General features: G+C 39.9%; 8 protein-coding genes across 18 annotated transcripts; 4 read left to right on the forward strand and 4 right to left on the reverse strand.

Annotated features, from left to right (window-relative positions):
- Positions 1-144,470: 144,470 nt before the first annotated feature.
- On the reverse strand, positions 144,471-190,802 carry ANKS6 (ankyrin repeat and sterile alpha motif domain containing 6). 3 transcript variants are annotated; one of them, XR_008235277.1, is made up of 18 exons: positions 190,394-190,802; positions 185,590-186,089; positions 180,839-180,883; positions 177,022-177,226; positions 173,846-173,952; positions 172,231-172,379; positions 166,285-166,495; positions 165,633-165,682; positions 164,388-164,591; positions 162,415-162,580; positions 161,559-161,728; positions 157,873-158,062; positions 156,311-156,427; positions 154,337-154,404; positions 152,890-153,006; positions 151,830-151,926; positions 148,654-148,721; positions 144,471-145,255 (listed from the first exon to the last, which is right to left on the reverse strand). XR_008235277.1 is itself a non-coding variant. In XM_052787821.1 (17 exons), exons 1-17 carry the CDS (start codon positions 190,750-190,752, stop codon positions 145,206-145,208), a joined length of 2,805 nt encoding a protein of 934 aa, XP_052643781.1. In that variant the 5' UTR covers positions 190,753-190,802; the 3' UTR covers positions 144,471-145,205. The 3 variants fall into 3 exon arrangements, 1 of the variants encoding a protein (XP_052643781.1); XM_052787821.1 differs by lacking the exon at positions 148,654-148,721; XR_008235278.1 differs by lacking the exons at positions 144,471-145,255; positions 148,654-148,721; positions 151,830-151,926 and having other exon boundaries at positions 152,893-153,006; positions 157,873-157,919.
- An 8,763-nt stretch (positions 190,803-199,565) lies between these two features.
- Positions 199,566-246,975, forward strand: GALNT12 (polypeptide N-acetylgalactosaminyltransferase 12). Its single transcript, XM_052788434.1, has 10 exons — positions 199,566-200,073; positions 213,092-213,261; positions 213,984-214,173; positions 216,404-216,589; positions 218,873-218,990; positions 225,989-226,165; positions 228,762-228,893; positions 235,552-235,665; positions 242,406-242,561; positions 245,193-246,975. Exons 1-10 carry the CDS (start codon positions 199,676-199,678, stop codon positions 245,328-245,330), a joined length of 1,779 nt encoding a protein of 592 aa, XP_052644394.1. The 5' UTR covers positions 199,566-199,675; the 3' UTR covers positions 245,331-246,975.
- Positions 246,976-254,136: 7,161 nt separating this feature from the next.
- Positions 254,137-745,083, forward strand: GABBR2 (gamma-aminobutyric acid type B receptor subunit 2). 4 transcript variants are annotated; one of them, XM_052787483.1, is made up of 20 exons: positions 254,706-254,822; positions 288,976-289,206; positions 358,136-358,273; positions 443,403-443,573; positions 484,137-484,238; positions 494,025-494,090; positions 501,253-501,444; positions 502,584-502,820; positions 539,079-539,139; positions 570,862-570,942; positions 574,115-574,265; positions 574,758-574,890; positions 588,345-588,452; positions 602,706-602,828; positions 703,451-703,561; positions 716,955-717,179; positions 723,550-723,732; positions 726,180-726,309; positions 735,243-735,360; positions 742,605-745,083. In XM_052787483.1, the coding sequence occupies exons 3-20, from the start codon at positions 358,199-358,201 to the stop codon at positions 742,768-742,770; spliced, it is 2,433 nt and encodes an 810-aa protein (XP_052643443.1). In that variant the 5' UTR covers positions 254,706-254,822; positions 288,976-289,206; positions 358,136-358,198; the 3' UTR covers positions 742,771-745,083. The 4 variants fall into 4 exon arrangements, with proteins under 4 accessions (XP_052643440.1, XP_052643443.1, XP_052643441.1 ...); XM_052787482.1 differs by lacking the exon at positions 254,706-254,822 and adding an exon at positions 269,217-269,332; XM_052787480.1 differs by lacking the exon at positions 288,976-289,206 and having other exon boundaries at positions 254,137-254,822.
- Positions 745,084-782,847: 37,764 nt separating this feature from the next.
- ELP2 (elongator acetyltransferase complex subunit 2) lies at positions 782,848-822,107 on the reverse strand. Of its 5 annotated transcripts, none has more exons than XM_052787170.1 (22): positions 821,974-822,107; positions 821,817-821,895; positions 820,429-820,514; positions 818,493-818,643; positions 817,184-817,261; positions 812,949-813,013; positions 806,620-806,686; positions 805,579-805,713; positions 804,527-804,622; positions 802,548-802,648; positions 800,422-800,553; positions 799,781-799,930; positions 796,364-796,552; positions 794,375-794,444; positions 792,027-792,122; positions 791,845-791,902; positions 787,792-787,864; positions 787,174-787,360; positions 785,432-785,553; positions 784,789-784,931; positions 784,144-784,257; positions 782,848-783,155 (listed from the first exon to the last, which is right to left on the reverse strand). In XM_052787170.1, the coding sequence occupies exons 1-22, from the start codon at positions 822,103-822,105 to the stop codon at positions 782,999-783,001; spliced, it is 2,481 nt and encodes an 826-aa protein (XP_052643130.1). In that variant the 5' UTR covers positions 822,106-822,107; the 3' UTR covers positions 782,848-782,998. The 5 variants fall into 5 exon arrangements, with proteins under 5 accessions (XP_052643130.1, XP_052643129.1, XP_052643133.1 ...); XM_052787169.1 differs by having other exon boundaries at positions 796,358-796,552; XM_052787173.1 differs by lacking the exons at positions 820,429-820,514; positions 821,817-821,895; positions 821,974-822,107 and adding an exon at positions 817,716-817,888 and having other exon boundaries at positions 796,358-796,552; positions 818,493-818,598.
- Positions 822,108-822,269: 162 nt separating this feature from the next.
- LOC128142253 (uncharacterized) lies at positions 822,270-827,572 on the forward strand. The gene is made up of 3 exons (XM_052788197.1): positions 822,270-822,344; positions 823,072-824,479; positions 826,196-827,572. Exons 1-2 carry the CDS (start codon positions 822,270-822,272, stop codon positions 823,984-823,986), a joined length of 990 nt encoding a protein of 329 aa, XP_052644157.1. The 3' UTR covers positions 823,987-824,479; positions 826,196-827,572.
- Positions 827,573-877,634: 50,062 nt separating this feature from the next.
- On the forward strand, positions 877,635-939,652 carry CTNNAL1 (catenin alpha like 1). The gene is made up of 19 exons (XM_052787305.1): positions 877,635-877,867; positions 897,259-897,448; positions 903,641-903,828; positions 908,050-908,169; positions 910,424-910,513; positions 910,827-910,997; positions 912,021-912,221; positions 915,142-915,228; positions 918,529-918,687; positions 920,342-920,434; positions 920,744-920,894; positions 930,465-930,502; positions 933,789-933,839; positions 933,943-934,097; positions 934,848-934,896; positions 935,712-935,768; positions 935,910-936,029; positions 938,278-938,361; positions 938,481-939,652. Exons 1-19 carry the CDS (start codon positions 877,742-877,744, stop codon positions 938,640-938,642), a joined length of 2,292 nt encoding a protein of 763 aa, XP_052643265.1. The 5' UTR covers positions 877,635-877,741; the 3' UTR covers positions 938,643-939,652.
- Positions 939,653-939,712: 60 nt separating this feature from the next.
- ABITRAM (actin binding transcription modulator) lies at positions 939,713-943,983 on the reverse strand. 2 transcript variants are annotated; one of them, XM_052787307.1, is made up of 6 exons: positions 943,899-943,983; positions 943,766-943,817; positions 941,042-941,171; positions 940,224-940,290; positions 940,072-940,151; positions 939,713-940,003 (listed from the first exon to the last, which is right to left on the reverse strand). In XM_052787307.1, the coding sequence occupies exons 1-6, from the start codon at positions 943,945-943,947 to the stop codon at positions 939,875-939,877; spliced, it is 507 nt and encodes a 168-aa protein (XP_052643267.1). In that variant the 5' UTR covers positions 943,948-943,983; the 3' UTR covers positions 939,713-939,874. The 2 variants fall into 2 exon arrangements, with proteins under 2 accessions (XP_052643267.1, XP_052643266.1); XM_052787306.1 differs by having other exon boundaries at positions 940,072-940,290.
- Positions 943,984-944,367: 384 nt separating this feature from the next.
- On the reverse strand, positions 944,368-968,318 carry SLC39A6 (solute carrier family 39 member 6). Its single transcript, XM_052787701.1, has 10 exons — positions 968,249-968,318; positions 966,423-967,171; positions 964,967-965,147; positions 964,519-964,688; positions 963,008-963,220; positions 961,398-961,467; positions 959,693-960,070; positions 951,679-951,759; positions 949,474-949,664; positions 944,368-948,682 (listed from the first exon to the last, which is right to left on the reverse strand). Exons 2-10 carry the CDS (start codon positions 967,140-967,142, stop codon positions 948,530-948,532), a joined length of 2,157 nt encoding a protein of 718 aa, XP_052643661.1. The 5' UTR covers positions 967,143-967,171; positions 968,249-968,318; the 3' UTR covers positions 944,368-948,529.
- Positions 968,319-1,009,654: the final 41,336 nt, after the last annotated feature.

Below are 1,009,654 nucleotides of genomic sequence, written 5' to 3' on the forward strand. Positions count from 1 at the left end.
CCTCTGGATATGTTGGTAGCGGAGGCACAGCACTGTGCACTCTGACCACTTCAGGAGAGCACAAATTCCACTCCAGCTGAAAAAAGGGCATTAAAACTGAAACAAGTGAATAATTAAGTATGATAGACAGAGAAAAATGAAATTAAATCAGCAAAATGTCCTACATTAAGACAAAAACTCAGAGGAAGATTGGACATTCCATAAGCCAAAATTAACAGATACAAATAAGATGGTTCATGCTGTAGTTTCACAAGTGACAGCTATATGTTCCAGCAGCAAGGGAGAGGTCAACCTGGAACTCAAAAGAAAAGTCAAAATAAGAAATTAATAACAGAATATAAGAGAAATATCATTAATAACTGATGAACTTTGGAAAGCATCAGGAAAAAAATAACACACAAGTAATGAAATGCAGCTCCCTGCACTTTGGAAATCCTTTTAGGTAAAGGCCATTGACCTCAGCCATTAAGACCATGAAATTAGAAAGGAAATTACCTAAATAAGCTGAAAAGTCTTAGTTAAAGCAGTAACATCCAGGATTATTGTAATCATTTTTCACAGTCCTAGTAAACCAATCATTTATTTATACTATATTTTATAGTTCTATAAGGATACACCACAGTTTGAAATGTGTGTCAATGTATGCATGTGCACTAAAAATATACAGTGACATTCTTATATTTTTCTGAACCAAGGACCTATGTAATAAATATTATATATAAAACACTATACACATAAACAGTATATAAACAAGAAATATGAAGAACAAGAGAAAAGTGACATGACCTAACTCTGAAGTTAGATCTGCTCTGAACAGGAGGTTAGACCACACAATTTCCAAAGTTCCTTTCCAATCTCAACTATTCTCTGATTCTACAGTGATTTTTTTTCTATAAACTACAAGCAAACATCGCACCTCATGAATCTCCTTGTGGTTCACCACTGGAAAGCAGCTTTGGGAACCAGTATCTGAGGGAAGCTGGTGTAACAGGGTCCCACATTATCTTACAGTTGTGGGGCTGACGGCAGTAATGATATTCCCAACCCCTAGCAGCCGAAGCTTGAATACGTACTGCCTTCTGCCCTACCACAGATTTCTTAGATAGAACTTTTTACATAATTGTTAGATCTTGCAATTACTGTAGAACCAAAATGGTCAGAAAGGATAAAAAGAGTGGAACTATAAATTGCAGATATGATGTTAACCTCTTGAGAAATATAATACAAATGAGACAGATAGATACATAAAAGTTTACGTGCACAGTATTGGGGCTACAAAACAGTTTACAGACATTCTGAAGCAAGTCTTTTTGAAGAAAGGTTTTTTCTGGCAAGCGTTGAAAAAAACAGGAGAAATCAGAGTACAGATAGAAACGATAATGGCCATAGTGCTTGGACAGAGTTACAAAAATTAAGGATGATAAACAGAACAAGCTGAAAACAGATCTCAAAAAAATGCCCTTCAGTGTATTTATGTTTGGGTTTCAAATCGTGTTTGTTCAGTTACCCGTTTATTATAGAGTGCTCAAAATTATGAAGACTGTAGACCAGGGTTTTCAAAGAAGCAGTAGAGAGAGCTAAATAGCATGTTGATTCTTGTCTGTGCCATAAACATAGCACACAACGCCGTTCATCCTAAGAGATGCTCCAAGTGAAGTGCTACGTTCACATTATATATTTGGCCCATAGCTATATCTGAACCCTGTATTGATCACTTTCCCCTTTCCCTGCGCTAAGCAACCATTCACACTCCACGTGGACACAGAAGAGCTGTCAGAAATGGCATGTAGAGATTAGTGGAAATTAGGCATGTCTCTTGCTGGAGCCTTGTGTTAGCACCAAAAGCAGCTCAGAAACTCAGAAGAGAGTCGACAGCAGACCCGGAATAATCCTGACCCTCTGTTGAAGTCACATTAACTACTTTTGGGTTTGCAAGACAGAGGATGAGATAGCACCAAGACAGCTAGCCTGGGGACAGGCTTCAGGTTATTAAGACAGCTACGGGGTTAGCCAGGAGGGATACAAACTTCGGTGAATTTTCCTGAGGGAAGGGGAAAAACGGGAGTTAAGACCAACCAAGTAGCCTGCCTGGTAGCAACAGTTATACGATGGCAGCCTTCAGCTAGCCAGAGGCGTCCATGAAAACTGCACAGAATCTGTTCTGAAATCCAACTGTAATGTCCATTTGTTGTAGAAATTAATTCCCCAAAGAAGAGAGCAAAGGAAAAAAATCAAACATAGCAAATTTTTTTGACATTACAAAATGAAGTGCGAGTCTATACCCTTCTCAATATACTATCTCTGTTAAAATAAGTACTTCCTTGGCAGTTCATTTCTGATGACAGCCAAATCCCCAAATATTAGTACCATGAAGCATTATTAGATATTGAACCACTGAAGAAATACAGTAGCAGCATAAATAGGGATGCTGTTCTATTTCTTTGAACTAGATTTTTGAAACAAATTGTGGGTCTTTCTGCTAGCTACACAGGTGTGACAGAGAAACAGTATGACTGAATAATGAAATCAAATGTTTCTCTATTAAATACAGTAAACGAGTTAATGCAGATGAATAGGTACGGCTCACTTGCTTTCCAGTAGCATTGGCTTGCAAATTATTTGCAAGAGGATGCTAAATTCTCTCTTTGGTATGGATCCAGCAAAACTGCTGCCAGATCACACCTCCTGGGAAATGTGGGACTTGGCATGGGATTTGGCACAAGACTTTACAAATGTCAGTTTTCCTGTAAAAACATCAGGTCTGTTGTCATGAAAACATCAGTTATGAGTAATTTCTTTTCTTAATATTACTAGCCAATACAAATAGAGAGGGGATGAGATGTCAGTCATGTGCAGCCATGCACTCAGGGCTGGATTTTTGTAACACAATTGCCCAGAATAGAAATATGGATTTTGGATTTTGAAATGGATGTCCACACTTTGGATCAGTACATGTTGTCTTTAAAAGTATATCTGCCCTGTACTTCAGAATACCTGTCATTATGAAATAGCTGACAATTAGGAGGAAAACAGCAAACAGTATGAGCTAGGCACTCATGTTCAATCCAGAGTCGCTGGGGGATCACCCTATTTCATTTTCTTTACAGATATCTGAAGAGTATGGATTTTTTTTTTCTTTTTTTTTAATGAATATTCCCTAAGAATATAAAGCACTAGAGAAAAGTTAGGATTGAACAAGATAGTCATGGCAATCAATTCAGCCACCTGTGATATTATTTTTACCAGTCTGGCAAGCAATGAGCTGCATGAATGCTTTGCTGAATCAGTACATACAAACTAAGCTCCTGGCAGGTCCAAGCCTTTAAGTGGTTAATTAGTACCTCATTTCTAATACAGTGCCTAATCTGTGGGAAAGCAGAGAATATCTGCTCCAAGCGAATGCAAGGAAGTAATCTTTTGGAAGATGGCTATTAAGTTTGGGAAGCCAGAAGAAACTTGTTGTCTGAATGGACATCTTACTCCACGCAGCCATTCAATAGATCTTAGTCACTTCTCTATGTATCAACCTGCCAACACTTAAACATTCAGCCTTCTGAGTCACACACTGTATTTGCACTGGGTTCTCCTCAGAATCTCCTATTGATAGCAACAGCAGTTACATCTGAACCTTAAGAAAAAAACACTGCTGAAGATCCCAAAATTAAACTTTGCCCATAACACCATCTTTTCTCAAATTCCCCTTTTAATACAAAATTAATTTGAAAGTATATTTTTATGTCCAGCCCTTGTGTAGAACAGTTATCCAGGAAGAAGTACACAGAACAAATCTCAGAGGTAAAAGCTTCAGTATGGGACCAGTGTCAAAGTAGGTCAATTTTTAGGACTAACAGCCTTGACAGTGTCCCTTTAATATGTTGATCTGTTTCTGTAAAGCACATTAAGAAAAGTTTAGCGTGAAAGAGGCTACAAATGTGTTTGATATGATATGGCAATAAGTGTACATTTTGAGCATACTAAAGCTGCCAAAGTACATTTTAAACTGCTTTTCTTTACTAGCTAAGGGCCCAGTTCAATGAAAAAAAATCCAGACTTCTGTACACTAGAAGTTGCAAAAAAATCTGGTTTTCTGTGACATCTGTAACTCACTGTATATATTTTCAAGGTGGAATCTGCATCTTTCTTTAAGACATAATGAATATTATTTGTCTGTTTGGACCCCTGAGAAACCTTAAGTTGTGATCAGAGCTGGATATTGTCCATATAGAGCTGGGCAAAATCACTTGCCTTGAGGATTTAAAAGTCCTGAGTACTTTGTTTTCAAGAATACTGCTGAATCACCTTGCCTGCTGCATTGTATTACAGCTGATTTGCTTCTGTTGTCCATTATACACATGTGAATCTATTTGATGAAAGTTTGATGCTGCAAGAGATATACAGTCTGCATCATATTTACAGGTATTGCTAAGGAAAGCACACTTGCCAAAGGAAGTTTTTTTTCAGTGAGATCTTATATCCAAAGAGAATTTACTGTTTTTTCTTGTTTTCTGCTTTGATTAAAACAGATATTAATTCAATGGTTAATGCATACAGAAAGTGTCTAAATAGTACAGATAGTTCAGGATGTGGTTCTCTGTAAAAAGGGTAAAGTTTAAAAGGCAGACTCCAATTTTATGAAGAACCCTTCCTCTATAAACTTCAGTGAGGAAGTTCCAAGCTGCCTTTATTTTTGTAATGTCTTGCACGATCTCTTTCTAAAGTACTGTCTATTATCAATTACTACTCTTAAGAAGCACTTACTGATGCTTTACGATTACATCATGGTGGCCTCTTCATTGTTCCTACTGTTGCACACTATTAAAATAAGCTGGAAGTACATTCAGTAGTTTTGTTTTATTGCTTTCCTTTTAAACAAGTTATCCTGTAGTATTCACCACTTTTGTATCATCTGCAGTAAAGGATATAGTAATCACAGGCTCTGTTTTAATCTCTTTTATTACACTAACTGATGCAATTGAAAAAGCAGACACATTTTCAAGCACACGAGCCCTTCTTCAGGTCTGGAATGGAAACAGCCAAATTTTAAGCACACGAGTTATATACACATACAAGCCTGTTATGTGAACACAACAAAATAAATTTATTTGGATGGCACTGTGTTCAAACCATTTCCTAGCAACATTTTTGGAGTTGCTTCCAAAATATTTCTAGAAGTGTAAACATTTAAGGAAAAGCATTTAAAAATATGGCAACGTAATCTACTATTGGGAGATGCTTTAAAAACTAAAATCCCCTCACAAAGCAACTACTAAGGCTTAATAAAATGAAGACTGACATTCTACAAAATATCAAAGAATGAAAAGACATAAAATATACATTAACACAAAAATAACTTTTCAAGGAATGTATGCACAACTGTTAATTAATAGCAAATGAGGATCAAATAATTTTCTTGCGCAGAGCCACAACTAACAAAGTGTAAAACATGACTCATTGAGCAACATAAATATAAAAGCAATCTGATCAACAGTAGGTACTTGATATTTCCAAGCGAACAACTCCCAAGACCTCATCTTCAACCAAAACATCCTTATACCAGCTTTGATTTATGGCAATGGAGTGTTTCCTCTGAAATGGTGGAGGGAAGATGTTTCGCAGTTTCTTAGTTTTACAATAGAGCTTCATCTCCTCGTATTCACACTTAGCACAACTGGATAGAAAGCAGATGACAATATTTTAGCTGTCAACATCTAGTGTTTAAGTTAATTTTTTCCTCCTAAAATTATAATGATTAGAAATGTAACCCTGCTCTGTTTCTTTATTCTTCCCAGAAACAGGCCTCCTACATTTGACACAAGTTTTACATTGCTGCCATGATAGAATCTGAAAAAATCATTTTTTGCGAGAAAAAAATGAAAAGGGCTGATTCATATACTAGCTTCCAAATCTAACTACATACTGAGCAATCCACACATTCCTTCTGAAATTCTTGTTATCTGCAGAAACAAAGATGGCAGGGCTAGTTTTCACAAATTCTCATTTTACAATGCCTGACTTCCTTCTCTTTAGGATTCTATTCTCCTGGAAAAGTAAACATTACCTAGCCTTTTTTTCTTTACATACTTTTCTATTTATTTTCCACATTTATTTGTTTTAGCTGGCACTCGCTCTATTTCATTGCTCCTTTCTGCAGATCCAATGTTTATAAAGAAACTTTTGGTTTAGAACGATCAAATTAGGAGTATAATTTATTACAAAGAGCTATTTCTCTAGAATTTCTTCAGCAACATCTTAATTAGCAACAAGGGCAAAGAACTGGTAAGGCAAGATTCATGTGCTGCAGGGCATCTCAAAACAGCTGCCCGATTGCCTGATATTTCTTTTGTATCAGACCACAGTGCTCAAAAACATTACCAGAACACAACTTGGCATTACTCTGATTTAATGCAGGGCAGCAGAAAATCGGGTGCCTCATCCTTGCAACAAAAATCCTTCTGCACTGAACATCTTTGATAAAAAAAATTCATAAGCAACAAGTCTTTAGATTTTATTTTTTTTTAAGTCTTGCCTAGTTGCATCTCACTGGCTTTTCCACAGAACAAAAATCTCTGAATCAAAATTAGAAAGTGACGCTCTCAGCCACTGCTGGCATGTACGAGTCGGTCCTGAAGCTGAGCACACAGTGAAAGAAAGTACAAGGCTATAGCAACAGTCTGCTGTATACATCTCTTCCCTACAGCTTTGTTAATGTGCAGCCAAGCCAAAATCATAAATCAGCCCTAGCTACGCAGAGAGCCTAGCTTTGCATATGGCTGTGTCCAAGGACTGGCAAGGTGCACTCACAACAGATTCAGAGGAGCAGGAGAAACAATTTGAATGGATGCTACGTCCCAACAACACACCTGCCAAAGCAGAAACACAGCTACTGTTCCTACTACACTGACAGGCAGCCTTGGATGGAACAGGCAGGAGGAAGCCATAGCCAAGTGTTGTTTAATTAATAATGCCAATGAGATAGCTGAAGCGTCTCTACTTTCCTTTTCTTTGCTAGCAGTCACATACTGGCAGAGGTAAAGTTTTGTGCGGACATTAATAAAAGAGGTACAGAGAGGCTAACTGCTGAGGAGCTAGGGAGGGCTCTCAGTCCCATACCAGAGCAGCCTTGCTCTAGGAACCACGTACCTCGTCCTCTTACACAGGAGATTCTGCGTTCACAGTTTGAAAATAGAAAGGACAGATTTAGTGCAACACCTGAATGCAACAGGTCTTTTTGGATACACCTGCTTTTACACAGGAATTGGTGTAAAACCGGCCTTGTACATTTGGCAGCCAGGAGCCATAGGTGAGAATCACTAACTGCATCCAACCAAATATAGCCAATTAAGTGACAATCACCAGAACTTTAAAAGAACTTTTGTTCTGTTTCTAGGATCCATCTTTTAAGTATTGTGTTAACTTTACCATTCATTCGGTACAAAGATAACCCATTCATATAGTTTACAGTAAACAGGGAACAAGCTTCTTACAAAGATCGGAGAGACTATGTACGCATTTGCTGTCTCCTACCCCAATGCCATACAAGATATGAGAAACAAATGTGTTTCTTATATAATATTGCACCTTCTCAGCAAAAAGCATATCACTGAGCCTGGGCAGACAAGAAAACAATCCCTCCTTCAGGGCGCCGCATTGCAGAGTTTCAAGCACAGAAGAAAGCAACTTCCTAAGAGGTAGTGCTATCTCAGAGCCCAATACTGAATATTTGTGCACACAAAAGTACAAATAGGAAAAAAGGAAGAACAGGGTGGTCATGAAATAGCCTTCGATGAAATAAAAAAAAAAAAATCACAGTGAATGACAGCAGCAGCAAAGGAGTGGGATATTTAAGACTAAGGCACTGAAAGAAATCCTTTGCATTTATAGCCAAATTTATATGAAGACAAAGTATTTAGGATTAGAGAAGATAAAAGATCAAAAGGTTGAAATTATGTTTGTTTAACTGAGTTTATGAAAGAGTATATTAAGAGGTGAGCTACACAAACAAATTAAGTTTATGTAGTTTTGACATACCCAACAAAGGGTAATGAAAACCACAACTACCACTGGGAAACAACAGCGGGTAACCAGCTTTTGCAAGGGAGTGGTTCAGGAGATGAGAAAATGATAAAGATCGCTTGATAAAAACATATTGGGAAGAGCAAAGCCCTAATGTGTTGTATCTTCTGATACTTCAGATTTCAGCCTTGTCATGGTTTACTATAATCAAAACGCAGGTAACAACACAACACAGAAATGGAAAGCAAGCCTGAGGTTATTTTCACTTGAGACACAGGAGTTGCCATGCAAATTACTGAGAAGTATTTGGCCTCCAGAACTTATCTGGCCTCTTTTCACTCCGGGAGCTAACAAGACAAATATAATAACTGAGGCTCCCTCCAGGTGTCTGGAAGAACCTGCTGGAGTCAAGGCTGCAAATACTTTGTAACTTCTTGTTTTCACATCGCTGTAACTACTTGAACTCCCCTCCCATCCCATCCTGGCATTCCACACACACATGCACACTCCAGGTGATACTTCACTTGTCTGAAAAAATTAAAAATGTTTTCTAAGACAAAACCCCTTCAGCCCATCTCCCCAGTTACTGGCCAAGAGTATTGCTGAAGATATCCCAGTGTGTGCTAAATTCTACACTTAATCCCAGCATTTCATACACTATGGGTTTAAGAATTCCACTGCATTGCCCAGTAATAGTACAAAACATTATTGGTAAAAGCTCACGTGCATTTCTAACTGCAGATTGATTCAGTTGTGTTGGCAGTTCCTAGCATTTTTAGTGATCTCAGACTAGATCAGTCTACCTGTTAAGTGGGTTTTGCATGGCTTTACAGCAAACTCTTCAAATTTATTGTTGCGCACATATTTAGGCACACATTTGCATGTTCATTTAGCTGCTCCGAGATCCAAAATGCTAATTTTGAGTTTCATTCTTTAATTCTGTCATTTCTAAACTTATAACTGCTTAGCTTCCAGAAAAAAACATATTCAAAATTATTTTTAGTGTGCATAAAGTTATATCTAACATTCAGTTCAAATAATACAATTTCATGAACAGAAGCAGGACTGAATTTGTTGAAAAATATGTAACAGATAATGCTGCCACTGATACAGCTGATATGGTACAAAACATTTTTAAATAATTTCATAGCTTTAAATGCATGCTGTGTGATTTTCTTCCATTTTGAATATTCTGTAGCTACAATCAAGGCTTAAAGTTAGCACTGAACAAAAAAATTATGTATGTCCTTACAACATTTTATAGACTGGCAGTAATTTAAGGACTTGTAATTAGCTAAGTTTATGATCTTGCTTTAATTTATGCTTTTTAATGCGATCAGTACAATCTTGGTCTGAGGTGTAAGTACAGAAGAGAAAAGGATTAAACCAAAGATTTTCCTTGTTCTTTTCACCAAAATCTAATTTTGGAAATGGTTTGGGATTTTATCTGGTCCATATCCGTCCTCCAGATGTGAATTCCTTTATTTCAAAAGATATTTTTTCAGTTCGTGTCATAACAAAACAAAAGCAGTTGAGTTTTGTCCTCTCTGGTGTTTTTGGCATTTTCACTTCAAGGAAATGCTGCAGGTGGTTTCACCTGGCACCTCTGCCTAAACCAAGATTCTCCATCCCCAAAAACCCCATATATTCTCAGTGTAAATTTTGCTAATAAATGACACAAAAGGCCCAGCTTGGTCTGAAAAAATTAGAAGCACAAAGCACAAATAAAAACTAAAAAAAAGTATGGCTACAAAGCTATCATATAATATGAATGAGGGATAGCACTTGTAACCTACTAATGTTTATGATATTTTGAGCAGTTTAACAGTGTACCATCTCTTTTGCTTTTTCTGCTGTTGAACACAATGACATATAAATGGCAGGAATTATGACTGGGCCATGTTTATGCTGCCTTTGAATTTTTCATTCATCTTTCTGTTTCTACGTTTGGTATGTAATAAAAACCAATCATTTCAGGAGTTCAACATAACAATGCTTCAGTATTGCTACAGAAGACACTTTTATAAGAGAGATCATGGAGATGTCTGCAACACTACAGTCTGTGTTATCAAACAGCCATTAATTATTAAAAATGCCCTGAACACTGTAGCCCTACTTAGAGTTTCTGGATATTTCATTAGTATTTCCAGTGGAAATAAGAGCAATTATCTTTATTACTTTAATATCAACATTTGCCACTGATATTTTCCAATAAAGGATGCATCCTTTAGGTTTGGAGAAAGGAGGCTAGAGACAGTGGGGTCGAAAGTGAGATACAATGGCATCTATTTACTGCATTCACTCCAGAAGACAAGATGGCAAATTTCTGATAGGAAAAGCAGCACTTGATGAGAAAAGTAGAAGAGAAACAAAAAAGTAAAACCTGAGAATCAGGAAAAGTGTTTCTTTCTGCTTCAAATATAATACAGAACTTAGCTGCCAGCAGTATGAAATATCTTGTGTTTTAAGATCTCTGTTTCATACTTACATTGCACAGTATTATGAGATTTTTAACTTTCCCCTTGGAAATTACTTACTCTTTTAAAATGACATACAACTAAAAATCATTTTGTATCACAGTAGCTTCTGAGGGCTAAAATTAATCCTGGAATTGCAGTAGAAGATGGAAACAGGCACGGAAGATCTATTAATTGTTGGCACTATAGTTTTACCGCTCAGAAGAACTGCAATAAATCACACTAGAATTTCTAAAGGAAAGTTGCAGGGTTTTTTTCCTCTGGTTTTGTTTGACTCTTAAACAATTAGTTTGATTATTTTTTCCTTATCAGATTTCCTATAATTAGAGGCTATGAGGAAGATCATTAAATAGTAAATGATTTTTTCATCAGCCATATGGTCACCTCAGAGATTTAAGAATCTACTTTAGGCCCCATCTGTGCCAGTAAGAGTTTACTGGCAATGTCAAGAACTCCACACTGTACACAAGTGGACACGTAGCAGAGGAAACCTAAATATAAGGTGACATGGTGCCACAGACAGTTTGTGTATAGATCCAATCTCAGATGCTCAAATTCGGCCCTGGGTCATACATGTAAAGTCTGACATATTATGGAAAAAAGGAAATTCATAACTTGGTTGATGTAAGGTAAGGAGGGAACTTTGAATTCATATTAAAATTTACACCAATGTAAAATGGTCAGCAATAAAAAATTGCCTTTTGGATAGCAATGGTTCCATGTCTTGGTATAAACAAGCTAATTATATAGCACTACCTGACTCTTTAATAGTCTTTGAGGTGGCAAAGTTGAAATCAGTACTCACCAATTTGCAGCATCTGGTCTGGAAACTCTAATCATGAAAACTCTCTTCTAAAATCAGGGCCCAGCTATAAAAAACTGTATTGCAGGTAAGTTTCTAAATGAAGCCAAAAGGTTGGGTGATTACCTGAAATCACTAAACTAGAAATTAACTCTGAAAGGTTGGTTTTCTATCTGAACCTGGCATTGAAGGAAGTGGATATGAGTAATCTTTGGAAATAAAGCTCATCAGCACCTCATTCTACCTGATCAGGTTTACAAATAAGGATGTAGATTTTATATAAACCTGTCCCTTTTGGAAAATTCTCCACTTGTCTATGTTCTTCATTACAAGCTAGAAGAGAAACAGTTTTTATGCTGCTCATGATCGCTCTCACTCATTCTGGGCTAGGCTGAAAATGAGAAGTAAAACACAAGAAGTAAGGTTTTGCCCTCTGGGGTCAATAGGAAAATAGGCTTTAGTTTATTCAAAGTAGTTCATAAATATGCAAAAAGATCTCTCTCTCTCTCAAAAATAAAAAGGGAAAAGAAAAAAAAAGGAAAAAACTTAAAATGTCTGTTTCTCCTTTTTTTTTCCACTGAAACACTGGGAAATGTGTATTTGTGTTGGGTTTTTTTTTTTTTTCAAGTTTTAGAAATTCAGGAAAGAATTGGCCAAATTACAAGTAAATAATTTTGTGTACAGATCAGCTTCTCTTTTTAGATAGCATTCTTAAGTTTAAATGAAAGAGCCATTACACTCATTGAGTAACATTCCATAATGAAATGTGTCAGGCAAGATAGTAAGGGCAAGATTTTTTAAAAAGTGGCTGTAATTTCCAAGTGTACATTTTAGAGCACTGAATATGAGAAAAAGACCTTTATTAATTATTTTTTTTAAAGAGCATATGCTCTCAATTTCTATGCAAAGTTTATCAAATGATTGACCAAATTTAGGAAGTCACTATATTCATGTCACTAGTGTAGTCACTAGTAGTATAGCAATAACAATAGCAACAGTATAGTCACTACTAGTAGTACAGAGTTACTAATATTCATGCACCGAAGAACAGACTTCAATGTTTTCCACTTCCCTCTAGGACGTACCTTGGTTGAAACAAATTGTCACCCTACCAAAACCAACTGGGTTGATGTAATATAAATCAGTACAAAACTTAGCTATCTCCATCTCATAGTATAGATTTACTGAGAACTAGCTGTTTACAGAGTCAGAAGATTTTTTTTCTGTCTCCCTTACAAAAACATATTAAGGGCCAAAGGAAATATAAAGAAGTGCCATGCTGTCTTTTCAGTCATAATGGCTCAGTTACAACGTATGGTCCCAGCTGGAGCAAAGAGGGCAGTGCTCTAGGCCAAGCCCCCTTCTCTAATTCCCTTTTAAGACTTCATACAGCAATGGAGTACAACTAGAATCACTGCTGTCCCTAAAGCACAAGGTCTGTATGTGTCTTGCAAAAGGATTAAGAGTGGGTAGTCCCAGTGCTTATGTTTATATACAAAAATTTTCTACTATTCTATGACCACATGCAAATGGAAAATATGTTGCAATGCTATACTCACAGAAGAGAACTCCTGAGAGTTCATAGACAGAGTATGCATTTAGAGATTATTTCAGGAGGATTATCATGGTCTCCTGCAACGTGAAGCCATAAGGTTTTGAGTTTTAGATGTGGCTGACCACAGATTGACTTTTACATGATCTACTTGTCATCACATATCACACAAGAAAAAAAAAATAAAGTCAGAAGTAGGCTTCTATCTCCTTTTCAAAATTTTAAAAACAAAAATATATTCATGCTATGTGCATGCTGACAACTGAAACATCAGCAGTCAAGAAACAGTAAATAAAGAAAAAGCAGAATATCTGCAAATAAGTTTGGACCAGCTCTAGGGTTGCCATAATTTAAATGTACTGTCAAAATGGGTAGGGGACCCCTGCTTCAAAAAGCAAACAAGCAAACAAATGTGAAACTCATCGTGCTTTTCAGGTGAAGGTTCAGAAGTGCTTCACTAACTGGGCTGATCTGGGAGCTGACTTTATTGCTCGTGTATATGAACCATTGCCCTGGTGAAAGGCTCTTATAGTTATATATTGTTAATTCAGCTAGCCAGACACAGTGCTTCAGGATAAACAGTGATAAAGCTACACCTCAAGTTGGGAAGAGCAACCTGCAAAACCTGCATCTTTTTCCATTCACGAAAGAAGGAACACACCCAAAGAGGGAGAAGTCCTTTGTCTCCAACTCATTCAGGAATTACAATAAGGACATCATTGGGCTTTCTGACATTGTAACGGTCCTAGAAGGTGTGTTTTAACAATGCAACTCACAACAGTCTGTTGCTTGCCTTTTCCCAACCATTTTGTGATTGCACCTCCCATGCCCCTCATGTAAGTCTCTAACCTAAGCCATAGGAGCCCAACAAATTATTGTGATTCCATGATTACAAACTATCATCTCACATACTCTGTCCAGGACTTTCTTGTTACTGAGTAGTACCAACTATTTGCACTGAAAACAAATATGTGCAAGAGAACTTGTATGACCTAACATCCATCTGAATGTTTTGCATCTAGTCTGAGACAGTGGTCTACACTCCCTCCCTAGGCGAAGGTAGATTTATCTCAGGTATCTTTGACCCTTTCGTAAAACAAATCAGACTCTATCTCCTGATTACAGAAGGAGCTTAATGAACTTAAATTTGACACAGGACTTTAAAATGTGTTAGATAAGTCCCACCCATGCACAGTACAGTTTTCTTACTCAACTTCTGGATCTTGTTCAGTTTCTCAAAGCTGTTACCCAGTAGATTTGGTATCCTGAGCATGATGCTCCAGTGTTTCTATGTCAAACACTTTGAGAAAAGAAGAAAGAGGAACAGAAGTACTTCCTTCATATATGCCATATATACAAATAAAGACAAGTGGTGATGATCTTATCATTTTAACAAGTGAAAAAAATTCTCAACTATGCTAGAGCAACTAAAAAAATAGTCTTCCCTTTTGATACAGCAATATGCTTTAGGCCAGTTTTTGAAGGCAAGTTGAAACTTTTGAGGCTGTTCTCACTGATGAAAAGTTTTTCAAGATCTTGGGCTCCATTGAGCTAGGTGCTGGACAGACGTTGCCTACTCCAGATCTCAGAAAAGGGAACACAGATTCTAACCTGAAACAAAATGCAGTTGTGTTACAATTGTGTTTTGCCAGCTTTCACCAAACAGAATAAAAACAAAAACTTTTTTTTTTTATCCTTTTTGGATACTATAGTTGTTACCTCTCTTGTTTTAGTCTTCTTTCACGTTGAAGAGTATGTGCACTCTAAATTTATTTAGTATGTAAGTACACTGTAAATTTACTATTTACTAATTTAAAATTACTATTCCATTACAATTAAAAAGGAATCAGAAAAAAAGATGTCACACTTAGGGAAAAAGACATTTTAATCAGCTTTTTGCAATTAATCATGAATTGGTATTCAGCCTTGAATTGAAAGGAGGAAGACAGGTAGATGGAACTATGTCATCCATGGATCCTACAGCAATTGTCGCATTGTTTTCCTTTCCTTTTTATTTACCTAGAGAGGTCAAACTAGAAGGAAAAAAAAATAATATTTGTAGTAAGCAGACCATAAAATTTACCTTCTTTTAATGAGTATCAAAACTGCACAATGAAAAGCAATCACATACAAACATATTCAGGGGCAATGGAATGCTACTAAATGTTGTATTTCAGTGCACTAGGTGGTAACAAATACAACGTTGCAATAACGGTGTCCTTTTGTAACAGAAAGACTACCAAGAACTCTTAAGCCTTATATCGACACTCCTAAGATCTGAGGAGAAAATAAACTAATCTTGATTCCTATTGCTTTAATGTATCACTTTCTACTAATTGAATTAACAACAGTAAGTTTATCTTCTCAGCTTTGTTTCCATTTAAAGTGATAAGGCCTAAGTACCCCATAGTTTTGAAAAATTCATTACCTTACAGCCTCAGACATCTAGAAAGTCTTTCACAACTCTCCAGAGCTCCACTGCTAAAAAGCTTTAAAAACCTGGGCCTTCATGAGTGAGATATTCCCAAGAAAGGCTGAGAAATGGCAAGCCTGGAAATTATATGTAAAGGCAGATCTTCAAGCAATGGTCACCCAAGTAAGGGTTAGGTAGCTGAGTATTGGGCCTGCATCCCTCTTCATTCACAAAAATCAAGGAAGAAATACAATTTCATAAACAAAGCAGCTGGTCATCGCACCACTTTGGAAAGGATTTCTGGAAAAGCAGTTCCTCTCTTCTTTGGGACTTCACTCAGCTTTGACATTTCATTATGAATTCTGACAGAATACAGGTGTGACTTTCTACTGGGAAAGCAGAGTACCCATCCAGAGCACGTCAGGATGCATGCCAAAGCGAATGCATAAGACAACACAGCTGATGGAGCACAGGCTCTTTGCACATCACTGTAGGTTTTATTTCATTACTAATGCTCCACCTAATTCACCTTTGGCTGGGTTACTATGGGGTGGAGGAGGAGGCGGGAGAAAAATAAGCTATCTGTCATGGTTACAGGGCTAGCTGCATCCCTCTTCCCTTCCTTACTTCTCTGAATACACCTTGCCCTCTCCAAGTATGTAATTCTCTAATCTATCCACTTTGGCTGGACCACTGCACAGCATTTTCCTCCCTCCTCTGCCTGTGCTCTGAGCTGGCTGGACACGAACAAGTCAGGTCCAGGAACTGGACAGCCATTTGCAGAGCACTGAGCCTCAGTTGGTAAGCCCCACTGAGAGACTAACGACTGCTGGCTCGTGTCCACGCAGGCAGATACTTCAGCTCTACAGTATCCTGTGCATCAGCTGCTCTTGTGGAGCCTGTTAAGCTGATATTGGCACCTATGAAATTTTTGTTCAGAAATCCATGATCAGCAGTAAACACATCAGATAAACCACCTTATTATTTAATAATGCCTTGACATACAAAGAATAAAATTTATATAAAAGATTTGAAAGCGAGAGCTGACATTCAACTCTACTGTAATTCAATCCTTTTTTATTCTTACAGTGACCAGTAGAGCAAGCTACTCCGGGTGCCTTGGTCCTGGTTCCTCCACAAAACTTCCCCCATCATAAATTACTGCAGCCTCACTGGTCATCTGATCTCAAAGTCTAAGATCTACTCTCGGAAATAAGACTCTGCCTGGGCTAGAGCGGAGCTAGCAGTTCAGCCAGCTCTTCAGTGTTGTTGAAGAGTAGCCCAGCTTGACCAACAGTTTCCCTCAAAGCAAACCAGTTGTTCCCTCAGTCAACGTCTTTGCTAATGCCAGGGGACAGAGACAAGGTAAAGATTAAAATGCCTTCCTGAGCTGTCAGCAGACAACCTGACTGACGAGAGATATGGCCATCTTACCTTCTCTTTCATTTCGCTCTTCCTGACAAACTTTCCCATTAAAAGGAAACCACCAGCGTTTGCACACCCTGACTGAACCACACAGCGCAGCCGCTCTGTTGCAGCTCTGTCCCAGCACCGCTTGGAGCTAAAAGCTGGGACTGCCTCATTTCTCGGCTGCAGTTCCTTCCTTCCCCGTCCCTTACACAGGTAGGGTTTAGGCAAGTCGATGCCTCAAACATGACTCTGAGAGTCCACCTGTCAACAGCATGATTGACACTAGCAATAGGAATGGATTTTGGGAAGAGAATTGTCCTGCTGTATATTATAACTAACTTCATATGTAAACTGCATTTATGAGTCTGAGCTCTTAACTGATCAATTATTTTCAAATATTTCAGTGCTCCTAGGAGCCAGATCTGGTCCACTGGCTTCCGCCACCATTCAAACTGACAGCGAGGTCTTGTAGAACAACAAGAAAGTCAGAACAAGCTCACCAAGGTAACGCTGTAAGCACTTCAGCTAAACGTCAAGGAGACCATCTCATATCTTAAATTAACACTGAAGTTCCATATCCATCAAATTTCACCAGGTGCTCCTTCATGATGGAGATTTTACTTTAGCGGGGGGGGGGAAAATACCTACAATGTGCCAAGTCTTCTAATGGTCTAAAGAGCCTAAAGAAAAAGGTGAGATGTATTAAAAAACAACAGAAAAGATATGCTAGTGCATTATCGCCTATGATCAGCGCACTGTGCATTGCTGAGCCAGCTCAACGTTTGAAGCCAACAGCAACGTGCTTTGCCCATTACTGAGGCTCTGGACAGGAGGACTTGGTAGGGGTGGGGTTATCACAGAATAATCACACCCTTGGGTATTGGGTACGCAACCACATCTCAAATCTTGTAACACCCCAGAGGTGTGATTATCTGCTGTCATGCTTTAATTCTTAATTAAAACAAGAGCTGCAGCTCAGATAAGATCTGTGAGAGGATTATGGTCATTCTTGGTTAGACAAGGGGGAACGTGTATCTTTGGAATTAAAATTCAGGTGCTTGGGTGAACTCTGCAATGCTGAGCTGTGCTTGAATCCAGCTCGTCTTAGTCTTCCCTTTGATATGATTTAACCAGGAGGCAGCACACACAAAAAACTGCAATCCCCAGGAACCAAACACTGAATAACCCAATAAATTGCACAGAGCTGCCATCATTCAAACATTTTTGCACTTTAATCACTTCTCAGCATTTTGACTTAAATAAAACTGTAAACTTTAAGTGTGCTTCTAATGATGCTATAAGACTGATTCTTGTTACTAAACATTAGTACAAGTCACAGCAGCCATAAAAACACTGGAGGAATGTCTTGATGAAATGTGTACTAAACTACTCAACTCACAAATATAAAGATGGATATATGGCCTGAGGAAAAATGAACATAAAGCAGTTTTGTGATTTTTTTTTTTTTAAACTTAATTTTATTTTTAACAAATATTAACCCAACTTAAGGTCTCTTTTAAAGGTTACATTTGCATTTACAAAGAACTTTCAAGCAATTTAACTACAATGAATTTTAACAAGGCAGCTTCCTGTCCTCAGTGCTTACCTATTTTTAAATTTTATGAGACAATTCTGGCAGAGTTTTGTAGCCGTTAAGATGAAAGTCTGGATGCATGCATACTTTAAAAGTGGAGGAGGAGGAAAAGGGAGAATAAAAAGAAGAAAGGAAAATAATCAATTTGGTATCAAATTTATTCCAAAGCCGAAAAGTGCATTTTTTTCGGATTGTGAAAGAAGACATGCAGGGAGGTCAAAGGTCAAGCAAAGAGGAGACAGTATTGTGTAGGAACTGTCACGCATCACCACCTATTTTGACATGCACAGGGCCGTTTGTTGTCTGTCGAACATGCAAATTAAGTGCCTGCTGTCATAGCTAGCCGATATCTGAAAGTGGAAAATGAGACCACCTGTAACCAGTGAATGGAGTGATGGACAAGCATTCAGAGCTCGTCATTTCCAACGCCATTCACACCACCTCCGAATTGCATATGACATGTAAAAATCTTTTCTTAATATTCACAACCGGGAAGTTTGGGGAATTATGGAGGCTTCAACTGCTGCATCTAATGGGTTCTCCAAGCAGACAGCTGTGACTGTGAGCTGGCTTGATAATTAGGTGTCCAGGAAGATTTTATGCTATGAATCAGTTAAAAGGGAGAAAAGAAAAAGAAAATAATGGCAAGCAAAACTCGCTGGAATGGAAATCATATTAACCCTTGCATGTCTTCCTCAGCACTTGGCTTTTACAATTCCTGTGAAGCAAGATTTGCAGAAATCAGACACATAATAATTTGTCTTCTGTCTCTGAGCAGCACTGTCTTCCTACTCAGAAAATTGCACTCCAACCTTGTTTGATGCTTTGTTTTCCTGGAGAGAACTTAGAAGCATTAAATCTAAATATACCAATCCCTCTACGATTTGAAAGCAAAGGCAAGGCTTTATTTGAATTTCTCGTTAATATGGTGCATAGGATTTTAAGGAACAGATTCATTGTACTAAAGTCATGTCCTGTCATGTGCCTGTACATATGAAAATCAAATAGTTTAGATAGCTCTTTTGTAGTCCTTTGCATGTTATCCCTACTTTTGTATGCATATCTGTCTTTGTGCATGGGATACCATAAATACCGCAGGCAGTATAATGCCAAGAACAAATGTGATCTCCCTGATTTTTACTTTTGCTTGATAAATAAAGCTGCTCTAAAACACTTAGGATAGGAGAGTTTAGATGTGCCCAGATGCACAGTAAGCTCACAAAACCTGTTATTTTATTCAGGGCCTAACTAATTAGTGTCAGTGTTAATTCCTAAATAAAAAATTAAGCTCTTCAGTTTGCAACTTCTGTGCTGTGTTCTGAAAGCCATTCTGGGTGGGTTTCCTTTCAAACATAAAGAAGACACACATACGTACGGCAGGCAGGCAGCATTCAGGAAAGTTATTCAACCCACTAAGGATGAATCAGAATTCAGCCGAGGAATATTGTCCACCAATACTTCCAAGCATAACTAGAGAGTTTGGGGAGCCCGTCTGAAGTCCTGCTACACAAAGATTGCAGCCCTGCTCCAGGCTCCTGAGGAGTGAAGGCAGGCACTCAGAACCAGAAGCAGGCAAGTTACTAGTACGATAAACAAGCTTCTCTGAGTCATGCAGTAGAAAACCTGTATTTAAATTAGTTTTATTTTTTTAAAAGCATTACACTTTTTCATTTACATTCTGCAAAGCTGTAAAGCGTGGCAGCTGTTCCACCGTTGTGCACAACCTGCATTCCCTGCTGCTCTGATTTAGGTCTCCAGTGATTCTCTCTTCCCTCCTGTGGCAGGGAGAGTTTACAGAAGCTGAAACAGGACTCGCTGACCCCTCTGACTGGGGCTGGGAGGGAAAATCAGAAAAGGAGGGAATGAAAAGAACTAGTGAATACATACCCAAGAGAACAGGAGCAGAAAAGACACTGGAGAAAGAAAGATCCTACCTGCACGTGTTCAAAAGCCATCCCTATCCCATCTTCTCTTGAATAACATGGCTACCCTGTCTCTTCCTCTGTGTTCTTGTCCCACTTATTTTAGACCTGTAGGTTTTCTTAGAAGCACTACTTCTCTTAAGTTTCCATATGCTCTATGGAGAAAAAGAGAGATAAGCATCTCAGGGAGTCCCATTTCCCAGCCACAAGCCAGCAAATGCCATTTGATGGTTCACATCTCTAAGAGGTAAAGTAGGAGAGCCTGAATCAGCTACCACTCAGTCAGTACTACACTGCCGGGAACAGCTGAAGTGTGCAAAGGCATACCTAAACACAACACTGAAATACTATCACTCTCTTTCTTTCTTTCTCCCAAACACGTTAGTTTGCTGTTGGGCAGACAGAAGTGGAAAAGGCAAAAAAACTGGCAAGCTCTCTGTTTCATCCCTTCACACCAGCTCCAGAGAATAAGGTTGTTTCTCTGTGCCTGAAATCAAGCTCCAAACAGGACTTGAAGACAGGCAGCACGAGGGTGGCATCTTACTAATCATGTTCTAATCTACACACAATAGAAATCTAAAACACCGACAGTTAAAAACCATCCAGTGTGTGCATTTCCACAGAACAAAGTGCTTGGCAGCAAAGTCAGATTAAAGATTTCTTCTTCAAAACACGTTCCAATTACTATCCACGTGCAACACGCTCACATGCCCCAGCAGTGTGTTTGCAACTGCCAGACTGTCAATGTGACCAGAGTTGAAAATATCCCTCATCTTTGAGCATATTCCAGCCTTTTATATTTTTTAACTCCCTACAAAATGGGAGAAAAATAAGCGAAAGCCTCACTGGCTGGCTTCTGATATGTCCCTGAGCCAGCTCACTGCCTGCAACATCTGTGCTGGCACGAGCAGGAAGGCAGCACACTGCCACACAAAAAACAAAAACCTGCAGCTTCAGGTAGGACTTAAACCGGCATTGTTGCTGAAGGACTACGTAACATGGATCTACAACCAGGGCCACACTGTTCATCTGCCTATTAGCAAGGTAGGTTGGGGTCCGAGAAGTTGGGCTCCACTTCTCAGTGTGGCTCTAGGCTGTCAGTTCACCTCCAGCAGCATGGGTACACCAGGGCCCTGATACTGCTCTTAAGGTATACAATAGATTGTCATTAATAACAACAATTGTCTTTATATGTATTTTACTTTGTTTCTATTATACAAATTAAAGCAAGCTTTGTTTTCCACATACGAGCTATTAAAATACGACTCTACAACCTTCAACATCTGGCAATATACTTCTCAATATGGCTTGCTCCAAGTTTCAAATAAGACCTAATAATTTTCAGACATCAAAAATATGTCATCGGGTAACACAAGGTTGCTATCTCCATTACACAAGAAGTTAGAGAGATCAAGGTCTGTCAGAAAGCTCTTATAAGGGTGAGAGGGGAGAAGTGGCCATCACGTGCCTTCAGGTCAAACCAAGGAGGGACTTGCACATCACAGGTAAGCAGCATCACTGTGAGACTACCAAGTCTCACTCAGGCCAGACTTTTTAGCCAACCAACACATTTCCTAAATTTTAATTTCACTGGAAATGTTTCAAACAGGTCACAAGCTGGCACTAAATGCTTTCCCAGCACAGCTCTGAGTAGCAGGGACAGGGGGAAGTTTTTTTAAAGATAATTCTGTTTGCTAACATATTGCAGTACCAGAAACTCAAACCAATGATATTTGAAATGTCTGCCTGCAGTACATCAGGCCACACGTTGCCACTCTTTCCTTGCAGTAAGCAACATGTCAAGCAGAGCACCTGATTTGCCTGTCAACATGGGTAACAATGGCAGAGTATTTGTGGAAGAAAGATCTCATGAACACAATTATGTAAGTAAGTCCTTCTACTCACTGTGGCAAGTCACACTCCTTGGAGCAGATCCAGGAAAATAGTCCATAGGGTAAAGTGTTACATTGCCAGCCTTGTCTGACTTAGACATGTCCAGGTCAATGTAAGCCATCAAATACTCATCACTTCTGAAAATTCACCTACTGCTTGCATTCCTTCAATAGTATTTTGCCACCTAGTCTGAGACTTGTGTTTCTGCAGATACTTCTTGTGGAGGTTTTATGTGGTTTTCTTAATTTATTTCACGTGCCTAACTTGAACACTGATCCTGTTGGCAGGAACGCAATCCAAGGACCCAGAAGTTCTCTTTATTCTGGAGAGACTTACAATATAGATTGGGCAGACAAACAAGGCCCTTCATTTTTTTATGATGTTTTTGTAGAAATCTGCTTATTCTGTCAAAAGAATCTCTCACTGAGAAGCAGCCGGACTGAAAAAAAGACAGTAAATGACACTGAATTTTACTGAACTAGGTTCAGCCTTAAATAAAGCAAGTCAATGGTTCTTTCTATAGGAATGGAATTTACCCAAATACAAGGCCTGTTTACCATTCAAACACAAGTCCATTTAACCCTAACACTAAAAGCTAAGTGTGACTTAAAAGTGGTGTAGACGCACTGAATTTTCCCTCTTCACAAGGCAAATTTTCACCCTAATTGAGCAAGTAAAATAATAAAAATTCTCAAGAGATTTCTAGTAAAATTTCCAGATTACATTACCTATGTATTATATTATCATTAATATGTATTTAACCACTACCTGTAATACGAAAACTTACTTGTACAGGAAAAATACTTTGCTTGCTTTTGTACACACGATAATTAAAATATTCAGTTAGGAGTAATATTTAAAAGCAGCCCCAGAAAATTTTATCCCTATATTAATATGCAAACAGTACTTCTTTTTCTGATTATATTCTTCAGTTTCCAAGTTAATATACTTAAGCTTTCTACCAAAAGAATTTCCAACAATAGAATGTGCCAGTAATAAGGAAAAAGAAAAGTACAAACATGCTTTTCTACTCACTTTCTAGATAAGCTTCATTCCCCTATCATTTTTTAATTGATGGTTTTATAAGTATTTTTTCCATGTGACTTTATCTAGCTATTTTAGAAATACTCTCTTACCACTCTCTACAGATTTCTGAAATATATACAAAAGCAAGTGAGAGGAAAACACAGTGTGACTATAAAACGCGCTGTCGGAGGAAGTAAACAGCAACAAACCAAACAGCATACAACAAAAACAGTGAGCACCGCGCATTGTGATGAAGTCCTCAAACTGGAGTTTTATGATGGCAGCTTAAAGTTTCTTACATGCCCTTGTGTTGCAGCGCTGAATGAGCCAGGGACAGCTGCACCAATTCTACACAATTAGTCAAGGTCAGACAGTGGAAAGGGAGGACACTCACTATTTGTCAAGAGAACAATGGCAGGAGGCTCAGCTTTTCTCCGCCAGGAATGACTGTTCGCTACATGCATTCAATCAGTGGTGAAATTATGCCTGGCCCTTTTTTTTGTATAGGAGAGAGGGGCAACCTTTCCAGACAATCGAAGTGTAAGAACTAACAAGGCAGAGCAACAGCACAAAACCAAGCTTGTTTTAAGTACTGAAAGCATATGTTCTTGACACAAGTTAATGTTTTGACACTTGCGGAGACGAAGGTAATAATTTCTACAAGCTTTGAGTAAAAACACTAAACCCACTTAAAACTGTTCCTTCATTACTGATTATCAGGGTTGCAGATTTAAAATTTAAAAAAATCCTGACAAGGTACTGGCAATTATTTTGCTTGCTCTGAGGGGGTTTGGTGTTTTGTGGTTTGTTTTTTTTTTTAAATGTGTATTTTTCATAAACCTAGACACATATTCAGAAAGAAAAGAGTTAAATTTTGGACAAAGGCACTTTCCTCAACATAGGTAGGCAACCAGAGGTGGAAAACAAGAAAAACAATCCAAAGCATCTGTCATTAGCAGGAGGGGAAAAAAAGAAAAACAAAACATTTTTAACAATGAGATTTTATTTCAGTGTGTAATTATGTGCACTTGGAGCTGTATTTTGAGTTCCTTTATGACACAGCACAAATACAGAAAAGGCAAAAAAGTAGCTAATGGATATGAAGTAGTAGTTTTGATACAGAACTCTCACGGTACTGCGCTGGAATAAACGGGTTTAATTGTGTAAATTCTGTCACTTGTATGAACAAGTGTGGGGATGCAGAATGTGCTTAAACTATTATGTGGAGACTATACTGAGACCACCTTTTTAAAAAGCACACTATAAATTTAGATATATTAAAAATGATTCATATTCACTGCAAACAGTATTTAAGCAAGTTTATGGCAGTTCTGAATGCTAACATACTTTTAAGTATTTTATCATATTTGCATTCATCAAAGGCAAACAATTTTTAGATACTTAAGGCGGGAATTCTTACAATTAAGGAGTTTGAAAGCATTACTCTAAGTACGTGTAATTAAAAACATCAAAGGGCAAATTTTCTTTTTCTGGACACCACCCGAATACTAGATCGCATTAGCTTTGGAAGAAAGGAATTTCTCCTTCAGGTAGTTTTTGCAGCTACTGAGGCTGCAGAAGCCACACCTGTAGTTGCACACTACCATAAAAGAGGAAAGGATAGAAATCCATTAACCATTGTACCAACTCCTTCCTCCCCAGTAAGAGGAGTAAGGCCAGCCCCAACCATACCTACCTCTTCCTCTATTGCTGTCCTGCAGACACATCAGGATGTTTGAAAACTTTTTTTTTTAAATGCTCACCATCTGTTTGGTGTTTTTTTCCTCCAAAAATCTTTCCCCCTGTGACCTGAAGCTGCATCAGCCCTGCAGTTAAGGAGCCATCTGCCCCAGCAGAAAAACTGATTCTGAAAGATTCAATAAGGGGAGGAAATGGGACAGATTTTACCTTGATTTAACTTCACACCCAAAATATCCTACATTCATGATAAATCTCTGCTGAATTGTATCTGAAAAACAGGTTTTTAATATATTAACTTCAGTACATCTCTTTTCACCTGGAGCAATTTAGAGAAATCCTTTAAACCAGCACAAATTTAGTTCTTCATGTATCTAATAAAAACTGATATTTGACTATATGAACTGTGCCTGTTAATTGAGACAAGAAACTAGTGCACTACCTTCTAATTCTAAATCCTTAACGGCACTTTGTTGTTGCATTGTTTACAAAGCAAGGCATCCTTGACTGGTTTCTTTATCATACTTCCAATGTCAGCTGAATAAATTAGAACAGGAAAATGTCAGAGTACAATGTACCTTTTCAAGCCATTTGGCTTAGTGAAGCAGGATAGATTCAGGAAAAATCACCTCTTTTCCAGTCTGGTGGCTTTGCAGGAAGTTAGTGCCTTTTTCTTCAAGTTTAGCAATCCCTTCCCATCCTCTCTTTCCCTAGAAAGAAGCCCCGCGAGGTAAATGAAATTTGCAAACAAAGTAACCACCGAGGTCACTTTCAAGCTGCTTGCCATACACCTTCTATATTGATAGGTACAGCTACTGCTTCCTGTGATGAGAATATAAACTTATATTTTGTTCATTCTAATCTTCCTTTCCCCCAGTTGACAGCGGAAGCTTTGCACCATCCTCCTCTCACTGGCTCTTATCTATTTGCTAGAAGGTGAAGACAGGCCCCATGTTTGAAAACGGTGCTGATCAACAGAAAATAGTCAATATCTCATCTAACACTGAACAAGGAAATTTATTAGAAAAAGGAAGACAGAATTTCTTAAGCTATTCCAGTCTTTTCAGTAAATCTATCATAAATCAAACAGACCAAAAACCCCGCTTGGGAATTACTGGATCTGAGGAAGAACTTATTCAAATGAATTCATCTAGCTAAAGGCAACTGTTATTTAACTGCATATTTTGAATTTTTCACTATGAAAAACTAGATATTTCTATTCCATACTGACTTTTCACATATTTGGAAGGCTGAATTTTGAAACCTCAGAGCACATTAGGAAATAATATTTTGTGGCATTATTGAGAGGGTTTTTTCCCAAATGTGTCTACTGCCATATCTAGCATCAGTACCTCACGGGTTTGCAAATTTTTGCACACAGCCCAAAAATGGAGAAGTATTGCTTGGAACTTTTAACAAGTATAAACTATGCAAGTGATAGCATTTTACATAAAAGTTTTACCCACAGGGAAAAAAAAGAAGAAGAAAACCTCTATTAATGTTGAATATCTAGTAACTTACAAGATATTTTTACAATATTCATTTAAAGTCACTATGTCACCTTTTCTCTGAACACCATCAAAATCCAGATAGAAATGTTTCAAATTGGAGCAAAATCTTTTAATATTATTCTTCCTGAACACTGTGGGCTGCAGAATGTTCCAAATATATCTATTCAAATATACACGTTCCTTATAATGAGTAGATAAATGTTTTTACATGATTGCAAAACATGTCTAAAATGCTTTAATTCATTAGCATGGTTTTATGATAGATATGTATTCTTCTTAAAACTAGGTCTAAATTTGACAGATGTACAGTTTACCCATGTAGTAAGTAAGAATATACAGCAGCTTCAGGTAGTTCATAAAACAAAAGTCACTGATGGGGAATAAAATGCTATAAACAACATTCAGTACAGTATCCAACCTGTCATTTTGATAGTACATTTCTGCATTTGACAGGGATTGTCTTTTCTTAAAGAGGTTAATAGAGTCACTACTTATGTATCACCAAAGTTGAACTGATCTATACAGACTGTCTAGAGAAGGGCAGATGGATAGGTAAATTAGAAAATACTGAAATAACTTTCTCACTGCTATAACAAGGAGAGAAAAGAGGAAGAAGTAGGAATTTGAGAATCATTAATTCTTTTCTGATATCACTCATAGTGCACTAACTTAGGTCCCTATCAACCCTGAGAGCCTGAAACACAGGAAAGTCAACTATAAAGACCTGCAAATTATAAACTGCTGCACAGTTATACTCCAAACACACTGTTAACTCTTAATGCACATTTCTATGAACCATAAATATCACTGATTGCTGAATTCATTCATTCTAGATGCTATGCTGTACTGAAAACCTCTGAAATAAAGTTGTTTGAAAGAGGGCAAATTGATCCAATACCAAGGCATTATGGACAGATCAAATAAATCACCTTCATTTAAACCTAATAAATTATTTCCAGTTTAACAATATTCATTACTAAGAGAAAGCACTTGTGCAGGCAAAATGCAGTTCACACAAAATTTACATCATAATACAAAATATCATTGGCAGAATTAGTGTTCTTTAAAGAGAAAACCACAGCTGAACTAGAATTGAAATAAGAACCTTTTTCTGTTTTTCTAAAATTAAAGGAATCGCAATGAAGGAATCACAGTATGTGCCTGTAGAAACCAGAAATTAAAATCAAAATATTCTCTGAAATTTGATATGAATCAAGATCAGAAATTCTACTGTGAACCATCCCAAATAAAGATAGACAGAATTATACTGTAAAGCTGAAAATAAACTTACTTTCATAATAGAATTTGTGAGCCTGTATTACTGGACATTAGCAGGAATTTCTGCTACTATAAATCCTATGTTTTGCAGAAACACACTTTGAATAATTTCACTCTTATCTGTTAGTTGCCTGGAATACTTGCAGGAAAAGAACATAAAAGTAGGAGCAGCCATCAAAGCACCTAATTTAAAATTCATAGTTAAAAAAAAAAAAGAATTTCAAATCTGCATCTACTGGTTATTACCTCCAACAGACTAAGATAAGACCTTAAGTTCTGGATATTTGATAAAGGGCCTTGACTTTCAGAGGACAAGTGCTCACCACTTTCTGAATCATTAAGTAGAAAATTAAGGACTGTGTTCCTCTATCCTGGCAGAAGCATACCATATGATTTAGGTGATGAGTCACTGAGCTGGAATTTCGATGATCAAATATTCACAATGAGATCCTTGAGCAGGAGCTACAGACCAAGACCAAGAATTATTCACAGAAGTTATCGGGTGAATAGTTTTGAATAATGAGCACATATGACAGTCTTTGCTTATACAATCTGTGAAGAAAAAAATATCAATTGTGGAATAAATTATTAATTTTAAATTATGTATCTGGCTCCAAAACATATTTACTACAATATAGTGAACTGTAAGCCTAACTGTAAACTGACTGCCCTTTGTATTTTCTAAGAAGTGCTAAGTCTTCACAATAGTCATGCACTGCAAGAATAAATGTCTGAATGGAACTGGTGGTGTGAGTTCGTTGTGGAACACAAAATATATTGCTTCTTTGATCAAAGGTCAAACCTACAATAGTAATGTAAACACACACTGGCTGGGCATAAGTGAGAAGTCTTTCATAAATTCAGCAGAAGTGAAAGCTGTCACTAGTTTCTTTTTATGAGCTTGTTTGATGACAGTGGCCTAAGGTACCAATTAAAGGGAGTTACTTTATGACATTATTAGCGCAAAGTGTGTTCAAAGGTGAGCCTATTTGTCATGCCTGATTAACACCAAGTACGGGAAAAAAATTAAAATGGTAACAAACCAAGCAAAATATGTTTTTAAAAAGATCCAGTCATATTGATTTGACTTTCATTGTTCAACTACTAATTCTAGTTCCTTCCAGCTTTGCTTTGGTTTGGTTTGGTTTTTAATTAATGATTCAGAATAGAATTTCTTACCAACCCACTGGTACTATGACAGCTATTAATACTACAGTGCAGATAATTTTACTGACTATTTTGGTGGGAGGTTTTGATTTACTGGACTCTCTAATCAAGCTGTTATTTTACCCTTTGCTTCTCTCATTCTAACCCACTTGATGGATTTTCCTACGAGCTCATCACTGAAAAAAAGAGCATGTAACCCAAAATCTTCAGCCATTATACTGGGCGACAATTAGGCTTGCTAAGCATAGTTTCAACAAAATCTCAAAATTCCCTAGAAAAACTCCAAGACTTTTGCAAACTCTTCTGGAGAGATGGTCTAGAACAACATTTTTCATCCCAAAGTCAGGAAACTGGATGAAACTTTGACACTAGATGTTTTGTAAGGGTAACCTTTTCCTAGAGTGTAATAGTCAGTGGGGCTTTCCCATTTTCCCACTTCCTTAACTAAAGAGGTTTTGTTGACAACTCCCCAAAATTCCTGATTTCAAAATCTGAGGTTGATCCAAAGTCAGTGATTTCAATAGCATTCCTTTTTATTAACAATCTATAAAGCTTTCTTCTCATACTAGTGTGGAATCAAAGCAAAAAGTTACAATCGAATTCCATCATATTTCAGAAAGCTCGAGGAGACAGGATACATCTGTTGATTTAAATACTAACTCTCAATTTTTTTATTTTTAAGTACAACCTAAGAAAAGTTTTGTTAAAATGTCACCATTCACCTAAAAGTCCTCTTACAATATCTAGAATTTGAACTACGAAACTAACTCCTCTTGCCCTCTGTCCTAAAAAGGACCCAAGAGAAGCCAAAAAAAACCAGCAGCAAACCTGCATAGCTATCTCCCTCCCTCCATAATATTAAAACCCAACTTTTCATTTCATTATGAATCCTAAATATGAGTCTACATTAGAGAATTCTGTAAAGTGAATGGCATTTCTTAGACAGTAACTTTTTGCCTGAAGAGCTGTACTTGAACCTAGTCCAACATTAAAACAGTGGCTGCATCTAATTCATCTTAAGTAATCAGGAGGATGTAGATCCTCTACATGCATACCCTGTACCAAGAATCTAGTCCCAATGGGTATGCAATGTATAGTCCCCCAGAGCTGCACAGATCAAGCACACAATACATGTACTGGTACTGGGTCCTCAGCCCACTGGCTGAGCTCCCTTTACAGAGGGAACTCAACACACTGAGATATACTGGACAACATTATGCAACTGTCCATTGCATAGCACTGAAAAGTTTGTTTACAATTTTTACACCCTTCTAAAAATGCAAAAGATGTTACTGCTTTCATTAAAACTACTACGAAAACAGACTTCTGCCACTGAACTGCATACACAGCTCATGTCTTTTCACAGATTCTATGGGAAGAAATTATGACATGATCCAAATCAGATTCTCAGCCTAGGTTTTTTTCCTCAAAACCTTCTGGAAGTTAAATGTGCCTATAAATATGTATTCAGTTTGGCTGCCCAAAAGTCAAAGCATTTTAATAAGTTGGGATTCTAGTGTAAGACAAGAGAATTCTATTCAATTCCATTAAAAAAAAATCAGAAGCTAAATAAACAAAAATCCAGTCATCAAAAAGAAATGTTTCTCCTTTGACAGTGAGGCAATAAGTAATGTTTATTTTAGATTTAATAAGTCTAACCACATTTCTTAACTGTATACCTATGCATCTTCATGGGAACTTTTCCTAGGTTTCTAACAGTCATTAGATGAGTAAACCCGCAACAATTTCTTGCTCTCTTTCCTTACTCTCCCCTTGTCATGAACAAGCCAACCTGACACTTTAAAAAGTAGCCTCACTTACGTTCAATCTCCCCTTTCTGATCTTTGTCCCTTGTTTATCTCTCTCCTTTACCTTATTTATCATTTGTTCAGTACTATCCATGTGTCTTCCAAATTTCCAATATAGAAGTTAACAACAATCTCCTTTTATATTAAAAACATGAAAGTCAAGAGAACTGCTGAGAAAAAAACAGTTTTCAGCTTCACCACATTAATTACAAATTACTTTTGGCGCCAATGTGGGTGTGAGTCTTGGAGTACTTATTAGAATTGGAAAATAAAATACTGAGAAAAACTTGGGGGCCAGGTGGAGACAATGTGCAGACAAGAAAAAATTAGTACGGAATTCTGGGAGGCCTATGAAATAGCAAGCAAGTGTTGTGGAACTTCACCACATAATTAGGTCAGGGCATTAATGCAAGATTATGAAAAACAGCTAATTAAAGCATCTTGTAGAAAGCTATCCCTTCTAATAGAAAGGCCAACCCAAAAGGCAATAAAGTAATAGGAGGGAATCACACCTAAGCACTCTTATTACGAATTAACACTAATGGTAAAAAAAATCACTCTCTACTAAAAAGATTGAGTCAAATTGAGTTACAATAGCCAAAAGGTTTACAGACCCAGAGAAGAAGAGGTGACAGCAGCAGCAGTAATTTCTCATTTTCCCTCAAAGCCTTCCTCTTATTATTTATGGGAGATTGACGAGCTACTTCAGAAAAATTAAACCAAGGAAATGAATTTTGCATTCTGGCCTGAAACTGTGGAGTCTGTTGCCATTCTTGCAGGAAGAAGCCAAGCTAGGATCTGCCTCTGGCTATCAACAGCTCTGCCGTTAATGCTTGACACTTCTGCTATCCCATGACAACATTTTACCCTATCACCAACTCACCAGTGCTTTGACATCAGCATTTTTCTCCACTGATTCAAAATTAGTAGTTTTGGTAAAATATGTGAGTGACTCTGGGCCTTTCTGCCTAAGCTAAATATATGCTTTTGTATTGTTTCTCTGCCCAGAAGATGCTCTGAACGTTAGTTGGTCTATGCTATATTAAAGCACGAAAACAAGTCTTTTGTTCCAGGGTCAATCGCCTGTAGAGCTAGAAAGGATTTTTCTCCTTCATCATTGTCTATGTTGAGGTCAGGACAGGTTGGAAGTATTGAAGACCACCTACGGATTAAGGCGGGGTATTGAGAGTGTGCAAGAGCATTATGCTGTTGCAAATGCTAAGCATCATTCCCCACATCAGTGTGATATTTCTTGATTAAATAACAAGCACCACACAGAGCATTAAAGGTACGCTGAGAAGGAATTATCACCACTATTGTCTGACTTACAGGACTACCCAATACAGAGTAATAGTGGGATCGTTTGGAGGTATCTTGCTTCATCACTTCCCTAATATTGCTGAGGCATTTGGAACTGATGATGTCCCGGTCACTCCTGTTACTTGCTCAACATGGGCAGGAAGGCACCAGAGAAACCGATATTACAGTAATGTTCCCACTTGTTGTGGACTGGATACCCAGGGAAAGATGATTGCAGAACGCTGAGTGCGTCACTTGCACATTTCCCAGCACACAAAGAAATGTGAATTCAAGCTCACTAACGTTTCCTGTGTCTCAAGACCTATGCACGTTGCCACCCACGTGCAAACATAGAGCAAGGACTAATGCAGGCTGCATACTTTAAAAAAAAAAAAAAGTTCTGCTGAATTGTTACATACAAGACATACTGAAGCAATAATAATTATTATTGCCCTTCTTACACATTCTGTTTAACCACATAAAGGGGCAATCAAATATACCAATGTTATTTAACTATATAACATTTCATTGCCCTAGGAAGTCCGTCTACTCAAAAGTAATTCCCAGACAGCTAGCTCTCCATCCATGATCCCTTCCTTTGTGCTTCAGCACTTCAAAAAGCAAAAACTGCTCTGATGATTTATCTCAATATGCTAAATTCAGGCAGCTGGGAAATAGCCTAAGATAAAACTCCATGCTCCTATCTTGAAATTTAAAAAAAAAAAGTTACCACCCAAAACTTACCCCAGCAATGCCTGCTGGCATTGCAACACAGAAAAGACAACAAGAACAGAGAGTTAATTCTGGGCTTTCTGCTGTTATACTCATTTCTTTCAGGTGTTTTCAGTTCTACAAGACCTAACTCTTTCTTATCAGTTGCAAAAATATCCCCAAAATTCTGTTGCTTAATGACTGCTAGCATCCACTTTGAAATCTTCTAGCACTTTTTTTTTCACCAGACTTTCTGTTTTCCAAGTTTAGATTTACCAGTCTCAAAGACTGAGAGCACATCTTCATGGAGAGATCAAGAGATACAAAACATAAAGGAAGCGTAAAATATTCTGTAGTACTTGCACTAGTTTGTTTTGTTTTGTTTTGTTTTAAATCTGATAGGAAGGCTTCTGAATCTATTCTGATCTTACAGGATTATCCAACACATACCAGTTTGAAGAGGAAGCCCTTAATGTCCTGCCTCCGGTGTTGATAGTCAAGGTGACAAAAGTCTTGCTTACTTCATTGTGCAGCAGTTGATACTAGTCAATGTATGGATGACTTCTGTTGAACTGTAATTAAAATTTAAGTGTTCCCATTATATTGCAAACTCTGTTTGGTATACTAAATGGTACAAGACTATAACTCTCACATAAAGTGATGTATTTAGAAAAAGAGGTGGTCCTATTGCTAAGAATATGTGACATGCTCTTAAACCTAGTTAAATAAGTTAGAAACTATCTTCAGATCTTGAAAAATATAATTGGCAATCTCATCTCACATAGTATGGTGAAAGCCCAGAATCATTAGGAGAAACAAAGAACTATTTTACAATAAAACATTAGACTGCCTTCTGTCCTTTACAGCACAGGTTTCTAGAGGAAAACACAGAAGTATCCCAACTTTCCATTGCTGCATATACCACTTTGCTGTTTAAAAGCTGGAACATTAAGCAATATTCTAACAAACAAAATACTTCAGTATTTTCAAGTGTATTCAGAAAATAACTCATTGTTTGATCAAAGACATTTTTTACACTGCCACAAAGTGAAAGTTATCTGTATGTATGTAAATAAAAACAATAGTGAATGCAGCACAATGGAAGAGCCATTTAACCTGTGAATTGCAAGGTTATTTTTGTAGCTGTGTCCTGTCTAACCAGTGCAGCAGGTGATTTATGGTCTCCAGCAGAGCTTCATCATCATTGTTCTCACCTTTATTTCCATCATAGTTAATTAAAGGGAAGGTCATTGTCACCTTATGTTTTAAACCTTCTTAACATAATATATCACCCTGGGTATGCTTTAATAAGGGGACCTGTGAAGGAATGCTGTTATAGGAAAAAAAACTTTACAGCATAATCCATCCTGTTAACAATTACACCTTAGATTTACACATAATGAAAGTTAATAAGCAGACAGAATGAAGGCTACATCTTGATACTCATTCAAATCTTGATTAATTGGCTGTGTGATCTAATGGAATAAACAGTAGTATGCTTTTCTTGACTTCAGGCGTATGTATGAAGAGTGAGTTTCTAAAGGGAAGATCTTCCCTTGAAATAATTTTAGCATACAAAACACTGTGCCAGTGGGAAAGAAAAAAAAAAAAAGGCAAAGCACATATTTTAAATATTACCAAAGAAACCTCTTTTGATGTTACATGTACAAAACAAACCACCTTTAAGTTGAAGATTGGCTCAGACAGATTACAAAATATTCAGACAATGAAGACAATGGTTCTTAATACAGTTTCAGTAGGTGTTAGCATTTTTAAACCCCTGGGGGAAAAATTCAAACTGACTTATAATTATCTACTAAAGAGAACCAACTCTCTAAAACACACACGGATCTAGGGGAAAAAAAATATTTAAATATATATTTAAAGATTTACTCCAGAAGATCTCCAAAAATCTTCTATGCTTAATCTATATTAAACATTTTTTTAAACTATTATGCTGTTTATACAATCAGCCAAAATATGGGCTAAGCATACATGGAAAATAGAGTTCCACAGCACTACTGTACTTGTTAGCCACAGACAGTTAAGGAAAACCTGAATGCTGAGCACTTTATGGCTTCCCAAGCTTATCTCCATGCTAGAAGACAAAGGCGATTTTTATTATAGTATTAGTGGACTGTAGTATAAGCCCTAGAAGAGACAATATACAAAAGTATGGTCCTTGTCATTTGCATGTATAGTGCCTCCTGTCCTCATATTGTAAATACAGCAGCCTTCAACTAGCCGATATGGAGACAACTTGCCTAGCTGGAGGCAAGTTTTTACCTCAGTCAACTGGCCTGTGCAGGCAAATTATGGACCACGGAACCATATCTGTCCACTGATAGCTAAAAAATGGCAGCCAGGGATGAAAGTCCTGTCCATCAGCTCAGCTTGGATCACTGATTTTGCCTTCGTTTCTCTACACACCAAAATTTCTCCATCAGTGGAGAAAACAGCTGCTCTATATGGGACCAAAACCATACCGGTTCAGGACCTTCTCAAACCTGGTTGCAGCGCTTCCAGTGTTGCTTCCAGTGATGGAGTATGCATCTCTGACACGTTAGTACATGTATAGATTGTGGATCTAAGATTTGTCTTGTGCCACAGTGGTGTGAGGAGTCATGAAGCAATTTCATGGTTGCCCTGAAAGAGAAATTTTTATCAACACCTTCCAATGACTTAGCTGGAGACATCAGGAGAAGAACAGCTAATAAACTGCCACTTGGACAACTTGCTCTTGACACCAGCAATACTTTTGAAAGTATAGCTCTCCAGACCGCAGAAATATGATATTAATACTCTCTGGAGACAATATAAGTACATTATCTCCTTATTTGTCTTGACTTGTCTCCTGGCAGCATTAATGAAAGCCCCAGAGGCCTGAGATGGACCTGTGAGAACTTCCATGGAAAAGTCACAGACCAGTTAAAGACAGCATGAAAAAAGATTGTCATACACTCAGCACCATGCTGAAAAAATTGTGGCACCTCAAGACAAACATATTAGCATACTCATGCAACAACAAAACTCATTCATGCACCTGCAGTATGCTGTTGTGTAATTGTGTGGAATGGTAGATTAAATAACTCTGTACACTGTATTCAGTCACCACAGAAGTAGCCTTCATTCTTAATACACTGATGTAAAACTTTTCTTGAACACCTTAATTTTAGTTAATAGCATAAATAATATACTGCAACGATGTTGATTTTTTCAACATAACCTGGGCTTACATCTAGCCAGCACTTCAGGAACTCCAGATGCAGTATCCTGCCATAGAGCAGCCAAAAAGCAAAGCAGGGAAGTGGACAAGGATGAATACAGGTCTTATGCTTCCTAATAACCTAGCTGTTTGGCTTATCCTGTTGTGAAGTTCTCAGTCATATTCATTAGAGCAGTTCATTTTGCTTCAGGACAGAAGTATTTCACAGCGCAAAACCTAAATCCAATGTTATTACTTTAAATACCCAACTAGAGGAATGTAGCAAAGGAGACCTCTCTTCATACACATTCATAAAAGGAAGAACCATGGCCACAAAGCGTAATCTACACCAGTTTGAACACTTGGAAACCTGAAAGAATCACCAGATGGTTTAGTTCATGTCCCAGGCCTTCCAATTATATTCAGTTCTCCTGTGTTATTGTACAAAATGAGATGTTTAGCTAAAGAAAATCCTTTGCATAATCAGTGTATTGCTTTAACTCCTCCTGAGACGTGAGGACACCTCTTACATTTTCAGGCCTTAACATATCTCACTTGATACTATTACCAGTCTCAAACATTCAGATATGATGAGTCAAACAAAAGAAAAAATCACGACCTCGATGCCAAAATCCCATTGGAAAAAAACTTTATTTCTATTATGTATTTGGCAAGACTTTTGACCTCCCATTAAGGAAGGTGTGTGCAAGTTACTGGGCCAACTCTGCCTGACATACAAAGATAAACCTGGCCCCTCCATTAGAAGCTCCTGCTGATTAACAGGTAGTACAGAACTTACAACTTCTTATCAAATCTCAACTACTAGTTAACTGATTACTAGCCACATGAAGCTTCTCTGCTCTTCATATGCCCTTCAGAGATGCATAATTAATACAACTTTCACAGTTCCTACATGGCTTTGCACCCCTCCCTGAGAGCAATGTACTCGCTCCTCCTGCGCTTTCAGGGATTCTCCATTATCCTCTTCTCCTCCCCAGGCTTGGCTTAGCATTAATGGGAAAGAGAGGAAGGATGACTTATACTTGCTTTTTACAATGACCTTCTCTACCTGTCCCTTCCATGAAAACTGGGGAACTAGAGGTGTCAGGCAATCAGATGAAGGGTCTTTATGGGCATGGAGGCTGGCATTTCTCTCCTCTGATGGTGCCTGCAGCAGAGGCCAAAATCAAAGTTATGCAACATGTCGGCTCTGATAGACTTCCTGCGAGGCAAGAGAGATGTTATGTTAGCAAACAGGGAGAGTCTTACTCAGATGGATGGGCAGTTCTACACAGCCATGTAAAACATTGCCTTCAGCTCATTTGAACTTCGCAGAGATGGATTTGATCAGACGTGGTAAAAAAAATGTCTCCTCTACAAGCAGCTTTGAACAAGGTTCACAAGGTTCACAAGGTTCACAAGGTTCACTGTCTACACACTTGACAAAATTTTAATACCTCCACTAATCTGCAATAACTGATCAACCCTGACATTGATTATCCAGTAACAGCTCCAGCCTATCTTCACGATGAGTTGTTTCTCAACATGAGATTATGAAAATGAAAGAGTTGTTTGAAAAGACAGACCTTGGGATCCCACTGATACAGCAATTGTCTTCTACTCAGGTGAGCGATCCCCTTAGTAGCATCGCCTTTCTCTTGGCACCTGGCAATAAGCCTATCTGCGTTAGGAGGCTCTCCTTAGCAATGCAGTGACCTGAGCCTTCAGAAGCAGCTGTGGGACAGACAACAGGAGGTCTTCCTAGGCCCTCTTCCAAATACCAGGGTATCATCTAAGCCTCCTTTTTCTCCACAAATTAGACGACGACTAAATGTTAGGTACCTCAAGGAAGTACTTCTGTTCAGGTGGTCATCAGCAGCAAGAATGGGATAAAAAATAAACTGTAAGAGAAGGTAAGTCCTAATGTGCCCTAATTTATAGTGGAGGAAAGCATGAGCTTTTTGGCCTGAGGGACTTGGAGTCTTTACTTGACACTGGTATTTAAAGTGACAGATGATTACCCAGAGAGGAAATAATGTGACATTAAAATATTCCCCAAGACATACAGCATTTGATACCTAGCCCAAGAAACCTAATAAAAAATAATAATAATAATAATAATAATAAAATAATAATAATAGTAATTCAGACTGGCTTCGGAGGCAGACTGGTTAAAGAGTGGTTAAAATAAAAAGGGGAAAAAAGCTAGTGAAATGACCCTATGTCTATGTCTACTACCAAGACCTGGTCTTAATGCCTAACAAAACCATATAAAGGTTGGGTAGAAATCAGTAACGGGACTCACATGGGAACCATAGTGAATGAACGTTACTTACTGACATGCCTACCTATCCTAGCTATGAAAGATCAATGATCAATATCATATCAGTAGCTGTATATCAGTCTACAGAGACACAATCTAGTATTATATATACCAATACATTCTCCATTAACATCCAAAAGGCACACTCACAACTCACTGATGACATTCATAGGTTGTAAGCAAAGTTTTGCACCCCTAAAAATTATGGCAGTTTTCTTCCCCTCCCTCTCCCCCCCCCAAAACACACCTTTTTCTATTTCCTCCCAAGAGTTAGGAAATTCACACTGTTCAAAAGTACAGCCAGAGAGTTCTTCAACACAGACAAATCATCACCTGTCAAAAAGCCCCTACATTTTCTAGATTTTTATGGTTTAAAATATGACAACAATACTGCCTACTAGTAGTCTGAGGCTGTATTTACATGACTCTTTAAATTTCCCTGATTGTTAGGTTTCAGAAATCTAGCTGGTCTCACAGTTGCTTGCCGGTTCAGCATGCCCCTCTCCAATGTGAATGATTTGCTGGACACAAAAAGTTAAATATTGTGAAACAAGTTCAATTTTCAGTATTACACAATGGGGTTAGAGAATAGCTAGCAATATATATATATATATATATATATATTTCAAGCACTGTTTACTATTTATATCTTTATAAATCATGTATAGCATCCTGCTGTATTCATATTTTTACAGCATAAATTACGTAGGTGACAAGTTGTGACAGTCATACAAAATCTGATTTTATGACATTTTTCCACTTGCTGCCTTTGGTATTAAAAAAAATCAGGTTAACGTCATTCTGCTTCATATTTATAGTTCCTATAGAATGACATGGAGAAATTTCAGAGTAGGTTAGTCACATTGATATGCATTTGTTTTCCTACATAAGTGAGACTGCTTATATATAAAATCAGTAAATTTACTGTAATCCACATCTCAGCAAGCCAGCACTGTTTATACTAATTCATATAAAAATCCTGTACACTAAGAAATGGCTATAAATATTCTCTTTGGGATTTCTAAATTCATCTACCTCTTTCAAAACTATTCCCGTTTCTCTAGTGAATCTGAAGAGAAACCACACCAAAAATATAATGGACTATTTCTACTCCCCTCAAAGTGATCAACATTGTGACTTACTTTAGTGAGAGTAGGACTAAAGACTCCCTTTCTAACTGAACATAATTTACAAATCAAGACTAATCAGTTAACACTTTCCTCTCACTTCACCTACAAATGTTAAAAAAAAAAAAGTTAAAAAAACCTGCCTTGATAACAGAACTCCAAACACAAGTCAGATTTTCCTTCTTAAATCAGAGAAGCACCAAAAAAATGCCATTAGTTGCCTCATATACTAGAAAACATACAATATTGCTTATGCTGCCAATACCTCTTGTAAAACGTGTAATAGCAAATACAGACACACACTAAAGAAACCACTGGTTTTTATTACTTACATTATGGCAAGCAACACACCCTGTAGACTTCTTCAAATTGTGGCAGGAAGTTATAGAGAAAGTGATGATGTAGTTGTCTGGCAAACCTGAACAGCTTTCTTGTTCTCAGCACAAAACTGGAAAGAAAACTATTTCAGGGTCTATCAGAGTTAGCAAAAAAAAGACAGAACTCAAAAAAGAAAAATACCATTAGATTTGTTTTTCACACTACACTTGTTTAGCACAGATGGTAACTGACCAAAATTTCTGTTATGACACAACTTCTCTGGACATCCTAAAAAGGAAACATGCCAAGCACTTTTTGTTGTTATTTTTTTGGTCTTGATTTTATCTTTTTTTATTTGGCTGATTTGAGGCTTGTTTTGGTCTGGCTTAGTTTTAGGAAGATTTATGAATATTAGGGGGTTTTGTTTGGTTTTTTGCTTTTCCAGTTTTTAGTATTACCCTTCCATAATGCATATTACCATGCAAAATGCATGATACTCCCCGTCTGGAATGCAATTCCTGTTCCTTTTGCCCTGTGAGAAGAAATAAGGGTTCAGGATTCTATGCTAACAGGGTTTTAGGACTGATCATCCAAAACAGCATAGAAGAGAGGAATCCAGGACACAGACATGCAAAGGATCTGTAGCATGAGGTAAAAAAGAAACAAATAAAACCCTCTCGATAGCAGGAGGTTATAGAATCATTTACTCCATTTCAGTCAAATGAACATTTCAGATTTAAAATGTTGGCCAGATTTCACGTTAACAACAAATTTTGAATAGCTAAGTATAATACACCTTTTTTTCAGGTATATTTTTGAGGCTCGTGGACAATTATTTTTTTTAAAAAAGCTTAAGTAGTTCCTATAAGATAACTTAGTATTTTGATACACCTGGAATACTGCCAAGCACTGCAGTAGCATTTTTATCTTTATAGCAATACATTGTTTAAACTCATTTACATGCATCTTTTCCACTTCTATTTTGTCATAAAGCCATTGGGATGTTTTTCAGGCCAATGCAATATTTTTTAAATAGCTGTATGAAGAATAAGGTCTGACTGTGAAGCAGAGCTATACTAAACCTTGTTGATATTCAAATTATGAGTAACCTGTCTTGTGCAAGTCCGATTAATGGGCAAATGTTGTCCTAGACTCCAGAAGGCAAAACTCATTGCTTAAAAAACACTACCAACATTTTACTAAACAAAACATTTATTTTGATGCAAAATTTGCAATGTGTTTTTTGCAACTCTCATTTTCTTCTGCCAAAGACCACTCTAATGGTGTGCTCTAATGAAGCTTGCAAAGGCACAGGCAAACATGTAAAATCTACTCCAATGATGGGAGGCCAAAAGATAAGACCTCTTATAAATCCCACTATTCAGCTTTACTGTAGGTTTTTCAATATGCCTTTACAAAGAACTCTACAGCCTTTTTAATCTTTCAATAGGTTATTTCTGCACTTTCATAACAGGCAATGGTATTTCAGCCCTTCCAGCATGTTTTTCAGAGAATATGCTGGAACAGATCTTACATCACATGTCACTTGTTCGCAATGTTTATTAGAAGACAATCCCTATTGAGAAAGAAAGTATCTTGGAAGAAATGCATTAAGTAAATGCAAACGAAACTAGTAATGACTATGCAACATGTTAATCTGAAAGAACTACTATCAATATCTCATGTTAATTCTGTCTCAAAGGAGCACCTTCTTGTATGACTACCATATGCTTTTATCCTTTAAAAATGTCGACCCTCTCTAGTGCCTATTAGAAGGATTTCTCCCAGGCGTTGTGATCATGTTTCAAACCACTTATACCCTTGGACAGCCAAGGGACAGCACTTGCTCTATCAGAAACCTAATGCTGAATACTCAATACTTCAATGTGTCAAATTTATGTACTAGCATGAATTAAAAACCACCAGGCAGTGAACTAGCAAAACTTCAAGGAAAACACACAGTACTATTCTGATCTAATATGTGTATCTCTGTCAAGTTGCCATCTTTCATTGGTTCAACAGAACATTACATGTCACAAAATTCAAAACATACTACATTGGCTTCATAAATATTTTTAACTTCATGATGTTTGAAGAAGACTTAGGTAAAAATTAGAAATTTATATTTCAATTATGTTGGCTTAGAAAATAGAATTTTAAAGACTTTTTCTTCCAGCTTGAAATCTGTTAGGAATTTCCTTTCTAATTCCAGGAGGAAGATAAACCAAAACAAAACAATAAAATCTCCACAAAGATAACTGTCATAGATACTTTGAGACACAAAACCTAGCCTAAGTAGTATGTAAGTATGTGGATACCAGTTACTCCCCCCAAATTCTTGCTGTTTTACACATACATCTCATGATTACAAGTTACACTTTTCAGGCACGGTGTTTCCTATAGATTTCCTTTTTCTTTCATTGAGCACCGCGTAGTTGCCCAGCCCAGCCCTGGTCCAAGCACAAAAGGGAAGACTTATACACAGTTTTTTTTCTCCTCTTTCCTGTGCAATTGCTTAACTCATGTCCCCGTTCATCTTGGTGAGACACTCCGACCTTTCAGGCCTGGGCTGTGACTTCAGGAATACACACGGCAGAAATAGCCTCTCCCCCACTCCACACCGAGGGCATGAAATCCGGGCAGTCAGCAAGAGTTTCTTCTGCAAGGCCAGGATTTCACACAGCATGTCCATAATTGAATGACAGACACAGAAGAACTTGAAAAGTGCTATGCTCTTAAGATAGATGTCAAGTCTGAGAGTTATGGTATGGAGCTGTCAGCTGAGAGCAATGATACATTCACTGCCTAAATATTCTTCTCTCTTTCCACCCCAGGGCTGGTACCGCCCAACTTTTGAATAACTGTGGGCTGGTACCGCCCAACTTTTGAATAACTGCAGGCCAAGATTTGGTGCTTAAGGAACGATTCATGAAAACCCATATCTTCAGATAATTCATTCCTTTCCATAGATCACCCCTGCAAGTTTTGTGAGCTCTAGGCTAAAATTACAAGTTTGGAGCATGCTTTGTCAAGCTTGTGCTGATCAAGGGAACTGACAACATAATTGCTTTATCAAGATGAGTATCTATTTGATGTTCTTTTAAGATTCTGCCCAGCTGGACTGCTAAGAAGAAATTTATGAGGTTTTAGAACAGATGTAACCAGGTTTAGAGCTATGGGGATCCTTTTCTTCCTCCAGATGTACATGTACTCATGCACAAGGGTTTCATATTTAGTTTCAGCTCTCGTTCTCTTCTCCCCCCCCCTGTTTCTTGAGCTGATAATGCCATGGACATTTTAATTAATCCACAAAATGCTTAAAATAATATACTATGTTTGCAGCAGAGGGGGAATTAAAAACATTAATAGTACTTTAAAATACTTTCAGCCCTACTATATATTGTTTCAGACCATAGTTATCCCCTAAACCTGCTAGCAAGTTGTCTAATCTTTATATCTGCCAGTATACAGAATGCATGGAAGGAAAGCAGCAATGTATGTTCCCAAGACTAAATACAGACTATTTAAACAAGTATTAGGTAACCTACTGATTTGAAAGGTAAAGTATATTTCACAGTATGGCAATATTATGAAGTTTAGAAGAGCAATTTATTAAGCAAAAAAAGTGTGCATCTAAATACTATACTTTTAATAAAGATATTTGAATAATTTTCTCTGTGTAATGATTGCAGTCAGCCCAGATTCAGAGGAAGTTAAACTCACATTGTCATTAATTTTTTATGTATGAATTTAAAATACTTTACCAAGAGACTCCCTGGGAGGAACATTTAAAATAATTGCATGCTTACATTAGTTAGTAGCAATTCAGAATGATCGTTCTCTAGTACAGGCTCTGAAAGAACTTTTATGAAGTTGGGATGAAAGCTTTAAACCCATCACATGCACAACATTCACTGAAGTTTAATGCGATTAAAGGAAATTATTTAAAGTTATATAAATAATCCAGTATTATATATATTTATCTTCTGTAAGATTCTCTTGTGCAGAAACAGAAGATGATCACGGTTGAAAGATCTCTTCTAGGAGGATAGGTTTGATGACTGAGCTTTGATTACATCTTGTGTTTGAGATATAAAGGATTACTCCTTTACTAACTAGTTTACCATCCAGCAATCAAGGGGTGATAACTACATAAACAAATCACTCAGTGCAAGATTCAGAGAGACTCTCTATAAAACTCTAGCTTATCAAGGTAGACTTCCAGTTAACTAAATACAAATGTATTCTGTGATAATACTAAAAACTAATAATACTGGTAATACTAAAAAAAAGAATTATTTTAAATCATTATTTCCTCATTTAAAATAATTTACTTAAAGTATTTTCATTCAAATATTGACACTTTAATTCTTTGAATTCTTACATTCCTTCCCCATGATTTTTTTCCAAAATTAAGAGGTAGCTGACTCTGAACACTGAAGGGTATTTGTTGAAGTATTTTATATCTAATGGGCTAAATTTTAGGCTACTTAGGTCTAGAGTTCTTTCTAAAGTTTTAGCACTAGAAATGTATCAGTGAGTTCAAATGTTACTAAGTTCGGAGCAGCAACAAGCTGAGGAAGTGTCATTTGGAAGAAAAGCAGGATTATTCTAGGCCTGAGGCCAAATCCTGGCTAGAGTTTAAATTCTGATTTAACGGTACTCTACATCTGGAAAGATATTCTCAAGAGATTTTGGTGGCATCCAGACTGAAACCAGGAAAGGAGCTCTTCCAATGTAGAAGGCAATAGTAAGCAGAGAAGCAGGGATAGATTCAGACGAAGGAATTCAAATCACAAAGTAATCACCAACCTCTGTCTCCACACAATTCAAAGGAGACTTGTTCACTTTATTTTATCTGATTTTTGGTTGTTGGTTTCTTTTTTTCTTTTTTAAGAGCAATAACAACTAATTTACCTTGTTATCTCTTTCTTTTCTCTGCTGCAGTTTTTCTTTGCATCGAATAAAGAAAACTCCCCTTTCCCTTCTGTCTTACACATTTCTTATCCAAGATTCTGCCACTGCAGGTGCCTCAGTCTTCCAGAGATGCCTCTTCTCATTACTGGCAAATCTTTTAAGGTGACAAAAGAGTATTTTACAGCCCAAAACCCCCACATATGACAACTAGAATCCTATATTCCTTGAACTCCCATGAATAAGAGAAGTAGATCTTCATCCGTGTGATGAAGGTCAAAGACAACTGTAACGCAAAAATTTATAATGTAAATAATTACTCCCCCATCTCTTATCAACAAAAGATTTTGCTCTGATTTTGAAAAGAAGGCAAATAGAAAGGCAAATAAATAATAATTTAATAAAATCCTGGACTTATATGTGGCAGTTTCGCATTCAAACTCCTTTCTTTTTTAATATTCTATTAAATAAATTGTCAAGTCATTATATTATCTGAAATAAAAAAAACACTAGTTCAACTCTGCCTAATTTTCAAACACACTATTGCAGTGAATTTAGTAGAAATACATGATATTTAAGCCTGGGCAGAATATGGTCCATTGTAAATGCCTCCTGTTCTATCATGGTAGTTTAATTCCAATGAAACACAAAACTGTTGTATGCATCTATATTCAAACGCAAGATAAAATGCATATATGGATATTCAGCTTTGTTCTTTGACTGCTGTGCCAAGGTCTTACTTATTTTTTGTGTGTGAACCTTTATGTGTATAAGGAATATATTGATTAATTTGTCTGAGAGTTTAACTCTGATTTCAGAATTAGCCTGAATCAAATACTCTCATCTGACATATCATTTAAATTTCCATCAATATACATTTTAGAAGAAAAGCTAAGTATAGAGATCTTACTCACACACATTGTTTTCTCTCCTGCACAAGTATAAATCAAAACAAAGAAAGATTAGACAGCAATACAAAAAAAGGTAGGATTTCTATAAGACCCCATATTGCAGCTATAAATGGAAAAACATACGAACGTGTTCAATGCAGCTGAAGTTTAATATTACTATCCAAATTCCATTTTATCCCACTGTCACCGCCACCAAAGGAGGGGTTTTATGTTGGAGATAATATGATACCGCAGTATAAGCCCTCCTCAGATTTCAAACAGGTCAACTTGTCAAAGCTTTTTAAGGGAGCCAATTACATTAATTTTCCACAGCAGAGAAATACATATTTCATTTCCATCTCCCACTAGAGATGGGGCCCAGGGATTCTGTTTCGAAAGGCTCTTATCACTAAGTAACATTCGTACCCCCAAAGGAACCTTTGGCAGTCACTGGTCCATTGATATAATTGAGCAAGGTATGAGCTGTCTGACACTGCCATGGCATTGCTCAATAGCGCTGTGCACTAAGCACTCGGAACAATGAAGCTTCAGCAGACGGCCGCATTGTCAATAAATTTCAATTACACTAATTGCCAAGAGTTCAATGAGTGCACTTTCAAAGGGGAGGAGGAAGGACGGATGGAAGATTAAAAAAAAGCCTATGCCTACTAGGGCTAAAGAATAGGATGCAATAAATAAACTGCAGCTTCTAATGGGGGCATTAATGTATTTTTTTTAACATGGCTTAACAAGATTTTACAAGCTGTACCAGTTTCAGGGATCCTGTTTTACATTTCTTTGTTACTGTCTCCAAACAACCTATACAGAGACTCAATTATGTGGCATTATCTTTCAGGGAAGAATCATTTTCTTAGGTTTTTATGTTGTTCGTGTTCTGTTCGGGATGGATAATGCATTTGAAAGCAGAATGCTGTAATGTCAATTCCATGAGCAAATGAGGCTGCTCACTGAACAGGCATATAGCGACCAAATGCATCACCTTACTGGAGTGACACAGTCACATATTCCAAATTAATTAGAGCTATGCAGGAAACTTACATATGCACATGTGTGTTCACTCCAATCACTATTAATATTAGGCACACAGCAATGTGCACAGTATAGATATAAGTAATTGATATACTTACCTCTTTCTTACCCACAGATTATTTATTCCAATGTCTGAACTTGCATAAAAATACTGGTGACTATTCTGAGCTAAATCTGGGAGCATTCAGTTTGCCTTATACGGGCCAAGATCCCAAACAAAGTATTTCCCATCATGTTTAGTTCTGTTTTGGTTTTTAATATAGCCTTCTGTGTAAAAGGGGGCTCAGAGGAAAATGCACTTTGCTTAGTGTATTTTCAAAACTTTATAGAAATCCTAAGTGAGTAGTAAAATGTTTAAATTAATAACTATATGATGAAACAGTATGAGAATTTACAAGACTGTCAACAGTTCCCACTTCTATAGGAACTGTATGTATGAATGAACTGGATAATCGTTTATGTCAGAAAGGACTTAAGGAGGTCTCTAGCTCAACCTTCTGCTCAAAGCAGGGTCAGCTCTGAGGTGAGAACACGTTACTCAGGACATTACCTTGTTGGGTTTTGAAAATGTCAAGGACAGAGTTTGCCCAGCCTCTCTAAGCCACTTGTTCCAATGCTTGACTGTCCTCATGGTGAAAAAGATTTTCCTTACATCTGCTTGGACTCTCTCATGTTTCAACTTGGGTTTGTTGCCTCTTGTCCTCTCACCATGTGTCCCATTCATCTTCCAGTGAAAGTCCTTGTTCTAAAGAGTGTTTAACTGCATAGACAGAGTGCAACAGTTCTACCAAACATATGACCCAAAGAGGTACACATGAAAGTATGGCACTATCAAAAAAAGGATTTGGAAGTGGGCCTCCCCCAGTCCAGTTTACTGGCTCTACTGGTCTTCAAAAAAAAATCTCTCAGCTTTAAAAAGCCATACATAAAACTTCAGAAGGTTTTACTGTAGCCCAAAATAGAAATCTCAAAGAACTCTGCAGAAGAGAATGACAGCTTCAAAATCAGTCTGGGAAACAAAACACACATGTAGTTTGATATTTTTCAGATTTGTTTCTTTAATAAGAAACTAGAGAATATAATAAAGTCACTTCAGTTTGATAAAATTAGGTCTTCAACATCTCAGTGCACCACTGAGAGTGATGACAATAATGACTAAAGCTGTAAAGGGCTCCATAAGGCACCAGAAGAATTTACAGTACACTAGCTCAAGGCACAAAAGTTAGAAACAGTCACTTATCTTCACAGGAGATTTTTAACAATTTAGTTGAGAAACATGAGCAGATGACCTCAGCTTTCTGGGTAAAAAGAAGAAATACTTTCTAGCAAAAGAGAGGAGGAAATGGTGGAACAAGTGGAAGACTCAGTTTCCTGCTCTGTTTGATTATGAGTTGATAGACATCTGAAGTTTAACCCCTTTTTTACACCTCAGAGAGACCAGATCAAGATTTGCCTGTGGTCATACAGGAAAACTAAGGAAGGGCTGAGAGCAGGACTTAAACCTCCTGGAGGCAATATTACCCAATCACAGTATGCAGAGATTTCTGCGACTGGCATGCTAAGTAGCACAAGATGGAGAAACACCACAGCATTACAGCATAGGAAGGAGGCTCATCACTAATATCACAGTTAATAACACTACATATGCAGACTAGAGGTGAATGAGGTATGGCTAAGGAAGAAGGCCAGAGGTGATGTACTTCTCAGAGAGCATGAGGTTGTGGACAATCTCCTGGACAACTCTGGAATGGAAGAAATAATTGGCATTTCCACCTTGAAGGGAAAAGCAAGCCTTACACAGCAGAAGTAATAAATTACATTTAAGAGCTATTTCCAGCAATTTGTGAAGATTCTGAAACACCCAAAGAATGACCCCAGATACACAGTATGTCTAATAAAAAGCTGTGCTTTTTGGGTGGGTTTGTTGGGTTTTTTTTCAGAAATTACTGCAAAAAAAAAAAAGCACATTTTGATGCATCAGGCTTTTCCTTAACCCAAAGGAATCAAATTTACGAGTACTTACTATCAAATTCCTCTTTCCCATCCATCTTCCCCCATTAAATATCCAACAGCTAGTCTGGAAGTGGAATTCAATGTGAAAAACGTGAAAATTCTAAGGAGTCTTCTGAAGACACTGTGCTTGCAAAGAGGAGTAAGGACCAAGTGTTTTTCCACCCAAAAAAGGTGAGTAGTGCTGTCTGTTAGCCACCCTCCACACCTGTGGATCAGTCTTATCGCAGTTTGCATTGCTGCTTATTTAAGGCAGGGTGCTATGGCCAAAGCACACAAAGTTTGTTTCTCATACAGCTCACAAAACAGCTTGTTCAGGGTAAGAATTCTCTGCATGGCATTTTTATTGACTACAGCATTTCCTTAGCAATTTCAGAACTCTAAAACAAAGTAACAGTTTCAAGAGTTTTGAAGTGAAACACGGCAGAATGTTTAGTTTTAGCTGCATTAGATGTTCTGATCACAGCTTATTTTTGCTTACTGATGACACAATATTAATTTTAACAAAAAAACACATTTAGACTTTAACAAAAAAACACATTTAGACTTTAACAAAAATTTACTGCCAGCTGATAAACAGGTTTTCTGTTGGGGTTTTTTTTACACAAGATTTTAGATACCAAAATCAACCAATCAGCCCAAGTATGTCACTATTTATCATGCAGCTCTCCCAAAAAAATAGAAAGGCAAACTATTCATCCATCTTGGCATTTATAGTCTGCTAATCAAAGCAAAGGAATTATTCAGAGATTTAAGATCAGGAGTCATCATGATCCCATATTTCAACTTCCTGCATAAGACGGGCTGTACAATGTCACAGAATCATTTTTGCATTAAGACTAGTAACTTGTGGTTGAACGAAAGGTGTTTTTAATAAGATATCTGACCTTAATTTAAAAACCTAGTGATGAAAATTTCATCACTTTTATTGGTATTTGCTAGTGTTTCATTTTTCTTAAAACTATGTACTTAGTTTCTGTTGTTGCCCCTATCCATATGTACTGTACTTTCTACCTTTTGGAATTTGTTAGGACTGTGTCTACTAGTTTTAAAAGACCAGTAGGTATGTATTTATGCAAATCAAAACAAGAGAGCATCAGAGGTGCTCTGTGCACCTTTGATATGAAAATCTGCCCTGAAACAAAATCTTAACATTAATGTGAAGACTAATTTTAACATGAAGTTGCATATGCATTTCCTGTTTTCCATAGAATATTTTGTTTATGGGATACAGGAACCCAATGGAACATTCTATACGAAATAGCTTAATCACACATAAAGTAAATTAACATATATATATAAAAATTAATTTTATATTTATTATAATAATTCTGGAAAGCTATCCATCCACTGGAAACTGTTTTTCTAAGCTCAAATTTTGTGTACACTGTGAGGTACTGCACTGGTAAAAACAAATTTTCTCTATTCAATACCACATTTATGAATGAGACCTGTGAGACATAACAAGTCAGGAAAAATCTCTCCATTTCACTTCAGAAAATAAGATGTTCCCTAGTGTAAAAGAAAAAAAAAATTATTTGCTTGTGAAGTGTAACAAATATTGTTGATTTCATTTTTATAATTTTGGGATATGCTTTCATATGTGTCAAAAATAAGTAACGGTTAATGGTATTTAGACTGTCATTCAAAGTATTTATTCAAGAAAAATAAATTTATTCTCTTTTGTAGGAAAGCATGAGCATGCTTGATGCTATTTGATCATAAGGGCAGAAATAGTGTGGTTTATATCAGAAAATTGTGGTTGCATGCTTTCTGAGCTTATGGAAAATCAAGTAAACTCATTGAAACAAAATAATTTTAAGCTTAAATCATGATAACTTTGGAATACTAATTTTCCAACTTGAATTTGTTTATTAATGTCAGCTTTAATAACAATTTTTGAATCTACTGTGCTGTATTCTTCAAATTACAAAAAATGAAGAACACATTTTCCTGGTTCAATACCACTTTTGTAAGAGAGACCCATGAGGCTTAACGAGGTTGTCAAATGATTCCTGATGTCTGAGAGTAATTTTTTTGCTTCCTTCTACTTACACAATAGAGTACTACTTCCAGGATACCAGGACACATCTCTGTGCAACTTTCTGCATGATCCTGCAGCATTTTAAGAGGCTTTTGTTTTCCACAGACATAAATTAATTTTATAGTATTTACTGTGCATCCAGATTGGAATGAAAGCTCCCTTTTAAAGTCCTAAATATGTAGTACCTCTCAGAGCTTATGTCTTAAAAAAAACCTCGTAAGTGTTGTTGAAAACTCTGGGAATCTATGAGAACAGTATCCTGTCCAAGTGTACTAGAGAAGTATGATATATTAAACCTGACAGGATGATGTTCATTAATCTTTGAAATGTAGTCGGGACGCTGGTAATTCCAAGAGGCATTACATTAAAATGAAAAGCCCCCTTATGGCAAATGAAGGTGGTTTTTTGTTTCCTGTCATCATCCATTTGTAACTGCCAATAGCCGCTAGTTAAATCAATGCACCTGATAAATATTGCTTGACTGAGGAAATCTAGAGAATCATCATTTCTTAGTACTGGGTATTTATCTTGTTTTCTTATTGCATTTATTTTTCAGCAGTACTGCACTCTGAAAACCTGCTCATACCATTTGGCTTTTCAGCAATTAACATTGGCCTAAGGGCAAATTGAGAGAGAGATGGTTTCAGACCAAAGCGTATACTACATCTGTTGCTTTACCAGTCTTCCTTGCAGAGGAAGAGGTTTCTGGATGGAATTTCATGATTTCTGTTGTTTTTATTCAACATGTACCTCTCTTGGCTGTATGGTAACATTTGGAAGACTTTGGAACAGAAAAGCTCTATTTGCCATTCAGCTGAGGAAAAACGAAATACTGTATCTATAACACAACTCTAGAAATGGACCTATATCCTGGAAGCAGGTGAAGACTGGGTCTAGTCAATGATTTACCCCTCCCTCATATTTAAACCATTACAAAATTCAAGAGAAAAAGAGGAAATGTTTCACTGTTTACTGTTTAACCTTTTAGCTACAAATCATGTAGTTATCATTTGTAAAGGAAATGCAGAAAAGTGAGTGGGGGAAAAGATGTGTATATTTGATACAGTCTTTAAAAATCTCATTTGTTTGCTGTTTTTTCCTATAGTATACAAAATATGAAGTGCAAATTTAAGGCTTATCCACATTTCTTTACACTAAGTATTTCTATTCCTTGCTTATAAAAAAGGCTGTATTTTTCAGAAATGCCCATTTACTCTGATTGCTCCATTATTTTACAAGCCTAGCCTGTCATCCATACATTTGGACAATCCAAGATTAGTGATCACTAGGTTCTAAAAATACTAATATTTATTTGTGTATTTTTCTTTAGTGATAAGATTCCCAAACTATTAAAATGTTTCCTTCCGTGACATGCAAAAACTCTTACAAGATGTTAACTTTTCATCAGGGCCAGTGAGAAGCTATTTGGTTTAACAACAGAAAGAAGCTCTTTCTAGTGATTTATTGATGACATTTATTTGCCAGATAGGCAAAGAAGCAGAGAAGGCAGTACTTTGATTGCTATTCTGAAGTCAATGGTCTTCTCTGCTAGAAATTTCCTATTTGATCTTGAGCAAGCTAATCTGAACACTACCTCTCCATCTTTAAAACGGGCCAACAGGTTCACCCTGCAATGCAGTAGTAGTGTGTAGATACAGTTATTATAGAACACGAGCCACACAGCTAGCAGCTTTGAGACCTATGAGGATTCCAACAATAGAGCACCTAAAACAGATAATATCTCAAGGGGAAGTTATTTTACAAGTATGGTATTTGGCAAATGAACAAGTAAAACACACTTGACAAATTTGCTAACAGTTTTGGTCTATAGTTGGTTAGATCCAATGCCAAATCACTCTTCTTTCCCAAGACAGAAAGTTCATTAAAAATTAATTTTGCCTCACTATCACAAATAGGTTTTGGTCGATGACCTCCACATCAACTTAGCTGGACATGGTTTTGTTTTGAGCTATACACTTACCTGAGTTTTTATAGGCAGATTTCATTCAGAATTTGTACACACACCCATAATAAAGGTTTGATCCAGCAAAACACTTAATTCATGCATAACTTAAAGCATGAAAATAATGTCACTGAACTCAGTCCAGCTGGCTATGTATCTGAGGTTACACCTATGTATATGTCCTTTGACCAAAGTCGCAAGTTTCCAAGGTTGCCTTGTGCTTTAATCTGGTTACATTACACCATGGAGAAGGCTACTATTTTGTCTGAAGAGCCAAGAACAAATCTTTCAGTACACACAGTATGGTTTTCCCGAAGGCAAATGGCAGGGGAAAGGAGGGTACGGAGACTATACTGTTGTCTGGCACCACACAAGTATGAAGAGAAAAGCTGCCAGAGGACTGCTCATGCTCTGTGTCTCACCCTGCATGTCACAAACGTGGTATTAATGCAGACAACACCACACACAATGGCCATGAAAAGAGCTATTGAAAAAAGTTCTACCACGCTTAGAAAGAAGAGAAAGGAAGCACTGATGTATTTTGTCAGAAATAACCAATATCAATAGCACATATATACATAAATGCTCCCATTCCATTTTTCATCATCTTTTAATATCATTTGACGAAGTCTCACATTTTTGTCATCATTGCCATTCAGTACGCTTTATCATAACAACAGTCATCATCAGGAATGCTATTATTGTCTCTGCTATAAATATAAATCTATAATCTCTGCAGTAAGCTTTAAGACCTGGCTTCAATGCAAACAATACAAGCTTACTCCATTCCACTGATCTACCTCGACCTGCAAGAACTGAAGGCGAATTCAGTGCCTCAGCAGCCAGTTTTAGTGGAGGTGCCTTTAGAAACCTAGCCCTGGCTGACTGGCATTCACTGTCTTTCTCACATCCTCATTTTCAGTCAGGAATAGCTTGCTCCTATGTTTGACAATATATATTTCACATTTGGTAATTATTTTTCATCACATTATCATAATGTACCATGTCCTAAGGGCAACAGCCCTTTGAGATTCAGTTCTCTTGGCCTCTCCCATTAATACAGGCCTACTGGCTGTTTTACATGATTGAGGTTTGACTCACAGAAATACAAATAACATAAATTTAGGCCACTGGCTTTTTAATCTCCCCTTGGCTCCCCAGCAAGGCAAATGACAATATTCTAATCTGTTTTCCATTATAATTAAGGCTCTCATTTAGTTTATGGTTTTATAATTGGAGCACCACACCTCAAGAAATATCACAGGTCCTTTCCACTTCACAGGCAAATCAGGGAAATTCTGCACATAACAGAAGAGGCCATAGGCAGTAACAGAAAAGTTATTTATATAGAAGGAGAAGAGACGTGGTTTAGAAAGGTTCACATTTCCAAGGTGATGAAAAGCATGTCCACACAGCACAATTGGGTGCATGTTAGAGAGCACCGAGCAAGCTCCAAGTTCGTTTGTATCTGGTGCAGTAAAAGAAAGCACTGCCCCGTAAGCATAGCAGAAGAATTACCATGCCTCACTGTGCAAGCTGTTTAGTCCTACTGACAGGGTCTGGTCTGCGGCCAAGTCATTTGATACCAGCAGTGGGCAACCCATGCCATGCCCCACAACATGATTTAAATGTGCTCATCACAGTAAAAATAGTTCAGGATTTACAACAAAGCTTCCCTTAAACTGGATCTTCCTAAGAAGGTTAAGTCTTCATGTTGACTTTGGAGAGCTGTTTAAATTTGTTGGCTTTGACTGGGGGGTGTGAAGCCAGCTGAAAAGGTGGTTCTCCTTACAGCAAGGAACTATGAACAAGGGCTTTCAACAGAGAAAGATGAGAAGTAGAGATAGGCCAAAGGCTGCACTACTAATCCCATGCATAACAACCTTGGTTTTGTTCTGAATAAGGTATTTTAGTTGTTAACAACACCAGAAGACTGAAGTGTGTGTTTGTTCTTTCTGCTATAAGTCATTAATGCTATTCCAAAGCAGGAAAACTTCAGTTAGACCATTATCAACCTAACCACACAGTGTTGATTAAAAAGAGCACACACAGAAAACATTTCACTTTTAATCAGTCACAGACGGGACAACACAGGGTCCCAAGGAAGAAGAAAGTGGTAATACAGGAATTTTTTTTTCCCCAAATTCCAGAAGAATCAAGGGAGAGAAACTTACAGCAGAAACAGCAAAGTGACACACAGGTAATCTGGCACTTAATTCAGGAGCAATGAGGACAGGACTGAACTGTACAGTAGTAGTTAGGATTACTGTGTGTGCCAAAAATCATCATCCATCAGCATGGGAAAACCAGGCATGATAACAGCAGTGTGCACAACGAAGTAAGGTTAAAGGACTTCCAGTTCTTTCAGGATGCCCAGAGCTCCCGGACTCCACAAGGGCCACGATCACAGAGCTGTTGGAAGGTTATACTCAAAACAAGTGTCTGCCAAGAGAAGTACTATTGTATTGGCATCTCTGGGGGCATTTCTGACCTGCATTTTCTCAAGCAGCAGTGCTTTTTCCAAGCTGCTGGTGTATACTCAAAGCTGGTGTTCAGTGAAGCAGATGCTATTGTAACCGACAGGTGAGCTGGCCTCTCTGAAGGAACACAGAGACGCACATCTTTATTAAAATAAGCCAGCCCCTGTTATCGCAAGATTACTCCATGAGTCAGAACATGGTCCCAGCAAGGACAATGATGACAGAGTTTGTACTGTAGGCCTCCTCAGACACTAACTTTATAAGCCAGGATATGAGCTGCATGAAGTAGTAGCTAATTGCTGTGTACTGTCAGACACACATTTTAACATCTAACATCTACACACCATATGTCACTTTCTACATCCCCACCCTCCCACATATTTTAAGTTTAAAAGAGCTGTCATTCCTTATCTAACCTTTGGTTTGGGGGAAGTGGTTCCATATTGTTTTCCATTTGGTTCTCAGTGATATCAGTTTAGGTATTACTTACATGATTTATTAAAATAAATAAGAAAAGCTGTTGCAAGAACGTTGTTTCAATTTGCTTCCAGAGAAATGGTTAAAATCAACTACACTTCAACTACAACACTGTTGACTAGCAGTCAAAGAACTACACTACAAGATGATTATGACTTTGCTGCTAAGGGAGCATATTTTTACAAGAATTACATAGGAAATAAACTATCTGCCATACAGATGATATAAGAGAGACTGCACTTAGCACTGAGAGTGTTCAAGGGCAATATGGGATACCTGTACCTACTGCACAATACCTGTCCTCCAAAGAAGCCCATAGTTGAGATGGCTTCAACACTTCTCTACAGAAACGGTCTTTAACTTTTTTTTTCCTCATATTGCCAGAGCAATAAATGTCTTGACTTTTCAAATGGTAAATTAAACCAGCTACTAACAAAGGCTCAAACTGAAATTATGTCACAAACAGGAGAAAAAAAGTTTGGCATTCTTCTACCCCCTTTTTTTTCCCTATTCAAAATAAAATAAAAAATGAGAAATGGATATTTTTACTTATTTTTTTATTGTTATTCTGCAACTTCCTAAAACTCCAAGAGGCTTTGAAACTGCAGAGCAGTAAAAGGAAAAAAAAGGAAGAGACTAAATCACAGATATTATCAATTTCATTGAAAGAAGAAAGATAAGATTGAGAAAAGAACATGTTAGGCCTGCATAATTTTGATGTTCCCGTTTCATCAGTCTACAGTGTCTTCCACAAATGGAAAAAAAAGAATCAGATAAAAGTTGCTCTATTTTATATCATGTTAAAGGTAAAAATTTTGAAGTTGCTTCTATTTTGGTGAAATTGTTCTGCCATTTTTCGACACAATCTACTGACGTTATCTGGCTTCATCATGAAAGACCTAGGAAGAGAAGAGAGGTTTGAACAGGTTTTCTCAAAAGCAGTCGAGTATTTCCAAAGACTATTTGTATCAATAATATAAGTAATAATTACTGTTTCAGCCATAGAAGTGGCTGCAAATCAGTCTGCATAACCCTAAAATCTTACCACCGACTATTGATTGAGTTGAACAGTGTTCAATGCAATTTTAATAAAGCTCAGAGGTCACATACCCCAGTGAAACAGTTGACCGCAATTTTTGCCACGCAGACTGCAATACCTGAATTTACCACTGAGCCAAGATAGATTTAAAAGTGAAACAAATTCTGATTTTACTAATTTTGCCACTATAAAACAGTTTCATAGAAGCTGAACTTCCTTCATTCTTTGTAGAAGTTTTATAAAATGATTTGCCAAACTTCACTACTGCTTCCCAGACAAGGCAGTTAAATGTATAAATTAATTCACAAAAAGAATCTGCAAATGTACTTATGCAAATTGATAAAAATATGATATGCACATTAATCTGTCTGATTTAAACAAAAAGAAGGCAGCATGTTTATGTTTAAACTAGAAAACATTGTGGCTTTGGGAAGAAGAAAATTAAAAATAAAATCTGACTAAGTCAACAATGGTTAATATTGAATATCTGAGCCATATAACCTTAAAGCACACTGAAGACCTGTATAGTTTAGATATGAACACATGCTTCAAAATTCGCAGAATGCTACAGTATCTGTAGATCTTATGTCATGGGGATGAGAAGTTATCTGTCATTCATGAAAATCCTAATTAGCGCAATTATCTTGTGTGTTAGGTGTGATACCTTTAGAATTAATTCACATCACACAGTGGATGTAAACACTCCAAAGCCTTATGAAATCCAGGAAATAGAAAACTAACCTGGTCAATACTAACTTACTTTGCTATATGATTGCATAAAAATGTGATGCAGTAAATGGTTGCACCTTTATTTAGCTCTTACATGGAACTTCAAAAATTTCTTATGATTCTGCAGCCAAAATCATAGAATCATAGAATCATTGAATGGTTTGGGTTGGAAAGGACCTTAAAGATCACCTTGTTCCAACCCCCCTGCCATGGGCAGGGACATCTTCCACTAGACCAGGTTGCTCAAAGCCCCATCCAACCTGGCCTTGAACACTTCCAGGGATGGGGCATCCACAACCTCTCTGGGCAACTTGTTCCAGTGCCTCACCACCGTCACAGTGAAAGATTTCTTCCTTGTATCTAGTCTAAATCTACCCTCTCCCAGTTTAAAGCCATTACCCCTTGTCCTGTCACCACATGCCCTTGTAAAAAGTCCCTCTCTGGCTTTCCTGTAGGCCCCCTATAGGTACTGGAAGGCTGCTATGAGGGCTCCCTGGAGCCTTCTCTTCTCCAGGCTGAACAACCCCAACTCTCTCAGCCTGTCTTCGTAGGAGAGGTGCTCCAGCTCTCTGATCATCTTCATGGCCCTCCTTTGGACTCGCTGCAACAGGTCCGTGTCCTTCTTATGTTGGGGGCCCCAGAGCTGAATGCAGTACTCCAGGGGGGGTCTCACAAGAGCAGCGCAGAGGGACAGAATCACCTCCCTTGACCTGCTGGCCACACTTCTTCTGATGCAGCCCAGAATGCGATAGGCTTTCTGGGCTGCAAGCACACATTGCTGGCTCATATTCAGTTCTTCATCCACTAATACCCTCAAAATCCTTCTCTGCAGGGCTGCTCTCAATCCACTCATCACCCAGCCTGTATTTGTGCTTGGGATTGCCCTGACCCATGTACAGGACTTTGCACTTGACCTTGTTGAACTTCATGCTCAGGTCTTACTGAATCATGGGCCAGATGAAGCCCTTGAAATACAGGACTCCTAACATTTAGGTCAAAGACATTAAACTTAAAGGTCAATAAAAAAAAAATCAGGAATTATAGCAAAATACTCTTAAAAAAGGAAGATACAAAAGAAAAGGATCACTGGCAAATGAAGTAGCAGTATAAATTAAATTAATTTTATGGTAGAAACATGGGCATAGCTACAGAATTCTGACAGATATATTTTGTAGTCAGAAAAAAACAATTAATCAAATATAAAGATAGATTTTCCACGGCAAATTTTTAGAACATTCTTTTGCTATTGGGTTTTGAATTTGTACTTGTCTTCCTTTAAGGCCCTGAGAAGAAATTGCAAAACTGGAAGCTATCAAAAGCTAAACTGTTCTAAAGTGCCGGGGCTGGACACAGCCACCACATGTATAACTAGAAATATTCACCCTTACAATTTGTACTCCTAAACTGAAAGAAGCAGCATACATTCCTCTCCATTTTTTTAAAGTATTTTGCTCAGTACATCCAAAAATGAATACAATCAAAACACAGTCCTAGGAAAGAAGTCAGGACATAATGGTCAGGACATAATGGTACTGACTATACCACTTCACGATACCTTTCAAAGAATAACTGACAATTAATTCCCCTTGATAATTCCCTTCGGGAAGTAAGTATTACTGTTTTCTGTTTTACAGCTGTAGAAATAGGAAAAAAGACTGAGGAACCTCCCTCTGGCTGCATATCATGTTAATGGTTTCTCAGAAGCTGTTTGGTGCCCACTAGCTTGCACAGCTTCTTCATTGCAATGATTTCAAATGTACATTGTACCATCAGAAACATGAGCCTGACATAGTACAAAACCCTGATGCAAATAAACAGAAGACAAAGCCCACTGTAGTGGAAATAAGACACTAACACAGACGATGCACGCTAAGTGTTTTTCAGATATGAACACAGGACTTGCTGTTCTGGCTCAAACTTGTCACCCACCAGGCCCAAGACACTGTTTTCAGCAGTAGCCAGCACCAGGTGCTTTGGTGAAAGGTACAAGAAACCCCCACAGGTGTGGGATAATCTGCCTCCCTTGAAGGTCTCATCCTAATCCCTTTAGTTATAGATTCCCTTAAATCCTGATGCATGAGGGGTTTTATCCCTTTAAATACTCTTTTTTAGCATTGCTATCATAACTGTGGATATTCTTGTTGTCCATATAAATGCCCCTTCCCTCTTTGAAGCTTGCAAAATTCTTGATTTCACCTTCATCCAGAGTCAATGAGCTCCACAGTTCATACAGGCACCTTTTGGTAAGTGCTTCTTTATTCTTAAGAGATAGGGAAAACTGTAGTCTCCTGATCTTTGTTCTCTGCTGCATTACTTTATTTCTTTTTTTTTCTTTTTTAACCCACATACGTTATCACTCCCACTCTCATCTGACTCCACAGTAAACAATCACTTCAGATACTTTTATGTCACTAGCCTTTCTCTCTACTTTTATCTGGGCCTGTCCAATTCTGCAATATTTTTTTCCAAGATGGACTTTTCATTAATGACCAATAAATTTTATAAAACACCACACCGCTGACTGATACAATGGCTGTGTATGCAATTACTTTAAATTTTTTCTATATTTCTTCAAAAGGAATGTACCTCACAGTTACTTCATCTAACTGGGTCCATGTGAAATTCCTTAAGGCTTCTCTGGACTTGATTAACAAGTAACCTACAAAGAGGTTATGTACCAATAACGTGGTGTTGCTGCCTCATTTCTCCTTCCTCTTTCCAGATAACTAATAAATACATTACACAACAACAGACCTAGTACAGAAACTTGTGGCTATTAACCTTTTGCCATGATGAAAATGGACCATTTGCTCCTGCTTTGTCTCCTGCCTCTCAGCTACTTCTTGATCCATGATATTACATTGCCTCACGGCTACTTGGTTTCTTTTAGGAGAGATATTATCAATCCACAACCTTCAAAAAACCATGCATGACTAGCCACAGAATCACACGATAGCTTACAAATCATGACATATTAAGACATAATAACAATTCTGTTTCTCCTGGTGTCTGATTTCTAAGCTAGACTGATTCATGATCATGAGCTTTAATTCCTGAGCTTCTAGGTTGGGGTTTTGGGGGAATCTTTTTCTTTTTTACAAAACCTTCTCATTCCATTTCCTGACTTCCATAACGAAGAATTTAAAAGAAACAAAAACATGTAATATGGGGCCTAAGAGAAAACCCCGAGAGCTAGCAAGGCTGAGTAGTCTCTCACCTATGATCCTGTCAGAAGCCTTTTGAAAGATATACTTAACATCCCCTCTATTCATTTGCTGACACGTTCAAAGAATTTTATGACATTAGCCAGCCAAAGTTTGCTTTGCAGAACTACATGATTAGCTATAGGTTATTATCATCTAACTCCCTTTTCTATTTCAGTGTTATTCCAGCTAAGTACCCAGTAATGTCTATCAGCAAGTAGTCCCACAGAGCTCCTCTAGAACCATTTTAAAATATATGGTCAGCATTTCTACCCTCTTATCATCTGGCCAGTTAGCCCATTTTCAAGCAAGCTGTTGGTTTTGTTAGAAATTCAGCCAAGTCATACTTAAAACTCCACCAAAATTCTCAGATATATACCATTTGGGCATGGTGACTTACTTCTTTTGAAATTATAACTGTTTTAATACACCTTTCAAAAGTATAGGTTGAAAAACCAGCCTGCACTTTTATAGACCAGTGAACCACTGAGAGAAAATAAATGTAAATAATCAAATATTCTATGTTAAAGGATACATGAATTGTATAGAAAACTTTTTTGAATGAGTTCAACAGTGAACTCCAAGCATAAAGGGAAAAAAAAAAATCCAGACAAAACAGAAGCAGAGAAAAAAGACAAGATATTCAGGACAAATATCATACCAAGGATTACCTTAGTAATTGGAGAAGCCATACTTATGGGTACTTATTTTTTTTAAGTGATTCACGCATTTCATTTCATTTCCTCTAGCTATTATATCTACCCTTTTGGAGAAAAAGAGAGGTTTTATACTGGGATAATATCTTGCTATCAGACCTAGATGAAACAGGTAGTTTTATAACATAGCTTACAGAAAGTGTGCACTCTTTGGAAAGACCCATGTGCATTTACATTTTAACATGTAAACTCTGAGGGCTTCACTTCTGCTCAGTTGCCATTGTCCTGCTCCTTTGAGTCCTGTGCAGTTCTGAATCTATGCGAGAAGCTTGGAAAACATGCAAGTCCCTCTAAGAAATTGCCATACTTAAGGTTTGAAAAATCTTACATGATCAGAGGGTACAAAGGACATAATTTGAGACAGTCTGCATAATTTTGTCTACCTATAGCACCTAAAAGCAGACCAGTAAAAAAGTTCTGCACAGACCATTGCTAGTTGCTAGCAACCAGGAAGACAAACAGATGAAGAAAGTAGGCCAGGCTTCAAAAGAGGAAAAAATAAAATAAAGATAAATAAACAAACCCTCTCAGAAACAGAGACATGGTTCCTTCCCAAATCACTAATACAAATACTGGCAAGAAGTTGGGAAACATATCTTGCATGTTTCTCTTGACAGATAAAAACCTTTTGTGTGACTAAGTAGAAAGCTAAAGGTTTATCTTGTGTTACTGTACTTGTTCTACCATCTATTTGACATGTGGGTTCCAGAAGCTCAAAGTTTCAGCTCGCAGTATTTGAAAAGTGATATATTAAAAACAAGAAAAGCAATTCTATCCTCTTGTGAACTTTTACATGGCAGACTGCATAAGTTGTACTTACCAAAGCTCACAAATCAAAAGGAAATTCTGCCGCTTCTGACTTCCACGCTGATCAAGAACTTCCCCAGAACGTGTAATTCCAAACACTAAAACTGTGAAGCATAAGAGAGGACACAGGCCAAGTCCAGCCATCTTTGTAAGTCTCCTGAATTTGTACTGTATTTTTTTATATTGTTATTATGGTCTGACAAGGTCACCATACAATGCCATACATGATGCTGCTTCACCATTTTGGGAACGAATTGCTTAGTTCTCCTGCATCTGGAAAGCACACCGCATGGGAAATATTGGTTTACATATAATTTTAAAGCAAAAGCTGATTTCCAATAAAGCCTGTAATTGCAAGAAGATAGGAATTTACTCACAAATGCCAGACAGCACTTACAATTTTCCGATATTTTTTGGCACAATAGTTATATTACAGTGCCATCCACTGACTCTCTCCTGCAAGTACGTGCACTGACACACACAGCTGCTGTTTTACATTGAGTTGGCTTAATTCCCACTGAAGGGCCAACCATCCCCAGACAGATATATTCCCAATTCATTTCCTCCTGCAATGATAACTGTGAAATTTACCCAGCTCACAAAGGAAGAGAAATAATTTCTCTAATAGCCTTAATGGGTTTTTAGAGACCTTGGCTAGCAGCCAAGAGAGACTTAGACGTGGCTTTGCAGGCAGCATGAATACAGAGCTTACTTTTGCGTGTGTGTGTGTGTGCGCGCGCACGCACGTGCATTGTATGCATGGTTTTATTGTGAGATACGTTTCAGAAAAAGAAAAAGTATTAATTGAACCCCATCAGCACTGATGCGCCCACCAATAGTTTTCCCTCACTGACATCAAGGGATATGAATGAAAACTAATTGTGCTTCAAAGAAAAGGCAAATCACAAGTCTGTTGTAGGATTAGGTTTTTCTTTAATTAAGATTGTTGAAATAAACAGCAAGAGAGCTGTTATGGACTTTTTCATGTATACTTTAGTTCCAGTTTCTCTATTGAAATATGAGACTATCTTGTTATTACAAAAGAAGATCAAAGAAATGGATACACTAGAAAAGCCCGAAAAGCTTTCAGGAAAAAAAAAAAAAAAAAAGAGCCAAAACATTAAGCTTTACTTAAGTAAAATTCCCTGAAATAGTCTACCAAAGAAATGTTTTGAATATTTCAGTTACAAAGAGTTCAATAATAAACTCTTAGAATTAGAATTTTATAGTACGGGCCTTACTCATACTCTCCTTCAAACAGAAGAGGAGCATGTAAAGACAGATTTTTAGAAGAAATACCTTTGACAGTTCAGGGGCTGCTATAATTAACCCAGTAAAATATACTTGCTCACTTTTTGTTTTAATACATGTTCATTGACTGGCACATTACATGCCAGCACAGGAGGATGTGTCCACACACCAGCATAAACACACTGCAGAGACTCTGCAGTGCTTTAAAAATCTTATAGAGGAGGATCCATTTTTGCGACAACTCCCATACTTAGAAAAGGGTGACTGAGCCATGAAGAGCTTCAAATCAAGAGCAGGTTAGGAAGAAATGAGCCTGAGGAGTACAAGGGTAGTCCAGCTGGTTAGACCATTTAGTGGCAGTTCTGCACCACACATGCATACATGTTGTTACAGACAGTAAGGGGGGGTCACAAATTTATGTATTCTACCATGCCCGTAATGCATATGGTGTGAAGAGAGCTTTAAAAATGCTCCTCTATGGCAGATTGTCACTGCCTGGAGATGGGTTTAAAACATGTTTAGCTGCAACAGGGTTTTTAGAAGTTGATGCACACAGGACAGGCAGAGGAAACAGGCCAAACTTAATGCATCTCCCCAAACTATCTGCCATAAATACCTGCCCTGGCCATACAGAAGGTCAGGGAGGAAACTCCTTTGGAGCATTTCAGCAAGTACATGTCCCGCATGACCTGCCAGTCTGTCAGCCCCCTCCATCTTTTAATCTTTAGCCCGTCTCCCATTCTGCTGGTGACAATCACTCTTTTCGCTCTCATGTTTCCTATTCCTACCTACACTGGCAACGGAGCAACAGTTGTGCTGCCTCCATACTGTGAGCTGGCTGCCTTCTCACATGTGAACTTTTAGCAGCCGGGTACACGATGAGCCGGGAGCCATCAGTCAGACAAGAGCTGTAGACCTTCACAAGCACCAGCCACCACCGTGCAACTAGTGCTGTTTAGTAATTGCCAATTGCTTCATTATATGGCAATATCTACTATTGCTTCTCACTGTTAGCAGTTAAAGAATATACCCGAGTAGCTCATCAGCCACAAAGTACTATAGACTTCCACGACCTGTGACCTTTGTCTTTGGGTACAGCTGGGGAAATCTACATATCTATTACCATTATATCAAAGGGTTTTAGCTCACTGATACTGAGGCACATATGTTTTCATAGTGCTTACATGGAGAAGTTTTAATAAAGTCTATACACTGTTATTTTATGAAAGCTGGAAAAAATTGCTCCGGAAAAAAAAAAAAAAAAAGTTGCCACTGGGAAGTTCTCCCTAGGACACTGGGTTAATGCAACAGTAAAACCCCACCTCCTTGGGTTTCAAGTTAGTTCAGTGATACCTTATTGCAGGGTCCAACCATACTGAAAGTCACCTACATAAACACAAGAAAGTGGTAAGACACAAAGCTATAATATTTGGAAGGAGAAGGGAAAAGGAAATCTTTTTTAACAAAGACAAGGGTCATGAAGACTACATTTGTGCTCCTGAATCCCGAGACACTGCCTTTCAAACTGTTCATTTTAGCATTACCAGAATAGACTGGGTTTATTTCAAGTAAACTTTGTATCTGTAACCATCTTGATTTTTTTCAGTGTCAAAATATGTGAGTTATTTTTTACAATGGCATTGGAAGCATGGACTAATTTTGTCTCACAGAAAAGGAACAAAAGTCCAAATTCACCAATTTTGCTTTAAACAAAAATTCTTTCTCAGACCTCTAGTCTCAGCATAGCAGAGATTAAATGATGGTTTAAGCTCAACTCTCTTGAGACAGGTACTTAAAGCTGTTTGAACATGTCTGCTTTATCCCTTTTCTAAGAGCTACAGCGCTAAAAAGAATTCTCTTCCTTAAAGACCACTGAAGTCCGACAGAGATAGTATCAAAAATTTGCTGGATTTTAGCACTCATGAAAGTTGGAGACTGAGCGTATGCCCTAGAAGCACGCTATACATATGCATCTCCAGAGGCAAAATTGACACATATCCACAGTAATAATTTTTTTGTATTTAATATTGTTTCCAGTACCTGGAACCATCTCCTGTTTTCCCTGCTTTTTCCAAAATACATTAATGTCTTTTGCTACAGCTTCTGCAGCACATGAATATCAACTGGCCAACAGATTACTGTCATCTTTTAGGGGCCAGGAAACTCAAAATAACTTTAGAATAGCCACTAAGTCCAGTAGACATCTTACAGTGGCTAACGTGACAAAACTGTAAAATGAATAGCTGTGACTGGAACATAATATGCTGCATTTTAGGTTCATAACCTTTAATATCACGTACCCCAGACTGCTCATTGTTCAGAACTACTGCAGAGATCCCAGGTCCAGCCCTGCCAGATGAAAATCTGGTGCCCACGAGTACATCCAGACTGTCATTTGAAAGGATCTCTCCTTTCAATTCCAGATTCACCATCCATCTAGGTAGTCATGAAGCCCTAGGCAAAGCAGAAGGCCATCCTCTAAAACACGCAGAAACTTATTTCCCTAAGGAGTCCCGAAAGCTTTGTATGGTTAATATGCTGCCAGGCATACCCAGGCAAGGTTTTCCTCAGCTGCTTGCAATGCCCAGGAGGTGGACGGAGTGCAGAACACATCATGTCACAGTCACTTTTGTGGCCACTTATCAGAAAAGCAGTATAGATTTAACCAACAAAACTTAACCTTAACTTTAACCACACAAAATCCCATTCAAACTTTTTTTGAATGTTGCTTTTTTTTCCTTTTTTTTTTTTGTTGATTGTTTGTAAGATCACTACTCTACCAATAAAGCTGTGTTCTGGTTAGGTTTTCTCATCTAAATTCCCCACATTGCATTGCTGTTTCGGTTTGACCTGGATAAAACACAATAGCAACGTGGATTAATACCTCTTTCAAAGAGACAGTGGAGAACCAAAACCACGTATACAGAGGTTCCAACTTATGTGATTACCTCCAGATCATGCAGGCAGGACAATTTCTCATTTGTCATTTCACTTTCTCAGTTAAATTCACCCATCTTGTTTACAGACTGTAGTTATACTCTTCCGCCTACATGGAAATAGACATGTGCTGACCTGCAATATCATGTTCTCCAGCCACTCTTATTCGTTCATATAGTCACAGCATTGTTTTTTCTGGCATTTTCTTACAGGAAAACTAGACCTTGCCTGTTTTGGGCCAGTTTCAGAACTATGAAAGTCCTCTCAGGATCTCTACCCACATTACTTCTCCCTGAACCTAGAATTTCAACATCATTTTTTAGCCTGTTTAATTTAGTAAGTGATATATAAGTGTTGCAAATTTAGAGGAAATCCGACCAAACTAAGCATTTCATGCACGTTGGTTTTGCAGCAATCCCCCGAAAAGATTATGGCTTAGAAGCACATCCTAGATTCACGATGCATACTCAGACTTTCACTATTATGTGCCAATGTGTGGGTCAGCTGTGGCTAACAGCCAAATGCTCACCCAGATGCTCACTCACAGACCCTCCTCAGTGGGGTGGGTAGGGGGGGAATAGGATAAGAAATATCGTTGTCAGGATAAAGATTGCTTACAAATTACTGTTCTGGGCAAAACAGATTCAACTTGGGAAAATTCCTTTACTTCATGGCCAATTAAAACAGATTCAGGTAGTGAGAAACAAAGACAAACATTAAAACAACACCTTTCCTCCTTGGAGTGGCACGGGAGGGGCTGGTGGGGGGCATATGGTCAGTACACAGCAGTTCCTCTCTGCCACTCCTTCCCCCTCATACTCTTCCAGTGCTCCATCATGGGATCTCCCCATGGGCTGCAATCCTTCAGGAAAAAAAATCTGCTCCAGAATGGGATCTCCCCACGGACTGCAGTCCTGTCGGGAAGTATGTACTGCTCAGGCATGGGGTCCTCCACAGGCTGTAGCGGATATCTGCTCCGGTGCCATGCAGCACCTCCTCCTCCTCCTCCTCCTCCAGCCTCAGTGTTCTCCTTGCTGTTTCTCACTCTTTCTTTTCCCCTTCCTCCTCTGCCTATGTGGTGTTTTCCACCCTTTCTTAAATACTTTTTTCCCGAGGCACCCAACACTGTGGTTCGGGGCAGCCCCGGCCTCTCCTCATGGGGGCCGACCCTGCAGCCCCTCACTGCCAGCGCCCGGGCATCTGTACTCGGTACAGTCAAAAAGATGAGAATTTACACATATTAAGGCCAGAAGGAACCAGCAGAAGGCTCAGTCTAACACAAAGTATTACCTTTTACTCAGCTATGCCCTGCACTGGCTAGAAGCTTACGTTCACCTACAAAACACCTTCCTCCAAAAGGTAGTCAGTCTTGATTTGAAGACTAAGACTGAGACTGCATCACTCACCAGCTTAGCTTGTTTCACCATTTAAGATGTATGCCTTGTTTTTCAGCTGAACTTGCCCATTTTCCAGTCCCATGAACAAGAAGACAGTACGTGGCACCCAGCTTCTCAGTCTCACCAGTGCTACAAATACACTGCTTTTGGTGTTCTGAAGTTCTTAAAACATTCAGTCCCCAATTTCTCAGTATTACTTATTACTTATACCTTACCAAATCTCTGACAGCGTTAACATTGGTCACTCTTTTCTCAGCTGTCACCAATTTTACTGTTTTTTCACTAGATTCAAACATCTGAAATAAAGCCTTCTAGGTGAAGGGCTGTCACCAACATGTTTCTAATCTCTCATTTTCCAGGTAGCGTGCGTTTGACTTAGTTCACCAGCCATCTCCTTTTGGGCTTTCGGCTGTAGGAGCCCGTTCTTTTTTCTCCCACAGAGATTACAGGCCCATGCATTGTAAGAAGTATCATTTTCTGTATACTCATTTATTTAGTTTTTAATTCCTCACCAGTGACTTCTCTGATAGGCACTCAGAAGCTGAAAATCAAAAGAAACATCCAAATCCCTCTCTATAAAATTGGCGCCTATGGAGCTGGGGAGAAGAAAGCCAGTAGAGTGTTTGCACAGTAACGTCCACTCGCTATTTTGTTTCTTTCAGCAAATATAAAATAAACAGGAATAGATATGACAAAAGAATCAGTAACAGCTTTATTTAAGAGAAACAAAAAGAACTCCTAAAAGCTTAGCCAGCATTAAAATAAGCAAGTTGTCCCCTACTAAACAAAGTCCCACAATGTCACATAATCTGGCCCCAAAGCACCCCCAATAACCACATCCCGAATTACATCCACGTGCAACAGCACCCAATGCAGCACTCAGAAGAGAAACCTCTTCCCCACAGCAAGGATGCTGGGAAGCTCCCACATGCTAAAGGTGGGCTTAATATAGCACAGGCTCTAACGTAACAGTCAGGACAGCCGAATAAAGCAGCTTGAAGCTAGAGGTTTGGAAACCTTTACCTCCTCCTCCTTGCAGGGGTGCCTTTCCCTTAGCCCCGATTTTCAAGTCAATAACAAACTCCTAACATGCACAAACCTCACAGTACCCTCTGGAGCTCTACAGCAGCCTCCTTCATCCCCATCACCCCAAGGTTCAGCTGCACATCTACCCTCCTTTGACGCAAAGCCCACGTTATTAAAATCCACCTCACCTCCAGCCATCCCGACCTGCACCAGCCCACAGCCCAGATGCCTCTCCCAGCTGCACAAGAAGATTACTCTCAAGGAAAGGCACAATCTCCCCTCCATCTATAGGGTTTCCCTGATCCTGAATGCAATGTGCTGCCCAGCCACAGGCTTGTTAACAAAACAGAGCACACTGTGTTTTCAGTGAGCAAAATAAATTGTTCAACCATTCATCACACCGTTCTTCACAGAATTTTAAAATTATAATAGTGAGCAAGCGTGATGCCAGACTGAGGTATATGTACAAACGGACAAGCTATATGGGCTGAACATTAAGAAACTGTATGTTACACTTTAGAGAGCATTAGGTCACCACAGAGGGCAGGGCAGACAACACCTAATATAAAGCGCACTTGAATAAACTTTACATGGGGCTTTGGGAAGTGTCCACTGATGGAATAGCACCAGTCCAATGTTCAGTGCTTTAGAAGTTACACCTTGCATTTTTTATTTGTGTGTCATCACCTTTGTTTTTCTCTCTCTCTTCTTTTAAATGTGATTGCCCTTGTTCATTCCATAATTTGTTGTTCTTGGGGGGGGGTTCTTTTTTTTTGTACTTTCACTAAAGTATTATTTTGCTGGTTCTCAGGTCTCATGTGCTCCAGCACAGAAGTCGTGTCACCCACTCCTGGTGAGCAGTACCGTGTATGCCCTCTCGAACTCACTCCACAGGTAGAGGAAACAGCTTCATATCAGAGGAGGATGCACTTAGTTAGAAGGATTCCTATTTTATAATACAGAGGGCAATAACTAGGATGATTCACTAGTAAGTTTGAGTTCCTCTACATTGGTGGTCCATAGTGGTATGTCAAAGCACTGTAAAATAAGAATTGAATGTCATCACCAGGAAACAGAGGGACAGAAGGTTTAAATGACTTACTCCAACTTAAACAGCAGAATAATCACAAAACCTGTTAAATAATGGTTTTCTAGGCCATTTAGATCAGACTGAGTCCTGGCTAGCAAGTTCATACATTGCAGTATGGCCATTAGTGTTCCTCACCTCAAATTCTGTCTAAAATGTTAGGCATACACCTTTATGTTTCTGGTGTAGTTCATATTGTTGTTAGCTGTGATGTTGAGCACTTTATTATATTACTGAATCAAAATATCTCAATTATGTTCTGCTATTATACTGAAATATTACAGTATTTTTAAGTCCCAAGTGACTACAAGAGACACAAAAATATGCTCCACTGTACATAGCATGAAAATTAATTGGTCTCCAGATATAGAACTGTATCTGGAGAAAAGTGGAAATGTACTGTAGATAATTAGGTCAGAATTGAGGGCCTCCTAAGCCTGCTTTTGACCCATAGTATTTCTAACTCATGGATGCAGTTACAGTAAAACTGTTATACTCCAGAGGGAGTGCAGCTTTAAAGGTCTCTGCTCATCATACCATTTGGGATTTTCTCATAGATGGTAAAAAACAGAGACCAAAACTTGTAGGAATGAGGATTTAAGTTACATTTTTATTTTGGCATTGCAACTGAGCCTAATAGCACCGGTTTGCAGCTCAGAAGAGATGCTAATATTGATACACTTTAATGGTTAACAGTATATGCAATGCTATGGGACTTTGACAAACACTAACATACTTGTAATTCTAGAGTTAATTAAATTGTGGAATAAATATATTTTTCAAATCCTAAACACCTCACTTCACCCCTCTGCTCAACCCACTCCCCAGTGCAAGCTCATTCAAAGAAATCTGAGGAGCAGAATTCAGCAAGCTGCAGCTGCTTTTCTCTCTGCCTTTTTTAATGAGAAAGTATAATAAAATTCTAATTTGGTTCCATGGTTATCTAAAATCTAACACACAGCCAGCCTACTTCCATGAGCAATAAGGAGTGTGTCTATGTTAGTGTTTTGTTCAACTGAGGAATGCACTTTTGAAGCAAATCTCTCAATCAACCCAAGTTACTGTGTTTTCATTTGTATTGTGTAGCATTCTAAGAGGGTCTACTTGGATGAAATTAAACTGGAAGGTGCTCGCTCCCCGGCAGCACACCTAATGCACATCAGATGAAATCAGGCATTCAGACTATGGGATCAGACTAGAACTATCCAAAATTGAACCCCATGGAAATGTGTATAGATGTTGGATCCTTTAGACCTAGAAGGCTGTTCCTATTACACTGGACTAATTTATTGGTTAATATTGACATAGCCTGTGAAGGTGTGTCTGTAAGCCCAACTTCTGAGGACAGTTCATCTTGACATGCTTAAGCTTTAACTACATAGATTCACAAGGCTACAGCAGTAGTGGTGTGTGTAACAACAGGACAGCCCGGGCAACTGGAGCCCAGCAAGGCATAGATCTGTGTTTAAGTACCCTACTTCCCATGTGGGTTTTATTATATCTATTTTATATTGTATTTTAAATCCAGTTTCCACAGTTATGTCCACAAGCTTTGACCATAGATCAAACGGACTGTGTGGTATCACTCAAACACACCGAGTGCAATCAGACCCTCTCTAAAGACTGGGCAGGACAAATCTTTTGCACAGAGTAGGAAGTGGAACATGAGGAGTCCTGGTCTTCTAAATTAAATAAGAGCACAGTGCTGAATAGCCAGGCAATCACAATCTGAACTGGCTTGGATTAATTAAGCCTGCTGCTGCTCTGAATGTAGCAGTTTACCTAATGTCCCTAAGTATTGTAGTGAATGAAGCTCAAAGCTTTGCACTCCGGGGCTAAATCATGTAAATCCTATTTTACACACACACACCACTCCCGCTTCATTTTCTCAGGCCATACTCATTCACCTGTCAACAAGGCCAGTACTAAACCTGTTAGTTCACACAGTTTCAGTCCCTCTAAATCTCATGGTCAGTGAACTGGAAGGATTGTGTCTCTCTTTGATGCCTGCTTCTCACTGTTTCTGAATTTAGCAGGTCAGTATAGCATGTCCTAACTCTTCCACATCTGTAACACTTTTTTTTAAGAGCCTGAAGTCAGTCCCATGATAAGCGTGGGTCTATACAACTAGAGACACCCTTGTTTTTCAAAAGTCATTAAGAATTCAGTAGCTTCCACTGTCTTCTTGGAGCTGCTAGATAGATGGCAGAAGACCTGAATCTCTTGGAGGATGTAGCCAGGTTACCAAGAAAAAGATCAGAGAACAAAACGTGTACTAAGCATTACACTAAATAGCCAAAACAATCAGATGGTTTATCTGTGGAGTCAGCAGTCCTGCAAACTTAATTTTCAGAAGATATTAATGGTATGTGAACTACTGCAAAACATTCACCATTCCCTAGTTCACTGTATTAGCAAGAACTACTCAGATAACTGGGTTTCACATGGGTCTTGTGTACCTAGAGTTTCTGTGGCTGCTCAGTTGTAAGACTTCAAAATCTCTAACCTGATAAAAATAGAACTGGTCAGGTAGTCTTTGTCAAATGTATTATTCAAAGAGTACTGCTGTTATTCATCAAAACTGTTCTTCAGCAAATAGCTTTTAGCAGCACTTGACCAATTCTGTAGCTGGCTGAATATTATTCAGTGAATAAATTAACTGATGTATAATGGCAATATTTGTTGAATAATTTATTTGAGGAATATTTTTTCAAGTATTTGACAAGCTCCATTAAGTTCCCATAAAATCTAAGACATCACCTAATTAAAAATAATTAAAAGTCTGTTTACAAAAATTGGCCTTATTCTTTGCTAAGTTGTACATGCTTTATGGCATTTGACTAACTCTCCAGTTCCCAGATAAAGTTTGGATAACCCAGACAGGAAAGCAGACAGCCTGCTCAGAGCTTTAGACTCATATTTTCACTGCTATTTGCATACACCAAGACACATAAAATACATGCTGAAAGAAGCTGTGTACATATCTATACTTGTGTAACTTGCAGACCACAAACTTCTATGGAAGTGTGCGATTTACATTTCAGACTATCAATATAATACACAAATTGTTAGGAAAATTAATTTTTATGAATTATCAACAGGAACCACATTTTGATGTAACACATAAGACTATTTTTTTTACTGCGACAATTTGTGATTTTTTTCCTATGGGAAGCATTTTAACATTGTAGCAAATATTATTATTTAAATGTACTTTGTGCAGTATGTACACATACAGATGCAAGTATAAATTCATACTCTCATACACAGTCATTGAAAGATGACATTTAGATTTACATGTACTTAACTTCCAGTGAAATTATTATAATAATTGCTATCTCCATATTCCACAGCTAATAGATAGGTATTAATAAACTGAGTAATAGTATTTTTCAGAAGCCTGTGCCTCCTTTTGTCACCAGTCTTTGAGTATGAATCTAGTTTTCCATGTTGCAGTTCTTTCATATGTGTCAGTGGTGACCAAATCATCAGCTTGGTTCTCTATTGCCTAGTAAAGAAATCAGACTGGTTACAAAGCACGAGGCTAGTACTTCAGTACCAACCGATGAGTCTTAGGCAAAAACTATGTATATATAGGTGAGATCCATTTATTTAACAGATCAAAATGATTCACCCTGAAAGAATGGTGAGAAGGCAGCAGAGGGAAGCTGTTCACAAGATTATCCTGTTGGAAGGATTTTCAGTACATGGGATTATCTGTAATGAGATTAACCACTGAGAGATCAAATTCTGAATGGATGCTTCAGGGAGACAAAATGCCCACTAAAACAAAAGAGAAGTGGGAGGTACAAGCTATAGGATTTAAGATAAAGTCTGGTTCTGAAAGTCCCGTTGTTCAGGCTGCAATAATAGGAAGACGACTGGTTGGCAAACATTCAAGAGACACGTCAAGTGCACATCGGTGAAGGTCTAAAGACAGTGTTAGGAAAAGGGTTTCTAATGAATGAAGCAATGTGGAAATGTGACAAAAGGTGGCCACTGATTCTTCTGCATCAATGGGCGGCTGAGAATTCTGATGTGAGCAGCAAGATGATGCTGCAAACAATCACGATGTGTGTTACGTTTCGTGTACGGTAACAGAGATCAGTTTAGACAGGATTTTAAATAAGAGCCTGAAATGGAGGACAAAGCTACAAGAAGTTGTACAAAGAATGGGTAACATTTATTCTTAAAACCACCCAGGAAATTTCAGAGAGACATTTGGCAAACTGTGTTTCTAGTAACTATTCTGTAAACAAATTTCTGGACTTCTTTTCGCTGGTGCAACATTTAGACAAAACAGAAAGTGGGTTTGGGAAGGGAGGTACTGATATATCATAAAAACGTATGGAAAGGAATTATTAGGAACAACTGGATAGCAAGCCAGGTCTGGCCTGGACCCCTCACCCTGCCCTGTCTCCATTATCTCTCTCTCATTCTAGTAACATATGTCAACACACAGCTGCAGTTTTTGGTGTGGTCCTCTGCTGAAATGTCCTTAGCTACTACGTATGCCACATGTAGGAGGGGATAGAATGTACTGGGTTTGCATGGCAAGGTTTTGGAGGTTGCAGGGGCTACAGAGGTGGCTTCTGTGAGAAGCTGCTAGAAGCTTCCCTATGTCAGACAGAGCCAAAGCCAGCTGGCTCTAAGATGGACCTGCCGCTGGCCAAGGCCAAGCACATCAGCGATGGTGGTAGTGCCTCTGGGAGAACAGATTTAAGAAGGGGGACAAAAACTGCATAGGAACTTGCAGCCAGAGAGATGAGTGAGAACATGTGAGAGAAACAGCCCTGCAGACCCCCAGGTCAGTGAAGAAGGAGGGGGAGGAGGTGCTCCAGATTCCCCTGCAGCCCGTGGGGAAGACCATGGTGAGGAAGGCTGTCCCCCTGCAGCCCAGGGAGGTCCACGGTGGAGCAGATATCCACCTGCAGCCCGGGGAGGACCCCACGCCGGAGCAGGTAGGTGCCCGAAGGAGGCTGTGACCCCATGGGAAGCCTGCACTGGAGCAGGCTCCTGGCAGGACCTGCGGACCTATGGAGAGAGGAGCCCACTCTGGAGCAGGTTTGCTGGCAGGACTTCTGACCCTGCGGAGGACCCACGCTGGAGCAGTGTGCTCCTGAAGGACTGCAGCCCAGGGAAGGGACCCACGCTGGAGCAGTTTGTGAAGAACTGCAGCCCATGGGAAGGACTCACGTTGGAGAGGTTCGTGGAGGACTGTCTCCCGTGGGAGGGACCCCACGCTGGAGCAGGGGAAGAGTGAGGAGTCCTCCCCCTGGGGAGCAAGGAGCAGCAGAGACAATGGTGTGAGGAACTGACCCCAGCCCCCATTCCTTGTCCCCCTGCGCTGCTGAGGGGGGAGGAGGGAGAGAAAACCGGGAGTGGAGTTGAGCCGGGAAGGAGGAAGGCAGGGGGGAAAGGTGTTCTAAGATTTGGGTTTACTTCTCATTATCCTGTTTTGATTTGATTGGTGACAAATTAAATTAATTCTCCCCAAGTCAAGTCTGTTTTGCCTGTGACAGTAATTGGTGAGTGATCTCCCTGTCCTTATATTGACCCACGAGCTTTTAGTCATATTTTCTCTCCCCTGTCCAGCTGAGGAGGGGAGTGATACAGTGGCTTTGGTGGGCACCTGGTGTCCAGCCAGGGTCAACCCATCACGTAGGACAACACTGGCTACCTGAGGAAGCCCCAGACTTGCAGGTAGCCATGAAGTTGCAGTACTTAATTGTAGGAGCATGTTTCAGAAGGAGAGAGAAATGAGCATACGGCAAGCATGGGGTTGTCCTGAGTGGGATGCCAGACCTGGGAAAACAAGGGTTGTATGTTAAGCTCTAAGTCACCAAGGGTATTTGAAAGGCTTCCTCAGGCCTTGTACAAGTCAAAGACTCTTCACCTGGCAATTGCAGCACACACCCAAGAAGCAGTAGAATGGGCTCTGAGACCTCTGCAACTTAAAGGGATTAAAACACCTGCTTCCCACGTCCCAGAACAGTGTCTGATCAAGAGACTCCAAAGAGGAAAACAACTACTTTTCCTTGAAAAGTTTGTTTCAAGGAATATTTTAGGGAACACTATTTAGTTTATCATGTTTTTCATACAGATGTGTGTGTGTGCCTGTGAGCACACATTCATTTTCTTTTACTTCAGACATACAATTCAGTATTGTAGGTTTAAACTTTAAATGATACCTGCTTAATACAGTTCCATGCAAATAGGTGCCGTAAATCAATTCATGAAACTTTTGTCATATATAAGTGAAATAAAATTAAAATTTGAACAGTCTCTACAGAATGCATGTTTATCAGATTTCTGTATTCTTAGCAAGCCTGTTTACTCAAGGAAATATTATTCTTACTGTTGTATTAGAGTGAACATAAATTCCACAGGTTTTAAGTAATTAAGATACTCAGGATTTGAAGATTGAAATGTTGTTTCCTAACATAACCCTTCTGAGGCTGTATGCATGCTCTACTAAGCATCTCACTACAATATTCCTGACAAACACTCTATACCCCGTCTTTTTCATTACTGAGCCTTCAAGAATGCTTGACGTGGTTTTTTTTCAAAAGGTGACTGGATCAGGTAAGGGCAGTTTTGTTTGCCAAATCAAAAAGTGAAGTCAGATATTTGAGAGCAATTGTATATCATTAAGTGGAGACACTTTACATTTTTCCTGACTTATCTTTTAACATACTCTGAAAAATAAATAATTAGTATTCAGGCACTGGATGTGAATCCATCATTCCCATTTCTTCATCCTCAGAGAACTGAAAAATCTCAGTCCCATCTGACATTCGATATCTAACTTTTAATAGCTGGGAAATAATCAAGAATCTGTCAACCTCATAAAGATAATCTTAGGGCAGTATAGCTCAACACTTCCATACATTTAAAGTTAGGAAAATTAAATATTTTCAGCAACTAGAAAACTCATTGCTATACAATGTAATTGAAAACGTCTGTTATGTTTTCTACATGATCAAATGATGACTAATCTATCATATACACTTTGTTGCATTATGCAGCATATGAGCTAAGCAATTAGCTAGAAGCAAATCTTTTTCATTATTTATCATGAACTGTTTTCCTCCCCAAATTAACAGTACCATGGTAGGCACTAAATAATGAAAAACTGCCAAAAATCCCCTCTAATTCACTTAAACTTATTACATTATCAAATATTTCTAATGCAATTTGCTTGCTGTCTAAAAAAAAGGTGGATTATTCTTATGTATTGTTGGAAACATTACATATTTCAATTGTTTTGAAGTATTAGTAGCAATAGAGAAATGTACACTTTTCAACCAATTATTGTTTCCTCATCTGAAAAAGGAACTGGCATTTTGTTGACAATACACTGATTTGTCTCCCTCTTAAACACAGCTTTATAGCACTCACTAAACTGTACTCATACACAGATCCTCTGTAGGAGTGACTCTGGTAGCATACGTCTTACGATTTTCTTAATAGCAATACTGTTTCAATAATAGTGTTCTTAACTATATAAAAATTACTTTTATGATTTATGTTTGCAATTTTTTGCATCTGACAGTCCTTCATGAAGAATTAAACAACTATTTCTCAATCATTGTAAACTTTGTCATGAAAAATACTTTGTTCATCTTTCTAGAAAATATAACATTTCTCCTCAAAAATAATCAAGCAAAAAATAGTTTATATTTTCTGACTATCTCACACAGAATAACTACCAGAAGCATTTGGTATTTCTATATTTTGAAGTATCTGTAGCACTCAAGTTTTCTTTGTTCAAAGAAGTCTTCTTTTGTTTTTGAAGACTGATACAATGTTACTTTTACATGTACTGTCAACGTTATGATGCATTCACATCTTATTTACCAATCAAAACACCTAAGTAATACTTAGGCTCAGCTTCATATCATTATCAGACAATGTGTGGTGTACTGAACTAATCATTCAAAGTATTGTGTCCCATAAAACCCATATGACAAATATAAATAAGATAGCCCATGATAAATAAATGTAATACAATCATCTTTAGATGCTCAGCGCATTGAGTATGCAACAATTGCTCTACAAATACATTTCAAATGTATCTTTCTGAATTTCAATGGTAGTAGTAGTCATAGCTTTACAATTTTTTTTAACTTAAGATCCTTTTTTTAAAAAAAGTCAGTGCAAGTATAAAGTCTGTTAAGCCGCTGAGTGTAAAGTACTCCTATTTGGGAAGCCTTGATCTTAGACCAGGTGGGCTGAGAATATAAAGCAGCTTTCAGAGTAGCAGCTCAGTTTGAGTCATTCTGATATTCCTCTGATGGAGTGAATACTAATAATACTTCTCCCTGTTTGTTGTGCTGATTTTTTTTCCTCACTCAGACAAGTGAGGGAAAGCTTTATGCTTTTCTCCTCATATTGCCTCAATAAATGAGTCCATATCCAGCTTGAAGGAATTTTTCCACCACAGTTCTCTGGAAATTTCAGCTGGGCCTTACTGTAAGCTCAGAAGAAGCCAATTTCTTTTCCCAGTTCCACATCACAGCTCAGAAACTCCTCTCTACAACCCCTTCAGCAGCAGCACAGTAGAGTGAAGCTCCACAAAGGCTGGAGATTTCCTTCAATATACAGGCTCACAAAGTCAAATGAGAATTCAGAAAGCTCTAGTAAGGCCTTTCACCCTTAAAGTTGAAATCAGAGGAGCTGGCTTTTCCCCTACTCATAGCACTCACTCAATCTCTGCAATAAAACACAGAGGGCACACAGACAGTAAACATTCGCATTTCACATGGCCCTTAGTCACAAAGGCTTCTTCCTTGCATAGTTCTACCCTACTGTGATGCAAGAGAGGGGAAAAAAGGTCTAACAAGAACAATCTCGTGAATCCACTCCATGATTTCTATTTCAGGTAGTTCAGTGTGCTTTTAGATCACTACAAAGAAGCTTTTATTTTTCTGTATTTTTGGGTTGGTTCTCTTTTTTTGTGGTTAGCATAAGGATGCTTATGGTTTCTTTATGCTTACTGTTGAAAACATCTTTAATCAATTCCTACATTGCTCTGCAAAGGTTTGATTGATCTTTTCAGCCTTCCTCTTATTCACATAATAGACAAAATAGAAGAAAAGCCTTAAGAGTGAGGCATTTCTTGCTTGACACAGACAAGAAATTAAAGGAATAGGGGGCAGAAAGTAACTGTATGCACTTCCTATTCTTCTTATAAAAGCTGTGCCTTTGTGCAGATAGGAACAAGGGATTCATGCCCTAGTTCAGGCCCAACCCTATAAGTGTGTATAGGTGAGTTTATAGCATGCCTACTGGTAAAGATTGAACTGGGGATTTAAGAGCTGCTCCTAGAGTTACTGCTTCCTGCCCCATCAGAGGAAGATATCTACCTGTGCAGGTGAGAGCAAGTACAAAAGGGCAAGGACAAAAAAAGAAGAGCAGGAACATGGGAACTTTCAGGTCAAACTGGAAAGCATCTCCAGTATCAGACAGCTGCCAAGAGGGAAGTCTTTTTCAGTCCACAGTTTTGCACCAAGGTGTCTAAGCTTTTTTTTCTGATATTTGCCTAAGTACAGGAATTTCAGCTACTTCAGGGCAGGTGTTTTGCAAAAATAGTCCTAGCTTCTGCAGCCTTGCTATTACACTTTAATGGAGAAGAATTGCATCTTTGTGGTTAATGGATCAGTGACTGAATAAGTAGCCACTAACAACGGCTTATTTTACCACTAACTAATATCATTAATTCTCTCTCCTTTCCGAAAGGTGATGTTAGCCTGCTGCCATCCCTCACTGGGAAGTCATTCACGTTTAAGCTCCTGGTGATTCTGTGGGTCATGTCAGCTCTTCAAAACAGTGTAAGGAAGATAGCTTGAATAACTGAAAAGCTACCTGGCTCTAACATTTCATAGCATTGTTCATTAGCTTAGTACTAATAAACATCTCCAATCTACTTCATTATTTCCTTTTCAAAAGGACATGTGACTAGAATCCATCTCTAATCCAAACTGAATATAACGCTGCTTTCAGCAACAAGATGCTAGGCTTTCTTAATTCTGTATGATTCCTGCTTAAGAAAATATGCACTATCACAGCATTTGCCAAAAAGGAAAATATATGTGCAGGGATATGTAATTAATTTAATAACTAAGAGCCACCACAAAAAATCATATTACCAAATTACATAACCTATTAGCTCATAAAGAATAGTTTGATGAACAGAGAATGAATTACAATGAAAGGTTAAGCAGAAGTAAAAGTAGGTACACATCTTCTATTATTTGTGTTTCTTTTTAAATATCTATTTTTCATTTTGGAGTTTCTCATTCCCTTAGGTACAGCATGAACTTAAAAGCAACCTAGATTCTTCACAGGATTTTTAGAGTGTATGATGGATCAATAATTTGTTGGTTTGTTTATGAAATATGCCAACTTACTGGGACAGAGTCATTTTTAAGGGGAAAGAAAGATCAATATATATGTGCATAGATTTATGGGTGGTTTTGTTACAATCAAAATAAGTCTTTCTGTTAAAGAACTCTAAAAGGCAAGCTTGGCTTTTCTTTTTCATTGATGCATTGGCTTGAGCAGGCCACTAATTCTAAATGCTAAGAACTGTTACTTGTGAATCTTTCATCTGTTAAAATCCTTTTGGAGTTTAAGTAGAGTAAGTTCTAAAACCACCAGCAACAAGCCTACTAAGACTTTTAAAACATTATGATGACTACAATTTGTCCACTTCTTTAAATATGTGAAATGTTTGCCTTGAACTATGAATCTTAACCACTGTTGCACTTTTTATTCCATCAGGTCATATGGATAGAAGTGTTTCAGGAGAAAAAAGAGCACTAGATGGGAGGAAGAGAGGGCTTAGACCCCCAGTTCCTAGCTGCATCCCCCACACAGGGCCACAGCTTTTTCCTGGCTCTTGCAGCAGCAACGCAAGTGTGACAGGGAGAAAGATTGAGCCTAATGAGGAGATTATCCTGCAGCACCCGTGGCTGCAGGACACAGTGCACAGTGCATGCAGTACTGTCTGTATGGGAGTAGGGAACTTCCTCGTCCACACCAGTCTTGTGTCAGCTTTCAGTACTCTCAGTACCACGGTACACTCTAAAATTTAAATATCAAATTTACCTGTCCCCTTCCCTTTCTGCTGCCAAATCTGAAGACATACAAGTCTCTCAGGGTTTCAGTGATGCTAATACTGTTCTCTAATTTTTTGCTACCAGCCAGGAACATAGCTACCCATCTCCTGATGGCACACAGTACTCTTACAGCCATTCTTCCCACATCAGCCAGAACTTCAAACTAGGTGCATCTCTGCCTATCTCACCTCCAGCGTTCACTTTGATTATTTTCATATTCTCAGACTCTATACAAACCATGATAGTTAGATGGTGATAGTGCTGTATATACAGTATCTAACTTTTACCTAGCAGATACAGAATTTGCCTGGCATAGAGGTAAGAATAGTCAGTCTTTCCTCTTCCTGGGAAGGCCAGGTCACAAGACAATTCTGTAAAATAATCCTAGGAAAAAGGATAGCATCATCTTAAAAATGCTGAGCAAACCTTTTACATATGCAGCCTAAGGACTAGAACCTGTACCTCCTAGGTAGTCTGCTGTAAGGTGATCCTACAAGTGATGTCAGTTTTGACATTTGTCTGCCATGAAAATATCCAGAATCCTTCAAACCCACACTGGTCACTTAGCAGCTGTTATCTCACAAATAGGCATGATGCATGCCCAAACTGAGTGAGGCATGTTTAACCTTCCTGTATGTTGCTTCTAGAGGAGATGGATTTGAAATATAAAAATACAGCACTTGATGCAAATCTCACTGTAGTCAGTTGTTCACTGAATCTTAGTCACTGGATAATCTCTCACTGAACATAACGGATCTGAGATCCAGACTTTTCATGTGACTGTGAATTCTCTTTTGTCGCTGCTGGTATGGATGCATTCTCAATTTACTGAAAAAAATTTCAGAATGAACTGGCCCCTGCCCCCCTTAGCATATCTGTTCCACTTATGACAGGAAAGGTCTGTCTTTCAAATCAGAGTAAATACTGTAATCAAAGACACATTTTTTTTTTCCCATTTTACACACAAAGGATGAAGATTAATACATATTATTGCATATACTTTATATAATAATAGAAATAAAATATATAGGAAGAAAATGAACTATTTTATCTACTGGATAGATAACTGTACTAAATGATAACTTTTTTGTTAGTTTGAAAATGTCATTAAAGAATGGAATTTAGTACTGATTATTAAAGAAAAAATATAAAATTGCATATTTTTGGTCCTTCATGGAGGTTAATTTTTTGCATATTTTGTCCATAATTACAGTGCAATTCCACAAACTTTGCTTAGAAAACAAGGCACCACAAAATTGATTTTTACTGCTTGAGCAACTAAGCTAGTTTATTGATCTTTCAATCTTTGTGTGATTTCAGATATCTTCCTTAAAATACATTATAACAGTCCAGGTTTTGTGTGGGAAGAGGATAACATGATGCAAGCCACATACTAAACACAGTTAATTCAACTGTTTGTCATATTCTGTTTTCTTCCTCAGTGAATACATTCACTTCCACATCTTCTCTCTTTCTCCCTTTCCCTCTCCTTGCTATAGCATCCAGAGATATCAAAGGCATCATTAAAGAAATAAAAGAGAGAAATCAAGGAAAAAAGTAAGATCACCTTGTTAAACAAGTTCAAATGAGCTACTAAAACAAGAAGAAATGGCAAATAAAACAATAAAAATATTTTTTTAAAGATGCTATTATTAATATTTTGATTGTGATATGTCTCAGAGTCAGAGTTGAGAAGTGGAACTGTCCCAGCTCTTCAGTAATATGCCAAAGGTTTCCAAACCTAGCTATTTAAACAAGGTAATTTATTAGCTTCAATATCTTGTTATTCTCAGAATGAAAACAAATGTGCAAATTATATAGGAAATTTATTTTTCATTGTTCTAAGCTACAATTTCATTACATTATCAACAAAACAGTTGAAAAATCATAGAATAAATAAAGTTTTCAAGGATTTGCAGAGTTGCCTGTAACTTTATGAAAGTAACCAGAGGAAATTTACCTTTCTTGTCTTGTTCTGACTCTTTGGCTGTCATGGGTAAAATTCTTAGTTGTTGTCCTACTGATTAAAAAAAAAAAGGCATCAAACCACAACATTCACTTCTGTCAGGGCTGTCAAAAAGGTAGAGAAAATTACCCAAGAGTTCTGGCTGTTCTTTGAATAAAATGGAGAAAAAAGAACACATGTATTTCCTTCATTTATATTTTTATTTCTTTCAATGTACTTGTCCAAATCCAAACATAATTCCTTCCTGGGCTTTTTTTCTACCACTGTTGATTTTATTGCCTAATTTTTAAAAGAATTCAGTGCAACTTAAGGAGATGATTACATATCACAGATAAGTACCCTGGATGTGAGTGACTACACAAGTGGTGGCCAACTTCAACGGATAATTTACATATATTTATTCTGCTCCACAAAAACATACCACACTAAGTGTTAAATATTAATAATTACTATTTCTATTATGAATTATGTCTCTGTTAACTGTTATAACTACAGTGAGCTAAGCAAAGTGTGAAACTGTATAACAGAATTTTAAGGGACCTGAAATAATATTCTATTAATACATAATAATTAATATTCCTTTCTTTTGTCCTTTACCGTTTAATTCACAAACTCACTCAGAAGTAATAAAAAAATGTCTATATCACTCCAGAAAGTATATATGCAAGATGCTGTGCTAGCAGAAAGTATATATCCAAGATGCTGTGCTAAATTTTGTCTTTATTTATCCCATAAGTCTTTAGATTAATCCTGTTTGTTGAATTTGAGCTGATTAAGAAGATACACAAAGATAAATATGTTAGACCTCAACAATGTCCAGTTACCTGATGAGTCTACTTAAAATTACTAAACTGTTTACATTAGCCTGTATTAGAGATATTATTTTCACATTTATTTTATGCATGACTGTCCAAGAATCAAATGCATCTATTCTGTCAGTCATTGAACTATTCATCTTTTTTCTCAGTCCCTATTTATGTCTATTATTTATAGACAAAAATACTTATTTCAAGAAGCTCATGTGTTCTCTAGTACAGCAATACTCTGCTTTTCCAAGTTTCTACAACATGAACAAATAATTCCTGGTAATAATAATATGAATAATCTAATCTAATCTAAAGTCATAATGCAGGTGCTGGTTTAGGGATTTTGCTATAATTTAAAATGCCCGAAGTAATGATGAGGTGTTAACTGTCTTTGAACTTTCAATATGAAAACTAGAAACTACTTCTTGAAGATACTCATTTACAGATTTCATTAGGTTTTGTTGAACTGAGTAGGAAACTCTTGGGTTCATTATTTTTCAATTTGCTGGAAAAGATGTTCCATGACTGAGTAGCTGTTGACTGTGCTTAATGTTAGAATTCCTGAAACAATTACTAGTTTTGTTAAACCCTTGGAGATCAGATTACACCTCACCTTCAAAGTCCCAAAGGAATGAAATTCATTACAATTGTGATCCCATTCTTTGTGCATGTTGACAATGTCTTGAGAAAAAAACCCACAGTGATTGAAAAGACCACACAAAACAATTTCAAAATGCTTTAGGCACAAACTATGTGAGTGACAACTACAAATTTAAGTGCTGTAATTCTTTGATTAATATAAAGAAAGTGATTTAGATTATTTTGATAACAGCCTTTAGGGAAAAAATGACACTTATAGAAATAAAAAAATTTGAGGTTTGAGTTACTCGCCTAAGATGTGTTTTTATAAATAACCTGTCACCTGTATTTTGGAGGGAGAAGAAAAAAGCGGAGTTATTGGCTTTTTACAAAGTAAACTACCTACTGTATACTCCAGAAGTGACACTTACATTTTTTCTTACCATATCTAAAACCTCAAGAACTTGAAACATATAATAACCTATTACAGAGCCAGAGTATGGACACGATAAGAAAGCAAATTCAGAATTTACTTCTAGTTGACTAAAAAGAGCAAAACCATGCTCTCTTCAAAAAATGCTTCCATACGAAGACTTCTCTTTATTAACAGCAGTTTTGAAGACTGGCTGCACAGATCAATAATGTATAATCACGTAGTGCCTAGTACACTAACATGAAATAAAATTACCTGTTTTAAGAAGTTTATTTGAAGCCCAATTCTGCTCAAAGGTTCTACTCGTTTGCCATAAAAGAAAACAATGTCACTCACTTAGGTGGTCAAATAAAGAATTAGACACCTAACTTTGAAACTTCCTGGTTTACCAGTATTAATTTTTCACAATGAAAAATCTGGTACTTTTCAGTGTTTTTAAACAACACCTTTTGCATGACTCAGTATCTTCTCAGAAGGGAGAAACTGAGGAACTCTGTAGATCTGCAAAGAAATCCAACATGCCATTCCCCTCTATTCATAAACCTCTGAAGCAAATTTGTATCCCACCTGCTGCCCTTCTTCATTGAGGCTTGGCCCCTAGAATTATTCTGCCACTCACCGCTATATCTACGGCCTGCTTTTGTGTAAAAAGCTAAAAGGGAAAGATCCTGAAAAAGAGTATATTCCTCCTGTATCACTTGCTTCCCTCTCTGATAATCCAAAAGGTCCTTGCTTAGACAAAGTTTCGGCTGTTAGACCAATCAGTGCTAACACCAAGTAATGTACACCTTAACAGGAAGCGAGACAGCATTTGCTGAAGTTGTTGTCCTCTCATTTTTGTAGCTACTTTCACATCTATTTGATCCTTCAGCTCATTATTGAAGAAAATAATTTGATCTTACCCAACCAAGATATATCTTTTAGTGCACTGGGAACTGTCAAATACATAATACCCTATGTTGCATGATTTTTAAAGAAACACAAAATTTAAACTACTTTTTTCAGCTTTCTTAGTGCAAATAAGTACCAGTAAATTAGGGAATCTGCAGATGGGCCTAACAATGAGTTCAGTCAAAAGTTGTATCTATTTTGTACCTCATAATTATTTTGCTTTTAGAAACTGCAAAGACAGATAAAAATTTATAGCATGACTCATTGCTGAGGGGCATAAGAAACAAAGCTCACCTGGGCAAGTAAAACTGCAGATGTCACAGGCCCCATTGTGAAAAATCACTGAGTCAAACAGGAAGAGGAAGAAGAGTAAATTTACCTGTGTCAAGGCATTAAAAACCCAATTTTTTTCTCTCTTCATCCTCCTCAGAAGAAAAGACGCACATAGCAAGAGCATTCACATAGAGCACATATAAAAAACACAAGACAGAAATTCAGTCAAGTTCCTACTAAAGGAACCAACCTATTGGTAAGCTCAGATCATCATTAATGTTCATGATGAAATTTTAGGTGTAAGTGTTACATAAATTCCTATTCACAAGGATTTTGTATGTTTCAGATTGTCAACTGTGAAAAGGATTCTTAGGATAGGAGCATAGGTTCTTTGGATAACTCAGGTAAGAAGGGAGTTCAAGAGGTCTCAAGTCCAACCTTCTGTGCCCTCTGTTGAACTTTAGAATAGAATAGAATAGAATAGAATAGAATAGAATAGAATAGAACAGAACAGAACAGAACAGAACAGAATAGAAAGTTTAGTTGGAAGGGACCTACAAAATCACCTAGTCCAACTGCAACTTGCTCCAGTTTATCAATGCCTTTCTCTAGATGGGGTCTACGAGTGCTGAACAGGTGGGAATAATAATTTTCCTCCAGCTACCATCTATGTTCTTGTTAATATAGTCCAGGACCTTCTTTTTCTGCCAGGACACACTGCTGGCTCATGTCCAGCTTCTACAGAGCTGTTCTTCTGCCACTTTGTCCCTGGCCTGTATTCTCACAGAGGGTTTTCCATTCACATACACAGGGCATTGATGAATTTCAAAAGGCTCCTGTTGATCTATTCTTTCAGCCTATCCAGGTGCCTCTGAATGGCAGCCCTGGCCTTGATCACAATTGGTCACCGTCACCCAGTTTGGTGCCAGCTGCAAGCCTGAGAAGCAAGGACTTCATTGCTTTCTCCAGGTCATTGATAAATGTGCTTAAAAGGACAGGTTCCAGAATAAACCACTGCAGCTCTTGTCATTCAACTCCAGGTAGACTATGACCAACTAACCACTGCTCTCTGAACTTGATGATCCAACCAGACACTAAGGAACTTCCCCGATCTCCATATCTTTTCAAAGAAGTCATAGAATCACAGAATGACAGAATGGTTAAGGTTGGAAGGGATGTCCAGAGGTCATCTGGTGCAACCCCCCTGCTCAAGCAGGGCCACATAGACCTGGTTGCCCAGGACCATGTCCAGACAGTTTTTGAGTATCTCCAACGTGGCAGACTCCGCAGCCTCTCTGGGCAACCTGTGCCAGTGCTCAGTCACCCCCAAAGTAAAAAGGTGTTTCTTTCAGATGGAACCTCCTGTATTTCAGTTCATGCCCATTGCCTCTGGTCCTGTCACCGGGCACCACTGAAAAGAGCCTGGCTCTGTCTTCTTTGTAGCCTCCCTTGAGGTATTTATATATATTGATAAGATCTCCCCTGAGCCTTCTCTTCTCCAGACCAAACAGTCCCAGCTCTCTAAGCCTCTCCTTATATGACGGATGCTCCAGTCCTTTAATCATCCTAGTGGCCCTTTGCTGGACTCTCTCCAGCGTGTCCATGTCTCTCTTGTACTGGGGTGCCCAGAATTGGATCCAGCACTCCAGGTGTGGCCTCGCCAGTAGAGGGGAAGGATCATCTCCCTCAGCCTGCTAGCAACACTCCTCATGCAGCCCAGGATACCATTAGCCACCTTTTTGCAAGGGCACATCGCTGGCTCATGTTCAATGTGGTGTCCACCAGGACCTCCAGGTCCTTTTCTGAAAAACTGCTTTCCAGCCAGTCAGCTGCCAGCATACACTGGTACATGGGGTTGTAACTCCCCAGGTGCAGGACTTTGCACTTTCCCTTGTTGAACTTTGTAAGCCTATTTCTTCAACCTGTTGAGGTCCCTCTGGATGGCAGCACAACCCTCTGGCATATCAGCCAATCCTTCCAGTTTTGTGTCCTCAGCGAACTTGCTGAGGGTACATTCTGCCGCATCATCCAGATCATCAAAGATGCTGAACAGGACTGGATCCAATACTGACTCCTGTGGTACACTGCTACTTACTGGCCTCCAACTAGACTTCATGCCACTGATCACCACCCTCTGGGCCTGGCCATTCACCTAATTTTCAGTCCACCTCACTCTCTGCTCATCCAGCCCACATTTCATCGGGTTCTCGATGAGGATCTTGTGGGAGACAGTGTTGAAAGCCTTTTGAAGATAGAAAGCAGCCTCACAAGAGCACTTGCCCCCTCTCTCAACAACCTTGGATACAGACCACGGAGTTTTATGGGTCGAGTTTTCTCCAGTTACCCCTGCCTCAATCTACATCCACTGCTGGTAGTTCTTGAACCCTTTCACTAAGCACAGAGGCCAGGGACATCTTGTTGGTGAAGACTGAAGCAAACAAGGCACTGGGTGCCTCAGCTTTATCTGTGTATGCTGTTACTAAACCACCCATTCCATTCAGCAATGGGCCCACACTTTCCTTGTTCAGCCTTTTATTACTGATGTCACAATAGAAGTTCTTCTTGTTGCCCTTGATGTCTGGCACAGGTGTCAACTCCAGTTGAGGTTTTGGCCTCCTAACACCTTCCATGAATCTCTGGGCAATATTTCTTAAATTCCTTCTTCACAGCCTGTCCCAGCTTGCACAATCTGTGTATACTGCCCGTCAGCAGTGGAGCTCCACCGTGAGTCCTCTGCTTAGCTATGTCGGTCTCTTCACAGTGGTGTTTCTAGGCTGAGGTGCCAAATAAGTACTGCAGTTATACTGATGTGCTTATAATAGAATCGCAACCTAGAAAAATCTGTATGTATCATCAAATATATTGGATGAATGTAGATAATGAAAGGATGATGTACTGCCCGCTTAAAAAATCCCTCAGCAGATCTACACAACCTTAATGAAACTAGAGATGAGGGAAATGTACTTTAACAAAACATGTAATGAGGTACATGTTTAAGATTTAGCCTGCTGAGGAAAATCCTAAGGTCTGCCATTTTTAAAGGCATCTAAGGAACTTGGGCAGCTGGTCCCACAGCAGTGCCAATGGAGCTGGATACCCATGTTCCTTACGTACCTTTCAAGCTCACACCTACACAGGTTTGTGAAAACTTTGTAGATGGATGATAATGGAAAGGTTTCACCCTCCCATGCTTTGAAAGTCAATGATAAAATTTTAAATATGCAACCTGACAGGAAGCCAATCCAGAGAACAGTAGTGGTAACAGCATAATCACTAGGAACAGGAATACGTGGTTGCTGCAGCATTTAAACATGTTGGAGCCAGAAGCAATTTATCTGTCAGTGTCACTGATAAAGAAGGACAGTACTGTTACCTCAAGTTGATCAAGCATACACTGAACTCCAGCATCACTCATATTTCATACAGCTCCATCTAGGAGTGGCTACTCAATAAAAGATGCACTTACTGTGCACCTATTCCATAAACAATTTACATCATTGAATAGGAAACAGGCATTTAAACTATTGTCAACACATCACCAGAACCTAGAATGAAAGACCACCAGTTTCATTGACTTCAGGGGAATTTGGATCTATTGTACTGCTGAAATATTACATATTCAGGGAGAAAACCAAGTACTCTTCTCAAGGAAATTACTGTTTCAAGCAGACTGAACACGGCACACTAAAAAGAAGACAGGATGCACATGGGGATGCATATGTAGTATGTATTATATACCTGCATATATATATACACACACGTATCATTGTATTTGTCTGATCGATGATTCATAGGTTTTGTTCCCTTTTGCTTGAATAAGGATTCTAAAACTGTAATGCTAGTACAGTGTAATGTTCGACTGGATGGCCTCCCATGGTCCCTTCATACCTAAATTACTCTGTGACGACCCAAATTACTCTGTCAGTATGTCAGTAAAATCTCTGGGCAAAAATTTTAATTTTATCATCTTTTAAGTATTTAAGGAGGGATGGAAAAGATGAGGCCTGAATTGCCTCCTCCTGTACAGGAAACTGTAATGTGTCCAGTCTACATTCCCTTATGGTCAATAATAAGACTGAAAAAAACCAGCTAGCAGTTTGCATGCATAAAATATATTCTCGGGTATTTTATTATACTAGAAAGTCAGGTTTGAAAGGCAGAAACAGGTTAATATTGAGGAGAGTTTTGATTAAATGATCAAATATTGCTGCAGTGTGAATGAACCTGAAGCTATTTCAGTGAAAACCATAAAAGTTCTTCTGATTTATTTCAGGAGAGGAAAGAACTAAGACAGGGTTTTTTACAAACATATCTCCATCGCCAGATGATCTGTTGGTTTTGTGCCAAAAGACTACTTGTTGGTAGCTAGAACTTTAGAACTCTAAAAACCAAAAAATCTCTTCCTGAAACTCTGAAGGAGACATATAGAAGTGGCTAGTAAACGTCCCGTGAAATAGATCACGTAAACTTAAGGTCTGTTGAGAGCTCCTTTAATCCACCAAACTCCTTAAATAAAACATCATCTATAATGAAGAATTGTGCACCAGCTGTTTTAAACTCCATAGACAAGAAAAGGTAAATCCACAAAAGAAAACTAAACCGAAAAAGCCTCTGACATTACTGACAAGCTTTTTGGAACAGTCACAGTTGCTTCAAATGCAGCTTTGGAAGATCTACGGTATCACTTGGAGGCAATTCAGGCCTCATCTTTTCCATCCCTCCTTAAATACTTAAAAGATGATAAAATTAAAATTTTTGCCCAGAGATTTTACTGACATACTGACAGAGTAATTTGGGTCGTCACAGAGTAATTTAGGTATGAAGGGGCCATGGGAGGCCATCCAGTTGAACATATGGCTCAAGGCGTGCTTAACATCAAAGCTAGATCAGATTGCCTAGGGCCTTGTCCAATCACATTTTGAAGCTCTCTGCGGATGGGTATTTCACAACCTGTCCAGGCAAACTGTTCCAGTGCATTAATGCAGTAACTGTACTAGAAAAACAGTGCAAGCAATGGGAGGTGTCTGACAGCCACTGGGACATTAAGGATTTCCTCTCCTGCCAGCAAGAAGTGAGGCAGGGCTCCATGTCATGCAGAACTGCTTAGGCAGAGGGTTCCCAAGAAGTGAGCTACATACGGGAGCAGTGGCACTTCCACAAAGACTGAAGAGCACAAGGCCCTGCAATCACACGCAATTCCTGGCCGCACCAGAACCTAAGAAGACTTTGTAGAGGTGGCCTAGCATGTTCTAGTCTGAAGGGGTAGAATAGTGTCAGTGATACAAAAGGACCGACCTGGAAAATTAGAAAGTGGCTTATGTTGATATTGCAGGAAACAAGAACAAGGTGGAGAGGAGCTGAAAAGCTGTGATCGGCCCCAGGTTCCCTTCAACTGTTCTGGATGTTACCACATGATGTTGTAAAAATGAGTGAAATCAAGTTGCTTGCATGCTGGCGACACAAAAAAAGTATGTTGCTCTCAATAAATGTATGTTTGAATGAGGTTCTGAACACAGATTTAATGTCAATCATAAGGCTAGGATTTTTTGTTTTGGAGGAGAGAGATGACTCCATAGTAGCTAATTGTCTCTTAATAATAATGCAGTTCTTGCTTTGTAAGCAGCTCTGTGACTCCAACACATAGTTAGCTTTTTCTACATTCTTCCTTTTACTGCCCTTCAATCACTCCCTAACCAACTTGCTTTTGCTTCTCTTTTTGAATGATTCATCTGCTACTAAAATTAATTGTGGAACTGACAAGATGGGTCCTGCTATGACCAGTTTACTCCAGTTATGCTCTATATTATTTGCAACTTGTCTATTTAGATTGTCAACTCCATGTTTGTACAGGGCTTAGCAAAATGGGGATCAATACGTGGCTGACCCTTAACCACTGCAATAATAAATATGATTAATAACAATGTCAGGATTTTTTTTTTTTTTTGGTCCAAGAACACTAACAGAAACAAATTCATTGAGGAAAAATTAAAACCACAGTGGTTCCCACTGCCCTGTTCTCTCCATTCTACCTGCTGTTTAAATCCAGATTTACAAAGCCAAATAAACAGTCATTCTGCCTCAAACTTTGCTGACTTTTTTCACTGTATGAAAGATAAGCCATTGCTACTATACAGAGAGCAATACTTCATTCAGCCTCCAATATCTGATATCCTTTACTTCCCAAAGTTACCTTTAGATCATTAAAGAATTTTATCAGCTAGACCTTTTGCACTCTGATACCCATCAAGAGGAGAAGGGAGCTTCCAGTGTCTGCATGCTGATAAGAAAGTCCTGCTCAAAAAAATAAATTGCCATCTTCTGTCTTATTTAATACTTATTTGTTTTTTTGAAATGTAGTCTGTCTGAGAGTGTGATCAACTAAGATTATTGCTTTTCATGCAAAACAAGATCATTATGCTGTCCTACCACCTTCCCATCCGGTATTTAGCTGGTTATAATCTACTGTGCTTGTCATAAAATTACCTTATAAGCATCTGTAGGCAAGAGTATTTATATTACATGTTATAGAGAGCCTAGCTCTTCTTCATCAGGGCACTTCTATTATAAGTACTACCAATAATTTCAAAGTGGGGAAAAGAAAATTAATATGTTTATATTTAAACAATTGTAATCTTTCTATTTGAAAAGGTGCAGTGTTCAGGGACTGATAAAGGTGCCTCTGAGGTAAAAAGGATTCAAAATCTGATAATCCCCTCCACTTCTATGAGCAGAGAGGACCCAAATGAGCAGCTTTTGACTGAGGATGGACCTATGGGTATCTCCTGTCTGCAGTTAGGCACAATCACTGCCACAGCAGGCAGTTACTATCACCAGACACAATTTCTTGTGCAAATGTTCATATTAAAATCAGAAGTGTAAGCAATCGCCACTCTACCCAAGACTGAATATACGTGGTAAAAGCAGTTACTTAAGAACAACTGTGTTAGCTCCTTATAATAATTTTGCCAGAAAGGTTTTTGCATAGGGAAGGGAAAAATGTATCATTGACATCTGCTTTTTGCCCTCCATAGCTAAATGCATTTTCACCTCTCTTCTCAATACCCTGATATGCTTATGATGTATTCCTAAAAAGTCCAACAGCTCACAAATTGATGGATAGCAATTTTTCCCATGAAAATTACTGTGACAGAGGAGTGATGCAGGCAGGGACTTAAGAAATACATACATTCTAAATACATAGGCAGAGTGTGCATGGGGTGGGGGATTCAGAGGCAAGAGTCAGATCATCCTTATCATCAACTGGAGGAGATGCTGGGTTTTTTAGTGGCTGGTTTTACAGCAGCTGAGATCTTTTGAAATCATCCTTCACCAATCAATTGATACTGAGCTCTGCTAACTCTTGTCACTATACTGTTTTCCTGTCCTTCTGTCTGGATAGTCTTGCTGACCTTGATTCAGCAGAGGAAGACGATGAGGATGAAAACATAGCCATTCAGACAGAGAGCAAAAGCACTCACACTAAAAGATCTACGCTGGATATTCAGGCCCACAGATGAGGTGGCTGAGTCTGACAGGTAGCGCATCACGTTCAGAAAGGTCTCAGGCACTGAAAAGGCAGCGCCTTCCCCAGCAGGCAATCCTGATGATCTTGCTGTATGTTTAGAATAGGGAAATCAGGGCCTAAGCAGCATGGTGGCTGGGAGAACTAACAATTACAAGACTGCTAAAGCTAAGGAACCAGAAGTTGAGTGTCTGAGAGAGGAAAGAACTGTCAGCCAAACAGTTTAAAGTTTGATTTTGTTTCTGCAAGAATTATCACCTGTAGCAGTATCAGTTTAACTCAGAAAAGACAACGCTGAACTTTCAATTGTCACACAATTTAGTACAAGAGTACTTACACTAAATAAGGGTGATATTTTCTATTTTTGATCACTCTGTATTAAAAAGTAAAAAAATTTCTTTAACTACAGCAATCTTTCAGAATGCTTATGCCAACAAGAAACAGAAAGAGAAAATGAGCCCATTTTTAAGTGTCGTGTAAGACTTCATATCCAAATATATCACTTGTCTATAGTCAGATAGGCAATTTAAAAAAAAAAAACAATACCCCCCAAAAAACCCAAAACTTGAAAATACAGATTACTTAGTCTAATGCCCCTGTGCAACATATTTAAGTAGATTCTTAAAACAAGTTGTCAGGCCAGTTTCACTTGGTTTATTCATGTAATCAATATTGTCACACTAAATATTATTGTATGAAACAAACTGTACTTACAAAGAGGTACCATGGTGCTATTGTGACCGTGAGAAGCAGCAAGACTTGCTCTGGACATTCTGACCAGGACCAGTAGTATGCTGCAGTATATCTTCTCACACAGCTTTGCACAGTTAATCATTTCTACTGGTTGTCGTAAAGGAAGGGATGCAGAATCCTCACCCTGCCTCTGTGTAATTTTCTCTGCTTTACTGGAAAACTGACTAATACAGGGTTAGAGAGAGGAAGACAACCACATTCCAACTGAATGCAAGGACTGTTATTCTACCTTGCCTTTACAATTGTGGCTTAGTGGCAGATAATTGCCTTAGCCTCCAGCCGTGCCTTTCTTACGGTTCTGGGAATACCCTGGCCTCCAGGAACTTTGCAAGCTAGAAAGCAAGACCCAAGTCTGATGCATACAGCAATCAACGCCTTATGCTATCAATATTCTTTTTTTAAGTGTAAGGTAGAAGATTCCTGACAACACAGTTCCAGTAGAGTCAGTCAGTCCAGAGATGGTAAAATATGATCACTGTATCCCTAACATGAATTCCCTGGGTATCCACAGGACTGTGAATTAAACTGTGCTGCACTTTGGTAAGGGCCAACTCTGCCCAGCTCTGCCAAGCAGAAAAGGCAAAGTGTAAAAAGACATTGGCTAGACATTGGCTATCATTGCCTGAGAGGGCTTCTCTTTCTCATGTTGTCAACATAAGCTCTAAATTCAGTGATAAATAAAGTGTGAAGGAGAGCGCTGGATATCAAGCCTGAGGAAAGGCAAGTTATAATGATTTCATATTAGCTGTTAAAAAACCTCATTCAAAACACAAGATCCAGGATTTTGCAGCAGTGCAGAGTGTTTCAGGCTTCATAAAGACACATATTCAAGGTTTTAATTAGCACTGTGACAGTTTCGAAACTGCTGTCAATCAATCTTTGGGAAAAAAAAAACACTTGTCAAGTTTGCATGCCCAGGGAGAGTTAAATTGAAATTAAAGTGAATTTTAAAAGATGGGAAATAATTAGGGCACCAGGAAAAAGAATCCAGAGAAAAAGAAAGCTGTGAGAGGAAAAGTACGTTACTAATTATGCTTTTTTACTTTTTCTAATTAATCCTCATTCCAGTCCCAGCCCACCTTTAATAAAATTAATGAATGATTATACAGGGAGTGTTATACTGTTCAATATTTGGTTATGCAGATTTGCCACATCATGTGCATGCATAAAAGCATGCCCAAATGACCAAGTATGTGCCCATCAGAAATGCAGCAGAATGGTCTACACTATACAAATGAGAATCCCAAACTCATATGTACAATTTATTAGCATATTCACACAGCCCAGTTTCAAGTGCAAAAGCAAAGTTGCATATTCCCTAAAGCCTGCTCGAGAAGATTACAGAGGATGTTCACATAGAACAAAAGGGTATCAGCATCAAACACTTCCATTCTCCAGTCGGTGCAGCTCCCATGCAAAAGCTGAAATCTGGGAGGATTGCAAACATTAGCTTGTGAAAGAGAATTGTGGGAAAGACGTAAAACTACTGTGAGACAGGCACCCAAAACAGTAAGCTAACAGAGACTCCACAAAGCAAAAGCAACAAGGGAGTGAAACATGGAGGAAAACCTGACATTGTGCTCTGAACAGACAGCTGGGTGAAGGGAATACACCAGAAACCCTCACTGGAGAAGACAAGCAAGACTTTACTTTGCTAAAGGAGAAACGATAATCATTGTCATAGCTCCCGAAGCTACCACATTCCTATAAACACATATATGGGAGTGAGGGGATGTACACACATGTGGTTTATAGATTGAAACATATACAAAACATACAAAACGTCTTATATAAGTCTATACAAAACGCCCTTTATCTACAAGGTCAGTAGAGATGCAGTGGCATTTATACTTCTCAAGCAACCAGCTGTTCATGGTGCAAATAGAATGAATTTACATACCCAGTGAATAGGAATGATATCTATAACTGCTGGTGGCTGTCCTGAAACGTGGTTAATACCCTATGTCTGACTCACTGAGCAAAAGTGGCATCCTTCTGCAATGTTTTGTGAACCTGACAATTAAGTGGCAAGTAAGACAGGAGAAGGAAAACTCAGCTCCCACATAGCAAAGGGGTTCAATTCCCACCCACCGTCCTACTTCAGAAGCCCTAGCTTTATCATTAAAGGAACATGCGAGGTCACTCCAAAGTGATAGTTCATAATCCTAATGTCAAAACAAAAAAGCTTTGATAAGGGCAAGCTTTAGCTTACAAGATTTTATACTATAGACTCAGAGGAGCTGCTCTTGCCTAGCTGGCCCGTGCATCCATGGGGTTCTACTTCTGGGAAAAAAAGTGATGTACAGTATTCTGGAGAAGTCTGTGTGCACTCTGTTCTCTCATGGCCAAGCCCTCCACTGGGAAGGTAACATCCTTCCCAGCTCTTTCCATTCTTCTCCAAGAAAGTGACCATGTGCTTAAATGTGAACCTAAATGCTAAATGATGTTGATATAAATAAGTCAGAGACACAGTCTCTTTCAATCCCTTCATATTTAAAATCTGAGTACATGAAAATAAATCCGGGACCTCTCCATAGCTCACTAATGTGTCTTAATGATTCTGCAGCTCACCCATAAGATGAATGAGCAAGCTGAATTGGCTCCCACATATTCACTCTTTTTCTAAGCCAATTTTCTTATCCCTACTTTCTCTTTTATTTCCCAAGGTAGAGATGCTGGACCTCCAAACAAGAGACACAACTGAACAGTTTCCTGCAATGCTCCCACTGAAATGGTAACTCTATTTTAATCTCACCTTTTAAACAAGAAGGGTATCGTTGCTTTTAACAGGCATCTAAGATATAAATAGCCAATATCTGCACTCTTTTTTCTTGAGTACCACATTGAAACAAGGTAACTGCACTAAAATTGTATTTTACAAAAAAGCTGGTTTTTTTACAAAAAAGCTGTTTTATTTCCAAAAAAGGCAAATGTCATTGGAACATTTCTCAGCAGAGAAGTTCCACCTGCTGCAGAATGACTGCTCTTAAACATTTCTGCAAGAGTATGGTTAGATCCATCAAAATACCTACGTTCAGTTTCACAAACTGCTAATACTTTAGACTGCCAACATAAACAGCTTTCCATGGCCCCTACCTGCCTTTATGCATGTACAGTTCTTCTGCTGGCAAATACATAGTCTTTGAAAATGTATTGCAAACTGAAATGATATCAACTGCTTAACTTCACCCTGTGCATTGAGGCTACATATGCTGCTACTTCTAATACATGCCCTGTTTTTAAAATATATCCCTTAGTGTCTACAGTTTTAACAGACATGTCACTGCAAACAAGTACAGACAAATATTGTGACACTTGAGTTCTTCATTAGAACAAATACTGATCTATACAGTTCTTCTTTTGTGTATAGAAAGTAAAGCATCAGATAGCTTCAGAAAGTCAATTAAAAAGAGAGACTGTGCATCTTAATCACAGGGCTTTTCCTATCTATTTTTTCCAGTAGTTACTTAAAACCACTAACTTGAAATCAGTCACGCGCTGTCTTCAGAAGTTCACTCAATCAAAGGGCCAAGCTCTGAGTAATCAAAGATCTTAAATCACTGGAGCTCCCAACATCAGCCACAGGAGGATTAAAAATCCAGTAGCCAGAACTCAATTCTTCGATCTAGCGAGCACCAGCGCATTATGAGAAGTCCCTAAAGCCCTAGATCACAGCCCAGCCTTTGCCTACTGTGGAGCTAAGTGGAAACTGTCTTTAATTCCTTAGGAGATCCTATCTTGCCAGATGAAAATAGATATTGGCCTCTGTGTGTAGGATGATTAGAAGAATGGAAGAGGATTAAACAAGATGCAAGGGGAAAGGCTCAGAGTGGCTCATTTACATGGTATTACCGCTGACAGATAGGTGTTAACAGAACAGAGCAACCTAAAGGCAAAACTGTATCTGAATTAAAGCTGTATTTATTTACTCAAGTTATAAAGGGATTAAGTCCTGTTTATTTTACCACATCCAGCACTGTTTTATCTATTAAGCACTTTGATGCTTACTCAATTGTTCTGTGTCACTCATTGCACAGCTTTTTGGGGATGTGTTTATCTTCATTTAAAACAGAAGCTTTTAAATGTTTCAAACATAAAATATAGATGCTAATGGCAAGTTAAACATTCACGGCTGTCTTCTTGTCTCCCAAAATGGAGACATTTTTAAAACAGACAATGGGAAAAGTAAAAAGCACATTTATAAGTACTTTGTAGATTGCTGACAGGAAGAACCAAATACAGGAGAACATGTGTCACACCCACACCCCCCCGAGCACAGTGTCACTGACACAAAATCATTGTATTTCTATTAATTTCTAATTATTCAAAAAGCTTTAATTAGGCAGAAAAATGACTTAGCAAAAATTCCATCCAATCCAAACCATTAGTCTTTCTGGGAATCAGTGAGTTTTCTCAAAAGCCAGTTTAACATCTCATAAAGTAGCTACCATTTTACTCTGAGTGAAGCCCTGTAACAGCTGCTCCCAGGTGATCCAGTTCTCAGGGGACTACAGAAGCTTGCCCTGCTCTGCCAGCAACACCAGAAAAAGAGTTATTCGTAAGACCCAGTCTCAGTGCTGCTTGACTGCTCTTATACCCTTAGCTGCCTCATTTACCATCCCAAGTTTGCACATGATGCTTATTATCTTCTGCGAACTGAAAAGCTAACTGTACCACTTAGCTTGCCCTTCCCTGCTTGTGTTCCAGCAGACCTACTTTCCTTCTCCTCCCTTCTTCTCTTTCTGCTCCTTGCAATAATGCCACTTTGCAATTGTTTGTGTCATCGCCCAAAAGTAGCCAACCCATTTTGCATGAAGTATGGTGACAGTGGTGAGAAGAGAGGAGGGGATGAAGACAGACAGAAGCATAGAGAATCTTTCAGAGTTTCATTTTTCAGTCCCATACAGAGCTACCGCTGCTCAGTGCTGTTATGGGTTTGCCTATGTTCATACTGTCCGCAAGGAAATATTTACAAAGCCATCAGGACTCACTCGAGTGCAATCACATTCTTATTAATTAGTACATCAAGGGTCCAATGCTACATTTTCTGGTTCCAGCTGGGACAGAACTGATGTGCTAAGAGGCTGTGGGAATAGGCTTCTGCACGTTTCTTTTCAGCAGAGAAAAAAACAGCAGGTAAAAGACAATGGAAGAAAACTTCTGCTCCAAATTGTACAAGAAATAGTGAATTGTTTCTACAATCTGAAGACTCAGCTCCATGCAAAACCACAGCTAATAAGACTTGCCATTGTACCCTAGACCCATTATAAAAGGCCCGTTCCAGATGAAATAGAGGCAAAGCTAAGTACTTGGTAGGAAAAGCTTCCATATATTGCTGGGAAAGGCTGTGCTGCTTTTGTTATTAAGGCATCTCACTCTTCTTTGTGGAAGGCTTACTATTCATAGGAAGCTATCTGTGCCATGATGGCCAGTAAAATCTGTGCAAACACTTCTGAAGCTGAGCTCCATTCCCCAGAAAGGTTATCATCAAACGGGCAAGAAAAACAAACAAGCAAGCAAACAACTCCCCCACCCCCCCAAAAAAACCCCAAACAAACAAAGACAAAAATGGATTGAAGACATAAGTAATAGACTCAGTCCTGCTCTGAGAAAGCACCCAGGAGCCTTCGTGTCATGTAGGGCAAGTAACCCCTTGTAAGTATAAGGGTCTAGCAGCACGTCTGTAGCTGGGTTCATATCTCCATGTTCATCACAAGTAGGTCCTCCTTCCAGTCACCCAAGCTGTCCAGGGCGCTCTCAACACGCTCCTCAACCATCCCAAGCACTTTTTGCAGTAATGTTCGTGACCCTGCCTGCAGTTGAAGCATGACCTACTTACAGTTGATTTTGAAAGATAGTGTGACCCTGACATTGTTGAAGATTTTTTTCTTGGTAGTGCAGTTCCTTGTATTCTCCTACAAGATCAGACTCTGCCATTAATACTTTAGATGTGAATACTGGCCCTGTTACATCAGGTACACTATTATGCACAAAGGAAACAAGATTGAAGTAAACAAGATTTCCAGGCATTAAATAATAATAAAAGAACCCAGAGACTTTAACGAGCCTTTTTATAGAGCTTCGATGCCTCTTAAAATAAATAGGTCAGTGTTGATAGAAAGACTGGGCTCTGATTTTATCCTTCTATATTTTCAGATGCTTTCCACCATCCAAGCACAATATGAAGAAAAAACACAGGCCTATCTGTTCATGCTTCTCTAGCCTTAGTATTGATATTAATGCCAACAAAATTAGTAATTTGACAATTAGTTTTCCACTTACCTGAAAAGACATGAAAGGCAGAAAGAAAGTAGTTTAACTAGATTATAATGTGGCTGTGACAAGTCAGGTTCCTGTCATGTTATAGCCTTCCAACTTTAACATTTTCATGTCTGCTTGGCAGGTTATTAAAATAAATGAGGGTGTGTTGGACTGCTGTTGCACTTTTCTCTAATGGGAGTTCAGGAATTTGCAAGCCGCTACCATAAATTGACCGATCGTGAAGTCTGAAAGAAGTTGGCTAAAGTGGACAATTAGGAGCATTTCTCCACAGCTGAGTGAAATATTCCTTGTTATTTTAATAATTCAGGCACAGGCTAATTTTTGGAGGCTGAGTTTGTCAAGATAATGTGCCTTGTGCTTGTCTGCTTGTCATTTTTAACTCAATCCCACATGTTACAGGTGCAGTCTAGCTTACAAAACAGGCAAATCACTCACAGTGGAATTTGCATACGGAATATAGATATATTGTACTAAGGAAAAACAGTCCAAGAAGTCAACAGATAGCTGTGATAGGAATGCACATGATGGTAAAAACTTTTGATGTTTGATAGCTGTTGTATCCCTCTTTATGCTGATATAATTAAAGGTGCTATTTGGCACTATGCATACACAAATATGTATAATGTAAAGCATCATGTAGATTTCTTCATAAAGAGAGATGGTAAGGCCACAGGAATCCCATGTGGCCTGCAGATGTTCTGGGTAGACTCAGTTGCCTTTTTCAACTTAAAACATCTCAATGTCAAAAAATGTGGAACATGCAGGGAATAGTTACTTCCTTCAACTGAGAGGGTGATGTCTCCTTTAAAAAGATGAAGCAGCTTCTATAGACATTATTATACCCAGCTTCTGAAAGCCAAGGCTACACTACTGACCCAGAATTTTGAAACCTCCAATTCTCTTTTTGCTTCTATGTCACTTACCAGTTGCTTCTTCTCTGAGAGGCAGAGAGAATGGCATTCTCACCATGCATTTTTTCTCTCATTTTCTCAAGCTGGATTTCTGGCCTAACCTGAACACATACAGAAGCATGTGTTCAGGTCAAAACTGGTTGAGAAATTCTTTTAACTTGCTACAACCTTCACCTGCAGATTTAAGACTTAGCGATGAGCCAGGAGAATTCACTCCAAGACAAAACAATTGCAAACTTTCAGTGGATAAAGCATTTCTAGGACAGCTTCTTGAAGGTCAGCTCAGACCTCTATAATAGCAGCCTATAATGAAGACACCAGGAACTATATCATCCTAAGGAACATCTCCACACTGCAGCAACCTTGGGGAAGGCACTGTGTACCTTCTCTGACATGCCTTGCTAGTTTCATAACCCCAGAAGAACCCCATTACAACGACCATCAGGGATGAACACCCAGGGAAGAAACACTGGACTCATGAGAGTGCAGTTAGATGTTTACCCAGAGGGTAAAGAATTCCAAATTACTTGTGAAGGCTGGGCAATAGCTGCCTTTTAGTCTTCTCCACCACGAGATACACACACACACAAATGTATGTATGTGTATGTATCTGTTTATATATTTATGTATATATATGAATATATATTTGTATATATGAATTTATCTATTTTAAGGTGTAGGCAAATTCAATTCATAACTGCCATTTTATCAATCAGATTTCTCCCCTGAGGTCATGCAAAAGAGTTCTTTGCTAGAAGACAACAAAACATACCACTTTGAGCTCACCAGTCAAAAGGGTCATGATGCCACCCGATCTCTGGTGTTGCCATCACCCCTCTATATTCAAGTAGCAATGGAGCAATACTACCATCTCCTACTATGAAACAAAACTGAAGGCAATTTTATTAACTGGGTTGAGAGATGGAGGATATGGATCCCCAATGGCAACAAAGAAGAGCCCATTAAAACATGCAGGACCGTGAAAGTTCTGGTGGAGAGAGAGCGCTCTTACACTTAACAGTGATGTGCTATGAATGCTTAAAATAATGCACCATGAGAGTTCATGTTCTCAGGCCATTCCTAGAGATATTCTGAAACACTGAGAACAATCTGAATTCCAATATTTGCATGCAAACCAGGCTACCCATGTGTGAACATGAGCATTTATCATATATTATTCATTTCTGATTGCATTTTGAAAGTTTCAGTCATTCAATCAGAGAGCAAACTCAGTCCTAGGCAGCTGAAGTGGCCACTCACTCAGCATGAGGAATGAACAGCACAGAGTGAACAGCTGAAGCAAACAGTTCAACAATTCACTCTCAAAGGCTATTGATATAAAATTGTCCATGTAACAAAGCATATCCATAAACAATCAACTTGCAATCAGCAATCTGCAAACAGAATTCATGGAATGAATTACATGTTAGAAATTAGTCTGAACAGCTCTGATCTTCACACATGAGGAGCAAAAGTCTTTATGTCAGACCTAAGACATTGCTAAATAATGAAATAGTGGAGACAAGGGATTTGAAGTCTATGCATGCTACCAGTTTCTAAGAATTTAACTTCAGAAGCTTCAGAAAGGGGACCATGGCTGCTGCGTCTGGACTTGAGAGAGGAAAAGGTGTCACAACCCAGGCTGGACAGACTAGATAGGGGTCGTGGTGAGTTTGGAATTCCCTCAGGCTAAATTAAGATGAAACGATCAGTTGAACGTTTTATTCATGGCAGAAGCAGCCTGAACTTGGGAAGTGTAACAGTAGGTGGTGGGGCTTCTCACAACAGGAATTGGCATGGCACTACCTCAGTAAACAGTGTAACCTGTGGTAACCATATACATCAGTTCAGGGAATAAGGAGATCCCTCCTGTTGAGTCATGAGGTTCAGAGCAGACCCCCTTGCTTTCTAAACTCTGTCTCAGAGAAGAGCCTAGGGGCAGCTGGATCCACTCCTAGTCCCAGACTTGGTCAATGGTTTTATGTCTACAGGGTTGAGGTGTAGGGATTATGAAAAAGGAGACAGAAAGCGAGAGAGACAGAGAGAGGAAGAGGAAAAGAAAAGAAAGATTTCACTAGTCCTGGTGTCCTAGTTTCAGCTGGGATAGAGTTAACTGTCTTCCTAGTAGCTGGTACAGTGCTATGTTTTGAGTTCAGTATGCCAAGAATGTTGGTAACACTGATGTTTTCAGTTGTTGCTCAGTAGTGTTTAGGCTAAAGTCAAGGATTTTTCAGCTTCTCATGCCCAGCCAGCGAGAAAGCTGGAGGGGCACAAGAAGTTGGCACAGGACACAGCCAGGTCACCTGACCCAAACTGGCCAACGGTGTATTCCATACCATGTGACATCCCATCTGGTATAGGAACTGGGAAGTGGGGGCGGGGAATCACCGCTTGGGGACTGGCTGGGTGTTGGTCGGCAGGTGGTGAGCAATTGCACTGCGCATCATTTGTACACTCCAATCCTTTCATTATTGCTGTTGTCATTTTATTAGTGTTATCATTATTATTATTAGTTTCTTCTTTTCTGTTCTATTAAACCGTTCTTATCTCAACCCACGGGTTTTGCTTCTTTTCCCGATTTTCTCCCCCGTCCCACTAGGTGGGGGGGAGTGAGTGAGCGGCTGCATGGTGTTTAGTTGCTGGCTGGGGTTAAACCATGACACCTGGGTCCAGTGTTGGTCCAGCCAGCCTAGGGGTCCAGCTCCAGAGGGGGGTTGTGCATGGGGCTTCAGTTCGTGCCCTTTAATAATCTCCTTGCCCCTCCTTCGGGCAGGCACTCCAACTCATTAGGCTAATTAGGTTTCATGCGCGGTTTGTGCTTTCAGAACCTTCAAGAAATGGGTCAGTGGGCTTGGGGGTCATTTGGGGAGTAACTTCTCCCTCCGTGCAGACATAACCATTGTTTGATCTTTGGCCATACATGGTGAGCTGCCCCGCTCAGCATATCAGAACACGGAACTGTGCATCCTCCTGCACAACCTCTGCTTGCTGTTGCTGATGTCCTGTGCTGATCGGCTTCTAACTTGTGGTTTGTTTTTATGCAGAACTTGTCCCACCACAATGTTTGAGACATTAACTCTTTCAGTATCTCACAAAAGGTTAACATATGAGCCTAAGACCATACTCAAGGAACTTGCCATCTCTGCAAGGAAACAATGAGCAGTAAGGGTAGGCAGCAAAACTCATCTCTGGTAAAGTAGAGCATGAAGTGCCCAAAGATCAACAGTGGATCAGAATCAACACAAATGTCAGACGTCCAGCTTGAGAGGTGCCTTCAACAGGGAATAAACCAAAGCTAACAAATCACAATATTACTGAGATGGCAAAAGAAATGTCTACAGTCTTATCGATGCAACTATCATCCTATGGTACCTCAAGTTAAAAAATTAAAATCTTTCCCAGGAAAGGCAACAAAATGAGCAGAAGAAACATGTAAGCTGGTGACTTCACTCCTCATGCAAAAGAACAATGTCTCAGGATGTTACTGATGCCTATTTACTCATTTATTTCCCCTTCTCTCCAGCAGATTTTAGCAGAAAGCTTCTCTCCATTGTGTTCCCCAGCCCCCTGCTCCTCTCAGAGGAGAAAGGGGAAGAAGGAGACTGCATTCTTGTTTACATGTCAAGCTTATACTGATGTAAATATGAGTTGTGTTACTTTATATCAGGTTGCAGGATCAAGAGGCATGACAGCACTTCTGGTAGTATAGATTCCGTGCCTTTTCGGGACTAGATAACATATAGACAATTACCTCTGAAAATGATTGGAGGATCTTGTCTGCTTGTGGTTCAAAAACCACAGAAAATGTTTTTTTTTTTTAAAAAAAAGTTATTTTTGTTAAAGGCAGTCACTTGAATCCAATGCGTGTCAACAATATGAATTAAGTACACTGAATATGGAACTTAAAATGTCAAGAACATTAAACCTGACATTTTAAAGTCATAACAACAGAAAACATGGTGTATGTTTGGCCCTCAAAATACATTTTAGTGGCCAAGGGGAAGAAAGGAATTGCCATTATCAGCAACAAATTGAGACCAGAAACTAACCATAATTCCACAATATTTAGAGGTTAAGGAACATATTCACAAATGCTAGTGTTTGCCTAATTGTGTATGTGACTACCATTGAGCAAATCTGAGTTCACACACACTTTGTCTCTTTAACGCTAGAGGGAATATCTTAACACTTAGAGATTTGCAGCCGTAACTTTACAGAATGAGAGCACACTAGTGTGTATGAATGCAGATATTCCCCATATGTACATGCAGATGTAATATTTTAATGCAGATGCAGTGAAGGCCCTTTTATAAACTTAATCTTAAAATTAACTTAAAATAATCTTAAAAATACTTCGATTAAAATATTTGCATGTAGAACTGATTTTGAAGCAGCATATGTAAATTCTGATGTGCTGTACTCTCCGTGTAGTTAATATCTGCAGTTCTCTTTTGCAGAACCATACAATCGTTAATGCCTGTATTTTATTACAAAGACGTAGATTCAGAATCCTGAATTTTCCAATAGAACAACAGGGCAACTACATTTCTATCATCATGCTTTCCTTCTTTTTTTTATTCAGCGTAATTACTAAACCATCCTATTGTCTGAATAATTTTTGCAGCTTCACCTGATATTTAATAAAGAGAGACTGAAACTGGTTGAAACTCTCCCTAAACGAAAGAAGATACGGCACTTCTTTTTAACAGGAAAACTGTAGTTCCTTCAAGGATTCATTTATGAGTATATATAGAGACAAACATAAGTCCAAGCCCATTTAATTCTGCATTGTGACACATAATGAAGCCTGAAATATCTCAATGAGAATAAGCATTTGACATTTATAGACAGGTTTTAATATAAACCACATAGTATGACTTACCTGGTATGTCTGTAACTAAAATGTAAAGGATAATTATCAGAAAGGTTAAAGAAGCCTTGATATTTCTAAATCTTCTATGGAATTCCAACCTGCCAAAATACAAACAGTGCTGGAGCATGTCCAGAGAAGGGCAACCAAGTTGGTGAGGGACCTGGAGCACAAGTCTTATGAGGAGCGGCTGAGGGATCTGGGGTTGTTTAGTCTGGAGAAAAGGAGGCTGAGGGGAGACCTTATCGCTCTCTACAACTACCTGAAAGGGGGTTGTAGTGAGGTGGGTGCTGGTCTCTTCTGTCAGGTGGCTGGAGATAGGATGAGAGGAAATGGCCTCAAGTTGTGGCAGGGGAGGTTTAGGTTGGATATTAGGAAAAAATTCTCTACTGAAAGGGTTGACAGGCATTAGAACAGGCTGCCCAGGGAAGTGGTTGAGTCACCATCTCTGAAGGTATTTAAAAAGAGTGTAGACAAGGCACTTCAGGACATGGTTTAGCGGTTTCGTGGGCATGGTTGACGGTTGGACTCAATGATCTTAAAGGTCTTTTCCAACCTAAATGATTCTGTGATTCTAGATGTGGACAAAAAGCATTACAAAAGCTTAATGACTTTTGTAAGTCATTATTTATTATTAAAATTAATAATATCTGACATTATCAGTGTATGTTCATCAAATATATATGGCACTTGAAGCAACTTTGTGATAAAAAGGTTACATTCCTCAATGTTTGAGATTTTATCTACCTCAGTCCATTGTAAAAATGGTTATCTAGCACCTAATAAGTGATCCAGTGGAAAATTTAGAAATATGCTGAAACGTATTTTCACATATTTCCCCCAAAATTCCAAGGTGACTGCAACTTGGTTTGGAATTGTCAATTCACTGTTTGAACAGAGCAAATAAGACTGGTTATGTCATGGTATATTATACCATGATATATGTGGATGATAGTATGCGATCATATTATTATACAATTACATAACTATATAAAATATACATAATATTGCATATTAAGGTTAAAAAGAACCTTTCTAGAAAAAACTCTTCTCTTACTGTCTTTTCCCCTTCAGGAAGCTCTTACAGAGAAACCTGCCCTTTACAGAAAAATTATAGTGATTAGTTCCAATAACTTGCACAGCTAATTAAATATTTACAGTATCAGAACATACAGTAAAAACTCATTTGCATGGACCTAGGTGACCTCGTGTGGATTATCAATTTTTGCAATTAGTGTGTAAATAAACAAACAGGATTAAAAAAGTCAAGGATACTGCATCACAGAGTGTACTTTGTTCATTTATTTTGACAAGCACAGTTTTGTTTTAACTGTGAATAATAATGCTACCAATCATTTTATAGTTAAAGTCTTATGGGATGTTTGATTAAAAGAATGTACTTTGAAAATATATCTGCAAGGATACAACAGGGAGATAAGTTTAAAAGCAAATTTGATCTAATGATATCTGTCTTTTCAAGGGAGTTTTAACTTTTTTTCCTTTCATCACAATATTTCATTATATGTTCTGGTTTCAATAAACCACAAAATCTTTTTCCAGTTATCAGTCGCTGAGGCAAAATATTTTTTTTTTTTTTTAATTTCACACTTCCACATACTTTTTCCTTACTTTACTCTTTTTCCGGTGTTTTCAAGGGTATCAACTTAGTTGTGTAATGTTGGGAAAAGCAGATTCTCCATGCTTTGGCTTACCCACCTACAAAAACTGTGTAACATGCTGATTGTGCAGAATTAGTATGATGTTTAATCAATCTTCATAGAAGCACTCAGCTTCAGAATCCTAGTAGCACATATGTAGGAAGTAGGAACACATTTGATTTCCTATGTTTGCAGCATCAACAGAGTGGTAAAGTTCCACTTTTTAAATGTTAAAATTATTAATGAGTCATGCTTTTCACGTTTTAGAGACAGAACATGCTAGTAATTCTCCAAGTCAGAGCTGCCATTTTGCAAATGCAGCACTGAATATACTGGAAGTGTATTAAGGTATAAATGCAGCTCCATAGTAGTGCTCCTGAGACAGAAAGACTGTCAGAGTTTTTTCAGTATGTTCCATTTTATTTTTCTCCAGTGTGTAAAAATGTTAATGCTTAAGAACAGGACTTGCTATATGTCATCAAACTGTCTTTTTAATGTCTCCCTGTTCTGAGCTATGTTCCCTATGACCAATTTTGTTATTGGATTGCTAACACAGCAGCTGCTTAAATAACTGTTAAAGATTAATTATTACCATTATTTCACAGGAGCTCCCAAAACATATCAAATGCTAGATAAACTTTATAGCAAGATAGGGACTGTCCCCACCTTCAACTCCCCACTCCCCCGTCCATGCGATGGGAAAAATTGTTCAGAAATGTTCCTAGTTCATCGCCTGTGAAAGTCAATAGACAATCGATCAGGCTATACTCTTGCAACTAGAGGTCACAATTAGAAAGTCTGTAACACTGTATTGCTTCATAGATGTGATAGCAATTATAGTGTAGATGTTTAGTAAGTAAAACAGCATGTTTTTCTCACCATTAATGTTGTTTCTACCTGCTAAAACACATCTCTCTAAATAGATTTGTTGGTTAATAATATTTTAAATTAATGTCTTGTGTTGATCATTAAAGAACAGATTGGAAACTGAAGTAGCTGTGCCTAATTGAGTAACTATTACTACCCCAGTAATGGGACATGTGAAGCATTTTATCTGCTTTCTTTGCAGATTGTTAATTTAAATGGATGGCATAGCCATAAACCAGTTAGACTTAATCAGCTGAACAAAACTGCAGAAAGACAATGTAAGGATCATTTTAATGCTAACTCGGAAAACTACAGCTGTTGTAAAATATAATAATTAATAGACTTGATGAGAAACTAATTTCTGGAAAACTGGACATCATTCTAAAGCTACTCATGGGTAAAAGTCCCTGAATTTCTTCAGCACACAGCCTGAAATGGTCTCATTTTCTCATGAGAAAGACTGAATTGTAGCAAAGGAAGATGGTATTTCTCAGCCTCCGTACCTGCAGTGAAAGCAACTGCAAGGGCCACGTACAAGGTAGCAAGGTACAAGGTAGCCCCAAAGGGCTATACTTTGAATCGTAAAGAAATGTGCTTTATGTTCCTTCATAATTAATTAAAAATCTCATTACCACCTACCCAAGGTTTCAGTTGGCCATGGACCCCTAACAAAAAGTTGTGCTTTCAAATTATCAGTGCTAAATAATAATTTTTGTACATGTTTTCTCAAACATTAACAGAAATTTTGGGATTTGAGGTGTTTAGGATTCTTTTTTTTTCAGCAATACGAAATGAACAGTACACAGCTTGAAGGACTAGGACCCTGGTCCTAGTTTATTTATTAATATAAATTTATCTGTAGTGTGACACCAGTTCTATCAAGGTGTAAAAAACTCTGGATGTCCTAGTTCTGTTTGGAACCAGAAGGGCAGTGGAGGGAAGACTGTCTTGTCTCAATATTAATGTCTGATTTTGTGAACTCAGAAGATGTCAATAAACATTCAGGGTGTTGGATGCTCATTGCGGTCCATTCTTTGGGAACCTTTGCCTATGCATCCATCACAAACTATAACTCCAAGGCCCTACAGCTATTAGACATGTCCCCAGACAGCATTTCTACATCAGAATGTATGGGAAACAATGGAAAAATATCTATTTTTAACAGACAACGTCTTCAGGCTGCACAATTCTTCTTGAGGTCTGTTCACCTTGTGACCACCATAGCAATGTCTTATCTATAACAACTGTTCAGCAAGTCAGTGGAAAAATATTAACAAGAAACTTGGTCCCAAATTCTTGCCTCAAATTAGTCTGGGTTTAAACAGCAAGTCTCTTTAAAGTTGGCATATTGTAATCTGATTACTCAGGCCTGTAGAGCACAAAGGATTACAATCTGTAAACATGGTTTCTAGGTTAACATATGGGGATCTCAAAGGGGACAAATCATTACACAAACACACTGAAATCAGTAGGACTGAGCAGCAGTAATGGTCTGCTGAATCTTAATCAAGTTTAATAATGGTCTGGATTTTAGGCTAAAAAAAATCACTATGTCTGAACAGCTTTTGCCCTGAATTCCATAGACATGTGTTGGAGTTCCTATGCAGAGCCACCCACTTCAAATCATGAACAAACCCAGGACTGATAGTTAACACCGCCACAGAATGAAATCTGTAATGCCAGTCATAATTTATACGAAACAGACAATGACTCATGTATTAGCAGTTTTCATGTTCTATAGTTCTATACTAGAGAAAAGGATGAAAATATCTTTAATGAAATTATGAACACGACAAATACTTCATCTCTTCAGAATCTATAGGTAACAAATTAATAGCAGGGGTTTTAGTATTGTATCTTTTTTAAAAATCTTCTGCTTACAGGAATAGAGAAAGGAAGAAAGCTGGCTTATGTTTTTGCATAAATTTGCAAAGTGGAAGAAGCAGCACCTATGTTAAGGTACAGACATGAAAGATATTTATATACAGGTTTTTAAAGGATGACATATCAAAGACATTTGCAAGAATACGCACTGGGTCACTCGACCTGATAGAATGAGGACTGCAACATTTAAAATCCCTTCCCCTGAGTCTTCTCAAGGTCAGAGAAATGTTTAAAATAAACCACAAGGTGAGGAAAAATAGAAGAGCAGGTAGGCCAAATGTTGTGCTTATCTGCCTTGTCAGCCTCCTTTGAACCAGTAAGCAGAACAGCCATGAACCAGCACAACCTCAGAATGCCATGGAGATGCAGATGTCTTTGAAATGTCTTCTTCTTAAACATCTGTCTGGGCGAACACATCAGGAGGGTTTGTCATCTCACCAGCCCTTTGCCAGTCTGACACTGATGTAAAAATTGCCATTTCCATGAAAATGCCAGCCCTTATTCAGAAATGTATGAAACGTATGTGAGCACAGAGAACTCCATATTCATTATATGCATATTTTTTGTATCACGGAACTGGATTATTTTTTGGTTTTAAGTTGATACGCTTCTTTGCTGATGTACAATAAACATACAAATGTATTATTCCTCTTTCCCAGCTGGAAACTGCTTTTTATTGGGAGTATTTTTTATGATTATCAGCAAGAAAGGCAAATACTGGGTGAATCATTATTAAACACCGTTGGCATGACTTTTCCTATGAGTCCTATGGCAGCTTTGTTCTCATTCAGGGATCACTCAAATCTCTTCATTTAAGATTTCTTAAGTTTTTAGAATCATTGTCCTCAACCTCTTTAAAAAAACCCCAACTTTTCCTTTCATTCTTATAATCCTCTTAATTTCACAGCAACACTGATCCATAAAACTCCTACCTTGCAGGGGAAGCCAGCTGCCACAGCACTCCTAATGCCAGACAGAGATCGGTGAATGATGGCGCACTCCCCCAACCTCGAGCTTACTGTGCAGGGGTACAGACAGGCAGAATCACTCTGCAATCTCCACTGTAATGATAGTTCAGAAAGTTGCAAGGGGAACTGGGTCTGTGGTCACATTCCCACTCTTCCACTGTGGTGGTGGACAAGGCTAGCTGATGAACAAACCACTACAATCTGCTAAGACCATCTGGGGAGTTATAAAGAAATGGTGGTTTTGCTCCCATCCTAGAGAAAGAAGGAAAAGAGTCTACTGTCACTTCCCTCTGTGGTGAAGAGAACTTGAGAAAACTTGGCCCTTCCAGCCGTAACACCACTCTAAGATAACGTATCTTTCAGTTTAAAATGTTGACATTCTTGTCGAAAATTCCACAACTGCATCAAAAATCATCCCGTCTTCAGATATGAAATAAAAATTTATTTCCCTGCTTACATTCTGGCATGTGATCAGTCTGGCTACTTGCATTCATGAGGTTATAGACACCTTAGCAATAAACAAAGTCTGTAGAGCAAAAGCTCCTTCTCTTTAAGAAATAATCTATAATAACCAACAGCTGAATAGCCAGAGAAGATTCATAATGAATCATGCCTAACACTACATGGTACAGGTCACTTCGAATAAAAGGAAAGTTCAATTTATAAATTTAAAACTCCTCTGGTCCTGTGTTGATGTCCCTTCTCCACTATTCTACAAGTCGCAGAGTAAAAACAAGAATCCAATATTTTCACCCTTTGGGTCTTATTCAAGCCTGTACAGAAAAGTAGCTATTCTGAAATATTTTCTGGCATCAGTGCCTTCTTGCAGCTAAGCACCAAATGTTGCCATAATCTCTCCCTCTCTCCCCCATGCGGTATTTGACAACACAAAATGATGCTCATCCAGACATGAAAACCATATGTGGCTGCAGCCTTCAAACGAGTGCTGAGCACTCCAAATCTTCTTTCAGATCCAGCTGCTATACACATCTGTCTGTAAGTACCAAGCTAAAGCTTATTTATGCTTTGTCAGCAAGCAAACTTCCTGTTCCAGGCTTCCTCAATACCCATATTATTAGTCAAGTGAATGCTGAATTATCGGAGGATAAGCAGGAAGCAAAGCTGCTCTGGTTGCTTACTGCAGTGGAGAGGTGGAGAAATAGCAGGAAATCAGAACATTCAACAACTGCACATGTAGGTGGCTTCTCCTCTGAAAAACGTCAAAACAAAAGGAGGGAGGAAAGATTAATTCCCTGCCCAGGAATCTTCTCTTCAGTTCCCCTAAAGGGAACATGGTCTACCTCTTCATAACAACATCAGTCATTCCCAAAACTTAAATACAACTAATTCTCATCACAGACAGAATGCCAGACCCACCAAAAAAAAAAAAAAAGTGAGAAGAATAAATTACATGCATTCTTCTGGCAGAAATCATTTGAGAAGAGATTGCAAATCTTTGTGTAAACAAGCCGTATTTGAGAAATTCAGCACCATTCTGGACTTCTGCAGGGATTGCTCCTCACCTCTCCTTCCTAGCTAAGTCTCAGCATGGCTGCTGCGCTTCCTCTACCACCAGATTGTGTCTGGCAATGATTTCTTAGCTCGGAATCAGTACCTTATCCCTGCTGCCTCAGAATGTCCCTGCTACCTTATCTCTCCCTGTCTGGTGAGAAACCGGCTTCCCTGGTGAGGAATCAGTGCCCTGCAACATTTAGGAGTCAGTGTGATCTCTCAACCGCTCATTTTTGAGAACTTGGAGAGATTGGTAGAGTGGCAAAAGTGAAACAGAGTACCTTAAAGGAAGGAAAAGGAAGATGGAGGGAACTACAAAACAGCCTCATTTCAAGACCCTAGAACTACATATTAAGCAATCAGCCTTTAAGCTCTTAGAAGACAAAGAATTTGCCAACACATCAAGAACCTGTAGTGTCAGTTCAAGCTACTTATCTTCGCTGATAGTATAACTGGCATAATGGAAAGAGAGAAGCAGCAGATGTGATATACTCATTTTTATAAAACTTGGTATTTTCCCTCATGATTGTCTTGTAAGTGAACCAGCAAAGGCAGTGGAGATTAAGTTACAATAGGGTGACCACTCACTTGGTAGAAAATATGTACATGAGGAGTATCAGTATCAGATTGGGAATACATTTCAACTGGAGTAGAACATGAATTTGTCTTTGGCCAAACTCTATTCAACACATTAATTTAAAACTCAAAAGGCAGCGAAAAAAAATTACCAGTTTGCAGATGTCACTGATCTGGAAGGCCTCACACCAGAGATAGAAGTGGTATTAAAATGACCCTAATAAGTCAGGAAGACATTCAACAGGCAAATGCAAAGAACTACGGCCTGAAGAAGTGCATAATATGGTATAAAGAATAACTGCACTGCTAGAGCAGTGAGGAGTTATTATGGTCCATAAATTGACAGACAACATTGTGATGTTGCTGCTGGGAAAGGAAAATCTTTTTTAGCATATACTGGTAGGACTGTCATATACATTACCAAAGTGATAAAGATCGTTCTATTCTGTGTTCATTCAGCCTTGGCTGGAACACAGCAGCCAGTTCCTGGCACCATACTTCAAGAAAGCAGAGAAATGAGAGAAGTGCTCAGGAGAAGAACGGTGACAGGTTTAGGCAACATGGCCTGTGAAGACAGGTGGAAGGAATTATGTTTGTCCAGCCTGGGAAAAAGGTACTGAGGAGAATCTCTAAAAATATTGTAAGAATTGTAGTAAAACATAAAATTATCAATACTCTCTCATAATCAGTGGGAAGGAAACAAAAAGTAATCAGCTTCAGTGGTAGCAGAAGACACCCAGGTTAGCTCTCAGGCAAAATTTTAAGAACTATTCCACTCCGGACAAAGTTGCCTGAGAGGCTGCAGAATCTCAGTCATTAAAGCTTTTGAAGAAAATGTTACACAGGTATCTGTAAGGGATGGGTTAAGTATATTTATCTATGAATGGAAAGGCACTAGCTGGCCTTCCTGAAGTCATTCCCAAACTTACATTGCTATGAAAGTTATTATATGCTTTGTTAAGGATTTAGGAATTCTGCCAGGACCCTGAGCACAGACTGCGAGGTGGGGGAAAGGTTTTGCACAGCCCAAAGGCCAGGCTCCTTGGTGCTTGGCTCAGGGCTCAGCAAGGTCCAAGAAAACCAACAGGGAGCAGCAAGGGCTGGCTGCTCCATAAGGGAAGGGAAGCCAGGCAGCAAGGCAGGCAGAGGCTTCATCAGCAAGGGCACAGACTTGCAGTACCTAAAAAAGAAGAGCAAAGCAGGTCTAGTGGCAGCAATCAGTAGCAAGAGTCCAGACTACTGACAAGTCTGTAATGCTGAGGCAAGTCCACAGCCAAACCAGGCAGCTAAGTCCACAAGCGGGTGTCTGGCTCAGTGGGGTGTGTGGCCAAGCACAGGCATAGCTGCAATAAAGGTCAGACAGCAGCAACGAGCAAGGGTCTGAGCTTAAACACAGTGCTCAAGTAAAACAGGAATAAATCCCAACGAGACTTCTCACAGCTCTTTCTCACACAACTTCTTCCACAGTAGTTGGATCCAAGGCCATGCAGCTGTGCCATATCAGCACCGACCTTGAGACCAGGGTGCCAAACCCACAGAGGGGAGTGGGTGCACTCAAGAGACCCGACAAATACTTAGGAAGTGACAAGGAAACCAGCGCTGCATTCATTTACCTTTCTTCAGTAGGTACCTCCTAATATTTTTGTGTTTTTTATAAATATTATCTGCAAATTCCTACTCTGGTATAAATTAACATTTTTAGTTGCCTCTTCAGGGGTGCTAGTACAGTTCCAAGGTGAAACAACTGAACCAGCATAATAATATAAAATCCTGGCACATGCATGGATAATACTAATATACTAAAAATATTGCCTTCTTGGAATGAATACACATAGAAACAGGTAGAAAATTACAGCAAATTAATATAAATGTTCAGATTGCTGATAGTAATTGCAATGTTCTTAAATGTTAATATTGTTTTAGTAAGCGGTCAATTGTGAATGCATTTGCTAATTGCAGTATCATTATTAAAATTAAGAGAGATGAGGTTGCAGGTATTCTTATTGATAGAATAAATGGAAGTACTTGAGAGTATGCCATCTGTTGAGTAAAAATCATAATGTAAATGTGATTAAAATTGTATTACTCATTAGTAGCAAAGCACAAAATATTTCCTTTTAAAAAGCTTCATCTATTTCAAAGCTACACCATTACAGGAGCAGCACACTCGGATTCCATCCGGGGATCAACTACATCCCTTTATAGTAGATATTTCACCTGACCTTCTAATCTAAAGCTTGTGCTTGCTACTTTACAGTCAGCTTTTCTTCAAGCCAACTTGTCAAACACATGGGTCACATTTTCCAAATGCCAGTGATAATCTGAAGTACGATCACCCAGAATGCCTTATCTTCAGCAAAGCAAGAGGTGGGGTCATTCTCTTCTGTTAAGAAAACAGAAATAAGTGTTCAACATGACAAGTCTCAGATCTCTGAGACTCGGCTAGCCATGCAAAGCTTCACTTATCAGAACCCACAATTCCCCATCAGCTTAGATTCCTCTCTCCTTTCAAAGGAAAAACCTACCTGTCAGCTTGAAATGCTGCACAGGGCTTTGGCTTCCCCACAAACCTCCTCTAGAAAAGGGAGCTCTTCCCTAGGCCTGCCATGCTCCTACAGCAAAGTACTTTGCTCAAGTCTCAACAGAAGGGTCAGTGGTGGCCTAATGATAGACTGGTGAGAAAAACAAATAGCAACTGCAGTACCAATTATTGTTTTAAATATAAGGAAGCTCCAACACTGCTGAAATCAACAGCCAAAGATCCAGAACAGGATTTTAGTTTTAAGATGGCCTAATCTTTTCATCTTTATAATAAATGTGAGAAGCTCTCCACTGTGTTTAGTTCAGGTGTTGCAAATTTAATGTGCTATCTGTTGGAGAAGACTGTGATTTTCAGAGCTAATCTAGGTAGGTGATGGAGACAATGCTGCTTCTGCATTTACATTTTATCTGTCCAACATTAGTCTTTACCTAAACTGGCACATACTTGAGGTATTGTGCTGCCTGTGGTAACTGCTATCAAATCATTCAATGTATACAATACATGCAACTGAGTCTTTTTAATATTCTACCATAGAGTGTATAATTTGATGGATTAAGTCAGTTTAGTTGATGCTTAAAATGATGGAATTTGCCAAATTATACCGACTTGGGATGTTGTAAGAATGTGTCAAAAATTAAACTTAGAGTTTGGTGATAAATCAGACAGATTATGAGGTGGTGTGTTAATCAATCCCTTTAAGATTCCTCTGCCTCCTTGTTTGCCAGAGCCCAGAGTAGTTTTGGATACTTTGGCATATTTCTGTAAAAAGGCCTTTGCATTACCAACCACATCCCAAGAATACTGAGCAACTGAAAAAAAGGCTCAGAGTTGTGAGATCACAGTTTGTGGAGTAACAATATCTGGAGACAAAACAGTGAACTGACCAAATGTACTGACAAAAAAAGGACAAATGAGGACCTTTCCCTTTGGATATGAAATACGACAGCATTTGATATATTAAATAATTATCATCCTTTTCTCAATCAAATGCTTTCCAAAAAAAAAAGGCAGGCAAAAAAAACGTATTGTAGTTTTTCATGTTGAAGTTATTCCTCCTAGATCCCTGGACTCCAGTTCTTCCCCTCTTCTTTGCTAGTGACCCTTATTTTCTTAAAAACTTACTGAAATGTTTCCTCTGGTTCTTTTTGTTTAAAAAGACATGCAAGGTACTTTTATTTCATGAAAGTTACAAGCAGGTAAGAATTAAACAATTAATAGTATGTTTTTCATACTAGTAGTGCCAATTACATGCTGTTTAAGCTTACCATCTAATTGCATGCTAGTGCTGGCTTCAGAGATGGCATGACATTAAGTCAGACTTGTGCTGCATTCCCCAGCAGTGGAATATTCAATTATTTGTTCTGACTCATGTAATTCCCTGTATTCCAAGCTTGTTAATGTCATTACAGGGCTGAAATAAAGTGATTACTCTAAATGAGTATTTATCCGATAGGCAATGCAATTCCTGCCCCCTCCAGCTGACAACAGATGATTGCAAGTGTTCTTCTCTACTCCCTCACCTGCACCTCCCCCTCCTTCCCCTGTCAAGGAGGGAACCATAACATTGTGGTGCTCTGTGAAATACTGTCAGATGGCGTAAAATATATATAATAAAATAAAAAGAAGCGCAACCTTCCCCGGCAGAGTTAAAGCTAATGACCACTGCTTCCACTCCCAGTCAGTGATGACAGGTTGAACTAACTGATAATGGCATGCCTGCTGTTGAGCTGGCCACTTATGTTATTTCTCTTGACATGGTTCTGGGGAAGGCCTAATTTTTTTGACATTTGACCATGCAAATTTGAGTCCTGATACATTATTCTGCATTTACATCCTCCCAGTGTTGCTGTTTAAAATGTGCTACAAGCTCCTTGAGCTCAGCTAATAAAGGCCACAGAATGAAAGAAAGTTAAATATGAATGTAAGAGGAGACCTAAATGAAGGGCTAGCTTGTACATCTCAGAGATGACCTTCTGGAAATGAGCAAGTGGAAAATCCTTTTTAAAGCAAATGGTAAGAAGTGTAACATTGATATTTTTTTCTTCAAAAATTTTTTTAAAGATTCTAAAATATTCACAAAAAGGAAAACATTAAGTTTTACATAGACATTTCTTCAGTCAGCAATTCAGCTGAGTGTATTTTAAGCCTAGGTTCCATTAATGACTCTTAGTAATACACCTTTCCCAAAGAGCCAGAAATTCATAGTGCTTCATTAAATATAAAGAAAAAATATGGCTTGCTCTCTCTCTCTCTTTCTTTTCACTTGCTTTTAAATTTTTCACATTGTTGAAGTCCAAAGGTATTACCTGTGAGCAAATTCAACTTTTTTCCATCTCTTAAAATTAATTTGTATAAATTTACTGCTTATGAACAGCAAAAGCTTGACAGCTCTTAGAAAAACACATCTCTCTCTAGCTACAGAATGGGTGCAGGCTGGACCTGGGGCTCCTCAGCTAAGGCTTTTACATCAAACCTGAATGGATCATATGCAGGGAAAGGTCAGCATTGCATGGGCTTTTTATATGCCTGGAGTCAGGGAAGTTGTGGTAAAACTTTCATTCACAGGTTTTCCTCTGTTGTCTTCTCTCTTACTGACTCTGTTTATTACAACTAACCTCTCGGTGCATAAGCCAATATCCACTGAAGTCAATAGAAATTTTTCTGGCTTACGTGCTCTGCTTCACTCTCACATAAAAACTCCAATAATGAAATGGATGCAAGAGGATTACATTGCATCCAGCCTCCAGTGTCTGGCATGCGGTTAGCACCCAGAATGTATCAGACTTCCCCCAGTCAATCACCCTGGAAAATAATACATTTTATAAAGAGCCTAAATCAGCACCTCTGAGCACAAATAAAACAGCAATCTACCATGAACAAGAAACCTTTGACCACTGTGTAATCTGGGCCGCCAAGTAAGCCATCCACTCTAAAGCTACTGTAGCTTGCTCTTTAACAATACTTATTTATACTCTCCTTACTTTCCTTGCAAGTTCCTCTGATTTCACATGTGTTTGCCAACAACTAAACACTCTGCAACACAAAATGAAAGACACAGTCTGTGTGATATTGGTATGATTTAGATGGAAAACTTGAAGATGTTAATATTGCAGTGTATCTTGTTGCAATTACATTATACTATATTACATTGCTACCAGCTTAGGATATTATGTTATAAACAAAGCAAAGTAACACCAGTGGGCTGATTCCATTTTCTTTTTATTTCTAATATCTGCTGGTATCAAGACCCAGTTTTCAAATTCATTTTTGATGCTTATATTAAATGTGTAACTTAAATCCAGCTCAGACTGACCAACGTTGGGAAAAAACATCAATGAGCTTATCACCGGTCACTAGCCATGTAAATATGAAGGTACTTCCCCCAGTTTTCAAGTAAGTGTTTCTTTTGCAAGACCAACACCAGTGACAACTTGATCAGTCATCTTGTAGTGACAGTGAGGTCAAGGAACGTGAATGATTTCCTTACTCACTCTAAATGGATGGTCCCTCTAGAAGACTCAGTCAATTTGCAGACATATCTGATTGTTAATCCTTAGTATCTCTCCTCTCCTCACCTATCAACAAAGAATAGCTCCATGAGAAGGAAGCCATTTGCCCTATATGTTCCCCAAGACTAAGGTAGAGCCACTTACCATCCTCTTCTCCTGTCTCTGTGGCTTACACCAGCAACAGGGAAATGCCTTCCCTTGCCTTACAGAGAAGTAGGTGACTAGCAGGCAAGTACCCAAACCCACATCAAAAAAAGGAATATAGCAGTCCAAATAACTGTCTGCATATGCTCATTTTTACCAGACTATCCCTGCTTCTCCTGTGATACCTGCTGTTTTTAAAATGTTTCTTCAAGCTACCTGGAATAACCCAGTTTTTCCTTTCCTCCATTTTTAAAGAAACCTAATTAAAAATAAGTGGTAGATTCATAGCACTGTACTGACCAGAATTTGCCAAAACAGAAACAAACTGGAGTATGCATTCACTGTGCTAGATAGTGTTGTGAGTGAAAATCAAGGGAGGATGCTAATGACATTTGAACAACCAATAAACTAACTCAGAAATCAATTAGATTATCACCAGAAAGCGGCCACTGGAGCAAATATCAATCTCTCTAGTTGGTCAGAAAGTGGTACTAACAGCACCAACACCTTAAAACATCCTGTAGATTCTTCTTTTTGTACAGCTGTCTAAAATATGTTCTCATCCTGCTGAAGCATGAATCATCTCAAAAATCCCCCCACTTCAAGTGCTGTTTCATCCTGCAGCAGCTGAGGCTGCAGGGGAAGCCATGTGAAACAGCTGGCTATGCAATATCCTCTCACCAGTTACCTCACTTAAACCATAGAGAACACAATCTAAGGCACATACTCCAAATCAAATAGCATTTCCCTCTGCAATACTTTAATTCCACAGGGACTGATATCTGAGATACAATCTGAACATCCATGTTGGATACCTACACTACAATTTTTAAAATGACAGTGTAGGCATAAGAAGTCCCAAATTTGCTTTGTAATTTCCCTTTGAAAAATAAACAGACACCTGCAACATTTGCTTTGCTTAACGGAAATCACATTTTAGCACTGTATTTTCCTGGAGGGAAAAGTCATGAACACCCTAGTATTCATCACCAGTCTGTTTTTGTAATCTGGTAACACAATAACTATGAATCCAGTAATACAGAAAATAAAAGATCTGAGGCAAACAGCCACTGTTTTTTCAAACTGTGGTGCAGACAGTTTTTAAACACTGCAGAGTGTGTTTGTCCAGGGGAAAAAAGATCCAAAAGCACAGTGGCATGAGTGGAAACTGGAAAAGGGAAAAAGTACACTGGCCAAAGCTATAAGCACCTTGAAGATCATGATTCCTCCCCCTTTACTATTGGAAAAAATTCCACTGAGTGCAAATGCTGCTCAGTAGTTATTTAGTTAGAAAGGTTGATGTCCAGAAATGTAAGCTCAAGGGTTTCTAATCCTACCCAAGCTGTCTCCATTTCACTACCAACTTTTCTCACCTAAGCACTTTCCAGGAAATGAAGAACTAAAATAAATGCTAAGAGATGACAACAGAATGGGATCCTGTTAACCTCTTAGTAGAGGGTAAAAACATGAGAGTTGCTATTGTGTTTCAAATATATAAGGCCCCTTCTGAAGGTCAGTTTATTACACCTCTTCTATACCAACAAAAGAAAAGTTAGAACTTGCAAATACCTTACAGTTCCAATCTAATTTGTGTAACATATAACAGCACTGCATAAATTGCACAGGCTGACTGTCTTCTCACAGATTCAATTTAGCCTATTTCTACCACAAATTACTTTAAATATTAGCATTTACCTGTTTATATCTCAGCAAAAACAAATTTTGTAGCCATATTGAATAACAGATACTTACTACACTATTTATCACATTTTTTTCAAGTGAAAAGTGACTTTATAATGAGTAATACTAATATTGCTCATATTTATGCATTAGATACACATATATATACTACTGCCCTCTGCAGAATGGAATTATACCACCTGCAATGCTCTCTTTCAAGCCAGGGTATGTTTTTAAAACATATACAATAGATTTAGAAGCATTCAACTGTTATCTATGTACTCATATAACTCGAAGTATACATTTCATCCTTCCCTGAGTGAGGACCATGTTTTATGAAATCACATTATATCTATTCAGATTTTCACAATAAAATTGAAAAGTATTTAGCCAGCAGCTGCATCTTTAAAAACACATCCTGAATTACTGACCAGTTATTAAAATATCAGTAAAACTCCCAAAGTGGGACCTCTAATGATCAGTAGAATTTAAGGGCTGTTACAAGGATTTCAAATAAACTCATAAAACTCACAGATAAGTGAGCAGTAAAGCTTAGCTCTCTACTTAGCCAGGTTATCAATAACAAAATCAGAATAACAAGTTCAGTTAATGCCTAAAAAGAGAAAACTGGTCTATGCAGAGGAAGCAGGTAGATCCCTTCCAAAGACCTCTATTTCTCAAAATCCCATCTCTTTACGAGATTAATAGAGGATTAATATCAGTGCAGCTGTATTTTTGTCACTTTAGCTAACCACAAATATTCTGCTTCTACATGACATTACCTTAATGCTAGCTAAGTATAACTCGCCACGCTCTGGGGTTATTTGCTGTTGCAATTTTAGCTTGCGTTCATACTTTGTCCCAAGCAATAAATATAAAAAACCCTACCTGACTAAAATAACTTTTGCCGGAGCCATTTTGATCTTGCCTGTCCCTACTTGCAATTTCTGCTACCTTGGCAGTTTCTGTTATTAATATATATAACCTCGATTAAGCAATAGAGTTAGGCCACAGGCTTTCTGCTCTATTGGGCCTTGTGCTCTGTTAGACTACAGTCTTTATGCTCAGGTTACAGAATTGACCTGGATTTTCCATTTTTCAGAGAATCTATAAAGTAGCAATTAGTTAATTTGCAGAGAAGACGGAACAGCAACATACAAAGCCAAAATTGTAACTAGAAGGCATTAAAAATTGTTTAGAGCCCAGCCTGAACCAACAGAGAACAAATTAACAGTGAGAAGCTGGGCAGCGAAGACCAGACAAATGACCTGAAAGAGCAAGAATGCATTCCCGACAGGGAGGCTACAGTGACACAAACTGGAGAGGATGTGGCAATATGGAAAAATGAATAAACTCTCAGAGACTCCCGTTCAGAATACACTTACTGGCTGTTGCTTCTAAAAAGAAAAATCTACATCAAAAGTAAGAGAAAGACCATGGGCTGCGAGTGCCCTGAAACATGGCTCGGCGCTGTGGAGGGAAATACCCTCCTGGACTCTCCATCAAAAATTCTGTCCAGTTCTCCCTGCCCTTGCCCTGGGAAGCCTGGGAAAGGTTGGCCCTGGCAAGTCCCACACTGCTTGCTACTTGAATTGATACTCATTTACTGCTGTTCTTTTACTCTCACTACCAGCAATAAACACAAACAGGAAGCAGTATGGATCAAAAACAGCATGAAAGGAGGAGAGGAGGCAGACTTGAGTGGGAAGTGGGAAGGAGGAGAAAGTTAAACAGTGAAGCATGTGCTCCAAATAACTTCAGGCAACTCAACAGTAGCTGTAAAAAACCATCACCAACACTTCAGACAACCCTGAAGTAGCTCTGCTGTAAAATGACATCCTGATACAGAAGCCATGATTAACTCTTAGCATGCCTAAAAAGCTACTGATGCCATTTCTGTGTAGGACTTGCATAACTGGACCCCCTAGGAGATGAAGCATGGGAGCCGGCAATGTAATGCAGAATGTACCACACCCAGAGAATATTTCAGTGTTATCAAGAAGCAGTTGGGTCAAACACAGTCTGATCTCAGCACAATGTGTTATCAGTGGCTATCTCTATCTTTCTTGAAGAGTGGCTCTCAGTCACTCTTTGTGGTGATCTGCTTACCTCCCATGTAGCTGCCATGTGCCTGATCTTCCCCAGATATGATGCCGTGTTCTACTTGGAGCAGGTTCCACTGTTCCCACAGGAAACGGGATTTGGACATTTGTCCTGGACTACAGGTCAGAGCAGAGGCAGTAGCTTGGACTACTTGCCAGAGGCCCAGAACTCGGTCACAAATTACTACTGTGTGCATGCATGGCACACTTTGGATTTACTACTTAGGTACAAAGGAGTCACTCTGGGCAGACCGTGCAAGCTCAGTGAATCCACAATGTGTCAGATTTGCTACACACACAGTTTGCATGCATGGCAAGCCTGGCATGACCGGTATGTTGGAGTCATTGCATGTGCACAGAATTGTGTGTGTGTGGGCACGTAGCTTGGTGCTCAGCTGCTGGGCAACTGAAGTCCCAGCTGCGCTACAGCCAGGCTGTGGGGCCATTTGCAGGCTCACCGTCTGTACATAGACTTGAGGCTAGCAGTGGGACAGCCCTTTGGAGACAGTGCAAACCTACTTGTGAATCTCACACATCCCTGATCCAATAGCCCTGCAGCCAAAATGGTCATGGAAGTGTAGAGAGTAGCAGCTGCCATTGCAGGAAACAAACCAAAGTGACTTCCCTATAAAGAAAAATAGGGATGGACTACCTGTGAAAGGAAATATCAAATTGTTATCCTCTTTCCATGAGTTTCATGAAACTGCTTGAAAACATGGTGGCTAAATCTCCTTAGTTTTGCCAAGGATATCAAGTCTACAGAAATGTTATCTCGCTCTTGACCTTGCAGTTGGAAATGACAAAGCAGCAAGCACAATGGAGCATAGTTTAGTCATAAATAAGCTGGCCCAAATGAGTTGGTCTATCTATACAAACCAGTGCTATGCAGAAAGAGTGTCCTGAACAAAAGTGTACTTTCATTACTCCAGCATAGCCCTCTGCCTAGGCCAATTGCCTCTTTCTGGAGCTAATTAGAGCAGAGCACATTAATCCAGACACTCTTGCTTATCTTGCCAGCTGCTCCACTGAGATGCAGAACACAATTGTGTCCTCTCAGCCAGCCACAAGACAAACGCATGAATGTCTGCTGTGGAAAATTCATTGTTAATACCCATTCCGTAGCTGGCAAACTCTCATTTGTTACCAGTCTCATGGATTGACTTCAAAAGATGATGAAAAGGTCCTTGCAAAACTAAGAATCTGGCTGCACATTTAAATATGAGAAACACAAAAGTGGATGTATTAACAAGACCTTTTCATGGAGACAAAAGCAGAACAAGCATCAGGGAAATAAAGCTGGCACCCAGTCTACCCAGCTGATAGCAGTGATGCTAGGTGAGTGAGTTCAGATACTCTACCAGGGCATTCACATAAACCAGGAAACCAAATGTTAGTGAACACAAAGTTCTTGTTTATGAGCCTCTTTACTAGTGCTTTTGGAGTGTGAAAGTGCACCATCCTGCTTGGGGGAAAAAATAATTAATTCCTTTTTCATAAAATAGCCAGCAGAATTTGCTTGGAACTGGCCTCCATATTTGGCTACCCTTTTGGAAAATGATTTTATTTTTATATAGTGAAAGAGGTATAACTCACTTTGGTTTCCATTTAACTCCCAACTTCCGTTTGAAAGTTGTCCTTCTGTTAACGTCAGTATTGTTTTGTATTGTTTCAGAAGTCAGACTCTGACCATTTAATGACTTCGCTACAGTGGGCATACTTCAAAACTTCTACTTTAGAAGTTAGGAAAACTAGTTGTTCTAAGTAATAGAACTGTACAGCACAGCAGCATTTTAAGATATTGAATCCTACACTTAAATTTTGATTTTGTACCTTTTAAAATCTTTGGATAGCATATAAAATTTGAAAGCATCTATTTAGTTTCTTTAATTCTCTCCTTGCAATGTTAGTCTTCTGATTGATAGTTTTGTGAGGATTAGGCTGAATCAAGCTTAATGTTGGGGTTTTTTTCCCAAAAAGAGCTGGAATCTGGTCTGTAGCCTCATTTTCAGTAATCTGGAGCTGCTATCAGGCCTTTGATCATACCAAGCCTTACAGACTGAAAAGTTCTACTTTAAAATTCCCCACGCATTTGGAGATGTCAATAAAGTTCTTTTAAAGTGTCAGAAGCGATTGCTCTGTTTGTAGTTTTGCTAATACCAATTACAGTGGTATTGTCTCCAGTCAGAAGAGGGTATAAAGAAACAACTAAATGAACCCTTCTTATCCCCCTACCCACTCCAGACAGTAAACTGCAGACAAACACCAAGGCACATAAATGGATGCACACATGCACACGCATGCCACCCTGGTTCTTTGGAAGGAATACATTAAAGTATTTGCACTTTGGGATAATGAGGGAAACATGTAAATACAGCACTCTATTCTTTCAAGAAAAGCTTTCAAAATGCACATACTCCACTCCCCCTAAATTATGGTAGAAGATGGGTCATAATAGCTGATGTAATAGGCAAGAAGGGAGAATGGAGCACAATTCCCTAAACTCGATAAAATAAGCAATTACTCTTGTTATCTGAATGGCTCTGTCAGTGGAGAAGTTGTCTGTGTCATAACAGAATCTAACAATGCCTGTTGCCTTTAAGCATCAAAGGCTTTGGCCTTATTATCTTTCTAAGATGTGCATGTATAATAAGTTTTCCCAACAAATGGCGAGGAAGCGTCTCTGGCAAACTATAAAATGGTGATAAACTATGTCCAAATGATTAATTCACAGAAATTCTCCATCACACTGCAGCTACATGTGCCCGTCTCTTCTGTTATGCCCTTGGAGATTTTCATACTAAACGTATGTGCATATTTTTCATGGCCATTGATATTTGAATTGCAGCCTGCTCCCATGCAGAACATAAAACACTTCAAACTGCATAATGCTGACTAAATTATAAGTTCTCCAGTGGCCCGAGGTAGCAAGGGCCATAATAATGAGTGTGCTTAAGTGGTTTGTGTAGATTTTTTTCCCCTTTAATTTTAATGCCCTGACTTGCTGCTGCCTTTTCTAAAGCTAGGGATTGTCTCATACAATCATAACAACAGGGAAATAGAAACTGCATTATGCTTTGAAAAAATGTAAGATGCAAAGCAGAAGCTTCAGCCATCAAACACAGTGATAGCCAATTCAGCCCTGTCGGTCACATGGAATAGAAAATGTTTTGGTGACTTTGTCCATACTTGTAATCACATTTGGGCTGTTTTGTATACAAAGACAATTCAGACCACATTTCCTGGATACACCAAAAAGCTGCAATCCTTCCAATCACATTCATATTGCACAGAAAGAAAGAAAGAAAGAAAGAAAGAAAGAAAGAGAAAGAAAGGAAGAAAAATACACAGCTGAAATCTCATTTGACTAAAATGATAACGAAACCAGGTAAATGAAGCCTGCCAAAATACTGAGAACTTTACTCATGGCATTACAATAGGTCAAAGTGGACATCTGTATGAGCTGTAATGAACACTTACTGGTTTTGCAATGTTTTCAATATTCTGGTATTGGTTATTTTTCTTGGTTTTACTCAAGGCAAATGGATGAAAATGCTTACACTGCAGCAATGCTCACTTCCATGGTAATTGGAAAAATATACACAAACTGTGCTAATATGCACGGATGTTTATAGTCAGGCAGATAAAAAGAGCCTGGGCACATGTTAACTGTTTCCATCAACTTCCCCCACCTCTAAATAGAGACCATTTTTGGCCAGCACATTGAGGAGCAAGGAGCTATTGACTTCACAAATCAGCGCAAAGGAAGATGGGCTCCTTGCAAAATCCATTTTGTGTGCCCCTCTTTTGTTCCACAATGTTTCGGGAAGCTCATTTCTACATTCCCTGCTCTACAGGATTGAGGCAGGTGTTTAAACTCACTTCTCACAGGATTCAGACCGACCCCCTAACCACTTCATCTGGCCTACATACAGTCTGAGGCCCTCTTTGCAGAGGACTATGAACTGATGTAGCTCGAATGCTCCTATATGAATATGGCTACACAAATCTTGCTCTGGCACCAGTTTTCAGACCTCTTCCTCATTGTGAAAATGCAGACTAAGATTCTTTTGTAACCAGTATCAAGACTTAAATGGAAGAAGTGAACACACAGACTTCTGCCCTACCTCCAGGTTGCTCCAGAACCCTGGTGTGGAGTTCCTGGGTCAGTAAGCAGTAAGGGCGGCTCTGTTGGCATAGCAGGAAAAAGACCTGCAGTGGCTCTGTCAACTGCCTGCAATAGATAAGAACTGCTGATGCAACACCAAGACCTCCCAGGAAGTATCATCTCTTCCCTCTGGCCTCTCTTACACAGCTTGCTTATTGTCTTTCCATAACTGAGAGTAACGAATACATCTCTCATTTGGGTGTTTAATTCCCCATTGTTTTGGATACTGTTCAGCCATTTTACTTACTCAAAGTGAGTCCAAAGTGAGACAATAAAACCACTGGTTAGTTTTTAGAGATTACAACCCTACTTGTTGCAGTGTTTTGACCCTCTGCAGCTCTTTTCCCCACTTTAATTTTGCACTCTGTGATTCAGGTATTGGGTTGTAAATACAGATTAGAATTATTTATTTAATCTCTCTTCATACTTGAAATAAAAGCATGGCATAATTCACAGAGTCACAGGTTGGAAGGAACCTCTGGTCATCTTGTCCAACCCCCCGACTCAAGCAGGGCCACCTAAAGCTGGCTGCCCACAGCCACATTAAGATGACTATTGAATATCTATAAGGATGGAGACTCCACAATCACCTGGCTCTGTCTTCTTTGTACCCTCCTTTCAGATATTTGTACACACTGACCGGCTAAGATTCCCTTAGTGGTCTTTCGCTGGACTCTCTCCAGTTTTCAGTCCACCTCACTTTCTACTGAGCCAACCCATACTTCATCAGCTTCTCCATGAGAATCTTATGGGAGACAGTGTTGAAAGCCTTACGGAAGTCAAGGTAGACAATATCCACTGCTCTCCCCTCATTTACCAAGCCAGTCATTTCATTGTAGAAGGTTATCATCAAGGTGGCCAGGCATGACTTCCCCTGGGTGAATCCATGCGTACAACTCCTGATGACTTTCTTGTCCTTCATATGCCTGGAAATTGTTTCCAGGATTAGCTGCTCCATCACCTTCAAAGGGATTGAGGTGAGGCTGAACGGCTTGTAGTTCCCTGGGTCCTCCTTCTTGCCCTTCCTGGAGACAGGAGTGACATTTGCTTTCCTCCAGTCCTCAGACACTTCTCCTAGTCACCAAGATCATTCAAAGATTATCAAGAGTGGCCTCGTAATGACATCAGTCAGCTCCCTCAGCACTCGTTGGTGCATCCCATCAGGGCCCATGGACTTATGTATGTCCAGTTTGATTAACTATTTTCTAACCTGATCCTCTTCCAGCAAGGGTAAGTCTTCCTTTCTCCAGACCTTCCCCTTGGTCTCTGGGCCCTCAGATTTCTGAAGGTGGGTCTTACTAGTAAAGACTGAGGTGAAGATGGCATTTAGTACCTCAGCCTCTTCCGTGCCATGTGTCACCACTGCCCTTGCCCCATTCAGCAGCAGGCACACATTTTTGCTAGTCTTCCTTTTGCTATTTATGTACTTTGAGAAGCCTTTCTTATTACCTTTAACACCCCTCACTAGGTTCAATTACAGATGGGTTTTGGCTTTCCTAACAACATTTCTGCATGCTCAGATAGTGTTTCTCCTTTTTATGTTTGAGTTTTGCCAGGAACTCCTTGTTAATCCATGCAACCCTCCTGGCATTTTTGCCTGACTTCCTGCTCATTGCAATGGACTGCTCTTGAGCTTGGAGAAGGTGATCCTCAAATATCAAACAGCTTTCTTGGGCCCCTCTTCCATCCAGGGTCTTATCCCATGGGATTCTACCAACAGATCCCTGAAGAAGCCAAAGTCTGCTCTCCTGATGTTCAGAGTTGTGGTCTTGCTTTTTGCCCTGGTTCCTCTTCTCGGGACTCTGAACTCCACCATCTTATGGTTGCTGCAGCCGAGACTGCCTTCAACCTTCACATCCTCAAACAGCCCTTCCTTGTTTGTAATTATGAGGTCCAGTGGAACACCTATCCTCATTGCTTCCTCTATCATTTGGGTCAGGAAGTTGTCCTCAGTGCTCTCCAGGAACCTTCAGGATTTCACATGCCCATCTGTGCTGTTCCTCCAGCAGATGTCAAGCTGGTTGAAGTTCCCCATGAGGACCACAGCCTGCGAACATGAGGCTACTTCTGTCTACAGGCCTCATCCATTTGTTCTTCCTGCTCATGCCACCTATAGCATACACCTACTACAATGCAACCCATATTGGTCTGCTCAGTAATTGATACCCATAAGATCTCGGCTGGCTCATCATCCATCCCGTAGGCAGAGCCCTATATACTCCAGCTGTTCTCTCACATAAAGGGCAACTCCACCACCTTGTCTTCCCAGCCTGGATCCCTCTATTGCAGCACTGAAGTTCTGCAAGCAATCCCACCTTGCCTCTGTGATCCCAACATCACAGCCCTTCAACTGCGCACAGATCTCTACTTCCTCATGTTTATTCCCCATGCTGCATGCATTAGTGTACATGCACTTCAGAGAGACACCCCAGGATGCTGACTTCCTCATAAAGGCCTGGGATTTTTCTATAATGATGCCTTGTAAGCACTTCCTTGCTTATGTGCAAATGCTTGAGGTGACCCTGCATAAGCCCTGTTTTGTTGACTGTGTTTACTATCATTCTTACCACTGTTAATATTAAACAAGCTCCTGAAAGCCCAGTAAACAGGAAGGTGTTTGGTGTCTGAGCAATTATTTTGGCCATAGTATATACATGGCTACTCATAAGTAATGACATATATATTTATTCATGATTGTTGTACAGGGTATGCCACCGAAAACAGGCAAGACTGACACAGCATACCTGATTTGATTTCAAGGGGCATCAGGCGTATTTCATAACCTCCTGAAACATCTATCTGCATATTTTGGTACCTTAAGCTGCCTGAATGACTGAATTTCCAATCTTTGCAGGCATAGCTGGATCATCTGTTTGGTTTGGGCACTTTTTTCATTGTATAATCTGTTCAATACATTGCCTTTACTGGCAAAATTAAGTTGGGCATGTATTTTAACACATGAAAAGTCACACAGGTGTGTTGGTTCATCAACCTGAATTCATGTGACACAGATCCTTAAAATGCAAAAACCCTAAAATTATTCTATTCAGATATGTGAAGACCCTTGCTTGCCAGAAAAATAAATGGACAGTCATCTGGCTTCAATCTGTTTCTTTGTCTCTTTCACTAGCGTAACTTGTCCCATATTTTAGAGTTGAAACAGCTACTGTTTGGTACAGTGGAAGTCTCTTGCTCTGAAGTGCATGAGAGCACTCCAGGCATGCAAGCACCTGCAGCATGGCAGTCTTCCTGAAGTCAAAGGTGCTTCACTCAGTCCAAGTGGACAGCTAACCTTCAAAGTGGCTTTCTGAGGAAAGTGCCAATTTTGATTTGTATCCTTATTCAGAGAGCAGTGAGCTGAGAACTTATGTGGCTTCAGGCAGATTTTAATTTAAAACTAAAAATACTACTACTACTACTGAAAGAGAATAGTCAACTCCACTGATGGTGTGGCATGTAGCCATCCTATATAACACTCTTCTGAGGCAGGCATTCCAGCTCTTAAAGCTGAATAAAATATTTTCTTTATCATACTGAACTTTGCTTATCCCCAGAGGTTTTTCAGAGAAGGTTTGAAAATAAAGGTGTGTTTTAGGAAATTTCATTTACAAAACTCTATGTAAAATAGTCAGGTTTCATTACGTTTTAATGAGCAGGTAAGCTTTCTTTAGACTTAGCCTCAGAAGTGGAATATTTATACCACCTTCCACAGTAAAACAACGCATCAATTATCTCTTGGGCATTCACGTGTGAATCTTGTCAAGATCTACTGTGGAGTTTTCAAGTGTCATTTTTAGGATGAAAGGTTCTTAGAGAAGTATCTCACAAACAAACTTTCAAGAGTTGATTGATGTTTGAGGCATCTTGCTGTGAGTAAGACACTGTAGTTTGTTCAAATTAGTTTACAAGATTTCTCATTTCAGCTCATTAAAAGCACAAATGCTGGATGCTAATGACTTATGGAAGTAAGGTGATTTTTATGTATCCCTTTGGAACACACCCTGTGTTCCCTAGCCCTCTTAGGATTTAATATGCGATGAAAGGTTCAATTTAGAAAAGAGAAGGCTAAATTAACAATAAAAAGGGCTTCCACCCAGTACTTCAAAAGGACATTTATGACATGCCTCTAAAGTTCTACCTACACTTTATGTTTTAATTAATTTCTGAGTGAAATACGTGCACATTTTTCAATCCCACTGAACTACACAAGTTTTGAACACGTATCTCTACCAGACCCTCTGGTAAACTAGATCTACCCTTTTCTAAATCCAAATCTAGTGCTCATAATTATGCTTTGGATAAACAGTCATAAAAAACAGAAACATATTTTTCAAGCAAAATGCTGCACAAAGCGGTCACTCAAACTGAAAAGCTTATCTAAGGCAGCACTATTTGTGAGGCTCGGCCTCCTTGTTAAAGGATTTCCTTTCCCCATAAGAAACAAATTCAGCTTTCCTACCAAAACCAGCCCTAATGAAACACTTATCAAGAGCAGCAAATGAGCTGATAACTTGGTAATGTGGCCACCTGTCAGTTAGGCACTGGTCCAATGTTACTGACTGATTTCATAGAGGCTGCAGAAAAAGCATTAGCTTGTAGTAACTTTCAGGTGTAACTGACATGGGATGAATAGATCTGATGTCCCAGAGGGAGTAGGTTGCTTATACTGCAAAATTTTAGTGTCCCCATCTTGGAACATCGTCTCTTTGCAAGCTGAAATAAACTGCGGACACACGTTCCCCTTCCTTAAATTACTCTTGCTTTGATGTCGTTCATGGCATGATTTTAAGACTGCATAAATAAAATACATGCCTGTATGTTAACCAAGCACTGGGCAGAAATACAAGTGTAAACTGGTTCCACTCATGGCTCTAAGTAAATGTAAGCATTGTACACCGTCTAGCTTCTGTGTACCACCCAGTAAAACCCTTGGCCAGGGTCTGTGAGGAATTATCCACAGCCAAAAGGAAGACACAAAAGCCAGGTACTTAAATTAACCCCTTGCACATGCCCAAGTAGTTAGGCACCTCATTCTGCTTGGATTTACAGTAATGCCTCCCACACGTTACAATTACTAAATAGCCCTCCAATTTTTATCTAAAAGCCAGTCAGACAACTTCTCAATCCCACATATTGCCACCAGCTGAACAAATGTACTAGCTACAGTTCTTGTGGTTCAAGAGATACCATTGTCACTGTAAAATTTTCCTATTAGCATAATTGAACACTTTCCAAGCAGTTTGGCCCACCCTAAGGAGATATTGCTGAAAGACATAAAAGGAATAATTGCTGATTACACAAATATTCTATTGTCAGAATTATATACAGCATTTGCTCTTTATGTTGTTTAATTCAGTTTGGAGACTGCATCCTTCTGACGATGAAGACAGGTCATAGAGCTTTAGTGATGAAAATGAGCACCTTCAATCCCCTTAATTTATAAAGTATTTAAATCTTTGTACTTCTGCAAGGGCTGTCACTTGCGTTATTTGTCCTTCTCTTTTTAATGGATAGTTGTAGTTCCCCTACGTTGATCTGAAATCTGACACATTCTTTTCTAATTAAGGACATCTAATGGGAAAGTTACACTTTCCCATGGTGCCTGCTACAATAAATCCTTCTGATTATTAATGTATCCAGGCAAGTGACATCTCATTATTTTGGGTGACTTCACAAAACCATTTGTCAGGAAATAATGATGACTCAACCCCAAACCTAAATTTGGAAGAATTTAAGCAGATCAGAGATTTTTCACTACCATAAAAATTTTTTATTCATATGGCTTAAACTAATAGATACTCAGTCTGGGGGTTCAGATGAGTTAAACTTCTTCCCACTGCAATGGGGATGCTGACTGCAATGGAGAACAACACTGGTGTGTTTTGAGGCCTACATGAGAACATGCCATTCCCATCACATTTCCCTTCCTTGAGCTTTCTATACCCTATTTCTACAGTAAATATATATTGTAATGACTGGAGCAGAGAACGCACAAGGGCAATTTTAGATAGTATGTAAAATTTGGTTTGCCACTCACTCACCAGTGTTATTTTGTGGGTTCTCCTTTCCTGTATGTAAACAGGGGGAAGCTTAGATCCCCGCATCTGTTTCAGAGAGCATTTGGCGAGTGCATCGAGCTTCCCACGGAGCTGTCAGCCCATCAGTTCACATGCAGCAATTGCGTTAAATGGAAGAGCAACTGCCAGAAATGCTCAGACGGTGGCGTTAAGTCAGTGCAGGTTGGCTCCTCAGTCACCCTCTCCCAGTAAACTTGGGGATTCTGTTCAGGATACAGCAAATAAGAAGTTGCAAACGCTTTATAAGACTCTCCCACCATCCAAAGCCACTGCTGTTGCTGCCAGGGCAGCCGGCACCGGGCGAGCATGGCTTCCTCCCCACCGTGGAACCCGCAGGCCTTGGCCACAGTGACACTTCCCCAGCCTCCTCCCTGGTCCCCAGGGCACAACCCAGGGCTGAGTGTTGCAAGAGCTTCCCCCCACTCTATTTTGGAGACCCAGTGTGTTTAAACCGCCCATCACACTGGAGGGGAGGGCTTCATCCCCACTGGGAAACACGGGGCCATGGGCACAGCAGCCGGCCTAGGTGAGGTGAGGTGGGGAAGCCCGTTAGCTCCACAGCAGTTTGCTGAAGAAAGGGCCACAACGGTGGACAGCTATCCCCCGCCTCGCACCGGCTATCAGACGCGTCACACCAGCTATCCCCCACCTCACACTGGCTATCCATCTCCCGTCTCACACCGGCTATCTCCCACCTCACACCGGTTATCCCCCACCTCGCAACGGCTCTCCATCCCCCGCCTCGCACCGGCTCTCCATCTCCCACCTCACACCGGCTCTCCATCCCCCGCCTCACACCGGCTCTCCATCCCCCGCCTCACACCGGCTCTCCCCTGCCTCACACCGGCTATCTCCCACCTCACACAGACTATCCTCCGCCTCACACCGGCTCTCCCCTGCCTCACACCGGCTCTCCCCTGCCTCACACCGGCTATCTCCCACCTCACACGAACTATCCTCCGCCTCACACCGGCTGTCTCCCGCCTCACACCGGCTCTCCCCCGCCTCACACCGGCTCTCCCCCGCCTCACTCCGGCTATCTCCCGCCTCACACCGGCTATCTCCCGCCTCACACCGGCTATCTATCCCTCGCCTCATACCGGCTATCTCCCGCCTCACACCGGCTCTCCCTCCACCTCACACCGGCTCTCCCCCACCTCACTCCGGCTCTCCCCCGCCTCACACCGGCTATCTCCCGCCTCACACCGGCTATCTATCCCTCTTCTCATACCGGCTATCTCCCGCCTCACACCGGCTCTCCCCCCGCCTCACACCGGCTCTCCCCCACCTCACTCCGGCTCTCCCCCCACCTCACTCCGGCTCTCCCCCCACCTCACACCGGCTATCTATCCCTCGCCTCATACCGGCTATCTATCCCTCGCCTCATACCGGCTATCTCCCGCCTCACACCGGCTCTCCCCCCACCTCACACCGGCTCTCCCCCGCCTCGGCCGGTTACTGCTGCCGACTGCCGCGACGCCAACGCCGAGTCGGCAGCGCCCCCTGGCGGGCGGCCGCCGTCATCGCGCTCCTCCCGGCCGGGGCCGGGGCCGGGGCCGGGGCCGGGGCCGGGGCCGGGGCCGGGGCCGGGGCCGGGGCCGGGGCCGGGGCCGGGGCCGGGGCCGGGGCCGGGGCCGGGGCCGGGGCCGGGGCCGGGGCCGGGGCCGGGGGCCCCGCCGGTCATCTCACTTAATTTTTGATCATTATTTTCACGGTGCTGCAGTGCGCTTTCTTGGAGCTTTTGCTGAGGGAACTGTGGTTCTGTTTCTGTGGTTGTCGATAGCCATGAATAATTCAAGGTGTTGTCGCAGAGGCTGAGGTGCGCGTGATAAGGAGAGCGAGAGATCAGAGGAGACTCAAACTTTTCGAAAGTAAAGGGGGAAACCGTTAAACTAGGTCTCTGGCGCGTGGCCTGCCTCTATCAGCCGGCCTTCGCGTAGCAGTTTTCATCCAGAAAAGTCCTGAAATGCTTAATGCATCCTCTCCCGTCCCGACACGCAGCGGGAGGACGCGGGGAGCTGGCAGCAGAGCGCGATGGATGGAGCCGTGGGGTCTCTTCCCCGCACGGTGGGGTTTTCCCACGTGTCAAGATTTCCCTTCACGGAGCTGATGCGAGGCGGGAGGGAGCGGGCGGCACACCGTTTGGTGGAAGCCTTTCGTTACAGAGCCATGGTGTGAAGGGACCTCAGGAGGTCTAGAGCTCTAGCCCAGCTCCCTGCTCAAGGTAGGGTCAGCTAAGAGGTGCGAGCACTCCGTCCAGAGCTTCATCCCCTCAGGTCTTGAAGTTCTGCAGGGCTGGAGAACACACGGCCCTGTGGGCAACCTGCCGCACCGCTTGGCCGCCTTCGTGGTGGTATGCAGTCTTGTTCCAGCCTACAACATTCGCCTTCTGTCCTCCCACCACCGAGAAGAGCCTGGCTCCATCCTCGCAATGACCTCCTGGTAGGAATCAGAAGGCTGCTGCCTTCGCTAGGTGCGTACCTATCAGAAGGTCCCATGAAGCCCTCTTTTCCCCACGCTGAACAAGCCCCATTCCCTCAGCCTCGCCTAACAGGGCAAGAGCTCCAGTCCCCAACTACTTTCATGCCCTTTGCTAAACTCATTCCAGTTTAACCACATCTTTCCTACACTGTGGGTCCCAAAACTGGGTGCAGTTGGGGTCTAACAAACACTGAGTAGAGGGGGATTGTCACTCCTGTCAGCCTGCTGCTACTACAGCCTAGGATGTTGTTGGCCTTCTCTGCAGACACTCTATGCTGCTGTTGTACGTCCACCAGGCCCCCCAAGTCCTTTTCCACAGAGCTGCTCCCCCACCACTCTGCCTGTATTGTTGCACAGGGTTCTTCCTTCCAAGGTGCAGGACTTGGCATTTGTGCCTGTTGAATTTTGTAAGGTTTCTGCTGGCCCACTCCTACACCCTGTGCAGATCCCACTGGATGACAGCTCTGCCCTTGAGCGTATCGACTGGTCCCGCAGTTTGGGGTCAGCTGTAAACTTGAGGAGCAAGCAGTGCATCACCTCCTGCAGGTCATTGACAAAGATGTTAAACAGGACAGGTCCCAGGATAGACTGCTGAGGTACTCCACATACTACTGGCTGCCAGGTAAAGCACAAACCATTAACTACTTACCATCTGAGCTTGATCATCCAACCAATTTTTTAACTGTCTAGTTGTCCACTCATTCAAACTGTGCTATCTCACCTTGCATATAAGAATATTGTGAGACACAGTGTTAAAAGCCTTGCTAACGTCAAGCTGCTGTCCTTGCATCCACAAATCTAGACATTTTATCGTAGAAGGCAATCAGGTTTGTCAGGCAGTTGGTAAACTCATGCTGACTCTTCCCAATCACTTTCTTCTCCCAGCTTTCATCATGAATCTTGGGAAGGAGCGTGATCCAAACCCTGGGGGACGGTGGTGTTCCTGTCTGGGCACTAACACACTTGCAAATGTTTTTATAGTGTTCTTACTTTCTCATTTCAACACCCAGAAAATACTGAGCAGGTCAAAGAGCAGTTTACCACTAATGAAGATGATAATTCTTCCTGGAGCTTTCTGTTGTCAGTGTTGGTCACTGCATAACCAGCTAAGGATGAAATATTACTAGCTGTCTATTGCTGAAGGGAAATTCTGGCAGAAAATTGATTTACTCAACATCACACAATGTGTCTGTTGTCAAGGCAAGAGCAGAACTCAGGATGTACTCCCTCCTGATCACATACTCATCAGCAAATTCATCACATGACAACTATTGCCAAGAACATACTCTTCCATTCAAACCTGTGAGACAAATAAATACTTCTTCCATCCAGTGACCTCAGCCTGAGGCTTCATTGTGTTATAAACATACATGTCTAATTTACAAACAAAAAAGCAACATGATGGTGAAGTGAATTATCTGGATTGCAACATGCACTTGGCTCTGATAATAAGCACTTACAAGGAACACGAGCTCATTGGGGAATGTTAAAAAAACTAGGATGGAAGACTGAAAAGGTACATGAACTGAAAACAGCAACGCTGGCAGAATTATTTTTGTTGGAAATGGAAAGTAAAAATCTCTTATTTGGTGTTTTTATGGGAAATTTCTAAATGTGGGTGGTTTTGTTTTGATTTTAAAAAATACTACATTTCAACAGAAATGTAGTTATATAGCTGTCATTCATGTTTTAAAGCTTTCCATGCAATTTTTACTTTGAAAATGCAAAAAGCACAGGAGAGTGTCTTTCTCCTCTTTCTCTCTTCCTGAATCATCCTTGCTCCATCTAAGAAATCACCAGTGTGTCTTTGCCAGAAGTCTTCTTAAAGGCACGAAACAGAGAATCTAGGTTTTTCTCTGTCTGTGTGGAAGTATGCTAGAAGGAATCCAGCATAACATGGGGAACCATACATCGAAGGTAAAAACAGCATAACGTGGATTTCCATCCTATCATCGGCTCTGGCTTCTGTATTTGCTTTTTCTTTGTCTTTTCCTGCCTGTGAGGAAGAAGCAAGTTGCAGCAGAAAGCCAAGAATGTTTTTGTGAAACGGCTGTGTGACCCTTCCTATATTGTACATTGTCTCCAGGAGAGAAAGAAGGTGTTAGTCATGCTGTGCTTATGCACAGTTCTCCCAAATTAATTTAAAATATACACATGTACATAATATACACATGTACATAATGGCTAACATATGACATATTGCTAATTTCCACATAATAAACAGGCTAAATCGGTTGCTTAGTTTTGTTGCTATATCCAGCCAAGTCAGGGTTTTCTGGTGGTGTTTTTTTAAGTTTTCTTTTGTCCTCTTTGTCCCCCCATCTCTTAAATCCAGAGTGGCTTGGATTTGGTGGAGTTACACAGTACAAATCAGGCCAGTATTTGGCTCTTTAGTTCATTACCTGTCTATTGGAAGGTACAAAGGGACATTCCTTTTTTGTTAGAGCTTCTCAGCAAGCATATTTGCCGCAGGTAGAAAACCATTATTACGTTTAAGCAGTGCTATCACAAACCCCAGCACATTTAGGAGCTGTCATGGCACGCTGCCTAATCCAAGAACACCGTTGTCCTCTAAACTGAGCAACACATTGACAATATTAACGTTATAAGTCAATATCTCTGTCTGATTATCAAGGTTAACATTTCAGGATACTTCAGAAAGTGCATCTCTCCTCAGGCGGAGGAAATAAGGAAGAGCTTGGCTGCAAGTAATTATTGCTGCATGGAAAACAGCACCTGGAACGATTGGCTTCCCTGAGAGTTGGACCCAGGTCTGGTGGCTGGCTGACTGAATCATACTACTAGTCAGCAAGATTCACAGTCTGTTATTTCGATAAAACACAGGAAAACACCTGTCACTACACTAAAAAGAGGCATTTTTTTATTGCAGGATTTGCTATCTGTTTCTAAATCTAACAGCTTGTTTCCTAACTGTGCATTTATTTGAATGAATTTGGTTTATTGTACTCATCAGTGTGGTGAGTGCCAAGAGCGATGTTAGGTCGGTCTAGGAAATACAGGGTATTGCAGTCTTCAGTGTGTACTAGGGCTTTTTTTCAGAATATTCAGAGCCCACCAAAGTCTCAGCATTTTAAAACAGGCCCTCACCCACTTCATGATGATGCTGGGCTTGCTTGAATGCTGATAACACAAAAAAGTGTTGGCAAATTTTAGCTGGAACCTGTTCACTCACTTTGTCCAAGGAAGTGGAAGGAGGACCCCAAAGTTGATGGATCACTGTGTAGGCTGAGAAGCAACGCAGCATGCCTGAAGAATGGGAACCATGAATACTGTCGCTGTGCAACTGAAATGATGGGATGCTTGGAATACAGCTGGCAAACTATTATGAAGTTCACTGTAAGAGGATGTCCATAAACTATCAAAGGACTAACAGAGGTGCATGCAGAACACCTGTGGTATTGTCTGAGGGGGACATGTAGATGACAAAATATTCTTATGTGGCATTCCAAGAGATGTTGTATGATATACATGAGTCCATGGGACCTGATGGGATGTACCCACAAGTACTGAGGGAGCTGTCTGGTGTCATTGCAAGGCCACTCTCAATTATCTTTGAAAGGTCATGGTGACTGGGCAAGGTTCCTGCGGACTGAAGGAAAGCATACGTCATCCCCATCTTCAAGATGGGCAAGAAAGAGGATCCAGCGAACTAGAACCAATGAGCCTCACCTTGATTGTGGGGAATGTGATGGAGAAAATAATCCTGGAAATCATTCCCAAACATTTTAAGACGGTGCTTGGGAGGAGTCAGCATGGATTTACAAAGAGGAAATCACGTCTGACCAACCTGATTGATAGCTTTCTACAATGCCTGTCTCAGTGGATGAGGGGAGAGCAATGGACATGGTCCCAGACAACCAGCTGTAGGTGGCCTGCTTGAGCAGGGGAGGGTTGGACAAGATCATTTCCAAAGGTCCCTTCCAGCCTCAGCCATTCTGTGGTTCTGGGAAATGAATCTGTGGCACTGTTAAGGACTACAGTTTGTGTGTGTGCTTGATACAAACACCAAATAAGCAATTAAAATGCATGATAGGAGATAAACGATACAATGTATTAGGAGCATCAATAAATTGGAGCTGTATCTTGTATTCCGAGGCCCAGATGGCTGGAAAGGTGGACGGACCTCTGCATACACCATTTAATTATCAGCACAGAGAATGCTGCTTTCTGTTGGCTCTGTGTCTGAGTAAAGGAATGTAAGCAATGGATTTTGAACTGAGTCTGTGGCAAGAAGTGCATGCTTTGGAGTCCTGAACTACTAAAGAAAGTGAGTCCCAGGGCATTCAACATTAATTCTGACTATTCAAGAAACAGCCTAAAGGAGAGGCAGATCCTGGAAAAAAAACCAGTAATCCCAAGCTAGCAAAAATACTATCTGTGCTTCTATCCCTAACCTTTTTCAATTTGTTTTCTTTTTATTCCCCTTCTTAGGACAAACTGGCAGCAGAGAGTGACTTGGAAAAAACATATATGAAGAAATCTGTTGAGAACAATTGAAATCAGGCCCACAGCGATCAAATCCATTGCACTTTACTGGCTGCTCTCTGTGCGAAGTGATTTTGTTCTGCAACTCAGCAAAATGGAAATCCCTGCTCCAGCTAATTGCAGGTCACCGATTCTGTGGCGTTACAAATCGCTTAGGCTTACTAAAAACAAGAACTCACGGCCACATATCAAGTATACGCATGAACACAGAATATTCTTAGACCATTTATAAGAAGGTGTCTTGAAGGGGCCTGTTTTTTTACATTCACATTTGCCCACTGATCACTTTCAGGAGCCCCGCTCCAGTGCAGCACTAGCCACTCTGCTAGCAGCCATAATACAGCACTCCTCTTAAGACCAGGCAGACTGATTTTGAGAATGTTGTACATACCTACTGATGAGAACTGAGAGGAATAAGAAGCCAATTAAAATGCAATAGATGCAATGTTGGGAATATGACAATCATACTTCAAAAATCTATTTGCTTTTGGTTTTATGACTGCATGTTAACTCTGTTAAGTTTTAATGAAGACTGGAATGCTGTGAACGACAAGAGGCAAAAATTGCTTTGAAACAATTCTTTGCTGTGACGCTTTAAGGAAGACATCGCATTAACAGTTTATTTCAATAATAAAAACTTCTGAGAGACTGGAAGTTAAGTATTCCAAATGAGCTTTAAATATAGCATAAGAAGTTTCGGGTTTAATGGACAAAGCCTGTTCCCACTAAATGTATCCTTGTACTGCCAAGAGGGCTGTGAAATAAAATAAAATCTAGAAGTGGCAAGTTTGAGGCTATTAGTGTCAGGTCAGACCAGCCAAGCAATTCTAAACTAAGGTGATCTTGGTATTAAAGAAATCTGTTTGCGTGAACTTTTATGTTCCCCTTCACTCTGGAAACCAAAGTTGTTCCCTTGAGAAGCTACTTGGCTTCTGAGGTATTTGCTGAAGCACGAGAAATACTACAGATGACTGCTTGAATCATTTCCAGATAATGAAGTATCTTTATTTAAAATCTGATCTTGATTAATGCTCAAAGTGCAGAAAAAAAGAAAATGAAATTCAAAGAACCTTATAAAAGCGTCTTGTAAAGTAACAGTACTCCTCAGCAAAATAAGACATCTTAGGGTTAACAACAACTGATTAGCCAAGTCCATAATTCTAGACTGAATCAGAACAAGAACTGTTTCTTGTAGTGTTTACTTCTTTGGCAAAACCTAGAAGGTATCACTTTTCATTATGAGGTAAGCAAACTCTGCTAACAAAGATTTTCATTTAACCTAAAAAGGAGGACACAGAAAATGAACAGCAAATGGGAAACAGCTTTTTACCTTTGAATGTCTGGGACAAATCAGGACAGGTCAATGAAATAACGGTCTCCATCTCTGAATGCTCTCTTTGTCCAAGTGACTGTTTGCAACAAACAAACCGATCATAACCTTCACTTAACGTCATGTCTGGCACCCCTTATGGGTGCTTTGGATGCTTTAGGGCATGCAAGTGCCAGTGGATGTCTGGACAACTGAATCAAGCTTCTGGTCTAGGCTGGTCAGATACTGCCTTTTGAGGCCCAGTGACTGTACTGACCAGACCTCCGCTGCCTACAGTAGAGTTAATACAGCTACTCGTGTCAGCACTTACACAGAGAAACATAAATGTAGGTGTCAGTCTCAAACTTACCTCCTCTCAGAGCCATAAAGCAACTCATTTTGTTTCTGCACTTACGATGGCAGATAATTCAGGCAGAAGGAACACACCACCTTTAAGGAGTAAGTGCAGCAGAAGATACAAAAGGTTCCCAAACTCTAAAACTGTGTCTTTTTGTTCCTGTGTTAACAAAGCTAACTCTTTAGCTAGTGGGACTTGGTGATAGGACAGTTGGAGGAACCCTTTCTGCCTGTTGTGTAAACACAAAGAGCCTACTCCGGTTGGTCTCCTTTGACAGTGTTGTGTTCTGTTTAAATCTCTGCTGCTCATTCTTCGATGCACTTTGGGTAACATTTCCAAATTTATAACACTATTTATCCTCAGTCACTCTGTAGCTTAGGAATTGGTAAACAAATTTATCAACTAGAGGAACTAAAGCCTAACTCTTCCCCATCCTAGACCAGTGTCTTACGGGCCACACTCCGTGAATCTTATTTTCTGCACAGTGAGACAGATTCAGCCCAAGGAATGAAGCGTGCCCCTACCTCGCCATATAACCTTGAGGTTCCCACAGTCTTCTGGGCAGTGGTACATATGAATTTGAACCCTCCTAGATTGTAGAAAGAGTACATCTCTCAACCTTGCAAAGTGTTTTTCACACTGAGCTATTGCTCAATGTCTTACTGAAAAGGACCTAAAAAAAAAGAACACCCACACCCCTAAATTTATTGTAGGCGAGTACTTCTCCTTCCAAAGAATAAGGCCTGCAAGCTCTTGGCAGGAACGGCTGAAGCCTTGTCACCCTGAGGTTTCCCTATTAGCAGGCTTGAGGTGACTCTGCAGCATGTATTGGATGTTTGGATTGCCACCTGTTGCGTGAAAAGCACAAAACTATGGGGAAATTGTGCTGCCATAGGGTCCAGAGGCACTAGATAGTAGGCGAGGTGTTTCGGCTCATTACCAATCATTTATTCCCAGTTACACTGATAGGGGCTCCAAGGTGCCACTGCATGTTTTTGGCCCAGATGCAGCAACTGTTTCCTAGTCTTAATAAGAAGCTGCAATTATTTCTCTGCTGCATTTTGAAGTGTTTTAACCAAAACTGTCTGCAAGTTTCTTCAGGAAAGGACAAGGCCATTAGCTTAATACTATATGGTTTGCACCCAACATTCCTGTAGATCTGTCCTGCCATGTCATCTTTAGTGACAGCTCTGAAAAACTGTGAAAGCAGAAATTACGTATTTTCACCCTAAAGCTGAAATTAATCCTGAAGCACAATTCTGCATAAGGAGTGATCTTCTTGGGCATAAGACATGTCAGAAACATAAAATCCCATGCTGAATGTCGATAGTGTTACAAGTTTGTTGACATACATGCACTGAAAAAGAAAAATGGAACAAAAATTATTTTGCACATGGCTATACTATTAACATCCAAAACGTTAACAGCATGACCACCAAGGACCTCGGGGTACTAACAGGCTCTGATCGCCCTTATCAGCTCATAACCGTCTTTTTTCTGCAATACACCCCTGTAACCTCTTCTCTTCCTCCTAGAGATTTAGCTATCTGTGTTCAAGGTCAGCTCTGATATAGCACAGCTGCATAACCCGGTGCGGCTCAGCTGCCCTGCTGTTTGCCATCAGCAACTTGGAGCAGTACCTCAGATGGCCAAACCCATGAAGCTGTCACAGAACCAGCTCACACAACCAGAGGCACAGCAGGGGCATCATGGCTTTCACTGGTGCTGTTATCTCTTATCACTACACCCACTTCTATTCCTATTTTTGCTAAACTCCACTAAAACCAGTACAGTGAGGAGGGTGGAAAAATGTAAAGTCTTTAGTTCTGTACAAAAGTAATTACTTGAGATCACTCCTCTGCATTGGAGCTCCAAGAGATTCCTGACTTTACCTACATTAGTACTCCTGCATGCACTGAATTCAGCCAATGATAAAGTTATGTATTTGTGAGTCTTCAGAAAGATAGATACAGTGTCAGAGGCTTCTGCTGACTTGTATTTTAATTGCTCAACAAAAATTTGTATTTACTAAGCAGAAAATTATTTCCACTCATAATTACTATAACTAGTCTTTTCAAAATTATTACACAAATGAAGTTATAAAAATATGGTTTAAGGATCTGCTAGTGTTACTGTTCAAAAAAACCCAGCCAGTATCAGTTAAATGGTTTTATTCTCAAAACAACCAATTGGCAATATAAAATATTTTAACACTATTTCTGCTTAAATATTGGTGACAGATTATGCATTTCCTTAAATAAAGTGCTATTTTTACAAATAAGTATTTCATATTTACTTTTACTGCTGTTCTAACCTCTTAATATTGAATAGATAAAGTGTATTTTGGTTAATGAAGAATGCAGCATTACTTTTCCTTTATATTCCTTCTCATGAAACCATTACATTTTCAATTTGGACTCTTTTTATCTGTATCCAGTCAAGAGAGGCATAGTCAGGTTACGTATTTCTCCATGTAGAAGCTCTCATAATTCATGGTGTTTTTCATGCCTTCTTCCATGCTTTTGTGTTCTTGACTGTGCTTATGTAAGCCTCCTATGGGTTCTTCATCCATGGGCAAGAGTAGAATGAAAATATGATTCTTCTTATATGGTCACTCATTCTTCCAGCTCTTCTGACTTTATTCTTCTCAAATCCAGACCACTGATGCCTTGAACAATTCAACACTTAGGCTGAACTATAAAAGCAATCTCTTTATTATTTTCTTGATTCTTTGTGGGATTCAAATTTTTAGCACATTATTGGAGAAAGTCCTATACAGGTGTAGTTAGGACTAACTTTTCAAATTTTCATTTGTATACTTGGATTCACTCAGCCAGATGCCAAACTTCACCATAAGAAAAAAAAAAAAAATAAATCTTTTTTTCCAGTAGCTACCTTTTAGGAGAAACAGCTTCTTGTGGTTTTATAGAGCAGCCAGGTGCTGTAAAAGGAAAAGAAAAAAAAAAAAAAGTGAAAACTGCAACCAGCAAGACTCACAGCTTTAAAGAAGACAGAGTAATTCCACAACTACTAGAAACAGGCCCACATCTCCCAGTATCATTGTTATACCAGACGCCAACAATTTGACCCTGTAACTAATTTTACTCATCTTAAGCCCTCTCCTGTATGGAGAAGGTATGAAAAGTCGAAGTCACATGTGAAAATGCCATCTACTACCGCAAACCTTTCCAGTATCTCTCTTTTCTCAAAGTGTACCTTTCCAGCAAGTGACTACCTGAATTCTGTATGATTTTTATTTGCAAGTCTATATTGGTTTTGCTCCTATTTTTACTTCTTACTCTACAATCTCCCTAACACCTCCTCTGGATAAGTTCCATTTGATATTTTTTAGTCTGAATCTGAAAGTGGAAAATAATAAATACACAAACAACTCCCCACTCTCTTCCACTTTATTCTGTCACATCTTTTAAAATACCTATATATATATATCTGCAGATACATATGTGTAAGTATGTATCAATATGCAGCATACTATCATATGTAAAGAGAAACTGGAAGATGAGAATTTCTGCAAATAATTATATATTGAATGGCATCATACTCTTTTTTCATCATAGGCATAGTTACTCTTCATTTAACTTGTATCTGGAGAATACTCAGTTTATCCCTTTGTTCAGTGCCCCTGCTAGATGTTGGAGTGTTGTTTTTCTTCTCACCTTTTATAAGAGAAGTGTTATGTTTAGGTGGGGGAGAGCAGTTGGATATCTATACCAAGTGATGAGGCTCATCTTTTTCTTTTGAGCATTTTAAATAAACTTGATATTAGAAGGTAAACTAAGCTAACTGGCAGTTAGCTTTACCTCCAACAAATCTCTGTTAATTTTTTTTTTTCATAATAAGGTTAAGAAATGCCCTAGGAGAAAAAGAAGATTGCATCCTTCAGACTATAAACCTTGGATGCTCTCTTGCTTTTTTCATGTCATTTTTGTAGAAATGGCAAATTCTGTTACAAACCCCAGACCTGGCCAAGGGAACTCCATGAACTGCTTCTATTTTTTATCACAGATCTAAAATGTACACTTCTTTACATATGTATTATCTAGCATATGGGATTTTATTTATTTCTACTCTTCTGAAAGAAAGAATTCCAGTTGGCTTGCTCCTTTTTTTTTTCCACAGAATCCACATCAACTTTTTTCAGCTTTGCGTTTCTGATTTGGCAAGTCTGTGTTGAGATGCAGCTCTCTCCTTTGGTGTCATTTCTTTCAATTAACCTGCACACCAATGTCAGATCTGTTCAACTCCTTAATTATCCACTTGATAACTGCAAGAATCTTGACACTCACCCACCCTCCCTGCAAAGAACCCAACCCTAAACAATTAGTCCTGGCAATTAGGCATTCAAAAAGTCTGAGTTTCTTTTTTACCAGAATCATGTAAGCAAAAAGGTCACCTCAAACTACAAGCATAAACATTTCCTGGGGTGATGCAATTTCTTAAATCCAGTTTCCTCAGAAATTTGGACTTCATGCTGCCACTTGCTGTTTCATTGAGTCCAGACAAAGGAGGAGCATTTTGCTCCTCAGAGCAGTCATCTTGCCTCATGCCTCCATGGGCTGGTCATCTGCTCTAAATTTAAATGGTGAAGCAGCAAGCTAATTCTGTGTTTGTTTGACACAGTTCACTGGGGTATAAAGAAGCGGTATCTTCCTAGTAGTTTCTCTTACCAAGGACAGGGTGATTGGCATGCATTCGCAATTTTCCGAGCCATAATTTTTTCCCTTGAAAACTACCAAGTGTCAAAACCCCCTGTAACATTCACTCCAGGAATGAATTAATTTTGGCAGAATTTTCTGGAGGTCACCAGTTCATTTCCATTAAAAAAAGAGACAGAGGCAACACTCTCCATGCAAGTACTGTTTGCCTCTTCAGAACAGGGACAAGAACTATGGGTGCCCCCAAACCTAACGGCTTATGGTTCCAGTAACCACTGAATTATTTATACTACAGTAAGGGCAGTCGTCTGCCTTATGCAGTTCAGGCAAGGACTGGAATATGGAGCTCCCACAGCCTAACCTAGTATCACTGGTGTGGGGTGGGGAAGAAGTGGTCTCAGTACCCTTCTGACAGAAAACAAATTTATGTCAAAGCCTGTTGTTTTCCGCAAAGTGGAATCATCTCACTTGCAGCCCCAGGGATGACACAGCAACTGACATACAAAGGAATCTCTCTCCCAACAGTGAGCTTTACTATAATTGAAATAGCTCATCTGACAAAACCCAACAAACACTCAACAACTTTTCTATGAGTTCTTGTAGTGAGTATCACAGTGACTTCAGAAGCAATGACCTAAGCAGGAGGTGCTCAGCCAGAAGCTAGCTGAGGATACAGCAAGCCAGCAATTGATTTTGAACTGCCAAAAAAACATCAAGAAGAAACGGTAGTATCTTCCCTAAACAGGCCTGTTGTGTGAAATTAGTTATAACATCAGTCCTCTACTTCTGATGGTCTTGCTTTTACTTTTTCTGCCTCTCATCGTTTTCCTTCTAGTGCATTCCTTGAAAGTGTAAATGTAGCTAATCACTGCAGTTCTCTCTTCCAGTCTAGAAACACTCTTCTAGATGCTCTTCTATTTCTGTTGCCTGCCATCTCATACCAGGTTTGACAAGCAGCAACAGCTCCTGACCCAGTGGCAGCAGGGGAGAGACTGAGCCTGGGCAGTGTGGATTAGGGCATCTTGGGGGGAACTGAAGCTAAGTGAGCACTGGAGCTGTGGATAGAGAGGGTGTAGAAGCTGTAGACATTCGGAGGCTTGGTGATGGTAGCCTACAGATCTCCCACAATTATAAGCTACATTTCCAGAAAGTGAGGATTTAGTTTCTTTTCCCCTGCTTTTTCATTTCTGAGTCTTATGGATATATTCAGATTGTATTTCATTATCATCTTTACACCCCTACAGGCTGGAAACTTCATAAAAGCAGAGCTACACTGGCAGCCACTCCATTTTAAGTACCGAGCTTTTAAAATTACTCCAATTACTCAAAATATTGAGGAAATCACAGTGACAGGTGTGAAAACAGTGATACTGACACATCTGGAAGAGCAGGATGTTTTTATCATCCTGTGAGCTACATCTAGCTTTCTAAAAGGTCAAATCATGAAGTGGCTTTCTTGCTAATGGCATCTGGACAGGCTCCTAGGAAGAGCTGTAGAGAAACCAGTGGTTGTGGACCATGCAAAAAGCATAAAAGTTCCACATATTACTTTTCAAACACATCACAGGAGGCAGCCAGTTACAGATGCCATGATGCCAATCAATTATTAGACTCTAACAAGCTAGAGAAGTAAGTTCACATCAGAAAAACTAAATGTATTCACCATGGAAAAGCTTGGGAAGGTTCCCATTTCAGAAGCCTTCTTTATGTGGGAGTCCAAGGTATCTTAACCTGAAGTATTGGTAAAAAAGGTTATGAAAAAAACACACAAAGCAAATAATAACAAATTGCTAAGCCAGATGTTCTGGAGGACCACAAGGATTAAGCAACTGAACTGCTGAGTACAAAGTACAGGTTCTTAGTTAAATTGACACATAACTGGGAAGTGATAAAAACGATGCTAATTTTTCTATGGTTCAAGAAGAGATCCAGAGAAACACAGACCAGTGAGATGGCCAGTAGCAACAGGCAGATTAGCATAAACTATAACAAAGACTCTGAAATTTTGTGAAAAACAATCAAAAAGGGATTTGCAAAGCCTTGCCTCACCAACCTACTGGAATTCCTTGAAGGTGCCAACAGTCTTGTAGATAAAAGAAGTCCACTTGATGCCTGGATTTTTACAAGGCATTTCACAAGGTCGACGTCTGGCTCTTAAGACAATAAGGAACCCACAGGGTGAGAAGAAAATTTCTTGTGTGGATAAATAATCAGTTAGGAAGGCAGAGGACAGAAGGTGGGAGTAAACAGTGATTTTTTCCATAGTAGAGATTCACCACTAGCATTTCATAGGGATCTGCATGAAGGCTCAGGATATTCAATATATGATTTCAAAAGGGCATATAGAGTGAAGTGACAAACCTTCCTAAGTTATCCATGTAAATAAAAAGAAAGGCAAACAGAAGACTGGCAGAAGGACTTCATGAGACATCAGTGCCCAAACAGTAAGAGGGCAGAAAAAATCTGATGAAGATAAACATGAAGTATTATGAAGTAAGGCATATGGAAAAAGTGATGTATGAGTGGTTATATAAAATGATAGGCTCTGAGCTTGAACTCAGTAGATAAGCTGGGTTATAAGAGGTAGTTCCAATTAATACCAATTCAGTCTTCAGTTATAGTCAAAAAAGCAGTACTAGAAATAACTAGGAAAGGGCAAGAGAACCAAAAATAGAGAACACAACTAAAAACCAAACATCACTCTGTCGTGTAAGTCCATGGTATGCCTACATCTTGAAAATTGTATGCTAGGCTGGTATGTCCAAGTCTGAAAGGATATAATAGAAAAGGAAAAGAGATCAGAAAAACTATGGTATAGGGAATGATTAAGCAGCTTATAAGTCTTCCGTCTGGAAAAAAACATGACTGAGGAAGAAGAGTATCACAGGTATCTGTAAAATCGTCAGTGGCATGGAGGCAGTGAAAAGGGAACAATTGTCCACCGTATCTTCTGATCCAGTAGGATGAAGCAAAAGAAGTCAGGACATGGCAAGTTCACAGCAAATTAAAGCAAGCAGCTCTTCACACCAATGTCAAACGAGACCAGATGAAAAAGCTGAACACAACTGTATGGACCTTGGATCTGACTCGGTACAGCTGCTCTTATGCTCTAAAATATTACACATTCCTGGAAAGTACTTCAAGTTCCAGAGACTGCATGGGGTCCCACTGCTACTTTTTACAATAAAAAGCAGCTTACCTGGTGCAGAAACTTCTTTTTTCTACTATTCTCTTCCTCTTCCTTCTCTGTTAGTGCTTCTGTTCCTGTTTCACAGCCAAATCTATTTCATGGAGCTCTCACACACAAAACCCCAAAAGCTGGATCTGATGGCAGCCTCCTTGCAGCATCTCATCAACTGGTCAGCAGGAGCAACTGTGGCCTCCATCCTTACAAAAGGATGTTCTCCCTAACTCTGTGCCACCATTACCGTCTTTTGCTGTCTTCAAGACACTTTTAAGCTCAGTGGTTAGGCTCAGCAAGTTGCTTGGAGACACATTACATTTGTACGCTTCTTCAGTTCTTGAGTAATTCCAGTTCATTGCACCATGTTATCAAATCCCAAAGAGCAGCTTCTGCTCCCCTAGTAGCACCTACAGAAGACGCTTTTCAAGCCTGGGATGTTATCAAGAGACATCCAGAAGTTCCCACACATGCTGCCTACTCTGAGAATGGGAATTAAGCTGCACAATGCATACAGTGACACCTGATAGTGGTTTTCAGCCAAGCAGACTATATAGAATACAGAAAGTAGCCCACACTAACTACCCCAGCAATGACGAGTCTTCCCCAAGGCAGCAGTAGGACTACAGTTAGCACCTGCTTTCACATATCTAATGATATTCAGCTGACTGAGATTGGAACAACTGGGACTTGCTCATTATTAAGGCCTCCTAAAGCATACAATACCTGAAACATTATTTAACATAACCACTAAACAAATGAAATGATTTTATGAGTGGATGCAAGCAGCAAAACAAGCAACTGAAGGAGAGTAAGAGGTGCTTTAACATGGTGAATTTCTCAAGGCCATTCAATGGCTTTCGTGTTCCTCCTAAAACATGGATTCAGAAATACACATATTAATAGGTTTTGCCCCATTCCCTAACCTTGAGCAACAGATGCATATCTGCCTTTGGCTCAGGTAGCTGGCAGGACAGAGATTTGCAACTTTTGTGTCTAGGGGTGACTGTAGTAAATGTATTCATTTGTTACAGGTCAGCAACACCTTTCTGTACATTTTGATTACAGATAGAACATTTCAAAAGGCAGTTCCTCCAGCAATGGCTAGCAGTTAACACTGGTGGTTGGAAAAGATGTATTCCAAAAACCCCGACTATAGACAATCGTATAAAAATATTACCTACAGAAAATAACTAAATGCATATGTACATAAATACATAATTAACATACCTATCTCAGCCAGTATACTTAATTGTAAACCTTGAATATATTTAATCAACTTCATCACACTAAAGAAAATTATCTCCTATAAAGCGTATGCAAAACTAAATTACATGTCATACAGAAACACACCTCCCACTGCTGTTATATGTATACATACACACTATACACAGTATAACATCCATTTTCTGTGCTTAGTAACACATAACAAAAGTCTTACGCTTATTTCACATAGTATTGAAGTGTGATAAAAATCCTACAGGTATCGCTACCTTTTTACCTTGAAATCTTCTCTACAGTCTCAGCAAAAGACACAGACACGCATCAATCATTAACCCAGAAAGCAGTTAAGTGGCTTGTTTGACACATTCTGTCTTCTAGCCAGTATTAATTAAAAGTATCCATACATTTTTCAATTAATTTCAGGTGCTACTTACACTGGGAATGACCTGGAGGTCGTGTGTTGCTAACACTGCTCTCAAACGAAGAGTGGAAGTTGTGTATAGTTTCTTGTAAAATCTGTCTCTCTCGTCCCTGTAAAAGCACAATAAAATAAAATAAGGTATTCTTAAATTTCCGTTTAAAAAATGAATTTTATAGTAAGAGTTCACCAAAAAATGTGTAAATACGTGTGTCTATGCCCAGAGAGTCACAGTGTACTATTAGGAATAATAACAAATCCTTACCTCCCAGGTACACAGAAAACCTTGTAGTAATCTTTTCCTGAAACTACCAGATAACAACAGAAACATTTTCATGATTTTCTTCATAACTTTACAGCATGAAGCATCATCCATCTCCCCTAATTTTTAGCCTCATCACTTGCTGCTGTTGATCCTAACTTGGGGAAATTATCTTTATGTTTTGTTTATCCAAGTTTCCAGCATCAGAGAGAGAATAGACCTCAAAACTAAGAAAGGAGCTGAGAAGTGTCAGCCGGCCTAATTAAAGAAATGCTCCAGTCCATAATCCCTTTGACAAGAACATTGCTTACTGCATGTCATCCTTAGCAAATTTGTCTATGTCAATATAAAATTAAAAGGCAATAAAAGTGTAAGGAATGAGAGAAGTGCTATTTACCTAATCACAGAGAAATCAAAAACTGTTAGGCAAAACAAAGCAGACCTTTCCTTTTACATTATGTTCTCTAGCTGGACTATAGTGGCCAGATGATTCTTTTTAGCATCACCGAAATCAGTATTCAGTAACTGCAATATCATCAATGTTTATGTTACCAGTAGCTTCTGATATAATTTCCAATACTCTGTAAAAGAACTGTACAGTCACTGAACTAGGAAAGAGTTAATGAAAAAGAATAGGGAGTACCACAAAGGAAGGTATTTTTCAGTAATTAAATACATTAAATACTTTGTTTGGAAAAAACATTCTTTCGGCTTTTCTAAGTAACATCCTCAACTGAGTTTTGAAATATATGTTGAATTAACAATATAAGCAAACCTTGAATTAATTTACTAAGTACAGTACTTCATAATATACCTTTCCTGCATTCAGTTCAGAAATAGCTGCCAAAATTTGCTGCCTTGATCCATCGGTTTTAATACCCAGCTCTTTCAGATCACCATCAGTAAGTGTTAGGAAGGCTTCCATATCCACCTGCATATGGGGGGGGGGGGGGAAGGAAAAAAAAAAGACAAGACAAATTTACCTAGGCAAAGATTCACTATTACAGGTTGAAAGTATTTGGGGTTTGATTTTTTTTTTTTAATTGTATAGACTTACTGTAAATATTGTGCACACAAAAATTTGTAATGAATTACCAGCACTGAATGGCACCCACTTTACCACTCTGTTGTCAGGTTTTAGAACTGCTGTTAATAATTCAATTAATTATGATAGTATATTTAAAATATAATGGATTTTTCTTTTTTTTTTTTCAGACAAGCTCTATCAATACAAAATATATACTCTCTACAAAAATTCCTCTACTTGCAGTAGTAGCTAGTTGAATAAGCCTAAGATTTCTCTCTTTTCTTTTCTTCTCCCTCCCCCCACCGAAGTATTTTTGGAATTTAAGAATATTGTGTGTACTTTTCCAGTGCCTCCTGAAGAAAACCCTAGGGTTTCTTCATATAACAGTTTTTATTACATCATCACAACTATAAGGCTGTGGTAAGAACAAACATCTAGAAGTTTTCATACTGATATAACCTTCACACACAGAGCGTATTCATTTCTACAAAATCCTCCCTTCCCTATCATGTAGGGGAACAATGATAAACCCAGTGTATTGTGATGGAGCTAAATAATCTGTTTGTGGTGCTGAATCCTGAACTCTGCAGCAATGTCGATTTATTTTATGTCCATTCCCTACCCTCTGCCTTTGGCCAAACAAATGCACAATTATTGTTCACATCCGATACTGTCTTAAACATTGTAATGAATTATTTTTACTTATTTTCAGCAATGTTTCCTTTCATTGCATCCTTCAGGCAAGTCATTGTCACAGGCCTCATCTACAATGATGCTTAGGTTCCCCAATTTAATTCTCCTGTTGCTTATTCATAGCAGATAAAGAAAAGAAAGCAGCCATCTCGGTGACTCACACTCTGCTGTTCTCCATCTGCAAATGAGGTTCCAACTGTGATTCCAGGGATGATACAGTATGTCCTATAAGCTGTTCAGTCACATTGGATAAAGACATATATAGAAAAAGCAGAGTGTAAAAACAGAGAGAGGAAAAAAAAAAAGTCTGAAGCACCTATCTGTATGAAAATTGTAGGTTCAGTGTAAAAAGCACTGATATTTGCAGTACCCTGGAGAATGCCACGAATACTGCCTGGTCTGTGTTTCAAGGTCCTCTCTGCAACCAGAAATGGTTCTAAAACTTCAAATTTGAGATTCTGGATCACAATTCTGATGCAATGTGTGTTGCACCCTACTTTTTTAAAAGATTTGGTTTTTACTGTTTTAGAAAAAGACATACCTCTTGTTCCTCAAAAATAGGCTGATATTTCTCAAGTGACAATTTTTTAAGGATGCCAGTCAGCTCATCTGTAACAATAAAAAAGAAAAACAAAAAACCCCCCTTGGATCAGGAAATATTTTAGTGATCTCTGCACTGTTAACAGCTGAAAATGTATATTAAAACATATATTCCACACAGTGATATATGATAACAAAAAACCAACCACATTTACTCTGCATCAGAAATTAAAATATTGGCTTATTGGGTTTTCACCTACTTCTGAATACTGTAATTCTATCTTATCTTGCTTGGATAAGATCTTTCTGTTGTACTGCCCTTTCTTCCTCATTAAAAGGATCTTAAAAAACCAAACCACTAAGTACAACTTAGGCACTTAAATGCCTAAAACACAGGTGCTTGGCCCCAGATGGCTGACCCAGATCATGCAGGTTAGACAGCAAAACTCCTCAAGCTGGCAATGAACTGAATGGCATATTTCCATGTCACGATCCAGGAAAACAAAGTGTAGAGTGAGCAACCACCCAGTGGCTCATTCAAAACACTGCTACAACAAGGGTATATCTGAACCCCTTCTCCTTAAGTGCCTGACATCCAGGCATCTTGAACACAGACAGCTGAAGTTCAGCTAAGATGAAACCTGGGCAGAATTTAAGTTTCACAAGCTTACCTTCCAAGACTAAGGGCACTGGATATTGGGTTTCTTCTCAAAGTCTAAGGAAATTAAAAGTTGGAGGACCCAATAGTGACTCTTCCCACACGTTTAAAATATGATTAGCCAGTTAAAAAGCATAAGTTCAGTTTTAGAATAACCCGCCATTACCTCTCAATTACACACTACCTCTCTCAACTACAGATTCTGTTTATTTTTATTGCTTTGCTGTCACAAGTAACTATTTTTTTTCCCCCCAGAAATACCAAAGTGGTCATTTAAACTAAGGAGTCAAAGTCAAAATGAAGAACATGATTGATTACAGTACACAATCAAACTATATTTAATATTCCCCATATAAACTCACTTTCATTGTAAATACATCACTATTCCATTCCCAAATATACTTTGGTTTTATTTCACTTTTTCTTTTGACGATCACTTTTCCTTCATCATCAGTAGAAACAAGAAAAAGAACCTCACTCTCTAAGCTTCTCAGAAGACATCAAGGATCTTGAGATGGACACACTTTTCTGTGCACCATTCTGGAAGCCTCCTTCTTTACATAAAAGAGCCCACAGAAAGCGGAAGTGAAAAAATCTAGCTGAGTTTTATTTTCTGCTAGGATTTTGGTTTTTTACCTCAAAGCCAACTAATTTGGTATGCTTAACATGATTTGTGAAGGTTGGCATGCTTTCAAGCTAAAAGCTTTAGTACCCTAACTGAGGTTAATCCATGGGAAAAGGTAACTGGCTTTAAAAACATAGCATGAGAACATCTCCATGCAATTTGATGAAAAATATCATCTTACAGAAAGAAAACAGAAGTTTCATTAGAAGCCCTTAGATATATTATTAACCTTTTTTTCTTTTAGGTTGTTAGTTATTTTTCATGACATGGGTGTCCTTAAATGATAGGTTGTGATATGGGAAGAAACTTTCAAGGTCTTGTGAGCTCAGAGCCTTGCTGTCAGAAGTAACTATAACATCTAACACTTCTCACACACAGAGACAATGCTTTCAGCTGTAGGCCTTTCATGTTGTCTTTTCCTCTTTCCCTCTTCCAGTTCCGGTATTATACTTTAAGTTTGAACAAAACCTGAAACCTCTCAGTTTTACAACTCTTGCATGTTGTGATGCAAAACTAATACACGATTTCTCCTTTGCTTTTTCACTAAGCCCTTCTTTTGCTCTACTCGTATCTTGTCTCCTTACCTACATCCCTGGAGAAAGCAAAGGTTCTCCGAGCTCTTGCTCCTCCTGCCACGTTAATCCTATTTAGCACCTCTTTTGTACTACTCTGTAGTAGCAGGGTAAGATTACCTTTCTCCAAGTTTTCAGAGCCTCCTTTTACTCTCACATGGTTTCGTCTTTCATGATTCTCTACATCACTGGTTCTCAGAATAGGGACAAGCTGTTGATGGTCCACCACGTGGTTGCCTAAAAAGAAACCATGCACACCTCTGAACCCTGCCGTGTACTATTCCTTCACAGTAATATTCAATGCAAATCAATTTTCTAATTCATTTAAGTTTACTTGAAAGAAAAAGAAAAGTTAACCTTGCAGGCCTTCTGTACTTACTCTTCTGATTACTGCTGGGCCTGTGAGCATTTGTGCTGTTGCTGCTGAATCAAAGCACAGTAAGAGAAGCCCTTGAATTAAAGGCCCACTTAACTATGAAAGCTTACAAGCACAACGAACCCAGAACTACTTAGGCTTCTGACAACCTATCCCTCTGCTACAGAGGAAACTCACTGTATCATGGTACTAGTGGTGCAGTCACAAAGCCCAGCTTCACCAGGTGAGATTACAACAGCTGATAGCTTGGGCAATTCTCCTTGTTATCCAACACTGAGTTCTCTTCCCTTTATGTATTTCTAAACCGGTAACTCTTATGTTATTCAAGCCATCATTATAAAATGGCATTAACTAAAATGTGAAAGGATTTTCTCCAGCAATCAGTACAACATGTTACAGCTAAGCCACGATAAGAAGACAGAAAGCGGGTCAAATATCACCTCTCTTTAGTGTCAAATGGAAGTACAGTGTCAATAGACAGCATTAGCATAAATGAAAACAAAACAAAATCAATACGGACACTTTCAAAAAAACCAAAAATAGTACAAAGTGCCTCTTGCAGAAACCAGATATAAGGTACATCCATCTCTTATTTAAAAGACTGAGCTATTTTTTCCACTTTTTTTTTTTTTTGAGATGCTTACAGAAGAAAACAAAGTAGTTGATATCCTGTTTCCAATGCAGTAACATAATTTTCTAAAATAAAGTGTTGTAATTTAGACCTAAAAGTTGAACTTAAAAGGTAGTAATCTTGTTGGAAAAGTAGTAACATTATTATCCTTTCTTATGACCTAAAGTTAAAAATAAAGTCAAAATAAGGCTATTTTTTCAAATTAAAAAAATAAATGCAATACAGCTCTTAAAAATTAATTGCCCATAGCTATGACTTGCTATGAATCAAAATTGTATTTCTGTAATGATGTGCTTCACTGTATTCATTAAAAAAAAAAAAAATTTTAACGTGGAGAAAGTGTATTTTCCACCGTCAGCAAAGGGTGAAAAACAGGATTTAAGCCAGAAAGGAGGGAAGGAAGGAGGCCACATAAGAGCGGCCTACCTACACGCTCTATGCTAGCTTTGAGATGGTACCAATATCCCTCTAAATGGAAGGTATCACAGCTTTTGGGAGAAATAGCCTTTTACTGCAGTAATACCAATCTCGCAGTAAGAAACACCAAAATATTTTTTTTAGAAAGAAAACAGTTCTCACTTTCATGCAGATATGCACTAATCCAGTACAGGTATAGCTTAAAACACTTTGTGCTCTTGATGAATCTATCTCCTCTAATTACAGTGACCAACTCACCATCTTCTGTAATAGTACCACTGCTGGAACCATTGCTCTTGGCCTGTCTGTGAGAAGAAGAGAGAGAGGACTCCGCATTGTGAACCTTAGGAGACGGGGAGGGTGATGGGGAAGGTGTGAGAGTTGGTGATGTGCTTTTAGACGTAGATGAAGTCCCAGATGGAGGTCTTTTGTTCATCTCCAGTTTTTGCTGCAGTTAATGATACAATCATTTCAGTTTAAAAAAGTGTTTACCTATATATGATGCTTCAATATTACTTAAATTGCATATCACTTCTGCAGAGCATGTAGTCACAACTAGAAGCTTCTGCTTGATTCACATTGAAATAATTGGAGCAATACTGATTTATCCCAGGTGAGAGTCTGTCCCCTCAATTTCATCAAGAAAAATACATTTATTAAGGCTGTAATTTTGGAATAAGAAAATGATTTCTTATGAAGCAATACTATATACAAGCACTACAATTATTCTTTTTATAAAAGCTGAAAATACTTTGACTCTGAAAACAGGTCTTTTTCATTCAAATTAGACAAATAAAGCCTCAATTAAAGCTTTTCAAAGTATATCAGACACTAATTTAAAGTAGCACTTCCTGCTGGATTAACCAGAAATACGCAGCAAGTATAGACTAAGTTTCTGGTGCATTTAAAGCCCTTGCTGCACTGGAATGAAAGTTTCCAGTCAACCCTTAAACTTGTTATTACCTAACATCAGTCAAATGATTCAAATTTATTAAATATTTTGCAAATATTTAACATATTTGGAGGCATAGAAAACAGGAAGATAGACAAATTAAAATGAGAAATAAGAATATATATGTATGTGTATCAGTCTTTTCCAAAACAAGTTAATGTACCTCATCTTCCAAATTCCTCAATCTATGTATCACTTCACACATATCGATGTTTGCATTATATGACCTAAAAAGAAGTCTTAGGTGATTTTCTCCTGGATTCCTGAATCCAGAGTTTAACTTAAAACACCTTTTTAAAGTCAGGCTGCTACAAGAAAAACATAAGAAAAAAGTTGAGCTGGGTAACAAAGCAAGAAGGGAGAATGACAGCGGTTCCTGCCTCTCTACAATTTTGCTTCTGTGCTATGGCATAAATGAACTTTTCTAGTTAATGAAGAAGATGCAGATTAAAAACATAAAATTGATTTGAATGGTAATGTTCTTCCATTACTCTATCCTATGCCAGAATGTACTACCTCCTTAGCCCTGCATTGAATTGACTAGAAGTAACGTAGCACGACACAAATTTGAGAGTTCTCCAAAAAGCATCGGGAACTCATTTCAATTTTGTCCCAAATTTCCCTGTATTCTGTTATTGGCCATTTGTGTTTCAGAATGGTCCTCCCTCTCTAGTGCATTGTCTGCATTTATTTAAATTACATCACCCTGTCCATTGTTATTCAGTTTTTCTTTTCCTTTCTTTAAGGCTTGTACAATCCCACCCCTCATAGATAACTTTTGCAAAACTGATCAGTGCAACATTGCTGCATTTTTCCATCAGCTATTTCCAAGTTTAGCATGATCCTCATGGGAGGGCACAAGCATTTCCACAATGGATATAGACATTAAATTTTCAGCATTTATGTTGTTGATTACAACAAAAAAGTAGGCTGTTTAAGCTTTTGCAGCCAGTGTGGATCCATATGTGACTGTGTACTCCCAACAGACACTGATGTCCTGAAAACCACCTCAGACGTATGACCACCTCAGACATATGATGCATGAACATCTACAGAGAGATCCACATGGATTACATGTTTTCTTATTGGTGGATAGACTGAAATTCACCTGGACATCTAAGCAAAGAGCAATGAAAGGGCTATTGCCTTTCCAACATACTGGCATAATTTTTTTTTTTTTTTAAATCTTTTCAACAGTATGATGAACTGCCTTCCCAGAAGATGATCTGCAGGGCATTGCACCTCTCTACTTCTTTATCTCCTAATGTCTTTCACTGTGAGTGGGAATAACACTTAAACAACTTCGTGGTAGCATTGTTGTAACAACAGGCCCCAAGATCTGCAGCCCAAAGCTTACAGGCACAGGTATTCTCTCTTAAGAGGCTAACTAATATAACTGGAGAAAAATAAGATTTTGGGGGGGGGCACACAAGTAGCTCATCTGAAATTATTTCCAAGATAAAAACAAGCTGAGAGGAACTGCTGAGACCTTAATTAGAAATATATTGGTCAGACCACCTCTGAAAGAAAAAACATTTGGTAGCTGTTCAGTAGAGAAGACTTTAATGAGGGAACAGTATAATAAAGTGGCTTCGTCTACAGGAAAGAAAGAGACAGATCATTTATAACCCCGGGAGCAGTTATGTGGGATAGAAAGGGAGAAAAGATTATCATGTGCCAAAGAATCAGTATGAGTCCACAGCTTTTGGGAGTCCAGCAGAGTTATAAATTTTAGCTCCCAATCTCATCTTTGAAAAGCAACCAGTACTCCCTTCAGAATCAGGACTGATTGACAAAGTGACTATTCCTGAAAACTGTTTTGGCATTGGTAGTTGACCACTTTTCTTCTGATTTTTGTCCTCCAGGAATTGCAATTAAATCACTGAACAACTTTGTAACTTCATTTATCATTGATATTTACTGATTAAATACACATATTGCTTACTGCTGCCATATAAGATATCACAGAACGAGATAGAAAATGTAATAATTTTATACTCTGGCCATTTTTGTTTCTTTGGGCAAAACTTCAAGAATAATCTCATTAAAAGATGCAAAGAAAATAAAACAAAGCAAAATGAGCTGTTTGGAGATTACACAAGCAAAAAGTTGAGAAATTTTGCTCTTGGTCGTGTATTCTAAAGTTTTCAGAATACCAGACATTAGAACTAAAACCCCAAATTATGTGCTTGCTTTCTCTTGTTCTCTGAAGTGTAATGTTTCCCTGTATGAATAAACCCATACATTTCACAACAGTGTATTCCACGTTCTGTTATGATGCTGCTTTCTAACTTCTGTCTCTGCAGATTTTGAAGATTTAAAATCTTAATCCTTAAAAAGTTTGTACAAAGCAGTTGTTAGCTTCAAAGTACATGCACAAAAATGGGCAGGTCATGAGGGTAAAGCTATTCCAGGAAATTGATAGGTAAGTCAGTGCAGATAATACAGCCTGCACTCAGGAGCAAAACCTGACTTTGGTGATGACAGCTTAATGTTCACACTGTTTAAAACCCTTGTGGAGCAGACTCCATACGGGCATATTGTTGTGGTCAGCAGATCCTGGTACAAATTTTCTCATATTCTGCGCTCAGGTTGTGCCTTTGAAGGGAAACTAGCTATGGCACTTCAGAGTAAAGCCCAGGAATTGCTAACATAAAACACTGGAATCAATCAGGGCCATAGAAAGAAATAATGAGAAACCAAAATAACAGTGCAGATCTACCCTAAGATCAAGTATTACATTTACTGCTTTTAAAATAGAATTAAAGTAGTAATAAAGCAAAATCATGTTTTACTATTAGGTCTGATTTTTTGTAGACTTATAATTAAAAGGAAGTTTTTTGGAGCTGAAAAGTTTCCACTACTATAACAGGTGTTCATTCACTTATGCTGTGGGATGTCAAGCAGTTGTATTTATCAACCCTCCATGACTGAGACATAACCTATTCAAATTAGCCAATTTGGAATGACAAAAATTTATATTTCTCTGTACCTTTACAACGTGTCCATTGCCAACAATTTGAGCACATTGCAAATCAGGCAGAGTGGATGAAGGAGTTGACTGGACTGGACTATGCTGTTGGCTGGGCTTCTGTTCAGGTAAGCCTGCTGCTTTTCTTCTTTGGGCTGCTATCTGAGACAAAACATTATCTGCACTGCCACCTAAGAAAAAAAATAAAATAAAAACAGAGTCAAGGAAACCATCATTTTAAAATATTTGTTAATTCTCAATTCACCTCTCTCCACCACTTTCTTTTAAAAACTGACTGGATGAAGTAAAAGAGAATTGTAAGGTTCAGACCTGTGCAGCAGCTTTCAGGAAGGGAACAAAAATCAACTGCAGGAGAAGAGAGAAGCCAGCCTTCTCTATATACACACAGAGCTGACTTTCATACTCTTGGATATAAGTTTCATAAGCTGCTTCACCATATTGTCTTTACAGTTGCCAGATACAACGCTTGCAGCTTTGTTTTTAATTGAAACCGAATTTTTATTTTAAACAAAAAGCAAGTAACATGGGTAAGAGCCAGCTCTATGAAATATATGTTGCAACGAACAAGCGTCCACCTGATCCACTGTGGGTGGACTCAAATAAAATCAACATGGTTTTTTCTGAGACAGGGGCTAACCTATGAGAGTTCTGTAACAGATGTGACATTTTTATTTCCTTATGTGGGTGTCCAAAGTCCAATTCCTGTTGCAATAAAACTTATGGAAGTTTTGCTTCTACAGCAGCAGAAGCCCTCAGAAAAGGTTTAGTATCTTCTACCATCATCACAAACACTGATTTTTTTTAGCTGAACCAGATACAAATTACTTTCTGATTAAAAATAAAAGCAGCATGGTACCTGATCTATTATGCAGTTCTCCTCCATGCCTGTTAATTCCCGCAATGTTATTGGACCCACCAGAAGAATGGGGGGAATGGTTGAAACTGTTGGAATTTGAAGGAGATGCAGGTCTTCTTGCAAATGTTGGTAATTTGACTGGTCTAGTACCTTTGCTAACAGATGTCTGGAAAACAAAAAGAAAAATAATATTAATTTTTCTTGTTTGAGCAAAACAAAGATAAGCTTCCACTGCTATTTTATTTATCATAAGTTCTGAAACTTCCACTGAACAAAAGGGATATAGAAAAAAAAAAATCTTATTTTACATATAGAAATATATTGAATATATATTTATATAAATAGAATATATATATTCAATGTATATCAACAAAAGAAATAACACAATAAAGGCATTAATTCTCCTTAAACTTTGTCCAACACAAAATGAGCATATACGATGCATCTAAGGTATGATATACATGATATTATGAGCAGGGGCGGGGGGAGCAGAAATTATCACGTGAAACTTCCCTGCAGAATCCTGGTTTTGTCTCTCCCACCTTACAAAACAGCTACCATCTACTTCTCATCCATCACATCCCTGTTTCTTACTAAGATGCAACAAGTGACAAGAACTTTCTCTCCTCCAGTTGCATTTTCATATCCCCTTCAATCTAAACATCTACCTGCACCATTTTGTTGACTTGTTAACTGAGGCATTAATGATCTAGCTATATGCTAGCCACATCCTCAGCCACATCCACATCCTCCTTTAATTCTTTTGCTTTTACACCACTGGCCACTGCCAACAATCTGACATACGGCTCTTGCAGCTCAGCTTTTTCATGTTTCTTATCCTGTTGCTCAAATCACTTCTTCCAAATCTGACTTACTAGGCTTCTCTCCTTCTCCCTATTTACCTTAGCAAAGCCCTTCTTTCCCCACAGAAGGATCAATGGCTAGTCCTCCCCTCCCTCCCCTTCGCCTCACTTTACATACATGTGCCAATTATCCACTTAAGTTATTACAATCAACTTTTTTTAGAATGAGGAACATTTACCTTCCTGTGATCTACCACTTCCCTTTTAATACTCCACTTTATTCCACCTAAATCACGTCTACTGGTATTAAGCTAACTTTCACTTAAAGGCAGGCAGAAAAACATTCGCCCTAAAATGTCTTCATTGCCCCATTTCTAGAACTGACATGAAATACAGTTCTGGACTAGTAAAATAAACTCTTCTCTACACTTGGCTATTAGAGTCTAAAGCCAGGCGAGTAAGGACTTCTCCTTTTTCTCCTACTAACTACAAAAGCAAAGGTTGTCAGGGTTGTTTTGCTTCCTGTCTCAAGATAAAGCTATTTTCCTTTTGGTTTGCATTTTCACAAAAAACATTGTGGAATCAGGCAAGCTCCTTCTATAAAAACCAGAATTTATTCAGGCTTTTTGCCTTTTTACAGTAGTTGTACTTTAAGGCCGTATGCCTTCAAGCCCACTTGATCACTAATTGCTACAATTTTATCTATTACTAACCTTTCAGAATGTTATGTCTGTATATTTATGTCTCACTGATATTTCTTCCCTCCCTACCCAGTTCCTAAAAATTAAGAAACTTTCATTCTTTTCTTCTTCCCCTAGTCTTCTTCCAAAACAGAGCAATTTTGACCACACTCCAATTACTGTACCTACTTTGGCAACTAAAATACATAGGTGGAACCAGCAGCCACTTTAGCAGTTGGCAGCAAATTCCTTAGGGCTTGATTTTATTCTGGTTAACAGCAAACAAATCGTTTCATTTCATACAAAACTTCTGTTGCATTTATGTTCCTTCCACAGGGATGTCTATTCTTTCTAAACAGCAGAGCTTAAAAGGACAAGCCGTTACTGAGACAGTGGGTTTAAAGTAATTTTTAATCAGAAACACAGTGTGGCTCACCAGTCACCATGGCTAGGACATAACAGGATATTCGTACACGTTTTGTTTGCTTACTATATCAGAGTTCCCACTGCTGTTAAAATCATGCTTGATCGCTCTCTGTGGCCAGGCAGTTCTCATCTGTTCAGCTTTGCCATCTTTGCCGAGTCGTGTTCGGTCAGAATTCCAAAGCTCAAAACTTGAGGGTGGTAAGAAAGGCGGTATCACTGCTTTCAGTTTATCACTGGGCAGCCTGGTAAATGGAGCACTACTTCTCAACTGAGAGAGAGAAACAAAGAAAGGGAAAAAGAAAAGAGCCTCTTCTTAAGAAAGATTACTGGAAGCTGATGATGTAGTGTCAAAATTTTAAGTTAAATAAAAAGATGGAGACAAATGCATTTTCAAACAAAATAAAATGGAAACGAGACACAAAAGTAGTATTTGTAAAGATGTACGACACAACAACAGAGAGAATCCAATGGACATTCTGGCACCCAACAGTATGCTCATTCATTTAATACAATGAATATAGTTCATTAAGTGGCAGAAACTACCTCTTCCTTCATTGGGCTGAATCTTGCTTCAAACTGATTTTAACAGCAATGTTAACAATTAATTTCCACAGCAATTAATTTCCAAAAAAGTAACAAGATAGTCCTCTCTGTATTCCCAGACAGGACACCTGGAAACAGTGAATAACTGCCTGTTCCTGCTGTATGAGTTCTCCAGAAAGAGTAAACCAACACAACTGATTTGGCTCCCTGGAGTTCTGTCAGTCAGTCACATCAAAAGCTACTCAATCTCCTTAAAAAAGAACATGAAGGATAACCAGCCAAATTTAATGACATCTCCAGGGAGTAAGCTGTAGGGGAATTTAAAGCTACAGCATAACAAAAGAAGAAATAGAATAATACAAATAAACATCCTAAACTGAGTATTTCATGGTTGCCTCTACTAGTAACTTCTCACTGTCACATTGTGCCATGTTCCATCCATAATTTCCTTACAGCATACCGTTTGTCAGCAACTAATCAGCTGTTCCGTCTATTTTACTAATTCATTGCTGATCATACAAAGGTGTGGGTAACTCTTGAAAAAAGTCAGTACTTGTCAACAGCTTCCATACCATACTAGTTGTAGTACATCCTAGTTTAAGAACTACTGACGTATCACAGCCTGTCAGCTCCTGTCTAGTGACTATCAACACGACAGCCCTCTTTCTAATGGTGACTTGGATAGGAGGTAAAAAAAAAAAATAAAAATAACAGGAGCTGCATGAGCTCCTGAATTGGACTGAACACACCTAGAACAGTAACATACCATGGTTGTCAATAATTCATCATCCTTTCCTCCTTTTGCAGTGTTTACACCTGAAAAATACATAAATGTTTTGTCATTTACATGCTTCTACTTTTGTTCTCAAGGATAGCTTACTGTTTTCAAACATTCAACAGCTTTACGCTCAGTAAGCACATAGAACCAAAATTTCCAGTGACACTGCCATGTACCTGAACTAAAATTAAGCCAATAGTCTTATTTCACTTCCCAAACTGTGGGGGTTTTGCATGGAGAGCTGTACAATTTCAGTAGATGTGCTTTATGATTTGGGCTTTTCCAATCTTCTCATAGTTATATCTTTGTTTAAATAAATTGGTTTTCATTACATAAATTAGTTTACCAAAGATATTAACAACTTTTGAGTGACCTGTCTCTACTGTCCAATTTAATGGTGCTTGCTACAGAACAGTAACATGGTTATATTAACATTTTCCTGCTTAAATGATGCTGCACTCAGCATTCAGCATGATCAACGGTCAGGAGTACAGACATCTCTCTTCCTATATACTACAAATACATTAAGTGTCTTTTCAGTTATATTAAGCTAAATAAAAACTAAATCAATAAATTAGAAATAGTATCATCTTGACTATCCCACAAGAGCTCACTTCCCACAAGGTAACTCTGGCTTTACCACTAGCTTTGTTATTTGTGATCCAAGCTGTAGCAGCATCAAGGTTTCCAGGGGTGTCTGTATCACTCTGTGAAACTGCTTTTATGGTGGAACTTAATGATGGTTCAGGCTCATCGGGAAAAGGCACAAACTGATTGGAAGGAAATCCATGGCGCAATGTCTGAGTCAGCTTCAGCTTGCGGAATCGATTGGACATTCTACTCCACCAGGACTAGATTGATAAGAAGACACAACAATTTAGTTCCAACTAGAAGAAAAAAAGAAGAAAAAAATGTGCAATTAAGTAATCCTTACAGCAGTGATAAATCTGTCAAGGAGTTTTTGATATAAACTACAAAAGCAATGTTAAAGTGGCTTGCAATTATCAACAGAATCCTTCACCATAATTTGTATGTATAAGATTAATCTCCTTCCTTATTTTTCATCTGGCAAATGCCTTACAATATTTTTCCACACTATCTGGAAAGGCAAGGTAGATAAAAGTATTAGGGCAATTTCAATAGGAAATTTTTATAGCTACATCGCAAATATTTAATCTTCCCTTTAACTTCCAATTTCACCATCCATTCTTACACTCTTTGGCATCAACGAACTGGCACGTATATTTGCTGCTTCTTAGAGGTGTGCATAGAAGTTTATCCAATCTGCATGAAAGCTTCTCCTTAAGACTTTCAAAATCAATGGCAAACTGGAAGAGTTCTGATAGTATTCCTGTCAAACTAAAGATGCACAATCCATACAGTGCTGCTATACAGATAACTTAAACCCTGCCAGACTGGAAAGACTATAAACTGAAGAAGAGCAAAGCAAGGAAATATCAGATGTGAAAACACCACAAACCTTAGGACTACTGCACCTACAACCTCTATCCACAGAGGTATGACATATGTGGAAACTGTTACATGAAAGAACCACCTTTGCTCAAAATACAATTTATCCAAATATTTACAGACTTACACATTTTTACAGGCAGACAGTGCAAGATGCTTCAAGTATTTCACAGGACATTTCTCTAGACTATACGAGACCTAGGCTATATTAAGATGACCTATACAATTTGTATTAAAGAGTACGTGGCTTGTAGGTAAATCAGATTACAAATATCTTCTGATTATTTCTTAGCAAAGCTTCTTCTTCCCTTTCTGGAACAGTTTTAAAAAAATAAATAAATAAAGTAAATTAAAAGTGATGATACTTCATCAAGGCAGCGTTACATGATATCCAATCCAGATAACACACTTTCCCAGTTTATTCTTAGCCATTCCTTCTCATCATACATATTCCCCTCTCTCCTTGGCATTTAACATTTTTCAACTACTTACTGATATATGTCTTCCCAACTGTCATACAGTAGAAGTAATATAAACTGTAAACTTATTCCCAGTAAATCAATCCTTCTAGCAGATGATCATTAAAAAGATTTTAAATCTGCACAAAGCATTAGTAATGGAGAGAGTTCTCAGACCTTTGTATCTCTTTGGAGCCATAACTAATAAAGATTTACATTACTTTCAGCAACAAAGACCTGATGGAAAAAGGCAAGAGAGACAAATAGTTACGAGAAAGCAATAAAACCCACACAGTTCAGCATTTATTCACCCTTCAAAAGGAACTGAAAGGGCAAAAAAATCCATCTAATTTTAACACAGAGTATTATGAGCTTACAAAAGAGACTGCTTGCACAATGTGGTTTGGTTTTGATTCCTGAAGCTAGCTTGCTTCTGTAACAAAGATCACTTCTAAGTTCCTATCATCTTTGTCACTCTCTTTCACGGTGCTTCTGCTTTGTTAACATATGCTCACACCACAAACTAACCTGAAATGGAGTAAGTACAGCCACTATGTTACCATATGAAAAACTACTGCTCTCCTGCAAGAAAGGAATGATAGGGGAGAGGTTCATCTTGTCCTCTCGTGTTTAGAGTACAGTGGTCTGCACTCTGGAATTTCCAGTCTGCTGCTGCAGAAGGTTGTGGCCTCTCCATATACCCTACCACGCCACACATGTACAGAAGCTGGAATAAAGGGCTTTAGACTGAAGCAGCCAAGTAACAAAAATGTGTTTGTGGTTAAAAATAGTGTCTGTCAAAAGGCTGAAATCTAGTAGCAGTGGGAGAAGGCAATACTATAAAAGAAAAATGGTGTTGTCACTAGAGAAATAACTTAGACATTCGTAACAATATTAGGAACGAAAGAATAAGGGGAAGAACTGGAAATCTCTGCCCTCAAACAACTTTAATCTAAAAAAGAAACCGAGTGTGATAATTCACGCTGCTCTAACACTGACATTGAGAGTATAACCTGCTGAAGAAGCACAGGCAGGAAGAAAAGAGAGGAAATAAAATTTTTGTATATTGAAAAGGCACAACTTTGTTTTCAAGTCCACAAAATGGTGCAAAACAAAGGACTTAATAGTTCCTGCATGAAAGGGGGTAAAGAATGAGATCATGGTTATCCACTACATAATCAGTAGGTAAAGGAACAAGGGCCTGTATTACACATAAACTACAAATAAAAGAAACACATTACAAAAGTCTACTAGTTAATGACAAAAGAGATCAAACAGGAGACACTGAAAAGGGTTGGGTTTCTTTTGAACTTCAAAAGCAGCCTACTTGTGATCAGATATTTTAGTATGAATACCATTACCAGGAGGAAGGTAGGAATATAAGTGCATTTGCTTAACAGAGTAAGAATATTTAAATAAGCTTACACGACTTAAAACCAGACAAGACTGATTAAAATTACCCTAGAGTAATTACAGACAACACGACCTCTGAACAAATATTGATTATCTTCAAGATAAGTTAAGAGGATGGAAGAAGTTACAGAAATCAGGCAAAATGCAAATACATAAGCACTCTTACCCCAAAGAGCAAAATCTGAAAATTTACTGATCAAAAAGCTTAACTTGAAAGGACACCGCTGAAAAAACTTTGTACGTCATCACAGCTCATAAGAGACAGCTGGCATGGGTTTGTTGGGAATGAATCCCACCACATCAATCTCTCTGACAGAATAACTGGTCAAGTGGGCAGACGGGAGGAAAAGCTGTAACATAGCTTGACTTCAATAAAGCTTTTATTGCTATTCCATGTAACGTTCATCAAATGACTGAGGAAAGTATGGTTCAAGTAAAATTAATACAAGGTAAGCACCATAGCCAAAAAAACTATTAAGAAAAAAATTACCAACAATTTGATCTCAAATTGGGAGGACATATTTTGTGGAGTGAAACAGGAGTTTGGAAATGTTCATTAACAACAGCAGCAATGAAACGTAACATATTTTGCAGAGTCTATGGAAGACATCTAACTGGACAGTTTTGTGAGCACCTTAGATATTCTAAATTTAAACACTGACAAATTGACATTATTCAGTAGGGGTCAAGCTGACATGTAAGAAGAAGAAATCAAGTGTACAAATACAGAAAAGGAAGTAAGTAGCAAAGCAGCTGTCTGTACTAAAAAAAAAGAAAATCAGAGTCATTAATGTATCACAAGCTAGGTATAGATGCACAGTGTCTTACTGCTGCAAAGAAAAGGTACATTTCACTGGCAACAGCATGAAGCACACAACTGTGCAAGAGTTTTTGTACGCCACTATGTGATACTGAGACCCTAGCTAGAATCTCATTACTCGTTTCGGATCCCTCACCTTGACAGATATAGACAAATTAGAAATAGTAAGTTTAGGAAACATAACGTGCAAACAAGTAAATTTGAATTAACTATTTTTATTTAGTCTAGAAAAAAAAAGATTGACAAGAATATGAGAGTTCTTTCGGTATTTATGTAGTTCTTATAAAAATGAAGGTGGCCACTGAATGGGAATCAATCAACTTAATACACAGCAAGAGAGATATAGATTAGATCAGTGGAGAAAAATTCTGACCGCAAGAAGCGTCAAGCAGTGGAACTGGGTGCTGACAGAGACCATGGGACCAAGGGATCTCTCCACCACAGTGAAAGAAGAGAGAACAGAAACTTCAGTCAAGGATGTTCTTGGCATGTTCATTCTGTCTCCTTACATAGAGACAGATGAGCCTCTTGAATTCCCTCTCATTTTTACATTTCCATGATTGTGTAGACCCCACATTCCATCATTTGCACTGATACAGACAGAAAATTTAGGTACTGGCTGAGTCACCATAAATATCTTTTGTTTACAGTCCTGGCTCAGCACAGAGCAGTTGTCCGCATGGAAGCACTGCTGCTACAAAACCCAGGAGAGGTCCCTCACTTCAGCACTCTCTTCCCATGCTGGTGAACATTTGTAAGGAGAGTAAGATATGTAACATACTTGTGGTCAGACAGAATGGTTAATAAAGCATTAAGCAGTGATGGAAGAGGGGGTTATACTGGCTTTCAGGTTATATATATATAAAAAAATCAGAGAACTATACAGAATACAATTTCTGCTGAAAAAGTGCTTAAGACTAAACTTGTAAACACTGTAATATTTTGTAGTTTTGAGACCAAATACTTAAACATTCCACACATCAAAATATTAAATTTGCGTCAGTACTCATGTGTACATCTTTATTATTAACAAATCTTGTAATTTTTTTCATTTCACTTCATAATCTTTTATGACTCTAATCCAAACTTTTGTGTCATAATACTGCAAGAATCGCAATCTGACCTGTTGTTGATCTGTACTCCACAACACCAAAAGCTGTTCTGACAAGCTCCCATTTAAGTAACTGCATTCTTAAATAGGTCCATCTAAATTGATACTGAAGTTGTATCATATCAAATAATAGAATAAACATATGAAAATAACCACTTGTTGCTTCTTAGTTAAAACAGATTTGAGCTGAAGTAGAACTTTAAATGGTTCATGTCAACCATTCATGTCAACAATAGCCTGGAAATTACCATGTGTGTTTCCAAGACCCTGATAGTATTTATCCTAAAAATGTGAGATCATGGACTCAAGGAAATTCTGAGGTACACCACAATCAAAAAATTATTCACCTAAATAAAAACCAACAGCAACAACAACAAAACAAACTAATACTTTTTCCTTCTCTTTTGCAAACAGACAATCTAAGTTGCAATATCTTTGTTTAAGTGGCATTCACTTGTTCTGACTCTATGTTGTTTCCTATTGGACTACTGACAATTTCAAGTTAAAGATACAGCATGCCAGAGGACATGTAAGCCTCAACAGCACACTCTTCATATTAAAATCTCTGCTATGATCTTCTTAATTTTCAATGTCAAAAGCCTGTTTTCATTTATGGTTGAAATGAAGTCTACCATCTGTCCTAGAGGCAGACAAGAGGTGTAGCCTCTCAGTCTCTTGGGCTGTCCCACACAGAATCCCAGGAGTATTTTCCAGTACATTACCAGAGCTTCAGTTTCCTTCCTACATCATCCTTCCTTCTTCTAGGGTCTACTAAATACCATAAAAGTAAAATAAAAGAACTACTGCTGCAATTCCTCCATAGAACAAACATATAAATAGGCAGTTTCTCAGTATGTGAGGAGATACTAGCCAAATCCCCATAACACATCCACTCCAATTTAAAAAAAAAAAAAGTTAGCAATGAGTATAAAGAATCTACTAAAACTGGAGTACATTTGCGTTTTAAAGGCAGATTTATAATTAAGATCATAATGGATTCAGTTCTAAACTTAGGAACATGATACCTTCCACTACTTAATTATGAGATCTATTTCTAGGCACTGAAATGCTCTGATGCAAACTCTTCCTTAAAAGTCTTCCCTTTGCCTTGCCATCTGACAAAAAGAAAGCTAAACACATGCTGCATTTCATAAAACAAGGAAGTGCTACCAACGAGGAATTCAGAACACCCCCACCCCGCAAAAAAAACCAGTTACATATTAGATCCAACGTACTTCTTAGCAATGACTTTCTCTGCTTCATAAATTATAGGAAACAATGCACTGGTTATTTATTAAGAGTGAATATATTTACCTTTAGACCTCCTTTGTCATCTGGCAACATTGGGACATTTAAGGATTGCCTACTTCTGGAACAGGGCAAAGATGATCTGTTGTTCAGTTTATTCTTGTCTTTGTCTACTTGCATGCATGCTGATGCCAGTAACCGTACAAGCTCTGTGTCTAAAAGAAAACAAATTAAGATAATGTTTAGTCTGTTTTGCTTTCCCAAATTATGACTGATAAACTGACACTTCACCTATAAATCCCATGTAAGTAGTAATTGATCTACCTCTCAAAGACAAAGCAGATGAATCCCCGAAACCTTCTTTCTTGACCTAAGTTTCCCACACCTTCTCCCCACACAATGAGCTGTAGTCTTACCATCACCTCTCTAAAGGTATTTATCAATATAAATAAGCATGCTATTCAGTTGGAATCAGTCATGTCTGACCAAGTGAACTGCCTCCTCTTGCACTTTTAGAAGTTAAGAACCATATTGTGATGCTCCCTTTTCTCACCTGACACAGAAGAGAGTAGAGAAAAATGAATATTCTTTCTTCAAGCGTAGGTTGCAGAAAAGAAGCTTGAAATTAAATCCCCAAAAGAAAGGAGATGTTCAGTCTGGATACTGAAGGGACTGAAAAGACATGGTAAGAAAAAAGCTGGACAACAAAAATTAAGAAAAAAAAGAAAGGAAGAAGAAGAAAAAAGAACAAGCATGAAATGAGGACAGGAAAGCAAAAAATACTCTGTAAATCTGTATTTTACACAGAAATCAGGGAAGACTTTCAGAAGGGCACACAGAACCGACCTATACCTATAGAGAGAGAGAGACAGGTAACAAGACAAACTACTCTGTCCTACAAGAAGTTAGTTACAAAATAATTCACTGTATGTATTTTCTAAAATTTCATCCTATTAGAGATCTACTTTTGACAAAGAAAAGGTATCTGCTAGTGACCAAAACCACCATAATGAGTAAATACAGAGAAAATAAAACATTAATCCCATCAGCAGTAGTGTTTTTTGGCTTCAGATAAAGCAATCCAGCTACCAGGCAAGCTTAACAGTGACAAATTATATAGGCTAAACAAACTACAACAAAAAATAAACGTGTTTCATTGAAGTCTCCTCAAAACACACTGCCTATTTCTAAAGCACTCCCATAAAAACAACCTGAAGTGTGATTTATTCTCAGGCTTTACAGACCTAGTGGGAGGTTCAGCCAGGAGTTCACTAGTTTTGTTCCGACTGCACTCTCTTTGTCCTGTCCCTTTACTGCTGTTTACTGAGTGGAAACTTCTAGCTCTAGTTCACAGCTCTGTGCTAGTGACACTACAGAATACCTGGGCCACCACAGTCAAATGCCACTGAAGTGGCTCTGGTGGTGCCACGAACAATACATTTTGGAGCATCTTCAAAAACACAGGAAGAGGAATGCACAGAATCTTTTATCCCATAAATGTATACACTCATCTAACCAATTAACTCAAAACTCACCATTTTCAGGCAACATCCTTTCTTGGTCCAGTCCAGCCCAGACTTCAGAGGATACTTCCTAGCAACTTTAATGTATTTTCTAGATTGGAAGGGATGTTTATCCGTTTATGTTGTACATTCCCTCACTGTTCTTTGGAATAACATACCTGGATCATTCAGCAGCATTATCAGGTCAAAAGCTGTATATCCATTTTTTGCACGAAGATTGACGTCAGCTCCTTGATTTAACAAATACTTTACAACATCTTTGTTTCTTTAAGGGAAGAAAAAAAGGCATTGCTCATGTTAAAAAAAACCAAACCAAAACCCAAAAAACTCCCCCAAAACCTAATACTCTATTTTCATCCTTTTATACCATTGCTCCTCAATTAGAGATCAGACTTTTTCCTTCTGTATAGCTAACCAAGTCTAAAATTTGTTCACAGACTATTCAGAAGCTCCCATGATTCCTTTGTCAGTCACTGTTTACTCGCTATGAATTACACTAATCAACATGCAGAAAGTCAGCCTAAAAAAACTAATTGGAACAGTCAGTTTCTTAAGCTGACCCTTTGGAACTGACTCTAGAATTTGTTGCCAAACACCTTCCCAATGAAAGGCCATTAATGCCTAGGGCAAAAAAGCAGATGGAAAGACAAAGGTCAGTCCAGTAGTCATCACATGCCATCACTAATACTTCAACACAACTTCATATTCAGAACAGGTAAGAAATTGCATACAGAAAAACCAAAGTGACTGAAGATAAATTATGAACTCCAAACAGTACTTCACTTAATTAGAGATATATATTATATAATTGAGAAGGCACATTACCACTTCCTTCAAATGTTTAACATGCAAAACCAATCAGCATTAAATGATAACCAACACAAACACCTTCCAGCAAAAGGTCATAAAAGCTAGTTGCATAAAAGCAACTATCCCATTCACTTTAGTCCCTCTCATATACCTAAATAAATAAGCAGGACTTGCCTCGTGGGTTAAAAACAATACTGTAATTCAGCCTACAAAATAAGTGAACAGACAACAAAGCAAGGGAAATCTCCTTTTGAGCAGGGACTGACCTGGTATAAAACCAAACTCTGATGCATAAGCAACACAGAGCAAAAATGTTCTTAAGCAGCAATAGGTGACTGCAAATTCTAATACTGAAGCTGACAATCAGATCTCAACCTCTCCACTTCAGAGCATTAACTTCTTAACATATAGATGAAGTTTTCACTTCTGAACTCACTCCAGATCAAATCAATCTAAAATGGGAGGAGGAATGTTCCTCCACTCTTCTAACAAAAATTCTGCTTATCTTCACTACAGCTCCTTTGCATGCTTCCCATTACTCTTCTTCTCTTCCTTAAAACTGTGTCATCCCTCATCCCGCTTTCCAGTCCTGCACCTTGAGGGCACACAGAGACACAATCCTGCTCCTGGCTCACACAGACCTTGCCCACTCCCTCCTTCAAACCAGGGACCTTCCACACCACTGTTGCTCCTGAGAGAGGGTAAGCTGAGGCTCTGCGGAAGCTAAAGATTTCCAGTTGTTCTGAAAATTTGCAACTGGCCCATGCCAACTAAGGAGAAAGGCTAGGACGCAAAGTATAGAATTACAAGCGAAATATTTATTCATGCACGAGGTGTCCCAGCCAAACTGGGGCACCCCAAATGTGGTTTTACACAGGGTTCTGGTACACTTTGAGCATTTAGGTACAACATGATTTGACTAATCACCAACACCCACACTACTGATTTACTAAACATAGTAAAACTTTGCAAAGCAACTGTATTTCTGCAGCATTCTTGCTGCTCATCTATTGATCCAGATGTCCCTGGAGTCAGTCTTACTATCGTTACTTATATATGATGCCAGACAACACTGGGAAGGCTTCAAAGACATCTTAAGAGGGGCTACGATGCTGGCATTATCTTGGTTGACTAGGGGTATCTTTCATCCTTCATGGACAGCTCTAAGTCTCCAAGAAGCCAAGTCCTTATTTCCAGGGCTGGGACATCCTTCTGGTCCTTCCACTGAGCCACTGTCCTTTAGTTTGTTTTACTTAAGCATGAACAATACCAAAGTCTCCAGTAAAATTTCACTACCTTAAACATTAAGTGTATTGACAAAGTTAATACAATTTCATGCTATAAAGACTGATTGATATAATAGGGAAGGGAATTTTCCTAACAGTCCTCCAGGAAAGGGAAAGGGCAGTATCTGAACACACGCAATGCTCAGCTGTGCTCTGTGCTTCCACAAACAAGAGGAGCGCCTGAGTACTGGCATGGGGACATACCAGCAGCCCTGCACATCACTTTCTGCTGGCTGGAGTAGAGATTCCAACTGTGCGTTGGGGTGGCTGCTGCTAGCAAAACGGCTGCACCAGAAAAACTAATCTTCAGGCACTTCTGTGAAATGCCCATCGCTACTATCAGTACTGCATTGGTGAGGAAGCAGAGAATCTCATCTTATGTAGGTCCCAGGAACTACTTCAGAATACTTCACAAAGCAATGACAACTTGACCTCCTATTTTTCCCCTTTGTTGCGCTTTCACAGTCCAGTGAGATCTGCTGACTAAAAATAAAAGCTGGAGCAGAATACCTGCATTTGTACAATTAACGCGAGCATTACCAGGCAGCGAGGTGAATCTTCACCTTGCTGAGGGCCTCGTCTACAACAACGGAGAAAAGTTCACCTTCCTAAACTGAATATCCTGTATTCAGACAATGCCAAGTATATGACAGATCACATGTGAAGTATCAGGCCAGTTTCTGGGGTTTGACTCTTAAGTGGCGACCTGCATTTATAAAGTAGCTTTAGAGAAAATGACAATCCGTTCTCCAGTGGGCGTGTTTCAGAAAGCTCCATGAAAACTAAAGGCTGAATAGGGGAACATAAGTATAGTTTTAAGACTGGAAAAGATGGTGCATAGAAGGGTGGTTGCCTTGAAGTTTCACAACTTGACGTAAGCCTACAACCCTGGCAGGCGGTGATACTATCTTACAAAACACTAAAAAACATCAAAGGATGGAAGTTGAAATCTGCACCAAAGCTCCTAATGCCTGCCTGGAGCACTATGTTCACAGCACTTACTGAGCAAGATTCAAGTTCCCAAATGTGCCACTCATTCTGAAATCCAAATGGCATTCAGGTCTGCTCTGAAAAGCAGAGGACAGTGCAAGAGTCATGGAAACTGAGGTCACAAGTCTCTCAGTTTCTTCTAAGACCCCTCTGCTTCCAGAGTCAGTATCAAAAAGATTTTTTTATATTGGCATGTAAGAAGAATGAAACTTCTTTACTGCTAGACCCAAAGACAGCATATGTCTTACCCGTGGTATGTGGCCTGCATTAGCGCTGTCCAGCCATGAACATTATCCTGTTTGTCAATATCGGCATTTTTCTCAACAAGGAGCTGAACAAGGGGCAGCTGTCCAGTTACAGCTGCAATCATTAACGGAGACGCGCCATCAACGTTGGTAATATTGACCTGGCTTGGGTCTTCATCAATGATCTCTTTAACCAGCTGAAAGTTTCCTGCAAAACAGTGATAAAACATAATCTACGTGAGCAAGAGAGAACTGCTTAGCCACTGAATTAATATGTATTTTGATTTGCTGACATTGGTCTACGTTTAGTGGCATTAAACCAGAAATATAAAGTACTAGAGCAACTGCAACACTAAAGCTAAATATTTGTACTCATCGTTGGTCTTTTAGTTAATCAGTACGTTTTCCCAGGCTACATGAATTGTGGCATAAGCACAAGGCACTGTTTTCCCTCATTTTCCCTACCTCTACACTTACAGTACAATCCCATTACAAGAATAATTTTCTGAAATGAACAACTAAGCTATAAAGGCTGTATAAACTGCAGTGCATTCCACATACGAAGACACAAGTAGGGAATATTTCTATTAAATTGTCATAAGATGATGTCATGCAAGGAAAACCGATGATGCTGAGACACGATTTGTCCTTCAGCAGGGTGAAGATCCCTGTTCCATTTCCATAGGCTGAAATCCCAGAAAGCAACAATTTTATAATCAAAGAGAGTGGGTAAAAAGGCACTCTGAAAGGTGGTAGAGGCCATCCCTTGCCTTAAGCAGGTAGAACACCACCATACGTCATACTGACACATAACTCCTCTTACAAAGGTGGTTCACTGATTCCAAACCCCTCTATTGATAAAATTCCTCAACCTCTCAAGGAATTAATCTATTCCAGTGCTCAACTTTCTTATATTCAGAAAGTTTTTTTTTTTAATTCTGCCTCCAATATTTAAACTAAATCTCCAGTGCAAAAATTCCCTACTCCTTGCTCAAGAGTAACGTGTTATTCCTGTCATCTTTCTAGTTCTTTAAAAGTGAACCTAGTGTTCAAGCTTCCACATAAAGAGGCTGGTAGTAACGGAGTTCTTGTCTAGATTACGAAAAGCAGTATAAAATATGCTACTGAGCATATTTTAACCAGGTTGTGCGTTTTTTTCTAAATCTTAATAAAAGTAGGAGCAAGCACTTTTTAAAAACATATGAGGTAGTCAGGATTATCTTAAGCAGAGAGCTTAAGCTCACCCACCTCCCTTACTTTTTTTAATAACATATGGCAGGCAAAAGAAGGGAAGAAGTTAAAAGGAAAAAAAGATCTCTGTGACCGAATATGTACCACCGTAGGAACAGAGGCAAGAAGCAGCAAATCATCAACTGCCATGCAAATGGAAAAATTCTCACCTTTAAAAAAACCTTCAGATGGTAAACTGCTTCGTGACATGGGCTGCCTTCAACTCAATCACAGGCATGAACATTTTACTTGGAAAGCCAGTCAGAATCCTAGACAAACCCTGCAGGCACTTAAATGCATGCACTGAAACTAATACCCACCCATGCCACTCGGCTAATTTCTTGGAATGGGAAAGACACAAAAGCACAGAACTACTTTTTTTATGTCCCAGTTTAGGAGAAGACAGCAGGTGACTTTCTGAACACAGACCCGCATCACAGACTTTGTTAAACAGAAACCCTGGAACCTACAGTGACTCCAGAATTGACTTTGAACTCTAGCCTGGACGCTTCTTAACTTAGTGAGCTTTTTTTTTTTTTAACAGTGCTGCCATCCGTAGCCAAGTATTTCAGAAAAAAAACCAAAAGGAGTATGCTGACCAGTATTGATTTGGCTCCCCGCCCTAAGACTCCTTCCAGCCCAGCACTAACGTTTTTCAATCTCAAACTAAAAGTCACAGGGGTACAATAAAGGCAGCTGAACTCTCTAAAATCTAACAGACCTGAGGCTTTTCCAAGAAGAGGTTTTGGTAGCTTACATGTGAAGAGTTGACATTTAAGAGAAAGATTAAATGGCTACCTGTCACCTCCTTCTTCTCCACTATTACATCTGCCCATTTCCAGTTCTGGTAGCCTGAAAAGCCATAAACTTCCTGAGAGGGTGACTTACAATGGTTAATTGAAAAGCAACTGTTAAACTGTTGTACCAAACCCAGGATGAGATCTGAAAGCTAAGGCCAGGCTTCACCATTTAAAAAACACTTCTAACTTTTCAATAGGAATGCAGCAACAATAAAACTTGGAAGATAACTGTTGATTTAAAGATGCATTGCTGAAATCCATTTGGACAGATATTCAGAAAAAATGGCATTTTCCTTCACAAAAATCACTCACAAATAATAATAATAATAAAAGATCTAAAAATCCATAAGAAACCCTGAAAGTTGCTAACTCAGAGCTCTCTTCAGGTTGCAGCTCCCTGTTGAAAGCAAGAAGGTAAACCATACCAAAGGCTTCATGATTATGTTACAGTCAGGAGCAGGTACATGGACAAAAAAGCTGGAATGAGAGGTAGTTGTGCTCAACTCTAAAGCTTACTTGTTCTGTATGCACATATCACAATCAGGAGGGGTAAAGCCGGCTTTCAGTATGCTATGATCAGATTTTCTATACCACATATGTAGAAAGCACAGCACCAGTAAAGATTATTAGGTCCACTGCACACGCAAGGCTGTATTACCAGTGTTTCCTCATTGTGTGGGGCATCTTGGTCCCATGTAAGGGCAGGCTGACTGGAGAAGAGACCCATCTTAGGTCTCAAGGGACACCTCTCATGACTTCACTGCACATAAGATTTAATCTCACATGGGAATGACATCTTCCAATACTTGAAGAAAAATATTAAACAGATCTATTAGTAACTTTTCTTTACTACTGAGTGACTGGGTTTTTTTCTGACTGTCTATAAACCTAGGACTGCTGGCAATAGGCTAAAAGTGCTATCAAATAGCTGAAAACATTTAAACGGCAAAATACCAACTATAAGAGCAGGAATGAGGTAAGGTTCAAATACTGAATCTCTCTAACCTGTCAAAGAGATTGCAAACAGCACATAGTATTCTGACCTGCGACGTTATCGGGAACCTCAGCAGAAAGTTAACAGTCTTGTTTCCCATGCCAAAGCCATCGGATAGCAAGCCTCAGGCCAAACCCTTCATCTCAGCACTTTTTCCTATGCTGGAAGATCCAGGAAAATAGGTAAACAGAAAGTAGCTTGCCATCCACCAGGCGTGCAACCTATCAGAGCCTGGATCAAATTTAAATCAACAGGATAGCACTGGCTCTTTCCACGGAACGGTTTTACCAGTTGTGTGCTCATGAAAGTCACTCTTGCTCATGAGAGAACAGGCAAGATGTGAGACACTTATTCTTTTCCTGAAGCAACTTTAACAAGCAATGACAATGCTCATACGGAATAGAGGCCAGCATGTTTTTTACATCAATTAGCATGGTTTTTACATCGATTAGCACTTTTGTTTTCATACTTCAAGTTTATGAGAAAGGAAAAAAAAAATTCATATTAAAGGTAGCATGGTCTTGGAATAACTGGAACTATCTCACACCATTTTGGCATGAAAGCCACAACCAGGAGTTCATAAAGATTTTCTCATATTGGAAAGTGAAGAAAAACAAACATAAGCTACAGAAATAAATGTATTTTTAAGATTAAAAGAAAAATAAGGAAAAAACCAAAGTCGCATGTAAAAACAGAACATGTCTCGGTTTCCCAAGTTAGCAAAGATGGTCTGAAGTTACAAGAGCCCTGAAGTTACAAGAGCCAGACATGGTGGAAGAATCCTGTCAGTACTTACCCAATTTCAAAGCATGAAAGACATCAGGTTGCCTCTTTTCTGTATCTGGAAGAAATATAAATATTTCTATTAGCAATCATTAAAAAAGCAAAAATTTCTAGTAAAATTTTTATAGCAAAAACTATTAAAAAATTTACGTAAAGGTACTATAAAACATGTGTTTAGACATACATTTAATAAGAAGAAAGAAAGCACTCATAACCTTTTTACTCCCTTTGGGAAGAATGACTCGCCTGTATGGTTCTCTGTGCAAAGCTAAAGTACAAACTATACTAAAGCACCAGTACAGGCTTTTGCCTTTCAATTTCCATTCTCCATCAGGAAATTGTATTTGGAAACTTCTGTGTTTCCTGCCTGGAAGACTAAAATATCAATTAAAGAACCACAGCATGGTTCTGTGGTCTGGTGTAATCCTCTGTACAACAGCAAACACTCAAATAGTACAGGATTATTTTGAAAGGTGACTCAAAAGGAGTTTTACAAGCTATCCCATTTTTATTTTCTCTTCAATATTGCCAGGTTAATTTGTGAAGGTCACAAAAATAATAGCGATTATTTAACTACACAGCTTGCTATTTGTGCATTAAAAGATACCCTTCAGCTCCTAGATCACCATCGCCATAATAAGAACTGTAATTATTACAAGTTTTAATATTTTGAGTGAAGGGTCATTCCTTCAACATGCCTTCAAAGTGCTTTGACACTGCTGACACTATGTATGATGAGGAAAAAAAATAGTGACATATTTTGCACCTTCCACTGAAGTCAGAAAAATTTATCCTCCTCCATCTTCCAAAGCATTACTGACACTACAGAATCAATGGGGTAAAAAGATTTTAAGGAAAACAATGAGTCATTGAGAGATTTCCTCAGCCCAATTCTACCATTTTTATGGTAATACGGAAAAGGTTAATGCTCATAGTTTGACTCCAAAGGAAGTAATTTGAAAATGCTGAACAAAAGCAATTGCTGGGAAGCCCAAAAATACATGATAAACTCTTATTTTAAGACCGGGAAAGAGAGTAGTGGGTCCTACATTTTCTCCTGGTTCAGAAACTGCTTTTATAGAAAGAACTGTGTATGAGCTCACTATTGGAAAACAGATTTCAAAAGACTAGTTTAGGAAAGGACCAGACTCCGTACTTGGCACGCAAAAAGCCTGGAAGAGAGGCAACCTCAGGGACAGGAGACCACAAAGAGATGCCAGAAGTAAGGACTGCCGTCTGGGTAAGCCGAAGCAAGGACAGGGACAGAACACAGGCAACACGCAGGCCATTTCAGGTAGTTCTGAATTTGCTACTGAAAACAGCCTTGAAAACTGAGTTGCTTTCTTTTGAGAGGGAATTCGCCCTATGTATGGCAATAGATCAGAAGACAAGTTCCTTTTCTGCTGCCTTCTGTATGAAGGAAAGGATGTTGTTTCTTCCCAGGATATACAAGACTCAGTGCTAGGAGGAGACTGAAGCTGTGGTTAAAAACCAATGCAGAAATCTGCGTGGAAGCTTAAGATTTTTACCCCCCTCTCTGCCCCAATTAGTTACTACCCTTCTGCTGATGGGAACTCCCCCTCAGCAGAGGTGACAGAAACACTTGTGCTTTAAAGCAAGTCCACTCTCCTAGCTTAAACAGACTTCTTCAATACTTTAAGTCATATGACTACAGAAGACTTTCAAGACTCATGAGGCCAACTCTGCCTGGACATACATTCTGTATGTGCAAATATACGGGCAAGGTATAAAGCGCTGCACTAGTGAATCCCACAGATGTCTGATTCTCTGTGTACTGTAACCAACTGATGTCTACTCCTAAGAGACGGGTCATGAGCAAATGTCTACAATCAGCCAGTTCTGTCTGGTAGTACGGCTGTATAAAAGCCCTAGCTCCAACTTAACCTATGAGTCAACATCTGACTAAGTTAACACCTCTGAAGCAGAAACAAATGTCAGATTTTTGTCCTTGCTTCTTAAAGTACAATGGAAGCTTGACCTACAGAAATGACACTAAATGTAAATAAAAATTAACAATTTTGGGGACTGCAGACATGTCCACATGGCAGTGTAATACAGACATAATTAGGTAAGATTTAAATAAGCCTATTTGGGTATCACAAGTGGCACAGAGCTTAAAGTGCACTATCCTACCCTACAGGCTTTCTGCCACTATGGCTGGTAGCACCTGGAAAAAGTTATTTCTAGGGCTAGCCACATCCTTAGCTTTCATAGCAAGTACTCCAAAGCTGAAAAATCCAGATGCAGCTCTTCCAAACCCTCTTGCTGAGCACCATCCAGCACTGGTCTGCATCATAAAGCACAAACACCTTGACAAGTGTCCCCAAACAACCACATACAGAGTAAGGTCTCAATCTCTAAAATTGAATTGACATTCAAAAGTCCAACACAATGTCCAAACCAAACTGATTTCAGGAACAGATGTAATGCATTTCTGTTAGCATAAACAAACTTCTGGAGAAGGAAAGAGCAGCAAATCCACAGTACTTTAACAAAACTAACATAAGACATTCATATTATTTTATAGAACCAGCTAGAAAGAAAAGCTAATTTGGAAAGATATCAGGGAGAGATATCCACAGTAAGTAAAAAATTTTTAAAAACTAAATTCATTATCAAACTGACAGATGACAGCAAGTAGGTTTTAACCTTTATCTTCAATAAAAGCAAAAATCCTAGGAAATCACATACAAAAAAACCTGTCAACAGAATACAAATTTGCTTAGTAATTAAAAAAAAAAACTTGGATAATTACTGGTAAAGACACATAATATACTTTTCTGTCCTTTCAGTTGAGTATATGGTACTGGATACACTGGTTAATACTGAAGGAAAAACGTTTTAGTCTAAGTTTGCTCACAGCTTCCCAAGCCTTCAGATCCCCTAGTACAAGACACTAGCGCTCTCTACAAAATCCTGGATTTCTTATATCCTTCCACGCCCATGGCTAAAGCTACATGACCACCGCACATTCTTTAATTACACAGTCACAAAATGTTTCTTTATCAGTTCTTATCTCATTCAGCACACATGACGAATGCAGTAGTGGGTAAAATGAAAAACCATAAAAGCAGCATTTCTTAAATTCATTTTAATTGAGATTTGCATTGAAATAATGTTATTTTGATCTAGTTTTGTACACACACAAGCAGTGTGTGTGTGCACAAGCAGGCATATTCACGTCTGAAGGGAGGAGGTTGCTTATAAATTTCATGAGGTCCTGAAGTTAATTCAGTATTCCCTTCTCCTTCAAGGAACAGAAAAGTAGGGGACATGCCAACTTGTTATTCATCCACATTAATAATTGGTTTTCTTAGAATACACAGCCCACTACCAAAGGACATTGAGGAGGTTTCATATATTCAGACAGTGGTAGAAGAAACTGTTAGGTTAACCTCATCTGGTTTTCTGCATGTCACAGGCCTTGTATGCAACACCCAGTGAAGACAATTCGATGATGAGTTTTAGAAAGGCATTTAACCTTGATTGCAACTGTTATGAGATTGCACACCTCTACTAAGTCTCTCCAAGTCTAAGCTTCACTGCAAAACATAGTGTCTTATTTCCCATTCAAATTCTTCTAACTTTAAACTCACAGGTTTTTTCTTTGGCTGCCATATAAAAAGGCCCTCCAGTATTGGACTTCCTGTCCTTAACATGGACACTTTATTAATCACACCTCTTAACCACCTCCTCATGCAACTAGACAGATTGAACTTCTTCAGTCTCTCCTTACAAGGCAGGTTTTCCAGATTTTAAATCTTTTAGGTTTTCTTTGAGTCTGCAATATCCGTTCTTTGATATCCTATTCTGTTTTTTATGTTCCTTCTTTAGTGCCATTTCAAGTAGGCCTTTGTAATTTTCTATCTAAATGAGTACCTGGATCATGTGTTTTAAAAGCAAAAAATATTTAAAATATTAAAACATTTCAAAATGTTTCACGATTGTTATTGCAGGACAGTGTCCTGGTTTCAGCTGGGATAGAGTTAACTGTCTTCCTAGTAGCTGGTACAGTGCTACATTTTGAGTTCAGTATGCCAAGAATGTGGATAACACTGATGTTTTCAGTTGTTGCTCAGTAGTGTTTAGACTAAAGTCAAGATTTTTCAGCTTCTCATGCCCAGCCAGTGAGAAAGCTGGAGGGGCACAAGAAGTTGGGAGGGGACACAGCCAGGGCACCTGACCCAAAGTGGCCAACAGTGTATTCCATACCATGTGACATCCCATCTGGTATAGGAACTGGGAAGTGGGGGCGGGGAATCGCCGCTTGGGGGACTGGCTGGGTGTCGGTCGGCGGGTGGTGAGCAATTGCACTGTGCATCATTTGTACATTCCAATCCTTTCATTATTACTGTTGTCATTTTATTAGTGTTATCATTATTAGTTTCTTCTCTTCTGTTCTATTAAACCGTTCTTAACCAACCCACGAGTTTTGCTTCTTTTCCTGATTTTCTCCCCCATCCCACTGGGTGGGGGGGAGTGAGTGAGCGGCTGCATGGTGCTTAGTTGCTGGCTGGGGTTAAACCACGACAGACAGGAATCTCATCATGCTAACGCAGAGGTAGTCTGCTCAAGTTGGGCATTCCTGCCTCACCCGAGGTAGGTGTACCTACTCCAACATTTTCAAAAGAGTCTAGGTACAAATTATAAAGAACATCATGCACATACGAAATAACCCCTTCAATTTGTACATATGCATCAAAACTTCAAGAACGCAAAACAAAAAAAACTAACACTCCATACCTGCCTGGGGTCTGATCGTTGTGAGAGATTCCAGGTAGTCCTTCATGTCTTTGTGTTTGAAGCCAACAGAGATTTCAAAAGGTGTTTTATGTAGCACATTCAGGTGATCGGGATTGGCACCTTTCTCCATGAGCTGCTGTGCCAAGCTCACCTTTCCACTAACAGCTGCCAGCATTAAAGGACTCCAGCCCATAGTCTTCACAGTGTAATTGCAATCAGCTCCCCAGTCTAATAACAGATGTACCACTGCCTCATGTCCATGCTGAGCAGCTGCCATTAGTGGAGTGATATCGGGAAGGTCGTCTCTGCTGCTGTTGAGCACACTTGTGCTAAAATGGTCATAATTGTCCACAAAAGCTCCAGATTCCAGCAATAATTTCACCATGCTGACGTGGCCGCCTCTGGAGGCCATTGTGAGGACACTGGCTCCTAATTTATTCTGTGCATTGAGATCAGCACCATTCTCCAGCAAGATGTGAGCCACACTTAGATGTCCGAACCTTGAGAAAAAGAGATAAGGAGGAGAATTAACACCTTGGATGGCAGAAGCTTCTCAAAGAAAACTGACATACTCTGATGTGGCGGGTTGACTCTGGCTGGATGCCAGGTGCCCGCCAAAGCCATTCTATCACTCCCCCCTCCTCAGCTGGACAGGGGAGAGAAAATATAACAAAGGGATCATGGGTCAAGATAAGGACAGGAGAGAGCACTCACCAATTACCATCATGGGCAAAACAGGCTCAGCTTGGGGAAAATTAACTCAATTTATTACCAATCAACCAGAGTAGGGTAATGAGAAATAAAACCAAATCTCAGAACACCTTCCCTCCACCCCTCCCTTCTTCCCAGGCACAACTTCACTCCCAGATTCTCTACCGAGCCCCCTCCCCAAGCCGCGCAGGGGGACGGGGAATGGGGTTTACGGTCAGTTCATCACACGTTATCTCTGCCGCTTCATCCTCCTCAGGGGCAGGGCTCATCACACTCTTCCCCTGCTCCAGCGTGGGGTCCCACCCACGGCAAACAGTCCTCCACAAACCTCTCCAACATGGGTCCTTCCCACAGGCTGCAGTTCTTCACAAACTGCTCCAGCATGGGTCCCTTCCACGGCATGCAGTCCTTCAGGAGCACACTGCTCCAGCGTGGGTCCTCCGCAGGGTCACAAGTCCTGCCAGAAAACCTGCTCCAGTGTGGGCTCCTCTCTCCACAGATCTGCAGGTCCTGCCAGGAGCCTGCTCCAGCGCGGGCTTCCCATGGGATCACCCACCTCCTCCGGCATGGGGTCCTCCCCGGGCTGCAGGTGGAGATCTGTGCCTCTGTGGACCTCCCTGGGCTGCAGGGGGACAGCCTGCCTCACCATGGTCTTCCCCACGGGCTGCAGGGGAATGTGGAGCACCTCCTCCCCCTCCTTCTTCACTGACCTGGGGGGCTGCAGGGCTGTTTCACATGTTCTCACTCCGCTCTCCAGCTGCCATTTCTGTATGTCCCAGCAACTTTTTTTCCTTCTTAAATATGTCATCACAGAGGTGCTACCACTATCGCTGATTGGCTCGGCCTTGGCTGGCAGCGGGTCTGTCTTGGAGCCAGCTGGCATTGGCTCTGTCGGACACAGGGGAAGCTTCTAGCAGCTTCTCACAGAAGCCACCCCTGTAACCCCCCCCCTCGCTACCAAAACCTTGCCACACAAAGCCAAGACATCTGAAGACAGAACACTTTTTTACTAAATTGGCCTATTGACTAATACACTATGTGGGATCATGCACACATCACTGAATGTGACAATGATCACCTTACTGGAGGGCAGCAATCAACAGCTGAGGACTATAAACTAAACCATTCCACATGTACCAGTGACCATGCCCATAAACCAAGCACCTCTTGAAGAGGATGTTCTGGTCAAAGCAGCAATGTTAGAGTCATTTTCAGCTGCATGATATCAACATGTACCTTCCATAAACCAGAGAGTCACTTTCATCCTCTTATTTCCATGCCTGTATCACATTCAAGAATCAAATCCAGTTTATTTGCAGAGATCTTAATTAAGTAACCTCATTACTATTGAGCAAGTAGAGTAAAAACTGCGAAGAGTCAATGCTTAACCCCCCGCCCCCCCCCCCCCCAAAAAAAACCACCCCAAACCTTTTTATGAACTGGATAGCCAATCTTTTGTATTTGCATCATCTCTGGCTTTCCAGTTGTGAATGATCAATCAACCCCAAACCCCCACAATGGAAGAAGGCTCAGGGAAGACAGGCATGTGCCCATGAAGCTCAGAGAAGAACATAGGCAGTGGCCACAGCCGTTGTAAAGTAAGCTAAACTTCTCTCAACACAAAGGGAACCAGAGGGTGGCCTTTGTTTTAGAGAAATGGCTCTATCAGCAGAGCGGGACAACTGGCTGCATGAATGGTCTTCCCTAAAACGATCAATAGTAAGTACTATCCTCCTGAGTCAGCCAGACCAGCATGGGGGAAGCTCAGCCCAACACAGAGCACCAAAACTGAGCAACCAACGAGAAACAAATTTTGAAGAGAGCAAGGGGCTTGAGCTGGCTCCCAGCCACATATTCCTCCCGGGCAACTGGGGACGCCCAGCATCGTGACAGCGAGCATACAGGGACCAGTAATGGGCATGCTGCTTGTCTTGTGGTTCAATTGTGCATTGCAGCTGCTACGTTAGGCTTGTGTTATGATTTCAGGAGACTGCTGTAGCACTAGGCTAAATTAGAATCCTGTGTAACATCAAATATCTTCCAATAAGGAAACTTGGTATTAAAGCATTAAACCCTCCTTGGGTGGAACATCGAAAAGAACTTTGTCAGACTACTGAACTCTGACACCAGTTTCACCAGTAACCCAGCTCTGATATCACTTGACTACCAGAGGCTCTGGTAGTTTATCAGTAAGCAAAGCACAATCATGCAAGCCGTACACCCAACCAGCTAGCTAACCGTGAGAAGGTAGAAACCCTTTACCGTTCCCCAGCCGAGTAATCCCACATTTTAATAAACATAATACATTGACAAGATGTGTACTCTGTGCTCTTGTTGCAGATATCATGCATTACTATATGCTTGTGCAGCATTTAACACAAACTTTGATCCTGAAAGCAGCCTTTGTACACTGCAGCAAAGCAAGTGTTAGTTGAGGAAATCCCGAAGAATGCTACTAACCACCAACAGCAGATACGAGACCAAAACTCCCTATGTTCCCTTCAGAAAGTACATAATTGCAGACGGAAGCCTCCAGGGCCTGTCTAGTCCCTAGGTCTATCCTGGTAGCCTTCACTGCGTCACTTCAGTAGGGACCGCAAACCCTGTACACATGATTAATTTTATGCATATATGCTATCCCCTGTCCAATTTCAACAGGACTAACCACAGCCAGAAAATTAAACATGTACATAGTTCAAACCTACGTTTGTACAAACACTGCTTCCTTTTTGGTTATCCATTAAGAAGAAAAAAAGAAAAATGCTCTTCCACTTTATGCTTTCTCCACAGGTCTCAAAGATATCTACAGTACTTTTCAAATGGCAACAAGTCATTTCTTTAAAACAGTGAGAGGGTTATAGTGATTTGAGTTTACTGTTTTTAGAGAATGAGCGTACGGTTTTCATTAAGGGGAAAAAAAACCTAAAAATGTTTCTGCAACTTTTTTCCCTTTTTTTTTTTTAACCTTCATAAAATAAAAAAAAATTGTTGAACCTTGTCTTCCTTGTTCTTGCTGGGAAACCAGCTGTGTGACTCATTCTTTGGGAACTTTCTATGGGCTTTAATTGAAAAGAGAAATGTTGACTTTGAAACAGACTCTTTTCTTCCAAGCATTTTTAATCTATTATGAAACAAAAAATAAAAAACCAAAACCAAAAACATTTCTCAATTAAGCACTCCATTACTATGGGAAAGCACTAGCCTCCAACCGTGGAAAACGCATCTGTAAACCCACGGGGTACCTGTATACGTCAAGATAAGCACCAGCATTAGCAATACAGGGACCTCCCACAACCCAGCAGCGGGTTACACGAAGCACGGAATCATCGATGCAGAAAACAACCCAGTTTTGTCATTAAAACCCTCAGCAATGATTTTCCACATCCTCCCGCGAGCCACTTAGGAAAAGGCAAGTGAAATTAATTATTTGTTTGCCTCGGTATGTTTTATGTCAGAGGTGAGTTTTCAACAGGTAGGTAGACACAGACACACCAAAAAAAAAGTGACAGAACACAAAATAAGGGTGTGCACGTATCTTATTTCCACAGAAGGAAAGAGGAGAGCAGCGTTTTCGTGCTCAGGTTACCTCTCGACTGCGATTCCGCACCGGCTTTACCCAAGAAACAGCATGCACGGCTTCAATCACCGCATCCTTTACACGGAAAGGGAAAACCTAACTCCCCGGTGCAATACTGATGCAAATTTACACCCGACAGCCCCTCCTCACCCACCGCCGGGGACGCTAACAGGTGACCACCGGCATCCCGCTCCCCGGGGTAACCGGGGACGAGCGGCCGCGGCCTACAACATGGCGCCTGGCCGCTCTCTCGCCCTCACACACACGCTGACCCGCCTGGAACCCCCCCGGCGCTCCCGGGCGCCCTCCCCCGGCCCGGGGAGCGGGATTTTGAGGGCCAAGCGCCGGCGGCAGCCCCGGGGCGGGGAAGGGAGGGCCGCCGAGGCGCAGCCTCGGCGGCCCTCCCTTCCCCGCCCCGGGGCTGCCGCCGGCGCCCGGCCGCTGAGTAGGCCGGTGCCCCGCGGCGAAGCGGGATGGCGGCCGGAGACTCCCCTCTCTCCCCGATCCCTCCCCTACCTGGCCGCCTGCATGAGAGGGCTCCATCCGTAGTGGTTCGTGCTCTGTACCGAAGCTCCCTTCCGCAGCAGGAACCGCACCAGCTGCTCGTGTCCCCCCGCCGCGGCGAACTGCAGCCCCGTGTTGCCGGCCTCGTCGGTGCAATCCACGGCTACGGCGGCGGCGGTAGCCGGCGGGGCGGACGCTTCGCCGCGGGGCTCCGCCGCCGCCCCCTCCTCGGTACCGCAGGAGGAGGGAACCGCCGGGTCGGCCGTGGTGGTGCCGGGCAGCCCCAAAAGGCGGCGGGCGGTTTCGCAGTCGCCCTGCTCGCAGGCGCGGAGGAAGAGCTGGACCTGGGGGGGCACCCCGCACTCCCCCATGGGCAGAGCCGGCGAGTACCCGAGCGGCTCGGCCGCCCGCCACCGCCGGGAAGGCGGCGGGGAGGAGGAGGAGGGGACTCGGCTGGCGGGAGGAGGCCGGCCGAGGACGGCCGCAGCGCTCCGGCCGCTCTCTCGCACGGCGGGGAGGGGCAGCCGGGCTGGGCCGCGCTCCTTCGGAGCCGGCAAGGGGCTTCCCGGCCTGGGAGCCGGTCCCCGCCGGGCCGCTCCGTCCTTGCCCTGCCCCAGCCGTTGCCCGGGTCACCGCGGCTCCTGCCGCTTTCTTTCCCCAGGTGTTTTCTGTCATCCGCTCGCACCTGGGCCGCAGCCGTTTTGCACACCCCGTTCCTACTACCGTTACCGAGTCCCTTCCAAAGAAAGGTCTCCTCCGCCTTACGGGCGTTTCGGCCTGGGGTCATCGCGGCAAGCCTTCGCTGTGGGGCTTATTCGCGCTCACCCGACAGAACAACCCTTTTCTCCTGCTTCTTAACGCGACTTCTACAGCCGGGCGCGGTCCCTCTCTGTCAGCCCCGCTCCGCTTACAGGATGCTTCAGCCTTTACTTGCACCTTCCTACTTCGTTTTCCCTTCAGCTCAAAACCAGTCTCTTCTTTCACTGAAGTACAATATTCACAGTCGAGCCGTTCCCCAAAGAAACAAATTTCCCACCCTCTGATAGCACCAATCCGTCAGGCTTTCGGTTTAAAGAGTTTGAGCATAAAATTGTGATTTCTTGTGGCGTTTCTAAGTATCTTCTCACTAGCTTGAGCCTCCCACGTAACCTGACATTTTTTCCAGGTTATATTGATTTACAAAGTGAGGGGGAAAAAAAAAAGCACTGATGAAATAACTCTTGAACTGCAGTTGACCAGTCAATTGTGTTGTGTCTCTGTAAGTTTGGGCAGGTCGTTCTTTATTAAAATCAGTGATTTCAATGTCAGAACATGGCACTTCTTACAGCAGTAGAGGGCTTGGGAACGAGAGGACTAGGAGAGGTTATGGGGAGTGTAGCGAAACCACCAAATGCCACTAAAATGAAGCCATCCCCCAATTTTAGGCAGTGGCTTCCATATCCTCCAAGTTATATGGCTTTCTGCCTTTGATCCACTCGCAAATCCAGATTGCCAGACCATCATGGCAAAGGGCCAAACAAGTTACACTTGGAGAAAGACTCCAGCAAACAAGCACTGGCTGTGTTTATGGCCACTTGAACCAGGCCTCTGGTAAAATACTGTTCACAGCGAAGAAAAAAAAAAAATTACTTGCACCTTTGCAAATTTATCATTACAGAAAGAATAGGACAAATTCCTAGACAGGGTAAATATTCAGCGATGCTTCCTCCAGTATAGATACCATGTGTTAACTCATGTAAAATATGTAAATATTTAACATATACACTTATGATAAATAATTTCCTTAACCATAAAGGTGCTTATAGTGGCCATCATCAGAGGCAAAATACATGGCTAGGTAGACTTTTGGTCTAGCCAGTACAACCATTCTTAAGTTACAATAGGATGAGGAGCTTGCCACTATCAATAAAGCTGGACTGGACTGTGCAAGATTTCAGAGCTTGGAAGAAGGGAATGGCAAGAGTGATTAATGCAATATATTATTCATGATTAAAGAAAACTGGGTCATACTTACCACATCAAAGTGCATGCACGGATCTAGTCAGATTAGTGACAGCATCACTCCAGTTTATCTTTGAGATAAGCTACTGAACATGTTGATTGTACAAATTTATGTCACGTAGCTGATGATTATGGTATCAAATTCTACTAATGGTTTGAAACTCCAGACAAAGATATCATGAATGTAATTAGGAACGTAACAGCAAAAGATGCAACTCTTATTTTAAGAGACTCCTAAGTAAGCAAGAGGAAATATTTGCTGGGGTTTACAAAATGAGAGAGGAAATTACTTGTGCTAAAATTCTGCTGCTGTCATCTGATGGTCATTACTATCTTCAGTCAGCATCCTAGGCATTTATACAGATACAATCACTCAGTGATTTCTGCCACTGATTGAGAATCAAAATATCATGAGGCAAGGGAAAAATAATCAGATCTCTTCTGAAACGAATAAAGTGCTATAGAATATTCTCATGGTGATGCAGTACCAAGCTCCCTGGAAAATACAGGACTTGATTTCTTGACCAAGGAAAGAACAACCTAAGCCTTTCAAACTGTTCATTAGGGTAAGATGATGGAGAAAGCTTAGGTTGGAAGGTAATACAAGAGAAAACAAAACTAAGATTCTCAAGTGCAGATTGTGCATTAGTTGTTCAGAAGGTTTGTCCAAACTGCATCTGGTTTGTCCAGTCAGTGAAAAATGCCTTGCTTTTGATGAGAAATTCCTTCACGTCACCAATGTGCTAATTTGTATAGGTCAGTGTTGGATTGCTCTGAGGTTAAAATAACTTAAAATGACAGAGAAAAACCTGATGAATGAAAAAAATGACTTTAGACTAAAGGAGACGAGAAAAGTGCAAGGAACACAACAGGCTCACCAAAAAAAAAGATCAGGTATGGCAAGAGTAAGCGTGAGGTCAACATTTGTGAAACTTTTCTAACAGAAGTCTCCACTGCAAATGATATCAAAACACCAGCAGGGAGATAAATGGGCCAATGTAAGCTTTAGAAAAGCTACTCGTAATACAAGGCAACATAAAGGAGATAGACTTAGAGCCATCATTCTGCAAGAGACAGAACTCATCATTTGCAAAACAAAGGCTAGGAAACCATTAGGGTATGTGATGCACCTGTAGAGCAAGTAAAGTAAGTATAATATGGCAAATGTGCAGTGATGTAGACCTACAAATGGGCCAGGCAACACGACAAAAAATTCTGTTGCTTCTACAGTAGTAACAGGATGTAACACATTTGGACATAACCTTATACCATAACACACGAGCAAATTTCTACCTCATAGAATTCAGAATCACATAATATGGAAAACTAAAATTACCATCACAATCAAAGGCATCTCAGGAAGGGAAAAATGCAAGTAGTCAAGCAATCTGTTCCAAAAAAAATCCAGGAAACTAGAGATGGCTGACTCAGTCATAATCTTCATTATGAAGGTCTGGGGATGATGGCATCTCTAATCCCCAAATATGATGGCATTATTTTCATGGCAATTCAAGGAGTAGAAGGCTTATTTTCTACTGTAAAAGCTTAGTGATGTGAATCACAAGGTAGTTGTACTTCTGAGAAAAAGAGAACTGAAAATTTTAGCATGTGTTTTGTGTGAAGACTCGTATCTCTGCCTTAATGAAAAGGCAGACACATACATTAGAAATACCATCATAGAAAAACAGATGCTTTTCCAGTATCATTAGACTCGATGTATGTTAACTTTGGTCCTTTCAGGCACAGAAACAGAAATAACCTTGAAAAAATTACTGAAAAAAAATGGTGGTAAGGGCCTACAGTATAGGATGACTAAGATTAATTCCACCACGTAATATCCCCTTGAGTTCTTGGTTGAGAATTTTAATCATGGTGTATATAGCAGGTCTCCACTTTATCTACTATAACCGGCTGCTATAACTTTGCGAGGAATTTACTTCATTTATATGTTTCAGAATATGCCATAATTTTGACCAAACTTTCAAAAATTATTTGCAACTCAGTATTTTAACTCACTGTGTCCTCACAAGAATGTACGAAAAAATCAGTCAGCTTTCCAATGTAACGACCTTCGGTAACACGTCACGTCATACCATATTCCATGTACCGAACCGCGGTTTTGTTCCGATAGTTTTTGACAGTTAAGCTTGCTAGCCATGGCTTCCTTTACATACAATATCTCTCCTATTGCCTGCAGTTCATGCTTGCTATTTAGCTAAGGACAACATTTATATATCAACAGTACATACCTATAGCAAGCAAATATACCGATTGATGCCTTTGGCGTGCATATACTTCCCCCCTTTAAGCGAACCTGGCTTGCATATGACCTTTTGAACAAGGTATTTTGTACGTGTACGTATATGTATGTAGACATACGTACGTACATATGCATATACATGTACTACAGAGATCTGCAAACTGGTACAGGTTAGGTCTTCCCCAAGTAATCCACTGAATGCCGCCCGTTTTTATTGGCGTGTCAGTATGAGAATTACAGAGCGTTTATCAGTCTGATAGAAGATCCCTGAAATAGCTGACAGTTTCTATCTCACTCATCAAGTCTGTGTTTTTAATCTATTTTATTTTTAGGCCTCTCTATCCACTGTTCTTCCTCTCATCTAAATTCCTGAGACGCTCTTCCTCCGCGCTATGCGCCCAGCTTCGCTCTTGACCCAAAGCCTGCCCTGGAAAACAGGGTCCCCGCTGAAGCACCGAGGTCCTCAACACCCACCCTCCGGCACAGACCTGCAGCTGGGAAAGCGGGGTGCAGCCCGTTTCGTGTTTTGCTTGTGCTACGCAGCTGTCTCAAATAAAGACGCTTTCAACACAAATACATTAATAAAAAAATCCTTGGCACTGGTAGGACAATGGGCTGAAGAATAATACTTAAAAAATACAGGTGCACTTGTGCTGCCAAAGGAGAGAAAGAGCAGCCAAGGTGGGATTTGGGGGGGGGCTGTTTCTTTGCAGGGCAATGCTGGTTTATGCCCAGTTAAAGTGATGGCGAAAAATGACCCGTAGGTCTAAAGCTACCTCCAGCGGGTATGTTTTATAACTTGGCTGAATCTTCTTTTCCTTGAACAAATTCCCTATCTATCTGCAATGTTTTTGTACATCGTGTTCCTCTGATAATCCTTTTCCATTTTTTTTTTAGAATACGTAAGCGTTGGTTGTTACTAAAACGAGGAACATTATTCTGGAACACGTTATTTGGTACTTTCTTTTCCCCTGAAAGTACGAATTTAGGAAGCTATTTGAACTTTGGGTTTATTAAAAATGCAGTTTCTATCAGCTGATACTTCTCCACATCCCATTTCCATTTCAGAATTTTGTTTCATTTTGACTGAAAATACAGATCTAACAAAAAAAAAAAAAGAAAATATTGGATGAGGTAAATTTTAAAGCTTTTGCAAAATTTAATACCTCTATTTTTTTCTGTAATGTGTAGGTTATCACTACAAAATAAGAATAACTTTTAATAATAATACATATTTAAAATAGTTCATCTTAACTTACCACTTTAAGTTTTCTTTGTCTGTAGACCAATTCCTTCAATAAGCTCATGTATTTTAGCAAAACTAAATATTGCCTGCAATTCAAATGCATATTTCAGTGAGCAACAGATACGTTCTTAATTTCAGCTATTACATTCACTATAATGCAAGTTCTTATGGACAACTGCATATTGTTGTGTTTAGTCTTCTCTTATTGTTTTTTTGAAGGTTTAGTTAATATTTTGTTTCTTCTTTTTTTGGTGAAAAAATACAATTTCACTTTTTTAAAATAAACTCTTCAAATGTATGAATTATTCCACTGATCTTCTGTTTTAATTTTGACAAATGAGGGCACAACAGATCTTCCTAGATAAGTAATTATAGGTTTTATATGACTTGTCCAGTTACTCTACTTATTTCTGACTGAAACTCTTGATGCAACTGAGTTTATAGCTCACTAAACATTCTTATTGATCTTTAAAAAAATCCCCAAACCAATTGTTTTAACTTCCATTGTTATTAAACCTGACACCCCCCCCCCCCAACAAACCCATAATTGCTTAGAACTTTTCCATGAAAACACTGCTACAAGCTTTATGCATAGCAGGAAACTAATTTGCCTTATTACCCGTAATTTTTTTTTCTCTGGGGCTTATTTTTACATTCAGAGCGAAAGTCTTTATACTCTAAGTATTTCAGCTCTGAATTTTCAGTCTTCCCATCTTAATTTAACCCCACAAACTTTTAAAAAGGTTTAAGAAAAAGTGCCTTTGACTTCACATTCTTTACATCTTGTCCAAACTTATTTGTGAATGCAACTGATTTTTATTAATGATTTTTGCATTAACACCATTAGTGTACTTTCCCTTGCTGAATTTCCTCAGATTTCTGTGCTTGGACATCATCTCTGGGGAACTACCATTTACTAGTATTACTTTCAATCCTCACTGCGATGATGCCTTCTCAGCTACTTTGCTCTAAGGGCTTTACTATACCGGGAGCCGCCTCCCTTACTTTCCCACCAGCTGTAACCTTTCTTGTTTCTGTGGAAGCAAGCTGATGCTCTCCTACCTTTTCTTCAAGCCCTTCCTTCCTTTTTAAAATCTGACTGAGAGGTAGCTATGCTGGTTATCTTCTTCAACAGTCTTGTCTGATCTTACCCTGTTTGCCACTGATTGCAGCATGCCTCCTGCAGTCCTGTCACATTCTGTTCTCAGTTTCCCGTTTTTTAATCTCAAAACTTGTTTTAGTCATGTGATCATAATTCTTGTGTTTCTTCCATATTACTCTAATACTTAAAATACTGAAATAAAATACTTATTCTTCTAACACTTAAGAACCCCTGCAGCAGAACTCCTCTGTTTTCTTTCTCACTGATCTTAATTAACACTCAGTCCCATATTTTGCTCTTTACATCTTCCCAATCTCCCCCAGTAATTTTTGGGGGGAGTCCAGGAGGATGTCCTTCTCCTTTTATTCATTCCAGGAAGTCCTTGTTGGGCTCCTCATGTTTAATATTTCTGTTGCCGTATTCTAAGTAATTTGCAACCTTACACAAAGGGAAAAACCCAAGATTGTTTGTTTCAGACAACCAGATCTAAACCAGCAGCATGTTCCAGAAATGTTGGCTGTATCTTTAGGGTTTACCCCTCCACCAGCCAGAACCTAGGGAACTGCTGCTACAAACGCAATACCAATGACACCAGTTGGGCTTCCTTTATTCGGGAAGGATGGCGAGCGAGAAGACAACGCAATCACTGGGTGTGCAATTACTAGTGCCACCTAACTCTTCAGACCCAAAGCTTGGGCTGATAGGATAGGAAATTGGCACTATTTCCTTCATATACAATGTATATTCTCATGTCCAGCATATTGGTATTTAGTAGTCGTCTACAATGCATATTTACACACGCATACTTCACTACTATTATGCTTCAGTTATTCCAGCTGGTATGTGTGCTTCGAAACTAGATATTATGCATATATGATTATCAGTGGTAGAAAACTGTACAGCTGAATAAGAAATAATGAAATTATACCTACACACACCCCCACGCTCATCAGCAAATCCACCTAAACTACTTGATTTATGCCAGTTTGCCAGCGTCAGGATGACTCATTATTATTCATCACCCTTCTGTCCAGAGCAAGACCTCCGCAGTAGTTGACAGCCCCCGTGTTTGTTGTCACATACAGTATTTATCGCCGTGTAAGATCCGAATCAGCTCGTAGTTGTATGCTGTGACCCTGTCTGGTAGTGACGAGGTTTCTCCCCTTCCTTAGTGTCAGACGAGTTTTCCTCCACCCCTCAGCAGCGCGGGTAAGCACTGCCCAATACCGCTTACCTGGCTGAAGTCCCTCTCTGGGGATGACTGGGGTCCTCTGCTGGGTTCATCTTGACAGGCCTCGGGATACTGCAACGAACGGTCTCTTTGCAAAATGCGTAGAGCAAACGACACCTCAAAGCCAGAGTTTCAGCTCCCTGCTGAAGGTGAGAGGTAAACTGTATCAATTATGTTACACTTACGTTAAGGTTTTTCAAACGCAAAATCACGAATTCTCATGTAATCTCAGGGCCTCAGGATCGCAAGTTTAGACAGACGGGGCTGCATCCTGTTAGGAGGTGAAGTGAAAAAGCAGTGTGGGTGTGTTTTTGAGTATGAAGCAAATTAGAGAGTTTCGACTAAATGCCACAGTTCCTTTTTTCCCATCATTCAGTCAAGCCATGAAATGGACTGCCCATTATCTGGGAAGTAAATTGGGGTTTTTCACTTGTCTTCTGGATTTCTGAGGCCACATCCGTCGACTTTTTTTATTTCAACCGAGAACTCCGCTTTCTTCAGTGAAAGAGTTTGTCATGGCTTCTTGGCCCATGTTCTCTTTCCTTCTAAAGCACTTGCTGTTCTAGAGGCAGCAGAAGGGACGAAGCCTGGTTTCCTACGGACTTGTTTCCTCCAGCCCCAAAGCTCTTCCTAGTCCCTTCGTGACAAATTACCTCCCTCGCCGTCCTCCTGGAGCCCCGGCTACCTCTGTCAGGAGACAGCAAGCCTTGGGACCGTCCCCGTGGCCTCCAGTGGCCAAAGCAGCTCACCGTGGCCCTCTGCCAGCCCACCTTTCCCTTGCTGGGAGTACCCGTGAAGGTCGGCCACACAGCCACCAGCGCTCATTGAAGCTCCCTCAAGCTTCAGGGGGACCAGATGACCTCTTCCCCGAGGGGTAACAGCAGGTGTCCGCAGGGGACGAGCCTTCCTCCCTCCTCCTGCACGACCCGGCAGCACCGGCCCCGGCCCTGCTCCCCTCCCTCCCGGCAGCTGTCGGGGCGAGCGCCCGGGGCTGGGTCTCACCAACCGTTCCCGGCCCCCCACCGCTGGCGTCCCCACAGCCAGAACCCGGAGCTAAGCCGCAGGCGTGTGTGCCTTCTTCCCCGGCCTGCCGGGGCCCAGCAGCCCGCCGACCACCGCCACGGAACGGAGCACCGCGGCTGCCGGGGAACCGGCCGGGGAGCGGCGCAACCCCCCCCCCCCCCCCCCGCTCCCCGCCCTTCGCTGACAGGCGGGGCGGATCCGGGTCCGCCGGCGGGAACGGTTCTGCCCCCGCCCCGCGGCAGCGCCCCTGCGGGCTGGCCGGCGGCGGGGCGGGGAGGAGAGGAGGGAGGAGCCGGCGGCGGAGGAGCCGGGCGGGTTTCCTGGCGGGTAACGCGGCGTGGGCAGGTCTGTGAGAACTTCTCCGGAGTCCGCCCGGGGCGGAGGCGCGTCCGCCTCCGTGTCCGGGAGAGGGGGGCCTTGCCCGCTCGGCTATGGCCGGCCGCCTCGGCCGCGGGATGTGCTGGGGCAAGCGGGGCAAGCGGGGGTGCCGGGGTGGGGGTACGCTGCTGGCCCTGGGGCTGCTGGCCGCCGTCGGCTTCCTCGCCTGGCGGCACGGCCCGCCGCCCCGCCACGCCGCCCGCCGCGCCCCGCCGCTGCCGCCTCAGCAGCAGCCTCCCGCCGCCGACGCCGAGCTGCTGCGGAAGCCGGTGTACGCGAAGCCGGCCCTGGACCCGGCGGCGTTGGGCGAGCTGGGCCGGGCGGTGCGGTTGGAACTGAGCCCGGCCGAGAAACGCCGGCAGGAGGAGAGCGTCCGCCGGCACCAGATCAACATCTACCTCAGCGACCGCATCTCCCTGCACCGCCGCCTGCCCGAGCGATGGCACCCGCTGTGAGTACCCGCCCCGCTCCGCTCCGCTCCACCTGCCGCCGGGCGGCCCCGAGGGCGGACGGGGCCGGGGCCGCTGAGGGGACGAGGCTCAGCTAGAGCCGCTCTTGCAGGCAGAGGGGTGGGCGGGGGGGGGCTGTGAAAAGTGTCTCCCCCAGCCGCTTTCACGTCGCCAGCCGGTTCTAAAAGCGTCGCTGCCGTGTTCCTCCTGCCGCTGTCCCCCGGGCAGGTCACCGTGGGCAAGCAGTCGAGTTTTCCAGTCGCTCCCAGTTTTACAAGTGTCACGCTTCCCGGGCTTCAGGCTTGCGTCGCGTTCAGATGTCTTGCGCCGCACAGCATAAAGCAGATTGTTTTATCATCGGATTTGCCAGCAGCGCGCCGCTGGTTTACGGTGTAGAAACACTCGCAGAGGCGCGCGGCGCCCTTCTAAACTGGGACTTTGATTGAGCCTGGATGCTTAGTTGCTGGGACAATTTACATTTACAAATTACATTTACAATTGTGACGCTAGTGCCAGATGGTGGCATAAGCAATTGTAAACTAAGGATTAGATACCGTTTGTTGAGACGATTCTAGTTGACAGGCAGCAGTTCAGTGCAGTCGTGAAGCCAGTGCCGCACAGTGGGTCCGACTGTACGATCGGTTCTGGCCTAACGCAAATACTCCGTTTAGCTGAGCATTTGTCCTGTAAGCGAGCAGCCAGCTGGTGAGAGGAATGGGTTGAGCAGTTACAGGTATGTGCCTTCAGCCAAAGAGCTCAGGACGGAGCCGGGGCTGCTACTGACTGAGTCACCTCTGCTGTTTCACCTGAGCTTGGCTTCAGCCGGTTTATTTCCTTGCAACAGGTTTGTATGGGATGGTAGCAAAGAGCTGTGGAAAAAGCGGGGCTCTGGCTCTACCGCGTGTTCACTTCACGTCAGTGTGTCCTGTCCAGTAGCTCACCCAACTCTAGTTGTAAGTGCTGAATCTAAAACACGAATCCTATGATAGCTCTCAAAAAATTGTGATGCAAGTGCGAGGCCTTTTTATCGTAAATTTAAGCCTGGCAGTAGGCTTGTTTTTCTTGGTTATCTTTTATTTTCCCCTTACAAGCAGTCTGTAGACCGGAGGCTAAAAAGGACCTTTTTGGTTGCTTTTCGACAGGAAGCATTTAAATCATTTCAATGAATTATTCTGGACTCTTGCCATTTCTTTCAGACAAGATGTTGGAGGAAATGGAAGATCACAGTTGTTGAGAAGGGGACATCATAGATGGGAGGGAGGTTCCTGAAATGAAAATAATATAAGTGGGCAGATGGATTTTGCTACAATGGCACATCCTTTTTGATTTGAATATTTGGCTGTTGAAATGACAAAATGTATCCTAAACCAAAAGGATTGCAAGGCATCAGTGACATAATCTCAGAGATAGTTGCCTTCTGAGGCTGGGGCTGTATTGTACTGTTGTAGTATCTGCTGGCAGGTGCTTCCTGCCTTTTCAGGCAGTGAAATCTAAATGATGGCAGAAATATCACAGAACATCTATCCAACTCACACAGCAAATGTAAAAAAAAAAAAAAAAAAAAGACCAAAAAAAACCCCTTCCCCAAAGACAATTTTGCAATAAAGTTGTTAACTACCTCTCTTAAGAAGGAGGACCGTGTAAGAGATCTAAGTTAAAAAAAAAAAAAAAGGTCTTGAAAAAGGTATCCACAAGCCTGTAGCGATAGAAAATCCATTGCGCTTCAGTGTTGAAAGGTTAAGTCTACGAAAAATATGATTTAGTTTATTTTAAGGTTGGTAATGCTTGACCATTCATGATCTTTAATGAACATTTGGGTAAGGCTACAATGGTAGGAAATAAGTAGTAATGGTAGACTTCAGGTAGACTTCAGCGGTCCACAAAAGTGGTGCAAAGGCTGAATTTTTAGTTGTGATCAATGAAACAATTTTGGTACCGGAAGACCAGAAGGTGACTAATGCACCATTTTTTTAGTGGGGTCCCAGAGGAGAACCAGAGAACTGTGTGCTGGCAAGCCTTGGATCTCTTCCAGGCATATTATTTACAAGCTGTGGTAAGGAAAAGTAGCAGATAGGTAGGTGTGATCTATTGAGAAAGTCAACTTGGCCTGTGTCAAGGATGACGTGTCTCACAAACCTATTGGAGTTCTTTGAAGGCTGTAATTATATGGATAAGCAGGTGTGGTGTTATTTCCAGAGGCTTTTGATGAGTTCCTCAAACAGCTGTGATGTAAGTTGGAAATTCCTTGCATTTATAAATAACTGGATAAAAACTGGGAAGCACTTGTTTTCTTTTTTTTTTTTTTTTTTTTAAATAGCGTAGGGTCCCTGGTTAAGTTCCACAGAAATCTGGGTGTTGGACCCAATGCTGTTCAACTTACAGCATGGCTTCCATACAGAAGTGACTAATTAATTTAGAGCTCTTCAGCCTGAAAGACAGACAGGCTACTGAGAGAGTGCCTCTTGCTGAGCCACTGCAATACTAGGTCCATGCATGAAGTGGATAACACAAATTCTGCCACCTGCTTGTTCCAAAAATCCATTTCCTGTACAGTATGAGGAATTCCACCTATTAGAAAATTGACATCAAGTATTCCTGGGATACTAACAGATACTATGCTTGGAGACATTATTCTGGGCTATGGGCTTTTGGTCTGTTTCAGCATGTTCTTTTGTGTGTGGAGGCAAGTCTGGAAATTTTAGATCCCAGGAAAACGGGAGGAGGAAAGAAAGGGAAATAAAGATAGGCAACATCCCCACCACCTGGATGCCCCACTGCTCCCTTTAACCTTAACGCCCTCCCACATTCATCAGTGAACCCGTTCTCTCGGTGTGAATTGTGAAAATCACAAATGTGAATCTAGTGAATACTACAGTTTTGCTAGTAAGATTGCAAATATCTGAACCAGTAAGCCTTTACACCTGGTCTGCAAAATTATGTATACAAGGTGTTGTGTTGCTTTATCAGAAACTGATGCCAAAAAACTTCTCCCACTGCTACATGTTGTACATCCTGGACTTGCTATCAGACGAGAAATGTGGCGGTAGTTATTGGCTAGTACCTCTGTCTGGTAATACTGGGCAGGAAGAGAAGAATAGTTTGACTGAGATTATTTGGGGGAGTAATGTACTGTTTGACAATATTTGACAGTGAATCCTATACAGATGTTATTTATTATAAAATTTCTGAAATTTTAGGTGTTTCTCCTACTAATATATTCCTGCCAATGTAAATATTCAGAAGACTTTTATTCCTTCATGTTCTCACAGACCACTGTAACGTGTTTTTCTGAGAATTGATCCTGTTTCTATTGAAACACCGACCTGGAGAGTTTGACAATTTCTATCGTTTCCTTTTGACAGTTCCTGCTTCCTTTAACTGTCTGCGCTTGAGGTCGGCAGCTGATAATAATGTGTTTTCATCACACAGAAACTTTTTGGTTTTATTGGTGGCTAGAATTGTGTGTGTGTGTGTATATATATATGTATGTATATAAGTGTACTGTAAGTATATGTATACATAAATATATATATTTAAACATACAAATAAACATATATAAGAAATAAAGTAAAAAATGTTCTTTTGGTAAAATATTATGCATAAGACCGTAAGGAAATTACTAAATGGTGATACAGTTTGTACAAGGCTAGGAGTGAAATATGCCATAGGGTCAGAGAAGACGGAGGCTGGAAGGAACCTCTGGGGCGTCTAGTCCAACCTCCTGCTTGAAGCAGGGCAACTTGAGTCTTAGAGTGTGTTGCTAAAGGCCGTCTTTGTCCCGTCAAATTTGGAAAGTCTGCAAGGATGGCGATTCAAGAGCCTCTCTGGGCACCTCTTTCAAGGCTACATCACTGCCACAGTGAAATCTTTCCCCCTGCCACTCCCCCCAATCATGATGTCTAGATGGCCCAGGTTGTCTTCCCAATGTCTTTCCTTCATCTCTTGAGTTTATACACACCGGGGAAGCAACCGCTATAGCAGGTTTAAAACAAGCAAGCATCCTCCGTCAGACATTGACCTACGGAGGGCCGCGTTGGGGCTGATGCTGCTGCTCTGCCTTCCCCCCCGTGCAACAGCCGGGCCGCATCCTGTGCTGTGCGGCTTCGCATCGCGTGCTTATTTTACAGGACTGCAGGATTAGGCAGACAACTGATAGGGTCTCTTAGGCAGCCTTTTACAGTGTGTTACAGCGTGTAAGAAATACATTTCCAGTTTTTCTGCTTGGGTTCTTTTAGATTAATGTTCTCAAGCATTGTTCCTGATTTTAGACATTCTACCTTCTTTATTTTCTTTCTATGTTTCTCACAGTAGGGGTGCATTGCACATTTATTTCAGGGACGGTTTCTGTAAAATCACACCAGCCTTCTTTTGGCTGACTCTAGTTACAAAAGGAACAAGGCAGGGATAGGCACTTTTGTGCTGAGTCGGCATTTTGTGATGTCTCTTTCATGGTAGAAGCCGCCTGAATCAGCCCTTGGGCCTCATTTCACTTGTGCTTGCAAGCAAATGGATTTGTAAGTCTTTCCTGCCTTTCCTTACCTGGCAAACGATTTTGCGTAGCCACAAAAGCCCCCAAAATATTGAATGTGGTCTGCATAATAATTAGCAGCTATAAAAAAAAGTTTAAGAGGTTTGTTCTTTAATTCTAGATAATTGTCTGTGTTTTGGAGAGAGCTTGTTTATATGTAATGTTTTATATATGCATGGTTATATATATATTCAATTATCTGTGTATATATATTTCAGTATCTGCATATATATAGATATGCACAAATGCTTAAATTCTCTGTCACCATCATTTATACCTATAATATTACTTATTTTGGGGGATATTGTCTCTGAGCTTAGCGTAACAATCTTGTGCGAAGATTTTTCTGACTTTCAAAACTGCTTTTCCCGTCTGTTGCTAGATTTGAATGTGACTCTCTAACAATCTCACTTGCTACCATGGTTTGTTTTGTTTACTGGGTTGTAAATACCAACTTACGCAGGCTGCTCATCTGATAGCGTCTCACTAGCAAATTCCCAGAAAAATGCTCGAGACGAGGTTTTGGCCCCTCTTCTGCTCCAAAAATCACAGCATCTGATTTTGATGGGCGTGCTGCTCCTGCCAGGAGTTTTAACCTGACCCCGTTTCAGGAAACGGCGCAGCAGCCGGGTGTTTCCTCCTCAGCCCACCGCGACTTCACCCAGGCGCTTCTCTTTCATCTGTTACCTAAAGGTGAAATGACTGCAGTGACTTTTTTTGCAGTGCACGTAGGAAAACCGAACTCTTCGGAGAGCTTATCTACAGCAGCTTGACCTTGCCGGCGCATCCCTTCCCTCTAAGCGCGCAGGTGATTCCACGCTCTGTGCCCAGGGCTTGCTTTGGCGTAGGTATTCCCACACTTTACATTGGGTCCGAGTCCAGCAGACACAACACTCTTCTCCTTACGAGCAAACGCTTTGCATAAAACACTTGCAGGTGTATTTGGTTCAGTAGTTTCAAAACACTGTGGTCACTGATTTGGGGTTGGGGTTGTTTTTGTTTGTTTGTTTTCTGAGCTTTTCTGGGATGGATAATTAGCTACTAATAACTACATTAATCGTAATACCTTTTAGTCATTACTTTATTGTTAGTTGGCAGGATTCCTTGCATTTATAGACAGGCTTTAGACCTGCAAAGCAGTGTGTCTCTGTGACATCTCATTCCTCCCTCATACAGTTAAGTGAGGGAGTAATAAACCTGCAGTATTGCTGTTTTTGTTGGTTTTTTTTAAATAAGCAGGCTTGCATTTTGTAGCAGTACAAAATATAGCACTGCTTCCATAAGCGCTTTGATATTTGGGATGTTTTACTATTTTTGTTTCCTATCTTCTGTAAAAATGCGTCAGCTTTCTTTGTCATTATGCTTTTGTTTAATAGTCACATGCAAACATTTTCCAGAAGAGCTCACATGATTATTTTTTGACAGTTTTTCTTTACAGCTTCTGGTAGAGATCCTCAGCTTCCCCTGACGTCTAGATGAGTGCTTGGTTTTGGTTGATTTAATTTTTAACCTGACAAAGTTCCCAGATCAGTGATAGTAACCACAAGTTACGATTATTTTTTTTCTTTATTCAAACAGTGCTTTTACTATACACCATTGTCTGTAAGGACCGGGTGCATCCACACCCTACTATTAGTGGTGGTTACAATAACTTCTTTCAGTTATTGTATTACTTCGCAAAATATTTTTCTTGTCCTGAATCACATTGGTCACATGAAAGTAAGTTTCTGAATGTAGATGTAGGAAATCGTATGGCTCTGTGCAAGTGTTAACTGTATTTCACTACTTCGGAATAAAATTGCAAACATGAGTAACTATTTGAGCAAAATGAAACTACTATTTCAAATCAGCAAAATAAAATACAAGGTAATTGTTTTTTCCCCATGGACACATGCAGAAACACCTTCTCATCTGTATGTCCAGAATCTGGGCTAGGTAGGAACTTCTATTGCCTTTTTCTAACAATTTGGAATTGGGGTGATCTATGGATTTCTTAAATTTGTGGATTTTAGGATATAGATTTAGTCCACCCTCATGGGTGGGCTTCCTAGACAATTTTTTCTTGGCGTATTTTTAATCTGTCTAAAACAGATTTGCTTTTTTTGTTTTTTTTTCCCCAAACGTTTTTGCAAATACTTTCCTGCATTTCAGACTTCCCAGCTTTCTTCCTTGCTTCTCAATGTTTTTATACTAGCCTGCGCAGCCTTTTATTATCTGAATTCTTAAAACGGTGTTTGGCAGCCTGTCTTGTTGAGACCTCATTGTCGCTGGGAGAATCGTTCTTTAAAACATCAAATAATCTGGAAAACCATTTCACACTCTAGCTAGCCTCTGTTTTCAGGGTCTTGATCATATCACAGTGTCGTAGACTGTACTGAGGGTGCTCTCTCCTGACGTGGTTTGTTTCAGCAGACAATTTCGGGAGCGTTTACCTGGGCTGGGAGCGGGCGGTGGGGAAGCGTGGGCCAGCATGGCTTTAACTGACGCTGCTTACGTGTTCCAGCCTTGCCCCGAATAATTCGGCCGTTCTGGCAGTTATCAGCGCCTTGCTGCTGTCTGCTTTGCTAATCGGACCAAGACACACTTTCCATAAACGTCAACGCCTTGTCGTGCTGCTGAGCCTGGGATGCTCGTGGACAGACCTGCTGAGCCCTAAGCTGCTGCTGGGAGCGGGAGGGAAGGGAGACGTAGAAAAGGGGGGAGAAGAGGACCCCAGCACAGCTCTGTCCTCTGCCGTGGCTTTGGGAGGGTGGGAGAAGGAGGGGTTTTCTCGTGGGGGAAGATACTTGGCAGACCCCTGAGTCCGCGTTGCCACCTCTGCAGTTTATGGGGTGGGAGCGGAGAAGGTGAAACCCACGTTTGAGCCCACCTCTTACTAAAAGAGCATCTGCCGTTTAATTCAGTGTCTTTCTTCAAATTAGGAAGAGAAAAGGAGGTTGTATTGTGAGTCGGCGTGTCCACAGCCCGCCATAGCAAACCCAGCAAGCCCGGTTCCTAGCCCACCGCGTGAAACCCAGCCTGAAGTAGGACCCTAATGGTGTTTGCTAGATGACACGATGATGGTGCGTATATGACAATGTCACGTACTGTAGTCACATAAATCCTGTTAGATCAGGTATATCAGTGACACGTGCTGTTTTGAACTTTTTGAGAGCAGCTACACAATCTTGAACTTGCCTGTATTCTCGGGCATTCACATTGAGACTTCAAAAGCAAAACTTAGATAGTATACCATTAGAAAGCATTAAATAATCTATGAACAGATTGTATTCTTAACAAATCTTGGTAAACTCACAGGACTTTTCATATTTTTTCTTAAAATATGAGTAACTGTGCATATAGAACATCAAATTTGGAGATTAAAAATGTATTCTCCCTTGCCGTATTGCTGTTGCAGTTGTGATGAAAGTCTTACATAAAAGTATGTCAGCAACCGTTCCTCATTAACTCATGGCAGCGTGCCCGGTGTGCACACATTCATGCTCTCTCTCCCTGTGTATAGATACGCATCTCTAAGAGAAACAGCTCCTTACAATGAAATAAATTGAGTGATTACATTAATTGACACAAATGTTCTCCAAAATAGCCCATTTAATTTTGTTTAGGCATTTTCTGACTGATATCTCCTTAGTTTCTAATAAATAACCTATTGTAAAACTTGCTAACAGAAGACTTCGTAGTGTAGTAGATTCCAAGGTTAAATTATTAAACTTGTCAGCCATAGAGTCTCAGTTAGACTGTGACTTGCAAATGCAGTGTAGAAGGGCAAAACCAAAACCCCACAGGAATGTGAATGTATGCCGATACACCTTTACATGCTTTGCTTCGGTTTGCATTTTGTGGAGTTAGATGTTTGAGTAGATGCCGTAGTGAAAGATCCAGGAAAGTTGCTACACAGTGAACGTGGTTTTAAGTTTGTGTTTGGGTACGCACCAGCATTACACTCTCTCTCTCTTCCCATCTTTAAAGATTCATGGATGAAGCCAGTTAGAATTTTAAAATGTAGATGTTTGTTTTAGTTTTAGTTGATAAACAAAAGCTTTGTCCTTTGGCATTTCTCCTTTTATACCTGTCTTTGAAGCCACAGTGACCAAGCAGGAGGATTCCTGGCACAGTCACCCAGTGTGGCAGAGGGTGCCGGAGGGAAACGGAGGACGATGCAGAAGCGGGCTGCTGCAGGCGCAGGGCAGTGTCCCAGCCCAGTCCTGGACGCGATTTCTCCGGGTGCAACTCTGCTGTGCACAAGGACCCCGCTTGTGCGTTTTCTAGTGGGGCTGCGGAGAACAGGAGCCATCGGAGGGCAGAGGCTGAGCGGGTGTCACTCCTTTCCATCCTGTTATCCGTTATCATTGTTATCCATTATAAATCAGTGGTTTTGAGTGCCATCTGAGTCCTGTTTACAACTTTATGCTTTTCTTTTGTTGCCTCTAAAAAAGCTGCTCACCTGTGCTGGCAATAGGTTTTTTCCTCAGTGACTGATCCTGGTATCTGGTAACTTTTTCCAAAATCCTCTTGACTAGAGATACGTGTGCTTTTCTGAAGAAAATGAACCCACTCAACATGCACACTTAGTTTTAACTTGGGTGTTTTGGAGTTTTTTTAAAATATATATAATTATTACCTATGTAAATAGTGAAGTTCCCGTGGTTGAATAAGATAATGAGAGTAGTGAAACAGCATGTTGGACTTCAGATAACAGTGCTTCTGCATTTATTGTCCATGCTTGGAAATGTCAGGTTTACAGGCAACTCATTTCCTTGTGTCTATGTTATGTTTTTATGAACTGTTTGGTAGCTATGATAACGAGGTTCAAGGTGCTGTATCAGGCAGCCAATAGTAGGGACTATAGGTAGTTTCCTGTTGTTTAACTTCACCCGTAGAAAAGTTAAGCATCTGCTCTATCGTTAAAATGCCTATGGACAAGGGAGAGGTGGGGACCCATAAAGGTCTGTTTGTCTGTGCTAGATAAATGGCTTAAGGAGGGTGAGGTGGATCGCCTTCTGGATCTGGCTTTACGGTCAGGCAGAGTCCAGACAATTAGCTCAAAGACAGCATCTACCTTTTAGATGGCTAACATGAGATGCAATTAATCCTGTCTTAACGTGATCCCCTATATTGGGAAAGGGCAGCCTTATGCGTTTGAGGATGGCACTAAAGAGTGCCTTAGTCAGAAGCCAAAAGCAGCCTGCAGTATAGGCAGTATAAATACACGTTCCCAGTATCTGCAAAAACACATTTTGGGACTGCCGTCACCAGTTCGTATCCTCCCTGTCATTTTAATGACATGTTGTAACTGATACGCATTTGTTTTTCTGAATAACCCAAAGTAGGAGTGAAGTGATTCACTTGGAAAGTAGGAGCTTGGATACTTGGCTGACACATGGAGAATAAAAATACATCCTGAAGTTTGCAAAGGTGAATACAGAAGATTCACTGCTGAGGTGGTTCAGTTGTAAATAGGAGTGGGGAAATGGAAAAGCTGAGTTGTGACTGCTAGGCTTTAAGTCAGGTTTCATACTTGTAGTGGGTTTTTTGAAGCTTGTATATCTTGTGAAGTGGTGATGTTTAGTGTCCATGTGCATGCTGCTTAATTGTTATTCAACAACACTTCTAAGCGGTTCCATTTCAGGCATTCATTCTCTTTTTAAGATTTTCTTACGCTATTATTTTTCCAGGGTTTAAGTGCTTTGTGTTTGTAATCTCCCCAATGGGATTATTTTTTAAGACTCAGCAAAACTCTTTGAAATTTCTTTCAGTACAGAAAGATAAGAAGAAACGTGCTTCATTTTAGCAACAATATTTGACACTGCTAACAGCTAAGATCTTGTAGCAATCTAGTAAGGAATATATGTCTTGGAAATAATGTCTGAGATAAACATGCAAATCTGCATAGAAGTTGAATTAAAAAATTAGGAAAAAAAGTTTCAAAATTTTAGTTGGTCTGTATGTGATGATTAGTTTTCCCCAAAATAAACATAATGTACTAAATAAAAAGCAAAGCTTTCAGTCGTTCTCTGTGTATTTCAGTATGCCAGGTGAGGGATGCCAGGTTCTCAGCCCTGTCCAGCTGGCTGGTTGCAGGGAAGCGGGCTGCAGGGGACCCGGGCACAGCTGAGCACCATGGAGCTAGTAATAAAATGCCCTTTCTAGTTTGGACCTCTTGCTTGACTTCAGAAACCTAAGAAACGTGTACTGTGGTACGTCCCGTAGGAGGCTGACCTTTTTCCGCAGTGTGGGTTATGCGCAACGAAGGAGGCAGCAGCGCACAGTGCATCACCGACAGTTAGGGGATTGCCTTGCTCTGGGCCACATTATGTTTCCCATCGCCAGCATGTAATTTTCAGGCAAATTCATTTAAGTCTTTAATCTATAATTAGGGTTATAAGCTTCTTTAGACCTTTTGGAGTTCCTTTTTTAAAGAATGGAATACAGCATTCTTATTCGGTGAATCCTTCTGACGTATTTTCAGAGAAAGCTTTCCTGGAGGTTTTCTCTTTATTTCTTTTTTCCTTCGATTTTCTGAAATGGGTAGGTAAAGATCCCATTTCCATCAAAAAATGAACTGAAATTACCTGGTACAAGTGACTGTGATACGTAGGAAGAATTTTTTCCTGGCAGTACTGAGCATAAATGTGTTTCAGTAGGCTAAAGTAAATATGTGTTTCTAAAATTGGATTCATACAGTAGGTTTTTCTGAGTTTAAAAAAAAAAGGTAATTAAAATGTCACTCCTTTTTCATGTGTTAATACACGAACATTTGGCAAAATAAATTACTTCTGTTGCCAGCCATTGGTGTGAGGCAGTTCTCTGTGTGAATGCCCCTCTTTGCCTCAGGACAAGTTACAGCCTGGAGGGACGGGTATTTTTGTACTTCACCGTATAAGTGTATGTGCATCTACCTATCTATGTATATCTGTATGTGCGTATGCATGCATACGCATCATATACAATGAGTGGTGTTGCATAGCATTCCTTTCGTGTTTGAGAAGCGGCCTTCTGTGTGCCTCCTCTGCCCAAGTGTCATTTCTCCTCATTGTTTCCTCATTTTCAGGTATTTATTACAAAAGTACTCTACAGACTTTTTTTTTTCCCTCATAAGAATTTTAAGTTTAGGAATATTCAGATTCAAACTTTTTTTTTTTTTTCTTTTTTAGTTTCTGTACCACAGATCATAATAGATGTTGCCTAATCTGATCTTAATAGATGTTACCTAATCTTTACAGAAACCTATAAGAAGTCTTCTTTTATTGCAAACACAGCAACATTAAATGGTCAGTAAATATATTCTCGATGTGCTATAGGTAAGCAGGTTTTTTTTTTAATGTCATTTTCTGGGTGTTTTGGGGGATTTTGGTTCCCCTAAATTGACCTAAGGGATTTTGTCATCATGTTTTCTACTGATCTGTTCTGGTTTCCCTTTTCAGCTCCCTGTAGCATAGATTTTGGAGGACTCATTGCTGTTCTGGTTTGGTAGGAGGATGTCCTACCTGCTTTGGTATCTATTGTGACCGAGCAGTCTACAGAAGCTGAAGTATGTCCTTCTGCCCCTTAGAAGCCCTGGTGACTCCAGGCAGTAAACTGGAGGCATAAGAAAATTCAAACATCTCTAAACCATTTCTGTTGGTTTTTAACAAAACTGCTCATACAGAATGCTCTAAGAAAAGGGGAGAAATGGTAATAAATACTGTCATTATTTTAAAATACTTTCAGACCAGGGGAATCTTTAACAATTTACACATTTGGCTCAGCTGTAAGATTCTTGGCATCCTTATGTTCATTTAGGGAAGTTCATGTATATATTTATAGGAAATACATTCTGGAGCTTAATCCAAAGGTTTGCAAACTTCCTGGCTCTCCCTAGAGCCAAAACCATGCATTTCTATGTCTGTCTGTGTTTTTTGTGGATTTCACTATTATATCTTGGCAGTTCCATGGTCTTCCCAAATTCTGCGTCAGTGTACATACGTCTCAGCTCTGTTGCTGTTTTTTTTCTTTTCTCTTTATATGTTGCTGTTCCTTCACAGTTGTATTTTTACTGTCTAGCACTTGTTTTATTTCCAAAGCACAAGTTACCAGTAATTTATGCTACTGCTTTACCCCACTTAAGTTTTATATGTCTTTTTTTTTTTTCCTTTCTGTAACCTGAGGCATGTTTTGGCCATTGCTTGTTCCTCCACTTGAGGCGGTATTATACGAAGACAGCTACTGCACATACACCAGCCCCAAATACCTTCTATTATTTTTCTTCTTGGACATTTTGGGGGGTTGTAGAATTTTAGTCATAATGCTGCTGCAGAAATGGGACTTCTGGAAGACCAGCTTCCTGAAAGTGTTTGCATGAATTTTCCATGTACATACAGTTCTTTTAAGATCCTTTGTATGTTCTTGCTTGCAGTTAGTAAATAGCATACAAAATCTTAATTTGAGAATAGTTTTCTGAAAATTAACAAATGCTTTTGCACTAGTACTAAATGTAATCTCCTCCCTTACAGATGCAGAGAGGAGAAGTATGATTATTACAGCCTGCCAAAAACCTCCGTTGTGATAGCTTTTTATAATGAGGCTTGGTCAACACTTCTGCGAACTGTTCATAGTGTTCTTGAGACATCTCCAGATATACTTTTGGAAGAAATTATCCTTGTAGATGATTACAGTGACAAAGGTAGGAAGAATAATTCTAAATAATGGTGATTGTTGATGGTTTTTTTCAGCCAGTCCACAGGAGAAAAAGATAGCCTGTTTGGGTGACATACCGTAAAATTGTACAACATAGGCATCCAATTGGAAAATAGTTTTTCTTGTAGCATGCCAGTGAAAAATTTGACTTGTGGACCAAATGTTTAGAATGGGGAAGCACGTTTTCTGTGTTGTAACATGAGTGCTTGCATACATAGATAACCTACAGTCTGGTCAAAGCATTTCAGGCTTCCTAATTTGAGCAAGTTTCAATTGCTCCAAGGTTGCCCTGGTGTCTACTATAGTGAGAGCTACCTGGTTATCTGTTTTCATTTGAATTATGGGGCACAAAGACAATGCTGGCATTTTCCACCACACATGAATTGCGTTAAGAATAAACCTTTTACAAGGAAAAAGTTTTACGTAACATTTGAGAAGCACTTAACAATTTGGGAATGAATTGCAGAGGCAAATACGAAGCATTCAATTTCTTGAAAGTAACTGTGATTTGCATCCATCCAAGTTCTGTGCTTTTTCCTTGTCCTTTCCTAACATAGGCGGTATAGCAGAATCAGAGGTCAAAATGCCGGTATCTTTAAGGCACTGCTATAAGTAATACGCTACTGAAAAAAGAGCTTTCTGTAGCGTAACATAAACCAATCGTTCCAGAACCATATTCTTTCTTTGCGTTTTATTTGTTTGTTACAGAACATTTAAAGGAGAGTTTGGAAAACTACGTGGCTGGCTTACGCAAGGTGCGTCTTATCCGTGCAAATAAGCGAGAGGGGCTGGTTCGAGCCCGGCTGCTGGGGGCATCCGTGGCGAAAGGAGATATCCTGACGTTCCTGGACTGCCACTGCGAATGCCATGAGGGCTGGCTGGAGCCGCTGCTGGCAAGGTGAGGTTACGCTCTGGGCTGCTTTTCTGTCCCGCTGCAGAAGGAGAAGGGATGGTTTGGCACACTTCTGCAGTGGAAAAATAGTTCTTGCTAGATGTTTGCCGAAGGGTACCCAAGTCTGGTCCCTGAGGCGCCGCAAGTGTTTGTTTCGTGGTGGTGGGGTAGCGAGTGGAAGTGTGGAAGGATTTTTGTTTTCTCCCCAGGACCAGGCTGCTCTTTTCCTTTAGAGAAAGGAAAGTTTTGTTTTCAGGAAGAGGAATCCTCCCCCAGCTTTGAAACTACCTTGGGAAAGGTGGCTGCTTCGATCAGCCTGGGTGGTGGGTGAGAAGGTCTGGAAAGATGCGTGTGCCGAGACATGCCCTGTTGCAGGGCAGCGTACACATAAGCAGATTGGAAGAGAAGTCAATAAACTCTGTCGTCCCAGTCCTGAGCTAATCCATCTCTCGCTACCTGGAGAGAGGTTTCCAAAAGCACATGCTGTCTTAATGTGTGTGAGTCTTCCTGATTCCTAGTGGCACTTGTGTTCTCAAACTCCTCATGTCCATCTGAAATTGCATCTGGAATAAGAATTTATTATTTTTTTTTTCTTAAAATTGTCATATTTAACTTGTTTCTAAATTTCATACTGACTATATTCCAGATAACTGTAGGTTAAGTTTGAACAGTATAGATAGTGTGAAGAAAGGAAAAGGGGTAAAAATCAAAGTGTAAGCATGGTTTTAACTACTGTCCTCTGAAGAAACAGTACATCACTGTGGAGACGATTCTGTAATTTCTTCACTTCTTCAGCAAACCACTAGATGGCAATCTTGAGGAAGGATTTGGATAATTTTAAGCGTAATAACTTAACCACCTGTAAAAAGTTAGCCCTGGATGTGTCTTGGAGTTTTTGCCCTTCTTGCTGCAGATGCAGACGTACGTCTCTAAGGGGATGTTTGCATGGCATATCTGACTCAAATATATGGGAGCAGTACAACAGTGTTAGCATTTTGCAGTGCAAACATAATTGTATTAGTAAACTGCCTGTGCATTGTACCATCTAGTTAATTCTTAACTTAGATAAAAGGTGATGGCTTTTCGCTTACCTGATTCCTTTCATAACTGAAATCACATGCCAGCTACCTAATTTTTACTCCTTTTCCTTTATGGGAGCAACAAAGCATTTTTACGTTTTATTGGGATTTTTGTTTCCTCTGTGTACACATCATTCTCATTGCATTGTATGTAAGTTTTATGCAAGTGAGACAGGAGATAGCAATATTTGTATAAGCCCTTTTGTGCACTCTACCAAACAGGATTTCAATGGGAGATTATAAAGAAGAAAACAGCAGTGTTGCATCTTCCCTCTGGCAACAAGAGACCATTTCATACTTAAGGCAGTCTTTCTCAGCTCAGACGATACTTCTTTGGAAGTTCTCTGCTGCATTTAACCAACACAAGCTGCTCTAATTTCAGAGTCAGAACCCCTTGGTCAGCCTGCGGGTTTTAAACTTAATAATCCCTTGAGGAACTAGCTCCCCTCAAATGACAGATGCATCACAGCTCGTCCTTGTTTGGCAATATAACGCGTTCAGGTTTCCTTCTCCTCTGGAATATGCAAATCAGAAGATGCAAGGCTAAAACAAGTACCAGCATCTTAAAGTCAAACAAGTCACTTCGTTTCACGGAACTAACAGGAGATGTCTAAGACTAATGTAGAGCAGATTGCTAAAGAGTGATTTAGGAGAATGATCTTAGCTTGAGCTTGCGTTCTTGAAGTTGATCTCTCCTAGTACCGAGAGGCCTTTTGAGAAATTGAGGTGAAGGCAAAGGAACCCACTGCCTTTTGTAAGGGCAAATGCATCTGGAAAGGAATCCAGAAAACCCTGTATGGTATTGAGAAATGGGAAGAAGGGGTTTATCTCCTTGCAGAAGTAGACCTGCAAGAAATGTCGTCAGCTCTGGTGTATTCTTGGTATGATAAAGATCTTAACTATCTTCAGATCAGCCTTGCTGATAGGTATGTCATTCCGCAGTACTATCTTGTTTCTCCTTTTTACCTCCTATGTTGCCAGGGTTTCTGGAGGCCTCCTTCATGTGTGTTTCACTGGTGGAGGTCTAATTGCAGCATGAATTGAAAAGGTGCAAAAGTTTGTGTTTGGTATCTGTAAGCGTTATCTGTTCTTGACAGTTCTAGTTTTTGAGAGAAGTTTCTAATGGAAGTCACCCTTTCCTTTTAAAAACACATTAGGATTGCAGAAGAAGAATCAGCTGTCGTCTGCCCTGTTATTGATGTTATTGACTGGAATACATTCGAGTACTTGGGAAATGCTGGTGAGCCACAGATTGGCGGATTTGACTGGCGGCTGGTCTTCACTTGGCATAGTACCCCTGAAAGAGAACAAAAACGGAGGAAGTCCAAGACCGATGTGATCAGGTTAATTTTTATGCATCTTATGAAACTGTGAATGTTACAAGTGGTTTTGATTTCACTTGGAAATGCCTGGTGCTGAAAAATATTTGAGAAATGAGCATATTACTAAAAATTACATATTTTGTTTAGTTCCCCTTTTTTCCAAAATAGCTCCTGCTTACCATGCTCCTGGAAAAATATTACTCTAAAAGCTGAAATTCCCGTGTAATCTTCCATATGGAATCCTTATTGAGCAAGTAGTCTCTTGACTGCTGCAGGCAAACTCCCACAGATGCTTACCAGCGCATTGAAAGGTTGTAACTGAGTAACTAACATGGGAGGATGTCCTCTGTGCAAAGCAGAGAGATCTGCATTGTAAAAAAATGTATTGTGGTCAACGATGAAAAAGGGAGAAAAATCATCAACCGGTAAGAAGGCAAAAGTAGTTTTGAAGACTTTATCTGTGCTGTAGCGGTGGTTCCTTGCGCTGTTTTCAAAGGTGAACCAGTTCTTTATTGGGATGAAATGATACAGCTCTACCCACTGTAGTTTCTGTGAAGGGCTAACTCACAGGAGCTCACGCAGATATCTTCCTTGTGGGTTTTAGTTTTGTTTTATTTTAAGACAAGTTGCAGTTAGTGAGTATTATTTGTCACTCTATGCTCTATTTTTAGGAGAGGTGAGGTAAGAGTACCAACAATGCATCTGGAAAACAGACACTGTAGGCAAAATCCTGAAGGTTGAGGGTCTGCTACGTTCAACTTGGAAGTTGCTGTATTTCAGCAGTTTATTGTAGGAATTGAAGCAGCTATTTGGCATTTTTAACACCACGATTTTGTTAGTCCTTGCTTTTATTTATAATCTGTTACCTTATGGTCTACAACAAATACAGAATGATTAATTTTTCTCAGTCTTTTCTAGGTTGCTTATCGTGATAATAATACCCAGTACTTCACAAATATTAATGAACTTATCCTCAACTGAGAGAACTTTTTTTTTTTTTAAATGGGAAAAGTGAGGCAGTAATTTAGTCCTTCTCAGCATTTATTAGTCCACATCCTCCATACAAAAAAGTTTCAAAATAGAGTGAATGTTTTTAAAGCCTTTAGTTTAAATATGATGCTTTCCTTCTCCACGACAAGAAGAATTGTCTCTGGCATGCCAAGGGGAAAACGATGAGGGATAAAGCTTCACGGTAGCCCGAGGACTGTGAGCTTGGCAAGTGTCTGGAGAAAGCAGCAGTGCGGAGAGCGGTGCCACCGACAGCTGTGTTTGGAAAGACAAGGTCTGGAGTGAGACAGAAGAGCTTGACTGGTCACGGAGTTTGGGTTTTTTTCCTTCTGTCTCACCTCATCTCATTCCATTCTTTGAAACAGCATATGACAGTGTAAGGGAGTGTTACTTCAAAAAGATGGCTGGTAAAAGTTGTTTTGGCAGATTAAGAGTAACTGATGGCTCTACCTTTGTTAATATTTACCTCAACAGCAATTTAGTAAAATTCATAAAGTGTCAGCTGAATTTAGTTCCAACCAGCATTATCTACTTGGCGCTTTAAAGAGGGCCATTTTCTAAGACTGTAAACAATTGGGAACAATATTGAACAAATACAAGTTTATGTATATGTGCACACACTGCCCTACTGAAAGTACATCCCTTAAGTGTGCTGTCACTCTGGGCCGTCTGGTCTGCAATGATCCGGTCTTGATCCCTGATTTTTTTTCCCAAACTTAGTAAAAAAAATACAGATTGGCAGATCTTCTTAGAAAGAAAAAAATTTCTTTAGGGGCTATATTTACTTAATTCTGCTCAATTGATGCCTGAGAGTTTTTCCACTTGATGTTAATGGGATCAGCAATGTTGTTATTAATTACTAAAGCACAAATATTTGTTTACTTATTACTTAAGGATACTGCACTTAGAATTTCAGAGCTGACTAATATAATTCTGCCACAAAAAAAGCTTATGTTCTACTATGTGAGGTAAGAGACTAGTCATTTGTTGTCACTCACAAAGACACTGTGATTGCAAAAACTTATATTAACACAGTGTTTATCTTTTCTGATTTCATTGTTATTTTTATTTTAATACATTCTGGAGCTTGTTTCAGATACCATTTTTTACTACAAAATTAAATTTAAATGGCCTGATGATAACCGATCAATGGCTGACTGTTACTTTGTATGCAGAAAAGACTGAGAAAATGGAAAATAAAAATATACTGTGTTTTTTTTTATTCATTGCACTGGGTTTTAAATTTAACTTTTTTTTGCTTTTCCTTCAATTCAGAGTTACTATTCTCTTTTATAGGTCTCCAACCATGGCAGGTGGATTGTTTTCTGTGAGCAAGAAGTATTTTGATTATCTTGGTTCATATGACACAGGAATGGAAGTCTGGGGAGGAGAAAACCTTGAATTCTCATTTAGGGTAAGTGGCTCAATTGAAAGGTTTTTTGTCTGAGACTAAAACCAAGTTTCTTTCTTCACACCCTTTTGCTTAAGAAGATAGCTGTAATGTAAGCAAGTAAGCAAGTGTTAAGCAGAGAATATTTTGGCAGATGTCTATCTGAATCTCTTTTCTTTGTTCTCACACTTCATGATAGCTGTATTTTCCTTCCAAATAGCCGTTTTAAAACAATTTTTAAAAACACGTCTTTGTTTTGAATGCCAGTATAAAGTGTAAGTAGTGGTGTGATACTAGTGGATGAAGTTTACATTCTGTGGCTTGAAGAGGATCGTTGGAAAGAAATATTTATAATTCTCTAATGAGACTTGGAGTTCTCGCTGTGGTTGATGGAGTGAGCAGGAGGCAGCTGGTGGCGGTTACCAGTGGGGCAGGACAAGCCAACCACTGCACTGCTTTAAGGCTTTACTCTGTTTCACTTCAGGAAAAGTTTGTGTAAAGGTTATAAAAGGCGATGGGGAAAATCTTCCAGGAACTGTAGAGCTATGCCCCACCGGAGGGTGGACCAGCGCTCAGGTGTGAGGCAGAGAGATAGCTGCAATGAAAAGGATTAATGGCAGGGGAAGAGAGAGGAGATACAAGACAGTCCAGACTGACGAGTAAAACAAGTGTTGTCCTCAACTCTGCTGTTACCTGTGCTGCTGCTGATTCCCACTGAGCACTGGCTGCCTGTGGTTTGCCCCATATCACACTTAGCTTGCTGAAGCAGCCCAGTGGTGGTGTAAGAGGTACACTGCAGAGCCATTTTTGGCTTGCAGGGAGTTCACCACTCAGTATCCTGGATTTCCCTTGTGTTTTCTGCTCATCATCAGTTATGTTTTGTGGTCATATTTGCATTTCTGTGTGTCACTGGATTGTGGGACGGGGGGAGTTGATGGTTTTGTTTTGTTTTTTACCAGGCAACAGCAGACTTCAGGGATAAATAGTACTTTAATGTTGCAAAACCACTTTCTTGAGAAAGGAGGCATCAGCAAACTGTCTCACTTGCTGCCTGTAGTGCAGAAATCCTAGCAAAGAGGGCACAAAAATAAGGAAAGAAAAGGATTAGGGAGGATAATAAGCACAGATCTAGAGGTGACATGGTTTCTCTCTGAAGGGGGATTTCTCAGCTGGAATCGCTGTTTGATCCGAATTCATGACCACCTTCTTTCTCACATAGAGAAAAGTTTCTGGCGTAGAAGTCCAGACACACAGCCTGCTCGTCTCGGTCAGTAAATTCAGCAGGCCTCCGGCTGAAGCTCAAAGCAGCTTACCCACCTCCATCAGCTCTGTGAGCTTCTGAAGCAGGAGTCTCCCAGCTCTCTCCAGTTCTGGTGTAGCCCATGTTGATGTGTATGTTGCAGTGGGTCCCCTCTTTCCGCTGGAAGGGGTTTCTTTTCTGTGGGATAATTGCTCAGTCATGGGGTCAGGAATTATGAAATAGCTCTTCATGGAATTATTTTTATGCCTCCTTTTGAGAGGCTGCTCAGGGAGCCACAAGTAGCAATAGATTGGGTTTGTACTTGGGGGCCCAAAGAAATGATCGTGCTTGTCATCTGTCACAACCCAAAGTAGGTTAAGCTGGAAAGCAGCCTGGTGGCGGACGCCATCCCTAGCTAACTCTGGCAAGGGAAAATTGTTTTTCTTGCTTACTGAGGGATTGGAAGGGGTGATGACAATGAGGGAGTCATGCAGTTTTGAGTACAGATGCTTGCCGTACCTGGGGCTTGCTGTGTCTCTTACTTTCTCAGCTGTGACACTACTGCAGCAGACAAATTAGCAGAGACAGGAGACCGTCAGTTTAGCAGCGAGCTACATCAGAGAGCATGACACTACCTCCCACAAACGTGGCGTAACAGTAGCAAGCATGTTGGGTACATGCATCTCTTGAGCAAGACTGGCTCTTGCAGGTACTTGTTTGTGTCTGCTAGCGCACGTGCAACCAGACCGAGCACCCGTGAGGTGGAGAGGGTGCTGCTTTTGAAAGTACTATATGTTCTGCCTCTTAGCAGAAATTGGCACCAGTCTCAAAGCAGAAGCTTGGAAACTACAGCCACAGTTGACAGAACTGGACATGACAGGGTCTGTTTCACCTTGTCAAAATATCTGCAGTCTTTTGTGGCCCTGGCTGCCACAGATTTGGTGGCACCAAGATGGTTGCCCCCTCACTAGTAGGAGTTGGGGGTAGTACCGCCCCAGATGGCAGCCAGCGGTTTTCTCCTCTGAGATGGGATTGCGGGGAGCTTCCTACAGCTCCTTGTAGAAAGCCTGGAAGACGGCCCTCTCTGCATGCAGTTCTTGGCTTTCTGCTCGTCGTGTCTCGCTTTTTGGGAGACCGAGTCTTGCAGACAGGACAAGCCTGACGGCTGCCCTGTACGACACAAGAGTGCCCTGCACCGGCTGCTGCTTTAGCCCCAAGCTATCATTGCCATTGACCTCTGGCACCAAGTCTCATTTTTGATGTTACTGGTTCTGGCATGGAAGTCTGGGGGCTCAGGGCAGTCCTGCAGCCTGTCGTGCACCGGGCTGAGAGCGGGGACGTGGCTTGGGGTGGGGGGGTAAGAGGGTGCTTCAAGAAGGAGGCAGAGTGGGAGCTCTGGCGTGGAGCTCTCTGCAGGTGGATGGAGAGGCTCCCTCCTGGGGGAGTTTTGCAGGACGGACCGTGCGACGGCCAGTGAATGTGCCTAGGCGTGTTAATTTTGCTAGTGCAGATCGTCAGTAGGATCTGGGCATTTGGATCCGAATTGCGCGTGATGTGCTCTCCTCAATTTGATTTCAAGCCCCTGTACTCGTGCTTCCCGTGGTGAGGGTTTTTGTGGAAGAGGGCAGAGCGCTATGATGTTGCTTAGCTGCGGTGTTCTGGCTGCCCATGGTGCCGAAGAAGGTCAAGAGGGATAAATCAGTGTTAATTCTGTTGTCTCCGTGGTTTCTAGGCCTGCCAGACCTGAAAATTAGGAGCAGGGTAACTGAAAAACACTGTAAATTAATTCATTGTTCTTGTCTCTGAAAACACCACCCTCTCCCGATGACATGAAAGGACCTGTCCTCAAGCCTCCTCTTTCTCATACTTCGATTATTCTAAACTGAAAAAATTCTCTGTAGTTTTGAGAGGTGCAACAAGGACAAAGCTTCAGCTAAAAGCATGATGACTAAGAGAGGTGGAGGCTGCATGCTGAATGCAAGATCGAGTCAATGTGCCTTGATTTCGAATTGCTTAATGCTATTTGGCTGGATAAAATTTCACTTCATGGGCATAATGGGCATTGAAACTCCTCTTTCTGAGGGACGCAAAACATGCTCTTTCATCTTCCCCTTTCCTGTACATGGAGCAAGGAGAACCTGGTTGCAGCTTTTTCCCCCCACTCCTGCTAGTGGCACTGCAATGTAAGTTTGTTTCTGGGGACCAACACTTGATGTGCCTGTGGTCTGTCCTGCAACCCACCATCACGGCGTGAGAGAAACCCACGCATGTGCAAAAAGACAAAATTATTTACTGATAAGTCCTTTCTTCTGTTGGAAATTTCATTGTCCATGAGCCGAGATGATACACCTCCAGTCGCCTGGGGTCTTCTCTTTTCTGATCTTTTTGTAATGTTTCTTTCTGTCTGGAAATCTGTCTTGCGGCGGGAGCAGCCGGGATGGGTTCATGGGGCTGGGGGGACCCCTCTGCCTACCCAGCTCCCAGCAGATCACGCGTGAACACCACGCCGGGGGGCTCAGCCGCAAGCAAAATTGCAGCAGAGCAGGGGCAGGAACAGAGTGTTTTCCACAGTTTGGCCTCATTCAGGAGGTAGCAGCCTTTTTTTTTAATATTATTTTTTGTTTCTTCCAGAGAGTCCTAAAACATTGGAATGGAGGTGGTAGAGCTTATAGAGCTTTTCTTATTTAGCATTCATTGACCCAGCATTAGGTCAGTTGTCCGGAGACCCTGGCAGGGACGGGGATCCCAAGGCGAGATCTGAACATTTACTGTAGCTTTTCATGATGCCACCATCTGTCTCTGAAAAGAAAAGAAAAAATATCGATAGTCTGCATGCATCAAGATGAAAGTGAAAGTAAAAAGGAATGTCACCTTGTTTTCTTTCTGTGGTGAAGGAAAAAAGTACGCTTTTATAATGAGAGCTGCGAGGTAGCCAGACCTAGTAAAGAAACATATTTTCATGCATGTGAGCATGCAAAATATACATGAAGCCTAATGTGCTTCTCTGTTACAGAAGGTTGAAATACTTTTAGGAGCGAATCTTCTCCAGAGTCACTTATTTAGCATTTAGTAATCAACTTTAGTCTCTCTATTGAATTCCTTGATTTATTTTATGGCTGTTCATTTCTACCTGATTTTATGTAGAGGTCGAAATGTTTTCCATTAAAATAAAAATAAATAAACCTTTTGAGGAATTGTTTAGCTGAAATACATTTAATTTTTTTTTTTTTTGTAATAGGAAGACGAGAAGTTTTGAACTGTTTTAATGAAAGAAGCAGAATTTAATGAGCACTGCTTAGCAACCTGCGGTTATTTTTTAGAGAAATTCAGGATTTTAAAATTCAGCTGTTGTGGAATTCACTTTCTGTCAGCAGTTTAACAGAGGTATGGTCAGTCTGGTTTACTCCATTTAAATCAGACTTTATCATGGAAGAGTAGAAGAATGTGCTTCTTTCTTAACTGTACATTTTTACTTCAGTAGTCTTCGTGGTCCGTTCCTCGTATCTTGTTTAAAACCAGACTCATCAAAACAGTAATTATCAATAAAAAAATGCTGATATGGAATATAATGAATACAGAAATTATTAAACTTTAATAAATTTAATGGTGCTTAATATTTACTGACAAATCTTGCGTGATAAATTTCAACTTTAAAAAAGTAATCTTGGATCTAGAAATAATAATTTAAGAAAGCTGTTGTTTTGAAACAAATCTCAAAAAGGGAGATCTTAAAGTGAAAGTGGATAGCTGTTTTCATAGCAGCTTTCAAAATAGCAGCAGTGTAACTTACAAGCAAAAATATGCAAATTGTTTAAAAGATCAGTACAGAATTCTAGATTTCTTGTATAATTTCTTTAATAATCTTTCTGTTCAAATGACAAATATACTGCTTCCCTGAAAAGCAACAAAAAAGAAGAGAGAAACCTCATGTGAAAAGCAAGAAATTAAAATTTTAAATCCAGGAAGTAAAGATTATCCGGTGTTCCCTGTAGTTGCATAATGAATTACCTAGACCTTTAAGGGAACTGTCTGTTTTAAAAGTAAACATATGTATTAGAGTGCTTACCATTTTGTTATTAAGCCACGCGTAAAGGTCTGATGTCATTATCCAAAACCAAATCAATAGAGACAGCATTCACTGATTTCCAAATTAAGAAATTTGAGAGAACTCGTAAGTAACTTAAAAAAAAAAAAAAAAAATTAGCAGTCTGAAGACAACATCCATCTTGTGTATGCTGAAAGCCTTCATCTGTAGTGACTTTCTAGATCCCTAAAAGTCCCAGGGAGAGAGGTGGGAAAAGTCCTGTCACTGTTCTTTTGTCATTGTTAGGTACAGAAGTTTTATTTGCTACCTCATAGCTTTCACTCCTGCTGTGTTCATTTGAATAACTTGTCATTAAATATGTATGTGTTATACAAGAAGGTTGCCAGGGAGCAAACCTCTACCCCTTAAACATATCCCAGCTAATTTCCTTTGTCCTCCATTTACAAAGGAAGGATGAGCTGCCACCTATGCGTGGTTGAATACACGAGGAGGATTAGCTCGCTGGAGTGGCAGTTCTCAAAAATCTTTTACAGAAAGTCTGTCGGAGCCATTGGTGATAGCCTTAAGTTTGTTCAAGTGCAGCAATGTGTCCTACCATTCCTTCCATCTGACTAAATTTCAGAAACCTTGTTTCAGGCACCCTTCAGAAACAGTGTCTGCCACATTGCGGTCACACAATATTAATTAGGAAATACGTAGCCGTGCTTTCATTACATCAAACTTGAGATCAGAATGGATGATGGGAAAGTGGCTGTGTAGATAAACTGCCAGAAGTCCGTGGTTTTCAAAGGAGAAGAGTATCATTACAAAAATTTGCAGAGAGTGCTGAGGCTAATGTATTCACTCGGTCGTCATTTATGGGCTCTATCTCGAGGGCCGTACATCTCCTGACCTGGGGAGCCAGAGGCATGAGGATGAGCACAAGGGCAAAGCGAGTCCTGCCAATTCCACAGTCAGGTTCAAGTACTTTCCTTGGCAGCAGGTAGGAATATTGCTTTAGACAGGGGAGGTTGTTTCACTAATGTTGGTTGCACCACCATGAGTTAGTTACGGAATTACTTTGCTTTTTCTTTTCATGTGTTGGGTCTGGGGTTCCTATCCCAGCTTTCCAATGAAAAAAGTTAGTTTTATTTTATGACCAGGCACCCATGCCTCTCTTCTGACATGGTGAATATAGAAGTGGGAACACAACTTACCACTCTCCAATGATATGACAAGCTGACCTGTTTTGTCAAGTCAGCTTTCCAGTAGTATATGGGCAAAGATTTCTGGTAAGAAATCAGTTATCGGTCATTGGTTTCATTCTGAGGCAGCTATTAGCATGGTTAATTTGGAAAAGAAACATGCCTCTTTTTTTCTTTCTCTTGTTTTTTTTCTTTTTTAATAATGCCTATATAACTTGAATTGTAGACCACAGTTAGACCTGCGGAAATATTGTGGACCATTTCTTATCATGCCTTCAGAGAAAGTAAAGCTAGGAAAGGGATAATTGCACACGAGAGAAAACCGGAGATGGGGTTATCTCCTTGTTACTCCCAGTGATTTGCTCTGAGTTCAAAAGGATGTAATTTTATCCAGCTTATTCATCAAATGAGACACAAAATTATTGTGTATGTTGCTTATAGTATGCTGTGATATTCTTGAGAAGGTGTTATCCTTACAAAGGCTTATTGTTACCGTATCCTTCTGCTTGCAAAGATTCAAATTAATGATGCACAATGTCAATTCTTTGCTCAGATATGGCAGTGTGGAGGAAGTCTCGAGATCCACCCTTGCTCCCATGTAGGTCACGTTTTCCCCAAACAAGCTCCGTACTCACGCTCCAAAGCTTTGGCAAACAGTGTGCGTGCAGCTGAAGTGTGGATGGATGAATATAAAGAACTTTATTACCACCGAAACCCACACGCTCGCCTGGTGAGTTCAAGTCCATTGTTCTTGGAATTTCGCTACAATTTGTCTTCAATGAAATAACTATTAATTTAGCTAATATTTAACATGAAGTGCTTTTATGTTTAATTCTTATTTCTTCTGAAACTTTTTCCAAACATAGAATAAGTGTATATATAGTTAATTTTTAATTCCTTGGAAAAAATCAGAAATTCCATAAGACTAGGAGATGGCCAAATCTCTGTCAATATTAAACGAATGAATGAATAAATGAAAGAATAAAGTTAAGCAAGGTGACCCAAGTAAAGAGGAGCTGTTTAGCCTAAAATGTGCACTTCTGTGAAACAACTGATACAGGATTCTATCAATAAAGAATTACAGAACAGACACACAATTATCGAATGCTAATCAACAAGTTTCAATGGACAGTAGATCTCTAAGTGAACAGCATGGTAATAATCTTTAGAAAAATTACCTGTCTTGTGATAATTGTAAAACTTTGGACTGATGTAAGACAAAATGGATTTTTTCTGTTTGACTGCTGTACAACATTTGATTAAAAAAAAAAAAAACAATATTGCAAAGATTAAATTAATTAAAAGCAGTCCTGGGAACTCAGATGAAAATGTTCCTAATAAAATATTTGAAGTTTCAGTACTGTTTTTCAAAAAAAAAAAGTTAATATTTTTATTTTCCGTGAGGAAGAAAATACAAGCTAATTTGTTTGCAGAATTTTTCACGAGATAAATACTGTGAAAATTGAGTAGGTCAAAACAGTAAAGCAGAGAGCAAATTCATAGCTTGGATATATTTATTGTGAGGGGCCTGCAGGCTGGAAGACAATAACACTGAAATATCCTCACAATGTCTAGAAATGACTCAGATGAACCTCTGGCACAGAGTCCAAAATTCAGGCCTAAAAGAAATAATTCTCTGCTGTTGCTTGTTTCTGGAGGTGCTTAATCTTCCCGGGCACTTCTTTTTGCGTGGAAAGCTTTCCCAAGTGCCGGCTTTCTGGTTTTGTGCACGGGGAGCACTGCCCTGCGGTGGGCTGCTGGGCACCCACCTCTGGCTACGCCGGACCAGAGCTTCGGGACCAGGTAGGGGGACAGGGAGCTCCCCACATGTTTGAGTGGCCTTCCCCAACAGACGTGCCAGGGGAAAAAATGCTTTTGAAACCATTAAGCTTTTAAAAGATATGCTGGAGGAGACTGGGGAAGCTGAATTTGGTTAGCTTCCACCTCGCGTGCCTTTAGATTAAACTGGGTAATTAGGTTGTTATAGTCCATGCATTTGTAACAATTGTTTTACTTTAACATCATAAAAGCCATTTAGGTTTTATTATTAGAGTCTGACTTTGAGAGAAATACGGGTTTTGTGTATCCAAAGACAGGAACTCACAGGCAATGCCAGGCTGATTCTGCTTGTCACACGCCAAGAGACAATAGCAATAAATGCTGGCAATTTTTCTTGTAAAGTTCTGGGCAGCTGATGTCTGCGATGACAGAACTTTAACTTTAAAGGATATTTATGTGTTAGTATTGGAAGCTTTGCATATTGGTGTATTGTAACACGGTGGGTGTAAGCTGAGGCTCGTGTGGTTTTTTTGCATGTATCAAAGCTGCTGCCAATGCACTCTGGTTTCTGTAATGCTCTGTGCACCACTTGTTGCAGCGGTTGACTTCAGGCCCTTTATCTATCTAACCCAAATGTTCAGTTCCATAGCATAATGGGAAAATGATTGATGGTATGGCTGCAGAACTTGGTTCCGTAAAGTTTCGCTTCAAGATTAATGTTCAGACCTCAGAGCTAATATGTGATGCTGTTTGTTATTCAAGCGGGCATGTCTGCCTCTGTTTTACATCTACTTTGTGTTTTCAGTGATAGTTCCACAGCTTTGAGAAATGCAAATATATTTGTGGTTTGATGAAAGAGTGTGTCAAGTTACCTGTAAAAATCTGGGGGCTGCAAACGGTATCTTGTGCCTGACTGTCTGAAGTCCCTAGTCGATATAAAGATGGATTTTTGAAGACAGACATGAAAAGATGTGATCTCTGCTCCAATCTATAGACAGGGAAAAGTCTGCAATGAAAGCTTTTCTCTGGAGGTTTAAGATTTCATACTCCCCACACCCCAAAACTCTGAAGTTCAAAGAAAACATCAGCAGATTTTACAAATTCATCAGCTGAGTGTAAAACTGTCTGTACAGGTAATTTGCAAATGAACATAATGGTAGAATAATTTAAAATTCTCAAGATTCATTAACTGCTTTTGAGATTTTCAATTATCTGGCTAAAGGAAGTTTTATTTTCCAATACGCCTTCTCAGTTCCCAGCAATCCGTATTCAAGGACTGACTTACTTGCGGATTTGGGGAGTTTTCTCAGATGAACTGTCTTCTAAAATATTCTAAAGTTTTACATGCGCCGTTCCAATTCTTTTTTGCCAACTTTTAACAAATGTAAGGATAATGAAATCAAATCCAGCACCCAAACATGGGGATTTTACCTGGCTAAAAGTCCTACTCATCACTTTAGCATATGGTTCCTAATAATGTATACAGATAATTTAAAAGAGAGCATCTGTTCTAGTTGGGTTTTTTTTTAATCTTTTTTTTCTTTCAGGAACCATACGGAGATGTGTCAGAAAGGAGACTCCTTCGAGAGAAGCTGAAATGTAAGGATTTCAAATGGTTCTTGGAGAACGTGTACCCAGAGCTTCATGTACCCGAGGACAGACCAGGCTTCTTTGGAATGGTACGTGGCTGCTGAGAAGGGACCTCTTTGCGGTTCTCTGAGCTCTCCTACTAACTCAGTATGAAGGTATTTTTATGCCAAAATCAGTTTGGGATTTTGGTAGAATTCAGTTAGAATTGGTAGGCTTTAAAATGTCAGAATTTCTGTCAGAATCTTTGTTCTAGAGGATGCTGTTTATGAAGGAGTTCTGTGAGAGGGTAAGGGAACAGGTAATGTTGCCATGAATTACACCTTCCAAGTGACATCTTGGGAGTGTTAAAGGCAGCAAAGGATGACGTTTTTTATTTCTTGAAATGTTGAATAGCAAAAAAAAAGAGAACACTGAAGTGTTTTAGTTCTTAGTTGTCAACTTGAAAATAGAAAGAGTGTGCTTTGAAACATGTATTTGCACATTTTATCTGATGAAAACTATGATGCTCTGATGATGGGAAAGAGAGCTGGTGCTATGTGCTCCCAGATCATACAGGATCCTCTGTGTGTCGAAACCAACACGTTAATTTTTAATCTGGAGGTCACTTTAGACCAGCACAGGTTCACAAGCAATTTTCATTGGTTCAATATCAGAATCCTCTTTTTTTTTTTTAAGTCGACAGCTTTCTATGCTATTTGCAGCTTACAAATAAATACAAACTATAGCTCCATGTATATCACATTACTGTAATCTCATTTGGAAGGGAGGAAGGCAGAGATGATGCAGCAAATACCTGCTTCCTCTGAAAAATCAGCAGATATGTGCTGCGTGTTTTATTAGGGAGACAAGACTGCACCTTTCTGCCTGGCAAAGTTGTATAAAATACCTTCCTGATTACCAATGCCACATTGCCTTAGAAGTACTTCTGCTGAAAACTCGATCACTCTGCACATCCAGCTAAGCTGCATTCCCACGCTGCTGCATCGCCTCCAGCCCGTATCACAACAGTCTTGTCTTGCTGCCATCTGCGCTTCGGTTCCTCAGTCTCTGCTGGATCTCCTTCGGTGCAGGAAAAAACCTGGTCACTGTGGGCGTACAAGACATACAGGAACCAAGTTTCCCCACCATCTTCCCTAATAGCTTTGTTACCTGTTGAACGAAAAAGATCCTAGTGTGGACACGCTGCGGTTTCCCGTAGGGAGCTGTATTTCCCACGGGGAGCTGCGGGAGCTCCCGTAGGGAGGGAGCGCATCCCTTGGCAGCAAAGCCCCTGGGAGTCTCACAGGGAGAAGCCACCCTCCTCCATTCGTCTTGGAGCTCGCACTTGAGTTCGTATCTCTGTGTGATCATTGGCATGAAAGGTAATATCCACCATTATCCGGTACCTTGAACAGACCCCGGTACAGCATTGGTTTGTTTTTTTGTTGTTTTGCGTGTGGTTCGCTAACTGACAAGGTCGGAGACAGTTGAAGCAATAAGATATTACAAGACTTACCTTCCAGGCGCATTTCAGTAACCTTATCCTCCCCTCCGCCTCCCTCCTTCACCCTCCAAAACAAAGCCTAGACTGGTGGCAGTGATAGCACTTCAACCTCCTGAGGAGAAGAAGGGATTTGTGCAGTTTCTTTCATGATTTAACTGCACATGTCATCCTCAAGAAAGGTGTTGACAATACCTAGAAATAATAATTCTTGTTCAGAGCTGCTTGAGGTATCTACAGCATAATTTAGGTGTGCTCTATATATTTCTCTAAAAACAATGCTTAAATGCTGTCATCTAGTTGTGAGCATACTAAGAATACACCATTTTTTTTGGCAGGAAGAATTTAAAATGTGATTGAAGTACAGTTATACTCTAAGGCAGTGACAGTGCAAAAATGACACCTGCTGATTCAGCTGATTTGTGGATATTGAGTCCCATCTGCTAACTTCAATGAATCATTGATCGTGTTCTTTACTCCTGCCTTAGCCGTGTAGTGCTTTTCTGGTTCACAAAAATGCTGTGTCTAAGTGTGTTGGCTTTGTTAAGAGCTTAGTGTAAGGTTATTTAACTGTTTAAAGAGATTTCAGAGGGATATGGAGATTTCTCCCTCCCTTTAAATTTTTTACACTGAAGTTGAAAAATCTTTCTAAGATTACCCATAGGTCAGCCATATGTTGCTGAAATAAATGCAAGAATTACTGAGCAGCATTCAGTGCCATGCACTGACAAACAGACACTTGTGCTGAGGGTAAAGATTATGGTCAGCCAGTGAATTTGGCTTTGAACTTGGCATCCAGATTGCTTTTAAAAGACAGTGTTGACACAAAAATCAGGATTTTATCTCTGCTTTTCTTTAAGTTTGATCACTTGGCAGTGAGACCGTATTATGTTCTGATTCGAGAAGTTTTTCTTTGTTCTTAAACAGTTTCTAGCTGATCTTTCTTCCAACTGAATGTGAACCAACTAAGCTGATAGATGTCTATTGTGACTGTCTAGCTGGTGGCTCTTCTTACCACCTGTCCTTAAAGGCATCTGTGACTGACTGAATCAGTTGGGAGATCAAAAACTTGAACTTTTCTATTGGCAGCTTCCTTCCACATTTTCCCCCAAGACCATTTCTTCTTCAATGAATTTCCAAATGCTTCGTCATAATTTTCTTTTAATTTAGACCAGATTATAACCTTAACAAAAAAAAAAAGATCAGGAAGAAAGATTTTAAGCCTTTAAAACTATGAATAATTTTGTTTTGCTGTGACATGAAAGAGAACATTTTGAAAATTATCTAAATAAGACATTATATATATGGACAGGCTTACAGAAGAAGAGATGTTAGCTGTGTGGCTTAAGTTATGTAATTAAAGAGACTATTGCATGTCTGGTGTTAGAAGTTCTCAGAGGTATCAGGCTCCAAAACAGCCTCCTCTAGGGTATACCTCTGAAAGTGCATTATAATACAGTTTGTAGAGCTGCCACTTGAGATTGAATTGGTACCCAAGATTATGGCTGGCTAGACCTGGAGATCTGATGCCCGTCACAGGAAAATATGCACCACTCCGTTGGTTGTACAGCCTCTGAAAGCTTGAGACAGACTTGTTTAAAGGAAGTGTGAGAAATTCAAGTGTTTGATATTAATCTCAAGTGAACACACCATCACTTGAGACACGTGCTTGTATGTTCTTGAGCCTCCCAGAGCGATCTGGGCTTGCTGGGGTGAGCAGCTGGAGTCCAGCAGCAGTGTCTCATCATCGATTCCTTCAAAGGATCTTAGTCGTCAACGTTGTACACCCATTTCAGCATCACGCTTAAGAAGTTAACAGAAATCTGAGGATATTCACAAGTTTTTTTCCAAAAGGGTGATATGAAAGTGGCATACACTCAGTAAAATCATTCCCTGTGACTTCTTGGATTACCTTTGAGGTAAAAGGTTACGCCTGGTCAGTACCATGAAGCTGTTGGCTTGCTACAAATTCACATCTTAACTGTGTCCCACCGTATCATCTGCCCATACCACTAATACATAAGCACCAATGCCACTGTGGCGGAATAAAGAGGATTCTGATCTGTTTTGTGGATGAAGAGAAAGGTTGGCTGTGCTCCACTGGCTGTATTTATCAACTAATGTAATGAAGTTTTAATGTCAAAAATCTGTTGTTGATGCTTTGCTTAGGATTTTATCTTAAAAAAACCCCCCAAACTAAGAATTATTTACAGAATGCCATCTGTATTGTGTTGTTATATGCAAGTGTCCAGATGTTAGGAAACAACCGATTAAAATTTCTCCAAGCAGTAAGGGATAAAGGTCTGAGGTGAATATCTCAGTAGTTGGTGTTTATTACTTGTCCCAGCCTCCAAACCGAGTGGTAACTAAATGGCATTGTAGAGTACACCTGCAACGTTTCAGTAGGAGGCAAACGTCATAGAAAGACCCAGCCAGTTAATACTGCACGGGCAGAACCTTTTAAAACTGAACTATGTCTTTTAATGGCAAGGTGATCAACATTGTTTCTTGCTTCTGTTTCTCTAATGCAGCATTCTGCAAAAGAATTGAGGTAAGTCATGGAGAAAATTTTGTTCTTATTGCATGACTTATTTATGGTGGATACGGGAACAAAGATTGCTTCAGAAATGAATGGATGATTACTGTTTTGATACAGCTGTTGCATGTAAAAGGAACTTCAACTGTGTATTCTCATTTAACAAGAGAAAAATACTACTTTCACAAATTCTCTCATGCTTTTTTCTGCCTTGGAACAGAGGGCGGATTTTTTTTTTTTTTTTTTTTCCTCCATAAATGGTGCTGTGATCGGATTTTCAAATCTGATTATTTTCAAATCTTTGTCATTTCCGATCAGGTCATTTAACAGCTTAGTATGCACTATTCCCACAAATTAGGTCTTGAATATCTTTTAGGCTTCCTGATGAAGCGTGGGTATAAAAGAACATCTACCAATGTCTGATAAAACAAACTAAAAGAACCAGGTTGGAATATGGACCGTGTATGTTTAGGAATATGTCTGCACATATCACAGGCATTTATGCATGAAAGAGAAAAATGAGAGAACATACGTGGTACCATCCTGGGAGTACAGGCTCAGTTTTAAACCATCTGAAATGAAGCTTAAGTTAGTAATCTTTTACACAGCTTTTGCTTTCTTGCCTGTATTTGGGCATCAAGTAACATAAGTAGGAGAGTTACCGTAGTTCTGGTGGTGCATGACATTTTGAAATAGGTTATTTAAAATTCCAGGCCACAGAGGGGAGCACGCGCCGGGGGCTGACAGCGAAGAACGCGCGCTCGGAGCAGTAGCAAAGGCGTTGGGCTGTCTGGAAGGGCACCACGGATAAGGGCTTCGCTGCGTTTATCATCCCTTGGAGCCAGTAGACAGTCAGGCAAAGTCATATGTTATTAAACATATTAATAAGAGACCCTCTGATCCTGAGGACAGCTGCTGACAACAACCGAAACCAATTTATGTTTTTAGAGATACAATTACCATTTTTAAGTGGTTATGACTTTAAATTGACATTTCTTGATGTAGAAGGGAGAAACATGAGAAGCTTACTGTTTGGTTTATGTAGTTCCATGGTAGTGTTAAAATCATCTGTAAAAGACACTTTTCTTTCCTGTTTTTTTTTAAGTTTAGTTCTTGCCTCGTGTTATAAAGGTAAACAAAATGTCTTCTTTTGACAGCTCGAGGAGGGGTGCAGTGGTCTAGCGCGTTCCCATCAAACCAAGCAGTGCTTTCTGTAGAAAGGGTACCCAGGGGGTTTCTTTCGCTTCTGGTAAACTTGGGCGCTAAAACTAAGGATGAATTTTATCATACACCAAATTGAGATGTTAGTTTATCCCGTACTGACAGATTACACCGAATGCATAGTGGAAACATGTTCAGAGAGGAATTACGAGGCAAAACCTCTAAGGGTAGGGCTTCAGTCCTCCGTTCGTACATTTGGCTCCCACAGGAGAGCCTCACGGCCCCAGCAGACCTGCAAGGGGCCCCGAGCCGTGGCGGCTTGGTGGTCCTCCCCAGCCCCCCAGTGTATTGCTGTTGCCTTGGGCCGGCAGCCCAGGCATGCAGAGCGCCGAGAGCTTGGCTGTCTTTCAGCGGGAGTGGGCACAAAGCAGTGGAAAGAAAACATCGGGTAGCAATAAAAGTAGAAGTTGGGAAAGCAAAATATACGTAGAACACGAGTATTTAATTTTCCAACTTGTGTGGTTTGCTCTGTGGTGGGTTTGGGTCCTGCGGGGTTTGTCTTGTTTGTTTGGTTTTAGCCTTCTGCAATCCCTTCGTGTCCGTTCATTCTCCACATTAAAAACTGAGCATACAATTATCACGACTAGGGAAGAGCGGCGAAATTACACCTTGCTGAAGTAATCTTCTGAGACTTACTCTGCTTATTCTTTCTGTCTGTGATATAATTACACTCAGTAACGGAGGCGTTCAGCTCGAACCTATGTTTACAGAACCTGTTTTGCTCTGTGTAATTTTAAATTTGGTTAAGTGGCTAATACTTGGAGTCAGTAATTGTTATGGCATTGTTTACCTTGTTTTCAGTTACTTTTGCCTCCTGAATACTTAAATGCAAATCCTTGTTAATTAGCCTGATGTTTTTAAAATCGGGTAACTTAATACTTTAAAATTTAATCTAAAAGTTATGCACTATTGTGTCAGAGATCAGCAACACTGGTAAAGAATGTTTAATATCACACTTAGTGTCTCTTTCCAAAGATGTCTCTCATCCACTTTCATGCTTTCTGGTCTTAAAATCTGTCTGCTTGTTCAACCTCAAGAGGGTACTGGAGTCCTTTCAAGAACAAATCCTTCTACTGTCTCCCATTTGACAAACTGAGAAAAGTATGTAGTTATCTTTTCACAAGAAAATTGAACAAGTAGATCCTGGGGGAAAAAAAAAAAATATGGCAGACTCTTTTGTTCTGCATGAGTTGCTGGCTTGTTGGGTTTTAACACACCTTTTCATAGTTCCTACCTACTTCATTTGCAAATACACTGGAACACGGTGTTGTTCCTAGGGGAAGCCATCGTGTCTGGCTGCTTCAATGCCCGAAGTCAAGACTGGTCCCAACAGTTTTATTTCACATTAGTCAGAGAGCTGTTGCCATTGGATCCATTTGATCTATTCCAGTTAATTTGCACCAGCTCTGGGATATAAACCTCACAGCCCAGCAGGTTGGGTGTAAAGTGACTGCAGCATATCTTCCTTACTTTAGATTAATACTTTAAAATATTCTTTTGTTTTGATTAGCTGAAGAATAGAGGAATGGCAAACTTCTGTTTTGATTATAACCCTACAAATGAACATCAAGTAACTGGACACAGGATCATACTGTACCCATGTCACGGCATGGGACAAAATCAGGTAAGATTCATGTTATATTTTCATTTTGACCAACACTATGGTTGTAATGTAAAAAAGTGTGGTAAAGGCATTGCAGTAGGGCTGAGAGAATATGTTGCCACAGTGAGGTGATCTTGGATCCAATTTTGATTCTTTTAATTTTGATGTATCTTCAGGTCAGATTTTCTTCATTCTGAAGACCTGTCTACCCAGACCAGGGAACTCATGCATACCTTAATTATGCCTTTCCACAGAGCTCATTAGCAGGGGTTAATAGCACAGCAGTGCGGCTACAGTGCTTATAGGCCAGTGTCCGCTCATCTCCAGCTGGTCTTGGGCAGACCAGCACATCTCTGAACTTTTGTCTGTCCACATCTCCAAAGCCCTTAATAACGTTGCAAACCTCGCCTAGTTCTGCCTGTGTCCGTCACCGTGCCGCTTCCTCTTGGTGCTTGTCTAACTGTACAGGAGGTTTTGGGCGGCATCTTCTCCTGTACTCCACTCCACAGAAATGTCCTCCTGGGCTCGGGCTCCAGAATCCTGGAGAGCAGGGATCCCCTCTAACACTTTCATTCTTGCTCTCTTGGTTTTAACTTCTGAAGCTGAAAGTTCTTGCTGGTGTCTTTCTCTGTGCTGATTGAAACTGTGTACAGCAGTGGTTAGTTATGATACCTGTAAAGCTCTCTGTATAACGTCGTGGTAAAAGTGTTGTGGGGCACCGTGTGCCCATCTACAGTGGCCATTTCGCATGGTTTTGAGTGGCCACCTTCTAGAATTGCGGTTTGGTGTTTGATGTGTGGCGTGTAACGTGTACTTGCCTATCTAGCTTGATTTTTGGTTTCTAACCCAGATTAGACTATATGGCATGCTCCTAGTGGGGACGGGTGGAGAAATGTGTAGGGTCTTGTTGAGAGTAAGTACATAACCCAATGACAGTTTGGGTGGCTTGACTGTTTGGGTTTTTTTAAGGAAATTAATCCAAACATTCAGTTAGGAAAGGAAAAACAAGTTAGGAAAAGAACCAGAGATGTGGCAGATAAGCAGTGTATCTGTTATCTTTCTGAACTCTGCTTTAAAAAAATATAAAAGCTTGAGGAGTGAAAAACAAGTCTCTACTGAGGAGAAAGCTTCTAATATGAATTGCATTTTAAATGAGAAAAGGAAAACAACAGTCTGAGCACTGTGCTTCGGATCTTAAAAGGAAGTAGATTTGTTTCTGATAGCAAGTTTATTGCCTGAAGTATTAGAACTATTATTTAGTATTATTTATTAGTTTATGTCTAGTTTATGTCTTAACTTTCCTAATGTTTCTGTCCTGGAGGCCAAGATGTAGGGGGGGGTAGGAGGAGAATCTTGCGTCATAAAAGCCAAAGGATCTCGGTACTGACAGATACATGTCAAGCACGCTAAGCCATGCCACACCAACCCATTTTACTCCTTCAGTTCGGCTCCATGCCCAAGTTAAGCATACTTCTATACACCTATATAGAAGATAGCCTAGTTAAGCCACATCCTTATGAGGAAGAGTTGATTGCTTATGTAGATGAAGAAGTATTTAATGTATGGGATTACATGCTCACGTGCAAAAGGTATTTATAGATCTTTTTTTTTTCCCTGGTATTAAAGACTAAAGAGAGGAAAGGGGTTGAATCTTTTTGTGTTTCTCTGAGCAAAAAAGTTTATTTAAAGTTTATCCCTTCCACCAAGAAAAAATAAAGACGTAGGATAAAAGGTGAAAGCAAAAGAGAAGTACAATTCAGAGTTGAATTGTCATGAGATGACATTTTTACAGTTATCCTTTGTTTAGCTAGCACTAAAAGATTAACTGAGTTTGCTGCAAAGATATCACACCACTGGATATTAATAGTTCTTATATCTCTGCTGACGGTACAATGCATCCACGTACCTGCGATAGCAGGCACCGCACTGAGAGCTGTGCCATTACTGCTCCCTCTGCTGGCATCCAGGCAGCAGGAGGAAGGAGAAATGGAAAAACTATCCGACTGCAATATAAACCGAGAAAAGAAAATATGAGGTGAGACAAGAGAATTGCAGAGTTTGAGGAGGGAAGGCTAAACACAGGAAATGGGCAGAACAATATTAGTGAAATGGGCAAAAGGCATGGGAGGGCTGACGGGAGCCAGGGAAAGGGGGCCAAAGTGACAGAGGGCACAAGAATTTTGGGACAGAGGTAGGGCAACAGGCGAGAAGCAGGGCATGTGTGGCAGAGGAAGGAGTAGTTAGGAGCTACTGCGAGGGAGCATGGAACAAGCAGAATCACTGGAGACCCGTTTAGTGGAAAAGGGCAGGGGGACTGAAGGTGGGAGCAGAGGTACCAGCTGGCAAACGGGGGCACAAGTAGGGGTGACAGGTAGTAGTTGCAGGAGAAGTAGTGGACAGCAGGAAGAGCTGCGGGTGAGGGAACAGAGGGAGGCTAAAATAAGATGTAGAAGCACAAGTGAGATGGGAAGTAGAAGTCAGGATTGCTGAACTTGCACCTCCTTTTTCTGGCTCACAAATAGCCATGAAACCTACCAGCAGGACATTTCTCTCTATTTCCTTCCCGTCACCCTGCCCTTTTGACAGTCATTCTTAAAAGGTAACAGGCTGTTCCTGGTGGTGTGAATTCCTTAGCTTAGTTGGCAGGTGACAGTGGCAGGACCAAACGGGTCAAATCTCCCACATGTACATCTACTGCTGTCAGCTGATGGAACTGATGGTGACAAGGTTGGTCATTCTCTAGTTGTATCAACGCTGAGGAGAGCGAGGCACTTCACCCCAGAGTTTCATAGATGTTTGCTGACAACAGGCAGCCCTTAACTTCTGTTTTGTCCTTGGAAGGGTATCTGCTATCCTAATCCCAAGCTCTTCTGCCTGCTCTCCTCCGGTCTGCCCTCATCACTCCACTCATTACCTATACACAGCTTTAGCAGCAAACCCTCATTACAAAGCTTCGCTCCAGTCCCCTGTCCTGCACCACCTCACAGACAGCTCCAGTTTCTCCACTCCGTGCTGTTTAACGCTTTCTTTTCCATGCTGGCTGGCTCCCAGTCCTTCTCTAACACCCTTGCTCTGTCTGTCCCCTCACTTACTCCTCCTACCAGTTACTACCCACACTAGGTGACGTTTTGCTTCTTTTCACGTGCCTTTCTTCTTTCCTGGCTAGCTCTCATTTTTAATTCTCTAGTCTTCTCCTTCTCATCCCTTCTTTCAGTTGCAGAGTTTGTTCCACCATTCATCACTTTCTTCCTCAAATAGTGCTCCCTGCTGCACATTCACACTGTCTCATGGTATAAAGGAATGAAGTTTATTTTCCGGAGTACAGCTCAGTAAAGTTATTCTCCAAAAATATCCTGATAGGATTTAACATTATGAAGGTTAACTTGGTCAGCCATATGTGTCTTACACTCCAGTACACCCATCCTCTGGCATGGTATGGTAGTGGCAGGTGGCTGTTTATGTAGGGGACAACTGCAAAAGCTCTTTGCACTGGAAGCAATTCTCCGCTTAAAGTGACCTCTGAATATCTGCGTGCACTGTGCTGAGAGGAGAGAGCTCTCTGCTCTCGATTATTTATAAAGTCCAGCACCTGCTCCCATTTTATGTCTCAGTAAGTAAAACCACTCTCAGAAACTAAGGTCCCTGGTATTTTGTTGCTATTTTTCCTTGAATCCTTGGCCTAAGTGAGAGAGTTCCCTTTACTCCTTTTGAGTTGCTTTTGTGTAAGCAGTAAGAAAGCTAACTGTGGATTGTTTAAAATTAGCGTGTTCATTATAGCAAGAAGGTGAGGATATGACTGTGGTGATAGGAGCTGAGTGTATGTGGAAGAAAGGCAGAAAATACACAAAACAGTGGCTACTCGGTGCTTGCACCTCAGGCTGCAGATGTGGAAGTGTCTGCCCTGGTAGATGAGAATGAAAGGCTTTGAAATTCAGCACCAGTACAGCCCATTGCCCTTCATGGCGTGGCTGGGAAGCAGTACAGAGGGCACCAACGCATGACGGCAGGAAGCCGACCTGATGTGGTAAGACGATGGGAAACCACTGAGCAGCCTGCTTTGCCTGACATTACCCCTCCAATATTCCCATTTGCGGCCGATAGATTTAAGGCAAATAGGGAGAGGCAAACAAAAAGCTTAGCAAAGCCCTTGGGTTTTCTGTGAAAGGGGTATCAGACCTCGTAACCTCTCTGCTGGTTCTACCCATCGAGTGCAAACTTCTTCGTGCGTGCAGAAGAGCGGTAGCCAGGCACAGAGAGGGATGAGAGTGTGTTTCAGGGTCTGGTGAGGTAGCCAAAATCTGCCTCCATCCCTGGTACCACAGAGCCCTGATGCAGCTGGAGCATATCCCATAGATCACCCAGAAGCTGCAGACACTGGATAAAAGGCCTCATCGAGTTTCCCAGTAGCACTTCAGGGAATCTACTGGTTCTCTGAAGGAAAGAAATGCAGTAAGGCTACTAGTTACTGGGCTATGCATCAGTTTGATAATGCTTCCTTTCTGCCCACAGAACCCACTGGGCAAGGAAAGAGCACTAAAAAACACTTCACCTTTTGAGGAGGAAGAGGTTTATCTCATGTAAAAAAAAAAGCCCGAAGCCTGAAGTATTTATTCCATTTGAAGCCGTAAAGGGTAAAGAACTGTATAGTGTTCATTGGGCAAGGAGGCAGGAGTGCTTGCTTGCTAATACTATAACCTCAATCCTTCATGTTACCCAGAAATTAACCATTTTACTTGCTCTTCTCCTCCAAAATCTGGTGCAAGTCCTTGAGAGGCCATTCAGGAAAGATGTCAGTAGTAAGGAGCGCTTTGACCTAGTAGCCGCTCCATCTACTCTTGATGCACCTGGTACAATCAGCAGCTTGCAGGCTTTCAGTGATACTGTATACAAATTGCTAAAAAGAGTTATACCTAATAAATCCACTAACGAGTAAGGCTCTAAATGTGGCCTTGTAAAAGTGGCAGCTATAAAAAAGTGTCCATCCAGACATAAACTAGCAGGAGTGAAGCTTTTTCTTTATTCAGGAGTCATAGGCTTAAAATGAGTGCCCTTATAGCTCACTGTGCTGCCTGAAGAAGCAGGCTTTCCATGTCCCAATCAGATACCAAACCTGGGAACTAAAGCCTGAAGGCTGGGGAATAGCCCCTGCCTATTAGGGTAAAAAATAGTAATAAAAATTGGGCAAATATTATCACAATTGACTTTTGATGATGAGACATTTCTGGCATAAAGCAAATGTCGTAAAGGCAGTGCAGCCTACATCATAGGAACAGGCCCTAGCAATGGGTTTCAAGGGAAAATCAGAGTCTTCTGGGTGTTACGTCAGCAGGTAGACTTCAAACTTGAAGTTGCTTTCTTGAAACACTCACTTCCCTGTATGGCTTACCACAAATGAATGGTGGCACACAGGTTAATTCTCGGGGGTCAGTCACTTGCATCATTGCTGGGGAAAAAAAAAAAAAGCCATGAAGCTCTACAGGCTGACACAGTAGGCAGCGTTGGTGTGTGTACGGCTGCGACAGCCACCTCAGCAGAGAAATTCCTGATTCTGATAAAAGGAGGGGCAGATTTCAGGAAACAACTACCATCAGTGTAGTCTAGATCAGAGCTCTTACACCTGGAAAGGGATGACTGCAGACTTTGTAATCACACGGTCCTGTTTACATTAAAACCGCATTTCCAGGTTCTCTTTCAAGGTTAATTAGCCTTGGTGGCTGTTAAGGATGGTTTTGTGGTAAGTTCAAGTATATACGACATTTCTGAATTGGTACAGTCCCCTTCACACAGCCTTACAGTCTCTTTCTCCAGGGGTGAAACAAAAGAAGATATTTCTTCTCTCCCTCATCCTTTTATTGGTTTCCACTAATGCAGCTATACTATTGGTAACAAGCAATTTTCTGATGTGTATAAAACTCTCCTCTACTGAGTATAATCTAAATCAGATCTAAACACACATCCGTGCACTATAGTCATCTAAATTATTTACAAGTGTGCTAAATACAAACAACTCTCAAACTCTGGCGCTCTTTAATGAAGTCCAAAATCTGGCAAATCTCCATGATAAGTAGGAAAACTTTAAGGAAGTCTCCAACCATAATTGCTACAGAAGCCAAGATGTTTTAGAGCATGTTCAGAACACCTGTAGAGTATTGTACAACAAGCAAAGCCAGTAAATTGTCTTTAATAAAATTCTGTTCGTGTTTAAAAGCAGCTGTAGCTGATTTGCTTCAAATAATATCTTAAAATGTTATATAATAAAATGCTCATCACCATGCATCCTGAGTACTTTGTAACTGGAAATGAACCTTGACCGAACTGCATTTGAACTACGCAGTGAGCAACTTCTTAATTAAAAGTAACATTGTTTTGTGACAACTGAATTAAGAAGGCATAATGTCAGGCTATAAACTGTTTTCCATCACATTTTTAAGGGTGAACTAGAATGTGAAAGTAGAATATTACAGTCAAATTTTGTAAGTTCTTTAATGCTGGAACATCTGTTTTCCAGGGCATTTATTCAGCATTTCTTACATTTTAAGTGCTAGCAGAGTAAAGCAGTGCTGTGGTGAGATTGATTTTCTGTAAAATAATAGGCAAACGGCAGAAGTTAAGGCTCCTTGAATATTTTTGGCAGACTTTCTCTCCACAGTAGCAACTTTTATATGTGAACTTAATTATAGTATCTTAGTATATCCTTCTTATACTTTCTTGTGTACATATGAAATGACTGTTGTCCTTTGTTTCTTCTCTTGGGTTTGTAGTTTTTCGAGTACACATCCCATAATGAAATACGTTACAACACCCGACAGCCTGAAGTCTGTGCAGCAGTCGATTCAGGGACCGATTACTTGACAATGTACTTGTGTCAAGAAAATGTCCACAATATTCCTGAAAACCAGAGGTTCATTTTCAGAGAGGTAAGTGTGCCTGCTTAGTTTTGGGTTTGTTTTTTGGGGGAGTGGGTAGAAGGAGAACTGTTGAGTTTTTTTCTTTTTATCTTACTGCCTGCACATCATGCAGGCCACAACATCGGCATAGATCTCTGGGAGAAATACGCTATCTTGGCTTTTAATATCTGAACACAGAACCAGGGTAGCAGCAGCGTGCAGGTGAAGAGCATGCCAGTCATAAAGAAAAGGAAGATGAGAGGAAGGAAAGCGCCCTTCTTAACCTCAAAAGAGCTGGGAAGGTTGGCGGAGGTCTCTCTTTGCCTGATCCACATCAAGCGTGCTCTGCGAGCTGCTCAGTTCTGTCTCACATCTCACCCCTACTTTCTTCTGAGAAATGAGGTGCCTCCATATACCCCTTCCCCACCCAGTCTCATTGCTGGCCTACTTCTGCTCTCCTTTCATGGACTTCTTTTATTTCCCAGTATTCAAACCACCATATATCCCTGATACTTCATATACCACCATTACTTTACACTCTTCCCTCCTTTTGAGCAGCTAGCTGCTGCTTCTCCTCTGCAAACCATCTCTCGTGACCCTTTGCGTGAGCACCAGAAGTGCTCCCTGAGCCTTTCTGCAGTGTAATGTGCAGTTGTGTAATTTGATGCACCATCAAAAAATACCTTCCGCAATACTCCTGCCCCTACACAGGACGCATCTTACTGGCTGTGGGGACTCGGCAAATCTGTACCTCTCTTCTTTGACCTTAATGCCTACTCCCAAAGGGAAGAAATACTGAGAAGTATGGAGTAAATTTAATAAACATAACATGTGATCTTAGAAAACCTTGTGTTTAGTAGTTTTTAATCTCTAAAGGAGTTCCTGGATGCCTGAGAGAAAATAAATGGGATGAAAAATGATGGCCTTGGTCAGGTTCTGGAGTGTTATTATTTGGCTAAGGGAAAAGGTCACATAATATATCAAAATGGTATATTTACATAAGGTGTCTGCATAATGCATCTAAACTCTACAGGCTCCACGGTTGACAGATTTCATGCTTAGGTACTACCACCAGTGATAGGTGGCAGAGTAAATTCTAAAGAAAAATACGAAAACTTCTGTCCATTCACTAAATCTAGTCCAGACTGAAGCTCTCAGTGATATTACTGAGCAAAACAAAATATTTAGAAGGCTGACTTTATAAATGATGTTTCATTTTTAATGCTGACTTTTAACAAAATTTTTCAAGGTCATATGCATTAATCCCCAAGATGATGTATGACCCTCAGGAAATAATTGAGAAAACACAGTTTTGGAATATATCTGTTCCCACTGCATTCCTAACCATTAACTTTTAGCATCTGAAACTTTAGGAATTATTTTAAATCTTCTTTCTTCCTCATGATCACTTTGTGCCTGTGTGTGATTTGAATGTACTGCTCTGCTCCAATTCTTCCTCTTCTATTGCATTAAATCAAAATCACCAGTCCCCACCTTTTAAGGCAAGTGATGGGTGAGATGTCAGCACCACATTTCTCTTGCTTTATGCGGAGAAGTGTCAGACGCTGTCCTTATAGATGTAGCATAATCAAAGATTCGAACAGCCTTCCCAGCAGCCTGGCAAGAATTAAGTTCTTACGGGCACCGAGTCAAAAACAAGCGAGGCAGATATTGATTAGTCCGCTCGAAAATTTGAATTATCGCAACGGAAACGGGAAAGTCATTCAGCAGCCAAGTCCGTCAGCAAGCCCGTGAGCAAGCACGCGCTGCTGGGCATTAGGGGCTGTGGCTCAAGGCGCAATTAGTGCGGTACTCCTGACGACGGGAGGAGCAGACTTCCAAAGGAGTCAAGGTTACGCTCAGAAACATGGCGTTGGCGTTTTTCTTTTGAGGCCGCCAGAGGCTTTGGAAGTGGTTACGTGTGGGAATGTCACCAGGGCCAAGGGAATGGTCTCGGAGCAGGGCGATTCTCCACAGCTGGCTACGCTGCCTTTTTGCAGCTCGCTGTCCTCGTTGACAGAGCTGGAGATGAAACGATCTCGGAGACTCACATAATAGGAGGGCCTGAGGCCTCCAAATGTGTTTTTTCGGGAATCTGACTGCGGAGGCCTGTCAGACCTTACACCTCTGAGGCAGCTGTGCTGCCCTCCAGCAAAGCAAGCTGACTCCACACACACCTGCAGACAAGGGGCACACAGATATTTTTGCCTTTTCCACTAAAAATATACCCTGTGAAGAAAAGGGAAATTTTTTTTGCTAAAAATATATCCAGCATCTACACTTAACTAACAACATTTTACTTGCAAGATGTGCAATAAGTTGATGAATTTGGGTGACGCCTGTACTCGGCTTTGGTTTTTTCTGCCCATATTCTGGTGGAGTAATAAAAGGCAATGGAAGTGAATGAAGTTAGCACATCCTTTAGAGGCTCAGATGTCAAGACACGAATCGCTCTAAAGCAATGTTAATGTAGGTTTAAAAGCAAGGTCGTTTGATAAAGTTTCAGAGATCCTCAAGTTAGGCATTTTGGCTTCACTGCATGGCCCCATGGGTATGTGTGATACTTATTTGTTCCTAATGTCTTCTGTTACTTTTAAAACACAGTGATATGCCTGTAATTTTTAAGACCTGAAAAGCAAAAATTATTTCTGTCTTTTGCAGGATGGTACCTTGTTTCATCTACAGACCCAAAAGTGCGTACAAGCCGAGTCAAATGCTTACGATGGTAACCCAGCACCGTTGTTACGACCATGTACGAACTCGGACTACCAAAAGTGGTTCTTCAAAGAAAGAAGTTGATACAGATGTCATCTAGGATATAGCCGAACATGTAAATGTGCTCTTTCTAGTCAGCGGTTAGTCAGCCTTTTGAAAATCATGAGTGATATATTTTTGTATGGAAAGAACTGTAATTAGTTTACAAGCCTTGGATTTCGCTTTCTGGAGCATTAAAAGGCACTAAGCATTGAGAGCAATGTAAGTGCAGTGGTTGTATCATGCCACACGCTCCTCCTCTTTTCTCTTTATTTGGCAGCTACATAACTGCTTCTGAAGTGTCTTAGGTTCTTTTCACAAGTGACAATATATTTTTTTTTAATCTAATGTGTGAAAATAAGGCAGTCAAAATAATTGCACTAATGTTATCTGCCAATAACTTAAAATGTTTATTTTTCTACTAAACCATTCTGCAGTTGGGCCTTTTAACAGGTAGTGGTTAATAATTCTTGTTGTCTTTTAAATACCAAGGTAAATGTAGGCCAGATTCTGCCCTAAGTGACTGTCACAAAACCCTCACTGAAGACAGTGTGGATTTGCACATGAAGGCAGAGTAGGTCTGCAGGGTTTTGCACAAACAACAGTCTACATGCATACAGATTGCACATGCTTGACAATACTATACGTTAAATGTTGCGACAATTTTAGATGCTCATGGCACTTGGCAAGTTTCTAATCATGCTTAAGTCTGGTTTGGGAGTAAAATGGGGATTTTCTCATCTTTCTTAAAGAAATAAGGCAACAATATTTAAAGGTGATGCTCTGGGAAAAGCTGTTTGGATTCACATGAATCTAGCTATGTGGCTATGTGCCAGACTGCACAACTTACTTAACGTTATGTGGATTTTCAACGTGCGTAAAACTTGCAAGATCAGACCTAGCAATAATTCTTGTGACAAATTTCAAAATTACAGTTAGAGAAAATGAATCTAAGAAATTGTATCTTTCATTAAATTTTTAAATGTTTAAATGGTTCATATAAAAATGATTATATAAACAAAAATGGTTTTGCAACTAATTGATATGATATGCAGCTGATATTAATACAAAAAGAATTGTGTTTCAGATATAACTTGCATTTTGTCTGGGAACTCCTTTTCTGGTAAGTTGGCCGTATCAACACACATAGTCCTATTGAAAACATGGGGTTTAATTTGCACCGGTAGAAGATGTTTTCTGCAGTGGTGTGTGGGATCTGCCTTACCCAATCAGACAAGTAGCATGTATAGCAATGTATTTGGTCATTGACCATCATCATTACAATGTTGATGAAAAGGGTTTCAGCTCATAAGGAAAGTTTCTTTCTATATCAGCTAGAGGTATGCTTATGTGTAGAATCGTGAAAATTTCAACCTTTTTCTGTCAGAAGTCTTGGCATCTGTTTCGATTAGTTTTGGATGGATTTTGTTATTTGCCTTTGTTCATGTTTTCTATAAAAAATGTACAGCCTTTTCTTTGAATCCTCATAAGCTCATGCCATTTTGGCATACCTATTTATATGATTAGGGGGGTGGGGATTTCTGCCTGTAGGAGATGCGTACATAGGTTCTTCCAAGGTCTTTCTAAACCCATGTAGATAGAATGTTTTTGTGGGCACCTTTAAAGTTTTGTCTCTGTGGGCTGGTCTGATGAAATTGATGTTAGAATTAATAAAATATTTTGTGATTCAGTAGAGTGGGAACTGTCTTTACAACTTTTTTTTTTTTTTTCTTGTGGTCAGTGGTTTTCTTTTAGTCGTTTCTCTGATCTCTTAGGCTCTGATTCCTGCAGCACTTGGGAGAAGACAGCTTTATTTTATGGTCTCTCAAGTTCCCTTTCCTGAACTCAGTAATGCTTCTGTTCACCTCTTAGCACTTTGTGGAGCCACAAATCAAAACTGGGTGGCTGCATCAGAGAACTGTGAGAGCTCCAGCAGCACAGCAAGGATTTTCTATTCATTTCTGCTCTGCCTTCTTGACTGTTGATTGAATTACATTAGTAAGTTAATGAAGGCCCAGCTATTACAATCGTAGACAAAATTCTCATTGACCTCCATGGTCAGTGAGGTTTTCTTAGTTTTGGGACTTCCAAGATTTCATCATCAGGTGGTGTTACGCAAGTGAAACAGTAATTGGAAATGATTTTCCATATGTCTTCCCACCCTGCACTTGTGTAGAGTGTTTTGGGCTTCTAGTTACATGCAGCTGAGCAGTTTTCTCATATGCCAGCAAAAACCTGCTAGCCTGGGCTGAATATTTGCTAGGCAAACACAGGCATGTTGAGTTCAAAAGCAGGCACTGAACGTAGCAACGTCACCAGCTTGCTCCCCTTATGTTGGCCTTTTAGTCCATCTACTTACCATTTTTTCTCCTTGATACCCTTTTCTTCTTCTCAGCTTGCTGGAATTGTATTAATGTCGGGCTTCAAGTTTGGAGGGTGAAGGGCTCTATGAAGCATCTGAATGACAATACACATCTTCAAACTTCCTTTTGCAGGAGGTCAGGGCTACCTGTTGAGGAACGGACTGTGGACTTCGGGCTTCTCCTGAGTAGAGAAGGGGCTGGGTGCCCCACAGAAATGGAAAAATTGGAGGACTTCAGTCACAAATCGATACTTCATCTGGTTCTGGCCTTCTAGGGCTCTCTTTGAAAAAGCACGAGAGAGGAACAATTTCCACATGGTCCAAATCAAGAACCAGTAGGTCCCCCCCTTTCTTAGTATTAATCTTCCTTTTATACTTAGAGATGCGTGTTTCTTTTCCCCTTTGCCACTAACTGTGTGAAGCACCCATAAAACCAAAACTTGCAACTCAAGCTTATTGATAACCTTAGATTAAAATAATGGGATACCAGCAGCGCACACTGGGAAATCATCCTTCTTCCGTTTTGTACCATCACTCTGTTCAAAACAAGAAAGGACATTTTTTAAACATAGAGAGATCAACCGAAAAAATTGTCCTAAGAAGGTATCGTCCCGGTGTATGGTACACCATATAAAATTGTAGGGTAGATATAAAGAAATCTGTCTTCAGAAGGGATTTTCCTCCTTTCTCATTGCCTAGCTGTGAATACAACCGCTCCCATGTTTACTGCCCTTTTTTAGGTGTTATACTGGATCAGCGTGATTCTGCGTTCTCCCAGGTTCCTTCCCTTCCCTTTGTCTGACGTTCCTTGGATGTCCCTGGGTATGCGGCATATTTGGCATGGTTGAGGCACAAAAGATTAAGCCAGAAGTATTTCACAAAACTAAACTGTGGGTCTTTAACCTTTAATAAATTACCTGATGGTATTATCCCCAAAATGAGAATTTGGGGTTGCACGTACTGATTGAACTTGCTGATTTTTTGGAATAAAAAAAAAAAGAGTCATTAAAAAAAAATGCTTATTTCTTAGTCTTTGTATTCCTTTATTAAAGAAAAATAAATTGCAATCCAGATTGCAGTCTAATGCCTAATTCTTTATCATAGTTCCTTGAACTCATCAGGTAACTATTTTGCCGGGTTTTTTTTTTTTCTTTTATTCTTCCACCGTTCTCCTTTCATTTAAACATTGTGGGTCTTCGACATGGGCTAGAACTTACTGAATTTTCACTTCAACAGAAGACAGTATATGAACCTTCTTTCTAAGAACTAAACCACTAAAACCTCTGTATGTGCAGTCTTGACCGAACCGTTATGATGGAGGATTTTTAGAGCTTGCACAAACACCCAGGAACAACAGTCATCATGGTATACGCATCGATCAACATGAATTGGAAGCAGTATTTCTTGCTAGCTCTGCTGAAACAAAGACTCAAAACTGTGTTCAATTTTTGTTATATTTATAGGAAGTGATAAGATTTACTAGAAGGGGAAATTCATGTTGGTTGGTAACGCTGGGACTGATGGGATTGTGCTCCTGTTCCCTATGTATGAAAATGAAAACACGGGTCGTTACGCAGTGATACTGCTGGGTTGGTAATTCAAAATCTGATGTTCTTTTAATTTCATGTGGCTGTCTTAAAGCCTTTAGATTGGGAGATTAATTTGAAATTGAGCTTTGTTCTTGATACCCTGATACAAAGATGTAGCAATCAAAATGTCTAAAGAGACTACAGGGTTAGGATCATGCAGTTGTGTATACACACTTGCAACTGTGGGGTTTTTTGGCAGTGTTTGAGAATGCCATATATCCTCGTAACAAAGACAGAATTGTGACTGTGCTAGCAGGTTAACTGAGGTAGGTAGGAAAGTCCTCGGGAGGGAGAGAAGGGAGGGATAGCGGAGCTCCCCCCGTTCTGTCGGAGTGCTAGCAGTTGACTGCAACAGCAATAGCTGGGTTTGAATTAGAGCGCTGCAGTATTCTTCCACTTCCCATTTTCAGAGAAAAACAATTACGTGTGTATATGCAGTACTAAAATTACTACGCCTAGATCAACAGTTTTCAGTCTTGTTCTTCAATCCGTTACTCACTGACTTTTATATCAATAGACAAGCCTGTTTACACCAGTCCTAGTCAGCACCGACAGGAATGGCGTTGCTGTAGATGGCATGCTTCTAGAGGCTTCCAGGATTTCCAAAGGGTGTTGGAGACAAAACGGGGGTAGGACATTCTCGGTGAATTCTCCTAACTCCAAAAGCAAGAAGATGGAAGATGCAGGAGGTGAGTCACTGGCCTGATAGGTAGCGTGACATGTTTCATGGAGCATCAGACCATCTCCCAGAGTGAAAGAGGACTTTGCAGCAGATGCAATTTCTTTCTTGCAGCTGAAGAAAAAGCAGTCAAGGGAGCCATACCAGTACAGATACTTAGACCTGAAATTCATGAATTAGGTACTCTGTGATGAGCAAATGCAAAGAATATATAAAGAACAAAAATGTTAACTATGCATATGCTGTGAGAAGACTTTGTAATAACTGAGAGAAATTGGAAATGATCATTAGCAGTAAGATAGTTGACATAACTGTTTTTCCTGAAACGTAGTTGAAGGATTCACATGATTGAAATGCTGAAGTGACTGGGTAACATGCCGGGAAGAAAATGACATTTGATTTTCGAGCAAAGAGAACAGGATTTACAATTCTTGTGAACTGATATTTTAGCCAACAAGGAATAAACAGATACAGAGGGTGTCTGGTGTAGACCACCAAATAAGAATATAAAGCCTTTTTCCATATCAGATAAAGGATGTGTGCTACTTCAGAGGATTTCATCCTAGGGGATGCACTTTACCAATTTCACGGTAGCAAAACATTCTGGGGATTTCTAAGGAAAAAAAGGCAGCTGGGCAGGCAGCTGTGTCTGACACAATCTTTAATAAGCAGTTTGGTGCAATTCTCCTCCAGGGCTCCTTTTGCTTAAAATGAGCTGTTACCTGGGCATTTGTTACACGTAAACAAAGGATAGTACCTATGAAAGAAGAAATTTCTCAGTGCTGAGAATTGGAAAGAAGCAGGATTTACAAAATGTAACTGTATGTGTACATCATGTTGAAAACTTACATGTGTACAACATGAAAGTTTTTGATAGGATTGCAAATGGAATATTTAAGTGTCAGAAATAAAGTTCTTCATGAAATCTAAATTTAGCCTCAGTGCATCTATTACACTGTTGTCTTTAATTACATCATTTTCTTGCATTATGTTCCCTGGTTTTTTACAAAAGATGTGGAAACTGTCTTTTTCATGCCTCACTGAGTATACAGGAAGGATTTTGAGAGGCTTACTTTGCCTAATCCTCATTGTTCAATATATGGCCTTATTTACTTCCCCATAGTAAATCACTAGCCTGAAAAATAACGGTTATTTTCGTAGCTTTTTTTTATGGAACTTGAATGTTACAGTGTCTTAGTGCTTCCCAAATACTTACTCCTCTATCTTCACAGTATGACCATGAAGGAAGAGCACCCGTTTTACTGACAGGGAATGCAGTGACAAAAAGATTGAGGTCAGAGGTACCGCATTATTAAATCCTCTAAATTGAAGTGTAGCTTTGCTTGGTTTAGATGATATCCAGCAAGACTCCAGACGTCTGCAGTTCAGGCACAGGAGCTGGGATTTATTTGACCGAAGGTGGTTCACCTTCAAACCAGAAACGCACACACAGCTGTCGCGGCAGGGTTCCCGTTACGCGCAGAATGACGCAGAGAATGATGTACAGAAAGGATCTTCTGCTGAGTGCCCCAAAAATGAGGAAGGTATCATCAGAGACTACCTCTGAAAAGTCTGCCTTAGCTTTCTGGGCTAATAGGGGTAAATCTTGGTTTCCCGTGCCTGCTTTTGGAACTACTTTTGTACTCCGTTGTAAGTGTTAGTGCCGTGACGTAGCACTTGCTAGGCGTGTTTCTCTGACCTACCTCGCCAGCGTCCTGACTTCGCGGGCACCACCGGCGGCTGGGCTCTGCCCCCCACGAGGGGGCAAACCTCGAGCCGAATGGAACTCTGCAATAACTCTTTCCGAGCCATGTTTGGAAAGAAGCGAGGAGGTGCATTTGGGTCTTCAAGTAACAAAGGGATGTTTGCTGCTGCATCAGTAACGAAGGATGTCAAGCAGTTGCTAGTAATAGTCAAGGTATTAATTCTGTTGTACCACACAACTTGGACTCAAGCTTTCTTTCAGAAAGACTGAGATCTCAAAAACTGGGAAATTGCTTAAAAAAAAAAAAAGCTTAGAAAGCTGATGATGTTCCACAGACAGCATGAGTGCATGTGTTAATATACTGCCAATATTGTAAAATGATAACCAAAGCGATCCAAGTAGTGGTAGTTCTGCTAGCCAAGTACCGGAGAAAATCACAGAATGATACAGGATACAAGCAGCGAAGAATGATTTTCCCTGAAACCGATTTTGACAAACAAGCTTGGTATCTATCGCAAGTCGAGAGTGCTGAAACATCATTTAGCATATGAAATTCTGATTAAAGAGAACATCATACAAAATCAATATGGCACCTATTCCTGTTGGCACCCTAGCAAGATCTGTTCTTGGTGTCACGATAATCAATTTTCTAGAGGCCAGTAAGTTACTGATAAGTTCGCAGGTGACAAAAACTGCTGGACAGGTCACTAGTACAAATAAAGCACATAGTTTGATTTATCCTGATGCAAGATCAGATGCACAGGAGAAAAGAAATAAGTCACGCTTTTAGGCAGAATGCATCCAAAACAGGGTGTAGAGCATTCCGTAAAGCGGCAGCCCCACACCAGGACAACGAGCGGGCCTGTTTGCCGACAGGGATTAGCTTTCCCGACGTGCCCGGCCCTCGGAAGCGGCTGGTGCTGAGGGAGGTGCTGAGGTTGCTGCTGGTGGCCCAGCGCTGGCCAGCTGCGGAGTCAGAAGGGCCAATTCACACACACGAAGCGGAGAACGGAGAGGGAAATGCCTCCAGGAATGATCCTTGAGGTGAGGGAAAAGTCGGTCCGATTATTTTACAGAAGCGAAACGCAGTGATTAATCTTAGCCCGTGTGCATGGGATCACTGATAACTACGTCCCCTTAAGCTGATAAAGGCATGATGAGGACCAACGATAGGAAGCTGGAGTAAGACAAATTGTTCCTGAATATGAGATACACCTCTTAGCAAACTAATTAATAATTGAAATGATTTATCAAGAGATGTGGTGGACTCTTCATTACCGATGCCTTTAAGTCAACGCCGCTGGACGTCATTCCGAGGGGAAGGGCTGTAAAGCGGGGAGCGTTACGAGATTACCGGTTGAGGCCTTTGGCAAACCACGGTCACGGGTGGGCAGCGGAGAATGCGTTCCCTGGGGTGGGGGGGACACGGTGGGAGCAAGGCAGAAAGCCTTGGTGAATGGGGGGGGGGGGGTGTGGGGGGGTATATGCCCCACGTCCGTTGAGATGAGGTAACCAGCTGGGAGAACACGGGTGGAAGGGGCTCGCCTCCCCCAGGCTACCAGCAGAGTTGTGGCAACCCACGGGGAGTGGGGGGGGGGGGGCACACTCAGGAATCCCTGCTGCAACCTTAGTGTTTTTGTAGCCGCGAGCGGAGACGGGCTCCACAAACCTGCCGGTTCTGCGAGGAAACGAAAAATAGTTTAAAAAAAAAAAAATTTAAAAAAAAAATTAAATAAAATCCCGGTTTCAGCTCTTGCAAAACGTCCGTCCCCGTCCCCGTCCCCCCCCCCCCCCCCCCGCCGTGCCGCAGCGCTGCCACGGCCCGGGCCGGGGCCCGTGCGGGGCCGCGCGTGGGAGCGGGGCCGCGCGTGGGAGCGGTGTGTGTGTGAGGAAAAAGGCGGGGGGGGGTGTCGCTCGCCGGCCTGCCCCCCCCCACACACACACACCCACCCACTCCCCCCTGGCTGAGGGTGGGCCGCGGCCACAGCAACACTCCTCCCCCCCCCCACGGCCACCTGCGCTCGCGTTGAAACCGCCACCCGGGGAAGGTGGTGCCCTGGGGGAAGGAAGCTCGGCACGGCACGGCACGGCACGGCACGGCCGCCTCACACCTTGCTCTGCCCCCGGGCCGCGCACCCTGCTCGGCGGCTCTGCCCGACACCCCCCCCCGGCTCCCGGGGAATGCGGCACCGCTCCCCTCCTCCGCCTCCCCGGCTCTAGGTGGGGGGGGCTTTTTCCTCTTCGGCGTTTTCTGCCGGAGCGTCCTTTTTTTTTTTTTTTTTCTTTTCCTTTTGGAGGAGGAGGGAGGTGTTGAACGAGGGCTGCTCGGGCCCCCCCCCCCATCCTCCGCGCCTGAGGGATGCTGTCCCTCCCCGAGCGGAGACGGGGTGGGTGGGGGGGGTAAGAGCAGCCGGGGAGGCAGAGGCAGGTCCCCCCGCTGCCTTGCTCTGCCGCCGGGGAGGAGAGGAGGAGGAGGAGGAGGAGGAGGAGGAGGAGGGGGAGAGCAGCGTGTCTGTACGCGCGTGGTGGTGGTGGTGTGTGTGTGGGGGGTTATTTATTTATTTATTGCTCCTGGTGGTTGCAGCTGGCAGACCTGGGAAGGAGTAGGCGCCATTGCCAGAAGGATTATTGCCAGGGGAGAGGAGAGGAGGGGACGGGGGAGGGGGAAGAGAGAGGAGACCCCGAGGCTCCCGGGGAAGCGGAGAGAGGCGGCTCTTCTCCTCCCGCCGTGGCTTCTGCCGCCGGGGGATGCGCCCGGGCTGAGAGGGGCTCGGCTCCCTTCCGCCGCTCGGTCCGTCCCCGTCCCCCCCCCCCCTCCCCTTAGTCCTCCTCCTCCTCCTCCTCCTCCTCCTCCTCCTTTCCCCCCCCCCGCCCCCCATCCAGCAGCATGCATCCCTCTCCGCGGAGACCGGCCGCTGCCACCTCCAACCCTGCCATGCTACTGCTGCTCCTGTGCCTGGGCTGGGCGCCGCCGGGCTGGGGCTGGCCGCGGGGCAGCTCCCGGGGGGCGGCCGGGCTGCCCCCCAACGCCACCACGCCGATCTCCATCATGGGCTTGATGCCGCTCAGCCAGTCCGAGGAGGACCAGAAAAGCAAGATCGGCCGGGGGGTGCTGCCCGCCGTGCAGCTGGCCATGGATCAGATCCGCAACGAGTCCCTGCTCAACCCCTATTTCCTGGACCTGCGCCTCTACGACACGGAGGTAGGGACCGCCGCCGCCGCCCGCTCCCGGGCCGCTGCGGGTACCGGGGCGCAAGGGCAGCGCGGACGCCCGGGCCGGGGCTTGCGGCTGCCGGCGGGGCCGTCCTCCTTCGCCTCCCCGCCCGCCCGCCAGCTGTGCGGGGACCGACGGGCGGAGGGAGAGGAAGCGGAGCCGGCGGGCCGTATCCTGCGCTTCGCCCCGCCGACCCGGGAGCGGGGAGGGGGGGGAAAGCCCTTGCCCCGGCGCGGCGGGGGGTGGGCCCGGGGGTCGGCTGGGGATCCGCTGCCCTTGGCACGCACGTAGCGCCGGCGGGAGGGAAGGGCTGCCTGCCGCTGGCTCTCCCTCGCCCGGCAAAGCCGCGGCCGCATCCCTCTGCCAGCCGCTGCCCGTGCAGCAACAGATGCACGCCGGCCGCTTTAAACCCCCCCCCGCCGTCCCCCCTCCGCCCGCCAGCGGGCACACGCTGCCATCCCCATGTAGCCCATGCGGCGCCGGGACGCGGAGGACGAGCGGCCGTGGCTTGAGGAGGAGGCGGGGAGGGTCCCCGTCTGTGTGTCTCCCCCCCCCCAAACCTCTGGCGGGAGCGGCTGGGCGCCCACCCGGGGCGGGTGGGGGGGTGTGGGTGCGCGGAGGCGGTCCCCGTCAAGAGTTAAATTTGCAGTCCCTCTCCCCGCGGAGCGGCCCGGCAGCGCGGTGGGATGCCTGCGAGGTGCCCCGCTCCGGAGCGGTGGCCGGGCGTGCGGAGGTCTGGGTTGGGAGAGGAGCCCTGCGCGGAGCAGTGCCGGGAAACATCTTTCCTTGAGCTGGGAGAGAGGGAGAGAGGGAAGGGCTGTGTTAAGTTGGTTCCCACCACCCCCAACTGGATTTGGTTTTGGTCACAACTTCCATGACCGTGCGTGTGTGTGTTTGCGGAGGGTACCCGCTGGTTCAATATCGAGGCTTTCCTGAAGATGGCAGCCGTTTCTCGTGTAATGCTGGCGTCGGGGGCTCATTTCCAAGACAACCCCCGGTGAAGCAAGCGACTACTGAAAAATCTTCCTGGCTGTAATTTAAGGAAGCCCCCCCTGTCTTCTCCCCTTCGGTTCTCAGGATCCCGGGGGGGGGGGGGGGGGGGGCAAGCCGAAGGCAGCAGTGACAGGCTCCGTCCGTGTCTCCGTCCCCCAAATTATTACAAAAGCCTCTCCTTCTGGGGTGGCTGCTTTTTATTGACATTCGTTTGTCATGGGATGTTTTTTTCCAGACATCCCTGAGCAGAAATGCGTGGAGGGCAATATTGCTGAAGGTGTAATTTGGGGGGGGGGGGAGCATGCTGCCGTCGTGTTGCGTTGTGTGAACAAGACTGAGGAGATACTGAAAGGGAATACCGGCAAGATCAGCCTAGAGTAGCTGTTTGTTTCCTTAAAAAAATGAATCTCGGGGAACTCTGCAATCATAATGAAAAGAATTATGGGGGATTTTCCGAATGGCATTACCTGTTTCATAAAGTGAGGTACTTGTTAGAAAAAAATCACAGTTCTCCTAATCCTGTTTTCGTTACATTATTCTATTTCAATCCTTCCCTTGGGTGGGATTGTTACAAAAATAACACATGCATAGGAAGTAGAGAACCTTCGGCAAGATCTCTTCCTTCTTCATACAGTAACATAATAATCAATAAGGTGCTGCACTTCATTGCAGTCAAAATATTTTGAAGGTCTTAATGCAGATTTTGGGTTCTGAACTAGGTAGTTAGCATTAAAATATTCAGGGAAAAATGCCCTATTTGTTCTGGAAAGAGCATCAGTTTCTTAAAAATTGCATTTTTACTGTTTTGTACTCTAGGGACATAAAGAATCAGGGTCATGTTGCCAGCTTGCTGTGTAGCTTTGAATGCTTTTAAGCAATTAATAAATGGATGGTTATGGAATGCTAAGTCAGGCGAATGTATATATTTGGAGTACGGTTGGATCATTATTGCATGCTTAGTAGTGACAAGTAAATAACTTAGTGTTCATGAAGAGCACTAGATTGCACCAAAACGGAATGGACTAATGGCTGGAATAGCCATTAAATACATAATGGCAGTGCAAACTTTTTCGCTCGGTTCAGACATTACCTTATTCCTTCAGTGCACTTTACTGTAAGGAGAAGGGTAGATGGCTCATCATGCCCACTTGGTCCACAGCCTATTTTCTGAGGTCGCCAATAAACAGATATGCCTTGAAGGGCCTGGATCCTTATCATGGCGTAATCACAGACCAGTGAGTAGTTCTCCCTCTCAGGGCTTCGCAGGTGGTGCTCGTGACATTGTTGGCTCTTGAAAAGAGAATGTGGAGCCTTGAACACATGGGATTTTTTAATAGCTTGAGAAATAATTGTAGTATATTTATAATGCTTAGGCAATGTATGGCAGTGATTCAGAAACTCATATATTCTCCCTCATGACTTTCCAAAATCTCCCATTGTTGCAGTCTGATGGTTGTGTTGCAATTTTGCATAAAAGCTCATGAAAAATAATAATGAAAATAAACATATTGTTTTGGGGGTTTTTTTAAATTATGCATTCAGGTAGTTTTCTGTCAGGATTGAACTGAATATTTTAGTCTGCTTGATATTTCTGATTCATATAATGAAGCATTATAATGCCTTTACTTTCTGATCAGCCGTCTGAAGAATTGCAGTGTGCCTTCTAAGTTAGGCTGTTGTTTGTCAGCACTTGACTTTGAGCACGCGAGCAGCAGCTCTAGTGTTTTTCAAAGCACTTAAACTGAATTAAGCACTTAAGTACAATCCTTAGTCTATGTCTCAACCAGTTCTGATTGTGTGAAGTACATCTTTGTTACAAAATATAACCAGAGGTTACAGCTAGTACATAAAAATGCAGAGGTTTCTGTCCTGAGTATTTTTGATGGTTAAATGTGTTTGGAGTGCGATCCTGATCCAGTTCGGTGAACTCTGTTTTGCTACCCCATGGGCATGTCTTTATGTAGGCTGTCAATAAAACAAAGCTCAGGTGCACGCATTTGCAGAACTCTGGTCTAAGTTAGTGACTTTAATTTGTGCTGTTCATTTCAATGAGAGCGGGAGCAAACTCTAGATGAGACTCTCAGGCAAAATTTCGTAATTACATTATTTTAGAAACTAGAGCATTTATAAAGTGATCATCTGTAAAGAGTCTCATCCAAAATCCATTGAAATTAATGGCAGTAATTCACTGATTCCAACAGCCCTTGGACCAGGTCCTAGAAGTTAAGGGTGCTTGATAGCTTATGGCTTTGGATCAATAACCATGATATAATATTTCTTCTTTTTCTTCTCCCTGTGATTGTAACTTTAGCTGGTCGAAAATGCAAGGAAATGTTTTGCAAAATAATGAAATAAAAAGCTCTACATACGCTAGATGTAGTTCACAACTTCAAGTAAATCAGGAAGGATGATTTCTGCTTAAGCCCCCTGACACACATCTGTTACAGGAAAAAAAAAAAACCAGAATAACCCTAAAATAAAGGACTTAAACATTCTGGTAGACAATATTATCAATTTCAACAGTATTTAATTTGCATCAGGCAAAAACTGACCATGCAGAAACTAGAGGAAGAGGCATAGTGGAAGAAGAAAAGGGCTTAAATGGAAGTTGGATATGTGCCCTTCTGCATCTGGACACCTTCCCTCAAATATGGAATATATTGTCTGATTTCTTGTAGGAGCAGTGCTGCAAGCCGTGCATAGACAGGCTGAATTTGTTTTGAATCTAAACACGTATAGTCATGAAAGCTGTGTATGCAAGTTAGAATTCTGTCAGTTGTTTCTGAAGATCAAAGTGAGTCTTGACAAGCTGAAAAAAATATCTTTCAGAAGTAAGTGGGGTATATTATCACAAAGAGGGAAAAATATTCATAGTATGGGGATGAGATTATTTCATTTTCTCTAACTACTACAAATAATTTGTGGTAATCCTGATATAATCTCATCTTCGTGTAATAATACACTCTAATACCTTTAAATAGCAGGTTGGCATAGTAGGGTGAGCTCTGGAAGATGCACAAGACTCCACAAAATCTGAAGGAAAATGTGAACTTATTGACATTGCATACATATTTGCCATCTCCTATTCTGTAATTAAGCAGAAAGTGCCTTGCCTAATTTATCTGACAAGAAGTTAGAGTCTAGGTGTATTATAAGTAGACCTTCTCTTTATTTTCTTCTTTTGCTAAAAAATTATCTGTATTTTCAGTGAAACCTTCCTCCCTCAAAGTTCAAGAAAGTTGTACAGGCCGTGCACCAGTCTGGGGCCCTGCACCAGTTATTCTAGGTTAAAAAAGACCTCGAGCCTCCAAATAAAGATGCCTTTTCCAGAAGGTCCTGCCATGCATGGTGTCAACCAAGTCGACTCGTATCTTGTTCCCGCAAGTGGAAGTAAGAGTCATATTTACTTTTACTAAGGATGGGGCCCATATTCTGGAAACAGGAGAGCAGGTTTGTGTCTCTGGTGCAGAACAAGGCGTCTATCGAGGAGCGTGGAGCTCAGTGTTCAGTAGCACCTGATGGTCCTCAGAGTGGGACAAACAGCTACCGGTTGCCATCTGACAAACTCTGCCCTAACAGAATTGAGCAAGGGCATCCCCCCAGAAAGAAGTGCATACGATGTGATGGTTAGGCCCTTCGTCTTAGGAGGCATAGATTCACGTCACCCCGACAGCAGCTGGATTTGCACGGGGACGTATGGTGAACCAAAGCCTGGTCGGGACTCTGAGGGTGAGCCCTGACATGCTTGTGAGTGCTCTTGAGTACTAAATTGTCTGGAGCCTTATTTTCATTTTTAAAGTAGTGCTCAGAATGGGACAGATAAGGTGTGGTCGTGGTCCTCTCAGAGTAGCAGCAGCTGAGTTCACAGGAGATGTCAGAGTCTAAAAGAGGGTCCGCTTTACAGCAGATTGAGCTGGCAGACATTTGTTCTTGTATCGTCAGATGAGCTTGTGTCTGGCATATGTGGAAGTAGTTGGGTAATTTCTTACCTTTAAATATTACCAAGTACTTGTGCTGTCTGATATATGCAAAGAGTGTAGCATTAAAATGCAATACGCTGCGTGTATGGATGATGATCACTGTCTACTCTGCTGGCGGCGTTCTGCTTGGAAGGGACACATTTCTTTAAATAGTCAGTGTCCCCTTTGACTTTCGCGTAATATGGCTCCATTTGCCACATAACCTCTTTTTGCTTTAGAGTTTTGTAAACTTGGAGGGAATAATCTAAAAGTTAAGTGTTTATGTTAATTCTATGCTGGCTTCTCTGCTGATGCTAAGATGTGGGTGGGGAGAGGAGAGAAATCATGTATTCACTGCACCCACTCCTCTGGGTGCAGATCCCAGACCTGCAGAATGTATATCCTCTAAATATCTCTGCAAAGAGATTAGAGCCAATGTATCATTTTCTGGCATATGTCTTGCAATTCAATGTATAACTTATCCTATGCATGCTGCAAAACACACTGTTATGGAATCTTTTGATTCAAATGCCAAACACGCTCCATCAGCAGGGAAAAATTATTTTGTGAATAAATCCAGGAAGGAGTTTCCATTTACATTTGAAGAAAGAGGGGGGAGGCCCTATCTTCTGATATGGTTATCAACCAGAGTGAATTACTCAAGTTTGTGGAAAAGATGGGGTGTAATATCCTGGTGATAACTGTGAAGAAAATATTTGCAATAGGAGAAAGGAGAGGAAGGATCTAGAAGAGAGAGATTTAATGACGGCATTCACACAAACAATTGTCAATGTAATATTTAGATTGTTTTAATTAAATACACGTAACTATTTGGGATGACAACATAAACAGCATCGCATGTCAAGGCTACAAAACACCGTCTCACGTTAATGACCTGAGCATGATGAGGCATGCGTGTCTCAAGCTTTGTTCTCTGCTTTCAATTTCATTGCTTTATGGACATTTTCATGGCATGTGGTGGAAGAACAATGCATTTGAGCAAACTGCAGAAGCTGGGAGCCAAACAGCTCCTTCATGAAACTCAAGTGGAGGCCATTGCTCTCACAGAAAAGGCGATACTTGTCCTTAGGAAGGGTTGAACCATCGCATACGGAGGTCTGGCTTAGGGAATCAAGGGGTGGAAGTCAAGAGAGGAAAACTCTCCGTGATCCTTTTTGGCTCAAATAATTTTTGGAGCAGCTGGGGCTAGCAGAGAGGTACATTGAGACCAGTCAGCACGGGTGTGACTCAGTCCTGTGGAGGTGTGTGTTGATATGCAGCAGCCCCATATATCCCAGGAGCTCTATTTCAGACCGTGGGATTCCAAACTGAGAGGGTACAGTGTACCTACGTCACATGTTTTTGAGTTTATTTTTCTACTAGGAATCCTGGAACTAAATCAGTGACAGAGCCTGAAGCTTTTTAGGAGCCAGATGCACTGTTCTCTGATTTGTGGGTCTAGCTGAGCTAGAAATGAGATTTGCAGTACTTTTGTGGTCCCCTGGCTCCAGCATTAATGGAACAGTAGCCTAACTCCTGAAGGAAACTGGTTCAAGCACAGCATCACTCCGACTTAAGGAAGGCAGTGCCCCTAAGAATAGCTGGAATGTATTTTCAGTCGTGCTGTGTCACCCCTTGCCATGCCACTGATGCTTATGGGATGTCTTCTTTGCAAGACAAAGATTCCTCTGTTTGCAGAGGATTTTGCCGTGGGTAAGATCTGCTGGATTTGGCGGCTGCTTGATAACTGCCTGCTGAGTGGAAACAGGACATACTGACTGGCAAACACTTTTTTTTTTTCCTTGTGATGGAATAACCATGTAATCTCATTGCCAAGTCAGTGAGTGATGTCCAATTTGCATGCCATTAGTTTTTCATTATCTTTGGCCTTTAGGTCTGACAATTTTATCCATAGTATTTTCCAAATAAGTATTCTTAAATGTGAAAATGAAAGCTAACATTAAAGGCAAATATCTACCTTGTCTCTGAAAATAATAGTCACAAAGAACCAAGAATATAAAGGCTAACTCAGCAGGGCTGTCCAAATTGTTCCTGAAGCTCCTGAGAGATGGAGGCCCAGATAATGGACTAATTACTTTAAAGTGAACATCAGGAGTTTGAGGGATAGGATTAGAAAACTTAGGTTTCCTGCTATGGCCATGGTACTTCTCTTAAATAATTAACAAGTTCTAAGATGAGAGGACCATTAGGATTATCCAGCTCTTACAATATAGGCCATATATTTCACTTGGGGATTTCTGCCTGCTCCACTGTGAACTAGAATATGTACTTTAGAAAGCCCTCCGATCTTGCCTTCTGGATCCCCCCAAATCCTCCTCCCTGGAAAACTTTTCTCTGTGATTTGCTTGAAATCCCTTTAAAAGTCCCTTGCTATTTCCAGCTTAAACTCTGCTGACCCTGTAACCGCTGATGCTGTGAGAGCACCAGCTCTCAGCTTTTGCATATGCCGCTTTCCCTGCAATGCCTTCCCAGTTGCAGAACTGGGAAGTCACCAGCGAGGTGGGCTGTGCAGGGTGACCAAGGCTTTCTGACTTTTTTTATGGCTATCCAGGGGAATCCAGCCTTGTATCAAGGGGTCTGATGGATTAGATCCTGCTGGAATCGAAAGTCTTCTTCCCTTTTAAAGATTGTCCCGGACCAGAAGTGAAAGCCTTACTAGCTTGCTTCTTGGCAAGCTGGGTCTTCTGGATTCATGTGCTCCTTCACCGAGTAGCTGGTTCTGCAGAATATTTGTTGATATTTGTCTGAACCCCAGTTTCTTCTCTACATCCACCTTTTTTGTCAGACCATTTTGCCACAATCCCCATTTGAGGAGCTCATCCTGTCTGCCCGGTTAAGTTATTTCCAGAACCTCAGTTTTTTTGATAAAGAATCACTACCATATATCTTTAAAGGAATATATGTGTTCAATCTTTTGTTTCCTTAAAGTAGTTATGTATTTTAATTTACCGTTTACCTATGGTAGGCCTCAGCTTCTGCTGCAGCCTCACTGAACTACAGAATTATGTGAAGATTCATACACACAATAGGTGTCTAAGTAACCATTTTACATCCAAAACCTCCAGGGAGAAGTAGTAAGAGGCCCCTTTTGGGATGTTAATTAACTTCCTTTCCACTGTTTACTGCTCCTGCTTTCACAGGGAATGTAGTGTTTTTCTAGCAAAGAACACGTATCTTTCTTTACAATTTTTACACTATATGAAGTGACAGTTTTTGACAGATTAACACTTAGCGTAGTACAAAATATAACATATAACATTTTTCAAGCATTGTGATTATCAGAAACGCACTCTCTTGTATCTTAACAGCATCATATAGAGATATTTTAGTATACACATAGAGTATACAAATCTTAAACTCTGCATTTCTGTGGGGTCTTTCATATAATTTTAAAGTTCTGTAAAAGCACCCTGGGTTTTGCTTTCCCCTCTCCCCTGTGAATTCGGAGGGGCCTAAGTATTAGTAATTTACAGGAGGTAGACCGAGACAGAGAGCCAACTTTCTCTTTTTGTCCCTTCCACTTTCTCCCTTTCTAAAATTTGCAAGCAGGACCAAATTCCATGTTGTTGGTGAGAACCTAATCTGGAGGGATGTGCTAGTGGCAGGAAGACTTTATGCAATGTAGTAAAAGAAATTAAATAGCAATAGCTACCACTACGTAGAGAACGTGATACAAAAAGTTTTGCATTCCAGATCTTTAAACTTAGCCAAGCTTCCCTCTGCTCCTCATTTCTTGCTGTGAAGAATGCTAATGGTATCAGCTCCAGATTGCTGCTGCTTTTTTTTTAAAAAAAGAAGAGTTTCAAGTTAGGTCCCTGAACCGAAGATTTGCTTTCCAAAAGCACCGAGTGATTTGCATTTTCTGTCAACATCAGTGGGAATTGCTGAATGCTCAGCACTTTAGAAAGCCAGCCCACCTATGAAAATGCAACGTGCTTCTATGAGGAGGAGACCTAGAATTGCCACTTTTAATTAAGAACAAAGGCATTCATAGTTACTTGCTTTAAAGTTTCAAATTGCCTGGTGGAATAAAATGCTGATTTTGTTCAGCCTTTGGGATACAGATCCTTTCAGGATTGGTGTCAGTATTATCAGAATTAAATACCCTTTAGGATTAGATTATTGCATCTCAGAGATCTTGTAGTTGAGAAATATGCAAGGTACAGGTATTTTAAAAAACCAGTCATTTGAAAAATAGTCATTTTGTAATTAACACATATCTGGAAATGGTATGTTTGACCTTGGCAAAAATAACAGCTTGTACGATGTAAACAAAAGGAGTGACACAGTGGGAGTATTATGTCCCTAGGGCCTTGTTACTCAAGGCAGGTCTATACGGCTGGCACAATTATGTCACTGGTGGGTATCAGGAGGTGTTTTCTTAATGTCAGCAGGAGCCCTTAGTGCAGTTACAGCAGCAAACACCTCTTTCTAACTGATCTAATAAAGGTTATTTCATTTAAAGGGGATAGTTTACTGAAGGGTAGAAAGTGTGTTTTCCTTGACCAATGAGTTCAAAAGTTTGGTATTATTAGAAATCATTTTTTCATCCATTATAGAGCAAGTTACAGATTAAGCCGCCTCTGAACATTAAACTAGATAGACTGAGCTGCTGCTTCCCCCCCCAGCTTTTTATGCATTCCTGTGGCTTTCTTCTGAATCTTTTACAGTTTGTCATCTTCATTCTCAAAGTGCTGCCACTAGAATTTGATCTATTACTTCAGGAATAATCTCACTGATGCTGTATATACTAGTAATTTTATCTCTTTTCTTCAAGCCTTCTGCTCAGAATGGAGGAAATGAATTTGATCTTTGTGCTGCAATGCCAGGGAAGAGAGAAAGGAAGCAGAGATGAGATTTTCAGGCTACATATGAGGAGTGAGACACTAGGATTTGCAGCAAAAATAAATTTTCATTTGCCTTCTCCAGATGAATCTCACTAGCTACAAGCAGGTCTGGTTAGTCTTGATAGGGCAGTTGGAAGTAGATGGCCTGGTCATTTGGGTGATGCAGTGGGAGGTAAATAATTTTAGCTCAACAGCCAGCTACTTAAAAAGCTGGGACACGTTAGAACAGATGATAGTGTCTCAATATTGAAGCTGCTCTTGGCATACGTGGAGGCTTGGTCTTGATGTAAGAACTGGAGTTGCCATCCAAAATAGATCATAATGGTTTCCAATGCATTACCAAGGTTTCTTAGGATGTGCGAGTACTCTGTACTCTAGTTAAACTGAGCGATTAAGCAGCAAGAGCAGAGACACGTGGGACAAGAGAGGTGAATGATAACCTACTTTGAAAAAACTAACATTTGAGGCTGGTATTAGAACATCCTATAAATGTTAATGGGTGTTACTCAAGCGGGAGGAAATTTTGTGTGGGAGGTGTGGGGTGACATATAGCTTAAATATATAGCCAGCCTTTAACACAGTTAGTACAGTCTATAATCAACTTTTTACATGAACTAATAACTCTTTAAGTGATTTATGGTTCAGAAATACTGATCAGGGGATTGAGAACTCAATTTAAAATGCCATAAAGGCAGAGGATAAAGTGGTAAGAAGGGCAACACAAAAGATTTCTCCTTTTGCCTTTGGAAACTACTGCCTATAGGCAATATATTTATGCCAGGTGTTTTGTTTTTTTTTTCCTTTTTTAAAGTTCTCAGGCACTGTGCTCCTACCAGGGAGCACAATTTCCTCCTACAGTTTCCCTCTCTGAAAATTACTCAGTTTGTGCAGATCTCACAAAGGAGATGCCAGCAGTGAGTCATCTGGTCACCATCTCTGTCCTAAGGCTTTCAGCTAGCTCTTGCAAAAGCTATAGTGATCCTTACCGTGCTGAAGAACAATTATTTACCTTTGGTAAAGCCTCCCAAAATAGTAGGGAAGGCAGGGTTTAAAATGAAATGGCCTTCATTTTCTGACACTGAAATCAAGTTTCAAAATTAGTACTATTTCAAGTAATTGTGGAAATTCAGCTTCACATTTGAGAAATGTATATACGATGCAGTGAGTAGAATGATCAGATTAAGATTTCACAATTGTTATGCTTTGGTAGTAAATTCTGAGGGTATTGAGTAAACTCAGTTGAAAGACTTTATCTTCAGATGTGTGACAGGGGCGTAACAATGTACTTCTGTAGGTATTAAGCCTCAGGAGATGTTATGCTAAATGGGAAAATTGTACCTGTATGATTAATCACATGTGTGGCAAACATGGCTAGTTTCTTCATCAAAATGAAAATGTATGGGCATGTTTTGACACAAGTATTACAGGATTAATTAACAATAAAAATACTATGTAAGAAACAATCATCTGTTTAGATAGTTAAATGTTTCTGTCAGGAAGCAGACTTGAAGGAAGCAAGTAACATGAGGCTGCACTAGTACATGATCTTGTTTGTTGCTTTGCCAGGCATGGGTTAAATGCAGTAATGCAGAAGAGACCCAGAGGCAGCACAAGGAGAAAAAAAGACTGGTCTAGGTTGAAGCCAGTCACGTATCTATAGAAGGAAGTGATGCTCCCTGAAATGTATGTCCTTAAAATCTATGTCCATCCATATGGTGCTGAAAATTATTTCATAGCCTCTGATACACCATTTCTTTCTCGTGAATTTAAAGCCATTGGTTGGGCAACGGAGGTTGAATGAGGTGTGGTGGCAGATTTGTTTTTTGAACACAGAAGAGGATATTGCATATTCAAACCACATCTTTTTGTTACCTAAGTATGAGCTAACGCTATGACTTGTGGAGCCCCGTGTTCCCGCTTGGTGAAAAGATTTAGGCATAGGAAGAAGAGCAGTTCAGGGCACCTTAGCTGCTGAGGTTTGGCAGCATGAATACCTCCTGCTTTCCTCCCCTCCTCTCCCTTAGTGTAGTCAATGCTGAAATAATGCTGGTAAAGAAGGCTGGTCCAAGGACTATTCACCAACAAAATCCTGTTTAAGCCTCTAAGAAAGGTATTAAATGGGATTTAAGCAACATCTTGGCCTACACTGGCCCTCTGCTCAGGGAAGAATTTCATCCTGAGTTTAAAAAATGTTTAAAAAATATGTTTTCAATAATCACATTATAGAATCGTAAGACTAAGCAACAGAAAGTACCTATTAATTCATTGTGTTAAATTGTTGCTATGCTGGACTGTGCTACCAGAGTGTGCTTCCTACTTAGCGTTGTGCCCAGCTAATGTGCTAAATTTCTCAGTCTAGGGAATTCGCGTAATAAATTTTGACCCTGCTGCATTTGACTCGAGCATAGCCTTGTACAGGAAGAAAAACAGTATCTCCTTCCCCACACGAAGGGCTCCGTACAGCCTTCTGCTTTTTGCCTAGAGGCAATGGTGACAAAGAAAAGCAAGGGTTATGCAGCAGGTATTTCTATTCCACCTCGTGTTTGTGTCCAAGAATGCATGGAGAGGGATAATAATTGATTGGGCTCTTTTCTTGCCCACCCAGTTGCACAAGTGACTTGGCAGAAGAGTCACTGTGGAGAGTTAGTAATAAATTGAGCGTATCTCCTGCTTGGGGCTATTTGCTCTGCCCAAGGCAGACATTTATTTCTTCTTTATTAAATATTATTTTGCTCTTTTTACTTTTATTTATCTATTTACTTCCATGCCCTCATGTCATGCAATATATAGTTTGTAATTATAAATTAGTATGTTTATAATTAGACTTTGTTTGAGATTTTCTGTAGAAGCCTTCTAGTTGCCTGTCAGTTTCAGAATAATTTATTGACCTGGAACACTGTGTTTTGAAAATTAAAATTGAAAAAAACACCCTTACTTTCTGCAGCAAACTAATACTTAGTTTTGAAATGTCAACTATTCACAAAATAAATTGCCAAGCTCTGAACATATAATTTCAAATTTGATTTATACCAAATTAAACTTCTGCCTGTGAGCCCTTCCATTTGTTTTCCTTTCAGATTATTGAGTCATGAAAACCTTTGAGGTTTTGGGTTTCCATCCCAGCTTGGCACAGGGCATTTCTTTTGAAATCTTGAATTTCCACAAGATGGCAAAACAATTTGCTATTCAGCTGCATGTGTAACGAGACTGCGCTGAAAATCGGAGCTTTTTTCTTCTTGGACAAACAAGTCTCTCCCAGGCCAGATGTTCTTCCTCTCCGTCCATGGGCTTGGCTCTTGCATTTCCCTCCCTTGCCCACGACAGCATCCTGGTAGGTGTGGGGGGGCTTTTTGTGCGTGGGGAGAGCTGGCCGCTTGAATGGAGGGAAGGGATCACCCAGGTGGGTGCTCACAGGGGAGCAGAGTGGGATTGCTGCTGTGAAGGGGGCACGGAGGAATGTGCTTGCCTGAGAGGGGAGGTAGGCTGCGAGGGCTGGGGAACAGAGGTGCAGGTTCTTCTCTGGTGTGGTGGTCCCGTATATATTTCCTTCTCACCCTGGTGAGTTTTGATTATCCTGCAGCAAAGGTGATTTTCTCCAGCTTTACTATTTTCTCTGCATTTCTGCCTGCACAGCATCCATTCCATTCCGTAGCCTGGCACATTACTTGGAAAACTGCAAATAGTGTGATGAAATGACTTGGCTAGCTACGGCAATATGTGAAATGCCTGTCAAAGGCTATGTGACTGTATATGGGAGGAACAGGCCTGACTTCTCTATATGCTCACAATTAGCATTGATTTTAAGGGAAGCATGGGGTTTCTGAGAAAAGCAGAATCAAGCAGAGGATATACAGCTTTGAGCTGATGCAGCTTTTGCCCTAGAAGTATATAAAATATTATCAATACTCAAGACTGCCTATTCTCTGTTTGGTCTGTATGAAGCCAATTGAAAATGTGATCTGTGCAAGATAAACCAAACGGAAGCAATCTTCTGACCCAACCGGGTACAGATTGCTGCAAATACAAGTTCAGCATGCAACCGCTTCGATCAGTCCCTAGAATATCTATTTTCAAAGGAATCATACTAGTTTGTTTATTGATTTGTCACCTATGGATGAATATTTCTGCTACAGAAATGTTTAAAATGACACGTTTAAAATTAGACTTGGCAGAGCAATTTGCCTAGAGATTATTCTTGTGAAGTATTGATTCACAGCACTGCTGTGAGCTGGATTACTGTCCAAATTGGAAAAGCCAGTCGAAGAGAGGTCTTTATCCTTTAATAACAATTAGCTCCTTTCTTAGAGGGACACAGCTGACTGAAGCAAAGGAAAGCTGCAAAATGTCGGGCAACCAGGGAATCTAAGGCCTGCTCTTCAGGGATGTGGGCTGCAGGGGAAGGGAAGGAAAAAAGAGAAAAGCACCAAGAAAGATGGTTTTCTGGAACTGGAAACTAGACACGCTGGTGCTGTTTGTGTTACTAATAATCAGGTGCTCTGAGGAACGGGATCGCACTCGCCTCTCCCTTCTTGGGCTTTCACCTGCCAGCTGCCTAATTGAGCGGAGAAACCTGACGGCAGGCGTGTTGCCCGCTGTCCATTTAGCCTTGAAACATTTATACAAGCATTCGTGGATGTTGAAGAACTATGAACTCCAGGTATCATTCTACGACACGCAGGTAAATGGACGTAGGTGTAGAGCTATGTAATGTTTGAGCCTCCTCTGTGAGCACGTTTTTGAAAGCTTGCAGCTGAATCCCTTCCTGGCGAAACCGGCTCCGCTGAAATACAGCAAATGTGGCTGTCCAGAAAAGTTTGGGCTGTTGGGTGGATGCCTGATTGTGACGGGGATCTTGCAGTGCAATCGTGCCCTGCTGGTGCTAGAAGCAGGAATAAAGAGTGTGCCAGTTAGGAGAGATGGCGAACACCTATGGCTCTTCAGGTGTTTCTGAGGTACCCAGAAAGCATTCCCCAAATCTATGGCTTGCTGAGTTGCTCTGTTCTTCTGCACTCTCTTCTGCATCTTGCTCTTCCTGCTTGCTTGCTCGTTTGGGAAAAATTAAGGGCTGATACAAGAGGTGAGGATTCTGAGGAGATAGATATAAAGAGTATTGAGATGGTATCTGCCATCATTATACTTTCGAATTTGAGAAAAGCTGTGGTTTTTACGTTTTCTTCTAGGACTGAGATACGTCTTTATCTTCTGTGCAGAAATTAAATGGAGACAATTAATTTCTAAGGCCTGTCTTTTAGGCTGGCCAAAACAACTGTGACAAAATTAAGAGGAGAGACTCACATATCAGGGTGGTCTGGGACTGTAAACCTGTTCCTAAGGAGATTTTCGCTGATTTGAACTTCTGTCTCCTGCATCGGAGGCGTGTTGTGGAGCAGATGCCCTCAGACTCATCCACACTTACGTGCATATGTGCATACAGGCTCCATATAAAGTAGTAAACTGCTTACTATTTTGAAGTTGCAAAGTGGTGCATCTAAACGTATTTGCTTATCTATAAACCTTTAAACATGGACTATACTGTTATGATTAAGTTATTAAAATTTGACATTATTATACCAATAACAGTTGCACTGCATTACATAATGGGAAGAAGGTATTATATGTCTTTTTGAAACTCTAGAAAATTATCCAAGGGAGAAATTCTAATGTAATTTTAATTGTGCATTTGGTTCATAAGCACTTATGTGTAATTCTTGAAGTACTTAACATATAACAAACATGATCCCATATGCTATAAAGTTTCTTGAGGATAGCTTCTATGTTTAATAATGTAACACAAATGTATCAACTACATATACTCACTAAGAACATGTCTGTCTTATAAATTACTTTTAATACAATTCACTCATTTATTCGTTTATAAGTTCCTACTGGAAATGTAATTGTAGATAAGCAGTCCTGAGAAATGTGTACATCTTAGTTTCTCACGTAAAAGGATGGAGATGTGCAGTAACATTTCACCTTAAATAACTGGAAAGTATGTAGATGTGAGTTTAAGTGGGCAGCAATTAAAACCTGCTGGATTTGCTCAGATTCAGTGCTTTTAATCTTGTTTCATTTGGTCTGGGGGGGGTGTAGGTGGATGTTTATTTGTTAATTGTGTTTGCATACTTTCCAGTTCTAGGAGCGACTCCAAACTATTTTTGCCCACGTACATGTTCAATGGATTTGAATTGCTAAACTTCAGCTCTGTTGCACTGACCTCTGCAATTTGAATTGAAATATTGAAGTAATCTGTAATTATCTTTTTGAAACATGGAAAAAGACATGTCATGATGACTTGTAAGAGATTAGCAAAATGTGGGGCATTGAGATTTCTGATTTTTCTTCCTGGTTCTGAGAGTAGAGCGCACAGTCGCGAGTTTTAAGTACTGATTACAGACAAGCTACAGAGGTCCTTGGATTTAATCATTTCTCAGGGACAGTGTGGGTGCGAGAGATCTGTTTATTAATGATGTGAGCCCAGATCTGCCATATGTGACCTTATACAACCTTTCGATTAACTTTCTTTTAAGTAGAAAATACAGATGCTTGGCTCTTTGGATGTGACATCTCTCAGGAGTGGGACAGATAATTGACTTTTTGGCATAGTTAACTAGGAAGAGAGAAGAGAGAAGTTACATCCAAAAATATTTGCGCTGCTTTTGCTGAAATAAGAAATGGAAAGAAATCAAGTCACCCAATATATGACGTTGCACAGGGCTTGAACAGAGTTGTAGCTTCTTTCATGAGCACAAGGGAGCAAGGTCACACTCTGTCCTGTGCCCTTGGGGTTTTGAATCCACATGCTCTGCCTCCCGTGAGAGAGCACTGCCCTACTGCATGGTAGGGTGTTCTGGGGAGGGTTCTCAGTCTTTTGCTTTGCTACTGCTCTATTTAAACTAATTAAGCTGTCACTACTCCAGAATGCGAATGGTAACTACGAGGCAAAGGGAGCACTCTTGCAAGAACTGTCTGAGTTCTTTGTGTTAAATGAAGTTGTTTCAGCAGGAGCCTTTGGGAAAACTTTCTTCAGCACAGTACTTTGTAATTTGGTGGCTTTGGCACTGAGCTGAGAACTGAATGCTTTCTTTGACGGATTTCTTTCAGGTCTGCTATGATTTAACATGCGTTTCCTAATTACCCTGTTGTCAATTGCTTGGAAGTGGGAATCCCTTAAACACTCATGATGTAGCACTTCCACGTTAAAAAACGCTTAAATATTCACTGAGAATGAAGAGCAAGCGAGTGAGAATGATCTTCTAGTTTGGTAGATGGCTGCTTATCCCTCAAATGGTACATCTATGTCTGCAATGTTTATTTATTTATACCAGAAGGACAGAGTTAACAGGACGGATACGTCCCTCTTTTCCAGCTACCCCAAGAAAGGGCATCTTGGAGAGGGGTGTGATGTGTTTCCCCCCTCTAACTGAAGCAGGGCTGAACTTGGGTTGTAGGGAGAGCCCTCATCCTTGAAGTGTTGGACAAAGGGTGTGGGAAGGCAGAAAAACTGCTCCTGCAGGTTTGTGAATCCGACCATGGAGCAGCTTTTTAGTATAGTAGGAGAAATTATGCCCTTGAGATTTTTACCCATGGGGGTGGGCAGCCAGGTATAATTGAGCTGTCTGTGTATCACTTTATTTCTGTCTTTCACCATATGGCTGACATCTGGAGGCTCTCCTTCTACGCCATCCTCAGGGTCACCAGGCTGGTGGATTCTTACAGGCTTAGGCAAATCTAAAAATAGTTTTACTGGTGGATAAAGAACAATATTTTGGTCCTTCAAAGTTACTGTTATTCCTCTGTTCTTACGTAGTTTTCTGTGAGTTAGTGGCCAATACAAGGACTGTGAAGCGAGTGCTTTGATTAGCGATGATGTTAACAGGAAACATTCACATGCTGTAACTGGGACATGGCTTGAGTATACAAATAGACTTAACTCTACCACTGGGATTTTCTGAGTAGTGCTGATTTGCACTCAGATTGCTTGTTGACACTTGGCTGAGTCTATCCTAATGTGTATCATCTCTGACGGGGGTGATACAACATGTCCCAGTCTGACTTGAAGGCTGGTTGTCTTTTCTTTGGTAATAAACTGGTTCCTTTGTAATGGAATGACACAGTAACATGATAGCTGTGTGTCAGCTTATTTAAGGCAGACCTTTATGTGCTTATTAAAAAAAAAAACCCAAACAGCAATGGAACAGTCACTGAAAGTGACATTGATAAGCAAATTATTTCTACAGTGCAAATTTCAAGGCATGCTTGTTTTCTTATCCTACCTAAATAAGAAAAAAATTTCTGCTTCAGGCTCAAGATGCAGTAAACTGAAGCATAGCTGAATCAATTGTTTTGATTGTATGTGTACAGGAATTTCTGCTTAAAAGCAAGTAAAAAAATAGACATCTTGCAATGGCATTAACACACAACATCACTTATTGATTAGAGTATTATTTCATAAACAAGAAAAAATACCTATTTGTTTTCATGTGTGCAACTCATTGCATATGATCTGTAACTCCAGCTTGTACGTTCATGTCTTCTGAGATGCTCTATGAAACCATATGCCAGGACAGGCATAGGAAACAAAAGCATCATGTCATTCATGTTTGGTAAAGACTTGACATTTTGGAAACTTGTGAGTTGGTGTCCTAAAAAGTTATTAGAGGACCATGTGTTTCGTAAGTCAGTTCTTGACATCTAACATTCACATGAGCAAGGTATTGTATTTTGCCTCTTAGAGAATACAGTTTCTCAATACAGTATCGTAGGCATGAAAATTGTGAACCATAAAATACTTGTCAAACGCTAATTTTAGCTTTCCTAAACTGCCGTATCGCTATCCCTATTATTAGAACTGTCTAACTGAAAACAAGAAGAAAAGGTGTTCTGTTATCTATGGTTTTTCCCCCCCAAAAAGTCTCTATTGTGATTCCTGGCAATAGCTCTTTGTTTTCTAAATCCTATATTTAAGAAAAAGAGTAAGTAGACGAGCCTGGCTAAATTCCTTATAAGCTATTCTTGTGAACTGCCACGAAAGGTATCCAGTTTCAGTTTTATTCTAATGTTTCACTTTGCAGTGCAGCAGAAGTTCAGAGATGTACGAAGGGTACACAACAGTTGCCTTACGTTAACCCTTTCTAAGGGTTATTTGAGCTAATTCTCATACAGCAAAAAGAAATGTGGTCTTTCCTACCTTTTGGCCCCAAAGGACTTAGTCTTTATTCATTGATGTAATTCTAACTTTTAACTCTGTCTTCTTAGTGTCACCATTTATTTCAGGCCTTTGCAGTTGCTCAGTTTAATGCTCCTTATATATATGGATGGTGTACAAGCAGACATCTGATGTGAGAAAAACGATTTGGGCTTGGCATTTTTTGTTTTCCTGTTACTGCTTCTGAGCCATAAGGAATCTGAGCAGAGGAGTTGGTTGATGGATCCAGTGAGGGCTGACAACCCAGGAGAGGGGTTTGGTGCTGTCAAGCCGGGGGTGTTTCCAGACATGTCCAGGGCAGAAGAGCTCTCTGCTAGGACTGGGCTTCATCTGACCTGGGTTTGGGGGTCTGGGCTGGGGATATCTCCCTTCAGCTAGTGTGGCGATGTTTCCTGTGCAGTCAAGGAGTAGGCACTTCTATGTGGAAAAATTCATCTGACCTATTTTAGGTGACTATTTTAAGATAAAAAGAATTGTATCCTAGAGAAAGCTTATTTCTCTCTGTGAAGTATAAAGGGAGCCTCAGCTGGCTAGTATAGATATAGACGTCTCCTATGTGGAGACCTGTATTGCGTCAGCTAGAGCCTACCCTAGATGTCTCTGGGAATTTTAATGTAAAAAGCTGTAGTAACAATGCGTTTCCATCACCTCCGGCTTTCAGCGGGATTTCAGCAGGCGGTCCAGAGAACTCACTTCCCACCACCCTCACTTCATCTTTATCAGTTACAAAAAATCTTTCTTTGGTCTCTCACATCTAGCCAGAAAACCTGGAAACCAGGTCGGCAAAGCCGTATTGTGTGCTGGGAACCGGGGTGGTAGCAGCACTGCTGTCAGGAGTGAGGACCGGGAAGCTCTGGACTGTGAAATCACATTACTATCACGAAGCCTTAATTTCAAAAGCCAAAGGAAGGATAGTTTAGATAGTCTTGACATAATTTTTGAAATTACATGCGCTTACATTTTCCTTTCAGAATTAATTTCAATTGAGATGGCAGAGACTTTTGAACTATATTAAACAAACTATATTTGAACAAAATAATAAAAAAAAAAGACAAAATTTAAATTACTGTTTTTATGAAGATTAAACATTTCAGTCAACACAAAATGGATTATTTCCAAAATTCTCTTTCATGGAGAAATTCAATGTTTGGGATTTTCTGTTCCTAATAAAATGAAAACCCCTTGCAAAATTATTCACAAAATCACTTGCTCCTGTTCGGCACCTGCCTGCTCATGTCTCCTCATGGATGTTTTTCTTGTGTGAAATTCTACACAGATACTATATTATGTAATCTTTATTGTAAAAGTTTCATAAAATGCCTCTTTTTGGATTCTAAAATGAAAAATGGAGATCCGTCAGAATAATCAGATTCTGGAAATATTAGTCCATTTAAGTACACTTTGTTTAGGGCAACTTCAGTGCAAGTTCTTATACTGGTGTGTTGTGTTTGAATGAATCCAGTCTCTCGTGAATACTATTGCTCTTGGAGCAGTTTACATCATTTTGGTTTGTGACTTGTGCAGTCAGCCTCTAAAGAAATACCACCAGTGTTGTCTTCATTCTGCTGTCATTCCTAAACACATCTTGCAATTTTCTTAGCTTTCACTGTAAAGCAGTGATAAAACAATGCAGGGACCTGTTTTGCTGCTGAAGACAAGGAATTAAAAAAAAAAAATATTGTTAAGTTCTAGATCATTTGCAGCTAGGCTGAAGTGTGGCAGCCTCACAAAGTACTCTGAGAATGGTGAACTGCTGGACAACTAATACAGTGTCCAGAGATGTAAACCAGGGTTTATTTCAAAGTAGGTGAGAGGTGGTCAGACGACTTGACAGATTTGAGTAGTTCCACTGAAAGATTAAAAATTTTGGTTTTGCATCACAATTAAAATTTATTCATTTTTTTGCATAGGCAATCTTTTAAAATAAAAATGTCTTTCACTTTCGGGTGCCATCTATCCATTTCAGATACCAACAGATACCATACCATTAGAAGCATTTTCTTGTTTGACACTGAGGCACAGTAAATATTTGAAACATACAGAAGGAATCTGGAATAAAAAAAGGAATGAAGCGCCGTTTTCTGAGGCTGTTCACAACCAGTTCTTCTGGTTATTCTCCAGATTTTCTGTATGTTCATCATAGTCTGCGTACTCAGTCCTGCTGTCCATGTCCTCCATCCGTGGCTCATATCCTCGATTCCCGCTGCAGGGGTCTTCTTGCTCGCAGTTAGCATATGCATTATCTGCGCTCACATCCTTACTGCTCCAGAGCTCTTTTCTCCTGCCCATGACCACTGACTCTGAGTGCTCCGTGCTTTCTCATCTGCCCACAGCAAGTGGGAGAGGCAGGGATCCAAGAGAGAGGAGTCATCAACAGGAGGCTGATGAAATGTTGTGAAGAGGAAGTAGGCGTTTCACAGGGTTTTAAAAAGAGAAGGAACGGGAAAAAGTGTCACCCCAATATCTTATGAGCAATTTCCAAGCACAGGGATCCTTTAGGAGCGCATGGCTGGGTACCATCTAAACCACAAGAAACTTAAAGACCCAATTGTTGTGAACAGACTGATGTATTTGAAGAAGTGGGGTTTGAAGCTGTAGTGAGGGATGTTAACTCCAGAGGGGTTTAGCAACAGGAGGAAGAGAGAAATGCGGTTTTATTCACATTTTTGTTTGGATTTGACTTCTTGGTGCTGAGTGGTTCCAGTATTGCTATGGTACTTTACTGAGTGTATTTCATAGATTGCAGGCTGGAATGGAAAATTTTCTGAAAATGATGTTAAATGCATCATTTAAGGAAAATCATGAGGTTTTTCTCAGTTTGGTGATTAAATGGTGTCCTCTTAAATGTTTGTTCATTCTTACTATTGTCATGGTTTAAGCCCAGCCGGCAACGAAGCACCACGAGGCTGCTCGCTCGCTCCTCCCCCACGGTGGGATGGGGAGGAGAAAATATAAAGAAACGCTCGTGGGTTGAGACAAGGACAGGGAGGGATCACTCACCACTTATGGTCACGGGCAAAAGACAGGCTCAACTTGGGGGAAAAACAATTTCATTTACTACCAATCAAATCAAAACAAGATAATGAGAAGTAAAACCAAATCTTAAAACACCTTCCCCCCACCCCCCCCCTTCTTCCCAGGCTTAACTTTACTCCCGGTTTTCTCTCCCTCCTCCCCCCCAGCAGCACAGGGGGACGGGGAATGGGGGTTGGGGTCAGTTCCTCACACGTTGTCTCTGCCGCTCCTTCCTCCTCAGGGGGAGGACTCCTCACTCTTCCCCTGCTCCAGCGTGGGGTCCCTCCCACGGGAGACAGTCCTCCACGAACTTCTCCAATGTGAGTCTTTCCCACGGGCTGCAGTCCTTCACGAACTGCTCCAGCGTGGGTCCTTTCCCCGGGCTGCAGTGCTTCAGTCACAGACTGCTCCAGCCACCCCTGTAGCCCCCTCCCCGCTACCAAAACCCCACCACACAAACCCCAAACAACTATGAAGGCAGGGACATTGAGTTGCATTCACCATTTTGTTCCAATGATGTTCCAATTCTGAACCAACACTAACAGAAATAAGAATTCCTCAACACATAAGAAAACTCACATGAAGATCTGACAGGTAGCTGGAATTGGTTTATAATATTTATGTGATACCTATTAAATTATTAAAACTGTACTGATACAAGCAATCCTGTAGGTACTTGTATTACAATGGGAAAAATACTCTTGATCTGATTCTCATTTACACAAAGGACTGTTTTCCTGAATCCTGACAAGGTACAGGTGCCTTAAAAAGGTCTGATCTTTAAGTCTACATAGACAGAAACCACAGCCACAGCCAGAAGAATAAGCTTCAATGTAAACTTCTCTCCACAAGACTTGAAAAACAGTATTAATAAAGTAGGACATTTAACCTGTGGGATGGGTGGAAATGCAATGATAAGATACAAAAGTCAGAGGGTCGTTTGTCTTAAGTCTGGTGTGCTGGTAGCTGCAGTCAAAGCAGTGCTATAGTACAGGCATGCTTTTAAGCCAAGTGAAGTGCCAAGCCTTTATCCTTGGGACTAAGATCTATTTATTAAGAGGTCATATGGAGAACTTTCTATATGGGAAAACACGGGAGGAATTGGCAGGAATATCGGAAAGCCTCTCCTTTGTAGCACAACCTACATACCAAACGGCAGAGAAAAATGGATGACTGAAAAGCAAAACAAAACATGTAGGCCTTGAAAGGGACACTTGCATGTAGATATTGGTATATCAATAATAGTTTTGATAAAGTAATCTTGGCAATGATGGGTGTGGTGGTAGAAGTGTTAGTAGGCTGAGCGTGGTGTGCTTGTAACAAGAACTGCTAGTTCTTCGTTTCTAAATTTTGTTGTTACTGCTGTCTGTCCTAACTTGGTCAAAACCTACTAGTAGATTAATTTGCAAAATATGGTAATCTTCACTTCATTAGCCCAAACTTCCATGGACCACTTACTCTATCCATCAGCTGATTCCTATGTCAGGTTCACCAGTCTCCCTCAGAACTGTAATTTATCTTCTTGAAAGATGTGCAATTTTTATTCAGAGTTTTCCAAGGGTGAAGAATTTACTGCATTTTTTGCAAAGTTGTACCAATAGGCAATTTCACATGTTATTTCTGGTTAAACTTTGCTGATTTCATATTTCAGTTGTAAGATATAATGCCGTCTCTGTTAGATTTAAGATCATACTGTCATCTCTGTATACTGATTGTGGATCATGTTCATTTCACCACTTTGTCGGCTGTGATCATAAACAGACAAAGCGCTTTTATTTTCTTGCTGCAAGGCAGAATTTCCAGGAGTTACTGAATTAGCTTTCTGGAGGGAGAACAGAAGAATATCACCATTCTCCATTCCCCTACTTGACTCCTACTTCAACCTCACGCTGTAGAAGCATGGTTCCCATAGCAATTGGCTCTGCTGTTCCTACTGACGTGCTGAGGTCCAAAGAACAAGAGGGATACATATCTGATACAGGAAAAGACCCCTATTTAAATTGTATACAAAGGTAAAAGTGTCTCTAGAAACTTTGACATGCCCTTGAGTTGTCAGCAGATAGAGAGCACTTACTCTCCCTTCTTGGAATAATGCTGAGATACAGACTGTCTTCATAAAGTACAAGGAGTTTAAACTGTAATTATTTCAGTCTGAATTTTCTTGATAGACAGAACCACAGTATGACCTTTTCTGCTTGAGATAAATTTGAAACCCATGTCCCTGATGACAAAAAACCTCATTAACATGAGAAACAGGATATTTTAAGATTTTACAGTGTTTCACATATCAGTGAAAGATTGTTAATCTTTATTTACAGAACATTGCATATATAAATATGCAGTTCTCTCAATAGAAATGATACGACAGACATGTTGCATACTTTGACTTTAAGCTTACCTAAAAAGCCTGTATGTGTAAATATGTGTACCTATGTAGTACTATAGGAGAAGGTGTGGGATTGTGGATAGTTCTGAATACAAAATCCAAATGACTTGTTTTCTTGCTTTGGGTTTCATCTCTCCTTATGCTTTATAGACATTTCTTTAAATCTCTGGAAGAGAGCTACTAATAAAATGATCTAATTTGAAATGATGGTATTTCTAAAGCTCTCTTTAATTTAAACAACTACTTTCTAATACACTTAACTCGTAGGGCTTTCTGCCTTGATCGTTATCAAGAATACTTTCATTCTTACTTTTATCTAAGTACTGCTAGTTTAGCCTTAAAAGTTCCTAAATACTTCCTCTCCCTTCTTAAGACCTGATCCATAACCAGGATCCATATGTATGGATAGCACTCATCAAAGCTGAACTGAACTAAGTGATGATGGATACACAGATGATGTCTGATTCATCACACCTATTTTTAGATATATGTGTCTGAGCTGGTCAGCCTTTATAGTCAAGACATTTAGATGTCTGCTTTAGGATGAGATGAGTCCTGTCCGAAAAGAGCCTGTTTCTTTCCACTGTCTATAAAACTAACCTAGAATATTTAGCATAACTGTCTAAGTTTGGTCAAATGAATCACACTATGTATCTGGGCATATGGATAGGGCTTTGTTGTTTATACTCTTCAGATACATGAAGATCATCAGCTTGTTGACCAGCTGCTTTGCGAAGTTGTGCATTTATAGTTTTCTTAGTCTTCCCTATTCATAAACTGATCTTCTCTTAATCCAGGAAATACCTTCAAGTCTGTGTGTATGGTAATGGATTGCCTGGATGCCACCTAGGTTTTTACGTGAGAGACCATCCATTTAGTGTCTGAGAATTAAACCCACTAATGGAAATACATCTTTGCACCCAAGGGACTGCCACCTCCCAGCATCTGCCTATGTTACCTAATACGTGTTCTCTTTACTTCCACTGTAGATTTCATGTTTGTCTAATTTTCTGCTTCCAGTGCTGCTTCTAGCACTGTGTTCAAATTTGTTTTTGTTATTGAGTATCTTCATTTTGCAGGATGCTTTTGCTAATTAAAGCTTCAAAAATTTAATCTCTTTTGTTATTTTCTAAACATACTGCTAAACTAAGTTCCTTGCTATTATTTCCTTGTCTTCATTAGTATTCTCAGTAACACCCAGTTTAATAGCATCAGCAAATTTCCAGCAAATTAACCAGTTGTTTATTCCTTCCATATAAAAATCAAAATGTTAAACAGGACTGTTTTGACACTGATCCTTTGACAGTCTAATCATAATCACCTTTCCCAAACTTAGCAATTAGTTGTTTATCATCACTGTGGTACTTCTGCCACAGTTCAGGCTTTCCTGTCACACATATGTAATCGTATGTAATTAATTTGGTGAGATAATATAAAATGATATGCTAAATTTCAAACAGTCTAAGTGAGTTCAAGTTTAGTTTTCAATTAAAATTCCCACTCAGTGGGCAGATGCATCAGGGAAGCAAATACATTAAAATCAAAGTGCAATGCATGACAAATGAAATGGAAAATAGTGGATATAACATTATAAACAGACATTAGATAAGTCAGTGATACATCTATATATGAGCTGTACTCTACTCCAATGTAAATGTGAATACAGGAGTAATAGAAGGGGTTCAGAGGTGGGTGATGAGGCTGGTCAGGGGCCTGCAGATGCTTCAGTCAGAAAAGACACTTGCACAACTGAGATCCGATCGAATCCCCATGCTGCCTGATTTGAAAGAGGAGGTCAGTCCCAAGTATCACATTCCAGGAGACTTACTCAACTGAGTTCCCCTAAAAAAAACCCCATCAAACTTTTTTTTTTTACTGTTACATTTTACTTGGGTTAATTAAATATTCATTGGCCCAGACATCACAAGTAGAACCCCATGACTGTGGTTTCTGGCTTCACTGGAGTATCCACATAGATTCTCGGTGTTGCCTGTCTTATTTGAGTGTTAGTCCACTTTTTGTATCGCCCAATGCATAATGCACAGGTGGGTCACATCCCGACAGTTCTGTCCTGTACCAGTTCCTCTAATTGGTTTGAACTGATATATAAAATTGCTGCTTCCATTATTGTTTCATGTAAAGGTTGCCCCAGATCATCCTTTACTTCTTTTGACTCAGGATTGCCCAAACATGGCTTTTTTAGAGCGTAAGGAATTGCGGGAAAACTCTGGGTCCTTGAAATGGAGCTGCTGTCTTGGAGACTTTCTATAGCATGCAAGAAAAAAACAAGTAGGAGAGAGCCCTGAAGTGAGTGCTGAAGTGGTGAGGAAGGTGGTGTGATGAATGGTCAGGAAGCCACGCTAACGCTTTCATTTAAAAATAGACTTGCAGTCTCTTGTGTGGTTGCAGAGTAAAACTTCAAAAGGTAATAGGAATGCATTCAGAAATCAAAAGGCAAATAAGCAATAAAAATTTATTGTGATTAGGTTCAGTTTCATGACATCTTGGAGTCTGACTCATAACTTCTGAATATCTGTAAAGGATGATACAAGAAAAATATGAGAGAGATTTATAATGTGCAGCAGTCAAGTAAGGAGCATAGTACCTGTCAGCCCTTTTGCGGTGAAACTTGACTTCCTGCCTTTTTTTCCTGTGCAGAGTAGATGTTTTCTTTATGTTGTTCCATTTGACTTTGAAGAAATAGACCTTGTTAACAACTTCAGACTTATCTTAATGAATGTAGTTTATCTATCTGAAACTTTATTTGGGGTTTCTTCTCTATGATGGTAAGAGATTGAGCATATATTTCCTAAGAGGCTTTTAGATTTACCTCTGGTAACAGTGTGCAACTCATGTGGGTCTGATTGTGCTAAAGCAGAAATATGAGTTGAAATTGGGTGTATAACAGAGCAAGTAATTCATAAACAAAGAACGAAGTTGGTCAGGTAAGAGTCCTCAAAATTTCTGAGAACAGAAATGTAGTGTAATAATACTTAAACCTTGCTATAGTGAATGTATTTTATGGGCCAGTAAAAACACAGAGACAGATCCTTAAATAGAAAAACAAATTATTAATACTCTTTTTCAGTTCTAAAACATGTCACTTACTTAGAACTTACCCCTCTAACTAAATATATTCCTCCTAAAGACTGAGAAGATTGGGTAGTTAGCAGTGGTGTCCTTCAGAGGTCAACCAACACTGGAGCTGATTTTGCGTAACGCCTGTACTATTGACCTGGAGGATGGGATGGAGTGCACCCTTAGCAAGTTTGTCGATGACACCAGATTGGAGGAGTGGTTGGTGACTGGAGGCAGGGCTCTATACAGAGGGAACTCAACAAGATTGGGTTGAAAGGAACCAAGCTGGGGCTCTTGGGTATAAGTCATTGACATAATGGCATGAGTCCAGCAGAGGGTTACCAAGATGGTTAAGTGGTTTGGAGTGCACGACGTACAAAATTTAGTTTAAAATTTAGTTTTGAAACACTATATGTAGGGGAAGGCAAAACAGAAGATATTTGGTGAACCACTAGTATGAAGGTAAAGTGCAACTACCACATTGAGCTATCATCCCTCTATCTCATGGGTGACTTGTGCCACTCTCTTGTGGAGAGAGACAACTCCTCTTGCTGGAGGGACAACACAGAAGGGCACAAGCAGCTCAGGATGTTTCTGGAGGGCATTGGTGATAAGTTCCTAACAATACAAGTGATCAAGGAGCTCACAAGCTGATGAAGTATGGGCTAGTGAAGTGCACAGTGAGGTGGACTGAAATCTGTCTGAACTGGCAGGCTCAAAGTGTAGTGATCAGCAGCACAAAGTCTAGCTGGAGATTCAGTCACTAGTTGTGTACCCCAGGCATCAACGCTGGGGACAGTATTCCTTCACCTCTTAATGAATGATCAGGATGATGGGGCAGACTGTACCCTCGGCAAGTTTGCAGGTGATACCAAACTGGGAGAAATGGCTGACGTACCAGGTGGGTGTGCTAGAGGGATCTTGACAGGCTGGAGAAATGGTCAGACAGGAACCTTATGAAGTTCAGCAAAGGGAATTGCAAAGTCCTACCCACAGGGAGCAATAACACCAGGCACCAGTACGTGCTGGGGCTGACCAACTGGAAAGCAGCTTTCCAGAAAAGGCCTTAGGAGTCCTGGTGGACAGCAAGCTGACCATGAGCCAGCAATGTGCCCTTGCAGCAAAGGTGGCCAACAGCCTCCTGGGCTGGCTGCATTAGGAAGAGTGTTGCCAGCAGGTCGAGGGAGGTGATCCTTCTCGTCTGCTCAGCACTGGTGAGGCCACATCTGGAGTGCCAGTTCTGGGCACCCTGGTACAACAGATGCGGACTTACTGGAGCAGGTCCAGCCAAGGGCTATGAGGATGATGAGCATGTCTCACATGTGGAGAGGCTGAGGGAGCTGGGATTATTTAGCCTGGATAAGAGAAGGGTCAAGGGAAAACCTATCAATGTTTATAAATGTCTGATGGGAAGGTGTAAAGAAGAAACAGCTAGACTCCTCTCATTTTTGCCCGTTGAGAAGACAAGAGGCAATGGGCATAAACTGAAACACAGAAAATTCTATCTGAATGTAAGAATTTTTTTTTTTTTTTTTACTGTGAGAGTGGTTGAACACTGGAACAGGCTGCCTAGAGATGTTGTGTAGTCTCCATCCATCCTTGGACATACTCAAAACACAGCTGGACACAGTCCTGCACAACATGGTTTTTCTGACCCTGCTTTGAGCAGGGGGGTTGGACTATATGATCCCTATAGGTCCCTTTCAACCTCATCCATTCTGTGGTTCTGTGATTGTTTAGCAAGATGAGCTAAAAGTTGAGCCTGAGTGGAAAGCATTGAAGGAATTTTAAGAATATCTGGGTATCATCTGAAGTATTGGCAGACTGATACTTTCCTGTTTTGCCCATGGTGAAAACTACTGTATAAGAACTAAGTGTGAGGTTACCTTGATCTACTGTTTAATAGGAAACCTGAAAGATAATTGGAATTGCTAAGGATTGAATATTTCACTTAATGATGTTAAAAGTCAAAGTTATGCATGTTACCCCACTCCCTTTCCAGCTTAAAATTTGCAAAGTCTTAGTAATGTGAAATAGTAGAGCTTAAAAAAAACCAACACATGAACAAATGGCAAGACAAGGGAGAAAAGTGCATAGTGAAATGAATACAAGGAGTGACATTAGATTCTTATAATCCATGTATAACCTGAATTCTGTAAGAACAGTAGAAATGAAAATGGATTGATGTTAATCAGTTATGAGCAAACCTGCATTTTGCCAATATTTATGCAAATCTGCATTTTGCCATAAATATTTTGCAAAAGCACAGTGAAGTAAATGAGTTAATTGTTCACTACTCCTGCACTCTGTGTTGCAACAGTCATCTGGCAGATAAACAAGTTATCTTAATAAAAGGCAGATGAAAAGATCTCTGCAACAAAGCAAACAACCTGAGAAGAGTTCTGTGTTTCAGTATGCTGTTAATTCCTCAGCCTGCCAGAGAAGTAATTTTTTTGCAACTTTTACAAGTCACTGAACATCTTAACATAACTGGAACCAGCCAGCAGTTGGATTCATCTATTACATTAAACCTGACTCAAATGTCAATCTACATGTAAGATTAACAGTGGTAGAATCACAGTAACTCATCATGAGGCTCCAAATGTTTTTAGAGCAGAATGTTTAAGATACATGAGGAAAAAAAAACCGTGGAAAAATCTTTATTACTTGAAAACAAGGTATCTTATAGGAAAAAAAAGAAAATAACTTCTGGTTATTATGAAAGAGTCTCCAGCCTGGAATTCAGGATTGTTTTAAATCTGAAAGAATGACATTTCAATATAAAGAGAGATCATTATTACAGATTTATTGCTTCTGGCAGTAATAGCAGTAGGAGTAGTAGTAGGAGTAGTAGTTGTAGTAGTAGTAGCAGTAGTATATTCTCACACAACATACAGTCCTGGGGAGAAGCAGCTGTCAAATTCCCTATCATCCTGATTCATCAGACAAGTACTGTTCAGTTCCTCTGCAGAGAAGAGCCCACAATACGGGCACGTGTTGGTTTGCAAGCAGTGTCTTGGGTGAATGCTCTTGTGGGCTTTCTCATAGGCCACAGAAGTCTACAGAGTTATACAGTGCTTCGCATATGGCACTGGCGGTGCCATCATCTGGTATAATCCGAGGTGGGATCTGACGCTCTTCTTATGAGTGCAGGCTGAGAACTTAATAATGGGCTTACACAAGTCTGGTAGGAGCCTGCATGGGCAGTGTTTGAAGAGTGAAACGGGGGTGTATCAATGAGACACAAACCAAACACAAAATTGTGTGAAGGAAATTCTGCCAGTGTGACCAGAGCCTGAAAACCTATAGATGTATGCTGTTCGGTGAATGCCCAGCCCAGAGCAAAGAGTCTGTGGGAACAGTGGCTGCTTCGTTTGTTTATTGAAGACTCCATACGTAACAGGTCTGGTAACTGACTTTTGGTGGTATCGCCTAGCTTCGAGTTGCTTTTGCGGTAGCACTTCCATAGCTATTGAAGTGAATTGAGTAGTTTAGAGTAATATATTTTAAATCCTTCTGAAAGTCACAAGCAGACAAACTTGGGGCCGTAACCTGTGAACATTTCTGCTGGAACCTAAAAATAAAAATGCAACATGTTCTTCCTAGATGACATCCGCACAGAAGTTCAGGACACGATCTGTGAATTTGTGTTGATATTTTTTTCCTTGGTGTTAGCTGGGGGATGGAATTAAAATTTAATATGATCTTGATGAATTGGAGACACAGTCTGGAAAAAATTGGTACAATTTAATACAGACAAGTACAGCATTCCAGCTTTAGCAATAGACAAAGTTAATAAATACTTTCCTTACTTGTCTTTAGGTCTTTGATGCGTGTGACTTAATTTGGCAGTTTTTCTCAGCTTTAGATAAAGGGTTAAATATATCTTTGTTCATTACTGACAAGGGGACATATATTTTAACAAAAAGGTGATTAGAGAGGGTTTGGGACCATCAATTCTTTCTACACCAGTTGTCACATATCGACTTTGGTTCTAACACATCAGCTACCCAGAGAATCCCTAAATCTTCATTAATATATATTTTAATTTATTTTATATATATATAGTCAAGATCTGTTACCTTAAATGCATCAAAATCTTACAAGAAATTGTCATCTGATAAGAACAAAGACCTATAGAAATAGTCATATGAAGGACCTACTATTTTTTTGTTTGCTTATTTCTTTTGCAACTCGTTGCTGCTACTTCTCGGTTCTTCAATGTACAGCTCATTCACTGAAGATCTGCATTTCTTCCTGTCTTACCATGCATGAATTCATATATTAACATCTGGCAAATTCTGCCAGATGTCACTAAAATTGTTTCTTAGCTTCAGTGCTGGAGATACTATCTCAGCTTCAGATACACAGGAGGTTTGTGATTGCTGTGATGTTCTGTCCTGCTGCTTCTATGCTCTCCACGCACAGGGCGTTCTGTGGGAGAGCTGCCGAAGGAAGGGAAATGCCAGGTTATAAATGTACTTGCTGCATCATACAGAACAAACAACCCCACGTTGCCTCTCCTTTTTCGTTGTGAAACAGCTAGGAAGAAGATTAAAAACTATGGGACAGACCTTTCAACCTGTGGAACTTAAAGTATTAAATATCATGTGGTTTTGTTGTGGCAGGAGTAGTGAAACATGGAAACTTCTCGAATCAGTTCATTTCTAGATCATTTAAAAAAAATCCACTGTAGGGGGCTACACTTTTACCTGTTTAGAGGGCAATCATCTTTTCTGCACCTCCTCCTCTTCCTTTCGCCTCTGACAGCAACCCCCTGCATTCTCACTCTGCTCATGACTTGACATCCTTACTTTTCACTGTATCTGCTTAATTATTCTGTCTAGTTCTTGCTTTCCTTCACTACACCTTTTCTTTCACGCAGAGTGCCATTTCACCTTGCCCTTGTAATTAGCCAAATGATTATCTATAAAGTTTTATATTCTGTGCAAAAAAATAATATCAGGGAGTTAGCTTGCTACTTAAACAGCCCCACTGCCCTGCAACAGCCTGCTGAATCAGTCACTCGAAATATTACTGGAAACATCGATTGCTGCATTATTCCTAAATGAAATACAAATTTTCATACTTTATCTTCTCATGACAATGGTAGTCTTAAATTATACTTTTGAGCATACTTTATTTTACTGTAGTTTATTTTGGGTAAATGGCTTTCACTCATAAATCACGTCATTGTTCCTCCAGCCAGCCTCGCTGGGAGGCATAAACTAGATATCGCAAGGTAGAGTTGTAAATATTAGAAGATATGGCGTCACTGAAATTAGAGGTGGAAGATAACTGTTTTGGTGCGGTAGTGATGAGGTAGTGATCTCCTAGTTGAGGATATTCTGACAATACATTTTCATGCTTATCACTCAGGAATATGGTTATTCAGATCCTTACGCTTAATCATCTGATAGAAGTTACATGCAGAGGTAGCTTATTCCGTGTGTAACAGACTGCAAAATGTTACTTCTTCGCTGCTGATAGAGGATCCAGAGTTAACATTTGGCATAAAAATGCCAAATGAAGTGGCTGATCTTTCAATCAAAGGACACAGATAATTTTTGGCAGCAGGAGGCTGATTCTAGATGATCATGTGTTAGAGTTATACCAAGGACTTAAAAATTACCAGTCAGCCAAATAAGCAAATAAATAAAACAGATGTTGTTATGAAATCATCTTCAGGCAATTGACTTAGCTTTTGTAAAATATGAGGTGGAGAAAAAAAAGCAAAGTCATTGTGAAAGGCTTACACATGCCTTGGTGAAGAGAGGAAAATTGAGAAGGAGTCTTTGTGTGTAATACCAACAGAAAGTAGAGTTAACATACAGAGTTAATCCTAGGAGCTACCGCACACGTTTTACACAGCAGCAGTTCTGCAGGGATTCAAGCAAACAAAGGTGGCATCACTGCTTTTGTGGTAAGTTTTCACGTCCCACAGATTTTTCTCAGGAAATTGAAGTAGCATCATTGTTGTTTAGAAAGCTGTGTGATCTTTTCCTGGTATGGTAATAAAACATGTAGTCTAGCCTCTTTGCAGATCTGATAAGAAAAAAAAAAAAGAGAATGGATACTTTGATGTATGCAGCATGGTGTCAGAAAAGACAAAATATAAACAACCTTAGACTTTGCAACCTCCATTTCAGTTGTCTTGGCAGATTTGGAAGGTAGACAATATGCTCACTGCTTATATTTTTTCAAGCTCCCTGATTTGTGTATATTTAATAGCACATTGCTATCAGAAGGTTATCAAACCTAATGTTGTACTTGTTTTTTTCTTGCCTTTGGAGTGATAAATTGGGGATAGAGGAATGGGAAAGGAAATGAATTGGTCTTTCTGCCATCTGAAAGAATGTTGCCTACTATCCATTTGTACCCTGCGACGCGAAAATGTTCCCTCACCAGACAGAATCTGATCTCCATGGTCTATTGAGCAGATAGATCCATCAAACAGTTTTTCTTTATTTATTGGGAAAGATGCTAAATATTTCTGATTTAAATCTGTACTCTAAATCTATATGCTGATTCTGATATGCCTAGAATAGGTGTTGTCCATGCAGTACAGTAGCACAAAGGAGACAACATAGCTTGTCAATCACACTGATATGCATGTTAATCACTACTTTCCTAGATTCCTTGTCATCCACAAGAAATGCCTTGATGGCATTGGGACCAGCGGCATCAACACCAGTACAACATCCAACTCAACATGCTGTCAAAAACCCTTCTCATCTTCCTGCAGCCCTTGCTCCAAACACTCCTTCCCCTTCCCCCCCCCCACAGCAAGATCCTGATGTGAGATCACAGGACAAGACCAGGCACCTGCGCATCAGGTCAAGAGGAGATGTAGGAGAGGCATCAGGTATGAACAACCCTCCTGCGATAAATCCCATAAATCTTTTTATGACTGACATTTTTATGTGCCACGTTCGTCATAGACGGATTAGCTGCGTGACTGAACAGACTCAAAGTATATCTGAACTGTGCCTGAGAGCTGGTCGGCTCCACCAGGAAAGCGACTCCAGGCTACAGATCTTGCACTTCATTACTCCGAGCGGAGGCCAAATGCAGCAGTTAATGTGATGGTACGGAGGGGGTGTTCCTGTCCCACTGGCATGGAGATGAACAGAGACTGTATTGCTACCAGAGACTGATGTGTCACAGTGGGGCACAAGGCGCAGTTGCCTTCTGCTCTACCTCGCAGTTGCTTTAAATGCCCTCGTAATCATCCGCTCCGCAGGACTTTTTCACTTCTGTTGACTACTACATTCCCTCGCCTTCTTTCTTTCTCCAAATAAACCTTCAAGTCCATCTGTAGGCTGGTGAAAGAACATCAGTTTCATCCTCTGGAAAAAAAAATCCGGGAGGTGTCACTTGAATATTTTTCCTTATTTAATCAGATACAGTAATGCAACAGCATTAACTCAGTGAAGCATAATTTAATAATAACTTACATTCTGTAGTGGTTTTGATCCAGCTGTCTGAAAACACTTTAAAACATTAATACATTAAATTTAACACTGTCCCTCTTGTGGAGTAGGTAGGCATTATAGCCTTAATTTTACAGATGAGAAAACACAGGCGCAGAGAATTTAAATGCCTTGCCCAAGGTCAAATGAAAGATTCCTGCTAGAACTAAGAAACTGGGAAAAGGAAGGAACAGTGTGCTTCCATTAGCACTGAAGCAATCTATCCAGCTGCCTGCTTTTTATGGAATAAAATGTGTGCATCAGTGAAATCTACATACGTTAAGAAATATATTTGTTTATCTTCATAGGTGTAACAAGACACTAGTATAAATGACTTCATAATCAACAATGTATTTTTAAATTGAGAGAGTGCACCAGAGTGAGAAGTAGACCAAAGATGACATTTTGACCAGCAAGTTTGTTCTTTGTTTTCGGTGTTACACCCTCATCATCTCTAGCATTATTATTTTTTCTTGTTTCTTTCATAGAATTGTTGTTTTTGAGAAATAAATGCACTAAATAAACAAGTAAGTGTGTAACCCTTGCAGTAGCTGACACAGGTTAATACCAGTCTGGACTGCTGCCGCCTCTGGAGATGAACACAAAACCAGTTCTTGGGCATTCCCGCAGTGGTATTAAAAGGAAAACAAACCTTAGGGAGGTACAAAGTTGAGACAAAAGCTTGATTACAGAAGGCTGTCATGACATTGGGGTTTGCCCTAAGAAAGAAGAAGGTCTGGAGTGCTGTTAGGGGCTGCTTTGCAAGAACAGGGACCTCTGAGACATGCCTGGGTAGGTCTGGAAATGTTAGCCAGAATAGAGGATGTGTAAATCAATTTTCTCTTCAGAAATTTTCAGGGTAAGTTTCTGATGAAGCACACCAGTCAAGGAAGAGCCATGCAGTGGGTCTTATGATTTGAAAGAGCCTAAAGAAGGGTTTCACCATGGTATTTAGAAGTAGTGCTGACGGGTCTGTGTAGAGATGTTACTCCTAGGTTTCAGAAGAAGGCTGATAACAGCAACATCAAAGGGCATGGGCTGAGAAGCGACCTGCCCAAGTAGCCAAGTCACAGCAGACGAAAATTGTCACACAGCAAGAAGGCAGGTCCTGGACAAAAAAATGATGATGCCAGTCTCAGGATAGTAGGTAATAAATGATCCTTGTCTCTATGTTGCCTATTTCTAATCTTACAGTATCCCTTAGCTCTGCCTCTTGCAGTGTGTTGGGATGGTACCTTTCTGACTGTGGCCACTTGGGCAGATAAAAGAATGGGTTTCAAGCCACTTTACTCTGTAAGCCTAAGTGCTTTTCTTCAGAAGAGTAGGTCAAATCTCCATGCGAAGCAGGTCTTAAATAAAGCTTATTTAACAGTAATGAGGACTGAAAACAAAAATGCTGATTTTAGTGTGTTTTAGGTTTATGTGTGAGAAAGTTATGGTAAAAAAATGGCTTATATGATCTCCAGAGCTGAAGTCAGTTTTCCATTTCTTTAGTGCTATATTCTCCCTATTGCATAGGACAGAGCGTGTATGTGTAATCTAACTTCTGTTCTCCCTGGGGCCAAACAAATGATGTTCTCCTAAATAGATTTTCTCTGTGGCTCTGGAAAATCACTTTCTTCTCTTCAGCTGTTCCATCTTGTTACATGGACGCATATATCCTAGAAGCACTTGCAAATTTCTGATTTTCCTCCCCTCCTTTTCCTGTAATCTGTTGCCGCCAGCCACTTCCATAAGTGTATATTGGCTTGTTGTCAGTTTGCCCAGCTTAATCTATGTAAATACATATAAATGCTTTTATCTCTACTCTCTTCCCCTTCCCACTTAATTTCTTCTGAGATTCTCTGCATCTGCTCTGATTTGTGTTGCATGCAGCTCTGTTTCCAAGTTTTGAATAGATACATGCACTTACCCTGTACATCTTTGCTGCTACCTAGTATCTGCAAATTCCATATGTCTTTCAAGCAGTGCCTGTTGCTTTCATTTGCCCCTGTAGAGAGGTTTTAGATCTTTTCAGGAATCACGAGCAAACGCTTTTGTCAGGCAAAAAAGTCCTGCTAGACTGATTTTCCCTTGTTCTCTGTGGAGAAGAGGATCAGGACAACATAATACTCAAACAGAAAATATGGTCTGGCTGCATAAGCAGCAATCACAGTTCTTGCTTCCCAGCTGCAAGTAGCTAAGTCCCAGCTCCTCAAGCCAAAAAACAAAGGCTCTGATTTTGTCCAGAAAAGTCCAAGCTGTGGGCCAGCAGAGGTGAGGGAGCTGGAGAGGAGTGATGATCCCAAGTTAGGACCTAGGGTAAGTTTCTAGTTATCATTTACTCTTCTTTTGCATATTTTTTCATACCTGCCCACATTTGTGAGTGTATCATATGATGCTCCACAAATGTCACTTGTCCACAGTCCATCTCACTGTTCTTAGTCATGTAAAAACACCTCAGGGCAGGGCCTCCTTCCCTGAACCTTTCCTCCTTCTCAGCCCCATATCCCTGGCAGACCAGGAGAAACAGGAGACCTTCCTTCTCTGTCCATGTAGCTAATGAATACTCTCTCCCAAACGAACCTTACTCAAGGGGTTGCTCTGTGTTGCTGTTCCTGAACAGTGTCTTGGACTTAGGGTAGCATGTGTCCTTGTGGTGTTTTTGAGGAATGGACAGTGAGAAACACTGGTTAAAACAAAGCAAAAGAAAAACCTGAAACCAGCGAGAAAGAAAAAAGAAATCATTTATGCCTTGCCTCTTGCCTCGTTGAAAGAGGCAACTGTTTGCTTCCTGCTGAAGGTGTATGTTTTATGTAGACTGATGGATGACGTGTCATTCATATGCTGTGCTAGTCGATGATGGAGGAACTGAAGCCCCAAGCCCAAGATGGGGTTTTTTTTGGTGTGAAACAGCAAGTTATTTTTGGTAATCTGATCTGCACAGATTGGCTTAATCTGTATTGATTTTTATATAAAGTTCTATACAACAAAGGACGCTTCTTTTCCTCAGCAAGTAACTTTACGTCACCTTTTAGAGTCCTTCATCTCCATAGAAATGGCTTTTATCATGGAAAGTCATGGAAAGCATTATCTAAACGAAAAATACAGAGGGTTGCCAGATAACTGCTTAGAAGGTCCAAGCGTTTCTTTACCCATAAGACTAAATTAATGGGCAGAGAGTAGATACGGCAGCCAGAGGTTTATACAGAGGCATTTGCTACACTGGTCTCATGAACTTTTTTGGTCATTTATAATGCACTTAATGGTGTATTGTCTTCTCACTAATATATTGATACGTCAGAAGATACAATAATAGTATGATATATACAGCATATATAGTGTACTATATTGTAGTGTTTATTATAAAATAAAATAATAGTGTCAGAGACAGCGTCAGGCCTTCGAGCACCGTTAAGGAACTCGTTTAGAGTATTTTTTCTTTCTGGATATATATGTGAGGTAATACAGAAAGATGGCTCAAAGGTGGTTATGATTCTATTTTTGTCCAGAACTAGGTTTTCTTTTGTATGCAGTTTGAATGCTTTATTTTGAAGCAGGTGTGGTCTCCAAAATGTTGTAATTTTAAAGACAGGTATTAGAGAGCCCAAATAAAAGTTTATTTACCAGTAAGGGGAAACTCCTAATTTCTCAGTCACTCAAGGGTGAGCTGATGATGGAAGGAGAATGGGAAGGACATGGGTAATCCCTTGGTTATCAGAAAGGATGTATTGTCCAGACCAAAAACTCAGGAAAAGAGAAGGCAAGTCTGACAGTACCAGCAGTATCCAAAAGCGTCTGCATCGGTGTGCCCTCTTACAAGTTAAAATCTTTCCAGGAACACTTCATGCCTACGCCTGCCCTTGGGGACAGTAGGGTTCTCCTTTGCAGTTTCCTTGGGCAGCTTCCTTCAGGTCTGTTTTGGAGGCTGAACCTGGGGCTCTTTTGGCATCAGAAGTATAAGCTGACTGAGTTGCTAGAAGAGCAATTACATCAGCAGGTTGCAGTGCTAGGCTCCTGCACCAATCCATCTGGCAGCAATAGAAAACTTGTCCATTATCTTTCTATTTTAGGAATGTCCAGGATGTCTTTTTTGAGAATGTAGGTTTTGATTTTGATCTGAGAATGTTTTCTGAGCGGTTCGCTGTGGTTTTAAAATTGAAGTGTTTTCAGTCAAGCTCTTTGCCAAAGGGAAATCTTTTCCCCAGTTGCTCTGCTGTTTTGGGAGCAATTTCAGTGCAAGCGAGGTGTACCGTGGGCAGAAGTTGGCCTTTCCACAGGCTGCTGTTCAGTAGTTGTTTGCTGGCTGCTGGCTGGATTGCAGAGATCTAAATTCAGACACACAGATGATGTGGAACTAGAGCTGGTTTTCAACATTTTTCTCATGCTGCTATTTTGGTTTAATGCAACCTTAATTTTAATAAATGCATAAGAAAGATAAATTCTTTTATAAAGTGGAAATTATAATAAAACTTAGATCAAAGGTTTGGGTAGAAAATGGAAGAGTAGTTTTGGCATACATTGCAGCGTAATGAGACCTCACAGATTCATTATGTCCTATGCTCTGTTCTCAAGGCATAAGTTATTTAACAACAATAACAATCTTTGTGCTGATTTGTTTTTAAATTGAATCATTAATAATAATTTTATTATATGCTACCAGATTCTTGCATAATTTTGTACTTGCACAGTCTGTTAAAGTCCATGTACGCTTTTGCTTTCAAGATGGATGATTTAAAATACAAAGTTCAGTGTGTTTGCTCAGGCAATAAGAAATGCAAAATTACATGTAATGTTTGACAATTAAGAGAATACTGTCACAAAATTAAACAATAATCATTTCAAATGCAATAGGAAATGTGATCCAAAACATTCTCCCCTTCTTGCAGAAAGACTGATGATCCTGGGTAGGAAACCATGTAAAAAGAATCTTTGTGTAAAAGAATTTGTTCCACATAACCATATTTTACTTTTCCCCTGCCAAGTTCTTTGAAGATGCCTATTTTAATGGCTGTTGAAAATCTACTGAAGATCTGGAAGATAATCAGCATTAACGAACTTGCCTGCTCTGTACTTTTGTAGGATTGTCAAATACAACCTTAATTTGCCACAGGCATTGTATGTTTATTAAAAGTGACATTTTCCCATTTTCCTCCAAGCAGATGGCTTATATGTGCAAAGAAGACTTAAGTTAGAATGCCTTAATGCCCCTCAATTGCAATTTTTCTAAATTTTCTTAAAGTGAAGACCTGAAACAGACTCTTCCGATTGCTACCTGTGTGGCAACAGTTTTTAATTAAAGCAACACGAAGTGCCTGCATAATTCTTGAGTAACTAATTTTCAGATCGAGCACTTCATCTGTGTGTGTATGTGTAGGCATATACACGTACGTATACATACACATATACATGCTTACAAACTTGCCACATGCTTGACACTGGTTTTTTCCCCAAAAGCCACATTTGCTAACCATACAACGGGTTAAGTTTATGTTATAGCCTATTTCTGTCTTTTATTATTAAGACCAGATGTAATGTATATTAAGCTTGATCATTTTATCCTGGACATTTGCTTTAGAAATTTAATTTAATACAGATAGGCTTTTTTGAGCTACACTACGTAAAGTCTTATGCATGCACAAGAGGAATTAGTGAGATTAGTGTCTGTGAGCACTCTGCAGGGGATTCAACGTACAGCAATAATTTGGGTCACAATGCCTTATAAAGTCAATGGTAGCAAGAATTTTTAGCATAAATTTAAGCTGATGCATCATTCCAACCAGCAAAACTTTTTGGGCTTTTGACCCAGTAAGTATCACCAGCAGATCATAGATGTTTGGTTAACACCTCCTTCTGGAAAATCCATTCATCTGTCTGGGAAGAGCTTGCCAAAAGTGCATATAGCCAGATTAGCCTCTTACATGGATGGCTAAGTGTAAACAAGGGGCTTAATGCTAGCCTGTAGGTCATGCATCAGAGCTAAGAGGTTCAAACACAAGACCTTAATTTCTTTGCCTCTTTCCTAACTAATGTCATGTTGTATGCGCATGAGGTGCGTGTGTCTGAGGAATATTAGGAGTATTGATAATTAGTTTTTTCTTCAGATATCTTCAAGTGAATAACAGCAAAATTGATCAGAAACTTTAATTTTTTGGTAAAACTGTGAGTAATGCATAAGCTCTTTGCAGAATCAAGAATTCTCTTTTGGTTTTCATATATTCATTTGAAATGCTTTATTTGCTTCAAAAGGATTAATCTTAATAGCTTTAAAAATGAAAGCGTAAAACTAGCAGGAATTGTTGGCTTAGGACCTACAACAGGGAATTAGTGGCTTCCCACTCACTACTAATGAGTGGATTTTTTTTTAAGCTCTGTTTATTTATGAGCACTGTTGAATACAAATTCCTTTAAACAAGTTATTTTAGGGAACCTGCTCTGCTTGACTTCAAAAAATATTCAACAACCATATTAACAAAACGTTATTTGCCCAAATGGCAGCATAACTTCATCTCACATTACAAAAAAATGCAGCGTGCTTAAAGAAGAAAATATCTAGATTATTACTAACTATAGACTTCTGAAAAGTTACCTCCAAAAATGAATCTTTTCTTAGCATCAGTTACTTTTTGGGCAACCTAAGATACAAGTACATACTATCATGAACTGTCATTCTGTTGTATTCAATGTACTACATTAACATTCCAGTGAATTCATATTTAAGCTGGTCAATAAAGTGATTTGCTGATATTGAAGACTTCATGCCTTAAGAATATTAGGAGAAAAAAAAGATTCAGTTATTTGGGATAGCATAAGAGTTCCTCTGTAAAAGCTTCCTCTAATACACCAGTGTTATTCCTTTTTCATGCTGGCAAAAAGAAAAGAAATTTGAACAGAATAAAACCAGACTAATAGTGGGGTGAATCAGATCCTGTATTTTAATACATGAGGACAGAAGTAAAAAATTTTTTTGTTTCTTGGCTTTTGGGAATTGACCAGTAACACTCTTACTGTAGGATTTTCTTCCAGATATCCTATTTTGAATCCACAATGTGTAAGAGAAAACTGTTTAGCCAAGCTTCAGAGATTGTTTTCGTTCCTCCACAACCTCAGGTTTTGTTTTAAAATTTTATTTTTCGTCACTGTTACAAAATGAAATTTTCCTGTCATGTTTTTGTCTTCTTGACTTCATGTTTTTTTCCCCTCTTCGTATTTTTCTTTTATATTTTCGATCATGATATTGTTTTCCACCGCTTTCGGTCGTGGGCTGTGACACTGGCGCGTGCTGTTTCTGGCATGCAGTGTGCTATGATGAGCATTTTTGGGTAGCTCTCGTCAACGTGGGCACTCCAGGCTAACAATGCAGGAGCCCGAGCAGCCGCGTGAGTCGCAGCTGAATTCGGTTAAGCTGAACCCCAATCAGCCAGCCACTCCCCTTGCCTGCTTTGTGGAGGCATTTTGGTGTTGGGCTGGGATTCTTAAATAAGGGCTCGCCTGCATCTCTTTTCTTTACATACCTAACAATCCTGAAAACCAAATTACTTTTCACCGGGAAGCAGAACCGCACAGCTCTGGCCATCTGCTGCTGCTTAGCAGGGGAGCAATTCTGGTCCTGGAACAGCGTACCAGAAAGGTCAACTAGTTTTAGTTGCTCAAATTACTCCATTGACAGGTTGACCTGTAATTGTCTTCTTCCGCTGTAACAAATTAAAACTCAGTTACAATGGGTAATGATTTGCTCCATTATCTGTAAGATGGAGGTGGGCTAATTTACTGCATTCCCGTTCTGTACTAGAATTGCCCATCAGATTAATTTGGGGAAAAAAATTACACTGCGATAAAATGTAGCGTTAAGTGGATTGTACTCCAGCTCCTGCATCATCCAAATGGATATCTCATTTTGCATTTCTGAAATTATGTATACAATAAAAAAGTGTTCCCGTTGGTGTTTTTGCTAAAATATGTATACATATGTACACATAGAAGAGCTGATTGTTGTTTGGCACTGGAAAAGGTGTATCTTGGGAGACAAGGCTCTAGATCTTTACAGAAGATATATGGAATAATTATATATAAACTAGTTATTTATTATACATTTCCTATATAAACATTTTTTTTAAGGTTTTAATTAGTGCGTGCTACCAGAAGGTATTGAAAGGTGTTGCTGCCTGACAAGGAAGAGAATATCAAGCTTGTCATTGAAATAATTTAGGTTAAAATTGCAATATTTGAAAAATAAGTATACAGAAATGTACGGAAAAGGAACCATTTACACGCAACATGCAATTGTGTGAGTATCTGCAAATGTAGTACTGATTTTTTTCCTTGTTTGTCCCTTGGCAGTTTCCAGCTGAACTGCTATGCATCAGACTCCATCATTATGTCTGGCAGCTGCAGTGCAACATGGTTTTAGAACTTTCTGTGATTTCAGCAGTGAAGCACAGCAAGCACTTTACTGGCCAAATTGAAAAAAAAAAAAAAGGCCAAAAACCTTGAATTTAGGTATTTTCTGTATCCATGGTAATGATGCTCAGTAAGGCCAGAAGCCTCCATAACATCATTACCGACAGCTCGCAACAGCTTACCCAGTTCTGAGTTGCCTGATACACACAGGATCAGCTCCCTCTCCTAGCATCGCTTTTTGCCCACTTTTACCTGTGCTTCTCATACAACAGTCGGCTCCCTCAAGATTTCTTTTCTGAATCTCAAATGCCACGGTACTGGAAAGAAAAGGAAAAAGTACAGAAGTTATAAAAAAGTGTCCATCAGATGTGGATATGGTTTCCTTCAGATCCTTTGAAATGGTGACCTTACTGGATCTCCCAAGACGAGCAGCTTCTTTCCTTCTCCCCCTCAAAAGAGTATTTTCCTGTGTATTATCAACACTCCTTTAGATGTACCATGACATGAAAGCCCCTGGATAGCCTGGAACCTCAAGTAATTCATAGAGAGGCTAAGTGATCTGGAAAAGAAGCAGCAAGTTCAGGAAGAGTGCGGGAGATGACAGATATTAGCCAGAGAGGGTTCTGAAATATACTTTCTTCAACCTTTAGTACTGCTGGCATGAAGGTTTTTGTTGTGTACTTACGCTTTGTTTTGTGTCAGGGGGTAGCAAATGTGAAAATGATGGACCTTTCCCTTGCTTCTCCTAGGACAGTGCACGTGCTTCTTATTTTTTCTAGCCCTTTTTATCAATAACAAATGTATACTGTTTGGATTTATGCTAAGGGGTTGTTCTGTTTTGTTTTATTTTAAAATCTGACTAGTGTATAGATGGCAGAGCCATGATGTGACTGGAATGAAATATAACTCGTGTCTCCCCCCCCCCCCCCCTTTAAAAAGAAGAATGAAAATTAAAGCAGTTGAGGGTAGAAAACACAAATGAGAACTGGCTTTAAGAGTGTGAGTAGACCCGCTATATGTAAATCTCTGAATCAGTCTTCAGAGAAAGTACTACCATTGAAAGCTGTAAATATGTTTTAGTTCTTTCTGAATGAGGATCAATGTGAGGAGGTGTATAACTCCAGTTTCAGTTCAGAACAATTTTATTCCATTTTAATTTTAAACAGAGTTATTAAAGTTGGATAGTGCTCACATTCCAAAGTAGATCTTTAGGGTTGGTCAAAGGTAAGATACATTTATTTTTCAGGTGTAACTACTAGTCAAGCTCTATAGCACCTTTTGTGGATTTAAATATTTTCTTGGGTCCCTTCCTGTCTTGTGCCATTAGATGAAAAATTCAAACAAAAGCTGAACTGACTACAGCAAAATGGTTAAAGCGGCAGATATGTACAGAAAATACTAAAAAATCTTTAGAGCAAAAGTACTTCAGGAGACATTTTCACCAGCTTTCTTAACGTATTTGCAAATAGGTATTTGTAGTATACTTAACTTTTAGGTAGGAGTCTGTTTTAAAATATGATAGTATGGGTTCTGTCCAGTTAGGCATATTGTCATTAGAATCGTAGACATGTCAGTTTGAAGACATCTCTGAAGGTCATCTCGTCTAACTTTCTGCTCCAAGTAGCACTCTTGCCCACTCTACCGTGGGTCGGCCACGGCTCAATTAGCCAAACCTCAAAAGCCTCCACCGTGGAGACTCCACAGCCTCACCGTGCCGCCTGCCCCCGTGCTGCTCTAGTGAAAATGTTGTTCCCGACGCCCAGCCGAATCTCCCAGGCTGCAGTTTGGAGCTATTGCCCGCCGTTACGTCATCTGCCAGGGCTGCCATCTTTGTAGCTCCTTTTCAAAAAGTCCTGTTACGTTGCCACGCAGCCTGCTCTCCTGCAAACTAAACGTGCCCGGCTCCCTCGGCCTCTCCGTGCTGGGCTGCGTGCTCCATGCTGCTGACCAACCTGGTAACTGGACTTCTGCTGGAGACCCAAAGCTAGACAGAGTATTCCAGATACGGTGCCAAATAGAAGAGAATAATATCTTCCCTCTTATAGTCTAGTTACATCTAATTACATTACAGGCTGATTGCATCATGTCATAGTGCTTGAGACACGTTTGAGAAATATGGTAAGATAGTTTCTAAAATAATGCTGTTCTTACAAGTTCCACAAAAAATGGGGTATGCTTTCAAGAAGTCTTGCCAGCATAAACAGTACTACGTAGACCTGAGAAGTCAATGCATGACTTTATCGTAATTGTAAAAAATGACTTTAAGGTGCAAGGCCTATTTTCTTCACACTTAAGTTGAAGTTCACACTTGATTAAGTTGCAGAAGGAAGGATTGCGGGCTAGTCTCATCTTTGCTTTCTGGCTGTGGACTCACAAGATGAGTATCCGCAACATTCACATCTCTTGCATTGCTGTTGGCAGGAAGGACGGCACAGGGGAGGTCTTTGATACCTCTGTGTGTGCAGAATGCCTTCCGTCTCTTCCAAACCAGATGTTGCTCATCTCCGCAAAGGTATTGAAGATGATATGAGGGATTTGCTTCACTACTACATTTGACATCCATTTTTAGTTGTCTAATTAAACGGTAATATTATTTTAAAATTGTATTTTTAAAGTAACTGTGGAACCCATCTTAATTCCATAGAGTACACATTATAATTTTTAAGGATGTTAAGAAAACAGTAGGTGCATCCTATCACAAACTTCATCTGTAAGTCATGTGTAAGCTTCTATATATAAATTGTATTTGAGCAGAATCTCTTCTATAACTGCTTCTAACCTCTTGACTTTCTTTATAGTCCTTTGTCCAGTTTGACATTTACAACAGCTCTCATTTTAATAAAAAAGTGGAAACATAGTTCATGGTTTGCTTGCTTTTTCTTCTAATTCAACTTCAAAGGATATTGGTTTCCTTTAGAAATGTATTCATTGTGAGCAACCAGATCAGAACTGGGGTTTAAATGAAATACAACTTGGCATAAAGAGGCAGGGTCAAATCTGCTTGTAATTACAATACAGTTTAGGACTTGGTGTCCAAAATGCTTAATTTTTTTATGTTATGATAACAAGAAGAGTCCTGAAAAGAGTACTTTTTCATATGATGTAACTTCAGTAACCAAAAAAGATGTTCCTATCCCCAAATCTTGTTCTCTTGGTACAGGATGTATGATAACAGTGGCATGCAGCCAATGTGGTAGCAAGGCACAAGCAATTAGCGTAAGAAAAAGTGTTAAACAGATTGACAGGTGCGTAAGGATTTGTAAGTGTCCTATTGGGACAGATTTAAAGGAAGTCTTTGAAAGAGTGTTATTTTTGTGCATAGATGTTTTTCTGTAACATAATGTATGGAAGTATGAAGATTTTTATCGGTAAGATGACAACTGGGCATAAAAAGCTGCTGTTGTTGACAGGGAGGAGACAAGACTTGGTGCATTAACTGTATATTGAATTATTTGGAGAGTTATAAACGGTAACAGCATGAAAGAGGGAACTCCCCAGCCCTGTATTTTATACAGTGAATAAGGTAACATGAGTAACAGTGAGAACAGGAGCTAGCCATAATAACAAAAAAATAACTAAAAAAAAATCATTCTTGATGAGAGGAGGGTAGAAGGACAAATTGTACTTTGGACTTTTTTCCCCCCAGTGGATTTGGAGCAAAAAGTAAAAATTTCCATTTTTACAGGGAAAAATCTCCCCCCCATACACATAGAAAACATAATTGTCTGGAAGACAAAAATTGGATTTTTTACATTACTGAAATTTTATTTGTCCAACTATGTGACAGAATACTCCAGTCAATCTCACATTCTGCAAAATTCACCGTGACATAAAATCTTACGTATGGGAAGAAGTAACTGAATGGCCAAGCAGAATCAAGAGTTTGTTTAGGAAGAGAAGACTGAGTTTAGAGTCATACTGAGTAGAACAAGCTGTAGGGTAAGGAAAGACTAGAAAGATGAAGAGGTAAGAGATGGAGAAGGGGAGAGGAAGGGATAAGGTAAGGTTGAATTTCTGGATTGGGTGGATGAGGTGGAGGGGTTGATAAAGAAAAACAGCTGTCTCGGGTGCACCGACAGACTGAAAAAGCAGGAGGCAAGAAGGGGATGGAGTAAAACCTGACTGGGAGGCATGACTGATCGCATAGTTTGTTTAGAGCGCTGGGTTGTTTTTTTCGTTGTTTTGCTTACTTTTTATTTCCTTCCTTTAATTGGAAGGACTGGTTTGGGCAGGACCTCGGTGGAGCTGGGAGGCTGCTCCTGGTGGGGTAGGAGAGGGGAGCTCTGCCCGGAGGGAGGATGGCAGCAAGAGGCAGGGAGCCTGCGGAGCAGCAAGAGCATCTGGGAGGCTGTGAGGAGGAGCAGGGACCAGAGCACCGGTGACAGAAATGACCGAAAAAATTTCCCAGAGGCAGAGGAGGCTGGGCACGGGTTGCTGCAACTCAGAAGGTCACTGAGTTGGCCAAGACTGGGCTGCGAAGCAAGGATCTGCCTACATTTGCTGTTGTGAGAACAATAAATTTGAAGCAGACCCAGAAGCTGTCTCTCTCAACTGTCTCGATTTCCAGTAATTGAGGGCATCTGTGAGGCTATTATTTCTTTCCAGAACTTAACTCTACAATCAATATGTTGTATTAACACTTCCAGTGCTAGTTATGAAAATAAAATCATTTAAATATGTAGTCAGAAAATTGTGTCTATCATCCCTTTCTCTGCTGTATGAAGTAAGTCATTTTTTGAATGCTTGATACAGATTCTACCTGGGATGTGTCCCTGTAGCCTTCAGGCTAATCTTCCCCTTCCCCTGCTCCAAAAGACAGACAATGCGGCCCAGTTAGATGAATTTGAACACACCCGCCAAACAAGTAATACAGAAAAAAATATCTTCAGATTCGAAGTACTGATGCTTGCAATGCAATAGCAACTGCTGATATCTAAAAATGTTTTCTTTGTGTCTTTTATTTTGGTTTTTTTTTTTTAATACTGCTTTCTTAATTTATTCCTTGAAATCTCCATTAGACAAAAAGCCTTCTGTTTTTTGATTGACTGTTTTCAGCGGCCACCAAAAGTGCCGATTTCTAAATCTAGTTGCTGGTGAAAACAAGTGACTGACAAAAGGATGACTGAAAACAGTCTTCAGATAATTTTTCCAGATTACATTTTTTTGGAAGAAACAGAATCTTCATAGGAAGCCCGAGATGGGAAGTTCTTTTGAAATAACGGTCACAGTACTGGTTTCATGGCTTTTTTTGAAGGCACGATACCGATGCTTTTTCCACCTCAGATGCCCCGGTAGAGTTTGTAACGCTGTAAGCGAGGGTAACGCAGCTTTTTGATTTAAAAGGCTACCCGCATCTTTTAGCAAAGACTCTCGTTACAGTAATGCACTCACAGGCTGCGTGTTAGCTAACGAGCGTGTTTTTGCTTCATGCTCTGAAGCACTGGCGCTGCAATTGCGCAGGTGGGGTAGCCTGGTAAAGTACATGGAGCTCTTTGCTCAGCTCTTCTTCCACCAGAAACCGGAGCATGAGAGGACTGAGGGGACAGTGCACTCTGGACCCCATCCCACCCTAAAATGACATGGGTTGGATGGCGATGGATGCATCTTACAAAATCATTTAGTGCTCTTTCAGCGCTTCTTCATAGAAAAATGTTTTAATACACATATTCGATCAACCTAACTTTGGCCATCTAAAATTTTTCTGTTAATGAGATTGAAGGGGGAAAGGAGGAAAGATTATGCCTAAAAAGTTTTAATTGCAGTTTAATAAGATTTTACTGGGTTTTGAACTCTTAGTATATTGATGCCTTCCAGTTGGAAATGTACCAAAGCCAACCTCAGGCTACATTTGCCTTGCAAAAGTATCCTCGCCACTGCCTAATAAAGGTTATTGGCCTGAGCAGGTCTTTGGGCTGACCCGATAGCTCAGTTCTTTCAAAGCTGCTGGTGTGAGGGACAGGTCAACCTAGTTTACCAAGGCAGACGCAGTTTGTTTTTTGTTGTTGTTGTTTTGGTCTGGGGTTTTTATGGTGGTGGTTTTTTTTTTCCAAATCAAAGCAAGTGTTTATTTGCAAATGTTTATCTTCTAGGATAATGTGATGCTTATCTTCTAGGAGTGCAAAACACTACTACGCTGCCTGTTGTTTTCCTCCTTATCATTTCAGCATCTTTTTGAAAGTATATGAATATACATATCATGCAAATTAGGGTGTATAAATAAATAAATAATAGTATTTGCATTACTGCAGATGCAAATTTTGAGGTCGAGTTACAACCATTTAAAAATAGTTTTATAAGCATCTCCCTTTACGTTGACAAAAATAACTCATTTCTGGAAGCAATGGCTGTCATGCAAGCCACTCAACTATTTTAGATACCTTGATTTTGCTCTGTGATGCTATTTGCTATATCCAATGTGGGTAATCTGTGCAAATGCAACAGGAAAACAATGTGCTTGTTGGTAATCCTATTGTTCAGGCGGCCAGCCCTTGTATGACATCTTTGTAACTCTGCTTGTACAACGTCTGGATTAAACAGCGATTCCCTTACTAGCAGAAGCAAACATGAAGCGTATGTTACGTGGGAAATGAATTCAACTCGCACAAGCTTCTTGCTCCTTGGGGTGGAGCTGTGAAGCAAAGAAGACAAAGTAATAGTACAAATAACGATCTGGACATCAATTTCAAAGTTAAGAAATTAAAATCTGCCAGAACGCGTGGCGGGAGAAGTATGAGTAGGGTAATAGTCCCATATCAGTACTAGAGGCATATCCAGGCCTATGACTTTAATAATGACAAATGTCTGCTGTATATAGAAACATTTATGATCTCATGCTGTAATGTAGGTTGTCCTTTATAAAAAACCTAGATACATTAGGCAAAGGCTTGAAGTGATTGGCTTGACAATATCATTTGGAGATCACACCTGCAGAAAAATTACAACAGCAGTGTCTTTGGAAGAAGACATCAAACCAAATTGATAGCCTGGGTGAAGCAGAAGCTTTAAAATAAGATTATATGATCTTCAGACGGAATCAACAGTGTAATAACTTTTACAGAAACACAGGTAAATTCATAGCTACTGACTCACTGATTTTTCACTACATATTAAATTATTCGTAATTGAAAATTGTTAAAAAGCTAGCAGTCACACAGACAGGAGACTCAGTGTTAGATGCTTCCCTTTAGAATGCTTTCAAGCAACAGTCTACAAAGCAAACAGTTATTTTTTGACCTGCTGGATGCCTTTTGGCTGATACACCTCGCTTTGAAGGACATTTCGCTTTTTTTCCTAGTGCCATAGTGGTGCCAGTGACATTAGTTTAGTCGTAGGAGGCCTCAGGGGGCTTAGATACAAACACAGATGACACTAAAACGTTTGGCTGAGGAAGTTCTGGATTGTAACCTGACAGCATAATGAACAACAGAAGGTGTCAAGAGTTATTACAGTTAATGGACCTCAGTTTTCTTGTCACGAGCTTGAACATACTTAATCCTCTTTGCAGCACAGCTTCCACCATGACAAGGCAGAAAAAATTGTCAGGACTGCCAAAAACCTGGGCTTTGGTTTGGTTGCTGGTTTTGGGGGGTTGGGGTGTTTTGGTTTTTTTTTCCCTCCTCCAGATGGAGAGGGATAGGTAAGTGGGAGCATATCAGAATAACAAAGCCTGTAGAAAGAATTAGTAGACTAGAGAAAAACACCAGCAGAAGGCAAAGGCACCCTTCCAGTACAGCTCATATCACACCGTATATGGACTATCTTGTTTACAGCAAATGAAGCTTTGAAGCCAGCAGCAGCTGAAAATGTGATTGCAAGCATCAAGCCAGTGGTAGCAAATCAAATGTTGCTATGCAGACATAGCCAGATTCCTGGGACTTCCAATTTTCTTGCTAACCAAGAACACAACTAGAATCTAAAAACAGAGGTAAGGCGTGAAGGGCACAAGAAGACACACATGCAAGACTGGTTTCTAGCAACAAAGAACAAGTGACAGATTCAAACGTACAGGTGACTGGTTCAGCAACTACCTAGCAATATGGGTTGAGACAAGGTGACCAAGATAAGGCAATAAAATGATTCCAGACAACTTACCAAGAGAGATGCAGCCTGAAAACTGTTAAAAAAGTAACAAAATAAAATCCTATAAAGAGCTGAATAAAGCAAACTGTAAACCTTTTATTTATAACTGAAAAAATGTCATTGTATTCCAGTAAAAGCAATGTGAGAAATGATAAATATGTCCTTTATGAAAGCAATTAATGTAAATGACAGAAGCCTACTAGCATAAAATAATGCTTTGCTATTCATTAGTCTGAATGTTTTATGCAACTAGTATTTACAAAATTTTTTATATCTAACTGAATAAAAAGCAAATTAATAAAGAGATTGGAAATAGAAGGGGCAAAGATAATGCAACATCATGTAGTTTTACAAGCTTCAAATAGCTACTACAACTGAAAAGAATTCCTCTGAAAATTCTACTTTCAGCATGTTGCCAGAAGTAAGCCCAATTTTACTACTCTAATTCCTTATTGCGTGTGGCCAGAGGCACTGGCCAGCACTTAACGACAGAGACAAGAGATTTATAGCTGAGACATAAATACAATGAGTAGCAGCTAGGTTACATATAATGGAAGTGCAAGTCATGTACCTCTACAACTGTAATTCTGAAAGAATAAACACTAAACTGTTGTCCTTAGGGAGCTATTTGAATTATTCCTATGGCCTTGTTATGAGGATAGTTTACTTACTAAAAGACTTGAGCCTTGGCAAAAATGATGCAAGAAAAATAAAAATCAAAGCATGGAAGTATCTTGAAGGCAATCATGAAATGAAGAACATCACCTGGAATAAAATCACAGGTGAATTGTAAAGTGGTCTAAAAACCTCTATAGGCTTTACATCCAACTAATATAATTTTTTTTTTTTTTTTCCCTCTTTGTAGAGAGAGAATTAGCACAGAAGCTCCCCAAGGGAGCAGCTAACTGGGAAAGACTAACTTGTCACTGCTCTATCTTGAGCACGAGCTTTTGTGGCTCTTGAATTCTTGAAGATCACAACTTTCAGGTGGCCCAAGTGCAATTTTTGTGTTGAAGCAAAGCCACGCGGGCCACTGCTGCTTTGCAGTGAAACGGGAAGTTGTTCACAGGCGGGAAATACGAATTACTTCCAAGAGCTTGAATTAACTCTTTGCAACCTGCTTCCTCCTTGAAAGGAAGGGCAGATGGCGGGTGATTTCTTCTCACAGACAGGGAGCCAGCCGACGTCTCTGCAACGCTGATGCTCGTGCAGCGGCAGGGCTGGCTGCTCCTGGTTCTTCTCCACCCCTCAGCCAGGGCTGCTTCAGAGGGAACGCATCCGTAGAGCTTTCCCGCTTGTCAAGCTCTATATTAACTGAATCCAACCTGAGTTTGTAAATAGTTTACTATTTTCTTTAAAAATAAAATAAATTAAAAAAAAGCCCTCCACAAAACAAACAGCTATCTTGCCTAGCCTTAGTCACAGCGGAACAGCTGTGAAGAAGCATTTCTGCTAATGCAGTGCCAGTCACGGCAGAGAAACGCAGCTTTTCACAGGTGGCTCTCATTTTCTGGGTTGCTGACTTGAGACCTCAGTATTTGATTTGCAGAAGCACTGAGTACTTGCAGCTGTAGCTGGAGTTAATAGTAGCTGGGCTTTGAACGTGGAAGAGCACCATGAAACGAGTCTTGTGAAAAAGCAGTTTTCAGCACTTTTAGACTGAGCGCCCAAAATTAGTAGTAAGTGTGTGATTTTCTTTTTTTTTTTAACCTTTCTCTTTGGGTCTTGTTTTAATGTTAAAGATGATAAGATTTGTTCTTGCTGTAGGTATGTTGTGAAAACAAATTTATTAAAGTATATAAAGCATGTTGATGTTGTAATAATGAACTTACAGAGGAATCACAGAAGAAATTAGTTGCTTTCAGTCTGAGCTGACGTTGAACTCACAAAAAAAGAATTCATGGAAGTAGAATACAATAGAGCTGTGTGCTGAATCAAGTAGGACAGCACGAAGAGTAGCTATCATTTTCTCTTTCTTCTGCCTTGTTCTCAGAATCACATGAAATGGTTTAAATGTATACTGGAAACTCTAAGGTCAGGTACAGTCTCTCCGTGTTGTGTAACTCGCTTCACTTGAATTACTACTACCTCATCATGATGTAAATGAGAAGGAAAAGATCTTGAAGGAATGAAGTCCTTCACCCCAGTGCAAAGAGAGGCCCTGCACCATCATGGGCCATAATGTGGTTTGTAAGCGCATGCAGAATATTACGAGCAATTAGCTCTCGTGTGAGGGGCCTGGAGTAGTGCTGGGTGAGTATCACAGTCAAAGCCTTAGCTTCAGAAATTGGTGGTAGCTTATAAATAGCAGTACTGTAAGTATATAAAACATGGCATAGTGGTTATCCCGGGCTTTTATGGTTACTGATGTTTTTGCTTTATTATCAGGACAGTGTAGGGACAGAGTTGCATCAAAGAATCATTGATGTGGCAGTCTAATAAGGTCACCTCCTGTGATAGGAGGAGAAACCAACTGTGTGCCTGAACTGCTGGGTTTCTTTTATTTGTTAAAATGTTAGAGGGGAAAGAGCGACCTGACAAAGGATAAGGAATCCTTAAAGTTTTGCACTTTCTTCTCCATAGCTGTGGCTGATGTAAAAAATGCTGTAGCTGATTCTGATTAGTATCCATGTATCTAATTACAGTCAGCCTATTTATGATTGTTTGTACTTAGGATTTTATGGCAGTTTTGCATTGCAGTTAGTTTAGAAGTTGGAAGGTGAGTTTTGATGAATCTGCTTGTACTGATAGAAGATTTCCCCTGGCTGTTGGAAATTTCCATCTTCATTACAGTCAGAAGAATGAGGCAAGTACCTGTGGTTCAGCCTCTCCATTTCTTAACCCATATAAGACTGAAGTGGTGATACGAGTGGGTTTCTGGTAAGAAGCCAGACCATCAACAGGAAGAGCTGAAGTGCAAGCTCATGTCTTGCTCTCAGCTCTTTGCTAGGGGCCGGCTAGGGGCAGAGCAACCACATTTGGTGCTCATACTAATACCCAAGTGTCAGGCTCCAATGCTAACTTTTAAAGTGCTTGCCTACTCCCCTGTTTCTAAAGTTTTATTACTGCTGTGATATCAGCCCGCAGAATGATGCAGTGACTCCATCTCCGTACACTATCAATACAAAAGTCATTGTGGGTTTAGCGCTCTTACTGAACCTGATGCCTGATAAAATATGATATCTAGGGAATGCTTTCTAAAGCTGAACGATTGTTCATGCTACTGACTAAACAATTCAAATATTGAACATCAGCAGGATTTTCTGTCCGGAAGTCGAACTCAATGTTATCTAGTACATAACAACAGATAAAATAAGAAAGTATGAAAGCACGCATAGATACCTTTAAACCAGTCAGGAAAACTATCTCCGACATCAGCACTATGTCCCTGAAAAGATAATCCGTTTTTTTAATTAGCAGCAAACTGAGTATACTTCAGCAGTTTTCTGCAGGGGCCACTGTCAACCCTGGATAACCATTCCGAGTCCTCCTACCACTCAGCGTTTCAAAAACAGGATTTTGTTTCCCTGGATTTCAGTTTTGAAACTATTCCAAGCATCGCCCCATGCAGCAGGATGACAATACCTGAAAACTGGGACAGCATAGTCACAAGAAAGATTGCATGCTTTCAGTAAAGTGCAAGTGAAGGAGGCTTTCTAACTGCTAGTAATAATACTACCTCAGATGGGAGAATAAATTCTGCCAGCTCTTCTTATTACTTTGCTAAGCTATATTCTCTGAAATGAGTCACCATCAATTCATCTGGTTTGACCCAATTCAAATTAAAGTAGAGGTTCATCTGCCCTGATCTGATCAGAAGCTACACAGCTCTCTGGTAGTTATAATGGTTGTGGAAAGGAAACTACATATAATGATTAACAAAAATAGCGTATTACACCTACTGCCTTGCTCAGAAATGTGTATAATGTTATGTCAGCATATGACTTTTTTTACATGCTGGCTTTTTTAATATAAAGAATCCCCATTGCACCTCTTCCTGTAAAACTTCTTCAAATCCTGGCTGCTCCCATTCCTGTTGTTTCTGCTTTTTGTTGATGTTTGTCCCTGAGAGACTTTCACACTGGCCAAATCCGTCAAGGTTTGAAGGTCAGTTCCTGGTACACTGAGCCTCGCGGTTCTCACTCGTTTCCAGTCCTGGCCTGTGCTCAAAGCACTTACTGGGGTCCTGTAGTGTTGCGTCAGTGTTTCTTTACATCTGCCTGTAGTGCTGTTGGCAGGCAGCTGGGATTCAGTGAAGTAGGGAGCTTTTTAATACCCTGTCGCTTCTTTGCAGATCTTAAATGTTTTCCTTCACCTTTTTGTTACTGTTGGGTTCATCAGCTAATTCGCTGTGGGCTATAAACTGTGGATGGTGAAGCAAGGTGCAGTATGATACTGCTGCCTGCTCCTTTGGTTGGTGAATCTTAGTTCTGCTATTCGTTGTCTCTTATCCCAATTTGCCTGGGTAAGAATTTCTTGAAAGCTGCGTGTGCCTTGCCATTAAACTGTCTGTGGCGTGGGAAAAATGTGAGATGTTCAGGTTATGCTGGTGGTATAAGCTCTGCAAATCCTTGACAGGCAAATTGGAGAGAAGAGAGCTGGAAGGGACTTTGAGAGGCTGTGTTTTCCATATATCTGTCCAAATATAAATGGATCGATTGTAACTGTCACTTCTCATAAGTGTTTGTCTAACCTATTCTTAAAAACCTCCTATGATGGAGATTCAAATCCTCTTCTAGTCTAGCTTTCAGTGTTGGGCACAGGAAACTTTTTCTACCTTAAATCTGTGATGCCAGCCCATGCTTTACTGCCAGCAGACACGGAGGAGAAAATGATACCCAAGCTCCTTTAATTTACCACTTACATACTTGAAGGCTGATGGATGATTACCAACTTTCACTTTCCAGGGCAAACAGTCACAACTCCTTTAACCTTTCCTTGCAAGCTATGCTTTTTAGCCTTCCGCTTGGTCCCACTACTTGTCCAACGACCAACTGCAGAGAGTCTGGGTATTTCTTTAGTTTTAGCAGCCACAACTGGACATGCTGGTGAAGACCTTGCTAGTGCCACGCAGAGCAAAAGGACGGCTCCAGTTGTCTTATGGACAATACTCTTCCTCATATATTACAGTGTGGTGCTTTCTTTTTTTATTAAGGATACAATACATCACCGGCTGAAAAGAGATCAGCACCTGCCTCCTGCCCCCTTTTTTTCCCTGACATAGTAATTTATCCTACATCTATAGGTCTGCAAATGTAAAATTTGCATTTGTTCTTGCTGAATTAAAATAGAGGCCCATGATTTTAATGGGAGTCCCTAGAAGGTTAGCCAAACTAAGCTATTCAGTGAGGAGAACTTATTTTTCTTTTTAATCCTGCATTTTAAAAAAAAAAAAAAAGTGCTAATTTTCAATCAGTTTGGTGTTGGTTGTGTTAGGCTTATATGTTATTTCTAACCTATTAAAGATGAAGTGTCAGAAGATCAACTGGAAATATATTTGACTGCAGCCTGTAATTCAGGTGAGGACATAGGAAGGCTCTGCTGTCAGATGGTTTCACAGTGAAACAAATGGCATTCATAGACCTGTATCTGTAAAAGTGCACGTGGATTTTTGATGTGTTTATGGTAATAAGGCAGGGAACAGGCTACTCGGTTCTTCCTGGCTCTTCCTGAAACCCAGTCATGTCCTTCACAGTGGGAAGACATATCTGTTCACCTGCTATTTAAAACAGTGCATGTATGTTGGCTGTATTACTTTAGACCAGAAATTATCTCTGTTATACACTTGCAGACTAAATCTTCTGTGGCATTATTTAATTTTGAAACTGGCTAACAAAGCCCTGCCTCTGAGTCCATGCATGCTGTAGGTTTTCCGGCTGAGTGACGTTTGGGATACAGTACTCAAGAAGTCATCTGCAAATTCTGACTTCAGGCTGTCAGCACTGAGATCTTAGCAACAAGTATCTTTAGTTCAGACTAGCAATTTATGGAATACTTCAGAAAACAGTTTGATAACCTGTCTTTCAACATAATGTATCTTTTACTCTATTTTTTAATAGATCTTTTTCTTTTATAGAATGTGCCTCCATATGTGTGGCGTGGCATTGTCAAAAATAACATTACAAATTTCTCTCCGTTTTGGATTGTTTTCATCTAGAAGTTGAACTAAGATCAGCTGTTTGCCACTTACTGAATGACATCTTTAATCCCATTGAGCTGCTACATAAGCAAAGAAAGACAGAAAATGCAAAAGACCTTGATGATTTTTTGTGTCTATGACTTTTAGTGATTTTACTCGTGATGGTTCTGATGTGCTTCATGAGGTTCTTGGGTTGCTCGCAGTGCACATGTGAAAACCCCTAGTATTCCCAGTAAACTCATTCCTTCTTATGCAGACAAACAATTATTCTCTATGTTTGTGTTTGCCTTTGCTGCACTAACCATTTTTGTTGGCCTCTTAGCATTGATAAAGCAATTTGTTAGCTACTTCTGTAAAGACCTCTGTGCAGTACCTCCTTTCTTCCAGATTTCCCCACCTTCTAGAAAATAATTCCTGCATTTAACTTATCATACTGAAACAGTGAGACAGACTGTTCCTTATCACCTGGGTCCTTGATATACCTAGCATGTAAGAGGTAATCTGAACCCCTGAGCCAAGGTAGATGAGGCTAAACCAAAATATACGAAGCGCTTAACTGGGAATGGGGGGAGCCTGGAAACGGCTCAGAGTTTTCCTCACCTAATCTGCCTTACTAAACTCTGCATTCAAATTTTAAGTAGAAAAATACATGTGAATCTGCAAAGGTTTTAGAAAGACTCATAGTTATCGGCTATGGATCTCATGGCCTTAAGGAGAGAGTCCAACCTTGCTGATAATGGGATTTAAGGTGGGGAAGTAGAAGCACTGGCAATTGAGCAACTTGTGTAAAATAATTCATTAACTCGGGAGCAGAGCTAGGATTTAAAATCGCGGTCTCAAGTATGACAATTTAGCTCTTAAATCATGCTGTGGTGCAATGATGTACTTGGAAAACAAACTAGCACTGATTCCAAAACAATACCAGCTAATAAACGTGATGGAAAAATGTTTGCATAGCTAGTCAGTATATTGCCCAGAATGAACTATATGTGGAAAGCTGCAAAGACAAAAAAAAAAAAAAGGGTTTAGGGGCATCTTGCAGATGGTAATTTATGTAAGGCTAAAATAAGCCTATGCAGTAAGCTATGGGTAAAATGGAGCTGTACACTTCTCCAAAAGATCCAAAGAATATGTGATTTACTCTCATTTCCCGCGGTGACTTCCCGGTTTCTAATGTCCCTGTTTCAGTGACAAGTTACTGCCCCTCCAGTCCCCCAGTCTTGGTGCGACTTGCCGCCTGACGCGTTGGCAAGCAGAAGCTGTGCTCTCTCCCTGCCGTCGCCGTGTGCTCGGCACACCGCTCTTTCGCTCTGCTCCTTTGTACAAGCTGAGGGTGAAATCTTGCTCCTTGGTTGGACAGGCATGGTCCAGCCTATACAGTCTGGGTGAAAGGGTTTGGTACCACTGTATGAAGTCTAGCAGCTGACTTGGGACCCTGCGAACGTAGGAGATGCGTCTTCCTCCTGAGAAAGTGGAGTAGCTTTTGGAATGAAATATGATGAAAATCAGGAATAATGGATACCTGTTTGTTCTAAAAAGCAGCAATCTTCTCTTAGACCTAACATGGCATGTGCAATCAGTGATATTTGTTGATAGAAACGTGATACAAATGGAAATTTAGACAGGAAACATAAAGTGCTGAACAGTCTTTTTTTCTTGCCATCCTAATCCCCTGACTAACCTTTTAATTTAACATTTGTTTAATAATTGGATTAAACAAAGTAAAGAAAATTTTTACTTAATGGAAATAAGTGGAAGCAATGAAGTGAAACATTTAAAAATAGCTCAGACAAAAAGCTTTACATTACATTGTGGAGAACGGTGGAAAAAAGACAAAACAAACTAACATACACTTGTGTCGTGCTTGTTCATGTGTATATGAAATAGGGATCCTTTTATTCCTCTCTAAGATCTCTGTGCAAGAATGTATTTCAAGCTGAGAATATACACTGGCTGGGAATTGAGTAGATAATCTCATTAGGTCCTTTAGTCCTGCAATTCTAAACTAAGTTAGGTATGTTCTAGAGTATTATTTCTCTGTGTTAAAGTTTTAAATTTATCTCTTTAAACATTTCTATTGATTATAAAATCAACTGAATATAAAATTTCTTAAAGTTCAGTATTCTGTCATAAACTAGAATTTAAGAATTATGGGGATTGGATGAGATTGGGGTATATTTTGTTTTCAATCTGTTCAAATAACAATGGTGATTAACTAATTATCTTTGATTTCCTGTGAGAGAGAAAAAGCAAATGTCTTTTCAGCACATGTGGCTTTCGCGTAGCATTAAGATGTGATTTCCTTCTAGTAGCTGGCCTGTAGACCTAGTAATTTTTTTTTTTTTTTATCCAATGAAAGTAAGTAGCAAAAGTTTATAGATATAAGCTTTATGGTATATAGAGATGTAGTCTGGATGCCAACCTGATAAGATCTAACCAGATTCTTAGACTAGTTAGAAATGTGTGGGAGAAAAGACCTGTATATATACTTTTTCTTTTTACTTTTGTATATGAAAGAACAGCTTTCCCCTGAGACACAGAAGGAAAAATGCAATATGTAGGGCAACTGATAAATAACTACTTTCTTCTCAGCCTTGGTTTTTTGTGGATGGTAGTCAAGTAGTAAGATCTAGGTAGTTCCTGTCCTCTGTAGCTGTTCTACAATTGCCTCAAAGCTGCTGGCACCCCAAAATTGCTGATTATCACCACATCTGGTCTCAGTCAAGAGCCAATGATAAACTACATACAATTAGTCTGCTAAAATATTTGTATTGCGTGTTTGGTTTTTTTTATTTACAGTGATATAAACTGTAAGGCTCAGGGAAAGATATATTCCTTGCTGCTGCATAAAGCCAAATAGCCACCAAAAGGGAAGGCAAGAATTTAGACTTTCATTGCAACAAGGAGTTGCTTAGTAACTGGTCCAGCACAGGGGATAACATTTAGTGTAGTAAAGAAATACTTGTATGTCTATTGGAAGGGAATTGTCCAAGAGCCCAGCCAGCCTCCACATCAGGCAGGAATAGGAGTGTTGAGGTGAAGGATGAAACTCCTATATAAACAGGTGAAAAAGGGCTCTCAAATATAACTTCCTTTTTTTTTATTTTTTTCTTTCCCCCAGAGCTGCTTAGCATATATACTTAAGTGCCAAAGTAGTATTAATGTTTATGTATCTCCCACTAGTTCCTAATGTTGTATGTGATATTACTGAAGCATTCTTTCTCATCCTCACCCTCTGCTTTCCCAGAATTAGTTGTGGTGTTGATGGATGTCTCTTGTATCCAAAAGCATCTTTAGTTACAAAAATGAGGCAGAGGCCTGTTACAGAGAAGTAGTCATCCAGCTGTTTCATTGGCAGCAGCTCTTTTCAAGCACCCTGCTGCAAGGCCCTCCGGTGCAGCGTATCTCACTTCGTTACCATCATCTTACCTGGACTTGCTCGCTTACGGTCTCCTTGACTTTTACAGTTTTTTGGTTTACCTCTCCTTTCTTAAAGATAGTTCCTTAGATATTCCTTCCCCTACTACTCTGTTCTCACCTCCTCTCCCTGACCTCTGTGCTCGTCCCATCCTGCTCTGCTCACTGGTGCCCTGCACCTCACCAAACTTCCAAAATGTAGCATCAGTCCTCCCATACACTGCTTGTCCACAGCCAGCCTTCCAGGTACAGCCTGGACTTGCAGTAAAACAAATTTGGAAATAAAGCATTTAGCTGCCTTGATTTAGTCTATATCCCAAATAAGATTTGTAAAGCAAATCGTTCCTCTTCTCTACAATGGTAGAGAAGTTTTATTGAAGAGCGAGAAATCATTATACTCCAAATGACAGGTAGAATTTCAAATCGCAAACTAAATCTCATCATAAATGCTTAAATTTCGAATCTGTATGTCGCTTCTGCTGCACTGAGGGAGTCGTAAGCTTGTGTGCTGTCTGCTACAGCTCCATACAGTACATAAGGGAGCCCGGAAAAGCTCCATATTATATTATTATACAACAAGCAGCCATTAGATTTCATTAAACCCTGGCTGGTAGATTGCTCTCTAAAAAGAAATCCTTTCTTCCCTATGGACACTTACAAATTGTCACAAAATGCCTCTTGATTTCACCTTTGATAAGATAAATGGAAGGAGATCTTCTGACTTATTAGGCATGACCACCTCCCATGGCCTGTATAGGCTACATTCACTTAGTAAGTTTATAGGTTGGATTAGTGAGGATGGTCATAATTATAGCATCCTGTCCACAAAAGGGATGATAAATGTCCCTGCTTCTAGCTACTATGCTGGAGAAAGAAAAAACAATTAAAAATGTTGGATAGATAATATCGCAGGAGGGCTGATCTTCTTAAGGACAGCTTTTGTTTTGGAAGTCTTTCTGGAGGAAAGTCTATAGCATCTTATGGAGACTCTCATTTTCTTCTTTCTGATCTCTGCCTGCTTAAGAAAGACACACTCTTGCAGGACCCTACAGAGACTAAAGTCTCACACTGACCAAAATCTGGTAATGTCTTGCAGCTATTTTCCTACTACTATCTTTTTTTGAATACTGCATTCCTACGAGGCTGGTAAGGAAACGCAAAACATCCAGTGTCCTGCATCTGCCACTGATGGATTCCTTATCTGAATGAAAATGTCACTCCATTGTACTAGAGCTTTAATTTTTCCTTTGTTTGCCTCCATTTATTTAAAGAAAAGGATAGGGGAGTAGCAAATATTGGCAGAAAGGTTGCAAACCATATATTTTAATATTATTATTTTCAATCTCAGTTATCTTTTCTCTATAGCTTATATTTACTTTTCTTGAAGCTAGACAGTTCTGGCTGTCAACTGATTTCAAGCTGTCTCACTGGTTTGAAAGTCTAATAAATTTTAAACTTAAAAAAAATCAGTTGTGTTTTGAAGTTGGGATCCGAAACCAACTAACAGCAATTTACTTATTGTGTACAGTATCAGTGGGATATTGGGTATAAAAATTGGGTTTAATGATGATGGATGTAGCAACTTGAAGAAGGATTTGGAGATCACTTGATGGCTGAACAAACATCTGTGATTCTTGAGTGTATGGGAATATCATGTGGCAATAGGAACATTTTATAGCTATTCTTAATTGAACATCAAGACCTTTACTCCAAGAGTATATTCAGTTGTGGTTTATCTATTCAGCAAAGAAGCTGGAAAGGATTCAGAGAAAAAAAAAAAAAAAAATCTACAGGAATGATGTGGCATTTGGAAAAATAGCCTTAACATGAAAGAAAAATAAAGCCTGTTTATTTTGTTAAAGAGTTGCCTAAGAAGTGACCTGATCACAGCCTGGGGCAGGATTGTGTTGGAGACTGTTGTGCAGGGTAGAATTGGCTGTAAACAAGCAGGGAAGAAACTCCTGCTGTCCAAAACACCAGCTGCCCTCTCGGTGACTGTCTTTAACTTATAGGCAGGTCTTGGTTTGGTAGGAAAGTCCCAACTTTAACAAAACCCAATAAGAAAATTATTTTGTACTGTTGTTTTGATAGGAGTCAGAGGATTTACAGGCTGCAGACAGCATAAGTTGGTAACAGGCATGTAACATTAAACAGTACGTTTCTACCCACTGAAAGATAAAAACAGAATTACAAGTGATTACTGAAATTAAGAAGCATCCTCCGAGATGTCTGTTGTCTTAATTGAAGTGCCATTGTGAAGAAATTGGCTTTTTACAATCATGTAATTTTTTTAATACATAGAAAGGGTACGTTCGTGTAACAATGTCACAAATTTAGCTTAATGATTGGGAAAACGGAAACTTCCTAAAGTTCTGGTAAGGAACAAAAAACCCCAAAACCTGCAAGAACACCAACCCAAAACTCAACCTCTAGCAAATAAATTATGTGTAATAGAACATCCAGTTGTTTGGAAAACACAGCAGAAGCTTAATTTGATGCTTAATTAATAGATCTTTCTGGTTGTAGTCAGTCATCTCAGCCTACTGCAGAGAAAAAAAATGTTTTTGTTAGCCACAGAGAAACAGCACAGCTTCAAGAGTGCTCACTGAATTTCTACCTTGCGTATCGTGAAAAGAACTATTCATAATTTTCTGACCAACTGTACCTGAATAAACACAGAGGTGGCATGCCAAATACCCATGGATGAGACCTTTCATGGTGATTGCCGATTTCCTAAATGCGGAAAAAAAAAAAAGGAATTGAAATTATTTTTCTGCTCTGAATTTTCAAGGCTGGGTCCCAGCCTTGAAATGCTGTATTAGTAAAAACATACATTGTAGCCCAAAGTATATCGGGGTAGAGGTCCAGAGTTCCCTGTTTATGTGGGCAAATTTTTTCTTTGAGATATCTATTATTAAAATTCTTTGATTGAAGATAGGGTGTGCTTGAGTAAGATCTGCCCCCGATGTACCTTTGGGACAGTAAAGCACATTTGTGACAGAAGATCTCAAAGTAAAACATATAAGCTTGTGGAGCCAGTAAGGGGCTACACTTTGGATGAATGTGCGGGAATGGAAATGAATCAATGTGGGAGGAAAAAAAGCTCTTTTTAAATAACCCGGAACCGTAGTTAAAGAATCAAAATCTGAGTTGGAATATATTCTGCATAAATGCTCTCCAACCCTTTTGTGTGCGTTCAGGCAAACGATGTACTTTTCCCCTGTTGGAACGAGGTCAGAAAATTTTCAGAAAAATGTCTTCCAAGTAGACTTTTTTTGAGGCAGGGGAGGAAGGAGGGCGGGCGGTGGCTGTGGTCACATTTTGTTGTGACCTGGAGACGTTTTGCCCTGTTTTTTCCCCCCCCAGCAGGCGCGGGGACACGGCGGGGGTCACCTTTTGGGATCGGTACAGGCTTCCTGGCTGCTGCGCAGCATCACAGCTGCTACGGTTTGGCTTGGGAGCCTGCGCTGGTGGGGTGGGAAACAGAACTGAAAAAATAATGCAGATGGCTTTTATCTACAGCAATGAAAACATCTTAAGTTTGTCCACTGTTTCCATGGTGACCGTGCCATCATATAGTCTCCCTGGGTAACAGGCAGGAGGAGGAGAATGCTCGGAGTCTTGAAAAATATAAACCAGCATATTCTTATGAGGAATTGTTTTGCTCAAAAAGCGAATAGATAAGGGTGGGTTTTTTGGAGAACTGCATCTGTGCTTGCACTTGTACAGTCTTACAATGACAGTGGCTCTATTGATGGGACTGTCAGCTATTCAGAAAGCCATGTATGAGAAGTAAGCCCCTATTGCATCAGGTGGAATTATTCAGAGGCTTGTGACACCTGGATAAAAGGCTAATCCGCACATTACAGCCTCTCTGGTTTTGGGTGTAGTCCATGCATTTTCTGAAACTGGGTGCCTGTGAACCACCTGCTTTGGAGGCTTCGCTGTGCTTTTTGTCATCGGTGTATACTGTATACTCTTTCTCATGCTGATAAATTATTCAATTATTCTGCAATATTGTTTGGTTTTAGTTTTGTGTTTCAAAGGGAAAAAAAAGTAAAAAGAAAAAAAAAAAAAGTGTTTTCTACTTACAGGGCTGGACCTGGGTGCCGGCTGCTGCACTCTGAGCCGGGGAGAAGATCCTTCTGCTGGAAGGGCAGGCTGCACGCTGCGCTGCTCTCGGGGAAAGGGTGCAACTGGGGAAACTCCAGGGGTGCCTGGGAGGGGGCCACAGATGAGAAGTCACGCATGGCGAGCAAGGAGCTTTGCTCACAGGGGCAGACGGCACAGGCCGTCAGGGGTTTCCCACCTTGGGACCCCAAATTGGCTTCAGTCATACCACCATGTGCCCCTGTTGCTTCAATTCCTTGTCAGTCCTGTCTCTTTGTCCCTTTCTTCTTGCAGTTCTATGTAGGAGGGGTGGGGAACTCTAGTCCATCAGATTTTCAATTTGTTCTTTTTCTTTTTGACTTCCATTACCCTCTGCCCTGGCTTGCCCTTGCAGGTGGCAGCTCAAGTGGCCCAGTTTCTGGGCACAAGGCATTCCTATTCAGCTGGGAGCCCAGAAGGACACTCCATGAATATGTGAAAGGCTGGTTATCATTTACATGAAATTATATTATACAGACATGAATATGCAGTGTATATTTATCATCTGCATCTGCAAGACATATGTACCGTATCTAATAGATCCTGTACAGAACCAGTAAATTTTTGCCTTTAAAAGGCAGACTCCCAAGAAACGTTCTACTTGTGCTTCCTACAAAGCTAAGGCATGCAAAGGTGGATGTGGGAATCCACAACTCCAGCAACTCAAATGAGTACTATGGTCCCAGTGGCCACTGTTGTCTGGGGCTGAAACGGTTTAACCTTCTGTTATTCTGAAAATCTTTACGGGCAAAGAGGATGCATATAAGTAAGCAAATAAGCATAAACTTTATATAAGTAAAGCCAAGCATTGATTCTTAGTATAATTGAAATTTTATGAGTCTAATTATTTTTAGTTGTAGAAAAAGCAAGACTAATAATGCTGTTAAAATTGTCACACGCAAACCTCTTAGGTTTTGGCCCATTGCTGATGTTATGCTTACCGAGCCACTCTTCCTCTGGGTCCTGAGGGTGGACAATCAGGTTGGTCCAGCAGGATCTACTCTTGCTAAACCCATGCTGACTTTTCCCAGTCACCTGCTCCTTCATGTGCCCAGAAATGTGTTCCAAGAGGACTGACTCCATTATTTTCCGAGGTCTGGGGTCTGTACTTTTCTTTTTCATTCCCTTCAGGATCTTGAACCCTGTTTCAGGGTCATGACAGCCAATGCTACCACTGATTATCACGTGCCCACCCAGTTCTTCCCTTGCTTGTGAACAGCAGATCCAGCTGTGCATCATATCTGGTTGGCCCATCCTGTACCTATATCAACAAATTATCTCTGACACCCTCCAAAAATCTTCTCAACTACTCGTGTCGTGCCATGTTGCCCTTCCAGCAGATGTCAGGGCAATTATAGTCCCCTATGAGAATGAGGGTCTGACCCAGAGGCTTCCTCAAGTTGTTTAAAGATGGCTTCACAAAATTCCTCACTTTGATCGCGTGATGTGGTACATGCAGCCTGTAAACTGCAAACACCCACAGTGTCCAGCAGCTTGAGTGGCATCCCAGAGCCCCTGCACGTACCCTTCCTCTGGCAGGAGGCTTTGGGGTATGGCTTCCTCCTCTACGCTCCAGAGCAGACTGCTTCTCATGAGACTGAGTGCTCCTGCCTGGTGCTTATTTTGCTTGTGAGGAACTCCTGCGCTGCCCTCGTGGGAAACGGCAGCGAGGTATTGTCTGCTGTGTGGTGATGGGACCCAGTAGGTCCTGTCTTCTGCAGCAATTGGTCCCACTCATCTGGATACTCCCTGCAGTCCCAAAGCTTGATCCTGAGTTAGAACCTCTCAAGTGCAATCCTTCCCCTGGAGTTTGGGGTATGTTCCTGATCGTGTGGCAAGTAAGCTGGTCTAGCAGTACTGAAACTCATGTTTTTCAGCCCATCTCTATGCTCCAGAAAGCTGTGTAGAGCTGTTATCGTTAACACTTCACCTGTTTTTTAATCTTTCTTTCCTGTCAGCTGCAAACTTTATCAACAGAGATTTTTGTATTTGTTTTCAGGAATGGGTCTGCCTTCTTGATGACCTTAATCAAAGTAGAGAAGTTTGAGATTTGGCAGACTGTTTGTGTCAAAGCATGACTTGATTGATGGTGTAGCCAAGGCATGCTCGTTACTCAAAACTGGAGGGTAGGATCTGCTTGTCTGCATCCCAGGTACTTTCTGAGCACAGAAGTTGGTAGCTGGGAGTTTCCAAGAAGATGTTCATGTATATATATGACCTCTCACCTCCCTAGCGCAGCCAACAGAAAATCTGAAAATGCAGAATTAAGGTACCATGTAATATCAAGTCATCAGTGCAGAAAGCAACGTAGACTGTGACATACCTAAGGACTTGGAGCAAAAGTGGGGATAGTAGAAGAGCTGTGAATAATTTTCATAGGTGGAAAGGAAGATAGATGGTTGGTTGGTCCCCAGGTATTTTTTTTTTGTGGTGCTTAAGTTACTACCTGTCCTGTTTTAGAGAATTATGGAAAGGAGAAAAGCTCCTTGCTGTGAGTCCACAGCAGGTGAGTGTCTTAATGCTGAAAGCCTTGCAGTTGTGATGACTGTCTCTAGTTTGTTTTCGATCTCTCTTGGTGCAGGTCCTGTTACTATCACTCCTTTTTGTCTTCTCTTCCTTACTTTAGTCATCAAACACTCCACAAGGTTCATGTCTGCATGAAAGAGAATAATTGGGACATATGAAAGGTGCTGCTTCCAGCCTTCATATGGTCGCCACGACAGAGCTTACGGGAAGAGAACATAGATGTTAGCCTCTGGAGTAAATATACTGCCTGGTATCTGCAATCAGTAAATCTCAGGCAGAGCTCAGTCTGTGTTTTATCTTGCGTATTTTTACTGTGATGTTCAGCAGTTTGTTAATCTGTCGCTGAATGGTCCTGATTCCTTGTTGCTCAATCTCAGTTGATATGCATGTTTTCAAGGAGATCCAGATGTTGGAGGACTTTGGAGCGCTTTGGGAATTAAAACTGTAAGCGTAGCAGGAAGAAGGGGAGGAAATACTTTGTGACCTCCTGTCCAACAGTCTTTACAAATACAGTAAATTGGCATACCACTTCTAAATAACTGTTACTCTCTCAGGGTATGATAGCGTTTAAGATGAAGTTTTCATCATCCTTAAACTTTGCTTCTGAAAGTAGGCATTGACAACAGAGCTAAGCTAAGAAACTGCTGCCTTTCAGTTTTATTTTCCAGGAAATCATGAATTAAGCGTTAGGATGTGGTGAAAAACTCTGAGTTTACTCAGTGTTGTGGTTTGACTGGCGCAGAATGGCCAGGCTACTTTGGGGATAGTGTAAAGGGTTGGTTGTTTGCTATCTGTAAAGTTGCAAGAGGAAGGGCTACTAGTGCAACTGGAAGGAATTTCACACTGGATCACAATGATCACCAGTTTTTTTTAGCTGGGATGTTGGCTTTGTAGATTCTTACCTTGTACTGACAGCAAGGAAACTTCTTGGAAAGTTTCATGGAAACCTCTCAGCCTCCCGTCATGATTATTTTCCTCTCTATATTTCTGTTTGAAGAGGTTCCACAGAATCAATGAAGGGAGGAGTTGATTTCACTTTCCACGCTGGCAGGTGTGTCTGCTTGAAGTGCAAAGCTGTGACTTTACTATTTTATTGTTTCATAAAGCCAGATAGTACAGTCCAGGATTTTGATGCTAGTAAGCTAGTTGTAGTGCAAATAATGGGAGAAACTCAGCAAGTACTCAAAGATACCTTAAATTTCACTGGATTTGTTTGTTTGTTTGTTTTCCCCAGGAAAAAAAAAAAGACCTTGGTATTCAGTAACTGGTAATATAATTGTGGAGAAAAGGAGTAGCCACAGTGTACTTTTCATTAAATGTGTAGAATCCAATTAGAAATGAGTTGCTCTGTGGAAAAAAATAATTTAATAAAGCCTGGTGTCCTGGAGACTTGAGTCCTCTGTCCCTCTGCCTGATCTCCTGCACTCTGCTAAATAGAATTTCAAGCTTTCTTTGTGTCGCTGTGATTTTTTTTTTTTTTTTTTTTTTTTTTTTGGTCCCTGTTCAGCCTTTGTAGCACTGCCAGCTACTTCGTGTGCCCTAATGCCTTGGGAAGTGGCTAATGTGGACTTTGTGGCCAGAGAGTGCCCATGGGCTCACCGCCTGGCAGATGACTGAGTTCGTGGTGCTGGCTCACCCGACAAGTCGGAGCGCTCTAGTTTGCATCTTCCTGTTACTTGGTGATTAGTTTTCATCCAACTTAAAAAGAATCTTTTGGGACTTCAAAAAGGTGAAGGGTTGTGAAAGGAGCATGATGGATAGGAGGAGAGGATGAATTCCTGGAGGTACGGGCTAAAACCAGGCTGAAAACATCTGGTGTGTTTGGGAAGTCGCTTCACAAGTGAAAAAGCAAAGAGCAAGGCGTGATGTTTCTTGCAGCTTTAGAATTCAGTGCCTGGGGCTTAAAAAGATTTTCCTCATAGTAGTTGTTTTCTATAGGTAAGACAAACCCTCCCCACGTGTAATGCATTCGGTCTAGGGGAGAATCTTTGCTAACGCCTCTGTTGGGGATTGACGGATTGATCGTCAGGGCAGGATTTGGACCTTGCCGTTTTGGGGAACGGGATGATCCTTTCTGGGTTTCAGTCGCAATCAGCACAAACCCAGAATTTCTAAATAATAACAGGAGCAATTAACAGTATGGAGGAGGGAAAAATAGCACTAAAAGGAAAACCCATCACATTGAAGTAGTGGTAAATTTTAAATTCGTCTTAAAGTGAAAGGAAGAGTCACAACCAACAGCTTAAAGTAATTCTTAAAAAGAAGGAACGTGTTGGAAACTGTTGATAGGGCAGAATTTAGGAAAAAATGACTATGGAAACAGGTGTATTTGTACTGTACGGATCCCAAAGTGTTAACAGAAGTGGTATAAATGCGTTTCTAAAAATACACATTTATTAAGAATGTCAGTGGAGCCGCATGAGTTTTCACCAGGGCTGACTTCCTTTCATATTTATAAATCTCGCCTGCTTGCATGGTCTCTAAAGCAATTTGAAATTCCTTATTTGCATATTTATTTCTTAACCTTAACGTAGCAATAAAATGTATAACCATCTTCATTTTATTATGTATCTCATGCTTGATTTTAAATTAAAGGAAAAGAACCAATTCATTAAACTCTAAGCTATGACAACTGCAGGGATTTTTTAAAATGAAATTTCCAGTGAGTGAAATTGTTTCTGTGGTTTGAACTGCAGCTATATTTTGATATGATGATGAAACATTTTAAGGGTTTGTGTTGGGTTTGGGGGGGGCGGGGGGGGTTGCTGCATGTGTAAAGAACAAGTATGAGATGTATACCACATAATTCTGCATTTAAAGCAGAATACGAGTTTGCTTCTGCAGAATTGCCATGTCAATGCTTCATTAAAAAAATATTTCTGTGAAGCTGCTTTGGAATAGAGAACTCGCATGTATCCTTCCCCAGGACGAAGGGTTAGGGAAAGACCCCCTGAATTTCCAAGTCCTTCTGAAATCATTGATAAATATTAGCTCACTTTGCAGGAGGAATGTGTGCTATGTAATGACAGCATGTCTATTCAGCCAACCAATCCTGTGATTATAACTGGTATTATAAATGAGATTTTTCTAGAAATAGATTATTACCAGAAGACAAGATAAGGAAAATATTTCTTCCCTCAGTGAGATGTCAGTGTCCATAAGAACACATCTCATGGAAACATTTATATGACAACCATAGTAAGTGTAAAATTAAATCAATACTAATATTGTACCTATGTAATTCATCTATATGATCTCCATATGGAAAACATCCACTAAATATTCTCAATAATACTGACAATTTGTACTGAAGGGAAGGCTGAGCAATTTAGGTGGTTTTCTTGTTTGCAGTATGTTGCGCTCATTCTCTTTGGGAAGAGAGAATTGTGCTTAAATCTTCATGTATTTGAATCATACAAATCACTTAAGTATACAAACTGCTTTTCCAGATAATGGACACAGTGTTCTAATAAGTGATGCTTTAAAATTAAATGAATCAGTTTAAACTTCAGCATTTATATAGTATTTTAGTGCTGTAAATATTTAAAAAACTACATTCCAATGTTGTCTTCTCAGTCTCCAATTCTTCCATTTCATGCCCTCCTCTTGTGTCAGGCATTTCAGTCTCCCTGAATGTCTTTGACTTCAGGTTTCAGCTTGACGTGAATCAGAATTACTATTATTACCATACGTGAAAGTGTGACGCTCTTCACATACTGTGCCAGGTCTGATCTGTTTGATGTATCTATATACTCTGAAAGATATTTCAGAATGATTGTCTAAAAAGGAAAGTAATTTCCCATCTTCAGGGTTGCAATGAAAATCATTAGGTGTGATCTAAACATATTCTGTTCAAAGGTGGAATATTCAAAATTTAAGTTCCTAATCTCATTTAATTCCATCTTGATGCAGTTGGCAAAGAAACAGGACTACTCTCTGCGCTTATTCTTTTTGTGGGATAAGTAAGTCAAGCTCATTTAGCCTCCCCCTAAGATAGGCTTTCCATTCCCATTATTATTTTAGAAGCATTTCTCTGCATCTGTTGCACTATGAATTAATCATTCTCGAACGTTATGATTCAAGATGCACATGGTAGCCCTTCTTGGGTTATCATCTATGTCTGGAAACATTTTGGTAGATAATTTTAAAAATCGCATTTGACGTTTTCACACCTAAATGTGATCAGTTGTTAAATTCAGGTATTTTTCCCTCTGTTTCCAACCCAGCTCCAAACTTAGTGTGTAGTTCCGTTTTACCCATTTATAAGTGTATGTCCAAGCTCTGCTGAATTCTAGTGTTTCATTATGTTGTTCCTTAAAGTCATAAATATTTGAGTGAACACCTAGGCTGTTGAAATAAGGTGAAATAAGGCAGTTCAATTTGTTAAAGAAACTTACGCATACTTTATATTACATGGTGTGGCAGAAAATCAGTAAGAGCTTCTGCTCCACTGTTTTGCCTAGCGCCGGGCTGGTGCTGCTCTGCGTGGTAGAGCCCAGGCAGGAACCTCACCGGTGTTGGCTGAAAGATTAAAGGGTAAAACTCAAAACTGACAAAACAACCCTCTCCTGCCTTCACCCTCTCTCATTGTGCTCCTTCATGCTTACGGAAACCCTAAGCTGAAGGAGCGTGGCTGAATATGTGCTGACGAAGGCAAAGAATTACTGTGATTACTGAAAGAACCTAGTATTTCCTCCTGCAAAGCGGACTTGTTAACAATGTTGGTAACTCAAGGAAGAAAGCGTAACTGATATATAAAACTGCTATCCCACCTTTAGAAACCACTTTTTAAAATAAGAAAGTAATGTCCACCTATCTGTGCGTGACACAGAGCTCCCTGGGTAGCGAGCCTCAAGGCACAAGGGGAAACCCTGAAGTCACCTAGAAAGAAAAGCTGGTTTTGGCGTGCCTAAGTATGGAGAATATCCCACGTCTATGCTATTGGGTTTCTCTGTAGATTCTGCAGACTAAGTAAATTATTGTTCATCTACATATGCAACATGTACAGGTAAGTTTTATAGTCCAGTTGTTAGCTCTGGGCTAAAGCAATGTAGTTATGGTGCCTGCTGTAGGCAGAAGTGTGTTTATATCCTGCTAAGCCCAGTCTAAGCAGGTTTATATAGTTAGCCTGGGTGCAAGCCTGTGATGCTCTGGGGCAAAAAGCATGAGCTACCGAGCCAGTATGCATAGTCCCAGCACAAAGGCAAGGCTGCACAAGACCGACTGTTGTTATGCAAGCTAAATTAATAAAAGCTAGCTTGCCCATATGCAGCGCAGCCCTTTGCTGCGGGGGGTGTTTGTCTTCAGAGTAGGGGAATCCTGACCATCAATCCCAAAGCAGTTACTTGCCTGGACTGCCCCCCATGGCCCGTTTCCTCCTTCAAAACAATGGGAGAATCAAATTGCTCTCTTAGGCTCTTTCTTGTGCAATGTTAACTTTCTTGCATTCATTTTCTTGCATTCATTTAGGAGGTAAAGGGGAGGAGGAGAAGAAAATGCCAGATTTCTTATAGTTGTACAAGAAGCACAGCAGAGTCTTCTGCTTAATTGTGCTTTACCAATAGGAAGAATTAGTTTCAAGAGTCAAAATCCTAAAGTCAGATTTAAACTCTGCACCGTAACTTAATTTATTAACAAGGACAAGTTCACATCTGTCAGTGCAACTATAGCCAGGAGACTGTCTAGTCCTAAATCTTAATATTTATATGTGCCCAGTATCCGATATCTAATAAGTTTAATGCTCTCAGTGTCTACCACAAACGGTACCTCTGCTTTAAGGATATTTGCCCATCTTATCATGTCTTCAAGAAACCAGAATTCCCATTATTCGGAACAGAAATGTGATAGAGCAACAAGCAAACTAGAACAAGAGGCAGATGGGGGCAGAAAGAAGGAGCGATATTGGGTGTGTTATGTGTGGAACCAGAGACTTGCTGATTTCAAATGCTGAGTGTAGGTACTGGGAATGGAGTGTGACTTAGAAATGCAAACCTTACATTTCTAAATATTATTGCTTGTTTTGATTTCTGATCTTTTGGAAGTTTTAAATCATTGTGGGGCTTTTTTTTTTTTTTTTTTTCATAACATATAGAGCCCTAGTGTACTGAAGGTCAAGGTCCTCTTATGTATGTCAATTTGGAGATGCAGAGGTAACAAAGATCTCTAACACTTCTGAAAATTTGGATTTAAGACTTTAAAAATACTTAGCTGCAAATTCCTCATTTCCACTATGTGGAAGCCCTTAGGTTCATTCCTCGTTTCAGTTATCTTTAAGATTGCAACAACTTGTTTGGCGTTACAAATGTGTAGTCTCGCATATTAACTGACAGTGACTGACCTGGGTCTTTTTTACATCTATAGTGTTTCCAGTTGTTATAAATGACACTAGTCGGGAATGCTGCATCAGATCTCTAACTTACTGCAGGAACAAAATGACTCTTAATAGTGTGCCAGCATGAGGAAGAAGCTTGTAATTTAGAGACCAAAAAGAGAACTAAGAGGTGTTAATTATCTCATCCCTTTGTACATTTGTCAGTTTTCAACTGGCCGCTGTAGTTTTAATGTACAAAAGAACTCTGTCGCTTTTCCATTTTGTTGCTTAACGCCAATTCATTGGTGTGGCTGTGGTCTTTTGTCATGGTATAACCTCAGAACTGCTTTCTGTGAATGAACTGAAGACTGTTTTTTCAGTTTTGTAAACCGAGATGGTTTAATCCAAATGAGTGATGAGATGATCTTATTGAGAAGACATGTAAAAAAAAAAAAATCCTCAACTATAATACAGCTGTTTAATTGTGTTATCTTGTATAATAACACAATACAAGGTGAAAATACAAGGTGAAAATTAATTAAATGAGTTTTTTCTTAAAAAAAAAAGTCTGATCATTACTATTTTAAGTGAAAACTATTCTTTTGGTGACAAGCGACGATAATGGGAGTCAATTCCTTTGCCCCTCTCTTTCTGAAGCAACTCTGTGTGATTCAGCTTTAATAAATTTATTTCTTTTAACTAGATATAGCCCTTAATCTGTTGTTTTGGTACCTAGGTTCTCTGGCTATTCATATTTTTCATGGTAGGAGTATTAATCTAGAGTTATGGGACAGATTTATGCTGTTAGATGAATAGTGTCAGAAGTGTATGCTTAAATTTTTTAGAGTGTAAACTTCGTGTAAAAATCGAAAGTAGGCTTCTGCCCCAACACTTTCAAAACAAACCTGAAATGTCCTTTAGTCCATACATAAAATAAAATTGTGCTCTTGTGAGGAGAATGAAGAGAGAAGTTCAGGGCATTTTTAAATGAAATAACTAATGTGGGTATGCATTACTAATAAGCTCATGATTACTTCTGTTAGGGGCATGAAACCAGGAATGAAGGTACGGCAGTGGAGAAGTGGGAACTGGGGATGGCAGTGGGGCAGTAAACACAAGTTGGAAGTAGCAGACGTGACTCAAACACCAACATGTTTTTCAGCTAAATGGTGCTGTGTTTAACTGTAGATTGAGGATACAAGTAGTGGTTTTATATGGAACAAAACTTGATGAATGTTTGACATCCAGTTTCCTGGCCACCTGGGTTCCCTGTCTGACATCTCACTGGTAGTACTAATCTATGCTAACTTCCAACTTCTAGTTTAGTGTTATGTAAAGTACTTACTATGAACTTATATACCTTAATATAATTTGGACTTGAACCAATAAGCTGTAACAGTGAAAAATGGTTTCTGTTACAACACAGTCTTACGAGGGCGTTGAAAGCCGAAGTGTGTCAAAACTTGTTCACCGTCTGTTCTTTGTTGGTTACTGTTCTGCAATGGGATGTGGATGGATCTGAGCATCGCTGCAAACTTAAGGACATGAGACACACAACTACAGCAAACTTCTAAACAGAGCATGGCAAACAAAAAAGATTTGTTGTTCATTTCCTACCCCGTTTTCCTAACCTTTGCAGTGGTCTACCTCCACCTGTCTCATGGGAACTGAGTTTCACTTTGCTATTTATAAATAGAAAGAACTTGTTGGATGGAGTAAATGGAGATAATGGCGATGTAGTTAAGATTCTCACAAAGGCATCAATTTCAGCAGCAAACTATCTTTTCCTTTTATTAGAAAAGGGTTATCACTTGTGTGCAAAGAGACTAGAGCCTTCATTCAGGGATGTATTCGTGTGGTTGCCTTCAGGTCAGCTGAACAGGCACACCGAGGTCAGTGCATCTATTCAGTGCTTAAACAAGATCAGAGCAATGCTGTTAAGAGAAACAGTGGAGTTCATCAATTCCGCTCACTTAAATCTATTTGAGATTATAATTCGACTTCAGCAGTCTCGTAGCATTAACCTACTTTGGCTTTGTTGTGTGTGCCTCCAGCTCCGGAGCCAAGGGCCTGAGCCGTATGTCGGAGAGCCACGTGGCAATGCCGAGGCATCGCCTGGGTGGGAGAGCGGCTGGTTGGGCAGGGAGGACAACACAGCCTTTGGGAAAGGGGCGAGGAGGCATTTGGGAGAAGGAAAACGTCCTCCCGCCCTCTGTTTTACTTAGTAGATCCAAAACACAACTGCGACGAACGTGTTTGAGATGGCTCTTATAATGGGTAATTCCAGGGCTGAGCCTGGGAGTTTTCCGGTGAAAATGTTCTGTATTTCTCAACACAACTCAGACTGCTCTGGGAAGGACTCTGCTGTTGGCAGGGAGGCAGGCACAGTCTTATACACTGCGTTGTTTCTGTCCTTAAAATTAAGGATTAAGGGATAGATGTCCAGGCCTGCTCAAAAGAGTAATGTAGAATTAATGTATGACATATGTATGACATGTTAATCAGTACAACTTTAGGTTTAATTTTGTAAAATACTGACCATCAGCTTCAGCATCTTGTAATAATGCATCCTCATTTGTACAGCATCCATCATAAGCTAACTGGCTTAATGCGTTACATTTATAGGATTAAATGACAAATAGTGTAATTTTTCTTTTTCTCCCCCCCCCCCCCCCCCCCCGATAGTTTTGGGTTTTTTTGTTGTTTTGGGGTTGTTTTTTTCTGATGGCAGTAAAGGGCCAAATTTTCTTTGAAGATGTTTCTCGCCTGGGTAGAGTGGAGTGCAAATAGCCATGTTCGTAAAAACTTGCCACGTGAATATGGCTAAAAAGGCACAGATTTATTGTGGAAGGTTTGGGAGGGGTAGCTCTTTGTTTCCTTGTTTTATTAGCAACAGCCAGTGTGGCATGCAATCCTGTGCCATGAGGCAGTTATATTTCTGCCATTGCACAATTCTCTTGCCCTCTGGAGAGACAAAGTCTCAATCTACTGCAGTAGCGATGCGTGTACAGTACTGCCATGGAAGCGGTCTGTTGCATTTTTGAAACACACAAGCTTAAACGCTTTTTAATGGGTACCACTCTATCTTATATATACTGCAGTTTTGATGCAAAATATCACATAGTCTCATTATTTTAACCTGAAGTTACAAATGTTATTGGGAGGTGGTGGGGAGTTTTAAAGCTTAAATTCTAAAGATAAGTTAATGGTCAAGAAAAAAAAGTTTATCTCCTGAGCTACTCAAGAAGTAGAGATTTTTCTAACTAGATCAAGAAAAGTAAATGATACTCTTTTTTTTTTTTTTTTTATACCAGGCTACAATATTTAAGATGTATTTAATGAGCAGGTGTGATCTTCAAGGAAGATGGCAGAGAGCAAACTATTAGTGCCAGTTAGGAAGCATGATCTTTCACTGAGTAGTTAAAGGTGTTTAGGATGGCTAAAGGATGGACCAAACTATTGGGGTGAGCTTGCTTTGCTGCGACATAAAAGAATTGATAGTGGTTGAAGATCAGTCCCTACAGGCCTAATTGTAGTGAATTCCTTTTATACTGATGCTTTGCTTATGTGCTTTGTGTAAGCGGCAGCACCTGTGTTTTGGAACATATGCCACCCATGGGTTTTGTATGGAACAGTGCTGCGGCTTTGATTTGCAGTTATTCTCCAGCTGAAGGAAACTAAGGAGCAAGGAAAGTTGTAAGAAAAACAAAAAGAATGCCCGAATTGAAATGCCTGCTCAAAACACAGATGAAATAATCTAATATTCTGCTAATGTACAAATAAGCCTTTTCTGTGATTGCCCCATGGGTGCTGTGCAACAGCAGATGAGAAACCAAGTGATTGATTCTCTATGGGAGTAAAATTGACTTACATAGTGACACAAGTGAGAAACAGAGTGCTCTTGAAGAAATATTCGTTGTCATCTGTGTTTACTATTAGGCTAAAGGAGTGTAAAAACAAATGTAATTTGTTGTTGGGAAAGAATCAGGAGATGTGTTTTTGCTACAGTTTGAAATTGTGAATTTGGAGCTACTCTCAGAGATGGTGATATTTTTGCGTTACTGAGATTTGTTAAATGTGATCTGATATACGTGGAAATCATCATAGCGAAATCTCTGGAGATGTTTAAATGTTGTACAGAAGAAAAAGTCATTAGAATGCATAAGAATTTCTAAATGTCAAGATACGTGAGTAAATGTAACCTCATCATTTGTAGAGTTTGCAATTATTTATGTGTATTTATATATTCAGAAAATATTGAATGTGATAGCCATTGAAAATATGTAATTGCTGGGAAATCAAACAAGTTACAATATGGCCACTTTTGTACTGTAAAGAGGAAGAGATCTACCTATTAACAAATATTAATATTATTAAGATACAATGCTGGAATACACAGAAAGGTGTAGATCAAATGCATGCAATACTATATACACTTTATTATAAATGTTTTAAAGTACAACTTAGAGGTACTTCCCCTCAAAATAAAGCATGTCCACAGGCAATAGAAATACTTAGTAAGGGGAAAAACTATGGACACAGCCTCCATCAGCTGTTGTCTTTTCCCTCTTCCAAATAATTACCTACAGTTGGTTCATATTTTATAGGCTAACCTATAAGGTGTATCTCAGTTTGCTGAGAAAATAATTTTGAACTTTGGCCTAATTTATTTCAGTACTGTTCAGATAGCAGTGCTCATGAACACTCTTTAAATGTTCTCATTTTTTCAGATGAGAAACATCTGACAGTTGTTTTTCAGCTTTTCAGATACTCAGCTGCCAGTGCAGCTAAGAGTTGTGAGCATGAGAGAACCGTGATAATGTTTGGGGTTCACAGAATTAGGTTTCTGACCTACACTACAAGCTGAACCTGGAAAGGACTATTACTTTAGAGGTTAAAGCTCTTGGGTTTTACAAACACACTGTCCAAATAAGCACAGTTATTTTACTAAGACTGTTAAAGCCATAAGAATGTTTATTTTCATTATTCAGCACTGCAGTTTCTAATTCAGCTTGATATTCATGCACCAAAGTGAGAATCCAAATGGCTGTTCTAACTTCATTTTATCCTGCTTGCAGGGTGTTTTGTGCCTCCTTTTACTACGGCTTCTTGCTGCTAGCAAAAAACTGTAGATCTGTCTAGGTTTCAGACTCTGTAGCAGTTTCTCAAGGTTATGACTGGGTTTTGTGTTGGTGGTGGGTGTTTTTTCTCCCCCCCCCGCCTCCCCCCCTTTGTGTCACAGCACCCTGACCTCTTTTCTAAGGTAAAATTTTATAGGACTGTCTAGTGGCTGGACCTTGAGTTTAGAAATGCAGTTTTCCCCTAGATAATTTCCCACTGCTTATTTAGGTGTAGCAGGGGTTCCTAGTGATACAGTACCAGGTTCTTTCCATGATTAAAATAGCTCATCTGTAAATCATAGCATCAAGGTATCAAGCAATTTAAGTACCTGTTTCTTGCTCCTCTAATTTTCTATGTAATGAACCCGACACTTTTCAGGATTTCAGTGTTGTACAGTGCTCAGCTTCGCACACACCTTAGAGATAAATCCTAGATTCAGGGAGGAGAAGAATTCATGGTAGATTGGCTTAATTCCTTTTTTGTGACAGATGTGTGGATCAGAATAGAAACTGGACTGTTAGGCTGAGTAGTATGGAGGTGTATTTGTGGATTGAGCGCAAGAGATGTGGTCAGAGAGCCTTGTTAAATGCTTTTATCTTACGGCACGCTAAACAATTTCATGGATATTACTGTTGCACATTTCGAAATCCATTTATTTGTATTTCCTAACTATGTTCTTGGGAGATGGTGAGGTAACACAGCAACTACTTAGTTTGGATCAATAATCTGTAGATATAATATACAAAAAATAATATTTTAATAAGGCCAGGAATTGGGGGTTTGTGTGAAATTTTTATAATTACAGCGACATGGTCTAATAATGCGAAACTTCTTTCTAAGTGGCTGGCTTAGTTTTTTAACTTATAACTTATTTTCATTGCTGCTGAAGAAAGCAAATGTGATAAACTCTGTAAGGAGATTTCAACAGTTCCTGATGCACTCTAGCTGAACAATTTTCATCACAACAACAAAAGAAAAAAAAAAAGGGTGCCCTGGTGTCTAAGGGCTGCTCCTCTGCCAAATGAAAACATCCATTTATAGAGAATGGAGCTATTAGGGCTCTTTCCAAATTGAAAAATACAATAGGAAAGAAAACGTATTATCAGAAAGCTTCAGGTGTTGTTGTTGTTGGTTTTTCCAGTGATGTGCAGGCAAAAAGATTTCAAAAATGGAGTACTATAGCAGGGCACAGTCATTCATGGCAGCCTGGTGTAAGTGAATGGAGCTTCGCGTGTTTTCAAGCCCTGGTAGGAATGGTCAGATCGCCGTGGGTGCCAATGTCTGGTGCCTGCTACTGGGTTTAATTATTTTTCCTGATTTTATGATTAAGTGATGTTAAACATTATCTCCCAGGCACAGAGATACAATTAAGAAGTATCAGCAGTGTTTAACACCTTTGCTTGTTTGAAAGACTCTTAACAGCTTTGTATGACATATGTATCATTTTCAGGAAAAGTTATGATTTTATTGCCATAAAAATCCTAACTATTGTGGGCTGATTTTAACTCTGGCACATAGAGGTGTGCTGGCCAGTGACTACAGTGGGTTTGCATCTGCTTTTTTTTCAGGCCTGAAGTCACCACATTACCCTTGCTCCCCCTAACATTCACCTCGTTTCATTTCTTATGTGTTGTAGTGAAACGGATTGCTTTCCCCGAATCAGTAATTGAGGAAGAAACTTCAACTGAACTCCAAAGTCTTAGGAAATTTAGGCAGATTAATAAATGTATGAAAGCTCCAAAGAGAGAATTGCTTGTCTGCCAAGTCACTTCCTTGAGATTAAAAGATGCTGTCATTTAATTGAAATAAATTATTACTTAAAAATCACCAACGAAAGACTCAGTAAAATGACTTTTAGGATTAGCGATCTTTTGAAGATGACAATACACCCCTGAATAAAATCCATATTTATTTTATATGTCAAATTAAATGAGACTATTGAAGAGTTTTTGCACTTTGCCCATACTTAATTTTGTTTCCATGGCCTACTTTTGAACTTACTTAAATTAATGTAGTTGAAACCAAGTTCTCTGAAGATAGTGAAATTACTGTAGCAAATAACCACTGTAAGGAAGAGGAGGATCAGGCGCGTATGTGTAATATCGAAAGAATTCTTCATGAAACTGCTTTTACGAGGAACTATTGAAAACCATAACTTAAAAATCAAGCCACAAGACAAGACTTTCAGAAATGCTGCCAGAAAAAGAAATCCCTGTTACTGTTGGTAGTGTTAATGGCTACTACCCACTCCCCATTTGATGTGTATGCAATCGTGGGGCTGGTTAAAGTTACAGGTTTAATCATCTTCCAGTCAAGCTAAATGTAAGTGGAATTAAATGTCCTTCTTCACAGTGATACCTAGATGTGGTAGGAAGTTAGATGGATCCTTAGTAAAGCCAGATTATTATTATTATTATAATTTTTGATTGCAATTGTAAGCTGAAGGCATATGTTGAAAGGCTATGCATGTTTGTGAGCACTCACACCAAAAAAACTAGGTCAGGAAGAATGGAAAATGAGGAAATGAACAAGAGAAGAGGCATGAGTACAGCCTTAGTAGATGCAAAGAGATGCCCTTTGTTATCAAACACACTGGGGAGGCAGCTTTGCAATTATCATCAAGTGCGGGCTTGCTGCTGCAGAAGGGGAGACGTCTTGTTCTTTCCCTGCGTGAACCTCCCCTCCGCATGCTCACCCCTGATTTCAGGGTAAGCTGATTTAACTCGCTGATCAGGGGAAAAAAATCACCTGTGTACTCTTCTGCTCTTCTATAGTTTTGGTCTATTCGCTGTGAGATTGGATGAGCGTCAAAACTGGATTTACTGAGAGGGTGGCAGGAGTAGAAGTTCAGGGCCTCTTGCTCTCGTCAGCAGCGAGATGTTAGTTCAGCTTCAGTCGTTGGGATAAGCCGTACCCTCGGCTGTGTTCAGGGCACGGGTGGACAAAGTGCACACGGATTGTTATAGCAACTTAGCTTTTAGGCTTTTTCTACTTGCTGTAACTTCTTTTTTTCAGTAAGTGCCAAGACTTCTAAATATGAACCCAAAAAAGCAGCAAAGGCTCTACTTCCATCTCGGATAACTTTCACCCTAAAAAAGAATATTTCTCCCCACGGATGAGTATGGGCATTTAGACTGTCCTCGGAGGAGATTTCAGTGACCTGAAAAACTGCTTCTAGTTTGCCCTTTTGAGGACAGGCTCACGGTGGTTTTATTAAAGGTCTTGTGCTTGTGAGGAGAATATCGCTGGACACAAGACACTGGAGCAGCAGAAGGTAACAGACCCGGGAGAGCAGGAACAGAGATGCTGCTTCCCAGGCGTTCACGATCCAAGGGAAGGCAGAGAAGGCGGCAGTACCGTGTGTTTCCCGTGATGGTGCTCTCTGGTTCTTGTCCATCCTGCTCAGGCTGCCCCAGCTCCCTCCCTGTGCACCTCCAGTGTGTACAGAGGTGGCAGGGGGGTAGCTCCGACAGTGATATTCAGTCTTTTGAGTCTATCTGGTTCCTTTAGGTGGCTCAATCTGCCCTCGCAGCATCTTTCTTAAAGACGGCACCATCTTTCTTAAATGGAGTGATGAGTGACAGTAGTTCAACCTTCTCGTTCTCTGTTCATCACTTAGACGTCAAGCATCAGGTTTTGTGTAATTTCCCCTTGCGTTCCCCCTTTTGTTTTACCAGAAGAGATTTTAGCATAGGCTTTGAATAGTAGCAGTAGATTTTTTTGGTCTGGATGCATCTAAACTTCCCAGTGTTTGTTGACTGTTTATAAACAATGTTGTGCAATAGGTTGAAATGGATTTTTTGGTACCTTGAACAATTCAGAGTGCAAGCTCCTGACGAGACAGCATCACGTTTAGAAAAGAGAAACTTAAAACGCACAGTACAAATCTTTACCTCCTGAACTATGAGTAACTGGTAGCAGAAGTAAGCTGTTTTCTTGTGTGTGTGAACACGAATTAACTTTGCCGGTGATTAATCACTACTGTTAACTAAAAACATTGGGAACTGTAGAAACTCATCTTCTGCTCTGGCCCCAGAAGACTGTTTGTTCTTATGTTTACTGATGACAATATTGGGTCTAGCAATGAATTAGGATCCTATACATAACTCTGTGGAACTTAAATCCACTGTATTAGCTACCAAGGGCTGGTTTTTAGCCAATTCAGAGTCTATATAGAAATAAAAGGCATGGCCTAATGACAAACTACAGGTCAATATGAGAATCAGGAATGCAACCATATCCCCTCTTCTCCTGCGGAGAATAATTCAGGCAAAGGAATGCATACGCTGCAGTTTAGCAGGTTGAGTTTTAATGCTGGGCTTAAGCACTCTGGTGCCCATCTGCTGACTGGCTGTACACCTTACTTGTCCTTTAATTATAAGTTTTAAAGATCTTACGTTTTTAACTTGTACTACCTACACGAGGTGGGTGATAGGAAGCTGGTTATTCCTGACCTACAAGAAAGAGCTAGTTATTCTCTCCCTCTCTCTGGTCTTAGTGTTTGCTGAACGCTATGGGGGATGGGGAAGAATTGTACAGAAGCTATTACAGCTGCTGCAGGCTGCTGTTCTCTGCTGAGGTAATCGTCTGGTGACAGTCCTAAAGGTCCTTTGTGCTAGTCTGCTGATGCAAGGGCTCGTACCCCCTCTCTTCATGGTCAGTGGGCTAGGGCAAACATGAGGAAGAAGCAAGAGGCGGCATCTAGCGTGAGATACCTCTTATTTTGAAGCTCCTAAATTATCTTGCATGGGTAATCTATCAGTCAAATCAATACAGGTATGTTACACTCGAGAGTATGTTAATGTCATGAATATTTGGGACTGACATCTCATTCATGTTTATTGTAAAACAAAAAAAAGGAAAAGATCATGCTGATAGTACTATACAAAGCATAGGGATAGCATGTCCTGTTTTTCATCTCCTTATACTAAAAAAATTTCAAATGCAAATTTCCTTAAAAATACATTTTTCCATACTGATGCTGCAGTGTGTTGGACTACCTCCTTTCTGTTTGAATGCCAACATTTGAGATTGCTAGATCTGAAAAGGCCTTGTGTAAACTACACTGAATAACAGAGTATGCAATAACGAGGCAACATACATGATGTTCTCCCAAGTGAAAATGATACTTAATGCTCAGTAAAAAAAAAAGTTGGATGTCTGTTAGAAACCCAAATTAGCAGTGTGGCAAGGCTATCTTATAAAAGGATTTCATCAGTTCACAAAAGTCCATCACAAAAGTGGTTTCTCGGAGGATATTTGCTGTATGTACATCTGCTGCAGCAGCATGCCCAGCCTTTTGTACTTAGTTAGAAGTCTCAGGTTGAACCCTTTGAAGAGGGATGCCATAGTCAGTGGGAATGCAGGACAGAAGTATTGATAAGGTACAAAGAGCGTTGGGTTAGACGTGGGTCTGAGCTCAGGATCAAGTATTAGTGGAGCTGGGATACACAGGAGATTGTAGGATACGCAGGGAAGCATACAGAAACTGTATAGACAGACACTTATTTCTGTCACTCTTCAGCAGAAAAGATTATGATTATGATGATTTTTTAATGGGGCTCTGTAAGTAAGCCTAGCCCTGGGGTAAGAGTATGCAGAAGGCATGAATGGGGAAAGATTTTCAACAGAGTGTGAAGGAGTAGGATCGGAGTATTAAAAAACTTGGGATGTCTCGGGGCAGAAGTGGTGCTAGGGTTATGGAGTACTCGGGGGAAGAGATGGCAACTCTACGTGATAGTACGTTCTTGCACACACAGCTGTCATCTGCTATTTCCCTGCCTATTTTAATCAGATGGTAGGAAATCAAAAGAATTTTTTATTTGATTACCTAAAGGAAGTCATTCAAATGACATCTGTCCTTAAAGGACAAGGGCTCACAATCACAATTTAGATGAAGGGTATTTTAGCGCAGATTCAGGCAGTGCCATTTTTGCGTGCCAGGATTGTTTCAGGTCCCCTTACCTCTTCTAATTTTACCATCTCTCTGTTCCCACCCATTTGCTATCCCAAACTAAATCTTCCCAATACTATTTTCCCACCTCCTAGTTATAGAGTATAGTACTTGCCTGAAAGACAAGATCCTGATGCTGAAACACATGAATTACATTTAAGTGGTGTTCTCTTGTAGCTGCAGGCTTCTGTATGTCTCCTGACCAGTAGTAACTCCAGGGTGAAACACTGTGCACCCTACAGCTGGGGAGTGAAGTGATGGGGAGCAAGGATTTGGTTCCACTGGGTGTAGTGTATGTTGGCAGCTTCTGGGGCTGCTCCCAGTTCAAGGAATAGTCTTAAGAAATGAATGGATCTTAAGAATGTTTATTCTAAATCAGATCCCACTTTTCCGCTCTGTTTACTGAGATTAGCAGATGCCTTCTTTCCAGGAATATAGCCTAGACAATCTGGTGTTTTCTAGGGGAAGTTGTAATTATGTTAAGTTATAAATACCTTAAATGATTATAGTATTTCAATATTTCATTTAAATGATTACAAGGAAAATTACTATCATTGCTTTCACTGAGCTTTTGCAAACTCTGACTTGCAAGGAATTATTTTGGGAAATAAGGTGACACGTCCTGTGTTTGTGGACTAAATATTGTCATATTGTATTTTTCCTCACCTGTTTGAACTTGCTGGTTGAACATGAGAGAAGTGCATAAAAAAATGAAAACATAGATATCACTTGCTTGACTAAATGATGTTTAAAAAAAAAAAGTTTTTAACTAGACAAATTGAAATTCATCTAGTTAGAAAAATTGCAGCAAAACAGTCTGATGTTAGTACAAAGAAAACGGCAGATGATATCAATTGTCCAACTATCCATAGCAATTTGTAAATGATGCTCTTTAAGCTAGCACAGAACGAATCATGGTGGAAACGTAATTTAAAAAAGCAAAACAAAACCCAATATTTCAAATAAAATCTCACGAGAGCCAGAGACCATGCTGTTGTTCTGCGAAAATTATCAATGCCGTTCTTTCTCGAGTATTTTACGTATGTTCTTATTGCCGTTTTCAGTAAATGCTAGCCAAAGTCATCTTTAGCTTTCCCAATGCAAAGTGATTCGTATTGGTGGTGGAAAGGTGTGATACAAGCCTTAGCCTAGAAACCTTGTAGTCTTTAACCGCACAGCTTCATCCCAGAAATGGGGTGAAGACCCTATTTTTTTTTCAGAGCTCATGGGTGCTGCTCAAAATTTTGCAGACCTTGTTGCATCGATGCTGGAATTACTGCTGGGTTAGCTAGAATTAGTGCTGCATTGGAGGCTGCTCTGACTGGACATAGTGTTGTGAGGCTGATTTTGCCTTTCTTTGTTTCAGGTCTTGTGGCTACTTGCTATTGAAATATCACAAATTAGTTTTGATTGAAAAGGACCCCTGGGGGTCATCTGGTCCAACATCCTGCTCAAAGTAGAGCTGATCTTGAAGATATATCAGGTTGCTCAGGACCTTGTCCTGTTCAGTGTTGAAAATTTCCAAGGATGGAGATTTCCCAGGCTCTCTAGTTAACCCCTTCCAGTGCTTGATCACTCAGTTTGCCCTTTTTTCTCTTAAATCTAATCAGAATTTGTCTTGCTGCAACGTGACTGTGACCTCTTGTTCTTTCATTGGGCATGTATGAGAATAGTCTGGCTCCATCTGCGTTCCCCGTTAGGCACTAGAAGACTGCAATTGGAGACCTTGGTAGCCTTCTCTTCCTGAGGCTGAAGGAGCTTCGCTTCTTCAGCTGTTCCTCATATACCATGTGCTCCATCACCATCCATTTTGATGCCTTTCCTTGGATTCTCTCCTGTTTATCAGTATTTCTTTGGTATTTGAAGGCTCAAAAACGAGCCCAAGACGTGAAACGCAGCTTTAACAACGATGACTAGAAGGGAATAGTCCCATCAAACCACTGGCTCTGCTTTTGCCAATGCAGACCAGTCTGCAGTTAGCACTCACTACTGCGTAGGCACGCTGCTGACTCATGTTCAACTTCTTGTTCACCAGACTCCCACTTCCCATTCTCAGAGTGCTACTTAGCCTGTCAGTCCCCAGCCTGAACTGTTGCGTAGGGCTATTTTCTCCTACGTGCAAGACTTTTTGGATCTGCCTTGATGAAATTCAGGAGGGTGCTGTCAACCCATAGCTTTGGCTTGTCAAGGCCCCACCGAAGGGCAGCCCAGCCCCCCAGTGTACAAACACCACAGTTTGACTTGACTGAGGTTAGCTAAATGAGTTATGAGCAAAGCACTTCAGTTTGCTGTTCCGACAACTTCCCTGAAGGCGAAAGCTGTGTCTTCCAGAGATCTGGCAAGGTGAAGTCTTGGCCTCTGTCCTTTTCCACTTGGCTCCACAGTTTGTGGGGTTGCCGTGACGTTCCCTTTAGCTCATTCAGCTTTTGCCTTTTTGTACTTTCTGAGGAGTTCCTGAATCATTACTGTGACTTACTGAATTCCAAGCTAATAATCTCTGCTTTGCTAGCCTCTTATGGAATTAATCAATGACATCAAAAGAGGATTTTATGTTTGAACATCACCAAACTCTTTCTTCAGGGATCAATGGCATCAAGGAGTTACTGCATTTAGATTCGAGTCTAAAAAGGGTTAGTCTGACAAGCACTTGCTGGCAGGGGTTGCACTCAGCATAAAAGGAGGGTTAGTTGACTTTGACCTTTGTGTTTAGAGCATTAGCTGGTATTTAGAGCCTTGTGTTTGTGTCTCTTCTCAGCTTGAGGTAGTTCAGTCCTGCCACTCAGAAGCGTTTTTTAACTGTCAGGCTGAAGATGGTCTGGACAAGGTATGCTTCTGGTTTTCTGCTAAACGTGTCCTGAAATTATTTGAGCTAAATTAGAAGCATTACTCTGTCTAGATGTTCAGATGGGAAAAAGATATCTTCTACTCAGGTCCTTGATGCCTGTTTTCGTGGTTTATATTAAAAGGAAACAAAATCATCCCATACAAAATAAACATTTTTCATTAAGCAGAAGAAATATATTTTTTAAGACATTACTCAATCATAATTTTCTTAAAGTTTGAAGTCCCAGAGTGAGTAATGTTAATACAAGTGCTTACAGAAACTCTGTGATGTTTTAAAATGGGGCTTATTTGCAAATGGTAGGCAATTAAATTATTTATAACAGATTAAAGCTGTGCCAATATCACTTCTGTTTTATTATTTCTAAATAGAAAGCAGTGATGTTTGCAGTCTCTTGCACAATCCAGTACAATCTGTGTGTCACTTCTAAAGCAGGTATCTTACAAAACTGATTTCTTGCGGGGAAAAAAAGGGTTGTCACTATGCTGCTCTAATACTTCATATCAGATTAATTTACACAGGTCTTTCATAAGATAGTCATATAAGTTTTACATGCTTTTGATTAAATGGCCTTTGGAATCATAGCATCCTATTTGCTGGACCCTAAGAATTTGTAATTAAGAACTTACCCAATATTTACTGAAGATGAGAAAGTACAGGAACTAATGCTGCTAAATCTCTTTTGAAAAGGCCAGACTAAACTGTTAAATGACATTTCAAGGTGTGTGTGCAAATTCACTGATGGCGATAAACCGAGAATTGCGTTAGAAAGCAAATTATTTCTACTCAGCAAGGAATATGGGGGTAACGAGTATAAAGTTGCTTATAATACATCTGATGGAGTTAATGCACAAACAAGTTGAAAAAACACCAAAACAAGACTCTAAAGAGTCTCTTTTTTAACTTCTCAGGAGCTAGTCAAAAGAAGAACTAGTACTTTGTTAGCTGTGAGCTAATCTCTGTTTTCCATATGTTGTGGTATAGAGCAGAAGTACACAGCACTCAGAAGGTGATTATCAATAGTCTATGTACCAAGTCTTAAGTACTGTAAAGCCTTCTGTATGTTGATTTGAATGTTAAAATGCAAACTTGAGAAATAATTTCTGAGTAACACTGCAAATAACTCTTGTAGTCTAATTTTTCTAAATTTGTTTTCTATTGTGATCCTAATTAATTATGTTCTTATTTGTTTCTAATGTTTATGGTTGAACACACACTGTTCATAGTTTATGAATGAAGTAAATTCACAGAAGTGATTACAACACGATGAAGCAAGCAGTGGACAAATTTTCTGTTTTCTTTGCCTCAATAGAGTTTTATTATAGTGATTTTAAAGCATGAGGAGTTCTGAAATCTGGAGGTGTAGTTGTTTTGTCATATCTGCTTCGAACTGATATCTGTTGAAAAATTCTGGTAAGCTGAGCTTAAAGAAGTGAATAAGCTTTTGTGGTTAGGGGAGACCTACAACATTCCCCCCCCCCCCCCCAACTCAGGCACGTGTTTGCATGCTAACACACCATGTGCCAACCAAATCCATGTTAATATTATGCATTTTGTGATTAATATGTATCTTTGCCTGTCTCTCTTCTTTGGTGTGGGAGTGAGTCTCCTATCTTCCAACTTATATAGTAGCTTAAACTACATTTTGAGCACACTGGAAGCTGGTACTCATTCAGTCCTCTTTGCATCTAGCAGTGTAATTAGAAGGCAGTGGGAGTATCTCTCCCTGTTTGTTCCACTGGTTTTACTGTTCCAAGGGAATACAGTCTCCACTGCACCTGAGGAAGGGACTGTTCCATGGTCTCATGATCTGGCACCTGGTTATTTATCACCACGTGCTTATTAGCTCAACAAGTTGACTTCTACTTCCAGCTCCATTCACTGGAGAGATCCGTGGGGTGGTGGGTTTTTTTTGTTTGCCTATGGGTTTCTTTTTTACAATTAGTATGTAAAAGTCTGCTAGTAAACTGTCATGTTCCTGCAGCCGAGATATGGGGTGTTTGAAAAGAGCATCTCCTTTTGACTACTGAGTTGTTGTTCACCCTCAAAGCACAGCAATTAAGTAAGTGTCGCGCGACGATCTGCGGCAACGGCAACACCGTTGTCCTTCTCCTGCCTCTGCCCCTGCACGCAGGCACCGACACATACGCGTACATACACGTCCTCATTTGCCAAAGTGGAAAAGATGGTGTGAATTCTTCTCGTTCGCTTTAGTGTGAAGTCAGTGGACTTCTATTTGAACAACTATAAATATCAGCTGTAATTTGTCAGCTTGCTTTACCTGAAGCGGGAACCACTCACATAAACTCTTCCCACTGGGCTGTGGAAGGGTAGCAGCCAGGTGATGGTTTCTGACCACAGCCTAAGTAGAAAATGGTTTTTCTTGGCACTACTGTGCCATCTGGGCTACAGCACTGGAGTGTACCTGCTCTTGTATTTTCTCAAAACCCTGAAATCCTAACACAGGCTTGCTAGTATGCATTCTTGCTACTGGTTTTGAAACAGATGTTGGTGCAGGAGGGAGGCACAACGCTTTCCACAGCTGTCACTTTTTATGCAGTTTCAGGTGACCAACAGAAAACCTGTTTAGGTGTCTCTCACCACACTACTACTTTGTACCAGAAGACTTAATGACGGTAACCTCTTTCCTCCCCTTGAGGCACTCTGAGTGTTGCATCTATTTGATAGATATCAATATTTGAAACATGACATTTGAAATCTATTAAGGTATTCAGAGCACTGGTTCATCTTGAGAATGGTTTCCTTGGGCAGGGTTGTTGTCAATTTAATATTTCACCTGGTCAGGACTTGCACATTTTCCTTCAGTTTGTTGCCTAAAAAAACCACCAAGCAAATTGTAACCATTCACATAATTTCTTTTACCTTTATGATGCCATAGTAAGGAATAAAATTGATGCAGAGCTGTACAAAGTACTTTTTTTCACTTGACAATGTAGTGTCAGCCATGCTTGACAAAATGATTAAAATCATCCTATTAGCATTTTATACCATTTCAGCCTGTGAGGATTCTGGGTGACAGTCAGTACTTATTTGGCAAAGGGATGTCAAGAATCTGTTAAGTTCCCTGTGCAATCTTAAAGCAATTTAGCTCTGTTGGAGTACATAGTGTAACAGAAAGCAGGCTGTCTCAAGGAGCTTGCTATCTGCGTGATTTTTTTTTTTTTTTTTTTTTTTTTTAAATCTCTGGACAAGTTAGGACTGAGTGAGTCTGGAAAACTCATGGAGATTTTTGAGGCAGAGAGGTCTTTGTAGACAGATGGAAAAACTGATCTCTTTGTCTATCCAGGTACTATACTAGTCTGAGAATTTTCTACTATGATGATTCAGTAGAGTTTAGTCGAGTCATTTTTAGTAGAGTTTAGACAAGTCAAAAAAGTCAATTTACACAGCCATGAATTCTACTCACGCATATGAGCTTTGCCTACAGGGTAGCAGTGCCTGGCAGAGCATTGTGTGCCAAACTAATAGCAGCAATCGGTGAGGTGCCAAATAGAACCGCAGTGTGAAGGTAACTGGGCAAATGACAGAGGATTTGGTGGTTTGGAACTTTGTCAGTGAGATTTCTGTAGAGTTTGGTTACACGCAACCAGCAGGAATTACTAGTTCAGTGAGACATGTCTGAGGGAGTTCGTGTTGGGATGATATTATGAAGGAAAACTGTGCGCACAGAGACAGAACAGTCTCTTTTGGGGTTTATAACTCTTATAGTTCAGCTTGGGCAGTTCAGCAAGCAGGCAAGGAGTTGAAGAACAAATGAGTTTGTTGTGGGTGTGTCACGAGCATATACCACATTTAACAAACTGAATTAGGGTGACCTAATTAGGCTAAGATGAACAAACTAGCAGGTCTTAGCTTCTAGTATGGATTGTTTGCAGTTTCCAGACTTGCACTGATTGTATTTGCTTTTAAACATCTGGGAGGTTGACTTGGGGCTGACTGCAGGTTTAATCTATGCACTCTGTGGGCATTTCACCTGCACACAGCCCAGCTCTATTTCACTTTTGTTCCACATGTCCTATTTTTTCTGGAGCATAAGGAGGGAACCCCCAAGGGTTGATATATCAAGGTGAGTAATACCCTGCTCTTGGCAAGCTTAATTAAGATTCTCTGTAGGTGCTCCAAGGGGGAAGAGTATTGGTCATTCTGCTTGCAGAAATCCCACACTATTCTGTTGAATGTGCATGCTGAGGATTTATTTGGTAGTCTGCTAGCCTGCCTTGATCTTGCAAAGGAACAGCTCTTTGTTAACCAGGTTGCAGTTTGCAGCATGGAGGCAGTGTCTTGCTTGTATAGCTTTAAAGCCAGAGAAATTTAGTGTCCATGTGTGAATGTGAGAGGACCATGACGACGAGTCAGATCCACCATTCCATGTTTTTGAAGTGGTTCCTAATCTCTACTAATTAGTTTCCTGGAATATAAAACCCAACTACATCAAGGTGAGCCTTTAAATAGGGAAAACCCAGATTAAGTTGGGCAAGTTTTATTAAATAACAGGCTTGAGGAAATACCTGTGATAACCCTGCCCATAGAGTTCATGAAGTTTGAATCCTTTTAAACCGTATTTCCATTCCAATATCTCCCTGTACTTCCAGGGCTGCTCCTTTTCTTTCCTTTGCCTCTGAGGCTCAACTTTGAGCCTGCTCCTTGTTGCAGCTAAGCCCGTGACGCCTCAGGTTTGTGTTAGTCTGCCGGTTCCTTTTCGGAGTCTCTCTGCCGTTGTCTGTTTTTCTGCCCCGTTCTGCACTCAAGAATTGCTTGTGCGTGTGGGAAATGGGTAGCGCACCATTGTGGCACAATGATGTCACACACGGTGACGCCATTTGTCACGGTGGGTTTGAACCAGGAGCACATTCAGTCTCTCCAGTGCTGCAGATCACTTTGCTACTTTTTTTTTGTTGCTGTTATTTAAAAAGTCCCTCTTTTCCAAAACATTCCCAGAAATAAGTTGATTGGAGCCTGTAGTTCTCCCGTTAATAATGGAGTTTATTGTAACAATTTGCGCTGCAGGAAATATGGTGGCCAATGGGCTCAGGAGAAAGTTTGAATGCTGTAGCCATTGCAGGCCTATTCCACCTACTGGAAAAATCCACTGTCAGGCATAACTAAGGCAAGCCCAAGTCACCATTCAAAATTTGGTTTTCAGCCTGAGGGAGGAAAAAGATACTCTGGTCTTTGGGGGGGAAAAGGAGCAAGGGTCCTAACCAATACTTGGATTTTTGAGGGGCTTTGGTACCTGCTGACTGTCAAGTACCGTGCCTGCTCACACACTGAATGTCATGCCATCTGGGGAGTGGTTAAAGTAAAATTGTGTTCTCTGCATAGTGTCTCTTTTGCCAGGTATTAAGGGAGAAAAATGTATGATGTTTACCTGTGCCGATATGCACTCTATCCGTTTCCAGTCTAAGACTTCTATAAAATGGTGAATTATTATAGTCTGGTTAATTTAAGCCAAATTTAAACATACCATGAATTTCATTTGGCTTTTATGGGCTAACTTAAATGGTAGCTTATCCAAATGATCACACATTATTCCTCCTTAAATAAATTAGCTTAGCAGAGTTTTATTAATTATAGACATGTTCAACTGTTTTATATCACAGAAAGATTTTAATTAAAAATCATAGACGTGATGAAGACTATTACATTAGATTTTCTTGATTGGGTCAAGATATTTACTTTTGCTATTCTTAATTCATTAAGCCCTTTCTAAACTCTTACTTTGTCAGTTGTATTGTTTTTCTGGCCTGCGTCTGTATTTCCAAAATTCTTGTTGGGGAATTAAAATTTAAAAAAATAATAATAATAAAAACAATTTCAAACAGTATTGCTGCAGAACAAGCCATGCTGGGAGCTACTTGTACCCCTTAGTGTTATTCATGAAGAACATCATCCTCTCAAGGAAAAGAGTTTAATCTAATTTTCAAAAAATACCAGATGCTTTCTGACCTTTTATTAAAATTCAAATATATTCTCAAGAACGCCACAGACATCCTTGTGATAGCTTAAGAGATCTTCTCACGTTTTCTAGGTAAGCAACCTTCAGAAGCTGTAAGAATAATTCTGAAGGGCCTCGGAGTCATCTGTGCCTCTTGCCATCCCTGGTGAATGTTTATTTAGAAACTTCTGTGGTTGTATCCTGTTGCCCTATGACCGAGGCACATATGGGAGACTTTATTTTAACATGACACTCTTAACCAGAAAGATACTGAAGAGCTGTTTTTCCATATCTTCTCACACTCGGAATAATGTCTTACTTTTCTGATGTGAAATTAAAATAAAATATCAAGAAAGATTTTTTTTTTTTTTTTTTTTTTTTAACCCTTAAAAGTAGAGTCTCTTTCAGGAGCTTGTAGGTCATGGAAAAGAAAGAATTTATATAGCAGATTCCCCCACAACTGATTCTTGTGGATTGCTGAGGGCCAAGTGATTTTTCAAAATATCATTGCACTCCTATCTCGGTTTCAATTGCAGTTTATTACTCGAGAGTGGGATGCCAGGCATACTATGATGTATACTGCTGTTACTTCAAATGTTTTGTGCTAGTACACTTCCATTTTCTTCCATCTACAAGAGCTTCCTGATTGTTATTTATCAATTTGGATTTTCTCCTTCTGTATTCTCTTATTTCAGTCCCTCCTTTTATTTGCCACGAAGAGTACAGTTGCAGTTAAAAGGAGTTTCACATTTTCAGTACACAAAAATTTCCAGTGTACTGAAAAGAAACAAGTCAACAGTTCAGAGATGGTGACCCATTCCTGCATTAGGTGATATTTCCTTCTCCCAAAATGACCTGGGAAAAAAACAATCCTCCTATTAAAACCAAGTACATAGTCAATAGCAGACTTAAGAAAAGGAGAATGTTGCTAAAACTCGACTTTTTAAAGGCAGTTTCAGAAAATTTATTTTACTAAACATAGAATTAAGTACTTCTCTATTAAGTTTTGATTTATTATTTTTGATTGTTCATCTGAAAGTCTTATCTTTTGCAGTGCTTATACTCTAGATCTGGAAAAGAAAACCAAACACCATATTTAAATGACACATCTTTCACTTTTGTGACTTCTTCCCTATATTCTAAAAAGCACAGGGAATAGAATAAAAGGAAATCTAACTGAAGTAGTCCAACAGAGTGTGACTATGAAAACATAGGCTATTTATGATAATGTAATAATAAATGGTAATGAATGAAGGGAAGAAAAAGACAAGGCAAGTACAAAATTGAACAATCGACATTAGCGACTCTGTGTTGAGCCTGCCAAAATTATCTCCCTTAGCTCTTTATTTTGTATTTGAGCTACAACTGGCAAATGCCTTGTAAATCTACTACAGCACATGTCTTTCTCACAAAATGAGAGGCAACAAAATAGTAAGTAGTTTGTAACAATAAATTTAAGTGATAACGATCTTGGGACTCAAGTGTCTGAAACAATTAGCACCTTTTGAGGTTACTTAAATGCAAAAATACAACTGATTTCCTGGGGGAATTTTAAAAAGCCTTTTGATGCAAATAAAGAAGAGGAATATTTTCCTCATTTCTTGAATAATTAAAATTAATTCTTTGTTTTGTTAGAGATCATTGTAATGTTTGAACTTCTTTGGTAAAAATTGGAAAAGCTGGAGAAAACTGAGCCAGCTTATTCTCAACAACAGGACGTTATTTGTTTTCCAAACATCTTTGAAGATATTATTTTTTCCTACCCTATTCCTCTGGACTTTTATGCTTTTCCTTGATTCCACTTATTTCCATAAAACATAAGAGCAATGGAGCAGTATAGATTGTGTAGGGAGGAAGAAGCAGAAGTGAGCAAGGCATTGGTCTCCCTGTTAATACTGAATGTACCAAAATATCTAATAAGTAAGCACTGGGATGTCAGAGAAAACAATACAGTACTAAGACTTAGGTTTGCTTTTTACATATTTATGCTATAAAACTGTGAATGTGAATGTCCACATGGAGCTTTAAGGATACTTGGAAAAATTTCTAATTCAAGATGACATTGTGTGTGTGAACATTCATCCATTTTAATCAATGCTGCTTATTAGAAAACATCTGTAAAACTGTCTTGTGTAATATTATTGGATTGATGCAGAAGCAAATGAGTTAAATGAAATGGACTGTATGTTGTGGGAGAGCAAATACAGTGTGGATGTTGTAAAAATCCCCTCTGGCCCAGGAATATTTGAATCAACACCAATTTGATTCTGGTTAGATGATGGGTCCAGCTGCAGAATAATCCAGCAGAACTCAATAACTTATACTGTGGGATCTGACTAATTGCTCATATTGCACAATAGGATCTCTCTAAGGCCCAAATGTTAGCTTTCCATTAGCAATTCAGAATGAGATGTTAGAGTTGTGAATTCGTGTTCATCATCTTACAGCCGTCCTGGCCAGTGTTACCCAAATTATGAATTTCATCGCTGTGCAGCCCTAGAACCAACTTCTGGATTTGATCAGTGGTACAGCCAGAAAAAAGGATACAGTAGACCCAATCTAAAATTATTCACATGTGGGGTCCTCCCCGGGCTGCAGGTGGAGATCTGCTCCACCGCGGACCTCCCTGGGCTGCAGGGGGACAGCCTTCCTCACCATGGTCTTCCCCACGGGCTGCAGGGGAATCTGGAGCACCTCCTCCCCCTCCTTCTTCACTGACCTGCGGGTCTGCAGGGTTCTCTTGCTCGCGTTTTTTTCTCATTCCTCTTTCACAACTGCTGTGCAGTGGTTTGGTTTTTTGTGTTTTGTTTGTTTTTTTTTTTTCCCTTTCTTAAATGTGTTATCACAGAGGTTCCACCAGCGTCACTGATGGGCTCAGCTTTGGGCAGTAGCAGGTCTGTTTTGGAGCTGGCTCTGTTGGACGTGGGGGCAGCTCCTGGTGTCTTCTCACAGAATTCACCCCTGCAGCTCCCCTGATACCAAAACCTTGCCACATAAACCCAATATAGTTGCATTATTGGAAGGGAGTGATCTTTGTATTGCAAATATACCAAATGTTTCTTGGTGATGTCCAACAGTTACAGATCAAGGAAAGTCTTCAACTTTGAGGAAAGACTTCAGCTTCCAAGCTGAATGCAAGTTGACTGTGAAAAGAGGAAGTCAATTTGATCTCTGCTATTATTGCATATTTAATCGTGGTGGAAACTTAGGCAGAGTCAGTTTTGATTACACAGGATTTATCTATTTGCTACACTCTAACTCAATTTCATATTGGAGTTCTTAAATTGGAATCATCTAGTGTAAATGTTATATACTTGAAGAAATAGTAACAAGACAGAAAATGTAAATCATATAAATGAAAAAAAAAAGGAAAAATGGAAAAAAATGGATAAAATATATCTATTTCTCTTATAAGGAGATGGGAAATTTTTGTTTATCTTGCTGGGTGGACTCAGTTCCCAAATAGTGAACCAAGAAAAAGAAAAATATGTTGAGCAAGAAGCTGAGCCTTTACTAGGTGTTCAGACAGTCTCTTAGGAAATGAGGTGACAGAAGAGTGAATGGTTAACCTGCTGTGAAGTCAGTGACTTAAGAGGCAGGCAGCACCTGGGGCAGAATATAAACTGTTAATGGGATGCCAAGCACCAGTACCTTAGTGGTAGCATTCTATGAACTATTCCCTGTACAGCAGGCAGGATCAGATAAAGAAGTTGCTAGGTAAAGTCTCAAAGTGTGTCAAGAGGTGTCAAGGTGAGAGGGTTAATTTACTGCAAAATATTTCACTGAATAGATTAAGTCCTCCTCTGCTGTGCCCACTCCTTCTAAACCAAAATGAAATCTGATTGCTAGTAGTTAAAATTAAAAGATGATAGAGAAATCATATACAGAAGAGCCCACAGTCTGGGATGAGTTAACTTCAGTTTTAAGAAACAGAAGCTTGGTGTAGTTGTTGGAGTGGGTTGCTTTTGTTTTGTTTTTCAAATGCAGAACACAGGAATGGCTACAGTGGTTCAGACCAGAGTTGGTGCAAGTACTCAGCATTGTCCTGAAAGAGTTGATTGGCAGGACAGGGCGAGCTTTTACTCCTGCTTCCCCAGAACACTGTCCTAGCCACCAATGATCTGTGATTCAGGAGTTTCCTGAGAAAATCACTGTCTCTCTATTAGGAAGTATTGAATTGTTTTTTGATCTATGAACTAGTGCAATTTCTTTTTATGTATTTGTGAACTTTCAACATTCATAACATTCCCTGGCAAGACGTTTCATGCCTACTTTGCAGGGTGTGAAGAAGTTTGGAACAAATGAAAGGAAGCGCTTTTTCTTTCAATGGAGAATTACGTTGTCACCAGATGTTGTGGTTGTCAAAGTGCTGGTTCCAAAAGCAGTTGTACAAACTCATGGAAAGAAAATCCAGTTACAGTGGTTAAATGCAAAAAAACCCAAAACAAAACAAAAAAATTGCTGGCTTTGAAAGTACCTAAGTTGCAGATACTTGAAAACAGAGAGAATACCTCAGGAGAAGCATGCCCTGCCCATAAACCCAGGCAGAGGATGTTAACCTGATTGACGTTTGTTGTAGCTCAGACCAGTTGTCCATATGTTCTTCACTGAATTGTCTGTATTGCTTGATGACTTCAAAGTAGTGAATGAAAATCAAATGAAAATAATTTTTGGTGTTCCTCATCTCTTAGATCCTTTCAGGCTCATAGTCTAATGTAGAGTTAGTTCCTGAGCAAGATTTTGCAGAGGATAGGAATAAGGCTTTGTACCTCTGTTGTCTCTGTTCAAGCAAGTCTCATCATATATTTATGAGCGCTTGCTTCTCTTTCCGGTGATATTCAGTGCAGAGTGCTGCTGAAAGCTCTCGTATCACTTGAAAAAGTTTGTTATTTCATTATGAAGATGACAGCTGTTGGTTTTTCCCTCTCATCATAAAGGATCTCTAACCTCGGTAGTCAGTAGCTCAATAGATACCAAAATGGTTCCTCAGGTTTACTTTTACTCAGACAAGTAGAATTGTGCCAGAATATAGCTGAGAACCAGAATACAGCTAACTGAGAAACAGCTGGGCATAGCTATCCAACAGCTAGAAATCTAGGCATAATCATTCATCTGACCAGCGCATCAGTTCCCAATAGTTCTCGTTGCTATGCGAATCAAACGAGCTCAGTTGAATTACAAGTATCTGCTCTTCTGCTAGTCCTGTAATTACTCAAGCCTGTCAATGTTAGAGGAGTCAGCAAAGCTTTATGTATCAGACCCATACGAATTTCCATTCTCTGCGCTAAGGATTCGCCCTGTGGGTTTGAGTATCTCTCGCTGCCTGCCAGACAGCCTTCCCGGCAGCCAGCAACCCTCACGAGTCAGTTCTGCTGCTTCTCCTGACTTCAGTGATGTGTGTCCTTCACGTGGGACGTCCTTCCTCCGAGCTGCAGAGGGCCTTTTGGGTACAGCGGAGAAGGTCTCGCTCACGTATTCAGCTGCTGCGCTGTGCTCCCCAGAAAGGTTTCTGGTCCTCGCGCACCCCTTAGGCTCCAGCAGTGCCTCCTCCCTGCGCCTTCGCATCCTTTGCTGGGTGGAGGGTGAGAGTTTTTATGTGCCAGCCTCTCCTCTGAAGAGGATTCGGGAAGGTTAACGCTTCAATCCCCAAACTCATTTGACTCCTTCCTATGCAGCAGTTCATCTGGCTATTTTTCTTAATTAAACTAAGTGGTTCTGTTTCCTTGGAAATGGAAACTGTGCCTTTGTCAGGTGCCACCTGGGAGGTTAATCTGTCTTTGTTGCAGTGAGAGGTGGGACCCTTCACAGACCTTAGCTTGGTGATTTGCTGGTATTTCTCCTTGTGAATTGTCCTTATAATCTGTATCAAGTCAGTGTGTTAAGAGACAGGTTTAATGCAATTTTTTCATTGATATGTATGTTTGCTATTTACATGTGGCTTATTACTGGCTTTTGGCTGAGACTAAGCACAGCAGTTAATGTGTTTGGGGTGAGTAGTTCTCAGCCCCTTCCTCTGAAGAAAATTGTAGCATATACCAAATCACATCTATTTGAAATTCCAATTATGGTAAAACCACATTTCTCCGATGAAAGGTATTGCAACTGCCCTCAGTGTTTCAATGTGCAGTTAAGATCAGCAGCAGCACAGCATGGCTGGCTGTTTATATGGGAGTCAAAAGTGAGCTGGCTGCAGTTCAGCTTAGCAAAATAGAGATGTTGATGACAATTTAGGTGAAAGAGCAAAACTAGCTAGCAAAAGCCGTGTTAGCTCCTTGGGGTGATATTTTTCATCCTTTAAGTTTGTGACTTTTTGTGAGGGATTCTTTCCCCTTCGTTGCTGTTAGTCATGCTCCAGTTAATAAGCCAGTCAGCTTCTTGTCATCCACATGTGGCCAGGACTTTCTAGCCTCTGCTTTTTAATGTGGATTTTGGCTCTTACGCAGTCTTTTGTTGCACTGTAATGCGATTGCTGCATAATGTTGCTCCTGGACCTAGTTGTAGTCACCTGGCGACAAGAATTCACGAACTCATACAGGCGGAATTTCAGTGGTATCTGTGCTTGTTGTCTTTCAAGGATGTTGCCCGCTTTTAGGGTTATATATGCAGGGCTGGGCAATAGAAGATCATGAGCAGCAATGGTGGCCGCCTGGGATCTCTGAAAAAGTCAAGTTGTTAAAAGGGCTCCAGGAGCTCGCTAAGGATATGTTCCTCAGACTAGAGGCAGGAGGAAACCTTTTCTAACCGCTTGTCTGTCTGGCTTGGTAGGGCTATTATTTTTATCTGAATGTTTATTTTTTAATGCTTGTGACAGACCGTTCTGTTGCTTGCAGGGAAGAATGTTATACGCAGTGTATGTTGTGAAATGTGACGTTAAACAAATGTGAAAGTCTGCTTTCTCCTATCTTTCTCATTTTTCCTTTCGTTTCTGTCCAATTGTGGCCAGCCACAGTATTAAGTTCTTTATCTCTGAGACACACTTTGGACTGTTTTGGCAGTTTTGCTCAAGGAGCAGACTGAGTCCTGTAATTATATGTGGTGGCCTAAAAGAGAGAGCTGAGACTAGTCAGGAAGAAAGTATGAAGATGAGAACATGGTAGGCTTTTAACTGATTCAAACTGAAGAGAAGTCCACGTGTTATTGTACGTGCTTTGGATTGATCAGTAACATATCTCAGCAGTGTGAACCTTTCACTTTGGGAGAGATGAATAAAGTTTTCAGCATACCTTCCCAAGAGAATCGCTGTGTGATTGAGAAAGGGTTGTTGGCATGCAGGTGTCTTCATAAACATGAAAAGATCAAATAAATAAGAAAGAAAAAACCTTATCATAATAGCAATTCTGGACCTCCCAGCAAATTGACCTCCTGGGATCCGTAACTGCATAAGGTTACTTTACTGCAGAGAGAAACAATTTGTAGGCAAATAATAGTTAAAAATGCATCACTGTTTTGTGATGTAAAGGTGAATTTTAGTATGAATTTTACTTCAGATAACAGACCGTAGGTCTTTATTGTTTAGAATGCAGAATTTTATTTCTCTAACTTTTTATGTACGTAGCCCTTCATGGGCTACAGCTTCTGACTGTTATTTTACTATCAACATCCTCCTTATTTCATATATGACTTGTATTCTTCCTAAACTGTTACGCAGTGATACATTTAAAACATGTGACATAATGCAAAAAAATAATTATATTATCTGGTTTTAAATTGGTATGAAAACCAATTCAACAATCTCTGTTGCTGTACCTTCAAATGGTGAGGTGGATGAGGGCAAAGACTTGGCTAAATGTCAGTTAAGTTCAGATACTTGAAGCTCTAGTGTCCTTGGCTGCTTATAAAAGTAAAGAAGTAGCTGAGCCTTCTAGTTGCGCTTGGAATAAACTGGTCTTTAATGAGGGGGTGGAGGAGTAAGAGTGGAGGACGCTGCTTGTTCCAGTAATCACAATCTTAATTCCTTCAGAATGTGAGCTTGCCACCAATCCATCAAACTGACAAGGGAGCCTCTGCCATACTGAATGGTGTTTTATTTTTTTTTTTTTTCTGTAATAAGAAGGAAAATGTTGTGCTGTGTTATGCAATTTAAAAAAAAAACTACGCAGTAAAAATCTGTATCTGTTTGAATAAGTGGGAGCAATAATTCTATTCTTGCAGATAGAATGCAAAGAGAATAATTTTTCTTTTAGCATATTAATTCAATAAGGAGATTAATATAAGCTTGCAAACTTCTTAGTCAAAATCTTTATTCTATCCACAGAATGCAATACAATTACTACTTGGATTCTGATAGTAAATGAACTGTTTTATTAAATTGTCATAATGAAATATTGGAGGCTGGTGTATGATAGTTCTTATAAAGACTATATTTGAGGAAGACTTTGTAGAGGAGGCAAAAGAGGGCAGAAAATTTTGTTTCAAAAAGAGAGATAAAGAAGTGGCTGCTGGTGAAGCAGTGGCAGCTACCATTATAGCCTGGTGGCACTCCTGACTTCCAGTATGTTTTGGAATCAAATTCTTAACTTCAGATACATAATTTATTAATACTCCTCTGCAAGCTCAGGAATTAAGCCATGACTACAGAAGTTATTATGAATGATTAATACTACTCTATTCAAGGATTGATATAGCTTTTGCAATACTGACTAGCATCACTCTTTGTTTCTTAGGTTTCAGTCCTAGTCTCAGTTTATGGTAAAATTCTTTACACCTGAAATAATGATCAAACTAATTATCAGAGAAGCCCAGAACAAGTCAGGTTAGAAGGGACCTCAGAAGGTCATTTAGTCCAGTCTTCTGCTCAAAGCAGGGTGAGCTATGAGAGCAGAACAATTAATTCTTAGTGCTTTAAAAGAATTTTCTTTTGATATTTTTTGAAGACTTCATGTTGTCCTTTTAAATAACAGGCACTCTACTATATATTTTTTGCACAGAATACTGAGGTTGGACCTTGAGGAGAGGTTACTTAGGAGCCTTAAGCAGAGACAGAACTTTCTTTACAGAGACCACGAGTAGTGTCAAACTTTCCTCCAACTATGGAAGTCCTGCTGACATCTGGGTGTGTTACATTCCAAATTTTGCTTTGGGAAAAGGTAGCTCTGAATGTAGAAAAGGTTTCAGTGAACCATTTTTTCTTGGGGCTTTTTTATTCTTTGTCAAATTGTGGTATCAAAATTCAGATGTTGCAGCTTTGGCTTGGAAGGAAGACGTGAGGGGTTTTGAGCAACGTGGGGAGGGCTTTTCCTGTTCTTTTACTGTAGCACATTTAGGGGTCCAGAACAGAGTGCTCCAGTTTTTCATATTTGGCTCTTAAAATGTTATATATTGTACAATTTTTACATCGGTGCAACCTCTGAATTTTTTTCCTGCCCAGTAGTTTATTTCTTAGTTGACTATGTTGTTTGTGACATTGAATATTGCCTCTTTTTTTTTCTTTTTTTTTTTTTTTTTTCCCCAGTGCGACAATGCAAAAGGACTCAAAGCCTTCTATGATGCAATAAAATATGGACCTAATCATCTGATGGTTTTTGGTGGCGTATGTGCAACAGTTACTTCTATCATTGCTGAATCTCTAAAGGGATGGAATTTGGTTCAGGTAAGGCATGGATTGGAATATATTCAAATGCTGACTATCTTGTATCTCTGCATCTTATTTTTTTAATTTAGAAACTTACTATTTGATGCTTTTCAAGCTTAATATTTTGTGTAATTAGTGTATCTCAGTTTTGAAGGTCAGTGAATTTGTGTGTAAAGAACAACAGTTACTTCTATATCGTACTAGATTTTAAGGCTTGGCATTGTGCTTAAAACACTTCTGAGTATGGGGCAGCAGTCGTGTGTCTCAGTAGGTTAATTAAATAAAATTAATGTGATGTGTCTCAAAAAGAAACCTAAATTAAATGAAGTTCAGTCACGGTAGGTGAGCAAATCTAGGACTTATCCAAAGTTAGAAGAAACAACTTGTCAGGCCTTAAATTATGGTACACTGGGGTCTTTACTTGGTCTCTACCCAGTCATAATGCAATAATTCCTATTGACTTTAAAAGTATTGGAAGTGCATAAATTGTAAGTAGTAAGTGGGTATGTATCTCAGTATTTGGCTCACAAAGCACATTTATTCCCAGCTATTCTTCTTTCTGACTTTCTCAAAGGTCAAGTTTGTGGAAAGGTTCCCTCTGCTGAGGAATCACAGTTTATTAATACTAATCTTTAAAATGCAGATGATAACAGTATGGTTTTCTTCATTTCTTAAATCGTCTGTCCAGTGATGATCTTTGGATTGATGGCTGTTCATGCAAGGTAGCCAGCCAGTTTTGCTTTTCAGATGTGGAAATGCCCTGGCTTCCTACTCAATGGTTATATTGTCCAAAGATAAGTTTGTATAATTTTTATTAAAGTAAACAAAACATTCTATAGCAAAATAATAATATAGAACAATTACCTGAGGTTTCAGTTACAAACTCCTCTTTTCTGCCTGGAATACTCACTGAGATTAGTGCAGAATGAACAAATGAGGCATAATTTAAGTTTGTGAAGGTGATGATGATCAGAGTACAAATGGGGAAATCTTAGGAGGACAATTAAAGTAGCTTGTTAACTGTGTTTGCAATGCTTGTCACATCAGATCTTTTTTTCTTATGCTTCAGGATTTTTTCTGATGTGAAAAACATCAATTCCACTATGGAAACAAAATGATAGTGTATCTGTGGGCAGAATGGAGAAAGCAACAGAAAGCTTGAAACTGCCGTGTAACTCTTAAAAATGACCTAGTCCATAGCCTATAATGAAGTATGTGGCTGGAGCTCTTTTTTTTTTTTTTTTTTTTTTTTAATTTGTCACATGGAACTTTCAGGTGACGTTGGATGTTTTAAGGCGTTGGATTTCATTGTGCTAAATCCTTTTCATTTGCAGTCAAGTTCTGCCTACTAAGGTCTGAAAATCAATTTGTTAATGAAGTTGCTCAGTCAATAAGGAAGGGCAATTAGAAAGCTTCTATTTGCTTTTAAATGCCTGAATTTGTCAATATATGAAGCATTGCTACCAGACAGCATCTATGTCTTTTTATTTAAACACTACAGCTGTAACTGTCTTAAACATTATTAATGATATCAGTACATCAAGGGATTCTTTGCTGCTTGGGCTTAGTATCCTGCAGGCACTAGATAAATCCTCACATGGTGTAACTCCACTTCGTGTCAGGTTTTTGTATGTTGATTGACTGAATGATGAAAGAACGCAAATGACAGCGTGGCTGGGAAGCGTGGCGAGGCTTAGTGAATGGCATAGCAGCAATGGAAACAGTCTAAATACAGTTTGTGAAAGTGTCATGTCATACAGTGACAGCAATATGTGTATCTGCAAATCAGCAGAGGTAGCGTGTATAAGATAGTGGGGAAATGGAGTACAAATCCTTCCACTCCTCAGGATCCACTGTCGTGAGCATCTTTGATTAAAAGCGTAACTTGAATAGAAGGAATAGATAGAAATCTGTAGTTCTCGGAAGTAGAGCAACAATATTCAGCCTGATAAAATACAAGACTGTCCTCCCTCAAAACTTGAAACTTCACCTCAAGGAATCACAGCAAACTCACATAAATAGTTATATGAATTTGTCATCATGATCATAAAATGATGCAGTCAAGAAGAGGGAAAGCAGCATGTAGGCAAAAACTGACCTGACATTGTGTTATCGAATAGAGGTTTTGCATTTGGATGTCTGACTCCATCGCTTTGTCCCTATGCAGGCAGTCAGGAAAAGAGAGCTCTTAACCCTAGCAGGAACATTTGATTTGATTTACACAGGTGTCCTGTGGTGGAGCAAAGCGATGACTGTCTTCTGTGCAAGAGAAATGCAGGATTATACTGATAGTACTGGGAGGAATCAGGAAGAAAAGAAGAATGACAGAATATAACAACTGAAAAATTACTTTCCTTCGCAAATAAAGTATGAGGCTAGCTGCCTGCAAAAGTTTTCTGAAAGCCTTTTAGCCCTGAATTCCAAGTTTCTGGGTGACTGCTTTTCATCAGTTTGGGGGAATTTTTCTTTTCTGCCTCTTCTCCATTCTCTACAATAAAAAGTCTCCAAAACCAAACAATGAAATAAAAGGCAAAGAGTACAAATGTGCTGGAAATTATCATGTTGCATTTGCTACTCGGGCAACATGATAGTGGTGACAAGAGGGGGAAAAAAGGAATTAAATTTTTGCAAGGCAGCTTTAGTTTCTACTCTCCTTGCTGTATGCTGTTGATAATGATACTGTCTTTTTGACTTCATTGGTTAATTCAGGTCACTGATGGCCAATCCAACAATGTCAAATAGGGAAGACTATCAGAAGTTGAAAGTCTCAGTCTGAAGGTGACTTGCCTTATTTTCTGTACCATACCTAAACAGAGGGGACTTTTCCTCCCCCATCTTGACAAATTTTGATTTACTTATGATCAGCAACAGAAAGGGAGATTCTGTTCTCAGTTGGCTGCCTTCTACTGCGGGCTGATTTAATTATCTCTCAGTGTAACAAAATTAATGATTTTTTAATGGAGTGTTTTGTACCTGTGGAAAGAGCAAGTTGTTTTAGTCTGCAAACACTTAAGTCATCCTTAAGGACCTTCACTGAGGTATGCTAGGTGACACAACCTGCAAACTGTTTTCTGAACACATGTTCTTAGTACAACAGATGCAGACACCCATTCCTTAGCTTCTCAAATGAAAAGCTTCCCTGTGAGTAGCCTCTGTGTGCCAGCAGTCCTTACTTCGTTGAGTGACAGTCTGAGCACGGGCTGGAGGCTACATGTGCGGCTTTGATCTCCAGGCTGTGGTGTGGAATCTGTTTGAACCTTTGGTGTTTTGGTTAAAAAGTGCCAATAATATTCTGTGCATCTCACGGTGGGTCATAAAGGCATGAAGGTATAATACTGGGCAGTTGCTGTGCTGTAGGGGGAATATTTCGAGGTCCAATTCTACCGGACTCATCTTATCCCCGTTCCCTTTCAATGTGTATTCAAGGCAATTAAACAGAGTGAAGAAGAATCATTAATAGTATCTACAATATATTGCAAAAGACCAGCTGTGTATTTTTATCTTGTACGCTAAAGCATTCCTGCTAGTATCCAGGTAGTGCAAAACAGAGGAGATGGTTTGCAATTCAGTCTTTCTCTTCTATTTCAGGATATCCATCAACTGTTTACCTCTCCATGTGAATTTCTTTTGGTGGCAAAAACATTGAATTTGTATAGATCGCTGTTTCTCCTATTTTCCATTGTCATCTCTGACTTTTCCTGATTGCCATATTGACGTAAACACTTACCCAGGATGAGGATTTTCACCAGACTGGTCATCTCTCTTAATTTGTGGAACTTTCTCCGTTTTGGAGATTTGTCTTTTTCTCTCATTGTGCTGTTTACAATGTCTTACAGCCTGCTTTGTTTACAGTTTCCTTTAACTCTGGAAAAAAGCCTCTGCCAGAAACAAAGTATAAATGTTAGTGCTTCCTTGGAATATCTTCTGTTTCTACATATTTAATGTAATCTAGTCATAATTACCAGCTTCTAGGCAAGTAACTGCTATGGGTGATCCAGTGATTAGATTGTAATGACATTCAAAACAGAGAAACCTTGTTTTGGATTCAGCATCTTATATTGGAAGGTGTTCTAAGAAAATTATAGCTACTTTAATCATGATGTATTACTCACTTTGTGGGCATATTAATACTGGGCAAGTTCACGTGTTAGAAAGGGATGTTAGAAAGGGAAAACTCCTTTAGTTCTCTAGCTCATGTAGTTGAGTATTAAAGAGTCTACCCTGAGATTTGTTTTATTATCCCAGAGATCCATAGGTATTCAAGATCCCATCTCTGAATTACCAGAAAGACTGCTGGTGTTCAAGAAAATCAGTGATTCTAGCCTTTGGTTTCCTTCTGAAACAAGGCTGATGTAATTGCATTGTCAGTTCCTCCTAATAATTTCTGACCACTAGCCAATTGCAACCAAATTTTAACAAAGGATTTCCCAAAGATTATTAGTTTCTATACATTTCTGTGAAAATGAGCTGCGGAGGGATCCAAATCGATGAAGGAGAGGCTGCAGCGTGAGCAGAGAGAACTTGGAGCCAGCCATGGCATGTGGTGCTCCTTGTCTAGCTGCTGTTTATGGGAAGCGGACTGACGGCATTGGGAAGAGATTTTAAAAAGCAGCAGAAAGAAAGTTAAGAAAATGCAGAGAGGGGGTGAAGCCCAGAAAGATATGAAGTGGGAGCTGGGGTGTGTGTTTGTGTGTGTGTGTGTGTGTAGCAGCCTAGGACACATGTATCTATAGGAAACAAGGCTTTATTAGCTGGCTCTGTTACTCATCAAAATTCTTGTTATTACAGAATTTCACAACTATATGCAAGTAATAACTGGTGGTTTTTAACACTTAAGTAATGCAAGTCATCACAGAGGCTTCTATACTGGCCACTGAATCAAATTTCTTCTTGTTAATATCTGAATTTTCTAAATCCTCATGCTTGTTACCCAGAGGTCTGGCATGGGCACTTAAACATTTTATAAAAAATGCATTTTTGTTTGGTTTTTGTTTGTTTTTTTTTACATTCCTTGCCACATTTGTTCCAGTACAGTGAGTTTGTTCTACTTTCGCCTTCACTGCACAATTTCCACATATTATTAGTTTGAGCAATGAAAAGGGCATTTAAACCAGTCTTTGGCTAAGAAGATTAGCTACTTCTATCTACGAGATGCAGGCAGCCCCACTTGAACAGGTCTTTCTCCCACTGGAATATGACCCAATGCACCACAAAACTAGAGTCTTCAGCTTCTTGGCCCACAATTCACTGTCATAATCTTTTTTTTTTTTTTCTTTTCCCCCCCTCTCTGCTTTCCTATTTTATCTCCTGGGATTGGAGGGATTTTATAAACTTTCTGTACTTGCGTTGTACTTTTAATAGGCAAAGTGTGTGAGGGGAAACACCTCTTGCAATCTTAATATATAAGGGCAAACCTGATGACATTCTGGTCTTGTTTTCGGGAGTTAGCTGAGCACATAAGGAAGTTTTGCTCGCTTCACCGTAGGAATGCCTGGGAGCTCATGAACGGGAAGAAAACCCAGCAGGACTGACCTTCAGGCGGAATTTCATGTGAAGTTTCTCCTCATTTGAGAGAAGCTCTGGTGAATTTGGAGGGAGACAGACCTTTTAGTTCTGCAAATCCTCCCCTTGATACAAGCTGCCAGCAGGAGCTCTGCCGTTATTGATGTGGCCCTCCCGAAGCTCTGTGGTTGCTGCTGGGGAAGAAAATGCAGGGGGACTGGAAAGAGATCAGCGGTACCATATCTCCTAATTAGACTGGGTCTCTCCATGTGTGGATGGATGCATACATGCCCAAGGTAGAACAGACTAGTAGGAAAGTTGTTGTATATTCACCCTTAAACTTAGAGAAATGAAAGTTGTAGTGCAGCAGGGGAGACTAGTCTAGGGCAGAAGAATTAATTTGGTGACAAAAGTTCTTTCACAGTGATAAAAATGCTGAGCCTGATTCCTAGTGCATTATTTCAGTTGTACCCCAGGGGAGACATTAGCATTACATTGCTGTTAATAGGAGAAATTTGGTCCACAAAGTTTAAATTGAAAATTTCAGAAAGTTTCCAGGCTGAGGTATGGTAGGAAACGCATATCCTGTATTCCAAATGCACTACAAGATTTAGCAGGACCTTCCTTTCCTTTCTTTCTGTCTTCTGCCTAAATGTATGAAATTGATTTATATGGCTTAACTTGGCTTTCCTTCAGTTTGAAATTGGCTTCTATCCAGTATTCACTTTATTTAAATATGATTAGCTGTTCTTTTTTCATCTTGTTTGTCTTGTATTTCTACTGTTGGAGAAAATAGCAAAACTACAGTATGCAGTCTACTTTTTGCCTTTGATCTAACGTCAGCAAGTTCAGTTCATTACATAAAGTGTGAATAAACGTATTTTAATACAGTTCTAGAGTTAGGTCAAAGCTGTCGAAGACTGAACCTGTATATTTATTCTAACTATGAACTGCGTGTTCTGACAGAAAAAAAAAAGCTTTTTTTATTATTTTTTTCTTCTTTAGCTGTTTTTCCATAATCATTCATTTGCTTCTGTTTAGTGTTGGATAAATAATATGGAATGAATGAGTGATGTACTAGGGAACAGTCCCAGATTGGAAAGGCAAGGGTGTCACTTTGCTGTGCAGTATATTTTGGGTTTGGGAAAACACATTTATTTCTGAACAAATAGATATTCCCTCTCCTGAATGGTGTCTTGAAGAAAAATAAAACACATAAAACCCCAAAACAAAACCAAAAAACCCAAACCATAGCATAACATACAAGCATTGATGTTTTTTCCAAACACAGAGCCTTGTGTTTTAATGCTAGCTCATTTTTTTGCTAAGGTAAGGTGTTTAAAATATCTAGATTAATTTATTATCAGAATAAATAATGGCTGTGTGTTTGGGATTTGGGGGGATTTTTTTTTTTTCCTGTGTAATTTTTATCAATGTTCTGTCTCACTTCTTGTATTCTTCCCCCTATACCCATTTTGTTTATTTCTATAAAAGGGGGTTGGAGTCTTTTTTTGGTGTGGCTTTTGCAGCCTCTCAGCTAGCATAGACCTGCCAGGTAGAATCTTACTCAGCTACCAAAATATTTCAGTATTGTACCTTACAGCTATTGCTGCAGCTTCCTTCAGGGCTGTAAAAGGTATTCCTTCATGTCCCCTCAGGCTGGCTTATTACTATTTGCTGCTGCTTTTTCTGGAGGTGGTTTTGAGAAGTGGATGGGTAGCTTTGTTTGCAATCTCTTCCTTCTCTCCTTCTCCCTGTCCCAATATGAAAGGGACACTTAAGGTTTACTTCTTTGGGAAATCACTTGTGGTTTGGCATCTTCACTATGCTGAATAAGGAGGACTGTGATATACACTGATTTCTTTTTCAGATTTGAGATTTTTTTTTTTTTTTATGGCACATTTTCTAGTACCTTGTCTGATGTCTGTTTTCTGTATGGTCCAACCCACTGGACAGTAGTGCTGCTGAATTTCCTTCTAGCCCATAGTTGGTCAGCATGTCTCCTCTTGAATTCCTCTGGGAAATGTCATACGATTTGTGGGGATATACCTGTGTGACACTAACGCCCCATTAATGATAATCTGTGATTCTATTCACAGTTCTGCCAGGCCAAAGAATCACCTTTTAATTCATTAATCCCATTGCTTTCATTACTCTGTGACCCACAAACCTGGCTTGAAGTCTCGTGTTGTTAAGTGGGAGCATTGCTATAGTTTCTTGGCAATTGCAGCACTGAATTTTGAGCTCTCATTTGCGTTTTTCCTTATGTCTGACTTTACACAAATCTCATTTTTATGTTTCTCATTTGAAAGCTAGATCAGGGAAATTGGATGCTAATTGGTTGCACATCTGTATATGATTTTTCTGCTTTAAAGGTTATATTGATTGAAAACTATCTTATTTCACTGAAAATATGATAATTTTGTCACTTTTTGCTTCGTTCTTGGCAATCATTATTAATTTACTCCAAAATGTTCAGATTATAGTATTGTATTGCACTGACTATTGCAACATTTGAAATACTTGAGAAAGTTGGTTTCAAGCTTCTTTCACCACTGATTCCCGAAATGTGGTCCTTCTGATTATTTTCACCATACCTCTAATTTCTGTAAAGCCTGGAGCTGGTTATTTTGGTATGCTGTTTGCCAGAGTGACTGCTTTAATTTGTTTCTGAAAGGTAGCGTTGAGTGTTTTCTACCAGACCAGCTTGCTGGCCCGTTTCTCAACAGCCACCTTGGAAAGCCCTGGGATTGCTTTCTCTCTAGTCCCTTTGACCAGCCTGGCTTGAGTGACCCTAGATGAAGTAGCACCCTCTGCCATAGCTGTTGCTGTCCTTGGAACGTACAAACCTGGCCGCAGTAAGAAGGTGAACGCAACTAAGTCAAGGCAAAATTGGTATGATACAATTTGTTGCTTCATACTATTACTCCCACGGTCTTAAATCCACTTCTTCATTTCATTCTCTCTTACTTCGAGGTTTTTCTTCACGTTACTGACCTATTACAGGACAAGGAAAGCTTTCTCATGTGGTAAATTAACCTGCTTTCCCCTGAATGCTGTTTTAGCAGCAGTTAATTACTTATTTTGAGGGATAGCATAATTCATACAAATTCAGCAACAGCAGCTCCTGGGCGTAGATTGAAGAACAAACTCATAAACCAAGCAGTTGCAAAAAGAAGGCACCTTTACATAATTTTGAAATTGAAATAAAATATTTATTGGCCTTTAAAACCAGAAAAAGCTTATTTATGCTCCATTGAAGAAGTAATACATTGCTGATATGTTTATAGAAAAGTAAGTGCTAAAGTACAAATCCTGCTATAATAGAAGCTGTTCTAAGGGCCTGATTCTCAAGTGCACTGTAGTGTTCTCGGTATATGATTCATCTAGTATTATGACCAGTCTGTCTTAATTCTTGGTATTCTCAGTACTCCATACCTCTGGAGAAGTTCCTGGGGACTTGTAGATCTTGCTGCATGCTTTCATTTGCCATCAGTTAAGTTTTAACACAACTGGTGAAAAATGAGGCCTATAAAATAAGGGATAGTTACGGTTTAATTGAACTTAAATTGATTTGGAAAGACATTTCTTTCCTTTAGCCTTAGTTATCACAGGTAGCAAAAGCAGAATCTCAGTGTCACGGAAAATAGATATGATCACTGTAGTTTAAAAGCCTCCAGGCTCTCTTGGAAAAGCACTAATAAATGCATACAGAATTGTTGCTGAAACAATCCATAGTTGGAGTAAGAAGGTTTGGTCCTAGGACTACACTGAGAACAGGAACATATTGCACAGCTCTTAAGCATAGACTTGTAATAAGGCATTTCCTTTTCCTTCTTATCACATTCAAGACTTATAGCTATAGAAAGCTTAAGTAACTGAGTCTAAACTTATTTTTTTTACTGAAAAATAGTTCCACAATTGCACCTTCCCAGTCTTGCAGAATATCTTCTTGGCTCTCTGCGTTGTAATTCCTAACGGTAGTTGCAAGTCCAGATTTACTTCGATTTCTTGTCTTGCCTTGGTTTTATTCATTTTTGGGAGATGAGTAGCTTGAAGTTTCTGAACTCTGTGTTAAGCTATGACACATTCTGCTCCTAATTCTCAGAGTAAAGGGAAGTGTTGCCGCAGTGAAGTGTAGTCCTCGTTTTCCCTTATTTTGTGGAAGTCCATTAGACTTTCTTATCTGATAGACAGCCTATCACAAGCTGCTTAATAAGCCAGAGGAGGATTGACAGTATAACCACTCTGAGCTTTGTTTGTATTATGCTACAACACTAAGCTAGGAAACTTCTGTGATTATTTATAATTAAGCTACTATGAAGGCACAATATGTATCAGGATGTGGATTCATTATGTCGGTTTGCTTCCTGAAAGTAAAAAGATTAGTGACACAGCTTCTGAAAGGTTTGTTCAAGTCCTTCAATGTTCAGATGAAGGATCAAGAATATGTGTGATTGGGGAGTGAAAGATCTCCAGTTCAGCAATCTAAAGTCTTGCACAAAGTGCTTGGGAGCTACAACTTTGTATTCGTTATTAAATATTGCAATCTTGACATAAAGGAAGATTTAATTTGCTCTATAAAACAGAGCAAGAAAGTTCTTCATCATAATCTTTTTGAAAATAAAAGCTTGTAAAAGAGTGATGACAGTCTCAAATTGAAATAGTCTACAGTTACAAATCTAAAGCTGGATGCTGGGTTTTGCATTTGTAAATGAACTCCCAAAGTGGATCCACTATTCTCATCAAGAATATCTGTAGCTGCAAAGAAAAGTTAAGTTCTGGGAAAGTGGGATAGACTTACATCATTGATAATAATGGGGTTTTTTTGTTATAAAGACATATATACGCTTGTTTTGGTTTGACTCCAGCCAAGAACCAAGCACCATGCAGCCGCTCACTCACTCACTCCCCACCCACCCAGTGGGATGGGGGAGAGAATGGGAAGGACAAAGGTAAAACTCATGGGTTGAGATAAGAACAGTTTAATAGAACAGAAAGGAAGAAACTAACAATGATAATAATAACAGTAATAAAATAACAATGGTAATAAAAGGATTGGAAGATACAAATCAAGTGATGCACAGTGCAATTGCTCGCCACTAGCTGACTGATGCCCAGTCAGTTCCCGAGCAGCGATCTGTCCCCCCCCAGGCCAACTCCCCCCAGTTTATATACTGGGCATGACATCACATGGTATGGAATACTCCTCTGGCCAGTTTGGGTCAGCTGTCCTGGCTGTGTCCCCTCCCGACCTCTTGTGCCCCTCCAGCTCTGCTGGCTGGGCATGAGAAGCTGAAGAATCCTTGACTTAGGCTAAACATGACTTAGCAACAACTGAAAACATCAGTGTGTTATCAACATTCTTCTTATACTGAACCCAAAACACAGCACTATACCAGCTCCTAGGAAGAAAATTAACTCTATCCCGGCCAAAACCAGGACAATGTTAAAGAGATTATTTTCTGAATGTCTCTTGTTTAACTTAAACAAATCTTTGGATTGATTGTTTAGGTAGGCAGATTTTTATTGATTCTGTTTTGAAGGCTCTTAATGGTACTGAGAAAAGCAGAGTGACTGAGCAAGCAATAGGGAAAATCAGTATTAGGTTTGGCTTTTTTATTAATAAAATGAAAATCAAATAATAAAGGTATGAAGACTAAAGTGCTGGTTCTCTCTGGTGTATAACTACCTTTATATGTATACAGACACATATATATGACATATATATATATTTAGAATTATCTAAAACTGTCTTCGGTCCTTTTTATGGCTCAGTCTGTTGCTGACGGGGCACTGTTATGTTTCAGATAAAGGTAGTTGCAGTCTCTTACACCGCATCAGGACTAATTCTCATTCAGAAATGTGGTTGACATGCGTAGGTGGGTGCTACGTGAGCAGCCTGCTTTGAAATTTTTTTCCTGTGACTTTTTGCTCTCCAGTTGTTTTTGCCCTTCACCTCTTTTGCATTATTCTGCTTGCTTATGAGAAGCTAAAAAAAAATCTGATTTGCAAATCTGAAAGAGAAGGAAGGATCAGAACCAATAGTTTACTGTTATATAAAGATCCTGTATGTTAATTGTGGATATTGATACAGGAGGTCAGAATTACAGATTACAGACTGTAATCAGACCAGCCTGGAAGAAATTTGGCTATAGAGACAGAAGTTTAAGAAACAATTTTTACCTAGCAAATTTCAGGCAATCTTTTCAAATCTTTGTGTCTTAGCTATTAAAATTCAGTAATGTTACAGTTGCCAAATCTGATAATGCTTAATGACGTTAACATTAATGTTGATAATGAGTTCTTTGAGTTGTCCGTGTGAAAACTCTTGTGACCAATGTGATTTTGTCCTTGCTTTTGGAAGTCTTTCTGACAATGTGATAAACTCCTGTCTTTCTGCTGGTTTTGGCTTGGGAAGAAGAGAGAAAATGCAGAAAAATGTTTATTTTCTTTTTCCTTTTTTAGAGCAAAGGGCAGAAAGGTGCAACTGTGGGGCCCTGAGTTTCACTGCCCGACACCTCCACCTTTATTGATCAAGACCTCAAGCTACTGTTTTTGCAACTATAATTATCATAGAGTCACCTTGTACGTAGACTACTCAAGGCTGCATGAGGCATATCTGCAATTATAACACAAATCTTCCCTCAACAAATGTGCTTGCGCTGGCTTGACTTGTCTCCTATTCACTGTCTAATGGCTAGACCACAATAAGAGATTTACGATTCTGCTTACATTGCCTTAAAAGAAGGTGGTGGGGGTTTTTTTTCCCAATTAAATCATTAAAACAGAAGACAACAAAGCTGCATAATAATCTTTGTACAAATAATTCTGTGGTTTGCTCTTTCTGTTAGCCTTATTCTTAACTTTTCAATTTCCCATTGCCACAAGCAGTGCTAGGAGGACTTAAAGGCAACACGTTGCCAATTAGTCATGGCTTGCAGGCTGCTCATTTGAACAGTAGGCATTTATTTTTATGTCCAGAAGTCTGCATTTATTACTGCAGATGAACCAACAGGGTGTGATTTCATAGTTAGTTCAGTGGTCTAACTGGTTATGTGAACCAGGAAAATGAAACTTTAAATGTTGTTGCCCAATATTCTGCTGTTTTACAGACAGATTATTATAGTATTATAATTGCCTTGGAAAGACAGCTTGTGTCTCCAGTCACAAATGAATTCACACAGAATATGACATTTTTAGTGTAGTTGTAAAGGGGAGAGGGCACTGTGCAATAAATCTAATAACTCATGTTTACAGAGAATAAGTGGATTGAGGGTGCTGCTTTGGAGGTCTTAGCTGCCTGGCCAGAGACTATATAAATCCTACCTGAATGTGTTCTCCAAAAGCTGAATTTGTAAGATGTATGGTCCCAGAAAGCAAACCTCACCCTCAAGCATAATGTTATTTCCTCAGCTCCCTAGATGAATAATGAAATGTGGATCACACGAATTCTACAGAGATTCAGCCTTGTCCATGTATGAAATAAGTTTGAGATGAATGCTGGGACTGGGCCTTGAGGTGTCCTCATATAGTGGGGTTACCAAAACTTGTCATCAGACTTTGCACTTGATCCTGCACTGCTTCAGAGTGTAAATGTCTCTTACTCTGCATGTCTTCTCGGGTGTCAACCACAAGGACCTCCATGGCATGCTTGGTTCTGTCAGGAGGGGTCCAGTCCCAGCTGATACTGCTTGTGAGTTTGCCAGTATTTTAGACTGCAGTTTCTACAGTCATTATTAAAAAAAATCAGAAGAGGCATCAAAACAAATGTCACTTTTCTGAATTGTCATCAAGATTATTGTGGCCAATATCATGATTTCTGGCTTTGTACCTCCTTTGCTTTCAGCCTTTGAGGCAGTTCTGTCTTGCCACAAAACATCAAAGGTGAAGTGAACTGTCTCAAATGGTGCTAGCTCGGTGCTTACCCTAGTGAAATTAATGTTTTGGGATGGGAAGTGGTACTGTCTCAGCTTCTTGTTTGGTGATTACTGATACAACGAAGCTCTGTATGACACAGGTACCCACTGAAGAGAAGGGGTGGGTTTCCACTTCTCTTTGGGTGCTCTGACCAATATTTATATGGAATAATGAGCATACCCACCTTTCAAGTTTACCTGAAAACAGAAGAGTGAAAAAGAATGAAATGTACACATTTTCAGAGCATGCTTTGGTCCCCGAGAGCGTGGAGTTACGAAGTCTGCTGCCTGAGCCCTGCAGAGGGTGGGATTTCAGATGCACTCTTCTGCTTGGAATGGCTCATTGCTCTAGCTCTAACCACTTCCATGCCCAGCAGCATGCCTGGTGCATTTGAGTCCCATCCTGAGGCACTTAACTCTCCCTGTGTGCTGTACAGTGAGCTTAAGAGCCTAACTTTGTGTTTCATTACTCTGAGAAATCATTGATGTTCTTGGAGTATGTGTGTTTGCCAGGTATTTCTGAAACCATGTCTGTCTTTCATCATACTGCAACTGCTCGCTATGTTTAATCACCATATATAAAATTGCAGTTCTAATTTTAACATCACAATTGGCTGCCGTGGAAGTGGCTGTAATGAACAAAATGAAAAGTTAATAGCCAAATCCTTTTTCCTGCTCTGCAATCTAATAGTCATCTGGAGAAATCTCTTCAAAGTTGTTGTAACAACTTTATGGGCTCAGTACGGGGGAAGTTGTATGCCTCTACTGAGGTTTTAAGCCAGTATTATACATTGAAGACCAACTGATCAAAAAAAAATCCCCTTCATGGAGGTTCTGCCTGGTTTCAGGAATGCCTAAATGTACAAGGCAGCTCCCTTTTTTTCTCAGATGGCTCCAGGTGCTGGCTATGTATGAATTTTCTTTTGTGCATCATGCTTAGACCTGCTCTAGTCAGTGCAGGTTGCTGTCACTTAGCAGCAGATATAGGCCTTAACAAAATATACTGTTTTTCTTTAAGATGTTTCCAGCACATAAGATAGTAAAGGAGATGCTGGTGCTTATGACTGTTAAAATAATACAGTCAGAACACTTGCCTAGAAACATGAAGGTTTACAGTTCTCCCCTAAGAGAGTCAAAATCACTTTGGAGTGCCATAACCAGTAGGTTGCGGAGTCACTCATGTGCTCTGTTTTTCTGCTCGCATGAACCTTTTGGATACTTTGCTGTGCAGTGGGGCACCACTGACATGAGGAGGGAGAAGGCTGCACAGGGCAATTGGTACCCTGAGCTTAGGACGATGGTAAAGACAGCCCCAGCGCCTTGAGCTGAGGGTGGCACCCCATCTGCACCTCCTTTCTCCTGGACAAGACTTTACACCGTTGTATTGCCTCTAAAATACGAGTGCTCCTATGCTTTGGCAGTTGATGTGTCTAGATAAAAACAACGACCTGTAGCCAGCTGCTTTGGCAGAAGAGGTGTCGGTGCTCTCCTTCAACCTGTCATCTGCATGGATGGATGTAGGATCTGCTACCTTGACTGGCGTGCCTGGGCTTTGCAGAGAGAGGGGGTTGGCACTTGCCATTGCTCTCGGCATTCCTGTCAGCTAAATATGCCCGGTTTAGGATATGGCTTGTTTTCAGCCGTGGTTTTTGCACCACCATAGTTTCCAGTTCATGTTACAAAGAAGCTAAATGTGCACAGAGTCCAGAGTCCTCTTCTGGACCCAGCTCCCACAAGTTGTGTTCTGCAGTATTTAACTTGTAGGTACGGGGATGCTTTATTTCGTCTGTAACTGAGTTTGTATTCACTATGCTACCTGAAGTTACCTTGCACAATATAAACATGTGGTAAGGATAGAACCAGAAAATAGCTGGTTTATTGATTATAGCTTAGGGCTCATTTTGAAAGATTCTAGATATGTATAGAGGAACAATCTTTCTCCTGTTCTCCCAAAGATATAACTTAAAGAGTATATGACTGATCTTGTCAGCTTTAATTTTTATTAAATTAGGATGTGACACTTAGCATGCCTGAACTTACATCCATGTAGAATATTGTCAATTCTTTGAAGTCAATTCAGGATAGGGCACTCAAATTATCTGTCTTAAAGGAACAAGTGATGAAATTTTTTTCATAAAGTAAGGAAAACCTTCAGTTTATCTATAATCTAGTGGATAACTTTCAAAAAATACTCAAAGGGGAAGAATATTATATAATTTAGGTATTGATTACACTCAATTTTCAGAACTTCAGAGCAAGTGTTTTCCAGAATTGCTGTAGTGATTCTTTGCCACCTTAACACATAGATGACAGCGTTCCTTATTTTACCAAAAGTTGTGGCTAAGGGAGTCATGACATCATATATAAAAGTATTCTACGTGTACCAAAAATTGTAATCTTCTAACTCTTTTGGTTCTGTACACAATCTAGAAATACAAGCTGTAGTATTTTAAAACCTAGACATTAATAAAAATTAATTTAATTGTAATGTTTTCTAAGCTTTCCTCAGGCAAATTCAGAGACTAAGTATCTCTATATTTTGAAGATATTTGTCTCTGTGTGCTGATTCCTAGATCCTATGCACTACTTTAATTATGTATAAATAAATATATATTAACCTCCAGAATTTTTTCCATGGCAGTATCTCTATTTTTTCTTTGATCATAAAAAGTATAAAATTCTGCACTGTAAAAGTATGATAGAACATGCAGATCAGAGCTAAAAATACTGAAGTTTTTATTAAAAGAGGTATAACTTGATGAAGTTGAGCAAAATTAAAACCGATATCTGCTAGTATTTCTAATTCTGTGTTTTTATTAGTCTGGATAGCTTTCTCTTGGATGAAGATGTAAATTCTTAATAATTTTCTGCATAAAACAGTTTGAAAAAGTTCTTCCTTCAGGGAGAAATACCTTAGTATTGTGGTTGGAAATTACAAACATTATACACTCATGTCTTATGTCTATTTGACCCTAAGTTTAATTTTTGTTTAGAAACATACTTGAAATATCTGGAGCCGTAGAACTGGGAGCTATATTTACAGTGCACAAATGAGATCCTGTTTTAAATGTATTCTCTGGTTTTAGCATAAATGTATTTCCTAGCCTGGATACTTTAACGTTGGAACGAAGGAACTTCTGAGTAGATAGGCGAGAAAATTTTCTTTAACATGGGAGCGGTCAAACATTGGAACAGGTTTCCCAGGGGTGGTGTGGAGTCTCCGTCCTTGGAGATATTCGGTACCCTGGGCCTGACTGCATTGGGCAGACTGTAACCAGCAGGTTGAAGGAGGTGATCCTTCTCCTCTTGTCAGCCCTGGTAGGAGCACATCTGGAACGGGGAGGGGGGTGTCCAGACCTGGGCTCCCTGGTACAAGAGAGACATAGTTGGGTTGGTATGAGTCCAATGGAGGCCCACAAAGATGATGAATGGATTGGGGTGTCTGCCACATGAAGAGAGGCTGAGAGAGCTCTGACAGTTTTGCCTGGAGAAGAGAAGGCTTGGGAGGATCACGTCAATGTGTATAAATACCTGATGGGGGCGAGTGAAGAAGGCAGAGCTGAACTCTTCTCAGGGGTGCCCAGTGAAAGGATGGGAGGAAATGGGCACAAACTGTAATGTAGGAAATTCCACGTCATTGTAGGGGCAACCAAACCTAGAGAAATTGTGGAAAGTCCATCCCTGGAGATAGTCACAAACGTGACTGGACCAGGGTCTTGAGCAACCTGCTTGAGTAGGCCTTGCTTGAGCTGCGAGGTTGGACTAGACAGTGTTCCGAGCTGCCTTCCTACCTCAGCTGTTCTCTGATTCCGTGAATGTAGCCCCCAGCGTTCACTTTGATTTTTGTACTGTAGACTAAAAAAATTGAAGTAATAGCAGTGAAATTACACTGATAGGCTGGAATCACTACAGATTCCCTTATCAACTAAAAATGATGAGCAGATTTTATTTTAATCCTGTTTAATTCAGTATGCATTTATTGTTACTGGTTTGTTTTTTTTTTTTTTTCCAAATCCTCCTTCAGGCTTTAAAAGCAATAACAATGAAACAGAGTTATAACCTCCGAGTTGAATTGAATATGACGCTATGCGCAAATAAGTATTTCTGAAAAACAAAGATCTTAATAACACAAATAACATTGGTCTGACCCTCCTTTGAGCAGGAGGTCGGACTATTTGATCTCCTGAGCTCCCTGTTGTTCTGTGATCCTGTGATTCTGAAATTGCTGAGCCATGGCAGTTCCTGTTATGTTTAGAACACTAAAGATGGTTTATCTTTCACGCATTGTAATTCTGAAAGCGTTGGCATTATTGGCAATTGCCAGAGCATTGAAACTTTTTAATTCTGGGTTCATGTGTTTCTAGATGATTGCAGAGTCTTTGCAAGGTGGTCTGTTATCGTGTTTTTCACATACAAATAACTGATTTATTTTATCATAGTGCTACGATTTATGGGGGGTTTGTTTGGTTGGGTTTTTTTTCTATAGAAGGGGTAATGATTTTTGTAGTGATTGTATTGGGGAGAAGGGAATAATCTCTAATCTGGGGATAATGTCAGTCTTTATACAGAGCTTTTCTGCAGTAATTAATTTTATTTTCTATAATAGCTCATGCATCACTTTTTCTTTGGGCTGCCATCAGGTCCATGAAACCTTTGATCTAATGCCATTTTCTAGGTAACTCCTGAAGTAGTTCCAGCAGAGAACTCCTGCAACAACAATGGCTTTCAAGAAAGCAAAGTATCTGTTGTGAACTCACTTTTAATACTTTTCTTGACCTGTGGAAATGATAGTGCTTTATCAGCAGTTAAGTACAACTCCTATCAAGTATCCAAACTAGTGATTTACACTACAAAGAAGTGTGAAATTAAAATAGGCATTTAGAATTGCTTACTTTACCATCTGCTTTGGGGGCATATGGAAAGTATTTGTTTGCCTCAGTTGTGTATGATCATTTCTAGATACAAATGTGGCCTTCTGCGGCCGGATGTGGAGGGTATAACTTCTTGCTGAGTATACCGACAAGAGGATTGAAAAGTTGTCAAAGTAAATGGATTTCAGAAAACTCCCTGTGGCAGATAGACATTAATATTAAAAGGTGTGCAGCGTGTGATGTGGGCTAATGTAAGCTTAAAATTATTCTCAAACAAGGAAAAATTGTTTTCCAGAAACTGCGCAGTACTGAAAACATACTGCTTCCCAGCTGATAATAACCACTTTTCCAAAAACTGCAATAATAGCGTTTATGTGCAGATAAACAGAACTTACAACATGTCTTGCCATAATGACGTTTGGTCGTTACTAAAGTATTAAAGCTATTGTTCTAAAAGCAAAGTTCTTGGGCCTCTTTGTTAAGTTATCAAATGACCCTAACAATCAAAAAATATGACAGGCAGTAACATTTAAAAGAACTTTCAAAAAATCTTGTCAAGCCCAAAAGCCAAAAAGAGCAGGCAGAAATGTACAGAAATAGTGTAATGAAACAGTGGCTGTCTTCTATCCTGAGCAGAGACTGAATAAATTGTATGGCTTCCTCTTCAGTAAAACAAGGATGGAAACTCAGGGGTAGATAGGTTGACTAAGATGGTCAGAAGATCACTGCACTGAAAGTAAAAAAGAAAGAGAGAAAGTGGACCTATTTTAAAGCAAAATTATGATATTTTGCACAGTTGGTCAAAATATCAATGGTCAAGACATTCTTTACTTGGTTGTACTTGAGTTTCAAATGAGAATAACTATAATTGCTCATCTATAAACATAAATTCAATCTTGTGTATTACTGAATCCTGCTGGAAAGACTGACATGATTGGAGTTTTAAATTTAACAGTCACAGCCTCTTTAAGAAAGATCAAGTGGGCAAAAGTCAAGAGGGAGCACTCAAAAATAGCATTTCTTGTTGCTGTGTCAATGACCTCTTGAAAGGAAATGAATATTTAAGGGATTACTGTCAGGTTAGAGAACTATGAAACAAGTAATTAGTGTAAAGTTGTTTCCTGATGTTTGCAGACCATCAGATCACACTAGAAAACAAGATGATGAACTCAGGATGTAGTGATGATATATACAGGGGAAAACGAAGATGTATCATAGAGGACTTCAGTCTGCATGAAATATGTTAGAAATGACAACTTCTTGGGAAAAAATAAAAAAAGGACTATTGAACATAGAGATTTATGTTTAAATTAGCACAGTTTATAACTTTGAAATGTTTAATAATATTATTCCATATCCAGACGTCTTACAGGCTGCTCTGGTTATAAAAAACAAACGAATGAAAAACTAACTGGCTTACTGTCTGACGTTTAATGAAAACAAAATTAAAAAGGAGAAAGTGATAACAACTGATGGAAATCAGAAAGTAGGAACATTTGGAATGTAACAAGGACCTGAGCAATCTGCTGTGATTAGTGCTGCTCTGAGCAGAGATTTGTTCTAGGTGACCTCTGGAGGTCCCTCCCCACCTAAATTATTCTGCGATTCTAGGATGGTAAGAGGAAGGAGAATGACAATAAGACACATTTAGGTATATCAGGAAGCAAAGGAAATCTAACAATGATACTAGTTCATTGTTAGGAGGAAATAGTATTGTCAGTAACAATGTATAAACAGTAGAAGTGTTGCTTTAATGTTCTTGTACTTTCTGTGTCTGTTTTGGGGGAACAGATGACAAAACAAATGCTGTAAGCTTTTCTGCAGTAACCTGTGAGGATGCTGGTTAGGTATTTTAGAACAAGTTCTTCTAAATAATTTTGCATTTCAGTTTTCTGACAAATTGGTCAAAGAACCTTGTGACTGTTTGTCATGAATTTTAATGTCTTGGACTATTGAAGAACTTCAAAGGAACTAGAAGGAAGCTAACGCTGCACTAGTAAGCTAAAAGACTATAAAGGATAGTTTGAGTTGATATAGGCTAAAGTGAGTCCTACAAAATGGAACACAATACAGGTTTTGACTAATAATGAGAAGACAGAGGGAAGAGAAAAATGACCCATATAGATTTACGAAAAATTATGTCCTGCCAAACATGTCTTGCTTTGAAATTATAGTTTCTGTTGAGGGAAAAAAAAAAAAAATTATAACTTGTGTTAGTTTCTAAGTAATCTTTCATAAGGCATTTACCTTGCAAAGGTTAGGGAATTATAAGTAACGAAAACAAGTCACTAGTACAGAGTGATCCTGATTAGTGAGAGAACAGCATGTCTTAATACATTTCATACTCCTCTATTCTGGATCATACTTATCTCTTCTGGAAAGCAGTGTTTCTTAAAAGGACTATAATCTTGGTAGATAATTAGCCTGTCATCACAGTGTGACGCTGCACTCAACAAAACAGGATTCTTGGATGGAAAGGCAGATAAAAAGGGGAATTTTTAGAAGAAATTCTATGTCCAGTTCTGGTGTCCATATCAGAAGATATTTATAAATTCCAAACTTTTCAGAGAACAGCTATACAAATAGCTTAAGTGCAGTAAAGAGGTCTCCAGGATTCCAAGAATTCTATTCAGACTCCCAGACAGATGATGGTGAAATTTTGTCATCTGAACTATATGAAAACTTTTGATAACAACTTCAGACTACAAAGCAAAATATCAAGAATAATTCAAAGTGGAAGGTAGACAAAATAAGGATAGAAATAAGGTATATATTTTTAACGGCACTTATTACTATTACTTAATTCTATTACTTAATAGAACAATTTACAGAAGTTTTCATTCAATTCTACCTCTACTAGCAAGTCAAGAGCAAATGTTTTCCTAAAGCTATGCTGTAGCTTAAAGAAAATACAATTTAGGGCAGTCCTTTGGCATGTCATGCATATGAGGTCACCCCAGATCCTCAGAATTATTTGGTTCAGCCTTATCTATAAGTCAGCTGAACACAGATGTTTTTACAGGAAAATTGAAGTGTTATCATTTATAGTATGAAAGCATGGAAAATGACCTTTTTTTTAAAAAAAAAAAAAAACCAGAAAACCTTCCTTAGATAATGGAGAAAGCTACTTATTGTCTTAAATTGAGGAAAAGTATTAGAAGGAAATTATTCATGTGGAAATTGCATAAAGCGAAATTGTAGTGGATATTAACAGTTTATTGTACACAAGATAAAGTAATTACAAAAAAAAAAAAAGGCATCACTAAGTTCTTTGATCAGATCTTTTAATAATTTGGTAGAATCCACAGTGAAAAAAGTGAATGACTCTGTCCTGATTTTTGAGGACAGTCTAGAGGCAGGCAAATGTCTTTCAGTAAAGAGACAGTATTTGTCCTTTTCAGGAAACAGAATATTTTTCATTTTCAACTCGAGAACATGTTCATGTGAATCTGTTTTCTGGGGCGAGATAGGAAGGAAATAGTGTTCCAAATCACATTAGTTTGTAGGAAGAGGAAGGCATTATATAAATTTATTTTTTACTTTACTCTTAAATTAAAACAGAAATAATCTTATTAAATGTTTGAACACCAGTTCCTTAAATCACATAAAAAAGATAGACTCTGTTTTCATCATTAGTAATTTCTAGCTTTTCTATTGTGAAGAAAAGTTTGTCTCTCTGCCCCAAGATATCAGAGATGTGACAGATTCTTTTGCAGCTAAGAAGACGTGGAAGTACTCTCTCAGGAAAATTGTCCTTGTGCTTTTCAACTGCATCTGGGCCCAGTTGGCTAGGACTCTAAGACAATACCTACATTAGCATTTTAGTTCAAATCTGGAGTGTGGTTTTGAAAGAAATCCTACTATTGTCCCCACTTACCATGCTTTGGTTCTAACCAAGGGGAAGTGTTGGAGTGCATGATAAGGAAGACAAGGTTCTTCCACAAGGAAGAACCAAGAGCCATGTGTGCTCCAGGAACACAACTAACTCTTCTTCCTCTAGAAATTGGTGCTCACACACAGGACCGGTTTAGAGCTAAACTCTGTGATGTGGTGGACACTGGGTCCTCAGCATTAACTGTTTTTCTAGGCAGATCAGCTCTCCTTTCTTTGCAATGCTTGCTGATGTTCACACAACTTGACAGAACTGTAAGCATGCAGCAGATCCTTGTTCCCTTTCTCTGGCAGGAGCAGCATAAACTACTGAGGAGGAAAGGATAATGCCTTCTGCTATCATCTGTGTCTGGTAACTATTATTGCTCCTGGACAGCTGTTGGGCTTCCCTGTGTTTTGCTCCTGCATCTTTAGAAGCCCAAAGAGTCAGCTTGCAACCAGAATCCCGAATATTCACAGGGCTGGGACGTGAGACCACGTGGGTGGAGTTATCAGGCAGAGCTTATCCCATTGTGTATCCAAGGCCTTCCACACTCTTACTCTGGGCCTTACAAACTTTTATGGAAACTGCTGTTTTACAGAAGTTGAAAATCATTTATTTGCAGAGTCCAAAATCTTCAGGTCAGAAGAAGCAGCTATGACATTTAGTTTGACATCCAATTAAAACTCAGGCCAAAATTTTTCATCTACTGTACGTCTTTGTATAGCCTAGTAATTTATGGCTAAGCTAGACCATATCTTTATAAAAGACATCCATTTTTGATTTAAAATGTTCTACAGAGAACCCAGCTTACCCTTAAGTGAGGTGTTCCATTGATTAATTGCACTCACTCTTAAAATATTTCCAGTCAGACTTTGCTTAGCTTCAGTCTCCAGTCATTTGTCTTTTGTGCCTTTGTCTGTCAAGTAGCTGCTTGCTACTGAAAAAATCTTTTAATACATAGGTACTTACAAACTGAGACTTAGCTGCCCTTGGGAAAATAGTTCAGTAAAAGCAATATGCATTTTCAAAATCCTTTAAAAGAAAAGAAACCAGAATTTAAAACATCACTTTGTTTTCAATTCTTTCCCTTTTTGGGGTAATAACAAGGAAAGGAGAAGCACCTTTTTTATTCTTTCTATATAGTATAGTTATACTGAGCTTGCAAGAGATGGAGAGAGCTTTTTTACCAAACCATGGCCATGAGTGGAAATGAAGAAAGCCTGGAATAGCATTCCTTTTTGTTACCTCATAGATGTCATCATTTTCAGAGAGGTACAACATGGCTAACTTTATTTTTTTTAAATCAGTTGGGTCTCAGAAAGTCATTCCTATTGCAGCTGCTACTGAGTAAAGCTCTTTTTTCCCCGAATGATAAAATTAGAAGAACCTAATGGGAAGTGTAGAGAAGGTAGACCCAGGCTCTCCAGCCTGAGGTGTACAATGGTAGGACAAGAGGCGATGGATGTAAGTTGCAACACTGTTAGATATCAAGAACTTTATTTTATTTTTTTACCATGAGAATGATCAGAGACTGGAACAGGTTCCCAGAGAGGTTTTTGAATCTTTGTCCATGGCAATGCTCAAAATTTGACTGTACATGGCCCTGAGCTACCTCACCTAGTACCTCATTGAGCTACCTCATCAAGGGCAGCCTTGGCTGCAGTGACCATGAAATGGTGGAGTTCAAGATCCTTAGGGCAGCAAGGAGGGTGCACAGCAAGCTCGCTACCCTGGACTTCAGGAGAGCAGACTTTGGCCTATTCAGGGATCTGCTTGGTAGAGTACCATGGGATGCAGCCCTGGAGGGAAGAGGGGCCTAAGAAAGCTGGTTAATATTCAAGGATCACCTCCTCCACGCTCAGGAGCGATACATCCCAACAAAGAGGAAGTCAGGCAAAACCACCAGGAGGCCTGTGTGGATGAACAAGGAGCTCCTAGATGAACTCAAACACAGAAAGGAAGCCTACAGAGGGTGGAAGCAAGGACAGGTAGCCTGAGAGGAATATGGAGAAATTGCCTGAGCAGCTAGGGATCAGGTTAGGAGAGCCAAAGCCCTGATAGAATTAAATCTGGCCAGGGATGTCAAAGGCAACAAGAAAAGCTTCTATAAATACGTCAGTGATAAAAAGAAGACCAGGGAAAATGTGGGCCCTCTCTGGAAGGAAACAGGAGCCCTGATTACCCAGGACCTGGAGAAGGCTGAGGTAGGTACTCAATGACTTTTTTGCCTCAGCCTTCACCAGCAAGTGCTCCAGCCACACTGCCCAAGATGCAGAAGGCAAAGGCAGGGACTGGGAGAATGAAGAACCACCCACTGTAAGAGAAGATCAGGTTCGAGACCATCTAAGGAACCTGATATTGCACAAGTCCATGGGACCTGATGAGATGTATCTGTGGGTCCTGAAGGAACTGGCAGATGAAGTGGCTAAGCTGCTATCCATCATACTTAAGAAGTTGTGGCAGTCCAGGGAAGTTCCCACTGACTGGAAAAGGGGAAACAAAGCTCCCATTTTAAAAAGGGAAAAAAGGAAGACGCAGGGAACTACAGGCCAGTCAGTCTCACCTCTGTGCCTGGCAAGATCATGGAGCAGGCCATCTTTGAAACTATGCTAAGGCACATGGAAAATAAGGAGGTGATTGGTGACAGCCAACATGGCTTCACTAAAGGCAAATTGTGCCTGACAAATTCAGTGGCCTTCTACAACAAGGTTACAGCGTTGGTGGATGAGGGAAGAACAACTGATGTCATCTACCTGAACTTGTGCAAAGTGTTTGACACTGTCCCGCACGATATCCTTGTCTCTAAATTGGGGAGACATGGATTTGATGGATGGACCACTCGGTGGGTAAGGAATTGGCTGGATGGTTGTGCTCAGAGTTGCGATCAATGGCTCAATGTCCAAGTGGAGAGCAGTGATGAGTGGCGTTCCTCAGGGGTCAGTACTGGGACTGGAGCCGTTTAACATTTTTGTCGGCAACATGGACAGTGGGATTGAGTGCACCCTCAGTGAGTTTGCCAACAACACCAGGCTGTGTGGCGCAGTTGACACACTGGAGGGAAGGGATGCCATCCAGAGGGACCTTGACAGGCTTGAGAGGTGGGCCCCTGCAAACCCCATGAAGTTCAACAAGGCCAAGTGCACACGGGTCGGGGCAATCCCAAGCACAAATACAGGCTGGGTGATGAGTGGATTGAGAGCAGCCCTGCAGAGAAGGACTTGGGGGTGTTGGTTGACAAGAAGCTCAACGTGACCCGGCAATGTGCGCTTGCAGCTCAGAAAGCCAACCGTGTCCTGGGCTGCATCAAAGGAAGCGTGACCAGCAGGTCAAGGGAGGTGATCTTCCCCCTCCATTCTGCTCTGGTGAGACCCCACCTGGAGTACTGCATTCAGCTCTGGGGCCCCCAACATAAGAAAGACATGGACCTGTTGGATTGAGTCGAGAGGAGGGCCACGAAGATGATCAGAAGGCTGCAGCACGTCTCCTATGAAGACAGGCTGAGAAGAGAGTTGGTGTTGTTCAGCCTGGAGAAGAGAAGGCTCCAGGGAAACCTTATAGCAGCCTCCCAGTACCTAAAGGGGGCCTACAGGAAAGCTGGAAAGGGACTTTTTTACAAGGGCATGTGGTGACAGGACAAGGGGTAATGGCTTTAAACTGAGAGAAGGTAGATTTAGATTAGATGTAAGGAAGAAATCCTTCACTGTGAGGGTGGTGAGGCACTGGAACAGGTTGCCCAGAGAAGCTGTGGATGCCCCATCCCTGGAAGTGTTCAAGGCCAGGTTGGACGGGGCTTTGAGCAATCTGGTCTAGTGGAAGGTGTCCCTGCCCATGGCAGGGGGGTTGGAACTAGATGATCTTCTTCAAAAGTCCCTTCCAACCCAAACCATTCAATGATTCTATGATCTAGAAGACCCTGCTTAAAGCAGGGAGTTGACCTGTATGATCTGCAGGGGTCCCTTCCACCCTGAATTCTTCTTTGATTCTGTGAAGTAACACCACAGGTGGAGTCAGATGAGTGTTTCAGCCTTTGTGTCACTGAGGGAAGCTGACAAGGGCTCCCTCTTCCACCTGGTTGAGGACTTGTGTGAAGCTTGTTGAAACTTGGTGTCTTTGAGGTTTGGAGAATAATGCCAGAAATAATTGGCCAGACCAACTAAGCTTCTGTTACTTAGGCAAGAAGGCCGAAAACAGACAGCAGGTCCCCATTTAACCATATCACCCAAGCACATGCTGCATGTGAAACAGTGCTTTATTGGACTGGTAATCTAAGTTGGCAGCTGTGTGGACCTGCAACAATAAACCACCATGTTCTGTACTGCTGGTTACTAAATCTCAATTTCACAACTTGATCTTTTGACAGACAGTCACAGTTGGGTAGATGGTGATGCCTAAAATTAATTCCACTGTTTTTTTGTAATGAGTAAATTGAGGCATGGTGTTTGCATTTATTGAAAATTACACAGAAAGACACTAACAGTCAGGAAACAGAACTCATTTTTATTCACTTGCAGTTTGTCTCCCAGTTCTCTAGCCATTACAAAATATTGCCTCTATCAGACAAGCCAATGTACAAGCAATGCAAATTAATAGCAAAGAGAAAAATGAATCTCTCATTCTAGCACAGTGCATTGTGTCGCAAAATTTAAACAAGTATTATTCTATTACCTAATTCATTCCTTGTAATCAAACAAAGGATATGCCTGTCTTTGTAATTTTTCTATAAATAAACCACGATGTCTGGAAATTTTTAAGTCAGGGAAGCCAGGCTGTCAGCATTCAAATTCAAAATTTACTCTAAGATTATACTCTGATATGTATCTGATAAAAATAAACTTGTTACATAAGGTCCTGATTCAGCAAAGAAATTAACTACATGCTTAACTTTTAGGCATGTAAGTGAACCCGGTAGTATTCAGTAAGTACACACATGTCTTAATTCAAAATTATTGAATGTCAAGAGTCATTGTCGTTGTTAGGAACATAACTGCGTTTCAGCTCTGCTGATCATTAACAATATGTCTAGTGGATTGGCTGGTTGGTTTGATTGCTTGTTTTAGCAAGGTCAAATATTTCAGTAGTTATGGACCTGTAGTAAACTTAAAATTTTCAACTCCCTAGGAAACAGTGCTGGTCATACAATCAAGGTATTTGACCAAATATGGTTACTGAAAAACCCAACACAATTCAACTCTTTTAATTCCATGACCTCTTCTTTTTCCTTTGTGCTCTCTATGTGCAATTATGAATCATGTTTCCGTTAATTACTGCTAAACTCCTCATTTCTTTTCCCATAATCTTCTCAAGATCACTGTGACTAAAGCTAAGCTAGTATTTTCATCTAAATTCTCATCTTTACCCCTTTTACATTATTACTACCATTATTAACATCCTTCTTGTACACAGTATTTGCTAATTTGTATGTGGGAACAAAGCAGCGGTGATTTTTTTCTGAAAGAGATGTTTCTGTTTTCTTGTGGTAGTCCCAGTTGAAAAAGACCTCAAAAAATCACAATGCATATCAATTTCTAATGTGTTTTCTATATGATGGGGGGGTGTGGTTCTTTTTTCTATTTTTCTGGTTTGATTCTTGTCTGAATCTGCTTGGAACATCATAAAAAGAGAAGCTGAAGACTGTTTGTATGCTGGTTATACACAATTCGGTGTGTGTGGGTAGCTTTGTTTTGTTTTTGCACAGAACGATCTTCCAGTTTTTTGACTAGGAAATATTTTGATTTGAATGATGATGTCTTTTCATAAATAAACTGGTCAGAGTATGGTAATGCACATGTGTAGTTTGAAGGTCTTGCAAGCAAATTATGAATTGAAGGTTTTTCATACAGATAGTAGCTGAAGTAATTTGTATTCTGCTGCACAATGGCACCAAATTCTGTGATAGCAAGTTTTGTATTTTGCAGTTGCAGCCATTAAATTCCACGGCAATACCAATTTATTTTATTGCTAAGTAATTCATTTCTTTTTTCTTGCTTCTGCCCCTTGCAAAGACACAAAATGTGACTCATAGCTGAAAATATTCAACAAATTTTATGTTGGATTAATATTTTCACCAATTTCACGTGCTCTCCAAGCAGTATGGCCACATATCTTAGGCTTTGATCACTGAGATTGCACGCAATCCCTGTCTGAACCTATTTTTTCTCACGTGCTAGAGAAGAGACTAAGGTTGAATCCCCTTAGAGAAGCTTTTCTTCATAATTTCTGCAAGTCTATACTACTGCTGTGTTCATCAGGTTGTTTTGAGTCTGTGGTGCTACATGCAATGTAAGAATCTTTGTGGAATAGATAGCTTCAGTTGTGCGGCTGAAGCTATTGGCCAATGTTTCCAGTTCTTTCTGTTCCCTCTGCAAACCTAACACTAGTGTTTGCTTCCCATCTTTTTGAACCATTCAATGTAATCTAGTTGAAAGTGCTCAATGGGCAAATCTTCGAGTCAGCTGCAAACAGGAGTGGCTGATTTGCTTTCTCTGCATGAATAGGGAAGATAAAACTTTACATTTTAGCTTACGCAATTTTTTGGTATATTTATGTTGAAAATGAGAAGGTTTGTCATCAGCAGAGTAGTGATGCTCTGGACCTACCTCTTAATAAAAGCAGTCAGACCTGTAATAGCAAAAGACTAGATTCTGACTCGAGACGTCCTGTCCAGTCTATGTTCTGGCCAAATAGTGAAATCAGAAATTACCAAGTCAACATAATATAAATGGAAAGAGGCAAGAGAAAAGACACCATTCAGAGCTGTCATTTTGGCAGCTATATGCAGAGCACACATACCAATTCCTGCTACAAATTTAGGCTCTTCACTGCTATTTAGCTTCCTTGTTGCCTGTTGATTTTAGTGTGTGATTACAAGAAGGAGAGGAATTAGGTACTACTAAGCTATACTCCAACGTTCTGGGACTTAATTTTTGATAAAATAAGAAATTCTGGTGTATCGTTCTGTGACAGAAGATGAATTGTGAAAGGAAATGCTTGTGATCTTTAAAACAAGAATACCCCTTTTTCATACTGAAGCCCATGCTAAAAGTACATTCTTGAGCATTTTGTGATTTTGGTCATCTTCATAATGTTCTTTTTTGTCTTTTAAATCTTTTCAAGCCTTTCTATAGCTCTTGATGTCACTGCCTTTTCCATTCTGTATTATGGTAGGTTTTTGAAGGCTGATTTCCTTTGAACTTCACCCACGTATATGGAGTCTAGAATTGTGGTCTGGAATTTCTTCTTTAATGTAAAAGAAAGGGAGTTTTACTGATATGTAATACAATGGTGTAGAAAGCTTACTTCTTTAGAATAAATGTGATAAAAGAGATCCTAACTTTATATACATTTTGCATATCAAGTGTAAAGACTTGTAAAGACTCAATGTCAGTGAATCTGAAGTCATTTGAGTAGTCTTGGTAGATGAACTGAACACATGGTTCCATGGTTTTAATAAAGCAAATGCAAGAAAATACAGAAGAAAGAAGATGGGTTTACTTCTAACTCTATCACAGGTGGAACTACTGGATTATTTGTTGTACCTATGTTGCAGAAACTGTCGGAAGAATAGTTTGAGGACTTGAATATTACATGTATTACAAGACCTTAAAATTTAAATTTATTAAAATGGTGCTGTAACTGTCTGGGAATGTTTTGGCAATTTTTTTTCATGTTCTTTCTTCAATCTAGTTTCTCCGAGATCGAATAGAGATTTAGAGAACTTGATTTGTATGCAGGGAGTTGATTTATAATGTTACTGACTTTCTCTGACTTAGCAGACAAAACATAATGTGATCCCTTGCTCAGCTACAAAAAAATCAAATGTGCGTAGAGACAGACAAGCTCTTTCTGTGTGAGGGCCAGCTGCAGTGTCCTAAGTTGTGGGAGCTTTGCTGTTACTGGAAGTCTTCTGAAGGGTGCATTCCAGGTGAAGCACAGGTGGTTGGAGGTTGGTGTGGGAAGTGTTGAAGGACCTTCTCTTGCCCACCTTCATGAAGAGCCGGGTATGGGAACCCGCGGTGCTCCTCTGGGTCTCACACCCTACGTGTCCTCCGGGTTAACCCTATAGGGACTGTTTGCTACCATGCCACTGACGGATAGAGATGGAAGTTTGAAATTTCTGTTTGCTTGTCCGTTCGCAATGCCTTTCTCTCGCAACTGTTGTGACAGCAGAGAAGGTGCGTCGCTCCTTGTGCTCCCTGTTGACAGCGTTGGGGGCTTTTTAAATCCAAGTTACAGGGGTTATTCTCTGTATTACTTTCTAATGGTTATACATGAAGATGAATACTGTCTAGACTGTTAACTGTCTTACAGACGAGGACTTCACAAACGGTGAATTATGTACTCTGTAAGGGGAAGATTTGAGTGTGTCTCATTTCCTTTGTCAGTTTTCAGCATCTGCCATTAAAACAACCGTGTGGTAACTATTGCAGGAGGGGTAGGCAGGTATTGCTGCCCTTCTTACAGTGAAAACAGAGTACAAAAAGGGCTTTGTTGGCAATCAAAAAGACTAAAAAAAAAAAGCAACTTGCTAGGAAAACACTAGCAAGCAAAATATAATAATTTTACTTTCAAAGACTTTCAAGTGCTGCTTAGTAAGTTGTCTTATGATGTATACCTTTACTGCAAATAAAATCAAGTTGGAAAGGTAATATTAGCTTCCTACTAACTGCTTAGGTACCCAAGCTGTTTTATTGATATCCATCATTTTTACTTTTTATTTGATTTAGTGGTAGTATATTTAGGATAACCAGAACAATAGTTCTAAGGCTGACAGAAAACCTACTGAAAGTGATATAATTTCTTTCCACTAAGTTTCTAACCAATTTTTACTTAACTAAATGAAGTTAAAAGACATGTTTTCCCTAGTGAAAAATCTACTGCCCTTTTAAATAATAAATGCACGCTTAAAAGCACACACAAATTTCTTATCAAATTTGTTTTGGCACTGTAGACTAAATCTATTATATAGACTGAATTTCTGATAAACAAGCTTTGTCAGCTTCTTACTTATTTAGAGCAGGCAACTTTATCCTTTTTGCGTCGGTTTTGCTTTTTCATGTTAGTTTTGATTGCTTAGATTTTTTTTCCTTGGGAACAAGTCAGCACGTGTTTAAATAAGGTATTTTCATTTTTTGCTTTGTGGGTTTTTTTTTGTTTGGGTTTTTTTTTTGTTTGGTTGGTTTTTTTGCAGAGCAGGCTACAGAATGCATGTGGGTTATTACTATGTGTCTGTTGTTCTGACCAGAGAAATACTTTGTCTGTTGTAACATTTGAATCTCCTCTGAGAAAGTGACTGAAAAGATTAGGCGTTAATTCCCCCTCCACCTCCTTCCTGCTTTCAGTATTAGTTTATGGGAATCTAATTTAATTTCAGTTATTTTACCAAAAATATTCTCACTGTTTGTAACTAGGGATTTAGCTGAGATAACTCTTAAAATTAAAGGGCCAAGTTATGGTAAGATCCTAGTAAAGAAGGAAATCTTTACTGATGTGTATGTTTGAGAGTTTTCGAGTATTTAGCTTCCACTCTTCTGGTTCAAGAAAGCAAAATACAATACATATACTATGGTTCTTACTGTAAGGATATTTTAGAAGTTCTCAGAAAAATTAGATCTCTCTGTACACCCAGAAAGTTTAATGTACATTTGCTTTTTTTTTTAAATGATGTTAAAAATATTTGGATTTAAATAATTAGATACGAATCAATGTAAATAATAACATGAAGTTTTATAATTGGCTAATTCTGATGGCCTTTGTCTAACCGAAAGAATTTAGAATTATTTCAATCATACCTGTTTTCTAAAATGTACCATGTAAATACTAAATTTAGGTAAACAAAGTCTATAGACTGAGATGCTTATACATTTATACATTTTCCCTGTATGCAAATGTTAATATTGATCATGATTTTTCTCTTTTCTTTTTCTAACAGTAATCGAATTTTTACCTTGGTAAAGTACACTTGTCTTTTTTTACTCAGCTGTGTTTTCAAGTGATAGGTTATGTCACCCTGATTCAAACACCTTCTTTGTTTTCAGTGCCATAGCTTAACACTCGTGGTGGAAGGTTTCTATTCCTGATATCAAAGGTACCAAAAGATATCCTCTTGACAATCAACACTTTCTTTCTTTCTTTCTTTACAAACAAGATGAGCCCTGCTTTTGTCGTCATTCCTTTTAATAATCAGCAAAACTTTGAAGTCAAGAGTATTTTTAACTGAATGTCAAGTGAGGAATGTTTAATTTATCCTTGTTTCTCTGCAATACTTCGTTAAAGTTTACTTGCTGGAATGCCTTTAATTTCACAGTCATAAAAACTTTCTTTTTATGTCTCTATCATTCAGTACCTCAGTATGTTAGAACCGAAACGTGCTTGTAATCCCACAGCTTTCCACGTGGTAACATAATACATCGGAAAGATGCCTGCTACTCATTTATGTTAAAATACTTAGCTCAGTTTCTTCTTATTGCTTAATGAACAGTTGTCTGTGTTATTAGGCAGTGTTGATTATTCTCCAACTGCTGCTGTCAGCAGTGTCAAAAATAAATTTTCTAGCAAATATTATAAAATCTTCATGTTGTTATACCAATAACATGGCCCAGTGTGCAGGATTTTGCAACAGGTGCTGTGAACCTACACCTCCCCTTTTTTATTTTTCATTTCAAGTAATAAAGTTTTCTCCTGCATGTTATCTCATCACGGATAACTGAGTATTCTTTATTATGCAGTTATCTTAACTTGCCCCTAAAAGCCAAGAGCTTATTATTCCTTCTCTGCTCTTGCAGGTTCCAGACAAGAAGGTATTTTTTGTTCAGAAAAGCACATATTGCTTGATTTGATGCCCAGAGCACTGTAAACATTTGTAATTTTTTTTGACTTAAGAAAAATTAAAATGGCCTTCTGCATTAGAAACTGGGAGTGAACACATCCTCATGGGAAGGCTACCTTCTGCCTTTGCACACAGCCTTACCTGCAACAGATTTCCCAGTAAAGTGAATAGAAAGTTCTTAAGAAGATGGAATAACTAATGATATCTAAATGTACTGCTGGTGTACAGAGTGAATGTCTCAGTGAGCCTGAATGTCACAAAGAGATGGAAAGCCAATTCCAGAGCTGCTGTTTATTGTCTTTCTCTTTCTTTCATGGCATTCTTAGCATTTTCTTTCCAGTTCATCCTCTGTTTCTCATTTACTTTTTCCTTCTGTGTTTTATTGCTTTTGAGAACTCCCAGCTGATCCTCCTGTGCTTCAGTTCCACTTCCTCTCACAACTGCTTTCCAAAACAGGATCATTGAACAGTTAATGCTGGCACTTAAAATGAGTGAACAACCCAATTAGATTAACCAAGGGTAGGGAAATTCACGTCGCGAACTTTTATTTTCTGCCAACTCAGGAAGACAAAAGAACATCAAGCAGCTCCCAAGTTCTGCCAGGCATAGCAGTGCAACGTATAATTGGGACCATAATGTTCGTGCTGGTGTTGATGTCGCTGTTTTCTGCCTTTAGAGGATAAGGACATTTGCTGTGTGCTGGGGTAGAATTAAATAGAAGAAATGAGAGAATTTCACAGGTTCGACCTTTTAGATTTTGGGTGTGAACAAATAAAGATAACTATTTAAGCCTTCCTGGGAGTAAGAGACAGTAACCAGCTCTTCTGATCTGCTTTGTGCGATGTTCACTAATTCATCCATACCTATGGCTAGCTTGCTATGGACCAAGAATTTGTGATTTTGCTCCTGAGTAACACAGGGCATTGGAGAGAGAGCAGAATCATGGTGCTTGGTCTCAAAAGATAACAAAACATCACTAAAATGACTTTTCTATTATTTAGCCAATGTGGCTGATACAGAAGGAAGGTGACTTTCAGCCAAGAAGTGTGTGTGTGGGGGGTTGTTGTTGTTTGGGGTTTTGGGGGGTTTTTTTTGCTAGCGTTCCTGATCAAGTTTCCTGTATTTCTGAAGGGGTTTGTAGGTGTCCTGCTTATGCTTAAAGTTTTTTGTTAAAGCTCTAAGACAAAGTTATTATTGAAGTGTTGGTAAAATACATATATATATCTAAATGTACTTGTATATATTAAAAAAAAAAAAAAAAGCGTGTCTATACACACACACCCCCACACCCCCACCCCTCCCTGCCTTCTCCTCAGAAAAAAATGCTGTCAGGAGCAGGATTTTAAAAGTGTGTGTTTCAGAGAAGAGTCCCACTGCCACAGAACAGAGGTCAACACCATTACCTTTACCGGCTGGCATGCTGATAACTTGGTTTCAGTTCCCCTCCTTCCCCTGCCAAGTGATGATAATTTTCAGTGCTGGCCAGTACACAGGCATAGACTACTCTTCCAGAGGTTTCGCACCCAATGTGATTTGCTCTTGCCATTGCTTCTCATTGGCAGAATAGAGATAAGTTGCCCTGTTGAACTTCCGAGATGAATTCTTACATTTGACTATTTACTGTTCTCTGTATCTTATTCGTGCCTTTCACCACCTTCTTTTAGTCCCTCCCTCAGTGAAGGAGACGGCACAAGTTATTTCTGCCTACAGCAGTCCCTCAAAAATGCAAAGTCAGTTTATTGCTTGTTTTTTATTTAGATGTCCTTTATTTGTACAGTAAGGCAGAAGTTCGGAGATAGTGAGGATACACAACCCTAGCACATGCTGCTATTTCGGCAGGTTGCCAAACACAATGTGATGTCTAACATTGTCTCTCATTTGCTCAGACCAGTTTGTAAGTAATCTCCTCTAGGTTTAACTCTGGTTTTGAGTCAAGAAGCTAGTTAGATTTTAACTTAAAAATTTTCTCTCTCACTGTAATTTGCATAAATTTCAGAATCAGTGGTCCTGAAAAGGTGTTTCCCACTGGAATTTTTCAGAGTTTATACATATTTAATTTTTTTTTTTTTTTTACAAGACAGGATGGTATGTGAGTCATTTAAAATTTCCCTTCCTACACCGTCTTAATTTCATTTTCAAAAGGTACCATTGAAATTCATCTGCAATAATAATTTCTTACTGGCATAGTATTTCATTCTTAGGAGTGCTTCTGCACGTTTGCATCACTTTATAAAGCCTAAACAGACCTTAACAGACCTTTGCACTAGAATTCCTATAAAGTGATTTCTGATGGTTAGTTTGTTTTGCCATCAGTAAATTTCAAATGATAAATATTTGTCAAAGACAGACAAATTTCTAGTATTAGTTTCTCAGTAAGAATATAGTTTCACTTTGCTTTAGTCACTGTTTAACAAAACATGTCACTGGTTAATCATCGTGAAAGAAGCCTTCCAACCTGCTGCTGATGTTGCATTAACAGATATCCTGGGTTCTTTGTTAAACTCAAAACATTTCAGTAGAGCTTTATACCTGGGACAATATTTAATTCCTCAAAGTAATTGCTCTTGCCAATCTTTCCATGCGCCAGTTTAGCGCGGAATGAGGTTATTAACAAAGGGATGCTGCTGATTTCTAATCCTCCTAATTTCTTTCTGTAGTCAGTGCAGAAAGAGAGAGCAAGAGACTGCCCTCTAGAGAACAAGATCAGCTCTCAAGTTAGGCGTTGCCTTCAAGAAGAGTCTCCATCGACCGCAGAAGGCGGCTAGAGAAACTAAAACAGCTTGTGTGACTAGCCTGGATTTCGAACTCATTAGGAAGGCTTAATTATATCAACATGCTGGAGATTTTTCTGTGATATAAATTCACCTTCCATCTGCACAACCTTTTCATCCTTATTTTTTAGGGTTTTAGCTTCTAGTCAAAATATCTTCTCCACGAGTGTCTCAATTAATATGGGAATGTCACTGAAAACTGTTTCCAAATTTGTTTTTGAAAAAAATGTAGAGGTCATTTGCATGGGAGGCAGTAAAAGGCTACATAGCCTCTTTCTGCATGTTGTTCATTTTAAAAGGAATTTGCAAGGAGCTTGGCTCTCTTTCTGGCTTGCACACCCAGTTGATAGTATTTAGTTTAAAACAGCCCCTGATATTACCGCTTAAAATGAAACCTGTTTGACACACGTGCAGAACACCCACCTTGTACACCCATGCTCAGTTTTATTTGGTAAAGATCAGCTATCGCTTGCACATAAAACCTGAATTTTCTACAATAAACTAGGTATCATGTATTCTTCAAACAACTAACTAAATTTCACATACTTGCTTTCACTTGTTCTGTAGAAATATATATCTGTGTAGCTGTTTACATTACAAGTTTTATCTTTCGATCATGGAATTTTTTTGTTCTCCTGATTCTCACTTAAAATGATATGTCTCTTAAATATAAGCTACAGACTTTTATTCTTTGTATCGTGAAGTTTGTTAAAAGTTTTTCCTTACTGAAATGAGCATGCTGCGATATATATTGTGAATTGCTGCTCTGTTTATTTCCCATATCGGAACCTACTCTTTAAATAATTTCATATCTTTTTATTGAAGAACCCAAGGAAATATGTCTCTGTACTTGCAGCATAAGAGTCTTTTTTGTCATCTCTGCGCTGACTCTTTAATATTTGTTTCTAGTTTGTAGTTGAAAAAGGCTGGAATTTCTGGTTGAAAGTGTGATTTCGCAGAACTGCCACTTGTTTTGTTTGTATGCAATTGGTAGTTTTTGTTTGCTTATGAGTGTAGTCTTTTTTTTATGCTCTGACATGGTGCACTTTTACCTATGGATGCTTTCATTCTTCTCCTACATTTAACAGTTTTATTCTTCTGTACCTTTTAAGCCCACGCTTTTCCTGCCAAGTCAAGTTTATTTCCGAAAGTAACCTCGCTATATCCAGATTCAGTTTTGTCATAAATAAATTTCATTACCAGTTAATCCACATTGATGTGATTTAGCTGCATTACTTAGTTGCTTACCATAACTCAGAGGCCTTATGGTGCAGCTGATTTCACATAAATAAAAGTGGGTTGCTTCCTGACTATGAACTTCCAAATATCATTGAGTGAGTCACTCAGAAATTTCAAACAGGCCATCAGTTTTTGGAGAGTGGACCAGAGAAACTTACATTGTTGGTGCAAGCAGGTGTGCGGAAATTAAATGGTTTATGAAACTGGAGGAACATTACAGGAGTTTTTGTGTGAGGTTTTTCTGATATGGGGTATGTTTTTTTAGAAAAACAAGCAATATCATTTCAGGGAGATCAGAATAGATGGACCAAAATCAGTAATCTAAACTTTTTATAAATAAGAAAGTTCACTGTCATTTTGAAACTATTTTTGTTCTCATTCTTTTGTTGTATAGCAATGAAATACAAAAAGTGGAAATTAAAATAAGACTTTTCAGCTAGCCCAAAATAAGATTTTGTACAGAATTACAAATTCTGTTACTTCGCAGTTATCCAGAATAAGCTCATCTTTTATAATTCGTCCTCCAAATTCTGTCACTGCATATAGTTGTTGTTTTATGTCAATTTACTGTTCCCACTGGTATTAAATGGAGACCTGTCATGTTTCGTGGGAGGGGGTGAGAGGATGTCACCTCAGCTACCCTGGAAAAGAACTGGAAGGTAGGAAAATAGTGCCTTTTGGGTTGAAAGATGCAAATGGAAGTATTCTATTTTGAAGTGCTCTATTTCTGTCACCATGTAATTAGCACGCAACACAAATGAATATGGTTAAAAAATGGACTCTCTGTCTTGGTGCTAATCACAGTGCAGTCAGGCTGACAAGTAACATCACTTTGGTCACCTGCTGGGCAGTTATTCACTGGCCTTCATAACTGCAAAGAACAAAACTGATTCTATTTTAAAACCTGGACTGTGGTTTATGAAAGTGAAATAATTTTATCTTCAAACTGTTGGTTCAGTAAAGCATACTGAGTTATAGGATTCTCTTTGGAGGTTTCATTCATTTTAAGAGATAACTCAGAGTTGGGAACATCCATGGTTAGATAGAACTATTAGTCCCTCTGATGTACTTCATGAATCTAGAGAAAGGTCTTGTTAGATTCAAGTAATGCATAAAAGTCACTTAATATGAAGATTATTGCCCATTGCAGGAGTTGAGACAAGATTTGATATTTCACTTAGATGTATCCAAACTGGGCTGCAGGTTTCTCCAGTTTACTGTTACTTTACTAAAGTATCTACAGAATGCTGTGCTGCATGTTTTCAGCTACTTATGTGTGTTACCTCACAAACTCTCTTCAAGTCTTTCCATTTTAATCTCTAAAGTCTTGATGTGGATCATAGTATTAGGAAAATCTACTTCCATTCCCGAGTTTCATAGTGGTGGCGTAATGGAATCCTTTTTTCTGCTTTTAGCTTGTCCCTAAAGAAAGTGGAGAGATGCTTCAGTGTTTTTTATTACCCATTTTTAGGATCTATTCTCTTATGAATTAATGGCTCCAGTTCCTCAGGTTATCCATCGTACACCATACCACTTTCTTTTTGTAGGAATTTGCTGGAATTCCCCTTGCTCCCTCAAGAATTTTCAGACATCTGCCTTTCCCCTTCTCTGGGCATGGAATTTACTTTATCCTAGTATCATTGATACTACACTTTGACCTGCTTTTGCTTGGATGGCTACACTGACCTTTTTCCATTCGCAAATCTTTCTGCAGCAGATTTTGTTGGGGTTTTGTGTATTTTTAGTTCTAAGTTAGTTTGCTATATCCGGATCGGTTCAACTTTTTTTGAGAGTGCACCTCAGTGGAACATAATTAAACCCCATGTGATAAGAATAATTTCAGTCAGTACGTACTGTGTCAGGCATACTACTTGCATCAGCAATTTAGTTTTGATATTTTATAGCTTCTGAGTAATTAATTTTACAATCTCTTTTAGAATATAATATGTAATTCTAATTTCCATTTTTTAATGGAATGAAACCACAACAAAAATTCACCAAAAAACCCCTAAGAGAACTCGTTCAGGTTATCTGGGCCAGGTTAGAGTATCTTGAACCAGATTTTAGAAACCCATCGTTAAAATGATGAAGTTATGAAAGGTGGTACTAAATTGTAACCTTCTGTATGGTCCAGGCACTTCTATTGAAGTACATGGTGGGGAGACATGGTCAGACTTCTATGGAAGAGGAGTCTAATACTTTTTTTTTTTTTTTTTGTGCTTATTTTTTCAGTGATTCAACTTTATAGTGAATAGGGATGGGAAGGTAGAGGATGTTTAGGCTACACCTTTGGTCTGGTGAAGATTATTCCTTTCATGTTAGAGTTATCCTTTTATGTCTCAGATGATAAGATACAGCAAACAGAAGAAAATATAATATGTGATACAAGAACAACATACCAGACATTTCTGTTATCTATAGATAATGAATAAAAAATGTTGACAGCACTTCCATTTTCTATTTCAGCTGTTTTTAAGGGTTCATTTATGAGGAGCTTTCTGTCCCATTTGGCTGACAAATACTGACGTCTGAATCTTGATGCAATCGGCATCTTCTCCTCTTACTAAATCATTCATGAATGTTGCACTACTTTTAGTCTCTTTATTCTGTCAATGACTTTGTGGTAAAAATAGAAATAGAGCTTTTTGATTTCAATGATTTGATGCTTTCGTAGCTGATGCAGATCATTAGCTTTTTTAAATGCATAAGTCACAGACCCTAATTTTACAGTCTTCAGGCTTTTAATCTTTTGGTACTGTTTGCAGTCTTATTTTAAAGGAATAACTTCTTAATTACTTTTTTGTACTGAATGGAACCACTATTTCTACAATAGTAGTTACATACCTACAAAACAGGAGTAGTTACATTGGAGAGGATCTCCAAGAAGAAAGAGAAAAGATTATTAGTCAAAACCCATAAGCAATTAAAAGAACTAGTGTTATTCAACTTACAGGGGGGGCGGGGGGGGGAATATATATATATGATAATGTTAAACACCTTAGGGAGCTAAGGAAAACAAGAACTGTCTCCCAACTCTTTATGTGACCTTCAGTTAAGAGAAAACGAATTTGTGTTTATAACTAGCAATAAGAACTTAATGCTTCAGGATGTGTGCTGTGTAAGAGCTATGGAGCTAGAAGTTGGGAAAAATGTCAACCAGAAAAACATTTGTCATTTGTTGCGGCAAGTAAGCCAGTTGCAGTGCACAAATGTTTCTGCGGAACTAGCGAAGGCAGAAGAACACAGGGGATATGGTAGTGCATGCACCTTTATTTAAAAACAAAAAACCCAAACAGGTGGTTAAAAAGAAAAGAGTTTGTAGTTGGAACAATGAACGTCTGATCTTTCGTAACTTGAATCAGGCTGAACAGTTGAAGAAAAAAAGACCTCATTTATATCAAACGTTTCTGACATTCAAGAAGTCCTTTTGGGCCCTGAAAAGCTCCATGACAAATATGACACATCTTCTGCCTTGTTTTTTTTAGAGAGGTTTGCACTTTTCTGCATTACAGGAGCTTTAGAAATAAAGCAAGCTGCACTACTGGGGCTTTGTATTGAATCTGTGTGAGAATTGCGCTACTCATAAAAATTTGCTCTAGGATGTCTTAGCAGGGATTGCCTTAAAGTTACTTGATAAAAATAAGTAGATAAAGACAGCAACAGCTATCTACCAAATCACATCAGAGTGTGACAATACGTAAAGTTTAGTTTGAGATCAGTTAGCTTTTAGATATCAAAAATATTTTGTCCTTTTCCATTGTTAAACCACTTACCATTGTGTGGATTGTTTGTGTGGAAAATTGAACATGTTTGGTTTCTTTTTTAAATGTATGTTTACTGCTAAATGAGTTTAAAATGCAAGTCAAGAAATGAAAATGCTTACATAGCAAGAAAACCAGAATTTAGATTAGGTTGCAGGTTTTTGCTCTTGAAGAACAGGCAGCTGCTCCTTAGTGATTTTTCTTTTTATAGAATTGAAAGAGAAGAGATGAGCAAACTCCAGTGGAAAAACCTTAATTTGAATGGTATGAGAGTGTCTTTCACAGCAGAGGAAGCAAAGTGTTATGTGAACTGTGTTTATTTTACTCAACATTTCTTTGATGAGAACTTACCCTTCATTTGAAATTCTGTAAAACATTACTGCAACAACTGATTGCCTACAGAAAAGGCTGTAATAAGTGACAGTAGTCACTTATTTCTGGGTAAAAGGATCTGATCTACTTAAGGCAATGGAAAGGCTCCACTTGGCTTTGGATTAGGCCTTTGCACAGGAACTGGGAGTGGGAGGCCCATGTTATAGAGTGCTTCTGGAATGAACTTGAATAACCACAAGTATATGGCTGAAAGATAAGAACACTGTTGGCTTCTGGAAACTTCTCTCTCCAGTTTTCTTTGCTTGATGTTGAGGAGCTGTAGCTCATAGCTATAGTGATACCTTATGCTATGAGGTGATGTACTGGAAAAAAACAACAAAATGCAGTAGAATGCCACAATATCTGCCAAGATTTTACTTCAACTGTTTGATGCTGGGCTGTATGATTTAGCTTTTCTTTTTTTTCCTATGGAAGGGTAAAAGCATGGGAGAGGGGGCATGTAAGCAATGGCCTTTTTCTTTTGCCTGTTTTTTTTTTTTTTTAAACTTGCACACTTGAAAGATCAAGTCTCTGAACGTATACTGGAAGGGTTCATCTGGAGAGTCTAGAGACCTATTGTCCTTTTCTCACTTTACCTGTTGTTAGGGGGTTTTTTGCCACTTTCTTACTATCTTCTCCACTATCATTTATGTTTTCATAACTCCTTTGCAAACTCATTTGTGTGTCTCCCTGGTTTCTTTAGTGTCACATTGTGGGAATCATTCCATGATTTTGATCACTTTTGGCACACTTTTGCTGTACCTACTTTGTTTCTACCATCTCATTTTTTTGAAGTGGAGTATGCAAAGGAGAGCTGGAAACAGTATTCTAGGCAAGGTGACATCATGAATGTAAATACACTGTCAAAGGATGTCCTCTGTTTTGTGCTATGATCTTTTTCTGGAAACTCTTAATATTTTCTTGAAATGTTTGGCTACCAGTGAACGTTAATGTGATGTGTGCAAAGGCTTACCTGCCATGACCACATGATGATTAGTGTTTTAGAGTGCAACTTTGTATACATCTAATTAGAGCTGCAGGTTTTGTTTGGTTTTACTACATGGATATGGCTTCTCATGCACAAGTACTATCGATGTACAGATATAATGCACTTAATGTGTCCACCTTAAGCTTGCTCATCTGCCTGTAGAACATAAAAATATTTATGGCACAATTTGATGTCTTATGTGGACAGAGAAATCTGCAGGCATTATTTATCATTTTCATAAATTCTTGAGAGACCTCAAAACACTGATATGAAAGCATTTTCAATGTAGTTTATGATGTTATATGAAATGCTCCATTTTTAATTTGTTAGCAAATAAGGTAGCAAAACCCCTCAAATCTGTTATAGAAGATCTCTGCAGCTAAAAGGCAGTTACTAGCGCAGATGTTCTCGCCTGTTGCAGTCTTAACACTGAAGTTGACAGCTGAAAACTATGTGTAATTTTGAATACAAATGTTAATAACAACTGAGACAGTAAAATGTAATTATTGCATGTTATTATACTATCACCTGTGCAGCTGCAAGGTGTAAACTGAATATTTTGCCACATTCAATTAGAAGAAGATAAAAGTAGCACTGCAGAACCGAGTCAGTTAAATGAGGATTTAAATCACTGCAACTGAAGTAGCAATTGTAAAGTCATCCCACATCCTAGCCAACAAGACATGTTTCAAGACCAGCAAAGTGTGATTTTTCTGGACTTAGGTCACCAAAGCTGGTAGCTTGGATGATATCTTAAGAGAGTGTTTGGCCTGTCAGGCATGTGTACGATTTCTTAATGCTCCTTGAGAAGTGTTAGTCACGGGAAATGTATTGTCCTGGCAAATGAAGCAAAAGAAACTACCTTCCCGCCATGTTCCTCCCACCATGTTACCAACACTGGATCTTTGCATTCACCTTGGTGCTTGCCATACTATTCACTTTCTTATCCAGTCTTTAACCAGTACTCCAGCCAGCATGGAAAGTGCATCTACCTACTCAGTTTGAGCCATTTTTCATTGTAAATGGTTCCTGCAGGGCCGCAGCACCTTCTGTTTTAAGATATAAGCCATAGAGCAGTGACATTGTCGATTGACTTCAGTTCTAGGAAAGAAATCAGTTACAGTGATGGTTGATCACCCTTTTTTGGTAAGAATTTATTTTATACCAATGTTAAGACTTTTACCTTTACCTTGTAAAGGTACTCGCTAGTTCTTTGTTGTTTCTGTGATCAAGCAACCACTGGAGTCACAGGAGATTAAGAGGCTTAAAAGCTCAAAAGAGAGAATTTAGAAGTTGCTTAGAACTCCAAGTGTCAGATGACATTTTCTGTATTACCTATCTTTAACTAAATTGATTTATGATAAAATAAAGGTTCAGGTGGAGTAAATTAACTTAAAACACTGCCTAGAGGGTCTTTATGGGCAAAGAAATCCATGCATTTCTACTATCATCACTTAGACTTGCCTCCTGCGTAACACAAGCTGTTTAATCCAGTAATCATCATAACACATCTATAGCTTCTGTTTTAAGAGTGTACATACTTCCCACCTACTGATTTATAAATTGAGACCAATCAACTAATTAGCCTTCTCTTTGCTACGAGCTGGTAAGTTTCTGACAAGTTGCTGCAGGGTTAGCATCTGACAACTCCAGTCACTTTTGTGGGATTCTCAGACTAGTTGAGGCTGGAAGGTACCTCTGTAGATTGTCTAGTCCAACCCCCCTGCTCAAGCAGGGCCACCTAGAGCTGGTTGCCCAGGACCATGTCCAGACACCTTTTGAATATCTCCAACGATGGAGACTCCACAACCTCCCTGGGCAACCTGTGCCAGTGCTCGGTCACCCTCACAGTAAAAAAGTGTTTCCTGATGGTCGACGGCACCTCTTGTATTTCCATTTGTGCAGATTGCCCCTTGTCCTGTCACAGGGCACCACTGAGAACAGTCTGGCTCCCTCTTCTTTGTTCCTTTCCATCCGGTATTTATACACATTGATAAGTTCCCCCCCTCCTCAGCCTTCTCTTCTCCAGGTTGAATGGTCCCAGCTCTCTCAGCCTTTCCTCACAGGAGAGATGCTCCAGTCCCCTAATTGTCTTTGTTGCCCTTTGCTGGACTCATTCCCCAAAGTCAATATCTTTCTTGCAGCCCAGTTTCTTCAGAAATGTTAATTTATTTTCATTCTCTTATTTGACACGTAAGTGGCATAGTCTAATGAGTTCTCTTTCAGATTGCCATTTTGTTATTGCAAACACAATTCTAGAATCTGTGTTACTTTGATACTGACTGATGCATAAAGTCGGAGTCTACTTTCTACAATTCTGCAAATGCACATCAAGCAAAATGGAAAAGTACTGGTCTTAAAATTGGGGCTTCGCATCAACCAAGCCACAGCAATCCAGACTTGAAACTCAAAGTATCTTTTGATACTTTTGTAAACAAAGAAATTGGACAGCTCCACCCAATTAATGTGAACTGAAAGAAAACAACACTGTCCTATATAAGACTAGGCACCCGTGCTTTATTTTATCAGAGAATACCAGGTTCCTTTACCTAAAGAAATTCTTTCTGAATCCTTCCTACTCTTTAAACTGTGACCTAGAAAACAGCACCCATTCCCGGCCACCAACACCACCAACCACTCTCCTCACCTTCCCCCTTCTGATTCCCACTGTTGGTGCTTATTTATATTACATAGCTGGGTATTGCCGCGGGGGTCCAATGCACCCTCCTTCAGCTTTAAGTTTTTCTTTTGTGTTGAACACTCAATAAAATTTTTTGATCCAAAATATAAATAAAAGCAATCGCTTAATAGAATTTTAATTTTTTTTCAATATTGTTTATTTGAACCATGAGTACAATTTTACATGCTTCAGAGAAGAATAAAGGTGAACCCTAAATACAAGTGATGTAAACGCCTAAATTTCAGGCCATAATATGTCACTGGGTGGGATGAATAAAAAAATAAAATTAAAATAAGCTTCATGTATCACCAGGTTTTCAGCTTCTGCCATTGTTTTCTGATGATCCAATACTGGCCTTTTTCAGGCAGCACACTAGATTTAATTTCTTAGATTTTTTAAAATGTATTTTGCTTTTTTTAATTCAGTTGTCTTACACACTGTTCTATTTGATAAACATAAGGTGAATGCTGAAAGAAAAATCATATTTAGGAAATTTGTCTTGTTCTCAGGTGGAATATTGAATAAAATCTAACACATTGAATATAGAAATGTTATTAATTGGGGGGTAGTTTTTGAACATAGAATAGTGGTAGAGACTTAAAATGAATCAATATTTATCTTGTGCCATATTGTCACTTTAGAAATGAAATAAAATCTTCATTTTGACCTTCAGGACAGAATAGTGCAGGTGTAGCAGATGGAACTTTGAAGTACAGTTCGCAGTGAATTTCCTCTTATCGGTGTGGAAAAATTTGAAAGATGCTCTCTTTAAACACTAGTTTGTTATTGTCACTTTCTGAAACTTCCTTCTTTCAGTTAATAGTTAGGCTGTCACTTTATTAATATGTCTAGTTGTTGCCTTTTTATTTACAACCTTGGTGACAGTGTCCTACAGAGTGATTTATTCTGATCAGCTGTCAACAGGATGATACTGTAAGTAGTGATGTAAAATAAAATAGAAACAGGTTTCAGACTCTGTGTTACTTAAGAAATAGGTGCACAGTATTCTCTTCTGTTTCTACAAAGTCATGACTGCTCTTGTAACTGCTGCAATCTTACAGTCATCGAGCCCAACCCGTTCAGCCTGATCCTTCCAGAAAAATGGAAACCACTCAGAGGGCTTGGGCTCAGAAATGTACCTGAGTAGAAAGTGAATCTACAACAAAATTATCTTCCCAGAAAATGCCATAACTTTTCTGAGCATCCCTGCAACCTATATGATGTGTCTGAAATAGCTGTCAGGTGGAAAGGTCTTAAACTACTTGAGGGTTTGTATCTCAAGCCTCTATGGATCTGTAATCCATTACTGAAAGCAAAAGGACTAAAAATGTTGTAATACTGATAATAGGTGCTGAATTGTTTAAAAGTCTCCTTAATAAGTAAGCAACTTCATTCTACATCAATAGCCAGTTTTGATGACTCTGTATTTTACAAAAATGTTTTAGCTCAGAGAAAGACAGACAAAGGTAATTGCAGCATGACTACAGTCAGAGGGAGAGATCAGAGTAGTGCTTTCAACAGCAGCTACCCTTAAGCGGAGATGGCTAAAAAAAAAAAAAAAAAAAAATCTGGATTTACCTAAATGAAGTATTAAAGACAGAAGCAAAATCAATGAATAAAAAATGGCATAGTAGTAAATTCACCAGTAGAGTTGAGGAATATTTTATGACCACTGTTTTTGTCCCCTGAGACAGGAGAGAGAATCCATCCAGAAGACTGTAACTCCATGTTGCATAAAGTTCCCTGCGGATGTTCCCCTGGAGACCTGCCTGCCACTTTTTCTTCCAACACTGTTCTCTCTCCACACCAGCTGTGTCCTGGCAGCTCATCTTTCTGGTCAACGAGATTTCCCCCAGTCATGGATTCCAATGAGCCACAGCCTCTGCTCTTTTTCTGTTTTTTTTTTTGTCTTGTAAGCTTGACTGTCCTTCTGTTCCTCCTTGGTGCAGGACAAAGAGAGGATACAAGGCTTAATGACTTCCCTCTGCATCTTCCTTAATTCTTTCACCTTTTTTTAAGACCCTCTTTGACCTTGCCATCTTGGAGGTCCAAAAGTCCTAGGAATACCGTGACTAAGCTAATTCTGGAGCAGGGAATGGCAGAGCTGCTTGGTGTCTGGGAGCATGCAGCTTTCCCCACAAATTATTTCCTATTGAGAGGCCGGCTAAATTAGCTCAGTGTCACACCAGGATGGTTTCAGTGTGCTGGGGACCTGAGCTAGAACTGCTGCCTGGCACTGCAATTTGCCTGTTCAAAATAAGTTCACAGTTCTTAGTTCCATGCTCTTGTGCATGTTGCCCACACTTAGGGTAATGAGGTGTATCAATTAGGTTACACCTCTTGGTTTTGTGCATCTGAGAGTGGCTGTTTTCCCCACAAACGCGCACATGAATCAGATTTAAATCTGTGTTAACAACAGTTTTGTGGCATGCAGTATAAATCTGAGTCCTTGCTAAGGTCTATTTTTTTTTTTTTTTAATCCAATCATGTTATATTCCACTATCGCTTTTCACAGTTAATGTTTCTTCTAGCATCACAGCAATTCTATGTTGGTGTCTGTCTTAAAACTGAAATATACATGTGTTTCAAAGTCACTAAAATAATACTACAGTGCAAAAATTACAGTAAAGCTTTTATATTTTTTTACAGTCTATGTACTAACATCTCTTAATTGCTCTAACAGCAAGGAAGGAATTTCATGGAAACTGGATTTTTCAATATTAGCTTAAAAATAACCTGTTTAGACAGAAAAGAGGTTTGGTAACCTTTGCAATATATTAGTTTTAGAAGACTTTTGAGTATCTGCAATGCAACATGGAATAAGACACTTCTGTCATTTTTTAGCATTTGTATCTTTATATCTGATTATCCTACCATGCTACGATATCTAGCTATCTATATATAACTGCAAAACAAATGCTGGGCAAATATGAGTCCTTTCAGTTGTATAAAGGTAGCTAATGCAGTATTTTGCCTTTCTTCTTCTTTTGGTATAAAGTATCTCTACATGGGCCAGAATAATATAATTGTTCCCCTCCCTCACCTCATCTCCCAGAATCTTCCAATAATGAATCTGTCTAGCTTCTCAGAGCAGTTGCTTCTTATAAATAACATTTTCATTGCGGTGAAGGAAAAGCAAGTAGCAGTTCTGTCTTGGATAGTCTTGCCTTGAAACTCAAAGACTCTCTCTCTCTCAATCACATGCTATTTGATTTCAAGAAAGTACAAAGTATGCTTTAGGGAAAGTATGTTCTTTAAAGTTCACAATTTTCTGAGGTGGTTTTCAGAAAATTTCCTGAGTGGTTTTTCAAAAGCTTTTGTCATTGCACCAGTAGTAACCAGAAATTTCTGAGTCCTTGTGATTTGAAAACACTGTTTCGCCACATCCTGGAGAATCTCCAGAGTTCACCAGAACCGTTCTTTTTGCAGCACATATACGGTATTTTTTCCCCTAAAATAACTGAAAGTCAGAATCAGGATGGCAGATATTTGTTTAAGTGTCTATTCCTAGTATTCTTGTCTAAACTTATTAGCTGACTTTATTCTTGAGAGTATACACTTTACAATGATGTGCCATTCTTCAGAAAAAGAGAATGTGAAGTAAGAAATTTCTTTTCATGCTGAATTTAAGTATTTTTAAAAATTGCAATACTTTAAGCTGGTTCAGAAAACAATTCAACTGAAACTGAAAATAATTTGATTTCTGAAGCTGAAGGGTTCACCTGGTCCTCTACTCAGCGTCATTATGACCCAGAATATCATATCTTCTCTAAATCAGTTTAAAAATCCTCTGAATTTTTCCTGTGATCTTGGGTATGAATACAGTAGTGTAAAGTACAATATAATATTTGCTTAATCAATGTGCCTATTAAGAGATGACTCATCTGTGACCTTATAAGTGCATACAAAGAAAGATGTTAAGTAAGGACCTTTAAACTATCATGAAAAATATAAGTACCTAGTGTCTAGAAAGTAAAATTAGCAAATTAAGAATTAGATAGCAATGCTTAACAGAAACCATAAGTAGGCACTGGAGCAGGGTGATGTTTTAAACTCAGCATCACTTGGATTATTTAAGCCAGACACTTCTCCAGCTCCACTAGAAATTGGGTGAAGTCTGATGTTATACAGATGTTCTGACAAATTAATGTTATTCTTTTGCTTTAAAATTCCAGTCGTCCATCAGCCAGTTTCAAATGTGATGCACATTGTTCTATGTTACAAAAAAACTGCAGTCACGCAATTATGCAGAAATCAAAGACAGTCTTCTACATGTTCCTCTTTTGCTTTCAGCTCTTACTTTGCTTGGAAAGCTTGGTAACAGTGAAAAATTGACAAATATGTTAGGAGGTGGAGGAAAGTTGTTCAAAAAATCTGAAAGTAAAGATACAATTCAGTAAAGTAACAGACTGTTCAAATGCTAATATGAATTAACTATGCTTCTTTTGACACAACAGAGCACAAAGTAAACACACAGTTTGAGATAATTAACAAAAACGTTGTTCTTGAAAGTGTATGAGTCCGAAATGAAAGTTACCTGGAAAGAGAGTCCAATTTTTTAAAATAGATCTCATGATATTATATACTTGAACATTATTAAAATACCCAACTGATAGAAAACATACGTAAGCACAGAGTCACAGAATGGTTGAGGTTGGAAGGGACCTCTGGAGGTCATCTGGTCCAACCCCTCCTGCTCAAGCAGGGACACCTAGAGCTGGTTTCCAAGGACCATGTCCAGATGGCTTTTGAATACCTCCAAGGATGGAGACTCCACAACCTCTCTGGGCAACCTGTGCCCATGCTCGGTCACCCTCAGAGTGAAAAAGCGTTTCCTGATGTTCAGACAGAGGGGAAGAATCACCTCCCTTCACCTGCTGGCAACACTTCTCCTAATGCAGCCCAGGATGCCATCAGCCGCCTTTGCTGCAAGGGTATGTTGCTGGTTCATGTTATGTTTGTCTTTGATAAACAGGGTACCACTGCATAGCTGGTTTGACATCTTTAGTTATTTATCCCTAAAAATCTAATTATTTTCTGCTGAGACTGAAGTACAGATGCCACCAAGATGGAAAGGCTGCAAGTTGCCCCACGAGTAGTTAAGTTTGTAGGAAATATTTACAATTTACAATACTATTTATTATAGTAAAATATCGTTTGAGCATGTAGCCATTTGACAGTGTCTGCTGAAATACAGTATCTGCACAGAAGGAAATTCAGATAAGTGACTATGTTTAATCTTTATTTTGTTTTCTAGCTATACAGTCTTGGTTGCATTGAAATAAAAATTCTGAATTAAGCAGTAAGATCAGCTTAGGAATAGTGATTTTGAAAGTCCTTTATCATGATAGATAAGTTTGGGCATTTAAAAAATGACACTTTATAGCAACAGTGCACAGCAATGCCCTCATCATTTTTCTGTTGACGTATCAAAATCTGTTGTAGTGAGCAAAACCCGGTCATGGATGGCCTTGGAAAACAAGGAGTGGGTATTGTAAAGAAACAGCTTGGGTGGGGGAAGGAAAAGGGGAAAATAAACTCTCTCAAACCAGCTCTTTACCACAAGTGACAAACAGGTTGTCATTAAATGACAAGCATAAGGACCTCTTTCAACTTCTATTTATTAGCTTCCAGACATTTTTCAACCTATCAGCTACTGTTAAAAATTAAAGGCATAATTAATTCTACTGCTCAGATAAAACCTTGTGCCCAGAAAAGAGATTTCAAGAATTTTTTTTGTGGGTATCAAACACCATTCCTGTGATGCAAATTGCAAAAGTGGGCTCCGAGTTAAAGCTATACTGTAAGAATGAGAGATATCCTTTGCCAAGCGTAATGTTTATGATTAAAAAGAGGTTAAAAATCATTGTTGCATAATTAACCAGTATTCAAAAGTCTTCTAGGAAAGAAGAAAATGTACATGTTGAGGTAGGATGATCTTGGGGGAAAAAAAATATTCAGAAAAGGGATAAATAAATCCCCAAAAGCTCTTTTTTGGTTTGGGGTTTTTTTTGTTTGTTTTGTTTTGTTTCAATGAGTCTAAATTTCACAACTCCTAATGACATTTTAAAGTATAGTTTGAATTTACTTACTGCACCTTAGGTGACTAACAACTGGCTGTCCCATAATGTGCATTAAGAGGGATGAGGTGTGCGCCAGCAGCCTGTCTAATGCAACTGTTAGTGACTTATTGATATAGGTCCTTAATTTCCACATAGCCTGGGCACCCAAAACTGCTTAGCATGTCTGCTCCTCTCTTCTGCATAAAAAGAAAAGAGTTGGTCCATAATTTTCCCCTTATCAGACATTAACAATGCAGAGGGCATCCACACTAGTACATCATTTCACGTGTGCAAGTGACTATAATCTGGCTGGTTCAGTATGTTATTAAAATGCATTGCAGCCCTGTGCATTAACCTTTTCAGGGACATATAAATCGTATGTTAAAAGGATATGATGCAAGTGGGATTTAGAAAAAAAAAAAAAAAAAACAACAAACCACCCTTTTAACATAGCACTCCTATTAAATGCTAAAAAATGTTTATTAATGGTTATTAAAATGAATATTAAAGTGTAGATGAAATCATTGTATTTTGAAAAGGTTGACTGGCATGCATTCTCACAGAAAATGGGGAAAACAGTAGCCACAGCCATAGCTTTGGTAAGGTAAAGATGTCGAGACAAGAATTGTTATCACACCAAGAATTTTGCTATTTCATGCTGTTTGAAATACATTAGTTTAAGTTTACATTCAGATGCCTGTAAAATTTCTGCTCTACGCCCTGTTAATAAGACAGTAATTAAACATTGAACAGAATACTACTTGAGGGCCTGAGCTGTTGCAGTAACAGCTCACCTTTTTCCTACACCCTCCCAACCTCTGGGGAGGATCACGTGTAGTTTTTGTCTCTCCTTCTTTCAAGTTCTTATTAAAAGCATTCGCTCTCAGAGGAGACGATGCAGGTCTCCCCAGCGGCGCGTTAGAGGCAGCGCTGTACGCCCCGTGCCTCCGACGCTGCGGGAGGACGTCTGCCTTCTGCTTGTGCTACCTGGGGGAATTGCTGATCTCCAACTCCTTGCTTGGCTGGGGAGGAGGAGGAGGAGTGTTTTGGCTGGCTCCCATGAATTAATTGTTTCTTTCTTTATCAAAGGTGGCAATGTATACAGGTGCAGGGGTGCATTTCTCAGGGAAATCGCATCTTAATGGTTTTCTAATCTGTTTTGCTCTCACCGCGGAAGCAGAAGAAGCTGCTCTGTTAGTTGCAACTTATCATTAATCTTCAGTCAAGGTCTCTCAGTCTTTCTGAAATTGTCTTGAAATCCCTTGCAGTGAAAAGGCAAGACTCCTGGAGACAGATATTCTGCCCAAGTCCCTACATTACATATTTAAATTTTGCAGTCTTATGTGAAGTTGTTTGTCTTCCGTGATTGATTGTTTGTAAATGTAATTTCAATAGAAATCCATTAGTACTTTAATCCTGTAGACATAAGCGAATATTTTGTTATTTTACTATGCAATTGAGTTTACAAGATCACATTTTGTTCACTTTGTTCTCTAAGTCATCAGTAACGCCCTTGCTTACGTCACGAAGGTTGCACAATATGTATAACCAGAGATTTGTGGGAAAACAAGTACACGCTCATTTTTTCTGCAGTCTTTTTAGGGATAGGTGTCACAGGCAGCAGAGACTCCATCAGCGCACAGAGTGTTTAGTCATGATGTAGCACAAGTGCAGGCATATGGTGACCTTCAGTGCTTAATGTTACTGTACTTCAACGATCAGGAATTGGTGTTTACAAAGTGTTTGCAGTGTTGGACTCTGTGTGTGTCTTATGTGTATATATCTATACATAATTTCTGCAGACATTTATTTTGCTTCACCAGTAGCTAATGACAACACACAGAAGGATCTGTCTTTGACAAATATCAAAAGCAATATGTGCCCCATATGCATCAAACTTGCAGGCTAAAGCAAAGCCCTTAGCGTGACTTTGGCAGTCATTTTTGGCAGAAAAATTTCCCAAATCGTAAGATGCCTGAAAGTTAAATATACTGATCCTGTTGGAGTTTTGTGCCAAAGAATATGAGGTCTTGGGAAATGTGGCATGTTGTGAAGCAACGTGTATTTCGCTGTTACTTTTTGAAAATACCAAGTACATTGGAGGTATTAAGGAAATAGGGGGAAGCCTTTTGTGATTCTAAGGGGGCTAAATGGAACTTGGGGTTTATGGATGGAGTACTTCCTCAGCCTTGATTGACAGACAACATTACTGTTGTCCGCTAGTTTTAGTGAGAATTTATTTAAAAAGCAAACACGAACAAAAAGGTGGATAGGGAAAATAAAAAGACCTCCGCTACCCCCTGCAGAAACACCAGAAAAGCCTTGACTGTGCTTCAATGGATTATTTCTTTGTATATGTGTTTACATTTATACAAGTATCATCTTCGATTTCGCTATTTTTAATTAAAAATCTGGTTGCATTTACTATTGGCCTGACGTGACATAACATCCTATGCAGTCCTGATGGCAACTCAGTAGGCTACCACAGACGCTGCGGTAGAGCAAATGCCAACTCACGCCTGCAGGCAGATGGGAAAGTAAAACATGCGTGTTATTTCCAAACCACTTAAAAAAATAACTTCTCTTACACCATCAGATAAAAACATATTAAAGAAAATCTGTCTTTTTACACATTTAGATAAATATGTTCTGTAAGAAAATCTGTCTTTTTACACATTTAGATAAATATGTTCTGTAAGACCAATTACGCTGGGTAATGTATTTGAACAAATAATCAGCAGTTAGGATATTTTGTTGAGAGTATCTGCTGTGACTACCAGTCATATTAAAGCCATCTTGGTAGCAATCTCCTTTATTCTTTTTCTTGCTTTAAAAGAAATTCAGATGTGAAAAAATGGAAGCTGGAGGAAATATTTGCCACAATCTTTCTTTTCTTCACCTATTATATATATTCAGTTAAAGACTAACCAGTTATTGCTCACAAGGTACTTTAAAACTGATGGCAGTTAGCATCTGCGCTTAGTATTGTCCTTCTGCTGTGTTTCAGTTGGGACAGACTGACTTTTTCAATATCATAAAAACAAAACAAACAAGCAAAAAACCCCACCCCAAACCTACTGTTCCGCTTCTGACCAAGGGGAATGTGCCTTTGCTTTGTTAAGATGCCAAAGTGACTTTTGTATAATGAGGTAACTGTCGTCTGCCATTCCCATCACTTTGGGACTTGTACATTAAAACAATTTTTCAGACTTTTGTATTGTTTTTCATCATAAACATGCTTCTTTTGTATATTTTCCTGAGTATGTGTAAACATTCAGTTCTTTTAGAAGTAGTTTGACTTATCCAGTGATACAGAAAGACCACCTAGATAATGGAAAATTTGTTGAATGCTGCCAAAAGCTGAAGAAAGGTTTAGATAATTAAAACCGCCGCCCAAAAATTGTAAACTGTGTATTCAGTGTGGGCTTCCACTGTTGGGGAAAACAAAATATAATTTTTCATAGAAACTAACCAGGCTTATAAATCTTGCTTCATATACTGTCAAAATGATTATGCTTAGAAATAGAAGTGATAAAAATATAAATCTTCATACATCTATCATTTAAATTTTAAGATATAATATTTGATTGGCGCTCTGCATACAATTTATATAACAAGAAAAGTTGCAAAAATGTAGGTTAAACAATATATGAAAGTGGAGAAGTAGGAGATTGAGGGGGTTTTTGGTACTCTTTCTACCTTGCATCAGGTGTAGAGTGGAATCAGTTGAAATGATTTCGTATTCAACTTTCTATTCATATTTAGTATGTTTGTTTATATTCATTTAACAGTTTCTCGTTTTAATTTTTTTAATTTTTAAACACAGCACAAATTTTGCTTCCCAGCTCAAAGAATGGGGTTATGAGAGTCTGTATGGGGCATTAATTAGGGCATAGGAATAAAATAAAATTTTCAGACTGGGTTAGCGATCATCCTGAACTTACAGGCATAAGCCTGAAAGATAGAGTTGGTCACAGGATTCACTTGGTCATAAAAGCCCAAGATTTTTCTGGTGTTTGGGCACTTCAGTTTCTGATTTGTTTTGCAAGCCACTGGGACAATATATACAGTGGAATATTTGATCTTTAATAAAATTTAATTTTATTTCTATATTTAACCTAATAATCACAATAGAAAAAAAAAATCAGAAATCATCTTGTCACTGTGGCAATCCTAGTTGCAAAGGACTTTGAGTTAAAGAAATTATATCTGTATCATTACTGGCAAAGTTCTTTTACTGATCTGGTTTTAAAGTTTTTCAAAATGGTGACTGTGCATCTTCCTTCTCCAGTGCTTGACTAGCAGATTTTTTTTTTTATCAGATCCAACCAGAATCATTCTTGCTGCAATCTAAACTCATACTTTCTTTCTTTTTGAAAAAGAGTGAAGATTATTCTCACTGCCTTTATGAAAGAAGCCTTTTGTATTCTTAAGCGCTCCTATTGGATCCACTGTCTCTTTCCAGCAAGGCTAAACCCCAATTTTTCCCTAAAGGTGTTGTTTTCTGGACCTCTGGTCATTCCTCATGCTGATCTCTGGGCACTCTCTCTTTGGTCCACAGCCTACTTGAAGTGTTATTCCCTAAACTGGACCAATGTTCTCTTCTGAAAAACCACTCATTTCCCATTTTATGTTTGTGCAGGTGATTATTTCTGCCTGCAAATGTGATGGCTTGCCCATATTTCTATTGAATTCCTGATGTATTTTCAAGCTATTTCTTCAGATTGTTGAGATTTTGTTTATTAGTTCTAATTTTGACCTTTAATTTGTTCACAGCCCATCTTTACCTAGTGCTATCTGGTGATTTAATAAGTATGGTCTGTGTTCGAAGGCTATGGAATAGTTAAAGTGATAATCCCATACTCAGACAAAGATAGCAGTGGAGTAGCAGTGACATAAAAAGAAATAGAAATCTCCAGAAGAATCTCCATCTCCTGATACCTCATGGCTGCGCTCAGAAATACAGTGTAGTCTTACTGTCCCCCTCAGTTAGCTTTGCTTACCAGTGAGTGGCCACTGGGAAGTTTTCTCTGGTTTGCCCATTTCTTTGACAGGAAAAGCAAATCTGGAATCTGAAGCATTTAAAAATGGGAAAAAAAATGGCAACAAACAGCAGAAAACACACAGGCTTTTGAAGAAACGTGAAAGAACGTCCTTGAGGAGTCCAGAAACTAACAAGTTCATGAGCTTTTTCAGCACTGTTGTTCTGTGTTCAGCTAGTTAGTACAGCTTGAACCACCAAGGGCTGTCTGAATTTTGACCCTGTCATTACCTTCCTAAAGGAAACAACATAATAAAGCCCAAAGAATTAGTTCAGCTCTCTGACCACCGGGAGAAGTGCGAGGGGAAATGTGATAACGGGATAAGCACTCAACCTCGATAAAGCCTGCATCTACGTCTGAGCATGACACTTAAAGGTTACATGTTCAGAGGTGAGCAATGAGAATGATTATTAGTTCAGGAAACTCGACCTGCAAAGAAAGGCCAGAAGAACTGAAGTTGCTCAAGGAAGGGTGGGAAGGAAGAATGGAGACAAGCTTGAGGCCTGAAGGAGGTGAATACCAGGAGGAGGAGAGCAGAGGCAGGATCTTTCCTCCGCTGCAGTGAGAAAGATTCAGCTCAGACTTCAGGAACAACTTTCCAACTTTATGAAGTGTTTGTCAGATTATCAAAGGAAATGGAGCTGTCTGTCTGCCAGAAGAGCTTATGTCCCTTCCAGCCCGCTGTAGGATTCTCTGACTTGGCTCCTGTTACACTATCCTCCCGTACCTGACTTCATTCTCTGTCTCATTCCTGCTGTTGCATGTTTAAGGGCTCTTCCTCAGATTCTTTTTCTTCTGTAGATGCATATGTGTAATGATTTTATTTTTTTTTCATCATGGAAAAATACTTTTTAAACCTCTAGCCTCATTTAACAGGAAGTCTGCAATTGCTGACTAATGATCTTCAGAAATTAATTTTTCTGATTATCTCCCAAGCAATTTCTGCTTTGTGTGCTGTACCAAGTTCCCATTCACAGCAAGGAAATACAAACAAATCCCTCCTGGCAAAACAACAGGTTCTCTACTCCATCTTTATCCATTTACAGCATTAATAAAAGCAGCAAATATTCTCCTTATACTATCCTGGTTCTTGGTTATCATTTCATTTCTTCCTCCTGTGTCTTATTTAGTGGGTACAGTCCTCTTCCTCCAATGGGTGGAATTTTTCTGCTTCCTCCTAGACATATTTTTCAGGTGATGTTATCTGTAGCTTTTATACTGACAGTCAGCACACATGCATCTCTATATGGACCTGTTTTAAGTCTGTTAAGTCAGAGTCCCTGTAGGTCTTTCTAGTAGTACCTGAGACACAAAATAGACAAAAATAAGCTTAAACTTCATTTTAGTGATATTAGAAATGTCAGCTAACTTTTTTTTCAAGCAAGTGTTGTATTCTGTGTTCCTCCCAAACTTCTTTCAGGCACAGAAGAGCATTGCAGCGGCCAAGACTGAAATCCTCCAGTGGAAGACGTATTAGTGTACGTTCGGCTGAGTATTTCTAAAGTTACCATTTTCCTCAGTCTGCTTAAAGCACCACATGAATTCATGGTTCTAGTTTTAAGATCACAACCAGCTGCTGCGGAAACGCCTGTCACAAGCCAAATGGAAAGTTTAGCGGCCAAACCTCTCTCTCTGCCCTCAGTGTAACTAGTTAACAGATAAACGCTCCCAAGGGAACAGAAACGCACTTATGATATGAAACAACTTGTTACAGCAATTTTATGGGATAAGTCAAATATGGGACAGTGTGTGCAGCTAATATTGGATGTAGGAAGGTTCTGAGCACCTAAAACAAAAGCTGTAGCAGCTGAATTGTCATGGGGTTTCTACGTACAGTTAGTTGGTTGGCATGTCCCTACTTAACTCAAAGTTCTGCCGGCACTAACGCTTCTGCTTGTACACGTGCCTGAACTGCTGTAATCTGAGTGGTGTCACACCTGGCACCTGCTGAAACCAGATTTTTTGCATAAATCTCCTGTCAACAGTGACCAGAAGTCATGCTGTGAAAGTGTCTGTGCCATATCAATGTGGTCAGGCCTATTAGGAAATGCAGCGTCTTCCACAATTTCTTCCAAGGTGTAACAAGAGGAGGAGATTGGGCCAAGAAAGGGAGGTATGAATGCCTTGCACGGCTTGTGATGACCTTTTGCTGTGTGGTGCAAGTAGCGTGCCCTTCCTTGGCGTAGCTGTGGTCTTGTGATTACGGTGATGTCCTGGATGGTGGGAGAGGAAAATGTGAGCACCTGGAATTGAAGAGGGGCATACGACCTGGAAATCCTGGCCAGCAGGCTTTTACGCAGAGGATAGACATAATCTTGGCAGAAAGGCAGAGTTTCATACCTGCTTTCCTGCTTGCTGTTTCCCTCTGGCTACTGAGAGTTACACAAATGAATGCTCTGAGGTGTCTGACTCTTCTCACGTGCTGCCTGCTGAAAGCCAAAGGCCATATATGTGTTCTGCGCCATATACCTGCACAACAGGATTACGAACTACTAGTCTAAAGGCGTCCGTGTCTGTTATTCCTGGGTCTCCCAACTCATGGTAACGCTTCTGAGGACACTGCAAAGGAGGAGCAGCAGTGAATGGTTCCTGACTGAGGGTTTTCCACTTTGCTGTGATTTCCAGCTACCCCAGCAGAGTCTTGAGGACTGTTAGAATTACTTTGAAATTACAATAATTTGTGGTTGAATCTGAAAGAGCCACCGACGGACGCAGGATTTGGGGGAGGTGTGAAGAAAGCAATCTCTTTCATCTGCCAACCCGGCAGGATTCAACCTGCTGGTTTGGTGAGCTCACAAATAGAATAATGATCCATGGAGGGATGTTCTTTTAATTTAATTAAGATACCTCTCTGAAATCTAGGTAAGTGATTTAGGAAGATAAGGGTTAACTTGCGAAGGAATTTCATTATTTAGCCAAGGGAAAACACCACATGATTTTTTAAAGATAGTTTTTTTTATTCAAACATAGACATTAGGTTTGTAATTTGGTGACTGCTGGAAAGCCATGAATCCACATTCACATTAACTTGTTAATTAGGGCCTTATTCTTAGTCATCACCCACAAGCTCGTCAGTGGGTACATATCATCAGATCCTCATTCTTACACAAACTCCCTCATTTTCAGCCCCAGCTTGTCAGCTGCCACTGGCCCTGGAGGCATGGACTGAACAGAGCTGTCAGCCCTCGGGATTCAACTGCAACACTTGTGATATTTGGTGTTTTACTTAACGCCTCAGTTCCTGCATTGTTGTTATGCAAGAATCTCCATCCTCCCTGCAAAAATAAATTCTTTTTTTCTTTTTTTCTCCCTAAATGAGTAAGTCAAGCTTGAACTGTGAACCTTATAGAATAGAGGGGAAACAAAGAGAATGCCACTGTGATTTCTTTTTAATCTAATTTTAATTGAAGAAGGAAACAAGTGGGGTTTTTTGATGCTTGATGTTGGTAGTACTGTAAAAATTACTGAGGGTTTGTTTTCTTGATCTGTTTGTCTCCATCAGCAGTGGTAGACAAATTGTAATACGTTAATTGCTAAAATGGCTTCTTTTAGATAATACTTCTGTTAATGATAAATACCTGTTTTTTAAAATGCCAGTCAAGATTCATCCCAGGTAAACCACTCAGAAGAAGCATTTTGCTGTAGCTATGGGGAGATTGTGATCTATCTTCAGGAGACAGTTTCTCTTTGTTTAAAAACCCTTCTGAACTGTAGTTGGAAATGCCTCAGTGGCATTATGCTGCGTCAGTGCCATGCCCCATCCATCCATTTCGGTGTGGGGGGGGATTAGATCTGTGATAAAGTTCATTGGTCACTTCTGTCGTCGTAGCTTGGTGTTTCAGGACTACCGGTATACAACTGCTTTGCCAGATCATGGTGTACCTTACAGTGATTTTTCTCCTGTTGTGAGTAATGAAAAAAGATACATTGTCTCTTCTGAGGCTACCTGGCTTTTGAAGGAGTACTTTTTAAAAATTTCTGTCACTCTAATAGGACATAAAATAAAAGCCACAATGCACGCTTTTTGTTTAAAAAAGCCACTGTCAGTACGGTTATTTGTTTCTCCAACTAACGGGACCTCAGGAAAGTATTGACAGCCTTTAAGTTATGTGAACTCAAAGGACAGTAGCCCTCTGGTTCTTAAACTGTGATGTAATATAAAATTCTCAAAAGCATATTATACACATGAAATATTATCTGTGGGAGGCTCCTACTAACCTTTAAACCTTATGAGCTATTCAGCCATTGTGTTTTTATGTGTAGATCTAGGGTGGTTGTCATTATCTTGAAATGTAACACAAGCCAGTTCTTTCACTGTACTATTCGTATTTCCATTCTGGTGTGTCTGAATGTCTGCATCATTGCACTACGTGAGTGCATTTTTCATACTTAAAAATAGCCTCAATAACCATCTTCATTCTCTGCCTTTCATTTTACAACTGCAGTAGCAGCTACATTTCCTGTCTCAATAGCACTTACGAAGCAATTAGGCAAATTTGGGACAGATCTTGCCGCTGAATGCTAGACAGATTTCTCTTTATCCTTGCTAGGACTTGTGCATGTGAAAGCTAACAGATTATACCCTAATGGCCTGGTTCTTTTCATGCCCCTGCAAGAAGCGCTCTTCTCGTTTTACACATGGGCCATTTGATTTGGTCCCACAAAATGAAATTAATGGATCCTCTAATTGGTCATTTGTAATTAATTAGTATCAAAAATTATTCATCTTTTCTTTCTGTTGTACCTTCTGTTGTCTTCAGTGACTACTGCTCATGATTATACTGCTGAGGGGAATTATTAGCACACGAATTAGAAAGACTTAAAAAGTAAAATTAAAAGATTTTTAAAAACCCCCAATACCTCCAACAGTAAACATTTTCAGTATTTCTGTAAAATCTCCCTGTTTCAGCTAAATTGAGGGAGAAAATAGCTATGTTTTTATCAGGTAAAATCAACGAATCTTACCTAGCACCGTGATTAAGTGCATATTAACAAAACTAAGTATTGTGTAAACTTCCTTATGAAAGGTAAATATAAGATAAAAGGGCACACCAATCCATTGCTGTTTTGAGCTCTGTAGGTTGTGGTGATTTGGACAGTTATTATATAAATATCATAACAATAACCATATTAAGTTTTCTGCTAGGTGCTCTCAAGGACCAGGAAGGATTTCAACCTCTAAGGCGAATAACTTGGGGTTTTTTCTGCTTGTTCATTTGTTTATTGCCTTACTTTTAAGCACTGGAAACTGGTTACAGAAAGAGACAGAGAGCAGGGCAAGGGGCGATGGTATTCCTGTTAGCAGGCAGTTCTTTCACTTGGTGCGTCCCGCTCATGAGTGCGGGTGGCTGCCTCGGTTGGGATCAGGATCCCGAATCTGCCACCTCGGGCTAGTGGTGACTGACTCCCCTTCTTCTCCTCCTCTGCCACGTGAGACGTAGCCCACTTCTTCAGGTCGTTATGGTATGAGAGAAAAGGTTCGTCTCTGTGAGCACAAAGGAGCAGAGGGAAGATGGCAGGTGGAGGAACCCCAGAAGCTTATCAGGGGAGGAGAGCACCCTGACCCAGCTACTCAGAGCTCTGCTGCAAGAGAGCGATGGGCCCCGTTGTCCGGGTGTGAGACCCATCAAGATCAGGCAATGGGAGAAGCTCTTGGGACCACCTTTGAAAAGGAGGAGGATACTGCCTACAGGGTGTGGGAATCATTACAGGATGCAGGGGAAGAGTGTCTTGGGATTGTGCGAGACTTATTATGAGATGTTTGGAGGAGGAACTACAAGCGGGGAAAAAGAGAGAGGGATCAAGGAGAACTGGGGAGGAATGAGCATGGGAAATAGCCAGAAAAAGGGTTCAAAGAGGCCGGTTGTGTGTAAACAGGTTGCCGGTCAGTACACTTGTCTAGCCATGCCCTGTGCCTGGCCAGCACCATTTGTCCTGCCTTCTCATTAAACTCCATTTCTAACTAGTTTTCTGGCTGAGGGCTCTCTATTCTGTGCACATGTACATGTAAGGAGCTGGAGAGGGGACCGTGACTCACAGGGCCCACGTGTCTGCAGTGCCCGAAACTGGAGCAAGTGCGGGTATGTTTGCAGCGTACGATCACTAGCAAACCTGGAGCCAGACTAGCCGGTGAGCAGGGTAAGAGTCCTGGGAGCCAGGTATTGCAGCAGCCAGAACTTTGGGCCGGATAGCGGAGAGACCAGAGGGTCTGCGAGCTGGCTGCTGGAGGGACCGGGAACCCCAAACCAGCTACGGGAGAGACCGTGGCATCTGGACGTCAACCGAGAGACCCCTTCGCGTGCGTGTGTTTGTGCCCGGGGCAACTGGAGACCAGAGGACCCCAGGGAAAGTCGCCGGGCAGTGACTGGAGAGACCCGCAGCGTGCCTCTGCGTGCCTGAGCGGCAGCAACTGGAGCGGGGCCGTGGGTCGCAGGGGCTCCTTCGTCCAGGGGCCAGCAGCTGGGGAGACCTGGGTGTCCAGGGACAGCTGCTGGACAGACTGAGGGGCTAAGCCCAGCTACTGGAGGGGTCCTTGTTGTGTACATGTCTATATATTTTCCACTAGAGCGCTTTCATCCTGACCAGCCAGAAAGGGAAACAGGATGAGGCCTCTGGTGCTGTCTGTGTTTTCGCGAGCGCTCTGGCTTTTGCCTATGTTCATCTGTGTGGCTGGCCATGTGTATACGTGCGTGTGTATATGTGTACGTGTGCATCCTCTATATAGGGAATACCTGCTCAGCCTCGCTACTGGCCAGACCTGGGGGCACAGAGCTGTGTCAGCCTCGCCTCTGTTGGGCCATCAGATTCAGCAACTCTTAACAAAGGTCGTTAGGAGTTTCACAGAATAAATTCCCTGTTTCTGTGTAGGTCAAGGGCATTGGCAGTGTTTCTCATCTTTCTGTGCTCTCGTTTTGTGGCACTTCATTGCTGTCTCGATGGGAGTTTTACTACAAGTTTTCAGCTTAATAAAGTGTGTAGGGAATATTTTGTGGGTTTGGGTTATTGGAGCACATGTTCTCTAGATTCTTCTTACTACATGGTATCCTGCAGTTGCTGAAATGGGATTTAATGATCAAGGTCTGGTTTTATACTGCAGTAGGCAGATTATACTGACTATATGCCACCAACTGAAAATGGTTGCTTTTTCAGTAGTTGTATCACTTGGAGCTTCTGGGTTGATCTTGCGCATAACCTCTGGAAAGAAGCACAAAAGAAATGGTTGACCTCTCCTCCTTTTGGTACTCATAACAACAATATGTTCTTACACTCAGCTGCTGTATTGATATATATCAGCAGTAGGTGACAAACTCCACTCCCACTAGAGTACAGGTAACGCTCCTGTTCATACACAACAGCATGCCCTTTTCCCTGCAGAATGCCGTTGTCGATTCACATTCAACCTTGTGAATTATTATATGCTCAGATCTTTTTTTTCCCTGTGCAAGACTAACAAGTTGGGGTTTAGCCTTTTTTTTTTTTTTTTTTTAATTTGGTGGGTTTCATTGTTCCTAAATGTATAAAGGTTTTTCATTTCTTCTTACTGAATTTCATCCTATTTTTCCCAGAGTGTTTCTCTCACTTACCATTGTTCTGAATCCTGCTGGAGTAGACCATATGACATTCTATAAAATTTTTATAGCTAATTTTCTTCTGTAGTTTTCTAGCTAGTTATATACCAACTGAAGAGTAGTTCAGCCTGCTTAGGGTAGTTGTTAGCTCGCTAAGAAAATATACAACAGTGTCAAAAGCCTTGTTAAAAACAAGATGTGTGGCTTCCCTTGTTTCTCCTTCAGGTACAAAGTTTGTTCTCTGTCAAAAAACATGATCTGACTGGTTTGGCATGGTTTGTCCTTTATGCAAGAGTCAGCAGTGAAAGAGAAAGAAACTTGAAAACAGCGTCAGTTATGCAGTAAAATTGTGTATTTCAACATCTGTTCAAAATTTTAAAAATCAAAATTACCTTTAGACAAGTTTTTAATAAGATATCTTAACGCATCTCAAAGCATGATGTTAATACCACATATTTAGATGTATAGTATATAAAATGCAAACCAAACCGAACCAAAGAACTGTAGAAGTAAATGTTTAAATGTTTTCAAAATGAAATGAGGAAGTGAAAGGTAATATGCTTTTTCTATTAAGAGTTGAAACAAATCCTTTCACCAATATTCTTTAATTTTGGGAGAAGTTTGTCTTCTGCCAATAAAAAAATTTAAAAATTTTGAAAAACTCTTCTATGGAATTTGCAGATATGGTGAAACTTGAAGTTAAGGATCTGGCTGTTTTTTTCCTGCTCTGTAGTAGAATATAATGTTAAAATACACTTCTATATTACAGGATTCAGGGGTTGAATTACAATATAGCTTTCATAACATGTTAATTTTGAGAATTATTTCACTCTAATATTTCCTTGCATATCTCTTTATTAAGACATGATAGAGCAAATCCACAACTTGTTTATAAGGCATTGAGCATTTTCTTTTTTATTTTTAATTCAGATTTAAAAAAAAAAAATCTACAGACATCTTCATGAATAACAACAATGATGTCTGAATTAAAATTTTCTACTCGGGCTCTTGGCTGTGTTAAACACCTTTTTCGGTATTCAGAAGCAGAGCCTCTTTCTGTGTTCTCAGCATCCCGTGTTCTCGGCGGTGTAGCTTTCAATATTTTCACGTTGCTCAAAATCTGTGTGACTTTATTCACACGGTGCTGAGCCTGAGCTAATACACCCTGCTGAGGGACTTAGCTGCAGCACAGAGCTCTGGCAGAATATCTCCTGACATTGTAAGAATTACCTGCTAAACTCTATATATGTTGTTGACATAACAGCAGCGTTTTGAAGCACCGACTAATGCTGCCACAGCTGTAGGTAGGATCAGGCACTTGGTTATTATTAGGGAAGTTGCCAACATATTAGCAATGTTTGTATGCACGGTTACTAGAGCCAAAGGTACCCTTTGTTGTTAGGCACCACTGTTAGATAAGTTCTTAAAATGTCTTAAATCTCGCATTACTGTAACCCCAGCTGACTGTGGAAGCTAATAGCATTGGCAAAAAGCTCCTTAGAAATTATAAGCAACACCCATATGCCAGTATTTGCTGCTAAGTGAAATAAATAGTTACTAGCACCGCCAAGTTGCTGGAACTGCTTGTGATAGCTGTGAACTCCAAAGCAGGTGATTAATGTCAGCTCGGAGCATTGCCGGCTGCTCGACGGAGCTTCCAACACCCAGGAACTCTGAACTGCAGGACTCCTGACGGCTGCAAGCGTTCCTGACTTCCTAACAATATATGTAACACCTGCAAACCCTGAAATACAGGATTCACAGCATCTTCTCTTTTGTCCATCTTTGCTTGGCTCTGGTGAAATCTAATTACCAAGATAAAACCTGAGGAATTTTAGAATATCCATGTAGTTATTTTTGCTGGTAAATCAGCTGCTAAGCTTCATTACGTGAAAATATTAAATTTGTTTTTTGTAATTTACCGCTGTCTTTGCATTTTCAAGAAAGAAGGGGGCTGGATTCTCAGTGTGGCTGTACTCTCTATTTATTGCCAGGGGGTGGGGATGGGCTTTTACAGAACCACTTATAAAATTCTTATCCTGGGAGCAGTTCCATGCTATTTCCTATCTCGCTATAATTGAAAGCAGCCTGAGGATTAGAGATTTAGCTTCCAACTAAGAATTGCCAGAGTTGCAGCACTCTGCCAGCAGCTTCCACCCTCTGATTGTTGTCTATGTGGGAAGCTGCAGTGAGTATAGGAAGACTTAGTAATAAAACATAAACCTTTGAAGATGTCAATCTGTATGCATATAGAAGGTCAGTGCATAGGCCAGTTGTGCCACAGTATTTAATATGTCATGTTGCTATATAGGAGTTCTAAGGCATGCAAATGATAACAACGCTAACATTACCAATGGAATACACAAAATTACTGATTAATCTAGGATTTTAGTAGGCCAAAACCCAGTATTTACTCATAAGCATCTACTTTTTTGGTAGTAGAAGGAACATTTCCACTCTCTGCCAAAATTGTGTTTACTAGTCCTTGGACTGCTAAGCAACTGCACTCAGATCTTGAAATCCTGACTTTCTCATTAAATACAAATATTGTCTAGTATGATAAGGAGCACACTGTATTGCTCAGGTAGTTGAAACGGTGTTGGTCATGAGTTCTTGTGAACCTTCACCAAGCCGATAGTTTATTCACTCTCTTTTCTAAGCAAGAACTATGCGGTATAAAATGAAATGTGAAAGAAACAGGTTCAGAACAAAGTAGAAAAGATGGTTCCTTAAGTAAAGTATGGTTAAACTGCGGATCTCTTTCCTGTGGATTATAGTGCAGGCCAAAAACTACAACTTCAAAAAATATATAAACTAGATAAATTCATGGAAGGAAAAAAAAAACCCAAACCCAAACCATGAGGAATATTAAATGCAAAGACATCAGAAAGGTCCAAAGAAATCTGAGAGCCACAAATTTCTGGAGGTTGGGAGTTTCCTTTAGGAATGTCTCTAACAGTGGCTGAGAGCAGATGTCTAGGAAAGAGCAGGCGCAGAGGTGAAGGAAACAGGAGTGTGTATATTTGCTTTGACGTGTTGTGGCCATCGCCCTGATATGTTCTTAAGCTTTTCTGAATCAGTTGAGCTCAGGCACAGTGGACCCCAGCACAGGTGTTTGCCTGCATTTGTGGACAACCTGATCAGACAAATTTGAATGAATAGATTTGAATGTTGAGTGGATTTTTCCCATTCATCTCCTCAGACTGTCAGCTCTCAAGCTTTGTGGAGTGAAGCAATAACAAATTTATGATTGATTATCTTAGGTGAAATCTAAAGCTACTCTCTTATCTGCAGTTCTTAGCTGGATGGCAGTTTCTGAGTGCAGAAGCAATGAGATAACTGCATTTGTGGGATTTGTGAATCTGCATTTGTGAAATCATGTATTGGAATTATATGACTCAAATAACACTGTTTTTTTACTGGCAGCCATCTAAATAATGAGACAGTAAGCTGGCTACCTGAGCCTGAAATACTGCACAGCAACTGCATATACAGGAACAATACAAAGGATTGAGGTTGAACACTGTTAATTCAGATTTAGTGACAGTATTTTCAGTATAACTGTGTATGAATACTAGGGCTAAGGGGCATCATTCGTACAGAATAATGTGTTTGCTCTACTATCAATTTGCAGGCAAAGAGGAAAATAGAGGGATATACCATACATAATATTATTCTGCTTTAGAGATTTAACTCACAACTGCACCTTAGTGGTTTTTAAAAGTCATCTTTATGACTGTTTTATTTCACTGGTTTTATTTTTCTGTTTTTATTTTTATCAAGACTATTTTGAGAAGATGACAAGAGTGGAATTCAAGTACACATGTAGGCTTTTAAAAATATATTATTTAGTATTTAGACTACAGGGGTTGATACTGGGGCCAATACTGCTTAACATCTTCAGTAACAACTTGGGTGGCGGGGCAGGGCAAACCCTCAGCACATTTGCAGGTGTAGCAAAAATAGGAGGATTGTTTGGTACACCAGATGATTGTGCTGCCGTTCAGTGGCACGTCGAGAGGCTGGAGATCTTGGCCAGCAAGAATCTCCTGAAGTAGAGCAAAGGAAAATGCCGAGTCCTGCCCTGGGGGAGGAAGAAACCCCAGGTACTCACCCGTGTAGGCTGGGTGGTGGTTGGCTGGAAAGCAGCTTTGCAGTAAAGGCCCTGGGGCTCCTGGTGGACACCAAGTGGAACGTGAGCCAGCAAAGTGCCCTTGTGGCATAGGCGGCCGGCAGCTCCCGGGTTGCACGAGGGAGACCGTTAACACCGGGTCAGAGGAGGTGGGTGAGTCTCCTCCTCTGCTCAGCCCTGACTAGAGCACATCTGGAGTGGTGCGTCCAGGTCTGGGATCCCCAGAACGAGAGACACACGGACATGCTGGAGCAAGTCTAGCAAAGGGCCGCTCTAAGGATGATGGGACTCAGTCATCTGTCATATGAGGAAGGCTGGGATCGTTCAGCCTGGAGAAGAGAAGGCTCAGGGGAGATCTTATACGTGTATCAATATGTGTATATATCTTACACTGTATAAAATCCTTAGGAATTTTTTTTGTTTATACTTCAGTTTTATAAGAATGAAGACGGTGTTTGGCACCATGAACAACTACTTTATTTCCAAGAATCACCAACAGGCATAGCTCACACACTCGCAACTGGCCGTAGTTACGAGTCCCAGTCACGCTCAACAGCAGCAACTTGCGTGTGCCGGCAGCGCTAGGTTTGGATGGAAGCGGCGTGGGGCAGAGGTGCCGTGGGGGCTGCTCCTTCCCTGACCGGTGGTCTTTGGCAGCTGTGGGGCAGGGGCTAGGGAGAGGGATCACCATGGAGGGAAGGGAGGGACAGATCAGCCAGGGCAGGTATTGTTTTCTCCAGCCCTTTGAGTTGTTGGGCTGCTTGTTCTACTCTCATCTTTCTACCTCGCTTTCTGCAGGAACAGCTTCCGATTCTTGCCTCTTCCGAGCAGTTCAAGAGGAGGCAAGTTGAGGTTATGCGAGGGATAGAAGGATGGCTGTTTTGTGCCCGTGTATTGTGGGTCTCAAGAAGGAGGCAACTGTCGTGTGTTGCAGGAGAAAGGGGAGAGTTAGGAAGACATATGGGGGAGAGGGGAGGAACGTGTCTGTTCCCCGCCTCAACCCTCCAAAAAAATTGGAGTGGCCTCTCACTCTTTGAAAGCTGTTGTGAATCAGTGCTCTACCTTCCCAAAACGAGCACCCAGAAATACGCAGAAGCTGTAATATTCCATTTGGAGTCATCGCCCTCCCCTGATGCCTCCTGACCAGCTGCCTTCCAGCCACCACACTGAATTGAGTCCTGCAGGCTCAGAACTTGAATAAATGCATGGTTTTACTGGCACCGAGAGGTAGAGGCTGTCAACATAGGAAAATTATGTGTATTGATCTTTATGTGTAGCTTATGAGTTCTCAATAACATCAATAAGTAATAGTGTCAAAATTTCTAAATTATTATGTACTCGATGTGAATACAGAAAAAATCCTTGCCGTCAGTAATGGGGCCATTCCATTTTCATTTGATCGATAACTTGTAAGTAGACATGACTTTAACACAAAAGGACTTGAAACAACTACGATTTGAATGACATCATGACACCATCAACATATTTTATAGCCAACATAGGGAAGGAGAGTATAATACTTCCATATATTTTTCTTTTTTCTGGATCCACTAATTCAAAACATTTCCAGACCGTATGTTTTTGAGGCTTTACTCTGGTTTTTACTCTGTTTTTTCAGTTGTGGCTCCTACTATCTCCAGGGAAACTTCATATCTACGGTGCACCGTTTTGTGCGAAGAACAGTGAGAAAGCCTCCTACCCATCTGCCTCTCTTCTGTATTTAGCTGGCTGTCATAGGGCGATAATTGTGCCTGACTCCCCAAACCAAAAAATGGATTGGGTTTGACTGCAGTATCTGTCCGGTATCCTCTTTCCCTCAGTTTTACCACACTGCTCTGCAAAGCCACACAGCTTAGTGTAGAAAGGGGTGGGTTAAAGTTGTAGTCCCTTCTCTTTGATTTAGTCATTTAAAGTACATTTCCTGTTATATTTCAGCTGTGTTGCATTTGTCTTTTGGTAAAGCAGAACATGCAGAAAACTGACAACAGAGAGTGAGTGCTTAGCTCCATGACTGTCTGTGAGAGCTCAATTGTCATGCAGCAGTTGGGATATAGCAGGGGCATGTAGCGTTGGCCTAATTTGATATCAATGGAGACTCAGCAGCAGACTTTGGTTGGGCTTGTACGTACCACAGGTCTGCCTGCAGCCTTAGCTGTGTGGATATACGTACAAAAGCTTAAAAGGAGCAGATGCAAGTATACGGGCATTGTTTTGTTTGGCTATCGCTTGAGGTTTAAGGTAAATGAGATTGCTGGTCATACAGGGATGTTATACCGGCATGACATATGATGACACTACATGCTTAACGACACTACAAAAAAATCACTGGTTCAAATGGCAACTCTTACTCAACAAAGCAAGCAGCTGCCCCATAAGTTGCTTTGGGCTGTTCATATAGAAGTGGAAGTATTATGCTATGATGAAAGATATGGTAAGGACAGGGTTAAGACTGTTGTGAGACACCTGACCTGAATCTCCAAGTATTTTTAAGATCGAAAGAAATTACAGTGAAAGTTCAGTTACCTTAAACCTCAGCACTACAGTAAGAATTTTTCCAGACAGTGAAGTATGGATCCACTTGAACATTTTGTGGCATCTGTATTTCCCTTTAAATATGATATTTGAAGAATTAAGGCACCATCAGTTTTATGAACTATTTAGTTTAAACCTTTAGAGAGATCAAATACCTAAAAATCCTCAGGGGTTAAGAGGCTGAAGTGTCTTCTAGGTGCCTCACTGCTTCTTTACATGCTTTAATATCTATATAGATCTGATCATTTTTATGGGATGCATTTGACCAAGTGCAGTGTAGGTGGCTGCATCTGATACAGTCACTGTAGTCTCCCATTTGTGCCTACGGTAGTGAGAAGCAGATGCTTCTAGGGAGTGATTCATCTCACCTTAAGGTTTATCCCAGGCAAGTCAACACAAGTTATGATGTACCAATATAAATCACACCAAACTTGAAGCTTTACACTGCTGTAAATATACTGGGAGGTAAAATTCCTTATGTAGACTTAAGAAGTCTTAGAAAGCATATGCTATTCTCTACTTACTGTTCCCTGAGGTCCAAGTGACCCAGGTTTTTCGGTGGCTGTAGACCTCTGAAGTACCTTCATTGAACATGTGGACATGCCTGTGTTTACATATATCAGCCCAAGTACTCGCAAAGCCAGGCTTTCAGCAGGTTGTAAATAAGGCCAAGATTCCTCCTGTTCACTGCATCTGTCCATGGTGTCTGTATTTTGTTTTGGTCTGTTCATCTTTTTTTTTTTTTTTTTTTTCTTTTCCTACAGTGTGTCTTTCTTTTTCTGTGCTCTGAACAGCACCTCTTCTGTTCTCTCTTGTCATTTGTCCATCAACCTCACGGTCTCTTATCCAGTTTTTGCGCTGTTGCTTATTTCGTGCCAGGGTTTCCTCCCTGCTTTTTATCTTCAGAGCCTTGTTTTGGAACGGGTCAAGAGGTTGTATTCAAGCTGGCCGCCTTCTGATCACTCCTTATCTGTACTCTGTGAGGTGCTTTTCTGCTCAGAGTAATCTGAATCTCTCTACAAGGGGAAAATCAGGAGTCCAGGAAGCTGGAGAATAAATAAACTATTACTATGGTAGAAACGAAAGCTAGCAATTCCAGTAACTTATGGATAGTAAGCTGGATGAATCTGGTAACCAAATTAAGAAAAGAAAAAAGAAGAAAAGAATGCCCTATTAGTTTCTAGGACTTTCTGTGAACTTGCTGCAAAAAGACCATATGCACATTAGGAAAAATACCTTCATTAATATAGCTTGTTAGTTCACCTCTTGATATGTATTCTTGATAAAGCTGACATTATTTTAACTGTGGGACGTAATTCAAAATTCATAGTGAAAGTATGTTAGCATGGGGTAAAGTATAATTCCTCGGGAAAAGCCATCCAGATCACCAATTGAATTTCTGAAATCCTCATGTAAATATTAATGTTTTATATTTTCTGATCTGGAATCGCACTGATCACCTTTGTCAGTGATGCTTTACATTTCCCCTGCTGTTTGTCCCATCAAGCGTTTGTCCCATGTAGAGGCAGTAAAAATAGTAGACATGTTCACATTTGGCAGGAATATGTCAAAAAGCAGTGTTTGAAAAAGACCAAAAGAACCCAGAATAACAGATGCCAAAGCCAGTAAACTGCTAAGACCAAGTAGACAAAGCCATAAGATATGTGGTAAAAAAAAAAAAAAAAAAAAAGACAAATATGACAACAATCTGGTCAGAACTGTTGTATAAAAATAAATGGCAATTCAGAAAACACTGGGTCACAAATGAGAGGGTTGAGAAGAGGCTAATGACTTTAAAAATTACAACTTAATCACTGCACATGAGAAGTGAGTAATAAATAATGAATTACATAAGATTGAATTAGGGAAGATGATATTTAAACCAGCCTTCCAAAACTAACAAGCACTACCAAACTCTAATGCATGTACTGAGTTTTCATATATGAGTTCCTTCTCTCAAATCAATATAACTCTTGAAATATTTAAAATTAAACTATATTCTTAAGCGCTTTCCTGGCTCTGTGACAAAGATCAAGCACAAAGATATTCCTTGCATGTGAAAAAGTAAGTCTACGTTGGGTTTAGTACTACATATGGATGTGGAGTGGTTTAGTTCAGTTTTTTTCTCACCTGGATGGATGTAAGTTATGGAAAATATCGTAAGAAGAACAGATTGACAAGGACTATTTTCAGGAATAGATGGGATTGTAGTGAACAGTTTTATGGAGTAAGTGACAAAAAGATAACAAGGTCTAGAGAAAACATTCAGCTTTCAGCCTGCAGGAAGTAGGATGATGGCAACAACTAAGGAAAAATGGTTGAGAGATCTAATTGAAGTGTGCGTAATCTTAAATGGTGTAGATAATGTTAATGCTTTCTACCCAGCATGCGTTCTAAGACCAGGGGCAAGTACTGTACTTAAAATCAAATGCAGACATAAAGAAACGCTTATTAAATTAATAGTAACTGCTGAAGTGACCTGTAAGGCATAGGTATTGAGAATAACACATTGAGGGTTACTCAGGCAACAATTAGCTGATGTCCTGGAGGCACCAGCACTGCAAGGAAATGCTCATGCTTTCTTCCACTTCCTCAGTGGCATTCAAGAGGGAATTTTTGTTTTGTAACTGTACTCAGACCAAGACTGTTTGCCATTTTTTATTTTAAAAAATAGATTATAATGCCTCGTAAGACTTTTTTTACAACCACTCCTAGTTATAGATTAGAAACCACAGAATACAGCTTTAAGTTGACAAATATTTTTGTGATTTAGGTTGTCTGAATATATCTGCATGAACATTTCCTAGTTGTATACATTACTGAAAAGTTTTGTACATGTAGTTTTCTAGCTAGAGCATCTTGTTGAAATTCTGTATTGACTGCAGATAAAGAAAACCATGAAGTATGTGTGATCTTGGTTATTTCTTAGAGGAGGATCAACGACACATTTGACATTTTAATGCCAAATATATTATAATCATAATTGTGATTGGCATTTCTACTGAAGGTTTTTAGTGGCAATGTAACCCAAGTTGCCCTTGCTGCTGGGCAAGCAGTACTTATTTTGCTGGCAACATCTGTTGGCAAAGAAAGTTCCCTGATTTTTTTATCAGTTTTTATTTCGTCATCTTCCCTCCAGCAAGCCTTTGATTTCTGTAGCATAACCCCTCTTTATCCATTATTAGAGATGGTGCAGTTCTAAGCGACTGATGTCAGACCACTCTCTAAACACTTCTGGTGGGGTGTGACTGCAGCATGTAGCGCTGAGATATCAGAAAAGTTACAGAGCTGAAAGAAAAGGAAAATTAGCTCAGGCAGAGCGCAGAATTAGTGCTGGGGTATTGCTCCCAGGACCTGATAAGGCATCTCTGAGCTGTGCTACTCCAAGTAGAGTAAACAGCTTTATGTATCACTACATTGCATAGCGAGGATGTCACCTGTTTTGGCTTGAAAAATCTGGGATTTCTTGCTTAGGTTTGAAACCAGAGAATGAAGAAATAAACAAACCACTAATTCATGATACAGGGCTGTGCAAAAAGTATTTTTGTAAGGATTTCAGTAAATCATGATTTAACATGGTGTGCTTTATTTCTTCAGATGCTATATTTCTAGTAAAAGAAATAAAAGATGGGAAGGACAGAATTGGGACTCTATTAGGGTGTCCACTCCACAGAAAATCTGGGGAATTCTCATCTTAAATCTCACCAATGGTCCTTCTCCCCATTTCCAATAGAGTGCAAGGTTCATTTGCTCAGAAGAACAAGACACCTCCATATTGCACAATTAAGGTATCTTTGTATTGGGGAAGTTTGTCCCTCCTTTTCATCATTTAGAAGGGGAAAAATAATAAAACAGATATCTTATTTAAAATCCAAATGTAGAACAGCTGTAGTTTTAACATGTGTTAGCTGGATGAAGTCTGACAAACAAACAATACTAATAGAATGATAATAGTTTTGGGCAGCCAGCCAGGAACAGGCTGTTGTGAATAGGTCTGGAAAGAATTTTTTTTTAATGGATTATGGCAATATAGGCTGTTTTATCAGAGGTGAAATATTTTACAAAGTTGTTGGTTTTCACTAAATTTTGAGGATAATCTGTTACAGACAAGAGACAAGCAAGCTGGGTAGTGAGAGTATGAGTGTAGGAGACTGCTTGATTTGGGATAAACAATAATGCTGTCACTGAAGCAGAGCAGGGATTTGAAGCTGAATTCTGGTATAATCCAGGCCAGTAGCCAAATGCTAAGCAAGTGAGTGTGACAGACAAAGATATACAACCCTCTTTCGCAGTGCGGTTCTATTTATGAAAATGCTCAAAAGATTTTGTCTTTTATTGTGTTTGGAAATGAAAACAAATTTTGCAGCAACTTCTGTAGAGCTGCCAATTAATTTCAATGCTTTAGTCAACCTCTAGCAGTAAGCAGAACACCTGTGTTAGGTGTAAATGATTTGTGCCTAGTATAGAGCTGAAAATATTTTCTGGAGAGTAGAAAAAACAGTTAATGATTGCCAGATTTATTCCTGTAGTGGGTTTTTTTGGGTGATCTGCTTCAAACTGTGACAGACCTTTTCAAATGAATGGTCGGAAGAAATATGCAATGAAAAGGAGATAGCAGTTGTTTATTTTCCATTAATAGTGAAAGAATCAAGCCTAATGCTGAATTTTGACTTTTGGATGGGGTAATCTGTTTGAGATGATTCTGCCTCATGTTCAGCTGGCTGAAGCTGTAAATCATAAAGTCTCTATCAACTTGACTGATTGCACTGTTTTAACCATTGATTTGAAGGACAGTCTCCATAACTCCATGATATACTTCCTTGGCATGTCTCAGAAGTAAGGTGAGTGCATTAGGTTTGTTAGGCAGTATTTATTAGAGCTTACAATGGATCCTGTTACTTGGACTTGGATTTGATCTGTAACTTTTTTCTGTTCTGAACACTAATAACTATTCTGTTTTCATTTCACCTGACATGTTGTTCTAGGACTTCCTTTAACTTATTTTTTTCAACAAAGTTCTTAAATGTAGGCTCTGGCTGGTGTGAACAGATGGGTGGAAGTTTTAATCTTTGGGCCCAAGAGGCAGGTGAAGCAGTAATGCTCATGTCTAGATCGTTTTCTTCTTTTTTTTTTTTCTGTAGATCTGCTACAATTTTCAGCTAGTGTTTATCCTCTCCATTCCTTGAAAGGCAAAAAAACCCCCTCAGCTGAGGATCAATTCAGTCACTATTATTCAACATAACCCACAGGCTTTACGGGAGTAGAAAATTTTAACTCCAAAAGACCAAACTTGATCGTCTGGTCTGACTTCTTGCATTCAGACATCTGCAGTTCCTACTGAGTTGTGTTGGGAGTAGGTCAGGCTACCCAAGCGGGAAGCAAGCAGGACTGAATGCTCTTTCCCATTAGCTTACAGGCACGCATCTTTCAGCTAAAGTACTTCTCATATGGATTTTATTTTATCTAAACCAGTTTCTATCCTCAAAAATATTGATTCACTCAGTAGCCAGAATTGCTTCCTGAAATGTCTCCAGAGCAGCATGCAGCTGAATATCAGTCTTATTGTGATTGGATTAATTCACTGGAATGCTATCAGCGTGGAGGCGGGTGCCTTCCAACCTTGAGACCAGCTGGAAGTGCTTTTTCTGGAAACTCCCAGGTGCCAAAAGGCAGTCAGTGGAAGCAATTTCACACACAGAATTAATGAAGGTAATGGCAGATGATATTGGGCAGGAGTATTTGGCAAAACATCTGATTTTAAAAGGAACAGTAGCTCTAATCAGATGGGTAATGTGTTATGGATGATGAAAGGGATGTTCGTCCACGAGATCCATTCTTGTCCAGTGTGTTTAATACAATGTGTATTTTCATGTTCCCATTTGGATTAGGCATCCTGCCCATGTACCAGCTAGTGAGCCATCATAGATATTCTCCCAGACTTTTATTTTGCTCTTGCAACTGTCATAATGAAAGCCCATACAGAGTTAACAGAACTTTTTTAATGATTGTTGGTTTATTTGTTATAGCACTAAAGTTTGTCCAATCCCATAAAATCTAAGTATGATGGAGTCTCCAGAGCTTTCATTCAAATAGATATTTAAAAGTATTTATGACAGGTAAAAATATAGCTGATTTACCACTGCTGGAAAAGCATAATTTCTTGTTAATATTTTCTTCTTTAGTCCCCATTCTTTCTTCTTTCAACTTATGTTAGTGTGTCACCTGAGCTATTTGGGGATCAGGATTAGAGTATAGCTAGTATGGAAGATGGCTACTTTGATTCTTTGATTCCTAGGTCTGGTTCAGAACCAGCTCCTTTACTGTCTGTATATAGTCACTCTTATCACCAGCAGCTGTGCAGGCAAATTGTCAAGGAACATTATCTTTGTTTCTTGATCTTTATTACTGTGTGTTGCTTTCACCTGCTTTCAAGACCTATGCAATGCCTCTGTCAATGAAATTGCTGCACTTAGCTTCTTATGTTGCAATATTTTCTAAATATATAGGTGTTTGCGACCATCTTTGCAATGTTATTTCCACATACCTTTTCTCTAAATCATCCATCAAAGTTGATTGGATGATACATTTTGTGCATTGGGGTGGGAAGGAGCAGTCTAGTATATCACTTTTTTACTTTACATAGTACCATGTATTTCTTAAGGTTCTCTTTAATATTCTTCTTCATTATATATCACTATTTTCTTATTTCAAGTACTGTTATTATATTAACATTTATTCATAACTTGACTAGCGGTAAGATCAAGTTCTGTGGTAGTTTGACTCCACATCTGGGCAAGTTGTCTTGTATAGTAAGGTTACTGTTAATCTTTAAATAGTGAGTTAACATTTAACCTAAATCTTTATATTTTGTGTCTTTTAATATTTATTACAAAACATCAATCACCGTTCAATTAAAAATGCAATTTAATTGTTACACTCCAATCTATTCTCTGTCTCTGGGCTAAGAGTATATTGTTTCACTTGTTATGTGACATCATCTAATGCTGTCTCAAGAGTTGCAGCAGGCAAATCTTTTAACTCTTCATTATTCATTAGTTTCCGTTCTGGTCTTTCTAGCTCCTGGGACCATCAAGCCATCACATGCCCACACTCAAGTATTATTATTGTTGGCACAGGCTTGTCAAAGCATTAGAGCTCCTGGCAAGGCACACAAAGGAATGGTGTGTGGTGTCACAAGTACACATTGCTGTAAATTATCATCTTGCTGGGTTTCATCCTTGTTATTTTCCTATGACAAGATTCCGTATGTGCAATCCTGTACCGTTGTAAAAGTATTTTCTATGGAGCTTTCTGGCATTCTGCCTTCTTTTTGGAAATAATTATTTGCATTTTCCTTTTTCACAGAAAATATTGCTTCCTATCTAAGCATCCATGACATGCAATCTTTAGTTATGATGATAATTAATGATATCACCTATCGACCGGATCAGCAGTTTATATCCTATTTAGCAATGTTGATTTATCAGCATATTTTAGCTGTCTAGAAAAGGCACAGGAAATACAGGTGATATCTGCCATATATAAAATACTCTCCATGAAGACTAGTTTTGCGGCAACAGGGGCAGATTTAAATTGCTAGGGATCATTAATAAAATACTTGTACAAGCCACAGTGCAGAAGCCTAGGAAAATTAAGCTAATCTCTCTGGTGCTCAATAAGCTGATTTTCCCCATTTGCAAACATGAATCAGTTGTCTTAGCAGATGACATTTTATTAAAGGGAGATTACCCTGTTACCTAAGGCACTTTTTTTTTTTTTTTCCTTCCCCCTCCAGTGTATAATACTCCATGCACACAGCTTGTAGCTTTATTTCACAGCCTTCCCCTTTGGAGAGGCAAGTGGTGAGAGTGACACCTCATTCTCAGTTTGGGATTGACAAATCTGGATGCTCTGACACCTCCTGCCAGATGTCAGGGGCCTCCTTCGAGCTGCTGGGGCGTTTGTGGTGGGAGATGCTCCCGATCCTCTGGCTGTTCCTCTCCACGGGCCACTCTGCTTTATGAGGGGAGTGCGGTTTTCTGCCCAACTGGTTTTATGGACCTACAATAATTTTGCTAAGGGTTTCTGTTATTGATTTACTTTAGCTAACACAGTCCTCTTAAATAAATGTGACTCCTAAACAGACCTGTTGCCTTAGATGAGGGTGACTGTTTACACCAGGGCTAGTTCTGCTCTTTTATTTTTCCCAGATTTCTACACATTATTACAGTGACAAAATGTAAACATAAATGCTTCCTAGAGATAATAAAACAACCAAACACCAGAAGACGGCTTGCCATTTCTGGTGGCTTCCCTTCCCTCTGCAGTTCTTGGGAGAGCAGAATGGCCTCAGCCTTCCAGCTTCCAAGCTCTGGACTTCTGTATGGAATATATACACTCTGTACATAGTGTTGTTTCCTTTTCTAATTTTCTTTCAGCTTTCTAATATCCATCCTCCCTTACACAACTCCTAGTCTTTCCCATTGATTTCATTACTGTTGCATCCCATTTGCTTAAACAAATGTCAAAGCTTATCAATTTACCATTCCCGCTTCTGTACTGACTTTCTTTAAGGAAATGCACTGTTACTTCCTCTGAAGTAATGCTTGCTTTTTAAAGAATATGCTTGCTCTTTAACTTGAAAGCACTTTCGGTTGATGTTCTTGGTTTAATCTATCACACCTCACTTCAGCTTAATATACGGTTATAGAGCTAGCTTTTACTCCCCTTCTGCAGAATTGTTCCTTTCTACACTTTAACATTTTTTTTTTTCATCTGCCTCTATCTAGTGTTGATCACAAGCCTTCCATGAAACTGTATGGACTTTCAACAAAACTGATGTTTTCCTGTTTCAAAAAGTATCACCTTTCTGGAGAAAATTTAATTTATCAAAACATATACATGACCCCAAAACCTCCTTAATAAAATCCTTCTGTATATTTTTCAGTTTTTCAGCAAAGTCCAACAGTTCAAATTCCTTAACCTGGCCATCTGTCATATTAGGCTGAAACATTTCTCATAATAGTTGTGTAACATTGTCTCCCCTCCTGTCCTGTCCATTATCAAATTCTACTTTCTTTCTGAGTGTGAAGCCAAAGAAATTTCCTTGACTTCTGTGGAATAATGTTTAATTGTGGTTTTTTTTAATCTGAAAGTAAAATCTGTCTCACTGGCTTTTTCAATTTTGGATCACTTCCAAGCCTTTTTTTTTTTTTTAAGTACAAAAATGTCCTACATTTTATGGCCTCAAAGCTCTTTACCGTAATACACTCTTTTACACACATAGTGCTATCAGGTCCTTTCTGCATCATCTTTAATGTTTTTTTGCTGTTCTATTTCACACCGTTTCCTGAATTATTTTGCTTTGGACCCATTCCAGAACTGTTATTCGTTGCTTCCTTTCTATTCAAAAAGTTAAGATAAAGCCATTAGCTGTGTTTCTGCTCTGCTTCTCCATTGCTAGCAAGGAAGCACAACTGCTGAGCTCACTCTTGAGCCAGCCCTGTATTTATCTTTCAAACAGAAGAATCTGCACGACTACAGATCTGAGTCTAGGCATACTGCAAAATGTCAGGACGACCTACGGAGTTACAATTCTACCGGTGTAGTTACATCTCACTAACTAGATCTGATTTCCAGGTACGCAGATCACAGCCCTGAGATCTGGGCTCTGAAGAAGTTGGTAGAACTTTTGGCACTGACTTCAGTGGGGTTGGGATTTCATCTGAAAGACTGGCTTGCAGCCAACCTACATGGACCTCTCCAGCTAGCTGTGCTTTTGCTGCCACATGGTCTGTGTGGTATATTACATGGAGAACACCACAGTAAGCTAAACATTGCCTGAGTTAATGAACTTCAGGTGACATACCTGAAAGTCCTTTTGCACTGATTCCTTTCATACTGACTGTGTGTATTAACATTATTGTTTTTCGTTAACGTGCAGACAATATGCATTCTGATGAAACTCTGCTAACTATAATCCATTTATATAGTGATCACACAAGCAATAGGAATAATTTAGAAAGTCAGAAACCTTGCATTTTAGCTGTTAGATAAAGTCATTTTAAAATTTGAGCAGACTTCATTGTGGTATTAAGGCAGCAGAACTTTTACTAAATTATGACTTTTATGAAGAAATAAGCATTTGTTTTTTAATACCTTGACCTATTCGGTTCTCATTTTGTACTATAGTTAATATTCTTACCTGAATGGTGAAAGTTACCTTATTTTCCATTTAAAAGTCTTAAACTGTTTCATCTTTGAAATCTCTGAGTCATAGATTATGTATGTTTCCCTACATACACTCATTTTAACTTCAGAAGCAGTTGCTCACAAATTGTACCAAATTGTAAGCAGATATTCTAAAGAAAGATTTCTCAGGGATAGCCTGAGAAATCACTTCAGTTTTTCTTACAGTATTCAAACTGATATATATATTATATATATGAATGATTTTTTTTTTTTTTTTTTTTTTTTTTTTAGATCTACAAACACATATGCACAGAGCCTGTTTGCGAGTGTATACACACAAACACCACACACACAGTTATGATATATCACCCGGTATATGTCCACCGTGTCCTCCATTTTATACCAATTTGAAACAAACTTTTTTCCTGTCTTGCATCCCTTCTTGAAGTTTGGCTTTTGGCCATCACCTTTAGCAGTTATGTAAAATAATTTTCTGTGAAAGAATGACATCATACACCACACAGGCATTTATTGCTGAGTTATAATCCCACTTATAACTTTATCTCTCACTCTTCCTGTACGCAGAGAGGCAGCTATGTAACACCTATAACAAAATTTTTTTAGCAATGCATGAATATGTATGCTCTGAAAATACAGTAATAAAAAAAATAGTACTTTTGTGGTTTGCAGAGTTACATGAGCAGTAGGATTGCCGTTGATCCAGATTTTTTACTAAATAACTAGAAGTTATAAAAAGAAATTCCTGTAACAAAAAGCAGAAGCAGATCTCTATGGCTTTCAGTCCTGTAGAATGAAGTGAAGAAACTATGAAAAGTTTGCCTTTCAATGGTGTTTTGGGTTTGTGCGGTGGGGTTTCTGGTAGCTGGGGAGGGGCTGCAGGGCCGGCTCCTGTGAGAAGCTTCTAGAAGCTTCCCCAGCTCCAAGTCGGACCCGCGGCTGGCCAAGGCCGAGCCCATCAGCGATGGTGGTAGCGCCTGTGGGAGAACAGATTTAAGAAGGAGGAACCTGCAGTGAGTAGGGGGATTGGAACGTGAGAGGAACCCCTCTGCGGGTACCGAGGTCAGTGAGGAAGGAGGGGAGGAGGAGCAGGGGAGGAGGGGACGCCCCTGCAGCCCGTGGGCTGAGACGGCAGGCTGTCCCCCCCCAGCCCATGGAGGTGGATGCCCCCCAAGATGGCCGTGACTCCATGGGAAAGCCCGCGCTGGAGCACTCTGTGACTGAAGATCAGCCCGTGGAAAGGACCCATGCCAGGGAACCTTGGGAAGAACTGAAGCCCATGGAAAGGACCCACACCAGGGAAGTTCGTGAAGGACTGCAGCCCATGGGAAGGACCCAGGCTGGAGAAGTTGGTGGAGGACTGTCTCCCGTGGGAGGGACCCCACGCTGGAGCAGGGGAAGAGTGAGGAGTCCTCCCCCTGAGGAGGAAGGAGCGGCAGAGACAACGTGTGAGGAACTGACCCCAGCCCCCATTCCCCGTCCCCCTGCGCTGCTGGGGGGGAGGAGGGAGAGAATTCGGGAGTGGAGTTGAGGCGGGAAGGAGGGAGCGGTGGGGGGAAGGTGTTCTAAGGTTTGGTTTTACTTCTCATTATCTTGTTTTGATTTGATTGGTAGTAAATAAAGCTGATTTTGTTTCTTCCCCAAGTTGAGCCTGTCTTTTGCCCATGACCATAAGTGGTGAGTGATCCCTCCCTGTCCTTGTCTCAACCCACGAGCGTTTCTTTATATTTTCTCCTCCTCATCCCACCGGGGCCAGGGGGGAGCAGTGAGCAAGCGGCTGCGTGGTGGTTTTTTACCGGCTGGGCCTAAACCACAACAAATAGATTCAAGTTTCAAATCAGCCATGAATAAACAACTTTAGCCCTAAAATACAGAGGATTTATGTTCAGTTAACAAGGCTTGTACCATCCCAATGCATATGTCAGTGGACTGTGTTGTGGTCTAACTTGTTTTATCACAAACATTAAAGTTTTTGTTATGAATATTTTCATGATATTTCTATATAGCCATGCTATATCACATACCTTTCCAGTACATTGTGTCAATTTATTTATTAACATGATCTTTTCATTACTGCTTTTTAAAATATAATGAGTTTTTTCTTCTTCCTCTTCCCTCCTTGTCCCTCTCAAAGCAGAATATTGAGTGCTGGTGATTGCTGGGTTCCGTTCATTGCATGTCCCCAAACTCTCATAGGGATGATTTTGTGAGAAGTTAAATATTTTCAATGACTTAACTTTTGTGAGAAAGAAGGGGAAAGGACTGACATAACTATTTCAGGTTATTCGTCCATCTCTCATGAGTGTCTTATTAAAATGGCAAAGTGATGCAGAATGAGAGCAACCATGGTATATGTGATGCTTAAAGAAAGGCCTCTGAACATATCCTACATTCCAAGAACTGTTTGAGCATGAAATTTTCCCATTTTATATTTTAATAAAACCTTTCTTCAAAAAAAGAAAAAAAGACGAGCAATTGTCTTTTGTAATTCAGGTGTCATTAGTATTAAACATAAACCTGGATTCATCTCATCTCACTTTACATGGCTGAGAAATCTAAGTTATGAGTCTTCTTCATCTTTCTTTAATCAATGAAGAGAGGTAAGGTTTTGCTTCATTGTTTCCCAAGGAAATTTGGGCAATTAGAATACTAATTTAGGTACTTTATTTAAGTCACTAAAATGTCAAAGGATGGATCTGAATTGCCTTGCTTATATCACAGTTCTTCATCCTAAAGCCAGCTCACCACTACAGAGATGCTCCTCACTACTAAGGATTTTTGTACTTCTGGTCAGAAAAATTTACCATTCAATCTGTGAACCTGATTTAGTTGAACGTTGCTGATGTTGCTTGTCACTACTGTTACTTCAGCATTGCTCTTTACTTCTTTTTCTTAAGGATCAATCAAATTACATTCGATCCAAAACCATAATAACTTGAAAAGCAAGTCCTTTGCAGTCACCAGGCTGCAAGCAGCCAGGCTGCTGAGAGGCGTTCCTCTTCATGCTGGATTTCTAAAGTCAAATTTTCTCTCTCTTTCAGTCAGAGGTACAGGTCCTTATTTCCACTTTCATTGTGCAGTGGATGCATGATATTCAGTGTTACAAGGCTAGACAGAAAAGCTGGCTAGGTCTACCTGGCAGACCTTCATTCTTTTTCCCTTGAAATCAGCTCTTCGCAAACTCATTGCTGATTACTAAATGTTATGAAGTTCTAAGTGAGCCAACCAATATGGTTTTGGAAAAGCAAGATGACAATTTCACAGTACTGCATAGTGTACTTTTTTCATAAAATCTAATAAAAGAACAGTTGCTACATTAAAAATGTTTTACCTTAGAATTACATGGCAGTACAAGGTCTTAAAAAATATTCTCTACCAGCTGCCTGGTGAAGAGAAAGAATCTTCTATTTTTGAATGGTATAGTGTAAACTGTCCAGTTATGCACACTTTAAGTTGTTTGGATCTCAGGCGTTTTAATTAGGAAAACAAACTATATTTAGGCGGCTATAGCAATGCAATATGTTCTTTGTGAGTCTAAAATCAGACAGAGAATGAGTCTCTGTCTCTGTCAGGCTAAATCTAGATTTTATAAACACCAAGAGAAGGTTAGAACTGTTATTTCAGATTAAACGTGTCTATTCTGAATTTCAAAAAAGGGTATCTAGCCCAAATATACAGAATGCTTGATTGAAGAAAGTGTGAACTTAATACTGTGGTTGGATGTACTTATATAGGCTTGAATTCACCTACATTTTCTGACTCTCTATTGAGTTTGAAAGACTTAACATAACTGTATTAGGGAGCTTATTTTTCGACAGTCAAACCAGTTTGCATTAAATCAGTACTTTAAAAAAAAAAACCTCAACTGCTATACATGGCTGAAAAAAAAAGCTTGAGAAACACGTTCCTAGCAACCTAAAAAATACTGGAGGGAATGACCTCAAGTATCTTTGGAATAGGAGCATTTTCAAAAACTGAATATGCCAGCATTCCCATCATAACGTTGCCTGAAAATAATTCACAAAAATATGCTGCCATTTTACTTGGGCAGAAGAATTCAGGGAAGTTTTCTGGTTTGGGGTTTTGAGTTTTGTGTGTGTGTGTGTGTGTGTGTTAAAAGGTTTCCCCTCGTCTTTCATTATAAGCATTCTCAAACCATGTACAAATTCTGCTGTTTTCAGATGTGTAGAATTAGCCACTGAGTCCCCTTTGATAACACAGATCACAAGGGGCTGCTTCAGGGGAGGAAACAGGGAGCCAGGTAAACTTCTGAGCTGCAGCCTTGGCTGCCATAATTATTTTCTCTTTTTTTGCTACCTAGAGCTGTTTTATTACTTGAAGATAGGAAGAAGTGTTACTAGAGGTTCACCCTCTAATTTAAAGATATATAAGAGTTTGAGAAAATCCCCTTGGAGGTATTCTCAACTTTTATGAAGAGAACATAGAAGAAAGTTGCTGGGGAATTCATCACAGAGATTTACTCCCTGAGAGCTTCTTGCTCTGCGCAATGTGTAAGACTCATGATCTCAAATAGAGGATTTTACACGGCTGACTTTGAAGATTTCCTAGTTTAATTTTGTAGCAGGTGGTTTATAGAGCTAAGGTATTTCAAAAATCCCTTTAAAAGTAAATGAGTGAATGATGCTGGTAGGACTTCCAGGCTGTATGATGATAGAAATTATCTACATGACCACAATGTGTAAATTGTGTCTTGTTGTACTGAGAAGAGCAAAGTTTTTCTTCTGGCTGCTAGGTGACTTATGGTGACTTTCATTTTTTTGTTGTTTGATTTTTTTTCAGCTTTCATTTGCAGCAACAACCCCAGAGTTGGCTGATAAGAAAAAATATCCTTATTTCTTCCGGACAGTGCCATCTGACAATGCAGTGAATCCAGCAATTTTGAAGTTACTCAAATATTATCAGTGGAAGAGAGTAGGAACTTTAACCCAGGATGTACAAAGGTTTTCTGAGGTAAGATTTTCATAATTTCCAGTACGTAAAGAGAGCTACTAATATCAGACTTCCAAGGAGCTAGTTCCTCCATTAATAGGAATTAATTAAAAAGAAACAGACCCACTGTTTCAGTCTTGTTTGGCTTTGTCTTACTGGGTCACATTTGCTGTACTGAATAAACTTAATTCCCTACTGGAGTTTATTTGACTGTCTGTAGTAAAAACTACCCATGGTTTCCCTTGTCTGTTTTTTACACCCAAGATCATTGCACCCAGGTGCAAAAAAAATCACATTTTTTTTGTAGCAAAGGTTCCTTTATACTCTTTGACTTGCCACAGTGTATGATTTTGAAGGAGGCTTATATCCTGACAGTGGTTCACTTGAAATGAGATTTATTCTTTCTTTTATCGTGTTCCTTTTGTGCTCTGATTTACTATAAGCAATGGTCTGAACAGTGTGAACATTGAGGGACAAAATCTGGTAAGTCTGTGGCTTAAAATATTGGAGATGCTTACTGATATAGAAGTGACTGAAGCCCCCTGAGCTGATAAGATCACATACTATGCACCATACAAATCTTCTGAGTTTCACCCTGAGCAACATTTTGGTCATAGAAATTTCAATAAAGTATGGGCCAAGTGCCTTAAGCATGGTTTGAACAATAGAGTAGTTAAAAGAAAACGTTCTCTAAGTAATTAATCAGAGCAAGACAAGGGAAAGAGTTGGCCCATTAATTGACAGAGAGGCAAAACTAATAGAGGCATGCCAGTTTCATGGTTTTTTTTTTCTCCTTCTTCAGCATTCATTAAAAAAAAGGCTGACTGTGTTCTGAAGACTAGCATAATTAAAACTACTGAAGAGGAGTAAGAACAGGTTCAAGTCTGCTTAGATGAGTCAGATGTTTTCAAATTGTCTGGCACAATTAATTCACTATGGAGTACTCAAGAAATCTTAGAGTCTTCCCTTATGAGCTTTGAGAATTAAAGGATAAAAAATAAGTGAATCGTAGGGGGAGGGAAGAAACCTTTGTGTCTGTCTTTCCAAAAAAACACATAAAGACCCAGGGAATTATAGACCAGTCAGGCTAAATTTAATTCCTGGAAAGGCACTTGAGCAGATAATCTGTTTGGAATCACCCAGAAGATAAAAAGATGCTAAACAGTGGCCAAAATGGATTTGTCCAGAGTAAATCATGTAAAGCAATCTAATTTCCCTTGATGACAAGATAACAGGTCTCGAGGAGATGGGGTAGGTGATTAAGTGTGATGTTTTATGATTTACAAAAATGTTAAAGGTGTTCCTAAAGAAAAGTAGGGAAACTTAATCTTGAGGAAGATACTGTAAGAGCAGTCTCTAAACAATATTCCTGCCACCAAGGTTAACTGACATCAGATCAGTTGAATATTTGTTTTTAAAACAAATACTGAAGCAAAAAGTCACCAAAAAGTATGATATGCTTTATCCTTCTCTGGCTTGGAATTATAATTTCAAAGAATAGTTATCAGTGGTTCACTGTCAAACTAGAAGGATGAGATTCTGTCAAGTGGTTTTCTCTAGAAAGAGATAAGGTTTTCTCTAGACAGTGGGACAGAGAAAATGTTTATTAAATCTGCAGTTGATACCTACTTGAGAAAAGCTGCAAGCACATTGCAGAGGACAGGATTAAGTTTCAGAATGATCTTGACAAGTAGAGAAAGGTTTCAATATAAATAATATGTAAGTAAAAAAGTGCAAAATGGCTATCTAGGCAGCAGGTCTCCAGAGAAAGACACAGGAAGCACTACAATGAACCACAAACTGGGGAGGGGTCAAGAAGGTCAAACTGCTTGTCCTACTGTAAAAAGTACAAAAGAAGCAAACAGCTCTCACTTCACCACCCCCAATGTAATGCAATATTGACACTTAAGCCAGAGTAAACTTCAACACTACTTAGTGCTCGTTAGACATAAGTTGGAACATCAGGTCTAGTATCATCTTCAAGAAGGAAGTAGATCAGAGATGCTTATAAAATAGTTCAGTAATCTAGAAACATGTTTTATGAGAAAGATTAGAGGTGGAAAACAGTGGAATAGACTGGGTAGGTTAATGAACCTTCATAGTGTAGGATTTGTTAAGATAAGACTAAAAAACACAACATAGGGATTCTTGGTCTTCCTTTGGGACAGAGGGATGGACTTCTATGTCTGTCACGGTTGCTTAAGAAATGTTAAAACTGCAGCTTTCAGGGTTTTGCTAGAGTGCTACACTTGAGTTCAAAGTCTTTCCGTTCCTCTTGAAAGGTAAGCAACAACCTTCTGTGTCAGACTGCAAACTCAATTTAGTGTGATTCATTAAAGCCTTCAGGTAATGCAAGATCCAGTTAAAACTTCCGTGAATTCAGGTGATTTTTACAGAGCGTGCTGAGTCCTGAGTCTTTGAAATTTAATTAGAGCTCCATCCTTCCTTTTTCAGCTCCGTGCAGAGTGTCTCCCTTCCCTGTGCAGACAGTGAAAGCACAGGAAAAACTGGAGGAAATAATTAATTGGCTGTCCGGGAGCAGTGAGGGATAGGAGCCACCAGCAGCAGAGGGGGAGAACGTGCGATGGCCGGGCAGAGCCCAGCTCCACTGCAAGGGAGGAGGGCAGGCCCAGAGGTCAAGGCCAGGCTCAGCCAAGGGTGCAGACCATCGGGCAAGTAAGTCCATGGTGATGAGGCAGGTCCAAGGCCAAGCTGGGAAATCAATCCGCCTGTCAGGGTCAGGTCTAGTGATTGCTGGGCAGGTCCATGGTAGAGACTGAGATACAGGACTAAAGGTGTGTGTGGGTGGAGGTCCCAGAGGAGGGACCATTAAGGCCTGGTAGTGACCTCCAGGTGCTAGTATAAGTCTATACATCCACTGAAACCATAATTTTCCCTCTAAAGGAACATCAGGCATAACTATCCCTCTAACATCTTTTGAAAGTGACAAAATTGTTGAATAGCGTCTAAAACTTATCTCTTTGTTGTAAAATGCCACTGAGTTTAGGATGTGATTCTTCTTTTCTATACTGAAAATGCGTTACAAGCCACTAGACCAGAAGTAACTGAATGTCATCTCTGTTTACTCTCATATAAAATAAAATAAGGGGAAATAAATTAATGGGGTCTTTAGAGAAGCCTGTGTAGTAACTCAGGTGGTTTTACTCTAAGCAGCAAGACAGAGCAATTCCCTCTCTCATTTTTCCATCTCCCAGAGAGACTGTGTCAGTTTGACAGGTTTCTTTTTTTTTTTTTAATCTAGAACAATTCGCATATCTATATTAATTTCCTCTAGTTGTCCTTCCACCTAAACGCATGTGGGGATAGATACTGCCTTCTTGTTCATGTTATACAGGGAAGACTTCATACCCGTATAGTTTAGTCAGCAGTAACTCAATTGCACCTCTTCAGCTGCCATCTAACTTCTGGTTTTTGGGCTGATCACTTTTTTCTTTAGCTGGATCACTCTCTCCTGTCTCTTTGCAGTTTGTACTATGATCTTATATCCTGATAATTAAAGCTGACCTAACATGTCCACAAGTTAGTTGCCCCTGAAAGTCATAAAGCTGTTTTTTCGGTTTACCTTGCCTTGTAATTAGACAGTTGTCTCAGTTGCTTAGATTATCAGTCTTACTCCAGTTTATCTTGAGGCCAAAATTACAGAGGATTTCTTGCTTCTATTTCAGCCATTTCCCTTGGGAAACATGGCTTGAGGCTCCCTTTCTTGGTGTTGCTTGGATCCCAAGGATTATGACTTTTCACATGACCTGAATTCTATGGTTGCCAATAGCACAGCTCACTGTTAGCATCCTTTGTGCGTTATTCAGGTCTGTTTGTACAACCAGAAATGTCTCTTCCATTGGATTAATGTTTAAATTGTGTAAGTCATCTTCGTATAAGGGTAATATGCAAACTTCATCAGTTCTGTTACTTAACTAGGACAAGTTCATACTTATTATGCTTCTGTGTCCTAGATTTTGTGGATTGCTCCCTGTTCTCATCCTCTGGGAGAAGATTCTGTTTCAAAAGTTAATAATTCCATGGCAAAGGTTTATAAATGAGGTTACAAAATATTTTCAGGATTTTCAGCTTTAAGTGTTTGCTATGGTATATAATCATAGGATAATTTAGGTTGGAAGAGACCTCAGGAAGTTGTCTGGTCCAACCTGCTGCTCAAAGCAAGGATAACTTTAAAGTTTATCATCCCTGAAGAATTATAGGTGTTGCATACACAGTTCTCAGAAAAGTCCTGGCCATGTCCTGTTTCCAGTTCCCAGGTGAGCTTTCAGCTGATTGGAGATTATGCAGCAATTGGTGCCTCTAATTTTGCTGCTGTCTAGCACTACCTGTTTGGGATTGTGTTTTGAATTAGGCAAACCAAGCAATATTCCTGTGGTCTGTGTTTGCTGTGTTTCATGTTTCGGTGGGAAGAGTCATGAGAATGAAGTCATACTTAACTATCAACAACTCAAAACTGTTGGAAGCCACCAGTATTGTAGAAGACGTAAAGGCTTCAGAATATGACTGTGAAACACAAAAATGTGTAATCATGTACTGGTTTGCAGGTAATGCTGTATTTGCTAATCAGTAATTCTAGTTTACCTTACTTCAGTATTTTACTGTTCTTTCCTGCATATTGCTCATTTTATTTATACACATTTTTTTGGTTCATAGTATGTTTCAAACTGAAAGTTGGCACTTGATTGCACTGGTATACTAAGAGGGATTCTGGCTTCCTTGTTTTGTGATAGGACACTTCCTCTAGTCTGTTTTCAGTTGTTTCTTTTTGTTCCCCTGTCATATTAAAATTCAGTGAAACTGCATTTTAACTTCACATTTGGTGGCATATTCATATTTCTAGATTTTTTAAAACATATATTTCCCTCCCACTGAGTATCTTGTCTGGGATTGTTTTTAAAACAAGATAAATTCTGATCGTCTCAAGTGACTCTTTGTTTTTCTCTACTTCTTAATAGTCATCTTTTTATGTGATTTCTCTGCTTCTTCCTGGAAATATTGAGAACTCCTAATGTAATTTTATCAGTGTAGGTGGCATTTCAAAAAGACAGAAGAAATGAGAAGTGTGCAGTAAGCTAATGAAATAGATTAACAATATGAAAAATAAAAGATAAAATATTCTCTCTTGTGACTCTGTCACAATCTTCATTGAGTTTAATAACCTAAAAATACCTTGATGACAAAAACTAAAGAGAAACAAGCCTTGTAAGTGGACAAAATAGCACTTTTTCTGGTTGATATGATTAACACTCTTAGGCTTTCTTAAGGCAGTGCTGCATTTTGTACACTGACATGTACTTCAAAAATCAGCAGGTCGTTAGGGTCCATTTTACCTAAGTTGAAAGCATTTAACATCTATAAATTCCAGTTCTCATCCCAGAAAATGTAATACTGGGGGGAGGGGGGGGGGAATTTTTCCAGAGAAAAGGGGCTAGTAAACAAGCCATGTCAACATAGTATATGTCTATTCCTGTAGAGAAAGCAGGGTAGAAGTCTTATTAATCCAGAAGTTTATATATCATAGCCTTGCTCTCTCACTGTGGAGTCTGCAAACTAGGATCTAAGTTAGTGGTCAGTTCTGATAAGAATTCATTGGATAAGGAGATGCGATGAGAGAGTTCCTGAGGGGCTGAGAGGGATTAAGCAGGGAAAAGAAATGAGATACCTGGTGACCTTTCAAATTTCAGCCAGAAAGCAAGCTTGAGACACCAGTTTTTGATGGCTCTAGGTATACATTAGGCAGACTTCAAGGTGTGATTACACTCTTTGACTTCTCAGGCTTTGCTTCTGAGGAAAGGCAGAAGAGCAGAGATTTCCACTTTCCATCACAGTTGTGAAGAGATTTTAGGGCAGCAAAAAAAATATTACTTTTTCTCCAAGAATGAGCTTGGAAGCATCAAATTTACCAGATAACAGCAACGTTAAGCTGGAAGCTCTGAATAGTACCCAGTGATTTCATCCTAGAAGGAGCCCTGTACCTTCAACTTTGAGAGAAGAGAAGAGATGTGAGACACAGAGGCAGTAAAAGAAAAACTTGGGAAAAGGCATGGAAAGATGAGAATGAGAGCAGGAAAACTGAGACATTATAAATGTCATTGTTTAACTGTAGAACTTTTTCAAACTATCTCTTCCTGATGTTTCATATATTTTCAAGGTGTCATGTCTTCCTACTGTATTCTGTCCATCTTTTTGTTTTTCAGTGTCATTTCATTCTTTCCACAAAACCTTTCAGATTCCTTTTACTGGTTCATATTTTTGTTTCTAAAGGAAATTAAAAGATCTCTGTCTGCCATGTCTTTCCTTTTCTGTTTCCACCCAGGAATTTCTCCCATGTCCATGTGCTCAGCTGCTTTTGGGGAAGGAGCAATCTTCTCCTAACATAGGTTGCTATAGTCAGGACAAAACCAGCTAACTTCTGCCCCATATTCCATAATATTTATTAAGCTGACTGGAAATAAAATAAGTTGTTAGGCCTTCTTTGAAATACTAATATGAAGTTTTTGAGGCAAAAGTTGTCATTTTTTTCATTGCTACTGGACAGTTATTGACATAGTCTATTCTTCCTGTGTTTGGAAGATGCTTGAGGTGCCTCAATATGGCCTTAAATATTCTTCAAGCATTTGTTGAAATATATACTGTATCAGACAAAGAGGTTTTTTTTATTTTTCTTTCACTGGTTTAAAAGAAAAACAAAAGCAAATTTTCACCAAGATTGGATGTATACCTTGAAAGCTGTGAACTACTGATGTAAAAATGCTAGCAAAACAAAGTCTTTATTTAATGCAGCTTCATATATTACAAAGAAATGAGGGTTTTTTTGCTTGGTTTTTTCCTGATCTTAAGAAGCCCCAATCTTCTTTTACCAAAATAGTTCCAGTGAGTTCAATAAACAGAAATATGGAGATTCTGTCCTCACTGTGGTTTCTAAGTTTTCCTGTCCTGCAAAGCAGAAGTACAGGCATAGATGTGCCCAAGATCTTCCTTCGTATTGCCCTATTCCCAGTTCTTGCCTGATTTCTACAGCAAAATCTTAGGAACAACTTCAAGTTCTCTTGAATTTGCGAAGAAGAATTAATTCCCCTGTTCTGTCTTATAATTATGCTTTCCTATAATTCAAGTTGATACATTAAGATCTTCACAGAAAGGCATTGTCCAAAAGTGACTGCTATTCCTATAAATGGGAAACTGTATCTTTGCTGGTGTTTATATGTGGTTTAAGGGGGAAGAATCACTACGATAATTTAAAATGGAAGAGACCAAGACATTTCTTTCAGTAAGAAATTTCAGAATCTGAAGGGAAGATATTTAGCCATATAAAACAGAGGTGGTCACTTGCTGGAATTTTCTGAAGGGCATGCATTAGTGTCTTTTTGGCCTGTTGTGCAAATGTCATCCATGCTAGGAAACTTTATTTTTTTCCCTTATGGCAGTAGTATTTTATCCAATGTTTTTCAGCTTTTCTTCTGTTTCTTAATACATTTCTTAATTTTTTTTTTAGCTTCCAAAAACAAAATAAGAAAAGATGTTAGAACATCACCTGGCAGAGAATTAGAGCTATGCAGTGGTATTATATGGTTGTGTCATCTTGCACTGAAGATTCACACTCCGCTGTCACCCTAAGAGGCCCCAGGGTTCCCATGAACTGAATAAGTCCTTGTCAAACTTCAGGTCCCTTGAATAAAATCAAATCAAACTTAGGAATTTTTTAGAGAACTGCTCACCATTCCTTCATGTTTAAACCTTATGTTGTTCATGTGTGATAGGTTGGTACTTGCAACACAAGATAAAGGAGTAAAATGATCAGTACCTTCTATAACTCTAATACCTCATGGCTGAGAAACTCCATATAGTTCAGAGTTTCCTAATGGATCTGATATAAAAATCATCACTTTATCTGAAACAAAGACTAATCCAGACTCAAAGAAAAAAGTTCCTATTTATATTATAATGAAAAAATGTTCCAAGACAATGCTTGTTGTAACAGATGTTAGCATTGCACATTGAAATTTTATTGTTTATACCACAGCATTGTCCTAGTTCTGTTTTGGGTTTTGCTATGCTTTGGTGCTTGTTTTTTAGAAAATGATAATACAAGGATGAAATATGATTCTAAACAGTGATTTAACTTGCAAGCATTCCCTACACACAATAGTTTTGATTGGGTATCTAATTATCTTCCATTCATCAGGCAATTGCAGGATATTTTCAAATTAAAATCAATGGTGCAGTGATAAAATTTAAAAGTGGGCACAGTTGTGCACATGATGTAGATGAGTGGTAGGAAAATGTGATATTGTCCAAATCAGAAGAGAATAAGCTCACTTCACTGAAATAACCATTTCTGAAACAATTTATCAAAATTCAATGTCTTGATTGCTAAGAGGTTAAAATAAAATCCTGGAAAAGTCATGGAATGTCTTTTGGAATGATGAACCTCCCCAGAAGGTATGCAAATTTAACAGAATCCATTCCCTGTGAAAGGTAATTTGCAAGCACTGGAGTCAAGAAGGTAAAGCAGCTGTTAAACTGCTTGAAGTTAGCATGTACAGGACTGGGGCCATTACTTAAGTTCAATTTCAAAAATATGTCCGTCTCCTGTCACTGTTGTTATGAATGATTAAAGCTAGAATTAGCTCAGGATATGAGAGTAATTTTTAAGTGCTCCTGTGTGTTTTGTTCAGTGCTATTGTCTGTTCAGGGATACATTTATTTACTGGGATTTTTTTTTTAAACTAATAACTGTGATTATTTCTGTGTTATTCTGGTTGTGTCCAACCCAAATTTATACCATCTTTTCTCTGTCTTCATTCTTGCTTGTGATGGTTCAGGATTGAGTTTCAGCAGATTGCAGAACCTCTTGTGCCCTGTGAGGAGAGCGGAACCTTTGCAGGGCGAGAGATACCTTTTCCCTAAGAAAAGGGTTTAAGACATCACAGTCATCCCTCTTGGACTTCAAATCTAGAAATATAGAACATATATAGTGTCACACAGTCACAATTCTGCCGCCTTCTCATGTTATTAATTTACTCTATAGAAAAGGAAGAAAGGGTCCAAGATGAGGATTAACACTATTCGTCTAAGATTTTTTTCACATATTCTCAGTCATCCCCAAAACATGTATCTGCCCTGTCATTAATACAATGCTATTCGTCCTCTAGTTTTCTGTGCTATAGTGTTGCACTGGGAATCTTGAGTGAACCGGTGATGTGGACCACTCTGTAGCATATGGCTCAGGCAGGCAGTCTCCCAGAGAAATAAGAATGTAAGCTGTTAACATCTGGCCAGTCTTCCTTCGTTTGTCTGGAGTAGACAGATTGATCTGCATATAGTTTGGCTTCCAGTGCAGTTTCATGTTTTATTTACTCCCCTTTAACTGCAGGCCGCTGATGAAAGGGGCAGTCCTCTCCGCCCCCACTCCCCCGCCAAGTTTCTGCCTTCTCTGTCACACCTGATCTTAGCAGTCATTCCGCTGTCGTGAATGACCTCATCTGTCCAAAGCTAATCTTCCATTTGCAGGGTGACTCAGGCTCTGTGGATATAACTTTCCCTGCAGTTCTCGTGTCCTTTGGAAAAGTGGGGACTTAACTTTCATGGAAACTTACTGGACACCACTTAAAGTGCAGAGCGAAGATTTTGTATGGTGGGAGTGTGAAAGCCAGTGTGAGAACTTTTTGTTTGTTTGTTTTGAGAAGTTTGTTCACCTCCAAGAGAGAGTAGGGCATGTAGCAGATCTAGGTATTTCTGCTTGCTAGGAAAGAGTGTTTCCATGGTGAATTTCCTTTGTTCTTCGCAAAAATGATGACAATACGATGGAAATGAAACAGGGAGAAACTGTCAAAGTTACAGTGGGACTTCTAGAGGTTTTGAACACTACTGAAGTACTAGATTTAGCATGATTCTTCTGGGTTCTGGTCAATATTTAGAGGCCATGAGATTATGGAAAGGTCATAGGACTATGATACAGGAAATGGGGAGAAAGCAGAGAGAGAGAACTTTGGCCTAGGTTTGTCACTTTTTATAGGAAATGGTCCGTGCACATTCTGCTACAGTATAGGGGGTCGTTTGTAGGTGAGAAGTGCCCTACATCATTGAACAGAATGTCTTTTATCTGAGTGAGAAAATGTCTTTGAAAGATGTGACTTGGTAAATTTAATGACATTCCTCATTACGCTCCCCTTTTCTTAAGAATTTTTATTTGCCTCTGGCATATTCTGAGCTTGTCTGCTCCCAGTGACTGGCACTAGGCTAATGGTGTACATGAAAATTACTTTCTAAACACTTTCACGGCTTGGAAAATGGTTCCAAATTGTGGCTGACAAAAATCAACCTTGTTGCAGATCAGTAGAATAGTTTCAGCTACTGACCTGTATCAAAACTTTTAGAAATGCAGGACGCATCAACCAGATGTTTTCTCTTTCCAAATCTTATGCCTTAGGTCTTGCACCAAAAAAACTTCAAATTGACATCACAAGTATTCTAAGTCCCAGAAAAACGTTATTTTCCAAGGCAGTTTAGACATACCTATGGATTATAGGAGCATTCTGAAACCTAAACTATTATTCTGAAGCACAAGGTATGAATTTAAATCTGAGTTAGCTGTATCTGAAGATGTCCAGTAGCTGTTCGAGGTAACTATATGCAGGACATCAGTAATGTTTGTAGTGTTTTAGGAGTTCACATAATTCCAGAATGGTTGAGGTTGGAAGGGACCTCTGGAGGTCATCTGGTCCAAACCACCTGCTCAAGCAGGGACACCTAAAGCCAGTTGCCCAGGACCATGTCCAAACAGCCTTTTAGTATATCCACAGATGGAGACTCCAAAGTCTCCCTGGGTATCCTGTACCAGCGCTTCGTGACCCTCACAGTTACATGTTTCCTGATGTTCAGATGGAACTTCCGATGTTTCAGTTTATGCCCATTGCCTCTGGTCCTGTCACTGGGCACCACTGAAAAAAGCCTGGCTCCATCCTCTTTGCCCCTCACTTCAGGCATTTATATACATTGATGAGATTCCCCACCTGAGCCTTCTCTTCTCCTGGTTGAAGAGTCCCAAATGTCTCAGCCTTTCCTCATAGGAGACATGCTCCAGTGCCTTAATCACCTTTATGGCCCTTCACTGGACTCTCTACAGTGTGTCCGTGTCTCTTGTATTGAAGAGCCCAGAACTGGACCTGGCATTCCATGTATGGGCTCACCAGTGCTGAGTAGAGGGGAAGGATCGCCTCCCTCGACCTGCTGTGGCAACACTCCTCATGCAGGCCAGATACCATTAGCCTTCTTTGTCACAAGGGCACATTGCTGGCTTGTGTTCAACTTAGTGTCTACCAGGACCTTTTCTGCCAAGCTGCTTTCCAGCTGGTCAGCCCCCAGCATATATTGGTGCATGGTGTTGTTCCTCCCCAGATGCAGGACTTCGCACTTCCCCTTGTTGAACTGCATGAGGTTCCTTTCAGCCCAACTCTCCAGCCTGTCACGGTCCCTCTGGATGGCAGCATGACCCTCTGGTGTATCAGGCAATCCTTCCGGTTTTGTGTCCTCAGCAAACTTGCTGAGGGTACACTCTGCCCTATCATCCAGATCGTTAAAGCAGATGTTGAACAGAACTGGACCCAGTATTGACCTCTGGGGACCACTGCTAGCTACTGGCCTCCAACTAGACTTCTTGCCACTGATCACCATCCTCTAGGCGCAGCCATTCAGCCAGTTTTCAGTCCATCTCACTGTCCACTTGTCCAGCCCATGCTCTATCAGCTTCTCTATGAGAATCTTATGGGACAATGTCAAAAGCCTTGCTGAAGTCTAGATAGACAATATGCTCCATCACCTTCGCGGGGATTGATGTGAGGCTGACTGGCCTGTAGTTCCCTGACATTTCCTTTCCTCCAGTCTTCAGACGCTTCTCCCAGTCACCATGATTGTTCAAAGATTATTGACCCACTACATCACCCGTATTGGGATGCTCAGTAATTGTTACCCATAAGCTCTCTCTCCCTAGGAAGAGCCCCATATACTCCAGCTGTTCTCCCTCATAAAGGGCAACTCCACCTCCTCATTTTCCGAGCCTCCTTCCTAAAGAGCCTGTGTCCCTCCATTGCAGCATTGCAGTTATGTGATCCATCCCACCTCATCTGTGAGCCCAACAAAATTGTAGCCCCACAACTGCACACATATCTGAGTCACCATGTTTATTCTCCATGCTGCACACATTAGTGTACAGGCACTTCAGAGAGGCACCCCGGCATGCTGATTTCCCAAAAAGGATTTGGGAGATTTCTCCATAATTGTGCCTTGTAGGCACATCCTTGCTTACATGCGGATGTTGGAGGTGACTCTGCTTAAGCCTTGTTTTGTTGATTTTGTGATCCCTTTTGGTCACATCACCCCAGGCCCTTTGCTCATCAACGCTCCCTGTCCATCACTCCCTCTCAGGGCTGCTGGTAACTCACTCTCCTCTGTCATTCCTAGTTTAAAGTGCCTTTTTACCAGGTCAGCCATTCTACTGGCAAAGATATCTTTGCCCCACTTAGTGGGAAGGATCCCATTGCTCCTAAGCAAACATTGATCTGCAAACAGGGTCCTACAGCTGTAGCAACCAAAACCCTGTTGCTAACACGAGTTCCACAGCTAGTTGTGGACATGCATTATCAGCCTCCTCTGCAGCCTTTTCCCTTACTGGCAGAAGGAAGGAGACCACCACCTGGGCCCCCATGCTCCTGACTATTGCCCCCAGAGCTCTGAAGTCACTTTTGGTACTCTCCAGGCACCATCATTGGTGTCCACAGGGAAGCAGGGAGTAATAGTCAGATGGTCAGACAAGCTTTGACAGTCTCTCCACAACATCCTGAATCCAGGTCCGCAGCAAGCAGCAAACCTCTCCAGGTGACAGGTCAGGTCCACAGATGGGTGCCTCTGTTCTCTACAGCAAGGAGCCACCCATTACTATTTCTTGCCACTCCTTCCTGGTGATCTTGCATGGTTTAGGGCCAGTTGACCCAGATGTTTGCTTTAAAGCACATCTGGCTCCTCTTCAACTTTGAGGGCAGTGAATCTCTTTTACAGTTGTAAGACTTTTGGTAGAGCAGGAACCTTTCTCTTGGTGCCAGAGGTCACCAACTTGGGATGGACACTGCTTGCATCTCCACTGCAGTGTGGGGACCGGGGCTATTCAAACTGTAGCATCTCCAAGAAGACCCTGTCTCTCATCTCTGATCTTGTGCAGCCTGATGATTTTCTCCTGTAACTCTTCTACTTGGTGATGCAGCCCTTCAAAGACAGCCCACTTCCTGCAGGACAGAGGTCCATCTCTCCTGGCATCAGAGAGAAGGTCCAGGCACTCCGTGCAGGCTGGAACTTGGAGGGCTGCATCCGCCATCCAAAGCACCATGTGGGTCGAAGCCTCTATCCTTGCAGGGTCAGCTGCTCCAAAACCTGCTGGGAAACTGCTCTGTGGTGTGTCACTACCATACCTGAGACGGTTTGTGCTGGGTTGAACGCAGCTGTGTGTGTATCTCTCTCTTCCCTCCCTCCCCTGCCTCCCCAGCCCTTTCTTCTTCTTTGCACCCTCCTGCAAGGTTGCATGTAGTAGAGGTATGGTCTACTGTATCCTTCATCTATCTAAAGTGATTCTGTATATGAAATACACAAGCTGCTGTGCTGTTGGCTGCCTCTGGGAGCTGTGCTCTGGGCTTGGGTCTTATATAGGCCTCTCCTGAGAATGGTTCTTGACCAGCAGCTGCAACAAAGGCTCCAGGCACCTTGGGTCGAGGGCATCTGATCATGCTCATGAGAAGTTGCTAGGGCATCCGCGGGCCCACACCCTCATGGGTCCCCTTATCTCATCCTTGCCTGACAGCAAGTAGGCACCCTCAAGTTTCTCAGGGGGTTCCCAGGAGTTCCTTGATGATCCTGGATCTTGTTCCCAGATGATCCCAAAGCAAAGCCTGGAAACTGCTGCACAGACCGCTGTGTCCGCATGGGATGCAGGAATAGCAAAGCCTTGAAGGAAAGAATAAACAGGGAAGCAGAGGGCAGGAAAGATAAATCACAACATAGTTTTATCAAAAGATTATGTCAGAGATGGTAAGATAATTGATTTCTTAGAAATACTAGTGTGGATATTGATGTTTAGCTGAAATCTAAGTTGGTTGGTACAGTGCCCTGCGGGAGCTGGGTGGAACAGAGATGGTAGGATGGGTGCAGGGAGTTCTAAGGCAGTTCAGGAGCACAGCCAGAGGGAAGACTGTAGCAAATAGTATTATAAGAATACTTCTCAGGATAGAAAAGTTGACAGTGACTTTTTTTTTTAAAGGAATAGCCCTGGGACCAATTGTTTTCAGTGTATTAATTCATTACTTTGGGGACAACAACATATAAACTTGTGAAAGTTGTAGATGACACAGGGCATAAAGAAATTCACATAACCAGAAGAAACAGATCATCATAAAGGATGATCTGTATGATCTTGTTAACAGGAATCAGAAAATGAACTTTAGAACTTCCTATGTGGTAGGCTTTACATGTAGTAAGCTTCCTAGAATTTCCAGGATTTTAATCTAACAGATCCCAGCTGTTGCAGGACTGTAAGACATTGGTGATGCTTCAAATCCTCTCTCTTTTAAACTTTCTTCCATTGGAACTTTATAGCTGTTGCCTTTAATATTTTATTACATATTTAAGTTTTGGTTCTGGAAAGTGTTTTACAGCCTACAGCATATGAAGAGACTTCCCATGTGTGGATTTTTTTAACTGTTTGGTTGTCCCAGGCAGTCCCTTTCAGTGATAAGTTCTTGTGGATTTTAGACATACTCCATTCTTAACAATAATCTCCTTTCTCTGTTCTTTCCTACATCTAATCAAACAGAATTGTAACCATAAGCTTCTTCTGCAAGTGAAGATTTTCAATTTGTTTAATCAGTGTTCCATCACTTTGTGGAGAACTTATTTAATAAAAATATATTTTCTTTTTGTTAGAAAACACACAATTAATCAAACTGACGATTATTGAAAATGTTACGATAATAATCATACTGTTATGATATTGAAGACACACTTGAGTGTGTTATAAGTTCATTATGAACAATTTTTGCCAAATTCCTCTTTTTTAGTCCAGATCACACAAGCTACTTGGACATTGTATTAGTATTCCCTGGCTGAATGAATGCCTGAGTGCTTCCAGCACACACATTTCTAAACTTTGACTGCAGTCAATACAGTTAAAGAGAACTTGAGACAACCTTTTCTGTAAATGTCAAAAGCTAAATTGCATACATGTTAAATAGGAGTTGCATTCACTAAAAATGTTATTGCAGTGGCTGTCTTGGCTTCATCTCCAGAGCTCTTTGCAATTGCTTTGACACTAGAGGAAGCTTTAAGGAGGCTCATACATCTAGGTCTGTAAAAGTGTTTAGGCTCCTTGTGCCTAGCTCCAAGACCTGTGCCGATCAGTTGTTCTTCCTCCTTACGCAACTGATGGAGTAGTGGATAAATCGGTTTTGGATGCATTCCCAAAATCAGAGTCAGAGATGACAACACACAGACCAAGGAACTAGTAAAGGTACCCAAGAGTCAGCCCTAAGATTTCCATGTATTCTAAATCCTGTCACTTTCAAGGAAGTTAAAGCCTTCCTCTGTGTGGCTGTAGAGATGTGCTTCTGTACATGCAGGATTCACATTCCTGAATGATTTTCTAGACCCCAGAGTGCTACTGTCTGTACTTCCAAGGCTGAATGGAGGTCAGTCCTTCCTTTCAGAAAGCTGCTTCTGCAGATGATGATATTTTTGCCTCAGCTTCTCTTTCAAGAACACATCAAGGAAGTGGAAATTCTCTTTTTTGTTCTCTTCTCTTTGAATCCTTTGAAAGGAATTCAAACTCACATCAGCCCACCGCCAGGACGGAGCCCTAATCAGCAGAGTGGCAGACATCTGCATCCTTTTCTGGCAGTAACTCCAAGTACTTTTGCTACTGTAATAAATGGGAGCACAGCCCATTCCAGAAGGGTACGGTGTAGGTGGAAAACAAGGAATGTGTCCAGATATTCTTAAACAGATGCATAACAAGAAATGCTTATATTTGCTCTGCACTGCTCTGAGGGAGGAAGGTGGGTGGTGAATTCTTGTACTTCATTCTGCAAATTACACATGTACTAAAGGGAGGAGGATTACAGAACAGAATTAGATAGTGTTGTAGAGAACATTTCACTTACAAAACTGTTTTTAAGGTTCAGCCTGTATATGGACATTGAGCTGGCAGTTGTTTGGATGATGAGAAATGAGCAGATGTTGGTTGGTCTTCTGCAGACTGTTCTAGTCATTCCTTAGATACACAGAGTTAGTAATGTGGCATGAGCAGGAGTGTCTTTACTGTGCCTTTGTTTGCAGTGTAGAGACATGGTGGAGATCTGTTCTGACATGTTTTCCATCTCCAATCTCAATAGGGGTTGCGAAGAGAAACTAAAACTGCACCATGAGAGACAAGATGATACATGGCATTAGCAGGTCCTAATGGGCAGGCCAAAGCTTCCTTAATAATACTGTGCGATCAAGTGCAACTTGCCAGACAGAACAAACAGGTATCAAGGACTGGGGAAAGCTGTTAAGCTGTCTCATTTACATACCCTAGGATGCAGTTGCCTTTCCTAATAAGTCAATAAACCAGGGTATTTAGAAAAATGCATTAGTCAAGGCGTATGTGTGGGAAACAGGAGGCTATGGCTTTGCAGTTACCAGGAGTGGTGCTTTGCATGGTGATTGCTGAAACCATGGCTTCCTACAGAAGCAAGAATCCATCCATAAAACAAACCTCCTATTCAGTACAGAACCATACTCCCCCATAGTTACTCTTGCCTTCAAGTACAAGACACAACAAACTGCTAGTTTGCAGTCACTAAGAAGGAAGCTGGAATGTTTTCCCCAGACCTTACTTGGCCCATTTCCCCCCCTTTGCTTTGTCCTGAACTCCTCAGAATCTTGTCCTGCCTCCAGCTTGAAAACTTCCCTTCTGTGATACTTCTGCCTGTTGAGATTGCATGTAGTAGAGGTATGGTCTACTGTATCCTTCATCTATCTAAAGTGATTCTGTATATGAAATACTAATTTTAAACAGAATGGGATTGCAGAATCCAGCTGCAGCAACTTTATCAATTAAAAGTGTAGCCTTTCATTTCCTCCAGGTAACTTTCATCATTGTCTAGCTTCATCAAGAAGATGTCCACATGTCTTTTCAAGACATCTTCTCTCTCTAAGACTGTAAACCAGCAATTTATATCAGCATTAAAATCACTAGTTGGAAAGTATAAGGGAGGAAAATCTGTTTCAACATGCTTAGAACAAATTATATAAATCTGCATTTTTACTATGGGGTTTTGTATCCAGTCCTGACAATCACAGTAAGAATTCATAAGAGTTCAGAGACCCCTAGGCTAGCACTGATCCAAATTGCGATGCTCATGCAGTGTGTTGCTTGCGAAGTTCCCAGCTCTGATATATTTCTTTGGCTATACTGAAAAGTTATACTCCTCACAGTACGGGAGCTTGTAGGGCTCTCTGCATCACATTGAAATAGTATGCCCTGGAGAAGGAGAGGAGGGAAATATATGAATTATCTTTTGATTATGATATGCTGCAGTGTAGCCTTCAGCTCTTATTTTGCTTTCCAGTCGTTTTCCTCACTTGAGCTTTATTTGTTTAATTTCAGCCTGTATGATGTTCTGATGTACTAGCAAACTAATTTGCCTACAGCCTAGTAAAAAACTCATTTTTTGCCTCTGTCAGGTCTAATGATTGCAAAAGTGCTTGCTCTTGCACTGGTGGAACAGACAAGTGCTCTGTGTTACCCTTGTCAGCCTTCTGCAATCGGTCCCAAGGTCTGCCCTCAGACCAGCTGTGCTTTGCTTGTCCAGCTTGCTGAAATGAAAAACCATAGTATTTGCTATGAAGGTTTCTGCGATGGATTCCCTCACCTATGGTTTCATGGATGCCTTTGTTTATGTGAATATTAGACACTTTAGAACAAATGCTTATCAAAGGCAAAAAGCAAGAACTTTTCAACACCCTTTCACCTAGAAACTAGTTGGTTTTAGGTTTTCTCTTCTATCGGAATTACTTTTCCTTTGTGCAGCTCTACAAATATAAAACTAAAGAAATTCCCCCACCTTGACTGCCTTGCTTAGCTTAAACTTTGTGTCCTTAAAATGCTTTGCATAACTTGTTTGTTTAGTTTTTTCCATATAAAATACTTGCCATCAATTTCTTAAATTTATCTCTGATCTAGCCTTTCTTTCTCAGGCAGGATTCCTGTATATTGTTGACCAATACCCTTAGGCAAATTTTTAACTACAAAGCTAGGTAAAGATTGATTCTGAATAGGCTTGGTAAAACAGACCTTTTTCCATCATTCTTATAAAGACGACTAGTTTCAGATTTGGTCCTCTTAAATGTTCACTGTACTAAAGGTGTGTGACTCATGTAAAGCTTCAGCTTTAATGATGAGCTGAGAACATGCCAGCATAAATGACTCCTCAAGGCCAGAATGCACCCTTTGCTCACAGGAATTGCTCTGTGTTTGGGATTCATTTTGTGTAATGTTAGCCACCTAAACAGTGGTGTCTAGCCTAAGCTAATCATTTAAGTTATGTTTATAGCCCATGGGCACCTCTCACCCCAAGTTGAAGTGTCTCAATAGAAAAAAATTGATGATACTGTCCAGATTCCTACGGCTTTCCGTTGGCTAACTTAAACTAGGAACCACAGGGGAGGGAGATTATGACCCATGGTTGAGTGAGGTAATGGTAGGCAGGGGTCAAAAGCACCGGGTGCAGGCTGATGGGAACAAGAGAGACTGCAGGAAGAATTAAGCAGGGTGAAGGGATATGTGTACACAGATGCATGCAGCCTGGAAAACAAGCAGGAGGATCTTGAGCTGCATGTGCAGTCACCAAACTCCCTCACTGGAATAACCAAGAGACAGTGGGAGAACTTACATGGCCGGTCTGCTGTGGTGGATGGATGCAAGCTCAACAGGAAACACAGGCAAAAAATGAGGATTGAGCTGCCCTCTATTGCGAAGGAGCAGCCTGGACACACAGATCTCTCCTACGGGAGGGATGGCAGTCTGGCTGAGAGCTTGGCAGAATCAAGAGGAGAGGATGGTAGGGGTGATGCTGCGGCGCAAGTTTGTTACCCCTCCAGTCAGGTTAAGGAAGTGGACAAAGCCATCTCTAAGCAACTTGAGGATAATATTTTCCACAAATACAGTGTTATTCCCTGCAGGAAGAGCAATATTTGATTCTCCTGATTTCATTCCAACTAAGTGCTGAGGAGTGCGGGGAGAAACCACCATAAAACTGACAGTAAGCATTCTGGCTCTAAGCACTCAGAACCTGTAGGATCCATGTTGTAACATGCTTAGGAGTAAGGGAGAAAGATAAACACCCCATTCTCCTTCAGGAACGGGCAGATCATAGAATCATAGAATTGTTTAGGTTGGAAAAGACCTTTAAGATCATCGAGTCCAACCATCAAGCGTGCCCACTAAACCATGTCCTGAAGTGCCTTGTCTAAGTGCTTTTTGAACAGCTCCAGGGATGGTGACTCAACCGCTTCCCTGGGCAGCCTGTTCCAATGCCTGACAACCCGTTCAGTAAAGAAATTTTTCCTAATATCCAATCTAAACCTCCCCTACCTCATATTGATGATAACTCATCAATTCCATAACTTCTGAGCACAACAGGACATGAGTATCAATGTTTAATCTATCTTTTCCAGATGCTAGCCTCTTAGCACCTCCTCTAACCTCCCTTGCCTATCGTCCCTTACCGAAAAAAACAATAGAGCATTGCTATGTTGTGGCAGCTATTCTCATTGATCGGAGTTTAGTGGCAGTAATCAAAGTCAACAAATCAGGCAGTCCTGACTAAAATCTGGAACGTACCGGGATTTGAATACTGGCTTAACATATTTGCATAAGAAGAAAATAGTTAAATGCAATTAAATGGATTAATTTTTATTTCTCTTGTGGAAATATCACTTCTGCTGAATGAATGTTCAGCAGTCTGTGGTAATTCATGATGAAGTGATTTACATTTACTAAAAATCCAAGTAACCTTAAACAAGGCAGGCTCCTAGATCCTTTGATGCTATGGTAGAAATTCTATGTCAATTTAAAATAAAACTGTAGACTAGTCCTGAGTGCGCATTCATTTTTGATTATCAGTATGAGACTTCTTTCCTGTAACATTTAGTGTAAGAATGAAAGACAGGCAAGGAAAATTAATGCAAGTATTTTCAGATGTACACAGTATGGATATTTGCATTTCAGTCAGCAATGCAAGGAAGGAAAACATTCTCAGCTGTAGTTAGGCCTATCTGCAAACTTTTATCTGTGAAAAAAGAAAGCTAAATACAACTTCTTGATAAGCAAATGCTAAACTCCGTGGGACCTGAGAGTCTGTGTGTGACTCTAAGAATGTATCTGCAGTAAAAAGTAAAAGTTCTCACCCGTCTCCAAGACAGAAAGGACTTTCAAAAAGGATTTTGTTTATTTAAGGCTGAGATTCTGTCAATCTCCATTACGTCATTTTGATGCAGTACTTCCTGACTAAAGAAATGCCCTCTATTTTACAGGAGTTCAGACTGAATGATTGATACATTTCCTCCTGGCATTAAAATCTTGGTATTTTTCTTTAAAAAGCCTGTTACATACTAGTAGATCTTAATACAGTGTTGTGTAGTTTAATGTAAAAATCTTTCCCTGAGCTTTTATTGCCGACCATGACATCATATGGTAGGGAATATCCCTTCAGTCGGTTTGGGTCAGCTGTCCTAGCAGTGTCCCCTCCCAACATCTTACCATTCCCGGTTTACTGACTTTTGGGAGCAGGGGGCAGAGAGAAAACCTTGACACAGTGCAAGCACTGTTTAGCAATAGCTAAAACGCTGGTGGGTTATCATCACTGTTTTAGCCATAAATGCAAAGCACAGCACCACACAGGCTGCTGTGAAGAAAGTTGACTTCATAACTTCATTCCAGCCAGACCCAATGCATCACGTTACTGCTTTGTGCTCAGGTTGCTGCCAGTGAAATGGAATTAATCAGTGTTTTTCATCAGTAGATCTTAAATAGTTAAAAAGAACTTGATATTTTTATTATCTATGGGTATTTATTCTCATTTTGTCAACATAGACACTGGGATGCAAATAAACAAAAGGTGTGGTTTTGAAGTGGGGGTTAGACTGGGTGCCAGTAAGAAGTTCAAAATATAAAAGCTTGGTTATATCTCTAGCAAGAAATCATTGCTTCATAGTCAAAACCCAGATATTTTCTTGATTTGCTAAGCAAAAATGCTACAGAATCTAATTCATATATGTATAATCTTGTTCTTTCCCATGTATTTGTGCTCAAGAACATCAGAAGGTTGGGAAATTTGCTGTATTTTTTGTCACTGTCCTAATGGCTAGCTATATACATTAAAAAATGTGTCTTCTTTCATCTTTAACTTCCAGTCACTATATTTTATGTATTTTTGTCTGCTAGATTAAAGAGATTGGAGTTAGAAAATCTCCTTAAGTAGGTAATTTATCACATACAGACTGTATCATCATGATTCAGTTCTGTCTTAATCCATCTTAGAGCTCATTTAGTCTCTTATTGTACAGTCTATTTCCAAATTGCAAATCAATCTTATGGTTTTCCTCTAAATTTTGAGTTTTTTCTTGGCATTGCTTTTAGTGGAAAAACTGGATAGAATTGGCTATCTTCAGTCTTGGGAGAGGAGTGTATAGGGACTCTAGGTACTTTAAGCATATGTCTTTTTTATAGGCATATGTCTTGAAGTGTATGTCTTTTTGCAGGTGGGCACAGATTGCCTTCAATCTATGTGCAATCCAGATAGATGCTGGCAAACTCTGAACTGTGCCCAGCTAAAGAGTGAGTAGGGCTGAGAATCCCATAGAGCAGTGGTCTCCAAACAGGGGTGTGTGCAGCCCAGAGGATGTGCAAGACGATCCGTTGGGTTGCAGGAAGAAAACAGTTGAACTTCCATTTATACTTATTTTTATCTAAAAAAATAAGGGAGAAATTAAGCTTTAGTGATATTTAATACACAGACTTACACTTGTGCATTTAGTTGGTCCACGTGTCAGATGGTCATGTAGGGTTCCTGAAGTGCCCTGAGGGAAGAGTGTGTACTTCACAACTCAGAGGTGTATTACAGTTTACGTGTGACCACTTAAGTGGATTTATGGGTTATACTATTTAGTTTTTACTAAACTACAAAATGGACAAGTGGCTTAAAAAGATTTCTGCAAAGAAACCACAGATTGAAGATAATACTGATAACGCCAGTACAAGTGAACAAGAAGAAAATGGCAGAGCTGACACTTCTACTGCTAGTATGAGCTCTTCATCAGCCACGTTGAGGATAAAAACAATGATGAGCTAACCAGATCTGACAAGATGTCAGCCAAAAAAAAAGCAAAATTATCAAGACAACTATTTGAAATATGGATATATAGCTACTGCTGCTAACAATGAACCTCGCCCTAAGTGTATATTGTGCCTTGAGACATTACCTATTGATAGTATATGAAGCCATTACGATTAGAAAGACATTTAGAAGTTAAGCATCCAGAACATGAAGACAAACCTCTAGAATTTTTTCAGTGATGTTTAAAGTCATGTGATACTCAGTCCAGTACTTTACATAACTAAACATAATGATAAATGTTTAAAAGCAAATTCTGAGGTTTCTTAATTAATAGCAAAAGACAAAAAGCCCCATACTATTAGGGCAACGCCTCTTCTTCCTGCTGTGGTAAAAATGGTTGAAATAATGCATGGAAAACAATACAGCGACAAACTGAAGTCTATTCCTTTGTCAGCAAATACTGTTGGAAGATGCACAGAAGAGTTGAAGAGATGCTGAAGAGTTGAACAAACAGGTATTAGAACAAATCACGCAGTGCAGGAGGTTTAATGCCACTGGGTGCAAGGACAGATGTTTCTGACATGTCTCAGCTTATGGTATTTGCTGGAATCTGCTTCAATAATGAAAGAGGTAAAGAAGTACTTTTTTGTGAGCCACTAAAGGAAAAATGTACTGCAGAAGATACATTCTTGGCAGTAAACGACTTCTTTAATAAGAGTAAAGTTTTGTGAATAAAATGTGTATGTGTAACCACTAATGGAGCAGCTGGAATAAAAAATGTATTCCAGGGTAAGGTTACAGAGCTAGCATCACACGTGAAATTCCTTCGCTGTGTCAGTCATAGGCAAGCTCTTGCAGCAAAGAAGCTGGAGCCAAAAGTGCATGAAGTGCTGCAGGGTGCTATCAATGTGATTAATTTTATTTAAAAAAAAAACAAACAAACCTTTAAATACTAGAATATTTACAATACTCTGTAACGAGATGGGGAGCGACCACAAAATTCTTTTGTACCCGACCGAGGTTCACTGGTTTTCTTATGGTGAAATGCTTAAAAAGTTGTCAAACTTGAACATGTTACACATTTTTCTTTCACAAAAAGACAAGTGTCCCAAACTTGCTGACCTTTCCCGTGATGACAAGAAGCTGTCCATAGTGGATATTGTCAAAACAATAAACACACTTAATGTGTCCCTTCAACGTGAAGGTGACACTTTAACAATGGGTGAGCAAGTCACGACCTTTCAGAGGAAACTTGGGCTATGGAGAGAGCATTTTGGAAACAGATGTTTGGAAATGTTTTGATCATTACGTGATTTTGTTGCCAAGAATGATGCAAGTCACCTAATAAAAACTCTCATATCTGTACACTTAAAAAACATGGAAACTGAATTTTCTAGCCCGTTTAAAAATCTCCCCAACAAGAGTTTCCGTGGGTTTTGAAGCCAGTTGTTAAATATATAAAAATGCAACACCTTCTGATTAGTTTGCAAGAACAACTGATTGCCATCAGGGAAGATGGAAACTTACTAGCCAAAATTCGACAAAAACCTTTGTGTAAGTGGTGATGGGACTTAAAAATTAATATCATGGTTTAGTAAGTGTAACCAGTGATGTATGGTCTCCATTTGGATCTACATATCTCTGTGAAGTACTATTTTCAGCTAGCAGCCATTAAAACCAAGTATTGAAGTAAACTGGACTTAGAACCAGACCTTCAAACTGCTGTATCACCAAGCGTTAAACCAAGAGTTTGAAAAATAATGAAGGATATTCAATCACATTGCTTTAGTGAGAGCAAGAAGGGTTTTTTTATACCTCAAATAAAATAATTTTAAAAATATTATTTAATCTTTATCTCATCCTTTTAATTTCTATTTTTTGTTTATGTTTTATAAGCATAATATAGTAGTACAGTAGCAAGAACGTGTATATAATTTATAAATAAATAAATATACCTGCATTGGGGATGCATGCTCAACAATTTTTACTGATAGGGGTGCATGATCAAAAAAGTTTGGAGACCACTGCCAGAGAGCCAGAACGTGTTAGCTTAGTTCCCTGCTGCATCTCATTGTGGTTACATAGGTTGAAGTTCCTGCTGGTTGCCTAAAAGAAGGAGCAGAGCACATTCATACCTGTCTGAAAAATACCTTGGAAATGCCCACAGTAGACCAGAAAGTCCAGCAGAATACTTTTTGTCTGTCTTATATAATGAGGTTATTGCCACCTCTTTACACTATTAATAAATCCAAGAAAATCCGTTGACCGTTTTTGTCAGAGCCCTAACATGAGAAACTACGTTTACACGCCATGAATTTTACAGCGGTTCACAGTAAGGGTTCCAACCTTTACGTGATCCAAGTACCCCCTGAATCCAGCATAGCTTCTTCGGAGGAAGTTGCTCTGCTTCTGGATATCATTGTTTTCACTAGGATTAATAGCCTTAGTAAAAAGCCCCACTCAGTTCCTGTAGGTTCTTTTCACACCATGACGCTGTATGAAGACACTTGCATGTCACTTCCCCTTGTAAAGTTGAAAATTAATCTATTAAACTCTGTTATATAGCAGTTTGGAGAAATGCTTGGAAACTAAGAGAGTTTTATAAGGTGTTCTGCATTATAAGGTATTCTCACTTTCTTCACTTCTCCTTTAGGACCATACTTAGGAGTGTCACACCATCTGGTGACCTAGTGAATCAGGGCTGGAGAGGGGGAAGAGGAAGAGGGAGGATTCCCCTCCTGCTTTCCTGCTTTCTCTGTTATACCTTTTTAGACCCAAATGTCAGTAGTAACTTTTGTGTTCCCCTTAATTCGATGTGCTTATATAATGTGGAGGAGAATCTGGTTCCGTGTCAATGGATTGGTATTTAAAACATTTCTTCACACAAATTAGTGATGAATGGTCAGTAGAAATGGTGAAATGTCTCCTGTAGAGATATCGTGGTGGATTCTTAAAAGCTCTCATACCACCTACACTTCTGGTATTTTGGAGTGCCCCTAGTTTTATGGAAACAAGCTTCTCCAGATATTATCCACCAAAGTCTCTGAGCACTAAAACTAATAATTAGATGGAATTTTAAAGAATTATTCAGATTGCAGGATCAACAGTTCTAAACTTAAATATGCCTGCAGAGCTTTAACAGAAGTGTTCTGTAAAAAAAAGAACATCATCTAAACAAAATGAATGTCTTTCTCCTGACTCCCAGTCCAGTACAGCAGCATCTTGACAGAACAGGGTTTGCTTATATGGGCTACTGGGATTGTTCCCTGTGCTTCTAGGTCTCTTTCTTGTTTAAAGGAGGGAGATTAACGTTACAGGATATTAATGTTACAGTTTTTTAAAAAAAATGCTAAATGGGTATTATCCTTCAGACCAATTAAAAACATGTAACAAATGGCATGGAATTTTTTGAAAACTCAGAAACAGATAGAAGTTATTTTTAAGGAGATTGTTCAATTCCGGTGAAGTCAAATGCATAACTCTTAATGACACTACGTGTATTCTCTCCTACGTAAAATAGCTAAAATAAAGCATTACACATGCTTATGAAGGTACAGAACATTTTTTCATACCAGATTGTTGTTAGTTCTTGTGGGGACACAGAAGGGTAAAGTCTGATTCCAGGTGTTCTGTGAATTCCAAGCACAATCCGTAATGTTAAAATGAAAAGGGCACTGACAGTAAAAAGTATTAGCACACATGGTCAAGGACATGATCGCCAGTCCATAACAGACGGATGTAATTTTCACCACCTGAAGTTGCCAACAAGTTGCCCAAAGACACAGAATGAAACTGCTTGCTTAATTTGTAGCGTAGAACACTTCAAGTAATTCTCAGGTAACCTAGAAGATTTTGTCTTCTGGTTTCCATACTGAACTAGGGACTTCATCTCAGACAGTACTGATAAACTACTTATATATTTGTATCTTTTTCCAGTCATGGGTAAAATTATCTTTACTTTCTTAAACCAAATAGCTTGTATTAATGTGACCCTGGAGGATTCCTCTGCAGGAAAAGAGAATGTGAAGCCAATGAAATGAAAAGATGCCACCATGGTATTTTTAACTACGTTGCTGTAAGAATGAGTGCAACCACAGTAAGGCTGCTTATGACAATATGCCAAGATGCAGCATAATGCCTATTCAGAATCCCATTCAAGATGACATAAAATAATGTGCAGAGTTTATTTATGAGGACTTGATTTAAGATATACCAAGAATTACTGTGATTTAAGAAGCTTCAGGAAAAGGTATTAGAAGGAAGAAATTTCAGAACATAGAAGTCTGCCAAAGGAGAAGAGAAAGAGCAAGAGCAATTAACAAAGGCATTAAAGGGTTCAAAAAGATATGTACAAGAGCCGGGGGAAAAGTTCTTTTCTAGAAGGACTTTTCACAGGTAACTGGAGTACAGCTTCAGCTGACAATTGAAATCTCAGTGGAGGAAGTATGTGAATCAAACTGAGACACTCAAGTACAGTAAATTATCACCACCATATGGCATCCTTCTGAGGATTCTGAAGTAAATAAAGTGTGAAATAACAGTCATACGCCATTGCGGGAAATGTTGCTGCAAGGTTGTCTTCAATATTCAAAAAAATGTTAATATAGCTTCTGTATTTTCTTTAAATTTGGAGGACCAAGGAATAATCCCCAAACTCTAAAATAACGTAGTAGTCCTAGGAAATCTAGGACTAGATTTTCTACTACTATTAGGATGTAGTACTGCTAGAAAATAGAATGAAAATGCTCTAATAGAGCCACTACTTTATCTCGGTTTATCTTACTTTAACTTAGATTAAAATGTGAATGTAATTTAAAATTAGCATAGCATATATTAACTAGATTAATTTAACTAGCATGGGTTAACTGAGCTATTAACTAGCTTGCTTATCTAAATTCCTGCTTTCCAAAAAGAATGTGGTTATGGCTTCTACACATTTTTAAATTACTTGGGTTTTTTAACAGAAGTGGTTACTCTCCAAAGCCTTCAGCAGAGGACAGTCACGTCTCTCATGATGAATTTGGGCAGATCAGAAATGTATAGATGGTTGTGCCATTATCAGTTCCAAGGGGGAACGAGGGGGAGAGAGAGATTAGAAGCAAAAATAATACTTTAGCCTGTAACTTGCTTCTCCCCAGGTGACAGCAACCACTGTAGTTCACCTTATGCCAGCGAGTGCCATTTAAACGTCAACTTTTTTTTCTGTTGCAGACTTTTAGCAACTTTCTCACTCCTTTAAGCAGCCTTGAACCTCAACTTGCCACTACATATAAGGGACAGGGGGACAACTTTGTGGGCTTCCCAGAAAATCACAATTTGATTTTGTATCAAGTGCATGGCACCTTTCCAAAATACATTTAAGTAGTTGAAAGCATATGCTTGGATGGCTTCTATTAGTCTTGAGTTTGCCAGCTTTTTTTTTCATTTTATCCTTTTTCCTCAGGCAATGGGTGGCATTATCATACTAACTAAATGTTAGATATCATTAATTTTGCACGTGATCCACTTCCACTTCATGTGCCTTTCTGGCATTTTCTAGAATCACCTCTCCTCTTTTTGGTTTGGAAACAGAACAGTAAAATCAAGACATTTATTCAGGAAGCATTCACTGATAGGTAGACTCAAGTGAGGTTTCCTACAATGATTAATAGTTGGCAGATTAATAGTAGGGCAGAATTTGGCCACTGCTGTCCTTATCTGGTAGCAGCAGTAGACAAAGGTGGGTGCATAGCCACCATACAGCTCCTACATGGCTGCTGCTTCCTTCTACGGGGATAGCTTCCACAGAAATCAGTGCTTCAGTGTCCTTAAACGTAACGTCTCTTCCTCAAAGAGGTGATTAACAACTCTTTGTTAAACAAATCAAGAAATTCTTTTTTGTTTAAATGAAAATCAAATTTTAATTTGCAGGTGAGATGGAGGAAAAACTGGGTTGAAGGTACACCCCTAATTTATTTAAAACCTTAATTGGTATTGTTGGGTGCATTGATGGCCCAAAAAAGAAAAGGGAAGGACACGGATTGTACTGGTTACTTTTACTTTAGCCAGATCATCGTGGTATCTAGATCTTCAGCTCTTGCTTAGGGCAAATCTTCTGTTGCAGTGTGCTTTAAGCCTATATGAGGGGCATAGACCCTAATGCTTTTGTTTTCTGGACATTTTTTTTTCCTGGCCTGCTTGCTCTGGCATAGAAAATCTTGCATATGAATATACTGCTTTAAGAAACAGAAGAGTTTGGAGCTGTTGAAAGTGGTCGAACAGCGGTTGTCCTATTCTGTTTATTTGTTAAAAAAAATTGTGGATTGTTGATTATTTTCCTGCATATTCTTGTGCTGCCCTGAACAGGAACTTCATCTTTAGCCAGTAGAATCTGTTTGGTAACTATCAGAATACTAAGGGTGACCTGGTAAGCAGCTCCAATTTCTTAACAAGTCCATGTTTTTATTTAAGACCCATCTTCAAGGAAGTATAGTAGTTTCAAGTGGGACAGCATACTCCACCATGTGTATGCTTGTTTGGTAGAGTCAAGTCATCAAGGACTCATTCCTAAAGCAGTGTTCTGCCTCAAAATTGTCTGTTCTGCAACTGATGAAAATACTTCTTAGAGGATTTATTTTTCATACAGTTAAAGGCTGGACCAACTGCATCCTCTAAAAGTTTTAATTGTAGCATGGAGTTCTCGTTACAGGATGTCTTCAAAAGACATAGGGAACAGTTTTACTTCAATGAATACCATAGGAGACTCTGTGAACATTCATGACACTATACACTGAAGTGACACTTTGTCAGAGGTTACTGCACTGAATAATAAATTTCCCAAATATAAAAAATATTAGTTGTGTTTGGCCATTTGAACCTTCTTGCAGCATCAAATGACAATAAAATTGAACTTAGCAAGTATTCTTATCAGAAATTTTATAGCTTATTATACAAAGTAATGTGAAATATATAGATCAAAATGTAGTAACAGCTGAGTTAACAGACTTGGGCATCGGTTGGGATTTGCAGATGGAATTTATAGAAGTCCTTTCTGTAGATGAAACCATGGGTGGGCATCTGGGGGAGATTTTTTCCCCACATATCCTAGGTTATGTAACCTTTCAGTTAGCCTGTAAGATAGTATGTATATTATTGGAAATACAGAGTAGTGTGAGGACATCCAAAAGGGAAGGATGTGGTTCCCATTGTGAAGACTGCCACTACTAAAATTGTGGATTTCAACCTTCTTCTGGATTGTAGGCTTGAAAGCGAGAAGGGGAGATTTTCCTGTAACACTCTTAGTATCTCAGTTCTTCATGGTTTCATAACTCCTCTGTTCCTCCAGTACAGATGAGTGAGTGCAAACTCTTAATGCCAACAATTATAGTCAGATTCACGCTCCTGCTTTGGAAGGTCTGAGCTGCTGCTGATTTGCCAGGTCCCACAAACAGAGAGGATGCAGAAGAAAATTGTGCCTCAGAAATATTCATGAGAATATTTTGTGTTTCTGCATTATAAAAATGAATACAGCAAAGATGGTGTCTGTCACAGAGATCTGATGCTGAAGCATTTTGACAGAATTATCAGATCAGCAGTGCTTGTATGTGCAGAAGGTGGGCATTTGTGTTTGTAAATCAGTTGTTTCCTCAGATAATAATCTCAGTGATCACAGGAATAGTATTAGTGAGCATCTGACTATATAAGACAGAATAAAGTTAATCACTATGTTATGCTTTTTACTTTAAAGACTCCAAAAGGTTTTTCAATTATTTTTGAAAATTAAATATTACTATGAAATTTTAATGCATAACACTGTAAGAAATGCATTACTAATTTAGTGTTACATATCTTCGGTTTAGTTTCTTCTAACTTTAGTTTCCAAATGGATTAAAGTTGCAGTCCTCAGTACAATGCGCTACAAAATTCCAGTCTTAAGAAAACAGAAAAGGATGGCACAATTTAACAGACAAGTGCAAGTGAAAACAGTTCTTTGAATGTAAATGATACACAATGGAGAAAAAGAGGAAAAATTATTTTTTAAATCTCCTGATCACTTGTCTCTGCTCAGTAATATCACTCCAGTTAGCATCTAATTTAGTTCTCTGATGTAACAGAACCTGTTTGGGTCAGAAGAGATAGAAGGTAACTTCTATCTTTTTCCAGAAGGAAGGAACATGGGGCTGAAGCATGGTTCTTATGGTAAAATTTTCACGTCTATTTATATTAGCATTATCATTTGGTGCAATATTATCATGTGATGATCTTATATCCCTGAAGTGGTGTCTGGTTTTGCCCTTTTCACCTGGAATAAAAAATACAGACTTAGGAAGTTTAAACCGCAGGGGTTTTTTTACAAGGTTGATCTAAACAAAACTGTTTGGAGCAGCACATTGCCAAGTGGAAAGTAAGTTAATGAAATGCTTTATTAAACTGTCCTCAAATTTTAAGCAAACCTGTCTCTCCACTCCTAAAAAGCCTAAAGAGTAAATACCCCAGTGTATTGCAATGAGGACAACTATTCCTATAGTTCAGGCATAGAATAGAATTAAATTTTAGCTTGATATTGCTGACCTTTCCGCATTTAGGAAGTCTGAGGAATGTGGATTGCTATTTGGGAGGATTATTGAAAGAGTAATAATTTCATATTGTCTGTATTCTCACAGGTATGTTTTCTATAATCTCCCCTTCATCAAAATGTTGTTCAATTTTTATATTAGGTAAACTTTTCTTTCTTTTTAGTTTCCCACTGAGGCTTGTATTCATAGTTTTCAGTTGATAACAAGACTTACTCCTGGATATGTAAACGTTGACGTAGTCCCCTGAGCCTGATGCAATTAAGCCATTAGTGAATAACTATAGCTTCAGTACAGCAACTGAGTGCACAGTAAAACTTCAAACTTGGCCCAGGTTTTCTGAAAGAAGAAGTCCCAGATAGATAAAGACTTCCAAGCTTTTCACAAAACCCATGGTTTGTACAAACCTCCTCTACCAGCCAAGAAGTAGAAGAAGAACCTGTATGTTCTCCCTCGGCGGCTGGGTGGTCAGATTGAGAAAGGATGCAGGGAAGTAGCCCTCTCCTCTGACCTTGTCCTGAGAACATTTTATGAAGGTAGGGGATCTTTGGGGTATCTAAGTTTCAGTGGATGCTACTGGTACTGGAACACCATTTTGAGACAGGGTTAGATTTTGAGACCTTGGATTCAGCTACAGTTCAGCTGTCTGTAACTGTCTATCTGAGAGTCATCTAAGCTTCGTTTATAGTTAATGGAGAAGAGAGAGAGGCACTTCCAGGGTGCAATTCATCTAACCTGTTTTAGACATCTATTTATGGATGAGATGACTCATTCCTTAGAAATGCCCATTTATCTTTGGCAATATCATGTAACACCTTTCCTAGCTAGAGTTAGAATAAAAAATATTTCATCCATCATGGGTGGAGAGAGTGTAAATGCGTAAATGTTAATGTTGCTTTCATTTTGCTTAATCGAGAATTTTACATAAAGACGCTTCCTTTTGTAATTGTAAATCATAGCTCTTTTGGCACCGATAACATTTTCTTAAACAATATTTAATTATCGCTCATGTTGCTTTGTTTGAATTATCCCTCTCAATGAATTCTACTCAGAATTGTTTTAGTAAATGGGCTCTTTCTGAGTAATAAATGTGTTTGAAATGTGTGTGTAGGTAAGAATTACTAATGAGTACTATACGTTGTCCACCTGTAATAATGTGATCAGATGTCGAGTCCTTAATTTTTGGTTCAGTAATCAGTCTATTTGCTACATGAAAACTACTACAGAAGTGTTTTTGAGGGTGGTGTAATAGTGTGTGCTTCAAAAGAAATTCATGATAGTTTTCTAAGCTGTGATTTATTCTTTTTTCTGTGATAGCACGAGACTTTCCATCTTGTTCTGTTATTTCCTAACCAAGACCAAATTCACCAATGTAAAGCAGATTTACTATGTATTCTAAGTAGTTTTTATTTCTCTAAGTGGTTTTTTTTTTTGTCTAAACGCATACTCTAAAACTTGTGAAATTTTATTTGTCAGAAGATCTGGATATATTCTATATTTTGCATGCTATGTTCTAATTACACTCCACACATAATAATGTAAAGCGCCTTTACTTGTCTGCCTCTACATTCCCTCCAAGATAAAGTTTTCAATATTTCAGCACTCTTAGTTACTTGAATGCTTGCACCAACTTTCAGTCATCCTATTACATTCACTTGATTTAATAAACAAGGATTTCTAAATTCTTGCTTAATTACTTGTGCTTCTGGCATTGGTTTAGAAATTATTAAATAATCTATTCTCAATATGGCCCCTATTTACTTTCATAATACCTGGCATGAAAATTACTGTTGTATAATATTACAACCTCCAGACCCTTTGCTTTTGTTCTGCTATCTCTAAGTCAAGTCTGATAAACTTGTAGAAGAGTGGTTGTTCTATTTATCTAAAAGCCATCAGAACCACATTGCCTTCAGTTTTGTAGATGGAATCTCACACTGAAGGAACCAGAAGTATATTTTGTGTATATTTTCTTCTTCAGTTTTGTTCATTGGTGCCCCTGAAACCTTTATGTGAACTGCTGTTATTTCTTATAGCATATATCGTTAACTTTCAGTCCTTGCCTACCATCCTTGGGATCCTTTCTGGCTTTGCAATGCATTATGCATTTTTTCCTATAAGGAATGCACCATGCCTTTTCCCTCCCTGCTGTACTACTGAGTTGTGTGTTTACTTGTCTTAACGTCCAGTCTATAAAGAAAGTTTGTTTCTTCGGACTGCTCAAAGTCCTGCTGAACCTATTCTGCAGGTCTTTAACACGTTTGTAGATTAAGTGGAACAGATTATTCATACATTATCATAGTGCAGATCGCTGTTTCTTTTTCCTACCTAAATTTTTATTTCACTGTAATATGCTGGCATCTTTGAATACTTGATACCAAGTGATCCACATCTTGATAAGATGGATTGATGTTATCTTTTTGTTGCAGAGAAATCACCTTCTAAGTCGAACTGTTTGTAAGTCACCCTCCCTGCCACAAGGACCCTAAATTCCTATTAATTCTTTTTACCCACAACCGTTAGGTTTAACATCACAGTTCATGATTATGTTTAGTTTCTGTGACCAAAAAGCATGAGAAGGAATTTTTTTTACTTTAGAGTGTTTGAGGGGAAATTAGAACATTTTATATGTGACTTTATAAGGTTTATGTTTAAGTAGGTATGATCTGTGTGGTAGTCATGCGTATGTAGGTTTTACGTGAAATCATGTTTGCCACATTGACATTCCAGGCAGAAAGGAGGAAAATTAGCATTTTTTAACTGGAAGAGGTAGTTACAAATATAAAAAATAAAACAATACAATATCCTATTTTTTTCTATTATTAGTAGTATTGTTATTACTCTAGTCCAAAACACTCAGTCTGAAACATGCAGGCACTTCTTGCAGGCAAGAGTTATATTGATTGCATTTGTTTCCAGGTTAGATCCATGTGCTAGAGTCCTACTTCAATGAAAAAAGTCATATTTTTCTTGAAAGCCTGTACTGACAGTCTTCCCAATTAAAAACCCAATATACCAGTGTTCCTTCTTCCCTTCCTCTCACCCAGAAAACCACACACAATATGTGATTTTTTTAAAAATATCTGATTTTGGGGGGACAAAAAAGGAAATCCAATGCATCTCTGATTTTATTTCTCCTTTACACAATAGGATATATTTAGGTTTTTAATTTTCCTGTAAATGGGACTCTTTCCTAATACCTAAAATAATATTTTAACGTTTCTTTTTGGTTTATCTATGCTTTATCTTTTGCTTTGTGTTGTCTCTCTGCTCAAAATAAGGTTCTACTTCCTCTTTCATTTTTGTAATCCCAAATGCTGTGTATCAATGAAAGTACACCTCAATTTTCTTCTATATCTAAGGGCAATGACAAGTATCAGTATTTAGTATTACACAATTCCGCTTCCCTAGATACAGTATTTCTTGAAAGTAAGTTTCACTCAGTGCTTCTAAGCCTCTAAATGTGAGTAATGTGTTTGTTTCATTGGAATGAAAATAGGGATAATTATGTTTGCTTGTAATGCATTGTATATGGTGAGATGTCTCTATCTTTATTAATCCCAGAAATTGTAATCTGTCCTTTGCAATTACTCACAATTTACATTTTGTCCATGTAACGAAGAAATATTTTGTTCTTATAATTCATGCATTTGTTTTGTACACACATATTTATATCTCTGTACTGAAACTCCTACAGTACAACATTTTAAAGTACACAGTATAAATCTCAGCAGCAGGAAATCTTAGTAAAATATCTGACTGTATAATCCATCTGGTCTGACCAGTTCCCGTTCATTAGGAGTCTCTTATGATCAACATCTGGTAGGATTAGACTGCCCTGAACAACAAGGATTTAGCTTGCAGTACTTACATGCAGCTTTACTGAACCAAAAGGTCATCGGAAATATCTGTTAAAATCAAAGTAGTATGATTAATCTAAAAATTATTACATTTATTTTGTAACTGGCAGAGTTAGGATTAAATGAGTGAACTGTGCCTTTAAAAGTATAATCTGAAACCTAGTTTGCACCATCGATCAGTGGAGACCCCTGAATCCAAACTATCGTCGTTAGATTGACAATTCATCAGGAACATCGCCTTTCTTTACTATTTTCCTGGGAAAAGGGGATAAAATTGGCTTGATAAAAATCAAATATTGTGGTCAAATGGATGGTAGCTATTTACTACTGGTCAGCGGGTGCTTGCACTAATAATCCCACTGAAGTAAGCAATACCTGTTCACCTAAAACAAAATCAACATGTGTGCAACTTTTGTATCCTTGTGAGGTAGGGGATCATTTATATATCATACGCAGAGAATCATCATACAGAGATCATATAGGAAGTAAAAAACATGCCAACAACCAAAATTCAGTGTCAGGGCTCTAAGAGCACCAAAAGCCCTTTCTGACCCTGACCGGCCCCCCGAGGTGTCCCCGTCCCCCCCTCCCAGGACACAGGACCCTGTTTCAGCTCAGCCCAGTGCCATCAGTCCCTGCCCCAGCGATGCTGTGGGAGTGCTGGTCTCTCTCTCTCCATCACAGCCATGCCTGGCGTGGACCCTGTTGGTTTGGACCATTTCCCGGCTTGTCTTCAGACCTGTCTTGTCCGTACAGACCTGCCCAGCGATCACGGGTCTGGCTCTGACCCTGGTTATTCTCACCAGACCCGATCCTGTCCCAGACTCGTGGATGAACTTCCCAGCTTTACCCCAGACCTGCCTTACCGCTGTGAATTTGCCTGGAGGTGTAGCCTCGCGGCTGAAACTGGCTGTTTTCTCCAAGCCTGTCCTGCTCCCCTCGCTGGGGTGCTGGCTGGTGAGGTCCCTGGTCCAGGGGCTGTGTTACTGCACTCGCATCCCTCTTCCTTAGGGAGCAGCCAGCCCCATGCCGCTCCCCAACGTTCGCTTTCCTTCCTTAAACCTACACTCATCCTTCCTGATACAGACCACAAGAGTGCTGCAATTTGGTCTCGTCTAGACTCTTTTTTTTTTTTTTACAGCCCATTTAGTCATTTTATCTACTCGCTCAATTTGCTAGAGATTAAAGAAATTAATTTCTTCCTTGGCAATGCAAGTTCTTGGCTCCTCAACCCCCCTGTATTTCTTCCTTCACAGGTGCAGGGTCAGGTACTTTGTTGTTTGCCTCTCAAACAACACTGAATTTGATACAACAGCTATGAGGTAGGCAAGTGTTGCTGCCATCCACTTCACAGAAAAAAAGATACAGCTAGACTTGGTAGCAAACTTTAAAAGCTTATTTCAGTCGTATGAACTGTATCACAGAGCAGCTCTGGCAGAATGAGGGGTAAAAGCCAGTTCTCTTGCATCGCGTCTTCTCTTGTGCCTCAAGCACAAGGGCCATCCTTTTCTTCCTGCAACTGCGTCCCTTACACATGATGCAAACCCTTCGTTTTTTGGAGCTTGCTCCTGGGTAAACATATTTGCACCTCAGTAATTTTTGAAGTTGACCACACATAGATCTATTAAATGTGCAGTATGGTGAAATACTGATTTCATCTAGCTTTGAATGCAGAGCAGTGTAAAAGCGCTCTTTTTTTTTTGCTGTGAGTGAAGGACTAGGGTGTCTAAGCAGTGGTTTGTGAAACCTTCTAGGTTTATTGATGATCAGGTCTGGTAATTCCTGTTTTGGGAAAATGAAATGTTGGTGTCTTTAAAGTGCCTAAAATTTATATAAACAGACATAGAGCAAACCTTCATTAAATTGTAACAAGGGACTAAAACCACATAGCATTATACTACTGTGTTATAAGTCAGTGCGAGATTTACTTAGGAACTGCAGATCCCCACCAGAGCTTAATGCATTTTTGTTACAACTTTCTACAGCAGTTTCCTGCAGTTGAAATTATCCTGTTCTACACAATAAAGAAGCAGAAGTACAGTAATTTACAATTTTCTTTACTCAGAGCTGGTGGAATGAAACAATTACTGCTGTGCTCTAAAACAGCTTGTACCGCTCGTGATATGCTTTCCAGTACTGCAAGCATCTGCTAAAACAAAACATGCAGCATTTTGTATTTTGAGTTTCACAATTTTAATCCAAAATCACAACATTTGCTACAGGAATTGGCAGCTCTAGAACTGGAGGTGAGGCTTTGCAAATTCTGATGTTGGACCCATATCCAAATTACAAGATTCTGTAGTTAAATTTATTTGAAAGAAGTGAAGAACTTCCGCAGGAAGAAAACCACAAATTTCAATTCTGTGCGATATTTAGAAAGAAAGAAAAGAACCTGAGGATGGTGAAAAAAAGGTATGGAAATAGGAAACAGACTGGAAAATGTAGTGAAAATACCCCCAGACCAGGCGCAGGATGAGATGTGTCAGACTAGTGGTCATAGCATTGAAAGGGGAAAAAAAATACTGTCTTCTAAAAAACCAATGTAAACCTTGTAAATTCTTATTAAGCTCCTAATACCTTGTTGTGATAATGGGAAAGAAACACCTTTCTTTTGGCAAAATCTCCACAACAGATGCATCTGAAAAACATCCAATATCTGATTGTGGCAGTGAAGTGAAAAGGTTTCCAGCTTCTCTGGCACCAAATTTAATAAGGTGTGTCTTTTGGGAGGTTAATCAGTAGTTCAATGAAAAGTCTAAGAGCTCTGAAAGCTGCAGAGTATTGGGCTTCTAGCAGATGGGGCAGGGGCGTGTCAAAGAAATTTCTCAGTGACTGAATGTAAGTAAGTGCTGCTTGTAAAAAATTCATATCATTGCTCAAAAAAAAATTCATATGCAATTGAATACCTCAATTGCAGAGTTCATGAACAAGTTCTGAAGGGAAGGAATCACAGCAGGTCAGTAGACAGTCTGATGTGTAATTTTTATAATCAAGTGTCAGCCTTGTGCCCTCCACTGAAGCCTATCTATAGGTGTTAGTCTATTTAGTAATATTTAATGTGTATTTTTTATCATTTTTCTCATATTAATAATGGTCTAATTTGACTAAACAGTATTTGATGAATCAGCTGTTTTCTGCTCAGATCACCTGAGTAATGTTAATCTAGTCTCTGAGATTAAAAGAATGACTAGAAATGGCTCTAGAAAACAATCAAGAAAATATCAGAAAAGCAAACCTGCAACTAAAAGATTTCTTGTTTTACAGAAGAAGGTTGGACAGTACAGGGTAGAAGTATATGGCAAGTTGTATGCCTTTGGAAAGTACAGTTCTGTTAGCTAAGGAAAATTTTACTTTTTCTAAGTCACGTATGACAGTTTTAGTGAACTTTCGTACTAGGTAGAAGGAGTTTGGACATTAATTAAACTATGATCAAGAGAGGTCTATTTTCTTTTGTTATCACTCATGGTTTGTTTCAGAAAAGCAATTTTATTTTGTATCGAGAAAAACCTGTATCATAAGGAGCAGTTAATGGCATTGCTGGAGCTAAAATATCAACCATTCATTTTACTAGTATACTAGCAGAAAACGGAGTCACTACTGATCATTTTTTGTCAGTGAATACATTTTCACAGAATGTGCTTAAAAACTGATTATAACATCACAAAAGTATGAAGGATATAACTCAAATTTTGGCAGACTGACCATTCTGACTGTTGCTTCTGTAAAATAAAATAATTTTTAATTAAAAAATCACCTATATGTCCACTTGTTTTAATCATTGCAAAAGGTTATAAGGTAAAAATATGTCTTAGTAATTTTAAAGCATGGCTAAAAGGCATAAGATGAAGCAGAGGCCATGAAAGAAGTAATTAAGGCAGCCAGTGTAGTAATGATGTTCAGGAAATACTTCATTGGTCAACCAAGAAACTTGGCAAAACCAACTTAAAGGGACCAGCAAAAAGGTGGAATGCTGTTTGAGCATCAATTAATGCAATTACTACATTGCAGAAACCAGATTATGCTTCGTCTTGAAGAAATTTGCAAAAGTACAAAGATAGTTTTAATGTTCCCCTTTTTTTACCAAAAACTGTGTTGCTATCTAAAACAGTTAAGCAGCCTACCAAAAAAATTATATCAGTTGCATGGTAAACATTAAGGCATGAAATACACCCAACAGAAACACTAACATGTATAGATTGGGAGGATGCTCACAAACATATATTAAAGAAAGGCTGAAGGATTACCGAAGGGATGAGTTTGTCTTGAAAGTAAAGCTGCTAGCAGAATGCAGAAGTCTCACCTGTGACTTTTTATTTTTATTTTTATCTCATTGCATCCCCTTGCTCTTACTGTGTAGTTAGGCATGAGTGTGATAGACTTTCAGCAGAGGAAATTTAGCAATAGCTGGGTCTTATTTTTGCATGGATAAAATGCCTTCTCATTATATAAACTTTATAATTATTTCAATTCAAATGAAGAAGTTCCTGCTCCTGAAGGACATATACCGCCACTTCCTCTTCTTTACTTGACCATGTCACTGTATATCAAATACTTTCAGATTGTTTTGAATGGACTGTGCTTCTCTCTCAAAGGAGGTCTTGGAAAAGGAGGGTTAAGAGAGAGATTTAAAATACGTAATTCCAGTGACACATACAGGAGGTCATTGGAAAGTATCTTCATATGACTTATAGACTTCTAAATTTTCCTGTTTAATATCAGATATATTTCTCTTCCATGTATTGTATTATCTGCGTTTGCACTTGAGATATCTGTTTTACACTGTGATTTGCTTCTCCTATTTCTTTTATAACAAAAAAATAAAACAGTCAATCAGTACAATGAATGTGATCATAATTTTATTAAATTAAAGTTGGAGTGCCACTCTCTTCATTTCAGTCTGTAACCACATTATATCCAGCTAAAATTATTTTTGCTCATCTATTAGGAATAGTAATGTGGAACTCTGTTTTTGCAGTCATGTGGCTGGAGCAAAACCAGCAGTGATTAAGACAGAAAACCTTGAAGTAGTTATATGGAAAAAAACTCTAAATCTGTAAACCAGATTTCTTTGTATATTATCTGGCTTCTTTGTGCTATTAGGCAGCTCAAAGAGGACAGAGTCTTGGCACTATTAAAAAAAAAACAGGTGAGAAAATCTGTTGGTACATGGTTGCGTGTGTCACCTTTAAGCAAACCATACTACTTGCTGCCTCATGTGAAGATGCATGCTCTAAGATAAGAGGAGGGCACAAAGGAGTTCATTAAGCTTTACCAATCCCTAAGTGATGTAAGCTAAGCTCTGCTGATTCATGCTAGGACCAGCTGACAGGGGTTTCAAATCAGTACTCAGCACTGAGAATATGTAAGAGTTTCCTTGATGAGTCTTTTCCCTTTATGCAGTCTCAAACATCACTTTGGCTACAAGAAAGCTTTTGGTCTTAACAGCACTAGAAATACACAAGAATTGTCCATACCCATGTAGCAAAGTGGGAGCCCACTGTGAACGTTTCGTCACACGTAGTAAAGCTCTTTACGTAGTACACCCCTTGATAGTAGATTATGGTCGTAAAAGAACAGCGCCTTGATCAGATTTTAGGCGAAATGGAAAAAAAATGTGGGTGCATATATCATCGTCGAGATCATTGCTTGTCATTACAGTGATAAATATAGTCCATCTGCTTCCTCCTCACTGAGTCTCAGTTCACTAGTTTGCCTTTTCTCAACTTCTGACAGGTGAGGAATGATCTGACTGGCGTCCTGTATGGTGAAGACATCGAGATTTCAGATACAGAGAGTTTCTCCAATGATCCTTGCACAAGTGTAAAGAAGCTTAAGGTATGTGCTGCTGTTTGAGGAATAAAGAGAAAGTGGTGTTTATGTCATGGCATTTGATTTATATTTTTTTTTCCTTTGAAGAAGGCTAATAAAACAAAATTTGCATAAGAAAGATACACTACTACATTCCATTGCATAGTAAGGTCAACAAATTGCATCTTGAGGGCCTAGTCCTGCTTAAGTCAATAAATGTCTATGCACATAGTAAATATTTTTATAGTTCCTGATAGGGGCACTAAGTAAAGCAAGTTGTTGCTGGCTCAATGTTTGTACCTAAAGCACCGGTCTTAGTGATATATGTGTGAAACCTCTTGAGGTTTGGAGCCAAAAGCCTTGTAAGGTAAATTATCATGTAGCAAAAGCATTGAGCATCTTTCCATTAGCTTCATTACACATTTTAAATTGAATTCTTTGCTTATATCATCCGCATTATTTCATATGAATCATAGAAAAAAAAGGAAAAATAGATTTGATAGCAGAATAATTTACCATCCTTCTCTTATTATAATGATTTATTAGGCTCCTGGCATCTCATAAAATTAAAACTATATTTTAGCATTACCATGCAGTGCAACCAACAATAAACTAGACATAGCAATATGAATCTTAAACTGCGTATGAACATGAAAATGTTATTGGACAGCAAGAGAAAGCACTTTTAAATGGTGAAGATTGAATCATTGCTAGCATCAAATACGTATGATACACAATCAAAGCCACAATCCTGGAAATACTCAAATATGCGTAAAATAGGCTGAAAAACCCCTAATAAACTGAATGGCTTTAAAACCCTAAAATTAAAGCAAGGATATCAACCTCTATCAGACTAGACCATTACTGAAGCTAACTGGAAAAGGTGTGAAGCATGGTAAACCAAGTGTGCTTTATTATTCCTAGAGTCTAGAGATGCAAGCCTGAATGTTTAAAGTATAAATAGGTAAAGATTATGTTTATAGGAAGCCATTTGTGCCTGTCCAGTCTAAGCCAGTTTGCATTTCCTATCTGGGGTTGGAAAGACTCCAGTATATATTATCAGTAAAGTCCACATTTCTTACAAGGTCTTTAACCCCTGGCATCAGAAAGCTAACAATTCTGAAGGCAGAGCTATTTAAACCAATGAATGATGTAATAACAAGAAAAAAGCATATAAGATGTATATTTAGGCTGAAGGTTAGAAGAAGCAATGAGATTCTAGCCTTCCTGTACGTCAACAACACGCTGTTTGTTTTATAGGGAAGACCAGAAGACTCTAGCAAAAAATACACTAAAGCTATTTCTTCTTCAAAACAAATTACTACAATAAATAAGCAATTATCTAGACAATTGCTTATTCTTGACAGGAATGTAAGGTTACTTGTCCTTAGGTACATGTGTCAGGCACAACTTAGCTATCCAATTCTAAAAATGTTCATTCCTTTCTTCAAGATGTAAACCTAGCATGGGTAAACTGGTATCTGCTTACTGTACTTGTGATTCAGACATAAAATACCTTTTATTTTCATAAACACAGTTTAAATTAATGAAATCAATGATTATGCAATACAAAATAGGAATATCTGGTATGATTTGCAGAAATATGTTTTATATTTGTCCCAGCAACACCTTAATTTTCACTGCATTGACTCCAGCCTCTTTGAATCACAGTTGGAAAGTAAATTCATGTTTAAGGACATCTTTAGAACTCATTTTTGTGTTCAGAGAAAGGGATGTTGGAGGATGTGCATTTGTACATCAACTTAAATGTTTAAAAATTCTAAGCACGCACAGGCAAATTGTATGAGCAATAACACTTCTGCTTCCAACTTTCTTGTATCTTGCACGTAGGACAAAAAAATTGCAATATATGAATTCCAATTCAACAAAACAGTTTCCATCTGATTTCCCGAATACAATAGGTGTTTTGGATACTGACCAAACACTATCTCTCATTCTAACAGTCAAGTTAATTAAATATTAAAATTTTGGGCCATGAACAGGTTTGGATGCGGCCTCAATCTAAGTGAGTGACATGCACGCTAACACTGATACCAGCAAGTTTTGCCAGCATGTTACAATGGTGGGAGCTGATATCTTCCAGTTCACCTTCACCATCAGTGATTCTATAGCTAAGGTCAGAGGCTTGTCTATAGTTCTTCAAGTGGACATCCAGGCATTTAGAAGGCAGAACATGTGGATACCTCTATTGACAAAGTTACCCAGCTTTGAGTAGATGTATTGATAACATCTTCACTGTCAGATACATGGTAGAGGATAAGACAGAGTATCTGAGCTGTTCAATTTAGATATTTCATAAAGAGCCTGCCAAGACATTGACTTTTCCTGGCAGATGAGATATTGTAGCAATCCTTCTCTGGAAAGCTGTGTAATACAACATTGTGGTGTTATTCATTAGAAATGAGACAGATTAAAATCTGATCACAGAAGGGAAGCTCTGCAGGATGAAGAAAAAAAAATAGCTGCCTATTCCAGCATAATGTGCATCACTCAAAAACTCTGAAAAGGCTAAAGAGTGCCTCATATCTGAGGCTGTTAGAAATGGCAGTGGAGGAGACAAGTTGTTCTTCATCCCTCAGTGGAGCATCTTAGATGTCTTGATCCTCACTGTCTTCAGGGTTTATACTACTCAGCTGCCTGTAGTACCAAAGGCACTTTATATTTAGTGGATGAATAATATCCTCACCTATATGAAGGAAAGAAGGGAGCATTCATTTTTGAGGCTCTGCTATAGTCTACATTTATAAAACATGTTTTTATGGAGAATCCGCCACAACTGTGGGTAGTTGAAATGTAACTGTTCTTCATTTTCTTGTTTGAACTTTAGTCCATATGGGAACATATGTATTGCTTACTGAGGGGCAAAGCTTAAACGCTGATATTGCTACTCTAATCTCTGAGAAGAGTAAATATGACAGCTCACCATCTGGCAAATGGTCTAAACATTGGTCTTTTTATATAAGTGCAGTTTTGGGAGTTGCCTTCCCCCTGGGATGTTTTTAATCATCTCCTAGATCACCTGCCTAGTTCCATGAATTAAAAACTCTTCTGTCAAATACACTTTAGCTCCATGCAAGCAATTTACAACTCTGTGAGAAAGAAAGAGTACTTGACACTTTCTGGGATGTAGTGGGTGACTTTTTTGATCCCTGCAAGGGAGCTACACCGTGTTAACTTGCATTGGTCCCATGAGGGTTGATGTAAAGGAATAATAGTATATCCTTGCCAGGAGATCATACTGGTTGATAGTCAGTTAACAGTGTGACTGAAGGGGGAAAAAAATTATGCCCCAGTGAGTATCGGACGTGACTCTTTGCATGTGACTATGATGAGGACATATACCTTGACCTATGAGCGCTGACATGAGCCCAGCTCTGATAAACTTCAGTGCAGACTTTATTATCCATCCAGATAAAATCTCTGCAAGGGAATTTGAAGCTTCAGTGTCTCTTACTCAGGACAGAGCCAGCAGACCCAAGCGTGGCATCAAATGGATCCAGGCTTATTTACCATCTTGGATGCAATTCTTCAGGAACAAATTTGGGGAAAATGTGGAAGAGGATGCAAAAAGCAGAGTTGGAGAGAAAGAGGCTTACTGAGGAGTGCATCATTGCACACAGAATGTTATACGTGGATGAGGAGATTGAAGTAGACAGATGCCTGTAATCTTGAGAGCAGACAACAGACGACCCTTTATTGCTAAAACACACACATACTTATAGTCACATATTCTGCAAAGTCACTGTACACGCGCACAAGCATAAAATATGATTGGTTATATCAACACTGTACATGTGCATAAACATAAGATATAATTGGTTATACTAACTCTGTACACGCGCATAAACATAGGACACAATTGGTTATACTAACTAAAACATGCAAAACTTGTCTCAGTCTAATTGGTCAAGATAAACTGCCGAATTGAGGTTCCTTGTGCCAAGTTCCCTTTATTGTGGAATGTGCACCTATGTTCTTCTAATTGGCATCTTTCGTTTTTTGTCTTCTCGTTTATTCTGTTCAAGGTCTTCTAAAGGCGTCTGGAATGCTCTTGCGACCGTTAGCTAAAAATGTGTCTACAATTCCCCCTTTTTTGTTTTTCGACAATTAACAACATGCTGTACTGCCCTTTGCAAAAACCTATGAACACAGTTAATTAAACACGGCAAAAGCAACATTATACCTAATAAAATACATAAGAATAAAAGACTGTTCAGGTAATGTCAATGACACACAAAAAGAGGTTTGATTAATAGCTTTAGCCAGTGTCACCCAAACATTCTTACTGTCCCACGGTGTTAAAAGATGTGGATCAATCACCGGTGCCACTGTCATGCTGCTTACTACAGTCAGCGTGTTCCATATCAATCTCAGCATAAGGTTTCATCCATTTAGTTGGAATCCAGTTCGGCCCATTTTCTGTAATGACACAAGCATAACCTCGGCCCCACGTTATTATCAATGCTTCTTTGGCATCAGCATTATCTATTTGCTTTTCAATAGCATCTCGCAGACAATCAATAAAGGACATATAAGGTTCCGTATTACCCTGCCTTATACTTGTAAATGATTGTTGTGGCTTTCCAGCTTCAGGCAAGGTTAACACTGCCTTCAGAGCTAAGGAAGCTGATTCTTGTAATGCTTCTACCGGTAGCCTTGCTTGCCTATTAACATCTGCAAAGTCACCAGTCCCCAACATTTGTGCAGAAGTGATCATATACCGCGGATCTCCTTCTGGGCGGTCCAGATTTCTTAGTGCCGCTAAATCACATAATTCTGCCCATTTCACCTTCCATAACAGACGCTGAGTCGGGGTTAAAATCATTGTAGCCAATTGTGTACAGTCAAAGCCCGTTAAAATTGGACCAGAAAATATATTCTCCAATAACGCCTGACTAAACGGAGCAGACAGTCCATTAGCCATTACTGTTTTCCGTACTTCTTTTATTAAATCCCAATTGAAAGGTTGCCGTTTGGGGCATTCTGCCTGACTGTAACTGGAAAAGCCACAGGATTTAGACCTTCGCTTAACATTTTATCATTTATGTCCTTCCATCGCCTTTTTATAGCTTCTCCTGGGGATGTATCTGCCTCATAGGGAGGTGCAGAGGGGATAGGTCTCTGCTCGAGAGGCAGGTTACTTAAAGGTTGATCGTTGCCTCCATTAATGACATCTCCCTCCGTGTTTAATTCCTCATCACTGTCCGAATTGTTTACCACCTCGCCACACACACTTTTCTTTCTTTCCAGGGTATCTTCAATTGAAATTTTTACAGCAGCAGCCATGTCCTTTTCTGCCTTAAGGGCTTTCAACGTTTCCAGCACCAATCTCCACGTAGCGGAGGTTTTCTGAGCCTTCACGTCCCCACGCGATACAAAGTCCCAAATTACTTTTCCCATTTCTTCCCAATTTTTAACTTCAAAGACTTCTACATTCGAAGTGGGGGCACCATGGTCCTTAAGCCACTTCAGCATCATACGTAAAGTATTTGAATCATACTTAATCCCTCTCATGGAGAGGATATGCAAAAGCATTCGTACAATTGCCCCTTCTTCCACAGACATCTGGGCACCCATTTTAATCCTTCTAGCCGCTCACCTTACTTCCAAACGAGCAGGGTGATTCATCTCCCGGGAGAAGGTTGTCCACTCAGTCCAGCTGGCTAGACGATCGTTCGGCTGGAGTCTCCTCCGGACGCACTTCCAGCAATTCCAGCGTTTTCTCGGCCCGCAATCATGTCGGGGTCACCATTTGAGGAGATTGAAGTAGACGGACGCCTGTAATCTTGAGAGCAGACAACAGACGACCCTTTATTGCTAAAACACACACATACTTATAGTCACATATTCTGCAAAGTCACTGTACACGCGCACAAGCATAAAATATGATTGGTTATATCAACACTGTACATGTGCATAAACATAAGATATAATTGGTTATACTAACTCTGTACACGCGCATAAACATAGGACACAATTGGTTATACTAACTAAAACATGCGAAACTTGTCTCAGTCTAATTGGTCAAGATAAACTGCCGAATTGAGATTCCTTGTGCCAAGTTCCCTTTATCGTGGAATGCACACCTGTGTTCTTCTAATTGGCATCTTTCATTTTTTGTCTTCTTGTTTATTCTGTTCAAGGTCTTCTAAAGGCGTCTGGAATGCTCTTGTGACCCTTAGCTAAAAATGTGTCTACACGTGGAAAAGGAAAAGCTGTTGTATAGACTTTCCTAAATTGGTTCCTTCTACATGTGTTCTAACATACAATTCTTTGGTTACATGATTGCTTACTAAATTTTCCACTCTTTTTAACTGCAAGCCATCAAACCCCAGGCACTGCATCTCACAGCATTGTATTGAAATCTGTGGGGTTATAAACAGGAGGAATCTTTTGTGATTTCCCATATGTGACTAATCAACCAGAACTATATATGATGTTCTTCATGATGCAACTTTATGAAGATGGACAAAGAAAAAGATATTCAGCCATATATTCACTGTCAGCTTGACCCTGTGATCCCATACTCTCCACTTAGCCCAGCAATATCCCTGTCTCATTCTGGATCTTCATCCCAGTCTGAAGTTCCTTGCTTACTCAGTTCTGTGTTCTGCTTCTCTGATTTCTCATCTCCCTCTGAGTACCTTTGTCTAGATTGTTGTTCCATTTTCTTCTGGGCGTACTTTCTGAGATTGCATTTGTCCTAACAGTAATTATTTGTCAAGCTTCCTATTTGCCAAACTCTTGAAATTCCTAATTCTCCCTCCCAAGCTCCTTATTCAATAATGATCTCAAGCCTACTGCTGCCTCCCCAGCTGTTTGCTCCATCTTTGCCTAAAAAGTGTAAGTACTCATTACCCAAATTCCTTATTAGGTTTCTCTCTCCTTCCCATGTGCCCTTTTTTTTTCTCACTGGATCCTACCTCCAGTCACTTTATTTACTGACTCTCAGCATTATCTTCTTGGATCCATTTCTGACCAATACTGAGCATATGTAGTTTGTGATTTTCCCCACCCTTCAAAGGATTAATACGTGGACAAATCTGGCGGACAACTGGGGATTCATATTTTTGTCAGAGAAACCCTTTTTTTAGCATATTGCACATAAAATGACATGGAAAACAACATGATTAACTTTATGAGTTTTAAGTCTTTGGAAAAAAAAACAGAATTCAACTTTCTTTTGCTGTAGTGTTCAATGGCATAACACTTGAAATGGAGGACTTATGACTTATTCTTTAATAGGTGGTAATAGAACATTTCTTTTGATCTTCTTAAGTCAGTTTGTGGTTGGATACCATCCAAATCTTTTAGTGAACACAGACATATTGATGTCCTCCTTACTGTACTGAGTGCTTCAACAACAGTAATCTATGTGTTAACATGGAAATTCATTAATTTAGGCAAAAGAACGTTTGGATATTGCATCTTGGCTTGATCATACATCCCAAGGATGACAGAACATCAGGGACTGTCAAGTTCTAGAGCCTTAGCTGATCTTTGAACTTGGGTCGTGAAGCTTTCCAGTTGAGCATCAGGGATTCTCAAGAACTTGGCTCAGATGTGGTTCTCACACTGCAGATTTCCTGCTCTGGCACTGGAAGCTCAGCCCATGCTGGAAGTGGAGATTCCCGCCTGACAGAAAATGTAACTTCCCTGAAATTCCTGAACTGGGATCTGCTGACAGCTGGACAAATCAGCAAATACACCCATTTGCTTGGGTGCCTGAACAAGAGCAGAGCATGTTTGAAAATAGGATTGACTGCCAATATTAGAGTGGGTGCTCTGCTATGTCTTGTGTGAAAAACATTTTCAAGATGAGTTTCTTGTGTGCCTGTTTGCTTGCATGCCTATAGACTAAAGGAATTGTAGAGCCAAATACTCGTGTGGCTGAATGTGCAAGATTTGGGACTGAGTGTTATTGCCAAACTAATTGCACAATGATATTAGTATAAGACAATCCCTGCAGACAGTAAGGCTATTGAAATGGGATGGGATATTTCTGAGAAAAAAAGAATAGGATGGACTACACAGTTCTTGTAGTACTTTACAGTAAAAGAATAGTCACTGTGGGAAATGTACTCCGGTTTATGTGATAATCAGGTGGAAGCAATGTCTTAAGGCATGGAACCACACGTCACAGACACTATGACTTCAGTTTGAAGGTTTTTGCACGGCCAGTGGGCAGCGTTGCTGCAGATGCACTATTGGGTTATTCTCTATACCCTGCCTACAGTCTCTGGCACTCATAAACTATGAGGCCACACATCTGGTTTTTTAAAATTGGTTCTTATCATGTTATAAAATGAAAAGGAATTGATTCAATTTTAAGTTTAATAATTAGGTGCTGTGTCATTTATTTTTTAACCAAACTTTGCCACTCTTGTTTCAAATATTAAGTCTGCATCTTTATGTTCAGAGAGGTCAAGCGATTCAGAGTTGGAGTTCGAAGATTGACCAAAATTATTTTTAAAATGTGAAAAATAGAAATAATTGATGAGAGGGTTTTTTCCTGCATAATTCCTAAATCTATTTACTGTCCTTACAAAAACTGTAATACTATTGCTTTAATTTGTGTAATTTGTTTGTTTAGTTTCATGTGACCTTGTTAGATTTGTTTAAAAAGAATCTAATCCTCTTCAATAAGATTTACATTATTTTATCAATCTGTGGCTAAATGTAAAGAGAAGCAGGCTTACTGAAAATGCACAGGTTCAGAATGAGCAAAACATAATATGTTCTTTAACCATGCTAAGAGTGATACTCATTTCATGCATTTAATTGCAGAAGCATTTTAATATCTTTTTGCACTGTCCATCATACTTTCTGCTGAACAGGAAATAAACATTGAAAATATCTAAACTGAAAATCTTTGGTAAATTGATTTAATTAAAACTGAAATGTTTTTCGCCACTGAAATTCACAATGAATCATCTGTTTCTTTTTTCCTTGGAGAGGGAAAGAGCTATTAGTAATTCTAACCAAGCATTTTATAAAAGAAATTAAAAAATAGATTTGCTCAAGCTTTTGCTAAGAACTCAGCTTTTGTGTGAAATAAAAGGTACTATTAAGTCATAAAAACTATCTGTTCTGTGTCTTATAGATGTTAGCAGCAATTTTTCATGTGAGAAAAAAGCTAGCCCTGTTCCTGAAGAGATATTTTCCTGTATATGCTCCTGAATTTAGGAATAATTTCTTAATATGTTTCTAAGTATGAAAGTAAGATGATCTCTTTTGACTTCAGTCATAGATTCTTAAAGTGTGATGATTTTTTTTTGATGTGTGGAGGTGGAAGGGAGGAGGAGAGGAGGGATTGACAATGTGTTATAGTGACTATAGACATGTATGAGTAAAACCTTTAAAAATTACTAAAGCAGGCATAATATCAAGGCATTTTAGCTCACTTACAAATCTCCAGTCTCTCAACTGTACAGCATTAGTTCATGTAAGCAGTGAAAAGCATATATTTTCAGCTGGTTTTAATCTTGCAAGGGATCAAAAGAATATTTGCTATTTTAGTGTTATTGAATAGTAATATTTGACAAGATAAACATTACAGTTTTATTCTCATTAGTGCTATTGCTTAATCATTTTCTTCAAACACCTCAGCTGTTCTCTCTTGCGGTATTTCAAGTTCTTGAACTTATAGAAAATGGAATAGTTCTGAATTAATTTTGCTGTCTGCAGCTGTAATCTGTGCTAACTCCATACACAATTTGAATGGCCAACTGAAGTGGTTTCTGGAAAGGCTGTGACTGTATTTAACTACCACGTATTCTATTCAATCTGCAGGGTAATGACGTTCGGATAATCCTTGGCCAGTTTGATGAGGAAATGGCTGTGAAAGTTTTTTGCTGTGTAAGTAAATATATTTAATTGCGTATCAGAACAAAGAATGTGTTACATTTGAATAAAAAATAATTTGAGCATGAACATTGAGCAAGAACATTTCTTCATGGGGTTCAGCTCTGTCAAGGTTTATATCCTAAAGAAAGGTTACACATGTTTAGCTCCATTTCTTTTTAAGTAAAACACTTTGTGCTTGACTTCAGTGGAATTTAGGTGTGGACTGCATGGTTAGCTTCTTCTTACTGCTTTCCTGTAGCAGAATTAAATGCCAAATTGAGCTTGAGCATTTCTCTTCATGTCAGATCCAGGGAAACACTTGTATACGTAGCAGCAGATACAGAGAATTTGAATCTTGTCCAAGAGTTGCGTTCTGGTGGTAATGTCTGCATGCATGTGGTTTTGTATATTTTGCTTTGAAACAACAAGTAATTCAAGCGGTGCCTATACATGCTAACTAAGCAACCCTAATAATTGCTGCTGCTCAGAATGTTGCTAATTGTACAGTTGTCATTCACTTCTGACTGCTGTACATTTTACATGTTTTACATGAAAGCAAATATTAGTTTGTAAAAAATAAAGTTTTTTGAATTAAAAGAAATATAGTAAGACCAGCATACATAAAATTCCTTATGCTCACAATTTGTTCATGTGTGTGAATGTGCCGCAAACATGCATAGGGTGATTGCCATTGAAAGTAGCAAGATTAAAATGTAGATCTTTGTTTGTACCTGCTCAAAAAAAAAAAAAAAAAAATCCCAAACAGGCAGATTTTAGTGGCCTAAATTTTGTATTGGTATTGAATTCTTAGTTTAAATAACCAGATTAATCCTGTATGAGCCAAGAGCACAATAAATATAATGGAAAAGCAATAATGCTGGCATCTGAATTTCAGAAGGTGTTTTTAGTGTTCAGTTAGAGAGACAGTTACCTATCCAAGCAAAGAAAGGAAAGGCAGAAGTTCAAAATTTGAGTGTTACGTGTGCCTCAGACACATGTTGGCTCATACTCAGCAGCTGTCCCAGTTGCTGGCAAAATTTGGAAAGGAGATTGTAGAGTATATTTGGAAGGAAAAAAATCTGTTTGCATCCAAAAAGAAATGGAAAGTATTATTTTCTTTTTCATTCTTCTCATGTCTGATAGGTCTTTGTATAGAGATCTTTTTGTTCCGGAAGTTAAATTGGATTGGCAGAGATAATCTTCCATTTTTCCATTCCTGGAAGAAAGAATGGTCTTTCCAGAGCCCAGCTCCTCCCCAGATCTGTAGCGGCTGGGCTGTGTTTCCCCAGCTGAGGAGTCTCTGTCAGAACTGTCTTCCAACCCAACGTTAGACAAGAGGTTGGCCTCGCTTATGCTACTGCCCTTAGTATCTAGTTGTCTCTCTCTACAATTCTTTTCCAAGTCAGTGTGCATGTCAGGCCACTGAAGAAATCCTAGAAGTCCTTGCAGAGGCAGGGCATCCTCTTGTCTGCACTGCTCTAGTCTGAAGTATTTCAGGTGGGGGATGTCTCTTTCACACGAACGCCCACCACAGCTTTCTGCAGCAACGGTTTGGTACTAACATCGGATGTGTGCGTAAATCAGAGCAGTTTAAAGAGTGATGGCTGCTTCTAAAGTACATTAGTGTCAAAAATAATAAGGTGGATTTTTCTGGAGCCTGGAGAAATCTGAGAGATCATGTATTTAGGCTTGTACAAATGTATTTATGAGAGTTTCAGCAGGAGACTGAATGCAGGAGGGGGCAGTTCAAAGTAGGTCATTTATATATTAATGCACTACAATATGTCAGTAAGCTTGTTATTAGTCATAAAATATATTGTTGACTCATACACTCCTACAGCTATGTGTCTAAGAGCACAATAATTTAGATATGTCAAGTTTTTTGGCCTCCTTCCCCAGGTGTATCTTCAGACAAGTTTCACTTGTGATTCCTGTATATTTTGCAGGGTGGCTGATGTCAGCCAGAGAAAGGCTTTGAGTTTGCTAAAGGAATGTGCTATTGTACTAGTGCAAGATTTTTTTTTTTTTTTTTTTCTGATTGTGGTTATAACCGTAATATTATTTGCTAATGATTTATATTGGTGGGATAATCTTTAAAGTCTGCCTCAGTTTTCTGTCTGGAGTCAACAATCATATGCTGTGAGGTTTTCTCAGGACATCCATTAGAGTTTATATAGAATCATAGAATCATTTAAGTTGGAAAAGACCTTTAAGATCATGGAGTCCAACCGTTAACCTAACACTGCCAAGTCCCACTAAACCATGTCCCTAAGTGTCACTTCTAAGCATCTTTTAAGTACCTCCAGGGATGGTGACTCAGCCACTTCCCTGGGCAGCCTGTTCCAGTGTTTGATAACTCTTTTGGTGAAGAAATTTTTCCTAATATCCAATCTAAAACTCCCCTGGCGCAACTGGAGGCCATTTCCTCTTGTCCTACCACTTGTTACTTGGGAGAAGAGACCGACCCCCCACCTCCCTACAACCCCCTTTCAGGTAGTTGTAGAGAGCGATAAGGTCTCCCCTCAGCCTCCTTTTCTCCAGACTAAACAACCCCAGTTCCTCCAGCTGCTCTTCAGAAGACTTGTGCTCTAGACCTTTCACCAGCTTCTTTGCTCTTCTTTGGACACAGTATGCTCATTTTCAGCACACACACACACACACTAAAAGATAGTCTAATTCAGTGGCAAACTAAAAATATGACAGGACTAATTCAAGCCAAAGTGAATGTTAGCCGGTGTTTCCTACAATGCTTTAAATAAGCTTAGCTATTCATTTAACACTAGTGTTGAAAACAGTTAGCAAATTTAATTGTGGGAAATCTCATCTTTCTAATGTTGTTTTCACCTCAGTGGGATGAATGTGGTATTTTTAATGGAATAGAAATTAGGGTATTTTGCTCAAAACTTAACACTTCAACAATCAAAATGGTCAACTGTGTTGGATAGACATATTTTTTTTGTTTGAAATTGGATTAACATGACATTGCATCTTCCCAACGAAAACTTCAGTTCTGCAGAAAATTTTATTTTTAAAAATTGTTAGTGGTAATTTTTCCAACATATTATCTTTAAGCCATAGAGATAATATAGTACAGCCATGCACAGATCAAGACTGACGCCTAGCTGAAACAATTATCTGTCTGAAAACAATTAAAGATGACGACTGTTATGCATAAGTCACTGCATGAGCTTTAGGTGGCTCTTTTAGTAAACATTTAATAATAACTAAAGCCAGGCTTAATCAGCACAGTTGATACAAAAGGACTGGACTCTGTTCTTGAACTGATAGAGTTTTACTGCTGAATCTCTGTTTTGGAACTAAAGGCACTACTGATTTTTAATGAGAAACAGGTGAAGGTTCATTGCAATTCAGAAGTCTACAGGAATTCTTGTAGGGGTGGGATATAGGATGTGTCCACGCTGACATGATGGAAACATGGTGGAAATTCAATGGCGGTAAGGTTTTGTAGGCCCAGTTACACAAACTGCCAGTAATTGTTTTCTACACATAGCAAGATCTCTTACAGAAATTTCTTTGTTGTAAATAAGCATCTCTTTATGGATTCAAACAAGAGTGAAAAGTTTAAAAAAAAAAAAAAATCAGTCTCACAAGGGCAAAAAATGTCCAGGACAGTTTCCTGGCTGCCTAACAGCAACTCAGGGGTTGGCAGCCTAGATAGGGCATGTGGGAAAGATTAGGGAAGACATTTGACTACTTTATGCTGTTCTGATGGTACGAAGCACTTGTAAACCTCCTTCGACTTGCTCTTGTGTGCCAACAAATCTTCCCCTTAGAAACTAAAACCTGTAAGAAGTGTTCTGTATGCATTCAAACAGTTCAAGAAAGATCCTCATATTTCAAGGAAATGTATCTTTTAAGCATCAAAGTCATCTCCATTTAAGAGAATCAACAGGGAAGAAATGGTGGCAAAAAGCATTATTTTGAAATAAGTCTTCTGGAACCCTGTTTTGGGTTTGTGTGGTGGGGTTTTGGTAGTGGGGAAGGGGCTGCAGGGCCGGCTCCTGTGAGAAGCTGCTAGAAGCTTCCCCGGCTCCAAGTCGGACCCACCTCTGGCCCAGGCCGAGCCCGTCAGTGACGGTGGTAACACCTGTGGGAGAACAGATTTAAGAAGGAGGAACCTGCAGCAGGGGAGGAGGTTGGAATGTGAGAGGAACCCCTCTGCAGATACCGAGGTCAGTGAAAGAGGAGGTGCTCCTGAGGAGGTTGATGCCCCCGCAGCCCGTGGTGAGGCGGCAGACTGTCCCCCCCCAGCCCACGGAGGGGAGCGGGGGAGCAGATGCCCACCTGCAGCCCGGGGAGAGAGGAGCCCACGCCGGAGCAGGGGGATGCCCCCCAAGATGGCCGCCGCTCTGTGGGAAAGCCCACGCTGGGGCAGTCTGTGACTGAAGATTGACCCATGCCAGGGGAGTTTGTGAGGAACTGCAGCCTGTGGGAAGGACTCGCGTTGGAGAAGTTGGTGGAGGACTGTCTCCCGTGGGAGGGACCCCACGCTGGAGCAGGGGAAGAGTGAGGAGTCCTCCCCCTGAGGAGGAAGGAGCGGCAGAGACAACGTGTGAGGAACTGACCCCAACCCCCATTCCCCGTCCCCCTGCGCTGCTGGGGGGGAGGAGGGAGAGAATTCGGGAGTGGAGTTGAGGCGGGAAGGAGGGAGCGGTGGGGGGAAGGTGTTCTAAGGTTTGGTTTTACTTCTCATTATCCTATTTTGATTTGATTGGTAGTAAATTAAATTGATTTTGTTTCTTCCCCAAGTTGAGCTTGTCTTTTGCCCATGACCATAAGTGGTGAGCGATCCCTCCCTGTCCTTGTCCCAACCCACAAGCTTTTCTTTATATTTTCTCCTCCCCATCCCACTGGGGTGGAGGAGTGAGCGAATAGCCTCATGGTGCTTTTTTACCGGCTGGGCTTAAACCACGACAAACCCAAACACTGAAATGCCTGAACAGTAACAACTGTGCTGTTACTAGAAAAATGGCTGCGTGGTCATGGTGCTCAGCTTTGGAGGAGCTGATTTAGTTCCTTCTTTTGCCTTCCCCAGACTACCCTTCAAGCCCTATCGTTCCATCAGATCTCAAATGAAGAGCTGCAGGCTCTTAAAGTGTTTGTCATGGGTTTTTGTAAACCAAATTCTTGCAGGAATGTGAAAGTTTCAGTGCAACCTTGTTGGGAATGGTCCCTTGTTACTAGGGTGGAGTTTCTGGCTATTTTGAAACTTTCAGTTTTCAGCCCATATCCCAGGACATATATAGATCATGCAGGAAACAGGCTCAAGTGCTTATGCAAACAGAAAATTTCCAACAGCTTCAGTTTCTGAATAGTTCACAGCCAATACTTTCTTGCAACACACGATTTGGTACTTTAATCTGTATAGAGGTAGTGAAGCTACACAAGATTGTCCTTCTGTAAAAGCACTATTCTGTGTCAATTTGTGTCCCTGGTGATTTGAAAACTGTCAAATAGAAGACACTATATCACTGAAAGGTCTTGAATGACCTAATTGTGTAATGGAAATTCTTTTAGACATCAGGAAGTATTTGCAGGGTGGGATTGCTGTTTTCCTCACAGGTGGACCTGGGAAGCAGTGTTGTCATAGCTGTAGCAGGAGTGGAGATGGGTAGGAGGGCAAAAGCAGATGTGTTTCTGGAAGGGTAGAATTAATTAATGAGCAAGAGAAAGACAAACAGTTTATGTGGACTGCAGAATAAGATACAAGATGCAAGACACTGGGTGTCAGACAAGAGCACTTTCAAGCAGCATCGGGTACAAATGCATGAAATTTGATTTTGGCTGAATTAAAGCTCCTGCAACCAGGGGCCAAACAAATCTGCTTTGTGCACAATACGTTTATGAACTGAGTTGGCACCATTATAATAGCCTTCACAGCTTTAAAGCCCAGTTTTAATTTGGGTATTAACATATTTAGGAGGATGTCCTATTTCATATTTTTTGCTATTCATCTTTACTTATTTGATAGGCTTTTGGTATGATCTTTGGGATACTTTTGAAAACGGTTATGTTCTGAATGACTAGTATGTCCTGTTTGCATTCTCATAAGTTCCTCCTCTAACATTTTCTGTGAAGATGTAGCAATTTTCTAGTTAAGAGCTCTAAGGTTGTACCATGTATTTCTAAAAACTGGAATTTTTATCTTATAAGTATGGCTTGTATCTCCAGTATTGCTTATATTAGGAGCAAAAGAAGCATGAAACCTCCTGTTTTGAAATGGAGTCTGACTGAAATGTCAAAAGAAAAATATCTAGTACTTACAAGACAGTGAGAGAAACATCTAAGATAAAATTTGCTAATTTTATCCTATAACACTCTTCACAATGGAATAGATTTTCTATTGTGAATAGATCAGCTTTTAGGCACAACAGCATATGTGTCTGACTAATAAAGTATTTCTGTTTCCTGTTGTATGTATCTGCTATGTATTGGAGATAACCGTAATCTCAGTATCTTGGAGTATAGTGGGCTGTATTCAGTATTCAAACAATATAGAATTTCACCTCCAGAAATCTATTGCTGAAAAAAACCCCAAAAAACAAAAAAACAAACCAGTGAGATTTGCTTGCTTTATCAATTTACTGTTGATTCATGCTCCTCAAAAGAAACTGCTTACTTAATGTCCCTGTGGTCTCTGTTTTAGCACAGTCACGTAATTCATATTTGCAACATTGTGATTTGATGGTGCCTAGGATCCAAGTTTTCTTGTTTAACCTTATCCTGTTTTATGTGGTCTTTAGGGTGATAGTAGGTTGATAATAACTTAGTTTAAATGTAGTGGTATGGTGGTCCTACCACTTGTGTAATAGTTGTGTTATGGGGAATTTTCTATGCAAATGCTGTCTTCTGCCAGTGTTCCTCTTTATCTCCCCTGGTTTTAGAATCCAGTATTTTATTTTTCTGTTTTTGAATAAAAGGCCTACTGAAAGCAAAATAGGTTTTAGTAAATTCTCATGACCTGAATGTTAGACAGAAATCTTCAAGAAAGGAGTCTTCATTATTAGCAAGTAATTATTCTAAACTATTCAAAATACTTGTGTATCCTTCAATTATGCCATAATTTCATTAATAATGGAAAAAACCATGAACAGAAATGTTTAATATGTCTATTACAATGTCTTTTAGCTTTTCTTTTTTTCTTTCTTTGTAGGCTTATGATGAAGAAATGTATGGCAGCAAATATCAGTGGATTATTCCAGGGTGGTATGAAAACCTTTGGTGGGAATCCTGGATTAATTCCTCACAATGTCTCAGCAAAAATCTTCTTGCAGCCATGGAAGGTTATATTGGAGTGGATTTTGAGCCTCTCAGCTCAAAAATGATAAAGACCATATCAGGAAGGGTTAGTATTTTTCTTCCAACTATTTTATTATACCATCAGTTGTCTCACCAGTGTCTTGACGCAGCAAAGCACTGAGGAGGGAGGTGAAGCTAAAAGGTTCCTCTACAAAGAGAGCTGGCAGTCATCATGGTTAGTCTCATCTTTCCACTGGCTTGCAATTTTAAAATATTTAGAAATCAATTCCAATTCTCTACAGGGTAAGGAAGCAGTAAAGTTCCTTGCTTCAAATCTGTCCTCTTCCCCCTGTGTGAACATTACAGTTAAATGTACAGTAAAGCTTGAATTACAGTCTGCAGTATCATGTGCTGAGTCATGTCAAGTTAAATAATTGAGCACAGAAACAGAAATCTTTTATGTTTATACCTAATCCAGCAAAAAGCTAATTTCATTGGTGATTTGTGCCTCTCAGAACTAGGGGGTGGGGATTGTTTTAAATATGTAAATATGTGGTTACTATAAAGTACATAACATTCATCACAGAACAAATTCGTGCAAACTCTGGCCAATGAATAAACATGGCAGATTTTGCTGCTTTTCGTCTTTTTTTTCATCTCTTTCATGCCTTGCTGAGTGAGCATAGAAGGCAAGTTTACAAAAAGGCAACTCATCATAAGATAGCGCACCATAAAGAGCATAGTAAACTTGTAAAACATAGACAAATTGCCACTCAGATAATTTCATATTAAGCAAATAGTTGCTTAAGTAAAGGTTATTTGATTTGCATTATCCTATAAAGTGTAATCAGACCACTAATTTGCAGGGATACAGACTTATTCTCTGTTCTAGTTTTATGGCTCACCAGTATGCTGGTAGCTTTGGTTGAACTGAAGTCTTTTGTACAAAAGCAAAATAAAGCAAGTTGTCCTTCATACAGAGAAGCAGAACAACTGCTTTTCAGTCTCTCTGTCTCCTAGGTCTCACTCCCAGTCTCACCATCAGTCTTGTAAGTCAGGCAGCACATGTTTTTGGAATTTTAGTTTCTTAATTTTTGTTTGGGTGGCCTTTTCTGTATTAGTCATGCATGTCTCTGTAGTCATGCATGTCTCTAAATTGGAGGGTGCAGTTCGAGGTGTAGGTTTGGGTGCAACTCTGTAAAATGTTAAGTATTGAAATAAAACTGAAGTTTTTCTCCTCTGCAGACTCCACAGCAATATGAAAGGGAATACAATGCTAAGCGTGGTGATGGGCAATCCAGCAAATTTCATGGTTATGCCTATGATGGAATATGGGTGATTGCCAAGACCCTGCAGCGGGCAATGAAGTATCTGAATGCCACCAACAAGCACCAAAAAATTGAAGATTTTAACTACACAAATCACAAACTTGGCAAAATTTTTCTGGATGCTATGAATGAAACCAACTTCTTTGGAGTAACGGTAAGTCCTAAACAGATACTTGTGGGGTGGAGGAGGCTTGTGATTTTATGTCAGTAGCTGAAGCAAGCATTAAATTTTAAATACTCTTGAAAAACACACTCAGTTGTATATTTCTTGTATCTTCAGAGCTTCCACAGTTCTACTTTACCTTAAGAATTAATGTTGTTGCCTTAAGACTCTTGCTGATGATCTGTCTTTTGGTGCCAAGTGATGGCACTGTATAGTTCCTTAGTTATCAGGTTTTTAAGCGTGGATGTCATCTGAATTAAAAACTCAAAGTGGTCTCAAGGGAACCACAAGTGTTGCAAGCTGCAGTGACCTTTTAAGTGACTGTTTTAGCAGTTGAGGAGTAGCTGGAATGTGATCTGTAAATATCTCTTATTTCCCTGCATCATTTATTTTTGGTAATAAGTTATAGTACACTAATGTCTCCAACTCCAGTGCTGTACATCCTAGATATTCTTACAACATACTTCAGTTGCCATTTAAGTTTATTTATAATTTGTATTTTTTCACAGTCCAGTACAAAGCATGCTGACTATGACTTGAGAAGAACTGGTCACATATAGTAATAACCTCATTCTGTTTTCAATTGCACCATTGCAAATTCATAGTAAATTTCTTTTTATTGCTTCTAGTTTTTAGCAGAGTAAAACCTGCAATAGGAGTGTGGCCCTAAAACTTCTTAATTGCTTAATTGTATTTGAGGCAATGTCAGTCAGAAGTTAATGGCACATACGTGTTCAGGAGTCTGCAGAGCCATACTCCTTCAGCAAGAGAGATGAGCAGCCTCCATTTCAGGGAGAACGGTCTTCACAGTTTCCAATAGCAGCAAACAAGGAACTTCCTGGAACACGCTTCATTAAGCAGTTTACTTGGGCTGCAACATGGCTAGATAAGGAAATCAAGAGTTTTGAAGAAACGTGTACTTCAGCAGTGCACGGAGGGAGTGCTTTTAGGCACCTCCCTGCAGCAAGAGCATGCAGAAGGTTGGCATAATTTCTGCCACTGTGCAGTAGCTTGTCAGATTCTGTCCCCGTGTTAATTTAAATTGTCTTGGATATCAGTTAACTTCAAAACGTGTTGAAGTAGCAGAACTAAGGTTGTCATACATGTCATATATTGGTTCAAGGAGGAAATACCTACTTATAGACATCAACAATGGGTGCAGGCTCAACTTTTTGGTGTCCTTGTTAATTGCTGAAGAAGCCTATGTTTTGTATCACACTACAATTGAAACTAATTTAGGGTTTGTAAGTAAAAACAATCATGGCAAGACAACATGAGAATCTAGTTGCCTGTACAATATGAAATTTTCTTTCTTTTTACACTGAATTTGACTGAAGGTTTTAGTAAAAGAATTGGGTATCCTGTTGCATCCATAGCAGGACTGGATCTTTGATAGAACTTTCAGTCAGTAGCAGCTGTGAACCAGACTCTGCAGGGACTCAGACATCTCTGTCCTCAGTTATTCCAGTATAGTATCTCTCAATGTGGTTGAAATTGTATATTGCTATGTAGTTCCTTTTTTCCCCCTTTCCCCATCTTTAGACTTTTTGCCTGCTGTTTAGTCTTGACAGCCGATTATGGTAAAATGGATAGATTTCATTAGCACTGCTTAATTGCCCTTCACTGCTCCCTCCACAAAAAAAAAAATCCAAAACCTCCAAGATGAAGAAGGCTCTTTTTTATTAGTTTCAGAGACACCAGCAAAACCTCACATATGAGCTGCATCCCTTTAGGGAGGGAATGGATCAAAGTTTCACCTATCGTATTCAGCCATATTTACTTACTTTATTCCCTCAGGTGTAATGGTTTTTAAAGAAATTACTGCACAGTTATTCACTGCATTTAGTGCTTGTCTGAGGTGCTTTGTAAAACATTTCTCGTTAAGATTGGTCTACCAAGTCATTGTGACAATGCACAGCCCAAATCTGCTGTTTGCAGGGATCATGCTTCTTGTTCCTATACTACATTCACAAAAACATTTTAATCAGAAAGATATGGAGAGAAGAAAATATATAGCAGCTACATGTTCTTAGGATATAATCACAACAAACAATACTCAAGTTTTTCCAGACAGTGTGAAGAAGAAGAGTTTTATAGCAAATATTAAAAGTTTTGCATTGAAATGTTCAGAAAGTTGAAGGAATAGATTGATTCTTACCAGAAATATCTTTAAACTTTTTATTCTTCAGTCTAATAAATGGCTGTCATTTATGACCTAATTTAAAACTTTCACTGCAATGTAAGTTTTGGGTCTTGGAGTGCCAAATCTCATTTTAATATTTGTTTCCAGAGAAAGTATTTTAGTATAAAATTTTAACAATTTATTTTTGAAAACTTATTCTAAACAGGAAAAGGACATTAATTTATTCTAGAGTATCTATGCCAAATATAAAATGAGTTTCTGAAAAAAGAAGAAATAAAAGGAAGGACTAAATCTTATCAAGATCCAAAACCTCGTCCAATGATATAGTAAAATATGTTAATTAATAGGTAAGAGGAGAATGTAGACAAGAAGCTGTAGACAAGAATCTAAAAATGCCAAATCTACTAAGAGGCATCTTTCTTTATGCTTTCTGTGAATATATCAGAAAGACTGTCATGTCATAAATAATAAATCCCTTTACCAAATTTTCATTTTCTTTGAAATTATTTATAGTAAACCACAAAAAATATAATCACTGTCGAGTGGTGGTTTTTGTGGAATTTTTTAAACAACTTTGGAAAGACTCGCTGGGAGTGAAGTGTGCTAGTTCCTGATTACACAGAATGTCATTCTTTTTCTGTTCTTTTTTCTGATATTTTTTTTTTTTTCCCTAGGAGACATCATTTAGAAAACAGTTTAGGCTATTTTCCAAAGACTTGACAGGACTAATCCTCTTTTTGTGCATCAGAAGCTCAGTACATAGATGTTACTTATTCTAATTCTACTGTCAGAAATCTATTGGAAAGAAAATCATAGCTATTCCTTAAACATTTCTGCAGGTTCTGCTCTTTTTCTGGATTTTTTTTTTTTTTTTCTCTTAGGAAAATGGTTCCTTCTGTTAGTTTTGCTTCGTGCTTATCTGACTTATAGTCATGTTGATTACCATGTAATTTTCTCGTGTATTTTGAATATAGAGCAAGGAAATGTATATTTGGTGTTTTAGCAGAAAACAGTAATATAGTTATCTGCTACACTTTTTCAAAGGTAAAATGGATACTGTTTTACAGATACGAAAGGACTTTGTGATGAGAAATGCAACATGAACAAACAAAAGACCTGCAAGGATGTTCCTACGGTTTTGTTAATCTGAATGTCCTAACTCTGTAGTCAGATCCCCTGATGTTGGCCGTTTTCAAATCGAGTATGTGTTGTGTGGTTAGAATGGTCCATCTGCAGTGACCAGCTTTCAGGACAGGAGTCCTTTTGATTTGGGAGTAGGTTGGATTTCATGGTTTACATTTTTCTAATTCCTTGCTTATCAGAGCACTTACTTATTTTTTGATGGGAAAGTTATTGAAACAAAAAATCTCTTAAAGGATTTTGGATAATTTTTTCCACTTTTCTTAATCCAGATAAAGCCAGTTTTGTAAACGGAATGCAACCCTGCCATGCTAATGGTTTATAAGCTGCCAGATGCCTGTTTCCTTGCTAAATATATCCCTCTTCTCAAATAGTACACATTCTTTCTGATAACCGAGGTGTTGGAAAATGAAAGATAAGAAAAGAAGTACTCACACAATTTATTTTGACACAGTTTAGATGTCTGAGGAGTCCCCTTATATAGTTGGTAGAGCCACTGGAGGTAATTTAGAGTTGGATAATCTACTGAGGTCTCTCTTGAAGTGTTACTGCTTTGAATCAGTACGAAGTGATAAAGTGATGGGAAACAAAATATATATCTGGGTATCTATGTATCTGCATTTCAATTTTACAGCAGTTTATAGCATACTACCTATAACATGCCCATCATGTATGTGTGAAAGCCAAAGAGAATTTTCCACAGAGCTAGAATAATTCTCCGAAAGCAAGATTGTTTGCCTAAAGGATAAAAAAAAAAAGTCTAACTTTATTTTGTGTAATACTACCGTAGTATAACTTGTAGGCTTGATAATTAGTGAAGAATTAGTGCTGTCTTCTCAGGATACTGAGTCATATTTAGTGCATACTGAATCAAAATCCATCTAGAGAATTTGGATTTAGTTTAGTCATTTTTTCCTCTTTTTTCTCTTTGTAAAGACTATGGATGGTTACGTAGGACCTTACAACTACAGCAATGTTTATATTTGTCAGCAAAAAAAGTTGGTTATACTTGGAAAGATATTAAGTACCACATTTGTTCTTGGTATGGTGAAAGTTTGTATTGGTTCCATGTGGGAGCCAGGTAGTGGGAAAAATACAATGCATGTTGGAGATAATTTTTATTTTATTGTTTATGGAAAATATGACATTATTTTTAAAAATGCTTTCCGCTAATTTTCTAATTGTTTCACCTTTGTCACTGATGTGATGTCATGAATGTTACCATTCTCCCTGGTTTATGCCTGAAGTCCTGTAACTGTTGCAATAGGGTATTCTGCTGCTTGAGTTTATTGCTATTATCTGTGATTATAAATCAGGCTTCAGAATTGTTAATTTATTTCTCATCCTTAAGGCCTTCTATTATTTGTGTGTAATGGAAAAAGAATTACAGTGGAGGACAGAGAAAATTAAATACAGTGTTGTCTTTCCTTTTATGTCAGCCAGAGACTCTAGCACAGTAGGATAAAATTCTATCACAGTAGCTGCTGTACAATTGAAACCACAGGCATGAAATAGCTTTCAAGTCTGTCCCTGGCATCTTGCATTTGAATGGATCCAGTCATGTTTCATAACTGGAAAAATGCTTATTGATATGAAGTTCACTTTGTATTTTGATGCTGATTATTTCTGAAAATTGATTTTAGCAGCTTGCCTCCACTTTCCAGGCTTCAGTAGCCACTGTGCTGTACAGGAATCTCAAAAATATAGGAGATGTTAGCATCAGAATAGGAACAAAGAGAAAATATTTCATGTCGTCCTGGAAAAATAACATACCCTAAGACTGTTAAATTAAGGAATATGTCAGTCTTTGGCAGAGAATCAGACAGAATTAGCGTGGACTTCAGCAGAATGAACTTATGCTTAATATGAGGGTCTAACAAACATTTCTGTAGTGGCATTGATCAGTGCAGTTAATTTTGCATGACCAGTTCTGAATTAAGCCTCAAGAGCTATTTATACCTGGAGTCAATTTTTTTGTTGTTGGCATGGCTGAGGTAGGGTGGATAGTAAAAGTATTGGGGGAAGGGCAGAAATTTTAATCAAGTAACTTTTTGTTAATCTAGAATAGTGCTTTAAAAGTACATTTAATTTTATAAAGGATGGGGTGGAGGTTTAGTGTGCAGTGGGATACTAACACCATAAAGATACCTGTTCCTGAGAAATGCTTTTGAATGTTCCAATGAATTTTACTTGGTCTTAACTTTGAGCATTCGAAAATTTGCTTTGGCCATTATCCATAACTGGGTGATTTGAGGGAGTTCAATAAGCTAGCAAAATGCATAATCAGGAAACCATGTATATGTATATATGTATGCATACACATGCATGTGCTCACAAACCCACCCAACTGTTGACAGGTCTTGGGTTTTTTTCCACACCTGACCCCATGGGTTATGAACATGAACTACTCTGAACTTAATGCCTTGTGTTTCCTTTTGATTTTTCAGAACTTGCTTCATGTTACAGGGTTTCTTGTGTAGCACAAGAAAGAAAAATACTTGGGGTCTGGCTATGTGCAAGACCTCCTACATCTCTTTTTTGTTTTCCCAAACCTTGAATCTGAGCTTCCTCCAGTGGAGATAAATATGGTGAACCTCTTACTTCCTTATTCCCTCCTAACTTCCAGTGCATTATCCATCTCAGATGAGCAACTGAGAGCAGTATGGTGGATTGGTGAAATAATTAGCTCTCTATATGGCCAGTTCATTTAAGAGACAGAGCTGCAAGCCATCAGCAAGTTTGCGTAGGGTCATAAACAATGTTTGCTTATTAGAAAAATTCAGTGCAAATGTTTTCATCTGCCAACAATGTAAAACTGCATGCAGAAGGAGATCCTAACTTTTTAAAGTGAGAACTGAGATTAACTGTAACATTTCAAGATTAGCCCTCAAGCTAATCAGCAGTTGATGATTTAATAGATATAGTAGGTGGCAAATAAAAAAGGCTTTAGTCTGAAGTTGTAGAACAGTTATTACTGCATCTGTCATTCTAATAGGGTGATATTTGATGAAAATAAATGAGCAACATACATTTACAGAAAAGCTAGTGAAACATTTTCTAAGATCTGGCTAACATCTCTTAGCTTCCTCTGCTCTATATTTAATTTTGTCTGTAGCTAGACAGTGTTTAACATAACACATAATATGCCCTAGAAGCTGCTTTGTTGCTACTTTGGGTGCAAAGAGTGGAAGTCCCTACAAATAATAAAGAAACAAAGCTCCAGTGAAGGTGATTACATTGTCTGAGTGGTGGTGCAGGTTTGTGCTTCACGGGGTAGTTCTCCTTCAAGCTTCTGAAGAAACAAAGCATATTTCAGTACTTCCACCATGCTGTTTTTTTCTGAAGTGTGATTTGTTTTGTAGCTGCCTGCTTCCAATCCACCTTTGTTTTATCTTTGTTGGTTTTGTTTTCTCTTGTTCTGTTTTTCTTTTCTGTATTCTTTGAATTTGAAAGATCAAAGAAAAAATAAAATTTACAAAATTTGGAAGCTCTGTCCTGCGCCAGATCAGCAGTTAAGCTGGAAGAGGGTATCAGTGGTTTTAAAGAGAGTTTTCAAGACAGTTTCTTCTTCTGCCAGTTGGTTTTGTCTGAGGTTGGTATAGAGGGCCATTTGAAAAAAAAAAAAAGATACTGAAAGATTGGACAGTCTATACAAGCTGGACAAGCAACATAGGAACTACGGGTTCTGGTATCTCTTGCGTAAGTGGGAGAGGTATCTCTTGCGTAAGTGGGAGATTGTTTTTCCTGATGGTTAGATGGCCTTTTGTATTCTATTTAGACAGAAGTACTAGGTAGGGAAGCTGTTCTTTTGCCACCCCTCCAGCATGTAGTAGAAAAAGAAGGAAAAATGTTATGTACCTTCTTTCATGGCAGTAAAGCCCTGTACCTCGCTTCACCAAGTTCTTTTTGACAAGAGATAGGAAATATTGTTCATGTGCCTATTGAAAAAGGGTGATAGGATAAAATCTTACAGACACTTACGGAGAAGTGACCCTCTTGTAGTAAGTGTATCAATGAACCTGGAGTAACTCCATCTGCTTATACCATGGCTTCAAACAATGTTGGTATCTTATGATCAAAGGCAGATGACCCATCAGTGTGGATCTCTGGTGGTGATCCCATATCAGCAGGAGACATGTCTCTCTTCTCCATATACAAGCCTGTGGAAAAGAGTTAAGGATTTGCAATATATGCTCTAAGAACTGTTTTGGCAGAGTCTCTCCTGCAATTATAATCCAAAATGGAAAATGTGGTGCAAGGTGTGTGGTGTTGATAATGTTGCAAATTTCTAATTTTCTGTTTGTGAAGCTTACCTATTTCTGACACTGAAACTGCAGTTGTAACATCCCAAGGAAGGACTAGAACATTGCTGTTAAGGGAGGTGCAGAAGGAAAGTGCAGTGTGATGGAGAAGGGAGCGTCTCAGGTGCTTTAATTGCCCTAGAACCTGATGAAGTTCTTGGTAGCTGTGGTAGCACATAACGTGTCAATTAATACAGTAGCCTAGCAAACAACTGTCTTGAGTGCTACGATTATATAGGGCAGGTTAAAATTCTTTCAAGCCCCTTTCAAGTATTGTTGCCTGTAAAGGAAGACTGCTCCTTCCCCAGGAAAGAAATGTCTTGAGTGCAGAGGAGACAGATGAAGAGTCAGCAGGGTCTGGGTTCTAGATGGGGACACCCTGGGAGAGGAATTAAATCCATAGCTATGTCCCTAACACCCCCACACCTTTTTTTAAGAACAATGTGTCTGGAAAAGGTGACTTCAGGGAAAGGTGTATTTAGGACAATATAATGGGAAAGGAGAAGATTTCCTGGAAGGCTTTCATACGATCTGCATCACTGAGCAGTTCCGAGTTTCCAGTCTCCAGTGCCTCTTGTTGTTATTCTGATTTGTTTAATAGTGCGTAGAGTTTAATGAACATCTTCTCACCTGGCTGTGCTTTTCCTGAAACTGATGTTACTGTCCTTGTTGAAAAGCAGATCACTAACAGATTTTATTCATTTCTTAGAAATATGTCCAGATATAGACATACATGCATGGGCCATGTGTCTACTAGATGGGCCATTAAAGTGTTTACTAGATAGAGCGTGATGGTCCTGAAGAGCCAGCTAGGCTCTTTTAGGGTTACCTGGCAGATGGTTTGTGAATCAAACAAGTACAGACTGGTACAGGCACAACTGAATCATGCTTCCAGGTGAGTTTTGCAGACAATGCAATGACGTATAGGCAAAAATCTATGAATTGTGGACATACCAGAGTAACAGTGGTTTTCAGTGGTATAGTTATTCCTGCATTTGGTGTTGCTAAGAGAAGAAAAAAGATGTATGGCAAACTTAGGGATGCTACCGGTTCTATCTGCTATGTCTCCATTTTAAATGACAAGCAAAGACATCTTCCATGGATACTTCCAAGCCCTCAGCTGCCCAGTGGCTTGGGCATGAAATTCACCAAACATAGTACAGCCTTCAGCTGCAGCATATTCTCTTGGTATGCAGTGGTCAAAGCAGCAAGATTAGTTATCCGGCATCAGCCTCAGTCTGCAAACTCGTTCCTCAGACCTACATCTGATTTATCTCCCTTCCCTCCTAGAAGAGGGCACTGCAGAAGGACCTGAGTTAGCTTAAAGTTTGAGATGTGAAGGCCGTTCAGTCATGACTCTAGAGTTAAAAACCGCTATGATTTTAGAGAGAATGTATTTTAGAAATGGTATAAAACTGAATTCCTGAGTGCTTGAGGGTATTACAGTTCTTGTTTTATTTTCCACGGGAACAGATGTTAGCCCTGCTGCCCTGGGATCATTCCAGCTCTGGTAATTCTGCTCTGTGTACCTAAAACTCTCACTGAGATTTCAGACAGATAAGGAAGTTATTGTTTACTGGCTTTACACCGGGACTCTTCTGGGACAATAAATGCCATAAAGATGCAAAATTTTAGTATTATTGCTCTCACTTCTTTTATTAGACACTGCATTTTATTATTATTTTCCTGTACAGGCAAAGTATAGTAAGATTTTACTGGTTTGATCCTGTTCCTGTTTCAATCAGTGGTAAATCTCTTTTAATTTCATTGTAAGCAGGAGGAGGTCCATACCTAGCAAAGTGCTTCAATAAATAATTTGTGGATATAACTCAAAATGTTATTCTAAAATCCTTTTTGCTCACAGAAAATTTAAAATTAACTTTTTCTGAAATGCTTTCTAGAATTAATGAATATATTTTAAGAGTGCTGATCAGTTGTAGTGCCGTAAGTTAGTAATGAATGATTAGACACAAGAGCTTGTTCAAGCACATTTGGAGAATGCCTCTAGATAGTGTACTATGAGGAATTACATGACTCAGATGTCAAATAACTGTGAGCGATTAAAATAATGTGGTGGAGTATAGCAATTTAGAAAGTAACATCTAGTGATGCTTATAAAAGGCTGCAACTTCTAATGCAGATCATGTAAATCAAAGAAATGCTGAATATTTTAGTGATCAGTTTTGCTCATATATATTCTTTTGGCACAACAGTGTAATTCTTAACGGGGTATTAGATATTTGGGAATATGAAATATGGAAAAAAGATAAAGGAGAAATCTCAAAAAGCGTACAGATAATATTATGAAGATTGAAGCAATAGGAAGATTATTCATAAACCAGTTTGTGAAAATTTTAGGGTATGTTTGCAACCGTTCTCTGAAGAATTGTTATCATACTGCTCTAAAATCTTCTCAACGCATCTTGCTTTGTATTAAGTATTGAGAGTTTAGAGAATGATTAAAGCACATAAATGATAAATATATTTCTAAATATGCCAAAATCTTAAAGCAGGTTCGTTTAGGAAAGAAATTATGAAGTATAAAATTAGTTCTAACCTGCTTATTTTTATCCTTTACATCATTGCTTTGGATACTCTAAGAAAAGAAATAAAACAAATGCATTTTTGTGGTAATTTTTGTACTACATTTACAAAGATCTGTTGATTTAGATTAGTTGGACTACTTCTCTCCATTGCTGAATAGTTGCATGGCAAACTTTTTAATTTTTGTTCTGATTTCATCTAGGTTACCCCATCAGTGGGCAATTTTAAAAAGCTTTTCAAAGGAGTCTTTTTTGTCTTCAGTGAAAGTGACCCACATTGATGTTACAAGAATTAGAATTTAGCCTGATGGGAATTTTTATGTGCACCTAAGAGCAAAATTTTCCCTTGGGGAATATTTTGCAATGTGACATTTCTACTTTGTGGCCAGCAAAAAACCCTAAACTTTTAAAACTGTATTTTAGTTCTCTGTTCACACTGCAGTACTTCTGAGATTTTGGCTTCACTAATTAACATTCTCTCCACTGTTGTTAATCTTTATGACAGCTCAAGGCAAAAATATTCCTTAACTTGAATGCTACTTTTTGCTGAGTATGAATCCACCTGTAATGTTAAAAGTGGTGTTAGTAGCTGACTTAGCCTGGAAATGCTCTGAGGTTGTCAGGTCTGATGTTCAATGGATTATATTTTCATACATCACTGCTCCTCTTTTCTGGCAGTCATGATTTCTACGATGAACTAGTTTTCTTCCTTAGAGAGGTGCTCCAGTTGCAAATAGGATTCTTGGAGCCTGCAAGCATTTTAGTGAAACACAGGAAAATTAAAGTATTATAATGACATTTATTGTAGACAAATGCACAGTACATTTTCAAATAGTTTTCTAGTATTTTTGGAATCAGCTTTTAGGACTTTGTTACCTTCTGCTATCTTCTCATAGCAGGTTGTTGCCTCAGCTGTTGCTGCTGATGAGGATAGTTTTTCAATTATCTTGCCTCTGCTAGAGCAATGTTAAGACAGTGTTCTTTTTTTAGATTTCATAATGCAACAAAGATCTTGCACTTCAGTAGAGTATATGGTATGGTAGGACTTCCCCCTTGGAGTTCTTCACATGAAGAAACTCGTGGAAGGTGAGGAGGCAGAAAGTGCAGCAGGGCCCTTGCTGAGCCCCTTCAGTCTAGGACAGCACACTCTACCTGTGCTGAGCCCCAGCTTCAGAGCTGCCACGGCAAAACAGGCAGCAGCCAAAGGCAGCACTTTGCAAACTAAAGTAGGCTGCCTTTCCCCCCACCCCCGACCACCTCGTTTGAACAATTTGTGAATATTTCTGTTCTGTAAGTTTTAGATAAATAATCCCAGGATTCTGCCTTCTGTGTTATCACCCACTTTATATCTGGTCCGTAATGACAGCTGAGGTTGTCAGCATATGAACCCAAAACAGCGGACAGGAAGCAGGCTGTTCTCTCATTTTGTTATAAACAGTTTTAGTCAAATCTAGGACCCAGCATGCTTCACTTGTTGAATATTTCTGTGTGACAATAATTTTCCCAGTTTTGTGATTTGTTGTGACCTCAAATGCACCAAAATTATAACCATGCCTACTAACCACTGTCAGGAATCAGATTATTCTTTTAGACGGTGGTCTAAAAAGTTCACACATCTCTGCGTTGTTGATAATTTTAACAGTATTTATATTTCTATATATCCACCTTCCAACATCTAGCCAAAGCTTCATGAAACCTTATTGTCTCTCCTAACAAGTCTTTCTGCCTCTCGTCCAAGAACTTGGACTGCTTTGACGACATTAAATCTTATGTATGCAACTAAGATAAGCAAAGCTGTACCCAGCTCTCTCGCTTATGTGTGATCAAGCCTTTTTGGTTGAGTGGCCCTTCACCCTGAGCATAACCTGCACAGTTCCTGTGTCATGCCACTCATGTAGTATCAGTAGGTGTAATAACAGGTAATTTAGATGAAAACAACCCAGCTCTAACCAAAACAACATAACCTAAATCCAAAGGGTGAACTTACAGTTAAACAATGTCATAGATCATGTAAATAAAGCTGTCCAGGGCTGACGTTTCCTCGTCACTGCAGAGGACATTCTATGTGCTGTGTGGTGACATGTAAAATTCTAAGTGTCACCGTAATACTGACAAACTGAAGAATTTTCCAGAGTAAATCAACACAAATCAAGAGATTACAGAGAATGATTTAAGGGAAGAGTTGTCCATATACTGTATTTGAAAATCAGTGAAAAAAAACTATAGTGGTTTTCCATCTGTGATGGATTGACTTTTTTTTTTTTTTTTCCCAAATCTATTATCAGTAGGCATAAATTAGCTACATAGGAGCCAACCCTTTAACTGGAAAACTTTGAAAAATACAGTTACGGATTAGTTTGTACCTTCTACACCTTTTCTACCTTGTAAATTGTACCCCAAAAAACTTCTCGTGAAATTCTTCTGCCTGTGCAATTTCAGTTCTGCCTCTGCCTCATTCATTCTAGCTGCTGAATTAGACAGCGGTTCAGTTGTGTTTGATCACATAATTAGAATGATGTTGTGCATAAGCAGTCATCGTTATGAGTGCTGCAAAGCTAAAAACCACAACTAGAGACTGCGAAGAATACTGTCCCAGGAGTGAGAGACAGTAGCAGAGAGCCTGGCAATTTTCCTTCCCTCCCTCAGCCACCCTGGGTGAAGGACAGGGTCCTGCCCCATGCAGTGGAGGAAATAGCTTCTTGAATCATTTGTGGAGTCTCAGGAACTGAAGGTCTTGCCTCACCTGGCTTTCTAGTCCTGCATGCCACTGCTTGACTTGCTTTCAGGTGCACTGTGGTGGAGGTGCTGCATCTGCCTGGTGACTGTGGGGCTACAGCCTCAGCGTGTTCATGTTGAGCTACTTCTTTGAAACTGGTGTTCGGGAGTTAAAATGTTCTTCAGGAGTTACAAAGGGGAAAAGAAGTTACAGTGATCAGAAGTGCATGTCTCAGCTGAATGTGAATTCTGTGAGACAGAGGTAAACTTCTGTAGCCCAGAGGTTCTTGTTCTGCTGAACTCAGATGTTTGCTGCGTACCAGAGAAGCATGTGAGCATCTATCTCCAAAAGAGGCTGCAATGACATTTTCTAATTGGAAGTGTTAGACTTCCTTAACATTGAGTTTTCTAAGATCGCAGTCACAGCTCATAAATTTTATTATTGGTGCTTTTGTTATGAATGACCCTGAAGCTTGACATTTGAGACCCAAAATATCTATCTTGTCAGTTAATTTCCTTTTTTTTTTTTTTTTTTTTAAATGAAAACCTTTTCTTGATGTCTGGCTACACAGCTGCTTCTCCACTGTGACAGTTTCATTGATACAGAAGCAAGGCAAAAGTTTAAAAAAGCAATTATGACACCACAAAATTTGATAGGGGATTAAAAATATAAATTGCCTCAGGTAAGAATACATAGATCAATTAAATTGCATCTAGAAATAAATCAGTCAAGCTACATGTACAGCTGAGGAATAATTGTTTGCTGGTCCCTTTGGATAAGTGCAAAACAAACCAACACAGCATTAAATACTGGGTACCACACTGATCGTTGCGAGTTGCGTGTAGACCTCAGCAGCATCACAAAGCCATTGTAAGGACCTTTCCATTGTAAACTCTGAAGTTGTTTACTGATTTGTGAATTTTTGTGTGATTTTAAGGCTACTCATTTTAATGGGATTTATCCTATAGCCTGTTCTTTGAATGCAGACTGTGGTGCTGTGGAAGTTTGGATCTTTCTGTATCTAGATGATGTTTTCTGTTAGTTTCCACATTGAAGATGTAGATTATTGTATAGAGGTCACAATTAGTATTCTAGAAAAGATTCAGCGCTCAGTTTTCAGCCTAATGTTTCAGACCTAACATGTTAGTGTCAAGCTTTCCCTCTTGCAGAAAGTAAGGTGAAAGTTTATGTGAAGAAAGACATCCTTTAGTAGGTATTTCCTAACAGTGCAGTACAGCAAATTAAGCTTTTTCTCTGCTTTAGGTCTATTTTCCATAATAGTAATGGAAGCAGTTAAGTCCCAAGGGACACAGCAGGGGCCATTTCCCCAGTTTGAGGCAACCCCTAACCTGGGAAGGAGAGAAGGGAACCCAGTCCAGAGCACTTCTAACATGCATCCCAGCTGCTCCTGGGCTATGGGAAAAGCTGTGGCAGAGGGAACAGAAATCCTCGTAGATGTGGTTCAGAAAGCATTTGGGTAAGTAAGTGTTACGGATCATGAATATTAAGCATACTTTCCCTTAAAACCTAGGTAGTGACATCTGAGTCATTGGGCTCATAAACTTCTGTAGCTGTTACTGCAAATAGCATATACAGGGAAGGAAGAAAGGAAGGAAAATGTTGTAACTACCTCGCCAATTATTTCTTTTCAGATCTGTTTTTTATATTTGGACATTTGGGGTTTTTAAGATCTGGGCATTTTAGATTTCTATATTTGTGTGGTGCACCAGTGAGTAGATATCAGCTGTTAAAAATGTTCAGGCAAGTAAAGATGCAGCTAAGCACCTGGAATATTGATTTTCTTGTGCAACTTATTATTTAGTGTGTATTTAAACATAAGCATACCGTATTGTATTTCTGATTGAAATAAATCTATAGAGTATTTCCACAGGAAAGTGGGTGATGCACTTTATGTATATCCTGATAATCATATTATCTGCGTTATACATTCAGGGTATTTTAGATAAGCATTTTGAGGAATTGGTAAATTGGTCAAAGGTTCACCCAATGATGAGTGATAAAAAAGAGTGGTATTAGAAAGAACTCCATAAAAATTATAAAATAAACATGGAAGATCCTAACTATTGCCCATTTACAAATGTCAAACTGCATATTTCTCCACTGTACGTCAAGGGAACATGTAATGTGTAACTAAATGTATAAAAACTGTAGAATGTTCTTTTTCCACTTCTTAATACAGATACTTAAAAAATCAGGGGCAGAATAGCTGAATTTCATATTTTATTTCTGAAAAATATTTTCCCTGAGGCTTTTAAACTGTTTATACTGGTCTTTCTCTTAGGGTCTGACTAAGTGCAGTGCTTAAGAGCACGCTGAATATTAAGCATGCGTATTCTAAATGGACTGGTGAAGGGCTGTACTGAATCAAGTCTTGTTTTCCAAGGTAGGTTGTATCCAAGTAAAAGAAACATTTCCCATATAGAGTTAACATTTAGTAACCTCTCTTTATGGAACTGTTTTACAATATCCCAAATGCTAACAGTAAGGGACAATAAACTTGTTATACAAAATGTGAGTATTATACAATGTTTAATGTGCATCTCAGTGAAATTAAAGGCATGTCAGACCTGGGTTTTTCAATAAAGGCATGCCACAGCCCGGGGGCTAGTCTTGGCTGAAAATCTAGTTTGTGACATGCTTTTCACTTCTCTGAGCGACATGCAAAGCAGTGCTACAACCCAAAATACAATGTTAGCGGAGATATAATGTATTAGGCTTTTGCAGACTGCATATATTTTATGATCTTAAGTTATAAATAGAAGTATCAAATGGAGATAATAAAATTACAATAATAACTTCAGTGTTAGGCTGGCTTTATTCTTTGAGGTCTACAAATGCTTTTTAAAATACATAAACCACAGACTCCTCTCAATTAGTAAATAAAATGCAGCTGATTATGATGCAATCCCAATACAACACAGCAACCTTATTTTCTCTTGTGTTTTTCATACCAACTACATCTCAGACTGCTTTCCACAATCCTCAGTAATGCCTGGCAGTACATAGGAGAGAGTAGCCAGGAAAAAACCTGCTCCAAATGCCCTGTGAGTCACTAGTATAATCTCATTCAGCAGTGGATCTCATACAGGAAGGAGAATAAGTGAAAAATTCTGAAACACAGCAATTCCCTCATGTTTTAATGAGATTATAGGGAGGGAAAAGAGGGATGGCTATCTTTCTCTGCCAAAGTAAAATTTTCTCCATTTTTGTAAAAAGAATTAACTCAGCATGGTAAAATATTTAAGCTCTGTTACATTCACAAGATTTTGTTGTTGTTTCAATTGTCTTTCAGTTATAACAATGAGAAAAGTTACTTGTAATAACCACAACCTTTTAGGTAAATGCAACTTTAAGTTCATGTCCCTTTAACCTTTGTTAACTGGCAGCCAAAATAAGGTACAGTTTACATTCATAATTCAGACTACACTATCTGTTTGACTTAAATGCTGATTGTAATTAATCAAACGCACATGGTTCGCTTTGCAGAGTGACAATGCAGATGCTGTGGCGCACAGCCTTGAAGCCCTGCACGTGCGATTTGCCCTTTACCACCATCTCTCTTCCACTCCAAGATGGTGCTATCTTTTTGCTCTTATTTCTCTACTTGCAACAGAATCCTGCTGGTCATGACCAAAGCTTGAAGTCTTTATTAAAGACATATTTCTCTCTCCTAGCCTTCTTTGTGCTGGTGATCTAATCTGCTTCTCCTGCTATAGTTCTTCTTTAATTACCTTTGCAGTACCTAAATGAAAAAGCTTTTCTTTGCTGATTGCCTCCTTCAAATATTTGTGGCAATATCTCTTTTCACTTGTTATTCAACCATTCTGTATAGATGGAAAGATCTTAATCCTCCCCAGGAAATTAATCCCTATGTACTTAATTCGATTTAAATTCCTCTACCAATGCATATGTTAAGAAGTTATGTGGCAGCGAGCAGGCCATTGATTTAAATGCTGGGATCTGAGAGGGGAAATAGTATTTGACATGCATGATGTTGGCAAAAGCTGCTTTTGTGTTGCGGCTTTCTGAATTTCCCTTCATTAATTCACATCTTTCTGCAGTGGCAGTGTTTGTAAGTGATAGGAGTTTTCTCAATATAAGGCATTCCAAAGCTTACTCCAGACAGACACAGGCACTTTTGCTTCTCCTCCTCACCATTTTTCCTCATTGCCTCTAGTTTGCACATTATTTTGTTTAGATCTACCTTATTTTATTGTAAACTCTGACTATTTTGCTGTCCAGATTCCTGAAGCCTGCATGTTTTGTTAGCTTAATCTTGTAGTTAACTGGAGGAGGGTAGTACTGGTACCGGTGGGAACAGCGGGCGTCCTCCTGGCCTTCCTCTGTGCAGTCTCTTTGCAGACAAGGTAACAAGGATACCTTTACTGACAGAGTATGTCCAGCTTGTCTGTCTCTAATGTTAATAAAGGCAAGGCCTTTGGGTGATTCTGATATTTGCTATACAGTACTTCTAAAATGCACCATAATTAGCATGCATTTGTACTAACTGATTGGAGACATTTAGCGTGAAAAACACTAAATATTTCTTCAAAACTTGGATGTGTCAAAATTCTCCCCAAAACTACTGACAATGCTGTTGTTGACATTTTTATGTTCTACTTGTGTCAGCAAAAAGAAATTGTAACGTATTTTTATTTGAAGTCTGGCTGAAGCGGAAACCACTTTTAAAAACCCTCCAAACCCAAAACCAGGTTATCAAGAGTTATCATAAAGTAACAGGAGAAACATGGAAGCTTGTTCCTACTAGTTATGTAGGGAAGCTTCTTCTTGGAAGTTGTTGACAAATACTGGTTTTAGTATCTATTTGAAAAACAAGACCTGACCTGACCTGATTTCACTGTAGAGCAAAGGTTAAGTTTAAAGATGACGTAACTTGCAAACCATCAGTTTTTCGAAGGCCGTATATCCCCATACTGCTAAAAAGGTGAAAATAAGAAAAAATAAAACCTGCTTAGAAACCAGATGGTACTGTTTGCTTCAGCAGAAGGGGTCATAATTCTCTTCAGATTAGCCATCCAGGATATGAAAGAAGGAAAGATGATTCATCTTAAAAAAACAAGTGTCTCATGTTGTTTCAGGCCGGCTCTTCAGCTCTCCCCCCATTTTGTCCTACTGTTTTCTTCTTCACTTTTATGATATCAGCAAACGCACTATGCTGGAGAGTAAATGGAGCACTGATGGGCACTGGGAGTCTGAAAATAACTGCTCCCTCACCACTCGCAAGGTTGTTTCTCAGTGTAGAAGTAGAGTAACCCAGCAGCAGTAGTCTTGGGCTGGCAATGTGAATCATGATACCGCACCCTGCGGAGGCAGCATTTGAGTCAAGCCTGCTGTGAATTAGGCACCATTTCCAACTTTGCCTGAAGAGATATTCTTTGATAGGCTCTGACAATTTACTTGTTGCATGGTGAGATGGCGTGGTTTTGAAGGTCAGACACAAGAATCTGCTCTAAGTGTTGTGGAGTGTGAGAAGTGTAGCCAGCAGTCAATTTGAATACATATTCTTACAACTATCTGCAGGATCTTTCTTTTTAATGAATGGTGTTTTGTGCAGTGTGTCTGCATGAAAAACTTGTCTTGCATTTGTTGCACATTGAAATTAACAGCCAGATCTGACAAAACTTGAATGTTTTTGCTGGATCCGATGCTTGATGAAGTCCTGCAGTGGTTGTGAGTGAAGTGGGAAAAGGAGGAAAAGGAGAACTAACCCGAGATTTTAGCTCTCTTGAATGTACCTTGTTTTCAGGAAATCTGCTGTTTATTTCAAACATTGAGCTACACTATTTTTGTTCAGTTGATTTTCTGTTTACATCATTGGGTAAAAGAGATAAGTAATAGGAAAGAAGCAAAATGCCTAGAGTTGTGAAGGGTTTACTATGACAGTACCCTTAGTTCATTACACTGGGCTAAATTTGTGGAACAATAACATGTCTCCTGGATTAGCACCATTCTGAGATACACAAAATTTGGTTGCATATAGTGACCAAAAAATCTTGATTTGACTTAATACACATAGAAACAAAAGTACAATTTTATTATAACTAATATCTCTTGGGAAGAAGAGAATCAGGAGCAAGAGGTTTCTAGCGTTTGATGTACAGAAAATTTTAAAATAAATCTCCAGTAGGAGGTTGTGCATTTGAAGCGTATTTACTTTTCCTACCATGGATTCCTTCGATGAACTTGGAACTAAAGATAGTTCATCTCAAGCTGTAACTGGAGGTATTCTTTTAGGAAACTGTATCTGATAAAAAGAAAATTTTAGAGGAAAACTCTGTAATACTAAAATAGTGTAATAGTTGCTAGATCATTTTTTCTGTGCTGGACCGCTAGACTATCATAACATGGAATTTACAATTATTTCATTAAATATAGACAATCAAAATGGAGAATACTTTGTCTGCCATTTCCCTATTCCTCACCTGTAAGTAATATTAAGTATACTTGTGATGACATACTGATCTTTATATACACTTTATCTTATACATTTTAAAAGTGGGTATATTTTATATTCACCTCACCATCATTTTCATTCAGGAGGAAATAAAGAGTTATCATACTGCTCTACTGCATGTGTAAATTGTATAAATTAAGCACTGTTGAATAAAGACAGCAGCTGGCTTCTGCTTTAACTTCAGTGGGAATATGTGGCCCCACGTAAAATGCATTTTGTTAGAACAAAAAGGTTACAATGGCCTATGGTAGTCCGCATAGAAAAGTCTCATCCTCACTGAAAGCAGTTAATAAAAAAGTTTCTTTTGCTTAGCTGTGATCTAGAATATTTAGTCCATTTTTTTCCATGGTAATACTTCCATGAATAAAATCTCGGTGCAGTGAGTAGTGGCTCAACTTCTAGGAATAAATCTTAAAGAGGTTGAGAGGCTCAGAAAAACCTCCAAATTATGGTCTTTGTTAATAAGTAGTGCATGTTCTGGGTGAAAATAGTTATCATTTGAACACATTTTGACAAAAAAGAAAAGATGAATGCTGTCTTGAGACAGAAATTTGTATTAATTAGACTTCACTGATGTCAGTAGAAGACTTCAGGTATTTTTTATGATACTGCTGATCAAATACAGATTAGAATGACTGGAGACATGAATTTTCTCCCCAGATGACACCTTTAAATAGGATATTGATAGTCTCTTGGGGGTTAGATATAAAAAGGTTTGCAACTAGGAGCAACTTTATCACTGGATCCACTACTCTCTATGTGCACACCACTGTATAGGGAGCAAAATAAAGTTCAGTCTTTAAAATGTAAGAGTATGAGCATTGTGTTTTCATCTGTAGGACAGACTGTGTCCACTGTGGGACATAAATCAGAGAACACTGGAAATTGTTCCTGGCTTCAAGCCACAGAAATTATTGTCAGGGTTTAGTAAATAAAATTCCTTCTCCTGAATACATTGAGTCAAAAAAGTCCCATCCTTGTCAGCATCTCACCTCTTCTATTCCTGTATAGCCCCCTGCCACATTGCAGAGGGAAAATTTCTGATGAGAAAAAAGAAAGAGCCTGATAGATAAAGCCCTCTCTGTCTTCAGGAGTTATCAATGCACATTATCTGATGGCTAGTAATCGAAGAGAGAGAAGTAGGTTTGAAAAACAGTGCTGCATAAATTCCTTCATCTAACTTGAACAGTAACATAGCCCAACAGTACCACCTGGTACCCAGATCTGCATTGAAACTTCCTAATCATTTCCTACGAGTTCCTGACCAGACAATAAAGTTCTTTCTGTTACCATGAGACACAGCAATGTGGCCCTTCGGGGAAGTTGACTTGGTTTAATGGCTTCAGAAAAACAGTCTGATATAAGCAGTATCTTCCTTATACGGGTATTCTAAGCTTTTGAAAACAAGATAATTTATATGCTAATAAGATTTCCATTATTGCAACGATTGCTTTCTTGTCCATTAATTATGTGCACTTTGATCAGTCAGCATTAGTACTGTGCATAAAATAGCTTTACAAATATTTAATAAATGGGTTCATGTTATTAGTGTTTTTAAAGTTAGTTGTTGCTACAAATTAAGATTCCTTTTCCAGCCTAGAATATGAAGATAAAATATGATCTAATTTGAGAAGCAATTGTTTGTGTTAGCTGTTTTGCAATTATTAATTCCTTTTATGAGTGATAGAAAGTAGAATCTCCTTTTAAGTGCTGTATCCTCATTCTAGCTGGAATTCAACATTGTCATATCACTGCAATATAGTGAAAAACATCATAAATATTCATTGAATGCCAGTGGCAGAGAAGGAAATACTTTCTTATTCTAATACTGCTTTCATTTGAGACAGATGAAATAAAAGGCTTCTCATTAGTTATTTTGGGACATTTAATACACTATAGGAATGCCATACACTTGGCCAATTAGCATAGATGATCGATGACAAGTATTAAAAAAATAGAAGTAACGGATTTTTAAGGGCAGCTGTGAATACAAGGTTTGCTGCTATTGTAGGGAGCAGTGCAGTTTGTCAAAGTATTAAGAAGAAATTTAGTCCCATTCAATTCAGTGTGAGTGTGTTGACCGAGATAAGGAAAAGGTTACGATACTGGAGATAGCCAGAGAAAATAATGGAATCTGTCATTTGTCTTCCTTCAGGCTGTTTAGATATTATTGCTGTCTTTCTTCATGTACTCTTCTCCAAGAAGCCAAGCGCCTGATGCCGGAACGCTTTAATTACGGAGGTGTCAGTGTGAGCTTCAACTCATTGTGCTTATTTAGAACTTGTAGTGTTGGATCTTTTGTAGGAAAATGAAGAATACTACATCTTTAAACAATGGTTTCTTTGTTTTCCAGTGAGGTCTCTTCCAAGTATAATGCTTCCTAGACCTAGAAGGTCTGATCTCTCAAACAGGGCCAAAGAAAGTAGCCAAACTGATAATGGTTTCTATACTGACGCTGACCCAGGAGGCTTTTGAGTATGACGCAACCTTCTCTTTCCTTGGGAACTGAAAATGGGCAAAGCAAGGGCTGGGCCGCTGGACTTGCCTTCAAAGATCTTACCTTAAAATCAGTTCAGCATCCTCTGCAGAACAGAGTTTCAGGACTTCCTTCAGCACGAGCTGAAGTGCCACCAGCAGTGGTCCCAGCAGATCTGCACTGGCATCAGCTTGCTCGGTTGCTGGAGCACACTGCTGGGGCTCTAACAGCAATTCAGCCCAGCTCAGCATGATTCAAGGGGGTGGGACTGGGGTACTGCTGCTGAGACACTAATTTTGGGGAAAGGAAACCTCACCTTGTATTCAAATGAGTGCAGTCCTTTCTGAATATAAGTTAGGGAAATTAGTGTATATTTGTATATATTGTTCTCTACAGAGTGCAGTTATGAGTCAGTCAAAAATTCTCTGTTCTATTGAGTGATATTGTGCTACCATCAGCCTTCTAATAGACACAGAAATATTTTTTCAAAATTTAAATATCTGAATATTTTCAATATTTCAAAAAATGTAGAAATTTTTTTTACATTTTCAAAAAAAAATATTTAACATTTTCCTTTCAAATAAAATATTTTTAAATCGATTTTAAGTCCTTTTTCCATGTGAGAAAATTCTGTGGGTTTTCTTCCTGTTTTCCAGCATTTTTTGTACTTTTAAAATTTATTCTTTTTCCTTTTTTTGCACATAAGCAAAAGTAAGGGATATACCGATTTTAAAGTCTCTTAAGTATTGAATAACTGGATTGTGTTATTCTGGCAAACTGTCAGAGGACAGCTTTAGTCAATCCATGAGCAAGTGACAAGATACAAACTTTCACTACACAACTTAATTAGTAATGCCCCCATGTAGGCGTCATTTAAACTACATGTTAGTAAAACATACTAAATCAAACCCAAGTCTAGAAGTTCAGAGTCTCTGTTGTTTGGACTATGCCCAATACATAGTCAGCTCTACCTCATGGGAAGCCTGTCTGAGTGCATGGGAAATGTAGCAGAGTATATCTGTCTGGGTTTCATGTAGTCATTTGATGCAGGGTCACAAGAAAAATAAGTAAATAGGCAGCTAGGATATAACTGTAGGAGAGGTGACCCCAGGCTGGACTGGAAGGGCTAGGAGAGGGGACTCTTCTAGCAGAGTTTCTCTAAGACACCAATATCAGCTCTTGAAATTATATAATTGAATACGTTCATTTATGCCTCATGCTAATAGTAGGAGTGTTACTCATATGACTTCTTGATAACATGGATTTGAAAGGCACTCTTAAGATAGAGGACAACTAAAATGTCATGTAGGAAGAGCTAAAGGATCTTCAGGGTTCCAGTAAGAAACACTGGAGGAAATAAAAGTAAAAAAATGCAAAGATATGCACTGAGGAAACTGTCTGCGCTAGACATACCAGAGGCATTTAAAGAGAATGTAGGTGTCCGAAGTTCAGACAGCAGCAGCCCAGAGTGGTTCCTCCCCGGTCTCACTTTCAGGATGCTGAAATTCAATTCCTGCCTCCATTCTGGAACATGAAGTTCCCTATGCACTTTGTGCACGAGAGAGGCATTTCAGACTGGGCAGGTAAAAGCCTACCTCCTATATAATACCAACTTTTGTGGTGGAAAGATAACTCAATTGTTTTTTTTTTCCTCTCCCTGTGGTGGCTCAGAGAATACCTAGTATTCTGAGAGGAGAACTACTTGTTCTCTGCATAAATATCAGCCAAAAAAACATAGCGGAGAAAGCTGTTTAGTCCAAATCATACTGTGAGACTAGAAGTAAGTATATGGCCAAAAATAAGAAGAACCTGAAACATAGAGGAAAACTTAGAATGACCAGAAGATTCAGATTTAGAAGCAATCTTCTGATGGGAATGATGGAAGTGAAAAACTCCCTATGCTGAGTTTTGTAACTCCAAGAAACGGCTTAGATATGAATACAGCCCCTTGCAAATGCATTCCCTTCCAATTCCAAATTTACTGACTCTGATTTCTGTCTGTGCTCCTCTTCAAGCTAGAACTGAGAGCAGTACCTTAAAGATACATGCAAATCATTTGCATTCTTTTGTCCAGAAGCAGTTTAGTTGTGTCTAAGGCAAGAAAGGGGATTCACTAGAGCAAGCTTGGTAGCCTGGGAATCTGATTGTACTTCCAGACTTAAATCGGTCATGTTTTCCTATGTGGATTTACCAGTTCATTTGCCTGGGTGCATCTGAATTAGTCTGCACGACATGGTGTAGATACCATGTTGGGTATGAGAACGTTGGGGGGGGAAGAGAGAGAGATGTCTAGCCCTTAGCTATTTAATGTCATTAATTGGACTTCGTACACTGCCTTGAGTTAGAAGAAAAGCAAAAAGTGGACTCACTTTACTAATAACTTGCATTTCTTCTCATTTCTGCAAATTAGCTAGTGTGACTTAAGGAGTGACAATGAAATATTATTTGTTGTCTTGTTTTCATCTCCATCATCACGTCCTTAGGAAATCTTGAACAGTTTACAAATAATATCTTTCTTTTAAAGAGATACTGTTTCTCTGTTAAGTGAGTGTACATTCTGGATACGTCTCAAATTTTTAGTATGACATTGATTTTAAATTAATTTTAGGCAGAGAATGCATTTGAAACAACAAAGTATTTCACAAATGTTTTTAAAAGCAACCATCACAGTGGAAAGATGTTTAAATATCAGTAAGCCTTAACTTTAGTGTTCTGAAAACGTGGGAAAAGTGATCCCAAAGTAACACCATTACTCTAAGCATTGCTCTATGGAGTCTGAAGTGAGCTACACCTTTGAGAGCTCTGATATATGCCAGCTGGAAAGCTGTTATGCTGTGTAGGATCTAATGGTATATGACGCTGATCACTCACAGCTCAGAAACCGAACTGAGCCTCTTCCAACAGCTTTGGATCTGACTGTTTTCTGAAGAACATGGAGACTGCTGTCTTTCCTCAGTAAAACTGCTACAAGGATATAAGTAGAGAATCCTTAAAGTTTCAAAACTATGCCAGTTATATCTCACTGATTCTCTGCAGGCTGTTGGCACAGGTTAGAACAGCCTGAAGGATTAAAATGGACAATGGAAAGGGCTCGATTTGATTTTATGAAGAATATGTTGGTTAGACCTCCTTCCTGCCACTGCCAAGCCTGTTCAAATCTCTGTGCTCAGCAATGCTATTGCCCTTCTCTGCAGCTTTCGGTCAGAATTTGATGCTGATGAAAGCATCACCTGGAGGGATGCAGCACTAAAGAAGTGGAAGAGGATGAAACATCTACTTCATTATCATCAAATATAGCTGTCTTCAAGAGTGCTTTCTGATATGGAAAGCAATATAGACAAAATCTGAAATTTTAAAGAAAAGTAATTCTAAGAGTTCTAGGATTAAAAATTATTTAGCCTAGGCTTTTTAGCTTTACAGAAATAGCCATCTTAAATGTCATAGTAATTCTGACATTTGTGAAGTAAATCCAAAACTACAACTGGGCTAAAATAAAAGGCTGTTAGAAGCTGTAAATTTAGATGAATCAAGATTATTGTTGTTCCATTATGAAATGGAAAAGCAGTCCATTTCAGTGACTGTCACTGGGAAATACATATTAGAAAGTTAATGTCCTGGACAGTTCCTGTGTGCCTTGAGCTGCCTTAATTGATTTGCCAAAGAAAGGTTTAAAATCCTCTAGTCACTAGAAACATTTCATGAATGTTGAATAAAAGGGTTTCAGTTCCTGTGTAAGAGCTTGTACAGAGTAAAGAAGGAAAATCAGTGTTTGTGTTCTAGGCATGGATGGCTGTTCACTAAAAAACCCAGCCTTTTAGCTGATTCCAAATACTCTTTCCTGATCAGTGTCAGCTCACACTTCTACCTGCAGGGGAATTTTCAGATGTAGAGTAGCCATATAACACTGGGAATGAGTGTCCTATCATAGCCTTTTCTCTAGCCAGCGCTAAGAATCATCCAAGACTGACAGGTATTCATAATTAAAATCAAGATTTGTAAAGCTGTCTAGTCTTTGTGCCTTTTTTTTTTAATTTTCCTTTCTCATTAAGGTGGTTTTGCATTAAAGTTGCTCACTTAGAAAGACAATAGTCTGAAGATACCGTGCTCAGCGCTTGCATGTGAATAATGCCAGAGTGCTCTATTTTGGATGCAGAGACCTTGCTAATAACATAGGCTGCCTGCTCATTAGAAAGAACACAGTAAACAAAGTAATCACCTGCGTCCAGCCAATGTGACAGAACCTGGGCAGGAAGAAGTGTGCGGAGAGGAGGTAGTGGCTCTTGCAGTGTTGTGGGTCATCATCAGAACAAATGAAATACAGCCTGTGCGGTTGTGCTCTCTGCTGGGATTAATTTAGTTTAAAGAAAATGGAAGAAATTACTTCAGAACAGCATCTGAAATTGCACTGTTGAAGAGATAGCACTGCAGCTTAATGCGGTGTCCCTAAAAGGCTTTATGCCATCTCTTCTGATTCATTCTTACAAAAGCAGTGAAAAAAACCCGTGGTGGTGGAATATAATGTGCTGCTCTGCTGTTTCTACAGACACACAGAGCTAGAAACTGAAATCATCAGGGACTCAACCTCGAAGGAACAATTGTGAACATCACCTCAGCAGTTCATATTTACGTTTTAATACACACTGAAAAGGGCTGGAGTTCCTAGTCCCAGTGCTTCAGACTGTTTCCTCTCCTTTTGCCACCCCGCAAGACAGGTTGTTTACATCAGTGTTTTTACACACATCTGAAAGAGATTGAGTCAAGAGTAAAGGAATTATTTTGCTCGTGCTTCAGAGGCCAACCATAGATCAGGAAACTGGCTAAATATTAGTAGTCAGTACTCAGTTACATATATCAGACTCGAAAGTGTTTGTTGCAAACAATTCCAGTGCCTGTCATTTTGTTGCCAAAGTATTCAGAAAAACTTGCAAAAAAGTTTGTCAAGTATATATGTTTCATTTTAATTTCTTTCCTGTCATGCTTTTAAACCTAAGACCGCTAATGATGACCATATTTTAGGCAGCCAACAAAGAGCTTACAGGGGCACTAGAAGACATGGCTCACATAGCAGAAAAACTCTATCACTGGATAAAAGATGATATAGCAAGAAAGAATGGTAAAAAAGAGCATCTAACTGCTTTGCCTTGTGATAACCATAAGCCTAGCTGAATGTGTAAAAGCATATTAATAAATGACAAAGCATAAAGGTTTCTTGTTTCTTCACCCGCAATGGCCTGCAAGTGCAATACTGTTTGATGCATGATTTCCTGGCTAGTATCCTTTTTTCCCCACCTTCACCTGCTTATGAATTGCTGGTGCCTTGTCAGAAACATTATTCCCTTAGACTGGCTTCTGTGCGTAAAACAGAGTGCTCAGATATTCACAAATCATACTTTTGCTTGCTGTGCTGAAAAAAATGCTATAATTGTGCTGTCTCATTTCAGCATAGCTGTGTAAAATTGTGTATATGCATCTAAATGCTAATCTAATGGAACAGCTTAGTCTGGGCTTATCTCATGTCATTGTGCTGGCAACAGCACACTTCTGTGCAAAGACAACTTGATGACAGAGTACGCTGCTGAGATGGAGGGAAGAAATTTCATCCAAAGAAAGTCTGTCCATTTCCCATCTGATTCCTGCACTTCCCTGAAAAAAAGAGATGAAGTTCTGCCAAAAATATGGTAAAGTTCAGATAGCAAAATATTGTTAGAAATAGAGGCACCCTTCTACACAGCAAGAGCATCTGTGTTTCAGTTATGGATATCTTTCCTCAGGAGGTAAATAAGAAAATTGAAAAAGGGGCTTAGAGACTGGAGATAGGCAAAAAAGACATCCCCTCTCCTGTGAAGAAGAGACCGAATGGACTGGAAGTCTTTATTTAGAAGGTTTAAGTGGCAGCATGATGAAATCATGGTGGTAAGGCTTACAGTGCTTTGTATTTTTACATAATCCTAGATTCAGGACGTATGTGAATGATAGGCACATAAAGATGTTGTTATACTTGATCACTTTTTCCCAAAACTTGAAACTTAAAGTGCTGGTCTTCACTTGCCATTTCTCCAGCCCAGCTATGGAATACAATTCTTTCACTGCTGTCATGATATTAGGAGATGCACAGTGTAGCCATTTTTTTGAGGAAACTTGTTTTTGGGAAATGCTTGTAATTCAAGATGGTTCATACAAAAGGAACCAGGGAATTTTTTTTTTTTTTAATTTGTAGAAACTCTATTACTTATTCTGTAGGCCTTTAAGGGAGATGTGTGCCAAAGCAAAGAGCACAACTGGCCAATGCCACAGACTACTTGTATCAGCTGTTGTTAACAGATATCTTCTCTTGGCAAATATGAGGTACCAAGGCCATACTTTTTATTAAAATTGTTGGATAATTTTACCCAGAACAGTTTTTGCCCTGAAAAAAAAGAAAAAAAAAGTGACTTTTGTATATCTCTCTCCTGTGTTCTTTATTTCCAAGTGGCCTATGATGAGAACCTGTACCTCTGCTTTGCTCATGTAGAAGCAGTTTCTGTAACCTATTTAAAAAATCATTAATGTTTCCTTAACTCTGAGATAAAGCTGATTTTCCATTTACCTTTCTGTCTACCAAGAGTTCACAGAAGAAGCTACATAAGAATATATGAAGTGTCCCATGAGGTCAGCAGACTGGTTCACCTCCCAGTCCTCTGTTTTTAAAGAAAACAAATAAATAAGCAATCCCCACTCAATGCGAATTTCAGAAGTTCACTACCTGCTGTGCAAAGGAACAACATGAAAAACATCACTGATTTTTCTGGTTTAGACCAATGTCCTAATAGTTTTGATGAGTGCCTCCTAGTTCCAATATTATGGGATTTGATGAATGCCGGTTTTTCATTCTTCTTTTCCAGCACTGTCATGATTACCAGGAAATTTTTTTCTGGACACTTCAGTTCCATCAATTTATCTTCCTTCTTCCCCACTTTCTTTCTCCAAAACCCACATTTTTGTGTTTGGGAAACTTACTCCTTTGTGAGTATATTTTTCAAACATTATTCCTGTGGTGCAGAGAGATATTTAATGCTTAGAAGTAAGCATGTTCATTTTTTCCTGCTAGTTTATGCCTTGTCAGAGCTAGAACACAAGTATCTGTTTAGATGAGAATGGTGGTATCACTTCATTTAGAGAATGTTAGCCAAGACCAGATCTTTAGCTGTGCTTCACACTTGGTCTTTGAGCTGCTCTGCTGCTGCTGCTCTCCAGACACCAGTGTTCAGTTACCCAAATCTTTTTGAAAATGTCTTAAGAGGGAAAACAGGCAGGGAAAAGAAATCCCTTTGGGTCATAAAATATTTCAAATTTAAATCTTCAGTCTTGAAAATTTCGACAGAAACACCTTTTCTGAAAATAGTCTCAAGGCTTGAAAAGCAGCAGTCGCTGGGTCTGCTTTGATCAAATGTTCTAGCAACATTTTATCCACAGCAGTCTAAGGATGTAAAATCATGGATTCAGGAGCATTGTTGATTTTATGGAGCATTTTAATTTTTGTCACCCTCTGCCTTCTGCTCTCCTCTCACTGTTCCAAAGGTGACAATTACCTATTTATCCCACAGGCGGTGACAACTTTATTGCTGTCTCCCTAGTATCCTCTCTTGCGCTATGCTTACAACTCCTGTGCTTAGCTCTTTGTCTCCAGCTAATTGAGTGATGTAACTAGGTTGAAACCAAAAGAGTTGTGCACAAGCTGCCCTCAGCTGGAAGTTTGCTGTTTTGTTTCAGAAGCGAGGTTAGACTTGCAGAGCTAAAAGCTTGCTGGGTTGCTGTCAACTACATCATTTGACAGACTAAATGATAGTCCCTTTCTCTATAAATACTGCTGTCTTAGAGGTGATGTTTGGAGGGTGGAAGAGGTCATGAATTACAGCGTGTAGCTCTTCACCACCTAGAAGTTGCAGAGCCAAGACCCACAGAATGCCAGCCTGCTGTTTTGTGCGTGTCAGGGAAGGCATGTCTGTAGCTGAGGAGTCCTGTATGAGTAAATCGAGTGTGTGTAACACGAGTGGCGGGCTGTAGGGATTGCACGATAACACAGAAAGGCTTTGAAAGGAGCTGGGACTAACAGAGGATGTCTCGCTCCCTCCCTCCTAGCTCTTTCTGCTAGCACCTGCGTCCCTCCAGGACTACTTTGTGCTGGCTCTGGAAAGCAATTCAGAAGCAACATCCCCCTCACTTGCCAAAAAAATACAAAATAAAACAAAAGAAAAATCACTGAACACATTTTGCTGGTTTAATAGGCCACTACAGCTCACATAGGGGCCTGATGAATGCCGAGCTACCACCAGGTAGGTGTAGGACTGTGCAGCTAGGAGCAATGTGGGGAGGGCAATACCTGCCCTGTGGGTGTTAGCAAGCTCTTAGGATTGCTGTTCTGCGATGCTTCACCCTCCTTGGCTCCTATTTTTATTGGACTTAGTCCAATAAAGACACTACAGGTTCAGAAGTACACCTTGATTTCAGCAGATGTCACAGAACTTAAAGGGATAATTTTATTTGTATGGTCATTATTTTTTGACAATAATGTGCTGTGTTTTAAATTAAAAATATAATTTCAGTTACCTTAGTTATCCCACTGCTTTTCAGGTATTTCTGCATGCATTTATTTAAATGGTTTACTTTTTATTAAATATCTAACTCAAGAACCCCAAAAGTGACTGAGTTAATTTAGTTTTGGAAAAGATACTGATGGTCACTTTTGGAACTGGTTTGACTGTACAGGCTCAGGCATTTCAGGGAAAGCCACTGGGGATGAACACTGTTATATGGGGAGGTGACTTGCCTATAGGGCAGAGTAGACCAGATTCCTGGACAGTGAAGTTGAACGGCGGCAGAGCCCTGAAATATATTGGCCCATTGGAAAATGCTTGGGGGGACACGAGTCCTGTGGCATTTAACTATCTTGCATCCAGCTGCGATGTGTGTGTCAACATACTCATGATCTCTCCTCTGATGAAGGGGTATTTGTGTTATTAATTTAGCTTGAATATATCATTATGGCATTTTAATCAACAATAAGATACCAAGTATAAGCTGAGTATGTAATACAAATTTGAATAAATAAAAAAACTGTTTGGTGCCATGTGGGGGAAGACTGTTGGAGAAGGAAGTAAGCATGGTCTAAAGCAGAGGTTTTTTTGTAGGTATAGTATTGAAAATCATAGAAATAAATGCTATTTATTTATTTCTCGTTTACTATCTTTGAGACACTTTGCAGAAGAAAATACACAGTAAATGAAATGATGGTCAAAGTGCCGACCTGGCCCTGACTGAGAGCGCAGTTAAGAATCTTCTGAACTCTGGTTTTATTGACTGATGAAGAAGGCTAAGGACATGAATGAAAAAATGCGTTGGCGGTGGATTTCAGTGTATGAGGAATGAAAGAATTCTAACTTTGGCTTGGGCTATGTCCAGAGCTGAATAATACTGTCCGTGATAATGCAAAGAAACTTCTAATAAATACTAGTGCTCCATAGCTCGAAAAGAGCTTAATGACATGTTCATAATACAGCAAAGATAACTACTTTTTATACACCAGGAAAAAAATACAGTATAATAAACAGCTGCTTCCAAGTGTAGACAAATGACTAACTGCTATAAAGGCAGGGGAAGTCCCATGTGTCTAGAATAAAGCTAATGTTGGCTTTATATTTGTGACTGCAAATGGGTGATTGTCGTGGACTTCTTATTCTGACCACAAATAAAGGACTGATGGCTTAAGGAACATCAATTCAAGAAAAAAGGTGAGGATTGTACATCCAGGGAAGGTAGAGACTGTCTTTTTAGTAATGAGATGATAGTAATGAGATGATAGTTATGCTGTGTAACAAAGTACTTGTGAGTAGGACAAAAATCAATGTTAGGCTTGTAAAATGGAGCACATGGAAGAAGACAGTAAGCAGAAGAAACAGGGAGATTATGTCCTTGTATGTGACAATTGTGAGACTGACGTTGGTGAAATGTTTGGTCCAGCTCTGGTTTTCATCATTTGTAAAGGACATTAAAGCACTGTACCTTTCTGGAAAAAAAAAAAAAAAAAAGCCAAACAATTACAGGAAAGACAGCTGGACTCAGACATGTATCTAAAGAAAACCCAACAAAACCAACCAAAACCCTAAAAAACCACAATATAAGCTTCTATATATCTATTGTCCAAGCCACCTAACTTGCAATGCACAACTAGTATTGTTTTCCCTTATGGGGTGGTTGTACATTTAGGAAAACTGAGTAAAGTACACTTGTGTAAGGCTGCATTATAAGTTATGCAGCTGCAGTGAATCCCAAATATAGGTTATTGGGATGCTGTGTGCAGCAGTGGCTGTACGTACCAGCAGCAACATCTGGGGGTAGCACGCTGCGCCAGGCTGAGCTCATTCAGCTTCTCTACCACTCTCTGTTCACATCGCTGTCTATTGGACTCCAAGTCACATACTTTCTATTTCCTTCCCATCAACTTTTTAAGGATAATTGCTGATGTGAAGATGCCTGTCCACAGCTCAAAGTTGGGCAGATCAGTTATAGAATTGGTATTTATTCTAGCATCACTTTTGCAACTGGTAAAGAAAGAAAAAAAAATCTGTAGATGGTAGATTGAAGAAAATACAACAGGCACTGATACCCGTGTGGTTTCTGTTGGTCTCCATTGGGACGATCTGTGTGTAATGAAGAGGAAAGTTTTGTTGATTAACTATTTTAATGTATAGTATAATATGTCGTTTCATCTAAGTGCAAGTAATTCATTTGTGCAGTTGATTTAAATGTTTGTTAAGGACAGAGATCATATTTTACATCTCTTGAAGTAAAATAATTACTTGACTGGGAAATACCATTTGAATCTGACAGTCATGTTCTGAAGAAGTTAGTATTAATATTACTTCTATTATTTTCTTTAAAACAGTACTCATCTATTCAATCACTGATCCTTTTGCTGATAAGTATCTAAATATGTCTATGCAGTGTCACCAAAACACAGTGGAAGGTAAAAGAGGGTTTTGTCTGTTGTTATATTCGCGTGGATTTCATAAGATCTAGATTTTATGATGGGTCACACTGTAAGCTGCAGTCTGTACTGTCACATGTGTTGGAATATGTGGTGAGGTAAAAATAAAAGACAAAATAGTACTAAGATTGGCTTTTGTAATGTCAGAGCTTAATGTATGTATTAGTATTATCTATTATTCAAACATCTGCTACTTTAAACAAAGAAAAAACACTGTTAGTAATTTATGAATCTCAAGTCTAAAGAAGGTAACTCTCTAGCTAAATCTTATGGTATGTTACCTCAGTGGCAAAGAAAAGACTTGGCGTGAGCCATAGAACATCTTCAGATTATAACTCACTTCTCATGCCATAAATCAGCACATCATTTCTACAAAACAAGTTTCTGAAACACTGGTTGTCTTATTTCTTACTAGCATTGCTGTAAGTTTATAAAATTAAATACTGCAGCATTTTATTCTATATTTATATCACTTTTTTTACCCCAAATGTAATTGTCTTATTTTTCATAAAATAGTGGTGAGAGCATAAAGCAATGGGTGACTCTTATTAGTTTCCTTCCTCCTCTTGTTTTAAGAAATGAAGGTATTGCTATGTATACAATTTCTCAGTGTTCATGAGGAGGCCTCCTTTCTGCCACCCTGGCAGAACTAAATACTGCAGCAGCAACCCTATGTCTGTGTCTGCTAGGGCTACCTAAAGCCCCGGTAAAAATCTAGGAATGTTTCCTCACCTAGCACACAGGAATTTTAGAGTCTTGAAGGGTTTAAGGTACTTGAGACGCTGTAGCTACTCGTCACATGTTATTATGAAGCAGCATGTTCCCGAGAAGCAAAGAACCAAATGGTAACTGCAGCTGTGGTTGCAGTTTTCATGCCTGGCTAATAAATATGTACTGTCATCATCATGGATTGCACTAGAGATTCCTGCTTTGAGGCCTCTTGCTGATATGTTTTTTGTTGATTTTACCTTTGAAAACAGATTTATTCATTAGATTACACATGGAATAAATAGCCAGTTTCAATTTCTCAAAATAGGGTGTTTTTTCCTGTTAGTATCTGTATGTGTAACATACAGGCTCTGTAGTTTGTGAACAATAACCCAGACAATGTCAGACCTCATAAAATAGTATTTGGAAATTGTTATTCCTTATAATAACCCATGTGATTTTTTAGCATTTTCCAGTAATCTTTAATGAAAGTAAAACAGTGATTGAATAATTTTGCAGATAACAAGGACATTTTCACATGAGTTGTTCCATAAATCTTTCATCACCATCATCCATATCTTTATCTACTGCTTAGATCAGTATAAGCCACAAATCTTAGCAAAGGGAATTTGATAAAAACAAATACTTCTAAATATGTAACTCTGTTTATATTTTTTTAATCCAAATCTTTACATTTGTTCAGAACATTAGGACCTGATTTATGTTTTGTGGATAATTTCAGAACATGTCAGTGAGGATGAATGTATTTCTCTCTAGTCAGTAGATGCATATGGTATATGTCTGTCCTACTGAATGACGAAAATGTGGGTGATTTTGCAAGAAGGAATGATAATATTGCAAACCGGTTGCACTCGGAATCTAGAAAATATCATGAGCTGCTGTATTATACTATCAATAATAGATGACAATTGTAGATGACTGTCATCATAGATGACAGCAGTGATGCTTGCTGTATGTTTATCTATAAATGGCACTCTAGTAGACTACAACTTACAGTCCTATTAACTTGTAATAAAAGTATAATAGGAGACAGAGTTAAAGGCAGTAAATTCAAATGAAAAAGTAATTTTTCCACACAGTGAAAAATTTAACTACAGAATTCTCTGACACAGGCCACAGAACCAAGAATTTAGCAAGGTTAAGACTAGACTGACCATAGATATATGTCTGCAGGAAGTGACACTTGCATAGCATCTTTACAAGTCTTTCTTTTAGTATTTTCTACTATTTTTTACTTAAACCAAGTAGCCAAATGCATTATGATTAAGTTCAAACAAATGAAGGGATATTAAAAACTACTTCTCCAAACTAGAGGAGATCTGGATGAAGGCTGCTAAGGTGTGCACGTAAATCTGCCTGCTAACATTTTACGTTCTCTCCTGGAGCTGTCTGAGCAGCAACTGGATGAGACTTAGCTCAGCTGGATTTCAGTAGGAGCAGCTCCTGTGTCCTTCTGCAGCTGTTGCCAGAATCTCTCCCATTACCAGTGTTCATTTCTCTTGCTCTCTTTTTGTCACAGACTGGGGCTTTTGGCTTTTAAGGCTTAGCACAAGGTAGCTTACGCTTGTTGAAGGGTGTCGTCTTCTGTTTATCAATGGGAAATGGTGTTTTGTGTCCTGCAGGAAATGTAGAGTGATTGTGCTGTACTATGCATTGGTTGTACAGTTCCTGCAGGGAGCTGATTTCAGTAATTCAGATGGTTGCATTCCGTGCATCCCCTTAGTGACTAGAAAGGGTTATTCAAAAAAGGGGCTGGCTTGCACAGAGAAATGTAATGTAGCCTTACGTGCTTATTGTTTGGTTTCTCTTACCCTGATGTCTGCTAAAACAAAGATTAATGGAGAAGATAATAATAAACCAAACTGGGGATGCAGTAAACCAGCAATCTATATAGACAGCACTCAGCACTCCACTGCAAGTTCAAAATATTAAAAATACTTCTTAGCATAAATGAATGAAAACCTCTTCTTTTGTACTCATCTATGAAATAGCTGAAGTAAGGAAGACATTTAGCAAGATCTTTTCTTAATTTAAGTTAGAAAGATGGGATGAAAGATAGGAGTAATTTTCTAGTGAAATGTGAGGACGTTTCAGCATTATGTGACCATTATTTTGAGGAGTAACAATGTGTAGCACAACAAAGGTTAGTACTGACTTAAAGGCATTACATTTAAAAAGAATACTAGGACGTGTGTTGGTGTAGTACAAAACCAAGCCACAAGAGCTACTGGTATCCATAATCAAGTAGGATAAGTATATAAGATAAAAGTAGGTTATAGAGCCCTTTGGAGAACCATATGATAAATGAAATGGAGAATGATTTTCTTGCATGATCTTTGATAGCTCTTACATGTCCTTGATAAAAACAGTCACACAGTGAAGATCAATTGTTTGCACATCTCTCATCACTTGAGGTTCAGTAAGTTACTGGCTTTATTGTACCTCTACTTCCGCCCCTGAAAAATGGGTGATAACACTGGTCAACTTTCTAAGGCCATTTGAAATCTGTGGAAGAAAGCTTTAAGGAGTTGTTATTATTTTAACCTTGGTTGAATCTGCTATCTTCAAAGTTTAAACTTTGCTTGGGTAATTTTAATAGTGAATGGAAAATAATTGCAGTGTAATGATGCTATATTATGAGAGATTTATAAAACTTTTAAGGTATTTATTTATTTTATTTAGGGTCAAGTTGTTTTCAGAAATGGAGAGAGGATGGGAACCATCAAATTTACGCAATTCCAAGGTAGGTTGCAAACAATTTCATTTTCATTATAATTATGTATGCAGTTTCAAACTTGTGTGTGAGTTGCATTTGTTTCAGGATGTTTTAAATATGTGCAATTATTCTGAAAAGGAGCTGCTTGGAAGATGCAGCAAAGTACTGAGAAAGTTTTGTTACCTGTTTAAAATACTGTCTTTTGAACCTTGAGTGCTATGAAGTATTCCCAGATATTTCCAAGAATATTTCTAGAAGAAAATCCACGTGCTTATAGAAACTACTGATCTATAACAGCCAACAGCTGTTGGAAAAACTCTAGTGGTCAGCTAAGCATCCACTTCTTAATACAGTTGTTTCTGAAAACCAAATCTGAAGAGGAATTTAGAGAGGATTTTTGCTGTTAAGCTCTTTCAAGTTAGTGTTTGTGCTCTCTGAAGACTCACTTTTGACATTCTGCAACTGCTTGCTGAAAATTGCTTCGGGAGTTGGTCCCGCAGCGTGCAGGGGACACAAACTGCTGACCCCCCACCCTTTGGAGGCAACACGCTCCACGGTGCGGCTCGCCCAGCCTGCTCCATCCTCTCAGCCTGAGCTGCTCCTGCAGGGAACGCTCTCAGCAGCAGAAGCCACAAATGTAGCCGTGGGAATTTGTCAGGGGTCATTGGCAGTCAGAACAAGGTGCTTGCTTGGGAGAATTCTCTGCAGAAATGGTGATTCATAGAAGACATGTTGTAGTTCTGTCTACAGCTTATAGAATGCAATTCATGTTTTTGTTCCTACGCTGAGATAAAACCGGGGATGATTGCATTTGGATGGTCTTGTGAGAGTAGTAGTGAGAAAGCTGGCAAATCCTTTTCAGACAATGCATGAGAAAGAAGCTTGCACTCCCTTTGTCTTCAGGAGATCACTTTAAACATAATCCTGCTGACCACATTACAAAGGCTCATCCTTTAAACAGAAGTTGTCTGCTGTATGGGCATTATTATTAATGAACAGCAATGCACTTGAGGGGATCTGTTACTCATTCTAATTTACTGAAGCAATCTTTGGGATTGCTCTTGCCTTCACAACTATAACTGACGCTATTAACTCATGTTCCCTGAAGCATTCTACCCACTAAAACTTTGCAGACGTCATCTCATGATAATATAATTTAGAAATTCTTGCTCAACACCAATCATAAATATTGATTGCTTCCTCTTCTTCCTCCCCCTTCCACCCGCCTTCCCCCCCTCATTTTTTCATAATAGCAGTGTTTACAGCCACATGAAAGAATCATGAGAAAATATTATAAGGGGATTTTACAAGAGGTGTTTATTCCCCAGAAGTCTGAAGGAGCCCTTATGCATTATGCCTGAGGCAGCTGTATGTACCCTTCTAGAGCATCTGAGGGAGGAGGAAGGTTGGCACATTCCCTCTGCGCATTAAGGATGTGATTGGGGATCACGGGGCGGTGCAACATGTATCTTCTGAACTAATTTGGAGGAGAAATAGAAGTCTGGGATAGCTGATTTTATATACATTTTTATTTCCAACCATTCAAATTGAGTTTGTTTATAATGTTTTCAGTTTCACCTTCAGATGCTATTTAACACCAATGGTTTCACCATCACTTGAAGTACTGTTTGGTCAATAAGAACATAGGAGACAGCCGCCCATTTTATAATTCCTTGCAATTACAAAATTACTATTTCAGAACTGATTCAGGCACATACTCGGGATTTAGATCATCAACCAAAGTTTTCCAAGTAACCTAAAAATAACTGAGGCATCCTATGGAGAAATGCAGGAGAAGGGCTGGATTATCTCTCACGCAAGCAATAGTCTGTCAACACATCTGAAGCCTGGTCTTAGTTTTTTTTAGTTTCTTACTAATTTTGGAAATTAAAAGAATGTACAAAAATATATGAGAAATTGAAATAAGGAACAGTATAACAACATAGGTGAAAGTATTCTATCTTTTTTTTTAACTACAAATGCTATTCTAACTATTAATGATTTTTTTTTCTGTCCTTTCATTGATATTGTTTTTACACAAGGCTTTTATATTCAATAGTTGTGGTATAATTGTAGAAATTATTAATTTGTTCAAAAGAATCCTTTATTGGTTAGGAAGCTTTCTCAAACATTCATATTAACTTTTAATAAATCTTGGACTATTGGGGAAGTTCCTAATAATGGAAAGAAGTTAATTAAGTCCAGTACCTAAAATGGTAAATGGGCTTTTCCTTTGTTGTTGTAGCTGTTAGGTGCTGTCAAGCTTGAGACAGATATACAATTCATTCAATCAACTTTTTTTTTGGAATATAATACAAATCATGATGATTTCTAGGGAAAAAAGACCACATCAAGGATGTCTTGTAAATGCTTTTATAAGATCAATTGTAATTATGAGTATAGCATATATTAAATGTCTTAGTAGCTTATTATCCAAACATCATAATTGGGAATCATCAGTTTTAGTGTTCTGTACCTCAAGATTCATTTCTTCATCTACGCTGGTTTATAGTTTTTCTAACAACTTGAATGAAAATGCACAGTTATCACAAATAATTCAATGAAGAAAAATATAACAGGTAAATAGACAATCATGTATCAGAAGTAGGATTCCTTGGCCAAAAATGCTGTTCCTCATTTGCCAAGGTAGAAAATCAGCTGGGTAGACTCAGGAGCTTCATTTTCTGTTCTTTGCTGGAAACTTTTGTGTTAATGAGACTATCTGCAAACATTTTGGCTATGGAAAAAGCAGACAGCCATGTCTGCCAGAGGCAAGGGAAAAGCAGCCTGTGAGGTTTCAGAGGGTAACTACAGTATGCCTGACATGCTGTGATGAAATTTTGAATAGCTGGTTTAATTTTGAATCTAGATATAGTTTTTCCCAAACTCACGCTAGTCATGTCTCTTTTTCAGCTCCTGTGCAGCCTGTTAGTTTTGCAAGTGGTCAAACAGATGGTGCCAGAGATAGCTGTGACCAAACTGCTTACTGCTTTATAGATCATGAATACCACCCAGGAATGATTTAGTATGCAGCAGAGGATACAAAGCACATGTAATAGCATTTTCTTCCCCTACCTTACTGGCAAATAAAGAGCTGTCTAGCTGTCAGTCTAGCTCAAATATCCAAGTGATGTTTGAAGCTGGCATCCTTCTGAATGAATGGCAATTTCTCCACGGGTGCAATTAAAGGACTATTCTCATTGTCAAACATGTAGTTGAAGTAGGTGGCCAAAATCTTTTGGCTAGTGAGAGCTGAAAGAGGGGCCTGGCAACTGTTGTGTGCATATCAAGGAGTGAGGAGAAAAGCAACAAAACTGAGATTGTAGATTGCTGTGATACAGGAGGCTGCAAGAACAGATACATACCTATACTTCACAGTGTTTCACTTTGACAGATCTTTTTTTGATTAATCTGACTAGACCCTAAAAGGCACCTTGCTTTCAGTTATATTCCTATTTCTGTCAGGCATTAGAGAAAACCTAAGAGTCTTCTGTGCTGGAGTAGGTTAAAAGGGAAAATTAAAGCTGAATTGTAAACAAATACCATTGAAATGTGCATAAATCATGCTTATTGTAGATAGGAACAGAAGTCTGTGGTGCTGCATAATGAGAACACTTGAAGAAAGTAGGTGGTCATCTGCTGTGTCTTTCTGGGAGGAATTTAAGAGCTTCAACTCATTTAGCCAGGTAATATGATACCAAATTTGTTAGTGTTGAAGGCTGATCTGGGTACCGAGCAAGAGTGAGAGTGTGGCTTGTCAAGTGTAACAGCGTTGGCCTTCTTAGAAAAGGCCTTACTGAATTTCTGCAGTAAAAGCCCCAGATATTCTTCTCTGAGTTTAATCAACAGAAGTAGACAAAGAAATGTCTACTCTACAGTCAAGAGTAAGGTACATGAGAACCCAGGGTTGCTTTCCTGCAGCCTCAGTTCATCTACTTCTGACTTGTTTGCTGTCCACAACTGCTTCAATGAAGGAGACATTAGCAATTCTCCAGAATCACCTACAGATACAATAGCTTGTTCTCCAGGGGCATCAGTCCAACTCTAGAAAATTTTCCTTCTATTATTTTAAATACGATCTAGCAGACTCTTAACTACTTTTGGTTCTTGCTTCCATAAGGGTTCATATGAATAATGAGACTAATTGCCTTTGAAAATTTTTTTTGTATTTATCATCCGTCCAGTATACACCTCACAGAACCAGTTTGTGGATTTTCGTTCTGTGATGATGTTGAAGGAATATAATCCAATAAACAGGAAATATTTAGTGACAGCTCTGAAAACTCAAATTTAAAGTATCTCATGTCATATATATATGGAATCAGGGGTGTCAAATATCCAGAATCAGTGGATTCAGATTTCTCTGCTTCTGCAGCATATTTACAAAGTGAGAATGAAATCTCCTTATAAATATTTTCAGAGATTAAGAAGTACTTTTGAATAGCCAGATATGAATTTAGGGGAAAAGTAAATGAAGAAGTACAGAATTCTTTTGGCTGAGCAGAATTTGAATAGTGAACAATAAATAATTGCTAATGTCATGCAAAGAACAACAAAGATGTAAAACAAACTGCATGCTGTTTATCCTGGGCAGCTGGATTCTTCTGGAAAAGATTATTCTGTCATTAAAGACTATCATTTTGTACACAAAGAAGGGAATTAATTAAGGAGTCAGAAAGCTTACTTCTGACACATCCTAACTGGAGTGCTTGACTGCAATCACAACAATGTGTGTGTTTGGTAGACTTGGTGTACCATATCCACTCCATTTTATCTGCAAATGAGTAGTGTGGTTAGATTGTAGATGTTCATATCTTAGTGACCACTGTTTTTTTTGTGGCTTAGTGATCAGTTCATCCTGTCGATAGTAGTCTGTTAAACACTACCCACAGTAGTTTGTAGCAATTTTCCAGCACACCACACACATGAACCCCACCCCCCCGGCTCCGAACGTCCTTTTTAACTCCAGGGCAGTTAGTGGTGACTGCATGGAACCTCTAATAGGTCCCTCCCAATTGAAATCCCCCTAAATAATAATTTTCTACATGCTAGCAGATGTTTCAATACCAGTTCATTCTGATAGTCTGAACCATGGTATACAAAATCCCACTGGTGCTATCTTGTCTTTTAACTTGTCATTTACAACGCTGATTCAACAAATATTTTAGGCATTGCATTTCAGTCACACTACCTCTGCAGAGTACCACTTCCCTCTTTTGTTGGCAATGACATTTTCTTAAGCAATTTGGGATAGTATCATCTATATGAAACTGTAAGGTGTCCACAACTAATTTAGAGTCCCATTTCAGGAAAAGAATAGCCTCCTAAGATGGAGAGATATACCAAGTAGAGTTCTGAAAGGGTGTGCCTTAAATCTGGAGTCACTGAATAGTGTCATTGCTGATTAAGATGATGAACAAGAATGTGTAATTATCAAATGTACAATGGTCTCTGAGGGATCCAGCAAGCACAATGGGGACTAGACAAGGATTCAAAAAGATATTAACAAATTGAAGAAGTAAACAGGAAAAAACAGAATGCAGTTTATTTATGTCAAATGTCTGGTCCTACATTGGGAATAAACTGCTGTACAAATACAAAATGGGGAACAATTCAGCAGGCCATAGTTATACATAAAAGGATCTAGGGGTTACAGTGGGTCACAGGCTGAACATGAATAAGCAAAGCCATAAAGAGGTAAAAAAAGAAAAATTCTGTACTGGGATGTATAAATAATGGTATCCTTTTAATCTACCCAGTGCCAAAAGGCTACAGCTAACTACTGTATCCAGTGCTGATTTAAGGAAAATGTGTAAAGATGGCAGAAGATTAAAAACATACCTCATTACAAAAAGCAAAGGATCAAGGCTGCTTAGAGAAGAGAAGATGGTTGAAATATGTGACAATTGCCACTAAAACGTTTGCTTGTCCTGCCCTCATCACCTGGCTGAGAAGTAAGAGGTTTAAATAGTAGCAGTGGAGATTTGAGCCAAATATTAGGAAAAACTTTCTAATGAAAAGGGTATTTAAACTCTGAAGGTGCATAAAATTGCTGCCTCTGGAAGTTTTGAAGAACAAGTTAAACAGCCCCCTGAAGTGGTGTAGATGTATTCATTGTGCCTTGTGACAAACAAATGACTTTTATTACACCTGGAGGTCTCTGCTAGGCCAGCTGTATTTAATCTTGAGCTATTGCTCCTTTGCAGTGTCTCTTATGTGATTCTGACACTCTATTTACAAGTACTTATCCACTGCATGCTACTAATAGCATTTGTTGCATTTCCTTGAATTGTTTCTAGTAAGAGACATAGGATAAGCATGAAACCCTAGACGGGTGGTTAGGTTATTTGTAAGGAGGAAACATAGATTTAGTTGCTCTTCCAACATCGGTTCTATGTTTTGGTTTTTTCCTTTAAATCCAATGTATTATTTGAATGTAAAATGCTTAAGTAATCTTTGGGGCTTGGATCCCTCATCCAAGTGAGGATCATAACTACTAATAGATTACAGTGTCAGGCCCTCTCACCCTTTGTCTTCTGGTCTATCAGTCTTGATTTTTTTCCTATGTTGTACAAGATTTTAGCAGGACAAATAGTGAAAGTCATTATCCAGACATATGTATAGCCTGGTCATAAATAGAAAGAGGTGAAAATTGCAATTCTCCCCAGGCAGAAAGTGAATTAAAGCTGGGATTTCCCAAGTATATGATGACTCTTCTAACCATTTATATCAAAATAGGTATTATATGAAAGGGAAGAGCTGCACCTCTCTTCTGCTGATGCATTTTAAAGGAACTCCCCATCAGTTCTTGACAGAAAGGAGCGATTCCTTTCCCCCAAATACGCACACATAAAAATGCACATTAAAAAAACCCCACTGATAATTGAAAAATCTGTCAAGACATACAATTTACCTCCTGCCAACCCCAAATAGAAAAGTGAAGCTTATCCCTTGTCTGTATACCAAGCAGTGGTATTTGGAGTGCACAGATTTTGGTGTTTCAATGCCTAATGATGTAACACCTGAGAACCTGTTTGAATCTGACCATAATTATTTGTATGTCTAGTGCATGAAGAATTGCAGTATTAGGTCAGATAACAAGCTCTGTCCAGCTCAGTATCCACTTGGTAGAGGACGCTGAGGGAAGGATATGGCATAAGCCGGTTGTGGGTATCTGTATCAGAACAGGCATATATAGAATTGTTTTTTCTCTATTTTACACTCCGAGTTCCCAAAGGCAAGTGGAGGTTGTCTTTGAACCATCAGGTTTAACATTTGTATGTGGACTTATCTTCTATCAATTTGTCATATGTTTCATGAATCCATTTATATTTTTGGCCTTCAACATATCCAGTGGCAATGAGCTTCACAAAATAATTATGCATGTAATGATTAAAGCCCTTTCATCTGTTTGTTTGTTTGTGTGTTTTAAACCAGCTATCTCACTATTTCATTGGGCATACCCTGCTTCTTGTAATGTGAGAAGCGATGAATAATCATGTCTTACTCACTTTCTCCTTATCATTCATGTTTTACGGATCTCTCTTATCAATGACTCTCTTGTAGAAATGCAAGTCCCTGTCATCTGTTTAGTGTTTTCATCATGTAAAAGCTGCTCTACAATTCTAATAATCCCCTACCTCTCCCGATACTCTTATTCCCTTTTTGTGAGAGCTTAATGAGAGCCACACATAGCATTGAAACATCCACCTCCATACCTCACACTGCTGAATTACCTTTCTGTGTTATTTTAATTGCTTTCCCAATATTCTGTTCTACCACACTTATCCTCTCTTTGCCTTTTTGGCCACCAGTGAGCACAGCACTGATGTTTTCAAAGAACCAGCCACAGTAAATCCAAGGTCTCATCCTGGGTGCTATTAATTAATTAGTACCAACTACTGTATATGTATACCTGATGTTATTTGTCTCTTGTATGTTACTCTGAACCTTCCTAGCACTGAATGTCACCTGTGATTTTATTATCAGTATCTCAGGCACCTTTATACCAGTCCTCTGTCAGATGAAAACATAAAGGAGATTATATTTTTATTTATGTTTATAGCTGTGTTCCCCTTTTATTGTCAGATTATTTTGGACACATTTCCTGTTCAATTTCTGTTTTTGTTCCATGCCTACCAGCAGCAGTGTTTTCCCTGAGCCAGTTATTCCTCTTGTAATCTATTCTATTGGTATTAGTTACCTGTAGTTGGGGGTTTTGTTTGGTTGGTTTGTTTTTATAAATAAACATGGAATAATGAATTGAGATTCAGGTACCTAAGTTGTGCGCATGTACTATCAAACTGGAGAAAAGACAGATAAGAGCTACAGAAATTGTTTGGCGTCTCAGGGCATTATTTATAAAAAAAGATTAATGGAATTAAGCGTGTGGAGTTGCTAGACTTGCCTCATTTGGAACAAGCCGTATTGTGTGGCTATAAATTGCAAGGCCAGGAGGACGCACTGAAAGGGTACGCTGATACTGCAGCTGCTGGTTGTCACGGCAGCTTATTTTTTTTTACCTGAGCTAGCTTTAAACTGACCAACTGGGGTGCTGCTAGCAGTGTAGCAACAATAACGTGGAGCGGACTGTAAGCTGGAAATCTGCCCAGAAGCAAACCAAGCATTTTGGTAGGTAACCTTTCCTTTGGGAACAGCAGAGCTATGGAAGACCACAGCTTTGCAGCCACTGGCAGTCAAGCCAGCTAGTTTAAGGCTAGCTGGGTAGCTCTGTATCACCCAAAGTTGCAGTAAGCGTGACAGAGTCCTTAGGAAGAGTTGGATCCCTTATTTCCCCCCAGGCATGAGAGGCAGGCACCTGTGAGGAGCAGGGGAGACCTATTTATCACTGTGTGTCTGTGCCCATGTTTTGTAGAGCAGTTCATCCCTTGAGAGAGGTAGTTTGGACTGTGCAAATAATTATTACTGGGACAAGCACACACATTATAGAAATAGCTGTAGTTTTTATAGGATTCCACTTCAGTTCATCCGGCATACTCTGAGGCACAAAGTGTTTCATAGGAACTGGTAAGTCTCTGTCACAAAAGTCTTAGGAGCTGTCTTAAACACCAGGGAACAGGACTAAGTTTCAAAAATAACAGCAAAGAAAAAAATTGGAAAGCAACAGAAAACAATTTTACTATAATTAATCTCTACAAATTTTGAAGTATCCAGCTCCAGAAAGTTAACAGAAATTAGTACCCCATTAAAGAAATGGTGTCTGAGAAGGACCTGAAAGAATTGTGACCTGATCTCCTTCAGAGCTCTCCTACTTTTATTGCAATTTAAAAAATACATATTTTTTTTGCAATCGGTATTCAGAATCCTACCTCTACTAGAGTTAAGTTGTTCAGATGTTTCATTTCAGGTGATATACAGTGCTGTCCCACATTTTCACCACCCAGTCCTCCCCATCTTTTGAAGCGAGGCAGAGTCTCTCCCAAGGGCTGCAGAGCCACTCCAACCTGCTGCTCTCTGCAGAGCTGTGTGCTGGCAAGTCTCTCTCCTCAGCATCTCGGAGAGATTTTTTTTTTCTGGAAGCAGTTGTAATACAGTTTCTACAGGGGGATAAAAAGAGCCAGAGGACTTATGAGAAATCCATCAGATTCTGGTATATATTATGGGAAAATATTTCATTTGACATAATTAATAGAGAATGCAGCCTATTGCAATGACATTGTCCCTAACCTGTAGTTCAGATATCTCCCCAAGAGATACAAATGCATGAAATAGAACAACTTTAATTCTTGATGAATGGAAAAGAAGAAAATTAAGTCTATCTAGGTCACTAAAAGGACATAGATTTGTTACTTGACATTACAGCATTTGAACAGACAAAATCGGAATATTGTTTAGTAGTACACCATGCCAGCATGTAAAGGTTTACGTAGTTGCAGGCCAGAGATACCGAGATAAGGTTATAACGTCTGACAGATCTCCAAGTTGATGGAATTTTATAAGAAAGAATATTTGACAAAAATTTCCTTTAGACAGCTACTTCTGGGATGGTAGGCAATCTTATCACAGTGTTATGAGAAAACAAAGATGACAGGCAGACCTATCATTGATAAGGGAGATGAACAAGGAACACTTTTTAAAAAGCAGTGAAGATGGGTTTGTTCGCTGTGTAGGTGACCAAAGGCAGTTGTGAATCGTATGCTGCAGAATTCATACAGGTGTTGGTACTACATCTTCGAGAGCACAGGAACAGTATTAATCCAGATATTAGCTCCTTATTAAGGGTACAGAAAGACTAAATTCCTTTTCAAATTTACTAGTCCCCCTTTTTGCATCCTAATCATAGTTTTGTTTTGTTCTGTCATTACAAGTGCTAATTTAATTTCAAGTCATAGCTGATCATGCAGTCACTGTATTGGCACCTTGTTCTCTAAGCTGACATTTTAGTTCTGTAAAAACAATCTGTTTCAATACATCATCACTGGAATCTAGTTCAGAAATTAAAGAATTCTGATTCTGTAAACACGGTGGTAGAAAATGAGTACATGTACTTAATAGATTTAGGAGGAGAAAAAATTTTGAATTTTGTTTCTAAATGTCTGACCTTAAGTAACACTCTACAACAGCACAGGTGTCATTTTGTGGCTTGAATCACGTTATTTAAAATAACTATATTAAATTTGTTATACTTCTGTGATAAGCATCTCTCTGTTTATTTTCAGGGAATCTTGCTGACTTGCTTGAACAGGAATTTATCACCCTCCCTTTCAAAAGAAATGAAGTCGGGATGCCAGTTCAGGAAATAGTAGCTTTCCATTTCTTTATTCCCACTGGCAGTATGGACCCTTTGTAGTCACATAAGCTGACTGAGAGCAAGCTCATTTTTCAGAGTTCCCTCTTGCAGACTCTGGGTGTCAAAATAACCCCAGATATTTAGGACTTAGGCAAAACATCTTTTAAAAGCTTACTATGGACCCTAATGTCCCCTTGCCCCTGGAACAAAAGGACTGAGTCATACTTTTCTTACTCTTGAGTTATTGGTTCAAAAATTGAAACCAAAGGGAGAACATGAGTATGGACTGTTGAGAAAAATGTCTGCTTACAATTCCATCCATCTTGGTATTTGTTATCTTCAACTGGAGTACATGTATAATTTTTTCCTAAAATGATTATGGAGGACAAGGGATGAATTCTTCATAAGTAAATTATTTCATTAGATTGATGTAGTACAGCTACCTGTAAAGAAGTGATTTCACCACAGGTGATTTAGCAGTGATTTAATTCAAACTACTGCCAGGATGAAAAATGCACTGAATTAATACTGTACGTGTAAGAAACAGGGTCAGGCAGAGGAATAGGGAACTGTCATTTGTACATAAAACTAAGTTCTATTTTATATGATCCCTGACTACAGACACAAAGCTGTTTGATACCTCACTGTGTTCTCACTATATTCCTCCCTGCCTTTTTTAACGTCTATGCCATGGACACATTTTTCCTCCTTGAGCTGCTTTCCGCATATCCAGTTCAGAGCTATCCAGGCCGTGCTTGACCTTGACTGACTGGGTACAGTCTTTGCTGGTTAATCCCTTTTGTAGGAGGATATATGTATAATAATCAATTTCCTTTTCTTTTGCCAGATTTGGGACTTGCCTGGTCTTGCTAGGTGGGCTTCTGAGTGTCAGTGGGCCACTGCAAATCATCTCGGGGCTACTGATAAAGGCTAGTTTGAAGGAGGAGAAAAAGAGCAATACCTCACTGAAAGGCTATCCCCTAACGTCCTCCTGCATAGCTGCACACCAGCTTTTGCACTGAGCAGGCTGGATAGCTTTTCCCTGGGAAACATATGTTCCCATCTATCATAAAGCCATGGTGGATCCTTGCCTCGATTAAAAGTATGCTATAGGTCCCACATTAGTCATACAGATTGCCTGTTCTGGCCATTTTAAAAGGTCAGGTTATTTATAAGCCCAGTGAGGCAAATAGCTCCACATTCTACCCTGAAGTGTGTTAAAATGGAAAGCTGAGTATGTCAGAGGAAATAGATTCCTGTGCTCCTCAGCCTTCATATTGGAAAGAACAAGGTGTCTAACATATACAGAGACCCAAATCCTTGAGCAATCCATTTTACTCTTTCACAAGACTGCTTGTACCAGATATGTTATAGGATGGAGCCACAGAGAGTTCAGTGGATTGCAGGGGTGTTGCACATTCATAAAAGCTGGCAACTCCAGCAGGCTCTTGAATACAAAGCATGTGCTGCTTGCATTTAGGAGAGAAAATAAGGAGAGGCTCCCTGCGCAGAGCAAGGGAAACTAAGCCTTCCTCTCATTCTGGCCCTTCAAAAGGTCAGTGTGGAAAGTGTTATAACACAAAGTGATTTTAACCTGACTTTGCTAATGTGACATTTGGAGCATGGTTGTGGCAGTCTAATGTGACAGCAGGCGAACGTTGTGTTGTGTTAGTAAATGGCAGAGGGCCTGATAAAAAGGAGGAAGTTGTTCACATATTTAGTCTGTGCTTCCCCCCTCAAAAGGGAAAGACTACGAAAGCCCCTGAAATGTGAATCACAAAGGTCAGTAAATACATGAAGGGCTTGTTGAATTCAGAGAAGAGAACAAAATTTTTGAGAAATCATTCATGAATTTTCACACCCAGAAAATGTTAAGTTGGATTTATGTTGTAGTTGTGCATGGAAGCTATAGATCATCAAAAGCTTTTTAACTGCTCATATCCAGGTCTGATAAATTCAGCTAACAATCTAGGTGGTAACCTGCAGCCAAATGCTAGATTATTGCCTGTGTGCTACAGGTTCATTTTTCAGCACTGTAGGCCTATTTTAATCACTGAAAGCTTCCGAAGACTCAGGCAGCTTTAGGCCAGCTGATGATGTACTGTGATAGCGAAAATCAGTGGTGCACACAACTCAAACTGTGGGCTGGCTCTGGAATTAGTGGGGTTTACAGAAGCATGAGTTCTGGGAAGGACTCTGGGCTCGCAAGTCATAAATACATACACATGTGCCCTATGGATATACAGTGCCCTACTGATGCCATGGACCAGCAGGTAAGTAGAATATTCCATCCCTCCTCCGGGCTTGAGTCAGACTTATAATTCTGTTTCCCTTATTGACTCATATTTCAATAATTTTTTTTAACCAAAGTTCAATTTATTTATTTTTTTTTAGCCCTCTATGATCTGTCTACATGTGTGGAAAAGGCTGACTAAATGTAAGAAATACAAAAGATAAAATGTTAGGGGGAAAGACAACTGAGTCATAAGACTTTTATTTCTAAATCACTCAGGCATTTTGAAAATGCTACCCAAAATGGATTCTCCCCAAATGGAGCAAATCTGAAACCTAACTGTTTTGTAAGATGAAGTAGTCATATAAATGCGTCTCCCTCGGCTTTGTAACTGAAGACTTGAGCGTGACCATATAAGCAGTTTTCCAAGCTTTTCTCCCCTTAGACATTTGTTGTGATTGACAAAGGAGATCTTGCCAGAATAATGATAATGTTTTCTTGCTCTTTTACTGAATTAAAAAAGCAAAACGGTCTAGGTAGGAGCATTGCAAAGTTCTTCAGCTCTGCCTTGCGGAATTTTGTGTTGAGACTTTCTTAGCATGAGATCCTAAAAGGAATAAAAGTTTATCTTAAATGATCTGTCAGGTTCAATTTATTTGCGGTAATTGGCCTGGGGCTCTCCCATTTAGCAAAACCTTGGCTGCTCTTGCATGGGCAGAGAAGTTGGAAGAAAAGACTCTTTTTGCTGCCTACAGATGTACCCATACAAAGCAATTCAGCTAGCATCCCTGGCAGGACTTCATATCCCATAGGGCCATGGACAGATGTACTGAAAGAATAACTTTGAGCCTTCACAATCTGCATATGTATCTCCTTGTGCGGGGTAGCAGATACTAGCAGAAATGCGCGCTGCCCCTTTCATGACAGATTTGAGGAATTACGTGCATTCTCCTTCCCTCAAACAGCGCTGCCATAGCCTGGAATAGCCAGGGGAAAGGTGCACTCATCCTAGGGGCTGCTGCCAGCTATGGCCTCTTGGCGTGCATTAATATTATGCTTGTTTGAACCCCAGAATCTGCAGTGCTTTTCCTGAGCTCCAGATAACTACAAGCTGCAGATGCAAAGGATGGTGAGAGAAGAGATGATTTCTAGGCCCTAGCAGTATCTGTTGCTTTGTGCTTTCACCAGCTCACTAATATATAGACTAAAAGAACAGGTGTAAAAGTGGCTCGGCAGTATCCTTCATTACAGTATAATTGATTTCATGACTGTCTGTAATTTACACTCATTCAAGCAGTATTCATTCCAGGTGGCATTTATATTCTCATCGTTTTGGATAACTTTAGGGTGAAATATTATGAAATGCTTTATTTAAGAGTAGTTATATTCCATTTGCTTGCTTTCCTTTCATCTTCTTGGCTTTGCAACTATTATTAAAAACAAGCAAAAAAGGGGGAGACGGGAGTAAGGGAGTGAAATGTGACATTTGCATGCCATAAATCAAGCACTCAAAAGTCAGCAGTTACAGGATCAAAGGTAAAAGCTCACAAGTATTTTTTTTTCCTTCTATTCTTAAGTATAAAATGACTAACGTTGAAAATCTCTAGCAATTGAAAAGTTACAAGAGCTGAGGTAAGCTCATTCAAGGTCCAGTTAAACAAACTGGAGTACTCTATGCTGACAGACTCAATTTAACTAGGCAAAAGATTAGGTCATAGAGTGGCTTTTAGTCTACACCATACTCATCGAAGGTTGGACAGATGAATCCCACCAGGTCTTCTTCTAACTAATAAACAGTGTCATGCCTATGAAAGGGAGGAATCAACTACAGTAATAATGATGAGCTAAATCAAGCACTGTTCAGTTGCCTGTTCTGTGGGTTTGAAATCTGCAGTCACTTCTCATCTAATAAAGGTTAAATAACCAAGTTCAGACACTTACTACTTACTGGCTTTCGATCTCACAAAAGTACTTTGGTGCTGCTGAAGAGTAAATCAAACAAAATTAAATCTGTACATTTGAGAACTCAGCATCCTTGCTGAGAAAGCCCAAACTATATTTTTTAGTAATGCTAATTAAAATTAAATTAAGATTAAATTCATTTTAGATTCCCTCCCATCACTGTAATTTGGAGAACGAAGCAAATCTGAAGACTAGTTCCTCAGGGCAGGGCTGGTGGGGATATCACGCTGAATGACTTATTCCAGCAGGACAAAGGGAAAAAGGAGACTTTAACATCCTAACTTATACTGCTTGGGTGCATAATTTTCTTGTACATGCAAATCGTGGTAAACTCCAAACAGTTACACCATCCATAAACCAGGAAGCTTTCAGCGAGATTGTTAATGCAAGACTCTGTTGCACTTCTTACCCTCTCCATGGTGAACTCTGTATGGGAAGATCCATCCACAGGCAAAAAGGACTTTTGTTGAGGTCAGGCTTCAGCCTTTAGACTGACTTTAAAGGTAGTTGGGAACAAGAATTTATTTCGAAAAAATTGAGCAAATTAGTTTTGTAATAGATAATGGTGTGAGAAATTATTTTGAATGTGTATTTATGATGCCAAAGCTCCGTTGTACCTGAACAGTGTAGTTGGGTTAGGGTCTCAACAGCCTGTGAAATGGTGAGCCTTTCTTGTGTGTGGTAGCTTATGTGTCTTCAGCACAAGGCTGTCTTGTCTGAGCAGTCTTGTGGGATATATTATCTCAGGAGGATGAGTTCAGTGCTGGAATGAACTTTAAGAGCACAGAAATCGTTAGTGTTATACCTGGGTTTTGGAGACCTTGTGGGCTCCCTGAAGCATCTCTCTGATTGCTTGTTGTCTTAGACTTGCTGGGCAGCTGTGGCTGACTTTGTCTCCTTGTGGTGCCTGCTGTTCAGTGCAGTAAACCAGTTTGGTGTCTAGTGGCATGAGTACAGACAGAGCCAATGCCTGTGTCTCTCTCTTATCAAATTTGTTATCAGCACAGAATATGTTGACCATCACAACTCTGCAGCAAAAAAAAAATTCTGCCATGTTTGGCTATAAATATATAATTTTAGAACTTTCTTTTCAGCAATATTATTTATCTTTTAAAATTATTTGTTAAAATTTACTAAATTTTGCTAAAGGTAGTAATCCTGTTTAGTACCTGGAAAAGAGATCAAAATATCTTAAAATTTATGTTTTGCACTTTTTGATTTTGCTTGGCAATCAAATAAGTTGCAAGGTTAATTTATTTTTAGTAAGAAAATATAAAAAAATAATCATTTATATAGTAATGAGAACTATAAGTTGATTTCATTAATTCAGAATTTATTTCCATCAAAAATGAAATTCTCAAGAAAAAATTTAATTTGATTTGGAGATAGTCCTTTTAAAACTGGCTTTAAAACTCTTTCTTTTATTTGTGATTGCTACAAAAGCTATAGTAATATAATTTTAGAAAAATATCATCTGAGCTGGCATGCTCTTAGCAAAAATTAGTTGTGATAATTCTGTACAACTTGATCTTCAAGAGGCTTGTTTTCTTTCTGATATAGAACTAAATTAGTCATACACAGATTCCTCTAAGAAAATGTCTCATGCAAGAAGCAGAGAAATTCAAGATTCTTCAAATGGATTTTTCACCAAATTATGTGTATAGTGCTCTCTTGATTATTAAATTACACTCTGTGCTAGGTCAAGGTATAGAATAAATGATTATCATTTGTTTTAAGTGAATGGGAATTAGATAATTAAGCAGCATATTATTGGGTTTCAGATAGCAGGTAATTTTGTGTTTAAGCTCAATGAAAGGTTTGGATGGGGTGTAAAGAAGGAGGCTTTTATTAAGAAAATGGGAGCAGGAAATTGGACCACTTCAGAACAGACTTACTCAATTTCTCTTACTAAAATCAGTGGGCAGGTTTTTACAAAAAGAGTATTAACTGTTGAAGGTAACAGACAATGTACAAGCTAGATCATAAAAGATGGAATTAGTTTTTGCATTCACTTGAATGCAGTTATCCTTCAGCAGTATGTAGGTTTTACAGCATTTCCTGAAAAAACCTTTTAAGATATGGAAAGCCCCACTGAAGGAAATAGAAACAGTACATCTGAGAACATCATGCCCCATGTTAAAAAAATCATAATGATGTTATACATTATCAAAAATGCAGTATCAGTTTATGTTTTCTGTCTGTTTGTTCATTACTTTGTTTTTATAGGCAAAATCAGGAAACTCAGCAGGACAGATTTATAAACAAAAGTCACAAACTGAGTAGGTACACTGCTCTGGTTGGTGAATTGCTGCTTTTGAACTGGACCTGCTTGAATGAGACCTGTAACTCTTTGAACCTTTTCTAGAAAACTTCAAAGTGGTGGTGATATGCACCAAAACAGCTGATCAGTTTTGAGGAACTTAGACTCTCCCCAAATATGAGAAGATTAAGGACTTAATGATAGGTGGAAAGGCCTGTAAATAATATTTCTTTGGGGGGTATACAAGGATTATGGCTCTACATGGCTGTTTCTCAGGGCTCCGGTCTCTCCAAGATTAGCTGCTATAACTTTTGGTAATGAAGCGTGGCGAGGCAGTGTCCTTGTCCTCCCACCACCTCTCCACACCACCCACCACGCGTGCCTTCTGGTCACTGGGCTCAGCGCGGTTGCCCAACCTCGCCACTGAGCTGTGTGTGTCCTGCAGCTGGATGTTTGTTAGCCTGCTCTCTGGTCTCTCTCTGGCCTCTGTCAGTCCTCCTGGTCTTGCAAAATATTTTTCAGCCCTATAACCCTCCTGAAATTTAAAAACAAACCATGATAAATGATGAAATTTTGGCACAGGTTAAGTTTTTTGTTGGCTTTATCGGGGCAGTTGAGATATATAGCCATATAAACATGACATTTTTGGTACTGGGGAGGGGGTGGGGGGGGTGTCAAAGCCATGAAGGCATTCAGTATTTTGAGGGCAGGAGCATGAACTGAAAGGACTGTGTTGTTAATGGCTAGTCCAGAAGGGTCCATAAAATTTTCATGGTAGCTCCACCATCCCTCACACACACACACACAAGAAATACCAGAAAACCCATGGTGTGCTATCTTTGAATAAAACAGCAGCTTCAAAATCTGCCAGAATGACTGGTGACACGCTACACAGGAAAGAAAGGACTCAAGTGATGCAGCAGGTTGACAAGGTCTCAATACCGGTTGCAGAAGTGAGAATCGCTTTCACCCTAGTTGCAGGGATTGCAACACTGTTATCCCCTACAGCTCAGGTACGAAAAGCATCTGCAGAAATAGTCTATCTCCTGGAATAGGCTATGGAAGTTACAGAATATTTTCCATTTAAGTAAGAAACTTCCACTTCTAGAAATATATCCGCTGCTGCGTGCCAGAAATTATTCAGCAGAGCAAGGCAAAGCAAGCTACAGTTCAGCGTTGGTGCCGTACATGGGAAACAGGGGCACTGCCAAACAGCAGTGCTCTCCCGTGAATGCCGTGATTGAAAAGGAGCCAGCCACTCCACTTGCAGCAAGGCCAGAGCAGAGGAGGATGCCACACGAGCACTCTTCTGTTCAGCAGCTGTGTTTTCCCCCATGTTTACACATGCTGCTGATGTAATGAGGAGTAACGTGGTCTGGTTGAGTGAAAAAGTGATTTAAGCAGGGTGGGCTTTTGGCACAGGGAAACCCTGTCTTAGCACGCGTTGTGGCATGCGACACGTGCCATAAATCCTTGCCCCTTTGTTGTCCCTTCTCTTTCCTAGTCCTGGTCTGACCTGGACCAAGACCAGGACATCTCTGTTCCTCAGAGAAAGTCAGGAGGTGCTAGATGCTGAGATGGTAACACTGTGGAGGCGAGGAGGGCGTCAGGAATAAAGAAAGGACTGTAGCTGGAATTTGGGGGCCCCAGGTTTCCAAATATGCAAGTGAGGATCTAGGCACTGGTCTCACACAAGAAGTGTGACTGCTGCTCTAGGTTATGTTTCATATGTTTCTGACCTTTAGTGTCTTACATCCCATTGTTCTTGCTTTAATCAAAGTTGCACAAATCTCTTGGGTTTAGATTTAAGGTAGACTTTTCTGCACCTACCCCAAACACAGGAAAGTGAGACAACGTTTTTACATCTTATACCGAAAAGCAATTAGTAAGAGCATTTGACTTGCATTGCTAGCTCCCACTGATCTGTAAGGGCTGTTGCAGAAGAAGCAATTGTGTACAAGAAGGTGAAGAGACAAAAACTGTACCTAAGCTTAAGTAGTCTTTTTCTAATATAGTTTTGTACTGAGGTTCTCAAATTCGGGGGGGGGGTGTGTGTGTAAAGATTTATGGTCAAATAGGTAAAGTACTTGCTTTTAATAATTCTGCTAACTATATGAAACACATGACATAGGTTACAATTCTGCTCTAATCTCTTTTTTTTTCTTCCTGAAACATTGTATAAATTAAATTTCTATTGAATGCTGTAACAAGCAAGGGATTGGTAGCAATTGCTGAGATACATATGCACTGAGATACATACTCACTTACTTCAAGGAAGATTGAAATCCCCTTCTCACAGTTTGATCACTGTGGTTTTGGCTTTCAAACTTGTCACAGTTAAAGTTTGTGGGACAATTGACTTTTGTAGGTAGCTTAGAGTAATACTTTGCTAACAGTTTCAGGGGAAAGCTTTTTGAAATATTTTTTTCTTGAAACTGTTTTTGGCATTTCCTGTTTCCAGAATTCCTCTTGCTTTCATACTCCAGACAAACCTCAGCTTTCTTCACTCATCATGCATCTACAATTTTAACATTATCTCAGGCAAAAGGCAAAACATTATGCTAGAACAGGGAGACAAATATCCCTCACATTTAAAACACTGGAATGTTTCAAGTTTTGATTCCAGTTGTAATGAAAAACTGGTGACATCAATTTTGTACAGCAGTTTCCCAGAGTGTTGTGCCTCTACAGAGGTTATTTAATCTGGTCTTTTATGCCCAACCAATTGTAAAGTCTCTACCGTTTTTCACTGTCATACTGCAATACAGTGATACATGAGAAAAAATGCATACTTCTGCTTTTCTAGTTTTAATCAGCTTTTCAAGGATTTTTGCCTTATATTGTATTTCATTCCTATAGGCATAAATCCTGTCCTCTTGTAACAAGTTAATGTTCAAATTAAAATCATCATTGCTGTATGCTATCAATTTTCTTGGCAGAATAGTTTCTTTCAAACTATGAGCCTTTCATCAAACTGTTTTGTCTCAGTAGCTAAAATATCAGTTTTGATTCTGGAAACTCTTAGATGAGTGTATTTAATGTTATGCACAAAAACAAAGCTATGCTTATGCATAAATGCTTGTGTGCTCTGGCTGTGCTTTGCCAGGCAACTTTATTCCAGAGCTGTCTGTCAGGTGTATTATATAACTGCTCTATATTAATTATTAAATCCTTTATTATTTAGAGTAATTATAATTTAATGGCTGTAGCTTTCCATGGGAGGTTTTTTCTCTTAATGCAGGCCTGTTTTCTGTAGCTATTCAAACTCCAGATGAAGAAATAAAAGGAAAAATAAATCAGAATTTAATTAGAGATTACTCAAAACAGGTTAAAGCAAGTGGATGTTCACTGAAGTAGCAGGAAAACAGAGCTATTTCTCTGGAAATTTGACTTTTAACAAGGTCCAGTTGAGTGTGTTTCTTTCCTCTTTAATGCAAGATCAGCTTACAGGTTAAAAAAAATCTAACCAAACCAAAAATAGTTTCCTGAATGAACTTTCTTTTGCAAATATTATTGGGTTTTTTCCTCTAAGTTTTAATACCATTAGAATTTAAAAGGAAAAATCAAGAAATAATAGTGGTGATAAATTTTGAAGTTCAAGATTAGAATGCATCCTACTAAAATGTACTGAAGGAAACCAAACAGCTCTACTGACATGAAAAATGTGTATTAGGGTGGGTTAAATTCTGATTTGACTGTTACTATCATCTTACGTTTCAAAACTGTTCTGGCCTCATCCTGACATAGAATTCACATATACTTACATCCAAACAAAAGCGTGTCAAATGGAAATTCGTAAAGTAAGAAATATCATTGTAGGGGCCTAGTGGGCTGGGCTGGTACACAGAACATTTCAAATGCTGGTTTTTGAAAACCCACCACTTCTTTTGTAGATCAGCAGTCTCCCGTGAGTGGATCTGTCACCTGGATCTGTCTCTTAAAGCCTGTGAGAACTGAGTAGGGCACGGTCATTTTTTCTAGCTGCTGATATTTCACACAGGGATTTCATGTCTTCCAGTGCCTTAGGGCATGGGGCTGCACAGCAGCACCCCTCCTTCTGGTCGGTACCCCAAACTTTCCAGACTTCTCAGGTAGCCTCTTGGGGGTCAAAAAGACAGGCAAGAAGCACAGACTTCGAAGAGGAATTTCCCAGCAGCTACTTCTGCTCATAAAAACACTCAAAGTAGCACTCCTGAACACACTTTTCTCACCCTGTGAATCCCGCAGTTCTTGGGTTAGATGGGCATCCCGGAGTTGTGTAACATTTCTTGTTTTCTCACTCCCTGGTGTGCCGTCCCTAAATGTAGCAGTGACAAGCCCGTCCCTGATGGGGAGCGTACCTCCCCGAGGACTGGGAAATACAATCTGTGATCCCATGTGGCTCTACGCCCCGAGCCAGGCTCTGCACGGGGAGCTGATTGTCAGGGGAGGGCTAGAGCTTGAAAGGCTGAATGTCTGTGGCTTTCCATGGCTCTTTGAGTGATGGCTCTCTTGTTCATCTCAGCAGGGAAGCTGGAAGAGTCATCTAGGGGAGTACCACTACTTGGGTGCCTTTATAGTCTCCCCTATATCTCGGCGAGGGGCCGCTTGCAGATGCAGGTTATTATACAAGTGGGCTCTTTGTTGCTCTAAATTTTTTTCTGGAATGCTTCCCCTACTCTTTCTGAATAAAATATCTGGAATAAACCAGCCTAGGTGAGTCAAAACTGGCTTTCTTGTACAGGAAAAAAACCCTGGCAGTTACCGTACAAATTACAAGACAGAAAAGAGCGTAGAGTTTGCAGCTCTGTATAAATGTATTCAATGCTGCCTCAGCTACCTTATTTTGTATCTTAGGATGAGGGCAGTGGGAATTCTGCCGTTGGGTTTGACCCTGAATCTTGAAGAAGATATTCAAAGCTCTTTATGTGCTAGAGTGTTTTCACAGGCCACCTGGTGTAATGGCAAGAGTGGATATTCAAGGACATAGTGAGTAGTTCAGATCCAACACTTGTAATACACACAACAGCTGCTGCTCTCCTCCCATCTCAGGCACGGTAATTGTGAAATTCCAACCTCTAAATAATGCACTCTTAATTCTGAAAAAGTTTAAGGACGCAGTACGTAAGGAAGAAGCCAGAGCATCTTGTTTTCTGACCTCTCAGCTGGAGCAGACCAGGCACAGCCTGCTGTAAGGCTGCTCAGCATGTGCTGAGCCCTCCCCTCCCAGGGGAGGGGAAGAACAACCCTAACAGATGGCGAGGGAAGGCCCTAATCATATAATTGTAGGTATGCATCCAAATGTGCGATATGGAGCCTTTGTTTTGTCCCTGTGTTGTGTGAGATCACCAGAAAGCAGGCATGCCTTGCTAAGTGGAGGGCAAACCACCTTGTTGTGAGGCACTCAGTCACATTGTCACGTCTTTGCAATAGCTGGCATGCTGCTCTGCTCCTGTCCTCCGGCCAAGCACGCGTCTTCCGTGGCGGGGGACATTTTTATTTCTGTCACGTTATGCATTTAGGTTTGGTTATTGTATAAATTGGGAAGGGCCACCCAAGCCTCAAAAGGAGGACTGCATCATGCAGCTCGTTCTATATGTCTGAGCGGCCCCCAAAAACGCGGTGGCAGAGACTTGGCAGCACTGTTCAAGTCACCTGAAGCTGTCCACAGACTGGGGCTACTGTCAGTGGTTGTGCTGTGCATCACCGCACTGACAAGAAAAGCCTCTCCGGGGAAAGAGGTAACCACCCAAGGTTTTCTAAGTAATGGATTTCGGGTTTTTTTTAATTTGTCTTCTCAACTGCAAAAAATAAGTGATGCTCCTCATTGAATTGAATTTAAAATTTCAGTTAGATGAGTTATGTGTTTAGGTAAGTGTAGTGAAACATTTCTTTTGGGCACCCACAAGAAAATCAAATTAAATGCTAGAATATTAAACATACCAGAGAAGGAAAAGGTCACCTGATCTTCTGTCTGATTCAACCAGAGTGTGCAGCTGGGCTGGAGCCAGGGTCATCGAGGTCCCCAGGGCTGTCTTTCTTGTCAGGACATCCCACGGTGGCCGCCAGTCACATCTTCTGTCAGGTCTGTATGGAAAGCTTAAATGCTGAGCCAGCAGATGGAAGTTGGGATTAGGCTAGTCTTGGGTGTCTTGCATTTTTCAGCTACAGCTGAACTTTAACTTGGTGAGTTAGAAAAGACTGACAGCAGTGCTATTCCCAGTTGTTTCTTCCCTAAATGACACTGCTTGGTGAATTTGACTTAAGTTCATGATTAACTTTGGGGTTAACTAAAAAAAAAAATTCTCTGTTAATTTGGTAATGATTCAGATCTTTCCCTTGCCAGACTCTCCTGATAGGGCACACTGTGCCTACTCAGACTCAGTTTCCAGGGCACCAGAGAGAGAACAATTGCATTTATCCCCCTTGGATAAGAGATCTGGAAACGCTGCTTCTCTGTCATCTTTGGTTTCTTTGGAAGTCTCATAGATTGTCAAAATGGATATGCTGCTGTCCTGTGGTTTGCTGTCCCTTATCTTTGAATTAGTGCAGTGTCGTGGTATATCTTGAATTGTGCCTCACGGTCTCTGACGTTTCAGCACTCTGAAATCAAGCTCAAGAAGCAATAAAACGTGGCCACAGCCTCTCTCGCTGGCACCTCCACCTCCTGCGCAGTCCTGGCTTCAGTTGTCCCTCTCCCGGAGAGACTCTGACAGATGGAGCTGCTGCTGGGCCCTGGGCTGCTGCCAGGGGGACTTCTCTGCACATCAGTGGCATCCGCGTCCAAACCTGTCACTGCCTGGATGGCCCTTCAAACCCGGGAAGCTCCTGGGAGGTCTTCCAGGGAAGCCAGCCCAAGGTTGATTTCCTAGCACACCCACTGTAAAAAACGGACTAGCGTATGAGAGTAAAGGTACTTAAAGGCACACGACAATTAATAAAGTTGTGTTATTATTTAATAATTGAGAAAATTCCTTCTCTGGAAGGAATGGTGGCTGCCTGTAGTTTTATACATGCAATGCTATTTCCCACTGTAAATTCACAGTTAATAAAAGCAGAGTGATTTTGGAGTCTGCTAGGAAAAGGTGATTCCGAGTGATAAGTGAAATAAATATCAATTTTTGTTTGTAGACCGTGTTACATTTAGATAAATATTAATATTAAAAAACACATGTATACTTACAATCTGAGGTACTGTATGACTTCAAAGAATAATTTACTTTGGCAGATAAACTCTCCAAATGTTGAGGATTTTCATTCTCTGAAAAGTTAATCAAATCATAAAAGAGGATGAACAATAGAACAGGCAAACCCTTAGCTGGATTGAGATGTTGCAGTTATCGCACATGCATGTATCCTAAAATATAATCATACTGTACCTATTTGGATATTTGTTTCTATCTGTTAACTTCCTTAATGGAGTAAAGGTAATTCAAATTACTGACATATGTTTCAGTGGTTATGCAGTCTGATTATGATTCTCAGTTAAGATTTTATGCTAGAAGTATTAAAACCAAAAGAAGGGTGTTCTCATATACAGCCTCATTTCAAACTATCAAGGAATTTATTAAGCATCCTAAGAAACAGGAACTTCTTTTCAGAAGAATTAATGTAAGCTCTGTACACTCGCTTCATCACACTAGTCATTATACTTCATGGATAAATCTGCCTTCATTATTGTATATTTGCTTATAACTTTCTTAGTTTCCTGAATGAAAGGTATAATGATGGTGTTAACAATTCAGATTTTAAGAAGTAATTGTTTTAAACTCAAAGTAATTATTTTTTATTTCATTGTATAGCTCTTTGATACATAATTTATAAATACCTAAGATATTTAGGTATTAAATCCACATGAACTATATTACTAAATTTCTATGCAGTACCAGAAACCAGTCTAACAAGCAAAATAGGAGACATGTAAAATCGGGAAGGTAAAAACAAAGGTTAAAAAGGATTGGTAAAATTAATTTTTATAAGCTTTTAAAAAGGGAGATGCTTGAAATTTTTATGGAAAAAATCTTCTTGGGCTATAAAACCACTAGATTTTTTATGAGTTCAGGATACTTAATGACATTTTATGTGCTGCTTGCTTACTTGCTTTCTATATCCTGTTGGCTAAATACCATTACTAATGTAGTGAAATAAGCCCAAGGTTAAGACTTCTTAGCTTTTATCCTGACTCTAAGGCTGACATACACTGTTTGGTTTTTGGCTGCTTTAACCTTTCTGTCTGTTTTGCTTTATGGATGAATGAAAGATAGGACTTGAGAACTAGCTATGAAGAGTAATTATCACTTGCTATATATACTGCTTTCATAACTCAGGGTTTTCTGTATGTTGTGTGCACTGGAATCCAGGATTTCAGAAATAAAACACTAAACAGGTACTTCAAATGAAGGAAATAGTTGTGCAGGAGTTAAAGATACAGGTAATATTTCTTTGGGCAAAACAGATTTTTAACTCTAGTTACAAGGGTAAAAACTGTGGTAATTCAAATCCTTGCAAAGGTAACGTATTTTTCTTCCTTGATTCTTTCTTTTCTCGCAGCTTCTGCTGAAGAATAATCTTCTATCTGACCTGACATTTTCTTCCTTATTTGAACTGTGATTCTTAATCTCAGCATTTCTGTCTTTAAACAAAGAAATGGTTGTCTATAAGTGGATAGAAATTCATGAAAAAGGCTTTGCTCATTCATTATTTATAAGCTTCTCTTGTGATATTTTTTTTTTAATTGGAAATTTTCAATGTGTATTGGTTATTGCTGATATGTGATAAGGATAACTGAAAAGCTTCCCGGTCCTGTTTGACAAGGATATCTTATGAAAGTTAAGATTACATTAATTTGCTAAGAGTTTCTACAGGATCCACAAAATGAAATGTTTCTGTATTTATTCTGAAGGAAATTAGCTTTCATGATGCTTGGTTTAATTCAGTAATGTAAAGGCATTCAAAACAGCATTTCCAGCTTTTGTGATAGATCGTTATTTTGTGAAAGAGCTTTCAAAATGAGCGAGACAAAGGTAAGACAGGTTAGAAGAGACTTTGCAGGCAATTTGCACAGGACTTAGTGAAATATGGGAAGTGTTCTCAGACTTGCCATCAGTTTGCAGTCTCCAGCTTAGGTTTTTCTCTGCTTGTGTTCGGCCCATCTTCTTTCCTGGGACTTGTTCTCTGAATACCCCTAGTCGCAGGATTGCTGTCGCTCAGTGCGGCACATTAGCTCTTCAGGAGCCTTCGCAGCAGGCAATAGAGGGAATGAGAAAGAAGAGCCAAGACCTGTCAGTGACAACTGATTGCTAGGTGACTGGCAGTTTAAAGTGCTAAAGAAAAACATTCACTCTTTAAAAGAGAATGTGACCAGAAACCAAATTGGAGAAAGGCAAGCCTCAGAACACCATAATGTAAAGTGTCCGTGCACCCTTCGCCCTGTCTCTGGACTGAACCTGTCAATGAGTTGCCAATAGCTTGTGAATGGTGAACTTCCAGATAGGTTAGATGTGTCTTTGAAAATGTTAGCACTTGTGCAGTGGCATGATTTTTTATTCGTATCTAAGAGATTGATTTGAAATTTGAAATTAAAATCTTTCCAAATTGAAGTGTCATTCTCTTTCTAAAGATCTTTAAGCATTTCAGGTGTGTATGGTGCATGCTCAGTTTCACCCGTTGGTGGCCACTTGGGCATCTTCTTCTGAGATCTGATGAGTAAATATTCCCCATAGCTACCAGCAGTCGTGTTGGACTGTGATGCATGGATGAGGAACAATGTGCAAGAGCTAAATATTTCTGTTGTAGGGCAAGGTTTAATGATATTGGATCCTGAGATAGGCTGCTAAGTGCTGAACGTGCAGCAAGATTTTCTAACGTGCTAAGCATCTAATCACTCCCACTGAGTGACGATGGTTAAGCAAGAGGGGCAGCTGACAAAGAGTGGGAGAAGGGATTGTTAAACTGATGTCAGAGGAAGGTTTTCAGGAAGTACAGTGATAATTTCCTGAGTGGAGAGGCAAGAGGAGCTATATAAAAAAATTTTCAAAAACTTTTTTTAAGGAGAAGGAGACATAGAGGCAGCACCTTACGCAAGGATGTTTTTTCAGGACAAACTAAGACCTAGATATTGTGTATTCTTTCAGCTATAGGTTATGTCTTTTTTCTACTGCTTCTAAGTCGAGAAGTGTCATTGAGATGAGACACCTCAGTGACCCTTAGCTTATCTGGAGACTAGTCCATTGTAAGTTTATTAATTTTACTTTAAAATTTACTTTATATTTGTTGGAAAGTGAATACTCATCCCTTGCACACATTTATCTTTGTAGTTTGCATGGAACTCTAACTTTATAAAGAGCTGCAGTGACACAACAAAGTATTAGTAGTGTCCAGCTATGGTAAGCTATTTAGAGCTTTGAGGTCCTTAATTTTCATTTACAGCCATGCGGTTTGGGCACCATGGTAACGTTAGGGCAGACCTATTAATTTGTCTTTGTTCTGGTGGCCTAGACATAGTTTTTTACGTTAGCATAACCAACTAGACGTGTAGGAGTCCATGAATACATTCACAGATCAATATACATCTTTTTGTAACTTTGTAGGATACTGTGTTATTTCAGAGTGCCCTTACTATTATAAGCATAAATTATACTGGTGATATACTGGTGTAAACATTTTTATAGTGGTTTAACTGCATCACCACTAGGGTTATTTGTACTATTTCAGTCAGACTGACATACTTGAAGGTGCTACAAGCTTTAGCTATAGACAAAGTCTTAATGTCATTAGAAGCTAGCCAGTATTGTCTGCATAGAGGAAAACAAAGGAAATCCATCCCATATCCTATGCATTGCAAGTGCTTTCTCTCATCCTTAAACATTTCTCAGTAGAAACTATCTTCATGAGGTATGAATAAGTACACTTCTAAAAAATGTAGTGAAAATGGAAATTATGACATATAGTGAAAAGAACTAAAACTAAGCATAATCTCATCCGGAAATTCTCAGTGTAAGTGCATAACAGTCATACTGGCAATCATAATACTGTTGTGCATTTTGGTAAGTTTGTTTTACTCAGCTGATGTCAGTTGAAGAATTATTTTTGCTTTTATTCAACAAGAACATGTAACTACCTGATATGCAATTAAAAATCTGTTGTATTAACTTTGTGAAATGTGACCCAATTAATTAAGTGGTAGTGTGTCAATTTGTCTGGAGTTGCTTAAAGTGGGCTATAAAATTCTGTAATAAAACATGGAGAAGAAAACATTTTAATTCACCTTTAAGAATAGTTCAGTTCTTTGTTGGCAGAAGACTTTCATCTTGGCCATATAAGTAATCTATTCTGTGACAATTAATTAACCACAAGGATTAGTTGGTTATAATTCTGTTTGGCAAAATTTTCAGTCACATATTTCTGGGACAGTTTTCTCTGGGTTGGTTAGTTTTTATACTTTTCTGTTCCTATGTGAAAGAACAACTGCAGATTCAGGTTCTAAAATCCCACCGCTCCTGTCATGGTATCGGCAAATGTTATCTCACAAAACAAGTATATTTTCCCTCATATTTTTCTTCTGCGTTTTAACCTGAGCAGGAGGGTTTCGATACAATCTCTCTATCATGAGTGTGGAAAGATCAAGTTAAAAATAATGAAAGCACTACAGAAAGAAGCCAACATCATATTCTGAATATTGTGCAAAGCACTTTGTTGGTGTGTTTATTTGAAGGAGTTCCAGTTTCTCATGTCCTTTTGTTGTTGAACACACAGAGATTTTGACAGATATGAGCTGCATTATACAAACAGTATACTGACTTGAATAATTCAGAATTTTCAAAGGGAATTCAAGGGAATGGCATATAGAAAAGTAGAGCCTGCAGTCCCATCCTTAGCTATGTTGACCTATGCAAGAGAGCAGAGAGCCATAGTGCTGCCTCCTTGCTTCTTTTAATTAATATTTGGAGGTGACTTTGTCACTGATCAGCACTTGTGCGTGGGGAACTGAAAAACCAACAACTGTAGTTGTACTCCTTGCTGGGAGTACAAAAGAGCACAAAGACTGTTTGTGTCTCCCCCTCAGCACCCCTGTAATCATACTAAGAAATGGATAGTATACCCTTCCTCTCAATGAAAATATGGTTTATTTCCCTCATAGACTACTTTCCACAATTGTAACTACTTTAAGATATCAAATACCTTTATGCCTTTTCTTGACTTCAAGAAACCTTGGCATGTGCTCTGTGAATTGTCCTTTCCCATTTGTAAGGGACAAGGCATTGATAATGCATTTCCTAGGTACTAAACACTTTTTTCCCGCACTCTTGGGTTTCTGAGTCCAAAAGAGTCTTGCTCTTCAGCTCAGTCTGCCATGGAATTTTGTTTCTCTGAATAGCTCCACCGAGCTCCATTCCTACAAGGGCTAGCTCGTGGTACCCAGGCTAGCTTGTTGTAGGCTAGCTCATCTCTATTGCACTACATCGCACTTACCATTATAGGCACATTCTCAGTGTTACTTCATCTGTAAAGGAAGCCGTGTAAGAATTTATAAATGTTGAAAAGGAATGGTATTGTAGGTCAAATGAAGCAATCACAGAAAAAGTTTCTCAGTTGCAGTACCTTAATCAGTTAGAGCACAGATTTACGCTCGCTTTTTTGTATGCTTCCCCACCTGTTATGTGCTTCTTACATCTAATCTAGTCCTGGTAAGTGCTCCATACAGAAATGTTTGTGGAGCAATTACTCTTTTCTCTTCGCTGTTTATCAGAGCTATCAGGTTTTAGCCTGTTGATGTAAAGTTGTAGCTAGACCAACACCAAGGTGCATGTCCTCCCCATTTGGTATAAGTAGATGCTGTGGACTATCTGGCATCTAATGTGCAAATTGTATGTTGGTATGCATTCTGGTGTTCATCTCTCTTTTCTCTAGGTTGTGTTCTGATGTTTTAGATCTACAGGTAATAGCTGTATTGCTACAAATACAGATGGAATTGAATTGGTTCAGTTTTTAGCAGTGACCATTTTAACTTTTAGATGACTAATGTAAGGATTTTATTGTTTAAGACTGTCAAGGATTTATGCATATATCTATTTCACAGAGGATTTTCAGCTGATGACAGAAAGTATAAACTTATATTTACTCCTAAGAGTATGTAATGCTGTGTGGATGAGCTTTGTGAAACTGCTGCTGGAGACCAGGGGATTGTGCTTTTATTCCAAAGTAGTCTTAGGGCCCCACAAGTGGATCATGCTCATGCAAAAGGCAAATAAACTTTCAGAAATGCAAACTCCAGCTTTTGATGGAGGTGTGGCAAATGCCCAGGTATCTCTGCCAGATTTCCAGCCCAGTCTACAATTCTGCGTAAACAATTTTAACAGTAAGAAGTGTGGTTTATGTAAGGAAAACTTTTGCCTCCTGTGAGCTCTCAGATTAGTATTAATCAGCCTGTAGAATTTACTAAAGTGGAGCTAACTGCTCCATTCAGCAAAGCTGAACAGGCACAATTACTTTGAGTGAAAAAGGAGAAAAGGTTAATGTGGAGCTGTTGGGTGAAATACAGTCTTTTCAAATTTGCCATCTAGTTCAAGATCATCAGCTCCCAAAATCAGTGTCACAAATAGGGTCTTGAGCTCTGAATTTAAATGTAAATTGGGTTGTTCATGCCCACATATAGAGCCCTGAAAGGACATTTTTGGCTCTTCTGAGCCAGTTCATCAAAGAAAACTTTAGCCAGTGTGCCTGTGGTTTATAAATCTCTGACAAAATGAAAAAGTTTTAGTGTAAAAGTGATAATTTAGTAAGTTCCTGCACTTCTAAGCCATACCAAAATCCCAACAGAACTAGCAGAAATTAATTGATGCCAGATGTTATCAGAAGGGTAGGACAAATGTGTGCCGGAGTTCCAGCTACAGCAGCCAAGGTAGCAGCCAAACAAATTAAGTTCCTATATCTGCGTTACTCTACTCCATTAGGTACCAGAAGGCCATATATGTGATGATAGTCCCAAAATAGCAGATGAGAGTAACAGTAAAATTTTAGCTCAAGTGCACGTTGGCTTTAATTATATAACATAGTATGTTTTGCAGTCAGGGTACTAATGAGTTGCTAATTCCCAGTCAGAATAAGAGATTAGATTCCCAGCATATCTATTAACTAGGCAGTCTACTCTGTACTGACTGGAGCCTGCCAGTACGACTCCCCTGGGAAATACTTCACTGTGCAAGATGTCCTAGTTGTTTAAATGAGAGTGGAATGTGTGATTTAGCCATATCTGTTCTCCCAGCAAAGTGTCCTGCATGGTGTGAACCAGTAAGTGTGTGATCTTTAAGATGGAGATGTCTGTGCCCAATAACAACAATTCTGATTATGTAAATGAGTTCTTAAAAATAATTTGCATTTCTTTAAAGAATCAGAAATATTTCTTTTAATTATGTTAGCTGTCTGGCATTCTGCTTTGATAATTCGTGCAGTGCAGGCATATTTCATTTCCTTTTGACATATTGTCAAAAAAGAAGGCAAAAACGGTTAAATAATTGAGAACATGTGAACTGCCATAAACAATCACTCTTGTTTGTTTCTCTGCAGAAAGAAAGGAAGTGAAGGTGGGAGAGTACAATGCTGTGGCTGACACACTGGAAATAATCAACAACAGCATCAGGTTCCAAGGTAGGAGAGAAAACTGGAAAGAGGTACAAGAATGACATGGATAGCTGTGTGTAGTTTGTAAGACTGCTTGCTGTTAAAGAACTGGGTTTGGATTTTTAATATCAAAAAGCTAGGACACTGCATAAAGAGAATGGGAACTGAGCTGTGCTTAAAAAATAAATTAATTCTGAACAGAAAATCACAATGTTTTGATATTGGATACTTGTTTTTCATTCCAATGACCAGGACAAATTCAAATTTATATGTGTACACAAATGTTCTTTGATATTTCAACAAGCTGCAGATATGTCTTCTATTTCATCTCCACCAATCAATAATGTTCTAATTTCCTCCCCATTTCCCAATCCCCCAGTTTGTCTCACCTGAGGGATGCTCTTGTGTGCTGTTTTTGCACACACAAGGAGGAGGTCGTTGTTTTTCTTTGGGAGGTGTCTCTTAGGCAGTTAGTAAATAGGATTTCAAAATACCAAGGCTAGCTTTAAGATGGCCCCTGTGAAACAGGGCTAGAGAGGGTGTTCATCCCAGTAGCACTCCCAGGGTCCACAGTGGGCATATAGACTGTGTTGCTGTAGCTTCTTACCATTTTTTGTCCCATACTGCTCCAAAGTTAACATGGGGACTTCCTCTGCCCTCACAGCAGTTGGAGTACGGGCATACCCACAGATTTCTAGGCATATGATCACAGCAGCCAGATGTCAGCTGAAATGAGTTTTAGGGGTCTCTCCTGTTGACTATAGGCATATACATTATTTTTAAAGCTAATAATTAGGATTTAATCTTAAACTCTGCTATGGTGCGATTCAGTAACAGAAAATACAGTCAGCTTGGTGAGATCTGTGTGGTTTCCCCAGGAGTGGTGGATCAGTATCAAGCTGCTGTATCCCGTGCTCTACTACTCCTGCCTCCAGTGTCCCAACAAGCAAGCTTTGCTTGAGCATGACTGCAGTTTCACTGCAGTGATCTAATCCATGACTGCTTGTCCATCAGCTGCAGCTTCCCACCTTTCCTGTTGGTATCCTTTGCTGGACTTAAAAGAGCACAGCTACATGCACTTCTCACATCTGTCTGGAGAATGAGGCTTTGGAAATGAAGAGTGCAGAATCTGTCCCAGTTGCCTAAGTCTGGGACCCAGCAGATTATTTTTGCTGCAAGAAAGAACTGATGATGTGGTTGAATACTGATTCAATACCACTAATTTCCAGAGAATATATGCAGTAATAGGAGACAGTTTTTGTTCATAACTCCATGCCTTTAAGGACAGTAGATAATGGGAAAAATTTTCTATTCAGGCTTTTTTCAGGATCAGACTCCTAGTTCTTGTTCTGACCACATCTGGTGTCCCTTCCACCCATAGCCTGTCTTATATTTGTCTTAAGATGCATTATGTGACTCCCAGTGAACCTTCTCTATTCACCCGCCTTAACTTTTCACTGAGGCAGTCATGTATTCAATGTGGAGGACACTGTTATTACCATCTTCCAGGCAGTATAAAAAACTTAGTTACTTTAAGTGTTTGAAATGAAGAGCAGTAAATACAGCCCTGTTTAATCCATTACATAAAATTGCACACATGAGAACAATAATTCATGATATTAGAAGCAATAGAATTGAATGCCCATTGCACAAATAAGAAAATACATTTTATAGAATCACTGGTTGTATTTAATAAATACAAATCATCAATATAATCTGTCTATTTTAGATACAGCAGGGTGGGTTTTTTTCTTTAATATTAGTTCTTTTAATTCATGCACGTGCTTCACTGTATTTTTGGCTTGTTACTTGTTGCCTAATTTTGTGAAGTGTCATTCACTATAAATGCATGCTCTGAGGTGGGAAAGGGAAAAGGGGAAAATCTCAGTTACTTTTCTCCAATATCAAATCAGCAAATGGTCCCTTGACTGCCACTTTATTGCAATTACTTGAAAGGAAACTTTTTTTTCAAAAATGTTGGGCACAAAGACCAAAGGATAGCAAGTTTCCATTGTCTGAGTTGTTTCAGCTTAACTGGTATGGATAAAGCTATTTTATTGTATAGATCCTTGAATATTCTTCTAGGTGCAAAGCAGAAGAGCGGTTGTGAAATTTAGCTATGGCAGCTGCTAGCCAGTTACTTACAGCTCTGTGATCAGCGGGTCCACAGAGCTCTGCCTGTGCAGCCACATTGTGAAATGAAGCTGCTCGGCCCCGTGCGGTCATCCTCGCAGCCCCACGGAGAGCTGATGGGAAAGGACAGGCTTGGGCACTATAGGGCACACAAATCCTTTTCTGAAGGAAGGCAGTGATGCAAAAGGCCTTTTGTCAATCCCCTGCACCAAGGAAAAATTCAGTAAGCAGGTAAAATGGAGTGTGGGAAGTAGGGGATGCAGAGCTTTATTGCAGTTGTAAGAAAGTAATTCTTCTCATTAAACTGAGAAACCTTTAATTAGTGGGAGCTGACTGTCAATCAAGCACATGGCTTTAAACATAGTTTTTAAGTTCAGACATTCAAGTCCACCTCTGCAGGGATTTGCAAAGTGGGTCTGTCCCTGTAAAACCTTTGCTATCCATTCTTCTATATTTTTCCATTCCGTGGAGTTCTGTGAAGGCACCACCAGCCCTGCCTCCCTCCACTCCCGGGGCTTCCCTCACCCTGCCCACAGCCCAGGACCCCATTTCAGACCCCCAGGACTGTCAGTCCCTGCCCCAGCAATGCCACACCAAGGCTGGTCTCCAGCTGTGGTAGGTATCTAGACAGGCTGTTTGAATTTGCCCTGGTAATAATGACAGTATGCAGAGGAACGATACTCCTGTTTTCTACTCATTGCTCTGTCACTTGTTTCAGGAAAGCATAACCTCCTGGTAAAATTTATGGTCACAGTATGCATTTTAGTGTTTATTTACGCTTTAAAATGCGGATAGTTAGCATATATTTTACAGGGTTCTGCATTAGGGTTCTGGTGTGGTTTTTGTTCCAAAGAGGATGTTTACCTACTCTAGAAATACAAACCTTCTTGTCAATCAATGTGACTAACATATGTCTGTCAAAGTCAATGATTTCATCAGCTACTGATGTGGTTCACAGTTGCTAAATCTGCTAAATTAGAGGTGTAGCACTTAGGAGAGGCAAATATTCTTACAGAAATTCTACATCTGGCTGAGCTTTAGCCTTTTTTTCTTCTTGTGATTCTAGGACTTGAGCCTCCAAAGGACAAAACGATTATACAAGAGGAGCTACGCAAGATCTCCCTGCCTCTCTACAGCATCCTCTCTGCCCTCACCATCCTAGGAATGATAATGGCCAGTGCATTTCTGTTCTTTAACATCAAAAACAGAAATCAGAAGTAAGACACTCATGTTACTTCTATCACTGCTTCTTTCATATTTAAATGCTATGTTTGTAGAGTCTGTCATCTATATATATATAGATATAAGGAAGAAGTTAAAGCTGTGGAAAGATGATATTTTAGAACTATTTAATTGAAATCACTGTGTAATAAATTGACATTGAAATAGATTGTCTATCTGTTAAGACACGTTCTTTTATACTGTCTGGAAAGTGTAATTTTTTTATTTATGTTTGACTGTCTGCTATTAACATTAACCTTAGCTAATTAATCCATCAGTAAAATAGGAGGTCTTTTTACTAAACATTCAAAAACCTGAAACAATGCTAGACTTTATAAAACAGCAAATAGTGTGCATGCTTATAGATTTCATGGAGTTCTACAAGAAGGGTTATCTGTTTGCCTGGTTACAAAAAGCTCTTCTTTATTGCTCTAACAGCCTGGCAGTAATCTTTCCGTCTTTAATGCACTATCACCTTTTGTCCATAGACTAATAAAGATGTCCAGTCCCTACATGAACAACCTTATTATCCTTGGAGGGATGCTTTCTTATGCATCTATTTTTCTTTTTGGTCTTGATGGATCCTTTGTCTCCGAAAAGACATTTGAGACACTTTGCACAGTAAGTAATTCCATATATTCTAGTTGAAGATAGTCTTGCAGGAAGCTCTGTGAGAAATACAAACGGAAAAGTTCAGTAGTTGCATGTCTCATTCCATTTAATCACTGATTCTCTTAGTTCTTTCCTGGGATATTTTCTGGAACCAAATTCTGAAACATGCACAAAGCTATATTGTTATTATTAGTGAAAGCTTCAGGTGCATTGGGATTTGGCCTCAGACTAAAACAGTAGATGTACTTTCTTGTTTTGAAATTATATATATGAAGATGTTTTATTAAAGGTTGTGTTCGCAGCATGACAACTAGTAACATCTGTGAAGCTACTACGGTTTCTTTCTAGATTCCGTATTATTTTAGACTTCATGACTGCTGCTTCTCCAGGTCTTTTTACTCAGTCTTTTTGGCTGAATCTCCAAAGACTTCTACTGCTATTTCCAGGCTACACTATAAATTCACACAAGCCTAGATCCATGTAGAATATATTCTAGTTAAATCAAAACAAGCAACTCTGAAACCAAATTAAATATGTCCACCTGGAAGCATGTAATGTCTTAATTGCTCACTGTAATATGCAGCCTGACTTACAGAGGCCATTTCATAGAAAAGGAAAGAACTTCACTGCAGGAATATTCCTTCCAAAACCAATACAACCAGCATTTAAATTTATCAAATATTTTCTCCTCAAAAAATCCTAAGACTATGCTTGGCCCGTTGCCTAAGAATATCAGACTTACTCAGGAGTTGTCCTCATTATGTTTTTGATCCTTCTTCAAGTCTCTAGAAAGTTGCAGTTCACAGCACCTTTTTTTAGGAGTCTGAATCTCTGATGTCATTATTGGAGAGAGAGAAACTTTACTTCCAGAGAATAATTCAAAGCATGAAGGTTGGATGCCTAAAGCTAGTTGGTGCAGATACATCCCAGTGTTTCAACTGAAATCCTCCATACTGACCAGAACTATTATAGAAGTGAAATATCATCTGATTTGTTCAGTTATACCATTTCAAAACACTGGAGACCTCTTTAGTACATGCCAAGATGCACTAGAAGATATAGTATAGGTGAACATACAGGATTTTCTGTGCAAAGTCTTAGCTTCCTTAGTCGGGCCTGGACACAGCTGTATTTTAGACACCTAAACGTTAGCAGCAAAAGAAAGGAGAAGGAGAGAATAGCCAGTCTTCCTACAGCTAGAGTGCAAATTCTCTATACAGCTAGTAGAAAGAGGTGCCTCAAAGGCTTCAAAAGGACCATCCTGTTCACCTCTCCCAAACTATTCTATAACTCTCTGAATACGTAAGGGCCAATAGGAAGTGGAAGATGCCAGCATCCATTTTTTATGCAGCAATTATGCCCTTTTTTTGTGAAACAGCTTCTAACAGAGCAAAAGTGTCATTAGGAAGCCAGTTGTTGATGTCAATCCCCGCTCTTTTCTCACCTTCAGAACAATCTAGTGGCAGGAAGGGCAAATTTTAGGTCCTGATGTCTGCTCAGCCTTGAGGGCATTGTATTCAGAGCTCCTGACCTCACTGCCAGGCTGTAGGCCATTCTATGACTAGGCTACAACCCTCCTTTTGAAGGAGCCAAGCAGTGCTGAACAGTAGGAAAGAAAGTGGGAACCAGAGCTACTTATCAGCATGGAGCTGTTCTAGGGAACAGGTTTGCACCCAGATTTAGCCATGTAAAACTAAATTTAAGTCCTCCTTCAAATGTGAAACAGCTCAGTTTTAACTCTGAAAAATGTATCAACATCCAAAATCCTGTGCCTCTGAGCTAAAACATTTCTGCTATCTGATTTTTCTCTAATTGGCTTCTCAAAATGTAACCACTACTCTCACATTCTAAATGCAGCAAAATTTGAGTGAGGGCTGCTTTGTTCTGTCTTATCTTACGTATCTCTTCTTTTTTTTCAATTTGTATCTGTCACATTATGTTAAGTCTCTCTGTCTGCCATAGAGGGAAGAATCTGGATGGGCACTTGAGTAAGATAATGACTTTATTTAACTGACCAATAAAAGAAAGGGTTGGAGGAGAATACTGTGTTCTTAAAGCCAAACTTTGATTAGGAATTATTGCCACATGCTTTAAACAGAGATTTATTTTTTTTAATGTAGTTAAATGTTATATCAACAGAGCAGAGTGTGTGAAATGTCTTCCCAGTCTTGGTTTTCCAGGTTTTCAGTCCTGTAGAGAAGCATTTCTGAGTGTGCTTTCCTGTACATTGCTACCGATTTATCTTATGAATCCCAGCTGTGTCAGCAATTAGAATTACACTCATAGATGCAAGAAACCCTTCAGAAGCAACCTATCGGGAATATTTTTTCTAACCTCCTGCTCATTAAAACAATTCTTACAAAACTTCCTCCTCCAATTATAATTTTTTCAATGGGTTACCTTATGCTTCTCTTAGAAATCATCTTTACATGGCCACCATTGACTGTAGCAATGCACTTTGCTTGTATCTAGAAAACTCTGAAGTAATGCTGGGGAATGCATAAATATGGGAGACAAACCCACTTTTCCGTTCAGTAACTCTTCTGTCTCTGTTCCTTTCTTCCCAAAACATCCACTAAGTGCTGGGTACAGCATGTACATTTGGCTCCATGTCATGAACATCCCTATTTCTATGTGGGCAATATGCTTAATGGTTTCATAAGGGCTACTTACAGATACCGGTTCTTATAGGATCAGGCCAGTACAAATCTCTCCTGATCGTCCATTTCCTTGGAAATGCATGATTTTGATTACCCATTCTAGCCATATTAGAGATTAGTTTAAAATTCCCATTTTATACAAGACTGTGGCTTACTCTTTAAAAGAACCAGCTACAATGGAGAGTGATCATAAAAAGCCAGTAAGCCAAAAACATGTGGGAATAACAACTACATCTCAGGCACAGAGAAGAGCCATGTCAATGAAGGGAGAGATTTTTTTTGTAGGGAAGGAAAAATTTTGATTCAACTTTTATAAGCACATGCAAAACTAAAAAGCTGTCATTAGTGTTATCCCCTCTCTAAGCCAAGTAATCACCCTTTTTGTCTTCTATATTCCAAAAGCGATTAGGTCTCACCAGAGTAGCAGTATATACACAATAGCAAGTTTATTTAGTGAGATATGTTACATATGGTATCTGTTTAATTTTCTGTCAGTTTTTTGACAACAGTTGTAAGAGGTCCTTAAATAGTCCTGAGTCTACCCACAAAATTCAGGAAAAATGGTTTCCAAATTGTAGGTATTACATTCCAAATCTATTGTGTGCGCTTCCTCTATAGCACAGTGTTTGTAGCATTGTTTGGAGGGTGATGTGCTTTGCAGTCCCTGGTCTTTTTGACTTTCTGCAACCTATATCTACATATGGCATATGTTTTATGCTGTAATATTCCAAGGACACTGAAACATGATCCACAATTACACCAGTAACACCTGAAAATTTCAAAGTATTTCTTTGATAAGTTGTACCACCATTTTCCACTCTGTAAGGCAGCGGTTGTAGGAGCATGTGGTATACAAGTCAATATGCTGAAATACAGAACCAAGTATTAAATGTATTTGAGAGTCAGCAAAGCACTTTAAACGTATGGTCAAATAATTTGCTGAATAGGGGTATTATATAAGTCTTTGAAATTATATAGTGTTGACTCTGTGCTAGAGTAGGTAATCGGTTCCCAAACTAACTCATTTTTATCTTGGCATGCCCATTTCCTATGGAAAAGTAATCAAGTATATTTAAATACACAATAATTTGTGTTCTTATGGTAAGAATTCATAATACCAAATGTAGCATTATTTAGTTCCATGTCAGAATTAGAGATTAGGTGTCATATTGTAAAACTCCAATTACATGGAATTAAAACTATCCAAAGCAGTGAATTATGAGAAAGTGGTCAGTGTATTATAGAACTGTTAGATCATGTCTTACTTAATAGCAATGTTATTGGTTGTACAGAAAAAGGAAAAGCAGTATAATATTTCATTAAATGAATATGTATGCCAAAGTAGAAAGTGCTTCAGATATGAGGGAAAGAATGAGAATGAGAATGATCTATCTTTGTTTTTAATCTCAGAATTACCATGGTATCATAGCAAAAAAGAAGTTAGAAGTAAGGGTGTGAAACGAGATGTGATGCCAACTGGAAAAATGCAAGGAAGTGGAAAAATAATTGAAAGCATTCATTATATGGAAGAGAGAGACTTGAAATTAGCAATGCCAGTGACATATCCTATGAATAGAATTTAAGCTGACATAGAGATACTTAAAATAGAGAGAATATTACATGTGATCATAACGTTTAGACTTCTGTAATACGTTCTACTGAGAATTTCATGCTTTACATTTAAGACGAGTAATGTCTTTGCAAATTGGAACTGCTGTGGGATGAAAGGCTACTATGGTCCTAAGGAGGAGCATAGTCTACTCTGTTATGCATCTCCCTCAAGTAGGTAAATAAAATGATGTTCATATTCACTGGATATAACTGATTAGGTTGGGGCTGAAAAGAAGATTGTTTAATTACTCCAGGTTGCAGTAAAATGCCCATAGTCTCCACACAGAAAGGTCTGGTGTGTTAGGTAGTAGTAGACTGAACAGCTCTGCTTCTCCTCACTTCTGGTAGTCCTGATGTGTCGCAGCACTTTCTCCTAGAGAGTGTGCTGCACTGGGTGATTGGAGTGACAGGGGAAGTGCCAAATGATCCGTTTGGAATAGTTCAGTATAGGATTCACACTGTTCTGGGAAATAGCTATTCTGGAGACAGCAATTGTCTTCCAGTCTCCTTTATGCTCCAAAGTTCTGCAAAGGTGTTACATCAAAGATAAGAGGATCTAAGTCTTGCGATTTATACAGTCACTAAAATTAAGCATACTTTATCTTGTTTATCTCATTAATTAGCATAATTGATATGAATTGCCAAAACCAGGCAGATACTCTGTGATTCCCAGTGATCTCACTAAGCCCTGTCAGTGTTTTGGCTTGGGTAAAGTAAACAGAGCTCATGAAGGTTTCTGCACACCTGTGGTGTTCAATGGTGCCCTCATCCATCCCAGATAGTGCTCAGGCTTTCAGATTCCAGTCAGTTGCTCTCAGCCATGATTCAGGCATTTGGAAACAGGCTTTGTACAGAAAGAAGGAACCAAACAGTGGGGTGGGGTAGAGAGACAGAAAGAGAGAAGGAAAGAGCAGAGATGCCACTGATAAAGTCCAGCTACCTACTGCAGTGTGCGTGACTATCCAGACTTTGTGGTTTTCTCAGACATCCTGAGAACACGTACATTCATGGCAATACTAGATGTTATAGACCTTATCTTCTCAAAGGTGTACTTTAAAATGTGGCCTTTAAATGTATCCAGATTGTCAGAAGCACTTAGGGGGGTTTTGGCTAATATTATTCTTAATTATGGATCATGAACACTTCTGATTCTGTGTCCTGTAGCAATCTGAATGGCAGGTTTTGTTGTTTTTTACTGATTTTTCATAGTCTTATGTCTTCCCCACTGAGAGAACAGCTAGGCAAGCTGGAACTCCACGGTCCACATTGCACCTTTCCTTAGGAAACCCCGAGCCTGCGTGAGGTGAGGTTGCAGGGTGGTAGGAGAGTGGAGAGAGACCCTGAAAACCACATCAAACAGAGACTGAGAGGCTGCGGTGAGGAGCAGGGAGGAAAAGCCAGGTGTGAGGTTATGGAATGGGTTCCTAGGGATGGGGGCAGGCTGCAGGATGACGGGGACACTGGGCAATTTGCTAAAACTCTGAAAGTTGTGGAACTGGCTGAGAGCAGCTCTGGAAGCAGGGACTTGCCTTTAATGGTAAAGCAGGGAGAGGGAGAAGATGTATGAACCTTCTTTCTATTTATTTATTCCTGTTTTGTCTTCCCTTGCCACTTCGAGTTTTCTCTGTTTAACTATTTTTGGGGGAACTAATAGGAAAGCGTCTGGGCAGTGCCATCTCAAAGCTGTGGCTGTCTTTGTGTACCATGGGCAAGAGCCACTTGGACTAGACCCTATGTTACCAAATAACATCTAGCCTTGATATTTGGTTAGTAGGTGATGATGTGCTCCTTATTTGTACCCTTTATGCTCTTCAGGCATTGCCATAGGTTTGGGGGGGTTTTTTCCCCCTTTGGACTTTATATTTGCCTAATTCTTTTCCTCAAATTGTTTAATTTTGGCCAGGAATTAAAAAAGCAACAGATAGACACTCAGATCCTACTGAACTGCAAAAGGATTTGGACCTCTAATCCATTTCTTTGTCTCTGGAAACCATAGCCTTTGTTTGTATTTTTAGTCTGGCCTTTTTCATTTTGAGTGTATTCTTTAGTTTATTTCCTACTTAATTGTTTAGCTGTTAATTTTAATCTCCCTTTTCTGTATAATCACTTCCATAATTGTCCTCACTGTCATTCAGTCTGAGACTGATCTCACTCCTATTTAATTCAAAGGCAATTCTGTTACTGAGTTTAACATAAGCCTGATCAGCTTCTATTTTAGTAAATGACATTTTCTTGGGGGAAAAAAAAAGCAGAGACAAAAGTTACAAGGCTGAAGAGATCCTTGAAACAAAATTATTTCATATGCTGAAGCAAATACACCACAACCTTGCCAGACATTTATTAAGGCAATATTTTTAGAACATTTTGCCTCACCTTCAGTAGGACAACAGCCAGATTTTAAAGCCCCCTTATAGAATCAGGAGCAATTGTAATATCTTTTACACTACCCGTGCATTAATTCTGAAAAATGGTCTGAAATATATTAAGAAATCACTACAGGAGATCTCACAGCATGTGAAGAACCACTGTACTTAATTTATGTGAAAACAGCAGGATTCAATTCTCTAATGTTATTGCCACTTATGTTTTACAAGAACTGTGCTGGTGCCACACAAATTCTAAAGAATGAGTTAAAAGTCATAAACACATGTCAAAAAATGTTCGATATAAATGAGAAAAGTATGATTCAAATGGGTGAACTCATTTAATGGGGCCTGCCTGTGCTTCCACTGGGGATTTTGCCATGGTTAATAGAAGCAGGACTAAGCCCCAGTGAAAACTTGTTGAGATGACACATTTTTGTTCATCATAATTATCCTTTATGTCCCCAGTTTGCCAAGAAAAATAGAAGGTGCTTAATTTTCAACTCATAAGTAGTCCACAGAAATCAACAGAATTGTCTGCTTAAAGATAATTGTGCTCTCCAGGGCTAAACCCACAGCATGGTTTATTCTCGCGTTTGTCACTTTTAAGTGCTTAAGTCTAATACAAAGATGCCACCAAACTGCTCAGCACTAATGTTCAGCTGCAGCCTAACCCTGTGGGCACTGCAGCTTCCAACCCGGTATGTGTGCAAAACTGGCTAATTATTGATATTCCCAAAATGAATCGTCTGAGTCTCATAAACTAAGCTGGAGAGTGTCTGGAGTGTCAAGTCCTATGAAAGAAAGATTTTAAAGTTTTTATTTAAAAGAAACCATTAAAATTAAGGTCTTGAGATGGTAAAAAGAATGTTAAATCTGAGTGATTCCTCTGCACGAACATAATCTAAATGTTTTGCTAACTGAAGAAGAAATTGTTAAAGAACCAAGCTGTCTCACTATCCCATTCAAATAATTGTTATTAAAAAAAAAAGAAGTCGCCTGGAGAGGTGATAAGAAGTTTGTAGCTTTTTAGGCAACACATGGAAGTTCTTTGTGCTGATATTTGGTTTTCTTTATTCATCATTCCGAGTCTTTAACCCCATCTTCTTGTTGTTTGCTTGATATTGGCAAACTGGATTAGTATAGCAAGTTTAAAGCTGCAACACAAAAAAGGAGAATATGTAGTATATTCAGTTCAGAAGGTTGGTATATGTTTTTTTCTTACAACTTAACAGAGGAGTAGAATAAATCACTTTCTTGATCAACTGCATTGGAAATTTTTATTATTGCTTTCATGAGCTCAATACCTTCCCAGGCATTCCTTGTCAGCTCATGACTGTGTGGTCTTCTGAATGCATATGCAGTGGTGGTCAAATACGAGAAAATAATGGAACTTCTTTAAAAGTGAAACTTTTTACTATTCATCAATTCAGTCCCTTTTCCAGGATAACCTTAATTTATAATTTTATGTAGAATTGTAATTGTAATAAAATAAATTCAAATAATATTGTTGTTTATCTGAAAGTTAACAGTACCTAAAATAGTGTTTTTGTTTGTAACTTTCATTCTTAGAGTATATAAACAAGGAGAGACTTTTACTTCTTTGTTCAGGATGTTTCTGATGCTTTCACCACTTACTAATTTCCCCTCACTAACTCATTGTTCACAGTAAGATGGCTTCTTTTATTAATAATGAGTTGTAATATCAAATAACTTTGTAGGTCTGTTACACAGAGATATAAATAGTAACCACTTCACCATTCACATAACAAAATGATGGGAAAGGTGCAGATAGATTTGTGCGAAGATATGAAATAGCAGCATTCAAAACGTAGGCTAGCCAGCTAAAGCTCAAGGTTGAGAGGAAATATGATTCAAATGGAAGTAACTTTATATAAGGCTCTTAAGCTACCAGTGCTTATTATATAATGGAAGAATAGTCTTACTTAAAAAAATGAAAGATCTTTAGCACCTTATGGATAGACTTAAACCAGAGGATTTTTGTTGCAAAGGGAAGTTGAAAAGAAATGCTCCTACAAGATAAAAGGAGGACCTTGTTCATAAATGCAGTGACTCTTTAGCTGAACCTTACAACATTTGTTTAAGCACCTTACAACATTTGTTTAAACATTCATATTTGACAGAGGTGGATTTTTGTTTGTTTTAAATAAGCATCATGTCTGTTCCAAGTCTGGAAAATGACCTGGAATGGTCTGTTTCTTTGTGGAGACACTTCTGGTGTTTGGTGGTCGTCAGCTGTGTTGTCCACTAAATAAATGATATCTAGCTTTTTCAGTTGTCACAAGTAATGCACCTGTAAGGGCTTCTATCAAGTAGTTTATAAAAAGCACAAATTCCAATCATGGGTGCATAGATAGTATTTTCAAAAATAGACCCTATATCAAAATAATGTAGGAAGCATTAAGAAAATAGAATTAGGAAACAACGTTTTAGCATCTGCCAGACATAGTTGATTGTTGTGTACCAAACCGTATTAAGTCCTTTGACACTTGCGAGTTGTCTTTGAATGATAGAAAACAAAAAATTTGTAGGAGATATTCAATTAGTCAAAACATCTTATTCTCAAAAAGAAGTAACCAAGAAATATAAGCAGATAATTGAAGGTATATCCTAAAATTCAGTGAAGGCATGAGGAATTTTGTAATGACCTAACGTTTTAAGAAAAAGATAAACAGTAGCTATTTTTACAAATTATCCTTCTATAGGAGCATAGGAATGTTTTGGGGCTTTGTGTCTAGTTTGGAGTAGGGATTTTAATGCAAGTTTTCCGTCTTCTAAGGACGTGCCTTTCCTGCTCATTTGGTGGGTACTGGCAGGAGGGTGATCTTCCTCGGCTTATTCTGTTGAAATGCATCATTAAAAGCTTCCAACATGAGAGAATTACTGATTGATTGTATAACATCATGGTCATGCTCTCCAATTATTGGTGTTATTTTTATCATGTTCTTTCAAATGAGTGGAATTTGGAGGTATAACACATTTAAGAATATAAATGGGCAGATATATGAATTTCAGAGACTTTTGCTGTTTTCTAAATTTTTAATTTTGCTGGCTGCATTAATGAATTATAGCAGACAAATTTGAGGTAATTTTCTTCAAAATTAAAAATTTATTTTCATCTGAAACTTACCATCTCATTCTTAGCAACAACGGTTTCATTTTGACAAATCTCCTGGTATGTTTAAGCTAGAATGTTTCTAATATAGCCAATAGTTATATTATTCTAATTTGCACAGTCCAGATCAGGAATACATAAAACTTTTTGAACCAAACATGCTAGAAATAAAATTTTTCTGAATATCAGGTTAGAAACATATTACGAGCATAATTGAATTTATTACTATTCCCAAGAGGCAATTGCTGTTTCAGTGAGAACAAAACAGAGTCTTATTAGAGACATGAAAATACCATGTATCTGTTTGCCAAATATATCACTAAACTGTACACAAAAGAGCTGAATGCTTATTAATAGCAGCAAAAAGATTGAATGCTAAGTATGGTTATCACAGCTCAGTTGACGTGAAGTCAAAAAAAGATGTAACTGGCTAATATGAACATGTTGATATGAAATGTATTTTTTAAATCACTCAGAGTTGATCTAACTGTGGTTTTACTGAAGTTATTAGCATAATGTATGATAATGGACAATGAGCAAAAACTTGAAAACATATTTAAGTTAAAAATAATACTTTGCTGACCTAAATATCTATTCCCATTTTCTTTGGTTATGGGTTTCTTTTTCACCACTGCATTCAAGTATGTCACCAAGTGGCAAAACTCACGCCGTTTGAATCTAATCGCCGTTGGTTTACTGGTTTTATTAATAGCAAGATTAACCAGCAATCAGTGAACTACAGGTTCATGGTCCATATCAGCAATGCAACAGATAAACCACAACATTAGATGCTAATAAAATGTTAATATATACATACAAATACCTAAACGGTCTTCTATATGTAATCCCAACATTTTCTAATAAACGCACACGCTGATTTACATGCAGACACCTCCCGCTCACCGGACGCGTGGGTTACCAGCACACCCTTTGTTCTGGGGGTGCAGGTTCCTCTATACACACCCGTCCTGCAGCAGATGTGGGCTCCCTACCTTTGTGTGTATCACTGCAACCTGGCAATGCCCACGCTGGTGAGACAGCACCCCCTGAGTTCACACTTGCACACTTGAGGTGTGTGTCCCTGCGTGGTGCACAGTGTTATCAGTTTGGGGCATATGCCCTCTTAAACAGTTTTGGGTGTCCATTTGTATACGTTCTTCTTTGCCAAGACCCAAGATGCCAGTTCTGTGTGTACTTCTCTCTCACTAATTCACCATTATTGACCATATGTATCTTATTTCTTTATTTATTTTAAGGAACTGTACTCATCTTATATCTCTTATTGCTTTATCAATATTTTTTGAGTGAGTCATATTTTTTTCTTTTCTGCCTTGATGTCCAGTCACTACTAATTAATAAAACTCAGAATTTCTATTCCACAGAAAATTTGGGGGAAAAAAAATCATGTTTTGAATACAAAAATGGAAATTCTGAAGACGTTTAGAAAGGCAAAAACTAGATAATGTGTATTTAGAAGTGAAACATTTAGATCGTTCCTAATATTTATCTTAGATCCCAAGTTTTGCCTCTGACTACACCACCTAGGTTCTCATCAATATGCATGTCCTAAAGTCACAATTTAAAAATCCCAAACTCTCCAGAAGTCAGATATGAAACTAGGCTGGTTGCCAATGAAAAACATTGCCTTTAGGTCATCTAAAGATTTTTTCTCAAAATCTTTTCTCAGAATGTCTGGGTTTCCTGGTTTCCAGCTCTACTGGCCAAGGATGCGTGGTAAACATGACCAAAAGAATGCTGGCTTTCCCTTTTTCTACCTTTGCCTTCCCTGTCTTTAGCCATTGTCTCTCCCCCAGTTTTTCCGTCTGCAATATACATTGCATTTTATTTTTACTTCTTTGTTTGCTTTTGTGCAGTCTCCCTTTTTGACAGCCGGCCCACGTGGAGTCTCTAGAGGGAGGAGGAGATTGTTCCCCCTCCTTGTGATTTCTCAGGCTCTCAGATTCAGCTGTAGGCTTCCAGCTCCCTGCTGTGCCTCTCGCGTGGTCTTCCACCTGCTACGCTCTCTAGTCTTTGGTCCCTCTTTCAGGAAGAAAACAGTCTGTTCAGGGCAGAAAAGCTTTCAAACAGCCAAACCTCCAGGGTAGCAAAAAGAGAAACTTCCGAGGAGTTAGAGGGGGCTGTGCCAAGCTTGCTATAATTCTGAAATTCACTGGCTTAGCTGAAACCAAGTGTGAAAGTGAGGACCTACCTACAAGGATGCTATGGGCAGGAGGGGAGTTGCACAAAAAGCTTTTGTAACTTGTGTTCGGTCCTCCCTGGTCAATTTGACGTTTTTCTATTAAAAAAAAAAAAGTAATTCTAGTTTTTTACTCTAAAGACATCATGTCTTTTTTAGTTTTAAAATCTTCTGGTTTTCTCTGGGAAGCTCAGTATGAGGAAAATGTCTAGACAGGACTATGTCAAAGCTGTGGCCAGCTCAGGGTCCCATTACTCCATCGTTCTGTGTAAGCTCACCATCTCCTTTTTCTTAGGCCCATATTGCAGGTATTATCTTTGATTCAGGTCTTGTCCCTGAGGTCTGCCCACCAAGGCTATGTTCCCGTTTTGCCATTTTTCCCTATGTTATAATTTAAGGTCAGTTTTTCTTATCTTTCCAGAATTCTCAGGAATTCTCATTAAGTGATGCATACCTCACTGTTGTAGTTTAACCACAGCCAGCAACTAAGCACCACGTAGCTGCTCACTCACTTCCCCCCCACCCGGAGGGATGGGGGAGAGAATTGGAAAAAAAAAAAGTAAAACTCATGTGTTGAGATAAGAACAGTTTAATAGGACAGAAAGGAAGAAACTAATAATGATAATAATAACAGTAATAAAATGACAATCATAATAAAAGAATTGGAATACACAAAACAAGTGATGCACAACACAATTGCTCACCACTCGCCAACCGATGCCCAGTCAGTTCCCGAGCAGCAATCTGTCCCCCCCAGGCCAACTCCCCCCAGTTTATATACTGGGCATGACATCACATGGTATGGAATACCCCTTTGGCCAGTTTGGGTCAGCCGTCCTGGCTGTGTCCCCTCCTGACCTCTTGTGCCCCTCCAGCTCTTGTTGGCTGGGCATGAGAAGCTGAAAAGTCCTTGACTTAGTATAAACACTTCTTAGCAACAACTGAAAACATCAGCATGTTATCAACATTCTTCTCATACTGAATCCAAAACACAACATTATACCAGCTACTAGGAAGCAAATTAACTCTATCCCAGCCAAAACCAGGACACTCGCATAGTGCAATTTCCTCTTATTTAGTCTGAATAACATTTCTACTTCTCTGTTCATTTCTGTTCAAAATGTTGCTGTTAGTATTAGCTCCCCGGGTACTTTTTATAGTCTCAGGCTCTTGGTTTCCTCCAGTAATTCTTTCCTCTGTCTGCACAGAACACAATAAAAGTGAAAAAAAATGCAGAATATTGTAAGAGAGTTGTGTTTTTATATATGGCAGAGATTGTTAATTCAGCATCCAGATTTGTTATACTTGGAGAGGGGATGGAGGGAGGAGAAAAAAAGTGATGAATGAGACAATGCTGAAATGTCAATATTTTTGTCAAGTTCTTTGAATATTTTTTTCTCAAGGTCTTGAGAAAAAAGTTGGCTAAAATGATGATATCCACATTGTCTACTGAAAATTAAATGGCTTTGTCTTTTTTTATATATATATATTTTTAGGTCCGAACATGGATTCTTACAGTGGGATACACAACTGCATTTGGAGCAATGTTTGCAAAAACGTGGAGAGTTCATGCAATTTTCAAAAATGTAAAAATGAAGAAAAAGGTGAGGGGAAGTAATCTCTTTTCTCGTTGCTCTGTTAATAGAATTTTCTAACTGTTTTGCTACCTTTCCTGGATGACCATACTTGTGCTGACTCTGTTCCTGTGTCGCGTTCAAAGATCCTGAATGGTTTGATACTGGGGCTTTCTTGGTCTCCTTTCTAGTCTCTGAGAGTTGGAGTTGAGCATCAGCCCTTCAGTCTTTATAATGAGAGGTGGACAGTGGAGATGGCTGTAAAGTGAATTCAGATCCTCACTCTTATTTAGTATGTTGTTTCAGCATCCAGAGGTCTCCTTCTGGTAGATTCACAGCTGTTATGAAATGTTTTCTGTATATGTCTGTTTGGGATACAGGTATTACACACAAGCTTCTCATGGATTGGTAGGAGGAGGCAAGAGAAAGTGCTGTTTATACAGCTTTCTAGTTCTAATTTTGATTGAAATTGCATAAGCTTCCCCTAAGACTGATCGGAATTGAACCACAATAGTTGTCTCTTGTATTTTTGGTACAGCACATTTTCTGTAAACTATTAGGCTCAGCTTAGGAGTGGTACAACACGTCATGTATGTATTGTTCATTTCATATTTTTCCTGTGGAGCTTCTTTTCATGCATAGAGTGCTTTTAATCAGATGGTTTTATTTAAAAATGGGAAGACTGGTTAACAGAAATGATTTTGATGGAAAAAGCATTAAGAGAAATGTGCATGAAACAGAGAAACAAATTTAATATTATTATAAAGTGAGAAGTAGTGCCAAATGCAGTTCCTATATGCAGCTGAATAAGTTTATTCTAATAAGTGTTACAGGGTCATTTACACGCAAAATAAATAGGACAATATTCCAAAACCTCATCAGATTCCTCTGTTTGTTTTCCTCTGTGCGGGGTCATGGAAGAGCTGTATTTTTGTCGTTGTTATTAGTACTGTGTTATTTTTTCCACAGTTGCAACATGTAGGGAGTTGCTGTCACCACAAGATACACCTTTCCATAAAAAGATTTGGACTTTAGATAGACGGAGAGAGAATTAATTCTGTTTCTAAGAGGATTTATGTCTCACGTTATCAAGGAAATATGTGCCGTGGCTGGAACTGGACCTAGCACTCTGGCACCTTAACACCACAACCACCTAGGACTTCCCTCTACTATTCGGCCATGTAGGGTTTGCTTAAATGTTTGTTAATTTCATCCCAAATATCAGTCAGTGTAAAGAATAATGAAGAGTAAATAACAAATATCTTAAAACTAACTAAAATTGTAAGAAATTTCTGTATCAGAAACAGGATACTCTGGACAGAGGGAAGTGGATACCACCCTTTCTGCGTCTGTGCAAAGAGCCCACCATAACGCAGCAGTTTATGCTACCAGAGTCCAGTATACATTTTTCAAGGATCTTACACTTCCTGCATTAAAGATTTTTAACCAAAGCTGAGCCAGTATTTTACCTTCTTGAAAAATGAAATTTTGTCTTGCAAATATGTTTATTAGTACAAATCTTTGTAAATTAGTGAAGTTACACAAGATACTGCCAGTGTAACACATAAAAGCACTTACGTAATAACCTTTATTATCCCAAGAATTTTATCATTTCTACAGTACATACTCTTCCAAATAGGAATGAACAGGTACTTCAGTGGACTGCCACTAAGTATTTGCTTTATTCTTTTTTAGAAAACCTTTCTTTTTAGAGCTTCAAGTTGCTACTCAATATTAAATTTCACTGTCTGTTAATTAAACATAATCCTCAAATTCTATATAGTGCCTGTTCTTCAACAGGCCCATCAACAACTGCAAATTGCAATTGTTTATTCACAGCTGGATGTTAAAAATTATTTAAGATCAGTTAAAAAGACACTGGCCAGTATAAGGGAGATAAACTTTCAGACATCTGGATGCTGACCAATGAGATGCTTCACTCTGAGTGATACTGAAAACATCAAGGCTATTAGGGCACCTTATTCAATATTCTGAAATTAAGTAAATATTGCATTTTGTTCTGTAAACTTTAAAAAATGGCTGTTCCACAGAATTATCTTGGTTTGCTTTATTTGGATATCCCACACCAGAACACAAGCATAAATCATAAAAGACAACAGTTTTCTTAATGCAAAACAAATTAGCTATCCATGATAAATGTTTACTAGTCATATACTTTCTGTCTTTGATTTGCCAGGATAGATAAAACTGTTTTTACAAGTTGATTGAAAATCATGCCATTCTTTACTTATGTCTTACAAGGACATTTCCATTTTCAGCAGATGTAGTTTACAGACAAAGTATTTTGTATCTATGGAGGCACAGACAATAGAAATTTTCACAAACAATGTCTAAACTGACAGATAAACAAAGGTAGTGCTGCATGAAAAAGCACATTAATGTTTTTTTAATTAGCTGTGCCATGACAGAGCAGACTGGTGTTTCAATACAAGGAGTACAAAGTTCCAAAATCATTTAAGTACTGTGGATCCTATTCATTTGTAAGAGCTTCAGTTTCCACCTGTATATGACAGTAAAATCTGACATTTAGGTATACCACTTCTGCCTGTCGACCTGAATATTTTCATCAGGAAAATTTTCCAAACAGTGAAGTTTCTTCATAGAGTGGAAGAATCTCTGTGCAGCTTTTGAAAATATTGGTTCATTCATTTCATGGAAATGGGTATTAGGGAAGGGAGAGAAGAATATGATGAGTGAATCTATTTATCTTCATCAGATAGGGCAAGCTTGCTTCCAAACTTTTACTGGACACTTAAGTATACAACATGGCTTTGTGAAGAGATGAGTGGATTTCTGTCTCATTGTGAGAAAATATATAGAATTTTAAATAATAATACACTATAGCTCCATTTTAGTACAGTTGGAGAGTGGAACTAAATGATTTAGAGTGTCTTGAATTAGCTGAAGATTTTTGTTAACTTCTGTTTATGAAGCTCTCAAAAATCTTTTCTTTTCACCCATTTATACATCCACTCCTTTGTTACTGGAAAAAAATAAACAATAAAATTCAGAATACAGTTCTTCTGCTATCAGGCTGCTAACTGACAAATTTTGCAAGATTCCCAGAGCTCTGTTACCATCTTTGAACTTGCTAGGGCTCAAAGGAAGCAAATTAAAAATGTATTAATTTTAGCTGGGTCTGAAACAGAGGGGTGCAAGGGAATCAATTTTTGTCAAATGGAAATGACAAAATCAGTAAGGGGAAATAAATTATTTTTGAGTTTTAAAGAGGTTAGTAGTGATAATGGAAAGTAAAATAGAATTAGTACTAAAAATAACTGTAACACTTATAATTGAGGTGCAATTCTGGTTTTGATACGTCTCCCTTCTCTTGGTTTGGGCAGCAGAATATCTTCTGCTCAGTGAGGGGTGGCGACTGCTTTTATGTTTCCGTCCCCAGCAGGAGGACTGGCAGTGGATAAGAGGAGAGAGAGGAGAATATCAGTGGCAGGAGAGCATGTGGTGTCCTGGGGAAGCTTAGCTAGCTGAACCGTTTGAAGAAGCCAGCCCTTCTGGTTAAAATTTAGAAGGTTGTGAAGCTGTCCTTTTTGATGGGAACTGAACTGTCTTAGGTTTTAGGGGGCATTAAAGCAGTCCTGCAATGTCCTCCTGCACAACTCCAGTATGCCAAATAAAGACCATTCACTTTTGACAAATACTGGAATAGTAACAAATTCAAAGCAGTGGTATTTAAAGCCTCCATAAGCTTTATATATTGTGCTTCTACAAAGACAAGTATTTGACTGTTTGTAGGTGAATACAATAAAGCATGATGATCTGGGTCACAACGTTGCTTGTTGCAGTTTGTATTTGAAAGTAGAATACTTCTTGGTTGACATTGCTATGACAAGTTTGTCTTACCGTTAACATAGTACATTCTAGCTCTGTCTATTTGTACTTAATCCTTTAACTGTGACATCAGGGGAGGGATGTGTCCTGTTGAATTTTCACTGAAAATATTGCCAGTGTACTCAGTTATTACCACCACTGTGGACTCCTGGTGGCATATGTCCTGATGTTAACAATGTTGTTACAAGGTAAATACAGAATATAATTGCACAAGGGATGTATAACAGCATCTTAAGACTTGTGCTGTTATAGTTTTGCCAACATTATTTTACTCATTGATGATACTTCATGAGGTTTTCTCTGTCCTTAAATTTACTATGTGACTATAGAGTTCTCACAGATGTGAAAGGGTTAAAGAGCTTAACAAGTATTGAGAAAAGTTATTGGTACTATCACAGGGTTAGAAAGCTACAGCCAACCACAACAGAGAAAAATGACTTACCAGTCCAACCTGACTTAGGTATGCCTGTCAGGCTGCAGTCTGGCAAACTGATTTTCTTACATTCAGCCTACTAAGTCCTTAAAAGACTTCTGAAGAGACCTGTGGTCTTCATGCATTGCAGAGACGGATAGGAGATTGTACACCCTGCTTTGTTGACACTAGCATGGGGAAGGGAGGCTGGCACTGCAAGGGAACCGCGGGTCCAAGAGATCAGGAGCAGGGAAGAAACCGAGAATGAGAAATCGGGTTAGCTGCTAAGCGCTTCAGAGGGAACAGGAGCCTGTCCGGGTAAAAAGAATAGGGAGAAGTTTGGGATTATAGACTGGGAGAAGAAGTTGAGGAGGGAGACTGAATTTGGATAAAAATTCCCAGAGGGTTAAAATAGGATTGAGAGCCAGCAAAGAGTCTAATGGGGCAGGGAGGGCTGTAAGAAGTGGTCAAGAAAGCTCAGTATGGTGGAACGTAGAGCCTGGGTTTGGGATTCAAGTGGCAAATTCTAGTTGAGGGACTACGTCTGGTTTAAAATTAGATTAAGATTGACATTTAGAGGCAAGATGGCAGGCCTGAAAATCAGCGACATAAATTGGGAAAGGAACATAGGAGTGGGAAAGGAATAAGAGGCAAGAAAAAGCTGAAATTAGGACTGGCCAGAATGGTTGCACAGAAGTATGGGCAGAGCATAAAAACTGAACACAGGATTTTAGAGTATCACTGTTCTTTTTTTATTACTATGTATCTTTAGAATCTACAGGCAAAATATGTGCCTTGTTTTCCTGTTATGCTGTTGTACAGCTCATGATAGCTACTAGTTACTCTTTTAGCTCAAGCTGATGAGGTGTGCAAAGATCTAAAGGTTCCTTTTGCTGATGCATGCAGCTGTCTCAGTAATTGAATTCTCTTTCTTTTAATTTCCTTTAAAAATAATGGGCTCATGAAAATGTTAAAAGGCTTATGTTGTGGCTAAAAAGTCAATCATTGAAAACCTACAGCTTGCTAAGATCTCTACAATGTACACTTATTTCCCCATGTGCAGTATCAGGACACAAGTGCAGCCTTAGTTTTCTACAGGATGCCAATGTCATGGAGCACACACAGTGAGTCTGCTCTGGGCATGCAATAGGACTGTATAATAAAAAGAGGCAGTTTTCTGTTGGAATCTTTCTCACTTAAACCAGAAAAAAAAACATAATGAAAAAGGCAGTAGGAATTCTGAGAAAGGTGATCTCATTTATAAGATAGTTGAGTGACAACATGGAGAAAAAATAATTAATTGCTAGAATTATTTGTTATGCTTTAGAAATCTCTCTGAGCACGGTTTCAGAGGAGGATAGCACTTGTATGATTCCCTGGTTTTGAGAGGCAAATTTATCACCTGAGTGAAGCCGAGCAGGAATTCTCAAAATTTTTAGCTCGTTGTCTTCCCACTCCTTTTCTTAACTCAAGTTTGGCCAACCCACCTCCCTAATTCGTATACATCATGGTCCATAAACTGAGGCGCATGGAAGGGGTAAGAAACCATCCATGCTCTTTCTGGGGTTGCTCTGAGCAGCCCCCAGTCCTGACCCCTCCAGTCGGGGTGGGCAGCGGTTGGCTGCGTGCTCTCACCCCGTGGTACCAGCTGCAGGGAAGCTGTCAGTACCTGCAATTGCACAGAGTATCCCGGGGGAAAAAAACCAGAGAGAGGAAAGCAGCTGGAGGCCACACGCTTATGAGCTTATGTGCTGCTGCCTTCTCCTCACAACTTGTCTCTGTTCATTGCTATCTCCATCCCTCATTTGAAAACCTCTGTGAAAGAGTTTATAAGATGAGTGTGATCTCTAGTTATGAACTTTCCTACAGGTTTTTCAAGCCACCTGTGCAATTTAGAATTTATTACAATCTATAATCTTTCTCACTAAAAGTCCTAAAGAGGTTTTAAAAAGGATTCTCATTATCTTAATCATTTAAAAATAGATGAAGCAAAGTTTTCCAGATTATATTGACAGAGGGTTTAGGTCAGAACCTCACAAGCCGTGTCATATTTACTCACTTAAATGCCTTTGTAGATGTAGTTCTGTATTAGCATAAATGTGGGTCATATTACCTAATCAGTTCTTTCTGTAACTACTGCTATAAAATATTTTTCCAGGACAGTTTTCAGACTGTAAGTATTTATACTTTTCCAGGACATTTTTTTCAATCTAGCTAGAGCTTTTTGTGTGTATAACAAAAAGCTATATGCTGGATTTCCCCTAGGATACACATGTATTTCACTAAGTATATATCAGAGATTGTAAGTCTGAAAAGGAGATGCGTCAGGATCCAAAAATTTGCTTTGGGTAACCATACCAACAGTACAACAATCTATTAGGGACCATCTGCTGAAAATGAACTAGCATATGGATACCTAAAGAAATGTTCAGCATTGTTGTTCAGTCTTTGAGAGTAAGAGAGAAGGCAGCGGTTTGAAATTTGCTTATGTTTGGGATTTTTTTTTTTTTTCATTATGAATATTAACCACTGGACCAAGTAATCCGTGATACTTACAGTGCAGTGTAAATTATTCAGGTATAGCTTCATGGGTTATTAATATACAGATACAGTACTTCCTAAAGCGATATAAGTGGAAACCAAATTATTTTATCTTTTTTTTTTTCCCCAAATAGCTATAACTATAAATTTTAAGTCTGAAGCTTTGAAAATAGTCAGTGTAATCCTAGAATCCATATTTAGATGTAAAATAAGCATCCTGGTTTTCGTAAGAGCTGATCAGCCAAAATGCCAACCAGGGAACAATAGGAATCACATTTCTAAAATTTCCATTCATATAAATATGGATCGGGAAGCTAAATCTCAAGCGCCTGTCACAGAAAGAAGTTGAGCTAATGAACTGTACATCTAGGAGAAAAATCTGCTTTTGAAGTAATTCATGTATGTAAATTTCTGCATGGTACAGTTTGATAAGGCTAAACCTCAGTAGCAACGAAAACAATGAAAACTGTGTGAAATGTAACTGCTCATAAATGGTGCTACAGCCATAATTTCTATGTATTATGAGACTAATGGATGACAGAGAAATAAAGAACATGTCGCTATACAGTATGAGGCAATTTATTCCTGAATAGCTTGAAATTGGATTGTAAATGTAATCAAGTGCATTGATGTCCCCAGCTATTTGGTAACGATGTAGTATGCTTTCCCACAGAATTGTTCATTAAAGAAAATATTAAGGTCTAGGTATTTTAATGTTATGTCAAACAAAATCAGAACATTTCTTCCAGTCTATTCACATCCTTTGTGCACTTTTTTCCTGAAGATTGGGATCCCTTTTAGCTCTAAAAATGAGAATTCACAGCCCTGGTAGACATTCCTTCACACTTATGGCCCGTGAAATCCTGGGCTCAGCAAATGCATTTCTCTCAAAGGTGAATTTGACCTGCTGTGTTGATGGGATATGCGGTTCTCTCAAGGCAGCATATCTTGCTTTACTTATGGTTAGCGAGCAGAAGTTGAGGTTTGTTTCTAAGACTGTTCTGCAAAACATTGTATAGTAAGAATGGTTGGTTCTAATGCTGTCAAGTCATATTTCTTTAGTGCCATTTTGGTTTTTAAGGCTACAATGTTTTTCATTTTTGTCCTTTCAAGAGAGTTTTGTGAAACTAGCCATGTTAATATCACTCTGTGTGTTCCTTATAGTTGGATTAGCAACGTTAGCAAAACAATAATCTCTCCAATTCTCTAATGCATTGTAGCCATAATTGAGGCTCAGGCTTTCAAAGATGAGGATTTTTATAATTTTTTTAAGCTGTCACTGAATCCCTCTCCTTCTCTAACCTCTGTAAACTTTCTATCTTCTGCTCCCCCTAGGGAGCATCCCATGAGGATGTTCCCCCTTTCTTTTATATGAATTGGAAAAGGGGAGAGATGTCTTCTAATCAGATAGCTTCTCCTGGCAGCAAGGCACAGAGTGAACACATCCACATTTGCAATGCAATTATTGAGAGGGTGAGTCTGCCCAAAGATGCTCTGCAGTTATCCTGAGCATGAGTCAGCAAAGAAGACACGTTCTAGAAATATGTGCTTTAGCAGGCTAGTGACTGTAGCTATTTAATTCTCAAAACCAAGCTTTTTGATCATATCCAATTGTCCATTATTATCAGTAGTACCACGCACTCCACTGTCCTGGAAAGTAGTAAAAATCATCAAGTTCTCAGACCGCAGGGGTCACAGTAGATCCTTACAGAAAACAAATTTCTTTTTTAATTTATAAGTAGGTATACAAATCTTTCATCAAATTAATCAAAATATCTCTAAAAGGGTAAAATGTCCTAAGTTTAGTTTTTTACTACTGGTGACTTACTGGTCAAAGAAGCTTACTACTAGGAAATATGCTTTTTAAAATGTTAGCATTCAGTCATTAAAACTAATGTAATTGCAGTGTGAAAAGTGTTCCCAATACTAATCATAGAACCTATTATAGGAAATACTCATAATAGCTGTTGAAAAAAGCATTGTGGAGTTATTGGGAACAATGCATAATGTGTTTTCAATAGTCCTTTTTTCTCATTCCATTACACAATAGAAATTAAGAATAGCTCTCTAAAATATTAATGGCTTTAATAACTGAAAGATAGATATCTGCTTCGGCCCACGTATGGCAAAGTTCACCTATCTACCACTGACTCTCTATCACCAACCTCCTGACACCATCCCATTTGTCCTGGCCCACTACATGTAGGGGAGCAACCCTAAGGTGTCTATTAATCATACTGAGAGAAATGAAAGGGTAGTTTATGCAATGGAGAGAATACCCTGAAGGCAAGCTTAGGAGTGGTTATATGGTCCCTTTTTCCAGTCTTGCAGACTTTATCATACCATTTTTTTCCCCCCAAACTCTGTTATTTTTTCTCTTTCCCCTCCAGTTCAGAGGGAGGACTCCTATCAGCATGATTTCTGTATGTACCAGGGAGAACATTGGGTTTCAGATTTCTGAGGGCTTCAATAATTGCTGTCAATGCTATTCATTTAATGGAATAAGGTCTAGGAAGCTTCACAGAGGGATTCTTTAAAGAGGGTTTCTCTCTACAGATTCCATCCCAGGAGTCTGGGGAAGAGACAACTGAAAAAACAGTTACTGAATAGCATTAAGTGTTTATCCAGCTAGTGCCAGAAGGCAAGGGACAGATCTGTCAGCTAGACTAGAAAGGGCTGATCTACAGAAGAGAAAACAGAATTGCCTTCTTAAACGGAAAAACCCCTAAATTTTCAAGGAAAAATAAAATATATATTTATCTCAAAACCTATAAATAGATTCAGAAATACTCCTGGCCTTGCTATGTTTCTATGAATTCAATTAAAAAAACCCAAACCAAACCAACCAACCAAACAAACCACCAAGATTTAGCTAATAGATCTTCCTTTAAATTTAAAGATATTTTATTCTGACAAAGGGAGGTGAAATTCCTGGTAGCAAAGAAAGTAACTCTGAAAGAAAGACAGAACTGTTCAATCCATACTAGAAAGCTATTTGTGGAACTCAGAGAGTAGAAAGCTAATGTTGCATCCTGGAGGAGAGGGTAAGTCTTCATATGTAAGACTCTGTTCTTGGTTTAGAATGGAGTTCAGCTTTAAGGTCCATGTCCTATACATTTGCAGAGTTGGTTTCTAATAAGGTAAGAAATAACAAAAAGTTTTCCTTAGCCTTAACTACAAAAAGCAAGCCTAATGTTTAATTACTGTTGTTTGCCAAATTGCCAGGTGATCCCATAAACTGGTTGAGGATAGGGTCCTGCAGGGCACAATGAGTGTGCTTTAGAAAGCAAATGAAAAAATGCCCCACAAAAGGTCTGTGAAATAATAACCAAATGGATGGTTGAAGTTGCCGTGGCAGAAAATCCCCAAGAGTTTCATGAGCAGAAACTTCACCCCAGAGCTTTAGACAGATTTTATATCTCCTGTGATCAGACCGCAAGGTCCCTGGAAGTTAAGGACTTTGATCTTGAACTTGTCTTAATGGTCACAAGTTATCAGAAAAATTTTGATTTGCTCATACAGCGATGTTGCTGAGAAGAAAATGGCCTACCCGTTTCTGTTCTGAGTGAATTTGTTTTGAGGACAGATAGCTTCATATCCAGATATATAGTCCAGACTGGTGGCAATGGCATTTATAACAGTGGGCAGATCTGCCAGGATGAGACAGATTCACCTATCCAATCACAGATGGTAGAAAATATTACTCACAGATGCTGCTGTATGAGAGCTTGGCTTCAGCAAGGAGCCAGGAGCAGTCACAAAAATTGATTTTATTAGCTACCCTGCATTTCTCCCGAGGCTGATTTACTGTATGCTAGAAGGAAGATGAAAAGGGAAAAAATAAAAACCCTCCTCTGAAAGAAGAATGATATATGTGATTGTAGGGAGCCTCAGTTGCTCATGACTTTCTTTTGTCAGACAGAGAAACTGTTGGATTCACAAGATCTGAGTCAAGACTCCTTCAGTGCATCTGGTGTTTCCCAAGGAGTGAATGTACGGAACTTAAGGAGTGCTGGTGGGTGGGAGTGATGACTGGGGAGAAGGAAAGCTGGGCTTCCTGAGGGTGGAGGGGGGAGATCAGCAAGCCTCTTAGAAATGCTGCTAGTGATATACCAATGGCATTTCTCAGAGCAAATTTATGTTAGGACAAACTGCTAATCACTGGCAGAAGTGAAAAAATAATTGAATCTCAACGTCTCGTTCTGAAAAGCGAGCGTTTTGGTGAAGAGTTCTGCTTCAGAGCTGCGTTACTGCAACGGTTTTGCCAAGGACGGAGCAGGGTCGCGATGGGTGTGTGAGGCAGCTTCAGGAGCCCTGCTCTCAGCCCGCTCACCCCACTTGCAGCACTGGTAGCGCTGTGTTTTGCAGTTCTGCTCATTACAGTAGCACAGATCGCTTCCTCAGGTTGTCTTATGGGCTTTCTTTTGCTTGCCTTCCTCCCGGCTGTCTGGCAGAAGTGAGTGATGAATAATACCTGCTGCCAGTGACAGCTGCTGTTATGCACCTCTCCCCTTCTGTCCAGAAAAGGGCCATTCACAACGTAACGCAGGAAAAAATGCTCCAAGAGGTATTCAAGGAAGAGCTCCACTGTTTGCTGTATTTCTGCTTTTATTTGTTCTAATAATTACCTGCCCAAAAAAATAGTTACCAAACTTACATGTGAACTAAAATACAAATATTGATCTGCAGTAGTGCAAGGTCAGGTACAAATAAAAGATGCACAAGAGCAAGGAAGGGCGGTTAGCAATGTGATCCTGAATAGGAAGTGTTAATACGAGATTTCTTCTGACCCTGTTAGTGAGCGGATTATCAGTATTACTGTTTTTAATAGTATCCTTTCACTCTTTTGCTTCTGGCATTGCTGTACCAGTTTGATTAATATTGCCAGGTGTTGGTAAACCTGCATCTAATGCAACCCTACTTTCAATATCAATATAGTCCATATAAGTTTGGAAGACAGTGGGCTAGTTGTCACATGTTTTACCTGTCCTAGGTAAAATGTTCACTATTTTCCTTAGAAAGATAAGATAAGGCATCATTACTGATGTTTGGGGTTTTTTACAAGGAACTTTTATGGTTCAGTAGAGCAGAGGGAAACATTTCTGGCAGATTCTTTTCACATAGCTTTAAGTTTCTCAAATGCATATTTTTAGCTGAAGTTAATTGTCTTCACACCCTCTCGGGGAGTGGGGCAGGAATGAAGAAGGGAGTGACACGTTTCAGAACACTAATTTCTCTGATCCTAAATGGTACCCAAGGTAGGTGGGGTGAATTGTTCTCCAAAGGCTTCTGTGTCTGCCCACTGGCTACTGAGAGAGGCTAGGTACATAATGGTTAAAGAGCCAACTTCAGGAAAATAAACCCCATCAGTTAAAAAGAAAGACCAACTAAAATATGCCAATAAAATAAATTACCTAGGCATTTAAGAGGGAGAGAAAGAAATTTGGGTTGAGGTGTCTACATTTCATCTAAATCCAAATTCTCTTTGGACTTCACTCCCCATGGTTTTCTCTCCTATGTCTCCACTCATACTAGGAGCAGCACTAGGTATGTTTCGCCCAAGTCCTGTCTAAAGGCATTAGAAAAGATAAAAAAATTCACGGGCTTTTTCTACAGAGGGTAACCTCAGTGATTAACAGTCCCTTTTCAGCTTTGATTGCAACTTGGTAAATAACTAAAAGGTTAGGCTTAGCTATGTTTTCCCAAAGAAGACAAGGGACCAAGCTGTGTCTGAGAATCTTTGCTTAATATCTGCTTTCCTTTTAGCTTTATGAGGAAACACATTGCAACAGTCTTCCTCCCCCTGCACCTCCCACCAAGACACCTTTTCCCTGCAAAATTCTCCTTGCCAAACCATCCAGCAGTGAGACCTACCACCATGAAAGCTGCACCTTTCCCCTTCACCCACCCTCTCCAGGCATGCCTGTGCCATCTCTGATAAGATGGACACACTGCTTTATTACTGCTGCAAACATGTGGAAAGCATCATTTTCTGGTCCTTTATGATGACGGATTTACATGGATTTAAATAACTGGTCTCAGGAAGTGAAAATAATGCATCAAGTCCACTAAGTCATTCTGATTGCTAGCCTTGATCTTACACTTAGTTTACTCCAAATGATTTATAAATTAGTAGATTAACAAAAAGTGGTGCACAATATTGCAGAAACATCTTTCAAAATAAAGTATCTCACTAAATAATATGAAAAACAAACTTTCTAAGTTCCTCTTACATTATTTCAAATTGTATTCATTTTTATCATTTCCTTAAGCTGGATAGGAGTTCAATGCAAATACAATTTATTCTGGGCAGAAATACCAGCCTCACCTGTATTAAGATTAGCTGACACTTCTGGCTTTATAATGCGCTTTCAAAATCCTAACAAGTTTATCAAATTGAACTGAAATAATCACAACTTTATTAAGCTGCTCAGGCTTAATATTTTTGAATATTTCATTTGGACTAAACCAACTGTTTCTGAGAAAAAAAACTGGGAAAAATATGTGGGTTTGTCCACGTTAAAACAATTTGGCAATACCTTGTGAATATTGGATGAGTGTTCATTAGTAATAGAATAACATATTAATTTAAAAAAACATGAACATAGGCACAAGAGGACTGACTGACATAAAGTTAATTTAAGTCTGATATTTGAACATGCTTACAACTTTGCAACTGAAATAATGTACTTGCAATGTATTTTTTCTGTGTTGCTATGTGTATAACAGTAGAAATAATATAGGCATTGCATGCAGTTATACAAGACTGTAATACATGGTTTGGCTTGTTATTTTTATTAGCAACTCTTGTTTTCTTTTTTGAACCTAAAATGCATCCAAAATTAAAAACATGTTTTAAGTTGCATGTGCATAAAAGGCTCTAACCTTTGTAATATAGAAAAAATGCATCATTCCTTTCTGGTCCCTGGGTAACAGAGGCAAATGTTAAACACACATACAAAACCTCAGAAATGAACTTATTTTTTCATACCTTGCAAGTGTGTTTTTCACTTCTGAGAAGGTTATGAAGAAGTGAACACTGTAAATCTTAGTGAAAATTGTCTCAACTCCTGCTACTCTGAGAGATGTAATGAACACTTTTCCACATTTGCATACATAAACACGATAGTGGCCCTCTAGAATGTATTTTTTTCATTCACCAGGAGTTAATATTAAACCTGGACTTCAATATTAATATTTAAGAGTCTTCTCAATTTCTTTTTGGAAATCACAATGCACTTGAAATACTTCCAATAATCATGAAATGAATTAAAATTATTTGTGTGTTCTGCTTTCATCTTTTGATATTTCTGAAACTTTTCTTCATTCGTTGTTAAAAACCCTTTTTATTAGCCACCTGTGTTTTTCTCCCTATCTAACAATAAAGCTGTACAGGGATCTATCTATGGCTCATGGGAATCTCCCCCCCTTTTTTTTTTCTTTTTTTTTTGTCTCTCCAGATCATTAAAGACCAGAAGCTACTGGTGATAGTTGGAGGGATGCTACTGATTGATCTTTGCATCCTGATTTGCTGGCAGGTTGTGGATCCTTTGAGAAGGACAGTGGAAAAGTATAACATGGAGGTATGTCCTCAAGCCCAAGTAATACTTATGGTTGCATATCAGTATCTATAGCTTTCTGTGAGACCAAGATAAAGATGCACTAGGTTATATGAAAGCTGCGTATTTGGGGGGAAGAAGGGTTCTGTTTTTCAAAAGCAAACAGAAATGAAATAACTGCAATCAAAAGAAATTGTATCTGTAGTTGAAGGTGCCACATTTCTGTCACTTGTGAGAGATTTTAGATGAAAGTGTTGTAAACACAGGAGAGTCCTCTTCTCTGTTAGAGTCTGTTGCAATAAATAATAGATTATCAGAACACATTAGCAGATTTCAGTAAGAGCTCATTCAAGATAAATGCAGGAGAGGTCACTGCTTAGACTGCATTCTTTGTGGAGATGTCCAGGAATTGTGTTACCTACTGCTATATTTATTTTCAGTAATGGCGTGTGCATACACACATAGCGATTGTTCCTATTTTAATGTCATTCCCAGAAAGGTCACACTAGAGATTTTGATAGGGAGCAGGTAATAGCTTAATGCCACTTGGACAAATTTTCCAGCATTGTGGTAGGTTTCTAGAAGTAGAGCTTTCTGGACAAACTGACAGCAAGAAACATGACAGCAACAATGCAGAACTAGGAAAAAAAAATTCTATCTGTATGCAGATTAGCAGTGTTTGAGAGTTTATTACCTCCAATATGGAAACTGGTGATATCTGAAAACTAGACTATATAAGGACAATCTAGAAGTGTTATTCTATTCTCCAATACTTGGAAATCAGTAAGAAAAAGAATGGTAGTTTTTTCTTCTGATGTTAACATTTGCAAAAAAAGATATGATGTCTTACTCCATTGTTTTTACTTTGTTGTTACTTTGCAGCATAGCTCTGGAATTTTATTAGGAGAAGATTTTAGTTTTTATTTGATTATAATTTGTAGAAGATATCTTAGAACGATGCCTTCTAAACTGCAAGGGATGCCTTTCAAGAAATCATTTTAGAGTCTGAAAAGATACCTCCCAGTCATTCCCTAGAGTTTGAACTTTTTTTGAAGAAATTCCCCAGTTATTACAGTTGTCAATAAAAAATGGAAAATGTAAGTGAAATTTGTCTTGTGGAGACATCTCTGCTCTATGTTTGTAGAGCTTGAAACAATAGCAGCTTGTCAATAGCCTTGTTTACTTCATTTTGTTCCAACTGCATTGCAACTGATATTTCAATTGTCAGTGTTGTTAACGGTTTCACTGCCCATATAAACCCAAACATATTACGATGAGTAGTCACAAAATCAAATTGAAATAATGCTCATTCCAGTGCTGTGGGTGAATGAGTTAGAAGGACTTTTATTTTTTTTCCCTGATCAGAGGGAAGCCATAACTAAAGATCCTGATACCTGGTCGTATCAGAATCACTTCAGTGAAATTTCTGTAGACAGCAGCAGTAACTGTGAATTTATCAAACCATAAATACCATATATTTGAAAAATAATGTTTGCTGTGGTTTTAAATGATTGCAATTTCCATCTGAACTTATCAATGTATATTCTTTGGTCATGTAACGTATACCACTAAAAACTTGGTGTGTTTGTTCCATGTTCGGTGCTATTTAGACCACAGGGCTGCACACCGGTTGCCTGAACTTTGTATCAGAACTGAAATTCCCTGGGAACTATGTAAGCCCATGCAAAGTCACGTTCACTGAATGCACACACAAGAGTGTGTAATATTCACTCAGAATTGACTTAAACTTACTCTTATAGCTCTTAGCTATTACTATGAGTTGTACAGAATGTTTTTTTAAGCTAATGGATTTGGGGAGGGAAGGAAATAAAAGTATTATGCAAGCAAATTTGGTCATTAAAATACTGTACATATGTTTTTATCTTACACAAGCAGTGAGGTGAACTGCAATTTGCTTTCCTGAAGCCCATCTCTTCAGGTCTCAGAAACTCCTTGGTAAAAGCAAATGACAATTGTGTTTGCTTTAATAGTAATAATAATAATAATAACAACAATAACAACCATTGCAATTGTTACAATGGTTGTTATTATTGTTGTTGTTGTTGTTGTTGTTGTTATTATTATTATCTTTTTTTAATTTTAGGGGGTTTAAGTGCATTCTGCAGTGGTGAATTCTTTAGCTGAGTTTGCCTTAGCAGGTATTATCTTTTGTGTGTTTGAAAAGTACTTACCACACAGTAAACACTACTGGAGGCAAGCTTCTGTTTTATTTCAGGGATATTGTGTCATGTATATTCCTTGTCCCATTTGCTTCTATGAAATAATTTTAAAAGGCCATTTTCTCTCAGTTAAAGTTGATCCAAGTGATAGAGACTAAACTAAATATAAGCTCCAAAGTTATGAACACAATCAGTCATTCTAGCTAATGAACCATTTGAGTGCTGTTTTAACTATAAATACTCGTCGGCTTCCTACGTGAAAGTTCTGCATTTGGCTACTATCGGGTGGCCCTCTGTTAACTGTGTCTTCATAAACATGTTAATCAAAGTAACCAAGATGAGGAGTATAAAAATGGACAGCGTCCTTTGCTGTTTGGCATTATTCACAAAATAGTTCATTTGAATACCAACACCAACAAATTATCAAGCACTTTTTAAAAATCCAGACTCCTTTTCCAGAGTTGCTTGCAAAGTCAAGCTATCCGTGCCTTAAAAGCTGAAGATGGGCAGTCTACATCTAAAAATACAAAGGGAAGTGAAGGCGCTTGTGGTGACTCTCTGCCCCTGACAGAAGGAAGAAATCAGGTGGGATGTTTGGTCTGCCAATTTTCAGACTGGTCTCTGGCATCCTAGCCCTAGATGTCAGGTATCTTTATGAAAAGCACATCTATGGCTGCCACAACAGACCATGTTAAAAGTTTTAATGACTGAGCTGTAAAGCATTCAGATGTTCCAACGATCAGTAGGGCAGTTATTTGGTATATGATATATAGACAACAAAATCGTTGGATAAAAGCAAACAGGTCACAGATAAAGGCAGGGACCACTTTAAAATTTCCATAGCTGTATGCTGATCTCCTGCCAAAGAACCGTAAGGTTCCCCCTATGTACACTTCATATAGAGTACTGTAGGCTTGATTCTCACATAATGCAAAAGAATTTTCTGACACAAAATGCTTCTCAACTTCAAGCAGCAGTGTAAAAAATGGAAATTAATCCATAATGTTACCTCTGTTCATCGGTTTTGTTTGTTGCACCAGCTGTAACATTTCTCCTTCTGCTAATGTTTCAGACCAGTGAAGAGACCAATTGCTTTTTTTCTCACTAGCTTCTTCCTAGGCTGAACTTGAAATTTTCTTTCTTCATCATAATTCACCTTTTTTTGTCATAACCAAAATGCTCTGTGGATATGATCAAATCTCGACTAGGTTCCTGCCAGATTGCGTTTCTCCTGGTCATGTGAACTGGAGTGCATCCTCCTTCGCTGTCCTGCTGGACAGGTTCTTGGGCTCGACAGGCCATGAGGAATTACGGTGCTTCTGTGTATGTAGCTGTGGAAGAGCTTTTCCCCGGTGGCGAGGCTCCACCACCTTTTTCCAACCATCTGGATTTTGTCCTGGTTTCTTAAGAAGGCAATGTTTATGTGCAAGGATGCTCCATGTGTTTTTTCCTACTGCAAAACAAACTTTGTTTGCCAGTTTCAGTCAAACCTGACAGAGCAGATACAGCTCTTAAGGAGACAGCACTGCTACAGATTTGATGGAAACGGCCAGCTGTGGGGAGGAGAGGTTCTGGTAGTGTCTCCGCTAAGATGAGGGTTGCAGAGTGTGTTTATCCCTCCGTCTAAAGACAAGCATTATAAATTACCTGCTACAGGGGAGCTTCACACTTAATTAGACAAAAAGAATCGAGCCACAAGACAAAAAATACATAGGAAACCAGCTTGCTCTATTTTCAGTTGCTCACTGATACACCTGCATTGGAATGAATCCACAGTCTGAAATAGCAAAATCCTTTACAAAGTGGAATCTGCTCTCCCTGTGCAGTAGCCATATCATAAATCAATTAGGTACTTACTACAGTTCAGTAAGTCTGTGTTTAGACATGGTCACACTCACCTCTTGCTCGTAGTACAATGGTATAGTAATTCTTTTACTCATCAAAGAGTCTGACTGGCTTGTCTTCTCCCAACACAAATATCTATGACACAGATTGAATCACTCTGGCCTTGAAAGGTAACCAATGATGATGTTTAATATACAAGAACTTGTATACTAGGGGAGATAGGCTAGATTTTATAATTCCCAAGGTAAACAGATCTTGCATTAGTGTTAGACTCAATAAAAGTATAAAAGTAATACTTTGCATACTGCATGCCAATATTTCTTGTAGAATTTTAAAACCTCTTTATCCAAGGGCAGCAACCTTTGTATTCCGTGATGTCTTAGTACCAGTTATGTAGTTATCTCTGTGATGTTTCCTCTTATGCAACCTTATGATAACTTTATCAGCATTTAAAAATAAATTTAATTCTGGTATCTGGAATACCAGTATTTAAGGTTTCACACAGAATTGTCCTGGGATGGTAATAAACATGAAATGGAGAAAAAAACAGAACAAAGTGCCACTTTAGAAGGTAGAGAAAAACAGATCAATGAGACACATCCTATTTGGGCTTCTAGCATTGATATAGAAACAAAACGTGGAAACTAAGAATACCCAACTTTATATAAGGGCATTGCTGTAACAAAAATACCAATATGCAGGAAAGATTGAGTAGTGCAGTCTGTTAAAGGAAACTTGGAGTCAATTCAGATTAACAAATTAATCATTTCAGCAAGTGAGGCAGAATTCCTATGCATTCCAAGTGTATAACTATGCTATCGGACACATATTACTAACTAACAAGCCAGAGGGTCAGCTTTGACTGGTAGGTTGAGAGAGTCATAAAAATCGCAAAAGCAAAAATCACTATGTAAACTGGACAAATGTGCTGCTCAGACTAACTCATTTAGGAGAGGTGACTGCTTTGTAATTCAACAGACTAGAGAACCCACAAAGAGAGAATTAACCCTTGATTTCATTCTGAATAGCATACAGAATCTGTTCCAAAGTGTTGATATCTGAAGGACTTTTCTGTAGCTGCAAATACATTGTTCTCAGCTTTGATAGCTTTGAAGAAGCAACAACCAAAAAAGATCCGTAGAGTGGAACTCAACTTCAAAAAGTGGAACGACTCTCTTAAAGAGACATTAAAGACAACACTGTAGAGAGTTAAATCTTTGCAGGTGGCCTAGAGAGTATTAAGAATATCATATTGGAGACAGAGTAAATGCATGCCACGCATCAAGTGAGACTTGAAAAAGAAGAGACTCAGCATGACGAAACAGCAGGAAGACATCCTTCAAAAAACCAAAGTTGTATCCAAATGAGGAAGATAGAAAGGATCATAAAGTCTGGTAAGTTAAATGTAGAATACAATAAAGCAGTCTAAAAAAAATCTTGCAAAAGGCAAAAAAAAAGAATGATAAATCTTTCTCTAAATATCAGTAGCAGGAAGTTTGCCAGGGAATCTTTGGGCACAATATTTGATCAGAGTATAAGAGCATTACTTGCAGAAAACAAGGCCATGTAGAACGATTAAATGATTGCTTTACTGCTTCGTTCAGCAAAATTCTTTGTGGAAGAGCTTGTGGAGATTGCTATGCTAGAACCCTCCTGATGAACTCACTGAGGAGTGACTGGAGTTGCTGGTAGGAATAGAGAAACCGATCAGAAATCAATCACTGGAAACAGGTTATATTCTCCCAGGCTTTCTAAAGCAATTCAAAGGAGTAATAGTCAAACTACTGACAGCAGTATGTAGTCACTAGCTCAGAACTGCTTTGATATCTGAGTGAAAAGTTGCAAATGTCTTGCCATGACTTCAAGACAGAGTGGAAGCCTCAAACTTGTAAGTTAATGTCTGTAGCAGGCCAACTTATAAAAATTATAATCAGGAGTGGAATTAGAAATAAATATGTTATATTGAGGAACAGTTGACATGCCATTTGTGAAGGAACAAATAATTCAAAAACTCAGTGAAGCCCTTTGAAGAAGCCAGCAGGCATGTGAACAGAAGCTGCCACAGCCTGCTAGGTCTCCCAAAAAGGACTTCTTTCATCAAAGGCTCTCATGGAAATTAAATGGCCATGGAATAAGAAAGAAGCCCTCAAATGGATATAAAATCCTTTAGAACAAGGAAACAGAATTGAATTAAGGAATAAATAAAAATTCATTTTTCAGGAAGGAGGGATCTGGCCTGTGGAGTCCTTCAGGACAAGTCTCAGTCCCTGTGCAGAGACCTATGTTGCTCAGTGGAAAAGGAAGTGAATGATGAGATGACAAAATTTTAGTGGTTATAATAAATTATTCCAGAAAATAAAAATGAGGCCTGATTGTGAAAAATTCTGGAGGGATATTGCAAAGCTCAACATAAAGTGAAATGGTCTTTCCTGATTGCAGCTGCAGCAGCAAACCTAAAGATTATTACCTCGTTTGCGATGCAAAGTCTTAGTGATATAGAGGAAGATGGGATTTTAGATTTTGATTTTAAGTTCAGCTGGAAGAAACCCATAAATAGACTAGGTAAATTCAGTACGTCTTACATCTCTTTGAATAAGATAGAATAAGTCTGACTTAAAACAATTACAATTGCCTAAGTTTTTCATTCAAATAACTAACCCAAAACAAAATCACAATGTTAGCTGACTTGACACAATTCTCTGAGCACCCAAAGGTGTTGAGTATATTCTTGGTAGATGGATGCAAGTGCAAGAAGACTGGAAGAATAAATGTTGTTCCTGGGTATCTGATTGTCTTTTCTGTGAGACTGCTCCTAGTGCAGTACCTGAAGAAATGAATATTCCTGAGATATTATGTGGCCTGTATGTGGATTCAACTAAATACAGGATTCTAGAAGTTACTCATGGTGGTAATGCCAGGCCACTGATAAGTGAGAGTTGTGTGAACATAACTGAGATGTGATGTAAAGAAAACTGAGGAAGGAGTTCATATATTAGGTGTGAAAGAAAAGGAAGGTTAAAAGCCTGCCCAAGGTGAGCATGGTGTTGTACCCTAAAGGTTAGACTAGTTGACTAAGACCAGAGGCCACCAAATATAAAACTTTTCTTTAGGACAGCCTTTTGTCTTGTGAAATTGATTTGTCTCTACATTTTAAACAAAAGAGACGTGAAAATTGGGATGCAACTGCACAGATGTAGATCAAGTATCATTTTCATAGAAAATTTTACTTAAGTCAGAGATTAGTTGCCTGCATGCTTTTCTAGGGTTCTTTCATATACTTTAATATTCTTTTTAAATATTTTTTTTGCATTTTTTTTTTTTGCTTTAATATTCATCTTCAGTCATGACACTGCTGCTGTAAGAACTGGAAAATGCCCTGGCCCAAAATTATATGCAAAGGAGGGTGTGTGTGTTTGTATACACGTGATAAAAATGTGGGAGTAACATAGGTCTGGAATTGGTAAAGCTGTCTGGTTCAAATTCATGTGCTCAAGTAGATTTATGTAGATTCTTTGTCATTTTGAAACAATCAGATCATGTTCTTTTCTCTTTCTGCATATGTATATATGCAGAAACAGATGTGTTTAGGGGGTGTTGTTTACATTGTGCTGTTGGGCTATTCAGTCAGCTAACAGCTGGATTAGAGAGAACTTTGTCAAACGTACATTATGAAGTGAAGAATGTAATTGGCTGAAGTAGTTTCTGGGGGTGTTCAGTCTAATGCAGGTCAGAGCTTGTTAGTCAATTTGTTCTCTAAATATCATTACACCCATCTGTTTCCCCTACTATTTTTTAAATAAATTTAATTTCTTTCCTTCCAATTTGAAATATTACGGACTATGGGAGCCAAATGTCTCCTGAAATCTGGAGCCTGCTTTCAAACCCTGCCATTGTAGCTCACAGCAGGCGGCCCGCCAGCAGTAGCTGAAACTGAGAACTCTTACTTGCATCTGCTGGGGCCCACCGGTGGCTGGCAGCTGTTCCAGAGAGGAGGAAAATGAATGGTCATTAGAGTCAGCTGTAAACCTTCCACTGGCCCAGAGGATCTAGAGCAGGTCCAAAGAAAGAGTAAATATTAAAGAGCAAAAGCTGGTTTACTTCTCTTTCTCGTTTGACATCAGTTTCCAAGGAAACGGAACAAAACATGAGAACTGGGAGCCAGCAGCTGAGATTGACTCAGCTGGTGGCTAGTCCTGCTTCTGTTCCCATGGAAACATGTATCAAATTGGCAAAAATAAAGAAATAGGGCAGGGTCAGTTCCAAAATGGCAGGATGAATGGCTGCTGCTTCAGCTACTTAATAAGATGAGGCTTGCTGGTATTTATTCCTCTTCAGTAAGCAATTCCAATTTTGGTTCTGGCTCCATTATTCACTTCCCAATAAACGCTACTTCCCAACCTCAGGAACGTAGGAGCCACTATCGTCGACAAGACTTGTAATTCGTCTTGTTCAGCGGCTTGTTTGCAACAATGACTGGCACAAATACTTTCAGAGGTGGGTGCTAGAAACAGGTAGTGCGCATCTGAGAGTTCATCGTTCACGCTTAAATTTTCAGTCATGGTTCATATTGAGTAGTGACTTCAAATGTATGGTTGTTGTGTGTATCTCATAACTGTTTTATATGCTCACTATTTGAATACTTCTGTTATTCCCATAAAGGTCAGTTGTTCTTGACTCTTGCTAACTTTTCACAGTTCAGTGTAATTGCTAATTAGGCACTGTGTGAAGAACTTCCTTTTTCAGTTTTGGAAATGTTGCTTTTCAGTCCTATTGAACATACATTATTTTTCTTTTAGGGGAAAACAAAATTGAATCTTTGACATCTACTTTTGCAGTACCATACATTACTATACATCTGTGTATTTACTATATAACCTTATTTTCCTTTTCTTGCTTTGGTAGACAGTCCCGATCTTATTAAGCTCTTTTTCCTATGACACAGAAATTCTAAAGCATCCTTTTTAGTTAGGATGACTAATATTGCATATTTTAGAAGACCTGTGTACTGGTTTTATCTATTATTCATCCTGTTCCTTATATTTAGTGCATTCTTTTTCACTGTTGTACACTATTAAACAAAGTTTTGGACTTTACTGTCAAAGTGATTCCCAGATCACTTCCATGCAGTAATTAAGACCCTGAGAAAATGTGTAAGTAGTTCCACTGGTTTTAGGTAAAAATGGCTTTACAGTTATTGAAATCAAATTCCATTTGTCATCATACGACCCACTCAGTTACTCTCCTCACAAATCTTTAGACTCAATTAACCTCAACATTTTTGTCTGCATATTTTCCTGCTTGTGCTGTTGAGCCACACTGATTTTAGTATGGAATTATGGTTCTTAGAGTGGAAGTATTGCTCTGGAATATGGAAGCATGATACTGGTTTTTTCTTAATGTGTAATTATTGTTACTTGTGCTGCTGTTATGTGGTCACACTTCTGGCATGTCGCTGCTGCTTTGCAAACACTTTGCTGTAGCTCCTCCGGTTCTGAGGGCTCAGCTACCAGAGGTACCCAACAGGACCCATCCTTTCCACTGCATTTGGCAATCCAGACTATTGTTCTCCCTTTGGGATTTCAAGGTATAATCCCCAGTCCTAAGAGAAATAGACTATTGGAGGAAAGGAAATCAGAGGGCAGATATCTAACACCAGTAAAATCATTACATATGCATGGATTAAGAGCAGCTATTTACCGCTTTTGGTAACAACACTACTGAGATTGCTGTGTATAGTGTGAGACTACCAGTAAATGATTCACAGCCTAATCACCATTAAAAGCAACAGACATATCATCTATCAGTGTTACCTGGCTGGTTCACGCAGAAGGCACTGTGACAGTTTTATTCATTCACTGAGGAGACTCAGTGCATGATAGAGCCAGTGGCACTTCTTCACTTTAAACTTCAAATACATAGGATACATTCAGATTTATTCCTCTGAAGGCTGAAGCCAGAGCCAAAGTTAACATTGGTTTTGTGCTCCATTATAAGGCTGCAAACAGCTACAGAGTTGGTAGAGATCAACACTGATGCTTTTTTGACAGTCAGGAAGTGACTATGAAATAGCAATGTACCTGGCTTTAGCATATTTCAGCATTTGTTCAGCAGTGCCACACTTGCAAGGGCTTAGAAGCTCATCTCCTCACATGCTTTCCTCGTTCTTTGGGAGATAAATCTCTGAGGGCTCTCTGGACACATTTTTACTTGAACTGCATATTAAGTGTCGAGATTTAGAGGCATTATAATCCAGACAGGAACATTTTTTGCTCTTTTGTCAGTGATTTGAGTTGTTCTTAGTATCAGAAGCAAGAAAGACAAGAAGACTCTCCCTCCATCAAATGCCAAAGCCTGATTAAGAAAAACTTCCAAAAACAGACTCCAGGAACTGATTAATCTTCTTTGTTGCATTCTATCCTGGGCATTCAATGTTCAGCCCTCTGTAGCCCTGTAACATCTCTCTGTTGTTTTCTGGAAGCAAACACCACTGTATAGAGAAAGACAGATTTTAATGCTTATGTCAGGAAACAGATGCTGATGCAGATGAAATGAAGCATAATGAATTACTCCAAGAATATGCTGAGGCTGCAATAGAGACCAATAAAATCCTTCTACCAGACTTCTCTGAAGATAGTGAATTCTGCGTTAAAATAGATATTTAGGATAACAAATTATCTAATGTAATTAATGCTGCTTTGGTGGGAAGAATATTCCCTTGTTCCTTCAAATGTTTAATAGGCTGATACCGAAAAGACACACCCTGGGTTTCCTGGTACTCCTTTAAAACCATACCTTTAGTCATGAGCAATCTGATGGAGAAGCCAAGCCTCAGCTTATAATATAAGTGATTATAGTCAGTATCATTCACCCGGAATGTCCTGAGTTCTGGCCAAGACATTGTACTGAAACGCATTAATGGCAGTGATGGATTAGTCCTGCTGTCAGCGGGGAGAAGCAAGCCATCTAGTCACCTGCCAGAAAATCTTTATGCAGTGCTTGACCATGAAGTAATGCTCTCTCATCTAAAAGACACACCTTGGCTTTGCACTAAACCGACTTCAGTGCTACTCAAACTTGATAGGTACTGATGTACTTTTACTTAGAGGCGAAGCGCCACGTGGAGCACTTCTGTTTCTAGCATACACAGGGAGGCACTCGGTGAACTAGCTAGACAGCATGGGCACACACCCAGGCAATAAGCAGATGGCAGAGTGCTGGAAACTTAACCCATGTAAAAGAGACTTTTTGCTGGTGGGGAGAAGGCCTGAAGAAGAGCTTCAACGCACAAGGCCATCCTCTTTATGTCTGTGCACTACAGATCATTTCACTTGGGCATTTAGTTCTCCCGGATTCCTCGCTGTTGCTAAGTACTCTTAGAAAGCAGCATCCATAAGTAATACTATACCATATTTGTACCCAAACCTTGAAGACGCTGTCCCACCCTGGCAAAGCAATGCAGTCTTAAGTTGTTTATACTTCGTCATCTGCAAAACACCAATACAATATGTTTGGACATGAAAATACAGACATTTTGAAAGCTATTTAAAAAACCTGCTAGTACCAGCACAGGGTATTTACTGCAAGTGCCTTAGGACATTCTCTGCTAGGGTTTCCCATACAGTAGTAAATCAAGACCTTTGGATGCCTATATTTTATGTATGTAAAGATTGGTTCACTTTAGAGGGCAAAGTTGTTTCTTCTTTGATAAGCATACTCTAAAAATTCAAATGTATATTTCATATGTAAGTGAGAAAAAGCTTTTTTTGGATCTGCCAAACACTAGAATGAACTTCTCTACAAAAATTGCGGATTATCACAAATCTCCTCACTCCTACAAAAGCCAGGATTGTTTCTGAATTAGCTCTCTCCAGCACCAATATCCAGCAGAATTTGTTTATGCATATGTATTTTTATTTTAAAACATCCTGCTGTATATTATTCTCTCCCTGGAGAAAAGAGAAGAAACACGTAATAGCTGTTAACCACATTGTTAATGGGACCGATATGCATTAGTGATGCTTCAGTGACATATATATTCTTAAAAGCTATAAAACTGGGGGCTTTTTGCTTTATAATGGCCTGAATCACCCTAAAGTCTACTTTCCAAACTGTCTCTGTTCTTATACCTCCAGCAGCTGCATTTGTACTCTGGGAAGCGCATGCCTGCCTTCCGTGCTTCTCCACACTCCTGTAATACTTTCTTCTGCCCGTGTCCATGAACTCTCATGCTTACCAAATCTTGCCTCGTGCTCACTTTCACTACCATAATCTGCAGGTCATTGATAAAACTGACCCTGTGAAAGGACAGCAAACTTGTGGCTTAGGTCAGCACAGTTTTAGATCAGTACCTACATGTGAGCAGCTATAGAAGACTGGCAATGACCTGACTGCAGGTGGCCATGGTTTAGGTACCACCAGGCTGGTGTTGACATGCTTGTGGACAGTCAGCTCAAGGCTTCCCAGTAAGACCTGATTTAATGGTTTGTGGTAAGAATCAAATATAAATGTTGACTAACTTAATTATGTGGAAGTGGTGGAGCAAGTTCCTAGTGGATGTGGGTGGGATGGGGCCTAAGAAGAAGCTCTTGCAGAATTTGGGAAGGTGATAATGGCCAAAGGTAACTGAGTCAGAGATTTGGAGGGGACAGGGGGGAGCTGGGCTTGCTGCTGTCACTGATTGTGTGCCAGAGAGATGTGGAAACAGTGCCTCGCAAAGGGAGAGACCCACTCCCCACAGCTGTGGCTGCCTGGCAGCCCTCCTTGACCTTTTTTTTTGGTGGTAGTCTATGCAGCACGCATTGTCTCCTCTTTGTATAGGCTAAGTAGACAGCAAGAGTACTGCACCTCACAGGCGTTGTTCTGTGACCTGTAGCAGCTGCCTGCCTGTCCTACACCACTGCTCATGAAGTGTCTCAGTCCATCCCTGTGGGAGGGCAGTCATCTCTCAGCTTGCGTAAGTGCCTCTGTGTATTCCTAGACATCGTTCTCATCCCAGGTGCCTTACAGCCTTTAAAATGTAGGAACAGCACTGACTGCCCTTCAGCCCTCTGGATTAAAAGCAATTTGCATGAAAAGACTACAGATTTTTGTCAGTTTTTTGTCAAACTACATTTTTTCTTAGCATATTTTTGACAATTATACAGCAGTATTATCTCTGGGCATACATTATATAATGAATACTTGATGTATCATTTTATTTAAAATCTTCTGAATGCTGGTAGAGTAATTGATTTCTGTTACCTGAAAAGAAAGATGTTGTGTAGAAATTTAGTCAACAGTCTCTTCACTAGAAAATGCTGAGACTTCATTCTTTTGTCATCTTTACTTCTCGCCTCATCTCCAGCAATGTCATGGATCCAATTTTTTTTAGTTTTCAGGTACATTTAAAGAAACTCAGTGTTGTCTCTTAGCTGCTTGCTTTTGGAAACCTGTATTAGCTATCCTAATTTTTTCTCATATAATTTCTTCTCTAAAATATATCTTTTTTGTATCAACTTCCTTATTATGATTATATTTTAAGGGACTCCTGGTTGTCTCAAATAACATTTTGGATTTAAGTGCCTTGGTGTACTGATTTCTTTAGTATTGCTGTTTTATTCAACAGTTTCCATTCATTCTGAGATATTTTTATTGCTTTCTCATGCAGCATCTGGGACCCAAGTAAGAATTTTAGAGATTTGAGAATCTTTCTTAGCAATTGATAGTTCCATTATTACTATTACTATATCAGGTTAGAGTTTATGAGGCTAGAATCCTCATTTTATGGAAATATCCTGCTTACATTTTAAAATCATTATACCTGTTTTTTTCATTAACAAATAAAATATTGTGTAATTATTAGCAGTGTAGAAGAATCTCTTCTGATGTGTGCTACTGAATTAGATACTCCAAAAGGCACATCTTTTTGAAAAAACTGTTTCTCTAAATATTTAATTTGTTGCATATTGATGTACATATATATGAGTAAGTGCGTGTGTTAATATGTACATATATACAAATATATTTAATATCTTGAACTTTGATGTTTCAGTTCTGGTATCTGGTCAGGGGACAGGTGTCCAACTAAAGAAGTGCTTTTTTTTTTTTACTTTTTACGTTTTCTAAAACTTAATGTACAGGTGTTTTTCCAAGAGGCACAGAGCAGGGAGTCTCTCTTGCTTTCTCACAGTCTTGAATATGTGAGCTCCTAGCTCATGTGAATTTCAAGAATCTCCTATGGAATGGTATAGGACCCAAACATAATTAAAACAACCCATGGTTCTGATTGTGGTGGGTGAAAAGCTGGATGTCCTCCCTGTTATATATTTCTGTGTGCTGGTTACTTCTCTGCAGAAAAGGGATTTTGATCTAACAGCTTTGATTAGTCCCCTCTCATTTTGTGGGACTGTTGCATAAAAGTAGAACAGACCACCTACATCACACATTTATAGACCTAACGATAGAAAGTAATTTACTATGGAATTTTCTATTTGCAATAATATCATTGAGCTAGCACGTAACTTTGTGCAGCAGATGAAAGCAAAATGAAAATTTCTTGCTGCCAATGTGGAGGTGTTCTTCAGCTTTGTTATATAGGTTGATGGCTCATATCTATAATGTTTTCATTGGGGTCTAATCTTACAATAATGCTGTGAGCAAGGTTTTAAAGCAAAGGTTTTTTCATATTCTTCATTTGCATATACTAATACAGAAGAAAGAACTGCCAGTTAAAGCACTGTGGAGACACATTCAGGGTGGAAATGTATGTGTGATGGCAGATCATCAAACAACATTATAAGAAATGGCATTACAAAGGAATTAGGCTGGAGCAAGATGGAAAAAATCACTGCAGGAGCAGGAGTGTGATAATTTGGATATTTTTCCTATTTTGCCAGTGTTTGGGGGTTTTTTTATTAAATTCATAAAATTTTAATTAATCTGAAATGAGAGTCATATCAGAAATTATCAAAGTAGTTATTTAAGATGTTAAAATGGTGAACTTTGACAAGTCATTTCCACAAGTCACTATGACACTGATTTCATAAGTTGAAATCGCAAGCAAGATTTCTGGTTTTAGTGAAAATTAAATGGTAAGTGGAACTGAATGTAAATAAATGCCAGGTGGTGGTGAGATCTTGATACAGTAGTACATAGTTATAAGAAAATGTCATCTTGATGCTCAGTAGGAGTCAAAAGGCAAACTAAATGTAAGGAATTATAAGAAAAGAAGTAGGGAACAAAACATAAAGCAGTATTATGCCAGTATATAAATCTAGAGTGGAGTATCCCACTGCGGGGGGGGGGGGGGGTGGAGTGAGTGAGCGGCTGCGTGGTGCTTAGTTGCTGGCTGGGGTTAAACCATGACATATACCTACACTATGTACAGTTCCAGCACACTTCCCTACCTTCAGGAGATGGAAAACATATAGACAGAGCTACACAGAGGATTGAGAAGTGTGGAATAACCTCCATCCAAGGAACAGGCTGGGATCACTTCTGTCTGGAAGAGAGACGGATGAGAAAGGGAAGTATAAAATCTTCAGTGGCTTAGAAAACATGAATAGAAATGATCACACATAGTCTAATCCAATACAAGAGCTAAGGAGCATGAAGTGGAACTGGCAGGTTCAAAAAACATACAACACATAGTGCAGAGGGAGAACTTTTCTGCAGAGTGTTGTCCATCCTAAAAGCTTACATGGGATTGATGTAGCAACTGGGCACACTCATGGAAGAAGACTCTATCAAGAGCTGTTAAATATGAAGTGTTTCTGTATTCCTCTGGTGTCACCTGTTCCAGCTTTCACCTCTCGTACAATTCCTTTTGAGGTCTGAGTTGAGTCAGGAGTTCCTTGTTCATCCATGCAGGCCTCTTGCTGCTGTTACTTGATTTCCTCCATGTAGGGATGATCCATTCTTATGCTTGGAGGAGGTTATCCTTGAAAATGAACAAACTCTCCCAGTCTGCTCTTCAGTCCGTGACCTGTGGGATCCTTCCAAGTAGATCTTTCAACAGCCGAAACCAGGACAGTTGCCAACAACCTTCTCCTCCTCCACCACTTCTGCCTTTTTTCTAGGTATCCTGTCCAGAAGGGTGCCTCCTCTCATCAGATCATCCATCACCTGTGTCAGGAAGTTCTCATCAATGCAATCCACAGGTGCTGGGGATCTGTGGTTTCCTGTGTTGTCTTTCCAGCATATATCAGAGCAGTTAAGTCCTCCATGAGAACCAGGATCTGCAAACATGAAACTTTTTCCCATTGTCTGAATACGGCCTCATCACCTTCTTCCTGATCACGTGGTCGGTAGTAGATACCGACCACAACGTACACCACTTTATTCTGCCCTCTAATCTTAACCCATAAGCTCTGGATTGGCTCATCACCCATCCCAAGGCAGAGCCCAATGTATTCCCACTGGTATATCATGTAACAGGTGACGTTCCCTTTTTCCCTTCCCAGCCTGTTCCTTCCTATTTATCTGTTGCCGCACACCAGTCATGGGAGCCTTCCCACCACATCTTTGTGACCCCAATGAGGATGCAGCCCTGCAACTGTGCATATACCTCTAATTCCACCTCCTTGTTCTCCATGCTGCGTGCATGCATTGGTGTACAGGCACTTCAAAGAGATGCTCCATCATGCTGACTTCACAGAAAAAATGTGAATGCTTCCCCCACTGTTCTCTTCACCCCTGTCCTCCTGGCATTTGCATGCATACAGTTCATGTGGGCTTCCTTCCATCCTGTTTTGTTGTTTTAAGCACTTTCTTGTCTACCTCACCCTGCCTAGTCTTCCGCTGTTCAAGAAAAAAATCAGTGAGCTATTGCGTGTATCTGGTGAAATTGTCAGATACCTCTAATTCTGAAAGCTGTTCAGTGCTTCGCTGAACTTCATTATGTTTCAATGACTTACAGAAACAGAAGTGCTTTGTGAAAGCAAAAGGTTTTCAAGGTTCAGTACAAATATGTACAATTATTAGACAGAAAATCTAATTTCCACAAACTTTGTTAATAAATTCCAAATAATGGTATTTTGTTTAAATCTGGTCATCTCTGGTCAAAAAATGAACTCATAAAGGAACAGGTACATGCAAGAAATGTTGGGTTGACCAAAAAAATGGAAAACCTCTGTTATTAAAGAAGTCTAAAACCGTACGGCTTGCTTAATTTTGCAGAATTGATGTCAGGAGGATATATGATTACTATCTCTAAATTTCATGGAATATTAAAGACCAGGAGGGGAGATGAGCAATTCAAACTGGATGTCAGTGCTGACACATGAGAAAAATAGTTTAAAATTGATCATGAGTAAACAGATGCTGGAAGTGAGAAGATGTTTCTAAGGCACTAGATTAGCTGAAGATCTAGAATTGTCTTCTTTTAGGAGGGTAATGATTTAACATTTGAAATTCAGAGTTTAATAAGTATGTGAAGGAGATTGTATGATGTGGAGACTGGACCCATGTTTCTGTGTTTATGAACTGGGCCCCAGATTTTTAAAAACCTTGTGAAAACTGCCTCCATTCCTGTTATTTTCCAGTTAAAGGCTGGCTAGCTTCATCTGGATTTTGTGATATTTTTTCAGCCACAAATGGCTAACACGAGAGAGAATACCACAGCTATCACTGCATCTCCTTTAAAATGGTTCATTTGCCTCAGGCTTTAGGATTTAGCTGTAATGAAGATGAAAGATTGATGGCTGACTGCTGACCTACTTTGAGGAAATGAAAGAGCAGGTGGCATGCTGCTGACTAGGAAAGTAAAAGGCTGTACTAAACGCAGAGAAATAAAAGCATGGCTAAATAAAGTCTCTTTTAGATCACAGCTACTTTTCAGTAGCCCAACACGGAATAATACACATCTGGGAACCTCAAAACCTCTTTTATATATATGTGTGTGTGTGTAAATATATTTAACCTATTTGAAATATTTCTTTTCATTTTACATAAGAAGGCTCTATGAGTTACTGTTCAGGGTTTGAATCTATCAAACTGTCATAGTGTTTGTAGAAACTAATAGGAAAAGCTAGACGAGGCAAATTATAAAAAAACATATGGCTTAAAATGTGACAGACTTGTGTCAATGCTTGCAACAAACTGTTCCCCAAGTTTTGTTTAACCTTTGGTGAAAGAGAGGCATGTTCATCTAAACTCAGAATTAAGGTGCTTCCAACTGTGCGACAGAAGTGTTTAATCATTAGTGACAACCAGTCCTTCAGCAAACAGCTGCCACCTTTTAACTAGGAGCCACGTACTCTAATCTGTGTCAGGAACTTCATACATGAATCATGAGAAGGGGCTAGAGGAAAGCATTTTCAATTTCTTGTTAGCAGTCTTGTGTTTGAAGCAAACTAGGAAGTACGTTGGCGAATGAACCCAGTGTTGACCACCAAATATGGCTACAATTTCTCATGGCTGTCAAGTTTATAGAAAATGGCATAATTTTTAAACTAATTGCTTTCATTACAAAGCAATTATCTTCCATGTTTTGGAGCAGGTAGAGAAGAAAAGAGCCATATTGCCTACCTTGAGATCTAACGGGAAATGGCGTGAGCTGCAAGCAAAGAGACTGAGTTGTAAGTGAACGTCCTCCCCGTACATCTTGCATTTCCCCACTTCCAGCAGCCCTCTTTGTTAACTACAGTGTCACGCTGACATCCTGAAGTGAAAGGAAATTTTACAATTTAAGTAGGTCCCTCTGTATTCAGCTTCAGATGGCAACAGGACCCTAGCATGCCATTTAAGACATCCAATTCTTATTCATTTGGAGAAGAGTCAAAGGTGTGTGCCATTTTTAAATCAAGTCTGGCTCTGACTTTCCCTTCAGTAAATTATTTTTAGGGTTCAAGAATGTGATAAAAGTCAACTTTGTAGATCTTTAGACTCTTGTTCTTTTACATGGAGAGCTTTTCATTTAGTCTTTGGGTGCAATTCAGACATGGGAGATAGGAGGCTATTAGGCTGTCCGGTCTGTAACTATTCCCAAGACCTTTCCTTTTTTAAGTCTGGGAATAAAATCTGATTTTAGCATCTGACATTCAGCCCATATTCTAAAATAGCTTAGTAACTCATTAGTCATTTTTGTACTATCTTCCTTTTTTTTCCCGTTTTGAAAGGGGAGACAGCTAGAGGAAGTGGCCACTTATTATTTTGGTGTTATTCACAGCCTGACAGTGATTTAGAGGCATAAAAGGGAAAAACATGTATGTGCATATCAGGGAAAGTGCCAAGCGTAGGTGCTGAACTTTTTTTTTCACCCTGTAAAACATTCTAGAAGAAAATTTACATTTGTTTTTTGTATTTGTGGTGGGTGAGGGAGAGTTGCGGGAAATTTTGCCTTTGTATCCAAATAGTAGAAGGTATTATGTATGTGTATCCTGTGAAGGACAAAATTTGATTTCATCTTTTTTTTCCTCGAAAGAAGTTTGTTTTCCAAGTTGTTGTATTAATAATTATGGGTGTGGTTGCCTTAGGGGGTAGGAATTGTGCTATCAAGACTTCCTTTTCTCTGGTTTTGATGTACCTCACTGGGTGTCTGGTGAGGAACTTGTTTGGTTGCCATCCTACATCCCATGTCATAGACTCTCCATCATACATTTGCACCATATTCAGCTCACTGAGAATACAGCCTTATTGAAGCTCTGCATAAAAGCTCTAGAAAGGACAAAAAAAATTACTTTTATACTGGTGGAGTTAACACATAAAGCATTAAAAATGACCTATTCGTCTTTTAAAAATAATTTAATGTTAGGGTGATTCAGAATCTTTTACACTTTTCTGAATGATAAGGCTGCCTATATACACTAGTGATATGGAAAAACAAGAAGGCCTTTTCTATTGATTTTACTTGACCAAACCCACGAGAAACAGGAGTGAAGGTGAGGGTAACCTAAGGAAAAAAGATAAAAGGCGCAGAAGACTATTCTTTTGGATTGGAGTCCCAGAAGCCAGCAAAGAAAACAAGGCAAAAATATGTAGCTACCAGTGAAAATTACTGTGCCTGGACATACCTAAGACACATCTCTAAAGAAAATACCAAGATAATTCTTTCATTGTCTTAGACACAGACTGCAAAGTAGTAACTGAATAGATTCTTTTTAAAAGGCTAATGAAGTCTAGCAATTAAAATTGCGGGCTTTGGAGCATGTTTTGGAATTTAGGACTATTATAGTGCAGTTAGAAAACATTAAGTAAAAAGAAGACTCTTGCCTTAAAAGTTCTATTCAGAAGATTGCATGGTGAAGTGATGTTGATATTCTTCTGTGATAGAAATACCCTGCACCTTTGTGAAACGGATACTATTTTCCTTTTGTATAAAATTAGAATCCATACAAATTTACTTCCATTGGTACAGAAAGAATTAAGATGTCTCTCTATCCCTAGATGTGATTTCCGTATGAAGTTGAGAGGGTTTAAGTAAAGGTATATTCTAAACTGGACATATTTTGTGACATCTCTAAATTGATTTTGACCTGGCTTATAGCCATTTAGTTCACAACAGAACTCTTGCTGGTGTACAGTTATTAATGTAAAACCATTTTCTAATTCTGCAATCTTTTTCACCAGTTTAACCAAAATATTTTTTACTTATTTAAATTAAGCCAGTGACGTTTATTATGTAGCGAAGCCAAGAATGTCCAAGCTAGCATGTTACCTGTCACAAAGACATACTCACTCTAGGTGGAATAATTTGAAGGATTGGAACCTTGTCTATTAGACATTTGAATACTTGGATTAGGGTCTATTACTGGTTTGTGTACAAAGGGATAAAAAGTATGACATGGAAATCAAGTGAAAAATTAGTTTGCTTTGGGATTCAGTTTTTTCTTGGTATCGTCAACTGAATTATTCATCATAAACAATTTGTGGGATTTATGGTAGGAGTGGTCTGTAAAAAAACATTCAGTAGTGATTTCATTCTTTTTTTTGCCCACATTTTCGATCGCTACCCTCCTTTTTCTTTTTTCCATGTTTGCCTAAGTCTTTCAATGAACTGAACTGTAGCTTTTTTCTCTTTGATGTATGTCCCTTTTGATTAGGAGATCATCAATTATTTAGATTGTTCCAAACCTTGCAGCCTAATACTTTGAACGTAAGACTGTAAGTAGAGCATTTTGAAGATCAGTGTTTAAAAATAGGTCATGTTTTTCAAGAGACCAGCCAATTCAGTGCTTGGAAATCTGGAAAATCTCCCGATTAACATTCAGTATTTGTTAACCTAATATGGAATTGTTTTTAAAACATTAGCCATATTATTTTCTCTATTTAGAAAAGTCACCTAGCTTATCCATAACATTTAATGGCAGTTGTATTATTAACAGAACCTATTAAAAAACAAGAACAACGATATTTAAGTGGTTTTGCTGAAGGAAAAGAAGGTATTTTCCTAACTTCCTCTTAATATCCGTTTCATACTGTTGGGGAACCTTATAAAATTAACAGTGTTGTTTTGCCGTGATAATTATTTGGTGCATGTTCTTTATTATTATTATTAACAGTAATAATAATATTTTGCATTTCTGAAGCACTTTTCATCTGCCGACCTCAGTTCTTTTTGCAAACAGCTAATTAGACTTCAAAACACAGTAAGTGGTGTTATACCCACTTTTCTGCAGGGCAGTACTGGAGGGCAAACCATGCTGCCTCTCAATAGGCAGTCCAGGATGCTTGAGAGGATGAGTAGGAACCCCCCATGAATATGCATTGTGAATTAATATGCCATGAGGGAAGTTTTCTTACTTATTCCAACTAATTAGCTCATGGCCTCATAAATGAAAAGGACAGAAATTTCAAACGGTTCCCTGCAACTGCATGCTTAAAAGTTTTCATCTTATCTTGTCATATGGCAGTGGCAGTCACAGCAACAGCAAAGCTTTTCACAGTGGTTCATATACCAGAGAGAAGTTCAAACGAAACTACCTACCTACAGGTATTTTTTGATTAAATGGTATTTTCCATCCTAACCTGTTTAAATGGTGACAATTTTATTTCTTCCAGCTTTGCTTCTTTGGTTTTGTTTTTGCTTTTTTCAAATGAGTACTGGCCAAATGCTTTCAGCAATGTAGCTCCTGATACTCGGCTAGTTTCGGTGGCTCTCCAAGCACTGTGGTGTTTTAAGGACTGGCTGTTACATACAGGTATATTAGCTAGTTATCTCATCAAACCACACATTCAGTTTAACACCCTCCTTTTTAAATAAGGAGGAGGAACTTCTATGATGAAATGACTGGCCTAGTAAATGAGGGGAGAGCAGTGGATATTGTCTACCTTGACTTTAGTAAGGCTTTTGACACTACCTCCCGTAAGATCTTCACAGAGAAGCTGTTGATGTAGGTGCTGGATGAGCAGGCAGTGAGGTGAACTGAAAACTGGCTGAATGGCCGGGCCCGGAGGGTGATGATCATGAGGTGGCACAAAGTCCAGTTGGAGACCAGTAGCTACTGGTGTACCCCAGGAGTGAAGACTGGGTCCAGTTCTGTTTAACATCTTCATTAATGATCTGGATGATGGGGCAGAGCGTACCCTCAGCAAGTTTGCTGATGATACAAAACTGGGAGGGATGGTCAATACACCAGAGGGTCGTGCTGCCATCCAGAGGGACCTCGACAGGCTGGGGAGTTGGGCTGACAGGAACTTCATGCAGTTTGACGAGGTGAAGTGCAAAGTCCCGCACCTGGGGAGGAACAAGCCCAGGTACCAGTACACGCTGGGGGCTGACCAGCTGGAAAGCAGCTTGGCAGAGAAGGACCTGGGTGGACACCAAGTTGAAGACGAGCCAGCAATGGGCCCTTGTGGCCAAGAAGGCCAAGGGTATCCTGGGCTGCATGAGGAGGAGTGTTGCCAGCAGGCTGAAGGACACGATCCACCCTCTCCACTCAGCACCTGTAGGGCCATGCCTGGAGTGCTGTGTCCAGTTCTGGACTCCCCAGTACAAGAGAGACATGGACTGGAGAGAGTCCAACGAAGAGCCACAAAGACGAAGAAGGGTCTGGAGCATCTCTCCTATGAGGAAAGGCTGAGAGAGCTGGGACTGAGGGGGATCTTATCTATGTGTATGAATACCTGAAGGGAGGGGGCAAAGAAGACAGAGCCAGACACTTTTCAGTGGCGCCCAGTGACAGGACCAGAGGTAATGGGTACAACCTGAAACACAGGAGGTTCTGTCTGAACATCAGGAAACACTTTTTCACTGTGACGGTGACCAAGCGCTGGCACAGATTGCCCAGTGAGGTGGAGGAGTCTCCCAGCCTGGAGATATTGAAAAGCTGTCTGGACACAGTCCTGGAAAACCTGCTTTAGGTGTCCCTGCTTGAGCAGGTGGGTTGGACCAGATGACTTCCGGAGATCCCTTCCTACCTCAGCCATTCTGTGATTCTTTGATTCTCTGAAATAATAAGGTGAATTTCCTAAGATTCTAGCTCAGGGCTGCTTGGGATTTCCTCTTTGCTACTAATTTTACCTTGGTTGCCATGGAACCAAAGGCAGAGAAGCAGAGGAAATCAAGTAATGAAGCCTACAAGTAGTTTCTCAAGGGAATGAGGAACTGAATAAGGTAAATCGATAATAAATAAAACAAAAACTATTTCTCACTTCATTGAATGCTTGAGAAAATAACAGAAGTATGTCTTTGAATGCAAAACTGCCTGGATTGGTATTTTGCATCTTTTTTTAATATCTGTAATTTCTCCCTATTATCTTAGATTTATTACTAGTATCATCTTTACACAATAACACAGTTTAATCATAGAATCATAGAATGGTTTGGGTTGGAAGGGACCTTAAAGATCATCTAGTTCTAACCCCCCTGCCATGGGCAGGGACATCTTCCACTAGACCAGGTTGCTCAAAGCCCCGTCCAACCTGGCCTTGAACACTTCCAGGGATGGGGCATCCACCACTACTCTGGGCAACCTGTTCCAGTGCCTCACCACCCTCACAGGGAAGGATTTCTTCCTTATATCTAATGTAAATCTACCCTTTCTCAGTTTAAAGCAATTACCCCTTGTCCTGTCACTACATGCCCTTGTAAAAAGTCCCTCTCCAGCTTTCCTGTAGGCCCCCTTTAGGTACTGGAAGGCTGCTATAAGGTCTCCCTGGAGCCTTCTCTTCTGCAGGCTGAACAACCCCAACTCTCTCAGCCTGTTGTCATAGGAGAGGTACTCCAGTCTTCTGATCACCTTTGTGGCCCTCCGCTGGACTCAATCCAACAGGTCCATGTCCCTCTTATGTTGGGGACCCCAGAACTGAATGCAGTACCTCAGGTAGGGTCTCATGAGAGCAGAGTAGAGGGGGAAAATCATCTCCCTGAACCTTCTGGCCACGCTTCTTTTGATGTAGCCCAGGACACAATTGGCTTTCTGGGCTGCAAGCACACCTTGCTGGGTCATGTTGAGCTTCTCATCAGCCAACACCCCCAAGTCCTTCTCCTCAGGGCTGCTCTCAATCCACAAATTGCCCAGCCTGTATTTGTGTTTGGGATTGCCCTGACCCACGTGCAGGACCTTGCACTTGGCCTTGTTGAACTTCATGGGGTTTGCAGGGGCCCACCACTCAAGCCTGTCAAGGTCCCTCTGGATGGCATCCCTTCCCTCCAGCGTGTCGACTGCACCACACAGCTTGGTGTCATCAGCAAACTCACTGAGGGTGCACTCAATCCCGCCGTCCATGTCACCGACAAAAATGTTAAATGGCTCCAGTCCCAGTACTGACCCCTGAGGAACGCCACTCATCACTGCTCTCCACTTGGACATTGAGCCATTGACTGCAACTCTGAGCACAACCATCCAGCCAATTCCTTACCCACCGAGTGGTCCATCCATCAAATCCATGTCTCCCCAATTTAGAGACGAGGATATCGTGTGGGACAGCGTCAAACGCTTTGCACAAGTTCAGGTAGATGGTGTCCGTTGCTCTTCCCTTATCCACCAACGCTGTAACCTTGTTGTAGAAGGCCACTGAATTTGTCAGGCACAATTTGCCTTTAGTGAAGCCATGTTGGCTGTCACCAATCACCTCCTTATTTTCCATGTGCCTTAGCATAGTTTCAAAGATGGCCTGCTCCATGATCTTGCCAGGCACAGAGGTGAGACTGACTGGCCTGTAGTTCCCTGCGTCTTCCTTTTTTCCCTTTTTAAAATGGGAGCTTTGTTTCCCCTTTTCCAGTCAGTGAGAACTTCCCCAGACTGACATAACTTCTCAAGTATGATGGATAGTGGCTTAGCCACTTCATCTGCCAGTTCCCTCAGGACACGTGGACGCATCTTATCAGGTCCCATGGACTTGTGCAGTATCAGGTTCCTTAGATGGTCTCGAACCTGATCTTCTCTTACAGTGGGTGGTTCTTCATTCTCCCAGTCCCTGCCTTTGCCTTCTGTGACTTGGGTGGTGTTTTCTGAAATCTGTTTTGTGTACAAAGTATATTAGTAAGACCAGTGAAACTATCCATCATTTAGGTCTTGTTTTATGAGCAAATTGAGGCTTAGATGGCTGTCGTACACACAGGTGAATTTTTTAAAAAGAAAGTATTTGCTGTTCACAAATATTTTTCCTGGAGACTGGGTAGAAGACCATTGTGAAACGAAGTACATCATTAACGTGGCCAGGGCAAACTGTGAAGTTTATTGTACCTAATGTTTAGTATTTGAAAAAGGAAAGAGTAGGGTAAAACTACTGGTAGAAATTCCTGTCCTTAACACCCAGAGTACAGAATGGAATTTTGTCATCTGTGTCTCATGAAGCACCTCCTCATAACATATGTTGTAGATTTTTGGTGTCTGTCTTTTTTTCTTACCAATTGTACTGCTGAGTCAGGCCCTGACTCTGCAAGGTATTCTGCACAGCTACCAGCATGTGCTCGGTGGCTGAACTGTGGCTTTTCTAAACACATGCAGTATTCCTCTTACCACCAGATTCTGTGTTAAGATATTGAAGATTATTCAGGGAGAGGTGGTGTGTTTTTTCTTTTCCTTTTCCTTTTTTTCATATTCCTTTTCCTTCTCCTCCTTTTTTTTTTTTCATTATTTGTATCACTTCTCTTCAAAGAAAATAAATATTCACTTGAGAGAGTCCAGGTGAAAGAGTACTGCTTTAGGGCTCCAAGGGTGAAATACAATTACAGAGGGCAGCAACATGAAGGTGGCATGTTGTAAAGTCAGTAACTACTGGGAAACCTCCAATAAGAGGCTCTTTATCAAAAATTGTAATGTGTTATAAGGAAAAGCATTAGGAAACTGGCAAGCAGTCTGAAGTATTTTGTATTATTCTTCTTTTCTAACTAATTTCTAATAAGCAGAAAATCTCAAGAACTCCGAAACGACTAAGAACCACAATAACTGGAAATTACATGGATCATCAAATACAGGTTATAGACTCTGTGAAAACCAGTCTTCTGCTGATTCATTATGGACCTACATGAAATTTGGGTGAAAATAATTCACTTTATGACACTAGAAAGAGTGGATTATCCCAAAAGAACATCTCCAAGGTCTTCAAGCTACAAAATAGCTGTAGTCCCTTTTGTGACCTATTTTCTGTGTTTTGGCTGGTACAGCTGAACAGCTGCAGACCCTCTGATTAATCTCCTTCTCTGTTAGTTTTGCAGAGTAAAGCTGTTTGGTGTGTAGGGATCACCATTTATCAGGCTATCCCTAGGCTGCAGTATTTGCCCCAGGGGTAATTCTGATGGAATAAGGGCTATAGGAGTAAGTGATATCACCTGCTGAAAGAACGAGCTGTGAGTAGTAGAAATGATCAGAGAGCTTTGTTTAGGCAAACTACAAATCCATCTTGTTCTTTTCTTGCTTGTTGTTTTTATGTAACAGATGTCTGTTATCAGGACTTCTTCCCAATATCCAGCAAGACTGGAAACACAAAAATACACATCTGTGTATTTTGACTTTTTAAAATTTTGAAAAGCATTTGCACATATTTGTGTTTTGGCAAGAAAAATTTGGGGTTTTTTCCTTTTCATTTAGCATTATGGCAATACCTGTAGCTCTCTTGGCTGGCGGACTAAGATGATTAACATGTAAACTTTTGCTAACTTAAAGTAGTTATCACATATTACCTAGCCATAAAATGTACTGGGCATTTGGAGGGCATGACTTCTACTTCAAAATTCATCTGATTGCAGATGTATCTGCTGATTTGCTTCCTGTAATGTAGAGCAAGTACAATGGCACTCAGTGCAGGAGCTCAGCCTGGTCAATGCTTTTTCCAGAAGTCTCTAGGCTGTGCACCATAGTTCTTCTGAGGCCAAAATAGATTGCTGTCCTGAGAAAATATGTTTTGAAGTGACATGTAGAGAACTTTTATCTTCTTACACATGTAATTAATATACTCTGGATTTTAATTTTCCACTGGATGTTTTTATTGTAAGAAGTCTAGCCTGCTTGTGCTCTTCCCACACTCTTCTTTGATTCACCAGTTCAGCAATTAATTATGCACCTCAGCAACTTCCAGATCAGATGTCTCCTATGAATTCTGCCTTCTCCCTCTTTCTCTTGTTTTCCTTCTATGCACCTTGTCCCCAGGCTTGTTGCACAGATAGAAAGAGGACAGGAGGAAGGACCAGAGAGGTGGGATCCATTTTTCAGGTAGGGGAATGTGGGGCAAAGCAGCCCTGCTGCCAGTTACCAAAAGTTTGACTCCATCACTGTTGCTATAAGCTACATCTGCTCCTGAGTTAGGTTCTCTGCAGTTGTGGACTTTAATAAGTCTCATTTAAACTTCTGAGAAAAAGGAATTTGGCCCTTTGGGTTGGTTATTTGATTTGGCCTTGAAGGAAGGTGGAATCTGAAACTTTCTTGCCTGAGATTAGGGATTTGGATTTTGTTTGCTTTGAGTGGAAAAAAATGTTCACTAAACTGAAGGAACTATGGATTTTCTGTGCCTAAGCCCTGAAGAGGAGTTAGCTTCCAAGCCTGTCTTCCCTTCATAACACCCATAGTGTGCATTTCCCTCTCAACATACATCTGCTCCTTGTATGTTGCAAATATCTGACAAAATTGTACCAGAATTGTCCGCTATTTCTTGCTTCCTTCCCAGATACAACTTGTCCTAAATGGACTTCTATTCCAAAAACCCACAACCACTAAAGGAGCAGTGAGGTGTGTATTAACCACATCTGCACAGTCTTTCCAACTGAACCCACATGAAACACTCATAAACCTAGAATATGCTCTAAGCCATTTTATTGCTTATTTGGGCAGAATTATTTTCCCTGGACTTGTCAGCCCAGCATTCCCGCTTATCTCAAAATAACCAGATCCTGCAAATTCTCTTCCTTTTGCTGCACACAATTGCATGTCTGATAGAAATATAAACTCAAGTTATAACCCTGAGTCAATTCCTGTTGAAACTGATGAACAAGTACTACAAAAATTAGTGGCTTTGGACTGATCCAGATAAGTATTTAAATGTTCCTCCCTCCCCCTCATTCCTCGGTTTCCCCTTTCTCTCTCTCTCAGTGCGTATATTTTGCATTTTCTCTTTTCATTCTTTCAGCTGCCTCCTTTCCAGATCCCTTCTTTCCTCTTTATTCATTCATTTTTAACCTACTACATTGCTTATCTCAGCTTTTGCCATTGAAAGCTTGCATTTGTTCCTCTTTCAAGGAAAGATATTTGGTTTTCTCTCCTCTGCTGAGGACACACCTGTGTTTGATTAACTAGACTGCTTCCTTTTCTGCTACTTTACCTCTGTATCTAGCCAGGCGTGCACTGATTTTGCCCAGCTGAATCTTCTGCAATGTCATTCTACAGCAAAAACTTTAGGGTCATTGCTACTGGTTTTTTTTATTGCTGCAGTTTTGAAGTTGACCATATTGCTGCAAAACAAGCTGTAGAGTACACCCCCTCTTTTCTCCCTGAAACATCTACATCCAATACAGATTAGATCTTTATCAACCTCTGAAACTATCATTTTTCTCCCTTGTTTTTTTCCCCCCAGGAGCTTGCCTTTCATGTATATGTAGGTATAGTTAACAATGAGGCATATAGATGTGTACCTCCAACTCAGAAGACACTGTCCTCACAAAATTCCAGAATCTTAACAACAAAGTAGAAACAAAAAGTTAAGGAATTCATCTTTAGATAGTTAACAATACACATTCTTAATAGAACTCCATCATAAATGTTCATACATGCAAAAAATGCTTGTTTGGAGGGAATTATAAAACAGCACTCTTGCCATAGTTGCACTGTCAAAAGTGCACATATTGGTTGGAGCAGACAATGTACTTGTTTTTCCAGACTACTTTGCTCACTACACTGGTTCATTCAGATCTGAACACTAGCATTACCCTTCTCTACAGCACTTGGCTTGAAAGCTTTTCCAGCCAATGACAGTCATCTGACCCAATCTTCGCTTCCACTTAAGCTTGTATTTATACAAGCTTAACGCCTTCCCTGGGCCTTTGATTCATGTGGCAGCCTTCAAATATGTCTTCTTGTGCCAAAAAAAATAGACAAAATACTTGATCTCCTTCAAATTGAGAACCCTAAAATAAACAGCAGAAAGAAACGTTTCATATGACAGCCTGTCTCCTACAGAAAACAGAGCTGTGAAGTGCATAGACAGATGGCTGCTGCAGGCAAAGCATATTCTCAGTGTGCGATAAATCAGATTTTTTTCATAAATATTCTTGTAAATTTTTTTTTAAATTGCTGTTATATAAAGATTATTATTAACATTGACCAATGGGCTATCGATTTCATCCTCACTGCTGAATGGGGGAACATCATAGTTCACTTGATACTCCTCACTGGCAAGGCTCTCCTGAGAGGTAGGCAAGACTGGTTTGTGCCCCAGAAATATCCTAGTTTTGGAGGCGACACCCAGATTATAAATTGTAGAGCCAACCACCTTTGACAGTTTCAGCTGCATTCTTTCCATTAACTTATATGTGTTTATTAATAGAGTCCAAACATCTAACACTTAAGGAAAAGCCTATTTATCATTCCCTGAAATACAGAATTTCTGCTGCTCGATGTTATCAGCTCATCCCAACAATAATGAGACTTCTGAACCAATGATATTTTAAGGTATGATATTTTATGGTGCTTATCTTTTTCCCTTTACTCAGGTCTCCTCTCTCACTGCTGCCTATTTTCCATCCGCCAAACTTAACCACTGGCAGTATCAAATTAGTACATACACTCTTAGTGTGAACTTTTGCACAACTGCATCTAATAATTTAATAGTTGAGTTGAGAAACATAGAAAATGTGCTTAAATAAAACGTATATTGTGAAAAGCTGAACTACCTGGATTACAATGCTCTGTAACTATGAATGCAAGAAAACCTACATTTTTATTTTCCTGTAGAGAGCTTGCTTTTCAGTTTGGTCTCCCAAACTTAGGACACAAATTGTTTTATCCCACACTGCATGCTCAGAAAGTAGGACCCAGTAGACTGTGTTCCCTTCTTATTTTTCTGTTCTTAATAGTCCCCTTGGCACTCTAATACGTTTTGAAAGAGACATGTCTGCTTCTCTAGCCTGGGGGAACTGTCAGACCTGACAGACTGCTGAGCCTCTTCCCTTTAGCCATCCAGGCCAGGTCATAGATTGGGAAAAAAAAAAAAAAACTTTAGGAAAACTTGACACTGAGGCTTCATCCTGGCAAAGAGGAATCCTGAGCCAGGTCTGAGTGAGAACCCAGGAAGAAATGGGTCAGAGAAAGTAGCGTAAAACAGAAGTGCTGTTAAATTTGTGGCAGTGAACATAGTTAATGGCCATGGTCAAGCAAGGTCAGTGTTTGTCAGCACTGTTCAGTAGCCTGAGACAAAAAGCCTCTCACCAAAGACAGTAACAGTTGCTGACCTAGGAGTCTAACCTGTGAGGGAAAGGACCTGTCACCTACTATTGCAAATGTAATTGTTTTGTTAATAGTGTTCTCCTTTATTCTTCTGGGGTATTCATTTTGTGTCTTCTGCCTGCATGTCGTTGTTGCATGAACCAGTTAATCATCAAGCATCCACCTGATTTCAGTAGTGGGGTTTTGAGCAGTACTTGGATTTAAGTCATGACATTTCAACTCAGAACAAGCTATGCCAGTCACAGGAAAGTTTGCTGCAATATTCAAGCTGCTCTAGGAATCCAAATCATACCTGTAATCTTTCACAAAGAAAAAGGTCCTATCCTTTAAATACTACTTTGCAACTTTATTGATCTTTTATAATGCAGGGATTTTTTTTGTACATAAGGTGTATGTAGTAACATTGTATGCATGCACTAAAATAGAATCTGCCAAACATTACCTTTGTCATTCTGCCATTAAGATGAAATCCTTTCCTTAGCTTTTTATTTCTATTTTATTGTTAAGATTCTGGATTATGAAAAGGACAGTGTCTTCCTGGTTGTCGGTGCACATGTGTATGCCTCATTGCACAAGGACAAAAGCAGTCAGGAGCATGCAAGTGAGAATTAGGAAGAATATAGACAAAGAGCAGCAATGGTGCTGGTTGGTTATGGTAACTGGCAAAGGTGAATGAATGAGATCTACAACTCACAAATTCTTACATTTAATAAAATACATATGTATTAGTTTATGATTTAGGTTTTTTGATAGGCTTAACTCTTAGAAAGCAAGAATAATATTCTGCCTGTGTGTGCAGCACTCTTTCGCAGTGGCATATAATCCTGTATCAGTTTCTGGAGTGCTTTTATAATCAAAATAGTGGTGATTTTTTCCAATAATTTATTTTGGGGGTTTGCATTCACTTTTAATGTCATGTCTTACTCTGTTTAATGTTATATTATTTGCTTTGCAGCCTCTGAGGGCAGGCTTTGGTGGCCTATATTTACTCAGTGCAGCTATTATATTTGTCTAAACTTCACACTTCATGTGTAAGTTACACCATAGTTTGCACCTCTGCTATTTACCAAAAAAAACCCAAACTACCTTTCATTATTTGTTTGGCATTTCCTTCAGTTCTGTCCTTTCTTGTTTCTCAATTTCATCTTCTGAGAAGACAAAAGGACTTGGACTCCTTCTGGGGAGCTTTGGCAGTATTTATACTTTGCTTAGAAATCCCTGTCCCTTGGTCTGCAGACACTTCAGTTTCAGCCTTGTGCCTACAATTCTGCACCTGCACATACCCCATGTAAGTGGAAGTTCACCACCCATGTTGTATCTCTACATATATCCCTTTAGGATGTCCCTGTATGTTGTCAGAGCAAGTCTAATACATACATGTAGAATAAAGTCCACTGAAAACACAGCAGTGTCAGGTGCTTTGTTAAAAAAGTACAGGAACTGTTCTTGGTTCAGCCACCCTATCTGGAATGTTCCTCATCAGCCTACCTTTTGTACTGTGCTACCTTTTTCTTTCTCTTTGTAGCCCAACATACCCTGGATGGTTTCTGTTAGTACCAACAGAAGTTTCTGCAGGTGGGACTGGAAGTGTGATGGTAGTTCAGCTTCTCAACATCTACAGTTCCCTGTGTCCTCAATAAGACATGTATTATACAAGTGGGGAGCACTACAGCTGCACTGTCTGGGTGTTCCTGTCCAAAAAGTTTGGAGTAGACTCTGCACAGATTTTGTCTGAAGCTAGGAAGATGGTTTACTGTACCGCAGAGACTCCAGTATGTGACTCCCTAGCACAGCTAATCCTCTTCTGGGAGTCCAAAGCCGAAGGAGGGTGGGATTTAAGACACACTTCTCGTTAGCTTTTTCCTTGGAGTAGTGTTTGCGGCTCACTGCTCAGCGTGCTGCTGCCTTGAATCTCATTTGGCAGAGCGCTGGGGAGAGTGCAGGCAGCTAACGGGGGGCTGTGGATTGCCCTTCAGAAGCAGATGCCAACCACTTCAAAGTCAGGCACCGCAACGCCAGGTCTCACGCTGTGCCTGCATCCTTTTGCATAACACACCTTTACATTTTTAATCTGAGACACACAGAAACTAAACACTGAAAGATGGCACTTGAGTCACCTCTTTCATCTATTGCGCGTTGCAGGAATGCGCTTCACGCTAAATGCCTTTGCTCTGTCCATCTCAGCGCATAGCGGGTTGAGGCAGCCCTGTCCAGTCGTGGGTTCGGTAGTCAGGCAGGCTGGCAGGAGGCAGGGCTGGGCTGCTTTGGATCAGCGACTCGGACAAGCCGATGAGGTCCGGGCACGCCAAATTCCCTGAGCGGACTGTCCTCTTTTCTTGTTGAGTCACGGGGGCACAACCTGCACTTGTTGATCATCGCTTCCCAGCTCTGCTCCCTCTCTGCCAGTTCTTTCCTTTGCATACTGGTGCTCGGAAATATCGAATACAGCAGTGCTAGTCCCACACAGTTATCCTCCAACTTCATCGTACTTCCAAGACCATTGCATAGCTAGAGATGCCTCACTTTTCATAAAGTGTCTGCTTTTAGCAATCTTGAGTCTTCGCTTTCTTAGTTTACTTGTAAACACTTTTTAGATACACTATTAATATCAATATAAAGAAATACTTTCTTGAAGTTTATCCTTTTTAAATTCTTGAAGGTGGGAGTCTGGGACACATTTATATTTCATATAACTATGCTAATTATATTTATTTCTAAATTAACTACTAAACTCCTATCAATCTTATGACCATTTCTCTTTTTGCTTTGCTGCTCATTCTATTTTGTCAACTGTTCTGGCTCTGAACAGGGAGAGCCATATGCTGAAGATCCCATCACAGCTCTTCTAGAAAGTGTGTTATCCCCATTACAACCTAGCAGAGGGATGAAGATTTTGTTAATAGTTCACTAAAAACTTTTATCCACTTGGTTCACTCTCTCCACAGTTCTTCTCTTAATATTATGAGTTTCTGACCTGCAGAATTTTTATTGCCGTTGGTATTACAGGTATCCTGTGGATAGTTTTACCTTTTTATCCCCTTGTATTTCATGCCCCTAATCATCTTCTGCAAGCCCTTTGTCTGCTTTCTTTTTCCTTTTGTGGGTATAGTAACACTTCACAGTCTTATATCACCTCCAGATTTGGTGTACATACAAATTTTCCTATAATTACATTAAGAAATGCTTTAGTAATATGATTCATTTTAATTTTCTGTGACAGGCAATACGACATACTTCAGAAGATGGTGTGAAAGCTTCACACACACGCACACACGAATCATGCTGTTACCTAACCATATAGAAAGTTTATCGTCTGTGGCTGACTTATGGCTGTATCGTGTCCTGTCACCTGTCCTGTGTCCATTCCAGCTGAACTTGCAAGAGGGATACCCGAAATTATTTAGTTCCCAGGTCTTATTTGAAGAGCAGTGACAATTGTGTTCCTGGTTCCTTTGAAGTCCCAGGATTCTGTCGTTTCAGAAACCTCTTGGTAGATTTTTCTTCCTACCCACCCCACCACCCTACACACCTGTTTGTGAAATTACAGACATCATTATCTGGTTTCCATCTGCATCTGCACATTTCTGCAGAGATTTTAATGTCATTTTGGCAGTGTAATATCTGAGTTCTCACTAAGAATACAAATATTTTCTGGGAAACTTACTGAACTACTTTATTCTCTGCCTGGAACCATACTGACTACACAGTCACAAAAGTTAAAGGGCACCTCTGAACCATTTCAGCTGTATTTCACCACAAGAAAGTAAACAAAGGTTATTTAAAAGGAGGTTAAGTACTAACAGCTAATTTTTCTTAGGAATGAGAAGCCACAAAGATTAATAGTTTCTGATCTAAGGGAGTACTAACTGAAGAAAAGGCTTAACCATGAAACTGACAATGTCAAAGGGACCAATTTTTTTTCATCTGACCTCAAATCACACCAAGACTGCCTACACTAATAATAACAAATTTTCTCATCCAAATTCAGCAACTAAATTTTTTAAATGGAATGACAAGTATGTATTTTACTAAAAAAAAACCCTGTCAATTTTAGTATAGAGAAGATAAACTTAGGTTATTTTGGATATTAACTCTTTCCCATCATAACAAAATGCAGTCTTTTTGTTATGCTTTGAACTATATTGTTTTTCAAAGACTAAGACTTTCATTTTTAATTTCCATAAGTTTAAGACCTGAAATTATCTTCAAAACAGTGAAAAATGGGAGAAAATTACAGATTTTAAAATCCTGAAGTTATTTATAAACATTCTCTTCATATGGGAAATACACTTCATATCTGTGGTTGTGTTAGTATTCTAAACAAAAAATAATTACAATTGTGATTCCAGCTGAAAAAGGCTGAAAATCTATTCCCAAAGCTGACTTGTATTTCTTAAAAAGACAGAAGTATATACAGAGTGAAGCAGTAGACTATGAACCAAACTCAGCCATTGAAATATGTGTGCTAGGAAAATGTTATTCAATTTAACAGCTAAAGATGTTTCCTTACCAGAGACAGATCTAATAAGACCTTAAAGGATGTGAGGCTAAATTCAGATAATGTTTATGTACTGAGGGTAAGATGTCTTTGTGAGCAACAATCTCTGGCAATAACAACAATTTCTTTGGATGGAAAATGACAGGAGGGAGGTTGCCTCATGGTGCGGTGAAGGGAGGGTGCTTCAGTGCCTGGTGTTTCACGCAGGCGCTGCTGGGCTCGCCACTTACCACCCAGCCGATCTGTTGCCTTCTGTATGGACCACATCCCTTCTCACCAACTAGAAATGCTGTAGTTGTAGACAGGCTTAGGCAGGGGCAGGTTAATACACACGCAGGGAACAGTGACATGTAACCAACCACCCTGAGCTGTGCGATCAGAAGTTTTTAGTAAGATAGTAGTACACAAAATGAGATTGATACAAAATTAATAGGATCCTTTCACTTAACGAACCCAGCTTTCTTTGGTTTCATGTAGATTATAGTAGAGATGGGTGAATATATTTTCTAGCAGTTTAAAAAAACTCAAACACTAAAAAATCTCATACATTTGAGACTCGCTATGAAAGTTACTGACCACCATCACTGCAACACAGCACTAGCAACCTAACCTACATGTCTGATAGATTTCTCACTAATTGAAACCTATTGTTTCAGTAACTCTTTTCTTAAACAATAAAAGGCTAATTAACACCCAGTGTTCTTCACAGAAGCATTTTATGAATGTTATCAAGTGAGTTCTGACAAAACCAATAAAGGAGGGTAATTTAATATTTCCAGAAGGGTGTATTTACAGACAGAGAAGTTTAGGGATTTGTGTCAGACCTTAAAAATTGATCTCCAACACTGTGGTTGCATAACATAGGGTGGGTTATTTTGCTTCAGAGTTCAGCTGCCTATTAGTTACACACTACGTCTTTCACTATTGTTGTGTCCAACTTGGTTTTGGGATCCTGACTGCTGCCCACCTAAAAATGTCACTAACTGGCTAAGGAGGGTATGACTTCCATGTTTATTTGATATACTGTCTACCCAGAATCTTATGGATACAGCGCTTTTGCCCTGGGTTATCAACCTCTGAAAATGAAGGTCTAAAATAAAACTGATGATGTAGCCTTAGCTACAGAAGAACTCGAAGTCATTTCTGTTACAGCACAAAGTGGGGACTTTTTTTTCTCTCAGCATTGTGGGATGCTTGGACTGAGTCATTTCTTTGATGTGTAAATGCACCTTAAGAAGGACATTAAATATTTCAAGTAATTGGTATGAACATGAAATCTCTCATTAGTGTCTGCTAGACAGCTGCAAAGTGCAGATAAGAAAATACATGTGTTAGTACAAGAAAATATTCCAAAATTCTTGAGGGAAGCTTTCTGTCTAGAAATGCGCCTCTTCTTTTTGCTCTTCCAGTCCATGTCTACGCAGCCTGTGTCTACTGCAAAATTTCTGGTTAAGTGGAAAAGTAAAGCACTGTGTACGTTAATCTCCTTGCTACAGAGTTTTTTCCTTACAGTGACATGACATCCAGGATGCATCTAGGCTGCAGACCAAAATTATTTTCCCACCTACTTGCAGAGTAGAAGTTGAATGGTGCTTATTTAAAACACTTTAATTTGTCACATGTTTGATTTTGAAATGCATTTTCAATAACAACCGCTGAAGTCCATTCTGAAACTGATGTGACTGTCTAAAATGAAATGACAACAGTAATTAACATTCCACTTCATGGTTAATTAAAATAGATTATATACTAAGAAAACACAAACTTCATCTCATAGAACTAGTTAATTAGTCTTCTCAAAGCTGCTTTTATGAGGTTTGTTTCTTTCCCAAGTTTAAAATCTGTCTGTTAGAGTAATATGGATGTAAAGAAATCATGTGCACTGTTTCTAGGAAAGGAGGAAGTTTACTTCCCCACACATACTTCTGGCAGTTTCTGAGAAAGTCTGGATATATAAATTCACCCTTCCTGAGACTGAACAAGTTGTCATTGGGAATTAAGTAAGAACCTTCGAAGGGAAAGGAATTTCATAACAGGCTGATTTTTAGCATTCATTGTGGTTACTTACTGCACTGTGGAGAGCAGGGCAGTCACATATATACTGCCAGTATAACCATATTGAATAATCTAGTTTAGCGGGGAGACCAGAGATGAAGGCTGGAAACAGAACTTGAGTCCTTTAGAGATATGGATGTTTTCCAGGTAAATGACAAGGTAGAGTTGCTCTAGCGAAAATTTGATCTTTTTTTTAGTGGTGCTCTGAAAGAGGGGTAGTACGATGTCCTTGGTAGTGCAGAATCCCAAGGTAATGAGAGCAGCTCTCCCTATTACCTACAGTTGTAACCTGCGTTATGCATTAACCATTAATTCTTTTACAGACTTTTTTTTTAAATTTGCAGATTGCTCTGAAGATTAGCTTCTTTCATATAGATTTAGTACTGATGAAAGAGTACCAGTTGGTAGTTTTGCTGAATGAAGCTTTATATCTACAGATTGGGTTTAAGGCAAATTTTTCTCCTACAGTGGTCTGCAAGCAAAGTAAAACCAGGAGAGAGAAGGAAATTCTTCTGTAGGTAACGGCATTTCAATCACAATAATTTGTGCAGCTTTGGCTTTCCAGTAAGCATGCAGAACATGCTGATGGATAGGGAAGCTGAATCTGACAACCGACAAGATCACCTCCTGAGTCTTATAAGCAGGAATGGCTCTAGCATCCTACTGAATGGGGCTGCAGTACAGTAGATATTATACAGAAGGAATGTTCTGCGGCCAAAAGAAAATACTAGTTCAGTGTTACTTATAAATAAAGTAAATTTTAAAAGACCACAATAAATATCAACAGGTAATCAAAATCTAGAGCACTGTTTGAGCTTAGGTCAATCCTGTTGCATTTATGTGTCTAATATCCTGGGCCATAAATAGTTTTTCCACTTTTGGATCTCAGAACAAACGTTTTCCTTTAGTGCTATAAGGAGAACCGTAGCACAGCACCTAGTAAGAAGTACAATCATAAATGATGCAGAGATTGTAAATTAGGTATTTGTTGCCTGGCTTGTCTTCCTCAATCCAGGAACAAGCAAGTAATAAAAATACCTGTTTTAGCGATTACTGCTAACTATCCATTTGTCTCAAGCTGTCTTAAGTATGTAACAAAATTAAGTTTAACTCAGAACATTTTTTCTCTTCCTGCATTAGTTTGAAATTTTGCTTCCTTTTCAGACCTGATGACGAGTTTATATATCCATAGATTTATTTACTTTTTTCCAGTCAATCTAACAAAATACATCACCTTCTCCTACAAAACCTGCTTTTCTTATGTCATTAAAACACTAGAGCTGGAACAACACTAATATTGCATATATTCTAGGAAATTTGTTCTGTGGTGCAGTTTAGCAAGGGAAAATATTCATAGCTGTTTCATTAAAAACCTGGGGTTTATGCTCAGCTCTGCCTAAAATATCCTTACGTAACCTCATGAGTAAAATGCATGTGATATGTACTTACTGCTGAACAATAGCACTAAGAGGCCTTGACTGATGCTAAGGAGTTTGAATGTTCGGAAATATTACCATATGTAAGTGGGAGAGCTGGGACTGCACAGCTCAGTGAATATTCCTCTGAGCTATAAATAGCTTTTGGAAAAGGTATCAAATGCTATTTTAAAATGCCCAAATACACACAATTCATAACCCTGTTGTCTTGCGTTACTGAGTATTTTTGAGCTTTTTAGAGCCTGATCTAACTCTTGTGCCAGTTACTGCAATCTGGGTTGCTTATTTTCAAATACAATATTAAGGCAAATTCAGAAATACCTATACACAGAGAAAAGATACAAGTTAGCTAGCTTTTTGATCTGGCAAACAAAAAGAGCATAATTTACTGAGTGACAATCAAAATTATCAATGCCCACATTAAGAAGCAAGACAGAACATTTTAAATACACCAGTAATTAGCCATTAGGCCACCCTGATCATGTAGTAAATTCCTCTTTCTTTGCAACCCTCTGTTCAAAATTAGATAGCTTTCTCCAAAATGTACTCTAGGGCAGATCATTTTCATTTGCATAATAAAAGAGAAAGTTCTTTCTGTGGAAGTATCACTGCATACCAAAGATGATGTCTCATTGATTCAACAGGGCAGATTATTTAACTCTAACAGTCTCCTTTAGCCTGAAAATATATGGCTTCAGTGCTTTGAGCATCAACATAGCATTCATCAACCCAGTAACAGAGTTTACATATATGAGAGATACTGATTAAGACACAGAATTTACCTGTTACGTTCATTAGTTTGATGAGACAGTCAGGAGCTTATGCAACTAAAGCTGAAGATGAATGCCTAAATTGGTATGATTTATAGAAGGACAGGAATCTGAGAGTTTTCTTTGTTAGACTAAATGTAAGATACTTAGCGTACTCAAGCAAGTCTAAGTGTTTTACTCTGTTTTTCCTCACAGAACAAACATAACCGATATTCCCATAATTGACCTAAAATTATATTGCCTGCTAATAAAATCATTTAGAATTTTATAATGCCTTATATACAATATTTTTCATATTTACTGATTTTGTAGACTACTTCATTGCTAATAAGTGCTCACAGTAATGAATTCATTTCAGTATGTCACCTTGATCTTAGAACAAATTGGGAAGGAAAACTTCTACTTTACACCCTTGCAGGTGTAATTCATTATTGCTATGAGCTTGTACTATGATTCAGTTATATTTTCCCTAAAGGACTTTATCCCAAATGACCAGTGTGAAGAATTGAAGTTGTACTCCAAATATTATCTGACATGTCTTAACTTTTGCTTGTTTGCTTTTCAAACTTCATAGTATTGATTTTAGCCGAAGGGATTGGCCTTGGGGTTGGGGAGTTTTGTTATTTATTAGGAATTAACCTTGAGGATACCATTATAACCTTGCATTTCCATGTTTATCTGCCAAAAACATTCACTGTGGTGAGTCTTGAATCTCAGAGAATTATTTACTATGGGCAAAAGGTAAGGAACTTGAAATTAGAGTGCTCTCTAGCATTCAAACCACAAAAGACATAGTGACCCAATTTTGTATTACCGCGAATTAATCTCCTTCTAGTCATCCCAGAATACTGAAGTTTCCTTGCCATTTTGTAATCCCTTTCTTTTTCATCTTCTCAATTACATTGATAATTATTTTCTATTTTTCATTATCCTGATACAATCTGTAAATCTTTCACATTGGGAACTTCATACCATTTCAGATCTCTAGAAGAAGGATATATCTTATTTCTAACTTTGGTTCCAGACCAAGAAAGTATTTCAATATGTTGTACACCTTCAGCATATGGGTAGTCACACTGAAGTCAACAGGTGACTCATACTTAAAGAGAAGCATATGGTTAAGAGGTGGGGGTTTTTTCCAGATTTGGATCTAAAATCATGCTGGAAAAGCTTGAATATAAAAAAACTGCTGTTAATCCACAGTGTGGAAGAGCAGGACACCTGACACATTTCCAAATTTTCTGCCTGTGTGCCGTGAAGCTATATTTTGCAGGATTTCTTTCCATATATGTGTATGAGGTTAGAGGAAAAGCTGATGTAGCGTGATCCTATACAACCACAAGCAAATTATGTAGTCTTCCCTATGTAACTGGAAGGCTGGATGAAGAGTTCTACTAATGCTTTGCAGAGATAATCTATTTGAGTTCTATGAAGACTGACAGAGTAATACCAGGTTTTGGTGCAGTAACCAAGGTTTTGTTGCATAGATACTAAACAAGATTTTGCCCTACCCTATATTGCAGGTTTATTTCTTTGTACAGCTCTGCAAAGAATTTCTGTTCAGGTCACAAAATAGCACTAGGTTGTCAATGTTCATTTCACTCATTAACTTAGAGGGAGCTAGATTTGGATGTACTATTGTTTGCTGCTCCTCTTTCACACGCATTCTTTATATGTAATTGTAGCAGATGAATGAGATTGTGTTAGGGTAATCTACTTAGCATAATCCATTCATGCAATCAGATTTTTTTGTATTTTATATTGCCTATTTGTGTGATGGAAAGCAGAGAGACTTCTGGGAGCAGGGTCAAAATCCAGCTGTGCTCTCTCCGTCTTGGATTTTAGCTAACCAGTGGATTTTTACTTGCTTTGGCCTTTGTGTGGAGACAGGTCCATGTCAACAAGAAGGACACTAGGAATTCCTCTTTTTTGGTGAGATTGTTGTTACTCAGTGCTGTTGCTTATTGTATATGCAGTCTTTCTCCTGTTTGAAAGGAGAGGCAGGTAGCTGCAGAAGAGGATGCTCAGTTCTGGATCGGAGCAGACCGAAGTGCCTACCATTCAACCTTCACTCCTGAGCTGAAGCACCCGGGAGGGGTCAGTGGTCAGGCGAGGCTTAGCGCTCCTTCTCGGATAGCTTCCACTTTGGAAGAGCATTGAAAAGCCTTTTAGAAGCACCTCAGTTTCCCGTCAGCTGTGCTCTAGCACATGGTCTCTGGGCAGTTTACTGCCACCAAACTTCCAAGCCTGGTATCTACCGGGGCTCTCCAGATCATTAACAGAAGTGACAGAATGACATTTTGGCTGCCACAGTGTGCCACCTAAGTTATTAACCTAAAAGAAAGTCAGCAGTGATTTTAAGTTAATGTGAGCACTGAGTTGCAGCAAGTATATCATCCATTCTGCCACGTCTGCTACAGTGGCAATAACCTGTGCCAGAGGTAAACAGCTCGGATCGGTGACCTCTTGACTCTTCATGAATTCCCAGTCACCACAGAGAGACTGTTAATCCATCATTGACTGCACTGGGAATTTAAATGTCTAACTTGGGTACTTTGATACTTAGGTACTTTGAATCGCGCTCTCTTTGAAGTAACAACAACAACAGAAAGCTCACAAAAAACCCCCACACCTATACTGGGTATTTAAAGCAGATGTTTGGAATCAGCCTCTTGTGTTGTGTGCATATTGGTATTATCTTTTTGCAGTTCATTGGGTTTGGTTGTATTTTGCCCATCACCTCACAGCTTTGCAGTAACCTCTTTTGTAGAAACTTGAATTTTTAAATGAAATATATTAACTTTTTCTCCCATAGCCACTATTTTATTTACAGTCAAAGAACAGTAAGAGATAATTCTTTTGCAGAATCCATGCCAATTAGATCATGCCAGCAAGCCTGGTCTCTCAGGTCTCTTTTCATTCTGCTTAATTTATCATTTCAAACCATTTGCCAGGTTTAGATGTGAGGTTTATTGGCCTAGAATTGCCAAGATCAAGCCCTGGAGTTTTTAAAAATACAGGCATAACTGTGGTTGTGCTTAAATAGGATTTAATTTTTGTAATTACTTTTTAAGTATATCTGTTTCAAAACCAGACTCTTTTATCCCCAGACTACAATATTTAAGGAATGTGGAGGAAATACGCACTGAAGTCCCAGTTGGTAGCTAAGGGAGTCAAGCGTTGACATCTCTCAGATTCTTTTGCAATCTTACCTATACAGTGAAATTCCAGCAGAACAAAGACTTCATAAGAGGCTATAAATTATTGTACTGAGGGTGACTATTACATAAATGAAAACTGTGATCTGCCATTTTAAGAGGTGTTTGCTGGAGAATGATTGACAGTAGAGGATAAATCCTGAGCCGAGCACCCAGGGTCCCTCCAGAAATACACCGGTTTCATCTCTGTACTCTTCAGCATGCCACGTCCTGCCATTAGGTTTTTATGGGTGCTGAAAGTGCTGCCGTACCTGAGAGTTCATCTAAGCAGGGATGTGTCACTCTCGCTGACTCGTGTGTAGGTCTCGGTTATTGCATCGACAGTTCACTTCATTCTGACATTCTGCTCAACGCAACAGAATCAGTACCTACACTTCAGAGCCCAATGGATGTTTTATCACACAGGAGAAATTTACCGTTAGAAATGAGTGTAAATCACATCATTTCAGGTGCCAAAGTATCACATCAAAATTAAAATCCTTTATGGTGGATCATACTGTTCCATTAGTACCATAAGGGATCCATGGATGGCTGTGTAAGTGCTGTCAGTGTTGTAAAGTGTGTGTGGAAAATATTTCATGTACGTTGACTGACAAAATCTGGTCTCAAAGCTTTTACTGCAATACTTGGCCTACCCAAGTTCATGCAACAGCAGTTCAGAGCCGAGGCTCCTTACCAGTCATAAATAAAGAACTCTTACTATGGTAATGAACAAATTTAAAACAAATTAATGATGAAGTGTTGTAATTCGGACAGTAGATCTTGTTTCATTCATCTTTCAGATCACCTGTGTATGGCTTTTCGAACACAGCTGATTTTAAATACATCTTCTCCCTAACCTTAGGTGATGCATGAGGGAGGTGGTAGGCTTCTGTGGGAAGGCTCTGATGGCCATGGCATAAACACAGACAATATAATATTTGAAATAATTGAACCTAGCAGGTTAAGTTAAGGTCTAAGGAGAACCCAGCACTCACTTGCAACCATTGTTTCCAGTGCAGTTGTGTAGACATGCCTGACGAATTCAGCCCAAGCTGACACATTACTTTTGTAGCTTTAGAGTCTTGTCTCTAATGTTAGCTCCCTAATATTTTAGCTTAGCTCATTCTGGGATGCCTTAGCCATTCTCATTATTAGTGTAATTTACTAATAGGGTGTCAGTGTTAAATCATTATTCATCAAGGTAGACAAACACCTTTGGTACAAAAGAATAAAAGGGAATCTTTTGCTATGGGTACTAAATATTCCATGTGTGCAGACCAAGAATGCTGCAAATTACTGTCTATAGTGTTCCTACGTATAATACACTTAAAAACCATGAAAATATTTTCTTTATATCCCGTAACTGTGTAATAAAAACTTGATCTCTATCACTGTTAGGAATAAGGCAGACTATCAGTGAACCTTAGGACTATTTATCTCAATCTATTCTGATTAAAGAATATGAAAGAAATAAATTTTTATGGAGGGATATCTTTTACTAACCAATTTAGTGCTCATCCCTCTTTCTGAGATTGCTTGTGGACCAGTATACCTAGTAATATAATTGGTATTTTCTTGGATAAATATCAGTCATATATTTCTCTTGACCTTTTAGTCTATTTAAAGCAAAAAGGAAAGAGATATTTATTGTTTGCCAGCCCTTTTTTTCTGTCCCATTTCACTGCACATGTTCTGGAATCCAGTTTTGTAGGCAAGCTGACTGCATTCATTCCATTCACCATTCTGCCATCTGTGAAGTAATTAACTTTTGACTTACGGAAAAAAAATCAAGAAGAATTACAATCATTTTATTTGTTTCCCAGTACCCCTGAAAGATAAGCAGTAATATTGTTTCTATTTAAGCCAGGGGCACACATGAACATCCAAAATCTGGAAGATACTCACAGCTTCCTTTACAGTAGCCATTTTAATTTTATTGTAGCTAAAATTTTACTCTCATTACTATGAAGACTGCTACAGTGAGCTGTATTTCTGCATCTGGGTTGAGTGTGGCCCTGAAACTTAATATGAGGACTGGATTAAATAGTTCGATACAGACTGACATCCTCCTCTGCCAAACCACAGCACCCCTAGAACCAAGATTTGCAAAACTGTTAAGAAATTTGCAATGTTTTATGTGTCTGAGGGTAGTTTGTTCTGTCATTCACTAACAGAAAATTTACATTACTCTCAATGTTAAAAGATGCTGCTGATCATCCTTACATGTTATCAGCTTTCAGTTAAAAACAAAAACACCTTACAGACCCGTTACAGTGCTGATCTCATTAGAAGATCACAAGCTATGTTTTGTTGTGCAAAAGAGCAGAAAACTGGCAAAACATCTATTTACATGCTTTGCCTATACCAGTTCACAGTCTGATGAACTAGCCTGAAGCATTCAAGTTCACGCTATAGAGAAACCATGTGTAGCTACTCGTCCAGGTTGGTTCACTGATTACTGTTCTTTCCTGCTGTTTTAATCCAGTTGAGTCGACACAGGGTGAGTTAACAGATACGGTAGAAGTGCGTGTTGCCTTTATCAGTTTTCCCACCCCTAGCCCCAGGTCTTGCCCCTTCCAAAGCACGTGTGGCTAAACCACACATGAAGTTTGCAACCCAGAAGGTGGAAAAAATTATAGTCTCTTTCAGACTATTTTCTGCAGCAGTTTAGGGACTGCTTCACGTGTGGTTCAACCACCCTTTGGCATGGGTATACAACAGCTTCAGGCATCCTACTGCAATCCTCACTGTGAGTCAACAATATCAGGATTACAGTCTTTCCTTTAGAGCTGCTAACATTGCAGAAAACATTTCCTGGGACGGTCATTTCATGGCCTTTCCCCTGCAGTACTTTCTGTGGAAAAGTCCCTTGTCTCAGGAACAAGCCTTTCAAATAACTGTGTCTCATCTGACTGCCGGTGATATTTCACCTATCATCTAGTGGGTGAGCTGAACAGACTGTATGGATGATATCTGAGGAAGCATGGTTTCAGGCCAGGGTTGACAGCAATTTTACCCAAAATATGGTTACAGCATAACAAATTATCCATAAGCCAGATCTCCTGGAGAACTGAAGGCCATCCTACCAGCTAAAAAAATTGAAAGAGCTGAACAAAGATAGGGAAGGACTAAGTCCAAGAGCTGATGTAGTAATCCATGCTCGGGCTCCATCAGATAGGATATAAAACTGCTGTGTCTGTCACAGGCCTGGAAAAAGAGTGGCAGAGCCAGTCTCTGCCTTTCTGCGTATTGCAGAAAGGAAAAAGTCATCCCAATTAACCATCAAAGGACAGAAGCATCCCAACTGCTCTTCTCTGTAGCCCTTGCAAATCATGTAGGTTATAAACATAGGTAAACTGTTAAATGAAAGAGGTTACATATACTTACTTTCTAACAGGTTCTCCATCCCAGATGCTGTGAATGTTGTCCAGCTGTATTCAGCATTTTTTTCTGAGGGGCCAGGAAGGATTTCAATAGGATCTGAATGGTATACAATTTTTAGTTTGACTTCAGAGTTTAAATGGCTGCTGAACTATGTATTGCCCACAGCACTCCAAAGTTTTATTTCCCTTTCGGCAGGCCACAGATTTGGGTCTTGTTAATAAAATTTAGAAATGCAGACTTGTTTATGTGCATTGTCTTACAGGTCCATCTTTCAGTTTCAACTATACATTCAAAATGATAAATATATGGTTATGGATAGTGTTCTTGAGGAATATTGATGGGTGACCTGGAACTGCTGGAATAAAAAATCTGGCATAATAATAGCTGGCATAATCTTTTGTCTCAGTCTTCCCACCTGTGTCGTAAAAGTTATTTATTTATACTCCTGCACAGCCCAAACCAAAGTGAGTTTTTCCAGAGTTTTAGTTCATGTTGGCATAGTGCTTTCAGAAGGCGAAGAGCTCATTTCTGTAACATCTGGTGTAAGATGGTCCAATCCCCCCAATTTGTGCAAATCCTTCTGTAGTTTAAGTCCTTTGTAGTATTTTAATGCTTGAAACCATTTAGTACAATCAGCAAACTTTACTAATGCACAGTCCAGTTCTCCCTTGATATAAATATGTAAAATAAGTATTGCTTATATTAACTCTGAAGGATATTACCTTTTGACCTTTCACCCTGCTGAATAGTGTGAAAATGGCAGTTTTCTGCTGTTGTGTGCTCTAACCCGGTATAAAGCTAGACACATTGTCACTCTACTGATTTCTCAGCTATACTTTGGGCACCCAGGAATGGGATTGGCTTTTTGGGTAGAGACTACCAGGGCTTGCTGCATAGATGTTTCACACAAGAAAAGTACCCTAGGTACAGGCACACTTAAGAGAGGACAAAATATGCCAAAGTTTGTGCTGCTTTTTTTTGTTTTATCTGATAGATCAGATGTTAAATTTAATCATCTCAAATTGTATCTATCTATGTCTTACTAACTTATCAACTAGATTCTCAGACAGTTTCTGTGGCTCTGATTTAAGTTGCTTCTATCTACAGTTTACAAGATTGTCTTTTTAGGAGCAGCTTTACTATCTTTAGGAACAGTTGCTGTTTTTGAGAATAACTTGCATAAACAGTAGGTTTAATTGCACTGGATTATGCACAGTGTTTTCTGGATATATGGTAGAGCTAGCTCAATATGCAGAAGTGCCCAGAAAAATAAAGGAAACATGTTTTCTAGCTGTTAAATGTTAGGGGTTGATTTCATCTTTGATATTTAATCAATTCTTATTGGCCAGCATAGCATAATTGAAATATATGCACATTCAGTGTAAAATCCTATGTACGCTGCCTGTTGAAATAGTTGCTACCAGTCTTGAAGGTCTGAATGCCAGATATTAACATCAGTTTCATCTCTTCTATCTTTTACCCAATAAACTTTTTTGAGTCTTTAGTACCGAATACCAGAATATTGTGTCATATGTAGCTATCTGTACAGACTCGGGTCTACTTCATTATTGCCATCATAGGCACAAGGCTGCTTAGTTCTTAACCATTGGTACAATGGCAATTAAAATATCCTCCTCCTGAAATGTCCCTCTCAGATTATTGTGATAGATAAGGTATGACACATTAAATACTCTGATACCGCTATAAATTAAAGTATTTATAAATGTCTTTATTAATTTCTGTGTTAATTTTTATTTTCTTTACCTTCAGCTAAAGTTTTCTTCTCCACTATTGCAGACAAGATGCTAATTATGCTAAATTTTGGGCAGCCAAAAAAGCAAATGCACAAAACCCAGCCCGAACTTCCAGACAATATGAGACTAAATTCTTTATGGTCAACAGCAACAAAACATTTAACACTTAACAGAATCAAGGAGAGTTTCAGGGATGATTCACAGGGAAGAAGTGGTTTTAGCTCAGAAGAATCATATGGCTTGCTCTGGGATGGGGCAATATTCCTCTGGGTAATCCTGTGATCCTGTAGCAAGCCCTTGCCATGAGAGCTGCATTGCACCTCTTTGCACATTACACATCACCCACAGTTCGGCCCTTTGCACTGGTACATCTCTTATGAGCCAGAATTTTGTATTTGCCTCATAGATACAACCAATCCAGCTTGAACCACATGGCTGACCTATTTCAGGAAGGAACAAATGCAATACCTTCTACATTTCTACTAATTTTACTATCTGAGGTAGTGGTAAACTTGGCGAGTTTCATCTTGACGTCTTGAAACCCGTTTTCTCAGTAGAAATCACTCGATGTAAAAGTCCAATTTTCTTCAGAGTCCAATGTGTTGACTTTCAGAGTTACAGAGTTGTAAGCCTCGTTCCTTTACTCAGGAAGCAGCAAGGACCCAGAGACCAGAGCTCGCTTTTGTGTCACCAGACATTCAGTGGACAACTGTCAGTGACTATTTGGTACACTGTTCGTTCTGCTGAGAGAGTGAAGCCTGCCTCTTTGGAAGCTGCAGAATAAATACCCTCTTCAGTACATTCTTTCACATTATTCCTTTCAGTCCTTGAATGAAATGCCATCTGGTCCTGATGACTTACTGTAATTGCATCTCTAATTGCTCTGTAACTTCCTCCTTAGAGAGTTCAATCTCTGTGAAAGACATATTCTGATTTACCATTAAAATTGCCTTCAGTATAGCAATTCAGTTACCAGGACTCTCCTCTTTCTACATCTCACTGTATCGAAACTGTCTAGAAGGATAATGGTTACCATAAGGTAGGATTTTTCTGGGCTACAGGAATCCTGCTTTGGTTAAATAGAGATGTTTTTCTTGGAAAATATGTTACAGATCAGACAAGTAAAGAAAGGAGATGGATTGGGAACTCCTTAGCATCAAAAAATCTGATATGTATTATCAGTTCTGTTGCTTACATCTCTCTAGACGCAGGATTGATACTATCATTGTCAATCACATTGACATTGTACCTTTACTATGGAATGCTTTCCTGCATTTAATGTCTCTGTCCCCGTTCCTTAATGCTTCATTCTGATGTTGCTCAAAGTCACACTGATTTCCCCTATATTTTTAGGAAATCTTTTTGAAGTACTGAAAATAATGAAAAAAGATGTACACACATTTTTCCATCAATGTGCATGCATCTTTCTGGCCCTGTAGTTACGGTGTAGTGCATCATGGCACATAGATACAAGTTGTTGAAGCATTCCAGTTAATGACAGAGGTCACTGAAAGGTTGAAAGTTCTTTGTGAAAGCTGAACATCTATTCTTTGATAGACTTCAAGCCCACTCTTCAATTAAAGGAACAGATAAAGGAAACCTTTTTTGATCCATGAACCAGTAATGGAGATCCTAACACAAGAGTATCCTACAAACAGGGCAAGACACAAGACATCTTCTCCCAAGAAAAAGCAGCAAGTTTAGCCCTACCTCTTGCTTCCCACATTTTGCAGTTGCCATTTCTTCTTCTCCAATGTCTGAAATAATTTGCAAATAGGTTTAGTAAACCAATGCTTTTTAAAGAAATTACGTATCTTATATCCATCTCAGAGCTACAGAAGAACTTTCTGTTGCTAGCTGTATCACTTCCTACCGCACATCCAAGAGAAAATGGGAGGACATAACCAATACAGCTCAGTCAGTTTCCCCTTATGGATCTTCAGCTCAGGATGGTGACATCGGCCTTGATCATGCTCATTAGGATCTCAGGATTTTTTTGCACCTCTTGACTTCACCTCCATTCTTGGTTCCATAGGAACAGCCCTGGGATCCTGAACAGTTTCAGCAAGATTTCGGGTCAACATCATCAATGTGGTCAGCATAAATCCTTGCATCACAATGTGATTATAATCATTACTCCACATGGCTTCACTTGCAAGATTTCACCTGAGGCTACTGCAGAGCTGGCTGCCAGTCTGAAGCAGCATATGGGCATTTATAGTATCACTTCTCTAGTGCTGTCTTCACACAGGGGTGGTAAACATACACAGTCTCAGTGTCGTATTTCCTTCCCTTCAAATGTACGGTCTTAACACATGCCTCAACACATGCAAACAGAAGGCATATGGACCCTCAGTCGTCCACTCTTCCTGAATGTATTGAAACTCAGACAACCCAGTTCGCCTGCAACAATTTTGTTCTCCTAAAAAGACGTCACGCTTCGCATCCTGACAGACTGCACTGTGCATGTTACATTGGCCATATTCACTGTGTAAGGCAATTTTCAACCTTATACATTCAGCATGAAATAACTTGCACAGCACAGCAGTTACCAGGTGTAAACAACCACCCACTAGACTATTTTAAACAGTCAACAATCCCCAGGCTGCCAGGTAATGTGAAAGGCCAATCCAGACAGTACAAGAAGGAGAATGCGTAATGAGTTGAAAACATACCATTTTGTGCCATAAGAGGCCACACTCCAGGCCCTCTCTGAGATGCCCTTTGGCATCATTATAAAAAAACATGTATTACTAGAGTCCAAACCTATTTGCTGCTAAGAAATGACAGTCATTCAAAATGTTTTGTCTATGTGGACCCTTGTCATCTGTTTTTCTTTCTCTCTACACCATCACCTTGCCGTGCTTCCAGGGTGACTGAAAGTCATAGATGTAATACAAGTTTCTAATGTCTCTGAGATGAGACGTTTGAAGTCCTTAGATTTGGACTACACACCAGCCAAAGAGTATGAGAGGTATGAGAGTATCCCTATGTACAAGGGATACATAGGGACAAATATTTCAGAAAACTGGTTATAGTAAATTCAGTGAACATATAAATGTCAGTTGCTTTGGTTGGTGGGAGGAGGGGTTATATAGAAATAACCTGGATTATTTAATTTCTTTTTGAAGCTCTCTCCTTCTTCTGGAGTCTGTGTGTGTGCAAATCTGAATGTTATCTTTGCAGTCGTTTGTGTCTCTCCTGTTAAGCTATGCCACTGCTACAAAGACATTTATACTGTTGACATTATTATAATTAATATAATGGGTTAGCTATTGTATTAGTTAGAAAACACTTCCCTAACTAGATGAATATATTTTTATGATTTGTGAGGCCCTTACTTATTCTGGATTTAAGTTTAAAATACCTAGCAAAATTATTGTCAAATCTAAAAGCATTGTGAACTTTATGGTAAATTAATATGTATTAATAGAGCAAATTTGTTTTTCCAACACAGTGATTGTCTGCTATTCATTCTTCTTTTTGTAAAGTAGTAAACATCCATAGAGGAAATTCAAACAGTACTCATGTGATAGGCAATAAATCAGAAAACACTATTTCTTTGTTGTTTTGATAAGTGGCTCGCTATTTGTTTTCAGGTTATTTTTGGTGTGAGGGAAGGTGCTAGCATTTATCTGGATTTGTTCAGCAAATGTTGGAATGGAATATTTTACATTAAACTGCTCAACACTATGACAGTTTAAAGCCTACGAAATTTATAAATAATTCATATTTAATAAAGAGAGGAATACATGCTGGCAGAAATCTAAGAGTTATGGACCCTTTCTTTTAAGACATGGAGACAAAACACATGATTTGTCTTCAGGCAAGAATAATTGAAATGTCATCCAAGATCCATGCACCTTGACCTCTTTTCGCTGAGTAACACACCAGTTGCATGACAGGTGCAATTGAAATATTAAATTTTGATGGAACTGGGAAGTACAACTAGAGCTAGATATGTACGTCAGCAGAAATGAGAGACATGGCTAATCTGCCAGGAACAAAAAACTCTTCTACCCACTTCAGACAGAGCACCCGATCAGACACTGTATCACTGGAATGGTGATAGAGTTCCAATCAGTTTCTCTGATAGGATGATGAATTCTGTCAGATTTTTACAAGCAAATGACATGGACTCACTGGACTGGGATTTGAGGAGAAAAATGGATTTAATCCAGAAGTAACTGACAGCATGAGAGATTGAAGGGTCAAAGGGGGGAAAGCAGAAAGTGCTTTCTTAGAAAAGTAATTTTTTATTCAATATAACTAAACCAATCTAGATGAGCCTTCCAGAGAGTCAGACTAGATAAAATATTCAGACAGGCTATTTTAATCTGGTCTCTGTCTATTCTGTATAAATCTGTTTTTAATCTGTGTTCCCTTACCCAATATAAATAATATAAGAGTAAGATTGTATAGCTGAGATGAAAATACAAGGCCATAATAATTCCTTAATGGTCTCAAATCCAGCCTAAAAATTGAATGCCTGAATTCTGAGGCCGCTTTCTAAAACTGTTGCACATCTGCCATCGTACTGATAGCTCCTGTGGGGAAATGGAGGGGAGTTGTTCCTTATGGTATGGAGAAAAGCATATTCCTGACTTTTGAGGCAAAAAGGGATCTTCCCAGAAACCTCACAATGATATGTTCTGATACTCTCATTGCATTGCTACAGGCATGTCTTTAACCACAATGATGTTAAAAAGAACAATATGGAGCATGATATGCAGTCAATTAGCTAGAGCAGCTGTACAGAAGTGAATATAGTGGGAATTCTGAACTGAGAAGTACATTACCAGCTGACATGATGATATTTTGTTGCACACTAGCAGTATCGGCCTCTTCTGCATCACCTGAAGTCAGTCATCGTAGCAAACCAGACTAAAAAGGTGTTTTTTTCTGAGAGGTGTCTTCCTTTCAACCCAAAAGGCACACCACTGCTCCAGCAGTACTTATCTGCAGAAATTTATTGGTGTAGACATCTCCAGGGATCCTTTCAGGCATTACGTAGTCTTATTTAAAGAGATGCAAGCAGTGGCAATAGCCTCTCTGTTCTGTGATGGAATAAAGTAGCAGGAAACTGAAGCTGAGACTCCATCCCGCCACACCAGCAATCTGGGGCCAGAAAGACCAGTTTCTCTCTTCTTCCGATATCTGCATCAACCAGTGCTAAAGCTGCTCTGTTTCATGCTTTCTAAGTCCAAATGTCTTGGATTCTTGTGCATAAACATCAGCCCAACTAACTTCACAGACTGAGTTATATTACGGTTGAATAAACGTTAAGACATGAGGCTCTCTGAAGAGAAGTTTGGGCCTACAGAATAATATTACTGATTGACTTCTTTTGTTCTTATTCAATATGAAGAAAAAAAGCTAGAACATCAACAGACAAATTAAAAACTGAAATTAAAGAGAAAAAATTCAAGCACCTTAACTGCGACTTGAGCAGAATTACGTAATTATATCCAAAACTGCTGAAGACTACTGTGCAGCTATCACCTAAACACTCCATTTATTGCTTTAAAATCCTCCAGAATGATAACACACATGATGAGTTGCCTCACTCTTGGCAGAATGGAGCAAAGTCTTACATTGTTTTACCCCAGTACTTGGAAGGGAAGCATCACTCCTCTTATTAAGTTTGAGCAGCTTAATCCAGACATCATTAGGTTTAACTCACTCTGACAAACTTAGACTTAAAAAAAAAAAAACCTCTGTGACAGTTGCCCCTTCCTTGTAAAACATAACCCTTTCTATAGCACAAGATGATGGTGAGCTCGTTTGCCCAAGAACAGTTTCAATTCCCTCCTCAGTATTTAAGCTCCCAGTTCATCAATCAATGCCCTAATCACCAGGCATTGACTCTTCTTTGTAGGAACATTTGTCTGTCTCCTGGAAAATTATGTCACTTTGCATTATTGGATTGGAGACAAACTCTCTTTGTAAATGATTGATCCCTAATCTCAAGGTTACTTTTTTTGCATTTTATTCAATGAACCAGGAAGCGGTTCCCCTCTCCCTGATCGGTGCTCTACGATACCAGTTTTTACGCGGAAATGGAAGACCACTTATTTTGCTAGCTTTGTTTTTAAAGAAAAGCTCAGAGGTATGTTTGATGAGTGGATTTTGTGCTGGAGAAAAAAAGAGGAATCTGGATGATGTGCCTAAGAGGCAAGATTTAAAGATCCTTCTATCCTATTGCCTAACTCTAGGCAGCTTTCCACTCAAGGTACTCATTGTTCTGGTTCCCATTTGGGGATATCTATCTATGTCCACATATCTAATCTAGCCACCAAACCTGTGAAGGCAGATGCCTGAAAGATAGCCAACCCTGTCCTTACTTTTGGGATCATCATTTATTGGATCCAGCCTTGAGAGCACATTGCTGTTGGGCAGCAGCAAATTAACTTTATGAAATGTAGTTTTTTAAATTCCTTCTTATCTGTCTAATAAATTGCAACCTTAAAAAAGAGAAGGACTCTGGCTTAGAGAGTTAAATTTATCATGACATTAATCTGACTATGTTTTTACTCTGCTTAAAGTTTAATTTGATTCTTTCTCTCTAATAAATCTCATTTTAATTAAGACAGCCCAAAATGAATTATAAGGACTGTTACTGGATGCTCATTGTTGAATATTTCAGAGCTAAATGAAGCTGACTCCTGCCCTCAAGTAAAGCACAAACAGCATGAGGGCACAAACACCGATGGGCATGAGACAGCAAATTGTAACACAAACTAGAACTGTGAGGCTCCTACCATTAGATCTTGGCTAATAGACCCTGTACGGGCAGTGAAAAAGCTTGTAATTTCTATAGGGAGTACATAAGACATGCTGTCAGTCCTATCTAGTTGCCTGGGTTTTTTTGCAATGGCCATTCATGCAAGTACCACATGCCAGATGTACATAGCATAGCTGGAATAGCAGATACAAATTCATATACAGATTTGACAGTATTGCATTACAGCTGAGCCAGTGAGTTTCAACATTTATCTATAACAATCTGGCTGTCCCAGTCAAGCACTTTTCCTCTCCTTAGAAGAAGACTATCAGTGATGCCAAACTATACAAACAGCACTCAGTTCTTCTTTTTAATTTGCATTGGCTTGAAATGGAGTTGTTCAGATATACTTGAAGGCAGAATTGAGTCCATAAAGGCCCCATTCCTGCAAAGTGTGACGTACATGCAAATAACTCATCCTACAAGGATTCCCATTGACAGCATTAACTTTATGGCCAGATGTACGGTTTTGCAAAATCAATACCTTTGACAAGAGGGAATTTTTTTGAACATGAGACACGTGGCTTTTCACAGCCATTAGAAATGAGTTTTCAGTCAAAGTTCCCATATTTGAATTTCAGAAATTAAAGAAAAAGCAGTATTCCTTGTTCATAGAATATGACTAGCTATATCGTTCTCCTGGTTTACCGGCAGATATTGCCAGATATAAAACTAGAAATCACTTTGACAGTACATGGGTTTGTACTGTAAAATTATATTTTTATTTAAAAGTCTTTTGAGCATAAAAGGATCATGAGTCCTTAATGCGTTTACTAGACTCTATGAACTGTATAAATGAGGACAAAAGATTTCTATTCCAGTATTGCACAGCTGGTGCTGTATATTGTAGTATAATTAAAATCAGTTACTGAAATGCTGATAAGGTCACAGTTAGTATCTCTATTAGGATAATAAACTGTGTTAACTTTTTTTCCCAAAGGGATGGACTCACAGCACTGGGGTTTTACATGAAGAGTGCACAGATTGTATAAAGCAGTTGCAAATGGTAGAATAATCAGCAGAACTGTAAAAAGATAAAAGCAGCAGCAACTGGTTATGTTATAGGTTGATGCCATCCAGTGGTTCAGTAGAGCACTGAGGGACAGGTTTTGAGTAGTATCTGGTACAAGATAGCATTTACAGATCAGGCTACAGAATTGCTCCTCTTTGATATTATCATTCTAATCAAACTCGATTGTGTTTAGTGATTATCACTTTACTTGTGTTCTAACCTACAGTTACGTAATACTCTTCATATATGCTTTGGCCTATATACATATACACAGGTACATATTGTCTTGCATGTGTTGTGTGTCTGTGTGCACATACAGACAATAGTAATGTTATATAGGACATTTTCCACATAAAAGGGCACACCTCAGGAGAGCAGTTATTAAAAGAAAAAACAGCTAATTTTTGCTGAGGTAAATCAGGTTAAAAATATGCACTCCAGGAGTGGAGTGATTGTTTTATTTCAGAGCTCTACACAACAATAAACCTTCTATCTCACCAGATGCCTGTAAAGGGGAGACATACTAAACGAGCTGCATGTAATTCTGAATGCTCTTAGAAGTAACCTACCTACACCATCATAACAATACTGCAATTTATTTATGTGGCCTCTATTTAGAAAATAAGGAAATACCAAAGGACTTGGTGTAACATGTGTTTCAGATTGATGCATTGCATTGCCAAGCTGCAGAAAAATTGCCTGTAGATGTTAATTTTATAGTGTTCAGTAAGCAGAACTGATATTCTGATTAGTTTCAAATTAGCAAATCAGTGTGAAATTTAAAAAAATTAACTCAAGCCCTGACAAGAAATCTGCTTGCTAGTTTTTTATGTACAATGTTAATTTTCATCCTCCAAAATATTATTCTCTTTTAACAACTTGAGTTCTTCAGTTTTATGCTAACAGGATTGTTGATTTAAAAAGGAATACAGTCTTCATTATAACAAAATACTCCTCCAGAAAAGTACTGGTTGCATGAAAATCCATTGTTAATCATCAAATGAGTGAAGAACCACGGTACAAATAGCAAGGTATTTATATCACAGTCAGAAGACTGGATTATGTCCTGAGTTTGTGTTGGTTCACAATGAACCTCATACCTGCAAGCAAGTGTGAAAGAAGAATACAGGCCATAATCTGAATTTCCATATTTGAAGAGTTCTTATGAGGCAGGAGCTTTTAAGGGAGCATTTGTGCTCTCTCAGTTACTCTGTAGAGCCTCCACTGACAATATCTGAACCCTGTGCTCCTAATTCAGGTATCTCGGTTGCCTTAATTAAGTGGAAATTCTTCATGACCAGGGTGCAGTCTGAAGAGCAGCACTGTAATTCTGGGGAGATCGGAGGCTGTTCCTCTCCATTCAGAATCACTGACATATGTGCCACAGCCCTAGCTTGTTCATCTGGAAGGACTAGAACAGGAGACCCTGTCCAGGGACAGCAGAGAAACGTAGTAATGTTTTTTTCTACAAACATTCAGCAAACATTCAAAGAATAATTTTCATCTCTCACCAGCTTCATTGCTGTTGTGGTTTAACCCCAGCCAGCAACTAAGCACCACGCAGCCGCTCACTCACTCCCCCCCCACCCAGTGGGATGGGGGAGAAAATCAGGAAAAGAAGCAAAACCCGTGGGTTGAGATAAGAATGGTTTAATAGAACAGAAAAGAAGAGACTAATAATGATAATGATAACACTAATAAAATGACAACAGTAGTAATGAACGGATTGGAATGTACAAATGACGCGCAGTGCAATTGCTCACCACCCACCGACCGACACCCAGCTAGTCCCTGAGTGGTGATTCCCCGCCCCCACTTCCCAGTTCCTATACTGGATGGGACATCACATGGTATGGAATACCCCGTTGGCCAGTTTGGGTCAGCTGTCCTGGCTGTGTCCTGTGCCAACTTCTTGTGCCCCTCCAGCTTTCTCGCTGGCTGGGCATGAGAAGCTGAAAAATCCTTGACTTTAGTCTAAACACTACTGAGCAACAACTGAAGACATCAGTGTTATCAACATTCTTCGCATACTGAACTCAAAACATAGCACTGTACCAGCTACTAGGAAGACAGTTAACTCTATCCCAGCTGAAATCAGGACAGCTGCCCAGGCCTCCTACTCTTCTTCCACTCCCTCCAGCCCCCATCTTCCTCCTTGCTGTGGGACATTCAAAGTGGCTTCCTTCCTAAAACAGCATTCAGCAATGTCTTTTTAAAGCACAGAGAAGTGGCAAAGGCATGTAGGATCCGACAGCGCTGCAGGGGACTGTATTCCAAGCAGAACAGGACCCTTGTTGCTGTCAAAGTTAGCATATCAGGTGGAAACATTAAAAAAGAAAATCAATAACAAAAAATATGGCATAAGGTCAGAAAGAAGTAAGATGCATCAGTGTTAGTTATCTCAAAAGGCAACATGTTCATTCTAAACTTCTTTAATTCCATCTGTCTGCATTGTTGATATCCTCTCCTTGGCATCTTAGAGACAGGAAAAAGGTGAGCTGGAGGAGAGGAGAGCACGTCTTCTAATACTGATTGAGTGTATATTTTTCCAAGGTGTATTTGGATTCATAGAAGTGGTCTATTCATGTTAATATGGTCTGTGAAACCCAGTATCATTGTTCTGGATTACATGGTATGCAAAGACACCTAAATTTGGCAAACCTGACCCAATCTTTGCCTGAAAATAAGCATGAAGAAATTGTGTGTCTTGTATTGATGTTTATATAACAGTTTATTTAGGGGATTGAAGGAGCTATTGAGGCTTGCTGTTTCTTTTGAGAATGGAGGTCAGTGCTAACAGGTCTGAGAGATCAGAAACAGTTCACACTACTTTTCCATCCAAAACAACTTCAGAAGTGCTCCGTATTAGAATGCCTGCAATTCCCTGTGGAGTGACAAGTGATAACATCAGCACGTGGTAAACACACTTTGAAGTACATTAGAGGAATTACTAGATTATATTGTCCTCTGTGGAAATTCCATGAATTGCAAAATTGCAGATTTTGGTGGGAAGGAGTGTGCAGTTATGAAGGAGAAAAAATACTTTCTGTGTGCTCCCTTTTTTTTCTTCTGTAAATAGCAGAAGCAGAAAGAGAAAGGAAAGGCCTGAGAAAATGCAAAATGACTGACAAATGGAGTTAGCCCACTTCAATTTTGACAGGATGGTAAGGGGTGTTGAAAACAAGACAGTTTCCTGGCAGTCTGTTTCATAGGAATTCCTATCTGCTAACAACAATGATTAGAACAGCAATTGAAAATTAAATTCAAGTTACCAAAAAAGGCTTTTGAATACTTAATTTTTGCAGCTTTTCTGTCCCCTTGAGTGCCAAGCAGCATGCAGTTAATGTCATGCAAGCCTTCCCCCAGCTTGTGAAGTCCACAGCGTTTCAAATACAGACCTAAGGTTTTTGCGTGTCTGTTAACTGGGAAGTGCCTTCTCTCATTTAGCAATTACTACTCTTTTTCCCTAATCTCAGCCACAGGCGGTTAAATTTACTTTGATCAACTGTCTTGTCTTTGTATCACTTGTCTGAGATCTGAAGAGAGAGAAGCATGACTGAGGAAATGCTTGTGAACTGGCATTAATGTGATTTAACTCATTTGAATAAGTTTTGGATTAAATTTGGCACTTTTTTATCTGTAAGTTTGGATAAATAGTTTCCATAGATGTTGGGATGGGAAAGCATGAACACATGGATTTGCTGCAATAGTTAGAGGTGCCCACATATGTCTGTGCTCTGTCTGTGTAAGTTGTAATACATAATTCTGTGCTTTGTTGTATACTTACATCAATTATTCCCCACCTTCTCTAACTTTGATCTTGCCTTTTCCTCTGAAATATAAGAAGAAGAATATTGGTCATTACAGCATGCTAGAAGTTGACAAATGGCATGGGTGAGGAGAGTAAAACTGATGATCTCTCAGGGCAAAATGCTAGCTGCCTGTCACGTCTTCTGCAGAGGCTCTGCTTCTCTGGTACCCTCAGAGGCTGCAGTATGGAGTAATGATTTCGGTAATGGATTTTACCATTATTATTTAGATCCTTGTCAGACCATTTAGGGCTTTATAGGCTTAAATTGTCCCTTTCACTTCCACGCAGGAACTCACTGGAGGCCAGTACAGTGGTGCTGAGGGTAGTAGTGTAATGGGCTTAACTCCTACTCATCCTTCCATGTAACCAGGTTTCAACATCTCAGGCATCACAGGCAAGCTCTTTCTGAAAAGTGTATTACAGTGACCTTATTTTGGCAAATCCTGCAGTGGAGAGGAAGCAGCATGGGGGAGTGGACTGGTCTCTGCATTAGAGTGCAGGAGCAGCCCGGCCAACTAAAAGAAGGCCCCAGGTTACAAAAAGGAGTTTCTCCTCTTTAAAATAAGTTGCTGATATAAATTGGGATGATGTTATCTCTGACTCAGTTAACTGTGTAGCACCTGAGTGCTAAGTTCATCCAAGTATTGGATAATATGTTCCACTCGTCCAGGAGCTTCAGACAAGATGAAGGCATAGGACTGTGAACTGTAGGAAACTCCTTGCCTTCTTTACTCCATCCAGAGCAGTCCTGGGAGTCACACAGGAAGGGGTCACTGTTGCAAATAATGGTTAAGACCAGACAGTTCACAACATAATGGTCTAACCTGTCATTCAAAGCATCCAGATTTTTTACAGCAACCTTAAAGTGTTTTATTACTGAACGTTTTGTAAGAATAGCACTTGTAAGCAATATTGTCTCGAGGCTGAAGCACTTTCTAGTTTATTATTTCTCACAATCCTTTGCTGCACTGTGTTGTGCTATGAGCTAATTAAAACTGTTGTCCCTCAGAAGTTACAGATTCCTCTCTTTGTGTTTATTTAGTCAGGTTGAACATGAAGAAAAAGTTTGGAGGTAAAAGCTGATCTATAATTGAGATTGCTGTAGATAGATCCCACTGGATTTCTTGCTTAGTCCTGTCAGGCTGCACTGTCCAAAGAGTGAGACGGTTTGAATTCCTGAACACTTGTGATATGCAAAGACAATTGGCAAAGGAAGGATAAAACATGTAATCAGTGGTTTTGTTTTGCTAAGTTTGTTAAGAATTTGCAGAGAAGCCCATAGAAAACTACTTTTGTTTTGCTAACTCTGTGTAAGGATCATGAAGGAAGATCTTCCTGACGAGGTCTTTGAAGGAGGGTAGGAAAAGGGTTTTGTGGCCTAATTCAGAGAAAGAATTAAAAAATGTCTTTGTAGAGTCTCATTAATTTTTCTTACAGAGTAAATAAACAGGCTTGGAGCAGGCACAATTGCAATAGCAAAAGAAACAAAAGGCAAAACGCAAATACAAAAGCAGTGACAGAGATACACAAGTTCTTGTTAGAATTTGTAACTTAGTTAAAAAATGTGTAATGTTTACAATTACATTATAAATTGTTGACTTTGAACTTGGACATTCAAGAATGCTTTGACTACAATAGAAATTATCATCATTTTGTAAAATATTGCCGATGACAAAATATAAATTGTAGAACAGTCAACCTGCCTTCAATTGCCAAAAAGTTACTGAAACAAGTTGTTAAAGAATCGGTTTATAAGCACACCGATAATAAAATAGCCAAGTGATAGAAACAGCCAACATTAATTCATCAAGAACAAATCAAGTCAAATCAATCTGTTTTCCTTTTTGACACTACAACTGGCCTAGTGGATACAAAGGAAGGAGTGGATGTGCTATATTTGGATTTTAATAAGGCTTTTGACACACTACCTCTTACATTCTCATAAGAAACTTAGGGAAATGTTCTGGATGAAACTGCCATCTGGTAGGTGCACCCACTTGTTGCAGAAATGTGCTAAAAAATAGTTATGACAGTTCACTGTCAAATTGGGAAGATGTTTTATACAACATGCTTTACAGACTTCTTGTGTTTTGTTCCAGTTTCATTAATGAGCAGAAAATGCTCATCAAAAAGTTGTGATTTTTTTTTCCACTGGTAAGAAGGGAATATTTTGGAGGACAGGATTAAAATTCAGAAGTCATGGAAGTTTGAAGAAGTGGTCTGAAATCAGTAAAATTACATTCAGTAAACATGAAAGAAGTGATACAGTTACTAAGGAAGAATAAAATGTCTAAACAGAAAATTTGTAGTAAGTGTGATAATACTGTACAAAGGGCCAGGGGTGGATCACAATCTAAATGTGAAACTAGTTTAATACTGCTGAAAAAAAAAAAGGAGCAGATGAATTGCAATGTTTGTATGTAAAGCATGGGACATAGGAGGTATTTTATTTTACACATGACATTTTAACTAGAGCATTATGTCGGATGCTTGGATTTCAGGAAAAGGTAAACAAATTGCTGAGAGTCCAGAGGAAAGTCAGAAGAGGCATGAGAGGTTTAGAAAATGGCTTGTGAGGGACGTTTGAGAATTTGCTGATTTGTTGTGCCTTCTTTGTTCTAAACCTAAAAAAATATGAGAAAGCTTGTCATAAAAAGAACAGTGAAATATTATTATAATAACAAGAAATCAGAATTTCCTCTTATCCACTGCGGATAGGACAAAGTTAGTTAGCTGAATTTACCCGAGAGAGTTAAGTTAGATGCTAAGAAAAAGTGAGTGTAGGGACAGATTGTGCTGGAACATGCGAAGTGTGCAGTCTCCTTCACTGGAGATTTCTGAGGACACGTTAGATGAATGTGTAATCAAGAGTGAGCTGGGTATACTTCATCCTGCCTCAGAGGTTTCTTTCAGCCTAGCTTTGTGCGATTTCTACTTAGTAATGCAAATGTCTGAAATTAGTACTTAGGTGGATTCTAGAAAATAGCTCTTAGGTGGATTCAGGCAAAAGCATCTCTGCCAACAGACCGACAGCACAGCCTGCTGAGGAGACCTTGAAGCTAGAACTGACGGGGTGAAGGGAGATGATGACCCGCAGTCCTTTGAGGAAGTGGTGGGCTGAACTGGCAAGAAAGTACGAAGGGTCCGGTAGACAACACAGAGCTTAAGGATGGCAAAGCAGGGTGAAGGAGGCCCACTTCAAGCGCGTGCGAGCAAACAGAGAAGTGCCAAAGGAGCTCTCATACTTTCTGAGAAATCAACAGGCTGGAGCACCTCTCTGAAACGGCTTTACACTACTGCATGCATGTAGCATGGGACAAAGCCAGGAGGAATCAAAAGCATGTGTGCAGTTGCGGGACTATGACCTTGTACAGATGTGGTGGGAAGGCTGCCCCAACCAGCGTGCTGCAATGGATGGACACATGCTTTTTAGCAAGGACAGGTGAGGAAGGCTGTGGGGGCATTCAGCTTTTTGTGAGAGGCTAGCAGGAATTCATGGAGCCTTGCCCTGGGACAGATGATGAGCCAGTCAACAGTTTATGGGTTAGGATTAGAAGGCAGACCATGTTGTGGCAGATGTCTGCTACTGACTGCCCGGTCAGGAAGAAGATGTGCCTATCTTCAGACAAGAGGAAGAAGCCTCACGTTCAAAAGCCCTGGTTCTCATGGGGGACCTAATATGTGCTGGATGGTAACACAGCATTAAACAAGCAATCCTGGGGATACATGAAACTCATTGATGAGAACTTCCTAGCAGTGGTGACCGGTGATCCAACGCTCCACTGGACTGGATGCTAGCAAGCAAGGAAGGGGGGATATGAAAGCTGGGGGAAGTCTTGGCTGTAGTGACCATGACGTGATGGAGATCCCAATCCTGAGAGAAGAAAAGGCAGCAAATAGGAGGAGCACAACTCTGGATTACAGGATATCAGACTTTGGCCTGTTGAAAGATCTATTTGGAAGGATCCCACAGGAGATAGTCATAGAGAGAGAGGAGCAGACCAGGAGAGCTGGCTGATTTTCAGGGATCACCTCCTCCAAGCATAACAGTGAGCCATGCCAATGTGGAAGGAATCAAGCCAAAGCGGCAGGAGGCCTGCATTGATGAATAAGGAGGAGCTCCTGACTCAACTCAGACCTAAAAAGGAATTGTACAAGAGGTGAAAGCTGGGACAGGTGAAACCAGAGGACTATAAAGACACTCTCTGAGTGTGCAGGAATGGTGTTAGGAAGGCTAAAGCCCATCTGCAGTTGAATCTTGGGAGAGACAGGAAGGGCAACATGAGGGACTTTTACAGGTCCAGCAGCAGCAACAGGGAGATAAGGGAAAATGAGGGCCTGACGCTGAATGGGGCAAGTGACTTGGTGACAAAGGACACAGAAAAGGATGAGGTATCCAATACTTTCTTCACCTCAGTCTTTACTGATAAAATTTGCCCTGAGGAATTGCAGGCCCCTGAGAGCAGTGGGAAAGTCTGGAGCAATGAAGTTTTACCCTCTGTTAGGAGGATTGCCTTAGGAAACATAATACCAAGTGGACATACACAAATCTGTGGGACCCAATGAATGTATCCATGAGGATTAAGGGAGCTGGTTGATGTCGCTGTGAGGCCACTCTTGATTATGTTTGGAAGATCATGGTGACTGGAGAAAGTCCCAGAGGACTGGAAAACCAAAGGTCACCACTACCTTCAATAAGGACAAGCAGAAGGATCCAGGGAACTACAGGCCAGTCAACCTCACCTTAATCGCTGTGGAGGTGATGGTGCAAATTTCCCCGGGAACCATTTGCAAACACATTATTGTGTTTTAGGCATTTTCCCATCCTTTGTAGAAAAATGCAAAGACACAGAGGTTACATGTCCACAACGTTGAGGCTCTGTTCAGTTCAGTGATCTTGCTAGTCAAATGTCACTTACCCTTTTCTGTTTCAACAACAAGCAGACTATAAATTTTAGCATCTCACAAATGCTGGTGAAGCTTTACGTAGTCAGACAGTGTCTTCAAAACAGCACACTCCTACTTTGTAGTAGGGATCAGATTTCCAAAAAAATGCCTGCTTATTGTGAACTTGCCCATTTCTGCATGACCATCCTAATGCCATAGTCGGGCATAATGAAGTGGAACCATCTGGGACTAGTAGATATTTGTGAGAGAGAGTGAAGATGAGATTATCTGGGTGCAGACTGATTGCAGTTGCAGAAGATATAAATTCATTTTTAAGGGAACAATTTTCAGGAAGTTTAATTTGCAGAGTGAGAAAATTAATTGAGAGCATAGGTAATTTTCATCTTTCCATCCAGCAAGGAGAGAAAACTAAAGGGAAACAGTGAATATAATCGGAATGACAGGAAAAAGAAACAGTCACTCATAATTGTTCTTGGTGACAGCATAATTTTTTCAAGAATATGATCAGAGGTGTCTGAAAATGACTTTCAATAGCACTGAAAATGTGAATGATATCCAGTCAACTATTCATTATGACCAAAACAGTTACACAATAACTCATACACTTGGAGGGGACAAATCCATATTCCCAAATTTAAATTATTTTAAAATCAATAATTAAAATATAAATGAGACAGACACACAAATTCTGTGTGTATGCGTAACCTGTATGTTGTACTCTTGAGGCAAAACAAAAAAAAATTGCCTTTGTAATTCAAGGGGAAGAATTATACAGCTTTATTAAGCAAGGCACTGCTGTAGATCTCTATTGAGGCTGCAGGGAAAAAACTGTCTTGAAAAAATTAAGATTTTAACATTTGCATTTGTTCTGAATTATCATAAAATTAAAATATCTAATTTTTTCATAGAACAAAACGACTTTTGTAACAAGCTTGTTTTCACATTCATGATGATCATGGCTGAGACTGCCTGGTTCCTGATTCTGGGGATGGTTCTGCATGGGTTATGGCGTTTGCAGAATTAAGTGCTTTTCTGAAGACTGCTAATTAGCAACTGGCTTAAGGGCGTTGTTTGCCAAACTAAGCAGAGTGCAAGAAAACTACAGCCCTTTCCAACACGTTTCCTTTGCTAGGAATGGTGGGATACTACTGTATTTGTGATGATAATGAACTGTCTTGTCCCAAAAGAATCCCTAGCTAGCAAAACGCGTCTCGTTTTTAAATCCTTTCTGCTGGTTGAATTGTGAAAAGTAAGTGAAGTGGATCTGATAATCTGGCCCACATGACTCCTTTACAAAGTAAACATTATCAATGAACACTTGATTTCCTGTATCCTCAAGGAGAATTGCTTTGGAAGAAAAGACTGCTCATGAGTGGCTTTTGATAGCCTCTTTTCAAATGCTTATCTTCCTGGATCAGCAGGCAAGTCTGGTCTGTTAGGAGGGCTCCACTCTATCTCCTTGTTTGGGATACCAAGGGTAATTCAGGCGCATCTGTATCTCGGTTTTCATCATGTTTTGTTCTGCTGTAAATATCAGTTTATTGACAGATATCAGCCTCTCTGATACTCCTCTGTTGGCTGGAGATGTGAAATTCCCCAGCTCCATTTTTTATAGGAGCATCTCCCAGAGCTATAATGAATGGCAGCAGGGATTGGAAAAAGCACTTGATAAATGCTCAAAACCCAGCTTTGTTCATTCTTTGTGGTAATTTGCCCTAATGTTTGCCGCCTAATAGTGCTTATGCTACAAAACAGTGCTTCTTACATGATTAGCCTTTCCCACTATTAAAATACTGCATTCTTTGTGTTTGACCTGATTGTAAGAAGAACTTCCACATCAGGCTGCTGCTGGAATTGTTTTACATGAAAAACGCTGGGACTGTGTTTCAGGGCACTCCAGAATCTCTCTAAAAAATTATAAAATAAATAAGCTGTCACTGTCAAGGACAGAAGACAAGTGCAGTCATGAAAAAGATGCCATTTCTGCACATTCGGGTGTCTGTGTAATCTTTGCTGCATAGCACAATTATTCTGCAAATTGTAATGCTTTCATTGTTAAAAAAAATACGTCTTTAACCACTAAAAATAGCTGTCTGTCTGACTATAATGTTATGCGCTTCTGCCCTATAGAATTAGCCTTGCAGAAAAATGCCTCAAGGCAAAAAGAGGCAAGTCTGAACTTGACCCACATCCAGAGTTTTTTGTGAACACAAACCCCATGGGCTGTTGAGTTGCTAACAATTAGAATTGCAGAAAGTTTTCTTCTTATTCTGTTTTTCCTCATGGCAATGCAAAGCAACAAGAAGAATGAATGCAAAAAAACTGTGTTAGTACATTCATATCACAAATTTAAAAGCACTTAAAAAACCAGAAACTGAAGCGCTGATATTCTGGTTTCAGAAATGATACCAGGTAATATTAAAGATGGTTAGGTATGCATCTATAAGTCCAGATGAATTTTAGTCATAGAAAATAAGAAAGATCAGCCTACTGACTTGCAGTTTTCATGATGTTACCATGATCTTCGTGCTTTTCAGGGTTTTCTTGGCTTTCTTCTCTCCTCTCCTGAAAAATTTTGCCTTTTGTAGTGGTTTAACTCCAGCCAGCAACCAAGCACCACACAGCCGATCGCTCGCTTCCCCCCAATGGGATGAGGGAGAGAATCGGAAGAGTAAAAGTGAGAAAACTGGTGGGTTGAGATAAAGACAGTTTAATAGGTAAAGCAAAAGCCGCGCGCACAAGCAAAGCAAAACGAGGAATTCATTCCCCACTTCCCATGGGCAGGCAGGTATTCAGCCATCTCCAGGAAAGCAGGGCTCCAACATGCCTAACGGTGACTCGGGAAGACAAACGCCATCACTCTGAACGTCCCCCTTTCCTTCTTCTTCCCCCAGCTCTATATGCTGAGCATGATGTTGTATGGCATGGAATATCATATATAAGGTCAGTTGGGGTCAGCTGTCCCAGCTGTGTCCCCTTCCAACCTCTTGTGCCTCCCCAGCCTCCTCGCTGGTGAGGTGGGGTGGGGTGAGAAGCAGAAAAGCCCTTGGCTCTAAGCACTGTTCAGCAATAAAAAAACATCCCTGTGTTATCAGCACTGTTTTCGGCACAAATCCAAACATAGCCTCGTACTAGCTACTATGAAGAAAATTAACGCTATCCCAGCGAAAACCAGCATACCTGTCCAGCTGTGGAGGGGGAGTGATAGAGCAGCTTTGGTGGGCACCTGGCATCCAGCCAGGGTCAACCGACCACAATCCTTTTTGGTGCCCAATATGGGGCATGAGGAATGTGAAATAAGGATAGTAATTGGGAGAGGTAACTGGCAAAACATAGACTGAACACAGCTAGAGAGCAAAGAGCAGAATGATTGTGGGGAATTTATGTTGTTGTAATTGTGGTGAAGGGACAAGGGGTGGATTGTGTGTAAATTGTCCACTTTTGTTTGGTGTTGTGATGATGTCATTTTGCTTTTGGTGTGGGGAATTGTTTTTGTTGATGTGAGTGAAGTTTGTGTGATGAATGTGGATTTTAACGATAATTCTCAAATATATGATTCACAGAGGCAAGGGGTGGAATGTATTGGGTTTGCATGGCAAGGTTTTGGTAGCGTGGGGGCTACAGCGTGGTTTCTGTGAGAAGGACTGTGGTGGGTTGACCCTGGCTGGATGCCAGGTACCCACCAAAGCTGCTCTATCGTTCCTCCTCCTCAGCTGGGCAGGGGAGAGAAAATGGAGCAAAAGGCTTGTGGGTCAAGATAAGGACAGGGAGAGATCACACACCAATTACTGTCACAGGCAAAACAGACTCAACTTAGGAAAACATTAATTTAATTTATTACCAATCAAATCAAAACAGGATAATAAGAAGTAAAACCAAACCTTAGAACACCTTCCCCCCACCCCTCCCTCCTTCCCACCTCAACTCCACTCCCGATTTTCTCTCCCTCCTCCCCCCCAGCAGCGCAGGGGGACGGGGAATGGGGGTTGGGGTCAGTTCCTCACACATTGTCTCTGCTGCTCCTTCCTCCTCTGGGGGAGGACTCCTCACTCTTCCCCTGCTCCAGTGTGGGGTCCCTCCCATGGGAGACAGTCCTCCACGAACTTCTCTGCTGTGGGTTCTTCCCACAGTTCTTCACGAACTGCTCCAGCGTGGGTCCCTTCCCTGGGCTGCAGTCCTTCAGGCACAGACTGCTCCAGCGTGGGTCCTCCACAGGGTCACAGGTCCTGCCAGGAGCCTGCTCCAGCACGGGCTTCCCATGGGGTCACAGCCTCCCTCGGGCATCCATCTGCTCCGGCGTGGGGTCCTCCCCAGGCTGCAGGTGGAGATCTGCTCCACTGCAGACCTCCCTGGGCTGCAGGGGGACAGCCTGCCTCACCATGGTCTTCCCCACGGGCTGCAGGGGAATCTGGAGCACCTCCTCCCCCTCCTTCTTCACTGACCTGGGGGTCTGCAGGGCTGTTTCTCTCACATATTCTCACTCCTGTCTCCAGCTGCAGTTGCTGTTGCACACCAACTTTTTCCCTTCTTAAATCTGTTCTCCCAGAGGTGCTACCACCGTCACTGATGGGCTCAGCCTTGGCCAGCAGCAGGTCCACCTTAGAGCCGGCTGGCATTGGCTCTGTTGGACATAGGGGAAGCTTCTAGCAGCTTCTCACAGAAACCACCCCTGTAGCCTCCCTGCTACCAAAACCTTGCCATGCAAACCCAATATACCTTTATTTAAAACCGTTTCTTTGTCTTATTAATTTCAAGAGGATGCTTCTCATTATTAACATATCCGTCATGGCCATACTACTTTGAAATTAGACATGAACCTATTCCTGAGATTACATAGTCTGCTCTTCATTGCATATTTAAAAAAATGTGGGACTGCTTGTTTGTTCATTGTCCCCTTAATTATCCTTGGGACATATGTAGCCTTCTCATTAAAATAATAAATATATTTAAACTTTTGTTTAAGTGCCTGTGAAGTCAATACCATATATCTATTTTACAAATACATAAACTAAGATTAAACTAGGGATAAACTAGGGACATAGATGAAGTTTTTAAATACTACATTTTGCTTTGGCCCTTGCACCTTAAGTTAGAACAGAGTATTGGGAAAGAATTCTTGTATTTCTTTAAAATCCCATCAACTGTAATTCCATAGAGTGGGCTCGGGTGTATGTGTGGAAACACACTTGCTGCTGGCAGAAAGCATCCCTGGGTCGCCCATGCTACCACCATCTGTGACATATGCGCTATTTGGCAGAGGGATTTCTCTGCATTTCCTAGGAGGCAGGCCCCATCCATCCCTTTGCTGTTGCCATGGCCACATTCTCTCTCTTAGTATCCTTGAGTGGAGAAGAGTGCGATAGTGTTGCTTCCCCAGGAGATTGCCTATGTACTTTCCACTTCCTTGTGTGCAACATCAGCATGCCAGAATGATGATTCTTGGTGATGCACCCAATAAAATATAGCAAGTTAATGAGACTTTAACCACAGAAGTCGGCAAACCAGAACCTGATCTTCAGCTGCAGGCAGTTTGCGCTCTTCATTTTAGCATTGAATTTAGGAGTCTTCTTACTTAAAAAAAAATAAATACAAAGACATATATATAAATATATGCTCTCTCCAAATATGTCATTATTACACGCATTATACCTAGAGGATAGCTTCAGGTTTCCCTGGATTATGAAATTTCAGTTCAAATTTTGGGAAAAAAGAGCAGCACCTGTGAGCTGGTTCAGGGATTATCTCCTCACATACTCACCACTTCATCTTATTTCACAGCAATCCCATAATATCAGTAAATATTCTTATTTTTGTAAGAATAGCTTTGGTTTCTCAGTAAATTAATCTTTTTTTGTTAGTTTGCTTTGATGATAACATTTTACGTTGCAAGCAGCTGCTCTGTAAAGATTGATATGAGGAGTATGCGATAACCCCACAAAGAAGCAATGCCAGGCTGCAAAGTGCTCTTTCTTTGTCCGGGTGCCAGCGTTATGAAGAATCAATACAAAAAGAAAAATTAGGATGAGAAAGAAAACAAACATAATTGTGTCTCCACTGCTGTTGCTCTCAGACGAAGCTTGTTCCTCAATGTTAAAACCTTGTTGTTAAACAGGCAGAGGGGAAAAGATGATGTAATGCCGTGAGGTATGAAAAAATGAGGCGCTCAGAGTTTAGGACTGTGTCTGTCTCTAAAATGACGAAGAACACCAAGGTCATTTAAAGTCAGTGAAGCAGGAGCCATTCTGCTATGCCCTTCAATTAAAGCAGAACTTGGGCCCACATAAAGATGATTTTCTCTGCTGCATCCTTTTCAGACTCTAACCAGTAATGACATCTCAGTTTAGCGTGATGACTTTGATAATCATTGTTATCTCAGGTATGCAGGGGTAGGGAAGAAAACAACATCTTATAAATGCCTGCTACCATGATCAAGTGACAGTACATTCCATGTTTAAGGAATGGGAGCTTTATTTCAGAGAAATCATGGGAACAGTTTAAGCAGACCTGGGTAGAGATAGAAAAGATTTCAAGAGAAATACAAATTTCAGCTAGCAAGCAAAAACACAATTTCAAGGTCAGATTGCGTGATCCTTTAATTGGGATATTAGTGGTGCACAAGGCTTTAGCTGTATTATTTTTTACAGTAGACAGTCATCCAGCAAACGCAGACATACATCCTGTTTGCATATACTGTGGGATATGGAGCTGAGTAAGCACGGGGTTACAGTCCTTCCAGATCCAGAACAATAATTCAAAAATAACAGCCTAAAAATAAACAGAAGAATTGAGTGTGAGGCTTTCGCACTGTCTCCTAGGCTGAGCATCTGTTCAGCAGCTGAGGTGGATATTTAGATTCAAAAGCAAATCTTAGCAATTTTGGGTATGCACAAGCCTCTTTCTCCTATGAAAAGGGATTTTTACAATCTGCTATGCTTCAGAATGGAGAGCCACCTGGTGGGTGTTAGCAGCAGTGCTTTGCTGTGTTCACATACAGAGCCCAGAATACTCTCTCTTATTATTCTTAGGATTTCTGTTTGCAAAATCTTCACAGCCCCCTAATTTTTTATGCGGTTTTTCTCATTTTGTTTTTGTGTTTAGTTTTCTAGGCATACAATTGTAGTTATTCTTTGCCAAACAGTATTCACTAATGAGGCTTATTGTTATGACAAAGCTAGACAAACTGTTGTAGCAAAAAAAAGGGAATGGCTTCGAAGTGCAAATTCACTTGCTCTGAAATGTCTTACAGATGTAGAGCCAGTTCACCAAATAGTTTCATGTGAAAAAAAAAACCACTTCAGCCAGATGCATGCTTGAGCTAGAGAAGAGGAATTAGTATCGCTCTGCCTGCTTGCTCAGGGGTTCAAGCACTGTGGCAGACTGGAAGGGACTTGATTCAGTTCTGTTAAAATCCACCCTCTGCAAGACTGAAGGCTGGATGTAGGCTGAGGAGGAGGTACCGATAACCAGATTATATGACATTCTGAGCAAGGGCTTCCTCACTCTTCCCCATTGAGGTTGTTTCATTATTTATTAAAGACTGACATAATTGCACACAAAAAAATGAGAGCAGTCTGCGACTGATTCTCCAGCCATGTGGCTGGGACATTTGCTGGTTAGGTAGTATATGCATCAGTGTTCATATGAGTTACTATCTATTAATACACTTAGTATCTATTAATACAGTGAAAGAACATCAACAAGTGAAAAGCAAAGCTGACTGCCCATTATAGCAGCAGGGTAAGGCACTTTCTGGGGAGGTAGGAATTGGGAATTCAAATTCCCTCAAGCAAAGGAGACATCTGAGCTTGGAGCTCCTGAGCTGTAAATCCCTGAATGGTTCAATGAACTCATCCTTTCTTCTTGGTTTGCTGAGTCCAGGCTTTCTTTAGCACTGTTCTTTTAACAAGTTTCTGAAACAAGGTTTTCTCTAAGGGCAAATGAAATGTTTTTTTTAAACAGAAAATGACTTTTTTTAGGCACAGTAGGAGAAAAAGCGGGAAAAATCTATATGATCCACATCAAATATGGATGTTTGATTCAAATCTTGTTTGATTCAGCTAAGTTTAAAAAAATCTCACAGCCTTAATTGCAAGCGAGATATATTGTACTAAGTACTCATATTCCTACTGACATGTCAAAAAGAGCATTCAGAAAGTGCTCCACCTATATTTTGCATCAGAGTTTAAAGAGACTGTTGGAAATTCAGGCAGTAAATGTTCCAATTTCCAAGTCTTGCAGGCAAACAGAAGCTTCTTTCAGAATTTCGAGTATCCTTTAGCCTGAGAAGTATCTGGGAAGTTCTATCTCTTTGCAGGAAAAAATGGCAAGTATAGTTATTCTGTTTTCTATTGTTTTAAATTATCACCTCTACGTAATTAATTAAATAAGCAATGCAGCCCAGTTATGAGAGGGTTGAGCGTGCTAGATAGTGTAGCTCTTTTCTTGGAAGAGTGGTTGGAAAAACAGTTATTTATATCCTTCTGCAGGGCAATCCACCTTTCTTGCAGCGTTGGGGAGAGCTATTTACCACACCCTCTCCCCATCTCACCTCATCCCCTTCTTTACAGCACAGTTGCATTTGCCTGAGCCTGCATAACGTGCCCTCTGCTTTCCTGAAGCGTCAGGTGGACTGCATATCCTCAGATCAATCACGTTGCACACATCTGGCTGCTCTGACCTTGCTGCTCGTTCACCATAAAGGTCTAATGTACATTTTCTGCCTGCGGTCTGTTTCTTTGTTGGTCTCAGCAGCACATGGGGGCTGCTGTGGGCTGAATGAGTGCCCTGGCAGGGTGCGCGCAGCCTCAGAAGCACAGGCTAAGCACCCAACTTGTAGAACAAAAGTCAGTCCAGAGTTAACATCCAGCCTCTTCAAATTTCTCCGTTCTTAAAATATTGATCCTTCAACAGAATTCTTTCATATTTTTGGTCTCATTTTTCTTTCCTTAATTTTTAAAACTGCTTTCTCAGATTAATAGACTTTATGTCAGAGGCACTTCTAATCTTAATGTCAGAGCAACAGCGACTGTAGTTCCGCTACTTAGTACACAAGCTGCTGTTTTGTCTAGAAGGTCTTTCAACAAGACGTCTCATCATCTCTGAAAAAAAAAAATTGATAGAGACTTCACCATGCCCTTTCATCATATTTCAAATTATTACATAACCTTGTTGCTAACTATTTTCACTGTAAACACAATGAAACAAAAAAAATGCATTTGCTGGCATAAAATAGGTAATTTCTTATGTTGGACATCAACTTTTAAAATCCTTATCTCAGATAAGGTATAAACCATGGCAGATGCTTCAGAATAAAACTTAATTGCTTTGTACTTTTCACCTGGTTTGCTGCATGCGGAAGCCTTTTATTGCAGTTCTGTCTTAGAGAATCAGCTACTCACTGTGAGCATTCAAGTAGAGTTGCTGATTTTACAAACATGCACATCCACCTGTCAAAGCCATAATTCACATTAAAAGGAGATTGTAAAATTAACATTATTTTGTGAGCTAGGTCACATGTGATCTTAAGTCTGATGAAGCAAGAAACTAGGACAGAGCCAGTTTGTGGTCCTAAAATTCCTGCTGTTAATGTCTAAACAATTTCAATTGGCATGCCTCCTATATCACTGGTGATTCAAAAAATTGCAGTTTTATTTGGAATACCATTTCTTTGACTTGTAGAGAACTGTAGTGTTACAGGAATTGAAGCAAAGCACTACCACATTCTAAACAGCCATGAGCTTGTTACTGAAGCAAGTTCAGCAGAGGGCCACCAACACGGTAGTGGCTGGAGCACTTGACCTGAGAGGAGAGGCTGAGGGAATGGGTCTTGTTCTGCCTCAAGAAGAGGAAGCTTCGGGGTGGCTTAACATCAGCCTTCCAATACCTACGAGAATGTTACTGAGAAGGTGGGGTGGGCTTCTCAGAAATGCATAGTTGGAGGATGAGAAACAATGGGCACAGATTGAAAGGAGAGGCTTGGACTAGACACAAAGAGAATCTTTTTCATGGTGAGCACAATCCCGCGTTAAAAAAGGTTGCCCAGAGAGGTTGTACAGTCTCTGTCCATTTTAAGATCGGACTGGTTGAGTAACTGGGTCTGATTTCACAGCTGACCCTGCTTTGAGCAGCGGCTTAGATTAGAGACAGGTCCCTGAGGTATCTTTCAGCTAGAATTTTCCTGTGAACCTATGATACACAGCTTTAAAGGAAAGCTGTCTAGCAGTATGTCAAAAACATACTTAAACGCAATATTGACACAGTAAGAATTACATGAGAAAACCTCTAAGGTTTAGCCATCTCAAGAGACCTCCAACAATGTCATGCTAAACTGAATTTGTTCTGATAAAGGAGCTTTGCCATGATTATACCTAATGATCCCAGAAGCCGCAGGAGAATATCATTTCCTCTCCTTGTCACAGGCATGGCAATGTCTACAGCAAGGTTGACATTGGGAAGGAATAATTGCAGTCATAGGAAGTTCTGATAAAAGGAACTCATAAATGAAAGTTCTGACAAGAGGAACTCATGAAGTGAAGTGTCTCGTCCTCAGCTTCCACCATTCTTTTTAAAAAAATTGGCATAAAGAAGCTAAATATTTTTAAGGCTCATATTATATTTTTGTAAGATTTCTGGAGCTTTTTATGGAGTTATTTGAATTTTATTTAGTTGTAAGATTCATGTTAAGTGGAGTTGTTTCTGCTCAGTCTGAAAGGACTCTTCAAGACAATTTGCTGTGGCTGTCATAGTTTTCTTCCCCAGCCAGCAGGGTAAAATCCTACACAAGGTGTGCATACAGATTTCATGTACTGTTGAGTTACATATTTAAAATACAGGTTATTTGTGGCGACTGCAGAGCAAGCTCTAAACCTAACTTCTCTTTTCTGCATGTTTTCACTACTCAGTATAGGGAAGTTCATTTCAATAAAGTGCTCCCTGAAGGTTTCTTCTTGTTCTTGATGTTGTTTTTGTGAATAAACAGAGACTTGCTTTAAGGGAGTAAATCTATGCTTCTGTCACAGATGAATTTGGTCCTGGATTTATCATGTCAATAATTTAGCACCTATGAACAAAAATGATTAAAATCCAAATTGAAATATTCAATGAAATATAACACTAGCATAGACTCCAGCAAATTGTCAAATGATGGGTTTCTGCAAAGGTGCCCGTTCTTTTCAGGCATATAAGAAATATTTAGCTGACAACCTTGGTACATGAGCCTTTTCAGGAATAATTGCTTTCAAAATGAAGAGAACAGCCGCAAAGTGTGAGTCACTACATCCAGTTGTGAAAAACAGAAACTAAATACATCCTACATGCTCTAATAGTCATATATGAAGTAGGTAGAAACTTTCAAACACTTTTGTAGGACAAACCTCCCACTTTCAAGTATGAAGCCTAGAGAGAAATGTAATTCTAATAAATAAAATGTGTGATAGTCAATGAGAATACCTTTGGAGTTCCACTTTTCAAGTACAGCAGAAAGTGAAATGGCCTGCTTTCAAACACCTTTTAGGTGTTTTGAAAGAATATGAGATTACCATTCCTTTCAGACATCACAAAACCAGCAAAGTGTTCCTGTCCTTTATATTTTCTTTAAAGCACTTTGTGTATACATATATTATACTGAAATATTCTCTTATCAAGAATACCCGAGAAAAAGTATGAAGAGCAGCAAAATTTGAATGTATACAGACTTGAGCAACTGCATATATTTTCAGAAGGTTTTCTTACAATATCTCTCTCTCTTACCACAAGACACTAAGTGGTAAGTATATCACAAAAAAAGAATTTATATGTATTATATAAATCGATGATCCAGGCTATCATTACTCTGTTACCAAAAAATGCATTGTGGTATTATTACCTTACATTTTAATAGTGAAAATCAGAGCATGGTGCTTTTGTTCTGCTACTTCAGTTCACAAAGCAGGTAACAGTTCAGAAAAATCTGGCTTCATACATATATTGGTTAGAAATAAACTGAAAAATGTATAGATTTGATCTAACAATGAAATGCCTCAAAATCAGTGTGAAGATCACAGTTACTTAACAAGTTTATATAAAAGTCGTCATGAATATTTAGGTAGCAAAATTTACAGCTGACCATGAGTTAATCAGTTCAGTTAAATTTAGGAGAGTTGTGAGACAATTTAAAAGGACTGAAGAAAGGGCACCAAAGAGAACCATAGTGTAAGAGTTTCCATTTTGAAGAGCAGTATTATGCCTGATGACAATGGTAGATGTCTGTGGCACACAGTGATGAAAGTGGAAAATACAGGAAGGCAAGAACAGAGAGATGAAAGAGAAATTTTAAATTAACAGGAGGACAACAAAAATCATAAAAGAGTTTAGTTCAGACGCTTTCTAAAAACTCAGAAAGGACGTAGGAGCTAATATGACAGCAGTATATAAAATAACTAATGGTGAAAAAGGCCAAACAGTGTATTTACTCCTTCTAATGTGACATAAGCAAACTGACAGCAGAAGCCTTAGTTTTATCAACAGGTTTTTGAAAGATAAAAGGGTGTACTTTGCAGATTACGTATAATTAACCCGTGGAACTCACTTGTGTAAGAAATACAGAAGAAAAAGGTGCAGTAGAAAAAATAATAAAGAGCCTAAACTTTATACAAGTAATAAATATTTTACTACTCCTTTGGAGAAAAACAAAATTCCAGCAGCTTGAGGGAAGGATTTTTTTTTTTTTTTCCTGGAAGTATGGTTGGCTAGCAAGTTTTGTACACTTTGCAAAGCACCTCTGGAAGTAGCTAACTGGGCTATTGGTCTTATCTACAGTGACAGTTCCTTTGTCTTTCCTGTGGTGCAGTGCAGATATATTAATTATCCTAAAAAATGCAAAAACTTTGAGAGAAATTATGTCTTTAAGTGCAGATTCACATCTGTCTTTGTGAAAGATGAGCACTGCTTCAAAATAGCAACAGCAATAAAGACCTGACTTTTTCTGTAATGTTCTATTTAAACTCCACTTAAATGAAATGAAATGCTCTTTACTAGCAGCAATAAATCAATTCTTTATGTAAATGAAGCAAGTATACTACCACAGCAGAAGTTTGTGCTGCTTATATGTTGCCATGACACTTCTGGGTAGGTCATTCCTCCCCCCCACCCCTGTCCTCAGAAGCACCTTAGATATCAAAGTGTAAGGTTGAAGCTTCATTTCCTACCAAGTTTGTCCTTGATATTAATTCAATAATTGTCATTTATGCCATGAAAAAGTGTTTTGCAGCAACGTACAGGTGGGATCTTATGATGCTCCATAAAAATACAATCATCAAAGCTATTGATAACCAGGGTAGTAGATTGGCATAATGGTCTGATAACTAACTCAGGACTCCAGTTAGGTCCACTGGAGTGTAGTTACTGCCTCTGTGATTTTGGACAATCCATTTAATTTTTCACTTGCACAGTTCCCCACCACTAAAATGGGACAATCATTCTTTTCTTCAAGATATATTGGAGGTACTCTGCTGTTGGGACTGGGAGTAGGAAAATTTCAATAAAAGATACAATTATTTTTAAAAAAACATCTATTTTAGGCTACTATTTCTTCACTCCATAGTGGCATTTAAAAAGGTATCATTTTTTATTAGTTTATCATAAGATGAATGGTAAAGTGTCTTTGTGATAGTTCTTGTCATTCTTACAAAATTCCTATGAAAAATACATGGTTTTCCTCCTTTTTTGCCAGCCAACTGAATGATGACACAGATAATTGAGCAGTTTCATATTCTACCAAATGCAGCTTACCTCTAATCATGTGTTGTCCATGTATGAGAAGGATTAGAATATTAAGGTCTTAAAGTCAGGATTAGCTGTAGAAGCTGTCTTCATCCTCGGGAAACAAATTAAAGACACTGGCTGTTGATCGAAAGAATGATTTCAAAAAGTCAGTGTAGATAGTTCATACGCATCTTCCTGTCACTATCTTTTCAAAAAGCGACTGGTATATGAATGTATGACAACATTACTCCCATGTAGAAGAAAATATTTGTTTACTGTGCACAGGTAGGCACAAGAGATAATTTTGTTTAAAAAATATGAAGGGATCTGTTGATGGTAGTTCAGAGTGTTGATGACCATGCTGCCTCTTTATTTTATTACCTTCTTAGTTATTTGAGTCATACAGTAATTTATCAAGAAATGTTTAATTTACCTTGACTTCTACCACATTTTAAACTTGTTTTTCTCCTTCTTAAAGCCAGCAAAACAGCTGGCAGGATTGATTTCTGTGCCACATGTAATGAAATGTTAGACCAAAAATAGAAGAGGATTACAGACACTCAGTGGCCAGAGATTTCCATATCCCAGTACACCATCTCAAAATTTCTCAGCCTCCTTCCTAATCTGCAAACCCTGCTGTTGGCTAGCCACCTTCCTTCCTCCCATTTCCTTCACCGCTGCTCAGCCACGAGGAGAGCTGGGTCCATTTTCAAGTACTCGTGCCAGTTAATAGAATTCCTGACCCCAGATTAGGTTTTGAAGTGCCTTATTTCTGTATCTCCTATCCTCCTGTTGACATCAAGGTGTAGGGTACACCAGGAGGTGGCTTTTTCTCTCACACTCTTTCTTCCCACTTTGGGTACAAAGTTTTAAACACTACTGTGCTCCAGCAGGTTGGGTACTCAACTGGAAGATGCTGGTTCAAGCGTGATGAGGTGGAAGAGAGTTTGGAGCCCATCTCTCCTCTGTCCTGATAGATGAGAGTTAGGATGGGGGAGAGGGAAGAGGAAGAGGATGCCTCCCCTTCCTTCCCACAAGATGGGTTTTACACAGGGACAGGTACCGCCTAAGGAGCTTTACCAAATCAGACCCCACAAGTCAGCCGGTTGGGAAACATTTTGTGGTAAGGCTGATCCTAAGACAGGCTACAAGTAAACAAATATCCTGAGGTGCCATGCATGCACCTAGCTGCAGAAACAGAAGTGCCTGCTAGAAATGTTTGCAGAGGAAACTGACGTGTCACAGGGATCAAATGCCTACAGAGATAGCCTGCCCCACAGGTACTCATGATATCAAAATGATGGACATGCATCCCTGAAACCCAGCACTCCTCTCCCCTTTGTAAATACAGCCTTGAGCGTCTTTGTGACAGTTCTCTCTGCCTTAATTCTTCTGGTTTGTTGTCTTTGGTCCTGGTGAGAATAGCCTCATAAAATGTCCTCCATCTAACACATTTTAAAAAATTGCCTGCTATTTATTCCTGTGTCTATATACCCATTTGTTCTTCATGTTCTAATGGCTGTGTTTGAGATGGGTTTGAATTTTTGTGATCAATATAAAGGGGATATGCATTGTATCCTTATCTATTCTCCTCCAAGGGAATTGCTTTTAATTATTATTTAAGGTTCAACTCTAGTAACTGATAAAATGAACTTCTGCCTCTAGCTTTAGGACTGAGAACTGAGCTGCAAATAAACATGAACTGAAATAATTAAATCAATTACTACCTTTGGTTATTTTGCTGTTAATCTGTGTAGCCTTTATATTTTCAGAATAACAATGTCCAAATTCATTTCAGCTGAAGTCTTTTTTTTTTTTTTTTTTGAGATTCATGGCGTCTTCTGAGTACTCAGAACTAGGTCTTGCTTGAGGCAGTCATCTAATTTGTAAAGAAATTTCTTCTCTAAACTTTGTCCCAATATGACTTTTGACCAGTTTATATGTGGCTAGCTGAAATAATACATTACTAACAGTTTGTTAACTTCAGTTGCCATTTGTCTCCTTTGGTATTGTACATTCAACACACTTTTTATGATTGGAGGCCATCATTATAACCTGCCAAATCTGTCTTTCAGATGGGCTGAATACACGTGTAGTTTTGAAGTTAAACATAATAGCTTCTGTTTGGCTTGGGGAGCTCTGGATACAGTGGGCAATTATTACCAGGTTTCTCTAGTGGTACCGTTACACCCTTCTCTCATACTTTTATATCCCTTTCCCACACAGCACGAGTAAGGGATTGCCTGTCACTCAGCCTCCCACGGGCTGAGCCGCCCCGGACCATACGGGCGATGCGGCTGCCTCCCTAGCACTTCCCAGGTTTTCTCAGCCTCGTAGCAACCTGGCTGTTTCGTTCTCACCTCCGCCGCCAGAAAGGAAGGAAATCATAAACAGAGAATGTGCCCACAAACACCAGGGATGCAAGGAATTAAATTAATTAGCTGCCTGGAAAATGTTCAGAGCTAAGGAGGGGATCTCCTTTGGACAGGAGAAGATGGACGGTGGCAAGGGAAGCAGAAGAAAAGGAGCTGGTGGTGGCAGACACGTTGGTTGTGAGTTGGCAGTAGTATTTGTTGCATGGCGGTGCATTGTTCGTGGAAGGCCAGCAATAGCCAAAGTGCTGCAGGATGTATGTGGGGATACAGAGCCAGGACCCCAAATTAATCTAAATTCTTAATTGCCTAAATGCCTCGTAGGCACCTAAGTGCAAATTAACCTTAGAACCTCGGTATAGTTGCCACTTCTCCTTGCAGGCTTCTGAAATCCTAGCTCTTACACTTTCCAGATGCTCAAGTGCCATTTCTAGGGGAGAACTGCCTAAGCCTTCTTTGCTGCTGAGCAGCTGGGGTCCTCCACCTCTGCCAGGGTTCATGGACTGAGCATTCCTCCATCTGATCTTCAGTTTGCACTCCTGGAGCACGTTGTCTGCATTAGAGGACTCAAAACAGCGACCACAGCAGCGGTAGTCTCTTTACTCTAATAACCTGTGGAAATATAGGATGCACATTTATATTTTTTTCTCCTGGCTTTTATCACATTTCTTAGAAAAGTACCTTGGCCTTTCTGTTTGCATGATCAGGAGCTGAAAATACCACATCCTTTTAACCAAGTGCTCAGTTTTTATGAATCCATGTCTGACGTTGTTCCTCCTCATTTTTACAAAAAAAAAAAAAAAACAAACCCAGCAGATCTTTAGTTCGTAACATTTAATATCCTAGGTCCTTGCTGTGAACCTCACCCATAGTCCCTCCTCCCAAGGATGTTGCAATTTACAACAGATTGGGCATGGAAACCAGAAGAAATGGCATTGATTTTGAATCTGTTCTTGAAATTCCTATCCATAAATTGAGCATAAATTCAACTCTACAGATACTGTAGCTCACTGTAGGTCCCACAACAGTTTAAATGTAATTGTAATGGTAGGCTTTATTTTTGAAGACTTATTTTTTAATTGGAAATCAAATCCTTGCTGCCTGACTGAAAGCTGCTCTCATTTATGTAAGTGTATAGCAGCTCCGCTCAAGCCACTGGAGTTGTACCAGGGCCGCTGAGAATACTATCGTCTTTAGAAGAGTATAAACTTATTAGGATAACTGTTTGATCTTATAAGTGAATTCAGCAAGCTAAAATCACCCTTCATCTAAAGCAGATAATTACATTAGGGTTAAATTAATTGATTTATTTGATGGTTATATCCTGGAGCCTGCCAGGATCCTGAGAGTGTCTCTCTCTTTACTGCCTCGCTTGCTTCCTAGGGTGAAAGTGATGGGACCGAAAGAAATGTGCAAGTTGCGAATGCAAATGTGCCACCACCCACTTCTCTGTTATTTATTGCTGTTTACATAGCAGCTCAGGTTTGTGTGACATATCAGGCAAGTAAAGCGTCAGGTTGCTGCCTGATAGGATAAGAAGCCTGATTGTTCACCACCTGGCTTAGGCATAACTGCTTGCACAAAATGAAGGTAATGTGTGCGTAACCTGATGGCAAATTTAAATTCGTCATTTGCCTACTCTCCATTACATTTGTGCTTTATGCTGACTGTTCATGGAAGTATACCAGCATAAAAGATGCATGCTGTACCAGCTGTGCTCCTGGAACAGGAATCAGACATGATGAAAGTTTGCTATCGTGACAGCAAAGGGGCAGGAAGAATAGCTTGCACTTGTGGAATCCTTTTTGGAAGTGACATTTAGAAAGGCAAAATGCAGATGAGAAAGAAGTGAAAATTTGCAAGGAAGATTTTCTTCTTTCCCATACCTCCCCTGTTTTCCTTTATCTGTATACGCGTTTGCTCTTTTACCTGTATTGTATTTTTTATTCCAACCTGAATCTCTGATGTTTTTAAAAGTGATTTAAGGTCACCCATACAGAAGTATGGGTCATCAGTTCATTGCTGCTAGGTGCACCATACATCATCTCAAGTCCCTTTAATTTTGTTCCAGACTTCAGCATGCAGACAGTCATATGTTTGTTTTACCTATCTTCATGTCATTATGAACAGTGGTTGAGTATCAGGCTTCTGGTAACTATATTCATCCTTTAGACTCTCCTTGACAGTAGAGCATCTGTGTAAAAGACACAGAGGGAGAGGGAAAGAGAGAGAAATAGAGAAGGACACACATCTTTGATCTATTCCAAGAGTGAGGAACATGTTGGTTGGGATTTGGACCTTATTAAACCCCTGCATCTATCAATCAAAAACACTGATTTTGAGCAATCAGGCTTCATTAGCTCCATTTGATGCAGGACTACTTGTTTAAACACAGAGTGAGACGGAAGAAGTCATAGAAGTCAATGTGTTTGTTAATAACTCTTGCTTCTGGTAGATGATATGGTAATTTTCATTGAAAATCGAATTGTAGAAAGTCATGAATGTGGCTAAACACAACCTGGGAAATTGTTCTGAGAAGAATATATTCTGTATCTTGGGAGAAAAGTAAAACATCCTAAAATCTAGCAGTTGCTATGGAAATGCTTAAATTAAATGTAAAGCATGCATAAATTTTCAATATACCCAGCACTTTGGGAATTGGGGACATATGTTAGGGGAAAAGCCATATACATGAACACTAAGCAGAAGATAAGACATGGGATTTTTTCCTGCGGATCTGTGTATGGAATATTCCACTGGCATATCTATACTTCATTTTGAGTGCAGACCAAAGTCCACACTTCAAGACCAAAGTATTTCTGTGCAAACTTCAGGACAAGCCAGAAACTTGGGCCTGAGCCAATTGTGCCACCAACTATCCTACCTTCGCTTGCAGCACAGCAGCTTGGCCAGCTTTGGGCAAACAAGCTGAATATGGAGTCAGTTCTAGAAAGGCCCTGCATACCACCACGGAAGGTGAATAGCCTGATATCGTGTTGCTTTTCCAACAGTCTGTCCACGGAGCTACAGAAGTTCTTCTGAAGAAGGAGATATAAAGTGAAAAAGACAGGAAAGCACGCTGGGCTGAATTCCATTCCCTTACCCCCATTGTCCGTGCACGGTGGATTTGATGCGAACTGAGGATTCGAAAGTATGCAGTTTGCGTGATACTCCAAAAATTGCCAGTTCCCTCACAAGAGACTCTTTTGGCCATAAGAAGGAATCCTTGGGAGCCATGCTTTTTACTAGGTGCTCAAACTGTTGCCTGTGTAAGCTCTAAGCACTAAGGAGAAGATAGCACACGGTGGCTTCTCTCCTGACCATCGTCAGTAGGTCCCAGAGTTGTTGCACAGGCACAGGTGTACCTGTACGTGCTGCAGTATCACAAGTGACTGGCTGGATGCAAGACCTCTAAGGAACTACCAAGAATGAATAGTGTTTTTTATTATGGTACATAGGAGCTACCTTCATAAATCAGGCTTACCATACAAGATACTATGCTATCACTATTTGACATAAATTAAAAACCACAGATCTAGAGTGAGGGTATAGCTAAAAAAATCCTCCAGGTTTCTGTCTGTGGTGATACTGTCATGGTGAATGTCTTATCAGCCTGAAGACTGCAATTTACAGAAACATTCTGAATCTTTACATGCTTGAAAGACAGCTTTTGTAAGGTGGTTTGGTTTTCTGTTTTGATCTTGTTAAATTATAGTTCAGCATTCTAATGCAAATTAAAAGAGAAACTCTGAATCTTCAACTTGCAGCTTCTTAAATATCAATTTCCTCTTTAAAAAAAAAAACTATCAGAGAAATGTCACATGAAACTATAGACACACATACACACATGTGCATTTGATAATGCAAGTTATTCAGTTTAATCTAAGTCTTGACTTAGGATATGGAGTGGCTTCCCTCCCCAAGGAACTTCATGTCTGTCTGCTTCAGGGTTTTAATTTGGGAATGCACTTCTGGAATGGTTCTGAGATGAAGTCAAGAACTGGTGTCCTTTTCAGTGAAACTAAATCAGAAGGTGTGCTCCAAAAGTGTGCCTAATGTGCTCCATCCACTGATGGGTCTTCAGATCACAGGACTGTGTTTGAATAGGTGTACCTAGCCCAGGACATGATACAGATGGTGATTCAAAGTAGCTGCAGTTGTAGGAACCCTGTCAAGCTTGAAAAATGCAAAAGATCACAAGCATAATCCTGACTCCAGTAAAGTGAAAAATAAGATTCCCTTTCACTTTGGGGAAGGCATACTATACCTAGAGTAGGCACTCTCCCTGCCTTGGCAGCTGGGTGACAAGAGTGAACAACTACAGCAATCAATTTGTAGATACAGCTACTGGATCTGAAGTCATAATATACTCTGAATTGCACTTATCTGCAGAGTTAGAAAATACACCCTTTTGCACCCTTTAGTAAAGGCACATTAACCCTGCTGGACAGTCACATTAATGGATAGCTTTAATAACATCATAGCTTCTTTGTTTGCCACTGTCCGTGCACACAAAATAAATTCCTCTGCTAACACAGCCTGCACCTGCCTGTCTTTTACAGCCATTTTAAACACTATTTTGTACAGGTGTGAGTGTTCATCATTTGTTAATAGGTGGCATGATGATGGAGGAAAATAGTGTATTCATTCATGTCCTTCATCTGTGTATTTATTACTTCTATTTTTATTGTTTCATTTAGATAATGCTGAAATGCTAAGGGTTGAAGACAGCCATTCACATGTGCAAATAACACCACATCCTGTTCTGGGAGATGCCAGTAAAGATACTGTTATGTCCATATAGGCAGGTGTTTGGTCAGGGAATTTCAGGTATATATTTATAGTAATTCTCCACCGAGTAAAATATTCTGGCAAAAAAATCCAAAAGCAACAAATGGTGCCCAGTGGATTTGATTTTAGGCTGTAAGCTACACGCTGTGTCTTCGTAACCCGTGGCACAGACAAATGATTTTAACCATAGAGATAAACATTACTGGATTCTTTTGAGACTATTTTGGCAAACATAGAGCCTATTAAAGAGAGGATCAGGAGTCACATTTGTGAAAATATGTTGGGAATAGAAATTAAACTATAACATCTGCATTATGAGAATATACTTTTTAATTAAAAAGAACATATTTGCACAGCTAATATAGATCAGAGAGTATTGGAGGAAGCTGTTATTGCTTGTCACAAGAGACACTGATCCTCAGGTTTGATTTGATTCACACGTGAACAATGCATATCTCAACATTTAGATTCATGGTTGTTTGATTCAATCCAAATTGCATACTGTGACTATTATATTTGGTACAGTACTTGAACACAGTGTATTTAAATATACTACATTGAAAATTAAAACCTTTTGTTTAGTCATAATTAGCAAATATAGTTATCGAGATACCACAGACTTTATTTCTTTGGGGGGAAAAAAAGTATTTAAAGAACAATAAGAAGTTAATATGCCTCCATAAAAATTGAAATGCATAGGGCCAGATTGTGACAGTTTGCTCATACAGCACTAAGGTACTATTTAATATGCAAATTAGGATTCACTGCTTTTGAAGCCCTGGATTCTGATATCCTTAATAATTTTTGCTTATACTTTATTCCACATGTTGCCCTAATTACTACAGCAAGAATTATTTGTGGACTCTGGTACTATTTAATTGAGGAAGGCTATCATAAACTGTCTGTAAGGAATGGGTTCATGTAACTTTTAGCTCTGACAAAGAGTCCAGGTAAAAACATGAAAACTTTAATATTCTGAAATTTTAGGTAAGAATTTGGTTGGGGTTTTTTTGCCCTGTAAAAGATAGTATGAGTACTTTGAAATAACTTTACTTTGGTGGTGCTTTTAAATTTTTTCATGAACAATAGATGTTCTAATCCCTAAACTGTATGCAAACAAACCATGCTACTTATTCACTGTACATAATATGTAAATCTTGGAGTTTTAACAGGGTACATAAATCACAGTCTACTCAAATTTTACATTTGTTCATCCCATTGATGATATCCTAGCACTGCTCGGTGGTGGATACACTTGTTTATAAACAATAAGCATATGAATAACTGTCATATGTCTTTCCCGGTCCATTCTTCCCTGAATAGGAACATTGGATGGACATTTTTCAAGCTAATAGACACTGGTTTTGTTAAGTCAAGATCAAAGCACTGCACTTATATTTTGCCTCGACTGGAGTTCCTGTTTCTAAAATAATAATACAATTTCTGATTCATATAGACGTGAATTTCATAGCCTTCAACCACCTTCTAAGAAAGCAGTTTTCCATTTCTAACCAATAATTGCTATTGTTTAATTTGTTGTATTGAATGCCTGATGTATTCATAAAGTAATGGCAAGGTGATTGTGGGAACATCAGGCCTTGTTGCCATGGAAATACACATTTACTTACACAAACATATTTCAAGAGAAAAATCACTTTTAGAAAAGTTCATAAAAAGATAAAATTTTTTTTTTAATATTGATCAGGTTACGGAAAGAATTATCTTCCATTTTTTGTTCATATATGTTAACTGGGGTACCGTGTATGGGACTGATGCTGCGTCAGTTCATACCCCACTAGCTGTTGCAGTGGCAGAAGGAGATGCTATTTAGGGGGAGCATGTGAACCTGGCCACTTTCTGCTTTAGCCCCCTCCTCCCTTTCTTCTTAGTTTGGCAGGCAAAAGGGAATATTTTCACCACCACTTCATTTCTTCCCCACAGTCTTCTTGAACAAAAATGGTCTGATGTTTCAGACATCTTAAGTTTTCAGTATTTCCCTTGTTCCATCAGATCTCAGCATTGCTCCCAAGGTTTATTTCTATCCTAGCTGTATTTGTGAGACTCTTATTTCATCTCCTGATTAATTTACCAAAAGTCTGCTCTGCTGTGTAGAGAATCAAGTGATCGAGAATTGTCACCACTGGCACTTTTTTAAGCCTCAGATGAGTTGTGAACACAAGCTCAAGCTTCAGTTTCTCATTGGTAAGGAAAGCTTCTTCCAGCAGAGGAGCTAAGACGTCTAACCTTGCCAAGTTGGATCATTTGGCTCTTGCCATAGCTGCTCCAGAAATACTCAGTGTGGATTTACTTTGGGGAAGATCAACCAAGAGCTCTATAGCAGAACATTCTGCATTTTCCTTAGCTTCTCAAAGCACATCAGCAAAATTGAGATTTCCCAGGGCCATACCGCTGCTGCTTAATCTTACCCGACTATTTAGGCTGGTCCTGCTCCAAGGAAGTCCTCCAGCACTGCAGCACGCAGTCCAGCGCAAAGTGCCAGAAGGTCGCCAGCTCCTGCTTCTCCTCAAGTCTTGTCACACTGCTACCTTAAAGGGGATACGATGACAGCGTAATAATTGCTCAGGTAACTCAAACAGAAGAGGTTTGTCCTGAAACGTGTGACAGGCTGGTGGCTGTAGGTGGGTAGCACAAAGGAGGTGAATGCCAAATCGGACAAACCTAGCCGACACCAGCCGTCACCGCTCAGAAATGTGCTGCTTTTCTTGCCCTTGTGCTGATATTGCCTGTCTGCCTGGGCTTATCTCATCCTCTGCCTGTCTTTCAGTGAGCAGTGAAAAACAGTGTGGAAGAACAAAGGCACTGATCCACTTACTGTTTCTTTTCAGTGCCTTGATCTCAGAAATGAAAGCTTGGGTGTAAATGTAAGCTGTCAGGGACTGTGCTGAGAAAGAGTTTTTGAGGGCTTTCATGTCAGCTCTAGAAGTGCTCTAGAAGAATTACACGTGCTCACCTGCTAAAAATAAAATTATGTAATAGGCATTCCTAAAAAAATAATGGGAGGAATGATAAAATCCCTAAGTACACCCTATTAAAAAAAAGGATGGATAGGTTCAGAAGATGGTGGAAGCTCTTTACCTCAGAAATAACCACCTCAATGAATTCTTCAAGGCCAGTGAAGATTACAAGCTTTGCTGCCAATACTGGATGCTGCAACAATCCTTTTAAACTAGCACCTGACACATCTGAACTGGGAAGATGCTTGTAGGTAAGATCATCTGTATCTACCAAGACAACTTAAAGTTCACATGACAAGAGAAGTACAGCTATAGATAGACACTGTGTATTTAGTTATAGAAAAAAATATGAAAATACATCAGAGCATGATTACAGATCAACAGCTTCCTGTAATTCGTTAGGTTGAAAATAAGCATTTTGTCTCATCCAGATCTTTTAATACAAGAATTCACTGAAACATAATCTTATAAATAAGAAAATGTACTACTTTTGTCAAGAAGATGTAGGAATTGCAGGTAGAGTAGATGCAGACTTATCTGCTTGTACTACATATGTATCAAACATATGCTTCAAAAGCCAAAAAAACCCAACTATATGATATGGAGCTTAACAATGTAAAAAAACCAATTCTATGGAAATATAAAATGGATTTTATGGTTGCTAGGTTTTGTTTCATGTTGGCTTGCTTTCTTATCAACTGAAAACTCTTCTGTTGTATACCAGAGCAAAGGACCTGCAACATTTAAAGTGTGTGGTAGACTTGTGTTAAATGAAATCTGGTCTGACAGATGCTGAAAGAAGATAAATTATTTAAGAAAAATGTTGCATAAAAGTTTTACTGAACTGAGAGAAAGAAAAAATTCCCATGACTACCTGCTTTGCACTGAATAACGTCAATAGAAGTGGCAACACTGAAATAGCTATTTGTAGAAGAAAGACGTAACGGAAAAAAAATCAAAAATCTCCGTAACTGCTATTCTTTTTGTGTTTTGGGGGCATGTAACTTTTAAGGTTGTTTAGTGCAATTATTATTGGTTCTTACTCGTGTCAACTATTCCTATGAAATCAGGAGAAATACTTGGTGAATAAGGTTTCAAGATTATCTATTTTCTTTTCTATAGCTTTTAAACTATCTTAGCATCTCTCTATTCATTTAGAATAGAGTAAAGAGAAATTGAGATATTTTTATGGCATTTGTAGTTTCATATATACACTTTGGTCTAACTTGACCTTAGGTGTTATGGTGGTATTAATCCTGGATATGGCTCCAGGGCAACCATAACCAGCATAGTGTGCTTCATGTCACTCTTCAGAATTCAGGAAACTTCTGGTCCAATTGTCCAAGGAAAAGCAATAAGACTTTTTAAAGAAAGGTACAACTTGTCCATAGAGAAAAACACTAGGAGCTCAATATTTAGCTTATCAAGGACTATGTTAAGAGTTCACTGGGCCAAAATTTTAAATACCAACATAGGAACAAAATTTTGTTACATAGCCTTTCAATTCATTAGACAAAACATAGTAAGAACTAAGGGAACCTGACAGTAAATTCATTTTAGAAATGAGGAGCAAAATGAGGGTCAATTTTTTTTGCAGTCAACAAAATTGACTCAGCAACAGTTATATAGGTTCATCATCACTGAGTGTTTTTTCTAAAAGAGATGTTTTATTTCAAACTGGAGTTAATGCAAGGGAAATCTACATCCTGCATTTTGCTGAAGATGAGACAATGATCAAAACGGTCTTATTTAACTGTAATGCCAATATTAACTGTGCAATCCTAAGCCGCATTTCAGATTCCTTCTTTAAGGCAGGAAAAGCATCGATTTAAGATTCCAAGAGTAATTTTAGTTTGCTGAGGGCTACATCTTTCACAGCCGAAGCAGGGCTCTACCGAAGATGAAGGCATACTTTGTGTACCTTTAGTCACCTATACTCACCTCCAGCCTGTAGGTTTTGCTGGCATAATTATGCCAGTAAAAGTTGTAAAGATGTGTGGTTCATTCATTGGTGTCATTCTACTCTAAGATAGGATCAGTTATACTATCAAGGGTGAATCTTCAGAATTAATCTGTCAAGACCATGGATTTACAATATTTTTGCTGTTCATGTTCCTTAATTTAGGTATTGAGATATTGTTCTCATAAAACCTTGAGTAGTCATAAGATTTATATACCTGTAAGAAAAAGGCAGTCTTAGTGAGTTTCCCCATGCAGAATTATTTTGGTAGAAAAGTGCTAAAATGTTCTTGTTGACCTTTGTTAACTAAAAAAAAATCTCTTTTTAATTCTAAATGACCTTTCTTTTCGAAATGGAGTTAGGTTACATCAAATAAGGTTAAAAGTTTTAAAAGGTCAAAAACAAATTAAATCTTTTGAAGTAATAAAAATATATCTGTTGACCTGACCTTTATTTATTTATTCTTCCTTCAGTTTTGGATGATGGTATGTAAAAATGTTTATATCTGAGACATTACTAGTGTTGCAAGGTGGGAGAAAAAAATTGAAATCTTCAAAATTCTTATGAGAGAGACATGTTTTCATGTACTTGCGTATATTAAGATGCACCTTATATTTGACTGTCAACAAGAAATTAGGAGGTGATTTTAGACAGAGCAACTTTTGTGATGGGGAAGTTGAATCACCTAATTCTAAAAACACTTTGGAGGAGATTTAGGTGCTACAACTATTGTGATGTAATTATGAGAATATTCTTATTAAGCTAGCCTTAACATTTACGAATTAAAGATTTGCTCAAAATTTCTGAAAACAAAGGAAAGACCTCCACTTAATACAACAGTTTCTGAATTATGTCTTAGCACAGTCATAAATTTAGCAACAAAATCCTCCAGTAGTGCATTGATGGACCATCATGTAACCATTTTGGAGAGTATAAAATAACAGGTGAGGAAATTAAAATGTCCTTCAAGTTGAGAAGTAATCCTTTTTATTTGCCACAGTGCCTGCATAGGGGGACAGTGGTCTCCACTGATATTTACCTCTGAAAATGTCATGCAATCCTACTTTATGCTTCTCTCTTCTCCCACCCCTCATATGTATGTTTTTAAATCCTCTTAAGGAATGAATTTTTCACTTTCTGCATGAAGACAGTGTCCATTTGCTGTTGTCACTGCAATGCAAATAGGCATAGTAATAAATTTTGTCAGAATCCATAAATCAAAGGAATTATAGCACTAAACAGAAAATATAAGACAATTATAGAGGTGAGATTCTTGCCTTCCTTGGCCCAAATAGCTGGGCATAATTGAGAACCTGAGAGTTTTTCTTGTTGGGAGGAGCAACCGATGATAGATTCTGTTATCTATTGGGTACAAATCTGGCTTATTTACCGGAAAAGTGCTAAATCCTGTTTCTCTAAGTGCCACAAAAAGAACGAGAAGTCATATTCTTCCTTACAACTCAAAGCCTACCTGCTAGAAAATTATCTGCAAAAAAAGCCTCTATCTTGGTTCCTGCTGGGGCCACCCTAACAGTTTGTCTATGGCTGTCCTCTGCATTTTTGCTCTACTGTTCTCCCTTATGCATTTGCCATCCTTCCACATTAACGCTGTCTGTTTCCATTACCGTAAGCAAGGAGGTATTGAATTGCTCCAGCAACCAAGAAGAGTGGCTGGCATGGTCTCCAGCGTAGCAGGAAATCTAGTTAGAAAAAGGAAAAAAAACTAGAAGCAACTGCATGTCCAGCTTGTCAGCCACAAGTCTGGGCAGCTTCACAGGAATGGAGGGGAATATACTTTTCCTCAGTTTGTGAAGCTGATACCAAGAAGTGCACGTTTCTGGAAGAATCTGTGCAATGCAGGAGGGTCTGGGTAGTAACAAAGGTCTTCATTCCTCTAACCCGCTTTTCTTACATAGCTTAGCCTTTTGCCCTCCCTTCAAAGAAAAACAAATGTTCTACTGCTGAGAATGCTTTATTAAGTCTTTGTAACACTTTTGTCCCGCTGCCTCCATGCACATACACAGAAACGTTTCATTATGCAGTCCCTAGATATGTAATTGGGGCAACATTCTCCAAGGAAATAATATGATGTAAAATTTCTACTGAAGAGATTGCTGAGTGCAGAGTGGGAAGACTTAGTCACAGTTGTTTGAAACACTTCATGATACAAGAGAATTTTTACCTTTTCCCTTTCATTACTAGTCTGCATTTGTTTGCAGGGATCACAGGGGTTTCTTTCCTCAGTCTAATCTATTATTTTGTATTTTAAGTTAATGCAAATAAATGAAACTGCTTGGATTAGGGGGTGATAGTAATAAAAATACCAAGAAATCTTTTGGATCTCAAAAACCAGTTTCATTTAAATAAAAATGAAGCACCACAACAGCAAAATAAAAATCATTAGGTAAAGTGATGTTATAAATAATGTTGCTGTGAGATTTTCTTTACAAGTAAATGTATGGACACATTCACAATACAAGAGCTTATAAATAACTCTTCTGGCATTTTATCATTTTTCAATCACACTAACTTACAGGATGTATGTTTACTGCTTTATGGAATTATTTGTACAAGAGAGATGGGGAGCTAGAAAGTAGGTTTGTTTTAAAGATATTACACTGTGACTATCACCGTGACTATATTACGAGACCTTATTGTTTTGGGGTAGTAGGAATTACAGTGGTTATCTCTAAGATGTTTTCTTTTTTTTTCTGTCTGTCTGTCTTTGTTTCCATCCACTTGTAAAGTTAGACCCGGATTCTGTGTTTGTAGCAAGTTGAGTGATGTAAAATATCTACATTAATACCCTTGAAGCCCCAAAATGTGTTAATACTTTTTTCCTTGGTTTATATGGTACATCTTTTTTGTGTTTTAGAAAACCAAATTGAAAAAAAAGTGACCAGATAAAAAAATAGGGATATACATGTTGGTATTCCAGCAAATGTCATTTCATCGTGTGATGATTTCTAGCTAGCCAACCGTTACAGAATTGCTGTCCCATGTGTATGCTGTGCTAAAATGCCACTTGGAATGAAGATTTTTTTTAGGAGTTACAATGTACACAGGATTTTTTCTGAACTGTTGGAAGAGTTTAAATTTTGAAGTTTTTGTGAAGCCAGATAATGCTTAAGTCCAGTCCATTGACCGAGGTGGGGTGGGAAGCTGAATTTCAGTATAACAAGAAAATGAATGAAGCAGAAAATACCCTGTAATCACCCTGGATAACCTAAAGATATCCTTTACTTCACGTCACAGGGACAGGGGGTGTGTATTCAGATCTACGTGAGAAACCTTGCATCCTGAAACACTTCCTACCACAGCTCTGTGCAAATCCTCCTCTGGAGAACTCCACCAAGCCACTCCTGTCGTGGGTTTGGGAAGAAAGGGCGTACTGGCCCCAGGGCTGACTTCTGTCCCGCACAGTTCCCACCTGAGCCTAACCAGTGGGTTTATAGTTTAAAATAACACTGCTATACTGCATTGCTGCAGTACTCACCACCACTGTGGAACCACTGGAAACTTCAAGAGCAATCCTTAGCCTCATTCATTAACGTATTTGAAGTGGCTGGAATCTTCTCTGTTTCAAATTAGGATGAACTTAACTTTTCTAAAACTTTCATAAAACACAGAGCCAATTTTTTGTTGTTGTTGTTTGCATCAATTTGAAATGCCAGTAATTTGTTTTCAATCTGTATAATTAATATAAATAAATACTGGTTTAAAAGTTAGTTACAATCTAAAAATCACACATTTTCATTTTAAAAAACTTTGCAGGGGGACATCATAAAGAATTGCAAAACTGGTTTTAAATATGATTTCAAGTCATTAAATTTATTGAAATTGGTCCTTTTCCAAAGAAAAAAAGATTCAGATAGAGAAAGTTTTCTTCAACATTTTTTTCCAGTAAATTTCTAATTAAAATTTCTAATTAGAATTAGAATTTTAGAAATTCCTAATTTTAATTTCTAATTAGAAATTTACTGTAGAAAACTGCTTCTCTCTCTGGAGCAATAAAAACTGGAGTGAGAATTTTTATATCGATCATAGTTATCAGAAAGGAATATGTTTTTTCTAACTCAAAAAAGTAAAGCAGAATAGGCTGAATTCCTCTCAGATTTCCTAGGCAATTTGCCTAACCTTCATATGACGACTGCTCATCTACAGAAATGAGGTAACAGATCCCTTTCCAATAGTGCCATGAGCATTAATCTGTTATTCTGGTACAAACTAAGTAAATCCACAGATTGGGGGCTGAAGCAGTTGTAACTATTTCATGAAATAAAATTTTGTCTTCCACCTCAGATTAAAAAAAGTAACATTCCTAAACTTTTGATCCTTATGAGAAGTTTTTCTATTCAGATGGGAACTGATATAGCATTCTATCTTGCTGCAGTTGTGTATTCATAAATCATCAATTGTAAATGTTTTTACAAATATAAATAACATTATTTAAACTATTTGAAAAAAGCAAATCTAAATTCAAGTCTAAAATAATCTTCTCCTTGGGACCTGCATGAGAGAACATCAAATGTGCACACTGGATGCCATGGGCATTATGGTTGCTCAGAACCTTGGACTTACCTTCTCCTAAAGTCAGAAGAATCATGTTTCTCATTTCTCTGGCAGCAGTCATGGAGTGGCCAGGTGTAAGGATAGTTATTTAGTTGAAAGCCTGCTTTTATTAACAGAATCCTGCATTTCCATACTGGAAAACAGCTCTTACTATATGAAATAGTACTGTGCTTACCTATTAAAAGCTGATTTTCTGTTCCATGATCAAATTGTCCCATGACTCTGAATCAAAGAAAAATATGTGAAGAAAGTCTTTAAATAATCACTCTCCTGGATCATTAGACTATTACAGAAATGATGAAACTTCTCAATTAATCTTGAAGGGAAATTAAATTGGTCACTGGACTGCAAGAATCCAGTAACAGTTTTGTACTCGGCTGAGCTACTATACAACATACAATGTAATTCATAACGCACCTAAACCCAAGCTCAGACAAACAAGCTTTTATTCTGGGTTGCCTACCAAATTTTTAATTGGAAGACACTCCAAGTGAGCTAACCCAGCTTGGTATTGCATCTGCCATTTTGTATTCATGGAAGGTATGACCACACAAAGTAATAAACATGAAAAAAAAGGGATCCGTCTCCTGACAAATCTTTTTTTCATATCACAGTTGTTTTTTCTCTAAATATACATCAAATTATTAAGTAATTGAAAAGTAGACAGCCTCTGATCTTTCTTTTTCTCTTTTCGTCAGTAATTGAGAGCCTGGCTACAATATACTGCATGTGAAAACTGTTTAAACCCTTTTGTGGGATACCTTTCTATTCGGATATGCAGTTTAGCACAGAGGAGGGCCTGTTACAACATGCAAGTAAATTTAATTTCTTACAGAATTTATAGTATAAACTAACTATAGTTATCCTTGGAAAAAAAAAAGAATTTAAAAAGAAGTAAGGATGATCTTGTAATTTAGCAAAGGCTGGGTTTTCAGATAAGGAATCACATTTGAGCTCCATATGACTGTTAAATGTGCCAAATTAAAAATGCCAGAGTTGTCTAATTCATGCTGTAGACTAGCGATAGTATACAGTCATTATGCCAGTTAGATGGAAGCCATTTAAAGGGAAGATAAAACAGAGAGTGGGATGGTATATGAAGACCATTTTAACAGTGTGACAGAAGAGTATGGTCCTGTATTTTCCTATAATATGAGAACCGCACAGTTTATTTTAAACCTAGTAAACTGAAGCTGCAACTATTTACCTTATGTTTCATATCCGTCTTTGGAAAAGACTGAGGCCTAATGTTCTGGTTTTTTCACCAATGAAAATGCAGCTGCAGAAATGACGAAATGTCACATTGGAAATCTGCTGCAAAGTTTCTTAGAAAGCTTGCTGAGATTGTCCACCTGTGAGCTGTGTTACAGAGCAGCACCACAACTCTGTAAATAAGGATCATCTGGTGTTCTGGCAACAGGACCTGAAAAGGTGACCACCTAGAAGTACCACCTTAGGAAGGTCAAGGACTTTTGGATACTGTGTGGTGGCCCAGTCTGTTCTTCACAGACATTTGCTGGATGAAATGCCTCGTGGAACATGGACCCTTTCTCCTTTTTTTAAGACCTATGTGGAGCTGTAGAGAAGGAATGGCAATAAAGACATAAAATAAGTCAATGATACATTAATTGTCGTACAAATATCTCCCCACTGCACGGGGTCTTTTCCAAAGGGATTTGGCTAGTATAATAGCAACTAAGAAATTGTAGTTAGAGACGAAAAAAAGGAGATGAGAGCTGTCTTTATATGGATCAAATAACATGCTGTCCAGAAAGCACAGGTACCTCAGGGTGATTTGCCCCATCTTCCCACACCTTAGCCCGAGACAAGGAAAGCTGTCCATTACACTGCATGCATTTGTTTACTCAAGTGGAACCAGACCCTTAAAGGAATTGCAGATAATTGTTCAACAAAAACTGCACTTGCACTTGAAGCATGGCCTTTCTGCTTCCCTAACATGGGCCACTCTGGAAAGCAGTTTAATCCGAGCCTGTAGTTTTGTATTGTAAACCACAGAAAGGTGAAGGAACCAAGAGTCTCATTGCTGCTCAGTTATTCGGAGGAGGTGTAGGAAGGCAGGAGGCACTCGACGGTCTCTGTCATTGCCCCTGCCAGGGTCCCTCCTGCAAATTTTCCTGCTGGTTCCAGGTGGTTTTAAGCTTCACTCCTCCCTCTGGCAGTACCCACCTAAGGCATCGCTCGCCTACTACGAGGAGGATCTGCCAGCCCACCAGCAGACTGAGGAGCAAAGAAAATGAAAAGGTGACAAAGCTACAAAATTGACTAATAATAATTTGAACATGCACAGAGAGGGGATATAAACATTCTGTAGGTAATCTTTTTACTGGTTTGGGTTGCTTTCTAGACCTAGCAGATCTCATGTAAAACAAGCATTTCACTGGTGATGACACACAACTCCTGTATGAAGTGAACAGATTGAACTGTTTATGTTCAACTGCTGAAAACACTCCAGAAATTGATGTCAATGTCAGAAACCTTATTAGGTTTCAGAAGAGGTAGGAAAGCTTCAGCCTAATCACAGGATAGGAGGTCTTCAGGCTTTTGAGAGTGACATCTGAAGGGCATTTAGATTGTTTTCTATAAAAGGAAAGGGCAAATTTCCAGTACATACATAATCAGTGGTAGCATTTATGTTGTCATCCTCTCTAAAGCAGTAACAAAGTGCACAAATGGTGGATGATTAGAGAGGTCAGTGAAGTGCTCCATTCAGCTGTAATTGTAGAGTTTTTAAAAATTCTTTTGACATCAGAAAATATCATATGTTTTTTTAACCCAGATTTTTGCTATGATTAGTTAATTCATGCAAAATCTGTGAAGAAACAGAATGGCAAATTAAAAGCAGTAAACCAGGAATGTCATTCTGCAGTAGCCATAAGTAATCAGCAAAATCAGTTCACTGTAAAATTACTGCTACCTGCCAACACTTAACTCCACATGCACAAGATATCAGCAAATTTTTGTTTAAAATACTGCCACCTTGCAGATCTGGAAAGTCCTTTGAAAGAAGTGCTGCCCCATCTACACTTTTGCTGATGCTGCAATCAGTTTTCTCTCTTTTCCTGCTCCCCCTAGAGCACTTCACAAGATTTTCTTATCTCACATAGAAAATCTGAATACACTGTTTTATTTAATTAACATAACTTTTAAACTATCATTGCCTTATAAAATCTGGCAATCTTCCTGCTAAGGAAATGATGCAACCTCTTTCTCTCTAATAGTATGTGAAAACAATTTTGAAGCAAATTTGCATTAGAGAATAACCACTTTGTGAAAATAAAAATATAATCTGCCACTGACCAAACAGGAGTTCTCACTTCAGTAATATTCTTCAAAATAAGGAGTAATTCCAATTACTCATAGTTGGTTAATAGTGGTGGAATCCTTCAGACTGAGTAGAGGTTTCAGTCCAGGGACAATGGAAATAAACCGCATGACATTGTCCATTGCACCAAGTGGAAGTCTACATTATTTATACACTTTCTTGTTTCACAAAAGTACAAAACTGAAATAGAGGGAACACATGGCAGAAAGAATGTAGAGCTGGGGAAATGAAGAGACAGTCCTGTGCTGACTCCCTGGTGTGAAAGGAAAAAAAAAAATAAAAGAGACATTCTGATGACCACAAGCTTAAATTTTATGTAACTTCCATAATTCCAGACCATGAGGGATGCAACTGTTGGCATACTGTAACTCAAGAGATGAAAAAAAAAAAGTATCTTTATAGCAGGCTCAGATGTAGTTTAGAATTTCTGAAAAATGTCTCTGTAGTACAGTCCTGTTCACACATCAGTTACACATTCGGGGCTATATTGGAATGATTTGTCGTGTGAACTTTACTTTGTACTAGTCAAAAATGATGTTGAACATAGCAGGTTGTAACTTTGGCATTAAAGGGTACTTTCTCATCTGTGCACCTAAATTTTACCATTGGGCTTTTGTCATTGATGGGGGAGAATGAGGTAGTTCAGCTGATCCCCAGACAAACATTCGTAGCATCTTAAATGCTGTGATGCCACTTAATGTTTGCAGTCATTTCAATTTTTCAGCTAATGGTTCTTTGCTTGCCATCAGCAACCATTAGGGTGGAGTCATAAGCTCTCTGGGAGAGTTAATACTGCCTTCTTGGTTTTTATCTTATCTTATTTTAGGACACTTTTTTTCAAGATCTTCATTCTCCTCTTCAGGGTTTCTAGGGAAGTCCAGGATAGGAAAAGGTTTTAAATGTTGATGTCTTGTGTCCTGCAGGATTTGCAAAGAAAATCGTGAATCCTTTGACTGTGCAGTGCTTTCCACAAGGTTGTTTGGTGTCACGTGTGTCGTTGTGTGTGTGTCCCCGCCATCCCCGCATCTACCTCCTTATTTGTTACATTAATTTTTTACAGCGTATGAGGTCAGGGGCAATGCCTCACATAAAAAAAGACTGATGGAAGGAACTGAGTTGTGGATTAATGCTGTGGCCACTGAAATCAGTAGCAAAATTCATACCAGCATCAGATGCAGCAAGAATAAGCTTTAGGAAATTATTCAGATCTCTCTAAAGTCCTTCCACATACAATTCTACATTTCAGTTGGTAAAAATATGATTTTTCCTTATCTCATATATTAATCACTATACTTCTGCATGAGACATTTTACATGTGTTATTCATCAAAAAGGGAAATTGCAAAGCCCACTGGGACAACCAGGTACAGAATGTTGTGTCTGGGTTGATCTTAGTTTAGCTGAAGCTCAGATCTGCTGTTTCAAAGTAGAAAGGAAAAATAGCTTTCAGTATTTCAGTGTTTTCTGTAAAGCAAAACAGGCTGTAGGTACACACAGCTCAGAACAGCCACCAGGAGTAATCTGCGGTATCTAACTAAAACAGGATCTTTTAGAATCACATATGAGAAGCACCTTGTGTTCTTATCAATGGACACCATTAAAAAGCAGTTTGACCAGACCCTAATATATATTCTAATTGTAGGCAGCATAGTAGCTAGTACCTGTTTGCTCTTTGTGTCAACTGTTTTTTCTCCTGCTTTAAAAAATTAAAGGCCAAGGAGGTGGGGGGTTGTTCTTGCAGGTTTCTCTGAGTCTTAATTCTAACTTCTCCCTCATACAAACAGTCCTGATAGTCTGCAAGCCCTCTTGATTCTGCACTTTCATACAATCTCCTTTTCAAAATAAATGGAAAGCTACAAAGCTTCCAGCAGTATTAAATTTTGTGTAGACATTCACTTGCTCTAAAGGACATTTTTTCCAGATTTTTGATGATTTATACTCTCTTCTAAGCTGCTGCTGTAGTTTCCATAGTAAATGGCCTTTGATTTAGCTCATGGTTATCAATGAAAAAACACCTGAAACACAGCATTGCTTCATACATTGTTTATCAGCCATTTGCCAGTGACACAAGAACCGCAGGTGAAAGGAAGGATGACTTTAAGTACATTTCTTCTCATGCCTGTGCATTCAAGCTGTTTGCCTTGTAGAAAAATTAGATGTCCTAAAGCTGATAAATGTGACTGACACTGTTAAAGACAGAGTGACTTCAGACATTTTCTTTCTGGTTGCAGTAGAGGTGACCTCACCTGGTGGTAGCTATCATGCAGTTTTTTCCCTCAGATCTTTACTTTTCACTGTATCCCTTTGCAGGTTCATGGGTCTGCAGTCATTACAAGTTACTTTAAATACTCTGCATTCTACCCATCCTCAATCTACTGAGAGTAGATTTAAGTACCTCTGAGGTGGTACAAATGAATACAAATGAAATCTGAATCCAAATATTTCACCTTTTATTTTTGCAGCCGGACCCTGCGGGCAGAGATATCTCCATCCGACCAATCTTGGAGCACTGCGAAAACACTCACATGACAATTTGGCTTGGGATTGTCTACGCTTATAAAGGGCTGCTGATGGTAAGCATAGCTTGTTCTACACAATACTGACTTCAGCTTCTAATTACTGAGAGGCATGAACTGAATTATATTTGCTTTCCGAATGGCTGGGACAGAGTTAAAACTTCCTTGAATACATCTTTTGTAATTGGATCTGTTCTAAAGTTCATTAGGTGGTAGTATGTGGATATATGCATACGTAAAATAAATAAGACATTAATAGCACTTAAGCTGAATACTATAGATACACCGCAAACCAAGAAATTCCATAGTGAAAAGATGGGTCTATGAATGAGACAATTCCATAAATAAAGAAGCCTGATCATCTGAATTCCTTTAGGTTCTCCAAAAAGGTGGGACTAAGTTATTCTAGATGTTTGCCTCTGAGTTGCAAATGTCTTTCAGGAGCAGTCACAGGAGACGCAAGGTTAATTTGGAGCCTGAATCAAAATAACCCTTTTGTCACTGAGGCCCATCTCCACAAAACGATTTCATTACTAAAATGGACCTCGGGAACCAGGAATCCTGAGCCTTGATAGTTTCAGAAAAAATCCCCAAACCCTGTAAAGGTGACTATTAGTGATTAAAAGCTCCTAAGCCTGAAGGTTTTAAAAACATCTGATTTTGACAGTACTGACCAGCTGGACACCTATCTTGAGCTGAGCCCCATCTGGATGCTAAGCCTAGATAAACATTACTTTACACTGCCCGAAGGGTTCAATCTGTTCTGTGGGTTCGTCACATGCCTGTTCGTTAGGACACCCATGAAGGAGCGGGTCGGGGTGGTTGGTGCTGCTGCCCTGGGGCAAGCGGCGGAGAGGGAGATGCTGGTGCCCGGAGTACGCGTCTTCCCTCTCCACAGCGAATGCCTGCTCTGCTGGGCTGCAGAGCCCTGCTGCTTTTCACGCTGCTTTTTTTCAGGCTGCAAGACCTTTAAATACGTGATACAGAGTTCAAAAGGAAGGGATAAGGGCTCTTTTTTTTTTTTTAATTCTAAACAGTCAGTAACTTCGTGGTCAGGCTGGTGTGCTGGGGAGTGCCTTCAGGCAGAGAAGGCACTAGCACTGCATGTCTCCAGTTCCTGGGTGAGAGCTCTCATTCTGGAGCTAGTAGCCAAAAGGAAGCCTTCCCACTTTCCCATTTAAAAAAGGAAAAAAAAAAAAAAAAAAGGCAACTTTAGGTGTAGATGCCTATTTTTCAGAGAAAGTCCAAGCAGGCTGTGAAATCAAGAGCTAGGACATACTTGATCCCCCACAAAGGGATCAGGAATTAGGAGAGATTCCACATCTCAGCTCCGAGTGGCTCTGGATTCACAGTAACCTCAGCACGTAGCACAGCATCGAGAGATTTGTGTTTTGAAGGCAAGGACGCCAGCAGTTAGGAGCTGTGACACTGACCAGCACTGGGGCCACAGTTTGACAGTAAGATATAACTGTCCAGTGGCATAAAAAAAAAAATCATGTTTTATGCAAAAACACAGCACGCCACCCAAAATTGTACCAGTACATCGTATGTGGAGCTGCTTTGCAGACCGATGAACTAGTCCAGCTCAAAACAGCTGGCTGCAAGTAAGAGGGAGCAAGGGCTCCTTCAGGCTGCCAGAGCCCCTGTACCCATCTGCAGGGGCTGTCTGCAAGCCCCCACGGTGAGCTGGGAGCTTCTGAAATTCTTACTTGTCTTCTTTCTTTGATTCTTCCTAAGCTGCATAGTGCCAGTTTCTGATTTCGTCTCTGTTTTAAGCCAAATCTTTCAAAGAGATACTGCTAAATTGGAAAGTGTGGCTTTAGTACCCAGTTGCTGACAAGGTATTTAACTTTATTGCAACATTTTCATTCTGTGTAATGATGGTTTGTATCGGTTAGGTCATTTATTTATCTTTAGGGATGAAGTTCTTAACTTTTCATCCCTTTTCTAGTATATTACTTTATTACTGGTTTGACATATCTGTCAATAAATTCCTACTTGGGAGAGTATTTTTCACTTTGCAAATTTAATTTTACAAGATTTTTCTTAGATAATTTATTAAATGGAACAATGATGTTTTCCATACTTTCGTTACTTTCCAATGTCCTTGTATAGAAATTTTGAACAGTTCATGTTCTTCCAGTTAGAATTTGCCAGTGTTCCTTATACAAGTGCTTAAGACATTTTTCTCTGTGGTTCTGTTTGAAAAGTAAACAAGTAAATACGTTTGGTTCACTTAAAGCAGTGTAAATGAACAAATCAAATTAAAATTCCGTTAAAAATATTGAAAGATTCAAATAAATGGTGGGGGCTTTTTGCAAAAATAACTTCAATAATGTTTTCAATTAAAAATTAAAGAGGAAAAATAACATTTAAAAACTACATTCTCAGGTAATTTTATTTGAAGTTTCTTTCAAGTTTGAGTCGTGCTGCATAGTAATCAAGCTGCATTCGTTCTCACTAGTCCTTTGCCCTAGATTGGTTTGTTGGCACGTATCTTGGACTGTTTTCTACAAGATATGTGAGTCAATTTGTTTAAGTTTGCAAATGCTATTTGGCATTACTCACTATACTTATTTCAGGCACACAGTGTTTCATAACCACCAGTAAAATATACACTTTTTATTACTCCAGTGCCCTTTTATCACACAAATCGCTACATATGAAAAGGAAGATACTCTTCTGAATCACTTAAATAATTGCTATGGTGAGTTATATGAGGACAACAGGATTGATGCATTTTATCTCATAACCAAAGATGTTTCTGTACCCCACACATACTTTGCATTTAGAACAAAAAACAGAACCTCTCATGCTGCTGTATGATTTTATGAACTTTTATCTAATATGAAATTCTGCAGTTTGTAATAACAAAACACTTATCTCTAATTTAACATTTAAAGAGCTAGTATTGCTAATTACAGTACAATGCAATATTTAAGGTGAAATGGCTTAATGATTCACTCAGGTGAAAATTATTTACAGTGACCTCTTGTTGTCTCAAAATGACAATACAAAAAGTTGGGTTAACATAAAAAAGTATTTTTCTTTTTTGGCTTGAAGATATAAAGCAATACTGTCCATTCTGATGACTTAAACGCACTGATGCAGTGAATAAATCACTCGGGGTAGGATAAAGCACAGAAGGGCAGGAAAGGGCAGGGAAGGCAAGGCAAGGAAAAATAAGGGAAGGCATTACTCGCCAGGATGCACAGGTTCCTTCTGTATTAAAGTAAGCAAACATTAAAAGTCAGATTCACGATTCTTCGATTGCCTTCGAAGGGATGTGAGGAAATGCTTGCTAACTTCATGAAGGCTTCTCAGTTATTGGATTCAGATTCCTCAGGACTGGTGACCAGAGAATAATAGGAAGACGACCATCCTAAATCTTGGCTTAGTTATAGTGTTAGTCTTCTTAGTGACCCTGGCCAAGTCCCACCAGACATTAAGAACTCAGGTTTTTCCCATCTCAGGTTCAGCTCCTAAAAGGCTACATACAAGTTCAAGGTCTGTCTGTGTGTACATGGTGACCATCGGTTGCAGTATGTCTAGCTTTTGACTTCTGATGATGTAAACATGGTTGAAAAGTACCTTTATTTCAGATATTCCAAAGGATGATAGAAATCACACAATCTTAAACTTGCCAGGGTGCATTATTAGTGAGTGCGCTAACATCTTTCTGAGGGGTATGAATTATTTTTCTGATCTCAGCTGGGAAAATACCAGGTTAAGGATGGATTGCACTCCTCTAGAGCGCTTTGCTTATTAACCACACACACTAGCCTCGTCTACAGTTTGATTCCTTTCTTCCTGATAATGCATTTAATTAACATTAGACTCAAGGTGTACATATGTTGGAAGTTTCATTGTGTTGCTGACATATTATTACAGTTACCTGTTATTCAGCTACTGAGAAACAGGTTTTCAAGGCCAACGTATATTTTCAGTTTGGCTGTTGCTTTGTGTATCAAACCCTACTTTTACCCTGTGTTAACTGAGGGCGTTTTTTATGCTGTAACTAATATTACTGGTCACTTCTGAGACACAGTTTTTAAGGTATGGTCCTTAGCTAAACTTGCTAAGGATGAAAACTTTGTATTTCATGGTGGAGGTGGAAAAACTGATGCATATACATCACAGGACTCGGTAAAGGTCGCCAAGAATAAGAAATTTAATTCCTTTGAATGATTCATATTCCAGCGTTCTGTTTTGGTCACTACAGTTGACGTACTGCACAACACAACTCCATAATTGATTTATGGAGCCAAATAAAGTATTAATTCAACTAAAAATATAACTTTGGGGTAATGTTCAATCTTAATTTCAAGTCTGAAAGAATCCTCTGCTTCCTGAGGCTCTCTAATCACTAAGTTAGCTCTGACTTCCAAACTTTGAACCTTGGTGGGTCTTGCATATATGTTATCCCTCTTTCTCTAAAATGGCATGACGCCTTTATTTCTAGGCAAACTACCCTGAGTTTGGCCGAATTGCTGTGACTTTTCTAAAAATCTTACTGCTTTATGAAAATGACATCTATTAATAGTTTACCATTCTCCACCTTTGCTTCCTCTGCATCATTTTCAGCCATGATGTTATGGCCTCCTTCAAGTCAATGTACAAATATAAGACAGCATTTGGTTAGGAGTTTTTAGAAACGTATCCTTTTCTTCAATAGCTTCTCATTAATAGTTGTACATTGAGATCTATCACTTAGATTTCAATCGGTTTGAATTTGTTGTATTGATTTTGTAACATACTATTTTTAAATAACAATACCGTGCAGTATTAAGACAAACACTACTGAGAAATCCAAGCAAGCTGCATAAATATGATTATCTTTATTCAGTCTTGCAATCTCACTGAAAAAAAATAATAGCATGTTGAATTATATTGCTATCGTTTTTTTTTCTTTTTTGTCATTTATTGCCTGAGTTCATGTATCAGCCATTTCATTAATTTGCTTAGGATAGAAATTACAGTAATAGCTCTGTAATCACTAAAGTTGTTCCACTTTCTCTTTTCCCATATGGCCTCTTTATATCTTAAGTGGAGCTTTGCCAGAATTCCAATAAATATCAACAATTAAGTCCAGCAGTCCAGACAACTTCTAAATCAATTACTAAAACTCCTGCATGCAAATTACCAGACAACAGCTTGTCTTGACAGGGTTTTCAAGAGCTCTCTTACAGTTGGGATCAGCTGCATTTCACTGTTTGGCAAGACGTGAATGCGTTATTCCATCTCTATACAAATATAGGACAAAAATATTCATTAAGCATACCTTATCACACATCATTACTATTGAATTCATCTTCCAGGGAATGAATCACTATTAGGATTCCTTTTTCTCCGCACACATTTTTAGAAATCCTTATGAATTCTGTTAAAGCTGCTAGCCATTCATTTTCTATTATATATTTAACTTCCCTGTCCACTATAGGTATTTTAGAACTTTAATTCATATTCGTTATTATGAATCTTTTTAACCTTTGTTACATTCTGTCTAGTCTTCGGCCAGTTTTATTGCTTGTTTGTTTTAAACTCCACAACAATCAAAACAATTTTTAAGGTAAGGAAAGCTTACTTACACTTAAGAAGTTTAGGGCAGATCATTTACAGCACATACCCAAACATCTTTCAGTTGCTGTTTGTAAATATTCCTGTTGCTTCCCCCGCTCCCTTCTCCAATAGCTTCCTTTGCTTTGATGGCTAATCCCTAAGCATGCTTTTCCAATATTTTCATGCACTTGGAAGTAGATTTGCAAAAAAGGAGTTAAGCACCGTGGTTTAGACTTTGGGCTGCAGTCAGTGCCCAGCGGCCCAAAGTTTTCAGTCAGCACTTGATGCTCTTGCCTTGGTGGGCAGGAGGGGAGAGCGTCTTGGCCGGGGTACATGGTCCTCACTAGCCTGAAATGCCTCTTCTCTTAACGCCGGCAGAGGTTGGCTGTGTGACAGACACCGGTAAGCAAATACCCGGCCAGAGTCCAGGCAGCCGTTAGCGTGCAGGGAAGCAGAAACTTGGGCACCTACAGATGATGCTGCGGGATGGCCTGACCATCCTTGCTGGATGCTGGGTGTAGCTTCTCGCTACCACTTCAGGTGCTTAAGCCCTCTCTGTACATCTAACCCAGGAGCTGCTTAGGAACAGTAGAGCTGGGGTGTGTAACACGCGCTCCTCATTTTTACCGTTTTACTGTATTTAGTCAATATAGACTGGCTATAAAGAAAATTTTTCTCGCTCTGAGGAAAGTGAAGCAGTGGAGCAGGTTGCCTAGAGAGGCTGATCGGCCTTCATCCTTGGAAGATTTCAAGACCAGACTGGATAAAGCTGTGAGCAGCCTGGTCTGACCTCGCAGCTGAGCCTGCTTTTTGAGCAGGAGGGTGCACTAGATGATTTCCTCAAGTCCCTCCCAATTATTTTATGATACTATACCAACAATGTCTATTCTTAATCGATCTCTTTATCAAATTAATGAATTTGATGTGTAGAAAAATTGAATAGTCTCCAGATTATGTTAAAATTCCCAATTATTTTCTGAAAATACCTTTGATTTTTGACATATTTACTTGCATTCTTTCCTAATTCCCTTCATGATTGAAAAGAGTACTCAGAAGAAGGGACTGCCGCCTTCTCAATTAATTTACATGATTCCAACTCATATTTGTGGTGGCTTTAGCACCAACCCATCTGTCCCATATTACAATCATTAGAGAGGAAGATAGCTAAGCTTTGTGGTGGGGGAAGGTAGTTTATAGTGGTACCAGATATTTTTTATATCTTTAATAAAACATTGACAGTGTTTTAGCATCCAAAACATAAGTAACCATATGGTTTTGTAGGATAAATTTTTCCCTGCTATGACCACAAGGAAACTTCAAATAAATTCTTGAAATATTGCAGTATTCCCTTACATGTCTCTTGGCATCAATTTTTATACAGCAGAAATAGATTTAAATTGTAGCACACACTTGTTTTTATCGGAGGTGTTTGATTGTTTTAAAGGGTTGGAATTTTCTGTGGTAATCTTATGCCAGGGACAATATAAAGCTATTTCAAATGGATATTCGCTAATAACCAATTGCATATTTGTTTCAACTTAGTTACTACAATGTGTTTCATGATGAAGCAGAATTTTCACAGAAAAAAAAGTCAAATACAGTCTGAACAGAAAGAAGGGAAAATATTTTATTAGCCTGTTGATTTGGGAGGCCAGAGTATAAAGTGGAAAATTTTATCTGGATGCATGTTGTCTCCATAGCTTAGTGCCACTTCTCTTCCATCTTGCCCTGGGCAGGACCATACTAAGTGCCCTGCAGCATAAAAGACTTTGCCAAGACCTTTATGAAGAAAGGCCTTCAACTGAATAGCTGAATATAATATCTTGCAATTTAAAAAAAATTAGCTATTATCCTAATGCTCAATCGAAATATTAAGCTTCCCTTCAGTACTGTCTATCCAGAGCAGCTCTGTGAAAATGAACTAAATACACAGCTGACTTGTACCAGATCAGGGGAGTGAGTGATGGTTTAACGTCAGATTGTACTGACGCTGAAGGTACAGGACCTGCAAGGGTATAGTTTGTTCAGTTTGCTAACCTTAATTGGTGTGCTGGTGATTGAAAAAAAAAAAAAAAATCACTTTTTTATGCATCTTCCTGAAAACTGCTCAGTATTTTTTACTGCCCAATTCTCCAGTGAAAACCTGAAAATCAAAATGCTTTTTTTTTTAATTTTCAAAAATTCTCATTGAAAAAAATCTGCAGCCATTCCACTGAAATAAAAATGTGCCTATGCCTGTGATGATCTGGATTTAATGAATGAACGTGAGTAGGGAAACCCACAATTTCAACTTCACAGAAACTTTAGACTGAGAGACCTTTACAGGACAGACTCTGGAATTGCCTTTGTTTTAAGGGGTGGCAGGAGGGGAAATCTCCCAGTAATCTAGCTAGAAAAAAAACCACAAACAACCCAGAAAACCAAAAACAAACCAAAAAACCCATCCCCAGATGTAAGATCTTTAAAGTAAAGGCTTGCTTTTGTTCTTTCATGCAGCACAGCAGGGCTATGATCCACAAGTGAGCTCAGTTAAGTGTTACTACAATACAGTAATTAGCTGCAAAGCTGCAGCCTGGTCCAATATATAATCTTTCCAAAACCATACCCGCTAGTTATTGGCAAGGGTGACTTCTGAACAAGATTGGAGACTTTTCCTCTGGTATTTCTCTGCTCTTGTCTGATATCCTTAGTATGATTTTCTTTCCTAATACTGCTTGTAACCCATGTTCAAAGTAGAAGCAGACATGACTTTGAAATGAAACATACAGACAAAACAATTTAAGGGCACTACAGGGCAAGAGGGAATATAGGAGGAAAAATAATTTCCTGCCTCTTATCTGCTAATCTATGCAGTCCCATAACAAATTAGACACTTGATTGTATTAATATATGTTGTGGATCAGTAAGCAATCGTTACTGTGTTTAGCAGTAATTTTGGTGAACAAGATTTAAAATGAACTAGCCAGTAGAGTTTTGAAAAGCAGTGTTAAATGTTTTCCAATACTTCAGCTACAAACACTTGTATTATATTCCTAGCTATCACAATTTAGTCAGCACAAGATTTTTTAAAAATTAAAGTTTGCCTGTTAAATACAAAAATACTGTATTCTCCATAGTCCTGCTATCCCTTTAAGACTTTAATATAGATTTCTTTTAGTGACCAGAATTCTATCTTTAGTCACAGTGGTATAATCCTGTTGTCTTCAGATACTGTTTTCCCCAGATTTATACAATGATTGTCTCACAGCCTTTTTAGATGCGCTGACAACAGAGCCTAAACCCACCATATCAGCTGCTACACAGGTAATACTCTAAATCAGTGTAGTGTCAAATGGAAGCTGCCCACCCTCAAATAAAAGATGAAACAAACCAATCTTGCCTGTACAGCCCATACCTTCAGAGAAAACCCCAAATAACATTTTATGACACTTTCTACATCAACAAGATGTGTATTTAGTAGACCAAAATGGGAAAAAGCTTTAAGTTAATGACTAACGATGTAGGAAGCCTTCCTAGTTGCATTCTCAGTGTGTCTTTGGTTGAGATCCCCAAAGGGACTTAAATTAGACATGACAGTAGACTGTTGTGCTCCTTAACTTTTAGATAACTGCTTTCTATAGGAGAATGCATAGCCCTGAGTTATTCAAACTCCTACTGTGATGCACAGGATCCATCAGGAGCCTCAGGATGGGAACTGTAACTGCCAGCAAGGAGCTGCCTAAGTGAGCTGGTATGAAACACTGGGGACAGATGTGTCCTACCCCTCTCCGAATCTAGCACATTAGCACTGCTAAGAGCCGCCCGCCTCCACCCCGATGTGTTCGTGCACACCTTCTCTAAAGACTGTTTAATCAAAATGCTCCAAACTAACATCCCATGCAAGTGCTCAAGTAATTAAGACAGTGAGTGTCTCATTACATGAAACCTGAGAGCTCTTAAAGAAGTTTGAGAGCTCCTTCTGAAGACAGCCTCTACTCTGGGGCTAGAGAGTACATCTCAGGCAAAATTTGGAATTCTCCATGTTGTCCAAACGTGAAGCTATGCAATGGTCATCACCAGCATCATTGTCTTGAATGAAGATGGCAGCTGCTGGTTTTTTTGGGGGGGGGGCCAAGCTGGTAGACACACTCTGAGAAGCCTTTACCAGCCTGAGCCCTCCAGGAGCACTAGCAGGAGAGACAGCTGCGTCGCAAATCCCAGCAGACAGCCTTAAATATCAAATAATCCTTAAATTGCACAGCAGTCTCAAGATTTAGGTGCCCCCAAGCAGAATGAGAAGTGTGATTTATGTAGCCAGGGAAGATTAATGTTTAAGGTTTAGGTACCAGGAGTAAAGAGCAGCTGAACTGGGGTACTAAGAGTCTGGTTTTTTAACTGGAGCTTGTAAGTTTCATATTCAAAACTTGTCAAGGTATCAAAGAAATCTGGACCTTTCACTAACAACGTCTGCATCCTATTCCTCAACCAAGCCATTTTAGGTTTTTTCAGTATTTTTGCAGTCATAAAAGTGAATCTTTCATTTGTGCAGATTGGCTGAACCTCAGGAACGGGGACAATAAGAAGGGCATATGGAGGGAAAGCAAAGTGTCATGTTCCCTCAGGAAGGCTCTATCTCAGAGGAGAAATCTTACCAACCCCATGGAGCTCTGCAGGCACCTGTAGCAGGCAAACAAGGAGCACCTCTGCGATCACCACTGTCCTGGCAGCAGGCTGCAGAAAACTCTCAGCTTTTATCCGTGTTTGAGTCTCAAAGATCAGCTGTAACTTTTAGAAAAGGAAAGCTCTCTTCCTGACGCAAGCATTTTACCCAAAATGCCAATAAAAATTAAAAACAATGCTGTCAAATTTATAGTGCATCATTCTGAGGAAACCCACTTGCTGCAAGAGCCTCTCTCTTTCTTTAGTTACCATATAAATAAATATCTTCCTTTCATCTGGAAGATGCTTAACCATTTTCCATGCTGTTCTCAATTATAAATGAGAATGGGCCAAACCATAACCTCCACAACACTGTTCAAATGATCTTTTTCCATTATAATTGATATTTTAGATTGCTTTATAACTGCCTCAGCTATAAATTCATGCCCATTATTTGTAATAAGTGCTGGCCTCATTTAAGTATGTTGGCTGTATTCCCAGAATAATGCTTTTGGAAGGGAATCTGTTCATACTGGGAGAAGTACAGGAGAGTGAGGAATGACCTACAACCCCAAAAATCTCATTAATAATTAATTGTAGCAGGATAAGATAGAAATCCCTTAAAAACATGATCTAGACATACACACAATGATTTCTTCTACCCCTCAAAACAGCTCAGCCCAGACCAGCCTGTTTGTCAGTTCAGAGGCTGGCAAAGTGTAATTTTGCAGCAGAGCTGAGCTCCGCAGCACCACGAGTGCAGGGAGCATAGGACAGGGAACCCCTGAGACCGTGGAGGATCTGGGGGGAATAGGTTTGTATCCTGAAAAAAGCTATCGTCACCGGTGTACGTCCCCAGTGCAGCCGGGTCAATACAGTGGGCAATTTGCTTCTGCAGAGCCCATGATGGAGTCTGTACGTTCCCTGCTCCGTCTGTGCACAGTGCGAGACCCAACAGCGGAGGAGCGCTGCCTGCATCCTTCCTTATTGGAAGTATCATCTTGGTTACCTGAGGGGCTCTGAAAACGTATTAGGGCATGAGCTACTTCTCTGGCACAAAGCTACCCAGCTCGATAAACATCTTACCCACCTCAGCTGCCCTACCTGAATGGCTCTGAGACCCCTCTCTGCTCCAGAGAGCTGCCTACATACACCTTGACCCCTCAAGAGCAGCCCCCTCCCATGCTCCACTTGCAGCACTTCTTAGGCTGCTGGGAAGGACAGGGGAAGAGGCAAGGGACCAGGGTGAGGTGTGGGCTCTAGTCCTACTAGAGGAGATGGGTAAAACAGAAGAGGTAGGCCTGCAACAGGGAGGCAAAGTAGCGCCCTGGATAGGACCATGTCCCGCAGGAGCGCGTGAGGGGACAGGGTAGGACTGGTGCTGAGGAACTCTTGGGGAAGGATTGCAAGGGCAACTGCTGCTGCTGTTGCTCGGAAGGGCCACCCCTGCCTACGTATCTTGATACAGGTTGCGGCAGTGACGGCAGCACTGGAAAGTGGGTGAGCAAGAGGTTTGCCTGGACCAGGCAGCACCTCCAACCTGCCGCACTCCATGGGCTGAGAGTAGATGCCTAATCTGCCAAAGCCTTCCAGCTGGGTCTGCTCACGAACACGTGGCAGGGTAACATATGTGCTGTAGGCAAGAGAATGAAATAAGCTAGCAGACAAGCTCAGCGACGGGAGGGCAGGACTGGCAGTTCAGCAGTAAGTCCTGGTTTGAAGTGCCTGGGTGAGTAGGTAGGTGGCTGCAGCCTGCTAGTTTCTGTGGGAGTGCAAAGCAGCTGAGTCACAAGTGGTTGGGTTCGTTGCCATTGTTAGTTGAGGTAAAAACTAAGCAAATAATGAAGGAAATTTGCAGTTATTAATGTCCAGTTGTTACTACTATTGAAAGCACGTAAGGGGAAAAGTGAGTTTGTACAGCAAACGTAAGTCTGCCAGTTCCCAACTCTCTTGTGCTTGACTGACAACCCAACAGTGTTCTTCTAGTCCAGGTTCTATGCCTTTGAAATTTTTAATGTTTTTTCCCCCAGGAAAAAAGCAGAAGGTAAATTTTTACTAGGCAACTGCAATTAATCCCCAAATGGCATCATCAAAGACCTCTAATTTCCTGGATTACCACATGGGTTGCAGATGTATAAAAAAGAAGATTATCTCTGTGACATGGCAGTGGACAAATGTCACGGTCTTGAAGGAAGGGTACCAAGGTCAATGGGAGTGCACCTTTTTTCTTTCTCCTCCTTGTCTGTCCCTGCAGCATGATCAAAAAAAGCTAGAAAACACAGAAACCATGCCTTGGGTCTTAGTGATGGTTCCTCTCTCTGTCCTTCCCTTCCCTCCAGTACCATCTGCTGTCTGCCATTCTTCCCAGGGCACCATACACTTTTACCAGGCTTTGCCTAGTCTGTAGGCTGGGTTGCCTAGTTCATTTATGGTCTTACTGTGTTGCCAGAATTTCTCTGAGGAATGCAAGAGAAAGAAAATAATGGTTTGCAGCAGTTCATGTTGTAGAAAAATCTAATTAAATTTCAAGGGATGAAGGCAGCTTCCTTACACTAAAGACTTTCCCCTGCTGAATTACAAAAGCATATTGGAAATAACAAAGGGCCTAAAACTTAAAAATACACCAAAGAAAAAAGCAAACAAAAAATTGCCACAAGAATGTTTTATGCCAGAAATCATTAGGCAACTGCAATTGAAAGGCCATTACCAACTCCCACTATAATAAAAGACATTATAATTGCAGTCTGAACAGCTAGGGTGACACTTTCTACATTGTATATTTGTCTCCCATGGGACACATCTTGGCACTGCTGTTTATTAATGTAGGTGATAATCATACAATGAATGACTGGATTGATAAGAGTATATTGAAAACAGCTCCTAAAAATAGCTAAAAGAACAATGCACATTATATCCTTACTGGAATCCTTGAAAACAAACAGGAAGGACTGTCTTTAAAAATTACTAAAAGTATAAAATAAAGATAGCCATATCATTTAGAAAAATTTGTTCCCATCACAACTAATTCCAAGTTTCACATTTTTCTTGTGAGAGCAGGAATCTGTCCTAGTAAGTAAAACAAATCACATAGTTAATTAGATATTGAGTAAAAGGTAGGTGTATATCTCTGTATTGTAGTATCACCTATATTTGTCAAGTTAGAAAACATACCAGTTTAAAATTAATGCTTTTTCTGGTTGTCAGCCAATTCTTCTTATAATTATCATCTTTTTTCCTTCTTTTACTATTTCAGTTATTTGGGTGTTTCCTAGCCTGGGAGACACGAAATGTCAGCATTCCTGCTTTGAATGACAGCAAGTACATCGGAATGAGTGTATACAATGTGGGGATAATGTGCATTATTGGTGCTGCTGTTTCATTCCTTACTCGGGACCAACCCAATGTGCAGTTCTGCATTGTTGCTTTAGTCATAATATTCTGCAGCACCATTACTCTCTGCCTTGTGTTTGTACCTAAGGTAGGTGAATTTGTTTAGCATGGGTCTGGATTTTTTTCCTTCTGTTTTGTAATTGTGATTTAATATGTAAAAGTTTATTGCCTTTTCCAGTACAGGGGATGTGTGTGAGTTCTAACCCAAGTCCATCTATAATCTCTTGTCTCTGGATCCTGAAAGGAAGAACAAAACTTCATGAGATTTTGGAGAAAGTGGAATATGCAAAGTTACAGAAGTGTGAATACATGCGTTTCTAATGCCTGTATATTTACTGAATCTGTGACTGGGAGAACAAGGTTGTTTTTTGTCATTTCAATGGAATAGTCTCCATTTCCAAATTTTAGGAACTTTTTGGAAAGGGTGACAAGTGGGGATTCAGGAGGGACAGGTCCAGTTGACTACTCTGTTTCTTATGTACCCTAAGCAAGATAATCAGGATCTCTGCTTCTATACCTACAGAACAGTAAGACCTTTTTAGTTCACGGGCATGCTCTAAGTTCAACTATGTTGAAACCTCTAAAGTATTCAAATATGGTGGTACAATAGGCTTTATCAGTACTTCAGAGGAAAACTGTATGTATGCTGCAAATGCTGACACTGAAGTTATATTTATTAACGGGTATATTAATGGACTAAGTGAGGCACAGACTGGGAAGCATATGCTTTCATTTTTTTTTACTCCTTTGGGCTCTGAGGATGTGTTTGTTGTGCATTATTGGAAGAACCAAGAAGACACTTACCCACAGAGGGCTGGAACTTGATCATTTCACTTGCAGAGTTAAGCATTAGACATGAGTATGACAGATCTTGAATGAAGGGAAACCGGTTTCTAAGTAAGCGTACTTTAGCAAAGCCTCAAGTTCTGGAGAATGTATTTGAAATTTTGAAGTAAAATGTATAATTGTATTCATTTTAAGTGATTTGCATAAACCTAGCTTATCACCCCAAATCATATGCATATGCAGTTGGATGTCTGAAACATTTGCAAGGCAAGAGTCAAGATGCATGTCCTTTCACCTCTGGAATCTGTTTTTAGCTTCTTCAAATGAGTTGTGATAAAAAGTTTGTGACTCTTTACTGGTCCATGTTCAATCAATGTATTGAGCAAATTATAGGGAATAGGTTCTGGTGCTAAGTGGTATCCCTGGTGATGGTTCTAAATGGGGGACCAAGAACTGTATGTGTAAAAGGAACAAGCTAACAAATTTATCTCAAAGTGTTCCCTCTGAAAGAAATTAGAGGCACAGACTAGCAATAGAAGCTGACTTCTGATCTGCGAAAAAGCAAAAGTAATTCATTCTCCAGGACCAACTAACCAGGATGTTTTTACAAGATCTGCAATTCACTTCTCAAATATTAAAAAGCTGTACAGACATATATAGTCATATTTTTATTCTGGATCTTAGGGAAGAATCACAACTTCATTCTAAATTAAGGGAACATTCACAAGCACAGCAATGGAGGGTACTTCGAAATACTGCGAGATTTAAGTGTGTAAGCTGTATGAAAATGCATATTAAAACTCTGATGCCAAAAATACCTCCACAGAATATCAGAACTCTCTTCAAAGAGAAAATATTATTAACGCTATGACATGCTCTTCTGCCCCTTTGCTTTCATGCTCCTTTGCCCATCCTTCTTTTCTGCTGCCACAGGCTCTGAAATGACTTTTCTGTTTCCTTTTTTAACCCCTTCCTCTGCTCTTCTTTTAAACCCAATTACCCTGCCCTCATTTTTCCTCTCAATTCTTTCTACTCAAAATACAAACATGAACCATAGCCAAACTTGAAGCATGAAGTACTTCATCTCATTCCGTGTATTGTCAGGTTACCAAATGCTTAGCTATTTTGCATTAAAAATGGTCATTGGATAAAGTACAAAAAAAAGAGGTTGAAGCAGGAGCTGGAATGCAGCACTTCCAATGCCCATGTGAGTGTTTTCACAGCTGGAGACGTCTTCTTGTACTTGTATATTTTGCCCTACATTTCTTCTCGCCATGCTGTGCCACAGTTACAGCAGGACGGCTGGCAAGCACTCTCTCCTGCAACCTGCTTCAGCACAGGTTTCACAATAGCCTGTCTGGACTCTGCAGAAAATTAGATCTGACACCACCCAGTTTGTACATCTAGGCAAGATGTCAGCGTGAGACAGGCACCAAATCTCTCCCCTTAACAAGTGTGTAGTCAATTAGTACAATTTTGGTGACATAGGAAGATCACTGGTGAAATACTAAAGACTGTGGGCTCATCAAGCACAGGAGATGATAATGAAGACTTGGAGGATTGCACTTTTTCATTTATTAAACTGTGGCCAGACAGATGGAAGCAGTAATGTGTTTCTGGGCCAGGAAAGTACTTCTACTTCTCCACCATACAGAGTAAAACACATTCCTTTTAACTAATCTTCAGCAGTCTCCTGGGCCAACAGTGCTGGAATTCAATTTTGCCCCACAGCCCTTTTATGAATCTGAATAGGCAACTATTCAATGATGTAGGCAAACTAGGGAATGAAACATGACATTTTTTCCTTACTTCTTGTCAGCTCTAGTAATCTTATTTACTTAAAACATGGCAATTACTATACTTCTCCAGTTAAATGTCCACCTCATCCACTGCCATTTTGCTCAGCACCAAATGCCTCAGAATAACATGAGGAAAATCCCATAGTAGAATAAGATAGATGAGAGAAAAAAATGTTCATCACTCTCTCCATTTAAATGTATCCTCAAATACCAATGTTGATGTCCATTATGCTGCATCTGACTTACAGTAACTGCAGACGTTTTTGTTATCTGATTAAAAAATGTCCAGACATTTTCAAAACTATTATAGATTTCTGGGTTCAAGGATATCTTGTAGAAGTGATCTGCAGAATTCAAACATACATTATGTATATTTTACCTGTTAGAAGTTAACTAATATGTCTGATCATCTTTTTAAGGGCCAACATGTCTATAGTATTTTTCAGCATACTCGTCACTTCTTTAAAAGAAGCAATCCTAACATGTATTCTCTCTTCATGAAGTAATTTTCCCATATTTACCTATGTTTATCAAACTTCCATGTCCTTCCATTTTTTCTGCTCCATCCCTTTTGAGACAGAACACTGTGCTCACTTCTGGTCACCCACTGAGTGCATACCATCATTGGCTGCAATGGCATTAACACATTAATTCTGATCCAGTTTCCTGCAGAGCAGCAGCAAGGCAAAATCAGTGCTAGGGGGCCAGGATTAAAACATTAATTTTCTGTGTTGGTAGCATTTTTTTTCTATTTGGCACTGAATCTTCGTAGATATTCAGCATTGACTCTTTTGTTGAAATTGAAACTGCACGGATGTGAGGCAGCAAGACACAAGTTCCACTGACTTTATGGCCAGAAAAAAGGAAAAAAAAAACATCTAACCTCATCCCTTGTACAGTGTGAGTGAACACATCGCCCATGGACTTTTCCATCTAATCCACACCATGTGAATGAATTAATTAGAGCATATGTTCTTGTGGCAAAACATCCAGTCTTTAGATATAAACTCCCAGATGAAGATGAGGCGATGGATGGCAATACTTGTATCTTATATTCAGTTTGAACTTAGACCATATCAAATTGCAGAGCTTTTATCTTGTAACAGTTTTGCCTGCTAATTTAAGAAGCCTTGTAATTACCATTCTTCACCTTTAACTTCATTTTAATGCAGTTTTTGGTCTGGGAGTTAGACACACCGGTCATTACAGCCAGCCTAGTTAGAATCAAAGAAATGGGGGAGAGGAGGGGCAGGGGGCTCTAGGAAGGCTCAGCTACAGCAGGTTGCTCAGGACCTTGAGCAGTTGGGTCTTGATTATCTCCAGGGATGAATACTCCACAACCTCTCTGAGCATCTGTACCAGCGTTTGACCACACTCACAGTAGAAAAAGTTTTTTCCTGATGTTTAAATGAAAATTCCAGTTTTTCAGTTTGTGCCTGCCTTCCTTTCATTGGGCACCACTGAGAAGAGTCTGGCTCTATCCTCTTTACTCTCTCCCATCACATATTTCTACACTTGAATAATGTTCCCCCCGATCTCTTCCATCTCAAGGCTAAACAATCATCAGTCTCTGCTTGTATCATAAAGGCTCCCATCCTCTTCAATCTTTGTGGCCCTTCACTGGCTTCCTTCAGTAGGCCCATGTCTCTCTTGTACTGGGGAGCCCAAACCTGGACACAACACTCCAGGTGTCCTCTCACCAGGGCTGAGTAAAAGGAAGGATCACCTCCATTGGCCCAGGGTACTGCTGGCTCACGTTCCGCTTGGTATCCACCACAGTCCCCAGTGCCTTTACTGAAAAGCTGCTTTCCAGCCAAACACCCTCAGCCTGTTTGGGTGGGTGCTTGGGGTTTCTTTCTCCCCAAGGGCAGGACTTGGTGTTTCCCTTTGCTCAGCTTCAGGAGGTTCTTGTTGGCCCAGATCTCCAGCCTCTTGGCATCCCACTGAACAGCAGTGCAATCAACTGGTGTATCAACCCCTCTTCCTCTTTGAGGATCATCTGCAAACTTGCTGAAGGTGCGCACACTTCCACCATCCAGGTCACTAACACAGATGTTAAACAGTATTGGTCCTAGCATGAACCCCTGAGGTCCAGTACTAGTGACTGGCTTCCACAATCCTTTGAGCATGGTAGTTCAGCCAGCTTTCAGTCTACCTCACTGGCCACTTACCTAGTCACTACTTCATCAGTTTGACTGTGAGGACATTATGGGAGACAGTGTTGAAATCTTTGCTTAAGTCAAGAAAAATAACTCTCTCCCCTCATCTACCAGCCCAGACATCTCACTGAAGAAAGCTATAATCAGGTTGGTCAGGCAGGATTTCCCCTTCATAAATCAACGACGACTGCTTCTAATCACCTTCTTGCTCTTAATATGTTTGGAAATGGTTCCCAGGAGGATTTGCTGCAGCACCTTCCATGGACCGAGGTGAAGGTGACCAGGCAGTATTTCCCCAGATCCTCCTTCTCACCTCTCTTGAACACAGCTGTGACATTTCCTTTCTCCCAGACCTCAGGAACCTCTCCCAGTCAACATCCCCTTCCAAAGGTAATTGAGAGTGGCCTCGTAATGACATCGGCCAGCTCCCTTAGTCCTCAGAGATACATCTCATCGGGTTGCATGAACTTGTTGTGTTTAATTGCTTTAGGGGTCTTAGGGGTCTGGGATTTCTGAAGGCAAGTTTTACCAATAAAGACTAAGGTGAAGGTGGCATTGAGTACCTCAGCCTTCTCCATCTCCTTTATCATCTGAAAAAGGAAATTTATTGTCTTCAAGCATCATCGCGATCTGCAGACTTGGTCTGTAAGTACTTGTCAGGGACCAAGTGCTTCAGTATCTGATCAGTCAGATCTATCTCTACGAGAAGTTAGGTCCTTATTTCATGCCACGGCAGCTGCAGAATACTTTCATACTCTGAAGAACAAGTGGGACCAATTCCAAAATGGGGCTATACCACAAAATCTGGCTGTGCCGTGCTTACAAAATGATTGCCCCTTCTCTTTTTTCAGACAGCTCAACACCTTTGCATTTATGATGCCAGGCCTGTGCTCTCAGGGCAAGGAGCTCCTTCAGCTTTGTCTGTATACAAATATATATGTATGCTGCTTGGCAAGTAATCATAAATTCTGTATTCTCTAGAGTAATCTGAGAAGCTCTTTCCCCTTTGCCAAACAGCTAGTAGCTTTCTCTCCTCATGTCGAGGTGATATTTTCACGTTGTCACTGAATGTTAAATCTTACTTATATTTGCTCAAATGAAATATGTTTAAGGTTAACCTTTTTTTTAAGTGGCTTATTTAATTTATTTGAACAGATTTGGTTTATTTTGGGTCACTAAAACCTAATTAAGTTTCTGTTATCTCCAGAGTGCAATCTCCCATGAGTTCTTTCTGTTAATGCTCCTGCTTCATGCCTCTCTCTGCTTGAGTGTTACTTGCAACAGTAGGAAAGGAGAAATTTCAGATGAAACTGTGCTTGGGAAGAGAAGGGCTTCGTGGGTTGTTTTTTTCTTAAAGAAGGAATATATCGTTTGAAAGTACAAAGATATCAATGAAGGAGAAAAATACGTCTGATTAAATATTTGAATATATTTTTAACATAATTAAAATCCAGTTAAATATATTTTAAATGAGTTTTTTCTAATTTTTTTTAACACTTCCCTTTGCAAAATCATTTTGGTTCAACCTATTCTGTAAAGTTATTCAGAAATCGTCTCAAGTACTGCACATGGCAAGCAGAGCTCACTTTCCAGAATTTTGTACTTGAAAGTCAGAAAGGAACTCGGTTTGCCTGTCAATATTTTGAGATACGAAAGAAATAGCTGCAAAAATAAAACCGTGGACAAGATTTCTTAAGGCTTCTAAACCTTTCAGCTCATCACACTGAGGACAAATCCAGATGCAGCCACACAGAACAGACGATTTCAGTTCACTCAAAATCAAAAGAAAGAAGATTCAAAAACATCAACATCAGTCACCAGCGTCAATCAGGCCAGCACATCTCGACTAGAAGGGTTGCAGTCAGAGAACCACCGCTTGAGAATGAAAATTACAGAGGTATTGTTTATTGTACATACTGCCTAGGCAAGTTTTTTTTGTTATTTTTTCATTGCAATTCTGTGATCTGCTTATCTGTTGACTACTTTTTAGAGGAAAAAATCTAGCTTTCCCCATAGAAAAATACTGAAATAATAGGAAAGAGATTATTTCTATGAATAGCTAATTAATACAGCAAATAGTTAGCAGGTGTGATAAAATGAAAATGTGCCTTAGCAAATTAAAATGAAACTTCCCCTATTTATTTGTAACAGGCAAATTACCCTGCTGCTTCACATGGACGTGCTGAGCACCATAGAGCGATAGCTCTAGAAGCACAACCTTTACATGCAAGCGTAACAGAGACCCGCAGCCCCAGGGGCACTTAAGAGCTATCTTTGTTTCTGTTTGTGGCTGAGCTCAGAGACTGCTGTTGCGGTTATTTTCCAACCTCTCTGCGAGTTCGTTCAAAAACTTGCTAGACAGATTTTTACATCTGCCGTGAAACAGAATCACATATTTTCTTAAGGTAGAAAAGACTTTTACGATCACGTAAGCTGACCCTTTTGGCACAAAGGCTGTGAAGCTTCTTCAGTCTCTACCAAGAGAAAGGCTAAGTACATGGAGTGCATGAATTCCATTAGAGCTATAACATGTATATTTTTAATTATGTCCATCCTTGCTCAGGAGACCTCAAACAATGACAAGTCAGCCTTGAAGACTTCCCATTTTGTGAGAGAAGATAACCATAACAGATCCATATCTTACAAAAAATGAACCTGTTCTTGCCTAGTCTGTGAAGTATTCTTATACCTTGAAGAAAAGGTATTTTATTGCAACCATTACTTCTTCATCCAGATCTTAACTAACGACAATTGCCTAGGTAACCAAAAGGTGTTTACTCAGACTACCAAAGACACCAAAAGCAAAAATTATCTCTGCCTTGTTAAAGAAATTTAGTTCAGCTTTGCCAGGTCCCTTCCACGTGAGAGCCTTGCAATTTTTAATGAAGGCTCAGCTGACTGCTGGCTGTTTCAGTTTCTTTATCCTACTGTAGTTTTTTCTACTAAGCCTCCTAACTCACAAGATCTCAGGCTGTGCCTTGCAAGGCTCATAATGGTGATCACAAGTAAGGCTGGTCAGGGCAATTGAGCCATATTAGTGCACGCAGGGCCCTGCCGATCTTTTTAGACTTTGCTTAAATAGATTAAATTAAATACCCAGAACCAGTAGGTCCAAATAAGAGATTCATTCTCAAGGGCATTTGGAGCATGCCCTACCATGGCTAGCAGCTACACCTCTGGCTTATCTACCTTGAGTTGCTATGTCCCAGTTCTGTAAGGAAACAATGGAAATCTAAATTCAGCACTTTTTTAAAATTCAGTTAAGCCAGTAGTGATTGAGACATACTCTGGACACCGCATCCTGGACAGCTGTTCACAGAGAGCATCCCAGATCACCATTAAGATGCTTGTATCTGGTTATTTTCTGCTGGGGCTGTAGCCAGTTGAATACAAGTTGTAGCCCATTGAATACAAGTTAGCTGCTGGGGAGAGCACCCTGTGTTCAGCTCAGTGCGAAAGGCCAGGGCTGTACCAACCCGGCATTTGTGCTGTGGCTCTTCCAGTCAGAAAAGATCTGTGCTTCTCTCCCTCTAGTTCTTAAAGGAAGCTTTGGGGGAGAGAAAGGACTGTGATTTTTTGGTTCCCCCCCCTCCTCTTATTTCCCTCTTGGAAAGTTATGCTTGCAACAGCAGTTCAGTGCTAGCTATCATCAGATTACACAGTTTAAGACACAAAAGATTTAAAACACAGGGGTAGTTTTCAAATCGCAAAAGTATAGAGTGTTCTCAGCCCCCAAACTAAAAGCTGTGAGTTGGATTTTCTTCAAAATTTCACACACACAGAGACACAAACAAAAAGTCTAACAGGAGTCTGTCTCTCTAAGAAAGGTAAAAGGAGTAAAGATAATCTTTAGGAAAAAAAAAACATTCCTGGTAGAGTTGACTGCATTCACTCACGTGGCTGGACATGCCCCTGATGCCATAGCTCACTTATATTCTCTTGTATGGTCAATAATTTGATTGACTCAACAAAGCGGTTATAGCTGTGTATGCAGCATTTGTACACATAAATAATAAATAGTTGAGAGGTTTTCAGACTGGGCTTTCTAATGCCCACTTCTTTCTCATTCAGCAGTACATCTGAATTGCTTAAACTGTCAACTACTAAAGCTTATTCCTCTCATATGCCCTGTGTGCAATATCACAGCTGAACGCGGTTTGTTACTTGTAGCATGATCTGTAGAGGTAGTGTTGTAGTGCTATAAGAAAACTGTATTTGGCACAGTGTGGCAATTACACTGCCACCTGCCTTCTAGTCTAATTATAGAAAGCTATGCAATTACTGCAGATACCTGAAGGAACGACTCTTGAATTTTTAGGGATTCATACTCTTTCTGTTTTGCAGCTGGACAAAGACTTGGAAGAGGTCACAATGCAGCTTCAGGACACTCCTGAGAAAACAACATACATTAAGCAGAACCACTATCAGGATCTTAATGACATTCTTAGTATACGGAACTTTACAGACAGCAAAGGTGAGAGTTAGTAAAATCCATTAGTAGCTTAACCCACCAATATTTGGAATAGCAATCTCATTGGATCGGTTCCAGAGCACTTGGACCTTGGTAAGATAGAGCTTTAGATATTTCGGTTGCATTACAGAAAGCATGCAGATTCACATAATAAGCTATATGGTACCCACTGAGTAGTTACTTCTCTGTACGTATGTCTTCTATTGTATGCCCTGTGTGCATAACACTCATGGCAAAGTGGGAAACTTTTAAAAGCATACTTGTGTTCAGAAGTCAAGGTTTCTGTGCTGCATGGAGGGAGGAAAGTCACAGAGTGTTTGAAATATTGTGAGAGTTAATTGTGCCAGCCTTCAGCAGCAGGAAGCCCAGTTTAATATGTGCTCGTCTGAGTAGGACATTCAAATTCTGCTTTTGGACACTGCTACCAAGCACGTAGAAAAGAAGCATGTAAATATTTCAGTGCTGATTTGGACTCTAAATGTAGAATTGAAGGCACTCATGTATGAAAATTCTTCCCTAGGAACTGATAAAAAAGGATTTCATGACGACTGTAATATTCCTAAGTTGTTTCTACTGTGTCTCTTGCATCACTCCCTGAAGAAATACATGCGAAAGAATTGCTTCCATTAAAGCTATTTCGCTTTTGGGAAGCAATAAGATCTGGTGCATAGTGCAATAAAGAGGAAGCCAGGACACTCAGCTTCCATTTCTGACTCTAGAATGTATCTACTTTGCGACTTTTGGCGAATGACTTTTTGTACAGCTGAATATTAGTACAGTACGTGAAAAACTAGTTGCCCTGTGTTGGGAAGCCATAGACTTGCATGTTTGTTGCAATGCTAGGCTCAGGCTTCCCACTGATGTGGCAGCGTAAGTTTGGTTAAGTGGAACAGAAGCTACCACTGTAAAAACAGTTGTTGAAGAATAATTTTAGAACAGCAACAGTTCATATATGCTTTTGAAGTATACTGAAATTTTGGTTGGATGATAAGGTTACTTTTTCATGCGCTTTTTGTTTTAGCCTGGGTATACGTTTCGTTGTGTAACTTGTGGCAAAAAAAAAGGAAGAGCTCCATAGAGTTCCCGGTGTCCTTTTTAAAATTAAAAAACAGAAGGGGGAAAAGGAGGAAAAGGAAAACGTAAATAGCTGCTGGAGGCGTGTGATTATTGGGCTGAGATCAGCAGCAAGAACTAACATCAGTGAGTGGGATGAGGCAGTTTTACCAAGTGTTTGAAAGGAACACATAGAATGTTCCACTCATGTCAGATGCTCCAGGAAAAATGATAAATCATGAATAATATTTCAAGCAGAAAAGATACATTACATTGTGCCAAATGCCCATCTGAGTTTGGGTATGAGAAATAAAAATGCTTCTCAAGAGATACGCTGGGTATAAATTTAGGATGGGATGCTTCCCACAGCAGGTTGCACTCCATTAGCAGTAGGATGCTGGCAAAGAAATCAAGGAGAAAATATAACCTTTCTGCACTTACTTGTGGCTGTATCTACAAAAAACATTGATGCCTAACTGCTGCTTTAAGAAGCAGCATCCAAGATTGTCTGTGCTCCTAATTTTCCCCCAGTACAGTTCCCCAACTTCTACATATTTGCTGCAGGGTACATATTTAAAATCACCTGTAAGTACAGAGCCTTAATGTACAGAGTAGCTTGGAACTATGTATTATTGGGATTTACAGGGTAGATATTCTTCTGCGTACTGAAGTTGCTGGATGCAGCTTTCTGCATGGACCTACCACATAAAGTTCCACACAAAAGGGAGGGGGAAAAAAGGATGTTTTCCCTTGGCCATCTTTATATTGAATAAGTTAGAGCATCCATTCACCTGCGAATGAGGAAGACCTGGATCCCAATTTGCAGCAGGTGTTTGAAGCTTGGTCCCACACCTGGTGACGAATGCCCCAAGCATGAGTATTATGGAGTATCCTGATCCTGACTCAAATAACATCAAATTTTCATACTTCCAGACTCTGAGCTGCCATGTTCAACAACCCTTGCTAGCCTTTTTCTGTCCCTCTATTTCCATTTCTTCTGTCTCTTGTTTTCTGTCCTTCCTCGTTTCCCTGTCCCTTAGCTACACATCTGAATCTCCTATTTCTCTCACCGCATCCATTCCCAATAGTCAACCTATGTGCTTAATTTAAATTTGCCATTCCAATCAAAATAACAAGGCTTTGGAGAATTCATGCTGCTGAGTCACTGCTGCTTCTGTGCAGATGCAAACAGACATCACTTAAATGGTACTTAAAAAAATTATGGCCCTTACGGCTACAGGAAAGCTAACTCTGACATAACTATGCTTTCTGTAGCTATGTATTTCATGTAACTTTCTGTAAATGAATGTACAGAACCTTGAAATTATGCGTCCCTGATGGTACTTGAGCGAAGCTTCAGAATTGTAAATAATTTATTAGCATGACCTAGAAGTGACCATGTCTGTCACCTCCACCGTGCAACTGGGGAAGCCAGTCCAATGTTATTTTTAAGGTGATGACAAGGTTTGTGCCTACCTTGGACCTTGTAAAAAAATGCGAGCTGAGAGAGAGGGAGTAGGGCAGTGAAGAGAGATGCTAAATATAGCAGCTGACTCGGAGCTAAAAATCATAGCAGATGATTTGCCACATTTGCATTGTGGACATGGCTGAATCCTCTGTCAATCTTCTTTATAAAATACCTTGCTGTTCTGAAGGAGTTCACATAGAGAATGCCATGTAGTGTATCCCCATTGCTATTGCTTATACAAGTTCAGGGTACTGTGCTTCAGAGAGCAGATAATAACGCAGGACTTACGCAATGCATCTCGAACAAGTCCTAATCAAACTTTAATGTCATAGTACACTTCAGTAGGTTTCTGATCTGTACAAAGTTAAAATCCCTAACTCCTACAGCCAAGTGCTAAAGGAGGTTATTTGATTCTTCCCTTCCTTCCCCACCACCCTCATCTACTTCAAATATGGATTTAGGATACAAAAGTTAAATTACTTTAGCCAAAATAGATAGACACAGCTGTGCACTCCCATAGCTGCCTGACCTCAGGCAAATTTTCATAACTTTGGAGTTCCTGGTTAGTTATTAACAGCAACAGCTCCTGGTGTAGCCTGGGAGCTCTTTGCTGGCATGGGGACTCCTTCTTTACAGCACATTTCAATTCAGTACGTCTCATTTAAAGAGAGATATTATCCGAGGCACTCATCTCTTGTTCACAAACGCGTAATGTCCCTGAGACATCTACAGCAATTGGCTATGTAAGAAAAGCAATTAGGAAATGAGGTTTGTAGTTTATGGTTTGATTGCTTTTTTTTTAATGCAGGCTTTCGTCTGCGCTGCTAGATAGCTTTGTGTGGTCAAGCAGTTCTCAACGTGCTCCATGGACCGCAGCTCTGGGACCTCAGATGGCTTCTCCAGTTGAATTTAAAAAAGGCATCCCCTTAACTTCATTTGATACATTCCTCAGATGATTTTGAGTCATGGTGTCTGCTAGCGACATGAGCTTCTCCCCCAGCATTTCTGGGATCTGGTCGCCTTGCTGGAGCAGCAGAGCCACATGAGAGCCTGGGTTTGGGGTAGGGATGGGCTGTGGGCGAGACCAACGCTTGGCTTGGGCAGTTCCTGTAACCGGCAGTGCCGTTCAGCAAGGAGAGCCAAGCTTGGAGACATGGCTGAGTTTTCCAGGCTGACATTTGGAAAAAGGAGGACAAATGCTTGTAACTGTGATGCTGTGTAAAGAGGAAGGTTGTGCCGCACGGCTCCAGGGAAGAAATACCCTGGCACGGGCACAAACCAGAGCTTCCCAAAAGGGCTCCCTGCACCCATGTAGACGGTGTGCCAGAAACAGCAGAGACTTCGTGAAGGTAGAAGTTATTTCTACCGTGCAAGTTCCTGCAGAGATAAAACTTACTGAGGAGAAAAATATAGAGGGAAGATACTATGTGGTTTGGGGGGGTTGGCTAATTTTGCCGCACTTGGAATCTTACAATCTTACTCTGTTTGACTTCTATTTGACATTTTATTACATGAAATTATTTCTACATGAATGATTCATAGATTGCAAGAGTTTCATATAAAGCCAAGCTCAGACAAAATCCTGCAGGAGAATCTCCATTTATTTCTACCTTTGCCAGTACATTTCAGAGTCGTCTATCAGGGAAACTAATGAATGACAGCCATCCTATGGAAAGTACATAAGAAGCAAGAGACAGCCTTGCAATAGTCCCCACTTATGAACAAACCCTTTCTACAAGTTGTCTCTCTGCAGGCACCCTAGCTTGCTCAGAAAGCCTTTTCTGGTTTGAGCCAGAAAACAATCTTTACTCATTGCTGTAAATGGACTGGGAGCATTCATTTGCATGTCAGATATGCCTACATACTGTCAGTTGTAACCCCACTCCAATGTTTCCTAGTGTTAGTTTTTCCCTATGTAAAAGCAGCTCGAAGAAAAACAGATTTCAAAGGCACGTTGCTTGTAAATGCAAAGCAAAACAGAGTTCATCTGTGACAGAGGGGGAAATATTACTTCTATGAAGTTAGTGTGAGTCAAGCGTTAAGCCTGAGTTTGAAACCACAGATTCAAAGGAAGGGCTTTCAGAAATAGGTGTACAAGACTTCAAAGGAATGCTGTTTTAAAGACAGGATATAGTTCATTATATCCCTTGTATATGGAGATATATAAAGATATGTATACTAGTTTCTATGAAGCCCAGCAAATGGAGTCCAGTCCTGAAATTGGAGCTTGTTTCTATTTCAGCAGGGAGACCAAACTCCAGAGGTTCAGAGCCCACCCTTCCTTGCACAGAAATAACTCTGTAGTAAAAGGAGTTTCTTCTGATTTAAAGTAGTATAAAACAGAGGAGAATCTTGCTGACTTTGCTTTAAAAAAAAAAAAATCTTCTTTTCAAAACGTAACTATCAGAAGTCATGTTTTAGACTGCCTGGTGCTGTGAGCTTAGTTCAGGAGATCTTTTCCTGATATATCCAGCAGACGATGTGATCATTTAAATTTTTCCTTTCATTTTCCTTTCTTTTCATCCTGTTCACATAAAAAGCGGAAACTGGCTAGTCTTGTTTCATGGTCCAAACAACAGAAGTGTGAAAAATTACAGTAGATTAAAAAAAATCTGCATTTAAATTTTCCAGAGTTCTTCAGTAAATCAGCAAGGTTATCTCTGCCAGCTCTTATAAGTCATTATTAAACCACACTTGCTTCTTTGTGGAGCATACAATATGCTTTCTAGCAAAGAGAAACAACAACAGTAGAATTGAAAGATGGGGGGTAAAGAATGGTTCTGCCATCTAGTTGTAAGCCATCGGAGGAATATTGCCGCTAAAGCGTAATGATGAAGATGTTCAATAAAGCTGCAGTGTACAAACGTCAACAAAACAAGCTTCTAGGTAAAGATATACACTTTATAAAATCTAGGAAGAAACCGCAGCAGTGGCACTCGCCTGGTGTTTTCTGCCTGCAGCTGAACAGGAGCCATTAAAATGCACGACACGTTTAAGCCGGCCCAGGTAATTTTGACAGCACCAGGTTGCAGAGCGATTATACGTATGGCAGGTCTGAAGTGAGCATCACCCCTGGCAGAGGGAGAGGCGAGCAGCTGGGAGCAGTGACATCCTCGCTGAGCCTCTCCGCAGCCAGCATCGGATGTGCTCTTGCAGCTCAGAGCTTTGTAATTGGAAGTTGTTTCTCTGCTGCAGGTAGGCAAAGGTCCTGAGCTAAAGCCTTCTGGCTCTCGCTGACAACTGGGCAGCAGGTTTTGTTTTCTAATGAACCCATCAGTGAGTGCCGTGCGAGGCCCTTGAGATCTATTTGTCTTTTTTCCGGATGGTTTTCTGAATGGAAAGTGCTCGGGCATCACTTATTGAGACTTCTGAGTTCTAGTTTGAGGTCAACAAAGGTGAAAATGACTTAGGAAGTGCTTCTAGCTAATGTAAATTCAATTTTGAAGGTAGTTAGATCATCCCAGTGCAACTTACTCAGTAGCATCTGCAGTGGCAGACAGTATCCTGAGAATGAAGGGCATTTTTCAGGTGGCATACTTAATGGACAGAGGAAGAAAACATGGGGAATTACTAAAAGCAGTGCTACACTTTCCGGGGGCAACTGGGAACTCAATTATTTACCGTTACCCTTAATTCATTTTCTTTCAGTTGTTCATGTATATAAAATCAGTTTCCTCCATCCTTAAGTTTTTTAAGTGCATATGGTAACAGTGTTTCTTCTTTAAGCTCCAGCTCCTGGAAGCATATGACTAAGTGAGAATCTTGCTCTTCATTATTTAAATGAAAGGTAAATTAAAAAAAAAAAATCAGAAAAAAAAAGAAAGATATTCTAGTTTCCATAGCTGCAGAATAAAAATCTAACAACTCTTCTCCCAAAAAGCTTAACAAATAAGAATTACCCAATTTTTTTGTATTTTGAAAGAAGCAAAGGAAAAAGAAAAAAATCTCAACGGTGCGGCAGTTTCATGTGGATTTTGTCTGTATTTTATACCTACACATTAAAACTTGTATATGGTAACCTTGTATACAGAAATTTATGCAGTGTATTAAGGGAGAGTCATCTGCAAGAGTGGTAGAAAAGGGTCTATTAAGAATAACACACAGTGATATATGGGCAGTTGGTGTTGAGGGGTGAGTAGGCAGAGAATATATGATTTCTGCTCTACTTAAAACTAAATCCCCCACCTTTTTGACAGGGACCACCTCCTTCTCTCTCTCTCTCTCTCTCTCTCTCAAAACTGAAAGCATAAGAAATCCCTTTAGGGGTGTACAACACCAATTAATATATGAAATCACATACTCCCAAAGCCCAACAGTTGCATAGTCCAGTCATTTGATGAAGAACCATATCTTCAGTGGCTTTGTAAAAGGTTAAATTGCTTATCTTGGCCAAAGGAGTTGGAACCCTAAAATAGTTAAATAATAGACCTTTTCCATTCCGAATTACAAGGATTACTCAAATTTTAACTTTGGTCTATATCATAAAGTCATCAGTTTTCATTGTCAGCTTAGATCACCTCAGGATTGAACATTGGTTTTAATCATGGGAGTAAAAAGTGTTCTTTTCTACATGTCTGTTTATAGACATCACAAGGCTTTTATGCAAATGTCAAGCTCAATATACATAGAAATGTGATATATGGAAAATAAAAACTGAACTCTTGTGACAGTAAATGCCACACCAGCAAACTTCAGGCTGTCCTGAGATGATAGACTTCATTGCTTATCTTAGCCACTGTCAGATTTGACTCTTTGCTGTCCTCCCTTCACGTCTAAACCATCACTGAATCCTGTCATATCTTCCTTTTAAGCACTCTTCTTGCTACAACTGAATTCCTTAGCTCTCTTTTGCTGACATTTTCTTGCCCTAACAAAAGCAGCTTCATGTGTTCTGTTTGCCTCCTTTCTCACCCAGACCCTTCTCTTCCATGCAACAATAAGTGAAGAAACCTTCTCTCCTGCTCTTCTGAGCTGTGGCGATCGCCATGTCTGCACACTTTTGCATCCTCACCTATTCACTTCTGTCCAAGTTGCTTGTTACATTTTTCACAGCAGAAAGTGAACGCTACAAAATAATGCCAGGGATGACCGTGCCGGGAGGGGAATGATACGTGTTGGAGTTTGCCCTCAAAACATTCTCTTTCTGCTTCCAGCTTCTTTCCTCAGTCTTTGTTTCTGCTGCTTGTTTTGTCCCACCAGTGCTCTTCGATAACATATATATTACTAGCATGCTGGGACCTGAGCATTATTTGGGGCTTCTGAGCGTTAGTAGAACAGAAAAGCAGCTTAAGCCTTCAATACGCACTGGGTTTTCATGCTATTTTCATTTTCTCTTCAGTATTTTCCTGCTTTTCCCCCTCATACCCATTTCTACATTCAAAACCTCCAGTGTCATTTTCAAGAATTTACCTTTGAGTCCTCTTCCCTGCTGCCTTAACGCCTGCAGCAATCACTCTTTCCCCATGTGTGTGGCAAACAACTGCCGGTGATGGATTTGGAGCTGCTCTGTAATTATTTATGAAAACTGTGCACTGTCCTCATTACTCAGATGTTTTCCATGTGACTTTATTTGGCTTAACACAGTAGGAGACTTTGGAAAAGCAGGCAGGAACAGAAAGGATCCCCGGCGAAGACAGTGTTCTTAAAATGGCTGTGTTCCTCTGTGTTTCTCAGGGGGACCGATGCCACAGGCTTCAGCACAGATAGCCAGGGACTCCTGGGACACCCGGGGCAATCACGCGAAGCTACCTACAGGGAAAATGATGATCTTCTACGTTATCACTATGCAGAAAAGAGAGCAGCAGGAGAAAGCTTAATGAAATCATTAGCTGTCCTTCCCGCAGACAGCCTATGGACCGGTGCAACTGATATGAATCATATTTCCAGGCTAAATTATAGCAGATAGTTAAATGACAGCACTTAATTGCTTATGTGATTGCAAGAGTACCAAGGTTTTATACATCAATGAGATTATAGTTTTTCTAGGAAAAGACTTAAATAAGAGGGTTTTTTCATATGAAAAGGTAACAATTTTTGAGCACAAGATAATATGATGGTGCAGTTACATTAATTTTTTACCCAGCCTAAGACTGGGTGAGAGAGCATGATAGGGCTGCATAGAGATGGGCAACAAGGTTTGGTTTGTGGTTTGGTTTTTTTTTAAAGGGGGGGGAGCAAGGAAGGACAAAAGAGGTTTTGTCCCTTTTCTGTTTCTTCATGGTAGTTCCTATGAAGGAGCACAGCATCGAAAGCATGAGTACCAAAGACTCACAGGGAAACCTGAGACTGTATCAGAATATAGGCAGAAAGAGTTTACTTTGTGGCATTATGAATATCTGGGAAATTTTAAAATGAAATAATTTTAAAATGGTCACTTGGTCGCAGTAAAGTAGAATTGAATGTGTTCTCCATCCAGATGGTGAGAAAGCCATTTTGAAAAATCATCTTGATCAAAATCCACCAGCACAATGGGGCTCATCAGACCCTTCCAGAACAAGCAAAGATCCTATAGAAGACATCAACTCTCCAGAACAGTAAGTATACACCATTACATACTGGTACAGAAAGAGGCACCCCTTGCTCTCTCAGGTGTGCCTGTGCTTGGGCGCGCACACTTTCTACTCTTTTAGCCATAAATTACATCCTGGATACCAGCTGCCTTGCTGATAAGATGTTAATTTAAATTATTACATTTCATCAAAACCTGTATTTCTCTTTCATGCTTTTTTATGGGAAGACCTTCACTGTAAACCCTTTCAGCCAGCCCCAGCTACAGAGAGAGCCTGGACCATCAGCAACAGAAGATGTGAATGGCCCCTCCTGAAGCACCAGTGGGCAGCAACGTTGTACTGTGATGGCCCCCCCGCCACCAGCTCACTATCCCCACCAAATTTAGGGGATATCAGGGGCACTAGATCCTAAGGTGCCCCAAAGGCAAACTAACACACTTCTTTTCTTTTGTCAGAAACATCCATAACATGATGTCTAAAGTTTCTGCAGAGAGTTACAGGACAAGCTGTGCCCAACCACCAATGTATATTAAGGAAAGAAGAGGATGTACATACGTGCACACACATGTTACGACTAGTGTCAAAAGTCCAAGGCCTGCTACACACCAGCCAGAGGGGTTCATGCTGTACATAACCATTTTGTTCTCTCTCGATCTTAAGCTAGCTGAGAAATAAAAACAGTCTGAGGGCTTTTCTATGTTGCCATAGCAGCTGGACCTGAGTTTTGGCATAGGAAAGCCTGCACCAAGTAGTTTCCCTTAGAAACAATGCTGTGGCTACAAGGAGAGGATGGCACAAAGCACTTGCTAAATTCAGGGAGGGGGAAAAGTCTTATGGTATCATAAGGAACCTAAGGAACCAGGAACCTATACAATAAACTCATGTACTACCAGCTCAGCAAGGCCTGCCGTAGGCCAGAGCTCAGGGAAGCACCGTGCCCGTTTGTCCCTGGATCAGCCATTTCCCCATGGCAGCCTAGTTACATGGGCACCACTTCATCAGGAGCTGAGCTAATAGCTGTCAGACTCCTGGTTTGTACACGGACAACTTCAAAGCTTAGTTAAAAACAGAATAAATTAAACAAATTACTAGACTGAGTCACATGTTACATCAGTGACAGCAAACCTGATTTCAGATAGCAGTTACCACCTTGTACTACCTGGTACAGGGAAACACGTGGATTTCTAACTCTGGCCTTGCACTTAGAAAAAACCCCAGCCCAAACGTGTACAGGAGGTAACACACACACACACACACACACACACATATGCACCAAAAAAAGCCCCCAGTAGCTGAAATATCTGGTTATTTCACAAAAGCAGGGCACTCTCTGAGAAAGCTCTTGTGACTATATATGGGGTCAGCAGGGTGCTTTCATGCATAGCTATTAGAGGTCTGTCTTTTTCCAGCACCATTTGTCAGAAATAATGTAGTGTGAATGCAACCTCATCTGCACACGGCCCCCTTTTACATTAAGAGAGATGCTAAGAAAAACACAGACACTCAGATAATCCAGTTGTCCCAATACAGATTTAATACAGAAAAAAAAAAAAGAAAAAAATTTGGTGATGACAAAACTTCCTCTAGGCTAGTGGTAACTGATGAGAAGACTGAAATTTCCTAAAGGTCTTAAAGAGCGGGTCAGTACAAATCTGAACAGTCACTGACATTTATGGAAAGCAAGTCCTGTTAAATCAAAACAGTGTCATTCAGCGCTTGCACAGCTGTGACTGTGCCAGGTCCAAGGGTCAATGTTTCCCCTGAGGATGTGTTGGCAGTTTGGGTACCAGAGCCACACCACCCAGGCACAGTGGACCTGCCAGAGCGGAGAAGTGTAGCCGTCTTCAGGACTAGGGTTTTCCAATTCCCTCTTTGACAAGAGATTGCCTCCTTCCAAACTTTGTGCTCTTTAAGAATATCCTTCCGCATGCATGGCTTTTTTTTCAACTTGTCTGGCAGCACTTCTGGACTTCCATGGTTATTAAATATATTATTTTTGTAAGAAAAAAAAAAGAGTTAAAGATAGGCTGTAGTTTGTGCCTTCTCTTTCTCATTTCACTGCATACATAGGGCATCTGATAGAGAGGTAGTCACACAGTCTGCTGAACCTATTTCTTATTCAAGAACACAAATCTCAAGGACGTTAGTCTGAAAAAGATTTCCTCTTTGCCACAAACCTATGAAAGGAGGACATTAGGATAATAATTTTCCTGCGGAAATGTTAACTCTTTAATGCCTATAGCAAAAAGAAGCATCCCAGCTTCCTGTTATTGACAGCACTCGGGAGAGCTGACATCTTCCAGTATGAAAGTTCTTATAGAGTGCAGAAAAGAGTCTGACTTGGGATTTTTTTTTCATTCTTTCTTAACACTAATGCTACATTTGACTAACTGCAAATGTGATCCCTTATTCTACAGTTGTGTCCAAAGTGAAGGCACAACAGTACACACGTACTTCATGCTCAGCAGTGCAGGAAGTTGTTTCATGTTTGTTGATGGGGTGATATTTATATCATCTCAATCAGAATGTGAAAAACCTTTGTTTTGTGCTTGGCTCAGATTTAGAACCCTGCATCTAAGGAAAAATGCAGTTTGTATGACTGTAAAGCAGATTTAGAGCATGAATACAGATGACTCACAGTTCCCCTTGTCTCTTACTCCCTTTCCTGCTGGGCAGGACCTAGTAGGTTATCCATCATGCAATGTAAAATTTGCCATACCCAGTCAGACCATCAGGCACGAGGAGTAAAAAGTGGGTTCTGACTGCTTTCTATCCTGTTCACACTGGCCACACAGTGTAAATTAACACTTCCTATAATAGGCAAAGCAGTGCTGGTGCACAGGCTCAAGCCCTGCACTTCGATTTTTCCATGGTGCTTATTGGCGTGCTCCCTAGCACAGTTGTATCAACTTGTGCTCTCCTGGTTAATGCTCAGGCACATTCTGGTATTCAGAAACCCTGTTTGGGGGGAGCTTAGCTGCATGGATGGAAGCTGCACCATGCCAGTTCATCTCAAGCCCAGAGAGCAGCCTGAACCAGTTTAGAATAGTTATAATAGTTCATTTCCCAGTAGGCTGGGGTGTCTCTCACGCAAAGTCAGCTCTTTCCTGCTGGGCAGCCCTGCTTACTTATCTAAAGATCCCATCAGTCAGCTTATCTGCACGATGGCCACGCAAATACATTCAATGGGATATCTTCCGTGACCTTTAAAGACATTCTTCTGTGCACCTTCATTCCTGCATGTTGTCCCATCTCGTCGGTGACCTACATTTGCTGAATTAGTTTTTGGCACCATTAAAATTTATACCATTCTCATTTTAACAGCAATGATATGTAACTGTCTTCCAGACCTCTGAGTAAAGGTGCTGATAGATTTCTGCAGGACCCCACTAAACCTGCCATTTTGATAGACTACTTCCTATATGTGGTCATTTTTGTAATCATCAAAAGAGCTAATCGTTGTATAACCCTTATGATAGAAACCACCTTGATTTTTTTTGAGCTTTTAGCAGCATTTAAAAGACAGTCAAATACCCTGCTGGAGCCAGTTATGTCAATTTTAGTAACCAAAAATTCTCATCAAAAAAAGTTGGTTATGACTAGATTATTACATTAAAGCCATATGCCTCGGCATGAACATGCCTCTGTTATTCAGTTTCTTCACCGACAGTGGTTCATATTAGTCTATCTATGATCCTACTCAAATCTGTCATTAAAATAAGGTGGATTTAGAATCGTTAGTTTACATGTTAGTACATCTTGCTTTATTGTAGTCTTATAGAATTTCTCCAGCTTCCCAGCATTTGCTAAAAATCAAATTAATGGGCTGAAGAATTGACTGAAATGATCCCTGAATGCTTAGACACAGTTTACACACTCCCACAGATCTTCAGATGTTTGAATGTAGCAGCAGTTGTTTCAGTCCCCCCACTTACCAATGGATCTCATCAGTGGTTTTCTATAGCCACTATAAAAAAATATTTTTCAAATGCCTCTGCTCCCTTTGCAGCATCATGCATTCCCATGTACGTTCCATTGTGTTCCTATGTGCATTGACATTGGAAGTCAAGTTTTGACTTGATTTTATTTATCCCTCATAAATGGCATTTCTGTCCAGAGCTGAAAATATATGCCCCATTCCTACACAGTACCTTGATGAGTGGCTGCTCTGTATGAGGCACCACCTTTCCTTTCCATCGCCTTCAGCAGCTGCCTATGATTCTGTGATTCTAAAACTGCTAATACTAGCCATTCCCTCCCCAACATACTTGACCATATATATGTGTTTTGACATATCTATATTGTATGGACAACTCAAAACAAATTCATAGAATCACAGAATGGTTTGGGTTGGAAGGGACCTTTAAAGGTCATCCAGTCCAACCCCCCTGCAACCAGCAGGGACATCTTCAACTACATCAGGTTGATCAAAGCCGCATCCAACCCAGCCTTGAACACAATCATGGGGCATCCACAACTTCTCTGGGCAACCTGTTCCAGTGTTTCACCACCCTCATCGTAAAAAATGTCTTCCTTATTTTTAGTCTAAATCTACTCTCTTTTAGTTTAAAACCATCACCCCTTGTCCTATCACAACAGGCCCTACTAAAAAGTCCATCCCCATCTTTCTTATAAGCCCCCTTTAAGTATTGAAAGGCCACAGTGAGGTCTCTCTGGAGCCTTATCCTCTCCAGGCTGAACAACCCCAACTCTCTCAGCCTGCCTTCATAGGAGAGGTGTTCCATCCCTTTGATCATTTCTGTGGCCCTCTTCTGGACCGGCTCCAACAGGTCCATGTCTTTCCTGTGCCGAGGACCCCAGAGCTGGACGCAGTACTGCAGGTGGGGTCTCACCAGAGCGGAGTAGAGGGGCAGAATCCCCTCCCTCGACCTGCTGGTCACGCTTCTTCTGATGCAGCCCAGGGTACAGTTGACTTTCTGGGCTGCGAGTGCACGTTGCCGGCTCCTGTCCAGCTTTTCATCCACCAGTACCCCCAAGTCCTTCTCAGCAGGGCTGCTCTCAATCCCTTCATCCCCCAGCCTGTATTGATACCAGGGGTTGCCCCAAAAGCATTGACAAAATGTGCTAGGGGTGGGGGAAGGGAAAAACCGCTGATATTGGAAAAAAAAAACCTACAGAGAGTGAGGCAAGGTACAAGATTTACTTTTGCTAAAGGACAAAATAGCAGTTCTGTTTGGATTTTGATACTTGTTTTGTTTTGGTTTGGTTTTCTCCCCAACAGTTTTGCCTAAACTCTTAATTGTGTGAGAGTCTCCAGGCTACAGTCCTCCGCCCCAATTCCAGGAACAAAGTTTTCAAGTGAAAGTAAACTTTAAGTACAGTTAAAGCAAAATTTGCCACCCACTGCAGCCACCGTTGGCCTAGCCAAATGAACATGCTTTGTCCATGGTATGGTTAAGACTTAAATGGGTGAAAAAAAAAATCCCATTCACTTGATTATGCAACTGGATTCTCTTGGAATAGCTTCAAAAAGCTCTTTAATGAGAAGTCTGTAACAGTTGAACAAAGTAAGCATTTCCACTGGTGGGAAAATAAGCTTGGGCAATTCTGTGTTTGACCCTGCAACGAGAGGCAGAATGACAATCCGCAGCGTCAAGCTCATAAGGATTCAGCACGTGGAAGCAGTGAGCCATGCCACCTCTGCACTCCCTGGGAACAAGGCAGGATTTCATTGATAGCACCAGAAAGAGTCGGGCACAGTAGCAAAATAACAATGAATGGATTTTGTTTAGTCCCAGGAATGCATTGCCAGCACTACAATGATCAACACTGTGGATTAATATTGCATCAAACTTTTAAAGGGTGTTTGGGGGTGTGGGGATGATGAGAAAGAGTTTCCCAGCTAGGCAGGCTACAACTATTTCCACTGCATCTCTGTATAAACAAGCCTTAGTCTGTAGTGAAGAAACTAAAAAGAGAAGCAGATTACGTTTCTTTCTGTTTGAATTTGAAAGCTATACTGCTTGGTCCCCGAGCGGTGCAGTGGATGCCTTGGTAGCTGTCTCCACTTCCTAACACAAAGCAAAAAAGAAATGAAATGTTGTTTGAATCAGAAAGACTGTCCAAAGGCAAGCTTTCAAACGTACACTTCTTATAAAGGCCTGTCTATACACAGTCATTATATCAGATAATAGGGAAATATAAATTTAAAACTCTATTGTACTGATACAATGCTTTGTATGGGCATTTTTCTTCTGGAATCAAAAAGCCGGTCTTCGCGTCAGCTTTGTCACTTTGACACCTGTCTTCTCTTAAAAATGTCCCTCTGTGTCTCAAGAGTGAATGTCTCCAAATGCAGAAGCAATCCTGCTATGATAACATCACCGAAAACCTCCACTGGATTTTTATTTTATGTAAGGTGCCAGTATACCCACAGCATGGGGATAGCAGAGCCCATGTCCCACAGCACCGTCCTCTCCACGGAGAGGGGTTAATTGGGCTGTCTGTGAGCACAGTTTACTGTCCTTTTAAAAAAACAACCAAAAAACCCAAACCAAAACAAAGTCCCACCAGTTATGGTGATGTCAATCTGCTTCGAAAATTGCATGCAGGAAGTTGGGTTCCTAAATACTGACTTTTGGTGTGGGTGGAAGGTTAGACTGCTTTAGAGCACCAACCCCTCAGTCCCACAGCACTGACTGTGGGAACTCAGCAGCGTTCAGCACCTCAAAAGCACAGACCTAAACTACAAAGAGGAACTACTTGGAAAAAGCCATCAGTCCGAACTCCCTCCCTCCCTCCATGCACCTGTGTTTGCCTTAGCTGGTTGCAAAAATGCCATCGTTAATTCTAACATCCTTGCGCTAAGTGACGATGCATGGCTTCAAACTCAGCCCGTGACCTCGTGCGTGTCTATGCAGCCAGCCAGGGCTCTGCATGCAATAGATCACTTTGCAAGGGGCGGGGAGTTGCTAAGCCACCTGCCCTCATTGCACACTTAACTTTTTCCAGCATCAGCAGTCTAACAATTCCTCTGAAAGTGCCTGGGAATTTCGGAGGGTTGTGGGATGCTGAGAACGCACCCTTAGATTCCTTTGTCAGGTCCAGCCTGTCAGAAGAATTCCCGGAGGGGAAGTAACGCCACGGTGGCATAGCTCAACAGCAGCGAGCGCAACGCTCTTGGCATTAACCCTCTCCGTCACAGCGGCAGGCACAGAAAATACCCTCGCAGCAACCTGCAGCCATAGCAAGCATGTAACGTACTATATTTTCCTCTTGGCTAACGCTCCTCTCTGTCTCTCTCGCAGCATACAGCGTCGGCTGTCTTTGCAGCTGCCCATTCTTCATCATGCCTACTTGCCATCCATAGGAGGAGTTGATGCTAGCTGTGCCAGCCCCTGCGTAAGCCCCAGTGCCAGTCCTCGGCACAGACACGTGCCGCCTTCCTTCCGAGTAATGGTTTCGGGGCTGTAGGAAAGGGAGATCAGTGCTTCCCGAACTGCTTTTAAGTACTCAATGACTGGACTAAACATCTGACCTAGAACTCTGCTACAAACATGTAACATTGGCTCTTACCGCGGAGGATCTGCCGCTGAGGCCGTCATCACAGGAGTGCCCGTGTAACTCGTGTGGGAAGGCAAAGGAGAAGGACACAAGGAGTTTGATCTGTAGCCTTATTCATGGAGTTTTTATTTCTTCACGTAGAAGTCACTGAAAAATGTTTCTTCCCAAATTTCTACTAGCAACAAGGAGGCTGGGAAATACGGATCTTGCAAAAAAGACACTAGGAAAAAAACAAAACAAAAACCACTCGGTTGTCACTGAGCTTTATGTGGCTGCTGAGAACATGCAATTCTATACTGTAACCATGTAAGGAAAATACAATGGTTGAGCTATACCATATTTATTGAAATAGATACACTCATTTTTACAAGAGTTGTGTTAAATTGCTGGAACCATTCTGCACTGGTTAGTCTTGCCTGTTTTCATTTCAGGGACGATGTTCGATAGGAAAGGAGGGTTATGAGAAATGATTCTTTGGGTGGCATTGAGACTCTGCAGTGCTGTGAGCAGGGTCACCTCTGACTTGCAGCTGTACATGAAACCCAAGCAGAGGCTGAAGCTCCACCTCCCAGTTGTCACCAGCTGGAGAGCTGCTGGTTGGAAGCAGAGCATTTCACCCTTCTCCAGGGATGATGGTAGTGACTGCTGACCATCTGCAGCTCCATTTTAGCAAAGTTTCTGCACCTCTCTCAGAATAAACACCACCAACCGTAATGTACTAAACTGTCTGGAAAAGTCCTAGGGCTGCTAAGAAGCTGAGGACAGATGGTTAGTAAAGTCTTAATGTCACAGGACGGATTGTTTTTCATAGTTTGTTTGAATTATGTCACACATAATTACAATAAAATTAATTTAGTGGACTGGGGGGGGAGGGGTTAGGGCACAGCACTTTGCTGCTGCAGGCAAAGCCTGCAGAGCACATAGATGTGAATATACACTATGTTTGCTTTGTACCTGCGTGTGTGACAGTTGTAGCGGATAATAGAGAGGACAAATCAAATTTACCGATAGAATATTTTACCTGAATCCTAAAAGGACTGTGAAAAAAACAGCGGGTTTTATACTTTATCTCCATCCCCTGAACCGAAGCAATTAGGAGGAACGATAGTGGCATACTGTCTGGACGAGCTCTGGAGCCAAACCCTCAGGCACAGGTGAGGAACACATGCAGCTTCTTTTTCCAAGGGACTGGAAATGTGGCATCTCACTGCCAGGCCTGTTTGCTAAGAGCGGGGGGGGGAAAAACACATGAAGCACCCACTGGGCTCTCAGTTTTCTTTGACCGACGCCTGTGAACCTCAGACCAAACCTTTGGAATGACGTTTCTACAAAGGTTTATAAATCAGCAATGACTGAAGCACAGCTGAAGAGGTTCATTAGCTGAGGGACTTAACCACAGCTTTGACAAGCTAGCATAAATCTCCATTAAAAATAAAACACACCTCATAGTGGCCAAAACCAACATGAATATGTATCTGAATCTTACAATCAGGAGCATCACAAAATATTTCACTTGGCACATACAGTAAGAGAGGTTATGGAAATACCTGTAGCTTTTAGAACAAAAACATGTAAGTATAAACACAGATAAAATAGAACTCATTACTCTGTTTAAGCACTAAACACTGACGTTGTCACTCAATGTGTGTTGACAGTATTCTCTTGCTTTATTAATATCATCAGGGCCTGGTTTATTTTAAAAGGAATGTTAATTTTTAAAAAGAGAAAATTACAATATTGTATATAATGTATACACAAAGATCTCTGTAGAAATATTATTCCAACTTAGCAGGAAAAAAAATTCAGAAGTATCGGACCATTGGAGGTGAGTGTGTGTGTGTGTCTGTAACTTTGTGAATACTGACTGTGTGACGTTTATTAGGTTTAAACCATGCAGTACATTCTTCGTCTCAATGATACTGTAGTTTCTCCCATAACATTTTTTTTTTACTTTACTGCAGATAACAAGACCAACCAAGTGAATATAGCTATTTAATGTTTCTGTTCTTTTATACTGCAGCAAAAATGTACTGTAAATTTATGAAGAGGCTGTGCCCCAATGGCATTTTCCAATGATGTTAGTGCACAAATGCTTTAAACTAGACTGGAACTGCCAGGATAAAATGTAAATGAAGAATTTCTTGTATAACCTTATACTGCATGAGATCAATTTTTAATAAATTGTTGCAAATCTGTTTTTATGAATAAAATATATAAAACCTAGCTTTTTGGACTTAGTGCCTTCTTCCCCCATAGCAAAACCATTTTTAATGTGTAAGAGTGTGTGTCTAGATATATATAAACATACGTATACATAAAAGCCTCCCTAGAGAAGGAGGAATCCTATTACAACACTACATTGTAATAAAAAGTCAAAATACGCATCCTAGTAGTTGAAGGGTTCACATCTAGAGAAAAAAAGAGAGACAAGCTTCTGCCCTGAAATACAATTACTGCAGTACTCATGAGTGAAGTCTAAGCCATTTTTCAAATGGGAAAATAATCAAACATATGCTGAACATTTACATCCAAACCACACTTAATACATGCACTATTCTCTCTTGCACCACAGCTAGTATGAATTCAAGAAAAAGAAAGATTTTACTATTTCACATAAATTACTGAAGTTGAGCCAATTTTCTAGCTCTATAAAATCTCTGCTTCGGCAAACGAGGAGTTTCTGAGAATAATCACTGATTGTTTCATGAAGGCAAACACTAAACTTCTCCATCCAGTTTCACACATGTGGTGGGTTTTGTGTCTTAAACCAGGTTCTTCTGCATGGCAGAACAGGAGGAGGGTGGGAATGTAGTGCAATGAGCCAGCTGGAGGAAAGAGCATTTTTAGTCATTTGCTTTTCAACAGGAGCATCCTCAAGCCAGCACAAAATGACATAAAGCCCAAGATGAGGGAATTCAGAGCCGCCACAAATGTGTTTTCTGTAGATTTCTGATGCAGCTCAGGAGTCCCACCGAACACATGCAAAAGGGAAAATACCACTGAGGAACAGCATGGATCGTGGATCTCAATGCAGAATACCAGATGGCAGGAGAAACTCAAACAGATACATCAAAGCTCATTCAAGAAAGAAAAAAAGAGTCTAGAGCGGCTTTATTTTGAAACCTATATTCAACCAGAAATTGTGGGAGGATGTGAACAACTTAGAGTTGCTCAAGAATAATAGGAAACCAGAACAAAGCAAAACATTGCTTTAAGAGGTCAAGAAAAAAACAAGCGGGAGATGTCAGGGGAGCAAGTTTACTCTATCTGTTGAGTTTCCACAGTCACAGCAAATACGTTTCTTATGAAAGCATAAAATTGGTATTGAACTCATGGAAGATTACTAATGTTGCAGCGCTTCTTTGAAATAATAAAATTGAGGATGGTAAGGGAAGAGCAAGAGAGGTACTTTTTCAGTTTTCTCTTTCTTTTAAAAAACTTAAAATCTTTTCTTAAAGGTTTATAATCAAATCTTTTCTGGTCTTCTCAGAATTTGTTCATTACAAATCCCGGTACGGTGTGCCTGTTCTCCCCAAGACTGGATTAGTGTTTCTGTCCCTTTCTGCTCAGGCTTGCTTAGCTGCTGGAAGCCAGCCCAGCAAGACCTGTCCCAGCACTTCCACAGCACCCTATGGATATCAGCAGGGCTTTACTGTGCACTCATACCACAGCCCAAAGGATGGGCTGGTCTGCCTGTTCAGCAAACTGACGCTCCCTGTCGCTGACTTGTTTAATAGGGATTTCTTCTCACCGCCTGAGAAGACTGACAGGTTTATTACAGTGGCTTAAACATCATGATTTTGATCTGCGTTCAGTTCTCATATTTACCGACTGCCTTTTCCACCTCTTGAGATCGTGAATAGTACTTATGGCCGTTACTTTAATATGCATGAATATTATTCACGAACGCACTTTCAAGAGCACTCTGCCTCTTGAGCCAATCAGGATTCTGCCAGTGCACTACCGCACTTATCACTACTCGCTAAATGACATTGCAGAGGAGCATTAACAGGTCTAGGGCTGCATTGGAAGCAGTGGGGAGGAGATGTCCGGAGCCCTTGTCGGGCTGCTGGCAAGGGCGACCCTGGATGGCAGTACCGTCACCTCAGTGCGGCCACAGACCTCTCTTTCTTACCTGCAGACATTTTGAGCCACCAGCTTTGCAAACTGCGACTGGTTTAAACCCCCTCCCCTGACTGAGGGGGTGCTGAAGTGGGCCAAATGAAAGGAAAGAGTGAAGGGTAGGCAGGAGGAGAAAGGAGGGAGAGGCATCTCTAATCGCCGAGCACGTCCTTCACCACCCCCAAGAAAGTGGCTGCTACTGGTGCCATCAGAGCCAAGCATCGCACGAGCATTTAGATTACTGAACTTTAGAGGCTAAATTCAGTAGAGATCAAATAGGTCTGAGGAGAGGAGCAGGAGGTGGGACTGCCAGCTGTAGGTACCAGCAGCAAGCAGCCTCTGGGCTGGCTCACTAGCAGCAGCATAGCAGAAAGGCGCTCAGATGACCTTGAGCTTCAGGAGAAAGGACAGACTTCTTCATGAGTCGGCAAACACAGGCTTTACTAGAACCGAGGTTTTTTTATCTCCTGACAAGAGGTTATGCAGCAGGAGCCCTGTACCCACACGCACTGGGTGCAACTTTTAAGCTGAGAAAAGTATCAGCAACTACATTTACAACCTACAGCGGTAACCACTTTGGGGACCACATCACCCACCTACCTACTACTGCAGTCAGCACTGTGGGATGCCTGCTTGAGCACGGGAGCTGCCACTGGTAGAAAACCGCCCCCCAAATGGGAAGCCATCCATTCTGGCAAGTCAGTTTGACTGGAAAATAGTGTGTGTGTCGCAGAGAGCACCAGCAGGACACTGGGCAAGCGCAAGCGCAAGCAGCCCAGCGTTAATGGCCTGGAAAACACCATGAGGGCCAAGGCAGAGACATCCACGCTACCTCCTGCTTTGGGAATTTGTCAAGCATCTAAAAGCAAAACCCATTCTAAGGACATACACCCACAAGCCATCCCCAGCTCAGAATTAATTCTCCCTGGCCCTGGCCCACTCTGCCACACAGTGCAAAACCTTGAGCCTGCACAGCTGAACATCCCCCGTTTGTCCAGGCCTAAGGAAAAAGGAGCATGAAACAGAAATGAAAAACTGGAAAAGAGCGGGCAGGAAATACGTGCATGGCTTTGTACTCATAAAGTGCTCTGCTGCACTGTTACCCAAGTGGCTCCTACTCTGCCCTGTCTAAGGGTACTCCAGTATTTCCAAACACCAGGGACTCCTCCCAGCAGACAGAGGGACAGAGACATCTCTTCTACAGGAGGTAGGAACCTCACATCCTCACCAAATAATCTAGGCAACATAATAATTAGTCCACATTATTAAGTAGTAGTCACCATCAACTGGTGATACGAACCAGCACAAGCCTTGTTAGAAGAAAACATTCCTCTCCAGCATACAGACATCTCTCTTCGGGAAACCTCGTGTTCCTTTTACTTTGTACACATCTGTACAACACAGCCAGAGACCAAAACTGTTCCTCCAACCTGAGAAACCCTTCGCTTTATCCCCTGCTAGAGCTGTGTCTGAAACAGAGAGCCACAGACAAAACAGCAGAGATGAAAGTCATCTCTTGAGCAGTTCAGGAGATAAAGCCAAGGGAGGCAGCAGTGCTAGGACCACCTGCCCAAGGGTGCTCTGAAGGGCACCTGCAGGTGTAGGTGCCACTAAAAGACTTGCTGAGAAAAGTAAATTGCTAAGCATAGATCAGCTTCTCCTCAAGAAAGGTAAAAGGAAGCAAAGTCTTAGTTGCTCATCTTAAAGGCAGTCACATTTCCAAAGACATTCACTCTCCCCATGATGAATAGCAAGGGGAGAGACACTAACAGTAACAGGGGGAGCAAGGACAGTAGCTTCAAACTAGGGCTGCGGAGGGAGGGCGATGAGATAAAGGTTAAACACTTTAAGTTAACAATTCCCACAAGCCCCACAACTCATCCCGACTCTCAACATGGGAAAGAAGGCCTCTTCGGTTTGCCTCGGCTCATACTTAGGTCACTGGAAGACACTATTTGAGCAAAGTAACAGAGCTAATGGGAGAAAAGGAGAAAAAATATCAAAACAACCAACACACACATATGAGAAGATGGCTCAAGAGTCATAAAGATGCAAATGAACAAGGGACTCAGCTGCAATCGCTTCTGAGGAAGGCATATCAATGTCAGCATCAGATACAAGCACCCCTAGCAAAAGATAGTCACTGTCATCCCACAAAGCTAGCTGTACAAATGAAGCTGTTAAAATTGTCAGAACTGAAGCCAACACCATCACTAACTGCCTCGGTGTTGCTAGTAACTAAAATGGGAGCAACCTTCCTCCAAATTTTGACCTCAGCTTCTAGTGGGTGCAGAGTTTGACGTTCAATTCAATACTTCAATAGCCTAGGCTGTTTCCAGGCTTTCATTATTATTGGAGGGCTGCAGGAGCATTAAGTTTGCAAATTACCAATCCTTATGAAAATTTTACAGAAACTGGTTCTTACACACACAAAGAAATATGTTTTTTTAACTGGACTGCCTTAGTCAGGGTGTGGGGAGAGGGTATATTTCTCTATTCTCCCTATGTATGCACTTTTTAATGTTTTCAGAGGCCTTCACAGAATTTCCCTTTGAGATTATAGACTCTCCAACTTCAAGCTGAAAGTACAGCTGAAGAGCTGTCATACTGCTGTTGTAATAAGGAGTATTTCTCTAATAAGCCTCCTCATTTTCTGAGGACCTTTCAGTCTTTCCCACCCCCCACCCCGCCCCAGCTACTATTCTATATTTACTGCTTTGTTTTAGTTTTAAACCCCAAAAATTTATTCACCTAAGAATTAACTGACATTTGAACTTAAATAAGCAATTTATGATGAGACTGAAGCTCAGCAAAGTGGAAGAAACACATGAGTTGTTCCAGCATAATCCCTGTAAAAAAATAAGAACAATACTTGCTACAGTTCAAAACTTTCAGAGGTATTTCACTGGGACAAATGAAAATAATTTCAAAACAAAATCAAGTAAATGTATCCCAGGTTTACTTGACCGTTGAGTTAGAGGACAAAGTCAACTTTCAGTTATCCTTGAGTGGCTGATTCAGCTTGCTACAACCTGGGATCAAAGCTGACTGCTCTACCCGCTGGGGCCTGTTTGCTCACTGCTTATTAAAACTGCCCTCAGCTCTGCAAAAACTGGCTTGTAAATTTTTGAAGGTGAATGAATTAACTGTGAAATTCAGACTAGCACATGTGAATTCTCCATAGACCTTGTCTTGCTTTCTGTTAGCCCGCCACTCCTCCCGTCCCATTATGCTCTTTACGATACTGCCGTTTGATTTAAAACTACCCCTATTAGGGACAAGCAAAATTGTAATGAGGGTGGAAAGACATATAAAGGCATTCACTTAATCGGTCTGTGGCTCAGCATTTCAGTATTAGGAGTGACAACCTGATGAGTCCAAAGGCATCTCCCCGCATTGAGCATTGAGTTATTTGTTTTGTCACGGGATGGGAGCAGTCGCATCAGATGTCCATCAGTTCCTCTCAACAGAAGTTTTCTTTGCGTTTTGTTCTAACCTGAGCCCAGGCCAGCAAGACTTACTACTCCTCTCTGCTTCTAGACTTTAACAAACTCTCCTGGCTAAGTCTTTTTAAATATAGCAAGAAGGCGAAACCTCTTCTTCATCCTCCTGCACCTGCTCGACTCTGCTACTGCACCCTGTGCACTTGCAGGCAGGCAGTGGCCGGGACTTTCGGCAGCCAGACAGACCCTCTCCAAACAACATTTCCCTGCAATGCAACGTGCAGAAAGGCTGCACTGTTGCACACCTCTCCTTTTATTTTCTTTTTTTTTTCTTTTCAGCTTCACTGTCAGCTGAACGCCACATGCCACTTCCATTGTTCTTTGTGTAGCTGTTACCAATGCTGGAACATTTGATATGTTCAAATCCTTCTGAAAAGGCTGTCAGTCCTTACTTGAGAAATCATTAGGAGGAAACACTCGCTTCAGGAGTCCCAAATGTGACAAATATGGTTTCAAGAATTAAAAAGTGCCTATTTTAATATAGCCTCCTTTAAATAAGCTCTCTATTTTTTCCCAGTGTATGTCAGCAATCATCAACCACTCATTGTCTTCTACAAAGAAAAAGTGCGCACCCAGCTCTGTTTCAGACCTCGCAGGCACGCTTGCATTATTTTTTCATACCCCCTATTTTCTGCCTTTTTTTTTATGGTCATGTTGCTGATTTATTGTTTGTTTGTTTTCAAGCAAGACAGAAACAAAATGAACTTTCCCATATGGAGAACACCAACCACAGAGCACTCACGTCTGTGCAGTACAAATGCTCAAGTATAAACTGCTTCTCCTCATCCAGCATGCAGAGTGCGTAGCCCAGGCTGTGCAAGTAGAAGCTTAGAGCTTCAGTCAGATAAAAGATAATAAAATGAGCTTGGGCCTCATTAACTTACCCTGTTGATGTGAATATTAACATAGATTAAAATCCAAGATCCAAAAAGAAAATGCCGTCCCAGCCTTCGTCACAGGCAAACTGCAAGAAATAATAAATTCCTTGAATTAATTTAATTCATCATACTCTAAAGCTACAGTAAGACACGCTACATAAAGGCCTTCTCCACATGGTTTTGCAAGTTTTGTAGCCAAATGCAATTTCAAGAATTAAATCTCTGGTTATGCACTTTGCTTACGGCTTTGATGAATACCCTGCTGCTCTGGCTGTATATACAGAAAGAGTATAGGAAGGCACTTTTCTTTCTTTCAGGACCTAGTTCAGCTTGGTATGCATAAAAACATTTATGAACATATCAGAATTTAGGCAACCTTGCTTAAATTAATTTAATGGGGTATATTCAAAATGATGAAAAGATGTTTCTCATTAATTTCTCTCTCTTTCAGAATAATGCTTTCCTTTTACTGATATTCAGTTCTTTTACTCTGTTCTAAATAGATGTTATATTACCTTCATTATGACTACATTACTAGCACTACACTAGTGATGCAAATAAGGACTCTTCATCTTATTTTTTTCCCTTTTCCTATACGAGAACAGCATTTACAGTATACTGTTTGTACTTACGTAAGAAAAACTAAGGCGGAGTGAAGAAAGGAGCTGCTTTTTTTTTTTTACTTACACTACAAACTTTCTGTTTATTGTGGAAGTTCAAAAATGCATTTAACACCATAACAAAGGGAAAGAGATTTATGGAGATCATTAGCTCCTCCAAAAGTCCATTCCAGTCCTGAACTGGCCCTTTGGAAAACATCACCCTTTCCCTGGGGTAGGAAGTTCATTACATGAAGCGATCATCAGCGATCCTCATCCCAAAGCTTTCAGCCACCTTTTAGCTTTATTAAACCCAGTCACCAGCTGATTATTTAAAAAGTGCTTTCCTCAGACTCCACTGCCTCACTTGACTCCCATCAAGAGATTCCTCTGCTACACTGCATGAGACTGCTCTCTTCTTTCCTGACACAGCTGGCACGGTGAGATGTTGAAGATGGTTTGACCCTCAGACTCCCCATGCTGAATGGACAGACACCCTTGGCCAGGGAGATTTTATTCATTATGGAACTTCCCTCAGGCTTTGGGATACATCTGTGTATTTCTCCGCTTTTACATGTGATGTTGTAAGCTGCACCGTGTAAACTGTGGTGGTCTAAGATAGGTGTCTGTTCCTGCATCTGTGACAGAAATTTCCTATCAGTAGCTTGTACGTCCCAGTAAGATAGCATAATCCCATGAGAAGGGTAGAGTAGCGTACCATATGCTTTTCAGGGATGTATTTGCTTAATTGGCAAAGATTTATTTGAATGTTTGTGGTACATCAAGCAACACACTGCTTTGTGCACTGTAGTTTTCTTCATATTTAATACACAGATCACTGGCTTAGCATACAATGGATGCCTCTGCTGATGACAGTCCTCTGCCACATCTACCTTCTTTCTGGCACTGTTCCCAACGCAATCGCTGTGGGCAGAGCTGCACTTCCCTGAAGACAGACCTTTCTGCATAAAAACATCCCACAATCTGCTAACTTGCTTTTGCACCTGTCAGGCAGTCATTTGGCTACCCATAAATTACATTATTCATTCTTGCCCTACCTAGCATCCTCCTCATTTTTCTTCAGTCCTGTTCATGAGAGTTTCTGGCTTCAAACCCTAAGAAGTCTCCTCTGCATTTCTCTGACTACTCACCTTCATCTCTTTGGGGTTCTTTGGTGGCCAAAACTGCTCCTCACAACTGCCAAGCTCATCTGGCTGCCTGTTTGCTAGACTGCTGACTGAGCCCTTCTTTTGCAGTGAAATGGCATGAATCCCAAGAACAAAACCTCTGTCAAAGATGTAAACCAGTAGATTGGTGTTGCTATTGCTAGTGGCAGGCCACGTTATCTGCATTTACTGAGCGATGACTCTGCTATCAGGACTTACTGGGTTGCATTTTGGGCAGCTCTGAGCTCGGTTTGGCTATGGCTGCAGAATGACTAAAGGGTTGGAAACAACTGCTTAACTTGTTCTTTTTGTTAGCCTGAAGCTGACTGCAATGGTAAGGTTTAACTGTATACGGTCTAAGAAAACACAGTGATTGCTGTGTAACTAGCTAGCTCGCCAACAAGAAAGAGTGGCCAAACAGACTGTTTAGGAAGAAACAAAGATAACAACTCCCCTAAGCCAACCTCCAGGACTGGAGGACGGGAGCCCACTCCCACCACTGAACTCCTCCTGGTGGAGAATTTGGGTGACCAACAGTTCATTTCAAACCTTTTGTTGTAAAGGAAATCTGGCGCTGTTGACCTTAAGGGCACAGGGAAGGTGTGCACAAAAGCCCACAAAAATTTCATGAGGTCTAATGCAACGAAGAAAAAGTGAAATTTCTTTCATCTCAAGTCGTTCAATCGCCTGAAAAAACATGTGTCTGCTGCTCTTCTCCCATCCCCCAGCATTAGCACCAGAGAGCGTGAGAGCATAGACTTCACTAGCTCATGTGAGATGCAAGGTATTTTTTGTACAAACAAGTCTATATCCTCAGAGTTACATAAACTGAACGATTCAATGCTCCCTGAAATCATCACAAAAAAGGCCGACAACAATAAGATATACTTTCCTGCTTCTGCCTCAGCACTCACCATTATTTTTAGTATTTATGCCATTGTAAATTCATCTTAGGTTTACTCTACTGAAACAAGTTCATCTTGTCTATAAGGGAGAGCAGACTGTTGCCTTACTATGACCATTTTTTAATCAACACTGTAAACATGGGCAAGTATCTGGAAACCAAAATTAAAAAAAAAAAAAAAAAAGACAACTAGGGAATACATGAAGAAGGAAGAAGAATGCTTTCGCCTTGGGAGAAAACATTTTCACACTCAGTTCTTAGATCAACCTGAGCAACATCTCAAAAACAGTAAAAACAAACAAACAAACAAAAACACTACAAAAAAAGAAGGTAACAGCGAGTTTTCCACCACTTGCTTACCCCTCCTCCCTGTTGTTATGCTGGTCAGACCAGTCACCAGGCAGAAAACTTTACTTGCAAAGGGAGAAGACGATTCAATATTGAACCATGGTTATTTCATATGGTTTCCCAGATGGAAAACCATAAAGCAGGGTGAGGGTTTACTGCAAAACAAAACAGAGTCTGGAGAAGGGGGAAAACATATGTATGGATGCATATATTAAAAGCAGTTTTAGAAAATCACTTAGTCTTCCAGAAAATGATAAGGAAATATAGAATAAGTTTCCACATTTTTTCCAACCAAAGCTTTTTATCAGAAACTGTTGTCTGGACATATTGACAAGTTGCATATATACAAGCACATTGATTTTATACTGCAGAATTAAACCTCCCTGCTGCCACATTCAGAACATTGAAGTCCTATGTGTAGTTAATATAACCCATATATCCATGAGCTGATAAGAAATATTACATAAATATTATTTTGATTTATCATGTAAGGAATTTTTGACAGGATGTTCTGGGCTTATACATTTTTTATAAATTGTTGCTATTTTGGTAAAGCAGAAATGTTGGGTGACCAACGTCAGCCAGTAGTTACAATTTCCTGTATTGTTACTATGCAGCATGCCAAGATTTATAGCTAACTTCATCAACAGCTTTCATTGTCCTGCCTTTATATACTTTCCTTACTCTGTTGTTGTTGGTTTTTTAATCATTACCTTCAAATTGACATCCTTGGGCCAATTAATTTTTAATTTAGGAGTGTGAAACAAAAATAGCTTCATGAGTCAAGAATTAAACGAATGAGAAATGAGCATATGGCAAAACCCAAGTCCTTTTAGCTGCTCTTTGAATGTACTATGATTTATAATGGTGAGGTTATGTGGTAAAGTTTAGAGTACAAAGCTTACTAAATAATAAATACAGTGCTTCCACGTAATTTTGCTGGCAATAACCCTGAGCAATTTTAATTAGCTTCACCTCCCCTTAACTGCAAGGACAGCTGTGGATGTGCAGCCTTCCTACAAAAGCAGAGTTCTGCGAGTTCTCTTACCTAGATTTAATTTTTTTGCTAGCAAAACTCAGCTTTGCAACTGATTTACCAGAAGCGAGCCTGGATTTGTGTCATTTCTGTTACCTTATGCAATTAAAGAATCATCCCCACAATGACAGCCAGGGAAACCCCAACAGCCCAGTGAGGGAAAAGGAGCACCCTGACATCGCGACTGCCCGGGCACCGTCGGAGAGCAGTCGGATCGGCAAAGGTCCGTCTCCACCAACACAAAGGAGCGATGGCAGGCAGCCAAACCCCAACCTCCCAATCAGACTGAGAGGAGCACCCTGACCTGGCTACTCCCAGGCCCATCACGGGAGGATGCTCAGCCCACCGTCCTGGTGGGAAACCCATCATCGAGATGAGTTTTAGTGGGAGAGGCTCTCCGGATCACCTTACAGACTGAAGCGGGGGTTACTGCCTTAAGGGGCGTGGGACTCGGTGTGGGATGCAAGAGAAGAGCACTCAGGGATTTTGCAAGACTTCCTACAGGCTGTTTAGAGAAAGGACCAGAGGCAGGGACAGTGAGGGATCAAGGTGGTTTGGGAGGAATAGGCATGGAAAAAAAGACAAGAAAGGGGATAAAAGGGACAGATTTTGTGTAAACAGGTTGTCGGTCAGTACACTTCTCTAGCCATGCCCTGGGCCTGATCACTGCAGCCTGTCCTGTCTTCTCATTAAACCCCATTTCTAACCATTTTCCTGGGTGAGGGACTCTCTGCTCCGTGTGCATGGAGGTCCAGGTGCCAGCAACCGGGGTGGGGAACCATGAGTCACAGAGCCATTTGTCTGTGATGGCAGCAACTGGAGAAACTGGCATACCTGCGTGGGTGTGTATATTGCTGTGTAAACACTAGCAAACCTGGAGCCAGACTAGCCGGTGAGCAGGGTAAGAGTCCTGGGAGCCAGGTATTGCAGCAGCCAGAAGTTTGGGCCGGATAGCGGAGAGACCAGAGGGTCTGCGAGCTGGCTGCTGGAGGGACCGGGAACCCCAAACCAGCTACGGGAGAGACCGTGGCATCTGGAGGTCAACCGAGAGACCCCTTCGCGTGCGTGTGTTTGTGCCCGGGGCAACTGGAGACCAGAGGACCCCAGGGAAAGCCGCCGGGCAGTGACTGGAGAGACCCGCAGCGTGCCTCTGCGTGCCTGAGCGGCAGCAACTGGAGCGGGGCCGTGGGTCGCAGGGGCTCCTTCGTCCAGGGGCCAGCAGCTGGGGAGACCTGGGTGTCCAGGGACAGCTGCTGGACAGACTGAGGGGCTAAGCCCAGCTACTGGAGGGGTCCTTGTTGTGTACATGTCTATATATTTTCCACTAGAGCGCTTTCATCCTGAGCAGCCAGAAAGGGAAGCAGGATGAGGCCACTGGCGCCGTCTGTGTTTTTGCAAGCGCTGTGTTTTCTGTCCACGCTGATCTGTGCAGCCAGCCATGCGTACACATGTCCTGTGTGCCCGCAGGGCATACCTGCTCAGCCTCGCTGCTGGCTGCAGCAGGGGACAGGGAGCTGCAGCAGCCTCGCCTCTGTCTGGCTACCAGATTTCGCAGCTCCTAACAATTTCTTCCCCAGCTTGCAGCTGCAGCGTGCAAACAACCTCCCACATCCATCGTTTCCTTAAGGAATGGTTAACAGGACATCTTGCTGCTACCGCAGGGCCAGAGTCCCCAGAGAGCAGCAACTGCTAGTCCAGCAGGTCGGTCACTCTGCTGCTCGCCTGCCCTGGTAGAAGCAGTGAGACTTGTATCTGTTGTTACTATCTGCTTTCTGAAGCCTGGTGTTCACCTAGATCATTGGCCTCAGCTGCATTCCCCAAAAGGCAGGACTTAAGCAATCAGCCACGGTTTTGGTACTCTTTGTCCTTAACCACTTAGCTGCTGCCATATGGAGAATTTGGGTAAGTTACGTTCTTCTGCCCCTTTTCCTCCTCTGCCCCACTAGCCGGCTTCCAGCTTGATTTGTTTTTTCTCTCCACCGCTGAAGCCTTCCGGCAAATCACTTCAACGAACTCCAGAGATCGCTGTAACACCCAGGGAGCGATGTGCCACCAGGAGCTGCTCACCTCTTCGCTGCCTCTGCCTACCATGCTGATGGCTGGGGAGCAGACCTCCTAGCTCAGTTGTGAGGCACGGATTCCTGCCTGCTTCCCAGCGTCAGGAAAGTTTGGGAAGACATCAGTAAGCAGAGGTAACTTGCCTCAGGACCAGAGACCAGGTGATCAGATGATGACTATGGCTAGATCTGCCCAAAGAGTTTTAAACCTGTCCTTCCTTGATGCTCAGGACCTTTCCAGCCCCAACACTGGATGCAACAAGTTTCTCTAGTGAGTGTGGATAACCCAGCAAACAAACATGTCCCAAAATGCAAGATGGATGGTTGTTCCCTGCCTGTCCAAATTTTCACTTACTTCAAAGGGGAAGAAATGAATAGGGGGGGGGGGGGGTTGTTATTTTTAATAAAATCTAATGTGAGGTTCAGTATTATTACCAGAGGCATGTTATAAGGAACAAAAATCTGACCTCATAGTTCTCATTATCTTCTGTTGTCTGGTAGCAATTTGGGGGGTTTTTTCCCAGTCACTAAGGGAATGAGAAAATTGGACCTATTCTGTTTCAGTATACCAATTTGCTGCAAAATGTTGATATTCTTAGACAGCAGATGCTTGGAGTCTTGCCAAATGGGAGAAGAAAATTGACATAGGTTTTCTGTTGTTATTACAAGAGTACTGTGTATTTATAGGTCTATAACATATCCTCACCTCTGTAACAGTCTGTCAGACAGCTGGAAGGTTTCTAAATTACATGAAAATACCAGTTTTAGGTTCTGTCACTACAGATACTTAGAGCGGCCAAATCCAGAGAATAGAGCAGAAGTCTACACCAAAAGGATGAGCCAGATGGGAGGGCTTTACATGATGGCAGACCCCACCAAACATTCTGACTGCACAGCAAAAGCTGAATGAATTACTGAAGTAGTTTTTCCTTAGACATCCACTCATGTTGGCTGTAGTATATGTGAGCCCAGATGTTTTCTCCTGTTGTATTTTAAAAGAACTCTTACAGCAATGGATATAACAGCGTATATGTTTAATTCCTTCAACAGCTGCTGGTGAAGAGTGCAATGGTTCCAGCTAGTTTGTTGGGGATGAAAAACAGCCAGTGAAACTAATGAAAGAGAAACACCAAGAGGGAGAGGGACTAGGAGGTCAATTAGTGCCTTTTACCCTTTGCTTTCCACAACATTTCCTCCCCAACCTAACCCATCTTCAAATCAAGAAGTGCTAGCTAGCAGGAGATGCTCAGGTGATGTCTTCACAGCCAACACTTTCTCTACATAATTACGACGCTGCTGGAGCATACGCTGCTTTGGCAGCGCTAGGCATCCTCAAAGCAAGAGGCTGCGTTGGCAGGAAGACAGGTAACCAGGCCTTAGAGTTGCTAACACTGTTTTATTTGATTGTGTCTCCGCTGTTATTTCACTGGTGACTGTATAGTAGGTTGCTTGAGCCTTTAGAAAGGTAGCTTTCTGGAGGCAGCAGGCTAGTTTTTGCAAGCTTGCAGGGGTCTTCTTTGCGTGGGGTACTTTTGAAACCTGTGATAAGAAGCGGATTATTCCCCAGTAAAACCATAGACAGAATTAGCAACAAAGAACCAAGCACATACCTAGAGAAAAAGTGACTTATTCAGTACAAGACAAAAGCTAACAGCTATGAGAAAACCAGTTGAAGGGGCTGACTGCCCAAAACATATTTAAGGGATTTCAGTTTTCAAAACCACTTGACCCTTAGAGTAGTCTGTAATCAGACATCCAAACAGAGGTACCTAAAAATCACCACTCATTTCTGAAAACTTAAGGCACGAGGTCTCCCTCTCAAGAAAGGGAGGATGATGCGCTGTCTCTAGATAGCTTTCTAATTTAGGAAAATGTATTCTCTTTATACAAAGATGTTGGCAGTCCTACCTAGCTCTTATCAACTCTGTTTAGGCTTTCTAGCAAGACACCACATGGTGTCTAACTACAGAGTTAAAGTTTCTAGCTAAATGGCTTACTGACAAAGTTGTCTGCTTTTGAACTACACATAAAATAGGTATTTAAAAAGTCATCCAAACCTCTGGGCTCAAAGGTAAAATATATTAAAAGAAGAAAATAACCACACATATGCTAATGTCAACCATCATCAACCATTCACAAACCCCACCAAGTCTCACCCATCAGCCTCTCCTGATCTATCCCACTCATCTCACCCAGGAAATATTGCAGCAAAACCTTCAGATTCACAAGTACAGTCCCTGTAGGACAGCATAAAAGCTATTTCCAAGGTCAAGGTCTCTTCTGTTGAAAATACCATGTGTCTCAGCTTCCTTCAGCTAAGCTGCGAGATGTCAACTTTAATGCTTCAGGCAATTGTAGTTGTCACCAAATGACTCAAGAGAAAGTTGGCCTTTAAGATATTTGAGAACTTTAACCGCTTTCTGGAGTACTTCAATTTGCAACAACAAGAAATTAACTCGAGGTCGATATGTAATGCAGAACATGGGGTTAATCACAATTTAACTGATGGGCTCATTCACGCAAGGAGAATCAGCGCATTTGGAAAAACAAGGTAACTAATGACTTTTAGAAAGACTAAAACTCTTGTATTGGGTACCGATTGGCAGATATAGGGCTGGTTCAATTCTGAGAGGGCTTCACTAAAAGCTTATACCTAGAAATCTGGAAGGTAAATTGTATTTTCTGGGGGCTCAAGAACAAGCTGAATGCAGAAGTGATGTTATATAAATGAGCTTTAAACAATCAGAAAGGGAGAACAGGGGAGACAACATGCCAGTATGGAAAACCTGAATCAACCCTAAAACCCAGGGTATTCACATCTTGGAGGACAGCTGTAAGACCCTTGACCGTATCCTCTTTCAGCCCTTCTCCTGGTTGTATCACACTCTCACTTTAATGCCCAAGTACAAAGAAATCCGTGTAAGGGACAAATCAACCTGTTGCACAGAGGAAATACTGCCTTTCCCAGCTAGGTAAGGAAGCCTTATCAGAGCTGGTGCTCCAGGCTGCTGATCGTGATGACCTGACTCACCTGTCCATCACTAGCTAGGATTACTTTGGCCACACCTGCTGCTATTATTATGAAGCGCATGTTCCACAAATCTTGCACTCCAGTTACTTCTGCTGCTCCATTTTGCTGGGCCACCACTGACAGCAATCCCAGATCATCCCTTAGATGGGTTGTACTATGCTCCTTATGAAAGCCGCAGAGACTCTGAGTGCAAACTCTCTCTTTCTTTTAAAAAAAAAATGAAAAGATCCCTCTTAGAGACTGCTTCACCTGCAGCTTCTTCTCCCAGGCAAGCAGGTTGCTGTCACTGATTAAAACAGTAGTTTTAGATCCTAGTCCACCTCCAGGCAGACTGGGTACAACCTAGCCTAAGAAGCGACTTGAACAGGAGACACAGACCTCTGCAGTCTCTGGCCCAAACAGCCCCGAGCCTCCTAGGCAAAGACCCCAGGATAGAGGGGAGAGGTGATATCCAGAAAGGGTTTGGACTCTGCAATGAGTGAAAAGGGCTGGGTTACCGTGTCTAGCTTTCCCCAACACCCCCATAGCCCTCCCAGCTGTGGGAGGACAACCTACCCAGGTTCAGTTTCCCTTCCTCACCAAAGGGAGGTCCCACCAAAGCAGCTTCTCTCACGAGTGCTTCCCACATGGAAAAAGGAGGCCACTTACCACTTAATAACACAGATACATTCTTCTACCCATGTATAACACCTGGTGAAGCTGTACAGACTAGCCAGGTATGGTTTCCATCTTCCCCACCCAGGACCTCTGGAGTCTCTCTATATCTCTTCCCTTACCTCCCTTTGTCTAACAGAGAAGGATATTTTCTTCTTCTTTCATTACCCCTTTTGCCTGACTGTTGGATTAGGCACTAGTTTCCAACCCAAGCCCAAACTGGAAGGGGACAAGTACATACCGGGTATCTGAATAAACGAAAACACTCACAAGAACATCTGGATTTTGAGATCTCCATCTCAGAAATAATGTCTTAAAATGGTCTCAGGGTGCCAGCCTGCCACCTGCCTCCCCCAGGACCTGGTCTCTCAGTGGGGCAGGGCCAGCACCCCACTCTGTTTCTGTGGGTGGGGGCTGCCACTGCAGCAGCAAAGCTTCTGCACCCCCTTCCCCACCAGTCCCCTCAGCACTGGCAGGGCAGTACCCCATCTCCATTGCAGCCACCGCCAACTTCCCGTTGTCCTTCATTGTCACCATCGCGGTCATTGCCACCACCCATCCCTTCCTTCGTCTGTCATTAAACCACAAACATGGTAAAGCAAAGGACTCCAAGGACCTTACTATAGCGAAACTTGCTCACGCTGGCGCAGAGCGGACATGCTGTCTCTGGTTTCTCTGTCCCACCCCCTAAAAAAAAAAAAAAAAAAGACTTTGGCAGATGGAGAAAAAGAAGGGTCCTACCCCCTCACCGTTGGTATCCTCTTCCCATTGCTCCTCCACAAGCAAACAGTAGCCCCATCCTCCTCTTCACAGAATAACTGAGGTGGGACGGGACCTCTGGAGGTCATCTAGTCCAACCCACCTGCTCAAGCAGGGCCATTTAGAGCCAGTTGCCCAGGACCATGGCCAGATGGCTTTTGAATATCTCCAAGGATGGAGACTCCACAACCTCCTTGGGTCCTCCTGTGCCTGTGTTTGACTACCCTCGCCATAAAGAGGATCCTTCTGACGTATAAATGGAATTTCCCACGTTTCAGTTCGTGCCCATTGTCTCTCATCCTTCCACTGGGAACCAGCATCCTTCCTCCGGAGATCGCGTTGAGTCAAGGCCTCTGCTGTGCCAAGGGTACTTGCTTGAGTCACTGCAGGGGACCATGTCCTGCAGAGTGACACCTGCCCACGGCCCCCAGCAGACTCCCTTGGCTGCCTCTGTCAGCACCGCTCCTACCGTCCCCTGCATTTTCAGTTTCTCTTAATTAGAAAGAAAAAAGCCAGCACACAGCTGCCTCCCCACATCTGTTTTTCGTTGCCTGGTCTCCTTCCTTGTCCCGTTGCCTGGATTATTCCCGCTCAGTGCCTGTCCCAGCTCTGCTACCCCTCCCTCCCCGCACCTACCACTCGCGCCTCTGCACGGTCTGTTCTCCTTTACCAGCTACACCCTCACATCAGCCCCACCATCTCTTACCAACTGTTCAGGGCAACCAGAGGTGAAGTTATCCTTACTCCCAGGCAACCCAGGTCCTCACAAGAGGATTATATTGAGCAGCCCAGCCTTACCCACCTTCAGGGAACTCCGATACCTTTATGAGACAGGACTTCGGCACAAAGTCACGCTAATGTTTCAGTTTGTCATTTTTACTGCCTGTCCACTGACTTTCTTGCTTTTATAGTTCCTCTTAGTTTTCCCAGCACAAGTGTCAAATTTACCAGCCTACAGTTTCCCCTCTCTCCCCTGGAAACCTTTTTAAAAAACTGGCATCATACTTGTAACAGCCTTATTATACAGCAAACCGGTTTTAGAGAAGAGGTTGCACACTGCTGCATGTAGATCAGCTTTTGCCTCCTTACATTCTCCTTTAGGAGACTTGGGTGAATATCTTCTAGTCCCGGTGATCTGGTAATATTCATCTTGTCTGTTCCTTCCATAATCTCTTCTGCAGTCACTTAAAACCGGGCAACTCAACGCGTGACTTCTCTATGATGCACTAATCAAAGCTGAACTCTGCTGTCAGGATCCTTTCCCCTGAAACGTCCACCCTTTTCCAGATGGTGGGAATGGGGAGCAAACACTCCGCTCTCTCACACACCCACTCCCTGCCTACTGAAAATGTATTTTTTTTATGCCCACGCTCAGAAGGAAGAAATAGACGTGCTGTGATTTCAGTATACTCATTTTGTTGTGAATTTATACAACCTGCTTGCTTTCTGCTTCCCCCAGCCCAAAGACTCAGAGAGCCAAGCGAGATGCTTTCAGCCGCTGCTGGCAGCTGACCCAGCCGCCGAGCGCGGCATTTCCCCGGTCCTGCACAGCCCGCGCCGACCGGCCGGCGGAACAGCGCAGTCGAGTCCTCTGCACCGAAGAATAAAACTTATCTGTTACGTAAAATACTTGTGAGTTCCTCTGTCGTGCAGAAGATGCCTTTGTTTAGCTCTGATTCCCGCCCCGGAGGATCGCACAAATGAGATGTAAATCCATTCTTGTTCCACCAGCAAAAGAGGTGGATCCTGCCTGCTCTCTGTTTCAGAGGACCGGCTCTCATGCCTTTACACACTTGCATTCTAGGGTGGGTTGTTTTTTATTTTTTTCCCCATCTCCCTCACGTCACAGTAGCTTACATCTCTCTCCTTCCTTAGAGGGCTGTTACAGTTTTGAAAAGGCCTAGCTCCACTCTGGTGGCTTTGACAGGAGAAAAAGCCTCTCTTCCCGAGCCTCACGCTTACAGGAAAGCCCATGCAGACTTTTAAAATATGTATCATCCCACTGCCTTTTATCCAGGAGGACTGCTGTGGATTTCCATTGCTTCATTATGTAAAAAATATGTAATCAAATATTCTGCCAACCAAACTGGCTGTGAAAATGAAATGTTACGAGTGACCCAAATAAAATTTAACCGCTATGTTTCTCATTCGCTTGTAGCAAAGGTACAGCCATCGCCAGCTCTGATCCCTGACTACAGATTATGGAAGCAAGATTCCCAGTGTACTTCAGCTGTTTATATATTTTTAAAGAAAAACAAAACAATTAGTTTGGTGTAGAGTGCTTCAGATATAGGATTCTAATCTGCATTTCTACGATCTTTCAGGAAAACACTAGTTTCCATCTAAATGGACATAGGTTTGCCGCCTGGATGATAATCCTGATGTGATTTCACACTGATTGTCAAGGACTTTTACTGTGGCATAGCTGATGGGAGGGGAAGCGGACTCATAGGTGATTCTGTAGCTGTCTGGATGGTCTGTGAAAGCATCTTGCTTCCTTACTTCTTCATTTTTAATACAAACCAGAATTGTTACATATAATCCAGCAAAATAGAATAAAGACGTAAGAATATTAAAAATTGGTTTATGTAGTGTAAGCGACAAGGTGGTGATGAGACCCCAGAGAAGCCTGCTGATTGATTTTGTTGTTGGAGAGCAAGACAATTTCATTGCTAAGAAGCACTGCTGAGGAGAGGGGAATTGCTAATAGCACAGCAGCTCCAAATAGCATCCATACTTTTGCTTAACCGTGTGCTTGGGCAACAGTATGGGCAGCGAAGCGTAGAGGTCCTACGGGTGTCCCCAAGATCAGCTGATGGTTAAACTCAGTACATCCACCATGACTGTCAGTGATCACTCTCAGGTAAAGGATTTAGATAACCTAGAAGAAAATTTGTCAGGAAAGCCTCGTTTTGAGAAGTAAGGGCTGCGGTTACCGGTCCTGGACCTGATCCCTCGCCACACTGCTTCTGCCCTCCTCACCTGGACGAGGAGCCCGTGCTCGGCTTCGTGCCAACCTGCTGCGGTCAGATTCAGGTGTTTTAAAGCCTCACCTCGAGCACATTTCTATCAGCTCCGGTCCCACCGCAAGTGGAGGGTTTCAGAGAAGATGACAGCCAGTTCCCCACCGGCCGTTAGCCTCTGCCCGCACCGCATCTTCCCACCTCGCTCCGAAGGGGCTGGTGCTGGGACGTTCCTGCGGCTCCTCTCTCTCGTCACCAGCTGTCCCAGCAAAGCCAGGTTTCCTTCCCTTTCCTCACCCTTCCCTCCCAGGCTGGGATCCAGGACAGCTTCTCCTCTCTCTAAACATGAGGGAAAAAGCAAAGAAGACCTCTCCTGAGCAGCGTGGAAATGCAGCCCGTGCTTTTCACCCTGCACGCCCAGGACTTCAGCTTCATGTCTGACATCGTCTACTAGGAACTAGCAAGAACGCACCCAATACACCTGTTTAAGCCAAATAAAATCCAGGTACTTGTTTCATCCTCCAAATGGAAACATTTTTGTACTTTCCTACAAGAGCATTAATTGTTTCATAACCTCAATATTCAGCTTCTTTCCTCAGTTAGTTAACAGTGTTTCCAGAAATACCCATTCATGTGCTGGTTTTGAAGGACAGCTAAAACACTTACACAGCAGCAGCAATCAGGGTGCATCAACTTTTAAGCCAAAAATAGGACACTCTCCTAGCAGTAAACTTTCTTTGTCACTTAGTTTTGCAGTTATATTGATTTTTTTTTTTTTTAAACAGTTTGGGCCACTGTTTGCATGAAAGATGCTTTAGAAAGGTACGCTATATTGGTTTTCAAATTATTTGTTAAGGCACTCCCATACCAATTTCTGTTATCTTCGCTGTCTGTCCCCCTATATTAGGAAGGGACTTTAAACGACTATCCTAATTCCAGAACAAATAAGATAGCAGTGCCAAGATGTATTCCTTCTGTCTGCTCCTGCCATTCTCAAAATGACTGAATTGTCCAAATTCATTGCAGCAATTCTTTTCGAAATCCCATTTCACAGTTTCCATTGGGTTTCTTAGACGCACGAGTGACTTTCCAGTCGACACTTAGGCACAGAAAACCATTCAGCAGGAACACCCTACATATTCTGTAAACCTAATGAACACACAGCTTTTTACCTGCCTGCTGGTAGCTTTACCCAGTGGATAAACAAGACTTTTCCTCTTTCAAAGCCTGCGGCAGCCTCCAGAGCCTCCCCAGGAAAGCAACACCTCCACAGCCACCCTGCAGCCGGGTAACCCAACAATAGATAATTACAGCTTAATTTCAGCAGCAGGTGCAACTCATTAACCCACAGACGCTTGCCATCTCCCGGGGAGCAGAGGCAACTCGACTTCACCGAGAGAGAGAGGCCCTGTGGGGAAAGTACTGCAAAAACCTGAGCCTGGGGAAGATGTTGAAGCCGTGCGTTAGGTTTTGTTGCAGCTACATCTGTTCTCTTTCCTCTGCGGTTTGTCTCTCCCCATAGCCAGAGGTCCTCAGGCTTGCTGATTTCAGCTCGATACCCGAATCATCCTCAGGTTTTCTTCACTTAGGTAGGCGGCAGGTGGGCAGGCATATTGCTGGCCAAACACGGGCAAGTGGTGGCCGGCATCCTCGCAGCCAGATTCCCGAGCACCCAAGCCACAGTTTCCCTTATGCACGTTCTGCATTGCAGCTTTACCCTTTCCCTGCTCGCCCTTGTGCTGCATTGAAACGTCTGACGGACTCCACGTACCCACTCATCCCTCGGGCACGTACACCTGGCCCTTTCTGGATTTATCCTGCGTGTCAAGGACCTGTCAGCAAGTTACGGTGTGTATGTAGCAAGCCGTGCTGCCGGCCTGGGCTGCATCCCTCTGGTTTCATTCATCTGCTGCCATTAGCATTATTCTGCCCGTGACAGCAACATGACGTTGTCGCCTATGTTTTTGTGATCAGTCTTACATTTTAGTTACTAATAAAACCAAGCCAGGCTGGAAAATACACTTTTTCACATGGCTGGAAACTGAAAGGAGACTAGCTGCTTAACCAGCAAGAAAGCAATTTTATTCTTTCAGGTGCTTTTTCCTTAGCCTAATTGCTAAGGTCTGGTTTATATTTTAATTAGTGTTACTTGGTTTGTTCAGGCAGTTTTAACTTGTTTGTTCATCCCCCTGTAGGTGGGAGGTGTCCTTTGTGAATACAATCAAGTCTGTTTGTAAGACCAACAGTAAGGAAGTCATAATTTTTAAATAAAGCATCTTGTAATCACTTAGAAAATAATTATATAAAGTGTTTTGAAATTGCAATCAGCTAGTCACTCTATGAAGCAGAAATCTGATGGAGGAACAGGAACATTGTCTGAGGGAAACTGAGGAACAGAAGTTTAGTGACACACTGAAAATTTCTGATGGAAAAAAAGACAAATAAAGCAAAGTTGTGATCTGTATTCAATTCAGCCTACCAGAGATCTGCATGCATTATCCTCTACCTCTCCTTCTCTCCTTAATTATCTCACCAGCTTCAGCGGCTCTCGATCTCAGGGTCACCAAAGCCACTAGCTAGTAACCTGATTGCCAACAGCAACAAAAGACTCAGAATTGCCAATGATTATTGTTTTATCTTCCTTCAATTCACAGCCAGTCCATAGTGAGAAGGCCTTCTTAATGCCTGTCTGATGATCTGGAAATTCACACCAGTGAGTGAAAATAGCTGCCCCTCAGAAGGAAGTACAAGCCCAGAGCTACCAGTCGCTTGAGGATCCTCAAACGCCATCGGGAGCAATTTCCTCCTAAGTGCCTGTCCCAGATGTGCACTTATTCCCCCTTCTCCATCACCCTTAGGTGATACTTCAACTTCCTCTGGTGAAGCTGTCTGAAAAATATTTGCTGTGCAGAGATCAAAGAGAAGCAACAATTAAAACTGGGCGAGGGCGTTGCTGAAGTTTAAAGGAGAAATGCTGGAATACATTCAGAGAGAGAAATGGAGAGACCATGGGCGTGTCGTTTTGCAACACCGGAGCTCTTTCTGATGTGTGATTTCACAGGGCCGTAACTGGCGGAAAATTTTCAGACCTTTTCAAATCAAAGTAAGTTTCGGAAATACTCCAAACTTCCTTAGGCACAGCTCAATCAGCCTTAAGTGGGGGGATGAGAAGGGGAAGATTAAAAAAAAAATAATGGAACACAGGCCAGTACCCCTCCCTTTGCTTTCCAGCTTTTCACTACCCACTTGTCAGGTAATAGCAACGCTAAGACTGCTGCTATTGCAAGCAGCCGGTTTTTTTCTCTGGGCCCTCCGGATCTGGTTGGGATGACAGCCTTACGCAACGAAGCTGCGGGAGCCTGTGAAGAAAGCACCGTCAGTGCTGAATTGGCAGCTCGGTGCAGGAGGCAGAGCTGGCAGTGATTTAATTTGTCTTCCTTGCACGGGCGCTTCCTTGCTGCAGCCACCGCCGAGGTAAGCCTGGAAGAAGGGCTGTGAGGGAGAAGTGCATTGGAGAAGGAGGAAGGTTTTGCTATCTGGCCAGTACCTAATGCTCCTGCTGAAATATTCAGGGAAAGAACAAGGTATATTCCTTCAAGCGCCTCTTCTCTTGTGCATCTTGAAATTTGATCTCAGTTGTTTTCATGTGTGAGAACCACTAGCTACCTAGTCATGCCTTTAAGATATTTAAGGTCTCATCCTCATGACGCAAACGCAAGAAGGACATTGATAGTTTCAAGGTGTTAGGGAGAATGAAGTGGTGGGATTGCTGCTTAGAAGTGGTAATGATCTCATTCACAAGAACTGATGAGGGCCAGAGAGATGTGTCTTTTAATGAAAAAAATGTAATAGCAACAAATATCTGTAACAAACACAACTCCAAAGAGGCTCTCGGAGAGGCTTTTAAATAATTGAAGAGGGAGTTTAGATGCTGCTGAATGGTGATGCTCTGGCTTTCAGGCTAAGTTTTCTGAAGTTTACTACAGACTCCAAAGATGGAGTGCATTCTAGCTTGAAACCAGAGCTGAGCGAGCATCGAGCTGCACTGGGATCAAAGTTTGTTAATATTTTAATGTTTCTAACATGATGAAGAGTGCATGAAGTCTTTAAGCCTTGGGGACCATCCTGCTTAATTTATGTAGTGAGTCACTACCAGAAATCAAGGCTGTAGTTCTGCCTTCCTGATAGCAGATTAAATTCTGGCTATTATCAATAGTCCAATACTGATCTCTAAAACAACCTCTTATTCCCCTTCTACATTTTAACAAAGAAAATAGAGAATTAATCTGGTTCAGGACAATAAAAGGCAATCAGGAAAAGATGTTGGAGCTGACTGTCATTAGCTATACCGCTTTTCAGGCTAGTATAGAGATAAATCAGATCAGCGTTTGGCAAACAAAATAGTCATGCTGGTGCTGGAATAATTGCATGCATTGTCAGAAATGCAAGTAAAGGCTCTTCAAACATTCTGTCTACTTAAAGTCAACTCTGGCCTACTTAAAATAGATGTCTACAGAGCAAACATGATTTTGTAAAAAGCAGCACTGCGAGGCATGAATGGGTAACAGCGACCACAAAAAAGCTGATTTTAGGAGTGCACTTGTGAAGGACTCGACCATTGGACAAGCAGTAGCAGGCTGGCTGCCCAACAGCAGGATACACAGGTGGATTAGGGAGAGGAGAGACCGCTCAGGGCTCTTCTTTGTCCCTTTGCCCACATAAAAACAGCTCCATGGGCAGAGGTGTTAGAACAGGAATCTTCCCGGTGAGAGGGTGATGTAGCACAGATTTCTTCTCTATGTAGGAAAAATTTTGTCGGCCTTAGCCTGCAAGCCTTAGCTCTGCGGTGAGCAGAATGAAGAAGAGTCCAAAGCTCCAGACAGCTTTGGACACTGAAAACCACTGTGTCATCCATGACACATTTTGGCTCCCCTGCTGTCCCCGCTGCCTCTTGTAATTCCATTTTGCTCAGAGCAAAATGCCAAGGTGAAACCCAGGACAACTCATTCGTGGCCACTCAAATAGTAAGACAGTTGATGAGAAGGGCTGTACCTGTCTTCCTGACAACAAACTTGCTGAAAGTCAGAGATGTCTTGGGAGGCGTCCCCCATCCAAGGAAGTCCATATGGATCACACTGTGTTGCAATTGCTACTGCTTTTGCCCTCCCAAAACACAATACTGGGCATTAGGGGAAGATCTTCCGTGCAGTGGGCATTTGGATTCAGTTCCAGTTTCTGGTCTTCCCAAAGCGATGAGCTGTCTCGTCCTGCCACGGCTGCTGCCCCGCAACATTTATAGTGGGTGGGATGGAAGTGGAAGTACTGGGTTTCTACGGTTAGGGTGGGACCTTGTCACTTGTTGAAGTGACTTGAATGCAAGCAAAGACTATGAGTTTGGCTTGGTCACCAGCCCCAGAACCATCTCATTTGTACAGCTGCTGCTGGCCAAGCTATAAATTGAATTCAACTATTTTAGGTGAGCTTTAAGCCTCCAAGAAGAAAAAGGGAAAGCAGATTGATGTTTTCCTATATCTGATAAAGCAACAGACCTCAATATATCAGGCAGTCTTTTAACGTGACAAATAAAGAAGCAAAAATTGTACAGTTCTATATATACCGGTATGACTGGTTTTTACCTCATTATAAAAGACTATATACAGTGATACAAGTTTTTACCCTAGTTTGAAAAGACAAAAGAATCTGATTATTTCCTTACAGCTTTGCTCATCCCATCACAACATGATCCCCCAGAAGGTTTCACAAAGAATGATGCATTTTTCTGTTTGTGTCATGAAAGACCATCCCATCTCAGAGGTGTTGCAACATGACATTGCTTCGGTGTTTGTAAAAGACTTCCTAGCAGCTAGACGAGCCAAGGGCTTTAGGAAACAGAATGACACTGTGTAGGGGCCAACTAATCCTGTGGCAACCTGGAGAGTGCTACTGCCTGAAGCTCTTAAAGAAGCACCAATCATTGATCTGGGCCTGCAGTGGATCTCCCAAAATAGCCTGGTACTGACTACCCTACTGGAAAAGAGAATAGCACAGCCAAAACCCTGCAAGCATCTGGCACCAACATGCCTCCACATGTCGTGAATGCCTGCTAGCAAAGCTTCATATGGCCATTATCCTATGAAAGGTTCATTTGCATATCGGTGCCACTTGGGAAGTGAATATTGTTTATATTAGCCAACAGCTGATGACAAAAAAGAGAACGTCTGCCTGGGACATGGTGTGCTTCCAGAAGCCGAGGTGAATTGGTCGTCTGCAGACACACTGCCATGAGACATGTCAGACTGCTTTGAGATCTGAACACGGGAACGGCATCACAGTCAAAGTTGTAACTCTGGCCAGTTTCAGGTGCCACCCTGTTGACAAAATATTGCACATGCTTAAAAAATCTTTTCCACCAGGCTGCGGTACAAGGTGGGAAGATGTCTGTAAGAAAAAGACCCCAAAGAAGAATGAACCCAAGGCCCTGCAGCCCAGCTGTAGGAAGACTAGGCTTGTCACCACCACTAGCTAAGGGGATGGTGCAGAATACAAATCTCAGATCCAAAAGTACGTCAACCTCCATATTGACCTCTGAGCCTGCCGCACCAGCACCGCTGTCAAGAGCTACTCCTACCGCAGGGTAAGCTATGTCCTGGTGACTCAGAGAGCACATATGGCACCTTTAAAAGAACACAGGGATGTGAGAGCTTCTTCAAAAGCATATGTTCACCTTTCTCCCAGACCTACGCAGAAGCGCAAGGTGCAGAACAAGCTCCACACGCACATCATCGTCATTGCCAGAGTACAGTCTGCTCCCAGGCAGGGCAGGGGTTTTGCACCCACTGAGCTCTTACGCAAATCTCAAAACTCTATAACGTCTTCATTTGTTGTGCTTCTGCTTCACTGAAGCTGTGCTTGGGCTGGAATCAGGCATTTTTGCCTAGTTTGGGCTGGCTCTTTGCCTGTGTCTGGGATACCAGCTCTCACCCTCAATCAAACCGCCATCAGGGAAGGAGGGGATAGGGACAACTCTGAGCAAAGTTTTTCTAACAATTGTTTCCTCTTAGAGGCATATCAAAACCAAACTTTCATTTGCTTCCTCAAGACATATGGACACAAGTGGGTACTACCTTTTTACATGACTTCTTTTAATGGCTGGTAGACCACATTTTGGTATCTTATAGATGACCAGTCAACCCCACCACCACCGTAACAGAACAAGTCTCTAAGACCAACAGCACAATCGTGCAAGTCCTTCCTTGCTTTTGGAGAACCTCTTTTAGCCACATTATAGTGAGTAAGTTGTGGAGGAGCAAGGAGATGTTTCAAACTTCATTTACTTTTTAAAAGATCTTCCTGGTTAACAAAGTGCTGCCACAGGAAAAAAAAACCACAAGTCACTGCACTGCTCAGTAATTCAGCAGGGTACAATAATTCCCTCCTACGTTATGCAAAAGGACAAGCTGAACAGCTACAGCACTTTCCTCTGGACTTAAAAAAATCAATGATTTGTTTGTTTTTAAATCTGTAAAATCCTATGGAGACTTTTTCCTCTCTGCTAATTTTATTGGCAAGGTCAACTGGAAAAGGTTTCCAGCATCTGCCACGTCTGTTGGGAGGCCTTCCACACAGCGTGAAAAGCCCTCTCCTGACATGGGTGGAAAGGCTCTCACCAAATCACAGAAGTCACTCACCAGCCTCCTCTATTTTTACTGAGTCAATAAAGGAAATTCTCACCACCGTGATTGACTGATTCTTTGACGGAGCTGCAAAGACGCAGGAGGCATAATGTCAGCTGCTGCGCAGACTTCTCAAACGTCTCAAATGCTGCCAGTACCTTCAGTCTTGGGTTGCAGCTACCCTGTTATTTTAGTATTAGGTTTATCCTTTAACAGCAAGTGCTGATCGTTCCACACTGCGCAGCCATTCTGAAGCCTCTGCAACTTGTCAGTGCAGACCAGAATATTAGAAAAATCAGTTTATGACTTAAATGAGGAAAGAACAAAACAGTCCAGAGACAAGGAGCTACACTCTGTCACAAATACCCAAAAGATAGCATCATGTGCCTTAAATGCTTCAAATAAGAAAGTTTTGACTTGTTTCAAAACAAAAAAGGAAATTATTTGCCAGTACTTTAAATGAAATTTGGTTGACTAGGCACTCCCTGACAAATATTAATAAATGAAAAGGTGCAAAAAGAGTAATAAATACTTCTTTATTAGTAGAAATATTGTAGTGCTGGGGAAGAGGCAATAAGTTCGATGAAACAAAGAGTACAGCTGCCGTGAAAGGGACACTTAATTACCGCAGGACTCTTCAGACTGGAAAAGAAATCCATGGGTGGGGAATACACTAGAGGTCTATAAAATCAGGAATGACAAGGAGACAGTGAAAAACAACTAATCCTTTTCTTTTCTAATACAATAACAAGAAGGCATTAAGTGTTCAAAACAAACAAGAGATGCATCTTCTTATTGGCACAGACTTAACCTGGGGAATTCTTTCCCACTAATCACTGGGCGAATTATGGGTTTGCATGGATTCAAAAAGCAATTGGACAAACCCATGGAAGGAAAAGGAAATTCATCAACAGCTGATAGGCACAAGGATGCTTCCTCTGGTTTAAGATGTTCCTGAAAGATAAGTCACTGGAGTCTGAGAGAGCTTCATCATATGATCCAATATGGTCGCCCTTCACTTACTTACAAATCACAGCTGCCTTCAGGAGGTGCATGGGACTTCATGAGCTTAAACCCTTCCTGGGGTGTCCACATAGACAATCTTTCAGAATACAATACACAGACAGGAAAACAGGATAATAGGTCCCATTTTACACTTCAACAAGGTAAAGTAATAAAATTACTTTTTTTTTATATATCCTCTTCAGATTGAGGTGTTGGGGTGAGGGACAATGTATATAACAGACAATAAGAGCCTGTGTCATTAGGAGGTGCTCATCATTTTCTGAAGTTGTACAGTTTCCCAGCTGCAGGACCAAAACAGAAGAAAGTATGCTTTCAAAATCAGCATTTCATGATGAGAAATGCTTATCAGTGAAACACTGTATTTAAACAACTCAGAGGAGACCAAATACCTGCCTTTGAATGTATTTGTAATTTATTTTGATTTTTCGGGTATACATGGCAGGTGCTGGAGACACGCACTTATCCTTTTTCTTATATTGCCACCTGGTGGTCCTAGGCATATGGAAGCAACAAACTCCAATTTTTCAGTTAAATGACCACAGTTTAGGCATTTAAAACAGCACCCATTTCTTCTCCTCTGAGATAGAAGATAAGTACTTTTTTATAGAGAATTTGTAGGGGTGAGGGGCTGTTTGGATTTAACACCGATATGTGTAGTGTAGTCAGCTCTTGATTATCTAAACAAATGGCTGCGCTGGCCACCCCAGGTCACAGGGAAACGGTTAATGTGGATTGCAGCTCTGCTGTGGGCTCTGGACACCCGCTTGGGCTGGGTGCCGTGCTCCCCGTGGGCGCTCGGATGGAGGCAGGAGACAAGCAGAGCTTCCAGCCAGAACCAAACCATCGTCTCTTTCTTCTGCCCTTTCCACTTTGCCAGAGGTGCAAGGACACTTCACTAGTACGAAGGGGGCTCTTTGGTTCCCAGAAGCAGTGCTGCCACATGGTCGGAGCGGCGTCCGAGTTCGCACCTCGCGGAGACGTCGGAATACGCTGCACAGCGCGTACAGGGAAGACCCCAGCCCTGCAGGCACACACGTTAAAATCCGCAGCTCTCGGTCTCGGGATTTCATCGACACACGCGGTCAAGCGCGTGCAAAAGAATATTGTAGGAAAGGGACATGATAAGGCTAGTTTAAAGAAGAAAGCATTATAAACTTGGACTTCATAGGGGAGGAAACTAAAACAGACTTCAGACTGGTCTACTGTAACAAGACCAGTTTTGGGTCCCCCAGTACAGGAAAGGTGGTGTTAAACTGGAGCGAGTGCCGGAGAGGGCCACCAAGGAGGCAAAGGAGCTGGAGCAGTTGCCTGGTGATGGGACGCAGAGGGACGGGGCTGGTTCAGCCTGGGGAAAGGAGGGCTTTGGGGAAGCTGGTAGCAGCCTTCTGATACCTAAGAGGAGGCTGTGAAGAAGATGGAGCCCAGTTCTTCACCGTGGTGAGTTGCAGGAAGATGAGAGGGCATAAGCTGAAACAAGAGAGGTTCAGAGCTGATACAAGAAGAAATTTTTTCACCATGAAGACAGGCAGCAGGGAAACAGGTTGCTCAGAGAGGCTGCGCAGCCTCCATCCTTTGAGATTTTCAAGACCAGCCTGGAGGAAGCTCTGAGCAGCCTGGTCTGATCTCATAGCTGACCCTGCCTGGAGCAGAAGTTTGGACTAGAGACTTCCTGAGCTCCCTTCCAATTTTAATAATCTCATGCTCCTATTGCTCTGTGAACTACAGTCTCTTTTTATTTCAGTTAACAAAAGCTCTGTGCTAACAATTTGCAGTACTACTAACCTACAGAAATGCACTCTTGAGCAATTAATGGGAACTGCAGAATTTCACATCCCAGACATAACTCCTGTTTTGAGCTACAATAATACTTTTTACGTGACAAAACATACCCAAATTCTTTTTGACGGGTAGAAAAAGTTGAAGCTGTCCTTTGCCTAGTAGTAGTTAACCCAAAACAGCATTTACACCTTTTTATTGGCTTTACCAGACTACATTTTGTGTAGCTATAACTAGACATTCTCTCAGAGAGGTACATCTTTATATGAAAACTCCTAGGATGGAGACTCTCCAAGATTATGAAACAGAAAGGCAAACATAACGATTGCTTTATCTTGAAAAGCGCTAGGAGAGCTTCCCTTGGGGAGACTGCAGTCAATTCATTTTTGTAGAGGAGAAAAATTCCCCCCAGTGGCAGGTAGACAACTTATAGTTTAGCAAGGAAGGGAGGGTATGCTGCTCACACATACGCCAGTAATCTGCTGTCAGGGGAAAAGGAGGTAATGAGACTGGACAGCCTGTGTAAATACCAAAAGCCCAAAACCCAGCAAAGAAAGAATCAGACACAGAGACATAGAAGGCAGAAGAGAAAATGCCAAGAGGATGTTATACTCAATACGTATAAACTCTCTTAGGATCATGTATTAAAAAGCACAGGATTATCTTACAAGAACAATAGGAAGAGAGAAAAGGATGTTGAGAAAATAAGGATTGCTTACATGACGATTTAGGGGCCTGCAAAAATGGAGAAGGGACTAAGAAGGCAAAACACCTTCTTAGAAGAAGAGTGGGTAAGTAAAGAGAAAAAAGGCTTAGGAAAAAATCACAAGATCAGGTACGCTTGTTTGCACAAGCTCTTGACTCAAGGGGAAACAGCTCCTCTGCAGTAAAAAATCTGGTTGCTGCATCCCTTGTTATTTCAGTTGGGATCAGCTGGAGTCTATATAAGGGTGAAACTACCGTAACATGGCAATTACCTCGGGCATAACACCTCCTCTCCTCTCATCTGTACAGCAGTACTGTTGGCTGAATCTCGCAAACACCAATTAGATGGAGCAGCTCTCTCAGAGGACTTCAAGTCCAGGGCATGCCTGGTTGGTACAGGTACCCCGGGGTACTGGAGTTAGCCCCGTTATTACTGTACAGCATTGGGCTTTGTCACATGGTCTACCCTAAATTCCTTCCAGAAAGAGCGAGGGATCATTTTTCGTTTTATTACTGCATTATAGCACAGATGAATTATTGCACAAAGTAAAACGATGATGCTAGCAAAGTTTGAAAATGCCATTGAACACAAACTACTCAAATACAGTCACCAGAGCCGGGCACACAAGGTGAGAGCAGGAGCTGTGCTTAAGTGTGAGTATCAGGGGCTGGCAAAGGGAGCCCATAGCCCTCCAGGCTTTCTACCAGAAACGGCAGAAGCAGGATAAGGGGAATCTGGTGGTCGGCACAGGCGAAAGGCAGCGCCTGGCTGGGGAACAGGAGTGTCTGAAGGAAGGTCCCGCAACTGTACACGGATGTGCCGGTACATGGGGCAAAAGTGGGGATGGTGGGAGGGTCGAGGGCTGGGAAGACATGGGGTAAACACGCTGCCCTGCTACCTCAGAACTACCACTGTAGATCCTGATAAAGTACTGCTGGTACTACTAGCTAGCATTGCTAAACTGTGCTCGACAACTCCCACCTCCAACAGCTTCCTAATGCACTAAAGGCAAATTCTGATTTCTGTACTGTCAGAGATTTTGTCTCATCCTTTGTACAGCTCCAGATGCTCCTTAAAACAGAGCAAGCAATATTTTTGCTGCCCATTTCAGTTATTTTAAAGTTTCCTTATTTGCAACAGCCACTTCTTTAAAGTGAGATTCGAGTCTAAATGAGGACACAGCTGTTTCCTCCTCTTCCCTCATCTCCGCAAGAGCTGCAATCGGCAGTGAGCCTCGGAGCATTCTCATTTCTTCCCGTTAAATATTTGGGAAAACAGAGATTACTCAGAGTTGCCGAAGTGATGCTTTCAATAGCTGAGAGCTCAATAATTGACTTCCTTGAAATTTTCACCAGCTTCTAGTTACTTCTGAAGTCCCAGCCTGCAAGACAGATGACAGCAGAATATACTATTTTTTTTTAAGGCTTAGCGTGACATGGAACCTGTTCCTTCTTTCCCATTTCAAAACTGAAAAAAATGGGCACAATCGACAGCTCGCCGCCGGCAGCAGTGTTTAGAAAGCCTGCCATGTGGAGCCCAGGCAGGTGTTCCTAGGGCTGAATGTCAGCATCTCTTATCTTCCCAGTTTACACAAGCAGCTCGTTTTGTCCTCCAGAACCAAGTGGACTCCACAGCATCCTCGCCACTGAAGTCAGTGTTAGCACACGTTTTCGGTCTAACACAGACTTGAGGATGCCTACCTACAACCTGGCCTGACAGATTTAAGATGGGTTCGGATAATCTCAATAACCATTTGATTTTGGTTATAGATCTCAGATTATAAACAAGACCCACGCCATTTCTTGCTTGCTTTTCCACAGATGCCTCTAATGTAAGACAAGACAATCCTAATCCCTTAAGTCTGAGTACATAAAACAGTTTGTTCATGTCCTTGGCCATGAAGTCTCCTCAGAACAAGCATAAAGGCATTAAAATACTTTTGACAGTGTGCATCCAAAATATTGGTGGGATGACTTTACCTCAAATATATCAAAAGGTATTAGAATATTCTTTGCAAAACTTTACCCCATCGATGTTTTCAACTCCATTCTCCATGGCACTGTACAATGAGCAGAGAGTTTCAGAGCGCCACGTACATTGCCAACAGCTCATTTCTTAAAGCATTATTTCAGACTAGTCCAAAGGACTACAGTTTATTACACTTTCTTCTAGTGCATGTTTTATGATCAGCAAAAAAATAATTTTCAGTTATTTATTTGACTAGTGTCAAGTCTTTTATGCTTTGATCTTTAATTAATTCTAGAGTTTCACTTTCAGTACCGGAAGATGTATAAGGGCTCTTACATGTTCACTAAAACAAAGGAAAAAGCCTCAAAGAAACTACAAATTGTTTTCTCCTTTTGTTTTTCCTGTATACTAGCTCTTTAATTTGTAAGCTTAAAGAAGGGTGTATTTTGTCCACATAAAGATGCCAGAATTGAGATCTGCCCCTGCAGAACATGAGGCTCTCCTTAACGGGGCATTTTCCAGGTGGTCTTTAATGGGACACTTTGGAGAGGCTAATGGCACCAGCTTATTTACATTGCCTTTGGATCAGGTAGGGGGAGATAAAGGAGCAATAGAACTTTCCAATGAAAATTTGAGTGGAAATAAACACTATGGTGTGTAGTATTTGAAAGCAGATGCCACCAAGATTCAGACTGGGATGATTACAGGCTTTTTAAATATATTTATGGCTACAGTTGATGCAGAAAGATGCAACAGCTTGTATTTTAAAATGAAAAAAGAAAAAAAAAATTGGAAACTTACCCACCAACTGCAATGTAGGAAGCAATTTGCTTCCTGGAATTGAGATTTTGGGATAAAACCTGATACTACTATTGTGATATTTTCCAATAGCAACCATATGGACAAAAAAATAAACTGGTTTTAAAGATGGATGTTCTGTATTGTTTTTCTTTTGGTACCATGCAAGCTTTACACCTATTGGTAAAGACCATCATTAAAAAAAAAGACAATTAAAGCATTAAATGCATAAGGGCAAAATATGAGGTGAGTGTTGGCATTTTGTCAGAGCTTTAGTTACATATTTGTAAACTGGGTTTTTTACCCTGGTCTCTTAAGAGTACACCAATTTTGTCTCTCGGTTTACATACCTGGGCACACATCCTTACGTGTTATTTTAATCAACTGCATCATTTCAACCCAAGTCTGTCTGAAAGGTAGAATGTTCAAAGGTAAAAAGCCACAGATTTTATAGGCTTGAAATAGAAGAAAAAAATTCCATCAGTGTCTAGACAAGAAGCTGCACCTTGAGCTCACATGCTGGAGACGAAAATCCACACATAAAAGCTGTAATCACAGGAAAACTAATGAAAACTCGCAATCTGCAAAGGGCTCAAATCTGTGGGAAACAAGGCCTCATCTGTGTCAGTGCTTATGGCAACAGTCAATTAAATACACGCTATTATTTAGTGGTAAGGTACGCGAGTGCATATGTCAATCAGCCCACGGTACTTCAGAAAGTAGCACTTGAGGGCTGCACAGGCACTAAGCAGCTTACCTCTCTAAACCTGCATAGACCCAGTTCTGCGCATTTTGGATGCAAAGGTTGGTTAAAAGAAACCAGACAGTGAAGTATAAATAGCGCTACGGAGAGCCTCAGTTTATAGGGGATGCTGCATCAGCTTTGTATCCTGCTAGATCACAGAGGTTTAAAATAAGCACGCTGCCCTCGTCCAAACTGGTAACAGAAATGAAGACAGAAACTCAGAAATATGTAATACTACTAGAGTTAGAAAATTCATGCACAGCATTAGGCTGCTACAGGCGGGTGCATTTTGATGTCTACCGTTTGCCTCTGGGCTTTCATCACTTGAATGCTATCCTTACACATTACCTTAGGACTGGCAGGACAGGGTAGTGTAAAGCTGGGACCATCGTGATTCCTGACAGCAAGTTTTTACCCCTGACCACTGGACATGATCGTGCATCGCATTGTTTAGGGAAAACAAATGCAGTATCAGAGGCTGTGTCCTGAAAAGTTGGGGCTTCCTAAGATTGGAGTTGGCAGGGCTTATGTGATAGTCTTGAAGATAAAAGGGAAGAAGTAAGTAAGATTATCCTTACCTCAGCTTTGCTTTTATTCTATGACATTGAACTATCTGCTATAAAGAGGGTGATACAAGCAACTTGCAAAGTATAGAGGCTAACTCCATCTTCCAAAATACACCTGAGTCCAATTAGTTTTCATTTAAGTTAGGCCATTAAAAATAATCACATCTTTAGCGGGGGGGGAGGCAGGGAAAGGATGGGTAGGAATGGAAAGAGGCATGGCACTTCACAAGAGAGAACAGCAATTACAGAGCACCAGGGAAGCACAGAAGAAAAATGTAAAAATAAAAATGGATACTTATAGCAGTTACACATCTTGCTAGGTAAACAGGACTACGGTCAGGTCAGTCAGGTAAATATGGCTGAAGCCATAATTTTTAAGTTTTTTTTAATTTATGAAATAGTACATGAATGTATGCACTATTTTTAATTAATTAAATAAAGTGTCTCTGAGTAAATATATACAAAAGAAAAGCACATGGAAGAAAATGAAAGTGATAGCCATTCAGTGGACAAAACCAACAGTAGATTCTTTCAAATAAAAACCTAATTAAGACAGTTTTGGGGAAAAAAAAACAAAAAGGAAATATAGCAAGGCAGCACTTGATTCCAGCAGTATTTATGAACCAATAAAACAAGAATAATGAAGTAGAATGAATATAGTAAATATCTGGCAAATGCTTGCTTTTCTCCATTTTCTAAAACAAAGAAACCAAACAAAAGAGAAAACAAATTTTCTAGGGACTCTTATAATAACCTTATAGGGTACTATTTTGCTGTTTAAAGAACTCTGTTCTTCATTAGGCAGCCAATGCTACACCCAAAATGATTGCTATAATTACACTGATTTTTCCTTGGTATCACACTTACATTGATCCAAATAATTTCCTGATATTAGTTGAGATAATGAAATCAGTATCTGACTTGTTACCCCGATGCTGACTTACACGCTGGTTTGAGAAGACTTTAGTGGATTCACTGAGAAGATAAAGGCGTATGTGAAAGTCACGCCCACTAAATGCATAGCAAAGTGATATGTGAACAAAGTTAACATCATAAATAAAAAAATATTAATCATGTGTCAAGGTGTCTCTTGACAACCTCTAACTTAATTGAAAATAAAAAGTGTCTATTACAACAATTTAGACTTGGGAGATCAACAGATTAATCTGATGTATTTCAAGTTGGAACAATGAGGTATATTCTTCAGTGCAATTGAGTCACAAAAGTCCCCGGGGTAATGGAACAGATTACCAAATCATGTAATAGCTGATGCTTGTTTAATGACAGCATTTCATAAAAGAAAAGAGAGGGACAACTAATATGACATTTCACTTTTGCCTATGCACAAGAGTGGCTGCATGGCAAGATGTACAAACACTAATTGTACCACTAGTACAGTTATCCAGTATTATCATCAACTTGTAGGTAAGATACCAAATTAGAATTGTGACATAGAATAAAATGCCACTTTTGGCAGCTTTTTGAAACCTCATGAGTGATAAGTTATGTCTTTCTTTTGCCAGGACACAGTCTATGATTGTTTAAAAATTCCCGGACAACTGAAATACACTACTCAAATGCTTAAAGCGCACATGTAAGGAAAGCACTGGGTACCACAAGTAAAATGTAGCAAAGCATATTTGTTAAGAAGTCGGGTTTTCGTTCCCCTAAGTCATTTTAAAGAATGATTTTTTTTAATGCTGAAAACAGAACTATAATATAAAACCCTTTACAACATAAACTCTAATTATTCTGAAAAGACTTTGGCCCACTCTGAAAGAACTGTACTCTTCATCTAACGATGCAACACAGTAAAAAGTTAAACACAATTCCAACTACTTCTGCACTACCAGTTTGGGTAGCAAGTGGTTCTGAACCAAAAATAATTTCATTCCCAACGTTTAACTAATTTCTAAATTAGACTTTGGAATTAGACAAACACCTGCTGAGGTAAAGGCTTCTTTCTGAAGTACTCACCATCTATTACCATTCTATTTAAATTACAACACTATCAGACAAGAAAGTTAACCTGCTTTCACCAGAATAGATAAGGAGCACACAAAAGTCAGGAAGAGTCCAAAGGCAGTGTAAGGAGCGGCTGCCACCTTTTAGCTCCTGCCTAGTGATACCTCTAAGCTTTTCCAGCCCAAACTGTAGAGGATAGCCCTCAAGCAGAGTAAAAGGTGGCTCTTCTATAGGACTCTGCTCAGAGAGGGCTCACAGGTACACAGAGGAGACACCAGAAGATGTAAGTGGTCTGTGAGTTAGGCTTTAAGCCCTATGTGACCAAGAAGCATGAGCCCAGCACTCTGCACAGCAGAAGAAAGGAATAAAAACAAGCAGGTCTGTCCAAGCGTGAAAACACAAACTGCTCCTTCTAAAGTGAGGCGGTCTAAGACTTGGACCAGGGCTGCAATATACATTCAGAAGGCAATCAGAGAAAGCAGCGGCAGGCCAACTGACAGTTAAGTTTAATAGTAATAAGGAGTTCAAAAAAATTCAGTACTCCACTTGCAATCCCAAGCCCAGAAGAACCCAAGTACTGGCAGCTTCCCACCTACCCTTGGAGTCACAGGGAACAAAGCTGTCTCATTATCCTTCTCCCATGACCTACCCCACCTCCCGTCCCTCAGTTCACGATATCCACCAACCAAAACACGTAAAATACTTCATACTCCTGGAACTGCAGAATTAGAAAAATATTTGACATTTCAAACTACCACAAAAGTTGCTTTATTAAGTTACATGTCAGATGTTTCACTTTCCATGGCAGAAAACAGAAAAATCAACAATCAAAATGGCTAAAAGCTGAAATAAAATGTTGTGAATCTGTTTTGCACAGACAGGCCTGCTCTCTTTGCTAAAGAGCAAATCTGTTGACATTGAATATCTTAACACAGTGATCAGCTCCACAACTTGCAAGCTGCAACCACTCACTGCTGTTCTGATCATTATGTCCACCTCTGCCTGCATGATGTCTCCAACATAAACGTTTCACAGCAAGAGCATGACTTTGGCTGCAACGAAAAGAAAGCCATACATTAACTGCAAAATGTCAAACACAGTTGGGCATGTGAGTGTAAACATCAACATTTATATAATTAGTACTCTTCTGTTAACACTACCAACTGAGGAAAAACTGACTTGTGACAACCAGCAGGTATTAAGTTCTTAAAATATGTAGGGCCATTAACACTAATGACATTTTATCCTCTCACTCATCAGTAATTTATACAGCTATTGATTTCAAGTTTTACCACATTAAGCTGCAGGTCTACCGTCTCAATTACTGAGATATGACAGGTTTCTGGCTTTTAGCCTGCGATTTCCTGTTATCTGGTGTCTCTTCCCAATTCACTTCAAGAACACACAGGCCAAAGTCACCATCAACTTTCATTTCTGGTACTAGCAATGCCAGTATGTGAAAGAAGAATCTATGAGAGTGCTTCAAGTAAAACATTCAAAGTCTCTCTACAGAGAGTTTCTCTAGCTGTCACCACAGCAGCACCACATATAGCTTATCATTCCTTTGGTTTCTGCTAGAAGCTGCTCTCAAAAGCTTGCTGTCATCCACTCCAGAAAGTTTTGCTGAATATATATAGACAGTAGTTTTTTTCCCCTGCTCTTCAAGTGTTTTCTATCATGTTATTTTATGGCTAAAGGTAATAAAGCTTATAAAGCAGCTTTTTTTTTTTTTTTGGTGGAGCCAACAAAGGGTAATATTTCTCAAAGCATTTGCATAGCGTGAAGTATTCTGGGGTTTAACCCCCCCCCCCTTGGTTTTCATTGGGGTTTGCTGGTTTTTTTAAGAAATCTAAATAACCAATATTTTTATTTCTAGGTTTTGCTCAAAAACATCTTTAGACTTTCAGGGATCAACTTTTTCCTAAAAGGATAACAATTTTTGATAAACAAATAAAGCAGTTTCATGTAATTTTATACTATAAGAACAGAACTCCTCAAGAACAGTATTTCCTTGCTCCTAACTTACTTCAAAAGACATACCTGTTATCCATCTCAACACACGTAGTCCAATCAGCTAGTGCTGGTTCTTGCCCACTCTGCTTCCATGTGTACAAGATAATCTTCCCATTCTCTAAGCCTACTGCAACAATATATCTATCAAGAGAATAACTCCATTAGTTCTGAAAGAGATTACAGTAGGCAGGTCAGTGAAGCCGGCAATAATGCAAGCTAGAAAGAACTAGCACTCAAACACTGTGTTGCACCTTGCCCTTCAAATCAATATTTACTTTTCCATGAAAAAAAAAAAAATCACAATTTAAATCAAAGCTTCTTCATAAAAAATGAGCACAGCAGAAACCTGCAAAATATATTTGGTTAGGAAAAAAATAAGGAGGTTATTACAACATCAGATCAGTCAATATTGTTGGAAGAATGAATGTTTCAGGTGTGTTCATGACACTTCCCCCCCCCCTTTTTTTTTTCTTGTTACACTGTTTGGAGAAGTCACCATACACCTGAAAAGAAGGCTAAGAAAGAAAACATAGAGGTCGTCCAGTCAAAGAATGGTCAAAATATTTGACAGGTAGATTTTAGGAGCTGTTTAGCCACAGAGAACTGACTAAAGGGGAAAAAATACTAATTTCAAATTAAACACAAAATGGCATTACAGAAAAACAGCAATACCTTCCATCAGGAGTAAGCACATGGCTGATACTAACAGCAGTAACAGAATCCCCGGCATCCAGTACCGTTGAACAAGGCTTGATTGAATCCAACATATTCCCTTCAGTGGTCACAGATAAATTGCACTGGCCCCAGATAATGACCTGTAAGAAAGAGAATCATCTAGGAATTTTCACTTTAATCTTTTTGTAAATGCATTTACAAAAACATAAGGAATAACTTAGTTAAAATACTTCCAGGGCACAGAACAAAGTGGATGACCCCAAAAATAGTAAACAGTGTCTATCTACAAAGATTCAACTTTTTAGACAGTCTGTCTGATTTCATTAAAGATACTGACAACAAAAACAGATTCTGTTATGAAAGTTAAAGAAAAACTTTGAGACCCGTAAGAGTTATGTGACATATTCTTGTCTTACTGTATGAAAAAAGGGAGAAAGTCCAACTGGCAGACCACAGTATTGTACATACATATTCAAGCACTTTATTTGGCATATGAAAGTCTCACTGATTTCTGTGGTAATACACACAATAAGCTTTTTGTGTATTTATAGAATATAGGCTCATTAGAACACAGCATTTGCTAATCTAAAATACATTTAAAATAGTTCTGGGCTTTTAAAATTACTTTTATATTAAATACCTTTTTGTCCCGACTGCCAGTAATAAAATACTTGCTGTCTGGTGTCCAATCACAAGACCAAATGATTCGACTGTGAACAGCTGTATTTTTGTCTGTGTATGCACAGCAACTGAAGACTGGTCCTGGAATAAAACATAGGGAGGAAAACCCTTGCTTCCACTGCTTAACATATTAAAAGTAATTGTCACCCTTACTTAACTCTGTAAGAACTGCAGGAATACTTGGACTTTATTCCACTCATCTTTAAAGCAACTGGGAATACTTAGCTCCACATAAATATTTTTTTTCCAACACTTATCACAATGATAATTAGCAACTGTTCAAGACCGTATTAGTCAGCCCTTACAGCACTAAAACAGTAGGAACAGCTTGATCTTTTGCACACGTATCTGTTTCAGAAGAATTTAAGTCCAAGTACAAGACCTTCAGGTTCTTTTCTATACAAATTTTCCATAACAACACTGACTTCAAAAGTTTTAGTATAGTGCAACATTTACCATGTGTACACATATCCCAAATAACTTCACTACAGTTCCTATTTACCAGTAAAGCCCCAAGAGCTCAAATTGTAATAATCTAATTGTAAAGATTAATCTGTTCCCAAAGAGACAGGCTGCCATTTCAATATGCATACAATCAGGCAATAAATCTGATCAGCAGATCAGCAAATGGGAATGCTTTTCCTAAGTAGAAAAGGCTGTCATTTTGGAGCGTAGGCTTTGAATAACCGCTTCTTGGGATGCCAATACCAGCAGTTTTGCTTTATACTGATAATGATGTTCTTTGTAGACAGAAAAGTTATTGATGAACAGATGAAAAGAGGATCTCCTCTACTTCCTATGAGAATTTATACTCATCCTGAAACATTGTGTAACTACTGTGGACAATATGCCAAGCTTTAGAATAGAAGTCTGAATAGAACAGAAATCTCAAGCCAGGATACAACTGGATACTGTCTGAAGGGGCCAAAACTCACTGCCAAGTCTCTAGGAAAACTACTATAGTAGTGTTTATGTGCTATTAAGCCAACAGTGCAACGATAAATGTTTTCAGCACAAGCATCTGTCCTAGGAATCCATTAAAGGGTTCAATAGCAATCTCCTCATGATTTTGTAAGGCTCAAAGTCTTAATGAGAAAGTCAACGGAATCTTTACTATCAGCTCTTTTTCCAGACAGAGCCAGTCCTAGTCAAATTAATCAATTGTGTAGGATTATCAGAAAGCCACACCAAAGATAGAGATTAATCCTGTCAAGAGTCTCAAAGTGTCATGCCCTGCAAACAGGGACAAGGCAGCTCTATGCAGGACATGGGCGTAGCAAGGAACCTTCCAGCCCTGCCTGCACAGATCACCGAGATTAAGGTTTTCCTTGACAGAATACCAATTTGATGTTCAGGCATTACACTCCAGCATGTATACTTGATTTCAGTAAATCTGAAACATACAATCACAAGCAGAAGGCAGAAGGACAAATAGCAGACTTCATTACATCCATCAATCAAACAGCATTTAAGGCCTGCTTATATTCTTCTCCACTTTTTAATTACCTTTCTAGCTTTCCTATACACCATTAATTGCATTTCCTAAAGCCACAGGAGCCTACAACACTCTTAAATCTTAAATGTTGTAAGGAAAATGGCCATTAAAATATTTTACCAATTCTCTTTCAAATATTTTGAAGCCAAAAATATTGAACAAACCACAAAGTCTTCAAATGTGTATATCCACTTTACATATCTTACCTGACTCTGATGAGTCTTGTTTCCTCCACAGTGACCAATTCCTGTCTCTAGAAACAGCTAATAAAAATTTGTCATTAGGAGAAAATGCCAGCTGAGTAACAGTCAGATTGTGAAATGACAAACTCTGCAATTTCTTCCAAGAAGTAGCACTCCACAAAATAATTGCTGCATGTTCTTTTTTTGAAGCCTGTATTGATGAGCAAAATATCAGTGAGAATGAAAGCAAATATAAAAATCACACATTTCAAAATACTAAGATGTTAGGGGGCTTGTTTTAAGGCTTGCAATCAAGTTAGAATCAGCTTTTCTCTGGGAAGTTTCAAGATTGTTTCACTACTAATTTCTACTAACGCTGACAATATATCAGTGAGAAAATGTTTTATACCTGTATTTTTTAGAATTTATCTTATTAATATCTTCAAATGAATCATATGTAATTTACTAATAATAGCTTATCTGCATTCACTGTCACCTTTGCAAGGCAACTGCCATCTATACAAAATCTTTCACATTTAAATGAAAGAACAGAATTTAGCCCAAACTGAATTCTGACTCCTGCTGTCAGCCCTAGAAATCTGGTGGCACTTTTCACTAGATGGTGCTAGAATCTTTTCTTACCTTACATGCTGAGGCAATTACAGTGTTTGAATTATTGCAAGCAACACAAAAAATTTCATATCCATGTCCATATCTGAAATGAATGTGAAAAGATATTTAACACGTCACAGTCATTTTTGCAGTATGTATCAAGGTTCTTACATTGATTTAAATCCCTTTGCAAAAATGAAAGGCACCTGCCAGGAACTTCCCACCACTGTTTCAGTACTACATCCCAAATAATTCCTAATAATGTTCAGCATTCAATATAAACATCTGCATAAATTCTTTCACATTGAGGAACTGACTACAGAGCAATGTCTCCAGCCCATTCCATAGTCCTAAAGCATCAGCACTGCAGAAGCTACACTAATGATTAACAAAGCAGACTAAAGTAGGATTTAATGTATTCTTATTTTCTTGTAAAGCAATTTTAACACTACCAATAAAAATCAGAAGCCACATATTTGAAGATCACCAAAGAAATACACCAAACAGCCAAAGGATGCCTGTTCTGTGAAATACCGAAAGAAGACTTCTGAACTAGAGGACAAGAATCATGTTGGAAAAGGAAAACACTGTAAAAAAACCAAAACTTCTATCTTCCTCCAGAAATACATTTTTAATCAGTCTTTGCACAAGTTCTGCTGGAATTCAAGCTCACATATCTGGACTGGGATTTAACTAATAAGCAGAAATGCCACACAGGCTAACACAAATTAAAATCAGTCACAAAACAGACTAGAGGTAGGATAAAATTGGAGATGGAATCTATAAACAGTGGACAAATATCAGCTAAATACCAGTTGCGGGGGGGGTTCCCTTGATTCCTAGCTCTGAAGACATGGGCAGCTCTTTTAATAAACTCCTTTGGTCAGCAGTGTTGCAAAGAAGTTCTTATATGGGATTGATAATCATGGGATTTCACTTGCAGCCAAAACAGCCATCTGTTTAAATGACAAATTACTGTCTGTATCTGTTGAATGGAGTCCAGAAGAGTCGTTGCTGGGCATATTCCATAGGCAGACACTCACACTCATGTCTGAAGACTGGGGATGCACTGCCTTTTTGTGAGGAGTAACTGTGCCTGGACCTTCAGGGGGGAGAGGGACTGGTGGCTGCACTTAATTGGAATGTTAATTTGCAAATTTGATTGTACCTTATAATGATGAAGGTATTATTGCGCGTCTTCCCCTTACTCTGCCACCAGCATTAGTTTTATCATAATCCTTACTTTTACAGCACATTTCTGGAGACTATTTTTTAGTGAAAACCATTGAAAGTCAAGTTTCTAAAACTGAAAAGTATTTATTTCATGAAAAGTATAAATTTCCCGAAATTCCATGCAGGAAAAATAACATGTGGAACAGCTTGTGAAACAAGTCCTCAGTTACTTTGGTTTTATCTCCTAACTGTAGTATTGAAGAGCACTTGACAGAAACATTTTCAGCTTCTGCATGCAACTTTGTTCTTGCTAAATAGAAGCACTGAAATGTAATCTTTCTCTTTAAATTAAAATAAAACCTAAAATACTGTCTTTTCCAAAGCCACATGAGCAGGACTATCATAGGTCAGACCAACAGCCTGTATAGCCCAGTGCAGTCTCCAGTAAAGAGAATAAAGTTAGTGGCAATAGGAGATGCTGTTTACAAGAGTGTATGAGCCTTGCAAGTACAGAGGCTCCAGCACAACCCCCTCCCCTGCCCTTATACATGCAATCCAACCCCCTCATTATGTAGTACACCACCAAAAAAAGGTTCACAATGGAGAGAAGCAACTGCATGAATGAATAATGAAATTACATTTTCAACCACAAGTGATTTTGCCTTAGCAATGTACAATTCATAGCAGTTTTCTATGCACAGGTAAACTGGCTGGACTTTCAAAGTGTCCAGACAAATGATCACAGTAATTTTCTAGTGTCAAAAAGGATCTCTCAAGACTTCCAAGTGTATTACATGAAATGTACATACATATAAACTTATATATTTATGTCAACACTTAAGCTTTAATCTCAGCCTGCTGCATATAAACTCTCTATGGTAATTTTCCAAGAAGATAAAGATTAGCATACTCTCACAGGATTTAGCATATTTTTATTTTAAAGTTGTTAGATTATGTAAAAAATTCAGCAAGTTCTTCGTACTAAAACCTACTCAAGCAAACACTTTTCAAAACCCAACACTAATCCTTCAAAATTTGGTGTTGAGTTAGAGCTGGGAATACACAAATGTCAGTGACAAACAAGCTATTTTTAGCTAGTCAGTCCCTCACACTGTTTTTCTGCTGCTATGGCAACTTGAAGTCTACATTATGCGATTTCATGTTACTTCTTTCAAAGATTATCCTCAGAAAAAAACCTGAAAGTCTACGAATGCTTTACATCTTGTTGCCCTTGCATAAAAGAAGCCCTATCATTAGCAGTGTCTCTAAAAACAGGAAAAATTGCTCAGATAAGTCACCTGAAGACCATCATAAAATGCAGTTATTTTAATGAATGTAGGATATAAAAGCAGACAGGCAGTATTCCTGTAGCAGAATATCAAAGATTAATGTCTCACTAGACTTTGAGAAATGTCAAAGGCAAATGAAGAAAAATTTTGGCCTTGGCTCCTTTTCACTACTTAAAGAGCCCTCATCAAACTACTTATGTGAGTGGGTGCATTAGTGGCTATAGCAAGCACAAGAGAAGCATTTAATGTAACAGTTGGAAATTACAAAACGTGTAGATACGGTCTAATACCCACCAGCTTCCCTCTCAGAAGCACTTTTGAGTACAAACACAGTGAAAGAGCTTAAAAGCATACAAAGAAGATTAACTGCCCAGTTGAAGGTAAAGATGAGCTCCCACAAAACCTCCCACTTGGTCAAATAAAAGCAACCTGCAAACTGTTTTCCCAAAGTTTTTTATTTCCTGTCACCCCACCTGAAGTCACAAAACTGGTAATGTATAAAGGTAGCTGTAATCATCAGCAAAGGCTCAACATTCCTCTTGTTCTTGCCTGAAATCTTCCAGGAGATTCAGATAAATAAACCCGTAGGAGTTTGAGACAATTCATTTCTTTGTGCTGTACTTTGAAGACTGATACTAAAACTTTGAAGATTGTGGAAGCGTAGCCTAATGTTACCGGGATCCTTAGGGAACAAATAAGGTGACAACCTTTCTTTGCAAATTGTTGTGAAACTCAGAAACAAAGGAACAAAACACAGCTGAAGAATTCTAAAACCCTGCAACCTCAAAACAATTATTGTCATGACCACATAACCCTATTATCTTTGCAATCCGCAGTCCCCTTGTCAGCATTCAATACCCAAACTGGGTTTGTAACCACCTTACTCAACATCATCACTCCGCTCTGCCGCTAGACACATGCTATTTTGGCTGCTGCTTCCATCTATTGCATCTTACAACTCTGTTAGGCTTTAGGGGGAAGCTTCTGATTTGATGTCTCAGCCTTTACTTCCACACCAGAAAGACAAACTTGATCTGCAGGTCTGCACCATAAAGTGGACAGAAGGAGAGAACTCCTTACACAGAGAGACCTTCAGTACAGACAAGGTTTTAAGCAGATGCGCTGAGTGGACAGACACAAAGGCTGCAGCATGGAAAGAGGACCATCACGTTCCAGAGCACAGGTAAGACCATGAAAACGTGCCACAGTTCCTCACAGCAGACCAGAAACAGTACTGTTCTCTTGGAACAAGGAGGAAAAAAACAGGGATCAGTGCCCTAAACAGACCTTCAAAAGACAAACATCCAAAGGGACAATGAAAGTCTGATAATTACAAATTCAAAAGAATAGCTTTGTGCTAAAACACATACATATTTCACTGGGACAGAAACAACTAGTGAAATAAAATTTTGTGACACATTGGTCCTAACTGCCATTTTCCGCATTGTTTCCTAATTTTTATATACATATAATTTATTTATTTTACAAGCAATACAGTACACACGAAGCCAAATCAGGTAGTAAAATAGGAGGAGTTACAAGACCAGAGTACATTAATATGTAGCAATAGCTTTCTGGAAATTTTGCAAATTAAACAAAAAAAAAGAAAAATAAAACTTACAACTTCTGAATTTCAGGCCACAAGGTATTCTGCAGCAAGTGATCCTCTGGGGGAGGTTCTAAAAGACATTTGTACAACATACTCAAATATGGTACTAAATAATCTAAAATCAGCTAAATAAGATTTAATAAGATCCAATGACCCTAATTCTCTATTTCATACAATAGGAATCAACCTCATACCTGTAAGGATCAAGGGTTGAAAATAAATCTCAGGATACTGATTTGAAATGGTATTAAATGTTTCTTCATCCTCAGCTGGTTGAACAGCCATATCTCCTATTCAAAGTAAGGACTTTGTTAGCTAGAGAGAACATACTTGACAAGAGGGAAAATATGAGCTCTTATTTTACAAGTAAAAAACATCTATTGTTTTTACAATACAAGTAACTGAAATTAGGTTTCTCTGCTTCCAGAGTTACAATAATATGAATATTAGAATCTAGTTATTTTAATGCACATGTGAATGAAGAGGAGAAGAGAGAAGGGGGGCGGAATTTAACCTCTGGACTAATTCCATTCTGAGACTGACCTCTCTCCATCAGCAGTCTCTTTTAGAGATCCTTAAAGAGACTTTGATTTACCGGAAAGCAGCAGTCACCAGTTGAACCTGTGCCTCCCCAACATTAAACCTTTCCTTCTGTATTTGAAAATGTTTAAGGCACAAATCTGAGATACAAGTGATGAATTCCTAAATTTAATGTAGACCCCTAAATGAAAAGCCATACATGCAGAAGTATATCCACAATTTGCAAACTTCAGCAAAACTGCCAAGGGATCAGTCCTTAGCTTTAGGCAAAAGTACCAGCAGTAACTGAAACTACTCTAGTTAATTTTAAGTTAAAATTCAACTCTGTCCTTCACTTTGATGGTGTTATTTAAGAAAAAGATACCGAGTTGGGGAACAGTTGCTCTAAGACAGAACCTTAACTTTTTGCCAAATGCACATTTCAAATACGGCAGTTTAAAAAAGCAGGTACAGAAGAAGCAAAACAGAAAGACCTTCTCATTCATCCTACCTTCTCTCCCCTTGAAAATGAAATTAGCATTTTCCTCTGCAGATTCCTCTGCAGAGTAAGCAAGAAGAGAGGTCTGTGGGGCTTTAACCTAAGCCATCAGTGCTGACCGCATTGGGTGGGCAATGGTGGACAATGCAGGAAAATTTGACAGCTTTTCTACTCATAGTGCTGCTTCTGGGTGTGCCACATGAAATCAATGGAAATTAGTTTTTCTCTGTGTGACTGTACTCTAGGAGAAGGAAGTTTTGTTCCCCTTCTCTGTGGAAGGACTCATGAGAAATCAGAAAAAAGAGTTTTTGCCAGAATGTATTTTACAAGTTACTTCAAGTATGACAAAGCTATTTTTCTTTCACAGGAGATTTAGGAAAATTTAGCTGTATTGCCAGTGAAGACCCTGGAGACAAAGCTTATTAAAATGCTTCCTTTTTTAATTCACACCTTCTGATAAAGCTTTAAGCAGAGAAAAAACAGGTCTGACCTCATTTGTAGATTCCAGTATAAGTGCATTTTTACCAGAGACTTTGTTAAACACCAGATTACCAGTGCCATCCCCAGTCTCAAGACACTACTCAGTTATTTTTATCATTCTAGACAGATGTTTGTCCCTCCTTCCTTGTTCCCCAACAATGCAATCCCCACCACCTCTCCAAGAAATTCATCTGGTGCTACACCAGCTGTTACTGACAGAACCTTAGTTTACTGCTGGCTAATTCTTCCTTCTCAAACGCTTTCACAAAGCATGATTTTATGGCTATTTTCACTGGAACAGCAAACTGATCCCCCCCAAAGCAGCATTGCTTCTGTAAGCTTCTACAAAGGTGCTAACATTTGAGGAGAGCGTGAAAAGTAATCCAGAATGTAGTTTTGGATGTCAAGATATTTTACAGAACAACCACAAGTAGCAACAGGTAGTCCTGCTTTAACAACTCTGAACCTAGCTTTCACAGCACTCTATTGAATACTAATTTTTTTGTCTAAACGTCATCAATCTTCTCGGGGCGGGGGGGTGCTATTGAGCACGGAGAAAACACAGGAACAACGGCAGGTGGGAAAATTCTAATAATATCCTGCCCTGGCTACTCCCAGACCCATCACAGGAGAGCAATGAGCCCCAGCATCCATGTGAAACTCATCAAGATCAGTCAACAGGAGAGGCTCTCAGGAGCACTGTGCAGACTGAGTGGGGTTACTTCCTACAGGGGTGCAGGACACAATATGGAAAGCAGGGAAAGAGCATTTGGGGTTTGCACAAGACATTAGGGGATGTTTAGGGGAGAAACCAAAGGCAGAGAAAGGGAGGAAAGATTCTCACTTGTGCTTTTTTTTATTTTTAAGCACCATATTTAGGTGCTACCAGAGAAATAAACACTTTGCACAATTTTATGTCCAGATTCTAAACTTGCAGTCAAGCTTACAATGACAGACCTAACAAAAAGATGTACGCTAAAACAATAATTTAAAAAACCAGTTTCCACAGGAAACACCATCACCTTTATTTCTCATCAGCTATACCTTCAAAAACAGCTTTATTGGATAATCCCAAAGCTGGCACAGTTGCACCTTCTGGCAGATCAGATGATTGCTGAATTTAAAAAAAAAAAAAAAAAAGAAGGTTAAACAGATTGTCTTGTAGGTTCAGATTTCAAAGGCCACAGTTTAAGAAATCCCTATGCTGTAAAGCATGCATCTTCATCCCTAATCACAGGTTTTCTTCCACAATTTTATTTATTCTAGGATATACATGATAATTAATCAATTAACTGAGAGCACTGCAGTTTTTAACACAATGGGACTGGGAAATAGTCTGTTCTGAGGTGATATAATAAAACAGCATTTTGGAAAAGTGGACAGAGAGTTCAAACACAACTCAGCACAGAGATATGCCTGGAGTATTTGCCTGTTCAGAGCAGCACAGAGGAAAGACAAATCATCAGACAGAAAATAATTCCATAAAGGTATGGGGGAAAACCCCAAAATTTAGAAAGGGTAAGTGAACTTGCGGGCCTTTGTGCAAAGATGGAAAAAGATTAGATTTAATAGCTGTAAACCCCCTTCCTTACAGTGTCTTTGAAAAGCTCAAAGAAAGAACATTTTACAGAATTGGATTAATAATTTAGGTGGCAGCTTAAAATACTATGTTATTTATTTAAATGTTCATAATTTGATGAGAAAATGTATGAGACACACAGACCAGTCTAAGGCCTCTCAAACAAAAATGGTTCTTCATTACAACCCGAAGTATAATACAATCCCATGGATTTGAAGTGAACATAGTCCTATTCAACCCTTTTTGAATATAAAGCTGGCTTTTTAGGTTTTAAGTACTTTTTGGGGGAGGGCGTTTGAGCTAAATTAAGAAAAAGCTTACCCACTTTAATGAAAAAAAGCATTCACAGAAAACAATTTCAATAAAGCTATATAACAGTAGCTGAATCATTAGAGCTCATAAAGCCTTCCTCTTTAAACAAAGTCCATGTGGTATCATGAATCAAAAAATAGCACTCAGAGGAAGAGCTGATAAGGAAAGTCTACATAAAAGTAAAATAATGACATCTGCCAGCATTAGAAAAGCACAATGTTATTTGTACAATGTCATTAATGCAAATGCTTACAAAGTCTTACGGAATTAAAGCGCTAAACAGCTACTTATGTAACTTCCTGCAATCAAAAATGAATAGATTTCTTTCCCAGATACTTCAATTGTTAAATGAAATGGAAAGGATAATCCATCTCTGAGAAGCTGCACAGAAAACACCACTTCTGAGCCAGAAATGCAAAGAGTATTCAAAGCACTGCACAGCAGCAACTATCCTGAATGAGGTCTGCTCTACAAAATGCAGAGAAAAACAGAATTAGATCTTAAAGCAAACGGGGAGCAAACAAAGGATGGCAACTCTTGAGTCTTATCTTTCCACTGAGTAGGAAAGTATACTTACCGAGAACTAAGAACTGGAATGTAAAGGCCTCAAGAAAATTTCCAATGCCAAGAGGAAATAAACCATGAGCAAGTACATATTTATAAATATTTATATGTAACAACTAACAATAGTGCTGAAAGCTTTATGCTATTTCCAAGCATACAATTAAAAAAAACAACAACACATAACCACACAACAATAATTACATCTAGACAAGACTACTACACCCTTAAATTAAGGAGAAGCACATTCCCAGGCTTTATTGTTTGCTTTCAAATCACCAAGTGTGTACACTAGTCTACTTGGTCTGAGACTTAAAATTTACCCATACTCTTTGCAATCTTCAGACACTAGGTCTTGTTTAGTTTCAAATACAACCTGTTTTATAAGACACCACCGTAAAAATACAAATGAAACAACACATGCAGAAGCAAATAGAAGGGAAAGGAAAAACAACGTTAGGGTTTCAGAACAATTAGAAGAATTTTTATGGAGTTTAGTGCAATTTGACATTTTCTAAAGCATTAATTTTATTTACATGAAAGAGGGCTGTCTTCATTGAGCGTTGCTTTAGCACACTTACGTGGGAGCACAGCTTCTCCATTGGAATACCAGTGATGTTACTGAAATTCTCTATAAAATTCTTGGGAGCACGAAAAACTCGAAGTACTTTTTCATCTGCTCCTGACACAAACTGAAACCGGCCGATCATTGCCAGACAACGCATGTCGTATCCATGTACTTGAGGCCTTGCGATTTCATGCCAGGTTACCTAAATGAACAGACGCAGTTAAAACACAATTCTTAACTAGAGAAGCAGCAAGAATTTGAGTTCCAAAAAAGTACTAATACTTTACTTGCTGACTTTATTAACATAAAGGAAAGTTAACAGCAACCTTCTACTGACATTCATAAAACTGATGTATGCTCACATACATCAATTAAATCCTACTTTTCCACCAAACAATTCCTGTAATTAGTAAACTGTGTCCCTGCACAGATATGTTTAAGGCATTTGCTTACCTTTGTCACTAAGGGCACACTGCACTTACTGTGACTTCTTTATGCTAGACAGTCAGGAATAGGACATAATTTGCTTAAGGAGGATTGTATGCTACTCACTGTTTTCAAAACTGTATCTCTGAAAGACGTGAGAAAGGTAGTGATAAATACCTTGCTTCCTTCATGTCTTTCACAAAGCACAACAGCACTGTGCTCAGCAGGCTATAGGTTCTTACTTCCCCCCTTTCTTTAAATGTTTGGTTTTAGTGAGACCAGCTTTGCAAAAAACTGACAAAACCAAAATAGCGTCTTGTAGGAAAAACAACTAGAAAATCCTGATGATTTTAGACGTGTTTTCATTCGAAGCGTTAATTTTTTTCTAGTTTCCTGAAATATTCACATCCACGCTTCAAGTATTAATCCAAGAAAACAGAATTAACAGCTAGCCAGAAATTAGATAGACAAGTTAGTTTTATAGTCACACTAAGCAAATAATATTAGCAAAAAAAGATACTAAATTATTTAAATTGCTTTTCTAAAAATCTAATTTATTCTACACATGAAAAAATTGATTCTTAAAAAAACTCCTTTGTTTTCTAGCAAATACACTTTCATGAAAAGATTTTTAGTATGTGTCATTTGCTACTACTCCTACATGATACTTCAGTTGAAAAAATACAGTGTGCACTTTTGAGTTAACAGCTAGCAGAACTAGAATTAATTTAATCAATTAGAATTAATTTAGACTACTTCAGTATTACAATGCCTGGAAAACTGCAGCCAAGACAGAATTTACATTGTACTAGATATCATACAAACACAAGGAAAGGCATTACATTGACTGTAAACTGCATATCTCACACTAAAAACTCAATTGAGTTTCGAGTGTCAAAGCTTCCAATAAAACCTGAATGGGATATTTGAGAGATCCTACAAAATCTCATGTTTTCACAAGAGCTTTATTATTTTCCAATGAGAAAAAAGCATTAATTCTTTAAAAAAAAAACCAGATAGTGCAATAAACCCTTCTTACCCTTTACTAGGTGCATCTTTGCATACTTTAGAACACAGCACATAACAGGAATGAAAAAAACCAAAAAACCCAAACCCCAGAACAGACAAGGAGAGGGCTGCATAAGTCACGCAATAAGCTTCTTCCAGAAAAATCAGGGTGAAAAATTCCATGACAAATTGAAGCTGATTGTTATCCCTCCTTTCTGGTATTTGAATCCAGTATAATATCAGAATTGAGATTTTAAGAAGGGATAATTATTTGCATTTAACACTTAGTTCTCTTTTTATAGAGAAAAACATGAATATTGAGCTGTAATACTAACTTTTCACAGATATCTGAACCATCCATTGTGTCTTGTTAAGACAAACATCAAATGTCACCTGTTGTAATTTTTCAGATGTGGAACTCAGTATGGTAAAGAAAGCAAGGCACTTTAAAAGCCTATGTTTTCTAAGTTCATGAGCAGCAGAACTAAACACCTGGTTTTCAGGGTTCAGAAGTCCCGAACACACCACTTCAAATGACCCATTTCTGTCTCAACCCTCCACCTCACCCCACTGATGGGATACTATAGCTTTCTTCCACACCCCATGCAGCAACAAGTGTTAATGCTACTTGGATTTACACCTGGTCGAACTAGCTGGGTGGCTGCTCGGTGTCAGAACAGGAAGGGGAAGTATAATAATTCAGTTCACACCAAACTTAGGAAGGCTGCAATCACTCTGCTAAATCAATTAATTCAAAAGTTTCAGGGACAGCAACAACAGCTGTACAGGTAAATCATACAAAGCTCAGTTCTTTAAGAAAATAGGATAAAAATTTAGCAAGCAGCACACGTAATGAAGAGTGGTATTTCAGGAGGTCACAGAGAACATGATATTGACAATTCTTTTGAATGCTGCCAACTTACATCATGTGCTAATCCTGGACTTTGTTTCCATATGTCAAATCCAACATGCTATCTTTTCCACAGAGGTGTTGTACCCCCCAAACTGGAGATTAGGGGAAGAGGCAGGGAAGGAAACTGGAGATGCCCTTCCTACAACACAAGGCAAAGCTTAGCACTTGAGCTGGGATTGCCACCACTTCTGCGTGGCCTGGAAGAAGGAAATCAAGGAACCCATGCCAAATTCACTCTCCCAAAAACATCAGACATCCTGTGCTGGTCTGCACTACAGAAGCTTTGATGAGACAGTTGTAATAGCTGCCCTTTGTCTCCCACAACTAATATTACAGCTTGCACAGGTACTTACGTGACTTCAATCAGTATAGTTTGTGCCAGTTTCCTGAATGGAACATTAGTACTGTTCTGCCACAAAAAGCTGTATTTGTAGATGAGGAAAATGCACGAGCAACTAGAAACAGGAACTTCTGCATTCCTAGACAGGGTTTCCCATACCAAAATTTAGACTTATTTTGGAACACACAAAGTTATTCAGGAATAATTCTTCCTGAAAAGTTGCTTGCACAGGTACCAACTGCACTCATGCAGTTCAGATATCATTCCAGTAAAACAGTCACAGTCATAAACAAAGTAGTGTAAAAAATACCGTGAGAACTTTGTTTAGATTAAGCTTGTGTAAAAAACCACAACCAAAGTTGAGTTTCTTTATGATTACCTGCAGCAGTGCTTAGCCAAGTGTTAAACAAGGACAATAGATGGTTATTAGAATCAGTCATGTATTCCTTCTTCAGAATTAGTGCACGGCCTGGTTTTTAAAACCCTGGGAGAACACTTACTGAAGGTAACCCAGAGGTGAACTTAGGATTAAACAGCTATGTGATTGCTAAAACTGTGCCACTAGCGTTTTTAAAGTGAAAGGTGCACATACTGAATGACAAAACCAAGCATTTACACAAGCAGTTTTGAACAGATCATGGCTTGGGGAAATGTAAGGTATGAGTCATATTCAGGTGACTTGTTCCAAACTCAGGACACACAAGCCCTCTTTACCAAGCTCACAAAATCTTTTGAGATCGTACCTCTGTCTCTTGTTTTCTTTTCCATGGAGCGAAGAGTCTAGTAGTTTGATCCGAACCAACACTGATGATAAACTCTCCTTCTGGGTCCCACTTTACATCTTCTACACTGTTAAAATGTCCTGAAATCACAACTTCTGGAGTCCATTCTTTCTGTCAAAAAAGTCACCAAAGAAGCAAGAAGTTTTCAATTGACTGATTGGCATATTCTAACAAAAATAAAAGTATCAAAGTCCTTATTAAGAAAGAAAAAATTTGCCATTTGAAAAGAGCAAAGTATTAGAACTCAGAGTGGCCAAAGAGACACAAATACTGATTTACTGCTCCAATCTAAAAGAAATTTCTGTTATTGGTTCAGCTGCCACTTCTGAACAAAGCACAGCCACAAAGGAGTTCAGTCTCTTCCACTGACTTTATGGTTCCCACAGGGAAGCAACAGGTTTTAGAGCCTGGGAGATTGCAACCTCCCTTCTGTGCAGGAGTGAGACTCCTACAGAATATTATATTCAGAGAAGGAATATTTCAATCATTAATTTTACATTGTACTGTTACACTTGTCTATTAACAATAGAAACTACCTCAAGTGACATGTAATTCTTTTAAGTTATAATAGTAATAGTAATAGTAATAATAATAAAACATACCTTATTAACTGTAGCCTGTTTCCAAAGGTGTAGTGCTCCATGAAAAGCATGAGCGACTATCATTGAACCATCTGGACTAAAGTGACAGTCAAAAAATCCAAGGGTATTGCCACCCACTTCACCTACCCGCACCTGAATTAATGATCAGAAGTGAAATACCCATGAAAATGGCCTTCTATTCATATAAACTCATCCTAATCTCATAAGATGAAAATTTAGCTATAGGCAACAGTTCACATTACACACAAAAATATATTTAAATAATATTTTAATTGCAAAGTTAAGCAGTAAAATATCATGGGAATTAAAGCAGCATGCCACTTTAATGGAGCCTCCCTTCATAAACATCTTGGGATAGGATCTTGCTCAATCACCCAGAGGAAAGAAAACACTACACTAGATGAGATGAGAACCTAATCTTCCTATGTTTCAGTCCAGTCTGTTGGCTGCAATGGTTTCTTGTCATCTGTTGCTTTCTTATTGATCTGTTGCACAAAATGGAAAAAAGGTCCAGAGGAACAGTGGCTCCCAATTACCTTCCCCGCCCCTTAATTTCCAAGATTCACTACCATATTTACACTACCCTGTTTCTCCATGAATCCCTGCAACTTGCTCCACATTCCTCTGTGGTATCTTTTGGCCTCTGTTTTGTGCCTCCCTTGTGACTGTGCATGTATGTATGCATGCCACACACTACAGTTGCTCTAGTGCTCTTCCAAGTTTTTAATTACATTAAAAGATTATTAAAGTTACATTTTCAAGTGTTATTCAAAAGTTAAGAACACAATTCCTTTCAAGCTGAACTCTTAACAAGTCCCCCATTATTATACAGCTGCTTTTAAGATCACAATGAAATGAATCTATACCTCATTCTAAATGGCAGTGTGGACTAGTATGTCCATTTTATTAGCACTTATTCCAAAAAATACCATTCATATGGAAGTGACTTTGATGTGCCATACTAGAGGCAGAATTCTAGTCTCACCTCTGAGCAGAGGAATGATTTTGTGAAGACTTCTTGTTCATTGTACCAAAATGGAAGAGAGAGAAAATAGGATGTTCCCCTTGCACCCTTCCTCCTTGCAGGCTTCCAGCTCAGGTTTCCCTCCCTCAATGCAAAAAGGACTGCTGCAGTTAAAATGTCTGATCCAAAGTTTCACATCTGAGGTCTAACCAGTGCAAATGGAATGTACAAAGAAAGAGTAACAACTTGCGACAAGCTTTACTGCACAACCCATTTTTAGAAGCTTGTAAGTTTAGCCAAACTAAGCGTTACAACTAGGGACAACAAATGGCATCTCTATGTGATCACCCTATTATGAACTAATTTCTACTTCAAGCAGAAAGGCACAAGAACTTTTCAATGGAACAGGGGAAAAATTAAATCTACCTACTGTAATTCTCTTTTTTCTCCCAAGAGAAGACTAGAACTTTCTCTGTGACAGGAAAGACCACAAACAATGGTTGGCATAACCCAACACATAACCAAACAATTTCAGCTGAACTACTGCAATTTGGAAAAGCAGGTCAACTGAAAACAAAGACATCTACCAAAGCACTAGATAAATCTGGTTGTACTACTTGTTTATTTAGGATGATCCCCATTAGAACAGCGTTCAAAATACTATAGTGAAACATGAGTATCCAGCTCAAATGGAAGAAAAACCTAATGGCACAGCCCATCAAAAAGTTACTGTGAGTAAAACCAGGCTTGTGAATCGCATGTCAGCGGCTCTGTAGTAACTACTTGGGTGCGCATTCCCACAAGGACTGACTACAAATAATTCAGGATGGTTTCTTCCTCTTCGTACCAGGAGTACAGTGTGTGTTACTATGCAGCACCTGGCTTGCTATACTATGAATGCCAGGTGAGCACAAACTTAGAAACTCCACAATATAGTAAAAAGAAAGAAAGCAAACAAGCAATAAAAATCATACTGCATCACATCATTTTTGAAAAATATAGTTTTACTTGCAACACAGCATCAGAATGAGTATTATTGCAAGAAAATACTTTTGCCTTTCTCTCCCAGCATTTTATATAGTTTTTGTTCCCTCCAGTACACACATGATGCTGGAAACGCAACTTGAATACAGTACGTATTGTGAGAAAGACTGACACTTGCCTGTTCTAGCCAGACTCCAGATTCCTTATCAGGTTCCCAGATGATCACAGTTTTGTCCATTGATGCAGACAGTATCCTCATTGGTTGTTGCATGCTGCCATCTACAGTACAAGAAAAACGATTACCCTACAATCTACAAGACTACTTTCTAAAAGAATTTGGTAATACTGAAATCCAAACACGCTAAGAAAATTGTTCAGCATCAGAGATGTGCAATGCAGTACTTAAATGCCAGACTTAACAGGCTCTGTGTTCTTACTAGGCATTCATTAGGAGGTATTGTATTTTTCATCCATAATCTCTTAAAAGAAATGTAAAACACATAAATGAGAACAACAATATTCTACTGTTTATTCACTCCAAACTGACATTGAAACAAATGTAATTTGGAGGAAGAGATAGAGCTTCACAGAGAGACTGCATAGCAGTTCTCAGTTCTATTCCTCAAATTAGTTTTTACAGAGGGATTTCCAGTTTAAAACAAAATAATCTCTATGCCAGTATTCACTTTATTTTTTCCAAATTAAGTGTTGGATTCACTACAGACTTCAGTAGACTCTAGCATCTTGTAAAACATACAGCAGTAAGGACTGCTCCACAAAATGCAGTGAAACACTCCAGCCAACTGCCCAACACAGCCAGAATGGGGAAGAGGGAACTGGTTCATCACCCAGTTGGGAAATCCCTAGAACTGCTGGGGAATGTTTCGTGAGAATAGAGACATGGGTAGGCATCTCTTGAGGCAGTATCTTATGTCACACCAAACCTTCTACCTTCTGCATTGAGAATGTCTCTCTCAGATCAGTCTGCCTCTACTGAAGAAGAAAATCTGTTTTGGGGAACCCAGGATTAGGCAGGCCACAGAATGCAAGCAGCTGCACGTACGCAGAAGCATGATGTAAGACACCTGGAAAACTTCATGGTCTAACAGAACAGTTTTTCAGATTGCACTGCAAGACTTACATGACTGTATTTTGCCTAAACCTTGCTTTAACAGGCAAAATCTTTTATTGGTGTTTAAAAAAAAAAGTGAAAGAACAGATAACTAAGCCAGTATTTCTAAAGTAAGTCCTGTGTCTTTCACTACAGGCATTTGGACATTCTATTTGCACTCTAGTGTTCAAGTGTTGTATATACACTGGAAAAAAGCTGTGCTTTGTACCGGTGAAGTCACCTGCCATCAGTACTCTAAAATATCTCAGAAAAAAAGGCACCTTTGCCAATACAAATATGTAAGGGCATTCTGACGGTGCAAGCATGCAAAATCAAGAATCTCCTTCCCTTACACGCCAGGCAGACATGCACCAGCAAGTGCCACAAACAAGGCTGTCAGAATTTATGGATTTAAAAAGAAACATAAAGACTAGGGCAAGATGCAAAATTAAACTGTAAGTAACACATTTTTCAATGAGAGTCTGCATTAATGCCTTAAAGCTACATGCTAGAGAAAACTGATACTCAAGGAATCCCTGGCATGTTATATTAACACACAGATGACTGAAGATTAATCTTCTGAATGTTGCTATTTGTTCCCTTCTAGTCCAAGAAAAAGAAAGGAGTGCTCTTGAGTTAATGCTGACCTTCCAAAGAACAGACATTTCAAATACACATATCAAGATAAAATATTAGAGCTATTAATTCATACTGATTAATGAAACTTATTTTTATGCCACAAGCAGCAAATCAATTACAATAAAGCCAGTACAGCTCAGTTATTTTATTTCATTCATTAAAGAAAACATGAGTGAGAGAGACCATCATGCAATACTCAACGACAAACAGAGCCTGTGCCGTAAGATGTGCTGTTGTGGAAAATTCAGCCAAAACATCCATTTACTTATAAAACATCATTTGCAGAATTTAAACATTTTCATAGTCCACAGTGACAAGTGAACATGCAAACACAATACAAAGACATGTGACTGTACTCTGTGTATACAACATTTAACATAACTGCTAAGTGTTTGGTATATTTTTACCTTTGGAAAATGAAGGTTGCCAGTGAACTGCATACACCCAGTTTTCATGACCAGCCAATACAGACTCCAAAGTAATTGCATATGTTGTATCAGTATCTACCACAAATCAGAGAAAAGCATATTTCTTTCTAAAAGCCAAGAAAGACCAGGTCATTTCTGATATCTTCAGTGAAAAAAAATCAACTGCTTTCATCACCTACCAATATCTCAATAGCCTATTGACATTGAACAGCTGCTTGAAAACATACTTTGCTGCAAGCTCTGAGTACCAGACTGACACTAAGAGGTCAGCCTGTTGCCTCAGAGTGGTATCACAGAATCCCTGGAGAACTCTCAAGCATTTTTGAAATAAACTCTCTGACATTGGCTCTACCCATACTCTTAACTTAAGCATATTTACATCTCCAAATGACTGTAAATACAAGCATTAAGACACTTCAAACAATGAATCAGGATTTGCACCAAGTAACATGAGCATTTTTACACAAAACATCATACAAACTTCATTATATTACCTAAGTTGCCTAATAATTTACCCCACGTCAGCATTGCGAGCCTCTGATGTTACAGCGCTCAAACAGTATGTTAAATAACCAAAAAGTAAGCCCACACATACTTATCTCCAGTATTTTTTCTAAGGTTTAAGTAATAGTAGCACCTCTTAATGCATTGAATTAGAAAGAAAATTAAAGGTATGTTATTAAACTGGAGCAGAACTGTGCAACAGCTTACCTCCCACAGACAAATACATCTCCTGACTACGTACTGCATTTGGAGTATGTGTAACAATGCATGTTGATATTAAGCTCTCTCACTGCTTTACCATTGTTTGTTTGTAACACATCATTAACTTTACATAGTCATGGCTTTAAAACAATAACACCACTTTTTCTAACAGCTGAATAAAAATAATGCAGTCAAAATGGTTTCAGATTCTTTTAATACAAGAAACAAAACAAATTAGATGGTAACCACCTTGTTAGCCACCCTGAAACCACAAACAGATACATAAATGACAAGTTGTGCAAGAGAATTTTACAGCTGTTACCTACCTTTGACAGTAAAAACATTCTCTTTCAGTCTTATGGAATCATCTTCAGTTTCTGGAAGTTGCTTTGATTTTGTACACACTTTCCAAATTCTTATCAAACAATCCTGGGCACAGCTTGCTAAGAAAAGGTCTTCACCTATTTGGTTTCAAAAACAAAAAAGGTAATTAGAGCCATGTTTTCATTGCAACCGCTGCCATAACTAATCTACCATCTTTCCAAACATGTACTACAGCTTTATCCTAATTTTTCTTATTGTACACAGTATCATAAACTGTTGTTTTATTTCAACATCAACTTATTCTCCCATTTCAAACTTTCCACTAGTTTAGAACACAATGACTATAGACATTTTTCTACTTAGAAGACATAGTAAATACTGTACATATTGTACATATACTTCCTTATTATCTATGGCCTTCACTCTCGAAATTCTGACAGCCTCAATACTCTTCAATAACTCCTTTTTTCAGGATTGTAGTGTCCTCTAATTCCTTCTATTTTATTCTTGCCATTGCAAGAACTATTTGATTAGTTAACATCTGAATAGATTCTCCTCTTAATCTCCTATTCTTAAAAAAAAAAAAGAAAGAGGGAGCAGAAGTACTATTTCCCCCTACCTTCCCCCCTTTGAAAAAGCAGCCAACTCTTCCTCACTCAGACACAAATATTTGCATATTGAAAAGGACAAGTTGCTAAAACTCCTATTTGTTTGCATTTAGCTACCAGTCAGGTGAACATACTTGAAGCAAGCAAGACAAAATGAGGGATGCAAACACAAGATATAAGTGTTCTGTATCAATTCTACTGTAGCCATAATTTTGATAACTAAAATATAACTGTAGTATAGGTTCAACAATTCTTACGTTTTAACAGGACACAAAGTTCTATCTTGATTTTTAATATTTGTACCACCACCTCAGAAAAAAATTCACAACCATAAGAGTTTAGGCGCTCCAGTGCATCAGAACCATCTGTTGGAGGGGTAAAACAGTAGTACTGTTGTTAAACCAGTATTCCACTTTATTCATCTTTCGTACTGACCACAGACTGCCCATTCAATGCCTCTTATCCAATCTTCATGGCCAGGGAGTATTAATGTTTTCTGAAACTGAATAGAAATTCCTGTTATATCATAGAAATGCACTTAATTACCATGCACATATGAGCAATTAGCTTTGGATTTTCAAGTCTTTTACGTTTACAGCTTCTATTATTTGAAATTGGAAAAATAAGCTGCTACTAAGGATTGTAATTTACTGATAGATTCTAAATAGGCCTTTTTGGTTTTGCCACCATTGGGTAAACATGTGTCACATCATGGCATTTTCCATGGCCAGTTCTGTTTAATATCTTTATCAATGATCTGGACAAGGGGATTGAGTGCACCCTCAGTAAGTTTGCGGATGACACCAAGTTGGGAGGGAGGGTTGATCTGCTTGAGGGTAGGAAGGTTCTACAGAGGGATCTGGACAGGCTGGGTCGATGGGCCAAGGCCAATCGTATGAGGTTCAACAAGGCCAAGTGTCAGGTCCTTGGGTCACTTGGGTCACAACAACCCCATGCAGCGCTACAGGCTTGGGGAAGAGTGGCTGGAAAGCTGCCCGGCAGAAAAGGACCTGGGGGTGCTGGTCAACAGCCGGATGAATATGAGCTGGCAGTGTGCCCAGGTGGCCAAGAAGGCCAACGGCATCCTGGCTTGTAAAAGAAATATTGTGGCCAGCAGGAACAGGGTGGTGGTTGTTCCCCTGTACTCAGCCCTAGTGAGGCCGCACCTCGAGTCCTGTGTTCAGTTTTGGGCTCCTCACTACAGGAAAGACATGGAGGTGCTGGAGCGTGTCCAGAGAAGGGCAACCAAGTTGGTGAGGGGCCTGGAGCACAAGTCTTATGAGGAGCGGCTGAGGGATCTGGGGCTGTTTAGTCTGGAGAAAAGGAGGCTGAGGGGAGACCTTATCGCTCTCTACAACTGCCTGAAAGGAGGTTGTAGTGAGGTGGGGGTCGGTCTCTTCTCCCAAGTAACAAGTGACAGGACAAGAGGAAATGGCCTCCAGTTGCGCCAGGGGAGGTTTAGAGTGGATATTAGGAATTATTTCTTCACCAAAAGGGTTGTCAAGCATTGAAACAGGCTGCCCCGGGAAGTGGTTGAGTCACCATTCCTAGAGGTATTTTAAAGACATGCAGATATGGAGCTTAGGGACATGGTTTAGTGGTGGACTTGGCAGCGTTAGGTTACCGGTTGGACTCAATGATCTTAAAGGTGTTTTCCAACGTAACCGATTCTATGATTCTATATATGAGCAGGAATGAGTAAGAATTTAAGGTGCTCACCTTCAAGAGGCTACAGTCTCTCTATGATATATATGAAAAGTTTTTATCAGGCTTATACTGGTACACAAAGAATAACATAATGCAGGTATGACATGGTAAATAATTTGTATTACATGTGTGAAGTAGATGCAACTGCAGATGATGTGGAAAATGAATACAGGTAAAAATCAAGTGTAAATAGAAGGGTAATGTTTTGAAATTATTTCAATAATTAATTTGTAACATAATATGATTACTAAGAATTACTTATGGGGCCAGAAATATTCCCTATGTTTAAGTTTATTGACTAAGTTTCTAATGAAGGCATACATCAAGAACCGTATCTGCTGATGGAAATCTCTGCATAAACACAGGCTCAAGAACAGAGGAACGCAAACACAGATTTCCTAGTAAGAACTTTCATTAGTAGTATATTTTTATTCATAACATATATATTACCATTTTGTTTTGATTCAAGTAAGGTAGAAGTGTTTATTGCTTAATTAGCATTTAAACCATTTCTATTTTATTTTGCCCAGAAAAGGCTCTACTTTCATGACAAATTGATCCCAAGTTGACTTAAAGTATGTGAAATAACCATTACAGTTAAAATGTTAGTTTAGTACAAATGACTAACTATCACATTATTTCTTGCATTCTATTCTGCTAAATCCCCTACCTAGGCCTACTAAGAGTCAAGATTAAATTACAGTCTTTGCCCTCAGCACAAGACTGCAAGCAAGTTCTCTTTCCCTAACTGTAATAAAAAAGAAAATAATTTTTAAAAAAATTTAAAAAGAGCAACACAATAAGAAAGGCGCTCTCAAAATCTCTGTCTTCACCTTCAGAGAAGATAGTCAGCAATGGTAATTCATCCAACATACTCAGAAATCACTGCCTCTTCTCTTTGGTCCATACTTTCCTGGGTGTTCCCCAAAATCACTTTCCCATCAAAAAACATTACTCAGCTTCTCCTCATTCTACATTTGCATTCTTAATGTTACAGAACAATCTGTATATGAGATACGTGACCAGAACAGCTTAACAGAAACTCCCAAATCACAAAGTTTTGTTCTTGATTAAGAATGTGTTCTCACAGCCACCTAAGTCTCATTTGGCTTGTCACTTCTGCACTCACTGGCACTTCCGGATGTGGCATTCCAGATAGATGTCTATGTCAAAGACCCAACTGATTATGTGTAAATAAAGGCAGGAACAGCCCAGGAAGCGAGATCAAACAATGACCTCTGACAATACATCAAAAAAAATCTTTTTAGCAATTCACATTTCAGAGAATAGATAAAAACCCCTATTTATTCATTCATTTATATGATCTTTGACATAATGCTCCGTATTTTACACTTTCCAAGGTTAGTCGGTAAAATTATTCCCAACTGAAAGATTAGTTCAGGCTGAACTGTTGCTAACATTCTTGTATTTTATGGTTCCTTTTATGTTGAACAGTGTGCGTATCTCCCGAAACTTGACTTTACTATTAATCTAAACAAACATCCAATAATTTTTAGTTTCAAGGTGATGGGTGGCTTCTTTTTAAATTACCCTTATCTTCCCACATCAAAGAGAACCATTAAGAAAAGTAGACATTTGTTTTCTCTTTAAAGACAGTAAAACTAATTACTTTGAGGTTATTAATACCACCCCAGGTTTCTAATTCACTTCCCAAATAGGCTTCTATGCACTACGTAGCCTTAAGTCCATGCGGTTCTTTTGTGCTATAGAAAAAGCACTCACTCAAAATTTTTAAGATATTGTTTCCCATAAAAATAAAAATTGTCCACTCAAAACTGAGCAAGGAATAGTGTTACTGTTATGACCTCTGCTTGGGTTTTTTTTAACTGCTTTTGCTGTTTTCCTTGAAGTCTGTGTCTCTCGGTATCACACATTCAGTTTCTTCAGATGTATTCTGTTCTAAAACTGCGTCAGTTTAAAGCTTCTTGCAGATGCACTTGGTCATTATTTTTAAATGATTCAGACAAAGTTTTTATTATTGCCTAGGTTATATTTGCAAGTATTCTGAGCTGTCATTCTTCTCATTTTTACAGATTTTGTTTCTGTAGTCTCAGTTTTCCCCTTGGTCCTTACTGGATACATAAGATTATTGGAAGTTACAGTAACAACAGCTGAATCTAAAAAAACTTACAGTCTGAGTCACCTACTTCACAGGCTTTCCCATGCCTCTTAACTAATCGCTGAACATTTTTACATAGCAGTCTGGTCTGTTTTCTTTTAGGCAAAGAATAAAGCTGTTCTGTAGGCAGCAGAACTAATGAAGCCTGCTTGTCTGTGGACATGCCCAGCAGACTCTGCACAACTAACTCTGCCCACACTTTGGGTACATGCCCTTCAGGACCAGGCTGGTAGCATCATTTGGCAAATTTGGCAACCGCTACATAAGGTAACAGAGGTCCAAATCTTCTCAGTTTTTCTCCACCAGACACTAGATGTGATATCCCTCCTCTTAACCAGCTGTTAGTCTTGTAGAATTAGAAAGAGCCTGAACTACCTTTGAGTCTCTTATTCCACCTTTCAATTAGGCCAAATTATTTGGGGGAAACATACTCCCAACATGCACAGCAAAATCTTCTCACAGAAACCAAGCTCAACATAGAGATGTTTTGTTTTAAAGCTCTATTTTGATCTTCTGGTTTACTTACTTCCCCTCCATAGGCCTGTAATATCTCAAGCAGGAAGACATATAATGGTTTCTGAAAGATTTTTCCCTGGGTATTTTTATAAATCAATACCCTCTTTCAAGAACTCAGAAAAGCAAAGATATCATTTTCTCTCTACTGCTTAAGGCAGTAAGGGATCTCCAGGTAGAGAGTCTTAAAGGATTTGATGCCTGCCCCCTCAATTTCAAAAACCAAGCAGTTTTTATAAATAAATATATTTCAACTGTAAAATTCATGAGTTTACCAAAAGGCAGCCTTTATCAGCTAACTGAATATGCCTCATCCTCCCTCAGAGTATAAGTTTCCTCCAAGTTTCATTAGAATGTCCCGTTATGAACTTACATTCTACCTTGGGGTTCATACAATCTTTTTTAGGATGTTAACTAAAGGAAGAGGTTTCCAAGAGTAACAATTAACAGGACAGAGCTACAGGCCCTTACCAGTTAGAAAAGGATGCAGAAGTTCAGATTCTAATCACTCTTCCACACTAAGTTCTTGTGAAAAATGACAGGATGACACTAACATTTCCTTCAAATACCTCTAAAAGTAGAACTATGGAAGTCATAAAAGGGTTTCAGCAGATCTGAGAGAACCCAACTAAAGAGGAGAACCTCCTTTTAGCAGCTAAGAAGGAATTTACATCAGAAGGCTTACAAGGACATTTTCATTCTGTTAATAGCTGTAATGCACTACGCAGGAACTTTTACTCCACAGGGAATCAAATTTGGGCTCTTCCCTGAGGTCTGTACAGTCTATTTAGTTAAAAGAGACGTTCTGGGAAGGTGAGATAGATACCCACCAGAAGTCCCACTTCATTTAAAAAACAGAGACTCTGAACCCCAACTCTGCCAGGAGAGCTGGTGAAAATACTTCCTAAAATTGAAGGAAAATGTGTGAAAAATAACACATGTAAAATGAGAGAAAATTCCTCATCCTTTGTATGATTAAAGTTTCTTACCTCCAAAAAAAGACAGCAGCATAAACATGCTTATGAAGCTGAAGATAGAGCTTGTTTCTTCCAATTACCTTCCTTTATCCCCCACAGACTGACTGCATTTACAAATGGCTAAGACTGCTGTTATACTCAAAAGTTTGGTCAACAACTGGCAAAAGAAGTTATGGAACTCTGAACACTTCTGGCAGTCAAACTGCATATTATTTGTTAATCTGAACCATACAAGAAAACCATTTCCAGATTTTGAATGAGGAAAATCAACTGCACAACCCCTGACATAAGTCTTTCTTTAGCACACTGAGAATCACAATTGGCATTCTGCCATTGCTAATTCCCAAAGAATGTCATTAAACTCATTTAACTCATGAGCTACATAGGAAAAAAAAACCCGAACCTAAGAAAGTGACCCTTCTTTCCTGCTTAGCAGTCAAGAAATCACTGAACATAGCAGATAAAGGATGAAGTATTTATTTTATGGACAACAACAACAACAAATCTTATTATTGTATGTTGCAGCATGAACAAGCAAAATTATCTATAAAGTAGCTTTTATCTCTCTCTCCAGAAGCAAAAAGGAGTATCTGTTCTTCAATCTCCAAGGGGACTGTGCCTGAACAAATCCAGAAAAGTCATTCCTACATATGTTAGTTAGAGTGGGGGTTTCTGAATGGTAGGTTCACTGGTGCATTGTGGGGCAGCATTTGTGGTTTGAGGGTTTTTTTTAAGGGAGTGATAAGAGAGAAAGAAGAGACATTGACTTCTGTTTTGGAAGACAGTCATTCAACACACTTTAGAGTCTAACAAAACTTCTGAACAGATGCAAGAGAGGACAGAACTTCTTTGTGGCACTCCAAAGGAACGTTTAACTGTATGACAAACTAAAGATAGCTACAGCTTCCAAGTAATACATGAAAAATGTGCATGCTTTTAGAAGATCAGACACTCCTTCAAATATTTCATTCCACATTCAGAAGCATTCAGCACAAAGAGCATACTTGGCAACAAACATACAATTCCACAGATAGAAACTATATCGGTTTTATTATAAGAATTTATAGACTGAAAGTAACATAATTTCCGTATGAACCATTCAATACACGGATACTCAGTAAAGAAGGACAGTTGTAGCTATTTTATGTCAGCGAGAACAGAAACACAGGCTATCTTCACACAGGGGAGAAAATAAGAAAAACTAACACTTTTATGCACTGAATCAAACTTCAACATTCTGTATATACACTTCATCATTACCTAGAAAAATGGATGAACTATTTAACAGAGGTAGTTGTAGGTGATGGCTATCTAGAAACAGACAGTAGTTATTGAAGAACCTCAAAAAAAATCAGCAGCACATACAGAAAGAAAAGAAGCAGAAGAACTGAGTAATGTTCTGAGCAAGAGACAAAAACTGTAATTACCTGGCCATTCTGCTGTATAAACAAATGTATTTTGCAGTCATCACCACCACAAGCCAGTATTGGTACTGGGGGGAGAAAAAAAAACCAAACCTCTTCATTAATCAAGTTACAAAATCTAATATTCTAGGATATGAAAAATTATATAAATAACATAAAAATCAATATAGTATCAACAAATACATTAATACAAACAGACAGGCAAGCATGATACCACTTTTTTATGTTGTCTAAATAAGACACCTAATACTGTTTGAAATAAACTAGTATTTCAAGAACACAAAACTTTCAAGTTATTTTGGCATGTAAATAATATCTACAAATACTTAAGATGCTAAAGAGTAGTTTCCTTCAAGCTCACATATCTGTAGGAATTTCAAGTATTAGGGATTTTTAATTATGTTTATTTTATTGATTTCAACAGGCATTTGCTCTAAATACAAAAGGAGCAAGCAGCAAAACAAATTGACTCAGAATAATACAGTTCAACTCCGAAGTCAACTGAAGTAAGTATATAGATGGAGGCAGCATAATTATTACACAGCAAATAAAAAGACAGACAAAAAAAGGAAGACAGACCACCACTCACTGTACACAAGGATTTGAAAGCAATTAACATTATTATACACCTACTCAAGTCTTGAGTAGTAGTTTACTTCCAGGAGCTATCTAGAAAGTGTGCAAAAAATTAACATCTATTCAATCAAACCAGACAAAGTTACGTCTAAGGGGAAAACAAGAGAAGTTGGGCAGTATATTAGTTCACCTCTCCCACAGAAAATCATGCGGAAACACAGTTAACCCTTACTCCACTCTTTCTGGGTCATAAGGATGAAGTAGTACTGCTAGGGACTGAAATAGCAAAAGAAAAGGAATTAATTAGAAAAGTATGAAGAAATAAGTTATCGGGGCTAGACATTCACATTTCTCAAGTCTGGGTAGAAAACAAAATACTAAGTTTCACTAAAATCAGCTACTTAATTTAAAAACTAAATGTCATCCCTTTAAAGAGATAATTTTATCTTTATTATGGAGAGACCAAAAAAATCAACTTGAATATTCATAATAAGTTTATGCTCTATGCTAATTTCCTCTTTCTGCCTGTACCAAATCTGTACCTAGCTATCTGCTGCTCCTCTCGCACTTCTAAGTAACATTTCACATTCTTAGACCTCCATCACTTGCTTCTTCTCTCCAACCTCTAAGTCACATTTCACCTCCCTCTCCTCCTTGCCTTACACGGGACCAAAAAAAGACTGCTTTGGACTGGAGGTAATGAGCTGTTTTGAAAGAAGACCTGGTCTTCAGGTCCATGGAAATTGGGCAAGAGTGAGGGTTTTTTCCATGAAATACGATACAATATATGTTCTTGGAGCCTGTCCTGAGAAGTACATTTTATGGGTCATTACAGTAATGACATTATTCAATGGAATAAAAGTTTGACTAATAAAAACAAGAAGAGTATTATGATCTAATTGCTGTATCAGACAAATGCAAAAGCTTTCACTCAAAAAGTTCTATCAAGAAGTATACAACTGGCAAAACCAGACAAGTATACGGTTTTTCACATAAATGCTCTAGACTATTAGAATTTGGATCTGATTAAGTCCTGCAAAGGAAATAGAAAAAATTAGTTGGAAACTGTGGCCCAACTGCAATGGGGACAGTGTGATCAGCAAAGTTTTTCAAGTTCACTCGCTCTTTTCTTCATCTGTTGCAATTCAGTTCTGAGGAGACAATTCTTATTTGTCAGAGGCCAAGCTATGGCACCACAATTATCCACGCAGTAGCAAGAATCACAGTATATGACAAAAGAGCTGATCAAGATCTGTAAAACAGTAAATCCTATTCCCAGCATTTTAGAAGCAGTTTCTGCAGGCACTGCAAGGCAGAAAGCAACCAACCAACCAACACAGTATGAAGCTTTTCTTCAAGACTCAGAAAACAACTGTGAAGAAACTCCTTAACTAAGAGGCTGCCAGTAACATGCTTAAGGTATACTCTAGCTGCAAATGATTGTTCAGGTTTTTATGAGGAGTCTATTGGCTTTCCCCATTTGACTTCTTCACAAAAATGGTTCTTAACTTTTTTTTTTTTTTAATCATTTATTTTCAAGGACAATCAGTTAAAATACTAGACACCATGAACTTCAATGTCTTTTGAAAGTTAAAGCATCCATTACATATGAATCAATTTTCAATGCAAGCTTTAAATTTCTTTGCTTGGTGAAATTAGAGGTTATTCTGTATTTAATTTCTGACTTAAGAACTGCAGATTGTCCTCAAGAGAAAAGCTTCTTTAAATCTTAATACAGCTGCCAACATAGCCTTCATAAAGATTTCAGAGCAACTCCTAAAGTTATCATAGATCATTTTTCCCTGAAGCTCATTAAAATTCCAAATTCCCATTACATATTAATGTTTCTGACAAAATGATCAGCAGTGAGATATTTCATAAGATATTTTCAGCTACTTTATTTAGATTTCAGAATTAACACACTCCTCTGAACAGAAACAGTTCAGCTGTATGGACTACTATGTCAGGTCTAGGGAGAAAACACAGAACATGGCTATGCTATATTAAAAGTCCCTTTATGGATTTCTAGGGCACACATTTCTAACCATACATCTATGGTTCAAAATCTAGACTATTTCTTGACAATTTTAGCAGCACAGATCATTCTTATTGGAAGAGGCATTACAAACATAAGTGTATAGGATTTTTTAAAAATTTCTGTACAAAACCTACACAAATAATTTCTCATTTGAAAATAATTTCAGTTCTTCAGAAAAGTAAAGTACTCTTTTTCAGGTTACGAGTACTGTGTTGTTTTGCGTAACTAATTTGAATTGGGATGGGAACAGCCATAATAAAGTTGCTCTAAACACAACTTTAAGCAACACTGGATTTTGAGGACTGGGAGATTTTCACAGCAAAATAAAATGCTTGCTATTCCACCATTTAAAGAAGCTTCAAGCACTCCATGCAATTTTGGTTTCAGAAGCATTTACTTTTAAGAATTAACATGATAATCTTCATTTAAGGTTTTTCCAAAATGTATGGTCACTTCTCTTGTATACAACATGATTTTAATGTTAAAAGATGCACTACTCTAGAGTGTTACAGTGAGAGTTTCTTACCTGAACAGTATCATAAATGAAGAAATAATCTATTGCTTTGCAATATGAATTTTATATTCATTAAACTGGCACCACAGACACTTCACTTCTAATGAAAATTCACACCAGAGGTAATGATTTTAATTTACTCTCAAGCCTTTTAAGTTCATCTCAACAAGCACCTGTTAGTATATTTACAGGAGAAATAGAGAGGTTTAAAGTTCTTTAGCAGTGCAGATGCTGCTTTTGCTATCAGACACACTCTGGAAATGGACATTAGCATTTCCAAATGAGACAATGCATCTTGACAGAGCTTTCATATCTCCCAGAATTATCACAAGCCAAGGAATAAAACAAGCTTCTGTATAACTGCTCTGGAGGCATACAATCAAACAACACATCAGCATGGAACACATGCAGCGAATAGTTGAAAACTCTAGATGCAGTAAGAAACTTTAGTACTTTTTGTCTTAGGAGCCTGGAACTCCTCCATCCAATCCAGGTGAAAGGCTCCAATGATACTTAAACACAAACCCAATTCAACATATGTATCTGGCTTGAGGATACATTTAGTTTAAAAAAAAAAAAAAAAGCTTCTACAGATTTGCAACAGAAGAACGTATCTGTGGCAGGCTACAAAATCTGAACATTTATGTTAATGGAAAACTATATAAACCATACCGAACAGTCAGGTTAAAGTTGTTCAGCATCTCAATTTTTTCACATTTAAGACTGAACAGGTGATAAACACTGCTCATTAATCTGCAATTTTTGATGTAGGCCTGAAGATTCTTTTTCTGGATCTTGCCCTTCAATGCAAGTGACAAGAACAAATATATGCAGCAGCACCACAAGGAGTGGGTGGAACTAACAGCATCATCCTATGCCGTTCACTTACAGCCCCGCTACCCCCTTTTTACACTGTAATCCGCCAGTATTCTAATGGCTAAGAAGAGTTCAGTGAAAATCTTTAGATACAAGCAGAGGCTTAGGCCAATTCCGTAGAAAACAAAAAATATGGCACAAGGGCCTGGAGTCGGTCAAATGAAAATCTACTTGGGGGACTTCTTAGATTTTATGTTTCCTGCATTGATATTTAAGATGTGCAGCTGTACTTACCATTGCTGCCAGGCAAGAAGGATAAGCAGACATCCATAACAAATCCATTTCCAAACTGCAGAATTTCAATGCATTTAGCTGGAAAACAAGAACAGATAGTGTTGATCTCATTCATCATAAGTATTACAGTTACACTGTCACTTCCTACTACATTATGTAGTTAAAATTTCCCATTCAATTTTATTTTAAGGAGCTAAAAAACTCCTACTTTTTTCAGAAGACTAAATAATGTTATCTTCTGCGGGGCCACAGAAATTCATCCAAAGTTAGCTGAGTTAGAACGTAAGTCACTATTCTCCACCGAGTATTCAAGCTGTACAGCTTCACTGTGGTAACACATCAAAAGTGATAAATGTTGCAAATTATATCCTGTGGCAACTGTATTCACTACACAGGAAGCTAAAACTGAATCCATTTGCTACAAGGGCAGGTAGAGAGATGAGCAAAAACCTGCAAATACCCCTGAGACCCTAGAAGTGGTTAAACTGGTAAGCCATCAAGATCAGAGTAACCAATAGGATAGCAGAAAAACCTCTCTCCAGAAGCAGAATTGGTCCTTCCATCACTGGAACCCACAACAGAAAGACAAATAGGAAAGGACAGGACTTCACGGTGTTCTTTGGGAGCATGAGAAATGCCTTCCAGAACACGGGACTGAAGATTGGCAACTCTATTTCTCTCATGTAGGCAAGGCAATGCGAAATCCTCAAGTACACCAGATAAGGAAGAAAGTAGCTTGAGAGATGCAGTCAGTACAAGTCAGTTAGCAAATAACACTTTAAATCTAGATTATCCACCCTATTTATTTATTATGCATTTCAAAGAGCTGTTCTCCCATGTGCCCATGCAAGAACCTACTACCCCAAACTTCACTGAACTCAAGTCAATAGTAACAGCCAAGTGACCAGTTTAACCTCACCTTTCTAACCCCAGCATTAATCGTTTTACTAATACACGTTACTTCACATACACATACAGGTAGTCCGCCCCCACGTTACAGGGCAAAATGATGGTTTGGATTATCAGATTCTGAATACATATTAAAAAGAAACAAGTAAATTCAGCCAACGCATCACTGATGAAAACCAAAGATAAATCATTCCGGACAACAAATCTGACCCAAAGCTGTTAAACTAGTATGACCCTCAGCTTTCAAAGAGCAATGCAGTGGTTTGATGTACCAAAGTTTGAACAGAAATCAATGTAGTTGCATTAAAAGATGTTAGTATTTAGCCAAGTACTTCAATGGATAAGCATTCATCATTTTTATTAAACCAGTATGTTGTTCCTAATGTTAAAAAAATGTTACCTTCTGAACCATGCCGAGACCAGATTCTCACAGTAGAGTCAGAAGCTGCAGAAGCTATTAGGAGACCTAAATCAGGTTCATCTGACTGGTAGACAGCATCCACAGCACAAACAGCTTCAGCATGGCCTTTGAGAGGAATGCTTTTCACAAGCTGAACACATCAGAAAGTTTTACAAAGTTTTAAATTCCAGTAAATTATCTGAGAGAATTTTTAAAGCCATTTTAAGAAATAAAATAACTTAATACTGAAAACAAGTTGTATACCTGCAATGGCAGAGCATTTGCTAAGCTATGCTTAAGCTATAGCATATTCCAGGAAAACACAGAGAAGGGATACAGCACTAATGAGTATTAACTTGGTAAGATTTTGTTCAAAGCTGAACAGAATTAAATGTTCCTGTGTACACTGTACAAACCTCGCCATACCTTGAGGAAAGCTGAAAATAGTATAGAAATTAGGAAGAGCAGTTTTCCTTCCTTTTTTTCCTTCTCTTGCCCCTCACCCTAAGGAACATCTCATAAAAGTTTGGAGAGCCTTAGTGAAGGAGATGGAGCAGAAAACATTGGAATAAGTAGCAGCTACAGCAGCTCTAGCAGCAACGTTTAGTGTGTTCTCACAAATCAAAACAGCTTTTTACTCCTTCAAAATACCAACATGAAAAACAAAAACTCTAAATTTAGACTTAAGTACCTACTTTCTTAAAGAATGACTACAGGCAATTCAATTTGTAATCTGTTGCTCCTAAACACAAAGAGCAAAACGAGAAGCTTTTATTTCTGTGACCAGAAGTCATCCAGCATTTATCCAAATTTTGTCATAAACGCACTTCACATATCTTTCCAAAATATAGCCTGGTAGGCACCAGTAAGAACTTTTGATTGGTCCAATATAGAACTTTGCCTGTTTTTAAGGATTTACATTAGTCTAGAACTGCCGTTAAAATGTGCACATTTAGCCACATTCTTTTTCAAAGACTGCCATAAGGCTGTGTACCACTCAGCGGAAATGGTTAATAAAGAAATCTGTAAGTTATTTTAAATAAATACGTAAACAGTTACAATGGGTCAGGATCAAAAATTATTTCTGAGAACATTCCCCCATCAAACTAGGTACATTTCCCCCTAGTATGCATTCTTGTGCATTTTAAAATGCCAAGTCTAATCTAGTTTGAGATAGCCTATAAAATGGGTTACCTACACAGCCATTCACAAATCAATGCCTGATAAGTAAGATTTTAAAAGTTAGGTAATAAATTAAAGTATTTTTTCATCTAAATTTCAGTTCATTCTGAAGGCTCTTTTATACCATACTCCATCTTTTGCCTTACATTTTACAGTATGAATAATAAATTAGCATGTCTCTTCTCAATTTCTCTGACAAAACTCAATTGTTGCACAGATTTTTTTTTTTTTTTTTTTTTAAACACCTACCCCAACTTGTATATCATCCTGGTAAGACTACCTATATATATACACCTACAAACACTACACTGTTACACAGATTGCCCAGAAATCACCAGAAACGGATATAAAGAAATGAGGAAGAAGGGTACAGGAAACATCAACTAAAAATGAACCTCACAGTTTGAAGATTTTAAGGCAGTTTAAAGGAAAGTGCTACATGAGATCAGCAAGCTGGCGACTCAAGAACAGACAAACAGCATCTTTTAGACATGCTAGACAAATCCACCTGATGACTGGTTAGCTAATTTCTTAATGAAGGCTGATTTGAAATAGATAAACTGCAGAAAAGAAGAAACAACATTTAAAGTAAAACACAGCATGACAGAATACCAACAATTCGAAGGAGATGCACACGGGGTTCAATAGTTAAGGTAAAACAAAGAGGTAGGACTAATACGGACAAAACACATAATTTGTAGCGCGTGAGAAACTAGGGCAGGGGGAGCTTTAAAAAGAGGTTATTCCTGCTTACCTGATTATCCCACGTTCCTGTTCCATTCCATTCCCAAATAATGAGTTGTTTATCAGATCCACCAGAAATTAACTCTGTTTCAGAAGCTGAAATATATGTTTTGTTAAGTTTTGTGAACACTTACTTTGTAACAGCAGTCAACAACATAAGCAGTTACATTGGTTACTACTCACAAAATATCAGATATCAACTGTAAGCAAAGTTTCCATCAAAATAAAGTATGGCTAATATGAGTTGCACTGTGCAAGGCAGCTTAAGAGCAAAGGTATTCTCTAAGACAACATAAAGACAAAAGTCACAGGAACATTTAAACTACTGTATGAATGTGATAAAGATATCTTTCCAAAAAGGTTCTCAAATCCAACAGTGGAATTTAATATTTTCTTTTTTTGTTTGGTCTTTTTGGAGAATAGGAAAATAAAGCAAGTGAAATCTAACCAAACAGAATTCAAAGCTTCACATGAAAATTTAATTCCCAAGTTCCCTGAAAATAATTTCTTTTAATCAACCTTAAGAAGAAAACGTTTTAGTGCAACCTGTTGAAAGGATAGCAGTTTATATCACTATTAAAAAGGAACGTTTTCACCTCAGCACTTTCCCCCCCAAAAAGCAAAAGGCATGTCACATCAACAGGCTAATCCACGGCCCCATTTCTCTTTGTCAGTGAGCTTCTGTAAATGCCTAAAGGCAAGAATATGTGCCTTTGAAAAGTCTGCACTGAGCAGCTTTAAAGCCTGGAATTACTATCAAACAAAAACCTTATAACAGTGTCAAACGTTTCCAACCTGAAAGATTATTTTTTCGTGGATACGACCTCTGTGCAACCTACAGCTTTATAGTCAGAGATTTCTGAAAAGTCACTGCAAGTCATTTTACAAAGTCAAAATGCGCCAATCTCCAAAGCCTGCCTAAAGACCCCGGTGGCAGCACAAGTGTCTGTCACAGCCGCCGATCCCTCTCGGAGCCACCGCAGCCCCAGGCAAAAAAACAGCCTCGGGGGCTGCCGTCGGCTGCGGGGCCCGGAGAAGACGGACCGACCGCATCCCCTCGCTTACCGGACAGCTCACCCGGCTTTGGGGGGGCCGGAGGGGTGTCACATTCCTGCGGAGCCACGCGTTAAAATCCCGGCTGGGAAGGTGGCCGCAAGGCCAGAGGACGCGCTGGAAGCACCCCAGCTCCTTATTACTTTCAGTTTGCCCCGCAGACCCTCTGTTGCCGGCCCTCCCGCCTCACCTCCCCAGCGAGGGCCAGGCCAGCACCGCCCGCGGCCCTGAGGGGAAGCGGCCCCGGCCCCCGCCGCGGCAGACATCCCACCCCCCGCGGCCCCACGACCCGAAGGGACGGGGAGCGACGGGCGGGTAGGGGGGTAGAAAGGCCGCGCTACTCACCCCCGTCCCGCCGGCGGACCCAGCGCACGCAGTTCACCCTGCCGGCGTGGCCGCGGAGGACGGCGACCGCCCGCCTCACCTGCGGGAAGAGAGGGAAAGCACTCAGCGTGAGGGAAGCCGCGCTACCTCGGCCCCGGCCCACAGCGCCTCAGCTCACCGCCGGCTCGTAGAGAACGACGTCGCGGCAGCTGCCGAAGGCGAGGAACCCCCCCCGCCCCCAGGACACGGCCCCGCCGCCCGCCCGATTAGCGCAGCAGGCGACGTGACAGACTTCCACGGGCGCCGCCATCTTGTCCCCCCCACCACCCAGGGGCGCGTGCGCGGCCTCGCGGCAGCTGCCGTAGCAACCGGCCCCGCCGCGGCGTCCGGGGGGGCGGGGCCTGAGGGGCGAGGGGCGGGGCGAGGGGCGGGGCGAGGGGCGGGGCGTGCCCACGGCCGTTGGGGCGGGCGGCGATGGCGGGCCCCTGTGAGGCGAGGAGCGGCCCCGACCGGCTCGGTTTGGCCGTGCGGCCCCGGCTTGGTCTGGCCGTGGGGTGAGGGAGAGCTAACCTAAGTTCTGGGTGGCTGTGGGGAGAGCCCGGTTCGGGGTTTGGTGTGAGGGAGCCCCGCCGGCCGGGCCTCGCCGGCGCAGAAAGCCCGCGCCGGTGGAGGAGCTTGAAAAGAGGGCATTGAAAGCAGTGAAACCGGAATTAGTTTGGGGTTTGGGTTTGGTTTTTTTTTTTTTCTACGGGGACAGTTTTAATCTGTATCGCACCTTTTTTCAAACACTCAAAAGGTTTAAAAAGTTCTAAGCTTTTCTAGGGGTTTTTTTTTGTGCATAGAAGTTGATTCCAGATGTGCCTGAGTATCAGAGATCATGGTCTTACCATCCATTTCTGATCTGGTTCCATCACCTGTAAAGCTTCCCTCTGATAAAGAATCATTCTTAAGTCACTGAGTTCAGGTTGTGTTTAATATTACGGTTTATTACCAATGTCCTGAACTGTCATAGAAATCATGGCAATTTGCAACTGAGCAATGGCCAGGGCCCCCAGTGGGGTGATCTGGATATGTCTGAGTACCTCTATTTTTCAAGACAAAAGATGAGATCATAGCAGATTAGAGAATTACATCTGTTAAATTTTTATTTTTTTATTTATTGATATATTTATTGCCCTCCCTAACCAAGAAATTCAAATCAAGAAAGGTATATGCTGCAGTAGTAGTCTAGTTTTACTTGCATAGTTACTGGCCTAAAGAAATGGGATCATGAGAGGGTATTACGCTATATGGATGCGCTGTGAACTGTTTCAGCCATTTGGCTTCACAAGCTCAAGGATTTTGCCAGTTTCCAGTGGCTACAGATGCAACCTGCTACCCCACAGGCTGTGTAGGAGTCTCAGCGGGACCTTCGAGACATCCACTCTGCCTCCAAACGCTCTACCCTACATGTGCAGAAGGCCCTGGAGCAGAGGCCAGGCTGAAGTATAAAGGGACTGCTCTGCAACAGAAAGTGTGGAAAGGGAGAGGAAACAGAGATGTGACTATCTACAGCTGTCCGGTGCTTCCTGCCCCCAAATCGCACCTGGAATATCATGAAATAATCGAAGCTGAACTGAAAAGCTGGAAAGCCTTGGGTAGAGGGAGAAGACAGCTCTACGTGACTGTGCAGGGAACGGGGCGGGGGGTGCAGGAAGAGAAGCAGCAGAAAGCAAGCAGGCATCCAGGGGAAGCACTCTGTGTAGCACAGGCAACACTTCGGACCCTAAATCACTCCTGCCTGGCCTTTATCTCCCCATGTGCCTGCACGTTTATGAATACTGGCTGTTGGCAGCGCTGTAACCTGACACAAAAATATTGCAGCTTGGCACGTCTTTTTCCAGTGGGTATGAGAGGAAGGAAACTCTGCCTGATCACATACAAGATACAGCCAGAAATGTTAGCTGCTAAGGGAACAAATGACTCCTTGCACAAAAATGCACGGATCCAGTCATCAAAGCATGCTTTAACTGAGGAGTGCTGTCCCGGAGGATGGAGGATGGCTGCACAGCAGTCAGGTTGCGCAGCAACCCCCGCACTCAGTGTGCCCTGCCAAGGTCGCAGTCCAGCGGGAGGAGGTCGGGCACTGCCAAAAAGCTGGGGCATGTTACAGGAGTTGCATTTGTTGCTGTGGGAACGAAGCTGGCTCTGACTGTGATTGTGGGCACAAGTGTAGGCTTTTCCAAGATGGATTTGGGTGGGGGATTCCTCTATGACATGAGAAGTTTACTCATCTGATAGATAACCTGCTGATGATGATGTCCTGTAAAGAGGAGGGCCCTGGGCGCTGCTTGTGTTGTAGAGATTTGGAGGTGCACATCATGCCTGAGGGTGTGAGGGCACTGTAGCCCCATGCTGCAGGGTTTTGTGAGGCTGGGCCTCGCAGATTTGGGCCACCACCTCGGGGATGATGCTTTCCCAGGCAACTTGAGGGAGCACATTGCGGAGCACTGCTAGCGCCAGGTATTGCCAGTGATTGCCTCCTTTCTGCCACAAAGGTCTGGCACTGTCACCCCCGTGCCACGCCGACACCTCCCAACACCGAGAGAACTGGGATAAATCAACACAGAATATGGACTTGAAAGTGCCATGGGGAATGCTGTAACAGGACCACAGTGGTATGGCCAAAAAGCATGGGAAGCTGGGTATGTTCCAGACAGATCAGCCTAGACAAGCCCAGTTTCTTACACACTTTTTGTAAGTATTATGTCTGACCAAGTCCTCTCTCACGTGGGATGCTGGGCCTTTGGTCTAACCCAAGAAAGTTTTTTTCTGAGTTCTGACGTTACAGGATCTTCTCTTAAGTCTGAAAAATGGAAATACCTGGAGGGCAGTGTATGAGAAATTTAGAATATTGGATAATTATGACAGAATTAATATGCCTTTTAGGAACACGTACATTATAAGGAAGTAATGGTGGTGGTCAGTAATGTTCCAAGGATGGAAGAGGACATACTCTGGGCTAGTCACCAACTGCCAGTCTTCGTTCATGGCTGGTGTCCTTACTGAATTCAAATCTGTCCTTGCTGTTTTCCTTCATCTCCCCAGAAAATAACTTCTTCATTTTTCAGAAATATATGTAAAAATAATCATCCTCTTTTTTCCCCCTTTGGTGTAATTTTTGAGGCACAAGAAGAACTCAATTCACTGAAAAACAGAAAAGGTTGTGATGGTGCCTAAGCAGACTTCAGAAGTCACTCTGTAGCCTTGTTCACATCTTTTATGTGTCCCAGTTTGGTTCTGCCAATGGAGTTACATCAACAAATTCCCATAAGGGAGATATTATTCATACTCACAAAAGGTTTCTTTAGCTTAAAATAAATTCACCAGTTAGATATTGGAATAATTTCTCTTATTCCAATAGCAAAACAGTCATTTTGATGGTAAACTCAAGTCTTCAAGTCAGGTTTGGCAGGCAGAGGTGGCTTAGCGATCTTTGTGTGCTCCCTACCGAACTCAGTTATGCCCACAAGCTTTTAGATAGAGACTGAGAAAATACAACACTAGTCAAAAAATGAGAAATACTATTTAATATATTTATCTAATTATGTCTAAATAATGGTGTGAAAATACAATAATGTTGCAAATATGTTTCCACTTCCTGCAGAATGTTTCCAACCTATTATACAGCATTTTTAGCCTCATCTTCTTTTCTGGTTTTATGAGGAAAATACAGTGTTGGATATATATTGCACATATTGTTAATTGAATGCATGTTGAGAAGAAATCTGCTCTTTGATAGGTTAAAGAAAAGTTTTAGGCTTTTCTTTATTGGGTGGGGTCTTGGTGTAAAGGAATATGTATTATTAGACACGGGTCATTCTGCATACCATGAAAAGCAACGATCATATCTTAGGTTTAAAGTTTAATTATGTGCAGTTTAATTCTACAGAAGAATGTTTAAAAGTTGTTAAATTAGCAAAGCCAAGTACTTAAAGGTTGGGGGCTTTGTTCTTCTTGTATTTGTTGAACTTAGCCTGTCTTTATTTGTCTTCATTGTATCCACGCCTTATGAAGTAATCATTAATGAAGTTACTTCATACTCAAATTACTGCCTGCTATTTTTACTGTAGGTTGCTTGCCTCCAGTAGCAACCTGGATGAATAGTGCCTGGTGAACAAGGCAGCTATGCAGTATTTCAATTTCTCCGCATTAGTTATATCGTGGCCCTAGGCCTAATTTGCTGTACGGTATTCTTAGCACAGAATTATCCTTTTCCTCATAGCCTTTTTTTTTTGTGACTCCCACTGCCACAGTACCTGAATGTCTCAGAAAAATGTATGAATTATATTTTTCTTTATAATGTCACTGTTAGGCAGAGGGGTATTATATTCATTTTCTGAGTGACAATTTCCTCCTAGGACCAGAATTCATAACAAAAGTGGCATAGTTCTTCAGGGATGAAGCGCCCAATGTGGAAGACACAGGACGGCATTTGGGAGAGGGACTAACCACCCGCAGCACCCGTTGCCTCCAGCTGGGACTGCAAGCGTTTAAAACTTTTGGAAATCAGATTCCAGCATGGGGACACTCCTGACGGCTTCTGTGGGGCCAGGGTTTCACCTGAAGGATCAGAGCTGGAGCACTGAGAAAATAAATAATAAACAATAGTGACCAAAACCATAAAGATGAGTTTAAATTATTTGCCAGCTTCACAGAGGATATCCGGACAACAGCTAGGAACAACGCCATTACCTTCAACATCTTGAGTACAAATCCAGCCTCTCCCTGTTTGCCAGTTGTGGGATCTGCTTCAGAAAGTGTTTCAGTGCATGAGGAATGCTACCTCATGGGTTTGCTGGGATTTCTTTCCCTTGACCCTGCATCTACCAGTACGCTACCAGAAGGGATGACATAAAGTTACTGACTGGGTCTATTAAAATTCAGTGTCAGACTAGTTTTTAACTAACTGCCACTGATTGATTCTGGAACTGCTGGTCCTGTGTTCAATAAAAGTTAAGATTTCCAGTGTATCTTGAGCATAATGTAAGCCTGTGGCATCCTTTTCAAATACATTTCTCAAGATAAAAAGAGCAGACATTGTCACATGAATAGATTTAATTTAAAATGTTTAGAATAAGTTTTTAGAGACAATTTCTCCTTTAATTCACCTCACTGAAGACTGAAAGTTGAATGATGCTGGTGAAAAAATTTGAACTGAACTAATCTTGACTATAGCTATTTCCATTTTTCTTGAAGGCTGTATTTTAAGTATTGTATGAATGGCTTATATTCCCACTGCCTAAATGGATTTCTGATTTTCCAAAGAAAAAATAAACTAATTATTTATAAATACCATCAAAATTAGCTCTCCAAACAATGACTGTAATTGCTGGCTGAAAGAAATTCCACAGAAAATCTCTCTGATTTTCTTTTTTTTTTTTTTTAAAGGAAGACCTAATGCAAACATGACCTAGAAAACTGCTTGGGAAACAACAAAAAAAAAAGGATAAAAGGATGAAACAGCTTGTCACATAATCAAACTGATTATGCATTGTGTTTTTGAAGCAGAAGCTCTAAAAGGAGACATGATAATAGGCATGCGTTCCAGTGGGCGTACACATACACACATGAGAACTCAGAAATGTAATCTTGAACAGTTAAAATCATATTTTACACTTCAATTCTGTATTAGCAGCAGTTCTAGCAGTTCTTGTATGACTTGGATAGGATATTGTTCCACACTGTAGAAGAACCTCTTACAAAGACAAAAAGTAAATTCTGTAATATTTTCCTGACGTATCTCTTCATGCTCATTTAAAACTAAACATATTGAATTAATATCAATAGGTCATCTTGTTTGTACACACACATATGTATTTGCATGCAGCCACATCCACTATACATATATTTGTAATGGGTTTGATCCTGAACCGTTGTTGCACAAGTTAACATGATATTTAGTAATTTCCAGAAGGATAAGCCTGATCCAAAGCCTTTGGTGGTCAAAGAGATTCCCGGCATTTGATGAGGGGTCTGGTTACTGACACCAGGAGCTGGCAGACTTTTTTAATCTGTATGGTAATGTCACTCTTCCTTGCTGCTTGGCACTGTCTTACACCCAGTAACTTGGTGAGCACAGGTATGAAAAGTGCTAACCTTCTAGCCCAGCAGTCTGGAGCTGTCACGAGTTTCAGTTAGGAGGGAATACAAAGAGCATTACAGGTTTGTATGAGGAAATCCCCATTCCCGGTGCAAAGTGTGCAAAGACAAACATCTGCTGAGCCTCAGAGCTGCAGGGGAGAGGGGAATACGGCACAGGGTATCCAATGGTCATACACAGCAGCCAGCTCCTGTTGGGTAAAACTTTGTTTCCTAGGAAAGCGTTGTGGTTTAACCCCAGCTGGCAACTAAGCACCATGCAGCTGCTCACTCATTCCCTCCACCCAGTGGGATGGGGGAAAGAATCAGGAAAAAAAAAGTTAAACTCATGGGTTGAGATAAAGGCAGTTTAATAGGACAGAAAACAAAGAAAATAATAATAATAATGGTGGTAGTAATAATAATAATAATAATAACAACATAATTAGAATATACAAGTGATGCACAATGCAATTGCTCACCACCCGCCGACCGACACCCAGTTAGTTCCTGAGCAGCGATCCCTCCCAGCCCCACTCCCCCCAGTTTATATACTGGGCATGATATCACATAGTATGGAATACCCCTTTGGCCACTTTGGGTCAGCTGCCCTGGCTGTGTCCCCTCCCAGCTTCTTGTGCCTCTCCAGCCTTCTTGCTGGCTGGGCATGAGAAGCTGAAAAGTCCTTGACTCAGTGTAAATGCTGCTTAGCAACAACTGAAAACATCAGTGTGTTATCAACATTATTCTCATACTAAATCCAAAACACATTATACCAGCTACTAGGAAGAAAATTAACTCTATCCCAGCTGAAACCAGGACAGAAACGTAACAAACAACTCCCTAATTTCTGTCAAAATACAGTTTCCTTTTTAAAATTACTTTTTTTTTCTTTTTTTTCCTAATGTGAATATTGGTGTACATTGGTGTACAAAGTTTCTGTAGGAGGCAATAATTTATTTGGAAAATTTAATGAACTGCTTTACCACCCATTACAGATGGATTTGTAAGAAAGGCTTGAACCTGTCCCACCGCAGCAGCCATGAAGTGCCCCATGCCATTCAAGTTGGAGTTGGCATCGCAGGTGACTGGTATTATTTTTCCTCTCTCTTGCCCGCAGTGGGACGCAGCCTGGACAGATACCATGGGTGATAGAGGGGAAATAATTATATTTTGAAGGGGAGAAAAAGTGCTTTCTATTTAATGTGGCTCAGCTTAAATAAGCGGTTCAGAAGAAGACTTCATACCACGCTAGCATAAAGAAAACATTGTTAACAAGGAAGGTGTTTCTTACAGAGATAGAAGACTGAATAATACTTGATGGGAAAGAGATTTAGGAGAGAAAAATATTGACCAAACATGGGGAAAAAAAATCCCAATGGTAAATCAGTCAAAGTATACCAGATACAGGAAACTGCAGTGTACTGAACAGGAACTTTTGATACATCTTCAGGTTTAAGGTACTGAGCTCTGCTTTGTACCTAAAGCTGGAGTTCAGCCTCCTTCTTATGCATAATAATTCAAAAAAACATGCTCTTTGCACATTGAGTAAATATTTTGATACTTAAAATAATAAGCCATCCATCAATAAATTTCATATCTACATTGTTCATTCACTATGCAAAGTTACTTTATTTACGAGATGACACAGATACTTTTCACGTATGAAAATATACAGCTAAAGCAACCAAAATAAACAGCAAACAGCCACACAATAGACCCCAAAGTATCAGAAATAGTCATTAAACAAAGGTATAGATCATTATTTTGCCATTCTTGTTTCCTACCTCGCAAATGGAGTAAGCCACCATATGAGATGAAACCTGCCTGGTTTGTCGAAGAGGTGAAGAGAAATGTTAAGACCAAGGTCCAAATCACCAACATAACTTAGGAACCCGATTTCTATTCGATTGCCTAAATGTTTCTGAGGATCCATGCCTACGTCATTTAGCTTAATCTGTGACATAGTTAATTTGACTCACTGGATGAAATAGAAAAAAAGAAGATGAGTTTGCATCAGGAAAACACCGTGAAATGGAGAAATAGGAAAGAATGTTTTATAGAAACAGCGGAAGCTGCATCAGTTTAATCATTTGGACAATCACATATGATGTAACTCAAGTTGGCATTTCCAAGCACCTGAGTTTTAACTCTCAGGTGCTAATGCGTTTTGAGGCAAGTTATTTTGTTTCATTTTTCTTCACACTTCTAGTCATAAATATAACCATTCAAAGAAGTAAAATACCAAAGCAGGGATGGCTAGGGAATGAGGGCAAAAGCAATCTCTGCATTAGTGAGCCTTACAGGGCATTCTGCAAACAGCTTTGCATGAAAGCACCAAGGGGAAGGAGCATATACCAAAAGCCTGCAGTGCACACTGAAATTCACTCATGAAACGCAAACTTCTGCACAGTCAGCAGTACTAATACTTAGAGAGTAGATGTTTACCTTTCATGCTGCATTAACTGTCAGCAAAACTAAACTTACACAAGGCTAGGCTGATGTTTTTGCCTCATTTTCAGTGCATGAAAAATTGTCATTTCACCAAGGAATACTGGCAAGGTAAACTGCAACATTCCTCATAATTCCTTCCCCAGTTCTCCCATTTCTTCCATCCAAAAAGTCCATCATCCATGTAATCAGCAACAGCAAAACTTTTCTTTTGCTTCAGACCATCTTCTACATGTGAAGAAACCTGCATCCACCCACTCTATTCCAGTCTCTTACTTCAGGCTCTTGAAGTTGCAGAGTCTCAGAGAAGACCTAGCCCCTCTCTTTCTCGTCATCTCTGATGCTGCACAGTCTCTGCACAGACCTCCTCCTGCAGCTCCTTAACTTGGTGACACAGATCGTCAATGAGCACACATCTCCTACAGGCTAGAAGACCATGTCCCGCTGTCCCAGCCTCCACGAGAGGCATTCCCTACAGCCCAAGACGTGGAGCGCTGCATCCTCCTGGAGCTCTCTCTGGGTGGAGGCCTCTGGCCTTGCTTGAGCAGGGGGGTTGGACACGATGACCTCCAGAGGTCCCTTCCAACCTCAGCCCTTCTGTGACTCTGTGGTTCTGTTACAGTGAAATCGCTCCAGTGCCTGCTGGGGACCGTGCCCCACAGTGCATCACCGCCATTGCTGAAGACACGGAAGCTGTTCAGAGCAGAGTCGCTACGCGTCCTTCTGCACAAACGTCTGTATGAACTGCCACATCCGTTTGCTGCCTCTGTCACCTCCTTTATGAAATGTTTTCCTGGGTTTGCAATTTATCCTTTCTTTCAGTAGCCTTTCTTTCGATAGCAGGAGTTGGACCTTCAGAGATCCCATCCGGCCTAAACCATTGCATGAGTCCCATAGTTGGTCTACCAGCCGATTGTATTTTCTACAGCCATTGAATTCTGAGTCTGTTCAGCTCTGCTACTCCACCTGGACAAGATGTCCAGCACACAGCTAGACAAGTCCATAATACAATAGGTGAACAATTGGCTGACGGGTCGGGTTCAAAGGCTTCTTGTAAATGGGGTTACATCAGGCTGGCGCCCAGTCACCAGTGGGGTTCCCCAGGGCTCAATTTCAGGGCCAGGGCTCTTTAATGTTAATAATAAATGATCTGGACGCAGGAATCGAATGTACATTAAGTAAATTTGCCGATGATACTAAACTAGGACGAGCTGTGGACTCCCTCAGGGGTGGAGAGGCCTTACAGAGAGATCTGGATAGTCTAGAGAGCTGGGCAGTCACCAGCTGTATGAAATTTAACAAGAGCAAGTGCCAGAGTCTCCACCTGGAATGGGGTAATCCTGGTTATACATGCAAATTGGGGGACAAGAGGCTGGAAAGCAGCCCTGCAGGAAGAGATCTGGGGTTTTGGGTTGATGGCAAGTTCAATATGAGTCAACAGTGTGCCCTGGCAGCCAAAAGGGCCAACCGTGTCCTGGGGCACATCAAGCACAGCCTAGCTAGCTGGTCGAGGGAGGTGATTGTCCCACTCAACACTGCACTGGTGCAGCCCCACCTCGAGTACTGTGTGCAGTTTTGGGTGCCTCAATATAAGAAGGACATCAAACTATTAGAGTGTGTCCAGAGGAGCACGACCAAGATGGTGAAAGGCCTTGAGGGCAAGACTTCCAAGGAGCAGCTGAGGTCACTTGGTTTGTTCAGCTTGGAGAAAAGAAGGCTGAGGGGTGACCTCATTGCAGCCTACAACCCCCTCAAGGGGGGCAGCGAAGGGGAAGGTGCTGATCTCCTCTCTCTGGTGACCAGCAATAGGACACGAGGAAATGGAATGAAGCTGCATCAGGGGAAGTTCAGACTGGACATTAGGAAAAGGTTCTTCACTGAGAGTGTGGTCGGTCACTGGAACAGGATTCCCAGGGAAGTGGTCATGGCACCAAGCATGTCAGAGTTCAAGGAGCATCTGGACAACGCTCTTAGTCATATGGTTTAGTGTTAGGTAGTCCTGTGAGGATCAGGGAGTTGGACTCGATGATCCTTATGGGTCCTTTCCAACTTGAGATATTCTATGATCTTTTCGCTGTTCCTAGTCTGTCCTTGCCTTCTACAAACGTTTATTTCTCCTTCTCATCTCCTTTGCCCCTCTCCCATTCAATTCCCTGTTGCCTTAACCTCCGCACTGGGCACCTTGCAGAAGATATTGTATTCAAGGAGCTAGTGATCCTGAACATGTCTGCTCTACTGGGCCTTGTACATAGGCCTCGAGCAGCCCATTCGTTAGCGTGTGTGGCCGCTGCGTGGGAGCTCACTGCCCCACGCCAGCCTGAGCTGCACTGGTGGGTGCTATGACGGAGATAACCTTCCAGCCTGTTGGGAAACTATCTGTTAGCTGGACAGCCTACTCGGATAATCCAAAACTTGTAAGACCATTGAGAAAGGTCGACTGCGTGTGGATCACGGGGTGGACCACGGTGCTCCTGCCCGGGAGAGCACTGCCCGTCCCTCGCCGTTATCCCGAGTGGGCACAGGTGGGTGCCGGGCTGCTCGCCCCACGGGGCCCTCGGGATGTGCCGGGCTGCACGGGTCCCCTGGCCGCGGGGTCACCTCAGCCCCATCGCGGTCACGGAGACACCCGCGGGCAGCTCCCACGCCATACCGGCGATTTCGCCTCCTGCGTGGCCTCGCTTTTATCTAACCGTGCAGCAAGAATTTCTCACGCGAAGGTCCTTTAGGAAGAGAGTTGTTTTCTTGTGAGGAAATCCCGTAGTAGCTCAAATGATCAAAAGGGGGAGAGCATCTCTCCATGGACAGGATCTGCTCTGCGCAGCATCCCTTGGGAAAATCCATCTGGGCTCCATCTGCTGCTGCATGGACACAGGGTGCCCAGCATCTGAAGGGATGTAAGATGTACTCACTATCTATATTCCTCTTCGTATCTTACAAAACCTGCTCTTTTATTAAGCCGTTTGTTGTTGACATCCATCAGGAACCCTGCTCCGTCCCTCTCCCCCTTCACCTCACCTCCTCCCCGGTGCAGAACAACCTCCTCTGCCTTTTCCCTGCCCCGGTGCCAGCTGCTGTAACCCTGCTCCCTCAGCCTGCCGCCCCCCACACCTTTAGCTCGCTTCCCACCTCACAGCCCTGAGAGCCAGCCCATAGAAAGACTTCGAGACACTGGTGAGACGGCGTAGAATCCAAGTACCGGGGGCTGAAAGACTCTGTCACCCACCTCAGTGCGTTTGCACTGCATTTACATTTCTCAAACTATAGCGTGTTCCTTAAATTGTGTAAATTAGTTGTGTTTATACTATTAATAATAAAAAAAAAAAAAGAGTGCTATAGAAGTTGACAGATCTGCGCTGGAGAGTTGCATAGATGCCTCATACAGAAACCAGCTGTACTGAGCCGGGGAGCGGTTTATCATTCCCAGACTATTTGTGGTACAGTACGTGTGCTTGATAAATGCTACCAAATCACCCAGAAATATCTATCAGCAAGCAAGAAAAAAGGGAGCTGCTGAGGTGACTTCTACACACCCAGTTTTCTGCTTCTTGTTTAGCACTTTGTGAGAACGGCTTTACATTATTCTGTTTTCAATGGCCTTTTGCCTGGTTTTTTTGACCGTCATTAGTCATTACCTGACTTGTACTGGAAGCGCTCGGGATCAAGGGAAGCCAAGACGTTTTGGTTCAGTTGCTTACATGAGGCTTGTGACAGATGGCAGAACTTTATTCTTAATGAGAAGTTTTTCCAGCCCGGGTCTCCAGCGAGAGAGTGCGCCCTAATCCTGCAGCGAACCCAAGGTCACTGTGGTAGGACAACCTCAGGTGGGTACCAGGAAAAAGCACAAGCCCCGGGGTGGTCTGTAACAGTCTGCCCACGCCATGAGCTTAATAGATGGTGTTGTTACCACTAGCACGGTTCTACCTTTTGAACACCAGGGCGTAATAATAAGGATGGCAAAAAAAGGATAAATCTTTAGCCTCGAGGAAAGCTGAAAAAGAAGCTAGCGCGTTCATGTTGGAGCCAAAAAAAAAAAATTGTGTTATTTACTGGGACTTCATTGCAGCCTGCATCCAACTGCATCAAGCATTAGTCATCTTTATAGAGTTTTTAGTAGAAGGAATGACTAACTTAATTATAATAAACTCAACATTCTTACTTTATAATACAGTACAAAACCAACTAAAATATTAGCAGGTAAGCTCTAAAACCATAGAGGCAGCTTCTGGTCGTATTTGAATGATATAATCTGTAATAATTCTCTCATGCTTAGGTATATTTTTGCCAGATGTATACCAATAGAATTGTTATCACAACCTTTTCCAATTTCTCCCGATAAAAGGCATCGATGTGAACAAAAAATTATGGCATAAGGTAGTGATCAGCTTTAGGATATGTAAGAGTCATTATGATTTCTATCTTGTATGTTTGTCACTTTCTGTATCAAAATTTATATCTAAAAAATATTTTCTGATCCCCTTCCGTATACGTAACATCTGTTAGGATGTAAACACAGATCTTTTTGTACTGTGTGAAAGAGGTTGATGTTCTAGAAAATGCTAAGAAAATGTTTTAAACATGAATTTTTTTTTTAAACATGATCCTTTTTTTTTCTTTTTCTGAGATCTGTGAAGAGAATATGTTTTCCTTCTTGCTATTTCCATCACATACAGGAAAATTTTATTTTCCTTTATTTAATCAATTCATGATTCAGAGAATTCCTAAAATAAACCTAATGTCTCTCTAGACATGCAAAGAATTACAGGAGTTGTCCTGGGCTGATATAAATTGTTATACTTCCATTGGAGCAAATCTTTGATTGTTTACATCTTCTGAGGGTTTGCCTCTGGACTGTGAGAAAGAAAGTGGTTTTATTCTTCACTTTTTTAAGTGTTTGATATTCCTGGTAAACTATGACATAAGTCAATTTTGCTATCTTGCTGTAGCCATATTACATTATAAAAATCCTCTTCTGAATGTTGGAAATTTGATCTGCCTTTTTCAGTGCTGCAGTTTAAAAACAAATGGAATAAATTTTAGGTGGGCGTTTATGAAATTGAAAAAAGGATCGGAGGCCTCTTGGGCACTGTTTTTCCTTTCTGTTGGGGTTTTTTTTTTGTTTTGCTTTTATGGCATACAAACAGGATCTACCTTCCCTATTTTATCACAGATAATTGCATCCAAACCTTTCCAGATACTAAAAATAGTTAATCTTCGTGTATTTTTGTAAAATACCTGGGTTTTGTCTATTTTCTGCATCACTATTATTCCACATATTGTTATTTCCCTTTGTCCAGAACTATTCCTTTTTTCAAAAGAGATCATTAGATGCAATTTGACAATATGTTGGAAGAAGCTTTAATAAATAAAGAATGACTAATGGGGGTTTAACCATTATTTCACATCACTGTTCGCTTCCAAGTGAAAACATTAACCTACATTTTCAGGGAAGTTATTTGTGTGAACAGCCTATTGATTTGTTCAAATAAACAGCATAGGGTTATCATTTGTCTTTTTGTCAGTATTTTCTCATATAGTAGTTCCCTTTCTTTCCTTTTTTTCCAGTTACTTTAAGTCCTATCTTGATTCTTACAAGCATATGTCATGGTTTAACCCTGCCGGTAACTAAGCACCAAGCAGCCACTCACTCACTTCCCCCCACCCAGTGGGATGGGGGAGGGAATTGAGAAAAAAAATGTAAAACTTGTGGCTTGTGATAAAGACAGTTTAATAGAACAGAAGGGAATAAACTAATAATGATAATAATAAAATGACAATAATAATAATAAAAGAATCGGAATATACAAAACAAATGATGCACAATGCAATTGCTCACCACTCACAGACCAATGCCCAGTCAGTTCCCAAGTAGCAATCTGCCCCTCCCAGCCCCACTCCCCCCAGTTTATATACTGGGCGTGATGTCACATGGTATGGAATACCCCTTTGGCCACTTTGGGTCAGCTGTCCTGGCTGTGTCCCCTCCCAACCTCTTGTGCCCCTCCAGCCTTCTTGCTGGCTGGGCATGAGAAGCTGAAAAATCCTCGACTTACTTAGCCTAAACACTACTTAGCACAACCGAAAACATCAGTGTGTTATCAACATTCTTCTCATACTGAACCCAAAACACATTATACCAGCTACTAGGAAGAAAGTTAACTCTATCCCAGCTGAAACCAGGACAGCACATTATGACATGAATATTTTACTTTTCAGTACATGGACATCCTTCTGCTTTTAGCTTGTATATATTTTGGCCTTTCAAAACTTTAGAAATTATTTTTGTGTCTAAGGGACTCAAATGTGTTGGCTGTTGTTTTGCTAAGTGATCTGCTTCATTCTGAGTATGATTGAATTCTAAAAAAGATCTAGTGGCAAACCAAATATTATACATAGCTACAATATATATTAACCTACAGAATTGAATAATATGGCAATCATTTAGTCTTTGTATCTATAATAACCATAAAAAGAGAATCACATTTGAACTCAAAAGTCGTCTTGAACGTTGGAGCCTGAGATAATCTGGTTTAGGCTTTACATTTTGTGATCGCTCTGTTGATTTACGTCTCATTTGACAAGAAGGTATCTGATAAAGTGTCTTTTGAGTTATAGGACAGGAAGATTAAAGAAATGTAAAGTTATCACATCTTTGGAGCATGAAGCTGGGCTCCAAGTCCAAGTTAAGCATCATAAAACAGAGGTGACCTACCTTGCAAAGGTGCTAACTCCCAGCTGGTGTGGACATGAGTTGTTCTCACTCATCGCATTATCCCACCGAAATCTCCATGTCTTGTTCTGTCTGCTCTCTGTTACATGTGACATCTTCCCTGATCATGCATTCCCTCACCTAGTTCTCTTCCCCCAAATTTGACCCCAAATCTCTCTTCTCCTTAAACTCTTTCAACAAAACTCTGTGTATGCTTATAAATAATTTTAAATTCCATACAGAATTTTAAAGGGCAAGACACTGAGTAAAACTTGACCATGACTTGTTCTTCATATTCTGTTCTCCCACAGCCTCCATTTTCCCCATGGTGTATTATTTCCCCTGCTTCTACCTTATTTAGAAATTTACATTATTATGTTTCTATAAAGAGATTCCCCATTTTGCCTTCTTCACAGACAATAATTTATTTGGGACAATGAAAATTTTCTATGTCTGAGCAAATACGTGATAAAGACCTTGCCTGTATCAATGCAGGACAATTGCTCACCATCCTGTAAATCTGGTTGAGTTTGGTCATTTGCAGTTCTTCCCTTACAGAGTCAGTGGCACGTTGGTCACCTACAGCTTTCTTAAACAAAACTAAATTTTGTTAGAAGAACAAATTCTTCTTTCTTTTGAAGAAAAGGTCACTGTAAAATACCTTTAAAAGGAGAAATACTCCATAGAACTGTTTGTGTTGCTTAACACCCTAACATCTCATGGTAGCAGCATTAATTAGATCTACCTTCTCCAGCTTTGACCACTGAAGCTGGTTCCTCTTCTTGCTTTCCTCAGGGGCCAAACCTTTCGACCCTTACAAGTTCTTCATGTTCCTTTTCTGATATTATACCTGTTGCTGAAATCCCTAACACTAAGACCTGGTTCTCCAGTTGTCCGTATCGTGGGGTACCGCCTGTCCTTCCCACCCCCATGTCCTTTCTGTAGAAAAAGGAGCACAGTGGAAGGTAATGCATTTCTCCCTTCCACCTTCCCCCACTGCATCCATCCTGCCCTACTGTGGAGCCAGGGATGCACGTACCAACCCGCAAGACCGAAGGCGATCTGAAGTCCAGTAACCTGAATACAGCTTAAGATGGCAGGCTTTGCACCAAATTTCTGAGCAAACCCTTCTGTCCTGCCAGCTCTGCACTAGAGACCTGTTACCTGCAGCTGAGGTGCACAGTGGGTTGGTGCATTTTGTTATTTCCTAAATTGCTGCAGTAAGTATTGCCTGAGTTTTTTGATCAATCCCCTCAACCCATAGAGCAAATATAATAACCAGGCAAGACACAACATTCATAAATGAGGATGCTTCTTATCTGTCAGAAACATTACTACTTTCTGTACTGTTCTCTTTTTCAGCAGCCACATAGTAAGATACAGATTTTCAGAAGTGGCATCTTCTATCATGAGATGTTGTGATATTCCTACATTTAGTAAGCAACAGAGTTCCTTCAAGGCAAGTACAGTTATGTTTTCAATTAAAGCACAATGTCATACATTTGTTTCCATTCCCATCTCATTGACAGACATTGCAGGTGAAGAATATGTACTGTATTTTCATCCAGTTTGTATTCCATGGTCAGGTATTTGAGTACCACTCTTAGGTAGGCAGGGCCACTGTATCTCAGTGCCTATATAGCTTCTCACACGTAACGCAAATTTGCGCAAGCACATCTAGCTCGCAAAAGCATATCCATCTTTTCAGCGTCATTTGGTTTCAAGTAGTCATTGATTTCAGTCATTCTATGTCATTTAGGTAATACCTATGACCCTGATGTTCTCCTCGACTTCTGAGCACTGTGATCGGTTTGGTCTGTTTGAGCAAATGCCCTCCCATGCAAAGACAAATGAGAGACGTGATACTGGTCTTCACTACCGGGAAGCTTATTGCTCTGACACAGAGGTATTTTGGTCCAATTCCTAAGCCCAGCAAATATTTTTACATTTAATTTTAGCATCTCTGATAAAAAGCAGTGTCCTTATACGAATCATTTTGGTGGCACTTAAGAAGTGCAGGTGTTGTTTTATTTTTGTTCGAGTATAGTTTGGTTTAAAATAAACTTGGTTTGTTTTGCTGAGCAGCGTTTATAAAGGCCTGGAAGGAGGTAACGAAGATGCCTGAATGTGATGTGGTCTGAGCCCTGCATCTGCTGCTGTGGCCCCTGTATAAGCTGCAGTATGTACAGGGTGTGTGGTGGGAGCTAGGTAGCCTTCAGCACGCCTTTTACCACAGTAAACTGGGCTTCTAACAGTGCTAATGACAAAACTTAATTTAATCTCCCAAGTAGAAGCGAAGTCCTTTTGCTTTTTTAAACGTAGGGCTGTCAGGAGTCCCAGTCCTGAGTTTTGTCAGCTATATAAAAGCAAATTACCCGACACCGTATGAGATGTTATAGAAATTTTTCCCAGAGCTACTTTTGTACTGTCTACACAGGCTGTCCTCGGCCTCCCACTGACAGGCTGGTGAAAGCCCTAGATGGGTAATTTTCTTAAAACTTGGCAAGTGGATCTCCTTATTTCTTCCCCTTGTTGAAAAGAGCTTCTGCCTGTAGGTTGCTTTTTGCTATCCTACGAAGGCAGACGTATTCTCTGCTAATGAAGTATGATGATAGCCTTGCTGATTTTTGCCCCGCTCCTTGATTTTCTTCCTTGTTGTTCAGCTGAGCCTGATTTTCAAACCTTTTCAAGAAATTTTAATGAGAAAGAATTTTTACGTGGATCATGCTCCCACCCACGCACAGCAATTGTTACGATTTTCTCCTGTTATTTGAAGCAACTGTATTTCTAAAGAGACATTACTTATGTGGAAAATTATTACTTGGAAAAGGTTTTCTTCTCCCACTACTATTTTACAGTTTATCAGGTAGGATCAAGCTAAAATGGCTAATCCTATATACAGCTTGCAGTCTCTAAGCCATATATAATAATCCTATTTTGAAGTCTAGCAGCAGACATAGGAGGTATTTGATGACTCACAGGAATAAAAAAGGCTGGGTGAGTATCTGGAACATTTTCCTGGTTAGTCTGTAAAAGACTAAATAGAGTTTTCCCCAGGAGGAAAAGAAAATAAAAAGAAAGAAAGAATTGTCAGTAGCTTGAAACATTGAAAACAAGGTTGGATGTGATAGCTTGTAGAGGAAAAATGTTGTAGTAAAGCAGACAATAAGCAAAAGGGCTTGAGAGTTCTTTCTGATGTTTCATCTCTATGGAAGGGTAATTAGGTATGTGCACAATTACAAAGCAAATGGCATGCATGATGATGTTTTCCTCAGTCAGATTTGTTTTTCTGTTCTTCTAATTTGGCTTTAATTAATACTAACACAAATAGGTTTTTTCTGAATATAAGCACAGATATGTACTGTATTAAGGTTTTAAATCATGCCTGAGATGCACTTGGATAATTTCTATTAGTATCAGAGAGAATACCACTTCTTCTTTACGCATGCAGGTCGAGCAAATGGTACCCAAGTATAACACCGATAGTCATGCTTTGTTGCATGTGTGAAATTTAGCAAAGGGAATTAACAACTGAAACGAGCACTCCCACATGAAGGATAATATTAAACAAATCTAGCTTTAAGTCCTGACCTTCCTACCCATAATTCCTGTCAGGAGGCTTTGAAGTCTGATACTAAAAACCCTATGAAGCTTGGAAACTGAAAACAGCATTTCACAGGTATTAGCATGATAATTAGGAGTCTGTTTTACACATCATTTTAACTTGAAAGTAAGTAATCAGAATTTAGATGACACTTTGCTTAATTATATTGAGCGTTTAACATGAAAGTAAATTAATAGCAAATTGATTTCCACCATCTGCTACTATTAACGCCGGGAAAACCAGAAGAACTTCAAACGCCGTATCTTTATCCATTTTTAATATTATTATCTAAAACAGATGTTGCATCTTCGTAAGAAACAGCACAATGCACTTGATGGAAGAACGAAGCAGCCAAAACAGTTCTCTAGAGACACAGGAGAAAACTTTGGGACCCTGGGAGCAGAAGACAGTTAGTGGGATGTGTGATTGGGATTGAGCCCGTAGCACCCCACTGCCCACGACATGCAAGGCAAACGCCGTTTCCAAAGTGTTACGTGTTCCAGACTCTGTTCTGGAGTATTTTGGGTGCAACTATATGAGAAAGGAAGAGAGTCCCACTACAAACATTCAACCCTCTACAACATGGAGAGAATTGGAAACTAAGAGCGCATGTGTTCAGGTTTGTTGTTATTCCTTATTGTTAACCAAGGTTCTATACATCCCAGCCTGAGATAACCATCAAGTGTCAGCATCCCTCAGTTTTACACACAGGTTAATGGAGAGACTCTTTGGAAATGTTCTGCCTTTGTTATTGTTGTGGGGTTTTTTTTAAATCTCACAATGCAAATTATTTCACAATTTAAATATAGGAACCATTATCACTCTAATATTTTCTTATGAGGAATATGTAATTGAAAATTGCTTCCTCTCCTGAAGAGCACGGCTTTCTATATGAAGTATACAATTCATATCCAACAAAAAAATTATACAGTGAGAGTGAGTTATGGCAATAAAACAGTGAAGGTATTTTTAAGTGTAATGTTTATTTGCTTTCACTATACAATTTTAGAGAGCAGATTAGCTAAAAGAAATTATTTTAGAGAACCTGGAAAAGAATCCAGCCCGAGAAAATAAAAAAGCCCAAATGAAAAAAAAACAGCAACTAAGTGGAAAACAGCCAGGTTGCACAGAGGCAGAGCTCAGAGCCCTGCAGCCAGCAGTCAGCAAGGCACTTACTACCACCGACCTTTAGTGCTTTGTGAGATGCTTGCAGAACGGCTTTTGGCAATTTCTTATAGCCCTTGTTCGGCGCTACCTGAACCTTCTCCCCATAATTCCCGTCCTGGTTGTAATGGTAAACAGTGTTGGCAATCTATAGAAATGATAGGCATTAGGAGTCGTGATTCTCTGGGATCCCAAACGGGCAACTGTTTGGGCTCAAAAAAAAAAAAAAAAAGCCTTTTGCCAAGGAATACAGCGTTACCAGTTCCTGAAAGTGGAAGCAAGGCAATTTCCCCAACAACCTCTGAGACTCCTGAAGCATTATAAAGACATCAGCTTTATGAAGGCATCAATAAGACTTGAGAACCTCCTTGCAAAGAGCATCCCTCAGCGACCAGCCAAATGCTGCTTGTTTTCTCCTGGTTTTTTCTCCACCGGTAGTCCTCGTGCCAGATTTGTAATTGGAGTACTTGGGTCCCCGCCTCACATCAAGAGCGGGGCTCCGGTGTCCCCCTTCGGCTGCAGGTTTCCTGCCAGAGACACTCACCTGCGACCACCAGCCACCTCAGGCACGTTGGCTGTGCTGGCCGTGCTGGGAACAGGCTGGTCGTTCCAGGGCAGAGCAGGGGCAGGATTTCCTTTAAACTTCTATGTCTGTGCTTTTTTGCTCACAGTGACAGTCTTTAAACATATTAATAAGGAATATAATTTTTTAAAAGCTTCTGGGCACCCTCCTCAGTGAGCATATTTCTTAAAACTTACTGCATCTTGCTAATTATGAGATTTAATCTAGTGTATGAGTATAGACATTTAACATATATGCCATCCTCAGAAGGGATATACTAATGCCTTTGATTTATGCTGCAGTGACAATTTAAGCTACGTGGATTGTAGGTTGACATAGGTTTGTGAAGATAAAAATATCAACATTACAAATGATTCTACGTTAGCTAACACCTTGCCAAACAAATCAATTTAGGTCATATAACTCCAGTGACAAAATTCAGGTGATCCCTTTACAAGAAATATCCTTAAGATCCTACTTCATTTTCAGAGAGTATTCAGATAGCTCCTGAGAATAGCTGTGAAATTCAGACCAGTTTTTATCAATTATCACTTTCACAAAAGAGTAGTTCTAAGTCCATTTTCCCTTGAAGGTCTCTCAGATCAGGTAAGAGAAAAGTTCGAATGGGGGAACCGGAGATAATTTCTCTCTCTCTCTTAAACATTTAAATAAATGGACAGTGGTTGTGCTTAAATAGAAAAATTGAAATACTATTCATGAGCTAAATTTCCCTCTCTTGAACATCCCACATCTGATTTTACAGCAAGCCCCAAAAACCAGGTTTATAATCTATGATGATTTTTTCTCTGAGCCTTGTCTAGTAGTTCCTCCCAGATTTCCTTGCTGCTCACTGGCAGAACATTTTATTAGGTGACACATAGCTATAGTTCTCATATACACTATCACATAGCATGACAGGAAGGAGGTCTAGATCCAGAAGACTTGGTCAAAAATTCGGGCAAAAAGATCTGGCCGACTAAAACAGTCCTCAGGGTTATGCTTGCCACGAAGCATTGGAAGAAGGAACCCAGAAGATAACCCAAGGAGGTTCCCTTTGGTTTTCTTTTATGACTCTATGTGTAACCAAACTTAGACTTTTTTTTATCAGCTCTTCAACAGGCCATCCTGGGTTTCCCATCCCAGTGGTGACTTGCTTTGTGAAACTCTAAAGCCAGAGAAGCCAGGCATGGCTTTGTAATTATTACAATTTTAACTGGACAACTATGTGAGAAAAAAATGAATCATGTTATCATAGCCAGAAAATAAAGGCAAAACCCTCCTTTTAACAGATGAAATAGATTTGCTATGCTGTATTTCCATGAGAAGACTGGAATGTTTCCACGCCAAAGTGGGAGCAGTGGCTGCTGTGCTTACACGGTACAACTGCAGAGTCAGTGTGATGTCCCTGGGTGGGCTATGGGCTTTCCCTCTGCCAGACACATCATGTGTGATAAAAAACTAAGAGGTGAAATTGAGAGGCTTAGATTTTTACAGAACCTGTTTGGTGTGAAATTCTAGGGGGACAGTATTTGTAAATGGTGTTAGAAGTATGCAGAAATTATTAACTGATCCTGCACATCTACTTTGCATCTTTGGCATGAAAAGAACTTATCTTCTTACTCCATTAAATATATAGTAAAAAAAAAAAGTAAAAAACATAAGAAGATGTTTCCAGCCTCTTTTACAAAGTGATTTAACCACAATAGCATCCCAATTTTTATGACAGGTTGCTCTGACCTCTGTAGTCAACATAGAAACAGTCAAAGAAAAAGAATATCTTATTCTCCTGGGTCTGTCTGCACTGGGAATTTAGGTTATTATTCTTACTGGAGCACAAGGCAGACTTACGTTCTCTTTAACAAGAGAAATAAGGAAAAGATGCACCTGAATTTGGGGTAAGCCTGCAAAATCTTGTCGAGTCAATGGTCATATTAAGAAGCAGAGATTCATTTCCTTGGTGGTGATCCTATGAATAAAAGATTAGTCTTTTATACCTGTATTATGCCTACATTTTTAAAAGGTTATGGGCCTTGACACTCAAGATGGCCATCAAAGGCAAACTTGTCATTTTCACTTACCAATTCTCATGTCTAATTATAATGCTGTGACATTCAATTGCAGATCCTTGAGGGAATACAGCCTCCCAAAACACAAAATGTGTCGCTGAAGTGATTTTTTAATGCATAAGGACAATTGCAATGGTCCAGACTCCCGGGACAGATTTTTCTAGTGGTTATACTTGTACAAATCCCAAACTGGAAGCAGAGCTGCTTCTATTAAACAGGTAGTCCTGTGAACCCCAGACCTCAGGAGGCCTGCCTGCTTTCAGCGGGATCTCCCCGCTGAGGTGCAATCAACAGGGACACACCGATGGAAGACTAGGCTCCCCGGCATCTAATAAGGTGTGAACTCCAGCTGAAGCTTTCCTGAAGTTGGGGAACTGAGACAGCATCTGACAGCCTGTTTGATGTTAATCAGGATGGGGTGCCTCGGGCGAGGGCGCTGATGGCCGTGTCTATATTAGCAAGCAAGTGCAGACTAATAGGATTAGGTCTGTAGAGAGGAACAGGACATCATGGTCTCTGCTATCTACATTTCAGGGATTTTTGAGCGTCCCTTGCCTGGTCTCATGGACTATATGTCCATAAGTGACTGAAGTACATTAAAGACAGTCCTGGAGAGGATGTCCCAGTTCAGTTTAATCTGAAAGGAATCCCTTTCGTACACACTGAGACCACCCCATGACGTGAAACTACACAGAGCAAGAGTGGGCAAATGGGAAATTTGCTTAAAAATTAGTCCTTCAAAAAAGTACTGGAGTACTACCCATACGTATGGTCTCTCTCCTTTCTCACCTGCTTTCTTCAAACGTACAGGAAACTCACATCTTTGAAACATCTGTCTTTTTTTTTTTCAAATTCGGTTGAAATGTACTGACAGATACAGAGTCCTTGGCTGTGACTTGTGGTCAAAGGTTGTTAGCAGGAAAATGAAATGCATACACAAAAAGAAGTATCACATACTCTACATACATTAACTGGGTGCAGTATAGAGTTACATGGGCATTCCTGTCACACGTGTGAGCATACAAGTTAACTCTTAGTGCCGGGATATCAATTTATTTAAATGTTCACTGACTTCAGAGCAGATGCGGTGTTTTGCCCAAGTCAGAGACTTGGACCCTTGTGTTTACAAAGTGCAAACTCATTTAACTCAGTTGAACTTAGAAAGACTCCTGATTAAAAAGACTTTATTAGGGATAGCTGCTCATTATGCATACCCACAGCTTCCCAGAGAAACTCATTCTTGGCATCCTGCTGTGACAGAGATTAGTCATTACGCAGTAAAGCTGCACTGCTGGGACAACATTTGCCTTATTAAATTAATTAGGGTATTACTTAAGAAAAAGCAGTCCCATAGCTGTGATCACCACCCCCAAACCTAGGCAAATGTGGCCGGCAAATGTTACAGGACACCTCTCACCGTTTGGAAAGACGACTGCATCCTCAGTCATCCGTCACTGTTAATCAGACTTGCACTGGCATCTATAAAATACAATGTAAGGGAGGCCTTATAGAAGTTTTACATTAATAGCCAAGTACCCGTTATCAGAAGCAAAGCAACAGTAGATACCGCTTATAAAATATTACAGGAGTGAGTTTTTAGGTTCTTTCCCCACTGCACGAAGCCTGCAACACCGCTGAAACCTGTCTACATCCGAGCTTTAGCACGGCCCTTTCTCCCAGTGCGCTGCCCGACCCACTGCTGCCCTGACCGCATCGGCGAACAGCCAGGTACTGCTCGGGAGCAACTCACATTTGAGGTGCACTCAGGAAAAGCACCTGGTCATTACACAGCCATCTCCTCTCTAGGAAGTTCCCTCTTCATCTTGGTGCAAGTTGAAGTAGGTGTGTGGAAAGCATCTTTTTTAGTTTGAACTAAAGGAAACTAGAAGGGCTCACACAGTCAACGTGTTTTGGGAGACCGCAAGAATGAGCTGAGGCTTTTCACCTTCTTAAATGGACTCTTGGCCATCCTAGGACACGTAAGCTTTTCCAGTCCTTCTCGAGGCAATTTTAAACACAATTGTAATTAGGTTGTGGGTTTGACTTTGAACCGTTGTGAATTAGGAGCCTTCGCGTATTCAGTGCCGTTAAAAAAAAATTCCCTATTTCTACACAGCTACAGACTGCCACCTTTTAGCCTCTGTTTCTGCCTGACTTACTCATTCAAGCCACACAGCATGCAGAACGTGGGTCGTGGCCACCTTTAGAAATGCTGGCTGCGTCTCATGCCTCTGCTCTGAACCACATCCCCAAGGAGATTTGAAGAACTAAGCCACAGCACACTATAGTCCAGGGCTGGTAATGTGGCTGGATAGTAAATAAGGGCATATGTTTTTACTCAGGTAAAGGTTTAGCAGTTCAGGCATCATGTGCCGTAATTCAGGCAGCCTGGGAAGCCATGCGAGGAAAACCAGGAGGGAAAACTAAGCTGCAAGCACGTCCTGGCCATACAAAGGGATGAGAAATGGCTGGTGGCCAAATGCAACGAGCTGGCGTATTTTAGAGTACAAATACCAAATTCAGTAACATTTTAGAAAAAATGCCAAAATCATGCACTCTAGAAGCACACAGTCCCTGTCTGAAACGAAGGCGGCTTTTTACCCCCTGCGGTAGCTATTACTGCAAGCTGTGAGCAAACGGGCGACTTGAACTCGGTTCAGATTTTCAAAGTTATCACCATAATCATAATTCCACAGGCCCAAACACCATAAGGTATAGATCTTAGCTGTTACCAAGCTCTTTGAAAAGCAAATCAAAAAGGAAGTTACAAGTCTAGCAAAAACCCAGGAGCCTAAACATTTTATTAAATCTGGGTCTAAATGCTTGAGCTGTGGAGACTTTGGGCTACTGCAAATCTCCTGTAGGACCCCCAGGGTCCGGTCAGACCAAATAGGCTGAACTGATCCAGCAACTCAGGGCTGCTAAAAGGAGCAGGCCTTCTCCCTCTCCTCCTCCTCCTTTTTGTTACCAGTGTCCTCCTTCTTCCTCTTTACCCCACTGGTCCCCAGCTCTTCCCTGGGCTAACTTAGTACTGTCTGACCTTTCAAGGAGGCAGCTGAGCTCATGAAAGTGGTAGAAATTAACCCAGAAGAGAAAAAAACAACCACCCCAATTATTTTTTAGCAATAGCAAGCTGTGAAGTCAGCTCAGCCATCTCATCTGATTGCAACTTCAGACCTGCTGAGTATAACACAAGCAAACACTGGTTGCTCTTGAAAAAAATATGCTGAGTTTTTCAAACAGCAATATACGGCCTTTGTTACTCTTGCAAAGTTGTATGAAGGTGCAAGACAGCAGCCTGGCTCAAAATTTGTACAGTTCCCTTGTGCTAATTAAAAGTGGTCTTTCCTTGTACCAGTTCCAAGATGCTGCCTGAACTTCCAAGTGTTTTTGAAGACAACTACAATTTCTCACTTGAAATGAAGGACCAATGGCTTAATATTTAACCTGTAGCTGTCGTCAGCTATTTAACCTTGTCCAGAAGTGAATGGGTAATTCCCCTTTGCTAACGAAAGTGTAAAAATATCTCAAAATGACCTTGTGCCAATTTTATGGTGAAGTCACACTTCAGTAAAGCTGCACAGCTAGTAACAGTGTTGACCTTTTGTTCTTAGCCACCTAAAGAGGTTAAAAATCTGACTGAAACACGATTATGCAATCTTAGACTCAAAGTATAGTGAAGTGAACACGTATGCTTAAATAAAACAAGGGGAAAAAACAAAGGGGCAGTGGTAGCGAGGAGCAGCCAGGCAGAGGCAGAGCGAGCCGAGCCCTGCTCCTGGCAGCCCTGAGGAAGAACTGGTCTAATTTTATCTCACTGATTCTTGGCTGGTTGTAACATTTTTGTTATCAGAATAGACTTCTTTATTTGGACAAAGAGTGACTAAGAAGGGGTGATTTATTCACATTAACAGACAGTCAGTACTAATGACTCATTAGCATATGATCAGAGAGGGTTTGTAACCCTGCAGGCCTGTGAACAGGGCTGAGCAAATCAACATAAGAAGAAAAAACAATGGTAAGTTTGAAAATTTGTTTTAGGAAAGTAAGCCAGATAAGAAGGTCATTAGTTATTAGGAAACTAGACTGGCTAGTGGATATTCCTATTCAAGGAAGGAGCATATTGAGATTTCTCAAACTGCAGTGTCTTTGCAGTCATACAAAACCTGAGACTAAGCTGCAAAAGAAGGGCCAAGGACCTTACACATGGCCCATGGAGCAGTCTTGGGATCTTAATGGCTTGGAGGTGCCAGCCTAGTTACTCATACACCCAAAAGAAACACAGGAGATTTTGTAAAATGCAGTTCATTGAGCTCTGTTCGTGGCCCTGAAGGCTGAAACACGTACTTTAATTTCACTCTATCGGGGTAGGAGCTACCTGCTGTAGCCCTGTGAAAGCTACAAGGAGTAATTTAGATTTTAGCGCACTGCTCTGCTACAGCCTCTTGGTAGTTTTTAACACAATCGGGCTCATCTGCACAAGAAATCCCACTTCTTATGACTGTTGTTCCAGCAGCTCTCCTGGTTTCCACTCAGTGCCAACCATGCCAGGCCTTGCTTCTCTAAAGAAAAAGCTGTACAGCTCTCTACAGAGAAAATCCTGCTGCCTTCTGACTCAGCCGTCATAAAAAAAAAATATTTGCTTTGATGTAAGATTGTTCCTGAATGCACATAAACAGGCAGGGTTTGAAAATTTGGTGCAGAATTTGTCCTTTGGGCAAAGTTTACTGTCTCTGGCATAATTACATTTTTGAAATGCTTGATTTCATCGTACTTCTCTCTATCGCTGGACTGGACTAAGTCCAAGTGAGCTCTTATCCTCTCCTCCTGTAACCAGGCAGGTCTCACACCCACTGTAACCGGAGTGGTGGCTCTGCATTTTAAAAAGAAGAGAAGCTACTTTTAATCTCCTGGCTCGTAAGTGACCACCGTCACGGTCTCTTCAAAAGTCTCCAGCAGCCAGAAGCAGGATCACACTGCAAGTTTAATCTCCTCCTTATCACTCATCCTGGGGAAGCACTGCTACGGGAAACGACGTGTCCCGCTCAGCGCTGCGGGCTGGAAATCCTGGCTCTTGCCACGGGCACCGCGAGCTCTCCGGAGCGATAGACGCGTTCGGCGTTGCTTTTGCAGGCGGTCTGGCCGCTTCCCACCGCGGCGAGAGAGCCGTGGGGCCTCTGCCCACGCAGGCACAGCGGGGCGGACTGGAAACCACCCGAGGGGCCGGCACGGTCCCTTCCACTGGCACGGTAAATAAACAGAAAATAATAGCTGGGAGTTTTCATCTGCGCACAGGAGCTTCAGCGTGGCCTGCTTCGGTTTCAGGGTGCCAGGAGAAATCCCTGTTTTCATTGTTCAGGCTGCAGAGCAGCTGCTGTAAACATGACGTGTCTGAATGTTTCTTTTCGGCAAATGCTGGCAACAATGCAGCTCACAAATTCTACTAAAACAGATTATCTTCCATCTTCCTGCTCACCCTTCTTAGGGCTAACTGACGAGTCATTCATCCTCAAAAATTTCAGACAGCTATAGGTCTCTTTAATTTGCACCTAGCCTCCTCTAATCCAAAATGATTGTTCCAGAAGCCAAAAATAGCTGCTGCACATATCCAGCTGTCCCTTTATTTTCCCAGGGATGACCTAAACACCAGTGGGGACAAAAAGATGCTGCATGGTTTCATGCTAAATATCTGTGTCCCACCACATTCCCTCCCCAATGATAAAATTTTCTTGGGGCCCATCACTGGCTTCGAAGCTCCTTGTGGCAGTGGAGCAGCAAAACCAAATCTCAGCAGAAGGGAAAATTGAAACTTAGAGGACACGAGACTGACATTGAACTCAGCTATTTACTTAAAACTTGGCCAAGGAGGGAAACACGAAGCTGTTAATGATGATAATGATATTGCAACCCAGAATGTAGGTTTTTATCCCATTTCTGGAAGGTCAGCTATGCTCTAGTTTCCAAGTGAGGACAATGTTTCACAGCAAAGATGTGCAGGTGCAAACATATGCCAGCAGTGACCTCCCACTTCATTCAAGCAGGGTCCAATGCACGCACCGCTGCTCTCTTTTAAGGGGGCGGTGAAGTGACCCATTTTTTAAAATAAAATTTTAATTTGCAGGTCTTTCACGAGTTCCCAACATCCAGTCTGAAAGCACATGCCTGTAGACATCATGACTGTCCTGGTTTCAGCTGGGATAGAGTTAATTGTCTCCCTAGTAGCTGGTACAGTGCTATGTTTTTGAGTTTGGTATGAGAAGAATGTTGATAACACTGATGTTTTCAGTTGTTGCTAAGTCATGTTTAGCCTAAGTCAAGGATTTTTCAGCTTCTCATGCCCAGCCAGCAAGAGCTGGAGGGGCACAAGGAGTTGGGAGGGGACACAGCCAGGACAGCTGACCCAAACTGGCCAGAGGGGTATTCCATACCATGTGACGTCATGCCCAGTATATAAACTGGGGGGAGTGAGGGCAGGGGGATTGCGGCTCAGGGACTAACTGGGTGTCGGTTGGTGGGTGGTGAGCAATTGTATTGTGCATCACTTGCATATTCCAATCCTTTTATTATTGATGTTGTCATTTTATTAGTGTTACTATTATTAGTTTCTTCTTTTCTGTTCTATTAAATTTTTCTTATCTCAACCCATGAGTTTTACCTTTTTTTTCCGATTCCCTCCCCCATCCCACTGGGTGGGGGGAAGTGAGTGAGCGGCTGCTTGGTGCTTAGTTGCTGGCTGGGGTTAAACCATGAAAATGACTTAGACACAGCTTCATTAAAGACAAAATCAAACAGCTTGGGTTTTTTGGTCACCTTGAGGCTGTAGAGTGTGGTCCCAGTTTACTGTGTCCAAAATGCACTTTTGATTTTAAAATCTATTATGCAGACGCAGGAAGCATGGTGACTAGAACCATGAACTCTGAATATAGGACTTTGGCACCCCAAAGATATTTTCCTCTGACCTCTAAAAGCAAATGTCTCCTCAGCTCTCTCCTGCCAAGGCTACATCTACATCAGAAAGACGTGTGATGCAGTTGGAGCGAATCCAACTTTGTGGCTTGCAATCCGAGGTGCGGTGATGATCCAACATTGACACTAGATGTATTTCAGCTTTTTTCTGGTTGCCTGGACTGACTGCCTGGTAGCGGCTGGAGCACACTCAGTGCAATCCTGAAGCATACCATTTGATGAAACCACACCACATGTTTGGTTTGGTTTCATCCAAAAGGAAGTTTGTTTTAGGGACCTTTGGAAGACCTCATCCACACGTGCCAAGACATCTCTGTGATGCAAACCAAAGCACGGTAAGTGGAAACAATCAGGAAAATCACTTCAAAAGTCTATTTCTGATCTGAACTACATCATTAATGACAACACATTCTAAGTGAGTCAGCATCAGCCTGGGCTTAGCTAACCAGAGGTAGGTTTTAAGGACAATGTCAAAAAATGGGCAGATTCTGATGCACTCAAGGCTGAGGAGACCGCACAAGGGTCAGCACTCCCTGCTGGCCAAAGAACCTTTTTCACCACGGGTGCACTCCATCTTTAATTCTAAGGGATGTCTTTTTTTTCATTCACTTGTCGGAAAGGTATGGAGAAGGCTGAACCATTCAGTCAAATGCTACTGGCACGAATTTTGCCAGGCAACACCAACAGATCGAACTGCTGACTAAAACCTGTTTCAGGCTGGAGGTCAACCTGAGGAAATGAAATCTTTCCATGAAATCTAAAGACAAAGCCTGGGAAAAAATATAATTTTCTGTTATTCTGTGGCTATCCTGAATTACAGACTTGAAATATAAAGTCATGGGTGTGGAGCTGTACTTGAGCTGTTGGCTATTGAAGACTGATGTTCTCCCATACTTTTATTTTTGCATCTGTTACCCAGTTACATAAATGGCATGCAAAAAAAAAGAAACCTTTCAAAGGCTTCACGTAGGGCGATATGAACAGAAAATACTTAATGTTATTTGAAGTCTAATATGTTTTATTGCACATCTTTAGTGAGTACTATGGGAAGGGCAGAAACATGAAACAAAACAGCCCTTCTGGTTTCTATATTCCTTAATTTTTAACTAGCGGCTTTACCAGAGCTTTATGGAAGTTTCATAACAGGCTCAGCATCCTATAAATAAAGGAGAATTTCAGCAACTGGGGGTTCTACTGTGTCACTGATGTATTCTCCCCCCAACACTATCACATTGCACAAAGAGGAGTTATGGCCTTTGGAGGGAGCTGGAAAGTGAGCAGGGACCCTTCTGAGCTTAGGACAAAGACCGCAGGAGCGTTCCAGAGACAGCAGAAGTGGAGCACATCCCCCAAAAAGCATGAAATGGAAATTCTTTCTGTTTTCTGAAGACTAGCAACAGTTGAGAGAAGTATGGTGAGTGCTTACTCCTAGAGAGACTTGTGAGTGATTTAATGAAATGCTGAACTCCAAATTTCAGAATTTTGTTCGTAAACTTCATATGGAAAGCTTCAGCTGCTGCTGAAGTGTAAGAAGATACATTAGGTATCTTCCAGAAAAGCTCTAGTCTACTTCCAAGATCTTCAGCTAAAATTACCCTCTGTAATAATCCTCTAGAGGATTGTGCTATCCTACCTGCTTACAATGATGTCATATACAGTCATATATGATGCCTGTCTATCTAACGGACATGTATTTAGGCACTAAAGAGGTAAGTAAGTGATTGTGAGTTAGGGTCGGCTGTGTCCCTCATGTATTTCTATTTTTGTTTAATTATATACCTATATACACGATGGCCATGACTTTAAAGATGATTAAAACATCCCATCAGCAAAACAAGAGATACCCCTTCACTGTAGAAGAATTCTACATAGATCAAAAAAGATAAGAACTTTCCAATTTTTCATGCTGGATCATCAGACATAGGACAGCATAGTAAAAGAGAAAATCATAAAAATCAACTCCAGCATTTTTGCTAAGAAACAACTTATTTTGTTGTTAAGAAAAAGGCAGAAGTGACTTCTACAGAAGCGATAAGGAGTGTGCCAAGCAAAGAAATCATGATTCTGACAGTAGCTTATTTAATCTGAAGTGGGTCACTCTTTCACCTATAATTTGGAGGAAAAAAAAACTTTGTATATTTCAAAAAATATAATAGCTCCTGTTTTAAAAGTAAAAAATACTTAAAGACTATGATGAAAAGGACATACTTTTCTTAGTGACCTCTGATACTTTAGATAATTGGAATGAAATGGTTATCAGAGTCATATTAATATAGGTTTACAAGGGGAATATTCTAGTACCTACCTGAATAAATTCAAGAATATTTGCTTCTATCTAACTGCTCAGATGACATGCTGCATAAAACAATAACATACATAACTGACAATTCTTTATTTGAAATTTATGCAAAAAAGCTTTCCAATCACTCTCATATGCCAAAAAGTCTAGGAATTTCAGGATATATTTAATTTTGTCTGCAGAATACACAAATATTTTGAGGCTTATTCACCAGAAATGGTTGTCTGTTTGTAATGTCACTGAAAGGAACTTAAAAGCTTTACCAGCTTCTATAAGTCATCTCTGTATGTTAGGTGAGTATTTCTCAAATGCAATCTTTAAATGGTTAAAGATGATGAAGGTGTGGATGATGGAGAACCACTTTTGGTAACTGAATGCTACTTATATTTCTTTTACGGTGTGCTAAAAGTCTTTTTATGGTGTAATCTTAGAGCAGTTTCATTTTATATGATGAGGTTTCTGAAATGATGCATTCTCTGCAGAGCGCATTATGACAAAGAACCGATGACAAATTCTTTTGTCATAGAGGTAACTTTTACCTAAGAAACACATCAGAACAAAGCACAAGGTGTGAGAAGAGACTAATCCAGTAACGTAACTCAGCTCTCAGAAACCCAGCTTCACATTTTTGTATCAGTAAACAAATTTTAAGCTACCTCCTGTCACGACCCAGACTGGACAGACCAGGGAGTCGTGTTTAATTCAAAATTCCCTTGGGCTAAATTAAGGTGAAATGACACCAAACGATCAGTTAAAGATTTTATTCATGACAGAAGCAAACTGAACTGGGGAGGCGTGATAATAGGTGGCAGGGTTTCTCACAACAGGAATTGGCATAAGACTACTTCTGTAAACTGTGTAACCTGTGGTAACCATATAGATCAGTTCAGGGAATAAGGAGATCCCTCCCGTTGGGTCAGGAGGTTCAGAGCAGACCCCCTTGCTTTCTCGACTCCTCCTCAGAGAAGGGCCCGGGGGTGGCTGGATCCACTCCTAGTCCCAGACTTGGGCAGCGGTTTATGCCTTGAAACAGATGAGGTGTAGAGATTGTGGAAAAGGAAAGAGAGAAGAAGACAGAGAGAGAAAAAGGAAGAGAGAAAGATTTCACCGGTCCTGGGTCCAGTGTTGGTTCAGTCAGCCGAGGGGTCCAGTCATCCAAGGGGTCCAGTCCTGGAGGGCTTGCGTGCCCGGGGCTTCAGTGTGTGTCCTTTTATCATCCTTGCCCCTCCTTCGGGCGGGCACCCAAACTCATCAGGTTAATGAGCAGTTTGTGAGCCTTTGGGCTTGGGGGTCCTTTGTGGAGTAACTTCTCCTTCCCTGCAGACGTGGCCATTGTTTGATCTTTGTATCAGAACAGCTTATCAGAAGAGGGAGCTGCGCACCCTCCAGCACGCCCTCCCCCTCCTGTTGCTGATGTCTGAGCTGATGGGCTCTTCACCTTGGTTCCTTGCTGTGCAGGGTTTGTCTTTAAGCAGAACTTGCTCCACCACAATGTTTGAGACATTAACTCTTTCAGTCTCGCACACCTCCTGTGGAAAAAATATCAATTTTCAACATGTCGTAAGTATGATTGAAGGGCTGAAATGTGACAAAAGGCTGGAATTGGGTTGTTTTATAATAATACGTATGAAGAATAATATACGTTGAGAGAGTCAGTAGAGAATTATATATCTGAGGGAACTGTGAACATATACCTGAAGCTTACAGTGTTCCTGCTTAAAACATTTTCTGATGTTTTTGCATAATTACCCTCTTTCCTTCCATCCAAAGGTGATCACACCATTTCAATTTCTCTTGTAAAGTCCAGAGTTTTAAATCTTGCCTGGCGATTCTATCTACATCCTCAAAGACCCACCACGATGAGTTACTATGGCATTCCTGTGAAACACAATGTCTTTCTAGTACTTTGGACTTACTTTGCGAAGAGATTAGAGGTGGCACACAGAAAGGAGATTTGGGCTCCAGCGATGCCTCCCTGCAAAACTTGGACATCCTAGGGGTCTGAATATTTCTGTCATGGCATGGTGAGTACCTTAATCAGATGTTACTTGGGAGATGAGGGCAACAACTTTATGAGGGCAGCTCACGAGTTGGTAGCCTTCCATTAGTATCTCATTGAGCGGCGTACATCTTCAGAGACAGGACAGGGTGAGGCTGCATTTTGTTTCTTACTGGGAAGTCTCCCTCAGTAGTATCACCTACTGGGGGTCTCCAAAAGTGCAATGACTATTTCTTGCACATCTTCTCCACAGGAAAAATGTTGTCTTCTCTCAACCCAGTGGAAGTGCTCTCCAGGCAGCTCATCACAAAAAAAGCAGGGAGCCTTATTGTCACTCAGGGGTGCTCACCCTACACCCCAGACGCAGAAGTGGGGTTTTGTCATGAGAAGCTGTTCTCAAATACCACAAAACCAGAAGATGCATATCAAAGGAAAAGAGCATGAGACAGCTGTAAAAAATAATTCTGCAGCTGTTGGTCTCAGTTCCCAGCTTTCTACCATTTCCCCCTACTTGAGAACAGCTGCTGAGTAGATCTTGCGGCAGATTTCCAAAGTCTTCAACAGAAGCTGTTTTACCCTATAAGAAAATCACAATTTCATTCTTATTTCCAGTTGCAGAAGAAAACAACACCAGCTTCTGGGCTATTTAATCCACAGTCTCCTAAATCCTGAGAAGGCTTTCTAAAATCAGCTGGAATTTGCCATGGAGAGAGCTGTACTCAAAGTTCAGTGCGACTGCAGCGGTGTAACCCAGAGCAGTGAGGACATGAGGCAATAGTGCAGTTAAAACTGCTCAGCTGTGACATAAACATTGCACTTCCCGTACTCTGATGGATGGTAGCCCTTCAGACTACTCAAGTTGGGGGCGAAATCTGAATACAGGTCAGCAGCAACTAACACAGAGTGGAGGACCACTGAAATTCTCTTAGCTGACCAGTTCCTGCAGGCATCCGAGCTTCACATGCCTCAGATATATCAGTATGGGACGAGAGCAGCAGCTGCTCATTTCATGTGTGATGAGTGATTTTACACTTATTATTCCTGGTGCTTTGAATAGTTATGCCATCTATTTAACTAATCAGCAGTATCAGTCATCAGGGGAAGGGCCAATGATCAGTCGCAATGCTTTGACTTGGAAGTCCTTCTTAAACATTGTCAGTGCCCTACCAGAAGCCAACTACAGGAAGATTATTTATTTCTGTAAAATGAGAATGGTGACAGTATGACACAAAAGGATATTAGCAGAAAAGCCTTTAAGGAAAAAAATCCAAGATCCTTAAGAACAGTGCTAAAAAGGATTGTATGTTAAAGCAGACACTCAAATGCTCCTTAAGAATTGATGCTTATCATTACTTAAACTGTCATTTATCATTACTTTAGGTTTATGATTAACTATTAAATTGTAGGAGGAGGTATGTTGGAATCATATAGAAACACAATAGACATAATCTCAAAAATCTTCATTGATGAAACACCAAAAAATACTATTTATATGATTCTGTTCTACTATAAGGATTTTCAAATGCTACAGCAGATAAAAATGAGAGAAGAGGACAAGAATGCTTAGAAATGGCAGCTTGAGACCAAATACATAGAAAAATCAAAACATGCACATTAGAGAAAATGATCTGAATGCATAAATTAGTGGGTGGTTGGAAAACAGTCATGCTTCTCCAAAGTGTCCCGGTGTCTTATCCCCAAAGAACGCAGAGACCTGTGTTTGTTTCCTCTCTCTGTCATAACAATGCTGAATACCTCATCTTTGGGTAGTTTATTTACTCTTTAATTTGCCAAGTATCTTCCCTTCCCTTCCCTTCCCTTCCCTTCCCTTCCCTTCCCTTCCCTTCCCTTCCCTTCCCTTCCCTTCCCTTCCCTTCCCTTCCCTTCCCTTCCCTTCCCTTCCCTTCCCTTCCCTTCCCTTCCCTTCCCTTCCCTTCCCTTCCCTTCCCTTCCCTTCCCTTCCCTTCCCTTCCCTTCCCTTCCCTTCCCTTCCCTTCCCTTCCCTTCCCTTCCCTTCCCTTCCCTTCCCTTCCCTCTTCATTTTCCTCCTCTCTGTGATCTCTTGTTATTTCTCAGCATCTTGCATTCCCAAAGCCAACATGTACCTCCTACTCCAACACTTTAATACTTTTCCTCATTTGCTTGCCCAATAGTTTGTACCTCCTTTTGGTCCATCCTCTAACTTTGGCAATGCTTTTGGTGCCATAGGACCATCCTGAGACTTAGCCCAGCCAACCTCTCGGCTGGTCCATACCCAGTTGTCCTTTTATCTCTCACTACCTCAGTCCTATAAAACCCACAGATAATCCAAAGAGAAAAGAAGTTAGCATCTCATGTCCAAGAACAAAAGAGCATCTTCTCTTAAACAGAAAAAGAAGCTGTTGGCCTTGGAAGAAAAAAAAATGCTGGTTAGCATCAGGCAGGAGTCTGCAGAAACTCTGGCAAAGACAGTCATGGGAAGGTGGTGATTCTTAATAGTGAGTGTGATAACGTTTAGAAAGAGGAATCCAAAGACACATGCTGAGTGAAAACAAGGAAAATAAAATGTCATTCAGCAAGGGTTCAGCCAGTGATCTTTAATAGCAATGTCTATGAACACGAGCTTGTATTGCAGTACATATTAGAAAGTGAAATACTTGGAAGTATCACACAGCTTAGAGGTAAAATTCTTCAGAATAGGATTTTATCCATATCTATTAAAGCTTTTGTTATTTCGTATTGCAGGTCGTGCTCTGGTTCTGTATGAACAGAACGATGCACTATCCCCACATCAAAATGCAAACGCTCTAGAATAACACAGAGTCCTGACACAGAAATTGGAAGGCCCTGAAAGAACATGAATAAAGCTGTAGGGGCTGAATTATGAAGAAGAATACTCCGAACAAAAAAATGATTTCGATGGGATTCTTTTGCTTGTAGCAATGAGAGCACTTTGCCAAGGTACCACTCCTAAATGTTCTGGGTCCCTCTGGGGACTGCTGTGTATGGAACACAGCTAGCTTGTTCCAACAGACAAGGCATGCTGGCTGTCACCATTGTGGATATGAAATTTATCTTTGTACAAATGACATACAGGCTTAGGAAGCCAGCAAGCAGCCAAGCCTAGGAGGGCAAAACTGGAATCCAGATCCCCTAAGTCTTAGTCCGCTGCTTTGCACAATGACCTGCCATTTCAGCTCAGACTAGGTTCTTACACCATCCCAATCCCTGCAGCATTGGCATAGGACTCACAGGACAGCCCAGCTGCTCAGGACCCAGAACTTCCACAAATCTGAAATAAATCCTCTGAAACAGCACTAGCAATTGAGCAATTTGGAAAGCTATTACTCTTGTGCCCCTGTGACCTGTAAAGCTGAAGTCTAAATGAGAGGATGTTCTTAGGTAGCTGTTCGTGTAAAAGGTATTTAAGAAGTCCACCGTGTATTTTAGTTTTTAGTAGTATTTATTAAAAATGAGAGTTTGTAGTTACTGGGAATTCCACCATTGAAAAATGGATGATAACCAAAAGCCAAAATATTGATTTATTAATTTTCAAGTAGCAAATTTCTGTTGAGAAATGAAAAAAAACACATAATTTTGTCTTGGTTTGAAATTAACTTGTCCCTTGGCCTTCCCTTGGTACCTCAGATGTGACTCGTATTCCCATTCTTCTCAACGGTCTGGCCTTCCCAGACAGATTGCATTTGCCTTTGCCTTTGCCCGTGGCCCCCACAGTGCACTGTATGAGCTTAATGACAGGGGAGACTGCCTGACTGAGAGTAATTTGAACTAAGAAATAAAAAGATTTCACACCAAGCCATCTCAATTCAAGTCAGCCACCCCTGAAATCTCCTAATGAAATAAGTGCTTTTTTTTTGCCTAGGTATTTTTTATTAAGAAAAGAAATCGTGTCAATTTTTTTTACTAGCCTGACCTACATCAAGAAAGAAATGCACCTCTAGATCTTCATTACTGGAGTTTAACTGGAAAGTAAATCTGATAATTTTCCTTTAATCTCTACTTTCTTTTTCAAAAAGATATTCAAAGGAATGATAATTTATACTAAAGTGATGGAAATCCGAAAATTTGAAAGTTATCTTTGGAGAATGACTCTTTTGTCAAACGTTAGTGATTTAGAACAAGTCTGACATAGTTCATATTCATATCCACTCTCTATTAATTTTTCTGTTTCCATTTTTCTGTCATGTATATTACCCAGTGCAGCTGCCAAGTATAGCTTATAGTGTGCTCAGCCTTCATGAACTTTTCCTTTTATGTTCATGATGAATTTATAAAGCAGTTTACAATGAAAATTCACTGTAAGAGAAAAACTTACAAGAGAATTTTATGGAGCATGTCAGAAGTTTTACAATTTAAACTGGGAAGAAGTAACTGTGAAGTCATTGCCAAACCCACGGTATAGTTTAGTCATCTGTCCACAAGATGCATAAGCTGGAAGAAAAAGGATTTAAAAAAATATTAAAAGAGATTTTCCCCTTCTCAAGAAGCAACAGAAATAAGATTCTGAGATTTGGAGACTACTGCTGATACCAACTCTTTGAAAAGATAATAGCAATGGAATATTGCTGAAGGAATTGATTCATTGTTTGCTGTCTCCTTTGGTATGTAGACATCGATAAAAAGGAACCATAATACAATGATGGAACTAATGACAGTTTCCTCCATGCTTGGAAATCCCCTTCCAAACAAATAGCAAAAGCACAAAGAGCACTGCCCCTAGATCCTTCAGCTAAGTCTCAACTTGAACATGGCAGTTGTGAGGTAGCACAATACAGGAGAAAATACAGTCTCATGAAAATAAGTCATCGGCCAGCTAGAGATTTGTATATTTAAAGCAACACTTCTGAATCCCCAACCATAATCCTCAACCAGCTGTTGCAGAACAGAAAGCACTAGTACACTTGCTCACTGTAAAATATCCTGCTTAATGAAGCCGTCCATCTTGCAACAATCTCAGACTCTCGGTGGGTTGGAAACCCAGTCATGGCTGGGTTGTTGCCACAGCCTAGCTCTGAGGTGCACAGGCAATGAGATATTTGCTGGAGGGGATCACCATCATCACTTGATCTGTCCCCAGTTTGATTTGATGCATAAACCAGCAGATAGGAGAGAGGAAAGCTAGATCTCACTTGGGAGGGCTTATGAAGGAGTAGGACAGAAGAAGGGAGCAGAGTAAATTCTTTCCTGGGCAAGAAATTGGGGGACAGTTATGTTTTGTTTGAAACTAGTTTTGGAAAGAGAGTGCTATTCCAGAGAACCACGGGATCCAGGTCCACCTGCAGTAGTTTTCCCAAAGCTTTGAGTTTGAGGAAAACAGGAAGAGAGGGATGCAATTTGCAAAGATAGAGGTCCAACTTCGAATCATAGAATATCTTGAGTTGGAAGGGACCCATAAGAATCATTGAGTCCAACTCCCAGAACCTACAGAAGCGGGGACCAAATGAAGAGATCTGCTGCAGACCTGGCTATAGTTTGTGTGACTTGGAAGGCTGGCTGACAGTGAAGTTTGTGCCACAAAGGACAAGTACCACATCAGCAGCTGAACTCAGGATGCTTTACTTGACCTTAAAAATTAATCACAGCAGAACTGAGAGCGTACCCTTCAATTTAATTTGTTCCCCGAGTGGGTAGGAGAGGACACCAGTAAACCAGAACTGAAGGTCAGGTTTGGGAGGGCCAGCGTAAAACCTTGTTGTCCATACACTCAAACTCAGCAACCATATTTGATGCATTTAAGTGGTAGGTACACCTTTTCTGGCACCCTTAACAGAGTATATTTGAGATAAAATGAACAATAGAAGTTCTCACCATATTGGAATTGCTGAAAATGTGCCAAAAAGTAATAGTAAATTCACTAAAGTATTAGTCAGATTAGCAACATTTTGATTTATTTTATAAAGTTAGAAACATCACCCAAAATATCAACATTTGTACACATATTTGAAGCCCTTCTGTGAGCCCTTTCAAATGCCTGCACAGAAGAGCAAGCACTACCTGCTGTCCTGTATGAGGCCGCAGGGAGCTGTGGGTGGACTGATTTATCCTCTTTTTGAGGTGGGCAGGCTACGTAAAGCATGGTGGCCTCATGGGTCAGTGGGCCGGGCTGCATCCCGGAGTGGGAGAGGAGGAAACAGGCTGTGCCAGGAAAAAGGGTGGTGCAAACTGTTTCCCCTCTGCAACAAGGAGGACGCCTGACACAGTGAGTCAGAGTTCCCAGGGCGGTTTAGCTATGCTTCTCCTTTATATAGGTTGAATTGCTTGGTGGAAAGCCAATGTACTGGGTTTGTTTTAGAGAGAAACAGTTAAATCCTTTTGTTAAAGGTATCTGCTCCGGGTTTCCTTTTGGTTTAGGGTGGTAAAGCTTCTTCGTTGTATTATGCAAGGGAGGGAGTAGTTCCCCATAAGCTTCAACAATACTAGTGTTTGAAGGGCGGTTTTCCATTTAGCACTGTGTAACTGTCATATTAGTCAACTTTCCAATTTGCTTGACAACTAAAAAACCCTGCCACTCAACTCAGCCTCTATGCTTCTTTTCTTGCCGTTATCTGTCTCTGGAGTGATCCTTCTGTAATTATGAAACTTTATTAAATGTCTTGGAACTGATAACTTCTCCAATTTTTTGGCTTGTATAGTTTCTCACTGCATTAATGGTAACAACAGTCTGTGTGAAAGTAAGCCTGAAGCATCCTCAGGCTTTACTATAAAAAATATGCTTATTAAGGAGCCATCTACTGTACATGTACTATCTTCGTATGTATGTAATATTTGGCATATTTTGCCTCTATAATCAGAATTATATTCTAGATATAAATTATGCCTATCTGCCTCTCATGTAGCTCTTAGACTGCTAGCTTCTCTTAAGCAGTACATTATAATACCTTAAGGGATTTGCATAAGTAGTGGAGCGTACTGCAGAGCAGCTTAGAAACACTCTCTGGCAGGAACGGAGTAGAAGCAAACGGATGGGCTACAAGGAAATATACAGCCAAATCGATGCTGGGTAGAGTGGCTGCTGAGATGATGACACCAGTTAAAAATATAATCCACCAATGACTCAGCATCTACTTGGGCAGGTTCCTAACTCTTCAGAATGCTATCGGTTCAAATACCATGAGCTATCACATATGTACCGGCAAAACCACACAGTGAGTCTCATGGTTAGGGCAGGGGACAGAAGAACCCAGGCATCTGTTTCTGACTTAGCTACAGATTTGCTGCAGAAGTCCAAGTAAATTGAACTCTTTATGTTCCCCTAACGCAGTCTGCAAACTACAGAAAGAAAAAAATATCTAGTTATGTTGTAAAATAAAAGCCTTGCCTTTAAGCAGTTAAAGGAAAAGCGAATATGTTGAAGTTAGTCCTAAATCACTAGCTCTTTTTTTGCTGAAGCTACTAGTAAATTCCTCCCCATAAGAAATGCCAAAATGGATTTAAAGTTCAGTCTCTCCTGGAAGTCTCTTGCTTTTGAGAAGGAGGGGAAAGGAAAAGCACCAGCCACATAAAGGCATTCACTGTAGAACTGCAAATGAGTCTGCACAGTGTTTTATCCTTCACCAGTCCTCTTTGTCTCCTTCTCTTCTGACTGCATTCTTGGAACATCTTGTACATGAATTTATAAGACTATTTGGTTTATAGCCACATTTTTAACTGCACAGACCACATTGCAGCCTGAGAAATTAATTTGAAAGGAATGGCAAACTGTGTTATTTTGGTTAACAACAATTCTAGCTAAAACTGAAAGCTATGTGTTTTTCTCACATTAGATTTTTTTTTTAAAAAAAAGCATTACTTTGGCAAAATCAGGACATGAAAGGTAACTGAAAAGTTGAACTGTGTAAAGACTGAAATGCTATCAAGTGGAGTTTAACTGGAAACTATAGGATGCAGCATCGATTACAAGTACTCATGAGTTTTACATATTTAAAATATACAAAAGCCACCTCAGTTTTCTTACAGTGAATAAATAAGCATCTTTTGTAATTTGACAATTATAAGCGAACATAATGAACCTGTTGATAAAGAGAATTAACATCTGTCAGAAATATTTAGAACTTGAGTAATGTTTTTATTAAAAAACGAGCTGGAAGTTGTAAGCTGTGCCTGGAAGAGAGTGTGTATGGGCATCAGTCCAACACCATGGGTGTAAATAGCCCCTTGCAGGTAAGATCCTTCCAGGTCTCTCACCTCAGAAGGCAGCGGCACTGCTCATCTGCTAACAGTGATGGATGTGCTGCTCATCTGATTATCTGAGCAACGGCAGGGGATGGAAGCACCGCAGGCACAGGTCCTCCAGCAATCTTTTTGCACCAGCTAATATTTCAGTTGCACTGGGTAAATTTCATTTTGTGGAAAAAGTGACAAACATCAGAGAACTAATCTAAGTACAGAGATTTCATCAGCAGGCTTTTGGTTATTGCGGACTGCATTATTGGATGACAGGATCCATAAAACTATATTGTAAATAATAAAGGAATTATCAAAATGATATCATTAAAATGACAAAATAGAGTCTACTTGTTTGAATCATGCAAATTCCCTTGAGATAAATGACACAGAAAATGATTACAGAGAAGAAGTACAGGTTAGACACATTAGTTGATGAATGAAAATAAGAGGTTTTTAAAAATGTATTTAGGAGAAATTAATGGGGAAGGCAAGCTTAGGAGCTGCAGGGCTATATTTCATGATGTAAAGACATGTTTCTTTGAGAACATCACTCCAATCCCTAGCCAGAAAAGTTTGTGGGATTGGCATTTTTTTTATAAGAGGATACAAAATCTGTTGAAAAGAGTATTAGATACATTTTTCCCATAAATATTTAAAGTAATTTGATGCATCAATTTTATGCATGATTTTCTACACTCATTCCTCTGAATAGTACCATTTGTGATATGTTTGCATAAAACAAATTTCAGTCTCACTATGAAATATTTGTTGAAAGTAATTCTGAATTTACTTTGGAAAATATTCACTGTAGAAATCTGATAAAAGCTCTATATTCAACCAAGTAAAAGAAATTACCAGGGAATCTATAACCAATAATGTTAGACTAATTTTTGGCTTTCAAATAGCAAACAGCAGAGTATAAGAAATTAAAGAAAACCTTGTTTAACATTTTCCAGTAAAGCCTACGCTGGAAAAAAATTTGAAAGAAGTGATATTCATTGCATCAGGCTGTTGGAAATTATATGATAGGCTGTCAGCAAACAACGCTATTGCTGTTCATAGTATTCTCTAAGATATCACAGGTGTCTGGACCATATTACTGGTACATAAGTAGATGCTGCTGCACAAAGACAGTTAAATTTTATGTAACTGCTAGTTCAGTTTTCCTTACCATGACTGATACATAGTTCTGAGTCTTTCAGATGCAAAGGCATTTTCAGGAACAACCAGCTTTGTAACTTAGTCCTAGATATTGCAACTTAATCCAGTATTTCTTTATTTTGTTGAACTAAGATGTGTTACATACCTATAAACATTAAGATTCATATTCACAGAGTATCTGGGAACTTAGTTTGTTATAGGATTCCAGATTCCTATTCAAATCTCAGATGTAGTGATTCACAGCTTTCTCCAAGTATTTAAGTCCTAGGTCAGAAATGGTGATAGCTGAAGGTTCCCTGCTCTGGTTGTTATACTGGAGTGACAAGTTCCATGCATATTCAACTTACAGCTTAGCAAAATATGTTTGAGAAATTGTTCTAAAAAGAAAGCTTTGTCTATTAAACTTGCTTAGTCTGCCTGCCTTGCCTGTCCTCTGTGCTTTAGTGCTGTAGAACAGAGGAGGCTCAGCTACCTTTGTTTGCCAACAGGCTTAGATTTTAAATGTGCTTCTGAAAATACTGAACTCTTCCATGAAATAATATTAAAGTTGGCTGAAGAATGCCTTCTCAGATTGAATGGTTACAATGAACTGGTTAGTGCTTAACAGCTGCATCACTGGAAAAGTATGAAGAGTTGAAATGTCCGTGTTGGATCATACTGATATTTTTTGATATGGAAGCGTATAACCTAAACTGCATGACTTAGCACAAAGGCAGGCAGCTATTAACAATAAGACCTTGACCTTAGATAAAAAATTGAAAGGCATGGGCTAAATTTAGCCTTTTTATCCTTGATCGTAGTTCCCCGTATTGTCTTCTACCAAGGCTGAACTTAATACAGTCTTACTTTCCCACCTAACAAACTCTTCTAAGTTTCCCTTTAATTAACAGTTTCAAAATTTTGTCTATCATCCACTGGAAAAGGATAAAAGTGTACATGGCAACATGTCTCAACTAGAATCATTAAAACACCTACTCAGCTAAACTATGCATATCCTTTCTTTTTTTGGAGTAGTATAAGGTCCTGTAGGACAATAATACCATTCGCTACTTCTTCTGACCCAGGATGCTCTCGAAGGTTGGGATCTATAGAAAGTAAAAGCCACAGAATTGAATACATCAATTCTCCCAGCCGCCTCATATAAATAATCCAGAAAAGGGAACACTAACTGTGGTTGGATCAGCTTTCAGTGCATTCTTAGGATCAAAGGAAAAACTCTTAAAAAAAAGTTCCCAGAAAATCTGTGACCAATTCTTCTGAAGCAAAACTGCCAAGAGAGGAGAAGAGGAAGGTATCGTCTCCCTACTGGAAGCATACTAATATTCATCATTAGAAGGTGAAGTCAGTCCCTACAGTACTGGGGTACTTGATGATCAGCACTGTTCAGGGTGAGCAGCTGCATCATTTAATCAGCAGAGAGCAGGGAAGGGTTCCCCCCCCCCCCAATTTGCATCCATCTCATTAGAAAGGGAATAAATGTAGAAAGAGCTGAGTAAACAGGGATGAAACATCTCTCATTATCAGCCCTAGAAGCACAGGACAAAAGTAGAGTCACGAGGACTACAAATATTGTAAGGTTCAGTAGGTGCATGTTCCCTGCGCCTAATTTCTTCTAGCAATCTTTCCACACTAGCCTGCCAAAAACTGTGAGCATCCATAGTGCTGAACAGAGGATACCCTGGTAAGTAAAAAAAGTTATCGGGTGGTAGGAAGCCAGAATACAGCAGTCTCTGAGAACAGAGCTTGAGATTACTAGAAGATGGGCTATAGGAAGCAGGGATTCACAAAAGTGCCTTTTATCGGCCTGTGCCTGACCCAGAGGACTCAGGGGATGACAGCTGACTTCCATAGGAACAGTTTTAGGCCAGTGTCTGAAGGGTTTTGACTCTCACCAAACCATTTCCTTCAGTGGAATCCTAATGGGAGAAGTGTAAGGTACCAAAACAGTTTGTTGGGTTTTATTCTTCTTTGCTAGAGGATTGCACCAAGTATAGCGGAACCAACTATAAGCAGGTTTGCTGTATTATAAAATGAGGAATATGACAAACTGGTGATTCTAATCATATGAACATTTTGCTCTGTAAAAGCTGGGAAGAAAAATCTTCTAAGGGATAACAAACTCAAGATGTAAATAAGGAGAATGTTAACTGGAAAGGAGTAGTGGTAAGAGAAATAAAGTAACAGTCTAATACAAACTGCATGGCTATAGTACAATTTCATCATGCACATTAAGTTTATTGGGATCAGCCTATAAACACAAATCCCTGTCAGAAGACAGGTGCTCATGCCTTTTATAAGGTGGCCTTGGAATCGTGAACTTTCTCTGAAAGTCATATTTCATACATGACTTTTTTTTTAAGGAAGTTTTAAGAGGAAGAACCAAAATGATGCAGGACTTAGAAGTCAAAAGTATTCATTCAGTTTCCCTTAGAAAGTTGTTGCGGGGAAGTATCTTAAAGTATCTTCAGATATTGAAAAGAACATTAGGAGTGAAGAAAGAAACATTTATACTTAAATCCTTAAGTGGACTCTAGCACCATTTGTTTGGGATGAAAGGTAAACCTGCAGGAACATAATATGAGCTGCTCCAGATCACACTTTTTAATCCCAATTCTATTTTGAAATAATAAAGGGCAATAAACCATAAATACATTTGTAAAACATTGAGATTGAAAATTTCCTATTGAATCTATTAATTTTTCCTAGATTTAGGTAAGAATTAATTGTGGGGAACACAGAAACTGCTGTTTTGTATCAGGATGAAAACAAAGCCTGTCTGAGACTTCTTCATAAAAAGACACCACCCTGAAACACCCACAGCTGAACATGCACATGGGAAGTGGGAATCTAGTTTCAAGACCATGGTCTAAAGCTGGCTGAGCAGGGATTTTAATCAGGTTCTGTATGCTACATGTGTGACCTGGACACCAGGCTACACTGATTAATCTATGTGGATTTTCACTTCTCGTCTTGCCTTTGCCATGCCCATTTTTAAAGAAAATATGAATCCTCATCAGCTGTCTTTCAAAGTCAAGGACAAGCTCTGCTAGAGCTAAAAGAATGTTATCATTTGCTGTATTCCCTCAGCACCCTGATCACCACTTTTGAGAAGGACAGAGAAGTAGATATAATACAGTTGTTGCACAGTTCCTGCTGAAAGGGCTGAGATTCCCTACTTGATGCGTATCAATATTTGAGCATGACAGATAGAGTAGGGAGCAATTCCATCAGGATGTAATCATCAATATGTTATATTGATGATATTTAAATTTCAAAAAATACACTGTTTTAAAATAGAGTGATATTTCTCTAATTATGCTGCTCTGTTAAGATATATAGTACTGCAAGAAATCAAAATGGGTACTGTCCTGGTTTCGGCTGGGATAGAGTTAACTTTCTTCCTAGTAGCTGGTATAGTGCTGTGTTTTGGGTTCAGTATAAGAAGAATGTTGATAACACACTGATGTTTTCACTTGTTGCTAAGTCATGTTTAGCCTAAGTCAAGGATTCTTCAGCTTCTCATGCCCAGCCAGCAGAGCTGGAGGGGCACAAGAAGTTGGGAGGGGACACAGCCAGGACAGCTGACCCAAACTGGCCAGAGGGGTATTCCATACCATGTGACGTCATGCCCAGTATATAAACTGGGGGCAGTGGGGCTGGGAGGGAACTCCACTCGGGAACTAACTGGGCATCATTCAGCGAGTGGTGAGCACTGTGCATCATTTGTTTTGTACATTCCAATCCTTTTATTATTATTATTATTATTATTATTGTCATTTTATTATTGTTATTATTATCATTGTTCGTTTCTTCCTTTCTCTTCTATTAAACCGTTCTTATCTCAACCCATGAGTTTTACTTTTTTTTTCCCCGATTCTTTCCCCCATCCCACTGGGTGGGGGGGAAGTGAGTGAGCGGCTGCATGGTGCTTAGTTGCTGGCTGGGGTTAAACCACGACAGGTACATATATAGGTATAGACACTAAATGAGGTCCTGAGAATCCTGAAGCCACTTGCGGGCTAAATAGCTGACAAGAAGCACGGAACTCTGAAAACACAAATCACCTCCTATCAATTGGTTTCTATTGTCTCCAGAGAAGCAGGGCTTTCGCCATTCTTTATAAATAAGCAGGATCAAAGAAACATTTGATTAGGAAATTATTTCCCCCTTATCCAAAGCACAGAATTAGATTTCACATGCTGATTAATTGCTAGAAGACACTAACTGTGAAACAAGAAAGCTTGGACTTTGAAGTGATTTCCACCTGTGATTTGCAAGCTTGTTCCTGTTAGAGGAACATGTACAGTGTCCTGACCATACCAAAACACACAGTCCTCATTTGGCACCACACCAATTTCCATCAATGGAAGTGTTGCCAAATAAGGACTACCATTAGTAAGTACAGAAAAAAAAAAAAAATCTGTCAATATGCTCCTTACACTCAACGCCTCATTTTGCTCTGAAAACAGGCCTATTTGGGCCTGTCTACTTTATATTTAAAAAAAATAGTTGGTATTGCACTGGCAATTCAGTAAAAATGTCAAGTTCTAAGAAATACTTTTAGGACTTTGAACATGGCCGAAAAAAGAGAGGTTTCTAAATTTTCAGTTATTTACATTAAGTTTTGTGGAACTTTTTATAGTTAGTATAAGCTCACTGAATGTACTTATTACAAAAATCCTTGCGTTCCCTTGGCAATAGCTTGCTGCTTCCCTTTCCATTTCAGCTGCACTTACAATTTTCTGCTCCAATTCTGATACTCCAGCATGTACTCTCCTGCTGCCAGAAACAGAATTGAATCCTACCAGCTGCCTGTAAGGGGTTAGGCTAATGATTTCTCCAAATAGTACAGTCTAATTTAGCAACAATACACTGTCTGTATTTTAGCATTAAAAGTATTTTGTTAGTAATGCATATTAATGTCTTTGTTGAGTTTAAGTTGGTTTGTTAACTGAGAAACTAGACCCATGTTTTAAAAAGAACATATATTAAAACAAAGTATTTTTTAGTACCCTGGTAATGGCGAATTTTAGGTTACGCTATGACCAGGAGTCTAGAAGCTGTCCATCTTTTTCAGAACAGATCCAGGGTATTTAACAATGTCACATGGGTAAAAGTCCTTAACAAGTGTCAACAGGTCAGAGGTCTGGGAGGTATGAAAGACACAGTGTCCTTGGATATGCCCGGTTTCTTTCCTCTAAGGAGGTAAAAAAAAAAAGGAGGAAAACAGAGCAACTGGGACAACTGATACCTAGTGAAACATATTCTTAAATGTTGCAGACTTACGCATGAGAGCGATCTAAATAGAACCCATGTGCATTAGCATCTGTGTAATTTTTTCCTACTATCTCATTAGCCTCACAAAATGCAGACCAATGGGATTTTGATAGTCAGCCAGCTCATGCATGTTGCCATTACCCTTCCTGTCGTACAATTCCCATACTTTCCTCACATATCTGTGCAAACTAACAGAGTATCTGTGAGTATTTTTAAATTGTTAACATCTATAAACGGTATATTTAAAAATAATACACAGATAATTCAAACTTTTCAAGGAATGTGGTATTTATTGCATGACTAAGCTAGCAAATGCAAATTTGAAAAGAAAATAGCTTCTAATCTAAGTATTCATTTGCTGATGAATTAAAATCACCAAGTTATTCAGCACAATTCAAAATGAAAAAGCTGACATATCATTTATTGTAAAGGCCACAGCTATAATAGGAACGTCATTGTTTCCCTTTCTGCTGGTCTCACACATTCTTTTTCATCTTGATTATTTGTCACCCGGTTAGGGACTTCTTATGGTAATGAAATCCTTTTGTCAGTGATGTAACCAGAGCCTTTTGCTGCATTTTCCCTTCCTACATAAGTTACAATTGCGCTTATAAACACTGTGGAGGTTTCTTCTGAATCACACAATTGCAGATTGTTCGAAGGAGACACACATTCCTGCTGTTGCTAGGTGGCAAATGCTCTTAAAGATTTTGCAGGCTAGAGATTTCTTCAAACCTTTAATCCTCCATATTTATTTTATAACTCACAGTAACGGTTGAAAAAAAATAAAACAACACAGTGCTAGGATGATAGGAGATTTGAAAGAGATAGAACATTTGGTGTTAAGGCTTAATCCCATCCCTAACTACTGTTCAGTTTAGGACTTTCATGAGGGATGATTATCGTGTATCCTGCGTACTGTGATGCTGGTCATGCCTTCTTCTAAAACTAGTGTGCTAGCTCCTGCTTAGGACAGGGTCCTAGATATAATGAATAAGCTGCAGACGTAGTCCTTTGAAAAATGTACATGTATGAAAGCAGAACTTCACAGACTGCAAGGAAAAAAGCCCCAAATTACTACTTAGCATCGAGGAACTGATCATGTAGTCGATTTTGCCTGATATGTTACAGCAGCACCAAGAGCTCTGAAGAGTATGTTAACGCATTGATAAATCTATATAGCGTTAGTCTGAAAAGGGTCTTGTACTCTACCATTCCTAGGGTATGATTTTATAAAACTGCATGTTAATTCCTACTAACAGTTCAAGATGAAACTGTATTTTTCAGATGTCCCTTTTGAAATAAAGCCAAATTCACAGCTGCAGCTAAACTGATGAGACTTTTCACCTCCAAAAGCTGTCACACCAACATCAGTGTTAGACTCATGTCCATATACCAGTAATACCAGTTCCTGTAGCTGGAGAACACCAAAATCTTGGACTAGCACAGTACTTGCTTCCTCGTACATGTCTGCCTTGCAGCCTGGCCCTTATTCTCACATCACTTGCTGCGCTCTCCTTCAGCCTGTCCATTTCTCATTTATTCCTACTCCTTATATTTGGCCCCTATACTAGGCTCTCAAAAAATAGTCCTGCTCAATGTATGTGGACGTTTCAGAAAATTTACTTGTTAGTCTACAAATAAATCCTTCAAAATGTATATAAAATATCCTCAGAAATTTATTTTTCAGCTAAATTTAGGAAAACTGTTACAGAGATGACAAAAGCCATTTCTCTGACTGTCCCATCCCATTTACATACATGCCATTAAATTTCACCTTTGTGAGCCAGCCCAGATCTTCTCAGCAAAACAATGGTAAGAATTATTCAGTTTTGACAAATGCCTTTTTTGCCCTAACCTCACCTTTTTTTAGAAAAAGCTACGTCATTTTTTCTGAAAAATAAAAGAATGAATCATTCTGAGACAAACACCTGTCGGAGAACCACAGCAAAGTTTTGAAGTTCAGCATATTCATATACAACCAAAAGCATGGGTCTTACAATGGAAAGTCTTGGGCAACTAGCAGTATTCATTGATGTAGATCTTGCCTTGCCAATAAAGTCTCATATTATCATTAAAAAAGTAAAATCTTACAGGATTGAAAGTTGTTCCCTCACTCTTCCCTACCTCAGACATGCAACTGCTACAACTGTAGGTGGCCTGGGTAGGAAACATCAGTGAAAAGGTAGAATATATTCTTCAGACCCTGATTTTAACGATCTTTAATTCTGATTGGTTGCCTAAAGCTTCCACGCTCTTTGTGTTCAGCACGTCACAGGAAATGTATGCTTTATGCCTAGATGTATTCTCAAAAATAAGCTACTCATCACAGAAGACTCTTGATGGTGCTAGGATTTATGAAGCGTACTGGGTCCTTACGCTTCTTGAAGAGCTAGCATGGGTAACTGTACTCTTATGTGCTCTGTAAAAGAGGCAGTCAAACTACGATGGGTTATCAATATCTGACCATCCAAACAAGGTTCCTCATTTCCTTTGTGACAGTCATAGGAACAGAAGTGTTTTGGAGCGGTACCACATTTGGTAGCATGGCCAAATAGCTGGTAATTGCCGAAGATTTTGACAGCTACCAACCTGTAAACTCAAAGGGAGCCACTGCTTGAAATCACCCTCTGACTGTGTAGGTACACAGGCATTCTGGATAGACATTCGGAATAAAAATTTGGACACTAGCTGTAGCCTTTTGGATACGTCTATACATTATTTTTACATACCCCTCTTCTTCATAGTTCCTGTAATAACTGTTGTAATCCCATTGTGAAGCTAGTAATTCACAAAATGACAAAAATATATAGTCACTGTAGAGTCACGTAAGATGCCTACCATGTAAAAAAGTAATGTTACCTTTGTAAAGTGAAGTCTTTCACTATGGGGTACGAAGTAAACATAAAAGATTGTTTGGTTTTATAAAGAAGTGTAATACGCTTTGGAGTTAATAACCACTAATAATCAGGATTAGACATTTCAAGCAATGCTTGCCTCCCATCTCTTGACATTTCTCAAAAGTCTAAAATTTTTAGTCATCTTTAAAATTACTGATTTCACAAGTTGTCTGCAAAACATCCCCACTGAAACAAAAAGAAATATGACTTTGTCAAGTTTTAGAGAAAAGTGGGGGTAATCAAGAGAAAAGTTTAATCTTAGAGTAGATTTCTAAATTTCATCTGGAAGGATTATTGATGTGCTTTCCCCTCCCACACTGCTCTAACTTTAATCTCATCTGGACTAAAGAGAAAGGGAGCAATCTGACACATAGCCCACTCAGCTCTGCTTTCCAGACTGCAACTGGGAGGTAAGGAAGCAATGGAGGCACCACTTCCTCTCACCCCTGGATATTTGGGATGTTCTCCATGGGAGGATAAAGACCAATTACCCGCTCTTGGAATTCATCCTCAAAGTGTTATTAATTTAGATAATTCCCATGCCTTATCTGATTCATTATAAGCACACACGGAAAAGTGCTTATTATCAAAAATTACCGAAAAGCCCTCTGATCCCATCAGCTGGCCTTTACCAGTATTTCCTTGTTCTCCCTGCAGTTTGTGTTTCCTAGGCCAATTGCTCTTTGTGGCCAGAAACTGTTAGGCTCCTCTTCACGGCACACAAGCTCAAACCTGTCTTGACTGGTTAAACGGCATCTACTTTGCTGCATGTGCCTCAACAGCACATACACAACAACTATAACAACCTGTTTCCTAAGGGTTAGACACAAGGTTTCTTCCAGTGGAAAAGGTTTTTGTCCTCATCACTGACCTTAAGACAGTGAAAATTCCCAGATTAGCAAAAACATTATTTAAACTGTTTAAGTGTTACCCATCTCATTTTGCTTTAAACAGACCGGGGAACACACACGTCTTAGCTGGAAGGTAAGAGCAGGTGCTAGCTAGTCCATCAAACTGAAGCTGACTGACAGCCTCTTCAGACAAGCCATGGTGTGGGTAGAATAAGATGCGCTTACCCATTAGTACATTTCATATCATTCCCATCAAAGCTAAGAGGCCAGCATCCATGGTCAGAGGCCTAGCTATGCATAAAGGCTCAAAACAGCCGTCCTTCTCAGAAGCACTGTCACTCTCACAGTATGGAGGACTATGACTTTAGCTTAGAGAAAAGTCTGAGAATTTTGGTGCAGCACTGTGCTGGATAGTAATGTTTTCTCCTACAAAAGTTGCTTCAGATAGGAAAGACGAAGGCGAAGAGCTAGATGAGAGAAAATGGGTTTACCTTCTGTGTGGGAACCTGTCACCAGTCACAGAACCGAAGCTTCTGGGAGATCATGGACAGAGGAGCAGAAGGTGTCATATCGTTGAGTGAAGTCCGGAAACAATATGAGGAGGAACAGATTGATATGTTCATAATGCTATGAGGATATGAATGCTTCCTTCGCTTTGACCACTGACAAAGTTATGTAGTTAGAAATATAGTCCATTAGGCATTACTCTTGTCCTCTATCCTTATACTTCAAATGCTTTTCAGAAGGAAGGCAGAGCTAAACAGTGGTAGCTGTCTAGAGACTGCCATGGCCAGTGGTCCTCACGTCCTACAGGCATGAGGGACATTCTTTTTGGGGTGATAGGCTATTGCTTTTCTGAATCCACCACGTGGGCTGAAAATGATAGTATGCAAAATATTCTAGTGCTGTGCATTGCAAATTTAGAGTGCTCCCTCAGAAGTATGTGTTGGCATGCCAAAGGTGTGGTTGCAATCTATTACACTGGCTCATTCAAATTGTCTTAACATAATTAAAAAGCACAATTAAGCTCCAGGCTATCATGTTTGAAGATCTCCTCAAGGTGTTTTCAAAGACGTTCGTCTACAGCATGCTACAGCTTTTCAATTGTGTTAAATTAAAACCAGCACAACACGCATTCTGTTTGCCCAGCACAGGACCCAGAAACAGAGCATGTGGTTTCCATGTTTCAACTGGAAGCACCTAAAGAGGAGAAGTGGGAGAATTAGACAGTGTTGTCACTAGCACCACCCACTAATGCTGCTTCTCTAGTGAAAACAAAATGAAAGCAGGAAAAGAGAGTGGTAGATCGGGAATAGGATTTTTGTCTGCAGAAAGGCATTGCAAAGTTCCCACCATTTGTCCAATCTGCGTAGAAAATTATTTTTAAGCTGCTATTTTTGCCACCTTCTTTTATACCAAACTCGTTTTCCTTTTCAATGTGAAGTTAAAATCTTTAAAATTCATCATTAACCTCTGCTACTAAATCTGCTTTGAATCAAAAAATGTCATCCCTGGGAAGTCTGATCCGTTACTGCATTGAAGACGACAGGCAGCCATCTTTGAAATTAAGTGACAGACTTGCCTGAGCACATCAAATTATGAACCATGTGTGCATCCAAGTGTGCATCTGCTTCTAGTTCATTTCTGAACATCTGTAGATGTTGATGATGTAGATAATTTATATTATGATAACGTTCATAAAATAGTCAATGAGTGGGAATTAACAATTCTGAAGGAGGAAACAACTTCTAGTAGAAGGGGGCAGGGGAAAGAGGGCAGAGGAATGTACTTCTCTCTCTCTCTGGAATTTCTGATGCTTTGTCTGGTGTATGTATGCTTCAGCTCATATGATCCAGAAGTCTCCTGTACCAGTGTACAGTCCTGGGGAGGCTGCAACCACACCTGACCTCAGTACTCTACCAAAACATAAAAGAAAACAACAACTGTTGCCAAAGGCTTAGAATCTGGGTATTGAAAAGTAAAGAGAAGACAAATGACTTGAAAAAGAATGGAAGATGTTGTAAGAAAATGGAAATTTTAGGAGAAAAAAACCAAGAAATCTCAAGCGTGCTCTAACCCACTTTGATCAAGTGGGTTGACTAGCTTTTATTTCAAGTCAACACCATCATTTAGATGTTTTTGTACCATGGCAGATTTAAGCCTTCAGTTCTCTCCTGTAACACTTGATGTTATATAAGTTGTCATTTTAGAAAATATGAGACCATGTTGGAAACCAATTTCCTGAAGAGCTAGGAATAGGGTCATATCGTTATCTAGGGTTATACTTGCAGTTCTGGCAATTTTCTTTTTTAATAAATATGGATAACTCCATAGGACTCCAAAGGACAACAAATGCTGTCCTTTATCTTATGTCTAGGTTTCAAAGGACAACAAATGGTGTCCTTTATCCTATGTCTACGTTTCAAAAGTGTGCAAAAGATGCTTTGTGCAAAAGAAGTCAGAAACCTTTCCAAAGACAGAAAACCATACAAAGTCCTTGATCTAACAACACAAAAAAGCCAAAGAGACGTTTACAGAGTTGTGCTGTCTGAGACCTGAGCAGTCAAACACAAATCATCAGTTCTGACCAGGAAACTGCGTAGTTATGCTAAGAGCGGTTTACTAGCCTAGACCCTAGGTAGGGCTTGTTGGCTGAGGCACAGCACTGCACCGAGTTACCCCAGGTCTGGACTAGAGCTGCTTTGCGCCTTGGTGGTTTGGATCAGGGCCAGAAGAGGTCCGTTCCGTTTCCCCAAATTTTGCATAGACAAGCCTGTAGAAGCATCAGCCGTATCAAATACATACGGCCAAGTTAGTTAAACGAGTAAGCACTCACGCATTGACACTTCCTGAACACAGGTTACAATCACTGAAAGGCAGGAGGTGGGTTTTTTTGTTTTGTTTTTCCCTTCGCTGGGAGGCTGCTAGGAGAAAAGCCGATGGACTTCAGTTTTAAGACACCTCATCACCCTTCCAGCTGCTATGAAGTACGCGAATCGTGGTTTCAACCCCCCCGGGGAGAGAGAGGCTCCCCGGCTGACTCCCCCTCGCCCCCGCACCGGCCTGCCCCACCTCACGGCTGGGACCACTCTTCCCTCACCTCACGGCTGCGACCACCCTTCCTTCCCCTCCTCACGGCTGCGACCACCCTTCCCCAGGGTCGCGCCAGCCGTTGCCCCTGAAGCCCACAGGTCGGTTACCGGCCGGGACTCCCGTTTCCTCAGGGGCCGCCCGAGCCCCTCAGCCAGCGCCTAGCCCCGCTTCCCTGCCCGCGCAGGGACCCTCCGCCCGCCTGCCTGCCTGCCTGGGGCGAGAGCGACGGAGAAACTCTCCGTGGTGGTGGCGGGGACCGATCCCGGTTTCCCTCCTCCGCGAAAGGGGAGGGGGCGGCCGCCGATCGAGCGCGGAAACGGGCGCTGTCGCTTTAAATCCCGTCCCGAGGGGCGTGGAAGGGGCCGTGAGGGGGGCTGAGGGAGAGAGAGGGAGGGAGGGAGCGAGCGCGCGCGCGCGGCATCGCCTGGCGCCCCGGCAAGGCAGCGGTGCCCTCGGCGGGCGGGGGAGGGGCGGAACGGAACGGAGCGGCGGTCGGCGGGAGCGGAGTTGTCCGGGAGTGGAGGGTGGCGGCGGCGGCGGGTCGCGGTCGGGTCCCCCGCTATGGCCACGTCCCCGTGCAGCAGCAGCGGCGTCTCCTCGTCGTCCTCGTCGGGGCTGGGCGCGGACGCCGGGCTGGAGATCCGCACGCGCTCCGTGGAGCAGACGCTGGTGCCGTTGGTGTCGCAGGTAGAAATACCGCCGCGCGAGCCGCGACCCCTCACGTCCCGTCCCGTCCCCCCCCCCTCCCCTCGCAACCCCCGCCGGGCCCCGGGTAGGGACGGGTCGGGTCGGGCGGCAACGGCCGGTTGCCGCCGGGGGTCCCGCCTCCCCCTTTCCCGCCCGGGACGGGGCTCGGCCGCCGCCGCCGAAGTTTGCGCTCTGGGGTCGCGGGGTTTGGTACCCCCCCCCCCCCCCCCGCGCCGGGCGGGGGCGGCTTCTCTCAGCCGCGGCCCCTTCCTCTCTCTCTCCCTCCTTCGCGTCCCGGGGTCCCGCCAGGCGGGGCGGGGGCGGTATCCCGCTGCCGGAGTGGGGGTGTGAGGCGGCGGCGGCGTGTGTGTGTGTGTGTGGGGGGGGGGGATGCTGCTGGCACGTCCCTCCCCGAGAAAGACTCCGAAGTTCCCCGCAAGGTCGCGGTGCCGTTGCGTAACGCCCGTGGCGCGAAGGCGCTGAGGGTGCCGCCGGCGGTTCGAGCCCCGGGGATGCCGCCGTCGGGGGCGGCGGGGCGAGGGGCTGCCCCGCCGCCCGAGTTCCCCCGGGCTTGACGAGTCTCTGGGCTGATGGGGTTTTCCGCATGGGAGCGTTCTGCTTTTCTCGCAGCTTGGTGCTGGTGAGAGCGGTCGGCTTCCAGGGGATTTGGCGAAGCTTTTGTGTTTTCGCGGTCTGGCCCGAGCGTTGCATTGATTGGAGCTCTTAGCGCACCCCGGGGTAGTACCCGAATTTTAAGAAGTTATATGGTATGCAAACTGTGTCTTGGTGACCTCTTAACGTGTCCCGCACGGTGCTAAATGAGCTGGGGGGGGGGGGGGGGGGAAAGTCAGGTTTTCAAGTGGTCTGCTAAGTAATTACATGTCAGCCACTTCGGTGTTGGTGGTTTGTTTTATTTTAGCTCTTCAGTTACAAAACTGGAGTTTGATATAGCCAATAAAACTTTTCTTTCTTGAAAAATAATGTATGAAAACAGCACAGTGTTTGCTGTATAGCATTTTTGTACTTCGAGCACTGATTATTGAAGTTAGCAAGTCAAAACCTATCTGTACAAAGTCTTTAAACAATGTGTAACAGCTATACAAAAATAACTAGTCCTGGTGAGGTCAGGTTATGTGTATGCCATCATAGCCCATCTGGAAACAAACTGTTGTAAGCCTCGTTTTGCATTTGTACAGCTCGGGCTGCAGGAAGGGCTTTCGATGGGCAATTGTGTTTCTATACTTATCATGGTAATTTGTCTTTCTCTGTTTGAAGAAATCTCAGTCAGTTCGAAGAAGCCTATCAAAGGGATTAAACCACTTGTTCCAAGGCAAAGTAAAATTAAAGTTCAATGAATTTTCTACTCCTGAAACAATTTAGAGAGGTAAAATACGGAGACCACTTTCAGGAAGCTTAAGAGCAAACAGAAACCCCTCCAATTGCAAACGCTGAATTTAATTGCATATGGTAAATTCTTACTTCTAATAGATTTCTGTGAAGATGTGTGCATCTTATTCCTCTGGAATACTCTGAGAACAGTGGTCTTTATTTCTCTGTGGATTTGTTGCACATGTAGTATGTCTTGTATGATTTTTCATTGACCACAAAACCTATGAATGCATCTTCCAGAAGTGCTAAGCATCTTTCACTTCCCCTGTATACAGTGTAAGGTGTCTGAGCATTTGTGAACACTCAGAGCTTACTGTTTTCCTGGTAAAGCGCTTCAGACTTTAGATGAGCTTGTTCCCTTGAAGCGTGAGCGCTGAGCTCTACTCAGAATCAGGGTGAAGTTGCTGATCGTATCAGCAGTAGCCCCCTACGCTTGCCTGATAAAATGCCCCACTGCTGTACTGCTTTATCAGTTCTGTCTGTACTGTTTCACTTAGATTGTTCAGTAGAGGTCTCACTGGCTGGCTTTGTTTGGGTATTTATGCAGAAAGGGTGTTTATAAAGTACTTAATCTCAGAATTTGTTTTTATATTCTGCATAAGCTATGTTTCAGCAGTAATGCTCAGGACTGTTTTTCTGCTTGTATGAAATACACTTGCCAAGGGATTTGTTCTTGCTGTGAGGTTAACCTCACAGTTTACCCTTTTGTTAAAAGCTGAGAAGCGCTATGTGATACTTGTATACTACTGAAAAAAATAGTCAGAATGTTGCTACTGCTTTTCACTACTTATTTTAAGCAAAGAGGAAACAAAAGGTGCCCTGTCTGACAAACTCGCTTTCAATCTCTCCTGTGGAGCTAAATCTATTCTCTTTAGGCAAAAGAAAAAAAGGCTGCATTGATTCTTGTTTAAATTCATGTACTGTATAGTACATCATCCTAATTGATGTGTAATACTGTAAAAGTGTGTTTGACCGCTTGTTCTTACTCAGCAAATGTGAGGGGTTTTTGTTTGATTTTTTTAATTGCACTTTGCAGCTTGATTTTTCTTACAGACTGTGTAGTATCAGAGTATATATGCTGCCAGCAGTGGTATAAGATTCCTGTTTTCCTGGCAGGAGAAGTTACCCTTAGAGTCATTACTGGATATGTTTATTAGTAAATTTGTTTTTAAAACTTAATATTTACAGAGTTAAACAAGGTCTTCATTTTCCCTAGATCTGTTCAGACCCTGATGTGGCCCTTTTCTAATAGTGCCACAAATTACAAGACAGCAGATTTAAGCCACAGTATTAAGCATATTTGCTAACACTTCTTTTTCACTATCTGCATATCTGTACTGTGAAGAGATTCATTCTACAGTATTGTGCAAAGCATGTGGCAGGCATGCAGTTCGTAAAATATGGCTTTTGGGGTCAAACCCCACAATTTTCTTTAGAACAAGTAGAATTCTCCTGGATAGGTGTCTTTAGTTCAGTGTTCTACATGCAAATAGTGCAGCATTCTTTAAAATCTAGACATTTCCTTCACTGCTGCTACCCATTTCCAGTCTAATTATGTTGGGTTTTATTTTTTTATGGAAAGTTTTTGGCAACACAAGTCAGGAAGGGTGTTTAAAGTGGTCAGTGTTGACTCATTTAATAACAAGTCATTTAAACAGTTGAGGAAAGGCAAAGACGGGGGAAAAGCACTTTCCAGGATGTGGCTCCACCAGTGACTTCCTCAGCTGCCAATTATGTACCTGTTTGCTAGTCTAGCAGTAGTTGGGTATCTTCAGAGCTGTAGGAGTCTGTCTGTCTGGATCTGTTCTAAGGAAGCACTCTGAGAAACTGCAGAATAGGTTTTTGTCAGCCTTCACAGTCAGGTACTTGGGAAAAGTTCACTGAGAGGGAACTTTGAGCTTTGTCTGCCTATTTTCCCGAAAGAGCGAAGTCAGTTTTCATAGTTGAATGTGACATATGCTCCAGCATCCTGAGTGTAGACCTGTGTGAGTACAGCTAGCTGCTCAACCTTCAGAAAGCCCATTTTGTCATAGGCACTTTGGAGAATGATTGTGTGCCCACATGTTACTCACCATGTTTTTCCAACTTTCTTGTTACAGGAGGTTCTGTCAGACCTTTTGGAATTGGCTTGACCTATATAGTCAGAACAAAAGCTTAAATAACTACAAAAAAACCATGATACCAATGTTTCAGAATTTTGTTATTGTCAGTCTTAAAATCTGCCTGAGTTGACAGTGGTACATGCATTGGGTGGATAAAACAAATCTGTTCTTCACTATGGTATTGTTTCCTTGCTTTCTCTGAAACTAGCTAAAATAATTCCCATTTCAGTAAACATTATATAGTTATGTTACATAATGTTCTGCCAGTATTCCGTTTTTCCAGAAGTTTCTGGAGTTACGTATTAGAGCCCAAAGGAGCGGTATGACTTTAAAATAGCCATACTGGATGAAGCTAGAGGTCTGTATATAATCAGTGACCTTTTCTCTACTTTATTTTTGGTCAATTACCAGTGGCATCCCTCAGGGACTGATACAGGGGCTGATATTGCTTAATGTTGTTACTAATCATCTGAACGTTGGGATGATGGGCCAGCATGTTCAACAGGCATGTGAACTCCCCTACAGCGAGTTGGGGAGTGTCTGATACGCTGCGGGACAGGGCTGCTGGACAGAGGGACAGGCCAGAAAGGTGATCTGACAGGAAGTTTGTGAAGTCCAACAAAGGCAGTAATACCAAGTCCTGTGTCTGGGCCAGGATAACACCACGCAACAGTACAGGCTGGGACCAGCTGCCTACAGAGAACCTTTGCGGGGAAAGCCACGGGGGTCCTGGTGGACAAAGAGTTGAACAGGAGTCAGCAATGACGGCCAGCTGCATGCTGGGCTGTTAGCAGGAATGTAACCAGCAGGCTGCAGAAATGATTCTTCCCTTCTGGTTGGCACTTGTGAGACAGCATCTGGAGTACCACGTCCAGTTCTGGGCTCCCCAGTACAAGGGACAACACTGACATAGTGGAGCATGTGACATAAGAGGGGAGGTTGAAGGAAGCGGGTTTGTTCCATCTCAGGAAGACAGGCGTAATGGTCAGCTAGGACCTAGCTTTTATATAGGAAGCTAAGATGGTACTTTACCATCGGTATCACTTGAATCTGGAGTGATTTTTTTGTCTGGCCAATGGCAGAGTTTACTGCCGTCTACAATTGCACACCTAATGGGCAGGTATGGAGAAGACCGAGACAGACTGATCCCAGACGTGTATGGTGGTAGGACAAGAAGCAATGGACAGAGGTTGGAACATGGGAAAGTCTGATGAGATACAGGAAAAGGCCTTTTCCCACGTAAGGGTGGTCAGACACTGGATAAGGTACACAGAGCACCTACAAAGTCTGCAGTTTTGGAGATGTTCAGAACTAATTGGACAAGGCCCTGAGCAACATGCTCTAACTAGACCTGGTCTGAGCAGGGAGCTGGACTAGGTAACCCTGGAAGTCCCTTTCATCATAAATGAGTCTGATTTTTTTCATGGAGGTATGTATTATAGTGAAAAGATCTTGCTGCTGAGGAGTGATGGTCAGCTAGGACCTAGCTTTCATATAGGAAGCTAGGATAGTACCTTCCCATCTGCATCTTTAATCCGCAGTGATTTTTTGTCTGACATTTTGTTCCCCGGTCAGTGTTGCAAGATGTTACTGCAATTCTGTAGTCAGATCTTATCTTTACTGTCCTGAATAACTTAGGATCACCGGCAAATTTTCATCATTTTATTACCTGCTTATCTATCCTCCCTCTTTATGATCATGTAGAATAATCTATGTCCCAGCGCAGGTTTCTGTGAGACTCCATTGGTCATCTCCCTCTATTAAAGTAAGCAATCATTTACTTCCTGCCTTCCTTCATCTTCCTTCTCATCATTCTGTCTCTTAATGAGTTAAATATTCATACAAAGGGCGTTCTTCATTTTTTTCAGAGACTTGCTTGGTGTCCTTTGAAACCTTTGGTATGGACTTTGTTTCCTAGTTTTCTTTCAGCAGAGTGCCTCCTTATCCATGCAATCGGCAATCTCTACAGAGAAATCTGGTTGTTTTGTGAGGCAGGAATTCCTTTAACAAACACCATGTTAAGTCTTTGCCAGTACATTGTATTTATTTGACTGTCCACTACTTCTGTTCTTCCTAATTTTTTGTATTGATTTACCCTGTACAAGTGTCGGGCAACCTCCATACCTCAGCTGCCGATCTAGTTTTAAGCAGGAGGTTGCATGAGAAAGTTGATATAATCTGTTGCATCTTTGAGTCACCTGAAATCTTAGTGAATAACATCTAATGTTGGCAAGTTGTTGTGGTTCATTTTATCTAGTATTTTCATAGCCTCTTCTGCATTCACTTTGATTCCACACAGATTCTCCGAGTACATCACATAGATACATTCTGGAGTAGGGATCACTTTACTTTCTTTTGTAGTTAAGCATAAATATGAATAGCTGCTCTGTTCTTATTTTCTGTCAAAGGGATGGGGCAGAGTTGTCTTAAGGAAGGAACTGAGTATATCAGGGTTACAACTCCTGAAGAAAAGGACTGTAATAGCTGGTAAGTTACTGTATGTTTAGTGAAACTGATGTTATTCTCCATGGAACTCAACAAGCACGTTCTATCAGAGAGAGACATTTAAGAGAAGTGTAAAACTGTAGACATGGAGTGTTCAGTATGCTACTGTTCCATGACACTGGCCTTTGAATTTTGTCTGTAGGCTGGCAGTGTCTTTGGGGAAGCTGTTTTGTGGTCTCGTTGGCTTGGAAGTCCTCAGGTGACTAGAGACTACTAGGTTGCTCATGTTGTACCCACTAGCAGCAGAACTCTGAACAGCAGCTTGCATTCAGTTCTTCAATATACTTGTAGACATGGACCTTAGTATGTCTCCATACTGAAAGATATTTCCTCTGGATGTAGCAAAGGAGCTTCATAAGGCTTATTATTTGGGGGATGTACGTGTGTGGTGCCACACTGGCCAAAACCTGTGTAGGAGGTACGATAAGTGACATACATACACATGATACTTTCAATGAGTGTTCATTTCTTCTAAACTTTGTAGCTGCAAAGCTATATTCAAGTCTTGGATTTGTCTTAATGTTGTTTTTGCTAAGAGCTCTAAAGGAGAGAGTCCTACATTAAGAGCACTGTTAGACTTCTAACTTGATATCACTAGCTTTTTATTCTTGGAAGTCTACAAAAACCGGGCAGGGGGAACACCACATTTTCCCTATCTGTTTTTCTTCCGCGTCATGCATCAGTCTTGTGTATAAGCTGCTCTTTGAATGTCTGTAGTTCTAGTGATGTATTGCAGTACAGGCTCATTTCCTACCTACTTTTGAACTTGTTGCTAATCAAATGGGTTCTCTCTTTCTCCTTTAGAGACTAAATAGAAGTGTCTCATGTACTCTCTGGACAGCATTCATAAAATTAAGGAATACGTGTAGTCTTATTTCCTTCCTGAATTTCAGCGTTCAGTCCAAGCTCTCATCCATTTCAACTTATTTGCATTCCCATGCAGCAGATGCACTGAGAGATTTGTTCCAGCAATTCCCTTGGCTGCCTTGTTTCACTAGGCATTTTTTGGTACCTCTAGGTCTTTCCTTTTCCCACCTCTAAGGTGCTAAAGGGTTCTTGTATTTTTGGCTGTTCTTACTCCAGTATGGTGCCGGGGCTTGCACTTTGCCCCTTGTAACTCTTTTTGGAGGATGGGAAAACTCCTTTTTGGAAAAAGTAGGGTAATCCATATTTGTCTTAAACTCATTGCTTTCTTCAGTGCGGGGGGGGGGGGGGGGATAAAAAAATCTGAGTGCACTCCTTTTAAAATGCTTCTTGGGTACTAGCATTTATCCTTCAGTACTTCCAAAATTCTGGTAACTTGCAAGCTTTAAGAAGCTCTTTCTCCCCTTTACCAGGATTTTCTTCTTTGCAAATTAATTTTGTACTCACTTGAGACTTGGCACTACTGTTGAGTAATAAATTATGAATTACGGCGTAGAGGCTTGCATTGTAACTTGTACCGAGTGAAGCAAACCTCCTGCTAAACTCTTCTTAGTTTACATCCTGTACCGCAGAGAAACTGTGCCATGTATACACATTAACTGCTGTTGAGTCTGGAAGCATATGGTATGCTGCCTGGGTGCAGAGTTGCACCTCATTAGTTTCAATTAGTCACTAACTCACTGACTGTTCTCCTCCCTTTGGTTCCATAGGTATTGTGGGTTAAGTTGTGAGCTTGTGGTTTGTATTACGAATCTTCCACTCGATACAAATTCTTTCTCTGGAAAATGAAGCTTGCAGCAGCTCAACTGTTATTCAGCCTACACTTGGTACTCTGTGCCCCTAAAGGAGCCTGATTCTTTCTCTTTGATTTATGTAGAAAAGTTAATCTTATGAGTTTATCATCTGGCTGTAGATAACGTGATTACTTCAGTCACAGTATCTAGTTGAATTTCTGGGCTGATGTGGTTGCAGGTTTCCCTTTACTAAGGCTGGTTTTTAATTGACGGCTATTTAGTCGTTGAAGCTAGGTTGTTATGAAACAGTGGAAGGGTAATAGGTAATAATTTACAGTTGTAGTTTTTAAGGTATGCTAGGGAGCACAGGAGTACCTTACAATATCCTAAATAGGTAAATGAAACTTATTTTGTTACATTAATAATTAATGATGTTAATGTCACTAATTATATTCTGCTTTACAAGAAAAATTACACTTCAACATTTTATCACATGAGCAACAGCACTACCATGAAACAGTTGTGGTTTCAGTTTTTTTTTTTTCTGTGAACCCTTGGATGGTGAAATTGGCTTTGAGTTAAGCTTGGCTACTGTTTATAATGTTCAGTACCTTAGTCTTTGATGTGATAAATGAGTCAGACTAACATTTCAAGTAGCTGAAGTAAGATGCTTCTTACTGACATAGCTGAAAATCAATTGCTCTTTTTCAATGGAATCTTATCTTTCAAATTTATGAGATCTGATTAATGACTTCTCTATAGATTAAAAAAATTTTTGTAGTTCTCAAGCAGAATGAGTGTTAAATCAAAACCGCCTCACAGTGATCCTGCGCAAAAAGAATTAGAGCAGCTTTCTTGCTATTCAGCATTGTTAACAGATGGTTTTAGACAGATTAGGTAGGGAAATCCCCAAAGGATGAATTATGAATTAATGATTGCAAACAACTGTAATTATAGTTCAGTAAAACTGTATGGTACTATGAGCCTATGGCTTTCTGCATGGATTTATTTTGTTTGTTAATTCATTGACAAAGCATAACCCTTGCTAGATAGAGCCTTAAATGAAAGTTTTTACTCATTGTGTTGTATTGTGTTCCATCACTAGCCTTGTTTTAAGCTAGTGGGGTAAATGAGTAGTGATACAGACTCTAGTGCCATCTTGTAACTGTTAATATACTCTAGACACTGAATGGTGTGATTTATTGTTTTTATACATAAGATGAATTCTCAAATGGTAAGATAGCTCCTAAACACAAGTTGCAAAAATCATGTATGAGGAAATTCTAAGGTTCTCTCAGGTGTATATGGAAAAAAAAAAGTTATGCAGTTGCTTTTGTCATAGAGAAACATTTTTGTATTTATGTTTTGTATTAGGCAGAATGGATGTAACCACTTACAACCACACAAATCATGTGTTTTCAAATAACAGTGAAGTAAAATTGTGCTGTAGTAACGTAATGTTGTAAACGTGGGTTTTGGGGTGGTGTTGTATGTGTGTCAAAATTGTTTAGAAGGGTAATATTGTCCAAAGTTGCAAGTGCTTAACAAGCAGGAGATAGACCAATGTATGTAATGTTCCCTTTTAATTATCAAAGATTCTGTATTGTATCTCAATGTTATATTTAAATATTCTTAAACTTTCCAACTGAATGAGTTTTTGTTGCCCTTGAGCTCTTCAAGGAAGCAATCAGAAGAATATACAGGCTCTTTAACATAAATAAGATAATAGTTCCTGGATTATATGAAGTTTTTGTTTTGTTTTACGCTCCTGTCAGTGGATCGTAGTTGGATTTGCATAGCCTTTTCCAGAGCACACTGTACTTCTCTGTTAATCCCTAGGGCAAGTATGTGCTTTTCAAGATGAAATACCAGGTGTTGCTCTGAATTGAAGTGGTATGTCAAAATGCTGCTAAGGAAGCCGTCATTAAAAAAGGTGGGAGGAACCCTCCTGTCTGCAACATGCAGTGCAAGACGGATTGAATGGCTGGTATCTGTGCTAGTGGAGCTGCCTGTTCATGGGACTAACAAGCAACTTTTCCTGCATCTTCAGGAGCCAATCCCAACTTGAATAGAAAGAATTTTCAATTGCAGGTGGTATCACTGTGTTGTCCCTGTTACATCCTTTATTATGATGTCTGAATTTTTAGTTCCACAACAGTGGCTTTTTTTTTAATAAGCAGCTCAGAGCTGGCTTGGGCATTGTTTGCACAAGCAGTAGAAGGTTAGGTACATTAACAAAGGCAAGTTAGGGAGGAAAGCCACAATAATAATTTGCCGTTCAGTCTCTGGTTTTGAGGTTACCTGATCATGTTAGTAAATGAAGTTATTTCTGAGACTTGCATCTCTCTGGTGCTGAAAACATGTCTGCATCTGTTTTGACCACATCTGAAAGTACACTTTAAACAATAAACTTCCCTCTGAGTTGGTTTTGTTTACTTAGGCTTGCTTGTGGCCAGGATTTCTAGGTGCAGAATGAAAAAGGGTAATAGGTTCGTTTATGAAATCTAGCCATTTGGCTAAGAAGATACTGAACTGGAGGGCAACAAGAGGGGAGGAAAATGTACTGGCTTGTACAGCCCTGAAACCAATTGTTTGGTCTGTTAGCTTATGTTCACTTTTTCTAGTGAGGTAGTTGTGCGTTTCAGAAAACTTCAAGACAGCAGTTGAGTTAGAAAGCCAATTCACAATGAAAAGCGCAGTAAAGGCCATTTTATTTTTTGATACATTTTATGATAGGTAAATACATATTTTTTGATGTTTGGTATACTTGTTGATGATCAGAAGAGGTTAAATTGGACTTTCAATTTGAAAAATTATTTTTGCCAGCTCATGTCAAGTTGCTCAAAGGTGCAAATTTCAGTCTGTAAATTTCCATACATCTTTTCAAAAAGAGAAGGAAGCTCGAACTTGCATTGTCTGAAAATGAAGATCTTTATCATCATCAGTCATTTCTATAGAAATTCTGAAGACACCTTTTTGGGGGGAAGATAGGGTAGTCCTTTGACTTCTAAGGTACGTGACAATAAGAGTACACAAGGTAGCTTTCATTGGTGGTTAAGCCTCACTGAGCATTCTCCGATGATCCTTATCCTTCTCTTCTGTGTGTGGAAGAAAGAAGGGAGGCTGGCAGGAGTGCAGGTCAGTTTTTGTGTACTTTTCTGCTTCATATCTGCAGATCGCTGGGGATCCCTGATTTTAAGGAATCTGTGAAAAATGAACATTAAAAAGCAAGCGTATTTCTGCTCTACAATAGTGTTACTTTAGTAACATTATTCAAGTAATTAAAGCCTCCACATAATATCTAAGATTCCACAGGCTGCAAGAACTAGTCAGCTGTGTTGATTCCTTTTTTTTGTTTCTCCAGAGTTCCTTTTCACAACAACTTGCAGAAAAAGTTGGAAATAACGCAGTCCCACTGAAAAAAAAAAAAAAAATTCTGAAGTTTCCAGAGTTTTGATTAGTTTGAAAAAACCCACAATTCCCCAAACCCAACATAACCCACACTGGAGGAGATAAATTGGTGTCATGAAAGTACCACATCTCAACTGAACAAATTCATCTGTATCATGTTTCGGATAATCATTTGCTTGATGGTGTTTGGTTTGGATCTTGAAATTTAAAGGGCCCTTGGTTTTCTAGGAATGCATTCAGCACAAAGAAAGGGTATTCACTACTATAGTACAGTCTTGCTGTGAGTTGAATCCTCTCGTTTGATCTCTTAACAATTCCAAGAATGTGTAACAAGTACATAGCAACGGTACTAATAATCTGAGGTGTGTATTTGAATTTGAAGTTGTGTACACTTGTCTTTCCTGGCAAACTTTACAAAGAGTAGGTTTCGAAGCCTAGACCTGAAGGAGGTGAAGAGGACTGTTCGCACCCCTTCCAAATAATATTTTCTACTTGTTGAAGCTATTGTGCTTGTGAGAAGTGCACAATTAAATGTTGCACTGTTTTAAAATGAAATGTACAATTTGCAGTTAATCAAAAATCTGGTTACAACTGCAACAGAGCTAGTGTCTCATTTCTGTGTTTTATTCTCATGCTCCTTTCTAGGCACTGGTGTTTGGGTACTATAGGAGATAAGAGGCTAGGTTAGGTATACCAGTGATCTGATTTGGTAGGGCTGTTCTTGTGTTGCTTGTCAACTTGTCCCTGCAGGTCCTGGATTGTTCCTTCTTCCTTTTCAGAGGTGGCTTATCAGCTTGTTAGACACTACATGTGAAAGGTTGCCTGAGGCTCCTCTAAGCATGTTAGCATTTGCCCACAGATAAGTGAACCAGCTTACAGGTTGTTAAAAAGTAGTTTATTTCATTTGCTTCCCTGAAGGCTTTTGTGAAAGATGTGTACAAAAGCAGTGAGAAGATGCTTTTAAAAAGCCTTCAGGTAAAGATACAACTATAACAGTCTCAATGCCACAAGCGTAATAGAACTCAGCAGTCTTGGACACGCAGTGTATTTGTACTGCCATTCTAGACACCAGTGCACAGGCAGTATGAGGAAAATATGTTAAATAGGGGGTGGCAGGATCTTCCACTGCCTTGGAAGCTGTTCTTTTACAGAAGTGGTGACTTAAAGTCCTGAATGATGCATTGAGGTCTGCACAACTTCTGCAAAAGGGGGTTGGTTGCCCCTTTTGAATAATAAACGTGTAGAAGAAACTGTTCTGGTTCAAGTCTCCATAAAGCAGAGGCAGTTGTCTCAAATAACGTTTTCGGGATAAATAGAATATGGGTTCTTACAGTTAACTAGCACATTAGTAGTTAATGCAGTTGCATTTCATTTTGGTTAATCTTTTCCAGCCTTTGAAAGCTTACAAAGTTGAGTTTCTACAAAGTTTATTTGTGGGATTTTTCTGCAAAATTAAAACTGAGTAGGAAGATAAAGCTTTCCAATTCTAAAAATCCGTATGTTAGCCAGACTTCTAAAAAATATTTTAGTGCTTGAAATTGTAGAAAATGCTTAGTAAGACTTTCATTTATGCCTGGACAGGCATCTGATCTTATCAGACTTTTGATTTCTAGAACAGGTAAGCAGGTAATCCTTGTTCACTTCTCAAGATCTCTGAGGCTCGTCTTTTGTGATGAGAAGTCTATGTGACAGTTCTGCTTGTAGCCCTTATGGACTGGATGTCGAATGCCAGCTGCTGCTTCTGTGCTCTCTCACACGTATGGTTGTATTCTGTAGCAGATGCGAGTGTTGGAACAATGTGTCCTGCTGTCTGGCTAAATGAGTCTGAAGACCTGTTTGTCTTTAAGTAGTACACAAGACTAATGAGAGACCGTACCTCAAATGTAATATTAGAAGTTCCCTCCTGCCCCCAAACTCAAGATGAACTAATGAAAGTATGAGCAGTGCGGCAAAGGGCTTTTTGGCTGAGTTTTCTACATGTCCTATCAAATGCAACTAAATTTACTTTACAGCACACCTTCGTTGTAGGGGTTTGTAGCTTCTTCCTAGTATATAGTGCTATTGCACTTTCTTAGCAAAGGCTTTCTGTTCCTGGTATTATGTTTTTTTCAGAAAGGAGTTTTCTACCATTATGAAATTAATGGAAGGTAGAAAGCAGAAAATACACAAAATGGAAGAGGAGCTGTGAAGGATGCTAATCCTCATTGCATAGAGGAAACATCTTGAATATTTTTTCTAGCAGGAAAACCGATTACTGTGAGGCCGTAACAACTACTACTCTTGAGAGTCTAAATCATCCTATGTACAATGTGGGTATTTACCCAGGGAGGGAGGTGGGTAGGGTATCTTCCAACATGACTCAGTTTAACTCTTGTGTCTGTAGCAGTGGCTGTGAAATAGCTATGTTTCCCCTGGTTTTATTTATAGTTGTCTATAAATACCTTCCGAAACCCAGTGTCTTAAGTATCACTTAATTCTGTCATGCAAGACTTAATTACACTGATAATAAATAGACATTAGAATATTTTTAGCTAAGCATGCTGTCATGATGCTTCCTGTGCATGAAGCATACAACGACTTAAATGTCAGTAGCTGAAGGCCATCAAAAAGCTCTGAAACCAGCTGCTTGGAAAGTGCCACAACTGAGCTTGTTTCCTTAAGTATGAAGTACATCTTGATACATTATGGCTATATATGTTAGTTCCAGTAAAGTACTTGGGAAAAGGCCATTTTTCTCGGGCTGCTTGTAATAAGTGACAAAAGATTGTAACTGACAGTTTCTTGAGACTGCACACTCCTAAACTGATTGTCTCAAATCTCAGATAAGCATTCCATGGAAATAGTGTAAGAGCTGGCATTAAACAGAGCATAAGTACCATCAAAAGGACTGTTTCCTTTCTAGGACCTGATCAGTAAATCCTTAAGTAAACAGCACGTAAGGTATTGCTCTTGTTCAAAGAGACTTGCAGGTAATCTTTTCAGCTGTTAACTCCTGCCCAAACACCACAGATGTTAGTGACTGGGTGATACATGATCAGAATACAACAGATTAAATGGAGATCTTGGATAATAATGTTCTTGAAGTCACAGGGGTTTTCTTTAAAAAAAACCTGAAAGAAACACAACAGTGGTAGTTCTGGTCTGGTTGCAGCTGAATAGGCTGCAGGGGGAAACCAATTCTTTGCAATCTGAAATATCCTTTAACTCTGGAAGTTTTCACTAATTCAGTTTTTGATAGGCTCTTAGGGTATCTTTGGAGGAGGTGGTTGTTCACTGGGGAGAAAGTTCCTTGTTAGGTTTCTTGTGGGTCTTTGCTTTTCTCCATTTAACTTGTCCAATTTTATGTCTTTGTTTTAAATGTTGTTTAAAAGTCGGGACCAAAAACTTTGCTTATTTTTTATTTTAGAAGCCTGGCTTATTGCCTTTTAATGCTCATTGCTTTATTTGTATCCTGAAGCAAATGGTATTGTATGCCACTCCCCAACACCCCTCCAGTTGTACTGCTTAGAGATTCTTTTTTTTTTTTACTATTGTCTGAACTGGTTAAATAATCTTTGTGCTGCTTATTAGCATCACAGTTTCCTTCAGTTTGTCGCTTAACATACCAGTGAAATTCCTCTCCTTGCTCAGTTAAGATCTTGTTTGTTATTTTTTTAACCCTGATTATTAATTACAAGTTTGATTAAGTCTCAAAAAGCATCTGAAACTGTAGTTGGCTATTACCTCTGCTTTTTCGTAACTTTGTTTTAAATGGAGGATATACCTGAGTATATACCTGTCACTGTTAACACTTCATGAAGGAAAGAGAAAGATATTTCTCAGTACTAGACATTCTCCTTGTTTGCACAGCAATGTTTTCTGCAGGTGGCAGGTTATGAGAAGCCCATCTGTATCTGAAGAACTTTCCTTACGCCCTTGATGTTATTAAGTGTTTTACATTATATGTCTAACTCGTGTTTCCAGAACCAAAGGCAGCCCTTTTTCCTTTAGCTGATACATATTTCATATCTTCCTGTATCTCTTTCTTTTATCATGACTTACCTACGCCTATTTTAGGGCTGTTTGTTACTTACTTTTTTGTAACAAACATCCTATGCAAATTTTACTATATTAGTACAGGCTGCGTTTGCTACCTAATGTTGATCACCCTTGAAATAGATGTTACCTGAAGCTCTTTGTCTTGATATGTTTCAAACTTCTTGACCAACTTCTCTTTTAGTTCTTTCACAGTGTTTCTTTTTAACTGGCAATCCATACAGTTTTTGACTTCTCGGGGTGGGGGGGCAAAAGATAGAGCTCAACAAAATTCCCTCTGTTCTAATGTTAGGGTAGTTACTGTAGTGGCACTAAGTTAGTGAGTCAGAGAAGAAATTATATTACCTAGCTAAGAGTTCATTATTCCAGGAGGTATTTGCAAAGCCTCAGCTGCTGTGTATAACCATAGGCTTCCAAACTGAGTTTAAGCTGCATATACAAGCTACTCCAGTGGGTGTCTAGAATACGTCATAGAATCACAGGATGGTTTCGGTTGGAAGGGACCTTTAAAGACCATCTAGTCCAACCCCCTGCCATGGGTAGGGACATCTTCCACTAGATCAGGTTGCTCAAAGCCCCGTCCCACCTGACCTTGAACACTTCCAGGGATGGGGCATCCACAACTTCTCTGGGCAACCTGTTCCAGTGCTTCACCACCCTCACGGTGAAGAATTTCTTCCTTATATCTAGTCTAAACTGCTTTTAAAGAGTTAAAAGCATTATCCCCTGTACTGTCACTACAGGCCTTGGTAAAAAGTATCTTCATTTTTTTTTTCATAAGCCCCCATTATATACTGAAAGGCTGCAGTGAGGTCTCCCCAGACCCTTCTGTGCTCCAGACTGAACAACCCCAACTCTCTTAGCCTGTCTTCATAGAGATGTGCTCCATCCCTCTGATCATTTCTGTGTCTGGACCTGCTCCAACAGGTCCATGCCTTTCTTGTACTGGGGACTCCAGAGCTGGAAGCAGTACTGCAGGTGGGGTCTCGCTAGAGCAGAGTAGAGGGGCAGAATCACCTCCCTTGACCTGCTGGTCATGCTTCTTTTGATGAAGCCCTGGATACGGTTGGTGCTCTGGGCTGCAAGCAGGTGTTGCCGGCTCATGTCCAATTTTTCATGCACCAGTACCCCCAAGTCCTTTTCTGCAGGGCTGTTCTCAATCCATTCACCCCCCAGCTACATTGGTACTGGGCATTGTCCCAACCCAGTTGCAGGACTTTGCATTTGGCCTTGCTGATCTTCGTGAGGTTAAGATGGCGCTGGTGATGACCTGCCAAAACAGCTGCTGATTCTTGCTTCACCTTATGTGGGGGGGTATAGGAGGTGTCTTTTTCTGCAAAACTGATAATCCCCTCTGAGAAGAGTGCTAAAGAAGTGATAGAATTGTAAACTTCACCCATGTCTCAAATGAAAGTGTTTCTGAAAATGTTTTTTAAGACTTCATTAAAGCAACTTAAACTGTGACATCTTCATGACTTTTATAATTTGCATACCTCTACAGTAACATATGGGATTAAAATGCCCTTGATGATTTTTAAGAGACAGTGGGATTCCTTTCACTCTGCAGTGTTAGTTGCATATGCATTTTTTCAGGGTTATGCAGAACATGTTTAAACTTCTACTGGTATAAAATGCTGTGGGAGGTAAGCTTGCAGCCAGGATGTGCATCCAACTAGTATTCTCTTTGTCTTAGGCCAGTGTTATTTTATATATACTTTTGAGGAGTCAGTAACTGTGAATGTAGTATTAGCCCTTTGTTTGCATAGCACTGTGTTCTGTTTGCTTAAAAATCAGTTGAGGAAGCAAAGTTGTGACCCTCTATCAAATTGGTTTTCTTCAGTGTTTGGTCTAATGCTCTCTGGAGGCTTGCTGCCCATAACTAGTCAAGAATTCACCAGCTGGGATTGTTAGATGAGCTGCTCTCAGGTATTTGATAGTTTGGTATACCTAAAGCATCTGCAGTGCAGGAATTCAGGAGAGCTGCGTAGTGCAGCTGTTTTTAATATCCATTTGATATTAATCTGAATTTCCATTGAAGTGATGGTAATTATGTGTTTTGGGGAATGTCATTCCTCCTCTAGAATGAACCTGAAGGTGTTCAGATGTTTGTTTAGTATACTCTATTATCTGTTTTCATTGTAAAATGATATTTCACTGGATGGGCATCAGGGGTTCATAGGCTTTGGGGTTGAAGTTTGGTGAACTAGGGGACTCTTACAGGGACAGATTTGTTGTATGAATTCTAGAAAGTGGCCTGCCTTTAGAGCTTGTGGCTTAGGTACAAGTTGGAGAAGTAGGGCATATATAAGAAGGCAGTGGGCAGATGATGCATTTCTGTAGTGATGTTTTGTACCAGGACAAAATACTCTTCTGTTCCCATAGCAGTCCTTTGATAGGACAGCACTGTTTATTGGGGTAGTTCTTAGCTTTTTCTGGCTTTTTTTTTTTTTTTTTCAAAGTGCTCTATGAATTATTGACATTTTCCATTGCAAAGAGTTTATACTGCAAACTTAACTAAACCAGCTCCTGGCATTCAAAACCAGCCCCAGTAAGGTGTTAAAAAACACCACTATTTTTTTTCCCAGAAATACAACTCAGTGATATCTGAAGGGTAAGCCTTGGGCATTGATCAAAATACAAAGCAGAACAGTTCCTACACTGCTTCCTGCTCTGTCCTTGGATCCAATGTGAGCATTACAGGAACAGCTTCTATGCTCTACCGTAGGCTTGACTGGTAGGAGAATGTATGAGTGAATGATGATTTATGGTTTTTTGAAGAACAGGCAAAGACATCTATGGTTAAGCTGATACAGCTGAGGTGTTCAAACACTTAAGTAATTTGTGTAATTCTGAGATTCTCTTAGCAGACATCTTTGAGCTCCTGGGGATGTGTCTTACAATGCAGTTCTGTGGGCTTTTTAAACCACGCTGCTGCTGAAAGGAGCACTTCTGCCCATCTTTCTCTCTCCAGTCTGTACCTTTTCCCTTTTGCCACCAAAGTATTCATACAGCTATGCAATGACCTGGACTGGGCAACTGATTATGAGGAAAGCTAAAATAACAAACATCGCCTTCTCCACAACTCAGGTTTAACCCACATCAGATAAATTCATTGCAAAAATGAGAGAGGGAGGCAAGGACAGGCAGGACTATCTTTCTTGGCAGCAATGATGGCTTTTATGCTGGTTTAGGATGTTTAAAACTACAGAGTTCAACTTCTGTCCTGCATCTCACTAGAAAATGGTTATCATACCAAAAATGTAAAACTCCTATACTGTTTGTAATGCAGTTTGTAATTAATTAATTCTGAGTGGCAGGATTGCATACTGTTCTCATGTTTATTTAATGCCTTGGTCGAGAAGCTACTTCTGCAATCCTGCCTTTCTCTTTGGGTGGGAGAGGGATCTCTTTGTTTCCTCATGTTTGGTGTGTTGGGCAAATCTTCAGTTTCCTGCAGCCTTCATGCAGCCGATCTCTGGTCGGTGTGATCCAAGAAGGAATGTATAGCGCAATGTAGTACCGGGCAGAAAAGCTGATACAGGGTGTGGAGTTCAGAATAAGAACGTCCTCACAAATTGTTTTACTGATACCTTGCATCTAAATGGCAACCTTTTTCTAAATTCTAGAAAACGTGTAATTGAGGATGTTTAAGTTATGAGTACAGTGGATAATTTAATGGGGGGAGGGCTTGAATACTTCAGAATATCTCTAAAAGACAAACAGTTCTTCTTTTTGTGTAAAGTCTGTGCCACTGCTCATTCTTTATTAAAGCAGGCCTTAATCAATTGGGTAAAATGTCATTTATAGAGGCTTATTTCAGTAAAAAGAGCCAAAGCTCCCGAATCCTAGTCGATGAGTGTGTTTAGTTACCTGGCAGTACAAAAACTTTGTAGATTTCCAATACTGGCAAACCCAAACCAATGTTGATATGTCTGCTATTGGACTCCTCAACTTTTACTGTGTCTGTAGTATGAAAGCCTGTTGAGTGACCTCGGGCAGCTTATTTTAATACTGCAAATGGGGGGGGGGGGGGGAAGAATCCCTCAGTTCATTTGAGATGTGAGATAAGCTGAGATCACAGCAGATGAGCAAACTTAATTATACTCCAAATACTTTTTTTTTTTTTAAATTCTCTGAGAAGTTAAATGATACCTCATGACTCAACATTAAATTTTATTAGTGAAGTATGGTAAAAATCTATTACTGAGTTCAGTTCAAAACTTGCCTTTAATACTGAAGTTAAGATGTCTTCTTGCATACAGTTCTAATAATTAACTCTTCTTGTTCACAGATAACTACTCTTATTAATCATAAGGATAAACCAAAGCGTTCAGACAAGACTCTGCAAGCAATTCAGCGAGTGGGCCAAGCAGTTAACCTGGCAGTTGGAAGATTTGTAACAGTAGGTGAAGCTATAGCCAATGAAAATCATGAATTGAAAGAGGAAATGAGTGTTGCTTGCATTGAGGCAAGGAGAGCAGGTATGTAGTTACTCATGAAATTGTGCTTGTGCCATTTTTGGCACACTATTTTTAGTGTCAGGAATAATGTAAGAACTTTATTTAACTGCTTAACCCTCTTCTGCTGGTTCATTCAAGGCCTGATCTGTTACCTGATTTTGTCACTTACTTAAATTGCTGTCGTCTTATGGACAAGGAATGGAATTGTGTGTTGGCTTTGATTTTTAGAGGATCTTTTGCCACAAGGAATTACCTGACTGCTCTTTGTTTTATGATGTTACTACAGACAAAGAGCAGAGTGTTGAGAATACAACTTCAGAGTTTACTGCTCTCAAGCTAAAACAGTAGAGTATTTAAAGTAATTTGAGTGTTACGTTATTGAGGTCACTGTGTTCTAAATCTGAATGTCTGAATGAAGGTCAGTGTCAACCCATATTTCATCAGGACTCACTAAGATGACTCACATCAGTCATCTGATGACTCCCCTCAGTAGCATGAAGATCATATCATACTTGCCTTTTTGCTGGATTCAACTTCTGTTGCAAACTTGCTCTGTGTGTGTATTGAATGTGAAGTATAGATAATTGATTAAGTTGCCTGCTGTCACCCTCCTCCCCCCAGAAGCCTCTGTCTAGGCGAACAGTGGGTTACATTCTCTGATACTGTAAGAGAATGTCAGTGTCATGCTAGAAACTGCTTTTCTAGATATTCAGTACTATTCCTTGCATGGTATTTCAGTGGCTCTTAGTAAGTGTATATTCTTACATCTGCAGTACAGCCTTCAGGAAGGTGGCACCTAGAAGAACGTTCCTTTTGTTGTTAGCGGTGGTGGGGCTTTGTTTTTTCTTTCAAATACCTTCAGATCATGGGAAATTCCTTGTTTAAGCAGGTGGAAGTACCTATAGGTGTGACAGGCTTACTCTGGCTTTAGGGAGACAATCTTGAGCTTCCAGATGTGGAGGCAAATAAGTGACCCTTCAACACTAATGTCTTGATGACTGCAGAAAGGAGTAGTACTCTACTCCAAGACATGGGTTACTGTACTTAAAATTGATCTGTTAAGTTAAACAGTGGACTTGTGGGTGGGTGTTTGGTTTTTATCTTTTAAATAACTTCAGAAGCCTGAGAAACTTGCCTTTTGCTGTCCTAGCTGGTGTATTTCTTGCTGAATCACTGTCCTGGCCTCAGATTTTGGGGATGCAGTTCATTCTATATTTGTGATTTAAAAAAAAAAAAAAAAAGCTTAGAAATTAGGCATGGTACTGAAGAAATTATCTGAAAATCCCTCAACAATGAGTTGCAATGTCTAGAAACATGCTGGTGATGAATGATTGTTTTTGTGATTTGAAGGACTATTCTAGATAAACTTCAGACTGAAATTTCATGGTCGCTCCAGTAAACTTGGCAGCAAACAGAAATGTCCTAATTTGAAACCATTCCATTTGTTATGTGAAGCATGTGTTTTCTCTTCAGAGATCCAAGTAAAATGCTGACAAGCCAAAATTGCCAAAGTTTACGTCGATAATCTCAGCTGCTAGAGGAGCAGTGCAGTCTGGGTCTCTATTGCTTGACTTGCCAGTTATGCTGTAGCCAAGTGCTTTTTCTCCCTATCAGTGTATCCAGGAGGAGCTCAGAATCTAAAAATAGTCTGCAGTGTTTTCTCTCACCAAATGGCTATACTTTTTTTACATTGTAAGATTTATTTCCTGTTACGCAGTAATGTGCCTCAATCTACAGGAGTGAAGATACAGACTGTTTACTTTTCTGTCAAGCCTCACATTTACCTTGGCATGGGTCAGTTATTCTCTCTGAGCTATCCATTTGAGATCTAACTGAAGACTTACATGGGAAATTCAGTGTGTCAAACATGTTTGCTGCTGGTTTTTTGTTTGATGGGTTTTTTTGTGCCAGTATCTCTGTGGGCTGTTAAGTGTTGGACAAGGTAAGGCAGTCCTTTGTGCAGATGAATTCTTATGGATAACTGTCCTCTGAATTCAGTCTCTGAACACAGTTGATCAAATGCTATTTTGAACAACTTTTGTGTTCCCAAGCAAGCCAATAAAATCTCCTGGCCAATTATAGCCAGGCATATTGACTTGTAGAAAAGAAGCCCATGTTCTGATGGCAGCAGAAAGGCCTTGCTGTTTAGGACAGAGGATGTTGTAGAGCTGTTCATACTTCTTTTTAGCCAATAAATTAGATTGTGCCTCAAAAATTAAAGGGACACTTCGTTAGATGTAGAAGATACGATTTCAACACGAAAGGATTTAGAACATTAAGCGTCTCAGTTGCTAAGGGAAGTAGGGGGTCTTTAAATCAATTGCATATCCTGCAGAGGCTTTGAAGGATGACAGATGTTGTATCTGTCTCTTGTGAAGGGTATAATCAGTGATCTGAAGTGTTTCAGACTTGTTATGACTATTTCCTTGTAATAAACCTTGTAATTTGATTGACTCAAAATAGAATCATAAAACACTGCAAAGGGTCATGTAGCAGATTTTGCCTAACATGAGTCTTGCACTGTGTCAGTGTTTACAGTGACAGTATAGTAGTGGAATGTAACTCAAAGCAGCACATTTTTAGGTGCCCATCTGTGATTTGTTCTTTTTTTTTTTTTTTTTTTCCTCCCAAACTAGGCAAGACTGGTTAATTTAAAAGAGAAAACACATGTCAAGAATGAGTTAGTGTCATAACATTTTCAGTGTTCTCTGCCAGTTGACTGCATAGCCCTAAAGGAAGACATGGACTAAAATGGAAGCAATAAATAGCGCTCTCCTGTTTTTTGCCTTGTCTTTTAGTACAGAGAAGGACTAAATTAAGAAGGTTGAAAACAAAAAATTTAAAATGGATAAATAGAATCACAGAATAACTTAGCTTGGAAGGGACGTTTAACTCAAGAATGGAGACTCTGCAATTTCTTTTATGCCTCTTACAGTGTTTGACCACCCTTACAGTGGCAAAAGTATTTTCTTACATCTTGTCCGTTGCTTTTTGCCCTATCACGCACCTCTGGGAGCAGTCTGTCTCTGTCTTCTCCATATCTGCCCATCAGGTAGGTAGTTGTAGACTGCAGTAAACTCTGCCATTGGCCTTATCTCCTTAAGATGGAACAAACCCGCTTCCTTCAACCTCCCCTCTTATGTCACATGCTCCACTATGTCAGTGTTGTCCCTTGTACTGGGGAGCCCAGAACTGGACGTGGTACTCCAGATGCTGTCTCACAAGTGCCAACCAGAAGGGAAGAATCATTTCTGCAGCCTGCTGGTTACATTCCTGCTAACAGCCCAGCATGCAGCTGGCCGTCATTGCTGACTCCTGTTCAACTCTTTGTCCACCAGGACCCCCGTGGCTTTCCCCGCAAAGGTTCTCTGTAGGCAGCTGGTCCCAGCCTGTACTGTTGCGTGGTGTTATCCTGGCCCAGACACAGGACTTGGTATTACTGCCTTTGTTGGACTTCACAAACTTCCTGTCAGATCACCTTTCTGGCCTGTCCCTCTGTCCAGCAGCCCTGTCCCGCAGTGTATCAGACACTCCCCCAGTTTGGTATTTTTCACACACTTGCTGAATGTGCTGGTCCGTCATCCAAGGAACAGTTTTGATGCCTTGTATCAGTCCCTGAGGGACACCACTGGTAACTGACTGCTGTTGGACTTTGTACCACTTATCACCATCCCCGAGCCCAACAGTCAGGTCCATTTTCTACCCACCTTATTGTTCACTTACCCAGTTCATATCTTATGATTTAGTTATAAGGAGACTATGGGAGATCATGTTGGAGGCCTTGCTAAAGTTGAGATACAGAGCATCCATTACTTCCTTTTCTAGAGCCAGTGTCATCTCATTATAGAAGGCATTCAGGTCGATAAGGGACTATTCACCCTTGCTGGTCTGTGGTGGCTCTTCCTGATTGCCTTTCTCTGCTTCATGTGGTAATGGCTTCCAAGATGATTTTAATAATACTCCTGGAGACTGACATGAGGCTGACTAGCCCTTAATTGCCTGAAGTTTTCTTATCACCCTCCTTGAAGATGGGTGTGACAGTTGCCTTTCTATCACTGGAAATCTGTCCCAATTGTCACAATCTTTCAGACATCATAGCAGAAATATAGTGACACTGAACTGCTCCTTTGACACTCTCAGATGTGTCCCATGGACTTGTGTATGCCCAGCTGGCTTCAGTAGTCCCTAGATCAGTCTTTTTACCCTAACAGGTCTTGTTCCTCATAGCTTACTCCCAGGGCATCATTCCTGTTCTGTAGTTGCAGATCTGCAGGCAGAGAAGGAAGCCTTTGTTCTGTTGTCAAAAATCTCACGTTTCTAGGGCTGTCTGGAGCTTTTGACAGGCAGATGTTGCAGCTCTTTCCATGTTCTCCAATTACTCTTTGACTAGATGCTTCACTTAAGGCTTGATAATCATCTTCAAGAAGGTGAATCCCACAGCATAAGAAATGGGATAATGATGTTGTGCATTCTTCCTTGGTTACCAAAAGCACTTTAAATCTATTGTAATTGTTCTCTCTGTGTTTCTACAGCATTTTATGTTGTCACATGTATTTTGAGGTCAAAGGAAGAGATGGGGGTTAATCTGCTGACAAAGTTGAACAGTTCCACCTAGAGATTGGCCTGAACTGAAATCAGTTTGACTGTGGAGAAGGCAATGGCCAATCTGTTTTGCTGTTAAATGATCTCTGTGCCTGACTGGAGACTTACACTGACAGTGAAGCTGTAGGACATCTGGCTGCCCTCACTGTTTGGATAATAGCTGTACTTTTATAATTCTTCTTGCTTCTATTCATTTTCAGGCCCTTCAGCTGTGGAACTCACCATGTCAGAGCATAGTCTGTTTATCATATTTGCATACTTACACTAGAGAGACCTTCTGAGTTTTTGTAGCATGGCTTTTATAACCTGGCCTCGTCCAAGCAAAAGTACTGGGAGTTCTTTGCCATAGTGCAATACCTCTTCAGGCAACTTAGGAGCTCAAGGGATTACAATTGTCAGAGGAGAGAAATCTATACATAAATACTATGAAGTGTGGAGCTCTGTAGTTTGAAGGACTGTCAGGCCTTCCATCTTCCATAGTATTTGTGTGTGTTATTTCCAGAGTAATAATGCACCTTCGGGTTCCTCATATGGGACCTCTGGCTTTATCAGGCTTTTGGAGTATCTTGTCTGCTTAGGTGAATTACCTTAGTTGAGGTTTTGAAGATGAGTCATAGGGGACTCGATCAAATGTCCTAGATTTTATCTTCAAGGATGATCTGCAGGTTAGTTGTGGGTTGATCATCTTGTCTTGCATGCCAACAAAAAGCATGTCTCTGAGCTTGCCTGAGTTCAGTCTCCCTGCAGTCGTCCTGTGGTTGTGGAATAGGAAACTGCTCATGCCTTTCCTCTTTTGAGCTATTATCTAGGGTACTCCAGAAGATTTAACTCGATAGGGGCCTGTGATTTTTCTCGGACAAGGAGATCCACTGGCTGCATTGGATTGTAGAATTTTTAACCACATAAAAAATAAGTGGTCAAATAGTCTTATTTAACTATTACTATATAAAATGCTAGTTGAATAGAGAGATGCTTATGAACTGAAAATAAGTGCTTCTTTGCCTTTTTTTCTCTCCTGTGTCTGACAACATACTGTTTGGTGGCCCTCCTTTGAACGTAAGTGCAGTAGTCTCATTATAATGCTTCAGTCCTATAAGTTATAAAGTTACTGTTTGGAATGTCTTTATTCTTCATGCCTGAAGACTTCTACAGGAATAGGAAATCCATAAATTATAGGAATACCAACTGAAGTTTGGGAAGTGGAGGGGAGTTTGTAGTTCTTCCTTTGCGTTTCATTCCTTCAGTGCGTTGATGCTGCAAGTGTCGACACTGATTTGACTTTTGCTATTAAAATTGGCAAAATACCTCCCATGAATGTTTTCTCCCTTCACACTCCCCAGCTCCACCCCCTCCACCTCAAATATCTATAGACTACTGTAAGAAAATCAGTGTATGTTACAGATGGAAGAATGAGGCAGTATTGAGTAATAGTCCAAATTTAAATATGGAGAGGGTGCCACCAACTGTCAGTAGAAGGAAGTGAAGTGGAATAAAAAGTAGGTAGCTCTGAAACTGTTGTTTTATCCCTCAAAGGTAAAAGTTAAGAATGTTTAATGGCCCAGTATCTTTCTTCTAAGTATGAAATGTTAATTATTTCTTTCTTCCCTCTAGGTGAAACAATTGCACAGCTTACGGACGTGGCAAGCTTGGATCATCCAGAATCTGATAGCCACATAACAATCTTTACGGACAAAACGGGTGTGGTAAAAGCTGCAAGGTTGTTGCTTTCTTCTGTCACAAAGGTGCTGGTGTTAGCAGACAGAATTGTTATTAAGCAAATTATAACTTCCAGAAACAAGGTATTTGTAGCTTCTTTTTACTTTTGTTTAACTGACACCCACAGTCAATGCAAAAGAGTGGTGGTAAATGAAGTGGTATTTTCATTGTATCTGTAGGGGAAGTGCAAAATAAAGAGGTAAAAATGAATGTCTTGCACATGTTCAGCTACCAGATACCTGAAAGGGGATGGCTGTAAGTCAAGAGGAATCAAATAACAATTTTCAGTAACTTTCTACATTTTGTGACCTGTATTGCTCTCTTGACTTAGTGTGCTGGAGAAGACGCTGTGTTACTTCTTATTTAAGTTTGCTGTGAGGTGGAAGGTATGTCTGTCAGTAAAATGGCCAATAAAAGCTTCTACTTGCTAAGCACAGGATGTTTGTACAAGCAGAGCATTATGAATGTATTTAAGGCAAAAAGCTGTGAGGAATGCTGATAAAAGTCTGTGCCAGTGAAGTGAGGTTTACAGATTTAAAGTTTTTTGTGCAGTTTAAGTTATGTCTTGAAACTTAGCTTGAAACTACTTGGTTGATTTAAATAATGTATGAAGGCCCATTTAACCTCACATGTCATCTATTTCATGTACTGCACTGTCTTGCCTGTAGGATATTCTTCCTTTTTTTTCTCCCCTGATGTGCTAAAACAAAAATAGAAAAACCTCATGTTTGAAAAATGAGAGCCTGATAAGGCCTGGGTTTTTCCGTTAATTTTCAACTTGTAACCCAGAGCAGTGCCCCTCTTTCCTCTTTTGACTCCTCATGCTATCTTTCTTCCTTTCTCTCAGTTTGCTTTCCAGACACCCTTTTCTCTATTTTGCAGCTTCTAGATCCAAGACACTTAGTTGAGTCCAGGATTCAAAAACTACCGTAATACCTGCTTCAGTCTGGTTTTAGACTTAGCAGCACAGCAGTCTTAGTGCTCTTTTCTTCTCTTAATGGTTGGTGAAGGTGGCAGCAGTTTTATCAATATTAATTTGCTGAATTTACCTGCAGCTTTGGTCTTTTCTTGCACTGGAGACCAGAATGGTGCATTTAATACCATTTGCTGCCTTTTGTGAGCTTTTCTTCTGCTGTCATCTGCAGGCATGCAGTGATCTGAATTAATTTACTTTTCCAAAAGGGGCTGGTGTTAACACAGATTTAGGCTACAGAGCAACTGTGCAAGTGTTTGTATCATGAAGGGATAAGGAGGGGTATATCCTTTCAGCAGCAGGGCATGGTTTATGATAGTCTTAAATATATATGAAACCACTGTCATATATACAGTGATATGAATATAGTAAGCATAGGTGCAAGACTTATTTTCAAGGTATTTAAAATGAAGTCTCATATTCCAGCATAAGTGTGTCTGAGACTGCTTGCCGTGTCTTTGTGGTCTTTTGGGTTTTACTGCATTCTTTCTACGCATAATCTACATGTGTTTGAGAATGTCTGCTTCTGTTTATGATACCAGTAGAGCAATTCACATCTCTAGGACCAAATTAAACAAATGATGATGTCTCATACAGGCATACCCTGATATTTACAGAGTACGCTCCTGAAAAGTGTGTCAAGACACTGGTATGATGGATAGCAAAGCAGTTCTTCCTGTAAGAAATACTGTGGTAGAGGGGTGATGTGGGCATGGACTTAAGAAGTGCACACAAATACTCAGAGACAGTGTAGTATAATACGGTGTAGAGGATGGAAAGGCAGGAACAGGATCATGAGTACTGCCAACTGGAGCAGATGCTGACGACTTAGAGTGGGTCACTGTTCCAGACTGAATGCTAGTATTAAAATTTTAGTACCGGTTTTCTTGCTGCCTCTTTCTGGACGCCTTCATTTTCATTTTCATCATCGTCTTCCTCGTATGAATCAAGAGTAGTTAAGTCAACCAAGGCCAGAGGACAGAAAAAAAACCAGCTTAGTGGTTGGACATCCAATCTCATAGACTGAAGAAGTGATTGAGATCTTCTGGAATGGTGATCTGCTCCAGAACCCAGCTTCTGGTTGATGATCCCAATGATCCTGTCTGTTCCTGCTTCTCCATCATCTGCACCATATATACTGTCCCTGTGTTTTTAGATTGTGTGCATTTCTGAAGTCCCTGCCCACATCTTTCCTACCTTACAAAATTTGTTTTACTGTCCGTCAGACTTAGTCACTGCATCAGTGAGCTTAAAGTCTTGCTCTGCTTACTGTCATCAGTGAGGTTAGGAGTGCCAGAACAATGAAGAGAGAAGTGACAGACTGGGGGGGTATTGCTGCCCTCTGCAGATTGGATCAAAATATGGATGTGCCCTGAAGTGATGTTAGCCTATGACCGCTGTCTGAAAGGTGACATTCATAGTGCAGCAGTAGCTGTGTAACACTATGTTCTAATTTAGATATTAATAGGAACTTAAAGCCTTTTTTGATACATATTTTTAACCTTGTATTTAAAAAATGTACCTTTTAATTACTGTGTGCTTCATGTTGAAGAAAGTTTAAAATGAAAAATTATGAAGACATCACAGGCATTTTGCATTTTAACAACTTCTTGAATAAGCTTTAGACAAATTTAGAGCTGTCCATACGGTTTCTCCCTGTATGTAGTTTCTTGGAATGTCAGCTCTGCTGGGAATGTCTAGAATTGTTAGCTGTAATGGAAATGCATGTGCTTTCACTGAAGTTTTTGTTTGACAAGAGATTTGTCATGACAGCAACACTTGCTCTAGGGTAACTGTAACAGTTGCTTGCAAGCAAGACCATACTCATGAAGTACTATACTTGCTTAAACCAAGAACAGTTGAGCATAATTACTATTATTTTTTTTATCCATTCTTAAAAGAGAAAGTTGGACCTTAACTTGTATATTTTCTCCTTTCTCTACATTCACTTTTCTACATTCTCATTTTCCAAGTCGTGTGGTTCTCTGCTTCTTCCACTCATACTGCTTTTTCACATCTCCATCTTTGTGCAGCTTCCTTCCAAGTCCTTTATACCCCAGCCTTGCTCATGCATCAACACCTGAATTATGGAAGTTCCTGTTTCTGCAGCCTTTGCGGAACTGGCTGCGTAACATAAGATACTCTGGCAGATACTGCAGTCTAATATTGCATGATAAAGCAGTGGCGGTTCCACAGTACTCGCAGGATTTAGTGGAACACTTGCTTTACGTAGATTATAACTATGAGGTTGAGCAGGTGCTCTGTTACAAAAGAACAGGTGCTTCTAGGAGGTTTTGCCTGGGTTGCAGGGAAGGGGTTGTTTGTCATAATCAGGTATGTAGACTGCTTTTTTAGTTGGGGGGAAGATGCTTTTGGCATAGGAAAGGAAAAATATGTTGAAGTTTCTCCCTTTCAAGTACAGTTTGTTAAATTTTCATGCAGTATCTTACCTCCAGTCTGAAACACAAAGAACTGCTTTGACTGTCTTCCCTTCTGAAGTCATTTAATGGATTTGAAAGATCACTTTGGGATTAGCAACTATACGTCTAACCTGAAAAACCCTAATGTCAATCTCTGTAATAAACCATATTGTAGTGACTTCAGCAGGATAGCTTCAGTAATTTATAAGCTATATGATAATTTTTGCTGAATGTTTTAAAAAATGCTGATTTCGCATGCTTTTATGTATCTTGAGTAAAAGTAAAAGCTTGATACAGCTTGGGTTCATTTAGTTCTTTGTTTTATTTATAGCTAATAAAAAACTTCAGAGTTAGAGTAAGTTATTATGGAAAGTATAAAACTACGTATTAATTCAATTCTAACCTTTTTGTTTTGTGGAATGCTGTTCTTTTTCTTTTTTTTTGTTTTTAATGCACGCAGCCTTTAGAACAGCTGTCTTGACTGTGCAACTGTGGTTTTAGACTTTGAAAGTTATGCATCTGAAATTGAACTTTGAAATTGAGAGTTAAAACATAAGGATATAATTTGTATATTAATTTCAAGTACTTATGTTTTTAAATTTAATATGATGGTAACATTTTTCCTAAATCTGGAAACTGAATCCTGTAATACTGTTACTCTTGATACTAGGAAGAGCAAGGAAAATGTTTTTTGAGGGTTGATAACAAATGACTCATTTTGAATGAAGCATGATTATTAATTTAGACTTGATATCCAGCTGTTGAGTTATGAATGCTCAAATAGTAACAAAAAATATACGTTTTAAACAACATGATTTAGAAGTGTCTGCAAATAATAATATTCCTAGTTTAGTAATAATGTTTTCTGTTTAGCATCTTGATAAACTACAGTATTTTCCCTTATCTTGTAGGTTCTTGCAACAATGGAACAACTAGAAAAAGTCAGTAGTTTCCAGGAGTTTGTACAAATATTCAGCCAGTTTGGAAATGAAATGGTAGAGTTTGCCCATTTAACTGGAGATCGGCAAAATGTAAGTATTAATAAAAAACTGTGAGAGATGTTGTAAGGTATCATTTTCATCTGATTCACTGGAATATTTGGGTTCTTCTGGGATGATTAACTATATCAAAACAAAACAATTGCTGGTGTCTTGTCTCTGATACCTAACTTGTTCTCCTTGCTCCACCCAAAGGACATCTTTTGATTTTAAAGCTCAGCCTGAGAAATATCACTGTGTTGTTTGATCTGCATATCTTCCAGAAGCCTGGGTGCATGTTATTTGAGATCTCCTTTGGCTTCAATCACTGTCTTTTGGCTCTAACTTTTCTGGCTTGTTACTCTGGTAGAGAATTTCTGTTGTTACTTGACAGAAACATTTGATGTTTGCACATAGTGAAGGGATTTGAAAGCTGAGTAATTATTTTAGAAAACTCCAAACATGAAATCTTTAGATCCTAATAAAGCATTTGCTTGGTGGGTTTTTTAATTATCATTATTATTATTATTATTACGGAATATTTTTCTAGGTTTAGATCAAAACCTTCTTATGTTGGGGTAATGGATTTTTACTTCTCACGTGTAGCTACTATTTCAAAGTCTTTCATTCATGCAGGAAGCTTTTTGCTGCTATTTCCATGTAAATAAAAGGTTTGCTGAGGCTTAAGCTTCTGCTGTGAGCTCTAGTTGCTTCCCCTTGGCAATCAAATCCTCCATTCAGAACTGAACCAGGGTCTGATACAGATATACAGAGTCCCTAATATCCAGCAAAATTCAGAATTGAATTTGTATAAACAATTGGCCAACCTCATGCATCTCCTTTTACTGTTGATGTGTTCTGAGTCTGCTAAGTACATGCTCAGTATCAAAGAATCAGTTCTGGAAAAGCTACATATAGTTAAAGGAAATACTTGCTTGGAAATGAACTCTCTTTATTTTTCCCTGAAATATTCATAGCAGTTGTTCCTTGGAAGGAGAAAGGTGCATTACTAGTAAGTGATATTTTTTCCAACTATTTTTGGGTTTCAGTGTTAACTGTCTTTGGCTCTCCCCTCCTTGCCTGCGTCACTCTTTTGGAAGGAGTGTTTCATTACTGCTTTCTAAATTGTCAAGACTTTCTTGATATGCTCACTTTACAGTGTGTAGGCTGCTATGTGACATCATTGTTAATTTTATTGGGAGGGAACATACCTTGAGGTATTTTTCCTTAGCTATAATAAGTATGCTGGAAACTCTTGAGTGTGGTCAGACTTATCAGAATGTAATGTCAGAATTTCAGAAATGAGCTGGTTTGGGGGTTTTTTTGTTGGGTTTTTTTTTTTTTTTTTTAAATGTGATTTTGGTACTAAAGATTTTCTGTAGTTGCTAAATAAGGTTTTTTTTTTTTTTTATAAAAATGTCAAAACAGACTGCTGCTGTGATTTATCCTTTTTTTTTTTTTTTTTTGGTAATCTAGGGTAAATTAGGATTAATTCCATCCCGTAAACTGTTAGCTTTTCAGCTGCTCCCATTCAGTTGCCTGTTTAACACTGAAATAGTGCTCAGCTGTCTTTGCGAGCATTGAGAAGATCTTGGTTGTAGCTGTGTAAATTCTTCCTCTTGTTAGACCATCTGACATGTTGAGGGGTTCATGTCTTGCCATCTTCCCCCCCTCTTACCCCCATCCCAATTTGGACTCTAAATTCTTCCCTTTTGAAGGACTTTTCTGGGGATATAGTTCAGTTTTGCAGGTATATCCCTCTCCTTGGAGAGTTCTTGAAAAGTTTCTGTACTCAATGCCTTTCTTCAGAGGAATTGCTTTTTTAGCCTGTTAAAACTTTATTACTGGTATGTAGTAAATATAACACTCAACTAGACAAGAGATTTATTTTACATTTCCTTCACTGCAGTACAATGAAAAGCTGGTGTTCTCTGTCCCTGCTTTACTCTCCCCCCATTTCAGAAAATATTTTTGTCAGCTATTTTCCCCTCATTTTTCTGTTTTATGAATAATGCTATATGATAAAGATAGCAAAATTAGTGACAGTTTACATAACATGCTCTGTATCTGAGATCTTCCTTCTTTGAAATCTGAATTGAATAGAGCTGAGAATAAATGCATAAATTAAAATCTGTCTGAAAAGCAAGTTCTAGATCATGAGTTTGGCTGAAAATTGCAGTTGTCAGACATAAAGAGGCTTTCTCACAACTCATCCATCTGCAAGAGTGTTTCCTTTTTCCAGTCTCACAAGCAGTTAACATTTTATATACTGTGTAATATTCAGGTCAGTTTTTCTTCTGGTGTTTAGGATTTGAAGGATGAGAAGAAAAAGGCTAGAATGGCAGCATCTAGGGCTGTTCTTGAGAAGTGCACCATGATGCTCCTAACTGCTTCAAAGGTGAGTAAGTATGAGAGCTCTTGCACAACTTGGATAAATCACAGAGTATGGCATCTGGCAGAATAGCTGACTCTTCTTTCTCAGCCCCACTTTAAACTTCATGCTAAAGAAAGGTGTAAGAGTGAAGAATGAGTACAGGAAAATCTTTATATTCTGAGTAACGGTATGAATTCTACTTAACACAATAGCAGTTTAACAGAAAGAATTTATCATATTCTGACACATTGTTTAGACTTGCCTGAGCAGGAAGCATTCATTTTGCTCTACTGCATGTGTACCCTTTCATAATACTTACTTTGCTTTCTTTAAAAAGACTTGTCTTAGGCATCCAGACTGTGAATCTGCTCGTATAAACAAAGACGGAGTTTTTCATCGGATGAGATTAGCTTTGGAACAGGTAATAGAAATTGTAACTGACTCTAGACCAAACGGAGAAAATGAAATGGTCCCCATCAGCATATATTCTGGCATCAAAGAATTCAAGGTAAGAGTAGAAATAGCATTGTTTTCTACAGCCTGATGAATTGCCTCAAAACTAGAATTTTGAAGAAAAAAAAGAATTTTAAATTCCAAATGGTGCATCTGCATCTTTTCAGCAGTGTTAACTTAAAGAACTGTCCCAAAATGTTAGAGAATCTGACAAGAGGTGATTATAATTTCATTGTCGTTGCCAAAATACACCTTCTGCTACATGCCATCTCTTCCTGAATCAGAATGAATTAAGAACTGTAATGTTTTGTTGAGGTGATGCCTTGACGTTGAATAAACTTAAGTATCAAGATACTGATGAGAACTTCACTAAAATAGTTGTTGAAGAATTCTTGCTTTGTAATTGGTAATATTTTTAAAACTGTACACAAAAATATTCATCCAAACATTTAAAAGAGCAAACTGTCATTCAAAGGAAATGTTATGAATTGAAATCGTATCTTGTGGCTCAGTTGATTTTTCCTGATAAAGGCTTTTCAAAATTTCATAGTCAGTTAAGAACAGTTAATGAACAACCGTGCCTTCTTTCTTTGGAGCCTATCAGTTTGATTTTCTTATTATTTTTATTTATTCCCCCTGCCCCTTTAGAATTTTGTTGAAATTTTTGAAAGTGCCTCAAAGTATTCATTTTGCTACATGCAAATTTTTAGAAAAATACTCCAAATAGATGATATGGATGTGGAAAGATCAAACAAAATCTGAATACACAATTAATTTCTGAAACTTGCTGCACTTAACTTTTTATTGACAGCAGTAGGCAGTAGAACAGTAATGTATTTGCTGTTACTTCTGATAAGTGGCCAGTAATTTGCTGATGGTACTACATTAAAAAAAAAAAAAAAATCCCAAACCCTAAACCAGAGGTCTGGATACAAGCAAACTGTTGAAAATAAGTGAATAATAAAAAAAAGCACCGAGGAGAAAAATAAAATGTAAAATGATGCATCTGCTTTCTGCATTTGTGTCACAACTGTATAACCACATAAATTCTCAAGGAACTGATATGCTTCTTTTTCAGAATAAGGTGGAGGGTCTTCGTGAGAATCTTTATTTTCTCTCAAAAGAGAACCTTTCGACAATGCTGGAAGTTATCCTGGAACATACGGAGGACTTCACAGACTCTGCCTATACTAGTCATGAGCACAGAGAACACATTTTGGAGCTGTCTAAACAGGCTAAAATGGAACTAGAGCAGCTGGTTTCAGTGTGGATGCAAGCTGTAAGAGCTTTTTAGCAAAGTAAATCTTTTCACCTCTACTTTGGCAAGAAATTTTTAATGCAGTGTTTCTTCTGGTCTAGGAGGAAAGAACTGTGTCTGTTCCTCATAGTGAGAGCTGATCAAGGAAGCCAGAGTTTGTTCTGTGCTTCTGCAGCTTCAATACGTTCTGTCTTCCCCCTGCCCCAGTGGTATCACTTCCTTGATTCTTTGATGGTTAAATTAGGCCACTAGTGGCAGTAGACTAATTTTAATGAAGCTGTAAGTGGAAACAAGAAGGCAAATGGAAGTATCATTGCACAACCTTAAACAGTTAGGTCTTTTGGTTGAGTAGTTCAGAGACTTCAATTGTCCCGTGGCAGTGACCACAGTGTCTGTTTCTTGTTTTCAACAGAATATTGAAAACACTTAAACTATTGATAAGGTTGAAACTATTGCAGTTCTAAAAAGTGGACTGTTTTTTTGATCTTGTGGAGAGAGGAGAGAGTAAAGACACACTAAGACTTACAGGCAATTTTTTCCTTTTTACAAGATTTAAATGATGGTAGTTTTCCTTTTTAGAGAATAAGCCCATTAAGCCTCCCCCGTCATTTGTCTTGTTCCTTGAAGATCATAGAAGATATATGCAGAAGGAGGAGGAAAAGCAGAGATGGAAAATGCAGTTTCTGTTTCTGATTCTGACTTGGTTTTTTCAGTCTTGTTCCTGGGGAAACGTAGAGCATGAAATCTTATCAACCCTCTGAGATATGGCAGATGTGTACTAGTATAGGATACTTAACTGAGTGTATTACTTAATGAGAGAGCATTTTTGTTCCTTTTCTCCTCTTTGAATCAGATGCTGCAGTCAGGTGTTCTTAATGCAGTAATGCTGTTTGAAGAGCATATAAATCTTACTGGTAATACAAACTTGTTATTACAAAGAAGACACATACAGGATGTTAATTGCATAGAATCCCGTAACTATAAGAAACTAAAACTGTGTTTAGCTTGGTGTTGGTGGTTAGCCCTGGAAAGCAGGGATGTGTAAGCACTGCTCAGCAATAGCTAACACATACCTGTGTTATCAACACTGTTTTTATCACAAATCCAAAACAGCACCATAGCATATAGTATGAAGAAAATTAATTCTGTCCTAGCCAAAACCGGTACACTTGGGTATTTCTAAGCTCTCTTACCGGTGGAAAATGATCACCTCTAAATAATTTACATGCTACATTTCAAGTGATAGAAATGAGAGCCTAGTACAGAGCTATGCATGTGTATGATCCGTGAAAATACTTGGGCGTGCACATGTGTGCTTATGCATTAAGTATTTTCATTAATAAATAACCTAGCCTAGCTGCGACTCAAGATGCAGTAAGCAGATAAAATAGCATCAGCTCACTGAGGTGGCTTTTTAGTTTCAGCTCAGCAGCTTCATTGGAGGGTGGATATTTTCTGAGGGACTTAATGTAATTCAAGCGGGATTGTTGATTGAAAAAAAAAAATTATCGTGCCTTGGGGATAGATGAATTGAGGGATGTGTAGAGCTCTTAGAGCACCCAATTATCTCCCTTTGCACTTGCCATACTTCCTTTTAGCAAGCGGAGTAACTGTGAGTCTTCAGTGAAGAGTGTATTTTAAAACAGAAGTGTCTTGTAACCTAGGTCAAGTCTAAATTAGACTGACGTCACTGATCTGTTCTGTTTTGTCTTATTGTATGTTAATGAAAACTACCTGGAGCACAACAGATAATCTAATGCTATTGATTGAATCTTAAATGTTTCTGAAATCCTTCCTGTGTATGTTCGAGCTCATAAGATCGCAAGCTACTGTCCTGTTTTAGGTTTTCCTGTAATCTTATTTTGGCTAGGCAATTCCTTCACTCACGTTTTAAAAAAAAAAAAAAAAAAAAAAAGTTGCACATAGAAGGAGCAAAAATGTGCACATTCAATAAGTAAAAGAAATAAAAAGGATATGCTAGTGAGTGTAAAACATTACGCTCCTTGTGTTAAAAGTGATTTTGTGATGTTACACTTCTACAAACATTACATAAAGGAAAGCATTAGATTTGAGGGACAGGTAGCTTTGAGACTTAGAATGGATAAGAATAGCTGAGAAAATTATCATATTGGCTTGGGTGGGTTTTTTTTCCTTTAAATAAAATGGAGGGTATGTGTGTCTATACCTACACACATTTTGGGTGTGTATGTTTATGTTAATTTAGACTCTGAGGGGCTAATTTTTTCTCAGCTATGGCCATGTTAACGGTCCCACCTAGGATAACTGTTTCCAGTAGGTTTTGGAGGACAATGCAAAATTACTGCTACTTAACTCTTCTCGCAGTGTATGTCTCTTGACATTTGGGTTGTTCCATACATAGGTGCTATTTGCAGAAGTGGGAACTCTGTCTTGAAGCTACCTCAACAAAATGATGTTAGCTACTGTACTTGTTTAAATTAGACAATGATCTAAAGACTTACAGGATGCTTTAAGTAACTTTTTTGTAATTCAATATAGAACATTTGTATAACACTTTAGGTACCACTTTATTTTAAAAGGGCATTTAAAAAAAAAATTTAAAAATGCCTTAAACTGTTGCTCTACTTCAGGATGTTTAGACAGAAGATTTTTGGAAGCTGTAAAGCTTAAGCAAACCCTTTTCCTGAAAAAAAGTTCAGTGAGGTTTAGAAATAAATTCCTTTTGAACAGAAACAGTCAATTAGCTTGCATCAGAATTATTTTTAGATTTGATTTGGTGATAAAAGTTTCTATAAAAGAATTTTTCAAGTAGAGTATAAACAGGATGTGTAAATGAAAACATTACATCTAGAAAGAAAAAGCTGTCTTCTAAAGCAACTTGAAGTAATGACACATAATGTGAACCTGGGATTTGCTGGGGTTTTTGTGTAATGTTTTGTCGGTTGCTTTCTTTGGCTTGTAGCAAAACCAGAAGACAAAGGATCTCATGGAAGACTTGGAAGTAGCCATTTTAAAAACATGCCAGTGCATGAATGAACTTAAAAGAGAGGTAAGTCTAGTTTAAGCAAGCATAAACTGAATAAAAGCTTGAATTTCTTACTTGTATGTGAAGTTGTAAAATAGGATCCTGTACCCCAAAAGGCTAGGATCTATTTATAGACAAGAGTAGCTAAATCAGAATTATATCAGGGAGCTAGCATGCAGTTGTCTTCTGTGTCCTTACTTAGAACTGATGAGAAATCTGTTGGATACATACGCTTTTTGCTAACTCTGACAACAATAAAAGAGAGAAGTGTTTGGAAATAAGTACTATGTATATAATCATTACTTTAGATGTAAAGGCTAAACTTTCCTTGGAGATGCATGCATCACTGTTTTAAATACTTTTTCTTGTAGTGTGTGCTTAAATGAGTAATTACATTTGCTGTTTGTTTGTACTTAACCTGTTCTATTGATTTCTATAGCAAAAATGTGTTATGACAGTGCCTTGTACTCAGGTATTTTTCTAGACAGTTGGCAGCTGCGTATGTGCCTGTTGTAAATAATTTTTTCCCTAAATGCAAGCATGCTGGGTGTCAGCTTACACATGTGAGATAGCTGCCTCATTTGGTACCTGGGATGCACTTGCTGATCAGGGTCCTCCCCTGCCACCCCTCCGTCTCCCTTAATGGGTAGCATTGCTGCCTTGTCTGTTGCACAGATTTGAGCCAAATACAGAATTACTGGTTTCTGGCAGCTTCTAAAATATTTGCAAAGCATTCGGGTATCTTTTCAACTGCTTCATATTATTGTTCCTTGAAACAGATGGAGAAATGAAGACTAAGGACAGTGAGGGTTTCAGTACTAGGCTACAGAGCAGTGCAAAGATGTTAGAGAAGTATGGTGAACTTGCTTAGACTGAGCACTCAGCTGCTGTGACTGGAAAACCTCGACTGCTCAAAAAATCACGCTGCATATTTTTTAATAAAGGCAAAATGAGAAATTTTGGTTTCCAGATTATAATTCCTGCAGCTGTCCTGAAGACTTGAACAGTGCTTTGAATCCATTTCAGTTGCAGTTAAGTGCTTTGCGCTTCTGCTGTCAGGCAGTGTGTTGGGCTCCTAGAAAATGGAGGATACATAATTTGTGCACTTTTCTTAATAGTTTTTTCTTTGGTCACCATTATGTAGGAAGTCAGTAGCAGAGCTTTTCTGGAGTGACATTCAGCTGTTCTAACTGTAAGATCATCCTTTTTGAGTAACATCGTTCCTGTGTGCTGAATGAGGAGGAAGGGTTCCCAGTCAAAGTAGTATGCGACTATGCAATTGCATGGATCATAAAGCCAAAGGTGGCTGGAATATAGTATGTGGCAGAAGGCATTAATATTTTGTATTTTCTTGCAGCTCCATAAATGTAAATCTTACCATATTGTCCTACCCACAGGTTTCTATTTATGAAAATGTCATGCAACAAAGCCTACACATTTACCACACTTAAGTTAAAAAATTGTCAGGTGACAATAATAGAAAATTACCTTCTGTAAACCAGCTAACAAAGGTGGCATAAAATACAAAATAGTAGGTTACCTATGCCCTGTGATGTAGCTCCATATGAAAAGCAATGCAGGTGGAAACGTAGCATGCTGTTTTAGAAATTGTGGAGCAAATGTGAGTGGGTGTGGATTTCTAAACGAACAAATCCTAAGTTCTGTATGACTTGATTTGGTGACCTGTAGAGTATGAAAGCTTGCTTAGTAAGAGCTTTTTTAAAATGCACAGGATTCATGCTACTCGTAGAAGTAAATTTAGAGTACTATGTCATTTTCCTTGTTCTCTGTATAGTGACTGGGTTGATCCCAGAGTAGCCATGCTTCTGTATGTGGCTGAGGAGGACTACCTGTCAGTCTGACTCTCAGTGCTGCAGTGCATCAGTCAGCAACCAGGATCTCTGCTGATGAAATTTAAGTATTGTGACTAATTAAAATGGTTTTGAGAGCCTGGGTGGCTGAGAACACAAGACAGCCTTGTTAAAAGTAGTTATTTTCTGTCTCTGTCACTTTATGGAAGAAACAAAAGGTATGTTCCTTCCTTGAGATGATTTTTCCTGCTAACGATCAGAGGCAGCATTAAGTAGAAGTAAATTTCTTTTTTGGATCAGGATGAAAAGAATCTCTAATGAAAAGGTACTCTCTCTGTAGCCCATATATAAATGAGAATTGCCAGTTCCTACTCTAACATTGCAAGCCTTGCAGATGTCCTTTCTTCAGAGCTGACTTCATTTCTGAGATTAGTGGTTTGTGCTAATTTTTAATGGCATGCGAGCAACACTATATAAATAGTTTATAACATGTCAAAGTTTTTTGTTCTTTTTTCAAAAAAACAGTCGCAGCAGGTTTTGAGGCAACAATTCAGGTTTCTTGCATGAAATTAAAAAACAAAAAAAACCCCAAACCCAAGCCCCTTAATTCTGGACTGCACAGGAACTACTGCCAGGGATAGAGGGTGAAAATAGGTAGAGTCCAGTGGAATAAAAAACCCCAACATACCGTTCTAGTAAACGTTCTCATCTCTACAGAGTCAAGGCCCACCAGTGTCACAATTTCAAGCTCATTGCATTCATAAGAACTTGAAAAATAACTTTCTTCTTGAACAGCCAAGTTTGTTGTATATTCAGTGCAGTCCAGCAAAGTGAGTGTAATATTACAAGACTTATGATAGTCCTATGAGCATAAGAATGCTCTGCTATTTCTGAAGAGGTTGCTATTTTGTTTTTCCCTATGTTTTTAAAATGGGGCTGATTACAGGGCATAGATAAACCTACTATGACTAGTCACTGGGAACTAGCAGCAGCTGTCGCTGATAGCTGTTGTCAGGCAGAGTCCTTCACAGCACAGTTTCAGCAGATCCATAGGTCTGAAAGTGTATCTGGATTTAGGGATGTGTTTCAAGGGGGAGCTCCTTGCTTGTTGGGAGTATAGGGAGAGTGTTTGAGGCTTCTTCAAGACCCATCTCTGGCTTCAGTCTCCTTGCAGAAAAGATGCTTTGTGCTTTTCTAAGGCTGTGTCACAAGCTGATTATATTCAAGCTTTTCTTTGCATCACTGAGAACTAAATGTATTCATAGGAACTTAATTTCTAATATATTATTAACTCAGGTGCTGTGTGGCTTCGGTCTGATTCACACAGTTTAATGTGTGTTCTTCATGAGAAGTGGCCATTGTGCCATGCTTATGCTGAACTTGGTGCCTCATGAATTCATGCACCTGTTTTTTTTCCCAGCTGTAACATTATCAGAAAGTAGCAGTGTGATAACTTCATGTCCTCATTTGACCCAGCTGCTCTTTTGTTTCTCTTCTTTTAATGCTACTCAAGGTCCACAGTGCAGCAACATCTTTGGCAGCAGATCTGCTAAAATACCATATGGATCATATGGTTCTAAAAGCATTAAAAATCACAGGAGTAGAAGGAAATCTTGAAGCTGTAGCAGAATATACTTGCAAGCTATCAGAGCAGAAAGAACAACTTGTTGAGGTGAGTTCAAGACTGGTTTAATTTTGTAAGGCACTTAGAAAATGAGTGGCCAGATTTGTCTTAATCTGTTCTTTAGGAAGGCTTTGGTCTGTGTTTTTGTAATTTTTATTTTATTTTCCTAGTATACTGTTGAATTTTGTATTGTTCTTGGTAGGGTCTGAGCCAGAGGTGTCACTGTTGCATACAGTTGTTACAGAAGGGATGTGCAGTTGTACCCAATTCTCCTCCTGGATCTAGACTCAATCTGTGTGTGTATATATATATATATAGGGGCTAAAATATTCATTAAAAAATAGGTTTCTAGATCCAAGTAGAGATGATAGCCTTTTTCTTTCAAGCAGTAGGCTTCCAGCAACAGCTGACTCCAAAGACACGTTTTAAGAATGCTGGGAATGTAAGGTTAAGGTTTTTTTAATGCAGTGAACTGGACTGTTTTGAAGATCTTGTGTAGTTTTTGTGAGTCAAGAGGGTCACTGAAAACCTTTTCTCCTTTGTGAAAAGCAGCATGTATGTTTCATGTACTAATACATTCATGCTTTCGTATTGTAGTATTCACACATGTGAACAAATAGAACTTCCAAGACTACAGAGAGATCATGGCTCTTAGGCGTGCCTGTGGAGAGGATGCCTGCCACGTATACCTTATTGCTCTCTCGTCTGACAGACGAGCAGAAGTAACTGTACCAGTAGGAGACATACAAAGATATATCATTTTGATCTGGAATATGGTGATGCTAGCAGCTATACTTGCATGGCATCTAATACTCATTAATTAAAAATTCTGATATCATATGGGGCTTGAGGATTCATCCCAGAAGTATGAATATGCAGAAGCAACACTTAAAATTCTGGGACTGGCAAATCAATGCTGTGGATTTTTAACTCCAGCTTTGATGTTCTCTTTTTCTGTGACTAATTAGTGTTCCAGTGAGACACTGATTTTTTATTCCCCCCCCCCCCCCCCCCCCCCCAGCATAACCATGAGGTTACATAGTGTTTGTATGTGAGGCCTTATAGCATTTCTGATGATGGACAGTGCAGTTAGTTTCATAAGTGCTGTCTCTGTCTTTTAAATTCTCCTTTTGATCTGAAAACTCAATGTTTCTTCTCAACCCAAAGTGCACTCTTAATATTAATTTAAAAAAAAAAAAAAAAAGGATTACTACATTTTGCTTAATGCAAAAGGAAGCGGTATTTCTTCCCTAAATTAATTTGACACTGATTTGCTCAAAGATAATTCGGTCCCCTGGATGATGAAAGCCTAAATTTTCCACATGGTTGCTAATTGCCAAGTAAGCCTGTTTTGGTGAAGTCATTTATGGTACAATTTTTCCAAGTTCTGTAGGTGTCTGATTACTTTCAGGTTTATTCAGTCATAAGTATGTGAAATTGTTGTTGTTTTATTTTTATTTGTTTATTAAGACTTTTTCTTTCTCTTGGTGATTTTTCTACACATTACAAGTCAGGATTTAGCCCTGTTTTTTGTTGTAAATGCTCCCTGAGAAACACCCAGTTGTGTGGTCCCCAATAAGTTTCTGAAAGGACTATAAATAACTTTGTGTGTGTGTGTTTGTGCATGTGCATCGTTTTTCACTATTAGTTAAAGCATATTTTTTACCATTATCTTCTCTTTAAATTTACAAAAAATATTTAGATGTGTCGCTTATTGAGGCACGTTTCTGGAACTGAGCCCCTCGAGATTACTTGCATACATGCAGAAGATACGTTTCAGGTCACTGGCCCACAGGTATGTTTAACTTTTATCTGACCACTTCTACTGGGCATAAATCAATAAAAATTACTGGTATGAATTTTTTGGAGACCTAATGTTGAACTGTTCAAAGCAGTCTAAGAAAGTGTTAACACTTTAATGTTGGGTGGTAGCTAAAAGAGTGCACAAGGAAGATCATCAAGCCTGCAAATGTCAGATGAATACACTAAAAAGACATAATAGTAGCAGTTTAATTTTGTGTTTTGGCTGTGAAGGCATTTGTAAATTTATGTGCAACACTATGTGCTAGGACTTCCAGTAGCAAATACTTTGTTCTCTGTCCAGATAATTTCTGCTGCAGAAACACTGGCATTACATCCATCTAGCAAGATTGCAAAAGAAAATCTTGAGGTGTTCTGTGAGGCCTGGGAGTCTCAACTGAGTGACATGTCTATGTTGTTAAGAGAAATCAATGATGTGTTTGAAGGAAGAAGAGGTAAGAGTGCTATGTAGAAATAAAAAAAAAGCAGTTTTCAAAACATGTAGTCTAAGAATTTTAAGTGTGATTTAGGAAATACTGTTTTCTTAAGAGAAGACCGCAATAAATAGTCCCACATCCCATATGGCAATGTGGAATCTAGGTGGCAATACACAAATACATTGGTTTTGTATAGGTGTCAAATTAAGAGTGCTTATTGGATTTTTTTCAAAGAAAAACAGCCAAAAATGTAAAGGCCTGATGTGTAAAATTAGGTGTGTTTTAAGTTTCTGCACTGTGATTAGTTCCAGCAAAATCAAATGGAACTGTTCAAAGGACACAGAAGTATTCGACACAGCTCTTTGGCAGCAGTGTCCAAATATTAGGGGTGTAGGGCTTTCATCCCACCTTTTGGTTTGTCTAGGACCTATCAGTTCATGACAATCAACATATAACTTGAATTGTGTGTCATGTTTAATTCATTTCCTGTATTTCTGGAAAATATATATACATATATATATTCTATACTGTCAGCTTGCCTTGTATTCACTTCATAATGTAGTGAATGTAGTTATTTGATTTTTAAACTGCTGTCCTTTCTCCTGGATGGAATCTCTGACGACTCTGCACAATCTTGGGATATTTTCTCTGGTTGGTAAGTTTATTGGTATTTGTACAACATGTAGAAGAAAACCTTGGAATCTTAAGAAAAAATTCTGTGTTTACTTTTAGCATAGGGTAATTTACCTTTAAAATGGAAGCCATTTTGTTTTTCATTTTTGTCTAACAATTTTTTTTCAAATTACGTCTTTAGTGTAGCCTGTCATACTTCTTGCGGCTACGTGTTTGTTTCAGTCTTTCAGGTATAATTGCATACAGATAGAATGTAATATATAATAATAAAGAATGTCTTGTATTTTTAAGAAAATCACTCAGGTTTAAAAGTTTAGATTTAGTTAAATACAGGGACTTCATTTTTTTTGTATCTAAGATACAGAAAAAGTAAATCCTTATTCAGGTTAGATGACACTTTATCAATGATACAATATTTCATCTTGCTATTAACGTGAGACCTTTTTTCATTTTTAGAGTTTATTTTGTCAGTTTAACTTCCTATACTCGATCAGGTTTTTGCGTTAACAGTTCTTTTCTGCGAGCTTTGTTGTGAGGACAGTAAACAACCAACCACAGGGCAGTAATATCTTCAATTGTTGCTGCTGGTTGCTAGGTGAATGTGTGAGTGAGCCTGAAGACTTGTAAAGGGAAAGCATATATTGAAATTCTGAGTGGGGTTTACAATAATTGTGTGTAGCGCAGGTTATTGGGAATTTGAGGCGTTTGAGAAATAAATGATTGTTATCCTACTTGTTCTTCCGCCTTGGTCTGGAATGCCATATAAGGATGTGTAGCAATCAGAGATCTGTTTATGGGCCTTTTAACTTTCAGTGGGTTTTTTGTTTGTTTGGGGAGCCAAGGACGTACTGACTTTCTTTAAACATAGCATTAAATTTTATATAGTGCAACTTAAAATATGGTATTACTCTAACATTAATGTGTTACAAAATATTTGGAATTTGCGGGGCTGATCATGCAGTATCTGATTTTTTTTCATATTCATACAATGGTCTAGCAGGGTTGAATTTTATATATTTATATATATGTGTGCATGTGTGTGTATACATATATATGTATTACTGTATTTAAAAATAATAGGATGAGAATCATGCAGCCACAGCAAAGCATATACTTGGCTCTCCAAACAAATAGTTCTTGAAGTGTTGTGGCAGATTCCCAGCCTCTCCTGTAGTTAGTAACTTTTTCCTCTTGTGGCTGTTGACAGCAGGTAACAGCCATTTTCTGCAAATGGTATTTTTCAGTTTCTTTAAAGCATTATTTCACAAGGCAACCCAATGTCATTGCTTGAAGGAGAGAGAAGAGAATGGGTAGGTGTAGCTGAGCATGTTGGAGGCTATAGCGTGTGTGGGCCTGGGTGCAGTGAAGACTGTCTTCTCCTGTTTGGCATAGCCAGATGAGTCTGTTCTTGTTAATGTCTCAGTCTCTCTTTCAGCATAAAGTGTTCCGATACCACCATTGGCAAGATAGTAAGCAAAGCTTCTGTTCTTTATATGGCCTCAGGTGTGTTAGGTCTTGTATTGCCAAAACGATGCTTAAGAAATCACGCCTTTGTTTTCCTTGTCTTATGGCCTGTCCCAGTAAGGGACTTCTCTCTGAATCTGGATTGTTTCGTATTAACTGTCAGTTATCTCCTTAGAAATAATCTGGTCTCCTATATCCACCTGTCTTCTACAAAGTTTTCCTCTGTATTGTGGGCTGATCTTTTTTTTTGTTTGCTTGTTTTCTCTCGTTGGACTTCAGAGTGACTCTTGTCAAAAAAAAAAGAAAGGAAAAAAATTTCACCCAAATACCCACACCTTTTTGCTTCCAGAAAATATCCTAAAGTTACCTTGCCACTTTCAACATTATTTTCTCCTAGAAAACACGACTGATGACCCAATAAATAAACTAAAATATTTGTTTGCTAAGAGATTAGAAGAGTGGCATTCACAAAACTTTTGCCTCCAAACACAATGAAGTTTCACAGTATTTTACAAGATTTTATTCTTCTTGTAACTCATGATACTTGTCTTAATGTTGAGGTTGGTAAAAGTGTCTTTATTTTACAGACTAAAATGTAACAAGTGCTTTATTCCTAGTAGAATTGTGGTTGTGTGTAACAAGATAGAATTACAGTAAGAAGGTATATATATTTTTTTTTCTCCTTGGTTTAAAAACTTGTATTTTTGTACTACGAATTTAAATGTTTGGCTTTGTTAGTGAGTTCAGAATACAGCTCAAGAGGCAAAAATTGAATGGTGACTAAATGTGCTGGACACATCAAATAAAAGAAGCATTTTTCTGATTACAGTAGATTCACATTGTTTATACTCATTTCTTTATTTTTATGAGCAATTGCATAACTCCGTATCCAGTGTTTCTTTCATATCAGCAAATTAAGTATTTCTCATACTGAGGCCAAAACTCACATTGATAGAGAGCCAGATTTAGCTTGGAAGTGAAGCAATATTTTACTCAATTTTAATGTAATCGCACCAGATCATGCCTAAATTGAAATGGGCTTGGCTTGGGGAGGGAGGTGCACATGCACATAGGGGTGGGGGAGGTTGATGAGCACACCACAGCTCAGTGACCCTCCCGTGTACTTTGAAAATGTTCCTGTGCTGTGCCAAACTGTACAGCGAGGTAGCGTTTGCCTTCTTTTGCTTAATCCTAAAACACTTTGTCATGGTTTAAGCCCATCTGTCAATGAAGCACCATGAGGCTGCTTGTTCACTCCTCCCCACCCCCTCCAGTGGGATGGGGAGGAGAATCAGAAAGGAGAAAGGGGAGGAGAAAAAAAAAAAAAAAAAAATGGAACCTCGTGGGTGAGATAAGGACAGTTTACTGCAACAACACAAGAAGTTACAACAACAACAATAGTACTAATAAAAGAATATACAAAACAAGTGATGCACAGTGCAACTGCTCACCACCCAGAACCTGATGCTCCACCACTTCCCCCACAGAGAGCAAGTGAGAGACCACCCCCCAGCCCACTCCCCAGTTATATACTGAGCATGATGTCACATGGTATGGAATAGCCCCTTGGCTAGTTGAGGTCAGCTGTCCTGGCTGTGCCCCCTCCCAGCTTCCTGTGAAAATTAACTCTATCCCAGCCAAACCCAGGACATTATCCACCCCTTATTCTATACCATCTACATCATGGCCAGATCCTACACTTTCCAATTAATCGCTACCACTTTCCCTGTCTTTGAGATATAGATATATATATATGTATATATATATATGTACACCCACCCACATGAATAGCATTCCCTTAGTCTATGGTCCATCCCTCTACTGTGTCCATCGATTTTACTTAATCTATGACTTTGGGGCTCTGTCTGTCATAACAGTCCTTCAGGGTAGGAGAGATGGTGTATGGTGTTGGATTGTTGCCTGCTGCCTCCGGAGCTTGCACCTGGTGTATTTGGCGCAACCTACGCCCATGGTCTGCGGGTTGAAGATGTTGATCTTGAGGAAATTGCTGGGTGCCAGTTAAAGTTCCATCACTGCTGCGCTTCGCTCAGTTTCAAAGTCTATCCTTCAGTCATTTGGGTAATTCTTAAGGTAATACCATTGATATGGTATATAGCCACTATAGATGTAAAGACATACAGTGGCAGGGTTATTTAGCAAATAACATCACCCAGTCTAATTCACTGGCTATTCTCTCCCAAAATCAAATCTCCTCAAGGTACACGTTGAACTTCCCCATCCTTCTGCATCACCCACCAAGTGCGCTCAGGTCCTTGAGCAAAAGCAATCCCGCAGGTGGGTTTGTCTTTGCCCGAGGCAGGACTGACCCAGACTGTCTTCCCTAACATACTCTTCATGCCCACTACAGGGACTTTATCTCCTCCTACAGTTTGTGGAAGTCTTGGTTGGGCAGGGCCAGCCTGATTGGCAAATCGTCTAGTATTAACTGATGAGGTGGCTTTTGCTAAGTGTGTATCCCAGTGTTTGAAAGTGCCATCCCCCATTGCTCTCAGTGTAGTCTTTAACAGTCCCTTGCATTGTCTGATTTTTCCAGAGGCCGGTGCATGGTAGGGGATGTGATATACCCACTCAATGCCATGCTCTTTCGCCCAGGTGTGTATGAGGTTGTTTCGGAAGTGAGTCCTGTTGTCCGACTCAATTCTTTTCTGGGGTGCCATGTGGCCATAAAACTAGTTCTTCAAGGCCCCGGATAGTGTTCCAAGCAGTGGCATGGGGCACGGGATATGTTTCCAGCCATCCGGTGGTTGTTGGCACCATTGTAAGCACATGGCGCTTGCCTTGGGGGGTTTGTGGGAGTGTGATATAGTCAATCTGCCAGGCTTCCTCATGTTTATATTTCAGCCATCGCCCTCTGTACCACAGGGGCTTTATCCTCTTGGCTTGCTTAATTGCAGCACGTTTCACATTCATGTATAACCTGCGCAATAGTGTCCATGGTCAAGTCCACCTCTCTATCACAAGCACATCTGTATGTTGCATCTCTTCCCTGATGACCTGAAATGTTATGGGCCCACGGAGCTATAAATAGCTCACCCTTATGTTGTCAGTCCAGGTCCACCTGATCCACCTGCAGGTTGTTTTGATGTTCTTCCTTGATGGGGTCTCTTTCCTTCACACCTGATGGAAATCGCCTCCAGAGGCTGAGGACTTGTGTCTTTCTCCCAATTGCCTTGTCATTGTCCCCTTCCGTAGACAGGGAACCCAGCTGCTTGGCTTCCCTACCCTCTAATTCCAAACTACTGGCCCCATTATCCCAGCATCGGAGTGGCCAGGTAACAATGTGCTCACCTGGATGGCTGCCAAAATCTTTTTGCATATCGCACAACTCACTCAGGGATAGAGATTGGGTGATTATTTCAGGTTCTGCCTCTTCCTCCTGTTCTCCTGATGACCGTGGTTCACCTTCATCCCTCACTAAGCAAACTGATTTCTTTTTGTGTATTTCTTCTTCTGTATAGGGGCGAGTGATACTGGCACAGGTTGGTTCTCTGGTTCAGCCGCAGTGCCTGTTGCTGGGGTTTAAGTAGCCACGGTGCCTGTAAGTCTGTCTTCCATCCTTTCCCCTTGAGGGTGCTGCGTAATATTGAGCAGTGTTTGGTAGATACTGGCCAGTGCCCAGCACAGTGTGGTAAGTTGTGGCTCCCTGGAATAGCCACAGCATTTTCCTTTCAAATATTCTACCACTTTATCAGGGCCCTGTAGTTGTTCGGGAGTGAAGTTCCAAGCCACTGGAGGTGAGAAGTTCTCTAGATACCTGCCCATATTCTCCCACATGCCGTGCCACCCATGAATATCCAGCCTTGGGGCAGATCTCTGGGTCGTATTCTTAAAAAAAATTTTTTGTAGTCCTAAACAAGACCTGAAACACATTCAGGAGACATAGCAGTAACAGCATGCTGGCTTGCACATCCCAAGGATAATCAGAATTCTCGAAAGCTGTTGTAATTACCCTGGAGCAGGAAGGGGAGGTGAGCGAACTGGAGGAAGTATCCCCCCTGACTTCCCCATAGATTGGGTGCCATTGCCAATAAATTCAGATAGAAGGCGCCCAAGGTATAGGAATGATATCAGTGTTGCGTAAAAATACCAGCTTAACCTCATGACCAGTGATGTAATCATTTCAAAAATTGACATTACCCAGTATAGCAAAATGATAATCCAGATCCCTCTGCCAGAGGTGATAAACATCACCGCAGGGAATACATAGAGCAGGTAAGAACTTACACAACGCAACCATGTGAACAAATGAGCCAATGTGACCAGCGACTATTTAACTAATGTAAGAAATGTGTATAACAAGTCTGTTTTAACACACTCTGGCCAAATCTGTCGTTATCTCAACCCTTCGTGCCCCATGTTGGGTGCCTAAAAGGACTGTCGTGGTTTCAGCCCAGCCAGTAACAAAGGACCAGGCGGCCCCTCAGGCGGGATGGGGAAGGGAATCAGGAAAGAGGAAGAAAGGGGGAAAAAAAAATGGAACCTTGTGGGTTGAGATAAGGACAGTTTGCTGGCACAACACAAGGAGAGAAGTTACAACAACAATAGTACTAATAAAAGAATGTACAAAAAGGAGTGATGCACAGTGCAACTGCTCGCCACCCCATCTCTTGCTCCTTGGCTAGTTGAGGTCAGTTGTCCCGGCTGTGCCCCCTCCCAGCTCCCTGGCCAAATTAACTCCATCCCAGCTGAGCCCAGGACACAGGTTTTAGGGTGATGGGGGGGGCTGTTCTGCACAGGGTTGGTGCTGGAAGGGGGGGGGGGCTGGTTCAGCTGCGGAGGGATCAGTTAGTTCTCAGAATTGGTAGTTTAGGTTAGAGATTTAACTGGGAGGCTCTTGCACTTTGAGATGAATCACCTAACGAAAGTGCCTCTCATTGATCCGATCTGCTGGATGTCAGCCAATCTCTCTTTTTTTTTTTTTTTTTTTTTTTTTTTTTTTCTCCACCCTAACTTTTTGGTTTCAACATGCTGGAGAAGAATGTGAATAATCCCCAGATTGCTCCCTTGTAACTTGGTCAGAAGTGAGAGAGTGATTTATGAAGATAAATTCCTTTTCTGCCCTCCCCTTTTGTTTTGCCTGCTTAATTTGAGGGGAGTTAAATGATCACGAGGATTTTGGGGGGGCATAGTTGATGAATAGGGCATACAGATGAGAACTTCAGAATTTAGAAATTAGAGTTCCAGAAAGAAGGGTGAAGCAGGGGTGCAGCCATCCTACTCTCAGATAAGAAGTGAGATCAAAAGCAGGATTTAGAAGTTGAAATAGAGACATTTTGGAGGGAAAAACCTGACTGGAACTACTAGAAAGTGGAAAATTGGGAGACAAAGATGATGAAATAATAAAAATTAATTTTAGATTTTAAAAAAAGTAAAAACATATTAGAGAAAAACAGTAGAAAAAACAAAGGCAGACTCGAATAAATAAAAGGAAGTTCATAATATGGTGAAAAGCCTTTTGCTAGTAAGCAAAGATCTGACTTACAAAGTAAGGAAATTAAATACCTGAAGAAGTATATATGTGTGTTCTGTTACTGGAGTCAGATATAAGTTCTGTGATTATACTGATGTAATTAAGTATTTTCTGATGAAGTAGGATTATCTCTGGCCTGAGTTGATCTGCTCCTTTGAAAGGTCTGGTATCAGTGGGTGCAGTGAGGTGTTTTTTTTCTCTGTGTGTTTTTTGGGGTTGGGGTTTTTTTTAAAATGTTCCAAGAAATAAATAGTGAGATCCTCTTTCTGAATATGGTGAGCAACCAAACCTTGCAAAGGCAAATAATGGGAATTGCTTGAAGAACAAAAACTTTTTTTTTTTCTTATTTCTGTTCACCACCACTTTCCGTTTGGTTTCCATAATTCTGAATGCCCAGCTGGTGTGTGCGAGTAGTAAGTCCTCTCATTACGTATCTGTATTCCATTTGTTATGTCAAAGCTTTCTGTGTTTGAACTTTTTTTTTTTTTTAACATAGCACAACAGGTTTTTACGTAGCACCAACGAGATCTTTTATACTACAGGATTTTAAACTTACAAGTTAGCTTTTGTTCTTGCTACGTCTTACATGATTTCTTACATGCCCTTTAGCTGATGTTTTGATACATAGGATGTAGTAAATCACTTCTCATCATTTGTATCAGTCTGTAGTGAGAAATCTTGCTTGGATGCATGTTTGGGTAATTAATATCTGAGTAACTCTGCCTTCTGAAGAAAAATAGTTAGGCAGCTTGTGCCCTGATAGCTCATTTCATCTTTTGCAAAACTGGGTAGAGGAAGGAAGAGGTGATCTTAAAAAGGAAGAATTACATTTTTCATACTTATCAAGAGGGTTGAGGGACTCCTGTCAACTTACTGAAATCTGTTTTTTAGGAGTCAGTTGCCTAAACATGGAGCTCATGATCTTTCTGTGGTGTCAGGAGATAAAGAGCATACTTTCAAAAAAATGATGAATGCACAAGAGAACTGTATTCTGAGGACTCAGAATGGAGTTTCTCTAGGAGTTGATACAGGAGGAGGAAATAGCAGTTGTAGGGGGTTTGTTGCTTGTCCTTTGTCTGTGGAGATGCACCATCTGTATGCAAACCTGGTACCGATATCCATTATAGTAGCCCTTTGTTTCTTTATATAAAATCTATTTTTCACTAGCTCTTAAGTTTTTTATTTATTTTAATTTTATTTCTTCTCCTGAATCTGTTGTAATAAATGTAAGTCTTCTTAGATAACTAAGTCTTCTGGTAACTGGAGCTCTAATCCTAGGCTCTTAACCCAGGCACTGTTTCCTCTTGCCAATAAACTCTTCTTACCCACTTTTAGGTAAGACCTAAAAGGATACTTTTTTTTTTTTCCATTTGTTTTGCTTGGACTTGGAATATCTGAGGCTCCTGGGATTATAAGAAATAATTCAATAAGTGTGTAAAATGCTATAGAACCTTTTTCTTCATAAAATACCATGCATGTGGGACACGTATAGTACGGTACAACATGAGGGTTTTATTGGCATTACTTAGAAAAACCTGCCTAGGTGTTTCTCACTAGTGGCATTGCCTACTCCAAATTTTAGACCATCCAACCCATGCCAAGAAAAGCCTTACATGGAACTACTATTGTATGTGCTGTACTTTGCAACAAAATGAGTGCATGTAGCGATAGCTACACAGTCATTGGAGAGAGTTTCTTTACTTGCTTGTGGATTGCATGCAGGGGACTAGAAATTTTATTGAGAGAAACTGTTCAGAGGAGCTTGCTTAACTGCCAATTGCTGAGAGCTAAAATCCAAACAGTATAGAGTTCTTGGCTTGTCTCTCTCTGGAAGCACAAGACAGAGAGGGAATCCTCTGCAATATTCAAAGAGGAGCAATTACAGGTAAGTAATTTGCTTTTAGAGTACTGCAACTTAAGGAAGGATGAAGTAAAGCATGTGATTCCATTGATTAAAATCTGAATACAAATTTTGGTGTAAATATGTGTGTTCTTCATAGGAGAGAAGCGTGTCTACCTATCACTGCCCAGACCAGGGGTAAGTTGCTTTTGGGATTGTTGTATTTACTTTATATTGGCTATTAACTAATTGACTTCTTCCCTTTTCACACCTTGATGAGGACATAGCAATATCTTGGTAACATGCATCCTGACTGGATGGCTGACAGTAAAATACCAAACTTTGTCAATTTATTAAATGAATAACAAACAAACTGAAAACTAGGGTAACTAGTTACTTAATACACTTTAATCACTTTGATTGTACATGAGCTGTAATTCCTGTTCATTAATATGACATTTTTTACCACGTACTCAACTGTCATGCTATATAATAAAAAATGCATTGTTACTATCAAAGCAGTAAGAATATGGTGCAACATACTGAAAATAAGTCTTGGTAATCTGATTTTTTTAATACTGTTGCCCAAGTTGACCTATTCGGAACAAATGGACATGTTCGAGCCTGTTGTAGGCTCTTCAAATAATGGGTTCTTGTTTCCTTCTTTGATCTTAGATGTTTTTAATGCAGAGAAAAAAAGCTACACTGAATGTCCAGGTTTAGTTGTGAGGTAATTAATATCCTTAGCTGATTATAATTGATACTACATTGTTTCTGAGAGCATCTGTGTATTAGGAAACCTCCTAAACCTTGTTAGTACCATGTAATCAGTTGTTTGATTCACTTGCTACATACTGAATCTTTTCATGGGTAGGAAAAAGGGGAAGAATGGTCTCAGAAGGTACAGTAAGCTCTAACTTGTTTCCTTCTCTCCTTGCTTTCTTTCCTTAACCTGTAGTGTTGACGAATTTGGGTGTGAAATGATCCCCTGTCTCCATGTCTCCCATTGTGCAGTTCTGTGACTTCAAACACAATATGCTACTTCTGACCCTTAATGAAAAGAGAAAAGGTCATACATTATAAATCCAATCTATAGATTTAAATAGAATATAATGTTAGGCTGGGTGAGCATGGGTGAATTTCACAGTTATGGAACTAAATATTATTGAGGCTGGAAAATAGATAGGTTCAGTGACTTTTGATGGGGTTTTTGTCCCTCACTGGTTTGACTAAGCTACATAGCTTCTGGACTTCAGTCAAAATTTAAAGAAGTCAGATTGCCACTTATTGATTCATATGCCTTTTAAAAATACTTTCAATAAGAACTTTGTTCCCAGGATTTAAACAGTTCTGCTTTGTTGTTGTTTGAAGGGTTGCTGCCTTCTTTTGAATTTTGCTATATGCATGGTTTTGGGGAAATTATGATTAATATACAGTTTGAAAGTAGACAGGAACTGTAGATTATGTCCATAAGACAACAGAGTTTCTTCACGGAGTAATTTCTTTGCCTAACTATATGCACTAACCTTTGGAACTGCCTCTCTTCCCAGTGCTGTGACTCTCGGTACTACTGCCTCTTCTCTCCCTACTGCCATCACAGAGGTCTGCTGTGCCTGGCTAATGCCCACGCTGTCCCTGCACAAAAGCCACACTGTTCCTGTCGATCTAATTAGATTACGTATTTTGTTACGTCTGTTTAATTGTAACTGTGCTGTTTGCTGGTAATGGGTGGCATCTTAGAGTACACCGTAGTTGAGGACACAGTAGTGATGATTCATGTGTGTGCTTAATGCACAGGTGTGTTTTTCTCTATAGTATTAAGTGTCAAATCATGTTCTAAAAGCAAAATAACTGCTTATCTGTTTTTTACCAATTCTCCTATTCAAACAGTGTAAGTGAACACTAGAACGGAGAAAACTACAAATCTGAAAAACGTTCTGAGTTTCTTTAGTTATTGGTGGATAGAAAAACTTACCTGTGCTAGAGTGCTGGGTTTCTTGAACACCCTTCACTCAGCAGCTTAAATATTTGCCATACCTTGTAGCCCAAAGTTTGTGTTTATGTACAAATCTAGTTTGGCTTTGTGTTCCTTTCTTCTTTTGAGACTCTGCCTTAAAACCAGCATTTCTTGAATTGCATTTCTAATACACAATATGGTCAAACTTAAATGACAATTAGGAGTATCAGTTCTTACACCTTTTACTAAATCTTTCAATATGAGATCAGCATTTCTAATACACAGGCGGAATTACGGTTTCTAATCTGGGTAGTCAATAAGATTCAGAATACTTAAAAATTTTGGGATGGGAAAAGAGAAGTGGCATGAAAGCTAAACTGAGCAGAAAATTGCAGTAGGAACTTCAATAGTAGTATTTTATTTTTGCTCAAACTCTTGAAGTGAGAGATGGAGACTGCACCTGGAGTTTATTTCTGATGCTGTTCACAATGAATAGTGCCTTTTTTTTTTTTTTTTTTTTTTCCCCCTGCAGGCATTACTGAGCTTAATTTGCCCAAGTACTCCCACTAATGAATAGCAGCTCTTTACAGATTCTCAGACAAGGATCTTAGTCCTGCACTCTTACCATCCAGCCTCCTCCAGTGGCTCACACCTCTCCAAGTTCTGACACCAGCTTTGTACTTTCCATTCCTCTGTGCTCCCGTGCCATTTCTGAATGTGGACTGTGGCTGCCATGTTTGTTAGTTTTTGCTGTCTTTGCACAGTGACAGCACCAGCATGTGAAGTTAAAGCCAGGAACTGCTACTCTCTACATGCAGATTGATTTGAAACAAATCATGTATTACTCTCTATGTGTTAGACAGTTGGCAAGCTCTGCCTAACCAGATAGTCCACTCACATCAGTACCACTAATTATTAGTTAATCTGAGCCAATATTTGGCTTGTAGCCAGACTGGTATTTCAGATAGCTCATGACTTACTTAAATAAAAGAAGGAAACCCATAAAAAGATCAAAGTGTCAGTATTTGTTTCCAGCTACTTCAACAAAGTGACACAGAGTAATGAGCTACATCATCACACTAGCATTTACATGGGTTGTACCCTAGATCAGCTTGCTACTAGCTAAATCAGCTTCCAAGTCCCTGTTGTATCAGTATCATCTTTGATGGAAAAATCAGTGCAATAGTACTTGATTAAGACTGTTTATTTAGTCCTAAGTATTACTGAGGATTTAGAGGGTAAGGGGAAGAGATGGTACTGCATGAGGAAGTGGAGTCTGTGAACTGTGGAAGAGGTCTTTCCCTTGAAACTTTAGGGTGTCTGTAGGCACAGACCCTGTTTGCACGTGCCATTTTGGGAGGACAGCCAGATCAGAACAGGTTCTCAGCTTCTACGGAGAAGTTTGTCTGAACCACTGGAACTCTCCTGCAAAGCCTGCCTCTGAGTTTAGAGCCACCTCTTATGATTTGTTAGTAAAATGATTTCTATTTCCTTTTATTTAAAAATATTATTTTTTGTTTGAAACAGAAGCATAATGCAAATCTGAAAGCATTAAAGCCAGTCAAACTAGATACTGAGGTAAGATGCTATAATTTTATTAAAAAAACTTTTTAATTTTTTTTTTTTTATCTTGTCTGAAGAATGTATTTTCAAGTGCCATAACAATGGTTACCATTTACAGGAACAGGCGAAAATTGCAAAACTTGGATTAGAATTGCATCTCCTCACATCTGATTTGGATTCTGAGACGGAGAAATGGGAGGATCAGGAGAATGAGATTGTGCAGCATGGACAAGGCATGTCAAGTATGGCCTACTCCATGTATTTGTTTACCAGGTAATTACACTGTATGCAGCATGTTTTGGTGGGAAGAAGAGCATTAACAGTGTTTATAAGAAATAAGACAACTTCATTTTCAGAGTATAATAATTGAGACACATTCAGAAAGGAGCTTTAATGTCTATCCTTACGCTTTATAAATTCTTGTAAATTTCTAAGCTGTTTAATAATAAAATTAGGGTGTTTTTTTAAGTGCTAAACATCTGTTTTGTGCAGAACAGCTATTTAAATATCTCTTGGCTACGGAAAATATTTTAAGAACCATGTTCATAAATACTGTTAAAATTAAGAGAATTAAAGCACAGGTATATAGCTAGATTAGAATTACTGATCTTTGCTGTACTAAAAGGTGTTCTGAAACTTGTCCATGCAATGTCACCTTTCTTCTTTGAAGAATTCAGGGTTTTTTTTTTATAAGAGTTGAGATTTTTTCTTACTTGCTAGTCCACTAATACTCAGTATGCCAGAGACATGGATTTCTGTCCTTGTTCAGCTGATGAGAGCTGAACCATTGATAATTTCCCAATAGTGCTCTAGCCACTGAGGTGTTTATATAATATTTTGAAATGCAGTTCCTGTAGTAAGTTATTGTTGTGCATAGTATCTTCTAAAAGAGTGATATTTTACAGTTCAGTGGTGTGAGTGAGCATGAGAGAGAGAGAGAAATACTATAAATTGTGCAAGTAGCAGGCAAAATAATCTGCAGTCTATACATGGCATATATTCTGCTTTCATTATTTCCCACAGAGGAGAAGGACTTCTGAAAACTACTCAAGATTTATTTCATCAAGCAGAGGTAATACATTTTTAACAACACAGGAGTTAGGCGCTCTGAGTGAAGAACAAATTGGAACTTAACTCTCTGATTCCTTACACATAAGTACAGTGTACCATGAATTGACTGGCAACTGTAGATTTTAAGCAGCCTAACTCTGGTACGTACTTCCTGAAAGCTAACTTTTCAGTGTTCCAGTAGTAGATTAAGACAGTGTTCATTAAACTGACAGATTCCAGCTAGGGGTAGGAATAGCAAACTGGCATTATGGCAAATATAGTGGACTTCAGTGCATTAGTAGTATTTATTGTGTCAGTTAGCTCAGTCCCTGATAGTGTTAACGGATGCTCCATCCTAGTCTGAGCAGCAGTATTTTCATGGGAAAGAAAGAAGGTGTAAACATTTGAATAATGCAAACACAAGACAAGGAGCCAAATGAAGGAATGTGGCATGGTATTTCCAAGATATGTGCCTGTGTTTAACAGGAGACTGGTTATCTTTGTCAGGACAATAAAAAAACATGGCAGGTGTCATCTACCCACAAAACCCTTGTGAGCTGCTACAGTGCAAAAAATAATTGGAAGTCAGGTTTTTTTATATGTAAAGGTAAAGCCTTTAAACTTTGCTTATCTGGGAGAATGGCAATTTGTAGTGCAGCTTGTTATTTCAGAAGTCACTGCAAATGGCTGACTTGTTAATTACAAATGTATACAACTATCACAAATATTTCCTGCTACCTTTTTACTTTATAGCACGCGATTTATTAAAACAACAAGGAAAAAGACCCTCGTCTTTCATTGTGGTTCATTTTGTTACATGCTTTCTCCCCCTTTCAGATTTTTGCTACAGAGGGCACAAAGCTTGCTTCAGCTCTTCATGCCTTTTCTGATCAGGTGATGTATGACCTCTCAAACAGCCATTCAGCTTATGACACTAGTCATACTGCTTAAAAGCTGGTTGTGCCGTCTTCTCCATTAACTTAATATCAGAGTTTTTAACACAGAGTGGTTTTGTCTTCCTGAAACACATTTCAGGTACATGATGATGACAAACCTTTGCTTCTGTTGGAGGCTGAAAAACTGATCTCTATGTGCAAGCAGCTCCAGATAACAGCTAAAGCTTCTGTTCAGGGTAAAAGTGCTACATTTACGAAGGTAAGGCAAAAATTATATATATTCCTGAAAGTAAAACCTAACTTGTTTTGAAATATAGTAACTTACGAATTTATGCTCCTGTTAAAATATGAAACAGTTCATGACAGCTGAACGTCTTGGACTGAGAGAGGACCGTAAAAATTAATAAGTACAAAATTTTATGCTGTTGTGCAAGCATTTTTCTGCTGTGCAGTATGTCATCGTTGGTGTTCCTTATGTAGAAGACGAATTTACTTCAACTTGAAGTGCTGTTTTGCACTTAACACGTTTTGAGAAGCTGATGTGTGAAGTACAGAGGAAGAACAGCAAGAACTGTTCCCCTTGCTGAAAATGTTTTATCTATTGGGACATCCGTCGCTGATGACTGTAATCCAAGCCATTTACTGCACTGTCTTGTCTCAGGAAGGGATTTTCTTCAGCGTGGGTGCTACTGTTTTCTAGCTTTTTTTTTTTTTTTCCTTTTTCTTGTTTTTCCCCACTACCAGAGAAGGGCTTCAGTGAAGTTTATCCAGACCTGACCCCCTCATTCATGCTGAGAGTTTGATAGGAGGCAAAATATGGTACACTGGCACCCAGCATACATGGAAGCCTGCCAGTGGATAGCTTGGATAGTATTACTCTACAGGCTTATATGAATGTTTTCTTTAGGGAGCATGGATATCCAAGTTATGTATAACTGTCCCAGTGGCCACGGACAGATCATTGATATTAATGTTTTAAGGAACAGTTTCCCTACCCTTAGCTTATCAATTTTAGAGTCTTAAGAATCAGTAAGGTAAGTAATAGGATTTTTTTCTTTCCTGTTACTAAAAGTACTGAAATTATTCTTTGGGTTTGGGATTTCGCTGTTAGTGAGAGAGTTTACAGAAGTGTTTCCCACGACAATGATGTTCCTGGACTACTCTTAAAAAAACCCAAATGTGGACAGGTGTCCATAGGCTTCCACTACTTTATATTGCTTTTTGCTGCTGAGAACTCTTTTCAAAGAACTTCTGTCAACATCTCCCTCAACTTACTCACTAGATAAAGAGAGGTACAGGAATTTTCTCATGCTGCAACTGAGAATTTTCAGCTGAATAATACGAGATGGAATAATACTGTATATAATAATACTGTAATCCACTAGAACTTCATTCAGAGAGATATGCACTGTAATTAAGTGTACCTCACTACGAAAAGACTTCAGTGATCAAAGTATTAATGAAGGTAATTTGTATTTCCACCACTGTAATAATTATTGTTATTCTGTTGTTATTGATGCTTAACATAAAACAAATTCCAGACCCCAAAGACTCTATTACTGAAATACATGCTTGCTTCTCGGTAGGTAGAGAGTTTATTCTGATATTATTCATATTTGTTACAAGTAAATATGTATACAGCTACCATAAAAGCTTTGGCATTGTTACCATGAGAAGTAGATCTGCAAACCTTAGCGGGGAATAGAGGTCAGGCTTTTTGAAGAACTTTTAAAGTATCCCTGAGCAGCAGTATGATCGATGGGAGCAAGACCATTTCTGTGCACCTGGATGTTTGTTTCCAATGAGCTATGGAAAAGATGTTTTCAATATTACAGCAGGGACTGAAACTGGCTAGAGCATCCAAGCCACTCAAAACCAAACTGAGCACCTCAGGGCTACTGCTTGCTTTGGTTTACACTATCTATCTATCTAAACTAAATGGGAACTCCAGTCTGTTTATACAGAGTGATACTACATAGTGATAACAGGCTATCAAACTAATGTTGAGGACCCAGACTCTTGATCTGTGCTGGGTTAGACTTGAGGTGTAACTCAAGTGCTTTAAGATTTAGCTAACTTTTAGTGTAACTCATACCAGGGTAAGGCTTACATGATGCATGGCTTTCTAAATCATGCTGACAGGACATAAAACAGAAGGAAAAACATGAAGAATTGTGATGAATCATACTTAGATGGTAAGAGCTCCTTTCCAAGACACTTCTATTACTGTTTAATATTATATTATTATTAGTTCCTTCTCCTGGGGTGTGTGTCATTCCCTTCTGCTTCCTAGCTCATGTCTTCGGCTAACAGAAGGGATGCTGCTGCTTTATGCATACTATATAGAGAAATTCAAAAAAGGTAGGCAAACCCTTTTGATTAGAAGGGATTTATGAAGGACAAACATTACCTATTCAAGTTTGAAATAGATTATCATCTCATGCATTGAACAATTGACTAATAAAAGTAATGAGTGGTCTTACGCTACTCTTAATTGTCTTGTTTAGGTTGATGCATGCATTCTGAAAACAAGGAACGTGATGACTCTGTTGTGCCAACTTCTTCCACTTTGCTGCAAATTACTGAGAAAGGTACTTGGTTCATCTGCAGTATTTTAAAGTTTTTTGGGTTGGTTTTTTTGTTGTTATTGGTTGTGGTTTTTTTTCTTTTCTTTGTTTTTAAGAAGTCTTTGGTTTTTTTTAATATACAGAATAAAGCAGGAAATGGCTGTCTTAAACCTGCTCCACCGTGGAGAGAAGACAGAATGCGAACTGGTACAAATGCACATACTCCAGAAAGGAGAGCTGAGACATTTGGCATCAAGTCTTTAGAAAATCATGTAACAAACATGACGTTTTTAGAGAGCAAGTAATTATAGCACTTAGAAATGCAGGAACTCCCATTTGAAAATAACACTTGCTGAATTTTCAATACTGCTTTCATTTGTGGAAAGTCAAACCAGGTTAATTTGAATTAAAACTGTTGACCTTTGTCACATCTAATAGATGTCCCATTACTTAGCAATTACACCACCAACTAGCTTAATTGTTATGTATTTTTATAATGTGAATGCCTTTCCTATGCTCACTATTGATACCGGTTTTGTAATTAATGCTTATGAATGTCTTAATGGATGTTTCAACCCAAAGATGCTGCTAATAGACATGTTATATAAAGAACCTTGTGCTGCATATGCTATATGTAACACTACTGTTGAAGTCTGTAAACTCATCTCTGGCCTATTTCAGTCTATGTATTTGATAAAGCAGAATCAGGAATATAGTCTGAAAGGCTAAAGCACTGAAATGTGATCTTAGTTACAAGTTATACCTGCAGTGAAGTAGTTCTAGGAAAAAACCCCTCTTTCAATAGCTGCACCGCTGAATTTTAATCTTGTTGACATGATTCATAGTTCCAAAAGTGTATTTCTAAAAGTGATTAGTATTCTTGACTCAACCCCTTTTTCTTTTACCATCTTTATTTGTAGGTGGCAGTTGTTGCTTCCTTTTTTATTAAAACTTACTGAGCAGAATTTGAATTGCATGTAGAAGCACTGAACTGTTATGTAGACTTTACACTATACCATTTAAAATTTAAGAAAATAGATACTGATTATGACAAACTTCTGTACAAAGGGCATTATTTGACTTCAGGATGCCATGAAAATACAACCTGGTGTGAAATACATATTTTCAATTTTATCTGCTCTTTGTACGTAGGCTTCTGTTGCATTTTTGTTTTCAATTCACCTTTGTCAAACTTCGTATTTTATTAGTTTAGCTAAATTAAGTGATGGCTAAGTCATACGATTTTTCTGTACGTATTATGCTTGCACTGAGCAGAAGCAAAGCTGCCTGTGGAACACAAATACTCTCCAACATACCGTTCTGTGCTTATTTAAAAAATTGTAGTGCTAGAATTCAGAGAAAAAGAGAAAGCAAATTTTAATATACAAACTATTTGAACTGGTTTATTCTTGTATGAATCAAGTGTTTAAGTTCCACTTTTAAAAACAGGCTCTAGGCCTTTCAATACCATGAAAGTTACAGTGTACAATAGAAGTAGCTTATTTAGTATCAAATACAGATAACTGTATAATTAATTTCATGAAGAAGAATTAAGACGTTTCAACAAAACTTCCTCGTACTCCTTCTGCGTCAGAAGTCCTTGAGTTATACTCTTGCTTTCTTCAAATTTGGGTAGAACCACTGCGATGTATCCCTCAGTTGATGGCTAAAAAGCAAGACTGAAGTTAGCAGTGAAATAAAAGTTAGAAAATAAAAAGCAAGAAAGTGTCTTACCTTTTCTTGCAGAATAGTGGGATTACTAAGAATGTTTTCATTCACTTCTATCAGTCGCCCTCGTATACAACTGCAAAAGTGTTTAGATTCAGTCGAAGTGCATGGTATGTCAAGGTAAGAAGAAAAAAGGGAAAAACCTTGCCTATAAATAGTGTATTCCTCTCCATCTGATGAAGATATCCTGCACAGAGGGGCGAGTTCTGTTAAAAACTGAGCTCCCTGCATTTGAAAAATAAAACAAACATATATACATACTTTTAATTACACAGGGCTTTTTAAGGTATTACCATCAGCAACCTGTTTGTAAGCTTCTCAGAACAAAGCAAGGGAGTGTAGATAGGTACAGGGCGTTGCAAGTTACATAGTTGTGCTTTGCTACAGAAGGGAAGATGCCAACTTAGTTACGTGCACAAATCGAATAGCAGCTTGTTAAGAGCTTACAAATTTAGTCACAATTAAGTTTCTTGTGGAATAACAGACTTGTAGTTTGAGCAGATTAAAATCAGGGGAGAGAGGAGAAAACCAGCACTGTTGATTTCAGTACAACCAGGTTAAACTACGCGTATTTGAAAACCTGCCATGAAACACACTGAACTAGCCCATCTGCTACCTAGGTCTGTTTGAGAAAAACAGTAGTCTCCAACTCCTTGGCATTTTGGTGGAAACAAATTTTTATCTTTTCAGGGATGTTCAAGTCCCTCTGTACACTATGAAAGAAATGATTAACAGGGACTGTCAGTCTTGGTTTGAGCAACACCGGCAACCAGCAGTGCTGCAGGAGCTCTGTAAGACCCTGGCTGGGACAGAGAGACAGGCACCTCCTGAGAAAGTTTAAATTCTTCAGCTGTGGAAGGGCTGTTTTAAAATAAAATGCAAAGGTAACTTGGTAAGTTTCTATCCTAGAAAGGACAGAAAGTCTCAGGCAGTGTGAGAGATTAAAATGAAAACTAACCAAATCAAAAAGCCATACCCTTTTTGACTTCCCAGAGACCTTATTCTGGAGTCTGCTACAGTTGGCACTGATTTGGTAATTAATGCTTTTAATTGTTTTTCCACTTTGAAGAAGAGGATGGGCTTCTGCCAAGGTGATGACACAGATTCTGCAAAAAGAAACATAATTATTACGCTGTAGTTGTGAGAAGCCATGCTCTTACGTGGTCTAAGCAAGCTCCACAACCTCCTCCACCTATACCGGTAGGATTTAAAACTGATACTACTTCATTTGGGCTCCTAGTCTAAACTGCTAGCAAGATTTCCAGTGTTGTGAAAGCTGTTGTTTACTTTCACTCTTCAAAGCAGAGTATTCTTGCCTCTATAGTTTAGCAGGAAAGTTAAGCTGTTGATAGTTCAGCTTACTGCAGCGGGAGTCACAGGACGGGCACTTAGCAGGCTCGGCGAGGAAGCAAGGACAGACAGGTCTGGGTGACAGCGTGGGGCTTGAGTAGGGTAACCGAGAACACAAGTTACCTGAGCTAATGAAGGATAATTGTTGGCTGTGGATCAGAGACAAATTTTAGTTTCCTGCTTACTTATAAAAATGTTAGATAGAGGATCAAATCGGACTCACTTTCTTCATGGCATCTTACTTGGTCTGCTGTACCAAACCAAATGAAAATTGCATTCTGACCTAAAGCAACCCCCACAGAAGGTGCTTTATTTTGAGATACTAGACTGGACCATCAAAAGCAGTACACTTCTTAAACGGAACCACAGCTTTTAAATAAGCTAGAGCTGTTCTATCTGTTGTTGTACCCCATGGGAGCATACTTGGTTCACTTGTCTGCTCATAGCTGAAGTAGATACTCACTGGCCGTTAGTGGGGAATAGTTACAGCAGATGAATCCTGTGGTGATCTGGGCTTTAGTTAACCCGCTGCTTGCATTTTTATCTTTTTCTAAAGGAGGGTTATTTCTTGTCATGAAACTGGAGTTTGTGACAAGCCCAGCTGTAGCGCCTAGGCTTACCTTCATCCCTGGGCTAGAACCATGCTTAATGCACAACCATGGAGAGCCCAGAACTGCCAATAAATGAATGGAGATGAAGCTATTCTGTTTAAAACCTAGAGCAAGGACCAGAATTAACAGAACAGTAACTGTAGAGAAACCACGGCACAGAACCAGATCTTTCCCTGCGGGTGCTGCATCCATCTCCCCGCACCGTCACATCTCTTTGGAAGCTCTTGCCGCGCAGCTCCCCGCGAGAGGGAGCGGGATCCTGGCGAACGCTTTCAGTGTGCCCCAGCAGCTCAAAGGGGCCAGAAAAGCTACCTCCTCTTGACCCCCGCCTCTTTCTAAGGGGAAGATGACAAATCATCTATTTATTTGAGCTGTCATCTATTAGAGCCGAGACCTGGCAAAACAAAAAAATCAACAGAGAATTTTACACTGCTTAGAAATACTAAACTGAGCCACGGCCCCATACATAATAATGGTAAAATACTTGACAGAGCATTTGGCCAAGCTGCTGTAGAAGCCAAGGGCCCTGATATTTCAGAATTCAAAATAATCTTTATAGACATTTGACTAAGTGTTTATATTTTCATTTCCTTTCTTCCATATCAACAGGATTTAAACTGTTGTTTATATCAGACAACTGAGACTAACAACTACGTATTTAGCGTTGAGCGCAGATGCAAGGGTGGCCTTTCTTGCTCTTGCCGTTGTACCTGTTCTTCGCAGGTACTCAGGTTTCTGTTGCCGAAGAATGAGAATGCGAACCGCATGGAACAGCCCCGGAGAAGCCCCGGCGCTGAAGGCTGCAGCGAGGCGACGGTTCTGCCCCGCGCCAAGCCCACCCTTCCCGTTACGCTGAATTCTTAACAGGAGCAGGCAACCCACTGGGAACAACAAATGCTGCCTCATCTTCCCTCAACACGTGAGCAACTGGCACTGCCCATTTTTGTGCGGACAGTAAAGTTCAGTTCTGTTCTTCCCTCGGGGACTAAACACCCCAGAAAGGCTCACGATGCCATCAATCCACCCTGCAGTCAGAACAGGCTTTAGCCGGGGGTGCAGGAGCTGGGGAAGGGAAGGCGTGTTATTAAAGTCCAAACCAGGTACAGGGTTGATTTATTCCAAGTGACTGGATATCCAGCTACGTCAAAGTTGCATTCACTGTCTGTAGTACACAAACGTAGAAGCAAAAGCAGTTAAATTGTATATAGAAAAAGCTACGTTTGTTCAAATCGAGCCAATTAATTGCCTAGAAACCAAGTTGAACAGACTACTTCTCAACGTCCTGACGGAAAAGCCTTTTGAAATGTTGCTCTTCTGCTGTTGAAGATGACGCAGCGGGCCCTTTCTGCAGGAGAGCATGCAGGGACACCAGGGCAGCGCTACAGGCACTGAAGGGGCCTTTTAAAAACACCTGCTGGGCCATATTGGGGAAGGGGGGGGGAGAGTTCAAGCTCCACTGTTCTTACTGGAGTAGTAATTGAAAGAAGGCTATAGGGAGGCTGAGATTTGCCACTCTCCTGCTATCGTGCACCCCTCCCGCTCCAGGCGTTTCAGCAGGAGTGCTGCCTGCCGCTTCCTTCTCCAAAAAAAAAAAAAAAAAGCCCGAGCCTCCCCAGGTGTCAGCGCCCGGGCCGACCGCAGGCACCCGGCCTCGGGGAGAGGACGAAGGCGGCCCCCCCCCCCCCCCCAATCCAACCCTCCCCGGGACCCCGCCCCAAGCCCCCGGCAGCACCACTCGCCTGTTGGAGTGCTGCAGCACGCAGAAGTCCTCGCACGGCCGCCCCTTCACGTCTGCAACAGGCCACAAACACCCGTCACCGACCCACCGACCCGCCGCCCCCGGCCCCCCCCCCCCCCCAGGCCCGGCGGTACCTGGCTTGTACCAGCGCGTAAAGTACCGCTCCGCGCCGCCCGCCGCCATGCCGCCCGCCCCGCCCCGCCGGCGCACCGCGATGACGGACGGCAGGGAGCGGCGGATTCCGGTAGAGGCGGGCCGGTCACCCCACGGGCCGTCGTGTCCCCCCCCGGTCGTGTCCCCGTCCCGGGCCGGGCCCCGCCGCCCCGTCAGGCGCCGCAGGAGGGAGGCGGGAAGGGGCCGCAAGGGGAGCGGGGCTCCAGGGCAAAATCCTTCGGGAAGCAGTTCCCGCACGAGGCCGTCGGTTTTACCAACTGTGAGGAAACTGAATTTTACATATTTAATTTTTTTTTTCCTCCGAGAAGGGAAATCAAAGAGGTAACCGACCTGTATTGGGTCTGGCCACCCCTGTAACCCCACCCGCTACCAAAACCTTGCCACACAAAACCAATACACGACCCTAACCACATCACTCAAAAACCAGCGTTTGGTTCAGTGTTTTATTTTCTCTAGCACGCAGCAATACAGTAATAGCTACAGTGATCCTAGATGCACCAAAAAAGGTATTTTAAATAAAAGCACATTTTCATGAAAACATCTTTCTGCTTCTTGCTTGTGGCAAACAACGACCCAGTTCTTCTACAGAAATTTTAACTATGCTGGTCTCTCAGTTCAGGCAGCAGAAGAGCCACTCCGAAATCCATTTTAGCCTTGACTGCGTTTTATATAAATGCAATTGAGCTGCGTTCCTGCAACACACCTGGCATCGCTCTGAGTGCCCTGGCCACAAAGGAGCAGAGAAACTGTACTGGCACCTCAACCCACAGGCTGGGCAGATGAGAATTTCCACACCTTTTTTTGACTCTCGACTAGACACGACACCTTTTCTGTACAAATACAGGCCAAAAACATTAGAAGAACATGTCAAAAAAACAAACGAAACCCAAAACTTTTATTGCAGCACCATTTGCCTATTCTGTTTACCCGCATCTAGCACAGGCACTAAATAAGGCAGCTGTAACAGCATATGAAATTAAGGTCTGTACCATAATTAACACATAGACAGATACACAAAACAGAGACACTTCAGTTTATCAGCCGGAATAGCCAGGCGCGTTACAAACTGAGGCATAAAAATATACACATAAAAATAAAAGGCTGCTTAGAGGCTCTGCCCTATCGGTTTCCCAAACCGTGAGTATTTTCAGTGTGAGTACATTGCAACAGATGAAGATTCTACTTTATAAGGCTGACAAAGCAAAAAAACCCCACTTTTGTCATCTTGCTGGTACAAACCTACAGCAGACTTCAGTCTATAGTCAGTTACTAGTTTGGACAGCTGTCCATCATGGACATCTCTCCCTCAAAGATCAAAGAGCACTGAATGGGTGGGATATGCTTGTGTCTAGCTTATCGAACCATTTCTGCCCACATGCTCTAAAGGCAATTTATTTTTCATGTTGCTACATTAGCAATGTGTTTTGATATGCAGATATTTTAATGTCAGTCAATGACATTGGAAGCCAGCCAAGAACCCAGTGGAAACACTGACTGAAATGTGTAGGTTTATCTCCATCATTTAGACATTGATCTTAAAATCTCTTGGGCAACACTGGGCTACGTGCCTGCTTCCTACGTCATACCACGCACATGGACAAAAGAAGTCCAGCTGAACTAGCAGCTATTAAGGTTGTAGGCTAACAGAAACCACCAGTAAAAAATTCAAAGTGAACTGAGCTCACCCAAGTCTGAAATACCTCATGACCAAAGAGATGGAGCATGCCTGATTTCTGTAATGGCTGGGGGGGGGGGGGGTGCAGAAGGCTAAGGACTGACGGGCACACTGAATTTATGGTGGTAAACACAGTGCCCAAGCCCTACAAACCCCACTAGGATGCAGTGAGGTTGCACCTCGGACACTGCGTTTCAGCAGAACAGAGCTGTGATGAACGGTTTGGAGGGAAGGAGGGGAGAAATCTTACTGATTTTTTTGCCCAGGAACACATCTTGCTCATGAGGAGCAGTACAGGAGCACGAACTAAGGCACGTCAGCTCTGATGGTGATTATTATCATTACCCTAGCAAAGGCAAGACTCATTTAGACAGGTCAGGGTCCAGTCAGACCACTCCAAAGGGTGACACATTCACCTGCAATAGCGAGACATCAGGAAGAGACCTCCAGAGGAAAAGCAGCCACATTTTGAGAGATCTGGAATGCGGTGGGACTGCCAAGACAGGAGGTCAGTATAGGAAGATGCAGTAGTCAAGACATGAAAAATCCCTTTTTGACAGGTTTAGTGTGTGTACGTGTGTCAGCATCATGGTTGGCATGGTTGTTTTGAACTTACTTGTTTTCTAAAGAAAGCAGCGACATGCACATGCCAGAAATGAAACAGCTTTCAACGAGCCAAAGATTATGGTATTCAAGCACCCAAGGTAGCAAAGAAAGATGAAGATCAGCAGGTGGGTTTTAGGAAGAGTTTAGCTACAACAAAGTCAAGAAATGAACATAGCACAGGTAAGGGCAGAAGTATCATAAGAGTACAGACTAACTTCAATTTTTTCACTTTCTCTTCAGAGAGTTCAAATAAGCTAACAGTTTAAGAGTGTGGAAGTTACAGAAGCAATGGGTGGATCTACATCCATTTTTCATCACACTCAGAGATATTACTAATTCCAGCTTGGGAACACTAGAATATGACTGCTATAAGAAAAAGAGTAAAAAGAGCACAGGATGGGTGATTAAGGAGATGCTATAAAAACGTAGCAGATGGCTATCATACCATGGCACAACTCTTCTGTTCAGATGTGTGCTTCTAACAAAAGTCTAGAGGCTTAATCAAAATGCAACAGCATAGAATAAAAGGCACACAAAATATAAAGTGCTTGATGAAGGGAGGGAATGCACCTATATTTTGTCAGTGTTCCTGTTAGAGATGAAAGCCCAACACCAGAGTACCTTCCAGTGATGGAAACTTAAACTGGGGAGGAGGAAAATGAATGTTTCCAAAAGAAAAGTCCATTCTTCTCTCCAAACCACTGCTCACCAAGCAAAGAGATACAGAGGTTCATACACATGCAGATCTGGGGGAGCTGGTAAGACCCCACCACAGCTGAGTGCTCCCCTCGGGGCGCACTAGCAGAGCTGAAGGAAGTGTTCCTTTCTCTACCCCCTGACTTCAAAGGAGGCAAGGAACAGGATTTCATCACTGTGGGCAGAAGATTAAATCTCAATCTTGTTAACCTGCGGGAAGACTGACGGAAGAGGAGAAGCTAATATGCCACTAGCTGCAGAACCTTCTGTGATCCCCATTTCTTACCTAGTGGAAAAACCCCTCAAAACCTCTCAATTCATTCCAAGCATCTATTTCTGAGGTGATAAGAGTAGTTTTGGCTTTCATTGTATGAAAGACCACCAGGCTGTTTTAACCTGTCAGACATGGTAATATGAACATTTCCTCTTTGTTCAAGCTTCTTATTCAGCTGATGATTTAAAACAGTGGTAAAGCTGGATCAGAAATAAGTTCTAATTGTTCTGCTTCCGAGATTTTTAAAGCTAGCTAGTTAAGATAGCATAAATTCTGTTACTTATTCATTATATAAAAGTTGTCTAATGTTCACCTTCCCTGCAAATGCATAATTAATTTATTTTGCCATTGTCTTTTTCATCCTTCTCCTTCCTTCAGTTACTTCCAGGGTGGTTAAAATATTAAGACTGTAAGCTCAAACTACATACTTACATATACACTTATAATTATCCTTAACATGCTGTTTCCCTATATATGCTGTCAAAGAAATTTTGCTATTTTGGATTTCTCAGCTTTAGTTGTTGCAAAGAATAAAAGTCTTTTTGATGGAATTCACATGCATTAGAGCTAGAGCTATGCTTTTACAATCTAATAGCTGTACTTTGTTCCTGATTTGAGAAATCGGTGAAGCGCAACTCACATCAGAGGGGATGAAGCAAGTAAAACATTTGGTGCAAACATTTGAAATGGGATTTCACAAGAATTTGTTTGGAGTAGAAACCAACTGGGATAAGACACAAAGAATCCACAAGCTATTGAGAAAAGAACCACCGCAAAAAGGATGGAGTGGACTCATCTGCCACTCCGTGTAAACTAGGTGGATGCAGAAGAGATGAGTTTCTACCAATATAAACATATGCTACCCATTACACATCTTTTTCTTGTTTTACACTGCTCACTGTGCTTTGTATCCACTGATTTTGATTGTGCTAAAATAAAAACCACTGTCGTTTTATTTCTTTAAACCAACAAAACCATTGAAGTAAAAAAAAAAAGTTACATATAATTACATACAGTAAACAAATTTACTAAAAAAACCCAACCCTAACCGCCCCCCCCCTCCCCCCTCGACAATACTCCTTTAATAAATTTGGCACTTTCACCATGTTTTACTAAGTACAACTTTCCACAGTACCATACGCATGCTAAACCCTAAGTGAAAAAAAAACTTTACAGTGTTCACTTCTATCGGGGGAAAAGGGAGGGAGGGACACGGCCACAAAGCACACGAATAAAAATATCTAGTCTATATCAAACGTACCTCTCCATTAGGGGAATTTAATAGAAAAAAACCCTACCACTTATAATTTAACACCAAGCTCTCTTCCTGGCAACCAGGATTATAGGTTTATGCTGAATACAATCTTATGTTCAAAGACGGAGATAAGCAGCATTATCCCAAAACCCAACAGAATCCCAGCGTTCTGTAACAGGAAGTACCCCCAGCGGCTACATCCATGATCACTGGCATCATTGTGTAGCATTTCAGGCACCTAAACAAACAAGACAATGTTAAATGCCTTCAAAATAAACAGTTACTTCAAACGCAGTTCTTCAACCATGAGGCATGAGGTAGCAGAGCCTTACTCCTCTAGTCCTTCCTGTTGACTGCATTAATGCTACTCCTTGAATTAGATGTCACTCAACATGAACAACATTATCAGAGTCTACTTTCGTATTTAGAGACAATCTGCAGTGTTCCAATTTCTAATGTTTTCATGATAATTATGCTGATGTCTTAAGCCAGCCATTTACTCAAGATATGATTATTTACCAACTGATTTAATCAAGCCACACCAAGAATTATATCCTTAAGAAGACAGTTAAGCTTTCACGAACATCCACCAAATTCTTTATACTTCTGTACAAACATACTTCTGAGGTACAGTACAGATTTTAATACAATTCTGTCTTTGTCCCAAGAAGCAGTAATGATTTAATACAAAAGCTGAAGCTCATTTGGTGGCGCTGACAGAGTGCAACTTGCAGTCTTACTGGCTACCTGCTATACTAGCCACTGTCAGAAGCAAATTTTTTACTACTGCTAACTGCCTTTGTTTAACAACGACGGGAGAAACAATCTCCATTACTACAGTAATCTAAATAAAAGCAATCTTCCACCTGAACATTTAACTAAGCACTTGCACTGCGTACTCATCAGCGCCTTCAAGCGCAGAAAAAGGTGACGGAGAGAAAATGGAAGAATTTATTTTGAGATCAGAATATAATTAGCATTAATTCTTAAACTATGTTATATAAAATTCAAGTAGGTCTAGCCACTTACCATGTCCACAAGAGCCACATACATGAACAGGCCAGCAGTAAGTGCAAATATCCACATAGAAACGTTGTCTGCATAATGGCCGATAAGAATCCCAGTTGCCATTCCAAGATAGGCCAGCATAGCTGACAGAGCATTATAAAGCACAGCTTGCTTGACAGTCATACCAGCTTTTAGAAGTACAGCAAAATCTCCTACAACAGGGAAAAAACAAAACAAAGTTTTCATCCTCAGATAACTATTGCAGTATCCGTGAATTCTCCTCTTACTTACAAGATTACTAAGCTATTTTTATACTGTTGTCTGCCTTATTTTTTTTCCTTCATAACATCACAAATCACTGGGGGACAGAAAATTAAAAAGCGCACATGAAGAACAACACAGCAGCAAACATTGTAAGTTTATAACCTTAAAGTCTTATGGTTTTTGGAAGAAGCAGCTTTTAGTGTAGCTTGCATTTAAACCAATGCTGTAAAATCCTGCAGTACTTGATATGCATAAGCATTCCAAAGAAGTTTCTAAAATAAAATATTCCCACTTAATCGCAGAAAGCAATGGTGATGATTCCATTTATTATCTTGTAACTGCTCTTTGTACTTTAAGTCCAGCTGTTTCATAAATTTAGAAATAATTTCTTCATTAATTTCTGTAAATGATCCTTAAAGTCTTATTTTTACTTGAAGGAATGATAAGACTACCAGCCAGAAGCAGGTTTTCCATAATTCAGAATAGAATTTTTTTTGTTGTTTAGATAAATTAGATCTAAACCATAGTAAAATAATATAAGCGTATTATTTGGAAAGAAAATGGATTCTATATAAAAAAAAAATAAGTTATCTCCAGCTAAAGTAAACAAAAGCAATCTTCAAAGCTGAGTTGAGTAATTTGTTACAACAGCTTTTCCCACAAGATATTGCAATTAAGATGAACTGGTACGTTATAAACATTGGTTTGCATTAACAACAGAATTATCCAATTTTATCCCCAGCTAACTTCAGCTAGTCCCATTTGTTTCAGTATTCCTACACTACTTCACATCCTCTGTTAAAGAAGGTATTTCTATCAAGTTTTCTGTGCTGATTAAAGGAGCATGATTTAAACTTTTAAAGATTTTTCTTGCTTCCAAAACCAATAGAACATTTGAATCTAAAATTATCAGATTTGTAACATGAATGTATTTTGTATATTTGTACTAACAACATTTAGTACATGTAATTAATACAAGTTCCATGATTCCTGTGGAATTTATATTACGATGAACAAGACTCAATTCCTCCCATGTCATAAAACCAGCTGTGTTTTCTCCAGAGTAATGTATTTCTGTGTAAGGTTATTGTACAGACAGTCGAATGTATCAAACTGTTTAATAAATAGTTCGATGTATACACATACTGGTTTACAAGCTCCATTAAATGAAATTGAACATTCTACTCTCTAGGGAATTAAACCTTTAAAAAGTGCAAGCAAACTGCTCTTTCCTCATTCTATACACCAGGTATGACTGTGTCCATGACAGCTAAGAAAGAAATACCAGTTGCACATTCAAAATGATTCGACAATTGGAAAGATCAGCTTCGTTCCGAGTTAAACTAAACAGCTACATCCTATTCTCACATGCTGCCCCGCAAAAGGGCCAAATACTAAACTTACAATGTAAGACACATGTATTCCCATGAGAAATTATGGTCATGAATTTAAATCACTTGAGCTTGAAAGACAAACTATTTCCAGGAAGATTTCTAAGTAGTTCCAAGTTTAATTTAGAGCTACAGCAGTTCTTTGCAAGACTTAATGAAAAAGCAGCAAGTGTTATGCAGAAAGGAGTTCGACTAATTGTGACCTGCCTTTTAACAGCACAAACACAAGAATAAAATTAGAGATGTGAGAAAAGCAAATTCTGACATGTATTCTCCTGCAATTCACAGTTTATGTTGCTAAGGAGAATAAAAACTACAATTGAACTATACCAAACAAGTTCTAAGTAACTGCAAGAGACACTTGAGTTTTAAACAAAGCTGAAATATTTAGATTTTTAAAAAGGAAGATTAACTCAATTATGAAATAAACAGCCTTTAAAAGTATTCTTGGGTAGACAATCTGACACAGATGAAGTTTTTTACTGTGCCACAGAGTGAAATAACTCATAATTCTCCAAAGTGCACCTGTAAGTACTTTTACGTGCAGCATATGGAAATATTGGAGTCTTACCTAGCTCATGAGGTAATTCATGGCAAAATACAGCCACAGAAGTGCTTAAACCACTAGATAACCCTTCAGTAAAGGCTGCTCCTATGAAGAGACAGGAAAAAAAAAAACACAAAACCATTACTCCATATTCAGACATGACATGCAGAAGCATTGTTGCATATGCTTGTATCAGATTAGGACATTAGTTTCACTCAATTTTTTTCTTATGCTTGTGGAACCATTTAAACTTTAACTGAACAGTTGTTTATGATTCATAAGTTTCAAAATCAGAAGCAACATAGAATCCTCCAATTAGTCAAAACAAACCAAATTTCACTATCTTATTTCTGAACTAAGCCCAATACCTTTCAACAACACAACCCCCTCAAAAAAATGCAATAAATGGCAATACTGTCAGAAAAGACACTTTTTTTTAAAGATAAAAAGGGAATAAGGCAGCTCAACTGCCTCTGAGAGTGTCATGGTTTAACCCCAGCCAGCAACTAAGCACCATGCAGACACTCGCTCACTCCCCTCTCCCCACCCCCCCAGTGGGATGTGGAGGAGAATCGAAAGCAAGTAAAACTCATGGGTTGAGATAAGAACAGTTTAATAATTGAAATAAAAAGTAAAATATAATAATAAATAGTAACGAAAAGGAAGATAACAAAAAGAGAGTGAAATATAACCCAAGAAAGACAAGTGATACACAATGCAATTGCTCACCACCCGCTGACTGATGCTCAGCCAGTGCCCGAGCAGCAATCCGCCCCCCCGGCCAACTCCCCCCAGTTTATATACTGGGCATGACATCACATGTTATGGAATACCCCTTTGGCCACCTTGGGTCAGCTGTCCTTGCTATGTCCCCTCCCAACTTCTTGTGCCCCTCCAGCCTTCTTGCTGGCTGGGCATGAGAAGCTGAAAGATCCTTGATTTAGGCTAAACATTGCTTAGCAACAACTGAAAGCGTCAGTGTGTTATCAACATTCTTCTCATACTAAATCCAAACCACATTATACCAGCTAATAGGAAGCAAATTAACTCTATCCCAGCTGAAAACAGGGCAGAAGAGTCAGACTCTGGAAAAAGGGAAGCCAATTCAACAGTAAGAGAGGCTACATAGTCACATGAAATCAGCAGCAAAGGATTGTGAATTCTAGGCAGCTTGCACATAAGTGAACTATCATACTTTAAGTGGAGGAAAAAAAACACAAAAACACCTTGAACTAGTGCAACAGTCCTCATCCTTCTTGTTTTCTCCACTCCTTCTGTTGCTTGCTATTCTTTTTATTCGACAGCAGCTCAAGAGGAAGCAGCACACGGCAGGGCTGAAGAGGTGAACCGCAGCTCAGGCGCAGCACGGGAGGTCCCCGGCTGCTGGGGGAGTCTCCCTGAGAGGTGCAGCAGAACCATGTCCAGCTTCCTCTTCAGCTGCCACCAGGAGCGTGCCAGCAAACAAGATGCTGCCAAGAAGCAGTCAAAGAGGCATGAGGCCATGTCGCAGTAGTTGGCACGCAAGGGACCCAGGAGTACTCCTCACAGAGGAAGAGCTACAGTGGAGAAGAGACCACAGGAGACAATCCCCTCTCTCTGCTGGGATCGCCACCCCCAGTACTCCAGCAGCCTCTACCCAGATGTAGCTCCTGAGGGCGGACACTGCTATCCAGGTCTTCATCTGCAAGAAGTGTCTGATGCTCCTGCCTGCAGTGACAACAGCAGCAGCTTTACCTCTGGGATGGGTGCTGTGGCAGCCAGTGAAGGAGACGCAAGAAGTAGTGAGCAGGCATCTTTGGATGAGAGATAATGAACAGGGGATTGAGAAGGTCTTCAGAAGAGGTTCTACAGAGGCAAGAGCCCAATCCCCTTCAGACTAAAGAGGAAGGCAGGACCAAAGCAGCACTGGAATAGGAAACATGAACTCCCAAGATGGGTAAAATTTGAAAATGGCAAAGCCTGGCACCAGGAAAAACCCTCCTCCCCCACTTGCAGCTGCTAATCTGAAGAACATGGTCATGACCCTGGCAGCAGGGAGAGGATAAATGAGTTCTGCCTAGCCCAGAATATTTGTTCAGCACATCAGGTTAGGGCCAGCAATACAAAAAGAAAGGAAAGATTTTTAGTGATAGGAGATTCCCTCTCATGCAGGATAGAGGGCAGAGGCAGACCTGCCAACCAGAGCTACTGCCCAGGGAAGTCCTTTGCTTCCCTGGAGCCTGCCTTGATGATGCTGTGGAGATACCACCAAAGCTCGTTTGGCCTGTCACGGATAGATATTGACTGCCTGGAAAAGACAAACACAAGTCTTTTTTTTTTTTTTTTGCCTATCTATATAAAGGAGTTCCTTGACCACACAGAGCTCCAATATAAAACTATGTATGAATGCAGTTCCTTGTGTTTATTGAGTCTCTTGGTGAAGATCAGAGTAACACTAGGAATATGGTTACAAACCACCTAACCAAGAAAAGGTGGTGGATAAGGCTACCTATGAACAACCACATAAGACATCGCCATTCACATGAGAGTTTTCAGCTGTGAAGGTAATAGCACTGGGCACACAATCCAGGATGTTCCTTAATTTGGCAATGGTTTCCCAATACAAATGATAGAAGAGCCAGCCAGTATTAGAGTTCTACTTGACCCGCTGCTCACAAACAAGGAAGAACTGATGGCAAATATAGCAAAAAATGGCATCTTCAGCTCTAGTGAGCATGAGGTAACTGAGTTCAGGATACAGAAGGAGGCTGGGAAAGGAAGACACAAAGTTAGGACTCTAGATTTTAATGAAGCAGACTTTGACTTACTTAAGGAATTGCAGGTTAGAATACCCTGGGAATCGGAGGAAAAGTGCCCAGAAGAGGCAGCTGATTTGCAAAGTACGCTTAACAGAGTGCACAAATGAACTACCCTGACACACCCAGCTAAGCAGAGTGTGTCTTAATGAATTAAGACTCCAAAAGGAAGCACACAAGAAAAAGAAACAAAGATTGGCAACAAGGAAAGATAAAAGCAGTGGAACAAAAAGGAGGAAGACCAAAGCCCAGCTGGAGCTAAGACTAACAAGACACCAATGATAACAAGAAACAGTTCTACAGCAATGCTAGCTGAGAAACAAAGTTCAGGAGAAATTTGCATCTGCTGATGGATGGGGAAGGGAACCAAGCAGTAGACATAAAAAGAGGCTGAAGCACCAGGACTGCCTTCATCTCAGTCTTCAGAGACAAAGCCAGATCGCAGATCCCAGCACCATTCCAGAAAGAAAGGGACAGTGAACAGCAGAGAAGCAACAGTTTAGAGATACGTAGAAAAAAATGGAAATGCTCAGATGCATCCTGGGATGAGTCACCATCCCTGGAGGTATTCAAAAAGCTTGTAGACGGGATACTCCATAACATAGTTCAGTAACATGGTTTAGTGGGCATGGATGATGGTTGGACCCGATGATCTTGAAGGTCTTTTCCAACCTAAATGATTCTATGGGACTCACCAAAGGGTGCTGACAGAGTTGACCGATGGTAGACTGCAGCCTTGCAGTCACATCTATGGAAAACCATGGCTATAGAAGACCCCAGTGGAACTCTGGGAAAAGGACAACATTATTCCCATCTTTAAGAAAGGCAAAGAACAGGACTCAGGGAACAGTCAGCCTCTACTCATTTCCTGGAAAGATCATGTTGAATATCCTCTTCAAATCCCTCTCCAAATGCTTGACCCAGCTTGAGGAAATAACTGACTACAGAGATGGCAATAGCAGTGAATATAACAGAACTTGACCTTAGTAGGATTTCTGACACTGTCTCCTACACCAGTCTCATCTGGGAGCAGAGGAAGTACAGGCTTGACAGTTAGATGACTGCACATTGGCTGGACTGCTGGGCTAACAGGGCCTGATGGTTGACTAGTAACAAGTAGAGTTCACCAGGACAAATACTGCGACCAATTTTCTTCAGTATCCTCACTAATGATCTGGATGACATGAACTGCACCATCAGCAAATTTTCAGACGACACTAAACTGAGAGGCAGGGGGGAGAAAGTAAGGGCTGAGTTGACACATTAAGCACAAGAGCTTTAGACAAGACAGACTGTGGTAAACTGGAAGACTAGGCCAACAGAAATCTTATGAAGTTCAAAGAAGAAAAGTGAGAAGTTCTGCACGTGGGGCAGAACAACCTCAAGCATTAGGACAACGTAGGAACTGATTGGCTGAAATAGCAGCCTTCCCGAAAAGGACACGAGGATAATGATGGACAACAAGTTGAATATGAGCCAACAGTGTGCCCTCATTGCAAGCACAGTGAACCACAAACTACGTAGTCTTAGGAGAAGCAAGGCTAGCGGACTAAGTTCTTATTCCCCTCTGCTAAGCATTGGTGAGGCTGTTCCTGGGATTTTCTGTCTGCTTTGGGGTGCCCCGGTTCAAACTAGATATGAATACTGTCTAACAGGGGCTGACAAGATGATCAGAGGTCTACAGCATAAGGCCTAAAAGCTTGAGGAAGCTGGGTATATTTAACCTCCCTCTCCACCACACTAAGGGGTGGTCTAACAGCAGCTTGTAAGTACTTTTAGTGCAGTCACAAATATGAAGGAGCATAACTCTTCAAAGTAGTGACAGATGACACGGCAGGGGGAGATGCTGCAAATCACAATGTGGGAGCTTTGGGCTGGACCATAAATAAAACTTTCCTTATTAAGAAACAGTAGTGCAACACTAGAAAAGGTCAGCCACAGACATGGTGGAATCTCCCCATCTGTGGGGATTTTCAAGGCTTGGCTGTGCAAAGCCACGACTGACTCAATCTAGTGTTTCCAAGGGCCATTTCAGGCAGAGGGTTCAACTAGATGACCTGTAGAGGGCACCCGTTTCTATGACTCTATCTGTGAAGTCCAATGCAGACATGCACAGTGTGCAAGATGAAAGCGATTTTGACTTGAGCCTTCAGCAGGAGTGTTTTCCAATGCACTCTAAAACATTCAGTCATAGGAATCTACACAGTAATTAACAGGTAAGTGACAGGAGTTACTGCTACTTGACTAGCAAAAGTGATTATTAGTGAACACTACCAATCTTTTCTAGGTACCAGTCTGTTTCCCCCACCTCCAAATACTGCTTTATAGTTTTGGAATCAGATTTTGAGAGACAGACAGGATAGCTACAGTTATCTCCTACTAAGACAGGAGAATTCATCAGCATTCAATTTGGCTTCAGTTTCTGAGGAGGCTAGATAAGTAGAGGAAGACAGAAGGTAATTACGTTCTCCCATGCCTGCATCCTCAATAATCTACAAGTTCCTCTATGTTACTGTCTCTGTACAATGTTTTCCCAGTCTTATCACTTGTTAGAGGACAATAAAAATACAAGAATCCAGCTTAATCCCACATGGTAAATCTAATTTTGGGACCACAAAGGCAAGCCAGACAAAACCTAACTGCTTTGCAAAGTACCTAGGTGGCTGATATGGCCACATACTGTACGGGTACACAGCAGCCAAAGTACAAGCTTAAATAACAGGAATATCTATTTTTCACTGCTGAAAAAGTGTCTTGAAACATTAACAAATTGAAGACTACATTAATATATCTGGTATCATCCCCTCTAAAGAAGTTGATTTAATAGTGTCACAATATCTTAAAATATACTTTTAAGACATCACTTCTCTCAAAAAAGAGCTAAAGAAAAAAAATATATACGCAAGATTAGTATAAAAAGAGTGTTCTGCATTTTAGTTATTTAGTTGAAGCTACACAGAAAAGTTCAAATCACAGAAGATCATTCTGTACAAATTAGTCAGATGCAACTGTTCCATGATTTAATAGAAAAATAAGCACTTTTAAATCTTATTCCTACAGAATTAGGACAACAGATTTGAGGATTCTTTACAGAAGCATTCACATCTTTATTTAAATACAGGTAAGATACTATACAAGTAGTATCGGCATCCTCACAATATCATCAAATCGATGTTTTTCCATAATACTTTTGAGCACATCCAGAACTGAAGGAAACCCACATTTCCATTAGCCTGAACAAGCTACACAGCAGGACTTCTAAAAGCTATTGCTCTCACTTGTTCAATAAGCCTTTATTAACCTTCCTCACACTTTTCCCTTCATAACTATAAAGTCATAGCTCCTTCCCAAATCTGCCTAATGCTAAGAGGTAATTGATTCTGCATGTCATTTGTATGCAAATCCTCCTCCTTCTACCACATTTTCACTACTGATCTGCTTGGAAATTTACATTCCGTGCTTCAACTTTCATCAAAAATGAGATTAAATCAGAAGGTCTCTTCACATTATACTTTGAATTGACTGAATCTGAACAACTGCAAATACTGCTGTGCAAAAATAGTTATGATTGGGTTTTCTCCTCAAACAAGAATGAACTTGTTTCTACAATAAAATTTACAGAAAGACTGATACCACTGAACTGACCCCAGTATGCTATACGAGCTGGAAATTAATTCAATACCTGTAAAGATTAGTCTTAAATACTAAAGTCAAGATGACGGAAGACTAGCATAAGGACTGAAGATTACTGATTTTACTTCACTTTCTATGACTGACTTTAACCTTTTCAATTTAAAATACCTGTAGTCTAGCTCTCCTAGAAAAAAAACCCAAGGGAGTTCTCAAACCTGACCTCCCAGCCAGAAATCCAAACCATAATATTCAATCTGTTATTTTTATGATAAAAGAAATATTTTAACTGAAGCATTGTCAAAAAAGACTGAACACCTACAACATGTAAGGGAAAAACAGGGACATGAACAAAAAAAAGGAACAAAAAGATAAATGTTCTGTTTACATGTAAAATAACTTTATACCAGTTTAAATTTAAAAAAAAAAAACCCACAAAAAATGGACTATTACACTCAACTTTAAGAACAAGATTTTGAGCAGAGTAAGACTGGTGTTTAAGAAAATAGGGGGTTTTTTTAAATACTTTTCCAAGAAGAGAGACTGAGCCTGTTTTGAGCCTGAGTACAGCACACTGAGCATCTGAAAGAATCTATTTACGCTACACACCTTTAATTGATGTAGATACTCTTAATCCAAAAATCTGCATAAAGGCAACATATAGTGACTTTATTGGTATCTTCTCCATGAATCATATTTCTGACAGGTAATAGCTAACTAATGTCCTATTAATTAATGCTCTACTCACACATTCCTAGGATACAAAAAGCAGCACAGACCTTCTCTGGAAGGTTAGTACGAGCACTAGGAAGAACTGCAATGCTGCTCTTTAGTGGATGGTAACATCTGAGAATCTGGATGTGACAGGACTGCTATGCAAAAGTGTAAAAAGCACCTTAGGGAACACAATGCCTTGGACCAAATTCATTTTACAGTAAAAATGAATGCACGCCTACCTCCCACAGTGCAAAAATCACACACATGTATTGCCTGATTCATTTGGGTAATCTTCAGGCTAAAGCAGATTTAAACCAGGGTCCCATCTCCCTACTCACCAGTTGCTGGGGAAACTTACACATGATGTGTAACCAGGGCCTAGTTTAGGCAAAGCCAGATGTGCGAAGTACAGAACCTGACTGTGCTGCCTAACAAGAGAAGATGGAAGAGAAAAAGATACAAAGAAGCCTGACTGAAGTGGAAAAAACAGTTACTTATGTGACCAAAAAGACAAGCTTGTCTTAAAAAAAAAAAATTGCTGAGCGCTTGCAGGCATTGAAATACAAAGTCAGCTCTAAGTCCTAAATATTGTTTTATAAGCCTAGCTTTAGTTTTAAAAAATGTTAGCTTTAACTTTGCTAAAAGTAGGAAATCAAGCAAAGTTTATAGATTTCCTAAAGAAACATAGCTGTAAGCACACAATTTCTGTTTCATTGGTCACTGATCTGCAGGTTGTTAAACTGGAGATTTTTCTTATTCATTCAGAGCTGCTATCAGATAAAAGTTCAGGCTTCAAAGATCCACCAGTTATGTTCCTAATAAAGAGGTAAGTGACAGCAAGAAGACTTTATAGTCCTCACATACAACAAAGCTGCAGTGTCCAAGCTAACACTTACCGATTGCTAGGCCATCACTAAAATTGTGTAGTCCATCTCCCATAATCACCATCCATGCCAGAGTTGCTATCCCAGCATCCTTCAGTTCTTCACGCGAGTAGCGCTGACTGTGACTGTGGGGATGATGGTTCTGATGATGATGGTGATGCAGAATATGATGGTAGTCATGGTGATGATGACTAAGATGATCTGTCTGTCCTAGAGTATCATGTAAGTGAGAATGACATTTGTTTCTACAGCCCCTGGACACATATTCATTGTCAACCTCTTCTTGATGAGAATGAGCTATCATCACTTCTTCTTCTTCTTGTACCGTTGGCTGCTGAGAAATGAAGGGTGATGGATCTTGAGAGTCTGTCCCTAGATAGCCCTCAGGCCCTGTTACAAAAACCCAGAGTATAACGTTACATATTTTTAAAATCACCTAGGCAGCAAAGATACAATAAACAAGTTAAGTGATGCAGTAAAGAAAAAAACAGTAAGTCTAGAAGTTGGGAATGATGCCCCAGCTTCTTGGACCAGAAGTTTTTTTTTTCCAAGGGTTTCCACAACTTATTTTTCTTTAATCGGATTTCTGAGATAATTCCTGATAGATCAAAATAAGAAAAACTTTTAGTTTCTGTCCCCTACTACTGAAGCAGCCCCTACATTATGGCCACAAATGCCTCCGAAAAGGTAAAAAAGCTTTTACTCTAAGACCCAGTGCAATTTAAACAAAACAGCGTAAGGCTCTTATGTCCCAGTTCCACAGCATGAAGGCTGTTAGTTCAATTGCTTCAGAAAGACAAAGTGCCTGGAAAGCATATGCCATTTATTCGTCTTAGGACTGATGAATAAGAATGCAGAAAAGGATTATGTTATAGATAATTTTGGAAACTTGTGACTTATATAAATACCGGAACTTAAGTTTGAACACCTGAAAAATAAACACTCAAAAATAAAGTCATCAACACAGACCATGAAACATCCTCATATAAACATCAGTGGCACACTAAGGTTAGTTATTTTAACTAACTCCTAAAACTTGCTAAATTCTTCCCCTGCAATTAAATGAACAAATACACTTTTTTTTCCCCGCATTACCAACAACTCTTTCATTAATTATAAAATTATTCTAAAAAGCTGAATGCCTCTTTTAGCTACAAGAGCTAACAAGTATTTAGTGAGGTGTGTTTTGGCTTGCGGCATGATCCTGGGGACACATGACCATTTGCAGTCCAAATACTTCAAGTAGCCTCTAGGATTTTAGATTATCAACCTCATAAATAAATACATACTCAAAATAACAAAATCCAGACTCAAGATATACAGAAATCTAAATAATGGATCACGCATATAACATCTAACAGTCTAAAAAGAAGTGCAGAAGCAAGTAGGTACAGCTGTATTTGCAGCAGGCGTAGCCAGAATTGCTTCACAGAACGTCATCAACTTCTGCTGTTAAATCCAGAATTAAAAGGCTTAAGGTTTCAAAACTCTGAATTCGCTACTTCCAACGTATCGATACTTTTTAAAGGAAGGCAGCCAATACAGCTAGTCGTCTGCATATCAATGCACAGATGGGTTTTTTTGTGAAAAGAATTCAACTAGGTAGTGATCCAACCTACAGTAAGAAGCAGATCTATGAGCTGCCATCAGTCAGGTGTTTTTTTAAACAGTGCTGCCACAAAATAACAACAGCAAGTACAATATTACTGAGACTTACGATCATCTGTATCTAACTTTTCTTCGTTCGCTGAAAACTTCTTACTTTCTCCATCATCTTCATTTTTTTTCTTATTCCAAAAGAAAATACTGTAGTTATGAATATTTTACTTATTTTTCAGGATATACATGAGCAACATTATATTCACAACATTTATGCAGCCTGCACAGAAAGAGGACAACATGGAAGCCACATAAAGAGTGCAGAAGAGTAACATTAGAAATTCAGCTAAGTACAATAAGACGACAAAGGCTCCTCAGGCTCCATAGGAGAAAAACAAACGAAACCACATGCATAAATACCCTACATTTTTGCATGCGGAATAAGCAGAGGGGTTCATCTGAGAAGTTATTCCACTAATTCTTTTCCATTCTAATGCCAGCATAATGTTTTTTTCTAGTGTACTTAAGGAAAAACAAGTAAAATCTCTAATCATTGCTCACTAATGTATCACAATTCACGATCAGTGACTCAGTATCTAGAATGGTGTAACTAGTCTAATGGGAAATCTATTCCCAGTGGCTAAGAGAAGGACACAGAAAATACTTGCTTTGCTTAGAAATCTTCATGTCCTCTCTTGGCAAATAAATTTAACTAGAGAGAGGCAAAGTGATCCTGTAGCTCACAGTTAGTTTAGCTTCAGTATAAACCACACCAACACAACCTCCTGTGACCAAAGTCAAAGAGCTTACATGGCATCTGCTCTGAGACTGCTGCCTTAACGACCAATTTAACAATAAAACTAAACAGAGATTATCAGTCATTGTGGCATCCTAGAAATCAGCTATTTTTAAGCTAAGTAATTAGTAGTTTACTAGCTTTCTTCATGCAAAGCTTAAGATATCACCAGCTTTTACTGTATCTTTTTTACTGAGTCAACTTTTACACCATTTTTTATTCCTGGCTAGACTAGTCTTTAAAGAACTCAGTTACCAATAATTGGCGAGTTACCAACATTTATGACTGCTAAAATTCAGTTACGTATTGCTGCTCTTTTGGGGGAGAGAGAAAGGAAAGAAACGAGGGGCTTGGCAGACTGTTTCCAAATGGAACACTATCTAATGAAATCATTTTCTACAGTGCAGTTGGATGCTTATTTAGGTAAGCACTTACTGCCACCCTTACCCGTTTTGTGCAAGTGCCCTCCTCAACAGGAGTACAATAACTGTACAAGGCCATCTTACTTCATCCAGTTTGAGAATTAAAACAATAATAAAAACAGTTCAGATAGTCAGTTATATAATTGCCTTGAGATGTCAGAAGGAAGTCAATAATGAACAGTAACTTCTTAAATCACTCTGTTAAAACAAAGGGTGCAATTGGATGTTTGCTTATTAAACAGTTCACTGTGGTGTCAAGCCTGTACTATATATATATATACATGTCTGGTTACGAAATAGCTCAGAGCTCTTCTGTAACAGGACCACACAAAAAAGTTACTGTGTAGTTTAAAAGTATACGTGTCACTAATATAAATGAAATTATAACACTAATCAAGTCTGCAATCACTATTAAATTCAGACAGATATATGATACCCCATATTTTTTTATAAGTGTATTCAGAAATGATCATGCAATACAATATAGCTTCAAAATAATAGTTTTTCTACCTTTTTCTTCTTGTCTTTAAACTGCTTTATTAAAGTGATCAAATGCTCCACTAGAAACATGAAATACAATCCTCCAAGGGCTGTAAGTCCCTTCCATGTAGAATCCAGGTAAGCATTCTCCTCTGTACTTTGAAAAACAAGATGTTTGAACATAGAGCCTTTGTTTTGTTCAAGCAGAGGTTTTTCATGGTGATGGTGATGGTTTCCATGAGACTAAGGGGAGAACCAAACGTGGAGAGTCATTATATTCAAAAGAACTGGTAACATAAGAAACATAGAAAGTATTCTTCATGCTCTTTTCGTCAAGTCTGGAGTTGAGACTTGACAATTTTCATGGGGTAAATGCTCTGGTATACAAACCAAAAAAATAATGAAGAAATCTGGTCACAGGAAAAAACATTGCAAGGACTGAGAGTAGGCCTGGTATTCACCCTCTTGCTGAAGCTACATTCATACTGCTCAATACAAGATGTACAACTGTCCCCACAAAAACCCCTGACACCGTCAAGGAAACTGCGTTTTAAGTAGTAGCCACAGCCAGCACACCAATTACTTTCCCATCTAAGACAGCTCATAGATGTCAAACACCTTTTTCTACAAGGAACTTGGCAGTAATTTCCTTCTTTAAAGGAAGTCTGACATTCTTCCCCTTCTCAATAGCTATTGGTATGTTCAGAATCAAAAAACTTCTAGGACACCTCATTCACACACTTAGATTTACACAACCTCACACAGCAAATGCAAAGTTAACTGAAAGGAAAAAGAAGAACCCAATGAATTACAGGCAGGGCTCAGAAACCACCACAGGACCCGCAGTCCTTTTTATCCATCTCATCTGAAAGCTGGAACAAGTTACCTTTGCGGGGCAGGGGTGGGGGAGCAGGGCGGGGGGGGGGGGAAATGTCTGTTTAAGATCTTCAAGAAAGGTCGAAATTTAGCAATCATATTCCCATTTTACTGTCCATATTACATAACAGCAATATGTAACTCCAAAGTCTATCAAGTAACGTTTTCCCAGGACTTCAGAAACGCTTGATTCTGATCAAAAAATTACAATGGATAAGCAACCAACACAAGTGGCTGTTAACAGAAAATAGTGGATTATCTATCCCACATTTAAAGTGTACAGTGAGAGATTTCCGCTATCTATAAAGTTCATTAAACTGGAAAAAGAAAATAAAGAGGCAGCATTGCAATAAGTGACTAAAAACATTTATGCAAATTCTTGCATGCAAGGAACAATGAGTGATTTGGCAGCATATATGACTAAGAACAGGAAACAGATTGAGAGATAACGGTGTGAAGTTCTTACACTGCAAGGACTGTGAAATGAATAATACAAACAGTTCCAAATGGAAAACCTTTCCATCAAATAATCTACCTTACAAGGTTGAGAAATGACTCATCAAATAGGTATTAATTAATAGGGATTAAAATTATCACTAAGAAGTACAGACAGGTGTCAAATTCTCTGCTTTGAAATAATGAATGAAACAGTAATTAATACTTACATGTGGAAGGAGATGTAAGAACGCATCTCCACTCAAAGTCCCCACAGCCAATGCCACAAGAAAACTTAGAAGAAATTTGAAAAATACGCGATTCATCAGTGGTACCAATATAACACCCAGTAAGGAGAGAAAACTGATGACGGAGATGGATATAAAGCCACCAATCCAAGCTGGTAAAAAAAAAAGAAAAAAAAGAAAAAAGTAACAAGAGCAAATAACAGCTTTATGAGCTTTTGTTTGCTTAACATTCCTGTTATCAAACACTCCTGATCATTTGATTAATTGGATGTTAACAAATGGTACGCCACAAAGATTTCTCTCTAGACATGGTCAAGTGCCAAAAGAAAATTACAAATTTCTTTCAACTTTGCAATAAGTTTCTCAAATTTATAACCAACATAAATGGGTTTCCAGTAAGCTTTTATTCCATGTTAAAAAAACAACCTACCTATTTGCAGAGAGTAACTTTTTGGAGCAGTTTCAGCTTTTTCACTAGTTGCATGGACTATGCAGTATTTGCCATCGATCTGATTAATAAGAGCTGGACAGAGGTAACTAAATTCTGTAGCAGTCAACAATACTTGAGTGCCTATTCCATGGGACTGCATCAGTTTTGAGGCACTGGAGCACTGTAGAAAGACAGATGCGTTAAAGGCTAACCAGAACCAAAATACCATGATATATCTCAGGACGACTGCACATCCTATTTTAATTGAAATGCAGTGGCACCACATGAAAACAGCTATATCAACAATAATTAAGAACTGTACCTCCACACCCCCCTTCTGGCCCAGAAAGCTAGTTTGGGACTCCTGGTAAGATGACACCTAATTATCACTCATTCTCAGCACAAGGGGTCAGATGCTTTGCTGTGCAAATAGAAAAAGCCTAACACTTTTCACTCAGTTTGAGAGGCCACACAAGGAAGTAGTAGCAAGGTTAAACGCCATTTTATAGAAGTGATTACTATGGAAAGTCTTGTACAGAACGTGTTCTGCATATGCTTCCTCCAGTAGAGAGTTCCCCACCATACGATGTATGGTCTCGCTGGGTTTAATTAACAGTAATACTTCTGCTTCGACTATGCAGAACACAGTAACAACTTGTGAATTCAGCACCTACAATCACACGCTACACAACACCCACTCTGAATTACCTGGCATGGCTGCATACGTTAAGAACCCAGAGAGACACTTGCTTTTTAAAGCCTTTAATGGAGAAGGATCTGATTGTGTAAGAAAACTGACTACAACAGAATTTTAGACTTTATCAGCACTAATTTTTACTATTTTAAAGTAACAGATAACATTTTGCAGCAATCTTTTTTACAGTTGGTCTCTACATACAACCTTGAAGAAGATGGGGAGGGAGGGGGTTGAAGGAGGAAGGTGCCAGTTACTTCCCTGCAGTTCTACACTATCTGCTATAGGATTATCTAACACTTGTGAGGCAGCTTTGATAAGAATGACAGTATTTTAACTAGATTTTTTTACTTTCACCACATTATTAGGAAAACAAGACAGATTCTGGCTTTAAAGCAGAACAGCAAGTTTTAGATTTGCAGTGTTTTTCATTTTTAGTAATGTTTAAAAATAATATATAAATAATAAATACATAAACCCAAGTGTATGTTTATACTTAACATAAGTACATGTATCTCTTTAGGAAAAACTAGAAAATTAAAAATAACTAGATTGCATATGTATTTTCCTCTGAGCTTGTGAACATAACATAAAATTCCTTCAAAACGTTGTTTCAAGTAGAGTCGTTTGTGTGTGTTTTGCTATGAGTACCGTTCCACCGCAAAGCTTGTACCCAGTTAAACGATAAACACCTGACAGATAAGCCATAACAACATTCCAGGCGGATCTGGATTCCCAAGAATACAGCAGAATCAATCTCACCTCTTGGGTATTTTGGTTTTTCAGTTTAGAATACAGGTAACTTCCTCTTTCTGATTCCTTCAGAGAAGTATGAGATTCATTTGCTTTGCTGTTAGCAAGCCAGGTTGCATTGCTGCCCACTGTGACATTAACAGCTTTAGAGCTGGTCAGACCTAAACGAGCAACCAGCTTGACTTCTCCAGGTTGCCCATGCTGTAGTTCAGAGTGGCCACCTGTGGGAGCAGCGATGATAGATGCTGTTATTTCATTAACGGTGTTCTTGCTGCGTACAAAGTTCTGCCGATGTTCTATATTCTCTACTTTATGAGGTTCCTTTGAGTGACTGTTCCTGTGGTCTTTGTTAGCATCGGATTCATGGTTTGGACAAACAGTCTTCTCGGAGTTTTTACTCAATGAAACATGATTATGATGAAGGTGATGATTGTGGTCATGATCATGGTCTATTTTAATCCTTTTCATTTTATCTATACCTATGTTCTGGAGCAGTTTTCTAAACCCATCAATCGACAGAGAGTTGTTTTCTCCGTAACGATTAAAGAGTTCTTGAAGGTGAAACTTCTGTATTAGTCCTGCCAAGTCAATATTAACGCCAGCCGCCTTTTCTGGAAAAGTTCTCTCCGATGTATGCACAACAGTAGCTGTCTCCACTCCATGATGATAACTTTCACACAGCAGTAGGGAAAATGATACAAGGAAAGTGACCGATACTGTACTCGCCATTGCAGTTTCTTTTTAGCAGTGAAAAATGTCTAGAAAAAGAAGAAAATGTTAACAGTTAGCACAAAACTGATCACATCTTTCTCTGTAATAGATGTTCATAATCTGCTTAAACAAAAGAAGCCCACAACAAACCCAGCTCAAAGTATCAATGCAGTTAGAGAAGAGCCGTTTAAGTTTCTTACACATTCACCGTTTTTCCCAGATGCGTGGCCTCAGGCAAGAGGAGATGAAGCTGCATACCACAGTGAGGTCACTGGCCGTGAACACCCCCCAGGTGTAAGCTTACCTTTGTTTAGCTTGGCCTGAGTCAGTTTTCTAACCCAAGCTAAACAATGAGAGCATCCTCAAGGGTGCACCAACTGAGTTCTAGGTTAGGCTTTTCCTGTGCTTAAAAGAAGCCTTATAATTTCACTCTTAGCGAGGAATAAGTAGTATAAATTGTACGTTCCTGCTTAAAAATCAAAATTCCCAGCCTTCCATCACTGGATTTCCCAGAGCTCTTGGCAAGGCAGCAGGGTGAGTTTTCAAGCACTCCACGGGAAATGTTTTTTATGCCGCCACGTTCTATCTGCGTTTTCACACCGCGATGGTACAGCTCCTTTCAGGAGGCGGGCAGACCGCTGCCGCGGACCAGATGCCGGCAAGTGCGAACGTTAGTGCGGTTTTATTCCATAAATACTCTGGCAAGGCTACGAATTAACGGATAGTCAGGCTGCGCGCCGGACTACGTCAGAAGGCTGCCTCGGCCATTTTTTTGGGAGGCGCAGAGACCCCCAGAGCTTTCAATCAGACTATAATCGTCCTTAAAAACCCAGCACCACCGCCGGGAGCCGGGGCAGCGCCGGTGCTCACGGTCCCCGTTGCAGATGGTACCGGCGGGAGGCGGTGTCCCCGCAGACCCAAGCTCCCTCACAGCTCCGGGGCTGCGGCCCGGCCCGGCCCGGCCCGCGGCCTCCGCCCAGCACAGGGCGGGAGGGGCGGCCCCCGCCGGCTTGCCGGCCCGTCTGGGAACGCTGCCTCCGGCTGCCAGCACGCCTATCGCCGCGGAAGAAGGAGAAGGAAGAGAAGGAGGAAGAGGAAGAGAAGGAGGAAGAGAAGGAGGTTACCTCGCCCGCCGCCGCCGCCGCCGGACCCTTCCCCACACGCGCGCGCCAGCCGCTCCCCGCCCCCTTCCTTTCCTCTTCCGGGTACGGCGGCGGTCACGCGCCTCTCCGGCGGCCAACGGGGGAGCGGGGGGGGGGGGGAGGGGCGGCGGAGCGCGTGGCGGCGGCGCGCGGGCGGCTTCGAGGCTGGCGCCGCCTCCCCCCTCCCTCCCCCCCCCCCGGCGCCTGTGAGGGCGGCGGGGCGGGAAGACCTCGCCGTCCCCATCCCGATCCCGATCCCAATCCCAATCCCAATCCCATCTGCTGCCCCTCGCGGTGCCTGCGGGGTCCCGGGGGTCTGTAGGGGCCGCCTGGCCCGGCCCAGCCCTCCTCAGCCGCGGAGGAGGAGGAAGGCGACGGAGGGTGGGGGGGGGAAGATCTCCGGAGGGCCCAGGAGGAACCGTGGCGGCCGGGGAAGGGCAAAGCCGGTGAGGGGGGGTGTCCTTATTTCCGAAAATACCGAAATTTGGGTTTAGTGGTGTTTGGAAGATGGCGGTTCGTTGGGAGGTGTGCAATACTCCCGGGAGAGTTAAAACCGCCTGTAGGTGGGAGTCGGAGCGATGCTGCCTGAAACAAGAAGTCATCCTGGGCTCGCAGCCATGGTTTAGGAGAAGGCGCTGGGTGTGGTAGCGTTCCTTGGCGTCTCGGAAAGGGTTTTTGCGTGAGGACTCCCAGTCTTAAGAGTAACGTGTGTGGGCAGGCAAGGACTGGAAGTGGACTGACTGGTTGTAAACAAGGGGTGCGGGTAAACAGCAAGTGGCGTCGTCTTTTGATGATATCCATTAGGGTATTGCAGTGAGCGCTCTTTGGTTGAGCCTGTCACAATTAATGATCTGGCAGAAGAAAATTAAACTCTGTGCGCAAGTGGACAAAGAGACAGTAAGAAATGGCAGATCACCTCCGAGAAAGGCTTGAAACTTGCTGAAAACAGGTTGCTTTCTTCTGAATAAGCATAATGTGTTTTTCAAATGTTGCTTTGGTGTACCACTTGACTGGCCATGACCCCATGACTACTGTATGTCCCAGGCCTAGGCTCTCTTGCGTTTCCTCTCCATTCCTCCACAACTTCCAGAGTTTTACTTTCTACCATCACATCGATTGATATTGCTAATACAGCGGGGGCAGTTTTGCTTACCCATCCCAGCTGGCTTTGGAATTTGGCCTCTCTTGTGTGATCGATTGCCAAGGTTTTTCAGCTTGCTGGAGCGTTAAGGCAGCTCTGAATCCTGCCCGAGGATCTGACTTTACTGATGGCACCTGAATGTTACGCCAGCAACTTAAACTTAACATCCAAACCATTCTCAGCCATCTTTCTCCTTCTGCTGTCTGCTGCTCTTGACAGTACCACCTTGCTCGCCAGTCAGGAGGTGACAGATCTATCTTCTTTACGCCTAATACCTCCAACTCTCTGACTGAATTAAACCTCTTCGTTTGTGAGTTCAGCTGACTGAAGGACAGAAGGGAAGTATGTGTTGTGAACAACTCCAGCAACAGAGAGCAACACGTCAGAAGGTTAGGGATTTATTCCATGCAGTAGCTTTTGAAGTATTGAAAAAATTCGGTGTCCCTCAGCCTTACTCTTTTTTTTTTTCCCTGGAGGAAGAGAGGGAGGCTATAAAATGTAGGAGAGAGTGGGTTTTTTTTCTTTAATGCTAATTCATTTTGCATTAATACTGTTTACCGGGTGCCTTTGTAATATTTCAGTAACACAACATTTATGCCTAAGATGCTGATGTTAGGCATTCAATTGTTGTAATTTTTTTTTTTTTTAATCTTTTCAAATTACAGCTGCTAAATGATTGAGCCTGTTTTTCTAGCCTCTTGAATGCATCTGCTGTCTCTGGCTGTTTCATTGTGTCAAATTTGCAGTTCCCTCACATCTTGTCAGGGTCATTTATAGATCTAAGTGTCAGAGCTTAGGTCATACAGAACTGGTCTTCATGGCTAAAATGCTCTTTTTTTTTTTTTTTAAATTTTATTTTAATTTGAGTAGTTAACACACATCAGCTAGGCAAAAAGAATCCACCCTGGTAAAAACAATCCACCTAAAAAACATATTTGCAGTAAAACTTCAGGTCAGATCTGTTTTACAGTACCTGAATTGATCTCAGTAAGTTTATCTCGTGGTAAAATTAGAGCACTTTAGTCATTTTTGCTCTTTCAATTAGCTAGTGACTTAGTCTGAATACATGTCCAACCATGAGCTCTGGAGTAGCTGTGATCATGTAAAACAAGCATCTTGGTGTCCCTTGTGGATGGTTAATGAATGTATAAAAATCTCTTAACCTGTGGACGAACAGGAAGCATTATTTAGAGAGTCAGCAGAGAGCAAACCGGGAAGTGGTTTGACTGCTGTCTTAATCCATCATGGGACTACATCTTAACTATAGCGTGTAGCTCCAGGCTTTCAAAAAGGATATGTTGAGAATTGAAAAGATCATCCTCACTGGGATTTTTTTGTTTATTTTTTTCTCTTCAGAAGGGTTTTTCAGGAGGTCACGGCCTTTTCAGCTTGGAAAAGAGATGAATGAGGAAGAGTACAATGGAAGTGGAAAAGTTCATTAAATAATACCACCTGCTTAACTGTTGTGACTAGCGTTGCACAAAAATGTGTTGATAGCTTTGCTGAGTATGTGTCAGGGCAAATGCTTTAAAACTTACCAGTTTGGAACCAGTAAGGAGCTGGCTGTTCATGGAGTTCTAGTCTCTTTTCTTGCAATTGTTAGCTATTGCAAGGCTGCATTGCAAACGTGTTGTATGAGCCCAACATTACACACTTAATGGAGGTGATGATGAGTAAGTGGGCAGGGAGGTGGCCCTAAGCATGGTGCTGAGAACCACTCTGCTGTGGTCATTCTGAGCTTCTACCCTTGAAAGATTCTTGAGATTTGAAAAGTTTAGTATTTCCTTGCCTCTTAACTTTTCTCTGAGAACAGCTATGTGATGAGAAATATTAAATGTTGTGTAAAATAAAGGAAAACTCTGAAAGTTACAAAAGTATTTGTTTTAAACTACAGAGCTGTTGCCACACAATTTCTGAACAGGTGTAACCTCGCGCAAAACTCCCATGTTTCCTCTTTAAAATCTCCAGTAATCTTTTTATTCTATTAACAGCATTTCACAATTTTAAAGAAGTCCCCAAAGCAGCAATTCCTTCTGTTACTGTTCCAATAGGTTCCCCTCTCCAATACCGTATTGAACAACTAGTTAGCAATTGCGTATTTGATGGTATTATACTCTAAGTCCTAAAGATATATTTTCATGTAGCAATGACCTTAGTTCATGTGTGTTCTATGTTGGTTTTCAAAATACTTAGAATTATATCCAGAAAAAAATAGTATTACTAGTTATGTCTGCTGAATGGCTGCAGATTTTCAGCAACCTACAAGTTGAGCTTTGGAGTCCTTTTAATTAGCATGTGTACAAAGCAGTTGTTTCTTAAGTAACAAAGCATGTATAAACACATATCATTCAATAGAGATGCTAGCAAGCAGTACACAAGTCCTTATGTAAGAATCTCCAGGACCTTCTACTGTGCTCCTGTCTCTCTTTAATGGCTTATTCTCATGTCAACAAATTCTTTTCCATCTCAGAAATAGAGAGGTTTTAACAAAAGAAACAATTATTTTGTAGCAAGAGCATTAGATCCTTTTGTGCTGTGCTTACCTGCACAAATGGCTGGGGAAGCACTAGCTGCCAGGGTAGGGCTTTGATTTGTATCTTTTTCTTACAAATCTTGGCTATAGTCACAGCATTTCAATTTAGACCTGTTTACAAATAATTTCTAAAGAATAAGACCTGAAATGATTGAAATAGTAAAGAATAGAAAAAAAATACTGAAGTTACGCTTTTTTTTCCATGCAGAACATCTTTTACCTGTAGCCTGATCCATCACTTATTGAAGTCCGGGGAAAAACTCCTAGTGATTTGAGCATGTGATCACCAGGTATTTATAAACAAAGACCTTTACAGTTTGGGTCTGTTGCAGTTCTTGTTTTCAGTAATTTTGATTGTATTTTGTGTTCTTCAATGCTTATGTGTCTAGAATATGAATACCGAAAATTATTTGTAAACTCTTAAGCTTTGCTTGATAATGTAACAATAACACAGAAAAGTATCTTACTGTAAGCTGTACATGACGTGATCAGAGGCTCATTGCCATGAGCACAGAGGAGCAGTGACAGGCAGTGAAACTCCAGTGACCTAGTCAGGGAAAACACCCTGACTTAGACCTGGGGCTGTCAAAGGGGGAGGATCAGCCTCATGTCCAAGTGTGAAGCTCACCAGACTAGTCAGTGGAAGAGGCCCCCTTGGTCACTACAGACATCCCACTGCCCTGAGAGGGACATTGGAGTCATTATGGGATGCAGGGGTAGAGATTCTTGGGATTGTGCAAGACTTATAAAATGTTTAGGGGAGGGACCAAGCTGGGGAAAAGGAGGATCAAGGTGATTTGAGGAGGAGCAAATGTGAGAAGATGGGCAAGAGGTGACAAAAGGGGCCAATTGCAAGGCTGCTGGTCAGTATGCTTCTCTGTCTGTGCGTGCCCTGTATGTGATTGCTGCTGCTTCTCCAGTCTTGTTCCTGAACTCCATTTGTAACGGTTTTCATGGGTGAGGGTCTGTCTGTTCTGTGTGGATGGACATCTAAGTGCCAGTGGCTGGAGAAGGGACTGGGGGTCACAGGGGCCCATGTGAGAGACTGAAAGAGTTAATGTCTCAAACATTGTGGTGGGGCAAGTTCTGCATAAGGACGAAATCTGCATAACAACAAACCCTGCATAGTGAGGAACCACAGGTGAAAAGAAGCTGATCAGCATAGATCAGCAACAGGACATCAGCAACTGGACTGGGAGGGCCTGCCAGAAGGTGCACAGCTCCCTGTTCTGATACACTGTTCTGATGTGCTGAGCAGGGCAGCTCACCCTGCACGGCAAAAGATCAAACAATGGTCATGTCTGCAGGGAAGGAGAAGTTATTCCCCAAACGACCCCCAAGCCCACCAACCCATTTCCTCAAGGTTCTGAAAGCACACACCCTGCATGACACTTAATTAGGCTAGTAAGTTCGAGTGCCTGCCTGAAGGAGTGGCAAGGATGATAAAAGGACACAAACTGAAGCCCCAGGCACACACGCCCACCGGCACTGGAGCTTTAGACCAATGCTGGGCCCGGGACTGGTGAAATCTTTCTCTTTTCTTTTCCTCTGTCTCTCTCTCCCTCTCTCTCCTTTTCATAATCCCTACACCTCATCCCTTTAAGACATAAAACCGTTGACTGAGTCTGGGACTAGGAGTGGATCCAGCCGCCCCTAGGCTCTTCTCTGAGACGGAGTCTAGAAAGCAAGGGGGTCTGCTCTGAACCTCCTGACCCAACAGGAGGGATCTCCTTATTCCCTGAACTGATGTATGTGGTTACCACAGGTTACACTGTTTACTGAGGTAGTTCCATGCCAATTCCTGTTGTGAGAAGCCTTGCCACCTACTGTTACGCCTCCCAAGTTCAGGCTGCTTCTGCCATGAATAAAATGTTTAACTGATTGATTGGTGGTGTTTCACCTTAATTTAGCCCGAGGGAACTCCGAACTCAACACGACTCCCTGGTCTGTCCAGCCCAAGTTGTAACAGCCCATGCTTCTGTGATACCAGCAGCTGGAAAGACTGGCATGTGTGGAGGTCTGACTGCCAGCAACTGGACAGAGGGCCAAGCGTCATAGGTGTCTGTGTGTTTGGAGTGGCAGCAACTGGAGACACTGGAGTGCATGCGTATTGTGTGGATGCATACATCAGTGTGTGTAATTGCCAATGAACGTTAAGCTGGACTAGGAGGTTAATAGGATACGAGGCTTGGGAGCCAAGTACTGGAGCATCCATAAGCCTGGGCTGCATACTGGAGAGACCAGAGCACCCTGAGTGTTGGCTGTGGGAGGGACCAGGAGGTCCAAGCCAGCTGTCAGAAGGACCCATGGGATCAGGGGACCCGCTGCGAGAGAGCCTGTTTGCGTCTGCCTTTGTGCATGAGCTGTCTGTCAGGCCAGGGGATTCAGGGGGCCAGGTACTAGATTGACTAAGGCCAGTTACCAGAGGGAGTCATAGCGTGCGCGTCAGCGTGCGCATGTGTGCACGTGCACCGGGGGGTCGGGGTGCCAGCAGCCTGTGTGGGGCTCTTGTCCTCGGGCTTCTATGTCCGGATGCCAGCAACTGGAGACACCAGAGGATCCAGCGGCCAGTTACTGGACAGATGGAGTGTCTAAAAGCAGCTGCTGGAGGGATCTGTATTGGATCCGTGTATGTGTTACTTGCTAACAGGCTTTCATCCTAATCAGCCAGACAGGGGAACGGGATGTGGCTGCTGGTGCCGTTGGTGATTGTGCGAGGGCTGCGTTTTCTGTGCACTGTGTGCATCCCCACCTATTGAGAAAACATGCTCAGACTCGCTACTGTCTGGACCCAGAGCAGCGACAGCCTGGCCTCTACTGGATAACAAGATTCAGTAACCTCTAGTAATTATTGTTGTTTGGGTATTGTGGTGGTATTAGATCTAGACACAGAAAGGCTGAGTTTTCAGGGAGGAAAAGAGTATAAGCAGCAGCAAAGTGTGCTAGAAAGGAATATGGAGAAAATGAGTAAGGAGAAAAAAAAAAGAGATAAATACTCCAGAGAGACCTATTCAGAGTTGTAGAACAATGCACTTTGTTATATAGCAAGGCTATATATATACAATATACACAATACAATACTATACAATAATTTTGTACATTATTGTAGACGCTATTGACCAGAAGATGCTGAAGGAAGAGAATAAGAGCATTTATTCATGCACGGCATGCTTTTAAGTGGCATAAGTTATTACGTATCTTCACAGGCCAATCTACAACATAATTACAAGGTATCCCAGGATGCAGATTCTGTTCCTTTGTGCCATAGGAATATAATAGTTAAAGTGTCTGAGTACAGTTTATCATCTGGAGCTTAGAGCTTTTATTTATTTCTAAAAGTTGCCAAAGAGATTCTGCATCATAGAATGTGCGCGTTTTACGTGTGTCTAAAACACAGGGGTAGCAATTCTTTCATCAATAAATTTCTGCTTAATTAGAAAAAGTTATATTTGAAAAAAACAGAAGCGATAGCTTTCTCGTTTGTTTGCTCCTTTTTTCCTCATTTGATTGTGTAAATAGAAGCCTGAATCTCAAACGCCCTGCCACAGTCGGCAAAGGTGGGCTACAAATCTTACTGGGATAGCATTGGGCTTTTTGACACTCATTGCCTTCACTTCTTTACCTGAGCCAACAATGCAACATTCACTTGCAATGAGAAAATTTCATGATAAAAAATGATGTTGTGGTAGCAGCATATTCTCTCCAGTTTTAGGTGCACTGTCCTGTTAAAAGGATGTTGCACTGGGATAACCTCTGTTGTGGCTCTTTTATTTGGGCTGAACGCAGTACTGGATTTATGGCTGGCCACCTTTTCCTTTGACACAGTCTGCTCCTTTTTTGCCCTGCTTTGCTTTGTCATGACAGAAAAATGATGGCACTTTAGTTTGTGTATTTTGAAAATGTATTGTAATAATGGAAGTCATAGCTTCTTAATGTACTGTTGGAATAAATTTTTAGTGTTCATGTTACTTCACAAAGCTAGGAGAGTTAAGAGCTGGATTCAGAAAGCAAATATGAGCACAGCAGTTTTTGCTGTGTTTTAGGCTCTCTGCTGGATACAGAAGATAATTGGAAGGCATGCATTCAGGAAGTTGTCTTTCTAATCTCAAGTTTAAAATCAAAGTTTTCAAACCGAAATGCCTTTGAAATCACTGAAGCTAATGGATACTCAGCATCTCAGAATCTAAGGCCACTTATTTACATTCTTCAGTCTGGATCTAGAGTTCCCATGCCAATTTAAAAGGTTGTCTTTAATGAATAATGTAAGCTTAAATTCTGATCAGTAAAGCTTTTATGACTGCAATTAAGATAATATTTGAGCCCTGTTCTGACACAAGGGCTAGATCACAGATGCAGATGTTTACTGTATAGTCTGTACATTAAAATTATTGCAGTATTTCTCTCTGGCACTTTCTGGAAAGAAATAGCAGCGCATGTGTTGGGTAGATCTTGGGACGCGCCACAACTGCTTGTTTATGTTCTGCAGAATAGGTAGTGTGCAAAATGCATTGTACCAATTGTACATAACTAGATAAAGTCTAGAACTGCATGTAGCACTTCTAACACTCTAGATATGCAACATCTCTGCAACTACTTAGCATGTGCAGGGTTTCTAGATGTCTAGCAGCACAGCTCTAATGTTCAGGACTTCCTGTAACATTTCTAGTAGGAAAAAAGGAGATGTGGGTAGGAGACCTGTTCTTGGCCTCAAGTCTTGCCTGTTTTGATAAACTGATACTCTGATATCTTCACTCTTGTTAAATTATTGCTGTTTTCAGGTGTGCTTTTTTCAGAAGTGTGCTATAAAAATAACCTCATACAGCATATGACAGATGCCACAATAATGTTTAGGATTATTGTCATTCTGGTTTCTTCTGTCTGGTATGTATTAAATTTGGATGGTATAATATCTCTTGTGAAATAGAACACTAGTAGATAACTTGAAAATGTGGCACTGCAATTTTTTTCCTATCAAACTAATTTCCTTTAAACCTGTATGTTCTTGAAGCAGCATCCATCAGATCTTGTCAGCAGCACAATGAGGCACCTACTGTATATTGTCAGTGGAATACCAATTAGCCTTTAATTTTACCACACGTCCAATCAAAAGAGCTATTGCTTTCACATGATGGCAGAAGGTCATTAAAACAAATGATCTTGCTGCCAGACAATGACAACAAAACCACAGCTCAGTAAGTAGTGTATCTGTTATTGGGCACTGACAGCACACTAAGTGTTGTGCTACACTCGCTTTTTCATTCTGACTTGTTTCAGGTGATCTGATGGCCTGAGAGCTGTAGCTAAAACATGCTCTCCTAACTTAACCTTTTAAGATACAGTATTATTTGCCTCAGACATACAAGTACACAGGTACTTTTAATGTCATAGTTGTCAAATTCTGTAGCTCTTCCTTTGCTTTCAGCTGTTGCTTGCAGTTTTAGTTCTTAACAGTCCCTTCCAGAAGAAACAGCAGCCTGTGCTTTCGTACCCTGAATGGTGGCTCTTCAACCCTGTGAAAATGAGTGCTGGTGGATTACTTAAGATGTCACAGTTTGTCTGGGTTCAGTCATCTGGATTCTCTTAAGTTTTCACTTCATATTCTGCTGTGAACCATGACTGGTTCAATGCTTTCTTCTGTTTGGGACATCAGAGAATTTCCAGGTTCTAGCTTTCTCATATTTCTCATCCTACTCGGTTTTGAACTTTCTTCTTGTAAGACAGTTGCCTGTTTTCCATTCTTCAGCTTGAGAGCAAACTACTTTGCAAAATTTGAAAGTAATCCAGTTACTACTGTATAACTGGAAGGTGCTGTTCATGGTTCTGAGTCAATCACACAAAGTTACTAAAATGCATTAATGCTTTTACATTCAAAAAATAACAAAACTCTACATACTGACAACAGATACTATTTCCCCTACCACTTATGCTTTCAAGATGTCTGTGCAAAAGTAAAATAGAGAAACAAAATTGGAAACAGAGCATGAGTGACAGCAAAAAAACCCCTACTGTATATGTAAGAATTTCAGTCCAAGCCTTTGCCATTTTTTTCTGTGCTGAGTTGTTCCACTGGTTTTGCTCAACAATACCATCAACACTGAGAGCTCCTGCAGAGATGCTGCACTGGTAGCAATCAGAAAAAAAGGATTTTTCTGCTTACTGCACAGTAGTCTAGGCACCCAGTTTGTGATTTTTTTTTTTTTCTGTTTTGTTTTGGTTTGTTTTCCCCCAGAGTATGCTTTCTGATTAACTTCTTGTTAGAAAGCAAAACTTGCACTGATGGTAAATGGTCCCATGAGAGGTTCTCGGCCTCTCTGTAAATCAGGTTGCAAGTGAGTATCCAGAAAATGAGCATTGTGTAATCATTGACCAAATGACCACATCTTTTCCCCCTCCTCCACAGCTGAGGAGAGTTTATTTTCTTCAAAGCGTCACCAGAATGTTTTTAACAGGGAAAAAAAAAAATCATGTAGTGGTTACGCAAGTCAGTTGTAGTCTCCGAGCCTCCTGATAATAAGCAGATATCTTTGTAAGTGGTGTCCTGAGAAAGGATGGTGCCTCCAGTCTGCTTAATTCACCAAATGCAGAGATCAGAGGTTTGGGTTAGCGACCTACAGATATATGAAAACCATTGCCTATACCATCTGCTCCAGCCAACCCTGGGAGGGTATCCTGACTTGATGGAGTGGAAACCTGTGCTAATGTAGTGCAACGCAGCTCTAGTAAGTCTGATTTTTCACTGAGGTATATTCTAAAAGCTTTACTTGAAGCCATTGACCCAATGCCCAAGGATTAACTTCGACTAACTATTGCAAGTTGGTGACAAGATGGAGTAAAAGTGAGACCTGAAGTGAGAGAAGTCCTGTCCTCCAGGGAGAATGTTTTAACTAAAATGATTTAACTAACAGTGTAATTGTGGGAAAAGGAGAAAGGTATTTTTTCATTATCTTGTGTCTCACATTGCCAACTTAAATTTGGTGGATTCAGAAAAGCCTTCAGGTATTCTCTGTGCTCAGTCTCCTAAGCAGTTACAGCTTAAATCATAAAAAGGGGAATGGAGACATGTAAGAAGTTGCATGAAATGTATTTGGTGTAGAGGACTTAATACCTACCTGTTGTGAATTCGTGACTCCATATTGAATTTTGTTTTCTAATGTTTATTTTAAAGCCTTAAAGTACTGCTTATTTAATCTTGTCTCTAGAAACGAATATCAGTGCTCGTGTCTTTAAAATACATTTCTAGCTCTTGCAGTTCCAGGGGGAAAAAAACCCCAAATTTGATTCACATGTGCTTTAGTATTTCAGAATTGAGCAAGGAAAAGAGAAGGCCAGAGATCACTAATCATAAGTATTAAAAAACAGTGAGCCAAATGCTGAAAGCAAGCCTGAATGTCTTAAAGTCTCTACCCTTTCAAGATTAATATAACAATAAAAGTTACCTTCTGATATCAGAGATTCAGCAGTCTCTGTTTTCAGGTTTTTTGCAACCATGAGCCCAGAAACTCAAAACAGACTTTTTCAAATAACTCAAAAAGCTGAACACCAGATATTTCTGGACCATATTTCACACTTTATCATGTATTTCTGGACTCGTGATAAAACCTCCACAACTGCTAGTGCTGCAGTCATCAGGCAGAGAAGGCTCCTATAGGAAGACGCAAAATGCAGAAAGATCTAATACTGCATTTAGAGCAATGGTTGCTGTATTATTTCCTGCAAATGCTTCCCTCATCACTTTGTTCTGTGACCTGCATATTCCGGTCTTCTTTTCTAACTACCTTCTACTCCTTATACAAAGGCATTTCTTCATCCGAGTCTTTTTAATGAAGTTTAACATACCTGAAAACAAAGAAAATATTCCTTGCACATGCAACTGCTGTTTTTCTTTTCAGGAAGTGAGAAGGAAAGCTGAAGCTTTACATACTTGAAAACAACCAAAATATTCCATTGCACATGCAGCTGCCTCTTTGGGCTAAGTTGGCGGGACTGATCAAGAGGGCTTTAAACTAGAATCAATGGGGGAAGGGGATACCAACAGCATTGCAGTAGGTAAGCAAAGGCTTGACATGGCATCACCTGAGGGTGGCAATGCTAGTGGGAACATTTGCACTGCTCCTGGGAGTACAGAGGGCTGAGGAGCATATCTGAAATGCTTGTACACCAACGCACGCAGTATGAGAAACAAACAGGATGAACTAGAAGCATTGATTAGTTCTCAGGGCTATGATATCATTCGTATTAGTGAGACTTGGTGGAATGAGTCCCATGATTGGAGTGCTGGGATGGAGGGCTACAGGCTGTTCAGGAGGGATAGGCAAGGCAGGCGAGGTGGAGGTGTCGTGCTATATGTAAGGGGGAGGTTTGATTGTACAGCCCTTACAGTTAGTGATGATGTGGTTGGGAGCCTCTGGGTGAGGGTTAGGGGGATGGAAAGCAAGGAGATATTGTAGTGGGTGTCTGCTGCCGATCACCCAGCTAGGATGTAAGCACTGATGAGTTATTCTGTAGACAATTAGGAGAAATTTCTGGATCGGTACCCTTGTCCTTATGGGATGTTTCAACTTCCCAGACATCAGCTGGGAATATCATACTGCTGTGACGAGCAGGTCTTGGAAATTCTTGAAGTTTGTAGGAGGTAACTTCTTGTCACAGGTACTCAGGGAGCCAACTAGGAAAGACACCCTCCTAGGCTTGCTATTTGTGAATAGAGAAGGACTCGTGGGGGATGTGATGGTAGGTGGCTGTCTTGGCCGCAGCGATCATGAAATGGTTGAGTTTAAAATTTTCAATGTAATGAGAAAAAAGGACAGCAGAGTTGCTACCCTGGACTTCTGAAGAGCAAACTTGAAGCTATTCAGGGAGCTGTTTAGCAGAGTACCCTGGGAATCTGCTTTTGAGGGTTTAAGAGTCCATGAATGCTGGCCGGTTTTTAAGAAGCACCTTTTGGAAGCACAGGGACAGGCAATCCCATTGTGTTGTAAGTCAAACAAGCGGGGCAGAAGACCAGCTTGGCTGAACAGGGAATTCCTCATGGAGCTCAAGAGGAAAAAGAAACTGTATGATCTCTGGAAGCAAGGTCAGGCTTTGCAGGAAGATTGCAGAGCTGTGGTTCATATATGCAGGGAGAAGACATGAAAGGCCAAAGCTTAATTAGAGTTGAATCTGGCCAGTGTTGTGTCAGATAACAAGGAAGGCTTTTTAAAGTATGTTAATAGCAAGAGGAGGTCTAAAGAAAACATTGGACCAATACTTGTTGAAGATGGTCATCTGACTAATAGGGATGAAGAAAAAGTGGAGGCATTCAATGCTTTTTTTGCCTCAGTCTTTAATAATACTGATAGACCTTGGGCTGCCCGGCCCCCTGAGTTGGAGGACCACGAGTGTGGGAACAGTGACTTTCCATTTGTGGACACTGAAATTGTAAGGGACCAGCTGTATCAGCTGAATGTTCACAAGTCCATGGGGCCAGATGGGATTCCTCCCAGAGTACTGAAGGAGCCAGCAGATGTTATGGCAGGACCCCTCTCGATCATCTACCAAAGGTCTTGGGAGTCTGGGGAGGTCCCTGCTGACTGGAAGCTAGCCAGTGTTATTCCAATTTACAAGAAGGGCGTGAGGGAAGACCCAGGGAACTACCAACCTGTCAGTCTAACCTCAGTTCCTGGAAAAGTTACGGAGAAGATTATAATGGGTACTATTGAAAGGCATTTAAAGAATAATGCAATCATCAGGCACAGTCAACAAGGATTCACAAAGGGAAAGTCCTGTTTAACTAATTTGATATCCTCCTATAATGTCACCTGCCTAGTGGATGAAGGCGGGTGGATGTCGTTTTTCTGGATTTTAGTAAGGCTTTTGATACTGTCCCTCACAGCATCCTTCTGGACAAGTTGTCCAACTGTGGGATGAGCAGGTTCATGGTGCGCTGGATGAAGAACTGGCTGAACGGCAGGGCTCAGCGGGTTGTAGTGAATGGGGGTTGCATCTGGCTGGCAACCGGTCACCAGTGGTGTTCCTCAGAGCTCGAATTCTAGGGCCAGTTCTGTTCAATATATTTTTCAATGACCTGGAGGCAGGAGTCAAATGCACCATTAGCAAGTTTGCTGATGATACCAAACTGGGAGGTGCTGTTGACTCTCTCAAGGGACAAGATGCCTTGCAGAGGGATCTAGATTGGAGCATTGGGCAATAATTAATGGGATGAAATTTAACAAGTCCAAATGCCGGATTCTGCACCTAGGACGGTGTAACACCAGGCACAAGGATAAATTGGGAGAGGAGTGGCTGGAGAGCATCCCTGCAGAAAGGGAACTGGGGTTGCTGGTCAACAGCAGGGTCAATATGAGTCAGCAGTGTGCCCTGGCAGCCAGGAGGGCAAACTGCATCCTGGGGTGCATCAACCACAGCATAACCAGCCGGTCAACAGAGATGATTAATCCTGCTGTATTCAGCATTGGTGCGGCCTCACCTTGAGTACTGTGTGCAGTTCTGGGCCCCACAATTTAAGAAGGATGTGAAGGTCCTTGAGTGCACCAGCGGTGAAAGGGCTGGAAGGAATGTCCTACGAGGAGCGGCTAAGGACTTTGGGCTTGTCTAGTTTGGAGAAAAGGAGGCTGAGGGGCGACCTCATTGCTCTCTACAGCTTCCTGAGGAGGGGAAGTGGAGAGGGAGGTGCTGTGCTCTTCTGCCTGGTATCCTGTGACAGGACACGTGGGAATGGTTCAGTGCTGCACCAGGGGAGGTTTAGACTGGACATTAGGAAGCATTTCTTTACCGAGAGGGTGGTCAAACATTGGAACAGGCTTCCCAGAGAGGCGGTTGATTCCCCAAGCCTGTCAGTGTTTAAGAGACATTTGGACAATGCCTTTAACAACATGCCTTAGCTTTTAGTCAGCCCTGAAGTGGTCAGGCAGTTGGACTAGATGATTGTTGTAGGACCCTTCCAACTGAAATAGTCTATTCTATTCTAGTCTAGTCTAGTCTATTCTATTCTTCTTTTGGACAGGAGAGAAGGGAAGGATAAAGGAGACATCCAACAACATAAGATGTAATACTGAAGAAAAGTCACGTTAGTAATGCTTAATTAGTTTGTAGGCAGCTTTGTAAAGCACAGCTACAGTGTTGTATGGATGGCAGGTACGAACAAGCTCTCTACATTCTGAGTAAACAGCACATGAGTCTGCTCTAGTCCAAAAGCCGGAGACCACATTAGCAAGTCACTGAGTCGGAGCTTGTCTCTCCAGTCTTCTCAACTTAGTAGTTCAGGTTTGGTGCCAGATACTAATGCAGTCACACATATATCGGCAAAACCAGCTTGCATCTGCCCACAAGGTTATACAAAGATAAAAAAGAAACTTCTTTATAGACAGTCCATTTCACATACTACAAATTATGCTTAGTAGGTTTGTGATCTGAAGCAATTTGAACAGTCGAACATGTAAGTAAGCAGACATATATACATACATACATACATACATATAAAATGTGTTGCTGAGAGTCTTAGCATGATTTGATTGAAGATGTAAAGGTATTAGTTAATTTGGCGGTATCCTCTGACTACAGGTAAGATCTTCCTGTCAGCTACATGAGCTGCAAGAGAAGGGGTTAACCACTGAGTCATTATTCCTGGAAATTTGTTCCAGCACCAAAATAATGGAAGCCCTAGTGTTTGGTTTTGTGCTTTCTGGCAACAGAAATTTGTCTTGTGCCTTAGTCAAGAATCAAACTGAGGGGTAGGGAGGGGTGATGGTAATAATGTCACAAAACTTGTCAAGAACTTGTTGCTTCCTAAGTAGCCATAGAGATGGATCAGACCATTTACTTAGAAAGCATAAAATAAGTAAGAGGATATAACCTGACTACTGAAGTCTGATAGTATTCCCAGGCCCTACACAGCTTTGTTCCGCAGGATTTCGATCAAGCCTTTTGTAAACAGGTGTATGTTTTCTTCATTTTTCTTCATGGTAGCCACTCAGTTACCTGAGGTCTTTGGTTGCCTATTCACATAACAGCAGGTTGTGGACATCAGTCTTTCTCATACTTACTAAAATAAAGTAATATACAACAGTGTTACCAAGTGGAAGAGGGAGAAAACTCTGTTGGTAATAGAACAAGACAACCAAATGGCATTTTAGAATATAGCAGTATTTATGGAATACCTTAGCTTTCCAAATTTTTCTGTAAATAATGTTGTTAATCATGAAGTAACTCATGCTTTAAGGTGTTAATTTTCACTTTTCTATGATGATAATTTTGTGCCTGAATGCATACTCTACTAAGTCCACGTAGGATGATGTTCATTTGAAGCTGAGGCACAATGTGGGACAGATTCTCAATAATTATTGTTCTATATATATGTACTATTCATTCTAATTATGGGCAGCTGAGAATGCAGCTGCAAAATCATCATATCATTCAGTATACTGTTAGTATTCATTACTGGCAAGGTCTTTTAATTTTCAGAATACAGTAGTTTAAGCTCTCTATATTCCTTGTGTCTCTCCACAGATGTTTTGAACATTATTTTCAAAAACTAAATTTTACAGACTCTGGACACAATATTTTTGTATTTAGGGTCTTTTTTGTGGAAAAAATAATAATTTTTGAATTAAGTAAATGCTTATAAGGACATGTATACAAACATTTTAACAAGGCAAAAGCTTATAATTAGGAACTGACAAGCAGAGACTTTAAACAAGTCTACCATCTTCCTTGAAAATAGATAAATAGCAAGCAAAAGCAGAAGAGCAGCCTTAAAAAGTTGCTAGGTTTGAAAGCTTTAAAAATGGTAAAAGGATAATGAATTCTTCAGACCTGAAGGTATGTTTCTCAACAAGACAAAAAAAGACACATATTACCTACTGAAGAGAAGAAAAAAAAGCTGCTGCCAATCTTTAATATTTTGGATACTGTATTCTTGTAGAAGCCTTAGTAGCTTTCCATTGTTAACATCTAAAATTCCATTTTCTTTTTCTTACAAATAAATCTAAAAGCAGTTTATCTGTGGTGTCTTTAGCCACATTTGCAATAGTTATTTTGACTGAAAGTTTCTTCTCTGCTATCATAGAAAAAAACATAGCTAACAACTCTCTCCTAAAAACATCATTCCCTTTCCTACTGTTACAACTATATAATTTATGATGTCACTATGTAGAAAGTCTGATGGTTTTAACACTTCATACTCTAAAAGGGACGAAGCAATATTCTTTTCCTTTCAACCTGTTTTGCTCCCAAGACAGTTTTGCTGTCATACAGTGTGTGTTGATCCAAATCTCCAATTCTCAGTTCTGTTGTCATTTTTTCTCTGTATATTTTTATATAAATAACAGTTTTTGTGTCTTATAAATGGCACTGTTTACTGTTTCCTTTGAAGCATATCCTGTCTTCCCAAAGCTCTTTTCTCAAGCCTAAAATCTGCTGATTTAAGTGAGCAATTTTTATTTTTTCCTTAATTTTGCATCATTAAAAATAGTTAGAAGCCATAGCAAAAAAGATCTTCATTAATAAAGATCATTCCAAACTGTAAAATTCACAAGATCAATTACACAGTGCTTGTCAGGCTGCACCTGGAGTACTGTGTTCAATTCAGGTCCCCACAGTTCAAGAAAGACGTGGCCTGACAGGAGAGGGTCTAAAGGAGGGCCACGAAGATGATCAAAGGGCTGGAGAACTTGCCCTGTGAGGAAAGACTGATGGAGTTAATCTCTCCCTGGAGAGGAGAGGGCTAGGAGGGATCTCATCACAGTATTCCAGTACTTAAAGGATGGCTGTGAAGAGGATGCCCTTTTTTTTTCAGAAAAAGAATTTGTTGAAAAATTCCTGCCTTAGTCTAGAAGTGAGTCAGAAGCTTGTAAGGTTTTTTTGGTGCCTTATCAAACTAAATGTAAGCACTGTATTTCCAGTCTTCAATATAGATATTTTTTTAGAATCATATATTCAAAATTTGCAAGCATATCTTTATTTGAACAGCAATTGATTGACATAATTATTTCATTACTGCATAGGCATTGTGATAGAAGGAATAGCAGCCTCTAACTCAGTTTGTCTAGTGCTTTCTGTGTTAAAAAAAAAAGGCTATAACTTTAACAGCTCCAATTCCATCATGATTAGCTGCACATTTTGGAAGCTTGGCAGCAAAGAGTCTTTGGGTTAGAGAGGTGCCTTTTACTGCCATTATAAAAATTTCTATAGCATTGGCAGAATTACAAACTGTCAGGAATCATAATTTTTTCCATGTACTGTATATTGTACAGATCAGGGTTTTTCACCTCCTGCCAAAACCCTTGACATCTGATAGCACTGCGTGCATATCAAGATGGTATCCTGAATCTTCATTCCGTAGAGAATTCAAAGTCTGAATGGATCGTGGACAAAATGAATCTTCTCCTCTTTAGAAAGTCTGTGGGGAATAGGAACCGATCAAGTAATAAATTAATTCTGTACCTTACTTTATGTCTTCACTATCATCTGTACCCTTTACTCTCCCTTTTAATAAAAATCTCTCTTACTTCACAAAGAATATGCACAAGCTTGAGTGAGAAGACATCTAGGATGGGTACGCAAGCCACCTGTGAAGTTACACAAGGAAAGCACTACTTAAAGATTTTTTGTTGTTTAGCTCACTGAAACAAGACTTGCCAGGTAAAAACAACCCTTTAAAAAACAAACAAACAAACAAACAAACAAAAAAGTAAATCTGCCATGGCTTGGAAACCTCTCTTTGTGGATATAATAAAGAATCATTGCAGGACTCCATCAGAACGTCTAACAATTTGATCTCCCATCTTAAACTAATGGTATCAGAAACCTCTGCAGATTTCCCAGTTTATATTCTACTAATATTTATTCCTCTAATACCAAGATGCTAAGTTTACTGATAGGAAAAAATTCCAAAAAAATTAGAGAGATAGCAGGCTATTATAAATCAATCTGACATTTAGATAAATCTGAGCTACGCCAGTCAGTGCATGCATCACAGCAAACAATTCCTATCTGGTAGCATTACAAAAATTTGGTCAATAAACTTGGGATAACAATAACTTGAATACAGAGTGGATTTCGTGAATGATAGGATTTGATTTTCATAATTGTTGTGAAGGTGTCAAGAAACTGTAGAGCTGTCATGGCAGTAGGAGCTTATGGCATATACTGATGTATTTAACACATAGGATCACTGTTAAGTAACTGAAGCTGGCTGGCAAGAAGTAGGCAAGGGAGTTCTGCAGATTAACTGATGTGAATACAGCAGCCCAGGCTTGTAACAAGGATTAAAACCACTTGTAGGCAGATCCCACCGCCTGTTTTCAGCAGGACCACAGCCAGTTTACTGTCATGAGGAGGGTGCAGCATTCTTCAGAAAAACACTTCTGTACCTAACAAATCCTCTAGAGATTCCTTGTGCTGCTTTACATAACAAGACAAGATGCATGCAGTTTTCCTTTATATGCATTTGTATGTTAAATCAGTGATTCCTGGAAAAGTTTGGACTGCGACAGCAAGGCAATCAAATGTCTAGCTACTAGTTACCAGTCCAGTAGTTGTGAAATAATATGATGTAGAAACGAACACCATAAATGTAGTTCTGGGAGACAGGAGTGTCAGAAGGATGACTAAGATCATTTAAAATGTAAGACGAATTTGTGCAGCATTTTGAATAAATTCTTAACCCTTGGCCAAAAACTCACCAGTTGAAAAATCCTTTCTTGTTCCTACCAATTAAGTTTGTTATTTATAAAGGCACTTCTGAAAAGATGTAGCTTGTCTTCTACGCTGGTGCTTTATTGCCTGATATATTTAACATATTTTTCTTCTCTGGAATGTCCCATCTGAAGTCACCAAATAATTTTATTTAGTTAAACCTTAAAAGTCTCATTTGAAAGTATGTACTCTGGCCTACAGAGTTGATTATGGATAAATTGCCAGTTACATGTAGACACAGAGAGATTGAGAGGTGCAGTAAGTTATTTTTTGAAAGTGTCCAAGCAACAGGGACACTTAATTTATAGAGTTCAATGGGAGCGACAGAGGTAACACACTGAGGTGCATTTGAAAGTCCAGATATGCCCTTCTCTGCCTCTTTAGGGTTAGAGTTTCAAAAATATTGATGTGCTGAAGTGAAATGTCTACTGACATCTCTTTGCCATAACTCTGTGCGAGACAGTAGTAGGTCTCCAGACAGTTTGTGACAAGATCATGCTTCTCCAGAAACTCAATGCTAACTGCTTCTTACAGAAGAGCAAATTGTATTCTTGTTTGTTCTTAACTTTTATGATCTTTCCTGTGACTACTTAACAGATGCTGGTAACAGCTATATTTAAAAAAAATAATCAGAATTTCCTTGGATATTTTTAGAGGCTTGTTCTTCACCCACTTCATCTTCTCAAAGAATTATGAAAGATATTACAATAATTAAGTTTATTTTCCAGGAATTTCACTTAAATAGCCATGAATTTCTCTTTACCTGTAGTGTATCAGCACAGACTTTGTAGCAGTTTTGATAACTAAGATACAGCCAGCCAAATAGAAATTTCTAATTTAATTCCTCACACTTTTTGATTTATGGGTTTTGCAGGCTGTATGTATTTGTATTTTTAAAACATTAAAATATAGAAATTAATTCACATAGGAAAATGAGGAAGTGATATTATCCTTCTGCATCTACAGACATCATTCTCTTCACATTAGTCAAGGTTTAATTACAGTGGTGAAGATTTTTCTTCCTACACATAAGATAATGCACATTTTAATAGGTCTTATTATTTGGAAATGTCTCTTGATATTCAGTGTTTATCATAATTTGACTAACTTTATCTCATTCACTAAATTCAAAATCCAGTTGACTTTTTTTCCTAGTCTTTTTGTTGCTTCAGCTTCCAGAGCTTAAAGTACTGAAGACCCTTCATCTTTTATTTTTGCCTTTATTGTAAAAGTTAAGCAGGCATTTGATTGACTGTCTCTGTTTAGCTTTGACTGAGGCTAAAAAAATGAGAGACCAAGGGAGCCCTTAGAGCATTGAAGTCTGAACTTCCCAGATAACAGAAAAGGATGTGTTATTTCTCTCTGAAATATAAGGACTAGTTGCTTCAGTGAACTGTTTTCAAAAGCTAGTTTCTGAAATGTAACTCAAGGAGAAGTATAAATTATTCTCTCTTCTGACATTCTCAAAAGGTTAAATTGGAAAGGAAACTGTGCCTGTGTCTGAGGTTCTGGTAAATGGAGGGGGAAGACAAAGGCTGAAATAGGAATGTTGCTTTTAGTCAATACAAGTTTTAAGTTTTGTAGTGCTTTCAGTAAGAAAACGCTAAGTATTCAGAAACATGTTGCTTTGATTAAACCTGGACTGCGAAGGTGAAAATATTAAGTAATTGTGTGGCTTTTGTAAAGTGACAGTGGAGACAGGACATAATCATACAGCAATTGTACATGAAGCAATTTTAAGACAAAAGGTAGAGTAATTCATTTCAGTGTTACATGGAAAAAATCAGTACAAGTGGAAGAAGGTCTGAGGAGGTGGCCCAGATCTTATAACCTACATTCTTTATAGTCCTCAGTGCTTACAGAAGTTTACATACCCGACTCTAGTTTAACACCAGCCGCTCCCTGGTTTCATAGGAAATAAAGTTTCTAAATATAAATTCAGAGCCTTAGTACTCCTGTGAATCTGGTGCTGTACTTCCCACTATATTCGAATATCTGTAAAATCAATATTGTCTGCCTTGGTTTTATCTCATTTCAATAAGGTACAATGATTATGAGTCCCTGTTGTGGAATGGCGATGATCCAGTTAAGGGATTTCTCAAAGATTAAAGAGTAGAAATGATATCTCCAGATAACCTTACTAGTAAATTACAGTGTAGCTTGGGGAGAACAGTGATAAATGTAGAAGTAGGAGTTTTTAAGCAGTACAGGGAAAGCAAGTGATAAATGGGCTATTGTAATAGAAATACCGAGAAGTTGTATTCAGAAAAGTAAAATAACAACTGGTGTTAATTTAGTAATTCTTTCTTGCAGCTCAGTAGTGTATATGAGTCACTTTCTACATTTCTCACTTGAATCCAGCATTGCCACTGACAGTTTGTCCAAGCACATATTTGTTTTATCACTTTTTTTGGCTGAATTTTGCTCAGCAAGATTGCTCATAGAAGCCAGAAAGATTACCTGAGTGTGTGAGTCATTAAAAAATGAACAGAAACTTCATTATTTCTTCTGTTGGTGTTTAATTAAAAATAAAGTCCACTTGATTGTTTTGATTGCTATTTCTGCTTTTTTTTTTAAACATGTCATGGGTTTTTTATGCCTTCTGCTTTTCATGTTTTACGCTTTGAATCTCAGGTGATATATGTCTGATATTTAAAACAAGGAAAATAATCTTAAATTGCATTTATGATTCTAGAATTTCTTTTATTCTTTGCCACCACTAGATAAAACGTTTGTGTGTTTACTATGATTGCAGTGTCATCTGTAAGTATTAAATATACTCAGCTGATACTTTAGTTAGCTTCTTATTTTGTCTTTTCATCACATCTATATATAAATCAGCAGTGTTAAGTTTACAGAGTCAAGATTTTATTTTAGTGCTCCCATGATTTATAAGAAGTTAATTCATTTGGTAAACTACCTCATTTGTATACATGCTGTATAGTTTTTAATGCCATCAAATTGCAGATCAGTTGCTCTGGGTTTCAATTGTATTGGATTCACTGAAGCTTTAACTATGCACCCTAATTATTTAGAGACCCCTTGTGGGTTGTTATGACCTTGATTACTATAGACACAGGCAGAATTACAAGCATAGAAAAATCATGTACAATATCTAAGATAAAACCAGGAAATACGTATCAATCAAATTACACAAAAATTGAAAATGGAAAAGATCAGCCCTGTATGCCTGGCAATTTAATCCTTGACCTTTTCTTTCAGTATAGTTTTGAATACACCCAGTAAAGGTTTTTTTCACTATTTATTGATGGGAACTATTGTACTACCTGAGAGTTTATAAATTCCATCTACATTTCATTTTTCATCTTATTATTCATAGAATAGTGATGTAAGTGTTAAATTAGAAACATTCAAAGTTGACAAAGTTGAATTGGCTTAAGAAATTTTAAACAAAAATGTATCACCAAACCTCAAGTTATTCTAAACCATTATAGCCACAGGGCTGCCTGGATGTGTACTGCAGCATTTCCAAAGCCTTACCTGGTGGCAGGAAAATTGCAAATTACCTTCTGGGGTCTCCCCAGAGGTCTCAAAGAAATTATAGAGAGAAAGGTCAATTCTCCTGAGAGTCCACCCTAGGTATCCATAAGGTAGCATTATTCAGAAGCACTCTCAGAAAACAGGTACCAAGCAGAGTACTCCGAATGAGCTGTTTGTCCAACAGTGCTTGAAATCCTGCTGTTAACATAGTCTGTCTGTGTGTCACGGTTATGCATTCACCAGGGGTCAGTAAGTTTAAGTATTCTGTTTAAAAATAACTAAGATGGTTTCTGCATCTGGAAATGTGGGGAAAGTGGATGCCACTGCTTTAGGTGGGGTTTGTAAGAACTTCCCGCCTTACCAGGAGACTGAGACTCCAGCAAGACATAGAAAGTCGTAGCTGCCTACATGCCTCTTTGGAGGCCTCTCCCCTCTCCTATGGAGGATACTTCCCACCTAATCCATAGTCAGTCAGTTTTACTGAGGTGCTCAGTAGGCAGGGCATCATCAGAGTTTACTCTCGTCTCTTGCTTCAGCTTCCAGCATTGTTTATCAGGGAAGCTCCTCAGATGTGGGATCAGAAATTTGGAGGGAATCCTGACTGCATGCAAAAAGACCTGTCCTCACTTATGAACCTCTGTTAGAGCCTACTGTTCCATCAAATACAAATTCATATTTGTTGCAATTGCTCTTCAAGTGTGTCTAGAGAAATTGAAGGAAAGTTTATCTGGATAAATGTCTCCGTAATGGTACTTTTCCCTTTGCATACACAAAGGAAGAACGGAGCTCTTTTAGCTTCTTTCGCAGGACTGGCTTTTGAGAAACGCTGGTAGGAAGCACTCGTTTGCATCTATGTCCTTAAAAAAATGCATCAGGATCTTCTTGTTCCAGTAGTCAAAGCGAGGGTGTGTTCCACTGGTCAGCCGTTTTCCTCTTAACATTAGCTGATCTCAGCTAGGGGATCTAAGGTAGGCTTACTTCACAGTGTTTGTCTGAGAGAGTTCCAGTATTTGTTTCATTACTCCTCTGCTTCTACAACTCAGACGTTGTGTTTAAACTTTGCACTCGGAATGCACATATACTCACATTCAAAACAGCCAGTTGCACATTGTACATTTAAAGGAAATGTAAGTTTTCATTAGAGTCACATTTGCAACCCTGATCAATGCGTTGCTGGTCTTTTGCCTCTGGTGGTTATTCTAAAATTTCTTCTCTGAGGGTGTGTAATGGATTTTCTTGTGGCCTGCTTATAGCCTGCTGTGGATGTCTGAGTTTCCTCTGCAGGTTAGGTGAAAATGAATTTTAAGAACTGTTGTTTCTTACCTTTTGCACTATTTTTGGAAGTTAGATAGTTGCATCAGAATGTCATGATTTTGGGGGTGGACTTTTTTCTCTTTTTTTCTGTACAGGTGGATCTCTAGCTCACAGGCTAATAGGAACCATGACCTATGTATAACCAAAGAAATTTATCTACCTAAGCTGACAGATAGCCTGAAACAGCTGCTTTGAGATGTGAATTGCATTGTTTATGGCAAGGAGTTACCAACCCCAAAAGCCACTTCTCTGATGCCCCCCTTTGAGAGAATGCTGTGCATGTGGCCATCTAAACCTAAACACCAAGGAGCTAGGGTGAGAGTCTCTCCTGTTGCAGCTAAGGGGAGAAGAATCAGATCATTCTCTTGAGAAGTGTAAATAGGAATGCTTTCACACCTTCCTTTCTGGGCAGGAACGAGGTGTCCTCTGTCAATGTCAAAATGTCTCCTGAGAGTAGCATACTAGCTATTTTCAATTTGAGAAATTTGATCATCTACATTAATGCAACCTTTCTTAAGGTGAATAAAAGTCCAGTTTCTCTAACATGGTTAGCCAAAATCACATTGAAATTCCATACATCTCTTTCCATTTTAATGTCTCTAAGATTTAGTAGAACATGTTTAATTTACGAGCATTAAATTTTTTTTGAATAGTTAAACTTTGAGCTCAGTTCTCATAATAATACACGAGGAATTTAAGCAGATAAACTATTAATACTAATGGGATTAATTCCCTAAGAGCAAGAGAAAAAATCTTCAAGAGCTGTCAGAAAATACCTTCTGCCTTCATAATGTAATTAAATTGTAGTTAAAGTTGCATTATACATTGTTAATTAAAGGGGAAAAACAGCACTAACATCACCAATTAGTTTTTAAATAATATTAGTTTGAAGAAAATACCTGAACTTCAATTTCCTTTAACTAAACGTTTCAAGCAAGGTTCTCCTAGGTCAGAGAGGAGGGCTGTAGGCAGCATCCTCTTCACAAGCTGTGATCAGTGTAGGAACCACTAAGTCACACTCATGGAGACTATTTTAAGGGCAAATATAGGATATGTTTCTGTCTCTGTTATTAAAAAGGAGTGATGTCCTACATTATTTTCACAACAGTCTAACTGATTCAAACTTTCTTTGAATTTTTGGGGGGGTTATTTAAATTTTTGAAGGCTAGAGTGTAAACTCTTTGAGGCAGATATTGCATGCTGCTTTGTGTTTGCACCACACCTACTATACTGTGAATTCAGCCAGGATACAAACAGCCTTTGAAACTTGCCCCAGACAAGTAGGCTCAAATTGAGAGATACGTATAAAATCCTACAGGAGACCCTAAAAAAGCTCCTTTGGGGAGCTCCCCTTCTTCTGTTTTGTATACGCTTACAAGGATCAACCCAGTGACAGCACCTGCAACAGTCTTTACAAGGATACAAGCGAGACTAGGGGGATTTTTTTGTCACTTAGAGTTCTGTACTGTCACTGACTGTGGGAGTCATCTTCAATGTAAAATCAATAGTATTAGCTGTGTCTTTAGTGGATTTATGGAACAGCTATTGCCTTGTTTCTGGATCTCATATAACTTTGTTCTTGGCTTTGCGACCTGCTTAGTGCCACAGCTATTTCCTGACTGCTGTTCAGTCTGTAGTGGAGCTGGGGACTGACCCATTAATTTCATTGAACATTAAGATGAAAACATTGCAAGCCTTAGAATCTGATCAGGAACCAGTGAAGAAAGTCCGGGAGGCATTTACAGCAATAGGTTATTTTCATTAGAAATTTCTATTTATCGAAGCCAAAATTTTTCATGGAAATGTATAAGATTCAGAGAAATTTTGATTAAGGAAGATGATATAGGCGTTGCATGGCATTTCTGACCTGATGGAAAAAAGTTCAGGTCCTTGCTCTTTTCTGAGTCAGACTCTGTTTATTTTGTTTCTGCAATTTTTTTTCCCATATCCAGGTTCAGTCCCTGAATTGGTAAACCCCACCAGTGCTGGGGAGACAGGGGAGACAACAGCCTAGACTAATGTGGTTAGGTGCTTGCATGGAAAGAATGACTGAAATTTCCTGGAAAACCAGACATGAATTAGCATCTCTGTAGAAAACTGATGCAGTCTGGCATGTTGGATTTGAGTCCAGTGCCCCCAGGGTCTGTCATGGGGGCTGTGCCATTGAACATCTGGAGGAGGCAACGGAGTACTTGATCCTCTAGTTTGCAGATGACACCAAACAAGGGGGACCGATCGATGCGCTCACAGGCAGGGCTGTTATCCAGAGCAACCCAGGCAGGCTGGAGAGATGGGCCAGCAGGGACATTGTGAAGTTCAGCAAAGACAAATGCCAGGTGCTGCACCTGAGAAGGAAAGAAGCCTTTGCGAGAATACTGGCTGGGGTCTGAATGGTGGGGGAGCAGCTCTGCGGAGAAGGACCTGGGAGTCCTGGTGGACAGCAGGCTGGACATGAGTGCCCCCCACCTTTCAGATGGGTAAAGGGGAGGGATGCAAAGTGCATCTCCGCCAGCCACACTTCATAGTTGACTCAGCTGGTAGCAGGATGTTGGATTAGATGACCTCCTGAGGTCCCTTCCAGCATGAATTATTCTATTATCATGTAGCAATCCAGTAGACCAGAAGTGGGCTGGCAGGCATCATGAGGTCATCTTCCACCTCCCAGAGGCCAGGAGTTTGTAAGCCAGGGCTGACCACATGCCCTGTCTTCTTGGAGGCAGCCCAGGAGGGCTGCAGCCATGGGGCAGCTTCCCAGCTCTCCCTTCCTAGCCCTCCTTGGGCTCTGTGACTCAGTGAAATGGGCAGAAGTTTAACTCCTAAATCTTTGCCTTCAACCCATACGTACTATGTTTCCATAGTACATCTCATTTGGAGCTGATAATTCATATACAGTTTAATACTGTCTCCACTTGCTGGTTTTGACCCTGATTGAGTTTCACCAGTATGGTGTTTAAAGCAAAAATGTGACCCTGTCATTAGATACAGAGAGTAGGAAGTGGGGAGAAGAGTTTTAGGGGATAGATGCTGAGTTCAGCTTTTGTTCGTGTTGAATTTAAAAGTTTGTCAGGTAAAGATGTGGAACTTGGGAGAAGAAAAAAATATTGTTAGAGAAGAAAAATCTGTGAGAGCATAATTGAAATGGGGGCCAAGAAAGGAAAACTGTGGATGAGAGTGGTGTACCACAAACCAGAAGATAATAAGATGTTGAAAACAGTCATCATTGAGCTGCACAGTTGAAAAGGTGTGCTAGAGAGGACTGTGCATGACAGAGGAACTTGAGTTCCTAGGTTTAACTTCTATTCCTTTGGACAAATGCAGCAGCAGGACCTTTGCTTGTTAGGTTTAGTTTCTGCTCTGTTTAAGTGAAAGTTAGTCTAGATTAGTGACTACCACAGATTGAGGAATATAGGCTGTCTTGGATGTCACAGGTGGTGGCATCACTTGGCTTAACTAGGTGGTGGGTGGTGTTGAAGCGGAGTTAGTATTGGTCGGAGTCACTGAACTTTGATCTAAGAATTTGTTCTTGAAATCATAGAGTCCTGACTAGTCATTACAGTATGAGAATTGACCCAGATCAAAAAGATTATTAAGGAATTGTCCTTCTGAAGGATATAATTTGCACTATGAATTGCTTAAAAATGCTAGGTCCTTAAAAAATAAAAAAGGTCTCCTAGTTTTTAACTTTTCCTTTAAAAAGCATGGGTAATTTTCCAGAAATAATATATCTTGATAGCCCAGCAAACTAGAAAAATGGAACTTCTGCAAATATACTGTATTGAACGTCGGTGCTGAGGAATAAGGTTCTGCAAAAGGGAAAATAAGAAAGTGCCTAGGAAGCAAATGCGTACATTTAGCATAATAGGGTCTACATGTAATCTATATCCTAGTCACTTCTTCTCTAAGATTACAGACCTGAAATGTATATTCATAAGCTTTCAGACAGTGTCTGGTACAATGAGATTATGAAGGTACTTGATTCCTCTGAGTACTACTGCAATGTAAATTTTAAATTGTATTGAGATAACTGTGTGAAAGGACCATTGGATTGAAAAGTCAAATATTGAAAAATTAGAAAAATCAAAAATTCATGCTTTCAAGCCTCAATGTACCAGTTTAACCCTGCAGAGCAAGAACAGTATGCAGCTTCCTAAGTTCTAGTCTCCTGTGACCTGTAAGGAAAAGTCAAGAGGTCTCATGGCAAAGGCTGTTGAACGCTTCAAAGGAGCAGATGTCCTTTGTGATGGTGAGCACACAGGGACCAGCAATGGGCATGCCATTTGTCTAGTGGTTTAACTGTATGTTGCAATTGCTGTCTTATGCTTGTGTTGTGATTTCAGCATATTGCTGTCTCACACTTCTAAATCAAAATGGTGTGTAACACCGAATATATCAAATGAGTAAACTCGGTGTTAAAGCTTTAAACCCTCCTTGTGTGGAATATCTAAAAGAACTTGGTGAGAGACTGTTGGACTCTGACACCATGAGAGGTCTGGAAATAGTTCAAATGAGGCAATTTCATGCATTATTTATAAATGCATTGTAGCATCCTGATAGCAGATTCTGCCCAGTAATAATAAATTTCTGAGGTATGCTTTTTTTTTCATTGCAATGTGGAACACTTTGTTCTAGAACACTACATTTTTCAGGACTTGAATAAGTAGTAATGGGTCATATAAACACATTAAATAGACTGGATTCAGCCATAAACTCCGTATTTGTAATTCCACACCAAGGAAAGTAAAGCCTTTTGTGAAATACTTGAGAACGAAGCAAAGCATTATTAGACTACTCCTGTTTCATAACAGTCAAAATGATTATTTTTTCACATATGAAGTGTGTGACCAAATGAAATAGAAACTAAATGATACATTTCAGGTTCTTGTCCAGATACAATCTAAAATGATGTGTCTGAGAGCTTCGAATATTTATCTGGGCTAAGAAACGTATGAAATGAAAATAGAGATTGTCTCTCCAAATGGTTACTCCTTTGTAGCTTGTTTGGGTGTTTTTTTTAGCGTCTGTCATCTTATCTAGACTACTCATTTGGCCAGGTATTGGAAATACCTAAATAAAATTGGATTTATATCAAATAAACACTCTTTGCCTCTTTCTCTGTGTGAGTATTTTTCATCACTTGCTGTAGTACAGCTTAACAGTCACAGGTTTTCTTTAACATCTCCTCTTTATTTTTCTAAGCTCTATTTAATATAATCCTTTATATCCATAGACAACAAGTGAATTTTCTTACAAGGACTAGATTAAATTTGGTCTTGGCCTATAGCAGTGATTGCTGAACCAAGTAGGATAAATTGAAGCATAAATTCACAAATCACGGTCAAATCAGCATCACTTTTGTTGAGAACTTTAATATGTTCATCACATTTACCCAACAAACCACTGGTGATTTAGGATAAGGTTGGGTATTCGGTACATTAATATTCATTGAAAGTATATAAGCTTAATTAAAGTATGTAAGTGTAATTTGAAAGTATGTAAGTGTAATTAATACTACAAAAAGTTTAGAAGCTACGATGTCACAAGTGCAACCATGGCTTCACAAACTTTGGTTAGAAAAGAAGTCACATTACTGTAATAACAACAGTTACTACTAGTAAGTCACATCACAGTTGTATGTGTTGAAAAACTGAGCTGTTGAAAAATTTTAGTCATAGTAATAATAAAAAACTTATTAGCACATCATTAATAAGGTGTTTGGAAAGTTGATTCATAAATAACCCCTTTAACCTGACCATTTGGAATATTCAGTGGCAGAATCTCTTTCTTTCATTTCAAAGAAATCTCAGAATATATCAAATGGATCTTTGTTTCTTCATTTGCTCTGTAGAAAACATCTTTAACTACACCTGGAGTGCTGCCTATATAAATAACAAACATACATATATTTCTGTATATATTTGTATAAATATATATATGTGTCCATTTAGAACAAACCAGCAGTTAAATAATCCACAATATCCAAGTGAACAAGTCCGTTATACTTCTGAGAATTGACAAGTGACTTTTTAGATGAGAATATAGTATATTTTCTCCTTTTCATGAAAAAGCTCATAAATCTTAAGCGGAAATATTCACTATCTCTTTACGGGAGCACTTTTATTTTCTCTAGTTATGAGGCTAATAAACCTGTCAGCTTAAGACAGATTGACTGATGGCCATGGATAAGCAGAAAGTTTCCCCAGCACACTTGGACATTTGACCAGGGATCATTTGCAACTGATCTCTATCATCTCTGTCTTCATGGAAGAACTATACTGCAGCATAGTGTTTCCACCTCTGGGTGAAGTGGTTTGATTTCTTTCCATGAGCTCTTCTAAGGCTCAGTCTCCTTGTTTTTCCTCCTGGAGTAATTTTTTTTTTTATTGCTTCCTCAGGGCAGCAGTCCATCACTATAGTTTTTTTTACTTTTTTTTTTCTTAACAGGCTAAAGGTTGGCATTGCTAAAAACTTACACATGCTATTACCGACCTTCATATTAATTATTCCTTATCCATTAATATTGATTAAACATAGTTACCCCTGTGTAAGTTAATATGCTGCCTGTTAGCATCTGCCAATGGGCTGCTGTCATAGTTTGCGTTTGGCTTAAATACATGGCACCATTACTACTGAGAAAAAAACAAGAACAGTTACAAGTTTTCCATGTTCTCTGCTTCTAAGCAGGAAAAATACTGTTGCTGAAGAACAGCTGATTTTACCCCATCCGTTCTATCAATTATCTGAAGAAAGGAATGGCAGATGCAGCGAGGGAAAGAAGAAAGTGCCATCTAATTCCTGAGTAGTCACTGAAAAGGGTTTTGCATTTCAGTTGAGAAAAAATTGAATAATTTCAACTTTTTGTAGCACAGCAGAAGAAATGCATTTATCTAATTGTGCCCTCCAAACACAGCTCTGTAAAAACACTGTGAACTGAAAAATAACTTGAATTAAGTCATTTTACAGAGATGAGTACTGTTCTCTAATATTTTCTGCAATATAATACTTCTAATGAAATTTGAGTATAGTTTTTACCCCCAAACTTACTAAAATTATAGGGGCACCCCAAAAGACAAATAAACCAATGTAGTTTGAAAGGATCCAAATTATATAGCTGTTATTTCTGTTCTTTAAAACTACACATGAAAAATTAAATCAGCATGTATCAGAATAAAGAGAGTAAGAAAAGTGAAGTGGAGCATAACATTTTTAGGGCGAAAGAAAACTGAATTATCCTAACTGACCCTGACCATGTACTGGGACAGACAGAAACTCCTGAAGAAGATACATGGCCTATTTGAAAAAATCCAGAGGAGGTCATTAAAAGATTAATGAAGGTGATGTTTTAATGAACTTTTCTAAGAAGAGATTAACAGTGGTAACTTTTAGAAATATAATTTCCTTTACGTGCAGCAGGCTCAGTGCCTGAGTATCATCAAGGAACACTGAGCAGAAGCATGTGACCTGTGACCAGCACCTGAACTGTACCTTCACTGAATGAGAACTTAGACTTAACATGCTGCTTTCCCCATGCCCTGCTTAACAGGTGAGCAAACAGAACAGTTCCTAATTTTGACTTGTTCTAGATGGTTGCATTGCATGGGCAGTGATACCTTATATTTTCGTTTACCAGAAGTTGGAACATGGATGCATTTCAGATTCTGGAAGGACTGTCTTCTACAACTGCCCATTCTAGCCCTCTTTTCTTCAAGGCTGCCACACACTGTGGGGCTGAGCAGAGAGTGATGGAGAAGTTCAGTGCAGGAGTGGACTCCCCATGGAGTTAGCTGCAATGTGTTCAAAGAACAGATGATGTCAAAGATTTAAGCCAAAGATGAAGTCCCCCTACATCTTCCACAGCACAGCATTCTCTGTCTTCTTTCCTACCCACTTTCTCCTGCATTGCTTTGCACAGCCTTCTCCCTCTAAAAGCAGATACAGTGGCAACATGAAGGGGCAATCTACTTTTTTTTTTTCTCTTCTGCTAAGAGCAGCAGCATAGGAAAGAGAATCTTAGGTCCTCCTAGTTGAGGTAGTGGAAGAAAAGCATCTCCTGCACATCCTTTAGTGGGGCTGGTGAGCAAGCTGAGTAAATATGAGGATTTTAGGGTACATACCATACCTACCTTTTCAACAGTAATCTGTGATCTACCTTACTATGGCAGGGGCATATAGCAATGCTCTGCCATAACCATGCAGTATCATACATATTGCCATGCCTCATAGTGGTTAAGCAGATCAAAATCCCATTAGCTTTATAGGATAAGCAGTACGTATGACTCTACCTAAGAAAATGTATGTAAAGTGTGACTTGCTGTATTGCTACAGCATATCTGCAGCCTGAATCCTTGGTTCAGATTTGATTATTTTTCTTGACAAGCTTGACAGCAGTGATGAAAATTGAGAGAGTATATGTGGGAGAGGAGAGAAATCTGTATATAATAAGAACTTTAAAAGAGGAATATTGTGCAAGTTCTATATATTGAATACAGTAAAGTAAGCAGACTTTGTGAACAAATAACAAAGCAGAACACAAAACGTGAAAGCAGCATATTTAAAATTGACAAAAGATACACTGCAGCCAACACAAACACTTTGTTACCGAGAAATGTCACGGAGTCAGAAAGTCCAGCAGGCTTTGAAAGGGACTTGCAAAATTTTACTGTTATGGCATGGGAATATTACGGAAATGAGAAAAAGCAGGGCAAACCAGATGCAGTGTTTGTTATATATGTACTTTGGTTGAAAGTGCAGAACAGTATCCATTACTAATACACCATGTCTACAATATTACAATATTATGTCATAATATCACATCATCACAAGAGCATAATATCATTACTGTCTGCCGTAACTGAGCTATGCCCAAGATCTGATCCAAAGTTCACTGAATATCAATATAAAGACCTTCAGTGACTTCAGTGTGCTTGGGATCAGTTAGTACAGAACTAAGGGAATAATTTATGCTACTCCTGCCTCTAATAGCTTATCTAATTAATGCTTGGTTGCAAAGACCTCTTAGAGGTGATTACAGCATCTCAGTGATAACCAAAATGGCCCATGCTGTGGAAACACCAGTCTGGATTTACTCAGACCCTGACACAATCCTGTGTTACTACTAAATGAGTAAAAAAGCAATTAGGTCTTGGCTAGTACTGAAGTACCTGTGAACCAAATGTCACAATCCCTGAACACATTCAAATGGATTCTTCTTCAGTGTCCTCACATATCTTTGTAAGGATATATGTAAACCTAAGGTGAAGCCAGTATTTGAGACCCTACTTGACTAATACCCAACTGTTAGAAAACACACTGCGGCCCAGGCTCAAGCATTGGACAATGTGCAGAACGTGATAGTGAAGTTCAACCTCCTACATGATTTCTTGTTACTGACATTTTTGGAGTATGAATGGACTGCAGATGAAGTGAGACATATATGTTCAACCCAAATTCCTTACCATATAACCCGTAATACCTTGCAGCATCATCATGAGACCAATATTAGACAGATGAGTCTGCTTGAAGATGACTAAAGTACTGAAAGAAACACAGAATACACCATTTCATCCTAGTCTGATCAAAGTTCTTTCACAGCAACAGAAACTCATACAAAAATCGGGGGAAAAAAGCATTGCATAGATATATGCTAAATACTCAAGATGAAGCATTGGAAAGATTCATAGAATCATAGAATCATTTAGGTTGGAAAAGACCTTTAAGATCATCAAGTCCAACTGTTAACTGAGCACTGCGAAGTCTACCACTAAACCATGTCCCTAAGCGCCACCTCTAATTGTCTTTTAAATACCGCCGGGGATGGTGACTCAGCCACTTCCCTGGGCAGCCTGTTCCAGTGCTTGATAACTCTTTTGGTGAAGAAATTTTTCCTAATATCCAATCTAAACCTCCCCTGGTGCAACTTGAGGCCACTTCCTCTCGTCTTATCACTTATTACTTGGGAAAAGAGATTGACACCCACCTCGCTACAACCTCCTTTCAGGTAGTTGTAGAGAGCCATAAGGTCTCCCCTCAGCCTCCTTTTCTCCAGGCTAAACAACCCCAGTTCCTTCAGCTGCTCCCCATAAGGCTTGTGCCCCAGACCCTTCACCAACTTTGCTGCTCTTCTCTGGACAGGCTCCAGCACCTCAGTGTCTGTCTTGTAGTGAGGGGCCCAAAACTGAACACGGGATTCGAGGTGCAGCCTCACCAGTGCCTAGTCCTCCTAAAGCACCACAAAGCCACTCTTGTGGAGAGAAGAGAGAGTCATCTGGAGACGAAGCGTGCTGTGTCATTTGACCTCACCTGCCCAAAGAATGGTCCTTAGCTCTGTATTAAAACATGTAGCCTGTAAGTATACCAGATTTATCAAAAAGAAATCTGTAAGCATATGTTAGCTGGTGATAATCATAAAGAAATGAACTTTATGCTGCAGTTGTCAGTGTAACAGAGACTGTGTAATGATTAATAGTATAGTTAGAGAAAACACATTGTACTTTCTTGCTTGCCTACATTAGATTTATTCTACTGCTATGCTATGCACATACGTCTTAGAGAAATGAGAATTGTGTAAAACTAGTCACAAATGAGAGCTCGGCAATGCTGTCAGAAAGTTCCCACCACTGCACAGACATGCACCTTCCATTGCCTCCAGAAAAGGTTATTACATTTAATATTAATATTATATGGAATGAAAAGCAAGATGCAGCACTTTTAAATGTTCATATAGGATATTCTTGGGCAGGAAATGCATAAGGTCTGGCTATACTTTTAAAGACAAAAAGATGCTTAAAAAGGGCTGTGAGTAAGAAAGTCTTGAAAGCATGTGGAAATATGTGTGCTGTTTAACTGGCATCTTTTGAGAGATTAGATTCAATCTTGTCCTAAATGAGACATTCAGCGTTAGATCTTAGACTGACATCTACATCAGTACATAAGACTGTGGATTTGCATATAAGTTAAGGTTTTTAAAAAAAAAAAAAGTCCTTTTTCTTTAAGGATCTTTGAAATTTCCCACTTGCCATCACTAGACGAACGAAGCAGTGAGAGAGTGGCTACATTTGTTCCTTGAACTGTTTTAACAGTTCTTTTAGCAGTTTCATTACACTAGCTGCCCTGTTTTCTTTTTAATCATTTACTATGGAGACAAAATATTCTTTATATATATAAAAAAAATTCTAATGTGTGTAAACACTGGCAGAGATCTCATTTCTTAAGCTGTGAGTTCAGCATGCTGGGAGTTTTAATAAAGCCATTATAACTGGCTACTCAGTTCTCTCAAGTGCATCATTTTTTTCTTTTAAAATGTTAATAGCGACATTTTTATCGTGAAAGTTCTGCTTCTTTAAAGTACTAATATTATTCTCTATAAATCTGAAATATTTGGTGCTACTTTTCATACCACAGCAGTTACAGAGACTGAAAGGCGCACGGCCTGCAAAAGAGCCAATCTTATCTGGAAGACTCAGGACTTGGTGTCTAACATAATGATGCATCAACATGGGCTATCAATTTAAGGACATCCACCCACTGAACATTACTTGCTGATGTTCATTAGGTGGCTAACATACCTAATTCTCAGCTAGAAAAATTTGTAAGGTCCTCATTTCCACATACTGTATTTTCTTTCCTTGAAGAGATAGGGTACCTAAGATCAGGATGCTCAAAAGCCTGCACTCTAACTGGGAGTCACTTCATCTAGCTAGTAGGAAACACAGAAATCTCTTTAAGTAGCACCATCCATAGCATTTAGCCACCTAACGCTGGACTGCAAGGATTTAGGATTTCCTTGACCTGAACCTTTTTAATCTTAATTTGAAGTGCCTAAGCCCTTTCTATAACAAACAAAAAAGTGTAGAACAGCCTTTTATTTCAGAAGGCTGTAAAAGGAGGGTGTTGTGCATTCGCTTTTATTCAAAACCTGGGGGAATACCACAAATTTTATAGTCCACAGAAGAGAGATGGAAGACCAGAGTCCAGTGCTCTGCTCTGGCTGACAGCAAGTAACTCATCTTTTCCACTAAGAGAACATTCTCCTTGGCCCAGTAGGTATGTAATTGTTCTGTGCAAAGGTAAGCAACGAGAAAGACAGACAAAAGGGAGCAGGAAGGTCCCATCCCAGGGTAGTTTGTAGCAAGGTTGTGCAGCTACACTGCATGTGAGAGCGCGTGGAGGACCCTGACCCCCAGAGCAGTGTTGCAGATACCAGGACAGGTCTGCATTGCTCCATTTTTGTCCAGAGATTTAAGATCTGTTTTCTAAAAGCAATGTATGTGGAGAAAACTAGACTGATTTTTAGTTACTTTTCTGTCCAGCTGATTAGTCCTCTACATAAGTATCTGACAACACCCTGCTGCAACACCATCTGCTCTGATCCCAACTCTGAAGCTCTTGTATCCCTTTCCAATCCCTCTGGCTACTGGAAACCATACCAGTCCTTACCACTCTGCTGTCCAGCCTCTGAACCCTGTTTTCCAACTGCATGCTACCACTTCACCATTTCCAACCCCCAAGGGTCCTTTATTATTCTTTAGCACATACTCTTGCCTTCTTAGCCTCCTCTATCATTTTACACAGCCAAACTCTAGTTGCTTTATCCTTTCCACCTTCCTCCCAAGTGCCAGCAAGCCTGTCCTCTTCATTTCAAGCCTCCTGCCCCACAGCCTCATGCAGAAGTGCTGGTGTCGGGCTGGACCCAGTTGCCACATGGCGTTTTGCTGATATTTGTGGGAATCAGCAGCCACCGTACTTGGGAGGGGAAATTACAGATCCAGGAATAACTTGCTGAAGGATAAGAAATTATTATGCATCAACTGCTCCATGACAGTGACCCTGGTTCATGTTATTTCCTCATGGTAAACAGGAGATGGTATGCTTTTTCGTAAAAGCGTATCATGTTTAGTCTGGGGTAGGAATATGCCCCTGGGCAGTTACCATGATAAATTTTCTTCACGTGTCCACACAGCTTGCTTTATTGTCAAGCCAAATTATCATGCACCACATGTCTGGTAAACTGGTAATATCAGGTACCACACTTGATCTTAGCACCCCGCTTCCTCTTCTCTGCCCGTTACCAGGGATAGGGTCAAAAGGAGAAACTAGAACAATTCACAGAACTAAAAAAATTTTCTGGTCCAACAAGTAGAAGAATTATGTGGATTACCACTAAGGAGCAACATGGAAAAGAAATGGCTTAACAGCATGTGAAATGGTTTGCAGGATTGATCCAAATTACCAGTGTAGCTGTACACTGCAGTGTAATTCTGCTCCTAATTACCAGCTGAGCTCTGAGAAACTAGATTTTTTTACTTAGGCAGCTGAAATGGCAATCAGTAACAACTTGTGCACCTATGCAATAAAATTTCCAGTATTTAAATTCCAAATTTCATGATAACTAAAAAGAAAAAAACCCAAAGCCAGAAATGTTTATGAAAGTCCTCTTTCTGAATAAATCCATTAGAGAACAATTCATTCTAATGTTATATTCTGGCACCAGCTATTGATACTGATCAAGAATAGAAATATGAGGTTTTTTCATATTCTTTGCTAGTTCTTGCTTGCCTAACAGGATTTATTTCAGGAAGTATGTGAAAATGCCACTATTATTGTGGAGCAATTGGCTAAAGTAAAAATTTAACCTCAGGTATCAATAATCTATTCACAGTTTTTATTGATTTTGGACTACATTCTCATTTGTTAAGACAAATAGTGTCTTAGTCTGTAAGCAGTAGCTGCAAAATATGTACAACTTGCATGTAGCTAGGAGTACTTAATTATCTCCCTGAATATGGAATATGTTTGTGTTGTTATGTCTCAGTTCACAAAAAGTATGATACATATTTTCAGAATAAATGGCTTGTTTTAGACAAGAGGAGAAAGAGATTCTTCGTACAATGTCATATGTGTCAGTCCACAGAAAATTTCATAGCTGTTTACCTCCACTGAAAGCAGAAACAATTGACATTTCATATATAAGTGGAAAAAAGGCATACCAATCTAAGTAGAATTATACACAAATATCAGTTTCTGAAATATGAAGATGGAAACAGCTAAAGAAAATTGCATCTCGTATGACCTAGGACCCTCAGAAACCTATATAACTTTCTTAAAGTATGTGCACAAACTGACTTCAGATTTACTACAATTTGGGTCCCGCCCTAACCCTAACAGGGGGGCCCATGCCATTACACCCCCCAGCTGACTAGGGTTAGGGGACCCCTTGGACCTTGGGTCCCACCCTAACCCTAACGGGGGGGCCCATGCAATTAGCCCCCCCTATCCCTAGGGTTGTGGTTAGGGGTCCCTGGGGCTAGGGTTAGAGCAGACTAGGGTTAGGGGTCCCCGGGGTCTGGGCACCCAACTCCTCTACCTCCCCCCCAACCCTGAGCGGTGCAGGGGAATGGGGGCTGTGGTCAGTCCATAACAGCTCCTCTCTGCTGCTCCTTCCTCCCCAGCCGGTCCCCTGCTCCAGCGTGGGGGCCTTCCCACGGGCTGCAGTCCTTCAGGATACGCCTGCTCCGGTCTGGGCTCTCCAAGGGCCACAGTTCCTTCAGGAAACAGCCACCTGCTGTGGCGTGGGGTCCTCCAGGGGCTGCAGGGTGGACGTCTGCTCCACCGTGGTCTCTCCGTGGGCTGCAGGGGAATCTCTGCTTGGGCACCTGGGCCACCTCCTCCCTCTCCTTCTGCTCTGACCTTGCTGCTCGCAGGGCTCTTTCTCACACCTTTTTTTTTTTTCCTCACTACTCGCTTCCTGCACAGCGTTTTACCCTTTCTTAAGTACTTTTTCCCCGAGGCACCCACCACTGCGGTGCCGTGCCCTGCGGTGGGTCGGCTGGAACCGGCCGGAACCGGCTGCGTCCGGTTCGGGGCAGCCCCGGCCTCTCCTCACGGGGGCCGACCCTGCAGCCCCTCACTGCCAGCGCCCGGGCACCTGCACCCCACACACATTTTCAATTTCTTTCCAATTCTCTGGTCTTGCTGTATTTTTAACTTGCACATTATAGCCCAAGTATCCCACAATTGATAAGTAAAACTCAAAATTACCTGACGTTGATAAGCAAAATTCAAGATAAGTAAGTTACCTTATTATAGGTATTAAACAACTTACGCATCTCCTATTTAAGAGCCTAATAAAATTCAAACCTGCTCAGAAAAGTCAAACCTCAAACACTTCTGCAGAAGCTGGTACCAGAGAAATGTTTACGTTTGTGTCATAGCCTGGCACATGTCTGAGAAGAGAGTTAATATGTGGGGAAAAAGCTGGATCGTCCTGCCCATCTGCAGGATTTTGGCATCCCATAGGTATTTTATCAAAACCGAGATCAGATCTTTTTGTCTGTGTGGTAATGTACTACCTGAAAAATTAAGCACGGGTTAAAAACTGGCTGAGATATGACACTGCTGTCATGAAGGGAGAGCTGCTAAACCACCGTGATGGTTGCAGGCAGCGCTCTGCTAAAACCCTGAAAGGCCAAAACACCCCAAAAGCGGTAAATACAGGAGATCGATTTCTGTTTGAAATGTTTTCATGTTGTTTTTCAAGCGCTGGAATGAAAGGCCGTGCTTCTCTCCCAAGGTGCCATGATAAGATAAATAATAAATAGACTTTAGCGTTTGAGCCCAACAACAGAAAAAGTCCAAGGGCAGAGAGGGGGAAAGTTAAAGAAAGGAAGCGGTGGTCCAGAGCGATACTGTACAGGCAAATGGAAAAATAAATGTTTATGTAGGGGGTGTGTAGCTGTTTTTTCTGTCATCCAAGCCCTGTATGAGCAGATCTTTCAAGAATATATCTACTTATTTTTTTGCAATCTGACTGAGTACATCACATAGGCATTTTCATAGTTAGCATATCACAAGATTAGCCAGTCATTAGTGAGGTGTTGCACTGGGCTGTGAAACCTTTGGCTTCAAGTAAAAGGGGACTTCAACTTCAGATATGCTTTTCATGGGGATTGATAAATGCTAGTTCTCTAGATGGCATTCATTTCTGCAAGGGCTGAGCTTCTGTGATCTTCCTGGGGCCAGAGCTTGGGGTGAGGGTTGTTGGAATAGTTAGTTCAAAATCAAAGGATGATTTGGCAACAGCTGCCACGTATTCACACTTCCGTCAGCTGGGCTTTGGTTTCAATGGAAACATGATGAGCAGACCTAATTAATAGAACAACTCTTTAAAAGATAAATCGATACAACTATGTTACGCAATTCTACATTATAAGATGATCGATAAGGGTGCAGGAGTTAACAGTGTTCTGTAAACACATTGCAGTACACCGTCCCTTTCCTACTATTGCCTTAGAAACAGAGAACAAAGCTCAGAAGTTACGCCATTTGCTTTCTGTGGGTTCATACACTGTGTTACTAATAAATAGTAAGTAAAGCAAATGTTCAGACTGATACAATTTAAGATGTAACATTCGTTTGTAAACATCAGTAGGTTAGCCTTCACTTCTGCTCCACACCTCTCCAGCACTTTGGTTCAGCTGGGGAACCACAGCAATGCACCAGAGCCACAGCTCTTCACCCAGCATTGGATTTTCATCATCTTCCTCCTGGAAGCACAGCTCTCGGCAGAGCAGAACACAGCAAACCTCCCTGGAGAGAAATGACACCCTTCAGACACAGAAAATACAGCCATTTACTCTCTTTTGAGTGCATTACCTTGTTACGTGAGTTTGGATCGGTAGTGGAGCCCCAGAGTGCATTTCCCAGTCCTCCTCAAAGATCACGCTTTGATTCACATTACGGAGCGGGCCCTGAACACATGAATTTGATTCCTTTTGCATGAAATTAAACTGGAAGATACAGTCCAGGTGTCAATAGGTGTGCAGCTCACAGGACCAACTTTAACCTGGCTGAAGGAAGACGTCCTCAAATGTGTACTGCAAGGATGGAAGGTCCTCAGAACCAGCTGCTTTATAGATCTGCTCTTGCTGGCCATGATGATACCTGCTAATACGAACATAGCCTTTGTGGTGACCTGCCTTGACCTCAGCAATTCATCACCAAGTTTCTGTCTCTCCAGCTACAGTTGTGGCTTTGAGAAATTGTGGGCACTGCCACGTGCTCTGTGAAGTGAGCAGGTACATTGCGCACATTCAGTTCAGGGCACATCTCCCATCAACCAAGGAATATTCTGGTGATCTGAAGGGACAGCAGAGTGGCTGGTTGATCAGCATCTCCTCCTCCTCCATGCGCAATGCTATCTTGAAATGTTGGA

This window comes from Harpia harpyja, chromosome 5 (genome assembly GCF_026419915.1).
Source record: "Harpia harpyja isolate bHarHar1 chromosome 5, bHarHar1 primary haplotype, whole genome shotgun sequence".
NCBI lineage: Eukaryota > Metazoa > Chordata > Aves > Accipitriformes > Accipitridae > Harpia > Harpia harpyja.

Bases quoted from the DNA above. Each gene is read 5' to 3' on its own strand.
- ANKS6 (XM_052787821.1), bottom strand. From the start codon at position 190,752: ATGGGGGAGTGCGGGGTGCCCCCCCAGGTCCAGCTCTTCCTCCGCGCC. The intron at 180,884-185,589 runs GTATGGAGTGTT...TATTTCTTCCAG, and splicing joins AACGATCAGACCCCAGGCAG to ATACAGAAAAGAGGCAACCT. The intron at 153,007-154,336 runs GTATGTCTTTTT...CCCCATATGCAG, and splicing joins CTATTTTTGAGGAACAAGAG to GTGGATATGGAAGCCTTCCT.
- GALNT12 (XM_052788434.1), top strand. From the start codon at position 199,676: ATGGCCGGCCGCCTCGGCCGCGGGATGTGCTGGGGCAAGCGGGGCAAG. The intron at 214,174-216,403 runs GTGAGGTTACGC...AAAACACATTAG, and splicing joins CTGGAGCCGCTGCTGGCAAG to GATTGCAGAAGAAGAATCAG. The intron at 235,666-242,405 runs GTAAGATTCATG...TTGGGTTTGTAG, and splicing joins ACGGCATGGGACAAAATCAG to TTTTTCGAGTACACATCCCA.
- GABBR2 (XM_052787480.1), top strand. From the start codon at position 254,508: ATGCATCCCTCTCCGCGGAGACCGGCCGCTGCCACCTCCAACCCTGCC. The intron at 502,821-539,078 runs GTAAGTCCTAAA...TATTTTATTTAG, and splicing joins CCAACTTCTTTGGAGTAACG to GGTCAAGTTGTTTTCAGAAA. The intron at 574,891-588,344 runs GTAAGTAATTCC...ATATATTTTTAG, and splicing joins CATTTGAGACACTTTGCACA to GTCCGAACATGGATTCTTAC.
- ELP2 (XM_052787169.1), bottom strand. From the start codon at position 822,105: ATGGCGGCGCCCGTGGAAGTCTGTCACGTCGCCTGCTGCGCTAATCGG. The intron at 792,123-794,374 runs GTATAGCTGATG...TACTTTGAATAG, and splicing joins CAATAAAGCTGTTTTTGAAG to GAGATATGGCTGTTCAACCA. The intron at 784,258-784,788 runs GTATTGCTGTTT...TTCTCTTGATAG, and splicing joins GTGCTTACTCCTGATGGAAG to ATATATTGTTGCAGTAGGCT.
- LOC128142253 (XM_052788197.1), top strand. From the start codon at position 822,270: ATGGCGGGCCCCTGTGAGGCGAGGAGCGGCCCCGACCGGCTCGGTTTG. The intron at 822,345-823,071 runs GTGGGGTGAGGG...GGATCATGAGAG, and splicing joins GGCCCCGGCTTGGTCTGGCC to GGTATTACGCTATATGGATG.
- CTNNAL1 (XM_052787305.1), top strand. From the start codon at position 877,742: ATGGCCACGTCCCCGTGCAGCAGCAGCGGCGTCTCCTCGTCGTCCTCG. The intron at 908,170-910,423 runs GTAAGTATTAAT...TCTGGTGTTTAG, and splicing joins TAACTGGAGATCGGCAAAAT to GATTTGAAGGATGAGAAGAA. The intron at 910,514-910,826 runs GTGAGTAAGTAT...TTCTTTAAAAAG, and splicing joins TGCTCCTAACTGCTTCAAAG to ACTTGTCTTAGGCATCCAGA.
- ABITRAM (XM_052787306.1), bottom strand. From the start codon at position 943,947: ATGGCGGCGGGCGGCGCGGAGCGGTACTTTACGCGCTGGTACAAGCCA. The intron at 943,818-943,898 runs GTACCGCCGGGC...GGCCTGTTGCAG, and splicing joins TACGCGCTGGTACAAGCCAG to ACGTGAAGGGGCGGCCGTGC. The intron at 941,172-943,765 runs GCGAGTGGTGCT...TTCTTTTTGCAG, and splicing joins GTGCTGCAGCACTCCAACAG to AATCTGTGTCATCACCTTGG.
- SLC39A6 (XM_052787701.1), bottom strand. From the start codon at position 967,142: ATGGCGAGTACAGTATCGGTCACTTTCCTTGTATCATTTTCCCTACTG. The intron at 964,689-964,966 runs GTAGGTTGTTTT...TTTTTTTACCAG, and splicing joins AAGTTACTCTCTGCAAATAG to CTTGGATTGGTGGCTTTATA. The intron at 960,071-961,397 runs GTAAGTCTCAGT...TTTTTGTAACAG, and splicing joins AAAGTTAGATACAGATGATC to GGCCTGAGGGCTATCTAGGG.